The following is a 1,128,835-nucleotide window of genomic DNA, read 5'->3' on the forward strand; positions in this document are numbered from 1 at the left end:
AAGCATATTTCACTGAAAAAAGTATGTGTTTGTATACATATGTATGAGATATATCTATATGTCAAGCGCAAAATTTTAAAAATACATATATATTTATATATCAAGGACATTAAAAGTACATGAATTAATGGATCAAATATCATTTATGTTTATTCTCTTTAGTTTAAAAACATTTTGTATAAGAAATATTAAATAATATATTCTAATTATGTAGTTTAAATTAATATAATGTAAAATAATGTTAAATAGTGAGCACTCGTGTTTCATTCCTGCATTTAAAGGGACTTTCTTAAGAATTTTGCCATTGAGAATATTGCTTTTAATTTTAAAATAGACACTTTGCTCTTAGAAAATTGTCCTTCTAATCTTATTTTCAGCGGTTTTATTAGGGATAAGTGTTAAAAGTTATCAAATACTTTTTTGGCTTTAATTAATTATATGATATTTTGGTTGCTGTTTAATTAGCATGTTACATTAACACATTTGCTTTATGATAATCACATTTGCATTTCTACTGTTGTTTCTTCTTCACTACAGAAAGAATATCTACACATTTCTTGATAATGGTTTCTGTTAAAATAATCCATTGTTGTTTCTTTCACCCTGTTTGGGAATGTGGAAAATTTATTTTTCTATGAAGTTACAAAATCTTAAGAGAAGGTGTTTTGATAATTTTTTTTCTTGTTAATTTAAACTAAGTTTTAAAATATTTTCTTCAATTATGTCCTTAATAACCAATTCTAATTCATCTTTATATTGATTTAGAATCCTGATTATTCTTTCTGTCTGTCATCTTCTCTCACCTGTTTTTTTTTTTGTGTTTTTTTTTTTGCCGTATGCGGGCCTCTCACTGTTGTGGCCTCTCCCATTGCGGAGCACAGGCTCTGGAAGCGCAGGCTCACCAGCCATGGCTCATGGGCTCAGCCGCTCCGCGGCATGTGGGATCTTCCCAGAACGGGGCATGAACCCATGTCTCCTGCACCGGCAGGCAGACTTTCAACCACTGCGCCACCAGGGAAGCCCTCACCTTTTTCTTAATAACTTTCTATTTGTTTATCCACTTCTTACCCAAATGTTAATTGAAAATCAGCTGTGACAAGCCACTACGCAAGGTGGATGAAGGAAAGACAAAGAGGATAAAATGCTCACTTCCCAGTTTCTGTTAAGTACTTTTGGTGTATATAACCCCAATCTATGTTGTCTTCCATGTCAATTCTATTATTTAATACTTGAGGTGCTGATTTAAATATTCAGTATTACAATTCAACCTATTATATCATTGTAGTTTAGCTTCCATGATGTTTTAAACTTCCTTATAATTAATCTGATTCTAAACTTTGTATTTACTTTATATGTCCTATGTACTGTGTTTGATTTCCATACTTTTCTGCTTCCGTCTTTCCTTATTATACAGAAAGATTCTGACTGGTGCTGGACCATACACCTTCAGGCCTGGATGAGAGGGCCTGCAGCCCTGTGCCTCCCACTCTAGAGGGTCTCCATTCTAGTCCTCCTCCAGCTATGCCTCTCCTTACCCACCTCCTCTTCTAGATTATGCTGTGGGCACCCGGGACTCCAGAATTCCTTGCTTAAATGGCTCTAGCTTGATTTCAGGGATGGCCATGTAAGGCAAGGCCACTCATGGCAACAGGGGATGTGCAGGTGGAAAGAGAATAATCAGTTCTTCCCATGCCCCATGGAACTCACCATGGAAATCAGAGCACTTAAAGAATGATAATTTAGAATTTAGCCATATAGTAAATCCCTGGAAGATATATTTGTCAAGATCAGAGAAACCACATATTTTATTTATTAGTTTGTTAGCTTGATTTATAACTTTAAACTGTTTAGACATATGGTATGCAGGCTTCCATTTGTATTCTTGTCCTGAGTCCTGCAAATGTTGGTGGCAAGTGTGTGTTGAAATATTACTTTACTTTGTTTTCTTGGTTATTTTCCTAATTCGTTGACATCTGTACTGAGGGAGGTTGCTTTGACATCACTTTCCTCTTTTCTTAACATCAAACTGCACACTTCCCGAGTTTGCATTGTGATGCAGACCAGCTTACAATACAAGTGAAGGGCTGACTCAGACCCATTCTTCAGACTTATGGAGAGATGACAGTTGGGGGCCAAATAGAGAGCAGGTCTCATCTCTGGTGATTTGATTAGAGATTGTCATCAAAAGGACTCAGTTATATTTAGAATTGCTTCTCAAACCAAGATGAAACAATGTATTTACTCTTGCCTTTTATCTTGAAGCTTAGCATATTTCAGGGAACAAAGGGGAGTTAATGGATGTATTCCCTCATCTTCCCACATTAGTAGAAAGAGTCAGTGTCTTTCAGTCTCCATCTCATAGTCCAACAGCTAAGCCATTTATTTCCTATAAACTGGAGATCAGTTCACTTACTAATGGTCTTCTGTTGGTATCTACTATGTGCCAGCCTCTGTGCTGGTGCTGAGGAGACAGCAGTGAAACAAATACTTTTAGGACATTTGAGAGGAGGAACTAGATGAAAATCATATTAACAAATCAACATTTGTCATAATGTTGGGTGAAGAATAAGGCCATGAAGAAGAATGAAGTAGTAGATAAGGAGACAGAGAAGAGTGAGGGAAGGTTTCTGTGGGTAAGTGAGAAGGGGAAGGGGGTCCTCTATGAGTTGAGAGAGCAGAGTGGAAGGAGAAATGTCCCAACCGACAGAACCACAAACAACCCTGAGGCAGGAGATTGTTTGGCAATTGTCAGAGGAACACCAGAAAAGCCCAGTGGCTGGAACTGAGTTGAGGAGGGAGAGAGTAGTAGAAAAGATGGGAAGCTAGTAACAAGTTGTGTAGATATAGGGCGTTCAAAGGCCTGGTGAAATGAAGCCATCAGGGGTCTTAAGTGGCATGTGTTCATTTATGTTTTAAAGATATCACTTTGTTGTTGGGAGATAGTGGTGTTTAGGAGTTTGACGTCAAAGTAGGGAGAGCTGAAGGAGGCTCCTGTAGTAGTTACAAGACAAAAGATCATGGTGGCTTGTACTCTGCTGGTCGTAGAGGATGCTGCAAGAAATGAATTTGAGGATATCTGGTTTGCAGAAGTCAGCTCTTAATTCTAGCTGCAAGGAGTGTTGGTAGAATCCTGCAACCTTTCTTCATTTATTTTTTTCACTCTTCTCTCTCATGTGATAGTATAGCTTCCTGAGGGCCGAGAGTCTGGTATTATCTCTTACCCGCAACTGTACAGAAATCTAGACCATACTCTTTTGTTATATTTGCATTTTCTGAGTGTGATAGAAGGATTTTGGGGTACTTTACTTAGAAGCAGAGCAAGAGAGTCTCCTCTGTGTTCACAAACCAACAAATGCACATTAGTTCCAGCTTTAAGTCCTATGTTGTATATCTATTTTTGAATGTGGAATGAATACTGATTTTTAATAAAAATGCAGTATTGCCCAAAAGAGGCTGAAGAAATTGAAAATCAGGATGCTTTACCTCGTAAAATGTTTTTCACTATTTCTCAATTGTGTAGACTAAGAAAGTAAGAGGAAGGATTAAGAAATCTCTTTGGAATCAGTGGTGCCTGTTAGGGCAAATACTTCCTGTTTGAAAATCAGTTTTGTATATGCGGCTGAGGAGGGAGGACTAGATACAGAATCTGAAATATCGTGGAGACCATTTTGTCTGCACTTGTGCCTCTGAGTTCATCTAATTTGGGCCTCAAATAAAATACATGGATGCCAAACACTTAGAAAGCAGCTGTTCTTCTAAATATATTAAGCAATTTACCTTAGGTAATGTAGCCTATAAAATTTTAATTTGGGATTAAATAAACCATATCCTTCACCATGCCTATTGCACCTTGATATTCAAAAGATGAAATATGGGCATATTTAGTGAATTTCTTTTCAGGATGCTCCACTGAAGAAGGGTCAGTCATTTCCTAATGAAAGTCATCAACAGCAATTCCTCTTCGGAAGCTCAAGGAAATTAGCATTAAACAACAGGCATGGGTGTCTTGGGTGTTACACAATTATGTGATAGGATTGTTACATGTTTTAGGAAATGGCTTCAGGAGTCATTGCATTGAAGAGGTAACTGATAGGTAATTGTAATTTTCTGGGCTCTGGTGCTAGTTGCATTATAATCTAGAAACCCGGGAGACAGATAGCTTGAAAACCTTTACTAAGAAATGTAGAACACGGTTTTTATAAATAAATTGCCAAAGTTTAGTAAGGGTTATTGCATTTTAATGTTTTATTTGGATGGAACATATGTTATACTGGATAAAATTGGAAATAAATACCATTTTGATGTATTGCCTCTCATGTATGCCATATGCCATAAGGTTTTGAGCTTGCTTCCTTCTATGAAAAGCTGTTCGCTTAACAAACACTGACAGAGTTCTTGTGTTCCCAGTGCTTTTACACATTAACTCATTTAATCTATGTAACGATGCTTTGAAGTTGGTAATAAAATTATCCCTATTTCTCGAATGAAAAAATGTGGAACAGAGAGGTTAGTTAACTTGCCCAAATTCACACAGGAACTAAATGGTGAGCTCAGGCAATGTACATGCAGAGATATGGCTCTTAACAGACAGATTATGCTGCCATCTCCCTTATGCTTTAGAGGAACCAAAGGGTTTGATCTTTTCCAATTCTAATCTCAGTTCCATCTGCTTTCACCAAAAGCAACAACAACAAAACGCTTAAGTGTTTTTATTTTCTTTCTTGTTATAACTATAAGCTCAGCAAATGCTGAAGCACAATGGCAAATCTACCTTATGCAAAGTGTGTTTGCATCAGTTTAAAAAGCAGTCTGGATTTTCTTATCTTTTGCATTTCTTACTTATTTTATGACACTATTTCTGTAAAATAAAACCCATGAAAAAATAATCCACCAAGTGGCACTATGGTGAGGAGCCTGTTGTAGCTGGGAAAAAGCTGCTTAACCGAAGCATTCTTGAAAACAGACAGGCTTTCAATTGGCCTTTGAAGACACTTGCTTTTATGAAGACACAGTTAAAAGAGGAAGATAGGTCATAAATATATTTTTTAACATCTTTATTGGAGTATACTTGCTTAACAATGTTGTGTTAGTTTCTGCTGTATAACAAAGTGAATCAGCTATATGTATACATATATCCCCACATCCCCTCCCTCTTGCATCTCCCTCCCTCCCACCATCCCTATCCCACCCCTGTAGGTGGTCACAAAGCACCGGGCTGATCTCTCCGTGCTATGCGGCTGCTTCCCACTAGCTATCTATTTTATATTTGGTAGTGTATATATGTCAACGCCAAACTCACTTCGTCCCAGCTTACCCTTCCCCCTCCCCGTGTCCTCAAGTCTATTCTCTACGTCTGCATCTTTATTCCTATCCTGTCCCTAGGTTCTTCAGAACCTTTTTCTTAGATCCATATATATCTGTTAACAAACAGTATTTGTTTTACTCTTTCTGACTTACTTCACTCTGTAGGACAGACTCTAGGTCCATCCATCTCACGACAAATAACTCAATTTCATTTCCTTTTATGGCTGAGTAATATTCCATTGTGTATATGTGCCACGTCTTCTTTATCCATTCATCTGTCGATGGACGTTAAGGTTGCTTCCATGCCCTGGCTATTGTAAATAATGCGGCAGTGAACACTGTGGTACATGACTCTTTTTGAATTATGGTTTTGTCAGGGTATATGCCCAGTACACGGATTGCTGGGTCGTATGGTAGTTCTATTTTTAGTTTTTAAGGAACCTCCATACTGTTCTCCATAGTGGTTGTATCAATTTACATTCCCACCAACAGTGCAAGAGGGTTCCCTTTTCTCCACACCCTCTCCAGCATTTACTGTTTGTAGATTTTTTGATGATGGCCATTCTGACCGGTGTGAGGTGGTACCTCATTGTAGTTTTGATTTGCATTTCTCTAATCATTACTGATGTTGAGCATCCTTTCATGTGTTTGTTGGCAATCTGGATATCTTCTTTGGAGACATGTCTATTTAGGTGTTCTGCCCATTTTTGGATTGGGTTGTTTGTTTTTTTTGATACTGAGCTACATGAGCTGCTTGTATATTTTGGAGATTAATCCTTTGTCAGTTGCTTCATTTGCAAATGTTTTCTCCCATTCTGAGGGCTGTCTTTTTGCCTTGTTTCTGGTTTCCTTTGCTGTGCAAAAGCTTTTAAGTTTAATTAGGTCCCATTTGTTAATTTTTGGTTTTATTTCCATTTCTCTTGGAGGTGGGTCAAAAAGGATCTTGCTGTGATGTCATAGAGTGTTTTTCCTATGTTTTCCTCTAAGGGTTTTATAGTGTCTGGCCTTTCATTTAGGTCTTTTTAATCCATTTTGAGTTTATTGTTGTGTATGGTGTTAGGGAGTGTTCTAATTTCATTCTTTTACATGTAGCTGTCCAGTTTTCCCAGCACCACTTATTGAAGAGACTGTCTTTTCTCCATTGTATATTTTTGCATCCTTTATCAAAGATATGGTGACCATATGTGTGTGGGTTTATCTCTGGGCTTTCTACCTGTTCCATTGATCTATACTTCTGTTTTTGTGACAGTACCATACTGTCTTGATTACTGTAGCTTTGTAGTATAGTCTAAAGTCCAGGAGCCTGATTCCTCCAGCTCCATTTTCCTTTCTCAAGATTGCTTTGGCTATTTGGGGTCTTTTGTGTTTCCATACAAATTGTGAAAAGTTTTGTTCTACTTCTGTGAAAAATGCCATTGATAGTTTGACAGGGATTGCATTGAATCTGTAGATTGCTTTGGGTAGTAGAGTCATTTTCACAATGTTGATTCTTCCAATCCAAGAACATGGTATATCTCTCCATCTGTTTGTATCATCTTTAATTTCTTGCATCAGTGTCTTACAGTTTTCTGCACACAGGTCTTTTGTCTCCTTAGGTAGGTTTATTCCTAGGTATTTTGTTCTGTTTGTTGCAGTGGTAAATGGGAGTGATTCCTTAATCTCTTTCAGGCTTTTCATCATTAGTGTATAGGAATGCTAGAGATTTCTGTGCATTAATTTTGTATCCTGCTACTTTACCAAATTCATTGACTAGCTCTAGTACTTTTCTGGTAGCATCTTCAGGATTCTGTATGTATAGTCTTATGTAATCTGCAAACAGTGACAGTTTTATTTCTTCTTTTCCAATTTAGTCCTTTTATTTCTTTTTCTTCTTTGATTGCTGTGGCTAAAACTCCCAAAAGTATGTTGAATAATAGTGATGAGAGTGGGCAACCTTGTCTTGTTCTTGATCTTAGTGGAAATGGTTTCAGTTTTTCACCATAAGGATGTTGGCTGTGGGTTTGTCATATATGACCTTTATCATGTTGAGGTAGGTTCCCTCTATGCCTACTTCCTGGAGGGTTTTTATCATAAATGGGTGTTGAATTTTGTCAAAAGCTTTTTCTGCATCTACTGAGATGATCATATGTTTTTTCTCATTCAGTTTGTTAATATGGTATATGAAATTGATTGATTTGCATATATTGAAGAATCCTTGCATTCCTGGGATTAGGCCCACTTGATCATGGTGTATGATCCTTTTAATGTGCTGTTGGATTCTGTTTGCTAGTATTTAGTTGAGGATTTTTGCATCTGTGTTCATCAGTGATATTGGCCTGTAGTTTTCTTTTCTTGTGACATCTTTGTCTGGTTTTGGTATCTGTTTTTGTGCCAGTACCATACTGTCTTGGTTACTGTAGCTTTGTCGTATAGTCTAAAGTCCAGGAGCCTGATTCCTCCAGCTCCATTTTCCTTGGTGGAAAATGGGTGGAAAAAAGGGTGATGGTGGCCTCATAGAATGGGTTTGGGAGTGTTCCTCCCTCTGCTATATTTTAGAAGAGTTTGATAAAGATGGTTGTTAGCTCTTCTATAAATGTTTGTTAGAATTCACCTATGAAGCCATCTGGTCCTGGCTTTTGTTTGTTGGAAGATTTTTAATCACAGTTTCAAATTCAGTAGTTGTGATTGGTCCATTTATATTTTCTATTTCTTCTTGATTCAGCCTTGGAAGGTTGTGCTTTTCTAATAATTTGTCCATTTCTTCCAGGTTGTCCATTTTATTGGCATATAGTTGCTTGTAGTAATCTCTCGTGATCCTTTGTATTTGTGTAGTTTCAGTTGTTACTTCTCCTTTTTCATTTCTAATTCTGTGGATTTGAGTCTTCTCCCATTTTTTCTTGATGTTTCTGGCTAATGGTTTGTCAATTTTGTTTATCTTCTCAACGAACCAGCTTTTAGTTTTATTGATCTTTGCTATTGTTTTCTTCATTCCTTTTTCATTTATTTCTGATCTGATCTTTATGATTTCTTTCCTTCTGCTAACTTTGGGGTTTTTTGTTCTTCTTCCTCTAATTGCTTTAGGTGTAACGTTAGTTGTTTATTTGAGAACTTTCTTGTGGTAGGATTGTACTGCTGTAAACTTCCATCTTAGAACTGCTTTTGCTGCGTACCATAGGTTTTGGGTCATTGTGTTTTCATTGTCATTTGTTTCTAGGTATTTTTAGATTTCCTCTTTAATTTCTTCAGTGATCTCTTGGTTATTTAGTAGCATATTTAACCTCCATGTGTTTGTGTTGTTTACAGTTTTTTTCCTGTAATTGATATCTAGTCTTATAGCACTGTGGTCAGAAAGATACTTGATATGATTTCACTTTTCTTAAATTTACCAAGGCTTGATTTGTGACCCAGGATATGATCTATCCTGGAGAATGTTCCATGAGCACTTGAGAAGAAAGTGTATTCTGTTGTTTTTGGATGGAACGTCGTATAAATATCAATTAAGTCCATCTTCTTTAATGTGTCACTTAAAGCTTGTGTTTTTTTATTTATTTTCATTTTGGATGATCTGTCCATTGGTAGCAGTGGGGTGTCAACGTCCCCTACTATGATTGTGTTACTGTCGGTTTCCCCTTTTATGGCTGTTAACATTTGCCTTATGTATTGCCTTGTGTTGGGTGCATATATATTTATAATTGTTATATCTTCTTTTTGGATTTATCCCTTGATCATTATGTAGTGTCCTTCCTTGCCTCTTGTAACATTCTTTATTTTAAAGTCTATTTTATCTGATATGAGTATTGCTACCCCAGCTTTCTTTTGGTTTTCATTGGCATTGAATATCTTTTTCCGTCCTCTCACTTTCAGTCTGTATGCCTCCCTAGGTTTGAAGTGGGTCTCCTGTAAACCGCATATATATGGGTCTTGTTTTTATATCCATTTAGCGAGCCTGTGTCTTTTGGTTGGAGCATTTAATCCATTCACGTTTAAGGTAATTATCAATATGTATGTTCCTATGACCATTTTTTTAATTGCAATGGGTTTGTTTTTGTAGGTCGTTTTCTTCTCTTGTGTTTCCCACTTAGAGAAGTTCCTTTAGCATTTGTCGTAGAGCTGGTTTGGTGGTGCTGAATTCTCTTAGCTTTTGCCTGTTTGTAAAGGTTTTAATTTCTCCATCGAATCTGCATGAGATCCTTGTTGGGAAGAGTAATGTTGTTTGTAGGTTCTTCCCTTCCATCACTTTAAGTATATCCTGCCACTCCCTTCTGGCCTGCAGAGTTTCTGCTGAAAGATCAGCTGTTAACCTTACGGGGATTCCCTTGTATGTTATTTCTTGCTTTTCCCTTGCTGCTTTTAATATTTTTTCTTTGTATTTAAATTTTGGTAGTTTGATTAATATGTGTCTTGGCGTGTTTCTCCTTGATATAACCTGTATGGGACTCTCTGCACTTCCTGGACTTGATTGACTATTTCCTTTCCCATATTAGGGAAATTTTCAACTATAATCTCTTCAAATATTTTCTCAGTCCCTTTCATTTTATCTTCTTCTTCTGGGACCCCTATAATTCGAATGTTGGTGCATTTAAAGTTGTCCCAGAGGCCTCTGAGACTGTCCTCAATTCTCTTCATTCTTTTTTCTTTATTCTGCTCTGTGGTAGTTATTTCCACTATTTTATCTTCCAGGTCACTTATCTGTTCGTCTGCATCAGTTATTCTGCTATTGATTCCTTCTAGAGAACTTTTCATTCTAGTTATTGTCTTGTTCATATTGTTTGTCTGCTCTTTAGTTCTTCTAGGTCCTTTTTAAACATTTCTTGTATTTTCTCCATTCTATTTCCACCATTTTGGATCATCTTACTTTCATTACTTTGAGTTCTTTTTCAGGTAGACTGCCAATTTCCTCTTCATTTGTTTGGTCTGGTGGGTTTTTACTTTGCTCCTTCATCTGCTGTGTATTTTTCTGTCTTCTCATTTTGCTTAACTTACTGTGTTTGGGGTCTCCTTTTCACAGGCTGTGCGTTTGTAATTCCTGTTGTTTTTGGTGTCTGCCCCCAAGGGGCTAAGGTTGGTTCAGTGGGTTGTGTAAGCTTCCTGGTGAAGGGGACTTGTGCCTGTGTTCTGGTGGATGAGGCTGGATCTCGTCTTTTTGGTGGGCAGGACCTCATCTGGTGGTGTGTTTTCAGGTTTCTGTGAACTTATTATGATTTTAGGCAGCCTCTCTGCTAATGGGTGGTGTTGTGTTTCTGTCTTGCTAGTTGTTTGGCATGTTGTGTCCAGCACTGGAGCTTGCTGGTCATTGAGTGGAACTGGGTCTTAGAGCTGAGACAGAGATCTTTGGGAGAGCTCTCGCTGATTGATAGTACGTGGACCCGGGAGGTTTCTAGTGGTCCAGTGTCCTGAACTCAGCTCTCTTGACTCAGAGGCTCAGGCCTGACACCCCGCCAGAGCATCAAGACCCTGTCAGCCACACAGAGTTACTAGAGAGGAGGTGCAACAGGGTACGCCATGCAGGGCCACGTGGAAAATCACCCGGATGTTCACAGGCAGAAGACAGGAGTTCAAAGAGAGCTTAGGCCTCCACCTTTATTGGGGTTTCTTTCTTTTACGGTTTGTCTCTCAGGGCATTTTTCCCTTTTTCGGTCATAAAAACTGAGCCAATAAAGTTTATCTGTTTCCTCTTTAACATTTGAATGAAAAAGTGAAAAGAAAATCAATGCTTGTCTATTTTCTAATGCCAACTCTGGTTTATTTCATTGTCTACTTAACATTTGACTTACCATGTAGAGTCTTAGAGCACACTGAACTGACTAGTGGCCTCAAGCAAATTCCATTGCTGTGATATTGTTAGATCACGTAAGGTAACCTGTGTTAGATAAGGGTAGTTGCAAAAAACACTAAGGACTATTTTAATGCTCTAGAAATCTTGCTTTCATAGATGGCATTTGTCCTGTTAAGTATATCCAAAATTAATGTCAGCTGTTCTAAAAGTATTAAATGATAATGAGTCCCCAAATATCCTGTTATAGGCTGAATACAGGTCATTCGATCTCGTCCTTTCTCCCTGAAGAGTGAATACAGATTTAGGAAATGACAGCTTGTCTCCCTTTGTCCTTGCTGTTTCTCAACCAAAATAGTAGCCTTACCGTGATTCCATTTGATAAACTCGTGTCTTCTTTTCCTCAGTTTATTTCCCATCTAGACCTCTGTTTAAAGTCAATTTACTGAACATGTATTAAGCTCCTACTGTGTGTAAGGCTGGACAGATGGGAAGATACATTGCTCAGTTTGATAATGGAGCATAACCCAAGGTAGACTGGGTTAAGTGCTATGGAGGCATAGTATAAGTATTGATTAATTACACCAAAGGAATCAAGAAAAATCTCAAAAATAAGGCAATGTTAGATTTATGAGTTTAAGGAAAGGTGAGACTTTTGCCAGCTAAAGGATGGGTAACTAGGCAAGGGATGAGGGTGCCTTGGAAACAGAAGATGCAAGGAACAGTGTCATTCAGGGAATTAATTTATTCATTCAATAGATATGTATTGAATACTCACTATGTTTTAGATACTGTTCTAGTCCCTTGCAATGATAAGTATATAGGTAAGCAAAACAGACAAAAACCCCTGTTTTAGTGAGGCCTGAATTCTAGTGAGATAAAAATTAACAGTAAATAATAGAGAAATAAGTAAAACATTGATAGGTTAGAAGGTGATAGATGTTGTAGGAGAAAAGGATGGAGCAGAGTAAGAGGAATTGAGGGTGCTAGATAGGGGACAAGAGTTGTAATTATAATAAGTTAAATGAAGATAAAAATTAGAGGCCAAAAATTAAGGATTAAGGCCAGGATTTAGATTAAGGCCAAGAATACAAGTCCTATAAGACCAAAGTAGGGTGGGGTGGTGTCAGATGAGGCTTGAAAAGTGAACCAGAGCCATATTATAAAATACTTTGAATGTAAGTACAAGTTGTTTGACTTTAATGCCAGAGATAAAGGGGAACATAAAAGGATTTTGGAGAAAGTTAGTAATATGATTAGATTGCATTAGAAAAACAAACAAAAAACCACAGGCAGTGTGGTGTTTCCATTAAGGCAAGAAGAACAGATAGGCGGTTCTGGTAGTAATTCATTCAGGTGAAGCCCGGGAGGATCCAACTAAAAGTTGGTGGCAAAGGAAAATGGGGGTGAAATGTGGAAACATGTCAGGTGTACAATGGACAGGACTTGAAAATGGAGTGATTGTGAGGAGTAAGGGAGAGGGAAGAATTAAACTTGATTCCCATGTTTCTAACTTTGTTGACTTAAGAGAAAAGGTGTATTTAATTTAACTATATTTGAGCTAAGGAACACAGGAAGAGAGTCAGACTGGGGGACATCATATAAAACTTGTGTAAATATTAATTACCTCGTTCATGGTTTTTTTTACATCCTCCCTTCTCTCCACCTTGGACAGGTTGAATTTGGCGATGTGAGTTGCGTATTTATGTAAAGGTGTCCAATAAGATGGCAACTTGCACTTGACCCGTAGAGGTTTAGAGACATAGTTTATGAGTTATGAACTAAAGTCAAGGAAGGGAATAAGAGCATGCAGGGAAAGAAGAGGGAAAGAAGTCAACTTTAAGGAACAGAACAATCTTCAGCCAATCACAAGAATTGAAACGTTAACTCAAATTTCAAGTCTTTGATTTGATTAGAGAAATTTTCCTACCAACCTTTCCAACAGTTTTCCTTGGTACCTCTATAATATACAGTTTGTACTATGTTATCAAATGTATGTAAAATCATAAATTATCCACCTAGTATCCCTTCCACAGTTCTGAGCATTTAACATGCTTCCATTATAAAACTTTTTTATTTCTTTTTTTCCAGATCATCCAGGATTGGTTCAAATCAACAATTGAGTCAGGAAAAAAAAAACCACCTAAGTTTACTCTTTGCCTTACTTTAACTTAATAATCTTAAACAAAGCTGGCTTATTTTCCTTTAATGCCCTCATGGTACCTGAAGAGTGTAACAGAAAAATGCATATATACATAGAGACATGTACATATAGAATTATGAACTACTAGGAAAGTTATGACATTCCTTTAGAAGGCCATAAACTTGGACAGTTCAGCATTTGATAGGAGGTTATTCACTGAACAGTCTTTCAATTTGTTATCAGACCAAAGACTGAAGGGATCCCATGGTTAATGTCAGCCATGTGCTGTTTCTTGCCTGACTGATTTAAAGATTGTTCTGTTTCATAACTAGAATAACCTATATGTGAATTGTTTAAAATTAGTGTTAAGGGTTAGAGAGTGAGTTATGAGCAAAAAATTTTGTAGCTTTGTTACGTGTCACTAAAATATAGACGTATTGTGCTCTATATGACTAAAAGCATGTGGTAGTTTCTTTACAGGTTCATTTTTTATTTATCTCTACAGTATTTAGAACATTATGTAAGCAAAGGGTAATGCCAAGGACTTAGAGATTAGCAGCTTCTATCTGTTTATTGATAAAGTTACTGCGAACATTATTCAATCCAAAAATTTTAGCTCACTAAAATCAATCCTAAGCTTAATCAACATGCTATTCCAAGCAATTAAAAAAAAATCATATTGTCTCCAAGCTTGAAAAAGCAACCTCAGTACTCACTTTTGAATAATTGCTACAGTAATGCTAGTAGGTAATAGTCACCCAACTTTATCTCAGGTGCATTTTTTCAACATAAAGAGCCAGTCTGTTGGCTTAGTAGAAGTGGGTGATAGAAATTATAACTTTGAGTTGAGTGATAGAAGTAAGGACATTACAAGCTTCAAGCCTTGGAATCTTTTTTTTTTTTTTTTTTTTTTGCGTTACGCGGGCCTCTCACTGTTGCAGCCTCTCCCGCCGCGGAGCACAGGCTCCGGGCACGCAGGCCCAGCGACCATGGCTCACGGGCCCAGCCTCTCCGCGGCATGTGGGATCCTCCCGGACCAGGGCACGAGCCCGTGTCCCCTGCATCGGCAGGCAGACTCTCAACCACTGCGCCACCAGGGAAGCCCTGGAATCATATTTTTGATTCTTCATCTTGCCGATGCTGGAAAGGAAGACTGAGAAACATACTTCTGTCTATCACCAGAGAGATTTGACATTATTTTCTATTACCAGGGAACAACTGCTTGAGGGCTTCTGTAGCCTAGATTAATACTCTGTCTGATGATAACAACTAGTAACATATCTCTAAAATTTCATAGTTATCCTTGCATAACTCCTTTCGTGGTAGCAGTGTAGCTTAATGGAAAGCCCCAGGCTCTACAGTCAGGCACACCGGCATCCTGTCTGCATTCTGTACATACGAGTTATGTGGCCTTGGAGAAACTGCTCTCACTTACCCTCGGTTTCCTCATCTATACATGAAGCTCATACTTGAGCTGATTGTTGTAAGGATTAAGAAAACCAGGTACTTAAGTGCCAAGTACTGTGCCTGCATACAGGAGGCTCTCAACAAATGTAATATTATTTAATTCAAAATCTTGGAAATTCTCTCTGAGAAAGTAGGCCCAATTAAATGTGGCCATAACAACAAAGAAAGGATATCAAACTGTTTAATGATGTCAGCTATATATTATTCAAGCCATAAATTAATTGACAAATGTTAGGCATGGTCCCGAATGTATTCCTTCTTTTCTTGTCCATCTCTACCAATACTTATTACATTTTTATTAGGAAAACAAATGTATTAAAATCCCATGCCTTTCACATTCTGTTCCCAAGGGTATGCCTCTTCTATTTATAAGTGAGATTTTGGGTAAATAATTCTGAGAGAAAAAGGCAGATATTATGTAATTAATATCCCAGCTTGACTCTTCTAGAAATTCACTGGAATTAGTAATTAGAAAAATAATTATTTCTTAAAACTAGAGTGTGTTGTTATATGCATTTGAAATACACATAGGTACCCACATGGGGCGCTAAAGTCAGTGTTTATATAAACTGCCTTTCTCAACTTCTTGTCTTCCAGCAAGATTAACCTTTAAAAAGGTGAATTACATTAGCTATTTTCCGTTTCAGTCATACACACAACCTCACCAACCCTTTAAAAGGAAGTACTGAAGTTGATGGACCTCCAGTGGGCATTCTGTATAACTCTGTCCTTTTATGTTTCCTGTTGAAGGTCTGTGCTTGTAAATGGTGTTGTTAAATGGTATATTTTTAAGGAGGTATGACTGTTTCATATTCTAAGGGCCCCCCTCATGGGATTCTTAGAGGCACATCACCACAGTGTTACAGGGCAGGGAGAGATCTGCTCCTTATTACCTGGGCCACGCAAGAGTGTGTTGTATTAGAACCCCAGAGCTACAGTCAAAATTCCTTTCTAGGGCCAAATGCAGAGAGTCTGTGGTGTGGAAGCAAACCTTCTATGTTCATGATAGGTGCCAGGAAACATCACGAAGGGTGATGAGCATCAGATGTGGTGTTGGCAACTCAGCAAAATCAGCAAGCACCCTCTGTTTCACTTTGCACTGAGGAATCGGTGACAGTGCACTGTGCTAAGACAGAGTGCTGAGGCCACATGTGGTTGAATCACTTATCAAAGAAGGCCCAAAAGCCTGCTGTGAAAAGGCCACTTTTAGAGATTTTCCAAACTGAAGTTCCCAGATGCCACTTCTTCAGTCTGTGTATAAACAACGTAAGCAACACAGACTGAAACAATCACTGAGCACCTTGGTATCATACTGTTGAAGCTGTTTTCCCCTCCTTCCCAACCAACGAGAGTGTAGTAGAGGGGGCGACGGGAGAAGTCCTTTCAACTTTCCTGACAACCTCAGGACCATGCTGCAAGATTATCTGATAACCAGATAGGCAATGGAAAGACTGAGGCTTAAGGAAAACTATAGCTTACCTTCTAGGCTGCCTGCCTGTTAAGGAATGCATGACCACTTTAAACTGCATATTCTTTTTAATTACATGCTCTTCTGAAAAACCTGATGTTTCATGATTTCATTTCATTCATATAATCATTCACATAGTGCTTTTCTTATGATGCCTTTGTCCTACGGTGATGAAAATGTAGAACTGCACGCAGTAATTGCGTGGCGCCACCTACCATGGGTGGTGCAGTTTGTTACTTTTGCAACTCCTAAAGGATGAAAACCACACGTCAAGCTGCCAAACATAAGTGAGCAAAAGAAGGTTAACAGAACAAAACAGCAACTAGTTGAAAATGAGTACAGGTAAACCTTCCTTTTCATGTAGGCCCTGGAGTCCGCCCTAACTTTGCTTGGGAAAGCCAGCACAGGAAACCAGGTCATAAAGCCCCACTGTGGCTTAGAATATGCATCCTTTTCTTGGCAGCATACTGGTAAAGAAGAGTTCTGGGAATGTCAGAAATCACATGCCCGGGGTAAACCAAAAGCCAAGCAATGCAGCCTCAGGAGTCAACTCTGTGATGCAAGCAAGTGCAAGCTCGCTCTCTAGGCAGCGCTGTCCAATAAAAATATAATATGACCACATATGAAACTTTAAATTTCTAGTAGCTGTGCTAAAAAATAAAAAGAAACCAGTAAAATTAACTTTAATAATATCATTATATAGTCTAATATATCCAAACTATGACTATTTTAGCATGTATTCCATCTTAAAACACTATTAATGAGACATTTTACCTTTGTGTGTGTGTGTGTGATAAGTCTTTGAAATCCATTATGTATTTTATACTTACATCACTTCTCAGTTTGGACGAACCATGTTTCAGGTGCCCGGTAGCCACATGTGGTTAGTGGCCAATGTATTGGACAGTTCAACTGTAGACTAAATTTTTCTTATTGATAAAATGGTTTTGAAATGGATGCTCATTAGCTCCATTCTAACCTTAAAACTGTGTTCTGTATTTTCTTCTGGATAGCAGATAGACAGATGGCAAAATTATCCTGGAAACCACAAAATGCTAGAATAATCCTAGAAACAGTTGTTGTTTTTTTAATTTGGCTTACGAAAGGTAGCTTTATCCATATTTACCATTTCTACTGTTTTTTTTTCTTCCTCTAGAATGCCATCCTTCATATTTTGTCCTATTTTACATACTGATCCACTTGAAACTTGTTTAATTTGTTTAGTTTGTGCTGTCTAATTCATAACCCTAGCTACACTGAATGATTGAGGACTTAAAATATTGCTAGTATGACAGGAATTGAATTCATTTTATTTAATTTTCATTAATTTAAATTTAAAACTGTTACTGGAGTCAATTGTTAGTAAATATTTAAGTATGTTTGGAATATTTTGGGTATGTGAATCTACTATAGTTATGGAACTATAAATTTTACGAGAACCAAACTTCTAGTGAAAATTTAGCTCTCAAATTAAGATCGCTAGAATTACAAATATAATCCACACTGGACTGCATAGACTTAGTGCAAGGAAAAGAAGGTAAAACGTCAATAAATTTTTATGTTGAGTGTATGTTACAGTGACAATACTTTTGATATATTGGGTTAAATAAAATATTATTAAAACTAACTTCATTTGTTTCTTTTTAGTTTTCTGTAATATGACTGCTGCAAAATGTTAACTTGCCTATGTGGTTTGCATTATATTTGTGCTGGGTATTAGCTCTGGCTTAGGTTCTGATACTTAGCTGAGATTTGGGAAAGTCTCAAACACTTGGTTTGAAGCATAATGGCTGAGAGTAGAACACATTCCTGAAAGGTACAAATCATAACTGGTTTATAGGTGGCCCCTTGAAAAAGTCAAAGGGTTTAATGAAGTGCATTATAAATAAACATTAGCAGTCGACAGAGCTGGCCTAGCTTTCAACATACTGCTCTGTGAAATGTTCTTGCTTCTTTTGTTTCTGGGTTTTTTTATGTATTCATATTTTTAAAGTCAATTAATAATTCTGACCAATTCCATAAAGCAGCCTGAAATATAGGAATAAGTCTATATTTTGTTAAAGTGTTTTGAAATTAACAGTCAAAAAAAAAACTACTATAATAACAAGTTTTTGCTTAAATTCTATGGGTAGAGGGAGAAACATAGACTTATTATGCTATTGAATTTGCTTTGCCAAATACCTCAGTGTTCAATCGAACTGCTCAGTTATGATGTATTATAATTTCATACATCAGCGATAACTAGATTTAATGTTATTTTAGATGTCAAAATGTTTTTAAATCATGAAAGGGGTATTCATACACGAGGCTGAACAGGCTGTCAGCACACCAGAGGCTAATTTAGACTGTCTGGGTTATTTTCATGGGCTCCAGTGCTTCTGTGAAAGCATCTATTCAGTGCACCGTATCTGTCTTTCATCAGAATGAATTTGTCAGCCATTTCTAGGGAAGATAATACAAAAGAATTTTCTGAATGTTCTAGTCGTATTCCATTGCTAACACAATCTATAATCGTGTCCTTAGATAGAAGCTGGTCAATTAAAAAAGAATTTCTTAAACACCTACTATGAGCTAAGTATGGTAGGCCATCTAACCATTTCCTTGAAACAACTAAAATCTATGTGAATCATTCAAATTAACTATGTGAAAAGTTTAAACGTGAGAACAAAGAAAGATAATATTAGTATAATATATAGTAATGTTCAAAAATTTGAATATAATAAGGAAAACATCATCAATCTTAGAATATTCCAGTTTTTTTGGAGGAACCATGAGACTTATGAGGAGAGAAGATCAAAATTTTAGAGGGTAAGTGTAGATATTTAATATGTAGAATGTTTAGAATATCTAATATCTAAATTCAAGTAAAGTGGCCCAAGACATAATATTAAAAAGGACTGCAGAAGAAGTGAGAAGATCCAGATTTGAGTTCTGACCTACCATTGATCAGAAGTACGACCTAGGGATTTGTTAGTAATATTTCTGAGCCTCAGTATCATTACATTAAAATGGGAATTAATAAACACTTCCCTGCCTGATCTTACAGGGTCTCACTGAAGATAAAGTGAGGTAGGTTTTTGAAGGGTTCTTTCTGAACTTTAAATGACTAATCAAATGCAAGATATTATTACCAATCTAACTTCTTAAATTCCTTTAAAGGTTTATAATATTCCTCTGCTTTCTTCAGCTGCTTGTAGACCTGATATCATTGCAAATTATACTTGGGCACAAATAGAAATGTTTTGACATAAACTGCCTCACAAAGAAAAGTTATTATTTTAAAATAACAAACAGTGTTCAGCTCTGCTGTCAAGTGTGACCAAAATAAGTTTAACAATTAAAAAATACAAAGTTAGGTTTGACTGGACATAATCAGAAGATCACAGAGGGTTTTAATATGGAACTGTAGTTGGCCCTTGAACAACACGGGGGGTGAGGGGTGTCAGCCCTCCACACAGTCGAAAATCTGAGTAGAATTTATCAGTGGTCCTCTGTATCTGAGGTTCCTCTGATCCATGGATTCAACCTACTGCCGATCGTGCAGTACTGCAGTATTTATTTTTGAAAATCTGCATGTAAGTGGACTTGCACAGTTCAAACCGTTGTTGTTCAGGGGTCAACTGTACTTTACAAATTATTTTACAATCAGGTTTCCAGCTAGCATTTTACTTTAACAAAGGTCCTACCAGTAATAGCTTATTGTTACATTTTATAATGAACTCTTTGTCTAGTTTAGTATTTAATTTTTTATTTAAATGAGGAATTTTAGACTCTGAAGCAATTTCTCAAGACTTAGAAAAATCCAGGAAGACTGGGATTTTAACTGTGTTGTCTCTGTTATTGTTGAACACTCCAGGCAGTTTAGATTTCTCAGGAAGTTTAAGATAAAAGGATATAGTGGCTTATCCATTTCTTAATTTGTGGTGAAATATAATTTGTAAGTTGATTAGTGTTTTCAACATCACATGTATTTTTTTTTTTTTTTTTTTTGCGGTACGCGGGCCTCTCACTGTTGTGGCCTCTCCCGTTGCGGAGCACAGGCTCTGGACGCACAGGCTCAGCGGCCGTGGCTCACGGGCCCAGCCGCTCCGCGGCATGTGGGATCTTCCCAGACCGGGGCACGAACCCGTGTCCCCTGCATCTGCAGGCGGACTCTCAACCACTGTGACACCAGGGAAGCCCACATGTATTTTATTAATATAAAATTAATGCTTACCTTGACTTCATTTCTTAAAAAACATAAGCTTGTACCTTTCTCTTTTGAAAAGTAGGTAATTCCATGCCCTTTCATTGACAGGATCAGACAGTGGGTTTGCATTATCTTTGCTCCATGATACTCTACAGAACCAAAGTTAATTTTTCTTCAGATAGAAGAAAGACATAGATTATTGCTTATAATCTGGATATGAAAAAACTACTTCTCAGGAAATTCCTTAGAGTGAAGAAATCCTGGGGGGAAAAGCCACTTGGTACATAACAGTTAAATCCTGGATGAGAAGGAAGATACTACCCTGTAGATGAGTGCCACTGCCAGAGCTCAGATCTCTAGAACTGACAAGTCATCTCAGAAAACCCGGGTCTTGTTATTTCACTTACCTTTTTTTATGTTATTTACTTTCAATAATTTTTCATATGCATTGGCATTTAAAGCGTGTGTAGTTTTAACTTTATGAACGTTAGAAATTGATCTGTGTTTGAAAAGACCACTTGACATTTCAGCACATATTTGGGTGTTGAGAAGACCAGTTTTAAATATGGTATGAGCCATTAGAAGTAGCATTATGAAATAGAATCTTCAAATTTTATTATGAAATAAAATTTTCAATGAGAATGTGCTTGTAAAAGCAAAGTGGAGTACTATTTCTGTTAGAAAATTGAAAGAGTAAATTATGTTTTATTTTGTTTATACTGAACTGTGCTCAATAAAGAATTTGGCAATGCTTAGAAAAATACATAAACCACAATGAATAAGATAAATCATAGAGGAAGTTGGTAAGGCAGGAAAATCATCAAGGCTATGATGGTAATGAATTGATGATGATGATGACATGTTTATTCCGTGTGTACTCAAGGCCAGGCCCTGCTGCGAACACATTTCATGTAGAAACTCATTTAATCCTCACAGTAACCTTAGCTGGTCAAACATCTTACAGATGAAGAAAAGGCATTAAGAGGCATATTCTAAGTCACAGAGTTAAAGAGGCAGAACCCATGTTGGAAACTTGCCACCTGGCCTTTGAGCCTGGGCTCCGGGTCACTGAGCTCCGCTGCCTTCTCTGTAAACCCAGCATGCGGTTTACCCACAGGGTACCACAGATTTGGCTCTAAGACTTTTAGCAGCTAAACCAAAGCTGCAAATATAATCATATCGTGTCAATAGGAATAATACGTCCATCATCCTGGGGAATTAAAAGTCATGACACGTTATAGATGTATTTGAAACTACCTCACTGCGCCATGTATTGAATCACATCGAGTCAAATTACAGCCCCGTGTCAATAATGGGACATAGCCCTTGAAAGTATCCATACCTCTAAACAGCAGCATATTAGCACAGGCCAGCTGAGCACAGTTGTATTTTGCTAGCTCAGCTGAGTCAAATCTTTCAGCCTCCAGACCATGGTATTTTGTGGCATGCAGGCCAGAGGGTATTTTAGAAAATTTCACATCCTGGGTAAGGACGGCAGCAGGTTGGACTGGGAATGATGGAAATGGGTAATTTTGAACATGCAGCCAAACTAGTGGCAAAGCTTACTGTGTTCATAAATACAGATGTGAATGTATTATGGATTTGCCATCCCAATACTTTATCCAAAGAATTTGGCCAGCATGGTTGAAATGCTGGGTTACAATTGCTTCCTCCAAAAGAGTAAGATTCACCATCTAAGTAAAGCAATCCATTCAAGCCCAGGGGCTGGAGCTGTCTTGTCCTGTGAACTAGAGGTGGCCTAGTCTGAGTCTGAGTCCAGGAGCGAGGCATCAGGCAGGCTCACCCAGGTTACCAGGGGAGCTGTGGCTGTTAATCCACCAGAGAAAAGCAGCAGCGTCGCCCTGAAGGTCTCAGAGTATTTTTTTGTAAATAAACAATGAACTACCTTGGCGCTGCTTCAGAAGAGGCATTATATCAAAGAACTTCTTTTCTCTCTCTCTCTTTTGTGACTGAGAACAAGAGAGAAGCAAAGCCTCTTTTATACACTGCATATTAATCACTATCAAAACACAGCTGTTGGATTAATTTGGGTACTAATTTACTTAGAGTTTGATTTTGCCACTTAAAATGAAGTACTATCGCTGAGGCAACAGTGTGAAAGTATGTTGTTGTAAATGACCTTTGAGTCATAAAAGCTCCACTTGTTTTGCCAAATAATTAATCTGATGTTCAGTGAATCTCCAGCTGCCCAAAGACCCCTGTAATCCTGAGATGCAACATTGTATGTTTGCAGATGCTTGATTTAGTGGTGCTTCTGCTAGCTGATCACTAACAGATGATAGCGCAGCCAAGGAAGACCAGTGAGATTTGTGTCTTGTTTGTGTAATTGTAAACCTGTGGGTGCCAGCTGCCTGCCAGAGACTCTCCTTATAAACTCAAAATATAGTGGGCAATAATCAGTTCATTAAAAAATGCAACAGCCAGGAACTATTATGGAGATGAAGATACTTGCTTGTGCAAGTGTTTGGCTAGCCCAGTCTACCAGCTGAGGGAGGTAGAGTTGAGTTGGGTTTCTATGTATGACTCCAGGGGATGACCCTTACATAAGCTATGGTGTGAATGGTGCCCCCTAGAGTTGTGTAATATGGTAGTTCTACATTTTATATTGTCCATGGTTTTTACTGTTTTAACAGTATCCTGTAATTATTTAACACATGTTTGTGTCCCTACTTGCCTATAAACTCCTTCAGGATTAATTTTGTTTTCTTATTCGTAATATTGCCAAGCCGTGGTAGAGTCCCTATGGCATAAGGAACATTTTAAAAAGCTCATACATTTGATTGAACAAAAGTGCAAATATATTTTATAAAGCCAAGGATTTTAACTTTTGTGTTTAAACAAATAAGAACTTTCCCAAAACATTATTCGTATTGGTATATCAGTTCAGCCTTCACGCTGTAATGGTTAGGAATCTTTAGGATGCGAGTGAAAGAAGACCAAATCAAACAAGTCTAAGTCAAAAGAAGAAAATGAATATGGTGGTTCACATAACAGAAAATCCCAGAATAGGACCCATCTGACTTCAGCTGCAGCCAAGTCCATAGACCCGAGTGATGATCTGAACACATTCTCCCTACAGCTCTCAGCTCTGCCTTTCTCTGCATTGACTCTTTCAACCTGGCTCTTTCTGTCCCACATCAAGATGGCCACTAATAGCCAGTCCTTTCAGCGGTCATTTTCCTTCCATGACGGCAAAATCCCAGATTTCATTTTGATGACACTACCTTGGGTTACATGCTCACCTTGCACCGGTGATGGTGATCACAGGACTGGAATGCTCTGATGGGCTGGAGGAGAAGTGAATGGGAAACTGAATCACATGGCCTGAGAGTGTAGGGACATTTCTTGTGGCCAAAAAAAAGAGGAAATGGATGACGGGCAGAGAAAAACAATATGTTTCCACTACAGTATCTTCCGTTAACAGGTGATGAAACTAATGCTCAGAGAGGATAGATGTCTCGACAGTGTAGGTGTTCTGACACTGAGTCCAGTATGTTTTGTGCATTTTCTCTCATTCATTCAGTCATTCCTGTAAAGATTCAGGTTTGTAGGTAATTTACAGCAAGGACTTTTTTTTTTTTTTTTTTTTGAGGTACGCGGGCCTCTCACTGTTCTGGCCTCTCCCGTTGCGGAGCACAGGCTCCGGACGTTCAGGCTCAGCGGCCATGGCTCACAGGCCTAGCCGCTCCACAACATGTGGGACCTTCCCGGACCTGGACACGAACCCGCGTCCCCTGCATCACCAGGTGGACTTAACCACTACGCCACCAGGGAAGCCCTACAGCAAGGACTTTTTTAGACCTGCAACATGGTACTCCGAGATACTGAAGAATCAGAAGTAGTGACTGGGTAAATTGACAATAGGAAACATGAGAATATTTTTTGAATCTTTCGTTCAGTAGGATTCAACCTGATTTCCCAATTTATGGAAAAAGGCACCTTGATTTTCCTGACAGATCATACAAGTGAAAGCTGTCCCTGAAGTACTGGCAGTGATTGCAACAGAAACAAGCTCGGATAGCTCCTTTCTTTCTCTGCTCTCTTGACTATTGACAGGATTTTATTTGCTTTGCTTTGGATGTGGTTCTGGTTTTGGTGAGAGTGAAGTGGCACTTTGGCTGAGGAACTTGTGTGTGTTTTAAAGAGTCACAGACATTCGAGCTGTCTGCAGCTCCCACTGCATAGGAGACATCTTCATAAATTCTGCATGACTCTGCATCCACATTTGCACAGAGCTGCACATCCTTGATAAGCACATTTTATTTCAGTTTAGTTTTGTTGACTTCCTGATTCACTTCTTGCAGCAGTCAGTCTGGAAGGTAGGAAAAGGATAATGATTACACAAGAACTTGAGTTGAACCCATACAGAGGAAGAGGGAGTTGGGGGCGGGAGGTCTGCCCTGAAATCAACCTGCTTATTTAAGTAGATTTGAAGGAAAACAGAGCATGAAAACAACAAATCAGCCTGACTTATCTAGGAGGAGTGGATAAAATAGTCCCTGCAGGAGGAAACGTGTAACCCAATCTAGTAGTTTATCACATCTTCCTGAAACCTTGAAATAGCTCTATGAATTTATATTGTTTCCGAAAGCCATGTGAGCCGTGCTGTCTTGCCCTGCCCCACTGTGAACCCTGAAATCAATCCACTGCTCTCTCAAACTCTGGAAAATTGATATGCCGCTAATGTCAATGAACTAGCTGGATTCACAGAATGGTTTTTCACTCCCCGAGTTTACTGAAGTGGAAGACGGAGCCTTCCCGAAAATAACCACATGTGCTCAAAGACCTGGATTTTCTAGGCATGAATGCATTTCCGATAAAATACCTCTTTAGCATGAGGAAACCTTGTTATTCTTCCTCTCCACAAATCGTTTGCCTCCTTTATATTTGTAAAGATTGTCAACTCCTATTTCTCTTTCGGAGGTTTGATAAAACAGAGGTCTTGGTGAAAGGAAAATGGATGCCGTTCAAGGAAATCTACCTCCTGTAACAGAAGAGGTCAGAGGTGTTTCCTCAGTGCCCCGTCTTTCCACAAATCTCCCTCCTCTGCCTCATTTACATTAGTTCATAGTCATTATTTATATTATAGATATTCTGAAGAGGCAGTTCGTAGATGGATAAAATGCAAGTTAAGATTTCTGGCTCAAGAATAACAGCTAAAAGTTGTCAGATTTTTCATTTGAGTTGCACCACATGTCTTAGAATATTTACCTTATATTCTTTTTGCAAATTATCTTAGCTTGTGATTACTTGTTTGACAATAATTTTAACAGTGCTAATACCTTATTCTGAGGAATAGTTAACAATTTTCAAATTTCTTACACATACTATGTGCCACTATGTTTTATTGTTCCTCTCTGTATTGTGGACAATGATTTGTTAAGTCTTTTTCCTTTAAATTAGATTATATTGGTTTGGCCAAAATGTTCCTTCGGTTTTTAAGTAAAAATAAAAAACACATTTTTCATTTTCACCAAGAACTTCATTGAACACTGTATTCACCCTTTTGTTCCACTACCTTCTGCCATTTTTCAGGCAACTTCATAATTCCATCTTCCCAAAACCTTTTATCTTTTTGAGCAAAGAATTGTTCTAGGTGCTTTTTACAGTCTTCCAGGGAATTGAAATTCTTTCCATTAAGAGAATTTTGTAAAGAACAAAATAAATGGAAATCCGAAGGTACAATGTCTGGTGACTACTACGGATGAATCAGAACTTCCCAGCCAAGTTGGTCATCAAAGAAACATGCAGTCTTGCGTTATCCTGATGGAAGATTATGCGTTTTCTATTGACTAATTCTGGATGCTTTTCCTCAAGTGCTGCGTTCAGTTGGTCTAATTAGGAGCAGTAGTTGTTGGAATTAATCATTTGGTTTCTGGAAGGAGCTTATAATAGAGGACTCCCTTCCAGTCTCACTATACACACATCACCTTCTTTGGATGAAGACCGGCCTTTGGTGTGGTTGGTGGTGGTTCATTTCATTTGCCCCACGATCTCTTCCATTCCACATTATTGTACAGTATCTACTTTTCTTCACTCGTCAAAATTTGTTTTAAAACCGGAACGTTTTCATTACCTTTCAGTAGGGAATCGCGTGTGGAAATATGGTCAAGAAGGTTTTTCTCATTTAACTTATGTGGAACCCAAACATCAAAGCAATTAACATAACCAAGCTGGTGAAAATGATTTTCAACACTTGATCTGGATATTTCGAGTATGTTAGCCATCTCCCGCGTGGTATAACATTGATTGTTCTCAATTAATGTCTCAATTTGATTGCTATCAACTTCAACTGGTCTACCCAACCATGGTGCATCGTCCAGTGAGAAATCTCCAGCACGAAAATTCACAAACTACTTTTGACACATTCAGTCAGTCACAGCAACTTCTCCATACACTGCACAAATCTTTTTTTGCGTTTCAGTTGTGTTTTTGCCTTTCTTTAAATAATAAAGCATAATATGCCAAAAATGTTGCTTTTTTTCTTCCATCTTCAATATTAAAGTGGCTACACAAAAATTCACCAATTTTGATGTCTTTTTTTTAATGCATGTTGATATGACAGCTGTCACATACAATCTAACAAAATTGTTTCAAATGAAGTTAAAGACAACAAAGTGCTACTAGAGCCATCTTACGGAAGAAAACCAAATGAACCTTTTGGCCAACCCAATAGTTTTTACAGATAATTTAAAGCAATTATTATAAATATGTTTGAATAAATTAGAAAGTAAACGAAATAAGAGAGCAATAAGGACACATCATTGTGATCTCTGAAGACACTAGCAGATATTGAAACAGTAGCAGCTATATATCTCATTTTGACCTATAACTAATAGATAGATGTTGGTACCTCCGTGAGAAACTCCACAGAGCTGATTATTCATCATCACGTGATTCCCTAAGTCTGTGAGTTGAGTGTCAGTCAAAGGAAATTTCTGCTACTTATTAGCTATGTGGACCTAGGGCGAGTTCATTCTCTGTGCCTCTGTTTTTTTCATCTTTACAGTGAAGATAACTATACCTATGGTGCTGTCGTGTGAGTTAAGTGAGGGTATAAGTCTAAAGCACTTAGTGGGCCACCTGGCATTTTGTAAATGCTTTAAAAGTACTTGTTATTTTTTCATAGTTTCTATGTTGCTGTTAACAGCAGTACTGTAAGAGAATTGGGGACAGTGATTTGCTAAGTTACAAGTTTTCACATTGTGGGAGGCAGCATCACTCATAAAGCACACAGGCTTACCAAGCCAAGAGTACCTGGATTCTTTTCCTAGCTCTTCCATTAAACGGATGGATAATCTTAGGAAACATATTCAAAATTTCAAAATCCAAGTTTTCATCTGAGAAGAACATAGGGAGCTCATTATAAAAAGCCACATCCCATAGGGTAGCTAAAAATTAAACAGCAATATAATGTCATTACATAATATAGGAAACAATTGGTTTCATGAAGAAAGCTTCACCTCTTCTTAGAAAGTTTCTGGCTTTAAGCAAGTGATAGTGGAGCCATCATTAAATCTCATTCAATCTTTTGCCCTAGAGCTGAGTATCCTGGATCAACAACAAATGGTACATGCCTGATCTTTATGCTGTAAAACAAAATTAAAGTAATATTTTCTGTTTATTTATAAAACGTAGGAATACGTTTAAAGTAATTGGCAACTTGGCAAGTTTTAATTTTATCTCAGCAGAGAAAATACTTAAGCAGTGCCATATTCTCAATCTTAATCCCTTATTTTATTTGATCTTCACTTTTGTCTTCTAAATAGATAACAACAATAAAAGTGCTGCTTAATTCTTCAGTCCCATATGATTTCCAAAACAAACTTATCAGGAGTGAGTTCAGCTATCCTGGTCGGTTAATCTTTTTGTGTTTTTGTTGAAGAATTTAATTATAGACCCCAATTAAACTCCTTCTAAAAATAATAAAACATTTTTTAAAGTTTAACTGTTTTTACGTGAGACCATAGTCTTTGGAACTTTTTGTTTACTTGTAAACTTCTAAAAATGCTGAAGCGTTTGTCATTTATCAAAATATACTCTTTATCTGAAACATCAAGGTAGATTTAGATTTTGAAAGATTTTTTATTTTATAAAAATAGATCACCTCTTTCACCTTCATGTAAAGATGGCAGGCTAGGCTAAAGGGACAAAGAATGCCTTAAGGGGAACTTTGACTGAATAATGTTGAAAGAAAACTATTTTCACCAAAGACTTGTCCAGATTTAATTAGTTATGGGAGTTAAAGGCAGGGAGAAAAGGCCAGGAGCCTAAAGGGATTTCAGGAGTAAAGTGTCAAGGAGAAGTAAGGTCTCACATAGAGAAGGAAGTGTTGCTGCTTTAAGGTTTAATAATTTTGTGACCTAGTGTCAAGTGTTGTGATTTCCAGTGGCAGAACAGGTGAAAATGTGAAAAATTAACCAACCCTGTATCTTGCTGGTGGTGATTCGTACCCTTACCATCTTCTTTAGTATGCTGGGTATATTATCTTTCAAAACAGTAAATTTTGGAAGAATGTCATTTGCTCCATCAAAAAGGATAAAAATGTATGTATTGTTACATAATCAGTAGAATCCAGAATCCATAAATATGGATATATATATATATATATATATATATATATGGCACACAAATACCTGCCTAAGTAATTGCATAGAGAAAGTTCTGGAACAAAACTCACTAGTGTTAACAGTAGGTAGGTGTGGGGAGTGGGATGGAGCTCGAGGAGTGACTTTCCGTTTTTGTTATTTGTTGTAGAATTTTAGCAACTAAAATCTATACGTATTATAACTTTTTAGTAAAGAAAAATAACAGCCTAAATAAGCAATGCCCATGGGGTAAATCAGAAATAAGAAGACAGCAAATAAACTGTCAGGTGAATTAGAAGGGGGTGTTGAGACAGTGCCACAGAGTTTACATAATCAGAAAATACATACTAGAGCCATGAAATTTCAATATTGGCCTGGGAGGTCTGTTTCTGCTACTTAATAGCTGTGCAATCTCAGACAAACCACTCAAAGTGCTGGGCCTCAGTTTCCTTTTCTATAAAATGGGCCAACTCTGAAATTTTATGTAGATATTGAATTATGCAGCAAGTTACTTCTCTACAACTGCAAGCAGCACTCATCATGTTTTCCCCACCCCACAGTTCAGTGACAGCCACCTAGCCAGTGAGATAGGGCACAAGGAGATGAGAAAATTCCCTTAGCATCTTTCTCCCACCATAGTAACCCTGGCCTCCCTCGCATGGGCCTGACACACAGTTGTGATGGAAGCACAGGCTTCTAGACTAGAGGACTTCTAGAGTCTCTTTTTGGAAGCTCTGCTATTTGTACGTATGGTATTCTCACAAATTGGATTTTAGTTCTCATGGTACAAACCTTCCTATCAACCTACCTAACCACACTTACAGAAAGCAATAAATCACTGGGAAGTGACTGGGGCCAGCACCAGGTCCCCAACTTACAGTGCAGTGTTTCTTTTACCCCCTCCTGCTGGCTCCTCCAAAGCAGCAAAATAAACATATTTTGGGAAGTGATATGGTGACTGAAGTTTGTATGTATGGAGACTGTTATGAGAGAGCAAATCCAAAAATTTTATTTATAAATTATGTCAAATTTCTGAAAGAGAGAACTAAGGCAAGACAAAATTATTTTACATACCCACAATAAAGAAGGGCTCTTAAAAAGTGCTAACACAAAATCTAGTCTCATTTGTTACAAAGTAGAAAAATTAAGAGTATTGACTTTAACGTTTTAAAAAATGTATAACATAGTTTCAGTAATTTCTGTATCTCTTCATCAATTCATTCAATAAACATAATCTTTTATTTATATTTTGGTTCTGCTGTGTACCAAACATGGCTGGGTACTACAAATTCTTAAATGAAATACACATAATCTTGTTCAGAGAAGCTCTCTGTGCAGTGGGGGGACAGAAGAGGTCAGAATGACATATTACTGTGTGAGGAGTGCAACAATGTAATAGTGCATGTTGTGCCTTGATGGCAGAGAGAGAGGGCAACAAACGCGTGCTGGAAGGGTCTAGAATGACTTCCTGGAGGAGAGAAAGCTTAAGGTAAACTTGGAAAGAAGAGTTTATTAGGCACAGGAGGAAAAGGGCATTTCAGGAAAACAGATTAAAGAGATACTAGCACTAAAGTGTGTTTAGGAAAATGAGAGAAGCTTAGTATCCACAGTAGCAATTATAGCAAGAAAAGAACACAAATAGTTACCAAATATGAAGATTTTATCCATAGTCAGCTCTATGCTCAGTCCTTCCTATTACCTTATTTTATGGAACCTGCACCCATCACCACATTGCTATACCTACCCATTTTATAGCCATGTAAGCTGAGATTGGGTGAAACCCCAAAAGTCATACATATATAGTAAATAGAGGTGCAGAGATTCAAACCCAAGTCTTTGGGGTCCCAATAGGGGTTTCTATTTTTGTGGCAATTACACAGTTCATAGTCTATGAGAACCCAAAGTCTGTGGGTTCTTCCCTAGGTACAGACAGCCCTGCATCCATATATTCAGAAAATGTATATTCAGCTCCAAAGACTATAATAAGCACCAAGTATACAAAGATGAATAAGAGCCAGTTAGTTAGCTAAAAAGTTAATTATAAAATGCAGTTCTAAAAATATGTATATGTGGGGCTTCCCTGGTGGCGCAGTTGTTGAGAGTCCGCCTGCCGATGCAGGGGACACGGGTTCGTGCCCCGGTCCGGGAAGATCCCACATGCCGCGGAGCGGCTGGGCCTGTGAGCCATGGCCGCTGAGCCTGCGCATCCGGAGCCTGTGCTCTATAACGGGAGAGGCCACAGCAGTGAGAGGCCCGCATACCGAAAAAAAATAAATAAGAGAGGAATGTTACTGAAGACAGGATGGGTAGAAACAGCATATTGTGTCCAGAGCAGGGTAGACAGTCCATATTGTTGGAATGTAGAGGCCAAGGCAGGGAGTGGTGAGAGAAGAAGGTAGAGTGGTAGGCATGCTTCAGATTAGGAAGGGGTTTGTATACCATGCAGATGAGCTTGGATTTACCTCATAGGAAACGAGGAGCTTTCGGATTTTAAAGAGAGAAGTAAGTATAGACAGGAAACAAAGGATACCAATTACGAGGCTGTGAAAGTGTTCTGACAAGAAATGGTGATGGCAGTGGAATCAGAAATGGAGAAAGAGGCAGATTCAAGAAGCATGTAGGTGGAAAAATTAGTAGGACTTGATTGTTTTTATGTTGGAAGTGAGGGAGAGGAAAGACTCAATGGCAATTCTTAGATTTCTGGCTTGGGAAAGACAGATTTCATAATTGTGAAGTTTCCTATACTCATGAACTTCATCATTGACTTATGGACTACTGTGTTGTTCAGCTATATTATTAATTATTTCATTAAATTTGAGGGATAATTTCTTTACTTTAAAGTCACTAAACAGGGTCTCTAATTTGTGTGGGAAATGTCAGATAAGCGTTGTTTAACGGTTATGTCTTGTCAAATATACTTTAATCTATGTGGTCTATCATTGATCATTATTATTTTTAGGTCTTTAGTTTATGGATGAACACTGTACCCATAAACCAAGTACTCTTATTTTCCATGTATTACCATAGATTTTATTTTCATAGTTTCTGATATTATGAATTTAATTCTTATTCTTAATTTGGTGATATTTCTCCTTCATCATCTCAGCCTAGTACTCTGATATGTTGTTTCCCTTATTTGTGAATTCTAAATGCTTAAAAAATTTTTGTGTGTGTATATAAAACAAAATTAGCACACTGTTGAAATTCTTTGAAATTAGGCCATGGATAATTGAGGTTCTTTTCCATAATTTTGCATAGACTTGAAAATTTCCATCATAGTTAAAAATATATACAGATTTTTGATCAGTAGATAGATTAGATTATATTCTGATAGTTTGAATTATACTAATATATTATCTATGGAAATGACATTAATTTTCCTCATAATTCTTGAAACAAGTAATTAATTTTAGATATGTTCACCTCAATTGAGAAACAGTTTTAGAGTCTACTGGATGTATGTTTGAGCCAGGCTGCAGTAAGGAATACGAAATGATTGAGACTCTCAAATTGCATTAAAGGATTTTTACAATTGAACAGCAAAGAATGGTTTTCTCTGGAGCATTAAGAATAGATTTTTGGGTGGTACTGAGATAGGCATTGAAGAGTCAACAGGGAATAAGGCACTATGTGCAGAGCAAATGTATGGAAGTGAGAAGAAATTTTAAAGCTACGTTTATGGAAAACGGAATTACCAAATTTAGCTTTGGTGAAGTGGTGGTAAATAAGCTGAAAATTAAATTAATTTGGGGCCATGTTTTGTTGAATACTGAAAGTTTCCAGCAAAAGCTGTTATGATTCCATTTTCTGTTTAGAAATGCTAATATAATGACGTGATATAGATGGGATTGAGAAAGGAAAGTCAGGAGCAAGCCAAATCAGTTCCAAGCGTCTTGTAATAATCTCAGTGAAAATGGGAGGACCTCAGCTTGAGTTCTGGTGATGAAAAAGGAGAATAAGAGTTGATTGTGAGAGAGACAATTTAGAGCAGATTTTATGCACTGTACATGAAGGTGAGTCCAACTTGATGGAGAGGTGGGACTCCAGGCTTTTGACTTGAGGATATCATAGTCAGAAATAAGGAGTTGAGTCAAAAGAAGAAGCTAGTTTTAGAGGGAAGATAAGTTTATCTGATGTTGATGCTGAGGCTAGAGTGTTAAACAAAATGAGTAAAATTTCTGATCTCATAAAGCTTGGAGTTTTCTGGGAGGGGAAAAGAAAATAGGCAACTAACTTGGTAAACAAGCTAATTTGAGATAGTGATTGCTGATAGTGTAATAGGGAAGAACATTTGTATTCTATTACAAGTTAATCACTAAAGGGATGTTGCCTATAAGCTTAAATTATACATAATGGCCCATCTCCAGGAACCCTGCCTTCCAGGTAATAAGCATTAAAGTAAAATGCCTTTGTTTAGCTCACAGGAAACGTCCTGACCAGGCCCACCTGTGAATGACTGCTGGAAGGAAGAAATTAACACATACCCTCCAGGGGCTGACCAAAATCAGGAAATGTTTGACTTTACTCCCTCTACTTTTAGTATAAAAGAAGCCTGAATTCTAACTCAGGCAAGATGGTTCGTTGGGACATGAGTTCACCATCTTCTCAGTCTGCCTACTTTCCAAATAAAGTCACTATTCTTTGCCTCAACAACTCATCTCTCGATTTATTGTCCTGTTGTGCAGTGAGCAGTACGAGCTTGGACTCGGTAACAAGAAGAAGAAAACAAATACAATGATGTGTTCTTAGAGAGAGACATCAAGAGATTGAGATTGGGGGGTCAAGAATATCTCTCTGGGGCTTCCCTGGTGGCGCAGTGGTTGAGAGTCCGCCTGCCGATGCAGGGGACATGGGTTCGTGCCCGGGTCTGGGAAGATCCCACGTGCCCCGGAGCGGCTGGGCCCGTGAGCCGTGGCTGCTGAGCCTGTGCTCCGCAACGGGAGAGGCCACAGCAGTGAGAGGCCCGCGTACAGGCTCCGGAGCACAGGCTCAGCGGCCACGGCTCACGGGCCCTGCATCGGCAGGCGGATTCTCAACCACTGCACCACCAGCGAAGCCCCAGAAGGCATCTTGAGCTGAAATTTAAGTGGCAAGAAGAAGAGGGAAGACCTTTCCTAGAGAAATGAGGTGCAAGTGCAAGGGCAAATTACCTCGGGTGGGACTGAGTTTGGTGTGTTCAGAGATATAAATACCAGTCTGTCTGTCTCGAGCATGGTGAGGAAGGGACAGGAGGATTGGAGAGGAGACATAGAGGCTGGCAGCAGTCAGGTCATGTGGGTCCTTCTTGGCCTTGGTAAAGAATCTGATTTCATTCTCAGTCAATGCAAAGGCATTGAAGGATTTTAAGAAGCAGGGGCGGGGGATGGAATGGAAGGTTGTGTGTGTGACATTATCTGATAATTGTAGCCAGAGTTGTGGATGAGATGCCCAAGGGAGGAACTAAAGGAGAGAAACTTGGTAAGTATCCACTGTATTTGAGCAGCGGGGAAAGAAGAGAAAGGTCAAAGAGATAGGATGGGAAGCAATCTAGTGCTAATACACAGTCCCCAAGAGAGGAGGAAGTTTCAAAAAGGATGGAGTGGTGCAATGAAGTCAAGTGTCAAATGAGGCCAAGAGGTTGAAGAGGCACTGTAGTCAGAGGTATCATATTATTTCTCACTCACAAAATGTTTTAAATTCAACTTTGATTAGTGAGGGAATGTATTTAGTTGAAAGCTTGTGCACACCTCATGATATATGGCATTTATACTTGCTTAGAGAATAGATATAATTTTTTATACAGGAACTGGATCCGTGCTTATAAACACTAAAGGACCACCTTTCAAATATGTATATTCCTGGCGTATTTCATGCAAGGATTTCTTCTCATGCTTTCTATTGATAGAGTAATTCCTATATACTTCTATTCTATAGAACTTCTTTAGGAACAACAATTCAAATGGAAAAGAAAAAATAACCCTGAAGTTCATGCCAGGCACTGGACTAGATGTCAGTTATGCAGAAATGAATAAGATAAACACTGTTCCTAACTCTTGAACTTGCCTTCTAGTGGGGAAGAAATATAAACAAGAAGAGTAGAGAGCAACGGGAGACGATCTCTGGGGTTTATGTCCAGGCTTTGAAGTGGGGAAGCCTTCAGAAGAAGGGGTGTTTGATGTCTGAAGAATGCGTAGGAGTTACCAAACAAATGGTGATGCAGTTGTGGGAAGTGTGATGTCCAGCTTCATGTGTCAGCTTGGCTGGGCTACAGTCCCCATGATTCAACCAAACAGTAATCTAGGTGCTGCCCAGGGAAGCCTTAGCTCTGCTTACTAGGCCTTTCAACTGATGGAATCAGGCACACACATTATCTAGGATAATTCCTCTTACTCAAGGAAACTAATTTTGTACTTAATCACATCCAGAAAATACTTTCACAGCAACATCTAGATTAGTGCTTGATTGAATAAGAATGTATTCCTAGCAACTTGACATATAAAACTGACCATCACAAAGAGTTTTCCAGGGAAGAGATAAGCACGTGCTATGTGAATGTAATGTTGAATTTTCAGATCTTTATTGGATTCTTTTAAACTATAAATCATTGTTTTAGTTAACAAGTAAGGGTTATCTTTAAATTTATGCTGTCTCATTTATCTATGAATAATTGTTTAATTTCTTTAATATTCTTCTGAGTGATCTTGTTTTATTCTTTAGATTCCTGAAGTTCAAAATAATAGTACAGGATTTGTAACTCTAACCATTAATAGAGAGTAAGAAAATGGTAGACCTTTTCCTTAATTCACCGTGTAAGTCTCTATACGTGTTAGCAAACCTTTCTGACAACCTAAAATTAAGCACTTTAAAGTGGAAGTCAAGTACTAATGAATTATAAACATGTTATTTACAGAACCAGACTAATAGGCCAATTTTTATTATAAATTTGGATTTTCATAAATTTAGTATCTTTTATTTCATTATTTCATTTTATAAGAAAAAAGGATGAGAGATAAAGTTCAGCTTGGCTATGACAGCTAGGACAGTCCTAGCATATAGAAGATGATCCATCAATATTTATTTTTGAACAAATTTTGAGAAAGATAGTAAACTAGTCTAGTTCAAAGTCAGAGATCACAGAGATGAGGAAATTACCACAATGGAATATAAGAGAAAAATGATATGGAACTAGGCAGAATGAAGTAAATGCTGTACAGCTACCAGTAATATGGTCTTTGAACACAAGTTGTAGTGGAGACATCACATAAGGCTTTATGGAGTCAGGATCATTGATTTGGTAAGGTTTAGTTTAGTGCAGAAACCTGTAGTGGTTATTCTAGGCTGAAGCAATAAGTTTCACATGGGATTATTTAAATTCTCCATCTCTTAATTTAAATAAAAACTCAAAAGCCACATTAAAAAATAGAAATCATCCATAATCTAGCATTTGAAAAACCCACTCCAAATAGAGGATAAAAGTTCCCCCTAAAGCTCTTCAGTTCTTCTCGCCAGGAGTAATTACTGTTACTACTTTTGAGCTTTGGGTTCTAGGCTTTGCCTTGTGCTTCTTGTGATTTATTGATGCAGCCATCTACACAGACATAGACACACACACGCACACACACGTGCGTGCACACACACACACACTTCTTTCTCCCCTCTCTCCCTCCTTTTTTTTCCTTTTCTTTCTTCTTTAACAAAAAGCAGCATCACTCTATACAGATTGACCGAAACCTTGTTTTATTTGCCTACTGAATAATGGATGCCCTTCTAGTTTAATACATACAAATCTGTCTCCTTATTTTTTTTTTTTTAACAGATACTAGAATTTTTAAACTTGCTAATATTTAAGGCATGAAAATCGAAACAATGTGCTATTTTCACAGAGATTGGTAAAATTAAAAAATTAACAAGGTTGATTACTGATTACTGAAGGTTGATTAGGGTTTAGGGAAACTGGTACTCTCATATGCTGTTGAGTTTTTTTTTTTTTTTTTTTTTAACATCTTTATTGGGGTATAATTGCTTTACAATGGTGTGTTAGTTTCTGCTTTATAACAAAGTGAATCAGCTATACATATACATATGTTCCCATATGTCTTCCCTCTTGCGTCTCCCTCCCTCCCACTCTCCCCATCCCACCCTTCCAGGCTGTCACAAAGCACCGAGCTAATATCCCTGTGCCTTGCGGCTGCTTCCCCCCAGCTATCTACCTTACTACGTTTGTTAGTGTGTATATGTCCATGACTCTCTCTCGCCCTGTCAAAACTCACCCCTCCCCCTCCCCATACCCTCAAGTCCGTTCTCCAGTAGGTCTGCGTCTTTATTCCTATCTTACCCCTAGGTTCTTCATGACATTTTTTTTCCCTTAAATTCCATATATATGTGTTAGCATACGGTATTTGTCTTTTTCTTTCCGACTTACTTCACTCTGTATGACAGACTCTAGGTCTATCCATCTCATTACAAATAGCTCAATTTCATTTCTTTTTAAGGCTGAGTAATATTCCATTGTGTATATGTGCCACATCTTCTTTATCCATTCATCTGATGATGGGTGCTTAGGTTGTTTCCATGTCCTGGCTATTGTAAATAGAGCTGCAATGAACATTTTGGTACATGACTCTTTTTGAATTTTGGTTTTCTCAGGGTATATGCCAAGTAGTGGGATTGCTGGGTCATATGGTAATTCTATTTGTAGTTTTTTAAGGAACCTCCATACTGTTCTCCACAGTGGCTGAACCAATTCACATTCCCACCAGCAGTGCAAGAGTGTCCCCTTTTCTCCACACCCTCTCCAGCATTTATTGTTTCTAGATTTTTTGATGATGGCCATTCTGACTGGTGTGAGATGATATCTCATTGTAGTTTTGATTTGCATTTCTCTAATGATTAATGATGTTGAGCATTCTTTCATGTGTTTGTTGGCATTCTGTATATCTTCTTTGGAGAAATGTCTATTTAGGTCTTCTGCCCATTTTTGGATGGGGTTGTTTGTTTTTTTGTTATTGAGCTGCATGAGCTGCTTGTAAATTTTGGAGATTAATCCTTTGTCAGTTGCTTCATTTGCAAATGTTTTCTCCCATTCTGAGGGTTGTCTTTTGGTCTTGGTTATGGTTTCCTTTGCTGTGCAAAAGCTTTGAAGTTTCATTAGGTCCCATTTGTTTATTTTTGTTTTTATTTCCATTACTCTAGGAGGTGGGTCAGAAAGGATCTTGCTGTGATTTATGTCATAGAGTGTTCTTCCTATGTTTTCTTCTAAGAGTTTGATAGTTTCTGGCCTTACATTTAGGTCTTTAATCCATTTTGAGCTTATTTTTGTGTGTGGTGTTAGGGAGTGATCTAATCTCATACTTTTACATGTACCTGTCCAGTTTTCCCAGCACCATTTATTGAAGAGGCTGTCCTTTCTCCACTGTACATTCCTGCCTCCTTTATCAAAGATAAGGTGTCCATATGTGCGTGGGTTTATCTCTGGGCTTTCTATCCTGTTCCACTGATCTATCTTTCTGTTTTTGTGCCAGTACCATACTGTCTTGATTACTGTTGCTTTGTAATATAGTCTGAAGTCAGGGAGCCTTATTCCTCCAGCTCCTTTTTTCGTTCTCAAGATTGCTTTGGCTATTCAGGGTCTTTTGTGTTTCCATACAAATTGCGAAATTTTTTGTTCTAGTTCTGTGAAAAATGCCAGTGGTAGTTTGATAGGGATTGCATTGAATCTGTAGATTGCTTTGGGTAGTAGAGTCATTTTCACAATGTTGATTCTTCCCATCCAAGAACATGGTATATCTCTCCATCTATTTGTATCATCTTTAATTTCTTTCATCAGTGTCTTATAATTTTCTGCATACAGGTCTTTCGTATACTTAGGTAGGTTTATTCCTAGATATTTTATTCTTTTTGTTGCAATGGTAAATGGGAGTGTTTTCTTGATTTCACTTTCAGATTTTTCATCATTAGTATATAGGAATGCCAGAGATTTCTGTGCATTAATTTTGTATCCTGCTACTTTACCAAATTCATTGATTAGCTCTAGTAGTTTTCTGGTAGCATCTTTAGGATTCTCTATGTATAGTATCATGTCATCTGCAAACAGTGACAGCTTTACTTCTTCTTTTCCGATTTGGATTCCTTTTATTTCCTTTTCTTCTCTGATTGCTGTGGCTAAAACTTCCAAAACTATGTTGAATAAGAGTGGTGAGAGTGGGCAACCTTGTCTTGTTCCTGATCTTAGTGGAAATGCTTTCAGTTTTTCACCATTGAGGATGATGTTTGCTGTGGGCTTGTCATATATGGCTTTTATTATGTTTAGGAAAGTTCCCTCTATGCCTACTTTCTGGAGGGTTTTTATCATAAATGGGTGTTGAATTTTGTCGAAAGCTTTCTCTGCATCTATTGAGATGATCATATGGTTTTTCTCCTTCAATTTGTTAATATGGTTTATCACATTGATAGATTTGCGTATATTGAAGAATCCTTGCATTCCTGGAATAAACCCCACTTGATCATGGTGTATGATCCTTTTAATGTGCTGTTGGATTCTGTTTGCTAGTATTTTGTTGAGGATTTTTGCATCTATGTTCATCAGTGATATTGGCCTGTAGTTTTCTTTCTTTGTGACATCCTTGTCTGGTTTTGGTATCAAGGTGATGGTGGCTTCGTAGAAGGAATTTGGGAGTGTTCCTCCCTCTGCTATATTTTGGAAGAGTTTGAGAAGGATAGGTGTTAGCTCTTCTCTAAACGTTTGATAGAATTCACCTGTGAAGCCATCTGGTCCTGGGCTTTTGTTTGTTGGAAGGTTTTTAATCACAGTTTCAATTTCAGTGCTTGTGATTGGTCTGTTCATATTTTCTATTTCTTCCTGATTCAGTCTTGGCAGGTTGTGCATTTCTAAGAATTTGTCCATTTCTTCCAGATTGTCCATTTTATTGGCATACAGTTGCTTGTAGTAATCTCTCATGATTTTTTTATTTCTGCAGTGTCAGTTGTTACTTCTCCTTTTTCATTTCTAATTCTATTGATTTGAGTCTTCTCCCTTTTTTTCTTGATGAGTCTGGCTAGTGGTTTATCTATTTTGTTTATCTTCTCAAAGAACCAGCTTTTAGTTTTATTGATCTTTGCTATTGTTTCCTTCATTTCTTTTTCATTTATTTCTGATCTGATTTTTATGATTTCTTTCCTTCTGCTAGCTTTGGGGTTTTTTTGTTCTTCTTTCTCTAATTGCTTGAGGTGCAAGGTTAGGTTGTTTATTCGAGATGTTTCCTGCTTCTTAAGGTGGGCTTGTATTGCTATAAACTTCCCCCTTAGAACTGCTTTTGCTGCATCCCATAGGTTTTGGGTCGTTGTGTCTCCATTGTCATTTGTTTCTAGGTATTTTTTGATTTCCCCTTTGATTTCTTCAGTGATCACTTCATTATTAAGTAGTGTATTGTTTAGCCTCCATGTGTTTGTATTTTTTACAGATCTTTTCCTGTAATTGATATCTAGTCTCATGGCGTTGTGGTCGGAAAAGATACTTGATACAATTTCAGTTTTCTTAAATTTACCAAGGCTTGATTTGTGACCCAAGATATGATCTATCCTGGAGAATGTTCCATGAGCACTTGAGAAAAATGTGTATTCTGTTGTTTTTGGATGGAGTGTCCTATAAATATCAATTAAGTCCATCTTGTTTAATGTATCATTTAAAGCTTGTGTTTCCTTATTTATTTTCATTTTGGATGATCTGTCCATGGGTGAAAGTGGGGTGTTAAAGTCCCCTACTATGAATGTGTTACTGTTGATCTCCCCTTTTATGGTTGTTAGTATTTGCCTTATGTATTGAGGTGCTCCTATGTTGGGTGCATAAATATTTACAATTGTTATATCTTCTTCTTGGATCGATCCCTTGATCATTATGTAGTGTCCTTCTTTGTCCCTTTTAATAGTCCTTATTTTAAAGTCTATTTTGTCTGATATGAGAATTGCTACTCCAGCTTTCTTTTGGTTTCCATTTGCATGGAATATCTTTTTCCATCCCCTTACTTTCAGTCTGTATGTGTCTCTAGTTCTGAGGTGGGTCTCTTGTAGACAGCATATATAAGGGTCTTGTTTTTGTATCCATTCAGCCAATCTGTGTCTTTTGGTGGGAGCATTTAGTCCATTTACATTTAAGGTAATTATCGATATGTATGTTCCTATTTCCATTTTATATATTGTTTTGGGTTCGCTACTATAGGTCATTTCCTTCTCTTGTGTTTCGTGTCTAGAGAAGTTCCTTTAGCATTTGTTGTAAAGCTGGTTTGGTGGTGCTGAACTCTCTCAGCTTTTGCTTGTCTGTAAAGGTTTTAATTTCTCCATCAAATGTGAATGAGATCCTTGCTGGGTAGAGTAGTCTTGGTTGCAGGCTATTCTCCTTCATCACTTTCAGTATGTCCTGCCACTCCCTTCTGGCTTGTAGGGTTTCTGCTGAGAGATCAGCTGTTAACCTTATGGGGATTCCCTTGTGTGTTATTTGTTGTTTTTCCCTTGCTGCTTTTAATATGCTTTCTTTGTATTTAATTTTTGACAGTTTGATTAATATGTGTCTTGGCGTGTTTCTCCTTGTATTTATCCTGTATGGGACCCTCTGTGCTTCCTGGACTTGATTAACTATTTCCTTTCCCATATTAGGGAAGTTTTCAACTATAATCTCTTCAAATATTTTCTCAGTCCCTTTCTTTCTTTCTTCTTCTTCTGGAACCCCTATAATTCGAATGTTGGTGCGTTTCATGTTGTCCCAGAGGTCTCTGAGACTGTCCTCAGTTCTTTTCATTCTTTTTTCTTTATTCTGCTCTGCAGTAGTTATTTCCACTACTTTATCTTCCAGGTCACTTATCCGTTCTTCTGCCTCAGTTATTCTGCTATTGATCCTATCTAGAGTGATTTTAATTTCATTTATTGCATTGTTCATCGTTGCTTGTTTCATCTTTAGTTCTTGTAGGTCCTTGTTAACTGTTTCTTGCATTTTGTCCATTCTACTTCCAAGATTTCGGATCATCCTTACTATCATTATTCTGAATTCTTTTTCAGGTAGATTGCCTATTTCCTCTTCATTTGTTAGGTCTGGTGGGTTTTTATCTTGCTCCTTCATCTGCTGTGTGTTTTTCTGTCTTCTCATTTTGCTTATCTTACTGTGTTTGGGGTCTCCTTTTTGCAGGCTGCACTTTCGTAGTTCCCGTTGTTTTTGATGTCTGTCTCCAGTGGCTAAGGTTGTTTCAGTGGGTTGTGTAGGCTTCCTGGTGGAGGGGACTAGTGCCTGTGTTGTGCTGGATGAGGCTGGATCTTGTCTCTCTAGTGGGCAGGTTCACGTCTGGTGGTGTGTTTTGGGGTGTCTGTGGCCTTATTATGATTTTAGGCAGCCTCTCTGCTAACGGGTGGGGTTGTGTTCCTGTTTTGCTAGTTGTTTGGCATAGGTTGTCCAGCACTGTGGCTTGCTGGTCGTTGAGTGAAGCTGGGTGCTGGTGTTAAGATGGAGGTCTCTGGGATATTTCCACCGTTTAATATTATGTGGAGCTGGGAGGTCTCTTGTTGACCAGTGTCCTGAAGTTGGCTCTCCTACCTCAGAGGCAGAGCCCTGACTCCTGGCTGGAGCACCAAGAGCCTTTCACCCACACAGCTCAGAATAAAAGGGAGAAAAAGTAGGGAGAATTAGTAGAAGTATGAGTAAAGAAAGAAGGAAAGGAGGAAAGGAAGGAAGGAAGAAAGAAGGAAAGAAAGGAGGGAGGGAGGGAGGGAGGAAGGAAGGAAGGAGGGAAAGAAGGAAAAAAGACAGAAAGAAAGATGATACAGTAAAAATAAAATAAAGTATAATATAGTTATTGAATTAAAAAATATTTAGAAAAAAAAAAAGGGACGGATAGACCCCTAGGACAAATGTTGGAAGCAAAGCTATACAGAGAAAATCTTACACAGAAGCATACACATACACCTTCACAAAAAGAGGTAAAGGGGGAAAAATCATAATTCCTGCTCCCTGAGACCACCTCCTCAATTTGGGGTGATTCGTTGTCTAAAGGAGGGAAGGAAGGAAGGAAAGAAAGAAGGAACGAAGGTAAAGTATAATAAAGTTATCACAATTAAACTTAATTATTAAGAAAAAGAATTTTTAAAAAAAAGTCATGGACGGATAGAGCCCTAGGACAAATGGTGGAAGCAAGAGTATACAGACAGGATCTCACACAGAAGCATACACGTACACATTCACAAAAAGAGGAAAAGGGAAAAAAATCATAGATCTCGCTCCTAAATTCCACCTCTTCAATTTGGGATCATTCCTTGTCTATTCAGGTATTCCACAGATGCAGGGTATATCAAGTTGATTGTGGAGCTTTAATCCGCTGCTTCTGTGGCTGCTGGGAGAGATTTCCCTTTCTCTTCTTTGTTCTCACAGCTCACAGGAGCTCAGCTTTGGATTTGGCCCTGCCTCTGCGTGTAGGTTGCTGGAGGGCGTCTGTTTTTTCGCTCAGACAGGACGGGGTTAAAGGAGCCGCTGATTCGGGGCCTCCGGCTCACTCCGGCGGGGGTTGGGGGGTGGGGGTAGGAGGGGCACTGCGTGCGGGGCGGGCCTGCGGCTGCAGAGGCAGCGTGACGTTGCGGCAGAGGCCGGCGTGATGTTGCACCAGCCTGAGACCCGCCGTGCGTACACCCGGGGAAGTTGTCCCTGGATCCCGGGAACCTGGTAGTGGCGGGCTGCACAGGCTCCGCGGAAGAGGGGTGTGGAGAGTGACCTGTGCTCGCACACAGGCCCCTTGGTGGTGGCAGCAGCAGCCTTAGCGTCTCCCGCCCGTCTCTGGGGTCCGCGGTTGTAGCCGCGGCTCGCGCCCGTCTCTGGGGTTTGCGCTTTCAGCCGCGGCTCGCGCCCGTCTCGGGGGCTCGCGCCCTCAGCCGCGGCTCGCGCCCGTCTCTGGGGTTCGCGCTTTTAGCCGCGGCTCGCGCCCTTCTCTGGAGTTCCTTTAAGCAGCGCTCTTAAACCCCTCTCCTCGCGCACCAGGAAACAAAGAGGGAAGAAAAAGTCTCTTGCCTCTTCGGCAGGTGCAGGCTTTTCCCCGAACTCCCTCCCGGCTAGTCGTGGTGCACTAACCCCTTCAGGCTATGTTCAAGCCGCCAACCCCAGTCCTCTCCCTGAGCTCCGTCCAAAACCAAAACCCGAGCCTCAGCTCGCAGCCCCGCCCGCCCCGGCGGGTGAGCAGACAAGCCACTCGGGCTGGTGAGTGCCGGTCGGCACCGATCGTCTGTGCAGGAATCTCCCCGCTTTGCCCTCCGCACCCGTCGCTGTGCACTACTCCGCGGTCCCGAAACTCCCCCCTCCGCCTCCCGCAGTCTCCGCCCGCGGAGGGGCTTCCTAGTGTGTGGAAACTTTTCCTCCTTCACAGCTCCCTCCCACTGGTGCAGGTGCCGTCCTTATTCTTTTGTCTCTGTTTTTTCTTTTGCTCTACCCAGTTACGTGGGGAGTTTCTTGCCTTTTGGGAGGTCTGAGGTCTTCTGCCAGCCTTCAGTAGGAGTTCTGTAGGAGTTGTTCCATGTGTGGATGTATTTCTGGTGTATCCGTGGGGAGGAAGGCGATCTCCGCGTCTTACTCTTCCGCCATCTTCAAGGTCCCCTGTCTCCTTATTTTTATTGGTGAAATAGTGTGCTCTTGAACGGATGTATCATAAATAATTATCTAATCATTCCTCAGTTTGCTGTTAAGTTGTTCTCAGACTCATTTAAATAGTTAATTACAGCTGCCTTTTGTTGCAATACATCATTTCTTTTTTAAATAAACAATGCTGCAGTGAACACCTTTGTATACATTTACATTTTGAGGCCATATATCTGTAACATGGATTCCAAGAAGTGGGATAACCTATTTGGAGGTTTGCATAGATTTAATTTTTACTTCTATTGTCAAATATTCTCTACTGTGATACCAATTTACACTACAGTCAGTATATGCAAATACACATTTCCTCAACACCTCATCAGTCATTCAGTATTTTTTTAGCTAATCTGATAAACAAAAAGAAAGTTACTATCTTGCTTTACACTGCATTTATTAAATTGTTTGAAGAAGGGAGCAAATGTATTTTTGAAAAATTTTTCTAAGAGCATGGTGTATAGACCACATGGCAGAAGTAGACATTGCAGGCAGGAAAACACTTAGGAGGATTTTATGTTAGCAGAAGTCAGAAATAATAAAGGCTTAAACTGGGACAGAAGGAGGTGCCTCTCTTTCACAGCTAAGTGCATGTCAAATAGCATGCTGACTTCATGTCACTATTAATGCATGGGCATTATTTGGAGATTATTTCTTTAAAAGCAGAAAAAAAAAGTTTTTTCTTTTGGAGTTAGAAATCATGTAGTACCTTCAAATTGTGCAGTACATTTAAGGCATTATATCTTCAGCTACTTAAATGATGAATCCATTAATATGTTACTTGAAATATAAGCCATAGTCTTTGTCTTTCAAAGGATATTTTAATCAAAATATTAAAAATAAGCTAGAGTTTCATTCAAATAGTTAATTCCGGTTGCCTTTTGTTGTAATATATCATGAATTATCTATCTGATGGATGGGCAGCCAAATGCAGATAAAATTAGCTTTGCAGTCATTCATTTTAAATTGCTCTTGAATCATTTGGAAGTAAATTCCATTTCAGAAGAATATGCTTCAGGTCTCAGACAAAGAGATAATAGTCCTATATTTTATGATATAAGCAATAATAGTTTGTCTTATGATTTAGAAATATAGAAACATGTATTAAGTTGATGAAAATTAAGGCTTGATATATAGCAATAAAACCAGAAACCTAAAGCTTCATAGATGGATGTTCATGGCATAATATTTTCCTGTCAAGAATTAGGTGGAATGAAAGTCTATAAAAATAATACATGGTGCAAAGCTTTCTCTTCTTGTATGTAATAAAAAAACAAAAGGCTATATGAGATAACAGAAGAGGAAATGCTAAGATGTACCTGATATTAAGATAAAAATGGCAATAGCATTACTGAGCAATGCTAAGAAGTAGAAAATTAAGTCAAGTGTTAGGGGAGGGTAAAATGAATAGTAATGTTGCATCCAAATCAAAAAGGCAGTATAGCTTTAAGTTGATACTGAATTCAATGTACAGAATAAAACCAACTTTGGAAATTTTACTTTGTTAATTTGAATGAACTACACGTAGAAAACTTGTTTAGAAATTTAATCAAGTCAGTTTACCCAAGTAGCATAATGCAGGCAATACCAGCATCTGGAAGGTGCCTTTATACAACATGTAATAACTTAGGATAGCTGTGGCACATTGTCAGAAATAACTTCACAGTCTGAAGTGGCTATTCACAAATCGGGTTCCTATCATGTCCCTGAAGACTTCAGGAGGCTATTTGGATATTTATATTAAGAAATACAGTGGTAAGAGGATGCACTCACTGGTCTCACTTGCTGGAAAATCAAATTGTTCTTTTATAGCTTCAAGTTTTGCAGCTTGACCCTAATAGTATCAAAAAGCTAGTTTATTTGTGTAGTAAAATAAATTGCATGCTAGGAAATGATCTCAGTAAACAGTCCACCAGTTCAAGGTAGAATCTCAAACCTTCTTTATTATTCTTATGTACTAAACAGCCCTCTAGTGCCCTAAAAAAGTTAACTTCGATGTGACAGGAATTTTACTTGTTTTGAATCAGGTCCTTGGATGGGCACTGGAGTATATCCAAAGGGAAAGCCAGGAACAGATAAAATCACACCTTTCCCTTGTACACCATTGCAAACACACTTGCTTAGAGAATTGATTGGCAGCTGGGTCTCTCAGTCAGAAAAGCCATTTCGTCTTCTAGAAAACATCTGATCATTGTACGAAGCCAGGAAATACTAAATAAGTTTTAAAATGGATATCCACTAAGATGTAATTTCAATTCTCAGACTTCACATGAAGTGGGACAATCAACTAAATGACATTTGTATACAGGGCCAGCTTCGTGGTATGTGACCTGTGCTGTCACACAGGACCTGTGCTTGGTTAAATACTCTGCTGTCACATCTCAAATTTTCTTTTTAATAGATCTTTATTGGAGTATAATTGCTTAACAATACTGTGTTAGTTTCTGTTGTACAACAAAGTGAATCAGCCATATGCATACATAGGTCCCCACATCCCCTCTCTCTTGAGCCTCCCTCCCACCCGCCCTATCCCACCCCTCTAGGTCATTGCAGAGCACCCAACTGATCTCTCTGTGCTATGCGTCTGCTTCCCACTAGCTATCTATTTTACATTTGGCAGTGTATGTATGTCGATGCTACTCGCACTTTGCCTCAGCTTCCCCCTCCCTGCCCTTGTCCTCAGGTCCATGCTCTATGTCTACATCTTTATTCCTGCCCTGCAACTGGGTTCTTCTTAACTTTTTTTTTTTTTTTTTTTTTTAGATTTCATATATATGCATTAGCATATGGTATTTGTTTTGCTCTTTCTGACTTACTTCACTCTCTATGACAGACTCTAGGTCCACACCTCACTACAAATAACTCAATTTCGTTTCTTCTTATGGCTGAGTAATATTCCACTGTATATATGTGCCACATCTTCTTTGTCCATTCATCTGTCGATGGACACTTAGGTAGTTTCCATGTCCTGGCTATTGTAAATAATGCTGCAGTGAACATTGTGGTACATGACTCTTTTTGAATTCTGGTTTTCTCAGGGTATATGCCCAGTAGTGGGATTGCTGGGTCCTATGATAATTCTATTTTTAGTTTTTAAGGAACCTCCATACTGTTCTCCATAGTGGTTGTATCAATTTACATTCCCACCAACAGTGCAGGAGGGTTCCCTTTTTACCACACCCTTTCCAGCATTTATTGTTTCTAGAGTTTTTGATGATGGCCATTCTGACTGGTGTGAGGTGATATCTCATTGTAGTTTTGATTTGCATTTCTCTGATAATTAGTGATGTTGAGCATCTTTTCATATGCCTCTTGGCCATCTGTATCTCTTCCTTGGTGAAATGTCTGTTTAGGTCTTCTGCCCATTTTTTAAGTGGATTGTTTGCTTTTCGATTTTGAGCTCCATGAGCTGTTTGTATATTTTGGAGATTAATCCCTTGTTTCATTTGCAAATATTTTCTCCCATACTGAGGGTTGTCTCTTTGCCTTGGTTATGGTTTCCTTTGCTGTGCAAGAGCTTTTAAGTTTAATTAAGTACCATTTGTTTATTTTTGCTTTTATTTCCATTACTCTAGGAGGTGGGTCAAAAAAGATCTTGCTGTGGTTTATGTCAAAGAGTGTTCTTCCTACGTTCTCCTCTAAGAGTTTTATAGTGTCTGGCCTTACATTTAGGTCTTTAAACATTTTGAGTTTATTTTTCTGTATGGTGTTAGGGAGTGTTCTAATTTCATTCTTTTACATGTAGCTGTCCAGTTTTCCCAGCACCACTTATTGAAGAGGCTGTCTTTTCTCCATTGTATGTTCTTGCCTCATTGTCGGAAATTAGGTGCCCATATGTGCATGGGTTTATCTCTGGGCATTCTATTCTGTACCATTGATCTATATTTCTGTTTCTGTGCCAGTACCATACTGTCTTGATTACTGTAGCTTTGTGGTATACTTTGAGGTCAGGGAGCCTGATTCCTTCAGCTCTGTTTTTCTTTCTCAAGATTGCTTTGGCTATTCAGGGTCTTTTGTGTTTCCATACAAATTGTAAAATATTTTGTTCTAATTCTGTGAAGAATGACATTGGTAGTTTGATAAGGATTGCATTGGATCTGTAGATTGCTTTGGGGAGTATAGTCATTTTCACAATATTGATTCTTCCAATCCAAGAACATGTTATATGTCTCCATCTGTTTATGTCATCTTTGGTTTCTTTCATCAGTGTTTTATAGTTTTCTGAGTACAAGTCTTTCGCCTCCTTAGGCAGGTTTATTCGTAGGTATTTTATTCTTTTTGTTGCAATGATAAATGGAAGTGTTTCCTTAATTTCTCTTTCTGATTTTTCATTGTTGGTGTATAGGAATGCAAGAGATTTCTGTGCATTAATTTTGTATCCTGCAACCTTACCAAATTCATTGATTAGTTCTAGTAGTTTTCTGGTGGCATCTCTAGGATTCTCTATGTATAGTATCATGTCATCTGCAAACAGTGACAGTTTTACTTCTTCTTTTTCAATTTGTATTCCTTTAATTTCTTTTTCTTCTCTGATTGCCATGGCTAGGACTTGCAAAACTATGTTGAATAAGAGTGGCGAGAGTAGACATCCTTGTCTTGTTCCTCATCTTAGTGGAAATGCTTTCAGTTTTTCACCATTGAGTATGATGCTTGCTGTGGGTTTGCCATATGTAGCCTTTATTATGTTGAGGTAGGTTCCCTCTTTGCCCGTTTTCTGGAGAGTTTTTGTCATAAATGGGTGTTGAACTTTGTCAAAAGCTTTTTCTGCATCTATTGAGATGATCATATGGTTTTTATTCCTTAATTTGTTAATGTGGTGTTTCACATTGATTGATTTGCAAATATTGAAAGAATCCTTGCATCTCTGGGATGAATCCCACTTGATCATGGTGTATGATCCTTTTAATGTGCTGTGGGATTCTGTTTGCTAGTATTTTGTTTAGGATTATTGAATCTATGTTAATCAGTGATAGTGGTCTATAATTTTCTTTTTGTGTGATATCTTTTTCTTGTTTTGGTATCAGGGTGATGGTGGCTTCTCAGAATGAATTGGGAGTGTTTCTCCCTCTGCTGTTTTTGGAAGAGTTTGAGAAGTATTGGTGTTAGCTCTTCTCTAAATGTTTCATAGAATTTGCCTGTGAAGCCATCTGGTCCTGGACTTTTTGTTTGTTGCAAGATTTTTAATTATGGTTTCAATTTCATTACTTGTGATAAGTCTGTTTATATTTGCTAATTATTCCTGGTTCAGTCTTGGAAAATTGTACCTTTCCAAGAATTTGGCCATTTTCTTCGTGGTTGTCCATTTTTATTGCCATATAGTTGTTTGTAGTAGTCTCTTATAACCTTTTTGTATTTCTGTAGTGTCAGTTGTGATTTCTCCCTTTTTCATTTCTAATTTTATTGATTTGCATACTGTCCTGTTTTTTCTTAATGAGTCTGGCTGATGGTTATCAATTTTATCTTCTCAGAGAACCAGCTTTAGTTTTATTGATCTTTTGCTATTTGTTTTCTTATTTCCATTTCATTTATTTCTGCTCTGATCTTCATGATTTCTTTCCTTCTACTGACTTTGAGTTTTCTTTGCTCTTCTTTCTCTAGTTGTTTTAAGTGTAGCGTTAGATTGTTTATTTGAGGTTTTTCTTTTTTCTTGAGGTGAGTTGAATTGCTATAAACTTCCCTCTTAGAACTGCTTTTGCTGCGTACCATAGGTTTTGGGTCATCGTGTTTTCATTTGTTTCTATGTATTTTTAATTTCTTCTTTGATTTCTTCAGTGATCTCTTGGTTATTTTGTAGCGCACTGTTTGGCCTCCATGTGTTTGTGTTTTTTACATTTTTTTCCCTGTAATTGATTTCCAATCTCATAGCGTTGTGGTCAGAAAAGATGCTTGATACGATTTCAATTTTCTTAAATTTTCCGAGGCTTGATTTGTGACCCAAGATGTGGTCTATTCTGGAGAATGTTCCATGTGCACTTGAGAAGAAAGTGTATTCTGCCAGTTTCAGGTGGAATGTTCTATAAAAGTCAATTAAACCTATCTGGTCTGTTGTGTCATTTAAAGCTTGTGTTTCTTTATTTATTTTCTGTTTAGATGGTCTGTCCATTGGTGTAAGTGGCGTGTTAAAGTCTCTTACTATTATTTTGTTACTGTAAACGTCCCCTCTCATGGTTGTTAGCATTTGCCTTATGTATTAAGGTGTTCCTATGTTGGATGCATAACATTTATAATTGTTATATCTTCTTCTTGGAATGATCCTTTGGTCATTATATAGTGACTCTCCATATCTCTTGTAACAGTGCTTATTTTAAAGTCTTTTTTATCTGATATGAGAATTGCTACTCCAACTTTCTTTTGATTTCCATCTGAATGGAATATCTTTTTCCATCCCTTCACTTTCAGTCTGTATGTGTCCCAAGGTCTGAAGTGGGTCTCTTGTAGACAGCATATATATGGGTCTTGTTTTTGTATCCATTCAGCCAGTCTGTGTCTTTTGGTTGGGGCATTTAATCCATTTACATTCAAGGTTATTATTGATATGTATTTTCCTATTACCATTCTCTTAATTGTTTTGGTTTTGTTTCTGTGGGTCTTTTTCTTCCCTTGTGTTTCCAGCCTAGAGAAGTTTATTGAGCATTTGTTGTAAAGCTGGTTTGGTGTTGCTGAATTCTCTTAGCTTTTGCTTTCCTGAAAAGCTTTGATTTCTCCCTCAAATCTTAATGAGATCCTTGCCTGGTAGAGTAATCTTGGTTGTAGTTTTTTCTCTTTCATCACTTTATGTATATCCTGCCACTCCCTTCTGGCCTGCAGAGTTTCTGCTGAAAAATCAGCTGATAACATTATGGGGATTCCTTTGTATGTTATTCTTTGTTCCCTTGCTGCTCTTAATATTTGATTTTAATATTTTTTAGTTTGATTAACATGTGTCTTGGTGTGTTTCTCCTAGGATTTATCCTGCCTGGGACTCTCTCTGCTTCCTGGACTTAGGTGACTATTTCCTTTCCCATGTTAGTGAAGTTTTCCACTATAATCTCTTCAGATATTTTCTCAGACCCTTTATTTTTCTCTTCTTCTCTTGGGACCCCTATAACTCGAATATTGGTCCATTTAGTGTTGTCCTAGAGGTTTCTGAGATTGACTTGAATTCATTCTTTTTTCTTTATTCTGCTCCTTGGCAGTTATTTCCACCATTTTGTCTTCCAGCTCACTTATTCGTTCTTCTGCCTCAGTTATTCTGTTATTGATTCCTTTTAGTGTATTTTTCTTTTCAGTTATTGTGTTGTTCACCTCTGTTTGTTTGTTCTTTAGTTCTTGTAGATCTTTGTTTAACATTACTTGTATTTTCTCAATCTGTGCCTCCATTCTATTTCCGAGATTCTGGATCATCTTTACTATCATTACTCTGAATTCTTTTTCAGGCAGATTGCCTATTTCCTCTTCATTTATTTGGTCCTGGTCCTGTAGGTTTTTACCTTGCTCCTTCATCTGTGACGTATTTTTTGCCATCTCATTTTTTTTTTTTTTTTTTTAATGAGTGAGACTGTGTTCCTGTCTTACTGGTTGTTTGGCCTGAGAATTCCCACAGTGCAGTTTGTAGGCTGTTGGGTAGAGCTGGGTCTTGGTGCTGAGATGAGAACCTCCGTGACACCTCACTCCAATGAATATTCCCTGGGGTCTGAGGTTCTCTGTTAGTCCAGTGGTTTGGACTCAGAGCTCCCACTGCAGGAGCTTCAGCCCAAACCCCAGCTTGTGAAGCAAGATCCTGCAAGCCATGTGGCGTGGCAAAAAAAAAAAAAAAAAGAACAATAACGAAGTAAATAATAAAATTAGACTTGGAAACGAACAGATATGTTAGAAAGAATATAAAAATAAAAATATACACAAATCAACAACCAGACGGTACTGCAGTGCCACAATAGTAAAAAAAAAAAAAAAAGAGGAGGAAGAAAAAAAAAAAAAAATATAAAGGAAAAAAAAGGGGGGGAAGCCTTGGCTGTGGAGGGTGGGGCCTAAGCCAGGGCGAGGTTTGGGTGGTGGGTGGGGCCAATGTTCAGGACCCACAGGGCTGGAAAAGGCCCTGGGGGCCGTCGGGGGTGGGGCTTAGGCTCAAGGAACAGAAGGGGCCCAGGCGTGCCCCCCCAGCCCTGGTCTCAGAGGGCAGGGGACCTCACCTGGGAGCCCAGCAGACTTCCTGGGCTCAAATGGGCAGGGAAAATGCCCTCCTCTCCTCTCCTGCTCCTCCCATCCTGGAGGGCCCCTCCCGCCTGCCTCTCCTGATCTCTCCAGCCTCCCTCCTATGCCTCCCAGGACCCACACAGCTGGGATGGGGCTTTGGAGGGCAGGGGACTGACTGAGAGAGCTCCGCAGGCTGCCCAGTCCCAGTAGGCCAGGCAGTCACCCTCTGCTCTTCTCCCGCTCTTCCCGGAGCATCCCTCCCGCCTGCATCTCCTCATCTCCCCGCTCTCAGGGGCGCCAATCCTGTCTGCCCTCCAATTCTCCTCCCCCCTTGGTCCCCCCACATCCTACCGGTTTACTTGGGGGTTCCTCCCATCTCCTAGGGCAGCAGGGTATCCCACCAATGGCTGGCAGGCACCCTAGTTGTGGGGAGATGCTAACTCAGTGTCTTCCCACACCACCATCTTCACCATCTCAGAATTCTTAATACATTTTTATACAAGGATCCCCAAATTGTCATTCTGCACTGGGCCACACAAATTTCATAGCCAGTCCAGTTTGTAGATATTACTATTGTTATGACACCCTATATTTGTAAATGAGTTTGAAGCACTATAAACTCTAAAATATCTTGTGCATCTGTTAAGCATAATCAAAGTTACCTTTAGTGTAAGCATTTTATTGATCTCCTATAAGTGCCTGACACTATACTAGACTTATGGAAAATACAAATGAAAACTCAGCAGTCCCTGTCTTCAAAGAACTTTCATACTAGAGTTAAGCATTTGTTACATATTTCTGGCTTTTGAAAATCAGGAAGAGTTGCATTACGCTGGTTTCCAAAACTGAAAAGTAGATTTCTCCAAATGTGAGAGGCAAATTTATAGTGCAAAACAGTTAAATGTTCATTTGTAGGTGATCATTTGCAGATAATAATTTTTTCCTTATAAAATACACATACTTGGAGATGATCACTTTTTCCTTGTTAAATACATGTAGATGTAACCATACTGGAGACTTAAATACTCAGCCATTTTCCTTTATAGATTTTGGTTGAAGAGAATTGACTTGCTTGTTTGATTTTTAAAAATTACTCCAGAAAAAAATAGAAGATGAAATTTCAAAGAGAGGAAATTTATGAAATACCACTATATCTGGAAATTAATGCTGACACTTACCATTTTTTTGTCCAGAACAAAGAAAGTATTCTCTTAGCATGCTTAACCTGATGGTGGGGGAGTTGTTATCTGGGCCAGTTTCCATGGTTGAGCATAGTACCCAGGCCATCTGTTGCAAATGAAGAAGGGAAGAATTTCACAACAGCCTGTGAGCCCACTGGTAATCAGTTCATTTGCATTTTGTCATGTCAGTTTCACTATGTATATTTTACTGACTCAGGGTCTTGAAAATTATCTTTATAAAAGTCATTCTTACATCTGACTTGAGTACTGGAAGTGATGTACCATATTGCCTGATGTGAATTAATCTGGGGCATAGACTTAAATACACTGTATATGTATTACAAGAAATATTAATAAACTAATATCCTATGGCTGGTTAAGGCATCTCTGTAGATCAAATTTAAGAGATGGGGTTCATACAGAGACTAGGATGATATATTAACGAAACACTGGATTTATGACATGATGAAAACATTCCAAATGATAGAAATAATTTCTTAGTAAGTTACATATTAAGTGTCATTTAACAAATACCTTGAAAAATCAATACTTGATGAAGCCTCAAACCAAGACATAGAATTACTTCTCTTTCCTTGGAGTGATCCTCTTGTTTTAAAATTCCAAATTAAGGAAATGCAAAATTAGTTTGTCTATACATTTTCTAAATATATCGTATCATTACTGGTTTTTTTTCCCCCAGCACTTAACAGAACGCTGTTTGACTTGAAAACACACGTGTGACTTTTTCTCAGCGTCCATTAGTCTTCCCAATAGTTTACAATAAAATAATCAGAAGAATTTTTTTTGAAAGCAGTTCATATCATTTTATCCACATTTGAACTTCCCTGAAGTCAGGGATGAAGTGAAGGATGAAGAGAGACACACATTGGCCTGGCAGGGTAATCAATTTTTAGTGCTTCTCTATCTTTCTATAGGATGTGAATATATAAGTACTTTTGCTACATTACTGAATAAGGTAAGGTGGTATACAATCATCTTTCCTGCTAAAGGAACAAGGTGTCTTACAATCATCCTTCCTTCTAAAGGAACAAGTCTCACCTTCTAAAACAATGACTGAAAGAAAGGCTTTTTATATTTTACATACCTGAATAAACATATTGTTATGAAATACATACATGTTGTTGTATGTATAAATATACACCTATAGTAAAAAAAAATCAAGTTGACCCTCTGCTTTCATGAGTCATAAAAATTACAAACAACAGTAACATTTTACAGGATTTGAGTCTGATATTTTGTGGCACTTTTATTGGTTATCAGCACTGTCCGTCATTACATATAACAGTAAGCGCTTTGGAAGAGAAAAACAAGAAAAAATGGAATAAGGCCTTCAAGACATCACGCTGATGGATCTGTCAGTCCCTCGGTTCCCCATTCCTTTGCCTTTCTGAACTATGTTTATTTAAGCAGTCTTGAGTGTCTTTGCATATTGACTAAAGAAGCTGAAATTGATGGAAATGAGGTTATCCTTTAGTAAGCTGACAATTTGGGTCCTTGATGTTCAACAATTGAAAAACCAGAAATGATGCCTTGCCAGAAGAAAGTAAATTAAGGAAGTAAAGTGAGAAAGCAAGTTAGAGACAGGAAACGTCATTTACACTGTAGGGTCAGTAATTTATAATTGTGGAGCAGTTTTGAAAGTTAGTTCTGTCAGTGATGCAAGTGAAGCCAGTTTTGACTGCAAAACAGATTGGTAGAGACCAGATATCATTACTGTTTGACAGCTGTCATGTGACCGAGGTGAAAAAGGTCCCAGGCCAGGATTCTTCGTGAGCAAATGTCCCCTTTACCAATGGCCATCTCTCCAAGCAGGGCAACAACTGAATGAGCGATGCAATGAGTTCCAAGATAACATCTTAGCAACCAGTTTTCAACTACCAACACCATAAACTGCATTTGCTGCTGAATCTATGTGCTTTCAAAGAACTTGTAAAAACTTTTAATTTTGGTCTCAGAGTTTTCACTTTATATATTAGCCCAGGGTGCTTAATCAACTTAGGGAATTAATAGTAGTTTTGTTCTCCACTATCCCTCATAGGAAGAAAAATATCAGGCCTAACTTAAGTAGAGTGTATTAGACTCCTTTGACTTTTGTGAAATATAATAATAGGGTTTTTAAAGGCACTTTTATTATTTTCTGTCTTTTACTAGGAATCATGCAGAACCCAAGTTAAAGGAAAACATACTTCAAAGTGGGCAAATATCTCTGATGGTTTTGGGATTTTGTTTATTCTGTGGTGTTGGGACAGCAGGCAGGGAGAAATATGTTTAATAAATTTCAGTGCTATAAAAAATGAGACTTCTGTTCTTCATGTTATTACTCTAATATTATTAATATTGTAATGAAAATTGGTGTGACTAGTCATATAACACATATGGAATTTGAGATATAGTTTCCAAATAAGACTAAACAGCATTTCTAGACTCTAGGCTCTACTGTGTAACTAATACTGGTTGACTTGATGCTGCCATCTATATTTCCAGTGTTGAGAATAATTCTGAGCTTAATAAATATGTTTGGTTGAATGAATGAATATGCCGTGAAGTGGCATCTTTTGAAAATAATGACAGATTTGAATCTGAGCTTAAAGATTTTTAATTCATATTTCTGTATTTCTTCTCAGCTCCTTGCGTAGGATTCAAGGTTTACCTACGAGCCTTATACTTTTCTTTTCTTTTTTTTAAACATCTTTATTGGAGAGTAATTGCTTTACAATGGTGTGTTAGTTTCTGGTTTATAACAAATTGAATCAGCTATACATATACATATATCCCCATGTCTCCTCCCTCGTGCGTCTCCCTCCCACCCTCCTTATCCCACCCCTCTAGGTGGTCACAAAGCACCAAGCTGATCTCCCTGTGCTATGCAACTGCTTCCCACTAGCTAGCTATCTTCCATTTGGTAGTGTATGTATGTCCATGCCACTCTCTTACTTCGTCCCAGCTTACCCTTCCCCCACCCCCCATGTCCTCAAGTCCATTCTCTACACCAGTGTCTTTATTCCTGTCCTACCCCTAGGTTCTTCATAACCATTATTTTTATTTTTTGTTTTCTTTAGATTCCATATATATGTGATAGCATATGGTATTTGTTTTTCTCTTTCTGACTGTGAAAGAGTGATTTGTTTTTCACTCTGAATCACAGACTCTAGATCCATCCACCTCACTAGAAATAGCTCAATTTTGTTTTTATTATGGCTGAGTAATATTCCATTGTATATGTGTGCCACATCTTCTTATCCATTCATCTGTCAGTAGACACTTAGGTTGCTTCCATGTCCTGGCTATTGTAAATAGAGCTGCAATGAACATTGTGGTACATGACTCTTTTTGAATTATGGTTTTCTCAGGGTATATGCCTAGTGGGAATGTTGGGTCATATGGTAGTTCTATTTTTACTTTTTAAGGAAGTTCCATACTGTTCTCCATAGTGGCTGTATCAATTTACATTCTCACCAACAGTGCAAGAGTGTTCCCTTTTCTCCACATCCTCTCCAGCATTTATTGTTTGTAGCTGTTTTGATGATGGCCATTCTGACTGGTGTGAGGTGATACCTTATTGTAGTTTTGATTTGCATTTCTCTAATGATTAGTGATGTTGAGCATTCTTTCACGCGTTTGTTGGCAATCTGTATATCTTCTTTGGAGAAATGTCTATTTAGGTCTTCTGCCCATTTTTGGATTGGGTTGTTTGTTTTTTTGATACTGAGCTGCATGAGCTGTTTATAAATTTTGGAGATTAATCCTTTGTCAGTTGCTTCATTTAGAAATATTTTCTCCCATTCTGAGGGTTGTCTTTTCAACTTGTTTATGATTTCCTTTGCTGTGCAAAAGCTTTTAAGTTTAATTAGGTCCCATTTGTTTATTTTTCTTTTTATTTCCATTTCCCTAGGAGGTGGGTCAAAAAGGATTCTTGCTGTGATTTATGTCATAGAGTGTTCTGCCTATGTTTTCCTCTAAGAGTTTTATAGTGTCAGACCTTACATTTAGGTCTTTAATCCATTTTGAGCTTATTTTTGTGTATGTTGTTAGGGAGTGTTCTAATTTCATTCTTTTACTTATAGCTGTCCAGTTTTCCCACCACCACTTATTGAAGAGGCTGTCTTTTCTCCATATGTGTGTGGATTTATTTCTGAGCTTTCTATCCTGTTCCATTGATCAACATGTCTGTTTCTGTGCCAGTATATTACTATAGCTTTGTAGTATAGTCTGAAGTCTGGGATCCTGATTCCTCCAGCTCCGTTTTTCTTTCTCAAGATTGCTTTGGCTATTCAGGGTCTTTTGTGTTTCCATACAAATTGTGAAAAGTTTGTTCTAGTTATGTAAAAAATGCCATTGGTAGTTTGATAAGGATTTCTTTGAATCTGTAGACTGCTTTGGGTAGTATAGTCATTTTCACAATGTTGATTCTTCCAATCCAAGAATATGGTATATGTCTACATCTGTTTGTATCATCTTTAATTTCTTTCATCAGTGTCTTATAGTCTTCTGCATGCAGGTCTTTTGTCTCCTTAGGTAGGTTTATTCCTAGGTATTTTATTCTTTTTGTTGCAATGGTAAATGGGAGTGTTTCCTTAATTTCTCTTTCAGATTTTTCATCATTAGTGTATAGGAATGCAAGAGATTTCTGTGCATTAATTTTGTATCCTGATACTTTACCGAATTCTTGGATTAGCTCTAGTAGTTTTCTGGCAGCATCGTTAGGATTCTCTATGTATAGTATCATGTCATCTGCAAAAAGTGACAACTTTACTTCTTCTTTTCCAGTTTGTGTTCCTTTTATTTGTTTTTCTTCTCTGATTGCTGTGGCTAAAACTTCCAAAACTATGGTGAATAGTAGTGGTGAGATTGGGCAACCTTGTCTTGTTCCTGATCTTAGTGGAAATGGTTTGTTTTTCACCATTGAGAGCAATGTTGGCTGTGGGCTTGTCATATATGGCCTTTATTATGTTGAGGTAAGTTCCTTCTATACCTACTTTCTGGAGGGTTTTTTATCATAAATGGGCATTGAATTTTGTCGAAAGCTTTTTCTGCATCTATTGAGATAATCATATGGTTTTTCTCCTTCAATTTGTTAATATGGTTTATCACATTGATTGATGTGCGTATATTGAAGAATCCTCGCATTCCTGGGATAAACCCCACTTGATCATGGTGTATGATCCTTTTAATGTGCTGTCGGATTCTGAATGCTAGTACTTTGTTGAGGATATTTGCATATATGTTCATCAGTGATATTGGCCTGTTGTTTTCTTTCTTTGTGACGTCTGGTTTTGCTAACAGGGTGATGGTGGCCTCATAGAATGAGTTTGGGAGTGTTCCTCCCTCTACTATATTTTGGAAGAGTTTGAGAAGTATAGGTGTTAGCTCTTCTCTAAATGTTTGATAGAATTCGCCTGTGAAGCCATCAGTCTCAATTTCAGTGCTTGTGATTGGTCTGTTTATATTTTCTATTTCTTCCTGGTTCAGTCTTGGAAGGTTGTGCTTTTCTAAGAATTTGTCCATATCTTCCAGGTTGTCCATTTTATTGGCCTATAGTTGCTTGTAGTAATCTCTTATGATCCTTTGTATTTTTGCAGTATCAGTTGTTACTTCTCCTTTTCCATTTCTAATTGTATTGATTTGAGTCTTCTCCCCCTTTTTTTTTTTGTTTTTTTTTGCCGTACTTGGGCCTCTCACTATTGTGGCCTCTCCAGTTGCGAAGGATGGGCTCCAGATGTGCAGGCTCAGCGGCCATGGCTCACGAGCCTAGCCGCACTGTGGCATGTGGGATCTTCCCAGACTGGGGCACGAACCCGCGTCCCCTGCATCGGCAGGTGGACTCTCAACCACTGCGCCACCAGGGAAGCCCAAGTCTTCTCCCTTTTTTTCTTGATGAGTCTGGCTAATAGTTTATCAATTTTGTTTATCTTCTCAAAGAACAAGCTTTTAGTTTTATTGATCTTTGCTGCTCTTTCCTTCAGTTCTTTTTCATTTATTTCTGATCTGATCTTCATGATTTCCTTCCTTCTGCTAACTTTGGGGTTTTATTGTTCTTCTTTCTCTAATTGCTTTAGGTGTAAGGTTAGGTTTTTTATTTGAGGTGTTTCTTATTTCTTGAGGTAGGATTGTATTGCTATAAACGTCCCCCTTAGAACTGCTTTTGTTGCATCCCATAGGTTTTGGATCACCTTATTTTCATTGTCATTTGTTTCTAGGTATTTTTTGATTTCCTCAGTGATCTCTTGGTTATTAAGTAGTGTATTGTTTAACCTCCATGTGTTTGTATTTTCTACAGGTTTTTTCCTGTAATTGAGATCTAGTTTCATAGCATTGCAGTCAGAAAAGATGCTTGATATGATTTCAATTTTCTTAAATTTACCAAGGCTTGATTTGTGACCCAAGATATGGTCTATCCTGGAGAACATTCCATGAACACTTGAGAAGAAAGTGTATTCTGTTGTTTTTGGATGGAATGTTCTATAAATATCAGTTAAGTCCATCTTGTTTAATGTGTAATTTAAAGCTTGTATTTCCTTATTTTTTTTCATTTTGGGTGATCTGTCCAGTGGTGAAAGTGGGATGTTAAAGTCCTCTACTATGATTGTGTTACTGTCAATTTCCCCTTTTATGGCTGTTAGCATTTGCCTTATGGTTTGAGGTGCTCCTATGTTGGGTGCCTAAATATTTAAAATTGTTATTTCTTCTTGAATTGATCCCTTGATCATTATATAGTGCCCTTCTTTGTCTCTTGTAATAGTCTTTATTTTAAAGTCTGTTTTGTCTGATATGAGAATTGCTACTCCATTGTTCTTTTAATTTCCATTTGCATGGTATGTCTTTTTCCATCCCCTCACTTTCTGTCTGTATGTGTCCCTAGGTCTGAAGTGGGTCTCTTGTAACAGCATATATATGGGTCTTGTTTTTCTGTCCATTTAACCAGTTTATGTCTTTTGGTTGGAGCATTTAATCCATTTACATTTAAAATAATTATTGATATGTATATTCCTATGACCATTTTCTTAATTGTTTTGGGTTTGTTATTGTACATCTTTTCCTTCTCTTGTGTTTCCTGCCTAGAGAAGTTACTTTAGCATTTGTTGTAAAGCTGGTTTGGTGGTGCTTAATTCTCCTAGCTTTTGCTTGTCTCTAAAGGTTATTATTTCTCCATCGAATCTGAGTGAGATCCTTGTTGCATAGAGTAATCTTGGTTTTAGGTTTTTCCCTTTCATCACTTTAAATATGTCCTGCCACTCCCTTCTGGCTTGAATAGTTTCTGCTGAAAGATCAGCTGTTAACCTTATGGGGATTCCCTTGTATGTCATTTGTTGTTTTTCTCTTGCTGCTTTTAATATTTTTTCTGTGTATTTAATTTTTGATAGTTTGATTAATAAGTGTCTTGACATGTTTCACCTTGGATTTATCCTGTATGGGACTCTCTGTGCTTCCAGGAGTTGAGTGACTATTTCCTTTCCCATATTAGGGAAGTTTTCAACTATGATCTCTTCAAATGTTTTCTCAGCCCCTTTCTTTTTGTCTTCTTTTTCTGGGACCCCTATAATTCAACTGTTGGTGCATTTAATTGTTGTCCCAGACGTCTCTGAAACTGTCCTCAATTCTATATTTTCTTTATTCTGCTCTGCAGTAGTCATTTCCACTATTTTATCTAACAGGTCACTTATCCGTTCTTCTGCTATAACTTATCAGTTATTCTGCTATTGTTTCCTTCTAGAGAATTTTTAATTTCATTTATTGTGTTGTTCATCATTGTTTGCTCATTAATTCTTCTAGGTCCTTGTTAAATGTTTCTTGTATTTTCTCCATTCTATTTCCAGACTTTTGGATCATCTTTACTATCACTACTCTGCTTTACTATCACTACTCTGAATTCTTTTTCAGGTAGACTGCCTATTTCCTCTTCATTTGTTTAGTCTGGTGGGTTTTTACCTTGCTCCTTCATCTGCTGTGTGTTTCTCTGTCTTCTCATTTTGCTTAACTTACTGTGTTTGGGGTCTCCTTTTCACAGGCTGTAGGTTTGTAGTTCCCGTTGTTTTTGGTGTCTGCCCCCAGTGGCTATGGTTGGTTCAATGGGTTTTGTAGGCTTCATCGTGCAGGGTACTAGTGCCTGTTGTCTGGTGGATTAGGCTGGATCTTGTCTTTCTGGTGGACAGGACCACGTCCGGTGGTGTGTTTTGGGGTGTCTGTGACCTAATTATGCTTTTAGGCAGCCTCTCTGCTAATGGGTGGTGTTGTGTTACTGTCTTGCTAGTTGTTTGGCATGGGGTGTCCAGCACTGCAGCTTTCTGGTCGCTAGGTGGAGCTGGGTCTTAGAATTGAGACGGAGAACTCTCGGAGAGCTTTCGCCATTTGATATTATGTGGAGCCAGGAGATCTCTGGTGGACCGATGTCCTGAACTTGGCTCTGCCACCTCAGAGGCCCAGGTGTGACATCCGGCCAGAGCACCAAGACCCTGTCAGCCACACGGCTCAAAAGAAAAGGGAGAAGAAAAGAAATTAAGAAAGAAAGAAAAAAGCAAAATAAAACGAAGTTAGTAAAAGTAAAAAAAATTAAAATGTAATTTAAAAAAAGAAAAGAAAGAAAGAAGAGAGCAACTAAACCAAAACAGAAATCTACCATGGTAACAAGTGCTAAAAACTATACTAAAAGAAAAACAAAAATAAACCAAAAAAAAAAGAAAAAAGGACAGAGCTATACAGACCAAATCACACAAAGAAGCATACACATACACACTTACAAAAAGGAAAAAAAAATATATATCATTGCTCCCAAAGTCCACTGCCTCAATTTTGGGATGATTCGTTGTCTATTCAGGTGTTCCGCAGATGTAGGGTACATCAAGTTGATTGTGGACATTTAATCCGCTACTCCTGAGGCTGCAGGGAGAGATTTCCCTCTCTTCTTTGTTCACACAGTTCCTGGGATTCAGCTTTGGATCTGAACCCGCCTCTGTGTGTAGGTCGCCTGAGGGCATCTGTTCTTCGCTCAGACAGGACGGGGTTAAAGGATCCGCTGATTCGGGGGCTCTGGCTCAGTCAGGCTGGGGAGTGGGAGGGGCACGGAGTGCGGGGCGGGCCTGCGGCGGCAGAGGCCGGCGTGACGTTGCACCAGCCTGAGGCGCGCCGTGCGTTCCCCCGGGGAAGTTGTCCCTGGATCACGGGACCCTGGCGGTGGCGGGCTGCACAGGCTCCCCGGAAGGGAGGTGTGGAGAGTGACCTGTGCTCGCACACAGGCTCCTTGGTGATGGCAGCTGCAGCCTTAGCGTCTCATACCTGTCTTTGGGATCCATGCTGATAGCTGCAGCTCGCACACCAGGAAACAAAGAGGGAAGAAAAAGTCTCTTGCCTCTTGGGCAGCTCCAGACTTTTCCCGGACTCCCTCCTGTCTAGCTGTGGTGCACTAACCCCCTGCAGGCTGTGTTCACGCCGCCAACCCCAGTCCTCTCTGTGGGATCCGACCGAAGCCCGAGCCTCAGCTCCCAGCCCCGCCCGCCCCAGCGGGTGAGCAGACAAGCCTCTCGGGCTGGTGAGTGCCAGTCGGCCCCGATCCTCTGTGCGGGAATCTCCCCGCTTTGCCCTCCACACCCCTGTGGGTGCGCTCTGCTCCGCGGCACCGAAGCTCCCCCCTCCGCCTCCCGCAGTCTCCGCCCGCGAAGGGGCTTCCTAGTGTGTGGAAAGCTTTCCTCCTTCACAGCTCCCTCCCACTGGTGCAGGTCCCGTCCCTATTCTTTTGTCTCTGTTTATTCTTTTTTCTTTTGCTCTACCCAGGTACGTGGGGAGTTTCTTGCCTTTTGGGAAGTCTGAGGTCTTCTGCCAGCATTCAGTAGGTGTTCTGTAGGAATTGTTCCACATGTAGACGTATTTCTGATGTATTTGTAGGGGGGGAAGGTGATCTTCATGTCTTACTCTTCCGCCATCTTAAAGGTCGAGCCTTATACTTTTCAAATAATTTTTTCTAATGAAGTTCCTCTTGCTTTTGTCAGCTCTCAAGGCTAACACAGTGTAGTGGGAGGTGCAGTGCTATGTTGGGAAGATCACAGTTTTTGATGGTGACAAAATTGGGTTCTGATCCCAGTTCAGCTATTTACCGCCTGAGTTTTCAGGTAGTAAATAGCAGAACTGGGATCAGTTATCCTCCCAGATGTTGAGTTTTGCCATGTGTAAAAATGAGAATAATCATCTAAATCCTTAATTGAACAACCAGTCAACAGACCTAACATACTGCCTAGTTCATAGCAGGCCCTCAAATTACTTAACTAGATAATATATGAATCATTATTGTTATCCAGCCAGGTTTGGTTGCCCAATATGCAGCAAGTCAAAATGCAGAGATGCCTAGGTTTGCAGGAAAGACAGGGTTTATTCACAAGGCAGCCAAGTAAGGAAATTAGGAATAAGTCTCAGAAGCACTTCCACAAAGGCAAGGGCTTGGGGGTATTTATGAGGAAAAATAAAGAAACAGGGTGGTCTAAGGCATGGGGAGCATGGGGAAGGGTGATTGGAAAAAGATGCAGTAGTTGTTGTTCCACACAGGTGTAACTCATCTACAGGCTTCTGTTCACTCAAAAATGAAGGCCTGGGCTTCCCTGGTGGCGCAGTGGTTGAGAGTCTGCCTGCCGATGCAGGGGACACAGGTTCGTGCCCCAGTCCAGGAAGATCCCACATGCCGCGGAGCGGCTGGGCCAGTGAGCCATGGCCGCTGAGCCTGCGCGTCCGGAGCCTGTGCTCCACAACGGGAGAGGCCACCACAATGAGAGACCCACGTACCACAAAAAGAAAAAAACAAAAAAAGAAGGCCCTTTGCAAGATCTGAGGGTGGAGTTTTCAGCCCTCTGATGTCAAAAGATCACCCAGTGTACACTCACGTGTGCCCAGTTGAAGGGTCAGTGGTCCTATCCAGTTTTAACCAGCTTAGCTCAGAGTAGACACAGCTAACTCCAAGTTCCTGGAAAATGACTCAAGCAAACATCTTATTGTTTAGGCAAGGTGCTCTTGGAGGACATGCAAGTCTTTTGTAGACCTTGATTAATGAAGGCAGGTGAAATGGATTTGACTAATGAATACCCACAGTTTCATTATTTTTGAAAGAGTAGCAAGTGAAAAGAAAATGGCTACAATGTTTTGAACATTTTTCACTTTCTTCTTGTTTTACCAGAGGACGACTTTTTTCATGAACTCCCAGAAACCTTTCCATCTGATCCACCTGAGCCTCTGCCACATTTCCTTATTGAGCCTGAAGAAGCTTATATTGTGAAGAATAAGCCTGTGAACCTGTATTGTAAAGCCAGTCCTGCCACCCAGATCTACTTCAAGTGCAATAGTGAATGGGTTCATCAGAAGGACCACATAGTAGATGAAAGGGTAGACGAAACCTCTGGTGAGTTTTCCATTGCATTTGGACTGCTGTTTAGGATTCACTTACTACTTTGGCATGTTGTCATATTGTTCTTTCAATTATTGAAATTGAAAATAGAATTACTATCCTTTGGTAAAAAGTTTTAAATCAGTTTGGTTAAGATTTGGTGATCTCTTTCCATGCATTGCAAAGTAAAACGTGATGAGTAAATCTTGATTTGATTCCTGTTAGACTGCATAGAATTAAGGCATGGTTCATGCTTAAGAAGATAAATAATGAGAGTGAATAGACTGAATTATGGTAAATAAATACCCCAGTAAAAGATGACCTTGAATTTCACTTGTGTGTCAAGTCTGGTGTCAGGTCTAAATATCCTGGGATTGAGGAACATGTTCAATTAAGGATAAATTGTAGATGTTTACATGACTGTCAAATGTTAATTTCCATGCATTGTTTCCCCTTAGATATTCTTAAATAATTTGTAAACATGGTAGACTCAAAATATTCTGTACCTTTAACTTACATCTAAAAATGAATCCTAATTACCTAATTCTTGGCTAAAGTTAAATCAAGAGTGATTGAGAATAGTGATATTGTGGGATCCACAAAGAGAAGTTGTGGGTGTAGACTCCATCTGGGTGGGTCTTCATCAGAGTATCTTTGCTTCTGGCATTGTTAAAACTCCTGGCTTTATTGCTCTGTAAACATCATTCTTAATAGTAAAATACTAAAGGCAAAGAGGATGAAGTAGATCTTAATAAACGGTGGGATTTACACTGGCTATAAAGGAAACTTTCTTGATAGGAAGTCTTTATTCCACAATGGGTAAGTTAAGATAGTTCTGGAAACCCCTAGAGTTATTTTAAACTTAAAAGATATATATCTTTCTATAGAGATTCAACATTTTTTGGTCTCCAGTAGGAAGAATAACAATTTGAACTTTCACATCCCTTCTAGATCTGTGATTTTACATTGACATGTATTTTAAAAATTAAGACTTTATTGATCAATATGTCCAAGCTAAATAGTGACAAATATGATAAAAGTGAAAGCATTTAAATATCTTCATTTTCTTTCATAAATATCTCTACGTACCAAAATGGATACATGTTTTCAAAATTCAATTGTAATTAATTCATATTTGTATCCAAATGTTGGTTAATGAGGGGCAAGCAGTGACCAGCATTTGAAGGAAATCTGCTTTCAGTGTCTCTAATAATAAAGAGCTGTTAGGTGATGGAGCATAAATATAACAGACTGTGAGAGGCCTGAGAAGAGGCATCTTTAAAAAAAAAATGCATGCGAGACATATACTTATGTAACACAAATGGTCTTAGAAAATCAGGTGGCAGCTCTACATAATTGTCAATTTGTGAATCAATATGCTCACTGCATGCAAGCTGATGACTATAGAAATAACTGGGTATCCAACTGTATGGTCTCTTCCTTCAGGGAATTGGTCTGTTACACCTCTTGGTCTAATTACTCAGTAAATAACTCCACCAGATGTCTTCAAAATCTCCTGAATTGAGTTTTATTTGTTTCAGCTCATTTATTTGTAAAGATTTCAAACACACACATTTTAATAGTAAGAGGAAAAGAAAGAAATCACAAAACTAAAATGAGAGTCATAAACATACTTAGGCTTGTCTTTACTAGATTAATGAAAAAGCTTTTATAGGAAGATTGTAAATAAAGACAAAAGTGCTCTGATACGGAGCACCTCTAGCAGCTTTATGCTATCTTGGTAATGTGTGTGTGTGTATGTGTTTGTGTGTGTGTGTATTTTTATTTTCTTTTTAAAAGACATTTCCTCTCCATAAAGCATTATATATATATTTTTTACTATTTCCACATAAAATTAATTACTATTGCATATACCAATGATTAAAAATACTTCTTAAAGCAACTATAAATGAAAATATATGGCATGTTTCAAGTTCAGAAGGGAATAGAGTAGAGCTAAGGAAAGTCTTATCAGCCCTAATACTTGCATAGTATTCATATTTGGAGTGGAACACAACATACATTTTTGTTGTCTTTTGTTTTGATGCAAAACTGTACAAGATAGTGAGCATCCAGGGGAATGATTACCTTTAGATTTAGGAAAAAGACAGAGATACCCACAGATACTAGTATTATTTGGTATTGTTCTTAACACACTAGCCAATGCAATTAGACAAGACAAACAATTGAAAAACAGAAAAATTATAAAGCAGGTTGAAGACTATCATTTGGACAAATATGATTTTGTAGATCTGGAAAACGTATGCAGTTTCATAGGAAAAAATTGAAAAAACATTAAGAGAATATAGAAAAGTGGCTGCTAAAAGATATACATAACCCATCAACTTTTCTAAATACAGTCGATTCAAATTATAATGGAATAAAATACATAATTTACAATAACAATGTAAAAAATGTAGATACAAAGCTATCAAGAAATTTGTAGAATTTTAGAAGAATATAAAAATCTAGGGCTTCCCTGGTGGCGCAGTGGTTGAGAGTCCGCCTGCCGATGCAGGGGACACGGGTTCGTGCCCTGGTCTGGGAAGATCCCACGTGCCGCGGAGTGGCTAGGCCCGTGAGCCATGGCCGCTGAGCCTGCACATCCGGAGCCTGTGCTCCACAACGGGAGAGGCCACAACAGTGAGAGGCCCGCGTACCGCAAAAAAAAATCTACTCAGAGACCAAAAAAAATAGAATGACTTGAATAAATAGAAAGACATATCTTGTTCTTAGATAGAAAGACAATATTTTTAAATGTTTGCTATTTGTAAATGAATCCATAAAGTCGCCAACATTGTATGAAAAATAATTTGTGAAAATAGCTGGAAGAATTATAAAATAGTAGCATAATAAGGAAATACCAGCTTTTTATAAGTGTATTATAAGGCTAAAGAAGTTTGATCATAGCAAAGAATAAGATACACAGATTAAAGGACCAAAATAGAAACTAGGAAATAAAATCTAAGGCATTTTACAATATGTTGAAGATGATTTTTAAACCCACAACGTAGGCAGTTAGAAAAGTAATAAATAAATAAATAAAGCTTGAGTTCTAGATCATTCTCTAGAATAAACTGAATTCTAGATGTTAGGGCTTAACATCATCATCATTATCATCATCATCACTGTCATCATTGTTGTCATTGGTAGTCATCACCATCGTCACTAGGAGAAAATTTTGGCAATTTTTTGGTTGGTTGTTTGGTTTCAATGGTGATCAAAGCTTTTTTAATGAAGACAAAATCCAGAAGCTTTATAAGAAAACATTATTTTTTGAAAAATCATTATTAAATTTAAATAAAGCAAGAAAAGCACAAAAACCAAGGGACAGATATATACTAATCAAAGTGCTAATTTAATTAATATATTACTAGCTCTTAAAATATGTTAAGAAAAAGATCTGCAACCCAGTATAAAAAATTGAGCAGAGTTTCAAAATGGAGGTATAGGAAAAGAAATGTAAATGGTAAATACGCATCTAAGAAAATGTTGTCAAGATCAGAACAGTTCTTAGTATACAGTGTTGATGAAGGAGTGGGATAGGGGTATTTCATACTTTGTTGATGAGGTCGCAAATTGATGTAATCTTTTTGAAGATCAATTTGAAAATACCTATCAATATTTAAATGTATACACTCTTTCACTCAGTAACTACAAGTTTAGGAACTATCTAAAAATAGAATTCCTAATGAGCGCAAAGACTTGTGTGAAAGGTGGTCCATTGCACCCTTGTTGCAGTTAGGCTATCAAGGGCTGATCAACTCTAGGATGGAATACTGTGCTGCTTTGTAAAACAGTGAGGTTTCTCCATATGTGAAGCTGTAGAAAAATCTCTCAGATAAAATATGAAATGAAAACCAAAGTACAGAACATTGTGTGCAATATGTCCTTATTATGGAAAAAAGAGAATGCACATGTATTTGTCTATGCATTGGGATTTTTTTGAGAAACATACAAGCAGTTGACAGGTCAGAATCTGGGGCAGTAAGATACTTCTTTTATTGTTTGATTTTTGTTCAATCCTGTGAACATTTTATTTTCTTGATAGATAATGAAACCTGAGTTTTAAAAGCCCAAACTACTTTATTGCGTCTTTTTGCCTGTTATCATAAATCTCCAATCTGTACAACTACTGGAAGTGGGGGGATTTGTAGGCCTCATATTAGAGCTCTTTGCTTTCCTGTGAGATCAGAACAGTGTGAATGGAATTGAACTGCTCGGTTTGGGGGTTTTTTCCTCTGATCACCTGCAACTTTGGTGCTCAACTCTTTATTTAATACAGTCTGAGTATTGTTTTGTTATGGGCCTTAGTGATTCTTAATATCAAGAAATGTTAGGATACATTGTCTTGAAATATATTACAAATTAGAGAAATTTTCTTGGCATTTTAAAAATCAAATTGGTTCTTAGCTGATAGGACAGAGAGAAGTCATTGCAAAAAGTTTGTTTTTATAGGTCCCTCTACCTTAGAATAATGATATCTGGAAGCATGTGGCATCAGGTACATGGCCTTGCAACTAAGAAAAATCAACTGCGTTCAGGAAAATCTCCATCAGAAGTACGTTTTAATTAAAAAACTACAAAAGAACAAAACAAAAAAGAACAAAAGTTTCTCTCCAATTCACAAAATTCTTCCTTTTAATATGCTCTCTTGCTCTGAAGTATTAAGTAAATGATTATTTATATTCACTGAGCAGAGCTATATACCATTGATCATAAAATATACTGGTTAAAGATCATTCATTACTGTTACTGTTTGCTTTTCCATCATTTAAATCACGTTTGCATTTCTTGCAAACATGTAATATTAAGAAGCAGAAAAGTGGAAAGCAGCATATATTAGATGGTTTAGAAATTTTCAATGTTGAGAAGCTCTTGATTTGATAATATAGTAATAAGTACCCATGTTCCTTTCAGGATTCCGAAGAAATTTTGATCTACTCAAAATTTTATGGTTACATTTTTACGAAAAGCTCAGGCTTGGTTGCTTGCTTTCTATTTACTTGAAGCCTTTTCAACCCTTGTTTCCATGGTGCCTAAGATTCACCATTGAAAAGTAAATATTTCCCCTCTGTGAAGAACCAAGGGAGTTTAGAAAACCTCAGTTGGCTTGAAATTTTACTAAACCCTAGGTTTTCCCTTTTCATCTTTTTTTGCTCACAATAGCAGAATATTATCAATAGGACCAACACAGAGAGTTCCAAGCTTTATACTGAATGTCATGTATTATGACATTTAGTCATCACAGCAATCTTATGAGATAATTTTGGGATTCTCCTTTTGCAAATGAGAAAACTGAGGCTCAGAACCCAGGGTTCTCTGATTCCAAAGCCTCTGCTCTTGGCCCTGTAGTCAGTGTCTCCCTAAATTCTACCATAACTTTGAACACATAACTAAATTGAGCTAAAAAAAGAGCTGTGTAATACAATTATCCCTTTTCTCAGGAAAGAAAATCTGGTTCCAAATGTCAGCTAAACATTTATCTTTCATGGTATTCATCTCCCTTCTTGCCTTGTGTCAAGTTTTTCATATGTGACCCTTTGTGGTTCTTTAATAATTAAGATAGTGCTTATTAGGATTTGATTATTTTTATTTGTGAAGGTATTTAACATTTGGACAAATAGAAAAATTGGAAAGAATTTCAATTGGTGAGCAAAAGGTGAGCCTTAACAGAAAAAAAAGAAATTGATGAAGAGAAGCTATACTTGGATACAAATTAAATTGCCTTTACTCAAGACAGAGCTTTTAAAAACTATATTGTGCTCACTCAGGTCCCTATTTGTTACAAGAGTGGCACAGCTGAAATTCTTTGTCCTCTTGTCTTCCTATTTTAGATACCTCTTTATTCCATTCCATCAGCAAAAACAGAAATCTCAGCTTTATCCCTTCTTTCAATAGCCAAAGTGATCAGCAAATACTGCTAATTCCTTCTCAGAATTCTCCCATAAAACGTCCTTCTGTTTTTACTTCTTGATGCTACTCCCCTAGTATAGGCCTTAATTATATACCTCTTAGATTATTTAAATAGCCTCCTACACTTTCTTGGTGTCAGCCTTTCTCCTCAGCAATTAATTCTCCAGGTAGTTATAGGCCTAAAGAACAGGCCCGAGTGTTTATATCATTCCATTTCTTAAAATATACGTCTTTCCTTTGTCCATGGAATAAAGCATATCCTCCTTGGTCATATATTCCAAAGCTTCAGTACAGTCTGTTCTTTTTTTTTTTGCGGTAAGCGGGCCTCTCACTGACGTGACCTCTCCCGTTGCGGAGCACAGGCTCCGGACGCGCAGGCTCAGCAGCCATGGCTCACGGGCCCAGTCGCTCCATGGCATGTGGGATCTTCCCGGAACGGGGCACGAACCCATGTCCCCTGCATTGGCAGGCGGACCCTCAACCACTGCGCCACCAGGGAAGCCCCGTACAGTCTGTTCTTAATCAAACTTTCTAGCCTTATTTTAATAGTTTCTCCCCCACCGCATGCTCCGTATGCTAGGCCAGTTTGGTTTTTCCTCTTAAACTGTGTTCAGTGAACCACCAGTGTCTTATAAGTGCTATTTGGGGAAAAAACAAAAAGGAAACAAACAAAAATCTTTGCGGTCAAATAATTTCGGAAGCACTGCAATAATTATATTCCCCTTTTGGAGAAAGTATAAAGTATATTTGCATGTAGAAGTCCCAGGAAAGTCCCAGAAGTGGAAAAATATTTTTTAACCTCATATTGTTTTGGTAGCTGAACTCTTTTTCTCAGAACCTCTGTTAAAATATCATGAGAACTTAATGTCACACCAAGACATGATTTAGAATATGCTGCTCATACATTTTCAAAGGGAAATTATGTAAGATTTGTTTAAATTTTATTAAATGAATGCAAATACTCTACACTTTTGTGTCTTAGGATCCTAGAAGGTTTAAGCTGTGAGACTGTAACAGTCATTTAAACTCAATGAATTATTGGCATGCTTCTCATTAAATTATATTAAAGTGAGCATAATCAGTTTTCTGTTATCATGACTTAATGGTGCTACTTTTGTCATATGGAGCTTTAGGAAATAGGTCTGGTCAGCTCCTGGCCTATTCCTAATTTTAGTTATTTGAAAGGGACAGTTATCACTTCTCCTTTCCCAAGTTCTCTCTCCTCTTCAGTCTAAACATTATGAGCTGAAGAGTAAGCTCCATGAATTCAGGGATTATGTCTATCTTTTTTGCTATCTAGCTCCATGCTTAACTTGGTGTTGGGTTCTTAGTAGGTGCTCAATAAATGTGTGTTGTATGAAATAATGTTTCTTTATACCATACTTTCCTCCATCCTACCTCTGTTAAAATCCTACTCATTCTTTTTTTTTTTTTTTTTTTTTGCAATACGCGGGCCTCTCCCTCCCTGCCGTGGCCTCTCCCATTGCGGAGCACAGGCTCCGGACGCGCAGGCTCAGCGGCCATGGCTCACGGGCCCAGCCGCTCCGCGGCATGTGGGATCTTCCCGGACCGGGGCACGAACCCGTGTCCCCTGCATCGGCAGGCGGACTCTCAACCTGTGCCACCAGGGAAGCCCAAAAAATCCTACTCATTCTTAAAGAAGTATCTCAAAAGCAATATCATAGGTGAATCCTTCTATAAAACCCCAAGTCATAGCATAAACATGTCCGCATTTCACTTATGTGTGCTTCCATTTTCATTATACTCATAAATGTGAAATGTATATGTGTATTATACATAAGAAGTTATCAATATTCAGTGATTTTTGAGGTACAAAAATGGCAGTTTCTTATAATTCAATATCATATGTTATTTATGATATATATAAAATCTCTGTCTCTTCAACTAGATTGGAATGGTATGGTAGGGCCTGTGTTTTGTAAAGCTTTGTCTTTTGTAGTTTATAACATATGGCATTGAGCACAAGAGATGATGAATAAAAGTTTGTTTGTGAGATTGTAGCCATTCATCCTACTAAATTTGGGTAACTGAAATGTAGTGATACATACTAATGATGTTTTTATTTGGAATACTTCATGAATAGGTAATTTGAGAAATGCACAAAGCATAATCTTCTATAAGAGTAGTTACTTTACACATTAAATACACACAATTTTCAGACCAGTTGTTATTCTCCATGCAAAATAATTACTGTAAACTTAGTTCTCATTAATAGAATTAATATTTTCAAAAGGAAGTTAGGTGGGCTTTGTTTAAATTTTAGTAAATGATGCATAAAATTTGGAAGCCCTATTTGAACTTTATTCCATATTTTGTTATGTCATTCAGTGGGAGTATTGCCTTTGCGAGAACAGAGCCTTATATTTGTAATATGTGTCTGCCAATGAAGATAAATGATTCCGGAATATAAATCAATTATTTATTTGATTTCCTTCTCAAAGGTCCTTCTTTCAATACTGGAAACTAACAATTTTTTCTTTTTGGTATGAGGCTAGCCCCAAAATAAAAATAGAAAACTGGCAAGGATCCATGTAGTACATTAAGGCTTTTCCACTGAGTCAATCAGGTAACTTGGCAAGAAAGTAGTTACCAGTTAGTGATAACAGAATATTAATTATCCCGAAATATATACTTTTTCATATTCTTCATTTTTTAGTGCTCACAATTGATTTATCCTAATTTCACATCGACATTTTCTTTAAACACCGGGGTTCACATGGCCAACGTATCCCAGCTGCAATTACAAAAGTTGGTTGGATTGGAGTTCCAGAACTTGGATTTTAGTTGCTTTCATTCCATTCTAGCATGAAAATAGTCTTGGCTAGCTGAGTGATTTGGGCTCTCACTGTATGTAAAGATGGCTTTTGTTTCCATTCTCTTCCTAACGTACAAACAGAAGTGAGTACTTGAAAAATTGGGGGCTACACATTTGGATTCCTTTTGTTTCTAATATGTCATTGTCATGAAGTTTTTATTGTTGTATATTTTATAATTCCAATATTTGCAAACATCAATATTATAGATTCTGTACATACTGCATGCAACACACCCTGACTACACCATATTTACAGAACTATATAATTTTAATTCAGTTTTATCCCATGGGGAAGATTTTTAAGATTTGAATTACATACTGTGTAGAAAAATGTAACACCATGTATTTTTTAATACATGATTGTATTAAACATGATTGTAGAGTAAGAACATGATTAAAGTAAAGGCAAGAACACATCACATCTTTCAATGCAGTTTTAGCTAGCTGTGTTTCATTAGAGGAAAACAGAAATTTTCTAAAATTATATACAGCGAGAGTTTTTAATGTAATGAACACAAAGGAATTCTCCCTTGCCAGATAACACTTAGGGCAAGGTTACTTGTAATGCATTACTCCTTTCTCTTCCTACCGTTAAGATGAAAGCATTGATTAATACAGTGTAATCAAGAATATGCAGATAAGTTGATATGTAAGTACATACATATGTATATTTGTGTGAGTGTGTTTGTGTGTGTGCCTTTCTAAATTTTGAGAAGAGAAGATCAAATGCTACCCAACCCTAGGCTCATACAGAGACTACAGTAAGAAACAGGAGTCCAAGAACCATTCTTCACTAGATTACTTGCTACCCAAACAGGGCATTTCAGGAGCACAACTAGTGATTGTGTTGCTATAGCAATTTTGCCATGTGCTCAGCAACCATGCATATGCCGTGGCTTAGAGTTTTAATATGCCCACTTCAAAGTGAGAATAGCACAAGTGTTAAAAGCCATAATGTATTTTTAATCTAATGTTTGGCTAAAATATGTAAGGGTCTTGTTTTTGTTTTTGTTTTTCGGTATGCGGGCCTCTCACTGTTGTGGCCTCTCCCGTTGTGGGGCACAGGCTCCGGACGCACAGGCTCAGCGGCCATGGCTCACGGGCCCAGCGGCTCCGCGGCATGTGGCATCTTCCCGGACCGGGGCACGAACCTGTGTCCGCTGCATCGGCAGGCGGACTCTCAACCACTGCGCCACCAGGGAAGCCCTATGTAAGGGTTTTAAAGAGAGTTTCTTGTTCTTTATTTTCATGGGAAGGAACATACTTAACAGAGTTCCAGATTATAATATGAAATGGATTTATCATCTTATTTAAGGAAGTTTGAGAACAATTTCAGCTTAAAAAAGAGGGTTAGCTTCCTAAAGAGCATGCCTTTCTCTGCAAATTTAAATGCTCTCTTTTGGTTTCTGTACCTATTATGCTAAATATAAATAAACCTGGTTGATAATTATGCAATAACGACCCAGGTTATTGTCCTTCTTATTTTGTGATGTCAGGAATTGTTATCCATTCTGTTTGAGGCTCTGTATCTATCACTAAATCTTCCTATTCAATATTCTCCCAATACTTGGCTCAAAATTTTCTCTCTCCTCACCCCACGTTTTTGGGGCATCTTAAAAAACGGAACAGATAACTTTTTAGTTAAAAAACTATTGCAATCAATGAATAATCTAATGCTGAAATTTGAGGGGTGAAGCCTTTACTTGCTCTGGATTCTTTAGTCTTCTCCCCCTAATTTCGTCAATCCAGAATCATCCCTTAGCTGGGGATTTTCAGAGCCCTCTTGGGGATGCCTGTTGAAATAACCGGTCTTGCCAATTCCTCTGAAAAGCACTATTTGGAGACACAAAACCAGCATATAAAACATGAGAACTACAGTTAGCAGAATATCAGGGTCTGGCAAAAAAGCAAGCACAGCATGTAGGAAGTATAATATCTAGCAATGAAAAACAATTCAGATTAGGGAAGTCTTAGACTCATTCCTAATTTCATTGAGGGTTTAACCTGATTTTTGAAATCTGTTTCGGAAGAAATCTCCAAGAACATGAAAGCAAGAGCAGCAAGGAAATATTAAGGCATTTGCTGTCAACCCTGTGGCTGCATTTGACAATCATCAGTGGGAGATTTTTGAAAATACATATGTCCTGGCCTCACCCCCAGAGAGAATGGTTTAATTGGGAACAGGGCATAGCTTTTTCTTTGTCTGTCTGCTTGTTTTAAGCTCACTAGCAATGCTAATGTACAACCAGGCTTGAAAACTGTTGAGACACTGCTGTGAAAATGCAGCATAGAGGAAGTACATAGACTTTCTATTCAAAAACCATGACCCAGATACTTTACTTGGTGCTGTAAGTAGAGATAAAACTAAGACCTGATGCACTTAAGGAGGTCACAGTCTAGAGAGGTCAAAATAGAGGAGGGAAAAGAGAGAGTGGAAAAGAGTATGCTTTACTGTTTGCTTGGGTTCTCCTTTCATTATGAGAATAAATTTGTGAAACCCCTTGATATTTCCATGGTATAGAGTTACATGGTAGAGAGCCCCTGCTTTCTTCAATACCCTTTTGCCTGTCTCTGCCTATTAAACTTCTCAGGCTGAGAGATAGCAGCCTCCTGACGGAAGAGGGGGGAACTCCAGGGCTTGAGTGAATTAAAATTTAGCTGGAAAAACCCAGGGGAATGTTCTGTACAAGGCAGTTCCAGGAATGGCAGGGAATGAATGACATGCCTCTTTTTATAGCTACAGCCTTGATGATTCTAGACAATGATGCCCTCTGTTTGAAATGACGTTAGTGACTAAAAGGCTACATCCCCACACCCATCCCATGGGGCATTTGTGAAACCAGAAAAACACTGCATGGCAGACAGCTTTTCCTCACCTTTTTGCTCTGTCAGATTCTTGAGTCTACTCTTTGAATGTACAGACAGAGAATAAATGCCCTTAGTCACTGTATTAGTTTCTGAGGGCTGCCACAATAAATTACTATGAAATTCGTAGCTTAAAACAACAGAAATTTATTCTCTTACAGTTTTGGAGACTAGAAGTCTGAAATCCAGCAGAGTCACACTCCTTCTGGGGACTCTGGAGGAAAATCTGTTCCTTGTCTCTTCTAGCTTCTGGTGGGGGTCCCGGCATTCCTGGGCTTGTGGCCCCATCACTTCAATCTCTGCCTCTGTCTTCACATCACTTTCTCTTCTTTGTCTGTCTTATCTGTATGTCTCTTATAAAGACACTTATCACTGGATTTAGGGCCCACCTTGATAATTCAAGATCTCAAAATCCTTAATTTAACTCTATCTGCAAAACCCGTTTACCAAGTAAGGTAACATTCACCTGTTCTGGGGATTCATATGTGAACATAATCTTGTTAGGGGCCACCATTTAGCCCACTATAGTCACCAAACATCTGTCAAGAAGAAGTCACTTAATATGACAGTGGAAAAGGGCAACAAACCTTAACAGACACCACACCAAGAGGACAAATAGGTGGCAAGTAAACAAATGAAAAGATACTCCACATCCTATATCAGGAAAATGCAAATTGAAACAATGAAATACCACTACAAATCTATTCAAATGGCCCAAATTCAGAACACTGACAACACCAGTGCTGGCAAGAATGTGGAACAACGTGAACTCTCATTTATTTCCGGTTGGAAAGCAAAATGGTACAGCCACTTGGAAGGCAGTTTAGCGGTTTTTTACAAAACAAAACATACTCTTACCATATGACACAGCCATTGTACTCCTTGGTATTTACCCAAAGGAACTGAAAACTTATGTTCACACAAAATCATGGATGTTTATAGCAACTTTATTCATAATTGCCAAGACTTGGAAGCAACCAAGATGTCCTTCAGTGGGTGAATGGATAAATAAGCTTTAGTCCATCCAGACAAGGGAATATTATTCAGTGCTAAAAAAATAAAAAAAGTTGTCATGTCATGGAAGGATAGAGAGGAATCTTAAATGCATATTACTAAGTGAAAGAAATCAATCTGAAAAGGCTACATACTGTATGATTTCAACTATTTGACATTTGGGTAAAGGGAAAACTATGGAGACAGTAAAAAAATCAGCGGTTGCCAGGGACGGGAAGGACGAATAGGTGGAGCACAAGAGGATTTTTAGGGCAGTGAAACTACTCTGTATCATACTTTAATGGTGGATACGTGTCATTACATATGTCCAAATCCATAGAACGTACAATACCCAGAGTGAACCTTAATGTGAACTATGGACTTTGGGTGATGATGTGTCAATGTAGGCCCATCAATTGTAAAAAAAATGTACCACTCTGGTGGGAGATGTTGACAATAGGGGAGGCTATGCATGTGTGGGAGCAGTAGGTATATGGGAAATTTCTGTACCTGTCTCTCAATTTTGCTGGGAACCTAAAACTGCTCTAAAAAATAGTAGTAGTCTATTAAATACCAGGACCAGAAAAGGCCATGATAGTGGAGGCATGAGTAGGGCTGCTGGGGGCTGAAAGAGAAGGCACTTACCTGGCTATTTCCCCTTGTTTAGTCAGTATTTCTAAGTTAACTATACATGTAGCAGGCAACGAAAGCATTTCCTCGTGTTCTTTACCAGCTTTCTAAGGCCTCTCCCAATCTGTTGCCTTGTCCTGTGGGCCAGATGCAGGGAAAGAGCTGCACAGCCAGGCTCTTGTATCGCTCACTTTTCTCATGCCACGGCGTCCTTGCCAGCCTCTGTGCTCTAACAGTTGTCCTGTCTCATGGAAACCTAAAAATTCTCACAGCTACGTTTCTCATGAAAATTTTTGCCCCACAGAGTTGCCAAAACCAAATCGAAATAGCCAATACAACCTAAAGAGCTGCACTTGATAATTTCTTCTACACACACACACACACACACACACACACACACACACACACACTTTCGCTTGACCTAGCAACACAATAGGAATGTAAACACATTGTTAATGCAGTCGCTCTCAGTTGGCTTCCCAGATGGCTTAAGTTCAATAGATTTTTCCCCCTGATTTCCTCAGCTTCTCCTAGTAAGTGCTAAACAACCATTATGCCTTTTCCTGCACATTGAGATTCATCGGCAGCTACTAAACTGCCTCCAAAGTGCTTCAATTTTGCATGAGTGCTAAGCTGAGGACTGGGAGACATTACCCAGTGCTGAAGGCCCAGATCATTAGAAAGAGCATGTAAATCCTCTGAACCAGAAATAAAAAGTGCGGAGATTTCCTTTGTGAAGTCCCAACTGCAGCTTTACGTAAAACATGAACCTTTGGCAAGAGTTTAGGTGTTTCTTTTTACCTTCTCAACTGTAATTTTGCCTGACTTTGGCTTATGTGTTCTCATTTTTTTAAACATTTATTTCACAGTCAGAAGCGTATGAAATAACAGCCATGCGCTGTCATTATTTCTCTTCTTAGGACACCGGAGCCCCCTTCACTTTTTAACGGGGATGGAACTTCAAAGGATTGCTAAGGGATCACCCACATGATATGTTTTTAAAACAAACCTGAGACCAGCTTGGGGGGATGGGTGGAGATATATGAGATATGTGCAGGGGACATAAATCTGTATTATTTAAGTATAGACGTAGGAAGTGTACTGATACTGGGTTATGGAGAGAGGTTGGGGTAGAATCAGAAGAGGATAGGGAAAATTATTAATGAGAAAGAGGTGGTTGTGTTCTCATTTCTCAATAGATACATCCCTGTACATTAGTGCCTAAAAGTCTTATTTGTGTTTTTCAAGGTGAACATCATTTTATCTGTACTTGACCTGTGTTTCCATCTCTGCTATCCTCCCAGCCTGCTTGTCAGACTACCTCGCTGCAAATTAGAAGTGAGCGTGTGGTCAGCTAGAGCAGTACCTGTGGGAGAGCGGGTCCAGGAGGGCTGGAATTCTGAGTGTCCTGCAGCTCTGCCTGCTGTGGGGCTGGGCTGGGGCCCTAAGCCCGTGGAGTCGTGACAAAAGCTCTATGATGGGAAGGTTGGCTCTCCATCCTCATTCAGTGTTTCCTTTGCAGCAAAATTTTGTGAACAGTTATGAGAACATTTTACGTTTTTGTCTATAGTATATCCATTCAAGAGTAATAAACCAGGCTCCTTTTACATGATTGGTCTGTAATTACTTCTCTTTTTCCATATATGTATGTGCTAACTCAGGCTATCTTTCTTTTAAGATTCTGAGAGTAAAAATATACATTTAAGATGAGATACAGCAGTTCACTATTTATCTCTAAACGTATTTCCAAGGACATTTATTTATTTATTTTAATTAATTAATTAATTATATTTCTGGCTGCGTTGGGTCTTCGTTGCGGTGCGTGGGCTTCTCATTGCGGTGGCTTCTCTTGTTGCGGAGCACGGGCTCTAGGCCTGCGGGCTTCTGTAGTTGTGGCTCACGGGCTCTAGAGCGCAGGCTCAGTAGTTGTGGCACACGGGCTTAGTTGCTCCCCAGCATGTGAGATCTTCCTGGACCAGGGCGCGAACCCGTGTCCCCTGCAGTGTCCACTGCCCCACCAGGGGAGTCCTCCAAGGACATTTATTAACAACTGATTTATTCAACACCGCATATGCAAGTGGGATCTGACAGAAATGTGACTAAATGGGCTTGTAGGGTAAGAAATAAATGCATTCCAACTTGGAAGTGAAAAGAAAATACTAGATGAATGATATGCATGTAAATACACATAGTATTATTTGGTGCATATGTATACTGCCTATATAACATACCCACTTTATGCTGAAACCCAGTTTTGTTTGTCAGCGTGTTGTATCTATCCTTCAGACTGAACAGTCCTATCCATTAATTTCATTTTACTAACTTTTCTGAAAACCCAGCTAATCACGCAAATGTCATCTCTATTAGTGTATCATCACAAAATATTAATTATTGTGGTTCCACACCTTATGACACTGAACTGCACGTATTAAATAGCTAGCTTTCCCGTTCTCCCGTAGAGATTGTCTATCCGCTAGGGTGTGTATCCTTTGAAGGGAATACATTTATAAAAGAAAGGAAAAGAACAAAACTTTACCTGGAGATATGAACAGACACATGATTGAAGCTGTTTGTTCAGTTGGCAGTATTATACAGTTACATAAATATCTCAGGAAATCGGAGCTCGTGGTGGGAAACAATCATTTTTCCTTCTTAATTTTTCTTTGTGGTGCTGGTGCAGAATGGACGTGAAGACATTACAAGTTACACACGACATTCAGAATCAGGCATCACTCGTACATTATTTCAAGTTTTAGTTTTCCTATCTCTTGTGAAAACATCAAAATAAGATGTTGGACTGTAAAGAAAATTATAATAGTAACTAAACATCATAACCTAGATTTTCACATCAATTTCTTCAACATTTATTTTAGAAATAGTATTTTGAAAAACTGCAAGTACACTATTTGAAAATTTTTTCTTACATAATAAGCCAATTATACTGTTTTATAGCATTTGGGGCATAATATTAAAATCACACATTCAGATATTTGAAAACTTTATTATATTGTAGAAGGCCATCTAATATTTATGTCGTATTCTCTCCTTCCTGGGCACACAGGAATATTACAAGTCCCACTTCCTTGCTGTGCAGCTTGGCCAAGTGATTACTTCTAGCCCATGGGCTATGAGTGAGCTATGTTGAACTTCAGAGCCAACCAAGCCTTTTAAGAGCAGGTGTGAGCTCTCTGTGCTCTCTTCTCCTTGCTTCGAGACCCTGGTAGCCATGGTTGAGAAGATGTAGGTTGAAGAAGGATGTAGCCTGAATTACTAAGAAAGCTCATACAAAATAGCTGCCCTGAAGACTTCTGTGATGGAAACATAGACTTTAATTTTGTAAAGCTCTGAAATGAAGGGCATTGTGTAGTACACAGCATGGCATAAACTATTTTAGCTTCTGAAATCACATTAGTTAGGCTAGTTAGTATCGTATTAAGGGCTTACTCTGCTAAGAGTTTTACATGTATCACCTCATTTAATCCTTAAAATAACCCATTGAGTTAGGAATTTTAATTCCTATTTTCTTGTTGAGGAAAGTGCTATTTAGTGAGGTAGAGGAATTTTCCCAAGGTCATACATCTAGTCATTTGAGGAACTAGAATTTGAACCAAGTCCTTCTCCAAAGATCATACTCTCAATTAAGTTAATTGCCAAGGATGAATTAAATATAAGGTTTTACTGGCAAATAATGTAGCAGTATTGTCTTCTGGAATTCTACCTAAAGCCTTATGTTTATCAAAAACTAAGTACATGTAACTTAGAATCAGTAGAAGGTCAAAGAGACATTCTCTGCATTTAAAAAAAAAGGAAAAAAGGGGCTTCCCTGGTGGCGCAGTAGTTGAGAGTCCACCTGCGGATGCAGGGGACATGGGTTGGAGCCCCGGTCCAGGAAGATCCCACATGGCACGGAGTGGCTGGGCCCGTGAGCCATGGCCGCTGAGTCTGCGCGTCCGGAGCCTGTGCTCCGCAATGGGAGAGGCCACAACAGTGAGAGGCCCGCGTACCGAAAAAAAAAAAAAAAAAAAGGTAAAAAGTTTAAGTGCATTATACTCATTTGCATTATTTTATTAAATCATCTTTCCCTTTGGAATAATAAAAGAAAAATTTGAGGCAGGGATCTCAGAATATATAAAAATATTTTGGAAATATCAGAACAAATAGTTATTCCTCAGTCTCTATAAAGTTCAAATTGAAAATTGTTTCAGCAGGAGTTCAGTACATACTCCTGGCTTGAAAATATGAACTGCTAATATTTTTCATCTCTACTTAGAATTTCATAAGTTAAATTTTTTCCTTCTTGTAAATTGAGTCATTCTCGCATACTAGAATTCTTTTTTAAACGGATAAGAAAAAAGGATCTTCTCACTGATACTTGATCTGTTTTCACTCAGCTATTACTGGAGGCCCAACAATTTTGGAGGCTCTAAAAAGCATTACAATAACTCCACTTTTTGTTCCCTGTTCTTAGTGCAAATAACAAACATGTTCAAAATTTAAATAAGAGCTGTGTTTGATTATGTCTTTCTGGCTAGGATAGGAGGTACAACTGCCATCATGACTGAAAGTTCCTTTCCTCTAAAGTCTAAGGGAACACAATCCCATATCTTTTAAATAAGTATATCATAGTGTCCTGGGGGAAATATTCTTTCATTAATTCAACAAATATTTATTGTATGCCTACAATATGTACCAGGTATTATTCTAGGCCACAGCAACATCAGGTAGCACACAAAAATTTCTACCCTGATGGAGCTCACATCCTAGTTGGAAAGTGAAGAAAAACTCTAGAAAACGTGATTGTGTTTATCAATTTTAAATCTTCTCTAAACGATGGAAGTTTGCTTATTCTGCCCCAAATTAGTCAGAACTACCCTAGTTAGTTATTTCTATTCAGTTGCTTTGTGTCCCTGCCTCACCTGGGAACTGGGATAGGGATGTAAGAAACTCCTAATGGGTGAGCTGGGCAAGCTTCTTCATTACAGAAATCAGTAGACTCTTCACTCATCCCATCAGGGTAGCTTTACTCTATCTGTGCTTTAATATAGTAGGGACCTAGGGGGTGAGGAAAGTCCTGGGTGATTTGGCTGAAGGACAGGAAACTTAAAGGCAAATCACTAGAACTTACGCCTGCTGTTCAGATTTCATTTCTAAATATCGTAGCCACATCTGCATTGCCCTGGACAGTTCACATCCCCACCCAGACTGAACTCTCCCAACTCTATTGAAAATTTCCCAAACCAGCCACGTCTTTCTCATCTAGGTACGTGACTAATACAATTTCCAGTCAGGGTGTTCTTCCCCCCTCTTCCCCTCCCTTAAAACTATGTTAGTACCTCCAATGGTAATTTTGTTACCAGAATATAGTTTTATTCTCAATTACTATTTTATAGGATATTTAAAAGGAATTTTATAGGTTTCAAGATCTTTTGTAGGTGTTATTCCATTTCTTTCCTCACAAACCAATGGAACGAACAAATTCTTAACTTTATTTTACAAGTTGGGAAACCAGGGCTTGATGGATTTAAGACTTTCCAGAAGTCAGATAGTATATACAAAGCAAGAATTTATTCTCTTATCTAAATAAATCACTGGGTTGCTATGTATTAGACAAGTATTTGTCTGGTCCCTCAGTTGTCATAATAATTGTCTGGATGATTTGAAGTTTTGTTTTAAATGAGCATTTATAGTTTGACTTAAAAATTTTTTTAAACAATATGAAATGTATTGCTTTTAAGATAAACCAGTAGCTGTCCCCAATATCCTACATATGAACTGTTGTAAGTGGCAGTCACTCCAGAGGTGATGGCTCTTAATGCTTGTTTCTAAATCATTTGGGATAAGAAAAAACTAAAAGCCTGACAGTATGAGTAATTAGTATTCTGAATATATGTACCTGATTTTTATCATCAGACTCTTTTCAGAGGGTCACCAAGAATATTGCTCTTAACACTTATGATTAATGACTTGTTGTAAGATCATTGATCTGAAAAGAAATGTATAATGATAATTAAAATTAAAGTTAGTAAAATTCAATTTAAGTAAATCAGATTAGTTTTGCTTACTAGTAAAGTCATATTAATCTTCCTAAAGAATATGTCATTTTTAAAAATGTCATTTCACCACTGTACAATTTTCACAGGCTCCCTTCTCCACAATACAGTCTTCTGTAACTTGCATACAAGGCTCTCCAGGAACCTCTCTTCTAATTCCATGGTCTTATTTCTTTACTTAATTCATGTAAACTACTCTGCACGGTGGTCACCATGCTTTTTCATCTCTGCCCTTTGGCTTCTTGCTGTTCTCTTCTCCTCAAGTGTCTTTGATTCCTCTTTAAATTTTTAAACCCAAACCATGCTTCAGCTTAAAACTCAAATACTCCATTCCCCAGGTTTCCCGTTGATCTCTCCTTCTAAAGCAATTTCACTATAGCTTTCTTTATGGGGTTTTCAGAATTTTCCAAACAATGGATTACTTTTATTCAATAGATCAACATCTGGTGAATGCTAAACAAAACCTCATTGAAAGCCATGATGAAATGGGTTCTGTGTTTATGTTGACTGTAGGGTTCTATGGTTTAATAAATTTGGGGGGAATGGTGGCAGTCCAAATTAAACCTACTTCTTTATGTCAGAACTTCTGACCAATATCTTCAGTATACTAATGGGCACTCTGAGTTTCTAAGAGAAAGTTGTATTAAGCAGAAATCCCCAAACTTATTTGAGCAAAACCCACTTTTTTAAGACACAGTTTAAGGAATATTGGTGTAGTGAAAGGAATGGGAACACTGGATTCAGACAAATATGGATCTAAATCCTGATTTCAGTAGTTATTAGCTGTGTGAACAATTGTTTAAATTCTGACCTCCACGCCTTACCTGTATTAGAGGTGTAACAATATTAATCCCAAGGATTATTATGCAGATTAACTGAGACCCATGGTAGATGTTCAGTAAATACTGGTTACCTTTACTGTTCTGAGTTACAATTAAATTTACCTGTAGCTTGGATTTAACACTACTTTGTATTATAGCTATAACAAACAAATCATTCATTCATTTAACTTACATCAACTAGACAAATATTTGTGCCAATTACTGTACTGATGGATATACAATGCATATGACAGAGCCCCTTTACTCAGTAAGCTACTATTTTTATCTGTAGTATCAGAGAGTAAACTTCTGAAAAGGGGACCCATAAGCATTTCATCTCTATGCCCACCTTGGAAACTACTATGCCTGAAACAGTTGCTCAAGAGCAAGCTCCACAATAGAATGTAACCCATAGGAGGATAGAATCCTTATCTATCTTCTTTACCACTGTGTCCTCAGCACATAGAAGAGTGCGTGGCACATAGTAGAGTCTCAACAAATACCTATTGAATGAATGACTGGACAAAAGTAATAGTAAGGTCTATAATTCGTAAGTCCACAGTTCACTAATCTACAATAACGTGTTATTATTCCCCACCCTTATTGAAAGGAATCTTTTTTTAAAATTTTGTTAAAATTATTTCTATTGAAATTACTGACAAATTACATGAAATAGGGACAGAAAGGAATGCATGTAGTTAGATTTAAATAATGATTAAGAATTATACTTTTAAAGAAAAATGTTGGAATATACATTCAAATATATATAATGTTTGATGTTTTAGGAAAACTATTTAGATGAGTAATATGTTTGCTTTCTCAGTGGAATGTGCTTTGTGTCTTTCCAAACTGAACACATTACCATCATCATATTTTCACAGAATAGCTTCTTTATATTCTAAAGAACATTGACATATGAGAAGAGATTAATTACAGAAAGCATTTTAGTTCCCATTTTGGTCTCAGAAAGGCTTCTTGGAACAGAGATTCAATAGGTTTTTCATCACCAAAGTCAAGAATTGGAATTACATGATGGGCCAAAGCTGGTAAGATTAATTTCTGTCAACTCATTCATACAACTCTATAAGTAAGAGAAAATACTTCGTATACCCACCACTCCAATTATCCTTCATATTTACAACCTTAGGTTTGATGGGGTTAGAAAGTCAAATCAGAAGTAGGGGGCTTCCCTGATGGCACAGTGGTTGAGAGTCCGCCTGCCGATGCAGGGGACACAGGTTCGTGCCCCGGTCTGGGAAGATCCCACATGCCGTGGAGCGGCTGGCCCGTGAGCCATGGCCGCTGAGCCTGCGCGTCCGGAGCCTGTGCTCCGCAACGGGAGAGGCCACAGCAGTGAGAGGCCCGTGTACCACAAAAGGAAAAAAAAAAATAAATAAAAAGTAGGAGCACTGATTCTCCTGTAACATCTAAAACCTGACACTCCTAAAAAGAAAAGGGAAAAACAGTGTTAGCATGTCAGGGTAAGTATCATTTGTCATTCTATTTTAATATAATCTTGCAATTAAATTTTCAAGTTTCAGGGGGGAAGACTGCATTTATCTGTGGTTGTCATATAGCTTTCTAGAAGCACTAGATGTCTTCCCACTCCAGATACATAATCCAATGAATAATTTTTTTCTCAGCTCTAGACAAAACAAAAATAAAACAAAACACAGATCCCCATTGGACACAGAATGCCAAACCAGAACCAAGAGACTAGAAACTATCACATAAAAGGTAATCAAGTCAATGGCCTAGGTATGAAATGCTTCCAAGCAAATCTCTTGAACCACTCAGTCCCAGCCATGTTATTCCTTGACTTTTAGGTAAATTCATCTTGATCACAAAGATAGTAAACGTAACTTTAACAGAATTATACTCATAATAAATCAAATACACTGGTTAGTTGCAATTCCCAATTACACAAAATAATTTTAGTTAATTAGATGGACTGTTTACATATTAAATATTATATTAAAAATTCAAGGAAAACATTTCAGAGAGAAGTTCGTAAATTATGTGTTTATAGTGTCTTCTTTTCCTGATGTACTTTAAAGATTGTCAAATGACTTCATGTGGCATAAAACAATGTCTTAATTATAAAGTTCTACCTTTTGAGTTTTCATATTTTGATTATCTTAGTAAGAGTTATAAGTTGCTAAAATAACAATCAGTTTTTTAATGGTATGACATCCTTTTAAACAGTGATAGCATTTTGTGTGGTTAGATTTGTATTAAGATACCTTGAGCTGATATGTTTCATATTTTAGATATTAGTGAAAACTAATAGGGTTAAGCTCTGGAAAAAAGCATGAAAAAGAGACCACACTAATTCAATAAAATGTAATATATTCCAGAACATCCTTCCCTGCAGCTTTGTGCATTTCCCACCAATCTGTGTACTAACTTTGAATATACTGTAATGAGATTTGGTAGAGTCACCTCTGCAGCTCTTCTCCCAATAGGGAGAGTGCTGGAAGAAATAGAATTGCCAGGTCTGCACAACATGGTGTCTCAAAACTTCCCTTTGCGTATGAAAGATAAAGTCATTGGGAGGAATGAGAAATGCAACTCAGGTGCACATAATACTTAAGTCTAACATGAGGTGAGGATGCTTTTTAGTGAAACATACATGGGGTATTAGAAGATGCAGATTTGATGAGCATATTTAAAAAATATTTAAGATAATGCATGATTTTTGAGTATCACCTAATAAACGTGATAAATGAATAGCACAAGGCTGGATGTGATATTTTATACATCTTTACATTTCTGGAACAACATAATTTTTGACATTCGTGGACTTTTAATATTTGTTGACAGCACTGCAGATTACCTTTCTGGGGGAATTTGGATATTGTTTTAAATAATTAGGCAACAAGATTAATCATGGATTTTTGATCACATTATAAGAATCTCTAGAAAAACATTTGTGGTGCTTGACTATTACGAAGTTAAATTTATGCTAAAGATAAGGAATAAATGCCAATTACCAGATTTTATTGCTAAATTCTTGTATAGCCTCACAAAGATCCAATCAGAAGGTGGCATTTGCATCTGAATTTCTAAAATCATGTGAAACTCCCTATTAACAAGTACATGTTCATGTTTATTATGAAACTTCTTGGTAAAGTATGCTAATTACCTTGCTGCACTCTGTCTCCCAAACCACAACGATTCCTATTATAAAAGCAAATCACTGCAAACTTCAAACAGCATGCATCCTTGAGATGCCGCTATTAAAGGAAGAACAGTGATGGGAAATCTTTGACGTTGTCAGACAGGATGGAAAATACGCATTTGTATTTGAGTAAATCCTGTAGACCGAAGCATTTCCCCCCACCCTTAAATAACCTGAAACCAATTTCAAGTTCCCAAATGCTCTTCAAAGCAACCTGCTTGGAAGTAATGCTGATGGCATTTCAAATTTCAAGGCAGGTTGCTTTTTCCATCTCAAGACTTCAAGCAGATTGGAAATTGCACTTTCAAAGAAAAAGGACATTACCTACTTTTAGCCAAACCACTAGCCTCTGGTTTGATGAACAAAATGTCATAGGTAACGAACTTACCTATGGTAACGAAAAGATGATATATAACCGAGTAACTCAGAGTCTGAATAATGCAGCTAAGTCTAGAGAATTCTAAAATGTAAGTGTTTCGATAACTTCATGCTCCAGTTTTTTCTTGTTCTGGTGTTGTTGACCACACGTTGGAGTTTAAACTTTGGGCATGTGGCAGGTCCAGTGTACAGAGCTGTAATTAATCCATCTCCTCCTGGATGGGGCATCTGTGAAGCTGAAGACAAAAATCGGTGTGTGTGCTTGACTCTTGTGCCCATGGGGAGCCTGGGCCACACAATTCAGGACATTCATACGATGAATAATCCCTGTAGCAGGCGGGTCTGTGACTTCCTAAAAGGATTTAGATTTGTGCTCAGTAGAAACATCCATGAGCCTCTTAGGGCAAAAGGATACAGTGGCCCTCATGAAGTTCTCCTAGCATTTAATTAGGTTTCCTGTAATTGCTTTACGTAGAAGGTGGCGGGGGTTGGGGTGGGGAATGAAACCTGAAGTTATCATCTTGGGACACAAAATATTTGTATGCTGTTTTACTATTCTGAGCCCGTTTGTTGCTGCTCTACATTTTGGAAAGAACCATTAGAGTTCTAAGGAAATACTGCAGGTTTATCCGCCCTTTGGTGACTGCAGCAACCTTTAGAGGAAGAGTTTCGTTTCCAGTAACTGACTTTCTGCATGAACAGAGAAGGTATAAACAATTAAAACAGACAAAAGTATTAAACACCAGAGAGTGGAGTAAAAAGAAAGGAGGCAGGAGAGGAGGGAAGGCTCTGCCCCATCTTTGCACAGATTTCTAGATATCAGAAAAAATGAGACAGGAAAATGAAAGGCCCAAGCAAGGACCAGGAGAAAGGAAGGAAATTAGTGTTATTTGTTAATAAGTTGGCTTTTTACTGTGGAGACTTGCTTTATTGGTTGGACGTTGGCTAAAATAATATAGTAATCTTTTCATAGAAGGGTGAGGGATTGGGATATGCCAGTTACTTGAAAATTCTTTTTAAACTGATCACTCTATAAACATAAAAACGTTACTAATTTCCAAAATGTTAAAATAATACTTAATAAACTTTTGTAAATAGAGTCGCCCCATCAGGATTTTGCCGTGCCTTGGGTTTATCAAACCCACTTTCCTGGGCTTCATTCCAGTTCAGTGGACCTAAGGACTTAGTTGTTTCTGTGACTCAACTCCCATCAGCTTGTGATAGGAAGAATTGTTTATCCCCCGATGGGTCAGCACCTACTATTGTTGGGTGGTTGTTAATTTCCCTGAGTGCTTTTACCCGTATGAACATGTCCTAGATTTTAGGGTAAGTACTGGAATACCCCTTTTTAGGCTCTCCAGATGACACCTCTTTCATGTTACTTATACCAAGAAGTCATGATCAAACATTTTAAAATATCATAACTTTTAGGAACTAGTTAAACTTTATATCTTGTACATATCATTATACCATATATATCGTATATATATTTATATATGTATATTTTAAAATTCTCATCTGATGATGTCATCTTCTTGCTTAAAACACTTGGTTCTCGGAAAGAAATCCCAGATCCTAAACGTGGTGTACAACAGTGGTTCTCAAACTGTAGCATGCATCAGAAATTTTGGAGGGCTTGTTAAAATATTGCTGGGCCGAACTCTCAATTTTTCTTGTTCACTGAGTCTGGAGTGGGGCCCAGGAATTTGCATGTTCAACAAGTTCCTAAGTGATGTTGATAAAGCTGTTTTGTGGGCCATACTTTGAGAACTGCGGGTTTACAAGAACGTATATAAAGTGGTCCCTTTCTTGTCTCTAGTTTCATCTCATGCTAGTACACTCTGTGTCCAGTGCTCAGTTGTCTTCTCCTGGGTTCTCAGTCTCCTCCTTCCCTTTCCTACTTCTTCCCATGTGCCCTGTCCCTCTCCCCATAGGATTTAATCAACCTAACCCATGTTGGAGCCTTTTATGTATCCTCCTCCCAAAAATAAAAGTTCATTGAGGGCAATGACTATTTTACTCATCAGAGTGTCACAAGTACCTACATAATTGATACTCAGTAGATATTTGGTGAATGAATGAATGAATAAACAGTACAGAGTCATACATTTAACTTTCCTTACTGTGCTCATACTTGACCCAGAGCAAAGTCTCCTACTCCCTAAATGGTGCCCCTGCCAGTTCTCTCAGTAGACACTCCATGCTGGGAGTATGTGCAAGAGAACTGGCAGTTGCCCACATATATTGTTCAGATAATCCTTCTTGCTCGTGCAAAGAGGCATACTGCAGGATGAATACCCCTAAAATGATAACCCCAGATTCTTAGTTCAATTTTTGTTATTTTAGGATTACATAATACTGTGAAATAAATTCCAATTATTTGAGCATTTTAACTAGAAGCCACTTTATTTTTAACAGGATTTTGGTTACATTGTTATTATAGAGAAACACTTGGGCTTTCAAAATATTACTCATGAAAACCTTAAAGTCATACATTCTTTGGATAGAACAGCAGAGGTTTGTTAACTAAGGCTAGTATTTCTTTTAAGAAAAACAATGTGCCTTAATAATAAACAAAACTGGGCTTCCCTGGTGGCTCAGTGGTTGAGAGTCCGCCTGCCGATGCAGGGGACACGGGTTCGTGCCCCGGTCCGGGAAGATCCCATGTGCCGCGGAGCAGCTGGGCCCGTGAGCCATGGCCGCTGAGCCTGCGCGTCCGGAGCCTGTGCTCCGCAGCGGGAGAGGCCACGACAGTGAGAGGCCCACGTACCGCGTACCGCAAAAAAAAAAATAAATAAAATAAAATAAACAAAGCTGTTTAAAATGACTTAGTTTTAAAAAATCACCACATATTTATAAAGGACTAGGTCATGTAATAAAAACTGATACACATATTTGTGCATATAAATATATATATTGATGATTTATATACTTATTATTATAGTTTTTTGGTCATTCTCATTTCATGTAAAGAATTAGGTAGACTTAGTTATTGTAAAGCTATGTACAGCATATGGGTATCTTACCCACAACCTGTATAATTAAGATAGAATCCTTAGAAGATGTTAAATTCAAGTTACTGTTTCAATACACAGAGGAAGATACCTTGGTGGAGGGTGAATGTTATGCTATAACGGGAAAGGTGTAATTCTGTGGAGTGATAGACCAAGTCCACTTTCATTATCTGGTGAATCCAGAGATTTGAAATAGCAAATAAGAGAATGAAAAAGGTGTGGACAAGTAACTGGATCCAGAGGAAAATCAGAGGAGATAAGAGGCAATATCTAGGACCTTGGTCTATGGCATCAAGAAGGATCACTGGAGGAAAAATATGTGTATGGTGTTTTGTTAATACAAGTCTTCTCCTGACTTAAATCTTCCTTTGCCTTGGCAGGTCTCATTGTCCGGGAAGTAAGCATTGAGATTTCACGCCAGCAAGTGGAAGAACTCTTTGGGCCTGAAGATTACTGGTGCCAGTGTGTAGCCTGGAGCTCGGCGGGTACCACCAAGAGCCGGAAGGCCTACGTGCGCATTGCATGTGAGTCACAGTGCAGGGGCACCGTGGATTCCAGAAACTGATGGAAAATGGGAAAATTCAGACCATAAGTGCTCTAGTGTCAAAGAACCCTGGTTAAAAATTGCTCCCAGATTTCTGAATTTGAGCTACACTTTCCCTTTAAATCACCAGAATATCATTTTATTTTGTTTCAGGCACTGAGTAATTTTCCTTTATGGGTGTGAAAGAATTCGTGCTACTTTCAAAAGATTGAATTTTCTTTTTTAATCTGGTAGTAATTAGGCTATGGGAAAACCAACTATATTCCTTTAATGAGTTTATTCTGCCAATCTGTTAGGACAGTGTGGACTAGTTTTGCTCTTAGAAATAGGAATTACCCAGACAGCTTCTCTGTTTATTTTAGAACTGTTCTGGCACATCAGAATACACCACTGTTTTCCAAACTGTGCTAATTTCTAGAGTATTTGTGTGGAAGGAGAGGTTAAAAGGTGCCTCACACACAAAAAGAGTGTTCCATAATCAATAAACGTGGGGAATACCTTTTTTTTGGACAAAGTTAAAGAGGTTTCTTCATTGAAAAACCTTCCAGATTCCTTAATATGCTAATGTGCATATTATCCCCAAGGAGGAGATGTAGTCTGCAGCTCTTTCTGCAGACCCTTTTCTCAACAAGTACTGTTCACACCTTGAGCGGCATGAATGCTGCTTTAATCTGTCTTTAGGTTCCATACTGAGAAATCTTCTCAACTATGAGACCACTGAAACCCATGTACATTTTATCATCTGAATTCCTTTGCATGTCTGTATTTTACTAAATTTCAATTTGCATTGATGTCAATGTCACTTACCTGTAATATGTCACTAAGTCCCAACAGTTTTGGCTCTGATGCTTCCCCCAATTCTGTTCTCGCCTCTTCCTTCCCTTCTGCTTGATCTAGATCCCAACCGTTGCAAACACTTCCCGGTTAGTCTCCATGACTCGAGTCTTTTCCCTTTTCTAATCCTTCCTCCATATTACCACAAATGCAAGATTTCAGAAGATTCCTAAAACTCAGGTCTCATCTCAGCTCACCTCCATCTCTGCTAAATTTTTATAGTGGCTCATGAGATAAAGTCAAAATTTCTAACAATGGTATATATCACTGTATTAGTTTGCTAGGGCTGCCATAACAAAATTCCACCGACTGGTGGCTTAAACAACAGAAATTTATTTTCTCACAGTTCTGGAAGCTAGAAGTCCAAGATCAAGGTGCTGGAAGTATTGGCTTCTTCTGAGGCCTCTCTCCTTGGCTTGTACATGGTCATCTTCTCCATGTCTTCATACTGTCTTCCTTCTGTAACTGTCCACATCCAAATCTCTCTTCTCATAAGGATGCCAGTCATATTGTTTAAGGCTACCAGTATGGCCTTAATGGCCTCATTTTAACTTAATCACCTCTTTAAAGGCCATATCTCCAAATAAAGTCACATTCTGAGGTACTCAGGGCTAGGATTTCAACATGTGAATTTTGGCGGGGGGTACACATTTCAGCCCATAACAGCCATGTTTCATTGTTTACATAAGGTAACCTAAATTTCCAGCTCTGACCACAAAGAATGTCTCCAATCGAGTCACACTAGATTAGAAATACTTCCATTTCTATACTTTCCAGCTATCGTTCATACTGAAAGCTTTCACCTTTCTCTTACTTCCTTTCATTATTTGTAAAAACTTATTTATTCAATGAATATTTAGTAAGCATTTACTCTGTTCTTGGGACAATTGTAGGTATTGGGTATGGAGCCAGAATCAAAACATATAATGATCCCTGCCCTCAGGAGGTTTATGTCTGGTGAGCAAGGGCACACTGTATATGAAATAAATAATCAGAGACAGAGCAGATGTTAAGTGCTATGAAGAAAGATAAGTGGGAAAAGGGGGTATGTTGTGCTGGGGAGGGTGGTCAGGGAAGGCCTCCAGAAGAAGTTGACAGCTGAAGAAACCTGAAGGAAGGGAGAGAAGAAGTCAGGCAGAGGGGACAGCAAGTGGCATAAGTACAGATGGCCTGAGGCAGGAATGTGCTGGCGGGTACCAAGAAGATCGAATTAGCCGGAGTGGCCGGAAGAGAGTGAGCAAAAGTAGACCCCTGGGTGAGCTGAGAAAGGTATGGACAGGAGGGCAGTGTGGAGACGGCCTAGGCCCTGTGGGTGTAACGTCTGTGGTCCACAGTATGAAATGAGAACTTCGGAATGTTTTCAGCAGAGGAGTTCATGACACAACTTCCATTTTAGCAGAACACCTGACTGCTGTGTTGAGAATAGACCGTGAGAAGCAAGAGTAGAAGCAGGGAGACCACTTACGAGGCTGTGGATGTGCGAGATGTTAGGATACATAGATTAGAAGCTGTGGAGCAGTGAGACCTGGATTCTAGATATATTTAAAGGCAGAGGTAGTAGCTTTCTTTTGAGAGGCTAGATGTGGGATGTGAGAGAAAGAAAGGAGAGAATGATTCGAAAGGCCTGAGCTTGTTGAAGGATTTCTTTCAGTTGTCCTTAGTGAAGTCATTCCTGCCTCACCAGTCTCCAGAATGATAGGTGTTCCTTTCTCAAACCTTTCAGAGCAGTTCGTCCATCCTCTTAATACAGTCTTGTCTCCTTTGAATTAGATTCACTTGTCGTGAATATAAATATGTTCACTTAGTGGGTGCTGCAGCTTTCCACTGCAGGGAGAGGAGTTCCTTCTGAGGGGACTCAAGTGGACACTCTAATGACTGTCCAAAGTAGAACCCTTATGGTGACGCAGCCTCCAGTTTCATTGGGTTGTTTCTTCCAATGTCCCTCGTGATAGGCCAATGGGAGAATTCTGAGTGTTAAGGTAGGAAAACGTAATTCAGGCAAAATGTCAGCAAACACTGTCCTTCTTCAGGAAACGTCTTGGCTGCTGTTTCTGCTGTTGGTTGTGATTGTTGCTGATGTAGTTCACGGTTGCTTGTGTCAGGGGATGGTGGCTATAATGTGGAAAGAGTAGCAGAGTGGGGTAGTTAGAGCACACATTTGGGGCCAGGTTGACTTATGTATTCACACCCTGGTTCCGTCACTTACTAGTGTGACCTTCATCAAGAGACTTAACCCCTCTGACACTTAGTTCCGTCAACCATGAAATGAAAATGATAGGGTTATTTTAAGATTAAACTAGAATAAACTTGTAAAGCCTATGGCATAGTGCCACACACAAAGCAAATGCTCAGTGTATGATAATAACGTTCGTACCACAGAGGTAATGAGTCATACAACTTTATCTGTGCATTTTGAAACTTATCAATATTAAGTTAACTTTAAAAACTAAAACGTTTTTCCTTCTTTCACCACTTCCTGTACCAGGCCTGGGCTGTCAGTCCTAGAGGTTGAGGTTCTCTGCCGATTCACGTATAATTAGACTGTAATTTTGTCCCTAAGCCTGAGGCCAGAGGAGCCCTGTATACGGTCACCCTTCTCCTCAATTCAGTAGTTACAATGGATTTATGTGCACGGACAATCCATCTTCCTGGGAATGTCAGGATAGTTCCTGAGGAGTTTCTCGTTCTTAAGTGTGCAAAGGCCACTGACTACAGATTGGAATAGGATGGTTTCTGGGAGGAATTAAGGAGGATCAGAGTGACCCTCTCTGCCCTCCTCTCATAGCTCACTCATCCTTTTCCCTGAGATCGGAACCACCTTGTGAGCCACGTGTAGGTTTGGGCCAAGCCATGTTTACATCTTTGAGTCTGTAGTGTCTAGCATGCTGTCCGGAATAACAGTGTACAAGGAAATACAATGCCAGCCACACGTTATTTCAACTTTTCTGGTAGCCACTCTTCAAAAAGTAAGAAGAGGGCTTCCCTGGTGGCGCAGTGGTTGAGAGTCTGCCTGCCAATGCGGGGGGCACGGGTTCGTGCCCTGGTCCGGGAAGATCCCACATGCCGCGGAGCAGCTGGGCCCGTGAGCCGTGGCCGCTGAGCCTGCGCGTCCGGAGCCTGTGCTCCGCAATGGGAGAGGCCACAACGGTGAGAGGCCCGCCTACCGCAAAAAAAAAAAAAAAAAAAAAAAAAGTAAAAACAAGCAGAATTAAACTATCATGTCAATAAAATAACCAATGTAACATTCTTTTTTCATATTAATCTTTGAGATCTGGTGTGTTTACACTACAGTACTTCTCGGTTGAGACTAGCCACATGTCAACTGCTCCATAGCCACGTGTGGCTCGTATTGGACAGATGGGCTATAGAATAATAATAATAGATACACTGTTTCAGTCACTTTTTCACCTCACATAGTTACCGTGTGTGTGTGTGTGTGTGTGTGTGTGGTGAAAACACTTAGGCTCTACTCTCTTAGCAAATTTGAACTGCACACAAATATCCCCAGAACTTATTCATCTTGTACCTGAAAGTTGGTACCCTTTGACCAACACTTACATGAATTAGCTCATTCAGTACTTGCAACAATTCTGTGTGACAGGTGTCATTATCCTCATTTTACAAATGAGGAAATGTAGGACAAAGGGAGATTAAAAAGCTGCCTGAGGTCAAAGCGCATATATGGAGAAGTAGGTCAGACCAGCAAAGGAGTCCATGCTTTTAACCAACACACTGGATACAAATAAGAGAGGAGGTGACCATGATTTTGTGTCTGGTGGCAGTTCACAAAAATATCTTATTTTCCACATGCGTAATGATATAGGCTCACTATTATTTACAATGCAGAAGTGAAAGAAGGACTTGGGTTCCTGCCTCTCTCCTGTTGCTTGGTCTGCTCCAGCTATACCAGTTTGTTTTTAGAACGTTTAATACACTCATTCCAGATACAGGCTATCTGCAATAACTCTTCCCTCCCACCTGGAACATTCTTCCCCAACTCTACCAGTGGCTCACCTCCTTCTTTCATTCAGATTTCTGCTGAGATGTCAGCCCTTCAGAGGGATTAACCCTGACCAATTTACCTAACACCCACTATCGCCAACTCTGTCACTCTTCTAACCCCAAGCCTGCTTTATTTTTCTTGAGAGCATTTCTCTTCATCATTATTCACGATCTTTTAGGCTGACTGGCTCCACCACTAGCTTCACTAGAGTAGACACTTTATTTTCTTCATCATTATATCCCCAGTGCCTAAAAACAGTGCCTTGGATGTGGCTGGTGCTAAGTAAATGAAGACGTAAGTCAATGGAATGAAACTGAATTAAACTGTAAGCATATGATAAGGCAAAGTGACGCTGCTAATTCATGCCAATGATTTGTTGTTTCAGTAAAAATGTTTTATCACCCAAGGAATTTGAGGACATCAGATAGACTGAACTGATTGCCCCCGTGCGCCCCCCACTTCAAATTCCCATGACACTTTTGTCTTATTTATTTTCTCCATAGCACTTATCAACTTCGAACCTACTATATACTTATTTATTATGTTCATGACTAGTGTTCTATTTCCGCCAGCCCCTTAGGAAGTAAGATCCACATGGGCAAAAATTTTTGTTTGGTTTGTTCACTCATGAATTCAGAATGCCTACAGTGATGCCTGACACCGTGTAGGAACTCAATAAATATCTTAAAGGAATGGATGAACTAATATTTCTATAGTAGGGGTAGTAGTATCTCCAGTTAAATATATACGTGATCTTGTCGATTATTGTGTTAGTTTATATGTACAGAGGTCATTATTTGTGGCCTCGTATGTTACTTTTCCATTTCCTACCTGCCTACTCTCCTTGACATAATCAAAATTAAAAGTACAGTTTAACCAGATAATGCAGGTGTTCTGCGTTAACCAGGTGTTCTGCAAGACTTAGGTTATACCATGAGAGGATCTGGCAGCCTAACACCAATGTCTTGGTAGAGCTCAGCAAGCTTGCCACCACACCAGAATAAATGGCCCATTTACTAACGTGCACTTCTGAGCTGTGGTTTGATCCCCTGTATGACCATTTAAGTCCCCAGTAAATCCACTGTAAGTTACAGGGGCCAGTTTTTGAATTAGATGAGATTAATTACACAATTTAGACATTTTTAGATAATGAGACAAAATTTTTAACAATAAATGTCTCCTTGTTTCATATAAATCTCAACCGTTATGTTAATTAATCCATCATGTGGTTCCTATTTCAAAATTAAAAACCATAGCACATACCTGATTGCATCAGTCTGTATTTTTCCAAACTTATTTGCTTTTGTGTTTAGACAGAAGTTCTCAAGATTCACGGAGGCTCCACAAATCCATAGGCATTTATAGCTCATATTCGTTCTGAGAGGTAGACATCTAATTGATAAAATACTGTCTCATAAGTTATAGTTTGGGAAAAGTCATCCATCTATGTGCTATATGAAGGGCTGGTAACCCACTGGACTAAAATATGTCATTAAAGTAATGTTTTATGCTGTATGAAATGGGAAGTTTATGGCTAAACTGCTTTTTTGCAGAAAAGCTTGTCTGCAATCGTGTTCTTTTTTTGTACTCTGAGAAAAGAGCCTTAACTTTTTGATATATCGGGTTCCTCATCCATAAAGTTGGCATGTTTCTTATTATTTACCCCTAAGACATACCTTAAAAAATATTGTGATGACATATAATCATTTTCTTCTGAAAATAAAGATGCAGTGTGAATAGAAGGGTAGCTTATATGGGTTTTTTTTTTTTTCTTACTCTTCTCTGTAATGGATGTCTTTGGAGTTCTAGCTGTAAAATATTTATTTTTTAAAAAACCCTTTAGCAAAATTATCTGAATACAATATATTTGTCCTATAAATGCCCCAAAGCCAAGAAATAAAGAAGAATGGCTGAAATTGTACTTCCCTTTGCAGGGACTTTGCTTACTCAGGATTTCTGTTTAAATGACCCGGTGCAGTTAAGGGGATAGCCCATGCCTTGGCAAAACTAAAGACATTGCCAGATAATCTTTCTGCTGATTTGCTCAAATTATTCTAACCTCTGTCCCTGCCCATAACTATGATATTATGAAAGTGTTTGTGATAAATTCATAAGATTGGTCAAAAACATTAGTTTTTTAAAACGTAAAAAGAGGTTGCAAAACAATAATAGGAACAAAATAAAAATCTTTCATCTTCGTTCTTGTGTCTTTAAAAAACCCTGTGTCCTAGTAACCAACATTTATGGCATGATTACTGTGTGCCTAATTCTGTAAGCCCCTGTGCATGTTAACTTTTGTGATGCCTCCAGCAATCCTTTGGCTAGGATCTGTTATTATCCTTATTTTGCAAATAATGAAACAGAAGCATGGAAACGAAATATTAGATAACTTACCCTAGTCACTCGTTTAGGAAATGGTAAATCTGAGTTTTAAACTGTTCTTTTTACAGTCCAGTTCATTGTACAGGTTTGCAGAAATGTGATAGTTCACTTTGCAATCTAACCATAGAGGAAACTTCATGTTTTTGTTGGTTGGTTCGTGGGTTTTTGTTTTGTTTTGTTTTATCTTTTACAATATTTGAGAAGAAAAAGCAAGTTAAAAAGAAAACTCCTTCCAACATTTTTTATATACTGTGTCCCTTCCTTTTAAAAACCACATTAGGAGTTGCTGAATATAACAATTTTTTCATGATTTTTTTTTTTAATTCCAGCAAAGATACTCTATTCCTGGAAAAGAAAATCATGGCAAACTTTTTAGAGTTCTATAGCATTGTCAGGACTTTCACTTTTAATAAATGCTCAAAGCTCAGAAGTCTAATCTAGTTTTCCCAAAGTATGCTATACTGGTTGGTTCATGCCAGTTATTTCCTGTTAACAGCCAGATTTGGTGATTTAAGCATAAGTTATGCTCTACTGTGACAACATAATTATCCCCTTTTATCATTATTGGAAGAAAGGCACATTTTTTCCCTCTAAGAACACAAGTATTGTTACTATATGTGACCATAGAATTATTTTATTTGCTAGAGGAACACTTTGAAAGTACAGTAAAACAGAATTTTAAAAACTAAAAAATGTTTTTACTACCTCTGTTTATCGAGCATGAAAAGAGTTGATTACTGGTTTCTGTCACATATGGGGTCTGTGGCCACCAAACCTGAATTCCTATATGGCAGCATAGAGATGAGTAGCAAGTAAAAAGTTAAGTGAATTGGTTTTGTACCCATGTCTCTATTAAAATTTGGAAAACCTAAGACAGCCCAGGTTGGTGCTATGTTTTAAGAAAAAAATAATTCTTGTGCCTAACTTTCTTTCATTTAAGTTACCTGCCTGTCCCCTAGACACATATGAAATTTCAGTGTCTGTGTTAGACAATGTCAGCCGCCAACCTGCACAAAAGTAAGTACTGACACTGGGGAAACACCAACAGGGACTCACTGTCTTAAGAGCCACAGTGTAGAAGCATGTCTTCTTGGTTCTCACGGCCTCCCAGGCCTCTCTGTCCCTCTGCCTACAGAGTCTAGCACAGTGCCACGCATATCATGGGTGTTCGGTAAATAATCCATCAGTCAATCGGTAGTTCTCAGATTTTAGTGCTGTGTGTAAAACACACTTGGGGGCCAATAAAAACTGTGGATTCCTGGAGCCAAGTCTTATTATGAAATCTGCATTTTTTCAAGCACAGCATGGTAATCCCTAAGTTTTTCTTTGTGACACATCACTTTCAATCATTAGTCTCCCACGCTTGTAATTAATTTGTCTCACTTGTTTATGATTATTTTGACTAACAATGATAATGCCTAATGTTTGTATAGCATACTAAAATTCACTAATACTGGGGGGGAAATGGTGTGGGGATTACTATCTTTTGAGTACATATTATATTTAAGGCATAATGCTAGAGTATTATAGGTGCCTCTTCCTATAAAACCCTGTAAAATAGTTACTATTATCATACCCATTTCCTAGCTGAAGGAACTAAAGTAAGAAGAGGTTAAGCAGTGCTCAAGGTCACACAGCTAGTCAAGGGGTAAAGTCAGAACCGGAACCCAAGTTTGTCCATGCTGAAGATCTTGTTCTTGGCTGCAATGTTATCTTGCTTTACAGGAGCTTTCAGACCTCTTCCACAGTGACCTATAATAAAAAATATATTTATATCATGATCCACTAAATAAACGTATACCCATCTCTTCATACATACAAATACACAGAGGTGTGTGTGTGTATGTACATATAAACATACATAATACTACTATGTATGATCACTTGACATTTTCTATTTATTCCATTTCCTATTTTTAATGCTGGTTTTTAATCCCCTAAATTGAATTCATAATCCTCTAAGGGGTCATGACACACAGTTTGAAAAACTCAACAATAAACCTTAAATTCCATAAGAATAGTAAGGAATATTAGATCCTATAGTTTATAGACCAAATGGCCCAAGTGTGTAAGAGAATGACATGTTGAAATTTACTCAGATGAGTAATCATCTTTCATGCCAGAACTCTCTAATAGTAATAGAAACAGTCGTAATGATTTATTACATGTGTTTTGTGCTTCATAATCTTCCAAAACCTTTTCAGGTTCAATAACTCTTTTAATATTCACAAAACTCTATGAGATCTAATATTCACAAAACCCGATCAGATCTAAAACAAAAAGCACCCAACCTTAATAAGGTAATACTATGTCATTTATATCTTATTACTCAATGGAATTTAAGGACTTTAATTTCCATTAGAATAATCTATTGAAGTATACCCATCAGCGAACCCTTAACTTCATAATGTCAGTTTATCACATTGTCAAGATTTTGTCTTTCAAAAAATATTTTATTCTAACAAATCTTTCTGCATAATGAAGTAGCATTGCTAAGGGAATAAACATTTTTAACAAATGTAAGTTATTTTTCTTTTGAACTTGGAGTGAGAACCTGTTTATTTTCTTTTTCAAAGACAATAGTATCAGCAGCCTGCCTGCTTAGACACCATAGGGAGATCTTTTGCTGGTAGTTTCTCCTGATTTCCTTCCCGAATCAGGAGGGCTCACAGGACCTTGGTAGTATGACCTGTTACAGTCAAAGCTCCCACCTGTCCAGCCTCGACTGTCCCATTGTAGGCCACTTTCACCCTTTTCAGATGGTGTCAGGCAAAGATGCTCGAGGGAGGTCACTGTGGAGGAGACTTGATTTTGGGCCCCTTTCGTAGATATGCCCTTTGGTGTGACAGGCTTTCTTGCGTGCTATTTTGGGTAGGCATTTCCTTCCCATCTCTCCATGGAGAGAGAAAATTAGTTTTGTCAAAGTAATTCTCAATGCATTCATAATCATCAAAGCTTTAATATTCATCTGCTTTTGTGATGTATATTATATTGCTCCCTTGGATTTGTACAAAGAATTTTCTGATATTTTTAATATGGAATCTTCTGGAACCCATCCATCATCCCATTTTTCTGACTCTTACCCATACCTGTATATTGAAGTGTACGAAATTTGCATGAAGATTGTCATAAGAGGAAAATATATAAGCTGTTCTTTTCAAAGATGCATCATCTCCTAGATTATTGAAAAATAATTTCTTCTATTATTTCTCTTTGATAATTGGTATAAATCCTTAAAGATCTTATCTTATTTCACAAAGGATAGGCTGTTTTCCCCTAAAATGCATATTTAAAATGTTAGTCTACTCAGGCATAGGCCCTTATGACAAAAGAGACCTTCAGAAGCATCCCGTCATTTACTTTCATTTTACAAATGAGGAAGGTGAGGCCACAGAGTCTTCAAACTCCCAGGTAGCCTCCTTTTCAGCCTACCACGTTGTCAAAAAGCAGAGTCCATGTTTGTAGAATGCCATGAAATTCGTGGGTTTCACATCATAAATAATTTGTAACCACAGTATTATTATTGTGTAAAAAAATTCATTGACGGCATCAGAATTCTACCATAAAAAATGAAATGCCGGGCTTCCCTGGTGGCGCAGTGGTTGAGAGTCCGCCCGCCTGCCGGTGCAGGGGACGCGGGTTCATGCCCCGGTCCAGGAGGATCCCACGTGCCGCGGAGCGGCTGGGCCCGTGGGCCATGGTTGCTGAGCCTGCGCGTCCAGGGCCTGTGCTCCGCGGTGGGAGAGGCCACAACAGCGAGAGGCCCGCGTACTGCCAAAAAAAAAAAAAAAAAAAGAAATGAGATGCCGTGTACACCGACACATGTGTGTGTTCTAAAAGGCTTTCTTTGATTACTGTGTAAATGGTAAATAGAAGTCCATATAGTTTCAGGTCTGATTCTACATCTGCTAATTGGATTTCTCTGTATGGATTTAGTAAGCCAATATTCATGTTCTTAAGTAAACATGTCTCTGAATGCATGCATATGACAAAGCTGATTTTTCTTTTAATTGATGGAGTCAATGACTAAATCAGAGGTAAGCCAAGTTCACTTTGCAAAAGTAATCTAGGTTATAATGAAAGGACTTTATACTTATTTTAGTAGCAGCCTGAGAACTAATGGAAAGAAAACAGAAATGTAGAATCCTAAAGGTCTTCCAAGGGCAAAAAATTCATCTTTTTCCTGATAGGAATGCCCACATTATTCTAAAACATTCTGTTTTACATCTAATTCCTAGCTGACAAGTGTCCATTTTTCATGCTTATCCATTCGTCACCCTCGTGTTCTCTCTTCCTGCAAGTCATCCAGCCTGCCTTCTATCACATCTCTCCAAATGATAAAGGATATGCTTAAAATGCTACTCACCCCCTTACATAGTACCGTGGAGGCATATGAAAGGAGCAGCTGCCATGCTGGACAGCGCAATATATTCTGTGCTCTTTACACAACCTGAAAGCTAGAGAAGAGGTTTTGGGCAGGAATTAAAAGGATTTTTCAGGAAGAAGTACTACTTTGTTGAGGGTTAAATGTGAATCATTTTAGAAATTAGATAAAATTTACATAGAGTTTAAAATTAAATAACATCAAAACAACAGAATTATATGGTATTCAGTGATAGTTCAGTTAAAACCTGTCTTTTGAAGTACAGGACTCCGATGCGTGGTCACCATTCTCAATTAGGAAATGAGGATTCTCAAAAGGTGTGCCTTCATGTGGCAGGAATTTGAAAACTGTGCCCCAAACTATACCATATCCTAAGAAGAATTATAGCCTGCTCCATTCGAACCCATCATCCCTTAATGCTGACTTCCATCACCATAAAATCTTGCAAAAGAGTAGGAGTTCTCCTGATGGTCATTTTTCCAATTCCTGTGTACCCTCAACTCAGCTGGGCTTCTACTCCCCCTTCACTCCTAAATCCCCCAAACTTCTCCTTCTGAGTCCTTTGCTGCATTTGTCCTGTTGGCCTCCCAACTTCCTAAAACTTTATTCTTCTCTTGGCTTCTCTGACACTTGTCTCTTGGTTTTTCTCCGACGTCTTTGCTCACGCCGTATCATTTTTGCAGGCAGGTTTTCCTCTTGAACGTTGGTGTCCTCTTTTTTTTTTTTTTTCCCTGCCCTGGTAGTGTCATCTATTTCTAGTGCTTCAGCTATCTCCTAGACAATGAAGCACAGATCTTTCACCAGGCCTTCTTTTCCAAACTCTAGACCAGTGGTTCTCTACTTGAGGTGATTTTTCATGTCAGGAGACATTTGGCATTATCTGGAGGTATTTGCTTTGCCATGGCTTGGAAGGGTGCTACTGGTATCTGTTGGGTAGAGTCCAAGGATGCTGCTAAAGCAACTTGCTGTGCACAGGGCAACCTCACAACAGAATTATCCAGTCCCAAATGTCAGTCGTGCTGAGGTTGAGAAATCATGATATAGACCTACTGGACTTTTCCACTTGAATAGCCTACAGCTGCACCAAACTGAACATGTACCAAAATAAATTTGCTACCTTTCTCACCACTTTCCTGCCCAATTTGGTATTATTTCATTTAATGATGGTATCAACTTAACAATTGCAGTAGCTAAGAAGATAGTATTATCTTTTCCTCTTCTCACTCTCCAAATACCTAGGTCTTCCTCAACATATGATCTATTTATTACTAGAATCTGCTTTCTCCCCTTCCTGTCCACTGTCACTAGCTGAGTTCAGGACCCCGTCATCCCTCCTGATCTATTCAAATGGGTTCCTAACTACCTTCTGCTTCTTCACCACCACCTCAATCACACCGAGGGTAACATGACATCCTATCTCCCTCCTCTGCTTAAAAGCCTTTGAGGGTTTGCCATTCCTTAGCATGGCAGGAAGGCTTTTCATAAATAGATCTCAGCTTACCGTTCTAGTCTTGATTCTGAATCTTACATATCTTCATCCTAAGTACCTAATAAAGTGTCTGCCTTAAGGAGATAATTTACAAATGTTAAAGGAATTTGTTTTGACTATTTGGATATATATGTGCCTCACTCTTTCTAATTCTCAATCCTTATTTTGTGATATGCTGGTTAGTTTAACTGAGAGTCAATATGTTATTTGATTTGAGAACTAATTCCAGTCTTTAGGTCTTCACCCTACCCTGCATCAGATGGGAGGTTTGTGCTTTTTTTTTTTTTGCAGTACGCGGGCCTCTCACTGCTGTGGCCTCTCCCGTTGCGGAGCACAGGCTCCGGACGCGCAGGCTCAGCGGCCATGGCTCACGGGCCCAGACGCTCCGCGGCATATGGGATCTTCCCAGGTCGGGGCACGAACCCACGTCCCCTGCATCGGCAGGCGGACTCTCAACCACTGCGCCACCAGGGAAGCCCAGATAGGAGTTTTTTAGAATCATTTTTCACCAACAAGATATACCCTGTCAAGAACATTTTATCCCATTAAAGTTATTCACTCCTGCTACTGCTTTTATTAATATTTGGTGTTTTGCCAAAATTTCATCTTAATGCAGATGAAAAACAAAGAGAAGCTACTATATGAGAAAAGAAAGAGTAGAAGAAGTTTTAATGTTTCTGTTGAAAGGACACAAATCAACCAAAAGAGATGTGAAGGGATGTGTGGGATAGAAAAATATGTATCAAATCAGCAGGTTCTAACGCAGCATCAGTTATTTTGCTGTGAGGCTTTGAGTAACTTGAGAAATGTGTTTCTCATATGTAAAATGAGGACCTGGTTTAGATAACTTTCAAGTTCTAATAACTCTGTGGATTTTAAGTGTTCATTCCCGCAACATACTCAATTTCTTGATAATCAAATTAGAAATGCCCTTCTGACAGAAATTCTGTCACCATTTGTAGAGTCTCTTGTCTTACTTCAGACCCACCTAGATCCAGTTATCTTTTCACAGCCCCTAAGCTCTTGAAGGTTTTCTTCTGCCAAGAAATTCAACCAAATGGCAAATATATGACAATGAATTTTTTTTCTCAGTGCATTTTCCAAGTGGTGCTTTCTAATAGCTCCTTGACATTAGAGGCACACCTCCAGAGTCTTCAGATTTCCACTCATTAGTTCAGTAGGCTGAAATGGTGCTTTTAGATTCTGAAGTTGTTGCTGGGGACATGGGATGAAAGGAAAGAGGCATTAACTTTTTACTAAAATCAACTGGGTAAAATTCCAATAACTTTTAATGGGAAGGAGCTGACGAGTATATATATGAAATAATTTTTTTGCTTTGCTTTAAAATAAAATGCTGCTTCAAAGCTCTATGACTGACTCATGTACTTTTTAGCTTTGGTGTTTAAAATGACAAACTGGTTTCTAACATTTTCGTGTCCATCAATAGCAGTTTTTAAAATTGTACTGCATATTGCTGTAGCAACTATAACTATATAAATCAGGGGTCCCCAACCCCTGATCCGTGGCCTGTTAGGAACCAGGCCGCAGAGCCAGAGGTGGGCAGCGAGTGAGCAAAGCTTCATGCGCGGCTCCATGTCGCTCGCAGTACCGCCTGAACCGTCCCTCCCTCACCAACCCTCCCCCGACCCTGGTCCGTAGAAAAACTGTCTTCCACGAAACCGGTCCCTGGTGCCCAAAAGGTTGGGGACCGCTGATATAAATACATAATTAGATTCTTGATATATTTGAGCAGAAATGACTGTTTAATCTTCTAATTGCAGAATGGTCACATAATTTAGATATTGAGATATTTCTGGACTCATCCCAATAGTTACTCTTTTCCCTGTCTTGTGTTTGAGACACCTCAAGAAGCTATATTCATTCTTTCAGGACTCCAGCATTCTGTTTTTCACTCTGAACAGAAACTTGCTTTTGAGTTATTTATCAAAAGATCTCAGAGTTATTACAACTACAATAGTTATCTATTGGGAAGAAAGAAAAAATAAGAATATACCTAAGGGACTTTATGAATAAGCATCATGACAATGTGATTCTCTTGATTAAAAATGTGATCATTGGGCTTCCCTGGTGGCGCAGTGGTTGAGAGTCCACCTGCCGATGCAGGGGACACGAGTTCATGCCCTGGTCCGGGAAGATCCCACATGCCGCGGAGCGGCTGGGCCCGTGAGCCATGGCCGCTGAGCCTGTGCATCCGGAGCCTGTGCTCCGCAATGGGAGAGGCCACAACAGTGAGAGGCCCGTGTACCGCAAATAAATAAATAAATAAAGTGATCATTATAGTTGATTATTAAGAAATAGTAAGGAAATGCAACGAATGAGTTTCACTAATTGTTAGGATGAGGATCTCCAAAGCATTCCAGTGAAGATTAAAGTAGGAACAGTTAATTGCCTCCAAGTTTCATAATTTCCAGTACACAGAATATAATCACCCACATTATGGTACAGTACTAACATGATTAAAAAATACAAAGAAACATAAAATAAGAAGCTGCAGAATGTTTATTGTACTTCCAATAAATGAATAAATGTTAATTAGTTTTGTCTTATATTTTATTACTGGTGCTTTCCAGATTTGCGGAAGACATTTGAGCAGGAACCCCTGGGAAAGGAAGTATCCTTGGAACAGGAAGTCTTGCTCCAGTGTCGACCACCAGAAGGGATCCCAGTGGCTGAAGTGAGTAGCAAAAATTCTTCACATTTAGCAATTGGCACTTAAGTTATTCTAACGGAGGCCTAGTCCATGGCTAATGGTGCAGTGAATTAGGGTATGGCATGATGAATGGTTGGTAATGGAGTCCTAACTGCTTGCTACTGGCAAAATAGATTGATTGGGAACTGATTAATGACTTGGAGTCAATTAGAATGCCCCACTGGACAAAGCCACAGGCAGCTTGGTTTAATTTTGTCACTGTCTTTTAAGAAATCAGAAACACTGTTTTATTTTATCTGGCACTAATCATAGAGAAAGGTGGTATGACTTAATAATGTACCATCAATTTTATTATTTTTCTTGATACTATGCAAAAAAATGTAAGAAAGGTGTGTGTGTATGTGTGTGTGTGTGTGTGTGTGTGTGTGTGTGTGAGCCTGTGCACTCCACGTATATATTTCCTGCTCTGTGATATATTTATGGACATACCTAAAAGCCATAGCCACACACCATGAATAAAAACATGTATGAGGAATGTCCGTTAGTTTCATCCTGTAAGCTTTCCATTAGCTCTTTATTTTCATTTTCTGTTTTTGGTGAAACAAAGCCTATTGATAGTTAATGAAATATTACAAATCAGATTTATACCATGACTTTTTATTAGCACCAAACAATAAAATGCCCATTTTTCTGTCACAGTCATCCATATCTCCAATGTATCAATGCAAAGGCTCTAAGTGGCACTCTTAATGAAATTTCCTTTTTTCTTTGAAAGAAGAGAGCTGTTTTTTGCCTTGTTCCTGGCATCCCATGGCACTTTCTAGCACTGTATCAGAGACTTTGTATGATTATTGCTGTTTTATCCAGCCACTCCAAAATCTTATCTTCCAACACTGACACACAATATGATTTATTGTGATTATAAAGTAGGGAGCTCTTCTCTATTCAATATTTCCTTTCACTTAGGACAATAAGTGCATCTGTCTCCTTAACTGTATTTCTAAAATTCTAATGCAAACCTCCACCATTAAACTATCTTGAAGACCAAAACATATCCTGAGCAACATAGGTATCCATAGACTCTTCTTGACTTGATGTTTCTTAAAGAGAGCAAATCCCTGCAGAGATTTCCAGTGAGGAGATTCTATAACTTCTTCATTTTCTTGGTCTCCTCAGCAAAGTGGTTCACTTTGTCAAGGAGTAAAGATTCAAGAGTGCAAACTAATTGGCTGTGAATTTTATCTGTATCATCACTGGGGAAGAGACCAATTAACACTTGGCAAGTTCAAAAATCATATACCCATTTGACATTCACAGAACTATAATGTGAGTATTTTTCCTTTTTCTGGAAGTCAAGAGAGAGATCAAACACACATGCTTGAGAGCAGGCTAATAAACTCCTGTGTCGATTATTTTCAGCACCCTTAGAATCACCAAGATCAGAAATCTAATGAATACCTTAACGTGACATGTTACAACTGTCATTTGCTCAGGAGGGGCAGATAAATTAAAGAAGAAAGGGATGAAATGTAACGTGGTGAGTTAAGGGATTATAAGATTATTTTAATTTAATGATATATATATTTATCATTTAATATTTTATCTATTTATTTGAGGAATTTAAAAGCATGAAAATAGCATAAAATGGAATATTGATCTTAAAAGGAAACCAGCAGGTAAAACTCTCATGTTTTACTATAAACAAAATCAGTCCTTAAGACATCAGGCCATGCTGACAAGGATTTATGCTTCTTTTGTATGCAAGGCAAATGAATTTGAAAAACTCAGTAAACACTCAACAAATACATAGTTGACTGATTCACTTTATCTTTGTTTAATAAGTATATATCTAGCATCATTGAATAAGTAGTGAAGTTCATTCTTTGCAGAATATCAGGAGACAATAATTTCCTTCCCATAAAAGTCAGTAGGGGGCTTCCCTGGTGGCGCAGTGGTTGAGAGTCTGCCTGCCGATTCGGGGGACAGGGGTTCGTGCCCCAGTCTGGGAAGATGACACATGCCACGGAGTGGCTGGGCTCGTGAGCCATGGCCGATGAGCCTGCGCGTCTGGAGCCTGTGCTCCGCAAAGGGAGAGGCCACAGCAGTGAGAGGCTCGCGTACCAAAAAAAACAAAAAAAGTCAGTAGGTTTCCAAAGAGCTCTACTAATCTTAAGTTACAGAAGCATCACCTTTGGTGCAAATAATGGCACAGGCATATCTGAGGTAATAAATAACATTTAATTTTCTCCCCTATTTTGGCTTTAATTTCTGCTACAGAACGTTAAACTAATTTCCTTACAGAACTCTAGGTTTGAACTCAAGTGTCCCCATTTTTAAGTCTTGGACTTTAAGCAAGGTATTTCAGCCCTCGGTATCTAAGTTTCCTCAATTAAATTACAAAATGAATATAATAATGAATGGTGTCTCTCCAGAATGTAGCTGAAGGTTAAATGAGCTATATGCAAATCACTTAGACCATGTAGAAGCACTCACTAGCATTATTAGTGCTATTATTATATCACCCATTGATTCACAGAAGACTCAGTTCGACCTCTTGAATTCGGAGTGGTCACCGAGCACAGTGCAGCTCTATTGGGCGCTGTGGGGTATGCAGAGATGAAGCTTCTACCCTGTGAAGAATCACAAAGATGCCCTCCTGTGTTTTCTAGCCAGTTACTTTGGTTAGAGTCCATAAATGCTACAAATGAAGATAACGTTTGAGTTTTAAAACCAGGAAATTTCCTTATTGATGTAACATATTTACTTTACAAATGACTTGTTAACGTGAATATCTACAGCAAGTCCTGACGTGCTGCTGTCCTTACTCTGATTTTTCAAGTTGTCTGTTTAGTCATAATGGACCAAGACATTGGACCAGACTTCATATTTTCTCCCAAAGAGGAAATCTGGGCTGGGGCTACTGTTGGTAGCTCTCCTTTTCCAAGCCAAAGGAAACAGAGGGACAAAGAAAGTGTCAGAGGAGGAAGAGGCCAACCCAGGATTCCTTACATGCTATCTATCCAGGTCGTAGCACTGTTGACTAAGAACTCCTCTCAGTACTCATTGGTTAAGAAAAAAAATATGTCAGCTATTAAGTAGCGGATGCAGAACTATTCAGTATTTAACATCTGGTATGAATGAACCAGTATAACTGCCTGAACATCAGCCCCTAGGTACCCTGATTTTTTACAGCTCCAACTATTATCTGTGTTGAAATATATCTGCTTACTACTGTCCTACCTGATTAGACTGGGATGAAATAAGGAACAAAACGGGATTTTTGTTCATGTTTCTCTCTAACACCAGCAGACTGTAGGTTGCATAGTAGATTCTCTAAGTATATTTAGCTAAATGAAATAAAGAGTCCCTGTTAGATGTGACACAGAGGTGGCACCTCAGGAAATGGAACTTCTCAGAGAAAAGATGTTTGTCACCTCTGAAGACGCATACTGAGAGAACTCAGTGAGGGTGGAGTAAGGGAATCTATCGGTCTAGTGCTTCTGACCCACTAGATGGGAATAAAAGGCCATTGAGAGTTACTTTAGTTCAAGGACTGTAGGACAGGTTAATAATAATTATATTTAAATGAAAAGTAGACTAGGTGAAAGAAAGAATAACAAATCCCAGAAATACTGTAAAATGGTATTGCTCAGTATTTTTAATGCCTCTTTTGCTAGGATCAAGCCAAAAATATAATGCTTTTCTCCCATGTCTGGGGAGGCATTTGCCTGCCCTTTGGCAGAAACCCGCCATCTCCCCAAAGAAGCCAGAAGATGAATATGCCCGTGCACGGGTGCTGGGTTGCTCCAGTGGCATAACAGCAGCGCTGTATGAAATGAACCCTCTTTGCTCATTTTAGTTTACGCCTGGAAAATGTTGCTGTCATATGGTGAGCCAGAAATATACTCAGAGATGCTTTATTTCATCAGATTATCTCTTTTGGAGAGTACTGGTATCAGAACATCAGTGGATACAAGATTTGTTGGCATGGCAGAAGGAGCAAAGCTGAATTTTTCACTAAAACAAACCTGTGATTTGTTTCACCTTAAACAAGGGGATAATTGCTCCTCTAATTATAATCGAACTATTTCTCATAGGAGTCTAATTGGAGGAACAGGGCACAATGTTCAACATATTGACCCAGTTGTGCTTAAAAACCGTCATCTTACTTATCCACATTTGCATCTCTAATTAGCAAGTGGGAAAATATGGGGTGAAGTGCAAAAGAATAGATGATTTTGCTGAGTTTAGTCTTGCTAAACAGGAAAGAGAATTTTTTAAAGCAGCATCAGCTTTATCAGGGGAAAAAGCTGCTGGCAGCTGGAGGCGTCACCAGATGTATAGCGTCAGGTAGCTGTCCATCTAATTGATTATTAATGGGGCCAATGAACATTTTGTTTCATGAGAGGAGTGCATGTTTTGCTGCCCCTTCCCTCATAACTGGAACTTCGTGTCCACGCATTTCCATGCAGGTGCATTTTCTCCCAAGCTGTGCTTTATACTCCTTGCAGACAAAAAAGGTTTAGAGAGAAAAGGAGAGTTTGCATACTAATTTGGAGGGAGACATTGCTTTCAGTGCCCAGTGATATCTGCTGGAATTTTCTCCTAGCATGTGTGTAGCAACAAGAAGGGGTTTTGCTTATGAGATGAGTATTAGCCTTACAAACAGGTTTGCCACAAGTATCAGGTTCCCTGACTGGTAGTCAGCTTGCAAGCTTTGCATTGGTCCAGTCAATATTTGCCAACGTCATCTCTATATTTTGGTCACTTGATATGTTTTTCTGCCAATGTAAACAATATGCCTCTAATAGTTATGCACAGAAAGCACCACAAGCACAGATAACTTTGTGAACCAAGTTAAAATTATAATAAAATTAAACACAGGAATAAATAATAAACCTCTGATTTATCATAGATTTGTGGCTTGACTTCTGCATATACACAGTGGTTCCTTTGAGCCTACAGTACAAAATCCCATTTTTATTTTTAATATTTTTTTAATTTTTTTTTTTGCGGTACGCGGGCCTCTCACTGCTGTGGCCTCTCCCGTTGCGGAGCACAGGCTCCGGACGCGCAGGCCCAGTGGCCATGGCTCACGGGCGCAGCCGCTCCGCGGCATGTAGGATCTTCCTGGACCGGGGCACGAACCCGTGTCCCCTGCATCGGCAGGCGGACTCTCAACCACTGTGCCACCAGGGAAACCCCCCGTTTTTATTTTTAATCACTAATTCATTTATTCAAGGAATATTCATTGTCCACTCACCGTGTGCTCTATACTCTTCTAGTTTAAGGAGATACATGTCAGAGTCCCTAAAGGGTAACAAAACCATAAACAAGAATAGAAATAAAGGAGCAAGATAATTGTCAGATAATTGCAAGTTAAAGGAAATAAGACAAGGTCATATCTGAGAGGTTGACAGTTGTTGGTGATCAGGAGTCACTTTAAAGTTTAAGGAGAATCTATATCTGAAGAAATAACATTTGAGCTGAGATCTGAATGACAGGAAAGAGCCAGACTTGAAAAGATCTGGGTCAGGAAGCTCCAGGTAGGGGAGCAGAATACCTCAGAATGTGGTTATGCTTTAAAAAGGAGGCCAGTGTCTCTGAGACACAGTGAGCCATCAGGAGGGCAGGAAGCCCTTCAGTCAAAGGGTTAGGATGAGCTTGGGGACTAACACGTGGTAATGCTAAGGGATTTGGAATTGTTTCTGAATATATGCAGAGTCATTGGAGATTTAAAGTAAGGAATTGTCATGACCTGATATATATTTATTTTAAAGATCATTCTTGCTGCTCTAGGGAGTATAGATTTTAGAAGTGTAAAAATGGAAACAGAGACACCATTGAGGAGATGATTTTGCCTTACTTCAAGTAAGAGAAGATAGCTGATGGTCTTAGGGTAGAAGTAGAAGAGAGAGAGAAAGGTGGAGAAATAAAGGATATATTTTAATTCCTGTGGGAACAGAAAGTTCTGAACTTGGATTTTACATCTGATTTTATTAAATGAATAAAATCTAGAAAATATTTGGTCCTTCAGAAGAAAGTGAAATCTTCCATGCTAACGGTCAGCAAACCCAGTAGAGTGAGTTTTTCTTAGATGACCTAAAATCAGTGGTCAGTAGACTTCAACTGTTTTCAGATATTCTTTCTCTCTCAGTGATGCTTCAGCTACAGGCAGTGACCTCGCCTGAATACATAATCGCAGGGCAGGAGGGTCTTTTATTTCCACAGCCTTTATTTCATGAAAAAAAAGGTTTTATCTTGGGTAAGTTCTTTGCTTTTGAAATTTCTTTCAATGATTCTTCAAATGCCTAGAGGCACTATTTATTGTAAACTGATTGTGGATGAAAAATGACAGTCATAACAAAAAGAGCAAAATCCAGTGTTTTTTAAAGGCAGTCAGACTTAGCAAGAGTCCCAACACCCTTAATTGCTAAATATGAGGAAGTGCTGAGAGTTACTTAACCTGAAAGGCAAGTTTATAGTAAAGACTGGTTAGGAACTGTCTCAGGACTAATCAATTTATAGTCCTTTTGCCCTGGAAAATTTAGCACTTTAAGGACATTTCAGTGCCATTTTGCTCCCTTGTAAGATATTATCAGATTGAGTTATTCTACTTTGGGCTCTTTTGGTGGTTGTCACTATTAATTCACTTATCAACGTGCTTTCATCTCCTCATAGTTGAATTTATGGCTTCAGAAATGTTAAGTTTTCAGATTTCAATACAAGTTCATCTCTACAGCGTGGTCTGCACACATTCAACTCTCAAAAGCAATGAACCAGACATATATGCAATTCAGGAGGTGTTTCCCCAGCAGGAAAACAACATCCCTTTCTTAGAAAATTCCTCCCCTTTGCAGAAGTTGCAACAACTGAGCAAAATGTCACTCCAGTTTCTGTTAGGTTACTAACCACGTCCCTATGCCAGACTTGCAGTGAACCAATCCGAGACGCTGAGGTTTGCAGCTGAGAAGAGTTTCCTCACAAGGCAGCCAACTAAGAAGATGGAAAACAAGTCTTAGCTCCGCCTCCCCGAAGTCATAGGGGGTTGGGCTACTTATGGGATAACCAAGGCAGTCTTTGGCTGGGGAAAGCTGATTGGAGGTGGGAAAAGACGAGGAAGTGGGTGTACTGCGCAGGCGTATCGCCGTGCTCCGCTGCTGCCTGTTCGCCATGGAGGCGCCCAGCGTGAGCTGAGGGTACGTTTCCAGGCTTCTGAAGTCAACAGGCCACTCATCGCCTGAAAAACTGGCCTCAGGCCCAGCTTTAGGGTCAGAGGTCCCAAGCAGCCTTAGCCGCTCACACTGGTCGGGAGCTGACTTCAAGTTCCTGTGGAACAGCTGGACTGAGTGGAAGCTGGGGAGGTATGTGATTAAAGAGGTGAAAAAAGAACGAAATACTAAAACGGGCTTAATCAGTGAAGGAGTTTACAAGCAAAGGGGTTTGGACAAGCTGTTGCCGTATCTGCGGTTCTGTAAGATAAGCTCAAGAATTTCTGTTAGTTATCAGCTTCTGTTAAGTCTGTGGGACATAGTTTCATTTTTACTTGCTTTTTTTTTTTAATCCTTTGGCTGTTTTTTTTGGGGGGGTACAGTTGTCTAAAGATATAATTTCAACTTGCTTGAAGTCCAATTCTTTTTACAGTATAAAAATACAAATACTTTCACAAAGCTACTGAAAGGCACAAAGTATATTGGACAGTGGTCAATGCAGAAGTGAATGAGTGTCTTACTGCTGTTGCCGATCTGAGAAGCAGATAGCTGCATAAACAAAGTAGCCTTCTATTCTTGACAAGAGACAGCGTCTAGAACAATGTCTCCACACTGGACCTGGGGTCGGGGAGACTTTCTTTGTACACTTTTTTTTTTTAATGGCGTTTTGATTCCTGTCTTTTAAGATACTTTTTACCCACAACTTTAATGGGTAAACAACATTCATTTGCGTTCTATAATGAAGACTTTCTTGGTTGGTCATATGAAACACCTGTTGTCAGTGTGAGACACCAGCAGAAAATAATTTTGTGATTTCGAACTCTGAAGCAATGGAGCTAAATCCTACCTGGTGAAAGTCTACAGAAGGCTTATTAGCTAGAGGTATCTTTTAGCATTGTGAAGGCTTTACTATTCAAGGTGCGACACATAGATTATCTGTACTGGCTTGACCTGGGAGCTTCTTGGAAAGGTAGAATCTCAAGCCCCATCCAGGGCACTTAATCAGCACATCAGGGCACTTAGTTCAGCAAAATTATCAGAACCAGTCTGCAATACGGTGTTCAAACTAGGATGCACATTGGGATCACCTGGGAATCATTAGAAAATACTGATGCTTATAGCCCACGCTAAAGATACTGATTTAATAGGTATTTTATGCAGCCTGGGTTATCACTATTTTTAATAGGTTTTTAATAGCTCCGCAGGTGATTCTAAAATGCAACAAAGTTTGAGAAACACCGGTCTAAAGGGCAAGGTTAAAACAAACGAATACAGGAAAAGTTTCAAACTTCTGACTTCTAAGCCACCCAGTAGAACTTGGCCGACTCCTAGCTTCTAGCTAATGCTTCTTCTAGAATCTTGGCTGAGTGTGCATTTGATAATTGCCCCATAATTGTTTTTCCCATTTATTTGATTAATGTACCTGCATAAAACAATTCTAGGCTGAATCTCCATTCTCTTAGGTGTACACGTGCTTCTCAACTCTGTTGTGTCATTTTCAGCCTCAGTGTTGGGACTTGAGGGACTCCAGTTTGAGTTTAGCAGAGTAACCTTTCTGATTGACATGGAGTTTTCTAGCTAATGCTTGCTGCACTCACTTTTCATATTGGGTGGCATGTGGCAATTTCCCTTTGTTAATTAGAACAAATGCACCAATTATGTTAATGTTTCTCCAGATACCAATCAGTTAATAATTAGATGCAACACATCTGTCTTTCACAAGGGAGTAGAATAGAAAACTGCAAGGTGCTTTGCTCTTTATTATTGGCATATATGATTAGATTCCTTAGCCAATCACATGGTTAACAAGTTCATGTATCAAAAGGGCAAAGGGTGACAATAGCTACTTGGGGGTCTGGGCACCTCTCCTTGTTAGCAATTTCCTAACCGAAGTCTGACTATCTCTAAAGGATCTCTGCAAAGAATTTAAGTGGTCTGTCTTTCCTTTTTTTTTTTTTTTAATAAATTTACATTTCCTCTTCAGTAAAATGTAGGTTTGTTATTTACCCTGAACTACAGAAAGAAACAAGGTCTTAAGAAGTATTTACAGCTCTCAAAAAGAATTCAGCTTAATATGAAAGATCACACTGAAAGAAATCACAAAATTTAGCCTATAGGATTATATCAAAGGTATTGTAAACATGTGTAAATCACCATTGGATTTATAATTTGTTACAGTTTCTGCTTATACGTCTCCCTGTGTCTTAACTTTGGAGCTTTCTGATTAATGGAAAAAAATGGATTTTGCTTCTTTTGTTTTATTGGTATTTGTGGTTCATACTTGACAGGGGTTTAGAGAGAAGTAGTTGTAGCCAAATTATTTCATAATGTGAGTAAAGCCTCTACCCTTGTGTTGACTCTGGCAGTGTGGAAAAGAGACTTATAAAACCAACACATTAGCCTTCTTGAAGGTAGTTAAAACATATCCTAACCACTTTTCGGATAAAGCTTTTTGTTTAGTTTAGAATTTAAAGTATATGCACTCTAGCAAATTGGTTTACATTCCTAATGTTTGATAATATTAAACTATATACTTTTGTCACCTAAAAGTAAAACATTATCATTGTTTTTATAATGTCTCTATTATTGTGGTTCCAAATATATTGTCACTGTTGTTCTTTTATGAACAGTTGGCCAGAAAAGAATGAATTTCAGATTATAAATTCTTTTTTCTTACTGTGACACTTCAAACAAAGGAATAACTGAGCAGACATTTAATATATTTGGAAATAGTTGTGCTTGCTAATCCTAGTGCCGGACATTTCTAGAAAGCCCCTAATACATGAACCATCCTGCGATATGTTCCTTTTGCCCAGGGAGTTGGAAGGGATGAGGCAACAAGGAAGTGGATGTGGTTGTTGATTTATTTTTATTAAATCATGCTGCCCCAAATATTTGTCTTTTATTTTTTAATAGTAAAACATGAGCAGAGTTAGGTTTTAAACAATTTTAGTAGTAAGCCATGAAATAAGTTCTGGATATAAGTAATTTTTGGAAAATAATCGTCTTGTGTAACTGGGTCCCCCACTTTACATACTCTTAACATTGGAAGTTTTGGAATCTGTTTTAGGTAGCCTAGTTTTATGATGTTTAACCAGAAAGAGAGGAGGAAAGTGAATAAAGGTGAGAAAGTGAGTATAGGAAGTCAAGATTAAATGTGGGGATTATTTACCCCATCTGGAATGTTAATCCACTTTTCTATGTGTTTGCTGATGATATAAATCAAAAATTAAATTTAAAATGAACAATAAAGTATTCAGGGAAAAGATAATAGAAATTTGGAAACATGAATGTTGTTGAATGCTCAAGGAGCTGCTCGGAAGAGATAAGCCTGAGCCATTGAAAAACGATCTCCATGTTTTCCTGCAAAACTTCTCTTCCCCTGACAGCCCTTATGTAGCCAATAGTTCTGAATTTTATAAAATATCAGTAACAATAAAACTATAAAACCATGCATGTAAGAGCCATAAAAAAAGTGGATCCTTAAATCACACCACACACAGGGTGGGATGGCAGTTTTACACACCTTTTCTGGGCACACACAATATGGGGTCGGTATACTCTCGTCCTAAAACTTATCATGAAATTGGGACTCACTCATCTTCATTAATAAAGTCATATTGGGCACAACGTTGTAAATCAACTATACTCTAGTAAAAATTAAAAAAAAATCGTATTGGGGTTTTCAGAGCTCTGTGCCAGGCTGAAGGCATCAATAGGACTGAAAGACCTAACTGTGGGAGGGATTTCTAAACAGTTTATCCTCTTTCTGTCCTTACAATATAAGAGCTAGGAAGCAGTCCTCTTATAGGATGGCTAGAAATATGACATCTCTTCTGGTACATACACTAGGAGGGATTGAGCTTGTAAGTAGGGAGAAACTTTCCTCACCAGGAGAGGTTTTTTTTTTTTGCGGTACGCGGGCGTCTCACTGTTGTGGCCTCTCCCGTTGCGGAGCACAGGCTCCGGATGCTCAGGGTCAGCAGCCATGGCTCACGGGCCCAGCCGCCCCGCGGCATGTGGGATCTTCCCGGACCAGGGCACGAACCCGTGTCCCCTGCATCGGCAGGCGGACTCTTAACCACTGCGCCACCAGGGAAGCTCCACCAGGAGAGTGTTATGAATGGAGTCTCATAAACCCACACCAGTAGTCCTACGTAGTGGAAAATTGAAAGATTTCTCCCAGTTTTTTGGTTTTTTTTTCCTGATTGGTATTATGAATATAGAGGTATGTACTTCTTAATAAAGACTGAGGAGCACTGAATCATCAACATTTAACATACATTTCATGCAGATATAGTTCTGTTTGGGATAAACTTAGGGAAGAGGCAATTAAATTAAATTTATTGACTGTCTCCTAATTCTAAGTGCTTTACCTTCCATATTAAATCCTCCTACAACCTTGGGAGGGATGATCTCTCCCTTTGCACAGGTGAGGATTGTGATTCTAGGAACTTAGAGCCTACAAGGCTGCAGACTCAGCAAGTGGGGGAGCCAGAATACAGAGCCAAGTCTAGCCAACTCCAAAGCCCATGTTTTTCCCTGCAACAAAAAATGTTTTATTGACTGTATGTTTTTGAAATTTAGTTCATTAAAATGACACCAATTGTGTGTAGCCTTATTTGATCAGTTTTCATAAATTAAATCATATAATATCCAAAGATATCTTTGGGGAAAAGTTCTTTATTTTAAAAATGTTATATCATCTCATCGATTTTTCCCAAAGTGGAATACTCACATTTATTTGAATTGTTACTATTTACACACACTTCTTAAAATAATTAGAATTTTACAATGTAGAAGAGAAATTAAACTCAACTTCAGGTTCGTTAATAAAGAATATCTCAGTGATTTTTAAACATATTTGATGTTCAAGAATTTTTCCAAAATATTTTTCTAAAATGAAATTAATTGGTATGTACTGTAGGTTCACAGGTCACTTTTTTTTTTGTCTATCATAGTACTGCTCTTAGTTTTGTGATAAATAGTACTAAGAAAAAATAGTACTTCTTAGTACATAGAAGTCATCTGAATATTTCAGCTTCTAGAAATCAAAATATACATATATAGCTGAGAATTAATGGAATCCAGCATTGTAATTGTCTAAACCTTCAGAAGTCATAATTATCAAACATTTTGCCTAATTTCTGGCACCTGCAGTAGTGCTTGGTGCATAGATATTCATAGAGGAAACTAATTTTGAGTAGATCCTACTGACTTATTTTCCTGTGCAATCATGTCTTTGTTCTCTTTGAATGTGGCAACATATCTCAACTGTGGGAATGCTTATTAATTGCTTAGGGTAATAGTTTTTATTTTCCATATGGATAAAGTTCACTCATTCATGCCTCTGTTTATATATTCATCCATCCTTTCTTTCACCACACTTCATCACGAAGGCTTTATTTCTGCTTCTCAAACAACAGCTTTTGCAAGTGCTCTTACCTGTACCTGGAACATTCTGGCTGAGGATTGGCTCTTTCTAGGTATTCATGTCCTAGTGTGTAGTCACCTCTTCAGAGAAGCCATGCCTGTTATCTAAAGCAGGGGTCAGCAAACCACAGTCTACAGGCCAAATATGGCCCACCTCCTATTTTTGTAAGCAAATATTTATTGGAATACAACCATGCTCATTCATTTACATATTGTCTGTGGTTTTTGTTCAGAGACCATGTGGCCCCCAAAGCCTAAAATATTAAATATATAGTCCTTTACAGAAAAAGTTTTCTGATTCCTGATCTAAAGCACTCTATAATGCTGATTTATTTTTTTCTAGACCGTAGGACCACTGAAATTATCCAGTATGTTTATTTGTTTATACATTATTTGTTTATACATTGTTTTTTTTCTCTTGAGAATCACTTTGAGAACAGTCTTTGTTTGGTTTATTTATGCATCCCAGGTAGCAGAAATAGTGAGGCCACGTTGTAGATGTTCAACAAATATGCGTTAGATAAATAATACATTTTTGAACATCTCTGCTAGGGCATTATGCTTGATTCTGTGCATATAAAATATACTGTTCAAAATGTATCATTGTATATATCATATATACATATACAAGGTATATATTATGAATACATATTTTAAATATAATAGACATATATGTAAAATCATGCTCTCAAGAGCTTTTGTGGTAGGAGTCCACAAACTCTACGTAAATTATTACAGTACAATATGGTAAGTGGTTTGAAGAGAGTGCTAGAGCTGCTCGTAAAAGGAAAACACTGACTGCTGGGGAGCAGCTACAAATACAGATTGTCATTAGCAGAGGTTTGACTGCACGGAGACCATAATAAATCAGTTGCTTGCAGACTCATATCCAAACCCTGTCACTGGGTGGCAAGTGAAAACAAGCTCAGGGCTCCCACTGATTCTGCATTACGTTGAGTTGTATAATTATTTCATTATATATTACAATGTAATAGTAAGAAAGTGTACAATAAATATAATGTGCTTGAATCATCCTGAAACCTTCCCCACCCTGCCGTCCGTGGAAGAACTGTCTTGCGCGAAACCAGTCCCTGGTGCCGAAACGTTGGGGACCGCTGGTCTGTAGGGTTCTGCTAAGCTCCAGTAGAACCTATAACTTAATGGAATGATTTTGAAGAGAGCTGTGAGGATTACTAGAAGCTTTGAGTTTAGAAATGGGAGGATAATGACTGAATTAAGAAGACCAAGGTTACAGGAAGAAGACCAGTGTGAGGAGATACTGAGATCAATTCAGTTTACTGCCTGAGGCTTTTCATATTTGTTGAGCGTTCAGATGGAATTATCTAGAAGGTAATTGGAAATGTGAATGTAGTTTAACAAAACTTGGGACTGAAGTTAATGGTTTTGGGTTAGAAGCCATGAGAGGGAATCACTCAGCCAGTGCATAGAGGCTGGTTGTTTGAAAACCTGGCTGTACTTTATTATCACCTGCGGAGCTTTAAAAACACTGATGCCTGGGCTCTTTGTCAGCCCAATTAAATCAGACCCTCTGCAGGTGGGCCCAAGCATGGGCAGGTCTTCACAGCTCCCCATGTGATTCTGGGGATTCTCAACAAAGTTGAGAACCACTACTATAAAATTAAAAGGAGAGAAAATCAAAGAGAGATCCCTGGGGAGGACTGTGTGAAAATGGTGGATGAAATGAAGGGATCAGTGAAAGAGGTTTGAGAAAAAACAGATACGTGGCAAGAACACAGCAGAGGGAGAGAAAATGCTCTTGGACTGGGCAGTTGGGGAGGTCTCTGGTCACCTCTGAAAGTGAAGTTTTGAGTGGTGAGTGTGAATCCAGACAGCAGAGTGAATGGGCAGGGGAATAGCTGGAGGCTGAATGTTCTGCTCTTTCAAGCAGTTCAGCCACTAAGGGAAGGAGAATGCGGAAGCATAAATGAGAAGGGGTGGGCCTGTTGTGGGTAGTTTTGTTGGTGGTTTGTTTTGAGGCTGGAGATGTATGTGTTTGTGGGTGACTTGACAGAAGAAAAGAAGAGCTTTGAGAGGAGTTTGTGTCTTTTTTTTTTTTTTGCGGTACGCGGGCCTCTCACTGCTGTGGCCTCTCCCGCCGCGGAGCGCAGGCTCCGGACGCGCTGGCTCTGGCTCAGCGGCCATGGCTCACGGGCCCAGCCGCCCCGCGGCACGCAGGATCCTCCCATACCGGGGCAGGGACCCGTGTCTCCTGCATCGGCAGGCGGACTCCCAACCACTGCGCCACCAGGGAAACCCCGAGTTTGTTTCTTTTAAACACATACATTATCTGCTGTGATGAAGGAAGATCACAGCAATATTGAGTAATTCATTGATGACCTAGGGCCTGAAAAAGCCTAAGAGGTGGAGGAAGTGACTAGTAAGTGCAAATCTGAATGCAGGATTCAGCAAGGCGGAGCTGAATCTTTTTCCTCTTTGCTGACACTTTTCAGCTAGGTTAAGATGATCTTGTTTACATTTGTCTTTCCTTGACTGAATGTTAACAAGGTCTCACAATGTGAATATCTGTATCACATTGCTCAGCATCCTTGCCATGTACCATGTTGCCTAAGAAAATAACATACCAGAGAGTATTAAGTTAGATTTTAATGTAGGTGAATCTGGATATGTGCAAATAGAAGGTGTCTTTAGGACAATTCAGCGGAATGCTGTTAGGTAAAAAAATATGACCATTAAAAATATTTTAAAATATTTTGCATTAGGTATTATTGTTCCCTGTTTACTAAGCTTAAACCTTAATTTATGAAAGTCATTAAAACTAGTAAAGACACTAAAAGTTATAACTTAATTTTAACTGAAGTAGGTTATTTATTCTGTAGAAGAATATTAATACCAGCTTAAAGTTGTATAGCAGTAAGTTTCATATATATTATGTTTTTTATATCTCACAGGACCTTTATAAAGGAGTCAGGACAGATATTAATATGTTGAGATAGAAAAATAAGATTAATGATGTTAAGTGACTTGCCTAAAGTCAAACAATTAGTGGATGGGATAGCTGGGTCTTAACTCTAGCCCTTCGAACTTGAAACTAAAGTTCAAGTTCATCTTTTGGTAAGATCTCATTGGCCTTACGTAAATGAGAAGCAATATACTTAACTGTAGAAGTACCCAGGAGAAATATGCAGAGGGTTCTTTCTGTTCACTGGTCCCCAACTCCCACTCCTATTATCCTGTTCTTTGGTCTTCTTGCTTGTCAGCCTCTCTCATTCTCCCCCGGTACAGTTCCTTTCTTGATGACAGAATCACCATCCTCCCATGCCCTAATGTAGTGATGTTCAAATTTTTTTTAGCATATTTCTAAAAGACTTGAATAAAAGTAGATGGATAGATGATACATATCTATATATCTCCCCAGCATTTTTAAGTTGATATCTGAGATATCATAAAATTAAATAGTAGGAAAAGATTGTATCTGGGTATATTATAAATATTTGGCATCTTTAAATACAGTAGTTAGATGACTTAAGATGATCCAATGGAATGCACACACCAAACACCGTAATGATTTTTTACCCAAAATCATCCGTTGGAAAAATATGAGAACAAGTTCTTCTTTAATAGAAGGAGATATTTACAGTGTTCCTTTTTCTATCATAACTTGTATTTCTATGCCACTTCCTCCACGGATTATTTTTTACCCTAAAATAATAATTTGATGCATAAAAGTTTTTGTTAATCACAACTCCATACTTCTCTCTTTTTTTTAGTGTATCTAATTTATTTATCTTTTTATTGGAGTATAGTTGCTTTACAGTGTTGTTAGTTTCTGCTGTACAACGAAGTGAATCAGCTGTATGTGTATATATATCCCCACCCTCTTGGAGCTCCCTCCCACTTCTCCCCCACCATCCCACCCATCTAGGTCATCACAGAGCACTGAGCTGAACTCCCTGTGCTATACAGCAGGTTTGAACTAGCTATCTGTTTTACACGTGGAAGTGTATACATATCAGTCCTAATCTCCCAATTTGTCCCACACTCCCCTTCCCACCCTGTGTCCACATGTCCATTCACTACATCTGTGTGTCTGTTCCTGCCCTGCAAATAGGTTCATCTGTACCATTTTTCTACATTCTACTGTGTTAATATACAATATTTGTTTTTTTCTTTCTGACTTACTTCACTCTGTATGACAGACTCTAGGTCCATCCACATCTCTACAAATGACCCAATTTCATTCCTTTTTATGGCTGAGTAATATTCCATTGCATATATGTACCACATCTTCTTTATCCATTCATCTGTCGATGGACATTAAAGTAGTTTCCATGTCCTGTCTATTGTAAATAGTGCTGCAGTGAACATTGTGGTACATGACTCTTTTTGAATTATGGTTTTTTCAGGGTAAATGACCAGTAATGTGATTGCTGGGTCATATGGTAGTTCTGTTTTTAGTTTTTTGATGAACATCCATACTGTTCTCCATAGTGGTTGTATCAATTTACATTCCTACCAACAGTGCAAGAGGGTTTCCTTTTCTCCACACCCTCTCCAGCACTTATTGTTTGTAGATTTTTTGATGATGGCCATTCTGACTGGTGTGGTCATACCTCATTGTAGTTTTGATTTGCATTTCTCTAATAATTAGTGATGTTGAGCAGCTTTTCATGTGCTTCTTGGCAATCTGTATGTCTTCTTGGAGAAACGTCTGTATAGGACTTCTGTCCATTTTTTGAGTGGGTTGTTTATTTTTTTTGATATTGAGCTGCATGAACTATTTGTATATTTTAGAAATGAATCCTTTGTCAGTTGCTTCATTTACAAATATTTTCTCCCATTCTGAGGGTTGTCTTTTCATCTTGTTTATGGTTTTCTTTGCTGTGCAAAAGTTTTTAAATTTAATTAGGTCCCACTTGTTTATTTTTGGTTTTATTTCTATTACTCTAGGAGGTAGGTCAAAAAAGATCTTGCTGTGATTTATGTCAAAGAGTGTTTTTCCAGTGTTTTCCCTTAAGAGTTTGATAGTGTCCGCTCTTACATTTAGGTCTTTAATCCATTTGGAGTTTATTTTTGTGTGTGGTGTTAGGGAGTGTTCTAATTTCATTCTTTTACATGTAGCTGTCCAGTTTTCCCAGCACCACTTATTGAAGAGACTGTCTTTTCTCCATTGTATATTCTTGCCTCCTTTGTCATAGATTAGGTGCCCATATGTGCGTGGGTTTATCTCTGGGCTTTCTATCTTGTACCATTGATTTGTATTTCTGGTTTTTGTGCCAGTACCATACTGTGGTATCATCTGAAGTTGGGGAGCCTGATTCTTCCAGCTCTGTTTTTCTTTCTCAAGATTTCTTTGGCTATTCAGGGTCTTTTGTGTTTCCATACAAATTGTAAAATTTTTTGTTCTAATTCTGTGAAAAATGCCATTGGTAATTTCTTAGGGATTGCATTGAATCTGTAGATTGCTTTGGGTAGTAGAGTCATTTTCACAATATTGATTCTTCCAATCCAAGAACATGGTATATCTCTCCATCTGTTTGTATCTTCTCATTGTTTCATCAGTGTTTTATAGTTTTCTGAGTACAGCTCTTTTGCCTCCTTAGGTAGGTTTATTCCTGGGTATTTTATTCCTTTTGTTGCGATGGAAAATGGGATTGTTGCCTTAATTTCTCTTTCTGATCTTTGGTTGTTAGTATATATGATTGCAAGAGGTTTATGTACATTTAATTTTGTATCCAGCAACTTTACCAAATTCATTGATTAGCTCTAGTAGTTTTCTGGTGGCATCTTTAGGATTTTCTATGTATAGTATCATGTCATCTGCAAACAGTGACAGTTTTATTTCTTCTTTTCCAATTTGTATTCCTTTTTCTTTTCTGATTGCTGTGGCTAGAACTTTCAAAGCTATGTTGAATAATAGTGGTGAGATTCGATCTGCTTTCAGTTTTTCACTATTGAGAATGATGTTTGCTGTGGGTTTGTCATATATGGCCTTTATTAGGTTGATGTAGGTTCCCTGTATGCCCACTTTCTGGAGAGTTTTTATCATAAATGGGTGTTGAATTTTATCAAAAGCTTTTTCTGCATCTATTGAGATGATCATATGGTTTTTATCCTTTAATTTGTTAATATGGTGTATAACATTGCTTCATATATTGAAGAATCCTTGCATCCCTGGGGTAAATCCCACTTGATCGTGGTGTATTATCCTTTTAATATGCTGCTGGATTCTGTTTGCTAGAATTTTGTTGAGGATTTTTGCCTCTATGTTCATCAGTGATACTGGTCTGTAATTTTCTTTTTTTGTGATATCTTTGGTTTTGGTATCAGCTTGATGGTGGCCTCATAGAATGAGTTTGGGAGTGCTTCTCCCTCTGAAATTTTTGGAAGAGTTTGAGAAGGATAGGTGTTAGCTCTTCTCTAAATGTTGATAGAATTTGCCTGTGAAGCCATCTGGTCCTGGACTATTTTTCCTCGAAGATTTTTAATTACTGTTTCAATTTCACTACTTGTGATTGGTCTGTTTATATTTTCTAATTCTTCCTGGTTCAGTCTTAGAAACTTGTGCCTTTCCAAGAATTTGTCCATTTCTGCCAGGTTGTCCATTTTATTGGCACATAGTTGCCTATGGTAGTCTCTTATGATCCTTTGTATTTCTGCGGTATCAGTTATAATTTCTCCTTTTTCATTTCTAATTTCCTTGAATTGAATCATCTCCCTTTTTTCTTGATAAATCTGGCTAAAGGTTTATCAGTTTTATTTATCTTCTCAAAGAACCAACTTTTAGTTTTATTGACCTTTGCTATTGTTTTCTTCATTTCTGTTTCATTTATTCCTGCTCTGATCTTTTTGATTTCATTCCTTCTACTAACTTTGGGTGGTTTGTTGTTGTTGTTGTTGTTTTGGTTTTCTTTCTCTAGTTGCTTTTAAGTGTAAGGTTAGATTGTTTATCTGAGATTTTTCTTGTTTCCTGAAGTGAGATTGAATTGCTACAAACTTCCCTCTTAGAAGTGATTTTGCTGCATCCAGCAGGTTTTGGGTTGTCATGTTTTTGTTGTCATTTGTCTCTAGGTATTTTTTGATTTCCTCTTTTATTTTTTTCAGTCATCTCTTGGTTATTTAGTAGCATATTGTTTAGCCTCCATGTGTTTGTTTTTTTTACAGGTTTTTTTTTTTCTTGTAGGTGATTTCTAATCTCATAGTGTTGTGGTCAGAAAGGATGCTTGATATGATATCAATTTTGTTAAATTTTCCAAGGCTTGATTTGTGACCCAAGATGTGATCTATCTAGGAGAATGTTCCATGTGCACTTGAGAAGAAAAAGTATTCTGCTGCGTTTGGATGGAATGTCCTATAAATATCAATTGAATCCATCTTGTAAATGTGTCATTTAAAGCTTGTGTTTCCTTATTTATTTTCTGTGTGGATGATCTGTCCATTAGTGTAAGTGAGGTGTTAAAGTCCCCACTATTATTGTGTTACTTTTGATTTCCCTTTTTATGGCTATTAGCATTTGCCCCTTGTATTGAGGTGCTCATATGTTGGGTGCATTAGTATTTATAATTGTTATATCTTCTTCTTGGATTGATCCTTGATCAGTATGTAGTGCCCTTTCTTATCTCTTGTAACAGTCTATGTTTGAAAGTCTGTTTTATCTTATATGAGTTTTGCCACTCCAGCTTTCTTTAGATTTCCATTTGCATGGTATATCTTTTTCCATCCCCTCACTTTCAGTCTGTATGTGTTGCTAGGTATGAAGTGGGTGTCTGGTAGGCAGCATATATATGGGTCTTGTTTTTGCATCCATTCAGCCAGTCTGTGTCTTTGGTTGGAGCATTTTATCCATTTACATTTAAGGTAGTTATCGATATGTATGTTCCTATGACCATTTTCTTAGTTGTTTTGGGTTTGTTTTTGTGGGTCTTTTTCCTCTCTTGTGTTACCCTCCTAGAGAAGTTCCTTTAGCATTTGTTGTAAAGCTGGTTTGTTGGTGCTGAATTCTCTTAGCTTTTGCTTGTCTGTAAAGCTTTTGATTTCTCCGTAGAATCTGAATGAGAACCTTGCTGGGTAGAGAAATCTTGGTTGTAGGTTTTTTGCTCTCATCACTTGAAATATATCCTGCCACTCCTTTCTGGCCTTCAGAGTATCTGCTGAAAAATCAGATGGTAACCTTATGGGGATTCCCTTGTATATTGTTGCTCTTCCCTTGCTGCTTTTAATATTTTTTCTTTGAATTTAAGTTTTGTTAGTTTGATTAATATGTGTCTTGGTGTGTCTCTGCTAGAATTTATCCTGTACGGGATTCTTTGCACTTCCTGGACTTGGGTGGCTATTTCCTTTCCTGTGTTAGTGAAGTTTTCAACTATAATCCTTCAGATATTTTCTCAGGCCCTTTCTCTTTCTCTTTTCTTCTGGGATCACTACAATTCATATATTGGTTCGTTTAATGTTGCCCCAGAGGTCTGTGAGACTGTCGTCATTTCTTTTCATTCTTTCTTCTTCATTGTTCTCCTCAACAGTTATTTCCACAATTCTGTCTTTCAACTCACTCATTTGTTTTCCTGCTTCAGTTATTCTGCTGTTGATTCCTTCTAGTGTATTTTTCATTTCAGTTATTGTGTTGTTCATCAATGTTTGTTCCTTAGTTCTTTTAGGTCCTTGTTAAACATTTCTTGTATTTTCTTGATCCGTGCCTCTATTCTGTTTGAGATTTTGGGTCATCTTTACTATCATTACTCTGAATTCTTTTTCAGGTAGGTTGCATATTTCCTCTTCATTTTTTTGGTCTTGTAGGTTCTGCCTTGCTCCTTCATCTGTAACATATTTTTTTGCCATCTCTTTTTAAATTTTTTTCCCTGATGGTTGGGTCTGTGTTCCTGTCTTACTGGTTGTTTGTCCTGAGGCATCCAGTACTGGAGTTTGCAGGCAGTTGGGTAGAGCCGGGTCTTGGTGCTGAAATGAGGATATCCGGGAGACCTCATACTGATTAATATTCCCTGTGGTCTGAGGTTCTCTGTTAGTCCAGTGGTTTGGACTCGGTGCTCCTACCACAGGAGCTCAGGCCCGACCACTGGACCAGCCACTTGGGGATTTCTCTCGTCCCTTAGGTGTCTAAGGTCCCCCACCAGTGACTGGTAGGTGCCCTAGTTGTGAGGAGACATGAACTCCCCATCTTCCTACTCCGCCATCTTGAGTCCTCCTCCATACTTCTCTGTAATAAAAGTATGTGTATAAATTTTATTTCTTATGACCTTAGAGATGTAAGTGTTAAATTCTTTTGAATTAAGTTGTCAGTACATTTTTTATGATTGGTACATGATTTGTCTAAAGAACTCAAATATACTGCAATTTTTGATAAATAATTATTTAGTGTAGAGACTGAATTTTTATTGGAATTTCATCTTTAAGTAGGAGCAATGAGATTGTCATCCTCCCCATTTAGCTCATTTAGCCATGTTTAAATGTTACTTTCCACTGAAATGAGACTGGATAACATCAAGTTTATTTCTGTCATTATAATTGATTCAAATACGGAGATTCTTTTCATCCATAAATAAGTAAATAGGAATACATGGAGTTATATTTTAACAATGTCCCCCAACTTTTTGCACATTTTCTGAATTATACATCAAAAATCTTAGTGAACTATCATCAAAATTTATGTTCAGTGACCCACTGTCTGGCATATTAGGTCCTCCTTCAATTTTGATGAAAACAGAATTGTAGACCACTGATATATATATATATTTTTTGCGGTACGTGGGCCTCACTGCTGTGGCCTCTCCCGTTGCGGAGCACAGGCTCCGGACATGCAGGCTCAGCGGCCATGGCCCACGGGCCCAGCCGCTCCGCGGCATGTGGGATCTTCCCGGACTGGGGCACGAACCCGTGTCCCTTGCATCGGCAGGCGGACTCTCAACCACTGTGCCACCAGGGAAGCCCTAGACGACTGATTTTTAAGAGGGTTTGTTTTGCTGTCATTATAGTCCCTTACTCTCTCAACTACCATGCTAATATTTCTAATCATTTCCTTGTTTGGCCACCCTGGGGTTCTTTACACCCTCGCTGTGCACCATGGTAAGATTGCGATACACAAGAGGTGCCTTTATTTTGAAAAGTAGAGAGCAGCTTCTCAAGGCAGTTAGTTTTAGGATGCATATGGGTATTCAAGTTAGAAATATTAATTCCCTTAAATACATTTTTGCTCATGTAACCCTCAGAAAATCTTGAATGCTCCTGGGTCCTTGAATCCCAGTTTGAAATCCTCATACCTTCAAACTCTTCTTTATCTAAGTTGAAACCGGTTTTCCCTTAGTTGCTTATATTACTATGTTTTATAGTATTTCATATGGTTGAAGATGTTATTTCTTCAGGTCATTTGCATGTGAAGAGGACCTTCTAATGGTGGAATTAAAAACCAGCTCCACTTGAATACATTTCAAGTCACTGCCAAAAATTTGGGGGACAGTTTTGGAGAGCAAGGAGGTTTTCCTGATACCCCTGAAGTACACCTAGTCCTAGTGTTAGCTCTGAAAGTAAGTCTCAGTTGGTCCTTGAAGACAGGCCAGGGTAGTGGTGATAACAGAGGGTGTATCCTCTGTCTCTTTCCAGTGGCTCTCACTGCCTCCCAGAAGAACATCAGCCAGAGGCTAGCCCAGGCCCAAGTCCTGGAGTAGCTATGGTGTTTTTTGGTGTCCCAGCTTCCTCCAGCCACCATCAAATCACATGATCTGGAGCACACTCTGTCAGTGCTGAGGTCTGTGGCACTATAGTTGCCTCCTCTGAGTTCTTTGCTTAGTAGACAAAAAAGAGCCCGGAGCGCCAGTCAGTCCTTAATTCAGATCTATACTACTTTACAAGCTTTGTAAGCCTGTGCAGGTTCTTCTCTATGAGCATCATTTTTCTTAACTGAAAAATGGGTATGTAAATACCTGCCTCACAGAGCTGTTGTGAGGAACAGAGGTGGTTATGTACACAAAGTACACTGCTAGGTGCCTGAAGTGCCCCCAAAGTGCTCTTTTCCTCCTTTTCACTCAAGGCCAACATGCTCCATCCCTCTCACCCCTTTCTGTTCTCTAAATTACAGCACAGGGAAAATACTTTGCTTTTGAACTCTCCTTAAACCGGGTCACTGTTAGTTGGCAGCGTGCTCAGGAGCTTCCTGGGTGAAATTCGAAACTGGCCCCCATAGGGGGAGGTCAGGAAGAGACCCAAGAAAGAGGTCACTCTAGATCGGTATGTGGCAGGTTTAATAAGCAAGGAAACTTACATACAAGGCTTGTCTTGGATGGCCCTAGTATGAGATCTCCACAACTGCACACCAAAATCTTAAAAATTAATATAGAGGCCTAAACTGGGTTCTGTCATATATACCATCCAGATGGTCTCAACATCACATTACTGTCTCAAAGCTACATCCTCGGGCAGCTTCTAGTGTGAGAAAGGCAAGCGGAGCGTACATTCCAAGAACGGGAGGGGGTGAAGGACCTCCAGCAGCCCAGGTCCAGCTCGCAGGTCAAGCTGTGGGCCCGTCCTCTTGATTACCTCCCCCAACAGTCATGATTCGCATTAGAGACTAGAGGGTGCCCTTTCCACCTCCGGGTTGAATCCCTACTTGCCCCATTTGTTGACTTTTGCTATCCTTTTCCTTTGCCTTAGGAGACAAATCCAAAAAATATTGCTATGATTTATGTCTGAGAGTGTTCTGCCTATGTTTTTTTCTAGTATTTTATGGGTGCCAGTCTTACATTTCGGTTTTTAATCCATTTTGAGTGTATTTTTATATATAATGTAAGAAGGTGTTCCAATCTGATTGTTTGACGTCTAGCTGTACATTTCCCCCAGCACCACTTACTGAAGATATTGTCTTTACTCCATTGTATATTGTTGTCATAGATTAATTGACCATAGGTTTGTGGGTTTATTTGTAGGGTCTTTATTCTGTTCCATTTATCCATATGTCTGTTTTTGTGCCATTCCCATACCAGGTTTTTTTTTACATTTAAAAGAAAATTTTATATTGGAGTACAGTTGGTTAACAATGTTGTGTTAGCTTCAGGTGTACAGCAAAGTGATTCAGTTGTACATATACATGTATCTACTCTATTTCAATTTTTTTTCCCCCATTTAGGTTATGGCAGAGTATTGAGCAGAGTTCCCTGTGCTATACAGTAGATCCTTCTTGGTTATCTGTTTTATATATAGCAGCATGTACACATCAATCCCAAGCTCCCAGTCTATCCCTCCTCCCTACCCTTTCCCTCGGTAGCCATAAATTCATTCTCTAAGTCTGTGAGTCTGTTTCTGTTTTGTAAATAAGTTCATTTGTATCATTTTTTTTTAGATTCCACATATAAGTGATATCATATTTGTCTGTCTCTGTCTGACTTACTTCACTTAGTATGATAATCTCTAGGTCCATCCATGTTGCTGCAAATGGCATTATTTCATTCTTTTTAATGGCTGAGTAATATTCCATTATATATATGTACATCTTCTTTATCCACTCATCTGTTGATGGACATTTAGGTTGCTTCCATGTCTTGGCTATTGTAAACAGCACTGCAGTGAACATTGGAGTATCCTTTTGAACCATATTTTTCTCCAGATATATGCTCAGGAGTGGAATTGCTGGATCATATGATAGCTCTTCTTTTAGTTTCTTAAGGAACCTCCATACTGTTCTCCATAATGTCTGTACCAGTTTACATTCCCCCAACAGTGGGAGGAGGATTCCCTTCTCTCCACACCCTCTCCAGTATATGTTGTTTGCCCATTCTGTTTTGATTACTGTAGATTTTTTGTCTAGTCTGAAGTCAGGGAGCATGATACCTCCAGGCTTGTTCTTCTTTCTCAAGACTGCTTTGGCTCTTCAGAGCCTTTTGTGCCTCCATAAAACATTTAGGATTATTTGTTCTAATTCTGTGACAAAATGTCATGGGTGTTTTGATTGGAATTGCATTAAATCTGTAGTTTGTCTTGGGTAGTATGGACATTTTAGCAATATTAATTCTTCCTTCCATGAAAATGGGATATCGTTCCATTTATTTGTATCATCTTCAGTTTCCTTCATCAGTGTCTTATATTTTTCAGAGTATAGGTCTTTCACCTCCTTGGTTAAATTTATTCCTATGTATTTTACTCTTTTCGATGTGATTTTAAATGGCATTGTTTTCTTGCTTTCTATTTCTGATAGTTAATTATTAGCATATACAAAAGCAAAAAAATTTTATATATTATCTTGGATCCTGCAACTTTACTGATTGCATTTATCCTAATAGTTTTTTGGTGGAGACTTTAGGGTTTCTATATATAGTATCATGTTATCCACAAATACTTCTTCCCCTCCAATTGGGATGCATTTCCTTTTTTGTGTCTCATTCCTGTGGCTAGGACTTGTAATACTGTGTTAAGTAGAAGTGTCAAGAGTGGGCATCCTTGTCTTGTTCCTAATTTTAGAGGAAAAGCTTTCAAGTTTTCACTGTTGAGCATGATGTTAGTTGTGGGTTTGTCATAAATGGTCTTTATTATATTGGGATATATTTCTTCCATACCAATTTTGATGATAGTTTTTATCATGAATGGATGTTGAAATTTGTGAAATGCTTTTTGTGTGTCTGTTGAGATGATCATGTGATTTTTATCCTTCCTCTTGCTAATGTGGTGTGTCACATTGATTTGCAGGTACTGAATCATCCTTACATTACTGGAATAAGTCCCTCTTCATCATGGTGTATGATTCTTTGTATATATTGTTGAATTCAGTTTGCTAATATTTTGTTGAGAATTTTTGCATCTATAATCTCAGAGGTATTGTAATTTCTTGTAGTGTCTTTGTCTGGTTTTGGTATTAGGGTCATAGTGGCCTCATACAATGAATTTGGGAGTGTTTCCACCTCTTCAAATTTTTGGACTACTTTGAGAAGGGTAGGTATTAGCTCTTCTTTATATGTTTGGCAGAATTCCCCTATGAAGGCATCTGGTCCTGGACTTTTGTTTGCTGGGAGGTTTTTTTGTTTTGTTTTTACAAATTCAGTTTTACTGCTAGTGATTGATCTGTTCAGATTGTTTCTTCCTGGTTCAGTTTTGGAAGATTTTATATTTTTAGAAATTTATCTGTTACTTCTAGGTTGTCCAATGTGTTGACATATAACCATTTATAGTGTTCTTTTATGACTTTTTTTGTATCTCTGTTGTATTGGTTGTTTCTCCTTTTTCATTTCTTATTTTGTTTGGGTCCTCCCTCTCCTTCTTGATGAGCCTGGTTAAAGTTTTATCAGTTTTGTTTATCTTTTGGAAAAAACAGCTCTTGGTTTCATTGATCTTTTCTATCTTTTTTTAATCAATATTTAAAAAAATTTCCTCTTTAATCTTTATTATATCTTTCTGCTGACTTTGGGCTTTATTTGTTCTTTTTCTAATTCCTTAGATGGTAAATTAGGTTGTTTATTTGAGGTTTTTCTTGTTTTTTGAGGAAGGCCTTAATTATTATAAACTTCCTTTTTAGAACTGCGTTTGCTGCATCCTGTAGATTTTGGAAAGTTGTTTTGGTAAGTTTTGTTTTCATTTGTCTCAAGGTATTTTCTGTTTTCCTCTGTGATTTATTCATTGACCCACTGATTTCGTAGTAGCATTTTGTTTAGTCTCCACATTTTTGTGTTTTTCCCATTGTAATTACTGTAGTTGATTTCTAGTTTCATATTGTTGTAGTCAGAAAAATGCTTGATATAATTTCTATCCTCTTAAATTTGGTGGGACTTGTTTTGTGGCCTAGAATGTGATCTTTCCTGGAGAATGTTCTGCATGCACTTGAAAATGTGTTATCTGCTGTTTTTGTATGGAATATCCCATAGATACCTATTAAGTCCACCTGGTCTGTTGTGTCATTTAAGATGGCTGTTTCCTTATTGACTTTCTGTCTGGATGATCTGTCCATTGATATAAGTGGGGTGTTAAAGTTCCCTACAGTTACTGTTTTATTGTCAGTTTCTCCCTTTTTGTTTGTTAATATTTGCTTTGTATATTTTCATGCTCCTGTCTTACATGCATATGTGATGATGAGTATAATATCCTCTTCTTGCGTTGATCCCCTTTTCATTATACAGTGCCCTGTGACTTTTGTTATAGACTTTGGTTTAAAGTCTGTGTTGCCTGATATGAGTATTGTTGCCCCTGCTTTCTTGTTGTTTCCATTTGCATGAAATATCTTTTTCCATCCCCTCACTTTCAATCTGTGTGTGATTAGCTCTGAAGTGTCTTTTAAATAGCATATCAGTGGTTCTTGTTTTTTATATACAGTCAGCCACCCTACGTCTTTTGATTGGAGCCTTTGGTCCATTGACATTTAAAGTGATTATTGATAGGTATGTTCTTATTGCCATTTTGTTACTTCTTTTCTTTTTTTAATTTTTATTTTATATTGGAGTATAGTTGATTAACAATGTTCTGTTAGTTTCAGGTGTACATAAAAGTGACTCTGTTATACAAATACATATATCCACACTTATTTTAGATTCTTTCCCCATATAGGCCATTACAGAGTACTGAGTAGAGTTCCTTGTGCTATACACTAGGTATTTCTTAATTATTTGTTTTACATATAGTAATGTGTATGTGTCAATACCAGTCTTCTAATTTTTAGCCCCCCCCCGGTAGCCATAAGTTTATTTTCTACATCTGTAACTCTCTTTTGGTTTTGTAGATAAGTTCACTTGTAGTCTCTTTTTAGATTCCACATAAAAGCAGTATCATATGATATTTTTCTTTGTCTCACTTCACACAGTATAACAATCTCTAGTTCAAACCATGTTGCTGCAAATGGCATTATTTTGTTCTTTTTTATGGCTGAGTAATATTCCATTGCAGATATGTACCACATCTTCTTTATCCACTCATCTCCCGATGGACATTCAGATTGCTTCCATGCCTTGGCTATTGTAAACAGTGCTGCAGTGAACATTGGGGTGCATGTATCCTTTCAAACCATGCTTTTTTCCAGATATATGCCCAGGAGTAGGATGGTTGGATCATATGATAGCTCTGTTTTTAGTTTCTTAAGGAACTTCCATACTGTTCTCCATGATGGCTGTACCAATTTACATTCCCATCAGCAGTGTAGGAGGATTCCCTTCTCTCCACACCCTCTCCAGCATATATTGTTTGTCCATACTGTTTTGATTAGTGTAGTTTTGTTGTATAGTCTGAAGTCAGGGAGCATGACATCTTCAGGTTTGTTCTTTTTTCTCAAGATTGCTTTGGCTATTTGGAGCCTTTTATGGTTCCATAAAACATTTAGGATTATTTGTTCTAGTTCATTCTGTGTGTTGTCTTTTTGTTTTGTTTATGTTTTTCTTTGCTGTACAAAAGGTTTTCAGTTTAATTAGGTCCCATTTGTTTATTTTTGGTTTTATTTCCATTGCTCCAGGAGATGTACCTAAAAAGATCTTTCTGTGATTTATGTCAGAGAGTGTTGTGCCTATGTTTTCCTCTAAGGGTTTTTTTAGTATCCAGTCTTACATTTAGGTCTTTAATCCATTTTGAGTTTATTTTTATGTATGATGTTTAAGAGTTTTCTAATTTCCTTTTTTGTTACATGCAGGTGTCCAGTTTTCCCAGCATCATTTGTTGAAGAGTATGTCTTTCCTCCATTATATAGTTTTGCCTCCTTTGTCATAGATTAATTGAGCATACGTGCATGGGTTTATCTCTGGGCTTTCTATCCTGTTCCATTGATCTATATTTCTGTTTTTGTGTTAGTACCATACTATTTTGATGACTGTAACTTTGTAGTATATGGAGTCTGAAGTCAGGGAACCTGATTCCTCCAGCTCCATTTTTCTTTCTCAAGATTGCTTTGGCTATTTGGGGTCTTTTGTGTCTTCATCCGAGTTTTAAGATTTTTTTTTTTGTTCTAGTTCTGTGAAGAATGTCATTGGTAAGTTGATAGGGATTGCATTAAATCTCTAGATTGCCTTGGGCAGTATAATCATTTTGACAATATTGATTCTTCCAATCCAAGAACGTGGTATATCTTTCCATTTTTTGGTGTTGTCTTCGATTTCTTTCATCAGTCTCCTATAGTTTTCAGAGTACAGGTTGTCTCATGAGGTAAGTTGATCCCTAAGTATTTTATTCTTTCTGATGTGATGGTAAATGGGGTACTTTGTTGAATTTCTCTTTCTGATCTTTCATTGTTAGTGTATAGAAATGCAACAGATTTCTGTGTATTAATTTTGTAACCTGCAACTTTACCAAATTCATTGATGAGCTCTAGTAGTTTTCTGGTAGTGTCTTTAGGATTTTTATGTGTAGTATTATGTCATCTGCACACAGTGAGTTTCTTTTCTTTTCTAGTTTGGATTCCTTTTATTTCTTATTCTTTTCTGATTTCTGTGGCTAGAACGTCCAATACTATGTTGAATAAAAGTGGCAAGAGTGGACATCCTTGTTTTGTTCTTGATCTTAGAGGAAATGCTTTTACATTTTCACCATTGAGTATGATGTTAGCTGTAGGTTTGTCATATATAGCCTTTATTATGTTGAGGTATGTTCTCTCTGTGCCCACTTTCTAGACAGTTTTTATCATAAATGGGTGTTGGGTTTTGTCAAAAGCCTTTTCTTCTATGAGATGATCATATGGTTTTCATTCTTCAGTTTGTTGATGTGTTGTGTCACATTGATTGATTTGGAGATAATGAAAACTCCTTGCATCCCTGGAATAAATCCCACTTGATCATGGTGTATGATCCTTTTAAAGTATTGTTGGATTTGGATTGCTAGTATTTTGTTGAGGATTTTTGTGTCTATGTTGATCAGTGATATTGGCTTGTAATTTTCTTTTTTGTGTGTGATATCTTTGTCTGGTTTTGGTATCACGGTGATTGTAGGCTCATAGAATGAGTTTGGGAGTGTTCCTTTGTCTGCGATTTTTTGGAATAGTTTCAGAAGGATAGGTGTTAACTCTTCTCAAAATGTTTGATAGAATTCACCTGTGAAGCTATCTGGTCCTGGACTTTTGTTTGTTGGAAGTTTTTAAATCACAGTTTCAATTTCAGTTTTTGTCATAGATCTGTTTGTATTTTCTGTTTATTCCTGGTTCAGTCTTAGGAGATTGTACCTAAGAATTTGTCCATTTCTTCCAATTTGTCCATTTAATTGGCATATAGTTGCTTGTGGTAGTCTCTTATGATCCTTTGTATTTCTGTGGTGTCTGTTGTAGCTTCTCTGTTTTCATTTCTAATTTTATTGATCTGAGTCCTCTTTTTTTCTTGATGAGTCTGGGTAAAGGTTTTTCAATTTTGTTTATCTTTTCAAAGAACCAGTTTTTAGATTCATTGATCTTTTCTGTTGTTTTCTTCATTTCTATTTCTATTTATTTCTGCTCTGATTTTTATGCTTTCATTCCTTCTACTAACTTTGAGTTTTGTTTGTTCTTCTTTCTCTAGTTGCTTTAGGTGTAAGGATAGGTTCTTTATTTGTGATTTTTCTTGTTTCCTGAAGTAAGATTGTATTGCTATAAACTTCTCTCTTAGAACTGCTTTTGCCGTATCCCATAGATTTTGGATCATTGTGCTTTCATTTTCATTTGTCTCTAGGTATTTTTTGATTTCCTCTTTGATTTCTTCAGTGATCCATTGGTTGTTCAGTAGCATATTTTGTAGTCTCCATGTGTTTGTGTGCTTTACAGTTTTTTTTTTTCTTGTAGGTGATTTCTAATCTCATAGTGTTGTGCTTGGAAAAGATGCTTGGTATGATTTCAATTATCTTAAATTTACCGAGGCTCACTTCATGGCCCAGCATGTGATCATCCTGGAGGATGTTCCATGTACTTGAGAAGAATGTATATTCTGCTGCTTTTGGATGGGATGCTCTATAAATATCACTTAAGTCTATCTGGTCTAATGTGTCATTTAAGGCCTATGTTTTCTTATTGATTTTCTGTCTGGATGGTCTATCCATTGATTAAAGTGGGGTGTTAAAGTCTCAGCTATTACTGTGTTACTTTCAATTTCTTCTTTTATGGATGTTTGTATTTGCCTTATATATTGAGGTGCTCCTATGTTGGGTGCATATATGTTTACAATTGCTACATCTTCTTGGATTGATCCCTTGATTATTATGTAGTGTCTTTCTTTATCTCTTGTAGCAGTCTTTATTTTGTAGTCTATTTTGTGATATGAGTATTTCTGCTCCAGCTTTCTTCTGATTTCCATTTGCATGGTATATCTTTTCCCATCCCCTCATTTTCAGTCTGTATGTGTCCCTAGGTCTGAAGTGGGTCTCTTGTAGACATAATGTATACGGGTCTTATTTTTGTATCCATTCAGCCAATCTATGTCTTTTGGTTGGAGCATTTAATCCATTTATATTTGAGGTAGTTATTGATATGTATGTTCTTATTGCCATTTTGTTAATTGTTTTGGATTTGTTTTTGTAAGTTTTTTTTTCTTTCCTTCCTCTTTTGTTCTCCTCTTGTGATTTGATGACTGACTTTAGCGTTGTGTTTGGATTACTTTTTCTTTTGTGTGTGTGTATCTATTGTAGATTTTTGGTTACCATGAGGTTATGATTTAGCAGTGTGTATATAAATAAGATTGTTTTAAGTTGCTGTTCTTTTCATTTCAAATGCATTTCCAGTATCCTGCATTTGTGCCCTCTTCCTCACAGTTGCTGGTTTTGATATCATATTTGTGTGTGGTTGATTTCCTACCTTTACTGTTTGTCTTTACTGGTGAGCTTTTCCATTTGTAATGTTCTTGTTTCTAGATGGGGCCTTTTCTATCCCTCCTAGAGAAGTTCCTTTAGCATTTGTTGCAGAGCTGGTCTGGTGGTGCTGAATTCTCTTAGCTTTTGCTTGTCTGTAAAGTTTTTGATTTCTCTGTCATCTGAATGAGAGCCTTGATAGGTAGAGTATTCTTGGTTGTAGGTTCTTCCCTTTCATCACTTTAAATATATCATGCCATTCCTTTCTGGCCTGCAGATTTCTAGTGAGAAATCAGCTGATAACCTTATGGAAGTTCCTTTTTATGTTATTTGTTGCTTTTTCCTTGTTGCTTTTAATTTTTTTCTTTGTCTTTATTTTTTTATCAATTTAATTACTGTGTGTCTCGGTGTGTTCCTCCTTGGGAGGAACCCTGTCTTGGATTTATCCTACTGGGGACTCTATGCTTCCTGGGCTTTGGTGATTGTTTCCTTTCCCATGTTAGGGAAGTTTTCAGGTTATTATCTCTTCAAATATTTTCTTAGGTCCTTTCTCTCTCTCTTCTCCTTATGGGACCCCCATATTTGAATGTTGGTGCATTTATTTTTGTCCCAGAGGTCTCTTAGATTGTCATCATTTCTTTTCATTCTTTTTTCTTTATTCTGTTCTGTGGCAGTGATTTCTACTCTTCTGTCTTCCAGCTCACTTATCCTTCCTCAGTTATTTTGCTGTTGATTCCTTCCAGTGCATTTTTCATTTCAGTTATTGTATAGTTCATCTGTCTTGGTCCTTTAGTTCTTCTAGGTCTTTGTTAGACATTTCTTGTATCTTCCTGATCTCTGTCTCCATTCTTTTTCTGAGATCTTGGATCACCTTAACTATTGTTACTCTGAATTCTTTTCCAGGTAGATTGCCTATCTCCACTTCACTTAGTTGTTCTTCTGGGGTTTTATCTTGTTCCTTCACCTGGCACATAATCCTCTGCTATCTCATTTTGTCTAACTTTCTGTGATTGTGGTTTCTGTGCCACAAGCTGCATGGTTGTAGTTGTTCTTGCTTCTTCTGTCTGCCCTCTGGTGAATAAGGCTGTCCAAGAGGCTTGTGCAGGTTTCCTGGTGGGAAGGACTGTTTCCTCCCCAGTTGTGGGTGGAGCTGGGTCTTGTCCCTCTGGTGTGTTGGGCCATGTTGAGGGGTGAGGGGTGTGTTTAGGGGACATCTGTGTGCTCAAGAAGACTCTAAGCAGCCCACCTGCTGATAGGTGGGAATGTGGCATCCCAGCACTGGAGCCCACATGCTGTTGAGTGGGGTCAGATCCTGGCAAGAAAATGGCAGCCTCCAGGAGGGCTCACGCCAATGAGTACATCCCAGAACTACTTCCACCTGTGTCTTTGTCCCCTCAGTGAGCCATAGTCGCCCCCCATGTCCACAGGAGACCCTCCAATACTAGCAGGTAGGTCTGGCCCAGTCTCATACGAGGTCACTACTTTTTACCCTGAGTCTTGGTGCACACAAGACCTTATTTGCGGCCTCCAATAGTGGAGTTTCCGTTTCCCCCAGTCCTGTGGAATTTCTGTGATGAAACCCTGGTAACCTCAAAGCCAGATTCTCTGGGGACTCCTCTTCCTGTTACCAGACCCCAAGGCTGGGGAACCTGATGTGGAGCTCAGAACTTTTACTCCTGTGGGAGAATTTCTGTGGTATAATTATCTTCCAGTTTGTTGGTCACCCACAGATTTGATTTTATCACAATTGTGCCCCTCCTACTGTCTTGTGGCTTCTTCTTTGTCTTTGGATGTAGGGCACCATTTTTGGTAGGTTCCAGCATTTTTTGGTCAATGGTTTTTCAGCAGTTAGTTGTAATTTTGGTGTTTTTGTAAGAAGAGGGGAGCTCATGTCCTTCTACTCCACTGTTTTGTCTCTGTACCCTTGTTACTTCTTTTCTGGTCATTTTTGTAGTTCTTCTCTGTTCTTCTCTTTTAGTTTCTTCTCTCGTGGTTTGATGATTTTCTTTATTGGTATGCTCGTGTTCCTTTCTCTGGCTCTTGTGTATTTGTTGTAGGTTTTGATTTGTGGTAACCATGCAGTCCATATATGTTGACCGATAACTATATCTACTTGTTTCAAAATAGTAGTCATTTAAGTTCAAAACCATTCCAAAATATCTACATTTTTTTATTCCTCTCCCTCACATGTCATGTTTTTGATGTCATATTTTACACCTTTATGTTTGTCTGTTCAGTGTCTGTTGTAGTTATACTTGATTTAAATTTTTTTTTCTTTTAGTCTTTGTACTAGCTTATTTAAGTAGTTGATCCATAGCCTTTACTATATATTTGCCTTTACTCGTGGGATTTTTCTTTTCCTTTAGAGTCTTACTAATTGTTGTAGTCTTTTCACTGACCCTTTAACATTTCTTTTAGGGTAGGTTTAGCACTGATGAACTCCTTAGTTCTTGCTTTCTGAGAAGTTCTTTACCTCTCCTTCAATTCTGAATTATAATCTTGTTGGATAGTGTATCCTAAGTTGGAGGTTTTTCTCTTTCAGCGCTTTAACTATATTATGCCACACCCTTTTGGCCTGCAATGTTTCTGCAGGAAAATCAGCTAATAGCCTTGTGGAGGTTCCCTTGTATGTGATTCGTTTTTTTTTCTTGCTGCCTTTCGAACTCCCTTTAATTAACTCTTGCCGTTTTAATTATGACATGTCTTGGTGTGGGTCTGTTTGGGTTTGTCTGTATCTGAATATCTGTTTCCTTCTTCAGGTTCAGGAAGTGTTCAGCAATAATTTCCTCAAATGCATTTTCAGTCCTTTTCTCTCTCTCCTCACATTCTGGGCCCCCTATAATTCTGGGCCCCCTATAATTCTCTTGTTGTCTCAAAGGTCTGTTAAATTACTTTCATTAAAAAATTTTTTTTTCTGTTCTGATTGAGTGATTTCCATTCTATCCTCTGGATCACTTATGCATTCTTATGTATCCCTTAGTCTGCTGTTAATTCCTTGTAGTGTGTTTTTCATTTCAGTTATTGTATTCTTACAATTTCAGTTATTGTATTCTTACAACCAGTTCTGACTGGTTCTTTTTTATTTTCTAGTTCTTTGTTAAAATTCTCATTGTGTTAATCTGTTATTTTCCCTAATTCAGTTAGCATTCTCATTACCAGTCTTTGAACTCTTTATCTGATAAATTATTTGTTTCATTGCTTGCTTTTCCAGGGTTTTTCTCTTATTCTTTCATTTGAAACAAATTTCTGTCTTCTCATTTTGCTTAACTTTCTCTGTCTCTATGGTATTAGGTGAAACAATTACCTGTTCTGGTTTTGAAGTAGTGTTCTTGTATGGGAACATCCCTGTACAATATGTGTGTGCCCAGTGGCTTTGGTGGAAGAGCTGAATCTGACATGATTATGACTCACATCTTCCCTGAGGGTATGGCAGCTTTCACCTTTGTAGGAGGTGGAGCTGAGATGGAGGTGCTAGAGCCAGAGCCAAGTGTGAGCTGGGGTTTCTCCTCTGCTCAGTGGCCACCACCACCCTATTAGGGGCAGAGGCAGGCCCCAATTTGCTGGAGCAGAAACCTTGAGGGTCAGTTCTCAGCTGGTTCCATTTCCTCTAAGTGTCTGCTCTCTCCCCTCCCAGCACCTGCACCCTCACCCCATAGGGGAGCAGTGCTGGAGCAAGAGAAGTGGGTACTTGGTGTGGTTGGGGCACAGGCTGTGGTGGCTCCAGCCCCATGCGGGGTCCAGGACCACTCCCCATGCGCTGCCTCCACAAGCACCGGCAATGGCTGCCCTCGCCCCATTTGGATGCGTTCTGGGTCCCAGTCCGCTCTTTCACAGCTGTGCACTCCCCTCAGCCACTGCAGCACTCCTCCTAGCGTGGAGCTGTGCTGTGGAGCAGGAGTGTCCAGAGCAGGTGCTTGGCTCAGGCTCCGGCATGTGCTGGGGCAGTCACGGGACACTGGCCAAGGCCCCGGAAGTGTCAGCCCGCTTCTTCTGCCTTGTTTCTGGGAGTCAGGAAGCATCTGCACAGTCTTCACAAGCAGAGTTTAGGTTCCTTACAGCCCTCCTGTTTGTCCCACTTGTTTTCAAACCAGCTAAGGGGACCTGTCTTCCCACTGTTGGACCCTAGGGCTGGGGCACCCAATATGTGGCTTGAACTGCCCACTCCCTAGGGCAGATCTTTCTCCTTGTAATCTCCATTTTTCTCTATGTCCCCTTCCAGGGGCACAGGTCCTGACCCGATCGTGCGTCTCTTCCCTTCTTACTCGATTCTGTGAGGATCTTTCTTATAGCCTTGGCGGTACAAGAGTCTTTCTGCCAGTCTCCAGTTTGTTTTCAGTGAGAATTGCTCCACATGTAGATATGTTTTTGATGTGTTCATGGGGGGAGGTGAACGCTACATCCTCCTACTCCACCATTTTTTTTTTTTTTTTGCGGTACGCGGGCCTCTCACTGCTGTGGCCTCTCCCGTTGCAGAGCACAGGCTCCGGACGCGCAGGCTCAGCGGCCATGGCTCACAGGCCCAGCCGCTCCGCGGCATGTGGGATCTTCCCGGACCGGGGCACGAACCCGTGTCCCCTGCATCGGCAGGCGGACCCGCAACCACTGCGCCACCAGGGAAACCCCCTACTCCACCATTTTGATCTCTCCTTTCACTTTTGTTTTTAGATGAATGCCACTTCTCTGTTTTTTTGTAGAGTTGTTTGGATTTTGTCCCAGCTCCTTTAGAATATTCTTAATGTAATACTAATAATAATTTAAGAATATTGACTATATGCCAATCACTAAGTAATTTGTGTATTAACTCATTTAATCCTCAAAAACCTTATGGAATCAATTTTATAATTTCCTCATGTTATAAATGAGGACTCTGGGGCACATAGAAGAAAAGAAATTTTCCCGAGAGGCACAGAAATGGGTTTTGAACCCAGGCAGTCTGGCCTGAGAGCAGCCCTCTCATCTGGTACTGGAGGAACTGCTTCTTACAGTAAGATTCTCCGTGGCACACAATGGGATAATCAGTACCAAACAGCAACCAAATATGCACACAGGATATCCTAACATTTCCTCATAATTATTCTTATTACCTGTTAACAAAATCCTATGTCTTCATAAACACTTGAGTAAATTACTTCACATATGCTCCAAATTATTGAAAAGACCGCAGTTACTGAGCCACAAGGACAGAAGCAGTGCTCTGCCTCACTGCAACCCTGACAAGTTATGGTTTATGGGCGAAGCCTCTTATTGTTTTCTGAACTTCAACCTATTTTTCTCTCTTTTTGAATGTTTTATATATACATAGCTAAAAATAACTTCTAACTCAGAAAGACTTCTCCCTTGTATAAATCAAATGGTTTGCTAAATGGGAGGGGTGAGAAGAAGCCAAGTCTCAGGGTGAAGTCAACAAGAAGCACTGAAATGAAGAAAATACGAACAGAATTCAGAGGCCAGACCCGAGTACTGACTCCTGATTAACCAAGATTAGCTTACAAATAAGTAGCATTGCAAAAGTATAATTAAATACTTAAATACTCAATACAGTTAATTTCTAGCACTACAAAAGATACTGTATTGTTTCTTGGGATTTTACATACAGTTTATGTAAGGAGGCTCACTGTGAAATTGCTTCAAGTGGAAGAGTGCCACTTTATTTGATGGTGTTGAGTGCTGGAGATACTGCATGAAAAGGATATATATTTTTAATAAAAGAATACATCTGTAAGCCTTTTATATTGATATATCTTGCTGATTCAGACAGCCCTTTACACAATAAACAGAATTATTCTCACACTGTTTTCCCTCCCATACATCCTCTCCTGAGTTTTTAATTAACCAAAATGGGAATAAATGTTGTTTTATCCTTTTAATCAATATCTGTGTTCTGTTCTTAGTGCTGTGATCTAAGAGAAGCAGAAGTAATGAGGGTTTTATTGTTGTTATTTTTGTATTTCAGAACTTTAGAGGAAAAAAATCCCCTTTTCATGGAAATAGCTGGAGTATTTTGGGCAATTTAGCTATTGTAGAGGATCATGCCGTACTATCTGGATTCCTTGTAAGATCAGCCAAATCAGCTCATCATTATCCTCTCAGCCCTTAAATCTTGTCTGCCTCCTTTATCCCTGATCTACACACAGGTCCCCAAGCCAGAAACGAGATGGTTTTGTCTCGCACCCTCCTTTCCACATATAGGCAACTCTTCTGCGATATCCCTTGCCCCTTCAAATTACTTTCTGTATCCATTCTTTTCTCCCCAGTCCCGTTGGTCCTTCCTTAATTCAGTCTTCATGGTCTTTCACCAGGATTACGACAGTAGCCTTTTTAACTGCTTTCCAGCTTCCACTGTGCCTCCCTAGTAATCCACACTGCCCCCTAAAATAGTCATTCTTAAAGCAAAGCATCATAATGCCTCTTCTCTTTAAACCCCTCAGTGGATCACAGCATGGGAGTCCCTCAGTGATTTCCTGAAAGCAACTTCTCCATCCTTGTTCAGCTTGCCCTGGCTGTGCAGCTAAGACCACTGTCCAGTGCTCAGACTTCCCAAGAGGATTCAAGCCTGTGTGAAGCACCTGCTGCTTCCTCTTCCTGAAATATCCTCTTCATCCTTCATCCCACGCTTTCCTTTGCCTTCCCAACAAGCTTAACTCCATCCCCGAGAAACTGGTTCAAATGTCCTCTCCTCACATAATTTGAACCCCGATATGCTTCCATCCTTGCACATGTCTGTTGTTTCTCTGTCACATTGTAATTACTAGTTTATAGGTTTGTCTTCTTACGTAGCGAATGCTACATAAGCCTAAGGGAAGCACTTATCTGATTTTTCCCTTTATCCCGCAACACTTGACACATAGTACATAGTACTATGCATAGTACATAGTACGTACTCAGTGTTTGCGGAATGGAATTGAAATAACAAGGTGCATCTTTGTTTATTGAAATTGAAAGTTCTTGGGAAGCTGTGTTACAGTCTCAGGTTTACTGTGATCACCTAGATTCTGTGCTTACCAGATGAAATTCCACAATAATTACTCAAATACCTTAAAATTCTGAAGCAGACATACAGGTATAATGTGGGCTAGAGAGAGTTCCGTTTTCAAAGAATCCTTAGTTAAAACATGTTGGCCACTGGACACTTCAGACTCATACTTATAAATGGCAGTGAAACACTGGAGGTCCCCTAGCATCATTCCACAGGCCCTCTTCTATGTCATGATTTCTCCAGTGAGTCCACTTGGAGGCCAGGCCAGCTCTGTAGGATTTGACCTTAGGCAGTGGAGACTTGTGTTCTTAATCTCCAGCAGAACTTAGCTAGAAGGGATGTTTAAAATTGCTCTCACCATATATATTCATTTTTAAATTTGACAGTTAAAGCACCAACTTTATGGAGATCTAAAAATACGTATAACAGACTTGACCTACTACATGTGTTGTTTTGTCCTTACATTTAGCAAATACTAATTAAGCACCTACTATCTGCCAATTCCAGGCCACGGGACTATAACAGTGATCAAAAAATAGACCCAAATCCGTGGAGCTTACATTCTGGTAGAGGAGACAACTAACAAGTAACATACAGACTATATGAGATGAAGAAAATAAAAGAGAGTGAGGGATTGCAGGCATACTCAGAGGGAGATGTTGCAGTTTTAAAGGTTGATTAGGAAGTGACTCACTGAGAAGGTGACATCTGAGTAAAGACCTGAAGGAGAGAAGAGAGCAGACTTATTGGGGGAAAGATTATTCCAGGCAGGTGCCAGCAGACTCAACATCCCCAAGGCAAGAGCACCCGTGATGTGTGTAAGAACCAGCAAAGGAGTCAGCATCTAGAAAGATGAGAGAAAGGGCGAGAGTAAACTAGGTGATCTCAGAGAGGTCAGGGTTCCTGGTGATGCAGGACCTTGTGGGTCCTTGTAAGGATTTTGGGGTTGACACTGAGCAACATAGGGGGCTACTGGAGGGTTGGAGATGAGCTATAGCGTGATCTGACTTAGGGTTTAAGGATCACTCTACTGTGTTGAGAATAGATGTTAGGACCAAGGGGAAAAGTAAAGATACAGACAGAAAGTTGTTGCAGTAATCCAGGAGAGAAATGATGGTGATCTGCTCAGGGAAGGGAGTGGTGCTGAGGGGACAAGAAGTGGTTAGATTCTGATATGCCGCTCTGACATCAAATCAGCAAAGGGGAGAGGAGGAGAGTAGTCAAGGCCAAGCCTGAGGTTTCTGTCTAGGTTACTAGAAGGACGGAGTTGGCCTTAACTGAGACGGGTAAGGTGGTGGGAGGAACAGCTTTGGAGGGCAGTTCGGGGGATCGTTATCAGACAACCCAGTGGAGCTACAAGAAGGCAGTTGGATTAATGAGTCTGAAGTTCAAGGACGGGGTCTAGACTGGAGATAAATTTAGGAGTCATCCGCATGAGACTGGATGAGCTCACCAAGAAAGTGACTATGGATGGGAAATAGAAAAAAGAAGCGGTCCAAGGACAGAGCTACCCAGGAAGAACAGACCTAAACCCAAGGAAGCTGGGGGGGAATGGGAGGAGATGGGACAAAAATTAAGAAAGTGCCCCGTCTGAAGAAAGCAGGCAAGGAGGAGGGAGAAACCGATGGGGTCAAATGCTGCTGCTGAGTCAAGTACTAAAACCTCACCAGTCCATCTAACAGAGTCAAAGTAACTGGTACCTTGGAAAGAGAGCAGTTCTAACATTGGAGGTCAGTGTGAATTAGAGTGGATTCAGTAGAGATGAAGAGGACAGGAACTGGAGAGAATGTACAAACAAGTATTCCAAGGTGTCTTTTAAGGTGAGCAAAGGAACGTGGGGGTGACTAAAGGCAGAAATGAGTGGGGAGGGATTTTCTTTTAAGTTGTGTAAAGTAACCACGTGTCTGTATGCTGGTGAAAATGATTCTGTGTAGTGGGAAATTCATGATGTAAGAGAGAATTCCTGGGGCTTGCCCTTGAATAAGAGAACAGGATTGGGATGCAGACTACAAGTGAGAGGTGACACATAGGGGCAGAGAGCTGCCCTAGTAACAGGAGGGAGGGTGCAGAACGGTGGTAGGTGGGTAGTGGGAGCTTTGGGAGATGTCTGGTGATTGTCAGTTTTCTCTGTGACATGGAAACCTTGGTCATTGGCCGAAAGTGAGGATAGCAGGGGAGGTAGTGTTTAAGCAGAGAGGAGAAGGTGTGAAATAGCTGTCTAGGAGTGTGGGACAGTGAACAGACGTTGGAGATACCGTACCATCTTTTGGCAGAATTTAGGGCCCACTTGAGTTCTGTCATCATGAACGTAAGATTACACCATGCAACATGGCTTTGCACAGCCACGTTTCACTGCAAGGATGTGAAGGTAGAGCAGACAATGTGGATCGAGGAGAACACTTACTGAATCCCCAGTCCTCGTGGTACGTTGGGTGTGGGAAATCAAGACATCCCCACTTGAGAGGACTCTAGAAGAAACAGCAGCAGCATGAAAGAGCTAGGATTTAGTTAGAGAAAAGCGAAGAAAACAATCTGAACAGAGGTTGAAATTTTGGAAGATGTTGGTGCCGTGTTCCAAGGTAGTGAGGAAGGGTTTCAAACGTTTTGGAGGGTGGGTGATGGAGATGTGCTGAGCAAGATGGTGATTCTAGCGCAGGAGGTGAGTGATGACCTGTGGTCCAGACCTGAGCTCCTCCTGGAGATCAGGTCTCAAAACAGGACTTGGTGACAAGACTGGGAGTTCTGGGGCATAGGGAACTGGGAGGGGGGCATCTTGCTAAAAGCCCGAGTCCTTGGGTCCTTCATTCCTACAGCTCTTTTCTCTCTGTAGATTTCATTGTTTCTTCAAACAAAGACATACAGGCAAGCCCAGTGTAGAGAATAAATCGAAGCAGAGTTTCCCTGGGTGAAAGCCAGAATTAGGGGAGGAGGGCCATGTCCCTCACAGGGTTCAGGGTTACTGCCTCAGCATTTCTAGGGGTCCTCGTATCTCAGGTCATAATCGCTGCTCCGATGTTGATGAGAGACACCTGAGGAAAATAACAGAGTCACGTATGAGAAAGTAGAGATCATATATACCCAGTAATCACGCAAGTCTTTTTAAATGTTTTGCCAGCAGTGCAGAATCCTTTTTTTCTTCCACATAATAAACTTTTCAAATAAACAGGTGGTTTGCAGTATCCCTTGGGATCTCTTTGTGTCATTTATGATCAGTATAGCATTACTGTTGTTAACTATTATGTACATAGAAGAAACCATAGTTTCGAACAGTCCTGACTTAGATCAGGTTCTCCAGAAGTAAACCACGAGGCAGAGGTTTGAATGCAAATGGTTTGTTATAGAAATGCTCCCAGGAGAGTCCTGTAAGTGGGTGGAGCAAGCAGGAGAGAAAAGAAGGAGCCCAGAAAGTATACGTTTAGAAGATATCTCAAGGAGGTAGCTCTGGAGAGTAACAACTCAGGTTCCAACCTGATTGGACACAGGGCTTGTTTCCATACCTGTGAGGTCACAGCAAAGGAGAAAGTGGTGGTGGGGGGAGCTGTGAACCCCTAGGTACTTCGAAGCAAAACATCTAGAAGCCTGAGGGCCATCCTTCAAAGCAAAGTAGAAGGTATGGGTCCTTGAAAGAAAACTGCGCATGCCCACGCGTGTGCCCCCCCACCCCCCCACACACACACGGGATCTAAGAACAAATCAGGGGAGCCACAGGACCTTCTGTAAGTGGAAAGCTTTCTTTCAAACGGCAAAGATAATCTGTGTAAAGATTAGCTTCAGAAGATATTAACGTCAGCTTTCAATTATCATCAAGCAGTTTTCTAATAGTCTGAATCTTGCTCCCTTTCCTCTTGCACTTGTAGCAAGATCATATTACCGCACATGTAGGGCCGAAGTTTGAGAAAATCCAGGTCAAGTGAGTGTGCATCTCTCATCAGATATATCCAAGCACAGGACTGAATGTGCTGTCTTTATTGAAAACAAAATGCATGTTTTAAAACTCCACTATTTTAGATGGATTTCACGCTTTCTCACTTCCATTAGTGTAAATATCAACACTGTTTAGCTATTTCAAAATTTACGTCTTTACAAATAGTTACTCTTATCTACATTCTCATATGTTTATTTTAAGATAATTGTATTTTATTTTTCCCTTTAAATTTTGTCCTCTCTTTTAAGGATTAGGGAATCATTGTTTTAGAGTCCCTGTGTTAGATGTAATTTAGAGCTGTGTAACATCCGGCCCACTGACAGATTTAGAGATTAATTTCCAGACCTCTTGTGGTGCAAGGGAAGCTCCTTAAGATTTTGAAAATGGCAATACTATTGACTCCCTACCACTAAAGGTTACTTGTATGGGTATCCACACTAATGTAAAAGGAAAGTTTAAGTGTGGTAAATATCAATGTTGTTTTGCTTTATGGAAAAACCTGTGCATAGGGGAAAAAGGCAATTTATGGAACAAGAAATAGTTTATCCTTCATAAGGACATCTTATACAGATGTACTTCCCTCCTTTCATTCTGTAAGGCTAACATTGCTGTTGCTAAACTGATATTTGCACAGGAAAAATAGTTCAGTAGTTTTGAACAGTCATGTCTTAGGTCAGGTTCTCCAGAAGCAAACCGTAAGCCAAAGATTTGATGCTAGAGATAGACAAAAAGAGAAATTTGACTGTGACTTATATGCTATTTAGATTATATTGAGAGTTAGTAGAAAACCTTTTTTTTTTTTTCCTCCCAAGATTTTGCCTTAGATACATCTCTAAATATGTGTTTGCTATATTTTAAAGTAAGTGCACTTTTAGGGGAATTTAATCCATATGTTACACATAAATCATCCAAATGTTTTATTAGAGCTACACGATGTCTAAGATGCCTTTTGAGCTTTTTTAATAGTCCTTATATTCTCTGCTGAAAAGCAGCAGGTAAGTTGCCAAGAGTAAACAAATCAAATAGCAAAAGGTTTGAGTTCAGTTTGAAATGCTTAGCCTATTATTTTTGATTGGGTTCTGAACTTGGCAATGCACATCCCCAATTCCTGCCTGGAGGGCAAAGTGAAAACAATTTGAACACTGTATTTCCCAGTCGGGTCATTGACATTTGAGAATAATGTAGTACAGACAGAATCAGCATGTTTGGCAGGTGAGTGATACTTAATGTGACCTCAGAAAGTTACTTTCTCCACTTTGCAGAAGTCCCTGGCGTGGAACAATGTTATCCACACTGCAAAACAAAAGTTAGGACAGACAGCCATCAAGGGACCCATACTGGGAATTGATCTGTTTCTCTCGTGCATCTTTAGGTGGAATGGTTGAAAAATGAAGATATCATTGATCCTGTTGCAGATCGGAATTTTTATATTACTATCGATCACAACCTCATCATCAAGCAGGCCCGCCTCTCGGATACTGCGAACTACACTTGCGTGGCCAAAAACATTGTCGCCAAGAGGAAAAGCACGACCGCAACTGTCATAGTCTATGGTGAGTGAGCTTTTGGGGTCTCAATCTAGTTGAGGTCAAACTGCAGTTTCTCATTTTAATCTTAAAATACCAGGTGAAGAGGCCCCTTTTCAATCCCCATGGCGGCTCTCTTCCAGCTTCTCGTGTGGACATTGAGGTTTAACAGCCTTCCTGATACTCATAGAAAAACTAGACTTAGAAATCCCTAGTCCTTTGTCAGTCAGTTTATAGGAAAATGAAGGAAATCTACCTAAGTACCAGGACGGTTCCCTGCTTCCCTAGGCCCTCCCGCTCTCCATAGCCTGGACTACAGAGATCTAGAGGGAATTCCAAGATGAAGATGCTTCAGGCAGTCTGCTGCTTTTTCTGTGGGCCTCAGGAGCTGACGTGCTCTCCGAAGACATCAGAGCAACTTTAACTCCCTAGAACTTGCTTTACACTCCACCAGGGGCATCCAGAGTGAAGACAAGGGCTGCCATTGCCAAGCAGCCCTAATCCTAACCCTGTAGCAAGTTTCAACATGACGACTTCTTCAGAAAGCTTCTCTTCCACTCTTCTGGCCCTTTCTAATCCGTCTCATCTCGAAGCCTATCATTTCTCCAGAAATACTAAACGATTCTGCCCCCAGTTTTGCTGTAGCACGTGATGCTTTTATCTGCCTGGCTGCTTCGGCACTCAGTGGTTTTCTCATCATTTCACTAGTAGTTCCATCTCCCCAGCTAAGCTTTTAAGCTCCTTGGTAGACTAAGAGAACAGCCCTGTAAATTTATGTATTTCTCACAGTGTTAGATACATAGTAGGTCTTCATATTCTTGATGAGTTATTGTCTCAGAGGCAACTGAATGACCCTGAGAAATATTTTGAGGTTCTGCCACCTCCGGAATGACATGGCTACCACTTAGAATGTAAGGAAGCTCTTCATGGCCGCTTCAGTGTTAAATGACCCTCCAGGAGATGTGTCTAAATGACTACGAAGGAAGGACAGCCACGCGTATGTGGCTCACGACCCTTGCTTACTGCAAGTAGTGCCATTTGGCTGGATGTGTCCTCACGCTATAGGGTGTTAGGAGAACAGAAACCACTGTGATGTGTTCGAAAGGCTGAATGTAGAGATGCTTTAAAGCTGTCATTTTCATTACAGGACAGATGCATAATATTTTTAAAAAATCCTCTGAATACTCTGAAGTTAAATTTCCTTAAGTCACAATGAAACGTTTCCCACTTTGTCTTTTTCTAAACTCTCTGAGCGACTTAATTAACAGCATTGGAAATGGAAAAGAGAAGTGGGGCACATCACAGCTTGTATCAGTCATAAATAACTAATGAAGGCAGACTCTAAATAGATGTGTTACATAGATGTTTAATATACATGCAGATCTCTTTTCCTATGTGTGGCATGCTTTCAGGATCCATAAGCACAAGCTGAACATTGTCTTTAGGAAGAATCAAACACAAGCAACTAAAGCATTTTGAGTTTAGAAAACAGCATGGGACTAGGGGTCAGGAGTCTTATGTTCTAGGCCTAGTTCTATCACCAGCTGACCTTCAGTTGGTCACTTAAACAGAATGCTCGGAGCCCGTATCTCCTTCTCTGTAAAATGAGGGAATAAGCCTAGGATCTTCAAGACCTGTCTTTTCTCTAAAAGCTTATGATATTGGCTTGCCAGTGTGTTGGTAAGCAATTTATACTGACAATTCCATGACATTTGGAGTTTCGTGAAGTTAAGTGGATTAAATTGCTTTTTGGAATGCTAAATGCAACTCTACCTGTCAAACATCAGCTTGTCCTTTTCATGGCCTCGTAAAATAAGTTGTCCAAGGCTCATAGGTTGGACTCACTAATAGTCCACAGAAAAACATATATATGTAACCAGTATTTCATTTTAGAGTCTGTTGTATATATTTAATTTTGTCAGCATCATTTTTAGATTGCAAATATACATTATAGAAAATTTGGGAAACAGAAAAACGTTCAAAGAAAAAAATACCTATAATCCTGTCATTTTGTCATCCAGAGGTAGCTTTAAAAAAGATTGATATGTATACTACTGGAATTTTCTTAGCATAAATAGGATTTTAAAATAAGGATTCTAAATATATTTTTTTACTTAAAGCATAATGTTGCAATATCCATGTATTATTAAATAGACTTCTACAGCATCATTTTTTAAAATTTATTTTTTAATTGAAGTATAATTAAATTACAATGTTGTGTTAATTACTGCTGTACAGCAGTGACTCAGTTATACATACATATATATATATATATATATACACACACACATTCTTTTCCGTTATGGTTTATCACAGGATATTGAATATAGTTCCCTGTGCTATACAGTAGGACCTTGTTTTTATCCATTCTCTATATAATAGTTTGCATCTGCTGATCCCAAACTCCCAATCCCTCCTTCCCCCACCCCCCTCCCCCTTGACAACCGTAAGTCTCTTCTCTGTATCCCTTATTCTGTTTCTGTTTCATAGATAGGTTCATTTGTGTCATATTTTAGGTTCCACCTGTAAGTAATATTGTATTTATCTTTCTCTTTCTGACTCACTTCACTTAGTATGATAATCTCTAGGTACATCCATGTTGCTGCACATGGCATTATTTTGTCCTTTTTATGGCTAAGTAGTATTCCATGGTGTATATGTACCACATCTTCTTTTTAAATAAGACTGATGGCTAGCCCTTTTTTCCCCTTTATTTATTTATTTTTTGGCTGCATCGGGTCTTAGCTGCGGCATACGGGATCTTTTGTTGCAGCGCGCAGGCTTCTCTCTAGTTGTAGCATGTGGGTTTTTCTCTCTCTAGTTGTGTATGGGCTCCAGAGCATGTGCGCTCTGTGGTTTGCAGCACGCGGGCTCTCTCATTGAGGTGCACAAGCTCAGTAGTTGAAGCACACAGGCTTATCTGTCCCGCAGCGTGTGAGGTCTTAGTTCCCCCATGAGGGATCGAACCCGCGTCCCTTGCATTGGAAGGAGGATTCTTTACCACTGGACAACCAGGGAAGTCCCAGTACATCTTCTTTACCCATTCACCTGTCGATTGACATTTAGGTTGTTTACGTGTCTTGGCTATTGTGAATAGTGCTGCTATGAACATAGGGTGCATGTATACTGAGTCATTTTCAATAGCTGCCTAGGAGTCAATCTCACGAACATACATGTTTACCACGTTCCTATTATTGAACATCACAATTGATTTCAGTTTATATAAAAAAATAACTCTCCAGTGAAAAATAGTCTATGTCTGTATGTATAACACATTCATGATTATTGTCTATTGCATAAGTTTCTAGAGAAGGAGATGATGGGTATATGATGTTCACATGTAAGGTTTGTGTTATCTGAGTAACACTCTTCTTTACCATCAGGAAGCAGATACATATACTAGTTGTGCCATGTTTTAACCACCAGCAAATAATTTTTGTTAGAAATTGCTTAATTAAAATGATTTCACAGACTCATATATTGATATACAAAAGTATGTCAGAGTATTTTCTAGAGCAAGATCTACAGAGGTAGTGAACATAGTGTTAGGGAGTAGGTTTTTTTAAAAAATATATATTTATTTATTTATTGGCTGTGTTGGGTCTTCGTTGCTGTGCATGGGCTTCCTCTAGCTGTGGCGAGCAGGGCCTACTCTTCATTGCAGTGCACAGGCTACTCTTCATTGCGGTGCACGGGCTTCTCATTGCTGTGGCTTCTCTTGTTGCAGAGCACCGGCCCTAGGCACGCAAGCTTCAGTAGTTGTGGCTCGTGGACTCCAGAGCGCAGGCTCAGTAGTTGCGGCACACGGGCTTAGTTGCTCCGCAGCATGTGGGATCTTCCTGGACCAGGGCTCGAACCCATGTCCCCTGCATTCGCAGGTGGATTCTTAACCACTGCACCACCAGGGAAGTCCCAGGTAGTAGGTTTTATCATCGCACCTATACTGACAGCTCCACCAAACACCGTAAATACCCTTTATACACAAAATAGGTGTCCATTTCAGTTACATCAACTAATCGCTAATTCATTCAAATAGATACTCAATTAGTTAAAAATCCAGCTATCAAGACTTCTTTAAAAACTAGATTCACTTATTAATGAAACTAAAAGTCCTTAAAAGGTTATGAAGTTTACATATGCTAAAGAAAAATAGTCATCTGTTATTAAGAAAAGGCTAAATGATTTTATCAGTTCCCATGCTTCATAGTCACTCACAGCCTTGGTATAAGGATGTAAACATATATTATTTGAGATAAGTTGCCAAAAGTAATTTTTGGAGCTTTACTAGGTAAGAGGATGTTTTTTAAAACAACACTGGCTAAGGAGAGGAGAACACAGTCCTATTTTCTGAATAGGTAAATAGATGTTGAAAATTCATTTTATTTATCTCTGTGCTTAGATTCTTCAGCTCTGCAATGCAATTTTATTTTATTTTTTTAACATCTTTATTGGAATATAATTGCTTTACATTGATGTGTTAGTTCCTGCTTTATAACAAAGTGAACCAGCTATACATATACATATATATATATCCCCATATCTCCTCCATCTTGCGTCTCCCTCCCACCCTCCCTATCCCATCCCTCTAGGTGGTCACAAAGCACCCAGCTGATCTCCCTGTCCTATGTGGCTGCTTCCCACTAGCTATCTATTTTACATTTGGTAGTGTATATATGTCCATGCCACTCTCTCTCACTTCGTCCCAGCTTACGCTTCCCCCTCCCCATATCCTCAAGTCCATTCTCTATGTCTGCATCTTTATTCCTGTCCTGCCCCTAGGTTCTTCAGAACCTTTTTTTTTTTTTTTTTTTAACATCTTTATTGGGGTATAATTGCTTTACAATGGTGTGTTAGTTTCTGCTTTATAACAAAGTGAATCAGCTATACATATACATATGTTCCCATATGTCTTTTTTTTTTTTTTTTAAATTCCATATATGTGTTGGCATACGGTACTTGTTTTTCTCTTTCTGACTTACTTCACTCTGTATGACAGACTCTAGGTCCATCCACCTCACTACAAATAATTTCATTTCTTTTTATGCCTGAGTAATATTCCATTGTGTATACGTGTGAAATGATATCCAGGGTCTCTTATAGCTTTGAAGTTTTCGATTTTTTTATGGTCACTTGGGATACAACTTTTATGTGTTGTGTGTGGTTTGTGTGTACGCACATATGTTTAGTTCACATTTTATTTTTTATCTCTTTCCAGTAAACGGTGGCTGGTCTACCTGGACAGAGTGGTCTGTGTGTAATAGCCGCTGTGGACGAGGGTATCAGAAGCGCACAAGGACCTGCACCAACCCAGCCCCACTCAATGGTGGTGCCTTCTGTGAAGGGCAGAGTGTGCAGAAAATAGCCTGCACCACGTTATGCCCAGGTAAGCAACCCAGCGCTCTCCTTCCACATGTCCCTTCCCATTCTAGAAATGAGTTTTAAGGTATATATACAAATCTTTAGTCTTTTTTTTTTTTTTTGGGCTGTGTTGGGTCTTTGTTGCTGCTCACAGGCTTTTTCTAGTTGCAGGGAGTGGGGGCTACTCTTCCTTGCGGTGCTCAGGCTTCTCATTGCGGTGGCTTCTCTTGTCGCAGAGCACAGGCTCTAGGCATGCGGGCGGGCTTCAGTAGTTGCAGCACATGGGCTCAGTAGTTGTGGCTCACGGGCTCTAGAGCCCAGGCTCAGTAGTTGTGGTTCACGGGCTTAGTTGCTCCGCAGCATGTGGGATCTTCCTGGACCAGGGCTCGAACCCGTGTCCCCTGCCCTGGCAGGCGGATTCTTAACCACTGCGCCACCAGGGAAGTCCCACAAAGCCTTATTCTTCACAGGAGTGTGTGGTAAACATTATTTAAATCCATCATCCCATTCAGTGCTTACATTGCTGGGACCTCAGGTCTTTTCCTCCAAAAGAGTACTTAACTTTATTACCCTAACATACAAAATAGTATAAAACAAGAGATTAAACACACATAAACATAATCCCTCTCTATTACTCAACAAAACTGTTGGAACCAAGATTGCAGGATCTGTAATTCAAGGCATTTGAGCAGCATTGAAAGCCACACATTTAGGATAACAACCTTGATCTCCAGAAGGCCATGGAAATTAATTGGAACTGAAATTTAGAAAATGTTTTAGGTGAAGTACTTGATATTTGGTGTCAGTTTCTGGGCAAATGCAAATAAAACATCTGGAATGAATTAAAAGGAAGTCTAAGCTTTCTGACACATGAGCTAGTGGATTTTGAAAATACAGTGCAGTCCTCTATTATCTGTACATGTTGGTCACCTATTTTTGAGTTATTTGCAATGGTACCTATAGCAAGATTGCATCCCTTTGCCTCTGAACATCTTTCTGTGCTATCTCATGTTGTCCCAAGCTCTTATCCTTTGGTAAATTGAAGTTAATATTTGCCAAAACCCACTAAAATGTCCAATTATAAAATATATTAAAAATTAAGCTAAAATTATTTTGAAATAACCCATAAGTTTATTGTATCCCATTGGGGTAGCTATTATATTGTCACTTTCATTATTTAGATACAAAGACTACTTACTTCCCTTTATTGTGCCTAACTTACGTCAGGTTCATCCTTTTAGTAGAATTTTCTCAGAGATGGGTTGGAGAAGTGAACTGGAGAGAAAACCGTAATATAAATTTTATATTCCTGTTTTCATTTCCGAATATCAAAACAGTATCCCACACTGAACCCTTTGAGAGCTTTTATTTATGGAACAAACTTTGACACTTAGCTAGGCTAAGAATTTCAGTGTTTTCTCTTGTACGCTCCTATGTTTTGTCTGCATACTGACTCCCACAATTAGAAATGCACTGAGCATTTAGTTGAAATAGAAATGTGTGTGTGTGTACTTTGGGATGGTCTAGGTCAAAGCAAATGTCTTTTCTTCAGATAGCTGGGAGTTGCTTATATAGCTAACTGTACAATTGAAATATTAATACTTTCATCATTTTTTCATGTGGGCATATTTATATCTTTATACATATTATGCATAATACATATAGTTACACAATAATTTGAATATGAAATCACACAGATTTCCCAAACTAGATTATTAAAATTGATCTAATTTCTGTCAATATGTAGGTATAACACATGTACATTGCATGTTCAATAAATGATGTTTGCGATTGTCTTACATTGAATCCTAGATGATTATTTATGTATTTCAGGGAAATTTTAAAAAATTTAACTCTTATTTTAAAATTTTCCTCTTATTTATGTAAGAACCTTTAAAGAATGTACTAGAGTATTTAAGTTTTTAAAATAGAGATATCTTACCTCTTTATCACTGAAGTTTACTAACAAGTCAAGCACAAAAATTAAGAAGAAAGTGAATCTATTCTAAATGACTGAATCACAGGAATTCAGGAATGTAAATTAATTCACATTAAGGAATGTGCTTAAATATTATTTTTAAAATAAAAATAGCAACATATATCATCAAATAATGGAATGAAATCAAATAATAAATGGAAAATAATATAGACTTTTCAAGAAGTCATTGCAGAAGATGTTAGAATCAAGCAGCATGGATGAAAAAATAAAAAGAATGTATAGGATGTAGATGAGGGGTGCAGGTACATGGATGGATGGATGGATGGATTTCTTCCACACTCTACCAGCCTCTTCTCCTGAACCCCACAGAGGTTTACTTGCACTACCCACATTACATTATGCAGGAAGGAATCTTGGATCCAAAGAGAGGTTCCCTAATTTTCAATCCAAAATCCAGACATTTCCCCTTTAATAGAAAAACCACCAGGATTTACTTTTATGCAGCTCCTGGTGACAGCTTTGGTTTCTGTGTGTCCCATTAAGCTTCCATTTGCTTGGTCAGTGAATAAATAGTCACACACCTCGTAAGGGAAGTTCGAAGAGCCCACACAATGTATGTAGAGCATGCACTACTTCAGCAGTTAAAATGAATGCAGTGTTCCTTGGGGTGCGGGGGGGGCATTTTCTTCAGTGTTTGGTGTTGTGTTGTTTCTGCTTGTGCTCTGCTCCTCTCTGCCCTCAAAAAGTTCCTTCTCCCTTTGACCCGATGCTGGTTTTTGTGTGGCAGTGGATGGCAGGTGGACCTCATGGAGCAAGTGGTCAACTTGTGGGACCGAGTGCACGCACTGGCGCAGGAGGGAGTGCACGGCACCAGCCCCCAAGAACGGAGGCAAGGACTGCGACGGCCTCGTCCTGCAATCCAAGAACTGCACGGATGGTCTGTGCATGCAGAGTAAGTCTATTTGAGCAAACGACAGACACTGGGGAGGTCTGGGGTTTAACCATTTGGATTTCTTTAAAGGAAATATCAAAAAATAAAAATTTCTTAAACAAAAACGCAGTACTATACCAATAGCATGGGTCTCTGTCAAAATTGAAAAAAATGAATCTCCCAGAACCCAGTATGAAAAATAACTGTATCCAGTTAACAGATGACACACACAGTATTGCTTTTCCATGAGCAAAAAAGGATTTAGTTGTTTCCATGGAGGGGCTGTCATTCTTTTCAGGGCAGGGAAGTGCTACTCAGTTTTATTATAGTGCACAAAAGGGCACCCTAAACTCCTCATAGAGTCACATGACTTCCAAAAAGTAAGCTATTTATTTCTAATTCATGGCTGTTACTGAACCAGTGTCCATGAAATTTAAAATATATGTATAAGGACAGGAAATATTTGTGCAAGTAGATTTACCAGTTTACAAGTGTTTAGTGTGAACATCTTCACAACACCTTGAAGATGCTGGGTTTGTATTAGAAATTATAACATTTATCTAAAGGGACTAATGTTTATAAAACATAAAGTTTTAAAAATGGGTGTAGACGATTGGCTCAAGAATGTAATAGGTGCTATAAGCTAAATATTCCACATTTTTCATGGCCTTTTTCCTTAGATTTTCTTAATGAGATGGTGGTTTGATTTGCATATTTGCAGACTCTCACTCCTCTATTGAGGAGCCCTTAGATGTACAAAATTTACCATCCCTTTTATGACCATGAATTAAGGTACTAAGAATTGTTCTGAAATCACACCTATAACAGATGAATGGATCAAACAGTGTGCTGTCTTTGGATCTTCCCTAATGGCAGCCAAATGTTGACACTTCTTATAACACATTACAGATTGCTTGTGGAATATATTTGTATTTGTCATTTAAGAATAAGATATTTTCAGCACATTTATGAAATTCTGTTTACTTTCCAGAGTCTATACACACAGGGACCTTTAAAAAGAAACCTTACTTAAAATACAAATAGGTAATTACATTGCTGACACAGAATAAAAATCCAGTGGGCCTCTTGTTTTTCTGTCCACGGTACCTGGTATTCTTGAGAACAGACTGCAGCTGGGTGTAAAGCATAGCTTCTGGTTGTGATTTGGGAACGACTGCTGTGCATCTGAGTTTGTACCAGAAACACAGAATGAAAAGAATACAGCTCTTTTACTAACCATTTATCCAGAGATCCAGGGTTTGTTCCTCTTGGTATTAGTCTGAGTTGACGATTAAAATGAAAGCGTACCATACACAAGTTATTTTTTAACATTTTTACAATTTAGTATTCTTGTAGTGCTGAGCAAATTGATTCATGTGATTGAAAGTAGCAATATTTGAAGTTTCTCTCACTCCCTTTCTCAATATTATACTTTTCAACTTTGGGTGATTTAATGCCTACTCTTTCTATTGTGCATATTTAAAAATTCCTAAAGCAACATATTTAACAAGGAGTACATTGCTGCAAGATGGAGCATTGGGCCTTTTATTCCTTACACAAATGACACATTATAAATTACGACATTTGTCAAATACAAGCATGAAATATTCAAGTTAAGACTTTCATGACATAGCATCCCCTTAGCATCTAGCTGATTTCTTACAGCATTAATAGAATTTTTTCTAATGATTGGATGTTTACCAATAATGATGGCATGAGGTGTGTGTGTAAGTAAGGAAAGGAAATGAGGCTCCAAGAGGTGTTATTTGTTTATTTATCAAGTCTCCTATTAGCCTGGAACATTTGGGTGTTTGAATTAATTAGTTAAAAAGCTGTTTCCTTTCATAATTCTGATTTGCTGTAGTAACAGTCTCTACTAGGTCAATAAACTCTTTCATCTGCCCTGCTGTATCTACTCTAGTGCAAAGGAGAGCTGTAGTCTGTGCTATTACTGATTTCCTCAGTGATAAAAACCTCAGATACTGTTGCACTGAGTAATTATAGTATTTTACAGTGAAAGCTATAGTTTCTGTTTACCAGTAAGCTGGGTGTTTCTGGCATAGTATTGCCGACAAAGTTTTGTAAAGAAATGATAATGTTCTTGGTCCTTATTTTGGAAAACAAGAGGCTTTCTGATAGTGTAAGTACCAAGCTTGTAAGAGGGACATGGTCTGCATTAAGAAAAAGAATGGGAGTAGAAAAGAGCTAGAAACTTGCAGTTGACAATTAGGAGTTACCATTTAATGTTTATGTACTTTAGGAAAATTAGTGTCTTCAATGCACTGATAATATTGCAATACTGATAAAGAGCTATTTATCTCAAAGTAAAGCTAGCCTACGTACCATTGGACTAGGGAGGCAGTATAACCTCTGAATCTACTCAAAATTGTCTACAAATGATTTGGATATAAATGTAGATATACTGCTAGGAAGGAGAAATTTGGAGTTCATAATGGATGTCAGTAGAATTCAGAGTTACCTAGATAACACAGTGTAGTATATTTTAAAAGTCAGATTGGTACTTAAGAGCAATACAATGTGAAATATATAGAAAATATTGCTTCAGTGTTTATTCACTAATTTGTTCAAAATAATATTCAGACATATTTCTTCCTTAGCCATTTCTCTCATTATAAATACCTTTGACTCAAAATATGTAGAAATATTGGATAAAATGTTTAAACTTAAAAGACATACACACATTTGGAGTGTGTGTGTGTGTGAGAGAGAGAGAGAGAGAGAGAGAGAGAGAGAGAGGGCGAGGGCATATCAAGTTCAAAAGAAAGAGAAATCCTCAAGTAGCAGAAATGAAGTAGGAACTCAACTCACTCTGTGAGTGGACACCAGAATAACCAAGAGGAGCATTAGACATGGATGTAAGTCCTAGGGATTAGGCTTTAGGCTTTCAGTTCTGAGGCTGACAGTTGAAAGCCAGAAACTTGAATAAAACTGGGTCTCATAAATGGCTGCTCTCACCATGAAAAATAACTAGAAATTTTTTACCCATCAGCCCAGCGAAGCTACAGGAAAATTCATGGTAGAGAAGAGAAAAATGAAGTCTTCACTTAACCCTGTGATAAAACCACACTCCGACACCCAGTTCTGGGTATGGAGTCTAAGATACAGTACAGGGAACAAAAAGCAAAGTATGTGCAGTTTATAAAGTTAGTAAAACTGGGGTACCAGCGGAAGTGAACAGCAAGGCATTTTCTAGAGTTCTTTTCACAACCCAAGTGCATTGGTCTATGATAAAGATAGCCCGCTCCTGAAAATGAATTTACAACATAAAGTTTTATATCACCCAAGGGAATAGTCTGCTGTAAGAGAGAGTTGGCAACATAATAAATAGGTGAGTTAGTACCTTAATAACATGGACTCCTACAGCAATCTGAGTGAGGCTATAAAATAAATAAAAATTAAAAGACAAACTATTTTTAAAAGGAATATAAGCACAAATGAAAGAAAAGAATATTATAAAGAGGACAGACAGATTTGGGGGAAAAATCAAATGGAATGTGATCCATTGAAAGTTAGAACTCAATGGAAAATTAAACATCAGATCAGATCAGAGACAGCTTTAGATAAAGCTGAAGAGAAAATTGGTAAACTGGAATGTAGATCTCATGAAACTTTTCAGAATACAAGGAGGAAAGATAGAATGAGTGATTATATAAAAGGTAGGTTAAAACACATGGAAGATAGAATGAAAAAGTCCCACATTTATTATTCAAGAGAGCAAAATTTAAAGTTTTTGAGATAATCAAGATAGAACTTACTACTCACAAACTCTTAATAAATAACTAAAAATATGAAAATCGATTCTTTAAAAAATTGAGGGACCAGTTAAGGGGCAGTTAAAAATAAAATGGAACTAAACTATAGAGAGCATTAACACAGAATATGGGAAGGTGTAATCTAAGTTAAAATGTTCTAATTTTTGTGTGTTGTTCAGGAAAAGAACAGTAATACTACTTGTGTTAAGCTTTACTGATTCAAGTGTCCCAATTAAAATGTTAAGACTGACTACACACATAAAGGTTGAATATATAAATTCAAAATAAGATTTTTAAGGGCAGAAAAGGAGCAAAAAGGAAAGAAAAAGTATAGTTAAATGAAAACAAATAAGATGGTATATATTAGGGATTATCATATATCAAGGATAATAATGTAAATGAATTAAATTTACCTGTTAAAGGAAATTCAAAATTACAGGAAAAATCCAGTTCTACATTGTTTATGAGAGACATACTTAAATCACAATTATAGAGAAATATTGAAAGTTAAGAAATGGAACTTACAGTGTAGTTCTATCTTTATTTTAAAATGTCCAATTAATGGCTTTGACTATCTAATTGGGCCATTCTTAATTCCATTTCCCATTTTGCCTAAGTAACACATATTAGAGATTGGTTTTGCTCATAGTTTTAATTTAGATACTTTTTTTTCTTAGACTTTATAGTTTTTAGAATGTTTAATTTTTTTTTTTTTGCGGTATGTGGGCCTCTCACTGCTGTGGCCTCTCCCGCTGCAGAGCACAGGCTCTGGACGCGCAGGCTCAGCGGCCATGGCTCACGGGCCCAGTGGCTCCGCGGCATGTGGGATCTTCCCGGACCGGGGCACGAACCCGCGTCCCCTGCATCGGCAGGTGGACCCTCAACCACTGTGCCACCAGGGAAGCCCCTAGAATGTTTAATTTTTTGTTGGATAATTAAAAGTTTTCTAAATTGTTTACCAAATTTTTTGTGTAAGACATCTTAAAAATACAGATATTTCCTCAATGCCAACTGAAGTTTTTAACCAAAAGACTTCGAGGTTATTTATTTACAAAATTATTCAATATTTTAAAGATATAATAATGCTAAATGTTAGCAAATGTGCACTAAAGTAGAATCTCTTGTATTTTGCAAATGGGAACACAAATTTTTATGATTATTTGGGGAAGCAGTTTGACAATATGAGTTAAGAGCTTTAAAATTCTTCCTCTCCTTTGATCCAAGAATCCTGTATCAGTGAATACGTTTTAAGTAATTAACATGAATACCTAAAATATATGTGCCAAATACGTTCATATTCTTTGTAGTTTATTGTAAAAAATGCAGAGCACAAAAGTCCAATACTAGAGCAATGATAAGTAATAAATGCTATTTCCATAAGGTGGAATATCATATAGCCACTAAAATATTTATAGTGGTTTAACATGGAAAAGCAGAATATGGATTTATGTATGCATTCAGTCATAACTATATAAAAGTAAGCTTAGGAAAAAGATGAATGAAATTTATTTATGCTAGTGAGATTACAGGTAACTTTTTTCTTTTTCAATATGCTTTCTATTCTCAATATTCTTTATATTTAGTATTTCATTATGCTTATAATTGTAAATGACTTTTTAAAAAGGAGTGTTGAGGATTAGGCTAGAACAACTGCATGATCTTGGAAACAGGAGTCTCATTTCGTTATTTGAGATGTAGCAATATCACTGATCTGTCCTGGGAATTTGGTCACATTGATTCAAATTAGATTAGATTTAGATTAGGTTACATAAAAAGTAATTGCATAAAATACTTGTATAAAATCGTAGTTGTATAAAATCCTTGGTGGCAAGAGTTACTTATAGCCAGTAAACCAAGTACATATACAAAAGACTTGTGAAGACATGGGGATTTGGAACTGAATTACAGTTTTGCATTATTTCCTAGTTGCTTATCATATACATATCACTCTGTCCTTGCAACCATACTTATTCTTAAACTCTTTAGTAAATTGGATTCATTATGTGATGCTATATAATTTCATTTGTGAAAAAAGGTCATGGTCTTTAAGCAATTTCAGAAGCTCCACTAAATTTTTAAGCTGTCCAAACACATTAGTTATTGAAGTATAACATGTATCATGTATATATTACACTGGATATATCCTCAGTGGTCTGGAAAAGTACTTACACTGGAGACACCACTTTCAAATTAAGAACTTCCAGGAATTGGTGTTATTTCACTAGAATACATTGTTAAAGGATAATTAAAAACTGTTAAGAGTCACTTAGTATACCAGAAAGAAGTTGGGCATTATTGGTTTATAAGCACATTGCTAATTAGAAAACAAAATTTAATATTGGAGTTCTTAGGTATGCTAAGAGATATGGATTGCATTGAACAAGAAAGGGTAAATGACTTGGAGTGTTTTTCACTACTGAAAATAAGCACACATGTCTGGTATCTTGAATACAAGAAAGTTAACAATAATAGATAAGACCGTTTTTTACTTAACAATACTATAGAATAGTGTATCTTATTCAGAAGGCAATAATGGAAGGTCTCTTGTGCTGTGTACCCATTTAGGTTTCTTTATATCATCTCTAAGATTATATGAAAGTAGCTCCAGTTCTTGCCATATGGTTTTGAAATAGAATTTGCATAAAATGGTTTTGGAGAGAAAGAGAGCGGACACACTAGACACAGAAAGAGGTACAAGAGAATAAAAAAAGCACTTAAGACAATCCCCCAAACTGCTAAGCCAATAAGCATATTTACCATTTATGTTGAAATACGATTGTATTACCAAGACCTCATAACTTTTAACTTTTATAATCTTTATAATGAATTTGTAGTAAGATCTGCTCTGTTATGGTTGGCATATAATGGTTTAATCCATGCTTGCCTCTTACTTTTGAAAATAGCAACCTAAGGACTATATATGTGGCTTGGTCCAGAAATGGTACATTGTATATACTTATGAATACACTCAAGTAGATTATTACGTTACCGCAGCTATTCCTACAGACTTTGGTTTTTAATCCCATTTGAAGATTGGAGTCTCACATAGAGATATGTAAGAGTTCAAATCTGAATTTAGAATTACTCCTTCTTGCCGAAGAGGGTTGATGCCACAGTAGACAAATTAGAAATTGCAATTTACAAACAAGAACTGCCTAGAATTGTGCCTGCATCAGTGAACTTCCTGACTTTGGGAAATTAAAATGTTATGCAGTCTGCAAATTTAGCACTTTCTACTCATTAAAAAATGTACATGTCACCCTGCTCTTCCATTAATTCTCACTTACAGAGGAAGTGGCAGAACTCTGTGTGTGAATTGTAGTCTGGACACACTGCATACTAGGGCCCCCAGAATCCCAGGTGCATTTAATGTGAAGAAGTAATTTACTTTACAAATAGGCTGCTCTTCACTTTAGCCTGGTGTGTTTATCAGGGCTATGGTAGGCATTTGAGAAGGCGTTAGTCAGTTTCCAGTGAAATTCTTGTCAACACAGCAGTTTGATAGGAAAGCATAATTGTGAGTGTCAGACAGTGAGTGCTTTTATCTATAGTTTGGAAGAAGTTGATGTCATAGCTGTGTTTGTATAGTCCTTGATATGCGTAGTGTCCCAGCTGGGAAATAAATATTCTGTCCGTGGACTGGCTGCCCGACACAGTGCTCTGCTGTCTCCGGTATAATGAGTGTGGTTTACTTTTTCATTTTTTCCTTTCTGGTAAAACATTTTCCTGATTTTGAAAGCACGGATGTGGTTAGGAACTTTAGCCCACAGAAACCTGCTGAACACCTAGGGAGCCCCAAACAGATTGGTGTGAGAGGACAAATGCAAAGTCTTCAGCTTCCAGGATGCAAAGTAAACTCTGAGGGGATTAAGAAAGGTACCACCTTTCACAACTGCAGCAAAGCTAGGACTCCTTCAAGATCACATAGGGGCAGGCCAGCACTTTTGCTTGTTTTCTTTTTGCCTAAAAACCCAGCAGATAGGGTGATGTATGCTAGGAATTGGCCTCTTTACTTCAGGACTTTTCATCACTTTACTTTTTCTATCAGATGTCTTTAATACTATGGATTTATTTATCACTGCCTTTGGATTTAATAATTTATCCTTTTTCTGAAGGAGCGTTGATGGGAATAGAAAATACTGCACTGAAAACGCTTGGGCAGCTGATCTGTGGGTTTGATTTTACTCAACTGTTGGATTAAATTTCAGACATTTATTCGTCACCTTCTGTGGGTCACGAGATAAGGGTTTTATATTTGAGATGTCCATTCCCTGCTGTTCACTTTCAGAAGGGTGTGGTTGTCAGTGTTAGGAACAGGGCCGAGGATCAGTTAGTGAAGCATGGCCCACTGTCCTGTGAAAGCTGGAGCACAAATTACCGTGGCAATTTAGATAACTGACATCAGTGATAAGCAAATGTTCTTTTCAATTTTTGTTGTCATGTCCTAGGATTTATGTATTCATTTATTTGGAGTTCCTTAAGCCCTTGTCAATAAATAAACCCTCAGAAGAGTGGTAAATTATAATAAATGACTGTGAGGGTCTTTGACAGACCTGACCTTTGACATCATTAGTGCAGTCCTGATGGGCTGGTTAGATAAGAACCAACCTAAAAGAAAAAAAAAAAAGTCTGGTCATGTTTATTTTGAATAGCCCTTGAGGTTTTTAATGAGAACATTTGCATCAGAAGAAATGTAATTGGAATGAGAAAAGTCACATATGTTGGCTTGGTATAAGGTCACTGGCAAAATGAAAGACCAAGCAGCCAGGTCAAGGAGAGAGGAAAATCCATGGAGAAGAGAGATTCTTCTAATGCTAGGGTCATAAAAGTGAGGACAGATCTTCTGAAGTGGCCTATTGTACTTCAGATAGATAAATATTCTAAAACTAACCAAAAGCTTGATGATTTAAAAACAAGGACTTTTACAGAACACACTTAATGCTTTTATAAATTAGAATTGAGTTATGTCATATTCATAATTTATATGCTACTCCCCATATGAGATATGAATTCATCATCTATTTTATTTAATCTTCACAATATCATAAAATCTGTCTCCATGTATTAAGGCCATAGACACAGCTCCATATTGAAATATAATAAGTAACCTTGAAGGCAAGCAGGAACACCGTAAAAAAAACTCCACCCATCTTCCTTTTGGCTACAAACTTGATAGCTAATCTAAAGACAGAGTTAATTCCAAGACAGCTACGTAAAGACTTTCCTTTTATGTCTCTCTTAAATCTGGCTCAATGGTTCTCAAACTCTAGAGAGTGTAAAAATTACTGTATCATATATATATATATATTTTTTTTTTCTTAAAACTCTTTAATAGCTTGATATATATATATATATTTTTTAAACATCTTTATTGGGGTATAATTGCTTTACAATGGTGTGTTAGTTTCTGCTTTACAACAAAGTGAATCAGCTATACATATACATATGTTCCCATATGTCTTCCCTCTTGCGTCTCCCTCCCTCCCACTCTCCCCATCCCACCCTTCCAGGCTGTCCCAAAGCACCGAGCTAATATCCCTGTGCCTTGCGGCTGCTTCCCCCCAGCTATCTACCTTACTACGTTTGTTAGTGTGTATATGTCCATGACTCTCTCTCGCCCTGTCAAAACTCACCCTTCCCCCTCCCCATATCCTTAAGTCCGTTCTCCAGTAGGTCTGCGTCTTTATTCCTATCTTACCCCTAGGTTCTTCATGACATTTTTTTCCCTTAAATTCCATATATATGTGTTAGCATACGGTATTTGTCTTTTTCTTTCTGACTTACTTCACTCTGTATGACAGATTCTAGGTCTATCCATCTCATTACAAATAGCTCAATTTCATTTCTTTTTAAGGCTGAGTAATATTCCATTGTGTATATGTGCCACATCTTCTTATCCATTCATCCGATGATGGGCGCTTAGGTTGTTTCCATGTCCTGGCTATTGTAAATAGAGCTGCAATGAACATTTTGGTACATGACTCTCTTTGAATTTTGGTTTTCTCAGGGTATCATATATATATTTTAGTTTAAAGGAATTGCATATGTAATTTTAATTTTATTCACTTTCCACCTAATATAATGACTTAAGGCCCTGGCGTTAATTGCTTCTAACTCCGATTTACTATGTTAGACGTGGCGAAACTGAAGCAAAATTGACCTGAGTTCAACTTAATAAAACTCAAAAGGTACAAAAAATAATCTTACAAACAGAACTTTTGATATCCCGCTAATAATAGCTCTATCTTGGTAAGGAAGGAGCCGAGGCATAAAATTGAAAGAGTCCACCAGCATCCACAAGTTAGTATAAGAGCCAGTATATGAACTCACATCTGTCTCATTTTGAAATAAGCCTTTTTCCATGTGGACTCTTGGAGGCTGAAAGCAAGTGGTGATCAGCTTTCATTGCTTTAAAATGTGATTTTCTTCTTATGTGTAGTGTCCCTTCAATTTTTGATGTTTATTCCTTTTTTCCTGTTGGCATCATTTTTGAGGGAAACAATGTTTCTCTTTTAAATATTTACATTTATGGTAGGTTCTGTGCCAAATACAAAGTGATTATCATACATTAACAACGACATCATTCTAGCACAGCTCTCCAATTACATTAGAGTAGAGATGCCCAAGTATGGTACACCTCTTTGCTTACCCCACACTTGCAACAGAAGACACTATTTAGAAGTTGTTTTATTTAAGGGCGAAAATCTCTGTTTTAACTTTCTCATGGGTATCAATGATAACATTTCAAATGGAGAGGTTATTTTCTAGTCTAAATAATTAGCATTACCTCATTCAATAACTGAATTGCAAATTAAGCCATGAACATATCAAGCCCTTTTCTATTATTTCCTTGTCTCTCCTCATTCATTAGACAATACGTATAAAAATATACGTATAAAAATGACGGGGCTGTAGCCTAAGAGCTGGGATCTGCCCCTTGCTTTGCTGTTTCACCAGCTTTGTGATGTGAGGCAAGTCCCTTCATTGCTCTGTGCTCTGGCTCCTCTGTCTGCAGGTACAGAGGGGTTAGAAGAGGGAATTCTAAAAATGATCTATTTTAACTCTAACATCCTGGGGGTTTGCGAGTTAGTAAGGGCATAGACTTGGTTTTGAGGAATTTAAACCTGGCTAGTGATGCTTGGAAGTTCTAACGTTTCTCACATCGGCATATTTGCTTGATAACTTTTCTATTAAAACATTACTTATGGCAGAAAAACAGTTTGCATTATCTTTTTAAAAATTTAGTCATAAAATCATCATTTTTACTATTGTCTATTATTCATATTGCATGACAAGAAAATTTAAAAGACTAGAAATATCTAGTTGGTGTTTATTAGGGAAATGAAGATTTGCATATAGTTCCTGGTGTTGTTCCGGAGATTTCCCAAATATAAACCCACCAAACAGGCTGTATTCAGACATTGCACAATTAAGGGCCATGTACTTAAGGATAACTTGATATTACTTGCTGGTGTATAAAACCAAGGAAGGCTCACTTTCCTTTTTAAGACGCTTGGGATGGGCTCTCATCTTTTATAACAGTTGAACATCAGCTGAAAAATGTGGGCAAACCCCATCTCTAGTCTAAAGGATGACTTGGTGAAAATTAGGAAAGTCATTCCTTCCTCAAGTCATTTAACTACCGTCAGCCGCAACATTGTTACATTAACAATCCAGATCCACGGTAGACACAACCGTGAACAGGGCCTCCCAGGGCTGGACGGTGCAAAACCTGCACATTGTCAGCTTTACTCACAGGAGGATGGAAACCAACTTTGAGTCTCAGCACTTTCCTTAACTTGAAAATATCACTTCCCGTTTTGGGGACTGATTCTCCTCGTCTGAATAGAAGTTGAACTGGATAATCTCTTAAACAGATGTTTTGAGCAGTTATGACGTGGCTTAGCATAGAAGCATTTCACCAACTATTTAAGAGCAGCCCACTGTTGTTCTGTGCTCCTTCTGTCAGTCCATGGGAGGTGATTTTGAAAGTTGTTATCAATGGAGGTACATTTTGTTCCAGACGATTCTTCCATGGCAAGACTGTTCCTCCCATTGCAGGACATTTAGTACCCTTGGCCCTCACTCACCAAATGCCTCAGACAACCCCCTAATCATTATGAGAAGCAAAAACACCTCTTCTGCCCTATTTCCAAACACCCCATTTAGAAGTGGCACCACCTCTGGCTGAGAAATCATTTTAGTATCAAGTTGCTCTCTGGCCTTGGAAATTTGCTTCTGAAACATGCCCTTGTATCTTTGCCAGAAGCCACAAAGGCCAGGAATAAACCTCTTTAAAAGGAGAGGGTGAAAGAGTAGACAGTACTTAAAAGAAAGCCATTTTTTGTGGCTTTTCAGAAAAACTGGGCTCCTTGTCTCTGTCATAACTAGGAATCCTGAAATTCAAACAAATTTCCTACAGATTTTATTGAATAATAGGCTGTGTCAACTCTACTGCTCTTAAGAGCCATCGTCTCAGTGTACTTATAAGGTGCATCATAAGGATATTGATATGGTTGTCACTTACTGATTGCGTTCAATGTACCAGCACTTTATAAATCTCATTTATCCTTTCCACAACTATATGGAAGTGCATATTTATAATCCCTTACACAGATTAGAAAACTGATGCTTAGAGAAATGAAGTATCTACTTCGACCAAGCTCTCATAGTTAAGGAAACTGACAGGGCTAGGATTCAAACTGAAGTCCATGAGATTGAAAAACTCAGTTATCACTGCCTTGGCCAATAGCTGAGGGTGCTTTTTCAATTGACCTGCCTTTCAAGCAGTAGAAAAGTTAACTGAAAATCCCTAACTTATGAACCAGGCTGTTGATAGTGACACTAAAACAATGATTTTGCCCTGTGTTCTGCAGAGATGCGATTTTTCATTATTGCTAGGACTGCTCTCAACAGGATCACCTCATTAACTGAAGAAATTGTTCCCTGTTGTTCCGTGAAAGATGGATCGGATGGAGAAGTATAAAAACAAACTCTAGAAAGTGGTTCTATATTCCCCTCATTTGGGGGATAGAACAGTAATCCCCTTCTATTCTGATACCCAGCTTCCTAAGTGATGTTTTAGTTGTGTAGTTGCAGAAGGGTTTTGAAAAGGATGGAAAAAGTTTTACAGAGTTGCCTTCCAACTTCCAGTGTTTCTTTAACAGAGTAAATTGGGGTGTTGAACCACATTGGTGAGTGTACTTAATACTTGTCTGTTTTAAATTTCCCACGTAGGAAAAATAACAGTGTGGCTAGATTGGTCACTATTAGCTGTGAGAAATAACTAATAGACTTTTAAAAAAAAAATTTTAGAGGAACCTCAACTAGTGCAAACACTTCATTAAATATATTGATACACCTATTGACAGACATCTCCAGGCCAAGTTTTGTAGAAACCATCCGTAAAATCCTGTCACTTTGCTGCCCAAAGTGATCTTTTCAGCGTTACGTCTGATGACAGGATTTACATTTCAGTTAGAATAAAATTGAAACTCCTCCTGGTGGACCACCAGGCCTACAACATCTGGCTGCTACCCACTCTGAGCCTACCCCTTCCCTCTTTCCTTTCACTCACTACCATCCGACTGCTTCGATTTATTTTATTTATTTACTTACTTACTTACTTACTTTACTTACTTACAGTACGCGGGCCTCTCACTATTGTGGCCTCTCCCGTTGTGGAGCACAGGCTCTGGACGCGCAGGCTCAGCGGCCATGGCTCATGGGCCCAGCCGCTCCGCGGCATGTGGGATCCTCCTGGACCGGGGCACGAACCCGTGTCCCCTGCATCGGCAGGCGGACTCTCTACCACGGCGCCACCAGGGAAGCCCCTGCTTCGTTTTATGTCAGGAATTTTGCATCCACTGTCCCTCTTCATGGAACATTGATCCCTCCAGATCTTTACTTGGCTGATTCTTTCTCCTTGTGCAAGCTTCAGTTTAAATTTCATTTCAACAGAAAATTCTTCCCTGATTCCCTAAGTTGGTCATTTTTTAATCTCCAATCACATTACATTTTTTTTTATTTTCCAAGAGGACTTTTTTGGCATTTGAAATGACCTTGATAATTTTGTTTACTTGTTTATTTTCTGTTAAACAAGAATGAAAGCAGTGACTTTTCTCATCTTGTTTGTCATTGTGCCCCTATGCCGAAAATAGAACCCAGCATATAGTAATAGGGTTCGAGAGTTGTTTGTTAGGTGAATGAATGAATGAATGAATAGATTCCAGTTCTGTGCCTGGAAATAGAAGTCTCAGATAAATTACCACAAGGCACAAAAGTATTTATTGAGCAGTCCAGATCTACAGAAACGTGGGAAAGTAGAGATTATAAATTTCCTTTTTATTATTCCTTGATCTGCCTGTCAAGAGCCGGGATTCTGTTGGGAAGTAGAAATGAAAGCCAAGGAGAACCCAGAACTGCTTCACAGGGTGAAATTTCAGACCTATCTCTCTGGAGATCGGCTTCTGCCTTTACAAGATACAGCTCTTCTGCTTACTCCAGCAGGCCCACCCTGATTCTTATCAAAATTTTCATGGTGAACATCAGACCATCCCCAAATACCCTATTTGACACTTGTTTCTGGGCCCTCTCACGTGCAAAGGAAAACAAAAGAAGAAAAATCTTTTGACGTCCTTCCACTTAAAATTACCCCTACAACAATGACATCACTTATCTGGTCCCCTGGACTTAGCAGTGAAATTATATTGTCTTAAGTCTTTGGGTTTCAAAAATAACCTTTTTTCTTGTGCCTGTGTATGTCCCAGATGTCCTTTTATTGAGTTCACAGAATACAAATGGAAAAAGGTTATTCCCAGACAGAAGTGTTTAAAAATGAAAATCAAACCTAATGCATGGACTCAGACAACTGGAATAAGGAATATAATATTTATAAAACTGAGTAGGAGGTTGCAATCATTGCTCTAAAATAAATCATTAAAAATTAATTGAGAGCAAACCTGTCTGTGCTACAGCAAACCTCTCTTTCATTAAGGTAGCACTGCATGTTTCTCCCGAATTAGTTCCCCAAAATAGGTAAATAGCTTGTAAGAACTGTGTGTTCAGCAAATTACGGAAGATCTACATAAGGCACGATTTAGAGTTACCTTTGGTGTTAAAGCATTAGAGGCCTTTAATTTTGACCCAATTAATTGTGATTCTTGCAGTTTCTCTACATTTTTTGCCCTTGAGTATTACTCGGAAAGTTAATTCACATGGCTTTTATTCATCTTCATTCCATTAATCCAAATGGTGCTGTGTCTATTTGATTAATTCATATGTTACAGAATGTTTAAATATTAGGAAACCGTGGGTGCCAGCTATGTGATACTTCAAATTTTCCACAGATTTTCATTTCAAAAAGTTTATGTTCCACATTTTAAAAATGTTTTCTCCCAGTCTTCTACTTCACATTATTACTATTATTTACTGTTATTATCATCAGTCGTCATCATCACCACCAGCGTCATCAGTTTCCTCCTTGGAATACACTAAAAGAAAGAAGAGTAAAACTGCTAGTGTTATTTCTGCATTTACTGTTGGGATGAGGTTTTTATTTTGCCCAATTTACACTATTCCTCTGAAGCCCTAAAATAAACAGCCTTATAACCTCTAGGCCTTATTGATTTTTGAATGATTTCAAGTAAAAGCATCCAGTTTCCATTGCATTGACAAACTGCTCAGTCCCTGGGCAAAACCTATTGGATTCCTATTAAATGGAGGGACAAGAAACAAACTGAAAATCCAAAAGGGTAGATTTGAGATGGAAGGAGGAGAGGTGGTCTTACTCAGCTCTGTAAATGGATATTAACCTTTGACCAATGACGACAGGCCTTCTTTAGTTCTATTAGACCGAGAGCAAGCTGTTATGATTAAATAAAAGAGGAGAAAACTGTTTAGACCCTTACTGAATATGTCCTGGGAATTAAGGCATATGGCAGGGATAAGGAAAAAAGATTTCCTTATGCTAATGACCCTTGATGTCTGAATAAATTAGATTCATTAGAGTTTATGCTCAATAAAAGAAAGACTTTAAGCACTCCAAAGTTAGTGACTCGAGACCAGTTTGGGCTCGGAAATTCAATCTGCCTACTTATTAATTCTTAGTGAGGCTCCAGAGCAGACAGGAGATGCAAAATCATAATTCTGTACTGAACCAGAATTTTAAAGGACCAGGTTTCTTCTCCTTTATTTTAATTAAACCATTTTTCATGCTTCTCATTTTGTTTCCCTCATTAATTTGATTTTGTTCCCATTTTGTTTCATTTTTTTGTTTCTTTTCAAGGTTTCATTTATCCTATTTCAACTGAGCAGAGAACCCAGAATGAATATGGATTTTCTTGTAAGTTTGATGTTTGGTTTTTATGTTGCTGAATAATCGTTTAACGTCATTGCCCCCAGTTCAAGTTTACCTTTCTTTGGATCACAGATGTGCACACAGGAAATAGGCACCTAATATATTCTAACATGAAAAACAAATTAGATTTTCACTGCTGAAAAGAAGAAAGGGTCATTTTCAAGCCTCTGCCAGCTTTAAAATCTATCAGTCTCCCATTCAAAGCTTAAGTCCCAGTAGCTGACAAACCATATCATGAAATACGTGGATCTAAATAAAGGGCAGCGTTCAAATGCTCAAAAGAAAAGGGCTGAGAAAATGCAGATCTGTTGATTTAGAAATCATGAATATTGAATAAGTAATTACAGCCTGGTAAAGTAAAACATTAAGGATTTAGATACACTTTCTGACCAGAGTTCAGAATGCTGCTGTAGGGCCTCAAATAAAACCCAGCAGCAAAGTGAAGTCCGCGCTTTGAAAGTGGTGCTCACACAACCAGGAGGGCTTGGTATGTCACTGGTTTCCTGAAAAGATCCGTCAATATTGACTTGACTGATGCTTGAGCAGGTATTATAGAAACTTTGGGAAAGACAGTTGTTTAAAAAGAAGGGATTCTTTTACATACAGTACATTTAAACACAGAATCCTAAAAGAGATGGAGCCGATTTCCCATAGGGGAATTCTTTTTACTGTCAGTGTGTTGAAGATACATGACATGAGAGTGGTGGGTGATCACGTTGGGCCGGTGCAATCAAAATGAAGAGTCGTTTCACCACATAAACCACGTGGCTGTGAGTCTTAGGAGAGAGTAGTGGTTCCGTGACTTTTAGGAAGCCATGGGACCTACCAACCTGAAAATTCCCTTCCTGCAAAATGCACATGTATAAAATTGAGCATAAAAGGTTGTTCTTGACCATCTGAAGTACCAGTTTAATCACCTTTCACAGTGCCGGGAACAGCTTTGGTTAATTTTGCTGACGGTTTTTGTGGGTCACGGAAGACTAAAGATAGAGACTCAAAGATGTCTGAGGGATTCAGGAAAGGTTTAATTTTATCGGTTTGTTGTCTTTAAATTATCAGCCTTTATCACCATTTGCCGTTGGATCAGAGCATTTTCTGATGCCACTAAGGCAACATGCAACATTTACAGGATTTTCTTCTTGCCTTACCCAGAGATAGACCTCCCAGCTGACCTCACACCATGTTAATCAAATGCTTAATTGCCTTTTTGGGGAGTAGGCTGACCTTTCTGATTGCTGAACCAGGCCTTTATCTTACTGGGTACACCATAGAGCTGTATTTTATTCCAGTAATGAGTAGCTCAAATGTAAATCTCTGACAAGTAACCGTGAGAAGCTCAGGGTTCTCAGAGGTAATACCGAATTCTGTAGCAAAAAGCCTGGAGTTATCAGCTTTAACCTCTGCTCCCCAGATCTGGGTCTTCTGAAAGCCCACCTTTCAAACCCAACATGTTTGCTTCCAATGTTTGCTTTGCTTAGTTCCATTGTTCCCACCCACCCCTTCACTGATTTAGGGGAAAGTGCGAAGAGTGCTGTGGAAAGTAATTTGTGACTTGGAATGATACTCAGAAAAATATTCTGGTTCAATAAATATACAGATTCAGAACAATGCCAGACGTTTCTAATAGAGTGTTTATGTTTATAAAGAACTATAAGAGAATTCAAAGCTGCCTTCCAAACTTTTCCCACCTGAAATTAGTAATAAACTTTTATTTTTCCTGTGGGTTGAGAGGGTTTTAGCTCCAGTTTCTTTTTACGCCTTGTAATAAATGGTCTGTTACGTTGCCCAGTTTAAGATAATTTAGTGAGTGGATAGATGTAGAGTGTAGAAGAAAAAGAAAGGAAATCAGAGATAATTTTCCACTGAGAGACCACAGTTTTATATAGCTTTGAAGTTAACCTATAAAAAAGGCAATAATGTCTAAAAAAGTGATAGCATACCTATGTGTACTGTGGGCAATTTCTCTAACCATTTAATTCAATGTCTCCTTCTCCCCTTTAGCTGCTCCTGATTCCGATGATGTTGCTCTGTATGTTGGCATTGTGATAGCTGTGATAGTGTGCCTGGCCATTTCTGTAGTTGTGGCCCTCTTTGTGTATCGGAAGAATCATCGTGACTTTGAGTCTGATATTATTGACTCTTCTGCACTCAATGGAGGCTTTCAGCCTGTGAACATCAAGGCAGCAAGGCAAGGTCAGTTGACATTGCACTTCCCACTTGGACTTATGCATGTAAGCAGCCTCCCTGTGTGTCTTCAAAATCAGTGAAATCACCAGGTTGGAATGCAGTTACATCAGCTGGAATGTAAACTCCATGAAGACAGAGATTTTCGTCTGTTTTGTTGATTATAACAAATTAGAGTTGACAAGGTGCACAGATCTTTTTTTTTTCCTTCTCTAACAGGTTGCTCTGTCATACTTTTTTTTTTAAATATATTTATTTATTTTATTTTTGGCCGCGTTGGGTCTTCGTTGCTGCACGCAGGCTTTCTCTAGTTGCGAAGAGCAGGGGCTACTCTTCGTTGCGGTGTGCGGGCTTCTCGTTGCAGTGGCTTCTCTTGTTGCGGAGCACGGACTCTAGGCACGCGGGCTTCAGTAGTTGTGGCTCATGAGCTCTAAAGCGCAGGCTCAGTAGTTGTGGCGCACGGGCTTAGTTGCTTTGCGGCATGTGGGATCTTCCCGGCCCAGGGCTTGAACCTGTGTCCCCTGCATTGGCAGGCGGATTCTTAACCACTGCGCCACCAGGGAAGCTCTCTGTCATACTTTTAAACTTTTATTTGAAGAGTACACAGATTGGTTGATTGGTTTCTTGAGTTTCCTTTTTTTTCCTTTTGATAAGACATCTTGTATTGCTATGAATACAGTGGTCTACAGATGAACCCAAATCCAGTATAGACAGGAGAAACTGTTACCTAGTCAGCTAGTGAGGATCACGAATCCAATTTGTTGAAATAACTAAGTACCATAGACACAATAAGTAGACTTCAAGGCGAAATACAGAATGAACTTGTCTGTTTATTTGTAGCCAATAATAAAACAGATCCTAGTTATCTAATTGCTCTTTTCTCAGCAGAATTTTAGAGTCTATCCAGTGCTAATATTTGTTGACTTGCTTTGCTCTTGGCTCAGAAAGTGTTGGGGGGCGTCTGGCTAGTGTAGGTTGCCTGAATGAAGAATGCAAATGGACGTTCCTTCTCCTTCTGACTCAGATCTCCTGGCAGTACCCCCAGACCTCACGTCAGCTGCAGCCATGTACAGAGGACCCGTTTATGCCTTGCATGATGTTTCAGACAAAATCCCAATGACCAACTCTCCAATTCTGGATCCACTGCCTAACCTGAAAATCAAAGTGTACAATACCTCAGGGGCTGTCACACCCCAAGATGACCTCTCTGAGTTTGCATCAAAGCTGTCCCCTCAGATGACCCAATCCTTGTTGGAGAATGAGGCCCTCAACCTGAAGAATCAGAGTCTAGCAAGGCAGACGGACCCATCCTGCACTGCATTTGGCACCTTCAACTCCCTCGGCGGTCACCTTATCATTCCCAATTCAGGTAATTCTTAAAGGTCTTTACATTGCAGAGACAGAGCTTGAAAACTTATTCTTGTGCCAAAATCTTTATTATTTGTTTTCATGAGGCCTGAAAAGTTAAATGTATCCTGTCTAACCCAAATCTACTTTCGGTGTAAACCAAACATTACCTCAGTCAAAATCAGCAAAACCGTTTATCTTTCTCCAACCAGCTCTGAAAACACTTCCTCTAGAAATATTACACTCACAGCTTTCTGCTGAGGTGTGATTTAGAACTGTCATTGACCTTCTTTTTAATAGCGCTTCAGAAGGCAACATTAAGACAGAAGCCCTCACTGTTGTCATCACACTTTAAAAGGACAAATTAATTAGAAAACATATCAGTTGGTTCAGTTCCAATTTCCTACAGGAAGCAGTACTTCAGAATACGGATTCTTAGATGATCAGAGGACATGATAATAGACATCAGATCTTCATTTGTTAACTCTTTGTTACACGGTCTTCAGGCTCAAGGTATATATAAGGTACTCACTCCAACCTCTGATGTATCTACCGAGAATCACAGCTTCGTCACGTGTCTTTTTGTAGTATTACTCAGCTTTCAGTTTGTTTAGTTATCTGCTTCTAGAGCATAAAGCCCCATAACGCTCTTAAATAGTCAGCTGAAGTTGGTGATTCGTAACGTTTGATTAAAGTTTGGTATTCATTAATCAGTAGTTGCAATGGGCTGGGAACTATCAGTTATGAGAGGGTTTAATGGATTCCTCTGTAAATGTACAGTAGCTCTTTGGGATCAGACAGATTATTTTGTGAACACAGTAAGAAGAAACAGTTTGATTGAACTAAGGTTTATATGTAGCATAAGAAGAGAATATAATTTGTAAACAGCCATAGAGCCAATATACAGAACCAGTTGGTCTTCACGTCTGAATATGAACTTGTCTTTGACTCTTCCTGTAATTCAGTCCCCCATTTCAGCACCTTGGCAATTTTTTACCCCATATCTTTAAAAGTATATTTTAATAAATTGAAATATTTAATGGAATATCATTTTTCCTTTTTTTTTTTTTTTTTTTTTTCGGTACGCAGGCCTCTCACTGCTGTGGCCTCTCCCGTTGCGGAGCACAGGCTCCGGACGCGCAGGCCCAGCGGCCATGGCTCACGGGCCCAGCCACTCCGCGGCATGTGGGATCTTCCCGGACCGGGGCACGAACCCGCGTCCCCTGCATCGGCAGGTGGACTCTCAACCACTGCACCACCAGGGAAGCCCCCATTTTTCCTTTTTTAAAATATATTTTACATAGCTGAGATCACACATTACATAAAGTGCTTTTATTCAGATTTTTCTCACTCTCATGCTATTGCATGCATTTTAAAATCATGATTTTAAATATATTTTAATAGTCTACCAAATGAATAGATCAAAATAGACTCTATTGTTCTTTCACTGTTTAAACACCATATTATTCCCAAGACAGTTTTATTTTTTCATGATATCCACTGGATTCTACCTCTCCTTTGCATTTCTACATCTGTCACTTTTTCACATATGAATCATTATAAAGTCTTAAGTGGAAAGGAGGGAGCTAGCATGTTTTAAATATGTTCTGGGCATCGGTGATCTGCATGCATTATTTTATTTAATACAGTAACGGTAGTCACCTAATAATGTGTCAGGCCTTATTCTTGTTACTTTACATCCATAGTCTGTTTCATCCCCGTAACAAACATAAAGGTATATTTCATTGTTCCCATTGGAAAAAATAAAAAGACTGAGGCTTGGGTGCCTCGTGTGTGGTCTTCCTGCTTCCACTCTGTGCCTCACCAAACCATCCTGACACGAGCGTGACATCCCACTTCCCACAGCACCACAAGGCACATGTTACTTCCCTTCTCAAGAAGGTCATGCCTCAACACTTTCAACCAGATATACAAAGGCTTTGAATAACTATACCTCTTTAACTCTCTGTCCTTTACTCTTGAGACTTTCCAGCGTGGTTGGGCAGGTTCCTTATTGTCTTGTGCTCACATGGCGTATTCCATTGCCTTGCTAATTAAATAAGCAGAATGCTGTCTTTTACTTCTTGGCATTCACAGCATGCAAAACACTGTCCTCACAATCATGTCTGTAACGTTTTATTGAGTTGAAATTAACTGCATTTATTAGAATAAAATCATTGAGCTAAGTATCTTCAAGTTGCTGCCCACCGTGAATCACTCTCTGATGACACCGCAGCGGTGCAAGCCCATGGTTCCTACAGTGTGGTCTACAGACCACCATCATTGCCATCACCTGGCGATTTGTTAGAACTACGGTTTCCCCAGACCTGAATAGAAACTCTGGGCGTAGGATCCAGTAATCTGGGCTTTAGCAAAACCTGCAGGTCATTTCGCTGCAAGCTCAAGTTGCAAACCACTGCTATCAGCACAGTTAACTTAGAACAGAGCTCGATCTAATAGTCCTACAAAATGCACCAATTAGCAACTAAGTAAAAACTTGCTTGACCTGCTGTGACTAAAACTAGCAGTTGTGTTCACTCTCTAGAGTTATGTATGATGAAAGCAGTTCTTCACCAATTATTATTCTGTTGCAGGAAAACACTGATGCTAACCAGATACTTCAGAAATAAACATTTTTTGATACTGTTGAGGTTAGCATTTCCCTGACTTTGAATCTTGTGGGGATTTTTTTTTTTTAATTAGAAACGATACATCATTACAGCTGTTTGAGATTTTAAGAGCAGTTGTTGGTTTTCCCCTCCTTTTACAAGGAAAACAACAGTGAAACCATCTGTCTATTCCTTAAATAAAACAGAAGTTTAAAAATTGTATCATTCCTTGAAGTAATTCCATAACAGTTCAGAGGGAGCTGTGGTAACAAATAAGGCCAATAAGGAAGGAAAGCAGGGCAGGTATGAATATGTACACGTCTTTAGAGAAAAAGCAGCAGGATTATGGCTGTGTGGCCACAGAATCTCCTCATTCCTTTTCACTTGCTTCAGAGGCATTCTGGGAAGTTCCCTTTTGATTCCTAGGTCTTATGTGACTGCTTTTCTCTTTTGCTATTCAGGAGTAAGCATGCTGGTTCCCGCTGGGGCCATTCCCCAAGGGAGAGTCTACGAAATGTATGTGACTGTACACAGGAAGGAAAATATGAGGTAAATATGCTTTTTCTGGTGCACTTGACTTTATCAATGTCTGACTTGGAGGAGAATTGTACATGAGAAAGAATAAACCCAACATACTTTTGTCCTTATTGCCCTGCTTCTGGCATGTCCTTTTTCACCGAGACCTGTAAAAGGTCAGTTTTTACTTCTCTTTATCTTTGAAGCTCCGGACACTTCTGCGGATCTTAAAATATGGGCAGAAGGCCAGAGATCTTTTCCCAATTGGAAATGTGGCCATGTTAACTGAAAAAAAAAAATGGCCAGAAATGTGATCCATAGATTGTGCAAGAGATGCAAAGAGACATCAGCTTCACGTGGCCTGGTTCGGGAATCCATCCTGTTGCCATTATAGGGTTAAAGGCCACAGAGAATTAGACAACCCCTTAATCCCTGATTTGCCATCCCCACCTCAGCCTAGCACTTTATTCTCACCTGCAGATTCTTCTTTTCGGGACTGTCTTCTAGCTTTTAAGTGTTATCGACCTCTCCTTCTTATGTTTAGCACGTATAAAATCTATATTTCTAAATGGATCTAGGGTTGATTAAAACTAGATTGAGTCTAAGGGCTATTTTGAATGTGTCATAATCGTATAGACGAAGTTACTTTAAGTAAAAATAACAAGAGGAGTTTCAAAGTCCTAAATTCAGTTTTCAGTTTGGCTTCTAACACATTGTTTCTGGTCTTTCTTGATTAGTTCTCACATAAAGTGTGTGTGTTAAACAGTGCTTTATAGGCCTGACTGATGAATGCTTCTAAAGTGCACTGAGATCTTAAAATAAGAGATGACGCTGACATGAAGATCCTTACATGTAATTATCATTATTTTTCCTAAGGGGGAAAGGCATTGGTTCCTCTGCCCTGAGCTCTGAATGCAAAGCATGAGTGACAAATGTATAACTAGGTTTTCACTGTAAGGCATGATACCTTTTCTCTTCCCCTCTGTCATCCTCAGGAAAACATCTCTTTTGAGTCTCGTTCTTCAGTAGCTGAAAAGCTCCTCCATTATGCTCTCAGGTGGGGATGTTGGTATTTATAGTCTGTAGGAGCCAGAACATTGTTTTCTTCGGGTGGTGTACTTTCACCTACACAAACACTAGCCTGTCTAAGAAAATAATAAAAATTCCTTGAGCGTTATTCATGTGCCTTAAATTTGAGCAAGAGAAAATCACAAAGAGGCTTGTATTTGCTCACATCAAATATTAATTTTTCCATTCTCAATGCAAAGTAACATTCACAGGCCCTCAGTGCCCTTCTTTTGCAGCAGGAGAAATGAAGATTAGCAGACTCCAAGATCCCTTTATATTTTTGTTTACTTCTTTCTTTTGTCCAGAGTCAAGGTTAGCACTAAACTAAGTACATCCATCCCTCAAGGCCTTTTGCCAACATGGACGTTTTGTTTAAACAGAAATGAGTATTGGCTTGTGCTTTATACTGAGATGTAGTGAGGTGTTCGTGGTCTCTTATTTTTCATCTGATCACCATTATCTTTAGAAGATCAAGCCTTAAGGGGCTGCTACAGGGCATGCCGAAACTGAAAGACATGGGCACTCAGGTGCCTCGTATGATTTTTCTTCCCACAATTTAGTCGCACCCTGACCAGGATGATTTTACACTTTGGATGAAGGAGGGAGAAAACAGGAAATTGATAAAGCCAGACACTTCTGCTTTTAGTTTCCTCTGCCTTTGACTTTAAAGAAAAGGAAACTATAAATCACTCTTGCTATGCCTACCACCTGAAGTTAGGTGCAGAGGGAATTCTGTTGATAAAAATGAAGCTAGAGGAACCTCAAGATCTCAAAAGAAAATATACGCACAGAAGACCATGAAACAAGGAAAAAACAAAAGACAACTGTCGCAAATAAATGAGGAAGTCCTCTCCACTAATTTTCTGTTGTGAACTAGATACGTTTTTCTTATAAAAACACAATGACAAGAATGTTGTCTTAGGGTATAGTGATAATACAAAACATAGCTACCATATAGTCAGCATACTTTTTGTTTTGACAAATGATGATAAAATATACAATACTTTTTATTATAAATTTCATATAGTCAATTGATTCTCCCAGAAGGCTTTCACTGAGTTTTGCCAAGCTCTTTTATGGTTATAATTCAGTCAGGCTATGAATAAATGCTTTATCGCTATCTGATTTAGCAAAGAATTTATGTTATTGATGAACAGAGGCAGTTCTGACCTGCATGTTCATTGTTATTTTCTTTTACATTTAAGACCAAAGTGAAACAAAAAAGATATACCTTGGAACTTCACTTATTCGTCAATGACATGAGTGAATTCTTTGGGTAGTCTGATGATAGTTTTCGAATACTGGAAGAATATGCTTTGCCTCAATTTTTTGGTGCTATTTACGATGTACATCCACACACACGATATACTTTTAACTGCATTAACATTTTCTTAAGTCTAGGAAGTCAACAAAACAATAAACTTTAATTTCATTTATTCCTCACTACAACTCTGCAAGTTATGATGAGCTCCACCTTTGAACATGAAAAGACTAGGGCTCAGGGAAATTGTCACAGAGCCAAGGTTTCACAGTTAGCAACTGAGGGAAGGCAGAATTCACACCCAGCTTATCTCCACGAAAAGCTCCTCTGCTGACATGCCATCCCTCCTCCATAGCACCCAGTACACAAACAGAGCCCCTGCCTTCTTATTATAGAGCATTGCGGGACACAGTTCCTTTTTATTGCTCACCAAAGACCCTTTCTAGCCTAACCTGATCTTAGAACTTCTTTCAGAGAAGACACTGTGGGGACAACAGGAGATATGTTACTTCAAGGCGTTTATAGGAAAATTCTGATTGTTTTTCTCCATCTTCCCTCTCTCTGATTGCCTTTATTGCATCCCAAACTGGGTGTTTTTCCAGCTGGATGGTATCCAGCTAGTCATCTGGTGTTGTGAACTGTCTAAAGGGAGGTGTGAACTTAATTGCATGTGGCAAGTGAATGTGACAAGAGGGGGCCTTATCATTACGGAATATGCTCTGAAAGAAAGCACGGGATGGTAGATGAGCAGCCTGAATGAGCTGCAGGAACGGGACAGGCTGTCTCTGACCAAAAGGGATCTGAGCTGTGAGGCTGCGCTCGTGATTTCTACTTCTGCTTTACACATCCCTGGAAAGGCTGCAAAGCCTCCCCCCCCACCCCGCCACGCCCCCGTGGATAAAGTTCCCACAATTAACGGCACTAACATGGACCTTTTTGCCTTGTTTCCAGCAGCAGTTTAAAAAAATGAATCTGACTCAGACTGAAATTTTGCCTTTCATCATTTCTTATTGAAAAACGAATTGAAGTTATGAACGTTAATTTTTTTCTTTCTCTGTATTCTGTACTTGCCTAGCAGTTTTCTCAAAAGGCCAAAAAATCAATTTAGACATTCCAAATATAAACTGTGGGGAACCATGGAAGGTCTTTGAGCAGTCAAGTGCTGCAGGAATAACAGTGCTTGTAAAAGACTGATGTGGTGATGGTGTGCAGGCTGAATTGGTAGAGGAAACAGAAAGACCCCCCTCAAAGGCTGGGGGCCCTGGTTGGCCCATGGCAATAATCAAGGTGTGAGGGGTGGAGGGAAGGAGCCAGGCCTGAGTCTGGAGAATGGAAAGAAGAATATGTTTCAGAAGAAAAAGTGTTTCACAACTGATTAGAAGTGTGGCGAAACACAAAGAATGTATTTAGGAATCAAGCCCTGGGCACTGCGAAAATTGTGAGAGCAATACGAAGGGGTCAGAAGCAGCAACTGGTTCAAGGAGAGAAAGGACAAATTCTGATTTAGCTGTGCACGGTGTGCGCGAAAGGGGACATAGGATTCTTGCTGGAGACGCAAATGGGAAGTCACCAGTGAGTGGATCTTCCAGGGAAAAAGTGCAGAGGCAGAAAGAAGAGGACTGGAGAAAGAACTTTGGTAAATATTCTTATTTAAGGTTTGGGTGATGGGCAAAACTAAATAGAACGTGAAAGGATAAGGCAGATAAATAGAGTTGGCATCTAGCAAGGTGCTTAATACATAGTTGCTTCTCAGTGAATATTTTTGAATGAAAGACTGAATGATTGTAATCATAATAGGAACAAATCAAAGGTAAAAAGAGTTTCAAGATGGAGGAGTGATTGACAGAGGTATTACTAAAATTAAACTGTAAAGAAGGAGAATGATAATTTAAAAGTTATTGGATTCGTCAACTTTAGGACATTGGTTGCCTTAAGGATTTTTTTTTTAAGGATGAAATCCCAGTAGGAAGCATTTAAGGTGTTAGTGGTGAGGCAATGAAGACTATCGTCATATTTACTGAATATAAATAATAAAGTAAAATGTTAGGATAGTGGGCCAAAATGTCTTTTGTATGTAATCATATAGCAGAAAGTTTTCACTTATTTTAATGTGTTGTTTGGAACTTTGTATAATAGTAGGTGACATTTATTATTTCTCAGTGAAACTCAGCGATATTATCCTTTTAGGTAGAGTCCTGAATTTCTTGTTTGAAGTAACAGCTATAAAAAGACTGAAGGTAGAGGGCGGAAGGGTGTGGAATCCAGGTATATTTAAATCTTATTCTCTCACTGTTCTCCACAGTGTTTATTTATTGAAGTCCTACTTCTAAAGAAATGATTCAAGGTGATTCTTTTCAATGGGAGGAAAATTGTTTTTAAATAAGTGGATTAAAAAATGAGAAAATAGAAAAAATAAGATTAGAAAGATAAGATGAATTCAGGTGAGCAGTTAGAATATAAAATATTTGGTGGAATTCCCGGCATATTTCTCATTAGTAGGTCATGAATTTACTATTTCAAAGCTTTCAAGAGGGAAACATGGTAGGTTATAAGATCCATGTGTCCAAAAGGGAAAAAATATGCCTGGAGGAAGCTCAATTATTTCTCCTTCGGTTCCTCATAAAGAAAAAAAAATTTTTTTTTTAATACAGTGAACAACATTTAAAAGATCAAAATAGCAGTGAGCTACATAGGGCTACTTCTGTTAGTATCCCTCAGTGTGAGTAGATAATATAAAGCCCAGGGATAAATTCAGTAAAATAATTCCATAAGGATTCAGCAGTTCAATCCAGGGCACAATATTTAGCTGTTCAGGCTTAATCCAGGGACACATTTTGGTCTGTCTGGGGAAATGGGGGCACGCCCTTCAAAGTGGCTTCCATAAATATTCTTTTTTGCTCAATTGATCTTTTGATAGCGAGTGAGTTAGATATTCCTTGTCAGATACCTAGAGTGCAAGTATTTCAAGTTGCCCGTTATACATGAAACTGTGTGCTTTAAAAGGCAGCTGAGCCTAGGGTGGGATTGTCATCCTGAGGGACCTGACAAAAGACATGTGTGTTAATAGAAGGCATCTCGTCTCTACACAGAGGTAGATGGAGAAAGATTCTTTTCAGGAAGCAGTTTTGAGCTTGCTGTAGCAAACAGATCACAGAAATTTCTCAAGGCCGTAAATCTAGATAAGCAACCCAGAATATACCACTGTGTGAAAGAAACCAATTGATTTGCTTTTGGATCCTAGCTTTGCCTGTGACTAGCTTTGTGGCTTTGGGCAAGTGTGTTAATTTCTCTAGCTTTCGGTTTCCTCTTTTGGGAAAAAAAAAAAGGTAATATAAACACTTACCTTGACTACCTTAACAGGTGTGCCTTGGGCAGCAAATGCAATAGCTTTTATGAAAGTTTTGTGAATTGTGCACTTATGTGTAGGAGGAGTTGTCCTCCCTGATAACAGCAAGCAAAGGATAAGAAAATCTGACAGGAAACTAAAACTCCTCTCCGAGGGCTTTGTCCTAGAGTCCTCAGAACCCATCCGACATTTATCACGATATTATCCTTGTTGGACTTTGAAAAGCCTTTAAAACTTTAATCATTGTTCATTACTGGATTTCTACTTACTTGCTGTTTCTGCAGCTAATTTTTGCTTTCAGTTTATTTCCATATCATCTGCAATTAATATTTACAGAATGTTTGCTTAAATATCTTAGAAAACACATGCGACATAATGAAGTAAAGCCCTTCTCTGCAAAAACATAAAACAGATTTTTTTATATTTATTTTATACTATTTTTGTTTTATGCATTTTAATATCCTCCCTTTACGTAAATACAGGAAATGTGGATTTAAACGCTCTGACCTTTGGTTTCACGTAGTTAAATCTTAACCTTCCCTAGGTGGCTCCTTCCATATATGCTTGGAAATGTTTCCAATTTCAGTGCTACTTCTTTCATCCTGAAAGCCCAAAAAGACTCTTATCATTATTACTTCTTTGTTTTCCATTCCCTGTTACGAATGCCACGTCACCAATTCCCTACTCATTGCATTCTTGCGCCTCACTGGGTTAATAAATTCTTTTGACACCTACTGCCCGTTTCTTCCCTTGCTATCCCTCCTCCAAGAATGGTGCCCATCAGTACTGCATGCCAGGGGAGTGCAGGTCTGACGGCACCCCAGCGCAGCAGGGAGTCTTCTCCCTTCTGTTCCAACTCAGTGATGAGAAGAATCCCTCCTCCTCCTGCCTCAAGCACCCGCTGCTAACGGCAGACTGAGAGACAGATGTTTCCAATCCCCGACTCTATTGCAAGGACCACTTGAAATGGATTCCACTTTACTCTCTTTCTTTAAGAGTTTCATGCTCGTCCTCAAGGTACACTTGTAACTAAAAGGTAAGGGTAGCGCTCAGGAAAATGCAGCCATTGCTTTTTTTGCCCCGGTAGGAAAAGTAGAATTAAACAAGAGTATAGTTACTGTTTAAGGCAGATAGTGTAATATCAACTATGGCACAATGAAAGCAAGACTTCACGCATGTTCTAAGAGAATGAATTTCAGACTGGAACAAAGGAGGACAAATTGCATAAAGGGGAAATGAAAACCAAAAGGGGATAGTAATGAGTTCTCAAGTTGCCACTCACCTTATAATTCCAAATATAAGTACATTTCCAAGTACTTTGATAACTTTAGATTTAATAAAACTATGTTATTATTCAGTGAGAATGGAGATGATATTAAAAGACTAAAAAGAGATAATTTTTAAAAAATATTTTCCTAAATAGAAGGAAAAGAAAGACACAGGTTGGGAGATTCTAGTGAAATTTTAAAATAAAAGAAGAAGCACTGATAGCCAAGTTTTACTAAGGGGAAAATATGCCGAATTTTAACTGAGTTCTTAGAACTGATGATAATAATCACCAAGAACTTAGGCATTTCTAAGACTTGACCTTACTTGTGACCTACCAAGTTGGCTGCCACAGTTTTGTAGATGCTGATAAATGACACAAGACTCGTGAGTCAGAGACAAAGGATGCATTATTGCTCACAGCAATAGCAGTATCTAAAGTATTTCCATTTTTTGTGCCAGTTTCCCAAGTTCTGAAAGGGCGATGTAAAGACAGTCAGAGGATGTCTACACACTCAGTGGTTCCATTCCAGGAATATACCATTGAGTTTAGGGAACCTGAGGGTTTTATAATGGGAGGTAGACATGTCTGCCGTTTGCTCCCGAGGTAAGCACTATCTTTATCTTCCAAGGAGATTGCTATACAGTTGTCTTGAAAGACAGTCGGGACCATGCAGAAACATGAGAGATCCGTGGAGAATAGTTTTCCAACAATATTAAAAAAATAATAACAGCTTCTATCATTCCTTGAGTGTTAAGCGAGGGTAAGCCATAGATAGAAGCTAACTTCTAGATTATGTAGTATTTATATATTAACCATAGATAAAGACTAGAGGAAAATCCATTTCAAGTGACTGTGGCGATTGTGAAGGAATTTGATATGACCTTTGTAATATCCATGTGAATGAAATGGAAAGATACGAACTGGACAGTGTACATTTTAATGGGTTTATGTGTGACTGTACTAAAGTCAAAGTATTGACGTCAGACTAGAGAGGTTTCAAGTAGTGTCCTTGAAAAGGTCTCTGTCTTTGCCCTGTTCTTGTATTACAGTGTTATCAGTGATTGGAATGAGAACATAAATGGCAGGCATATCAAATTTATGGAAGATAAAGGACTAGAAGAGATAGCCAATATATGGAGGAAAGACATAGCATTAAGAAATAGATGACCTGAAAAATTTCCTAAAACAATTAAAGTAAAATTAGATGGCTAAATATAAGTTTCTCTATATAGGTTCAGAAGCCATCATTGCGACCACAGACCTATAAAGAGAGACTAAGGGCCTTTCACGTTAGGAATACATAGTGGTTAGCTTTAACAAATTACTTAACCTTCTTGGGGCTTCATTGCCTCCTTTTTTTTCTTTTTTTTTTCTTTTTTGCGGTACGCGGGCCTTTCACTGTTGCGGCCTTTCCCATTGCGGAGCACAGGCTCCGGACGTGCAGGCTCAGCGGCCATGGCTCACGGGCGCAGCCGCTCCTCGGCATGTGGGGTCCTCCCAGACCGGGGCACGAACCCGTGTCCCCTGCATCAGCAGGCGGACTCTCAACCACTGCGCCACCAGGGAAGCCCCCATTGCCTCCTTTTATAAAGGACATGTTTAACCATGTCATCTCTTATCTTCCCATCTAACTCAATTCTGCTAAATAATACTTATAAATAATTGAGAATAATCTAAGGCAACAATTGCGTGAGGCACTGATATAACTCCATATCCCAAAGCAGAGAAAACAGTAGTCCCCCTACACTGTATACCTGAGAACAGTCAGCCTTCTGTATCTGTGAGTTCTATATCTGCAGATTCAACCAACCTTGGATCAATAATATTTGGAAAAAACAATTTTTTCCAGGAAGTTCCAAAAACCAGAACTTGAATTTGCAGCACACTGGCAACTATTTACATAGCGTTTACGTTGTATCATAAGTAATCTAGAGATGATTTGAAGTATGTGGGAGGATGCGCGTAGATTATATTCCATTTTATATAATGGTTATATAATTTTGGGGTTATAATGGTTATATAATTTTTATATAATGGTTATATGCCCTTTTATGTAACACTGTGCCCTTTTATATAGGGAACTTGAACCTCCAGGGATTTTGGTGTCTGCCGGGGGGTCCTTGGAACCAGTCTTCCATGGATACTAAGGGGTGACTGTCTTACACTCATTTCAAGATGCCTCACTCTAGGGAAGATAGTGAAACACTGACAGACATCTCTATGAAAATAAAGATAGAATTATAGGGAGAGATCAAGAAACCATGCTTTTCTAGTTGAAATTGCAAAAATTGAGGAGCTTTCATCTGGAAGAAGATGACGTTTTAGAGATACCGTAATAATCTCTAAGTGCTTGAGAGGCTCTTTCATGCCAACGTGGAGAGAAAGCCGGTCAGGATATGTGGAGAGAAGTGTCAGGAAGACAGATTGTATTCATTCTAAGTATTGAGTTGATAATAGATGAGTTGACCCCTCAGTAGTAGTGGACTGCAATTTTGGATGAGTTTAAAGCACTAACCACATGTCAGCATCTTGTAGAGAAGCTCTGTGCTTGTTGGCCCTGAGGGCCCTTCCTCCTCTAAAATTTTGTGAGTCCAGGATTTCTTAACTCATACTATTCTGACAACATAGTTGTATTGTTTTTGCAAAGGCATTGGTTGTAGTCCCAGTACCAGTGCTTGTTAGTTGTGAGACTTGGGGCAATCCACTCAACACTTTGGGGCTACTTCCTCACATATCAACTGACAGCTTGGGTTAATTTATTCATTGGCTGTTGGTTACAATCTTGTTGGGGGAAAAAATAAGGCAATTAAAAAAAAAAACATGTAAAAATAAAGAATTTGGATCTTTGAAGTTCGTTCCACCCACATTCTGAGTATGAAGTGTACATGTAGAGAAACATCATTTTAAATTGCTATAGAAATACAGTTCTACATTCTTTCTTGGTCATGTTTGAAAAAAATGAATCTGCTATGCTAGCCTGAATTATTCCTGAAAGTCATGTGGAAGAAGTTTAGCTCTAGGGTGTCCTTATCCTAAAGTGATTTTTTTGAAGTGTTTTTCAAGTTAGGTCCTAAAAACACGGAAGTATGTAAAACTCTGTGAAACGACTGGCAAGTATTATCAGAAAAGATGCTTATGTAACTTCATAAGGACGCTTGTTCCTTCTCATTCCATCCTGAACGTATCAGTACATGAATTCAGAGGAAATTAGCAAAGGCAGACCTGTGTCTGAAGGGAGCGATCAAAGATACACAGGCAGATTCACTATTATTAGAGAGACCTCAAGTCTTGCAAGATCAAAGTCTTGGTATAAAGTGCATGTCTTCCCATTTAATTCTGCCCCAACCCCACCACTGCCCCCTGCCCCCGACAAAAAAAAAAAAAGAAAAAAAAATCCAAGAAGAAGCTATTTGTGCAACTTTAGATCTGAAATCTCAGTACGTAGTACATAAATACTATGGAACTTGCATGACGCAGATCTCTGCTCTCCTCCTAGGCCGCCCATGGAGGACTCTCAGACACTCTTGACCCCTGTGGTGAGCTGTGGGCCTCCAGGAGCTCTGCTGACCCGCCCTGTCATCCTCACTATGCATCACTGCGCAGATCCCAATACCGAGGACTGGAAGATACAGCTCAAGAACCAGGCAGCGCAGGGACAGTGGGAGGTGAGCTTCTGTTGGGATAAAGATAGAACCCAGGAGCAATCCATGCAGATAAGCAAGGGCAATTATGGGAAGGCTTTTATTTTTAAAGCAACACATGAGTGGAATTTTAGCTTATACTCAAAATGAAAGAGAGAGGAACAGAGAGAGGAAGACAAAGAGGGGAGAGGGGGAGACAGACAGACAGACACTGGTTCCTGAGTGTTTTATCTACTGACTGATAGACACAAAGAAAAAGATGGTCAAGCATTAGCTAACTCATAGGGAAGGGGTACTTCAGAGCCTTACATAAGTCCCATTTGCATATACATACTATCTTGGGAAGGGAAACTATATATATATATTTTATTATTTTAATTTTCAGGTAGAGAAACATTGCACCTGGGTCAGAAAATGTTACACACTTACTTGCTAACAGGTCCCAGGAATGCAGGCAAAACAGGAAGGGTGTATCCTGAGCTCCAGTACAATGAAGAACGTCTTTGGCAACTTGACTCTCTGTAACTGCTGCCATCAGAACTGCTTAAGGACAGTGCCTTAAACAGATCCTGTTCTTTACATCAGAACCCTGCAGTTAGCACCTGAAATTAAGTGCAAAAGGATGTGTTATATTTACCATGAATATTTTATACCTAATACCTAAAAAAGAACGATTTGTGTAGTCATTATAAAGAGAATTATCCAATATGCATGTTGGATATATTTTGTGATTACTTACAGTATTTTTCTATTTTTTTAAATTAATTAATTTATTTTGGCTGCATTGGGTCTTCATTGCTGTGTGTGGGCTTTCTCTAGTTGCGGAGAGCAGGGGCTACTCTTGGTTGCGGTGCGCAAGCTTCTCATTGCTGTGGCTTCTCTTGTTGCAGAACATGGGCTTTAGTAGTTGTGGCTCACGGGCTCTAGAGCTCAGGCTCAGTAGTTGTGGCCCATGGGCTTAGTTGCTCCGTGGCATGTGGGGTCTTCCCGGACCAGAGCTCGAAACCGTGTCCCCTGCATTGGCAGGCGGATTCTTAACCACTGCGCCACCAGGGAAGTCCCTCAGTATTTTTCTTTTAGGAAAAAAAAATATGCATGAAGACTCAAACCCCTAATATTTTAGGAAAAATTAGTAGTGGAGGTAGAAGCATAGCAGGGCATACCTGGGATTACCTGGAGTGTCCCCTCTATATGGATGTGCTCTCCTCTTGACCACATGAAGGTGAAGGGTCACTCATTGCCAGAGGTCGTGGATTGAAGTCTAGGGCTATACATTACGTTAAGAGTGGACTGTACCAGATCTAACTTCAATTCCATTTAAGTTTAAATGATTTATCCCAAAAACATCCCAAAGGGATCCTAAGTTATTTGCACAATTCTCTGCCTGTTACCCTAAACCCTGTTTCTGGATTTGAGTAATAACAACAATAGCAACAATAATAAGAGGAGAAGAAAAAAAAAGATGTGAAGAGTAGAAGAAGGAAGTCCTTATGAAAACACTCTTCTATTTGTGACAGGAACATGGAGCATCTTTATTCTCCACCATTTCTTCTAGGAGATTTTTTGTAACGTGCCATCAGGAAATGACACTTGAGCCTTGCCCTTGCCGTGCTGGAGAAAGCAGCTTCTCTGCAGGTGTCCTTTTGGGGCTGGAATAAACGTGGAAGTGCTGAGCTCCTTTTTCTCCTTTCCAGTTCAGTTTAAGCTTTATCTTTGGGTACAGGTTTAGCTGAAGAAATGATTTCACGGATGCTATTAAAACACAGTCGTTACTTTAGCTTGGGTGATGTTGCATGGCCTAACAGCTACCTGAGGTGGCTCCTCTCACAGCTTTGTCCAGCCCCAGGGACTCAATTTATGATGAAACATTTGTTCATGTTTTTGACAAATAACCATTTGTTCACCGTGATCCAGGCCCACTGAGATACGGTATGAAGCAAAGAAGCTACGGTTGCTGCCTTTGCAGAGATCAAGTAGCCTAATGCAGAGGCCGAATCATGCCCACACATGGGTTTTGTTTCTCCCAAATGAAATTTTCTTTTAAATTTGAATTAGTTAAAAGTTGGAAGATTTCACATAATAATCTGAACTTACAGCTTCTCTTGAAAAACTAAAGGCTGTGTCCTCACTGGTCCTGCATTCCTGCCATGCCTGGTACTTTTACTGTGAGCGTCTCTGCCATAGACATCTTTACCACGAGCATTTTTGCCACATAACTAATTGGCCTTAAGGCAATTTTGCTGTTAAAGATAAAATAACTGGTGGACAGTTTGGTTTCAACTGGTTGACAGCTTGGTTTCATCTCTCCACTGACACGGTACTACCATTTTCAATATTACATAAATCTGAAAGAGGCCAACGGCCAAAAAGGCACCGAGTCGAGCCCACATGTCCCATAGAACTTTGGAACATCTGTCAAGGGACATGTAACAATACGTACCAAGAACAAACAACAGTGTAGAGGCTTTCACACCATAATACAAAGCTCAGTTATAAATGCATCCCAGTATGTGGAAACCGATACCTCTCTTAATGAAGAAGAAATTTTAGCGAAAAAGAAAAGTGGAATGCCAAATGAGGAGCTGAATCAACAAGCAAAAATATGTATAATACTACAAATGAAAGACTTTGAAGACAAGTGCTTAGGTACAACCCACTAAATAAAATCATTTGTTTGCACAGTGCTGCCATGAATCTACACACATTTCAAATGTTTTTAAATATTTTGTAGTCCATAATAAAGTCTTTTTACTTTTGTTATTCATTTTCCATGTTTTTTTATTTTTGTTAATGTCCCTCTTTTATTTATTGCTGTTTCATCTTTTACAGCAGAATTGCTGTACAGCCAATCAGCTATGCGGCAAAAATGCCTCCGGCAAAGATGCTTACGGTTAAAGTACCGAGAGCCCATCCCTGCGTGGCCGCAATGGCTGAAGCCAGCGGAGACTGAGCTCTTTAGACAGGCTTGTGCTCTGCTTCACCACAGTCTCCACCACTCCTTACTACCTTCTGCCCTACCTGCTTCACACATTCCTGTTACCGTTCTGCCCTGGGAGGCATGTGGAATTGTGACCCTTGTTTTATGGATTCTATGCTTGGTCTTTCAGATGATTTCTTCTATGGCCTGAGTCATTTGGTTAAACCAAAACCTAGTCAAGTTAGTAACTACTTGTACAAAACTCATCAGTTTCACTTATTTCTTGCTGAATGTTAACAATCTAAAACGTGAGACTGCTTAAAGGCGTACATGAAAAATAGACAGAAAAATAATGTGTCAAATGCATAGAGTTTGCCACGCTGTGCTTTTAGCAAAGTCCAAGAGCCCAGATTATGAGGACAAGCAGTGTATTGCTCTGGAAAGTAAGTGATGGGTGAGTTTGGAAGAACTTAGTAGAATGGTATTGCATAATTCTTCAATTTCCCTGATTCTTTTTTAAAAATTCTTTTCAAACCCCTAGATTTTCAGGGGAAAATACTATGCTAAAATGACATTGAAATAAGATAGTACTTTTGGATGACATTAGCAATTTAGAGATTAAAGCAAATTATCAGAAACAGATACTCAACTCAAATATGCTGAAGTTAAAAGGATAACTTACACATTTCTTTTGGAATTTTAGGTAGATTCCAGCAATGTAGATTCCTAGAAGATCAAAAAAGACTAAAGGAAGATCTTCTAAATAAAGCATGTTATCAGCATAAAGGCAAGGGAAGTAAGGGAGAGAACGATTAAGAATGGAAATATTGATAGAAGTATAATAAAGTCAGAGAAAGAAAAAAAGAGTAGGAAAAGGAATAATCAGAACTTGGGAGAAGAAGTCCTGATCTGTGCACCCCTGTTGGCCACCGTCACGGCAGCCAGGAGGCTCAGTCGCTGCCCCTTCCTTCTCGGCCCGCAGGATGTGGTGGTGGTCGGAGAGGAAGACTTCACCACCCCCTGCTACATTCAGCTGGACGCAGAGGCCTGCCACCTCCTCTCCGAGAAACTGGGCGCCTACTCCCTGGTTGGGCAGTCCATCACCAAAGCAGCCGCCAAGCGCCTGAAGCTGGCCATCTTCGGGCCACTCTGCTGCTCCTCTCTGGAGTACAGCCTCCGAGTCTACTGTCTGGATGACACTCAGGATGCCCTGAAGGTAAGTGACTCGAGCCTGACCCGCCCACCTCACACCTAGAGACGGTATGCGTTACGTACGTGCACCTGTGTGCGTGAACACAAGTGTCGGGCCCCAGAACATGGCAGTTACAAAAACAAATTAGACATTTCTTGAAGCCATGCTGATGAATAAGCTGTTTCCATTACGCTGATTCCTCCCGAGGGCTACTTTTGTTTATTACCCTCCTTGATGTCTTTTAATGAAAAATTGAGAAGTGGAAGAATTTGGCAGTGAGACCTGTGGATGGTAAATAATCTGCTTCCTTGTTTGTCTCAGCTGTGTTCTTCCTATAAAAGGAACTGGCATAATTGCTCACACTCTATGTTCCTCTTGTGTGCAACTTCCTTATATGCTCTCCCATTCTTTTTATGAGGACCGTGAGGAAGAGGGTTAGCATTTGACAACAGGCTGCTGCTTTACAGAATAAATAGGCTTAATTCTTGGTGCTATTATTGCCATTCATTTTCTCCCATTTGAAGCTTTAAAGGATATAGTAAGTGCCTCTGAAGAAGTTATCTGAAAAGAGGGGTAAAAGAAGTATGCAGAGGATTACAAAGCAAGTCAGAGTGTGACACATGCCGTAGATGAATGCAGAGCTCTGTGGGAATTCAGGAGAAGGAGGCATCATATTATTTTGAGAAAATCTGAAAAGGAGCTAACATTTGAGATTGACCTTAAAGGAAGGCAGGGTTTGACCAACAGTAATGGGGAAAAAAATACAGGATTTCTGGGTGAAGGGAACAGCATGAAGAAGCACAAAGGGAACAGTAAATACAGATTCTACGCGGCATGTTATTTCCAGAAAGCCTAGAATGATTGATAGGAGTTTTTTTGGGATGGACCTTGACAACCAGAGAGAGGAGTGGAGATTCAGTTTCTTGAGTTAATGGAGAACCACTAGAGAGATGTAACTAGAAGATAGACATGACTGGAAATACATGTTAGAAATACTAGTCTGCTTTCAGGGAAAAGATAGAATCGAGTCAGGAAAAGCATGGTAGAGCTGGAGTGAAGACAGAGGAGTTAGAGGAAGGGAATAGGTACGAAAGGCCCTATTAAGTAACTCTTGCAGGCCCTGGTGACTAACCCTGAATGGGTAGAGCAGAAGATCAAGTCTGCCTCTAAGTAACAGTAGCAAACTCAGGGGCAGGTAGCTCTGGACTGTGGATATGGTGACTTTGCCTTTGGAATATTGAATTAGAGGTATGGATTAGACATCAGGACAAAGGTGCCCCATGGACAGTTAGAAATATAGGGGTGGCTCTTTGAACTGAGAGCAGTTCCTGAGACAGAGACTCAGGAACCAACTGTATAATATTGATATTTGTCCTCCGTGGTGATTGAGGAGAATATCAAGGGAGAGTAGAGGGAGAAAATAATAATAAAGCTAATAAACATCACCGAGAATTTCTTATGTGCCGGGCAAGATTCTAAGTATCTTTTCTTAACTCATTGAATCTTTACAACAACCTGTAGGACACCATTATCCCTATTTTACAGATGTGCAGGGCACAGAAAGGTTAAGTAAGTTGCTCTAGGCCACACAGCTGCTGAGTGGAGAAAGCAGGCTTCATTCCCCGGGCAGCTGGCTGCAGTCTGGACTCTGCTCCTAAAGTGGGCTGCTCAGAGAGCCACACCCTAGAGCACAGGGACCAGGGGAGCCCTGCCATTGCAAGGGAGGAAGGGGGCAGCCAGCAAAAGAACTACAGAAAGAGGAGTACCCAGAGGAGGAAGGGGAGAAGTAGGAGAAAGACGCATCTGGGAAGCCAAGAGAAGAATTATTGTTTTTCTGAAATTCAGGGTATTTCCTTCTGGAGTTTCCATCCAGAGAATAGTTCTGGGTCATGAAAACTGAGTGTTGCAGGTTGTGTCCATGGAGGAGATGAGACATATTCGGTCCCTGGGTATATTTTTGATGGTTGAGCCTGTAGGAGTTTCTGATGTTAAATAAATGATGCGAACACGCAGCTCTAGTGTAAAGCTTAAGGTTATTTCTTTTGTATTCCTTGCAAATGCGATACTGTTAAGGCACTGTCTGGATAGAAATCATCGTAGGCTTAAATCCTTAGGAAAAACTGTATTTGTAGGCGAGCCATGGGGTCTGATTAAGGCAAATCTTCTTAATAATTCAAAGAAAAGTCATTGCAAAAAGCATGTGTAGAAGATCTACATCATATTTGAAATTTCTGATACACATTTTATATTCACACAAATAGTTCTTATACTCAGTCACTCTCGACCTTTCTTCTCAACACACATACAATCCATGCAAAAAAAGTAATATTTCATAAAACAATTTTGATTATGTTAATTAGTGAAAAGAGATGAGAAAGACTGACAAACAGGTTTGAGAAGTAAAAACAACCCAAGAGCAGTTTATATCATGGTCAGTGCTTTCCAAATAGACATATATAAATTCTCAGCATCTGGGGATCCAGCACTTAGCCTGAAAGAAACATGAATAATGGATAAGGCTTTCTTGTACCTCATGATCGTTGAATAATGCAGAAATACCAAAATCCTAGTTACAGGTAAACCAACATACCGAAGAGACAGCTCAGTCCAGCCAAAACTGCCTCACGCCCGTGCTTGAACTGGAACTTCGGGGCCGATTAACTCAGAAAGGCCCTTCATCACCTCAATTCTGCCCTCTTGGCACCTCGCCTGCTGGTGTTCCCGCCAGCCTCTCTCCCATCGCCCTGCTCCTCTAATTTACCCATAAATACTGTCTTTTGCGTCTCTTCTCCAAATACCTCCTCCTTCGGGCCCACCGCACTCCTCACTTATGCTCGTCCTAAATCCTAAATAATAATTCTCTATCCAGCGCACACAGGAGTCAGTTGGGAAGTTTTAAAGAGACTTGTTGGAGGGTCCCAACCCAAAGGTTCTGATCTGATTGGTGTAGGTATTGGGTTTGGTTTTTTGTTTGTTTGAGCACTGCCTGGGTTATTCTACTGTGCAACCAAGGTTAAGATCTATTACACTAAACAATTTCAGGGGTCTTTTCGGAACTTTAATCCTACTTAGGACAAACTTTCCTGTATCCTCAAATCATTTTCTCACCCATTCCTTCACCTGCTCACATTAACTGCAGCTGGATCTCCCAACTAACATGTATCACTTACAGTCCCTGCAGTGAGGACCACACCCCTAACCAACCACAAGGCTAAGAGGAGAAGTTCCAGTACGTCTCATATCCCTGACCACTTCTGGGGCATCGCTCTACTTCTGGGCTGGCCTTTTGGTTTGTTTTTCTTTATTCTGTTACTCTGTGATCCATTACCCACTTCAGTTCCTCAGCACAGAGTCCCCTTAGTTCCAATCTCCACCCTAGCAGTACCTGCCTCGTGGTCTTTCTTTCCCCTCCTTTTATTCCCCTCATCCTCTCAAATTCAAAGTCACCTCTTATTCACAGTTCCTTTGCCCAATTGTATTCTAGTAATCTTTACATCATTCTTCATCGTCTACCCACTAGTGTAGATGTACTGCATCCTCAGTAGGAACTGCGCCAAGGTCTCTACCTGTGAAAGGATCTGACCTTCCATCTCTCTCCCACAAGGTGCATGAAAGCTGCTCTTTGTTTTTAAGGAAAACCTCCGTCAACTGTCCCTGGTCTCCTGGTCCACAAACCTTCATCTGCTCTTACCCGTATCTACAGGGAACTCACTTCCACTCAGAAATCTCTTGCCATCTAAAGCTGCTGCAGGCTTTCTAATTTCCATAGCTACATATGACCTCCACTGAACAAGCCCTCTATGTCTACTTGCGGCCTGTTGAGCTTCTCTAAAAAAATCACAAATCCCTGATTGAGTCCATTATACTGTCAAGACATCTGCCCTAAGCTGTGGCTCTCCTGCTTCTCCACAATCCTTTTATGTATTTCTCCTTGACTCGTGAGATCTCACACAGCACTTCTTCCGAGCCTCTCCCACTCTCCCCAAATCCCTGATGGTACCGCAGCCCCTTCATGTGCTGCAATGATCTAACACCTATGGTGCCACTCAAGGGACACTCCCTCAGCTGCTGTCCTTTACCTTTCAAACCTTTTATTTCAGCCTCTTCTCACCTAGTCTGGGCTCTGATGAAAAGGAGCTCGACTTCCTTGTTTGGGCTTTAATCTAACTCCTCCACCACCTGTGTCTCCAGCTAGCAAGTGATACCTGCAGGTGGGCCTTCCCAGACTTGATGTTTTCTTAGCGTTACTGCTGCGGACTGGGGATTCTTTCTGAATTGCAGAAACCCTCACAGAAGGTTGGACGAGGGCAGAGAGGGAAGCTCAGTGCAGCACTCATTCTCAGGGGTCAGAACTACACAGTCTGGAGAGCTATTAGAAAAAAGACTGGCCCCGTGTCTGGATCTGAACATATTGATAATATTAATTCCCACTTATGATCATACTGTCCATGTGGATGGGGAAAAAAAAGATACCACATCAGTCAGTCTCAGCAACCCTGATGCATTCTTTCATCTCCCCACCCACCTCTTTGAGTTTGGTAGCTTTTGTAACAATTTCGCTGGGTTTTGTTAAACCTGGAAGCAAAAGTGGTCGTCTGAAACTTAAAAGCTGTATTTAGCAACGTGGAAGCATTAGTGCTGAATTAGAATGCTGGCAGTGACTGCTGGAGTAAAAGTCAAGGCTGCCAGGAGACAGTGGAATTCTTTTACATACCTTTCAGGTGTTTTTTGTTTGTTTGTTTTGTTTGTTTTTTTCCATGCATGTGCTAGAAGGACCAGTGAGAGCAGTGAGTGAGTTGAGTTCGTGTAAAGGGATAAAGGTGCTATGAATCGTGAGAATACCTTAGAATCGGTTCCATTCTCAAATAAAGAGGTCACATCTATTGAAAAGATTGAGTTGGGTAGGTCACAGCTTTTCTCGTTACCTCCTCTTCAGGTGATTAAAGTAGTATTGTTTTTTTTCCTTTCGCTGTTTGCAGAGACTTAACTCCTAATATAAATAGACCAGAAATTAATAGAGAGCAAGGTTATATTTGGGGTAAGTTTAAAAACACTTCAGGGAGAAATACACATCAGCGTTGATGTAAGTAATTTCTGTCCCACTATGTTAGGGGTACAATTATAAGATTCTCCTTTCCTAATAAAGGGTTTTATACTAAACTCTGAACCTAAAAGAGGAGTTATTTGCATAAAATATGAGTAGTCTCACATACCATAACATTCAACGTTGTTAATTGAATTTCTGACAAATGTGTATGTGATACAAACCAAATGACATGTACTCGCTTTCTTTATGTAGTCATTTGGCATGGGAGAGAGTCGTCTTTAGATTACTTCATTTTTCACATACCCTAATCTAGGCTGTAACATAGTAACTCTGTGAAAAATCGTTATTATGAGAAAAGATGAGAGAAAAATGAAAGAGACACTGAAAATGAAAATAGGAATCCTAGTTGAGAATCGCATGGTACTCAGTTTCTTGGGCCACAGTCGTAGATAGTCATAGGTAGCCCATGACAAGTTCTAGTTCATCCTGAAACCTGGTGCATCTTCACCCGTGTCCTTCTGATGTCTCCTGCACGGCCAGCTGTGACCCTGCTGAACCAAGAACACCTCACGCCTGCCTCTTCTGGGTCAACAAAGGCTGGCCCTCCATTGGATTGGCCCCATGAACCCTATCTTTCCTTTCACTTCCCTCAAAGCACCTCAGAACTAGCATAACCTATGTTTCATATTCTCAGGATCCTGGTCTCTGGAATTATGTTAATATATTCATACATGTAACACACGCATTAGATAGCAGCAACAACAGATGTGTTAAAGGTGACAAGTGCGTTTTCCCTGCTCAGTGTATGGAAGGAAGTGTGGTGTCAAAGGAAAGCCTGAGTCGAGCTGGCTGACGGGATTGCTTCTCCCGCTCATCAGCTCTGCGGCCCTGGTCATTGAACTTGACCTCTTCGGGACTTCATTTGGTCTGAATCAGGGACCCTTAAAAGATTGAAAGAGAGTAAAGTTATTAAACTTCCTGGCATAAAACAGTCACTAGATAATGTTAATTGTGCCTAGGTGGGCATTTAGATTATAATGGCATTTTGAAGACAAGGGCTCAGTGAAGATATTAACTCTAATTGTGATCTGATTGTGGGGTGAGTGTCAGGTTCGGTAGCAGGCTGGTTGGTCAGCTATTTAGGGACAGGGTTATTTTTGGTGCCTCTGAATGTACTCCATCTTTATCATCTTCTCATGAGACTTGGCTCTGGCCCCATCAGATATTTTCGAAATGGTCTGCAGTGCTGAATTTATGTTTTGAGAGAGAGGGGGGAAAGAGAGAAGAGGAAATAGAAGTTTGGGTAGATGAAGTAATGAGTCCCCAGAGATACCTGCACACAAATGTCACCTCACATGGCAAAGGAGACTTTACAAACATGAGAGTATAGACCTTGAGATGGAGAGATTATCCTGGATGGTCAGAATGGGTCTGATCTCATTACTTTGTGCTTAAAAATGGGGAACCTTTCCCAGCTATGGTCAGAGGGAAATATGACCATGGAAGAAGGATCAGAGATGTGCCATTGCTGGCTCTGAAGAGGGAGGAAGGGGACCACAAGCCAAGGAATGTCGGCGACTCTGGAAGGTGGAAAAGACAAAAAAGCGGATTCTTCCCTAGAGCCTCCAGAAAGGAAGGCAGCCTTACTACCACTTGATTTTAGCCCAGTGGGACCTGCGTCAGACTTTTGGCCCACAGAACTGTCAGGAAACAAATGTGTGTTATTTAAGTCACTTAAGCTTATGGTAATTTCTTACTGCAGAAACAGGAAACTAATATAGAAGTTAAAAAATAAATGTTCAAGGGTGAAAAGGAATACAAGAGTGACTCCAGAAGTTCTAGAACAATCTAAAAAGTCTTATTCCTAATACTCAGATGTGTGAGACCATCTTTTCCTTAGAAGTAAGCCCAGAGGTGGACAAGCCACACGGCGACTTCCCTGGGTGCTGCCCTTCAGCATTTTGCTTTAAAGGTGTCACAAACCGACCTGACTGGGCAGCTGGGAGTGGCAGCTCAGACCAAGCATCCGTGGTGACAGCAGCTGTGGGAACAGCAGGCAGAGCCCTAGAAATAAGGTGGCTTGATGGGAAGTGTTTGCACATGGTCACCCGAGTCCAACTTTGTTATTATTAGGGACGAAGTACGGCAGACAAACTCAGGGGGAGAGCGGAGCACCCCAGCATGAGGCCGGAAAGAGAAAGTGCGGCGAGGCTGGGCGCCTGTGACGATGACCCAAGCAGGTGGGAGCGGCCGGCTGATGGTCAGATGTTGCCGCAGCTGGCCGTGCAGCCCCAGGGAGCTGAGCTTGGTGTCGCTGGGAGCTGGCAGGGGGCAGGAGCGACAGTGGCCCTGCCTCTTTGGCCTCTGCTTTGGAAGAGGACGGCCCACTGCTGTGATAGCGACAGCAGAGATAAGATAGCCTCTGGCAAAGAGAGACATTCCTCATCCCCAGATGACAGGGGCAGGTTCCAACACAGGTTTAAAGAGTGAACAGGAGCAAAGCAGGTTCCATAAAATCTGATGGGAGGAGATGTGATTTTTATTTTTAAAACAGCACAGTCCTTGAGGGTTGGTCTTTTGAGGTCTGACCTGTGTGGCATGTTGAGCGTCTGCCGGTGTGTTCTTTGTGCCTGGAGAGCCCTGAGTCCGTATGGCAGAAGCTTGGCGGAGGTGGGCGCGAGTCTCCAAGCGCACGACTTGGCCTTCTGTGCTTGGTCCAGGGCCCGCCCTGCGTGAGCGTGGAGTGAGGGTTCCTCCCCCTGGGGCCGCACGGCCAAACCAAAGCGAACACCCCTGGCATGCCAGGCTGGCTGCTGCTCCATTCGCTGCCCTTGGTGATCTTGCCCTGTGGAAATCTTAGCGCGTCCCCACGAGAGCTGCGTCTACCTGCCCAGGCTCTAGGCGCTGCCCCCAGGCTCCCTGGCAGCGGTGAGCAGCCGATCCAGGGCTCTGGGCTTCTGTCCAGAGGAAAGAATGCGAGGACAGGTCCCATCCAGACAGCACCGAGAAAGGAGAGAAAACGGAGCAAAGCCCTGGCTTCACCGCCCCCACCCTTCTCTTCCAGAAGCGATTTGAATGTGTCATACGGGATTTAAGTTTCATTATTTGTGTCTTCCTTTCTGTAGCCGGTAAGAGTCGTTGGAGGGAAAATGAGAGAGACAGAGAGGGAGAAGCTAAAGGCTGGAGAACCCACAAATTGGATTGTATTCCCGAGAAACCAGATGTTAAAAAAAGTGCATTCGGGCTTCCCTGGTGGTGCAGTGGTTGAGAGTCCGCCTGCCGACGCAGGGGACACGGGTTCGTGCCCCGGTCCGGGAAGATCCCACATTCCACGGAGCGGCTGGGCCCGTGAGCCATGGCCGCTGAGCCTGCGCGTCCGGAGCCTGTGCTCCGCAACGGGAGCGGCCACAACAGTGAGAGGCCCGCGTACCGCAAAAAAAAAAAAAAAAAAAAAGTATGCCTTCAAAGAAGAAGGCACAGTTGGGAGCAGCGGTGCGAGAGAGGAGGCGCGTCCTCGAGCAGGGCCAGGGGCGTCCGAGCGCAGGGCGGGGGAGACGGCGGACGAGGGTGAGCACGGAGTGCAGAGGCAAAGCCAGGGCCCGGCGCCTCACGCAGGTCCTGGGACACAGTCAGTGCTTTGCACCCAGGCGGAGACTCGTCACGTTCCCGAACATGAGCTTCAGGCATCTCAGCGTAGGCAGCCCCGCCACCGGGGGCACTCGTGTGCGCTAGCTGTGAGGCTGACACCTGCCCGGGCTGGAAAGGGCCCGGAGGAGGAGGAACACGGGCGGGCGGCAGAGCCGTGGGCTTAGGGGGCCGGAGGGTAGGAGTCGCAGGGCTCCTCCCGCGCGCCGTAATGAGGGTGCGGCGCCCGGGGTGGGTGGGGGGGGGGGGGGAGGGCTGCGTAGAGGCCAGAGGTGCTCCCTTTGTACGCGCAGTCCTTTAAAACAGCTTGCATTTATTGTGGCTCTTAAGCGGCCAGGGCTAATGGCTTGGTATGGATAATGTCTTGGCTTAGTTAGTTATTGTGAATGCTCCTTGTTTCTCCTGTGGAGTCCCTCGTCCCTGCCTTTCGAACAGTCCCTCACAGGCTCCTTGAATCCATACAGCCCGTGCTCAGGGCCACCGGGGAGCCTGCGTTCTCCAAGCAGCCACCACACTGGGAAGCGGCTGCCCCACGGGGTTGCCCAGGTCCCGGCGGGCTCCGGCTCTGATGCACAGGCCTGCTCCCTGCGGCATGGGGTTCACGTGTGTGTTCCCATGGAAGGATGGGCTGGAGACATTTCTGTTGATAACTGACCCCTGCAAGAGTCTTTCAAGGTTACGCTGGAGATAGAACTGACAAAGGCAGGCAGAAAGGGACACCTGTACAAGCAGAGCCCGAACAAGGCACCGAGGCAGGGGTGCTTCCGGCAGGGAGGACAGCCTTTGCAGAGGAAGGCGACATCTATATTTCTGAGAACAAAGAGCCTAGACGATCCCAATTCCTGTTACAGCATTTCTTTCCAAGGTCACGATATTTTTCTTAAGTCTTCCTAACTCTTTTGACCTTAAATATATTTTGTTCCTGTCTTCTCGTAAGGTGTGTGAAATATCCCAACCTTTGGGACCCAAAAGCAGCTTAGAGCTGAGCACGCTACGTTGGGGTTACGTGTTTATATGTCGGTCTCCCCACAGCTGAGGTTTGTGAGTGTGGTTTGAGGCTGGGACGGAGGCTGACTTGTGTGTGCGTCCCAGAACCCGACGTGGTTCCTGGCAGGTGTGTTGAATGAATGCTCCCAGGAAGATTGAGAGGAGAGCATGTGACTCTAAAGCTGTATTTTGTTGATTCACACATCTGTTATTTGTATGTTCTCTGTATCATGTATAATAACCAAAATGATTTCATGCAGAAGGAATTCAGAGAATCAAGCTTTTTAAAATGTTACATTAATTTTAAGTGGGATCAGCTATAAAATATCTGAAATTATGATACTTAAAACATAACAGTATGGAACAAAACCCTGAGTAGCCTATCAAGTGGGCTTGCCTCTTCTGTTTTCTGACGTAAAATTTATACATGAGATTTGCTGTATGTGGCAGGTCATCTCCCTCTCGTGTGGCTCTAGGTGATTTTAGTTTCCAAGGAGTTGTTTTAGTTTTTGATCGTAATATCTTTAATTCACACTTCAATGTTTTATATTTGTGCTTTGGTTACTGTCTTCTTTATTTTGTCGCGTTCCCTTGAAGTTGAACATCCTGGGTGCGATGATACCGGTTGCTACTTTTCAGAAAAAAAAATGTTAAATTTAAGTGTGGTAAGGATTCTTCTTACTGAATCATTTACTCCTGGCTGATTTCTCCCAAAGTACTAGTGGAGGGACAGCTGCCCCAGCCAGCAGTCTCCAAAATGGACTTCACAACCCCCAGGCCAATGAGATTTGGGGGGTAAAAATAGACACTATTAAAGACTTCTGTGTCTGTTCATCTTAGCACATACTTTTAACCTTAGGTATATTTTATAACATTAACATATTGATGTGTTAATGTAGGTATATAACTTATAAAGAAACAGAAACAAAATGCAGGCTTGATTTCTTTTCGATTGATGGCATGTGCAGTCAAATATGTTTAGAGACCCTGCTCCAAGCATGGATGCATCCTCGTGGGCAGTTCATCTCTCACCAGGGTTCCTGTCCAACTGAACAGGACGGAGAAGTCAGGTTCCTCCCAGCTGTGTGCAGCAGCTTTGTGTCACTCCGGGTTAGCGGAGAGATGGAGAAATTAAGAATATGGAGAGAGTGTGTTCTCCAGCACCATGTTCTTTAAAATGGCACTTTACTTGGTACCTTCTCTCAAAAAAAGGCTTGAGCCAGCCCAGTCTCTCTCCTCACTGGGAGAACTCTCTACCATGACTTTCGGGGTCAATGCCGAAGAAGCCAAGGACTGAGCCTTATTCTTGGGCTGCCTCCTACGCAGACTTTGCACTCACAATGTGGTACTGTATTAGATTTGTTGACCTCAAGGTCATGGCCAGTAGGCAGTTTCGGTTTTTTTCAGTGGTCATCCCTGCCAAGAAAACTGATCATGTCCTCCATCTCCCCTGGCGATCTGTGTTGATTGTAGGAATGGGGTGTGGATTATACATTGTTGGGTACAGTTACCTCCCGGAATACAATGCGTCTTCTTTTAGACATCCCAGGGAGATAATTTGGACATAATGAAGATCTATAGTAATCAGATAATTACTATCGATTGCTCTTTAGATGTCTTGATGAGGTAATTAGGGTGTACTGGAGAGAAGCTAGAACTGATTGATTGGCATGACTGTAATCTCAAAGATTTCTAATTATGTTTCTTTTCTTCTAATGGCTTATAAACAAACATCATCTTAGCTTTAGAATTTGTCAGGTGCCGGGTTCACCGGGAACAACAGCTTTCTCTATTATGCTAACTAGACCCTGAACATGATCAACATAAGCTCATTACGCCTTCCTGCTGAAGCGGAAGAAACTGCAATTAACCCTCGCTTTTCTTATCCGTCTTTATTCCCGCATGGCCAGATTCTCCTCGAGGACTGGAGTGTGAAGTGTTGTGGGAGGGTGTTTCGTGAGGAGCGTGTACGGTTCTGTGCTGGGTACGTCTAGAGGCCTATGGGGACCCTTGGAGCCTGCTGAGCTGCGGGCACAGCAGAGCCAGGGCACAGTGACACAGCGTCTGTGTCGGGGTGGCTGAGTGCTGTCTCTCGTCACAGGTAACAGCTGCTTATCAGCCAGCAAAGTTGAATATTCTCCACGTCAGTGCTCTCAAGTAGCTGGACCACTCCCATCTCTGTCAATGTGCTATTGCCTCATCTCTTCCATTACACACTAACTAGAGGAGTCCCTGCCTGAGACCACATTCCACATCACCCTCATATTCCCTACACCTTATAGGACCTTTCGGCAGCTTGCATTGTGCAGAATAGTGGCCCGACTCAAAGATGGAGGGTGCTAAGAACCAGTAACGGAGCAGTTTGAAATGAGCTGTTTCCATCTAATCAGTGATGTTGGTAAGCTCTGCACTTACTGGACCACAGTTCTGCACTGGGACCATCTATCTCTGCGGGAGTAGGTTCCCTATACACGCCTGTGGAATGGCCTGAGTGATCACCTGTGTTACTGAACCCCATGCTTCCGACTGAAATCTCACCAAAGAAGAAAATCGTATTTTGTTTATATATTGTTATAAGATCCGTTATTTTCCTGAAGCCCTTTGGGAAAAAAGGTCACAGATGCCTGCGTATTCTTATCACTAAAACTTTTACAGCACGAGAGGAACAAACTGCACCAGGACGGTTCAGACAGCAGAGGGGACTCGGGATGTTTGTTCATTGATAACTTTTGGTTTGCTGATGTTTGGATAATTGCAGCTGTAGCTGGAAATGCTTCATTAACTCCCATTAGCTAGCTTGAGGAGTGGAAGTGGATACAGAATTTATCTTCATGTTATATCTTTATAGCATAAGTAAAGTTACATAGCAAATTTAATCAGCCATGGTTCTTGAAAAATGAGGTGGTTTTTTAAAAAATTTAATCTGAGTGACTATTTAGATCAATAGTTGGTGCTGAAAATTCCTCCTAATCTGTATCAGTGTACTTTCCTCTGTTAGAATATTTAATGAGCATATTTTTATTTTTTGATAATTGGGAATTGTGCAGTGGATCATTTTAAGCACAAATTTTATTTCTGTAGGTAAAGAAACAAAAAAAAAAAAAATAGAAAAAGTGCCCAAAACACATTCCAGATTTTTATTTGTTAGCTGGTATTTCCAATCTAAGATCTGGTTTGTTTTCTAGTTGTTTTGCCACTTTCCCTAAAAGTTCATTGAAAATCTACTTACATATCTGTTTATCTACGTTTCTACCAATTTTTTCTTTTTGGGGGGATTCTCCCCATGTTGGGTTCTGATTGTCATTGCCCCGTATTTGATTAAATACCCCACTTGTTCATCAGGAAGTGTAGACTGTACTGAATGTACCGCACAACAGTGTCGTGTGGCTTGCTGACCCAGTCCATGGCCAGTAGGGCCCAGTCACGTGCAGACTGGCGGGGGCCTCAGTTGGAGGGTCTCGGGGCTCTAGGATGGAGGTCACGCGCTGCACAGTTAGGTTTTGGGGCTGGGGGCAGAGTGAGGAAGCATACTATGGAAGTGATGCCAGTCATTCATATTTGCTTTTGGTTTGGGACATGTCGTCGCAGGAAGTCTTGCAGCTCGAGAGACAGATGGGAGGACAGCTCCTAGAAGAACCTAAGGCTCTTCACTTTAAAGGCAGCACCCACAACCTGCGCCTGTCCATTCATGATGTCGCCCATTCCCTCTGGAAGAGCAAATTGCTGGCCAAATATCAGGTAAGGTTCCCAAGCTGAACTAAAGGCGTGGAGACATCTGCAAGAGGACTAGAATGATTTAGACAGAAGATACTCCCTTCCTTGAAAGTAATCCTATCTCAGCACTCGTTTGTCCAAAACAGTTGGGGGGTGTTTAGGATTTTTTGAAAAATACTCTAGACATACTGGAGGAGATGCTTTTTTCTGAATTCTCTTTCAGATAACTTTACTATCAGTGTTTTAGTAAATAAGATTTCCAAGTCCATCCTGTCTGTGCATTCTGAGTAATGTTAACATTGAATTGGTACAAACCAGCCTCAGATGCATTCATAGGAGAAAGGGAACACTGTTATCCCACATGACACAAAGGAGGCTTCAGCCTGGCTAGGAGAGTGCCTTTACGTCGAAAACGTAGACGGAACCTCAGCTTGGAAGCTGGGATAGCAAGTGAAAATAAAACCTGGTCAGGATTTTATTAAATAACAGCATAAACATACTGGTCCCAAGTCCCACTGTATGTAGCTGTGTGTGGGAAAAACAAGACTCTCCAGAGGTGTTCACCTCATCCTCCATCAGCCAGCCCACGCTCTCAGGAGACTGTGTGATGGGATCCCAAGCCTCAGACCCATCCTAGGAGTCATCGACACCCTTAGGATCAGCAGTGAATCCTTGTCTACACACGTGCAAATCCAATCCCACACCCTGCACTGTAGCTGCACTGGTTGTGATTTCCTGATGTAGTAAGTCATGAACATACTAGAAGGGATGAAGGGAAGAGTTTCAGCTGCATTCTTACTCTCAGATGTCTGGTACTTACACAGAAATTGTGGGAAACAAACCCACTGGTTTGCTTACAGTCTCGAGCTCTGATGGGGGTACATGCTCAGCACTTGCTTGACAGATCGGCTTTAACTTCCTCATGAAATCTCCTCCTTTGCTTTCTTCTTTCTCTGATTTTGCAACTGCCATAGAAGTCCACAGATCTTCCCCTTTTATGAACAGTTCTTTTTGTGCAACCATAATGGAAAGTTGTTTTTATAAAGATAACCTGATGTTAGTTTAAGCTAAGGCTGGCTGAGTTCTCACCATCTGCCAGACTCTCGTGTACTTTGATTAATCTCATTTAACCCCCTCCATTCAGGTACTCTGTTGCTTAGGTACAGTCTTTCACAGATGAAGAAACTGAGGAAAGGTTAAGTAACTTGCCCCAAACCACCAAGTGAGCAAGGGGAAGGCATCCTATTTGTACTGGATTTGGCTCCAGAGCCTGTGTTCTTAACCAACATGGTCTACTGTTTTGTATCAATCCTTCTTCTCCCTTTATTGATAAAAAGATTCTTGGGCTCTGTGAGGTGATCTAGACTCATAGACAATTGTGTCTGTTAGAGGCTTGGTGCCTTTTAGGCCAAGAACTTTTCTGTGGCAGCTAATCAAGCCTCCGGTTTCCAACCTGTAGTGAGTTTTGACTTGCCCATCCTGTGCAGAGGGAGGGCGTAGGCACAAAAGGGAACTGGGTCAGTGCGTCATCCTTTAGACTTTGCTTTTCTCCAGGGTACCGTGGCAGGGGTTCCTTTTAATGGGCAATGACTGGAGTGTGTAGGTTTTATTTGGGCAATTGTCTAAACCTTAAAAAAAAGATCATTTATGATGTTTTCTTTGTTTTGGGGGGGGTTTTTTGTAAGTGACAGAGAAGCGGCAGGCTGGTTAGGTATAAGGATTCTGGGGCTGATTCCCTGGGTTCAGACCTCAACTCTGCCACTTTCTAGCTGTGGGACTTTGGGTGAGTTCTTTAACATCTCTGGGCCTCAGTTTTTTTTCACCTGAAGAGGTTGGGATGTGCTTGTGCATGGACCCAGCGTGAGGATTAAATCAGGTAATTAACATGTGCAGTACTGAGACGAGTACTCCACGGCGCGCTGATAGCTTCCTTGAGCGTTAGTCCCTCATTTGTGGCTCACCCTTTTCTATGCTTCAGGAAATTCCTTTCTACCACATCTGGAGTGGGTCTCAGAGAAACCTCCACTGCACGTTCACTCTGGAAAGATTTAGCCTGAACACAGTGGAGCTGGTCTGCAAACTCTGTGTGCGGCAGGTGGAGGGAGAAGGGCAGATCTTCCAGCTAAACTGTACCGTGTCCGAGGTAAGAGGCGCTCGTTGGTCTCAGACCAGAGGAGAGACCGACCTCCGGGAGGGCCAGTGGGGTATAAAGTATCTCAGTGTGGGAAGTCCTGAAAAGCGCTCTGGAGGGCCTGCTGGTTCATAGAATAGTATTTTTAATGAACACAGGGAGCTAAAATTATATGAAAGTGTAATAGAGGATCCCTTTTAAAAAACAGGACTTTTAGGTTTTGTGACGTGAACTTTTTACACAGATCTGGACTTCAAGTATAAGGTTCAATTTAAGTATCGCACACATAGAGTAACTTTCCCCAAGCATCCCTGCTGTCCCATTCCTTGTATCCTCCGCCTCTCCTCCTGTTCTGGTTCTTTCCTCGGAACTCACCTGCTTTGCCTGACCGTGCACTCCCTGCCCCCTCCTTTGGCCTCCTTTCCTTTTATCTCCACGTCGAAAGGAGAAGTCTCTTGGTCTCGTTGCTCTCTTACACATCATCCTCCAAATAGAAGAGATGCCCTTCTCCCCGAGGTAGGAGAGACAGTCCAGAAATAGAAGTAAAATCTAGGCATTTCCCCCCTGGCGCCCATCACACTGCCTTTCCTCGCTGTGACCGTCACTTCCTTCAGGTGGGACTCTGTCATTTCTGAGATAGAGACGTATAAAACCATCACAGCTATTTCAGACTTCTCTGGGTGGAAAGAGGGGGTGCTCATGACCTTATTGGTTACCTGGGACCCCAGGGCTTGGAGTTAGAACCACGGAAACGCTTCAGGCTGGAGGGACAAAAGGAAAAGGACAGGGTGAGAGGAAGGGGGCAGCACCGTCCGGGGCCTGTGGAGCTGAGCTTGGCGTTGCTTTTTGAGCGACAGCACAGAATTGTCATATTTTAGAAGTACAGCCGGACGGTATGTGATTTAAAAGACTCCTTCTTCCTCGCTGTCTCATGCACAGTGACGAATGAAACGTCACCCTGTTCGGCGTGTCTCACTCCACATGTCGTATTTAAAGACAGTCTTCCTTAGCAAACCGAGGGGGGAAGCACGTCAGCCTTGATGCTGCCACCTCCTCCTTTCCCACAGCCTGGCGAGCTGCGGTCATCGTTTCCTCCCTCCGTTTCATGAGACTTTTGATTCATAAACAACTTTAGTCACAGGCCTCGGTGACATTCATAAGGCATGATCTTGGTGTCAGGGCGCCATGGCAACCGCCGGGCCTTTCTGTGCGCGGGCCCATCTCCCTGGCCCGCAGCACCACCCCTGCTGGCTCGGGAGGGTGTTTTCACTTTCCAGGCCCAGCAGGTCTGCAAAGCTCAATACCCACCCAGCTCCAGCCACAACAAAGGCTGTGGAATTTTGGTGGTGGGGGGGGTGGTGGCGAGGAGGTCTGCTCCTTTGATGCTTGCTTTCTGTTCAGCATGAGCGATGTGATGAAAAGGCAGATGAGCTGTGGCCGCGAATGAAAGCGCGCTGGTCAGGGCTGACCACCCCCCGACCCCCCCGCCAGGCCAGCCAGCCCCTCACCGAAGAGACAGTGTCACGTCATAGTGTGATCCGTTTAAGGACTTTCTTTCCTGTGCCAACACAGGGGAAAGATGATTTCTTTTGTAACCTGGTGGCAGTCAGCTCAGGCCGACCCTTTAGTCTCCTCAGAGGCCTGTGACAGACAAGCACACTTAGCGGGAGGCAGAAATGACCCGAGTCAGATGACTTTGGGGATTAGGGGCCACTCTGCTGCTTTTCCTTCTGGGTCACCGAGTCCCACCGTTGCTGTTAGCATTTGAATGCGGTGCATGTGGCCCGCAGAGCGGGGAGAGTTGGGCTGGTACTGATGTCGGGAGGCAGGCTGTGTGCTGGTGAACGATTGGCTCTGGAGAGCCCCGAGACCTGGATTCTCATCAAAAGCTCGAGGAGGGGTTCCCTGTGGCTGACAAGCCACAACCAACCAGAGAAAAGGCTCCACTGGTGGTGCCTGTCTTCTGGACAGGGCTCCTCCCTAGGGTCACACGGCAGGCGGCCCGGGGTTGCAGTTCCAACGTCCCATCTCCTGAAAATGAGCTGACTTGCCAGGAAAGTGCTGCTGCCCTCCCCCTGCCACCCACTGCACAAGGCGTCACCAGCGCTCCTTTCTAAAGCTCCTCGGCCCTTGGCCTCTGCAGTCAGGCACAGGGCCTGCTGCCCCCCAGGGAGACCAGGCTGTGCTTGACATAGGCCGGGGTGATGTCAAGAGCTGGACGATTGCTCCTCTCTAGGGGCCTTGGCCAGAGATTCCTTACCTAGAGATAAAGCCTTTAGTCTCACCGAAATGAAGTTTAAGAATGAAAATGCCTAGACGAGTTAAAAGTATGAGGATAAATGATGATAAAAGGTTTTTCCTTAGAGGGACAGGGGAGGTAATAAAGGAGAAGCTGCCCATCACCAGCAAGAGGGAAAAAAAAGTAGAGAAGAGAAAGAAGCTTCAGTCTCGTTAGGACTTTTAGTTTTAACTACAGTATAGACAAAGACGTTATAACCCTGTTAACTGTTGACACACAGCACTTCCGTGCACACAGAGCCTCACTCTGCTATAGCCATCCTATCTATTCACCTCCTCTGTTTTCTATAGCCTGTTCAAAAAGGACCCTTGGGAAAATCTAGTTTTTCTAAGTGACTTCAGGAAGAGTCAGAATACAGGAAAGGAAAGTCGTTTCTCCCGTGGAGTGCTGAAAATGTGTGCCATAGCAGCTGTTTGGTTAACGGTGAAAACCATGCTTAACCAAGGGAAGCGTAACATCAAAGACAGATGGTACCAGTATCATAAACAATTATTATAATAAGTGTTCTGTGAGAGCAAACCTGGAAGTAAAAGAGCTAACAGCAACAGAAATCACTAGATGAAATCTGAATGTAAAGGTATATATGTATTTTTCTTTTACCTCCAAGGCTGCTGTCAGCCATCTGATAAGAGAGACAAGGGCTTGTCTCATGCACAAGGAAATAAACAGCCACAGTAGCCAAGGCTGGAGACTCCGGGTTTGAAGGCCCACGTAAAGTGCTGACAGTTCTTTATTCACCAAGAGAAGGGGGACAACGTGTATGTGTGAGCAGAGCTTCCCGAGAGTCGTGCCTGCCTTACCTTCAGGACTGAACAGCGAGGAGAGCCTTACCTTTAGCCACATTTAGTTGGAATGTGGCAGCACTATTCTGCGAGATGGGCTTCTGTTAGGAACTGGCTTCATCCTCGCTCCACCAGAAAACATACCTTCCTCCCTTCAACAAATAGGAATGGAGTAGCTTCCACGTTCAGGGCACTGCCCTGAGGGTCATAGAAGTTCTGAGGATGACAAAAATACTCTCATCTCCAAGAACTTTGGGAAATCAGAGGAAGTCGTCTGTAAGTACAACCAGCGTGCATAGAGCAGACGTAGGAGGAGGACAGGGGCTGTGGGAAGTGCTGTTGGAGGGCTCCAGGCGGAGGGCTTTGGGCGGCTTTGCTCAGGGAACATGCTTTGCAGCCCACGTTTTGCCGTGTTTGCCTGACAGAGGTTAAGGGAAAGGGCAGAAGAGCTCTCGAAGGTACATCCTTAAGAAAGGCGCTAGGAACAGTGAATGGTCCGGTCATGCCGGTGCAACTGGAGAAAGGCAGGAGCCAGGCTGCCAGGTGGAGGGAACACAGGGGCCCCTCGTCCACGGCAGGCCTGGCTCTGCAGGTTACAGGCATTCCAGGCTTCAGGCCGGCCCTGCAGATAACCTCATGGCCTGATAAGGAGTTGGGAATCCATGTGGTAGGAGAGCCATTTAACACTTACCAAGAGAAGGCAGGAGAAACGTCAGTGCTGGGCTTTAGGAAGATGAGTCTGGCATAAGGGATAGACCGCAGGGAAGCAGCAGGGAGCTGGGGAGGCCACGAGGCAGCGCTACACCAAGCAGACCCCCCCCACCCCCACCCCGTGCAGACTCAGCCTTCACGGCAGGCCAGGGATGGGTTTCCTTCTAGGCCCCATTATTATGGTCCAGACAAGAAGCAAGCAGGACTTGCAAGTGGGCCGTAGCGCTAAGCTGTGGAATGAGGTGTGATTTCTCCACGCCTCTGCCCGCCCCCGCTCCCAATTTTATACCTGAGAGAAGTGCTGGCCACTTGGGTGCAGACGTTCCCAACGTAAATCTGTTGAAAAACAAGAGTCCTCTCTTCTGGTGCCCTTTGTTTAAGCCCTGTGCCCTTGAGGTCAGGAGCCCTCTGTCCTCGTGGTCCCTTGGAACAGTGCAGGGAAAGCTCTTTGGGATTCAGGGACTCCAACGTATCTCGTACCAGTCTTTTCAGTCCTGCTATGTGCTGGAGTTGTTAACATAAAGGAGCCACTGGAATCCTCCGAGGCTCAGTTTGCCAGGCTTTGGGCTCTGAGGCCAGATGTTGTGATCACAGCCAACACCACTTGATGGTCTATGGCAAAAAAATGTGTTTTGCTCTAACGTGCCCTCCAGAGGCCCCGGACGGACCCTGTGCCTTGTGATCGCACAAGCCTCGCAGTGGGCCTGGGCTGCTGATCCTGGAACACAGACAGTGGCCCCCAGGTGTAGGAACAGCAGGGTCTGGGAGGCTCTGGAGGGCGGGGGCACTGACGTCTGAGCAGAGCCCTCCACCAGACCCCGAGGCTTCCTGATGGCTGGTCCTGCGTGTGGCTGTTTAATCCTCCAGCAACTAATTATGTTCACCACGGAGTTACCTGCTCTGAGAGAGAGGTGACATTTAAAGTAGATTAAGTGGATCTTCTTTTATTGCTTTAATAGTCCCCAGGCAACATTTGCTTTTCCAACCAGCAGAAGTGATCAGAAAATGATTAGAGTTTCTCCTGCAGATGAATTTCAGGTTTTGCAATCGTGCTGTTTTATGAGCTGAAACTATCTCAAGAGCCAATCTGTGGTTTTCTCTACTAAAATTAGATTTAAAAACAAATAAGGGTGTACAGCAATTGGAGGATTCTGTTAGCAGCTTGCCCTAAAGCCAGGTACTGTGTTCGCCATTTCCTTTTAAATAATTAGTCTTAATTTGATGTCATCTGGAGGAGAGCTGTGTTCCATTTCATTCAACAAAAGCAGGCCCCGAGCCATCTTCTACAGAGGTGAGAGGGAGAATATACTCAAGCGTTTGCCCAGGGCTTCCCCTCAGGGTCAGACAGTCTCTAGAATCTCAGATCTAGATCAGTTCATTCTCAAAGAGCTGCCCTTTTGAACATTTCTCTCCCCCCCCACCCTGAAATCTAAACCTTTAGCAGTATTGATATTCCCTTGCTCATCCTGGAGAATCCCATTAGAAAAGCTGTAATTGAATTACACCCGAGCTTTCCAGCTAGCCCAGTCCTTACAGAAGACCCATAAATCCAAGGCTGTGCAAGAATCAGCTCAGAATGTACCTCTTCCTCTCAGGCAGGTCACAGAGAATCACAACCGTCAGCCAGAAAGAAGCCATTCTCACTAAGGAGAATATAATAACATTCATTCTCTTCTTACCATTCAAAGCAAGGCATTATGTTGACTGGCTCAATAAGGATTGCTTTTGTCTTCAGAAATAATGCTGTGTTGTCCCGTGCCTGAACTACAGGAACCTACTGGTATCAATTTGCCTCTGCTGGATCCAGCGAGCACCGTCACCACCATGACGGGACCCGGTGCTTTCAGCATCCCTCCCCCTATCCGGCAGAAGCTCTGTAGCAGCCTGGATGCCCCACAGACGAGAGGTCATGACTGGAGGATGCTGGCCCATAAGCTAAACCTGGACAGGTGGGTATGGCCAGGCTTCAGAACTAGTTCCTGTTAGACATCGGGCTCCAGGACTGATACAGCTGACTTAGGGCAACGTTCATTTTTTTCCTCCATCTCTACGTTTACTTACTTTTCATTATGACAACATGTATGAAGCTCCTACCTTGTATCTTGCACCATGGTCTTGCAAACACGTCGTTGAGAGACATCCTGGGCTTACCTGACATTTGTAAATATCAGGTTTTGTGATCCACTTCGCAAAGCTGACGGGCTAAATCCCCCTAAATGATATATCCATGCACTAATTTGTTCCTCGCCTCCTGTTGAGCAGGACCTAATGCTGGATGGGTAATGAACATGCTAAACACAGTGCTGCTAGGAAGTTACGAAGAGACCTCTGGAGCCTCTTCTTTGTAGAACGTTGCCGTCACTACCAAGCAAAAGGCATGGCATAACCTGTCAAAGATGATCAGAGCCTGGGCTGGAAAGAAAACATAAGTCTCTTGGTTTCCTGTTTAGGATGTGCCCCACAGACATCTTGTCTCTTAAATTATCTTACTCAGAGTTGAGGTTCAAGTTAAGGCGTCACGTCTCCTGTCTGGGGCTGACCTAATTACGTATGGGCTAGTTGTTGAGAACGGCTCACTGCAAGCCACACTGTCCCAAGTGGGTCCAGTTATACTTACAGAAACACAGTAACGAAAAGGGTTAGTAAAAACTGAAAGGAAAACAGATCCGTACATCACGCCATTCAGCACATTTTCCCATTACCAATTACAGGTACTTGAATTACTTTGCCACCAAATCAAGTCCAACTGGCGTCATCCTGGATCTCTGGGAAGCACAGAACTTCCCAGATGGAAACCTGAGCGTGCTGGCAGCTGTCTTGGAGGAGATGGGAAGACATGAAACAGTAGTGTCGTTAGCAGCAGAAGGGCAGTATTGACCCAGGCTGGGGCTGAGAGTGAAGGAGGAGAGTCACGGGGAGTCTGTGGACGTCCAGGGGCTCAGAGCTGAGGAGGAAACCCAGTCTAGACCAGTGAGCTCCACAGGCAAGATTGCAGCGGGGGAGAGAAGGAAAACAGACACAACTACCGATATACGTGCCCACTCTACTCGGACATCGTCACAGGAGTTAAGAACAATTGTACAAATGTGTATCTTGAATTTAGAAATCAACCTAATTCTCCTCTTAGTTGGGCTGTATGCTGTGTGGTACAGGATCTTACAGTTTCCTAGGAAACGCTTTTTATTGCTATCCAGATATATGGATAAACTTTCTTAACAAACGCAGTTTCTACAAACGTTGTTTACATCAAATTGGACAGGGATGCAGACACTGTCCATGGCTCGTTCTATTTTTGTTTAAATCATTTGAAGTTGAAGCTGTGGACGGTTTGCTGTGTCTCTTTCAGATTAGTAATTTGCAGAGAAATCACAGGCTTTTCCTACAAATCATATGCATCAAGTGTCTCAGAGGTAATCCTCCCATCAGTGTTGTTTCTAGAACTTGTAGAACCAGTGTTCCTGTTTGTATCAGGGAAGTGGAGAATCCAAGTATAAAGGAGAGAGAGCTAAGACTTCCTTATTCCTTGAGGGCACCCACCTCATGCCCTTGGGGAATAAAGCTATAGCGTGGCAGGGAAGACAGGGATTCATGTTCAGCCACACAAACGAGCATTTTTTTCCACAACATGTGTGTTTGTAATATGCAACTTGAAGTGGTTTTTTTTTTAAAAGAAAGGTATTATTATCATCATCATCATTATTATTGATGAGTATTTACAAGTATTCTAGCAAAAGGATTTTCTTTTAACTTGTTTTTGTTAGCAGTACTGTTAGTATTTAGGTATTGACCTGACCCGGGCACCTTCTCATAACAAGGTGGGCGTGGTCACCAGTTTAATTAAACAGGCATTGCTTCCTTGACCTTTTATCTTTCTCCCATCATTCTGCCTGGAAAGGAGGTAAATGCTTACTGGCTTTGTCAGTCTGGTCTCTGAGCTTGCTCAGGCAGGGGCTTTGTCCCCTGAGTCTCGTCACGAGAAGCGTTCAAGTGTTCTGATTCAGGCTTTACTCAGCATTGTGGTCACACAGCCCCACACGCCTCTCGTGGGTCCTCTGTCAGTGTGGTCGAAGGAACAGCCTCTGAGCTGGAAACCGGTTCTCCTTCTGGGTTTGTCATTGTCTAGCTGTGCTACCTTGGGAGAGTCATTTACCCTCACTGGACCTCAGCTTCCTCACCTGTAAACCGAAGGGATGGGATTAGGTCAGCTCAAGGTTCTAAAACCCTCGACTTCCACTGTGATGCTCCCCGTCTCTGTCATCCGTATGAAGACCACAATGGACGCTGACCTGGATCATTTAAAGATTCATCTAGCCTTTCGCCCAGGCTACATTATGCCTTTCAAATAGTTCCCACTTGGAAGATAATTATTATTCTAACCTGTAACATATTTGTCACGCTTTCAAGTCTTGTCTTTGTGTCATTTCATCACGCTGTTCACCCAGAGATGGCATCCCTTTTTATCACTTTCTTTCCTCTCTTGGGACCAGTTGCCTTCCTGACTAGTTGCAAATTATGTTCTATTATTGTCTTGGTCAAAATTTTTTTAATTAAAAAAATTTTTAACTGAAGAACAGTCAACAGACTACTTTGTGTAAACTGTGATGTTTCCTGAGGACCATCACAGGCTCTTTGTTTTAACACAGGGACTCCATTCAGCAGGTGGGGAATAAAGAGTCAACAAACAGCCCAGGAGCCAAACCAAGATTGAACAACAAGCTCCCGTGCGTATGAATCAGAACTTTCAAAACATAGCTGTGGTTAACTTTGGGGCTGGAGGTATCCAAGTTGCTGACTGGATTTGAATTAGAAATAATTTTATATACCCTTTTCCCCTTCTTTCCACACATATTTCCTCTCCTATTTTGGTAACTTTTTGATATTCCCAGGTTCCTCCATCCTCATCATCGAGAAACTGCTGATACCTTGTGGGGAGCCTTTTCTTTCCTGCCTTTTTATTTCTTATCTTTTGTTTTAGATGCATATTCCATAATCTCTCTCAGACCACCCCCTGTACCATATATAAGAATATGTTACACTTATTGTGAAAGGGAAAGACTGCACTAACAAGTTCAGTGGATAATGAATGCACCAATGCACCAATGCATCTTTGACCAAAAGATAGTAAAATTCTACATTAAAAAAAATTTAATACCTAATTTTTAAAAAGGAGGAGGAGGAAAGAGAGCTGTTGTCCATTGCTGCATCTTAAAATAACTCAAGGTTACTCACCATTACTGGTTTGGGGGGCTGTCATCTGTGGAAGTCGAGAATTAGAAATCTGATACCTAAGGAGAAATAGAAAGGAGTAAATATGTAGTATTCAGATAAATCAATTCCACAGCTGACTAAAAAAAAGTCATCAATGCAGAACTATAGAACACAGCAGGAACTGTATTTTTGAGGCTCCCCCATTGAGGGGGGGCCTTTGGGGTTCACTTCGGATGCTTCGTGGTTTTCGGTTCTAAATCTCAGCACCGGAAATGGGCAGAGCGGTTGATTCCCTATAAGTGAGGTATTCATCTGTCATCAGGTGAATGGCGACTTCCATATGTACAGCACAGCATTTAACATTTATATCAAATGATTTTCCCTGCGAATTCTGATTTCCTTCCTTGGGGGGAGTGAAGTAATCGCTGTTAGACTGCTCTCAAACTCGCAAGATCCAGACTCAGCAGTTCAGCACGTAGGGCGCCGCCTTCTCGGCCATCCTGTGACACGTCCTGCCTGTCATTCCTAGGGCTTCTGTGTAGGTGGTGAGCAAAGACCAGTTTACTTCATCCTGAAGGAAAACAAATCGATCACTTGTGCATGGTGCCATCTAGTGGTGGATAACACAATCTACCCTGCGTCTAATGGGAAAAGTTGTTTGACCAGGGGAATGGATACCTATAGCGTCTGCAGGACCTTTATGACAAACAGACGTGGGGAAATTTTCACTTCTAGTTTTCTTATTCTCACATTGTTTTTCACTGAAATTAGCCATACCAAAAATTACATGTCCTCATGAGCCTAGTACATTTGTTACTAACTCGTTCATACACAACACGTCTCAAGTTGGGTTTTGGTTATACGAATAACAGCAGTACATAAAAATGTGTACAAAACAGTTTTTGAAGAGTTGTCATTTTTAATATTTATATTTTTCATTGGGCTTTATATGTTTTAAATCTTTTAGTTCTCTAGTATTTATTTTTGAGGGTGTAAGAAGCATCCACTTAGAAATAAGTTTTATATATGCAAACGAAAATAGTGCGTCTAATGAAGTGGAAACTTGCTTGATAACCAAGGAGAAGAAATTAGCCTCCTGAATTTGGGGATCTAAAGACAGAGGTTTCCTCCTGTTTTCACTTTCCTCTCACCAAACTCATTGAAATTTCCTTTAAGTGATCTGGAAGGAACAGAAGTTAGATTCAGAGTTGATAACTGGGCACAAGGTGATGCCAAACATGTAACACCGAGGTGCTCACAGCCAGTAGCCTTTTCATAAACAGCATGAACACCAGTGTGGATACTCACCTCAGCTACCCAGAAAAATCCCCACATTATCACAGGAGCAATGTAAGCTCTTCCAAGGCAGGGCAATATTTGGGGTGAGATGTCCGTTAGGTTGCATAACCGTTAGTCATTTTTACATATACTATTATTTTGTAGATTTTAATCTCCCAACTTTCAAATAGTAGAACCATTGTTTAGGAAGAACTCATGGAGACTGAGTTCAGGACACTCGAGAAACTACACAGTAATAATTTTTTAGAGGTATTTCTCCTGTAAGAAGGATATCTTAAACATTCCAATAGTATACTCGTTTTTTTTTTGTTGTTGTTGTTTTTAACTTCTTCTGGAGAAGAGCAGACAAGGCTCTTGCTTATGTGTCCGTAAGTGTGTCTCTGTCGGGGACACAGCAGCTGTGTTCCTGGTCCACTTACTCCGCTGTCTCTATCATTAATGTTTGAGGAAGGAAGCAGTAGATGATCACTGGCTCCTCAGAATTCACAGCCTTTGCCACTACAAGGTCTGCCCCCATGAGGTCAAGCAAATAAAAGTACTGACCTGCAAGAGAGTGTAAAGTAGGTAGAAGAAGTTTAGTTGTCGAATTCTCAGTCTGCAGGTCGAATGGGAGCGTTGGCTCTTGCTGAGCAGTTGCTCTGGTCAAGGTGTCAGTCTCGCACAGAGGCCTCAGTCCTCAGTCCAGGTCCACGGCCGATGAAAGCGAGGATGACTGTGGAAACAGCCAAAGTGAAATTGGGTTTTATCCATCTTCTCTGAGAACAGGCGAGCTCTTGTGAGTCAGAACGCCATTGCTCAAAGCCAGTTATCTGTAAAGATGATAGTGGTCAATGAGCATTAGATTTTATGGATCCAATAAGGAAAGTATTTTTATTATTGATTATCTCAAGGTAATCATTGTTTTACCTTTCGAGTGCCTCATAGCACCAACTATTACACTTTGCTTTTTCGCTTTTTTTTTTTTTTAACCTTACTGAGCTAAGTTGACTGAAATCCTTAGAACTTTGCCTCTGTGCACTGAAGTGCTGTTTCATTACCCTAAGAAAGCTATTTGTATAATCTCTGGCTGTAATGATGACTTTGAAATAGTTCCTTTGCCTCTCAAATGATTTTTTTTCCCCCCATGGAATAGGCATGAGGGGAATACATACATTGTAAGCATTGTTCATTTAAGGCTGTGTTCATACAGGTCAAGTAAGCCAAATGGAGTCATAAATATCTCCAGAATTCATGCCTGAAACCTCCTGTTTTTGAAAAGTAGGGAGATGGCCTTTTATGTCACTGGGTGGGTTTCTGATACAGGCTAACAATTAACTTCCTGATCCTGTAGTCTTATAAACCTTGTGATTGCTCCCGTTTTGGGAAATCCTGCTCTAGAAATCTGTCTTCAGAAGAGTTCATGGCGCCCAGCGTTTTCAGTGGCCCTGTCACCTCCCTGTACTGATGATCTACAGGTAGGATATTTATGCGCTCATGAAACAAAACATAACCTACACTCCCAGCCCTATTTTAGCATGGTCGAGGGCAGCGTTGCCAGGACAGACAGGAACTCCACAAATGCGCTAGCACACAAAACCAAGCAGGTATAAGAGGCTACTTCCCAGCCCACTGTATACTTAGACTTTCGCGTATTGCAGAGAACGGTCCAGAGATCTTCCGGTATCCCTACAGAGTGTCAGGATGAGTCTTGGCCTACCAGCTGTGGAGTAGGAAACAAGGAAGGTGCCCTGAGGTAAGGTCAGCTGCCCACCAGGCAAAGCATTTGCTACCGTATGCCAGCCTCTAAACATGCCATTTCAGATTGTGTCTCAGCAAAATTCTAAGTTGCTGAGGCCGTAGCACTTCAGGGTCTTTAGTTTAACAAACATGCTCAAATCCTTCGTGCCAACCTTAAATTCCAGAAGTCTACTGGACTTGGCACTATCACAGCTGCTGCTGAACCTGATGGCACCTACCCAGGGTGGAAAAACCCTCAGTATTGAGTTCAGAATGTGAATCGTAGGCAATTTTTGCTGATCGGCAGCCTAAGAATTGATGAGCCCTTGACCTCTGAATATCAGCACTTCCGTGAGGCAACATCCAAGAATCATGACCTGAACTACGTCCTGCATGCTAAAGCTGTTCAGAGCAGCACAAAAGAGCAAGAAATCCACAGCCAGTGGAAAATGCTGGACAGCAATCGGAACAAGCCGAATGTGCGATCTGCATTCTCCCCTTTGCTCTTTCCCAGGCCTCCCGTTGGTAATGAGGCCCTCACCCTCCCGATGGGGTGCGTTTAGCCCAGTTGCAGGACTAGCATCCCTGTGTGTGTGTGTGTGTGTGTGTGTTGTGTGTCAAGGTGTTGTATGTGTTCACTGAGTTTAATGTTGACCTGTCGCAAGTTGGTGACCTTCCTCTTCGCTCTTTCTAAAGAAGACAGCCAATGTTGGTCAGAGAAAACTCCCCAGCAGTCTGCGCTGAAGTGCCGTGTCATCCACCTGCTACTCCCTGGGGAACAGTTCAACTGCAGAAATGTCACGTTAAGGTTTTGTGCTTTGTTGTCTTTCTTTTTTTAAACACGACACAACTTTGGCTTTTCGGATACGGAACACTTCTTTTGCTGTTGTGGAGTTCCCTCTTGCTGTATCTGCTATGCAATTCCTTTTCTAGAAAACCCCTGCGGAGGCTTGCTCTCTGGGGTCCTGTCCGTGTTCCCCGTGTGCTGGAAGTGAGGGATGCCGGCTCTGGCTGTGTCTCTCCTCTCTCCCTGGCTGTCTCTCCCCATTTTCCTGCAGTCCCTCGGTTTGTAAATTTGCCTGCATTTATCCTGTCAGCCAACATGTACAAAATGTAAAAGAATTTTTAAACAGGTAATAAATTATATTTATAAGCAACAGAGTCCCACCTCCCTTGTTTCTTCACAGGAAAGCCCTCTGTGTGAAGAGTCACGTGGTGTTCCCTTAATAGGACAGAAAAGCTCTTGGATTCTGCACAGACAGTGATCCCAACGTCCCTCGGGCCAGGATGAGGTTCTAGAACGGTGCTTCTCAAGCATCTCCACACACTTGAGTCACGGGAGGAGCTTTACCAAACACAGCTGCCTGGATCTCACCCTCAGAGAACCTGACTTCGTGGGTCTGGGGTGTGGTCTGGGTGTTGGGAGTGTTTTAAGCCCCCAGGTTAGCAGTTATGGGGGGACCGGGTCTGGGGACTGCTGTCAGAGGTGCTGGGGAGTTGGGAAGAAAGCAAGTGGGAGGCCAGACTCTCAGAGACTCGATTTTAAATGAAGTCTGCACAGAGAGAATGGACTTGTGGTTGCCAAGGGGGAGAGGGGGAGGCGGAGGGGTGGCCTGGGAGTTTGGGATTAGCAGATGCAGACTGGTATACTATACAGGACGGATACACAGCAAGGTCCTATTGTATAGCACAGGGAACTGCATTCAACATCCTGTGATAGGGGAGGACCTTAAGAATGGCAGAGGAAGAAGATGTGGAGATCACCTTCCTCCCAACAAATACATCAGAAATACATCTACACGTGGAAAACTCCTACAAAACACCTACTGAATGCTGGCAGAAGACCTCAGACCTCCCAAAAGGCAAGAAACTCCCCACATACCTGGGTAGGGCAAAAGAAAAAAGACAAAATAGGGATGGGACCTGCACCAGTGGGAGGGAGCTGTGAAGGAGGAAAGGTTTCCACACACTACGAAGCCCCTTCACGGGCGGAGACAGCAGGTGGCGGAGGGGAAGCTTCGGAGCCGAGGAGGAGAAAACAGCAACAGGGGTGCAGAGGGCAAAGCGGAGAGATTCCCGCCCAGAGGAACAGGGCCGACCAGCACTCACCAGCCCGAGAGGCTTGTCTGCTCACCTGCCAGGGCGGGCGGGGCTGGGAGCTGAGGCTCCGGCTTTTTTCGGAGGTCAGATCCCAAGGAGAGGACTGGGGTTGGCTGCGTGAACACAGCCTGAAGGGGCTAGTGCACCACAGCTAGCCGGGAGGGAGTCCGGGGAAAAGTCTTGAGCTGCCGAAGAGGCAAGAGACCATTGTTTCGGGGTGCGCGAGGAGAGGGGATTCAGAGCAGCACCTAAACGAGCTCCAGAGACGGGCATGAGCCGCGGCTATCATTACAGACACCACAGACAAGCATGAGACGCTAAGGCTGCTGCTGCCGCCACCAAGAAGCCTGTGTGCAAGCACAGGTCACTGTCCACACGCCCCTTCCGGGGAGCCTGTGCAGCCCGCCACTGCCAGGGTCCCGGGATCCAGGGTCAACTCCTCCAGGAGAACGCATGGCACGCCTCAGGCTGGTGCAACATCACGCTGGCCTCTGCCGCTGCAGGCTCGCCCAGCATCTGTACCCCTCCCTGCCCGCCCCCCCCCACGCCTGAGTGAGCCAGAGCCCCCGAATCAGCTGTTACTTTAACCCCGTCCTGTCTGAGCAAAGAACAGACACATGCAGAGGCGGGGCCAAATCCAAAGCTGAACCCCAGGAACTGTGCGAACAAAGAAGAGAAAGGGAAATCTCTCCCAGCAGCCTCAGAAGCAGCGGATTAAATCTCCACAATCAACTTGATGTAGCCTGCATCTGTGGAATACATGAATAGACAACGAATCATCCCAAATTGAGGTGGCAGACTGTGGGAGCACCTGTAGACTTGGGGTTTGCTGTCTGCACCTAATTTGTCTCTGGCTTTGTGTTTATCTTCGTTTAGTATTTAGAGTTTATCATCATTGGTAGATTTGTTTATTGATTTGGTTGCTCTTTTAAAATATATATATTTTTTTCCTTTTTCTCTTTTTGTGAGCGTGTATCTGTATGCTTCTTTGAGTGATTTTGTCTCTATAGGTTTGCTTTTACTATTTGTCCTAGGCTTCTATCTGTTTTTTATTAGCATAGTTTTTAGTGCTTGTTATCATTGGTGGATTTGTTTATTGGTTTGGTTGCTGTCTTTTTTTTTAATTACTTTTTTATTTTTTTAATAATTTATTTTTTATTTGAACAACTTTATTTTATTTTATTTCTTTCTCCCTTTTCTTCTGAGCCATGTGGCTGACAGGGTCTTGGTGTACTGGCCAGGTGTCAGGCACGAGCCTCTGGGGTGGGAGAGCTGAGTTCAGGATGTTGGTCCACTGGAGACCTCCCGAACCCTCATAATATCAATGGACAAGAGATCTCCTTCTCAACACTAAGAACCAGCTCCACTCAACAACCAGCACACTACAGTGCTAGACACCCCATGCCAAACAACTAGCAAGACAGGAACACAACCCCACCCATGATGCAGAGAAAGCTATCGACAAAATTCAACACCCATTTATGATAAAAACCCTCCAGAAAGTAGGCATAGAGGGAACTTACCTCAACCTCATGAAGGCCATATATGACAAACAGCCAACATCATTCTCAATGGTAAAAAACTGAAACCATTTCCACTAAGATCAGGAAAAAGACAAGGTTGCCCACTCTCACCACTATTATTCAACATAGTTTTGGAAGTTTTAGCCACAGCAATCAGAGAAGGCAAACAAATAAAAGGAATCCAAATTGGAAAAGAAGAAGTAAAACTGTCACTGTTTACAGGTGACATGATACTATACATAGAGAATCCTAAAGATGCTACCAGAAAGCTACTAGAGCTAATCAATGAATTTAGTAAAGTAGCAGGATACAAAATTAATGCACAGAAATCTCTAGCATTCCTATACACTAATGATGAAAAACCTGAAAGAGATTAAGGAATCACTCCCATTTACCACTGCAACAAAAAGAATAAAATACCTAGGAATAAACCTACCTAAGGAGACAAAAGACCTGTATGCAGAAAACTATAGGACACTCATGAAAGAAAGTAAAGATGATACAAACAGATGGCGAGATATACCATGTTCTTGGATTAGAAGAATCAACATTGTGAGAATGACTATACTACCCAAAGCAATCTACAGATTCAATGCAATCCCTGCCAAACTACCACTGGCATTTTTCACAGAAGTAGAACAAAAAATTTCACAATTTGTATGGAAACACAAAAGACCCCGAATAGCCAAAGCAGTCTTGAGGGAAAAAAACGGAGCTGGAGGAATCAGGCTCCCTGACTTCAGACTATACTACAAAGCTACAGTAATCATGACAGTATGGTACCGGCACAAAAACAGAAATATAGATCAACGGAACAGGATAGAAAGCCCAGAGATAAACCCACGCACATATGGTCACCGTATCTTTGATAAAGGAGGCAAGAATATACAATGGAGAAAAGACAGCCTCTTCAATAAGTGGTGCTGGGAAAAGTGGACAGCTACATGTAAAAGAATGAAATTAGAACACTGCCTAACACCATACACAAAAATAAACGCAAAATGGGTTAAAGACCTAAATGTAAGGCCAGACACTATAAAACTCTTAGAGGAAAACATAGGTAGAACACTGTATGACATAAATCACAGCAAGATCCTTTATGACCCACCTCCTAGAGAAATGGAAATTAAAACAAAAATAAACAAATGGGACCTAATGAAACTTAAAAACTTTTGCACAGCAAAGGAAACCATAAACGAGATGAAAAGACAACCCTCAGAATGGGAGAAAATATTTGCAGATGAAGCAACTGACAAAAGATTAATCTCCAAAATTTACAAGCAGCTCATGCAGCTCAATATCAAAAAAACAAACAACCCAATCCAAGTATGGGCAGAAGACCAAAACAGACATTTCTCCAAAGCAGATATACAGATTGCCAACAAACACAGGAAAGGATGCTCAAATCAGTAATCATTAGAGAAATGCAAATGAAAACTACAATGAGGTATCACCTCACACCAGTCAGAATGGCCATCAGCAAAAAGTCTACAAACCATAAATCCTGGAGAGGGTGTGGAGAAAAGGGAACCCTCTTGCACTGTTGGTGGGAATGTAAATTGATATAGCCACTATGGAGAACAGTATGGAGGTTCCTTAAAAAACTAAAAATAGAACTACCATATGACCCAGAAATCCCACTACTGGGCATATACCCTGAGAAAACCATAATTCAAAAAGAGTCATGTACCACAGTGTTCATCGCAGCTCTATTTACAATAGCCAGGACATGGAAGCAACCTAAGTGTCCATCGACAGATGAATGGATAAAGAAGATGTGGCACATATATACAATGGAATATTACTCAGTCATAAAAAGAAACGAAACTGAGTTATTTGTAGTGGGGTGGATGGACCTAGAGTCTGTCATACAGAGTGACGTAAATCAGAAAGAGAAAAACAAATACCGCATGCTAACACATATATATGGAATCAAAAAAAAAAAAGGTTCTGATGAACCTAGGGGCAGGACAGGAATAAATATGCAGACCTAGAGAATGAACTTGAGGACACAGGGAGGGGGAAGGGTAAGCTGGGACGAAGTAAGAGTGGCATGGACATATATACATTACCAAACGTGAAATAGATAGCTAGTGGAAAGCAGCCGTATAGCGCAGGGAGATCAGCTCAGTGCTTTGTGACCGCCTGGAGGGGTGGGATAGGGAGGGTGGGGGGGCAGACGCAAGAGGGAGGGGATATGGGGATATATGTGTACATATAGCTGATTCACTGTGTTATAAAGCAGGAACTAACAGAGCAATGTAAAGCAATTATATTCCAATAAAGATGTTAAAAAATGTATACCCTGTGATAAACCATAATGGAAAAGAATATGAAAAAATATATGTATAACTGAGTCACTTTGCTGTACAGCAGAAATTAACACACCATTGTAAATCAACTGTACTTCAACAAAATTTAAAAAGATAAGTAAATCAAGTCTGCCAACAGCTGCACTAGTAGGTAGGAAATGAAAGGGAAGGATGCCCAGAGCTACAGCGAATGCCCGGCAGAGCTGCTCAACCTGCCGGAGCACAGCCAGCCACTGCCTCAGGGTGATGAACACGGGAGCAACTCGGCTGTGCGAGGAGAGCTCTGAGGCAGCCCTCTCCTAATGAAGGAGCTGAGCTGAGAAGCGCCTTTGATGGGAGGCTCCCGTCCCATCCCATCCCTCAGGCTTGAGCCAAAGAGCTTGGGAGCAGCCCTGAGGCACAGCCCCCCTGACTTAAGACTGATCCAAGACTGGGGTCGCAAAACCAGCTGTGGGTCAGGGCTGAGCAAGAGGTGGCGATGTGTACACTGGAACCAGTTTAAAACAGAAGGGAGAAGTGGGTCCTATGGCTGAGAATTTAACTCCATTAAAAGAATGGAAACGCGGTAGAGAACAAAATGGTACCGCGCACAGAAAGCACATGGCAGCAGAGACTCAGCCACCACCATCCCTCGAACCTTGCTTTGGAGCACTGGTGGCCGGCATTCCCGTCGGGAAGACCGCACTCAAGAAAGCACGCGCACATTTTCCGAGTCACGTCGCGGGTGGGAGGCTGCCCGGGCTCCTCTCGGGGGTACAGTCACTGGAGGGTTCAGGAGGGTGGCCGGGGCAAAGAACCCCCATCAGCCCCAGAGCTCCCTGTAGCCGGTTACAACCACCACCGGCGGGGGGAATTACTCTGCAGGAAGAGAAGTCCTTCTGAGAGCAGGGTCACCTGTACTTTGCTGCTGTGACAAGAAGGAACAACCAAGCTTGCAACTTAAAAGTGAGCAGAGCAGGAGAAGATGCTGTTCGCCTCAGCTGGGATTTACTATCTCTCTGCCTTTGAGTCCCGGGAAAGCCCACAGCATAGAGAAGTGGGGTGCAGAGAGGGCAGGAGAGGTGTCACCCCACTCCCACCACTGCAAACTCTGGCTTGTTTTAAACGTTGCCATCTTTACATCCTGTAAAACTAACGTCAGCGAGGGAAAGCAGCATTTATGAGCACCTGCTGTGGAGCTGGTGCGGGGCCATCACATTCTTCACACGTTCACCTCGCTTGCTCCTCCTAAGAGCTCTGGGAGGTGGGAATTTTGTCCCAATTTACTCGGGAGAAGATTGGGGCTCAGACTATGTTCTTCCACAGAACTGAGATGGTGAAAACCATGAGATGGGAGTTAAATCGATCTGAATCCCAATGCTGGGATGAATTCTCTTGGCGTAAATGCAGCTGGCTAAACACAGCCAATCACACAAAAACTTCAGAGTCCCTGGTAACTGAGATGCAAGCCCGCCTGTAGTCTCTGCGCCCAAACAACTCTGGATTTCCTCTCTCCTAATCGTCTCCAGTGGATGCCCTCAAAACCAAACTTTGTTCTCTGCCCACCAGGATTCCCAGTCCATGGACAAACAACCTAGCAAGTTCCCTCTCCCTCTGCAGAGGGTTTTCTCTTCTCCAGGGGCCACTGACTCAGAAACAACAGCAACAACTGAGTTGTTCCGCACCCCACGTACCTCACAGCTGGGAAGAAGGATGGAGTCTTTCTCCTACGGCTGTGCTCCTTCCAGGCTGCTGCCCCTGCACGGAACCCCACTCCTTTGTACGTCAGGCCATCAGGCCCCACCAGCCTCTGTCTCCACTCTCTGCCCCTCACTGACTGCCCCTCATTCCCCTGCAGCCCGGAGAACCCTGCCTCACAATCTTCATGTCATTAGACTGCCACCATCCTGGGAGGCTTCAAAGTCCCCAGAGACAGATCCAGTGGCCTGGCTTTTGGGTTCCTCTTTCATCACCAATAATCTTATCCACTAATAAATCTGCCCACCCCTGTGATCACACCTTCAGCCTGTCCTTGATCTTGCTACTCCCTCTTTGAAATCTTGATTCTGAACACAGACCCTTTCTCAGTGACCGCTATCGCACCATCTCGACCCCAGCATGGTTCCCTGTCCTCTGACCTTGTTTCTTTGGGCCTATCAGCCGCCTCTTCTTTAATCCCCCTCCTTCCTCTGGACCACATCAGCCATCACCTTGATGATGATAATTCTGATTTTCCATGACTCATGGATGCATATGCCAGGTAACCTTGAATGAATCCAGTAGCCGCAGTCTCCATGCCTACATTGGGCTGCTGATAGAAAAACAAAATCATAAAATTACAGAGAAGAGTAGCACAAGGAATTTGTAATAATAGCTAATAGTAATTGAGCGTTAGTTGAATGCTTACCTCATGCTTGGTGCATGGATTATTTCATTTCATCTTCAGAACCACTCCATGAAGTAGAGATTAATATTATTCCCACCTTCAAGGGGAAGAAACTGAGTCTTCGAGAGGGCACAACATGCCTACCGTCACAGAGTGGAGAGAATGAGGGAGCCCGGGTTCCCGTGCGGGCTGTACGGTGGTCCAGGGGCCACACCTTGGCCACTAAGCCACAGTTAGCATCATCCATCTTAACAGGGCCCTCGGCGTTGCCTGTAGCCATCCGGCTGTGATATCCTACGATGCAATTTTAGACCTTGTCACCAGCTTTTCTACCTTTCCTCCCACTCTCAACAGATGACCGTGCCTCCTAATTACAGAGAAAACAGGAGACATCAGACCGTTCGTCTTGCTCTCCTGCCACCAGATATACACACTTACCTGCAACGCTCTCCATGGCTGCCTTTCCTGCCTGCTACAATGTGAAATTTTTAAAGAGGAAAAAACGCACAACTATAAGATAACAGACGTGTTCTTTCCAAGGGGAGAATGAAACCATTTTATTCCGGGGGAATGTTAAAAACAAAGCCATATACAATTTGTAACAAATACAATACAATTGTTTGTTCCCTAGTCCTGAATAATTACAGTATATACAAATTCAATAAGGCACTGGTTCCCCAAAAGAACACAAATGAGTCTTCTTTTGAAACAGACAGACAACAAAATCCCGTATATATTCTAACTTTTCTCCAAAAAATATGGCATTGTTTTTCTGGTTTGTTTTACAAAAGGAATGATAACTGCTAAACTGGGTCACTTGACGCCTTCTTTCATTTCCACGGCTATGTGGCTAAGTTTTCTAAGGAGATATAACTACAGAATTATTCAAGTTTTAAAAAACTGTACTTCTTTCAGTGCCTTTCACCTACAAAGAAGAACCAGAACAGACCAACAACATAAAACACTAAGTTCTAATGAACAGGCATGACTGCAGAAACGTGAAAGTCGGTCATGACTCAGGACTTGCTCTACCTGACTACACAGCAATTGAAATGTGTCAGAGAATTCCCTGTAAATAAAATCTTAGCGTGTTTTCTGAGAAGCTTTGTTTTGAGGATAAAAAGAATGGTCGCTAGTGACTCCTGAGCTGTGCTTTCCAGGGGGTCAAAGGCCGGGCTCCTCACACACAATGTTCATAGCACTGCCGCCTGTGATGTAACAGTCTACACCTTTTATAAATAAATATTACGTTTCATTTAGTACTTTATCCTCTATAATATTTTACGCTCTAATCCACATAATGGAGTTGTGTCAGACTCCAAACTGAACATAATATTTATATATACATATATATTTATATAATATATACAGACATACATAAACTATAAAACCAAACATCTTAGCATACAAAACTTATATTAGCCAACAAGTAGTATTTTAGGATTCCTTTGCAGGGAAAAGATTAGAAGAAAATTTTAGGCTTTGAAATAGTCCTAAAAGTAAGCATCAACTACATTATTTCCAGGTTCCCACTCTTCTGTTGAAAGACAAAACGAAAAATTAAATTCACTTCTGAGCTACCAAAAATTTAAAAATCAAAATGAGTTATTTGGAAGTGAGTAGGTAGTCTCTTTAAGAACAATTTAATATTCCCTAAGCAAGGTGGATTTTGGTAAGATACAAGGAAAACTCTATTCATAAGTAAATTCTTGTTTCATTGAAAGACTATAGTAACTAAATGGGTCTTTTTAAGTATCTCTGGAATAATTTTTAAATGTTCATAGTGAGTAAATCAGGTTGGGGATTAGAAAGTAAGCTAGTCATTCTTCTAAAGCAACCAAACACATAATAGAGAAGAAATTTGGATACTATTTTAATCTCTTCCCATTCTTCACAGGAACCAACACCTCCCTAGAAATCTAGTTTCCTTTGAAATCATCACCTCTCCACAATGTATTCTGATTTGAAGTTATCCATGTATAAGAACTTACCTAAACTTACATTTTTACCTAAGAGATAAGCCCAGCATCACTTAAATTTAGGGAAAATCAAGAAACACGAACATGTCCCCACTGAACGGACATAAATGTTTACTTATTTGTTTCGTAGACAATCTGATTAGAGGCACTGAGGTTTCTCTCCCAGGCTCAGATGACTATCACGCTTAGCTCTAGCTACATACTCCTTCTAAGCTATCAAAAAGAATACGATTTGACGCAAGAGAAAGGAACCTTTACACTGCTATTGAGGTTATCTTAATATCAATAAAAGCAGCATTCTGATTATGTTTGGAACCAACTGTTTTTAATCTTTGAAAAATGCAGAAACCTTTTTCGTATTCAAGGATTAAGGAAATATTCTTTCTTTGTTACAAAGGAGATGTGGTTATGAAGCACTGGGGAGTGAGTGCTGAATACAGAAACTGTTTCTCCTCATGCTTCTCCCAAACCGTAAGCACAGCTCACAGCTGGTCTCTGCTCTAGGATGCTTTTCTGGAGGAACAACTCACCAGTGCAAGCCCACTTCAGAAGTGAGGAAAATGTTTTCTCATTTTTAATGCAGCTGTCACATTTCCAAAACCCTCCATCCTTCAGCCACCAAGTGGTGAAATGAAAATGTGTTATAAAACACTGCCCCCTGGAGTATTCTGGAAGGAACATCTTTTTTCTTTTTAAAGGGCTGGGCAAGTGGGTACTTTCCAGTTCTTTACTAAACACTACAGAATTTCTAAGAAGCAAAAGAAAACCACAGTCAGGAAGTAAATGAATAAAGTCGAGAGGGATGTGTACAATTTTAGCCTTTCTTAGGTTCCTGTTGCTAAGGAATACTGGCCCTGCCAATGATCTGACTCACGTTGCTCAAAAGTTAAAACCCCACGTGAGTGAATAGGTGAAAAGATGTTTTGCACAAGTGCCACAGAGAAGAAAAGATAATAAATTAAAAAGTGAATTGAACGTTATGAGAATAAAATAAACTGAGTCAGCATTCCTAAGATGTGAAGCTATCACATAAGATATTAAGATATACATATTCGATCCGTATCTATTCTAGAATAATAAATCACAGCAGCCGTAACATTCTGTGGCCTCCACTAGCATTCCTCTGCTGTCCCATTTGGAGGTTTTATTTATCTATTTAAAAATTAAAATTAGTTAAATTAACCTAACATATGTTTCCTCTCCTTCCCTTAACTCAGACACATAAAAGGCAGATAATAACAAAAAGAAACCATATTTGTCTGTACATAATAAGTTGTACATTGCATACATTTCCCCTTGTGCTTCTGTGAATGGCTCTTCCATGTACAGAAGAAACAAGCCATGTGCACCTGTACCCTCATCCCCTACCTTTCTGACACTATCTTCTCACAGCACAAGAGCAAAATATCTCTATTTTAAAGCGCCTTGTCTTCAACACAACTGATGGCAATTTTATACTTAATATTGATCCCTTCATTTGAGAGATCAAAAGCATGTATGGGTCAATTCTCTGCCCATAAAAAAAAAGCTTTGTTTGTGTTTAATGAAAAGGAAGGGACTTTACCGTGAAAGAAAAAGCATACCAGAATCCGAAACACAAAGCGGTTCTGAGGAATAGTGTCAACATTTACTTCTAACAGAGTCACATAAAACCTTCATTTGTTCCATATCCTATAAAGCTGCAAAAGGTCACCTGTAGGAATCCCCAAACGTGGTCCCAGACAGGTGACGCTTGTACCCGGGTGCATTCACATTGCTGCGGCCGCCCCGGTGCAGGCCTGGCCCGAGTGGTCTGAAGAGGCGCAGGGCGCAGGGGCTCTGAAGGTGAGTTCCATTCTGTTCTCCAACTTCACCGACTGCTGGTTGGCAGAGTGCAACAGAATTTTACCAATGGAAACATGTATTTTAATTTACCTTCCAGGAGAGTTTCTGGGAAGAATTTTGCTGTTATTATTTAAACTATTAGTATAAACCTTAAAACATCTACATTATTTGTTTTATTTTGGCAAAATTAAAGCATCTTTTGAAAAAAAAAAAAAAGGCAATCCCAAAATACAGGGCTTTCTTAGAAAGCAACATGCGTCATATCTTGAACAAGTTACCCAAACAGTTTCTCCCTCCTACAAACAGACACGATGAATCCGTGTTCCTGGGAACTTCTCTTTGTCCAAGCTGCTCCCTGAGAGGTGAGGCTAACCTTACTGGAAAGCAGGACGATGCTCACGGCTTGTACTGTGGGTGCTTCTGGAACATCTGCTCTGCCCACAAACAGAAGAGTATCTACTGGCTTTCTCCAGAGATGCTTATTTTTGCCCTCAATTCAGAGTTTAATGTCCTGGGACTCTGACATTTTGGCAAGTGTTTTCTTAACCCGCAGTGCTGTCAGTCTTGAAGCAGGATTGTGAGCCCAGCATTCTGTCATGAGTTTCCCCATCTGCCTTAGACACTGCGGGAAGGAAAAGGAAAACTGGAGTTAGAGAAATGTATTATCTGTAAGGTTGGCACTTGGTATTGGCTTTCAGTTTTGGGTTTCTGAAGTTTGAATATATATTTTTAAAGATACTCTTAAAACCACGGAGGCATAAAATTCCATAAAAATTCTTCTCTCATCATGCAAAGCTTAAATGATGAAAACAGATTTTCATGGCTTCCTTGTGATAGGAGCAAGCAGGTGGTTTTGCTGATTGTACAAGAGCGCCTCTGAAGTCAGATTAAACACACACAAAAATACCCAGGGAGTCTGTATTCCACTGCACACTCCCAGATTGTTTCTAACACCCGGTGAGCTCAAATCTTTTATCTAATTCCATACCATTCAAACAAACATGGTTATTCCTAAATCACAGCTGTCTGCTCTAATAACAGCATCACACTGTACCATTTGACAAGATTAGTGACCTGTGCACAGCCTCACTACAACTTTCTCCTGTGTTCTCCTGTGGTACATCAATTATTGGCCTTCCTGTTGAAAAGCACAATTTCACTTCATTAGAAATCCTCAGTGAAGGGATTCTGAGTAATACCAATGCCCATAACCACCTTCAAAATAATATAAATTCCAGCATTTCATAAAGCTTTCTGCACAGCTCACTGGAAAACATATGTATTATTTAGCATTTCAGTAACTGGCCACAAAACCAATGAACCAAAGATTATTTTGAAATGCATTTAACAGTGAAGAACTCATTTATAAACAGTGTTCTGTCCACTTATCTGCACTGACTTTGGTACATTTTTTTCAGGGATGCTTCAAACTCCTCTCTGAATGTTCCTGGACAGGTTTAGAGGCTCAGAGGGCAGGTGGGGCAGGAAAGGCAAGGCTGGCCGGCTCACTCCTTCCTCTGGGCAGCTCCTTGTTAGATCTGGTTAGGTTTCACCAGGACGGGCTCAGAGCCAGGCCAAATGTGGATTTTTCCCACAGCATTGCGTCATCCTTATTGACGAAGATCCACAGCACAGTCGGGCATCTCAACTAGGTCAACTTGTACCACTTCTGTGTATAGAAAACCGAATTCTTCAGATGCCCTACTTTTCTCTCATCAAAACGGGAGAATGCTGTACGTGAGTTTGTCATGGAGAAAATTCATGATGCTTTACAAACACATGTGCAGTTATATTTAACGGCCTTTATGCAAGTGTCAGGACATCACCAACAAATGAAATAATGTTATCGATTATGCAGGCTAAATGCTGACCCATTCAATGTATTTTGGAAGTGGCAAAATCAAAGAGGAGAAAGGAACAGACAATTTAACATACTGCGCTTAGCTCCATATAAATTACTGCCATGAGGCACCCTTACCATCACAGCAAAGAAAAAGAATTCCTGTGATAAATATTTGGAATTTTGGCAAAAGGAGAAAAGTCTGTTTTGACACTGGTCACAATCACATGGTGACCTACAGCCTCACCTCATCACTGCTCCACCGGTTGGGGAAGGAGGGACGCAGCTTCTTGATACACACGATCTCTCTCATGTCCTCATAAGAGGGATCGCTGGGCACTAGATCATGATAGGGAAGCTGATATTCTTCCACTATACCTGAAAATATGGTTTCATTAACGTTATTATTTTCTGTGAAGAGGAAATAAAAGTCTAACAAATAAACTATTCTCTAAGGAAAGTTCTATCGGTACCAAAGACAAGTTCAGGTTGAAAAACAGCAAAAACAAAAGCAAAACCAGCACCAACCTTGAAAACAATGTGCCCAAACGATACGATCTAATTTTTAAAAATGAAAAGAAAAAGCATAATGAAACATATTATATGCCTTCAAGCCTTTTTTCTAACTTCCAAAAGCTAAGTAAACAAGCATCTCAAGTTTACTTCTGATTTTATAAAGGCTCTTGTACTGTGCGCCAACGTTTTAAAATCTATATTAAATCTCGTTGCGAATTTGCCAGACACACCCCAAATGCATACTGCACAATATGTAACTATTTCTACTACTGCAGCATGCGTTTATGAACCTCATAATAAATCTGGCAGTGTATCCTACTTGAACGAAATGTCAGATTTACATTTTTTCTGCTTAATCATAAGAATGCATTTTTGCACATTTACAATTTAGAAAACTATACACACCTAAAAATATTAACCATGATTTTTTAGGTGCAATGACTGTCTGATTTTTCTTCTTTCAATTTCCTGCATCTATCTGAACTGTCTACAAGAAATATATCACTATTAGAAAAAAAAAATATGTAGTGTTGAAAGAACGGTTAAGAAATACAAAAGAATGTCATCTTTAAGGAAAGGTACTTAGCATGCTAAATTCTATCCCATTTCATTTCCCTAGTATCTAATTCCTACCTTTTTCCCTCTTGTCCTTTAAAATAGCAGGCTGCCTGTGTCTTCTTTCTGACATTATTTGAGTAACTCCTCACGGTAATTATAAGCAGCCTCTGTCCTCAGAGGATGCTGCTCTGAACAGTCTTTCCAGAGAACCATTTCTCCCTATCCTAAACCATCTTTTATAGAAATTTCATTGCTTTTTATCTAAACAGGATGATACTGTGGTGCTCCAAAGACAATGTGCTTCAAGGACAAAGGACAACCCTGCCTGAAAAAGTTTCAGCGTTACACCCCCTACCAGACTCTTAATCGCCCTCCCCACTATGTTGCCATGGTTACGAAATTCCTGAGCCCACCTAGGCGACGCCCACCTGGGCAACAGGACCTGTCCCAAATAAGGAAAGGCATATGCCCTGTTCCACTCCCACCCTATGGAAGGAAGGTACATGTGTCTCTACCAGTCAGTAAATGAAATTTTCACCTCGGACCATTCCTTTGTTTTCTGGCTATAAAAACTGATCAATAGCACATGTTTGGCTTGACTCTCCCAGACTACTAGGAAGTCTGCCCGCTGTTCTGGCGGCGACCCTTCCCTCTAAGAAATTCTATCTTCTTTACATTCTGCCTTGTGTCTGGAAATTCTTTTGCAACCTGCATTTGGACCATGACAGCTACCACCAGGTTGGAAGATAATACACTACATCATAAAATTCACTGAGGGTTTACTCTAAAAAAAATCTGGAGCCTGTATTATGTCCTTTCTTGTAAACTCAAACCCATTTATAATCATAAAGGACTAGAAGGTTCGACAGTTTTTTCAGACCATTCCAACTCACCATTTATTCTGTCCCCTGCTGAGATCACAGAGCATAATTATATGTATTATCTATGTTACTATTTCCTTCCACTGTGTGTCATCTCTACAGAAGATCATGAAAGCACAAGGTCTAATGGATAGGAGATGCTCACTTCATTCCCGTTCTTCCTCCTTTTCTAATTCTCAAGACAATGGCTCAGGAAACATCTTGAGAGAAAGGATGATGTCAATCTAATTTATCTCAAATTTCCCTCAGTGCCTAATGTTGGTGCCATTATCTGGATGGACTAATGCATGGATGGTGGGGTAGGTGCATATATGAAAACAGATATAGAGCCAACCACATAAAATTATCAACTGATCTAAGTCCGTCTTTGAACTCTAGGCCTTACTCCTTTCTCCTTACCATGCAATTAAGTTATCAAAATTTCCCATGTCTGCTGCCTTTGTGTGTGAAACTTCAAAACTTTCTTTTGCTTCCAAAGTTTGAAAGGCCTACAGCTGGATGTGTCTACTTCACCCAAAAGTACCTGGACTAGAAAGATGAGCCCCCAAACTTGCAGTATCTTCATAAAGGAAAGTGTTAGAGAATAGAATGTGTGTGCTTTGCCTGCCTGGAAGAGAAAAGAAACTCATTTATTGCGAGTCTACTATCTACCAGGCATGGAGGTAGGTATGTTATATAATTTATCTTATTAAATTCTCACAAACACATTTATGAGATAGCATTATTATACACACTTTACAGATGAGGAAAGTTGGCTTCGAAGGATTAAGTAGCTTGCCCAAGGCCATACAGTTGGTATGAGATAGAGCTGGGAATCTCTGACATCAATCTCATACATTTTAGTACCAAAGGTAACATTTTAGTACCTCTTGAACCTCCACAGGCAAAGACAGCCCTAGCAAGGCAATTAATATCCTGCTGTTTACATAAGGCTGGCTTTTTTTTTAAGCAGAGAATCATTTCTCCTTTATTCCGGTCCTCCTCAGGTTTTCAAATATAGGCCTCCTGTAGCCCTATTTGCTTTAGATGTTTAGGAAAACATAATTAGAAAAGTAATCTTGTACTTTACTACTCCTTTAACTTCTATAAACCTGTCAATAAAATAAGTGTAGGCATATTATTCAAAAATAGGCTCATTTATTCTTAATAAAGCATGAGATCATAATTATGATGGGAGATTTATAGAATATCTGGTTAGGAAAATTTTCCTACATACATTAACTTCCCTTTTGGACTAAAGACTTCTCTTACTTTAGAGGGAATGTGTTCTATTTTAAGAGGCACAGAATTCCCAGAGTGATTAGAAGGCACGACATCATTGAAGATGATCTTTCTACAAAAGTGTGAATGCCTGTTGATTTACTGTTTCTCCTTCCTATTTAAATATTAATCTAAATATGCGTTAAGTCTCTACCAACCAAAATGAAAATTCAAAACAATAGCTAACATGTATTGAGTGCTAGTTATACGCCAGGCAGTTTTCATTCTTTCTACAATCATTGAAACCTCACAACCATCTGAGGTAGATCCAATAATTCACCTCTTTCTGACAATAAAAAAACTGAAACAGAAAAATCTAGTAACCTGTCAAAGGTTCACAGATAATAAATGGCAGGTCCAAGAAAAGAATCCCCCTACTAGTTAAGTGCACGTTGCACTTTCACACTCTTGGACAAGCTCAACTTTTTGAGAACGTGAGGAACTAGCCGTCACGAGGAAAGGCAGCAGTGTCAAGGTTTCTGAACGAGCACAACCATGAGCAGAGGCATAAACAGGGCGCTTGATACTGAAGAGCCTGCAACTCAGCCCCTCCCCTACTCAAAAACAGATCATGCGGCAGTAAGCAAAATACTACAAGCAACAATGTTACCTCTGAATATTTAAGAATGTCTTCTTAGTCTTACTAGGGAATCCTTACGTTTGTAGAAAAGTTATCATGAACAATAATGATATTCTTATGCTTGAACTTCCTTTGGATACAAACTGATGTTTTCGAACTGCTTCATGAGGAAGTATTACAGAAAGTCAAGAAGTAGAGGGGCTCCACGACGGGTGCCCCGCCCTACATTTCTGTGTCTCCCTTCATCTGTGCACAGGAAGCCACAGGGAAAGCGTCACCGATGTTGGGGGTGGAGCCAGGAGGTTGGTGGGAAGAAGCTGGAAGGGGCAGGAGAGGGGGGTCTGACTTGATGGAGCAACTGCTGGAGGAAGAGCTCAAGAGAGAAAGGAGAAAACACATATGGTGGAAGGGGGTGATCTCTGAAAAGGCAAGAGGAAGCTCTGGAAGAGACGCATCAGTAGCTGGCGAAGGGAAGGAGGCAGTCAAAGATAATTCTAAGAGGTTAAACATCGTTTCCTGGGAGGACTGAGACTGCGTGAACAGAAATAAAGGGGAGAATCAAATCAAACCTGATTCTGTAAACAAGACGACTCTGATTTCTGATCAGAAAGAAAGGATTTGTAGTAGCTCCAACAGTATCACTGTCACTTACCTCCTGATACACATCTCCTAGCAACCTCCCACAGGATGAGTCCAAAACTGTACATGTCCGCCATGATGTAAGACTGAAAGTGATTTCTATTCAAGCTCTCATCCAACACTTCCGGAGGCATATAGCGTTTGGTGCCAACTCGAGTGTTGGGTGGTATGTCAACTTCATTCGTATCACTAAGGAAAAAGTAAAGCAAAGCACTATAAGCACTGAAGAGGACCAACAAATGACAGTCAAGGTGATTCCTGACCCAGGGCTTTAATGAAAGGTGGGAAAGGATATCCTTCCAGGGTTCCTTAAAAAATATTTCCTGCCAGAAGTTAAATATTCACAGGTAAAAACCCAATGTAGGTGATGTTCAATCAGAATGAAGCTGCCACATATAGGACAGCATTGCCACTAGATCAAATGTAAGCTCTCAATTATTGCTAAATATCTAAAAAATACCATCCTTCCCTTCATATTTTAGTAGCTTTGCTCTTAAAACTGGCAGGTGCACATGCCAATTTGGTTTGAGACAGTATTTCTTAAGCCAAGTGTTGGGAGGCTTTTATAGCTACAAACAAGTAAAAAGGGATGGGAGGAGAGGACCAACAAAGATTTGCAAATGTTTTATTTTGATAAGCAGAGACCTATAAAAGAGCTTTCTACTACCACTATTATTTCATAAACCGAATAACATGTATTTTTAATAACAAAAGGAAGTAACTGAATATAATATCTTTAGCTTTAAGAAAATTTCACAACATGATCCATTCATTATTATTCCCCACAGATGGGGAAGAAATTCCTGATGGAAGGACATCGATCTAGAGGCTGGCACACGGGAACCACGGCCTCGGTGCCGCGAGCTGGAGCCGGAGCTACGAACCCATGTTGCAAAGCTGCTGAACTATGATGACTCGAGAGGCTGACCATTAAATGAGAGGATGCGTGTGACATCGCTGCCAGTGTAGCACAACTCTAACAAGTCCCACAGCTCAACAGAAACTACTGGGACTGAGGGGTGAGGAGCCCCCATTTAGATGGACGACGAAACTATGAGACAGAAAAGGTCTTGTACAAAAACTCACAATTAAACTGAAGTTTGTGGAAAATCTCGGATAAACCTTCCTCTCTCCTGATTCCCAAGAAAGAGTTTTTCTTTTTCTTTTCATCACACTCCACTGACTCTCAAGCATTTTACATGTTCTTTTTCCTCAACGTGGAAAACAGTTGCGTAAGTCAAATATCACATTTATCATGCTGTGTCACAGACAACTGCAAACTTAGCAAAACACTAGTGGCTTTTGGGAAGAAAACCTCTGGGCCTGATCTTACCGCCTCAATCTCTGTCTTCTAAAACTCTGATATCTCAACACTGTTTACATTTACTAACACTTATAGAGCTTCATTCTTACGACCGTTTAAAATTCACTTCCAGCTAAAATCCTTAAGCTAAAGCTATTTCATCAGACGTGTCACTAGGATACTCATTAGGCCCCTTGGGATCTTCTAAAAGCAACAACTCTGAAGGAGCCTCTTTTCCTAAAATAAAAGTTAAAGTGGAAATTTTTTGAAATGAAAAAAAAAACTAACGAGCTGGTACTCCTTACCATCTGTAAACGTAGGTCTTAGTGCTCTGGGCTCTTTTCTAAGACTAGAAAGAGTTTAAAACGTGAATCACAGTATTTACCAGCAGGATACAATAGAAAAATGTCACCTGTGTACCTAAATAGTACATAGTAAGGAAGGCACATTGAGCAGAGAAGAGGCTTAATGATAACCATTAGATTTAAAAGATGCCACAAAGGCTCCATCTTCAACTATAAAGCGATTTCTCCCCTCTTCTACCACTGACACCTCTTACGTGAACACACAGTGGATATTTCATTAATATGCTATATGTGTGTGCTATAATTTATAATTTTGAATCATTAGAGAAAGACAGTGCTGGGATTGGATAGAGGATTCTGGGTTCTATGCAGAGAAACGAACATGGGGGTTTGCAGATGGAAAGAGGATGGTAAGGGGCCTAAATTACATTCCAGAACATGTCCTGGGAAGAGAAACCAAAAACAGTCCTAGCATGAGCCCTACAGGAGCGCATTTAAGCCAAAGACATACTCTGACCACAGGTGATAAAGATTTTAGGCAATTCCTTTCCGTTCTTACACTTAGGTCCTTAATGTTTTATTTGGATTCGGGAGGCCAGGAAGGGCTGATGGAATTCGTGACATGGAGACATCTATTGGAAAACTAAGGTAATTGGTATTCGATGATAACGGAATTAAGATTTGTGATGGGCAGACTATACATAGTTCTCTAAACTCTCATGCCCTCAAACGCTGAAAAAACATATAGTCAAAGATGTGGCTTGCCCATCAAAGGCCCCAAAACCAGTCCCTTACACAGACCATGTGTGCTTGGCACTGCACTGCTGTACCTCTTCAACCTTCCTCTCCCCATCCTAGGGGTTTCCCCACTAGTATCTGAATAAACATCTCCCCTGGGAGTATCTGAGTAAATATCTTCCCCCAGAAGAATCTGAATAAATATTCTCCCTTGTAGTATCTCAATAAATATCCATCTTCCACCCTAAGACAGTAAACTCCTCTGAGCTCTGAATAACTGTCATAATCATTTGTTATGTCCCTAAAGAGCACAGCCCCCTTCGTCTCCACTCACAGTGTTCCTTGCACATGGCAGATAAAGAATATACTTTAAATGAAAGAAGGAAAAGGCCTTTTTACAGTAAACTTCACTGTGGGTGATTTAAAGAGATATGTAAAAATCTCTGTAGAGCATAAAAGGAGACATTACAGGAAGATAAACTGAATTTTGTTAAGCAAATTAATTTTGTAACAGGTGACTATTACAAATAGTCACATGCAATGGCACATGCCTTTAGCACTATATTTAAAGAACATACTAACTATAAGTAATTCCCATCTGACATTACAAAGTATCAGATCCTCCAAGATACACAGTTCTGTCCCTTCTTCCCTCGGGAGGGTTTCTCTACTTGAAAGTAATTATACTGTATTTCTCTCCCAGGTCTTCAGTCACATCATCTTACCCGTCCTCAAATAAGGGCAGAGAAAAATGGAACTTGTATTAATCTTCAAGACCAAAAAGAGAAATTAAAGTGATTTAACACTCAGGCAGCAAGAGTAAAAGAAGAAAAAGAGACGGGAAGTAGAGTCAGACAGCGCAGAGCCTTGAGGCTAGGTACGGAGTCACTGAAGGAAAGGGCCAAGCAGAAGGGAGGAAGAAGAAAAGGCCAGGTTGCCTTCAGCTTTCCCTGCCTTACTTTTCCATGGAGGCCGGGAGGGCTGAGAGCCGATGTTGGCAAGAAAAGATGGATACAGCACAAGGGGGCCAGAGTCGGAGAAGAACTCTGAACCCACAACATAATTCCATGTGCCGCAGTGGCTACACGCACACATATGTGTGTAAACTGTCAAATCACATACAGGAAATATAAATGCCAACCAGGATACTGGTTACTTCTGGGTGGAAAAGGGAGGATAAAACAGGGAGGAGAATACAGAAGGGTTCTTTAACACTGGATTTCTTTTTTTAAAAAAAAAGACCAGACAAAAATAAGGCAAATTGTTAATATCATTCTTAAATTATTACATGAGTGACTCATTATTTTTTATATTATCTGTATGTTTAAAATATATTATAAATAAAAAGAACAGCAGGATGAGGACCAAGGAAAGTATACATGTCAAGGATTAAGGCACAGGTTAGAGGCACAAGGCTCTGAAGGTCAAAAGCCCTCTAAATAAACGGGACAAAAGTACAGAAAAGATACATTTCTACCATCAAAATGTGGGTGCTGCATTCACTGTAGAGGAAACACGATCTCTCTTCTCCTTTCCCATAGAGAAGGGATGGAAATATTTGCACAAAAGGGTCATGATTAAAGAACTGGGTTTAGAGAATTACAGGGGCACTGTTACCCAATCATGTTTTTACAACTAATACTTCTACTAGATCCAACAAGGCTTTTGTCCCTGTTAATGTGAGTACCACTAAGATACAGATTTAAGTGGAACTGGAAGAAAATAAAAGTAAAATTTGAATAAAATAAGTTAAGGGATGTAGAGTAAATTCCTCTCCAGGAAAAAACCTTGTGCTAGAATCATACTTTAATGGGTACTTTTCTTATGAACTTTAGAGACAGCAGGGCTGGGACAGGATAAAATAAAAATACCTAAAAACAGTCAGAGACCTTCAAGATGGCAGAAGATTAAGACGTGAAGATCACCTTCCTCCCCACAGATACATCAGAAATACATTTACACGTGGAACAACTCCTACAGAACACCTACTGAACGCTGGCAGAGGACCTCAGACCTCCCAAAAGGCAAGAAACCCCCCACATACCTGGGTAGTGCAAAAGAAACAAAGAAAAAACAGAGACAAAAGGATAGGGATGGCACCTGCACCAGTGGGAGGGAGCTGTGAAGGAGGAAAGGTTTCCACACACTAGGAGCCCCTTCGCTGGCGGAGACTGCCGGTGGCGGGGCGGGGAAGCTTCGGAGCCGCGGAGGAGAGCACAGCAGCAGGGCTGCGGAGGGCAAAACGGAGAGATTCCCGCACAGAGGATCGGTGCCGACCTGCACTCACCAGCCCCAGAGGTTTGTCTGCTCACCCTCTGGGGCGGGCGGGGGCTGGGAGCTGAGGTTCAGGCTTCGGTCTGAGCGCAGGGAGAGGACAGGGGTTGGTGGCGTGAACACAGCCTGCAGGGGGTTAGTGCGCCACGGCTAGGAGGGAGGGAGTCCGGGGAAAAGTCTGGACCTGCTGAAGAGGCAAGAGACTTTTAGAGCGCTGCTTAAAGGAGCTCCAGAGACGGGTGTGAGCCACGGCTATCAGCGCGGACCCCAGAGACAGGCATGAGACACTAAGGCTGCTGCGGCCGCCACCAAGAAGCCTGTGTGCGAGCACAGGTCACTATCCACACCCCCCTTCTGGGGAGCCTGTGCAGCCTGCCACTGCCAGGGTCCCGGGATCCAGGGACAACTTCCCCAGGAAAACGCACGGCCTGAGTGAGCCAGAGCCCCCGAATCAGCGGCTCCTTTAACCTCGTCCTGTCTGAGCGAAGAACAGACACCCTCAGGCGACCTACACCCAGAAGCGTGTCCAAATCCAAAGCTGAGCCCTGGGAGCTGTGCGAACAAAGAAGAGAGAGGTAAATCTCTTCCAGCAGCCTCAGGAGCAGCAGATTAAATCTCCACAGTCAACTTGATGTACCTGCATCTGTGGAATACCTGAATAGACAACGAATCATCCCAAAATTGAGGCAGTGAACTTAGGGAGCAACGATATTTTTTTTCCTTTTTCTCTTTTTGTGAGTATGTGTATGCTTCTGTGTGTGATTTCGTCTGTATAGCTTTGCTTTTACCATTTGCCCTAAGGTTCTGTCTGTCTGCTTTCTTTTTTTAGTATAGTTTTTAGCGTTTGTTATCATAGATGGATTTGTTTTTTGGTTTGGTTGCTCTTTTCTTTATTTTATAATTACTTTTTAATTTTAAATTTTTTTATTTTTTAATAACTTTATTTTATTTTTCTTTCTTTCTTTCTTCCTTTCTTTCTTTCTTTTTCTCTCCCTTTTCTTCTGAGCCATATGTCTGACAGGGTCTTTGTGCTCTGACCGGGTGTCAGGCCTGTGCCTCTGAGGTGGGAGACCCAAGTTCAGGACATTGGTCCACCAGAGACCTCCCAGCTCCACATAATATCAAACAGCAAGAGCTCTCCCAGACATCTCCATCTCAGTGCTAAGACCCAGCTCCACTCAAAGACCAGCAAGCTCCAGTGCTGGACACCCTATGCCAAACAACTAGCAAGACTGGAACACAACCCACCCATTAGCAGAGAGGCTTCATAAAATCATAATAAGGTCACAGACACCCAAAAACACACAACCGGATGTGGTCCTGCCCATCAGAAAGACAAGATCCAGACTCACCCACCAGAACAGAGGCACTACTCACCTCCACCAGGAAGCCTGCATAACCCACTGAATCAACCTTAGCCACGGGGGGCACAAACCAAAAACAACAGGAACTACGAACCTGCAGGCTGTGAAAAGGAGACCCCAAACACAGTAAGTTAAGCAAAATGAGAAGACAGAAAAACACACAGCAGATGAAGGAGCAAGGTAAAAACCCATAAGGCCAAACAAATGAAGAGGAAATAGGCAGTCTACCTGAAAAAGAATTCAGAATATTAATAGTAAAGATGATCCAAAATCGTGGAAACACAGTGGAGAAAATACAAGAAGCATTTAACAAGGACCTAGAAGAACTGAAGAGCAAACAAACAATGATGAACAACACAATAAATGAAATTTAAAATTCTCTAAAAAGAATCAATAGCAGAATAACTGAGGCAGAAGAACCGATAAGAGACCTGGAAGATAAAATAGTGGAAATAACTACTGCAGAGCAGAATAAAGAAAAAAGAATGAAAAGAACTGAGGACAGTCTCAGAGACCTCTGGGACAACATTAAACGCACCAACATTCGAATTATAGGGATGCCAGAAGAAGAAGAGAAAAAGAAAGGGACAGAGAAAATATTTGAAGAGATTACAGTTCAAAACTTTCCTAATATGGGAAAGGAAATAGTTAATCAAGTCCAGGAAGCACAGAGACGCCCACACAGGATAAATCCAAGGAGAAACACGCCAAGACACATATTAATCAAACTATCAAAAATTAAATACAAAGAAAAAGTATTAAAATCAGCAAGTGAAAAACAACAAATAATATACAAGGAAATCCCCATAAGGTTAAAACCTGATCTTTCAGAAGAAACTCTGCAAGCCAGAAGAGAGTGGCAGGACATATTTAAAGTGATAAAAGGCAAAAACCTACAACCAAGATTACTCTACCCAGCAAGGATCTCATTCAGATTTGATGGAGAAATTAAACCTTTACAGACAAGCGAAAGCTAAAAGAATTCAGCACCACCAAACGAGCTTTACAACAAATGCTAAAGGAACTACTCTAGGCAGGAAACACAAGAGAAGGAAAAGACCTACAATAACAAACCAAAACAATTAAGAATATGGTAATAAGAAAATACATATAGATAATTACCTTAAATGTAAATGGATTAAATGCTCCAACCAAAAGAAACAGACTGGCTGAATGGATACAAAAATGAGACCCGTACATATGCTGCCTACAAGAGACCCACTTCAGACCTAGGGACACATACAGACTGAATGTGAGGGGATGGAAAAAGACATTCCATGCAAATGGAAATCAAAAGAAAGCTGGGGCTTCCCTGGTGGTGCAGTGGTTGGGGGTCCGCCTGCCGATGCAAGGGATGTGGGTTCGTGCCCTGGTTGGGAGGATCCCACATGCCACGGAGCGGCTGGGCCCGTGGGCCATGGCCGCTGAGCCTGCGCATCCGGAACCTGTGCTCCTCAGCGGGAGGGGACGCAGCGGTGGGAGGCCCGCGTATCGCAAAAAAAAAATAAAAGAAAGTTGAAGTAGCAATTCTCCTATCACACAAAATAGACTTTAAAACAAATAGTATTACAAGAGACAAAGAAGGACACTACATAAGGATCAAGGGATCAATCCAAGAAGAAGATGTAAAAATTGTAAATATTTGTGCACCCAACATAGGAGCACCTCAATACATAAGGCAAATGCTAACAGCCATAAAAGGGGAAATTGAGAGTAACACAATCATAGTAGGGGACTTTTAACAGCCCACTTTCACCAACGGACAGATCATCCAAACTGAAAATAAATAAGGAAATACAAGATTTAAATGACACATTAAGCAAGATGCACTTAATTTATATTTATAGGACATTCCATCCATAAACAGAATACACTTTCTTCTCAAGTGCTCATGGAACATTCACCAGGATAGATCATATCTTGGGTAACAAATCAAGCCTCGGTAAATTTAAGAAAGTTGAAATCGTATCAAGTATCTTTCCTGACCACAACGCTACGAGGCTAGATATATCAATTACAGGAAAAAAATCTGTAAAAAGTACAAGCACATGGAGACGAAACAATACACTACTTAATAACAAAGAGATCACTGAAAAAATCAAAGAGGATATCAAAAAATACTTAGAAACAAATGACAATGAAAACACAATGACCCCAAACCTATGGGATGCAGCAAAAGCAGTTCTAAGAGGGAAGTTTATAGTAATACAATCCTACCTCAAGAAATAAGAAACATCTCAAATAAAAAACCTAACCTTACACATAAAGCCATTAGAGAAAGAACAACAAAAAAACCCCAAAGTTAGCGAAGGAAAGAAATCATAAAGATCAGATCAGCAATAAATGAAAAAGAAATGAATGAAACGATAGCAAAGATCAATAAAACTAAGAGCTGCTTCTTTGAGAAGATAAACAAAATTGATAAACCATTAGCTGGACTCATCAAGAAAAAAGGGGAGAAGACTCAAATCAATAGAATTAGAAATGAAAAAGGAGAAGTCACAACTGACACTGCAGAAATACAAAGGATCATGAGAGATTACTACAAGCAACTATATACCAAAAAAATGGACAACCTGGAAGAAATGGACAAATTCTTACAAAAGCACAACCTTCCAAGACTGAACCAGGAAGAAATATAAATAGACCAGCCACAAGAAATGAAATTGAGACTGTGATTAAAAATCTTCCAACAAACAAAAACCCAGGACAAGATGGCTTCACAGTCAAATTCTATCAAACATTTAGAGAAGCATTAACACCTATCCTTCTCAAACTCTTCCAAAATATAGCAGAGGGAGGAACACTTCCAAACTCCTTCAACAAGGCCACCATCACCCTGATAGCAAAACCAAAGATGTCACAAAAGAAAGAAAACTACATGCCAGTATCACTGATGAACATAGATGCAAAAATCCTCAACTAAATACTAGCAAACAGAATCCAACAGCACACTTAAAGGATCATACACCATGATCAAGTGGGGTTTATCCCAGGAACGCAAGGATTCTTCAATATACGCAAATCAATCAATATGATACACCATATTAACAAATTGAAGGAGAAAAACTATATGATCATCTCAAGAGATGCAGAAAAAGCTTTTGACAAAATTCAACACCCATTTATGATAAAAACCCTGCAGAAAGTAGGCATAGAGGGAACTTACCTCAACATACTAAAGGCCATATATGACAAACACACAGCCAGCATCGTTCTCAATGGTGAAAAACTGAAAGCATTTCCACTAAGATCATGAACAAGACAAGGTTGCCCACTCTCACCACTATTATTCAACACAGTTTTGGAACTTTTAGCCACACAATCAGAGAAGAAAAAGAAATAAAAGGAATCTAAATCGGAAAAGATGAAGTAAAGCTGTCACTGTTTGCAGATGAAATGATACTATATATAGAGAATCCTAAAGAAGCTACCAGAAAACTACTAGAGCTAATCAAAGAATTTGGTTATGTAGCAGGATTCAAAATTAATGCACAGAAATCTCTTGCATTCCTATACACTAATGATGAAAAATGAAAGAGAAATTAAGGAGACAATCCCATTTACCATTACAACAAAAAGAATAAAATACCTAGGAATAAACCTACCTGAGGAGACAAAAGACCTGTAAGCAGAGAACTGTAAGACACTGAGGAAAGAAATTAAAGATGATACAAACAAATGGAGAGATATACCATGTTCTTGGATTGGAAGAATCAATATTGTGAAAAAGACTATACTACCCAAAGCAATCTACAAATTCAGTGCAATGTGTATCAAACTACCAATGGCAATATTCACAGAAGTAGAACAAAAAATTTCACAATTTGTATGGAAACACAAAAGACCCCGAATAGCAAAGCAGTCTTGAGGGAAAAAAATGGAGCTGGAGGAATCAGGCTCCCTGACTTCAGACTATACTACAAAGCTACAGTAATCATGACAGTATGGTACTGGCACAAAAACAGAAATATAGATCAACGGAACAGGATAGAAAGCCCAGAGATAAACCCATGCACATATGGTCACCTTATTTTTGATAAAGGAGGCAAGAATATATAATGGAGAAAAGACAGCCTCTTCAATAAATGGTGCTGGGAAAAGTGGACAGCTACATGTAAAAGAATGAAATTAGAACACTGCCTAACACCATACACAAAAATAAACTCAGAATGGATTAAAGACTTAAATGTAAGGCCAGACACTATAAAACTCTTAGAGGAAAACATAGGCAGAACACTTCCTGACATAAATCACAGCAAGATCTTTTTTGATCCACCTCCTAGAGAAGTGGAAATAAAAACAAAAATGAACAAATGGGCTCTAATGAAACTTAAAAGCTTTTGCACAGCAAAGGAAACCATAAACAAGACGAAAAGACAACCCTCAGAATGGGAGAAAATATTTGCAAATGAAGCAACTGACAAAGGATTAATCTGCAAAATTTTACAAGCAGCTCATGCAGCTCAATATCAAAAAAACAACCCAATCCAAGTATGGGCAGAAGACCTAAATAGACATTTATCCAAAGAAGATGTACAGATTGCCAACAAACACATGAAAGAATGCTCAACATCACACATCATTAGAGAAATGCAAATGAAAATTACAATGAGGTATCACCTCACACTGGTCAGGATGGCCATCATCAAAAAATCTACAAACAGTAAATGCTGGAGAGGGTGTGGAAAAAAGGGAACCCTCTTGCACTGTTGGTGGGAATGTAAATTGATACAGCCACTATGGAGAATATGGAGGTTCCTTTAAAAACTACAAGTAGAACTACCATATGACCCAGCAATCCTACTACTAGGCATATACCCTGAGAAAACCATAATCAAAAAGAGTCATGTACTAAAATGTTCATTGCAGCTCTATTTACAATAGCCAGGACATGGAAGCAACCTAAGTCTCCTCGACATATGAATGGATAAAGAAGATGTGGCAAATATATACAACGGACTATTACTCAGTGATAAAAAGAAACGAAATTGAGTTATTTGTAGTGAGGTGGATGGACCCAGAGTCTGTCATACAGAGTGAAGTAAGTCAGAAAGAGAAAAACAAATACCGCATGCTAACACATATATATGGAATCAAAAAAAATACGGTTCTGATGAACCTAGGGGCAGGACAGCAATAAATACACAGACGTAGAGAATGCACTTGAGGACACGGGGATGGGGAACGGTAAGCTGGGACGGAGTGAGAGAGTGGCATGGACTTATATACACTACCAAATGTAAAATAGATAGCTAGTGGAGGCAGCCGCATAGCACACGGAGATCAGCTCGGTACTCTGTGACCGCTTAGAGGGGTGGGATATGGAGGGTGGGAGGGAGATGCAAGAGGGAGAAGATATGGGGATATATGTATATGTGCAGCTGATTCACTGTGTGATACAGCAGAAACTAACACAGCATTGTAATGCAATTACACTCCAATAAAGATGTAAATAAATAAATAAATAAATAAATAGAGGGAAGTAAGGAAAGGAGGGAGGGAGGGAGGAAGGAAGGAAAGATGGGTAACTTGGGAGGTTGGGGGTAAGGGGCAAGCCACCTGGAGAGAAGAGGGGTTCTCTCCCAGGCCCAGGGTTATGACAAGACACTAAGGTCCTATAGGAAAAAAAAAAGGGAAAAATGTTCTGGTAGTGTGAATTTTCATAACTAAATTTCATGCAATACCCTACAACACACCCCAGTAAAGATGTGTTCAATCTTGAGCTGACAGTGTTTGGAGAAGAAAAGAATCAGCAGCTACATCATGTAGAAGAGGTACAACATGTATCAGAGGTGTAAGGCTGACGTGACAAAGAGGGAGACAAGCTCCTTAGGATCCACAGATGCGCTGTGAATGACACGGAGTTCCCTGCTGCACTAGGGAGGAATAGGGACAATAAAGCCTAATTTTATATGAATCTCAAAACCTAGGGTGCCCTCAGCTGGGGTTCCATAAAGAGGCATGACAACCAAGTTCCTATTTCTGACCAACGTCACTTGACTGACAGTGGCAAGATTAAAAAAAAAGCCAGCATGGTGAAGGAAGAGGTCCACACTGATGACAAAGGGCCCCCTACACGGACGCACACTTTGAGTGGCTCCTCTCACCTGGCGCCACCAAGTAAGTGAGAGATCCTAAGGCAACAACAGCTCCAAATGGGGAAGTAAAGCAAAGATGACTTTGATACTGTGTGTGTGTGTGTGTGTGTGTGTGTGTGTGTGTGTGTGTGAGAGACAGAGACAGAGACAGAGAGACAGACAGAGGGAGAGACAGACAGAAAGAGAGAGAGAAAGAGAGAAAAGAAAAAGATACAAAACTAAGATTTTCCTCTTCTCTTCTGAAGGTGCAAGGGAGGGGCATACTAAGGAGAAGATAGTAGAAGAAACGCACGCTACTGAAGATGTCACTTTATCACTGACACCGTTTAGAACTTTGCACATGATGATAATGTTACTTGGTTTTACTGTCTAAAACTTACTGCTCGTACACAGGCGGCTGCCTGTGGTGTCCCCCCCTCGGTCCAGCACTGGTGCCTACAGCGGCGTGTGCACTGCAGGCATTAGCGTAACTGAGGGAAAGAATCAAAGAGCTCCTGCGGGTGCAGAAGGCTGAAAGCGGGGTCTCCCACCAGGATCCTGAGGGGACCGGAGAATGAATCTGAGTGCCCATACAATCCGGTGGAGCAGGGTGTGCCCTACACTCTTGGCTGTCATGTGCTGGAAGAAGGGCAGGAAGAAGATTATTAGTTTGGTGGCAGGAAATAAAGGGGATATTTAAAAATATAGTATCTGTCTTAACCTTACTTTATATTGAATATTTTTATGCTAATTAAGCTTCTAATTATAAATCCATAGCAGGAATTCTTGCAAGAAGTGTTACACAGAGGAAAAAGCCACAGCATGTGTCAGCACGGTGCACACTCCCCACGTCCCATCAACTGAAGGGGGAGTTTCATGGAATCACAGGCAGAGCCCACTGTGGCCAGAGGCCAGCTGGGGAATCAAGCTGTTAGCTCCAGCAAGGTGGCTCTACCTCACTGAGCCTTTGGGCACGTGTGGGTGGTCTTCTGCTGGACGTTGTTGATGCCTTACACAGGGAGAGAGGGAGAGAGGGAGAAGGGAGATAAAAAGGTAATAGAGAAAGAGGAGAAGCAAACATCATACACCTTTAATAATATAAAAAGCTTTTTTAAAAATATGAACTGAACTTTAAAGAACAATGAAAACAGGGCAGGAGGGGGCTTCCCTGGTGGCGCAGTGGTTGAGAGTCCGCCTGCCGATGCAGGGGACACGGGTTCGTGCCCCGGTCCAGGAAGATCCCACATGCCGCGGAGCGGCTGGGCCCGTGAGCCATGGCCGCTGAGCCTGTGCATCCGGAGCCTGTGCTCTGCAACGGGAGAGGCCACGACAGTGAGAGGCCCGTGTACTGCAAAAAAAAAAAAAAAAAAAAAAAAAAAAGGGCAGGAGGCAGAAGACGTGAAGGAGGCCACTGGTTTGCTTATGGCTCACAACTGATATTTGAAATTAACTACACATGAAACATAACAGAGAATACTGAATTATCTCTCAGAGAGACAAAGATGACCTCCCAGAGCATGAAGTATTCTCATGAGCCTTCAGAAGAAGAGGCTGTTCACATCCTTTGTGTTTCCTGAAGTATCTTGCAAATAGCCATGGAACTGATTTGCTGAACTGAGCTCCGCCCGGTCAGATGTTAACTAAGGAGGACAGTTTTCTACAGCAATTTGCAACAGAACTCATTACTCCTATGATTAAATATTGAGAAATCTCAGGGTTTCTTAGAAACAGAACCCTGACATAAGAACCCTTCAACAGAAGATAGATAAGGCGGCAGAAACCCTGACTGGGAGTGCGGACTCTGCCACTACTGCTTGGTCTATGACTCTGGCCAGTGATTTAACCATGTTACTTTTTTAAAAAAACCACTAAGTATACAAACCAGAAGCAGTGGTAAAAGTAATGACATTGAAAGACTGAGGACATTCAGTATCCTCTTGTCCTCTGCACTTGGACAATTCGAGAATCATCAACTGGGAGATGTGTGTTACAGCCCAGTCTTCATTGTAGGTTTTCTATTTAAAATTTAATACCTGAGAGGCCCTAAGCCAGGATTTATTTCCCCCCTAAGAAAATATATCATTCTGTCACTGAAGTACCAGAAGGGTTGCTTGAGCCTCCAGAGGGAAAAGTGAAAAGCTCTGTAAGTTCCTTCAAGGGATTTCACACGTCTTTGTTTTCTCCTCCCAAGAGAGATTTGGGGTAACGGTAATGTCTGCCACGGCATCGCCCGGATTAAACTTCTGTGGGCAGGAAATGCATCAGCACTTACATCATTTACAAGAGCATGCATGAAGAAACCAATACGGCATAAAAACAAATTAAATGAGCAGGAAATTTCTAATGCACAGTCTGCTTTCTCTGTGGCTCTCAACTTCCCTGGGAACCTCCCAGAAACGATTTAAAAGCCTGAGAGAACACTTACCACATAGAGACCAGGGTAAAGATTAAGTTCTCACAGGAAGTTCACATATGAAGTCTGAGAAGTCAACACTGGGTTAGCTTTGACCCCACTTATTATAAAATGCTGTAAATATCTGTGTGAGCACATGCACCACACCCCAAAACAGGAAAGTCAGGAAAAGGGTGAAAACCAAAGAAACGTATATAGCAAGGTTTAAAAGTGAGGCTCAAAAGATGAGAAGACCAAAGTTCTGTTGAAACATATAAAATAAAAACAGGAAAAGGACCTCAAATTATCAAATGCAACCTCCATTTAATGTAGAGGAACCTGAGGCCCGGGATTGCAACTGGTCCCACAGCTGCTCTTCAGCCATATGAGGTCTGTGCACCCAACAGGTGCGGGTATACATCTGAGGCAGTATCCTCATAGCCTTCCTCTCTTGATGAATTAGTCAATGTACGCCAAACAAATCTCTGATTTATTTCTTAAAGCACTTCCTTCCACTTCCTAAATCAGGGTTTGCATGAAACTTGAGAGTTCATTTAGTTCATTCCTGTTACATTAAGCAGAACAAAGTTTCAGAAATATAACAGATACTCACCTTCCTTGTTTGTTTTTGGGTCTGTAAAGAAGATGAGCTCTTAATTACTTTGATATTGCCAACATTTATTGATTCAAAACAATGCTGGAATACCTATAATGGGTAACTCACCATGTCATGTCAAATGGGAAATACGTTAATTAATGTGGCATAGATCCTGCTCTCAAGATGCCCAAGGACTAGGAGGGCAAGACGAGGCATGTACTAAAATCATTATAATATCAGGCAGACAAGGGCCAGGAAATTACTACAGGAGTAGAATAGATGATGTCATTATTCCTACCTGGGGGATGAGTAAAGTGACATAAACGCAACTCTGAGACTGGATTACATTACATGGAGAAGCAAGGGCATTCCAAGCTAGATGCTGTTCAGTCAAAAGCAAGGCAGTAGCAAGCGTGAAGTATATATGGAGAAAACACAAATAGCTTCAGTTTTCAAAAGAAGGCATACAAATTGGAGAGTCTGTGCGCTATAAAACTAGAAAGGCAGATTTAATCCGGAGCACGCTAGATCTCTGGAGCTACGAAAAAAATGCTTTTTCCCTTCATTCTATAGTCCATATGGAATCATTCATTTATCCTTTATACAAAATTCTGAAGCAACCCCTAGGTAATGGGCACCAAGGAAAGGCACAAGGCACGTTAATTTGAGAAAAACACGGTATCTACCTCCAAGGAACTTAGTCTCCACTAGGAATGACACATAAGCAGCCGATGATGACTATAAAATAGTGTGAGAAACGTCATGACAGCATGCCAGGGTCACATAGAAGGGTATGAGAAAAGTCACTGAAAATCAGGCTTGTAAGGGAAGAATAACAGGGGTCCCAAAGGAAGAAACTGAAGATAAGCAGTAGTTATTGAAATAGAAGAGGGGATGTTGGGTATTCAGAATAAGATAAAAGTATGTTAAAAACACTTGAAGCGGGGCTTCCCTGGTGGCGCAGTGGTTGAGAGTCCGCCTGCCGATGCAGGGGACACGGGTTCGTGCCCCGGTCTGGGAGGATCCCACATGCCGCGGAGCGGCTGGGCCCGTGAGCCATGGCCGCTGAGCCTGCGCGTCCGGAGCCTGTCCTCCGCAACGGGAGAGGCCACAACAGTGAGAGGCCCGCGTAACGCATAAAAAAAAAAAAAAAAAAAAAAAAAAAAAACACTTGAAGGTGTGAGAAAGTATAAAGTGTTCAGAACAGAAACTACATTTTAACCCAGAGCCATAGGAAACTATGAAATCATGATGATGTCCAAAATTATGATTCAGGAAGATAAATCTGGCAGCAGCATGCAGAAAATAATTGGCAAGCGGAAATAACTACAAAATGTTTTACTCCAGAATCTAGAAAAATGGTAGGGAGGACCCAAACTGGCCCCGTTCCAGCGAGAATATCACGGACACAGAACTCATGCAACTGAGCAAATCACAAACTTGGGGAACAAAGGAAATGCCAGGCGCCTCACATTTTAGAATGGATTGATCAAAACTGGGAACTAGGGAGGAAAAGCATCTGCAGCAGGAAATCGAGAAGTGGGAAAATATTCAAGAAACAGACAGAGAGCAGAACCCATAGAGAGAAAGGAGGAGAAGCTGGAATAAAGGTCCATCAGGAACACAGGAGGGAGAAAGGTATGGGTACTGCGGGGAGTGCGATGACAGGAAGAAAGGCTTCTGGTGACAAAACCAATGCTGTCCCTCGGTAAAGGAGCTTCGGGAGAAAACAGAGCAGAAGCCAAATTGTAAAATATCAGGAAGTACTAGATTGTGAAAGTAGATTACTCTTTGGAACTCCTGAGAAATTGAACAAGGGAGGAAAGGAGAAAGGCTGGTAATTTGAGAAGCATCATGGGAAATTCTTTTGGTAGAGGAGACTTGATAAAGGTCAGAAAAAAATAATTCAGAAGAGAGAGAATTTAATGATCTTTATTGGCAAGCAATTCATATTTCTAACTTAAATCTACAGCCTGAAGCATTTCCTCCTGCTTTGCATTTAAAGACTGAGAACTTCCATTTGCCATCCTCTAAATGGTGAAGACCTTCATATAGCTGGGACCTATTATTTTTATCACTCCTCAGTCTTCAATTCTGGGTGAAAATACCAATCCATTAGCCCTTTCTCGTGAGTTTTATTCTTTGCCATGGCGTTTCCTTTGAACCCTTCTCTATATTCTAGAGTCTTTCGGGAAAGAAAGCCATAAGAGGGTCCAACAATTTAATAAAGGCTAAGTCTAAACTGACATTTTAAAAAGGTAGGTATATGATGATCCCTCTATTCTTGTGGTTTGCAAACTCGTTTTGTTTTCAAAGCAGAAGCAGCATTTCTTCTAATTACATCATCTACAAGATCAAAGGAGCTGCTATGAATAGAGCAAAGGTAAGCAAAATAGAGCCTCAACCATGGGGTTTTCCTCCCCATCCCACAGAAGCTGTTGTAAAATAGTGCTGAACCCTGGCAGTGTGTTGCTTATTAGTTTTTTTTTTTGCAGTACGCGGGCCTCTCACTGTTGTGGCCTCTCGCCCACGGCATGTGGGATCTTCCCAGACTGCGGCACGAACCCACGTCCCCTGCATTGGCAGGCAGACTCTCAACCACTGCGCCACCAGGGAAGCCCCGCTTATTAGTTTTTACCATTTCTCATAGAATATCTATGCAAGTTATCTTTCTTATATCATATAAAAATCACCTCTATCACTATACAATCTGGAGCTCTTTCCTGAAACCTTTCCCTACTTACAAATGTTATGCAGAATTCTGACCACACAATCCCGGACATGAGCTACCTCTTTTCTAAATAGCTTCATGACAGCTCAAACCTCTGTGAACACTGTCTTGAAGTCAGGTCACTGATGAGCTTAGAAACAGGAAGACTGACCCAAACACTGTTTATCTGCTGTAAAGAAAATGTTTCTTCTTCTTCCCTCCACAGAAAAGTCAAAATTAATAAAATTTCTCCTCCACTAAATATCCTAAAAGCCCTGAGCTACAAAATGTATCATCTGTAAAAAGTGATAGAAAAGAACCGTAAAACGTGTATTTGTCGTTCACATTTGATACTAACCTAATAAACTTAACAGCCAAGCCCAGATCGGCTATACAGCAAGTTCCATTTTTCTTCACCAGGATGTTCTTACTTTTCAGATCTCGATGGGCAATTGCTGGTTTGCCTTGAGTACTAAAGATTTCGGTGTGTAAGTGACATAGGCCACTGACAGAAGAATAGGCTAACTTCAGCATCGATTTAGTATCTAGGGTGGTGGACTTCAGGTAATCATAGAGGGAACCATTTTCGTGATAATCTGTGATTAGGTACAACTGGGTCCAGGACCCCGTTCCTTTGATATCTGCAGCAATGAACCCTACAAGGAAAAAAGACAAAAAGGGTTGGTGCTATGTGTTTCCTGAATAATATCAGAATAATTAATTTTTTCAACTATCACTCTTTGTCAAAGGTGTCTTTTGTTTGGCATTTCATTCAGTTTTCTGATTGTGCCTATGACAGTATTAAATCACTAATACCAATCAGAGGCCATCAGAACAGCAGGAGTGGAGAAACACTAAGAGTTTGTATCTGAAAACAGGATCCCTTTCTCATCAGCAGTTGATATTTAAATGATCTTGAAGTTAACAGTAAATAGTTCCTGGTATTAGAGTTACACATAAGACACTGTTTACAAAACAGGCACACACTCCATGATTAGCTTATACTCTTTCTACTTGAATGATCCAGCTAGATCATTTCTAACTTGAGAAAATAAAAAGGAAATCAATTATCAATATAAACTCTGGACATAAATAAACCCTGCAGATAAAATTCCCATAACTTTTCACAGCACTTAGGCAAAAATGTGTTCCTTCAAATCCCTAAGAAACCTTAAGAAATTCTGGTTTTGCATTTCCTGTCCCGGAAGAAAAAACTTTTTGAACATGTTCCATTTCCAACCCACCGTTCATTCATAGAAGTGCCTTAGTCATTCCTACTGCGAGGTCTCCCATTAGAAGCGTATGACGTTCTTGGGCTCATGCCAAGAAGAAAATGTCTATATACTTCATAACAGGTCTACACAGATGAGTTAATATGCAGACGTTAACAGAAAAAGAGAGGAAAGCTAGGAAACCCTGAACATTGCTATACAGACTTCTACTCACCCAAAATGTTTTCATGCCTCATCAACACTGTCTGATATATTTCTGTCTCTCGGAACCAGCTGGCTTCCTCTGTGGTGAAGAACACTTTCACAGCTACCTTTTCGCCACGCCACTTTCCCATCCAAACTTCCCCATAGCGCCCTTTTCCAATCTGTTTCACCATCTGAATCTGCTTAGCTATAGTCCTCTGGACCTGTTAAATCCCAAAACACATTGTTAGTGTATTCACAGCACAACAGATTTGTTTAATCTTTTTTTTTTTCCCCTCCGGAGAAGAAACACATGTAAAATATATTTAGCCAGTAGTTTTTCTTTACAGAGACAACTTATTTGCATTTATTTATTAATTTACGCTGTCCTCTTTTAAATGTATTTGAAATTGAATGTGGATTTTGAGTGTTTGAAGTATTGCTTCCAAATTATTAAGTATTTTATTCTACCTATTATTATTTTCACAGAGAAAAAACCTGAATGGGTTCACAGTAATTAGCAGAATAGAATACTTTTCACTTCTACCACTATAGTGGGATACTAGATACTCTGAAGGGAGTCATGTCACTATATGTTTGGATAAAATACAACCAAAGAAAAATGTAATGCACTGTTGGGCACACATAGAAATAAAGGGAATCTCTGAGCAGGGAGGAATGGAGGGAGGGAGGAAAAGAGGAAGGACAGAGCTAAGACCAGAGCAGGGATAGATAAGCATTCAGCAGCATATTCAAAAGCCAGGTTGTTGTCTGCACAAAGAATAATACCAGCACTGAGATCTAGAATATGAACTTTGACCCCTTTAAAATTAGAGAAACTGAACCCTGGGCTTTAGCATTAAGCCGGAACCACTGAATGGTACCAAATTTGCCCTAGGTTGGTAGCACACCATCACCATGGCTCCCGGCAAAAGCAAATACAAATCGTCTCTTGAGGAAATCATTTGCAGAATACGTTTCACTCCACCACTATGGTGAGATACTAGATGCTCTAAAGGAGCTCTTGCCACCATACAACTTTGATCGTGGATAAAATATAAGAAACAAAACACTGATAACGCATTGTTGGGCTCACAAGGAAATAAAGGAAATCCCCAAGGTGGGGTTGGGGGGAGAAGGAGAGAAGGAAGAGAAGAAAATGGAAGGAGAGAAAGAAAGGAAAGAGAAAGAGAAGATCCTACAGAGTAAAACGCCTTAAAACAAAAGGAAACAGCCACTGCAAATGAGAGGCAGGAGAAACAACCCAAGCAGATTTAACCCCTTCAGATTTACAGATACTGGAATTTTCAGATACAAAATGCCAAGAACAGTACATGAGATGTGTGAAGAAATAGGAGACAGAATGAAATATAAGGAAGCAGTAAGAAATTACTGAAAATTATACTTTGAGGTGGAAGAGTTGTCATAACAAGAAATGTAAAATGGAGACGTAAAACAGCCGATTAGAGCTGGGGAGAAAGTTAAACTGTGAGGGAGCTCTGAAGAATTATAGAGTGCAGCAGAGACAAAGGGAAGGAAAATAGGAGAGCTAAACGGCATAAAGGTTGTAAGTCTCTTTACACATGATCTTCATTCTACCTCTGCTTAAATGTTTTAAGAACTCCATGACTGAAGGGGCTAAGTATTGGTGACCATTTACATAATTTGGGAGATCTATATAAAGAATCTAACATAGAACTCTCATAAGACCTGGTCAGAAAATTGGGATGTACTCTTTGCAGAGACACGCTTTGCATCAAGTAAACCCAAAGTGTTTCTTTCTGTATTTGCACTTTTAAGGGCCATGTAATTATACTGAGTCCACCTAGATAATCCAGAATAATCTCACTTCAAGGACAGCTGATGAGCAACCTTCGTTCCCCTTTACCAAGTAAAATAACAGATTCTAGGGATTAGGACATGGACATTTTGTGGGGGGTGGGCAGTATTCTGCCTACCACAGATGTCTATCAGCTGGGATGTGCTCTGTTTTTGCATAATGGACGATTTTATCAATTCAAGAGGTAATGCTATCCATTGCCAGAACCATTACCAGCACTAATATCAGACTGAAAGCTTTTGGGGACAAGATAAAGTCCTTTTTTCTTTTCCTGTGAAAGAAGAATTAAAAAATAAAAGCATTACTGACATGCCATTTAGCCACTCAGCCTGAAGGAAATGAGGAAGTATGTATGAAGAGCAGCCTTCCTCCCTTTAGGAGTCAGAAAGGCTCTGTGAGGAAACCTTCAGCACATTTCCATTCCTAAATAAGGGAACAGAAGCGTCAAGGGCACTAAGCAGTTGAGAGCCAAATCCGTAAGTAGTTAAATTATTGACTTGAGGAGACTTCCTACAGTTATTAAAGAAATATTACTAATTTATAGATGTTACAAAGCAGTACTTACGTAAATCTACAGAACATTTCCTAACAAACAGCTTTATATCCACTTCTTTTCTAATGATAACACATATAATTAATTGAATGAAAGCAAAGTTGGAATTGGCAATGCTCGCAAGAATAGGAACAACTTATCTCAAAGATAAAAAGTCTCACTAAATTATATTCAGAAATTTAAAATATATTTTGAGATTTATTATAACATCTATGGACCTGAAAATATAATTTGAAAAATGTTTTAACTATGTTATTTGAGTTTTTATTTCATTTAGTTAATGTTTCAGGTCTTTCTGTACTTAAAATTTCCTTCTGTATTACATTCTTAGATATCAATTTTGAAAGTTAGATTGTATAAATAAAAAATAATCACTATAATTGTGATTCCAAAAAGAGAAGAATTATTTCATGCAAAATGGGTACAATTAGCTGTATAAGGATTATAAGGAGTTATCACTATTTCAGAAATGTCCTCTTATCTAGTGATCAGCTATCTGATAGTGTCTAACGGTTAAGCCCGTGTACACGATGGACACTAAAAACCATGTAGTTGTAAGTAATGCTCTGTGCTCTCTACATGTTCCTGAATTAACAAAACACACACCCCTACACACAAATATACTGTTTAAAATACTTTGCTTAGTAAGGCTGAGTTAATGATACATATTGGAAATATTTTTCACGAAAGATTCCTCAACTAAGAGGTTTGATGTTCAGTTAGACAATTTACTTCACCTTCTGTTCCTTTACAACGTCAGATAAATAGGGTATAAATAAATAATAATAGTGTTACTATTTACTGAGCGCATACTATGTATGTATTAAATGTGCCAGGCATGTTTATATATATATTTATTTATATATGTATGTGTATATTTATTTATATATATGTATATTTATTTATATATGTATGTGTATATTTATATATATGTATATTTATTTATATATATGTATATTTATTTATATATGTATATGTATGTATGTGTATGTTTATTTATATATATGTATATTTGTTTATATATCTGTATATGTATATTTATTTATCATATATATATATATATATATATATATAGCAGGCAAACTATCTTAATTCTTACAACCACCCTATGATATTCCTCCCTTAAAGGATTTATATACAAAGTCACTTGGCAAATATTAGGTCCAAGTATGTGTTTATACACATGGCATGAACTTTCCCTTTACGTTAATGAAATAAACCACAAATCGGAATTAATATGCAGAGAGACTATTGTGCATTTCTGCATTGTTTATCTTAAAACAGGGTCTTAAATCTGTAATACTGAGAATTTCCCCTCACTAAACTGAGTTTGACAGGATCCTTCTTCCCATCCTGTTGCTATCAAACACAATTCTTTGTTTTATTTAATATTTGGTTCACAAACATGAAGAGCACAGATTCTAGAGGCAGATCATCTGGGTTTGAATCCTGGCTTCTCCACATATTAACCAGTTGGCCCAAGTCAGGGGCCTATGCCCCTGCTGTGTGATACAGGGCTACATTTCTAGTACTACCTCACAGCTGCTATGAGGATTAAATGAGAGTCCGGCCAGGACTGGACCAGTTAATAGTCAAATGCTGGGTTTTTTTGGTGTCTAGATTAAAGAAGTAAGATATTATAGTTTTCACAGATATTAAAAGTTGGAGTGGAAAAAACAAATTATTGAGCAGCCTCTTTAATCACTCAGGTATGCTACTAAGGATACAAAGTGAAAAAATGTAGTCTCCACCCCAAAGAGATGAGAGTCTACCTAAAGACACGGGTACACTAACACCAATTACAATGTTATTTTAAACTGCTACACTGGTACAATAAGCAAACTGTTAAGACAGAAGTTAAACAGACTGGCTCAGTCTGGGCTAATCTGTCACAGAGATAACACATGGGGTAAGCCTTGAGCCATAGTCTGAGGAACTCTCCAGAAAGACATTACATTTGCAAAGACATGGATTTTAAAAACACGTTGTATTTTCGAAACAATTACTCAAGGCTGATGCTAGAGCTCAAGAAGCAGGTGGGGAAGAGGTGGGAGGAGAGGGATGTCGTGCTCACCAAGCTAAGAACGAAGACCCATAACCACTACTAGGTATTAGAATGTGTTATCCAGGGAAGTAAAAGAGTTAATAGGGGGCTTCCCTGGTGACGCAGTGGTTGAGAGTCCGCCTGCCGATGCAGGGGACGCGGGTTCATGCCCCGGTCCGGGAGGATCCCACATGCCGCGGAGCAGCTGGGCCCGTGAGCCATGGCCGTTGAGCCTCCGTGACCGAAGCCTGTGCTCCGCAGTGGGAGAGGCCGCAGCGGGAGAGGCCGCAGCGGTGAGAGGCCACAGCAGTGAGAGGCCCACGTACCACACACAAAAAAAAAAAAAAAAAAAAAAAAAAAAAAGGTCTAGGAGGAGGAAAACAGGTAGTCTTCAATTCTAACAGCATATCTGATTGATTAATATCAAAAGGGATTTTAATATCCATACTTGAAAAAGAAGTGTAATAAAACATTTTTAAATATAAGAATGATATTTGCTATATATGAGTTAAATTCTAAGAATGAAAAGGCAAGCAATTTGATAAGAACTTTTACATGTAAGTTTAAAAAAAAAAAACTTACATCCTAAGTAGCATTGGTTTGGTCATAGTGACTACTTCACAAGTGGTTTTCTGTCTGGTTTATCACCTCCAGGGGAGGTATTAGTCGAAGAGTACAGAGTTTCAGTTATGCAAGATGAATAAGTCCTAGAGATCTACTGTACAGCACAGTATCTACAGTTAACAATACTGTATTGTATACTCTTCTTCCTAGTTCAGAGCTAAAAGCTGACACTAACTTTATTTTTAGTTAGACACAATTGACATATAACATTTTGTAAGTTTAAGGTATACAATGTGTTGATTTGATATATTTATATATTGTGATATGATTATCACAGTAGTGTTAGCTAACACCTCTATTATGGGTGTATTGTATTTTTTAAATTTTGCTAAGAGCTAAGAGATTAGATCTTATGTTGTGTGGGGTTTTTAAAATAATTTTATTTTTTGGCTGCGTTGGGTCTTCGATGCTGCATGGGCTTTCTCTACCTGTGGCGAGCAGAGACTACTCTTTGTTGCGGTGCCTGGGCTTCTCACTGTGGTGGCATCTCTTGTTGCGGAGCATGGGCTCTAGGTACATGGGCTTCAGTAGTTGTGGCGCATGGGCTCTAGAACACAGCCTCAGTAGTTGTGACGCCACAGGCTTAGTTGCTCCGTGGCATGTGGGATCTTCCCGGACCAGGGCTCGAACCCGTGTCCCCTGCATTGGCAGGTGGATTCTTAACCACTGTACCACCAGGGAAGTCCCTTATGTTGTGTTCTTATCATAAAATAATAATAATAATAATAAATGAATGAATGGGGCAGGAGGCAAGTTTTGGAGGTGATGGATATGTTCATGGCCTAGATTGTGGTGATGGCTTCACAGATGTGTACTCACCTCCAAACTCTTCAAGTTATAAATGTATACAGCTTTTTGGAAGTTAAAAATGAAAAGAGTTATAAAATAAATTCTTGGCTTGAGATTTTTTTTTTTTAGTTACTTTTAATACTAAATAAAAGGTCACCAAAAGAATCAAGTAAACAAGATATCCAAAGTCAGAACCAGACAATAAAGATTAGGAAAATCAGTCTTAAGAGTTTATAAAGGAAAATGTTTCTCATTAATATTGTTATTTCCATTCCAAGTCCCAACAATCTTTTTGCATGGTCCATAAAGTAACCAAATGCTTTTCTCATTAAAGCAAGTGCCTTGGGTTCAGTATATATTTTCTTCCAAGTTGGCAGTGTTGACCATCAGAAAATTAAAACTCTCCTGAATGGAAAAGCCAGGGCTTCACCCTGAAACATAAACCCTCCAGCTGAGATGCAGCCTTCTTCTCTTGTAGAAGTACTCAGATCCCATTTGGTTGTAATACTTTTGCCTTCAAAAGCCAGGCCAAAGTGCAGTAATGTTATCCTTACTGAAAACAGAGGGAAGATGGTCCCATACTGAATGTTTTCTAATCTGCTCTTTATCAGAACATCTGAGGGTCTGGATTGCAACCATACACTTACATTAAAGAACAATGACCTCACCCCCAATATGTCAAAATGTTATCAGGAAACCCTGTATCTGAGATCTGATGTCTGACTGACTGCAGAGAGCTTTCTCTTTGTCCACTGCCCTATCTGTTTCAGTAAAATGAAACCCAGCAGTTATTGACATTTCCTCTCAGAATACGTTTCCTTTAAATTCAAGGTATGTTCTTCTCATACCAGCAGAGGGAGGCCTGATCCGCTTCCTGAGCTCTGAGACTGCTCAATTAAGTCTCTCAGGGATTCTCCAGGAGGAATGTAAGTTTCATCCTGTTCTAATCCAATGCTGTACCGAGGTCTGGTTTCTTGTCTTTTATACCTGAAGATGCACAAAGAAAGATTATGTTAGACACTGGATTGCAATGATAGTGGCAAACACGCAGATAAAACAGTAACCACAGCAGGTCTTATCTTTGCACATAATACGAGATTAGATGCTCAGTATTTATTACCCTTAGTTATGATTTCCAGCACAAAATCGTAATTACTCTTCTAACCTATATTTTAAAGTAAACTACATGTTTTTACTCACTCACAACCACATATGATTTTTCTTCTCTATTCCTATCAAATGCATATATCCAATCAGGCTACATTCCATTAATGTTTCTATACAGTTCCAATATTCATTCCCTAAAATCTTTTCTTATAAGGTCCCTGATCAACTACAGATGCAAACTTTTGGTTTACAAAACACATTACAATTTTCTCATCCAAGGCAATGTATAGATAAATGAGATAAACTGAAACTTTAAAAACTTTTATCAATAATTACGCCTTCAATTAGAAATGATGTTATTTGAATCAACTCCTACTTGTAGAAAAGTAACCTAAATTACTATTACAAAAAGCCAATGATAAGAATTTAAAGGTCCTTGATATTTCACAAAGTAGAAAATGAGTTCTTAGGTGACTGAAAATAATTTGTAATGACCATACTGTAATTTAATAACTGAACATATTTTATTTTAATAATTGATCTATAAATTATCTTTAAAATCTTTCAGTGCTAAGAGGATATTGTTAGCTCACAAAATAAGGAATTACTAAAGCAATTCTAAGTTCACCATGGTCATTTCTCTGCTTTGAGTCAAACCTCAGTAGCAACTAGTTGCTGAATTTCCTAGCTACCATAAATTTCCTAGGGATGAAAATTTTTCTGGGTGGTTTTGATATCTGAAGTAGAAATGAGATAGGTATCTATTAATAGCTTCATTAGGACAAATATGTATCAATAGTAACTGATATTATCAGTGAAATCTAAGATCTAATTAGGTCAAGGAAAGCTGTGGTAAAAAAATGTCAACAGGTAGAAGAGTATGAGAATGATATTATAAACTCAAAATTCTACATCATCTACATGTTAGAAACTTACCTGAAGTAACAGAATAAAATGATAAGGACCAGGAGCAAACTACAGACAGTCACAGATATAAGTAAGGCCTTGTGGTGTACAGGTCCATCAACAAAATCTGAAATTAAAAATAAAGTAAAAAGAGCCATGATACAGAGATTATTTTCATTTAAAATTTAGGAAGCAACTCTTTCCTAAAAGTGCTTGCTGCTCCATGTGTAAGATTCAAGAGGTCCTTTTAATCTGCTAATTGACAAGAAATATATATATATACACTCTCTAAATTAAATAAGTCTGAGTGACATGAATCATTGTTCATCTAGCCACTCACTTCAACAGCATGCATTTCTTCTTCTCTAGAAGGAACAGGTTTGACATAGGATAAAAGCACAGGATATAAATAAATGTAAATGGATCAATACCCCTAAAATATAAGCAGGTTGTTCATCTTTATTTCAGATCCAGCTGATGGGCTTACAGATTTTTCTCATGTGGTTTCTGGAGCACTCTATATCATGAATTTTGATAAAAAAAAACAAATCTATATTCATTGTACATAAAAACCAAAGTAATCCTATGATGGATACAAAGGATCAGAATTCCTCAAATATTGCCAAATAAATAGAATACGTGATTTGCATTACTTTAAACAAAGATGCCCTTCAAAAATACATAGCTTAATTTTTCATAAACGGCATCCTATTTTAAAAGAATGGGTATGTTCCACTCAAAGAATTACTGTGTGATCCTTTTAAAGAACAAATTATTAAACAGTATTCACGCTGTTTTAACTCCAGTTCCTGACAAATAAGATTTATAATATTACGGCATGAGTTTTCAAATGTTGTAAAAATAAGAATAACCTGGAGAGCTTTATACAGATGCATATTTACTGACTTCAACCCCAGAGATTTTTATTCAAAGTATATTTTTTCTTTTTTACAACCATCCCAAGTGATTTATATGCAGGGAGTCTCTGGAACGTATTTTGAGGAAACTGACTGAAAACCTGGTGCACTTACCTAGTAATAGAACTAGCACCGTTCTTATTAAGGGCACCGTACATCCTTGAAAGAGTAATTACTGCTATTTAATGTTAAAAGGTATTGTAATTTATGACTTTGGTTACCTACAAACAAGATGTTTTCCAACTGTGCTGTATACTTTTAATGGTCCGGCCACCTAAACATTTTGGCTGGGGACCTTACCCCACTAAATGTAAATTTCTTTTTTTCATTCAAAAGTATTATACGTTCCCTGAAGAAAAACTGAAAAGCACCAACTAACTAAAATAAAATTGCCACCATCTCACTATTTACAAAAATTACTGCCAACATTTTAGTGTATGCCTTTCCAGTACCATTTCAATGAACAAAAAAAGTTCATGAACAAAATGGTTCACAAAAAGGCATTGTATACACCCATGCCCATAGCTGTATTATTCACAACAGCTAAAACATGGAAGAAACCCAAGTGTCCACTGACATATGAATGGATAAGCAAAATGTGGTATATACATAAGACGTGGTTTAGCCTTAAAAGGAAAGAGATTCTGACATATATTACAACATGAATGAACCTTAAGGACATTGTGCTAAGTGAAACAAGCCAGTCACAAAAAGACAAACACTCCACTTATGTGAGATACTTAGAGAAGTCAAAATGAGAAAGACAAAAAGAAGAATGGTAGTTGCCAGGGGTTGTGGGGAGGAGAGATGGGGGAAGTTAATATTTAATGGGTAAGAATTTCAGTTCTACAAGATGAACAGAGCTATAGAGATGGATGGTGGTTATGGCTGTATAACATTATAAACATATTTATTATCACTGAACTGTACACTTGAAAGTGATTAAGATGGTAAACTTTATGTTATGTATATTTCACCACAAATAAAAAATTTGGGAAAAAAACCTATTAGAATTGCCTTGTAACTAGATTGTTTTCATTTATAATATTGTAAACATTTTCCAAAACAATAAAAATTTTTCTGCAAAATGAGTTTCAAAGATTACACAGTACATATACAGACACATCCTAATTAGAAAGTCAGTCTTCTGATGATGTATATTTAGGAGATTGCAAAGATTTTGCTACAATACATCTTTGCTGTGATACATAAAATTCTGTGACGAACATTCTTACACATACATCACTGCACATGTCAATGATTATTTTCTTAATCTAGATTTGAAGAAGTAGAATTATTAGTTTGAAGGATATATATTTTAAGGTTTTTCATACATGTTGTCCAAGTACCCTTTAAAAAAGATTACAGGTTTCTTTTTTACCATCAGTGTGAACATATGCCTTAATTATTCTGAAATAATCTCAGTCTTATAGAAAACCTGTAAGGATAAAGGACTCCAGTATGCCCTTTAGAGAGTTTTCATTTTTAAAATTGTATCATATTTACTTTATAATTCTCTTGCTCTCTCAGTATGTATGTGTGTGCCTACCTCCCTCTCTATATATAAAGATATGTATATGTACATGTTTGTATTCATATTTATTTATATGTATGTATACTCTGTGCATCATCTGAAGTTACAGACATAATGTCTCCACCCATAAGCACTTCAGAGTGAACTTCCTAAGAACAAGGACATTGTCTTACCAAATGGTAATGCAATTACCAAAATCAGGAAAGTAACACGAACACATGAAATGAAAATAAATCTTACTGTGAAATCTATCAGAGAAACTTTGGATTATTTATTATAAACTAAAATCCACAGATATTTATACTAATTTCTCATCCAAATCTTATGATGGTTAATGTTATGATTTACTCATCAGTCTAAAATATATGTTTAATAATTATTTATGATCTACACTACTTGTAAAATATTAATGGAAGTAGTCTGTCTGCATCTGAAAAGACTAAATGAGAGACCATTTTTTAAAAAGCAGTTTTATATTAAATTCAGAAACACTGCCAATTGAGCAGAGAAACAGTTCAAGACCGTGATCTACTGGAGTACACATTCAAAGAGCCATTCAGCCTTTAACAACAACAGGACTCATATATAATTACCACATGCGTTGTCCAAAAAGTGTTGCTTAGGAAATCTTGAAAATAATTTGTAAGCTGTTAAAATTACGTGGGCTAAGATTTTACACAATGAATTTTCTTAGTAAAATTTCCCTCCTTACCTCCCCCGCTCTTCTGGGTTATAGGCAAAGTCAACAATAACCCAAAATGAGCAAAATACCTCCGCCAGTGAGAGAGCAATTAACAACGTTTGTACACATGCGTATATACAAATACCATGGTGCAAATAATGTCGCTGCAAACAGCTTAAAATCTATTTCCAATTTTAAGGACAACAAAAGCAAAAAAGCCTGATTTTGCAGAAAATCAAAGAGAACGCTGGATACTCTATCAAAACTAGAGTAACTAACTACATATGCACAACATATTTTCAGTATACAAATACAGAATACTTTTTCATTCAAGTGATATAATTTTACTAAAAACTATCAGCCTCATCGACTTTCACTTTTCCACGTAAATGCAGAACACTCTGAACCGTAAGAACAGTGTACTTTTTTATTTTTTATTTTTCTCGGTACGCGGGCCTCTCACTGCTGTGGCCTCTCCTATTGCGGAGCACAGGCTCTGGACGCGCAGGCTCAGCGGCCATGGCTCATGGGCCCAGCCGCTCCGCGGCATGTGGGATCTTCCCCGACCGGGGCACGAACCCGTGTCCCCTGCATCGGGAGGCGGACTCTCAAGCACTGCGCCACCAGGGAAGGCCAAGAACAGTGTATTTATTACTCACCATATTAGATTTCTGATTTATGAGAGCAATGAGGCCAGAAAGAATCTAAGGGATTTTTTCCTTACCATCAAGCACTTTTTTTAAAGGCTAGCATTACCTTCCCACTTTCCTTTTCTTTGCCCCAATAAACCTATCCCCTACTGCCTGCTTGTCTTTTGTCATAAATAGTGAGCCTTATCAATATGCCTTTTGTTTCTGTTGGTCGTGCCTGTCATGTTTTAATCTGCCATTACCTGTGCTCAGAGCATTAACAATGTAAACATTCAAGTCACTGCCAGAGTCTTGGAAAGCGAACACTTCCAGATACATATCAGGAAAAGAACAGAGCCCACAGTTCTCTCTAGGCCAGCAGATTTCTACCTGGCTGTCACTCCAACTGCTCAGGGAAGCAGAATGGAGAACTCTCTAGGGAAGTCTGGTTCACTCTGAGAGGCAAGTAAGAATCACCAATGGTTTCCTAACAAAACGGCATTCTGTCATTACTTGTCTCCTCTCATAATTAACTGGTTTGCAACTGCTTAAAATGCCAGGACTGTTTCTGTAAGGCTAGAAGATCGCTCATAATTGCAATAGGAAATAAAAAACCATATTGCTAGAAAGAGTCTTGGAAATACGATGGCCCAAAGACATCTTTATATGTGCTCTCAGTGTTATAACCACAGATAAATTGGAGACATCTTTCTATTAATAGAGCACAAAGTGCCTGAAAAGCATATTCTTGTCAGAGGATTTTAGTCAACAAACAATACTGTAATTTACCTTCATCATATATTGGGATGTCATCTCACAGTAACATCTAGAATTAAGTTCACTATAAGAACAAAGACATAATATTCCAGTTACTTTCCTGCAGAAAAAGATTTAGCATTATATTTTCTGGTAACAAAGGAAGTTAAGACAGAACTGTTATATCCAGATTACTGTGTTCAGTGAGAAAGGAAAAGTCTAATTATTTATAAATTTCTTTCACCTATCCCAAATACAAAGTTAACCAGAATTTCCAAAATAGTCAGAAGCTGCACATTTCCAGAAATGTTAAGAGCTATTCCCTGGCCAGGAATTCGGCTCAGACTCATGTACCGGTTTATACTGCCACAAGCATAATATATGTGTCAGAAGGAAAATTCTGCAACTGACCTTTGCATTCTAGATGGTATCATATATTCAACCTATCTGTGTTATAGAGAATATGGGAGACGGTTTCACTGATTAAATACCTGTTACCTATTGAGTTTAATTTGTAATTGGCAATACCCGAAGCTAAGCAATAGCATTTTTAAACAAATCTGTAAACTGATCAGAATATATTTTTTAGTGGAGTAAGAAAAAAAATAATAAGATAAAGTTTAGCTTTGGAAATCCTGTATTATAATTTTACTTAAACTACATTGAAATTACCCTATTTCAAAACAGAAACAGTTGTTTCGGATACATTTTCCATGAAGTATACATGTAGCGTATATTAGTAATTCCCATATTTAAACACACAAACTATACGTATTCCAAAAAAATTATATGAACTTTATTTGCTCTTGTAAAAGTCAAATTTAAGGATCCCATTTAATAAAGCAAAGGGCTTCTGTTCATTTCAACACCAGTCTTTCACTTCTTTAAGTACTCATTTGAAAAAAAAAATTAAACAAAAATAAGTAATAATAAGTAATTTGGGAGGAGGAAAAAAACCTCATCAAATTCTCTTGCCTACACACCATTTCAAGAGAACATTAAACTCACAATATCTTGGTCAAACCATGTGACGCTGGAACCATACATCATCCCTTCCAGCATCTCAGTGCCCCTTCATCACTAATTCTGCAGGCAGGAAGCCAGACACCAGGGCACCACGACTTCTCCCTACAAGCCTCTCCATCAAAACAGACATGTCTCCCTCCTCTTTGCACCAGCTGCAGTGTGACTGGGCTTCCCGAATCATATTTTATTGTTTATAATGAAGGTGCTGCATTTGATCTAATTACTTTTCATATTTCTTCTTTCAGGAGAAAGAATATTGTCCCAGGATATTCTGCTTTGCTGGTGCTGAAATGGAATAAGCAAAGCAAAAGGAAAACTAATATTCATAAAAGAATTTCCGCTGCTTTCTGGTCACTCTTCATCATCTTTTTTTGAAACAGAAGATGACAAATAAAATTTCAAGGATCTAAATACACATTGATAAATATTTGTTGGATGTGATTTTGTATCTCTAATTTCCTGCTAAATGCATCTAAGTTGGAAAAAAAAGTGAAAAAACTCTGGATCGGTAGAAAAGGTTTTCTTGTTTATTTTTTAATAAGACAATTTATTTGTAGGTATCTACCCCTACGCTTAGTACTTCTCTGAGGTCTAATAACAGAACCTCACCTAAGCCTGTTATTATTTAGCACCTCGTAATACAGATGTTTTGAGATAAGGTTAATCATTTAACTTTTTCAGAAAAGCTACTATTAAGAAAAAAAGAACAACAACAACAAATTGGTGAGCTGGATTTTTTTTTTTTTTTTGCGGTACGCGGGCCTCTCACTGCTGTGGCCTCTCCCGTTGCGGAGCACAGGCTCCAGACGCACAGGCTCAGCGGCCATGGCTCACAGGCTGAGCCACTCTGCGGCATGTGGTATCTTCCCGGACCGGGGCACGAACCCGCGTCCCCTGCATCGGCAGGCGGACTCTCAACCACTGCGCCACCAGGGAAGCCCGTGAGCTGGATTTTTTAACCCTCTCATCTTTTAATAATACAGTGTCTGCTTTGTACTAGTTTGACACATAGGTTTATAGGAAGTCTACTATAATAATATGTAACAAACTATCAGGCAACGCCTAGCCCAGGGGTCTCAAAGTGTGGTCTCTGGACCAACATCATCAGTATCACCTGGAAACTCCTTAGAAAGGCAGATCATTGGGGTCCACTCAGATCTACTGAATCAGAAACTCTAGGTGGGGGCCAGTAATCCGTGTTTTAATAAGCCCCCCAGGTGATTCTGATGCACCTAAGTTTGAAAACCACTAGCCTAGTATTAATACGTAAGTGGGCCTTTTTTTTTTTTTTTTTTTTTTTTTGCGGTACGCGGGCCTCTCACCGCTGTGGCCTCTCCCATTGCGGAGCACAGGCTCCAGACGCGCAGGCTCAGCGGCCATGGCTCACGGGCCCAGCCGCTCCGCGGCATGTGGGATCTTCCCGGACCGGGGCACGAACCCGTGTTCCCTGCATCGGTAGGCGGACTCTCAGCCACTGCGCCACCAGGGAAGCCCGTAAGTGGGCCTTAATAAATGATAAATTAGAAGGAAGAGGACGGGAGAGGAGGAGCGGAGAGAGAGTGTGTGTGCAAGAGAGAGAGAGGGAGCAACCCTCTAACACCATATTCTAAGAATGGAGAAAATGCTAATTGTGCAAACATAATAAACAGGAGGCTTCAAAGTAATCATCTTGTTTATTGATTATTTTGTGACATGGCTAACCACTACTTTACTTAGAGTCTTCTAACTCTTAGATACATAAACGCTTTTTTCTTTTTTTGAGAATGTCATTTAAGGCTCTTTATAGACAATTCAGGGAGATGAGGTCATAGGCCGATTTCCCATCTCCAGTACTTACTTTAGCTGTGTAACCTTCACACAGTACTTGACCTCACTATTCCTTAGCTGCATGTCTGAGAAATTGGGGTGATGCTAATGGTGTTTTCTCTACTGAGCTGTTATGAGGATTAAATGAGTCAGTGTATGTAAAGTACTTAGAAAAGAGCCACAGTAAGTAAGCACTCCATTCACAGTTACCTAGGCTCTGAGCTTTAGAGGGTCCTGCTCCGGCTCCCTTTAACTGGACCCCTTCCCACTGAGCAGTGGTCTGCAGAACACAGGCAACGTGTCCACCCAGAATCTGTCCCATCCTGCTCTCCATTTAAAACACTGGCCGTTGCCCCAAAGTCTGGAATTCTACCTAAATGGCCCCAGGCCTGTGTCGGGAAACTATGAGGCCCCCTGTCTCCCTGAGGGTGGACCAAGGAGCTGGTGTACTTACCCAAAGGCCTGAGGGGTGACCTAGCAGTGGCCAAGGGGTGTCTGGGGCAAGACATGTGGGCAGAGCGTAAACCAGAGGGCTGGGGTGTTGTAATGTGGGTGCCTGACATTAAGCTTCTGCTTACTGAGGCATCTGTTGCAAAGACCTCTATCTCAAATAAGCACATTGCCAGCTGTATGACACACTACTGGTAAAACAACTAGATAAGAAAGCAGGTCACCCCACCCGTGAAGTTCCCTGGATAACTGACCGCTTGAATAATTCTGCTTTTCCCTTCCCGTGCCCTAATTCCCACTCTTATGTTTTAAACTTGCCAATATTTCTGTAACCGTGTATGGTGACAAATGTTAGCTAGACTTACTGTGGTGATGATTTTTGCAACATATACAAATATCAGGTCATTACGTTATACACCTGAAACTAATATCATGTTATATTTCAGTCATAACTCAACTTTCAAAATTAATTAATTTGCCAATAAAAAGAGAAACTGTGAAACCCTAGGCACCCCACCTTTGACCCCAGTAAAGGGAGAACCCCAGGTCCCCACCCCCCCATGCCTGTGACCTTGCTGTGTGGCCCTCAGGTGTGCTGTGTACCCTCTGGTTCTTGCAAATAATACATCTTATCTTTCAGATTTCTCTGACAGTGGCTGCTGAGGTGCATTTTAGATAATAAGAACCACAGGGGTCAGTCTAGCCACAACATTAGCTCCAGTCAGACAAACATCTATGGGGGCTGCCACAGTGGTATGGACCCCGGTAAGTGATTCAGACTTTCCCAGCCGACAGTATCACTGCCAACAGGCTGAGACAGACACAAAACAGGTGTCCAGCTGCATGCATGAGAGACCTCTCCCAGTGCCAGACAGAACCAAGAACGGGGCTCCCAATCACTCCCACTCCCACACTGGAATGAATAAGTCTAAGTAGTTCAAGCATTCTGAATGCCAAGCTGGTGTTCCCCATCACTATGAAAATATTCTTGTTAAGTTTGGTTAACAGAAAGTATTTTATTTACCAGTCTTCTACATTGGTTTATGAGTTTTAAATAATTAGGTAAATGGTATGTGGACTTCCATTTATACCATTGCCCCGGCTCCACAAAAGTTAGGGTTGGTCGTAAGTATAAAAACAACAGCTAAAGTTAAAAATATCAAAATAAGATGGTTCCATGTCTCTTTAACATCCCTGTTCTTTATTTGGGGTTTTATACCAAAACATAAATATACCTATCTCCAATATGACTATATAAAGACATATATCCAATATGGCTGCAATGCAAATATTTCTGACCAATGCATTACTGATACTCAGTAAACATGTATAGTCCACTTCCAAAAAAAAATGCTGCCCATGTGTATATATGGTAGAGGCAAAAACAAGAAAGGCAGCAGCTCTGTGGTATATTTGTGTAAGAAAGACCAGTGCTCTCAGACCACAGCCTGCAGTGACTTTTACTGGACCCCAAAACGACTGTGGCAAAATGGTGAGGTGGAATCTGCAGAGACCTCACCCAGGCACTACCTGGGATCCTCAGAGTTCAAAATGGTAAACCCTACAGCCACTAAACTCCCCCCAAGTCCGTCACCTTGTATAACCCTCAACATAATCCACCAGCCACAGTAACATCCTCTTTCCCTTACTGCCCTGACCAAGGACTTGTCTTCCCAATACTACTACTCTTCTTTTCAAAGCCTTTTCACGGAGTTCTCTAGGAGACTTCCTCTGCTTTTAAAAGTCCCTAGCACTCAACCTCTTCAGAGAATCCTCCCCTGCCTGCCGGGTCCTAACTAGAATCTGGCTCCACCTACAGGACAGTATGTGCACTGCAGCATTTAAGTCAGTTTTCCTAAACCCTACCGCTACTGCTAGAACGCATCTCTTCCACTTACAGGTAATAAAACCTTTTTCTCCTTGAGCGAAGCGATTCTGGCACAACTGCCTTCATTTCCAGCACTCCTCACCCACCTCCCGCCCCACTCCCAACACATTAGTGTTGTCTACAGATGCTATTCAAAATGTTGTCTACAGATCACCTACTTTTTGCAACTGATTCACAAGGCAGTAACTACAAAAAACTGAAAGTAAGCATTTAGAATTTTACAGCAACCTGACGTCAGCGGAATTGTGTTCGAACGAGGTGTTGTCGAACTCACGTGCTGAGACACAGGGGCGCTAGCTATATCCTCGTATAGGTGTTTTTCTACCAAAAGTGTTGCCCAAACTTTAATGTGCATGTAAATCACTTGGGGAATCTCATTAAAAATGCAGGCTTGGTAGTCTGGGGCGGGGCCTGAGAGTCTGCATTTCTAATGAGCTCCAAGCCATGCTGATGCTGCTGACCCACAGGCCCACTTTGAACTGTGAGGCTTCAGACAACTGCATTAGGGGACTTTCTCCAACCAGCCATGCTGTTTCGTATGCCTGTCTTTTGCAAATCTTTCTCATATATTACAAACTAAACCTCTGCACTTATTAGACTGCCTCTGTTTAGAGTCACAGGCTACTCACGGGCTGTGTGCAACCTTGGGAAAGTTAATTCACCTCTGTGTGCTGCAATCTCCTCACCTTTAAGTGGGGAATAATAAGCCTAATACCCCACAGCTCAAATGGGTTAATTAATGTAACAGTTAGTAGCGGAATTCTTGGCTTATGTCAGCCACTTTAATTTTTAAACTTTTTATTCCTGCCTTATCCATTTGGCAAACTTCTGTTCCGCCTTAAAGTCTGCTCAGGTATCACTTCTATGAAGCTATTCTGACATCCTCCCACCCCAAAGTGAGCCACTCACTCTTCTGTGTCCTTAATACACTTTATAATCTAACTCTACAGAGATTTTCCTGCCTGAGTATAATTTAATTATTTCCATGTTTCTCTCTCATAACCTAGTGTGCATGTGTTGAGAGAAAGAACTTTCTTCATCCATTTCTGTTACCCATAACACCTAGCATGTTGACTGGCAAAATTAAAATCTGTCTGTGAATTTTTGATGTGAATTATTATGAATCAATCTTGCAGAGTTTTCTAGGCTATAGGATGAACAAATGTTATAAAATATTATCATCGAAACCCAGAAATGCCATTGTATTTTGTTGGGAAGATTTTCTCTCTCAAGAAATAAAAATCAATCATGACAAATCATTTTAAGCTACTTATATAAGACTTAGGACTCTATGACAATTACAAATCATTTATTTTTATGGTGAGAACAAGAAGAAAGGAAACATGGGAGCCGTTTTTAACCAGGAGTCTTTGGGGATGCAGTATGTGTCTTTTTTAATGAGCAACACTAAATGTATAGTCTTAGAATTAAACTTTCTAGATATTTTCTCCATTTTACCAATACATATGAATTGACTAAAAAGTAGTTACTCTAGCATAAATAAAAGGAAATGCCATCCAGCATATCATCTGAATTAGTCCTTTAAAAGGTCCTTATTCTTAAAATGAATGTAGCCAAATAGCAGTTTTTGAGTGAAGTGTAACTTCTGAATAACATTTAGGGGTAAACGGAAAACACTATCTCCCTCCTCTATCCTCCTGAAACCCACTCCAAGCTCTAGACACCGTAGTTTTCTGAAGGAAATGAAGACAGGTTAAAGAAGTAAGAATCTTTTCTTTCTTTTTTTTTTTTTTTTTTGCGGTACGCGGGCCTCTCACTGCTGTGGCCTCTCCCATTGCGGAGCACAGGCTCCGGACACGCAGGCTCAGCGGCCATGGCTCATGGGCCCAGCCGCTCCGCGGCATGTGGGAATCTTCCCGGACCGGGGCATGAACCCGTGTCCCCTGCATCGGCAGGCAGACCCTCAACCACTGCGCCACCAGGGAAGCCCAGAAGTAAGAATCTTAAGAGTGAAGGCACATGCAACTATTTTCCTGAGAACTCCTTGCACATGTCTTTGAATGACCGTTTCATTATGTCATCTTGCCTCAGTCCTCTGCCCCAGTAGTGGAAAATGGTACAGGTAGATGCATTTAGAAAAGAGCATAATTCAAGTTTTTATTTTCTTTATGTCTAAAGCTTTTCCAGCCTGGAAGCCTTCCTCTTCTTACCTCTGTTTTTTAGTGGAGGCAGTGTAGGGTGTAGATCTTTATTACACTCATTCCGCTCTGTGCAGCATTCAATTGATCTTCTTTGATGAGGAATGGGCGTGTCCTAAAATCGAACCCAAACAGCTATTAATAGGTTTCCCCTAAATTTCAAAGTCATACCATCCAAAACTAGTAAATTAATTCTATTTAGAGAAGTCACTTAAAATTCTGATAGTTTTATTCAAACATGGTGAAACTGATGTATTGTATTAGGTAATTTCTTTCAAATCATCATGTATTACCTTACTGCAACTTTTGCATTTCAACAAAATTACTATTCTATTTGTAATAACCAACGTGTGTCGCGTAAACTGAGGAAGAAAGTTTGGCTTAATGAAATTAACCAAACTGGAATTTGAGCAAGATGATCTAATGAGTCACTAAACCAGAAGTTAACGGCAAAAATAAAATGAATATTTGATTTCTAAAGGAAGGAAGAATTGACCCAATGCGAATTTTCAAATTATTTTCCAAATTACTGAAAACAAGAGAGTAAAAAAAAGACCCCCAAACAGTTGTTATATCTTGTTTGAAATTTGGCTGTTTGAAATCTAGCCAGTGAAAGGTTACAAAGTAGAATCAAATTATCTTCCTTACCCGACACTGAAAATCTGAGCCTTCTAGTCCTAGACATCCAGAAGTGACCACAGGCATCCCAGAATCATCTTCTTCTATCATTGTGAAACAATATCCATCTGTGCTAAAGACCAAACAGGCAAAGTAAGTGTGTGCGTGTGCGTGCGTGTGTGTGTGTGTGTGTGTGTGTGTGTGTGTGTCTATGGTAAAAGGAAATGAAGATGTTTATCACTTGCTTCATTACAAACAAGAAGAAAGTCAATTATCATTACAGGTCACCATCTGTTTAAAGAATCCCCAAACTTCCTTTTATGAAAGTTGACTTAATTATCATAAAATATTTAGCAATATCTCCTCTGTCCAGAAACTTGCAAGAAAGAAGGATCCAAACTTTCCATATAACATATAAATTACTAACCATATACACTAAATGCTAAACACTTATTTTGGTCCTTCACAGGTATCACCTTCAGAAATCCACTGTAAGAAGAAGGCAGGACTATGCTTACTTTCTATATGAGGAAACTGAGGCTCAGAGACCTTGAGTAATTCTCAAAGGCTGTACAGCTAGTGAGAGGCACAGCAGGGGTTTGAACCCGTGCAGGTGAACATTTATTCTGCTTCTACTTGCTCTGAGGTAGTGAAATAAATTTATCTCTTACTAAGGCACACAGACTAAGGACAGGTAGGAGTTGGGATCAGCACAGCCTAAGTAAAGTGAGTAAGATTCTGCCATGTGGTACCCTCTGCTTCCGGGCAGGCATATGAAAACATCAGGTTTTGTGGTTGTCTTATTTGGGTGTGGGTTAAGGATGGACAGCAGAAAGAAGGGTTTTTAACAAGATCATGGTAAGGCAAAGAAAGAATACTTTTCATTTCTGTCTGGTTTTCTACATTGAAAAGAACTTTCACTTATTCTATCTCATTTAATCCTCTCAACAACAATGAGAAGTGATATTATTTCTATTTTACAAATGGGTAAATTAAATTTATGAGAGTCTAACAAACTTGTACAGGGTCACAAAACAAAACAGTTACAGAATCAAGCCTTGAATCAAGGACTTTTTGCTTCATTTCCACAGGGATTAAAAATGAAAAACAAGGACTATTATATATAGAACTATTTATAAACAGACACTACTGTCTTCACAAGCTCGGGTGATAAACACCCACAGACTCCCAATATAAGTCATAAACCACTACTGCATATCTAAGAAATAAAGAACTAAAGTACTATCTATCTTTCTCTCATATATATGCATGTTCAACACCCAATATAGATGTGACAACATAGTCCCAAAAGGTCATGGGAAGAAAGCTCTGAGCATGGTGATAGCCGTGATTTGTGTGTTGGTCTATTTTATGTTAGTGGTAGCGGCATTCTGCCATACATTAGCGCGTCAGTTATCATCAACACCCTTAGAATTGTTTACTTGGTTTATAAGCCTCAAGCGATCCAAAATGCCTCAGTTTATAAGAACTAGCACAGCAAAGTTCAAACATACTAATGAATGGCTAGGAACGGCCAATGATAATAAATCTCTTTGTTAGACTAAGGTCAAATGCATGAATATTGCTGTAGGAGAAAGACTGCCTTGGAACAGCCCATGCTCTAAATTCTTTGGGGCTTTTTAGCCAATGTACTGAAATCGCTATGAAAATCTAAAGCATGTAAACGCCAAAGGCAATAAATAAAAGACCTGTCCCTTAGAAATTTACTTTAAACAATATAAGCAAACAATACCCATGTGATTTTTTTTATCCCTTTCCTATACATTTAGACTATATGTATAACTTACACTTCTCTTCATCAAAAGTAAAGTTCAGGAGTTAGGAATAAAGTCAGTTTAAGTTTCTGACACTAGGAAATCATACAGCAGCTAGAAAAGTTTGATACAATAGGTTAAATCTAAAAAGACTAATTTCTGGGCTTCCCTGGTGGCGCAGTGGTTGAGAGTCTGCCTGCCGATGCAGGGGACACGGGTTCGTGTCCCGGTCTGGGAAGATCCCATATGCCGCGGAGTGGCTGGGCCCGTGAGCCACGGCCGCTGAGCCTGTGCGTCTGGAGCCTGTGCTCCTCAACGGGAGAGGCCACAGCAGTGAGAGGCCCGCGTACCGCAAAAAAAAAAAAAAAAAAAAAAAAAAAAAAAAAGACTAATTTCTCCTTAATCAGGAGGCCTCCTTAAATCAAAATTTGAGAATACAGAAATGTACTGTTAGGCAATTTGAAGAATCAAGAAAGAAGACAGAAAGCTGGTAAAGCTGTTGGCAGGTTACTGTCACGATGTCCTGGGAAATAAAAAGAAACATGAGGAAGAGTAAATTCAAGCTTTAAAAATGCACTCCCTCGTCTGTGAAGAGGGGGTGAGCTAAGAATAAAGAGAGATGATGGAAACTACATTTTTGGTGGAGAGTACGCTGTAATGTACACAGAAGTAGAAATAAAATGTTGCACACATGAAACTTATATAATGTTATAAACCAATGTTACTTCAATGAGAAATAAATTTTAAAAAGAGGGGATGGAGAGGGAAAGAGACCCTGGAAAGAAGAGTTGGTGTCCCATAAGTCATAAATTTGGATAGGAACTCAAATATGTAGTTGAGGGACAAGCAAGGAGGTGAGAGAACCATTTCAAGTGCATATTACTGACAAGAAAGCAAAAATAATTTATAAGCTTCTTACTGAAATTGCTAGCTACTAAGGGACATTAACTGGAAACCTGCAGTACAATTACAGAAGCTTAAGAATTACTTGAGAACTTTCAACTCTCAAACAAGCACAAAGGTAAACATAACTACGCTCTGGGGTCAAAGCTGATCAACGTCACCCATCACTAGGAGCCATTCAACTCTTAACCATGGGCTTATTTGAACATTCTGTTGCTGGTTGCCATGGTTAAGCTTAGTTTTTAAATGTTTTATATAGATTATTATCCCAACATCCCCAGAGTGTTGAAAGTGGTAACAAGAAGAGATGAAGAAACAAAAGTTGAAATAATTTTAAACAAAATTGAAAGTAGTGAGATGTATACGTGAACGCAGGATGAACCATTTGATTACAGTAATGATTATGAATTTTAAAAGAAGACAACTGACAAGGGGGGAGAGGCAAGATAGGGGTAGGCGAATAAGAGGTACAAACTACCATGTATAAAATAAATAATCCACAAGGATATATTGTACAGCACAGGGAAATTCAGCCATTATTTTTAATAACTTTACATGGAGTATAATCTATAAAAATATTGAATCATTATGTGGTACACATAAAACTAATATAATATTGTAAATCAACTCTACTTCAATAAAAAAGAAGACAACGTACATTTCAAAAATTCTGCCCCTGGGTTATAGGTAAAGAGAAGTAATTGACAGAACAGTTGCTAGGAACTTGCTCAGTCATCAGTACTGAATGCCTCTCAACTTAACGCTCATCCATGAAAAAGCAAAGCATTTGAAAATGAAAAGGTCATATGAGGTCAAAGTAGTTGTTAATAAAACTTCTGTTACAACCCTTGGATTGGTCTACAGTTTCATGACTCCTTGAATCTGCCCAGTATTCCAAAGGCAAAGGAGTACCTGGAACATCTTGAGAGATCAGCAGGGATAAACTGCCTCAAGAGATCTTCAGTGTGCCCAAGTGAACATTTACTAGCAAGTAAGAAAGGGATATACTTAGTTTAAAGCTTTGAGGAACCAAATAATACTCTTTAGGTGGACGTGCATCCGGAGCCCGAAAGTTCTGCCCGTTTTCATTTGGGGTCAAATGGGTTTATAAACAGCCTTCTGGGCCCCAACTCATTCACTGTAGAGTGAGTACAGGGTTTATCATGTTCACCCAAGTTTTGGTCCCTTTAACTCTATTTTTCCACTAAGATCTTATGCTTCTTTATTGTAAACCCCAGGACTGTCCAGAAACAATAACCACCACAGTTGAGAAGGGACTGTTGTAGAAGTTTTCTTCTAACTAGTTTTGATCTTTATAAAGATTATTTTAACTATAAAATAATTTTTTTAAGTATTAGTTAAAAAGAGTTTATCTGATCTACCCAATCAGGGTGATAGGAAATTTTAGAGCACTAATAAAATAATCTAAAAATTATTAAATAACTCAAAATTATTAGTTATTAAATAGTTTAAAATTTTGCTCTTGACAAAAACTCATTAAATAAATGGATACTTGCTTAAGTGCATCTGCACACAGGGATTAATTGTTCTCGATACCAATCAATTTATTTATTCGGATCAAACTGAGTCAAATTATTTATTCCACTTTTTTTTCCAGTATGTAAGAAATACTAGAATTCGTAAATTTCTTTTACGTTTCAGTCAGAATCTATTTGAAAGGCTGCTTGTTTTAGGTCAATTATAAATAGGTCCTTGAGAACACTGTCTTCTAAAATATCTATTTCACATTGAAGGGGATAAACAAAGTTTTCAAAGTTTCTGTCACAGGTAAATTGAAAGATACATACAACTTTTAGAGTCGCTATTTAAATCATGTAGATTTTAGTCAGTTAACTAAAACAGCTGAAAGCTGCTTAGAGCTTTGTTAACAATAGGTAATTTTACAAACATTTATTAAGCATACTATGCCTCAGACTGAGTTGGATGATGAGAAGCAACGGTGAGGAAGATGCAGCCTTTGCTTTCGAGGAGCTCAACATCTATGAACCAGTTCTAGGAAAAACAAAGTGGTTCAACTTCAAGCAGGAGGGACAGAAATCACCAGCTAATCAAGTGCTTTCTACTGACTGGGGGGAAAAGGCAAAGAAGAATGTTATGCAAAGGGAATGACCAGAGTAACAGAACCCTAAGGTTTATATTTTTTTTTTTTCCTTATCTTAGGTGAGTGGGTTCCCATAGTAGTAGAGGGAAAGAGGGTAAAATAGATATGACTACCACTGCTCCCTTTCTCTGGTTTGTCCTCTGAGAGGTCATAGCACTGTGGGGAAGGTGAAGTCGCAACATTGATGATGAGGTTCCAACGTGAGAGAGGCCTTTTTACTTCAACCTCAAGAAAGTGTAACTATCATACATCCTTCTCTGGCAGCCATACCAAGTGATTGAGCATTTTGTTCACTTCTGTTCATTTTTCGTAGGAGGTACAAGATTTTTTGAACTTGTCTCACTTTTTATGTTAAACAAGCATTTGCATATTCTCACCTCCACCACCCTGTGCGGACCCTCCCTTCCTCTCACCTAGACTGCTCTGAGAGCCTTCAGGCAGGAAGCCCCCTCTTCTCTCTCAAGATTCTAGCCCATTCCTCACAGCATTGCCTGATAAATCTTATTTTCCTTCCTGCTCAAATATCTTCAATGGATCTCTATGTATGACTGTACAGAGCCCTACAATGTTCACTTCCTATTAAGTCCAACAGCAAATGGACCCATTGAAGTATCACTTATAACTGAGAGCCACAAAGCAGAGTTATTCCTTATAAAAGACTTCATAAGTGAAGCTGAAACCATATCCTCATCCAACTGAATTGTAAGTTCTAAAGAAGGACCCACCATTCTCATAAATGAAATGATTTTAACTCAACATCTTCTACTGGAAAAAAAAAAAAAGATCATAAAGCTCAATGTTCGGGTGGCCTGGGCAACAGTGGAATAAACTAGATGAATAGAAGATGTACAAACAAATGAGAAGAATGCTCACTTTAAACACTCTGAGACCTGGGTCAGAAGCACCTCTCTAACAGCGCATCCCACTGCATTCAGGTTTAGAAGCTCTGGGTTAATATAAGCTTTGTATAAGGGCCCTGTACAGCATTGCCTGATAAATCTTACATTTTCCTTCCTGCTCAAAAACCTTCGATGGTTCTCTATGTATAGTTGTAAAGAGCCGTATATTGTTCACTTCCTATTAAGCCCCTAAGCCTTCCCTTCTGCCGCCTTTGACTCTTCAGGATACAGCTGGAGACTTATCAAATTTCTCATTTAGGCACCTGGTGTCATGTGCACATCCTTCATGCAATCATCCAATGGGATTTATTACACCTACAAACCCTGAAAACTGCCCAGGTAGGAGAATTTTGGGTCAGAACCCAATAAGATAAATGAGGAAGTTTTTAAAATTACCTTGAAAGAGAGTAAAAAAATTTTCAGAACTGGATAGACTTGTATGAGAGAGTAGAACTTGAGGGAGGTGGTGAGAAAGGGACAAAAATGACTGTCACAGACAACATCACGTAAAACAAGGAAGGATACATGAAGTAGGACCGAATTCTATACAGAAAAGAATCATCAAGGCTGAGATTACGCCTGTTAGGACAGGAAGACAAGACAAAACACTGGCATGTTGAAAGTCATACACAAAGAATTATTAAGGAGACAATGCAGCTTTCAAGGCATGCAGTGAGAGTCTGAGGTCCTAGGAATAGAATCTGGAAATGGAATAAGAAGGATACACCATGAAAAGTAACACCTAGAAAGGTAAATATTTAGAAGATAGATATTATAATGAGGGAGACTGAACAACGGCTTCGCCTCTTATTTTGAATTATGGATATTAAGAAATGGTTCTAACATTGTATTCAGCATGATATATTTGTACTACAGCCTCTAATATGCACGCCATTAGGCAATGTAAATGGCACGGATATTGGAAGCAGACACATCTGCACCTGATAGGAATCAAGGACAAGAATGACATGATCAACTTTCCAATAAGAATGCTGGCTGGTAAAGTGATTGATGGTACTCATGAAAAGTTTAAAAAAAAAAAAAAAGGGACTTCCCTGGTGGCACAGGGGATAAGACTCTGCGCTCCCAATGCAGGGGGCCTGGGTTCGATCCCTGGTCAGGGAACTAGATCCCACATGCATGCAGCAACTAAGTAGCCTGCCTGCTGCCACGAAGACCCGGCACAACCAAATAAATAAGTATTTTTTTAAAAAAACCAAAACCCTCTAAACTTTGTATATGTTCTCTGAATTATCATGTGGGATTTCAGAGTCTCTTTTAAGTATGATGCAATTTTGATTTGGGCCACTTTTTGGATTATTCTCTCCAGGAAAGTGGGAGTGGTAATGAGCATGAGATCTACCTAGGACACCCAGCTTGGCTACAATCTGCCTGGTACCAGCCCTTATCTAAGCCCCAAGCAAGCACACCATTGTCTTTAGAGCTGTTTTACCTAGAAGTGCAAGATTTAGTGCAGTATTACTCAAAGTGTGTTCCCTTGCAAACTACTTGTTACTGGTCTGTGAGTACATTAATACAGACATTGAAACTTGTATATACTGCAATAAATTTAGCTCTGTTGAATTTAATTAACAGACAATAGAAAAATGAAGCATGCAATTTGTAGGTATTTGAAAATTAATTTTCCTAGTAATTCATTTTTATTGTAGTTTAGAAAGTATCAGTGCACAATTTATTGGGGAAAAAAACTTTGACCAGAGATAGCTTGAGGAGCGCTGATTTGGAGTGCTTATAGGAATGGAGGTAGAAAGGCCTGGACCTATTTAGGTCCAGGGCCACAGGAACAAAAACCAGCCCTGTGATTCAGACATGACTGACCTCAGCTCACAGGAGACTCAACTGGAGTCAATACCTTGTTAGAAAAATGTATGTATAGTTTACTCAAGAATGAATATTTCTGCTCGAGAGTCAGGGGTTAGCTGTTGGTCAAAAATTCAGTACTTTGTAAACTGGGCCACAATTTCTTTTCACTCATTTGGGCATGAACACTGAGTGACGTACTAAAAATTACTTAACCTCTCAGAGCCTCATATTTCTCACCTGGGAAGTACAGATAATGTTACATTCTTTAGAGGAGTGCTGTGATGATTAAAGATAGGTGAAAGTGGGGCTTCCCTGGTGGCGCACTGGTTGAGAGTCCGCCTGCCAATGCAGGGGACACGGGCTCATGCCCCGGTCTGGGAGGATCCCACATGCCGCGGAGCGGATGGGCCCATGAGCCATGGCCACTGAGCCTGCGCGTCCAGAGACTGTGCTCCGCAACGGGAGAGGCCACAGCAGTGAGAGGCCCGCATACCGCAAAAAAAAAAAGATAGGTGAAAGTAAGCGTGCTAGTAGTAAAAAAGCTCAATAAATATCAGTTTTCTGTTGACTTCTACAAGTTAACTGATGCATGCTATCATGGTATACCAACGTTTTTTGAGGGGTTCCATTGTTACTGATTGCTGGCTTTGTTGTATTTTTGTTTTCTTCTTCTTTGCTCTTATAAATCAAAGGTTGGAAACCATACAATTCACAACCCATCCCAATCTGCCCTCCATATCTACTTCCACATTAAATATTTCTAAACTGCAGTTATCAAGGTCAATAAATCTGATGGCTGGATTTCAGTTCTTCTCCTAACAGCATCTAATATGGCTGACCTTACTTCTTCCTCCCTCAGTAAACTTGGCCTCAGTGACACTATACTCACTGCTTCACTGCTAATTCTGAGTTTCCTAGGGAGAGCCTCCTTTACCCAAGCATTCAAGTCTCAAGGCTCAGTTGTACTCTGGTAGATTAGGTTGTTCTATTATTGTTCTCAATTCTTCATGCCACACTCTAACCATGGCTTCCCTTTCACTTTGAGCTTGAGGATGTCACTTGATTTGGTAAATGGAATGTTAGAGGACATGACACAAGCAGAAGCTTTAAAAGGTTCCTCCCTCAAACTCATCTGAGAAAGAATTTTGGGGCTTCCCTAGCGGTGCAGTGATTAAGGATCTGCCTGCCAATGCGGGGGACATGGGTTTGATCCCTGGTCCGGGAAGATCCCACATGCTGCGGAGCAACTAAGCCCATGCGCCATAACTACTGAGCCTACACTCTAGAACCCACGAGCCACAGCTTCTGAAGCCCGCGTGCCTAGAGCCCAAGCTCTGCGACAAGAGAAGCCACTGCAATGAGAAGCCCGCGCACCACAACCAAGAATAGCTCCCACTCACTGCAACCAGAGAAAGCCCGAGTGCAGCAATGAAGAGCCAATGCAGTCATTAATTAACTAATTAGTTTGTTTGTTTATTAAAACAGACAAACAAACAATATGCCCTTGGTAGCTGCCAGTCCAAGAAGAATGAAGAAATGTTGGGGGCAGGCCGGAAGCCAAGCCCACCCAGGCCAGCACAGCCCAGCACAGCTGCAACCCACAGGAAGACACAGGAGTGAAATAATAAATGTCTTCAGTGGTAAGAATCACTGTGATTTTAAGGATGCTTATTTCACAGCGAAAAACTGACGAACGGAGGACATTGGTTCAAGATGGCGGAGTAGAAGGACATGCTCTCACTCCCTCTTGCGAGAACACCAGAATCACAACTAACTGCTGAAAACTCATCAACAGGAAGACACTGGAGCTCACCAAAAAAGATACCCGACATGCAAAGACAAAGGACAAGCTGCAATGAGATGGTAGGAGGGGCGCTATCACAATAAAATCAAATCCCATAACTGCTGGGTGGGTGACTCACAAACTGGAGAACACTTAGACCACAGAAGTCCACCCACTGGAGTGAAGGTACTGAGCCCCACGTCAGGCTTCCCAACCTGGGGGTCCGGCAATGGGAGGAGGAATTCCTAGAGAATCAGATGTTGAAGGCTAGCGGGATTTGATTGCAGGACTTCAGCAGGACTCGGGGAAACAGAGACTCCACTCTTGGAGGGCACACACAAGGTAGTGTGCACATCGGGACGCAGGGGAAGGAGCAGTGACCCCACAGGAGACTGAACCAGACCTATCTGCTAGTGTTGGAGGGTCATCAGCAGAGGTGGGGGGTGGCTGTGACTCACCAAGGGACAAGGACACTGGCAACAGATGTTCTGGGAAGTACTCCTTGGCTTGAGCCCCCCCAGAGTCTGCCATTAGCCCTACCAAAGAGCCCGGGTGGGCTCCAGTGTTGGGTCGCCTCAGGCCAAACAACCAACAGGGAGGGAACCCAGCCCCACCCATCAGCAGACAAGCGGATTAAAGTTTTACTGTGCTCTGTCCAAGAGAGCAACAGCCAGCTCTACACACCACCAGTCCCTCCCAGCAGGAAACTTCCACAAGCCTCTTAGACAGCCTCATCCACCAGAGAGCAGACAGCAGAAGCAAGAAGAACTACAATCCTGCAGCCTGTGGAACAAAAAACACATTCACAGAAAGACAGACAAGATGAAAAGCCAGAGGCTATGTACCAGATGAAGGAACAAGGTAAAACCCCAGAAAAACAACTAAATGAAGTGGAGATAGGCAACCTTCCAAAAAAGAATTCAGAATAATGATAGTAAAGATGATCCAGGACCTCGGAAAAAGAATGGAGGCAAAGATCAAGAAGATGCAAGGAATGTTTAACAAAGATCTAGAAGAATTAAAGAACAAACAAACAGAGATGAACAATACAATAACTGAAATGAAAACTACACGAGAAGGAATCAATAGCAGAATAACTGAGGCAGAAGAACGGATAAGTGACCTGGAAGACAGAATGGTGGAATTCACTGCTGCAGAACAGGATAAAGAAAAAAGAATGAAAAGAAATGAAGACAGCCTAAGAGACCTCTGGGACAACATTAAACACAACAATATTCGCATCATAGGGGTCCCAGAAGGAGAAGAGAGAGAGAAAGGACCTGTGAAAATATCTGAAGACATTATAGTTGAAAACTTTCCTAACATAGGAAAGGAAAGAGCCACCCAAGTCCAGTAAGTGCAGAGAGTCCCATACAGGATAAACCCAAGGAGAAACACGCCAAGACATATATTAATCAAATTGGCAAAAATTAAAGACAAAGAAAAATTACTGAAGGCAGCAAGGGAAAAACGACAAATAACATACAAGGTAACTCCCATAAGGTTAACAGCTAATTTCTCAGCAGAAACTCTACAAGCCAGAAGGGAGTGGCATGACATACTTAAAGTGATGAAAGGGAAGAACCTACAACCAAGATTACTCTACCCGGCAAGGATCTCATTCAGATTTGATGGAGAAATCAAAGCTTTACAGACAAGCAACAGCTAAGAGAATTCAGCACCACCAAACCAGCTCTACAACAAATGCTAAAGGAACTTCTCTAAGTGGGAAACACAGGAGAAGAAAAGGACCTACAAAAACAAACCCAAAACAATTAAGAAAACAGTCATAGGAACATACATATCAATAATTACCTTAATGTGAATGGATTAAATGCTCCAACCAAAAGACACAAACTTGCTGAATGGATGCAACAACAAGACCCATATATATGCTGTCTACAAGAGACCCACTTCAGACCTAGGGACACATACAGACTGAAAGTGAGGGGATGAAAAAAACATTCCATGCAAATGGAAATCAAAAGAAAGCTGGAGTAGCAATACTCATATCAGATGAAATACACTTTAAAATAAAGAATGCTACAAAAGAAAAGGAAGGATACTATGTAATGATCAACAGATCAATCCAAGAAGAATATATAACAATTATAAATATATATGCACCCAACATAGGAGCACCTCGATACAGAAGGCAACCGCTAACAGCTATAAAAGAGGAAATTGACATTAGCAATAATAGTGGGGGATTTTAACACCTCACTTACACCAACGGAAAGGTCATCCAAACAGAAAATCAATAAGGAAACACAAGCTTTAAATGACACAATAGACCAGACAGATTTAATTGATATTTATAAGACATTCCATCCAAAAACAGCAGATTACACTTTCTTCTCCAGGATAGATCACATCTTGGGTCACAAATCAAACCTCAATAAATTTAAGAAAATTGAAATCATATCAAGCATCTTTTCTGACCACAACGCTATGAGATTAGAAATCAATTATAGGGAAAAAAACACAAACACAGGGAGGCTAAACAATACATTACTAAATAACCAAGAGAGCACTGAAGAAATCAAAGAGGAAATCAAAAAATACCTAGAGACAAATGACAACGAAAACACGACGATCCAAAACCTATGGGATGCAGCAAAAGCAGTTCTAAGAGGGAAGTTTATAGCTATACAAGCCTACCTCAAGAAACAAGAAAAATCTCAAATAAACAATCTAACGTTACACCTAAAGTAACTAGAGAAAGAAGAACAAAAAATACCCAAAGTTAGCAGAAGGAAGGAAATCATAAAGATCAGAGCAGAAATAAATGAAATAAAAACAAAGAAAACAATAGCAAAGATCAATAAAACTAAAAGCTGGCTCTTTGAGAAGATAAACAAAATTGACAAACCATTAGCCAGACTCATCAAGAAAGAGGGGGAGAAGACTCAAATCAATAAAATCAGAAATGAAAAAGGAGAAGTTACAACAGACACAGCAGAAATACAAAGCATCCTAAGAGACTACTACAAGCAACTCTATGCCAATAAAATGGACAAGCTGGAAGAAATGGAAAAATTCTTGGAAAGGTATCTTTCCAAGACTGAACCAGGAAGAAACAGAAAATATGAACAGACCTATCACAAGTAATGAAATTGAAACTGTGATTTAAAATCTTCCAACAAACAAAAGTCCAGGATCAGATGGCTTCACAGGTGAATTCTATCAAACATTTAGGGAAGAGCTAACACCCGTCCTTCTCAAACTTTTCCAAAAATTGCAGAGGAAGGGACACTCCCAAACTCATTCTACAAGGCCACCATCACCCTGATACCAAAACCAGACAAAGATACTACAAAAAAAGAAAATTACAGACCAATATCACTGATGAAAATAGATGCAAAAATCCTCAACAAAATACTAGCACACACAATCCAACAACACATTAAAAGGATCATACACCATGATCAAGTGGGATTTATCCCAGAGATGCAAGGATTCTTCAATATATGCAAATCGTTCAATGTGATACACCATATTAACAAACTGAAGAATAAAAACCATATGATCATCTCAACAGATGCAGAAAAAGCTTCTGACAAAATTCAACACCCATTTATGATAAAAACTCTCCAGAAAGTGGTTATAGAGGGAAACTACTTCAATATAATAAAGGCCATATATGACAAACCCACAGCAAACATCATTCTCAATGATGAAAAACTGAAAGCATTTCCTCTAAAATCAGGAAAAAGACAAGGATGTCCACTCTCACCACTATTATTCAACATAGTTTTGGAAGCAATCAGAAAAGAAAAAGAAATAAAAGAGATACAAATTGGAAAAGAAGTAAAACTGTCACTGTTTTCAGATGACATGATACTATACATAATCTTAAAGATGCCACCAGAAAACTACTAGAGCTAATCAATGAATTTGGTAAAGTTGCAGGAAACAAAATTGCACAGAAATCTCTTGAATTCCTATACACTAATGATGAAACATCTGAAACAGAAATTAAGGAAACACTCCCATTTACCATTGCAACAAAAAGAATGAAATACCTAGGAATAAACCTACCTAGGGAAACAAAAGACCTGTATGCAGAAAACTATAAGATCCTGATGAAAGAAATTAAAGATGATACCAACAGATGGAGACATATACCATGTTCTTGGATTGGAAGAATCAGTACTGTGAAAATGACTATACTACCTGAAGCAATCTACAGATTCAATGCAATCCCTATCAAATTACCAATGGCATTTTTTACAGAACTAGAAGAAAAAATCTTAAAATTTGTATGGAGACACAAAAGACCCTGAATAGCCAAAGCAGTCTTTTTTTTTTTTTTTTTTTTTTTTTTTTTTTTTTTTTTTTGCCAAAGCAGTCTTGAGGGAAAAAAAAAAAGGAGCTGGAGGAATCAGACTCCCTGACTTCAGACTATACTACAAAGCTACAGTAATCAAGACAATACGGTGCTGTCACAAAAACAGAAATATAGATCAATGGAGCAGGACAGAAAGCCCAGAGATAAAACTATGCACCTATCTTCAACTAATCTATGACAAAGGAGGCAAGGATATACAATGGAGAAAACACAGTCTCTTCAATAAGTGGTGCTGGGAAAACTGGACAGCTACATGTAAAAGAATGAAATTAGAACACTCCCTAACACCATACACAAAATAAATCAAAATGGATTAGAGACCTAAATGTAAGACCAGGCACTATAAAACTCTTAGTGGAAAACATAGGAAGAACACTCTTTGACATAAATCACAGCAAGATCTTTTTAGATCCACCTCCTAGACTAATGGAACTAAAAACAAAAAATAAACAAATGGCACCTAATGAAACTTAAAAGCTTTTGCACAGCAAAGGAAACCATAAACAAAATGAAAAGACCACCCTCAGAATGGGAAAAAATATTTGCAAATGAATCATCGGACAAAGGATTAATCTCCAAAATATATAAACAGCACATGCAGCTCAATATTAAAAAAAAACCAACCCAATCCAGAAGTAGGCAGAAGACCTAAATAGACATCTCTCCAAAGAAGACATACAGATGGCCAAGAAGCACATGAAAAGCTGCTCAACATCACTAATCCTTAGAGAAATGCAAATCAAAACTACAATGAGGTATCACCTCACACCAGTTAGAATGGGCATCATCAGAAAATCTACAAACAACAAATGCTGGAGAGGGTGTGGAGAAAAGGGAAGCCTCTTGCACTGTTGGTGGGAATGTAAATTGATACAGCCACTATGGAGAACAGTATGGAGGTTCCTTAAAAAACTAAAAATAGAACTACCATATGACCCAGCAATCCCACTACTGGGCATATATCCAGAGAAAACCATAATTTAAAAAGACACATGCACCCCAATGTTCATTGCAGCACTATTTACAATAGCCAGGTCATGGAAGCAACCTAATTGTCCATCGACAGATGATTGGATAAAGAAGATGTGGTACATATATACAATGGAATATTACTCAGCGATAAAAAGGGGGAAAAATTGGGTCATTTGTAGAGATGTGGATGGATCTAGAGACTGTCATACAGTGTGAAGTAAGTCAGAAGGAGAAAAACAAATATCACATATTAATGCATATATGTGGAACCTAGAAAATGGTACAGATGAACCAGTCTGCAGAGCAGAAACTGAGACACAGATGTAGAGAACAAACGTATGGACACCAAGGGGGGAAAGCGGCAGGGGGGTGGTGGTGTGATGAATTGGGAGACTGAAAACAAAAACAAAAAAACTGACTAATGTTCTAGTTACTCTACTCTCTCCCCAACCTCTTACCTGAGCTCCAAATCCATATTCTATTGATAGGCCTACTCTCGGAGATCTCTACTTGGATGTGTCAGAAACCTTAAACTTAGTATATCCAGATTGAAACTTGATTCTTTTCCTCTGTCGTCTTTCATCAAAAGGCTACAATATGCACCTAAGTGTACCCCAGCCAACTTGTGAAGCTCCTCTTGGTCCCCTCTCATCTCCGTGGCGTCAACATAAAACTTTCCTTCTAAATATTTCTCCAATACATCCAACTGTCTCCTGCACCAGCATCACCCTCATCCGAGAACATTTTCTCTCACATAAACTGTCCTTCCTGAATCTACTTTTCAATTTCTCTTACTCGTCTGCTGTTGTTCTTTGAACTTACTTTTGTCTCCCTCTATACATTCAATACTCTGCAGCAGAGAAAATTTTTCTAAAAAGCAAATCAGATCACCTCAGTCTCCACTGCCACTCCTGCTTAAACATCCCCTTTAGAACACAGACAAATTTCCCCTGTCTCCAGGCTCAAATCCCACCACGTCTCCTCCTATATGCCAAGCTTCTCCTTCCCACCACAAAGAACTTGCACTGCAGTTAACCATGCCTCAACACCTTCCTTCCAAATCAACTTTAGAACGCTTCAATGGCCTATAAGGAAAATAGGACAAAATATTTGAAATTGGGATAATTTTGGAAAACCTGAACGTATGATCACCCCAACTACAGCTCAAAGGGCACACACAGATTCACACTTAATTACTACAGACTCACACAAAATAGTAAAATATCTCCCTAATATGCTTCATCCTGCTAATTGTCTCTTCTTCAGAAAACTTTGTAATTTTCCTGATACTTTTTCTGTTTACTGCAAAAAGGTAGTGTTCCCAGGAAACACTGCCTGAGCTTTGGAGTCATTTTATCTTGGCATAAGCGCTCAGAGATTGCAACCTTGTCTATCATACAAGGGCCAAGTTACTAGACCTCTCTGGGCCCTGAATTCCTTAGGTCTAAAGGTAAGAAAGAAGAATTCCCTATCATGCTGAGTTGTTGTGCTGATTAAATGAGACATATGTTTACGAATACACCCAAATTTCCTCCTTGTGTCATTCAGTTAATACATATTTCTTGAGCTACATATTTCAGGATACACTGGTGAGCTTGTATTAGACAGATCCCACTTCACAGGAAACTTTAAAAAAAAAAAAAAAAAAGGTCTCAGCATGAAAAAGAAAAGCATTCAACTCAGTTTTCACGCTCCTTCCTGGGGAGTGAGGTCCCAAATGGTTGCCCAGATATTCTGCCCGGAGTTCAAAGCCAGCAGCCCATCTTCCTATTTGGGTCCATTATCCTCCTTGAGGGAGGCTCTGCTTCTCTGACATTTTAACTCCTGAGACCCACACTTGTCTTGTTATCTCAGCCACTTTGCCCTGGACACACTCTGGCCTCTTTATTTACTGTTGTCCTCACCCTGGGGAGTCAGTGCAGGGACAGTGACCAAAAAAATGGATGTGGCTGCATAAAGATGTGTAAGGAAGAAAGAGGCAAACGGTCCAGTTTCAAATATTAGAAAGTATTTATACAAACATGATTAGCTACTGAGGAGTTTATTCTCTAGTATTTAGCGTCTTAATCTTAACTTCTGGTGGACTCACATAAACTCTATTACTACGCTGTTTCCCAGAGGCAGTTTATAAATATTTCCAACAGCTTAGGTGTTCTTTCCAAGATACTAACACCATGACCATAATAAATGTTAGAACAAACAAACAAACAAACAAAACACATTTGACACCACTGCTACTGCATTTATTTTGGGGGCTGAGGTCTTTTGAAAGAAAATAATTGGTTCTTGCTCCTTGACAGGGACCCTGGGATCTGTGCTCTCTGTTTATGTGCACATGTGATGTTTGCAGGAAGAATGACCTCAGAACAACATTTCAGGGCAAAATGCGATTCAGTACGTCTCTACATACAGGCACAGCTCTGAGAGTTAATGGGTTTAGGACCTATTCCCCAAAATGTGCTCTTGGAAACACTAGCCTACAATTCTATAGTCAAAAAAGGATGGCTTCCTATTAAAACTAGAGTTAAATAATTTATATGACCAACCTGCAAATATTGTTGACTGAGTCTTCTGGACAGTGGTGGTGGCATTTACATCGCAAGATCTTTGGGCGAGGGGTGAGGGCTGTACTCTCACCATCCTCTTTCCTGGTGCCCACGTTCAATTTTCCTGAACTTCGCAAAAGCATGTTATCAAGGAAGTTTGCTGAAAAGAAGAAACAGTAAGAGTTTAAGCATCTTTGGGATAGCCCAGCCACAGTCTTCTGTCCAAAGAATGATGATATTAAACAAAATATTAAGTACTCATAATAGTTAAACGTTTAAACAGAAAACATATTCTGATGTTTTGACACTAAAGATTATACCTTCTATATGATATATATGTCTCATTAGAAATTCTCATAATCCTTTGAGAATAGTAGTTTCTACATTAAGTTATAATAGTTGTATTTGATTGAGTGCAAGCAGTTCAATGACCCACTATTATATAGATTATCTCTACTCTGTGCGGTAATGCTGTGAGTAAATATAACCATTCCCATTTTCAGATGAGAAAATTAAGACTCGACGTTTAAGTGATCTGCACCCTGCTAATAAGTCATGAAGCCAGCATTTACACCCAGATCATCTGGGCCCTAAAACTTTCTACCCGTCTCTTTACTTTAGGGGTCTCTTCACTTTAGGTATATCATGTATTTTTTAAAGAAATCATTAAACATATTTAATCTGCAACATTCATTAGGAAGATAAAAATTTAATTATCAAGATATACAAGCGAAAGTGACGACCTATTACAGTAGCAATGATTCTACATCTTCAGTGGAAGATACGATAGTAGACATGATGTTTAGAGACAGATTTTTCTGGTTCTAAAGTAGGCTTTACTGTTTACCAGTTAGTTGACACTGAATAGCTTTACAAATAGTCCCACTGTGCTTCATTTTCTTATCATCAAAATGGAGATAATTATAAGCACCTACCTCATGTCAAGAGCTTAGAGTGGGTATGTTACATAGTATTACTTGATAAATGTTAGCTAATGTTATTGGAGAAATCTAATTTTTTACCTTTTAAATAGTAAGACAATGTTGCACAACCTAGGGTGACATATCACTGAGACAGTTTTCATGTTTTCTTCTTTACCACCACTTTTGGAAAGAAAGGATGCTTCAGAAGGAGGCATAGATTAATTGACACCAGGTTTCAGGCATTGTGGTAAGAGCTCTCCTACATGCTATGTCACTGTATAAATTGTCACCCTGAGCAATGTCTGATTTAAAATCTAACAACACATCCAATTTGCCTACAGTTAAATACAATTTCAACAAAAATATTATCTGAAAGATACTGGGTTAAAAAATTGAAATTCTAGATCAGAAGTACAGTATGCACACTAGATATGTACAGTGTACATTTGTTTTTTTTTGTTTTTTTTTTAACTACAAATTAGTGCCTCCAACCACTGGTTATATCAGAGAATGAAGAGTTTAGAAAAAGGTCTGTGATGATCTATCCTGACTTTCTCTATGTTATGCTAATTAGTTGAATTTGTAGAAAGTAGTAATTAAGGGAAAAAAGAATATGTTAGATCCATTTACCAGAATTTCCCCCAATCATTAATTCTAATATTTCATTAGATTTTTCAAATTTATGTAAGATGTGCACCTAACTTTCTCAAACAGTTCCTTATATTTTAGTCTGCAGAAGACACATCAATTGTAATATATGAAGAGTCTGTTATATTCAGAATCCTGGGCCACCCACAGTGATTCTGATTCTGCAGGTCTCAGATGAGCCAAGGGAAAGGCATTATTCCACAAGACCCCAGGTGACTTAGACAGATGATGTGCAGACTCCACTTTGAGAAAACTAGGACTAGATTAAGTAAATATTTATTTAATCCAACCATAAAATTAATCCCAATAGGTGTTTATTATTTCTATAAAATCGGTGCTCATCCTTAAGTTAAATTCCAAAATAAAGTGAAGTTAAACACAGTTCATGTTAGTATCTTGTATTTAAAGCCTGCATAAATGCCCTAGCACCACTTGCTATCCAGGTGCAGTGGGTATTGGTATGCCTATATATCACCCTGCCATGCTGGTTTCCTTCTTTTTAAATCTGTTTCTCAGTCTTACTAACTTTATGACCTAAATTACCTCGAAGTATCTCAAAGTGATGAAGGTAAGATATTTAAAACTTATTACATCCTGCTTTCTTCCATACCAGGCCCCTGCTCTTTGAAGTTTTTAAAACAAAATAATAAAAATTCATTTATTATGCATATGTCTACTTAGCAAACACATATTGGGTGCCTGCCTTGTTCCAGACACAGCCTAGGTAAGTAGGATGAACTAAACATACACAGAATTTACCACGTGGTGGGAAAAGTTGTTAAATGGAATATTCACACAGAATGGTCTACAGTATAAAAAGAAACATCTTTATACTATTGGAAAGAAGATGTCATTTTGTAAAAAACATTTTAATACAGGATTCATGATTTTCTCACATTTTAAATTTATTTAAACAAAATAATGATATAAAATTTAGTTAGAAGGAGATTCTTTGCGATATTGCTTAACAATCTGTGTTTACAACAAGAGGGAATAAGTCAGGTCTCTTAAAAGAGATTCCTATGTAGTCATTAAAATGTAGATGTGAAAGTATACTTCCTGACAAGGAAGACTGTTAAAATGTAATTTTTGTTGAAAAGGGCAGTTTACAGAGCATTTTAATTACAAAATCCCACTATATGAACAAGAAAAGGGGCTAAAACAAACAAAAAAACCCCCAACAATATAAAAGAGTTCCAGAGGAGACACTAGCAATAAAAACTTGGTAATCAGAAGGTAAAAATCATCCTTTCTATAGAGATTGTGAAGATGAAATATTGCTGCATAATCCTTCTAAAATGTTTAACACTGTAACATGCAGTCAGAATACATGATATTTTACCAAAAACACATTCATAAGAACAAAAACATAAGCATAGCTAGCTCACGACAGATACCATTTCTATAAACTGAGTTAACAGACAACATACTGAATGAACATATAAGGCTGCTTTCATACAATATGATCCAAACAAGTAAATGTAGTGAGATGATAAATGATTGCTTTTAATTAGCATTAAATACATGGATAATTAAATGCAAATCTGAGACAGGTGGAGAGTTCTTTATTTGCTTTTGCCAAAATAATCAAGGGAGTAATCCATAAAAGTATGTAATTGCTACTAAGGAGTCAATTAATCTATATGTGTTTAATTCCTTATGAAATGAAAATCGTTATCACATGATTCACATTTCCAATCACAAGATTAAACTAAAATAATTAAGTGATAATTTGGAGGCTAAAAAGAGAAGACAAGGGAGAAGAGAAGCAGTAGCAACAGAAGGAATAAATATGATTAGACTCAAAAGCTAAGAGCACAGTTAAAAAGAAAGATTATGGTATCTAAATTGAGGTATAGTTGCCATACAATATTAGTTTCAGATGTACAACAATGTACCACATCTTCTTTATCCATCCCTTGCTGGACACTTTGGTTGTTCCATACCTTGGCCATTGTAAATAATGCTGCAAATGAACATAGAGGTGCATATATCTTTTCAAGTTAGTGTTTTTGTTTCCTTGGATAAATACCCAGAATTGGAATTGCTGGATCTCATGGTAGTTCTATTTTTAATTTTTTGAGGGAGCTGCATACTGTTTTCCATAGTGGCTGCACCAATTTACATTCCCACCAACAATGTACAAGGGTTTCCTTTTCTCCACATCCTCACCAGCATTTGTTATCACCTGTCTTTTTGAGAACAGCCATTCTAACAGGTGTGAGGTGATATCTCACTGAGGTTTTGATACATATTTCCCTATTGATTAGGGATGTTAAGCATTTTTTCATGTACCTGTTGGCCATCTGTATGTCTTCTTTGGAAAAATGAGTATTATTCAGATCCTCTGCCCCATTTTTTTTTAAATGGAACTTTGTTTTTTTGCTACTGAGTTGTATGAGTTCTTTATATATTTTGGATATCAACCCCTTTACAGATATACGATTTGTAAGTATCCTCTCCCATTCAGTAGGTTGCCTTTTCATTTTGTTGAGGGTTTCCTTTGCTGTGCAGAAGCTTTTTAGTTTAAGGTAGTCCCACTCGTTTCTTTTTGCTTGGCTTTGCTTTTGGTGTCAAATCCAAAATACCAACACCAAGACCTATGTCAAAGAGCTTACAACCTATGTTTTCTTTGATGAGTTACATGCTTTCAGGTCTTACAATCAAGCCTTTAATACATTTTGAGTTACTTTTTGTGTATGGTGTAAGATAATGGTCCAGTTTCATTCTACTGCATGTAGCTATCCAGTTTTCCCAACACCATTTATTGAAGAGACTATCATTTTACCATTGCATATTCTTGGCTCCTTTGTCATAGATTAACTGACCATAAGAGTGTGAGTTTATTTCTGGGCTCTCTATTCTGTTCCATTGATCTATGTGTCTGTTTTTCTGCCAATACCATACTGTTTGGTGACTACAGCTTTGTAATATAGTTTGCAAGCTGGGAGCATGATGCCTTGAGCTTTGTTCTTCTTTTTCAAGATTACTTTGGCTATTCAGGGTCTTTTGTGGTTCTATACAAATTTTAGGATTGTTTGTTCTATTACTGTGAAAAATGCCATTGGAATTTTGATAGGGATTGTATTGAATCTGTAGACTATTTTGCGTAATATGGACATTTTAACAATATTAATTCTCCCAGTCTGTGAGCATGGATTAGCTTTCCATTTGTTTTTGTCTTCTTCAATTTGTTTCATCAATGTCTGATAGTTTTTAGTGCACAGGTCTTTCACCTCCTTGGTTAAATTTATTCCTAGGTATTCTATTCTTTTTGATGCAATTGTAAATGGAAATCGTTTTCTTAATTTCTCTTTCTGATAGTTCATTCATTATTAGTGTATAGAAATGCAACAGATTTCTCTATACTGCTTTTATATCCTTCAATTTCACTGAATTCATTTATTAGTTCCAACAGTTTTTGGTGGAGTTTTTAGGGTTTTCTATATATAACATCATGTCATCTGCCAATAGTGACAGTTTTACTTCTTCCTTTCCAATTTAGATGCCTTTTATTCTTTTTTTGCCTAATTGTTCTGGCTAGCATTTCCAATACTATGTTGAATAAAAATGGCCAGAGTTGGGCTTCCCTGGTGGGGCAGTGGTTGAGAGTCCACCTGCTGATGCAGTGGACATGGGTTCATGCCCCGGTCCGGAAAGATCCCACATGTCGCGGAGCGGCTAGGCCAGTGAGCCACGGCTGCTGAGCCTGCGCGTTCAGAGTCTGTGCTCCACGATGGGAGAGGCCACAACAGAGAGAGGACCGCGTACCGCAAAAAAAAAAAAAAAAAAAAAAAAAAAAGGCCAGAGTGGGCATCTTGGTCTTGGTCCTAATCTTAAAGGAAAAGCTTTCAGCTTTTCACTGTTGAGTATGATGTTAGCTGTGGGCTTGTCATATATATAGCCTTTCCTGTGTTTAAGCATATTCTTTCTACACCTGTTTTGAGAGTTGTTGTTGTTGTTTTTATCATAAATGGATGTTGAATTTTGTCAAATGCTTTTTCTGCATGTATTTAGATGATAAGATTTTCATCCTTCATTTTGTTCATGTGGTAAATCACATTGATTGATTTGTGGATGTTGCAACACCCTTACATCCCTGGAATAAATCCCATTTGATCACGGTGTATGATCCTTTCAATATATTGTTGAATTTGGTTTGTTAATATTTTGTTGAGGATTTTTAGATACATTCATCAGGGATATTGATCTGTAATTTTCTTTTCTTATGGTGCCCTTGTCTGGTTTTGATATCAAGGAAATGCTGGCCTCATAACATGATTTTGGAAGTGTTTCCTCTTCTATTTTTGGAAGAGTTTGAGAAGGACTGGTATTAATTCTTCTTTGAATGTTTGATAGAATTGACCAGTGAAGCCATCTGGAACTAGACTTTTGTTTGTTTGGAGGTTTTAAATTATTGGTTCAATTTCCTTAAGATCTTCCTAATAGCTAGTCCACATTTGAAATAAAGGGTCAATGAGAAACTGAACTGTTTTATCTACTGCTATAATTATGAAAAGGGATTTATAAAAGGATCACTTTCATATAAAGTCATTCTGAATTTATGCCAAATCTAGCCAGCCTCATATAGGCAAGCTTAGGCATTTTAGATCAAAAACAAGACTGAACACATCAGCTAAGGTATAAAAAAGGCAATTACATGTATATAAAATTAATAATCATCTCATAAAAACATGAATTTAGCCTGACTTTCTGATAAATTTATATAAAAGAAGATAATCATTAAAAACAATGGCAAGATTACTAATTATGAAAGAAACATTACATGTAACTTAGTACATTATATTTTCTAAATCAGCAAATTAAAAGGAATTTTTTTCCACCAAGGAAAGCTAAATAGTGAATGGTTTCTACTTAGGTTGAAAAGAATTTCAACAAAATTGATTATTTCTTCCCAGTAGCTTTCCAGACAGTTAAGGCTTTTTTAATATTTAGTAATAGAATTATAAATAAATCTGACAGAAAAATGTAAGAGGGAAAAAAACTGAGAAAGTCAGACTGTTCGGAAATGTCTTAGGAATAAATACTACACCCTCTTTAGTTCAGTCCATTTTCAGTTTCCTTCCTCCCTCCTACCTTCCTCCTCCCCTAACTCCCCACCCCTTTTTCTCCCTAATACCAATCTTTAGCTTAACAGTGTGAATCCAGACACTTCAGATGCTGCCTGGTTAGCTTAGCTAGTTACATTATAGTTAATCCAGGTTGTTAACTATCCAAACTACCGTGATAATACAAAGTAGGGCCTGTGGAAGCCAATCTAAACTTGTTCCTTATTTTTCAGAGGATCAGTAGATTTTTTTAGGGAGCAACTGAACCACAAGGTCACTTCCAAACATGTTTCTGTGTGTGTGTGTGTGTGTGTGTGTGTGTGTGTGTGTGTGTGCGTGCGCGCGTGTGTGTTCTTAATGAATTGCAACTAAATTATATTCCTTATGATTTTCATATAGGAGATAGATTGACAAATTTTCAGGCAAATTACTCAAACTTCACAAAATAATATAATGATCAGCATGCAATAGTGTGACTTCCATTCAATTACAAAAGCTAAACAGATGGTTATCTTCCTTGAACATCTTTTCATGGATATATGTTACAGTTACACACATGTTTTCAGCTATTTTGTATGTCTGTATATAGTTATACACAAGTTTTCTATGGCATCTCTTCTTGTGTAAGTTAGGAAGTAAGGCAGAGTTATAAAGAATGTCTTTAAAGTACTCATCTGGAATCAGTGGACAATTATTAGCTGGCAGCCTGGTATAAACACTATAAAATAACTCATTTTTGATGTATATACTTAAAAAATCAATTATTTTTACTATTTCTATATTATCTTATATTATAGTGTACCATTCCATATGATTTTTACAGAAAAATGAAACAAGATTTTTATAGAAATATCAGAAAACACAGAACAGTAAATTGCAAAAAAAATACAATACTACAACTCTGCAAGAAATAAATTTTAGCTTCCATATTCATCCATTATATCCTAAAGTACATTTTAGTTAATGTACTAGTTTTGATTATTTTTTCTTGGTTACATTCTTATTTCAAAAATAGAATAAAACGTTTTAAGTCTGTGATATAAAATATTGTTGTATGATATATGTCATAGTGAAGAGAATATCAGAATCTACTGTCACATTAAAACACATGGAGAACGATCTTTATGAACAGCAATAATTCAAGGAAATTAAATCTCAAATACACTATGCATTAATACTAAGAAATGGATGTGAGTCTTCAAAATTCATTTAAAGATGACATGTAATTATATTGTGCCACAGGATCTACTAGTAATCTATTTTCCTTTCTTCATTTTATTTTTTACTTTTTAGCTCTCTAAATATCTCAAAAATTAACAAAACTTTGAGTGTCTTCTCTGTTCTACATCATCTTCACAAGAGGGCAGGCCGGACCAAGAAGAGAAATTGAAATTCATATCACACAAGCTTGTACTTCAAGTATCTTGGGTAAAAAGATTAGTGGAAGAAAATGTGAAAGTACTACTGAACTGTCCAGCAATGCTTTGGGACTGATCCAGTCTAACACTATCCATGTTGCTATGATAATAAATAATGTGAATCAATGCTCATTTCCCTTCTCAACCAAAACTGGTTTAAAGAGTACACTGGTTAAAACCCAAAACCTATAACACACAGGAATAAAACTTGAATCAGAGCTTGAAAACAATATTAATTTTCAAGCTAACTTTTCGTGATCCTGAATGGTGGGTTTAAATAGATAACTAGCTTTTATTTTCATCACTTAAGCCTTGAATCATTTAACTCCATTTAATAATTTAATTTACTGTCTAATAAGCATACTCAATTCAAAAGTCCTGACCTCAATTTTCATTGCCTAACCCTCTTTCATTATACCAAGACATTTTCAAACAATTTTTCTATGTTGTTTGCAACAAGAACTTAGAAAAATATATATATATAAACAACATGAAACGCAATCGTTAATAAAAAGTTGAAATACGTGCCTAAACTCTTTTGAAAACAAAATATAAATACAACTTAGATTCAAAACTACCAAAGCAAAATCACATGCATTACAAAGAAAGAGTAGACTTTCAATTATTAATAGTGAAGTGAACTAACTGCACAGGAGTTTCTTTCTCCTTCGAGTCTCAGAAGTCAGAGGAGAGAGGGACAAGGGAGGCTGTAGGTGGTAAGTTCTGGGGCTACCATGCTATAGAGGGGGATGAAATGCCAGGTGAGAAACCAACACCAGGTGTGGTCACCAAGCAGTAGACTCAGACTTGACCAGGATATAACGTAAAACGGACAAAACAGTTCAAAGCCCAGCTTAGCTACTGCCATGCTCTGTTGCCTTAGCAAGTCACTGACCTCTCTAACAGAGGATGTGGAAAGTCGCAGCACACATTGGCTCGCTAGGAGAACTGGAAGAGAGACTCCAAGTAAAGCACCTATCACAGCTCCTTGCACATACTAAGAGTGAATAACAGTAAACTGCTGTTTTCTGTGCTGCTGAAGCTTACTATTCAGTTTTTTTGTTTTCATTCTTCAGATTTTTCTCTTTCTCCCCCTCCATTGTTTTTGTTCCTTTTCTCTACTGCTTCATCTCCTAAATGTTTCTACTTCTCTTCCATTTCTTCTTTCCCCGACCTCTTTCTCTCATCCTGATCCTCTCTTCCTCTTCAATTCCCCTTTCTTTTGCTTCATGTCACTTCCATTAACTTTGCCATTCTGGCTCACCACTGTGCACAGAAAGTCTATAAAAATATTGAGCTTTTTGGTTTACGAAACACTGACACTTTGTTCACAGCTGAATAATACATTGTTATTCATTATTCATTTATTTAGCAAATAATCATTAAATCCATTCCATCTACATAACACAATGGCGCAGAGCACCTGAAGTACCTTCAGTAATGTAACAATCTTGCTGGTGAGACAAATCAACTGCATGTGGAATACACTGAGACAAATCAGCTACATATGGCAAACCAAAAACAGTATATGAAAATAATAAAATAGAAGTCAAAATGCCACATATAATTGTCAAATGTAAGTAAGTCCTAGGTAGGAGGCACAGGAGGGAAGATTACTAGGGGTGACAGGAATCAACCAGTAAATTTTATGGAAAACATAAGCACCAGGGATACTGACAGTTTTTCATTTCAGTGGCTCACCGTTGACACTACCGAATAGGGTAAGAAAAACACACTGGTTTTACAATGTTAAAGATTTGCTGGATCTCTATAGAAACCAGAGCTTTTATAATAAAATATTTTACATGTTTCCATTTGCCAGCAATTGTTTCTCTTTTTACCATACTTACACATCCACATGACCATATCACTCAGTTTCTGTATGATAACCATGTTTTCAACATTTTATATCATAAAAGTTCTGCCCAGAGACCCCAAAACATCTGGATAAAAAGTGAAAGCTTCAATAATTCAAGTGTTTTATATTCTGGGATGCTAGATTACGAGTTGAACAAATCATAAAAAGGTGAAATATTACATAAATGTGAACATACAACATATATATTCATATTTGTTTGTTTTACAGGTAACTAATACAGAGTTATGAGCCTGAGTAAGCATCATAATTGATTATAACATGATTTATAGTTCTTAGGACATCACATTTATACTCTTTAAAGGTAGAACAGTAGCTAGCTTTCCCACGGGTTTTAATATGCTTTCGAATTTGGAGAAACTCAACCAAAATGTTCATATAAATTAAAAATCTTTGAAAATACTCTAAAACATGACATGATAACAAGTATCTTAAAGTATCAACATAAGAAATAATAAACTTTACAAGCAAGTAACCACCATGTTTAAAGATAGTTTAACATCACACTGAATCTATATCCATAAAATAGCATAATCACAGCTAATAGGATGATTTTAAAAGTTAAAAAAATCTCTGCATTTAAAAATACTTAATATGTCTGTTCTTTTCTTTGTCAGAAAAGAAACTGAACCACAGCCTCTTTGACAATAATGTCAAAGAATCAACCAGGACATGGCAGACTGCCAAGCCAGGAGCTATGGTTTATTCGGTGACTTTCTATCAGTGCTCTGCTTCACAGAGTTCTAAAGCTAATCAAAGCGGATGTTCAACTAGCCACCGCACCAAAACTTACTCCGCAGCTTTGCAAAGCACTCCCAAGACAGCTTGAAGTGTAAAACTACTTTGAACAGACATCTATGTAAAGAAGAGAAGTGACAATGAAGCCAGACATCAGAAACCCAATCACCAGGTTCATGCTATTCTTTTTCCCCAAAGAAAAAACCTGGAAAGCATTTCGGATCTCTCTGTTTCTAATCCTTTCTGGATCCTCTAATTGGATAATTGTTAAAGGATACTTTAGTAAGGAGCATACTGATCTTGAAAATGTAAATATATTGCTATTACAAATGTTCAAATATTTGAGGCATAAAATATATGGAATATATATATTTAAAAACTTAACTTACAATGCACTATTATCAACTACTATCATCACCAATGAGTTTAAAGGTCTATGATGAAACAACATAGAATAATGATAACCAGCAGCAAAATGAATTAAAACGATCTGAATATTAGAAAGCCATTACAGAGTTTTAAGAGAAAAACTAAAGAATCTGAAGAAACAACTGTACAAAACCTGCAGTGCTATCTACATAGCTTTGTTTTCAGTTATGTCACGCTTCATAGGAAAGTTTTCTAAGATAGATACCAAAAATGACATGAATTACTAAAATATACTTGCCTTAGCTTCTCTGACTGTATACTTTACCTTAAAACAATTTATAACCTTCCTGATCAAATTAAACGACTTAGAAACTGAATTTTCAGAACATTCATTTCTTCTAATGTTTAAATCATTAATTTGTACTTTAAAATATTTTTGCATTTTTTAAAAACCATATTTGCAAGAAAGCAACTTTGACTTATAATCTATGAATTGAGACATATATCATAGATAGCAGAAGAATTTACAACATCAAAAACTACAAACTCTACCACAGGACGTTACACAGCCAAAACACTTGGTTTTAACCGTGACAGTATTGGAAAATGTGTAGGGGCAAACACACATACCCACTCCACCACACAGACAACACAGAAGGTATAATAATATATGCAACATTTGTAGTAGTTTAGAAGTCACCTAAATTACACATTGCTGGGACATTTAAGCTAAACTGCATTTTCTTGCCGTGTAATTTTTGTGCGCGAAATTTTTGAACCCCTGAATTGTTCTATTCCCAAACCTCTATGCCAAGAAAGACTAAGTTCTATCATCGCTTTTGTGTGTACCAGAATTGGCTTAACTGATCTTGCTTACATTTCTGGAGGGAAAAAACAGCCTCTGTAAGATATAAAGCTTCTCCCACTACTCACTTTTGATTTCTGTACGCTTGATAGATCGTTGCCAGGTTCCTTGGGACGAGACATGAGGAGGACACACAGAATTGCTAGGGGTGTCCACTAAAAAGCACAGCACCGTAGGCAACACTAATCCTGCACCTGTGATGTGTTATTCACCAGTTAAGAAATGCAGTCCAGACGGTGGTTGCCTAATACAGCTCAGCTGTTTTTCTCAGCACTCCCTTTGATTATAAGCTGGCAAGAGAGATTATTCTGGTCAAGCATTGAGCTATGTTCAAGATACATGGCATATGACAGTGGAAAGGTGAAAGAGAAAGGAAACCTTAGAATCAAAAAAAAGTAAGTAAAAAGAAAAGAAAAAAAAGTCACTGACCACAGTGTATTATGTAACAATTCCAGATGGTTCAAAGCTGCCTCTGATTATACACAGGCAGAAAAATATACAACATTTAAGTATCTAGAAATCTATTTTTTGATATTACCCTTTTGACTTTTAGCATGGTAGTTCAACATGCAATTCTTTGGTTTGTTTTAAAATCAGCACAACTTCACAAATTGATCAGCTACATAAACGTTTAAAAATCTTTCTTTAAAGAGGTTTACCTATTCTAGACATCAAACTCCTTTTATAATGTTGGGAAAACTGAAACCAAATGATTACCATTAATTTTATCTTTTCATTAAGTCAACCATATTATTGGACTTGACTCATTAAAATATGTGATATAAAATTTATCTTTGAGACACAACTATCTTATTCATCATATATGGCTTAAGCCAGCATAAAATATTTATTTTAACCAGCATAAAACTGCTAGCAACTCCAAACTGATTTAAGAAATATTTATTATACACAAAGCTGTCTACGAAGCATGTTGGTTTCACAGAGATGAAGAAGAAACCGCCACTATGCTCACAAACCTTAAAATCTAATGGGGGAGAGTAAATAAAAGTTACTTCTTCTGTTATTGCTGTTTTTTTGTCATAAAAGGGCTGCTGACCATTCACTCATACCAAAACTTTCACTCTTTTTCCTTTGACACTCTATATAAACACAAAACCATCTGTCCCCCAGGCCAGTATCTGTGCCATTTTAAATAATCTAAAACCTTACCCCAAAACCAGACACCCTTTCCTAATAGCAGATGGTTAAAAAACAGAAACAAAAAATTCAATTACATATACCCAAAGAGCTGAAATGAAGAAAATATATCAATTTCAAAATGTACATATGTAAGGTATATATTTTTAAATGTTTAAAATTTCAAGTTATTTTTTTGTTTTCATTGATTAGATGCTAATTAGCAGCTAAGCAAAGCAGTATATTAAAAAAAATTAGAAAAATTCCATATGATATATATTAGGAGCAAAAGGGTCAAAAGAAATTCCTATGTCCATAAAAGCATTCTCTCTCATCAGAATCTGACAAGTCTTAGAGCCTTCCTTTATATTTAGACATTAGTGTTAAAGATAATACTGCATTTAAAGTTCCAAATAACACTCTGAGGCTAACTGGAGGAGGACCAAGATTTAGGCAGTATGCCACAAAATGTTATATTAATATTTTAACGATTCCCGTGCTCTGGTCTGTGCGTCCAAAGTAAAATAAGATGGCTGACTTGGGTCCTGGGTACGTATATGACTAGCAAAAAATATAGACTCCTGATATTTTTTTGGACAAAAAAAATTTTTTTTCTGAAATTATACTTAATTGGCCATTAAAATAGTGCTGAGATTCTGAACCACCCTCCACTTTGTTTGATTTATTGGAATAAGATTTGCCAAAGGCAAAAGTCTTGTTGACATTTGGGCAGAAACACCGAGGAAAGATCCAAATTGAGACTATGTTATTGTAATGATTGTGTTATCTTAAATCTGTGTATGGCACACATTGGAACATTCTGGCCTCATGTTGCTCAAGCTGTCCCTCTTTCAATAAACAAATGGCTTCAGTTTTCAAAACATTCTTCAAAAGCAATCTTATTTTTTAAATTTTTTAATTGCATAAAGCCTAGTAGACTCAGTGGCCCAGCCTTGCCTTTGAAAAGCCTGATCTTACCTTTAAATTTTCCTTCTTTATATTTCTTTATTCAATTCATATCTCCTCATTTATGCCAAAAATTATATTTTTGCCCATACATTACATTCTAAGGTAAAAATATTTCCTTCCTCCTTTTTAAAATAATTATCAACATGGTATCTCATGAGAAACAACTGAAAAAAAGAACAACGAAAACCCTGAATCTAAGAGGCTACATGAAAAATAACTACCTCTCATAAACCCTTTCTTCATATGGTTCTTTATCTTCAACCACACCAACATAAGGCAGACATATCCCTGTGCGTTATGTTTTTTCACCCTGAAATATTTTGATAAATTGGGGATATGATTTTAAATTTCAGTATCAGAGTAAGAAGGTATGAAATACATACTTACTCATGTTCTATTTAAATGACCGAAGTACTCACTCCCAAACAATAATATTAATATGGGAGGAAAGGACAGTGGCTACCTTAAATGGTCACTTCAGTTAGAAAGTTTTCCACTTTGACAAAGAATATATGAGATCAAACCAAATATTTTCCCAGAATGTAAGAGTTTGTACTTCAGCTATTAAGAAACCATTCTCTATGTTCACCTACAGAATGTCCTATTCTCTACCTAAAAAGCCCAAAATTCAGTATGGGAGGCAAGAACTCTTATTATTTAATGAATCAGAGATTGGCAAAGCTTGTCAGCTTTAACTCTTACAGTCGTCAGGCCTGCCGATTCTCACGAGGAATGAAGTCTCACAGACTTTTGTTTTATCCTTAAGGGAAGAGCATGCGGGTCTTTTAGAATGAATAGGCCCCACTTAGGATATATGATTAGTTAACTAGGAAAGTTATTGCTTTTCATCTTTCTTAGCAGACAGAAAAATATCTGCTTTCATCATTAAAACCACAGTAACTATTTGGTGGTAATATGAGAATTTCCTGGTGGCTCCCCTTCTCTACTATCAAGTCTAATAGGCTGACCAGAAAAGTATCAAACTTGTGCTAATTATTAATTAGAGAGATAATCTGGAATAAAACAAATCTCTCTAATAGCTATTTCCCCCCAAATTTTCACCCCAGTCCTTAGAATACAGCACTTTGTGACAGCTTTTGTGCATGCTGAAATCATGGTAAAGGACAAATTTCTCTTCCCATTTCATACCAATGAGGGGAAAACAAGCCTCGTCCAAAACGATGCCTCGTCCAGGCATCATCCCAAATAATCCCCCCACCCCCAAGTGTTCAGGGCTCTTCCCTTTGTAGAGTTCAGTGTCTCCTCACTAGCAAGAAAGTATAAGCAGAGAGATCATTAGTTATGACATGTAGACGTTAGCAGATAATGTTGACTCACTTCAGGAACTATTAAACTATAAACAGTGTGCTGAAAGCCATTTATCTGGACTTTAGGATAAACAGCAGAACCTACTCAATTAAACGGATTGCAAAGAATAAGCTGCTGATGCCAAACCAAGTGAAGCTTAATTTTGAAAAGAAAAATCTGTGAATAAAAATCCACCTAGGATTCCAGGGATTCTGGCACATAAAATCCTTAAACACTTTATTTTAAAATACAATATATAAAACACAGAACATATATTTTTAAAAGGCCAACTGATTCAGTTACCAAAGTTACTGCAGACTAGCTCGAGTTCAAAGTAAATTTATTGATACTTGATACATATTTTCTCTTAAGTGACAGCATTTACAGTAATACTGATGCTGAGCAAATGTATGTTATCAAGGAAAGCTTTGCCTATCACTCTGTAAAAAGTTAAGTCGAATTGGGTCAGTTTTCTTCATCAGCACTAGTCCTATTCACAAACAATTTGACTGTTTTGAGAGTTTCTACATGACTCCTTCCAAGAAAAAGAAAGACAAGCTGAGTGCAACTGTATCATAAATGAATGATATTTTATGTTTATTATGTAAATATATATACATATTTCCATCTTTAGCACGTTAAAATGCTACAAGAAAAATACTAACCTATAATGCAACCTCAGAGGTTTTATTCCACAGTTGATGAGAAGGATATGAGATAAACAAGGCCCTTCCTGCTGGTACCATATACAGGTAAAACATATTACGTTTAGAATTTATTTTTCCCACTTGTCAGAAAATAAATCAAAATCTGCTCTTTTTCACACTTCCAGATGTCAAAAGCTTTTCAAAACAATTTTGATGTCAGAGAAGAGAACACACAGGTGTGTTTTATGTCAACTACTGAAAGCAACTGAAGGTTTGCCTGGAATCTGATCACTCTACTGACACATTCTTGCAGGCATTACGAACACTCCCTGAAGGAACATTACACTAATGCTGACTAATTTTAAAAAACATCCCAAATCTCATTAGACCTATTCCCTAGCAGTATTGTTCAAAAGCATCTCTGCTAGTAACACCACACTCATTGCCACCTGTTAGCAAACCTTTAATGCTTTCTTCAATATCACCTTTACTGTTCTTCTTCATTGACAATACAACAGGTTGAACAACAATAAAATATTCGATATCAACATGCATAAGTTTTTGTCACATCATGAAAACTACGACAACCCACAAAAAAATCAAGTGTTAGGAGGTCAGTAACAAATGCTTAAGAGAAACTGGTTCACGTTAACGGACACTTGGTCTCGAGGAAACCAAGCCTAAGACAGAAAGATGGCAGTAGTATTTCAATTCTGAAATTATCAGTGCTTATGCTAAAAAACTGTACTTGGTTACAAAACCTATATTAAACACAAACAGCAACTTAAATGTGACATGTTCTTAATTTTTTAAAAATAGTGACTGGAAGGAAATTCTTGCCATTAAATGACTAGGGTTCCCAATCAAGATCAGAAAAATGCTGCCTACCAGCAAAATGACCTAATAGTCATAGATTTCTGATGTTTATTAAGACCTAGAAGTAAACACATCAATTCAGACTTTAAAAAATCATTTCAGTCATATAAACATTCATTCAAAAGATTTAGTATTTATATAATCCTTCCTTTGCTCACACACACACCCCACAAGTATGTCCACAATGAGGACCTGCAAGTAACAAATCATTACCGCAAACTTGTCTCTTCTTGTCAAGTGTTCTTAGTATTTTCCAAACCTCCAAAAATGTCTCACTTCTGAACAACACCACCCCCCCAGGTAATAATAAAAAACTGAAACTTTTAAAGCATTTTTTCTTTTTCTTTTTCTCAGCCCATCATCCAGTGCCTGAATGCTCGTGTCAGAACACAAGCTGATGCTCAGAGCAGGGTGCCCAGGGCACTCTCACTTGTGCAGCTATATTGGCAGCGGCTCATAAATGTGCTTTTGTATTTCATATCTACACAAGTCAAGTTTCTCAGCTTTACTTTCCTTCTCAGTAGCAGCAAACCCTGAGCTCTTCATTGCTAACATTCTACAATGCATGGGGAAAACAAGGGCAGGGGCCCTCTATTCGAGTACATGTGCAGAATAGGACTTTTTTTTTTTTTTTTTTTTAAATCTGAGACTCTTTTCTGCCTTCCTTCCTCATTTCTTATCTCCCAACCCCCAATGGCTTCTCAAAAACTTCAATATTCTTGAAGATCCAGATGTCTCCTTTCTTTCCTCCCAATCCCACTGAGAAGACAGGAAACACCAGGTGTGAAATGTCTCTGTTTGCCCCCCTCCACTCAGTACACACCTCCTAACTGGGAGCTTTCATCCTGGCTTGCCCTCTCAGGGGAACTACCCTGTCACTTGTCTGCTGGACCCTATCTCTTCTCACACACCCAGATGCACAGCCGAGACCACAGTTTCTCACAGTGGATGGTTTGCTTTCATACGTTCCTTCCTAGGTTATGAACAAAGAGCAGTTTTCCCAGGTTAGATCAGCCCAGCTGAAGGAGGATTTTAGGACAAAGAGAAAATGAGTGTATTGGGAAGAAAGGGCAAAGGAGCCCTGAAAGGAGAACTAGAGACGCTTATGCTTGTGCCATTATATCAAAATATAGTAACTTATATATAAAACACGCAACCAAGCACCATCTCTTACAATAGGCCAAGTCACATGTATAACAGGATAATTAGATTCCAAACAGGTGTAGGAATCATGATTTCTAGCCCTAGCCATGCTACCGACTTGGAAATCTCCAGAATGCTTTGATTGGAAAACCAGCACAGTGATGATTTACCAAATAAGGCATAGGCAGTAAACATAGGTTCTCAGGATATGTTTTGGAAGGAATACCAATGAATGAATTAGATCACCAGAAAGGACTCAGCCAAACATACCTGTCTAGATTAGAAACTCAGTGTGAAGGAAGTGACCCTGAGTCAACACTGTAACACAGGAGTGCCACACAGTGACTGCTTTTCGCATGACCACATTCCCAGTGACAGTGGGTGTTTCTAAAGAAGAGAATCTGTGCGGAAAGAAGTGGTGGTTTCCCTGGTAACCCAAATATTCCAAAACACTACAACGTGTTCTATCTAACTACTTCCAACTCTACCCTTACCCAATAAACAATTTGGAAAAAGGGCATCTAACATCCCACTGCCTAAGATCATAACTAGTGATGGACAGGAGGGCTAAAAATCAACCCAAGCTTGTCTGACTACAAGCGTAGGAAATCATTCATAACTAAGTACACATATCTTTATATCTTAGATATGGATGTATCTATGGATATCCCTGACTTCACCTGCCTAATTTCAGGCAGATTTTTAAGCCTGATGCTGTATTTACATATTTAGGGAATATTACATACATATTAAATTATGTATGCTCATGGGTCTGCATTAATGAGGTTTACTGGAAAAGGAATTTGAATAGACTGAAAGGAGAGACTGTATTATATTAGAGAAAGGGGGGAAAAAATGACAGGACAAACAGCCAAAAATGAACAGCAGTTGGGAATTTCCAAAATTAAACTGACATATAGAGTAACCTGGAAATAACTTTCATTTCCCTTGAGCTGATTATTTACACAATCTATGTTTAAATAAAGGTTGACTTTTACTCTGATACAACATATTAACTCAACTGATTAAGTTCATGTTTTTAATTCTATGCAGTAATAGTAAAATGGGAACAAATTATGAAGAAACCAAAAAAGAAGAAACATAATAGTGTGGTGGAACCAAGGCTTAATCCCATCATCCATAAGGTATCAATGGGCTGTGGGTGAAGAGAGGAAGCATCATCACGTGTACTGGAGAACTACGCCCTCCTCTCTAGAAATGACCCAAAGGGTGTTATCCAGGAATTTTATCAGCCTGCTCTGAGGGGACGGGTTGTCGGACCCTGACTGTCATACGCACTTTCCTGTTCCAAACACTGCCACTCCCTTTTGTCCTTTTATTACAGTATTACATCTCCCCAAACACCCCCTTCTTAAATCACTTCAGCTAAATTTCCAACAAGTACTGAATTCCTAAGGTTTGAAAAAAATCAAAATTATGATAAAAATAAAAAATAAAATGAAATCAGCCAGTAGTCACAGAAGGTTATGTCTATTTATCACAACAGTTTTGTCCTCTTTCTCATTTGTTTTTGTGTGCTTTTGCTTTCATCGGCATCTGTTGGGACGGGTACGTATAGTTCTTGCCAAAGATAATGGAGTTCTTTTAGTCTGGCCAAGCAAAGAAAAATGGGAGGCAAAGAAAGGATGAGAACAATTATGTTAAAAATGCTGCCAAATTCAAAGCAATTCAGGGGTCACAACAGTATGTTTGTGTGCCCTGAATTACCTTATCAGTAAAAGGAGATGGTAGGAAAATATGTTCTCTAACCGCCCTCCTACTTCAGATACATTACGGTTCTACATAACTTCCACTTTGCTGATACACATTCTTTTTTTGTATCTATAGCGTAGAAAAAGGGTGCTGAATACTGTATCAATAAAATGTAAGAATCCCAGTTCTGTTGTCTATTAGTTGTGTGACCTTAGGCCAGTTCTTAATTATTTTTTTTATCTGAAACACTTCATAGTAACAATACTTCCAATTTCAAGGAGTCTTCAAGGAACAAGAGGAAATCATTTATCTATCCGCAATTACGTGTTTATAAATCTCATATAATGTAATCCTGAAAATACTCATTTTATACATGAGGGGACTAGGGCTGGGAGAGGTTATTTTCCTGAGAGCAAACAAGTGAGTAGCAGGCAAGGGTGGGAGGCAAGCTCTGGTCTCTGTGACTTTTAAAAGCAATGATTCCTCCAGCTAGCAGTTCGCAAAGGTTTGGCTCTCAAGATCCTTTTTCATTATTAAAAATTATTAAGGGCACCAAATTTTTTAGTTATGTGGATTACAATATTTACTATATTAGGAATTAAAACTGAACAGTTTTTAAATATGTATAATTCATTTACAAATAATAATGAACCCATTTTAACATGTTTTCAAGAAAATAATGAAAAAAGTGGTACTGTTTTACATTTTTGCAAATCTCTTTAAGGCCTAACAACAGAAGAAATCGGGTATCTGCCTCTGAATTAAATCTACTGCAATATATTGCATTTGACATATATGAAAAATATAGGGTCGCACATTATGTAGTTGAAAAAAGGAGCTATATTTTAGTAGACGTTTTTCATAATAGTGGTTATTTGATACTACACAAACACTGGAGAAGTAGAAGTCTCTTCAAAGTTAGATGCAATGTCGAATGTGAAACCCTATCAATGAAATTTTCATATTCTGATAAATTAAAATCTACTGTCTATCATGTACTTTGAGTGGATTTTTACACGGGCATGAAATATGAAACGATGGGCACTGACTGATTATTTGGAGAAATAAATCTTGGTTCACTCAGTTATGCAGATCAATCCTGTGGATACAGGCTTTCCCAGATCCTAATTTTTGTTTGAAACTTTGAATTTGATCATTAGCAATAAATACTGTCAGTTGTTTTCCCTGAAGTGACAGGCTCACTTTGTTCATTTTTGAGAATATGTCTGCAAATACCCATGCCTGAATAACCACAGTTTGTCTGTCAGTCATTCTTTCTAGTAAAAATTGCCTTTCATGAAAAGTCTCACGGTAACCATTAATCTTCAGTATGCTGAAGAATTTCATTCTGTATACTTAACATGTTGTCACACAGAATATTAAAAAGAAATTTACTCAGAGGTTGGAATTTAATAAACTTAATCATTTTTACAGTTTCATTCTTGATATTCTTAAATGAAGGTAGCTTTTTGTTTGGTGTTGGGTAGGTGGGGTTTGGTTAGCTGGTTTGGTGTTTGGTCAGTTGGCTTGTTTGATAGTTTGTTTTTACTGTGATGGCAGTGAAGAATACAAGAACAGTTTGGTACCCTGTCTTGATCTGCACTCAGGTGCTACCAACAGTTCTAACCACTATTTCTCTTTTGTGCCGTAAGTGCAAATGTTAATAATACATCGTATGATTACGCTTGTGAATCATATTTCGAGGACTGCCACACTGGATGACCAACTACTGGTCACTAGAGATATAAAATTTATGTATATTTTAAGATAAGCTAAGAAATTTTAACAATAGTGGAAGAGAAGGGAATGAGTATAAGAGATAATTTTAAAAAGAGAAAATGATTAAAATGTATATGTTATTGAACCCTTTTGGGATATAAGGAGAGATTTTCAGTTAGAAACACTAGATTGCCCACAAAAGTATTATGTGGGCCAAATGCACGTGAAAACAATTATTAATGTAAATTTATGTTTTAATGCTTTTAGTTGGTCTTTAAATGACACAATTAAAGTATTAAACCTTAATTAAGTAAGCACCACTCACTTAGACGCTGCCAGTTATGAAATGTTGATAAACACTTGAGAAAAGAAGAAATGATTCATTAATATGAAGGTAAAACAGGTACACAAAGTTCTCAGAAAAGTAATTAAAAAGAGAAAGAATTTGCTAAATATGGTACTAATTAGTCCTGGTTGAGTTTTGTTTCCTTTGCTTTGAATTTTGGTTGTAAACTATCATAGGCAGTATTTTCTGTTTCTTCTGCATGGTTGTGTTTTTTTTTTTTTTCTTTTTCACATTGAGCACTGAAAGGTTGATCATGAGACAAGCTTTTCTCTAACTTTAACTATGTTTATGTCTTGATTTGAACATAGTTTAAGTCTCTTGATTTCCAAACACAGGGCAGTTTTTCCTTCATGCTACAGAAAACAGCCAATTCTGAATTAAGAAAAGTCAGATTTTATACCACCCAAGGTTTGTAAAGAAGGGATACACTGAGATCTTTTTTCCCACCAAAAATATTATATGGGGAAGCGCAGAGCATCTTTCTCACGTGAGGTCTTAAATGTGCTATTATTTCACACTCAGGTGAAATATGTAGAATATTTAGAGTATAAACTGCATGAGATTAAGAGTTATATCTCTTTAGTTAACCACGACAAACCTCAGCATCTAGGATAGCGTCTGGCACTTAGCAGACACACATAAATTGTTGATTTGGTATGTGGAACAACTTCCCTATTATGAAGGTTTCAAGGATCATCTAATGTGAGAGAAGGTACAAACAATGTTATCTTACATATATCCATGATCTATGATGTTATTTCAGAAACGAGAGTGTGTGTCTGTGCTCTACTATGATTGCTATTTCGTAAAATCTCCACTTTTTAAAATTGAAAACAAAATGCAAAAATGCAGCTAGATTTTTCTGACACTCCTTCTGTCCCCTATACATATAATTTTCAAACTCAAGAAAGACAGACTTTGACCCCACTTTGACAGAGCCAATTCAATTATGTTTTAGGTTACTACGGACTGAAACATTGGAACATGGGTGTAAAAGGAAGGTTCTGAACATTGTCTCTAATGCCAATGTAACCTGGACAGCATTTACAGAAGGGAGCACAGGGCTAGAGATCATGACCTGCTTGGCTAATTAGCTGTATGCCTTTGGAAAAACCCACGCATTTCTCTAGACTTCCATTTCTCCATTTTGAAAATAAGAATAATCATGTATACTTGTCTCATGGTTATTGCTAAGATTAAATGAAGCATTATATAAAGAACTTAACATAGACCATGTGACGGAGATAGAGTTAATGCCCAATAAATGTTAGTTCCCTTCATCTTTCAGAAATCTATGGATTAAAACTTGATTGTAAAGACTGTGAGGTTTGTAACAGACAAAAGCATACATCTTTCACTCCAACTATATAAATGACTACCAGAATCCAGAACCAATTTAAAGATATAGAGCAGTTATAAGTATTAAAGACCTAAATGTAAGACTGCATACTGTAAAACTCCTAGAGGAAAACATAGGCAAAACACTCTTTGACATAATTCACAGCAATAACTTTTTGAATCCTTTTCCTGAAGGAAATCAAGGCAAAAATAAACAAATGGGACCTAATTAAACTTAAAAGCTTCTGCACAGCAAAGGAAACCATTGACAATATGAAAAGACAACTTACTGAATGGGAGAAAATCTTTCCAAGTGATATAACTGATAAGGGATTAATATCTAACATATATAAACAACTCATACAACTCAACATCAAAAAAAAATTCAATTAAAAAATGGGCAGAAGAATTGAATAGACATTTTTCCAAAGACGAAATGCAGATGGCCAACAGGTGAAAAGATCCTCAGCAGGGAAATGCAAATCAAAACCACAATGAGGTATCACCTCACACCTGTCAGAATGGCTATCAAAAAGAACACAAATAACAAATGTTGGCTAAGACACGGAAAAAAGAGAACACTTGTACACCGTCGGTGGGAAAGTAAATGGGTGCAGTCACTGTGGAAAACAGTATGGAGGTTTCTCAAAAAACTGAAAATAGAACCATCACGTGACCCAGCAATTCCACTCCTGGGTATATAACCAAAAAACAAAAACAAAAACACTAATTTGAAAAGATACATTCACCCTAATGTTCACAGCAGCACTATTTACAATTGTCAAAAGATATGGAAGCAACCTAAGTGTCCATCAATAGATGAATGGATAAAGAAGATGTGATATACACACAATGGAATACTACTCAACCATAAAAAAGAACAAAATTTTGCCATTTGGAGCAACATGGATGGACTTGGAGGGCATTATGCTAAGGGAAATAAGTCACAAACAGAAAGACAAACACTATATGATATCACTTATATGTGGAATCTAAACAATAGAACTAGTGAATATAACAAAAAAGAAGCAGACTCACAGATACAGAGAACAAACCAATGGTTACCAGTGGGGAGGGGAGGGAGGGGCAATACAGGGGTGGGGGAGTGAGAGGTACAAATTACTGGATATAAGATAGGCTCAAGGAGGTACAACACAGTGAATATAGCCAATATTTTGTAATAACTGTAAATGGAAAGTAACCTTTAAAAATGTATAAAAAAAGGAAAAGAATGACAAGGAAAAAATGTACACACACATCTGTTTTCTATGATTTATCACTGGTATTCCCTACTTACTGGAACGAATTCATATTTCCAATTTTCAATCAATTTTAACCACTTTCTAATTTGTTTTTTAAACTGATGTCACTATTTGGAAGAGAACACGTGGAATTTCCATTATCATGGTTCCTGCTAGTGGTGATAAATAAATGTGGCATTGTTCAAAGAAACGAAACTACAGAATATTACGCATCACATGAAGTATACCAATATTACTCACTCATATTTAGAGTTGGTTATTATGTCCTATCAACTGTGCCTTCAGAGCACTCTACATAGGTGTATCTTAAAAATAGCATGCCTTGTACACCACATTCAATTCACTGTAAAGTTGTTACCAACTGCTATATAGCATTAGCTACTACTTTTTAACAATATTTTATGTCTTCAGGGCATCTTATACTTTGCAAGCTACATGAACATATATGTGTGAGTTAAACAGATTCAGAAATTATATATATATGCATTCTATAACATCCACATAAAGTGTTAATGAAATTTTTAAACTGGCCTACACTTATCATGTACCTCAGCTCTTCTACTGATATATATAATCATATACAGCCAGTTATATAACTTCACCTGATTCTAATGTCCTCTGTTTTTAACAAGAAGACAATTAAGAGAATATAGAGAATATAACATGGCCACTCATTTTAAAAGGTATGAAGACAATCTAAAAATTGCATATAGAAAGTGGCTTGTCAATTAATCCTTTACTGTATACAAAGTCTATCACAGTGTGGTTTGTACGCTTCAGGGAAGTAAATAACAATTGCTGAAATGATCCACAAATGAAATAAAGAAAACTACAGAGTACTTACTACAGGTGAAACACTGTTCTAAGAGCTCTCACACATTTTCATATAATTCTTACCACAGCCAGCAAGGAAGGTACAATTATTCCCATTTTTATAAATGACTGAGGCTCACGTATAAGGTCTTAAGACTGAGCTGAGATTTTCGCTACTCCATATAACTGCTTTAATGAAATCTCTGATCTTTCTACCACATCTGTGATCCTTTATTTTCACTGGTGCCTTCTAAAAATAACAACACACATGCATAAACTTGCAAAACCAAAAAGCTGAAGCAAAATAAACGAAAAGTTCTAATTCTAAAGTTCTTGGGAAGGCATTCAAGGTACTTCATCAATTGACCCAACTACCTTTCCAGCTTCATCTCCTACCACGGTCTCCTCCGGGTTCATATTTATCATACGCATCATGTCTTTTTCATATTCCCATGCCTTTGCTCATAATATTCGCTCAGCCTATAACAGCCTCCATTTCTACCATCTGTGTTACATTTCTCAATCAGAAATACATGCATCTTTTTTTTTTTTTTTTTTTTTTTTTGCGGTACGCGGGGCTCTCACCGCTGTGGCCTCTCCCGTTGCGGAGCACAGGCTCCGGACGCGCAGGCTCAGCGGCCATGGCTCACGGGCCCAGCCGCCCCGCGGCACGTGGGATCCTCCCGGACCGGGGCATGAACCCGCATCCCCTGCATCGGCAGGCAGACTCTCAACCACTGCGCCATCAGGAAAGCCCTATGCATCTTTTTTGATTTCTTATGAAACTGTGCCATGTTATACATTTTACTCTACCTTGAAGAACAGTTAGTTGCACACATATTCCGGTCTATCAACTATCACCTCCTGATTGCAAGGAGTACAGTTTTTTTTACCTGTGAGTCACCCAACTGATTATTAATTTGAATAATTAGCTGTGTGACCTCAGACAATTTACTTAGCCCCCCACGAACCTCAATTTCCTCCTCTGTAAAAGGAGGACGACAGTATTTATCCATTCATATGTATAAAATATTTAGAGCAGTAACTTAAGGAGTTTTCCCCGTATAAGTGTGAACAATTTGTATACTATTAATAGCTGAAATTTGTGACCAAAGAAATGCATTGTTTGATGTTAACTAGCGCACATCCTCATCCAACTCTGATTTTAGCATTTGTAAATTTTTGAAGGAAAGACATTTAAGTTTTTAAGTATAAAAACATTTTTTTAAAAAACAAGATTATATAACTTTTCTAAGTAGTTTTACGATGGCAAATATATACACATTATCATAACGGATTTCTGCAGAGCACAAGACAAGCTCATCCCTCCAAGCAAAGTACCAGTTCATCCTGAAATTTTACTACACATACAGTGAAATGAAGGTTATAAAGCAACGTAGGACTCTTGGGAAGAGACAAGATTATTCACGGGACTTTACCATTTCTCCATACAATTTGGGATCTCTTGTTTTGCATGCTTTCTGAACATTCTGCCAATCATACAAAAACATTAAGCCTGTTTTACAGTTATAGGACATTCACAGTTCAACATCTGGGTCTCCTCTCCTTTCTCTCTTTGCATTAGACAACTTTACAACTTTGATCCTTTAGCTCTTGGCATCTACCTCAGGGTTGTAATAGTGACTTTATGGGAGAAGGGAGCTATAGACCACACTGAGCTGGGAGACGGCAGCCTTACCATAGCAAGCACCAGGAAGCAGATTGAGCAGTAGTAACGTACAGAGCGCCTATCTGGAAAAAGCAAAAATCCTTAGTGTGTTCTTTAGACAGTTTCCACTCCAGAATGAGGACTGGATGGCTAAGAACTATAAAGGCAAACTTAACAACCACCAAATCTCGCAGTTTCACTTCTCAAACATCATAAATATAGCAATCACTTTTCCAATAGAAAATAATCCTTACACGTGAAAGTCTACTCAGTTACTGTAAAATAGATCCAACATCTTGCGTAGGTCTTCTCGTAGACCAAGAAGAGCAGATGGCGAAAGCAGTAAAAATTCCAATGAAACTATGACTAATTATTATTCAATTTATGAGGCTTGTCTTAAAGATAAGGTCTGAGTCAAATAACAGCAACTCAGCACTTTACAAAGACAAATTTAATCTTACGACCTATAGCGGTAAAGCGGGATGGTAGGTTACTTACAAGTAAATGAGATGTTCTTTAGAGGAACACATTTATCAATAGAATACAAATTTTTGGTTTCCAGGTCAGTGCTTACTTCCGCAAATGTTAAGTCTTGTACTGATAGAGAAATATGTGGATGGATGCTTTAGTACTTTTCTACTCATCCCAATACATGCTTCCATTTCAAATTTAAAACAATGATGAGTAGGCATGTAACTTTCTGGGCCATTATCTGATTTCATGTCCAAGTATTTCTTTATTTCCATGACCAAATAACAATGATTTACATGAAATAACAGCAAACGTGGTATAATCACTCTCATTTCAAAATACCTTGTTAACTCTGGTGATTGGTCATTCATAAAAGACTGAGCTTTTGAGAGTGACTGAGTATATATTTATGCATCCCTATATTCTGTGTGACATATTTGGACCAAGAGACAGCTGCAGTCAAAAGTAGCTGTTAAGTGGCAGGGCACAGCGGTCTGGGGCCCTGGGGAGAAAGACTGGAGGGAAACTGAAATGAAAAGGGAAGCTAAAATGCTACCCACAAGAACTGAGGATTCTCTGACTGTTCCTCTGCACCACCTCAGCCAGGGGAAAACAAAGATCTTTCCAAATTGAAAGTTAAGATTTCTCAGAACAGAAAGGCAGTGTGCCAGGCACCATTCTCCGTGTTTTTCACGCAATAACTCAGTTGCTTCTTCCCACAAACTTAGGAGTCCTAGAGTGTTATTTCCCCCATATTACAGTACAGAAACTGAGGCACTGAAAACTTGCTCAAGGTCATAGAACAAGACAGAGTTGAAACTGAGATTTCAACAATAAGTCTGACTCCAAACACCACCCGATCTCCTTCCCATTCAAGTATGCCATATAAAAGCAGGATTTCCTAGTATCTACAGAAGAAAGCACCCACAGAGACAGCAGTCAATGCAAAGTTAAAGTCACCATGTAATAATCAAATGCATCTATTATATTTAAGCTGCTACTGGAATCATTTTTAGAAGACTCTTAGTTCACTTGCAGAGTGTCCCTGACTTACAAGGAAGGAGAAAGCTGTGAGTTTCTACTTGCCTCCTCCAAGTGTTTTGAATCTCTTTTCTTTTGAAGTGAATTTTAATGAGCCCTTAATTGTCAAAGGACTTCATAAATATTCATTAAACATTAAGAGAAGCTGTGTTTCCTTTCCCTAAAAGCTGAAAGAGAAAACAGTTATTAAGACTCCAAAGGAGAGTAGGCATGATGAAAGTCTAAGTGGAATTGTAAAGGTTCAGTATTGTATTAGATATTTATCCAAATGGTTCATATCATTAGAACACTTAAGAAAATTCTTAATGCAAAAAGATACTTTTCTTTTTGCCTTTATGAGGAGTCCTCCACAGTACCACCTCTGTTGGAGATATTTTCATTCTTATCACTCATCCAATTCTAAATGATCCAAAACATTTCACTAACTCTTTATGATGCCTTCTGCACCACTGAACAGTAAAATGGTTATGATGTTGGGAGGAAGTGATTTTGATCTAAATCAACAGGGCAGGCCCAGCTATTATGAAAGTGCCACAAACCTTTTTCATAAAAAAAAAAAAAAAAATTTCACACTGGATTTGAGTCTTCAAAGAAAGCATTCCCAAAGTATTGCATTTTACATCTATCCTACACAGCAGTCAGGGAATATTATCATACAGATTGACTTCTCCTGACCAAGCCATAGCCTCAAATATTTCCTTGTTGCCTAAAGGTGGGAGATGTTCACAAGATATCATGGCCATGCCGGTGTTCCCAAGGTCAGCCTAGGAAATGCAAACCGCCTGGCAAGTCAAACATTAACTCCATGAGAACAAATCTCTCCAAACCCCACCACATCTGATTCACTGAATCAGTCTGAAAAAAGGTAACTGTAAGAAAGGGGGAAATGTTTGCTATTTTCAGATGTACAGCAATGATTTTCTTCCCTTTTCTCTTAAAACTTTTGTCCCTTCAACCAAGAGAGATAAACGTATAAGTATCTATAAAGACACCTCCCAAAAGTCTCTCAATTGTGAAAGTAACCAACTTGTCATTATCACATAACCAGAAATAAAAGATACATCAGTTAAATTTGGAGAAAATGAGACATAAATATTGAGAAAACGAACATGCTTATTTAATGGAGTCCCTAGTTCTACCATTTCCCAAATGAGACAAACACAGACTCCTAATTCATTTAAATGTTTTTTTTAATTTTTATTAAAAAATAATCAGATAATTTTTGTTTTGTATTCGATTATAAAATATGTAAATAATTCAAATAGTTCTTAAATTCTTAAAATCATTTCCACGGGTACTTTGTAATTTTCACGTCCTAAAGTTTGGATTGAACTGGGGGGCAGGTGAGGTGGGGAGAGGGGGCACATCTGTAATGACTATTTAATAAGCTATGCTTTGTGGCTAAATAATTATATATTATGTTTATAAATACTCTCATTCTTTTCAAATTAAAAAATAAAATCAAAACCTTGTTTACCTACAATGTCCAGTAAGCACAGAAACATTTTATACTACCTGAATTCAGAAACACGTGACACAAGACAGTGGGCCACAAATATGATGCAGGAATAGAATACAACAACCCGGGGGCAAAAAATGCTGAAGAAAATTATCCCCTGTGGTATCCACTAGATATGTAGTAATTTTTTTAACAGACTAAGTTGTTATTGGTTCATTATGATTATGCTACCACCTTCCAGATGAATATGTATTGTGATATAAACAAATTTAAAAAATAAAAATGAAAAAGTAAGTATATGGTTTTCTAAAGGTCTGTTTAGTAATTTAAAGTTCAGAATAAAAAACTCAGTTTTTAGTCCCATGTAGTTAGCATCAATATACATGAAAAACGTCTTGGTGAAGGATGTAAACACTTACTTTATTTTGGTCTTATTAAGCATTACCTGACATCTGTTCTCTACCTCTTTAGATACTCAAAATGCCTTACTCGCTGCTAAATCTACAGAGCTATGCCTAAAATGCTTATGAACTGAATGAATTTGAATTGATTTTAAAATTGTGATGATTAATTTTATGTGCCAACTTGACTGGTTCGTGGGTACCCAGATATTTGGTGAAACATCATTCTGGTATTTCTGTGAGGGTGTCTGGGATGAGTTTAGCATTTCCGCTGATGGACTGCATAAAGCAGATTGCCCTCCCTAATGCAAATGGACCCATCTAATCAGTTGAAGGTCTGAACAGGACTAAAAGGCTGACCCCCCCCCCCCAAATTAGAGGGGATTCCTCCTGCCTGATGCCTTCAAGCTGGGACATTACATTTTTCTTGCCTTCAGACTCCAACTGAAACATCAGCTCTTCCCGGGTCTTGAACCCGCCAACCTCTGGACTGGAAGGAACTACACCATTCGCTCTACTGAGTCTCCAGCTTGCTCACTGCAGGTCTAAGGACTTGTCAGCCTCCTTAATCAGGTGAGCCAGTTCCTTATGAAAAAAAGATATGTGTACATGTATTTCCTATTGCTTCTATTTCTATGGAGAACCCTAATTCAGTTATTCTTGGTGTTTCAAAGTTGCCTAAAACACCTAAGCTTCTTTTAAGTAAATATAAAAGGTTCTGTTAATTAAATCTGAATCATCTTGGGCTCTTGAATTGTGGCTTTTAGAATTTCTTCCATCTACTAAAAAGTTATAATTCACTGTCAGCAGTATAGTTTAGATCTCATGTATGTATTCAGAATCCATGCTCTATTGATGGCAATTCAGGCAGTGTAGCCCCTAATGTCTCTGTGCTCAATGCAAGCTACGACTATGAGATCATTCATAGTCTTAGTGAAGTGTAAAGTGCCAACACGAGATCAAACAGCAAGGACTGAATTCAAATAACAAGTCAAAGATTTCATCCAAAGCTAAGGTGCACTCACCAACTACATGATCACAGCTCAGAAAGAGTGATTTTCCTTTTGCTGCTATCAATTTCCTTGGCAGTATCTTTCCCATCTATATCCTCTATTGGCTCAGAGATTTGTACATAGTAATCTCTTCCAACAGTGTTGCCCCTTGAGAAATCAAATTGTTAAATAAACGTCTAGGTTGAAGACCAGTTCAAGATGCTCAATTCTCCTCTACTAAATAAGGTAATAAAAATCACCAGAGGTATGAAAGCTATTGGCAAAAATCTAAGCTTCAAAATACATGAAAAATCTGTTGGTGGAGAACACAATCACTTAAAATTTATATTACTAAACAGAAAGATATATATATATACCAGAACTATTACTTGAAACATTTAGACATTTTTCACTGTATGCATTCTGCATGTTTTACTAAAGAATGTACTCATTTCTGGTGACTAAAGAAAACAAAATGTACTTCAACATGTCTTCAATAAAAGAAGATGGCTGTGAAAGTAAAATGCAGAGTTTGAGGCTAGCCAGGGCGAGCTAAAGGTAAATTCTTTGTACTCTAGAGGTACTCAGACACTTCATCCTAAGATAAATGCCTTTTTCATTCTTTCAAAATGTACCAACAAAAATGAATCAGACTTTTTTTTCTTTTCTCTTTTGCAAGGTTTACTCTTTCAAACTTTGAAAAAAGAGTCTAGGAAAGAAAGAGTGGCAACAGTTAAGAATCGCTATGGTCCTATGGGAACATGGAGTAATACATGGTTTTTTTCCTTGTTTGATATTTGTAAGGCCTACTTCAGGGCACAATTCCCTTACTAGGCACTAGTCAACCCCCAAGTACCCTTTTCTGAGCTCTAGTCCTCTATATTCAACTAACTATGGGTGCCCTTTTCTGAGCTCTAATCCTCTATATTCAACTAACTATGGGGTCTCTATCATTTCATGCTAAGACGTCTTACTGATACACCAAACTCAACATATTTAAATATGAAGTCTTCCCTCCTACTTCCTGAAGACTCTCCAGCCTATCCTTGCTCTTTCTACACCTGCCCTGTCTTCAGTGTCTCTCTGATGAACATACCCACCATCTACCCAGCTGCCAAAGAGAAACCTGAGAATCTTCCTAGATGCCTCCCTCTCTCATATCCATTACACTCAATCCATCAACAACACAATCATTTTAATCTTCTAAATTTTTCTGTAATCATTCCTTAACTCTCTACTGACACTGTTAAAAGATACTAAATGTAGCCCCTCATCATTTCTTACCTGGTTGTCTGCAATAAGCTCCAGTCTGTGCTCTCTAGCCCTACCTTCCTCCAACCATCTTATACTGTACCCATAATTACATTTTCTAACATACACGTTCATTTACTTGCTTAACTCAAACATTATTTGGGAGCACCTACCAGGTACCAGGCTCTGTTGTAGGTCCAAGGATGTAGCAGTGGAAAGAAAAAGACACAATTCCCTGCCTGACAAAGCTTACAGTTACTGGAGAAAAGAGATAAGAAGCAAAATAAACATGGAAGCATATTCATTACGTTAAGTGCAATGGAGAGAAATAAAGCAGGGAAGGGAGACAGAAGAGGTTGGGAGTGGTTGTTATTTTAAAGAGGAGGTCAGAATTTCCTCACTGCAGAAGTCATTTCTGGGAAGGGAAAGGTGAAGAGAGTGAGCTACGGAATGGAAATGTTCCGACAGAAGAAAGAGTAGGCAAGAGTCTTGAGGTGAAAGTGTACCTGGAGGCCTTGCGGAGCAACAGGCACCGGTTTGTCCAGCAAGAGGACAGTAGTAGGAGGCGAGGTTGGAGAAGAAAGAGGGACAGATCCTAGAGGGCCTTGTGGGAACTTCTCCTCTGGTCGCTGTGCCAAGGATAGACTATAAAGGACAAAAGTAAAAGCAGAGAGCAGTTAGTAGATGGTTACGGTAATTCAGGCAGGCACTGACTGTGGTTGGAACATGGCTGGCAGTGTGGAGGTGACGAGAAGTGGTCAGATTCAAGATGGGTTTTGAAGGTACTGACTGTCAGAGCCTGAATTTCCAGGAAAGTAGGGCCTAAGACAACTGCTTGCAAACAGGTAGTTTACTGGGAACGTCACCCCAGGAATCAGGAGTGCATGACCAGGGCTGTGAAACGGAAGAAAAAAAGTGGCAATTTGAGGAATGAGTTATCTAGCTCACTCCACTAGAGGTATCATGACCTGAGCCTCAGTATAGCCATCCTGGCTCAGCTCCTAACCTGTACTGGTCATGTCTGGCCCTTCCTTGCAAGTTGTGTGTGAGCAGACTTCCTGCCAGAGCTCTATATGATGCACCAAAGAGGCCGCAAGGCAAGAGGCCAAGAGGTGAGAGAGCATTCAGTTCCACCTACCCAATGCGGGGCAATGCCTTCATGGAACTGTTTGCCGCACCTGTGACAGCAGTGAGGGGTGGTTCCATGAGGATTCTGAAGTGGAGTACACGGGGGCCCAATATAGACAGTGTTGGAATAATTCTCTAATGGACTATATGTACTATGTGAGAGGTAAAGAAGAGATAAGGATAATGCCAAGAGTTTTGTCCTAATCAACTACAAGGATGGAATTGCCATTAACCAAAAGGGAAAACCGTGGGAAGTATGATTATGCGACTTGTAGAAGCCAGTCGTGGATCTCCGCATCCTGGGTCCACACGTAACTTTATCTCCTGTCCCCTGCTTACAATCTCAAATTAGCCACCTCACCTCCAACTCTGCAGTTATACTAAACTCGGTCCTCTGGCTACACCACACTCTCTCAGGTCTCGCTGGGATTGGGCTCAGGTTGGTCCCTCTACCTATCTAGTTTATTTGCCCAGATAATTCCTTATCAGCCTTTAATTGCCAGCTCAGTTGACACCTCCTTTTTAAAAAACTTTTAGTGGCATATAGTTGCTTTACAATGTTGTGTTAATTTCTACTGTACAGCGAAGTGAATCAGCTATACGTATACATATATCCCCTCTTTTTTGGACTGCCTTCCCATTTGGGTCACCACAGAGCACTGAGTAGAGAGAGTTCCCTGTGCTATACAGTAGGTTCTCATTAGTTATCTATTTTATACATAGTATCAATAGCATATATATGTCAATTCCAATCTCCCAATTCATCCCACCACCCCCCCCTTTCCCCTTGGTATCCATACCTTTGATCTCTACATCTGTGTCTCTATTTCTGCTTTGTAATTAAGATGGTCTATACCAATTTCATATATTAACGCATATATGTGGAAAATGAAAAAGCTGGTATACACCATCTTATTTACAAAGCAGAAATAGATACCTCCTTTTAAGTCAGATGCACACCTACCTATTCCCAAAGTATTCTTTGTATTTGTCTGTCTCCTTCCCAGGATGTGACCAGGGAGTATTTTCCTTGAACCCTTAGGGCATATTATAACACTGGAAGATAGTAGGTGCATAATTTAAGTATGTTAAATTAAGGAATAAATGAATGATTTCTCCAAGTCATTCTATGTTTATTTCAAAAACACAGTATCTGTGCTCCAAACCAACTTCTCATACAAACTATTTCAATGTGTCACCTCATTCTCCGAGACACTGACGATTATGTCCAAAGGCACATAAGTATTTAGTGGCAGGGCAACAACTAAAATTAAATTATTTTGATACCCATCAGAAAAGGCTCCTGCCTTTTCCCAAACAGTTAACTCTTGGACAAGATCTGAGTATAATACGCTCTAGGATATTTATAGAATTAGGTCGTTAAAGAGTAAAAATGCTTACTGAATTTTCTTTTTTTTACTGAAGTATAGTTGATTTACAATGTTTCCGGTGTATAGCGAAGTGATTCATTTTATATGCATACATATATATATAATCTTTTTCAGATTCTTTTCCATTATAGGTTATTACAAGATACTGAACATAGTTCCCTGTGCTATACAGTAGGTCTGTATTGTTTATCTATTTTACATATTAGTAGTGTGTATATGTGAATCCTAAAATTTATCCCTCCCCCTTGCTTCCCCCTTCCCATCGTACTGCATTTTAATAACAACATTCCATTTAACATAAAACTAAGACCATCTGGAAGTAAAATCATTGTAGTGAATCCTAAGTCTTAAAAGACTCTTAAGGAGAGGGGTGATATAATCAGATCTGTGCAGTCAGCCCCATGTCACACTTACAAGTAAAAGATCTTTTCAACATGTTGTCTATTAGCCACAGGACTAAACGGTGGTTAATGCTGTTCACGCAGGGCAGAGACCAGCAAACTTCTCATAGGGCTTTGCTGGCTTCATTCCATTTTAATTCTGATGGAAAATGTGAGCACATTAGTTTTAGATTCAATATAGGTTTCCGTCGGGTAAACGTTTTGGCCGACTAGATTTTCTGAACCTAGTACGTTTCACTTGGAACAAATGTGCTATTCCAGAAGATGCCAACACATCATGTGTTACTGATGCATAACAAGATTAAGAGGAAAAATGAAAACATTTAAAATGCAAAACATACTTGGGGAAAAAAATTACACAGTAAAGTGACCTGGGAAATGCCCTCAGACATTTTCTAACATTATCTGGAGAATATTTTCAGGATTTAGGAGTACAACTAGGCCCTATTAAAACTGCAAAATGTTTTAAGTTTAGGGAACAAAACGGCATACAAAATAAAGCATCATTTTATAATTTATAGTGAATAAAAACCTCTTAAGTTTGAAACTTCCAAAGTTCTATTAAGTCTTTAAACAACTCATATTTAATTATAAGAAACTACAAACTAATATATACTTCTGAGACGTATGGATTAAATCATATAGCTAGAAGCGGTGGCATTTTTATATTTTCCTAAACTAAAATTCCTTAACCAGAAAAATATGGCAGAAGACTCCACTATCTAACTAAATCACTAATCACTCCATAACTCTGCTAACGAATCTTCCATGAATTTCCAATGCCTGTGGGATAAAGTTCAAACTTACTCACGAAGCAACATAATTTAGTCCAGAGTTCTCAAACTTTAGCCGCACACCAGTATCACCTGGAGGGCTTGTTAAAACAGTTTTCTGGACTCACTCCCTGGAGTTTCTGATTCAGTAGATCTGGGTTGGGACACAAGAATGTATATTTCCAACAGGTTCCCATGTCATGCTGATGCAGGGACCACAATTTGAAAACCACTATCTAGTAACAATCTAGCTTTGGGGGGCCATTCAGCTCCCTACACCAACTTCTGGCTCTACACATTTTCTCATCCTCTGATTTTGTGTGAACTATTCCAATCACTTTATGTTTATAGGTTCTAGAGTTAAATGAAAGAACTCTTACTTAACCTGTGCTCTGCGGGGCAACTGTATTTGTATGCTGTCACAACCACAGTCCAGCTGACCCTGAATCAGCTTTAGCATCACTTGTTACTCATACTCTGGTCTACAAATCTCAAGGCCCTGGGGTCATTTTCCCGTCCTGATGATGGCCATGGCCCTGAGTGGGAGAAGCACGAAACAATATTCTGGGGAAAAAATGTTTTTATTATGACTATGAGCTGCTTCTATCTGACAAGGGCTTGTCAGTGCGGGCAATTTCCCAACTACTCTACAGGAAAGGCATTTCTGCTATAGTAACAAGTAGAAAAGCAGCGGGTGCCTCTGATTCAGGAAGGAGCCTTCCTAGCCTATAGCCGTGCTCTCTGTCCCCGAGACAATCTTTTAATCGGTGTAGGGAGAGTTCATGACAAAGATCCATAGGCAAATTAACAGATTCTCACAAGGCCCAGACGCAGAATTATGAACAGCAGCTGTCCCAAGAAGATATCTTTTCCCCTTAATTGAACAAGCAAGGTTGCAGGTGGGCTACTCTGCTAAATTTTTAACAAAGGAAAAATGATCTGACTTTAACCAGAACCAGTGGTAACTCTTAATCACAAGGAATTTTTCTCATAAACCAACTAATAAAATAACAAAGCTGCCTCACTAAAATTCTGACTTCAGAAGTAATATACTATTATAGTTGATAGCAGAAATAGCAAGTAACAGTCAATACAGAAGCCCGAATTCAGTATTTCATTTGTAGAGAACATTTTCTGGAATCAAAGTCTTCAATTATTAGAGGAAAGGAAAACCCATAATGCTTTCTAGCTGAAAGGGGGATAGGGGTGTGGATATGTCCTCAATTTTGTTTTGGGTCATATCTTGTATTATATAAAATTCTACAAATATACCAAAAAAAGAGAATACTAGGTTCTCACAACTCTTTTTTATAAAATTTTAAGGGATTTTTTTTTTATCATTAAGGAACAAAATATTACAGAATGGAGCCAAATGAGGACCAATCCCTTCTCCTCGCAGATTCCCCACTATACTAAATGGGCTTCTTATCTACTCCTATTAATATTTTAGGAGCTTTACAGAAATATAATTCACATGCCATAAAATTGACCCATTTCACGTGTTCACTTCAATCCTTTTTAGTTTATGTACAGAGTTTTGCAATCATATCATAATGTAATGTCAGAACATTTTCATAACCCCTCAGACAAGCCCCATAACCCTAGGAGTCACTCCCCATTCCTGCGCACAGCCTCCCACCCCTGGCAACTTGGGGCTACTGACCTGCTTTCCGTCTGTATAGTTTTACCTTCCAGACTTTTCACATAAATGGAATAAGACATGTGGTCTTTGCATCTGGCTTCTTTCATGAAGCAATACTGCTTTCAAAGTTTATTCATGTTATAGCAAGTATCAGTCCTTCATTCCTTTTTATTGCCAAAGAATGTTCTATTATATAGATACACAACTTTTGTTTATCCATTCATCAGCTGGTGGACATTTGGGTTTTTTCCACTTATTGGCTATTATGAGTAACGCTTGAGTAACGCTGCTGTGAACATGTGTGTACAAGCGTTTTGGGGACATTAGGTTCTCATTTCTCTTGGGTAGACACCCAGGAGTGAAACTTCTGCGGCATATGGTAACTGAACGCTTAACAGTGTTAGGAACTGCCAGACTGCTTTCCAAAGTGGCTACACCATTATTTCCAGAAGTAGTGTATGAGGGTTTCAATTCCCCCACATCCTTACCAACACTGGTTATTATCTTTTTGATTGTAGCCGTCCTAGTGGGTGAACTAGTATCTCGTGGTTTAGATTTGAATTTTACCGATAGCTAATGATGTTGAGCACCTTTTCGTACGATCACTGGTCACCTGTATATATTCTTTGGAGAAATGTCTGTCCAAATCCTTGCCCATTTTTAAAAGGGGTTATCTTTTTATTATTGATTTTTAAGAGTTCTTTATATAACTGGATTCAAGTCCATTATCGGGTATATGATTTGCAAATGTTTTCTCCCATTCTGTGGGCTCTTTTTTCACTTTCTTGGTGATGTATTTTTATTTGATGATCCATTTTATTATTTATTATTTTGTTGCTTGTGCTTTTGGCATCGTATCTAAGAAACTATTGCTTAACCTTATGAATATTTCTATATAATTACTATTTAGATGTAAAAATCGTGTATGAATTTTCATATGGTAGAAACAACTTAGGTTCCAACTAACAGTGGTTAAGGGTTCCCATTTCTCCACATCCTTGCCTAGACTTGATAACCTCAGAGTTATTTTGCCTATTTCTTGACTATAACTTGGTAGCTCATATTACTTTAACTTGCATTTCTCTATTTATTTAGTTTCTTTTCCTATATTTCCATCTTCTCTGTTAACGGCCTGTTTGTGTAGTCTGACATTTTGTATTTTTCTCATTATTGAAGACATTCTTTATATATAATTGATATTAAATATTTCTCAGTTACATGTCTTGTAACATGCTTTACAAGCATGTGAGCTATCCTTTTGCTTGTTGGTTATTTGCTTTGTTGAACTATTATTAATTTTACTGTTAAGAAATTCTAAAATCATTTCTTTATGATCTGTGTCTTTTGCAACTTTTTTTTAACTTTAAGCTATACAAACATTCTACTCGAAGAGATGTGGTACTGTATAGCTACTAATGGAAGGGACACAAGAACCAAGCTGTCTTGATTTGAGTCTAGATTTTACCGTGTATTACTTTGTAATCTGAAACAAATTATTTAACTTCTCTGAACCTGCTTCCTCATTTATAGGATAGGGGGAACAAAAGCACCTATCTCATGCTGTGTGGCATTTAAATGAGTTAGTAAACTGTTTAGAACAATACATGGAACATTAGCTATTATTATTTTCTTCTAAACACTTTCACTTTTTGAATTTTACCTTTAGCTTTCTGATATACTTGGAGATGATTTTATACATGGTATGAAGTGAGGTTTCCAAACAGTCCACTTTTCCTCACTGATCTCCAATGGGACTCCCCTCTGACACATTACTTCCTTATATATATGATTCTCTACCATGTTCCATATAAGTCTATAGCTACCCTAGGCCATACCACACTATTTTAATTACTATAGCTATTAAACTGTAAAACCATAGTAAGTTTTTATATCTAGAAGAGCAAGTACACCTAACCTGCTCTGTGCTGAACACCTACAAATGCAGGCATTTACAAGTGAAAGGATAACAACGCTGACATTTGTATCCTTGGATTTGTGAATTATAAAATCACAAACAAAATACGTCAGTTATTGTCTATTAGATGACTAGTATTTCATGTAACTATAAGAATGCTGCTTTCTTTTTAACCCCTAGACCATTTTGATTATTTTGTAAATAATAAGGTAATGATTCACTGAAAGCCACAGGAGTAATAAACAAAAAGTCTAGACTAAGAAGTAAAACATTATAGAACTTTTTTTGGGGGGATGGGTAATTTTGCTCATTTATCTTGTAAGTACAAATAGGGGATATGAAATCCTCAGCAGAAATTTCAAACTCCTTAAAAAGCAAATACAAAACAAAGCCCCCAAACAAAGGACCAAGTATTCTCACACTCGGTTTGCAAAATCACAGCATGGATTCAGAGTTACTGAAAAAATAGTCAATGGAGAGGTAGAAAAATGAGGATAAACACCACAGAAATTTTACCTGGTGAAGACAGTTCATCAATTATTCTAAAATATTCTGCAGCAACTTTTCAAAACCGTAAAACACAACGTGTAAATCTAAAGGATCCCTGTGCAAGTGATATCCTACAATGGGAAGGAACGATGACCTTGTAATTTTAGCATTAAGAAATAAACCTGGAGAGGTGTGGGCACTCACTCTTAAGGGGTAAAGCTGCATATCACATTGCTCATTTGCAGTCATAGCTACTCAGGATATTTTACAAGCAATCTCTTTAGATTAACATTTGCAGGAAATCAGGAAGAGGCAAAAACGGGAAGGATGCCCCATTCTTCAAGGCAAGATGTAATTTCTTTTTCCTAGAAAATAACTCAATTGTGTTCCTGATTTTGCCTTCTCCTCACCTCAGATGGTGAGGTACTCTGGCTCAGAAGAAACTGCATATACGTGGCATTCCCGTGAGCACTAAATTATGACAGCCTAAATGTGCTTGAATATACAGTACTTTCTTACAAACTAGTACGTATTATAGTAAATGGGGAAATAGAAGCAAAGTTATCAGCTCTGAGCTTATTCATACACTGGAATATTTATTTCTGGTGGTGGTGGTAGTGTGTTTTTGTAATTTGTCTCTTAAATAAAATGTTCACGTGGCAAAGACTCCGGCTTTCCAAACATTCTGCCTAAATATTATAGCAATCCTCAAATAAAATTTAAATGTAATTCTTCAAAGAACAAGAACTCTGGAAACCCAAGTTCTGGTTCTGCCACTAGAAGTAATAGTGAGACTTTAGATAAGTCACCTAACAACTGTGTGCCCCTGTCTCCTCCCTTGTGAAAATAAGAAAACACAAGCAGATCATTAGAATTAACTGGGTCTTGCTCAAATAGGAGTGTAGGTGCCTGCAGTAATTTATTTTTACTGGGCGTACTTTAGGTTGTGTAGATGTTTGTTTATATAATGGCACTTTATTTTCTGTTGAAGAAAACCCTCCGCTGCATCATCCCACACACAAACTACTTCCGCTCTTACTTGAAAGGAAATTCCTTTTCAAGGTTCACAGTACATTAGAGACAGCTGCATTGCTGAGCTTCCTCCAGAAACTTCAAAAAACTTCAGATGTAGTCCATGCATGACATGGATCATGAAACAAGACAATCTCAAGCACTTAGACTGCCCCTTCTCTTACCCTCTTTTAACGCTATATTCTCTCTCTGTGTGTGTGTGTGTGTGTGTGTGTGTGTGTGTGTGTGTGTGTGGTGTGTGTATTTTAAATCAAGTTCCTGAGGGAATGCAGGAACTTTCTAAAGAAGTGACTATCTTGAGTGCTAATTTCCAAAGCAAGATAAGGTAAAAAGTACATTTCCATTTAATGACATTTCAACAACAGACAGTCACTACCCTATTAACTTCCAAAGAGGCAATCCTCACTTCAGACCACACATTCCCTGGGTATGTTTCCATATTGCCCTGGAACTCATTAAGTGTTTGTCTGGAAAACTCAATTCTGGACTCAGGACCAGTAAAACAAGAATACCAAACTAGGTAAGAATTCTGGCATAGAACTTTTCCAGCAGAAGCAAAGAAGCGAGTTATGACTTGGTTTATTTCAGAACAGTCACCAAAACTGCCTATATAGCTACAAAGACAAACTACTCGCATTGGGAATAACATGTTGAATATAATTGGAGGTGGGTGCAGGGTTCAGGAGTATGGTGCTTTCTGAGGGTAGCTGATAGAGCCAAACTCTGAAAAGATTTCCAAGAGCCTACCAGGTGTCCAATGACAAGTTGGATACAGAAATTACTTAATTAATGTACCTGAGAAAGAGATGGGAAATTTGGGATTCACTTTCTTGTTTCACTCTGCAAGAAATCCTTCGCTCCAGATTTGGATTGTTCCAAGTAAATTAAGACTTATGACCCCTTCTTTATCATTAGTGGCAATATTTTAATAATGCTAGGACAACTGTTTCATTAAACAACAGGTCATACTAATGTAATATTTTACGAAAGGACATCTAAACCAGATATGTGGGTAAGTTACTTTTGAAAAAAAATTCTGACAATTCCTTTTAAATACCATTAATAAAATAGGTTCTTCTTTTGGTCAGAAAAAGGGGGTTAGAGGTTCTGCCTGCAGGTAAAGAATGAACTGAAATTTATTAACTCTAATCCCATGTGTACCAAATCCCTTGGGGTAGCTTAATCAACTGCAGCTTTCTGGGCTCAGCTCCCAAAGACTTGGTTTAGTAGATTTGGGATGGGGTATAGGGAACTGCATCTTTAAAGTGACCTATGGTGACTGTGATGTAGGAAATACATTGAACCATGCTGTGAGGAAAACTGCAGACTTCTTGTTTCTCAGATGGATCAGTGCTGATTACACACGGCTTGTCAATTGATTCCCATTCAATAGCCATTGCAGCAAACCCTCACTCAGCCTCACAGGAACATCTGCATAAAATTCTCAAGTCCCTCCAGTGAAGCCAGAAAGAGGAGGAAAATCAACTGATCCTGAATTCTGGTCTCTCCTGCCACAGTGCACCAAGCTGCCACAAAGAAAACACATTGGCCAATGGCTATATTATTGTTGGCAAGCACCAAACTTTGCTCAAAACCTTTACAAATGAAACCCAGCTGCTTAAGCTCAATACCAGATGTCTTCTACAATGTGTGGCTTTGATAGATTAAATTGAGCATAAGAAAGAGATGAAATATATGAAAATCTAATTTGCAAGATGTTTGTCATTAAGTCTACTTAACAAAAAAAGACAGAAAATTTTTATATTTTTCACTATAAGAGGTTAAGTAGGGTAGATTAACAATATTCATAATAGCTATTAAAATGCATGTTATGAATAAATTGTTTAGTGTATATTTTAAAAATCCAGTCCAAAAACAATCTCCAAAAATGCCCAAGAATGTCTTATGCCTGTAAAATCATGTGATTTAGCATGAGGGTCCTTTTCATTTAAACCCATTCCCCAATTTGAACATGTTTTCACCCAGGGCATAGGAAATTAAGTAGGAAATATTTAGTGATATTCTCCAATTTCAATAAACTGTCATAATCCTATGAAAACATACATATAAAAAACATGTGTGTGGATATGTATCATATGTACAAGAAAGTATGGAAGTAAAAAGGCAATTTGTTTAGGAGCCTCAATTAAGTGGCACCTACCCTTCTGTTACCATGTCACAATGAAACACTTTTTCTGTTGATTTCCAGGTCACTGCACAGTTCTCAATAACTCAGCTGATTTCAGAGCCTAAATTAAACTCAGAGCCACTCAAATATTCCTCCAATGAACTGCTGCACATTCCCTGACTTAAATGAGCTAATAGTTAAAGGGCAAATATAGCATATTACTCTTACATTAACCTTTTTCTTTTTTCAAAACAGAAACATGAAAAGCATAATGGAATTCAAAAGCAATAAACAATTGAGCATATTAACTCTAACCGAGACAAACATTCAGTTGAGATTTACCTCCATAAAAGAGTGCATTATCATTTTAAGTACACACGATTACAATGGGCAGGTTATTATTTTTTCAGATTTGAAAAATATTGTCTAAAGTTTTCTTTTAGAGAAATCAAAATAAAGGTAAACATTTTAGCAAAGACATAGTTTGATCATGAATATTTCTACCAACATAGTAACAGAAAGATAATTTCATACAGAGTTTATAAAACAAACCTGGCCTCACATTTTCTGACGCTGTATACTACTGGCCTTGGCATAGTTTATAGTTAAAGGAAAACAGAAATAACCATAAAAAATGTTAAGATGCCTTATTATATTCAATTGTCTCACACTTGGCTGATATCAATGCCGTTCTCATACCACAAAATTTCCAAATTGATGCAAAACTGATTCCTTACCTGGAAAAATCCCATTAAAACTGTGAAGATACCAAGTCGAACATGGGGACATTATGTTCCCACATTATGACCACAGGATACTCTCAGGCAGTAAAAACCTATGCACCAAAGCCAGTTTTCTGCGTGTACTCAAGAGGTTTCTAAAAAGTGAATTCGATATGTACGTTCATTCTCCTCTGGACTCCAGAAGGGATCAAAAGCATAGTTTCAGACACTCAAGTTCCCAGAATTTGATCAAATGAAAGATGTATACTGCTAGCCACAAACTTGTGGCCTTTTAGGGGTCATAATGCAAAATTTATGAGATGTTCTTTGTGAGACATAAGGTTTGCAACTACTGTTTCAATAAAGGAGTAAAAGTTGTATGTAACAATACGACAAAACTGAAGCCTGCCAAGAGAGTACACTACTTGTTTCGTATGTTATTTTTTGCCACCACTTGATATCTTGAATTTCTTCAGCACCTTTTATTTAAAGAACAACAACAAAAATCATACCCCTCCATTTACTATTAAAATAATTCTATAGAAACTACAGAAATATATTACCATAATTCTGGTAGTAACATTTCCTGGATGCCAAAGTTCACGTAAAAATAAAGTGTTTTTTATAATTTTTCTACACATACAGCTAATAAGTCACTTAGTAGCCAACAGGAATTCATTATAAACAAAGGAACACTAGAAGTATTCATATTGCTATTATTAATGACAGTAGCAGCTATACTAGACGTTTCTGATTATCAACCTAACCCAAAACCTCTTCTAGAAAAAACTTCCACTGCCCACTGTTATTATTATCTGTTATTGTCTGGTGACCATCTTGGTATTGAGTGACTACACATCCCACCTGGGTTACATTCCATCATTGTTAGGGTCAGCAGTCAATCAAATTCTCTCTCCAGCAAGTTAAAAATAAGTAACAGTGAAACATCAGTTAACTCTGGAGAGCTAAGCAAAAAAGGTCTTGGAATATCAGGAAATGCAGACACTACTTTGGGTCGTGTGCAAAATAATGAGTATGTCTAAGGAGGCAGACTCCTCTATACGCCAAGTATTGTACTATGCACTGGGGATTCAGCATTAAATAAAATGGACGTGGTCTTTCCTCTAAGAAGCAGGAGAGTGACATGTATAATGATACATCATGATATGTACCATACAAGAGAAATAAAACTTACAACGAGGGATTATATGAAGGGGATCTCATTTAATCTGGATTGTTAAGGAAAAGTTAACAGTGACATTTAAGCAAATGGATAAGCAGAGTAGAAAAGCAAAGAACTTTCCAGGCTGTGGAAATAGCATGTGTGAAACACCTGAGGAGAGAGGAGTTTGGATCATTCTGGACAGGAAAGGCTTGATAACCGCTGAGCAGTGAGGTGAGCCAGGGTCTCGCTGATGCCAAGCCTGGAAGGCCATAGAAAGGTTTGCATTTTACAATGCAAGGAGTGTCTGCTAAAGACCTTTAAACAGAAAAAAGGGAAAAGACATCCAGAGGGGAGAAGGGAATGTCCTCTGGGTCCCACGGGGCCTGTGTTTCCTTTAGCTTTTCTTTATGTCTTCATTCGACTTCTTCCTCTACTTAAGTTTCTGTTCTTTTGCCCAAAAAAATATCAATACTAACAATGTGATTTTATACACATTATGAATTAATATGGAAGTTAACTAATTATGGAAGGAATGCAACAGAGATGACATCAAGCAAGAAATCAGTTAATCCAAAAGCCCCAGATTCTCCAATGTTACAGGAAAAGTGCTGGGGCCTAGAAATAAGAACGAGGTTATTCTGAGCTCAGAGTCACAAAATTGTAGGTAGATATTTTAATAAGAATAGTTACACACACACACACACACACACACACACACACACACACACATCGATTATGATGGGCAGAGTAACTGTTTTACAGATAGAAGAGAATATAATAATCAAGACCAAAAGGGTCCATCTAAACCTAAAATGTAGCATAAGAAAGCTTGATAGACAATTTAGCTGATTTTAATTGTCAGTACTTTGTCTTACTTAAAGATTTGCCCAATGTCCTGTATGAGTTCTAAAAATAAATCCACATTTGGAAAGTTAGGGGAAAAAACATATTCACAAATTTGTTCCTGGCAGTTCTAAGTCAATAGAAGAGTGGTAAAATGTTATTTCAGATTCAATTGACTCATAGACCAAAAAAAAAAAACAAAAATAAAAACAAATGTGAATTACTCTGATCTTTCTAATACTATGATTCTTCCGGAAGCCTTCAAGTATTTGTAATTTAAAGATTAAGTTATCTATGCACAGATATTGAGAGATATGTATGCTTTACATACATGGTTGCCACCACTACATATTTAAAGAGGGTAACTTCTCATAACAAAAGGTAAAACCAAATAATGTGAGTTTGCACTCAATAGTTATGTGAATGTCTCTTATCCAATCTACTCTGCAGAATTTAAGGTGAGAACTATAATTTAGCCACTTTCCTTCCAGGTAAATTACCACAGGTCAAATTTCTTACATCTGTGATGCTCACCACAGCGTGCAGTTACTGGCAATTAACAGCCAGAGATTAACTGTTGGAAGTGTCACATAAGAGCTGTAGTAGAACACATTTTAAACACAGAACCACATTTATGCATTTAACAGCTGTGTCCGTCTAACAGTGCAGATTTTCACTATATTTTGCCATATGGTAACGAGGATCATTTCCACTTAAAAATATTACCAGGGCTTCCCTGATGGCGCAGTGGTTGAGAGTCCGCCTGCCGATGCAGAGGACGCGGGTTCGTGCCCCAGTCCGGGAAGATCCCACATGCCGCGGAGCGGCTAGGCCCGTGAGCCATGGCCGCTGAGCCTGCGCGTCCGGAGCCTGTGCTCCGCAACGGGAGAGGCCACAACAGTGAGAGGCCCGCGTACCGCAAAAAAAAAAAAAAAAAAAATTACCAAAGGTCTTCCCTGGTGGCACAGTGGTTAAGAATCCGCCTGCCAACGCAGGGGACACAGGTTCGAGCCCTGGTCTGGGAAGATCCCACATGCCGCAGAGCAACTAAGCCCGTGTGCCACAACTACTGAGCCTACGCTCTAGAGCCCGTGAGCCACAACTACTGAGCCCGCGAGCCACAGCTACCGAAGCCCGCGCACCTAGAGCCTGTGCTCCGCAACAAGAGAAGCCACCGCAATGAGAAACCTGTGCACCGCAATGAAGAGTAACTCCTGCTCGCTGCAACTAGAGAAAGCCCGCACGCATCAACGAAGACCCAACGCAGCCAAAAATAAATATAATAAATAAATAAATAAATAAATTACCAAAAATTGACACCCTAGAGCAATATCACCATTTTAATTTTGAAACTACACATTCACAGCCATGTTTGTTATTCTCCTGTTACTGCATTTCCTATCTGCCTTAATTCTAGTGAAAAAACTTAACAGATTTAAAAAAAAATTTTAATTAGTGTCAACCAGATCAAACACAAATATTACGATAGGAAACCTATGGAATATGACCTGGCAATGAAGAAGCAGGATGTAAAATCTGGGTTACATAAAACTGCAGGGGCCACGGAGACTGGGACCTGCTTTTGTTCATGGGGTTTAGGGATTTTCCTGTATTCCAAAAGAGCTAATTCCTACTTCCTATCTCGCCTTTTTTTCCGGGAACTCTTTGTTGATATAGAATTACTCCTAAAGAACAAAAGTTGCCTGCCAATTTTTATGTTATTCTAATTGCTGTAATAATCTATTACCTTGATTTTACAGTAGGGCAGGGTGCTGTGGAAATTTTCACATATACATTTAACAAGAAGCTAAATAAAATCTCACCTTTTTAAGTGCCAGAGCATGAGGCCCATCCACGTCAGGAAGGGCACATTGTTGCCACCAATGTGTTAGAACAACAAACAGAAAGAGTCCTTTAGTTTTTAGGTCTGTCAATCTATCACCTTTATGACCTCACTAAATCCCTTTGGCAGAACTTAAGAATGGTAGTGACCAAAATGATGCCTCAGTACTGTTTGCACATTGCACTGTATTCACTAGTATTGCCTGTGATTCTCCACTGTGTTTTGAGAATAAAGGGGCAAGGTAGTATCAACAGCTCAATCTTTAAAATACTACATTTGAAGTAGAAATGAACACTACAGATTTTCACCATTACAGGTCATATTTTCAGTTTCAGAAGAAGGCATTTCCACATTTCACGATCCCGAGTTTTAGAAAATGCATTCCTGAAGAAGCCACAATGTGCCAATATAAAAGACACAAAGTTCAAAACCTACCAAGATGTACCCTTGCTTCCCTTTTTCTAAGCCTGTGTCTTTTCAAGTAAAACACTGAAGATAAGATATAAGCAATGATAAGATTTAGGTTGATGAATCACACCACACCACCCCCCACCCCCGCCCACAGGCCACCCTAGCTACTCTGTTCCGCGTGTGAAGCGTTCTCCTTTCCACTTATTGTGACTTTGCAGAGCCTTGTACCATTTAAAGTAGAATTGGAATACTGTACGTATTCCTTCCACATAGAACTTTGAGGTTTCCATATACTTAAATAACTAAATATTTGTATTAGCCTGAAGCACAGACTCTCCAAATGTCTCAAGTTGTCATTATGAAACACATTCACTTTAAATGAGTATTTAAGGTCTCAGTACATTAATCTTGGCTTTGCCATTCACTTAAGAAGTCATGACCACTTCCTTTGTCTGTGCTTCATATTTACCCATCCTTGTGATAATCATTCTCACTGAAGTACATGCAGAATTAATAATCAATGTTATCAATGAATATTTAACTTCTATAGTCAAAGTTGCTTAGTCTTGATTGAGCTTAGAGTCCCTGTCTACAGCACATTCTGTTTTCATCCAGGCAAAATAACAAACAAACAAACATGAAACTTATTTTTTATAAGGCTACAGGTAGAGAAATTCCTCAAAAAAAAAAAGTTAAAATTTCACTAGTGACAAAGCTGGGAATATAAATGGGGATTCAGTACGTTAATCACACTAAGAAGAGCTATGGAATTCTTTTAAAATCTTGTCTCAGTTTACATTTCCAGATTGATTGTCTCCTATTCCTGCATAGATTAACATTATTACTAATGATACTAATAGCAAAACTTCAGACAATACTATGCACCAGTTACTATTCTAAATGCTTTATGTGTATTTACTCATTTAATAATCAAATCATTCCTACGGTTAGTCATTACTACTATGCCTATTTCACAGTTGAGAAAATCAAGGCACCTATAAGACACCTCATTTGAGTTTACACATCTAGTAAGCGGTAGAGCTAAGATTCAAACTCAGGCATTCTGGGTCTGGAGTTCATACCCTTAACCACTATGCTACAGAATAAACGGAAAGACACACACAGACGCTCACAGGCACTCACGTGAAAGGGCTCTGGACCGGGAGCTAAAAAGGTTACGCTTGGTAGAAGAAAGCAGGGAATGTCTCTGGGCTTCAACCTTCTCACTGGAGAAGTAAACCAACTACACAATACTATTTTAAGGCGTAATCTAATCCTACCATTTATGATTCAAAGATTCAGTCTGTAACATACAGCCTTTTCACTTTTGACTGACATAACTCAATAATTAATTCAGGTATTCATATGTTTCAAGGAAAATGCTAACAGAGAATGAAAAATTACCCTTAGGAAATCAAGAAACAGCAGTAGCATGAGTAGAGGAATAAGAATTTCACCTCATATATATCATGTTTGAGTTTCCTGGAACATTCTTAAGAAAGTTTCCCTGAGGTCTTTCTATCTCTTCTAGAAGGTACCAGATGATAACAATTTTTGGAAAACAAACTAGCAAACCAAGTAAATGAACTACATGTTGTTCCTTCACATCAGTACACAAAACTCCTTTTGAGTTACACTTATCTATACCAGAAATTAAAAGCACTTTTCATGGAGCCAAGCCACAATACCTAAATAGTGTCATGGAATACTCTGAGATTATGAAAACATTCATCTTTAAGTGCCAATCAAAATACATGCCAGTTGGTAATACATGCTTCCAAATAAATAGTATTGCCAAATTCGTTCTATAAAATGCATTCACAGGTATATGAGGGTGAACTGTAAATGCATTTTGATCTCATACATATTCCCTTGTCACCTGGCTTAATTTTATAAAGCCGCTATTTCCTTATTTCCAACCTTGTGACTCCCTTGTTGCAAATCACTGTCACAGATAATTGTTTCCTATTCATGAAGTTACCTTTCTTCTAATTTGAAAATAGCTCACCTACTTTTATAATTACTCTTTTAGTTAAAATAATTTTTTAAAATTGCCGTCCTTTAGTCAACTGTATACAAGAATAATTCTGCTGGACAAAATGATCACTAAGCAAGCCCCTGTTCTTAAATATGGATAAACATCTGACATATTCACAAATTACAATTATTGCCATTATAAAACTACAGATTTACTCAATGCATCCATATAAAAATGACAATGAACTTCAAAGTTAATTAGCTAACATATAAAAAAATCTAACAGTATTCAAACTAAAATGATCAAAACAAGTTTATTAGAATTTTTGCTTTCTTAAATTCTTCACATATAAACTGTCACTGTATGCTGACAATCAACTTCACACTCAAAGTTCCAAACTAGACTGCACTTAATTCTTAATTGCTAGAGAAAACAGAAACTTTGCATCCCTTTTAAAACTATTCTAACACACTATCGAGAAAGCGTTGCCATGATACAGAAAGTAGTAAAATTACAGAGCCGTTGGAGGATGGGGGTTGGAAATGTTTAGCCACTGAACTTCTGCCCTGAACTTTCCCTTCGGTGATAAAAACCACGAAACCAGCCATTAACGGAGCCCCCTGTCAGCACTGTACTGTGGGGCACTGGTCTTCTTACCCCTCGTGTGCATAGACAGAAGAATAAGCAAGGCAATGTGAAGCTGCCAGTTTAGTTCGTCCAGCCAACCCATTGCAGCAGGAGAGTCGTCAATGTGACCCGCCTGTTTAAGCCTCCTGTCTCTTGCCTTTCCTTCTTTCAACTGAGTCTCCTCTGCTGCCACTCTTGTCAGAGCTTCCGGCAAGCCTGCAGCAAGCCCTAGACAGGACCGTGAAAGACAAGCCTGTTACAAACTGGTTCTGTCACCACGGAGACTTCAACTGATCACCTCGTGGGGAGGACAACAAAGGGCGGTGAGGACCCCGAGCCAGACTGTTTTCTTAAGAAAGGAGCCTGACCCAGCTGCCCACACAACGGCCAGCACAGGCGGGACTTTGCTCTGTACTGGCCACGCCAAAGTCCCCGCACCTCCCGGGCAGCTGTGGAGAGATTCCAGAGCGACACACACCTATGCTTCGCCGACATGCAATTACTTATTTCTTCTGCTAAGGTTTTTTTTTTCTCTGCTAAGGATTGTAAGTCCGTGGGAATTGTAGACAGACAAGGAGAAATAAATTTTTTTTCTTTGATAAAATGATAGAAATATTGCAACACATCCAAATGTTATGGCATTTTCTCACATGACCTCAACATTTAAATAATGAGGCAAATGCCTTTGAATCAAATGCACAGATACAAAAAAGGGTCACTTGTAAAAAGCCATCCTTAATGAATATTTCAGTTAGGCTACTCACTTAAATTAATTAATTTGAAATGACTACAGTTTGAAGTTTCCTACATAGAAAAAAAAGAAGTACTGTGAACTGAACCAATTTTATTATGTGAATAAAACCAAGGTAAGTTATTCAATTTTTTTAGATGTTAATTATAATTGTGCCTCAATGTAAGCTATGAACATTCTGTAATATTTTAATTTTCCATGAGATTCTGAGTGACCGTTTCCAGTACTAAAGAACATCTTAAAGGGCTATTGGTTTGACTCTGGGAACTATCGATAATAAAAGAACAGCAAGAAATATAAATGAATTGTCAGTGTGTGTAGAAACTACACTATCACCACAGACAGATACAAACAGAAGTACTTACTAAACCTAATCCATTTGCATGACAAAGGATTTATGAGTATGAGAGCAGAGACATAGCTCCGTGGTTATATCTAAGGTAGCATGAAAATGTGTTTACTTGAAATTTTGAGAATTATTTTCTTGGAAAAAAAATCTCTGCTCGCTTCTCCTTTTTAAGAGACACGCCTACCCCTCCACACACACACCAGCACCTCGCAGCACTACCCTAGTAGGTGGCATTCAAATCTATTCTCCAGTTTAAAGTAGTTCAACAACTGCTTTTTAGGATTTAACCAATACTACTATCAATCCAACACCCTCAACTCAGTTTCATGAGATGGAATTTAACAGAAATATAGTATTTTTAATCACATAAAAAGTTTTCGAATATCCTAAGTTTAGACTACACATTTTGCATTTCACAGAATCCATGAAACTTACTTGTCAGGAAAATAAAAGTTGGGGGTGCTAAATGAGGTAGTCTTTAGCTAAGAAGGGAAACTGAGGCATACTAAAATGAATAAGAGTGATCAGGAACAGACGGGCAACATAAGTGAACCCCAGACAAAAACCCAGCTCTACTGCTTGAATCTCTTGTTCAAACCTTCTATATTTGGCTCAGGGCCACATCACAACATGGCTCCACTGCCAATCTGGAACCTGGCCTTGAGCTCCAGGGCCAATAGCGAACAGCTAAAATGTGGACAGCTCTCGTTGCTCATACTTTCCCAATATGGGCATCCATAAACGGTTCACAGCATAAAGAGAGAATAGTTTCTCTCTCTCCAGAATCCTAATTCAGTTCAAAGCAATCCATATCAGCAACTATTTCTAATTTTGTACTACGTGCTAGCTGAAGTACATGCACTCAAGAAGTTTACAATACCACAGAAAAAGTAATATATATGTAATAGAGAACTAAGTAAAAAAAATAACATTTTAAGATGAAGTGTCTTCAAATGGAATAAAGATAGAAAATCGGAGTAAGGGATGGATTAGACTGGGCCAAAACTTGGAGGCAGAGCTGAATGCTAAAATATGAATTGAATTTATACAGAGATAGAGGAGATGAAAAGAGAGGAGATTATGTGAGCAAGGACTAGAGGTAGGATTAAATACGTCATTTGTGCAACAACATGAGAAGAAAAATCTTACTGGAGCAGACAGCACCTATCAGTAAATGGTTGGAGAGAAAGCTAGACAGAGTGGAACCAGATTGTGCCAGACTCCGAATGCAGGTTACAACGTTTAGGCTATATTATATAAATAACTAAAAGGCTTTTGAGCATGGACTGGCTTAATGAATTTTTTTTAAAAAAAAGGTTTAAGATTTCAGAATATAGGATGAGTCTCTGAACCTAAACTTCCAACTATGTGAGTAGAAGTCAAAATTATTGATAGAAGTGTGAGGAGAGGTTTCCACTTAGTCAAACTTTTTGGTAATACAGATTTCTTCTTCTCACTTATACTACTATGAAATTCAAGAGGTAACCCTATTAATTCCCTTTAACATATGCTGCGTGCCAACAATGAAGGAGATGTTCTATAAAATGCATTATTAGATTCCAGACAAATAGGCTCAAAAGACCTTTAAAAAAATCATATAATGTAGATCAGAAATCTGACTTAGCAAAAAAAAAAGAAAATCCAGATTTGCGTGTGATTTAGCGCACTCACCTTAAAATCCACACCAAATGAGGCTTCAAAGAAAGCTCTGAGAGAGTATTAAAAGAAAGGTCACAATTTGAATATATACACGTGCGAGGGGCAAGAAAGAGAAAAGGAAGACTACAGATAGTACTACCAATATGAATACGACATGCCATTGCTATATATCATTTGTAGAATTCTTACACAGACCCACTCATTCTAAGTTGACGGAGCCCCTGTTGTAAAGTAGAGAGAGACTCTGTGCTATCTGTATAATCTTGAGCAAATTACTTAAACTCTCTGGTCTATAATCTGCTCATTACCTAACTGTTAAAATTGTTATACGGATTAGACAAGTAAATGAACAAAAACTACTGAGTACAGTGCCCAGAACATAGGAGGGCATCAGGAAACGGTCAATTTCCTGACAACTCTCACTAATCACTCTTCTGCCCCTTGACCAAAAAACCCTTATTAACAATTATCTTCCTTAATGTAACATTTGCCAAATTGTTCCTGTCATAAATAATGTGATCACTAAAACAAGGACACATTTTTAAAGTTCATATTATACCCGGAAAGACAAATATTTATTTAATAACTTTATTTTTATTTCATTTATTAAATTATCATATAATTGAAGCAGAAATATATGAAACAGCTTTAAAGTATGAGACTACCTTTTTAACAATATCGATCTGTGACTTATTTCCACACAGGACCCTCCGTATATACATACATATATGATTTTATGTATATCTACAGCTTTTTAAACTGTATTTGGGGGACTGTGTCTAGTGAATGGGATACAAGAACATTAAACAGTACCTGCCTTTAGGACAAAACCTACCCTGTAATGGGTGAAGACAAACATATAATCAAATAATGACAAGGCAATACAGTGACGGCCTGCTATGCTGAGGGGATGTGGAAAGTACAGCACATAAACAAAGATTAATTCTGGCCGGGGATGGGGACTGGACTTGTGGGGAAGAGGCATTTGAACTAGCTCTTCAAAGATAAGTAGGAATTCACTGGGTGAAGAGCGGGCAAAGGAATCCCAAGCAAAGAGAACAGACAGTACAGACATTTATGAGCAAAAAAAGAGCAATGTTTGCAGAGAACATGAGATACCGGATATGCCTGGAGAGCAGAGAAACTGGGCTAGAAAAGCAGACTGGGAGATGTTGGGAAGGAAGGGCCTTACAGCTCTTAATTTGATTTTGGTTTTATCCTACATACATAGGAAGCAATGCCTTGGTTTCTGGAGGGGGCGTCTGAACAGTTTCCATTGTGTGAAATGACTGCAACTACTTCTTGAAGCTGATTACATGTCAAAAGAAACTAGTAACGTTTTTGAGATAAGGTGAAGAATATCTTCCTTTTATATAAGAAAATGCAACAGTATCCTTAATAGTCTTCATGAGAAAAATAAGGTGAGTGCTATTTTCTTTAATACTTGAAGATTTCTGCTAATATTGTTTGGAACAACATTTGCTTTTAAATTAAACTTCTGTTCAAACACAGGCACATAAAAACAACTGTTATTTCCTTGTTCCTATTAGAACATTTTACCATCCTCTAGAATTTTGCAGTAAAACAGTTTTCAAACTTTCATACTAGTTGTGCAAAGGATAGAAAAACGTGTTCAGAATTGTACTGGTTAATCCGTATTGTTGTTCTCATTTTCAGCTATACACTATTTACATAATGATATAAAAAGTTACTCCATTACCGGAGAAAAAATAAACAACAGAACTCAAGTGTACAAAAAGCTTTATTCCTGACTTGGAGTTTACAAATGCCACAACTTCAGGCTGCTTCGGGCTGCCTCCTGCCTCCCCACCCCGTTCCGATCTGCAATCTTCCACATCACTAGTCATTAACAGCCCAAGCTCCCTTCAGCTGCACAGTGAAAGACCATCACATCATTACAAATAAACAATCCCTTCCTCCCTCCAAGGAGTGACACATTATTCTGAGCACGTCTTCTCTCTGCTTTCGTTGCTCTGCCAAGGTCCCCCGTGAGTGGGAAGGGGTAAAAAGAGAGAAAAAATATCCCACAACTTGTCTAAAGCATGTAGAGGATGATTTGTGCTCTTACTTACGGGATATGATTGTCACTGTTGATCTGCTCTCAGGCCTAGATTACGTGTGATAAGGGCTGACCTTCTTTAAGTATTCACACATTATGCACTCATGGAGAGCAGGCAGGACACAAAAGTCCTTCAGATGTTCTGGACATCAATCAAGTGCACAGCATGGAGCCTGCCAAACTTTTCTTCCATTTACTCAGGGAGAGGAAGGGGGAGCCCAAGCCAGACTTAATAAAGTTTAAAGCTCTGCCACAGTATATTTGGGGAGACCATTGTTATTAAAAGGGTGCTATTTGAAAAAAAAATTCTCTATAGTTACCACTAGCAACAAAAAAATTCACACACAAATAAAAAGAGACAACCAGATTTCACTTCAGCTTTAAAATTTCAAAACCTTTACTTATAAACCAGGTTTCAATGACTTTAGCAGACTGATTTTTTTTGAAATAACTGTTCAATAAGGATATATATAAAAAATTAAAAATATGAATTTTTATAACAACCATCATCACAACCTTTTTGAGGCATCTGTAAAAGTAGTAGAGTATTTGTTATGAAATACTCTGAACATATCTTAATGTAAACTAAACAACAATCAACTGCATAAACCTTTTTTACCTAATACAAATATGATTATTATTAATAGGCTACAGCCCCAATATTAGGAAATAGACATGATAATATCTTCTGATATACGTTTTCAATGTTGGTCTTTTATCACTGCTACTCCCCACAACTCATTAAAGGTACTTGAGACAGCTTTTGAAAGAGAACAAATAAGCCCAAACTTCATTGTCCTGAAACGCCGCAACACTGTGTACTTAGAGCGCATAATTTGAACATCAGCACAATCAAACCCATTAGAGCAAGATGTTTCATGGAATTTTCTAACAGAATGATATCTCAAACCTAAGACAGTATTTACCTAGAGACCGAAGAGTTCTTTTTTAAAGCTCATGTCAGCCCGTGAACATAACAAGGATGTGTATAGACTGCATACAAGATAAGAAGACTAGACACAAAAAGCAATCAACGGTAGAAGAGAATTAAAGGCAACTTATACAATTAAACTACCAATGAAAATTAACAGTGAATTTACCAAAACAAAACAAACTTCCAGACTGCCCCAGGACTCCTAAACCCCATACAGGCATAATTCTGTTCAGGTAATACCTGGTTTTGGTGTGATTCAACTAAAGGCTAATAAAGTCACACTTGTACACTAGTAATAGGGAACCAGGTAATACATAAAATCTGAGATTATTCTCTATGTCATTCACTATAGAGAGATCCATCACCTGCTCAACAGGATTATCTCAGGCCAGAAGCTAAAATTGAATGGGAGGGTGATGTCTTGACAGGAGCTGGAAAGTAAGGAACGCAGAGATGATAAATAGGTTATTTCTAGATAGATTATAGGATGCTGTTGCTAATGATGACACACGCCACTTGGCAAGCTTTCACTGTGTAGGCACTATGCTATGTACTAACATACACCGCCTCACTGACCCGCACTGCCTCACGTGCAGCATGCAGTATCGTTCCCATTTACAGATGAGAAGACTGAGTGTGCCTGAGCCAAGGAGGCCTGGAACTAGTTACGGGCAGATAAGATCAGACACCAGTACTTCCTTAGCTAGGGACCCATATGCTTCTGCTCTGCAAGAAATAACTGGGGCAGAAACAAGCCATTCAGTAGACGGAGGACTCAGAGACACTGGGGCTGATGAGATTCATTCAGGGAACATGACTGCCAGAAATGCTACAGGCTAGAGCAAAAGAGGGGTGAGATACCCTCAATCCCAAACCTGTCAATTCAGAGGAGGGGGACAACTGACAGGGACAACAGACACTCTGGGAGCCACAGCAGTGAATTCAGAGGTCCAGTAAGAGAAGCAACTTTCCCCTAGCATGTATTAGTGGTTTATAAAAAGTATATTAATAATAATTTTAAAACATATATTGTCATTCATTTAAAGCAGTGTCTTGTATATCTTTTTAACTCTTCCAGCAGCCCTTCAATGCAGGTATTATCAACCAGTGAAGTGACTAAGGTGAGTGGAGCGCCTCAGAATTCCGGGAAGAGTTGTTTCCCTTGAGTCGACCTGTGCTTTAGCAGGTATAGTGAAGCAACTCCGCGGACTCAGTAGAAAGAAAAAGTAGATGAGCAAAGTCACCAGAACTATGTAACATACTCCTCTCTCCACCCGATGAGTCTGAGGTTGTTTTAACAAAAGAGGCTGTTTTCTTCACACCATGAGAAGGCTGCTGAGAAGATCTACTTTGCCCCACTTACAAGGAACTGTGTGAGAAAAGGGCTTTTGTTGTTTAACTCTTTGGCCCCGGACTCTTCGGTATTAAAGTTATGCACCAGGTAAAATAATGAACCACAGAAGCCACTAACTTGTCTTACCTGAAGCTCTATTCCAAAGGATATTATCTTCTTTAACAAATTAGTGCTAAAGCACCCCTAAACAGAAAATAAAAACCTCTAGTACTTCTCCGTATCTCTTCCTAGCCATTACAAAAACCTGAACACAGTTTCCATTAAAAATCAATTCTTGGACTTCCCTGGTGGCGCAGTGGTTAAGAGTCTGCCTGCCAGTGCAGGGGACACGGGTTCAAGCTCTAGGCCGGGAAGATCCCACGTGCGAAGGGCAAATAAGCCTGTGCGCCACAACTACTGAGCCCACGTGCCACAACTACTGAAGCCCACACACCTAGAGCCCGTGCTCCTCAACAAGAGAAGCCACCACAATGAGAAGCCCACGCACCACATCGAAGAGTAGCCCCCTGCTCACCACAAAGAGAGAAAGCCCACGCGCAGCAACGGAGACCCAACACAGCCAAAAATAAGTAATAAATAAATTTATTTTTAAAAAAATTAAAACTCAATTTGTAAAGAGGATCAATATCACTCTACTCTTATTTCGTCCTAGAGTCAATTGTGCATTAATTTCATGCAAATCCAACTTGAACTGATATTAAATAAATTGAAAATTGATTTAAGGCCCATTAAGATGACCAATCTGATTTAAACAGTCGCCAAAATTTCCACTCTGAGTCTTCAATGTATCTCATTAGCGCCTCCACCGAAGGACGTGTAAGAAAAGAAGGGAAGGAGAGGAAGTTCAAAAGCAATAGCTGCTCTTTTAGAAACGCTTGTTTAAAAAGGATGTTCGATTTTTCATTAAAATGATATGTATACAATCAGAAATTGACCATTGAACAAGAAAATGTTTACTTCACTCAAAGGCAAAAAAAAAAAACCATATAAATTATTCATCATAGTTTACCTTCTGCCTCTTCAGTAAAGAATCTTGCCTCGCTTTGCATCTGTTACTAACATTATCTCTTTGTATTGGTTTTTATATTATCTCTTTCTGGAAGTTGTTACAAATAAAAATAGCCTAAGAAAAGCAAGCTTGAAGTCTTGAATTGTACAAGAAGTTTTAGTTTAACCCCATAGTGGGCTACAAAAAAATATCAAAGAGCTGTCAGTCCTAGAGTAGATGCTTATGATGTCCTTACGAAGTCCTCATGGTGGTTTACAAGGTCACATAAGAGGTGGCTTCCAAATATCTCACTGGGCACCCTCTCCTCCTATTCTCCCTGTTCCTCATTCTGTTCCTCAAACACACCTTGCGTGCTCCAGCTCAGAGCTTTGTGTCTCCTCTTCCTCTGCCTAAAACACTCTTCCCTTAGATACGTACTTAGCTTCCTCCATCACTTCCTTCCAGTCTTGGCTCCATTCTCACTTCGATGAAGCCTATCCTACCACTCCTCGTATCACTACAACCATCCCCATCCCCAAATCTCTACTTGTCCCTACTGGACCTCTATTCCCAACATTCTAACGAAATTCTTCTTTCAAAGGTCAACAAATCCAACACATTTTTGTTATGCTGCCTTACTTGTTTTCCCCACTTATCACCTCTAACCACTCTAAATTAACTTACTATATTTACTGTTAATTGATTCCCTCACCCCTCTAGCATGTAAGGACCCCACGGGCACTGGTCTTTGCCCATTGTGTTCACTTGGATACTGCAAGCACTTAAAACAGTGACTATGCAGTAGGTGCTCGATAAATCTTCTCTTGCAAGTATTTCCTTTGACAAGTCTTATCTCTCTCTTCCTAAAGTACCTGACCCTTACTGCCACCTTACTCTCATCCCAATTACTTTTTCCTTATAAAGCTCTATCTGCCCTCTGAATTCTACCTGCACCATTCTAATGAAATTCTTTCAAAACTCAACAAATCCAATGAATTTTTCTTAGTCTTTATCCTTTCCATCCCTGGGCAACATGAGGCACTGCCTCTACTTCCCTTTTTAGAAGGCTCATTCATTTAAAAGTAAATTGAACAAATAAAATACTTGCTAGAAGCTCTTCCTTTGGTTTTCATAATGAGGGCTTTACCCATCCAACTTTCTTCCTCTCCTGTTCATATAAACATAGATAACCATGATTCTTTCCCAACGATCTCTTCTCTCAAATGTGTTCCTTTGTAACGCCCAGGCTTTAGCTAATGCCATTTCGACTACCAGGCTAAATCTTTTTGCTGAACCGCCACCCCGCTATTTCCAACTACCACAGCACAACTAAGTATTACTACTACGCCTACAGCACTCCAAATTCTACCTCTCCCAGCTCTGTGGATGTTACCATACTTTCCAGCCACCTGGCTTTAAGAGCCCTTCTCACTTCCTATGTTTTGGGCCTTTTCCATTTGTTTGAGACAGAACTCTGCCAAAACAGAAGGTTAAAAAAAAAAGTGACAGACTCACTTTCTCCACCTCTCCAGCAGGTAGGACATGACTACATGACTGAAATCTTCCAAATCAGATGTACCTCTCCCAGATTTTACACGAAGCTAACAAAGACCTCAGGGCATCCATTCTGACCAGTGCTGGTGGGAGCAGCAGCTATGTTCATTCTCCACAGGCTGCAACAGCACCAGGTCTAGGGGCAGCATCTGGATCGCGCACTGACGATGTGAGCAGTGGTAGGGTCTATGCCAAACTGTGGTGACAATGGTGTCCTTATTACAAGATAAACGCTGGGCTGGAATTTTAAGTACTGTTCTAGGCTATGTCTCTTCCAAACCTGGTTCTCATTTCCTCCTGGAGAATCTATGAACTAGCAAATATCCTCTTAACAACTTTGTTTTCTGTGTAAATTAATCATAGTTGGTTTCTGTGGCTTTCAACTGAGAAATTTTGATGAATATACCCAGGAAGACCCAGTTGATTCCCTCAGTAGAAGTAATTGTTTCCTCTTGCAAACTTCCAGAGCACTTTACTGGTACCACTTCTATGACATTTATCTTATTATTTTACCCTGTGTTATAACTATTTATGCCTACTCTCTTCCTCACAACACTTTATATTTCCTTAGGGTGAGGTGCCTGTCATTCATCTTTATCCTTTTACACTTCCTCCTTGTCTACTTCAGATATCTTTCAAAAACAAACAAAACATTGTTTGTACATTCTTTCTGCCTCAGGAAGTTGCCCTAAGTCCCTCCTTGCTGTGTTGTTGATCTGACAAGGTTCCACCATTCCATTCTTGGAATTACCTTCAAGATTAACTTATTCAGTAAGTGTCTGGTGCCTCCCCAAGATTCTGTCTCTTAGGTGCTTACCTCATTTCCATGTGCTAAAGGCCCTTTTTACCCTCTGCTCCAGCAGTATACACAGAGCATCAACAAGGTTGCCAAGACCATTCAACAGGGAAAGAACAGTCTTTTAAACAAATGGTGTTGGGAAAACTGAATACCCACATGCAAAAAGTAAAGCTGGACCCCTACCTTATACCATATACAAAAACTAACTCAAAATGGATCAAAGAACTAAACATAAGAACTAAAACTATAAAACTCTCAGAAGAAAACACATGGGAAAAGTTTCACATTACTGCATTGGGCAATGATTTCTTGGATATGATCCCAAAAGAGCAGACAATTTAAAAACTAGATAAATTGGACATCAAAATTTAAAACCTCTGTGCATCAAAGAATACAATCAATATCATGAAAAGGCAACCTAGGAAATGGAAGAAGACATGCAAATCATATATCTGATAAAGGGCTATTATCCAGAATATATAAGAATGACTAGAACTCAACAACAACAAACAACCCAATTAAAAAATGGGTGAAGAACTTACATAGACATTTCTTCAAAGAAGATATAAAAATGGCCAACAAGCACATGAAAAGATGCTCAACATCAGTAATCACAAAGGAAATGTAAATTAAAACCACAATGAGATACCATCTCATACCCAACAGGATAACTACTATCAAAAAAACAAAATAAGTATTGGGGAGGATGTGAAGAAATTGAAACCCTTGTGCACTGGTGATGGGAATGTAAAATGGTGCAGCTGGTATGGAAAACAATATGATAATTCCTCAAAAAATTATAAATAGAATTACTTTATGATCCAACAATTCTACTTCTGGATATATACCCAAATGAACTGAGAGCAGAATTTTGAGAAGATATTTAAACACCCATGTGCATAGCAACATTATTCACAACAGCCAAAAGGCAGAAGCAACTCTACAATAGATGAATGGATAAAATGTGGTATATTCATATGATGAAATATTATTCAGCCTTAAAAAGGAAGGAAAATCTGACACATGCTACAGTACTGATGAGCCTTAAACACACTATGCTAAGTGAAATAAACCAGTCACAGAAAGATAAATACCGTTATATTCATATGTTGAAGCCATAACCCTCAATGTGATGGTATTTGAAGGTGGGGCCTTTTGGAAATAATTAGGCTTAGAGGAGGTCATAATGGTAAGGCCCCCATAATGGGATTAGTGTCTTTATAAGAAGAGGAAGAGAGATCTGAGCTAGCTCCATTGTGTTCTCTCTCTCTCTCTCTCTCTCTGCCACGTAAGGAGACAGAAAGAAGACAGCTATCTACACACCAGGAAGGGGGTCCTCACCAGGAACTGAATGTTCTGGCATCATGATCTTAGACTTTCTGGCCTCCAAAACTGTGAAAAATAATTGTCCATGGTTGTTTAAGTCACTCAGTATAATGTATTATGTTACTGAGTTTCAACTTTGCAAAGATGAAAAGAGTTCTAGAGATTGGTTGCCCAACAATGTGAATATACTTAACACTACGGAATTGTAACATGTAAAAATGACTAAGATAGTAAATTTTATGGTATGTGTATTTTACCAGAATTAATTTTTTAAGTTTTTTTTTTTTTTAAGGGAAACAACTCTTGTTCAACCCAGGCTTCCAGGATACTGTATCCCAGCCAGGGTGATTCAGAGAGTTGATTTCCTACTCCTGCGTCATTCCCATCCTCTACAATGCTGTCAACAGTGATTATCGGGTTAAAATCCTGCAGTGGCTCCATAATATCCTCTCTGTAGGATCCAAGCACCTGCAGACAGAAGCATCTGCCCTGCCTCATTCTCCAATTCCATATACTCCCACCAATCTCCATGTACTCCGTGTTCCAGCTGTAACTGTATTTCCAACTGCAATCTTCTCTTAAACGCCCACTTCTCTCTCAGCTCTCTGCAATTAAGTTCAACAAGATTTCACTGAACATGCACTATGCATTGAGCATTGGGAGACAGGACACATAGATTAATTTATAGAATGTTTCTATTCTCAAGACCTTAAAAGTCTAGTGGAGGGACACTCATAAAGATATCCCTCCTACTATGAAAAGGTTATCTATACTCTCAAGGAAACTCATCATAATTCTGAGCTCTAAAATGTTTTAAAGATACACTGTTGGTAGCAAATGTGTGCCAAAAGTGTGTGTTTCAATGTAAAAAAAATTAGGAATCCATTATTTTTACTGTAGGAATTCCATGGATAAACCAAAATTAATAAAAAATTTGAAAATATTAATATGAAATTTAAAAAGTCAAACTCAAGAGGTGTGTGTATAAATATATATGAATATATATATTTATTAACATGTAATTATGTGTCAACACTGTAACATTTTTATAGTAAAAAGGAAAAACTGCAGGTACATTTCTTAATAGCCCATTTATCACTTTAAACTTAAGTAATTTTGCCTCTTTACTGGTTTCATAATTAAAGTTTCTCCTGCCATTTAGAGTAAACACAATTTCAGCCATGGGAGACAAGAATGACCAGTTCAAGTTCAAGGGTTCACTGCACGTGAATATCCGTAAATGCCCCTTGATGGTCTTGGTAGTATAATGAACCCTGCAATTACTCAGCAGGCCATCACCACGATACATGAACATAATGCTTCCAACTTCAAACAACAAAACATTATACAAATAATACCAACCAACTGTTACAGTTCACATAGGGCTTTTGGAAACTAATGAAATTGCAACAGTTCCTCTTAAACCTTTAAAATTTGCAAAGAGTTTTGCTTTACTGAGCTACACTTAGGGGAAATAATTAATACAGAAAGGTGTTGGCATTATATACAATTGGGAGATGCCAATTAGCAAAACCCTCCTTCAAAATGACACCAGTTAATTCCCACGTGAGCCCTCTGAGTGAAATAGCCTCTCTCTTCAACAAATGCCAGTGCCTCATTGTCTTTAGGAATGTCTCCAGTCATCCTACATATAACCTCCTGGGGTAAATGCTTCTGGCCCTGCCTTCCTGTTGCCTCTTCACTGAAGAAATCATCTTCATTAAGTTAATTCATCTGAATAATAGCGTGCTTTCGTTTACTCTGGTGGCTCCTCCACTGTGGTAAGTTTACTTCTGCAAGACAACCTGACAACAGCAAAGAGTATCACCAAGTAGAAAGTAACACACGGATAAAAGATCATTAATTATTAGCACCCTTAAGAAAAAGTATAGAACATATGAGACAATGTATGTGGACATGTGCATAAAAGTAGGCATCTCATCTACCAACTTAATTATCTGAGTGGTTTGGAGATTAAAGTACAAAACTTTAACTTATATTTTCCCAGTCAATAAGCTGAAGACTGCTGATGTGCAAAGCACATTGTAGTATAGATAATAGGTAGTAAGTTCACGATTTTTAACTTGGTAAATAGCTACCCTGTGCTATTTTCATCACAAAGGGTTTATTGTTACTGTGGACATCTTCAGAGTGGGCTTGACATGATGGCTCAGCATTTATCATCCAGTTCAAAAGGAAAGATGAATAATAAAGCAAGCTGGGTTTCCCTCTCAGAACCACATACTGAGGGAAAAGCATGGAGGATCTGGTCATGAGAAATGGAGAAATTTTGGTTTTCTCCCCCTCCATGTTTTTAATCAGATAACTTCAGATAACTGGTTGAACATTTCAGACCCCAAGAGATTAATCTACAAATCAACTAGTATTGCTACTTCTAATTTTATTTTTGGTTTTTTAATAAAGTGAAAAACATGAGAATAAATTAACTGAGAAATAGGTTCTCTAGGTTTGGAAACATTTCTTTTCATTTTGTTTTACAAACCAAGCTAAGGAGTCTTCTGACCCTAAAAGAGTACTACTCCTTTTTTAATTGGCAACAGAGAAAGAAGCAATAACCTGGACTATAGATAACTTTAAGCATTTAGTTAAGAAAAATCTGTACTTTTAGAAGTACAGACTTTACTTATATATATAAAACTACAGCACACTTCACCACATATTTTTTAAAATGAGATCCAGAATAATCTGATAATTATTATTTTTATCTAAAATAATATAGACATAATGGGGAAAACTTTTAATGTTATCTAGAAATTATATGAACATTAAATTTTTTTCCAAAAAATGAAAAAAACTAGTAACAAAACTGAGAACATAAAATATAAAGTACCTGACATAAGAAATGGTAAGAAATCATGCTTAAAGTGAATGGAGTAGTATGGACACAAAGTTATTTGATAACTTTACAAAGGTACAGCTTTACAAGAATGTTCTGAGGTCTATACCTTTGTGTAATACTAGAATTGTTCCTCACGTTATCATTTGAGGTTGAACTCCTCACCAAGATTACAGAATCCAATAGAAGATGTGTATGATGAAAATGCTATAAATTAAAAGACTCAAGTATCAACCTCCATATAATAAAATTATGTTCTATAAAATGAGCAAAGATGTACTATACACAGTGATTATACAAGGGGCCCTAATGTATAGTCAAGTGTACTTGTGACACATGAGAATGCAACCATAAATCTATTGCTAGTCATGATAAAACCTAAATAAATGTTTAACAATTATATTTGCTATCTTAAAATAGGTTATCAGTACCATATCAAGTCTTTCAAATTCACAGCATAAATCTGAGCAATGTTCTTTACTTTCTCTTGGTAAATAAAACTATGGTCATCAGAGATGTTAGAAAACCATTCCAGTAAACTGACACTTTGATCACAGTTCTACAACAGGTATTCAAAAATGATTCCTAATGAAGATGATGTTTCTGAAAATCACTTAGAAATTTAAAAGTGGACTCCAAAATTTATCCCATTCATTTTCTCTTCTTCTGGCTAATAAATGTATTTGAACCAACTGAAGTAACAACTTCCAAGAAACAATTCAGGTGAAAAATGCTGATCTATCAAGATACTTCACACTTCCACAACAATGAATGAATGCAAACAGGACAGCCAGCCAAGTTGTTACCATTTTAACTCTTCACAAGGGATATTTTCTGTTCACAATTCATTAGATCTCTCTTAACTTCTCTCTTTCTCTCAGGTCTCATATCCAATACATTATATCAAGACCTGGTAGCACTATATCGAAAATATATCCCAAATTGAACCACTTCTCAGCACTTCCACTGCAAAAACTCTAGACCAAGTTAAGATCTTGCAGAAACTTGTGAAACAGCTTCCTCTTTACTATACTGATTCCATATGTCCCGCAACAGACGGAGTTCTCCACTCAGCAACCAAAGAAACATCCACAAAGTGTAAAATCACATATCATTTTCCTGCTTAAAACTTCCAGTACAAACAAAACCACACTTGCTACTGTGGCCTACATGATTTGGCCTCTGCCTGCTTCTTTGACCTCATCTCCTATCGCTTTCCCCTTTGCCCAAAATGTTCCATGAACGCTGGTTTTCTCTTTATCCCTCAAACACACCACACTAATTTTCTCTCACAGTCCCTTCACTTGTTCCTCTATCTTATTCTCATTATTTAGATTTCAGCTCCATGAACATCATAAGAAAAGTAACCACCAACTTTTCTAACTCATTTTATTTTCTTCAGATCATTTCTGGTTGGATAATCTTTGTTTTTGAATTTATCGCCCGTTTCCTCCTAAGCTTCAGCACTTTGGAGGCAGGTACTTTGTCATGGTCGCCACAATATCCAAAGCATCTATAACTGCGCCTGGAGCACAACTGATGTTTACGGAATGAATGAAGTAAGCTCTATTATCTGTGCTCATACTGTATTTACAGATACAATAAACCCTTGTTGATTGTGTTCTAGAATGGCTTAGACCAAGGACTGAGTAAGCAGGAGGGCAACCCTCACCGCAGTAGATGCAGTGGGTTACAGAGGAAAGTAACAGCACTGGACACACCTCTCCTAATACCATGAGGTTTCTTAAGTTTGCCCTAGCAAGGACCTGGGAAGGAGGAGACAGTCAGTGGAATCCTAGAGAGTGGGGAAACCCTAAAAGGCTGAGACACTCGCCTGACAGATAAAATTTTAATCTGAAATGCAAGAAATATCTTCAATTGTCAAGCTCAATCATCTCTCATCATCAGAGAAAAAAGGGAATTTTCTAAAAGCAAGATCAGATAAATCAATTAATGCTACCTCTTCCTTTATTGGACAGACTATGCAGTATGCAAATATAGACTCTAATATATTAGCTACTAGAATCAGTATTCAACTAGCTAAGAGTGTTGGCCTCATAGGCTAAATTACAGGCAGATTCAGCAATTCTTAATTCAACAGTACTATTAATAAGCAGTGTCATCTTGCTGGGTTTCAAAATAGAATTTTTAGTGTGGTCTAATAAAAAGTGCCTTAGACTAAGGGTCACAGATCCCAGCTCCACTGCAATTAATCCCTCTAAGCATCAGTTCTTGCTAGAAAAGAGAAATCCCCTTACTCCTCACAATACTGTCATACTGAACAAATGACATATCATATATGAAAGCTTGTAACCTACAAGATATTGCACAACATTAAAGTCCTCACATTAAGACTTCTTGTAATATATACTTTTTCATTCATGTGTATAAGCATGCATATATTAAAATGTATTTTGTGTGAGAGGTCTGTTTCATTTGTGGCATAGGCTTCAAAGCCAGAGAACCAGAAAATGTATTACACAAACGTATATAAACACATTTTAAAAGAAGTGAGTGTTGAAGGCTTGCCATCAGTGCTTCTAGATGTGAAGTAAGTTCAAGGGTCTCTGACGTAAGAGTTGGAAAGAACACATAAATTGAAAAACATTTTACCATACTAGAAGTTTTACTGGCAGGCATGTGCTGTATAGGAGAAGGCAGAGGTCTCTGAGGAGAGGAAAGAAAGGTATGGAGAAAAGTTTGGGGGGTATGTGTGTTTAAAATGGAAACATGTTAGGTTTCATTTATTTTGAGCCCTATGGGCTTTTCATTTGAAATGGGAAATACTTTCACGTAAAGGAGAATAAAGTCGTGGCAATTTTACTGTAAAGAAGATATACTTGTATTTATGGAGATAAGAAAAAAGCATTCAAAGTTTTCCTCAGTTATAACTTTACAGTATGATCCTGCTAACAAAGTAGATTCCATTTACTCTATCTAACTTGAGCTCCAAGATATTATTGGTAATCCATCACACAGACCTTCCTGCAATAAATCGGGTTGCTCTCTTTACCTCCGTCATAAGGAAAAGAGACTTTAAATTAAATCTTTCTCATTTAAACTAGCAGTAGTTTTCTGGTAAATACTATTTTAATATCATTTTAATAAAGTCACATTTTGAACTCATTTCCGATAGTTTTACAAACTCAAATTTCAGAAATTGCATCGATGTGACAGAAACAGACTTGCAGATACATGTGCTTATAAACATCCCAGAAATAAAAATATTCTCCTGTCATAGAACATAACACTAAAACTCTGGACTGGGTGTATCATGTGACTTTTTAAAGAACAGATAGCAAAGATCACCTAGAACTTCAATACAATTTCCTTCAATTTCTTATTTTGTTTCAAATACTGAACATCTGCCAAACTTCACAGAAAAACTGTGCCAAATAACTATCTAGGATTTCTAACATCATTCTAAAAGAAGCACACCCTAACAGAATTTGAGAAATGCTGATTAAGGTAGTTACCTAATCAATGTGGTTAGAAAACACATCTGTTTTGGAATGCTTACTAGTAACAGTGCACAGAAAGATATTTTCTAAAAGCCACTACCCTAAGACTTGCTTCCAAATGGGGAGTGTTCCTATTTTCTTTCCAGTAAAACAAAGTGGTGCTTTAACAACCATATGGCCCTGTGCTCTAAAAGAAGTTTCATTCAGCATCTATTTTTACACACAGGTTTCCTTATAAAATATACTGCAGTTACCAAGCTGAATGAGCCTTCGTGTTTCTATAGACAAGGCCTCCTGCTACCAAATAAGTTCTCCACAGCACTACTGGCCACAGTGCCTGTCCTATTTCTTCTCTCCCAGGGAATAAGACATAAAAAAAAAATACCTACCGAATTGTTTTTCAAACAAGTTACTTCTCATTTACTTAGAGAGCTATTTTTTGTGAATACATATGTTAACAGAAATCTTTCCCACCTCTCACACACTCAGTATGCATTCATTTTCTGCTGAGCTCTCTAAACATAATGTGCTTTACCAATAATATCTGAAAATAGACCAGTTCATAAAGCACACAGACATCCCTATTTCAGCCAATATTCATACAGCATTAACAACGTTAGTTTTAAATTTCTTAGGTACAGTGGTGGGTTCAGAAATATTTTTGTGCTCCATCGCTTACATATGCCCTATATATATATTGTATGTATAAAACATTACATAACTTAAATTTTTTTTACATCGTATGTCTGCCCTATTATATACAGAAGTCAGTAAGAACTGATTTAGTGACTTTTAAAAGACCAATGATGAATACCAGAATGCTAAAAAAAAAGCATTTGAAATATACTACTGAGCATATACTTAGCTATATTAATATCATGAAAGAAAAATAATGAGCAGATGAAATTTAGACTGTTTCATTTGGAATCAAGTTACAGTTTTCAGGCTTCCCTGGTGGCTCAGTGGTTAAGAATCCGCCTGCCAATGCAGGGGACACGGGTTCGAGCCCTGGTCCGGGAAGATCCCACATGCCACGGAGCAGCTATGCCCGTGGGCCACAACTACTGAGCCTGCGCTATAGAGCCTGTGAGCCACAACTACTGAGCCCGTGTGCCACAACTACTGAAGCCCGTGCGCCTAGAGCCCATGCTCTCAACAAGAGAAGCCACCGCAATAAGAGAAGCCACCACAATGAGAAGCCCGTGCACCGCAACGAAGAGTAGCCCCTGCTCACTGCAACTAGAGAAAGCCCGCGTGCAGCAACGAAGACCCAACACAGTGAAAAATAAATTAAAAAATAAAATAAAATTTAAAAAGTTACAGTTTTCATAGTAAATAAACACCTGATTTAAATTTTATCTACTGATCACAGGGTTAACAAAAAAATCACATATGAATAAAAGATGAGGACAAATTTTTCAAATCAGATGAACTGAAGCCTGAATTTGGCTTCTGGGTTAAAATTCACTTAAAAATCTCTAACATGTAGCTACTCTACACCAAGGAAATCACAGAGGCTTTACAAACACAACAGCATGCAACATGGCACACACCGTCATATTCGTCACACTGTATTCTTCCTAGGCCAAGTTAATACCATACTTTCTTCAACTTTAATATATAGTAAAAACTGAAAGAAAAAACTAAAAAGAATTTGTAACTGCTATTTCCCATATTTCGAACTATTTCCCCCATGAGTCACTTTTTTCCCTCAGTTTTATTTAGATATACTTGACTTACACCATTGTGTTAGTTTAAGGTGTACAACGTAAGGATTTGATATGTGTATATTTTGCTAAATGATTACCACATTTTAGTTAACTATTTAGTTTGCATTACTGTAGTTAACACTTATCCTTTCACATAGTGAATCTTTTATTCTTTCAGTACAAAAATTATATTTTGAAAGGGAAAGAAAATAATAAAAATTAGGAACGTGTTATTTATTGGTCATTCCCATACAACCCAATACTTGGATACCCACATATGATTGTTTCCTTAAACATACAGCATTTCTTTGGGAAATTCTAGCACCTTTACAATCCATGGATTATAGATGTGTAGTGTTTCGTAAGTAGAAGGGCAGATTTCTCGATCTCTGCAATGTTAACATTTGGGGGCCACATATTTCTTTTTCACAGGGGACTATTCTGTGCATTTTAGGGTTTTTAGCAGCATCCATCGTTTCTCCTCACTAGACGCCAGTAGTACTCTTTCCCAGTGGTAAAAATCAAAAAATGTCTCCAGACATTGCCAAAACTGCCCCTGGCTTGAGAACCACGGATTTGGATTTCCATTTTAACTGCAAATTTAAATTAGGTCAAGATTCTCTGATGAGGCAGAGAAATAGCATGACGAAACTTCATTATTCAAAACTATAAGTAGATAACATCCAAATTCACATAAAACTACGCTTTTAGCTTAAATAACACTTAAATTTTATCATGGTACCAACAGCAGAAGTAGATTTTCCAAATATGTCACCCAATTAAAATGCTACCTTTCACCATTTGAGGAAGATTTTCTTTTGGTTTTGGTATGGACCAAGATGGCTAGAAGTACAAGAAGTTTCATCTGAAAAATGAACATAGACCAAGTCTTATAAATTGGCCCTAGTACTATTTCTTATCATAGTTCCTGTTTGTTTACATTGGAGTTCTCATAAATTGGTTATTTCCTTTCCACTAAGTTTCAAGGTATTAACAGCCAAAAAGGTGTTTTTTGACTTCTTCCTCCTTCATTTTATCCCACTTCCCCCAAATAAATACTACATTGTTTGTAACACAATTTTAAGACTGGTCCCCAAACTTCAAAATGATTATGAATTTATTTTACCTAAACCTACCCCTATACTTAAAAGCCTTTAAAAATGGAAATTAGCAAAATAGGCATCTGCTAGTAGGTACCTACTTTCCAACAGAATCATTTATCTAGTCGTTTCACAGCTAAAACATGCAAATTCTTGAGTAAATCAGTTCCATTTATTTTGACTTCCTGCCTAGGCTCTTCATTCCAGAGAAAACATTACTCTAATATTTTCATCCACTAAGTACTCTTAAAATTAATGTCCCTATTTAAGCAAAATTTCTTACCCTCACTCCAAAAAAAAAAAAAAAGGTACAATTAAAGGAAGCACAGATTTCTTTCATTTCCCTGGATAGTTATACTTGTCTGGTTTTAAAGAAGCACATGGTTTGTCCATCAGTGATTTCTATTTGTGTGAGTTAGTAACTAAAATGGTAAAACAATTGGCTTTGTATGCAATCTAGCAGTGTCTGACAATTGCAAAACTGTCCTTGCCCAGTGAACTTCCAGTGAAAAAAGCTGTTGAAAGTTCATGCACCCCGAATGCACATTCATTATAATTAAACAAGAAGATTACACAGACATTGCTGACAAGGATTATCAAAATAAAACAGTGCCACCTGCCCCCTCCTCTCCCATTAATTAGTACAGAGTCTGAGGTGGCAATTAACAAGAAGCAGAAAAGGATCAGTAAACACAGCTCAAGCTGAACTTGAAGATTAACTCTTCCAGTTCAGGTCCCATTTCTTAACCACACTATGTTGATTTGACTACGCAAGCCAAAATCAAATCCTGGGCTTTTTTTGTTTGTTTGTTTGTTTTAGAAAAACAGTACCATTAAGAAGACAGTTGGGGGCTTCCCTGGTGGCGCAGTGGTTGAGAGTCCGCCTGCCGATGCAGGGGACACGGGTTCGTGCCCCGGTCTGGGAGGATCCCACATGCCGCGGAGCGGCTGGGCCCGTGAGCCATGGCCGCTGAGCCTGCGCGTCCGGAGCCTGTCCTCCGCAACGGGAGAGGCCACAACAGTGAGAGGCCCGCGTAACGCATAAAAAAAAAAAAAAAAAAAAAAAAAAAAGAAGACAGTTGAGTTGTATAACATAATTCCCAAAATAGCTGCCCCAAAATTTCATATAATTCCACGAACAAGGGGCCATTCAATATTTCACAGAGATGCAGAATACTAAATAATCCAGGTAATCTCAGTGACTAAAATACTTTCACATTATAAATTACAAATCTGTGGTAGTTAATATTAACTCTGAGAAACAACTAAGGTACTGTACTGTTAGTAGTAACTAGCACTCCCTCCCACATGCCCCCTGCTACTAAATAACACTTTACGGGCCTAAGACCAGAATTTTTTTAAGTGAGCAAATGGCTTCATTATTGGGTTTATGGAACTATTATTAGTTACTTTTAAATGTAACCATTCACTCTTTTTAAAAATACTTTCCAAAAATAATACAGGTATTTCCATACAATTCCCAAATTGATCCATAACTTCCCTAGAGAGTATTATTATTCTGGAAACCTAAAATTATTTAATAAAAAAGCACTATAAATGCAAATTATCGACAAAATCAAAACGCAAATTTTATTACACTGTTACGTGTACATAAGTGACACATGCCTAGGACCCTGGAATTCTCTTCCCAAAGACTCAGGTTGTATAATCTTCGGATAGCCAAGAGCAATTAGTTACTGGCCATGTGAGACACAGTTCGGACAAGAAGGTTGAGATGTCCACATATATGCAAGATAAGTCACTTGTGGTGCAGTAAGAAGGCAGGGGGAAGAATAAGGGTAGTGGGCCATGGGCCAGGGTCAGATCATCTCTCCCAAGGCAGCAGTAGTCCAGCACAAAATTCAAGTAAATCTGGGGACTCTACGTTGAAACCTGGCCTTCCAACTGGTTTCATTTGAAAAACTCGAAAGAGCAATGTCATCAGAGAGGGGAACTGCCTGCATGACTTGCTGAAGATTGAAGATGAACTTTGCAGCCTCCTCATTTAGGCATTTTATTTGATGTCTTGTACAGTGCAGTTAAGGGAGCAGCACGAGGTGGATGAGCCGCTGAATCTGGAGTGGGGAGTAAAGAGCCTCCTCTCACACAAAGAAGAGAAAGTGGGTATCTTCCCTGGAATTGTCAAAAGTCTGGAAGAAGAGGCTAGAAGAGCAAAGAATGATGATAAATGTTCTTCCCTATCCTTCTCTTGTCTGGTCAATGCTGCTGGGTCTCCCTAGAACAAACCATAGTCCTTTGTGGAAAAGCAATTATTTTGAATCTGTGCTATGCACAGTTATTTGGCATAACCTGTTGCTTTACATATATTTTTCTAATTGTTGGTAAATGGTATATTTATTTGTCAGGGCATGAGGATAAACATTTTTTATTTAACGGTGTGTTAGCTTAATCTATAAATTTTAAATATTTGACATATGGCATGTAGTTATCCATTTGAACTCTTGCCCTGGGCCCTGCAACAGTTAGGGGTAGATCTGGAAAACATTTTGCAAATACCTTGATAAAGCCCTCCATCTCTCTCTCTTTCCCATGTTCTTCTTGTTTCTTATCCCTACAATCTGTATATAATTGCATATATACAAAATATTACAAAGATATATACCTCTTCCATACTTTCAAACATACCGGAAAGAAAGGGGAGTGAAAAAATGATATACTTATTCAAGTATTAGCCAATCTCTGTCATAATAACAAAAGAAAAAACATGAAAACAAATACCAAACTACATCTCTATAAAGTTGAAGAAGATAGGAAAGAAGAAATCAAATAATTAACAGCTTCACCATAATTAGGGCAATTAAAAGTATAACACATAGACCTGGCTTTAGAGGAGCTTAAAAATAAGCACAGGACAGATTCTTTACTTGAAATAACTCCCACCACCTAACAAGGTACCTGGAGGACAGAGGGTACACAATAATTCGTTGAAATGAAAAAAATGAAATGGTAACAATTATACTGAGACAATACTAATATGTTAAGCAGTATTACTCTAGACCTTGGCACAGAGGCCCCTGCTCTAATTGAGAGTCTGGAGAAGTGTCATCAAAGTTTTTGGTCTCAGGATTCTTTCACCCTCTTAAGAAATACCAAGGACCCCAAAGAATTTTTGTCTATGTTTATTTTTATTTTTTTGGCTTTATTTACCATATTAGAAATTAAAACTAAGGCATTTATAAAATATTAATTCATTTTAAAATAAAAGTAATAGACCTATTATATGCTACCATAAATATTTTCATGAAAAATAATCCCATTTCCTCAAACAAAAATAATTTGGTGAGAAGTATCTGGCTTAACAGAAGGTAGATTCTCAACTCTGCTTCTGCTTTCAATATGTTGTGATAAGTTGCTGTGGTTGAAGTATATGAAGACAATCCTGTCTCCCACAGATAAAAAGAACTGAAAAGGGAAATATTTTAAAAGGCTTTTCTGATATGTGGATATTCTTCCTTAATATTACACCAAAACTCAGCGTGGAGTAGTTTTTAGCTGCAATGTGGAATCTGAACCGTAACAATGAAATATCTGTATTCTTTTACATTAAAATCAATTCTACTACCTTGCACCTTGAATAGACCTTTTATTCATGCATAGTTTTATAACATCATACGTTGATCCATGCAGAACTTGCAAGTGTTAACACATTTCCTTATACAATAACAAAAAAAATCACATCTGTTAATATCAGCACCAATATCATCAAAAAAGATTTTAAATACTGATGTACTCTCAAGCTCATGGTGGCAAACAAGTTTTCCAAAAATCTGAGTTTTTATTTGGATTTTCACTTGAACACTGAGATTTTATCAGCAGCACAAATACTGTCCATTATTTTCCTTGATAAGCTCACTTCATTATTTTCAAGAAAATGTCCACCAAATATCCAAGTCTAAATTGTCATAGTGTGTCAGTCGTTCTTTCAATTTAAAATGATGACCCACTAAAAAGGAACTAGTTCTGCAACAATTCCTTGAGTAAAACCATTGTCTTTCAGTATGCGGAAGGCCAAGCATACTTCCATTTCGTTACAAAGAATATTAAAATAAGGCATGCAGTCAAGGGTTGAGATTTAATGAAGTGATCATTTCTACTGCTTTTATCAAGAGCATTTTAAGTTAAATGTTCATTTTTCTTTTTTTTCTTCAAGGGTTTGGCAGTGAAGAACGCAATGGTGAAATGTACAGCTGCCGCCACTACCTTGGTTGGCGCTGAGGTGCCAACGGTTTTCCCTACCATTGTTTTTTTTTTAATTTTATTATATTTATTTTTTTATACAGCAGGTTCTTATTAGTCATCCATTTTCTACACATCAGCGTATACACGTCAATTCCAATCTCCCAATTCATCAGACCCTACCATTGCTTTTGAACCATGGGAGCAAGCATTGGCACAGTGAATAAAGGCAATTACCATCTTAGTGTTATTACTGGAATAGTTTTGAACTCACAAGTGCCCTAAAAGGTTCTTGGAGAGCTCCAAGGAGTTCAAGGACCATACTTTGAGAGCCATGGTTCTGGTCGCCCCCTCTCTTCACGGATCAGGGAGCTCGCCGGCACAAATGAACATCTCCTCACTCCCACCACCCCCCTGCCACAGCCCTTCTGCATGATGCTCAATGTAGTACAGAACCGTTTTGTTCTTAGCAGAGTGTATCTTCTTTTTTTTTTTTTTTTGCGGTACGCGGGCCTCTCACTGTTGTGGCCTCTCCCGTTGCGGAGCACAGGCTCCGGATGCGCAGGCTCAGCAGCCATGGCTCACGGGCCCAGCCGCTCCACGGCATGTGGGATCTTCCCACACCGGGGCGCGAACCCTCATCCCCTGCATCGGCAGGCGGACTCTCAACCACTGCGCCACCAGGGAAGCCCAGAGTGCATCTTCTTTAACCGGTATTTAGGGGTAAAATCATTGGGAAACACTGACATTTCAAAAAGGCATCAGTATGTACTGAAATCAGTAGATCTGAGTACTAATTAAACCTGGTAATAAAAATCCACAATTCTAACCACTTAAGTTCCAGGAATCTATTTTATGTGTAAAATATTTACATTAAAGATGTATAAGGTCCCTTTTAGAATGCTGATGTTATAAAATCAGATAAATGAGCCAGTATGATTTTACCCTACATGAAATAGGAAATTCAATTATCCCCAGACCATATTCCACAGACAGGTTACTGAACTTTCACTCTTTGTAAAATGCGCTATAAATTGAAGAGGAATGTAATTCAATTAACTAATTGAGTGTTAGTTGGAGTGTAGAATAATATTAAAACTTAAATAGCTGCATCAAGTCCTCATTTTACTCACAACTCTCACCTTGTGCATTTTTTTTAAGTCAACGGGTAAGGTTTTTTCATTGTTTTTTAAATCACAGTAGGTGAACCCAAAAAAAGATTGTCTCTATCAACCTAATTATTCTTAATAGCTTTGAATCTACATTTCTTGGATGAATTCTGCCAACTATAAGATAGTCCAGCTTCTGAATTTGGATGCTGATATAACATTTGCTGAATTAACAAATATTTATGCTAATCACAGAACTTAGAAGGGAGTTGAGAGTTAATTGAGTAACAGAAAGCCAAATATGTTACCATTCTTCCTTGCTCTCTCAACTATTGCAGAAACATTTATTCATTCATCTAACAAATATTTATTTAGTACCTACAGCCTGTCAGGCACCATTCTAAGCTCCAGATACTGCAACATAATAAAACAGAGTCCCTGGTCTAATTTAACACTATATATATTTTTTCTACTGACACAGAAGTAGCCTCAGAATTCTCAAAACATTGCATGAAGGAACCACTACTCATCAAATCTGCCACCCATATTCAGTTAAATATCTTCATTTTAGGCTTATAAAGTGTCTGAATGATGCTAGATGCTACAGGAGATGCCAAAGAAATAAAAGATAATAGTTTCCACAGAAAAACTATAATCTAATAATTAGGGAAGATAATATATGATAAAAATAGTATGATAAAGTACCTATTTTATAATATAAAACAACAAGTACAACATACATCTAGATTTCAATGTAGGTTGGTGACATCAAACAGTATCTGTTTTCTAATTTATCACCTCTTTACCCTTACTATTTTCTTGTATACCCATGTATCAGTAGTACTGTTCTAGAAGTTTTACACGTTCTAGTTTTCTTTAATCGTCTTTAAAAACACTGTTCACTACCCTGTATATAGAAAAAAAAGAATACATAAATCCTGAGAAGCAGGGCAGTCTCAGTACCTGTTTTCTCATGCAAGTCAGCCTTTTCCAGAGCACAAATAGCTGGCCTGGGGCAGCATCTCTGCATGGGGTGGGCTGTCTCTTTTGTGAAGCCCATTCATGTGGGTCCTTTAGTACTCACCCGTACCTGTAAGTCAGCCAAGGAAGCAAATGTCCATGTTTTCTCAAAGGAAAATCAGATAACAATAATTTTATCCAAAATAAAATCAGTTGGAGGAAATATATGAGGAACTATCTTCGCAGGGTTCAAACTAGAAAATTAACTATAAAAACAAAATACTATGACTTCTACATAATCAAATTGAACAGATACAGAGTCACTGTTTGATGGGAAAAATAACTTTTGAAAGTCACATTTATTAAATTTCTTTCTCTATTTTGTATATCCTCCTAATTCACCTTAAAGACCACACAATGTTTTTTCAGTTGAAGAACTAGTTATTTAATGAAAAAGTTGCGTAATTTTTTTTTTTAACACAAGACAAATACATTGAGAAACAACAACATAAATCTCCCATTTAAAGAACTGATTTCACATTTTCAATATTACTATAAAGTTGAGTCTTCTGGGAGCTCTCTTAAAAATGCTTTTTTACTTATCTCTGATAGGCCCCTATTTGTTTTTATGAGAGACAGCATTACTAACCCAAACTGTGTCAATTATTAAGAAACTCTTTTCTCAGAAATTTTGTTCTTTCCTCCAAGTACTATTGTGTTATAGCACTTTTGTATAAATACTTTTAATTTGACCTGTGTTATAAAAGTCTATGTTTAAGATGTAGTTAATGAAGGACAGATGTTTAAAACATTGGGTTCACAAAGAAGTTGTAAATACTGCTGGCACAGTAAATTTTGTGATTAATTTTAGTCTGTTTATGCAATAAGACTATTTACACAGCTGGAAAAGCACCAAAAATAACTGTCCTATGTAATATTAATTCAAATCGATATTAATTAGAAGCAGCATAGGTACAATCATATCAAAGTACCTAAAGGCCAGGTTAGTGTTTATGGTTAAGACTAGAAATAAATCAAATATCTCAAGAATCAATTTCTCTTGGATTAATAACACTGTAAATAACTGAAATAGTTCACAACTTATTCACTTTTTATCTTGGACAAATTAATACCTCACTTTCTCCTTCTGCCTAAAAACACATACTCTTCCTTGAACAGACCTTAGGTTCTGGACATATTTGTATATCCACAGACTTCTTTAATTGATCCCTTAGTTCCTCAATTGTCTAACATATTCATGGCAATAGTTATTCAAATTTCTTCATGAAACCACGCATTTTAACTTAATGTGTTAAGAACAAGACAGGATTTTCTTTTTCCATTTTCAATGGCTAATGAACTTTAAAGGTATCCATCAGGGACATTTCAAAATGAGGCACCTACACATAAAATTTATAACTGTGGAGCAATGTCCATTTTTCTACTTTCACTGATACCTTAAGTTGAATACATGAGACAAAATAGGCTAGTCATAACCCATTATCCATTCTCTTCCCTTCTTCCTTGGCAACAGAATCCTGGGTTTTGAGGGTGGCAATATACCCAGCTAGAAGACCACGATGTGGTCATTTGATTAAAAGCTGGACATTGGACTTCCCTGGTGGCGCAGTGGTTAAGAATCTGCCTGCCAACGCAGGGGGCACGGGTTCGAGCCCTGGTCTGGGAAGATCCCACATGCCGCGGAGCAACTAAGCCAGCGTGCCACAACTACTGAAGCCCGTGCTCCTCAACAAGAGAAACCACCGCAATGAGAAGCCCACGCACCACAATAAATAGCAGCCTCTGCTCACCGCAACTAGAGAAAGCCCGCGCGCAGCAACGAAGACCCAACACAGCCAAAAATAAAATAAAATAAATAAAATTTTAAAAAAAGCTGGCCATGAAATGTAACCAGAGTTGGGAATCTTGAACTGCTGCTCACAACAAGGTACTTGACTAAATGATTTCTCCGTATGACCTGTCCCTCACTTCTACCTCTTTCCTACTGCCTAGAAATTAGACATGACACCTGGAATGATAATAGCCGCCAAGGACCAAAATATGTCTTTGGAGATGGAAGCCACATGCTAGGTTGGTGGAATAGGAAATTAGAAAGAGATAGATCCTTGATGTCTATGGAACTGCCACACCCTACCTGAACTGCCTGCCTCTGGACTTCTTTATGTGAAAGAGAAATAACCTTCTATTTTTCTACCATTATATCCAGTTCCCGTTAATTACATCCAGTACAATTCCTAAATGATAGGAAACACAGATCCAGAATATGAGAAATTCAACATAGGCCTGATGAGGATGACCCTAGCAATTCTACCATACGTTATAATCCTAACGTATCTTTGACCTATGTGGACACCAAAACTCATTCTAAAACAAATCTTCCTTAGCTATTACTGAACAATTTGAGCGGTTTTCTTATAAAACATAAGGTAAATATACATCATTGTTCTGGATTAAAGGGTTATGGAACTCTTGGTTGCAAAGATTATTCCAATTCTCTGGAGTTTAAACAACTATTCTAAGGGAGGAGCTAAACAAATCTTCATATGGATCAAGTATTGCATCAATAACTTGAGGAACAAAGACTCCCAACTCCATTCTCTTTGAAATTCAACAATTTTGGATTTTCTTTTTTACGAACTGGAATGATTCTGAGAGCAAAAAACACCAAGACACTAAAACTAAAGGGAAAGAGCATCAAAATCAGGTTCTAGATGATGGAGCTGTTAGAGAGAACTGGTTCCAATATTGTGGATACCTGAGAATGTAAGTTTCTCCAAAACAGAGAGGGTATCACCAGGGTAAGCAAGGAACCATTGTAGCAGGAGTAGAAAACATGCCAACGAAGAACCGTCCACCGGAATGTATGTAAACAGTTTTCAAGAGTGACACAGAGTGGCAGGTACAGAACAACAAGAGTAGGAAAGATGGTAAGTATAATTTTCTAAGTCTGAGATGACTATGCTTACATGTGGAAATGCAAAGTACTCATTCTTCCTCTAAAATGGGCCTCTCCTATATTTTCTATCTCAATAAACCATACTAACATCCACCCAATTGGCCAGGTCAGACAACATGAAAATATTTGTTACTATTCTCTCTCTGCCCTGCAAATCTGTTTGATTTATGCTTTTTTTAAGTCTTTAAAGTTTCCCCCATCTTCCAGCCCTCTGTCTCTGTCTTAAGCTAATGTCTTCCTTAGGTCTCCATCTGTCAGTATGCCCGCCCTTTGACTTCTCAACTCCAGTCCACCCATTCTCCACACTGAGACAGGCACTCTTCTCAAGTGAAAAATCTCACTTTACAAATGAGGAACTTGGGCCCCAGAAGGTTAACTAATTTGTTAAAGTTCATACAGTTATTTGGCGGTAGAGAGCTTAGGCTAACTTCAGAGCCTATCCTTTTAATCTCTTATCAAATTATTAAGCCTTCTTCAGACAAATTATCAAAGTAGAGATTGAGATTATCTTGAAAACTGATGCCTGAACCTGCCACATACTCTATAACTTTTTCTTAAATATAACATTTTTTTCAATTACACGAAGTCAACTTTAATCTACTTTGAGTTCTCTTTTGGGAAGAAGGAACTCTACCTCGTTAAACATGCATGTATGCTTTATAAGATAAATGGTAATATGTGAAAGAACATTCACTTTAGGATGAAAGAAAATGCAGTTGTAGATAACAATGTCTACAATGCTGCAGGTACAACAATATGTTCTTGTATAAAAGCTGGACTGTTTGGGGTATTCAGGTACATATGAGTCACACAGGGAAAACCTAACATATAACTTAACACATATTTCACTAAAACAGCAGCCTAGACAGCTTTCATTCAAATAGATTAGCTGATAAACAGAAATAATTTTTTTAAAACATCCATCCTAACTTAAGAAAGACTAGCAAAATGAGCCTGGTTCCACTGGGGCATGAAGGTTCATTACAAACTCAAGTTTAACTGGGTAGGTAGCAATTGTTCCAGCAACATCTGGGAAAATATGTTCACTTATTCTTTAATTCATATTCATACACATAAGTCATATTAATATTTTTCATTAATGAAATCTTAAAACGCATATATGTATATGTGTAATGCATATACATACATTTAGTACAGTAGAATTTCCCCTTCCAAAAAAGCTAATAATAAATTGAAGTTGGCTTTGTGGAACTGAGGAAATATGATATATATGAAACCATTTGTGAGGTACGCAGTAATATAATGGAGCAAAATGGAAAAGGAAAAAAAGGATGTGGTCCACATTTTTCTCTTCCTCCTCCTTTTGGCTTCTCTTTATTATATTTTTTGACAAAATAAGAAAATAAGGTTATTTTAAAAGTTAAGTACCCTATCAGTACGTTTGGGGAAGGATACTGATTTTGCCAAGTCATCCCAAAGTTGAAAATTTGTTTGCTCAGCGTTTTTATTATGAAACATTTTGGTAATGCCAAAAGCATAGAGAGCATGTAATGAATACACATGTTTATCATCAAGATTAAAAAAGCAAACATTACAGATACAACCCTGCACAGCCAATCCCAATCTCATACACCCTCCTCCTCCTTTTACAGGTAATCACTACCCTAATTTTGCTGTTTATCATTGTCAGACATCTTTGAATGTGTGTTTTGTGTGTGTGTATTATCTATATAGTATGTGTGTATATAGCATGTATATGCATACGAATATATGAGTATAAATCATATATACTCTTTATGGAATGTTTAAAATATTTTCTATAAATGACATAATCCATGTGTCTGTCCTTCAGTAGCTTATTTTATTTTATTCAATATTATATTTTAATGATTAATCCATGTTGATAAACGTAACTCAAGTTTATTCATTTACGTGCATACCTCTACAGTTATTCATGTACACAGTTATTTATCTATTCTACTGTGGATGAACATTTAGATCATTTCAATTTTTTCCATTAAAATGTTACAATAAATATGCATATTTCTTCTCACAGAGTTTTCATCACTCTCAATCTTCCCTGAAGCATTCTACAAGACAATCCAAGCTCAACAAAATGAAGCTCCGTATTGTCCAGAAGTATATACCACTTATAATGCAGGGGGAAAGCTTACTGAAAGATTACACTTACTGGCAATATTTCATGGACGCTTAACAGTTCTTAATGACAAAGTAACCAAATGTTGACTAAAGAGGTTTTACTGGTTGGGGAAATACTGTAGCTTTTGAGGATTACAGTTTAGTAGACAGGATACCTAACTGTTACAGAATGGATTCTCAAGTACAGAGTATCATCTAATACAACAGAGTGTCATCAAATTGAACATTTCCCAGAAAAATAAACTGCACCACTGCATTATTATTTTCAAATTATTATATTCTTATAGAAAAATACATATTTGGTGATATATTCAAAATAAGAAGCTAACAGTACCTGAAATCACATTTTAAAGAATGTGCTGAACTGAATTTGTGTTAAAAATTTTTTTAATCTAATTTCGTGGTTAAGAGCACAGGCTTTCAAATCAACTAGTCCTATTTTGTAGCTGAGCTCTACTTTTTACCATTTATCCAAATTTCGGTTACGTTACCTGAGTCTCAGTTACATCACCCATAAAACTGGGATGATAAAACCTACCTTGTAGACTTTAATACAATTTAAACGAAATAATGTATAAAATGTAATTACCCTTGCTGCTGCTCTCTGCTGCTATAATGGTTACTGTTATTTATTGGGATCCAGGCTGCGTTCAAGGTTTAGATGCTGATACATGCAGTGACACATATGTTAGGGCCTAATTCTCTCCAGCTAGGTAATGCACCACCAGATTTATCTGGGGCCTGAGGAACCACCTGAGAAATAATTTAAACCTGATCCACAGTAAGAGTTTGATATATACAGGCATGTCTGAAGGTCTGAGAATCTAGGGTTGTATATGTGTGTATAAGCAAGAGAAAGAAGGAAGTGGGGGGAAAGGAGATGAAGAGACTGAGATTCACTGACTGACTGATTGATAAATCCATCTCAGGGCTGAAGCTACAACAGAATAGCAAAATTTCTAAAAGCAAATTTTTAAGTTGGAAGCAGGACCCCTGAGAGAGAATTATCCACAGGGAAGAAATGAAGCAGCAAGTTAAAATTGGCAACAAGACCCGAGATTCAGAAGAGAGTAATGCTTCCGGTAATACCTTGATAAATGTGAATATAACCCTTACTGATCCAGTGACCTCGGGGACATGTGTGTTCCATAAGAACACAGGTGAAACCAGAACACACAATGCCACAAAATCTGTAACTCTTTAAGGCCTAAACAAACATGCTGTAGGTCCTCAAAACGAGAGCGATTAACAACAGCAGGAAGGCAGCTATTCCTCTTCTCGATTTGCAGCAAAGTGTACACTGTCAGGGTCCAAGCATTAGTGAGAACTGATGGGTACCGGACAAGACCTCACACCCCAGCATCTGGAACAAGCAGACAACCAGTCTGGAGATGCAGAAATAACCTGGTGGCCAGGGAAGATCACCATTATCAACGGTGGCAGCAAAAATACCTAGAGCATAGTGATAAACAGCAAAGATGGAAAGCAGCAACACCTCCCAACTGAAGGGGTCTGGCTCAGCTACGAGGAAGAGAGCCCTAAAGATGGTACTGAAGATGGCAGCCCGGAGTCAGGAAAGGCGGCTTTGTAGAAGGCCATAGTGTCGGCCCCCTAAGTAGCCCGGCATGTGTGTGAACAAATATGGAAATTCCTGAGGATCCCCAGAAACACTGTAGGAAAAAAGTAACCTGAAAAGAGAGGGCTCAAAGTCCTGCCGCTGAACTCATGTGAGTCGATGAGCTAAGGAAATACGAATGTACGAAGGACCAAAAGCCAGTGAGGCATAGGCACCACTGGAAAACAATACTACCAGTAGAAAATCATGACACAGTGAGAAATCAGTGCAAATGAGACAAGTCCTGGACAGTAGAGCCAACAGGCAAAAGAGCTGTACTAAGTATAAACTATGAAAAATTTCAAACTTGCATGCATCTAGATAAAGGCCAAGTAGCTCAAAATGGATTAAGGACCTAACTGTAAGACCGGGCACTCTAAAACTCGTAGAGGAAAACACAGGCAAACACTGACATAAATCACAACGAGATCTTTTTTGACCCACCCCCTAGAGTAACGGAAATAAAAACAAAAATAAACAAATGGGACCTAATGAAACTTCAAAGCTTTTGCACAGCAAAGGAAACAATAAACAAGACAAAAAGACAACCCTCAGAATGGGAGAAAATATTCGCAAATGAATCAACGGACAAAGGATTAATTTCCAAAATATATAAACAGCTCATGCAGCCCAATATTAAAAAAACAAACAGCCTAATCAAAAAATGGGCAGAAGACCTAAATAGACATTTCTCCAAAGAAGACATACAGATGGCCAAGAAGCACATGAAAAGCTGCTCAACATCACTAATTATTAGAGAAATGCAAATCAAAACTACAAGGAGGTATCATCTCACACCAGTCAGAATGGGCATCATCAGAAAATCTACAACCAAAAAATGCTAGAGAGGGTGTGGAGAAAAGGGAACCCTCTAGCATTGTTGGTGGGAATGTAAATTGATACAGCCACTATGGAGAACAGTATGGAGGTTCCTTAAAAAACTAAAAATAGAACTACCATATGACCCAGCAATCCCACTACTGGGCATATACCCAGAGAAAACCATAATTCAAAAAGACACATGCACCCCAATGTTCACTGCAGCACTATTTACAATAGCCAGGTCATGGAAGCAATCTAAATGCCCATCTACAGATAAATGGATAAAGAAGATGTGGTACGTATATATAATGGAATATTACTCAGCCATAAAAAGGAACGAAATTGGGTCACTTGTAGAGACATGGATGGACCTAGAGACTGCCATACGGAGTGAAGTAAGTCAGAAAGAGAAAAACAAATGTCGTATATTAACACATATATGTGGAATCTAGAAAAATGGTACAGATGAACTGGTTTGCAAGGCAGAAATACGAAGATGTAGAGAACAAACGTATGGACACCAAGGGGGGAAAGCAGGGGTGGGGGTGGGGGTGTGATGAATTGGGCGATTGGGATTGACATGTATACACTGATGTGTATAAAGTAGATAACTAATAAGAACCTGCTGTATAAAAAAATAAATAAAATAAAATTTAAAACAGTAATAAAAATAAATAAAGGCCAAGTAGCATACCAGGATAAAAATTAACTTGAAACTTAAAAGGTTTTTTGAAGACAAAAAGGAAGAAATCCTTTCCTCCAATTGTTTTTACTGTGCTATGAAATATTTCATATGTGTGCACTTTACATAATTAAATTTTAATAATATATTAATGATACTTACAATGTTACTTATAATATAAATCCATTGCTTATAATAATATATCAATTATAATACATAACTGTTAATAATGATACTTTTAAATAAAATTTTTAAAGATCACCCACTTACATATCACCCACGCTTTCTGGGCTCCTCCCTGAACCCAACTCCTTCACTCCTACTAGAACATTCAACAGCCTCAGTTTTGTTTTAATTTTTTCCTTGATTTTCTTTATATAGTTAGAGCACATATATAATGCTTCCACAAAAATATATTACTCAGTTTTGCCTCTGATCAAAGTTTGTACAACTGGAATCATGTTGTATGTATTCTTTGTGACTTGTTTTTTCACTCAACATTACGTTTTGGGGAGTCATCCAGATTCACTGGTTTCCACTATTATGTTAAATCCACTGTAAACAAATATTCCCCAACTTGTCCATTCTACTCTCTGTTGTTTCCAAATTTGTTTTATTTGTGCTTTGCTATATTATATTACATACGAGACTACAATAAAAAATAATCTTGTACCTGTTTCCTAAGGCACACAAGCAAGAAATTTCCACAGGAAATACTCCTAGGGGCGGAACTGCTGAGCCACAGTATGCCTATGCTCAATCTCAACCACCAATTCAACGGCACCGCTTTACATTCCCATTCCCAGTGAATGAGAGTTCCTGTTGCCTCACATCCACACCAGCATTTGGTATATTTCAGACTTTTATATTTTCAACAACAGGATGGATATGAAACAGCATATCACTCTAGTTTTAACTTACATTTCTCTAACTATTAATGAGGCTTTCACATGTTCACTGACTATCTGAATTTTCTCTTTTTGAAATTCCCGTTCGTTTTTATATTGGCTGATTTTACTTTATTAATTTATAGAATCTTCTACACACTGAACCAGCTTTCAACCTTTCTTACTCTTTGATGAACATACTTTTTAAATTTTAAGCCTGTTGAATTTATTAATCTTTTTATGGTTTGCTCTGTTTAGGTTTAAAGAAATTCTTATCTTACCCTAAAATCATAAATATATCCTTTTCTAAATACTTTAAAGCGGTATTGTTTTTCACAGTTAATTCTTTCTTCCATACAGAATTTGTTTCTGTTTATGAAATGAAGTGAGTAGGGATCCATTCTAGTTTTCCATATGAATAGCTAATCACTGATTACAGTGGCAACTTAGACTCAAGGCTCACTGGGATTCAAAAGAAGAGAGGATAGATGGGCTGGTGATTTCTGCATAGACGGATGCACTAAAGTTGAAGCCCCCGTATACCATTATAGAGGATGAAAGTGAGAACAAATAAGAGTTTTGAGAAAAGAAAACCAATTTGATAAATTCACTCCATTCAAATTCTTATGACTTTTTATATAGTTTATATAACTCTTCCTAGTCATACTGTCATCACTTTACCCCATACAGTGTAAGACAACATTCAGTAGTTTATTTAAATAGGGCTGTATTCCTTATAAACTCTTTATTGATGTACCAACACAGCTTATGAAAATCTTGAGGAAAATATTACTACTGCAGTATATACTGATTAAGAATTTTATGTGATAATTCAGTGGTTCTCAAACTAGACTCCCACATAATTCCACAAACTCAATACAGCTGTTCTGCCACTATAATAACATTAAATTCCTTTCTCCATTTCAGAAACAACTAAATTAAATTTATAAAACTTTCTCAGTATTAACACTCTCATAATTTTTTTAAATGACATAAACCTGCTACTCATTATTTCTACTACAGTCTGGTGTGGGTTAACATATACTTACATACTTATTTCTTTGTATATTACAATTAAGCTAATCAAGTTCAATAACTATTCTGGTAAGGTCAAAACACTTTGCTTTTTTCAGTCTAGGATCTTCACCCCACCCTCACTTCATGTTAATTTTTCCATCCATAAGATGCATATAATTTGCTTCAAAGCATTCGGGGGAGCAAAAGGTCCAAAGCAACACTGGGTATGAAAATGCTTTTAAAAGGTAAAACACTTTGCAAACAGAAGTTATAATTTATAACCTTAAATTATATCTTACAAATATGGGGTTAGAACAGTCATGGAAAAAATCAACAGGTAATTCCTAAAGGTCAGTTTTATCTACAGTTTTAATTTCTTTGATATCAAGTCTTTAAATTAAAAAAAAACAGGTTTCTTAACTAGACGAAAAATAAAATTTGTTTGAATGTTATTTCCTGCCCCACATAATTTCTAATAAAGTTCCTGAAAAGTAGAGCAAGGCAAAGGCAGAAAGTTAATCTATACAAGCAACATAACTCATCTCCAAATAATCTGAAAATATCTCTTTTTATAATGGTGTGATCTAAGAATCCATGCCATCGCAGCGTGATTTAAAACTAATGAGAACGTCCATTAGAGTCCAACTGAAATCAAGAGTGTACAGTTTACAGATGAAGGTTTAACCTGCCTCAAAAACAGCCTGCAGCACAGCATTGATTTATTTGGAAGAATATACTTTCCTAAGTATTTGCTTTGTTATCTCTTTGCATAAAGAGACCTTGGTAGAGCTACAAAAGTGAGAAAACCTTTGGATGAAACAAGAATAATATACTAAGAATGAGATTTGCTTTTCCTGTTGGTAAATATCAAGAGAGCCTTGTCTTCCTTGTAGCAAATGGACTTGCTGCCCTCTGGTTTGGAGCTCTGTTACACTGGGAAGCCATCTGCCCGGCTGTGCTACTTCTCAAACTTTAGACATGTATAGGAGTAGGAAAGTGAAATTACCTATTTTAAAAGAAAGTCATATGTTATACTCTAAAGCTTTTAGAGTCAGAAACAACTCGGTTCCAATCCTATGCCTCCTACTTTCCAAGCTGTGTGATCATAGGCATGATTATTTAACCCTGAATTTCTATTTCCTCATCTTAAATATAGGGACAATAATAACCACCTCCCAGAATTACAGTAAGGGTTAAATGAAAGTGTCATAAATACAAATATTCATAGCAAAATGTTGACCAAGTTATCATTAATTATAAAACTTCAGGGAAATCGTGAAATACACTAATCGCACTTTAACTTTTTTTTTTTTTTTTTTTTGCGGTACGCGGGCCTCTCACTGTTGTGGCCTCTCCCATTGTGGAGCACAGGCTCTGGACGCGCAGGCTCAGCGGCCATGGCTCACGGGCCCAGCCGCTCCGCGGCATGTGGGATCTTCACGGACCGGGGCACGAACCCGTGTCCCCTGCATCGGCAGGTGGACTCTCAACCACTGCGCCACCAGGGAAGCCTGCACTTTAACATTTTATGACACAAGTTTCTCTTACTTCCAGGCATTAATATTTCTGTTAAAACTGGAAAGGTTTTCTTCAAATTGCACAAAAAGATGTTTTCTGAAATAATTGGGAATAGATGAAAGATAGAAGAAAAATGCTGAAGCTAAAATCAATAACAATTTAGTATGATGGATAACTGGGAGCAGGGAAAGGAAGACAGTAACAAGTGGGGAAGCAGGATGGGAGGGAAGAGACAGTGGGAAAGAGAGAGGGGAGTGATAGCTTGCATGGCTCTGGGCTAGATGGGTGATCCTGTACTGTCCACCAGGTCATCCCAGGTCAACCTGTTTGTTGAACTGCTCAACATGTAGAAATGAGCCTTCCTACAGTACGTATGGGGTAGAAGTGCAGAGGACAACGGCTATCTGTGTGTTCTACATGCCTTACAGTATCTGCAAACCAGTGTTTGATCTGAAGTATGCTTATGTCTCTAAAAGCATCAATTAACGCCACTGACAATATATAGTTAATAAACAGAAACATATGTATATCACAGAAAATACTGTATTAAAATTTAACCAAAATTTAAAAAATTGATTCTCAACCTCTGGGCAAATCATATGCAGTTTAAATTATTAAGAAATTGAAATCATGTTAGCATAAATATCACATTTCTTTTCTATAAGAGGGAACATGCGGTATAAGAACAGGTTCAAATTGTTCATTGCAGCACTATTTACAAGAGCCAAGACATGGAAGCAACCAAAATGTCCATCAACAGATGAATGGATAGAGAAGATGTAGTAGATGTATACGATGGAATATTACTCAGCCATAAAAAAGAATGAAATAATGCCATTTGCAGCAACACGGATGGACCTAGAAATCATCGTACTAAGTGAAGTAAGGCAGACAGAGAAAGATAAATATCATGATACTAATTATATGTGGAATCTTAAAAAAAAAAGATACAAATGAACTTATATACAAAACAGACTTACAGATACGGAAAACAAACTATGGTTACCAAAGGGGAAAGTTTGTGGGGATGCACGGGGAGATAAATGAGGAGTTTGGGATGAACAGATAGAAACTACTATATATAAAATAGGTAAACAACAAGGGCCTACTGTAGAGCACAGGGAACTATATTCAATATCTTGTAACAAACCATAATGGAAAAGAATCTGAAAAAATAGAGAGATATATATTACTGAATCACTTTGCTGTACACCAGAAACTAATACAACATTGTAAATTCACTATACTTCAATTAAAAACAAACAGCTTCAAATTGACCAAAAAAGCCGGCTCCCCTAGTTAAGAACACATGGCTTCACAGTCATATTTTAAGCTCACACTTGTACTTTGAGAGCTGTACCAATCTGCTTTAGACTGCAACAGTACAAGAAAAAAAAAATCATTCTAAATAATCATCTACTTCTACCAATAATAATTTTAAAACATTACATATGGAGTATTAATGAGTAACTCAAGAGACTATACACATTGTATGCTGGCTAATTTAAGACAAATAAACAAAAATCTTTACACAAAGAAGCGTGAATTACTTCAGTAGAACAGTGTGTCCTAGGTCACCACGCTTTCCTTCTGTATTATTGTCAAGTTTGATTTGCCAACAAGCCTCTGATAACAAACACAGAAATAAATTTCAAGGTTATAAGCTAAGCTACTACTGTGAATAATGATATATTAACCTGCTGCTGAAGTTAAAAGTGGTATAGAGAGAAATGAAAAAGAGAGAGACTCTCAATCAAGTGAATTTTACATATAGAAAAAGCCAATATTTAAGTGCAGAATTAATGTGTGAAAGTATTTATGGAATTATGTTCTGACTATACACTGTGCAGTTCTTATCCTCTTTAAGTAAAACAGGAGACTAAAAAAGATGAATGAGGGCCTTCCCTGGTGGCGCAGTGGTTAAGACTCCATGCTCCCAATGCTGGGGGCTGGGGTTCGATCCCTAATCAGGGAACTAGATCCCACATGCATGCCGCACGTCACAACTAAGGAGCCCACAAGCCACAACTAAGGAACCTGCCTGCCGCAACAAAGGAGCACACGTGCTGCAATTAAGGAGCCACCTGCCACAACTAAGGAGCCCACGTACCACAACTAAGGAGCCTGCCTGCTGCAACTAAGACCCAGTGCAACCAAATAAGTAAATAAATAAAAATTTTTAAAAATAAAAAAGATGAATGAAAAAAGGAGGAATAATATGAATAACTACTTAGAATTTTTAAGACTGTTAATTATTACAGATATTGACTAATGCATACTTTTCCAAGTAATAATATAAGAATAACCTGCTTATTAACTAAAAGGTATAATTTATTTTCAAGTGTTCCAAGGCAGGGCTATAAACAAAACTCCAATAAACGGTACTGTAAATCTTGGCACAGATACACCAATGTATCAACAAAGGGCAGAGTGACCCAAGGAGAAAAAAAATCCTATATTATCTTTAAGCAAAATTGTTTGCCTTGAGTTAAAAAGGAAAACAAATTCCTTCACGATGGCTTAATGTATAACAAACAACTAAGATGGAAAATGTCTCTGTATAAACTTTTATATAGGAATTCCCGCCTCTCACATAAACAAACGCAAACTATATTTATGAGTTAAGTCCATTCGTAGCAGATAAAGTTATCCTTTTGCACCATTCCAGGTAACCAATTAGTGCATAAGTACAGAGTTCTAATGATACTAAAACATCTAGAATTTCCTTTCCTGCTGTAAATACCACAACAACCGTGAGTCCCTTAACTGAGCAGCTTAAAACAGAGATGACAGCAAAGCCTGCCAGTTAGGGAGACTCATGTCTTCCCTGAATGAAACCTGTAGTTGCAAAAACAGAGACCCAGATGGAACAGTCACTGCCTGCTGGCCTGGCAGCTCTGTGCCAGTTTCCTTGCTAAGGTCATAAGCAGGTATGTGAGGGAGGGAATGGTGCTGTGCGTTAAGCCTATGAGGGAGAACTGAATAAGTTGGCTTGGAGTGAAAGACAATTATAAAATCAATAGAGGTACGAAAATCTGAAGAAGTTAAAAAAAAATTAGCAGACTTTAAACTGATTTAAAGTATAGGGTTATTTCTGTCCATCTTGAGATTCTTTTATCTTCAGCACTAATCCAAAAAAATAGAAGGTTCCTCACATCAGTGATTTCACTGACTTGCCTCTATACTTTGAAAGCCATTGTTCCTGAGTTCATTTCTTCATAGATGGACCCAAGTTGGGAAGGTTGCTGCCATCTGACCCCTAGAGACCTGCATCTCTTAACAGTCATGGCAAAAGCATAAACTCTCTATTTGGCAATCATTCCTTAAAAGATGGACTTTGGTCAGATCTGAGTTTAAATCATAACCCTATCATTTATTAGCTATGTGAGGCTGATCAAACTACTTTACATCTTGGAGTCTCAGTTTATCCTGAAAACAAAATCAGAATAGGTCACTCAACGGTCTGTTACAAGGATTTTATGAAATCATATAGTTACAGTTCATGGTAGAAGGCCAGATATATTCTCAAGAAACCCTTGACAAATCGTGACAATTATTAACGCATAAATTCTCACTCACAGATTCATATTCTTATTATGTCTGCTTTAACATAAGTAATAAATGCAGCCTCCTGTCTACAGTAATTTCAAGGAACATGACAAGTCCCACAACACCCTAACATGTTCCAGTGCTTAAATCTTATTTAATAAGAAACATGAACTTTTATTCCTTAGAGATAAAGTTTAAATGGAATACAAATTGAGAGGTAACACAAAGATTTAAATTTGTACCACTGAAGTACAAGTTAAAGTTGACTTCAGAAAAAAGGGGACTAATGATTCAACAAAAGTACTGAAGTAATTAGTTAATAAATTCCTTGTGAATCATAGAATTAACAGTTAAATAAACCATAAAAATGTAGAAAACTTTTTTCATATTTCTGAATTGTAAAGAGCATTCTAAGTTTCGAAGGAGATAAAGAAAATATTGTTTAGCTTTACTAAGATATTTCAAACACACTTGTATTTCAAACCACATAAAACAAAATTTTAAAGTAATCAGAAGCTTATGAAAACAGTTACAACTAACAGGACTTTAAAGAATCAAGATTCTTTGATTAAAAAAAAATACTCTTTAAACCAATGAGACATAGACCCTCTGAAAAAAGAATAAGTGTATAAACAGATAAATCATAAAAATTAAAATAATAACCAATAATCTCCTCAGATTCATGTTAACTAGTAATTACAAACATAAATAAAATATCACTTTCCACTATCATGTTAGCAAAGATTTTACAATTATAAATCTCTTAGCAGGCAAGAGTTTGAGAAGACAGATAATACATATTTGAAATGAAAAGTATCAATCCAAAGGAAAATATTTACTAAGGAACATTCAGACATGTTTCATTGACTGGAGAGGTGGGTAGAGGCAATCACTTTGGTTTTGTTTTGAGTGAGGCGAGGAGGAGAGAGGAAGGTATAGAAATCGTAGGCTGAGGCTGAGAACAAAGATTTCATCTATCTGCTCAAAAACTCTTTCATCTTTAAATATACAAGCAATTATTTCCAGGGACCTTAATATTAATGAGAATGGAAGGAACCAAAGAGCTCCAGTTTCTTTGGGAGTGGTGGGGACAGCACTTAGAGAAGCAAAGTCTTACAAGAAGATGACATGTACAAAACAAGTTTGTTTTGCTCCTCTCTGCCCCTTTAATTATTTACATTTTAAAAGACTCTTAGATGAAAGTAAAAATAATCTAGAAAAGCGCATTTGGTTCTTTGAGTTTCGTTGTAATCAAAAATTTTCCAGCTGCGGAAAGAAGAGTCATCTTAAAACAAAGCTGTAGAACAATATATAACTATATATTCCCTATGAGAAGCTCTTAGAATCAAAGTATTAAATTTGTTTCTGTCTTTTGCTTTAGGACTATCTGCCATGTTCTATTGAAAAGGAGAATGTTTATGAGAGCATAAATTTAACTGTACTACCAAAGAGAGTGGGAGAAATCAGGAAAGCCAGAAAGGATATCTGTAATTAAAAATATATATATATTTTTAACTATGATTATGAGTGGAAAAGCCCTCCATCTCAGTTGGAAGCAATAATTACTGGCTGTAGTAATTATTATTATTTATTATTATTAATTATTCAGGGGTTATGAAATAATGCAAAGGAGTCTAATACAATACAAAACACAGAGATACAACAATTAAGCTTTACATGCAATACACAGAATAAAAAGAGCAATTACAAACAGACGGGAAAAGCCACAATGATAAAACACTGGCCTTACAAATATGTATTTTTTTTAATCAAAATCCTAAGTAGCTACTTTAAAAGCTGATGTTTGGCAAGTTACGTTAACACTTTGTACTATATTTGTCCATATCTATAAAATAAAACAGTTGAAGTAGAAGAGTCTGAAGGTTCCACTTCCATGAATAATTCATTCTTCTCCTTTCATGTTCTATGAATTCTATGCCATCCATAGCTACAGAAAAACACTGATTGGCCAGCTAAGTGGCTAATAATAAAATACTTGATTGTTCTGGCAAAATTATTTATGCCTCACTCCAACCAAAGTTCTCTAACCTCTTCTGGTTGGTGGTGGTACTGGTGTTATTTTTTGCCTTTGTTTGGTTTTGCTATAATCCTTTTTAAAAAATTTTATTAGAGTATAATTGATTTACAATGTTGTGTTAGTTTCAGGTGTACAGCAAAGTGAATCAGTTATACATATATCCACTCTCTTTTAGATTATTTTCCCATATAGGCCATTACAGAGCATTGAGTAGAGTTCCCTGTGCTATACAGTAAGTCCTTATTAGTTATCTATTTTATATATAGTAGTCTGTATATGTCAATCCCAACCTCCCAATTTATTCCTCCCCCTTACCCCCGGTAATCATAAGTTTGTTTTCTACATTTGTAATCTTTTAATATTGAGGCAAACTCAGGTTTCTCTCATCACTGGCTTATGGGAACAAGGTACATTTCTAAGTCCATGACCATAGAAACCCCTGCCCTTCCAGTTTTATAACGCTTATATTACTTGATAAGCCAGCAAGATACATAAAATTTATACCTATAACTCTTTGGTAAGGCACCTTATCCATACCTATTTAACTAGAAATACTTATGTGGTCAAAATAAATCTGAAGAAAAATTACAGATTGAATTATGGTCCATTCCAAGCAAATTAAAAAGCTACAAAATTTCCCTATGAAAATACCAATCTTGTTTTCATTCCTAAGACAGATACAATTCAAGGTTAAACAAACAGAAGAGTCATATTCAATAGCTGGGAGAGGTTTACAAGGCTTCAACAGCAGTGGAAACTACTGGCAGAGCACACTGAGAAGTAAAAATAGTCAAAATAAGAAAAGTTGTGAATTACTCTAAATCGTGCATAAAGCTTTACCTTTGATTCTGGTATACTTACTTTGTATATGAAATAATTTGTATTTTTACGTATGGTGGGGAAATAAAACACCATTAAAGACAAAATAATATTTTATTGAGTATAGGAACTAAAAGGAGCAGCTGCTATTTCTCAAGTACTTTTTAAAACACTGACATTCTTTTCTTTCAATATTTCTATTTTGAGGAGAAAATTCTTCTTCTGACTGAACTGAAGTATCACCTTTCAGGTCTGAGAATTTTTTAAGCCATGATTTTCTATTACTTCCTTAAATTCCTAACTTTCTCTACAATAGGAAATAAAATTAGGAGGTGTAACTTCATTCGTAATGTTGAGAGTCATTCCACTCTGTCATTCTTTAGGATACATGAGGATGGAGCCATTCTCTCCCGAAATTCACTCTGGGCCTTTTGGAAGGTGTAACACTGTCTTCAATTTGCTAGAGCATCATTTAATTTATCACAGCAGTCCATGTGGGTGCAGCGACTAGGTGATCTTGCTGACAGATTTCATGAAATTAACTAAACAACATCTGCAGGCTCTATATCCTGAATTTGTAGGTGCTAACCAATATAATTTTGAACTTCTGTCATTCAAATGGTTTATGAGTTCAATAAATATCTACTTGCATGGATGAACACACATAGCTATAATTGTTGATAGAAAGAGAAATGAATTTTTTAAGTATTGTTATTGTTTCAAAAGACTTTACCAACTACTTAAGGGACTTCTCCTTCAATCCAATTAATCAGTTTTAAATTATATTAAAATAAAGTCTATAAAGAAAAGTGGGTTTAAAATAAATAAGTTTTTTCTTTAGTTCAAGTTCTTGAATGTCTGACATTTTAACATAAAAATTAATTTTAACATAAAAATTAATTTTAAAACATGGCTACAATTAACTCACAAACTCATAAGGGAAAACAAAAACTCTGTATCATCGACTTTGCAGAAGTGCTGTGACAATGGTCTGTACAGGAGACCAAACCACAGAGGCTGACAGTGGACAGGCAGGGCATCTGGGAAGGGATACCTTCACTGAGGCTGAAAGCCAAAGGCCAGGAAGAGGGTGTTTCAAGATAGAGGAAGCAACATAAACAATTCCAGAAAGGCGTAAAACAGTATGGATTGTTTTGAGTATGCTTAGGTTGTAGATGGCAATTGTATGCTTGATGCAGAGGCTAAAACAAGCATTAAATGAATGTTAAAATACAGTTTAAATTTAGATATCAGATTAGCCTTAAAGCACATCTGAATTAATAAAACTGATTTTGAAGCATTCTGGATTATTTTTAAAATTTTATGTGATTCAACAACAATGATACTCTACAACTATGGGCCTCATTTTAAGATATCTACTTTACATTTAGACCTATTCCACCTGCTGTTTTGGACATGGTTTATCCCATTTTAGAATAAGCTGGTTCCTGAATATTAACCCTAATACAAAACCTATGTCAGAGTATTATCTTTCCCTTATATCTCTATTGTTCTACAGTTTAAGCTCTACAACGGCTTTCATGTTATTTTTGTTTTTAACTTAAGTATGTAATACAAAAAACCCTTTGGAACTACAATTGCCATCTACAACCTAAGCTAAACATTTTCAATACCATGCTAATGCTTCTCTTCCACAATAAAAAAACCAACAACAGGGAAACTTTCACTCTGTCAGTACATAAGTTTTATCTAGTTACACCTAGAGTAAAGCAACATATTACTTTCCGAGTTATGTGTAGTAGACATAAAACACATAAGTATATAAATTTCATGGGTGTTCTAAATCAGAAAACACATAGAAAACAATTCCTTTCTGTCCCCTTCAGCACCACTGCTTTTAACATCAATCTGGGATATGCAAAACAATGATGATAAATGAATATGCAATCGCACTACGGTCACACAGAGAAGCACGTGTCAAAGTTCTACCTGTGATGACAGGAAAAAAACTACTGATGTGGGGCAAGAGATGTTAATTTAATATCTTTACTAGAGAACCACTTTTGCAAGGAACCAACCTAGCAAGTCAGTTGGACAAGCAGAGAAATTCTAAATGCTGAGTCCTTTGCACCTTGGATGAAGAAGTCTGTTCTTACTTTTCATCACTCCTGCTTCTCTCCCTCCCAGAAGGAGTCATTATTTCACTTTAATGCGCTGTCAAATGGACAGTGGCTTTCTTTTCAAAAGACCCCATGTTACTCACATTCACAGCCTGCACATTTTGACAGTGACAACATCTTCACACATTCATCTGAATTCTTCCCCTATTCCACTTCTAGAACACCCTCCACTATAAACTCACTAATATTCATGTTTTAATAGCAATATAAAAAGTAAACATGAATTTACCAATCAGAAGACGTCAAGTCTGACAGAATGAAGAAAGAGAAATTTACTGACAGGACATAACATGAAATCAGTGTTCAAGAGCCATTCCCACCACCCACGCCACTTAAGTGTATTATGACCGTGCACAGCATTCTTAAGAGCAGAATATGAAACTACACTGCCACCAAGGACACTTAACCAGCAGGCAGCCCCTCCACATTAGCTTTAATATGCCACACAGCCCTTTGCTTACTGATGTAGAGCAGCCAACAGGGAGATGGAGTTTACCAGTAACAGCGAGACTGAACTGGCTAATTACTCACCTTCTTACGTACAGCAGGCTTGCTCGTTTAACTTTTTGTTTCCACTCTTGTCATAGCTCAGCGGCAAATGGTTGTGATTCAGCAGAAGTTCGAACCTGATAATTAAAAAGAATTTTTTAAGAAAAAAATTGGAAATTAAAGTTCCCTCCACTGAAGTCTTTCTTTCCTTGCCCTCTGGCTGTACGTTTCTCGCTCTCGTTTTCTCTCCCTGCAAGGCAGCTACGTAGTGGTCTATAAATATTGACCCTGACACGTGCTCAGTGCTTCACTTGCTCATGGCACAGGTCTGTGTTACTGAACACCGTGGTAATACTCCAGCAAAGTTCTCAGCTGCTCAGACAAAGCTGTGGATTGGCTCACTACCCAGCAACCCTGTGCCTGCCTGGAAATACCATTTTGCTGCCAGTTTTACAGATGCTATGGGCCTTTCCTGAGGCCCAAATCAGGCACAGAAGGGCAATTATGAGGTTTGTCTGAAGAAATAGTTTCCCTCAAGCAGGTGGAGAAAAGGGGGGCTGGGTGGAGTGAAAGACAAGAAAGGAAATACTGCCTTTGTTTTGGCCAAACAACATAATTTCAAATCCTTTATAAAAGTCATACCTAAATGCCATTCAATCAAGCTTTATAAAACTGAACTACTGCTTACTATGAATAACCAAAAGACGTAGGAAAGCATTTTTGCAATTGTTTTTAATATTGCTTCTCACTGAATAAGGCTGCAGTGACTGAGTAAGCGGCCACAAAGAAATGTGTCAACATAAATAAATTCATTTCCAGAATGATAGAAGTGCCCAGGAAAGTATAATATTAATCTGATCAAATTAAATATTTGGTGAAAGAAGCTAAAATATAATCTAGAAATTATATGAATCAACATGCTATATGAAATACTTCTAGATTTTCAATCATCACAATTGAATTATTTTATTTTTTAAAAAATTAAGGGGACGGGCTTCCCTGGTGGTGCAGTGGTTGAGAGTCCGCCTGCCGATGCAGGGGATGCGGGTTCGTGCCCGGGTCAGGGAGGATCCCACATGCCACGGAGCGGCTGGGCCCGTGAGCCACGGCCGCTGAGCCTGCGCATCCGGAGCCTGTGCTCTGCAACGGGAGAGGCCACAACAGTGAGAGGCCCGCGTACCGCAAAAAAAAAAAAAAAATAAGGGGGCTTCCCTGGTGGCGCAGTGGTTGAGAATCCAGCTGCCAATTCAGGGGACATGGGTTCGATCCCTGGTCTGGGAAGATCCCACATGCCGCAGAGCAACTAAGCCTGTGTACCACAACTACTGAGCCTGTGCTCTAGAGCCCATGAGCCATAACTACTGAGCCCATGTGCCACAACTACTGAAGCCCGTGTGCCTAGAACCTGTGCTCCACAACAAGAGAAGCCACCGCAATTAGAAGCCTGTGCACCACGACGAACAGTAGCCCCCGCTCACCACAGCTAGAGAAAGCCCGTGCACAGCAACAAAGACCCAACACAGCCAAAAATAAAATAAAAATTTTAAAAAGATATTATTTTTTAAAAAAATTAAGGATAAAATCTAAGCCATGACTATATAATTTGTAGGTGATATAAACAAGGTCAGCATTATCTACATATAGCACATATAATGTCCACGGTATTAATGATTAAAAAATAAATCAAGCCTATATTTTTTATTCTTCTTGGCAAGAAAAATCATATGTTTACTTAATTGAAATTTCCTCTCTTTGTTAAATCAAGAGTATAGGAAACTTAAGAAATAATCTGGTCACTTACTCATTTAATAGCTGATAAAACTGACCTCCAGGCCAGTTAATTTACCCATAATCGCATGGCAAGTTTGTGGCAGGGCCAAAACTAGACGTTCTTGCCTTATTGCTCACAATTCTGTTCCCCTTCTACTACAATAATGGTTCCTAAATTCATTTTTAGGTTCAAACTCTGATTTTCAGATGAAATCTTACCAAAAACCTTATCAGTAAGGGCAAATATTACACCTAGAGAAATAACCAGCATAAAATAAAAATAGCCTTTAACAGCTTAATTGACTCCCCCAAAAAGTTATGCATAAGAATTAACTTTCTAACAGTTGAAATCGACTTTTCCTTGTTTGGTTCAATTAACAACATTTTCCCAATAAATTAACTTAATACCAGGAGAGGTATATAGTGAGGTGCTGAGGAGCCCAAGAGGAAACACAGTTCTCATGCTCAAGAAAGGAAAACAAAAAAAGCCTAATGACAAAACAACGTGTTAGTACAGTGATGCAGACTAGGATGGCAGCAAGGGTGCTTGGAACACTAGCTCCTGAGCCAGTCTGAAGTGGGGGAAGTCTTGATTCCTCAGTCAAGACTTCTGCATCTTAAAGAAATCAAAGATGACACAAACAGATGGAAAGATACATGATGTTCTTGGATCGGAAGAATCAATATTGTGAAAATGACCATACTACCCAAAGCAATCTACAGATTCAATACAATCCCTACCAAATTACCAATGGCATTTTTCACAGAATTAGAACAAAAAATTTTACAATTTGCATGGAAACACAAAAGACCCCGAGTAGCCAAAGCAATATTAAGAAAGAAAAACAGAGCTGAAGGAATCAGGTTCCCTGACTTCAGACTATACTACAAAGCTACAGTCATCAAAACAGTATGGTACTGGCACAAAAAAGAGAAATATAGCTCAATGGAACAGGTAGAAAGTCTAGAGATAAACCCGTGCACCTATGGTCACCTAGTCTATGACAAAGGAGGCAAGAATATACAATGGAGAAAAGACAGCCTCTTCAATAAGTGGTGATGGGTAAACTGGACAGCTACATGTAAAAGAATGAAATTAGAACACTCCCTAACACCATACACAAAAATAAACTCAAAATGGATTCAAGACCTAAATGTAAGGCTGTATACTATAAAACTCTTAGAGGAAAACATAGGCAGAACACTCTTTGACATAAACCACAGCAAGATCTTTTTGGATCCACCTCCTAGAGTAATGAAAATAAAAACAAAAATAAACAAATGGGACCTGATGAAACTAAAAGCTTTTGCACAGCAAAGGAAACCATAAACAAAACGAAAAGACAACCCTCAGAATGGGAGAAAATATTTGCAAATGAAGCGACCAACAGGGGATTAATCTCCAAAATATACGAGCAGCTCATGCAACTCAATATCAAAAAAACAAACAACCCAATCAAAAAATGGGCAGAAGATCTAAATAGACATATCCCCAAAGAAGACATACCAATGGCCAAAAACCACATGAAAAGATGCTCAACATCACTAATTATTAGAGAAATGCAAATTAAAACTACAATGAGGTATCACTTCACACCGGTCAGAATGGCCATCATCAAAAAATCTACAAACAGATGCTACAGAGGGTGTGGAGAAAAGGAAACCCTCCTACACATCTGGTGGGAATGTAAATTTGTACAGCCACTATGGAGAACAGTAAGGAGGGTCCTTAAAAAACTAAAAATAGAGCTACCATATGATTCAGCAATCCTACTCCTGGGCATACACTCGAGAGAACCATAATTCAAAAAGATACATGCTCCCCAATGGTCACTGCAGCACTTTTTACAACAGCCAAGACATTGAAGCAACCTACGTGTCCATTGACAGATGAGTGGATAAAGAAGATGTGGTACATATATACAATGGAATATTACTCAGCCATAAAAAAAACAAAATAATGTAATTTGCAGCAACATGGATGGACCTAGAGCTTGTCATACTGAGTGAAGTAAGTCAGACAGAGAAAGACAAATATCATATGATATTACTTATATGTGGAATCTAAAAAAGGGGTAAAAATGAACTTATTTACAAAACAGAAATGGAGTCACAGATGTAGGAAACAAACTTACGGTTACCAGGGAGGAAAGAGGGGGAGGGATAAATTGGGAGATTGGGACACACTACTATATATAAAATAGATAACTAATAAGGACATACTATAGAGCACAGGGAGCTCTACTCAATACTCTGTAATGACCTATACGGGAAAAGAATCTGAAAAACAGTGGATATATGTATAACAAATTCACTTTGCTATACACCTGAAACTAACACAACACTGTAAATCAACTATACTCTAACAAAAATTTTTTTTTTAAATGATTAGGCAGAAGTGAGGCAAAGATGAGACAGAATAACACAATAAAGACAAACAGGCAGGAAAACGGATGCTATGGAACTTCCAAGTTCTTTCTTGATGGAGCACATAATTTGAAGCAGGAAATGTTTAAATTAAAAAAAAAAAAAAGAAAAAGATCTAGAAGGAGAAAGGTGATGAAGAGTTTTATATACCAGGTTTAAAAACTTGGGTTTTAGGGACTTCCCTGGTGGTCCAGCGGTAAAGAATCTGCCTTACAATGCAGGGGACACAGGTTCAGTCCCTGGTTCAGGGAACTAAGGTCCCACATGCCACGGGGCAGCTAAGCCCGTGTGCCACAAACTAAAGAGCCCACGCACCCTGGAGCCTGCGCGCCACAACTAGAAAGAAGCCGGCTCACCACAAAGAGTCTGCACGCCTCAATGAAAGATCCCGCATGCCCCAACGAAGATTCCATGTGCCGCAACTAAGACCCAAGGCAGCCAAAAATAAAATAATAAGTAATAAATAAATCTTAAAAAAATAACCAAAAATAAATAAAAACTTGGGTTTTATACAGTAGGCTAGTAGTCTTCAACTAGTTTTATTCACAGGCCCTTAAAAGAATTTTGAAAAAATACATAACCATTCACACATTACCAAGTTAACATCTATAATTTTTCACCTGTGGTAAAATATGTACTTGAAAATAATTTAATTTCCACCCAATTGGAAATATTGACATTTTAAAATAAAATTTATATCAACTATCTTAAGAATACTCAATAGAATCTAAATCCACAGTAATAAAACCATTATCCATTTAAAAAATACATAAATAGACTCTTCTTTCAGCAGCTGAAAATTTTACATTACTATTTTATTTTCTCAGAGAATTCTTACGTAATGTATTTTGTAATTAAAAGCCTTTCATTTTTCACTCTATCATACTTCTCCACAACAAAAATATAAGACATTAATTAAAATTGTTTAATTGCTAATTTTTCTATGATCCCAGGACAATGTACTATAGTATGATTTCAGATGGATAAGGGTGTGTCTTCTTTCGTAAAGTAAGAGAAAGAATGTTGTGAATAAAGCATTTCTCTTAGGCAGATCAATATTAATAAAGAGAAATTCATGCAGAAGTTGAGAATCTGGACACTGACTCCATTAAAACTATGTGACTGGACTACAGTACTACACACTACCTTTATATCAGTTACTTAAATAAACGGCAGAGGCAGTCCAGGCTAGGTCAGGAAATGAACTAAGCAGTGCCCTCACAAAGTCAGAAAGGAATCTCTTAGCCTACATTTCTCTCAAGGAACTGCTAGAATTTTTTTTTTTTTTTTGCGGTACGTGGGCCTCTCACTGCTGTGGCCTCTCCCGTTGCGGAGCACAGGCTCCAGACGCGCAGGCTCAGCGGCCATGGCTCACGGGCCCAGCCGCTCCGCGGCACGTGGGATCCTCCCAGGCCGGGGCACGAACCCATGTCCCCTGAATCGGCAGGCGGACTCTCAACCACTGCGCCACAAGGGAAGCCCTAGAATTTTAATATTGAGTTTTAAGGGGTAGCAAGAAGATGAGATGAAGAAATTAATCAGCGGAAATCAGTGGACAAAATTAAAAGGACTGATATGTCCTATAAAAAAAATAAAGGGTTTTGCCTTTGATTTGACTATAGGGTAAGGAATGCATAAAGAGTCAAAGGTGTGAAGACTCAATACTGCCAAAATGTCAGTTCTTCCCAACTTTACCTATAGATTCAATGCAATCTCAACCAAAATCCCAGCAAGTTATATTTTGGGATATTAACAAACACATACTAAAGTTCATATGGACAGGCAAAAGACCTAGAACAGCTAAAACAACACTGAAGAAGAACTAAGTTGGAAGACTGACACTACCTAACATCAAGACTTACTATGAAGCTATAGCAATCAAGACAGTGTGGAGAAAGAACAGACAAATCAATGGAACAGAAAAGACAGCACAGAAATAGACTCACTTAAGAAGAGTCAACTGATCTTTGACAAAGGAGCAAAGGCAAAACAATGAGGCAAAGACAGTCTTTTCAATAAATGGTGCTGGAACAACTGGACATCCATAAGCAAAAAAAATGAATGTGGACATATCTTACATCCTCCACAAAAATTAACTCAAAATAGATCACAGATATACATGTAAAATGCAAAACTGTAAAACTCCTAGAAGATAACATAGGAGAAAACCTTATGACCTTGGATATGATGACTTTTTAGATAAAACACCAAAGGCATGACCCATGAAAGAAATAATTTGTAAATTGAACTGCATTAAAATTAATAACTTTTGCTCTGAGAAGGACAATATCAAGGGAATGAGAAGACAAGCCACAGACAGGGAGAAAATATTTGCAAAAGACATCTAATGAAGGACTGTTATCCAAAATATACAAAGAACTGGGCTTCCCTGGTGGCGCAGTGGTTGAGAATCTGCCTGCCGACGCAGGGGACACACGGTTCATGCCCCGGTCCGGGAAGATCCCACATGCCGCAGAGCGGCTGGGCCCGTAAGCCATGGCCGCTGAGCCTGCACGTCTGGAGCCTGTGCTCCGCAACGGGAGAGGCCTGCATACCGCAAAAAAAAAAAAAAAAACTCTGGCCATAAAGAAAAGAGACTGACAGATGGGGGCAATGATTTAAAACAACTCATCCCTGTGTAGAGACTGAGTGTTGTGAAGTCACGCCGACTTGAGTTTTCATCTTTCTCAAGTTACTTTGTGAGTTATATAACCTTAGTTTCCTCAACAATAAAATGAGTTTAATATCTGCACCTCTGCACTGGGTATCAGTACCGCTTTTTACTGTGGAATAATATTTCATTGTCTAAGATAGGCTTTTTAATTATCCATTCATTTTAGCTGATGGACGTTTGGGTTGTTCCCACTTTTGAACTATTACGAATAAAGCTGCTATGAACTTTCATGTACAAGTTTTTGGGTGAACATCCGTTTTCATTCCTTGTGGGTAAAGAGCAGGAGTGAAATTGCTAAGTAAAATGGCAATTTTATGTTTAACATCATAAAGAACTAACAAACTGTTTTCCAAAGTGGCTACACCATTTAAATTCCCGCCAGCAATGTATGAGGGTTCCAATTTCTACACATCCTTACCAACACCTGTAATCATCTGTCTTTTTTATTATAGCAGTACTTGTAAGTATAAAGTAGAATCTCAGTGTGGTTTTAATTTCCACATTTCCCTAACGACTTATAATGTTGAGTATCTTTTAATGTGCTTATTGGTTGTTTGGCCATTTACTCTTTCCAGTAACTACAATTTCAAAAAAGCCTAGGACCAAGTAAAGCTTAAAGTACATTTTCAAGTTATATATGGCACAGACACAGCCACTCACTTGTTAGCTGAATAAATGAATAAACTAATCAACAAATGGAAGATTAAGGAACAGAAATACTTGACTTATTGGTATACTGTTTCCATTTTTAAACTAACTTAATTTGAATTCCCATGCAGTTTCGACAGAATGCTTAGTAAGCTAAAGAAACTTTTTTTAAAAATTGATTAAGAAATGAATGACCTTAAGATACACTGTTGACAAACTTATGAGATATGAATACTACAAATTTATCCAACAGCATAAAGAATGAGACAATCCTCGGGGGCAAATATTAGTAAAACAGGAAAATGTTAGTAACCCAAGCTTGTCATCATTTTTCAAAAAGACCTGAGGAAATATATGACTTCCGGTGTAAATGACTGAGGAGAAAGAAAACTGACTCTACAGTGTGCCTAGTTACAAGCAAACTATGGATGGTTTCCTCCTTGTTTTTCCTTTATAGGGCTACTATTGGTCATCATATACAGAGTCACTTACCATTAACTCTAAGGTTCTTTGTTCTCAAGCAATAAATACTTTGGGCTCCCGGGACCCCACAGGAAAATCATACATAAGGCTACTAACCTTTACTGCTGCCAGTTTATTGTAAGTACCTACCCATTATTAGTCTGAGAAGTACTGACTGCACAGTTAATAAATAGGCCATTTGTTCTTTTCAACCAGAACAATGTTGTATTCAATATGTAAACTAAAAGAAGAAAAATACTAAACAAGAAAATGATATAGCAAAGAATGCATGTCCTTTTAAACTTGTATTTGACACCATACCAACTAATGCCAAACTAAACTTAAACATTTTATCATTTATAAATAGAAATCGTTTTGAAATTCATAGTGCGTGGAACGCATACAACCACAATCAATGATAAAGCTCAATTATGTTTAACAAAATAAGATAATAGTGAAAAGCATCAAGAATATCACGTTATTCCTACAGTTGTTGCTAATTTGACTCATAATAAAACTATACTAATGTCTCTTCATGTTTAATGAAAATAGCTGAGTTCCCAGCTACAAACAAGCATTTCCATTTGGTTTCCTCTTAAAGGCACACGTATTTATATAACACTAGGGACAATCTCAAAAAGTGTTTGAAATATATTTATTTGCAATATAATTTCAATCATTTTCTACTTTTACAAAAGTGTACAGTTCTTAAAATCATCATGTATCTTTAATATTTATTTCTTAGATTTATGGAATTAATCATTAATTCAATTTTTTCTATCATTTCAAAATGGAAATTAGATTGTCTATGTGACAAGAATCTTTATGAGAATTTTTTATTCCATTAATCTCTGAGTAGTTCTAATATTCCAGACGACAGATGACTATGATTATCCTAAATCTGAAATAAAGGTTTTCTTTCACCAAAAAGACAGAGCTGAGCTGAACTCTCAATACTTGTTACTTTTTCAAGAACTCATTCAAGGATATTTTTATTTATACAGATACCCAAAATTAGCAATGTGATATTAATTTAATGGAACATTTCTAGAAAAAAATACTATATTTTGTTGAACAGTGGAAATGATATCCAGAAAAAGTACTAAACGTCCTCTCCAAGGCAGGAGGGACATAAAGGTGATCCTGAAATTGCCCCTACCAGAGGGATTTCCGTCAGCTGAAAGGAGAGCAGGAAAGATTGCAGGACTCAATAAAACAAGCTACGGCCAGGCATTCCTTAGGATGGAAAGGGGGAAATCCCAGACAGGAAGGATTCAGCAAAAACCAACTCAATGGGGGAGGGAAATACGCGTCTGCCACATTTAAGCTGACATTTTTTTTTTACTATTCATTAATCATATGACAGTAGCTCATAAAAATATCACTGAATAATTAAATTTAACAGGCAGTAAAAACACAAATGTACGTTAAATCTGATCATTCATAAAAACATCACTGGTTTATTTTACTGCTCTATGATGAATCTGCTTTCATATGGAAGAATTAAATTTGTAAAGCTGAGGAATACCATTATTCACCTTAATGCCACATTTTTCTAATCAAAACATATTTCAAAAAAAGGAGAAGAAATACGAAGAAAACAATAAAGCAAACCAATTTTAACAAGAAATGAATGAGATATCCATTACTCTTGATTGGTTCACATATAAAATGTGGTTGTTTCTATTGGCTGTCCTGCTTGACAGGGCCTGAAATTTTCTTGAAATGTGGTTGGTATCAAAGTTAACTAAAGAGTAACACAGAGAAACAAAAGCATTTTAAATCTTTTACATCTGCATTTTGGTGGATCTGAATATTGTCATATATTATACATTTCCAAGAGCAAGTTAAATCATACCTTTTTTTTTAACATCTTTATTGGAGTATAATTGCTTTACAATGGTGTGTTAGTTTCAGCTTTATAACAAAGTGAATCAGCTATACATATACATATATCCCCATATCTCCTCTGTCTCGCATCTCCCTCCACCCTCCCTATCCCACCCCTCTAGGTGGTCACAGAGCACTGAGCTGATCTCCCTGTGCTTTGCAGCTGCTTCCCACTAGCTATCTGTTTTACATTTGGTAGTGTATATAAGCCCATGCCTCTGTCTCACTTTGTCCCAGCTTACCCTTCCCCCACCCCGTGTCCTCAAGTCCATTCTCTACGTCCGCATCTTTATTCCTGTCCTGCCCCTAGGTTCTTCAGAACCATTTTTTTCCTTTTTTTTGTAGATTCCATATATATGTGTTAGCATATGGTATTTGTTTTTCTCTTTCTGACTTACTTCACTCTGTATGACAGACTCTAGGTCCATCCACCCCACTACAAATAACTCAATTTCGTTTCTTTTTATCGCTGAGTAATATTCCATTGTTTATACATGCCACATCTTCCTTACCCATTCATCTGTCGATGGACACTTAGGTTGCTTCCATGTCCTGGCTATTGTAAATAGGGCTGCAATGAACATTGTGGTACAAGACACTTTGAATTACGGTTTTCTCAGGGTATATGCCCAGTAGTGGGATTGCTGGGTCATATGGTAATTCTATTTTTAGTTTTATAAGGAACCTCCATACTGTTCTCCATAGTGGCTGCACCAATTTACATTCCCACCAACAGTGCAGGAAGGTTCCCTTTCCTCCACACCCTCTCCAGCATTTATTGTTTGTAGATTTTTTGATAATGGCCATTCTGACTGGTGTGAGGTGATATCTCACTGAAGTTTTATTATTAATTAATTTATTTTTGCTGTGTTGGGTCTTCGTTTCTGTGCGAGGGCTTTCTCTAGTTGTGGCAAGCGGGGGCCACTCTTCATCACGGCGCACGGGTCTCTCACTATCGCGGCCTCTCTTGTTGCGGAGCACAGGCTCCAGATGTACAGGCTCAGTAGTTATGGCTCACGGGCCTAGCTGCTCTGCGGCATGTGGGATCCTCCCAGACCAGGGCTCGAACCCGTGTCCCCTGCATTAGCAGGCAGATTCTCAACCACTGCACCACCAGGGAAGCCCGTCACTGTAGTTTTTTTTTTTTTTTTTTTTGCGGTACACGGGCCTCTCACTGTTGTGGCCTCTCCCATTGCGGAGCACAGGCTCCGGACATGCAGGCTCAGTGGCTACGGCTCACACTGTAGTTTTAATTTGCATTTCTCTAATGATTAGTGATGCTGAGCATCCTTTCATGTGTTTGTTGGCAATCTGTATATCTCCTTTGGAGAAATGTCTATTTAGGTCTTCTGCCCATTTTTGGATTGGGCTGCTTGTTTTTTTGATACTGAGCTGTGTGAGCTGCTTGTAAACTTTGGAGATTAATCCTTTGTCAGTTGCTTCCCTTGCAAATATTTTCTCCCATTCTGAGGGTTGTCTTTTCGTCTTGTTTATGGTTTCCTTTGCTGTGTAAAAGCTTTGAAGTTTCATTAGGTCCCATTTGTCTATGAACTGAAGCAATCTTTCCGGTTTTTGTAAGCTTTGATTTCATTTGACTACCGTGGAATAGGTGAAAACTGCACAGCAGTGCCCTTTGAGGGTTCTTTTTTTTTTTCTTCCTCAAATTTGTTTCATTATCGTATTTGGCCTACAGTGACCAAGATCAGAGCTGGAACTGGGCTGAGGATAGGTGGGTGGTAAAAGTAGAAAAGGTAAAGATAAAGAATATCCTTATACTCTTCTTTCACGATCCAATAAAGAGATGAAATAATGTTAACAAACAGCACATCAATTTAGGAATCAACCAGATAACATTTTTGTTTTATTACAAAGAGAATTTGTATTGAACAGTTAGATCAAAATAACTGCTTCGTATAAGTATTTGTGTTTGGAAAAACATATACAAACTGTCATTCTTTTTTTTTTTTTTTTTTTTTTTTTTTTGCGGTATGCAGGCCTCTCACCGTTGCGGCCTCTCCCGTTGCAGAGCACAGGCTCCGGACGCGCAGGGTCAGAGGCCATGGCTCACGGGCCCAGCCGCTCCACGGCACATGGGATCTTCCCGGACCGGGACACGAACCCGTGTGCCTTGCATAGGCAGGCGGACTCCCAACCACTGCGCCGCCAGGGAAGCCCTATACAGCATATTTTTAAGGAGTGTTTTTCCATATGTTTTCTCTTTTGATCATCAGGACAAGCCAACAAGAAAGGACCCCGACTTTACATATGAGGAAATGGAAGTTCAAAGTAGGTAAACAACAGCCTAATGTGTCAAAGTTTCAAAAAAGTAAAGACCGAAACTGAACTCGAGTCTTTTCACATTAAATCCTTGGCCCTTATTACTATACTTTTCAATAATACTCGAGGGGCCATATCTCTGTAGAGATTATTTTGTTATGGAAAAAAAATAATTCCTAGGAGCAAACTGAAGTATTCCAATTTGAGGCATATATATTTTTGTTGATAATGGCAACACACACCCATTACTTGGGTAATGACAGTACCACTGTTTAGTCATCCAAAGTAAAAATTTCAGTTTTCCACTTCTGTTCTCCCCTAATTCTCATTAGTTACTAAATACTCAAGAGTCTTTGAAATACCTCTCGAGTTTGTGCCCTCTACCCTTGCCTCTGTTCCTACCAAAATTCAGGTCTAGCTTTTATATAACCTTAAATACTGAAAGGCTCACAATCGAGTCTCCTGTCACCACTCTGCCTTCTCCTCCATCAATCTTCTGCACTGCTACTACACTTAACAAAATGTCAACACCTCCTCTTGCCAACAACAGAGGGTTCGAACTTTCAGCACAGAATATAGGCCACTCAGCCATCTCGACCCAGCTCTGTCCTTTAGGTTTCATTTCCCTTTTGCCCACAACACAAATCCGACATTACACTCTGCTAGCACACCAAACCATATGTTCACAAGAAATGCCGTGCAGAGCAGCACTTCCACACATCTGTATCTTTTCAAAGAACAAACCGAATTCTCTGAACCCTGATTTCTATGGAATAACATTTGAGCTGGTGTAGAACTAGATCTGACTATGTGGGAGTGCAGATTCAAAAATTAAAAGATGGAAAACTCCTTTGGATGCTGTGATGCTGGTATTAAAACTCCTTGCTCTCCTTGTTTGTCTCATTCTTAGAAACGTGACAAATTTAGTGTTTCCTCCTAAAAGCAGAAGGCGAAAGCGCGTACCAGTTCCCAGGCTGCCGGCAGTAAAGCGGTGATAATAACACTGTACACTTTGGGATGATGTGGGGGGACCTGACCAGCATTTCTGTCCTGAGCATTCACTCGTCTTTCTCTGTTTTATCATCTTTGTGACAAAATGACACAATAAACAATTCCACAATATTACTGCAAATGTTTATTTCAACTGCATGATTCTCCTCTTTAATCTAGCTTTCTGGAAAAATTATCCGTAGTGATAGAGATTTTGAAGCAGGATACCATCTGAAAGAGCGATCCTAAGCAGTATTTAAGTACTAAAATTATAACAATAGCACCATGGAACTAACAGGGCTCTACACAGAGAATTTTAAATATTTATATGCCCAAAGATTGCTCCATTTTCTTTTGGGCAGAACAACAAAGTTCAAAGTACACTGATGAAAGTTATCATTGGGTTTACTGACAATCAATACCAATTAAAAGGTACATTTTAAAATGCATATCAGGTGTTACTGGAAAATGCGTCCATCTGAATAGCAGCTATCGAAGTTTATCAGGAAGGGTAAATAATGGATAAAAAGTCCCAAGTGAGTGATGAAAACCTTGTGTAGATGACAAGCCACATATCAGTTGGAAGCCAGTGCTCAGACTTATTGGCACCAAGAATGTTTGCTTAATTTCCTAAGTGTGTATAACATCACATCCCCCGGTTGGCCTGGAATACCCTTATTTATTGCTTTATTCTATTAAAAACTTCTTCAACTTAGTTATGTTCCTGACAAATCCATTTTATAATTTTTAATCAGCAGTTCTAATGCTTCTTACGGAGTATTTCGTATTTGTTTACGCTTTCGTTCAGCCAAACACTTGCTGAGTACCAGTTATTGGCTTGGTACTACAGCACAATCCCTGTTCTCAGAGAGGCTGGTGAGGGAGACAGAGACTGGTGATACAGAGACTGGCAATGGCCATGACACAAAGGAGCAGAGCACAGGAAACCTAACTCTTCCTGGAGACTGAGCTCAGCAAAGGCTTTTTGGAGGAGGACGTGATAGTTCTTAAAATATAAGTTAACCAGAAAGTACATGAAGATTTCAAATGTGTGGCACACTTTGGTATGATGGTTAGGACCCGAAGTACAGCCATGAAGTGAGAGCTTCACGTGGTGGTGGGCGGCCCAGGCTTACGTCACCACCCCAGGGGTTTCTTCGGCACTGGGGCGGCCCCATTTCTAGGTTTACCTCTTCTTTGCCTGTTGGCATTTTCACTCATTTCATCTTAAGGCTTTATTCTAATTTTTAAAATATGATACCATATTTGGTCTTGTTTTTGGAGAGAAAAAAGATATAATTATGTATATTCCCACAATCATTTTTCTATCAACATTTTAATTTATTTACTCAAAAATTATATATTGAGGAAACTCCTGTATGACAGACTTGGCTTTAAATGCTGGGAATATGATGGTTAACCAGACATGCCTTCATGGACTTTACATTCTACTTGGGGGCGGGGGGGGGGGGGGAGAATAGCAAATGAATATAACGTCTCGTGGTCCCCCCAAAATGGCAATAATACAAGTAACACAGAATAATATGACAATGCTGGGGAAAAGCTTTAGAGAGGGGGATTAAGAAAAGCCTTGCCTGAAGCAGAGCCCTGGGAGCTGAGTCCTGAATGATGAGAGGAGACAACCATATAGATCTGTAGGAAGAGCATTCCAGGCAGAAGGAATTGCTAAGGGAAAGATCCTGGGATAACAACAATCCTTGGTATATCCAAGTGACCAGTAAAAAAGGGGGCGGGGGTAGGGTGGAGGGGAGAGGGGGCACACAATGAAGTCAAATAACTGGACAGTACTGAATGATGTAGGTGCTTTAGGCCAGTGGTTCTTAAACTGTGCTACACATGAGAATCACCTGTAATGCTTTTAAAAATTCAGATGCCTAGGCCATATCCCAGACCAATCACTGAGGCAGGAGCCAGTAATCAGTATTCTCTGAAGCCCTCCATGTGATTCTCATAAGCCAGCCAGGTTGAGAAGCACTAATGTAGGCCACGGAAAGATTTAAATTTTAGTCTAATTACAAAAACAGCCACTGGGAGATTCAATTCGATCTGAAATTTCTGTCATGTACCTAAACTGTTTAATTTCTATCTGGATACCTGGGGAAAAGGAGCAATGCACCTTAGGAATACATTAGTTTCCTAAGCAAATTCTTCTTAAGAACAACAAAAATAAAAGCAATTATTGAAACACTTCTCTCTAGAAATTCAAATAATTTAGGTGAAAATTAGTTCTTTTGGAAATGCCGCATGCAGTTATACCCATTCCTGATTCATTGCTTTAATGTATTCTCCCTGTAAACTCTGGGATATATTTGCTTATAATTTGTGAATAACTTTGTATCTCTGAAGAAAAATGATACACAAAACATTTGAGATAGTAGTTGAATTCTGCTTACATTATTCTTTCTGATTATTTGTCACATTAACTGTGGGATTCCTCTAGTGTGAGTCACATGACCCTGTCCACTGTAAATGGTACATCATTTTGTAGCACGTAGTTCTGACAAGAGTTCACCCACTAGCACTGCTCTGGGAAATAATCTTTGAGGAGAAATGGGGTTTATTTAGCAGAACTGCTGTAACCTGAGAATCTCGTCATTGGTTAAAATATTTAGATACATTTATCAGGTACAGATGGCATTTCTATTGTTCAAATAAACACCAGAGTACCTTTTCTTGGACTGCACCTAGTAGAGAATAAACTCTCCTAATGGTAGTCAAATGTCTCATTTTCCAACTCTTAAGTGTCAACTTAATTCTTGTTTTTTAAGAGCTAATAATCATGCATAAACTGAGGTACCTAAATTAAAGAAAAGCAAAAGCAATCAAGTCCCGGTCCCATTTCAGGCAAGAAAACCAATCAGCTAAAAACTGACTTACGTATCATGGGGCTTTATAGTCCTACAAGCTCTGCTGAGATAACCATCTCCTCCAGCTTTCACAAGTATATTAAAATACACCAACTACCTGAAGGAATTTTATTTAAAAAGTCAACCACTCCATAGAAAAGAAGCTTCGGAGATTCCTTAATTTGCCTACCCCAAACAATATTTTAACAAAATTGCACATGTAATAACTGTACTTCCACCAATTTTTCTTTAAAAGAATTTCAAGACATTAGACAAATTTTCTGCACAGTCCATTTGTCATGGAATTCACAGCATGCGAGTCAAAAGGAATGACAACTTCTACTGAACCCTTTCTTCTTAAAGTTCTATCTGATAAAGCCAGCTGAGCTATTCTATCTCAAAACAGCCTTTGCATTCTTTTTGTACCTTTATGAAGACGCACAGCATTCCCAACTTGTATTAGGTACCTGTCTTCTCTTTTCTAGTAGACAATACATTAATTGAAATCAGGAGGTATGTTTTACGCACTTTTGCATATTCACAGTACCATTCTTTGTGGCGTTATACAAACACCTAATTAATGAATAATGGAGACTTATCAGCCTCCCACTGCTGAAGGTAAGACACATTAAAGTAGCACAGTGCTGGAATGAGCTTCTGCAAATACACATGACCACTGCCAAGCCCTGCCTAGCACTCTCTCCTCCTTGGTAAAATTTTTTAAAATTGAGAAATACTTGAAATGTGAAATGAGAGGTACTGCTATGCTCCAAGCAAGAATAGAGGACCAGTGAAAAAGAGGATTTGATGATTCAAGACTGCAGACTCAAATGAAAAATAAAATGGGCCATAAGTTCATTCAATCACTCATGCCTTCAGTAAATGATTTTGAATAGCTAATATACACCCAGCACCTATAATATACAAAACTAAATAAGACAAAACTCCAGCCTCCAAGTAGCACACAGACCAAAGCTATAACACATATTAATAAAAGAAATGCAAGAGCTATGCGTAAGTGAAAAAATACAAGTGCCTAATTCATTAGGGAGGAAAGGTAGTCATGGAACTAAGCCTTAACGGGGTGAGTAGAATTAATCTAGGAGAAAAGGCAGAGGAGGATCCATTCCAGAAAGAGGCAGAGCAAAGGCAGAGCTCTGAGAGATAGTATAGTCCGTTCAAGGAACGACAAGCAAGTCTCTGTGGATGAAGCAGGGGCTGCAGTGCAGGGAGAGACAGGAGACAAGGCAAGAGAGGGAGGAAGGAGCTGGGCATGGAGGGCCCAGACTTCTATGAAAAGGTACTTTGGGCTTTCCTGGTGGCGCAGTGGTTGGGAGTCCACCTGCCGACGCAGGGGACGTGGGTTCGTGCCCCAGTCCGGGAGGATCCCACGTGCCGCGGAGTGGCTGGGCCTGTGAGCCATGGCTGCTGAGCCTGGGTGTCCGGAGCCTGTGCTCCGCAACGGGAGAGGCCACAACAGTGAGAGGCCTGCGTACCGCAAAAAAAAAAAAAAAGAAAAAGAAAAAGAAAAGGTACTTTAACTTTTATCCTCCTGGCAATGAAAAGCCAGTGAGCAGTTTTAAGAAGCAGTGTGGCATAAGAAGACCTGCAAAGCTGTGTGGAGGATGGGTGGAGGAGAGGTAAGCAAGAAGTATAAAGGCCCAAAAAGACTTAAAATTATTAATAAATTTTGGTTTATCTGCCCCTGCATAATGCCAAACACATAAACTTAACACAATTACTACTCTGATAATCAGTAAGTTACTGACTTCCTTAGAAAAAAATAAGTTTTAAAATTTGAGTAGAAAACTAATAAATAGGACATCTTACTTCCTACTGAAAATGAAGGACAAGTTCAATTTTCATGAATAAGTAATAACACGAAACTAAATTGTTAATACCCTTCATAATACAGTTAAGATGCTAAATTAATTAAATTGAAATGAGCTGAAAATATTTATCAAAATGTGACATTCCAATTATCTACTCACCTCATGTTACTTTTATGTTACTTTATGATCCAGTTTTCAATGTTGTCATATTATTTTGTCATTTGCTGCTTTTATAAGTTTACTATTTACCTAATGATCTAACTTCGTTTTAAAAGCAATTCAGTAGTCTTAAAAATCAGGTTGAAATTAAATTAACAAACCTACTGCCAATTTCACTAGGCTGCTTGCTGGAATTCATATTGTATCACAGAGAAGTTTACCTGAGGGAGAATTGTTGAGGCAAAATTATAACTATGACATGGAATAAGCAATCCTATGTTAGAGCTTATTATATTATAACCATACTTGGCATAGATTTTAAAAGATCATTCAAATTACAGTTAATAATGCACTAAGTAATGCTGCCTTCAATTTTACGATGACTGAATTTTCACTGTCAATAGACCAGGTTGATTGCTAAAAAGTGGTATACTTCCTTAGGTACTATAATTGCAATAAACTGTGATGATTTATTCTGGTATTTTCCATTCATTTTATATCACCTTTGATCCAGTTAAGAGCACTGACTGGAATCTGGTCCTTGACAGCCCTGGGAAGACATAGTCATGTTTCACACAGCTAGCGGTTTTCTGGTCCTCGGCTTTTATAAGCTGCTGCATGGCTGGCACTCCTAAAACAGCTAGCTGGATAGCACTGTCGCTGAAAGCCGAGGGAAAACTGAAGCAATAAGATGCAGTGACAGGGTCCAGCCTATGCAGACCAAACATCCAAAACAGTCACAAATTTTCCAAAGCACACGTGACTCAGTTACATAGTGACAGAAGACAAACTAAGCTGATGTGACCAAGAAGAAAAGAGGTGCCAGCAGCTGCACATCCATCGCCTTTAATGAAGGTCTCACTTCACTCATGAAGTTCAACCATATGTTCTTGGTATTTCAAGAGATTAATTTTAAGCATTACTGAGACAATCTGTCAGTTCTTATGCAGGGCTAGATTTTAGGAAGAAATGTAATTTTTCTTAATTTTTAGGAAATGTTTTTCTTCTTTTCTTACAAAAACACAAGGTTTCTATAGCTGGCCAGTTAAAACTATTACTATTCATAAGCACTGCATGTCTGAGAACTTGATACAACTTAAAACATGTACCACCCACAATCCTAGTTTTGGCTTAGCCAGGAGAAAAACATCAAATTTAGATCCCCATTAAATGCTGTAACTAGAAATTCACTGAATGTTTAAGTAGTAAAATCCGAGGATGAAGGCAAGGATGTTAAGTTTGTTTTGTTTTGTTTTGTTTTAACATAGAAGGCTCTAACTAGGGACTTCCCTGGTGACGCAGTGGTTAAGAATTCGCCTGCCAATGCAGGGGACACGGGTTCGAGCCCTGGTCTGGGAAGATCCCACATGTCGCAGAGCATCTAAGCCCATGCGCCACAACTGCTGAGCCTGCGCTCTAGAGCCCGCGTGCCACAACTGCTGAAGCCCAGGTGCCTAGAGCCCGTGCTCCGCAACAACAGAAGCCACTGCAATGAGAAGTGTGTGCACTGCAACGAAGAGTAGGCCCCGCTCTCTGCAACTAGAGAAAGCCCACGCGCAGCAACAGACCCAATGCAGCCAAAAATAAACATAAATAAATTTATTTTTAAAAGGCCCTATCTATGGGCTTCCCTGGTGGTGCAGTGGTTGAGAGTCCGCCTGCCAATGCAGGGGACATGGGTTCGTGCCCCGGTCCCGGAGGATCCCACATGCCGCAGAGCGGCTGGGCCCGTGAGCCATGGCCGCTGAGCCTTTGCGTCCGGAGCCTGTGCTCCGCAACGGGAGAGGCCACAACAGTGAGAGGCCCGCGTACCACAAAATAAATAAATAAAATAAAATAAAATAAAATGGCTCTATCTATATTTCTATCAACATCTATATCCATATTCCATAAACTTTGAAGCTAACCTGTAAAGACTGGATTGAAGCACAGTAGATTTCATTTTCCAACAATGGCCACAACAATATCTCGCATCCCAAAGGCTCTTCTTACACCCCGCTGAGAGATGGGGTGTAAATTCTTTCTCCTTGAACCTAGATGAGCTTATGACTACAGTGACAGCGACACTGTGCTTCAAGGCCAGGTGATAAAATATGATTCAGCTCCCACCTGACTCATCAGAACCCAAGTTTTTGAAGTCTTTGGCTGCCATTTTAGCAGTCTGACTATGCAGAGGACGGGATGCTGAAAGACCAAACTACCAACGGCGGGAACTCACGGAGTTCATGAGACCACATGAACACAGCTATGCCTGGACCGCTCCGAGGTGCTTCAGCCTCCTGCTGTTCGGGCTCCAGACACCACCGACCCTGAGTCAGAATCACCCAACTGAGCTCTGCCGAAAACCTGGCCCAAGAAACCACGAGAGGGGATAACATTGTTTTTGCTGTTTCAAGCCACTAAGTTTTATAGTTCTTTATTAAAAAGCAATAAATAACTAGAACATACTTTGATACCAGAAGTGAAGTGGGATAATAAACACAAGTAAACTCAAAACATAATACTGGCCTTTGGACCAGACAGCAGATGGAAGCCTGAATGAGACTGTTAGCGGGAGCCTGTTGGGCCTCAGAGGGTTTGACTGCGAGGGCTCCAGGGAAATGAGAGCTATGTTTTTGGAAGGTGGAGAAAAGGAGATTCTTGCTACATAGTTGAAGAACATTTAATACGACTGTCCACAGTGATGTGGAAAATAGAAAAGTGTACCTCATGAGCTCCAAGGATCTAAGCTAAGGCGATTTCTGAGTAGAATGCCGAGATGAGCACCTGCTTTCCCTTTGCTCCTTGTAAGGTGTGGGTAGAGAGAGGCGAGTTACAAAAGGAACTCTACGGTTTTCAGCAAAATTTGGAGGAAAACAATAAAAAACAGACAGAACTTGCTGGGTTTGAAAATAACACTTTTCATTCCCCATCACTTCAGAGAGCAAAAGAACCTCAAGAGAAAAAGAAGCCTCGGGGAAAAGATAAAATGCCAGGTGTAGCCAGAAAAACCTGGTCTACAAGTAAAGGTAAGCATGGGACTATAAACACCCTGTATTAACACCTCAGGAATATCAAGGTGGTAGCCTCATAGATCCTTTAAAACAGATAAAAGGCCTTCAAAGGATCTTAAGGGCATAGGAGCCAATTTTCTCTTCTCAACAATAGGACTACTAAGAATCTTATGTGTGAGAGCAGGGCAAGGGGCAAAACAGGGCCACTAGGTCTAAAATAAATAAGATACAAGGATATAGTTACAGTACAGGAAATATAACCAATCTTCAACAATAAATTTATATGGAGTATAATCTATAAAAATATCAAATCACTATGTTGTATACCTGAGACGAATACAATATTGTAAGTCAATTATACTTCAATTTAAAAAAAAAAAACAACAATCTTAAGGGTGTTATCCTACCACAGTGTCAGAGAGAACCCCTGAAAAAAGAACGATTATCTCAAAATTTTTCTGGGTGTGGCTTTTGCTAATAGAGTGGACTATAAATTAACATATAAGAAACCCTAAAGACTTTTTAAAGAATTATACCAGCTGGAGCTAAAAGGAAACAAGAACAATACAAAACAAAAAGTGGTTTTTGGACCTCTGAACTTCCATGCACAGGTAAAAGGTTGAGAAAACTTGTCAGGAATAAATACAGGCCATGTTTTTTTCGAAACAAGGACACGGTGGGAAGAAACAAGAGTCAAAGAGAACAATTCCCAGAAACAGACTGAGCCCCTACTTAAGCAAATGGCAGCAAGACCATCTGGGTTTGAGATTTGCTGTGGAATATAGCAGCCTCCCTTTTTGAACAGGTGGGACCATAGAATTTTCCCGTGCTTGTCATACCATAAAATGTTGGCTGTGTGAACAGCAGATAACTTATGTCTTGAGTTCAAAGCTTTTCTGAAAATCCTCCTGTTCAAGTATTTTCAATATTCAGGAAGCCTTACTCAAGGAGCCTCATTTGCACCTGGACTTGACTTAGAAGACAAGATCCTGGACTTGAAGGCAATGCAGTAATGGAAGGAAACTTCGGGGCTTTGATGGCAAGAATAAGCATTTTTTACATGTGGGAGGGTGTAAATGGTTGTGGTCAGGGGATGGACAGTGGCAGATAATCACAATAATATCTCCCATTCCACCATTTTCTTCTTATAACTCTGATCCACCTCAAATTTTTTAAGCTAACATTAAGTGAAGCTATGTGATTTACAGAGTAGATCATAAAAGGCAATGCATCTCTCACCTTGCTCACTATAATACTCAGTATCTAAGTGTTCAGCTATCATGTTAGCAGGGTGACTGCCTTGAAGCTGCCGTGCTGTGAAGAAGCCCAAATTACCCCTTGTAGACCGACCACATGGACAGGCCCTGAGATTACACGAAAAGAGAGCGATGCTGGCCGAGTCCCCAGCTGCTTCGGCTGCCTGCTGTCCCAAGTCCAGTCACTGACTGCAAATGCACGAGAGCCAGGGCAAACACCCAAACCCTACGCGCATTCCTGACCCACGAAGACAGTGAGAGGGAACAGCTGTCATGGCTTTAAACCACTATGGACTGGAATGATTTATTTTACAGCTAGATGGTAGAAATTAAAAGCACAAATGATTACATCTCATTTTGGTTATATACGGGAAATGTCATAAACATTTCTAAAAATAGGAATAGATATCCTGATCAAAATTTACAAAGAGAAAACAATATTTTTAAAAGAAGTTGTCTATAAATATTTAGGCAAAATCCTTATGACCTCAAGGTATTAAAAAAAGGCAAAGTAAAGGATGTGCAGATTCAGACACCAAATTACCGATGTCTCCAAATAAGGACCCGAATCTCTGAGAACCCTTGAGGACATTCCTTGGACAGAGTTAGTTGTTCTTCACTTGTTCACAACCAAGAAATATTCTGGGTCCTAGCTGCAATGCTGGCCAAGGACACATACCTCCTATTCACCTGGCCAACAGCCAAAGCCCACATCCTGAGGAGATCCGGGAGCTTGCAGAAGCCCCAGCACCTTTTACGACACCTTAAGTAAACTGGAAGCTTCCTCCCTGTGCACTCGCTGGCTCTTCAGTGTTGGTGAAGTGGTCTACCTATCTGTTGATGCTATATGGCTGCGGTCCCCGACCTTTTCGGCACCAGGGACTGGTTTCTTGGAGGACAACTTTTCCACGGACAGGGGTGGGGGGAGGGGGATGGGGATGGTTCGGGCAGTAACAGGAGCAATGGGGAGCGGCAGATGAAGCTTAGCTCGTTGGCCCAGCCCTCCCCTCCTGCTGTGTGGCCTGGTCCCTAACAGGCCATGGACCAGTACCCGTCTGCAGCCTGGGAGCTGGGGACCCCTACTACGTAGATCCATATGAATCAGGGCACAACTGAACTTCAACCACACTGAACTCCAAGTGAGAGATGAAGAGACCAGAGAAAAGACCAGAAAGTGGGGACCACTGAAAACTAATCCAAGAAAAGCTAGAGAGAGACGGTAAAGGATGTGGAAAAAAGATTCAATGTGGAAAAAGATATTTGAAACGATTCTTCTATAGAAATTGCAGTTAAAAATTTTTTTATAAATAAAATGAAGGGTAAATACTAGGCTATGAAAAATATCTTTTTAGAAATATGAAGTTCTATTAGACGTTTTAATACCCTTAATATAACTGAGTTTAGTACACCCTTAATATAATAGAAAAATACTAAATAAAAGGCAAAATCATGCAGAGAGGACTCACAGAAAAGAACCATACCCATGAAAATAATTTAGCTTTCACGTGTAATAAAACAAATGAAAATTAAAACAACTATGAGAGTTTCCATCTAAGCAAATCAGTTTATGTTTTGATAATATTCAATACTGGGAAGGGTATGGAGAAAACAGCACACTTGCACACTGATGATGGAAGTATAAATCAATATAAACATTCTGAAAAGTAATTTACACATATGACTGAGTCTTTGAAATCTCAATACCTTAAATAATTTTTTGTTAGTAATTTATTTTTTAGAAATTTATCAAGAGTCATCAATTCAAAGACTGACTTTTGAATTCAGTAAATGAATTCTGAATCATCAAAGAATAATGATTATCAATTATTACTCTGACACTGATATTTATTTGGCGATGACTATGAACTGGGTTCTATAAAACTATTTTTACTGTAGTGCTTCTGATATTTAAATATTTCAAGATCAGCATTATCTCCATCTTACAAGTGGTGAAACTGAATAATATAAAGTTATAAATAAAACTACAGTTTTACTTGGAATTGAAATTTGCATACCTCTGACTCCAGAATTTGGCTCTTTGCTCTACGTTTCTATGCTCAAAGGTAATCATATGTATTTATAATAACAGAGAAATGGAAGAAATCTAAGCAACCAATGATAGAATCTAATGCAAATATTAAAAGTATATTTTAAAATAAAATTTAGTAATATGAGACATGCTCAAAATGTAATATTAGAATAGTATCAAAAAATTAAGTTACAATGTACAGGCATACCACATTTTATTGAGGTTCCCAGATACTGTGCTTTTTATAAATTGAAAGTTGGTGGCAACCCTATGTCAAGCAATTCTATCAGCAATATTTTTCCAACAGCATTTGCTCACTTTATGTTTCTGTAACACATTTTAGTAATTCTCACAATATCTCAAACTATTTCATTTTTATTATATTTGTTACAGTGATCTGTGATCAGTTATCCTTGATGTTACTATTCTGACTCACTGAAGGCTGAGAAGATAGCATTTTTTAATAACATATTTTTAATTAAGATATGTATTTTTTTAGACATAATGCTACCGCACAATTAGCAGACTACAGTATAGTGTAAACATAACTTTTATATGCACTGGGAAACCAAAAAATGTGTGTGACTCATTTTATTGCAATATTTGCTTTATTGTGGTGGTCTGGAACCAAGCCCACAATATATCTGAGTTATGCCTGACGACAAGATACTTACTAGGAAAACGCATGCATATGTATACACACCTAGAATAAGCAATGGAAAGAAATGCACCAATATGTTATCTATGGTTATCTGAGGTGATGAAACGAATGAACAGATCTGTTTTCTTCATTTTATTGTCTGTATTTCCCAAATGTCTTACAATGAGCAGATTAGTTTCCTATTCAGAAAGATCATAATAATGTTATTTGTTTAGGGCATATATCTAGAAAAGATGAAAACTCTAACTTGAAAAGATACACGCATGTCAATGTTCACAGCAGCACTATTTACAATAGCAAAGACATGGAAGCAACTGAAATGTATATGAATGGATAAAGAAGTATGGATAAAGAAGAATGGATAAAGAAGACATACAGTGGAATATTAGTCAAACTAAAAAAAGAGTGAAATAATGCCATTTGCAGCAACAGGGATGGACCTAGAGATTATCATACTACGTGAAGTAAGTCAGGCAGAGAAAGACAAATATCATTTATATGTACAATAAAAAAAATGATTCAAAAGAACCTATTTACAAAACAGAAATAGACTCACATAGAAAATAAGCTTATGGTTACCAAAGGAGAAGGGGTGAGGGAGAAATAAATTAGGAGTTTGGGATTAACAGTTACACACCACTATATATAAAATAAACAGCAAGCACCTACTGTATGGCATAGGGAACTATACTCAATATCTTGTAATAACCTATAAGGGAAAAGAATCTGGAAAAAAAACAGATATATATGTATGTATAACTGAATAACTTTGCTGTACCCCTGAAACTAACACAATATTGTAAATCAACTGTACTTACAAGAGTTATTTTGAAAAAAAAGTATTGAATTAATTTAAATAACAATTGAAAATAAAAACAGATCTGAAAAATCAGTATTAGTAGAAAAAAATGAAGTTATTTGTTTAAATAAAGAGCAAATAAGCAACTTAGCTAAAGTTACAGATAGCAAGAGGAGAAAAGACATTGTTTAGGGAACCTAATTCTCCCCAAAATACTTTACAAAGATGACTCATAAAATTTCTACAAAGAAGATTTTATGTTATCCATAGCCTGAATGATGCTTTTTTTCACCTTACTGTTTATTGCAGGGGGGAAAAAAGAAGAACATTAATTAAATAAAATATTATACATACTACATCTAGCATTAATACTGTTTAAATACTTCCTCTAATTTCTAAAAGACTCTCAGGACAAATAATATATATATTACTTATAATAAATGATCACCCAAACCTTCAATACAAATGCAATACAATGTAATGTCAAAGAAAATCAAATAATCTTAAAATAATTTAGGGAAATTATTTTAAATTGTTATTCTTAAATAAGATTATATTCTACTTCTATAACTTTTATATTTAGCCCCTTTGTCTTAAGACATGAAATATCTGAAGTGCAATAACTACCTACATTAGTTTAAAATGATAGGGTTATATAAGAGATTAATTGTATCCTAGATTCCAACTTTATGGCAGCAAATGCATTTAATTAGTTTAAATTTATTGCTAACATTTACTTTAGTCTCATTACTGAAATGTACATATGAACTTTTAGATGTTTCAAAAACTTGAATTTTGTTGGATTAAACAATCCAAAATATTCTGTAAAATTAATACTGAAGGTAATAAGTCTATTAACAAATAAGCAATAAGAGAAAATGGTAATTAAATCTGATCTTTGTGGTGTCAGGCTCAATAAGATCTGGAAGGTAAATAGATAATAGAGCTGCTGCCTGCGGCAGAGGCATCTCTGAATTAAATTAGGGGAGTGCATGCTTATCCATCATGTTTAAATTCTCATGTGTAATTAAACACGAGTTAATTGACATAGGGGATAGAGGTGAGGACTAAATTGTTTTTCCTTAAAGTGACAAACAGAATAATAAACTACCTAAGTAAAATTTAGTTTTTAATAGTGACTAATTAACAAACATTGAGTTCAAACACCATTCGAATCACTCTACTCCAATCAATGAATGCACAAATTGTTTACTTAAATAAAACTGAACCTTTCTAAAACACATCCACTCATAGAGAGAAAAGTTATTTTTGACTTTAACACCTCGCTGACACCAATGGAAAGATCATCCAAACAAAATTAATAAGGAAACACAAGCTTTAAATGACTCAACAGACCAGACAGATTTAATTGATATTGGTAGGACATTCCATCCAAAAACAGCAGATTACACTTTCTTCTCATGTGCACATGGAACATTCTCCAGGATAGATCACATCTTGGGTCACAAATCAAGGCTTGGTAAATTTTAATAAATTGAAATCCTATCAAGTATCATTTTGGACCACAATGCCATAACAGTAGAAATCAATTACAGGGGAAAAAACGTAAAAAAACACAAACACATGGAGGCTAAACTACATGTTGCTAAATAACCAAACAGAAAATCAAAAAATACCTAGAAACAAATGACAACGAAAACACAATGATCCAAACCCTATGAGATGCAGCAAAAGCAGCTCTAAGAGAGAAGTTTATAGCAGTACAAGCCTACTTCAAGAAACAAGAAAAATCTCAAATAACCAATCTAACCTTACACCTAAAGGAAATAGAGAAGGAAGAAGAAAACAAAACCCAAAGGTAGTAGATGGAAAGGAATCATAAAGATCAGAGCAGAATTAAATGAAATAGAAACAAAGAAAACAATAGCAAAGATCAAGAAAACCAAAAGCTGGTTCTTTGAAAAGATAAAAATATTGATAAACCTTGAGCCAGACTCTCCCTCAAGAGAGGGAGAGTACTCAAATCAATAAAATTAGAAATGAAAAAGGAGAAGTTACAACAGACACCACAGAAATACAAAGCATCATAAAAGACTACTACAAGCAACTCTGTCTACAAAATGGACAACTTGGAAGAAATGGATAAATTCTTAGGAAGGTATAACATTCCAAGACTGAAGCAGGAAGCAACAGAAAGTATAAACAGATCAATCAGAAGTAATGAAATTGAAAGTGTGATTAAAAATCTTCCAACAAACAGAAGTCCAGGACCAGGTGGCTTCACAGGTGAATTCTATCAAACATTTAGAGAAGAGCTAACACCCACCCTTCTCAAACTCTTCCAAAAAACTGCAGATCAAGGAACACTCCCAAACTCATTCTACGAGGCCATCATCACCCTGATACCAAAACCAGACAACGATACTAGAAAAAAAGAAAACTCCAGATCAATATCACTGATGAATACAGATGCAAAAATCCTCAACAAAATACTAACAAACAGAATCCAACAACACATTAAAATGATCATACACCATGATCAAGTGGGATTTATCCCAGGGATGCAAGGATTCTTCAATATATGCAAATCAATCAATGTGATACACCATATTAACAAATTGCAGGAGAAAAACCATATGATCATCTCAACAGATGCAGAGAAAGCTTTTGACAAAACTCAACATCCATGTATGATAAAAACTCTTCAGAAAGTGGGAAAAGAGGGAATCTGCATCAACATAATAAAGGCCACACATGACAAACCCACAGCCAACATCTTCTCAACGGTGAAAGTCTGAAAGCGTTTCCTCTAAGATCAGGAACAAGACAAGGATGTCCACTCTTGCGACTATTCAACATAGCTCTGGAAGTCCTAGCCATGGCGATCAGAAAAGAAAAAGATATAAAAGGAATACAAATTGGAAAAGAAGTAAAACTGTCAGTGTTTGCAGACAATATGATACTATACACAGATAATCCTAAAGATGCTACCAGAAAACTACTAATCAATGAATTTGGTAAAGTTCCAGGATACAAAATTAATGAACAAAAATCTCTTGCACTCCTATACAATGACAACAAAAGATGAGAAAGAGAAATTAAGGAAACTTAATTTTGTCCCATTCACCACTGGAACAAAAGAATAAAATACCTAGGAAAAAACCTACCTAAGGAGGTAAAAGACCTGTACTCAGAAAACTATAAGACACTGATGAAAGAAGTCAAAGATAACACAAGCAGATGAAGAGATATACCATGTTCTTGGACTGGAAGAATCAGCACTGTAGAAATGACTATACTACCCAAAGCAATTTACAGATTCAATGCAATTGCTATCAAATTGCCAATGGCATGTTTTACATAACTAGAACAAAAAATCTTAAAATTTGTATGGAGACACAAAAGACCCCAGATAGCCAAAGCGGTCTTGAAGGAAAAAAATGGAGCTGGAGGAATCAGACTCCCTGACTTCAGACTGTACTACAAAGTTACAGTAATCAAGATAATATGGCACAAAAACAGAAATATAGATCAATGGAACAGGATAGAAAGCCCAAAGATAAACCCACACACCTATGGTCAACTAATCCATGACAAAGGAGGCAAGGATATACAATGCAGAAAACACAGTCTCTTCAATAAGTGGTGCTGGGAAAACTGGACAGCTACATGTAAAAGAATGAAATTAGAACACTCCCTAACACCATACACAAAAATAAACTTAAAATGGATTAAAGACTTAAATGTAAGACCAGACACTATAAAACTCCTGGAAGAAGACATAGAAAGAACACTCTGTGACATAAACCACAGCAAGATCTTTTTTGAGCCACCTCGTAATGGAAATAAAAACAAAAATAAACAAATGGGACCTAATGAAACTTAAAAGCTTTTGCAAAGCAAAGGAAACTATAAACAAGATGAAAAGACAACCCTTAGAATGGGAGAAAATATTTGCAAAAAATCAATGGACAAAGGCTTAATCTCCAAAATATACAAACAGTTCATTCAGCTCAATATTAAAAAAACAAACAACCCAGTCAAAAAATGGGCAGAAGACCTAAATAGACATTTCTCCAAAGAAGACATACAGATGGCCAAAAACCACATGAAAAGCTGCTCAACATCACTAATTATTAGAGAAATGCAAATCAAAACTACAATGAGGTATCACCTCACACCAGTTAGAATGGGCATCATCAGAAAATCTACAAACAACAAATGCTGGAGAGGGTGTGGAGAAAAGGGAACCCTCTTGCACTGTTGGTGGGAATGTAAATTGATACAGCCACTATGGAGAACCGTATGGAGGTTCCTTAAAAAACTAAAAATAAAATTACCATTTGACCCAGCAATCCCACTACTGGGCATATACCCAGAAAAACCATAATTCAAAAAGACACATGCGGAGACCTTCAAGATGGCAGAGAAATAAGACCTGGAGATCACCTTCCTCCCCACAAATATATCAGAAATACATCTAAATGTGGAACAACTCCTAATGAACACTGGCAGAAGACCTCAGACTTCCCCAAAGCCAAGAAACTCCCCAGGTCCCTGGGTAGGGCAAAAGAAAAAAAAACACAGAGACAAAAGAATAGGGACAGGACCTGCACCTCTGGGATGGAGCTGTGAAGGAGGACAAGTTTACACACACTAGGAAGCCCCTTCACTGGCGGAGATGGGGAGTAGGTGGGGGGGAAGCTTCAGAGCCACAGAGGAGAACGCAGCAACAGGAGTGTAGACGGCAAAGCAGAGAGATGCCCACACGGAGGATCGGTGCCGACCAGCACTCACCAGCCCGAGAGGCTTGTCTGCTCACTCGCCGGGGCGGCCGGGGCTGGGAGCTGAGGCTCCGTCTTCGGAGGTCAGATCCCAGAGAGAGGACTGGGGTTGGCGGCGTGAACACAGCCTGAAGGGGCTAGTGAGCCACAGCTAGCCGGGAGGGAGTCCGGGAAATAGTGTGGACCTGCCTAAGAGGCAAGGGACCATTGTCTCGGGGTGCGCGAGGAGAGGGGATTCAGAGCACCTCCTAAACGAGCTCCAGTGACGGTCATGAGCCGTGGCTATCAGCGCAGACACCAGAGACAGGCATGAAATGCTAAGGCTGCTGCTGCCGCCACCAAGAAGCCTGTGTGCGAGCACAGGTCACTCTCCATACCTCCCCTCCTGGAAGCCTGTGCAGCCCGCCCCTGCCAGGGTCCCGGGATCCAGGGACAACTTCCCCAGGAGAACGCACGGCGCGCCTCAGGCTGGTGCAACGTCACGCCGGCCTCTGATGCCGCAGGCTCGCCCCGCACGCCGTGCCCCTCCCTCCCCCCCCCCCCACCCCGGCCTGACTGAGCCAGAGCCCCCGAATCAGCGGTTCCTTTAACCCCGTCCTGTCTGAGCGAAGAACAGACGCCCTCTGGCGACCTACACGCAGAGGCGGGGCCAAATCCAAAGCTGAACCCCGGGAGCTGTGCGAACAAAGAAGAGAAAGGGAAATCTCTCCCAGCAGCCTCAGGGGCAGCAGATTAAATCTCCACAATCAACTTTATGTACCCTGCATCTGTGGAATACCTGAATACTCAACGAATCATCCCAAAATTGAGGTGGTGGACTTTGGGAGCAACAATATATATTTTTTCCTTTTTCTCTTTTTGTGAGTGTGTATGTGTATGCTGCTCTGTGTGATTTTGTCTGTGTAGCTTTGTTTTCACCATTTGTCCTGGGTTCTGTCTGTCTGGTATTTTTTGTTTTGTATAGTTTTTAGTGCTTGCTGTCATTGGTAGGTTTGTTTTTTGGCTTGGTTGCTCTCTTCTTTTGTTTTTTTTTCTAGTTTTAATTACTTTTTGATAAGTTTTATTAATAATTTTTCTTCATTTTAATAACTTTATTTTATTTTTTTCTTTCTTTCTTTCATTTTTTTCTCCCTTTCCTCTAAACCATGTGGCTGACAGGGTCTTGGTGCTCCAGCCACGTGTCAGGCCTGAGCTTCTGAGGAGGGACAGCCAAGTTCAGGACACTTGTCCACCAGAGACCTCCTGGCTCCACGTAACATCAAAACAGCAAAAGCTCTCCCAGAGATGACCATCTCAACGCTAAAACCCAGCTCCACTCAACGAACAGCAAGCTACAGTGCTGGACACCCTATGCCAAACAACTAGCAAGAGACATGAACACAACTCCACCCTTTAGCACAAAGGCTACCTAAAATCATAATGAGGTCACAGACACCCCAAAACACACCAAACACAGTCCTGCCACCAGAAAGACAAAATCCAGCCTCATCAAGCAGAATAAAGGCACCAGAACCCTCCACCAGGAAACATACACAACCCACTGAACCGACATTAGCTACTGGGGGCAGACACCAAAACCAACGGCAGCCACAAACCTGCAGCCTGCAAAAAGACGACCCCAAACACAGTAAAATAAGCAAAATGAGAAGACAGAGAAACACACAGATGAAGTACCACGGTAAAAACCCACCAAACCAAACAAATGAAGAGGAAATAGGCAGTCTACATGAAGAAGAATTCAGAGTAGTGATAGTAAAGATGATCCAAAATCTTGGAAATAGAATGGAGAAAATACAAGAAACGCTTAACAAGGACCTAGAAGAACTAAAGAGCAAACAAACAATGATGAACAACACAATAAATGAAATTAAAAATTCTCTAGAAGGAATCAATAGCAGAATAATGGAGACAGAAGAACGGATAAGTGACCTGGAAGATAAAATAGTGTAAATAACTACTGCAGAGGAGAATAAAGAAAAAAGAATGAAAAGAATTGAGGACAGTCTCAGAGACCTCTGGAAGAACATTAAACGCACCAACATTCAAATTATAGGGGTCCCACAAGAAGAAGAGAAAAAGAAAGGGATTGAGACAATATTTGAAGAGATTAGAGTTGAAAACTTCCCTAATATGGGAAAGGAAATAGTCAATCAAGTCCAGGCAGTTCAGAGTCCCATACAGGATAAACACAAGGAGAAACATGCCAAGACACATATTAATCAAACTATCAAAAATTAAATACAAAGAAAAAATATTAAAAGCAGCAAGGGAAAAACAACAAATAACATACAGGGAATCCCCATAAGGTTAACACCTGATCTTTCAGCAGAAATTCTGCAAGCCAGAAGGGAGTGGCAGGACATATTTAAAGTGATGAAAGGGAAAAACCTACAACCAAGATTACTCTACCTAGCAAGGATCTCATTCAGATTGGACAGAGAAATTAAAACCTTTACAGACAGGCAAAATCTAAGAGAATTCAGCACCACCAAACCAGCATTACAACAAATGCTAAAGGAGCTTCTCTAGGCAGGAAATACAAGAGAAGGAAAACACCTACAGTAACAAATCCAAAACAATTAAAAAATGATAATAGGAACACACATAATAGATAACTACCTTAAACATAAATGGATTAAATACTCTAACCAAAAGACACAGACCGGCAGAATGGATACATAAACAAGACCCATATATATGCTGTGTACAAGAGACCCACTTCAGACCTAGGGACACATACAGACTGAAAGTGAGGGGATGGAAAAAGATATTCCATGCAAATGGAAATCAAAAGAAAGCTGGAGTAGCAATTCTTCTGTCAGACAAAACAGACTTTAAAATGAAGACTATTACGAGAGACAAGCAAGGATACTACACAATGATCAAGGGACTAATCCAAGAAGAACATATAACAATTGTAAATATTTATGCACCCAACATAGGAGCACCTCAATACATAAGGCAAATGCTAACAGCCATAAAAGGGGAAATCGAGAGTAACACAATCATAGTAGGAGACTTTACCACCCCACTTTCTCCAATGGACAGATCATCCAAAATGAAAATAAATGAGGAAACACAAGCTTTAAATAATACATTAAACAAGATGAACTTAACTGAATATTTACAGGACATTCCATCCAAAAACAACAGAATACACTTTCTTTTCAAGTGCTCAGGGAACATTCTCCAGGATAGATCATATCTTGGGTCACAAATCAAGCCTTGGTAAATTTAAGAAAATTGAAATCACATCAAGTATCTTTTCCAACCACAACGCTAGGAGACTAGATATCAATTACAGGGAAAAAAATCTGTAAAAAATACAAATATATGGAGCTTAAACAATACTCTACTAAATAACGAAGAGATCACTGAAGAAATCAAAGAGGAAATCAAAAAATACCTAGAAACAAATGACAATGAAAACACGATGACCCAAAACCTATGGGATGCAGCAAAAGCAGTTCTAAGAGGGAAGTTTATAGCAATATAATCCTACCTCAAGAAACAAGACACATTTCAAATAAACAACCTAACCTTACACCTAAAGCCATTAAAGAAAGAACAAGGAAAAACCCCCAAAGTTAGCAGAAGGAAAGAAATCACAAAGATCAGATCAGCAGTAAATGAAAAAGAAATGAAGGAAACAATAGCAAAGATCTATAAAACTAAAATCTGGTTCTTTAAGAAGATAAACACAATTGATAAACCATTAGCCAGACTCATCAAGAAAAAAAGGGAGAAGACTCAAATCAATAGAATTAGAAATGAAAAAGCAGAAGTAACAACTGACACTGCAGAAATACAAAGGATCATGAGAGATTACTACAAGCAACTCTATGCCAATAAAATGGACAACCTGGAAGAAATGGAAAAATTCTTAGAAAAGCACAATCTTCCGAGATTGAACCAGGAAGAAATAGAAAATATAAACAGATCAATCACAGGCACTGAAATTGAGACTGTGATTAAAAATCTTCCAACAAACAAAATCCAGGACTAGATGGCTTCACAGGCAAATTCTATCAAACACTTAGAGAAGAGCTAACACCTATCCTTCTCAAACTCTTCCAAAATATAGCAGAGGGAGGAACACTCCCAAACTCAATCTATGAGACCACCATCACCCTGATACCAATACCAGACAAAGATACTCTAAGGAAAGAAAAGTACAAGCCAGTATCACTGATGAACATAGATGCAAAAATCCTCAACAAAATACTAGCAAACGGAATCCAACAGCACATTAAAAGGATCATACACCATAATCAAGTGGCGTTTATCCCAGGAATGCAAAGATTCTTCAATATACACAAATCAATCAATGTGATAAACCACATTAACAAATTGAAGGAGAAAAACCATATGATCATCTCAATAGATGCCAAAAATAGCTTTCTACAAAATTCAACACCCGTTTATGATAAAAACCCTCCAGAAAGTAGGCACAGAGGGAACTTACCTCAACATAACAAAGGCCATATATGACAAACCCCAGCCGACATCGTTCTCAAAAGTGAAAAACTGAAACCATTCTTCTAAGATCAGGAACAAGACAAGCTTGTCCACTCTCATCACTATTATTCAACATATTGGGAGTTTTAGCCCCAGCAATCAGAGAAGAAAAGAAAAGATAAGGAATACAAATCGGAAAAGGAGAAGTAAAGCTGTCACTGTTTGCAGATGACATGATACTACATAGAGAATCCTAAAGATGCTACCAGAAAACTTCTAGAGCTAATCAATGACTGTGGTAAAGTTGCAGGATACAAAATTATTGCACAGAAATATCTTGCATTCCTATACAGTAACAATTAAAGATCAGACAGAGAAATTAAGGAAACAATCCCATTCACCACTGCAACAAAAAGAATAAAATGCCTAGGTATAAACCTACGAAGGAGACAAAAGACCTGTATGCAGAAAATTATAAGACACTGATGAAAAATTTTAAAGACGATACAGACAGATGGAGAGATACACCATGTTCTTAGATTGGAAGAATCAACACTGTGAAAATGACTATACTACCCTAAGCAATCTACAGACTCAATGCTCCCTATCAAACTACCACTGGCATTTTTCACAGAACTAGAACAAAAAATTTCACAATTTGTATGGAACACAAGACCCCGAATAGCCAAAGCAATCCTGAGAAAGAATAACAGAGCTGGAGCAATCAGGCTCCCTGACTTCAGAGTACTACAAAGCTACAGTAATCAAGACAGTATGGTACTGGCACAAAAACAGAAATATAGATCAACGGAACAGGATAGAAAGCCCAGAGATAAACCACACACCTATGGTCACCTTATATTTGATAAAGGAGGCAAGTATATCCAATGGAGAAAAGAAAGCCTCTTCAATAAGTGGTGCTGGGTAAACTGGACAGCTACATGTAAAAGAATGAAATTAGAATACTCCCTAACACCATACACAAAAATAAACTCAAAATGGATTAACAACCTAAATGTAAGACCAGGCACTGTAAGAAGGCACGAGACTTAGCAGACTTCTAAACTTAAAGACATAATTATTTGACAAGGTAGAATTTCAGTCTACAAATATTTACTGAGCATATACTGTGCGCCAGGCACTGTTGTAAGAACTGAAGACACAGAGGGGAAGAAAGCAGACGAAGTTCCCTGCGCAAATGGCGTTCACATTGTAGTGGGGAAGATAATAATAATAAAAAACAATATTTAAATGTGAAATATCACATTGGTAAGGAGAAAACTAAAGCAGAGAAGGAGGATTTCTGCTCTATTGATTCTGTTATTGTAACAAGAACATAGGCTCCCAATCCTAAAATGCAAATTTTTAAAAAATAATCAAAATTTGTCAGGATAAAACATGGGGGCAGGGGAAGGCTTTCTGATGGGCTATGAGTTTTCTGAGAATATTACCCAATGTCAAAATAAAAGCCTTTAGGTTTGGAATGGTATGAACAGCCTAGTCTACTAGCCTGGAAACTGTAGGCTTCTACACAACTGTCTCAGGGTTAGAATGTAGTCACAGGGGTGGGTGGAATGCAGCCGACCAAGGAAACCTGGGATGTAGAGATGAGCTATGATTGCCCAGAAAAACTGCTAGGAAATCCATAAAACAAGTATGAGTGAAGCTGGGAAAAACATGTAGAACATCAGGGAAATTTGACAGCAGAAAATGGAGTACTGGGTGGAGATGTATCTCCAGAAATAAGACCTAATTACTTTGGAATATGGAACAAGGGTACAAGAACATAATGATGCCAGTGGTAAAACTCACTAATCAAGAAAGATCTTCAATTCTCACTGACTTAGCACAGGATGGATTCTCAAGTTATCTCAAACACCAGAGGCACATGGGTTGTGTGCCTGCCACCTGCCCAACTCCATGAGCTGCCCTCAAGTTTCAGTGTAGGGATCAAAGCAAAAACTAACTCAAGGAGTATAAAATTACCTTGAGTTTGCTGTTTCTCAAATGCTCCTCCTAACATTTCAGTGTCTAAAATGGCAGTGTAAATTTTCTGACATTTCTCAGTCCAATTAAGTAAAATATCTAATTCTTAAAAATAAATGTATTTTGCCCACTACTCAATATAGCATTTTCATTTCCTCATTTAATGTGCAGCTCATGAAAAACAGCTTTCTTAATCTTGCCCTCGTATTTTTTAATTAATTACTCACCAAGTCCCAGAGCTTAGCATTTTAATGTTCCTCCATGGAGGCTCAGGGAGATCTTGTCATGAGAAGTGAGGGAGACACAGGACAGATGGAACCACCACTACCTGCAAGGTGTAATCACTTTGGTCTCAAACTACCTCGTTCTAAATAAAAAATAAACCACACAAATATTATTAAGTAATGGCATCTGGAGAGATGCCAGGAAAGGCCAAAGATGACAGAAAGGAAAAGAAACAAAATCTCTTTTAATGTAAAGTTACAAGTATCGTTTATATTTAGACAGCTAATAGGAAAATTAATCAAATCACTAAAATATCATTATCACCACTTTTTGGAGATACCCTCCAAGTGAGATGAAGAATACGGTCATGTGTGATATCTCATATGTTCTCTAATAAATTTCTGGATCTTTTTAATTTATTTTTTATTTTATTTTATTTTTTTTTCGGTACGCGGGCCTCTCACTGTTGTGGCCTCTCCCGTTGCGGAGCACAGGCTCCGGACTGTTAATAAGAAAATGGAATGCAATTACAGAAAGCCACTTTACACTAAACTTGGTTGATGTACGTAATCTGTAATGAGAACGTTGCATTTATAATACTCCCTGCTTTCTGAATGGCTCTGATTCTACGCAGCCTTCTCAATTCAAATACATTAATTATTAAGCCCAAGAAAGATGCTAAAGGTGTTTGTATGTCTACTTAACGGGGTTGAAGATTGCACAAAAGGTCTAAAAGGGCTTAGTCTTGGTCAAAAGAGGAAACTATCCCTTCATTCAATGGTTTTATTTTTCTGTAAACTTACAGTTTGAATACAACCCAACTTTTGGATTTTTTGTCTTGGATTCTTAATTGCTCCCTACATATAAGTAGTATATAAAAACACCTTGCACGCTTGGTTTTTCTGCCTCCTTTTGTCACCTCCCAGGATAAAATAATTGCTTTACTACAGACTGACTAACATGTCTCCAAGGGCCCTCATTCCCTTCATGGAACTTCCAGAATCTCTCCTTAAACTTTCCCACACTATCTCTTAGGATACAGCTGGTGTGTTCATGAAAATTTTTCAGTATAAACCTACCAAGTGAAATATTTTTCAATGACTGTATATAATCTGAATTGAGTCATCAAACTTTAGGTTTTCAGTTCTTAATTGCACTTTAAATTAAAGCTAATAAAATGCAAAAATTTCTCACACATGACAATTAAGTCATAAACTCTCTTGAGAACATTTATGCCATATATACACAGACAAGTGAAGGTTCTGGAATTACCCAATTACTGGGAGATTTTCCATATAGCTCATTGTAAAGAGTTCATGACTTAAAGAATATCCACTATATGGCTGAGAGTCTGCCTGCCGATGCAGGGGGCACGGGTTCATGCCCCGGTCCGGGAAGATTCCACATGCCGCGGAGCGGCTGGGCCTGTGAGCCATGGCCACTGAGTCTACGCGTCCGGAGCCTGTGCTCCGCAACGGGAGAGGCCACAACAGTAAGAGGCCCGCGTACCGCAAAAAAAATAAATAAATAAATTTAAAAAAAAAAGAATATCCACTATATAATGGATGGCTCATTGGAAAAAACATCGTGACCAATTAAGAAGTTTGCATTTTTTCATTACAGTATATTCCTTACCCTGTGAGTAAGCAGACATATGCCTGTTTTTCTTACAGCAAAATTTTTACACTGTTTTTTTTCAAGGGTACTTAAGTGTTCTATTTTCTTCTAAAACTGATCTATCATTCTTTGTAATTACTCCTAATGCTATTTTTGTTTCTATGCTTATATGTTTTTACTCTTTTGATACGTTCTCTGAGAAAGGGAATTAAATCTATATACTGAAACCCCATTTTTAAATCTAAATATTTTTAAGTTGGTTATATAAGAATTCTCACTTTTACTTAGGTAGGTTTAAAGCTAATTTTAGCTTCAACATGTGTTCTCATGCAATGTATTCCCAGAACAAGAAAAATTACCAGGGCTGTCAATCAGAAACAACACAGTACTAGTTATCCAACAAGGTTATGTTATTGCCACTTAACATGTGGTGAGAAAGATATTGCAACATGTTATATATCAACTTTCATCCCATTTCAAAAGTCAATATTTAACCTAAGGAGTCCAAAGCCAAGACTTTGTGTTGAGAGACTCAAAATCTTTTTCCTACAACTGTGTGGCCACATGTCCACTCTAAGTGCTTTGCTGGTTAATGCTTTCCCTATGTGCCAATGAACCAGCTTTCCAATGTTTCTTTGTCTTTCTCAATTCCACAAATGCTCCATTGTTCTATCACAGGGCTGCTGCTCTAAATTCTGTTCAGAGCTGCCGAGTGCCTAAAGATGTGTTTATCATATCAATACTCCTGTGTATATATGTAAATAGGAGAACAAACACACAATTTACTCTTTCAGTCTAAATCAAACTACATTTCTTTGAAACACATCATCAGGAAGAAAACTTCAGTGTACCACTAAGTAAATTAAGAAAAAAATCAGTCCCACAAAATGTGAACAGTGAAAGTTACTAATTCTCCTAATTTCTTTCAGCATTTTTAAACCAGGAGAAAATTAGCCTGAAGGAAAAAAACAGCTCTAACTTCAATTTGAAATCTCTTACATAACCCAAGGCAGAAAATAAATGGATTAGCATGGACCCTATCAAATACCTAGATCTTTTTCTTCGGCCATAGGGAGCTCATCTCAGATTTCTCCAGTGATAAGAAATACCAATGAACAGTTAAGTTTGGTGGGATGCCTACTATGTAAAAGGCTTTAGACATATGTTAGCTCTAATCCTCACAACAACCTTGAGAAAGTAGGCATTACCTCACTTAAAAATAAGGAATCTAAAGTCAGAGAGGTTTTAATTTGTCTAAAGGCACGCGAAGTTCTGATTCAAATTCAGATCTGACTGCAAAAGCAGGTCTCTCTTCTGCTTTGCTCTTTTATCTAATGGAAAATGGATAGAGAAGACTTTAATGTATTATCCCTCATATATACATAAATACAGCCTCACTTAAATTTCAGTCTCACCAAATAATGTTCAAAGCACATTTCCCTCTATTTCTCCTAATCTGAGCAACTAAATAGGTGCTTAATTTTCAAATGATCAGTCAATCAACAATAATAAATGTTAAGAGATACACAGTCATCTTTTCTCAAGGTCTCTTCCACAAAGATTGATAAATTGGTGTTTTTTAAAAAATTATGTTGTAAAAAAATATCACCATAAATAAAATCAAAATAAAAATGGAAAACAGAAATGGATGATTTGTAAAACATGAAATATACAGTGGGATCAATACACAAAGACTTTCTATGAATCAACAAGAAACAAAATAAAACTCCTAGAAGAAAACATAGGCATTATTACAGTCTTTGACATCAATCTTAGCAATATATATGTATTTTTGATATTTCTCCTCAGGCAAGTGAAACAAAGGCAAAAAATAAACAAATGGGATCTAATCAAACTTAAAAGTTTTTGCACTGAGAAGGAAACCATCAACAAAAACGAAAAGGCAACCTACTAAATGGGAGAAGATATTTGCAAATGATATATTTGATATAAGGGATTAATATCCAAAATATATAAAGAATTCATACAACTCAATATAACGAAAACAACCTGATTGAAATGGGCAGAGGATCTGAATAGGCATTTTTCCAAAGACGTCCAAAAGAAGACATACAGATGGACAACAGGCACATGAAAAGATGCTCAACATCACTAATCATCAGGGAATTGCAAATTAAAACCACAATATCACATCACACCTGTCAGAATGGCACCTGTCAAAATGACAACAAATAAGTGTTGGCAAGGATGTGGAGAAAACGGAACCCAAGTATACTGTTGGTGGGAATGTAAATTGGTATAGCCACTATGGAAAACAGTATGGAGGTTTCTCAAAAAATTAAAAATAGAAATAACATATGATCCGGCAATTCCACTCCTGGGTATATATCCGAAGAAAACGAAAACACTAATTCAAAAATAAATATGCACCCCAATGTTCATAGCACGATTATTTACAATAGCCAAATATGGAGGCAGCCTCCTGTCCATGGACAGATGAATGGGTAAAGAAGATGTGCTACACGTACATACAACAGAATATTACTCATCCGTAAGTAAGAATGAAATTTTTCCATTTGCAACAACATGGATGGACCTGGAGGGTCCATCCTTACTGAGTGAAGTAAGACGAAGACAAAAAATACTGTATGCTTTCATTTATATGTGGAATCTAAGAAATAAAACAAATGAATAAAACATGAACAGACTCACAAAAAAAGAGATACACAGAAATACGAGGTCTGTTCAATTAAGCAGATAAAGCTAATTGAGATGACTGAAGACAGTCTACAGCGTTCCAATAAAATGTATATATTTATATATTTATTTATCAGCAGGTAAATTATGGAGAGAATATGCCTTAATATTTTGAAACAATATTAGGTTGTTTAAGGTAAGCAAAATGGGTGTCTGGCCAATCTACTAGCTAAAACACATTCCAGCATGGAAACTCTATACTGGGAAAACTCTGTATGTTAGGTTCTAGCCTATGTGCTGCGGACAATGAATGTGGTAGGTACAATAAGCAAAGGAGTAGATGGAGAAGACTTCTTAGATGAGTTGATGGCTGCCGTGGTCTTGAGAGAAATTTAGCATTAGGGTGAGGCAGAGGCAAGCATGCTCCAGCAAGAGAATATGTATATCTAAGTGAGGACCAAGGGCTGGAATAAACCTGAAACTTAAATACACTTACATAGCTGGAAAGGAACACCAAGAACATTAGCTCAAACCTCTCATTTCAAAGATAAGAAAACCAAGTCCCAGAATAGTTAAATGCTTTGCCCAGTCACACGGGGACAGCCAGGGCTTGACGAAAAACACTGCTCACCTGCTGTTACAGCCAATGTTATTTCCACTCTAACAGTGGTTTCCCAACCATCATCTAACCCTGAGGCAAGCCCAAGGGGTTCTGGTAAGTTCCCTCAGGAGCCCAGTGAGGGGCCAGGGGAGGAGTATTCAAACATGGCAGTTCTGATTTTATCTCTTTTATATATTGGACTTTCGATAAGATTTATTTGAAGAAAAGAGTCTCTCTGTTAAAAAAAAAAAAAAGGACTCTTCAAGGCTTCATAAATTAACATTGTTGAGTTCCGTGCTATGTGACACAAACACAAAAGAAAAAAAAGTTTTCCCTCAACAAATTAATCTACTCATTCAACCAGCAAGTACTGAGTGCAGGTTGTGTGCCAGGTACTTAGCTACACAATGACGAACACAAAGCTGCAGGTCTGGCCTAGGATCAGGTTCAGTGGTGAACTAGAAGGACATTAATCCAATAACAATACGAAGAAATACAACACACAACTATGATAACTGGCATGAGGGAAAGCTGCAAGATGCAAGGAGAACATATGACCAGGAAACTTCAGTCTAAAGAGTCACTGCATAGTAGAGGTGAAATAACTGTGTGAACCAGTAACTCTTACAGTTATAAGTACTCAATAATAAGCATGCACAAGGTTCTATGGTAACACAGAGGAGGGAGTTATGCATTCAGCAGGAGGGGGCAGGGACATCTCACAATGCAGAGAGATGGCATTCGTGCTCCATCTAAGAAGAGTTAATAAGGACACATTATTATTGCAGAGAAGGGCTGGCAGGAAAAAGGGGAAAAGAAGGATTCTTCAGACAGGGGTACTGTATGTGCAAAAGGAACAGAAAACTTGACAGAAATTTTAAAAGGAGCGAGCCCTCCAGGATAGGGTAAAAGATCTTCCCAAAGAAGAAACTGAATTACAAACAAAAAATGCAAGGGCCAAATCAGACAAAGCCTTGTATTCCATGCCAGAAACTGAGATGTAACCTGCACAACCTGCCATGCAGGTGACGTGGGATCGCTGAAGGCTGCAATCAGGAGTGTGACGTTACCAAAACTGCATTCCAGAAAACTCATCCAGAAAGCGTTAAGAAAGACAATAGAGCAGAACAGAGAAGCCCAGTGGCTAGGAGACCAATCAGAGGCTGCTACTGTTTTACAAACAAAGGATCGCTGGAACTGTGGATTCATTCCAGGTTTCCTAGCACATGTTGGTATTCTAAAAGCTTGTTAAATGAGTTAATACATGAACAAAAAATAACGTTGCTAGAGTAGGGCAAGAATATAAAGAATCGTAAAAGATAAGCACAAATGTTATGGCCTGATGCTGTAGGCAATAGGAAGTCACTGAAAGTTTTCGATCAGAGGAGGGACATAATGTGAACTATGTTTAAGAAAGCTTACCATGTTATCGCATATCTGACAGAATGAATAAATGATAGAATTACAAATGATTTAAGAATGCTTGCAACAAGACAGCTCAAGTAGTTCAAACATGAGCTAAAAATGTTCAGCCTGGTAAGGGACCAGTATAAGTACAGAAAAAAGAAAGATAAAAAAGACATTTTCAAAGAAAAACAAATGAGGTCAGTCAACAGACGAGATCAGCAAATTTTTTTCTATAAAGGAGCACATCGTAAATGTTTTAGGCTTTGAGGGCCACACGGTCTCTAACACAGCTACTCAACCCTGCCACGGTAGCAAGAGAGCAGGCACCGCCAGCCACAGACAATGTGTAAGCAAATGGGCATGGCTGTGTTTAAACAAAACTTTATTTACAAAACAGGCAGTGGGCTGGATTTGGCCAGCAGACCATAGTTTACTGACTCTAGGAGTAAATGAAGCTGGGGAGAGTATCTCACTCACGATTACATTCACTATGAATGATAGGAAAAACCTAACATAACAGTGGCTTAAACAAGACAGAATTTTATTTCTCTCTTGTAAACAAAATCCCCAGGTAACAGAGACGTTTGGTATGGCAACTCTACAATCCTAAAAAACCCAGTCTCTTTCCATATCATTTTCACACCATCCTCCATGCGTGACTGCTAGCTCTTGGGTCAAGATACCTGCTTGAGGTTCAACCATCAAATTAGCATTCTAAGGGAAAAAGAGTAGGAAAGGGCACACCCTTCACTCTGAGAACAATTCTATAAGTCACAAAGCCTTTCTACTTGGCTAGCTGTCTACTGTCACTTAAAGCCAAAAAAGACTGCACTTGTTTCAAAGTGAACAGCTAAGTGTCTTAAGCCTTTATCGTTCATTCTCCCTAAACCAGAAAATACTTTTTATTAACCTCTTGATTGTTGGCCTGTATAAAATTTCTTACTGGCTGAAGGTTACTCAATAAACTCTTTTCCTTCTGTCTGAAGTAATAAAACTATACAACACTATAAACATTTTCCACGTTTAACTCCAAGATATTTGGTTTTCTGGCCAGAAACAGTAGAGCTTTTGTTTTTAAAACTAAAGCAGTCCCTTAGACCTAATTTGCCTCAGAAGGCCCAACAGTTTTCTCTCCTTATATTCTAACATTACTATCACCTATTCCTAAAACACATGGATATATAAGAGACTGACCTCACTGACTTGGGTTGTCCCTGAAAATGGTTCACTGACATAAAGTGATAGGAAAAACAACAATGTCCAAAGATAGAGATCTCTTAAAGAGTCCAGTATCCTGGAGATTTATGCTATGAAATTATGTTTAGATAAGCAAGAGCCTTAATACTACAGCGCTAATGAAGAGATAATTCCCTCAGAACTGGTTAACACGGATATATTATTTCCTTTTATTGAGACATAATTTGACTTTCCTTAAAAGATGACATGACTAAAACTGCCCTCAGAAAACAAAAAGATTTGCAAAGTTTCGAGCCCTTCGTATTAGCAAAAAGTGATAAAAATTTAGCATCTCAGATAATTCCTACGAGTTAAGAGGGGTTGGGCCTTAGGACCATGCAATAATTCAAGATGTGCTGACACTCTCAATTTAAACAATAATTCAAGAGCTCTTAAACTTTTACTTTGACACTGAAAACATGCAGACAATTCAATTAACATAATCTAAAAATTAGTTTTCAGAGATTTAATCTCTGAAAACTAATTTTTAGATTATCTAAAACTAAGCTTTAGATTAACGCATTGACCTCTTTATTTTTCACTTTTAAGGGGATTTCAAAAATAATAATGCACAAAACTTTCCCAGTTGCAATAAAGTCATACTTTCTACCCTAGATTTAATTTCAGATATATCTCAACTCACATAATATTTTTATTACTTGACATTTTAATCAAAGATCAAAAACTTCACTAGCCAAAGCATTTCCAAAAGCTCTGTGAATTAACTTTATGAGATGGAATCCAACGACATATTTTGTAATGAAATTTTATATTACATTTCAAGAAAGAATGCTGTCCTTATAAATATAGCCCATGTGGCTCAAACAATAATATTGGTAAAAATATTTAAAAGAAATGTGAGAAGAAACATTCTAATAATCCAAAGGAATATTCAACTTTCAGAAGTCTCTGTAAAATGCTTACAGACTCTCTCAGGGTTTACCCACATGTCCGACCTGACTGGTCTGGGAAGGATCCTTAGACCTTACATGTTCTCACAGAGACGCAGGAGAGGAAAGCACCTGACCACGTTATTTCAGGGCACTCCACGTGTCTTACGAGACTGCTGACTACCTAAACATTACAATGAATTGCTAACAAGATCATTTCAAATGCTTTCGAAGGTACTTTAAATACATGAGCAATATGTGAAACAGATGCTCTTTTTTTCATATTAAGAATATACAGAGATTAGTGCAGTAAAGAAATGTTTTTGACCCTCTTAAAATTCTTTTCGTGTCACACTCCAGTTAATAATCTTTAACACAAGTTTACAAACCCAGCCTGGTTTTCAAGCAACTCTAAAATCTGGTCTCCCCTTATCTCACAGGCACTTAACCTCTCATGACTCCCAATGTGAAGCTCTTTGAACCTGCCAAATCGGCTTTCTCACATTTTCCCAACCATCCCATGCTCATTCCAAACTTAGTGTTTTTTTGTTGTTGTTGTTGTTTTTGCGGTACACGGGCCTCTCACCGTTGCGGCCTCTCCCGTTGCGGAGCACAGGCTCCGGACGCGCAGGCTCAACAACCATGGCTCACGGGCCCAGCCGCTCCGCGGCATGTGGGATCTTCCCGGACTGGGGCACGAACCCGCGTCCCCTGCATCGGCAGGCGGACTCTCAACCACTGCGCCACCAGGGAAGCCCCGAACTTAGTGTTTTAAACATCATTTATAACTCCTGACCTTTTGCTTACACTTGCACTACCATCCTCACCACCCAGGGAAAACCCCAATGTTCTTAGGTGACCCACCCAGACCATATGCTAACCTAAGCCAAGTCCTCTCATTTCACTCCACTACCGCTCTTATTCTGACACCAGACACCACCTGAGAACCCTTATATAAGCAGCAATCATTTCTGAATAACAACGAATACTGTGGGACTGCTGTTATGGTTGGAATTGCACTCCCCCCAGGTTCACATGCCGAAGCCCCAAGTACCTCAGAATGTGACTGTACTTGGAGACAGGACCATCAAAGAGGTAATTAAATTAAAACTAAACTGTTCGGGTGGGCCCTAATCCAATATGACTGCTGTCCTTATGAGAAGAGGAGATTAGGACACAGGGAAAGACACCACAGACTGTGCCCACAAAGGGAAGACCGTGCGAAAAGGTAGCAAGCAGGCAGCCATCTGCAAGCTCAGGCAAAGAAGCCTCCGATGCCTGCACGCTGACCTTGGACTTCTAGCCTCCAAAACTGTGACAAAAGCAATTTCTGTTGTTAAGCCACCCAGTCTGTGCTATGCTGTTTTGGCCACCCTAGCAGACTACCATCTCTGCCATGTGCTCAGACACTGTGTAAAGTGTCTTCCTTATATTAATCATTTAATCCTCAACACAGCTCTGTGTGTTAAGTATGGTTATTATCTGAGAAAAATGAAAGAAATGAAGCAATTTGCTCAAGGTCTCCAAGTAGACCCCAGCGCAAAGTAGAGCCTAGGTCTACTTTCCTCTGAAGCTCATGATATTAAACACCATATTTCGCTGACCATATGTGAATGATCCAGAGATAACATTATTACCACTAGTACTACTTTTTGAGTAGAATGCTGATGGGTGACGAACTGATAGGTTGAGAAGTAGAAAGCTTTTTTTCCTTTTCTTTTTTTTCTTTCATATGTATTTGAAGAACACATGTAGTAGTCAGGTTAATTAATTAATAAATGGCCCATTTAAAAGACCTGTTTTCAAAAATGATCAAAGAATGGAATTTAGCACGCATATGTTTATCTTGGTTCCATCCATATTATGCTTCTTAATTCACGTCAAACATGAGTGATAACCCACAGTAGTCAGGACCTAATAAAAATTACCATATTTCACGGATACAACGGCCTGCATGTTTTTCATTGTGACATCCTGGAAAAAGGTACATCTTAAATCAATAACACTTTACCACCACTACAGGCATGTTTTCACACTGTTACATCTCTGAAATCGGATTATATCTTAGAGTTGATTAAATACTTTAGTTCACTATTTGAAGTTACGCGTTACTTCCTAGACTTGAGTAAAAAATGATCATGAGATCATCTACGAAGCATCCCTGTGATGAGCTAAAGTAATATAGGAAAGGTAGGTCAAAGGAAGACGTTTTTCATCTACATTTATAGTGCAGACAATGGGGGAAAAAGACCAGAGAGAAATGAAAGAGCAAATGCTGATTTCAAACATCCTGAAGTCTCCTAAGGAAAAAAAAAACACAAAGGAAGAGCCACAAAGAGTTCCTACACACATTCTCCCACCCACACACCGCAAAAGGAAAAAACCACCCAACAGAGGCAGACTCCATGGGCACAGTCTGTCCATAAAGTGGAAACCAGTCTCACACTTTATAATCACACTACCGCCACAGAAGGCAGGCCTCCTGCATAACGTATCGAGTTTCACAGCCATGCTCAAACACACGACTGTTAAAACTAATCCACAGCAAGACCTGCGAATGAGAAGAAAGATAGGTAAATACCCACATGAAATATGGCCCCAATTAGAGAACTCAACACTTGCCCTACAGATTGTTTGTTTCTCTGGCAAATGCATAAACCAATAACAACTGAACCCTGTGTTCATCAACACAGCAATCCACACTTGAGAAGACTTTTTTAAAATCACAATCAAGTCTGCACATCTTTAGCTACCTCTTAAATGATTTCTATTTCTATTAGAAACTAAACAATTTTCTTTGATATCACAAAGAATACAGCCTACAGCTCATTAAAAAAAGACACAGTTGTAAACTGAAACCAGGACAGTCTCTCTGATGAGTAAAAAAAAAAAAAAAAGATAGATTAATTTCAATTTTTTTCCTTTAAACAATGTAATAAAAGTCAAAGTCTATTTCCACCAAAAGGCTGCCAAAAAAAACTACTGATGGGATTTGCCAATGATCCACAATTTATGTTATAAAGTTAGACAAGAGTACCACTAAGTCTAGCTAAGTTGTTAAAAAGCAAATTCTAGTCTGTTACTGGCACCCAAGTAGCTAGAAATTAAATCCAGAACTCTACCACCATAAATATTTTGCAAACTCAAAACTCCGTTTTTTCTTGCTGGAGATGAGCTTTACCAGTTGTTTTTAATCAGACAAATAAGAAACCATTAAAATCTGATGTGCTGACCTAAATTATAAAAGAAGTTATAAAATAAGCTATACCCCACATTCCAAACCAGGAAAGTCTTTTATCTTTTTGTGTTGTTGTTGATAATTATATTATGTCTTTATCAGGAGGGAGCTATCATAAAAACAACTTTCATTTAAAAAGAAATAAAAGAAAGATTATAAGGCATGATTAAAGAAAGTATGATGGAACATAATTTCAAAATGTTGGATCTCGAAAAATTGTAAGGGCTTTCATTTATTGTGAAATAAAGTTAAATTTGTAATCATGATCACAACTAAATAAAATCCATTGGCAACATCAAATTCCTTATTTTTTTTTTTTTTTTTTTTTTTTTTTTTTTTTTTTGCGTTACGCGGGCCTCTCACTGTTGTGGCCTCTCCCGTTGCGGAGGACAGGCTCCGGACGCGCAGGCTCAGCGGCCATGGCTCACGGGCCCAGCCGCTCCGCGGCACGTGGGATCCTCCCAGACCGGGGCACGAACCCGCGTCCCCTGCATCGGCAGGCGGACTCTCAACCACTGCGCCACCAGGGAAGCCCCAAATTCCTTATTTTTAACCTGGGGATAATAGTAGTTCCTGCCTCATAGATTTGTTGTAAGAATTGAATGTGTTAATATGTGTAAAGCACTAAGAACAACGTCTAGCATAGCAAGCTGCATGAGCGTTTGCTCTTAGGATTAATATTAGTAACTATTAGCTGTCAGCATTAACATAAGCATGAACATTATCAGCATTGTGTGAAGGTCTAGTTCAGCATCATCCGTCCACATACAACTCCATTTAAGGTGCACCCCACAGGAAGTCTCTTCTCATTAGCCCAGCTCTTACAGACACTGCTTTCTTCTAAACTCCTACTGCTTTCTGTTAGTCTGACCATATACCATAGAATTTAATTACATTTTCAATTGTTCACCGTTGAGCATGTTAGTCTTAAATAATCAAATGGATTTTAAAAGGCTTTAAAAAGAAGAGACCATGAGTTTACCACTTCTGCTGTCCTTTCTGGTTCTCAAGCCTCAGACTCTTAGGAGAGCAACTCCCTACAGAGCAGAGGGCAACACTGGATCATTTTCCACCAGTCATAGTTGAGGCAGAAGGTGATAAAAGCTGAGAAAACCTTAAAGGTACAGATGAGGGTCCTGGTCTTCTAGAAACAGAAATATGCATACTATAAAGCAGCATTAATAAGTTCCAAGCTAAATCTCATGCCTACTATATAATTCCTGCTGTGTAAAATTCTAAAGAAGAAAAGATAATCCAAGTATAAGGGTTAGAAAAGACCTAACACAGAAGGACCAAAAATGTGTAGAGTAAACCTTATGTAACGAACTACCAGTTACAGAGCAGCAACGCCACAGTAAATAATTTTCCTACTGTAAGAAAAATAGCTAACATATACCAGGTGTTCAGTACATGCCAGCAACTATTCTAAGTGCTTTATAAATACTAACACATTTGATTTTCAAAATATCCCTATGAGACAGGCACTGTTGTTTCCTTCTTAAAAATATGGGAAGCGAGGTACAGTAAAGGTTAAATGATTCTCACAAGATCATGCAGCTAATAAGTGGAATGGCTGAGTTATAATCCCAGGAATTTGGGCTCTCAAGTCCATACTCTTTATCATTATGAGCTCATGTAATTCTCATAACAATCCTGCAGAGGATGTCGGGCATTCCAAATATTGTAGTCTATGTGAACGGAGTCCCTAGAGTTGTGCGTACACAGTCTGAGCAGCCATGTGCGGCAGCCATAGTGATCTGCATCGTAGAGGTAGAAAGTTTAATGATTTAGCCAAAGTTGCACAGTTTATACAATCAAAATCTGAAATGTAGTCAGTCTCACTCTTCACTCAAACATGGAATCAGCGAAGCCGAGACGGGGTATTGAGCGAGATTCGTTCTGGGACCCAAGGAGTAAACCAGTTTGGTTTAATAAGAGAAAGAATAAAGAAAAAGGATAAAGGTACTTAGCTCATTTCCCATCTAATCTCTATGCTGTGGGTGGGAGAAAAAAGTCATTGAATGTTCCTGTAAAGCACAGTGTATACAGCACTGTCCCAAAGAGCTGAACCTACCCATGTTATAAGGATGAACTGTGTAACTATACCAGCAGCATATTACAAAGGAATCTCTTCTCCAGAGGAAAAAAAAAATTCAAGCAGCAGCAAAGAGAACTAAAGGCTCAGCATTGGAAAGATGACAGCAATGGATAGGGTCTAAACAACATGGAGAAGTGCTTAAAACTAGAGTTGTCACAGGATGGAATTCATGAACGGACATAAAAATATTCTGGAAATAGAAAAAGTCTTACAAATGCAAAATGTTACAGCCCATTATAATGGAGAAGCAAGGAATACTGAATAAAGGGTGGGATGAGAATGGGGTCTAGTTTTCAGGATCAGCTGGAGTTTGTGTTACACAGTGATTTCATTTTTGATTTTGCATTTGCAATACTGTAAACTCCCTGAATAGCGTTAAGAAAAATGTAAGAACCATGAATTACAAAGTTAAGATACAACTGATTATATTTATTACATGTAAATTTGTACTATTTAAATCCCTCTCAAATGACTAGGAAAAAAAGACTCAAATAAGAATACAAAACACTACATAAGCCATCAAGATGTCCTTCAGTAGTAGGTAGATGGATAAACTGTAGTATATCCAAACAGAATACTATTCAGTGCTAAAAAGAAATGAGTTCTCAAGTCATGAAAAGACATGGAGGGAACTTACATGCGTATTATTAAGTGAAAGAAGCCAATTCAAAATGGTTACATACTGTATGATTCCAAGTATACGATACCCTATAAAAAGCAAAACTGTGGCGTCAGTAAAAAGATTAGTGGTTACCAGGGGAAGGAGTGAATAGGCAGAGTACATAGGACTTTTAGGGTAGTGAAAATACCATAGTGATGGGTACATGCATGTCATACATTTGTCCATACCCATAGAATGTACACCACCACAGAGAGTAAACTGTTATATAAACTATAAACTTTGAGTGATTATACTATGTCCATGTAGATTCACCAGTTGTAACAAATGTACCATTCTGGAGGGGGATGTTGATAATGAGGAATGCTATGCATGTGTGGAGGCAGGGAGTATATGGGAAATCTCTATACCTTCCCCTCGGTTTGGCTGTGACCCTAAAACTGCTCTTAAAAAATAAAGTCTTAATATAAATAAACGAACAAAACAAAACATACAAGAACTTTTTGGCTTCATGATCTGCACATGTGATGTGCTTATTCATGCTTCTATTTAGAGGCTGGAAAACTTTATTTGAGAAAAATAACATTTATTAAGACTTAATATTAAGTCTGATACTTATTTTTCAGAAGTCATTTTATTCTCAGCAATTCCATCACATAGGAATTAACACATCCATTTGGCAGATGAGAAAATTGAGTCTTGGTTAAGAAATTTATGTAAGGAACTTGTGAGGGTGAAGACCTAGCGATCTGTAAGCCTCTAAGAGGCATGATTACAAATCCAAAACTCCTTTTTTTCCCCCCACTAAAACAACATGTCTCAAACCTCCAAGTATTGGTCAGTTCGATAAAAATGTCATAAATCTGAGTAGGTTCACCTTTGTGATCTCCAGCTCTTATAAAAGGAAATTAACTGAAAGCCCATGTCAGGTACTCTTTTCTATCAGCTGCTAGTAAAAGCTGAACTAGCTTAGGATGCCTCTACCTTACTGTAAAAATACATTCTATAAAGGGAATATGAACTAATATTTTAATGGCAATGAGCAAAGAAATATAATGGCAAATACTAAAACCAAAGTCTAAATGAGACTGTTTTTTCCCCCCACAATAAGATTTCTGGGGGAAAAAAAGCAACCATTTCCAAATACTCAGCAGAAACTGGAGACTGGACAAAAAAAAAAAAAAAAAAAAAAACCCTGTAAAAGTGACATTAAGCAGTCTGTGGCACATTCTTCTGTACTTGATAATGAAACCAAGTATTTTTCTTTTTCTTTTTTTTTTTTTTTTTTTTTTTTGCGGTACGTGGGCCTCTCCCTGTTGTGGCCTCTCCCGTTGCGGAGCACAGGCTCCGGACGCGCAGGCTCAGCAGCCATGGCTCACGGGCCCAGCCGCTCCGCGGCATGTGGGATCTTCCCGGACCGGGTCACGAACCCGCGTCCCCTGCATCGCCAGGCATACTCTCAACCACTGCGCCACCAGGGAAGTCCAAGTATTTTTCTTTTAAAAGGTTAATATAATTGTGATTTTTAAAAAATTATAGCTGCCTTTAAATGCTAATATATGAGGAAAATATAAATGAGAGGCAGAGATAACTAGCATAGTTCTTTTCTATCAATTAAAAGGTCTTTCTTCACCAGATTCAAAATCACCCATTTCCATTATTCCACCTTTTAGAGCTTTATTGTAGTGACGTGGAAAGATGCTCAAATATAAAGAGGAAGAAAAAGAAAGTTCAAAACATAGGATGTACACTGAAAAAAAATATGTGAGACCTTAGCTAACAATTAACATTGATTTTCTCTGAATGGGGGGGGATCAATTTTTTATGTTACCTATTGCTACAATTTATAATTAAAATATATTACCTTTGCAATTAGAAAAAAAGTAGTATTTTTAAAAGGCAACTTTACAATTTCTTGTTACAGGAGATTACATGCTTGATAGAAAGCCAAAAGAAATTTCAGAAATTCAACGTTTAAACTATGAGTAGATAACAGATACAATTTTTGTTATATTAAAACAGGTAATTCTTACTTATGGATATATTCATTGGTCTCTATCAGTGGTTTTTCTTTTGAATTTTTATTTATTTTTTATACAGCAGGTTCTTATTAGTTATCCATTTTATACATATTAGTGTATATATGTCAATCCCAATCTCCCAATTCATCCCACCACCACCACCACCCCATCACTTTCCCCCCTTGGTGTCCATACGTTTGTTCCCTACATCTGTGTCTCAATTTCTGCCCTGCAAACCAGTTCGTCTGTACCATTTTTCTAGGTTCCACATATATGCATTAATATACGATATTTTTCTCTTTTAGATCCATCCACATCTCTACAAATGACCCAATTTCATTCCTTTTTATGTTTGAGTAATATTCCATTGTATATATGTACCACATCTTCTTTATCCATTCATCTGTCGATGGGCATTTAGGTTGCTTCCATGACCTGGCTATTGTAAACAGAGCTGCAATGAACATTGGGATGTATGTGTCTTTTTGAATTATGGTTTTCTCTGGGTATATGTCCAGTAAGTACTCACTTCTTTTAGCAAGGATTGTACATGATTATTTGTGAGATCATTGTTATTCTCATAGTATAAATTTTAATGAAATAGGGAATTATAAAGGATATTCTTCTAAAAATTTTCTTATCTCAGGAATTTTGATCTTTCTTGTTTAAAACACTGCAGAATTTTGCATATCCCAGGAAAAGACATTATTTCCAAGTTATTAATTTTTTTACAACAAAAAACAGACACATGGAAGGTATATAGTTTGTCACTGCAAATCACAGTAATAAATTATTATTCATAAAGAAAAAGTCTGATAAGATACAATAAAGAATTTTAAAGGTAGGCCTGTAACAGTTATATAAATTTCTCTGCTAAAATTATTTATTTCTGCTTTACTATTACACAGATTAGAAACAGATATATTTATTTTCCTACACAAACATAATCCAGAGATGTTTTAATCAAGATACTTTTTTCACATCATCATGTTAGATTCTTACCTTTAAGGTAAAAGTAAGCTTTTTTTTTTTTTTTTTACCTTCGAGGAAAATAATACTTGCTCTTTTTCTATTTAAAGGCTGGAAATGGAACGCTCAAATGCTGGAAAACCTGATATTTTCAAATAAAATTCAACTGAAGATATGCTACATCTATTGACACAAACCGCAAGTCAATTTCTCATTGATTCTGTGAAGTTATACTGAACAAGAGGTAGAGAAAAACCTTTTAGCCAATGTGCTAAATGACGGTCACCCCTGGTTTCCCCAGTTGTATTATGAAATGTTCCATACATGGGGCCCGTGTCATTACTAGATCTGTTAACAGTTTCACAGCTCAGAGCCTGGCTTCATTTGTTAAGCATCAAGCTGCCCTATCACTTGTATAGAGCTGAAACGGTTGTTATGGTTCATAATGTAAAACTCACAAAAGTGCACAGCTGCTGTTCACATTCTCAAAGAAGTCTGTTATAATAATGATGTCACGGAAAAAGGCTGGAATCTATTACGTGTCCCAGACAGACAAGCCATTCAATCTCTCCAGCCAATGCAGGTACATAGGTGGCACTATAAACACTGCAGTAGCATCACAATAAGGCAAAAAGTTCAGTACAAAAAAAAAAAATCACTGAGGGCAGGTAGTTAGGACCTATATTTATAGTCCTGTCTTCAGGAAGCTTCACTTAACCACTGGAACTACCCGAAAAGCACGAACATCACCATCTAACTGTCTGACACCCTACTATGAACACAAAGCTTTGCAAAAATTACAATATAAATCATCAGGCTCTTGAAGGAAACTATACAAGGTCATCTAAACAAACAAAACAATTTCTCTTTAGCTATAATGTGTATCTACACAGGAAGTGTGATAAATTGAATCCTGGCCTCCAGAGAAATGCAAAGCAATAATACATTATTAATTTTAAGAGCTAACCTATGAATTTAAAAACTGCTATCACTTGTTATGACACAGAAAGTTAAGTAGCTCCAGACCCTGGCAGATAGAAGATGCACAAGAGAAGTCTGGTTTCCTTATTTTAGTATTCTTGTATAACAAGACATACAAACCATTTTCCAAGTGAGAATTTTTAAAGGGATTTTAGAGATATATGAATATTAAATAGTTTCTACTGTATACATTTGCAACATTTTAACTATTTTCATGAAATTACAAATTAAAGAAAAGAGAAATTTTGAGCATCAAAAGTACAAAAGACAACTATTAAAATTATTTCAATGCTCTTGAGATAAGAACAGAGCAGATGCCAAACACTGAAAAAGGCCTAAATTCCAGTTCCAAATCTGCCACTAATTACTTGTTTAATCTTAAACGATTCATTTAACAGCACTCAATTTCAATTTCCTTCACTTTAAAAATGAAAACCATAAGAAATGACAATATATGAAGTTCCACTTCCCCACAATAGTATTTCTCAACCTACAGTCATCAGGTATGGGAGGACCAAGCCTCTGAATGATGACAGCTCAGCCAGACTTGCTTAGGCAGGGCACTGTCCTATGCACTGAACACATGTTAATTCATTTAACGTTCAAACAAACCTATGTGTTAGGTACTATTATTATTATCCTTATGTACAGGTAAAGACAAGTAGTGAACGGAAGAGTGAGAATTCACCTTCAGGACAACTGACTCCGGGGCCAGCTCTTTTCACCGCCATACGAGACTACTGCATTATACTGAGATATTCTTTGGAATGAAGAGGGCTAGCTGTTTTATTTTCTAGTAATAGGGAAAAGTAAAAATTTAAGAGTGGAAGGTTTGCTGATTGAGGATACTGCAGTGCTTCGGATCACAGCTGTTCTACAATACAGTACAATATGCGGAGAAAGTATTAGATAATCCCCAGCTCCTAATCAGTTTTATTTTGTTCACAAAATGCAAACATATTCTCAGGGTTACACATATGACCATTTTATCTGCATGGACATACTCTATCGTATGCCTGCAACTCTAAGGTAAAAATTCTTAACACCTGCTTATGTTTGGAGTTATACTCTGAGGCTAGAATTCAGTACAATAATGGTATGCCATAAAGTGGCAGCAACAGGTAAATGTGATATTAGCTATAAGATGACATTTAAACATAGTATCTGTTACATATAACTACAGTTTGAAAATGAAATGTTTCAACCATGATTATTTATGGCTGAAGGCAAACCCTACTTATGAGCATGAAAATGGCTCTGTTTAATTTACTGCCTATTGAGACTTGTTTCTTTGGTTGATTAACTGTAAGTAAACCAAGAATAGTTTAATCTCAGCAGCATGAAACATAAATATTCAGAAGTTCTAAAATTTGTTTACTATCTTGACAGGAGTACAATATACTCACAAAATTTCCTACATGTTCCCAGTCAGTTATGATCACTAATCAGTTAACTTCACAGATAGAAAATACCTGACATATTTTTTACTTCTTCATCGAAGTGGTGAAATGTAGAGATTCTTTTCCTCCATTTTAATAGGCCACATAGCTCTAAAATCTCCGAGAATTCAAACTCCTTCACTGCATCTTCACGCAGCTGTGAAAATAAAGTTACTCTGACTGCATTTAAGTTCTTCCTTGCCACAATATAATATACATGCCAAAGTACAGAAGAAGAAAAGAAAAATCAACTGAGCAGCATCAGGGCTACAGAAAACCAATCCTCATCCTACCGCTTCCTCCTCTTTCTGAAGCAACAACGACAGGCAGGTAGAACTCAAATCCGACTCGCTTTTCTGTCTTCTAGTCCTTCACCTGTGCCAAAGAACTATGTAATCAGAGAACTCCTTTTACAGCAAATAGCCCCTGTACAAGGTAAGCGTGGAAACAGATTCTAAATCATGTGAAACGTTTTGGGCACAGCTGGCAGAACACCTGTTGGGCATGGATGAGTGATGTGTGAAACACAAAACAACAGAAGCAAAGGACTGTTCACACAGCTCTCACTGCACACTTTTCAGACAATTTTCAATTTACTCAAAGACTCTGATGAAAAAGCAACAAACTAGAATTAGATTAACATTTTATTTTTCTTCTTGAGCACAGAAAGCCACGCACTGAAAATAAGCTCCCCAAAACGAATCGTTATCAATTCAATTCAACAATCTCACGGATGTAAGAAAGTACTATAAAATGCTAATTTTTCTTTCTTTTACTTGTTTATGTGGCCCACACCACCTGCTAACTTTCACCATAATTTTTAATCTTTTTAAATGTCTACATTTGACAGACAAAAATGGAAAACCTCTGTAAAGAAAATATTACTTTCAACTTTACTATTTTGAACTACTAAATGTTTACTCAGTTAATAACCAGCACTTTTTTTTTCTTTCATCACCTACAGGAGAGCCAGAGTGCACATTTCACAACTAAAGTGTAGAAGGCGTGTAAAGAAAGAACCTAGTTGAATTTCATAAGATTTTTCACCAAACCAAAATAATAAATAAAATATGGCTTCAGTCATTAAAGTTCCAACATTCGAATAAAGCGTCTGACTTTCTACCTCTGAGAACTTGTTTTTAACCAATCAATAAGCATTTACTGCATCCTTATAATGTACCTACTACCATGTACCTTAAAATTCAGATCAACTTTTCCACAGGGAGTTGGAAAAAAACAGAAGCAGAGAAATCAGTTAACTATCTGTGCCAAAATCCAGTCATTCAAGGATGAAAGCCTTGAGAGGATTATGAAAACGAGAATGCACTTTAGGGGTGAACTCTGGAGATCAAAAGAGGATGAGTAACAGAACTTGGTAGTACATTCAATTCAGCATAAAGGAGAGGAACGAGTTTGGTGCAATTACAGTGGCCTTAGTGCATAGCTAACGATATGGTAAAGAAACGCTGAAATGAGTAATAATCTAAGTTGACTAGCAATCCAGCAGCCTCATAGAAATTCAGCCTATACGTATTGTACAACTCAGTGATGTTTACTTCTTCACATGTTCAACACTTGTGATAAAGGCAAAAGAAAAAAATCTTTAAAAACTTAAAGCTCTGGCAAAACTACAGAAATTTTTATCATCAGGAACTATGACATGTTGAAAATATCGTTAAGCAATGCTGCAGAAGCCTGAATTTATAAGAAGTCAGGTGGAAAAATTAACCAGACCCAGTGTCTGTGTCTTGAACAATTCTTGCTTTGTTATTTCATAAATGTTTGGTTTTTACATCATCATCATAATAACCCCCCCCCCATGCATTAGTATTGCTGGCTTTGTTTCTGGACAAAAAAAAAAAGGGGGGGGGAGGGTAGTATTAGATTAATTTGTAATAGTATCTGATTCAAAACAAACAATTCAAGTTGAAGCACTGACCACACTGACTAACCAGACTACTGTTGAAATTCACCAGGTACTTACAGGACAGCTGGATTCCTTCAGTTGTGGCAAAAGTATCCTAAAATGGCTTTGGCTTTCAAATGTGTCACACCAAAACAAGACATTTTCCTAGGTAATATCTAAAAACAGTCATACCAAACTATGAAACTCTGAAAATATAACCACTAACCCTAAAAACTGGAAAATAAAAATGAGATTTTTTGCTACATATTACCAGATTGTGTTAGTAATATGCCACCTCTACCGATTGTTTCCAGCAAGAAATTAAGAGAAAATAAGAAAGCTATGGCTAGATATCAAATGTTAGTTTTCAGTTTGCTTTGGACCTGACTTTAAGTGACAAAGCTTATGAATTTTACAAACTTGACAAAGTAAAGAAACTCATACTACATTAGTCTAGGAAAATTTACAAATGTGCAAGTACAACGGGCCCTCAGGCCCACTTTCAAATTGTAGTTTAAGTGTTCATGACAACCTAATAACATCACAGACCACCATATTGTCAAGAACTATTACTTCTATGTTGAAGAGTTTAGTTATTACCCTGGTTTTAACTCATAGTGTTGGTTACTCCCTAATTATAAAAGCTGTAAAAATTATTCTAGCGCAAAGGAGAAGCGTGGGAAAAACTTAAATTTGTAGTTGTAGCTCTTTTTGGCTCACATACAGAATTCTCAGTCTATCACTTTAAGCTTCTGGTTCCACCACCAATTTCCTTAATCCTTTGCTGAAAGTTGGTGATTCCCAATTTAGGATGCCAGAGTCCTAAAAAAATGTATTCGTCAAACAGTAAAGGGGACACAGTGACTAAAAGTTGAGTTTATGTTATCAGATGGCCTGGGGTCTTGGGCAAAGCTTAAAAACCTCTCTTTGCCCTAGTTTCCCTTCAACATAGGGTTGAGGTAGAAACAGGGTATTGTGGAAATTATGATGTGCTTTAAAAGAGGGTTTGGCATATGGTAAATGTAGCTATTATCATAGTTTGTCTTTTGGTGCCTAGAAATACGCAGCAACTTGAAGCCACTACTACCTCCCTATGTTTGAAAAGCTATCAATTCAGCACGCTCTAATCCTAAATTGCAAGGACCAAACAGGAACTTTTAAAAATATAAGTGATTCTGGACTGAGATGGATATAAGTATTTCTTCCTGTTTCTCCCACTAGACAACGACAACTAAAAACTCTGAACGTCATCTACAAAATGCACATAGGAAGACTATGGAATGTGCAGAGGAGATGACCAGCCAGGGACCTCGGGACCCAAGGGAAACAACATGGCTTAGAGTTCCCTAACTTTCTTTCTGCCTCACATATCCTAGGCCGAGGCAGCATTATCTTCAATGTACTCAGGGAACTAACAGACAAGTGAGAAATGCATAGTTAAACATTGTGGATATAGATTTCAGCCTTTAGAGCCCTACATAATTACTTGCTCAATTTGTGAACCTTCTACACCTTCCCACTGGTATTCTCTCTTTTTGACTCCCCAGGAAGATGGTTCCTCTCCCATCAAACAGTCGTGCCCCAACTCAGTTTAAACCCTTTCTCACTGTTCCCCTGAAAACTAATGAATTTGGCTTGTTTTTGTTATCTCTGGTTTTCTTTTCATTTTCCCCATGAGCGTAAAGAATGTTCTAGACATAACATCTTTGACCCCAGTAAATACTGTTCACAACTATTCTTTAGAACCAAGCTAAAGAGAGGTCTTACCTCACTGCCATTATAAGATGATTCTGTCAATCATTCCATTCCCTACTTGGGCATCTGCCTGTAGAACTTTATTCAGCCCAGATTCTGTTTCATATGGATTAATCTCTTTCCAATACATACCTAGTATCCACCTCAACTTTCATGCATTGTTCTAACTTCCCCTATTTGATTTTTGGCCCCTTACAAAATAAAAATATTCAACATCTGCCTTTACAGTAAACCTATATAAACTATCTAAGACTTACTAAAAATAAGCTAGACAAAACATGCACAGGAAAAGGACTCATCAATCCAATAACCAACACTTTGCTCATACCTCAGACCACGAACCAACCTCAACTCCCTCACTATCCCATGAAACTTTTATCTAGTCCAAGAAGCTTATCTCATAACTTAAACCTGATCTTTGCCCTTCCTCCAAACCACCATGTGTATTATGTGTGTATATGTTAAACTTTTAAAATACACATAATTCCTTTGTATACTATGCTTTATCTTGTGTTCCCAATTATTTCATGTGTTTACGTCTTGTCCACCAAATAAAATCACAACCTGATTGAAAACAGGAACTAAATCATATTCTTAGAATTTTTCCTACACTGTAAATCGCATGGTGCTAAAACACAAAGCAGTTATCAATTCATTCATTCAGTGCACGACAGCTGAATCACTGCTAGCTAGTGCGTTGAAGGCTGGGGATGAAGAGGAAAACAGAAGGCAGTGTCTGTCCCCAAAGGGTTTACTGAGTACTGTGAGGGAGCCGTGAAAACATTTACATTGAGAACCAAATCAGAGATGTAGTCAAGGCATTATGAGAAGACAGAGGGGAAGAACCAAACTCTGCCAAGGAAAGTATCACAGACGAAAAAATACTTCCTTCAAATAGAATCATGAAGGATAAATAAAACTTCGCCCGGCAAACAAGAGAAGAGGTAGGAATGACATTCCAGAAAGAGGAAGCAGCACTGTGCCGAAGGACAGAATCACGAATGAATGAGCCAGCAGATAAACTGAGGAACCATTAAAAATCAATAGGCTATAATGTAGGGAGGGCAAGGGCAGTGACAAGGACAGAATGGCAGGTAAGGATCTGATGAAGTTGAAGGGCCCTGTATGCTACAGGATGTAATCCTGGAAGCATTAAAGGTCATGGATGAGAGCGTGGTAGGATCAGATATCCCTGCTGCTCCTGAAATGGTAGACAGGTTGGAAAGGGGAAAAGTAGACAGATGTTAGGAAGCTATTTTAAAGTATAACTGAGAAATGATGAGGATATGAGAAAAGGGGTGCAAGAAATGGAATCATGATCACTGAAAGCACAGGTGTGGATGAAAACAAACTGAGTGAGAAGAGAGGCAAGCCAAGGAAAGGCTGTGCCACGTTGACACTTAACATGAATCTTTACTGAAAGTCAAACCCATTCTTAGTTTGTGAATAAATATTTCTTCTATCTTTAAAACTGTAGTTCTCGGTGTATAAACAAGAAGAAACAGGCCAAGATTAACATTTTAAAGCCTCAACTGGAAACCAAGTTTATCCACCTACTGATCTTGGAATGTCTTTTAAACACTAAGTGTGCAGAGATAACAGAATTCCATCTCCCCCACCCACCCCAATCTGTCAAAGTGAAGACACTGCCAACATACCTGTTCATCAGGTTTTCTTTTGAAATGGGTACAAATAAAATTCACTTCAAGGCAGTAAATAGAGTCTACATCACTCTTTCTGTTTGGCCTCTATACAACTTGACTTCTCGCCTTCACTAGTACCTCCCCTTTAGCCCCTACCCCAGATTTCAAATTACTGCTTTAACACCTTAACTAACCTTTATGTGACCTGGTTAGACATATGGTGAATTGCCTGTATGTAACGTGACACACAAACTCATTTTATGGTTCTTCCCTTAAAATCAATGATTTAATTACCATAAGGTGAAGTACCATGGCAAATCTGACTTGCTTCGGATACCAACCAGATAAACAGGCCGCTGATAACTGAAGCGAACAGCGTTCTTGAAGATTATGCGCAGTCCATCCACGTCAGATACATTCACTCTCTTGACCACGCCGAAACCTATAAATAAGGAAATAAACGGGAAAAAATGCAACGTGAGGTTCACATTACATTTCAACAACATGCACACAAAACCTAAAACTTTCACTCCACTACTGGAAGCAACATAGCTTTAGAAAGGTAAAGCATTTTCCTCTCAAATCATATGCCAGTATCTATTTATTCTATTCATCCTAATATCCTGTGAGCATCTACTCTATCTATGCACTATGCCTTCACTGAAAAGTATATGGAATCTTGCATCTTCCTTTTGGTAAAGTGGCTGCCAATAACCGAATGAAAACGGCATCTACCCAAAGGCTACCACCTCATCCTTTAGTTCTCAGCTCTAATACTGCCTCCCTGAAAGCTATTCACTGACTATTTTGGCTACAACAGCATCTCACACATCTTCCAGTCACTCTCTGTCCTTTCAGCTTGTTTCACTGTGTACATAATAAGCAGCTTACTCTCTGTGTGTACTTTGTGTATGACTATTGCTACTGGACTGTAAGCCTCCATAGGGCTGGGAAGCATCAGTCTTGTTCACCACTTTATCAGCAGTGTCTAGAAGAGTGCCTGCCCTGTGGTCAACAGACATTTGGTGGCCTAATGAGTGCTTCCAAATCCACAAACTACCAAAATATTAAAACTCTGCTGTAAATAAAATCCTAACAGAAAAGGGTTTATTTGGTACTTCTGTGAGTTCACAAGACCCAGAGAGATGCATAACCAGACATTGACAGGCTAACATAAACCGATTTTTTTCATTTTGGCTTCTATCCAGCACTGATAGTGAATTCAGTGGCAGTCAAATGTTAACCGCCCTTGAAGAATAGTTAAACTGTCTCTAAAATGAAGAAGGGAGAAAAGGAATATAAGGGGAAATAAAATTAATAAAGTTAATCTTCTTACTGATAGAAGCATAAATAGCACAGTCAGGAATTCATAACATAAACACTTTTTTTAAATGTCACTCAAGCGTCAAGTTCCTAGTTTCTTCTAGGAGTGACTGTGGTTTTTAATGAGCATAGTACACTGGAACAGATAATACAGAAATTGTGGGAGTCTATATAAGTTGGCTCCTCTGGAGGTCAGAAGGATATTTGGATCAAATAATGTGAGGGCTTTGTTCAGTACTACTATAAAATATAAAAGAAGAAAACTGAAACAAAGAGGCACACAGAACCTTGAAGTATCTTACTTCCAAAACATGCGATGGGATAAAGCTACATTTTCAGAATCTGTTTCCTAAAAGAACCCAATATTAATTGCACGTTGATGTGTAAAGCACACAAAAGTTGCATTTTCTCTATTTTGGATCCCAGACTCTCAGTTCTGAAAGTATAGCCCATTGTACATAATTCCCAGGTCAGAGGTGCAGTGGACAAATTAATTAGTCTATTAAGTTTCAGTCGTGTCTTGGCACTGATGTTTAGGTTAGCACCTTCAGCAACAAGTTTCTAACATTTAACTATGCTGCCATTTGTTCCTGAGAGAAATTAGGAATGGGGGTGGGGGGGGAACATAGCTGGGAAAAGTTCCCACTGACCTAAAGGCAGAAACATGCACGTGAGTCAGGAGTAGACTGATGTATTCATAAAAAGGAGAAAAACTTCAGTTGATTAGTTCTTGCTATTTTAAGTGATTAGGAGAAAAATAAATGGCTTCATATTGAAGTGAAATTTAAATAGCATTTAACACTCTACAAAATCAACCTAAAAAACGATGATAATTTGCTATGACTTAGCACTAAAGAGAAACCACTTATTTCATATGACGAATCTGTGAAGTATTTCACGAGATGATTAAATACTTGACTAAATATTTGTGGATGCTAAAAATGACTGAAATGAACCAAATCGCATATTTGAAAAAATAGACATGAGACACGAACACAAACGCACAGAGGGAAAGAGGAAAAGGGGGGGAGGGAGAGAGAGAACTACCAGTTATCTTTCACGTTATAGCCAATAGCTACTGCAAGGTATATCCAAAAGAACAACATACCAGACATAGTTTGAAATTCAACAGTAAAAGCAAAATTTGTTGATTATCCTAGCGCACAACAGAATACCTCTGCACTATGTAGGAATTTTCTTTTCTCTTAAATTTTTCCTTTTCTTTTATTCAGTGGGGTCATGGTAAAGTGGAATGTTTTCACAGCATCAGTGACCCAGATGTGTGTAAGATATTAGGCTCTAAAAGCTGTTCTGTGCATGAGAATTGGGTGTTCAGACTGTCTCAGGTATCTCTGAGAACAGTAACAAGAAATGAATGACTCAGTTTCTAATGACACCATCTGTCAAAACAAATATCTGTTACATACTGAGCAACCACACTATGTTAGAACCTGGATACACCTACATTAAAGTGATGTTAAAGACTAGGCCACTTAATATCCAATCAGAATGCTGGATTACTGAAAAGGCAATCAGAGTAACTATGGCTTACCATTTTCTCCTGAATATCCTATTATTTGGGCTCTATGAGAGTTTAGGTTCACCTAATTCTCCCCAAACACAGTGCCATTAAATTGAGGATTATTAAAATGTATAATTACATTTCTTAAGAGTTTTTCTTCAGGAAATAATCAGATATGTTCAAATGGAAAAGAGTTGTAGAGGTAAAAAATAATAATAATATTATTTGTAATAGCAAAAAGCTAAAACAATGTCTAACAATAAGAAGATATTTCAATAAATTATGATATAATAGAATATTAAGAAGTCATTGAGGGCTTCCCTGGTGGCGCAGTGGTTGAGAGTCCGCCTGCCGATGCAGGGGACACAGGTTCGTGCCCTGGTCCGGGAGGATCCCACGTGCCGCGGAGCGGCTGGGCCCGTGAGCCATGGCCGCTGGGCCTGCGCATCCAGAGCCTGTGCTCCGCAACGGGAGAGGCCACAACAGTGAAAGACCCGCGTACAGCAAAAAAAAAAAAAAAAAAAAAAAAGTCATTGAATGTCATGCTTTCAAGGAAAATTTAATGGGACAGAAAAATTCCTAGATTACGGCAGGCACATAAGGAAGAACTGAATAAAAATGCAGTGTACAAAACCTATACAAAAACTATATGCATAGTTTGATTCCAATTTTAATATATATGCACATTATATGAAAACACTACATATCCATCTTTTGTACATAATATGCACAGTCATACAAAAAAGAGGAAAAAAAGACACACCAACATGTTCCCAGAGGTTATCTTTGGGTAGTAGAACTGAACACAACTCTAATCACAAAAATATAATGCTTTTATAATTAGAAACGAGGCTATAGTAGCTACTGTAATAGTTTGAGCCAAGTGGAGTTGACCACAATTGAAGATAATGTTCCTTGTATAATTCATCAGTGGAACAAAGGATGAGTTAGATATTTCTGAGTGATGTCCCCCTCAACCACTGCCTAAGACCCCCAAGTCCAACCAAGTCCACAAATCGTGATAACCTCCAATACTATCTTTGTCCCAGGTATGATTAATCCCTGTTCTTAAACTGTCTCCTCTTAATATGTGTATTAATCAAATTTCTACTTATCTGTGACATGTATTGTAAAAATGCACAACATTTCTGTATCTATGGCCTTGGAATTTCTTCTGAGGCCAAAAAAGGGTGTGTGTGTACGTATATATTTGACAAACTCATTTATTTATGATAAACTACCTTAAACCTGCCTCACATACGGCAATGGATATTTGTACAAGCTCTGCTGAAAAGAATCCCATCCTTCAAACTGACAGTTACCGTTTCCCCAAAACATGTCATTTTAAAAGTGGGTTTTTAAATAGCACTTTGAATCAACACTGCCAACTTTTTAAAGTGTTTAAAAAGATGCAGTTACTCCCTAGATTCTGCTTCTTAAGATAATAAATTATTTTGTGGGCAAAGTCCATTCCAACCTCTCTCTTATAGACAGATTTTTACACCATCACCTGTGTCACCTCTAAGCATCTCCTTGTGTAGTTTTCCTTCCATCATTACGAAATTAAAGCAAACATCACTCTTTTTTGTTCTATTTGTGTGGTTACCATGGTAGTGACCTGAATTTTGCACCTAGGATTACCCTATTTGGGGCAGGGGAGAGAAGAAAGGGACCAAAAGAATGGAAGAATAAGTTCGGGTAATGGTCAGCACCTTTAAACATTTACTTTTCTCTTGGAACTGCCTTTGGCCAAAATCTATAAAACTATGACCTGACCCTCAGCTTCCTGGCATAAAGTACTTAGGCTTATGATGTGAACACCATGAAACTGGCAAGATCATCAACCCTTTCCCTTGCTCGTAAGAAGAATTAAAATTCTGTTTCTCCCAACCCCAAAATTTCTACCTCAAGTTCCCCCTAAACCTAGTCAGGCCCTGGTTCACAGGTTCTGAAGACCAGACCATGGAAATACCACGTGGTGACTGAAAGTCTTTGATGGAAACCAGATGAGACAGGACACACTGCTTGCCTAGCACTTTTAAATGTACAGCTCCCCTTCAGTGTCTTTCAGGATGTCACTGTAGGTGACACATGGAAAGAACAGTTAGTGCAAAAGTTTTGTACATTTTCTACTTTCATGGGTTATCTCAGTTGTCAACAAGGTGATTTCCTTGAATATTTGCATCAAGTGAACCAACAGTTTGAGGTACTTTCAAAGTTTTTCTCCCCTTAAATAATATCCTTTACAAAGGCCAACAGATAACAGATAAAGGCCAACAGGCAGCAGATACGATAGAAGAGTGGAAGATGCAAGAGGGCTACAGAAGTTCACCCACAGTCTGCCCACCTACTCTTCAGCTTCCCTACAGGGCTCCTTAGATACCCCTCAGAATTCCAGAGCCCTGAGGGACACGATTTGAAAACCAAGTAAACAGATTCTGCCCTTGCAATCTCAGAGTTAATATTCACAGTGCTGACTATTCTAAAAGTCCATGACACACATCATTTAAAACTTTAAAATTCAGAAGCTGTCACTAATTTTTTCAGCAATATTTTACTCCATTGTTACAAGGAAAATTATGTCATGATGGCATTTTTAAATCTGAGGGATCATAAAAGTAATAGGCCCAAGTTCTTAAAAATGCATTATGTCTTCTTAAATTGCTTCAGAGGAAAAAAACACTACATTTCTTGTAATTAGCTAATTAACTATAAAGCATAAAGTCACATGAAATCTTATTAGATAATAGAAATTGTTATAGTAGTTTCAGAAAGGAAAAGAAAAATAAGCTATGATCCTCATACGTCCCAGCTAGCTAAATAAGATATCTAGAAACTTAATACATCCTGCCTCACTTTTGCTGAGTCCTCATAAAACTGACAAAACACAAGACAGAGTAAAGATTTAAAGAGTCAATAAAAATGTTCTTTAAAGTACTCTGAATACCTTAAGTGTTATAATAAGACCTCATTTCAAAGAAACATGGTTGAATGCCATGAAAATTTGTTTAATTCTATTATATCCCCTCAAGAGACAGTCCCTTGAGATATTAGCATTTAATGACTTCTTACTTGAAAACACAACATTTGAATAGCTCCTACCACACTACATTGTAATTGTTTGTTGATGGCTTTTTAAAATTATTTGTACTTGTGAAACTTCTCACTAGGCAATAAGGTACTTGCGAGTTGAATGTAGGTTTTATTGATCTTAGTTTGGTTACTCATTAATTCATTCAACATTCTTATTGTATATCTATTAGCCATATGCTAAATACAATAAGTACATATGGAAAAAAGCCACAGTCCCTAATCTATCAATACTTAAAAAAAAAGTTTAAGAAAGAATAAGAAAAATGATTGCAGTTTACTGTCTTAAACACTGTGCCACAGGAGCACAGGGAAGTGACAGAGGGCTCACCTGGAATAGCAGGGAACAGGGCAGGTCTGAGCTACAGGGGAACAGGTTCTGACGACTACTGGCAGTTAACCACACAACACAGGATGAAATACAAAATCCAAAGACTGAAGCAGCACCATATATCGAGAGCCTCATGCGCCATACTGAGGATTTTGTACTTTATTCTGTGGAACCATTCAAGAACAAGTTTTAGAAAAGTCACTTTGACAATAAAACAGATACCAGAATGGAAGAAGTAAAACCGGTTGCAGGGAGACCAGTTAAGAGGGCAGTTACGGTGATTCAACTGAGAAATGATGGAGTCCTTAACTAAGGCTGTAGCAATCAAAATAGAGAATGGTAGGCACACTCAAGAAGTATTACGGAAATAGAACAGGCAGGATTTAAAAACTGAGTTGAGGAAACAGAGGGCAGTCAAGACTTCATGGACAATTCCCCAGTTTCTGGTTTTGGCAACAGGGAGAACAACAGTGGTTTCCTAAGATAGAGAACATAGAAAAAGAAGCAAATCTGGGGCGGGGGGGGGGGGGGGGGGGGGGGGGGGGCGGTGGGCAAAAAACTTCAAAAACACCTTAAAAACCATTGGTTCACTGGATGCAAATATTCAAGGAAATCACCTTGTTGACAACGGAGAAAACCCATTCCAAGGGGGATCTGTAGAAACTGTACAATACAAGAGGGTTTGGCGTGTGTGGAGGAGACCTGTTCTGGGAACAGTAATATAAGCGGCATCAGTATTTAATAATGGTAAATGAAGTCATGGAAGTATACGGAGTGAACCAGGAGAGGGCCAGCAAAGGAAACCTCAGAAAAAACTCCCGGGAGCAACAAAAATGGAGGCAGAGGAAGTGAAGAAACCTGTAAAGAAAACGGAAGCAGCAGCACAGGTGGTAAGAAGTGAGTTACGAGAGGGCAGACTACAGAGTTTTGAGAAGGGAACACCTAAGTGTCAAATGATCCTGCGATACCGCAAAAGGATTAGAAAGAGGCCAACAGACTTTGCAACAAGAGGTAATTCATGACCTTTGCAAAGACAGTTTCAGCAGTGAGATAACAGAGTGATACAAAAGTTACTGAAGGGGCTTCCCTGGTGGCGCAGTGGTTGAGAGTCCGCCTGCCGATGCTGGGACACGGGTTCTTGCCCCGGTCCGGGAAGATCCCACATGCCGCGGGGCGGCTGGGCCTGTGAGCCGTGGCCGCTGAGCCTGCGCGTCCGGAGCCTGTGCTCCGCAACGGGAGAGACCACAACAGTAAGAGGCCCGCGTACCGGAAAAAAAAAAAAAAAAAAAAGTTACTGAAGAACAAATACCATGTGGAAATAGAGAAAACTGCATAGCTCCTGGAACGTATTAAATGTTCCAACTGTTCCTAATTTACACTTCTCCACTGCATGTCACCCTGTCCAAGTTTTTAAACTATGCCACAATCCCCCAAGGCAATACCAAACGAATGTTTATAATGATGGCTTTGACTACAATTGAAACCTCAATGGGAAGTAAGGGAAGTGCTCTAAGACACTCCCTGTGTTATTTGGGAATCTCTTAAACCATTACCTAAGCCAAGTTTCATGTTCCTCAGTCTAAGGAAGCTGGAATTGTGAGAAGGCATTGGTTTTGGTAGATTTTAAGTACATGTGTTATGAAGACTATTCAATGAGTTGTGTCATAAATCATTTTGGTTCTTTTGAATGAATCTTAAGGGAATAAATAAAATCACTTTACCCCTATCTAAGACATTTGGAAAATACAGTCATATCTCATTTTATTGCACTTTTCTTTATTGTGCTTCACAGATATTTTATTTTTTACAGAATGAATGTGGCAACCCTGCATTGAGCAAGTCTATCAGCACCATTTTTCCAGCAGCTTTTGCTTACTTCATGTCTCTGGCACATTTTGGTAATTTCTGAAATATTTCAAATATTTTCATTATTATTATTTTTGTTATGGTGATCTGTGATTAGTGATCTCTGATGTTACTATCCTACTTGTTTTGGGGCACCATGAACCATGCCCATATAAGATGGCAAACAATCAATCAACGTTGTATGTGCTCTGAACACTCCACCAACTGGCCATTCTCCCACCACCAGTCTCCCTCTCTTTGGATCTCCCTATTCTCTGAGACACAACAGTATTGAAATTGGGCCAATTATTAACCCTACAATGGCCTCCAAGTTTTTAAGTGAAAGAAAAAGTTGCAAGCCTCTCACTTTAAACCAAAAGCTAAAATGAATGAGCTTATTGAACAAAGCATGTTGAAAGCCAAAATAAGTGGAAAGCTAGGCCTTTTGTGTCAAACAGCCAAAAGCTGTGACTGCAAAAAGTTCGTGTAGGAAATTGAAAGTGCTACTCCAGTGAACACACATAAATAATAAGGAAACAAAACACCTTATTGCTGATACGGAGAAAGTTTTAGTGGTCTAGATAGAAGATCAAACTAGCCACAACATTTCCTTAAACCAAAACCTAATCCAGAGCAAGGCCTTAAGTCTCTTCAAATCTATAAATCCTGAGAGAGGTGAGGAAGCTGTGGAAGAAAAGTCTGAGCTAGCAGAGGTTGGCTCACGAGGTTTAAGGAAAGAAATCATCTTCATAACATAGAAATTCAGAGTGAAGCAGCAGGTGCTGATGTAGAAGCTGCAGCAACTTGTCCAGAAGATCTAGCTAAGATAATTCATGAAGGTGGCTATACAAAACAACAGATTTTCAGTGTAAAGGAAACAGCCTTCTACTGGAAGAAGACGCCATCAATGACTTTTACAGCTAGAGAGAAGTCAATGCCTGCCTTCAAAGCTTCAGAGGAGAGGCCAATTGTCTTGGTAGGAGCTAATGCAGCTGGTGACTTTAAGTTGAAGCCGATGCTCACTTACCATTTCGAAGGTCACACGGTCTTAAGAATTACACTAAATCTATTCTGCCTGTACTCCATAAATGGGACAAAGCCCAGATGACAGCACATCTGTTTACAATATGGTTTACTGAATAAGTTAAGCCCACTGTTAAGACCTACTGCTCAGAAAAAAAAGATTGCTTTTAGAATATAACAGCTCATTGACAATGCACCTGGGCACTCAAGAGCTCTAATGGAGATGTACAAGGAGATTCATGGTGCTTTTATGCCTGCTAACACAACAACCATTCTGCAGCACATGTATCGCCGAGTCATTTTCACTTTCAAGTCTTATTTAAGAAATATATTTCATAAGGCTAAAGCTACTATAGATACTGATTCTCCTGGTGGATCTGCACAAAGTCAACTGAAAACCTTCTGGAAAAGATTCAACATTCTAGATGCCGTTAAGAACATCTGTGATTCGTGGGAAGAGGTCAAAATAACCACATTTACAAGAAGTTGGAAGAAGCTGATTCCAACCCTCATGGATAAAGACTTCAGTGGAAGAATGAACTGCAGATATGGTAGAACTATCAAGAAAACTAGAATTCGAAGTGGAGCCGGAAAAAGCGACTGAATTGCTGCAATCCCGTGACAAATCTTTAATGGATGAGGAGTTGCTTCTTATGGATGAGCAACGAAACTGGTTTCTTGAGATGGAATCTATTCCTGGTGAAGATGCTGTGAAGACTGTTGAAACAACAACAAAGGATTTAGAATACTACATGAACTTAGTTGATAAAGCCGTGGCACGGTTTGAGAGGACTGACTTCAATTTTGAAAGCAGTTCTACTGTAGGTAAATTGCATGCTACAGAGAAATCATGCATGAAAGGAAGAGTCAACCAACCTGGCAAACTTCATTGTTGGCCTGTTTTAAGAAACTGCCAGAGCCACCCCAAAATTTAGCAACTAACACCCGTGGGTCAGTCAACAGCCATCAACATCAAGGCAAGAAAGACCCTTTACCAGCAAAAGTATTATGACTCGCTGCAGGCTCAGATGATGGTTAGCACGTTTTAGTGATAACATATTTTTTAATTAAGGTATATACATTTTTTTTAGACAAAATGCTATTGCATGCTTAACAAACTGCATGTATAGTACAAACATAACTTTTATATGCACTGGGAAACCGAAAAATCACGTGACTCAATTTATTGCAATATTCACTTGATGGCAGTAGTCTGGAACTGAACCTGCAATATCTTCAAGATACGCCTGTATGTCAAGTGTAAAACATATAAAATACAAATATAATATCAAACTAAATCATGCCATGGGTTCTGTGTAACTTAGTAAAGTTACCCCAATTCATTGTTCAATTCATGATTATTAAATATCAATGGCAGGACAGGAAATACTTATTATGAGTTCACTTGTCTGCTGATATTACCCATTACACATTTCAGTGAGGTCTAGGAGCTTTTAAGAATTAAAGAATTGTGGACTTCCCTGGTGGTGCAGCGGTTCAATCCTGACAACGCGGGGGACATGGGTTCGATCCCTAATCCAGGAAGACCCCACATGCCGCAGAGCAACTAAGTCCATGTGCCACAACTATTGAGCCTGCACTCTAGAGCCCAAGAGCCACAACTACTGAGCCTGCGTGCCACAATTACTGAAGCCTGCATGCTCTAGAGCCCGCACACAGCAACTACTGAGCCCATGTGCTACAACTGTAGCCCATGCACCTACAGCCTTTGCCCCACAAGAGAAGCCACCCCAATGAGAAGCCTACGCACAGCAACGAAGACCCAACACAGCCAAAAACAAAATTTTTTAAAAAAATTATAGAAAAAAGAATTAAAGGATTCCATGTTATCATTTGTAAATAAAACTGATACATCAAAGGGCTTATAAAGATATAAACAGGTAAAGTAGTTGGTATGAACCAAAGATCAAAAGCAAGGACCCTATTTTACACATCTTCCAAATATGTTTTAATACCTATGGCCAAAAGGGAATAGTGCCTGGGGTAGGCGAAACAGGTGAAGGAGGTCAACTATATGGTTATGGAGGGTAATTAAACTTGTGGTGGTGATCACCTTGTAATGTATACAGATGTTGAACTATAATGCTGTACACCTGAAACATATAATAAAAAAAGAAAAAAGTACTCCTAGCCAGCTGTTTATTTCCAGAGCACCTGGCCAAACAATATTCTCCTCTTGCTTTACTGCAGAACTTCTCTAAAAAATATTTAAGCCTTTCATTTGCATGAGAACACAGCAAGCGGTGGACCCCACCTACTGCTGTCACAGAAGAATCATTCAGATATTAGACTGAGGTCTCAAATCTTTGAACTGTTCTTAGTTTACCAACGTTAAAATGTAACTGGTCTGTTCATAGCAGCACTTTTTATAATAGTCAAGACATGGAAGCAAGCTACATGTCCATTGACAGATGAGTGGATAGAGAAGATGCAGTATATACATACAATGGAATATTACTCAGCCATAAAAAGAATGAAGTAATGCCATTTGAGCAACATGGATGGACCTAGAGACTACCATATAAGTGAAGTAAATCAGCCAAAGAAAGGCAAATATCATATGATATCACTTATCTGAAGAATCTAAAAAAATGATACAAATAAACTTATTTACAAAGCAGAAATAGAATTACAGACAATAGAAACAAACTTATGGTTACCAAAGGGTAAGGGGGAAGGGATAAATTAGGAGCTGGGGATTCACAGATACACACAACTACATATCAAATAGATAACCAACAAGGACCTACTGCATAGCACAGGGAACTATATTCAATATCTTGTAAATAACCTATAATGGAAAAGAACCTGAAAAAGAAGACAGAGATAGAGATATACTATATATATCTATGTATATAGTACATAATATATAGTATAGTATATAGATATATATACTACATATATCTATATTTATATAATTGAATCACTTTGCTGTACACCAGAAACTACCACATTATAAATCACCTATACTTCAAGAAAAAATAATAAATTCTAAAAAGATATTAAAAAAATGTAATTGGACAAGCCTCTTAGATAGCCTCATCCACCAGACGGCAGAGAGCAGAAGCAAGAAGAACTACAATCCTTTAGCCTGTGGAACAAAAACCACATTCACAGAAAGACAAGATGAAAAGGCAGAGGGCTATATACCAGATAAATGAACAAGACAAAACTCCAGAAAAGCAACTAAATGCAGTGGAGATAGACAATCTTCCAGAAAAAGAATTCAGAATAATGATAGGGAAGATGACCCAGGACCTCAGAAAAAGAATGGAGGCAAAGATCGAGAAGATGCAAGAAATGCTTAACAAAGACCTAGAAAAATTAAAGAACAAACAAACAGAGACGAACAATACAATAAATGAAATGAAAAATACTCTAGAAGGAATCAACAGCAGAATAACTCAGGCAGAAAAATGGATAAGTGACCTGGAAGACAGAACGGTAGAATTCAATGCTGCGGAACAGAATAAAGAAAATATAATGAAAAGAAATGAAGACAGACTAAGAGACCTCTGGGACAACATTAAACACACCAATATTCACATTATAGGGGTCCCAGAAGGAGGAGAGAGAGAGAAAGGACCCGAGAAAATATTTGAAGAGATGAGAGTCAAAAACTTCCCTAACATGGGAAAGGAAATAGCCACCCAAGTCCAGGAAGTGCAGTGAATCCCATACAGGACAAACTCAAGTAGAAACATGCTGAGACACATAGTAATCAAATTGGCAAAAATTAAAGACAAAGAAAAGTTATTGAAAACAGAAAGGGAAAAATGACAAATAACATACAAGGGAACTCCCATAAGGTTAACAGCTGGTTTCTCAGCAGAAACTCTACAAGCCAGAAGGAAGTGGCATGACATACTTAAAGTGATGAAAGGGAAGAACCTACAACAAAGATTACTCTACCCAGCAAGGATTTCCTTCAGATTCCACAGAAAATCAAAAGCTTTACAGACAAGCAAAAGCTAAGAGAATTCACCACCACCAAACCAGCTCTACAACAAATGCTAAAGGAACTTCTCTAAGTGGGAAACACAAGAGAAGAAAAGGACCTACAAAATCAAACCCAAAACAATTAAGAAAAAGGTCATAGGAACATAAATACCAATAATTACCTTAAAAGTGAATGGATTAAATGCTCCAACCAAAAGACACAGGCTCGCTGAATAGATACAAAAATAAGACCCATATATATGCTGTCTACAATAGAGCCACTTCAGACCTAGGGACACATACAGACTGAAAAAGATATTCCATGCAAATGGAAATCAAAAGAAAGCTGGAATGGCAATGCTCATATCAGATAAAATAGACTTTAAAATAAAGAATGTTACAAGAGACAATGAAGGACACTATATAATGATCAAGGGATCAATCCAAGAAGAAGATATAACAATTATAAATATATATGCACCCAACATAGGAGCACCTCAATACATAAGGCAACTGATAATAGCTGTAAAAGAGGAAATCGACAGTAACACAGTAATAGTGGGGGACTTTAACACCTCACTTACACCAATGGACAGATCATCCAAACAGAAAATTAATAAGAAAACACAAGCTTTAAATGACACAATAGACCAAATAGATTTAATTGATATTTACAGGACATTCCATCCAAAAACAACAGATTACACTTTCTTCTCAAGTGCGCACAGAACATTCTCCAGGACAGATCACATCTTGGGTCACAAATCAAGCCTCAGTAAATTTAAGAATATTGAAATCATATCAAGCATCTCTTCTGAATACAATGCTATGAGATGAGAAATCATTACAGGGAAAAAAGCGTAAAAAACACAAACACATGGAGGCTAAACAATACGTTACTAAATAACCAAGAGATCACTGAAGAAATCAAAGAGGAAATCAAAAAATACCTAGAGACAAATGACAATGAAAATACGATGATCCAAAACCTATGGGATGCAGCGAAAGCAGTTCTAGGAGGGAAGTTTATGGCTATACAAGCCTACCTCAAGAAACAAGGAAAATCTCAAGTAAACAATCTAACGTTACACCTAAAGGAACTAGAGAACGAAGAACATACAAAACCCAAAGGTAGTAGATGGAAAGGAATCATAAAGATCAGAGCAGAATTAAATGAAATAGAAACAAAGAAAACAACAGCAAAGATCAATAAAACTAAAAGCTGGTTCTTTGAGAAGATAAACAAAACTGATAAACCATTAGCCACACTCATCAAGAAAAAGAGGGAGAGGACTCAAATCAATAAAATTAGAAATGAAAAAGGAGACGTTACAACAGACACTGCAGAAATACAAAGCATCCTAAGAGACTACTACAAGCAACTCTATGCCAATAAAATGGACAAGCTGGAATAAACGGACAAATTCTTAGAAAAGTATAACCTTCCAAGACTGAACCAGGAAGAAAATATGAACAGACCAATCACAAGTAATGAAATTAAAACGGTGATTAAAAATCTTCCAACAAACAGAAGTCCAGGACCAGATGGCTTCACAGGTGAATTCTATCAAACATTTAGAGAAGAGCTAACACCCATCCTTCTCAAACTCTTCCAAAAAACTGCAGGTCAAGGAACACTCCCAAACTCATTCAATGAGTCCACCATCACCCTGATAGCAAAACCAGACAAAAATACTACAAAAAAAGAAAATTACATACCAATATCACTCAAGAACACAGACGCAAAAATCCTCAACAATATACTAGCAAACAAAAGCCAACAACACATTAAAAGGATCATACACCATGATCAAGTGGGATTTATCCCAGGGATGCAAGGATTCTTCAATATACACAAATCAATCAATGTGATACACCATATTAACAAACTGAACAATAAAAACTATATGATCATCTCAATAGATGCAGAAAAAGCTTTTGAGAAAATTCAACACCCATTTATGATAAAAACTCTCCAGAAAGTGGGCATAGAGGGAACCTACTTAAACATCATAAAGGCCATATACAACAAACCCACAGCAAACATCACTCTCAATGGTGAAAAACTGAAAGCATTTCCTCTAAGAACAGGAACAAGACAAGGTTGTCCACTCTCACCACTATTATTCAACATAGTCTTGGAAGTCCTAGCCTTGGCAATCAGAGGAGAAAAAGAAATAAAAGGATTACAAATTGGAAAGGAAGAAGTAAAACTGTCACTGTTTGCAGATGACATGATACTATACATAAAGATTCCTAAAGATGCCACCAGAAAACTACTAAAGCTAATCAATGAATTTGGTAAAGTTGCAGGATACAAAATTAATGCACAGAAATCACTTGCATTCCTATGCACTAATGATGAAACATCTGAAAGAGAAATTAAGGAAACACTCCCATTTACCATTGCAACAAAAAAAGTAAAATACCTAGGAATAAACCTATCTAGGGAGACAAAAGACCTGTATGCAGAAACTATGAGACACTGATGAAAGAAATTAAAGATGATACAAACAGATGGAGAGATGTACCATGTTCTTGGATCGGAAGAATCAATATTGTGAAAATGATTATACTACCGAAAGCAATCTACAAATTCAATGCAATCTCTATCAAATTACCAATGGCATTTTTTACAGAACTAGAACAAAAAAATCTTAAAATTTGTATGGAGACACAAAAGACCCTGAAATAGCCAAAGCAGTCTTGAGGGGAAAAAACGGAGCTGGAGGAATCAGACTCCCTGACTTCAGACTATACTACAAAGCTAGAGTAATCAAGAGAATATGGTACTGGCACAAAAACAGAAATACAGATCAATGGAACAAGATAGAAAGCCCAGAAATAAACCCATGCACCTATGGTCAACTAATCTATGACAAAGGAGGCAAGGATATACAATGGAGAAAACACAGTCTCTTCAATAAGTGGTGCTGGGAAAACTGGACAGCTACATGTAAAAGAATCAAATTAGAACACTCCCTAACACCATACACAAAAATAAACTCAAAATGGATTCGAGACCTAAATGTAAGACCGGACACTTAAAACTCTTAGTGGAAAACATAGGAAGAACACTCTTTGACATAAATCACAGCAAGATCTTTTTAGATCCACCTCTTAGAGAAATGGAAATAAAAACAAAAATAAACAAATGGCATCGAATGAAACTTAAAAGCTTTTGCGCAGCAAAGGAAACAATAAACAAGACAAAAAGACAGCCCTCAGAATGGGAGAAAATATTTGCAAATGAATCATCAGACAAAGGATTAATCCCCAAAATATATAAACAGTTCATGCAGCTCAATATTAAAAAGAAAAAAAACAACCCAGTCCAAAAATGGGCAGAAGACCTAAATAGACATTTCTCCAAAGAAAACATACATATGGCCAAGAAGCACATGAAAAGCTGCTCAACATCACTAATTATTAGAGAAATGCAAATCAAAACAACAATGACATATCACCTCACACCAGCTAGAATGGGCATCATCATAAAATCTACAAACAACAAATGCTGGAGAGGGTGTGGAGAAAAGGGAACCCTCTTGCACTGTTGGTGGGAATGTAAATTGATACAGCCACTATGGAGAACAGTATGGAGGTTCCTTAAAACACTAAAAATAGAACTACCATATGACCCAGCAATCCCACTAATGAGCATATACCCAGAGAAAACCATAATTCAAAAAGACACGTGCTCCGCAATGTTCATTGCAGCACTACTTACAATAGCCAGGTCACGGAAGCAACCTAAATGCCCATCGATAGACAAATGGATAAAGAAGATGTGATACATATATACAATGGAATATTACTCAGCCATAAAAAGGAATGAAATTGGGTCATTTGTCGAGACATGGATGAATCTGGAGACTGTCATACAGGGTGAAGTAAGTCAGAAAGAGAAAAACAAATACTGTATATTAATGCATGTATGTGGAACCTAGAAAAATGGTACAGATGAACCGGTTTGCAGGGCAGAAATTGAGACACAGATGTAGAGAACAAACGTATGGACACCAAGGGGGGAAGGCTGTGGAGGGTTGGGGGGGCATGGGGGGATGAATTGGGAGATTGGGATTGACATGTATACACTGATGTGAATAAAATGGATGACTGATTAGAACCTGCTGTATAAAAAAATAAAATTAAAAAGTAAAATGTAATTGGTCTGCCATCACGCACTTCACACGTTTTTGCATGTAACTCCAAATCTAAGAAATTATATAAGAATTTCGCAAATTACAATGACTTGCAGATACTAATATAAAGAAACACACACATGCATTTAATCATCAGATAAGACTTTCTCCTGCTAGAGCTGTGGGAAAAAAGCCCGTGTGAGGTTCATTATATCTAATTCCTATGTTTTCTCTTCACAAACAGCTCCTTCTTTGACTTCTCAATTTCTGTTAACAAACTAACCAACATTCCAGAGACACTCAGCCTCAAAGCTTTGGAGTTATCCTTAACACCAGACTCCCTCATCCTCTTTACCCAAATATTTGCCAAATACAATGGATTCCACATACTCAATATGTCAGGAATTTGTCTCTTTCTTTCCATTACTTCTGCCACGATGCAGTTCAGCTTTTTACTATCTGTGCAACTTCTGAATGCGTTCCAGTCCTTCCTAAGCAGAGTCCCAATTTTTTCAGCCCTGAGTAGTTCCCCTCTACCAATACAATTAACTGAACACTCCTTGGCCTGGCATTTAAGATCCATTACATGGCAGTTTTCTTCACGCACAACCTATTTAAGGTTTACTGTTCTGAAACCTCATTTCTCCACCATTTCCTGGTCGTACTTCCCTATCTTTACTCATGCCACTTCTGCCCATTGAATGCCCCTTTTTCCCATCTCCTCTCACCAAAAAGGCTGCTTGATGTTTCGGTGATAATCTCAAACATTGGTTAGTTCGTAATTTTATTTTTCCCCATCTACCTCTGACCACGCCCTCACAGAACACTGTATAGTTTCTACATTTATCTTCAACATTGTTTATTTTTGCTTTTATATAATGCCATTAGTAATCCATCGGCTCCATGAGGGACCGGAAATGTGCCACTGCTATTTCTCATCTAGAGGCACCTAATGATTTGATCATAGTAACAATGTCAGTATTTGCAGAATTTAGTTGAAAATGTAAATGCATTAATGCAGGTTTGGAAGCAAATCAATTCATCAAGGAGTGAATGAACTGGTCTGTCCACTACCGCTTTTACTGCCCCTTTCTTGGGCACCAAGACTGGGGCTGGTACTGGTTGTGTGCAGATCATCCAAGTTTACCAGTAATTGTCAGTGCAACAGTAACTATGGATGAATGGATTATATACAAATAGCTTGCAAGCAAACAAAGTAAATATTAGGTTAATTTTAAGAGAGGAACTATCTTTTTCAAAGTAACTCCTATCATTCTACCACAGGAAAAATTATCCTTTCAGTAAGTTTCAAAATAAAATAAAATGCTTTAAATTAAACATGTTTTTTAGAAGCCAACACATTAAGTTAATTTCAGGTCATCTGTTTTCTAAACTTTACTAGATTTCCACCTTATAACACTACTCAAAGGTATTTTAACTATTTTTTTAAACTGCAAGAAGCATATGTAGCCATCACACACACACACACACAAACTATAAATCAATGTAACACTACAAGATTCAATGAAAACAGTGACAGCTCTAAAAAATGCAACCCAACGTATAGCCAAAGAACTCATGAAACTCAGCATGCATTGCTGACTTTGGACGTGATTACCAAATTTAACAAGGTGTTCTTGAGAGAAACAAAATAAGACAGTCCCCGGAGCATCCATTCAAAATGGCAGAGGCATCTGAACTCCAGAGCAAACTCCTCTAGGCTAATATTTTGGTTGGCCTTAAAGAAAAAGTATAAAATTTAAATATATTTAATTTAAGTAATACTTTAGAACATAGGAAAACTCGTTGCTAAAGTCTGGCTAGCAAGCATAATAGAAAAATTAGAGCAATTTAAGGCCTAATTGTTCTTTATGGATAAGACCAAGAAGAATTTGGTACAAATTTTGCAAAATCTGTAAAACATCTGTTCAGAAGAAGCAGCACTAGATGGCCTACAGTGCAATCTGGAGGAACATACCTGTTTTTCATTAACGGTATTTCACAAAGTCATTTATTGTTGAGTCACACATATCAAAGCTGTCATTTTCAAAAACAAACAGGAAACAAAAATTAAAAAGAAATGTATGTCTTGCAAGTAATCTTTGCTGCATGAAACTGGATTGCTACAGAGTACCATTCACTAAATTCATATAAAGCCCTGACCGCGGCCTGCCATTGTTCAGCACAATCCAATAAAAGTTAATTCTCACCAATACCACCCTTCCACGCCCCCCACCACCACCGTTCAGCTTTAAAAATCTACTCGGTTCTTTATCTTTTTGAACAGATGGTTAATGTCCTTACGAATACCCAAACTGTATTAAAATTCCCCTAGTACCATGTCCAAGTGTCAAAGCATTTCTGTGCTTTTTTTTTTTTTTGCAGTGCGTGGGCCTCTCACTGTTGTAGCCTCTCCCGTTGCGGAGCACAGGCTCCGGACGCGCAGGCTCGGCGACCATGGCTCACGGGTCCAGCTGCTCCGCGGCATGTGGGATCTTCCCGGACCGGGGCAGGAACCCGTGTCCCCTGCATCGGCAGGCGGACTGCCAACCACTGCACCACCAGGGAAGCCCACTTCTGTGCTTTTCTTTACATGTGAATTTGACCTGGACTTCGAATATCTTTAAGGCATCTGCTCTGATTTGTTTTTCTAATACTGGGTTAAATATTTGGGCTGATCTGTGACTATTCTCAAAGTAATTATTTTAACTATGGACAACATTTAGGATATAGCTGGCTAAGTTTAGGGAGCCAGTCTGTTATAGATAGATAGATAGATAGGTTAAGTAAATAAGTAAATCAGCAAAATTAACTGATTTATATTGGGACAGACTGCTTATCTTTAGCACTATTAATTCTTAGACTTCCCTATTATCACTTGTTGTTTCTTAATTATAGATTAATGGGAACATTAATGGGAAAATAATCATTCTTCATCATTCTTGTGTCCACCTCTTTCTCTAAACTTGCATCTCTAAAAAACTACTTATTTCTTGGGTAAAAAAGGAGAGAGGTAATCATACATTGTGAAATTGACTAAAAGTTTATGAGATTTATGCTGTTCTATGTGTGGTATTGAAGGAATCAACATTCCTAGACTCGGGATTGCAGCAGGATAGGTCTTTCTAAATAGGAAGAGAGAGGTTGGCAAATTTCTGATCTAACAGATACAAGTTCCACTACTTGGAAGAAGGGAGAAAAAGTGATCCAATGGATGTTTTGTACAGGCAGTTCAAACACTGCATTTAACAGGTTAAGGAACTAAGGTCTGAACAGACAGGAAATTTTACTTCTAGGAAAATAAATTAAATTAGGAAGGTCTATGCAAAAGTACAAAAGGCTTTCATGTATCAGTCAAAATTCATTCAGTGGCAATGCTTTATTCAAGCTAACTTACACATAAAGGAGATTTACTGGTTCCCATAACTGAAAAGTTAAGAAGTAGGATGAGCTTCAGGTAAGACTTGATCCAGTGGTTCATGAAATAACAAAGGACCCATTTCTCCACTATACCATTTTAGCTCATTATTCCAACACTGGGACCAGCAATTCCTGAGGCTAAACCCTCCCCTTCCCCAAGTTCACCAAGAAAGAAAGAACTGTTGTTCTAAAATGCTCTATGATTCAGTTTGACTGAATTGGCTTAGGTCACATACCCAACCTGTATACATCACTAGAGCCAGAAGAGTGAAATACACGCATTGTCTTGATCTAAAATGTACGCAGGAAGTAAAGTCTGCTTTTCTGGAAATTCACAGACACTCAGAAGGAAACCACAGGTTATCCGTAGGAGAAAAGTCGGCAAACGAATGCTAGGGAGGTAGGCAAACAGTCCACCCTACAAATCAAGTCTGGGACACATTCTGAGACTTTTGCCTCTGCCCCTTTTTAAAGTCTCTGTTTTGACAGATTATGGTGAGGTACAACAAGAATACATTTACATTGAAGTGAAGCAAAATGTCACTAAATGTCGCTATTCCAAATTAAGGTAGTTAGTGGACTAGGTCTCCCAATAGGCTCTTATTTATACCTTCCCGAATTTTGTAACCAAGAAACATAAAGAAAAAAATTAATATTGTTTTTCTCCGATTTATGAGTATAGTAAGTTTTACCTAGAGATATAAGAGTAAGAACTCACTAAACAGGAAATAGCTCAGCTGGTAGGATGATTTCAGTAATTCCACAGCTCCAACTTTACCTTGCTTGTCCCAGAAAAAGTGAAGACAAGTAACTACAGTTGCCAAAGAGAAGTGACAGAGATATATCAAGTAAATGTTTTAAACGCCTAAGGGCAGGGAGGAAAAGGAAAATTATTCTCAGAAGGAAGAGGAATTTCTTCCAAAAATGAAAGAGAATACCACAGTCCCCAGAACACCATATGCTAGTCAATACGTAACACCCTTAAACTGGGTCCCATAATAAATAATTGGAAATGACTGAGTGCTGAAGGCAACACCCCCCAACCTCCCAAGAGTAGTTTATTCACCATGTTATTTAGCTCCATACTGTAGATTCACCTAAGGCCCAGTCCAAGCCAGACCTTTCAAAAGATTGTGGCCAAAGAGATTTGGGACTCAAATTATCTTTGAGCTGAAAGATCACCTCATCTAGTATATTTCAAGCAGCCTAGGGGTAGGGATAAATAGAGCAAAGGAGGTTTCATAACGACTCCCTCCTTCCACTATTTCCTCTCCAAGAAGAGTATGTCTGCTCTTATCTATATACAAAAACAGCTCCTCTAAACTTATTTTAAAAATACTTTTTGCAAGTTAAAAAAAAATTTTAATGCTATTTTACTGTGGTAAAAACACATAATATGAGATCTACTCTATTAACAAATTTTCCGTGTAAAATACAGCATTGCTGACTCTGGGCATAATGTACAGCAGGCCGCTAGAGCTTATTCATGTTGCGTAACCGAAACTTTATGCCTGCTGTTTAGTAGCTCTCCATTTCCCCACTCCTCAGCCCCTGGTAACCACCATTCTACTCTTTGATTCTATGAATGTGACTATGATAGATACCCCATGTAAGTGGAATCATGCAGTATCTGTCCTTCTCTGAATTGACTTTTCAGTTAGCATAATGTCCTCAAGGTTCATTCACGTTGTCACATATGGCAAAATTCCCTTCTTTAAGGCTGAATAGTGTTCCAGTATGTATCTCCCATATTTTCTTTTTCATCCATCTGTCCATGGATGTTTAGGTTTTTTCCACATCTTGGCTATTACGAATAGTTCTATAATAAACGTGGGAGTGCTAATATCTTTTAGAGATCCTGGTTTCAATTCTTTGGATAAATACCCACAAGTGGGATGGCTGGATCCCATGGTAGTTCTATTTTTTTTTAATTTTTATTTTTATTTATTTATTTATTTTTTTGCGGAACGCGGGCCTCTCACTGTTGTGGCCTCTCCCGTTGCGGAGCACAGGCTCCGGACGCGCAGGCTCAGCGGCCACGGCTCACGGGCCCAGCCGCTCCGCGGCATGTGGGATCTTCCAGGACCCGGGCACGAACCCGTGTCCCCTGCATTGGCAGGCGGACTCTCAACAACTGCGCCACCAGGGAAGCCCTATTTTTCATTTTTGAGGAGCCTCCTTACTGTTTTCCATAGTGGCTGCACCATTTTACATTCCCACCAACAGTGCGCAAGCATTCCAGTTTCTCCACTTCCTTGCCAATACTTGTATTTTTTTAAATAACGGCCATCCTGACAGGTATGAGGTGATATCTCATTATGGTTTCGATTTCCTTTTCCCCAGTGACTGGTGATATTAAACATTTTTTACGTTCCTGTTGGCCATTTATATGTCTTCTTTGGATAAAGGCCTATTCAAGTTCATAACCCATTTTTTAATCAGGTTAATAGTTACTTTGCTATTGAGTTATAGGAGTTTCTTATATATTTTGGAGATTAATTCTTATCAGATAAATGGTTTGCAAATATTTTCTGCCGTTCTGCAGGTTGCCTTCTTACTCCGTTATTTGTTTCCCCTGCTGTGCACTAGCAGTAGTCCCACTTGTTTATTTTGTTTTTGCTGCCTGTGCTTTTTATATTACATCCATAAAATTATTGGCAAGATTAATGTCATGAAGCCTTTCCCCTATGCTTTCTTCTAGGAGCTACACATCTTCAGGTTATGTTTAAGTCTTTAATCCATTCTGAGCTGATTTTCGGGTATGATGTAAGAGAAGGGTCCAGTTTCATTCTTTTGCACATGGATGTCCAGTTTTTCCAACACTTAAATACATTCTTTTTTGATCTGAGAATAAGTTCTAGAAGGTTCAGTAATATATCAGTATCCAGTCTAAATGCCAGAACTTGAAGCCAGGGCTCTGGAATGCATTCAACAAGTATTGGGCATATACTATTAGTAGTTACCTGAGAGCAGTCTCTGTAAACCAGACACCAATCACCAAAAATAAAAAATAAATCAAAATATCTAAACAATCCCTTCAATTTCAATACTTCCTTTCACAAACATAAAATTTCAGAGTACAGTTGACCCTTGCACAACATGAATTTGAGCTGCACAGGTCCACTTATAGGTGGACTTTTTTCAGTAACTATACAGTCAGCCCACCCTATCCCCAGTTCCTCATTCACAGATACAGAGGGCGAACTATGAGACTTGAGCACCTGTGGATTTTGGTGTCTGTGGTGGGTCCTGGAACCAATCCCCTTCCCTCCCCAGATACTGAGAGATGACCGAACATAGCCTGTTGCATTTATATCCCAACTCTGCTTGCTAGCCACATGACTGTGGGATAGCTTCCTAACTCCCTTAAGACTCAATTTTCTCCTCTGCAAACAGGAATAACATAATGCTACCTCTACAGGATTAGAAGACATATATATATATATGAAATGAATTTGGAATTGAGAAAAGTATTAAATAAATGTTAACTTGTAATATTAACTGAAAACAACTCAGAACACTATTATGAATTCTATTACTGATGTGGCACAGGGTTTGTTTTTCATTTTCAAACTTAACCATCACGTACATAAAAAATGCACACAGGATATTCAACAGAACAATTATAATGACAGCGAAGTGTCTTATGAAGAAAATCAAGCTGGCTAAAGATGGGTTAATTATACACAAGAATATTTTGCATGACGAAGCATTTTAGTGGCCCACAGTGGAAAATGAGTCAACGAAACGGCACTTTTGATGTGAGTTCCACTGGGATGAAAGAATCTAATGGCAGCACAGAAGCAGTGGTAAGCACTCTACGTAATCTGGCCCCTCGGAATTGAAAATGAAGGGAAAAGTTTAGCACAACCTACAGAAGATGTGTTGGCAATGGTTAAAATATTTCATAATTTGGGGTCTGAACTTAAAATGACAAATTTAAGCTCACAGGAGAAGTTGTAAAAGATAACATTTATCTTTAATAGACAGGGTATGGTTGGTTTTATGGATCATACAACTAAGTTGGTTCTTATTCAAAATAAAGATACAGCAAGGGGGTCATCCAGAGAGAATATCTGGCTTTAAGGAATAATTTTTCATATAGTAAGTAATAGCATGTTGACTAAAGTTATTTTACATAGATAGATAATTATAATATATATTAAAATTGAGATTAAAATTTCTTGGAGTCACAGTGATGAGGAAATTACCATCAAGGGTTTCTCTCTGCTTTAGATTTTGCAATCTTATATCCAACTTTGAAAGAAAAAATGTAATTTTATGAATAAAAGACTACTAACAGACAACTGAAGGTAGCAAAACCTAACTCATTTCGTACTTAATATTGCATAATGTTTTATTTGTGGTCTGCTCTATACATTATACATTGATATTGTATTATTACTAGTATAACAGAATGGTATAAGTATTAAACACATGCATCACACCCAAGAAATATCCACATGTTATACACATAAGAAACATGCAAACTCAAGATTATTTAAAAAATAAGAGCATATTTCAATTACAAAGAAGAACTCTACTCACTCTTCTCCTTCACCAACTTCCAAAAAGGTATTTCAAAATTCGCAAAAATCTCAATATATCGTTTAGTTTTAATGCTATCCACCTGCACGGAGACCGGCTGTACTACCTTCCTACAGAATACAATATTTCTACTCTAGGCCTTACTGAAGTATGGCTCATACAATTCTGTTCACATGTCAACATTAACCAAGCTAAAAACACTAATTTCATGGTGTACCTCAAAAATATCCTGTTCAGTGTCTAGAAGGAAGGCAGGTTCAGAATGCCAAGCAAATGCTTGAGACTGAGACTGAGAAAAACACAACGTCAGGCCCTGACGAGGGAATAGGAGTTTCAATTCTGCCACTACAATTCTTCTTTAAAGTTTAGAAGGTACTTTTTTTAGTATAGATACATGTAATGGTTAATAGGGGGTAAATAAACACATACTTCCTTAGCCTTTTCAGAGGAAAAAAGATAATGAAGCACAGAACTTCGAACACGTTATTCCAAGACTAAATGTTCACGGATAACCATGATTAGTTATCTCCCCTTGAAAGAACACATTGAAATATTTAGTTACTTGTATTTTTTAACCACTTGAAGAAACACTAACTTACCAGTGCCAAACTTTCAAATGGACATTAAAATCCATTTCGGATCTATCTGTGATTTGATTTTCTTTCAAAAATGTAATGAAGTAAATATTCTCTGAAATAGGGGGTCGCTGTTTAAAATCAGTCCGCATTTGGCATGTTTTGTGTTCTGCGTATGCTTCTTGGCAACAACAGTACAGCTAACCAGGATTTTTTTGTACTGCTCTTTCTGGTTATGTTTTGACAACTCGTTACTCCCACAGTCTTTTGACATGGGGCTTCCTCAGTCAGGGATTCAGATCCCACACCAAGCCCATAAAACAATTAGTGGGAGGCCTTGGCATTGCATTCAAAGACCTTTATAAAAAGCGAATGTAGCTGGCTGTGTGAAATTTGACGTGTGGGAAGCTCCCATAAAACTCTTTAATGGAAACTGGGGGCCTCTTCTGGAAAAGGTTGAGAAGGTGGGCCATCGCTGTATAATTAATGCAGTTATTTAACAAGAGACAATAAGCATTTCAATAAAAACAATCAAAAAGCAATAAAAACTTTCAAACTCTGGGCAATATTTTATGTTTATAAAAGAAGTTGAAATGACTGCTCTTTAGAAAGAGGAGTTTCCTTGTGTATTGGCGAGGTGGTTTTGTTTGTCACATTTAGAAGAATTTCTCAGGATGCCTTTTTATTCACGGAGAAAACACAATTAACATCAATTTTCCTTTTTTCAATGTACCTACCACATCTGGTTCTGTTTTGTTTTATGATTCCCTTTTTCTTATTGAAATACAATTGACATGAAACATTTATTAGTTTCAGGTGCACAACATAATGATTTGATACGTGTATATATTATGAAATGACTACCACAGATTAGTTAATATCCATCACCACACATAATGTGTTAAAGACTTTTTTTTTTCTGGTCATGAGAACTTTTAAGGTCTACTGTCTTATCAACTTTCCAATATACAAGGCAATACTGTTAACTCTAGTCACCATGCTGCACATTATATCCCCAGGACTTACAAAAACCAAACTCGTAGATACAGAGAACAGACTGGTCGTTGCCAGAGGCAGGTGGTGAGGGAAATGGGTGAAAGTGGTCAAAGACACCAACCTCCAGTTATAAGAAAAATAAGTCTGCCACATCTGTTTTCTTTTTATTAAGTTTTTAAAACATCTTTATTGGAGTATAATTGCTTTACAATGGTGCGTTAGTTTCTGCTTTATAACAAAGTGAATCAGCTATACATATACATATATCTCCATATCCTTTCCCTCTTGTCTCCCTCCCACCCTCCCTATCCCACCCCTCTAGGTGGTCACAAAGCACCGAGCTGATCTCCCTGTGCCACATCTGTTTTTAAACCTCATACAAAATTCAGTTTGCAGAATCTCCTGGAAATTCTGAACCCTAAAACAGTGAAAACTTGCAAGAACACACTATTTCTACTAGTGGCACAACAATCCAATACAGAGTTCAAAGAATTATTAACATTCATATACAACTGAAAGGCAAGTGCTTTTGAAGAACAGAATAAAGAATATGACAGCGAAGCAACAGCATTATTCCTTTTATTCACCAACTTTTTCAAATAGAAAAAAAATGATTCAAAGTATATCCTAGGGCTTCCCTGGTGGCGCAGTGGTTGAGAGTCCGCCTGCCGATGCAGGGGACACGGGTTCGTGCCCCGGTGTGGGAGGATCCCACATGCCGCGGAGCGGCTGGGTCCGTGAGCCATGGCCACTGAGCCTGCGCGTCCGGAGCCTGTTGCTCCGCAACGGGAGAGGCCACAACAGTGAGAGGCCCGCGTACCGCAAAAAAAAAAAAAAAAAAAAAAAAGTATATCCTAACATAGTAGCATGATCCTAATCGTGGTCTTGGGGCTTACATTTTTGGGAAAATTAATTTCATTGGTAATCCCCATTCCCATACCAAAGGTTGCATGACTGGATCAAAGAATTTACCCTTTGTGAATAGTAATGAGTAATGAGCCTATGATGAAAGGGAAGCCCCAACGAACAGAAGATGATCTGCCCCTTTTGACCATGGGAGAGTATGGAAAGGAAAGACAGATGGAGAGCAAGGAGATCAAATTTAAATGACATCACATAACTAGACTGTATGGCCTGAACCTTTTACCGGGGGAGAATGGCAGGGGGAGGGGAATGGGAAGTAAAGAAGTGTCTCTGTTAAAACATCCAGTTAGATATAAGGCACCCAAAGAACATCTCCCCTAGAAACCCACATCTCAGGCATAACCCGGGGGAGGCTGCAAGCCTCTAAAACAAAGTTCATTAAACTTCGTGTGAAGACCTATTACTAGGTCATAAATAATTTACCAGGTCACAAGTAGCATTTTTTAAAAATTTATTAGAATAATATAGAAGATACCAAGTTTATCTTAAGTAGCAAGGATAAATGCTGATTTGCGAAATTTCTGTTTCCATGCTCTAGTTTTAAATGTGTTTACTATAGTTCATAGCCTAACCCTGTGAAAGCAATTGCCCTAGGAGTAGACCAACTCTCAGTTCAACTCCGTATATTACAAGGATGAAGGACTGCATTATTTGAGGCCTTCAAAACTAAAAGTAAATAGCTGGGATCATGGGCTTCAGCAGTACCTACCTACATGCTGATCAAAAAGGCCAGCGAGAACCAGGCACCCCTCAACAGACACAAGTCTAGACTCACATCAAACCAGGCTCCCAACAGCGAAGCACTCACCACTGCAATGATGAAGACAACACTAACTAGACTAATTGTCACAGAAGAAGTAAGTTTCCTGAGACAGGTACAGATGATATCTTACAGAGTAATATGGGAAGAGATAAAATAAAAGATTGAGCATTTACACCAAACAGAATCAACAAGAACTGGCTAAAAAATTATTAACTGGCAAGGTTATATTTTTAAGAGCCAGGTACTTGGCAGAGTGAGTTCATGAGGAAATTTAGATCTATTAAAGGGAGAAGTCGCATTTCTTTGTGAATAGTAATGAGTGAAACTACCCTCTTGCTATATCTACCACTTAAGATGAGGCCACACATAAGAATAAAGAACTAAACTTCTAATTAACTTGCTATAATATGCATATTTATACAGTTTTAGTAGAATTTCCTCAATACTTAAATCTCAGAAAATTAGAGAATAGTATCTTTCATTCCAGAATAATTTAGTTGGAAAAAATCCATTTTGGTTGTTATATGCAGAGTTGTTGGTAAGATGATCAAGTGTGTTTGCGCATACACACAAACAAGTGGCAACTACGAAGCAACATAAATAATCATGACATGATGTTATATATAGAAAACCGTAAAGACTCCACCAAAAGATTTTAGAATAAATTAATTTAGTAAAGCTGCAGGATACAAAATCAATATATAGAAATCTGTTATGTTTCTATACACTAATAATGAACTATCAGAAGGAAAAATTAAGAAAGCATTCCCATTTACAACTGCATTAAAAAGCATAAAATATCCTGGAAGAAATTTAACCAAGGAGGTGAAAGACCTGTACACTGAAAACTGTAAGATATTGATAAAAAGAAATTGAAGATGGCATGAATGGAAAAATGTGCTGTGCTTATGAACTGGAAAAATTAATACTGTTACAATATCCATAATACCCAAGACAATATACAGATTTAATGCAATCCCTACCACAACTCCAATGGCATTTTTCACAGAAACGAACAAACAAACCTAAATTTGTAAGGAACCACAAAAGACCCCGAATACCCAAAGCAATCTTGAGAAAGAAGAACAAGGCTGGAGGCATCATGCTCCCTGATTTCAAACTATATTACAAAGCTATAATTATCAAAACAGTATAGTACTAGCAGAAAAACAGACAAATAGATCAATGTAACAGAATAGAGAGCCCACTAATAAGTTGACACATACATGGCCAATTAATTTATGACAAAGAAACCAAGAATATACAATGGAGAAAAGTCTCTTCAATAAATGGTGTTGGGAAAACTGGACAGCCACATGCAAAAGAATGAAATGGGACCACTATCATACATCATACACAAAAAACTAATTCAAAATGGATTAAAGACTTGAATTTAAGCCCTGAAACTATAAAACTCCTAGAACAAAACATAGGTGGTAAGCTCCTTGACATCAGTCTTGGTGACAATTTTTTGGATTTGACACCAAAATCAAAGGCAATAAAAACAAAAATAAACAAGTGGGACTACATGAAACTAAAAAGCTTTTGCACAGCAAAGAAAACCATCAACAAAATGAAAAGGCAACCTACTAACTGGGAGAAAATATTTGCAAGTCATACATCTGATAAAGGGTTAATATGCAAAATATACAAAGAACTCATACAACTCAATAGCAAAAAAATCTGATTTAAAATTGGGCAGAGGATCTAAATAGATATTTTCTCCAAGAAGACATACAGATGGCCAAGCTACATGAAACGATGCTCAACACTAATCAATAAGGAAATATAAATCAAAACCACAATAAGGCCTGTTATAATGGATATATCAAAAAGACAAGAAAGAAGTGTTGGAGAGGATATGAAGGAAAGGGAACACTTGTGTGCACTACCGGTGGGATGTAAATTGGTGCAGTCACAATAGAAAACAGTATGAAGTTTCCTCGAAAAAATAAAAATAGAACTACCATATGATCTAGCAATTCCACTTTGGGAATTTATCCAAAGAAAATGAAAACACTAGCTTGAAAAAGATATGTGCACCTCTGTTCATTGCAGCTTTATTTGCAATAGTCAAGATATGGAAACAACCTAACTGCCCATCGGCAGATGAACATATAAAGAAAATGTGGCATACACACACACACACACACACACACACATGATTATTCTTCAGCCATAAAGAAGAATGAAATCTCGCCATTTGCAACAATATGGATGGACTCTGAGGGCATTAGGCTAAATGAAATAAGTCATACAAAGAGAAACAAATACTGTATGATCTCACCTATATGTGGAATTTTTAAAATACAGACAAAACAAGCTCACAGACACAGAGACCAGACTGGTGGTTGCCAGAGGGGAAGAGGGTGGGTGGGATGAGTGAAGGGTGTCAAAAGGTACAAATTTCCACTTATATGATAAATAAGTCATGGGGATGTAATGTACAATATGGCAACTAGAGTTAATAACACTGTATTGCATATTTGAAAGTTGTTAAGACTGTAAATCTTAAAAGTTCTCATCATAAGAAAAAAATACTGCATGTATGGTGATGGATAATAGCTAGAATTATTGTGGTAACTATTTTGCAATACATACAAATATCAAATCTTGTTTTACACCTGAAGTTAATATTGAATGTCAATTATATCTCAATTAAAAAAAACATAAAAAAGAACACTGAAATCAAATACTTTACCATCACCACCACCCCAAAAGTACAGACTGTTATGTTCTAACTACCAAAAAATTAATCATATAAATCATAACTGAAAATTGGTATTTACATTTATATGTCATTCGTTTATCCTAATATCTTCATTTGTTAATTAAATGTCTTGATTTCAAAAATATTTAAAGAGAAGAAAAGATGTAACATTTGTCAAACTGGGCAATTATATTCAAATTATTTTAAACTAATTTTAGAACTATATTTTACAACTTAGCCTGAAGTAAAAAGGTCAACTTATGTGTGCTTTTGCAAGCATGAGGGGAGGGGTGAGAATTGATTCAGAGATGGTAATTCAAAATCATTTTGATAACTACCTACTTCCCTGAAAGTATTAAAACTTCACTGGCTTTTTGAGAATAAGATTCAAACAACTCATGTTCTTTCCAGGTTGTGGTTTCGGTTAATTATAAAAGGAAGAAAAAAATGTAAGGGCAGCTAAAAAGTCAATGCCAATGAAAGATGAATGATCAAATACTCAGTTTTAAAGATTTCAAAGCATGGACAGGTGATTTAATTTACATAGTACCTTCAAAGCCACAAATGCAAAGTTTGAGGCATTTTATTATTGGTATCTGCCAAGGTTGAAGAGCCATATACATTTTTTAAATAACAGGGTAAATCATCTTTAATCATGTTCAAATGACTTACCACAACAAACCTTTACATTTTGAATGATCAAAAGCTCCCTAAGAGATATGTGATCATTAGCTCTACTGTGTACCACAGCAAGTATTATATAATGTACGTATTACTATTTAAACAGATGCATGTTATGAAACACATTTTAATACCTTGTAATTCTAACAAGAGAAACTTTTAGACTTTTTGAGTTTTTGTCAAAATGGGACTAAATATGTTTTCATTATAATTAACCTGTATGGTTCCCTTAATCCCATGACCACCTTTCTCTGCTTGATGTTGGTCATCCATGCCCACAGGCCGATCCTGAAGATTACCATGACTCCTAAATATTCCATCCCAAAATTCACTTTTTCATACATCTTAAACTATAATCTTTTCTCCTCCAAGCCTACTCACCCAACTATATCAACTAAGGCTATTCTTTGACTTCATTGGAATCTCAAGTTCCCTGAATCTTCAATTCTCTCAGAATCCATCGACCTTGTCTTTCCTCTACATGCTAACCCACGATCAAGCACGGGAGCTCCTCGGTTCAGTCCTCTGCACTCTCATCACCTCAACTTATGCTCTCTTTCTAGGTGAACACATTCTTGCTTATAGCTTCAATTACCAAATGTCTATGTCCAGCCTAAACCTCTATTCTGTGTCTTGGGTCTGTATATTACAAAACCAAGCTCATTTGCTTCACCCACAAACCCACTTCTTTTTCAACGTTCTCTTAGTGAATAAGTCTCCTCTCTTCCGTTGTACAAGCAAGAAATCTAGAAGGCATTTTGAAACCATCACCAGACCCTGTCCATTTTATACCCTATTTATCCTTCAAATTTATCCACTTCTCTCCATCTCTAGCACCCAAACCTAAGCCTTTATGACCTGCCTACATAAGTCAAATAAAACTCAATAGGTGCTCAAAGCATCATATGCATCTACTTCACACCAATTATCAGTCTTGCAATTTCACATTTTGTAGTGTGATTATTTGAACAATGTGTATTTTTTTCCCTAGGCTTGTGCTGTCCAATTAGATAGCCACTAGCCAGGGCTTCCCTGGTGGCACAGTGGTTGAGAGTCTGCCTGCCGATGCAGGGGACACGGGTTCGTGCCCCGGTCCGGGAAGATCCCACGTGTCGTGGAGCGGCTGGGCCCATGAGCCATGGCCGCTGAGCCTGCGTGTCTGGAGCCTGTGCTCCGCAACGGGCGAGGCCACAACAGTGAGAGGCCCACGTACCGCAAAAAAAAAAAAAAAAAAAAAAAAAAGATAGCCACTAGCCAGAACATGCAGCTATTTAAATTTAAATTAAGTAAAATCAAATAAAATTAAGAATTCAATCCAAAGAAGACATGCTGATGGCCAACACGCACATGAAAAGATGCTCAACATCACTAACTAATAGGGAAATGCAAATCAAAACCATATGAGATATCACCTCACACCAGTTAGAATGGCTATTATCAGAGAGACAACAAATAACAAGTAGAGACAAGGTTGTGGGGAAAAGGGAAGCCTCATCCTCTGTTGGTGGGAATGTAAACTGGTGAAACTATTATGGAAAACAATATGCAGATTACTCAAAAAATTAAAAACATAACTACTATATGATCCAGCCATTCCACTCCTGGGTATTTAACCAAAGAAAATGAAAATACGAATTCGAAAAGATATATGCACCCCTATGTTCAATGCAGCATTATTTATAATACCCAAGGTACGGAAGCAACCTAAGTGCCCATCTATTATTAGTGGATAAAGAAGTGGTATATACATATATATATATATATATATATATATATATATAAAATAGAATATTACTCAGCCACAAAAAAGAAAGAAACGTTTCCCTTTGCAGCACATGGATGGACACAGAAGGTATTATGCTAAGTGAAATAAGTCAGAGAAAGACAAATACTGTACAATTTCATTTATATGTGGAATCTAAAAAACAAATCAAATGAACAAACATAACCGAACAGAAACAGAGTCATAGGTGCAAAGAACAAACAGATGATTGCCAGAGAGTAGGGGGTTTGGGGAGGAGAGAAATGGGTGAGGGAGATTAAGAGGTACAAGCTTTCAGTTTTACAACAAATGCGTCACAGGTATGAAACGTACAGTGTGGGGAATATAGTCAATTATGTAATATCTTTGTATGGTGACGGATGACAATTAGACTTATCGTGGTCATCATTTTGTGCTATACGGAAGTATCAAATCACTATGTTGCATACCAGCAACTAATACAGTCTTGTAGGTCAACTGTACTTCAAAAGCAAATAAACAAACCCACAGAAAAAGAGATCAGATTTGTGGTTAATGGGGGGGGGGAGGGGGAGCAGGGACTGAATGAAGGCAGTCAAAAGGTACAAACTTCTAGTTGTAAGACAGTTAAGTGCTCGGATGTAATGTACAACATGATAAATGTAATTAACTCTGCTATAAGTTATACTGATATATAAAAGTTGTTAAGACTAAATCCTGAGTTCTCATCACAAAGAAAAAATACTTTTTCTGCATTTCTTTAATATTTTATCTGCAGGAGATGACGGATATTCACTAAACTTACTGAGATAATCATTTCATGATGTATGTAAGTCAAATCACTATATTGTCTATTTTAAACTTATACAGTGCTGTGTGCCAATTATAACTCAATAAAACTGAAGGGAAAAAAAGAATTCAATTCCTCGGTTTCACTAGCTACATTTCAAATGCCTAACAGGCCACATGTGGCTAGTAGCTACCATACTGAATAATACAGATAAACAACATTTCCATCATCTCTATTAACAATGCTACACTAAAATGTAAGCTGCATGAGAGCAGTTTGTACCCACCATTCACAATCTGGCACTTACCAGAAGGCCTGAAACATAGCACACCCACACACAACTATTGAGTAATAATGAACATAAGACAGTGGGACAACAACCAGAAATCATTTGTGGTTCAAGTCCATCACACTATGCATGACATTTACTGAAGTAGCTCCAATCCTTATAAGAACTGGTGAAAAGAAATGACTTTTTAAAAGCCAAATTATCAGCAGTGGCAGAAATTCTGAATCTCATTCCAACGGGGGTATGGTTGCTGTTATTAACCTTAGGACTCATTACTGCTTCTTAGATAAGTTTATAAGTTGATGACGTAAATCTTACAACATCTATTGTTGAAATGGAGAAGGAAAGCAGAATGTACAGTCGGTCTCTACTTAGGAACTAAATAATACACATATATTATCTACCTGGTAATTATTTCCTACTAAAATCTTCATTAACTGTAACTAAAATTATATTCAAATAAAAAATTAAATCAGATCTCCCCGAATCCAAAGATTGTCACCTCTCCCAAAAGCAGTATAACATGTATTTAAAACTAATGTCTCCTAGGAGTTGTAAGAATTTTAAACAACTTTAAGAAAAACGGACTTCGAAAATTGGCTGGAAAAACAAAACAAAAGAAACAAAACACACTAAGCACACTATGGTAGAAAAATCAAAGTCAAAATGATGTACATGAAATACTAAATCAAAATTTAACATTTAACTCTAAGACTTACCCTCCCTGAATTCTAATTTCAGAATCTACACCTGTACAGGAAGACATTTAGCTAGTATTAATACTCAGTAAGTTAAGAAGAGAAAAATGCCCTAAGAGGACATATCCGAGTCACCTGCAAGCCTTTCTCAAGCTACTTATAATTCTGAAATCCTCTTACTCCTTCCTAGGGATTCTAACATACCCTGGTTGTAGAGGCAGCTGATTGCCCAGCAAAGATTTACGGTCATCTTCCGTGGCACTGAGTCGTTGAGAAGCAGTGGTCCAGCAGGGGACCACATTCCCCATCCTCCTTTGCATTTAGGTAGAGCCCTGTGGCTGCTTTTCACCAATGGACCATGAACAGAGGTTATGTATGTCACTTCAGGGCTTAGCGTAGATAAAAAGCTGACAGGCCTTCTCCACATTCTCTCTTCTCCCTCATGAAACTTGGATGGGAATACCCAAGGCAACTTTGGAAGCTGTATGCTAAAGACAGTGGATCATCTATCAGCCTAGATCCCTGAGCAACTACATGCAGCCAAGCCCTCTCGCCTCCTACCTAACCCCCAGCCACCCCATACCCAGGTACCAGTCAAAAACTCTCATCTCGGGCTTCCCTGGTGGCGCAGTGGTGGAGAGTCCGCCTGCCGATGCAGGGGACACGGGTTCGTGCCCCGGTCCAGGAAGATCCCACATGCCGCGGAGCGGCTGGGCCCGTGAGCCGTGGCCACTGAGCCTGCGTGTCCAGAGCCTGTGCTCCGCAACGGGAGAGGCCACAACAGTGAGAGGCCCGCGTACAGAAAAAAAAATTAAAAAAACTCTCATCGTGTACTTAGATGAGAAAAAAATACCTAGTGTGTTAATCCATTTGTATTTAGAGATTTATATGTTACAAGGACTAGATTAACCTTAGCAAGTATATGCCTCTATGTGGGCATACCCCATACCACTGCCCAAGATTGAGACTTTGCCCAAGATTGAGACTTATCACCATGGTGAGCCACCACTACAAATGGGAGTACATTACATAGATGTACTGGAGCAGAAGGGAGATTGAAAATGCTATGATTGTAGTATTATGTAATACTTTTCAAACCCCTGATATTGTGATATCAATGATCAGGGCTTAATTTACATTCACTTATGCAAATATTAATTTGATATCATATTATCTCTTTAAATGATTTGGCAAATATCATGAGGTTAATAAAATTTCCTAAATTTCCACAAACTACAACGAAAACTACAGCTACGAGGAGTCCTAGAAATAGAGGGACCATTAACTATAAGCGTGTAGTTCTTAAACACATCATTATATTTTATGATGCATACTTTCTTCTCTGTTCACAACAGCAACAAGCTTTCTTTATGTTTCAAAACACAGCTCAGATGTCACCTTCTCTGAGAAAACTTCAACCCCCTCCCCCCCCAATCCTTGATAGAGTTAACCATTGCCACCACTTGCCTTTTTCACACCATATTGTAGTTTAGTGGTTTACACTTCAATTCTCTCTTCTAGATTTACTAACCGAAAGTTTGAATCTCAGAAGCTGGCACCAAGTCAGTAAAATGTGCACTCTAAGTAAATACTGATAAATGAATGAGTAAATGATTCTCTCAGCTCATCTCACTGTACAAAGACAAGAAGCTAGACCACTCTGTTTTGAATACATTAGTATGTATCAAATATCCAAAAACAAGTCAAGGAGGTGGAAAGCAGGATAGAGTCTATGTGGTTAATATAAGTACTGGATGAGTCAGTTTAATCTCATAAATGTTCTCTTTTATCAATAAAAATTTTTGTACTGATTATCTGAAATTTTTCATACTGCAGTTTAACTTGAAAATATAGTAGAAATAAGCAGTTATATGTATAAAAAAACCCCACACATTTCCACACATTTATAAATTATATCAAACAACCAAACTTAACATGTATCGTTTACTAGGCTTGACTGAGTCTAATTTTTTGCCCCTGGCCTGTAATGACAGCAAAGAATTCAATAGACTTGAATTTACTTCATAACTACCTCAGGGGTCCCAAAGTAAGCTCATAGCACTTCTATGACCAGAGATACTTGGTATATCTTTTTCTTTAATTTTGAGAGAAAAATAATACTGCAGAGAATAATATGAAATGAGGCATGCTTTGAAATAAAATCACTTCTTATGAGGCCAGAAGGTTCTCAAAGGAAATATGAGAGTAACTTTGCTTATCTCAAGGTCCCTTAGTTGTCATAAATGTACCTCAGCCTTGCAGAGCACACTCTCTAAAGTAATCCCAGAATCTTCAGTGGGAATATATGACCAAAAGCTCCACTGCTAGATCTGGGAACATATTTTACACCAACTTTGCAAACCTAGAATGTCTTTTACAGGCTCGTAAAAATGACCGGAAAGCTTCAAGTACAGTCTTCTCTGACGGTGTTAGTGAACGAGAATGCCACTTTGGAACCCAGCTCAGAAACTCTTTGTTCCAGCTACAGAAGTAACTTAAAGGGAAATATGAAAATTAATTAACATTCCAGGGATCCCATGCCACTCCAGGCATTTGGAAGAACAATAGGCTCCACAATCTCCAGCCATTCAGCCACGTAGAGGCTTCTGAGTGGGAGGTTCCGGAACTGACCTTGAACGTGTGCAAAGGCCGTCTACACTACCATAGTGTTCCTCTTGCAACACCTCACACATGATGACACGGAGAAGGGGAAAGGACTGAATAATATTTAAGATCAGGAAGAGGGAGGAGAAACTAAACTGGGAGAACGTTTTCAGGAAAGCATCTTCATGGGCCTATTAAGTAAGAAGACTGACTGCGACAGCACTTATCACTAAAATTTGCTTACTTTGTGCTAGGATTCTAGGCACCATACACATATTAAATATTTTAATCTTTACAACAATTTCGTAAGTTGGGCACTATTATTATCTCCACTTTATCCCTGAGAAAGCTACAGCACAGAATAATTAAGTACCTTGCCCAAGGCCACACACCTATAAGTGGCAGAATCTGACACTCATTTTCTAGACTTTGCACTCTAGTCCCACATGACAGCTGCCTCTCATTTTGGTTAGTTGGCATGGATAAACCTACAGTACAGTGGATTAGTGTCCTCCAAAAATTCATTCCACCCAGAAGAGTGGAGATAGGGTCTTAAGCAGAAATAATTCATTAAAATTAGGTCATGCTGGATTAAGGAAGGCGCTACCTGCAGTGATTTATATCCTTGAAAGAGGAGAGGACACGCAGAGACAGACACAGAGAAAGAGACCATGTGTAGATGGAGGCAGAGACTAGAGCGACACAGCTAGAAAGCAAAGAATGCCAATGACCGCCAGGAGCCCACAGATGCTGGGCAAGGGCAAGGAAGGCTTCCTTCCTAGAGCCTTCACAGAGGGAGCATGGTCCTGCCAACACCTTGATTTCAGACTGCTGGCCTCCACAACTATGAGCAAAGTAAGTTTTGTTGTTTAAGCCACCAAGCTTGTGGCAATTTCTCACGGCAACCCTAAGAAACCCAACCCGAGCAATAAGATTATGACAAGGACGTCAGCATCATGGTGGAATGAGACGTTCCCTCTGTCTCGCCCCTTTGATCTACATCTAGTAAAACATGCGTAATTCAAAAAAAGGTTCCTTTTCTGCCCAACACAGCAGGATGCCAGAGAGATCCACACATCTATACATCTGAATGTGAGTGGACTGGACACACAGAGAAGCCAGAACTGGGGGCTCAGCAGAGGCCCCATCCCAGACCCCAGCCATGACAGCTGAGCCCACGGCCCCAGAGAACTCGGTAGCAGCAGCAGAGGCAGCACACACCTGCAGCCTCTCGGCCAGAGCAGCACCTGCAGTGACAGGGGACCAGGCAGCACATGTGGTGGGGCCTGGGACCCTGTCTCTCCACCCACTGCAGTGCCTGCAAATCTGCCCCTCACCCACAGTGGCAGTGTTCATGAACCTGACGACTCCAGCTTCCCCATACACTCCCCCTTTCTACACTGTGGCAGCACTGCCCATGACCCAGGAGACCCTGGACACAGCGGACGAGCCTGCCAACTTGGTGCCCTCAGTAGCAACATCAGCTACAGCAGTGAAACAGGCAGTAGCAAAGCACCAGCTACCCCCGGAGGTACCAGCAGCAAGGACAAGGGCACTGGTAACACCTCTGGCATAAGTGGTGAGGGTGGATAGCACCGATTCTCAGAAACATCTCAGAGGCAAAGATAGCCAGAGGCAGCTCAGGTGAGAGAAATCAAAAACTGCTACAGCTCCATCTACTGAAAAACAAAAGAAGGGCCTCTAAATACCAACCTGTTGAACTGTTAGAATCAATGTAAACAAAGCTTTACTTAAATAAGAAAAGTGTTCACTACTCCAAATACACCAGCAAAAGAACAGGTCATCAAGCACCATGAAAAACCACAGTAATATTATCACAAAAAGAAAATTATAATTCTCCAGAAACCAAACTTAAAATCACAGAAGACTGTAATCTCATACGGAATTCAAAATAGCTGTTACGAAGAAACTCAATGAGCTACAAAATCTCAGAAAGACAGTTCAATGAGCTCAGGAATAAAATTCATGAACAGAAGGAATACTTTACCAAAGATGTTGAAACTCGAAAAAATAAGAACCAAACAGAACTTCTAGAGCTGAAGAACTCAATAAATGAGATGAAGAATGCATTAGGGGGCTTCCCTCGTGGCGCAGTGGTTGGGAGTCCGCCTGCCGATGCAGGGGACACGGGTTCGTGCCCCAGTCCGGGAGGATCCCTCATGCCGTGGAGCGGCTGGGCCCGCGAGCCATGGCCGCTGGGCCTGCACGTCCGGAGCCTGTGCTCCGCAGTGGTGGTGGGGGGGTGCTGCAGCAGTGAGAGGCCCGTGTGCCGCAAAAAAAAAAAAAAAAAAAAAGAATGCATTAGGAAGCACTGGAAATAAAGCAGATCATTTGTAAAAGAAAATTAGTGAGCTCAAAGACAGAAATCTAAAAATGATTCAGGTAGAAGATGAGAGAGAACTAAGTTTTTTTTTTTAAATGGAGCAACTCCATGAGAGCTATCCAGCTCCCCTAAGAAAAGGCAACACAGAGATACTGGTATCCCAGAAAGAGAAGAGAGAGAGAAGAAAGCAGAGAGCTTATTTAAAGAAACAATGGCTGAGAAGTTCCCAAACCTGGAGAAGGAACAAGGTATACAAGTCTATTGAACTAACAGAACAGCTAATTATCTCAATGCAAAAAGACATTCTGCAAGACACATTATATTAAAACAACCAAAGTCAATAACAAAGAAAGAATTTGTTCTGTTCAAAACAACCAGGGGGAAAAAAAGACAGTAATGTACAAAGGTACCATTAGGCTATCAGTAGATTTCTCAGCAGAAACTGTACTGACCAGAAGAAGGTACAGTGACATACTCAAAATATTGAATGATAAAAACTGTCAGTCAAGAATACTCTATCCAGTAAAGTTACCTTCAGATAGGAAAGAGAAACAAAGGCTTTCCCAGACAAACAAAAGCTGAGAAAGTTATTACCACTAGACCTACCTTGCAAGAAATGTTGAAAGGAGCTCTTTTGTCAGAAACAAAGAGGCAAAAGTACACAAAACTTTAACACATTTTTGACTGGAGACATATTACGGCCACAGGCACTGGTTTCTGCAAAAATCCCCTGGTCAATAATGTGTTAAATAAGGTGATAAACAGAAAGAATCAGAAAATTGCAACTCTATATCAGAACAAGTTGCTAAACAATTATAGTATAAAGGTTAAAGGAAAAAAGCATCAAAAATAACTATAGTTACTTTGATTTGGTAACAGATGCACAACAACAACAAAGAAATAATTTGCAGTTAAAAACTGGGAAGGAAAAGAACAAAACCTGTATACACAAATGAAGGCAAGATGCTATCAGCATAGAAAGGACCATGTTATCTATGAGATGTTTATACAAATATCATGATAAACACAATACAAAAACCCAGAGCAGAGACATGAAACAAAGAAAAAGAAGACCCTGAGAAAAACATCATAGAAAACCACCAAACGAAAACTGCAGACAGAAACACAAAGGAAAAGAAACAATAAAGATATACAGCTTCTAGAAAGAAAAGATAGAGAGATAATACCAAGTCCCCATTAACAATAATCACTCAATGTAAATGAACTGAATTCACCAATCTAAAGACACAGAGTGGCTGGATGGATTAAAAAACAAGACCCAACTATATGGTACCTCTAGGAGACTCACCTCAGCTCTGAAGACAAACACAGGCTCAAAGTGAAGGGATGGACGATGATACTCCACACACATGGCAGCCAAAAGAAAGTGGGTGGAGCTACACTCATAACAGACAAAATATACTTCAAGACAAAAAAAGGTAACAAGTGACAAAGATGGACATTATATAATGATAAAGGGGACAATCCAGAAAGAAAACATAATATTTCTTAATAAATATGTACCAACACAAAAGCATTAAAAAATATAAAGCAATTCTTAACAGATCTAAAGAGAGAAACTGACAGCAGCACAATAATAATAGGGGACTTTACATCCCACTTACATCAGTGGATAGGACATCCAGACAGAAAGTCAACATGGAAACACGGCTCTTAAATGAAACATTAGATCATACAGATTAATAGATATATACAGATCATTCCATCCAACCGCAGCAGAATACCCTTTCTTCTCAAGTGCAGATGGAATGTTCTCTAGACCATATGTTGGGACACAAAATCAGTCTGAATAAATTTAAGAAGACTAAAATCATATCAAGCATCTTTTCCAACCACAATGGTATGAAACTAGAAATCAACTACAAGAAGAAAGCTGGAAAAAATCACAAATGTGTGGAGACTAAACAAAATGTGACTGAACAACTATTGGGTCAATGGAGAAATCAAAAAATACTAGAAGACAAATGAAAATTAAAATATGACATACAAAAATCTATGGGATGCAGCAAAAGAGGTACTAAGAGGAAAGTTACAGCAATACAGGCCTAACTCAGGAAACAAAAAAATCTCAAATAATCTAACTTTACACCTAAAGGAACTAGAAAAAGAAGAACAAACAAAGATCAAAGTCAATAAAAGGAAGGAAATAATAAAAATCAGGAAAATAAATGAAATGGAGACTAAAAAGATGATAGAGAAGACCAATGAAACTAAGCACTGGTTTTTTGAAAGAACAAACAAAATTGAAAAGCCTTCAGCTAGATTCACTAAGAAGAAAAGAGAGAAGATTCAAACAAATAAAATCAGAAACAAAAAAGAAATACAAAACATTGTAACAGATTACAATGACTATAAGCTAACAAAATGGACAACCTAAAAGAAATGTATAAATACTTAGAAGCATACAACCTTCCAAGACTGAAACAGGAAGACATAAAAAATCTGAATAGAGCAATCACTAGTAAGGAGATTGAAACAATAATCAAAAATCTCTCCCAAAAAACAAAACTCCAGGACTAATGGCTTCACCTGTAGATTCTACCAAACGTTCAAAGATTTAATACCTATCCTTCTCAAACTCTTCCAAAAATACTGAAGAAAAGGGAATGTTCCCTAACACATTTTATCAAGGTCAGTGTTACCTTGATACCAAAATCAGACAAGGACAACACAAAAAAGAGAAAATTACAGGCCACTATCACTAATTAAACACAGATGCAAAAATCCACAACAATGTATTAGCAAACCGAATTCAACAATACTTTAAAAGGATCATACACCATGATCAAGTGGGATTTATTCCAGGGATGCAAAGATGGTTCAACATCTGCAAATCATTCAACATGATACATCACTTTAACAAAAGAAAAGATAAAAATCATACGATTATCTCAATAAATGCAGAAAACGCATCTGACAAGATTCAACATCCAATAAAATGGGTATAGAAGAACTGTACCTCAACATAATAAAGGCCGTAGATGACAAACCCACAGCTAACATCATACTCAATGATGAAAACTGAAAGTTATCCTTCTAAGTTCAGGAATAAGACAAGGATGCCCACTCTCACTACTCTTATTCAACACAGTATTGGAAGTACTAGAGTAATTAGGCAAGAAAAAGAAATAAAAGGCATCCAAATCGGAAAGGAAGGAAAACTGTCACTATTTATGACATTTTATATACAGAAAACCCTAAAGACACCACCAAAAAAATTAGAAATAATAAATTAATACATTAAGCTGCAGGGCACAAAGTTAATATACAAAAATCTGTTATACTGCCAATGTTGTACTGCCAATGTTGTACTGTCAATCTGTTGCACTAACAATAAACTTGCAGAGAAAAACAATTAAGAAAATAATTCCATTTAAAATCACAACAATACCTAGGAATAAATATAACCAAGGAGGTAAAAGACCTGTATGTTGAAAACTATAAGACACTGTTGAAAGAAATTGAAAGAGACACAAATAAATGGAGAGATATTCCATGTTCATGAACTGGAAGAATTAACATTGTTAAAATGTCCATATTACCTAAAGCAATCCACAGATTCAATGCAATTCCTATCAAAATACCAAAGACATGTTGTGGGGGTTTTTTTTTGTTTTTTTTTTTTTGTTTTTTACAGGAATAGGATCAAAAAAATCCTAAAAATGCATGAAAATACAAAAGATTCCAAATAGCCAAAGCAATCCTGAGGAAAAAACAACAAAGCTAGAATCATCAAAACTCTGATTTCAAGTTATACCACAAAGCTACAGTAATGAAAACAGCATGGTATTGGCAGAAAAACAGATACACAGATCTATGAAACCAAATTGAGAGCCCAGAAATAAACTCACACATATATGGACAACTAATTTACAACAAAGGAGATACAAACATACAATGGAGAAAGGAAATTCCCTTCAATATGGTGTTGGGAAAACTGGACAGCCACATGCAAAAAGAATTTAACTAGACCACTATCTTATACAAAAAAATTAACACAAAATGGATGGAGGATCTGAATGTAGGAGCTGAAATCATAATAATTCCAGAAGAAAACATAAGCAGTATGCTCTTTGACATCAGTCTTAGCAGTACCTTTCTGGATATGTCTGCTCAGGCAAAGGAAACAAAAGCAATAATAAACAAGTGGGACTACATCAAACTAAAAAGCTTCTGCACATCAAAGGAAACCATCAATAAATCAAAAAGACAACCTACCAAATGAGGAAAGATATCTGTAAATCATATATCCAATAAGGGGTTAGTATCCAAACTATATTAAAAATTCATACAATTCAGTAACAACAAAAACAAAAACAACCTGATTAGAAAATGGCCAGAGGATCTGAATATTATTCAAAAGAAGATATACAGATGGTCAACAGGTACATGAAAAGATGTTCAACATCACAAATTATTATGGAAATACAAATCAAAACCATAATGAAATATCACATCATGACTGTTAGAATGGCTATTATCAAAAGACAACAAGTGGTGGAGAGGATGTGGACAAATGCAAACCCTTATACAGTATTGACAGAAATGTAGGTGAAGCCACTATAGAAAACAGAATGCAGATTCCTCAAAATATTAAGAACAGAACTACCATATAATTCAGTTATTCCACTTCTAGATATTTATCTGAAGAATACAAAAACAGCAATTCAAAAAGAAATATGCACCCCTATATTCACTGCAGCATTATTACAATAGCCAAGATATAGAAACAACCTAAGTGCCCATGGGCAGATAAATGGATAAAGTATATAGATAGATAGATACACACACACACACACACACACACACACACACACACACACACACACACAAATGGAATACTACTCAGCCACAAAAAGATGAAACCTTGCCATTTGTGATAATATGGATGGGCCTTGAGGGTGTTATGCTAAGTTAAATAAAAGACAAATAATAATACCATATAAATGCACTCATGTGGAATTAAAAAATAATAATAAACAAACAAGATAAAAATAAATGCACAGAATCAGAGAACCAATTGGTGCTTACCAGAGGGGAATGGGGAAGGGAAGGAGGGCAGAGGAAGGGTGAAATGGATAAAGAGGGTCAACTGTACGGTGACAAACAGAAACTAGACTTTTGGTGATGAGCACACTGTAGTGTATACAGATGTCAAATTATACTCTTGTACACATAAAACATATAAAGTTATAAATCAATGTTACCTCAATAAAAAATAAGTTCATGAGGAGCACATAAGAAGTACAGAAGAAGAATTAATCAAGAAAGAATATGGGTTTTTCATGATTCATTTAAAGAGAAGATATCTGACACGAATGCACTGATGAAGCACTGCTGGATTTGATGAAAAGTCCTGTCTTCATCTGCAGATATCCATCAGTCTGCCCTTTACTCATGACTGAGCTTCTGAAATGAATTACTACCTATAATAAAAGGATTGAAGCTGAAGATAAAATCTGGGGATCATTGACATACAGATGGCATGGAGGGCCTCAGTGATATCATTACAGATAACGGTATAGAAAAAGAAAAGAAGTTGATGTGAACAAAACCTTGAGGAGCTCTACCATTTAGAAGTTTAGGATGAGAAGCAAGCAAGAAAGACAAAGGAGCTAAAAGCAGTTAAGATAACTATGAGAAGAGCATCAAAGAAAACATGATAATAATGTTTTAAGGAGATGAAATAATGCTTGTTGAATTAACAAGTGACCAAAAAGCCAAATTCAAACGCAGTGTATAAAAAATCAGACACACACTAGTGTGTTAAATTTACTCTTACAAAATTCTGAAATTCCAATATAGTGTCAAAACTTGTAATTCAGTCTAGAAAGAACAATTCCTATGAAAAACATCTTCTTGTCACCTATTCAAGGTTAGCAGGTGAAATCTCCCATATTTATTTAGAATGGACCCTCCCTGAAGACCTTTTAACTTGTAAAGATCTCAGACATGTGCATTCCCATTAATCCTACTACTGAATAGAAAAAGCAAAGTCATTCAGCAAACACTTAAGACCACCTGTTACGCTTGGCATTGGAGAAACAAAGATTTCCCAGGTTAGTATGTAAGATGCTGTCCCTTCCCTGAATAAATTCACAGCCTTGGGGGTGCACACACAGTAAGCCATAACAAACAACGTTTTTGTACAGTATGGTACACAGATGACAGTGACATGCTAAGAATTCTAGACAGCTATAGAGTTGGCCTCTAATTCTACCTAGAGGTTCTGGTAAGGGTGTCAGTGAAATAAGATGGCACTGCCTGAATTATGTCTTAACAGAGTTAGGTAAAGAGAGAATGGAGAAGAGAAGAGTTCAAGAGACTGAGCACATGGACAGGCAATTACTTTGTTTGTGGCTTGAGTGTTGAATACTGAATGCTCCTACCACATCATAGGCACTAAATAAATATTTCCTGCGTGGATGACTTAAAGCTGAATAATTCTGTTTCCTGTTAATAGAGCATGATTTTCTTTCACCTGTCATAGGTAATGTCATTCTGGGTCACAAACCGCATAAAATTCCTTCCTCTCATTTAAATGAAGAGTATTGCCAATGACACATTTTCAGGGTTTATGGTATAGTCAATGTCTCTTCACCATGAGAGTGTGTCACAATATACTGAGAGGCTTGCCCAGTTACCACCTCCAATATTCTAAAGCAGTAGGTCTGGAATAGGACACAGGCATGCACATTCTAAAAAAATGTCCCTGCATGACTGATTCTATTACACTTCCCAGAATTACTGACCTGAAGCTGAGGGCTGTGGCATAAACATTATGCTAGTTGGTACTCAAAGGTGACAGCTGGTGAAATGTTCTGAGATATCTACCTGGATGTGGGTGGAATAATCCTGGCAGAGATTATATAATCCAAAAGTTGCTCCACAAAACCCATAAATTAACCAAATTACAATACAAAAGATCTTGTTTTTATTCAAGAGACAAAATGTGAGCTATCCCCTAAAAATTAAAAATAAAAGACATATGATTGCCCTCAAGTGTTTAATTCGGCATTGAGAGATCAGGCCAGAGAGATGTTAAAGAAAAGGATGTGTCTTTCTTGGAAGAACAGTCAGGAAGACTAACAGTGAGTCATAAAACATTTCTGCTTTTGGCTATTGCCCCTCAAGTATGAATATTTTATGTGATTATTTTACCCACATAAAACTCAAATGTCTGGTCTGAAATGCACTGGTATTTGAACTGGGCTTTTTGACATAACAAATATAAAGGGAGAAAAAAAGGTTTCAATTTTATTTGGTCTCCAGAGGCATTTTCAAGGGATTTACTCATTTGGGTTCCCAAATCAACCAGACGACTCAAACTGATTGGTTTATCAAAACACCTAGAGGGCTTCTCTGGTGGCGCAGTGGTTGAGAGTCCGCCTGCCGATGCAGGGGACACGGGTTCGTGCCCCGGTCCGGGAGGATCCCACATGCCGCGGAGCGGCTGGGCCCGTGAACCATGGCCGCTGAGCCTGTGCGTCCAGAACCTGTGCTCCACAACGGGAGACGCCACAACGGTGAGAGGCCCGCGTACCGCAAAAAAAAAAAAAAAAAAACCCTACAGAAAGGAAATATCAATCTGAAGAGTTACTCAGCTTTAGCGGCCAGGAAAAAGTAGAGTCACTGGAGATAATGTGAATTACATCCAAATACTATTCAGAAAAGAAAAATCTTGGCTGAGCAGAAACTAAGAGTTTCCTCGAGAAGAACAAACGTTAGCTGTGAAATACTTCTTTAAAATTACTTTGTTAATTTTACTATCCACTCAATATTCCTTTGTAGCTTAATACTTTCCCGAAGGGAAATAAATTTCTATCAATGAAAAAACAGAATGAACAGTTTATTAAAAAGATGAATTCTATTTAAATTGTAAAGTATATCATCGTTTCCTTAGTAAATGTAAAAATTCCAAACTTTCCATTGGGACAAAAAAAAAAAAAATGCAAAGAAAATCAGAGAGAGACATACTGCCCTGCCCTCCACATGCCTAGCTGTGATAAATTTAGCCTTTAAGTAAGCTGGTAAAGCCAGAGCTAAGTAGGCATTCTACATAGGGAACCCCCAGCATCACAGCTCAAGGAATGCACAGGAATGCAGAACCCATAACATGATCACACCAACTACCTTTTGGGTACACAGGTAATGGGGTTAATTAAAGGAGGAAAATTGAAGGAAGGCTATGGATTAATTTTCACTGATTAATCTGTATAAACAATATTTATAGCTAGGGGTTGTTTTTGGACTATAAACTGATTATAAGAGCTATATATTTTAAACTGTTAACTGTTTGCATTAGAAATTAGTTGCTTTCACTATAGAAGCAATACTAAATGGCAGTAAAATCTACATATTCTAAATATGATTAAAACTAGGAAATTTCAAGCAGTCCAATGAAAAATGAAAAATAATTTGCTATTTAATTCAAATGAGAAAATTCATTTAAATTAACTCATGCCACTAGGTCAGTTGAGAAATTCACAACACTAACAATCATGACCATCTTAAACTAAAGGAAAAACTTCCCATCTTTGAAAGACTTTGTAAAAGGATTCACAAACAGCTCATGAGTTACATGAAGATATCCATTTTAAAATAATTTACAAGACAATTTTCATGGTACCTGCCGAAAACAGGGATTATTTAAGGATTCCAAGACCTTTAAAGCTCAAAGTTACAATAGAGGACTCAAAATTTAGGATAGACTACTTCAGATGTTTTTATTTTCCAGTAGCATTTGAAGTATACACATGGAATTGTGAGGAATGATGAAGAAAAACAAATAGCAGAATGCAAGATATTCCAAGCCTGCTTTTCTTGATGTTTGACATGTTGTAGAATAAAAGCAAACCAATGCTAAAAAGTGAGCGGGTTCGAATCCAACCTTTTTCATATTTTAGCTTTATGATCTCTGTATCTTCACATGGTCTACCTTCCATATTGTTTGTGTCCTAATCTCTTCTTCTAATAAGGGCATCAGTCACATTGGATTAAGACTCACCCCAATGACCTCATTTTAACTTAATTACCCCCCTTTTAAGACCTTGTCGTCACATACAGTCACATTCTGAGGTATGTAGATTAGGACTTGAATATATGAATTCGGGGGGATACAACTCAGCCCGTAATATTAAGTAAGCATTTGCTTTATAAAGTTCATAACTGAATTCTGTTAAAAATATTGGACCTCAGGTACATTTTAAATGATGCATTTTCCAAAAAATGTAGGTAATATACAACTTTAAAGGAATATAATTTTTTATGGAAATAATGACATAATTTTTTCAAAAAAACCCTTTTGAGACAGTTTACATTGTTAAGACTATATGAAATATAACAGAACAGCAATAAGAACAAAAGCAAACAAATTGGAAACCATTAGACACTGATGAGATACAGGTATGCATAAATTCATTCTACGGTATCCAACAGACAATAAGTTTAATTCTGAATTAATCAGAAAATGAGGTATAAAAAGAAAGGTAAGAGTAGAAGTAACTGGGTTCTTATCTTTTAAAGAAAGGTAGATTACAAGTTTGTCCAAAGAAAGAAACTTTGTCCCGACAGTAAGTTCTCAGAGGAAAGTCAGGAATGGATTAACATAGAAGCATCTCATAATGTCTTAACTTCACTTGGCATGTAATATGCACTGGCCATGCTACATGCATAAACTAACAGACTGTGAGATAGCGTTCAGAGCTGGAGAGTCATTATTTATCCTTTTATTCATTCATTCGACAAAAATTACTGAGCCCTACCAGTGCCAGGCATTAACTACTCTAGATGCTGGTGAGCCAGAGACCAAAATGCCAGCCCTCATGGCCCTCTGTTCTAGTGAAGGTACACTGAGAACAGAGACTGAATAAGCAAGAACAAAGAATCAAAGCATTTCACATTATTCCCTTCACATTCCTTCATTGAAATGAAGCCAAGTATAGCAGAGATCAGCAAATGAGACTGTTGAGATACAAAGTTTACAGATATTAAGTTATAAGTGAACGCATTCAAAGTTAATGGAAATTCAAAAACAAACCTTATTAATCTATAACTCAAAAATTTTTAATTCTACTTTTTAAAGATAGGATAGACTATATTTTAAGTTGTTTAACATTTAGGACAAAGAGAAAAGTTCAGAAAACAGTATCACACCCATGTACTTACAAGCCACATTTACCAAATATTAACATTTTGCACTTTTGTGCTTCAGAACCTTTATTTTTTTGGTCAGAAGTGGTACAGATAATAGCTAAAATATCATCACCAGGTACTATTAAGTATTATATTACCACCATCCTTTCTCACTCTCTCCCTCTACAAAGTTGACCAAACCTCAGAATATTATTTTCCACTCAAGCTGTTTATTTTCATACAAATACCTATTAATAACAGATATTGTTGTATTTTGTGTATCAAAGTTTTACAAAAATAGCATTAAACTATGTGAATTCTCTGCAGTTTGTTTTTTTTCTATCTTCCTTGTTATTTTTTATGTATTCCATTTGCACAGGTAGGTCTAACCCATTCACTCCAACGGCTATAGAGTATTTACTGCATAAATAAACCTCAGTTTGTTATCTGTCCCTTAGTAAAGGGATGGTCAGGTTGTTTCCTTCGCGCACACACACTATACACACACATACACACAGTTTGCAGAAACTGAATTGAGAATAAGAAAAAATAAATAAAAAATCAAAGGATTAAGAGCGTTACCTTCTTAATCATTCCACTGCTGAAATGCAGCAGAGTAGAGCAGAGGTCAGATCTCTGCATCTATATAGTCATAGATCTATCTATTTAGGTAGAAATATAGACATGTATAGATGTATATATGAATGGTGAAATAAATGCCCTCGTGCAAGTGTTCCTCTGTGCATGAGGAAGAGTTCCTTCCTCCACGGTGAACACGTAGCCATATAAGTGCTACAAGGGTCAGAGAACACACCTATCTTCAAATTCACCAAGGCTTGCCAAATTGCCTTCCAAAGTGATAGAAAATAATTCCTCTATTGCCACATTCAGGCAAAGTTGAGGCTATCAGTCTGTTGTTGTTGTTTTTGCCAATCTGATGGGTATAGAGTGGCATTTCATTGCTGTTTTAGTTTTGCTTTCCTAGATTATGAACAACCTCTTGAGTTGACTGAATCCACAATTTCAGGAGCGTGACTAGCGGGTCAAGAACTCAAGGGAAAAACTCTCTCAGCCAAGTTAAATACACTTTATCGCTTAAGATCATTCTGCATCTGCTTCTACCTCATCTACGTACCAGCAATAATAAACTGCCATACAGATGTCTCCACCCCTCCCAAGGTCTGAACACAAAGACCCAGTCATACATTAGAGCACTTCCCCATGAATGAGGGAGATCTAAGAGTAGCTTATTAGAAGATCTGTACATTACACTGCAGAATATAAACAAATTCACAAAACAATGCTCACCCTTACATGTGAAGCACTCTGATATTTTCTATTTTATTGTATTCTCAATGTATGCAGTTGCTAGTTGAGACCTATTAAATTGACGTCATTAACTCCATTTATGGGTCACGACACTCAATCTGAGAAACACTGGATTTTTCTAGGCCCAAAGTGCCTAGAAAGAAGAGAATACATTTACTTACAAGTTTCAACCTATAATGAATGACCTGAGGCCCCCTACCTACTCCACACATACACTGACAGCAAAGTATGCCTGAATAGGCATCAGCCCAAAGAGTTCCAGGCTCTCAGCCCATTAGTGTCACAAGACCTCTTTCTGCCTTTCATATAGCTGTGCACAGGACAGGCTCATAGGCGGTCTGACACTCCTGAGGCATATGTTTAAGAGCTATTTTAACTATTCTAGGGTTTTGTTGTTCGGTTTTGTTTTATGGTGAATTATGTTTCAGATTCCAGAGATATGGACCAGGGGCATATTCTATTTGCCCAGAACATGCCCAGAAGCATACTTTATTTTGTAAGTTATTTGAGTTCCAAGATTCACCATAACAAAAGGCAAAATTGTTTCCACACCCCTAGGAAGCAGGCAAACAACTTATTAATATTCTTGTTAATCAAGTAATTCAGACAGTTTCTTTGCTGTTCCAAATACAGCCTCAAATAATATGGACATCTGCATTGTTGCACAAAATAATCAGGCTTAGAATGCTCGGCTTATTTTATTTTATTTTTTTTGCGGTACGCGGGCCTCTCACCGCTGTGGCCTCTCCCGTTGCGGAGCACGGGCTCCAGACGCGCAGGCTCAGCGGCCATGGCTCACGGGCCCAGCCGCTCCACGGCATGTGGGATCCTCCCGGACCGGGGCACGAACCCGCGTCCCCTGCATCGGCAGGCGGACTCTCAACCACTGCGCCACCAGGGAAGCCCTCGGCTTATTTTTAATTGATTTTTTTGGCTAACTTCTCTTTTTCTCAGAACTCTGCCCTTGCTTTTAGTATACTTCCATTGTAGTCAATGGTCCTAAGCACTGAAAATTTCTGTGTGCATATACCCAGGAAAACTTATATTGTACCTTTATGATTTTGCATTAAAAATATAGAACCTAACATTCTGATTAATACGTAAAATGTTCTTAAACTTACTAGTGCTATGCTGACTATATTTTGCTGGCTATTTTATCTTTTCATTTCACTAGATGCAATATAAAAATACACCATCCAGCCAACTGACATCTGAAATTCAAGTTATACACAAAGGCAGTACTGAAGCAGATTTGGGGACCTAGTGCATTACAGCGTGGTGTCTTTCTAAAAGTGTACATGCACTCAGCATGGAATGTTATGATTGGATAAATTACAGGTTTCCAAATTTTAAAAAAACAGCAACACTGTTTTTATTCCAATCTTGTTTATGCAAAGGTTCTGAAGATTAGAACTGGCAGGTTACTTCTAACCCTTGCCTTTTCTCACACTTTCCCTGAGCTCCTCTCTCATACTGGGAGTCTGGAAGTAACAACCTGCTATTTTCTGGGACTGTACAGTAGCAATTTGAATAGCAAGCTCTGAACCTGGTATAGATTGTCACAAATATATACCTTGTCAATGACATCTCAATTTTTTTTTAGATTTTTAAAGAAATACATACCTGAAACTATAACTACACTATGTGTGGGTGAACAGGGAAACTTAGCTGATGTCACAGGTATCTAGAGGGAGAAAAATGCCCAAATTAATTCTAGTAGAAACATTGCCACACCAAAAAGTAAAGTTTTACTATCTTGCTTAAGTTTGACGTGACTATAATAAATTTTCTCAGGAATTTTACATGAATTTGAATTAGGAAATATCACATTTCTAATGAAACGTTGTTAAACACCAACTATAAATATCAACAATACTTTTGTTGTATCTCCATAAATACACATAAACCACGTTTCACAGTAGGTCACATAATACTAGTAAGAGAATACTACTTGGAGCTCTTCCAATCTTTATATTCATATTCATACATCATATTCAACTATATCATTTCCCAGCAGTATCAGTTATTTTGCTCTAAATACATGAATTTAAAAAAAAATCCAAGTCATCATTCAAATTACCTTACTCATCTTAGTAATAAATTACTGTAGGGACTGAAGGGTGGCTACCAAAGACATCAGGTCCCACTCCCTAGAACCTGTGAATGTTACCTTATATGGTAAGATCTTTGCAGATGTGATTAACGACACTGTAACAGGAAGAGTATCCAGGATTATCTAGGTGGACCCTAAGTGCCATCGTAAGTGTCCTTATACGAGAAAGAGTGAGGGCAATTTCACACACATAGAAAAAGAGGAGGTAATGTGGCCATGGAGACAGACTGAGTGATGTGGCCACAAGGCAAGGAATGCCAGCAGCCACCAGAAGCTGGAAGAGACAAGGAATGGATTCTCCCCTAGAGCCTCTAGAGTGAGTTTGGACCCACTGACACCTTGATTCAGCCTTAGTGAAACTGGTTTTGGACGTCTGCCCTCAAGAACTATAAGAGAACAAATTTATGTTGCTTTAAACCACTAAGATGTGGTATTTTATTGCAGCAGCCCTGGAAACTAATACAAATATAATTGCTACTATCTCAAGATAATAGACTGAATTTTCAAAATAAATTAATAAAATTGGGGATGGGGGCGGTCACCAAGCACTTGGGAAAATGTGAGAGCTTCATCAAGTGTGCTGGGAGGAGTCTGGAAAGGGTTTTAGAAAGAACTAGGCCTCTAAAAATAAAGAGTGTTTAACGCGAGAAAAGCAAAGAAAATGCCTAGTCCAGGGGAAAATTTTAAACTACATTTAAAATCTTCCAGAAAATAATTTCTCAGTAATTAACAGATCATTAAAGTACTTCTACCCCTTGATTCAGTAATCCACTGCTAAGAATCAATATTAAGAAAACATGCCAAAATCAGATCAAATTTTATGGATTAAGATCTTCCTGTAGCACATATCTTTAATATGAAAACTACAATCTGGCCAAAAGGCACATGGAAAGATGCTCAACATCGCTAATTTTTAGAGAAATGCAAATCAAAACTACAATGAGTTATCACCTCACATGGTCAGAACTGCCGTCATTAAAAAGTCTACAAATAACAGATGCTGGAGAGGGTGTGGAGAAAAGGAAACCCTCCTATATTGTTGGTGGGAATGTTAAGTTGGTGCAGCCACTATGGAAAATAGTATGGAAGTTCCTCAGAAAACTAAAAATAGGATTATCATATGATCCAGCAATTTTGCTCCTGGGCATATAACCAGACAACACTATATTTCAAAAAGATACATAACCCCCTATGTTCAGAGCAGCACTATTCACAATAGCCAAGACATGGAAACAACCTAAATGTCCATCAACAGGTGAATGGATAAAGAAGATGTGATACATATATACAATGGCATAGTACTCAGCCGTAAAAAAGAATGAAGTAATGACATTTGCAGCAATATGGATGCAACTAGAGATTATCATACTAAATTCAGTAAGTCAGAAAGAGAAAGACAAATACCATATGATATCACTTATACGTGGGATCTAAAGTATGACACAAATGAACCTACCTATGAAACAGAAACAGTCTCATGGACATAGAGAACAGACGAGGTTGCCAAGAGGGAGGGGGCTGGGGGAGGGATCGAGTGGGAGGCTGGGGTCAGCAGATGTAAGCTATTATATAGAGAATGGATAAACAACAAGGTCCTACTGTATAGCACAGAGAACTATATTCAATATCCTATGATACACCATAATGAAAAATATAAAAAATGTATTAAAAAAGATGTAATTAATGCATTAAACTGAATACAAAATTTTCTGTGCATTAAAAAAAAACTAGAAACAATCTAAACTTCTGAGTATAGAACAAGAGTTAAGTAAACCACAGCACGTCTTCTTGGATGAACATCTTATATATCCATCAAACATAATGCTTAAAAAGAATTCAGAAAAAAAAGTTATGATATTACATGTAAACAGGAACTTACAAAAGAATACATACATTATTGCTTTTAATTCTTATTTTATTTTATTTATTTATTTTTTTTGTGGTACGCGGGCCTCTCCCTGTTGTGGCCTCTCCCGTTGCGGAGCACAGGCTCCGGACGCGCAGGCTCAGCAGCCATGGCTCACGGGCCCAGCCGCTCCGCGGCATGTGGGATCTTCCCGGACCGGGGCACGAACCCATGTCCCCTGCATCGGCAGGTGGACTCTCAACCACTGCGCCACAAGGGAAGCCCTAATTCTTATTTTAAATGCATAGAAAAAATACCAGAAAGAAATATACAGGATTACAGCTGACTTTTTCCTTCTTTCAAATTTTTAAACTTTTACTAAAAATACAGTAGATACTTTAAGGGCAGGAGGTGCTGAAAAAGGGGTAGTTGGCAGATACAAATGTTCCAGTTTTTTGGGTGGTTAGAAGACGTAAGACTAATACCTCACCAGAAAAATCTCCCAAATGCCTTCAAATATATCACATCATCTACAATGACTTTAATCTCTGTGAATCACAGGTATTACTATCACTTATTTACATGGGGAGCACAAAACGTTTCAGAGTCCACTCAAGGTCATCCTACACAAGCAGAAAAGCTGGGACAAAAGCCGCATCATGTCATTTCAGTCAGGGGGCTGATTCCCCTTCTCTATAATGGTGGTGTAGCAGCAAAGCCAGGCTTAGCCGTGGGGAGGGGGCAACTCTTATCTGAAAGCTTTAGAAAAACAAGGTTGAGGCCTCAAACCTATTCTGACTGGCTGACATTTAAGTATGGAAATTCTATCCGGTAAATATCTCAGGTTTCCCCATAACCTTTCAGACTCATGAGTAACCGAAGGTATAAATAAATCAGAACTTTATAAATATTGCCTACTATATATAACCTACTATACACTGACTACTAAATATAAATACAAGAGATACCCAACCTTTCAAATCAATACCATCCTTTCATTTTCCTTATTTTTGAGTCAGGATATAGTTTATATTATTTTTTTTTTTGCCCAAGCCTCTCTATACAACAGGGTCTTAGTTTTGCTCTTAATCATTTTATGACGTATTCTAATATTCTGAAAGCCAACAATTTTTGGCAAACATCTGCTTTAATTTCACTTATTGGAACAAATGAAAAAACTCCTACAAAACTCTGGAGACTTAATGTAACCCAAAATATGTTAAAAAAAAAAAAAAAGAAAAAAGTTTTATAACTACATAGTTATGTTTTTTCAAAAGGTTTACATTCTCATTTAGATTGTAGAATCAATTCATAAACATTTTACAATTGTAAATATACTCTAGAGCACTTTACTGATTTTTGGTAGTTTTGAACTTTGATAAGTTCCTAACATTAAAATATAACCAAATAAATGATATTCATAATTATTGGTATAAAAATCATGCTCAAATTAGAGCTAATTTTCAACTTCCAGATTTATATACAGCAAACTCAGCATCAGATCAATCACGTAAGACCAAACACCAAACGTCAATTTAAAAAACTCCATTCTCAAACTTTTCTCTTTCTGTACTGGAAGAGATGTTTTGACCATCAACCTAAATTTAACTATCAAAAATACTCATGGGCTACGTAGACACACACATATATCCCACTAATTTGAGAGTTACATCAACTTCAACAAGGGGGTAAACATTTTTTCAAACCTCTAAAAGAAAGATACTATTTATTCACTTTTATCCTTTGAGTTAGTATTAGGGAAGTTTGTTTTTTTTTTAAAATAAATCCCCAAAGAGCTTTTAACCAGGACTACATCATTCAATGAAAAATAAATTTCTAGAAGTAGAAAGTCTTTACTGCTATCCTTGCTAAAAGAATGCTAGTAACATCCAAAATGTCATACTGGTGTGAGTGGTCACACAAAACACTCAAATATATATTTATGTCACCAATAGACTTCAACTCAAATGCCAATCAGAAGCTCTTTTAAGAAACGCTATATATAAACACAGATAGGTTGATTCCTTTTTTTTTTTGTAATGATTGGTATGTTTGCGTCACATTTTAGCATTAAATAAAGTATACAGTGCAATCACTTTTGCGTATTTTAGCGTGCTCATATGATGATTCCCAGTAGCTGGACACAAAAGAAACATACCAATTTAGGAAATGTTTAAATTAAACAATCAGAAAATTAAGTGACATATAGAACATATTTTTGATACCTTTAAAAAAGACAAACGTCACCCACCTCATAAACACCAGCGTATTTCTTAATGATTACTTCCAAGTGCCGTATGTTCAAATTTAACCAACGGATTATATGTATATACGGTAAGCTGCCTCTAAGATACCAAAACCAAGATAATTTTCCTTGATTCAACTGCCTGATGGAGCAACTCTTGAAAGAACCTGAATGTATAACAACATCAGAGCTGAATCACAGCAGGCTAAGCCTTCTTCATTAAGTGGATTTTAGAATTAACAGATTTTTGCCTAAAACGTCCTTATTTTTATTTTTTTAAAAATAGACAAAACATTTCAATTTTCTCATAGATTATAAATCAAGGAAAAATTGAGGGCAGCTACATAAACAGTCCACTGACTGCATCTGTTGTATATGACACTGATCTCTAATGCTGTGCATTTAGCCTATTCACCTCTTTGCTGCCATCTTTGAATAAACATGTCTTGAAGCACCATTAATCTAAGCAATGAGGGATATTTTTCTTTCAAGAACAAACACATTTTCAACTTTGGACGAGGTATACAGCTGTAAAACCAAGAGAAAAAAGAATGTTGTTCATACTTGTTTACATTAATAGTTGGACACGATACTACCAGGTCTCTCCAATGAGAAGTTACATTAAAGAACTTAAGACATAGATATTAACTATTTTCTACTACTATTCTTCTGTATCCTGGTACTTGCAGAATAACTGTTCTACCTAATCCTCAGAGAACCACGAAGAAGAAATTAGTAGAATCGTGATGGATTTAATATAATTTTTAAAAATCCAATAATGATCAAAAGACTCTTTATACAGTCACAGTAAGAAGTACACTAAAATGGGAAAAAAAAAAAAACAAACCAGCAGCCTCTCTCAGTATTCAGTGCCTAAAATTAGCAAGTTGAAAAAAATTGGAAGTTTCTTTTCTTCAAATAATTCCAAAATAACCAAAAGTCAAATCTACCACTCCTCCCTATTAGAAAAGCAATCAAATGATATGTCAAGGAAAATACATGTCTTATTTCATAAGTATCTTTTAAACTGTTCTACTGGGGGCAATAAGCATTATAAAGTATTCTCAAAAGGAAATCCTGAAAGAGCCAATCTTTTAAAATTAAAAAAGGGACAAATGTGAACTAAAATCAAGTGTGACAACATTGCCCTAACGCTGTGGAAACTTCAAAACAAATGGTAATTAGGACTCCTTTCTTCCTTTCTCTTTTTCTTCTCTCTTTTCTTCATTCTCTCCCTCTCTCTCCCCACCCCATTCTTCCCTCTCCCCCTCCTTCCTTGCTTCCTCTCTTCCTTTTTCTTCTTTCTCTCTCTCTCTCTCTCTTCTATAAAGACTATAATAGCTATGTTCCATAAGGAAAAATAGGTGGGAAAAAGGTGTAAATGCTTACTGTTTAAGAAAAGCTGATCTGTGCCAATACGTTGGAGAAACTGTTCAAGGAAAGTTGATCCATGCGAAAAGGTAACCCCTGAAATGTTGCCAAGGTCACAGAGACCCAGGGTGATCGGTGATCTCTGACATACAATGGGTACCATTTGTGCATTTGTGAAGAGAACTTGGTAGTGGGTTAGTTTTACATTACGCATCTCATTGCAAGCAAGTTGGGAAAAGAAAACACGAGTCGTTTGTGTTTTCACAGTATTTCATTTCACTATTAGCAGTGCCCTGCTTATGAGATACATGTGATCTCTCTCAAGGTGGGAGTTAGCAGCACTGTTTTTAAGTGAAATGTGAGAGTAACAGTACAATTTCCAAATTCAATTTCAATAACTACATTAACATGACAAGGTTCCTAAGAACTGCCAAACATAACCACAATGGACTGTTTACCTTGAGTAGCACATTTCACTGCGGGACTCAAATTCTATCCCTCAGCCCACTTTATGATGTTACCCATTTCTGCCTATGCCACACAGCAGTAGGTTCTCTGCACCATTCTCATGTTTCTTCAGATTAATACCTCCCATTGACATTTTGCCTTCTACTGGTGGTTCTCAGATGGCCATTTTAAATGAATGGGAAGGCACCAAGAAATTCTGCCTGAAGTCAAGTGAGACTCCAGCTATAGAACAGCAAGTAAACCCAGTTCCTGAGCACTGAATAAAGAACATCTCTTTCAGAGAAAGCCAATTTCAATTTCTGTTTATGTGAGAAAGACTCAGCTGCTCTATATCAGCCTGGAACTTAAATGTGTTTCCCAAATTCATGAAATAAAAAAAAAAGTCGTATTTTTTCTAAGAACACATGGATGTATTTCTTCTTAGGAAGCCCACACACAACATGGTGAAGAGTCCACTTCACACAAATTTACTATTCAAATATTTAAAAGGCATTAAGGTGAAGCCTCATTAAGAAGGACTGAAATGGCCCATTACTACAGACAGAGAGGGCCTGTCCTGGGACGGACTATAAAAACTTAAGTGTAGAGTCTAGAGCCAGAGGAGAATGTTGAGTTCATAAGTATCCTCTTTAAGAAGGTGGAAATATTTTTTTTCAGTGTTTGGACATGATGACTCATTATTTCTCATTTTTAATCTTTTCATGTCTTAGATTATAAAGGAGGATTTATTGATATTTTTTATTATTACTATTATAGGGGAGTATTTTTATTTTAAACATGTCACATTGTTGTATTTTCCTTTTGCTAAAATAAATTAGCGACATTATGTCAAAAAAATCATTCTTATAAACATTAATAAGTTACAATTTATTGGACTCCACAGTGTTAAATTCTTTGCACCAGTAATCTTGATTAAAACCTTGCAAAACTGACATTCCCACTTTACAGATGAAAAAAAAACAGGCTCAGAATGTAAAATTACTCACACTGAACGCCAATGCTCATTATGTCACATTTCCTTAAGAAATAATATACTCATCCCATTGACAAAATGCACCAAAATACACAAACCTTGATTTAGGTGCTACCTTAATAATTTTTAAAAGACTCTCAAAAGCCTATCTCTAGTAATTCACCTATTCAAAAGTTGAGAGAGAAATGGAATCTGAGTAAAGAATCTGGGATATTTCTCGCTCTCCTCCTAAAGAAATCCTTGCCAAACTCTTAAGGTCTGGTTCAGATATTATGTCTTCTCTAGAAAGTTTCCTTACTCTCCATACTGATATAATTACTTCTTTACTAGGTCATAGAATTTATTTAGCAATTAGTTGTGGCTAAAAGTTGTTTGTTTTTTGTCCTCAGCTCCCAGTAGAGTACCTGGTACATGTTCAATAAATTCTTGTGTTCAATAAACGCTTGTTAAAAGAACACATGTGCAAATAAAATAACTCAGCTATGAGATCAGATAAAATCTCTTCTCATATAAATATAAGTCAAACCTTGTATTAAAGCTTCCTAAACTTCAACAGGTATATGAATCAAGTGTGGAGATCTTATTAAAATGTAGACTCAGTAGGTCTGGAGGGAGACCTGAGATTCTTCAACACTTCTAGTAATCTCTATCAAGTGATGACATTGCTGCTGGTCCTGAGACCACCCATTGGGTAGCAAGGACATAAACTACTGCGATAACACATACCAGACTTGGTGAATGGTTTGGAAAGCTATATGTTCCTCTTGAACGTTAACTTCTGTTTAGACCTGGCACCAAATCTCAAGTTATTAAACTTAATAACTAAGAGCAATTATGTGTTTGTGTGTATTTCCCTAAATGAGACGCAAGGTTTTTTGAAAAGGACCATTTTTAATGATGTTTGTAGCTTCAGTCCCAAGAGACAGGACAGTACTGTATATGTAGGAGGGACTCAATTTAATACTGGTTAAGTAAATACAAAATTAAGTACCCAAGGGTAAAAGCTATCACTGATTTGTCTCTCTGTCACAGTGCTTGGCATGGTGCCTCAATACACAGGAGAACCTCAGTAAATCAATTTTGAATGAATGAATGAACAAGCAAAGAAACCATTCCTTCTCTGTAGATCATCAGGTTTTTATCACCCTGATCAGTGCCAACTTCTGGTACTTGATAAAAATTCAAACTGATCTGGTAAGCCCTAAATATTAATGAATACAAAAGATTTCTTTGCTCTTCTATTTTTTTTTTTTTTTTTTTCCTTTTGCGGTATGCGGGCCTTCACCGTTGCGGCCTCTCCCGTTGCGGAGCACAGGCTCCGGACGCGCAGGCTCAGCGGCCATGGCTCACGGGCCCAGCCGCTCCGCGGCATGTGGGATCTTCCAGGACCCCATCAGCAGGCGGACTCTCAACCACTGCGCCACCAGGGAAGCCCATACTCTTCTATTTTTGAATGGTACTTTTTTCTTCCAAAGGTTACAAACACTTTCAACATTTCCTTTTTGCTGTGCCAGAATTAAAATGTGTGGCCACTACTGCCTTGTTTTAGATTCAGGATTACTGCCACTTCAAAAACCACTAGTACCGGGCTTCCCTGGTGGCGCAGTGGTTGAGAGTCCGCCTGCCGATGCAGGGGACACGGGTTCATGCCCCGGTCCGGGAAGATCCCACATGACGCGGAGCGGCTGGGCCCGTGAGCCATGGCCGCTGAGCCTGCGCGTCCAGAGCCTGTGCTCCGCAACGGGAGAGGCCGCAACGGTGAGAGGCCCGCGTACGGAAAAAAGCAAAAACAAAAACAAAAACCACTAGTACCAAAAAGATCAGTGTTAACCGTATGATGGGGACCACTACAATCATCCCATTTATGTCTTCCCACTTACTTTTTAAGTATCAGTCTTAGCTTTACATGCACACAAAAATTATTAATCTAGGAAAATATGAAACTTTACATTACTTCCTAAACATACCTTGTTAATCAGCTTTTGCCATCAGAGGGGAAGAGAATTATCTGCAAAATACGTTTCTCCTAATAATTGAGAAGATGTGACTGTTTCACTGAACCAATTTTTATTGGTTTAATCTTTGTATATTTCAGTAAATTAAGATATATGTGGTATGTACTATAGGAAAGTGCTAAACGTGTTTAAGTTTTTAACCAAACAAGTACATACAATGCATACATTAGCATATTGTGAGGACTATAAATATAAATATCCCAATAAAGCTTTGAGAAAATTCATATAACAAAACTTCACAAAGACAACAGAAAAAGATAAAAATATTACTCAATTTTTACTTTTAGGTTATTCAATTATTACCTTTCAAGTAAATTTTAAAATCAAGTTTTAAGGACATACACTGGGCTTAAAAAAATGCAATATTTGTTTTTTCCTTTAGATTCTTCTCATGGACTGAATTGTGCCCCCCCTCCAAATTTGTATGTCGAAGCCCTACCCCTCAATGTGATGGTATTTGGAGGTGGGGCCTTCGGGAGGTAGTTAGGTTTAGATGAGGTCATTGGCGGGGGTGGGGGGGTGTAGCTGAGAATAGGATTAGTGCTCTTATAAGAAGAGACAGCAGAGAGCTCGAGCTTAGCTCTCTTTCAATCTCCCCTTCTGCCCCTCTCCCACCCCCAAGTGAAGATACAATGAAAAATCATCCATCTGCAAGCCAGGAAGAGGGCCCTCACCAGGCCCACCATGCTGGTATCCGCATCTCAAGACTTCCAGCCTCCAGAACTATGAGAAAATAAATTTCTGTTGTTTCAGCCACCAACTCTATGGTATTTTGTTAATGGCAGCTTGAGTTAATACAATAGCTCTCTGGCTGCCTTTTATATCTTTACATAAGGATTATTCTAACTTGTAATTATGTACTTTAAACTTCCATTAATGTATTTTTATGGTATAGTAAGAGTTTTAGAAGTAGAGTTGGAGTTAGTAAATAAATATTCATTCTTCAATTGCCAATTGTTGGTAAATTTCAGAGAAAGAGAGAGAGAGAGAACTCTGCATTTATTTTAACAAGTAACTCAGAAATATGCTTTGGGTGACGGGTTACCTCATTAGCAATAAGCGCAGACATGCAGACATTCCCCTACACAAAACCTCTTTCAGCAGCATAAGAGAATGCTTTTTGCATGTATCACTTCTCAGGTCCAAGCCTCTAACACGCTTCTTGTTATATGCAATTAGCTCCATGCCAAGATTTAGTACATTTCATAATAAATCCCTTGACCACATTAACTGCAGGCTTGGCAAAGATGGAAAGGCTCTATTCAAGAAGGCAGAAAACAAGCCACAGGACTTACCCCACAGCAAAACTCACTTGCTAGACGCCAACACACTACAAATTTCAACAGCCTGCCATGCCCTCCCTTCATCCCTCCTCCTCTATTTGGGGTAAGGAGGGGGCAGAAAAATACAACCTTCCACGTGACTGTGACTGAAGAGTATATAAGAGAGAAAAAAGCTACAAATTTGGTTTGTTTACTTCTTCTTCCTTTTTCTCCTCCTAAACCTTGTTACTAGCTTGGTTCCCTTGAGTAACCCTCCAAACCCACCCACCTGGCAAAAACCTAAAATCACTTCATCGATGAGATCCAGAGTTTAGCCTCATTTAAACAGTAACCGTCTGTTGCTTACAGGAAGGCTGTAGCTCCTTCTCAGGTTTCCCGCGGGCTGTGGTACTTTATGGTTACTCTGTATGGGAAAGCTCTCTGCAGGACAGCAGCATCAGTGAAAATAACTGGGGGAGGCTTAGAACTAATAACCACTTCCTCTGTTCACATCAGAAAAAAAGAGTAAAACCTTCTATTTTTTTTCCAATGACCACTTTTTGTTCGGAAAGAACCAGACCTTTAGCACCACAGAGTACAACACGCATGAGCTTTGGAGCCGCACAAACCTGAATTTTAATCTTGTACTAATTTGAGCCTCAGTTTCTTCATCTGGGAAACAGATGACAGAGTTGTCACAGGGCTTAGACATGTTTGGCTCAGAACATGCCTGCCACGTATAAGATATCTGATAAATTCTAAATATAACACTATTACTGAAAATATATTTTAATCACAGGCAAATTAGGATAAAAATATAGGAAGGCAAGGGATAAAATATCTTGATTAAAATTCCACTAAGTTCACTTCTGGATACCACATTTGGAACATCACCATTATACTAGTGACAATAAAAATTCGTTAGGAGAGAGGTCTCTCTTGGATTCCACACAAGAGACTTCTGGTACTGACATAGTAAAAGGACCTCATTATAAATTTCTTTCTCATTCCTTGAGGTTCAAGTATACACTTAAAATAAGAAAAATAAGGACCTTGAAGTCTATACTTTTTTTAACTACTCCTATTTCAGTTCAGTATTGTGTACTATAAAATGTAGAATGTTTTAATACTGGTGAAAAGTGAGGTTTACAGTATAAGAAACAACGGAGTGTGTGGTTTTCTTAGTAATCTATCATCAGCAGCTTTTCTGACAATAAAATGCAATAAAATAATCCAATCCCATGTAAGTAACCTTATAACAACACTTTGAAATTGGGACAAGCCCAGAAATTTTGGTTCCCTGGTCACTTTACTTATGGGTACGAGCACAAATCTACAGTCAGCCTTCCTCTGTCTGATCCCAGCTTTATCACTTCCCAATTTTGGACCAAGTTACTACTTAATCCCACTAGGCTTTTGTTTCCTTATCTGTAACATGATTAATAACAGAACCTACCTCATGTAAATATGACAAAATTAAACACTGTTTACAAGATTGGAATAGTGCGTGGCCCGTACAAAGTACTTAGTATTACCATTAACTACTGTTATTGTTCATGCTTTTATGATTGTGGACAAACATAGAGTCACGACTATTTGCATTTCCCCAACACAGTCTAAATTTTCCTGCCTCTGTGCCTTTAGTAAGAGAACTTTATCTACCATGATCTTCCCCACTTTTGCCTGTCAAAAATCTTCCCCAATTCTCTGAAACCCAGAAGCTACAACGGGGAAGAACAAATCTGACTCCGTATTAGATGTTTCTTTTACTTGAACATTTGTATTCTATCGCTGTTGTTTCGAGGCAAGAATGTTGCCTGTAACCTGAAATATACAGGATAGCCCATTCTCAAGGCTCCCACCTCTAAGAGTATAACACTTCCCCATTCATATAGAGATAAAATGTTGCAGAATAGAGCATAACGTTTGCCTTGAAGGAGGTTTACAAGAACACGGTGACCTGACCTACATGGGCGGCTGGAGAGCTGCAAGAACAAAGGATTCCAACGTGAAGAAGTTTGCAACAGCCAACACGCCCCTCCCTCACCCTGTCTTTAAAAATGCTTTGTTGAAACCCTTCAGGGCGTTCCGGGCTCGGTGGGCATGAGCCACCTATCTCCTCGCATAGGCCTGCAAGAAACCTCTCTCTACTCCAGACTCTGATGTTTGGTTTGTCTGCCCTCAACTGCACATCAGGCACACAAACTTGCATTCAGTAACAAAGGCACCATCTCCAATCTGCACACTTGTAATTTATCTTCCCTGGTACCACCATCACACTGTGTAAAAGAACAGTAGATACAGAAAATATTTTTAATTCTACACAAAGAGAAGGTGCAAATGAAAGAGAAGGAGGAAGAAAGAAAGAAGCTAAGGAGGAATGGGGAGATGGGAGAGAGAAAAGTGCAAGAATACTGACCAAAGTACGAAAAGTGCTCATCTGGGTAACAGTGTAAATATTTATTTTCTTCTTTTTGTACTTTGCGCTTTCTAAATGATGTAAAATAAACAGGTCTAACTCAGGTTATTAAAAAAGTAAAAGTTACTTTGTACAAATAAAAACAACACAACCAGCCATCTCACTGCTATTCCAAAGTGAGAAAAGAGATCCTAGAGGAGGAAGCATCTCAGAAAAGATCTGTTCAGGCGAAGATCCTCATGTATGAAGTGGAATTCTAATCTCTTATTTTAAAAATTATCATAACGTGTAAATAATAAGATGATATAAAGTACTTGTAAACTACCGAAGTGAGATCAATAAAAATCATTAGTTGAGCTTTAATTGTACTGAATACCTACTGTGTGTAGTCTCTGAACCATGATTTGCAGTATCCAGGCCACAAGGTAGAGAAGAAAAACAGCACAGGGTTAGGAGGGCTTCTACCTGATAAGACCCTGCTCCTCCACAAGCAGCAAAACTGCAGAATTATTAAATTAGATGCTGAGTGTTTTCCCATAGTACTTGATTAATTCTGCCACTGTAACAACGATCATAATTACCCACCTCTCCTGGGAGTTTCTCCAAGGCAAGGAAGAGTTTTTCATTTCTGAACACACAGTATTTTGCAGAGTAGGAAAAACAAAGTTTTGCTGAACTGAGCTTAAATCCAACACTATCACTTTGACATCAATGAAGATTCACGCCCCCGCCACTCTACAAACTAGGTGCGTATGTTTCTGGTCTTCCCCCTGTAAACTGATCATTTCTATTTCCTTCAAAGCTCCTGGTATGCTTTGTTTTTGTTAGGAAATTCTATTTTTAGTGCATAGTGATCAGAGAATGCTATTTGCCATATTCCTACTTCATAAAATTAACATTGTCTTTATGAATGATACGTGATCGATTTTTGTGCGTGTGCAATAAGCACTTAAGAAGAATCTATAATCTCTACTGTCATGGTGTAGAGTTTCCATTATCTCCATAAGACCCATCCTACTGATTATGTTGTTTATATCTTCCAACACTCCTTACTGATCTTTTGTCCACCTGATCTGCCCTGTGCTGAGTGTCATGTACTTGGAGTCACCTATTATTTAGGGGGTTGCTACCTGCCTTCTTACATCTCCTGTAGTTTTGTTTCAGAAGGGCTGCTGCTGGGTTATTTGGAACATCCACACTCATAAATATTGTAGATTCATTGTGGATCATGGCTTTTAGCATTGAAGGTGTCCTTCTTTGTGATGCTTAATGCTTTGAGGCTTGCATTCCACTTGGATACCAGGACCCCTGCTTTCCTCTGTGCCCTTTTGCTTATGTTCACCCCTTTATTTTTGGCCTTTTTGAATCACCTTGTTTTAGATGTGTCTCCAATAAAATAGTATACAGTTGGGTTTTGTTTTGGGTGCCAAAATGAATCTTTTTCTCTTTTAACTAGGTGAGTCAACCCCATCTGCTGTGGCTGGTGCATATGGTCTCAACTGTATCAATCTTGTGTAATTATGTATAATTTACTACATTTGCTGTTTGCTCTTTTAAAAGATTTGCAGCAGTATTTAGGAAGGACTATACTTTTGTTACATTCATTGAGACTAATAATGATAATAATAACAATAATAAAAGAGTTCGGGCTTCCCTGGTGGCGCAGTGGTTAAGAATCTGCCTGCCAGTGCAGGGGACAGAGGTTCAAGCCCTGGTCCAGGAAGATCCCACAAGTCGTGGAGCAACTAAGCCCATGCGCCACAACCACTGAGCCCGCATGCCACAACTACTGAAGCCCGTGCACTGGGAGCCCATGCTCCACAAGAGAAGCCACCGCAATGAGAAGCCCACACACAGCAACGAAGAGTAGCCCCTGCTCAAGGCAACTAGAGAACGCCCACACGCAGCAACAAAGACCCAACGCAGCCAAAAATAAAATAAATAAATAAATGCTTTAAAAATAAATAAAACAGTTCTATTGTTGCCCTACTTTCTTTGTATGTTGGTTTTGAAGTCTGATACCAGTCTAATTATTTTGCCTTTGTATATTACTTGTTCTTTTTGCCTATTATCCTTGAGAATACCCTGTATCTTTGAAACAGGCTAAATCTCAGGAGTTAATTTTTCAGGTTTAATTTTCCCTTGTAAGCACTTTCAATGTGTAGAGATTCAGGATTTTTTCTCTTTCTGAAAAGTTTTATTGGATTATAGTTTTAAATATTAATTATGAACACTGTTTTTCTTCTTCAGGGAGTCAAATAATACGAAGATTATTCCTTCACTGCCTATCTTACATTTCTACTAATTTCTCTGATCTACTTTACTGCTGTATGTCGTTTGTATTCTCTTGAAAGTTTTCCTATCTTTCCTTGATGCTTATTAACCTTCATTTGAGTCAATTCTCCCTTGGGTGCTTTGTAATTCACCTTTATTTTTGAGGTAATTTTGCCTTTTTCCTTCCATTTATTTCCTGAGCTCATTATGAATACTACTTTTCATTTTTCTTTGTTTTTCTTTTCCAATTTGTTTTTGGTTTTCAGATTTCTTATTAAAGGCAGGTTTTCATATACTTATATGCTTTATATTGAATTCTGTTTGGAGTGCAGACATAGTTTTTCTTCTACTTCTTGGTTGTTTTTCAGGGCAGGGGAGGTATTTTCCTCTACCTCATTGTGTTGATTTGTGTGAAAATTAATTTCCTGATTTTCTTCAATGTACCTGTATAGATTTTATTCTTTTGTTCACTGTGTGATATTGGACAATTTTTGGTGCTCTTTTCTGTCAGTCTGGCAAAGTCCAGGTACTTTAGCTGGTTTATTTGGTTCATTTTTCTGTTTATTTGGTTTGGAGGCAGGGAAAATGGTTCTGAGTCCTCTAAGACTGTAGTTTTGTTTCATACCCCCTTTCCTTCTTCTCTCCACCATCCAATTGCCAAAGAACCCTTCTTCATTCCTTTTCACCTTTTCTCCTCCTCTCTGAAAAGCTATGCATTTGTAAGACTGTCTCATCAAATTGCTGGCCTAGCCCTAAAAATAACACTTTAACATCCTTTTCTGATTTGCTCAGTTTCCCTTTTAGTGTTTTCAGATTTGGGTTGTATTTAATCTTTGTGGTGGTCTCTCCAACTCTTCCTCAAGGTCCCAGTCAGCATCCCTCTTTCTCCTAGCAGCAGTTTTCCTCAGTCTGCATTTGTACCCTGCAAAGCTCTGTCATGAGCATGACAGGGGAAGAACAGGAATGTGTAGGACTGCAGGGCTCATAGTTATTTTGCAGTCTTCACATCCCCTGTCTTCAAGCAATGTTGAAGGTGTACTTCTGCACAGAAATTTAGTAGTTGTGAATTTATTTCATATCATTTGGAGAGGAGATCTGGGGAGGTTACTTAGTATACCACTCTCCACTGTCTTCAGCTACCTAGAAGGTCTATGGTCATTTATTAAAACATTTTCCATTATGTTGAAAAGAATGTGTATTCAACAATTTTGTAGTGCAGTATACAACACAGAGGCATTATATCAAATGTAGTATTTGGTGAGTGGAGTAACTTGGTGACTCCACTCACCAATATTCTTATTGATTTGGGACCTCCTCGGTCAATCAATAACAAAGAGGATTACATTCAAATCTCCTACTGAAAGGGTTGATTTGTCAACTTCTACTCGTAATTCAGTTCATTTTACCTTAGTAAAAAAAAAAAAAAAATTTAAGCCATGCTTTTAGATACACACAAGAATTGTTTCATCTTTCAGGACATTATGCTTTTTCACCTTAAGTGTTATTTCTTCTCATGTTAAATCTCTCCAAGCTTTTTTTTATTGTTATTTGTCTGATATATTGATATATTTTTCACTTTTTATTTTCAAAGATTTCTTAACTTATATTTTAAGCATGGTACTTATAACCAACTTTTAGCTGGATTTTTTTCAACGTCATGAGACAACCTCTGTGAACTAAAAAGTTCAGTACATTTACGTTTATTGTGATTGCTGATATCTTTGGACTTACTTCTATCGTCTTATTTTCCTCACTTTTACTAAGCTTTCTTCTCTAGGTGAAGTTTTGGTCCAAGCACATCCTTTCATTGAGAATACCACATTTTCAGGGCTGGGTCACTAAGGCTGTCAGATTTAGAGCTCTCTTATTTTTCTGGATTCATGTTTTCTTATTTTTGGCTTCTGAAGATTTCTCTTAGTATCTTGCCAGCTTAGCAGTGCACTTAAAAATTATATTTAACATTTGATTGTGCTTTTTACATTATGTATTTTTTAGATCTTGAAAGCTTTTTAAAAATATTCTGCCATAATATCAAAAATGGAAGTCAAGTGTTCTTTTTTCTATATAAGTTTAACATTTCCTTCAAAAACCACAGGACAGACATTTTGGCAAAATGTCTTTTGTACTAGTTTCTTCTCTGGTAATAATCATGTTAGCTCTAATGGTTCCAGTTAAAAAACAAAGATACTGTGCATGTCCTTTCTATTTTTTTTTTTTTTTTTTTTTTTTTTTTTATGCGTTACGCGGGCCTCTCACTGTTGTGGCCTCTCCCGTTGCGGAGGACAGGCTCCGGACGCGCAGGCTCAGCGGCCACGGCCCACGGGCCCAGCCGCTCCGCGGCACGTGGGATCCTCCCAGACCGGGGCACGAACCCGCGCCCCCTGCATCGGCAGGCGGACTCTCAACCACTGCGCCACCAGGGAAGCCCTGTCCTTTCTATTTTTAAGAGAAATCTGAATAGAAAAATGCTCAAACTCCACCATTCTATGCAAATTCTTAGGAATAGGCAGACGCATTTGTCAGATCCTTCTAAACATCAATAATGATTATTTTCTAAATACAGATGTGACATTTTCTATTTTTTTACTGAGTCTTCTTTTCACTAACTGGATGGAAAAAGCACTAGTATCTGTACCTATTAGCAACAGCTACAAAAATACACTACCCTAAAACTCAGTGACTCCAAACATTAATTACTGCTCATGAGTCTATGGATCAGCTGGACAGTTCTTCAGACCTCAACTAGACTCACTCAAGATTGTGTGGTAAGGCACAGGTTGGGTAGGTGGCTCCGCTCTTCTCTGCGGGGCTGCCTTGTATGTTTCAGGATCAGCTGGCTGGTGGCTGGTCTACAATGGCTGGTCTCAAGTGTAACAACTTAGCTCTCCACTTAGCCGCTCTTCCTCACCAGGCTAGTCTGTCCTTGTCCTCCTGGCAGTGGCAGGGTTCCCAAAAGGGAAAAGAAGAAAGCAAGGGTTCTTGAGGCTAAGGCTGAGAATTGGCCCACCCTTACTTCTGCCACATTCTGTTGGCTAAACCAAATCACAGGGCTAGCAGATTCAAGACATGGGGAAATAGACTCTACTCTACTCCTTAACAGGAAGAACTGTAAAGTCACGTTGCAGAGAATACAGATACAAGAAGAGAAGCACTGGAGCCATTTTTGCAATTGATAAGCCACAACCTGTAAATATGAAATTTAAGTTTGCAGTCAGTATTTCATGAGATGTTATTAGTGTCTAGAAATTCCGTAACATGAAAATAAGATTAGGTAAAAATTTTTATACAACCCTGGAGTAGTCACAACTCTTATCTAAATTGGAGGGATCCTCTTCTTAGCAGACCTGAGGTTTTTATATGAGGCTTGAAGATCAAACAGCTAGTTAAGATTCTACCCTAAGGGCAAGTGGAAATCTATTAAAGACTTTTAATTGAGGGAATTATATTATTAGTTCTGAATCCTTCGAAGATCACTCTGGCTTCAGTGTGGAAAGATTGACATGGACCAGACTAGAGTCAGAAAAATTCTTTTGGTAAATTATAAATTACAGTAGTGTCCTAGATTAGTGCCCAGATTACTGATGGTGGAGATGCATAGGAATAGGCAGATTTGGTGGGGAATCAGGGGGCAGAACTAACTATACTATTAAATGTGTTTTCAATACGCTACTATGGGCCAAATAATCTGGTAGGTGCTGAGGGGTCAATAGTTCATCTACTCATGGAATTTTCAGCTTAATGAAGAACAGAGACCTGGATCAAAGAAAAAAATCACATGTTCCTCCAAGTATGACTGAAAAATCATTTGCTTTATGCTGTAACAGTTTAACTGCAAACGTATCCAACTTACTGACATATCTTTAGCCCTACAAAGGGAGCAGAACAGAGGCCACAGACATCTGCCCTTGCCCATGGTTGTTAGGCTATCAGCATTTTTCCTACACTGTGAATGTAAATGCTTTAGCAGTGCAATTATTTTCTATTTTGTCATAGTTCCCACTACTCCCTATTGTCCTGCCCTCAACCCACTCTACTCCCAATCAGCCCTCAAGGCATTCAAGTTTTCAACCTCTGGATTAGAAAAATAGTCAAATTAAAACCTGGCAAAATCATTATAATGAAGCAATAATAATTTACAAAGAAAAAGACAAGCTAAATAAATCCTATATTCTGCACCTTAAATTTTCTATATTTCATATATATTGACCACACCACAATAAAGAATTCTCCATCTAGAAACCATCTTTAAAGTAAGTATATTAGATGAAAAGCTTATGAAATGTATTACATTATGAAAAGTATTCCTGATGGATAAAAATCAAGTTATTAATAAGTTGTTTAATCCTTTACATGAACAATCTCAAATACTTTGTGAAAATACAGGAGAGGTGCAAACAACAAATAAATGAGCATGTGTATTAGCAATGAATAGGGAAGCCTTGGGGAATGAGCTATCACATTAATATTTGATTAGTAACAGAGATAAAAAATATAAGATAAGACCATCTAGAATACCAACGTGATGGAATGCAAAAGCTCTTTGTTCCGTCTTGTTTTTTGAACACAGACTCCTTGGAGACTCTGATGAAGTTATGGACCAGAAAATGTACACACAGACAAATCTGGCATGTAGTATCAGAGTTTGGAGACACTCTGTCCCAAAAAGCTACCTCATATTCATAATTACCATATAAAAGAGTGAGCTCTGGACTGGAATCCAGCTAACACAGTTGCGTCATCAGTGGAAGAAGGGAGGTAAACTAGAACCACGTTACTTTTCCAGGTCTAGTTTTCAGTGTTTCTAAGGGACACTGCCAGGAAGGGCAGATCAGTAGAAAGAACCTTGCACTGAGAACTGACTACTGCCTAAAAAGATAACTGAAGAAGGAAAAGGAGGAGAAGGGCAAGGAGAAGATGACCCCACTGAGTCTCATATTTTTGCCTGGTGCCAATTCTGATTCTACATATTAGCAACTCTGAAGGCAAGGAGCTATTCATTTAATTTGCATTGCCAACCAAATTTGAGCAGTGATTACATTTTAAACTTACTAATTTCTACATTTATAATAACGGTATGATAAATGCCTTTTACAAAAACCAATTTATTTTACCTATATCTCACGATCCTTGACGAGGTCTGAAGAAACGATTTGAAAACCAGACACTGTATCTTTTAAAAGTACTGACAGTCACACTGAGCTAATTACAAATTCAAATCTCCACTCTACCAATTCTAGCCAGGTTCTCTGGACCAGGTAAATAAAGTCTCTGCTTCTGATTTTTCTCATCTCTAAAAAGAATAGATTAGAGCAGCGATCCCCAAGCGTTTTGGCACCAGGGGCCGGCTTCCTGGAAGACAATTATTCCACAGATGGGGCGGGGCGGTGGGGTGTTGGTGGGGGATGGTTCATGCGGTAATGAGAGCAATGGGAAGCAGCGGCAGGTGAAGCTTCACTGGATCCCCACCACTCACCTCCTGCTGTGCGGCCAGGTGCCTAACAGGCTGCTGACCAGTACCGGTCTCTGGCCCTGGGTTAGCGGCCCCTGGATTATAATATCTTCTCTCCCTTAAAGAGTTGTTGACAAGATAAAATGAAATAATGTATGCTGAGTATTTAGCATAGTACCTGACAAGTAGAAGACAATTTTAACAGACAAGAACGGGCAAAGGAGAGCAAAGGCAGAAGGGCAAATCTTCAGCTCAGTCTTTACGTATCTCCACTCCCACTCCTCAACCCCAAGCTAAACTCTGATGAGTGGAACGATGTTTCTCGTTTCCAAGATAAGGCAGAGTTATACATGTTCCCGTATGAAAACATTTATCTGGTGATAGAACAGTTCTTGCTTCCTAGAATAGAAAAGACACAAAAGACTGTCCACTTCCCTCTGCAGGCTACTAAAAAAAACTTCCTCTGTGGAAAGGATGACAAAAATTAAAAAATGAAAGAATCCACAGAAAGATGTCCTCCTCCACAGCCTTTCAATGGAGAACGAATAGAAAGGGATAGCAACAGAGGAGGCTTTTTAAACGAGTAGTTCAAAACTTGGCTATCCATTACGTTCACATGACAGTGTTTTGTTCTTAAACACACAGTCCTGAGTCTGGAATCCGGAATTTGGAATCACAATCTTCCAGTGCAGGGAATCAGCATTTTTCAAAGCTTCACAAATTTGGTCAGGTGAACAGCCAGGGTTCACTGTCTTATCCTTAAGAGTTTTTCATTTCACTTATAAATTACTCCAGGATATCTCAGACTATTTTACAAAGGTTATATTTAGAGCTGGAAGGGACCACAGCCGCCCACTGAGGTGAAATCAATGAAGAAAAGGAAGCCTAGAGAGTTTAAAATATTTGCCTAAACCTAGAACTTGAACCCAGCTCCTTTCATTGCCAAATTCTTGTGTTGCATGTTCTCTGCCCTCAAGCCTTTGAAAGAAAGAAGAGTGGTTTTCTATCTTTGAAAGTTGATTAAAATACCATTTTAATTCCTTGTATTGAGGGCGAATTAGCCGGTCTGCCTTGAATTTATAGAGACAATTAGGATTCAGAAAGTACTCTGAAATTCTGCCATTTTGTGAAAGAGAACCAATCAAATATGCAGTCAAGTGTTCAGCTGCTACTTCTTTTTTTTTAGTAAATAACAAAAAAATATACATACAACAGCATCTTACACTTTTTAAAAAGTAAAAAAAAAAAAATACTAATAAAATTGAAAGGATTTTTGTTGCTGTTTCTGCCATTTTATGTAACAGGATGTTCCATAAACAATTATTTTCTTGATGTGATAATCACTTCTCTTAGACACGGGATGAAAAGCACAAATAAACAACTTGAATTACTTAAATTCAAATTTAATCTAGGAAATTTGAATAGTCCATATGGTTCATGTAACTACAACATTTACAACATATGAAGTTTTTTGAAACATATCAAACTTTGTATTAAAAACTAATTTTTCGGGCCTCCCTGGTGGCGCAGTGGTTGAGAGTCCACTGGTTTGTGTCCCGGTTCGGGAAGATCCCACATGCCACGGAGCGGCTGGGCCCGTGAGCCATGGCCGCTGAGCCTGCGCGTCTGGAGCCCGTGCTCCGGAACGGGAGAGGCCACAACAGTGAGAGGCCCGTGTACCGCAAAACAAACAAACAAAAAACTAATTTTTCATTTTGTCTATTTAAGTCTTGTCATAACATAGTGATCTGATGACACTAAAATACATATCAAACTACAGCTAGACAGAATATTTTCCTAAGATATTGCTCTAATTCTATAATAATTGTCTAAAGTAATTGTCTATAGTAATTGTCTAAAGATCTTTTGGAAAACAATCAAAAGAAATCACTGAATATTGGAAAAATGAGAATCAAATTCAAATATTAGATAAATTAAGTATCTTTCATGACACTTTCCATTAATACCTGCAAAGTACCCTTGTCTGTTCTGTTCTAGGGAAGTGCGGGGTGGTGGTGAAAAGCATGGGGTTTGGAGTCACACGACCAGTTTAAATGCCAGTTCTACCATTTACTTACTGGGTTATCTCAGACAGATAACTCACTCTCTCTCTGTTTTAGTTTTGTTATCTGTGAAACAAGCTACTAACAGAAATTACTTCCTAAGATGGTTATAAAGAATGAATGACAGAATAGGTCCAGAAATACAGTACATGCCCAATCTATTAACTATTTTTATCATCGAAATCGCCATTTGGGGGCTTTCTAAATCTAAAAACTAGAAGAAGTTGTAAAAACAAAAAAATTATTAGACATGAATATACAATGTGAAAACTTTATGCTTCAATAACTTCAATGTGAAACCTCTATACTTCAATAAATTTGTTTAAATTGAAGGTAAGCAACAAACTAAAAATATTTGACATCACAGCAAAAAAAAATCAATCATCTTAATTACATAAGGATCTCATACAAATTAGTAATAAGCTAAAAGTGCAATAGCTAATTGGCAAATACATGAACAGGAAAATCACAGAAGATAAAGTGCAAATGTCTATCAAAGTAAATACATAAGGAGTAAAAAAGGGGCTTCCCTGGTGAAGAATCCACTTGCCAATGCAGGGGACACAGGTTGGAGCCCTGGTCCAGGAAGATCCCACATGCCGTGGAGCAACTAAGTCCGTGTGCCACAACTACTGAGCCCACATGCCACAACTACTGAAGCCCACGCACCTAGAGCCTGTGCTCCGCAACAAGAGAAGCCACCACGATGAGAAACCCGCGCACTGCAATGAAGAGTAGCCCCCGCTCGCCGTAGCTAGAGAAAGCCTGCACGCAGCAACAAAGATCCAATGCAGCCAAAAATAAATAAATAAAATAAATAAGTTTATTTAAAAAAAAAAAAGTAGAACCTCAGAAGGGATCGAAGGATAGAACATTAGAACAACACAATACAAATCTTCCATGTAATTAGCAAAGATTTCCATAATACTACTAATCAGTAAAACCAGTCCCCTCAAACTCTTGAAATAAATATAAATCACACAGCATTCTGGAAAGAAATTTTGCAATATGTTTTAAGAGCCTTAAAAAAGTTCCCATTCCTTGATCTAGTTATTCTTCTGTCAGGAATATATTCTATAGATATAATCTGACACAATACAATAGAAGACTATACAGCCTTTAATTAAAATTGTTTTAGAAGACCATGCAACGGCAAAGGCAATACGATTCCAATTTAAAGGGGGGAACAGATGGAGGGAGAATATAAAAATGCTAACACTGAGGTGACAAAACTCCTCTTACCTCTGCTTTCTCTACAATAAGCATGGACTATTTTCACTAATAAAATGTTTCAATTGTCCTAATATTACATTTCTAGACAATGTATTAAATGAAATGCAACACGTTTGATAGTTGATGTCTCTGGAAAAATACATAGGCATATCAGTTTCTACCTTCCTCAAGCTCACTGTTTTATAGAATTAAAATTTTAACTTACAGGCTAATTGTAATGAGCAACTCCCATGTTCTGGCCTATGTTCACAAAGCCCTGTGTTAGAAGCCTTACATGCTGGGGGTGTAGGACTGAGATTAATCCTGCAGTCTAGACTCTAGACTAATGCTACATCTAATTCCTAGAGAAAGGAGCCTGTAGGCACCCTCTTTCCCAGCAGAATTATGAGGCCCCAGTCCACAGGCTGAGGTTCTCCCTCTTTTCTGATTTATTCCAGTTCACAGACTAGCAGGAAATCCGAACTCAGAAGCCACTGCATCTGACTAGTTCTCTGACGCCATCCCAAGTCCGAGTAAAAGAACCCTCCCCCTCTTCCTTAGGAGTTAAACTCTGATCCCATCAACAACTGGGAGCATGAATCAAAAACAGATGGAGGGCTTCCCTGGTGGCGCAGTGGTTGAGAATCTGCCTGCTAATGCAGGGGACACGGGTTCGAGCCCTGGTCTGGGAGGATCCCACATGCCACGGAGCAACTGGGCCCGTGAACCACAACTACTGAGCCTGCGCGTCTGGAGCCTGTGCTCTGCGACAAGAGGCCGCGATAGTGAGAGGCCCGCGCACCGCGATGAAGAGGGGCCCCCGCTCGCCACAGTTAGAGAAAGCCCTCGCACAGAAACGAAGACCCAACACAGCCAAAATAAATAAATTAATTAATAAACGCCTACCCCCAACATTTGGAAAAAAAAAAAAAAAAAGATGGAAACCTTTTCCAAACTCCTCACCCTGGCACTGCAGGAGTTTCCTGATGCCCTGCCCCATACCCCAGATGCCATCCTTTGCAAAGAGACAGCAGCCACATCAAGACCTATTGTTTCTTGCTTGCTCTCCCACCGTCTCTCCCCATGAGGGAAATTCCATGATTCTGGTACCCAAGTCACTGTGTATTTTTCAGTACAACAGCATAAGGTAGTGGCTCTGGATTTTATTATGTTGAAAATTTAACCTCAAAGTTTTTTCCCAGGTTAAGTGTTTTAAATTGTACTGAGAGCCCAAAAAGCAGTAATAATAATACTTCTAAATTGCATTATTTATTCATTCTTACTTTAAATTCTCCTGTCATCTTTTAAAATGGTCATTTTTAAGCAAGCAATGGAATCGTTTATAAATATGGATTAAGTAACTTTCTGAGTATATTTAGTAATGATTTAAAGTATAAAAATTTGATAGAGTGTACTGTAGTAAATTAAAGTCAAGCACATGAAAAATCTAATTTTCATTCTGGCTACTGCTCATTTGTTATCAGAAAAGATATAAGGAAATAAAGCACATCTCTCTATCATTATTATGAACCAGTTCGCCCTATATTCACACAGAACAAGTGTCAATCAACCCTTTCATGATCTCATCTTTTTTCTTTTTCTTATGGAAAATGAACTGGCTCAATCTCACTGAAGCACCTGGTGAAAAATTCTTATTCTCTTTTCAAGTTGCACTAAAATTTCAACTATTCTATAATTACCAAGAACAAATTAGCACTTCTCTAAATTGACTTATAAATTATCTGACATCAGATCCTTAAGAGTTATTAATTTACATTCATTGTTCTCTTTCTTCATCTAACACCCTGTCTCATGCTGAAGAGGTGTTTCTTCGCCTCAGGTGTAGTTGGTTGTCAATCAGGAGATTTAGGTTTGAAAGCTAATAGAGTCTTCTTATATCCTCCCTGTACTAGGTCTATAATTCAGGTTGCTGCCACTAGGTGGATGATGCTACCTTTCATTACAGAAAGAAGGGCACATGGTTTCTGAAGAGTTTACTTCCTTTTTCTTTTAAGAAAAATATAAAAATACAGCAGTTGTACAATTACTGGTATCCATGAGCCTTTAAATAGAAGTATCATATAGAACATCTTTGAACAAAAAACAGCTCTTATGTGTAGATCTCCTTGATCTCCTACACTATCTCCTCAGGTTTTCTAACCAACATGTCCTGCCTCCATAACCAGTCATGTTGTGAAAGTGAACTTCTTCACTCCAACAGTATTTAATTCATGTTCCTAAATATTTCATTTTCAAAGAAATATGCAATGATTTCCTCTCAGAGAATCTGGCATTAATCTTGTAATGCTTTGTGCAAATATTCCAGGAAATATGAAATAATGAAGCAAATATTTTCCTGAGGAATTTTTTAAAAGAAAAATTAGAAAACATGATAAATCACTAATCAAAGGGTGAAAATTATATTCTCCCTTACCGAGTATCATCTCCTTTCATTACAACAATTTAAATCTTTAAAAACACGGACAGAACTGTGGAGATTAAATTAGAGGAGAGTCATTATGTTGGTATTTCCAGAGAAATAATTTTTATAATTTCTTTTTGGCTGAAAACAAATTAAGCAGTCAAAAATTGAGATATGTGCGAAATACAGAATTTTACTTAAAGGTAGGATCTGACCAAAAATTTGGGTTGGCAGCTGAAACTGTCACTTGCTGTGTGATAACCAAGGGTCTGCCACAGGATAATTACTGAAATACTGTCATAGGTTTTCAGTATAACATTAGCAGTAAAGGACATGAGGCCATGATTTCATCCCAGCTCCACCACTTACTGGCCATGTAATCTTAGACAGCTTTCTTAACCTTCCAGTGGTCAGTTTTATCATCTTTAAAGTAGGAATATTAACAGAAGAGTCTCCACAGAGTTGTCACAAAGAATACTGAATATCTATCTATATTTATATATGTGTGTGTTTATATATGTAAACTGCATATATATGAAGTGTTTGTAGCACTGCCTGAACTATGAAGCACACTATAAAAAGTAACTACACACAAGGACAAACCGGTTAGAAAAGAGGCCCTAAATGAACAGTCGCTAAGGTCCTCGCCAATCTCTTCAGGGTGGGGGCCTCCAAAGTCCTCACACCTGTTTCACATTTGCCCTCTCAAGTGAGTGAAGCCAAGTGGAACTATCAGCCCGAAAATATAATGGATTGGATTTGCTTGAAAACAGCATAATTCTGTAATCTAGTTTGCATTAACCTGAAAAATGTTATCACGTTGATATCAGCAATATTTGGGAAAAGGTTATTACCCAGTGTGTAAATGTTTGATAAACAGACGACGTGTGTAAGCCAACATTTCAAATGAAAGGCACAAGTTACTTTCTCATTGTATAACAAGTCACATCTACTTTGTCATGTTGATTTATACCAGTTTCCTTATCTTATGTGCTCTTACTGATAACTAAAGGAACAAATGTACATTCCGTTCTCTGTATAAAACACATTATCTTTCTGTTAACTTCAGCATACCCCAAAGTCAAAATGTCAAAAGGCAACAATGATGCCCAACACACATACTAAACTCTTTAATAATTACTATGACCTTATTTTTATCAACAAAGCTTGCAATGACCTTCCCTTCCTTTCACATCTGAGAAAGAGGTTGAATTCCACGCTGTCAACAGAGGGGGAAAAAATTGAGATATTATTTGTTTTAATCTACTGCTTTGAGAAAAGGGTGGGTGATCTTTTACCAATTCAAATGCAGAGCCAATGGTAATACATAATTAAATTGGGGGAAAAATTTGTACTACAGCATCTCAAAGCTCTAACTTTTGAGCTCCTAGCTTGCAAACATAATACAGTACTCTACATAATAAAATTACAAATACCATATGAAGTTTGTGTGGCATCTTTCCAAAAAGAAGCCAATATTAAGTCTAAGTAAGTATAAGTAAGACTAAAGATTTTACTTATATAAAAGGACAGCAACAGATTGAGAGTAAACTATATAAATTAGGTTTTCATCTATAACATTTTTCTAACCAAGTTTATTTAGTAAAAAGTGGAAAGCAAGAGAAATAATTGTATTTTCATAGCCCTTTGTTAGTATTCACATCATCTGATTCTAGTAAAATTTCTGTAAACCACAATTAGATCTTAATTTGGTAGGAAATAGTTTTTCTAGTTAAAACACATAAACAAGAGAGACAAAGAATAGGGAAGAAGACTAAAAGCAAAATGTGTGGTAAATAAGGTAAAAAAAGACAAGACTGTACATTTTTCATTATAATGGTATCAGATTAAGTAGCCAAACAAATTAATATCTGAATTAAACTGACAAACTGACCTGCCAGATTAGTGTAATAAAGTTCCCACAATCTCAAAGCAAAATAAAATCCATTTCTTATATAGTTCAAAGTTGCAAAAGGAACACTGTTAGAATACAACTGTATTTAACCCCAAATCAGTAGAGACCTTGAGTTGGATTCACAAAATAGAACGTTTTAATAGTCTGAAAAACAAAACTGTATGAGATTATGATGCCAAGTATGAATTGATTTTCTTTTTAATTAACCCTGTGTTTTACAGTTACTGCAAGCTTATGAGCATTCAAATCACACACAGAAAGTATTAATAAATGGCAAAATCAGCATAAATCATATCACTCTACACAGAGCATCAAGTTGAAATGCTTAAATACACTAGGCAGTCTTGCCTGAAATGCCAACATGAGACCAATTCACTGAAAAACAGTCTTGGTACATAACAGACATCTGTTAAGTAACTAGGAATTAATGAATTGATAAACATTTCCATTTATCCTGGCCTTAGATGAGTTACTGAACTTCCTTTGTGCTTCAACCTCCTCGTCTGTAAAAAGCCACAGTGTTTCAAAAATGCCTAACACTCAGTGATAAATGTTAGCTTCAGTATGATTAATGAGTAAATTCGACAATTTTCAAGGTCTAGTTTACCTACAGTCTCTTCAGCAAATGGTGCTGGGGAAACTAGATATCCACATTTGAAAGAAGGTGGATGAAGCTGGACCCTTACCTTACACAAAAATTAACTCAAAATAGATTAAAGACTTAAACTGAAATACCTAGAAAAAAACATAAAGGGAAAACTTCATGACATTGGATTTGGCAATGAGTTCTTGGATAGCACTGAAAGCACAGGCAACAAAAGCAAACAGACAACTGGGACTACACCAGACTTAAAAAGCTTCTGCACACTAAAGGACACAATCAACAGAGTGGAAAGCCAAACTACGGAATGGGAGAAAATATTAGCAAGTTAAATATCTGGTAAGGGTTTAATATCCAGAATATATGAAGAACTCTTACATACCAACAATGGCAAAAAAAGGAACCCAATTAAAAGATGGGCAAAGGACTACAATAAGTTTTCGAAAGATGATATACAAATGGCCAACAAGCACAGGAAAAGATGTTGAACATCACCAATCAATAGGGAAATGAAAAATCAAAACCACAGTGAGATATCACCTCACACTTATTAGAATGAATTTGACTACCATTAAAAAAGAAAAAATAATGCAGCTCAATAACGAAAGAAAAACAAACAACCCAATCCAAAAATGGGCAGAAGACCTAGACAGACATTTCTCCAAAGAAGATATACAGATTGCCAACAAACACATGAAAGAATGCTCAACATCACTAATCATTAGAGAAATGTAAATCAAAACTACAATGAGATATCATCTCACACCGGTCAGAATGGCCATCATCAAAAAATCTAGAAACAATAAAAGCTGGAGAGGGTGTGGAGAAAAGGGAACACTCTTGCACTGCTGGTGGGAATGTGAATTGGTTCAGCCACTATGGAGAACAGTATGGAGGTTCCTTAAAAAACTAAAAATAGAACTACCACATGACCCAGCAATCCCACTACTGGGCATATATCCTGAGAAAACCATAATTCAAAAAGAGACATGCACCACAATGTTTATTGCAGCATTATTTACAATAGCCAGGACATGGAAGCAACTAAGTGTCCATCAACAGATGAATGGATAAAGAAGATGTGGCACATATATACAATGGAATATTACTCAGCCATAAAAAGAAACGAAATTGAGTTATTTGTAGTGAGGTGGATGGACCTAGAGTCTGTCATACAGAGTGAAGTAAGTCAGAAAGAGAAAAATAAATACCGTATGCTAACACATATATATGGAATCTAAGAAAAAAAAAAGGTCATGAAGAACCTAGGGGTAAGACGGGAATAAAGACACAGACCTACTAGAGCATGGACTTGAGGACTTGGGGAGAGGGAAGGGTAAGCTGTGACAAAGTCAGAGAGTGGCATGGACATATATACACTACCAAATGTAAAATAGCTAGTGGGAAGTAGCCGCATAGCACAGGGAGATCAGCTAGGTGCTTTGTGACCACCTGGATGGGTGGGATAGGGAGGGCGGGAGGCAGGGAGATGCAAGAGGGAAGTGATATGGGAACATATATATATGTATAACTGAGTCACTTTGTTATAAAGCAGAAACTAACACACCATTGTAAAGCAACTGTACTCCAATAAAGATGTTAAAAAAAAAAGAAAAGAAAAAAATAACAAGTGTTAGAAAGGATGTGGAGAAACTGGAACCATGGTACGCTGTTGGTGGGAATATAACATGGTGGAACCACTACAGAAAACATTATGGCAGTTCCTAAAAAATTAAAAATAAAAATACCATACGATCCAGCAATCCCACTTCTGAGTATATATCCAAAAGAACTGAAAGCAGGATCTCAAAGAGATATTTGTAGAACCATGTTCACAGCAACACTATCACAACAGCCAAGAGGTAAAAAGCATCCCAAATGCCCACAGACGGATGAATGGATAAACAAAATATGGTTTATACATACACTGGAATATTATTCAGCCTTAAAAAAGAAGAAAATTCTGTCACATACTACAACATGGATGGACCTGAGGACATTATGCAAAGTGATAGAGGCCAGTAATCAAAAAAACAAACCCTGTATAATTTCACTTATATATCTAAAGTGGTCAAACTCACAGAAACAGAAAGTAGAACAGTGGCTACCAGAGGCTGGGGGGAAAGAGAAATGGGAAGCTGTTCAACAGAAATGGGAGCAGAGAGCTTCAATTCTGCAGGATGACAAGGCTGGAACAATCTGTTGCACGACAACATAAATATACTTAACACTACTGAACTGTACACTTAAAAACTGCTACGATGATAAATTTTATGTTTTCTATCACAATTTTTAAAGGCAATAAAACACACATGAAGTTACAAAGTCATACTTCATAGTCTTGAAGTATGCGTAAGATTTAGAAAAGCAGAGAAAGAAGTGGAAAGACCAGCCAGAAGATCCAACCTACATAAAAGAGGAGAAATGCAAAAATCCAGGCAAACAGGCAAATAAGAGAAGAGAGGCCCAGATAAAACTAGAAAAGTGGATTGAGGATCATTTGGTAAGGTGGTCAGTACTCAAGGAAGAGTCTCCGAAGTGTCAGAACAAATAAAGCGCTGGCCAGACAGAAGAGAGAGGCAAAAGAATGCCATCAGGAATACCTGTTACAAGATTGCTCAATGGTGACCCAGGAAGTTTGACTGAAGGTAAATAAAATTCAGATCGAATATTTCTAAATATAGCCTAGGTACATGTGATGTGGGCCTGGGGGACCACAGGCAATCTAATCAGCTGGGTTTCCTATAAATGAAGACATCCTACAACATCTTTCAAAGCCAGTGTGGACTTACAGTACCTGTAAATTAGTTCAAATTAGAATTTCTTCACTCCAAGCTTCTTAGAGCAGAGATCATCTCTTATATCCTTTATCCAAAGTTCAGTTTCATGCTCACAGAAAGCATTTATAAGTAACTGGGCAACCAAAGATCATCTTCTACTGCCGAATGTTTACACAGGGCTATGCTAAATACTTGAAATTGTTAATAAGAACCTTAAACAATAAGCAGTAGATTCATCAATCATACTATTCATGAAAGATGAAGAAATTTTTTCCCATCTGAAAAGTAAGGTTAATAATTTCATATACTTCTACTTTAATCAAAAAATAGAATTTCCAAATTTATATTTCAAACAAATACTTGTAACCATCACTAAATATGTGATACTGATAGGGACTTTTCACACTATATTGTTCCTGGGTTTAAAAAATAATTTTTAAAAACATTTGTATGCTTTTAAAGGGTATTTAAACCACAGTTTAAAGTACAGTTTAGACGCGAGGGCTTTGTCTACAAATATGTATGTAAATTAGTTTTACTTAAATTATCAGTTTTTAATTCCAAAACCATATTCTAGAACTTTGCCTTCAAAGCTACTAGAGGTTAAAAGATTTTTTAAAACGTCATTGTGAGGTCACAGAGGCTGCCGAGGCCAGTAAGAGAAAGCAGACCTCACTGGCGGGATGTCAATTATCCAGCCCTTGGGCACTGGCTCACAAGAGTGCCACAGCTTAAAGTCATTATAAAGATAGCATTAAGACAATTAAACAAATTACCTGGAATCAAGAGTACTTAAAATCCATTCCTAACCTGAATAAAAGGTAGCAGAGGACAACCTCAGAAATTGAGGGAAATTACAGAAAAGTGTTACAACATGAATAAGCATTCATTTGTTTTCCTCTTGCAATTTAAAATTTTTCAAGCTTTCTAGAATCAAACCTTAGGGTATTTCAGCAATGCATACTAAGTAAAGAAGGCATTAAAGTATTTCAGTAATGCACAACACAACAGCTTGTATATACAGGTAGTAAACTAAATTGTTTACAAGTTCTTCACTGAAGCAATCAACCCATTTTTTAAATGTTTACCTTGGTTTTTTTGTTTGTTTTTTTAGAATAGTGGAGTGTTAAAAGATCCTATTCTCCAGCACTAAATAATGACTGAATAATATAAAGAATTATTAAATTCTGAAGTTCAGAAAATCCTAAAGAAGATTCTGAGGTAAAACTATTGATTTTTTTTTTTTTTTTTCAGAGCAAAATTCCATGGACTACAAGGGCAGGGAGAGGGAATCATAGATTTCCTTCTCTCTTAGTAAAGGTTTTAAAAAATAACATGAGCACTTCCTAAATCAAAAAACATGACATTGAAAAAATATTAGCAATCCTGAAGGTGTAAAATATTTATATATAAAATTACAAAGTAAATGTAAAGCCTTAAAATAGCATAAGGGATTAACAACAGTTCCAACTCCAAACATGTCCACATTTTACGATACTAAGACTAATAGCTTACTTTACAAAGGATATACATATTAGCTTATTTAATCTTCACAATAAGTACATGGTACTTTACAAGGAGAATACAGAGCAGAGAAGAGCCAGGTCTTAGAGCCAGACATTCCCTGGGTATGAATTCCAGCTCTATATTTACTGGCTGTAATCGCGGGCAAGCTGCTTAACTTCTCTAAACCTTGGTTTCTCAATCTGTAAAATGGAAATAATAATGCCTAGCTTACGCTGACTATAAGAATTAAGACAATGCACGTGCGGCATTTAACATAATATTGTACCTCTCACTGAAAAAAATTTACTTACAGTTGAGTGTCTGAAACTCGAAAACAACAGAGTCTTCTTGAGAACTCGGGTTACTCATCTAAAGCTATTTCCACTGCTCCGTAATGGCCCTTCAAGAGCATACCAGAGAACAGCTTCCAGAGCTGATATGGGAAATCCTGAATTCTGAGCCATGTTAACCTTTGTATCATCTCAGTTTCAGAGAAAAACTTGCAGAGTCAGGTCAGAATCCAATGCAAGACTATCAATAATGTTGGAGCACTATAAATTCACTGTGCTAACAGAGGATACTTTGTGCCGGAAGAAAATCAAATCCACAGATAATGCAAAAGCCTCACTTTAACAAAAACATTTACATTTACTCTCACATACTCAAAAAAGTTGAATTAAATGATGAAACATTAAGTCATTTCTTTTCCTTCCCAATTCTCCATTCTCTAACATATAATGAAACAAGAAAAAGGACTGAGAAGAAATAAAAGCGAAGGATGCTTTAATCCAAAATGTGCACTGATAACTAAGTTGACAGTTTCTATTATCGCAGTAATTCCACAATCATCACACAGCAAATAGCATAACCAGGTAAAGATGTTCTCCATCACAAGTGGTAAATTCGTAACTTTTTTTGTTTTTGGTTGAAACATTTCCAAAATCTTGGCTGGAAATAAGAAGTCAATACATTGCGAGCTACATTAGCAAGACGCTCCACAGACACAGTGATTAAGAATTAGTGTGTGACTATGATGGCCCTTGAGAGACAAAAACCTAAGACGGCATTCCAACTTCAGTGGAAGAAAATCACAAAAACAAGCCCAAATACAGCTCTATTGATTCTCTATTGAACTCTATTAAGTTCACATTGAAGGAACTCATGTAACATGAATTTTTATCCAAAGTTTTAAAAGCAAAAGTTAGTTAAGACTGGTCAGAATTTATAAAAATAGAATTGTAAAAGGCTGTTTACAACAACACGATACATTTCTTTAAAATCTAAATTTCTCCACAATCTCTTCCCTAAGTAATGTAACTTTATAACATATAGATTACATATATTTTCAACTCTATTACCCATAAGACTTGCTAAATATCACCTTGAAAGTACTACTAATAATTTATTCAATCTGCAAGACATTTGCTATTCCTTACACAGACTAGGGTCTCAAAGGGGAAAGTGGAGCTGCTGGTCTTTATAACCATTCAGCTTCATTTCTTTAGAAAAAAAAGTTTAAAAAGCCAAGCATATATAAAACATGAATCATTTTATATAAAAAAAAAAAAACTAGGGCTTCCCTGGTGGCACAGTGGTTGAGAATCTGCCTGCCGATGCAGGGGACACGGGTTCAAGCCCTGGTCTGGGAAGATCCCACAGGCCGCGGAGCAACTAGGCCCGTGAGCCACAACTACTGAGCCTGCGCGTCTGGAGCCTGTGCTCCGCACAAGAGAGGCCACGACAGTGAGAGGCCAGCGCACCGTGATGAAGAGTGGCCCCTGCTTGCCACAACTGGAGAAAGCCCTCGCACAGAAACGAAGACCCAACACAGCCAAAAATAAAAAACTAAAAATTTTAAAGAGATGCTTACGTGATCTCAAGGAAAATAATTTAAATACAGTATTACTAATTAGGAAAAGTATATATACTTAGAAACAGTCACAATCTATTTTATAATAAATAAGAGTAATTCAAAATCAAGCAGGTCTTTTGAACCCATACAATACAGATGGAACACATCCCTAATTTCAGTCTAATCTAAAAGAAGAAAACTAAATACTACCTGGTTAAAGTGCAGCCCATATGCAAAGCTGAATACTGCAGATACATGCTATCTGAAGAGTTTAATTTAGACAGAGTAGCTCCCGTTAAAGACCTGGCCATATATACTTAAAAGTCTACAACTGATCACTTCAGAAGGACCTCAAAGGAAAAACAGAAAGGGTACGCTTCAGCATGTGATCTGGAAGAAATTTTAGCATCACAAGAAAAATTTGGCTTTCTTCTGGTGCTTAGTAATATAAAGGGAAAAGGTTTGAGGAAAAAAAGTGTAAAACTGTTTTCATACAATATATGAATAATGATTCTAGACTTTAAAAGAACAGCTATGGAGGTTTTACCCTTTACATTATAGAAAGAATAAATGAAGTTCACAAGTTATCTAGCAAGCAGAAATACAAAGTAGTATGCCTCCTTTATGTGTGTGTATATGTGTGTGAAAGACAGTAAGAAATTATTTTAAACAAATTACAGCTTTATTGTTTAAAAAAAAAGGAGGTTTTAGACAAAGTTAAGAAACAGTCTTTTATTTTTGGCCCTATCCTCAGAGTGTGCTAACATTCGACTTTTAAATAATGACTCCATGGAGACTCATACTACTATGTAAACAAGCAGTGCTAACAAGAAACTAGGAGTTGCGGAAGAAATTAAAGGGCAGCATTCAATCCATCACATGTAGTCTGCCAAACTGGGAATCCCTGAGATGACGTATTTGTCTAAATAAATTAACGTTACTAGGCAAACATAAATATTCATCTTTTCTTACCAATACTTTTGATTAAAAATAAGTCAAATGAGGGACTTCCCTGGTGGCACAGTGGTGAAGAATCCACCTGCCAATGCAGGGGACACAGGTTCGAGCCCTGGTCCAGGAAGATCCCACATGCTGCAGAGCAACTAAGCCCATGTGCCACAACTACTGAGCCTGTGTACCACAACTACTGAAGCCCAAGTGCCTAGAGCCCATGCTCCGCAAAAAGAGAAGCCACTGCAAATGAGAAGCCCACACACTGCAATGAAGAGTAGGCCCAGCTCGCCACAACTAGAGAAAGCCCTCACACAGCAACGAAGACCAAACACTGCCAAATAAATAAAAATATATTTATTTATTTATTTAAGTCAAATGCATTTGCATAAATCCAAACATTATTTTCATGTTCCAAGAATATCTTCACTCTGCTTCTTTTCATTGCATTAAGCACTGGTTTTTGTCTTCGCTCTGCCTAGAATGGCCTTTCCCTCAAATACAACTGTTAAAAGTTATACTTATCCTTCAACACTGGAAACAAAGGACAGACACATTTTGGCCCCTTCCAAGGAAATGTGATCCCATTAGTTTCCCCATGCCCAAAGCCAACAACATTGAGAAGCTCTCTTTTTAACTGAATAAAGAAGTAAACTGTGATCTTAATATGTAGCTAAAATTAACTTCAAAAAATACAGTGAGTGTATCGAAATCATAAACATGTATTGAGCAATGTGTCAATCACTTTTGGAAGGTTCTGAAAAATTCTGTTTTTCTAAGGGTTCACAAACAAATATTTTCAATCTGCTCCAGAAAAAAAAATTTTATGCACCCCAGTGAAACTCTAAAAACTTTTCTTTAGGTTAAAAAATAAATTAAAAAGAGAAGAAAAGGAAAAGAAAACATAGATAGCCAAAGCTAAAGAGGCACATGGAGAGACTAAACTAAGTCCATTCCAGGTGAAAATTGAGATGGCACTGACCCAGGCCCTAAGATGGAGGAATAAAGAGAAGAGGAAGACTCAAAATTAAGTTATTAGAGGCAGCAAGAATTAGAGAGTTGTTTCTAGATCTGGTTTCAGAGTATCTGGTGATGTCACTTACAGGTAATAACATAAAAGGACTATACTTTATGGGACAGATCATGAGTTCAAAATTGGACATCCTGAGTTTGAGACTCCATGAACACACAAAAAGATTGAGGTCTTTTACTATGGGCCAAGACTTAGGGTGAGAGACCTGCTCCACATTTGGAGATATGTTTGTAAATGGAGTTTCTATCCAGAGAAGAGTAAAAATCATGCTAGAATGAGAACCTTAGAGAGAACACAGATATTTAAGAAGCCAGTAAAAGAGCCTAGAGAAGGTGACGTCAGATAAATGAAGAGAAGATAATGCAAGTGAAAGATGTCATCATGTAACAGATATTTACTGTGTGCTTAATATGCAGCACCACTGGATACAGGGGATATGCCAGCGCTTGAAACAAGTATCTATGAGATTTGGCAAATCAATAGTCATTAGTGACTTGATGAAAGCAAGTCTAGCTACAATGAAATGAACAATGAATGCGTAGTCAGGAACACAGACAACTTCTTTCCGAAGAGTTATGGCAACAGTTGGATGCTCAGATTGGGCCAGGGAAGGGTTCTGCTAAGGGAAAAGAGTTTGTAAAAAAGGAGTTAGCAAAGAAAAAGACAGGAAGAGTAAAAGGAGATAGAGAGAATACGACTGTATAAGAATACTGCTATTCTAGGGCTTCCCTGGTGGCACAGTGGTTGGAGGTCCGCCTGCCGATGCAGAGGACACGGGTTCGTGCCCCGGTGAATCCGGGAAGATCCCACATGCCGCGGAGCGGCTGGGCCCGTGAGCCATGGCCGCTGAGCCTGCGCTCCGCAATGGGAGAGGCCACAGGAGTGAGAGGCCCGCGTACCGCAAAAAAAAAAAAAAAAAAAAAAAAAAAGAATACTGCTATTCTAAATATCAGGGAGAGCATGGGTGGACACTGGTACAAGGCAGAAGGTTGACAGACGTCTCTCAAGACCTATATTTTATCTATTAAACATATGGTCACCCTCTAAAAAGCTACCGGGATGTGTTAAGGTAACACTCGAGAAGATAGATGGTGACAAAACCCCTATGAGGAATGGAAGGGGGAGCAGACTGGGGACAAAGAGAAGCTTTGCAAAGAAATAAATGAAAAAGATGAGGCCTCCTTGAAAGAGATGTTGGACTTCATCTTGAAGGCAATAGGAACTGCTGAAAATTTTAGAAAACAATATGAACAGCTTTGTGTTTTGAACTACATACTACACTCTTTTGAGTTTTAATAAATAAAAATAAGTCTACATTTATATTTCTGAATTAAACTAGACTATATCCATAAACTTAATTCTTATTCTATAAATTATTATATTGAAGTATATCATTTGTTAAAATTATAAACAAATTATAAAACAAACCTCCATATACCGAAGTTATTAAAAGCATTTGTGTCATATAAAGAACATACTTAAATAGAAAAAAATAAGTTCAAGATTTACAATTTTAAATATGATTTAAATAAACTTGATTAAAAGGCAATCAAGAGAGTTTGACTTTTTGTTGACTTTCAACCTCCAGTCCTAGTATTTTCCAAAACATAATTAACGTGCCTTGAGCTTGTACCCCTTTGTCCAGTGCCTAATATAAGTCAAGTTCCTAATCTACAGTCAAGAAATTCTAAGAAATGATCTACTTTCATACAATTTAAGTCTTTCAATAAGTCTCTGACTCTTAATAAATGAACCATTTGTAAAAGAAATACAAAACTATGTGGCTCAGAAATGGCACCTAATAAACATTTCCTTCCTACGGAATTCAGGTCACCCTAATATCCAAAATGACTTTCTAATCCTCCGTATACCTCTACTCCTCCCCACAAAATCTCCAACAGTAACTTGAAGTTGAATTTTTTAATAACTGAAGGTTTTTCTTAATCCAGGCTTTTATCCTGACATCCTCCCACCTGCCACCATTACTGCCCACCTGCCATAAAGGAGGTGCAAAATGGGAGAGGTTGAGATCCATGTTGGGGTGGTATGCCAAAGAGAGGGTCTTCTGGAGACTAGATTCCAGTAATTACAGTGACGGGCACTCTAGCCACAGACCACTGTTTCTTTACAGCACAGCTACTGCAACATATATTCCTTGAATTCTGCCCACTCCAAATGTTGATACCTGAGAACATAACATGACCTACCAACATTTTCACTGACTTTTTCTTAATTTATATATGCCAGTAGGAGATCAACTAAAATCCATAGTAATTAAGAGAACAATTTAAGTACAGAATTTGTCACGTACATTTGAATCTATCTTCCGTTACCTTTAACCTCATTACCATATACTACAGCCCCACCTTTATCCATGTAGGATATGGATGCTCCAAGACCCCCAGTGGACATCTGAAACTGAGTAGTACTAAACCCTATATATACCATGTCTTTTCCTAGACATACATACCTATGATGAAGCTTAATTTATAAATTCGGCACAATGTGAGAATATCTGAACTGCCAGCATCGCTACTCTTGCATTTTGGAGCCATTATGAGGTAAAATAAGGGTTACTTGAACACAAGCACTGCAATACCTCAACAGTTCATCTGATAACTGAGTCAGCTACTAAGTGACTAACTGGTGGGTAGGGTATACAGCATGGGTAACGCTAGACAAAGAGATGATTCACCTCCCAGGTGGGATGATGTAAGATTTCATCATACTACCCAGAATGGTGTGCAATTTTAAATTTATGAATTGTTTATTTCTGGAATTTTCCGTTTAATATTTTGAGACCTTGGTTGGCTGACAGTAACTTAGACCTCGGAAGCCAAAATCACAGATAAGGGGGGACTACTGTAGCTACCCATATGCTGAATCTCATCCTACCTGACAACCACACATCACTGTGTAGTCATTTAATTAAATATAACTTCCAATGGGCAAGTATAAAATACCTACCAACATTAGATGGTGTATGATTATTCAGATATGGTTTTAGGAAGGCACTATAGTGCAACTCTGAAATGTGTAGATGAATCAAAAAGATACTGCCTCTTCCATTTGTATAATTAACACTATTTCTGAAGTAAGTTTGAGTCTGGTTCTCATCACATGTGATTCAAGTAAATAAAACACAGCCACATTGTCGCCTAGAACTTAAAAAAATCGTACCATAAAATGTTTATCCACAAGAAAAGTCCATTTTAAAATATATTATGTCAAAATGAAACATTCAAGGAAAACACACAGCCTAAATTAGAAACCAAATAGATACTGCAAAATAAATACAGAGTGCTACTATTTTCTTCACCTTTCAGTTTGAATAGCCTGAAGTCCGTGGAGAGACTTTCAGTGGAAAAGAAAACCTCAGAACTGTTATTCACCACTCCATGTTGCAAGGACAGTGTCCTCCACGGTCCCACTTTACTTCTTGTGGTGACCTCCTCCATCTGATATCTCCCAGAGCCAGATACAGCCCGGTGAGCTATCTAGAAGCACCATCTCTATTAAGCACAAAACTCTCTAAACTAAAATCTTTCATTTAAAAAAAGAAGTTTCTAACATTTATAATTAAATTTGGAATCTCCCCAAGTCATCTTGTCCTCATTTTTTTTTAAAGCTTTTCAGTCCAGATTCAGTGTTGGTAGACAGGTACCATGTGGCACATAGTAAGCACTATATAAAGTTAACTACTACTACTATTTTTTCATTTTTATTATAGTTGATTTACAATGTTATGTTATAGTTCCCACTGTACAGCAAGGTTACTATTATTATTTTCACTAAAATGTATAGTTTCCTCATAGCTTAAGTGTATACCAAGCAGTAAACACAAACTATTCACCTACCTGTATGAAATTCAGCCTTAGGACAATCCTACTTCATTCAAACAATAGGTTCGGGGAATATACAATGTGAAAACAATGTCTGATTATTCCTAATCTATTAGGAAGCATACAACTGGAATTGTAAATAGGAAAAGTCTATTCAGACATATATTATTATATGTCATTTCTCTTTTATTAAACAGATTAGCAACAAGCACAATTTTATTATCAGCATGTATTTACTGGGTAACATTTTTGCTCAGTGCTGTAATATAGAATGTTTGGGGATACCAAAGAGCAATTTTCTGTGTCTGCACTAAAAAGGTTTGCAATCTCTGTGAGTTTTGTGAGTTCAGGGACCATGTCTTTACTTTGATGGTAAGAAAAGGGTAGAAGGCTTGACACGCACCCTCCCAGATAATTAGAATTCAAGTAGCTGAAGCAGTGTGGAGAGTATTCTAGGAACATGCAGGGCAGACCAAAGCAAGAGATCAAACTTGGTCAAAGTGAAATACGACCATCAAACTGGGTCAGAAAATACTCTGGGATGAAACAGGTAATATCAAGCTCTAATCAGTCTTCAAAGATAGACAAAGGAATTCAGATGTGCACTAAACACTGTTCCAAGCACTTTACATGCAGTATCACATTTAATCTTACAACAGGTCTGAGAGGTAAGTGATATTAGTATCCCAATGTTAACTATCAGGAAAGTGACACACAGAGGGCTTAAATAATTTACCATAAATCGTCCGGCTAGTAAGTAGCAGAACTGGAATTTGAATCCAGTTTAGCTGCAGTGTCCTTTCCCTTAATCACTGCACTACACTATCTATAACTCTCAAGACCAAAATGAAAAATATATACACATATAGGAAGGAATAAAAGAATGGGATAGAATAAAATAGGATGCAATAGGATCTGTAAAAGAGACACATAAGGTGAACGTTTAGGTGGACTTAGTCCAAGAACTTCTAGGAGATACTGGCAGCAGAAATGCCTAGAATCAAGAAGACGTGGGTCTGACAAACTTAAAAGCTAGTTCCAACTATTATAAAACAGCATTTCCTATAATATCTCAGTACTTATTAATAGGAGGATGAGAAAACCCATACAAAACTTGAAAAACATGCAGTATAAGTAGCAAACACCTCTTCTTTAAAAAAGAAAAAAGATGCCTAGCTGTAAAAGACCAATAGATAGAACAAGTTTAATAAGATAGATATAATTTAATTCATAAACTGAATCCTTATGCCTCAGTTTTTTAACTTTCTTGATGGATATTTAAGCAAACCTTTTAGGTAAAAACTGCTATTCAAGACCTGTGAATTAACAAATAAGAAATGGCCCTTATTCTCAAGAGCTGCCCCTTGGTACTATGTATCTCATTCTGTAACATCTGATGACTATTTGGGTTACCGTAGGTGTTCAGCATCTTAAGGACATTTCTGGATCTCTAAACACTTATGAATACACAATTTTTGCTCCTGAAGTTTGTAGCATATATAATTCTCAGACCTTACATTATTTCTTCCATACCCAAAGGAGACCAAATTTTCCCCTCTTGGTAAAAAAAAAAAAAAAAAAAAATCTGGTTACAGAATAAAGTGACAGGCCACAAGTTATCCCTTCATCAGCAGCCCTACACCCAGTTTAGGAATTGATAGGGAATCACTTGTGAAGAGAGAATGGGACAGAAAAATTTGCTTTTCTTATTCCAATTAGAGAGTTTCACCAAGGAGGTGGAATTTCAAATTAAGAAAAAAAAAACACGTTCTAATTAGTTACAGATGAAAATCCCCAAAACCACATTGATCACAATGCAAAACATTAACTGAGCTCCTGGAGACCCAGAAAGAAGAGGACTTTTTCATTGGATGAAATGGAAATAATTTACTTTTGAAATCCTAACCACACCACCCTTTAGTCATTAATATACAATTAAATAATTTTTGCTCACAGTCGCAGCCAAAAGAACTCAAAAGTATTTTTATTTTCACGGGTTTCTCTGTTATTTTTACTGCATATTAACCCCTTTTTTTAAGCCTTGTCACTGAAGCCCATTGTTTTAAGGTTCATTATCTTTACACCACCTGGTTTAGGATTTGGCTGCAAAACTGCTACACTACACTGATCAAAGTGTTCACCAAATCAAGATTGCAGGAGCTAACCACTTGAGGATTCCGGTACTTTCTTTGACTGTTCTAAAAATAAATGTGCAGAAGGTCTTCTGAAATTATGTCTTACCTAGTCAATTAATGTGAGGGAAGAAACGCTCTTTTACCCTATACACACTACAGAACACCAGGTAAGACTGGTCTATTGACTCTTCAGCACTGAAGCACCCCTCATGGTAAGGGTATGCATGTTGTGTGCTATATAGCCTTCATTTAAATCATAAAAAAATTCATTTGGATAACTGAAAAGATGGAAAGCTGTTTTTTTTTCAAAAAGAAGAATTATTAACTAAAACATGCATTTCTTTCAACTTCACTTTACAACTTTCTAACAAAGCGTAGCCTCCTGAAGCTTAATTCTCTCACCTTCCAATTTAACTTGCTCTAGACAGTCTGATGGGACCACAGTTCAAATTTTTCAAAAAGGCAAGGATCTAAATCACTTCCAGATTTTCCTGTTAGCCCAAAAAGTCTTGCATTAATAAAATATGATTAGGGCAATAGTAAACTAGATTGATGTGCTTATCAATTAATATAGCTGCAAAAAGAAAGGTAGTCACCTCTAAAAGAAAGAGAAGAAAAAACAGAATAACATGAACAAAAATTCTTTGGACTTAATCTCATCTGTGAATAATTAGAAGAATTTAAGTTGCTTTGGAAAGGGTGGAGAAAGACTCTGAAGAGGTAGGATTACAGTGTTTTTCACTTTGATGTATTAAAAATGAAGAAATGAAGAAGTTAGAAAGTTTAAACACACAGCGTGCACATACACACACACACCCCTCAACCATCAACAGCAACTAACCTCCCTGAACTATTTTTCATATGGCTAGGGTTAATAACAAATAATATAAGGGTTATATTCAGTTCTTTGATTAAAACAAACAATAACTATTTTCATTCTATTTTGACTCAGGAGAACTCAATTTGTTAGTCTATTGAAACTCATCATAGTTAAGGAAGAACTAAGTCAGTATCATTAAAGATTTGGTCAAAATATCTCCCTCCACATTTTAAAATACATGTCTAATCCAAAATTCTGTAATAGCAAGTAATCATGACATGAATTCCACCAGAATGATGCTTCCTCTAATGACTATTAAGTTTTATAGCTGGAGTTCCCCCCAAATTTTTTAATACATTTGCCGTACTTTCTTATATTAGAAAAAAGTATTGCATTCTTATTGAAGAAATTCTTGAAGAAAATTTGAGTTACATATAAGTATAAAACAATTCCACTATTCAGAGATAATTTTAAGTTATTTGATGTATTTACTTCTATTTCATAAACATAGTTTCCCAAACTGGTATTTAAAGAACATTCTTCTGGGAGATGTTCCACTAAAAACAGTGTTTTTGTGGTGTAAAATGGTTAGTAGATGTCTTTATTGCAGGATTTCTCAGAGCCTATAATATGCTAATGTTTATTATGACTTTTAATAAATGACTTAGGAAGCAAGTCATAACAAATGTGGGTAGCAAGCAGCTTCCCAAATTTATTCCCCACTTAATATATTTTCCTTTTTCCTCTATTATCATTCAGCTTGGGAAACACTGAAACTACATTATTAGGAAAGGACACTTCCATATCACAAGGTATTTTCAAAACCATGATTTTAAGGCTATAAATTATTACTACATTTAAGTCTCTCACAGTTTACTGGATTTTTTCCAATTTCTATTTTCCTTATATATAAATCTTATTACATATGCATTATTCCTTTAGATAAAGTGCTAACCTCTTTAAGAAAATGTTATCAAACTATCTAAACGACTGTACATTTTTTATTGAAGTACAGTTGATTTACAATGCTGTGTTAGTTTTTTATTGAAGTATTAAGTAACTGTACATTTTAAACAGCATCTTTTTTTAACTGAACTTGTGTCAGAAGTGCGTCATGATTAATATTTGTCAATTTGATTGGCCCAAAGGGAGAACTCATTATTTTCATTTACATTTCTTTGCATAAGGCTGAATTATTTTCATATTTTTATCAGCCATTTATATTTATCTTTCTTAGATTGAATTTCAGTTCTCTCTCCCATTGTTTGCACTCCTTGATCCTCTAAAATCTAAGAAACTTCCTGAGGTTTGTTCTTCACATCACTGATTTAGTTTTTCAAGACAGTAATTCTTCTTGCCTCCTCTGCAGACTTACATCTGGCTCTCAGTTTTAGTGTTCCTTGCAATCTTTCCTCAGCATGAGTTTGTTTTCTTATAGCTCCCTGCTGTAGTTTCATAGATACCATATCTTCTACGTTCTCTTATGGTAAACTGTTTTCTAAATGTTCTTCTAGTTGTAAATACTTCCCCCAAATGTGCTTCTCTCTTGCATCTTCAGGATAATCAACTTTTATCCTCAAGTACAGTATTTGTTAATAGATCACACATTGTGGAGTTTTTCTGTTGCCTCTTCTATGATGATGATGGTGTCCACCCATCAACAGAGGGTTGGCCTGGCTCACTGCACTCCTGGATGGTTATAGAAGCCCCTTTTCAATGCTGTAGCAGGAACGTGAAGAGTTACAAGCCCAGTTCTCAGTGACTCTCAGGCATTATTTTAAAGCTGCTCTTCTGGACTGCAGAGGAACCTTCTTAAATACTGCTGGTCTGAAAAAGGATCATCAAAGAGTCAACTGCCTACCATTTAGTTCTCCATTCCCACCTTGAACCCTCTACCTGAGGAGACCTCTTCCTTTCAGGATGCAAGCAGTCAGCAGTTCCAACTCTCCCAGTCCTTCACGTTCTTGCTGCTTTCTACTGTTCATACAGCTGCTAGACGGATGTGGAAAGACATAAGACAATGGAGGCATAAGGGATGGTAATACTATAGCCTCCTAAGAAAAACAGCACCCCTGCGGCAGATGGAGAGCAGCCTCATTTTCTCACTGTTTAAAGATCATGGGTGTTTGAACAAGCAGCAGATGTCACGAAAGCAGCAAACTACATTTCCTACTTGAGACTGGCTGGGCTATCCGTTTCATCAGACAATCTGGTTCTTCCCAGTTCGGTTCCTTCTAGGTGGAGGAAATGCATTAAAATTTCTAGCAGGGTCAGTCTTTTTTTCCCTCCAATACTGTATGTGTTTCTAGGTCTTCATTGGTCTTCTAGCAGAGAAGGGAAAGAGGCTGTGTCAGCAACTATGACAAATGCGATTTTTAACGGGAAGCCTCTCTACATTTTAAACATAAGTGAAAATCTGATTATTTCACTGTCAAGCACAAGAATAATTCATTTGATCCATTCATACGACTTTATTTTAAATAAATGTATTAATGCTGAAAAGAACACCACACAGGCGACTAAAAGGTACTGTTTATCTAGAAGTCACAAATATCACCAGTGGCAGCAACGTAAACTCATCTTCTTCACTGGTAACCGGCACCAGAAGAATTTTCAAGCCGCTTTCCCATTAGTTGACGTTGACAAAAATTAAGCATTATCTTCTGCCTTCTGGGTTTTATTATTTATGTAGTTTTTGTCAAGTACGTGGCAGTGCTTTCATATTTTCTATCATTGTAGAGCACACAGGGAGACTGAGCTCATATGCTTATCGCTGATAAGCACCATGATGCTGGCGAGTTTGGAGTACTGGTTGCCATCAATCTCGCATGGCCATTTTGAAAACACCCGCAAGTAGAATTTCTGCGTATACGTCACTTTTATATCCCATACCTATAGCTGCCCCCAAAAGAGGGAAACGAAGAGGAATTACAGATAAATAGGTTATATAAAAATTAAGAAAGCGTCTCTGAAGGTCTGTGCTAGACACCTTTTAACAGTGGTGATCCACTTTCAAAAAGATTTTATCTGAACACCACTGCAATTTTAGAACAACTGCTGTAGAGTCAGAAAGACCCAAGTTTAAATCCTGGCTCTACTATTTAATAGTTGTGTGACCTTGAGCAAAGTAACTGAGCTCTGATTTTGCTTCTGTAAGGTGAAGATATAAATAATGCCTGCTTTATCAATGGTTAGCAAACTTAAAAATAAGAGATAAGGCAAGTAACATAACTGTTTCTTAAGTGTCCTACAAATGTTTGGTGTTATTATTCTATCCCCATGTATTTTAAAATAAAATGCTCAATTTTTACATGAAATGGAATTCCACTTAAAGAAGATGAAAGGACCTCTTTGGTAATCACCCACAATGGTTTGTTAGCAACTGGTCATTTGACTGAAATTTTATTTGTACACCTAGATTATTATAGCTGCACCATTCAATGTCTATTAGGCATATTCTGAGATAAGCAAATGTGAATTCCTTACCCTTATTGATTATATTAGGATGAAAAAAAAGTGGACAGTCTATAGAGGAGGAGAAAAAACTACTGATGATTTAAAAAATAGGCCCTAAGGTTTAAAAGCTTATCCTAGAGCAAAGGTTCTCAAAAGAATCACCTAGGGCTGGTCTTTCTGAAAACAGGTGATCACATTTTGACTTGCACAGTGACTAGGGAATATTACTGGCTTTTCATGGGCTGAAAAGAGCCTTGCTTATGTTTGCTGCCAATACAGAAGACAGTCCCAAACAAAGAATGTTCTTGGGTCCCTGAAGTCTTCTGAATGAATGGCTAGAGACTCATGAGTGTGAAAAATATGTTTATAATTATCTGAGTCTAGAACTTTACTTCGTTTTACACAAACACACAGCATTTATGAAAGATTTTTAATACACACTGAATTTTTCAAAAACACAACTATGTAAGTCAAGAGATTTGTTTTGTTCAGAGCCTTGTCAAAAGTGATTCACCACATCAAAAATTCGTACCCACATTCTCAGCACCACTTGTTTTTGAGTCATTGATACAACCAATTTCTTTTTAACCTGCATTTGTATCAGTGGTCTTCCTAGTGACACTACACATATGTACAAGAACCTAACTACTTCATTATTCCTGTTATGGTCTTGCCCAAACATTTCCATATTGAAATTCATGTTATTTTTGAAAATGTACTTGTTAAAATTTTTTATAAAAATAATTTTAATGTAATTTTTCCTTTATACTGCTATAAAATTATAGTAGAGTATCATGTCATTTCAGGATACTAAAGGAGTGTTATAAAATAGACGAGGCAGCATGGGGCTTGAAGGAAGAGAGCTAACAAGAATAGAGAGCTTCCTAGTAATCCTCAAACATACAAAGGCAGCCCGGAGAAAATGCAAATAACTCGGTTACTTTCCCTCCAACTACAGACTGAACAGGAAAAAGTTTAACTTGCAATAAGAAGAATTGAGCTTAGGTATTTTAAACACCATCCTGAAAAACAAGACTGTAAATCACTAGAATGAGAAATTTTTATCAGCATATTTAAGCCATTGAAGAATATGATAAGCAAAGGTTTCTTAAAATTAAATTGGACTGTAAACAGGTAATTCTCCAAGTATTCATTTAATGTTTAATTTTTAAAGGTTTCAAAGTGAATTCATGGAAAATTAAGTCTTCAGTAACAGCTTTAGTGCTTTTACAATGATTGGAGAAATTGGTGGTGGAGTGTGATATTCTCATCACAGAAATCATAAAACCACTTGCATCTTCCAACAAAAATTTTAATGTGGGATAAAAAGTAGCTCATTAAACTTTGATAGTCACCATAAAGTAAAATTCAGAAATGACCAATGGTGGTCAAAAGGCACAATCGTCCAGTTATAAAATAAATAAGCCCTGGGGATACTAAGTACAGCATGGTGATTATAGTTAATGATACTGTATTGTATATTTCAAAGGTGGTGAGAGTAAATCTTACAAGTTCTCATCACTGGAAAACTAAAAAACAAAAAACCCGTCGTAACTATGTGGTGATGGATGCTAACTAACTTTTCGTGGTGATCATTTCACAGTATATACAAATATCATACCATTATGCTGTACACCCGAAACTAATATAATGCTGTATGTCAATTACACCTCAATTTTTTAAAAAAGTAAAATTCACCTAAATAGTCTTTCTTTTTAGCTTTACAAATGAATAAATTAATTCAATCAATCAAATCTCTAGAGGCAACAATCTCACATATATGACAGTTGCAGAGATCAGGCTTCAGTCTGACATGGGTCTTTCCCAAAGGAATTTTTTGTTATTTTTACTCCATGAATTCCATCTTATGAAAAATTCAGTGAACTAAACAAATTGCCATTTTTAAGTAAGAAACAATATTTGCTCATTTTTAATAAATCAAAGATAAACTACTTCAAATCAGTACTTTTGACCAGGATAATATGACCAGTGGTACCAATCTGTTTGCAGGTCCCTAGGAGTTTGAAAACTGCAGACTGGGGACCACGAACCCACAATATATTAGGTTCTAAAAACAAAATATGGCTATTAACAGCAAACCAATTTTTCACAAACGGACCTTCAATTTTAAACCAGCCAATATTTCTTTGTCTAAATCCCAGAATTTTTCCTGTAGCTGAAATTCCACACATGGTCTCCATATCCCCAAAGAAATGCCCTTTCCAGATGAGTTCCTAAGAACAGAACTATGTTTCTTCCAAGTCAGCAAGCTATTTATAAAAACTACAGTAGCCCCCAAGGGAAGATCAACTGGCAAGTATAAAATTACTTTATGCATGTATATAGTATAGTAGTTGCTCTGCCTTTTCTTAAGGGGGAGGAATAAGACAACGATGATCAAAGCATAAGGTACATGGAATGTGGTAATTTTAATGTGGGTGCTTATCATCACAAGAAGAAAATGCTACTAATTAATTTTTATGACCCTGTAAAATATTTGAGTTCCCTACTGAACTGGCAAGTACATAAATGTAATAAAACCAATAATAATGTACTTCCATTACCATGACTGCCATTTGGAACTAGAAAAAGCACCGTGCCACATGTTAAAGTATCTTATTTTTAATAATATTAAAATATAGCTTACTAGTTTATATAGGTTAATATATAAACGGTTTATATGCTAAAATATCAATCACTGCTTAACATCAGACGTATAGTATTTGTCAACAGTGCTTCACGACGCTCATTAACTCTAACAGGATCTTCCCTTCATATATGTGTGTATACATATTTTTTTCTATCTACACAGCTTAATTGAATAACTTTTCTTCCAAATATTCACTTAAGGCCACAGATAATATTCAAAATACTATCCAACTGATGTGGCCTTTATCCAATGAGAATAAAGGCTAGCCAGAAAAAAGCAAGACAGCCATGCCAGTGTGTCCCGGCTGAATGATGTACCTCCCAACACCTCATCCACCTTCCATAACCACAGTCTTTTTGTAGTTGTAAGAAATATTAATTGCACCAAGTGCAAATACGTAAGAGGTGGAAATGTGCTCATCTTTATCACGAGTTACCAAAAAAATCTCTACTTTCTCCATCTCTCTTCCCACCCTATATGACCACTCCTCCTTAGGAGCTTACATTCATGCAACAAATATTTATTAATAGTCTACTATGGGCCAGACACTGTGCCAGGTATGCCTGGGAGAAGGGAATGTTCAAGAAAAACAAGGTCCCATGTTCACAGAGTTTACACACAAGTTTATAATCTAGCCGGAGAGAATAAGTGTTTGTGTAGATATATGTTTGTGGTTCCTTACTTTATTGTACAGTGTTCATTATGTGCCAAGCAGTGATGTAACAGCTTTACAGTTACCTCAACTGACTCATTATGTTGGCATAAACATATATATGCATAGGGCTTCCCTGGTGGCGCAGTGGCTGAGAGTCCGCCTGCTGATGCAGGGGACGCGGGTTCGTGCCCTGGTCCGGGAGGATCCCGCATGCCGCGGAGCGGCTGGGCCCGTGAGCCATGGCCACTGAGCCTGCGCGTCCGGAGCCTGTGCTCCGCAATGGGAGAGGCCACAACGGTGAGAGGCCCCGCGTATCGCCAAACAAACAAACAAACAAAAAAACATAAACATAAGTAAACAAAACATAAATTTTTGTAAAGTAAAATTTGGATACAGAATTTTTTTTGTAAAGTAAAAAAAACATAAATTTAACTAACTCTTCAATAATTAAGGAATAGAAAACAGAACAAATATTATAAAATAAAGATATAATTCACAGCTACATAAATTAGAGGTATGTGTTCAAAGAATATTAGATATTGGATTATGAGAAAAGCAGATTAATCCAGGACAGGTTGCATTAATTGATAGAATAAAAGTAATTTCATATCAAGGACAAAAACATGTTCTAATATTAAGAGTGAATACCTCTCCAAAACTAAATTCTATTCTCACTGAATTCTATCCTTTTAATCTAAGATAACTCATGTCTCCATTAATCTACTACAAAATTTAAATCAGAACTATATTTTTAAACATATACATTTAAACATTCGCAACTTAATGAAATTGAGGTTAACTGTATTTTACACATACAGTTATAAATTGTAAATCGTTCCACATTTTCTTATCAAATTATCATGGAAACCAATGAACAGGTTTGACAGACAGTCACTCTCAACTTTTCTTAACAAAATTACTTAAATTTGGAAATCTAGCATATCCCTCCAGGAGAAGGTTAACTTTCATGGACTGGCTGATGAATTTACCTATTACTCTACTCCGTTTACCAGTGGGGCTTATTATGATGCCCATTAATCCTGTGAGGATCTTCCCTTCACCAGAAGGAAGACAGTTACAGCATTTGCTAATTGAAACACAAGTCTGTGAATTTCCATGGGAAAGAGAAGTACCTATTTATTTATTCTAAACATTTAGTGAGCACCTTCCACAAGCAGTAAACGTTTAAAGGGCACGTACCAGTCAATGCACTGACCACATCCAGGCAAGTTAGGCTACTTACTGCCCTCACGGGAAACAGTAGATGGAAGAAATGCAAGTGCATTCCGTGAAAGAAGGGGAAAACCCATGCTAAAAAGATTCAAGATATAAAAGCAATCTGGGATATTTATTTGGAGTGGCTCCCAGAGAAAATAGAGAACAGGGGCCCAGACCATGAGTGATGGGATCAGCCTTGGACAGGAGAGGTGCAGTATTTCCTCTGAGGCAAGAGTGATTAGCCTGAAGCTGAGACTTCCAAATGGTTCACACACAGAGTGCAGGATATAACTTGAGCGGGGTAGAATATTTCACCTCTGTTTTTATGAATCTTTAGCTGAAATTTAGCACTTCCTTTACCTATGAAAGTAGGCAACAAATCACAGTACCAGTACCTGTGACCTAGTCACCTGTGGAAATCACAAACATTTTCATATTATATCTCAGGTGCTACAGATAACTCGGAGTAGTGTTTACCCACTGACTACTTTGAAATTAAGGTAGTCATGTGACCTGCCACTAGATCTTGTTGTTTAATGCACAATACTCGCATATTATTATATCACAAGTGTGTTTTTTTATACTTTGAAAATTGTATCTTTTTAATTGGTTTTCCCTGAAACACTATGAATGTTTCACCTAAAATTTATTGGGGGAGGGGTGGTTTATAAGCTTCCCTAGTTTTCCAAAAGGATCCATAGAACAAAAAAGGAAGAACACCTGCTCTGAGCATGAGGGAAAGGACTTTTTTTAATTAAGGCAAGAAGGATTATGTTATAATCTCCCGCCACTGTCTCAACTCTTTAGTCAAAGTCCGCGGCACACAGGAGCCCTTGCACTCAAGGTGCAGAGGGGGACTGAAATTACGGCAACAACAGAAACTCAGAGGAAGGGAAAGAAGCAAGTCAGGGGACAATCCTCTCTGTGCTATTGGTTTTGACTGAAGAGTTAGAACAAATGGAGAGAATACAATATATCCGAGGACAGGCAGCCGCTGTCATAGAACTCCACTGACCACCAGCCTTTCACTTTGTTTCTAGGACTGCTTTTCTCTCTACAACGCTTCCTTACTTCTTATTCCCAACACCCTCCACTCCTCTCTCTAGGACAGCCCACAGAAAGTAAAAAAACAAAAATTAACTAAACAAAACTTTTAAACACACACCATTAAACCCCTCTTACACTCCATCATGCCTCACCACACCTTATTACCAACCTGCAACTGTGTCCATACACCCCACCCTTCCTAACTGAACAGTCTGTGTGCCTCTCCGAGACCTCCTCCCCTCACTCCCCACGCCAGGGTCCCTTTCTGGCCTAGGGCCCATCCCCCCTGGCTAACCTAAGGGCAGCACCGCAGCAGTCCACACACACACACACACACACACACACACAGATCTTGACGGGATCACTCCTGTGCTGACTTTACGTACATTTTTTAAAAAACAAACGGAAAAAAACACTTATCTTCGCCTCGTTTCCTTTCCAAGTATCACTCATCTCTCAGCTTCTTTCTTCCTCAAGAGAACTGTCTATACTTGCTGCTTGCAATTCCCTCCTCCACTCTTAGCCTCTCTTGAAACCAACCCAGGCTCGCTTTCCCTCAACACCACAGGCTGCTTTTGTCAAGGTCACCCGTTGACCCTCCCTGTGGCTGAACTTTAAACAGGATTTAACTAAGATTATCAATTCCTTCTCCTTGAAATACTTTCACCACATGGCTCCCTGGATACACACAATGTCCTGATTGCCCTTACCTCACTCATCTTCCTTCACTAGTTTATTCATCTCCCCAACTTCCAAACCTCAGAGTTCTCTAGGATCAGTTTTTGAACTTCTTTTCTATCTACACTCACTCGCTAAACAGTCTCACCTAGTCTCGTGGCTTTAGGCAAAACCGGCATGCAAATGAAACTCCAATTTACTATCTCCAGCCACAGTCCTCCCTGAACTCCAGCCTCACATATCCATTTTCACTGACATCTCAACATGCCCAAGAATAAACCCGATTTAACCCACACCTTCGCTTCTCAGCCCACCTTTGGCCCCATAAATGGAAACATCATCCTTTGATCTGGAAAAGTTCTCACACTTGTTCCTGACAGTTCCCTCTTATGTATCTTCCACATGCAATTTAAATGCTTTCGGTTCTTCCTGTGAAATACATTTTGTGTTTTACTTTTTCTTATCAGCTCCACTGCTGCCACCCTGGCTCACCTGGGATTGCTGCAGGAAATTTCAGCCAACGTCTCCACTGCCGTCCTTGGTCCTGACATTACTCCCATGCAGCAGCCAGAATGATCTTTTTAAAGCCAACGACAACTCATGTTACTCATTTGATTAAAACATTCCAATGACTTTCCATATCACTAAAAATACAAGCCAAGGTCCTTAACACGGCCTACAAGTCTGAACATGATCTCGTTGCCTCCTGCCTTTCTGATGCCTCTCAGTCCTCTCCTTGTGGACCATTCCACTGCAGGCGTGCTGGTCTCCTTGCTGGTCTCCAAGCAGGTCAGTCGCATTGCTGCCTAGTTACCTGCACGTGTTCTTCACTCTGCCAGGACCATCTCCCCGCAACACAGAATGAAATAACTGAAATGTACCTCACTCCTAATATGAAAATCCCTACAGTGATTAATTCTTTAAAATAACTTTTTTCCCTTTTTTTATACTTCTGTTACTGAAAAATGTCCCTGTTGGGTACTTTGGGGATTAATTATAGAGAACTGTTATATATAGCAGTTCAATGAATTTTAATTTCCCTCCTAAAATAGCTTTCATAGACTCAGTGAAAGAACGTAACTGAAACTTAGCTTCACCTTTCTTTGAATTCCTAACTGAATCCTAAGATTATGACGGATAGGCCAGAATGGCACTTAATTACCAGTGCTTCAACTAGATTAAACTGGATAATTTTTATGGTTACTTTTACTACAATTCATAAGACACATTTTACCTCAAGTCAAAATAATAACACTAACTTAGTATTTCTTCCTAAAGGTTTACATGTAAACGGACTAGATCTCAATGTCTTCACTTACTCCTAGTCAGAATTTTAATCAAAAATTGATTTTTGTAAAGTTTAAATATAGGATATAAATATGAGGTAGAAACGTTAGGTTGTGACTGAAACAAATGAGGGTCTAAGTTTTGAAAACAGTCTTAGAAAAATAATTTCCTGGTTATTGTCAGTCTCACCTTTTCTAACCTAACAATTTATTTTGAACTGCCTTAAAATTCAACAACCTTCTGATACTGAAATTATTAATACAAATATAACACCCCACCCAATTATTCACTCTTTAAATCCTCTACGAAATACGTCATCTGTGAAAATATTTTATAGAATTCTAATTATCAACATTCTGTGATGATTTTTTCTCCTCTTTTAGTGTTACATTCTACTTTGCTCTCTTCTTCGTTGGTGAAAGAAAGAAGTCTTGCAAAAAAGCTAAACCAGAAGAATCAGCAAAATTACTAATCTAATTCTTCTCCCTCCTTCCTCTCTGGGTTTTCCCTAAGGAAGGGGCGCAGGTAAAAATATACAGCTTCTAGGTTCTGGCCCACTATTATCCTCTCAGCCACATTCATTAATCTTATCAATTTGCACGCCTGATTAGTGAAAAACATGACTCACTGAGAATTACCCAGCGACCAATATGAAATTGATTTGGAATCCAGAGCCATTACTTCTTTTTTTTTCAGCGAGTCTTTCTTCCCTAGAGCAAAATCCTGCTCAAAATCAAATTATACTGCCTATGTCTAGGAGTGTGCATGGAATCCAGAGAGAGAGAGACAGAGAGGATATGGGGGTGGGAGGGGGGGAGGACCTGGCCAGTTCCAGAGTCCTCTGAGGCAAGGCCGTCCACATAGTACACCCCCCATCCCTCTGGCCCAGAGATAGGCTCAGGTGGGGCTCTGACTTGGGTCCTCCCACACTTTCCCCAGATTCTGTAATTCTGAGCAGAGAAGGTGACCAGAGATGAGTCATCCACTTGAAGGATGTCTAGACACAGGTCAACAAGCAACTGGCTCCAATCCTAAAGCCTGGTTAACTCTTCCTTTGAGCCACTCTGAATCCTGCCAATAAATCTAAAATTGGTTTCTGTCTCCTGTAACTATAACAGAGGGGCCTGGATTAGGACAGAGGGAAGAGGCGAGAAGAAGCAAGCCACAGTGTATAAGACGTCTGAAAGTAAAGAGGTATTTTTACATTTAATATTTATTCAAAGTTACAGCCCCAGCTTATCCTTCACTATTCCAACAAGACTGGAAATGCATTGTGGAACTGACAGAAGCATGAGGTGAGCATCCAAAATAAAGGAGGTGAAGGTGAACTGCATCTCAGTGAGGCTGGGAGAGAAAATTATTTAAGGCTTTTCAACCAGTCATTGCTTACCAAAACACAAATGGAATTCATTCACCACACTTCTTTTGAAGAGCAGTCGATGTTTCCGAAAACATTATGTAAAAGTTTCTAATTTAATCTGTCACTGAATGGATAAACACATAAAATAACAACCAGAAAATAAATCTTAAAACTCAACATTCTGATTAGTTAAAATAAACCTCCCTAAAAATCCAGCATACTATGACCAACATAACAACAAGCATAAAAGAACCCAAGTTCCATTATGTTATCGGTAAAGAATGGCACCATTACCATTCATCTGAAGTTAGACACCTGAAAGGAACCTGGACAGAAGAAACACATCAAAGACCCAGTGAAGCATGACTTCAAAAGGTACAGCACAGATGTGAGCTTCTGGGAAACAGCCTGCTCTGATGCCAGAGCTCAAACACAGGGCTGGCCGTTCACTTTCAAACTAGAAAAGTCTATGAACAGTATCACCACAAACTGTTTGCATAACGAACTTGCAGAGATTTACCTGGCACGGGTTCCCTTTTTATTAATAGAATAACTAGGAATCAGCACAGGGTGTAGTTAAGATCATGGACTCCAGAGTCAGGCTGCCTGGGTTCTCCAACTTGACTATTTACTAGCTATGTAAATAATGTTGGGCAAGTTATTTAATCATGCTGGAACTTGACTTCCTCAGGATTGATGTAAGTATTAGATGTGATTATGTTTTAAACATTAAAACAGTGGCTGGCACACAGTAAGTCCTACTTCTGCTTGAAAATAATTAGAAGTTTTTCTCTACTATCCAAGCCTCATACAAGATATGGGTATCACAGAAAATGGTAACTGTTTCCTAAAAACAGACAGACGTAAGTGTGTGTCTGTGTGTGTAAAATGAAAATATCATTAAATTTAAAAGGTATTGAACGGTAGTGTGAGGCATTTTTATTAACAAAGATAAATCGATTTCTTTTCTTTTAGTCATTTTTCATCCTGTAATTATCTCAGAGGAAACCTGGGGTTGAGAGTTCAGTTCTAGTTTTTAAAATGTCCTGCAGCACAATTACAGCTACTAAACACATTCTCAGACTAAGTTTAATGACCCAGGGTACAAAGAATGTTTTCTAAAAAGTATCCTCAGATATTTTTACCATGGTTATTAATACCCAAGAAGTGGTTAATCCCAGTGGTTACATGTAGCTGTAAATAAAAGTGAATTGCAGAAAACACCGTTAACATGGGCAATACTTTATAAAAATCATGGCTCAAAATTTACCTAGGATATAGTATTTAATAAGCCTTTCAGTGTTCTCTTTATTTTGTAAATCAAATATTTGTTTGTATTACAGAGTCCATTATGTTAAGATTATATAAGACTTGTTCACAAATACCTACTGATACACCAAGGGATGTCTGAAGTCACAGGTTAAATGACAGCTTTGGATCATTCGTTTTACTCAAAGATTTTGGAAAGAATTTTGATATATACAAAAGTGTATTATAGGAAATAATGTAAAATTATAATTAATATTTAATTTTAAAAAGGATACATTGAAATAAAAATCTGTGCTTCAGGCTACTTGTCCAAGAGCCCCAGGATGTGTGTTCACCCTCCCTTCCCATTGGTACTACGGGAACTTGGTTGTATCACCAATCTGTTTTCCCACTTCCCAATAAGGCCCAGCTTCCATCGAGGATACGTAATCCCAGGGAACCTAACTCCATTCCCAGCCCCAGGAACGGAGTTTGCAATCTAGCTAGAGTCTAATCAGAGTGAGTGTCAGTATTCTCAATAGAATTTCTGAAGTCAGTGTTCTTGGCTGTTACATCTGGACAGAATGGCATGAATATGTGAGATAATGAGAACATCCTGCCTAGGGACTGCACAAACTTGTGGAGCAGGACAGAGTCCAGAGTATCTCAAAACAGAGCTGGATCCCAATAACACCCTGAGCCTCTGGATCAAACCTTGCCTGAAGTCTGATGTCCCTGAACTTTTTGACTTTGTAAACCAGTACATTTCTTTCATTGTTTAAGAGAATTTGAGATGCATTTTCTGTAACATGTAATAGTTTTGTGAAAAAGCTGAAAAAACACTGACTTAAAGACAAAGACTGTAATATCCATTGATACCTTCTATCACTAAAGTCAGTGTCTCTTTCTCTCCCTACATTCTAGTTTTCCTCCTCTCCCTCACTACTCCCATGGGCTAGACATCAAGAATTCCTATTGATCTGTGTCCATTCCTTCCTTTATAAATTAGCTTAAAACTTCCAAGACCTTATCTGTGGCAGAGTCATTCCTGTATCACCCTACCAAAATTTGGGCAAAGCTGCATTGGTTTCTTTCCTGACATTTCTTGCGATCTATATTCTATGGCCCTCAGAATCCTAGGCCATTTTTCCAGTGTGAAGAATTAATGTTATTATAAGGGGGAAAATGAACACAGAAAATAGAGTTCTTCATTTATGAACAATCTGGATTTTCTTAAATTTTCATTTTTCTTCCTGAAAGGCTATACTTGAGAATGCATTTTTAATTTTTCCTAGACTTTCAAAACCTCCAAAGAGACACAAATCTTTATCTTCCCTTCTCTTCCTAGTGTCAGAGGAAAAGTTCTCCTTTCTACCAATCAAGATGAATCTCTCCAAACACACTTCCCCAATTGGTCTCATATTTTGAATTATTTCATTCTTTCTATCCTTCCTTATAGCTTAAAGTATGTTCAAGTCTCTTCTTTCACAAATTAAAAAAAAAAAAAATATTCCACACCACATACCCCGACTCTCATCCAATTTTTCTGCCTGGATAAATTAACTTTACCTGTTTATATTTCACTTTTGGTAATGTGTTACTAAAATTTTAAGTTATATACGTGGCTCACATTGTATTTCTGCTGCACAGCACTGTCCCAGATGCAACGAGTTTCAACACTTAACTGTGTCTTCTCTTCCCTTTGGCCACTCTACACCCCATTCAATCCTTCAGACAGGACTGTGAGTGTAACTCCCTATTTATGTAATGCTGCTTCCTCCTCTTTCAAGATGTGGTTCAGGTGCCATCTCATCCACAAAAGCCTTTTACCACCTGCCTTCTTTTCCTTCCCTGGTGGAATTGTCTTCCTCCTCTGTGACCCATGGTATAATGCACTGATTTCTATCACAGACCCATGAAATTTGACTGCAGATAAGCCCTTAAGTTACGCAGTTTTTAAGGCAGTAATTTTTTTAATTGCAAGCATGTTAAAAAGCAGTATCTTCTTTTAAACAAGTTTTTTATATTTAAGACAGAAAAAGAAAAAACAACTATTCACAAAAGGTCTTGCTCAATAATAGGCTTATCCAGAAAAGAGAAATTTCGATCTAAGGTATTTAGATATCCTCTGGCCTTCTGCCGATCTTTCTGAATTTGGGAGTCCCATAAAAACATGACTCCACATCTATGTGTTATCTGCCTTAGGGTTTTGAGATGCCAAGAATATTCATAATAATCTAACATTTACACCACACTTAAAATCCAATCATAGTAAATAAGTATTCTCATTTTTTTCAGACAGAAAAAGATAAGCAAAACGCAGTACTATTTATAAATATTACCTTTCAGATATCAGTTTCTGGCATGCCTAAAACTCTTTTCATCAAATATAAAAATCTGAGCATAAAAATGCTTCTCTAATGCTTCTCTAACTGAGAATAATTCTCAATTTTACTTTGAAGTGAGTAGTAAATCAGTCCCTATATTTCTATTTGGAAAAAAAATAATTAAAATATACACGTGCTAATTATCAGTCGCCCATATCAGGAAGAAAAAATTCTGTGAATTAGAATTTTTTTCAATTCAGGAAAATTACATTTTTGTTTTTTAAGAACAGACTCAAGTAGTATAGTATGGTAGTTAAGTTAAGAGGGTGGGTTTGGGGGTCAGACTACCTGAGTGCGATTTAACTTTGAGATTCTGAGCAAGTTACTTAACTTCTCGGGTTTTTTTTTTTTTTTTTTTTTTAAGGATCAAAATTTATGAGGACAAATTAAAGGTTTTTAAAAGAGTGTCACTGAGTAAATGGCAAAAAAAAAAAATGTCACCCATGTTCCTGAATCAAAATGAATCATAAATCAAGTGAAAATACAAACTGAGTAAATATTTCCATCACAAAGAACTATTTTTCTCTAATATAGAAAAAGCTCCTAAAAATAAACAAAAACAAAGACCGACAATGTATGAAAACTAATATGATATGAAAACATTTTACAAAAATTCAAATGTAAGTGGTTTTTAAGTATGTGAAAAGATGCTTAACATCTCTCATAAGAAAAATGCAAAGTAAAACCATCAAAAAGATAGTATTTTTTCTTTGCAAATTTTAAGAGTTTGATAAAATATTCACTGGTAACAGAAACTCTCGCGTTGTGGGTAGGCATGGAAATGGGTACAAATTGTGTGGTGTACAGCTCTCTCTGCTCTAGGAAATGCTCCTGCAGTTACACGCACACATGTACATAAATAACAAATGACCGGAAAAACCAAACACATGATATTATATCCACAAGCTACATTTAAAATAATTGTATGAGGCATTTAAAGGAATGACGCAGCTTTGTGTGTATTAATATGGAATGACTGACAGCATATATTAAGTAAAAGCAAGATACAGAGCAGTATGTGTAGCTACTCTAATTTGTATTTAAAAGCAAGAGACAGACATATTCTATATATTTTAAATATGCTATATACACTGTTCTGTATCATGTATACATGCATATGTATGTATACATGTATACAAACACGTACACACACACTCTCTGGAAGGATAACAAGAATCTCGTCACAGGAATTCTCTCTGGGGAGGACTTCTGAATGGATGGACCAGTAGGAGGAAGCTTACTTTTGTAGCTTTTGAGTTTTGTACCATGCACCTAAAAAAAACCTATTCACTGAGTAAATTAAATCATTTATTTTTTAAGAAACAGTTCCTAAGCACTTTTTACTCTGATGCACCAAGGCCTCAACAAATCATGGGTCCATGCTGAAGGAACACATGTAAGTGAGTTATTATTACAACAATGCCCTTCCATTTTTCCAGCAGCTATCTCCTTTAAGTGGCTCACTAGGGAAGATTTCTAAAGTCAGATTAGAACACACACCAATACACATTACTAAAATCCACTTCATCTGCAGTTATTTTCATCATTACCCAATTAACTACCATCAATAGGAAACACAACGGCTTTTTAAGTGGCTGGTAATCTCACATTTTAATAAAAATTAGCATGGTCTTAGGGGATAGAATCTTTAGATAGTAGAGTTTTACAAAACTTATACTTAATAAATATTCTCAATATAAACTGGCATCTAAAAATACATAATTGCATATTTCTGCCCATATGTGTTTATCACCAAAGAGATTATTGCTATGATAATATAAAATATTTTGCCAACTGATATAATTTATTGCAATTCTGAAAACTGGTTAATCTTCCTAGAAGAATATTCCATTTTTAAAAGGCATTTCTTTAAGAAAACAACTTCAGTGTTAGCATGCACAGGGAATGACTTTGTAGTTGAAGTTCCTGTGTGAACACTGCTGACAAAAAGTGAACAGATCATGTCTTCTATTCAAACACTGCTGTAAAGATAACACTTGCTGTTCTACAGAAAATTAAAACACCTACAGAAAACTCTTTATGATTGTCAACATAACCAAAGGTGACTCAGACAAACTATAAATCTATGTCTTCCCAAATGGGCCTAGAGACTGCACAAGAAAATGGTTGTCAAACGGATAAGGCCTCATTCGGGTGAAGAGGACCATTACCTACCTTTGAAGGATATTTTCAAAATAAAAACAGAAAAACTGAATAGATTCCTCTGAGATTTTAATGTCAGCCTCTTTCTTAAGAACTGTTGGATTCAACCAGGGGAAAAATTAGTCCCTTTTATTATCAAAATATCTGAAGTAGGCACTGCCACTTCCCTTTCAGAGTAAGGTATGGACAAGCAGCTAACATGTGTTTTGGTGATGCTGAACTTTCTGTACTAAATAATCAGTGATCCAGAAAGTGGAAAACACACCCATTCTGGTGAACCATTTTATTGGTTCTGGTTCATAAGGTTCTAAAGTATAGAATTTCATTTCCTACGCCAAACCTTAATCTCCCAGTCAAACAGGAGTTTAATGTCTTTGAATAGGTTTAGTTTTGATCATTTTTCATTGCCTGTGTCTAAGTTGTACAAGGCTTCAGAGACACACACAGAAATTTTAAAGAGTTTCAGAGGGGGAAGAAAAAGTCTCCATTAACTTTTCAAACCAAAGAGGAGGTAGAGATGGGGAAAAAAAAGATGTTTTTCAAGTGTGCAAAGTTAGAGGAAGGCGAGAAAAAGAAAAGGGGAACAGCTAAGAGTAGAAAAGATAGTAGGAAAAAAAGGATAGGAGAAAAGGAAGATATGCAGATAATGAATTCAACCTAATGGAACCACTCTGTCCCGCAAACAAATCTGTACTTATCAATAAAGCTCGTGCTGGAGCCTTCGGGTCCAACTTACTGATTCTCAATGACTTCTTGCAGGCAACTGCCTCAGGGTAATCACCTGCACGTGCACACCAGGGACACAACTGCACCTCCTGCAGGCCCCCAGCAGCCTAGGAAAACTGTCGAAGCTGCTTATGTTTAAAGCCCCAGGTATACTGGAAAGTGACGGCAATGTTCATACTATTATTAGCATACCTCAAGAACAAATACTTCTACCCTGTTTCACACAATTTGCAAAGGTCAAAAAGATTTTTTCCATTTAACCAACAAAATCAAACACATTTACTCTGTATTGGTAGTTCCCAAATACACCTGCATACAGTGAAGTAATTACCTTCTCAAGCGTCAAGAACAATGAAAAATGTCTCATCTCATGTTATCTGGTACCTGTGTTTTTAGTACCCAAATATGCATAATACCCAAGTGCGTTTGGGGCAACTCATTCATTCACAATTTACTCACTCCCTCTCACATATACACATTCAAATATTTTATTTTGTGTCCAGTATGTGCTAAGAACAGTTCTGGGTCCATAATATGCTATGGAATAAAGAGGCAACAAATAACCTAATTGTATCATTATCAACTGTTAAAATTCTATATGAACACAGCTAGAAACAGGGAGCAGAATCTCATTTGGGGGTATGGAAGGCTGGTGGGGGACTAACAGGAAAGGTTAGGCTAAGAATGTATTTTTTGAGCTCAAATCTTAAACAGGAGAAAAAAAAAATCAGTTGGCCAAGGAAAGATGAGGAAAAGAGAATTTCAGGAGAGACAATAACAAACAGTTACAAAATCCCCCAAAGATGGAAAGTAGCTTGGACGTTCAGGGGGAAAAAAAGGTATAGAGAAGGAATAATGGCCAGAAAATGGGGCTGTTTTTATGGGCTTTGCTAAGAACAAAATCTTCTTTACCCTAATAATGAAAGATTATTAAAGGTTAACGAAACATGATAATTACTAACATTTACTGATCATTGACTATGTGCCAGGATCTAGTCTAAGCACTTTATATTAACTTTTTAAGTTCTCATTACAACTCTGTGAAGCAGGTACTATTTGTACCTACATTTTAAGGATAAGGAAGCTCTAATGCACAGAAAAGTTAAATCATGTGCTCTATGTAAACGCAGACTGGGGATGTGACCTATGCAGTATGACTTTTATACTCCCTTCCTACATGAGACTGACCTGATCAAACAAGTCATCAGCTGCGTTAATGTACAAATAAACCTTCCTCTACCAACCCAAAGGGACTTTAGTTATCTGGAGTAGTAATAGTGTCCAGAGTAGATAATCACTTACCTCCAATAGTAAATCAAAAAAAAATTAATACATATAAAATCAGCAACATCATTAACAGCTCCCTCTACTATTTCAGACATTATGGCAGTATTTAGAGGTAAATTTTCCGAAAGGTAACCATAGTAATAACAGTACCTGGAAGAGTTTTTAAAAGGGGAGGGAGGAGGAATCTAAAATTATAAACTACACAGAATAAAATCCTACCTATAGTGCTGATATAATTAACAGCTAATAAAAACTAGTGACTCAAAAAATACATTAAACACTGGAATTTTAAAATTAACACTAGCTTTACTGACACAGTATGAATAGCCTACTCATTTAAAGAGATAAAATTATATTCATAAAAACAAAATACACCAAAGCACATAAAAGTAAACATATACATAGGTAGAATTCTATAATCACACATGGTGTTTACACATTAACATTCCTGAAGAAGGTTTTAAGTCATAAATACTTTTAATATTACTTTTCCTAAATTTTGGGATTTTTCCCTTTTGAAGGTATCCAAATACTTTATTATATTATTTATTACTTACATAGTTATTTAATGTAAATATTCTTTCTTATGACAGCCTAAATACATTACTCATCAGAACAAGCTTGGATAACTCCATCATTACATGTTTTTTATTAAGTTTCATTTCCAAATTTTTTTTAAATTCAGGACGATATGGTCTTTGTTTTATCCTACAACAATCTACAAAAGACGGATGCATTGAATTTTATCCTACATGACCAAACTGCTCACCAATCAGAGATGCTCCCACACTAAGTACTGTTTCTCCTTCCCAAATTAGAAATGAGTTAGAATATTCCTACACTATTTTTCAGGTTATCACTGTGCAATTTGATCAACTGCTTCTATCATATCACAATATTTTATTTACCATTTCCTCTGAGAAATGGTAAAAATAATCCCTAATGCTGAAGGCCTAGGTTATGTGCCCTTCCTTTTGGCCTGGCATCTTGGACTTGCTTCCCAGACAGAGCACTTCACTCCTTAGGCAAGGTCTGTTTCCTTGCCTCTACCTTCCCATCCCTACAAGCTCTGTGATGATCACACTGTATTTACCAGCGTATGTCCAAGACTTAGCACAGTGCCTACCAAGCTGCTACTAGGCAGCCAATAAGTAACTGTTGAAAGAACTTCCCACGAGCAGTAGCATAAGAAAACTGTGATTCCAAATTGTTGGAATAAATTAAGAGAGTCAGGAAGCTTAAAAAAAAAAAAAAAAAAAAGGATAAAAGCATACCCCTTTACGGAAGTTTAAATCCTGAGGAATTCTACTCTAATCCAAGATGTGCAAGCACGCATTTTTTCAATTTACAAAAGGATAAATCTGAAGTATCAGGGTGTGGTATTATAAAGTCAGATTTATAATCTAAAACTAATCCAACTCCATTTTCGCTAAATCCTGAATCATAAACTTTCAACACCGTTTTCATTCTACCACACCTATTCTACTTGGCAAGAATGCATTTTTTTTCTTTGATGATTTCATACACACACCTACATGAAAACTTGAAACCTAAATATTACTACTCAGAATAGAATGATGGCTTTCTTTCAGAAGCATACGTATTTTAAGTTCATTAGATCTTTATTTTCCAAACTACCTTCCTGGAACCCAGGGCAATGGCTCTCACATATATCAGAATCACCTGGAGGGCTTGTCAAAACAGACAGCTGGGCCCTACCTTCAGAGATTCTGATTCAGGAGGTCTGGGGTGGGGCCCAAGTGATGGTGATGCTGCTGGTCCTGGGACCACATTTCGAGGACTAATGCTGTGTTGTTAATAGATGGTAACAGCTGAGAGGAGAATATCCATTCTCAAATACCGTTGGAAGATGCTATGAATTTTGTCTGCCCTCATAAAATTTCACTACACACATTAGCATATTAAAAGCTCTGAAAAGTTCTGCAGTAAATTAACAGTTTTAATTGTTTATCTAACAAAATTATTTAATCCTAGAGTCAAAGAGCAATCAACATCTTATTACCTGTAGCATACACTTTGGAGATGCTCAACATTGCTAATTATTAGAGAAATGCAAATCAAAACTACAATGAGGTATCACTTCACACCGGTCAGAATAGCCGTAATTAAGGAGTCTACAAATAACAATGTTGGAAAGGGTGTGGAGAAAAGGGAGCCCTCCTGCACTGTTGGTGGGAATGTAAGTTGATACAGCCACTATGGAGAACACTATGGAGGTTCCTTAAAAAACTAAAATTAGACCTACCATATCACCCTGAGATCCCACTCCTGGTCATATATCCAGACAAAAATGTAATTCAAAAAGATACATGCACCCGTATGTTCAGAGCAGCACTATTTACAACAGCCAAGACATGGAAACAACCTAAATGTCCATCGACAGAGGAATGGATAAAGAAGATGTGGTCCATATATACAATGCAGTACTACTCAGCCATAAAAATGAATGAAATAAGCCATTTGCAGCAACATGGATGCAACTAGAGATTAACATACTAAGTAAGTCAGAAAGAGAAAGACAAATACCATATATCACTTATATGTGGAATCTAAAATATGACACAAATGAACTTTTATGAAACAGAAACAGACTGACAGACATAGAGAAGAGACTTGTGGTTGCCAAGGGGGAGAGGGGAAGGTGGAAGCGGAATAGAGTGGGAATTTGGGTTTAGCAGATGCAAACTATTACATGTACAATGGATAAACAACAACGTCCTACTGTATAGCACAGGGAGCTATCCTCAATATTCTATGATAAATCATAATGAAAAAAATATTAAAAACTATGTATGTATAACTGAATCACTTTGCTGTACAGCAGAAATTAACACAACATTGGAAGTCAACTGTATTTCAATAAAAGTTAAAAATGAAGAAAAATAAAAAAGAATACACTTTGGAAAAATCTATATTTGACACTGGAACTATTTCCTTAAATGCATTTTAGCAGAACATTAATTCTGTCTTTGGAAATAATCGAACTTCTTACCATGTACAATTCCTGTCCAAATAAAATAGCTGCTCATCCAATCGTGTATGACATTTCTTGCAGTGCTAACTTCGGTAGCTCTTGGTGTGAGGTAAATATCAAAATCCCACAATGCTTCAATCATTAAAGCAATTCATTAGAAGTTATGCATAATTTAACATCATTTTGAATTTGAATTACTGAAAGCCACAAATCCACTTGGTGTGTTCACATTTACTAATAAATCACTTGAGCAATGTTATAAAAGACCTTAAACATGTTCAGATCGAAATGTTTTCTCATATATGATCTTATCTGGTGTTTACAAACACCTTGCGCGAAGCTGATATGGCAGGCATTTCTCTCTCTGTGTTACCATGAGTTAGTTCGCTGAGAAAAGGAGCAGCAAAGTGAGTCACCAATTCATGGAACTAAGTGATGAAATGTCTTTTGACTCACGTTCCAGTCATCTTTCCATTACACTGTACTGTCTCAGTGGTAACTTGTATATTCATCCTGTTCATTTTATCTAGGAAGTTTTTTTCCTTTTAATCACAAAAATTGCCTGTGAAAATACATATTTAAAATCTTCCATATTATGGTACATACAGACACATTCAAATACTGCTAAGCAGCTAAGCACTGCTGGCTGCCATAAGAATAGCAAAAATGAATTACTAGGGGAATAAAAAGAAAAAAGCTAATTCTGAATGAAGGCATCAGTTAACAGTTAATAGGATTTAAAGAGTGTGAGCTTCACGAGGCAAAGATTTTTGTCTGTTCTGGTGCCTAACCCAGCGCCTGGCACACTGTTGGTATTCCACATATATTTGTTGAATTTGTGAATGAATGACTGAGAGGCAGTAATTTGAAAGCAGCACAGAAACATAAATAATGTTTAAGAGAGTTTTCTCCTTTATATAAACTTTGCTTTAAAAGGACTATTTATATTTCCAAACGGCAGTAAGGATCTCAGATAACACAATCATACTGTCTAATGTTAAGGACAGAGGATCTACCCCTGAAAGCTCTTACCCTACAAAAGGAGGTGCTTTTGCTGCTCAAGCCTCAAACAATTCAACCAGAGAAACACAACAGGGGATTCGGAATGGGGTACAGAGAACACCTATCAAATAGAATGCCATTTTAGAAAGAGTGTTCATTTAAGGAGCCACATTATATATCATATAAAGAAAAAGTGTTTCCTTAAAAAAAAAAACAAATTTTTTTTTTTTTAGAACTCAGTATTTTGGGCTTATTTTTATATCAATTTTGAAAGTAGTAACATGCTGCATTTTTAACCACATAAATTATATTCATTAAAGAATTTACATCTGTTTGGCAAGTCATACCAAAGTTATTGTATTTTAACTCCTACATTTTATGGGCAAAATTGTTTCTCTTGGAAATGTAAGATTTTTCACCGAAATCTCTAATACTAATATAAAACTATGCATTTCACTTTCAACAATTTAATATTTAAGTATATATTTACCTTTCCTTGTGGGTAGGCAGAATAAAATTTTCCCTAAATTACTAATAACAGAGACTTCTGACAGGAGGCAGGGTAGCAATTATGCATCTGTTTCCATTTTTATTATTGTACAGAATTTTCCAGATGTTCCTCCTTCATCGGTATTCCCCAAAGAATACATTTACTAGGTTCCCTTTATAAACACCTTACTAATGGTAACGTTAATTGAACAGAAAAAAAAAATTTTTAATAGGAATCTCAATGATTCCATATTTTTTATATTACAAGAAAATCCAAAATCCACAGGAACAACCTCCCCTATGAAAATGGGTTAAATAAATGAGAGTGAGGACACAGCAGAAGAGCACAGTGGAAAAGAGAACAAAGTGAGCAGGAAGTAAATCTGGAAGCAGTCTGGCCCCTAGTGAGCTTTTATCCACATTAAAAGAAGACCCCAGTGTTGCAGGTGTGCAAATGACCACACCTGACAGAAGAGTTAACATCTGCAATATCCCTTCAACCCTTATGTAACCTTAACATTCTTAACAAGCTATAAACTACCAGCAACAGACTGCAGCCAAAAGTCTCAAGTGAGATTTCCAGCAATGTTTCATTTTTGTTTCACAATGTACGTTCAAAAATCTAAGTTCTACACTCTGCACTACTCTGTCAATTCATTTATCTCTTCACTGGCTATTATCAAAGAAAATATGATTTCATATCCTTCTCATGAAGTTCAAAAGTTTAAACATTTTTCCACAAATACAAATAAACTTTTAGATCCTTTCCCAGTAACCAATGGCATGGTTGGAAAAAAGTAGCATCCTTGATTGCAAAAGCATAGAATTAAAAGGGAAATGTTATCATATGCCTGGCTTTAAGGTTTAGAAAACCAGGGGGGAAATGCCCTTTGTTAGTAGCATTTAATTCTTTATAAATGTAATGTATATTTATGAGATTTGATTTTATTTTCTCATAAAACTCTTATCATTGATGTTCAATGAAATCCATTTTATTTCCATATTCCACAAAGCACTTTGAGATTTGTACATAGGCAGTATACATTTATCTATCATAGTCGCCACTCTGATTTACTCACCAGCATCTATTAACACAAATGATAAGTCTAAGCCAGTCATTATCATCCAACAACTTAATCTTACACTGAAAGCAACTACAGAGAAAACAAACAAAACCCAAAGTTAGAAGAAAAGAAGTCATAAAGATCAGAGAAGAAATATATGAGAGACTAAAAAAACCAATAGAAAATAGCAATGAAACTAAAAGCTGGTTCTTTGAAAAGATGAACAAAATTGATAAACCTTTAGCCAGACTCATCAAGAAAAAAAAGGGAGAGGGCCCAAATCAATAAAACCAGAAATGAGAAAGGAGAAGTTACAACTGACACCACAGAAATACAAAGGATCACAAGAGACTACTAAGAGCAACTATATGCCCATAAAATGGACAACCTAGAAGAAATGGACAAATTCTTAGAAAGGTACAATCTCTCAAGACTGAACCAGGAGGAAATAAAAAATATGAACAGACCAATCAAAAGCACTGAAATTGAATCAGTAATTCTAAGACTCCCAACAAACAAAAGTCCAGGACCAGATGGCTTCACAGGTGAATTCTATCAAACATTTAGAGAAGAGTTAACACCTATCCTTCTCAAACTACTGCAAAAAATTGCAGAGAAAGGAACACTTCCAACTTCATTCTATGTGGCCACTATCACCCAGATACCAAAACCAGACAAAGATGTTACAAAAGAAGAAAATTACAGGCCAGTATTACTGATGAACATAGATGCAAAAATCCTCAACAAAATACTAGCAAACTGACTCCAACAATACATTAAAAGGATCACACACCATAATCAAGTGGGATTTATCCCAGGGATGCAAGGATTTTTCAATACCTGCAAATAAATCAATGTGATATACCACAGTAACAAACTGAATAATAAAACCATATGGGCATCTCAATAGATGCAAGAAAAGCTTTTGATAAAATTCAACATCCATTTATGACTAAAAAAAAAAAACTCTCCAGAAAGTGGGCATAGAGGGAACATACCTCAACATAATAAAGGTCATAGATGACAAACTCACAGCTAACATCATACTCAACAGCGAAAAGCTGAAAGCATTCCCCCTAAGATCAGGAACAAGACAAGGATGCCCACTCTTGTCATTTTATTCAACATAGTTTTGGAAGCCCCAGACACAGCAGTCAGAGAAGAAAAAGAAATAAAGGGAATCCAAGTTGGAAAAAAGGAGATAAAACTGACACTGTTTGCAGGTAACTATACATAAAAAATCCTAAAATGCTACCAGAAAACTACTAGAGCTCATCAATCATTCAGTAAAGTTGCAAGATACAAAATTAACATACAGAAATCTGCTGTATTTCTAAACACTAACAATGAAATATTAGAAAGAGAGATTAAGGAAACAACCCCACTTACCACTGCATCAAGAAAAATAAAATACTTAGGAATAAACCTATCTAAGGAAACAAAACACCTGTACTCCAGAAACTTTAAGACACTTATGAAGGAAATGAACGATGACACACAATGGAAAGGCATACCATGTTCTTGGACTGGATGAATCAATACTGTTAAAATGACCATAATACCCAAGGCAATCTACAGATGCAATGCAATCACTATCAAATTACCAATGGCATTTTTCACAGAACTAGAACAAAAAAATTTTTAATTTGTATGGAAAACAAAAGACCCCAAACAAAAGAGCCAAAACATCTTGAGAAAGAAGAACAGAGCTGGAAGAATCACACTCCCTGGCTTCAGACTATACTACAAAACTACAGTAATCGAAACAGTATGGTATTAGCACAAAAGTAAACACACAGACCAATGGAACAGGATAGAAAGCCCAGAAATAAACCTACACACCTATGGTCAACTAATCTATGACAAAGGAGGCAAGAGTATACAATGGAGAAAAGACAGTCTCTTCAGTAAGTGGTGCTGGGAAAACTGGATGGCTACATGTAGAAGAATGAAATTAGAACATTCTCTAACACCATATACAAAAATAAACTCAAAATGGATTAAAGGCCTAAATGTAAGGCCAGACACTATAAAACTCCTAGAGGAAAACAGAACACTCTTTGACATAAATTGCAGCAATATTTTCTTGGATCCATCTCCTAGAGTAATGGAAACAAGAACAAATATGACCTAATTAAACTTAAAAGTTTTTACACAGCAAAGGAAACCATAAGCAAAACAAAAAGACAACTTATGGAATGGGCGAAAATATATGTAAATGATGTGACCAATAACAGATTAATTTACAAAATATATAAAGAGCCCATACAGCTTAATGTCAAAAAAACAAGCCAATCAAAAATAGGGCAGAAGACCTAAATAGACATTTCTCCAAAGAAGACACACAGATGACTAACAGGCACATGAAAAGATGCTGAATACTGCTAATTATCAGAGAAATGCAACTCAAAACTACAATGAAGTATCACCTCACACCAGTCAGAATGGCCATCATTAAAAAGTCTACAAATAATAAATGTTAGAGAGGGTGTGCAGAAAAAGGAAACCTCCTACAGCGTTGGTGGGAATTTAAACTGGTGCAGTCACTATGGAGAACAGTGTGGAGGTTCCTTAAAAAACTAAGAATAGAGTTACCGTATAACCCAGCAATCCCACTCCTGGGCATATATCCGGAGAAAATGCTAATTTGAAAAGATACATACACATCAATGTTCATAGCAGCGCTATTTACAATAACCACAACATGGAAGCAACCCAAATGCCCATCCATTGACACTGACAGATGAATGGATAAAGAAGATATGGTGTGTGTGTGTGTGTGTGTGTGTACACACACACACACACACAAATATTACTCAGCCATTAAAAAAGAATGAAATAATGCCATTTGCAGCAACATGGATGGACCTAGAGATTATCATACTAAGTGAAGTAAGTCAGACAGAGAAAGACAAATATCATATGGTATCACTCATATGTGGGATCTTAAAAAAAGATACAAATGAATTTATGTACAAAACAAAAATAGACTCACAAACATAGAAAACAAACTTATGGCTACCAAAGGGAGAAGGGGGAGGGATAAATTAGGAGTTTGGGATTAACAGATACACACTACTATACATAAAACAGATAAACAGCAAGGGCCTACTGTATAGCACAGGGAATGAGACTTTGAACTCCAAAAATGAAAGGGACAATAAGATAAACTATTCAATCTGTAGACTGCTCAGATAAGCACATCTAACCTTTTCTCTACTCCCTATCTCAGGCAGAATGTAGCCCTGGGAAATAAATGTAGAGTCAGTACTCTGCCCTATAGAAAAGTTAGACTGAGTATGCAGCAAAGGGCTCCCAGTATGTCATCTCAGGTCTTTTTATTTTTATTTTTTTCATAAACTATGACCACAACTCCCTTCTCCTCTGCTAGTTGTCTCTAAAATCACTTTCCATCCCCTGGTTCCCCAAAGTGTGGGCAGAGCTCCCCAAAGCAAAGATCTAAGAAAATAGAGCTTTGCTCCCATCTTTTTCCTGTAGCTCACGCATATCCACCATGGAACCTGGCAGCCTGTCAGGAGAGAAGCGTAAGACAGAAGGGAGCCACGCTAATTTTCCGTAAGTCACTTCTCCCAACAACACGTCAACAGCAAAGGACCCAACCCCTTTGCCCACCTCACTCTAGTTTTAACCAAAATTTTGAAAAGTAACTTTATCTCAGGATTCTTTAACACCTTAAGGTGCTCTTCCATGAGGTAACTTTAAGATGTGAGCTGAGAAAGGGCACCACAACCTCACTAAAGAAATGATTTCAAAATATTTTGACTAAGCATTTCAAAGAGTCTCCAGTAAGAAAGCCTGCAGTATGGCACAGCGGTTGCCAGTGGAAATGTTTGCCAAATGTTGATACCAAAAATTAACTTGAAGACATCTGTCTTTTGACATGAATGCTTTTTAACTGGAAGGCAAAAATATAGTTTTATCTAAAGGACACATTTTAGGAATATCATTTCCCACTCAAATGCAATCACCATTCAAAGCTTACCTTTGGGAATCGCCACTGCACTGTGGAAAGATCACTGGACTGATGAATGTTACACTAAAAAAGCCTTGGTATCCTTCACACTTGATGAGCAGCTGATGAGGGGACGTGGCTGTTTAGGAGCCTAAGCGGAGACAACCAGGTGTGCCATCTGCCTAGTCCTCTGGGTACCAAGCCTACAGCACTGATATTTCAGTAAGCCTTAGAGGCTCACCTCAGCCCAAGCCTGGCTTTATTGCCGCTGCTATCATGCCCTCCCCAGAGCAATGGGACAGAAGGTCACAGCTGGTCTCATCTGAAGACGACAGGGAAGAGAGGTAGCCAGCCATCTCCTATTTTCTCTCAATATTTCCTTGTCTCTTTCTTTTCTACCCTGTCCATCTTCCTCCTTATTCTTTTTTGTCTCTTTTCCATTTTCTCCCTTTCCAACTTATTAATTTACTCACCTATCCAATCATAGTTAAATATGACCAATGCACTGGGAAGCTCTGGACTGTAAACGTAAGACTAGTCTCTGCTTTCTAAAAGCTCACAGTCCAGTAAAAAATTTATCAGATAAACACTCACCACACAACAGAATAAGCACTACCACTGAGCTTGATACCAGCACATAATGTGTTTCATTAACTGGAGAGGGAGGAAGGGGGAGCTGGAAGATTCACTTACCTACCACCTAAGTAGATGCGTGTGGTATCAATTTGCCAAAAGCAACCCAGTTTTTTGTTTTTTAACTAGCTGCCAACACACAGTTCCACCCAGGTCACTAGAAAGCATTTATGAATCTTGTTCTTATTATACTTAGGACTAAATCCATACAATCTCGCACTTAGATCTTGTTCACTCCTATATCCATATTGCCTAGCACAATGCCTAGCAAATAGTAGGTACTCAGAAGTTTTATGGAATTAACTTTAATAGTCTGTGTACTACTGTTTCACTGAACTCTTATTTTGATTTAAGGTCCTTCTAGGCAGGAACCACTTCCAACATTATCAAGCCAAATCTTAACTCTTCTGTATGAATTCTGTTTGGAAATAGAATTTACATTTGTTTTAAGTTTAAAACAATATTTATGTTGTTACATATAATATATATATTCTAGCTAAAACTACTTGAGAAAATTTTGCTAATATTTTTAAATCTGAAGTTTCTGTTAGTATTAAACTTCAAAAACATTAAATAAAACTCACCTTGAAAGTGCCTTCTAACGCTAACTAGTTACAGAATACATGTTTTCAGTTAGTGGGCTGCAACACCTTTTGGCTTTATTTTCGCCACAATTTTCTGTGGCAGTAAATTTAATTTTAAAAGAAAGTAGCTATTGATTATGGAACCCGGTACAGCTGTGTAACACATAACTAAGTCTCAGCCAGCTTTAAAGCATACTAAAGAGCGTTGTGAAATATACCTGTAAACACGAAATTCTGAAGTGTTAATCCAGTGACACCTAAGTATTGGTTCCACTTTATAAACAGATTCTTTTAAAGCTTCTACACAAAACCTGATGAATGGCAACGGTGTGCCCTGTCACAGCTGGTAAGAGTTAAAGCATATTGTGAGCTCTAATGATCGCTCTTAGAACCCATTATTCTAATTATTGTGAATACCATATTTCTGAAAAACTCCAATTTTAGCAACATATGTTATGTGGTTAAAGTTCGTGCTAAAAGTAGAATGAATCAGGCTCTCGTCTAACAGTTTAAATGTACCTCTTTTCATCCATGAAGTTTCTAAGTATAAATCAGGTTAGGTATCTATGTGATGTTAACACCTATAAGAATTGAAAATATATTTACATTCCTGACCTTGTTTAGATTTTGCAACTTGAATTAAGAATCCTAGGTACAAATGCCCTTTGAGAATCAGTTAGTATCCTTCTTAAAAGTTCTGAGATCTTTCAAGTACTCAGAGAAAAGGCTTCTGTCGTTGACGCAAATCACTACTGCATGTTAATGAGAAAAGTCTGTTTTAATCACAAGGCATCAAGTAATTTTAAACACTTTTTCATGGAACACTCTGTATAGTCCTGGGAATAAACAATGAACAAAGCACTCTCCCTGCCCTGGAGGAGTTTACAGTCCCACTGGAAAGGCAGAGCAGCAATCAGGTTACATGGATTGGCAAATTGCTAACAAACCATGAGCTTCGCAAAGCTCTCCAAGAAAACAAAGGTTTTTTGTAGATGGAATACATTCCAATGTTTTTTTTAATTCACTTAATAGTTGATTTTTTGGTGAAGTTAAACCATAAACTTTTGAATCAGACTACCCGACTTAAAATCCTGCTAGTCAAGGTCTAGCACCCTAAGAAAATTCCTTCTTGCTTTCCTTACCCCTTTTCTCACCATACAATGTGGGTCTCATTGGGCCTTAATATAAGTGGTAGTGAAATAATACTCCGAACAAGAAAGACATGCTTCCTAGGCTTCAAGGATCTCCGTTTTGTAGCAAAGATTGATAATAAATCCAAGCAATTTCAATTTGTTTAGCTACTCACTAATCTTGAGGCAAACTGAAGGCCCAGGAGTGAATAAAAGCTCAGAATGACAGACTGTTTCAGGAACTGTTCCTTTTGGCAGGAAAGCGCTCTTCACAATGCTTTCAAGCCAACCTTTCCAAAAACAAAATTTCATTAGGTAAATTCTGTTCCACTATTAAGGTACTACCAACTCTGTCCAAATGTACGGTACTGGGTGAGCTCCTTGTTAAAAGATCTGTTTCTCACCATGAAGCAGATACTTACATATTCCCATAAAATCTCGTCAGCTTGTACTTGAACATCTCAAGAGCATCCAGATTAGGGTAAAAGGTCACAAGCAGTGCTCTATTCCTGAAGGATTGAATAAGGGTCTCAAATCTAGGTCCTTGGGGAGGAGGGAGAAGAACTTGTTTACACACGTAGAGTAAGCACCTGTTTAAGTGGTGCGACTGGAGGGGGTGACGAAAGGGCCTCCGGGCTAAAAATACTTGCATTGGCTGTGCCACCCTGCCTCAAATTCCCACACAGTTCCTCTGCTGGAGCTCACAAGGAAACTCCTGCTAAGACACAACTGGTACCAGCACGAGTAGCTCCTTCAACTATTATCAGCCAGTATTTTAGCTCAAATCAGCTTAGTTCATTAGCCACCCGGAACACTTAACAGTGCCCAAAGAAAGAGATGCCGCCGAGAGAAGTTGTAAAGGTGAACGAGGATTAATAAAGATTTGGATACGTATTTCAGTTTTTCCAGTTAGGAAAAAAAGAAGGAAAATATATTAAGTCCCTTCATCCTGAGAGGACGGAGCACGTTCTAACTATAAAATTGTACCCTCCGGCCCAAGGCTAAATAACCCTTTCAGAGAAAACTAAACAGTCTTGAGACTAGAGAATGGGTGTGAGATTTTTTTCTAGAAATGCCCACTTCCTCATCTCCCCACCCCCACCAAATCAGTCTAGATTAATAAAACATTTCGTGAAGATACCATATATTTTCAATTATACAAAATTTTAAGTAATTATATAGGATGAGGGAATAGCTTAGGGGTACAGTATTTTGAGACACAAGACCTTGACTAAAAATGAAGAATTTCCATCACGAGTAGGATTTTCTTCTGTTCTATTCCCTGCGTCAATCTCAGCACCCCCAAAGAGTCCCTGGTATATAGCAGGTGCTCAACTACAGAGACAGTACTGCCTGGAAGCTAAAAGCTTAGACTCTACCAGTGAGGTCCAGCTCTGTCTCTTATTAGCTGTATAACCCTGAGCAAGGTATTTACCCTCTTTGTGTCTCAGTTTCCTCATATGTAAAACGGGGGTGATAATAGTACCTATCCTATGAAGCTGGCATGTTAAATAAATGAGTTCAATATATAAAGTTACTTATAGCAGTGTCTGGCACAAAATTAACAGTATATAAATACTGGATATTATTGTTTGCTAAATAAATGAGAAGACCTAGAAGGCTAAACTAAAATAGCAAGAGTATAAATAAAAGCAAAAGACAAAGATACTGTAATGAACGGACCACAGGGATATCTGTAGAGTCCTTAATAAAGCAGTAAAAAAAGAATACAAAGAGCAGTACCGCTTTCATTACAAGAAAATAATCCAGAGTACTTTTCCTTAAACCTAGGTTAACAAGAGAATCGTCAGCAGAGTTTTCCAAAACGCTAACGCCTGGGCCCCACTACAGAGTTTCTGGCTTAATTTTTAAAGTTCCCCCGGTGATCCTCCTGTGAAGCAACAGTTAAAAACCACCTACCTAGGGCTTCCCTGGTGGCGCAGTGGTTGAGGGTCCGCCTGCCGATGCAGGGTACACGGGTTCGTGCTCTGGTCCGGGAGGATCCCACATGCCGCGGAGCAGCTGGGCCCGTGAGCCATGGCCGCTGAGCCTGCGCGTCCAGAGCCTGTGCTCCGCAGCGGGAGAGGCCGCAGCAGTGAGACGCCCGCGTACCGCAAAAAAAAAAAAAAAAACCCACCTACGTAAAACTGTTGTTTCCAGGCTTTTCCACCTCAATGCATTTGAGGCACATAGCACATTTTATCCAGTATGAGAAGCTCCCCATGAAAGTGTTTGGAATTGAAAAAGGGTGGAGTCATCAGAAAAGGTTTCCTGTATGAACCTGATACCTTCGCTTGAGGTACATACATACATCTATCTCCCCCGACCCTGGAGCACAGAGCAGATACTATCGCTCATCCTCAAGAAGCAAAACAAAATTTTAAAGTACTTAGCAACCAATCAGACACAGGCACCAAGCAATCAGAATGACACCAGCTGAATGCAATAATAATCTATGGCTAATGCTTAGCCCCTCCTACAAGGGAGACCTTAGGATTTCCATTTTGCAGACCAGAAAGAGAACTTGAGGCCTTGAGGCTGATATGCCAAAGGCCACAAACCTAAGGAACAGTACAGCCAGAATCTGAACTAATCAAAGAATGAAAAGGGGAAATTTCTGAAACTGTGAGAACAAAATGACATTCAGTATTTGAAAAATTCAGTGCCTGAAAACAAATTTCCTAGGGATTTGGAGCATTCTCCTCAGAACTGACTGTTGTCTTCTATACTGACCATGAATTCTCAAAGGACTTTACAGGTGTGAAATTACTGTCTGCATAGACAAACACATGCAGAAGCAAAATTACTTGCACCTTTCTTTTCCAGCTAAAGACTTCAAGAAAAGGATGAACCTGGACCACTTTGTTTTCCTTGATAATAGTGCCTTCTAAGTTTTATGACTGTAACTTCTGTGAAATCCATTTTTTAGAAGATAAACTGTAGAAAACTAATGCAATAGCTAGATTTTTTTAAGAAGCATTTCATATCTTCTTTTTTATTTCTACAGAAAAATAACTTGAGCTATTGAAAAACAATGACAAAGTAAAGAATAATGGTCAGCAATTCAGGAATACTAATTTAGACCCGTATTTCACATTTTACAACAAATTCCAAATAGAATGAAGAGTTACGTCCAAACAGTTCAGTTTACATAAATACTAGCATAAACTAAAACTATCAGATAAATGAGAAGGGGTTGTAATGACACATACCTTTTTTAAATAAAACAGAAGTGAAAGAAATGAAAACCAACAGACCAAAGAAATTATACAATGTCAAAATACCCAATGAAATGTACATATATAATATATTCTATGAAAAATGTCATTGTTTAGCACAAAATAGGGCTAAGTCCTCCAAAAAAAATCCACAGAAAAGGAATAAAAATGTAAACAAATATCAAAACTGTTTGACTTAACTGTTCATACTGGGAGTCAAAAACATAGAAAGAAAAAAATTGAGTGTAACAGTAATGACCTTATTAAGTGTCAGACACTAGGCTCTTTTTCGGTACGCGGGCCGCTCACCGCTGCGGCCTCTCCAGCTGCGGAGCACAGGCTCCGGATGCACAGGCTCAGTGGCCATGGCTCACGGGCCCAGCTGCTCCGCGGCATGTGGGATCCTCCCAGACCAAGGCACGAACCCGCATCCCCCGCATCGGCAGGCAGACTCTCAACCACTGTGCCACCAGGGAAACCCCTAGGCTCTTTTTATACGTATCACCTAACTTATTCCTTACAACAGCCACATTAGGCAGGCTATGGCAGTATTCACACTTTACAGACCAGTAAAACCAGTGCTTAGAATAGGTAAGTAAACTTCCCAAGATCACACATCTAGTTAGGGGGGATTCTGGGACTTGCACCCAGACAGCCTAATTCCAGCACCCATGTTCTTTATCACAATGTCCCCTCAAATTAGCAAAAATAATATTATTACTAATATTTTGGATATGAATTTATCGATATTACCAATACCACTAAATTAGCAAAACAAAAAGTATTACCAATATTGACTATATATTGTTAATAGCAGGATATGTTGCACAGTTTTGAAAGATATTTAGCAAAATGTTTCCAAAGCATACATTCATTTTCCTAGTATTTCTACTTTTAGGAATATAACCCTGGGAAGTAAGTGAAATAAAGGAGAATTATTTGCTGGAAAATATGCATAATTCCTAATATTATATAACAGCACTATTTATAATTATAATTGTGCAAATATCCAGAGGTATAACCGAATAATTTTTGTTACATTAAAATGTATAATCATTATGACCACACTACAACATGGAAAATGACAGAAAGATACATTAAATATGCAAGAGAACATGTCTGAGAGGGACTAAGAAAGAAATTTTAAAACCCTCATTAATTCGAGGTAGTGGAGTTCACAGTAATTTTTTAAAATTTAGTTTCCATTAATGCTGTTATTTTCTGCAATAAATATATTCTGTGCAGAAAATAGTTTAAAATTATACAGTACAATAATATAAGCAATGTGCCCACTACAAGTTTTGACAGATACTAACCATTTAATCAATAGCAGATAATAGCTAACATTTATGCACTTACTATATGCCCTGCACTGTTCTACTGACTTTATATGCATTAATACCTTTAATGCTCACAACAATCTTATAGTTGCATTATCTCTAGTTTACCGATTAGGAAAACAAGGCAGAGGGATGGTAAGTCATTTGCCTAAGTTCAGCCCGCAAATAAACTGCAAAGCCAGAATGTGTTCCAGAGCCCACACGCTTAAGAGTTCTGCTCTTTGGCACTCACTGTGTGACCCTGTCTAAAACTCTTATTACTGGAAAGCAGAATAAGGACATAGGTAAACAATTAGTAAGCATAATGTTTACATATGGCAGTAACACGCTGTGTTTTTAGGAAAGCTTACTTTCTGAGCCCAAATTAAAGTTAAACCATCTCTTAAGTTCTCCTTTACCAAATTCTGGATTTATAAATGATTGAGAATATGTTCTTTTAAAAAAGAATTTTTATATGAATAAAACAGGAAAAAGTCACTGAGAAATACATTTTTGTAGAAACAATCTTTTTTTCTTGTTATTACAACATATCCTTATTCATTTTTAAGTGTTATAATCTGCTTAAATATTTATAAACAGGTGATATTTGAGTTATTTAAAACCAGTTTTAAATTAACTCTATTTTTTCTCCAAACACAATCACAACATACTCAAACTTCTACTCTGACCTTCAGACTTCCAAGGTAGTCTACTTGGCAACTGCCTGCTTGCTGTTTCCACCTGTGTACCTTATAAACAGAGCAACTTAATGATGCTCAAAACTACACTCCTGATTCTTGCTCTCCCCATCTTGACACTGCTAACTCCATTCCTCCAGATGTACAGGCAGAAAACCTCAGGGTCATCCTTGACTCGTCTCTCTCACACCACATAGGCCATCTGTCAGCATATACGGTCTGACTTGGACCATTTCTCACCACCTGCACCTCTATCACTCTGGTCCTGGCCACCATTTTCTCTCTCTTAAGGGAGCCTGCTCACCACCGCCTCGGGCCCACTACAGTCTACCCTCAACATAACAGCCAATGCTACCCTTTTAAAACTTCAGTCAGATGGTGTCACATCTCTACTCAAAACTTTCCAGCCCATTTAATTCAGGGAGAAGGCCAAAATCCCAACAGCAGCCTACAAGGCTGCAGCTATGTGGCCTCCATCTCCCACTCAGACCTCATCTCCTTCCCTCTGTCATACTCTTCCAGCCACACGGCCATCCCTGCTGTTCCTCACATACAGGCCTCACAGGTTCTACCTCAGTCTTGGTACTGGCTGCTCCCTCTACTTGGAAATCCTTTCCCTAGGATTCCGGATAGCTTGTTTCCTTATGACCTTCAGGTCTCTCCTCACATGCTGCCTTCTCTGAGCGACCTCCTTGATCACTCTCTGTAAATAACAGACCTTTCCATTGTTGCCATGCCTCTTCCCCTGCTCTATTTTTCTCCTTAGCTCTTATGACCACCTGCCATCGTATGTAGATTTTTCTTCTTTATTTGATATATTATCTGTCTCCCTTAAGAGAATATTCTACTCCATACTGGCAGGAGTTTTATAATTCATCTTCATGAACTAGATCATCTCTGAGCATATGTAGGTACTCTGTATGTAATTGTGTAATCACCAATATGTTACTAAAATTAGAACAATGGTTAAAATCCTTATGTGAGATGAAGCGAGGGAAGAAGCCTTAGAGTAAAACATCAATTATTTTCACAATACGGAGCAGTAAAGGTTGTCTTAATCTTCTTGGATATTTTTGACTTTTGTTTGTTTTCCTGTATTTGACATATAATGCAAAATCTATAAACTGTATTTAAAATAAATGTATTAAAGTTTGGGTCAAATATACTACTCAATTTTATTCACCATTATCTTTTCAGTTTCTCATGACAAACTAAAAACACCACTTTCAGAATCAGAATCCAACTGATGACAAACTTTTGGCAATTCTACTTGTGGACTCTCTCTCCTAGGCATTTTGGGCTCTCCGCTCCCAGAGACTGCCCTCATCCTCTCCCCACTGCCTCTGGTCTTTTCAGCAGTAGCACATCATTTGCAGAGCTAACAGGGTTATCTTTATAAAATACAGATGTAAAATACAGCTTACATCATTGTCCATATGAAAAATTCACATACCTATCTAGTGCCTACAGAAAAAAGCAAAAAGCCTCAGTATGATCTGCAAAACCAGTCCAGACTATTGGGAAAGGCACACATCCCACATTTCCTCCCAAAACTGCCAAACTTCCAACCTTTCAAAACTAATTCCAGCATCCCAATCATGTCATGAACTGTCAAAACCTTCATCACTTTGCCCATGTTTTTCTTTGCCTTGAATACTCTAACCCCTTCTATTCCAGGCAAATACCAATTGATTATTCAAGGTCAAGGTGATATATTATCTTCTGTAAGAAAACTTCAGAAACTCCTTAAAAACATCACTCTCTTCCTCCTTCACCGTTTCCTCTGTAACGGAATGGATTATGTGTTGAGTTCACAAACTAAGAGCTTCTCTCCCCAAACTGACTTTAAATTCTAGAGAACTAGGGAATAAATGTGTGCCAATCACACAACACACAGCTGGTGTCCAATAAATGTTCTGAGAAAATAAAGCAACATCCTTTGTCAAGCAGACCACTGTCCTCTAGATATTGTTTCTATCATTCCTACAACATAAATTTTTGAACTATAAAAGTTAAATATTTTCAAGTTTTCAAACTGCACGAAGACTTTATGAGGACCCTTTACATCTCAAAACCTATAAATTCTATGGAAAAAATAAATTTCCACATCTCCGAATACGATAAAATTATGTTTATATGAAAACACTGGCACCATACTTCAGTAGAAAACTTTTTCTGGCACTCATTCACAGGGAGAAATAAATCATTTCCTTCTGCAAATGAATGTTATTGTGGGTGGGCCTTTTATACAGAGAAAATATTTTGATTCAAAGGTTCCCTCCCTGGCACTGGAGAAATTTGTCATGACCAAGGTACTGAAGCTTAGCAGTTCTTAAACTTAGGAATTTTGTACTCAATCATTCAGTATGACCTTGATTTTTAGAAGAGCCATTAATTCTCTTAATAATCAGCCTAGACTGGAGAATAAAAGCCCTACTGGAGTCATTTTATTCATGAAAAGAAACAGCGATGAAAGAAGACTCAGTTGCAGTTGATTATCTACGGTTTAGCACATAGCTAGACTATATTTCTAGTTCCTTGCAGGCAGGTGAGGACCTATGTTTGAGTTCTAGTCAATGGGATGTGAGCGAAAGTATGTGCAGCACCTCCAGACCTGGCCCATAAGAACCTCCAACGTGCAACGTCCCTGGTCTCTCCCCTCAGTTCGCTTGAAGTACATAAGTACCATGGAAGCCATACATGGGAAATGATGGAGCCATAAAATCAGATCAGCCTGGGTCCTTGAATTATTAATCAAAGAACCATCTACTAGTCAGAAAACCTGTTCTGAACTTTATGTGAATAAGAAATATACTTCTATTTTTTCTAATGGTTGAGCACTCTACATTTTGAAATAACATCATTATGCAACAGTCAGCATTATTGTAACTAAATATACTCATTGAGTCTGAAAATAATTTGAGAACTTTAGTAAGTATCCAAATCCCCTTTATTATGCTACCTTTTTCTCATTTCACAAGGAATCATATAAACATCTGATTTTTCCTTATAACCCATAAATCTTCTACCCAATCTTCCTAACACTATGTTATGCACTATAAAAGAATTTTACATTCAGATATTTATATATTATACACAAATAATTAAGATGTTTGATCCCTGATTTATATATATAAAGCAAATATATAAAATTCACATGTAATATAGTTTATAAAATGAATATACTATATTATACATGACATACATAATAATGATATCTGATCCCTGTTTTAAAGAATCATGCCAAACTAACTCAATTAGCATCAATTATCTACCCTACTACGTGCCTGAAGCCACTCAACACACAGGGTGAAAACAACACAATGCACCCCAGGAGAACTGAATACCTGGCACATTTGTTCTCTCACTACATGTAATCAACAGCTTCAAGAAAAACAGTTTAGGTTCCAACTTTAGAGTAGAAGAGATTCAGATATGAAGTGTATTTTATCTATTTTAAAAACAGACTTTTTTAACACTTCTTAATTTAAATGACAAATCAAATTGCATTTGGTTTGTCTCTGTGATGGAACATTTGATGTAGGCTTTCATACCAATCTTGTTATATTCCTGACCTTGGGACAATAACACAGTTTGCTGCTAGTTTCCAGTCACGCACCAAATTTATACCTTCTCCCCCTGCACTTAATTTCTAATCCTGGAAAATGACTAGACACTACTCCAAGAGACAGGAACAAAATGACTTGTTCAACTACTGGGAGTGATTGGTTATATACCTACTCAGAGTGTTACCAAGTTTATATGGTACTCATTTAAGACAGAATATGCCCAACAAGTGCTGAACAAACTGTAACAGGTCTTCAACACAAAACAATAAAAATACTTTGGTTTGGAAGCAAATAAACACCAACATATGAAATGATATGGGAACTTGACTCAAAAAGCTTTATACCTTGTGTTGATAGATAGCAACAGCCTGCATAATTCTCTTATCCCCTGAGAGTTTTGTTTTAAAGCACGTAAGACAGGCAGAAAAAAAAAAAAAAGACTGTGCCATTTGGACCTCAGTCCATTGCCAACCTATTTTAGGGTCAAAAAAGCTATAAATTCACCTGTTCCTCTGTGCTATTATACAGTTGCAAAACAACTGAGAGGTGGTACTGACGCACATACTTCCTTCCTTTTAAGAACTCAGGTTCTAAAGTAAAACAACAGCCACCTGAATCCCTCCTTCTCCCCACGGGCAAAGGCTTGGCTGTACTTCTGCCGCAGATCTTGGATGCTAGCAGAAACCAGATGGCTATTTAGCTTGATGCAAAAGCACTTTTTCCTACAGTAGAAAGTTGACTGGTATTCTTGAGTCCTTCTGATTCTTGGACACTGTTTCTGAAGAGTAAAACAAATGTGTTTTAGAAAGAGAAGGAAAACAATTATTCATGCAGAGTACTGCTGCTCTTTTCTACAAGTTGGCAGGCAGGGGCTGTACAGTGTATACAAAAGGGAGGGAAAAAACATCAATGCAAAGAAGCATTTAATGAGAATATTTAGTAATTAGTAATTGAGAAGAAAACAGCTCTACTAGATATCTGTTGCTTATACTGACTCACCAGCATGATGTTCAGAGACTTGAAAGTGATATCATCTGAAGCTTATACATAATAAAAGAACTGATGTGTTGTACATTTCTCAGAGTAACCTCATTTCAAGTAAACTTGTGGAGGTTTGTTTTTTTTTAATTATAATGGTGTAAAGGAGGTGAAACTAGAAAGTGTTCAATGAGGACAATTTTATATGATGTCTTACCTACAAACAATACTCAAGCAACAAGCAATTAAGCTCCCCTCATGTGCCCAAGTACATTGTTACTCTCAAATTTGATTAAAATAGCACAAAAAGTAAACCAAAAAATATCAGTGGCCAAATGTATTTATAAACATTGAACCATAGTAATAATCAAAGAAATGTAGAATTGGGGTTTTTTTAAATATCAAATTAGCAAAAACTTATGAAAATATAAGAAATGTCAATGCTGAAATGGTAAAATAAAAGAAACTCTGACACACTGCCAGGGTTGACAAAAATAAGCACAATCCCTTCATATACTGATTCTGAAAGTCTATATCTAGAACCTTATAGTGTACATTTCTTTGAATCATTAAAATTCCACCTTTGGTAACTGGCCTAAGGCAAAATCATGACGATATAAAAAGCCATATGGCAGAAGTGTTCATCCCAACATTACTTCTAATTTAAAAAAATGCAACCAAACTAAATGCCTAAAAGTACTGGACTGGCTGAGTGAATTACTGTATACCAGCAGGATGTAGCATTCAGTAGTCATTAAAGTTATATAAAATAATACAATAATTATGACCAACCCAAAATATGTGTAGAGAAAAAGGTGAAGACTAAAATACAAAAAATAGAGATTGATCAAGATGGAGACATAGCAGGATGTGGAACTCACCTCCCTCCCACGAACACATCAAAAACACATCTACTTGGGGAACAACTGTCACTGAAAACTAACTGGAAACTGACAGAAAGACTCCTGTACAACGAAGGCTATCAGAAAGATTCACAGGTAATAGTATAGGAAGAAAAAAACCTATACCCCTGGGAGGTGACTCAGAGGAAAAGGCAGAATACACAGGCAGAGACCCGCCTTGGGGAGTGAGCAATGAGAGCCGCAGACTGGGCGCCCCTGTCCTGGGATCTATACAGGGGAGACAAGCCCCCACGTCTGGCTGGAGAACTGCTGAGACAAAAAGGAAAACTGTGGGAAGCCTGGACTCCGCGCAGGAGGAGGACACACGCTGACTTCCCCCAGGCAAGGCAGAGAGGGTGGAAAGAGGTTGCCTGTGACTGTCTCAGCACACGCACCAGCCCAGGTGAAGAGAATGCTCCAGCCACTATGCCATGTCACAGCGTGGCACTGGATCTAGGGCTGCCACAAGTGGGGAGAAACCCCAGCCATGGTACACAGAGGCAACATGGTCCCAGGGCAGAGCCTGGGTGGGGCAATGGCAGCCATTACTGGTGCTTACTCAAGCAGTGCATCAAAGCAGCCCAGAACTCTGATGGAGACCAGTCTGTCACAGCTCACAATCTGATATACATCAACAGTCTACGCGGGCCCCACCTGCCCTGTAGCACAGCTCCACAACAGGGCAGGGGCAGCAGTGGCTGGGGGCAGTGATCAGCTGTAAGGGACAAAGGGGACCTGGACCACAGGCTGCGTCTAAGCCGAACTATGGAAACAACGGCAGGTGGCTGCACAAACAGTGCATCGGAGACCACTAGGACCTCTGACTGCAGCCGACATGAGCTCAGAGCCCACACAGGCCCCACAGTTCAGCACTCCCCTGTGCTGGGGCAAGAGTCCCACTCTGGAACAGGGGAAAACACGCTCAAAAGGAACAGAGCCGGCTCCAGCCAACCTGCAGGGCTTTTTGCTCCGGGAAATTGGGATCAGACCCCACCCTCATAGGGCAGTGATAGCCACTGAACAGAGGAGAAGTCCCACCTCACCCCCAGCACCAGCTCCAGCCCCTCCATCTCCAGCCACAACCCCTAGCAAAGTGACAGCTGCCAGCACACCCTGAGGAAAGACGTGACTTGCAACCATGTCAAACCCAGCTCTCCCACCAAAGGGACTGGACACATGCAGTCTCTATAGATACGTTCCCACATAAGAACCCCCCCTTCAAGACCACAACAGGTAACTTTTCACCTAAATTCAAGCAAAATGAAAAGGTAGAGGAACTGCTCTCAACTAAAAGAGCAAGAGAAAGCCCCTGAAAAAATAATGAAACAGAAAAACAATTTACCAGATAAAGAACTCAGAGCACTGGTAATAAGAATGTTCGGGAAAAACCTGCAACCAAAATACTCTACCCAACAAGATTATCATTTAGAATCAAAGGAGAGATAAAGAACTTCACAGAAAGACAAAAATTAAAAGAGGTCATCAATGCTAAACCTGCCCTAAGAGAAATGCTGAATGGTCTTCTCTAAGTGGAAAAGAAAAGAAATTCTATAGGAATGGTAAAATCCTACTAAGAAAAGCAAATATATAGTAAGGACTGAGGATCAACCACTTAAGTAAGCCATTATGAAGATTAACAGACAAAAAACTGTAAAAGTAACTATAACTACAATGAACAGTGAAGGGATAGGGACTTCCTGGCAGCACAGTGGTTAAGAATCTGCCTGCCACTGCAGGGGATACGGGTTTGATCCCTGGTCCGGGAAGATCCCACATGCCGCGGAGCAACTAAGCCTGTGTGCCACAACTGCTGAGCCTGAGCTTTAGAGCCCAGGCTCCGCAACAAGAGAAGCTACCGCAGTGAGAAGCCCACACACCTCAATGAACAGTAGCCCTCGCTCGCGACAACCAGAGAAAGCCCACAAGTGGCAATGAAGACCCAGCACAGGCAATAAATAAAATTAATTTTTAAAAAAGGAAATAAAAAGTTTTTAGAAAATAAATAGTGAAGGGATAAACACGAAGATATAAAATATGACATCAAAAACACAAAATGTGGGGAAGAGGAGTAAAAATGTAGATCTTTTACACTGTGTGTGAACTTAAATGACTGCCAGTTTGAAACAAGCAGATATAGTTATAGGTCAACGTATATGAACCGCATAGGAACCACAAACCAAACACCTACAAAAGATACACAAAAACTAAAAAAGGAAGGAATAGAAACATACTGCTATAGGAAATCATCAAAACACAAGGGAATGTTCAAAAAGAAGAAATGAACAAAGAACTAAAAAAAAACGGAAAAGAAGTGATAAAATGGCAGTATGCACATACTTATCAATAATTACTTTAAATGTCAAAACACATAGGGTGGAGTGTCCCTGTTCCCGTGCTGAGCCACAGCTGCCCCCCACCTCTGCAGGAGACCTTCCAACATCAGCAGACCTTCAAGATGGCGGAGAAGTAAGATGTGGAGATCACCTTCCTCCCCACAAATACATGAGAAACACATCCACATGTGGAACACCTCCAACGGAACACCTACTGAATGCTGGCAGAAGACCTCAGACTTCCCAAAAGCCATGTGGCTGACAGGGTATTCGTGCTCTGGCCGGATGTCAGACCTGTGCCTCTGAGGTGGGAGAGCCAAGTTCAGGACAATGGTCCACCAGAGACCTCTCAGATCCATGTAATATCAAATGGCAAAAACTCTCCCAGAGATCGCCATCTAAACGCTAAGACCCAGCTCGACTCAACGACCAGCAAGCTACAGGGCTGGACACCCTATGCCAAACAACTAGCAAGACAGGAACACAACCCCACACATTAGCAGAGAGGCTGCCTAAAATCATAATAAGGTCACAGACAACCCCCCAAACACAAGACCAGATGTGGTCCCGCTCACCAGAAGGACAAGATCCAACCTCATCCACCAAAACATAGGCACCAGTCCACTCCACCAGGAATGCTACACAACCCACTAAACCAACCTTAGCCACTGGGGCAGACACCAAAAAGAATGAGAAGTACAAACGTGCAGATGGCGAAAAGGAGACGCCAAACACAGTAAGATAAGCAAAATGAGAAGACAGAGAAGCAAACAGCAGATGAAGAAGCAAAGTAAAAACCCACCAGACCAAACAAAAGAAGAGGAAATACTCTACCTGAAAAAGAATTCCGAGTAATGATACTAAAGATGATCCAAAATCTTGGAAATAGAATGGAGTAAAAACAAGAAACATGTAACAAGGACCTAGCAGAACTAAAGAGCAAACAAACAATGATGAACAGCACAATAAATGAAAGTTATAATTCTCTAGAAGGAATCAATAGCAAAATAACTGACGCAGAAGAACAGATAAGTGACTTGAAAGGTACGACAGTGGAAATAACTACTGCAGAGAAGAATAAAGAAAAAAGAATGAAAAGAATTGAGGACAGTCTCAGAGACCTCTGGGACAATATTAAATGCACCAACATTTAAATTATAGAGGTGCCAGAAGAAGGAGAGAAAAAGAAACAGACTGAGAAAATATATGAAGAAATTGTAGTTGAAAACTTCCCTAATATGGGAAAGGAAATAGTCAATCAATTCAAGGAAGGGCAGAGTCTCCCATACAGGATAAATCCAAGGAGAAACACACCAAGACACATATTAACCAAACTATCAAAAATGAAATACAAAGAAAAAATCTTAAAAAGCAACAAGGGAAAAATAACACACAAGGGAATCCCCATAAGGTTAACAGCTGATCTTTCAGCAGAAACTCTGCAGCCAGAAGGGAGTGGCGGGACATATTGAAAGTGATGAAAGGGAAAAACCTACACCCAAGATTACTCTACCCAGCAAGGATTTCATTCAGATTTGAGGGAGAAATGAAAACCTTTACAGACAAGCAAAAGCTAAGAGAATTCAGCACCACCAAACCAGCTTTACAACAAATGCTAAAGGAACTTCCCTAGGAGGGAAACACAAGAGAAGGATAAGACCTACAATAACAAACCCAAAACAATTAAGAAAATGGTAATAGGTACATACATATGCATAACTACCTTAAACGTAAATGGATTAAATGCTCCAACAAAAAGAAATAGACTGGCTGAATGGCTACAAAAACAAGACCCATATATATGCCGTCTACAAAGGACCCACTTCAGACCTAGAGATACATACAGACTGAAAGTGAGGGGATGGAAAAAGATATTCCATGCAAATGGAAATCAAAAGAAAGCTGGAGTAGGAATTCTCCTATCAGACAAAATTGACTTTAAAGACTATTACAAGAGACAAAGAAGGATACTACATAATGATCAAGGGATCAATCCAAGAAGAAGATATAACAATTGTAAATTGTTAGGCACCCAACATAGGAGCACCTCAATACATAAGGCAAATGTTAACAGCCATAAAAGGGGAAATTGACAGTAACGCAATCATAGTAGGGGACTTTAGCACCCCACTTTCACCGATGGACAGATCAACCAAAATGAAAATAAATAAGGAAACACAAACTTTAAACGATACATTAAACAAAATGGACTTAATTGATATTTATAGGACATTCCACCCATGAACACCAAAATACAGCTTCTTCTCAAGTGCTCATGGAACATTCTCCAGGATAGATCATAGACAGGTCACAAATCAAGCCTTGGTAAATTTAAGAAAATTAAAATCATATCAAGTATCTTTCCCGACCACAACACTATGAGACTAGGTATCAATTACAGGGAAAAAACCTGTAAAAAATACACACACATGGACGCTAAACAATACACCACTAAATATCTAAGAGATAACTGAAGAAATCAAAGAGGAAAACAAAAAATACCTAGAGACAAATGACAATGAAAACATGATGATCCAAAACCTACGGGATGCAACCAGAGGAGTTTTAAGAGGAAAGATTATAACAATACAATCCTACCTCAAGAAACATCTCAAATAAACAACCTAATATTACACGTAAAGCATTTAGAGAAAGAAAAAACATATCCCAAAGTTAGCAGAAGGAAAGAAATCATAAAGATCAGATCAGAAATAAATGAAAAAGAAATGAAGGAAACAGTTGCAAAGATCAATAAAAGTAAAAGCTGGTTCTTTGAGAAGATAAGCAAAATTGATAAACCGTTAGCCAGACTCATCAAGTAAAAAAGGGAGAAGACTCAAATCAATACAATTAGAAACGAAAAAGAAGAAGTAACAACTGACACTGCAAAAATACAAAGGATCTTGAGAGATTACTACAAGCAACTACAGGCCAATAAAATGGACAACCTGGAAGAAATGGACAAATTCTTAGAAAAGCACAACCTTCCAGGACTGAACCTGGAATAAACAGAAAATATAAACAGACCAATCACAAGCACTGAAATTGAAACTGTGATTAAAAATCTTCCAACAAACAAAAGCAGAGGACCAGATGGATTCACAGGCAAATTCTATCAAACATTTAGAGAAGAGCTAACACCTATCCTTTTCAAACTCTTCCAAAATATAGCAGAGGGAGAAACACTCCCAAACTCATTATACAAGGCCACCATCATCTTGATACCAAAACCAGACAAAGATGTCACCAACAGAGAAAACTACAGGCTAATATCACTGATGAACATAGATGCAAAAATATTCAACGAGATACTAGCAAACAGAATCCAACGGCACGTTAAAAGGATCATACACCATGATCAAGTGGGGTTATCCCAGGAATACAAGGATTCTTCAACATACACAATTCAATCAATGTGATACACCATATTAAGAAACTGAAGGAGAAAAGCCATATGATCAACTCAATAGATGCAGAAAGAGCTCTTGAAAAAATTCAACACCCATTTATGATAAAAATACCTTGCAGAAAGTAGGCATAGAGGGAACTTATCTCAACATAATAAAGGTCATATATGACAAACCCACAGCCAACATTGTTCTCAAAGGTGAAAAACCGAAACCATCTCCTCTAAGATCAGGAACAAGACAAGGCTGCCCACTCTCACCACTATTATTCAACATAGTTTTGGAAGTTTTAGCCACAGCATTAGAGATGAAAAAGAAATAAAAAGAATACAAATTGGAAAAGAAGAAATAAAGCTGTCACTGTTTGCAGATGACATGATACTATACATACAAAATCCTAAAGATGCTACCAGAAAACTACTAGAACTAATCAATGAATTAGGTAAAGTAGCAGGATACAAAATTAATGCACAGAAATCTCTTGCATTCCTATACAGTAATGATGAAATATCTGAAAGAGAAATTAAGAAAACACTCCCATTTATCACTGCAACTAAAAGAATAAAATACCTAGGAATAAACCTACCTCAGGAAGACAAAAGACCTGTATGTAAAAAATTATAAGACACTGATGAAAGAAATTAAAGGTGATATAAGCAGATGGAGAGATACACCATGTTCCTGGATTGGAAGAATCAACATTGTGGAAATGACTACACTACCCAAAGCAATCTACAGATTCAATGCATCCCTATTAAACTACCAATGGCATTTTTCACAGAACTACAACAAGAAATTTCACAATTTGTATGGAAACGTAGAAGACCCCGAATAGCCAAAGCAATCTTCAGAAAGAAAAACAGAGCCGGAGGAATCAGGCTCCCAGACATCAGACAATACCACAAAGCTACAGCAATCAAGACAGTATGGTACTGGCACAAAAACAGATATATAGATCAATGCAACAGGATAGAAAGCTCAGAGATAAACCCACGCACCTATGGTCACCTTACATTTGATAAAGGAGGCAAGAATCTACAATGGAGAAAAGACAGCCTCTTCAATAAGTGGTGCTGGGAAAAGTGGACAGTTACATGCAAAAGAATGAAATTAGAACACTGCCTAACACCATACACAAAAATAAATTCAAAATGGATTAAAGACCTAAATGTAAGGCCAGACACTATAAAACTCTCAGAGGAAAACAGGCATAACACTCTATGATATAAATCACAGCAAGATCCATTTTGACCCACCTCCTAAAGAAATGGAAATGAAAACAAAAATAAACAAATGGGACCCAGTGAAACTTAAAAGCTTTTGCACAGCAAAGGAAAACATAAACAAGACGAAAAGACAACCCTCATAATGGTAGAAAGTATTTGCAAATGAAGCAACTGACAAAGGATTAATCTCCAAAATTTACAAGCAGCTCATGCAGCTCAATATGAAAAAAACAAACAACCCAATCCAAAAATGGGCAGAACACATAAATAGACATTTCTCAAAAGAAGATATACAGATTGCCAACAAACACATGAAAGGATGCTCAACGTCACTAATCATTAAGAGAAATGCAAATCAAAACTATAATGAGGTATCACCTCACAACAGTTAGAATGGCCATCATCAAAAAATGTACAAACAATAAATGCTGGAGAGGGTGTGGAGAAAAGGGAACACTCTTGCACTGTTGGTAGGAATGAAAATTGATACAGCCACTATGGAGAACAGTATGGAGGTTCCTTAAAAAACTAAAAATAGAACTACCTTACGACCCAGCAATCCCACTACTGGGCATATACCCTGAGAAAACCGTAATTCAAAAAGAGTCATGTACCACAATGTTCATTGCAGCTCTATTTACAATAGCCAAGACATGGAAGCAACCTAAGTGTCCATCGACAGATGAATGGATAAAGAAGATGTGGCACATATATACAATACAATACTACTCAGCCATAAAAAGAAATGAAATTGAGTTACTTATAGTGAGGTGGATGGACCTAGAGTCTGTCATACAGAGTGAAGTAAGTCAGAAAGAGAAAAACAAATGCCATATGCTAACACATATATATGGATTCAAAGAAAAAAATTGGTTCTGAAGAACCTAGGGGCAGGACAGGAATAAAGATGCAGACGTAGAGAATGAACTTGAGGACACGGGGAGGGGGAAGTGTAAGCTGGGATGAAGTGAGAGAGTGGCATGGGCATATATACACTACCGAATGTAAAACAGACAGCTAGTGGGAAGCAGCCACATAACACAGGGAGATCAGCTCGGTGCTTTGTGACCACCTAGAGGGGTGGGACAGGGAGGGTGGGAGGGAGACGCAAGAGGGAGGAGATATGGGGATATATGTATGCAGAGCTGATTCACTTTGTTATAAAGCGGAAACTAACACACCATTGAAAAAGAAATTATACTCCAATAAAGATGTTAAAAAAATTTTTTTAATTAAAAAAATGAAAAAATAAAAAGGACATAGGGTGGCTAATTGAGTAAAAAAAAGCAAGACCCATATATACACTGCCTACATGAGACCCAGTTCAGAGCTAAAGACGTTCACAGACTTAAAGTGAGGAGATGAAAAAAGATATTTCATGTAAACAGAAACGATAAGAAAGTGGGAGTAGAAATACTCACATTAGACAAAATAGACTGTAAAACAAAGGCTATAACAAAAGACAAAGAAGGGGACTATAGAGAAAGGATCCATACAAAAAGAAGATATTCTACTCATTAACACATATTCACCCCATACAGCAACACCTAAATTTATAAAGCAAATACTAACAGGCAAAATGGGAGGAATTGACAACAATACAATAATAGTAGAGGACTTTAACACCTCTCTTACATCAATAGACAGGTCATCCAGAGAGAAAATCATTAAGGCAACAGTGGTCTTAAATGACACAACAGACCAGTTGGACTTAATAGATATCTAAAGAACATTACATCCCCAAATGGCAGAATATACATTCTTTTCAAGTGCACATAGAACATTCTACAGGACAGATCACATGCTAGGCCACAAGTCTCAACAAATTTAGGAGGATAAAAATTACATCAAGCATTTTTTCCTATCACAATGGCATGAAACTAAAAATCAATTACAGAAGAAAAATGGGAAAAGAAGAAACATGTGGACACTAAACAATATGCTATTTAAAAACCAACGCGTGAATGAAGAAATCAAAGAGGAAACAAGGAAATAGCTCAAGACCAATGAAAATTGAAACACACCACACCAAAATCTATGGGATGCAGCAAGAGTAGCTTTAAGAGGGATGTTTATAGAGATACAAGCCTTCCTCAAGAAACAAGAAACATCACAAACAACCTAACCTACCACCTAAAGGAATTAGAAAAAGAAGAACAAACAAAGCCCTAGAAGAAAGGAAATAATAAAAGTCAGGGAGGAAATAAAGACAATAAACACTAGAAAACATCAATGAAACTAAGAGCCGGTTTTTTGAAAAGACAAACAAAATTGATAAACCTTTAGCCAGGATCACCAGAAGAAAACAGAAAGGACCAAATAAACAAACACAAAATAATAATAAATGAAAGAGGAGAAACAACAACCAATACCACAGAGATACAGAAAATCATAAGAGAATACTATGAACAGTTATGTGCCAATAAATTGGACAATCTAGAAGAAATGGACAAATTTCTAGAAACATACAATCTGTCAAGACTGAATCAAGAAGAAAAAATTTGAACAGACTGACCACTAACAGTGAAACTGAATTTGTAATTTAAAAAATCACGGAAGTCCAGGACCTGATAGCCTCACTGAGGAATTCTATCAAACATATAAAGAACTTACACTTATCTTTCTCAAACTATTCCAAAAAAATTAAAGAGGAAGGAACACTCCCAAAATCATTTTATGAGGTCCCCATTACCTTGATATCAAAAAGAGACAAAGACACTATGAAAACAAAATTATAGGCCAATATCTTTGATGAATATCGATGCAAAAACCCTCAAAACAATATTAGCAAACCTAATCCAGCAATATATAAACAGGATGATATACCATGATCAAGTGGGATTTATTCCAGGGACACAAGGATGGACATAAAGGATGGACATAAAGCAATCCATGTGATACACCACATTAACAAAAGGGTAAAAATCACATGATCATCCCAACAGATGCAGAGAAAGCAGTTGACAATATGCAACATCCATTTATGATTAAAATATATATCAAAGCTGGTGCAGAGGGAACATATCTCAACATAATAAAGACCATTTATGACAAACCCATAGCTCACATCATACTCAATAGTGAAAAACTGAAAGCCTTTCCTGTAAATTCAGGAATAAGACAAGGATGCCCACGCTCACCACTTCTATTTAACATAGTATTAAAAGTCCTATACTATACATAGAAAATCCTAAAGATGCTACCACAAAACTACTAGAGCTAATCAATGAATTTGGTAAAGTCGCAGGCTACAAGTTAATATACAGAAATCTTTTGCATTTCTATACACTAACCTGAACTATCAGAAAAAGAAATTAAGGAAACAATCCTATTTACCAAAAGAAAAAAATACAACAAAAAGAATAAAATACCTAGGAATAAACCTACTTAAGGAGGCAAAAGACCTGAACTCCGAAAACTATAAGACGCTGATGAAAGAAATTGAAGACACGAACAGATGGAAAGATATACTGTGTTCTTGAATTGGAAGACTCAGTATTGTTAAAATGACCATACTACCTACAGCAATCTACAGATTCAATATATCCCTATCAAAATACCAATCTCACTTTTTACAAAACTAGAACAAAGAGTTTTAAAATTTATATGGAAACACAAAAGACCCCCCAATTCCCAAAACAATCCTGAGAAAGAGCTAGAAGGGTCACATCCACTGACTTCAGACTATACTATAAAGCTACAGTAATCAAAACAGTATGGTCCTGCACAAAAACAGACATACAGATCAATGGAACAGGATAGAAAGCCCAGAAATAAACCCATGCACCTATGGTCAATCAATGACAAAGGAGGCAAGAATATACAATGGAGAAAAGACAGCCTCTTCAATAAATGGTGCTGGGAAAACTGGACAGCTACATGTAAAAGAATGAAATTCGAACATTCCCTAATACCATATACAAAAATAAACTCAAAATGGAATAAAGACCTAAATGTAAGATCTGAAGCCATGAAACTCCTAGAAGGGAACATAGGAAGAACACTAACATAAATCACAGCAATTTTTTTTTTTTTTTGATCCATCTCCTGAAGTAAAGTAAATAAAAGCAAAAATAAACAAATGGGACCTAATCAAACTTAAAAGCTTTTGCACAGCAGAAGAAATCACCAACAAAACGAAAAGACAACCAACTGAATAGGAAAAAATATTTGCAAATGATATGACCAACAAAGGGTGAATATCCAAAATATACAAACAATTCATACAACTCAAATCAAAAAACAACCCAATCAAAAAATGGGCAGAAGACCTGAATGGACATTTTTCATAAAAAGACATACAGATGGCTAACAATCACATGTAAAGATGTTCAACATGGCTAGCAGAGAAATGCAAATCAAAACCATAATGAGATATCACCTCACAATTGTCAGAATGGCTATCATCAAAAAGTCTACAAATAACAGATGTTGGAGAAAGTGTGAAGCAAAGGAAGTTTTTCCAACCACAGTATAATTTTTCCAATTACACTGTTGGTGGGAATGTAAATTGATACAGCCACTATGGAGAACAGTATGGAGGTTCCTTTAAAAACCAAAAATAGGACTACCATATGACCCAGCAATTGCACTCTGGGGTATATATATCCAGAAAAAAATTAAAACGCTAATTCAAAAAGATACATGCACCCCAATGTTCATAGCAGCACTATTTATAATAGCTAAGATCTGAAAGGAACCCTAGTGTCCACCAACAAAAGAATGGATAAAGATGTGATACATGTATACACAATGGAATATTACTCAGCCATAGAAGAGAATGAAATTCTGCCATTTGCAGCAATGTGAATGGACCTAGAGAATATTATGCTTAGTGAAATAAGTCAGAGAAAGCCAAATGTTTGATATCACTGATATGTGGAATCTAAAAAATAAAACAGATGAATGTATATAAAAAACAGAGACAGACTCACAGATACAGGAAACAAACTAGCTGTTACCAGTGGGGAGACGGATGGAGTGAGGGGCAAAACAGGGGTATGGGACAAAGAGATAAAGACTACTATGTATAAAATAGATGCGCAACAGTGATATACTGTACAGCATAAGGAATTATAGCTGTTATTCTGTAATAAGTTAATGGAGTATAATATATGAAATACTGAATTACAACAGAAATTAATAATATGTTGTAAATCAAGTATACTTCAATAAAAATTTTTTAAAATAATATACCTATAAAATACTAGTTGTTTTCTTTGTGTAATAGGCCGTGAGTAATTTTTGTAATTTTCTGTAAATTCCAAATTTTTATATTGGGTATACAATGCCTGTATAACAAAGAAAATGCCAAACCTTTATAATAGCATTAACAACAAATATGTTCATTCAATTTTAGAAATGCTACAAAGTAACAATCACAAATAACTACAAAACATTATAAGTAGTAATACAATGTTGCAATGAAAATATTTGTTACCTTTATTATTTCAAATGCTGAAGCAGTGTAAAACAAAGTTCCATTAAATATAATGCTGGATCCATACTGAATTTACTTCCTATTCTCCACAGATTACAAAACATCATGTTATTGTCTCTAGCTACAATATCCCAGGTATGGCTGACACATTCATGGGATTTACTGTTACCAGATCTCACTCTCTGAAGTTAAATCATTCTTAACTACCTAAGTGTGATCCATTTCCTAAGTTAATTGATTTACAATCAAAAGTACATTCACAACCTCTGTCTTCTAGATTCTCACCTACCTACCTCCCTTCCCCCTCCCCCTCTCTGGCGGCTTACGAAATAAAACACAGGCAATTATAATAAAGAATCATACTAAAATTTTTATATCAAGTCTGATTCTTTTAATATATATGACTTTCATTATAATATATAATATTGTAATACACAAATAACTAGCATCTAGTATTTATTACTATTCCTTATGACTTAATAATGTCTTTAATAAGGAACATCAATCGCTAATAATGTAAAATTCCGCATGTAGTAATAAAGTTGTCAGATTTAGCCAATAAAAATATAAGATATGGGCTTCCCTGGTGGCGCAGTCATTGAGAGTCCGCCTGCCGATGCAGGGGACGCGGGTTCGTGCCCCGGTCCGGGAAGATCCCACATGCCATGGAGCGGCTGGGCCCATGAGCCACGGCTGCTAAGCCTGCGCGTCCGGAGCCTGTGCTCCGCAATGGGAGAGGCCACAACAGTGAGAGGCCCGCGTACCGCAAAAAAAAAACAAAAAAAAAAAGATACTTAGTTAAATTAGAATTTCAGGTAAACATGACTGATTTAGTATAAGTATGTCCCATGCAATATCTGAGACAAATTCATAGTAAAAATTTATTCGTTGTTCATCTGAGATTCAAGTTTAACTAGGTATCCTGTATTTTACCTGGCAGCCCTAGAAGTAATGAAGAGATCATTAAAGCGTTGGAAGCAAAATTAACTCAGTTATTTACATTTTGACCTGCAATACAGTAAAAGAATATAAAGGAGGGAAATGTGTAGAAGGAATTACCAGTTACTGGTGCAGTAACCTCCACATGAACTGTACTGGGCAGCTGGCATGTCAAATGATCCATTGCATTCTCACCCAAACCCTGTAAGATAGGTATTACCCTTACTGTACAATTGAGGAAACAGAGCCTCTGTGAGCTTAAGTAACTAGTTTAAAGTCCAGCAGCTAATAATCTACTACAAACAATGGGGTATACAGTCAAAGTGAATGACTGAGCCAACTAATGAATTCTGTTCCAACTCCCAGCTACGATGCAGAAGAATGTTAACTCTAGACCTGACGTACAGAAACTCACTATCAACACTGACTGAATTCACTGAATATTGTTAAAAGTGCCTTGACTCGGCCTGAATTTAAGTTGTATTACACGTACACTCCCTTGAGATCAGCTTGACACAGTAAGGAGACTATCTCATTTAGATAATAAGAGGTTGGTTTTCTCAAATAAAGCTAAAGTGGACTACACTTAGAAGTCACCTCAGAAAATGTATTGCTTGGAAAATATGTTGACTTGCACTGGATTCTAATATGTACAGTTATTGCTATATCCAGGCAGTGAAAGTATCAGATGAATGTACTGTAAAAGAATTGAGAGTGTCTTAATTATATGGAAAAACTTCCTCCCTTATACTATTACTGGCAACAATTCTCCAGATCTATATTTATTCATTCATTTATTTTCTACATAACTTTTCAGCTGCTACTATGTGTTAAAATCTGGAGATTTCAACATAAAGAATAAAAAATTAAGGACAAAATTTAACAGATGTATTTATTCCCAGGGCATTTTAGGTTAAAAGCCAAGGTTTTGCCACAATCTCCATCTACATCCACATTCCTTTCCCAGTTTCCACACTACTCCCCATAGTAATTTTCCTACCCCCATCAAAGCAATATAATTATTCTGTGACTTTTCTATTTAAAACCCTTTTTAATTTCTGGGAACAATAACGTAAGTATGATTTATAACTGCATTATAAATTCATTCCATTTTGGCTCGTAAACACAAATTACTCCAATTGGGGGACAAAAGCCTTCTGCAATAAAGTTGTAGTAAAGTTGTAGCTTTCATTTATCGTCAGTCACAAAATACTCCTATTTTCAAAATAAATTAAAAGTTGAGGCTGTTCCTCCACATATTTATAAGTTTTGTAAATATACTTCCTTTCAGTGAATAAAATATATACAGACAATGGGGAATTTAACATCCACAATGTGCATCTGGTTTAAGATCTTAAAAGGAGTCAGATTCCTTGAGTTACAGTGTAATGTTTCAAACAAAAACAAAGTTACCTAAAATGTTAAATTGTCATTCAGCTTACCAAAAGTAAAATTATATTTTACTGCTCACTACAGAATCTTAAAATTGTTATTTAACTTCTCTGAGCCTCATTTCTCCGGTGTGATATATGGTATACAGAGGTGCTGGCTTAGTCTCTTCCAGCTCCAAAATTTTTTGTGTCTGTAATTCTGTAAAGTCTTAATCTATCTTTTTATCAGGCACAGCATCTTTTTTCTTCATTTTGTAGATCACAGAAGAACTCTAAAATAAGCATATTAGTTGGTATATTACTTCAGACAAGTGTATATCCTGGCTATTTCTGTCTATAATGAATTCTAGAATTATATAAACATAAATATTACATAAATTATACTCCTCATCTACAGAAAGCTAATGCAGAAGTGGTCCCAAATGAATGTTTGCCTGTAGCCAAATGAAACAAAATTTCAGAGTCTCACAATTGGGAGAGAAAACTAACTGGCTCTAACAAAAGGCTCACTGCTTAGGCATCCGTATTATAAAGCAGTTTCCACATCACGTAAACTACTTTACAAAAAAATACTTCACAAAAAAGTACTTCCCAAAGAAAATGATTTCTACCTGGAGTTCAGTTCAAAGCGAATATTAGGTGAACAGGTTTAAAATACAGATTTACTTTGAAAAATACCTTCATCAGTAATGGTCCTTGGCAAAAAAGCATTACAAAGCAAGTTGTATGAACAGCCGTTCAAATCTCTGGTTTCTCTTTGGTTTTAGGCTTGAACTGGCATGGCCATGACCATGCCCTGAATTTAGGTCAACCATGGCTAAAAGCTGTTTTCCACTAAGAATCAGTAGGTATTTAAAGATTTTTTTAAGCTTCATGGTTAAAACTTAACGTACTTTTTATATGCAGGACTTTTCAGAACCTTTAATAAGCTAATATTTGTTGTGACTCTCTTAAGAGGCAGATATCCTCTTTGGCCATACATTCCTTTTGGAAGGAATCATTTTACACATGCTATTAACTAATCACAGGATAGAGCTTGGAAAATCTGGTTCAAAGAACCTGGGTCAGTGTTCTGAGTCACTTTTTTACCACTTGTGACACACACTCTGAAATGTTAATGTGCTTTTTTTTTTTTTTAACCTTTGGACTTTTTGAGCACATGACCTTTTCCCAAATCTGCCCCATGCTTACAGCTTGGGGTGATTAAGATTTATCATAAAAAAAAAAGATTTATCATAGAATAACTGCAAATGCAAAGACCAAGAGAGAAGAAATTTTCAACTTCTAACATTCAGAAAATAAGATTTTGCAGTAAAACAAGAGCCTTGTAAATCAAGTTGTTATCTTGACGGAAGATTATCCTTCCTTTGTCATCTTTGCTCAGCTGAACTATAGACTCCTACCTAAGGAAGACCTGAGAGGAAAATGAAGAATCCTGCCTGTTTTTGACACTGAAAGAATTGTAGGAAAACTGAGATGAGTAGACATGTCAATTCCTTTTTACTTCTCATGGTCCCACTCTGCTCACAAGCTTCTTTCTCCATAAGGACCTGGGTGGAGCCGTATCAAAGTAAACCACTGGCAGGCAGGGGATCACTGAGGTTTAGCTTTCCTGAACTGTGAGGGGTAGACCAGATGCAGATGTAGTTATGAATCTGACCAAGAAGCTTCTCAGAGGGAGATCACTGCCATAAATTGAGGTAGCTCTGGAACTAGGTCTGCAGGGTGGACTTCTCAGGACATGACCAAGTGGGTATCACAGCCAGGGTTCCATGGTCCAGCAAAAGCCAAGGAGAAGACTGGAGTCACCCAGTGTGCACCCCCTGAGAGAAATTGTTTTAAATGGACCTTGAGTTCATCAGTCACAAGCATGAGCACTGTAGGTCAATGAGGCATTCAGCAACCAGGGAATCAAGAAACGCTGCCCCACAGATAAGGGCAATGGTCGATGGGCACGAGGCAAGTACCTCTGCCCCACCCACTATCCTGTACACCTCGCCACCTTGGAGAAGTGCTAGGAAGAAGGGTGACATACCTGAGAGATAAGCGATGTTTCCTAGAGAGAAGTATTATTACCCAAGGATATTGTTTATATTATAAACTCAAACTACTTTTAATCTAGACTGGCTTTAATGGTTGTTTTGCCTTCTAAGCAACGAGTAAATGAGCCTTACTAGAAAGACCATATCAATTATATATAAAATAAAGTATACATTTCTCTGCATATCTGAGTTATAACGGGTGGATTTTATTCCCCCAGGAAAAATTTTCCTCTAATCCTATCAGAACTTCCACTACAAACCTCAATACGGCATCAGTTCTAGGTCTAAGCTATTGTCTTCTGTATAGCACATCTAAGTAAATCCTACCATCCCTCAAAGTTCAGCTCAAATCCCACATTTATCACAAAGTCTTCTACTTTTACCTCACTCATCTCTCTCCTCACTGACCTCCTTGGACAAAGATAATTTTAGGCAAGATGGTTGAACTCCTGAGATGACAATGATCCCTTTAAAAAAACACGGAGGAGTTTCCCCAAGTAGCAGAGTGTACCTAGCTCCTGAGCCTCCAGGCCTCTTACCAGCCCTGCTGCCAAGGGGAACAGTTCTGTCATAATCATAGGGCAGACCAATGTCGACACAAATGCTTGGGATTCAGCCAGAACCAATGACCTGGAAAAAGCAGGAAGTCAAACATCCAATAAACGGGATGTCTACAGCATCTGTCTCTCATCACAATTAGAGGAGGCAACCATGACATCTATAACCTAATACAAAACATTTCTTGCCTGCAGGGAAAGTGTTCCTCCCAGCTAAAAACAAACAAAATCACTTTTGAAAGATTAATCAATTTGCCTTGGTGTATATTCAATTCATTTGTAAAATATGAAATGAAATAATAGAATCCTATCACCAAAATAAAGAATTTTTTGGACTTACATAATATAAAGTATCTCACACAGTGAAAAGAAAAACCACATTCTTAAAAACCTGAGTCAGTTGTAATTAACTCTTAATTATCTCAACATATTATTGATCTTTATTGATTTAATCCTAAGGTTCATTTTATCTATTGCTCTGCAAAATTCAGGAAGAAAAAAAAAATGGGGAAAGTTTCCAAAGTCTATTTTTGTTTTATTTTTTTCTCTCATATATTTACATGCAAAAACTTCTTAAAATCAAATAGTTAAAATTATCTTTCAGTGGTCCATCATTGAGAAGAACAGATACACAGGCTTAGTTCAAGTCCCAGTATGTATTATTAGCTAAAAGATCTTGGACAAATTACTTAAACTTTCAGTGTCAGGGATTTTCATTATTATTTATAAAATAAGGACAATAATAGCACTACCTAACTCAGGAAGTTATTATAATGGCAAAATGAAATGATACATTTAAACTATGTCCCTAATGCTAAGTCATAAGTAAGGGAGCCCTCCAGTAGGTACTGCAGGAACGCAGAGGAGGGCAGGCTTAATTGAGCAGCAAAGGCTTAACTGAGCAGCAAAGCAGGGAGACGATACTTGATCGTCGTAAGATATACGACACTGGATTGGAAGAAGGAAAGGAGGAAAATCATTCCATGAAGAACTATGATATACAAAGGAATGAGCTGAGACCCAAATACTACAGGAATACACTATGGAGGGCTTTGGAAGGCATATGAAGGCAGACAATTTTCAGTTCCATGGCACCTGGGTGAAATCAGGTTGATCAGCTTACCTACCCTTCCTTCCTACCACCATGATCACTCTGTGTTCCAGGTCTGGGTATCTGCTAACTCTCGCCCGATCCACACTTAAACAGGCTCAAAACCCTCCTTCTCCTGCAAGCCTCCTCTCACTAACCTGCCTACCATCACTCCTTTTCCTGATCTCCTATAAAACATAGAAACTGCTAAAAAAAAAAAAAAAAAAAAAAGAGAGAGAGAGAGAGAGAGAATTGCATTTAGTTATATCCTATTTTAGGCTGCTCTCTAAATATTTCTTTTAGGTAAACCTTGTTCAAACAATTCTAAGTTCCTGAAGGACAGTGATGATATCCAAAAACTAGAGTAAAAATACCACCAAGTAATTTTTAGATAATTGTATTACAGTTTAAAAAAAAGACATAGCTTCTCTTGATCCTCAGAAAACAAACATTCGACCCAATTGGAAGGCAAATAGTGTCCATGATCTGAGAGTTTCCATTTCACAGCTGAGGACACTGAAGTCCAAAGATGGGACAGGACTGGCTTGAGGTCACACGGATAACGAACGGCAAGCTGACTTCACTCCTTCACGGTTGCCCACGTATATTCTAGAAGAGTGCGAGACTCATATTAAAGTACTTAATAGTCCTTGTCTTACTCACTAATAGGCCATTTGCTGACCAAAAAAAAAAAATAGGGTAAAACAACTAGAAGACCTTAAAATAGTTTTGCTTCCCACCACAGAGGAACATCTAAATAACCCTTACCGTTAACTTCTATACTCAGCCTATTCCCTAATCCCTGAAACGGCATAAATCATCTCCTATACACTCTTAAAATATAAGCTCTAAAATAAAATCTCACACCTAGATTCAAAAGCTGGTCCTGTACAAATGATATCTCTGATTAGAAGTGCGTAAACCTTGCAAAAGACTCCTGACTTAATATAGCCAGTGAGGCAGTGAACACAGTCTGGAACTTCTTTCTGTAGACACAGCAATGAAAGAACACCTTTTGCTAAAGAGGGTACGAAGGCAAAAGATGAACGCAAGAGAAACTGGAGTCATCCTCCAGTTCCTCCTAAGAAGAGAACACTTATTCCAATCACAAATACTATACTATTCTGACTGAATTCCACTTCAAAAAAGTGACACCCATTGAATCAAGTGCACTCAAAACAAGAGGAGAAAAAAAATCACAAATTTAAAAAGTCATTTTAGATCGCACAAAAGTGACATTTTTCTCTTTAAAACTTGGCTTTCATTTCTCCTTTGTCCGGAAGTCTGAAGTATCAATAATTTCCCAATGTCTTCTCTTCCTGGAGATGGAAGGTTGGGTCAGTGTTACTCTCCAACCTAATCCCTTGTAAATTCTATTCATCACAGCATCACAAAGATACGATCTTTTCCGCGATCAAGGGAACAGCAGAAAGAACAAGTTCTCATCCTGTACGAATGAGGGGCAGGCTGAAGCGAAAAATCACATTCTGGAAGTACAAGTGCTATCCGTTGTTTGTTTTCTGTTTGCTTGCTCGCTTCAAGCTGGACTGGAGAGAAAAGCTTTATAGGGATGGTCTGAGAAACATACGCTAACATACGCCTGGGGTGCTCAATGGGAAGGTTTAGATGAAAACCATAGTGACCCACTGAAGCCAAATCTCTTGCTGAACATACTTCTTGTCTTCAGTCTTCCTCTCTCGATACTGCTTTCTAGAAGAGCAACACAAGCGAAGAGATTCTCAACACTGAGGTTAATTAATGCTTTAAAAATGGAGAGTGGGGGGGGGGAAGAGAAACCTTCAGTACTTGTAATCCTGAGGACTGAGAGGGTAAACCACACTGCAGCTCTTGACCTTCCGCCACTGTCAACTCCTTAGATTATCAGCACCCTGATTAAACTCTCTGGTCTGCGGCTCTAACAGGCAGATGTCAACGTGAAGTTATCACTTAGGACTGAGGTAGTTAAACCTGCCAAAGGTCTGTCAGTGAGTGAAAACACATGTGAAGGACAGACTGCCTGGTTTCAAGGATATGTGTGTGTGGAAGGATTCATATGATGGGATGGGGGGCGCGGGGTAATGTGGTGGTTTCATGTGCAACTCTCAGCTGATGGTTGGAGACTCATAACTAAGAATGAGGGATCTTCTAGGACCGTGTCAGGTCCCTTGTGTCTCCCCTTATTCTAAAGCATTCTTTGAGAGCTGTGGGACACACTTCATTGGGAATGGCAACAGTCCCTTCCCATAACTCCCAACAGGCAACACTGAGTCTCGCCATAACTGCTTTCTTATTACAGGGATGCTGGGGTTAAGAACCTTGGAATTATAAACTCTCATCAAAGGAAGAGGGAACTGAAGCATACAATATACTTTGGTTAGGAATACTAACTCTGGGGACTTCCCTGGTGGCACAGTGGTTAACAGTCCACCTGCCAGTGCAGGGGACACGGGTTTGAGCCCTGGTCCAGGAAGATCCCACATGCCACGGAGCAACTAAGCCCATGTGCCACAACTACTGAGCCTGCGCTCTAGAACCTGTGAGCCACAACTACTGAGCCCACGTGCCACAACTACTGAGCCCAGACGCTTGGAGCCCCGTGCTCCACAACAAGAGAAGCCACCGCAGTGAGAAGTCCACGCACTGCAATGAAGAGCAGCCCCCACTTGCCGCAATTAGAGAAAGCCCGTGCACAGCAATGAAGACACAACACAGCCAAAAATTTAAAAAAAGAAAAGAAAAAAAAAAAGAATACTAACTCTGGCAACAGACTGCCTGGGGTTAAATCTTAACCTTCCCCACTCATTAAATTTGACCCTAGGTAAGTCACAACTCTCAGTCTTGGTTTCCTAAACTCTGAAATGAGATTAAAACTAGATGAGATATATAAAAATAATCACAAATGCTGCATGTGATCAATAAACACAATGTCTGGCACATCTTAAACACTAAATAAATACTAGGTATTATGATAAAGAAACAATGCAATTATATGACTAGAGCTCTTTCCCATCATCAGTATTATAAATTCATCCACTAACATGGCAAACAGCCCTCTAACAGCATAAATACTGTTCTTTCTTTGGTAGCTGCAGTCAATAGACACGATTTGCCAGTCTAACTCTTTAACACACGCGAGTTTTTGCCAAACATACTCAATAGGAAGAATCATCTATGGCACCTGTGAAAAATACAAACTTGTGGGCCCCATTCCAACCCTATTCAATCAGAACCTCTTCAGAGAGAACCCAGAAATGTGTTTCAAAACACACCAACACACACACACACACACACACACCCGCTACCACCCAGGAAAGCCTTATTATCAGTCAAATTTGAGAAATACTACATGGTCCAACTCAGGACAATATGAATTCACTTCACTACTAATCACCACATCCAAAGTTGGTCACAATTTTACCTCAATGATCCCCTACACCTTTTGAATTCATAGTTAATATTTGGTTGTATCATTTCTTCTGTACAACACATGCAAACACTTCAGCTGACAGAACAGATACTTCAGCAATATATACATATATTTCTGAAAATTTTCCCTTAGCACTTTTAAAACAATTTTTTTGAAACAGAGAAATAATGGTTCTAACTAAATTATGTTTAATTCTTACACATGTATCTCTTGAAGTCTTAGTACTCCAGAGGTCAAATTATTATACCCTTCCATGTTACACTCAATATTTAAATAAAAAACTAAACCTTATTAAACCTGACCACAATTACAGATTAAAGATAAATGAGAAATAAGCAAAAATTACTTTGGAGATTTTTTTGTTGCCTTCTTATAGCACACACAATTTCAAAAAGCATTGGAAAATAATTATTAGAACTATGTAATCAATAGAAATGTGAAGGAACCCAATAAAGACAAAGGGGAAGGGGCTTCCCTAGTGGGGCAGTGGTTAAGAATCCTCCTGCCAATGCAGAGTTCGTGCCCTGGTTTGGGAAGATCCCACCTGCCACGGGGCAACTAAGCCCGTGTGCCGCAACTACTGAGCCTGCACTCTAGAGCCCGTGAGCCACAACTACTGAAGCCCGGCACCCTAGAGCCCGTGCTCCGCAACAAGAGAACACACCGCAATGAGAAGCCCGCGCACTGCAATGAAGAGTAGCCCCCACTCGCCGCAACTAGAGAAAGCCCATGCGCAGCAAGGAAGACCCAATGCAGCCAAAAATAAAATAGATAAAATAAATTTATTTTAAAAAAAGACATATGGGCAACATAAGAATTGAAAGCAGAGAAAAAACGCCCTCTTCTGGGAAGATTTCTGTTACCTTAAAGTCTATCTTTAATGAGATGAAAGAGAAATCAAGAGATGTGTTTAAATAACATCCCTTATTTTCACTTATTCAGTCCTGATCCTTACCCAACTTAAAACCTCAAAAACATTTTTAAAAACCTCTTCTCAAAGTTTCAATTACTTCCTGTTTGCATATAATCTGAGAAAGGCTCAGAATATGGTTTTATTCAATATATATTGATACTGTTTATCCAGGCTACTCAGAAACACAGACATCTGTTTATGTCACAGACATCTGTCACAAGTCTGCAATTTTACCAAACACGACTCAATAGAATAGAGTCAAACTTACTGTTACAACACGACTTCACCTAACTACTACGAACAACAGGGCATGTCTGCAGAACAGGAGAGCATTGTTAAAAGCTCATGTAAAATTGGCCTGACAATTTATTGGCCATCTCCAACTATGCAAAGTAACATCATCAGTTTTACAAATGTAATATGAATCTACCAACAGAAAATCCAAAAAGCAAAATCTGAGGCTAAACATTTTATAGTTCTGCTTGTTGTCATCTAACTCCGCAACTGTTTTAGTGTACGTAAATGTGGTACAATATTTTACTTTCTTTTAAATGTTAAACCAGACCCAAATTATTATTATTATTTTTTTTTTTTTTTGCAGTACACAGGCCTCTCACTGCCGCGGCCTCTCCCGTTGCAGAGCACAGGCTCCGGACGTGCAGGCTCAGCGGCCATGGCTCATGGGCCCAGCCGCTCCGCGGCGTGTGGGATCTTCCCGGACCGGGGCACAAACCCATGTTCTCTGAGTTGGCAGGCGGACTCGCGACCACCGCGCCACCAGGGAAGCCCCCCAAATTATTTTTTAATGTTTCAATAAGAGGTTTTTGATATATCCTTCCACAGGAAATTAGTTACACCATATTTTCCCCTTTTTTGTGACTATTTGAATGCCATTGCTTTGAGACAGTAACTTTCTAAAAGGTAAAAGCAGAACCCATTTAAGTTGATCTGGGTATTTTTCAGTGAAGTTTTGTGTATATATGGTTGTTTAGTGAACACTATTTTAAAAAGACAGTTTTATTTTCTTGGATATGCTTCCATAATCAGTTCTGCTTCACAATTCATATGTAACTATCTAAAGGTTATATTTCTACAATAGCATCTCAATTAATCTAAAGTCATTTTTAATAAGAAAATTCAACTCTCTGGCTTAGCCAAGACTGAAAAGCAAATTAAACAAGGCCACTGACCAGTTAACAGAAATGCCAGTTATTTTACTAATGGTAGAGCCTCTTGCCTTAGATATTTTACTAATAATGTGACTTAGATATTTTACTAATAGTAGAACCTCTTGGCTTCAGACTAAAGCTCTTGTTTTTTTGTATATTGGACATAATTCTCATTTTTCAAGTAACCAAAGCAATACAAACAGCAAAAGGTGTGTGTGCATGTGTGTGCACATGTGCGTGTGTGTGTTATGTATGTTGTGTTATGGAAAAAGGGGTGATGAGAAGGGAAAGGAAGGAGAGAGAGGGTACTGGCATGGGCCCACTAGGGGCAAAAACACTGCAGCAAATAAATGACAAAAATCAGAGGCCAAAAGAAACAGAGAACACTGAGAGTAAGGACAAAGAGCCTATTTATATCATCAGTATTTATGAAAGCAGAGTTTTTAACAAGATGTCTATAGTAATAGTTGAGTAATCAAAAGAGATTACGTTCAATATAACCTATTTTATGAGGCAAGAAAGCATATATTTTTAAAGTTGACTATCAATAATTAAATATTTTAATGATCAAAGATGTAAAACTTAATGATGTGAAAATTTCTCTTAATTTGAATAATCCATTATTTAAATACGCCAGATACATAAGGAATTGCTCAATTTAGTAATTTTAAACATTTATACCTCTTTTCAAAACATACTATAAATCAAACAGTGCCAAGTAATGAAAAACTTAGGCCACTGATCAAAGGAAAAAAGAATAGTTTTAAAACAACCAGTAAAGATGGGATTAGGAAATAAAGAACTATTCATTTCAGAAAATAGCCTGGGGTTGGGGAAGCCGCTTCTGGCTGGTTTGGGTTAGCTTTTCTGAAAGCATTAACATACTTTGGAATACACTGCATTTAGGATATAAAACTGGTGGCCAATAGGAAAAGAAAGTGTAGAACTAAGTTCATTCTCTTTCCATTTATTTGACTGTATATCATATTTTAAGTAAATAAAAAAAATTCAGAAAACTTAAGTACTTTTGCAACTGATTAGAAGATTCAATTTCATGAAATTATTTTAAAATTTAATAAGCGCATAATTGAGACAAAACTCTTCCTTAAGCATTTAACTAGTTTATAAATATTTTTCAGCTCTCTCCAAAAAATTAAAACACTAGTGAAAGAACATGAAGGAGTGACCATTTCTAAACTTCTTGGAGATAAAAATCTTAACTCTACCCTAAATAAAATCACCATAGGAATACTGAATAATAAAAAGATATACTTGGAAAAGTAGATAACTTCACAATAAAACTATCAAAATGTTATTAAAGGGCTTCCCTGGTAGCGCAGTGGTTGAGAGTCTGCCTGCCGATGCAGGGGACACGGGTTCATGCCCCGGTCCAGGAAGATCCCACATGCCGCGGAGCGGCTGCGCTCGTGAGCCATGGCCGCTGGGCCTGCGCGTCCGGAGCCTGTGCTCCGCAACGGGAGAGGCCACAGCAGTGAGAGGCCCGCGTACCGCAAAAAAAAAAAAAAAAAAAAATGTTATTAAAGGCAATGAAAGAATGTAAATCAAGGAAGATTACACAGAATTTCTACAGAAATTTCTACAGAATTTCTACAGATGCCACAACCTACCAAGGAGCCATTCATCAGGATGAAGCTTGAAGATACTTAAGATAACAAAAGGTAAAAAACTAACAGGTATCCTTTTCTTATTGTTCAAAAATTACCTTGATTAAACCTAAAACTGCTCTAAAAAACAGAGTCTATTATTTTAAGTTAAGATAAAGGAGAAATTTCTTCTACCTCAACCAAGTGTAGGAAGATACAGTGAGAATTTTTTCAGTGTGGACAGTGGGAAAGCATAGGATGAAACCTAGGTGCCAGGCTCCTACCTGATGGACAGCTCCACAGAAAGTTAGATCCAGGCCAGGGCTGAGAGCACACAGGAAGAGGGATAAGGTAGTGAGACTGAGACCTCAGCATATGGAAGTCTTAAACCTCTTAGCTGGTCTTCCTGCCTCCCCAAAATCCCGATACCCTACCCAGCAACCTATCCCAGACAAAGTTGTCTTTCTAAAACCAGTATCTGAAGCTAGTCCACTATATTCTAACAGTAACAATTCACATTGGTTCTCCTTAGCATCTATCAATTATTTTCTGTTATATATATGATCTTCTGCACTAAGATATTTATATACATAAAATAGAAATGTATAAATGATGACACTAAAAATATGTATTCACATAAGTTTTAGTATGTTCTTCCTACACCCCCATGAACAAGCACACCATTTTGGAGATCACTAGTAAACTTTAGGATAGAGTTTAAACCGTTAAGATCAGGCCTTTATCTGCCACTCAAATCTCATCTTTTCCAATTATCCTATGATCTCAACTTACCAAAATATTTCAGTTCCTCACAGCCTACCTTTTCCTATCTTAACAATATCACAGAGGCTGCTGTCCTTATTGGGATCAACAAGTATTTCTCCTTCTGCCTCAGGTTACCTGTTAGATTTATATTCATCATTTACAACACAGAAAGGCTGATAGGATCACTGCATCTTAGAAGGATCTGTTGAAGGCAAGAAAGATGAGCAATTGACTCCTTCCCATCTCCCATCTCTTATTAGACAAAGTTTGCCACCCAGGGTGTTGCCTCCTTTACACTTCAGGCTGTGCTTCCTAGCCCTTCTGGGCAGCTTCCTAGAAAGTCACAGCCTCTCCATTCAGGTGGTACCCGAGCACTGGAGCTACTGACACTTATATCCCAGTGTGAGTGATGGAGGTAGGCAGAAGCCAGGTCCTTGTCTCCTCAGAGGAATGAAGTGATAAAGATGAAGTGATGGGGCTTCCATGGTGGCGCAGTGGTTGAGAGTCCGCCTACAGATGCAGCGGACACGGGTTCGTGCCCTGGTCTGGGAGGATCCCACATGCCGCGGAGCGGCTGGGCCCGTGAGCCATGGCCGCTGGGCCTGCGCATCCGGAGCCTGTGCTCCGCAACGGGAGAGGCCACAACAGTGAGAGGCCCGCGTACCGCCAAAAAAAAAAAAAGGTGAAGTGATGATGGCAGAGGCAGAGCACCACAGTTGAGACCGGAGCTACCCTGGGGCTGCTCTGAAAAAGCAGCAGAGCGAGCTGCTGAGACATGGGCAGTGGGATCCAGAAGACCTGAAAGGCACATAAACTGATTTGAGGGCAACCCTCCCCTTGTGCCACCTGGGTGACTTGCACACTCTCTAGATACGCAGATCTCATACGAGAAGAAGGCTGTCCATACACCTTCTCTAAGAGAGGAAGCACAAGTGCAATTCTGCACGATAGTAACTCCCAAGTACCAAAAAGAGGGTTAGTAAACCAAGCTATAGTTTGTGCCATTTGCAGCTGGTTCTGTAAATGTACATTTATCATCTCCTCTTCCACCTCTCATTTTAGATTCCCTTCGCCCTTGACCTCTGAGCAATCTGGGTTTTTGCCTTACGAGGTGACTCAGACATGTATTCTCAAGTGGCTTGGGCCTATAACTGTCTTGACTGTCAGGTTATACTTGTTAAATTGCCCAACTACAGTTACCACAAGGCAGGGAAACACCAGAAGACGGCCCAGCGAATCCCCTAAGCCGGAGACAACGCTCCTTGTACGCGCCGTGTAGTAGTAACCTTAACTTCTCCTGGTGTTCAAGGCTGACTCGTCTAGCTGATATTCCTTTTATGCCCACTGGTGCACTGTCGTAAGCCCAAAGTGAACAGGTGGGATCATAGCTCCTAGTCGACGGAATTCTTACTGTGTCCTCTGGCTGAAGTGTTCTTCCTCCTGCCCTCCAGGACCTCTCAACCAGCAAACGCTAAAACTGCAGGGACAGAAAGCACAGTCTGCAAGTGGGTCATTGAGACTGATGGTAAAACGCAAGTCCAGCTTCCACCCCTATATTTTCGGATTCCTTTAATCTGTAACCAGTTCAGCACTATCTATCAGCTATCGAATCAGTACCCTGTGTAGTACATCCAACCCCACGGAGTTATCCACAAGCTGCTTCCTTCACTGAACCTTTCCTCCATTCCACAGGCCATTCCACCCTTTTTATCCAGATGCTTCTGGGTGCCGAAGAATACAGGAAGACCCCGAAGCCTGTGATCATGGGCTCAAGTATAGAACAGGCCCCTTAGTCCAAGGAAATCTTATATGGGGTACCATACTGATATATTAGTCATCCAGGCAATGGACTAAACACTCCGATGGTGATACCCACAGGTGTCTGCAGGAAGGGGAATAAAAAATCCTCTATACGGTGTACATATCGATTCTGATAAGGACAGTCTGCTACCTCTTCCCAGGTCAAAGGTGTCCAAGATAACCCATCTGCCACCAGAGGACTGGCTAGATTGTGCCATATCAAGGGCTCCGTGTCTATCTCTGCTTATTAATTAGCAGGTTGGACACCCAGCAGAAGGTTGGGCAGTGCATTCCTCGTTGCCTTGCTGAAGAGAATGCCCAAAGGAATACAAGAGGTGGGTTCTCAAGTCTTACCGAGCAAATCCTTTCTAACATGCCTGCCCACTAAGACTTTTGACTCCTTTCTCAACAACATACCAGAGAAATTCCACCATTTCCACATGTCCTAGACAGATCATTTCCTCCCAAGTCCCACTTAGGTACCCACATGATAACTAATTTTCACCCAATAGTACCTTACATTCCGTGTCCCACCATCTTTTAACATCCTCAAGATGTACTCCCACAAATATTCACACAATGCCTCAACGTACATACTATCTTGCAATTATTTGGACACACGGTCCATTTCTTCTTGAACAGGGAGACCCTACACAGGCTACTCAACCTGCAAGCAATGAAGGGTGACGTGGACAGTGCTTACAAAGCACTACTTTCGGGTAAGGTCACTGCACAGACTTCAGATGAAGGGAGGGCTGTTTTCCCCTAGCCAAGAAACAGAGGGCAATGTGAGGGTTTAACCCAGTCAAGCACATCCACCTCAATGTCTCCACTCCTAGTCTCAGAGTCCTACTGTCTCTACCAAAGTCCTGAATTTGCCAGACGTGACCTGTCAACACTGTACATTTAGTCTACTTTGCGGCCCTGCCACGCTTACAGTCATAGCCTGGGCCTGCTTTTCAGCATAGCATTTGCTGTGGAGGCAGAAATGATTCTCTCCTGAAGCAATCACAGAGGTCCTCTGGCTTTCACACTGCGCTGGAAGTTGACTTTCAGCTGCTCCGGGCCTAGCCCTTTTCTTTTTCAAAGGCTCTGGTGATGCCAAGACATTGAAGTCCTTATAGTTATCCTCATCCTGTATCAGTCAAGCTCAGAAGCCACACGTTGCCTTTCACACACACCTCACACCAAATAAACAGAGCTGGAAGCTGTATCACTGTGACACCACTGCACACTGGGGGTCGTTTTCAGCTCCCTTACAACCAGCAGTCCTTATGGCTTTCAAAGAGGTAAGCAAACCAACTGTAAAACCCCATCCAAGATTTAGAAGCAAATAACTGCTTCTATTTCTGTTCCCTAGAAATCAAGAGTTTGAGACAAAGCTTCCGTGCCAGTGGTTTTCTGGTGAGTACAGTGAAGACCGAGAGTAAAGGGAAAATGAGGCAAGGCAGGAGGAAAAAAAAAAAATATAAGGTGATACATTAACAAAATGACAAAAGCTTTCTAAGAAATCACAGCTGGCTGAAAGTCTATTAGAGGCCAACTGGAAGCCTATCTTCTTCCTATCTCCCATCACTCACTGGTCACTGCTTGTTACACAGCATGGTGAGTCCCCTGCATGTCCAGGCTCTGTTATCTAGCCCCTCTAGGTAGCTTCTGGGGATGGCTGAGGCTCTGTATATCTAGATGGTTAGACCTTGCTTTGGATTTGCTGTAGCTCCCAACCCAAAGATCATATGAAGTCTGCAGTGAAGCATGGACGAGGTGGCTAAGATAACCTATAGTGTCAAAGATGAGGTTATGATGAAAATGGCCAGCCTTACGACCATTAGAAGGGCATGACCTGCTACTGTGAGCAGTATGTCAAGAAAGTGGGGCGAGCAGCTGAGTTCCAAGGGGTTGGTGGAGACAAATGAATCTGAGGAGAGAAAAAATGGAGCCAATACAAACTTTATGCCCGTATACTAAAATTCAGACTAAAGAGCCAATTCCAAAAAATATATATATATCTACCTTTGGGAAACCTGACTCAAGGAGTTAGAGAAGGCCTGAAAACTCCTACAACAAATAAACCTAATCAGCAGTTTAAAACTAATCCCACAGGTTCAGATGATTTTATAAAGTTCTATAAACATTTCAAGGAACAAAAGATTCTAACCTTACACAAGTATCTTAGTTCAGACTAGTATAACAAAGTACCATAGACTGGGTAGCTGAAAAACAAGAGGAATTTATTTCTCACAGTTCTGGAGGCTAGAAGTCCAACATCAAGGTGCCAGTATGGTCGAGTTCTGGTAAGAGCCCTGTTTCAGGTTACATACTGTTGACCTCATTATATTCTTACACGGCAAAGAGAGAGACAGAGGAAGCAAGCTCTTCTTTGACTCTTATAAGGGCACTAATCCCATTCATGAGGGCTTCACCCTCATGACCCCTTCTAATCCTATTTACCTCCCAGAAGCCCCACCTCCTAATACCATCACATCAGGGGTGTAGGGACTAAAGAAGACCATGCTTTAAAAAGTAAAAGATATCATGACGACAGTGCCTTATCAAACAGGGATGAAAAATTTTATTGACAAAGAGATAGAAAGTACTTTTTAATGTAAATTCTGGAGATACAGTAACTGTCATAAAAAAAGAGCAGAAGGGCTTAACAGCAGATTTCAACTGGCAGAACAAAGGGTAAGCAAACCAGGGACAAATCAACAGAGATTATACAAAATAAGCAGAGCCTCAGAGAAATGTGGAACACTATTAAGCACAAATATGTGTAATGGGATGATCAAAAGGAGATGCGAGAGAAAGGAGAAAAAATTTTTGAAGAAATAATGACTGAAAATTTTCCAAATTTGATGAAAAACATTATTCTAATTAAAAGTAGCAGCAGCAGTGTTATTAATAGCAGTGTTATTAGTGTAAGCCTAAAAGTGTAAATAACCCCAATTTCTATCAACTACTAAATGGATAAATATGTGGTATGTCCATACAGTAGAATGCGATCTGGCAATGAAAAGGAACTAAGTACTGATACATGCTAAAATATGGATGAACCTTGAAACTACCATGCTAAGTGAAAAAAGTCGGTCACAGAAGATCACATATTGAATAAATCTATAAAGGACAATGTGTAGAAACAGAAATTAGATTAATGGCTGCCTAGGGCTGAGAGTGTTACAGGGAACAATAAAACTGATGATGAGAAAAAAGCTAATGTCGTTAATGAACACATATGCAAAAATCCTAAATGGGACATTAGCCAACCAAACAGTAGTCTATTAGGAAGGTAATTAAGGAGGTGGCCAAGATGGTAGAGTAGGAAGATTCTGAACTCATCTCCTCACACAGACACACCAAAATGATGACTATTTATAAAGCAACTATCTATGAGAACACCCTAAAGTCTAGCAGAAAAGCTTTTCCACAACGAAAGGCATAAAGAAGGAACCACAATGAGACAGGTAGGAGGGGCAGAGATGTGGTGAAGTCAGGACCCACACCCCTGGGACACTGACCCACAAGCAGAAGAAATATCACAATTATAGAGGTCCTCCCCAAGAAGTGAGGGGGTCCAAGACCCACACTGGGCACCCCAGCCCAGGAGTCCTGCACCCAGAATATCTAGCTTTGAAAACTAGCAAGGCTTATGTTCAGGAGAACCAGAGGGCTAGAAGAAACAGACACTCCACTCTTAAAGGGCATGCACAAAACCTCACATGTTCCAAGGGCCAGTGCACAAAGCAACCTGGGTCAGACCTACCTGCTGATCTTGGAGAGCCACCCAGAGAGGCAGGCAGCAACTGGGACTCACCCTGGGGACGGAGATGCTGTAGCAGACATTTTTGAGAGTTCATCCTCCAGCACTGGTAAGCAGCATTCTGAAATCATTCCCCAGCCTATAGTGCTGAGGACCCAGCCCCACCCTCCGGCAGGCCAGCACCAGCCCCAAGCTCCACCCCCAGCATGTGTAAACGGCTATATGGGAAGCCTACCTCATCCTCCAGCAGGCCCACAACCGCTGCACAGGGCATGACCTCACAGCCAACCAGGCCAGGAACCAGCCCTGCCTATCAACTAACCCACAGTAGTCATCCCGCCACAAAAGAAAGGCACACGCAGCCCACACGAGGGCACCCCTAGAGCGTACAGCTCTACTGACCACAGGGGAGCATGCTTCTGGGTCCTACAGGCTACCTCCTACATAAGGGCACTTCTCCAAATCACGAAATGTAACCAACCTACCTAACACATAGAAGTATATACAAAAAATTGGGGAAAATGAAAAGACAGGAATATGTTCCAAATAAAAGAACAAGACATAACCTCAAAAAAAAAATTGAAGTGAAGATAAGCAATCAATCCATTAAAGAGTTCAAGGTAATGATCATACAGATGCTCAAGGAGCTCAGGAGAAGGAGACGAACACAGCGAGAATTTCAACAGGGCTAAAAAATATAAAGAAGAACCCAACAGAGCTAAATACAATAACTGAAGTTAAAAATACACTAGAAGGGGGCTTTCCTGGTGGCGCAGTGGTTGAGGGTCCACCTGCCGATGCAGGGGACACGGGTTCGTGCCCCGGTCCGGGAAGATCCCACATGCCGCAGAGCGGCTGGGCCCGTGAGCCATGGCCGCTGGGCCTGCGCGTCCGGAGCCTGTGCTCCACAAGGGAAGGGGCCACAGCAGTGAGAGGCCCGCGTACCGCAAAAAAACAAACAAACAAAAAAAAACACTAGAAGGAGTTATGAGCAGATTAGATCATACGGAGGAATGGATTAGCAATCTGAAAGACAAACTAGTGGAAATCACTCAAGCTGAACAGAAAAAAAAAAAAAGGAATTTTTAAAAAACGAGGATAGTTTAAGAGATCCCTGGAACAACACCAAATGTACTAACATTTACACTATACAAGTCCCAGAAGGAGAAAGAGATGGGTGGGGAGGGGGGAGTGAGCTAAGAATCTATTTGAAGAAGTAACAGCTGAAAAATCCCCTAACCAGGGGAAGAAAACAGACGTTCAGGTCCAGGAAGTACAGACCGTCTAAAAGAAGATGAACCCGAAGAAGAACACACCAAAACATTACAATTAAAGTAGCAAAAATTGAAGATAAAGAGAGGATCTTAGAAGCAGCAAAAGAAAAGCAACTAGTTACATACAAGGGAATGAACATAAGACTATCAGCTGACTTTTCAGCAGAAACTTTTCAAGTCAGAAGGGAGTGGCACAATATATTCAAAGTTAGGAAAGGAAAAAACCTACAACCAAGAATACTCTACCTGACAAGGTTATCGTTCAGATTTGCAGGAGAGATCAAGAGTTTTACAGATAAGAAAAAGCTAAGAGTTTGGCACCACTAAACTGGCTTTATAAGAAATGTTAAAGGGACTCCTCTAGTCAAAAAAGAGAAGTCCACATAGAAATATGAAAATTATGGAAGGAAAAATCTCACTGGTAAAGGCAAGTATACAGTAAAGGTAGTAGATTAACCAGTTAGAAAGCTAGCAGAAAGGTTAAAAGACAAAAGTAGTAAAAATATACTATATCCACAGTAAGTAGTTAAGGGATACATAAAAAGATGTCAAATATGATGTCAAACATATTCAATGTGAGGGGGGAATAAAGTAGGGTGATTAAAATGTGTTTGAATTTGAGAGATCATCAACTTGAATAATCATGTAGACCTTTTTCCAGAGAAGATGTACAGATGGCCAAAAGGCACGTGAAAAGATGCTCAACATCACTATTCATCAGGGAAATGCAAATCAAAACCACAATGAGATACCACCTCACACCTGTCAGAATGTCTACCATCAAAAAGTCAACAAATTAGAAGGGTTGGCAAGGATTTGGAGAAAAGGGAATCCTGGTGCACTGTTGGTAGCAATGTAATTTGGTGTAGCCACTATGGTAAACAGTATGGAGGGTCCTCAAAAAATTAAAAAATAGAACTGCCATATGACACAGCAATTTCACATCTGGGTATTCACCCAAAGGGAAAAAAAAAACACTAACTCAAAAAGATATATGGCACACCAGTGTTTACTGTAGCATGGATATGGAAGCGTCTACCAATACATGAATGGATAAAGGTGATACACACACATACACACACACAGAGGAATACTACTCAGCTATAAGAATGAAATCTTGCCATTTGTGACAACTGGATGGATCTAGAGGGTATTATGCTAAGTGAGAAAAAGATAAATCTCATATGATCTCACTTACATGTGGAATCTAAAAAACAAAAGGAAAACAGAGTCATAGATAAGAGAACAAATGGGTGGTTGCCAAAAAGGAAGGTGTTGGGAGGCAGGCAATTAAGTGAAGGGAATTAAGAGATACAAACCCTCAGTAATAAATGAGCCACGGGGATATAATATAAAGCATAAGGAATATGAGCAATAATATCGTAGAAACTTCGTATGGGGACAGATGACTTATAAAGGGGTAATCATTTCATAATGTATTCAAATGTCAATAGACTTATAAAGGGGTAATCATTTCATAATGTATTCAAATATCAATAGACTTATAAAGGGGTAATCATTTCATAATGTATTCAAATATCAATATTCAAATAATATATTCAAGTAATAACTTTGTATGGGACAGATGGTTACTAGACTTAAAGTAGTATTCATTTCATAATGTACTATGTAGTATACCTGAAACTAATATCGTACATCAACTATATTTCAATTAAAAAAAGACTCACAATAAACTTCTGTAATTAAGACAGTGTAGCATTACTACAACAGACAAACAGAACCAATGGAACAAAATTTTAAAGCTCATAAACAGATATACACATATATACATACAGATACATATATAGTATACAGACATGTATAACAGACATATTACATCTATAACACAGACATTTATAACATACAAACATTTATAACATACATATAGACATACACATATATAAAAGAGCTGAAATAAATGGACAGTCACTCTGAAATGAATGGATAACAAGGTTATACGTGTGGAAACAGAATTAAATTGGACCTCACATCTCACAATATTCAGTTGCAGATGGATTAAGGATATAAAAGAATATCATTATGACTTTAGGGTAAGCAACAGTGACTTAAACAAGGGAATGAAAATGTAAGCAATAAGGACTGGAAAATTTGGGTACATTAAAATTGAAAACTTCTGTGGTTAAAAGCTGCCATACAAACATAAAATAGACAGCACAAGTCAGAAGATATGTGCGAAGCATTTAATTCATTTTTTAAAAATTAGTATTCACAATTTAAAAATATGATCTTAATAAGATAACACGTTAATCTTGGATATCAGAAAATATTTAAGAAATCTGACAATATGAAGTATAGGTTAGGAGGTGGCACAACAGGAACTATTATATACTGCTGACGGGAGTTTGAGCTACTTTGGAAAATAATAGGGCATGATCTTAAAAATTTTTAACGCATTTTTTCTTTGACCAAGCAATCCCATGTTCCTTGTACCTGTGCACTGAGACAACAGAAGAAGCCCATAACATCATTTTTTATAATAGCAAAAATCTAAGAAAAAAACCATCAACAATAAAATGGCAAACTAACCTGTGGTCTATTCACCAAAAGAATATCACAGAATAATGAAAATAAGTAAAATACAGCTTTGGGCACCATGGATACATTTTAAACACGTAAGTTTGAGAGAGGGAAAGTAAAAATATACAACTACTGACAAACTGATATTTTTATAAAGCTCAAAAATACACTGTTTAGGGATACACAGGTATACAGTAAAAAAAAAAATTAAATAAGTGAATAATGAAGACAAAACTCAGGTTAGTGTCTATTCAGATGGAAAGGACAGAAGCAAAATGTAATTGAGGAGTACACAGGAGGCTTAAAAGGCACTGGTATTACTTTGTTTCATAAACTAACTAGTAGATGTAAAAACATTCACTCTATAATTCCTTAAAATGTACATGTGTTATGTACCCTTTAATGTGGAAGAAATGTTTCATTTTAAAACTTACATTTTAAAAAAAGAACAGGAATCAGACAACTTAGTTTCTGCAGCTCTGCTACAATACAAGGGCATTTTCACAAAGCACAAAAGCGTCTTAAATTTTATTTTACATATCAAATCACTTGAATGAGATCTTTTTCTTAAGGTCATTTCTGCCTTTGACTTCAAGGGTTGTGTAAATTAATTGCTTTTTCCTTAAATCATTCCTGTTGTTACAAAGAACCAAAATAACAAAACAAAACAAAAAAATGATTGGAGTTAATTTGTATTTATTTTACACATTTTATGAAATTATATATCAAGAATAATGGTCAGTACTTCTAAGTAGTAAAAACTCCTGTTTTGTTTTTGATTCTTTTTTAACAAAAATAACATGAAGCACGTTCCCATTTATTCAAAACTACTTTATTGTTTGGGTCTTTCACATTTTGTTTTGTCTTTTTCTGAACCTTATGGAAATTTAATGGATATAATTGAAATATTTACTAACATACCTAAAAATATGAGTAAAATTAAAATGATACCCTGCTGGTAGGATTATAAATTAGAATGATTTCACTGGAAAGCAATTTGGTGTTATATATAAAAGCCTTCATAAAAATATTCAAATATCTATTCATAAAGATGTTCACTGCAGTATTATTTATAATGAAAAACAGGATAAAATATTAAAAATGAATATTTTCCAGTCATTAAAATATTTTGAAGCATATTTAATGATGAGAAAATATTCATAATGTAATTTCAAGGAAAAATTAAGATGACAACTTCACAGTTTTTTTAAATCTAAGAATACATAAGAAAAAGGGAAGGAAATATATCAAAATAACAAATAACAGACTCCAAGTAGTGCAGTTTTCCTTTTGACCTCTTCCTATGTTTTAAAAAGTCTCCATCAAAAATATGTTCATTTAATAATTAGTTTGAATCAGAATGAATTCTGAACTTTGGGATATCACAAGCTTTTTTTTCTACCAGTTTAGTGAGCATGGTTTAATAGAAAATTTAAATTCTGATGTTTTTTTCTCTAGAGAGCATTAAGTATTCTGAATGCAGTATGACAAAGACTCCTTTTCAGAATTAAGAATAAAACATATATACAACCAACTAAAGAAGAACATTTGCTGAAGAATTTTCTAATGTCATTGAGGCAAAGAAAAAAATTAGGGCACTTTTGCTTATTGCTAAGGGAATAAAATGACACCAAATTTATCTAGAATTAGCCTTCACTTCATAAAGAAAAAAGAGAAAGATGGAGGGAGAAGGGCACAAAGGTCCCCAATCAAAAAAGCTGGCTTAAACGCCTCTTATGCATCACTATACAAATTTGCTTTCAACATAAAACAAAGAGGAGTCTTGTTTTTTTGTTCTTCGATAAAGTACTTCCAAACACTTCCTTGCTTTTCTTTTGTACAGATATTATATAGGTTATGAATGTGATTTTTAAAATAGCCTTAACATCTCAAAAAACTATTTTAATACATAGAATAGGAGAATAGGAGACAGAAATAAAAGTTTCAAAAGGGCAACTTGGAGACTTTCAGAAAAAAAAGCTATTAATTTCTAACTGTAGTAATAATATTTGAAACAGATGTCTATCTACTTTCAAATCCAAACTGGATCATGGTTTACACAGTTTAATAAAACTTTAATTAAGGTTCTACAATAGTGTAAACTGATCATGTCATGCAACTAAATGCTTGCTTAATACTAACATCTCTTCAAGCTCCACTAATGCTAAACTTAACCAGACTTTTCATAAATCATCAAGCAAAAATGTCAAATTAATAAAAACACACAATTTATCCTCTTATTTCATTATCTGTACCTTTTTTTAGAAGCAAGCATTTGAAATAAAGATGGAAGTATCCCAAAATGAATAAAAAGGGAAGGAAATACTTTGTTTCTAAGAGCTTCTTGTTTCTAACTAGGCACTTATATTTTCATAAGAATATGTGTGACCTAAAACATTTTGCATTTGGAAGCATTTTGTAAGAAAATTATTTCTCATGAAAATTGATCGATCAGCTTTGTAAATTTTCTTCATTCTGTTTTAGTAGAACAATATCATACAGGTACCTCAAAGTAGGCTGAGTGCCAAAAAAAAAAAAGTAGGCTGAATGCCAATGCCACTTAAAAACATCTAAAATAAAGGACAAGAGTGAACATTCACTGAACAATGACTGTATGCCAGGCAGAGTTCTAGGTACTTAACTCCCACAGCATCCTTACTGAATAGTACTCCTACTCTCCGCATTTCACAGATGAGGGCAATGAATGGAAGAGCCAGGATACAAACGCAGGTATCGGACTCCACAGTCCAGTGCAGAACATCTATGTTGGCTTTAGTCAAAATACAGAAGAGAATTTTTCCCCATTTCATGCCCTAGAATGTATTTATATAGCAAACACAATAAATGGTACATTTTTTGAAAACACTAAGGCTCCTCACATATTCTCGAAGGGAAAATTTCCATAATTACAAGGATATAAAGATTATATCCATACAAAGTAGGGAAGGCAATCAGTTCGATCAACACTGACCAAACATCTTTTATGGTATATTCCAAATTGTGAAATATGAGGAAAATAGAGAAACAGAAGACAGTTTTTGGTGAGGATACTAAGTACACCCACAATTCAGGAAACCAGTAATTATAAATGGATACAGTGCCGAGCATTTAGAATGGAAGAAGGTACAGAGTAAAGGAAGAAAATGAATCCAGTGGAATGGGATTAACAGAACCTCTTCTGAAAATGAATCAATTTTCCAAAGAAGGAAAAAGCGCAATACTATCAGTGTGAGAAATTCATACGTAAAGTGATAAATGTTGGGCATAAAGGCAATCAGATTGTTTTCATTTTCCAACTTCTAAGACGACGAGTCCATATGAAGGGGATTTGCCTTACTTGTTTCACACTTTCTCATTTTTGATTCAAGAGTTTTAGTATCATGAACTCTAATCCATTCACTACGGACACAACATTTTCGGCATTACTTAAGAACGTCAACTTTTTCCTTATCTTGCTTCCCTTATCTCCTAAGAGCAAACAGTTCATGTAAGACAAACAACTCTATAGTTTTCAGTGGAGGCTTCCTGCTTTATATCAACAGTAAATGCTCTAGGATGAATTTTTAGGGGCTGTTTTCTCAATTTTATTTTACTTAGGTTGGTAAGCATGATTTTCCTCTTAGTATAGACTCGTGCAACACATACTGACATACTATAAGGACAGCTGCACAGAAGCACACTAGGATTAAAAATTTGTTCTGGATAACCTAAAATTACCACTTAAATCTTCACACATATAAAAATAATGGAGTTGACTGTCCTACGAAAATATAGTTCTTGGGACTTCCCTGGTGGCGCAGTGGTTAAGAATCCGCCTGCCAAGGCAGGTGACACAGGTTCGAGCCCTGGTCCAGGAAGATCCCACATGCCGCAGAGCAACTAAGCCCGTTCACCACAACTACTGAGCCCGCGTGCCTAGAACCCGTGCTCTGCAACAAGAGGAGCCACCACAATGAGAAGTCCGCGCACCGCAACAAAGAGAAGCCTCCGCTCGCCGCAACTAGAGAAAGCCCGCATGCAGCAAAAGACCCAATGCAGCCAAAAATAAATAAAGAAAAAAAAAAAATCCTACCTGCCTTTAAAAAGAAAAGAAAAGAAAATACAGTTCTTAAAAGTAACTAATCAACTTGAAAATAAGAATATATCAAGTTGCCTAGACATTTAAAGGAATCTGAACATTAAACCAATCCTGGAACAATATGAAAAAAGAATATTTTAGAAAGAGAATAGAATGGGCATTAACTTCTCATAGAAAGAATCAGGTTATCTGCACATCTAAACCTGGTTCAGTCCTTGCTTTTATGTTAGAAATAGCTTTAAAAGAGAATACTTAGTATGGGGCATCACAGAAACAAAGGTAACCAATAAGGCACACAGAAATAATCTCTGATTAATTAGTGAAAAGTTATAACCACCAAATCACATTTATCATATTGATGGCATGCTCTGCATATTTTACCTTTAGTAAAATTAGCCACTATAATCCAATACAGTCAAACTGTAAACTGAACCTGGTTTCTGAACAAAACCATTTTCAACAACTGCCTTAAAGTTCTTAGAAAATAATTCAAAGAAAGTAGTACAACAGTATTGATCGCAGAGTGACTTCCTACTAACCAAAATTATTTACAACCCCCAAGTAAAAGGTTTATTTATAAAAGCATATAGAATGGTACACAGTAATAATTATATGATTTGTAAGTATAAGTCTCTCATGGGAAGCATTATAAAACATCCAAGGTGATTAGGTTTGGAAAGGACTTAATTTGTGAACACTGTTTTGTCTCAGAAATTCCAAAAACCACCTGAAGGAAAAAAACAAAGACAAATCAGTTACAGTGCCTTGCTCTAAAGAAACTAATGCCATACTGTAATTATTAACCATGATAAGATTTGCCCATTTGGGTTGCAGAATGATAGCATTTCAAGCCAGAAAGACCTTAGAGAACTGGTCAGTCTTTTATTTAGGTGATCAGCGTCAGGTCCCGAAACGAATTATGGCCTTACCTATCTCCCAATCGTGTGCTGTTTTCAACATGCTACTTGCCTCTCCCCCCTTGAAAGAGAGAACAGATGTAAAATGCTAAAATAATAATAAATGTACTGAAACATTATTACTCTGTCTCATCCATTACTGTGATGAGAAATTGCAAAACAAGAATTATTTGACCTGAGGAATGAGAACACAAAGAAGATCTGAACTATATGAGATTATGAAAGTTAAAGTAAAAAATAATCAACTAGCCCTTCCTTATTATATGGTTTCATAATAAAATTATGAAGGATCATTCAATGATTTAAGTGGCAGGTAAAATTAAAACAAATAAAAGGAAATACCCTTGACATGCATAACAAGCCTCCAGAATACACAAGGTCACAGAACAGAGGTCGCATCGTTAAATCCAGTAACATGATTTTACAATAATCTGGATCATTAGTGAAGCAAATATCTGATTATTTATGTTCAACATAAATATAATTTTCCATAATGGAAAAATTGTATTTTGGAATATAAAGAGTCACTAAGGAAGCTTTCTGTTTGTTACAAATTGTACCATAACTTAATGTTTTTGTGATATATGTATGCCTTTAGAAAATCAAATGGTGATTACTGGACTAGCAAAAATGTGCTGATTTAACATACATATAATATTTGTAACATCAATTTTTTAAATCTTCCATTTCACTTTTAATGCCTAGGTCCATTTTAAACTTTGATTTCCCCATAGCATTTTTTCTCCATGTCAAATACACGTTTCATGTGGTTATTTTGGAAACTAAAGATTTCTTTAATTCAACAACTCTGCCTCAGCTAAGCTCCATGGCCACAGCCAACAGACCCCATTTCATTTAAACCTGCAAAAAATAAAGGTGTTATGCTTAAAATAAAGAAGAGGTTTTATGATTCCTTGAAAACCACTGTAGTAATTTCATTTTCACGCCAACACATTCTGACTAATAAGAATAGAGAAAAAATATAGGTGATATCTCTATTACAGATGATGACCCAGAGTCCACTTAAATGTTAGAAAAAGTTATTTCAAGATCAAACTCTCCTCGAAGGTTTTTACTGTATTTTTAGTAGATACCTCTGGTCCCTCCCAATAACTGAACTTTTGCCAAGCCCCCAAATCCAATGTTTACCATTAGGTATATGTTATGGTGTTTCCTTCAAAATAATTTTTTAAGTTTATTAATGTCATTTCAGATAAACTGATCAATTTTAAATGATTTTTCATCATTTGCATCTCTATATTCTTAGCAAACTGCCTGAGCTATTTGATTTCCGAAACCCGCTAAAACGTGTCACTACATTTAACCCATGTTAACGCCCTTCATGTCCCTCTCCCCTGCCATCTCCCCTGCCCTCACAAAAAAATGCACACATAAAAAAATGTGGATCAAATGGAAGTCAGTTTAAGTAAAAATGTGGTAACTTTTTTTTCTTTTTTGTGGTACGCAGGCACCTCACTGTTGGGGCCTCTCCCATTGCGGAGCACAGGCTCCGGACGCGCAGGCTCAATGGCCATGGCTCACGGGCCCAGCCGCTCCGCGGCATGTGGGATCTTCCCGGACCGGGGCACGAACCCGTGTCCCCTGCATCTGCAGGCGGACTCTCAACCACTGCGCCACCAGGGAAGCCCAAAATGTCGTAACTTTTTACTTAAGTTTTACTCACAACACCTTCCACATTGCAATTACCTCTCTTACAGTTGTGCATAGGTCTCTTCCTTCCTTCAAGGGACTTTCGAAGCTCTTGGACCACACGGGCTTAGTTCTGCTCATCTTTGTATCATCAATAACTAACACAATGTCTGGCTCTAACAGCCCTCCATCACTTAAGCACATATTTAGAATCAGACACCTATCTTAGAATCCTGGACTACCAACTGCTGAACCTCACTATGTCTTAAGTTCCTTCATCTGTAAAATGGGGATGACAATCACCATCTTAACCATGATGGGCTTATTTAGCTCATTGGCTGGAACACAGGAAAGTTTCAAACATGGTAAACTCCTTTTTGCTTGCTTATATGTAATTGCATTTCAACCATCAACATTAATGCTAAATTTCATCTTTCATCCACAGCCTTTCAAATTTCCCCAATTCAATGTTATAATTATTTCTTGGCAATTTGGCAAATTTGTGAGGTCTATATATGCTAAAGCATAAGCTCATAGAAGAGTTTAGCAAACAATGGTAAGGGGGTGGGGGGCTAGCTTTGACTTTGTTCAGGGGTAATCATGTCTTGGCATAGTAAAAGCTGTGTGGAGCCTCAAGGGAGAAAGTAAATATAGTCCACCCTATTTTTTTAAAAAAAAGCCCCTGACAACGTACTACCACTAAAGTTACTAAAAATAACTGAGTCATTATAGGATTAGATGAACTTTTAACTGGAGAAACAATGACTAGTTAAAAAAAAAAAAGCATTATTTTGGCAAGAAAACTATAAATAGGGAAGGTGCTAGAAGTGGTCTTATTTAACATCATTATAAATGATGTAGAAGAGGAAATGCAGATTAAATTTTCCAGGTCTGCAAAAGATACTGCTTTTCCAGTATGTGAGATGCCAAGTCAGTGGGATAACCTACAAGATTTCCAAAACTTTATGAGTTACTAGGAGGAAAACATTAAATAAGATTGAAAGTGGAAAACTATAGGGTTATACATGTAGGGGAGGAAGTATACAGAGACTGAACTTCTTAGGGTAAATGGGCCTTAGTTACCATAAAAAGGAGCATAGAAGTCACTGTGTTAATTGTTCCCATAGCCAACAAAGGTAACAAAGGCACTGATACCACTCAAGAACAAAAAACACGTTTCTCCCTCCTATTTAAAGCCACAGTTCACTTTTACTTAAAACACTACATACAGTTCTAGTCTAACACAGCCTAGCACGCGAATACCTTCTGAAATGAAAGAATGAAAACTTATAACTCTAATTTCACCAAGAAAGAAGAGGAAATAAAGACTTAGAAACTGAGGAAAATCCAAACAAATAAAAATAAATGATCAAGTGGACCACAGGACAGCCCTGTGAAGAAAAACAAGATAGGTGAGCATTCTTTCAGTCTAGAAAGGTGCCAGTTACAAGGAAACATACAGCCTCTATACAACAATGGAAAGTATGGACAAAACATAGAGAACTAAGCAAATGCTGTTGTTAACTTCAAATAGAATACACAAATATAAAGCCAAGAAGTTAAACAAACTGAAAAACTCTCATCAGTTCCAAAAAAGAGAGCACTGGTTTTTATTGAGGAAAACTAAGATATCTGAAGGATATAATACTAAATCTTAAAAGTGAAATCATGGAACACCAGTCATACCCTTCCCTAACATATTCCCTGATGGCATCACCTAAAGACAGAGTAACAGACTGACTCAACTTGGCACTTCATAAATGTGCTCATCGACTTTTCATTTTGTCGTTCCCGTATTCCATCTGTTTATGCTCTGCATTTATTTTTTGATAGTGTATCATCTATGATTTTAAACATCTTTCCCCTTAGAGCAAGACTCAAACTATCTCTTTGACACATATGGCATCAAGTTTATTCATAGCGCATAAATATTTAGTAATTCCATTTGTAAGAAAGACATTATTCACAAACTAAAGATAAAAAATATTATCGTTAAACTGCATTATAGGGGCTTCCCTGGTGGCTCAGTGGTTGAGAGTCCGCCTGCCGATGCAGGGGACACGGGTTTGTGCCCCAGTCCGGGAAGATCCCACATGCCGCGGAGCGGCTGGGCCCGTAAGCCATGGCCGCTGAGCCTGCGCGTCCAGAGCCTGTGTTCCGCAATGGGAGAGTCCCGCGTACCACAAAAAAAAAAAAAAAAAAAAAAAAAAAAACTGCATTATACCTTCCAGGTTTAGGAGAGATGAGCCAAAAAAGGAATTTATAGTCTCATGGTAAGCCAGGCTGCATGCTAGTAAGTTATAAGAAAAATGTTTAATAATGTATAATAACAGCTTTCAAACCACAATTATAAATACATAACATTTCAAATAAAATAGGAGCTAGAGACTACTTGGTAAAAACCTAAACAAACATCTATAATTGCATTACATATCAAAGAAATGCATAAAGGAATGAAAACTGTCTAGATCCAAGTTGTACCTAACAATACGCTATGTGCCATTTTTAACTTGTTTAGCCACGAGAACCCATTTCTTTCCATGTTTAAAACATGGACATTTCATAAAAATAGTATTTGTGAAATTATGTAATTAAGTAATTTCATAAAATAGAATTGCATTTTGCTATTATCATTCTATAATATTATTAAAGTATGTTAAGATTATGTCTACAGAATACCAAGTCATAATTCCAGTTATGCCAATTTAGTCAAAACTCTCATCAGTCAGAGGATGGTAAAGCTAGGGGAAGATCTTGAAAACATCCTAGAGGTTCAGGATCATAGAAATGAGCATATTTGAATCCCCTCTAGCTCAGAAAAAGTAGTCAGAGGAAACAGTGTTTTCAAATCAAGTACAGAAGTGAGAAAAAGTAAGGGGTGGATGGAGAGTGGGAAGGTGGAGAGTAGAAGAGAATACAAATGAGCATTCATGTATTCACAGGCCTGAGGAGAAAAAGAGCTGCAACTCCAACAATTCAGATTGTGGCAGATACAGGAAAAGGTTTGTTTTTTTTTTTTTCCTTAAGCTAAATATGTTTTCAGTATCTTTAAACTGCTAAGCAGGAAGTATTCAAGAAATAAAGGCATCAAGCCATAGTCCTGGCCCAAGCATATAATATATATGCCCATGCTGTGGATCACAAAGGACAAATTTCACAGTTAAAAAACTTGAAAATTGAGTTTTTCTGAGCAATTTTCAAATTCTTCGTGGCTCTGTGAAATAACAATGTAAGAGAGAATGTAGAAAAAAGTAGTACAGAAAATGTATGCACAAACTCTTTGATGTGCCTGAAGTACAGATCGTTTCAAGGCAATATATTTACAAGAAGTTTTGGATTCTCTGCTATTTTTAGAAACAACAGTACCTGCTTTTATTAGTAAAAGGTGTCAAAACAAACTTCTTTGGGGAAGAAGTTAACTTATGCATGACTTTTATCTCAGTCTTAACATACTCTACAGAATGCTAAAAATGATAAAATTTAGATAATTTTAAGTTATAGAATTAAGAATTTCTTACACCCCCTTTAGTTAATGAGGAAGCATACATTATTCCATAAATATGCATAATTATGGAGTAGGAAATGCCTAGTTTGCCTACATAAATTGCAAGGGTTTGATGACTGAAGCAAGGAGTGAATCAGGTCCATTGAGAATTACTAAGAAAAACATAATCAAACATAAATGCCACAGAATACAAAGATCATTTTCCAAATTGGTTCCAGAAACAGCTCCTAGGTAAATTTCCATGAAAAGCTAATTTAATTCAATTAAACAGTATAGCATGGTTTTCTTCTTCAGAAAGAATTTAAATATTTTCATTTGCTACAGATGTTAAAGATAAGTGTTTTAAAGAATAATTGATTTAATCCTGAGAGAAAGATTCAAAAGTGTTGAAGTATATTGAATGGAAAAGGACTTACTGAGCAGATGTATTTTAATTACAACAGCATCCATCATTTATAAAGTACACAGAGTAAAACCTACAACAGTTAGTATTTTTAAAGTCTTTACATTATGTACTGACATAAATGCAACATTGTTTCTCACGCAAAATGATAAAATTACAGGACATGATAAAATACTCAGAGAATGTTCGTCCTCCATATTAGTATATTATTCGAATCCTACACCTCCATCATGCAATGGAGGGAACAAATTTATCATTTAAAAATTAAATAATAGTTAAATATCTTCTGGAATAATTCAGGTTTCCCTGGATAACTTTTCCTAGTTAATCTCAACATTACATAAGTTCACTCACAGTCACTCAGGATGAGTAAGTAATGGCTTCAAAGCAGCCTGGTCATGGATTCTTGTGGGTCCATCTGGCTGCTGGCTAGAACACTGGAATGACTCATAAATGAAGCAACCTGAGGTCACCTACTTCAGGTCTCTTAAACAGAATAGCCAACTGCTTACCAGGTGGTTCCAATTTCCAAGAATACTTAAAATGAGAAACTGGTTCTAGATACACCATTTTATTTTCATATTGTCTCTGGCCACAGAATTGGGTAAGTAAGGAAGGAAGCTCTTTTGAAATATAGATTCAATCATCTGAAGGCCAGAACTCACTACATGGTTGGGATTGAGAATATTATATAAATAGAGTCAAATGAAAAAGAAAGGCAGGACACAAAACCATACTATATTATGCTCCCAATTTTGTAAAGAAAAAAAAAAAACAACCCAAAATGTTAATAAGAAGTTATTTCTGTGTGGTAGAAGAGAGTGATTTTAATTGCTACAATTCTCTGAATTTCCCAAGTTCACTTCAAGGAATATGTATTCTTTATTAGAAAAATGTAACAGTAAGTAGTTTTTCAAAAGACCTGGCTCAGTGAGCCCCAGAGATCCTGAGTATACTTACATCTATACAAGCAGGAAGTCTTTCCCTGGGTAATGAAGAAAAACATTCATTTTACCTTTAAAAAGAAAAAAGGGGAAGGACAGGGGAACAGGAACTGGGTCCCCACTCTGTAATAGGTGTGACAGGTAGAGGAACAAGTCCTCTCTCTCAGGAGACAATAAACTGGTGAAATGTTTAGCCAATTATTTGTATCAGTTTCTCCAAAACTGTGTTCTGAGGAATATTAGTCCAATGGTATATGGAGGGGAAAACATCAGTATAAGCCCCAAGGTCAAATACCCCTTTGGGGGATGGTCACAATGCACACAAGCATAATTAAGGCTCAGAAAAGGCTTCAGTTTAAAAATATCAGCAATTCCCAGATTTCTTTGATCATTTATTTACTTATCGAATGCCTCTGTGGTGTTTACTATGTGCCTGACATTGCTCTAAACACTATACAAATATTCACCATTATAATCCTCAAACAGACCTATGAAGTAACCACTATTATTGTCATTCCCAGCTTACAGATGATGAAGCTGAAACACAGAAGGTTCAGTAACTTGCCCAAGGTCACACACCTATTAAGTGATAAAAAAGCAAACTCCAGAGTCTCCACAGTTCAGCAGGAGGCTACGGTGCCATCCATGGGATCCTTGTTAGGCTACACAACCTGACATTCCCCAAAACCACTGTTCCGTGGAACAGATCATGAAAACAATGCAATCAAGTAAAACATAGTGTTATATGTAAACTGTGTATGTGAATCAGTCGGACAGCTCATACTGCTTCAAAACTCTAACTTCTCACTTAACGTGTGATGAGATAGAATCAAGTTGCAATGGTGTGAGGCCTAAAATTTTCTAGAATTACGAAACGAGAGAAATTTGCTTAGATTGTTTTACTGCTCTGTGGCCACTGAATAAATCGCAAACTTGATTTGTAAATATTATGTTTCGTTTTTTATTTCTTGTCCCCTTCCCAATCCTCAACCCAAGTAAGGACAGACATCTGCCTTTTTGCATCCACGCCTAGCACGGTGCGTGGACCTAAACAGTGACTCTACACATATGCGCTGTGTTAATCAATGAATAAAAAAGTGAGTGAAACCACCAAATTACATATGTAGAAGGCTTACAGACTATCAAGTAAAAAATTTAAGCCAATAAACTGGTTGACAGAAAAATATTTACATAACACAATGTAAGTTTTCTGTGCCATTGCTGCATGGATAGAAGCATATAATTTGGGGTGGAAAGCAGATGTCCAGAGTTAAGAGGAGCCAACGGCTCTTATCAGTCGAAGAAGGCTCCAAAAAGGAGGTGGCTTTCAGAAGCTGAATCCACAGAAAATGGGACCTTAGCTGTTACCACTTCTGATAAACTGAAGAGGAGTTGTTTACAAACAAACAATTTAATAAGGTATAGGTAGGAGTGCAAAAGAACCTGAAGGGTAGTGCAGTAAATCAAGGTAGTAAGAGCAGAGGAACTAACTCCAGAGATTACTGGACTCCTGAGGGAGAGACTGACATAGAGGTTACCTGAAAAGAAGCAGTGACTTTCTGTGCAGAGACACAGGCAGTCCAAGCTGATCACGGAAGCAGCAAACTGAAGAATCAATACCCTCCCCCTAATCTCCCACTGGAGGTCTCCAGTGACCTAAGCCATCTGGAAATCAGCGTGGTTCAGCCAGGTATCGTCCTGGGCAGAGAGCATAGAGTAGAAGGGTTCAGGGCAGATCTGGAAAGACTAACAGAAGATATCTGACATAGAAGCCAATGGGTATAATGCATGAGGTTTTAGCAAAATAAAGTTAGACAGGAAGAGACAACAGAAGAGACTCTTAACTAACTGAAAAGGATCTAAAGAAACAATGAAAGAGAACTGCTAGATACATAAAAGCAAGGTAATGCCAGCTGTTTGTAAGCCCATTTGAGGAGAGCACTACACTTGTTAATAAGAGGAAGGATCTGGGGATAATCCCCCATTACGAGTACTATTAGGGCTAAATGTTTATTGGACAACAGCAGAACAGTAGCCTGTTTCCAGAAAAGAAACTGATGATAATTTAGTACCTTTTATAGATGGCTGTAAATTCTATTAGTTAGATGAAACTCACTGATTTCTATCAACGGATTAATTTAGACAAAGGCACCATCATTACAGACTTCCTTGGAATCCCTTCAGATTTGTAAATCAACAAATTAACTAGTGACAGATGTGTCTGTACTTGTTTAAGTCGGTATCTATGTAACTGCTATAAAAATGACGAAAATGTTTATCTCAAGACAGCCAAGCAAGAAATGTTATAAAGAGATATACTGGATTGTATCTCTTTTCCTTTAGCCAATAAGTAAATGCAACCCGCAGAAAAATCACTTCCAAACTTGCTACTTATTATCTTCTAAAGTTGAAGGCACATGCAGCCATATATGTGTTGAAAGACAGGAAAAATAAAGTCAGCGGAATCAAAACTATGGGTCTCTAACAGACTGTATCCAACAGCGTTCCACAAATATTTACTAAATGCTTACTATATAGCAACTCTTTGGAAAGGGCTGGGATGCGAAGGGTGAGATCCAGATCTAAACCGTGGACTTTACAGTTAAGTCTTTCAAGAAGCATGCGAAGTTTTCAAAGCTGAGGGGTACAAAAATATGACACTCAAACATGATGAGAGGAATTGTGACTTGCTTCCTTTCCTCTGTAACCAGAACACAAATTTTATGCACAATGAAGTGCAGAGATGTTAGCTGGAAGACCCAAGCACCCCCAGGTAGTTCAAATGTCACTCTGAGCCCTAAAGAACCTTATCACAGCACTTCCCAAAACACCCTGCTGCCTCCAAGTCAAGACTCTTGCTTGCAGCCCAGGAGATATTTGAAGGAAGGTAAAGAGGTGACATCTGGGAACTATAAGGAGTCGAGGTCTGCAATTTAAGAGTAAAAGCTCAGAAAGAGTCATGTACCACAATGTTCACTGCAGCTACAAGAGCCAGGACATGGAAGCAACCTAAGTGTCCATCAACAGAAGAATGGATAAAGAAGATGTGGCACATATATACAAGGGAATATTACTCAGCCATAAAGAGAAACGAAATTGAGTTATTTGTAGAGAGATGGATGGACCTAGAGTCTGTCCTACAGAGTGAAGTAAGTCAGAAAGAGAAAGACAAATGCCATATGCTAACACATATATGTGGAACCTTAAAAAAAAATGGTTCTGAAGAATCTAGGGGCAGGACAGGAATAAAGACACAGACATAGAGAATGGACTTGAGGACACAGGGGGAAGGGTAAGCTGGGACGCAGTAAGAGAGTGGCATGGACATATATACACTATCAAATATAAAATAGCTAGCTAGTGGGAAGCAGCTGCATATAGCACAGGGAGATCAGCTCGGTGCTTTGTGACCACCTAGAGGGGTGGGATAGGGAGGATGGGAGGGAGGCTCAAGAGGGAGGAGATATGGGGATATATGTATACATATAGCTGATTCACTTTGTTGTACAGCAGAAACTAACAGAACATTGTAAAGCAATTATACTCCAATAAAGATGTTAAAAAATAAAAAATAAGAAAAAAGTAAAAGCAACCACTGAACCAGTGGACTGCTGCAATGTAGATCAACTGCAGGGGGACGCAGCGGGGACCACACACCATGACTCGTGATTCAGCCCAGTGACTCTTACTCACAGATAAGAACAATGTCTGATCAGTCTCTGAGGGTTTCACCCTTGGCCAAACCACCAAACTCTGCTAGATCCTTCTCACAGCTTCCCACATCATCTTCAGACATTCTTGCTCACACTACAGACAGACATGCTAAGTCACATTTGCTCACTTCTGTTTAAAATCCTCCAGGGGGACTTCCCCGGTGGCGCAGTGGTTAAGAATCCGCCTGCCAACGCAGGGGACACGTGTTCGAGCCCTTGTCTGGGAAGATCCCACATGCCGTGGAGCAACTAAGCCCGTGCGCCACAACTACTGAGCCTGCGCTCTAGAGCCCGTGAGCCACAGCTACTGAGCCTGAGTGCCACAACTACTGAGCCCACATGCCACAACTACTGAAGCCCGCGTGCCTAGAGCCTGTGCTCCGCAACAAGAGAAGCCACTGCAATGAGAAGCCCGCACATCACAACGAAGAGTAGCCCCCGCTCGTCACCACTAGAGAAAGTCCATGCATAGCAACAAAGACCCAACGCAGCCAGAAATAAAAATTAAATTTAAAAATTAATAATATAAAAAATTTTTTAAAAATCCTCCAGGATGGTTCAATAAAATGTACTTTGAATAAAAAGCATACCTTTTAACATGGGCCTGGCAATCTCTGTGACCTCATTTCTACCAATTCCCCTAACTGCCAGTGTGCCCAGCTTACTGCTGCTTTAGAGACACTCTTAATGATCCCTGTGCCCGAAGTTCTCCCAGATCTTCACTGGGCTGGCTCTTTCCTGTGCAGGAACATCCTTAGAGAGGCCTTCCTTGGCTACCTCATATAAAGTAACCCCAGTCATTTGCTGTCATATCACCCTGTCTTAGTTTCCTAATGGCAATCTCCATTATTGAAAATTATCTTACTCATGTGCTTGTTTATAGTTCATTGTATTTCCACTCTCTAGAATGAGAGTTCAGTGACAACAAAGATCTTGGGCCTCTCATGGCTGCAATGTCCCAAAGTATATAAGAATGCCAGGCAGAGAGCAGGCTCGCAAACATTTAAGAAAAGATGAATGTAATTAAGATAACTGGCATGTAAGTAGATGCTCTAAAACTCATTAAAACAGGTTACTGCCTGACGTAAATCATGCATTACCTTTTTTATCTTAATACTACAGATGAGCTTTAAAAGTACTCAGAAGTAACATAAAATGTCCCTGTCCCCAAATCTTCACTTCTCTCTCCAGATTCTACCCCTAAAAAGTTTTAGTTTTCCTTAATTTTAATTATTAAAGTGTGAGGAACTCTGAAATCTATTTTTCTAGCCCTGGCCCCTCCCTCTCCCTGAATCCTAGCCTGCCTCTATATATTATAACACCTCTACTTCCATTTCTGTCATCACGTCAAATCTGTCCCATGGAAACCTGAAATTAGTATCTCTCAGGCAAAAGCAATTTCTCCTTCTATCCTTAACACTTTTATCAACTATCCTCCAGATACCCAGATTTAAAAGCTAGAAATTATCTTGATTATGAAATTCAAGACCTGGCAGGGAGATTGGAGAACAAGTGAAGTGGTCTTCAAGCTTTTTTTAAACTACGTTAGCCCTTTTTCAAACAAAAGCTCACAGGGAAGTGTGACATGTAAAAGGGATGAATCTACAGTTGTTCTGGGAGTTAAACTGGTAGCCTCTGAAGAAAAACTTCAGAAAGAGCTCTTAACCTGGTGCAAACGTCGTTTTTCTCTCCCCACCCCTCTTCAACATACACACTGAAAGTTACAGAGGAGACCACTGAAGTCCAGAGAGCTTAAATCTTCGCAGGTGGAACTATCAGTCTGCCCAATATGACAGTTAGCAAGCAGAACGGCGCTTAACACATAAAAGCACTTAGAAGGCAATGTTCTCAAGGACAAATATTACCTCCATGCATACGTGTAACAAGAGTTACTGCAGATTGATACATTTCATGCATGACTTTTATTGGTCGGCCTGAGAAGGGATTTTCAGGGTTGCAACAATTGTTTCCTTCTAATAATACATTTATCCACTTCTAGTGGAAGCAACCAAACAGGAGTCCAGTAAAGAGAACTGTGGCCCAGTGAATATAACACGAGGTCTCAGCTGTAGAGCCTATGTGGCTTCACTGTCTAGTTCTGAGCGTGGTTTTCCAATTCTCTGGTCCTCATCTGCTTCATCGTTCATACTGTGTGATGAGATGCTTTCTACGACTCTCTCAACCCTCAGTCTATGTGCCACTATGATACCATACTAAAGTATTGCCCTTGAGCTACTGCATCTACAAAGGGTTAGAATCCCAAGTTAGAAACAAATTGGAAGAGAGCAAATCATCCTTCGAGGATTTTTTGAGTGTCACATGGCCTGTAATGTGCCAGGCATCTGAAATGCAGAGGAGATAAGAAAAGGACACCATCCCACCTCAATGAGAAAACAGCCAGAGAGAGACCCAAGCAAGTAATTACACGGCAGAGAGGTGAACACTGAGGGAGGTGTGCATAGAAGCCGGAGAGGTAGAGATGAGGTGGCTTACAGAAATTAGGAAAGGCTTTGCTGGGTTGGAGTAGATGACAGTCGACTTTAGATTTAAACGATAAATAGGAGTTGAGCGCTGAGGAAAAGTAAAGGGTGCTACATGTACCCCCCAAAAATCACATTTCAAGTTGCCTTATACTTTTAAATAAATACTACAATCAGCATTTACTGTAACAAAAATAATTTATCAGGCCATCTCACACAGTTTTCAACGTTGATGAAGAAAAAAATTAAGTCAATATCCTTTTAATAAAGATTATTTAACGACGGGAACATTGTGAAGGGCATATATGAACATATCATGAGTAGAGGCAGCACGTCACTCAGGGACAAAAATCTAACAGGGAATTTCAGACACCCCTGCCCAGGCTAAATGCTACACAGCACCTGGCAGACAAGGTGGCAAAGCCCCTATAAAGAGTGATGATTCACTAACATGACATAAATCAAGACCTTAACTCACCAAAAGCTAACATTTTGATTTAAAATCACAAATCAGTGCCATTAAAATGCATCAGCGGACCCCAGCACATGAGTAATGAGATCAAATCAACTCATATCTTGTGACCAAAAGGAAAAGGTGGTTTTCTAAATGGTAATTCAGATTGGACAAATAACACACTGTATCAAGTTTTAGAGCCCGAGGCCATGTTTTGCTAAAAACAAAGGTACACTATGCATGACTAAAGAAAACAGAGCAAGTGAAAATCAGAGCAATTAATTTCCCATAAAAAAACCATCGCTGCTATGATTTGCTCACAGCACACAACCTTTTTTTGCATCGTACAATGAACTAAGTGTGTAATAACTTGCATATTTCACTAAGATGTAATATCCTTCAAAACATCCTTAGAGTGAAAGTTTTCCAAAGAAATTATTGATCTCTGGAATGTCTCGTTTTAAAATTACTGACAAATCCTTTCCTATTTCCTTTGCAGTTAGAAATGATTCTTCTTGATCACCAGAGTGTAAAGAGGTATAAGAGTACAAAGACTGAATATTTTCTTAAAGACAAGTGTCCCAGTTGACACAACATTTCCCACGATTTTCCCAAAACAATAATTAGGAGAGCTGTCACTAGGATCCTAAAAATGTATGTAAGAAAACAGTTATTAGTTGGCATCAGTTTAGGATAGCAAGAAATTTCCTTAAGTGCTCTTTCAAATTATTTTCAAATACTTTTCCGTTAATTCGTCTCACTACTGGTGGGGCCTTTTCTGTTTCTTTCCAAAATCCAGGAATCTTTTCTCAGGTGGATCTGTTTCACTGCAGATATGTTTGGTACACTCACTTTATATGTCAGGGGCAGTAAGTAGCTCTCTTCTGTTTTCTTTCACTGGCACTTTTGTGGCTGCTCAGTCACTGACCTCACCTTGGTGGAAAGGTGACTAAGAAAAGAGCAATTCCTAAAAACTCAAGGAAACCAGTGTTCCCATGTCTGTGGAGAACCAACACGAAGGACCTAGGATCCAGCTAGAGTGGTGCAGCTCAAAACGAATAAGGCACCGCACTGAACAACTTCCAGAGGATCTTGTCTCATGTCGAAAATCCTAACACCGCCAGGAACCGACAGAAATACGGAGCCCTGCCAGAAACGCGGACGAGTAGACTGATGGGTGCAGAGAGCGAGAGATAGGGGAGAGGAGAGACAGTGAGACAAGGAGCAGAAAGTCAGCCTCTAAACGAGAGAGACACCGAAAGTGTGCGCTCTCAGGGTGGAACAGACGGAGACCGAGAGGGAGGGACACATTGAGAGACAAGAGACAGAAAAGGAGGTGGGAAGAAAGAGAGAAACGGGGGGCGGGGGGGAGGGAGAAAGACAGAAATAAAGGGAGGATGGGAGGAAGAAGGCAGAGAAACACTGAGAACGTGAGAGAACAACAGACTGAGGCACAGAAGCACCAGCGGCAGGGTCAAGCCGGGTCCGAGGCACCGGGACCAGCCCGCTGCGGACTTTCTCCGCCGCGAGGCTGGGTCTCGGGAGGCGTCCAGGGCAGGTGGCTCCGCACGGAGCTGGGGGCCCGCGGGTCCTGCCTCGGCCCTCGAAGTTCCCCCCCGACTCCGAGGCTGCCCTCCGCCTGCTCCCAGGTCCCGACTCCCCGCCTCGGCGCGTCCCTCCTTCCCCCAACTCCGGAGCACGTGTCCCGCCAGCGGCCGCCTCTGCCCCCCGCTTCTCTGCCGGCGCGGGCACGAGGTCCGGGGTTCCCGGCAGAGCCGCCAGCGCACAAAGCGCAGGCAGCCGCCGCCCCACGGCCGCTCTCCTCCCGCCAGCACGCCCGCCCGGCCCCGCGCCCGGCTGCCGCTCGGCCCGCGCCGCCCTCCACCCTCCCGCCGGCTCGGCCGCCCCCCGCACGCCAGGACGGCGCCCGCGCGCCCTCCCGCGCGCCTTACCGGCCTCTGCGCCCCGGCGCTGGTGTCCTCGGCGCCGCGGTCCCGGGTCCCCCGCCCGCTCCCGGCGCCCCGCAGGCCCGCGCCCGCTCCGCGCCCCGCGTCCGGACCAGCCGTCAACTTCTGGCCGCCGTGGCTGTTCGGCCGCCGCCGCCTCGGGACTTTTTTTTTTCTTCTCGCTCCTCGGCTGCCTCTGGAATTTTTTTTTTTTTTTTTTTTCACTTGCCCTCTCCAGCTCCCACTAGTGATTGGAGCCTGAGAGTCAAGTACTTAGCGGAGGGATTACACTTCTCGACGCGCTTGGAGCTGCCCCAGAGCCGCCGCCCGTGTTTGGAAGGGTGAGCGGACCTGGGGAGCCCGGTGCCGCCCACCCTTCCGCTGCCCTGCGTCCCCTGCATCGAGGGGGACCCTCCCAGCTCAGTCTGCCTCTCACAGCCTCACCTCGATTTCAATCACAGATGCTTTCTCGGTCATGCGTAAGAAGGGGTTACCAAAAAACCTAGGTTTGAGGAACAAAAATTCGTGGGATTACTGTACCTCGAGAGCCGGAAGGGGCTCCCAAAGATGGTTGTCTAGCGCAGTAGACTGAAACTCTTCAGGGGCCCTGACACTTTTGAGAAGTTGATAAGACGTTAACGCACCTCGTAAAAAATAGTTACATGCCAAATTATGCCTGCAGTTCTGGACGAGGAGTGTAGGAACCCTGAAACACAGGTGGGCCTCCTAGGGAAAAGAAATATTTCCTTTCTTCAAATATTTTGAAATTGTCAAAAAAAAAGAAAAAACACCACCCATTTGTATTTGATGAAATTTTACAATTAGCATGTTTATTTTGAAAAAGTATGTACTGTCTTTGTGGTTTCCTTGCCAAATCGTTAAGTGTTGAGATATTTTCTGCAGAGGTAAATATAAATCAAGCTAGTCCACAGTCTTTCAGGAAACTTGGGGAATACAGTTAACTTTTTAAAATCAGCTATTTTGCCAACTGTATCTCCCAGGGAGACATGTAATAACTTCCAATTTTTTTTTCCTCCCAATGTCTTTCAGCAGCCTATCCTCCAGAATTAACTTCCTCCTTTTGTAAAATTTTTCCATCTTCCAAATATATTGATAAACCCTCTCTAGTCACCATCAAGTGTGTGATTCAAATAACTTAATACAATTTCACTCTGATGCAGTTTTCCAATTTTTTCACATCTATTTCTATTGTCTAATTCTTAGCCTACCATTTTCTTTCAACTCCTCCCTTTTCTTAAATCATTCCTATTAAATGATTTTATGTTAAACATTAAATACAATCCTTTGAACGTATAAGAAATTCAACTGTGTAGAAACGTACTTTATGCACCTCCCACTCAGGGGCATGTGGTGCTCCAGGCATTTATTGATGAGTCTGTGAAACGTGGGCACATTTTCCTCAAAGACATGTCAGGGTCCCCACAAAACTCTACTTGCCCCGTAACAAATCATGATATTATCTGAACCACGATAGTACCAGGACTAACCTGCATTGTGGTTTCTGGTGCCAGGCTGGAAGAGGAAAGTTCTGTTTGACAGAACACTAGAAATTTTCCAAAACGGGTAGCGTTTGTCATTGGCATCCTCTCACCTCTCTTATTCAACCTTCTTTCTAATCCTTAGTACCGGTAATCAATTATCTCACTGTCCCCAGAATCCCAAGGTAGAATCCACACATTTCACCCTTACCACCAAATTCTCCCTGCTCCTAAATTACCTTCCTCATTGTTCTCAAATTTCCTATCATCTCCATCTTCTGACATTAACTAGGTTTAAAGAGGAGATCAAGCTGATTGAATTGATCCCCTCTACTGTGTGAATTTCTGGTGACTTTTATTTGACAAATGTATCTTTTCCTCTTAGAGTTTCAATCCTCACAAATTACAGTGAAATAACTGAGACGTTAAAAGAAGTTTTGGAGCAGAGAGTGTGTGGGTTGCCCATGTCTTTTCAGAAGCTGTACTAAGAATTGGCTTACCTCTACTCAGCAAATAGCCCTCTAAGCATCTACTGGACATAAGACTAATCCAGAGAGTAGCATTTCAATAGGCAGGGATGAGGAATCTGGGGTATAAGCCATTCAACAATCTACTGTTACTGAGTACCTATGGCATGCCATGCACTGGTGTTTCAGATTTAAATTCTGTCCATCCCTTCTTGAAACCCTTAAGAGACATATATTTTTTAAAGATTCGAATATTATAGGAGAAATACAGTAATCAGTACACGAAAGCACAACTATTGGAGCACAGAAAAAGGAACTATCCTGCCTGGGAATGGCAGGAAAAACTGCATGGAATAGTCCCATTTTATCAGGGTCCTGAAAGATCTTTAGAGACCAAAGAGCCATTAGAAAGAGAATAAGCATTCTAAGTAGAGGGAACAAAATAAAAAAGCATAGTGCATTTAGGGAGCAACTGGTAGCTCAGTGCTTCTACCCAAGTTATGAGGAGAAGGTGCAGCAGATAAATCTCAGGCTAAGCAGTGTTCAGGAATGACCTTGTCAGATGGGCCAATGAAATAGGTGTTTCCTTGCTAGGTGATAAGGAAACATTGGAGATTTTTAAACCAAGGAATTATATGGTGGATTAAGACTTTCAGAAGATCATTTAGAAGTACCTGGAGAGGGAGAAATGGAAGCACAGAACCAACTAGGAGTCTGTCGTGTAAAGAGTAAAGATCTGAACCAAGATAGTGACGTGGCTACCGAGATCACTAGCAGACTTGGAAAGCACTTGAGATAGAGTTGTAGAAGCACATTCCTTGGCCTCACAGCCTGGGATGGTGGTGCTTTTAAAGGCAATAGGGATCACTGAGGCAGAAGCTATTGAGGAGAAGAGGAGGCAAAGGCTCAGTTGGGTGGGATGACAAATCTGAGCAAAAGCACAATTTCTCTTTTCGTCCAGTTGTTAAAGGTAAATCATCTAAAAGTTCCAAGTATCTCAGGAGAGGACACCAAGGCAGTAAAAGCCAGAGCCCTCACGGCAGGCTTATTTCCCACTGAGGAAGACATTTACCCAGCTCCGCTGGACTCAAACTATTTGGGGAATTTACATGCAGCTAAATAGGACAGACCTGAGAAAGTGATTAGGTGAGCTTGCTTCTCTGCTTTCAGCTTCCCCTTTCTGCAACTGTTTTCTCCTCATCGCTATCCTTACTCTCAATATCTTTCTTTCCCTTTTCCACCTCCCATTCTTCCAAAACTATAAAGGATCTGACCACCATTATTATTTTATCCTAAGTCAAGGCATCCTATGGTAAGTAACATTCTAGAGTGTGTGCTTTTAAGTTATTTCTCTCTAGATGTGGCATAGAATTCTCTCTTTTGAGATATCTTAGGAATCAGGTGAAAGAAAAATTTCAGCAGAAGAAAAATCTTTTTCTTTCCCCGTGATTCATACTGCCGTGGTTGTCTTAGAACCCACTGCTAATGCATTGACCCTACATACACAAAATAAGAGATTAAGCCTCTCAACGGGTATTAAAATCCTTGCTTGTTAATATAAGAATATAAATATTGGCAAAATGTGTACTTCTATAACACAAGCCAAATTTATTAATTACCCTGTGCTAGGCACAGTACTAAGTAGTTCATACATATGAACATGTTGAGGTCTCATAACAAGGTAGGTACTATTTTCTTCCCAATTTTACAGATGAGGAAATTGAGGCACAGAGAAGTTAGATAACATGCTCAAGGCCATGCTACCAAGTGCAAGAGGCAGGATATGAACCCAGGCAGTGTGGCCACAGCACCTCAGGCTTATTCAGTGTACTAAGCCACTCTGCAGCAGTGAGAACATTTTTAAGTATCCAATGAACAGATACTAGGCAAAAACACCTAAAGATTTTGAACGTAAGACAATATGTGAGCCAGATCCTAGAAAGTATGGAAAAACAAAGTACTTGAATCCTTTATATTTTATTAAACAGTTTCCTAAGTGTCTTAGAAAGCTAGCACCTGGGTTAAAAGCTGGTGATGCCAGAAACATGGGAAGCAACAGGGTCTGTGGCTTTTGAAATGTCCCTCTCTGGGTCAGTATATAATGCCTTTGACTAGGCCCTCTGACAAGTTGTAAACTTCCTGAAGATCCCTTTCCTGTCTTTTATCACTCTCCACAACCATATATTTTTTTTTTTTTTTGTCAGTACGCGGGCCTCTCACTGTTGCAGCCTCTCCCATTGCGGAGCACAGGCTCCGGATGCGCAGGCTCAACGGCCATGGCTCACGGGCCCAGCCGCTCCGCGGCATGTGGGATCTTCCCGGACCGGGGCACGAACCCGTGTCCCCTGCATCGGCAGGCGGTCTCTCAACCACTGCGCCACCAGGGAAGCCCCACAACCATATTTTTTTAAAACACAACTACTTTTGCTAGCTAGATATGAGTGAGTTGAGCGCAGTCAGAATTTTTCACATCGTACAGCAGATTGCATAAGGTGGTGAGATTCCCATCTCAGGGATTCAAGCAGAGGTAGAGATGGAATATTATGCAAGAGGTTCCCACAGTGGGCGGGAAGGCAGACCAAAAATCTCTAAGACCCCTTTCTATTGATACTTTCTGAGTCTGTATTTAACATATTAACACGAATACAACATAAATATGATATAATTCATATGAATATTAATGTTCATATTAAAATAGCTATTAAATAACTTTAATATTAATATGAATGAATATGTTGATAACTCACTCTGATGCATGTCAGTGATAATCTCACAATTAAAATATAAAAATTGATTCCATAGTTGTATCCTGAAACCTATTTTCTGCTGTTCTTTATTTGATTTTATTTAAAACAGCTGTGATTGCATAAGGAAAAAATAACAAATTCTAGTTCTGTAACTAGAACTAAATTAATTTTGTCCAATATGTAAGTTCAAGAAAAATAGAATTCCTCAATTGAAAGAGAAATAAGCCTGAAAAAAAATCTGAAGTAGAAATGCTAAAATGATTTTACTTTCTTTTGCTGTCAACATTGTTCCAATTTTTCTTAATAAAAGCAGTTATAACATCTACCTATTTTTATGCTGCCAAATTATCCAGGGCCTGATGTAAATTAATCCCTTTGAAATCGGATTTGAATACAATGTCATTTCATTTCAATTTTTTAGACTTTCCAGAGCCCAAGCATTTTTTTTTTTCTGAACTACCCTGACCCATACACCTACATAATTCCTAAAACTGGAAAATTAGGAAAAAATTCTGCAATGAAACTTATAAAAATTCTTACATCTGTTTCTTTGGAGTCTCATGTTCCTGATGACTTTTTCCTTCTAAAGTGATTTGCCAACCTTGGAACTTCTCAGTGTTTTCCTGACTCACAGTATATTTACAGTGTGTATCTCAGGAAGAAATATACAGCAATTATTTCCTTCTGTACTAGAAAAAATGAAAGTTAGGAAACAAAAACATGAAGAGCAAATCTTCAATTAAACTATCTGAAAAGAAAGGGATTTGACTCGTTAAATAAAAGCCTATTTTTTTCCATCATGTATTCTTCAGTGAATAGAATTGTTTTAAGCTAATGGAGAAAAGAAGTTGAACCTCCATTCCATAAATTCACAGCTTTGTGCCTTATATAAATTCATAAAAACTTAACACTGCGTTAATGTCAGAACAATATTGAATATAACTGCATGAACTATAAGGTGACATTTTCGGAAGTTCTTATTGCCATTCCTAATTATAAGAATATCCTGTGCTTTGAAATGACATACTGTGAAGACATTCATACTGGAGCACTGAAAGCTATACAGATTTCTATACCACAAAATAAAATACCTAGATTGATTACCTCCAGGGCATACTGTAGCATAAAGCCACACAGCCTTCCTTCGGAATCTTCAACAAATCCTGGAGGTTTCACACTGCTATTAATGGAAAGAAAAATGACAGAATTGAAGTCTAAGGAGGAAAGGACCAAAGAGAAAACAAGTCCTCCAAGTAACAAAAACTAGCAGGAATGAGGAAGCAGAAGATCAAGGAGGAAATGTGAAGAAATTACATTATAGGGCTTCCCTTCTGGAGCAGTGGTTGAGAGTCCGCCTGCCGATGCAGGGGACACGGGTTCGTGCCCCGGTACGGGAGGATCCCACATGCGGCAGAGCAGCTGGGCCTGTGAGCCATGGCCGCTGAGCCTGCGCTCCGCAACGGGAGAGGCCACAACAGCGAGAAGCCCGCGTACCGCAAAAAAAAAAAAAAAAAAAAAAAAAAAAATATATATATACATTCTAAAATATCTCTTTTCTTTCTGGCAGAATTCTGTTTTAACACACAGATAGGATTTGTGATTTTGTCAAGTAGCACTTTTCATTAAGTTGAGCTAAATATTTACATAGTAAATCAGAACACATGAAATGTTGAAGATCTAATTATAACTCACCTGCTTACAAAAATGGTGGGGTTCTCCTTTGCCTACCAAATAAGTCCATGCATCCCAATAAGACCTTTAGGGCTCATCGCAATCTGACCTCAGCATCCCGTTCCAGCCACATCTCCTGCCAAACATGCCAGCCTCATGGACTGCTTGCCAAATATCTTCACACCTCCCACCATTTCTCCTGGCTACTATACCATCTGGTCCCTGACCACTATCCCTTCCTCATCTGAGGCTCACCTTCTAGACCTTAGTCAAATACCTTTCCTTTCATCAAACATGTCTTCATTTCCCGAGGCATATTAGTCACATCTTCTCATACTTCTGCATTACCACTCTCATACATTTTATACCTCTTATATTCTTAGCACAGAGCACAGTGCCTAGTACCTAATAGGTGTTCCATATATCTTTGCTCTTAAAGGAAGATGAAACTATAAAACTTCACAATTATGTTAGACTCATGAGGCCAGATTTTAGAACCATCTGTAGATTTCCAACTGTATCAGCCACTCAAAGATCTTTGAAACAACAATCAACATCCCACACGTGGGTTGTATGGGCAGCAGTATATATGGAGTTTTGTTAGGGATTTATAAAAACAAAAAAATTAAGAGGAAAAATTTAAGAGAAGGAAAAAAACACCCAAGTTTATGTACTGTAAGGTCAGGGCAAGCAATGACCTAGCACAAGAAATGGGCAGACCAACCTGCAATTTGGGTTGGGTGTGGGATGAAGAAAGCCCAGACATGGAAGTTCAGTCTGGCACGGGAGTGACCATCTCAGGGTCAAAGTTTCTTCATTCCTTGCTCAGGGATCCAAAGACTATTATCTTAGTCCAATCAGGGTGCTAAAACAAAAATACTACAGACTGAGTGGCTTAAACAACACATTTATTTCTCACAGTTCTGGAGGCTGGGAGTCTGAGACCATGGTGTTAGCAAGGTTGCGATCTGGTAAGGCCTCTCTTCCAGTTCACAGATAACTGACTTCTCATTGTACTCTTACATGGCAGAATTGTCCTTTCATCCACCTCATAAAGGCACTAATCCCATTCATGAAGGCTTCACTCTCCTGACCTAATTACCTCCCAAAGGCCCAATCTCTTAATAGCATTAAAGGTTAGGATTCAACATCTGAATTTTGGGAGGACACAGACATTCAGTCCACAACAACTATTATCTCTAAATGTTAGAAAACAGCCAGCAAACTCATCATACCATTGAGAATGTTATCAGACTTTCAAAGCATTCATATCTGAACACAGAGTGTTTCAAGATGTTTTCTGATGCATGTGAAAGCTCCTTCAGGACACAAACACGCAGTTAGTAACCTGGCACATATTCAGGGTTTGTTGAATATGTGAGGAGTGAATGAACGTAACATGACAATGTACAATTTCCTAGTGTTTACTGTTTCACGCACCAAGCACTCTTATGGAAGAAGAACAGACTGATTCCTCTCTCACACACACACTATTATAGGTCAAATAAACTGAAATTTAGGGGTTAGCTGGAATAAAAAGAGCAGTAATAAAATGGTATAAATAACAGTACATAAATTATGTACCAGGTACTATAGCATTTACTTTACCTTATTTGATCATGGATACTATTAATACCATCATTTATACAGATGAAGAAAGTGAGGTTTTGAGCAATTAACTTGCTAGTACGCCTTGGAGTGGATATTGAAGCCAGGTTTTTTAGGATGAAGAGTTCACATTCTTAACCAGAACGCCCCCTACCCCAGATCTTCTGAATCCTGCCACACACTAAAAGTGCAAGCTGATGCGTGGATTGACTACTTTCTTTTTCCATGAGGATTAGGAGCTTTATTTTTATTTTTAATAGCTTTTTATTGGAGTATAAGTGCTTCACAATACTGTGTTAGTTTCTGTTGTACAACAAAGTGAATCAGCCACATGTATACATAGGTCCCCATATCCCCTCCCTCTTGCATCTCCCTCCCACCCTCCCTATCCCACCCCTCTAGGTGGTCACAAAGCACCGCGGTGATCTCCCTGTGCTATGCGGCTGCTTCCCACTAGCTAGCTATTTTACATTCAGTAGTGTATATATGTCAATGCTATTCTCACTTCTCCCCAGCTTCGTCCTCCCACCCCATGTCATCAAGTCCATTCTCTATGGCTACCTCTTTATTCCTTCCCTGCAACCAGGTTCATCAGTACCATTTTTTTTTATAGATTCTATATATATGCGTTAGCATAAGGTATTGTTTTTCTCTTTCTGACTTGCTTCACTCTGTATGACAGACTCTAGGTCCATCCACCTCATCACAAATAACTCAGTTTCGTTTCTTTTTATGGCTGAGTTATATTCCACTGTATATATGTGCCACATCTTCTTTATCCATTCATCTGTTCATAGACACTTAGGCTGCTTCCATGTCCTGGCTATTGTAAATAGAGCTGCAATGAACATTTTGGTACATGTCTCTTTTTGAATTATGGTTTTCTCAGGGTATATGCCCAGTAGTGGGATTGCTGGGCCATATGGTAGTTTTAGTTTTAGTTTTTTAAGGAACCTCCATACTGTTTTCCATAGTTGTATCAATTTACATTCCCACCAACAGTGTAGGAGGGTTCCCTTTTCACTACACCCTTTCCAGCATTTATCGTTTCTAGCTTTTTTGATAACGGCCATTCTGACAGGCGTGAGGTGATACCTCATTGTAGTTTTGATTTGCATTTCTCCAATAATTAGTGATGTTGAGCACCTTTTCATGTGCCTCTTGGCCATCTGTATGTCTTCCTTAGTGAAATGTCTCTTTAGGTCTTCTGCCCATTTTTTAACTGGATTGTTTGGTTTTTTGATATTGAGCTCCATGAGTTGTTTGTATATTTTGGAGATTAATCCTTTGTCTGTTGTTTCATTTGCAAATATTTTCTCCCATTCTAAGGGTTGTCTTTTTCTCTTGTTTATGGTTTCCTTTGCTGTGCAAAAGATTTTAAGTTTAATTAAGTCCCATTTGTTTATTTTTGGTTTTATTTCTATTACTCTACGAGGTGGGTCAAAAAAGATCTTGCTGTGGTTTATGTCAAAGAGTGTTTTTCCTATGTTTTCCCCTAAAAGTTTTATAGTGTCTGGCCTTACATTTAGGTCTTTAAACCATTTTGAGTCTAATTTCATTCTTTTACATGTAGCTGTCCAGTTTTCCCAGCACGATTTATTGAATAGGCTGTCTTTTATCCATTGTATGTTCTTGCCTCCTTTGTCATAAATTAGGTGCCCATATGTGCGTGGGTTTATCTCAGGGTATTCTATCCTGTACCATTGATCTATATTCCTGTTTTTGTGGCAGTACCATAACGTAAAATATAATACTTCTAACCAAATCTACTATTTAGTTCTTTTTGCTGTTAGTGATAGATCTTTCTAGAAACATGGACTTACTTTAGAATGTTGTTCTATAAGGAAGCAGAAAGAGGTAAACAGTTAATGACTGCAGATATTTTATCATGTTTCACTGTCTTAAAGTTACTTCACTGCTGTTACCTATGGATGTGGTATCGCAGACCATGAAATGTTTATGACAAAACTATCATGCAGACAACACAGGACTTATATCGTTTGATGTTAAAGATATTTTTATGCTTGATTAAAATTCCAACATTAATAGAGAAATGAGGAAATATTTTAACTTAAGACCCCCTTTCATTTTGTTAAAAGTTTTAAAGAACTGAAATTATATTTAAGTTTTTATTTCATCTTTCTCCTCTACTAGTTGCTAAATTTCTTAAGGTCAGGACTGTCTCTTTGCATTTTGTGTCCCCAGCATTTAGCATACTCTGTAGCATATTAATCAACATTAATACATGTTAATGAATAGGTAGATAAATTACATAATTCTAGTCCCAATTTGGCATCATACTAATTTTTCTGACCTATATGTGTTGGAGATATACGTCAGAATGAAAAAATTAATAAAGTTAAGCCATAACGATAGTATAACATGAGTTCTGAAATAAGGACAGATCTTCCTTCGGACTTCAAGTATTAGCTCTGTAAGAGAGAGAGAGTTCTCAAAGCTGACAAGAAGCCTGGCACAACGGGTGACAACATTTTACTGTTCACATTATACGGAAAATCAGAGACAGTAGTTTGAATGGTGTTAACAAGTCACAAGACACTGAACAAGCATGAAGAATGTTCCATGAGCAGTGAGAAATGCACTTGGAGAAAGGCTACTCACTAATAAAGCTGCCACATTATGCTACGCAAGTCACTGTACTTGGGAAGGGAACAGCAATTGAGAAAGCTTGAAAAAAAAATTGAAGAGAAAGCAATCGAGGCGATTAACCAAAAAGTTAATGATTGCAAGGGCTCTTAATGACTTCCAAATCATTCAACAGAACGTTTCACGTGAATTATTACTGTATCTGCAACTCACCGTAATCTCAAAATTACTGATATGCATATTTTTACACTTAGCAACTTCACAATTTTGTGTTTAGTACACATTGTCCTGAGGGCAGATAAGTGTATAAAATTCATATAGAGGTAGCCAAGGTATTAACCAAGATATTGCTTCTGTGGAAGCTATTACTTATTGTTCGTTTAATGACCGTCACATGCGAGGATGACATTGCCATGGGAGTATGAGAGAACAGTGTGCACGTGTGACGCTCGCAGGAAGCTGCAAGGTTAGAAATCCAATTACCTACAAGCTTTACTATCTATTCTGCCAAAAAGACATTAACCTCAGAATTCCTTACCATTCTATTTTGTCACTTCCCAATTAATAAAAAACAGTTTGAAGGCGTTATTTCAGTATACTCGTGAGATAACAGACAACTGAACTGAAGATTCCTGGACTTTACTATGTTATTAAGAAGCAGCATTCATTTCTATATAACCATGACCAGGCTGGACTGTATTCCACACATTCCTAACATATAACATAGGTCTTGATACAGTAACAGATGGGAAGCCCTGCTACCAAGATTTCCATCTCTTTAAAACTGACTCCCAGGAAATCATTTAGGTCTGGGGTCTAACTTACATAATGCACACCTAGAATGTGTCAATAAAAATGTAACACATTTGGGGCGTCCCTGGTGGCGCAGTGGTTGGGAGTTCGCCTGCCGATGTGGGGGACGCAGGTTCGTGCCCTGGTCCCGGAGGATCCCGCATGCCGCGGAGCGGCTGGGCCCGTGAGCCATGGCCGCTGAGCCTGCGCGTCCGGAGCCTGTGCTCCGCAACGGGAGAGGCCACAGCGGTGAGACGCCCGCGTATCGCAAAAAAAAAAAAAATGTAACAGATTTGGAAACAAAAGAAGATTCAGACAGTTGAATTTCCCATAGCCTAGCTTTGTAGTTAGTCCTGTAAGTACAGGGAATTCATTAAACAGCAATTCACAAGACTTTTTCTTAATGCCTTTTCTGTTTTTGTTTTTATTTTCTTGTAAAGCAGGTCTTACCAAATCCTTTAGTCATGGTCTATTTTGTTACAGTCATATGGGTGTTACTGGGAAGGTGAAAAACTTGTGACTGCAGCAGGAAGAAGTATTGACTTGTCATGAATTATGGCCCTGTTTGCACTTCTACTTTAACCATAATCATTTGTTTAAACAAAAAGTTCTACATTGAATTTCCACAATTGTGTGCATATTATAAACATCTCATCTTTCACCCAGACTCAGCTGACACTTGAGTTTGTTGACATTCATCAAGGAATAAATCATACGCTAACAAATAATTGTCCTTCATAAGAGAGTATCAACAGAACCCAGATTCTTAAACTTGCTAATTAACACTTTTAGTGGCATTATCATTTTTGTTAAAAGAAGTAGAACTTTATGATATGCTAATTACTTATTTAAAACTTTCTCCCTTTATCTCTCAAAGTCTTCTCTGCTCCTGATGTTTGGCTTAGGGGGCTGATGTTACTGATTTTACCTCTAAAAAAAATGTTCATATCCTTCACTGGGGCATACCACTGTAGCCACTAAGTATACATTACATACCTTCTCCTAGGTCATATTATAGTTCACGTAATTTCCTCCTCCGTGTGTTTTTTTCTTATAGAGGGATTTATAAGATTTAGGATTCACTTCAATGTGCAACATATTCTTTCACTTTGGTTTTCCTATTGAAGCCAGTGTATTTTCATAGAAAACACATTAGTAACTCTGCCTTTCCAGGTCCTACATCTGGATGGCAGCCTCCTTCTAAAGGAGCACCATAATTACTTCATGTCCTGGACTTTATCAGAATTCATGAGCGAGCACAACTGTTAGATGCACTCTCCTGGTAATCAAGTCTGACAGGAAAATCAGCAAAATGTTCAAAGAAGAGTGTTTTTCTCATTCTCCATTAACAACAATGTATTCACAACCTTACTGTTGGCTACCTCTGGATCTTTTTAAGAAGTCAGTTTTACTGTGGTGTCACTAAAACCCAAAAGAGAATAATCTAGAATTTCATAGTATAAATTTACCTTAGTAACTGTACCTGAAAAGATGAACAGTGATTAAAGAGTCTAATCATCTACGCTAAAGCATATTCAATTCCAAGTTAATTCTCACCAAGTCTTTGTCTACTTAATTTACCGTGTAGAGAACATATTCAATTGATTATCTAAATGGTATGCTTTCACAGTTATTTTTGGCCTCATTAATTCAACATATATTATACAAATAGACATTATGCTGTATGCTGAGGATACATTAGGCAAGACAAAAACCCATCTCCATTGAGTTTATAGTCCAGGGAGGGAATTTAGTAAATAAGAAGCTACTAAACAGTGGGGCTATTTAATCATGGTTTATAAGCCACTGTGCTAGGTGTTAGGCATACAGCTGTGAGCGAGAAGCACAGGCCTCTGCCCTGGTAGAGGGTAAGTGTTAAGAGTCCTAAGATAACATCAAGCATTAGATCCTATCACATAGGGAGTACTTAGGCCAGTCTTTAGGGGATAAGGAAGTCATTCTAGAGGCAGTGACGGCTTAGCTGAGGCCCCAAAGGAAAATAACACTTGGCCAGACAAAGGCCGAGGAAAAGCAGAGTGTCCTGGTGCCTGGGCCAAAAGTCAGAAATCATCCCACAGTCAGGGGACCTAGAGGTTATTCAGTATGGCTGAAGCCGAGAATGTAAAACAGGCATCTGTGAAAGCACAGGTAAGCCAAGTAATCAGGGGCAAGTCCATAATAAGGTGGACCATTATAGAAGCTGAGGCAGGCTGCTTGGGTTCAGACCCTGGTTCAAACACTCACAAACTATGTCTTGTTGATTTTAGGTGTGCCGAATCATTCCATCAACAACATGGTTAACTTGAGAATCATATTTTATTCCCTTTCCCTGGATACTTCTGTTATTATTGAGCAGGTAAGGAACTTGTGCAAGATTTAGCAGATGGACGTGAAGCAGCAGCCGTCACCCTATGAAGGCCCTCCTGGTTGCAGATACAGACAGACCCAGAGGAGCCTACAGGGTTCCAGCTTGTCCTCACTTGCCTCTGTTCCCGTCCTTCCAGCTCTTCTTCTCAACTTGCTCCTCTGACCAGAAGCAGCCTTGGGATCATCACCGGATGCTTGACTGCAGACACACAGAGGCTACAGCTCCATAGACTCACCCACTAGCACCCTCACAGTTCCACTTCAGTGGCTGGATGTGCTAGGCTTTTCTTACTGGCTAGCTGGTAACCCCTCTGATCTTCCAGCTTCTCCTGTAAGACCTTCCTTTCCAACATCTCATCATACTACATACATTCATACTATAAATAAATCTCTTATCTCATAACTCATAGTGGATCTGTTTCACTGACTGATACATTGGACATATTATATAACCTCTCTATGCCTCAGTTTCTTTATCGTAAAAGGGGATGATAATGGTTATAATAGTATCCAGTTTATGGGGTTGTCTGCAAGAAATAATGAATGCTCACTAAATGATAGTTATCTGAAGGAGTTTATATTTTACCTTGAGGTGAGTGGGAAGTCAATAAAAGATTTCTGATGAGGAAGTGACATGACCAGAATTATTTCAGAGCAAGAACCTGAGTGAGATGTGAAACACAGATTTGAGAGAGGACAAAGAGACACTTTGAAGTCTGTCAAAGCAGTCAGAATTTGAGATGTTGGTGATCTTACCTAAGGTAATGACACTGGGACTGGAGATCAGTGGACAGATTCAAGAGCCATTAAGAAACTAGAGGGCTTCCCTGGTGGTGCAGTGGTTCAGAGTCCGCCTGCCAATGCAGGGGACATGGGTTCGTGCCCCGGTCCGGGAAGATCCCACAGGCAGTGGAGCGGCTGGGCCCGTGAGCCATGGCCATTGAGCCTGTGCGTTCGGAGCCTGTGATCCGCAACGGGAGAGGCCACAGCAGTGAGAGGCCCGCGTACCACAAAAAAAAAAAAGAAAGAAACTAGAAATGTCTCGCTCTGTCTGACTTATTGGCATAATGTCCCAAGGTCCATCCATGTTGTCACAAATGGCAAGATATCCACCGTATGATATCACTTATGTATAAAATCTAAAAAAGCTACACTCATGAAAAGAGTAAAATGGTGGTCACCAGGAGCTGGCGGGGGTGGGTGCGTGAGGAAATAGGAGAGAGACTGTGTAAGGATACAAATGTGCAATCAGTAGATAAATAAGTCCTGGAAATCTAATGCACAGCATGGTGACTATAGACAACAATACTGTATTATAAACATCAAACTTGCTAAAAGACTAGATTTTAATTATTCCCACCATGAAAATAAATGATAATTATGTACGTGATAGAGGTGTTAGCTAATGCCACAAGGGTAACCATATGGCAATATATATCAAATCAACATGCTATACACCTTAAACTTATACCATGTTATATGTCAAATATATTTCAGTTAAAAATTTACAAATAAAGATGAACACACACAGAAAGACAGTTGAAATGACATAACTTGGTAAATTATTAAATGTGAGAGTGGAGGAAAGCGACATGAAAGATTACTTTCAGGCATTGGGTGGATTATGATGCCATTTTTCTGAAACAGTAATAGTGGAAGAAGAACTTGTTTGGTGAGGAATCGATGAAATTTAGCTTTGACGTGATGAGCCTGAGGCGCCCATGAGACAGCTAATTGGAGACAGTAAGAAGCAAGTTTTTTGTGCTGGACAGATGAACGCAGAGATCAGACATGAATTGTTGCCCCTTGTTCTTCCATTATACTTACGAGATAAATGTGCTTTAAAAAAGGGCAAGGAAACTCAGAGGCTAAGATACTGAATTTTTTTTTTTTCTTGGTCTACGTCAGCACTTTTTGGTCTCATGAAACCTTTACACTCTTAAACTTTGAGGACCCTAAAAAGATTTTGTTCATGTATATTTACAGTGTGAGAAATCTAAACACAACTTTTACATTAAAAATTATATTTTAATTATTTTCAAAATAATAAACCATTACATGTTAACATAAAACAACATATTTATGAAAAATAATTTTTAAAGCAAAAAATTAGAGATAAAAGTAACACTTTTGCTTTTTATGATTTTCTAATGACTGCCTTAATAGGAGACAGCTGGAGTCTCATATCTGCTTCTATATTCAGCTTCTATATTCAATCTGTTGCAATATCACACCTCATGTAGCCTCTGGAAAGCTCTACTCTGTCCTTGAGAGAGAATGATAGTGAAAAGAGGAATGACATCTTAGAATTATTATAAAAATAATTTTGCCTTCACAGACCCCCTGGAAAGGTCGCAAAGAAACCCAGGATCCCTTTCAAAACTACTGTTCATTGTGAACATTAAGTCAAAAGGGATGATGGCTCAGGATGGGAGTAGAGAGAAGACCCAGAAACTCAACTCTTGAGTGAATTAAGGGCAATGATTGAGAAACTGATGATTGACAGTGACAGAAAGGAAATATGATGTAGCTGAACAGCCCATGGCTCAAGTGATAAAAGGATTAATGAGCGGTCTTGAAATAGTTTAGGGAAATGAGAGCAATTCAGGTCACACCTCCACTCCCTTGGTGGGTGGTATTTGGGAGGGAAAGTAGCATTTATACCAGAGGACTGTTGGGGAAGCAGTGTCTTCTAGAAGAGTCAGCTTTCAACTAGCAAGTAACAGAAATGTAAATGTTATGTTAATGAGGCGAGGGAATTTCTGTCCTACATATAGCAAGTACTATTACTTGCCTACAAATATCTATTCTCCCTTTCTTCCTTGGAAATAAAACCCCAGTTGCTAACTGGGCATACTGCCACCCAGAATAAATCCTATATTTTCCAGCCTCCCACACAGCTATGTACGTACATGACTAATTACTGCTCCTTCCGATATACATGCAAGTGTTGTGTAAGGTGCCTAGAAAGACTTCTTAAAAGTAGCTAAGTTCGGAGAAGCCCATTTTTTTGCCTTTCTCCTCATTACTGCCTGGAATGTATGTGCGACAGCTTGAAAGCATGATCTAATAAACAGAGATAGAACTCTGCACTCAACAAATGTAACAGACACATTATTTCCAATCACACAGAAAAGACTGCCAACATTCTACCCCTTACTGCAAACATTAATGCATTTCCAAGTGTTGGTATCACACAGACCACGATGGGTTTGAACACACTATCTCCCAAATATTCCCAGTATTTTCTTGGTGAATAAAGAAAGGGGAAGTTTTCAGGCCTATCTGGAAAGATCATCTCTGTCCTGGATTGACTGTGCTCCCAAAGGAAATCCTTGTCCTTTGAGCAGGAAAACAACAGCTTTAACTTAATTCCAAGGACATCCAGCACGCATGAGAGAAAGCAGAGTAACTGGATACAGGAGGATTTTCAGACCTTCTTAAGAAAGAGTCAGGCACAGCCTAAAACTAAAAGGATTAAACTTCTGAAAGGATCCTAGATCAGTTAATCCAGCAGGCATCATGTAGATCAAGTCTTCCCACACTAACAGCCCACAAATTGCCCGGGGATCTTGTTAAAATGCACATTCAGTAGATTTGGGATAGGGTTTGAGGTTCTGTACTTCTAACAAACTCCAAGATGATGGCGGTCCTGCTGGCCCAGGAACATCATTTTGAGCAGCACGAATAAAGACAGTGTGGAATAAATCTACGGCCTTCATGTGGGCCATGAAGCCAAAAGCCTCATTATCAGCCTCCAAATGACTGCTTGTGGGCTTCCCTGGTGGCGCCGTGGTTGAGAGTCCGCCTGCCGATGCAGGGGACGTGGGTTCGTGCCCCGGTCCGGGAAGATCCCACATGCCGCGGAGCGGCTGGGCCCGTGAGCCATGGCCGCTGAGCCTGCGCGTCCGGAGCGTACCGCAAAAAAAAAAAAAAAAAAAAGACTGCTTGCATATGTTATCTCTATTTAATGAATATTTATTGGAGGCTCATTATGTGCCAGAAATATGCTTGATTCTGGAGAAAACAATGATGAACAGAAGAGAATCCCTGTTCCTTCTGCTTCTTAAGGTTTGTTAGGGAAGTCAACCATTAATGAATTATACAGCTTCCTGGATTTAAAAAGGGTAAGGACTTATGTGGTTTTGTGAGCTATGTCTGAATTTATTTACCATGTCCTCTATAGATAGGGACATCCAAATTAATATGACAGGTAATTCTAAATCAATCAGATTGGTAGTCAGTTCAGTGATTTCATGTAAGCATACCCTAAATTTTAGATATTGATATGAAAGGTAAAATTTTTAAATTTTTAAATTTCTTTACATACTCAGAAGAGTCCAAGCCAGCAGAATAAGGCAACAGAAAAAAGTAAAAGGATAAGCATTAGAAAGAAGGAAATGTGCAGTTATTCACAGATGCTGTCATTGCCTACATAAAAAAATACAAAAGAATCTTCAGATTAATTATTAGAAGTCATAGATTAGTAAGACTGGTAGATAAAAAAATATATAAAAGTCAATTATATTCCTATATGCTGGCAAACAAATAGAAATGTACTTTTTTAAAGATGCCACTTACAATACCATCAAAAAATATAAAGTACCTAGAAATAAATCCTTAAGAGGTCTTTAAAAAGAACACTACAGAGCTTAAGGAAGACAGAAAAATACCATGATCATAGATTGCTTCACAATCATAAAGATATTCATTTCTCCCAAACCAACCTCTACATTAAACACAAACCTAGCCAGCACTCAAAATATCATGAGGATTCATGAACTTGACATGCCATTTCTAAATTTACATGGAGGTGAAAAGAGCCAAGTCACTATAAAGAAGAAAGAACAAGTTGAGGAGTGGAGGTTGTTCTACTAGGTAATTAATACTAATACAGAGATACAGGAACTAACACAGTCTGGTATTCGTGCAAATGTAGACACAGTAACCTATGGAACAGAAATGAAAGTATCAAGAAACAAACCTATACATGTGTGGAAACTTGATTTTAAATAGAACGTGCATTGTGAACAGTGGGGAAAAGACAGACTTCATAATAAATGCTGTCAAGACCATAGGTTAGACATATGAAAAGAAAAAAAGGAGAAAAGGGACAGGGAGAGAGAGAGAGAAAGGTAGGAAGAAAGAGACAGGTGTGGAAGAGGAGTGAGATAAAGAAAGAAATAAGAAATTGACTAAATCACAAAAATCTAGCTAGATTAAAACTTAAATGTAAAGAAAAGACAAAAGGGAGATTATTTTCAGGATAGGTAATAATATTTTTAAGAAAATATAAGACTTCCCAGGCAGCACAGTGGTTAAGAATCCGCCTGCCGGGCTTCTCTGGCGGCGCAGTGGTTGACAGTCCGCCTGCCAATGCAGGGGGATACGGGTTCGTGCCCCGGTCCGGGAAGATCCCACATGCCGCAGAGCGGCTGGGCCCATGAGCCATGGCCGCTAAGCCTGCACGTTCGGAGCCTGTGCTCCACAACGGGAGAGGCCACAACAGTGAGACGCCCGCATACCGTGAAAAAAAAAAAAGAATCCGCCTGCCAATGCAGGGGACACGGGTTCAATCCCTGGATCCGGGAAGATCCCACATGCCGTGGAGCAGCTAAGCCTGTGCGCCACAACTACTGAGCCTGAGCTCTAGAGCCTGCGAGACCCAACTACTGAGCCCACGCGCCACAACTACTGAAGCCTGCCTGCCTGTCTAGAGCCCATGCTCCTCAACAAGAGAAGCCACCGCAATGAGAAGCCCATGCACTGCAAGGAAGAGTAGCCCCCCCACTCGCCGCAACTAGAGAAAATCCGCGCAGAGCAACGAAGACCCAAAGCAGCCAAAAATAAATAAATAAAATAAATAAATAAAATTTATTAAAAAAATACAAAAGTGCAAACCATACCAATACTCTTGAAAATTGTCATGCCCTTTTAGCACAGTAATTCTATTTCTGCTAATATCACAAATGTTGTATTATTAATTTTTAATAATTAATCAAAAAACAATTAGACATACCCAAATCCTTAAATGTAATGATCACAATTTATCATATGTGTATTATTATCTGGGGCAGCAGGGGTGAAGGGAGGAAGGCCTCAGTAAGGGAGATTGGTTCAAATTCAGTTTAAGAAGCAACCTGGGACCTCCCTGGTGGTCCAGTGGTTAAGAATTCGCCTTCCTATGCAGGGGGTGCAGACTCGATCCCTGGTGGGGGGGCTAAGATCCCACATGACTTGTAGCCAAAAAACCAAAACATAAAACAGAAACTAATTCAATAAAGACTTTAAACATGGTCCACGTGAAAAATATCTTAAAAAAAAAAAAGTGGCCTGACTCCCAGTTTCCATCCCTTATACTGTACCACTTAACTAGGTGACTGTTCTTTCCTCACCCTTGCAAAACAAACAAAAAAGCACGAAACCAAAAACAAAAACAAAAACACTGAAGTTTTCTCTGTGGAAAGGGCAAAAGCACAGGGTCTCTGGATTGAAGACAGAGGACAGTTGGTGGCTTAAGTGAATATACGCTCTCTGGAGGCGCAGACAGCTGCCCTCTTCTCCACTCAGGTTCCCAGTGCTAGCCCAGGGGCCTGCCTGTACCCCCTGGGCAGGACCCTGAGAGAGCTAGGTGCCCCTGGCAATTTACCATCCTCAGGGAGCTTCCCTCTCTCACCCTTAACAGAGGGATAAGTAGTACCTACTTAGAGAGTTCTAGTGAGGACTAAATGAGGTTCTATGAACGTTAGCATAGTGTCTGGAATGTGTAGTAATTAACTGAATAAGTAATAAAAAAAGTTTGCTACAGTAATTATTTTTATGATAAAGTGATATTTAGTAACTGATTGTTTACATATTCATATTTGCTTCTCCTACTCAACTTTAAGTTTTATGAGAGGAGGGTATATGTACCTTTCACCATTTTATCTGAAATGTTTAAGATAGTACCTGACACACAGTGGAAGTGTAAAAAGTATTCGTTTACTATTGAATGAGTGAATGCTTATGTGATGTCAAGAATCCACAGCGCCACTATCAGGTATTTGAAAGATAAATGAGCGAGAATGCAGAAGTCCTAAATTCTAGATCTTCTGGTTCTGCTAGGTAACCTTGAACAAATCACCACCGTTTCTCTCGACCTCAGTTTTGTTTTCAATTAACTATATTCATCTTACTGAGATCTCTAAAGCCTCTTTCAGCAACAACCTTGCTTCTCCACTGGGAAGAGGTGACTATGTGGTCTTCAGTGTGCCTAATGGCTATTCTTTTTTTTTATATAATTTTATAATTATTTTTTATAATTTTTTTTTTGACTGCGTTGGGTCTTTGTGGCTGCGTGCAGACTTTCTCTAGTTGCAGCGAGCGAGGGCTACTCTTTGTTGTGGTGTGCGGGCTTCTCACTGCAGTGGCTTCTCTTGTTGCGGAGCACAGGCTCTAGGCGCACGGGCTTCAGTAGCTGTGGCACGTGGGGTCAGTAGTTGTGGCTCACAGGCTTTAGTGCTCAGGCTCAGTAGTTGTGGCGCACGGGCTTAGTTGCTCCACGGCATGTGGGATCTTCCTGGATCCAGGGATCGAACCCGTGTCCCCTGCATTGGCAGGCGGATTCTTAACCACTGCACCACCAGGGAAGTCCCCTAATGGCTATTCTTAAAATAATACCTGACAGCCTATTTTGCTCACCTTCAGTTAGTGAACAGGCATTAATTGATGGTTAGCACTATAATAAGGCTAGGAAAACGAAGATGAAAACTATATAGTTCCGCTGCTTTAAAACAAAACAAATATATGGGAGCACCAACAAACCAGGAATTCAGTACACCGTGATAAATTTTTTGCCCTCAATTTTAAGAAAGTTATAACTCTACAGTTTTTTGAAAGACCCAATACAGCATTTTATCTTCTTATTAGCATAAGAAATATCAGAAGGAATTAATACTCTAGAAAAGTAGCTCTTGCAAATAAAAACTGTCAAGATTTATTCTTGTATCTGATTATTTTAACAACATATCTTTTTGTATTTACAATGACATGATTATAAGCGATATTTTTTGTAGTCATACATTTTTAAGGTTTGACAACTTAAGAAAATGACATATAAACATGCTTACTGAAATCATTTCACCCCCAACCCTCAGAAAATTAAAAATAGCATCTGAAGGCATCTTCTTACTCCAGACTTCATATCATTAATGTAGAATTTCTGTCCACGTTAACATGGCTCATTGAGGTTACTATATGTGACTACTTGGGACTGTAAAACAATATGCTCTTTCCTGTCCATTGTGCTTTATGGATATGGCCAATATGACAGCGCCATCGAGTTCCAATTTCCTAGAAAACTTAGTAAGTCATGTTTAAAATTAAAACTTGAAGTATTCTCAGAAGAAAAGGAGCAGCAGAGAGGAGAGAGTAAATCAATTAAAGAAATGTTGAGCCAGGTTGTTACATTATCTTGGTTGAACTAGAAACTTAATCTTTCAGCAATGGATGACCTAATTGTACTAGATTCCCTTTCTAGTGATAGAAAAGTCTTCTCATTATCCCATAGCGATTAAATATATTACTGGGAGCTTCTTTTTCATTTTTACTAAGAATCGAAACTATTTTTCAATCTGCTTTATTGAAGCATAATTCACATATAATACAATTTACCCATTTAAGCGTATAATGCGATGTTTTGACAAATGTATATAGTAGTGGAACAACCACCAGTTAGGTTACAGTACTTCTAGAGACTATCTTTTAAAATACCCAGCATCTTTTATTCTTTCATTTATTTAGCAAAGGTTTTTGAGCATCTATTTTGCAATAACACATGCGATACATGAACACACTGCATGAATAAAACACACAGTGTTATCATGAGCACCTGAGACCAGAGCCTATCCATGAGGCCAGAACAGGGCCAGAAGAGCAATCTAGACAAGAGAATCCCAGACACCCATCCAAGAGGAAACGGGAAGGAAATCAACATTTATTGAGTGCTTATGTTGCGACAGGCACTCTACACCCATGGATTCTTTTAATCAACTATTTTACTCAAAGAAAGCAAGGCGGTACAGGATGACAGTTAAATGTCACATCTGCGAAGTCGACGATGGGCGTTCAAATCTCCCACCCTGTCACTTACTGGTTTTGGAATCTTGGGCAAGGTCCCGAACATCTTTGTGCTTCCGTTTATTCATCTGTGAAATGACTAGTAATCAACCCTCCCTGGCTGGGTTAGGACATGCAAATGAATATACTAAGAACTCAATAAATGTTAACTTTTTTTCTTTTTTTTTTTTTTGCGGTACGCGGGCCTCTCCCTGTTGTGGCCTCTCCCATTGTGGAGCACAGGCTCCAGACGCCCAGGCTCAGCGGCCATGGCTCACGGGCCCAGCCACTCTGTGGCCATGTGGGATCTTCCCAGACCCGGGCACGAACCCGTGTCCACTGCATCAGCAGGCGGACTCTCCACCACTGCGCCACCAGGGAAGCCCAATGTTAACTATTAATCAATCTTTATGATAGCCCCATGTGAAAGTATTCTTAGCCTCGTTTTACAGATGAAAAAACGGAAGTATAAGTTTAAATACCTTGTCTAGGGTCACACAGCTAGCAAGGGTCGGACTGTAATCTGAAAACTGGTCTGACTCCAAAGCTAATGCTCTTTCCACTACATCTTGGTTGAATTAGAAAACGGCAATGAAAAGGGGGGCAGGGAAGGACATGCATCTGTTTGTCTTTCCCTCCTTGAAATCCTTTTGTCCCCTCCCCTCCTAGTACCTCTGAAATCGTGATTCTGAACTGCAGTGATACTGTGGTGCACCACTCAGATCACCCCTTAGGACCAGGGCACCTATCCCTTCCCTCCTCCAATTCAGCAGTTAATAATTTAATCATAATTTGGTTTATGAGTCACCACTGTATCCCTCTCTGGGAATTACTTTTGGCCAGAGGTGGCTGCCTCTACCCAAGGTCATGTCCCATCCTCAGGGATTGCTTGCACGTAATCACTGGTTAATGTGGTATTTCAAAGTCCCCCGGGGCCCCTGGCTTCAATTTGGGACCATTCTGAAGGACCATTCCACTTGCAGAGCTTCCTGTGGGATCAGCTAGGGCCTCTGTTGCAAAACTGATTTCTCACTCTAATCATGCTTTCTTCATGATTAGACAGGGGCTACTCCAGAAACACTCCCCATCAAACCTGCTACTTGCAAACCTCTATCTCAGAATCTGTTTCCAGGAAATCCAACCTAGGGCTTAAAACTGGGAGTGTTCTAGGAACAATTCTATAATGGAACTGTGGAGGGGAATCAGAGGTGAAATACAAAAGCCCCTAGCCTACTGGAGCAATGCAATCGTTCACCAGCAGGGAAGCAATCTAGGAGGCCAGTGGAAAGGAATGCACTGAAGGATGCTGTGATCTCAGGCATTTGAGAAGTATGGGGGAAATAGTGGTTTAATGACCACGGAATTAGATGGCCGTTGCTGGGTGTGATTGATGCATTACGAAAAGCCAAGGAAGACAATGGTGATTAATCACCAACTTTAAAAGTGTGAGTAGGAGACCTTCCTTGGCAGCATATAAAGCAGTTCATCTCCTGCAGCTGAAGGACAGTAGAAGCTGAGGTCCAGGCTTTAAACTTAATGAGAAAGAGTGAAATCCAGAAGTTTGCATTCTCAGATCTGACAAGTGGGCTTGATTACAGTGCCCTGATTGAGAAGCATGAGACTTGGGATAGGAACGTCTCAGCCAGTGCACTCAAGACCTTTGAAAATTCAGATTCTGCTGAACCCTTTGGGCCTGTAAAGGTGGCCCACTCCTCTCCTTTGAAGGCTAATGCCCCTCTCCTTTCTTAAAGAGGATGCAGAAGTCTCCGTCTTGCAAGATACATATACTTCAGAGGATGGGAGAGAGTTCCTGTGAAGGTTCAGGAGTCTGCCTCATCGGTGACATTTTTTAAGGGCATGCAAGGAAACCCCCTCAAAAATAAATGGAAAGTTATTTCATCGTGCGTCTGCCACCACTGAGAAAGAAGCACAGTGCTTTGCAGGCTTTTTCAGGTTTTGGAAAGAGCTCACCAACTCCCTCAGCACCACTGCCCCTTCTTTATATAATACACATCATGTAATGCCCCATTTAGGACCCTGAAATTAAATAGATAGTATATCTTCACAACACACATGTTTAAAAACATTCAGTAAAATCTTCTAATGTAAATGAGAAGAGAATTTATAATAAATTAGTACATATTCCAATATGTAAATACTTTGATTCAACAGCATTATAAGCCATAATTAAGTAATCAGATCCCTAAACCTGTATCTTTCATCACCAATTGTGACAATTACAATGTAGATTGGTACAGCTGTGTAACTCAAATACTGTGACTGATGTCCTCAACTGTGATTTTCTAAAATGGTAAGCAACCCGTGGTAAAATTCCAAACATAAAGTATAATTATTTACCGGGTGTTTACATTTCTGGGGATTAAAAAAAACAACGTAGGGCTTCCCTGGTGGCGCAGTGGTTGAGAGTCTGCCTGCCGATGCAGGGGGACACGGGTTCGTGCCCCGATCCAGGAAGATCCCACATGCCGCGGAGCGGCTGGGCCCGTGAGCCATGGCCGCTGAGCCTGCATGTCCGGAGCCTGTGCTCACAACGGGAGAGGCCACAACAGTGAGAGGCCTGCGTACCGCAAAAACAAAACAACAACAAAAAACACAATGTATATTGAAACCGTGAAAAAAAAAACCCTCTGTTTACATATAAAATGGGGTCAGGTTCTAGACTCAGAACAAGTTTTTACCTGCATCAGTGTCCTGCAGGACATTCAAAAGTACAATAATTCTTTATTGTGTAGAACTGTCCTTTCATTGTAGGACAGTAAATGCCAATAGTACTACCAGTCATTGTGATAACCAAAATCGTCCACCTTTTAGGCATCAGCTCCCTTCTCCCTTGATGAGAACCATGGCTCTACTATACACCTCAATTCTCTGGATTCCTTTGGCCCTCCTTACATGCTGACTCCTCAGGGGACCTGTTGAATGCTGGCAACTCCAAATCCACATCTCCAGCCTAGACCTCCCTCAAGCTCAGACTTGTATCATTAACTTTCTGCAGGATATAGGGCCTGGATATCACACCCATACCTCAAACTCAGTATGTCCAAATGAATTTGCTAACTTTTATCTAAATGTGCTTCTACTCCTGTGGTCTTAATCTGGGGTACTATCATATCCCCAATCACACAAGCTAGCCCTTGCCTGTCTCCTCCAACTTCTCCCTTCCCTTACTCCTGCCTCAACCCAAACACTAAGACTATCCAGTTTTACCTCTTCATTCTACCGGCACTGCAGAAGGTCAGGTCCTCGTACAACAACGACAGCACCATCTTTCAACCAGAGTGCAACAGCAGGACTGTGAAGGTGATCCCCTCACTCTCCTGCTTCAGACTCATCAGGCTGTACTAATGCTTCTGTTGATCTAATGCTTGTGTAGATCAATAATGCCCTGTGTGTGTCTGTTATGGTCCATACTACATTGTATTATAGTTATGTTTTCTATCTCTGTCCCACTAAGCTATCAGCTCCCTGGGGTTAGGGACTGTGTTCTATTCAATCACTATATCCCTAGTGCCCAGCACAGTGTGGGACACAGCACAGTCAATAAATATTTACTGAATGAAATATAAGCAAGCATGACAGTGATGATTAACTTAATGTGAGTAAAGTAAGAAATGCCTTGATTATATGAGACACAGATTTTTATGCTGATTGTAAACACTGCCAATAAGATGATCGACTGTCCTCCTTTGGAATTATTTTAGGACAATATAGGTATTTAAATAAACAATATATTTTTGGCTTTAAATGAACAAAAAAAGTTTGGCCCAATAACTTGATGAGCTTATTTTTCCTGTTTGAACAAAGGAGCTGTTAAAAAACGCTCTTCGAATCATAAGAGGAAAGCAGGTATTCTGCTGTCATTTTTCTCATATATTGAAAAATGGTCATTAAACATCAACCATGTGCCAAGCAGTGTGCCGGAAAATGAGAACGATTAGAAGGCGGGGGGATAACAACGGTGACTAAAATATGGTCTTTTCCTCGGGGTTTTCAAAGCGGGACAAGGGAAAGCGTCACGTAAACAAGACTCACCATGTACTCTGACGAGAGCAATGACGACATTATGTACAAAGCATTATGAAAGCACTGAGAGTCATGACCACTGTGCTTTCGCAGGAGAGGTGGGCAGCAGGCTTCTTAGATAAACTAAGATTTGAACTGGACTTAGTTATGATTATCTGACAGGGTAGGCAAGGTTAAGCCATGGTAACAGACACCACCAAAATTTCTGTTGATTTAACACAGACACAGACGTTTATATCTCACTCACATTACACATCAAGTTCTAGGTAGCAGGGAGCTGCCGCTCAACACGGTCACTAGGTGACCAGGTGACAGAGACTTCATTCTCAACACGTGCCGTCTTGAGAGCTGCAGTAGGCGGGCAGGGTGGGAAGGGATTCAGGACCTCTCATTCTCTTAATTTCTACCAGGAAATGTCTGCCTGACACACAGCACATCTGCTCACAACATATTGGAAAGAGCAAATCACATGACCACGTCTGAATTAAAATGGGAGAGGGAAAGAGTAATCCTACCAAATGCCTAAAAGCAGGAGAAGCTGATCATCTGTGAACAGCCCTAGACATTGCCACTTATTAAGGATGAATGAGATTATAAAAAGGCAGAACACTCTAGACAGAAGGAATGGCAGGCACACTATCACAGAAGTGCGCTGGGTGCTGTATATGGGCAATGGTATTACGTTTGCTGTTGGCTGGGGTATAGTCTACACAGCTAGAAATATTAGAAAAGAGTGCAAAAAGTAGGTTGAGGTCGTGCTGTTAAGGGGTCATGTTAGCAGGTTAAGGCGTTTAGACTTTTATCCAACAGTAATGGAGAGTACTTTTCTAAAGGTTTCAATCAAACCAGTGTATCCCATGGTAACTGGGAAACATTAAAGAAGTAGTAGAAACTGTTTAGAACTGCTATGCTTAAAAAAACAGACCACACAGGAGAGCAAAAAACCTTTGCATCCTCCATAACCTGCATCCATACACTCTGGACGCAGGACCTTGGGCTGAAGAGGCCCATGATGTAGATCACTGCATTCTGGATAGAGGCTCTGACACTTCCCATCAGGGAGTTATAGGCCCTGAAAACAACAGGATGCTCTGAATGGTTAATTCACCCTGGAACAGAAAAACCACAATTTGCCCTGTGGCTTAAGGGTAACTAAGGTTTTCTTTTAAAATTAAAAGTACTTTACTTTTAAAATTAAAAAGTACTTTTACTTTTAAAAGTAAAAGTAAAGTACTTTTACTTTTAAAAGTAAAAGTACTTTACTTTTACTTTTAAAATTAAAAGTAAAGTACTTTTACTTTTAAAAGTAAAAGTAAAGTACTTTTACTTTTAAAAGTAAAAGTAAAGTACTTTTACTTTTAAAATTAAAAGTACTTTTACTTTTAAAATTAAAAGTAAAAAGTACTTTTACTTTTAAACTTAAAAGTAAAGTACTTTTACTTTCAAAATTAAAAAGTACTTTTTACTTTTAAAATTAAAAGTAAAGTACTTTTAAAATTAAAAGTACTTTTACTTTTAAAATTAAAAGCACTTTTACTTTTTAAATTAAAAGCACTTTTACTTTTTAAATTAAAAGCACTTTTACTTTTTAAATTAAAAGCACGTTTACTTTTTAAATTAAAAGCACGTTTACTTTTTAAATTAAAAGTACTTTTACTTTTTAAATTAAAAGTAAAGCAAATTACTTCTACTTTTAAAATTAAGAGTAAACTACTTATGTTAAAGATGCCCTAGGGACTGACTAGTAGGTACCCATCATTTAAAATCCTGAGATTATTAGAGTTCCTCTAGAGGATGTGTTGGGCTGTCCCCTACTGTCCACTTAATGGCCTGTTTATTAGGAACTTTTGTGAGGATTCTATATCAAATTCAAAGCTTTTTCCACTCAATCATACAGAGAGGGTCTAAATAAGTAAAAAAACACAGGAATAACTAACTTATCTTTCCAACAGACATTGATGAGAGATCTCAGGTTCAAACTCCACTATGGCAATACCACATACAGGCTTTTACTTTTTCCCCCATCTCAAACCAAGTTTAATAAATCAATTGAGACATATATGTGGATATTAAAATCCGGTCACTCATGCATTTATTCACTTACTCAAACTCTAGCAAGGGTCCATGCCCGATTCCAAGCACAAAATCAAACATGACAAGCATCCTTAATAAATAGATGCTGTAGGGTCCCTAAATGGTGAGTGAAAGTTTCTTATGGGCACAGAGAGTCAGGATTAGGAGTGGAGTCAGCAATTCTTTCTTCTCAAATCTCAGTCCCACCACACTTGACTGGGCCTTGTGTAGAATGAGGCTATATCCAGAAGCTGAAGCTGCTGTTTACGGAAGGGACAGGACACAAGCAGTGCTACTTCGGTACTCAGGTGTCCAAGTGTGTCAGAGCAGAGAAGGAAAGAGCACATTCTCCATTTCTGCACTAACACATGCCATTGGCACATTGTGAACTCCAGGAAATACAGCGCCATGTTTTTAAACTTTTTTTTTTTTTTTTTTTGCTGTACAGGGGGCCTCTCACAGGCTCCGGACACGCAGGTTCAGCTGCCATGGCTCACGGGCCCAGCCGCTCTGCGGCACATGGGATCTTCCCGGACCGGGGCACGAACCAGTGTCCCCTGCATCGGCAGGCGGACTCTCAACCACTGCGCAACCAGGGAAGCCGTAAACTTTTTATTTTATATTGGAGTACAGTTGATTAACAATGTTGTGTTAGTTTCAGGTGTACAACAAAGTGATTCAGTTACATATATACATGTATGTATTCTTACAGACTGCTATATTAAAAATAGATAACCAGAGCTTCCCTGGTGGTGCAGTGGTTAAGAATCTGCCTGCCAATGAAGGGGACACGGGTTTGAGCCCTGGTCCGGGAAGATCCCACTTGCCGCAGTGCAACTAAGCCCGTGTGTCGCAACTAAGCCCGTGCACCGCAACTGCTGAGCCTGCACTCTAGAGCTCGCGAGCCACAACTGCTGAAGCCCGCACACCTAGAGCCCGTGCTCCGCAACAAGAGAAGCCACTGCAATGAGAAGCCCGTGCACCGCAACAAAGAGTAGCCCCTGCTCACCGCAACTAGAGAAAGCCCGTGCGCAGCAACGAAGACCCAATGCAGCCAAAAATAAATAAATTTGTAAAATGGGTAACCAACAAGGACTTACTGTATAGCACAGGGAACTCTGTTCAAATATTCTTTAACAACCTAATTGGGAAAAGAATTTTTTTTTTGATACCTAGAGGTAATGCAAGCAAAGCCTTGTAGCACAATTCCAGGCAGTGCCATTCACAGAGTATATGGAAACGGTGCTTCCTGAGGTTGTGCAGGGTATAACCTTTATGGTCCTACACAGACCTTCCAGTGGCCTTGTGCAGAAGATCAGAAGGCTGCCACTTAGCAAAGATATTAGCACGGCCATGTTGAGCCTCTCAAGCAGTTTCCAATCAGCATAAATCAAGAAGGGAGCTGGAGTAGAGGTCATGACAAACCTTTTCAACTCAGAAATACGTTCCTGGGCTTCCCTGGTGGCGCAGTTGGTTGAGAGTCCGCCTGCCGATGCTGGGTACACGGGTTCGTGCCCCAGTCCGGGAAGATCCCACATGCCGTGGAGCGGCTGGGCCCGTGAGCCATGGCTGCTGAGCCTGTGCGTCCGGAGCCTGTGCTCCACAACGGGAGAGGCCACAACAGTGAGAGGCCCGCGTACCACAAAAAAAAAAAAAAAAAAAAAAAAAATACGTTCCTTTCAAACTCCCAGAAATCACTGCATGAGACATTCAGGGAGCTTGAAGGTCCTGTAACTAGCATACAGAACAAGTTATTGCTGTTAGTTTAACAATTTGGGGCCTAGAGGATCTTGGGTTATAATTTATTAAAAACAAATTTCTTGAGCACCTAATGTGCTAGAGTACTGTGCTATAAATTCCTCAGAGAACCTTCTCAAGAAACATAATAAAAAATCCATGCATTCACCCTGGAAGTTTTGTCTATAATCACAGATTTCCCTCTACGTGGCATCCTATTTTATGCTTCCCTCATTCGGAACAGCAGCCATGTCTGAGGGGGTCGGGCGGCGGAGGGGGGGAGCGCAAACGCACACATTCAGGTTTTTCTTACTCTATTCATATTTTCATTTAAACAGAAATAAACCCTAACGTCCCCATGGACGCTCTTTTTTTCCTGACTACACCCAGCATAAGTGATAAAACAGAAAAGATTTTCTCTCTTTCCTTCCAAATTCCAAGTGGTATTAAAAAGAACAGGTTCCAATAAACATTGGTGGTGTGGCCAGGTTTGGTGGAGGCGTAATCATTGCTTTTGTATTGCAATTTATTGCCTACCTTTAATTTGATGTATCCACAGAATGTTACCGCCAGAAATGTGATGCTGAGAAGGGAGGGACTAATTCAGATACATTTTACCCTCAAAACAACTTTACTGTAGGTATTAAGATTATTTAACACAGGTGTCATCTTCCCTTAAATATTCTTGTTTTGTCCTTGGACTTTGATTACTTACATGAATATAACTCAACCTATGAAAATGCCTCATAGAATTGATTTATTCTCCACATATGTAAAATCTCTATTTTACTTTGAAGTCTAGTTTCAGTGCTACAAACCAATACAACATAAAAACAAGAAGAAAAAAAAATCAGGACACTCTGCCAGCAAAGTCAACTTTCCCCTGCAAAATCCAAATATTCCAGGTTCACAGCACACATAAAACCTTTTATACTGTTGCACTGAAAAGGATATTTCCAGTGATTCACCCATCTATTTTTTTTTAACTTTAAATATCATAATCCCCTGGATCATGCTTCACATTGGAGCTCCCACCCTGGACATGAAACTGTTAAGCTCCAAGTGACAGATTTTTGTTTTAGAACAAGCAGCTCACTACTCAACAAAATAAATTCCTTTCCTCAGATAGATTGAAGTTTGAAGACTGCCCCTCCCTCCCCAAGACTCAGTCTCTAGATCAAGCTAATGCTGAAGCAGCAGTTTACCTGGTACTCTGACAAAAGTTACATCAGAGGGCCTTTGTTTAAGGTCCTTTCAGAGGTGATAAATGAGAAAGCACTTTAACAGAAATTGATTTAAGCAAACCCTTGGCTCACTGAAAGCTTTTTCTCACAGTATTCTCTCTACTGATGTAAAGTCCAGGTCGACAACTAAGAAAGGACAGCGACACCTTAGAGGCAAAAATGTTTCTGACAATATGATAAAGAGAATATTGAGAATTGAGATTTCCATAAAATTAAAATAGTTTTGCTTGATCTAATGACCAAATGGGACTATTTCAGAATGAATTCTAAGCCATCTGTAGGCTTTCTGTTTTAGTCATATTAGAATTTGTTCACCTTCACGAACATTACTTAAGTCACATATCTATGTAGAGGTAAACCATTCATATATTTATGTGTGAGGTTGTTCGCATTTTTCTTTGTTTGATATAAAGAATATATTTTACTAAGTGTTAGTGCCTGTCACTTAAAAAAAAAGAAATCAGTGCTTATTTCACACCTGGAAAAGTGATCTCTTAGTTTTAAATTGCTTCATGGAAAAACAATTACATTTTGAGTAATATTTCAATTATACTTCCCATGAGGCTGTGGAAGTAAATTCAAGCTCTCGTTACTTCCTAACACCTACTGCCAAGCACAGGTGTAATGAGGAACCGAATATGATAATATCGTACCCAGATATTTAAGGTGAAAAACAGCAGCTGTGTTTCTGGCTTCAACTGTGCTAACAACATAAACTGCTTTACTGTTTGTGATAAAGCAGAATAGTCAATTTTTTTTTCATACACACACACTGTATTTTATTTTTACAAGAGATAAATAAACTGACACCAAGCATTGTAAATGGATGGCCCCGACAAAAGCAACAGTGATTGCAATTACCAAACATGAAAGAATAGTCCATTTAATATAAAAAATAACCACTGTGGTCAGATCAGTTAAAACAGTCAAATTGTTTAACAGTATCATCCACATTTATATTAGCCAAGGTTCCCAAACCTTTAATTATCAAATGTTTCTTTTACCAGTTAATGAAGAAAATTTTCAATATTAAGAGGACCTGGGATGAGTGATAATTGAACAGTAGAAAAAAAACTACTGAGAAATTGACGACTGATGTATAAGAACGGAAAGAGTTACATTACAGTGGATGGTAATTATAGCCTGGTTTAGGCAGCATAAAAATCATAATTTAAATGTTTTCTTCTAATAGAAAACATGTGAATAGGCTGCCGTATTCTTTTTTTTTTTTTTTTTTTTTTTTTTTTTTTGCGGTACACGGGCCTCTCACTGTTGTGGCCTCTCCCGTTGCGGAGCACAGGCTCCGGATGTGCAGGCCCAGCGGCCATGGCTCACGGGCCCAGCCGCTCCGCGGCATGTGGGATCCTCCCGGACCGGGGCACGAACCCGTGTCCCCTGCATCGGCAGGCAGACTCTCAACCACTGCGCCACCAGGGAAGCCCAGGCTGCCGTATTCTTAAGTAAACTAACATAAATATGTTTGTATATTCTTACGAAAAATAAGTGCTAGCTGTAGCAGGTGAAGGATTCATGGCCAATTTTGCGTTTATCACATCTCCCCTTACAGGAAATGAAAGTGAGTGAGTAAATAAATAAATAAAGCAGAAGGCTGCAAATACGGTCAAAGGCAACTGATGCTTATGAGTACATACTTAACCTTCCTGGCTAGCATTTTACAAGCTTGCCTGTATCATTACAAACTGAAATCACATTTACAGACAATTTTGTCCTAGTATAGTGACAGTCTGATCCTTATTTTGGAGGGTGGCTAGAGACAGGGCAAGCAGGGATAAGAAACCCAGCCCAATTTAATAAAATGTGTATATCTGAGTTCGTTAAGTAAATTTTTATTATTCTCAGATATATAATAGTAAATTTAAACTGGAAGTTAGCGCAATTCTTTGATTAGAATGAGAAGAAAAATGAAGTCGGCTTTCATGAGTAGAAAAAGACAAATTTGTAGTTTAGGGGAGGAAAAAAAAAAAACTTTCAACAGGGCCACCGATATGATTGCGCACATCGTGGCCTACACAAGGGTGCCCAGCCCAGGAGGCCAGGGGAGTCGAAATCCAGCAGGCACTCCTCTTGCCAAGCCATATACCCCAGTGGGGCCCTGTGTCTGCCCAGAAAAGGGGTACCTTTTTCTGATGCTTACAAAGGCACCCTTCGGACAAGCATAGGCCCTACTTTAAAGAGAACGCTCAGTTTTTGCTAGGGTTCAGGAAAATAGAAACTCGCATATACTGCTATAGGAATAAAATTAGTAGAAATTGTCTGGAAGGCAATTCAGAAATATGTATAAGCCTTAACATGTTCCACATCCTTTGATCCTTCAAGTCCCATCTTTAGGAATTTAAGGTTCGTAAGGTTAAGGACATATTTTAAGTTTTTGAAAGTATGTCCATAAAATTTTTTAAACACTCCTCCCTTCAAAAGATGGAACCTAATTCCTCTCCTCTTGAAGGCGGACCAGATTTAGTCAAGACTCACTTCTAAGAGAGACAATGTGATAGAAGGGCTGCTATACGAATCTCAAGGCTACATCACAAGAAAAACAGCTTCTGTCTGGCTTTCTATCAGATAAATTGCTTTGGACCAGGAAGTCAGCTGCCATGTTGTAAGAATTCTCAAGCAGCCTGCGGAAGGGCCCACATGGGGAGGAACTGAGGCCTACTGCCCAAACCCAACGCTAACTTGCTGGCCATGAGAGTGAGCCATGAAAGTCAAGCCTTCAGCCTCTGGCAAGGCTTCAGATGATTCTTCAATCAGTGGTGTTGGGAAAGCTGGACACCACATGCAAAGAATGAAACTGGACCACAATCTGACAACACACAACAAAAGTCAACTCGGGAATTCCCTGGCAGTCCAGTGGTTAGAACTCAGCGCTTTCACTGACATGGCCCTGGTACAATCCCTGGTCGGGAAACTAACATCCCACAAGCCACATGGTGCAGCCAAAATAAATAAATAAGTAAATTTAAAAAACAAAATCAACTCAAAATGGGTTAAAGATTTGAACATAAGTCCTGAAACCATAAAAATCCTAGAAGAAAAGGTAGGGGGTAAGCTCCTTGACATCAGTCTTAGAAGTGATTTTTTGGATTTGACACCAAAAGCAAAGGCAACAAAAGCAAAAACAAACAAACAGGATTACATCAAACTAAAAAAAGCTTCTGCACAGCAAAGGAAACTATCAATGAAAAGGAAACCTATGAAATGGGAATAAATATTGCAAATCATATCTAATAAAGGGTTAATATCCAAAACATATAAAGAACTCATATAACCCAATAGTAAAGAAACCATTCAATTTAAAAATGGGCAGATAAAGTGACTGGACATTTTTCTAAAAAAGAATACAAATGGCCAACAGGTACATAAAAAGGTATTCAACATCACTAGTCACCAGGGAAAGGCAAATCAAGACCACAATGAGATTACCTCACACCTGTTAGAATGGCTGTCAACAAAAAGACAGGAGATAACAAGTGTTAGTAAAGATGTGCAGAAGAGGAAACCCTTGGGCACTGTTGGTAGGAATGTAAATTGGTGCAGCCACTATGGAAAATAGTATGGAGGATCCTCAAAATTTGAGACTAGAACTACCATATATATGATCTAACAATCCCACTTCTGGGTATATATCTAAAGGACATGAAAACAAGATAGCAGAGAGATATCTGCCCTCCCATGTTCACTGCAGTATTATTCATAATAGCCAAGATATGAAACAACCTAAGCACCTTTCAGTGGATGGATGAATGGATAAAGATGTAGTACATATATACAATGGAGTATTACTCAGCCATAAAAAGGAATGAAATTGGGTCATTTGTAGAGATGTGGATGGACCTAGAGACTGTCATATAGAGTGAAGTAAATTAGAAAGAGAAAAACAAATATCATATATTAACACATATATGGAATCTGAAAGAAAATTGGTATAGACGATCTTATTTACAAAGCAGAAATAGAGACACAGATGTAGAGAACAAACGTATGGATACCAAGGGGGAAAGAGAGGGTGGGATGAATTGGGAGATTGGGATTGACATATACACACTATTGATACTATGTATAAAACAGATAACTAATGAGAACCTACTGTAGAGCACAGGGAACTCTACTCAATGTTCCGTGGTGACCTAAATGGGAAGGAAATCCTAAAAAGAGGGGATATAGGTATACGTATAGCTGATTCACTTTGCTGTACGGTAGAAACTAACACAACATTGTAAACCAACTATACTCAAAAAAAAAAAAGATGTGGTATATTTTCAATGGAATATTACTCAACCATGAAAAAGAAGGACATCCTGCCATTTGTGACAACATGGATGGATCTTGAGGACATTATGCTGAGTAAAATAAGTCAGACAGAGAAAGACAAATACCATTCTATCTCACATATGGAATCTAAAAAAGCCAAGCTCACAGAAACAGAGATCAGAAAGGTAGTTACTAGGGGCTTGGGGTGGGGGCATTGGGGGCAGGAGAGGAAAGAGTGACGTTGGTCAAAGAGTACAAACTTCCAGTTATAAGATGCATAAGTTCTAGGAATCTAATGTACAGCACAGTGATTGCAGTTAATAATACCATATTGTGTACTTAAAAAAAAGAAAGCCTTCAGATAACTACAACCTCGGCTGACATCTTGACAACAGCCTATGAGAGACCCTGAACTAGACCACCCGGTATGCCTCTAATTCCCGACTCACAGAAAATATGAGGATAATAAACGTTTGTTGTTTTAAGCTATTAACTGTGGGATAATTTATTAATGCAGAAGTAGACGATACAGATATATACAAAGCTTTGACTACACGGATATATATTGTAATGTTATCTTACAAAAAGTAAGAAAAAACTTAAGTGCTCAATATCAAAAAGTGAATAGAGTATTATATGACTACCCATAAAATGAAGTAGGTACATAGCAAAAATTATATTCTAAATAAGATTTACTAAGGGAATATTTTAATATTAAATGAAAAAGTAATTTATAAATCATTAGGCCCAATAGAATTCTATTTTGTAAAAAAATATTTCCATATATTTATGTCTCTAAAAAAGACTAAAATAAAATGTTAGCAGCAATTATTTATGAATGGCATCGAATTAAAGTTTTTTTTTCTTTTTTCCCTGCTGGACTCTATTTTTCAAATTTTCTGCAATAAGCATGTTACTTTTGTCAAAAACATTTTTAAAACTCGCGGTGGCAGGGCAAGTTAAATGATTAGAACAGGGGCATCCGGATGCCCCTGATGTTTAAATCCCCTCTACAGTACTCCTTACGCTCAGTCCCTCTACGGTGAGGTGGAAACTTACTGTTCCACCAGATAGCCCATTCCATCATTAAGCAGCTTTGACTAAGTTATTTTTATATGATCTGAAATTAGTTTTCCTATAACTTTCATTCAAAGTTTCTGAGAGATTGTACAATAAATACTGTATGATCTCACTTATATGTGGAATCTAAAAAAACTGAATTCATATTTACAGAGAACAGACTGATGATTGCCAGAGGAGGGCGTGGGGATGTGGGGTGGGCAAAATGGGTGAAGGTGGTCGAAAGGTACAAACTTCCAGTTATAAGACAGATAAGACAGAGGATGGAATGTAGAGCCTGGTGACCACAGCTAACGACACTGTACTGTATATTTGAAAGCTGCTAAGAAAATAGGCCTTAAAAGTTCTCATCACACACCAAAAAATCTGTAACTATGTGTGGGGTGACGATGTTAACTAAACTTATTCTGATAATCATTTTGCAATATATACATATATCAAATCATTATGTTGTACCCCTGAAACAAATACCACATTATGTCAAGTATATATCAATTTTTAAAAGATAGTTACTTAAAATTACAAAGCTAAAAACTAGAAAAATGTTTAATTTCCAAATTATTAGAAAAAACACACTTAAAGCAAACAACTGAGGAAATCTGAATAAGATCGGCGGTTGCATCAATGACAATATCCTGGTTGTGATATTGTACTAGTGTTTTGCAAAACATCACCATTGAGGGAAACTGAGTAAGGGGTACATGAGATTTCTCTGTATTATTTCCTATAAATACATGTGAATCTACAGTTATCTCAATTAAATTTGCAATAAAAAACGTTTCTGAGAGAGAACACACCCTCTGTGTGATAATAATTTGTGAAGAATTAAAGGACATTTTTGTCTCTTCTACACATAAACCCTTAGTGAAGCAGAAGATCTTATTAACTTTTGGTCATCTCTTTATATTATCAGTAAATCCGGAGCTTTCTGTCAAATACAAATCATAAAATTTTTCCCAGTTTTGCCACAAGCACTATACCCAGCCTCAACTTAATAAAAATAATTGACATTTGTGCAGAAAAGATTTTTCAAATATTTTGAACAAGTAAAGGATTTTACTGTAGTCATTTAAAAGGATTTAATATTCAGGAAGATGGGTCCTGGGAATCCATACCTTTAATAACACGTTTTTCAGATGATTCTGAACCTCAAATTACACTTTGAAAAACACTGAGATTTTTTTAAGAGTTATATAGCCTTGCCTCAGAAAAACACTCAAAAACTTTGCACTCAATTTTAGGGGTTTTGTGGACTTTCTCAAACCCACCATTTGTCCTCTAAATTGATGGTACACTGGTCCATTTTAGGGGTCTTACTTTTCAGCGTAATGTACCTCAACTGCAGATTTTCATCCCTTCCAACATACTCCAACATACTCCATATTGTGGCACACACAGAAAATGATCATTGTTGTAGTGCTAAGCAGATAAGGCTGAGGGCAGGTTGTTCCAGTTTTTCAGACTCCACCCGGCTGCCAACAGGAGCCAATGTTACCACCTACGTGTAACCTGTTTGTGGCACACTTGTAGAACCCGCTATTTGGTAATCATTGGCAGAAATCAGGTATTTTGAAGTATAAAACCAAAAAAACTATTTAAAAATATACCATGTTAACTTATGCAAGAATAAAAGATAATGTCTAGATAAGAAGCTAAATTGTTTTTTCGTTTTTTGGTGGAGGGGGATGCCCAATATATGAAAGAGTGGCATGGACTCCTAAATGACCCTTAGATGGGGCATAAAAACCCAAGTGTGAAGCAGTTCGTAGGTATCTTTATTTAGTAAACATTGATCAGTGCCTAATATGCACTAGATATTAAGTGCTTAATAAGCTCCTAAAAGTCAAAGTTTTGAGAAAAGGACAAGATGAAGGAGAAAAATTGGCATGTTTATATGATTTGCGTTTGTAAATGGAGAGTTCGGACTAAAGGAAACAACTGGAGTAATCTCATTAGACAGTTTAGACAGGCGACAGGTATATCATAGATTCAAAATTTTAGGAAATGTTGACCTAAAGAATAGAATAAGAGACTTCTGGTTTAAGGTGGTAGATTGGAAAGAACTCTCCCCTACTGAATATTTAACAAAGTTAGCCATAATAAGTATAAAAAGATTACCTGACATTAAGTGCTCTCTATATGCCAGAGACTGTTTTAAAAGGTTTACTTGTATTAATTGATTTCATCTTAATCTTTTGAGGAAGATATCTGGCAGACTGGGAAGCTAACACCACGGAAGCCACTTTTCTGATCCCAAGTCTCAGGATGAGCAAGTACCTGAGACTTCAAGCCAGGCAGGATGGCCCCAGAGTCCACGCCTGTATGCGCTCCACTAAGGTTGCCTTTCATCGTTTAAAAAAAAAAGGGAAATGCAACAAAAAGAAAAATTCACCAAGCCGCCAAATAAGGAAAGAGGTATAATCTACTGCAATAAGAAACAACTGATTTTGGAATGAAACAAGGATGAAAGACATAGCTTGGCTCGGAATCCAGCCCTCAGCTTTCCAGAAACTATGATGGTGGGTTCACAAAAATCTGAGAATTCCCATAAAAACTTCCAAATATGGAGAAAAGGAAACTGAGTTGGTTTTGTTATCCAATTCCTCTTCTGACTGAGGAACAGTGGAAAGGGACTAAAGGGGAGAAATGGGTGAAACAGAAAGCAATCCAAAGCCCAAGAGAACTCCCCAGTGTGAATGGTATTAAGCCCTAATTGACTGAAGTGAATTCGTGTACAGGATATGTAATAAAATCTCAGAAAAAAAAGCACAAGACCCCACATCATCTGACAGCCTGCATGCTACCCTTCCGTTCCTCACCACTCCTTTAGGGTACAGGAAAAAAAAAAGTGTAAGAGCATGTAGAATCTCAAGCTGTAGGTAGGAACTGGAAAACAACAACAAACCCTCAGATACTGTAGAAACAGTTAAGAAATCATTCCCACCTTAGCAGAGCAAATAGAGTGGAGAGTCACTCAGGCATGAACAATGCAAAAAGAAACAGCACAGCAACTCTGCAACTTGCAAACATTAAAATGGCAAGAAACAAGAAAAACCCACCAGTAAAATGAAGCAAAAGGATAGGAACAAACCATTCAAAACACGGGGGGAAAAAAATCAAGCCAGAAAAAAATAAAAATTCCAAACACAGGAGATAACTCTTAAGTGCCTTGCATCATTCACCCTAATAAGAATATCAAAACAATAATAATAAAGAGCTTAAAGATGTGATTATACAACGAAGTGAGATGAAAAGAAGCATGGCAGTTGAAATGATACAAAGTTAATAGCTTGGAAACATAAAGTCAATTCCAAAGTAAGAATAATTGAGAGCTCAGAAACAAAGAGCCCAGGAAAAGAATAGAGCATATATTCACAGATAATATAAGAAAATTTCTCTAAAATGAAGGGAAAAACAATATTTGCAGGATACAGACTCAGGAAAGTTTGATTCAGAAATCTTAAGCTTCACACACAACAGTTAAGTTATGGAGCTTCAGGTCACAGATCAAAAAATATTTACAAATCTAGTCAGAGAGAAAATTAGTCTAGACTCAATTTATAGCAAATTTATAGCAAAGTTTAATGCTAGAAGGTCAACGAAGCAATGTTTGCCAAGTTCTAAGGAAAAGAAAAGCATGACCCATAATTATTATAGCCAGCACAAATGTTTAAATATAAATGCAACAGGCAGAATTCTCAGAGGTAAAGGAACTTAAGAATACAGCCCTATGAGCCCTTCTGAAAAAAATTACTTGACAATGAAATCCAGCTTCTAAGAATTGAATCAAAATACAGAATATAGAAATAAGAAAGTTGTGATAAGAGCTGATGACAGTAAATTTAAACATAGTATTATTAAGAATGCGTTCTACAGAACAGAATGGTAACATTATAAACCTGGGCAATATAAAACAATAACATAAATGACAAAAGTCAGGATGTGAACGAGGGAAAAGGGGAAAAGGTATTATGAGGGTGCTCACGTTCAAACTTTCATAACCAAGGATCAATTTCTACTATTTAAAAGAATTTTAAAAATATCATGACCCTGTCAACTTTTAAAAGTTATTTGTAAGTTATTTTTTAGACTTAGCACAGTTTTTTAGGAAATACTGTCTCCTGAGGTGTGTATGTACACCGTATGTGTGCATATGTGTATGTATGTACTTAACAATTCATTCTCTTCCATTCTCTTCGCATTCAAGTAAATTTAAATGCTTTTATATTAAAAGTAGCTTCTATAGTATGATCCCAATTTTATAAAAGGATTTCTACATATCTATAAGCATAGAAATATTTTGCAACTGATGTCCACCTAATGTTAATGATGAGTATTTCTGGTGTGGGATTTGGGGTATTTTTTCTTTCATTTTGTACTTTTCTGCATTGTTGAAATTCTTTATAATCAACATTTATTATTTGAAAAAACAGAAGAGAGATGAAGGAAGGGAAATAGGAATTAAAGAAGGAAGAAATATGTAAAGATTGGTTAATCCTGGATGGTAAAAATGTGAAACAACATATTCTTTGTGAATTTTCCTTTCTTAAATTTCCAATAAAAAGTAAAAAAGGGAAGTAGAACTACAGGTAAGATGGAGGTTCTTTGACGCACACACAAAAATCAAAGGATTACATGTACATTTTATTCGGTTGGAATTAACTGATTTTAGAATGTCGGGGACTGAAGACCTAATTCAATCCCCATGTTTTATGTTTTGTTGCTAACCACCTCCCACCTCTCCATGGTTCCCAGAAATACCCCTAGAAAGTTCCAAAACTTTGACCCTAGGCAATTCTTACTTTTAAGGTAGTCAGAATGAAACAAGACAATGTTTTAATTCCTTTGCTGTTGGCTCCGAGTCACCAGACCAATGCAAACTAGCAAAAACATGTTTCTTCTATTATATTAAAATCAAACATAAACAAAAACAAACACAAGGTTCATCAGCGTTTCTCCTCCCCCAGCCTTGCCTGGGTTGAAAGTCACAAGTGGTGTCTGAGAAGCCAGTTTTTTCCTCCATTCTCCCTTCCTGGTGATTTGTAAGAAGAACCTCACTGCCCCCTCATGTCAGGGGCAGCCATGAAAATGGTTATTTTAATATCCTTTGGAAAACTCTTGAAAAAACTCAGCTGACAGAACAATTACGCTGAAGCTAATGGTTAAAGTGGAGAGTCACAGAGTCAGGATATAGATAGAGTGAACCACTTCCGGCTTTCTAACATTGCTTTTGACTCTTCACGTGTCCTCTGATATCCTACAGCACCTGCTGAGGTGCTAACTTGCTGCTATGCTAACACGCAGAGGGACTACAAAGACAAACTAAGAAGCCACAACAGCCCTGACTAGATTTTTTGTCTGTAAACAAACTGTCAGTAATAAAGTCATGCTTTGATTTAGTTGAACAACTATTTTCAGGTGAAAATACTTAATTTTAGAAAGTACTAAAAATTGATAACCAGGTACAATGCTATTCTCTGATACTACACATTAGACAATTAAAGATATACAATTGGCACTGTCATGACCAGAGGGGTGAACTTGGGCAAAAATACTCAATTTTATTTCCTACTAAATGTGTGTATTTTCTACATACACCTCTCATTTTCCTTTTAGTGGAAGTTAGTTCACAGCCTGAGACTATAAATAATCCTAAATACATGAAGAGAAATTAAACTGTATTTCAAAGATCCATAGCTTGAGAATCAATGGAGTTCCTCTGAAGAATGGAACTCAGATTAAATGAGAGTGAAGCATGCTAATTATCCCCTTTGAGGATCATTCTTCCACTCATTCATTCAATAAATACAGAATATTGAACACTAGTGAACCTCTGGTTCCTTCTCTCTCCTCTTTTTTCAGTTACAGCTCCTATATGTTCCTTTGGGGAATAACTTCTTCCCCTTTCCCACTCAATCTACTTGGTTCTGTTGGTGTGATTTCCATTCTGTCACATGACCCACAATTGGTCCATAGCATTTCCTATCCCTTTGGCCATAAGGATTGGTTCAAGGATGGCACAGACCCAAAGACAGGCCCATGGGACTCAACTCTGGACTTTTATTGGAAATACTGGCAAAGAAAGAGAACTTTTTCCACTGGGTTGGCTGGATTGAAAAAATGTGAACTTGAGGCCACCAGCAGCCATTTTCCTACCTCAATTTCATTCAGTTAGCTGCTGAGGGCCCTTGAACTTGTAAAGTTAGGCCCCTCCTCCAGTCCTAAGGGATCATGATCGGTGTTTTAAGTAGTCGTCAACCTTGGCTGCACTTTAGAATCACTTGGGAAACTGAAACAAATAAACCTGATGCCTGGGTCACACCCAGAACAGTTGCATCAGAATCCCTGGAGGTAAGACTCAGACACCAGTATTTTTTAAGTCTCCCAAGGTGATTTCAATGTGCCTTGAAATCTGAGACACGCTGGCCTATGTCAATCATGGTAATCCCTTTCCTTTCACTAGGGATTGATCTGCATAGGCATGTGACCCAGTTTTGCCTCATGTGTATAGACTGCAGTTCTAGCCAAAGGGATGTTAGCCACAGCTCACTGCTTCTGAAAAATAAATTTTCTACCCAGGTGAATAGAAGCAAAAGCCTTCTAGTAGGACCTTCTCTTCCTGCCTTGCACCAGTTGAGTGAGGAACAGTGACAGCCAAATTATCGTCATGAGAGAAGATGGTAGACTAGAAAAGAAAAAGAACCAGGGTCCTTGGTGATATAGCCAATTCCTTCTGAAACCTGCAACTGCCCACCTTCACTTTTCCTACTGTGTGAAGAAATCAAATGTCTTTATTGCTTCAGCCACAGCTAGTTGGGTACTCTTATTACTGCTGTTGAAAGTATTCCTAACAAAATTAACTGGTAACTTATTTAAGAAACAGGTTTTAGAAGGGAAGTATGTCAGCAATCGTCAAATATGGCCCAGGTCATAGTCTTTTTATATATCAAGTGTTTACAACATGCGTAAGGTGGAAACCAGAAGCAAATTTGGCAGATTTGTAGAATGCAATGCGAAGAAATATGAAGGCATTTATGCAAGAGGATGGAATCAAAGAGGACTTTTCTGACTCTTGCTTGGCCCTCCAATACGTCTGGCTTTCTGAGTCCCCAACTAAGGATCTGCCTATTTCACCCTTACTTTTAAGATCAATCCAGATTTGAAGCAGACAGTAAGTACTTAAACAACCTTAGCCATAATCTGCCTCCCCCTCTGGTGAAGCAAAATATCAACACTTTCCTTTTTCATCTGCAGCGGGGTCGATGCCCCTGGGTCAAAGCTCTATCCCCACATTTTTCCTACGTGTACCAATTGTATGCTTCTGACTCTCCACTTGCATCACTCTTTGCCAAATAAAATTACAAAAAATGTTAACCTCTTTGTCTGATATTTTACCTCATTGTCCAACCTCTTATACGTCCACGTTTATTTCTACATTTACGTTGAGTTTCCTTGTCTGAGTTTTCCTGCCTGTGCACGCCTTAGGCACGTAACTGGGCTTTTCTCATGCCCCTCTTTTTGAGGAATCTGATACCTAATGTAGTATCCCAGCACACTTCTAGTAAAGAAGTCCTATCTTGATCTTATTAATCATCTTCCCTAGGATAAAATTCTGTCCTTATATCCCTGACCAGGGTCTGATTTCTCCTTCTTATGGTTGGTCCTCTCTTACATAAACTTCCAAGGATTCCCTATCCTGGGTTTTCTGTTACTGGGAATTCATCTCTTCCAGTCTCTCATTTCTTATTGGATCTCTATGCATTATACAGTGCATGAGTAAGTGTAAACCTCTTGCCAAGAACTGTGAAGGGTCTGACATTTTGCTCTACTTGAAAGCTATCAAGTTAGGCTGCCTCCATTTTATGGATACTTGCAGAAGATGTCAGTTTTGAGTTAGAGGCAAAGGAATTTATTAATCAATAGCCATAGCCAGAATATTAGCATTTTCTTACATCAGTTCCTCAAGCTCCAGTTCCCACAGGGCAATGCAAAGAGGGCCAGGTAACACTTGCACCAGTGGTTTGCTTTCCAAGAAAGGAGACTTGAACTTGGAGAACTCAAATCTTTTGTGATGGCCAATAAGCATGCCTGCCCTTTGTTCCATAGAAAGACACTATCTGTTCTCCAAGATTGTTCCTTACACAGATATAGTCAAGAAAAGATAGTCCAGAGAAAAAACCATCAGTGATTCTTCTTGTAAGACAAGTAGAAATATGAGAGACACAGAGAGAATTGTTTCCCAGTCCCCCACCATACATCACATATTCAAGTATTTCTCTTTTCTTCTCCCTTAATCAGTATAACCATCATCTGAGACTACTGCAGTAGGACTCTAAATAGTCCTCCTATTTCCACTATCATTCTCTTACAATCCATTCTACACACAATACAGTCAGAATGCTATCCTTAAAATGTAATTCAGACTTTGCCTTAAAATCTCTTTTCCAGTGGCAAAGCTTTTTATAATATCCAACTCCATATGGTTGGCACATGTGTTTGGGCCTCCACCTCTTTCTTTGCCCTCAACTTCTACCACTTTCTCTCTCCTCCACTATGCTCCAGATCCCTGGCCTTCTTGGTTTTCTGACACGTAAGCTTATTCTCTCTGCCTGAATACTCTTGCCCTAGAGTTTTGCAAACTCTGGTTCTTAATAAGGCCTTCCCTGACCCCTAACTTCACTGATTCTGTTTTCAACTGTGGCTGCAGTTAAAGTTATCTACTGAGTGCTTAACTCAGTTATCATTTGTCTAGTTTTATTTGGTTAATTTTAAAATCTGCTAAGACTTTTTAAAAAAAGTTTTCTGTTCAGGTATTTTTAGGTTTGTCTTTTCTTTCCTTAAACATGATTTGTTTTAAAACATAAATTTATACTTAAATTTTGGTGTAAATATGTCTCATATTAACCCTGAACATTTCTATAGGTCTGCTTTTGTTGCCTGTTGTTTCTGCTGGTTCTGCTGATGGTATCTTACTTCTTTGGGTGCTTGATTATCTTTGGCTCTGAACTTTTTTTTACCTTGAAAAATTCTATGTGGGAAATCTTCGAGGCCTGGGATGTAGGTGGGTTTCTCTAGAGGAGATTTGCATTTACTTCTGCCAAGTATACAGGGTACTACCAGTTCTGGAGCACTTTCAGTTATATTCAAGGCTTGCACTTTTGGGGGTTTCCCAGAAGATGTGAATTTTGTCTATAAAATTCTTTTAGGACAGTCTTGTGATTTCAGCTTCTCAGGGATTGCTTTATTATTTTTTTCCCCCAAGACGCTTTGTCTAGTAACATTCATAGCAATTCTTACAGTCCCCTGATGTTGAGGGAATGCAAGAAACAAGAGTTTACCATTAGTTCAGTCTTACATCCTTACACATGTAGCATAACACTTTGATATCCCAGGGCTATTAGGAATTTACTTTTTAGACTGCCTGGCATTACATTAGAAGGGCTCTGTCTTCTACCCTTCACACTCCACAAGGCCTTGATAAACTAAGCTAGCTTAATTTAGCCTAACAGTTCTGCTTAACTTTCTGGTTACTGCCTTTTACGTGGATTTGGGCTTGATGTTTTTTGTTTGTTTGTTTTTACTATTTTTTCCAGCATTTCTCACATATTTTCAGCAAGAAGGTTAGTATAAATACTTTGATGGCCATATTATAGATGTGGAGCTCAGAGGCTACCATTAGTTCCAAAACATTTATGGAATCCCTTCCCCTTCTCTCTATTCCTATGATTCTGCCCTTGTTTAAGTCATTGCTTCTTACCTGAATTGTTGAAAGTCTTTTAAACTGTTTTCTCAGCCTCCAGTCATTCCCATTAATCTCATTTTCTACCCTGCTGACAAATACACTGTAAAACAATGAACTGTCATGTGACTCTTTAAAATATCAATGGCTCCCTGTTTCCTATACAAATCAAACTCTACTCTTGTCCCAACTTGACTTGCTTCATGTTCAAACGCTTTCTTCTCCACACACCAAAGTATGACACTCATCCCTAAATGACCGTATACTTCCATACTTCCATGCCTTTGTTCAAACAACCTATTCTACCTTATGTACTGTTCTCTGCTTGGTAGATTTCTTCTCCCTCTACATAAACCAGGTCTCATATCTTCACTTCTAAGGGCAGCCTCTACTCCTACAGGAAGAACTAACCCTTTTCTTCTACTACTCTACCATATTACATATTAATGGTTTGCATGGTCATTTGTTAGAATAGATTGTGAGGCTGAAATAAGTCAGGGAAATGAATGCTATTTATTTAAAGATTTCTAGCCTTTAATATAGTGCCTGCTACAAAGCCAGTGTTTAACAAATAAATAAATGAAGACAGCTGGTTTGGACTTTCTAAAAGTACAATGTGTACTTTTTTGTTTTAAATTCCCCACCTTCGGCAGTGTATCATAGCACTGCAGAGTTAAAAAGCACTTTAAACGCCATTAGTATGATCACTTTTATGACCATAAAAAACTGAGGTCCAAAATAGTTAAGTGCAAAACTACATGGAAATTCAATGGATGTTTGTTGTAAAAATGAGTACTATTTATTCACTGTTTACTGTATATCATACACAGCCATCATTAAGTGTTTTTATCTCATTTTCCCCATGACCCTATAAATTAGGAATACTTACTTCATTTTGTGCACAGTGTTTATCAGTTGTACCAACTGAACTTTGATCCAAAATAATGCCACAGGTTCAAATTATTGTACCTTTTCATGGCCCCTGGCACCTTCTCCTTCAGCCAGTTCCTGGCTGCCATGTAGAGGAAAAGGTTTTATTGCTTCCTTAACACCTTCTAGTTACTCTAGGCTCTTGATTTTTCTCCCGCAGGGCTGATTTAGAGGCTAGGGCTCGGAGTCTCTGTGCATTTTCTGCTGTTATCAAAATGCTGGCAAATAATGTCCAGAAGCTCTCCCCACACTGAGAGCTGCTTCTTCTTGGAACAATTCCTTTTATATCTATTTTACATGTATTTTAAATATATTTCCTCCCATATCATGTCAACCAAATCTGAACAATTAACTCATTTAAACAAGCATCATCTGATTCAATCCGGATTCCTTCAGTCATAAGTTTTCTAATTCTGTGGGTTTTATCTCATTATACCAAATTCCCCTAGCTATAAGTCTTTTGTCACAGAACAGTTTTCTAGTTGTCTCAGATTCTATATGATTTTCAAAATGGAATCTCATGAGGCTACATTAGTTGGAGGCATTCAGTAAACTAGTTGATTAGGCACTGGGAGCCATTAACTGCAGGAAGCCTTGGTAATTCAACCTGGATTTTGATAACCACATCCTGGTGTTAGTAAAAATACTGTTTTCCTAATTATGGGTATCATGATCATGCCCCAATCAAGAACTAAGAAATCATGGAATTCTTAATAAATGGAGAAGGAATGAGAACAGAAAAACACCACTAGGCAAACATCGTTTTAAGGCAAGAATGAATCATCAATAGATGTCACATTTAGTGAGCAAAAGTACAATGAGCAACAGCATATTTGCATCCTATGAAAGTATCTCCTCATAAGGTATTTCTTAAAAACAAAGAAAAAATAATTACTTCATAGTAGAGAAGCCTGGCAGACACCAGATTAACCAAAGGTGCAAAGATCACCAGTAAGAAGATAAACTGATGTTAAATAAACACTGATGTGATGCACCTAGAAGGGCACAACAAAGATACATAACCTGAAGCTAATCATAGGAAATGCCAGACAAACCCAACTTGGGAGACATTCTACTAAATAACTGACCAGAACTCTTCAATAATGTCAAGGTCATGAAATACAAGGACAGACTGAGGAACCGTCACAGACTGGAAGAGAACAAGGAGACATGATAATTACCATAATGTAGAATCCTGGATTGGATTCTGTACAGGTAAAACACGTCCCTGAGAAAATTGGTGAAACCAGTCTGGTTTTGATCACTGCACTACAGTTATACAAGATGCTAACATTAGGGGAAGCTGGGTGAAGGGTATACAGGAACTCTCCGTACTATTAGTGCAACTTTTCTCTAAGTCTCAACTATTCCTAAATGAGAAGTAAAAAGAAATGCAATTTCAACAAATAAGATCTCTGGGCTGTTTCTCCTTTTCAGTTTATCCCAGGACAGAGAAAAAGAAGCCTGGACTGGGCCAGTTTCCTGCACTTCAACTGCCACTAATGGTGCCCTGAGGAGACTCTCCAATCATTTTCCTACAACCAGATCTGAGCCTTCAGTTTTTCCTAAGATCTCTGTGAGCTGTTCAGTATCTTTCTAACAAATGATTTCTTTTTTCTTAAGACTGTCAGAGGTGTTTTTAACTTTGTAAAATCTAAAACTTTACTTAAATAGTTACAAAGCATTATTACACCTAATGAAGTACCTGTCTGTACAAGGTGAATAGATAAAATTGACTCTTGTTTTAGTTTACAATATGCTTATCACTGATAAATACTTGCCTCTTAAGAGCTATGCTCATACTCCCAGCCTTCACTGCTGTCTACTTTCTTCACTCCTGTAGAGCCATCCAGAGTTTGGTTGTGTTGTTTGTAAATAGACAACCCGTACATAGACAAGGTTAGAGCTCACCTCACACTGATGACTTCTTATCCAACCTCCACATAATTTTCTCTTATTTTATTTTCGTTTTAATTTGTACAGTACTTTTATCTTAACTAATACCTTTTTTGTGCTCACGAGCTCTCTAACTCTCCCTCAAATTTCTAAGCACATCTTACTGTATCAACTGGCAGTTCACAGTGCAAATTAATACCCACTTTCAGATCTTAGATTTCTGATTTTTTAAATATCTTTATTGGAGTGTAATTGCTTTACAATGTCGTGTTAGTTTCTGCTGTATAACAAACTGAATCAATATACATATACATATATCCCCATATCCCCTCCCTCTGCGTCTCCCTCCCACCCTCCCTATCCCACCCCTCTAGGTGGTCACAAAGCACCGAGCTGATCTCCCTGTGCTATGCAGCTGCTTCCCACTACCTATTTTACATTTGGTAGTATATATAAGTCCATGTCACTCTCTCACTTCATCCCAGCTTACCCTTCCCCCTCCCCATGTCCTCAAGTCCATTCTCTACATCTGCATCTTTACTCCTGTACTGCCCCTAGGTTCATCAGAACCTGTTTTTTTTTTTTTTTAGGTTCCATATATATGTGTTAGCATACGGTATTTGTTTTTCTCTTTCTGACTTACTTCACTCTGTATGACAGTCTCTAGGTCCATCCACCTCACTACAAATAACTCAATTTCATTTCTTTTTATGTCTGAGTAATATTCCATTGTATGTATGTGCCACATCTTCTTTATCCATTCATCTGTCAATGGACACTTAGGTTGCTTCCATGTCCCGGCTACTGTAAATAATGCTGCAATGAACACTGTTGTACATGACTTTTTGTATTATGGTTTTCTCAGGCTATATGCCCAGTAGTGGGATTGCTGGGTCAAATGGTAGTTCTATTTTTAGTTTTTAAGGAACTTCCATACTGTTCTCCATAGTGGCTTTATCAACATACATTCCCACCAACAGTGCAGGAGAGTTCCCTTTTCTCCACATCCTCTCCAGCATTATTGTTTATAGAATTTTTGATGATGGCCATTCTGACCAATGTGAGGTTATAGATACATCATTGCAGTTTTGGTTTACATTTCTCTAATGATTAGTCATTTGAGCATCCTTTCATGTGTTTGTTGGCAATCCGTATATCTTCTTTGGAGAAATGTCTATTTAGGTCTTCTGTTCATTTTGGGATTGGGTTGTTTGTTCTTTTGATATTGACCTACATGAGCTGCTTGTATATTTTGTAGATTAATCCTTTGTCAGGTGCTTCATTTGCAAATATTTTCTCCCATTCAGAGGGTTGTGTTTTCATCTTTGTTTTTGGCTTCCTTTACTGTGCAAAAGCTGTTAAGTTTCATTATATCCCATTTGTTTATTTTTGCTTTTATTTCCATTTCTCTAGGAGGTGGGTCAAAAAGGATCTTGCTGTGATTTATGTTATAGAGTGCTCTGCCTATGTTTCCTCTAAGAGTTTTACAGTGTCTGGTCTTATATTTAGGTCTTTAATCCATTTTGACTTTATTTTTGTGTATGGTATTAGGAAATGTTCTAATTTCATTCCTTTACATGTAGCTGTCCAGTTTTCCTAGCACCACTTATTGCAGAGGCTGTCTTTTTTCTATTATATATTCTTGCCTCCTTTATCAAAGATAAACCCATGCACATATAGTCATCTTACCTCTGGACTTTCTATCCTGTTCCATTGATCTATATTTCTGTTTTTGTGCCAGTACCATACTGTCTTGATTACTGTAGCTTTGTAGTATAGTCTGAAGTCAGGAGCCTGATTCCTCCAGCTCTGTTTTTCTTTCTCAAGATTGCTTTGGCTATTCGAGGTCTTTTGTGTTTCCATACAAACTGTGAAATTTTTTGTTCTAGTTTTGTGAAAAATGCCACTGGTAGTTTGATAGGGATTGCAATGAATCTGTAGATTGCTTTGGGTAGTATAGTTATTTTCACAATGTTCATTCTTCCAGTCCAAGGGAACAGTATATCTCTCCATCTGTTTGTATCATCTTAAATTGCTTTCATAAGTGTCGTATAATTTTCTGCATACAGGTCATTTGTCTCCCTAGGTACATTTATTTCTAGGTATTTTACTTTTTGTTGCAGTGGTAAATGGGAGTGTTTTCTTAATCTCTTTCAGATTTATCATTGTTAGTGTATAGAAATGCAAGAGATTTCTCTATTAATTTTGTACCCTGCTACTCTACCGAATTCATTGATTAGGTCTAGTAGTTTTCTGGTAGCATCTTTAGGATTCTCTATAGTATCATCTCATCTACAAACAGTGAGAGTTTTACTTCTTCTTTTCTGATTTGGATTCCTGTTATTCCTTTTTCATCTCTGATTGCTGTGGCTAAAACTTCCAAAACTATGTTGAATAATAGTGGTGAGAGTGGGCAACCTTGTCTTGTTCCTGATTTTAGAGGAAATGATTTCCATTTTTTACCATTGAGAACAACGTTGGCTATGGTTTGTCACATATGGCCTTTATTATGTTCAGCTAGGTTCCCTCTAATGCCTACTTTCTGGAGAGCTTTTATCATAAATGGGTGTTGAATTTTGTCAAAAGCTTTTCCTCCATCTATTGAGATTATCATATGGTTTTTACCCTTAAATTTAATATGGTGTATCACATTGATTGATTTATGTATATTAAAGAATCCTTGCATTCCTGAGATAAACTCCACTTGATCATGGTGTATAATCCTTTTAATGCTTTGTTGGATTCTGTTTCCTAATATTTTGTTGAGGATTTTTGCAACTATCTTCATCAGTGATAATGGCCTACAGTTTTCTTTTTTTGTGACATCTTTGTCTTGTTTTGGTATCAGGATGGTTGTGGCCTCGTAGAATGAGTTTGGGAGTGTTCCTCCCTCTGCTATATTTTGGAAGAGTTTGAGAAGGATAGGTGTTAGCTCTTCTCTAAAAGTTTGATAGAATTCACCTGTGAAGACATCTGGTCCTGGGCTTTTGTTTCTCGGAAGATTTTTAAGCACAGTCTCAATTTCAGTACTTGTGATTGGTCTGTTTATATTTTCTATTTCTTCCTGGTTCAGTCTCAGAAGCTTGCGCTTTTCTAAGAATTTGTCCATTTCTTCCAGGTTGCCCATTTTATTGGCATAGAGTTGCTTGTAGTAATCTCTCATGATCTTTTGTGTTTCTGCAGTGCCAGTTTTTACTTATTTTTTCATTTCTAATTCTATTGATTTGAGTCTTCTCCCTTTTTTTTCCTGGTGAGTCTGCCTAATGGTTTATTGATTTTGTTTATCTTCTCAAAGAACCAGCTTTTAGTTGTACTGATCTTTGCTATTGTTCCCTTCATTTCTTTTTCATTTATTTCTGATCTGAACTTTATGATTTCTTTCCTTCTGCTAACTTTGGGGTTTTTTTGTTCTTCTTTCTCTTATTACTTTAGGTGTAAGGTTAGGTTGTTTGAGATTTTTCTTGTTTCTTGAGGTAGGATTTCATTGCTATAAACTTCTGTCTTAGAACTGCTTTTGCTGCATCCCATTAGGTTTTGAGTCATTGTGTTTTCACTGTCATTTGTCTCCACATATTTTTTGATTTCCTCTTTGATTTTTGCAGTGATCTCTTGGTTATTTAGTAACGTATTGATTAGCCTCATGTGTATTTTTTACAGTTTTTTCCTGTAATTGATATCTATTCTCATAGCACTGTTTACAGAAAAGATACCTGATATGATTTCAATTTTCTTAAATTTACCAAGGCTTGATTTGTGACCCAAGATATGGTCTATCCTCAAGAATGTTTCATGAGCACTTAAGAACGTGTATTCTGTTGTTTTTGGATGGAATGTCCTATAAATATCAATTAAGTCCATCTTGTTTAATGTTCATTTCAAGCTTGTGTTTCCTTATTCTCTTTTCGGATGATCTGTCCTTTGGTGAAAGTGGGGTGTTAAAATCCCCTATTATTGTGTTTCTGTCAATTTCCCTTTTACGGCTGCTAGCATTTGCCTTATGTATTGAGGTGCTCCTATGTTGGGAGCATAAATATTTACAATTGTTATATCTTCATCTTGGATTGATCCCTTGATCATTAAGTAGTGTCCTTCTTTCTCTCTTCTAATAGTCTTTGTTTTAAAGTCCATTTTTTCTGATATGAGAATTGCTACTCCAGCCTTCTTCTGATTTCCATTTGCATGGAATATCTTTTTCCATCCCCTCACTTTCAGTCTGTATGTGTCCCTAGGTCTGAAGTGGGTCTCTTGTAGACAGCATATATACAGGTCTTGTTTTTGTTTCCATTCATCCAGTCTATGTCTTTTGGTGGGAGCATTGAATCCATTTACATTTAAGGTAATTACCAATATGTATGTTCCTATTACCATTTTCTTAATTGTTCAGGTTTGTTATTATAGGTCTTTTCCTTCTCTTGTGTTTCCTGCCTAGAGAAGTTCCTTTAGCATTTGTTGTAAAGCTGGTTTGGTGGTGCTGAATTCTCTTAGCTTTTGCTTCTCTGTAAAGGTTTTCATTCCTCCGTCGAATCTGAATGAGATCCTTGCTGGGTAGAGTAATCTTGGTTGTAGGTTTTTCCCTTTCATCACTTTAAATATGTCCTGCCACTTCCTTCTGGCTTGCAGAATTTCTGCTGAAAGATCAGCTGTTAACCTTATGGGGATTCCCTTGTATGTTATTTGTTGTTTTTCCCTTGCTGTTTTTAATATGTTTTCTTTGTATTTAATTTTTTTATAGTTTGATTAATATGTGTCTTGGCTTGTTTCTCCTTGGATTTATCCTGTATGGGACTCTGTGTTTCCTGGACTTTACTATTTCCTTTCCCATGGTAGGGAAGTTTTCAACATAATCTCTTCAAATATTTTCTCAGACCCTTTTTTTTCCTCTTCTTCTGGGACACCTATAATTCAAATGTTGTTGCATTTAATGTTGTCCCAGAGGGCTCTGAGACTGTCCTCAATTCTTTTCATTCTTTTTTCTTTATTCTGCTCTGCAGTAGTTATTTACACTATTTTATTTTTCAGGTCATGTATCCGTTCTTCTGCATAAGTTATTCTGCTATTGATTCCTTCTAGAGAATTTTAAATTTCATTTACTGTGTTGTTCATTGTTGTTTGTTTGCTCTTTAGTTCTTCTAGGTCCTTGTTAAACATTTCTTGTATTTTCTCCATTCTATTCCAAGATTTTGGATCATCTTCACTATCATTACTCTGAATTCTTTTTCAGGTAGCCTGCCTACTTCCTCTTCATTTGTTTGGTCTGGTGGGTTTTTACTTTGCTCCTTCATCTGCTGCATATTACTCTATTCTCATTTTGTTTAACTTACTGTGTTTGGGGTCTCCTTTTTGCAGGCTTCAGGTTCGTAGTTCCCTTTGTTTTTGGTGTGTGGTTGGTTCAGCGGCTTGTGTAGGTATCCTGGTGCAGGGGATTGGTGCCTGTGTTCTGGTAGATGAGGCTGGATCTTGTCTTTCTCGTGGGCAGGGCTGTGTCCAGTGGTGTGTTTGGGGATGTCTGTGAACTTAGTATGATTTTAGGCCGCCTCTCTGCTAATGGGTGGGGCTGTGTTCCTGTCTTGCTAATTGTTTGGCATGCGGTGTCCAGCACTGGAGTTTGCTGGCCGTTGAGTGGAGCTGGGTCTTAGCGTTGAGATGGAGATCTCTGGGAGAGCTCTCGCCAATTGATATTACATGGGGCCAGAATGTCTCTGGTGGTTGAATATCCTATACTTGCCTCTCCCACCTTAGAGACTCAGTCCTGACACCAGGCCAGAGCACTAAGACCCTGTCAGCCACACAGCTCAGAAGAAAAGGGAGAAATTTAAAAAATGAAAAAAAAATTAAAATACAAAAAGAGAGCAACCAAACCGATAAAGAAATCCAATGATAACAAGCGCTAAACACTCAACTAAGATAAACATAAAAATAGCACATCAGTCGCAGACAGCAAACCACATGTCTACAGTAGATCCCAAAGTCCACCACCACAGTTTCGAGATGATTCATTGTCTATTCATGTATTCCACAGATGCAGGGTACATCAAGTTGACTGTGGGGATTTAAACTGCTGCTCCTGAAGCTGCTGGGAGAGATTTCCCTTTCTCTTCTTTGCACAGCTCCCGGGGTTCAGCTTTAGTTTTGGCCCTACCTCTGTGTGTAGGTCACCGTGAGGCATCTGTTCCTGCCCAGACAGGAGAAGGTTAAATCAGCGACCGATTCAGGCTGCTGAATCTCCTTGCTCATTCAGGCTGGGGGAAGGGAGGGGCACGGTAGTTATAACTGGAATAAAGGGCAAGCCTGCGGTGCCAGAGGCCGACGTGAGATTACAACAGCCTGAGGCCCGCTGTGTGTTCTCCCAGGCAAGTTGTCCCTGGATCACGGGACCCTGGCAGTGGCGGGCTGCATAGCCTCCCAGGAGGGGTGGTGTGGATTGTGACCCTGTGCTTGCACACAGGCTTCTTGGTGGCTGCAGTAGCAGCCTTAGCATTTCATGCCCGTCTCTGGTGTCCACACTGGTAGCCGCGGCTCGCGCCCGTCTCTGGAGCTCATTTAGGCGGTGGTCTGAATCCCCTCTCCTCGCGCACTCCAAAACAATGGTCTCTTGCCTCTATAGACAGGTGCAGACTTTCTCCTGGACTCCCTCCTGGCTAGCCGTGGCGCACTAGCCCCCTTCAGGCTGTGTTCACCCAGCCAAACCCAGTCCTCTCCCTGGGATCTGACCTCTGAGCCCGAGCTTCAGCTCCCAGCCCTGCCCGCCCCAGCAGGTGAGCAGACAAGCCTCTCGGGCTGTTGAGTGCTGGTCAGCACCGATCCTCTGTGCGGGAACCTCTCAGCTTTGCCCTCCGCACCCCTGTGGCTGCGCTCTCCTCCGCGGCTCCGAAGCTTCCCTTCAGCCACTCCCCGTCTCTGCCCGTGAAGGGTCTTCCTAGTGTGTGGAAACATTTCCTCCTTCACGGCTCCCTCCAAGAGGTGTATGTCCTGTCCCTATTCTTTGGTCTGTTTTTTCTTTTTCCCTACCCAGGTACGTGGGAAGTTTCTTGCCTTTTGGGAGGTCTGAGATCTTCTGCCAGCATTCAGTAGGTGTTCTGTAGGGGTTGTTCCACGTGTAGATGTATTTTTGGTGTAGTTGGGGAGGAAGCTGATCTCCATGCCTTACTCCTCCGCCATCTTGAAAGTCCTCCTCGATTTCTGCTTCTTAAAGTGCATTTGTATGCACTCCTATATTGGACCTTGTGAAGTAGATCTGCCTGTTATTTATCCTGGGTTCAGACAAGGAAATTGAGTCCCAGAGATGCTACTTCACCCATTAAAGGAGCAAAAAAAGACTGATAGATCCTGAGCAATCAGCCCTGCAGCTTTGAGACCCAGAGGGCTCCAGTAGCATGGGGTGGCGGGGGGCAGTACCGAGAGGGCTGTAGCACCAGAGGGGGCAGCAGCCCCCAGTGTGTGATGGCAGACGTGGGGAGCACATCAAGATGCCCCTTCCCGAGTCCTCCCAGATGTACACTTTGCTGGGAAGGACTCCCAGGAAGCAGAGTACTGGGAGACTCAGTACTTCCAGCAGTGGGGACCTGTGCCTTTCACTTGCTTTCTCAGTGGAAAAACTCGCAGCTTCAGAGTCCTACCCGTAATTTCTCTTTCCAACACAGAAAATTCTCGCAACTGTCCTAGTTCGTATTTTCCAAAATATAAAAATAAAGGAAAAAAGTTTCGTTATTCCAGTACATTTGCTCTCAAAATATACAGTGATTAGAGAGAGCTATGTCATTTGGCAGTGACTACTGGACCACCCTTTGGTTTTGTCAGTTCCATTCCTGAAGGCCATGGGAATTCTTGGAGCTCAGCTTTCTGTTTTCACAGCTTTGCCCCAGCACCTGTTCCAAAATCAATTGGAAGGGCTCGACTGGATCCTGATTCTTAATTTTCAGCTCACAAGCAAGAATGTTTAGGATTTAAGGTATAATACTATATTTTACAGTGTAAGAACTGAAGCTTTTATGTGGAATTATACCATAAAACACTTCACAATTTAGTGAAAACAGTATATTTAAACAGGTTTTTGTCCTTACTGAAAGAGGAAAAATAAACACATATGATAACCATGTAGGGAGGGGAAAATACATATTTGTATGAGCTTTTATTATTTTGATTTGTCATTAGATTGTAAACATTTCCCTATGGAATCGTGCAGTGTAAATGCCTTATAAACGTTGTTTTTTATCAATGAAAGAATAGTACTCCAGTATTTTTAGATGTTTGCCCACCTACATGAATCCATGATACTTTCAATATTATAACTGTGTAGAAATTCTTCATTAATTCATCAAGAATAAAAATATTAAAGTTCTAGTTCAGTATATACATAAAATAATGCTCAAAATTGTTACCTGAGTATCAGTCAAGTTCATCTAAAGAGGACTTGTATCAGATGGTCTTGGAAAAGCAAGCTTTTAAAGTACTTTAGGTGATTTGGAGACCAGAAGGGGAAAAAAGAAAAGAATTGTGGGGGGGGTGTCTTCTGTCCTTTGGACTAAAAGAACTAAACCACTACAAATGACTTTAAAATAGAAGCTCACTTGTCATCTAGAATTCACTCAACTTAAAAGTGATGTCATGATTATAAGGGATGCCGATTTAGTGGGACACTGGATTTCAGTGGGGACTCTCTTACTGGGTAGGGAGTGACCAGGAAAGTCATGGGGCTGTTCTGGCCAGGGTTAAGTCAAGGACAATTATGTGGTGAGGAGTCCCGGGTGAGAGGAAGGCTCAACCAAAGCTTGGAGCATCAACTCAAAACAAGGCAGAGAACAAGGATAGGCCTGAAGCAACCAGTATAAAAGAGTGGGCACCAAAAACCTACAAGGTGTGCTATGAAATTAAGGACAGGAGCGGGGAGTAAAGAGGTGTGTGAGCGAGAACCTGGGTAAAGTCCCCTGGTGACCTGCAGGGGGAGCTGGGAGCAGCAGTCCCAGGGCCTCCTGCTGGGAATGACCATGGAGGCAAGTGGAGGCTGGGGCTAGGTGGCCAAGAGTGGGGTGCCAATGATATGCGGGGTGCTGGTCACAACTAGACTTCAGAGAGTGTGAGCAAGAGACAAAGTGGACGTTCACATTCAGCTTTTCTGTAAAAGAACAGACTGTCATTCTGTCTCAGCGCTGGGCTCTGAATTGTGCATGGAATGGCCTGTCTGAAATCAACCGTGAGATACAGTCACCTTCGCAGCATTTCCCAAAAGACAGAAGAAATGATAAATTCCATACATGAGAAAGCTCATTAAGAATAAACATATTTATGTTTGTTCACTTTACACAAAGTCTAAGTAACAGATTAAGAACCCTTTTACAGTATTATCATTCTGTATTTTTCCCATTTAAAGTGTGGACTTCTGCGAACTGCCTCTTTAAACTTTATTTTTACTAAATTGTTAATATAAATATCAGTAGAAATGACAGTGGAACACAAACTGTTAGAAAGTTTTTATAAATCGATCTGTGAAAGCTGAAGTTACATCCTAAACTTCTAACTTCTGTGCTTGTAAATTAAATAGCCATGAAGAGCAAACTAGTCATTTCAAACAACTGAAAATCTCTCTTTAGTCGCTTGCAGGGTTTGCTTCATCAAGTAAACTGTGCATTCTAGAATTGTAACAACAAAAAGAATATGTTATGCTCTTTTTCAGATGCTGTGTTCTGATTTTAATATTATAAGATTTTGTTTAAACATAGAGTGGTAGCCTTAAAGAAATTTGGAAGTCTCTGACATTGTCCAAACTGAGGCCGAGGATCACAGAGCATCTAAACGAATGGTGGTGTTATGACTAGAACCTGAATTTCCTGACTTCCACCCTGGTGCCATTTCCATTAGAACATACTTAGGCAAGTAAAATGAAGCTGATTCAACTTATGCTGAACTTTAAAAAATTATAATAAAATGTAGTTCCAGAGTTTGCTAGTAAAATCAATGTAGTTTCCTTTTCTTTTAATTCTCAATCTTACTAGTTGAAAAAAGAAAGTTTTCAATTTGTAATAGTGATTTAAATATAAACTTTATGGATCAAAGCCATATTGTACTGTTAAGTTCATATTTTAGACCCTAGAAATAAGAGTATAGTGGAATTAAGTATATACTAGAACTATGAAGGAGGAATTCTGCCAATGTCATAAAATTCAATACGGTAAGTTTTCAATTTTAACCAGAAATGTTAAAAAGTAAACAAATAAGAACACATTGAGAAATTATGCTGAAAACATACTAAATGTTTAAGGGGCAATAAAACTGCCACCATCCAATAAATATTCTTAGAAGCATTAGATCAAGAGCCAATAGTCCCAAGTTCCCACAATTAAAGAAAAACAAATTCTACAGGACAGACTTATGGAATAAAAATGGCTTAGTCATGGGTGAGTAAATAAATGTATTTGATATTCTAAACATTATATCTATCTGCACTATTGTGTACCATAGCAATATAATTGTTGCAAGAAGACAAGTGTTGAAGACAGGATGTTTTAATTCAGGATAAAATTAAGAACTAGGAAAAATCTTCAAATTCCCTAACAAAAACCTAAGAATATGATGCACAGTCTGTTTGCTTTAAACAAAGTTGGAAAGGGAACACATGTTGTGTTCTTAATGAGGTAAAGAAAATGAGAACAGGGAGCCCTCCTGCACTGTTGGTGGGAATGTAAATTGATAACAGACGCTATGGAGAACAGTACAGAGGTTCCTTAAAAAACTACAAATAGAACTACCATATGACCCAGAAATCCCACTACTGAGCATATACCCTGAGAAGACCATAATTCAAAAAGATACATGTACCACAATGATCATTGCAGCTCTGTTTACAATAGCCAGGTCATGGAAGCAACCTAATTGTCCATTGACAGATGATTGGATAAAGAAGATGTGGTACATATATACAATGGAATATTACTCAGCCATAAAAAGAAATGAAATTGAGTTACTTGTAGTGAGGTGGGTGGACCTAGAGTCTGTCATACAGAGTGAAGTAAGTCAGAAAGAGAAAAACAAATACCGTATGCTAACACATATACATGGAATCTAGAAAAATGGTACTGATGAACCTAGTGGTAGAGCAGGAATAAAGATGCAGATGTTGAGAACAGACTTGAGGACACAGCGGGGAAGGGGAGGCTGGGACGTAGTGAGAGTAGCACTGACATACATACACTACCAAATACATAATGGATGGCTGGTGGGAAGCAGTCGTATAGCATGGGGAGATCAGCTTGGCGCTTTGTGACCACCTAGAGGCGTGGGATAGGAAGGGTGGGAGGGAGGCTCAAGAGGGAGGGGCTATATGAATATATGTGTGCATATAGCTGATTCACTTTGTTGTACAGCAGAAACAATATTGTGAAGCAGTTATACTCCAATAAAGATGTATGAAAAAAATGAAGTCATGTTGTGAAGAATGTAAGTGTAATTTGTGAATCAAAAATGATATTAATTTATGTGATACATTTGTGTAATATTAAAGAGAACATTCATTTTATTCAGATATTTCCTGACAATATGAAAGATTACTCTAACAAATTTAGTGAGTTGTTTCTATCAGAGTTGTTGAATTTCAAAGAAAAGAACTCAGTTAAGGAAGCCTTTATTGTTGGAATACATGTGGAATCTCAGTTTTCTGATAGGTGTTCTCAGAAGGGCATAGGGTATATAGAAATAGAGCCAGCTTCCCATAGAGAATAGACTGGTCATTGCCAAGGGAGAGGGGGTGTGGGAGAGGGATGGAGTAGGAGGTCAGGATTAACAGATGCAAACCGGTATATCTAGAATGGATAAACAAAGTCCTACTGTATAGCACAGGGAAATATATTCAGTATCCTTTGATAAACCATAATGGAAGAGAACATGAAAAAGAATGTATATATATGTATAACTTAGTCACTTTGCTATATAGCAGTAATTAACATTGTAAATCAGCTATGCTTCAATTGAAAACAAACAAACAAAAAAAGAAATAGAGCCAGGTTCTACCGTCAGTAGGGGGAAGTCTTACTTTGATAGACTTGTGTTTGTACCCACACAACTTATGTAAGCTATGGAATCAGGCTCTCTGGACTTGAATCCTGAGCTCACCACATGCTAGTGCTGTAACATTTTTTTATTAAAATATTGTTTTCTAGCTACAATTAGAAAATATAACACTTAAATATATTTATTGCTTTTGTCTGCAATTCTTCTAATTACTTCAAAATACAATTCACAATTTATTTAAATAGAAGAATAAAAGCACTTCAACATCTAGATAGTTGCAGTAATATGGTTGATGCCTCTTCCTTTAAGGGTTTCATTATCTATAAATGTTTTCTTAATGGCCTTGCCAGATGAAGTGAACAGAAATCAGACTTGAGTCTATACAGGATAAGGAATCATTTATAGGAGATCTTCCTCACAAAAAGCTGAGGTGCAAATGAGTCACACCTTCAGGATAAAGTTGAACCACAGGTAAACCAGTGATTGCCTGGATTTGCAGTCCAAGTTCACATAACCTGGGTTGTATAGGAAAATAATTGTGTCTATATTAGCAATGTCCCAAGGATAGTGCGACTATATTACACCTTAAGGCAGAAAAATAAAGAATTAGTAGAAGTAGAGACAATAATTTAAAAGAGACAGAATGTATAATTCACTAGGAAAATATAAATTTGTATGCAGCTCATAATATAGCTTCAAAATGTATAAAGTAAAATGACAGAATTAAAAGGAGAAATAAAGTCAAAAGGAGAGTTCCATGAGTAATTTGATAGAACAAATGGACCAGAAATGAAGATTAAGGGATTATACAAGCCAGTTAACTAATTTGATCTCATGGCCATACATATACATATATACAACTAAGAACAACTGCTGAATATATATTTTAAGAATATATGGCACATTTAAAAGTGTTAAGCATATCTTGGCCATAAAGCAAGTCTCAAGAAATTTCAGTTAATTGAAATCATGTAGAGTGGTTCTCAAACCACAAGTTCTAGCAATTATGCTAGAAATAGAGAGCAAAAAAGAAAACTAGAATTCTACAGTTTGGAAGAAATTTACCTCTACATAATTTAAGGGTCAAAGAATAAATCAAATTAGAAAGTAACTTTCAAGCCAAGAGCTAACATCATACTAAACAGTGAAACACTGAAAGCTTTTCCTCTACAATTAAGACAATGATGCTTACTCTCACCACTTTTATTCAACATAGTATTGGAAGACCTAGCCAGAGAAATTAGGCAAGATAAAGAAATAAAAGGCATCTAACTCAGAAAGGAAGAAATAAATTGTCTCTATTGCAGATGACAAAATATATAGAGAAAACCCTAAAGACTCCACTAAAAAACGCATGAGAACTAATAGATGAATTCAGTAAAGCTGCAGGATGCAAAATCAATATACAAAAAAGTTGCATTTCTGTATACTAATAACTAGCAGAACGAGAACAGTCCCATTCACAATTGCATCCAAAAGAGTAAAATACCTAGGAATAAATTTAACCAAGGAGGTAAAAGACTTGTACACTGAGAACCATAAGATACTGATGAAAGAAACTGAAGATGGCACAAATAAATGGAAATATGCTCATGAACTGGAAGAATATTGTTAAAATGTCCATACTACCCAAAACAGTCTACAGATTCAGTGCAATCTCTACCAAAATTCCAATGGAATTTTTCAAAGAAACAGAACAAAAAATTCCATAATTTGTATGGGAGCACAGAAGACTCCAAGGAGCCAAAACAAACTTGAAAAAGAACAACGGTGGAAGCCTCATGCTTCCCGATTTCAAACTATATTAAAGCAAAAATAATCAAAGCAATATGGTGTTGACATAAAAAGAGTCATGAAGATCAGTGTAACAGAATAGACTGCCCAGAAGCAAACCTCCATATGCATGGTCAATTAATTTACCACAAAGGAGCCAAGACTATGCACTGGGAAAAAACTGTCTCTTCAATAAATGATGTTGGGAAATGGACAAACATAAGCAAAAGAAAGACTGGATCCTAGCACACACCATACACAAAAATGAACTCAAGATGGATTAAAGACTCAAATGTAATACATAAAACTCCTAGAAGGAAACATAGGAAATTCCTTGACATCAGTCTTGATGATGTATTTCAGACTGACATCAAAAGCAAAGGAAACAAAATAAAAAACAAACAAGTGGGACTATATCAAATTTAAAAAGATTCTGCACAGCAAAGAAAACAGGTAACAAAATGAAAAGGCAACCTACCAAATGGGAGAAAATACTTGCAAATCATTTATCTGATATGGGGGTTAATATCCAAAATATATGAAGAATTTATAAAACTAAATAGCAGAAAAACCCAAATGATCCAATTAAAAAATGAGAAGAACAGAATAGACATTTTTCTAAGGAAGACATACAGATGGTCAACTGGTGCATAAAATGGTGTTCACACCACTAATCATCAGGGAAATGCAAATCAAAACCACAATGAACTATCATCTCACACCTGTTAGAATGGTTATCATCAAAAAGAAAGACACAGCAAGTGTTGACGAGGACATGGAGAAAAGGAGACCCTTGTCCACTGTTGGTGTGAATGTAAAATGGTACAGCCACTATGCAAAACAGTATAAAGTTTCCTCAAAAAACTATAACTAGAACTACCATATGATCCAGGAATCCCACTTCTGGATACTCCTCTGAAAGAAAAAAAAAACACAACTAACTTGGAAAGACATCTGCACCTCCACATTCATTGCAGCAGTACTTACCATAATGAAGACACTGAAACAATCTAAGTGTCCACTGATGAAGAAAATGTGGTATATATGTACACAATGGAATATTATTCAGCCATAAAAAAAGAAATCCTGCCATTTGTGACAACATGGATGGACCTTGAAGGCATTATGCTAAGTGAAATAAGTCAGAGAGCAAAAGACAAAAACTGTATGACATCACTTATATATGGAATCTTTTATTTTTTTAATTGAAGAATAGTTGATTTACAATGTGTTAGTTTTAGGTGGATGGCAAAGTGATTCAGTTACATATATATTCTTTCATATTCTTTGCCATTGTAAGTTATTACAAGATATTGCATATAGTTCCCTGTGTTATATTATTACAAGATATTGCATATACTTCCCTGTGTTACACAATACGACCTGTTGTTTACTTTATATATAGTAGTGTGTATCTGTTAATCCCAAACTCCTGATTTATCCCTCTCCACCTCCTTTTTCCTTTGGTAAGTATAAGTTTGTTTTCTACGTCTGTGAGTCTGTTTTATAAATAAGTTCACTCGTGCCATATTTTAGATTCCACATATAACTGATATCATATGATATTTCTGTTTGACTTCACCTAGTCTGAAAATCTTTAAGTCCATCCATGTTCTTGCAAATGGCATTATTTCATTCTTTCCTATGGCTGAGTAGTATTGCACTGTGCATATATACCACATCTTTATCCATCCATCAATGGACGCTTAGGTTGCTTCCGTATCTTGCTTATTGTAAGTAGTGCTATGAACACTGGGATGCATGTATGTTTTTCGAATTCAAGTTATCTCTGGATATATCCCCACGAGTGGGATTGCAGGATCATATGGTAGCTCTATTTTTAGTTTTTTAAGGAACCTCCATACTGTTCTCCATAGTGGCTGTATCAACTTACATTCCCACCAACAGTGCAAGAGGGTTCCCTTTTCTCCACACCCTCCCCAGCATTCATTATTTGTAGACTTTTTCATGATGGCCATTCTGACCAGTGTCAGGTGATATCTCATTGTACTTTTGATTTGCATTGCTCTGATAATTAGTGATGCTGAACATCTTTTCATGTGCCTATTGGCCATCTATATGCCTCCTTTGTCAAAGATTAATTGACTGTAGGCATGTGGGTTGGAATCTTAAAATTTTTTTAAGAATGCACTTACAGGGATAAAAAGAAAGTATCTTCAATGGAACAATCATTAAAACATTAACTTTCAAATCTTGAAAGTTAAAAGATTAAATAGATAAAACAAGGAAATATGGGGCTTCAAATACGTACCTTAGAAAAAAATTACATGAGGTAAAAATTAATGAGGTACCTATGCATCTCAAGAAGTTAGAAAAAAACAGCTAAATAAATCCAAAAAAGCCAGAGAAAGAGAATAAAAACAAGAGCAGAAATCAATTAAATAGCAACAAGTATATAATTGAGATTTTGATCAATAAAACAGAGAGTCCCTCCCATCAGGACACTTGCACAAGCCTCTTAGATAGCCTCATCCACCAGAGGGCAGACAGCAGAAGCAAGAAGAACTACAATCCTGCAGCCTGTGGAACAAAAACCACATTCACAGAAAGACAAGACGAAAAGGCAAAGGGCTATGTATCAGATGAAAGAACAAGATAAAACCCCAGAAAGACAACTAAATGAAGTGAAGATAGGCAACCTTCCAGAAAAAGAATTCAGAATAATGAGAGTGAAGATGATCCAGGACCTCGTTAAAAGAATGGAGGCAAAGATCGAGAAGATGCAAGAAATGTTTAACAAAGACCTAGAAGGAAAAAAAAAAAAAAAAAAAAGACCTAGAAGGATTAAAGAACAAACAAACAGAGATGAATATAATAACTGAAACAAAAAATAGACTAGAAGGAATCAATAGCAGAATAAGTGAGGCAGAAGAATGGATAAGTTACCTGGAAGACAGAATGGTGGAACTCACTGCTGTGGAACAGAAGGAAAAAGAATGAGAAGAAACGAAAACAGCCTAAGAGACCTCTGGGACAACATTAAATCCAACAACATTCGCATTATACAGGTCCCAGAAGAAGAGAGAGAGAAAGGACCTGAGAAAATATGTGAAGAGTTATAGTTGAAAACGTCCTTAACATGGGAAAGGAAATAGCCACTGAAGTCCAGGAAGCACAGAGAGAGTCCCATACAGGATAAACCTAACACAAAGAAAAATTATTGAAAGCAGCAAGGGAAAAATGACAAATAACATACAAGGGAACTCCCATAAGTTTAACAGCTGATTTCTCAGCAGAAACTCTTCAAGCCAGAAGGGAGTGGCAGGACATATTTAAAGTGATAAAAGGGAAGAACGTACAACCAAGATTACTCTACTCATCAAGGATCTCATTCAGACTCCATGCAGAAATCAAAAGTTTTACAGACAAGCAAAAGCTAAGAAAATACAGCACCACCAAACCAGCTCTACAACAAATGCTAAAGGAACTTCTCTAAGTGGGAAACACAAGAGAAGAAAAGAACCTATAAAAACCCCAAACAATTAAGAAAATGGTAATAAGAACATACATATCAATAATTACCTTAAACGTGAATGGATTAAATGCTACAACCAAAAGACACAGGCTCACTGAATGGATACAAAAACAACACCCATATATATGCTGTCTACAAGAGACCCACTTCAGACCTAGGGACACATACAGACTGAAAGTAAGGGGATGGAAAAAGATATTCCATGCAAAAGGAAATCAAAAGAAAGCTGGAGTAGCAATACTCATATCAGATAAAATAGACTTTAAAATAAAGAATGTTACAAGAGACAACAAAGGACACTACATAATGATCAAGGGATCAATCCAAGAAGAAGATATAACAATTATAAATATACATGCACCCAACATAGGAGCACCTCAATACATAAGGCAACTGCTAACAGCTACAAAAGAGGAAATCGGCAGTAACACAATAATAGTGGGGGACTTTAACACCTCACTTACACCAAAGGACAGAACATCCAAACAGAAAATTAATAAGGAAACACAAGCTTTAAATAACACAATAGACCAGCTAGATTTAATTGTTATTTATAGGACATTCCATCCAAAAACAGCAGATTACACTTTCTTCTCAAGTGCACACGGAACAATCTCCAGGATAGATTGCATCTTGGGTCACAAATCAAGCCTAGGTAAATTTAAGAAAATTGAAATCATATATCTTTTCTGACCACAATGCTATGAGATTAGAAATCAATTACAGGGAAAAATACGTATAAAACACAAACACATGGAGGCTAAACAATACGTTACTAAATAACCAAAAGATCACTGAAGAAATCAAAGAGTAAATCAAAAAATACCTAGAGACAAATGACAACGAAAACACGATGATCGGGCTTCTCTGGTGACGCAGTGGTTGACAGTCTGCCTGCCGATGCAGAGGACATGGGTTCGTGCCCCGGTCCGGGAAGATCCCACATGCCACAGAATGGCTACGCCCATGAGCCACGGCCACTGAGCCTGTGCATCTGGAGCCTGTGCTCCACAACAGGAGAGGCCACAACAGTGAGAGGCCCGCGTACCGCAGAACAAAACAAAACACGATGATCCAAAACCTATGATCCAAAACCTATGTGATGCAGCAAAAGCAGTTCTAAAAGGGAAGATTATAGCTATACAAGCCTACCTCAAGAAACAACAAACATCTCAAATAAACAATCCAACCTTACACCTAAAGGAACTAGAGAAAGAATATCAAACAAAACTCAGTTAGTAGAAGGAAAGAAATCATAAAGATCAGAGCAGAAATAAATGAAATAGAAACAAAGAAAACAATAGCAAAGATCAATAAAACTAAAAGCTGGTTCTTTGAAAAGATAAACAAAATCGATAAAGCATTAGCCAGACTCATCAAGAGGGAGAGGACTCAAATCAATAAAATTAGAAATGGAAAAGGAGAAGTTAGAACAGACACCTCAGAAATACAAAGCATCCTAGGAGACTACTACTATGCCAATAAAATGGACAACCTGGAAGAAATGGACAAATTCTTAGAAAGTGATAACCTTCCAAGACTGAGTCAGGAAGAAACAAAATATTAACAGACCAATCACAAGTAATGAAATTGAAACTGTGATTAAAAATCTTCCAACAAACAAAAGTCCAGGACCACATGTCTTCACAGGTGAATTCTATCAAACATTTAGAGAAGAGCTAACACCCATCCTTCTCAAACTCTTCCAAAAAATTGCAGAGGAAGGAACACTCCCAAACTCATTCTATGAAGCCACCATCACCCTGATACCAAAACCAAACAACTATACTACAAAAAAAGAAAATTACAGACCAATATCACTGATGAATACAGATGCAAAAACCCTCAACAAAATACTAGCAAACAGAATCCAACAACATATTAAAAGGATCATACACCATGATCAAGTGGGATTTATCCCAGGGATGCAAGGATTCTTCAATATAAGCAAATCAATCAATGTGATACACCATGTTAACAAACTGAAGAATAAAAACCATATGATCATCTCAATAGATGCAGAAAAAGCATTTGACAAAATTCAGCACCGATTTATGATAAAAACTCTCCAGAAAGTGGGCACAGACGGAACCTACCTCAACATAATAAAGGTCACATATGACGAACCCACAGCAAACATCATTCTCAATGGGGAAAAACTGAAAGCATTTCCTCTAAAGTCAGGAACAAGACAAGGATGTCCACTCTCTCCACTATTATTCAACATGTTTTGCAAGTCCTAGTCATGGCAAACAGAGAAGAAATAAAAGGAATACAAATTGGAAAAGAAGTAAAACTGTCACTGTTTGCAGATGACATGATACTATACATAGAGAATCCTAAAGATGCTACCAGAAAACTACTAGAGCTAATCAATGAATCCGGTCAAGTTGCAGGATACAAAATTAATGCACAGAAATCTCTTGCATTCCTATAACTAATGATAAAATCTGAAAGAGAAATTAAGGAAACACTCATTTATTATTGCAACTAAAAGAATAAAATACCTAGGAATAAACCTACTTAGGGAGACAAAAGACTTGTATGCAGAAAACTGTAAGACAGTGATGAAAGAAATAAAAGATGATACAAACAGATGGAGAGATATACCATGTTCTTGGATTGGAAAAATCAATATAGTGAAAATGGCTATACTCCCCAAAGCAATCTACAGATTCAATGCAATCCCTATCAAGTTACCAATGGCTTTTTTTTTTTTTTTTTTTTTTTTTACAGAACTAGAACAAAAAATCTTAAAGTTTGTATGGAGACACAAAAGTCCCTGAATAGCCAAAGTCGTCTTGAGGAAAAAAAATGGAGCTGGAGGAATCAGACTCCCTGACTTCAGACTATACTACAAAGCTACAGTAATCAAGACAATATGGTACTGGCACAAAAACAGAAATATAGATCAATGGAACAGGATAGAAAGCCAGAGATAAACCCATGTACCTATGGTCAACGAATCTATGGCAAAGGAGGCAAGGATATACAATGGAAAAAAGACAGTCTCTTCAATAAGTTGCGCTGGGAAAACTGGACAGCTACATGTAAAAGAATGAAACTAGAACACTCCCTAACACCATACACAAAAATAAACTCAAAATGGATTAGAGACCTAAATGTAAGACTGGACACTATAAAACTCTTAGAGGAAAACATAGGAAGAACACTCTGACATAAATCACAGCAATATCTTTTTTGATCCACTTCCTACAGTAATGGAAATAAAAACAAAAAGAAACAAATGGAACCTAATGAAACTTAAAAGCTTTTGCATAGCAAAGGAAACCACAAACAAGACGAAGAGACAACCTTCCGAATGGGAGAAAATATTTGCAAACGAATCAATGGACAAAGGATTCATCTACAAAATATATAAACAGCTCATGCAGCTCAATATTAAAAAAAAAAAATCTGATCCAAAAATGGGCAGAAGACCTAGCACTATTTACAATAGCCAGGTTATGGAAGCAACCTAAATGCCCATCGACAGACGAATGGATAAAGATGTGGTACATATATACAATGGAATATTACTCAGCCATAAAAAGGAAGAAAATTGGGTCATTTGTTGAGATGTGGAGGGATCTAGAGACTGTCATACAGAGTGAAGTAAGTCAGAAAGAGAAAAACAAATATTGTATATTAACACATATATGTGGAACATAGAAAAATGGTACAGATGAACTGGTCTGCAAGGCAGAAATAGAGACAAAGATGTAGAGAACAAACATATGGACACCAAGTGGGGAAAGCCGCAGGGGGGTGGGGGCGGGATGAACTGGGAGATTGGGATTGACATGTATACACTGATGGGGATAAAATGGATAACTAATAAGAACCTGCTGTATAAAAAAATAAAATAAAATTCAAAAAAAAGTGAGACAAAACACAACTTACATACTATTGGAAATTAAAATGGAATATTACCACATATGCCTCAAACATAAGGAAACTAAAGGGTATTAAAAACTTTATGCCAATAATCTAAAAATATAGATGAAATGAGTGTATTTATGGAATAATGTAACCTACCAACATCTCAAGAATTACTTGAAACATCCTATAATGTGAAGAAATCAAAATCAAATATTGACTTTCAAAAAAAAGAAGAGAACACCTAGGCCCAGATGGCTTCACCAGAAACATCTACCAAACATTTAATAAAGAAATCATCCTATCTTACAGAAAGCAGTCCAAAAAAAAAAGAAGAAACACTCTAAGTCATCTTAACATTTTTTCACTAGCAAAAAATCGTAAGAAAATGTAATTTTAAAGACATCATATAAAATAATGATAAAATTATTAGGTCCTAGGTGTATATATATTTATATATATATATATATATATAAAACACAAGCTATACAGAAAGTATACAGAAATCTATAGAATTTTACTGAAAAACTTTCAAAGGTTCCTAAATAAATGGAGAGGTATACAATGTTCATAGACTGGGTTGTATTGACTTGGGTATTGACCCAACAGTAAAACGAGCATGGGAAGGTAAGTGATGAGTAATCCACTGCAGTGTAGTAGTGGTTGGCCCCCATATACCAGCCCTAGATCCATCAGTGAAAGAAAGAAGCTTAACCCTTGGAGCTCAAGCAGAATGCCTTACCAGTGCCCCTAGGACTCTTTTTTGGGACTGAAAACAGGGAGTCTGGAGAGACTCCCGTATCCTTAGGTGATTGGTATCTGGGAGCCGGTGTAGGAGAGGATGAGTCCACAACGGTGGCTACCAGGAACATATATGGCAAGTTTTCTTGATGATTGCAGAGTTCTTGGAGCCGAGTGGTGGTAGGCTGTCCCGAAGCTTATGCTTTTTTGTGCTGCTTAATAGGCTTAGCAGGTTTGGCCCTGCCCCTTCATAACAAGGAAAAGTCATTTCATAAACTAAAATCTACTTATTGATATTCTCAAAATTATGTTCTTCACACTTCATACTTAAAAAATAATCAAAGTTTTCTAAAAGTAATCATCTTCTTCTAATAAACAATTTCTCTGTGGATAAATATTAGTCAAGGTTCTCCAGAGAAATATTTAGAACCAATAGGACATATTGGAGAGAGAAAAGGTTTATTTTAAGGAATTGGCCCACACGATTATGGGGGCTGTCAAGTCTCAAATCTGTAGGGCAAGCCAGTAGGCTGGAAATTACATAGTCATTCAGTTTCAGTTTTCATCTGTAAAATCGCATTGTTAAAAATAGTACCTATCTCATAGATTTGTAGGAAATAAAAGGGATAATCCATGCAAAGTTCTTTGCACAATGCTAAGCACATAGGAAGTGATTAAAAATCGTTGTTATAATTATTCATGATAAAATTGTGGTTTTGCAATTCTTGAATCAGTTTTGTTCAACCTTTTATTTAGAAGGAATCAGTGGGAAGGAAAGGATAAGGAAGCCCTGTGTCCATAGAAATAATTTGAACTTACACGGATCAAATGAGTAGGAGGTTGGTAGCAACTATTAAAATTAATTTGTGATTTTTCTATGTAGTAAATTTGAAAAACAACCTTATTATAAAACCCATCTCATAACCACAGTTCAACAATATTCATGTTTCATGTGCAATGCAACATATCACAGACTTTAATTTTCACTTAGTTCATATATAAATGAATTTATAGAGAACTTTAACATTTATAACCTCCTTTAAAAATATTTAGCCCCTAAATTTATATTTTTATAGTATTATATGTATTTCTTTTCTATTACATACCTACTGTCTATAAAATACACTGTTTCTATTTGTTGATTTATGCTTTGCAAATATTTTCTCCAAGACTGTGGCTTATCTTCTCATTTTTAAAAAATGGTCTTCGACAAATCTAGGTTTTGTATTTTAATGAAAAAGAATTTATCAATATTTTCCTTTGTGTGTATTTATGTGTGGTATTTTAAAACTCTTATGCTACCTACAGGTGAACCATTTTTGTCTATATTTTATTCTAGCGCTTTTGAAAGTCCACTTTTCACATTTAGATCTTTACACACTTGAAATAAATTTCTGTGTTACATATAAAGTACAAATCCAATTTTCCCTGTACATGGCCAACTAATAGCAGCAGCATTTACTGAAAAGATGATTTTCTCTGGCTGATCTGCAAAGCCGCCTCTGATATGGATCCAATTTTCATGTTCATGGATTTGAATCCGGACCTTCTGTTTGTTTCTATTGATCTGTTTGTCTATCCTTGTGTCAATACTATTCCAATTACTGTTTTAAAACATATTGGTTATACAAAAAGATTTACTGCAAGGAGGCTTAAAATAATTAGATCCTTCAGGGCATTAACAACAACTGAATTGTAAAAAAATCTAACTCACATAATATTTCAGGAATGATCTATTCTGTAAAAGCAATAATCTACATTCACTGTGTGATCACAGGGTTTAACATTCACTTCTCACCGGTGAAAACTCTGGTCATTTAACAATATCTGTTGCACTCCATACCTTTAAGTGCAAGGAATGAATGGATGACTGACAACCTCTGGATGTAGAATTTCTGGCATGTTTTTTAGAAACAACTTTATTACTCCATAATTGTCCTTTTGATTGCTAACTCTAAGGTAAAGGTGTGAGAGCCAAGAACTGTCCTTGTCCAAAGCTCAGAGCTTCAAGGAATGGCCTCAGAGGCGTCATTTCTTTTATTCTGGCAATTCACTTCTGCACCGGGGTTCAAGGGATTCTTCTTCATAAATTCCTGAGCATATGTGTATGTGTGTGTTGTGTATGGTTATGTATGTGTGAACGTGTGCGCTGGGGGGAGTGCATTTATCGTTCTCAAATTGTTTTTCTATTCAAGTTTTCAAAACATGCTCATAGACCTCAGCTTTCTGCGCAGAGACAGTGCCAGCTGTCAGCAGAGAACAGAGCTCTCACTGCAGCAGGCAGACCTGTTCTTCAATGAGGAGGAGAAAGGAAATGAAAGGATGTAATAGAACTTTGCCTCAAGGCAAGTGCAGGTGGCTGTTCAGGATCTTTTTAAAACTTTTATGGCAAATTGGCATCTCGTTTTGAATTTATAGGAAACTGATGATCCAAAAGTCAGTTGGGAAAGAAGCAGCAGGAAATGAGTCTTATTCTATGGGAATTTAGAAATAGAAGTGAGTAGGGTGTGCACAGTCTAATTTACAAGGCTAGCCCTAAATATGTCATGATGATTTCTAGTAAGAGTCCAGAAGCAATTTCTGTTGAGGCTCAAAGAGAGGAAAGCAGATTCCGATAAAGACCACAAGGCTGATGGGATACTTGAACCCACTGAAATTGGAATGATGTACATTAAAAATACTTCTGAGGGCATACCCAGCCCTTAAATTCTTGTTGGAATTGAAAGCTGTTTTTCAGAATTTGTATTGCTCTCAGTGACTATTTCTGAACTTACTATTGAGTATAACTTCCGTTTATGAGAATTGTAACATTTCAAGTTAACAAAATCTTTAAGAAAATAGTGACATACGACGGTAAACCTCTGAAAATCTCCCCAAGTCAGAGACTCGTGCTATCAAGGATGCCTGCTCAAGGAAAACAAGTTAACAAGGACTATATCTAACAGTTTAAAGTGTTTACTAGGTACGAGCAGTGACCTGTACTATTGTCCATAAACTTCATGATCCTGAGGTGAGATAATATCTTTCCCACTTGACAGATGAGGAAACTGAGGCTTAGACAAATTAAGTAACTTTCCTAAGACTGTATTTCTAGTAAGTGGTAGAAGTGAATGGGAATTAGGTCTAGTTTGACTCACACCATTTTTTTCTATACCAATTGGGTTGTATGCACCATACAGCAGCTGAGGTAGGCAGATAATAGTCATCCAAAGACGGCCACACCCTCATCCTCAGAACATAGGAACATGGGGTCTACATGGCAAAAGGGAAGCTGAAAATGTAATTAAGTTAAGGATTTTGAAAGGGAGAGATTAGCCTGGATTATGAAGGTGGGCTTGATGTAATCACAAGGGTTCTTATGCATGAGAGAGGGAGGCTGAAGTGTGAGAGTCAGAAGATGTGTCCTGGAAGCAGAGATCACAGTGATGCGATTGTTGGAAGGGGCCGAGAGCCAAGGAATACAGGCAGACTCCAGAAGCTGCACAACACAAGAAATGAATTCCTCCCTAGACTCTCCAGAAGCGTAACGTAGCCCTGCCAAACCCCTGCTTTTAGCCTTCTAAGATCCATTTTGGACTTCAACTGTCATACCAGTATCAATTCTGATGCCTGTGTATTTTTTTCCCCCATAGCCATCAAGCAATTCTCCAACACCAGCTGGGGTATCCTACAATTCAACTCGACTCCAACACTACCTAAAGATAGCATTGGATTCTAGAGGTTAAGTGCTCAGTTCTAAATCACTGCACCCCTGCCCCCACTTTAGATGTTGAACAAGTCTAGGTTGTCATCTGTGCTTCTGACTGACCAGCTACAGATCAGAGGTTCCAACCATCCCCTCCTTGCGTTCAATTAACTTGCTAGAGTGGCTCACAGAAAACAGTTTACTTACTAGATTACGGGTTTATTAAAGGAGCATATACCTCAGGAATAGCCAGACAGAAGAGATGTGTAGTAAAAGTATGGAGGGAAGGGCGTGGAGCTTCCATGCCTTCTCTGGGCACAACACTCTCCCCAAATCTTTACGTGTTCACCAAACCAGAAGTTACCAGAACCCTATCCTTTGGGGGTTTTATGGAGGTTCCATGACAGAGCCATGATTGATTAAATCATTGGCCATTGGTGATTGAATTCAACCCCCAGCTCGTCTCCCCTCCTCAGAGATTAGGGTGAAGTGGGGTGGAACTGAAAGTTTCTACCCTCCAATCACGAGGTTGGTTCCCCTGTCAACCAGCCCCTCCCCCTTAAGTGCTTTCTAAAAGTCACCTCATTAACATAACAAAAGCCATCGCTACTGCTCTCCTCACTTAGGAAATTAAACGTTTTAGGAGGTATGTGCCAGGAATGGGGACAAAGGACAAATATATATTTCTTATTATATATCATAATATAACAACTTATGACCTTCAGAAATGTAAGGTAATAAAGTTGTACTGTTTTAAACCACTAATTTTGTGATAATTTATTATAGCAGAAAAGGAAAATAATACATTGGCTAAACAGAATGACAATCCGCTCTTGATTAATTCAGAGCCTGAGTCAACGTCTAGAAACACACATACTTAGCCAACGCTTGTTGAATTGATAATGTTTAATCTGTAATCTGGTTTGAAACCCAAAATGTGAGATGTAAAAAGACATTAAGATGCTATGGGTCGTGAAGACCTCGGTTCTAGCGTCCTCCCAAATTTAGGATGATGTTGGGCATCTCTCTGCCAAAGCAGCCAAAGCCTTAGTTTTCAGTGGCTGGTGAGTAGCTCCAGTAACTTCTACTTTATTCTTAATGAGGCCGTGAATGGACACAGACTTCCTAAAAGGAACTACAATGACAATGTAACGTCAACCGTTAAAACTGTTTAGTACAGTTTTAACTGCTCAGCCTGAAAGCCTGTTCTAAACTCTCAATGATGGAGTTCACAATTCATGTCTCAGGCACCTGCTCCCAAGGGCTGAAGATGCTGGGGAGCCACTAGATATCAGGAAGCAGCATGACCACTTGCCACGGGATATTAATTAAGTATTTGTTGAGTATATTATGTGAGTGAACAAGACAGACAAGGTGCCTGTCCACAGAGACCTTATATTCAGATTGGGGAGGCAAAGCTTTGCAGAAGTATGTCAATGGAATCATGCTAAATGCTGTGATGGAGAACGACAGTGATGGGCCAAATCTAGTCTGGAGACCCAGAGTAAGTCAGTTAACCTGTGGGGGAAGATTAGAGAGTGGTTTTGAAGATGGTTTGAAATTATTAACAATTAGATGAGATCTTATTATATGATGTGATTATAAAGTAAAAGCAAAGTTGTAAAGTCATTTGAACACATGACTACATGAACACACAGGATTATTATTTTAGAAGACATGTTTCTGCTTGAAAGAATTCAAAGGTTTCCCTTAGCCCTGGAATACGGTGCACGCTCCTTGACATGGCCCACGAAGTCCTCCGAGAGCTGTGCCTTGCTTCCTTTCACGGCCCATCTCGTGTGCCTCTATCACACACCACTGCCCGTACCCTTCCTCTTCGTTGATTCCTGTTCTTCCCCCCAAGTTACCAGCTTAGCCACGGCTGCCCCCAGAAGTCTTCTCTGATGCTGAGTCAGGGTCAGATGCCCTGCCCTGTGTGCTTATGGCTCCTTTTATGTTCCCTCTACCTGCACCTACCACCAGGTGCATTAACTTATTTAATGACTTGTGATGCCTCTTGAACATGAATTCTTTGAGGGCAGTGTTCGTGTCTCATTCACTGGGGATGTACACGTATGCATGGCTTAGGTAAATGGAATGGTGATGGGAAGAAAGGAGAACAATGCTCGGAGCCTCTGCCTGGATGGTAAAGGTATCTGCCCATGGGGCTGAACTTGGTATTAAAGATAAGAAAGGGAAAATTGCGTCTAAACATGTACCTCCAGAGTCATGCTGCCTAGGTCTGAGTCCCAGGCCCTCTACTTGCCACGTGGTCTGCCTAGGACAACCGATGTAAGGCGTCAAAGCTGCAGGGGAAGCTAGGCCACAACTTGAGTTAAAACTCTGCATACTGCTCCCCAAGGCTTATGCCCTGGTGCAGGGCTGTGTCTGCTTTGAGGAAGTAGTATCTGTTACAAAAATGATGCCCACACTCTAAGATGTCAGCTGAATCCCTGTTGGGGGGCTATACAGACATAGGACAGGCACCTTTTCATAACTTCACTGCTCACTGGAGTGCCTTTCTATAATTCACCTACCCTTAGATGCTGCCTTTTGATTTGATACAGTGGCCAGATACAGGCTAGGTTACCAGGTTGAGAACTCATGCAAATTACCAATCTCAGTAAACCTCAGCTTCTTCAGTATCTACAGTTCATGGGGCTCTTCCAAAGCTTATGTTAGATGATCCACATGAGATACTTAGCACACAGAAGTGTTCAAAACTGGTAGCAATTTTAAGTGTTTAAATCAGTCAGGAACCCACGTCACCATTTTGTTTTTAAAAAAAGCCTTACGGGGCTTCCCTGGAGGCGCAATGGTTGAGAGTCCACCTGCCGATGCAGGGGACACGGGTTCGTGCCCTGGTCCGGGAAGATCCCACATGCCGCGGAGCGGCTGGGCCCGTGAGCCATGGCCGCTGAGCCTGCACGTCTGGAGCCTGTGCTCCGCAGCGGGAGAGGCCACAGCAGTGAGAGGCCCACGTACCGCAAAAAAAATAAATAAAAATTTAAAAAGCCTTAGGAAAAGTGCCCTTTCCCAAAAGCCTTGTAGGAGGTGTCAGAAGTTTCAGAGACGCCTTCTTATTTGCCTGTCCTGCTTACACTTCTTGTGCATTATGCCCTTCTAGGCCTACTTGTAAAACTGCAGGATGCCGATTTCCTTACACATAATTCTCACAATGGATATTTAAAATTTATGGCCAAATCTCCCACATGAAGGTGGTCTGGCAGCCATAATTTTTTCCTTCTGTACATAAATGACTATTAACTTGGCGTTTTGCAGACAGGTTTTGATGAACTATGATATTTTGCTTAAAATCATTCCAAGAACAATGTCAGACTTCATAATTGCCTTACCCATGACCACCGGCAAGCAAAATTCACCTCAACAGCACAGCTTATATTAAAAGGAATCAAACTACAACCAGACAGAACTGTGAATTCGGGAACACAGGGCAGACGGCTCCTTTTCCGCAAGGTTTTGGAGTATACTCAGAAGTGGCAGAGCTCAGACTATAAATATGTGTCAATTTCTACAAGCAGAGAAATATGCTATGAGCATGGCTTTTGTAGGCTCTTTCAGATTTAAAAAAAACTTGGCAGATGGCTTAACATGAAAACAAAGCAATAATCAAAATTCAGTCACAGTGGCAATAAAAATATTTCAGTTTGTATTGGAGTGCTGTTTAGAACAAATGTTCCCAAATACCAGACTATGTTAAAATGTTCACTCATTCAGAGATCAAGATCGGACAAATTTATATACGTAACACTTCCATATATGCATTTGTTTTTACATATATGTGTCAGGACTAGGGACTTACCTGGTGGCACAGTGGTTAGGAATCCGCCTGCCAATGCAGGGGACATGCGTTCGATCCCTGGTCTGGAAAAATCCCACATGCCGCGGAGCAACTAAGCCCGTGAGCCAAAACTGCTGAGCCTGTGCTCTAGAGCCTGCGTGCCGCAACTACTGAGCCCATGAGCCACAACTACTGAGCACATGAGCCACAACTACTGAGCACATGCGCTACAACTACTACTGAAGCCCGTACACCTAGAGCTCGCGCTCCGCAGCGAGTGAAGAGTATCCCCTGCTTGCTGCAGCTGAAGAAAGCCTGCGTGCAGCAACGAAGACCCAATGCAGCCAAAAGTAAATAAATAAATTTATATATGTCAGGGCTAGATTGTCAACAAGCTTTACTTAGGAAAAGTTGTCGGTTATTCTGAGATTGTGTCCTTTCAACTTCTTTGATGTTAAAATGTTCTTTTATGTAATGATTTCCATAAGCAAATGATAGCTGTCAATCTGTGACAAGTATAAAAATTGGCAGCCTCTTGGAAACGTGAATACTACAGAAAATCCAAAGGCGTCAGAATCAAAGACTGACTGTATTTTCTATTTTCCCAGCCACTGGTTTGCTCTGACATAGACAAGGCCGACTTATTCTCTGTCAAAGAACTGGGGTTGGGGGAAGGGTGCCTAGACCTCCTCCATGTTGTCACAGGCTCAGGGCAAACAGGTTTGCATGGAGAGCCCCAGCCCACCATGAAATCCACTGAGAAGAGTTCTAGAGAAACATATGCATTCATATATGGGTTATAAAGAAACATATATGCAAAGATAAAGAAAAAATATCTGGCTCCTTATGAAATGTATAGTTCCAATAAGACCTTTGCTCAAAACCTGGTACTCTGCATCATTTTCTATCATTTCGAATAAATGGACTTTCTCACACATATTCAACAGAGAACAGCTCTCATGCCACGCAACCTTGGGTAAAATCGCTTTTCCTAGACAGACCTTTCTGTCCTCAACTGTAAAACAAGGGTTGGATTCAGTTGCTAACGTACCTCCCATCACTAACAAATAATTCTCTGCTCCCCAGAATAGCTTGTTTAGTGGGGAGATTTGAATGGAGGTAGGTGAGTATTAAGGATTAATAGCAGTTGCATAAGTGCCATACGCACCAAATTTAAAGATCTATTTTCATGTATCCCTTTGTCCTTTTTCTTGCTTCTTAAAACTCTTTCATCATGTTCCTCTCCCACTGAGAGGAGAGCCTTCCATAGCTCTTCATTAGTAAATCAGAGGCCTGGCACTCGAGTGTTCGCAGGACCAGGCAGATGACGCAGATGAGTGGATAGCCAGCCTGCAGGACCACAGGAGCAAACTGAGAAAAAAGTGACAGCAGCCACTTGGCTCCAGCACCTTCCCACCAGGAAGGCTGAAAGCCGCCACATCTTCATAGCGCCAAGACACAATTCTGACTTTTGGGTATATAATCTTTAGAGCTTCAACAGTTGCCAACTATGTTAAAAAAAATTTTTTTTTAACCTAATGGCCATATAGAGATTGCAACTGGCAGGCAGGCTGCTTGTTTCCAATTTCTGACATAAAGGATAAAAATTCTCATTGTCAATACTCTGTCATGTAGCCCTGACTTCTACTGGTGCCCCAAACATTCTCTTCATTATGTCTTGAAATCAGTAAGTGAGTCCAACACTTCTGACTTATAGACGAGGGCTTAGAACAATACAAGGTCTGATTCTGTCCTTTGCTACCTTGTGAAAAATACTTAAGTATTTTGAACCTCAGTTTCCCTAGCTTTAAAATAAAGTCACTAATTCTTCCCTTCTGGGTTGTTAAATGCCCCACCCCCCGCCCCGCACCCCTTTCCCTATTCCTTCCAGACTGGAAGTATCTTTGGACACATCTTGGGCCTATTCTCCGCATGCCATTCTCCGGGATTCTGTACAAACGTCAAGGTCTGACCATCTATACCACTCCCCTATGCCGCCCTTGCAGACCAGCTAAATCTGGAGTGACTTATCGGCCTCATCCTCTCCATAAACATTTGTTTTTTGCAATCAAATATTTTCTTTTGGTCTGTTGTTCCTCTGTCTCACTCTGGATTTAAGAGAAGGTGTTGAAAATAATTCCCACTTTCAAATTATAACCTCAGAAAGATTTAAATTATTTGAAAAGAGAACATGCTCAGAAATTGTAGTTTTCAAATTTTTTTTTTTTGCGGTACGCGGGCCTCTCACCGTTGTGGAACAACAGGCTCCGGACGCGCAGGCTCAGTGGCCATGGCTCACGGGCCCAGCTGCTTCGCGGCATGTGGGATCTTCCCAGACCGGGGCACGAACCCGTGTCCCCTGCATCGGCAGGTGGACTCTCAACCACTGCGCCACCAGGGAAGCCCGAGAGGTATCTTTTTAACAGGTGCTTTTTTGATACCGACAAGGACCAAATTTCAATAGCCACAACTGGGAACCTGTTCTACTCTGCTGGTTAAACACCAATAATTAGAATGTATTGTCACAGCTGCTTCCTCTTGTCCCCCAAAACATGGTCCTAGTTCTGAACTGCTAATAAGATTCTGCTCTAATTCTGCTCTGGGCTATGTCCAGACTTGATGGTGAAATGCTCTGGCTACACCAATGTACGGTGGAAGCCCCAGGAGTGTTTTTTGTCAAAGCCTTGCTTTAGTGATAAACCCTGCTCTCTAAGGAGATAAGTAATGCTCTCCCGCGGCAATCCATTTCAATATCTGTCCAGCACAGGTTTCTCTGGAGATTTATTTGCACTAAGTCCCCATGATGTCTCATAGAGGTGGTGATCTGGAAACACAATTAGAGAAAAGTGTTTGCGGGAATCATTCTGAGGACTGATTGGTCAAGGAGGCTGGTAATGGAGAATGCAACACCAATGAGCCTTTCCTACTTGGGCTAAGCGATCAACTGTCAACGGTTCATAACCTTCTGAAGCTCATAAAATGAGCCATACAAATTGGCACACACACGACGTACCTGGATTCCAGAAGGAACAAATACTTTCCTGAGTATAAAACATTATTCTACGTGTTTAGAGGGAACCATCTGTAAAGATGTGAAAACTTTATTGCCTGGCCAGAAAGCAGTTTGAAGAACAAAGTAAATGCTATCCAGCTGGACAGTCACTCGAGGTGACGGAGCCAGGGGCAGGGAAGAGTAGGGCAGCCAAGGAAGCATTTTTCTTGACACTGCTAAACAAGCCACACCACCAGTTCACAGCTTCCACGGCCGACCAAGTCCCACACCGAGACCGAGTTTAAATCCTCATACTCAACACGCACACATTCATGATTTGTTTGGGGGACTCCCTTTTACCTTTAAGCTGCTGAAAGTTATGTCTGGGGTGGAGATTACGGTGTGATTTCCCCAAAGCTTTGCAGGTTTCTAGAACGGTGATTATCAACACTTTAAGAGAGATAATCAATGAAAAACAAAATACAGGAGTCTCCTACTTTTAATTGCAAGTGAAGTTCCCCAACACCTCTTGTGAGGGGTTATGGGAAGAAGGTAGGTTATATTTCCTTCACCTGTGGATGCAAGTACATCCACTTAACCTCTTGGGCCGTCAGCAACGTAACAGCTGGTCATTTCATCTACTTCCCACTCATCCTGGCCCTGAGGAATTCTGGGGGAAGCCCCTTCTCTGTGCCTAAGAGCCTATTTGAGCAGGGAGTTATGGAAGGCTCATGTCATAGTGTGGCAGCCCTGCGAGAATGAGTTTCCTCCAGGCCCAGAAACAGCAAGAAAGAAGAAAAGGAAAATTGGAGACTACTAAATTTTGTGTTACGGAAATTAGAGGAAGTCCGGACTTGTGAAATTTCATCAAGATGAGAACTACATAATTTCTCTTACAAGCCAAAAATAGAGCGTTCAGGAAGCCCTGCCCTGTGAGCAAATCACAGTAAAAGTCAAAGGTGGTTAGTAACACTACAAACACACTCAGGCCTTCATTCACTTAGACATTGGAATGTGGTCCTCCAGTTGCCAAAGATCCACCTCACAAGTGGAGATGTGCAGAGAGAGAGAGGGAGAGGAGAGAAACATGCCATCCTAAAGGACTCGTTAACTATTTTCCATTAAAGTAAAAGCCCAAGTGCCCCCTGCTAGAGCCTTCCCAACCCCTTCCTCTCCCTCCCCAGACCCCTTTCTCTCCTACTCGCTCCAGCCACTTTGGCTCCTTGCTGTTCTCTGAATGTGCCAAGATTTTTCCTTTGCCTGTAACAACCTTCTTCCAAACATCCATGTGGCCCCCTCCCTCCCTCCCTCCCTGTCTGGTTCACCAACACCGACCCTGCATTTCCCTCAACCCTTCTTTATTTTGCTTCATTCACTAGCTGATATTCTATAGATTCAATTGTTACCTTGTTCATTGTGCCTCTCCTGATTGAATGTAAGCTTTTGGAGGGAAAACACCTGTGCTAAATCTCAAGCGACTAAGGTGGTGCATGCTAAGTGCTAGGTGCTCCAACACGTTTGTTCCATAAACGAATGTGCGAAAGGATGAATATGGCACCAACGTATGTGGACCATACTCTTTCCAACTCCCTTGCAGAAGTATTTTCTGGGATGAGATTTAATATTTTGCTCTTAGAGCTGACATAAACATGACTTTATACACATGATGGTTTTTCCTACCCATTCCGAGATTGAAAACATGTGCAAGAGACCTTGGGTAACAAAATGGCCCAAGGATCAAACACAAATTCCTTTAAGAATCCAGGGCCAGGAGGCTTCCTCATGACACTTATTTGCATCTTTTAAATCTGAATATACAGACCACATAGCACCTTTCTCTTAATTGCCAGGAAAATAATGTAATACGACCGTTGTTACCAATACAGGGAAATTGTGCACACGTGTAAGGGGGCTATTCTAATTTAAATTATCTGTGCTTTTTGTAAGTTTTATGATTTTCCCTTGCTATTACGCTCTATATTGATAGGTGTATCTTCTTGTTCCCTACTATGTCGCATAGCATTAGATGTTATTTTGCTGTTTCCTAGGAGACCATGTTCTTAAAATTGCTTCCAAGTCCCTCTGAAATGGATGGAAATCAAAAAATCAGTCCAAATATCATTGTACCGGAATAAACCAAGAGGCGAGTCATTTCCCAGAGGGTGGGCAGAAAGAGAAAGCCACAGAGACAGAGAGAGAAACGGGAAATTAAAAGAGGATGACCCTGACTCAACAGTGAAGAAATATCGTGCTGTCTTGCCTCCAGACAAACCTAAATGTAACCTGGAATCTCCATTGCTCCGTTGAGAACTGCATTTACCTTGGCCTCTGGCTAAGAGGGTTTAGTGGGAAAAGAATTAACGCCTGCAAGGTGGTCTCACAGCAAGGTCCCTGAGGACAGAGGTTCCAGTATAGCTGGGGAAAAGCTGGAGGAACAGGCCGATTCCAACATGGTGGCGTCTGCTGCTAAGTGACGAGGCACTCATCGTATAACAAACCGCAGCTTTAAAATGGGAGAGGGTGGAGGAATAATTGAAATCCCTATGTCCCACAGGTGGATGCGAAGTGAGTGAGCAGCGCTGTCCTCGAAGAACATAATCTACACCTGAACAGGCAGGGGTTTGCTTAGGTTTAAGCCACGGCAACAAATTGTAGCTTTGCAGCTCCCAGAGCAGCTGACCTTGGGCAAGGCCAGCAATGGCGGGCCCGGACTCCCTGCTCTGGGCTCTGTTGTATTATATCTTCAAACAGCACTTAAGTGTTAAACCTTCAGTTCATTTGCACAGCGCAGCTAAGAAAACAGAGCAACTCCCAGACCTCCCTGAGTGGCTGCAGACAACCTTTCCTCTTCCCTCCCCCTCCCAGACCAAGTAGTTTTCAATAGTTTGAAAAGAAAAAAAAAACAACAACAAATAACAGCTGCTTGTTAGTTTCCGGGGTGGGGTGGGTGGGGAAGCATTGAAGACAAGGATTATGTTTAAAAACAAAACCAAAGAACTATTCTTTAGAAGTCAAAGTCATTGCCGAGAATGTGAATGCATGTGTATCCAGCAGAACAAATCCACCATCCCCAAAGGTGGTTGCATGCCCGCTCTGGAAGCAATTGAGGCGGCCTTTCCGTTAGGCGAATTCCAAACCTTGTTCAGAAGAACCTGAGAAGCCCAGAGTTTCTTTGGTGGTTTTGCAAATCAGAAGTATCTTTCGCTTAAACAAAAAAAAAATCTAGGAAATTAACACGCCAAATGCTTACCTCCGGGATATTCTATGTGTTAGCTTCTGGAGATGTGTTGAGAGAGTTACTAAAACAATCAAAATGTAGACTCCACTGATCTAGTTAATTTTTATAGAGAAGGACGGTCTGGTCAGGATTGGACCCAGGCCATTTCCGAGATCAAAGAAGTAATTCGCAATCAACCGGACCAAACACCCAAATCCATTACTCCCAGCTCCGTGCATGCCCTTTTATAACTTACTGCCGCACCCACTCGCTCCCCACTTCCCGTGAACTTTATCTGTAAAGGTTGGGGAAATTAACACTCTTAATATGGAATGAGGACGAAAACCCCTACCACTTGAGATTTAATTTAACTCCTCACTTACTGGCAGGGCTGCACGTTGACTGGGGCATTCAGTGCTTCAGCTCAGCCAACGGGCAGGTCTGTACGGGATCTGTTGTTATCTGCTCTGCTTTCCACGAGTGCCATAGAAATCCTGGAAAGAAAAAAGGGTGAAAGAAACTTGCAGAATTCCCAGAGTACATCGTGTTTTCCTACGTATCTAAATTTTCAGAAGTCGAAGCATGAGTCTGATTTTAGCCACAAGAGGAAAAGCGAAAACGTTGGGTTCTCTGAAAGCCCCTCACCATTTTGTTTCCGGACGTCTAAGCGAGAGAATCCAGCCTCCGCGTGTGAACAGTGAACCAGCAGTGTCAGGAAAGGCTCCTCAGAACTGCAAATATATTGACCCCCCATCCCAGTCCTACCCAATCAGCGTCTCTGAGGGTGGGCCCAGGAACGCCTTTTAACAAGATCCAAGGTTATTTGCATATTAAAGTGAGAAACAAGGGTCTAGATCTATAACAGGTGCTTCCCAAAGAGTGGTCTTCAGACCGTCAGTATCAGCCTCACCTGGGAACTTGGTAGAAATGCAGATTTTCACCTGCTCCAGACCTACTAAATCAGAAACTGGGGGTAAGGCTCAAAAAATCTAGTTTTGTCAAGCCCTCCAGAAGATTCTGACACACACCAAAGTTTGAAAACCATTGGTTTAAAATGTGAAGGCAGACACGACTAAGGGTATTCACGGTAAAAGAGAAAAGATGAGCTAGTATTTCCCAAATTGTATTATGTAGAATATATAGATGTTTTAAAAATATATTTAAGAAATGCATAGTTAAAACTGTTATTTTTCTTTTTCAAGGTAAGGTTACTCAGTTTAAATGTGCACTGTGAATCTCTGAGATAGTTGATGGCAATTCCCAAATTTATTTGGGAACATTTAAGATTTAAGCTATAGCAGTCCATTCAGATATTACATGATATGTCTCATTTTCTGAACATAGGACTAACAATTTGAACCTGTTTTTTGAGTAGTATCTCTTATTGTCTCCTAGAAAAAAGGCTGAATAGGTTATAGCTCTGGTATGTTCACATGTACTGTCTTATTTGTGTCTCAACAACTCGCTAAGATATTGGAGAATTATCCTCCAAGATGGTGAAGGGACACACTAGTAAAAAAAAAGCACAGACTCAACCAAATTCTGTAGCTTTTCCAAGGTCAGAAGGTTCCTCAGGGAGGGAACACCAGAGAAGTTGGTCTGCTGGTTAATTGCCCAGGGTGCCCATACATGAGAAGCTCTAAACATCACTGGAAACACTAAACATCTCATGGAGAAAACTGTAATTCCTTAGGGTGATTCTTGGGGAGAGAACTTCATGGGGTTGAATGGGATACTTTAATAAGCAGCACGGAGTCAGGGGTTGAGAGTCCTAAGGGAGACTTTGGAACAACACCAGCTAATCCTGGCCGAGGGCTTCTTTGCTGAGGGGGATGGACGAGTACGGGGCAGAGCCAAGTGGATCAGAGCATGTTAGGAAGTTGATCTCTGTTTCCAGGGATCCTCCGCCTACCCCTTTCTCCGCAACAAAGCGCTCAGCCTTCCCTTTACATAAATGTTGAATAAAAATATTAAAAAAGCAACACCGTTGATTGGGGGGTGATCCAAATTATTAGCCTGCCTGTGGCAACCCTGTAAATAAGTTCGACCTGGGTGTAATCAAGATTCAACTCAGAGAGGCTTGTCAAATGCCAGTGCCTGTATTCCTCCCAAAGTTCCCTCTCTTTACACGCTTGACTCAAATATTTACATACAATTACTGCATTCAGTATAACTGCTCTACTCTGACAACAGCTAAAGCTGGTCTTGAGATAAACTGAACTGTGTTCTTGAACCTGTTCCATTGGTTCCCCATCAGATTAGTGTGAGAGTGAAATTTATTAGCGTAGGCGTGAACTTCATTACAATCATTTCAAGAGATTCTACAGTCATTTTTTCCCTCTTTTTTATTTTCAGAACATTTTGCTACAACCTGGAACTCAAGCAAGCACTGTAACCAAGTCAGGGCTCTCAAAGAAGCTGAGAGTAAAGTGGAATCACACAGAATTCTGCATATAATAACTAATCATTAGAAGTCTAAAAGACACTATTTCATCAACGTTCTTTTAGTTTGAACCAGTTTAGGAGCCTAAACACTTAAGACTTAAGCCAGAGGAGTCCGTTCACATATTTCATAATATGTCTCATTCCGTGAACAAAGGATTAACAACTTGAATGTAAGAAGCAGGTGTGAGCACTCTTGATAGGTCAAAACCTTAACACCACCAAGACAAGCCTCTAATTTCTGGGCACAGTACGTGGCATGCGTGAATTTTGTTTCAATATGTTTTCCATAGTGATAGCTTAGCAAGTCACATAGCCATATTCTACCCAGACTTCCATTCCTAGTGGCAGAATTATTTGCTGATGATTGAAAGGTCATGTAAAACAGATGTGAGGGCAGCTAGATTTTCCAGCTACGCTTCAGTGGGCTTAGCAGTGGTGCCTGCCATTACCAAACAGCAGAGAGATTTTATTTCAATTGAGCAAAAAAAGAATCTTAGGCAACCTTGTCAGCATAATTGGATGTATATGCAGTTTCTCACCTTTTCCACCTTCCACACTGTTCACTCAGGGCCTGGAACTAACTTCATCACACCGCAAAGGTAACAATGAACTGGGTGTCAACTACCCAGACATGTTTTCCAACATGTTATAAATAGGTTATTATTGACCTCTGAGTGTGGAAGTAATGGAAATTCCATTTCCTACAGCTTTCTCATTTGTTTGGTATCACATTGGGTATTATCTCCACTTCAAACTAACATAACTTACTCTCATTATTCCTATGCTTCTTTGAAAGGAAGCAACACAAAGAACAGCAACTGGTGCATTGCAGAGGGGGCTACTGCATCGCAAATACCCTTGAAGAACAGATGGTCCATTTGCAAACCTCCCAAATATTGACATCTGTGTGGCAGGCAACTGTACAAGTCAGAGATACAGCTTTAAGTTTTACACATTCTATCAAAATTAAGTAATTCCTAAAACTGTCCTTTACTAACTGAATATATGGGAATTCTCCCTTATTAATAAGAGGAACTCTAAGGGACTGTGAATGAAATACTAAATTTTCTCTCTAATCTTTTAAAAAGTCTAAGTCTCAGATTTGCCAGTTAATAACTATGTTGTTAGAGAATAATTTCTCTGAGCCTTCATTTTCTCATCTCTAATACTTGGGTTAAAAATACTTGACTCTCCATTTATTAGAACCTGACAGTGTATTAGTGTACCCTAGTGTGAGAGATGAGATAATATGCCACACAAGTTACAATTAGTATACAACAAATATAAGTTATTATTATAGATCCACTGGACTTGATCTTTCATGGTTTATTGTGAAGGGGAAATTATTAATCTCTTTGCTTTCTATTACTAATATGAAAATAATCCATTTTTTTCTATTTGATAGGGGTTTAGGTTTATACAGAAAAACTTCTATTAACTGAAATTCCAATTAACTAACACGAACTTCCATTTAAGAATATTTTAACCATAGGAAAGCATTAGTACAATAAAATAAACTCATTAAAGAACCTTTTGGCTATATCTTAGGATATATCCAACTAAATCTCTGAAATATTCAGAACTGTTCAATTATACGGTATGTTTAGGTGGTAGCTCTTGAAAAAAAACCAATCAGTGCTACGTTATGTTTACTTCACATATTGAAGGTATACTAATTATCAGAGAATTTTGACAATGAAGAGAGAAGTTAGGAGAATTTCTTGTTCTGCTTTCCACTTCATCAAGAATAGGCATTGATGTTCTGGATAATGGAGGTTTCCATTTAGTTGAGAATCTAAAGCTTTATTTTGTACCCAGACATGCCAGTTAACAACTTACTGATTTTCAGTTCCCAATTCACCCTTCAGTACCTGCTCCATGATACCGCACCGGACTCTTCAACCACTTCTCCTCTACAGTGAGCACAGCGTTAGGCTTTGTCAGCTGTCAGCCAGGAAGCTGAAGGAACAGGGCAGAAGTCAGGGGCTTCGCTTCCCGGCTCCAGGTGCTGCACTAGGCTTTGTCTTGCTCCAGCTGCATGGTTCAATCACGGTGCAGATGTGTGGGAACGTCTGGTGGAGCTCTGCCTCAGCTGTGTATCCAGCATGCACGGTCCCTCAATGACCTCACGCCCCTGGCCTGGGCCTGGTGACCGCCTTGCCAAAGCCCCCTCGACGTGGATACTGCCTGTTCCATGCCTCGTGTCCCCAGCAGTACCCCATTGCCCTTTGCACACCTACCTACCGGTCTTAGCTTACCTGTATTCAGAGGGTTGTTTCCTAGTTCTGGGCAACTGAGGACCAGCTCTGGTCCAGAGAACTTCTGTGTCATTGTGAGCTGCAACCACACTTGCTTCAACAAGGTCTGACCTCCAGCCATGGGAAGGGGGCCTCCTTCTAAAGCTGGCCTTCCTTGGTCCTCTCTCTCAGCCCAAGGTTACCCCTTAGAGTTCTCTTTGTATTTTCATACTTATGTTCCTATCATAGCTTAGTAATTCTTTGCACTAAACTTCTCCTGTTAAGTTATTGTGTAATATCTGACTCCTGATGGGACTCAGGCTGACCCACCAGGACTAATCAAACACATTTCCCTTGCAAGCTCTAATTTATACTCTGAACATCTATATTATGTTGATATATTGTTAAAGATCATCTACAACTCCCTGATTCAGGCATAAGAAAACTATAATAGATTCACATCGTTGATTTGTATCTTTTCAGGCATTAGTACTGGGTTCACTTCAGTGCCTCTCATCTTGCTTATTAAGTTCATTTTTATTTGAAGTATTTATAATAGTACCAGAAAAATTAGTAAGCAGTACCATAATAAACAGAGCAGAATAAATGGTTTCAGTTGATAAAGCCATAATTACTTTAACTTATATTTCAAATTTCATACTTGAAAAGCACCATGGATTCTTCTGCTCTTCATTTCATTCAACTAAGGAGGCTTGGGATTGCCAATGTTCTCAAGCAAACAGGGTAGAGAAAATTTCCAGGTTCAGATGATACCGATAGGAGGTTACCTAAGCAAAAACTATTATTTATGCAAAAATTAATATTGGTAGAAGTCACTGGAGTTCAGTTTACTTTCCTACTTACCAAGGGAACAGTTTGGCATATCAGTGATACACTAGGGGAAAAAAAAAATCAAAAGACATCTCTAAAGAATACTACAGACTACTAATAAAATACCTTAAACAAACAAACATTGAGTAAGTGCATAGAATAGTACCAGCTGTGTGTGCTTTACAAGCAAAAGAAAAAAAGGGAAAAGGAAAGGAAAAAAATTTTAAAAAGTATATTTGAACTTAGCAAATGTGACAATTTAGAACATGAAGGTGAAAAAGTAATTTGGAACCCAATTATTAAACAGAAACGTTGCCCTTTGGAACATGGATGCATTAGAGACCACGTCAATCAATTCATGGAGCTAGCACAGAAGTCATTTTCCTTGGGAGCTCAAGAGAAATTGACAAATTATACTCTCTGTGAATTCTCAATTGTTTTATTTTTTTCCCCTGAGGTCAGTGATCAGTGCTTTTCTCACATGGAAATGTTTTCTTCTTTTACACTAAGCAATGGTTCCAAGCATTCTTGTATATGATTAACACGGTTACAGACACAGGAAAAAAAATTCCTTCTTGGCAAACTTTCACTTAACAGGGCTCCTCCAGTGTTTGGCCATGAGTGCCAATCACTAAACACACCTTGCTTTTCCCCAGCTCTGTGTTTAAGGTGTGGAAGCCACACCCTTCCTATTAATCACTGATGCAATCTTGCTACCTACTCAGTCAGCTTCTAAATCATGGACTAAAGAGTAAAAGTTCAGTAATATAATACCACAGACAATCTATTCTTCATAACATGGACAGTTGAGGGGATCAGACACTTGCCACCAAATACTATCCATATCTGCTTAGTATGATAAACAGACAGGCTACTTTGACTTTTGGAGGGAAAGGGATTCTTTCACAAACTTCTGGACTTGGTGTTTCCCGAGTTAAATGCTCTCATTCATAAATACAACACAAAACCGTATCAGTCTGAGATTTCTGTTGGGTAGCCATGTGTCCTAGCCCCTTTCCTCTTTAAAATTTTAAATACTGCAAAGGAAGCACTTTCCCTGGGTGGCTCCCACACTGGGGATGAAACCTCCTCTGTGGAATTCTGGCACCTTATTAATTAGTGGTTACGAGTAGGAGCTGCTCTCAGCAACTCCTATTCTGCCATCAGTCAAGTGTGATTCTGTAATAAATTCCCACGCAGCACACTATTTCTGGTAATTCTCCCTAATTAACACCAGGCCTGCTAATAATACCTCAGGTCCTATGTGTTTCTGATATAACCAAGATCTTGTCTGAGAGGACTCAGAAACGGAAACCGCCAACCTAAATTAAGCTTTTGCTGGCAAAAAAGATTTTATAGGTATTTCTGTAAGAAAACCTTTGATAATCTTACATGGGGGACATTTTGGCCAGAAAACATTGAATGACAGGGAGGCTTGTTCTGGTTTGGGCACTGAATGGGGACTTATTGTGAACACACACTGTTGAGTCTTAAGCCTATAAATCTGGTACTGGATTACTGTTTCTTAAAGAAGGAATGACAGATCTCTTATTTTGTCGGTGCATTTTAATGTGCAATGACGTGATTGATAGAAACCAAACAGCAGCTATTAAAATGTCAGATGCAGACGTGATGTTCTTATAAGTTCGGCTTCTGGAGTTTCATAAACTGTGAGCAAATACACTTGAATTTGTCTTTTATTCCAATATACAGCCTGCAACAGAAACATTCCTCTCAAATTTACACAGTTGGAAAAAAATCTGAAAGCAATGAACAGACAAGGAATAGGTGAGCCTACCTAGTTACAGAAGGGTTAGCTAATGAGATCAGAATGAGTTAAAAATGAAGTAGCGTACCCTGGTCAATGAAAGACATGAAAATGTAGATGAAAACTGATGTTGTTTGAATGTGATATATGATACAATATAATGCTTGATAGGACAGGTTACTCCAATCAATGATTGCAGCAATAAGTATTTTTAAAAGAAAGACAACTGGAGCTTATCTATTCACAACCATTTACTGTGCACATACCACATGCAGAGCATAAATATGGATTAAAATACAATAAAAGTGACAGTATTTCCAAACATATTGTTTCTGGGACATTTTGATAGGCAAATACCATGAAAGAGGAATTCTCCTGAGAATTATCACATCTCAGCCTATCCTGTGAACATGATTTTTTTTTCCCATGACTTAATGGAAACCACTTGCCACCCAAAAAGAAAAACCAGGAAAGCCTGTCTACATCACTTCATACCTGCACATGAAGGTATTACTATACTGATTATATTTCTCATGTGGTTTTTAATTAGAAAACGTATCCAAAAGCAAAATAGCACAGACATATACAAATTGAAAAATGTAAAGAAACAGAAGATGGAGATGAACACATAAGGCAAATGACACATTGAAAATCCAAAACCTTAAAACATTTGAGGGGTGATGGGGGACAAAATGAAGCCACATTAAATTTGTGTAAAATTATTCAGTGTGTTTTCCCTTCCCTTATGTCTGAAAAGCTTCTTTCAGTAGGAATGACTAAACTCCAAATATCACAAAAATGTTAATATAACTCTAGATTCACACTTGAACAGGGAAGAGGAATTGTTTTCTATAAAAGCGGTCCTTGAAAACGGTACCACGAATGCCTCTTTGTTATAGATCATTTTTAAACATAACGCTGAACTAATATTTTGAAGATTAAACTCTTATTTCTACTTGTCTTCATACAGTGACCAAATGATCAGGTTTTAGTTTTAGGCTCTAACTGTAATCTGAATCAACAGGAAATATGAATGTTACAAGCATATACAGAGGGCATTATTTTTAGGCTGCTGCTTCAGTGAGCAACATTCCATCCCTGTAAAATGCTGTACATCTGAACCGATCGCTAACATCTCTGGAAACTGGGGAATTCAAGCAGGGGATGCTTTAGAGTCATGTACTGTGATCTTAATCTGTATTACCCTAAGCACAACATTCCAAAATATACATCTAGAGAGACTAAAAGTAATGCTCTACAATAAAGAGGTAATAATTAAAGAATTGCTACTGACATGGAATATTTATAATCAGAAAAATAAATATTCAGGGAGCTCACCAGAAGATAAAGTGCCAGTTATGAAAGGATTAATGCTGGTGTATTAAATATGGCATTCCCCACTGTAAAATACAGAGGTTCTTCTGGGTTATAAGCAATACTTATTTCACAGGATTAACTGTTTTAGGAACAGACAGAAGAAGGCTTTGCCACAGAAGAGAAGGACAAAGCACAAAGACAAAATGTTAAGTTAGGAAGCGACGTTATCCTTTTAGGGATAAAATTTAGAGAAATGCAACATTATGCTCCATGAATAATATGCAGAAAGAAAAGTGTAATAAAAACGAAGTGCTTAATGTAAGATAACTTTATAAGAAATCCAGGTCAAATAAAATTCTTTGAAGGAAATACCCAAATGCCATTCCAATGCCACTGACTTATCAAATACTATCTTGGCATATAGTCTGTAAAGGCAAAACTAAATAACAACAACAACAACAAATCTCTACCACACCAAAACAAAACCACCAACTTACTTTATGTTGTGTAAAGCAAAGGACTGACACTAAGATAACGTGACAATGCACACAGCCGGCATGTCTTCTACAGGTGGTTTCAGCAGCAATGGGAAATAATGCACAATTCAGTTCCAGCTTTTAGAAAACAAACAACAAAAAACTTCCTGCCTCCCTACAGATGCAGGGTGAGGAGGTAGTTTGGGGTTGCTATTGGTGAACCATTTAGTTTGCCGCTTTGTGTCACCCTTCTCATTCTTTTATCCCCAGTTAATTATTATCTGCACGTTAAGTCTGCTAGACGATAATTAGCAGCTTTCAGGACAGATACCTTGAAAAGTTCTTAGGGAGGTTAAACAAATATTATAGCCTAAAACCCCCTTCTCTAACAAACATGCACACAATGGAAGTGAAGTCGCAAGTGACTGATGGGACAGGCAGGGCTTGGGGTTCAGTCTCAACTACAAAAGCACCCTTCCCCGAAGAAACTTAAATGATAACTCAATGTGATCATGGGCTTTTGTCCATTTTGGTAACAAAGAAAAAAAAAACAACTATCAAATGCCATAATCTCTTCTCTCAAATATCAGTAGGATCCACAATTTTACCACAATTGCTTCTCTGTCTTCCTGTGGTATCTACATAATTTTTTCCCTAAAATGAAAAAACCAAAGAAAGGCTGGTCTGAATAATTAATCACGTTCCTCTCTATACTATCAAACCTCTGTGAATTCCAAACTTCATGATTACATTTGGAAGTGGTTCATTTATTACTGAGAAAGAACTACCAAAAGAAAAAAAAATTAAATTTTTATCACATCCCCAAGCCAATCTTTTATTTTTCCAATGTAGAACTAAAGAAAAAAAATTATTCCGCAAAGAGAAATTTCAAACCTTCATCAGTCAGTAGTATAACTCTGAAACTGATCTAATTGATTCATTGTCCAAAAAGGGGGAATTTAAAAAATTTTTCTGATCTAAGCCTCTGATTTACCATAATTCCCAACAGCATTCTTTTCTCTTTATTCTCTTTAAAGACAGAGAAAACTTTCAGAGTCCAAAGTTATTCAACAAGCTCTTTACCTCAGCATGGGGAAGGGAAAAAAAATAGTTTGACTAATACAGGTGGTGAAACATACACAATGAGTAGAAATGGTCATATTTTAATAAAAGGCAAAAATTTAAAGTTTATAAGCTATATGGTAGCTTTTCTGGGGTGGAGGGGATCAGAGAAAAATATAACATCTCTTTTGGGCATGACACATTTTGATCAAAATCTCATTGGCTTTTCCTACTGGAATGATCAACTGTAAAGACAAAAAAAAAAGTATACGGTTTAAAAAACCCTGACACCTACTATTGATAAAATTCTGTTTTAAAGATAAACACTATTTTTTTTTTAAAAAACACCATGTTTCACTTATTAATTAAGTGTAAGGTATTTTTATTGCCTTTTATAGATTTACTCACAACTACCTAGTAAGGAAAGAAGGTATAATTATTTCAGCATAGAGGTTGAAGGTTTTTATTCTAAAATTTAATTCTTCACTGATTTATTCTAAGATGAATTTAATAGTCAACCAGGAAACTGGCTTTTATAAAAGTAATTTTATGGGCAGAAAATGCAGGAAAAAAAGTAATAATAAACGCCAAACTGTCTCTTTACTTTATGAAGCCAGATATTTCCTCATAGACTTGGTTTTCAAAGCTTGGAATTTATCCCTTCAGGGCCACTATTATTTTTCAAAACTCCATATAAATATTAAATCTAAAAATTAATCGGTGATTTAAATTCTCCTCTTTCTCTTCAAATTTCTTCTCTTCCCCTGCGCTGTTGACTTTCAAATATTCACGGAGTGAGCATGTTTCTTGCAAAGTGGCTTGTCCTTCTTGGAGAAAAAGGTCTGACCTTCCAAACTTTCACAACATACCTGAAAAAGAAGCATTATTTGAGAATATCATTATTTTATCAAGTACGCCTAACAAGGGGAAAATGATTTTTTTACCCAATGGATAACATGACAAAGCACTTTAGTTGGTTGTGTTAGACCCCCTAGCATTTCACGATTACTATTATATTCCATGGAATCTTTCAAAAGCAATGAAGAATGACTTTTTCCTGGAATGCATTCTAATTTATTTAAACTCACTGATCATTATTTTTCTCTGTTGGGAATGACTACTTGGCCCTAGTGAAAAAATTAACACATAAATACGTCACATTAAATATAATTTCTCTTCTCAGATTCTGGTCAATGTTTTAAATCTGTCTCTTGTTGTGGAGAAACAAAGCATTCAGAGAAACAAACCAAAAAACCCAGCACAGTTGCTTTGCCACCCATTCCCAAGCCCCTAAATATACAGTCACAGAATACCTGAGTTATTTTTAATTCATTTCTTTGTTTCTTAAAATGAAAACCCTAGTCAACATCTGGCTGCTGGAAGTTATGTCGTCAGTTAACTATTCGCACTTATGTCTTATTTTTCCTACTGTCTTTGTTAATTTTAATGCTCCTGAGCAGATCTACCAGAGAATAGGAGGCAGCAAATCTGCTAACAGTTGTGGCTTTTTATAGATTTTGTGAAGTCTAAGAGATGGATGAGGTAAACAAGACAGGGTTCAATGGTAATGTTTGAGGAAATTATTTGACTTCAATTAACAAGCCTTTTCCCCCTCCTACAATGGGTATTAAAAACTATTAGAAATATTAAATATAATTAAAAAAAAAACAAACATCTGAACAGAATACTTTATTAGATATTTACTTCTAAATTTAAAAAATATATATCTTAGGTTCACGTTAATCTCTGAATCAATACTCATCATTAAAAATAAAGCCCAAAATAATAAAATATCAAATGAAAGAGGTAAATATACTACTACAAGTTTATTATAGTCTCAAAAAGAAAAGAACATTCATAGACTATTACTAAGGAAGGAAATGGATCAACGTACAGTTTACTTCCAGTGTTAAGTCAGTAATAGATTTTTATAACAGTTTACTTCTATTTTAAGAAGTACCTATGTTTTCATAAATTACTAAAAGCACTCCAATAAAACATAGTTTAAAAAAAGTAAAAGGCTCTTATTTTAAGAAATATATAGCTTCTTCTTATAAACAAAAATGTATCAAAAAATAGGATTTTCTCTAAAGGGGTAAACATCATAGTCTATTTGAAATTGCCAAACAATTTCAAAAAGTACCGAAAATTTTAATAAACAATTTTCAAAATCACTGTAAAAATATTTCTAGGTTTGAAGCACTGAAAGATATAAAAACTGTTATTTCAATTTAGTGCTTAGGCTAGAACCAGCCATACTGTGCTCCTTCAATTCGGAAACAAGAGTTTACTTACTGAGCATACAAAGCAAGTGTCGTGCCAGGTGTAGGCCAGAGCTTCCAGGAACATGTCACCAGCTTCTATGGGAAACTCACATCCATGGCATATAGTGCCAAAGAGGGCATAATAATCTGTATTGGGGCAGGGGTAGGGGTAGACACAATTTAAACATGACAAAGCTTTAGAATGATAGGTTTTAGAAAAAAGCAACAAAATGGGAATTAAATGAGATAATGAAGATAAAGCTACTAGTAACTGGAAAATTTTCAGATGGCATAAAATTTGGCTTGAGATACACGCGTAGTATATTTCAGGTTACCCCTGGTAAACGTTATATATGCAACTTAACATCCTCTATTATATTTTTCCATATAATACTCCTCAGTTCTGTCCAACTTCTTAAATGCCCAAATATGCATGAAGAAGAACATTGTTCTCTGATAAGTTATCAATAGCCATAATTGTTTCAATAAAATATAAGAGAACTTCCAGCAACTAGTAACAATAAGACTAGTGAACATAAATGAAGAAGAAATACCTGATATTAGCAAATTTCATAGCACATCTGACTTGGTAAGGAAGAAAAACAAGTCACAGGAAACCTCCATGAAGAAATGCTGTGACTGAGTTTCTGGCTGGACTGTATCACAACAATATTAGCCACTGTTTCTTTTGCTGTATTTTCTTTTCCATTTTATGACTTCATGCTGAAAATCCTTAGCCAGAGAACACCTCTTACTTGACACAGATTAGAGTCATAAAATATCAATATCTTCCTTCTGAAGAAAGTAGTTTTGACAAGATGCCTCTGTATTATCACTAAATTAGAACTTCCTGGCAATTTTCTTTTCTTTTCTGCAGCTGCTCTTACTATGTGTGTTCACTCATGGTTCACTCTGTGACTTAGGACACTTCCAATCCCACCTGGGCTGGAGGAGAAAGTAGGCTACCACCCGCGGCGTGAGTCACCTTTCCAGCCATCCTCAATACTCCTCAGTGCCAGCTGTTCAACACACACCCACAGAGCCCCACTGTGCGCCAGGCGCTGTTCTAGGCACCGGTTGGGGGCACAGGGGAGAAGACAGACGGGGTTGTTCACCTCATGGGGCTTACAGTCTCATTGGGAGCAGGACGTCATCATTTATTATATTTTAAAAATAAATGATAATAAACAACTTCAGATTGTGACAAAGACCATAAGGGAAAGGAAAGAGTGATGTGAGAATAGTTGGGGGAGGTGTATAACACTACACTCTAGAGGAGGGTTAGGAAAGGCTTCCCTGAGGAGAAAACAGTTGTGCTGTGACTTGAAAAAAAGGGGGGCAGAAATCACCTCAGAAGAGCTGGGGAAGGACATTCCAGTCAGAAGAAATAGCGAGTACAAAAGCCCTGAGGCCGGAAGTATCCAGCAGGTTCAGAAACAACCAAGGGGCCAGGTATGGCTAGAATCCAGTGACAGAAAATCAGGTGGAGGAGATGAGGTTGGCAAAGCTGGACCTAGGGAGGAGTATAGTTTTTACTCTAGTGGAAGCCATAGGGGTGTCAAGCACAAGCTGATTCACCTTCACACAAGTATTACCGTGGCTATCTGAGGGTGGGGGGAAGAAGATAAACCACTTTGGCTGGCAATTATAATGCCCAGGCAAAGAGTGAGGGTGAACTGGAGTTCGTGGGGACAGTGGAGGTGAGAGAAATGAATGAATTCCATATCCACTGGGGGTAGAACTGTTAGAATTTACTAATTAGATTGGGCAAAGAAGGGTCAAGTCATGTTGACCAGCCTCAAATTAGAAGCTGACTGCTTCTTTAACTTGACTACTATGGACTATTCCCTTTGTCCAGCACCACCCTTTGAATTGCAAGGTAGCACAACAATAAAATCCCAGAGTGGCAATGCAGGGGTACTGAGTGGAGGCATAAAAAAGGAAATATTTTATTTTTTGAAACGTGTGTGGAGTAGTAATATCTAAGTAAGCATAATATCAATAAATAAGTGCTAAGAAAGCCCACTTATAGTCTTTGGGAAGGAAAAGGAAGTGTTCACAGTTTAGGTAATAGGACAAATGTCATAGACTGGTCTTTAGAGCCTGTTTTAAAAAAAATAATCTTAACCAAGGGAGCAGTCCAAACCACAATTACCCTCCCATTCAGTGAAAGTAACAAAGGATTTCCAATTTGTTGTCAAAGCAGTGGTCTTCAAGAGCATGTCACTACTATATTCAAAAGTTGAATATTTCTCATTTTTATAACCACTAAAATTTCACTAGTGGAGTGTAAGGGGTGGCTTTAAGCTACACGATTTGGTAGGATTTATGTCCAGAAGTTATTCGGGATTCAAGAATAATAGTTTTCTAAATTGCTTACATGGTCATTTCTCTCAATGAATCTGGGAATATGTTTTGACCAAGTCACATACAAATCTTACATATTTTTTTTGCTATGTATTTAAAGTAACATTAAGCGCTCCTAGAACATCCAGCAAAACTATTTTGCCCAATATTTCCTTTCGGCTTTATAGCACTATAAGGGACAATGTTTTGTCTTCATTCAAAACTTAAGAAACTCCTGGCTTTAGGATCTTACCGGTCTCACAGTAGGGCTCGCCGTCCTCCAAGTGAAAGACATTATTACGAATGGGTTTCCCACAGGCCACACACACAAAACAGGAAACATGCCAAGTTTGTTTCAAAGCATTGATGACTTCCTGTTATAGAAAGGAAATGGACGTAAAGAAAGGTGATGATTATTCTACTAGCTGTACCAATACAGTCCTTTTAAACTGACCCAAAGGAGACATACATGCTTTGTCTTTGCCTAAGCTTTTCATCTAATGAACTAGAGATATTTAAGGACAGACTCACAAATCATCTAAGCTGATGCATAATATAAAATATGCATTTTCACAAATACACATCTATAAACTTACTTAAAGAATGAGTAGTGTTATTTAAACATTATAAATGTGGTGAATCCAAGTAAGCATTTCATAAATGTTTGCTACCCTACATTCTGCTTTCCCTGAAAGGGTGTCAGGAAACATTAACTTGTAAAGATTTCACAGTATTATCTTGAAAATGTCATGGAGGAATGGCAAAACACTTAAAAACTAAAACAAGCCTATACTGTGTCACACGATGGAAGCAACAACTTAATCAGTGTAACCCAATCATGTTTAACACATGGTTAGGATCTTGGAAATCAGCTATGGCTGTACTAAGCACACATTCATATGAGTGTCTAAAATTTGAATCATAAAGCATGGATTCTAGTCAACAATAGTCCTATGGTTACATATACCAAGAATCAAAGACCTGGGCCAGATTTTAATTAGTAAAAGAAGTTCTGGGGAGTTGGATTTGCAAGGAATTGTTTCTTTGAATTGACAGAACTAGATGGAGTCATTAAAAATCATTTTTGGGGCTTCCCTGGTGGCACAGTGGTTGAGAGTCCGCCTGCCGATGCAGGGGACATGGGCTCGTGTCCCGGTCCGGGAAGATCCCACATGGGCCCATGAGCCATGGCCACTGAGCCTGCATGTCCAGAGCCTGTGCTCCGCAACGGGAGAGGCCACAGCAGTGAGAGGCCTGTGTACCGCAAAAAAAAAAAATTATTTTTGAAGAATAGTTAACATTATAGGAATTTACTCTTTCCACAACATTTATCACAAAAAGGAGGATGCTATACATAAAGTATGGTTACAATTTTGTAAACGAATTACTCATAAGGAGCAAACTGGAAGAAAACACATCCTAAGCTTAAGAGGAACTCTCTGGGACTGGTAAATATATAGATCATTTTAATTTTATTCTTTACATGTTTTGTATTTTCTAATTGTTGTAGAGTGAAATATTTTCTTTTCTAATAATAAATATTGTCAAAATAAGAGACAACAAAAAAAGAAGATGATATAGATAAGTTATCGGCCATAGAAAATGCCACATTTCACTACTGAAGGGCTATGGGAAGAAATGGAAGTTATTTATATCCAAAGAGATCACCATGAACGTGTACAAGTGGACATTCAACCAAATCATTTCCCAAGGCCTCTAGTATCTACTCAACTCTCTATCCTTGAGACAGATTACTATCCCTTCTTTAACAGGTTATCAAACAACTAAAACACAGTCCAGAAAATCTGTCCCTTTAGTGAAGTTCTGGCCCACGTCTGAAGCAATGAGTTTAAGATTTCCATTTCCTAGAAACTCATTTGGTGCTAAGACTCTTACTTAACTTTATTAATCATTCTAGAACTCATGGAATACATTTATACACTAAAAGAGTATTAATGTATTCTACTTATTAATTATTTGTCATTCGAAAAGGTACAGCCTGAATCACTCTCCTCTTGTCCTCTTCAAACATTGTACAAATTAAGAATATAGGAATATTCCAGTAGTATATTTATAATTTTAAAGTGTCTTCAAAGTTTTAGACCCATTTAAAGATGTATTCTAAAATTAAGGCTACTCGGTAATTCATACTAGCTTTTCTCTCAATTGGTATGAATTACAGTTTCATTATTGTATTTTCATATTGAGAATATTAGAACTCAGCAATGTAATTTCCAAATTTTGCATGAGTTTCATATGAGTCCAGGTACCTTGGCTGCTTCTAAAGTAAAATTTCAACTCCTGGTCACCCATAGGAAATGCCTTACCCTTACTTCACAACTGCAAAATGGGTATTCCAGAGTAGGAAATTCATTAATTCATCATTATTTATTATGTATCTGAATCCTAAATTACTCCCTTTTTGTTTAAAAAAAAAAAGGTGTGGCTTGATTATTTTTCTATCACATGTATACCTCATAAAACTGAGGTTATATTTTTAAACATTATATGCATTCAAGAAAAATATATCATTTATAAGCCTCATGTTTTATATATTTCATGAGATCTGTGCCCTAAGCTTGAACCCTGACAGATGGGGAAGTGCTGCTCTTATAAAAGCGATGGAATTTAATTTAAAACAGTAAAGGTGTCAATTCTGAGAACTCAGATGTGTGTGGTCCTGTGCGACCTCTTCATTCCTGAGCAAACAGGGTCCTGTTGAGGTAGCACACCCACAGTAAATTATTTTTTCCCCACAGTGGCTAGACTTTCACCAGACAAGCCAGCACTTAGTAAGACAAAACCAAAGACAACTTAACCCCATGAGTCTGATAGACTTCTACAGAGGTCTATTTAGTTTTGTTTTGCAAAAATAAATAGTGATGAAAGCAGAGAGGGGATCAAGCAAGAAGAAAATAGAGAGCAAAAATGACAGAAGGGTTTCATATCAAAAAATTGTTCTGCTTGAAAACTCACTCGGAGTGAAAAGGTTTCCAATACTTACTCCAAGGATCTTCCTCTGGCATCGACCACATACAGGTGCAAAGAATCTCTCATAGCAGAGCTCACAATACAGGGCTCCCTGCTCCTCTACGAATCCAATGTAGGCCATCGTATTTTTGCAGTGAGCACAGTTAAATTCTTCTGGGTGCCAAGATTTCCCCAGTGCCACTAGGAATGGTCCCCTGCCAAAACAAAAGAGATCAAGTTGGCTTAGGAATAAAGGTTTCTAGTTAGCCTGAAGAGGACCTCTTGTACGCAATGTCCAAACAATTAAATACTTGCTCAACTGTCCTTCGCAGGGGTGCTGGAAATTTACATAGGAACTCTGCTCCTTGAAGTGAAAAGGACAGGAGAGAGGAATAAGCACTGAAGGGATTCCTTCAAGAAAGGCCATCTCTGCCCCCTGGTTTTCTGCATTCAAGGGATTTGGTAGTTAGGGTTTTTGAGCTGCAATGCATGAGTGCATCATGATTACGACTGAGAATGAGAATATTAACTGTGACAGAAAATGAAGTAACCAGGAAAAATATATATGGGCTAGGCAGAAAGGAGAGCTTGAAATTTCCATAAAATAAAAAAAAGGAAAAAAATCTCAATTTGGTAATGTCAGCATCTTAAAAACAGTAACAATTATTACTGGAAAAAACATTCTAGTCAATTTCTCTTCCCCATACATTGTTTCTTATACTTATTTCTCAACTTTGTTAGACACACCAAATCCTCCCCCTCCAAAATGACTACAGAAATTATAAACTGGGTATTAGAGATGGTTTGAAGCTACTTAGAAAGGTTTTATTTAATTCAAACATGACTGATTTTTAATGTACATTTGTATCAAGGTAAGAAATGTTTGTAAAGTGATTTTTTTCCATTAAATACTATACAGCCATGAACTGATAAGATGGGTTTGGTTTGCTTGACAGGAATCCATTATGAAGATTTATCTAGTCATGAAGCCTGTGGAGATTAACCTTTCTAGCCTCTGCAACATACTTTTCAGTAGCTACATCACACTAATTTTTATTCATAGAGTGGCTTTACCTCCAAGGCACTTTTACAGTTATCTAATTTGTCCATGCAACATTCCTGTGAGACAGACCAGGGCAGTTATTATGAACCCAGTTTAACAGATGGAGAAGCTGAGATACAGAATGTTCACAAGGTATGACATATATCATAAAATCACTGATTGAATGAAGGCCAGAAGCTGAATTTCCTGATTTCTATTACACTGCTCTAGTCTAATGATATTCTGTCTCTGATCACACTACCATCAATTATCATCACTGAGTAACCACAGGGTATCTAACTCTTAGTAAGCATAGGATATCTGACTTTTAGATAGATTATTAGTGGGAAAAGTCACAGTAACGAGCATCACAAAGTCGAAACATTTTTTAGCCTTTGACAACAACAGAAACCTTGATATTCAGTAACTATCTTCCATTGGGAAATTCTTTGCAAATACACTGTCATTTTTCTCAGAACCAGCACTTACCTGACTCTGCAAGAGTCAGGTAAGTAGAAAGGCCCTTGATGAATAATTAAAATGTGTTCTGTGGGAGTAAGAGGGTATTTTTTACCTACTTTTTGTTAACTTGTTTCTTATTACTAATATGATACCATTTTGTATAAGCTAGTGCATGCAACTCTCTTAACATTTGAGAAAAGTAGTTTATTATTATTATTATTTTTAAACTTTAGGGTACCATTCTTGTTACCACTAACAAGGAATGCCTTTGTTAACTAATTCCTGCCAGGAAAAAAAAAGGGCTACAGATCACTTATTCTGTAACCAAATATTTTGGTAGGCTGTCCCTCAACTTGTAACTGGTTTATAAACTACAGTCCTACTCAAGAAAGAGTTCATTTCATTTTCTCAGTATATACCTGGCAAGTAGTTTACTTTCAAAGATAAGCCAAAGAGTCACAATGCTCAAAGCCAGACAAAGTTTTAGGAGAGCACTTAGCTTTTCCACCAGGTAGGTATCTCGTTATGTAGGCCTGAAAAATCTGCCAGGCTAAATTTACTGTGTAAATTTAGAGTATGGTAGAACTTTAGGGTTTTATGCTATGATTTGCCTGGACATTAAAGCAGGTTCTAAACTATTTACGAGGGTGAATTTATCAGGGCACATCTTCAGCTCATCCAGAAGGGTGGATAGCCCCTGAGGCCAGTATCCTTATTGACTCTTCAGTTTGCAAAAGAAGTCAATTCAATCTCAATTTCCACTTTCTGTTAAAGCAGAAGTGTCAGTATGCACTTGGAAGAAAGAGTTTTCCTCCTGAAACATGCCCATCAGTGCTACCAAATATTTAACAAACTTCATCTGAGAAAAAAAAAAGACATTTAAGAACAGCTGATTGCATTTTCTAGACTTTCTAAAATATGTGTTGAGATCAACTCAGAGAACCCTGTTCTGTGAATCGGAGCAGACTGGGCCTGCCCCGTCCCACAGGATAATTCCTTTAATGATGGGTGCTAAGTGTGACACCATCAGTCTGCACTGACACTTGTGAAAGGAAACAGCTCCATGAAACCCACCCCTGCTCTTTCTGGAAGTTCCGGTTGAGAGTGCTGTTCGTTAGATCACACATGGCTGTTTTTACATGGATTCCTTGGAGAAGTTCCTTTCAGGTTTTTGTAACAAGACGGTTTTGCTTTTTCTGGGCAAGAGATTTTATTTTTTTATCTCACTGAACAGTAATTTGCAAAATTAATTTTATTTGTTTTGTCAGCTGCTAGAAGGCTTACAGCCAAATTCAGTCTAACCATAGGCAAGTATATATGTCATTACTGTCCAGACAAAATGACAAATTTTTCTCCAGGCTTCATTTTTAATAGTCCCATCCATGATTTTCATTCTTCTTTTGCTCCCTTTTGTTATTTAGAAGGTTTTCTTATATTTCATATATTCTTAAAAAGTCTTTTTGAAAGCTTTCTGGGATAGAGTCCACTATATATAAATAAATAAATAACCCACTGAAAGGGTATTTTGAGGTATTTACTTAAGTTTCTTTGTCACATTTGAATAGTGAACAATCTTAACGACAGTAAAGAAATTCTCTCTGCACCTTTAAAAAGTGATTTGAGGGCTTCCCTGGTGGCGCGGTGGTTGAGAGTCCGCCTGCCGATGCAGGGGACACGGGTTCGTGCCCCGGTCTGGGAGGATCCCACAAGCCACGCAGCGGCTGGGCCCATGAGCCATGGCCGCTGAGTCTGCGCGTCCAGGGCCTGTGCTCCGCAGCAGGAGAGGCCACAACAGTGAGAGGCCCGTGTACCGCAAATAAAGCAAAAAAAAAAAAAGTAAAAAAGTGAGTTGACAGTGACCTGTGCTCCTGCCAGCCTTCCTTTCTTACATAAACAGGCTCTGTGCAGATACTCCTCGGCTGAACTGAAAGAGCATCTTCCCCATCAATGCCACTGAAGTTATGTATAAACAATAAAATCTATATATAACAGAGTCCTGTCTTGTCTGTGTCAGCAGAGACTAATTTAACAAATTCATTAACACAGGATGAACAGAATACGTTCTTCTTATCCCAGGTAGGATTGGGTTTCCGTCTGGGAACTGCAAGGCAGGCTTGCTTAACTGCACAGTGGAATGAAGCATTCAGCTCCCTCTCAGAGCCCTCTGCATCCATGAACCTCCCTGAATCCCTGCTGACGGACAAGTGAAGGAAGGGGAGACAGCTGAAGCACTGATTGGCTGAGAGAGCAGAGCTATGGCGTGGAACTTTTCACCCTGTTCATTTTCTGTGAGACTGATGCCAAAAAAAAAAATTATTAATAATGGAAGGAAAGGTAGGGAAGGATGCTAAGGGAATAATTCAGAGAAAAAGAACAGCTTAGTCAGAAAGGTGAAAAGAACTGCAAATTTCAACAGGCACAGCTAATAGGGATTTAGGTTGAAAACCAAACGCTTATTTCTTTTTTTTTTTTTTTTTTTGACTACCACAATAGGTTTATTGAACATCCACCATTCTCATACAGATACAAAATTAAAGAAATAGAAAAAAAAACTTTTCCTGCTGATGAGAACTCTTAGGATTTACTCCCTTAACTTTCAAAGGTAACATACAGCATACAGCCTTGTTGATTCAAACATAACAAGCATACAGCCTTGTTGATTCAAAGGCTTACTTCTTGCTTCCCTTTGTTATTTAATTCTTAACAGTAACCCTCACTGATAGAACTTAACTCTATAAATAGATGGAGAAAACATCAGAGAAGTTAGGCAACTTCTCTGAGATGATGTGGATCATGAACTGGAAAGCTAGAATCCTCCAGGGCCCAGCCACTGCAGGTTAAAATTTTTTATTTAACCAGAAGTTAAGTGCATCAAAAGAAGTTAAAAAGAAAGTTAAAAAAAATCAAAATAAGTTAATTAACGAAAGTTAAAAATAAAGCCACATAAAAAATAACTCACATGCTCAAAAATAAATATGGAATCTGATAGTTGGCTACAGGGGTCACTGAAGCAGAAGATGTGACATATCATACCAGATCCATATGCATATAAGTATTGAAATCACCAAAATGAATTCCCATTATTAAAGATTTTCCTGAGGCAGGATTAATTTTTGAACTTTACAACTATGACAATTTAGAGCCCTATAGCTATTTCATGACTTTTCCTCAGTGCCATGATTCAGGACTCCTTACTATGGCTATAAGGGCAGTACATATATATTTCTTATATTAGCAGGGTACTATGTACTGCTCATGACACTTACATTACTGCATTATGGTTATCTATTTCAGGTCTCCAGATGATAAAATACATGAAATCAGGGACTGCCTCTTAACATTTATATACTATGGTGCCAGTATGGCAACTTGCACTTGTTTTCTTTTTTTAATATATTTTTAAAAATTACTAAACAAAGTATTGCCTAAATAATACAATTTAGGCAAAACATCCATAATCTTTTCAAGATTCAAATAAACCAAAGAATTATAAACATTAGATGAAAATAAAATGGTCTATGGAGTTTTAAGCTAAAAATATGTTCAATAAGAGACAATCAGTTCAGTACTAACATTCAGTGATCCAGGTTTCTGAGATTTTCCAAAAACAATGAACTTTTCTAAAATAAAAATAAAATAAAACATAAAATTTGCCTTAGTTTGCCTTTACTTAAAAATATTTTTGAAAATTTGAAACATTTAGAAAATAAATATAAAACAATATAAATTATAAACAAATAATGTAAATTACACTGGAAAACCAAACAACAATATAAATTATAAAATAATCTTAAACTTCTCAGGTTCTGCCAGGTTACAATATTCTATACTGAAAGTATCAAGCCTACAACTGCAGCTTGTTTTTAAAACAGGTGTCCAAGAGAATGTCACCTGACCTAACGCCTCCTTGCTTTGGTAAGTGATGCTGACACTGAGGCCAAGAACTAGAATTATGCTTTGACTAGCTCTCTGAACTGACCACAATCTATTCAAGCTGCTTTAGCATTTGAGCACCAAGCAAATGTGCTATGTTAATTACTGTTATAGGATCTTGACATGAGCTAATACCTGTTCCTGTTAACTTCTCCAGTAAATGAAGCTCTAATGCTTAACTGATAACAAGTGCAGAGATAATCCAGAGTAGTATAAAATTTAACAGATGAGGGGGCAGTAAGTGGTGGCCATTCATGTTTTTAACGTAATATTTATTTTACTTGGCAGAAGACTGTGCATTAAAAACTGAAACCATGGCAGTTAGGGGTGGGGAATGTAATTTCTATTTTGATCTTCATATATTCTCCATACTAAGTTTTTCAGATGTGCTGGCAGTGGTGATAGCAGGATATCACAGAATTTTATAATCAGACAACAAGAATCAGAAACTGATATGGCTTGACATTTTGTTAATCCATCCAGTAATCACTTGCTTATTACAACAGGACACAAACAGCAGTGACTCCTGTCTCCATAAAGGGTGTTCTTCTCCAGACTAAAGAATCCCCACAAACCAGTCTACATAACCAAAGTACCATAACTTACAGAAACAATGTTACAAGTCAAAACTTATTTTTATTAATATTAACCTTAAAAACATAACCCTATATAGAGTTAGTAATTAAAAACATTGCTTTCTTTATTGAGACAAAGCAGTACCACACTAGATTCTATAATAGTTTAAATATTTCTGTTAAGACCCTATAGTAGTACTTTAAAAAAAATGTCTCTAACCAAATTGATACTATGATCTGAAGGGTGAGTGGGTCTACAGTCATGTATGATCTGTTCAGGTCAAACACTCTTTGAATGGCTTTTGTGTGTCGGATACTGTGCTAGACTCTGGAAACTTCTACTGATTTTCTGCTTCTCCCGATAAACCATTATTACCCCTCCCACTGCTGCTGGCTAATTCTTATACAGCAGGTGCTCACTGTGGAAAATACAAACTAAGGGAAAAATAACAGCTTACAAAATATCATGATTTCATTTCTGTAAAACAACATCTGTCCTTATGTGTGCGTGTTTTAAAAGTGTGAACTAAAATACTAATAGTGGTTACCTTGGGATGTGGAATTATGTATGAACTTCTTTTTTCGCTTTCTGTTTTTCTATATTTCGGAAATGTCACAATGAACGCAGACTACCTTTAAAAGGCAAAAGCTATTTTTCAAAAAATCATGTACTCTGTGCTGTGCTCTTGACATATTTATTATTTAATAGTGAATTAAGGAGAAGAATATTTATATTTGGTTCTTAAATAAGATATTGAGACTCCCTGTGCTCCATTTTAAGTAGTAACTAGAAACATTATCCTAAGCAATAATCATGTAAGAGAGGAGGGGAAAATGCAAGTAAGTCTTAACCTTTTTCAGCTTTAGAGGCGCTGTTGTTTCAACTATTACAAAACAAGGTAAATTAAAAATGAGGAGAGAGCTTGAGCAGTCATTTCAAGTAATCATCTGTTACTGCCAACAAGACAACTCACAGAGGCAACAGGGTCCTCTGGTGGGATCCCTGCATTAACATTCACACCTAAACCTCAGAACATTCTTCTTCTTTTTTTTTTTTTAGATGTCGGGGGTAGGAGTTTATTAATTTATTTTTGCTGTGTTGGGTCTTCGTTTCTGTGCGAGGGCTTTCTCCAGTTGTGGCAAGCGGGGGCCACTCTTCATCGCGGTGCGCGGGCCTCTCACTATCGCGGCCTCTCTTGTTGCGGAGCACAGGTTCCAGACGTGCAGGCTCAGTAGTTGTGGCTCGCGGGCCTAGTTGCTCCGTGGCATGTGGGATCCCCCCAGACCAGGGCTCAAACCCGTGTCCCCTGCATTAGCAGGCAGATTCTCAACCACTGCGCCACCAGGGAAGCCCCCCCCCCATAACGTTTTAAAAGTCACTTGTTCAGAAACGCTGAGGTTTATAAGTGCCAGTGTAATACACTCACTTAAGAGCTTACTTTTAGCCTTTTCTGCTTATCAGAATTAAAGAAACAATAAAACACACTGGGATAAAAAATATTTTAAAGAAGCAGATTATGACCTAATCTAAAATGTAAAGCATTTATGAATAGACCTGAAGGTAATTATATCCTTTAGAGCTTAGGTATTCAAAAATCCAATCTTCTTTTCTCAAGGACTCAAAGTTCTTTATTTTACATCATTAGTTATTTTTCATCTAAATGAAAGTCCTCACTTTTATAATTTGTGAAATAATGGAGTTCTTTGGGGTCCCTTTGAGTCTTAATATTTTATTATTCTCTGAAAAGCCACATTAATCATTATTTTCCCTTAGATCTGATAGGAATTAATAACTGACTAGATTGGTATTTTTAGTTTTATTATCACAGAGCCCAGAATTACTTTTTATTAAAATAGATTCTAACAAATGTATATATATTCATTTGTGTCTACTTCAATACTATTATATAGAAATACAGCAAGAATATTTTCACTAATAAAATTTCTAATCTTCCAAAATATTAAAAAAAAATCCATATTGGTATTAAGTCCTTTCAAGAAAAAATTAAAATCAAATAACCAACCTGATGACCTGGTTGCAGTGGGCACACATCGGAGTTCGTTTCCCTGCGGGAATGTGCTCGGCCCTTTGCACCAAAGTGTCCTCATCACTGGGCTGGGGCTGCCTTTCGGCTGAGTTGGCTGATGCCACTGCTCCTGTGGATGTCCCACTGCTTGCGACTCTTCCGGTAGAAGGTGCTAGGAGTTAAAACAGAAGAATCAGAATGACAACAAGCCAAATATAAACTTTTCCTAATAATCAAATAATAACATTACTTTAAAAAATAATCTATCCACTCACTTCTTCACTCATTCACTCACACTTATGGAGAGGTTACGGACCACACACTGGTCTGCGACTACAGAGTTAAAAAAGAAAAACTCAAGGATTACAACCCAGTGAAAGAGTTATGACAGATGACCGCAGAGGGTTTTGTAGGAAAAGCAGAGTCACCTCTGCTTCCAAGAGGAGATATGGTTAATGTTGAATATTGATGTTGAAATATTTCTAGTCATCCAGACATCTCTGCGAACCATTAATTAGATTTAACTCAAAATATGTCATAGCACATTAAAGATTTCAATGTGTTGAAGATAAAAGCAAAAATGAACTCCCTATATTCTGTCTCTTCCTGTACTGCCTAAGTAGACTGTGAAATCGGTCACCCGGTGATATAAGGCAGATACATAAGAAGCATCCTAGGGCCTTCCTCTCCCTCCTCTGTGGTTATAATGGGTGCTGCTGACTTTACATCACAAATGGTTCTTGATTTTGCCCCCTCGTCTCCATTCCTACAATACTGTCCTGGTTCATGTCCTCAAAGTCTCCCACCTGGACTAACCACCAAATGCCTTGTCCTCCTTAAATTCGTACTCCCACTGCCACCGAGGACGGAAATCTTATCTGATCACAGCTCTGCATAAACCATTTCAAGGATCTCATTCTTCTCTGACCACTGAGCGTAGTCCAATCTTCTAAGCACCACATACAGGTCCCTCCAGTGGTCTCTGCCTGCCGCACAGCCTCATCTGTCACCACCCTCTGCCTTTCTCTTCATGCTACAGTGAATACAAAACTGGCTCACTTCCCCTGTGAATGGGGCTATCTGTTCACAGCCTGTCCTCACCTCACTTCTCTACCATTCTTCCTATTCACCTACTAACCATCACTCATTAAGATGCAGCCCAGTCTGACTGGCGTGAGGTGATACCTCATTGTAGTTTTGATTTGCATTTCTCTACAATAAATGCTGGAGAGGGTGTGGAGAAAAGGGAACCCTCATACACTGTTGGTGGGAATGTAAATTGATACAGCCACTATGGAGAACAGTATGGAGGTTCCTTAGAAAACTAAAAATAGACCTACCATACGACCCAGCAATCCCACTACTGGGCATATACCCTGAGAAAACCATAATTCAAAAAGAGTCATGTACCACAGTGTTCACTGCAGATCTATTTACAATAGCCAGGACATGGAAGCAACCTAAGTGTCCATCAACAGATGAATGGATAAAGAAGATGTGGCACATATATACAATGGAATACTACTCAGCCATAAAAAGAAATGAAATTGAGTTATTTGTAGTGAGGTGGATGGACCTAGAGTCTGTCATACAGAGTGAAGTAAGTCAGAAAGAGAAAAACAAGTACCATATGCTAACACATATATATGGAATCTTAAAAAAAAAAAAAAAGTGGTTCTGAAGAACCTAGGAGCAGGAGCGGAATAAAGACACAGACGTAGAGAATGGACTTGAGGACACGGGGAGGGGGAAGGGTAAGCTGGGAGGAAGTGAGAGAGTGGCACGGACATATATACACTACCAAACGTAGAATAGATAGCTAGTGGGAAGCAGCCGCATAGCACAGGGAGATCAACTGGGTGCTTTGTGACCTCCTAGAGGGGTGGGATAGGGAGGGTGGGAGGGAGACGCAAGAGGGAAGAGATATGGGAACATGTGTATAACTGATTCACTTCGTTATACAGCAGAAACTAACACACCATTGTAAAGCAATTATACTCCAATAAAGATGTTAAAAAAAAAAAAAAAAGATGCAGCCCAGGAGTCAGCTGCTCCACAACTCCCCCCTGAACTATCTCTCCCTGCTTCCCCTTCCACATAATCCAGATTAAAGTCTTTTTCCCATGTTCCCGTAATTTTCCGAATGACTAGATTATTGCCTCTACTGCATATATTTGTGTCTTTTCTTCCCCAACTAGAGAGTAAGCTCCCTGAGGGCAGGAACTATGTCTTATTCTTCACCATAGCAACTAATACAGTGTCTGGAATGAATAAATGAATGAATGAATGAGTAAAGTGGAATCAATACATAAATGAACAACAGCAAAAACTGCGAAGGACTAAAACCAATAGGCCTGCTACTTACCCACAGGTGATTAAAGTGTAGTGGAAGAGAAAAGGCATATATTCTAATGGTTGACAAGGAACAACTTTTGAGAAAAGCATATGAATAATATAAATTGTGTGTGTATGTATGTGTGTGTGGTATGTATGTGGTACGTATGTAGGTGTGCATGTGTGCTGACGGGATTCACATTAAAGGCATGGTTAGAACTGGATAAGGTTAATTAGCATACTTGAAAGGCTATTTCTCCCTCACGAGAATAAAGCCTGTTTGCAATGATGTGCAACTGTAGATCCAGAAACCCTGCATTTATAAACTCCTAGCACATCTCCTCCAGCACTCTGCTTGGCACGTGAGCTGTGAAATGGCACTTTACAGGCCAGGGAGCTCGACTAGTGCCCATGTTTCAAGTGAGTCAACTGGATTAGGAACACGTTTTCACTCTCTTAGACTCACACTTTCTCTTACAGAAATGCAAAAGAAAGTTACTGTAATGTTTGCTTTGTCTACTCTCTTCCTAATTCCCTCACTGGCTTGCATAGCACAGTGCTCCTTCAATTTCTAGATCCAGGCCTGACTGCTCTTGGAGAAATGCAGATATGCATTTTCACTGCCGCAAATCTTGTTCTTATCTTTAAATTCCAGACAGGCAACATGGATTTCATCTGCTTGTGCACATTACCAGCTCATCCTCACTATTCCTGTATGTCTGCATCCTCCCACTTACTCAGGCATGGCCCTCTGGCTCTGCTGTCCCTGTCAGCCCCCAGACCCTAAGAACTGTTCCCTTGGAAATGTTTCCAAGGTCTGTCCCTTAATCCAAACCCATGCTCCAGCATTTGAGTCCTGGCCTTGAACCCCTCAAGTCTGGACGATTACAAGTCTCCTAACCAGTCTGTCTTCAGTCTCTTTTTCAGCCTACTCTGCTGGATTATTTTTCCAAATACACTACTCTGATCCTATTTTCTTGCTTATAAAGCTTCCCTAACTCTTCCCTGCAAACTCTATGCATTCCTGACAGTCCCGTCCCTGCATGAGCTCACTCCAATCTTCTTTACAACCTTGTTTTTTATGTTCACCCACATCCCCGCCATTATCATCTAACTCGGTGATCTTTATTTACCATTTAACTTGTGCCGTCCCTATCTGAAGGCACTATTCTCAAATCCTTACAACAGCCTTATGATTTAGGCATGATTAGTACCACACTTTTACTCTAGCTGAGGCAAAGAGAGGTTAAGAAAGCGGCCCAAGGTCACACAGCAAATTAAGGGCAACCCTAAAGCCAGGCGGTCTGGCTCCAGAGTCTATGCTCTTAAACACTACGCTATCGTCTACTCACTGTCCCCTGGACATGCCGTGACAGGCCCTGCTTCTATGAGGCACAGTCGATGAAATGTCCCTTTCTCCATGACTACTCATGGATTTCCCATTCTGTAAGGCTCATGGAAATTGCATCTTCTTCCCCAGTATTCCCTGATTATCCCAGTCAGAAGTGTTCTCTTGTCCCTCTTAACTTCTTTAACACCTCCACCTATGTAATATATTTGCTATTTATCAATATCCTGTAAAATTTTTCCTTCCTAAATCAATGATAAACTCTGTAAAATGACAGCTTCCTTCTATTAACTTCTTTCTACCCATTACCAGAAAACTGCCTTAAAAATAGAAGGCAGGGCTTCCCTGGTGGCGCAGTGGTTGAGAGTCCGCCTGCCGATGCAGGGGACGCGGGTTCGTGCCCCGGTCCGGGAAGATCCCACATGCCGCGGAACGGCTGGGCCCGTGAGCCATGGCCGCTGAGCCCGCACGTCCGGAGCCTGTGCTCCGCAATGGGAGGGGCCACAACAGTGAAAGGCCCGCGTACCGCAAAAAAAAAAAAAAAAAAGAAGGCGGCAAAAAATTAATATTTAATCAAGTAAATGAAAAAGGAAAGGTTCCGAATCACTTTCATTTTGTCTTTTTAAAGAACACAATTGAGATAGCTATTTTTAAAATATGGATTAGGTTCAGGATTTCAAACAGTGGGAAAGTTACCAACTGAAAAATCTGAAAATCAGACCTCAAAGAGAGTCAAACCCTTTCATCTGCCATATGCCTTTATTTCATCACATCTATGCATAAGCCCTAAAGTACTGAGTCACTGAGACATTTTTAGCAATAAAAGAGTGTAGTAATTCCCCATCAGTCATTGTAAAATGGGACAGAATCCATCTGGCCCATGCTTCAAGGAGAAGGTACATGGGAACTAACTTATTTAACACGAGAAGCCATTCTTAAACATGAAACATGTGACTGTGTCTTAAACACATATAAAGAGGCTCTGAGCTCACTGCTGTTCCTTCCTTGGGAGGAAGAAAAGCCTTGCTTTTTGTTACTGCCCCATTTTAACCACTTTGGATAAGATAGAAATTCTCACATCTCCGTTTTGTTGCTGTGTTGCTGGTACATTGGTCCTCACACAAAGCTACACAAGCCTTGTTAATTTTTACCAAGCCCTGAACGTTTCCAAGGAACAGTTATTTCCCTTATGAATAAAGTGCTGTTTCATTTCTTCAGACTGAATTTCTCACTACTCTAGCACAGGAGTGGGCAACTTTTGAGCTGTCAAGTGCCCACTCCCTGGCTTCTGCTCCCTTGGCTTATTGGGGAGAGGGAGGTGTAAGAAGGTGAAGTTTTGGAAAAGGGGAAGCACCACAAAATGAGCCCAGCTTCCTTTATAATTCTGTATAAAACTGCACTACCGGCTTCCCTGGTGGCGCAGTGGTTGAGACTCCGCCTGCCGATGCAGGGGACGCGGGTTCATGGCCCGGTCTGGGAGGATCCCACATGCCACGGAGCAGCTGGGCCCATGAGCCATGGCCGCTGAGCCTGCGCATCCGGGGCCTGTGCTCCGCAGCGGGAGAGGCCACAGCAGTGAGAGGCCCGCGTACCGCAAAAAAACAAAAACAAAAAACAAAAAAAACCCCTGCACTACCACACAGACAAAAACAGTCTTCCACAGGGAGTACAGACACCAAAATATTTCAAATTTATTGAACCTGCCATAAAAATAAATTTTATGTAGAAAAAAATATACATCTCTTTAGAGATAGCAGTTTAAAGACCTCAATCTACTTATCTGTAATAAAACCAGATTTTTCTTTTAAGTTCTAATAGAGGTATTAAATGGGAGCATTGAATTAGCCCTATTTCATAATCTAGGAACCTAAGTCACAAAAATTTAAGTGACTTATTCAAACTGAATAATGAGTAAGTCAGTGAAGTGTCACAATGAGAACATGAAGCGGAGGTTAGTTCTTGACTCAAGTTTTCCTTTTTAATCTTAATCTTGGACATCTTCCATTAAATTAGGCTTCTTTCATGGCTGATCTCTATCCCAATGGAACCACGTTTAAAAGTTAATGTTTTTTCTTTTGTATTAAATATATTTCAGCATCATAAAACTCATCGAGAAATTTAAAGCCAGTAGCTACTCTCCAAACTAAGTGTTAGTGAGATATCTTTTATTAACTTTAGAATGATAATTTATGAGTCTTAAAGGTTTGGAATGACATACATTCATACTTATTCTAAGCTTTTGTTTTTAGCACTATGATAGTCAAACCTAAGATTACAAAGATTATCATTAAATAAGTTAATATAAATTAGTGGGAAAACTAGCAGCACACTAGAATACTTTCTCAGTATATAATATGTAAAGTTGTCAAATTAATCAAGTAAAATTTAACCAACGCACAATATGTCGAGTTGCTAGTTTTTAAAATATTTGTCATAGCGATATATCTGAGAATTCTAAGGGGCAATACTTTTTAAAAAAGCGAACAGACCACTGACTTATTAACCATGAAATTTAATTTACTACAAAGAAATAAGGTCATTTCTTTTGGACTATAGACTATAAATTGGTGATAAAGAATTTTAAAGAATTGAACCACGTGATATTCATTAATTTAGTAGAACACGTACCTCCTGTTATTGGGGACATTTTTGTGGTATATCACTTGGAAAGATAAAGTGAAAACTCTTTACTCTAGAAAGACCTTAATTGCATTTTTCCCCAAGCAGATGATTCAAGTTTGCATCATTTAGCAAATTAGTTAACACAAGTTTTACGCAATCTTATCCTGAGGTTTAATTTTCTTTTCTAACCATTCTAAGGCCCTAACTATGTGATTTTCAAGTTTATCCAAGTAACTTCTCAGTAATGTGCCACATAAATGTATTACTGGGGATTTGTAGAGTATTATGTTATAAAGACTATGTAACATATAAGGAATTAGAAATTATCTAATTATTTACTATGTGCTTCAAATATAGCTGAGCTCACTAAAAGGCCCTTGTTTATATACATAAAGTTTCCAGAGAGAAAACAAAGATTAAGACCATTAGAATTCCAGGTAGTACAATGTGTGAATTCTCTGAAAACAGATGTTTTCCAACTATATTAAGAATAAGGTGGGTTAGGGACTGCCCTGGCAGTCCAGTGGTTAAGACTCCACACTTCCACTGCAGGGAGCATGGGTTCACTCCCTGGTCAGGGAACTAAGATTCCCGTATGCTGCAAAATAAATAAATAAATACAGAGGTGTTAAGATAAGAATAAGGTGGGTCATATGATATTTTTTAAAAAACAGCTGTTAACTCTAAACCAATATTGTTAAAAAAAAAAAAGAGTAGTGAAGATTATAATGTATATTTAAATATCTGGCCAGGCTGTACCTGAACAGGCATGAAATTCATCAGTTAACTCTCTGGTTCAAGTCAAATTATTCAACTACCAGCAAAATATTCTTATTACTGGCATATACTAGGTTAAAAAGCACTACGTTACGTCAAGCCTTACTTGGAAACTTAACATAAGTCAAATGGGGCTGGGGGATGATATCCCCCTAAACAAACAGATGTCGCTAAGCGTCTTCCAAGGAAGGTTACTCTTACTAGATGTAGTGCTTTTGAATTGCTGAACATATCATTCAGTAGGAGAGCAAGTTGGTGTTGAAAGATGAAGTGCCCACGACAATATGAGAAATATATAACCTGATGACTTCTTACAACGTCCAGAGCACGTCCCAGTTCAAGCCATCATTGTCTCTTGCTTGGATAACTTATTGCAGTGACTGCCTGAAGATCCTGCTCTACCCTTCCAAGGACATAGAGGCCAGGAAAAACTAAATCAGGTCACGCTGCTCCTCCGCTAAAAACCCTCCAACAACTCCCTTCGAAGTCAGAACTAAAACCAGAGGTCCTGTAGAATCGGACTCCCGCAACCTCTCTGGCCTGATCTGCCACTTTTCCTTTGCTCACGAGCTACAGGGCACACTGTCTTCCTTACTATTTCTCTAAATGGCCAGTATGCTTCTAATTCAGGGCCTTTGTAGTTTCTAGTCCCTCTGCCTGGAAATCTTTTCCCCAGCTGCTTGCATGGCTTGCTCCCTCATTTCCTTCCTGTTCTCTGCTCAGAGGCCATTTTACCAATGTGGCTTTCTCTCATCACCCTACATAAAACAGCAACCCTCTCCCTCCAAACCAGCATTCTCTATACTCCTTAACTGGTTTATCATCCCCATCTAACATATTTTATATTCTTCTTATTGCTTTTTATCTCTCTCTCCACACCTTGAGGCCAGGGACACTGTCTGTTTCGTTCATTGCTGTATCTCTGGCACCTAGAACAGTCCCCAGCATGTTGCTTAACAAATCTTTGTTTAGAGAATGAATGACTCTGGCACCAAAATTATTGTCTTCCCACTGAAAGGAACCAGACTCCTTAGAGAAACTGCTGATTCTAGGATTGGGACAAACAATGAACATGGAAAGTCCAGAATATCTTGTCGAAGTAGAAAGCAAGAACGCTATCAAAGAACTAGAGTTGTATCAAATGGACTTAAAGAAGCAGATGAGACAGCCTGAGCATTAATAATAATAATAACTACAAAGGATTGAAATACTTCAAATAAGTTAACATGAACTCACAATGATCCTGGAATGTAAAAAAACCACATTGATCATCTTTAGAGGATGCTACGGAAACAATTCATTATTTTAAAAACCCATAAAATTTAATAAAGAGGAAAACAATCAAGCTTTACAACGTATCACCTGATAACCAATCATGTTTCGACTATATTCGCTCACTCCCCTGCCGTCTCTGAACTGTCCTGCAGCAAATTCAAGATTTATCATTTAATCCATAATATTTCAACATCATTTCTAAGAGTACTCTTTTTAAAAATCTACCCATAATACCATTATCACACCTAAAATAAAACAAAAATCTCCTTATCATTATCAAATAACCAATTTTCCAATTTACTTCTGATTAACCTCTGTATTAGTTTTCTCTCGCTGCTGTAACAAATTACTAAAACCGCATCGACTTAAAAACAGCACAAGTGTATTATTTTACAGTTTTCCTACACTGATATTACCGGGCCAAAGTCAAGGCGTTGGCAGGGCTGAGTTTCCTCCTGAAAGCTCTAGGGAAAATCCATTTCCTTGCTTTTTTCCAGCTTCTAGAGCTGCTCAAATACCATGGTTCATCCACCATCTCAAAGCCAGCAGGTTGAGTCCTTCTCATGCTACAGCACTCTAACTCTCTCTTTGCTTCCCTCTTCCAGTTTTAAAGGCCCTCGTGATTACAATGGGCCCACCAGGATAATATTCCTATTTTAAAGTCAGGTGATAAACAATCGTAATTCCATCTGCATCCCTAATTCCCCTTCGACATGCAATATAACATATTCACAGGCTCTGGATATTAGGATATGGACATCTTTGGGGGGGCATTATTCGGCTTACCACACACACCCCAACACAATATTAATCAGGATCCAAATAAGGAAGGTCCATATACTACATTTGGTGTATGTCTCCTAAATCTTTTAGTCTGTAATCCTTTCCATCTCCCCACTCCTTGCAATATACATGTAGAAGAAACTAAGTCTCTAGTTACACGTTTATGTGTGTATTTGAACTTTTTTTATAGTAAAAAGTTAAAGAAAAATTTTATACATATTAAACTGAATTGTTTCATCTTTACAACAACAATATAAGGTAATATTATTACTGTTTGATGGGTCAGGAATACAAAGCTCAGAAAGGATAAGTGATTTGCCCAAAGACATGTACAGCAATAAAACGAAGCAAATATTTTTTGAATAACTACTATATACCAAATAATGCACTAGGCTTAACTGCTGCAAATAAGACAGATAGGATTTCTGCCCTCATGGAGTTTAAAGAAGGTTACAGACCAGTAATTAGTCAATTATGTTATAGTGGGGTTAGTGCTAGGATGATGGAAAGATAATCAGTTTAATTACAGATATCTATTCAGTCAAGTGTATACCTGCAGCCTACGGTGTGGCAGGTACTATGTTATACGCAGGTACCCAGTAGAGTAGGTGTACATGTTTCGTCCTTTCCCTCATAGAGCTCAAGCCTTTTTTTTTTTTTTTGAGTTGGAGGTGCTCGTGGTTCATCTAAGTGTAGACAGTCTACTGAATATATGAACTCAGGAAAAAGATCTGAGCTAGAAGAATGATTCAAGAGTTAGCATACTGATGACAACTGAGGCTGTGGGAATAAATGAAATTGTTCAGGGAAAGAGTGGCATGAAATAGAAAAGCTCCGAAGGTACAAGACAAATGACGGAAATACTTTGGGAACAGAGAGAGAGGTAGGAGAAAAACCAGGAGAGTGCATCATGGAAGCCAAAGAAGCAGAGTAGAGAACATGGGATCCAAAACCAATTCTATCTGACTCCAAAGCCTATGTCCCTAAGCACTCGTTCACCAAATAATTATTATGTGCTTACTGTGTGCCAAGCTCTTTGCCAGGCACTACCTTGACCCAAGAAAATATGAAGGCAGATCTTCTTGACTGTGATCTAAATGTGGAAGTACTAACTTCTAGACCAGTTTAGAAGGAGGGGATAATGATAATGATGATTATCTTCTGCTATTTTAATTTTCCTAATAAGGCTGCTATGGTAAACTTAGGAATAATGTATGAAAGCATTATTTTTTTATTTGCCCTGGTATGCCTAACATCTTAGATTATCACTTTTAAGTCCTTCATGTACCTGTAAAAGATAAGTTTATGGGCTTCCCTGGTGGCGCAGTGGTTGAGAGTCTGCCTACCGATGCCGGGGACTGATTCTGATCCCACATGCTACGGAGCAGCTGGGCCCGTGAGCCATGGCCACTGAGCCTGCGCGTCCGGAGCCTGTGCTCCGCAATGGGAGAGGCCACAACAGTGAGAGGCCTGCGTACTGCAAAAAAAAATATATATATATAAGTTTATTACAGAGATCTAACTTTATTTTCCTCGACCTGGCTGTCCATCCTTTTCAGCCATTATAATTAATGGCTTCAAAGTTCTTAAAATATAACATATGGCTATAAAGCTAATTCTTTATGTTTTGAGAAACATTTCAGAGAATTTATATAAACTGCTTCAGAAAGGGAAATATAATTATAGATCTAATGCTTTTGCTAAAGACAAAGAGGTCTGTAGCATTAAATGTTGAATCCATTTTTGTTGTACAAACTATATGGATGTAAATATTTCAACTACTATATTTGAATTAAGAGGAAGCAACAGAGAAAGTTATAGCAGTAAATCTATGGATAACCATAAAATATGTTTTAAGAATCCTGTAATATTTCATTCTCATTAAGTCAGAAATAAGGCTGAAATTAAGAATCTTAACATTCTCCCTCAAAAGAAAAAGGACAGATGTTTACAGCCTGGACCGAGAAGTCATATGTGAGGTTTTATGGTGTGAAAAACAACTGGCTCTACCACAAGGGATATTCCTGTTATAAACACTGAGGCTAATGGTGTCCTCATATAAATAACTGGGCTACATCACAGTGACACTCTGGCACTCTTGGGGAGATACAGCATTATAATTCAACATCTCAGAGAATATGTTCACGAAGGTATGGTAGAAATCTTACACATAATAAATTGGGTAGCAGTGATGGCAACACACTTGCATATTATCACGGGCAGCAAGCGCGTTCTTCTCTGTCCTGTCCCCAGCCGCCTCAAATAGATGGTGGCCATGAGAAGCATAGAATCTGTGCGTTTTGTCTGTCAAGCCCCTTACGTTGAAAGCATAAACAACAGTCTACTCTTCATAATCCAGGCATGAAATCATATCCAGTAGAAATAGAAAAGGTTTAATGTTAAGCCAAGATCTAGGACCAGAGGAAAATACATTCTAGAGAGGTTTGTACAACTTTTGTTAAGTGAAATCAAAAAAATCTTTAATTCAATGATTAAAAGCAAAATTGGACAGATTAAACTATTATCATTTCCCTAAGCAGTGGAGAATGCTGGTATGTACACCATAAAGAATTGGAACAGGTGCACCCAAGCCTCAAAGTATCGAATATTTCCGCAACTTCAGGAGGTTTGTTTCTTCCATTAGCAACCAGCCTTTCAACTCTTAAGAACGCAGATTAAACCAGATCTCGCGTGTCTTAATTAAAGTGAGTGTGGGGACTTGGATTAGGTTTTCTCTTCTTTTTCAATTTTTTGCTTCACACATCATTAAAATTCGGGATACAAAGACTTGCCTTTATCACCCTACTAACTAACCTTACATAGAAAACTTTCATTTGGTCAGAGTTACACCTAAAAGAAACACAGTCTGTACCTTGTAAATAAAGATAACAGATCTTTAAAAAATATCTGTTTTTGCCAACATTCTATTAAAAACCAACAAATTATTTATCACTTACAGAGTTTTCTAAATCATCTCAATACCACTGTTCCAATATCGAATTTTATAATGGGAAGACAAGACCATGCTCTAATCAGGGGCACTCAATGTGCTTCATGCTAAGAGAGAGGCATGGGGGAGGGAGAGAGAGGGAGGGGAGGGGGGGAAATAAAGAAACAAAACAAAATCAGATAAAATAGTTAAAAAACCCCACAAATCTGAGACATGATTCATGACCTCAGGCGTACTAAAGAGGATCACTGGTAAACTCATACAGACTGTGTAAGCTAAGAATTTATTTAAAATATTAAATTTGTAGAATTTTACTCATATTTGAATGAGAAAACCATAAGGACATATATTAAAATTATTTATACTCACATTATATCTAGAGTTCTCACATATTTTATTGCCAAAGTAACATGAAATCCAAATGGGCTTGGCTTTTTACCATTTTCCCACCAATGTTCACCTATTCATTTAAGTGAGAAAGCAACCTAGTCTTAGAAATAAAGGAGAAAGTGACCTCAGACTTGAGTGCTCATATAAATAGGATTCTTTTAAGGTAGGCAAAACAACTGAAGCAGAAAGGGAAAGAAAATTTAAGAAGAGCTCCCCATGTCAAACAATACCAAACATGTCTCTAATGATGAATACAAGTTACTGGAAAATGTAAAACCTGGGATACTCCTTACGTTTCCATTACTACTATTAATTCTCTAAGGTATCTTTCTCAATTAAAGTCATTAGATCTCTAAAATAAACAAAATTATATTATCATTATCCAAAGTTATGCTTGAATTTCATATCTTTTAAAAGCAGAGAACATTGCTCAGCTATTTTATGCTGGAGGGAGCAGTATCTCTAGCATAATGACTGACATTAAGAGACACTTGGGCTCCTCGTTCTTCTAATTTCTAGTGTGAACTTCGAAGTTCCATCATTTGGGGACTTAGTTTCCTCATCTGTAAAACAGCAAAAATAATAACTACCTCAAAGTGTGAGAGGGTTAAATAAGGTACTATAATTGTTTACTTATAGTTCCTTGAATGTGTAAGAAATGCTTCATAAATGTCAATTATTTTATACTCTGACATAAGATCTTAACATGGTTAAAAGAAATAAAGTATCCACTCATTCAAGAGCTACCTAGTGAGCACATTCAACGTTTTAGATCTAGGAACTCTTCTGGTATGAAAGATACACCCAAGAATAAGATACCTGCCCCCAAAGAATTTATCTTCTTATGGGTGATGTTCTCAATCAAAGTGAACAGAGTGCTTTAGGATTAGTGCCTGTCAAGACTGCTCATGACCCCCAATAAAGTGTGCATCTACTATGCAGAATTAGCAAGCATAGTTTTACTTATTCCTGTGGTTTAAACCTAGGGTTGGTAATTTTTTTTCTGTAAATGGCTAGAGAGTAAATATATTAGGCTTTGTGGGCCATACGGTTTATGTTGCAACTACTCAACTCTGCCACTGGAGCACCAAAGGAGCCACAGACAACACGTAATTGAGCATGTCTGTGCTCTAATAAAACTTTATTTACAAAGACAGGTGTGTAATAATAAGAAGTAATAATTCTTTCTTTAAAAATTTTATCAAAGTAGAGCTGATTTACAATGTTGTGTTAATTTCTGCTGTATAGCAAAATGACTCAGTTATGCATATATATTCTTTTTCATATTCTTTTCCATTATGGTTTATCACAGGGTATTGAACATAGTTCCCTGTGCTATACAGTAGGACCTTGCTGTTTATCCAACTTATATGTAATAGTTTGCATCTGCTAATCCCAAACTCCCAATCCTTTCCTCCCCCTATGCCCCCTCCCCCTTGGCAACCACAAGTCTGTTCTCTATGTCTGTGAGACTATTTCTGTTCCATAGATATGTTCATTTGTGTCATATTTTAGATTCCACATATAAGTGATATCATATGGCATTTGTCTTTCTCTCTTCTGACTTAAGGAAGTAATAATTCTTTATGAAAAGCATATGTGAACAAATCCAGGTATCTTCCCTTACAAAAGATTTAATATTTTAATCCCAGGATGAGACGAAAATGGGGAGAAAGAAGAGCTTTCAACACAGAGCACTTGCATCAGAGCTGGGAAGGTTCCAACATGGGAAAGAATTCCAATAAGAGGACATTTAAAAGAGAAAAAAAAAAGAGGGCAGTTCATGGCTGCTACTTTTATTTTTTCCTATATCAGAGCCATAATTCTAAACAAAAATATATTTGTTACATAAAGAGATAGAGCATATTTATATGCTTCACACCATGGTTTTGACAATGGACAGCTCCAGTCAGGCCTTTATGGCAAGTGGACTGTTTAGTTTAATGATGTCAAAATGCAGGGGAGCAGATGGCAATAAAACATTATTAGAAGAGATGAAACATACGCAACTGGTAGCAGTTTACTTATTCATATCAAAATTTAAAAATGGAACCAATAAATGTATCCATCTTAGCTAAGCAAATCTAGTTATCTTGATTTATTACTGCAGCCTAAAGCCTACAATGAAATTTGGGATGGTTGTAGAAACAGTAATTTCCTTTCTCACCCCTATCTTCTTTAGGCTTCAAATAAAATATAGAATTTATATCCACTTATAACTGAGATGCACATCACTCAGTCTTTGATCTAATCAGATCTCACAAATACATTCGAGTCTTCCTTGAAAAAAACAAAGAATACATCAGATCTCCCCAAAGCTCTGTCCATAGTGAACAAAGAAGCTTTTGCTTATTGCTAAAATGTAGCATACACCAGAGGGAGGGTATGATAAAGGGTCATATTAACTAGAATCTTAGCTAAATTTTTAAAATGTAATTGAGATGCAATGAAAATGTTACTTGAAACATATCTTAGTAATTGCTAGTTACCTAGTTTATCCGCCCTATGCAATCTTTTCTAGACTATCCCAAAGAGAGTTAGTTCTCCCTAAATATATTCACTGATTTTATCCTGTCATACAGAAAACTGCACTATTTAGTCAAAATAACTGGGTTCAAATCACGATAGGACTCTGAACAATTCTTTTGACATTTCTCAGACTCTGCCACCTCATTGGGAAAATGATGCCCATTTAAAATTTTAATGACATTCTCTTACTGTACACTCTGAATAAAAAGATACTTTTAAAAGCTGAAAGTATTACAAAAACATAATTTTTTTTTTTACTACTAATCAATGATACCCACCATTTTACTGTTAAAAGAGGATATCTGTTCCCTTCGAGTCTACCAACTACAGTCTTGAGTTCCAAATGGCCAAACGATGAGTACTCCACAGACAGGATGCAACAGAAACTAAAGTTAACTAAATATTCATTTTGAAAGCAAGTTTGTGCCTTTTTCCCTTTTTCATTTGACCAAAATAAATTTACTGTGTTACTAAAAGATCTTCCAATGATCCCAACTTTTCTATTTATAGCTTACTTGCACTGTGCTTCTTCAAAACACAATTCATATTTTAAAAAAGAATCACCAATTTTTACAAGTCTCACTGTCAATTATGAGCCGTTGTCTTCACTACGTATATTAAAATTGCTCCATAAAGAAAAAAGCAATTCACTAATAAAAAGCCTATATACATAATACAGGTATCCCTGGCACTGTCCTAAAATGCTATAAGAACTGCTGATGAAAACAGAAAAAGGAAAAATTTCAGCACAGCTAGACAACACTAACTGCTGTGAAAGAAAACATAACAAAGCTTTTCATTTTCAATGGCCCTATGAAATAAGGTCACACTGCTTTCTATAGAAAATGGTGATTAAAGTATTAGCCAAGACTCTATAGCGCCATGATTTTCTGAGTAAGAAATTACAAGTTTTTATTAAAAATTTATCATAATGTTAACACATTGAAGTATTATTACAAATGCTCTCAAAATCAACATATTTTGAAAGTGGGAAAGAAGGAAAAAGCCTGTAATTAATGAAAAAAAACCCTGAAAGCCTATTTACGGACTTAAAGCTTTCAGAACTACATACAAATAACAACATGAGTATTTAATTTTTGATCAGTGAGATTCTACAGAATTTTTCTTCTTTTGTCTTGGAAGAAACCTCTTTTCCATCTCATAATGTTTATTTCCATGACAACATGTAGTATAATACATGTGCTTCCTGAAAAGGTAAGCAATTCGGTGAGGATCATGCCAAAGCTACCAGTCTCATATCTGCCACTATAAAGAACTGAAAGAGTCAACATTTACAAAATGCTGACTTAGGGGAAATCAATGCACTCACCTGAGGAAATGCTGCAAAAACAGGCTATGTTATAAAAGTAAACTTTAAGTTATTTCTCAAGTACAATACAAAATGCAATCTACTCAGATTTATATGTTGTAACTACACACATTACATAAACAAAGCTGTATTCAACCAAATTTTTGTGCCATAGTCTGACTTAGAACGAAGTATAGTTTCTTCAAGCCAAGTACAATCCTCTACCAGGCTTTAACAGAGGATACGTGAATACTCCATAAGGGATAAAGTTCCCTAGGGAGGCAATGGTTAGAACTTGCCTCCCCCGCAGATTTAAGTGTAAGTACTTTGTATTCTCTTGGAATTCTCTCGGTTCGCACCGGGTAACGTTCATTATTACCCCTACACTGGATAACCTCAACAACCTCTCAATATTCTGCAGGACTCCAGTCTTAATCTCTACACTGAAGTCATCATAATCTTTCAAACACATTAACACTATCATGATCTTTTAATCATGCAAATCTGACTGTGTCACTTTCCAACTTAGGAATCTTTCGGCATCAATCCACCACTCTCTTACTTTCAAAGCCCCTTCTGACCAGCCCCATTAACCCATCCAGCTTTCTTTCCAGCCACTGGAATATATCCATCCTGGATATATTGCCCTTCCACCAAGAAGGCAAGTTCTCTGACAGCTTTTGCATATGTTGTTCTCTCTCCATCTTGGCCTCTTCCTAAAAATATTCAAGGAACACTGATTTCATACAATTTTACTTTAGGCACAAACATGAACACTGTGTTCTTGCATAAAATATGACTCCACTATAAACAAATACTTACTACACCTCGAGACTGTATCACTGGAACATCACTGGCCTCTTTCTCCCCTTTCCATTGATCCAGACCTCCACGCCTTCTGGACCTTGTTATCAGATTTAACTCTTTGTATTTACCTTGAGGTTTGTTTTTTTTTTAATTGATTTCTGTTACTGGCATTTTGCATCCAAGTTAATTTGTCCATACTGACAAGGCGGGTGAATATCCCTAATATTTCCTCTGCATTCCACTGCTTGGTTCCTTACATGCCATTAAGTTTCCAAATTTTTTGAGAAAAAAATTCCTGTGATACAGCTTCGGACCTATTACTATTTTTTTTTTAATTACTGGAAAATAAGAGTACTAGTTACAGTATTGCTAATGTTCACAACTTTTAAGGTTTCTGGGATTTTAATGCTTCAAGGACAGTGGAGTCCCCTTCTCCTTTACCAATGTGTATAGTTCTTGATGGCAACCATTGGCAGATAGCACGTCCACCTTTGTTCAAAGACTGTTGCGGGAATTTCAGGTCTGATAGGAGGAAAGAACAAAGCCTGGGGAATTCCTCAAATCATGTGAAGATGTCCAAAATAAGACAAACTAACCTATCCACCCACTCACTCACTGACATTTACTGAGGGCCTATAAATGGTGCCAGCTACTGGGTAAGTGCCATAAGACAAAGATTAGTAAGACTTGGTCCCTGTCCTTAAGGGGATCTAAAAACAGTGGTAAATACACATATGTAAACGACCAAAATGAACATGATGAATGTTATAACAAAACAATCATCAAATTTTTGTAGGAACACAGAGGAAGAATAGGCAACTATTTAGAAGGCTCAAGAAAGGTTCACAAAGGACGTGACATCTGGACTTAAAGAGTGAAGAGAAAATTTCAGGGGTGAAAGGGTGGAAAAGCATTTCAAATAAAAGGAGCCTCTTGTACAAAGCTCAGAGGTGTGTGCCTGAGGAATGGTATGAACTCATGAGCCTGAGTGTGGCTGGGCTGGAGGGACCATGAGGAACGACATGACACCATGTGGCTGGAGGAGAGGCTGGCACGAGGATGTGAGGGGACGGTAAGCCCTGTTAAGAAGCCACATTTAATATGTGGGCGGCAGAGCGCCCAAAACATTTTCAAGCAGGGAAGTCACATGAGGAGAACTGTTTTATTGGATGGTAACAGTGTAAGTTATTAATACTATCATTAAAAGGAATAAAGGGCTAGAAACTTAACCTTTCTTGAGTACCCTCTATGGACAAAGCACTTCAATATATTTATATCATTTGAGCTTCCCAACAATGCTCTAGTGGACTTTCTGGACACTTATTTTACAAGAAATCGAAGGCTCAGAATCCTCCATCTGGGGAACATTTCTGGCTTTCTGAAATTCCTGCCCCAGAGGGCAGGGGTACCTATTCTTTACGCCCCTCCAATCAACAAACTGTGATGAACAATAGGCCTGGAGGAGCTTCAAGATGGCAGAAGGGTAAGACGCAGAGATCACCTTCCTCCCCACAGATACATCAGAAATACATCTACACGTGGAACAGCTCCTACAGAACACCTACTGAACGCTGGCAGAAGACCTCAGACCTCCCAAAAGGCAAGAAACTCCCCGCGTACCTGGGTAGGGCAAAAGAAAAAAGAAAAAACAGAGACAAAAGGATAGGGACGGGACCTGCACCAGTGGGAGGGAGCTGTGAAGGAGAAGTTTCCACACACTACGAAGCCCCTTCGCGGGCGGAGACTGCGGGCGGCAGAGAGGGGAGCTTCGGAGCCGCGGAGGAGAGCGCAGCAACAGGGGTGCGGAGGGCAAAGCGGGGAGATTCCCGCACAGAGGATCGGTGCCGACCGGCACTCACCAGCCCGAGAGGCTTGTCTGCTCACCCGCCGGCACGGGCGGGGCTGGGAGCTGAGGCTCGGGCTTCGGTCAGAGCGCAGGGAGAGGACTGGGGTTGGCGGTGTGAACACAGCCCGAAGGGCTTAGTGCGCCACGGCTAGGAGGGAGGGAGTCTGGGGAAAAGTCTGGACCTGCCAAAGAGGCAAGAGACTTTTTCTTACCTCTTTGTTTCCCGGTGCGCGAGGAGAGGGGATTAACAGCGCTGCTTAAAGGAGCTCCAGAGACGGGCGTGAGCCGCGGCTAAAAGCGCGGACCCCAGAGACGGGCATGAAACGCTAAGGCTGCTGCTGCCACCACCAAGAAGCCTGTGGGCGAGCACAGGTCACTATCCCCAACTCCCCTCCCGGGAGCCTGTGCAGCCCGCCATTGCCAGGGTCCCGGGATCCACGGACAACTTCCCCGGGAGAACGCACGGCGCGCCTCCAGCTGGTGCAACATCACACCAGCCTCTGCTGCCGCAAGCTCGCCCAGCATCCGTAACCCTCCCTCCCCCCAACCTGAGTGAGCCAGAGCCCCCGAATCAGCTGCTCCTCTAACCCCATCCTGTCTGAGCGAAGAACAAGACGCCCTCAGGTGACCTACACGCAGCGGGTCCAAATCCAAAGACGAACCCCGGGAGCTGTGCGAACAAAGAAGAGAACGGGAAATCTCTCCCAGCAGCCTCAGGAGCAGCGGATTAAATCTCCACAATCAACATGATGTACCTGCACCTGTGGAATACCTGAATAGACAACAAATCATCCCAAATTGAGGATATGGACTTCGGGAGCAATGATATATATATATTTTTTTCCCCCCTTTTTCCTCTTTTTGTGAGTGTGTATGTGTATGCTTCTGTGTGTGATTTTGTCTGTATAGCTTTGCTTTTACCATTTGTCCTAGAGTTCTGTCTGTTTTTCTTTGTTTGTTTCTTGTTTTTGTTTTTTTTTTAAAGTAGATGTTGGGGTAGGAGTTTATTAATTAATTAATTTTTGGCTGTGTTGGGTCTTCATTTCTGTGCAAGGGCTTTCTCTAGTTGTGGCAAGCGGGGGCCACTCTTCATCGCGGCGCGCGGGCCTCTCACTATCGCGGCCTCTCCTGTTGCAGAGCACAGGCTCCAGACGTGCAGGCTCAGTAGTTGTGGCTCACGGGCCTAGTTGCTCCGCGGCACATGGGATTCTCCCAGACCAGGGCTCGAACCCATGTCCCCTGCATTAGCAGGCAGACTCTCAACCACTGTGCCACCAGGGAAGCCCTGTTTTTTTTTTAGTATAGTTTTTAGCATTTGTTATCATTGGTGGATTTGATTTTTGGTCTGGTTGCTCTGTTCTTTCTTTTTTTTTAATTACTTCAATCCTTCCTTCCTTCCTCCCTTCCTTTTTCTTTCTCCCTTTAATTCTGAGCCGTCTTGGAGCTCTGGCTGGGCATCAGGGCTGTGCCTCTGAGGTGGAAGAGCCAAGTTCAGGATATTGGTCCACCAGAGACCTCCCAGCTCCACGTAATTTCAAACAGCGAAAATTACCCAGAGATCTCCATGTCAATGCCAAGACCCAGCTCCACTCAACGACCAGCAAGCTACAGTGCTGCATACCCCATGCCAAACAACTAGCAAGACAGGAACAAAACCCCACCCATTAGCAGAGACGATGCTTAAAATCATAAGGTCACAGACACCCCAAAACACACCACCAGACGTGGACCTGCCTACCAGAAAGACAAGATCCACCACATCCAGCAGAACACAGGCACTAGTCCCCTCCACCAGGAAGCCTACACAACCCACTGAACCAACCTTAGCCACCGGGGGCAGACACCAAAAACAATGGGAACTACGAACCTGAAGCCTGCAAAAAGGAGACCCCAAACACAGTAAGATAAGCAAAATGAGAAGACAGAAAAACACACAAGAGATGAAGGAGCAAGGGAAAAACCCACCAGACCAAACAAATGAAGAGGAAATAGGCAGTCTACTTGAAAAAGAATTCAGAGTAATGACAGTAAAGATGATCCAAAATCTTCAAAACAGAATGGAGAAAATACAAGAAACATTTAACAAGGACCTAGAGGAACTAAAGAGAAAACAAACAATGACAAACAACACAATAAATGAAATTTAAAAACTCTAGAAGGAATCAATAGCAGAATAACTGAGGCAGAAGAACGGATAAGTGACCTAGAAGATAAAAGAGTGGAAATAACGACTGCAGAGTAGAATAAAGAAAAAAGAATGAAAAGAATTGAGAACAGTCTCAGAGACCTCTGGGACAACATTAAACACACCAACATTCGAATTATTGGGGTCCCAGAAGAAGAAGAGAAAAAGAAAGGGACTGAGAAAATATTTGAAGAGATTATAGTTGAAAACTTCCCTAATATGGAAAAGGAAATAGTCAAGTCCAGGAAGTGCAGAGAGTACCATACAGGATAAATCCAAGGAGAAACACACCAAGACACATATTAATCAAACAATCAGAAATTAAAGAAAAAAATATTAAAAGCAGCAAGGGAAAAACAACAAATAACATACAAGGGAATCCCCATAAGGTTAACAACTGATCTTTCAGCAGAAACTCTTCAAGCCAGAAGGGAGTGGCAGGACATATTTAACGTGATGAAAGGGAAAAACCTACAACAAAGATTACTCTACCAAGCAAGGATTTCATTCAGATTTGAGGGAGAAATTAAAACCTTTACAGATAAGCAAGAGCTAGGAGAATTCAGAACCACCAAACCAGCTTTACAACAAATGCTAAAGGAACTTCTCTAGGTAGAAAACACAAGAGAAGGAAAAGACCTACAATAACAAACCCAAAACAATTAAGAAAATGGTAATAGGAACATACATATCCATAATTACCTTAAATGTAAATGCTCCAACCAAAAGACACAGACTGGCTGAATGGATACAAAAACAAAACCCATATATATGCTGTCTACAAGAGACCCACTTCAGACCTAGGAAGACATACAGACTGAAAGTGAGGGGAGGAAAAAGATATTCCATTCAAATGGAAATCAAAAGAAAGCTGGAGTAGCAATTCTCTATCAGACAAAATAGACTTTAAAACAAAGACTATTATAAGAGACAAAGAAGGACACCACATAATTATCAAGGGATCAATCCAAGAAGAAGATATAACAATTGTAAATATTTATACACCCAACATATGAGCACCTCAATACATAAGGCAAATGCTAGCAGCCATAAAAGGGGAAATCGACAGTAATGCAATCATAGTAGGGGACTTTAACACCGCACTTTCAGCAATGGACAAATCATCCAAAATGAAAATAAATGGAAACACAAGCTTTAAATGATACATTAAACAAGATGGACTTAATTGATATTTATAGGACATTCCATCCAAAAACAACAGAATACACTTTCTTCTCAAGTGATCATGGAACATTCTCCAGGATAGATCATATCTTGGGTCACAAATCAAGCCTTGGTAAATTTAAGAAAATTGTAATTGTATCAAGTATCTTTTCCGACCACAACGCTATGAGACTAGATATCAAATACAGGAAAAAAATCTGTAAAAAATACAAACACATGGAGGCTAAATAATACACTACTTAATAACCAAGAGATCACTGAGGAAATCAAAAAATACTTAGAAACAAATGACAATGAAAATACAATGACCCAAAACCTATGGGATGCAGCAAAAGCAGTTCTAAGAGGGAAGTTTATAGCAATACAATCCTACGTTAAGAAACAAGAAACATCTCAAATAAACAACCTAACCTTACACCTAAAGCAATTAGAGAAAGAACAAAATAACCCCAAAGTTAGCAGAAAGAAAGAAATCATAAAGATCAGATCAGAAATAAATAAAAAAGAAATGAAGGAAACAATAGCAAAGATCTATAAAACTAAAAGCTGGTTCTTTGAGAAGATAAACAAAATTGATAAACCATTTGCCAGACTCATCAAGAAAAGAGAGAAGACTCAAATCAATAGAATTAGAAATGAAAAAGGAGAAGTAATAAGTGACACTGCAGAAATACAAAGGATCATGAGAGATTATTACAAGCAACTATATGCCAATAAAATGGACAAGCTGGAAGAAATGGACAAATTTTTAGAAAAGCACAACCTCCGAGACTGATCCAGGAAGAAATACAAAATATAAACAGACCAATCACAAGCAGTGAAATTGAAACTGATTAAAAATCATCCAACAGGGCTTCCCAGGTGGCGCAGTGGTTGAGAATCCGCCTGCCGATGCAGGGGACACGGGTTCGTGCCCCGGTGTGGGAAGATCCCACATGCCGCGGAGTGGCTAGGCCTGTGAGTCACAATTACTGAACCTGCGTGTCTGGAGCCTCTGCTCCACAACGAGAGGCTGCGATAGCGAGAGGTCCGTGCACCGTGATGAAGAGTGGCCCCCACTTGCTGCAACTAGAGAAAGCCCTCTCACAGAAACAAAGACCCAACACAGCCATAAATAAACTAAAATTTTTTTTAAAATTAAAAAAAAATTATCCAGCAAACAAAACCCCAGGACCAGATGGCTTCACAGGCGAATTCTATCAAACATTTAGAGAAGAGCTAACACCTATCCTTCTCAAACTCTTCCAAAATATAGCAGAGGAAGGAACACTCCCAAACTCATTCTACACGGCCACCATCACCCTGATACCAAACCAGACAAAGATGTCACAAAGAAAGAAAACTACAGGCCAATATCACTGATGAACACAGATGCAAAAATCCTCAACAAAATACTAGCAAACAGAATCCAAGAGCACATTAAAGTATCATACACCATGATCAACTGCGGTTTATCCCAGGAATGCAAGGATTCTTCAATATACGCAAATCAATCAATGTGATAAACCACATTAACAAACTGAAGGAGAAAAGCCGTATGATCAACTCAAGAGATGCAGCAAGAACTCCTGACAAAATTCAACACCCATTTATGACAAAAACCCTCCAGAAAGTAGGCACAGAGGGAACTTACCTCAACATAATAAAGACCATATATGACAAATCCACAGCCAACATCGTCCTCAATGGTGAAAAACTGAAAGCAATTCCACTAAGATCAGGAACAAGACAAGTTTGCCCACTCTCATCACTATTATTCAGCATTGTTTTGGAAGTTTTAGCCACATCAAAGAGAAGAAAAAGAAATAAAAGGAATCCAAATCAGGAAAGAAGAAGTAAAGCTGTCACTGTTTGTAGATGACATGATACTATACATAGAGAATCCTAAAGATGCTACTAGAAAACTACTAGAACTAAACAATAAATTTGGTAAAGTAGGATATAAAATTAATGCACAGAAATCTCTTGCATTCCTATACACTAATGATGAAAAATCTGAAAGTGAAATTAAGGAAACACTCCCATTTACCATTGCAACAAAAAGAAGAAAATACCTAGGAATAAACCTACCTAAGGAGACAAAAGACCTGTATGCAGAAAATTATAAGACACTGATGAAAGAAATTAAAGATGGTACAAACAGGGCTTCCCTGATGGCGCAGTGGTTGAGAGTCCGCCTGCCGATGCAGGGGACACGGGTTTGTGCCCCGGTCCAGGAAGATCTCAAACGCCGTGGAGCGGCTAGGCCCGTGAGCCATGGCCGCTGAGCCTGCGCATCCGGAGCCTGTGCTCTGCAACAGGAGAGGCCACAACAGTGAGAGGCCCACGTACCACAAAAAAAAAAAAAAAAAAAAAAAAAAAGATGATACAAACAGATGGTGAGATATACCATGTTCTTGGATTGGAAGAATCAACATTGTGAAAATGACTATACTACCCAAAGCAATCTACAGATTCAATACAATCCGTGTCAAACTACCACTGGCTTTTTTGACAGAAGTAGAACAAAAAATTTCACAGTTTTTATGGAAACAAAAAAGACCCTGCATGGCCAAAGCAGTCTTGAGGGAAAAAAACAGAGCTGGTGGAATCAGGCTCCCTGACTTCAGACTATACTACAAAGCTACAGTAATCATGACAGTATGATACTGGCACAAAAACAGAAATACAGATCAATGGAACAGGATAGAAATCCCAGAGATAAACCCATGCACATATGGTCACCTTATCTTTGATAAAGGAGGCAAGAATATACAATGGAGAAAAGACAGCCTTTTCAATAAGTGGTGCTGGGAAAACTGGACAGCTACATGTAAAATAATGACATTAGAACACTCTCTATCACCATACACAAAAATAAACTGAAAATGGATTAAAGACCTAAATGTAAGGCCAGACACTCTATGACAAAAATCACAGCAAGATCCTTCTTGACCCACCTCATAGAGAAAAGGAAATAAAAAGAAAAATAAACAAATGGGACCTAATGAAACTTAAAAGCTTTTGCACAGCAAAGGAAACCATAAACAAGACCAAAAGACAACTCTCAGAATGGGAGAAAATATTTGCAAATGAAGCAACTGACAAAGGATTAATCTCCAAAACATACAAGCAACTCATGCAGCTCAACATCAAAAAAACAAACAACCCAATCCAAAAATGGGCAGAAGACCTAAACAGACATTTCTCCAAAGAAGATATACAGATTGCTGACAAACACATGAAAGAATGCTCAACATCATTAATCATTAGAGAAATGCAAATCAAAACTACAATGAGGTATCATCTCACACCACTCAGAATGGCCATCATCAAAAAATGTACAAACAATAAATGCTGGAGAGGGTGTGGAGAAAAGGGAACCCTCATACACTCTTGGTGGGAATGTAAATTGATATAGGCACTATGGAGAACAGTATAGAGGTTCCTTTAAAAACTACAAATAGAACTACCATACGACCCAGCACTCCCATTACTGGGCATATACCCTGAGAAAACCATACTTCAAAAAGAGTCATGTACCACAATGTTCATTGCAGCTCTATTTACAATAGCCAGGACATGGAAGCAACCTAAGTGTCCATGGACAGATGAATGGATAAAGAAGATGTGGCACATATATACAATGGAATATTACTCAGCCATAAAAAGAAATGAAATTGAGTTATTTGTAGTGAGGTGGATGGACCTAGAGTCTGTCATACAGAGTGAAGTCAGTCAGAAAGAGAAAAACAAATACTGCATGCTAACACATGTATAAGGAATGTAAAAAAAAAAAAAGGTCATGAAGAACCTAGGGGCAGGATGGGAATAGAGATGCAGACCTACTACAGAATGGACTTGAGGACTCGGGGAGGGGGAAGGGTACGCTGGGAGAAAGTGAGAGAGTGGCATGGACATATATACAGTACCAAATGTAAAACAGATAGCTAGTGGGAAGCAGCCGCATAGCACAGGGAGATCAGCTCGGTGCTTTGTGACCACCTACAGGGGTGGGATAGAGAGGGTGGGAGGGAAGGAAACGCAAGAGGGAAGAGATGTGGGGATATATGTATATGTATAGCTGATTCACTTTGTTATAAAGCAGAAACTAACACACCATTGTAAAGCAATTATACTCCAATAAAGATGTTAAAGAAAATAAAAAGTAAAAATAAATAAATAAAAGGTTAAAAAAAATGACAAAAAAAAACAACAGTAGGCCTGATCTAGCAAAGCACTGCTTATATTCTAATGAATTGGTCATTCTCATTTAGTTTATATAATTAAAGTTAGAAAACTGATGTGCATCGAACATATAGTCCTTCATAACTTTAAGACTGGATTTGTGAAAAAACATCTGACTATATTTGCTAAGATAGTAATATTTTATATATATACTTGTGTCAAATGAATTAAATTTACCTAAGCTGGTATCTATAACCTAAACAGAATCTAGAAAAAATATTATATAGCAAATTAGGGCACCTACATAAACACAGGAACATATTTTTAAACTTATATGATTAAATTTATGAACTTTTTAAGAATATCTATCTAACTACTTATTGTATATAATATGAAGATTTTGAGCATTAAAAAACCTATTAGACATACAAATATAGTGAATTAAAATATTAGTATAAAAGTATAAATCCTCAATTCTGAAAAATATCAAGAAGAATCTCACCTTTTATGTATTTTTCTAGATCAAGTAAACAAGTAGACATTTCTCAAGGGACTACTGCATCTGAATTATGGAAGTATTAGCAAAACACAGGGCAAGTAGGCAGGGGTATTGCTAGCTTACTTAAAAACTCAAGCATGGATTCTCACTTCTTTTGTATCTTGATACTTTCATGCAGACTATGAACTTCTTAACACGTTGCATCTGAAAATATTTCTCTCTTTGTCAGTCACCGGCAAGCTTGTGCATGTGTGGTGGTGTACGTTAAAACCACATGCCCGAGAAAAAGAAGAGGATCCAGTCTAAACCATAACGCTGTTACATATTCACCTAGTTCCTATTTACCAACTGGTATTACGTTACTGTCCTCTTGAAAGACTTCTGGATACACAGGTTATACTACACCACAAGTGAAATGATCTAAGATTTAAAGTCAGAATTTCAATGGAGGTAATAGAAACCCCGACAGGTTCAGAATACTCTAGTAGGTCTTCAAATTTCAATTAGCCCCTTCAATGCAGTCTTTTTTTTTTTTTCGGTTATCATTTCAAAACTAAATTAGTCATCCCAAATACACAAAAGTATGACTAAAATACTTATTTAAGTAAGTGACTTTCAAGCTTTTTCTTAACTATAAAAAACAATAAGAAATACACTTTACCTGCTGTTCATTTTACCTGCTGATCCAAAATATATGCTAGTACGTGTGTATAGATATACACTTACATACATATATATAATCTAAAACCTCATTTTCATAACATGATACCTACCCTTAATATGTTAAGATACTTCATATAGTAGAATATTCTGATATTTTCTATTCAATTTCATTTTCTAATGAAAATGCTGGCTATGATTCATTAAACTTTCATAATCAACTAAGCAGGCCACAGACTGCATTTTAGTGATTCTAATCCCATCCTTCCCACTCAACTGTAGGAATTACTTTAAAATGACATTATTAGTGGGGCTTCCCTGGTGGCGCAGTGGTTGAGAATCTGCCTGCCAATGCAGGGGACACGGGTTCGATCCCTGGATCTGGGAAGATCCCACATGCCGCGGAGCAACTAAGCCTTGCACCACAACTACTGAGCCCACGTGCTGCAACTACTGAAGCCCGCGCGCCTAGAGCCCACACTCCGCAACAAGAGAAGCCCCCGCTCGCCACAACTAGAGAAAGCCCGCACACAGCAACGAAGACGCAACACAGCCAAAAATAAATAAATTAAATAAATAAATTTTAAAAAAGAAAGAAATGTCTTAAAAATAAATAAAATAAAAATGACATCATTAGTGATAGGCACTCTTGGATGATGGTAGAAGGGTGGGAGGAATAAAAAATCTTTTTTTTCCTCCTACTTTACCCACACTAGAGCACAGGTGTGAATTATCAAGAGAAAGACTCCTGAAGTTCTCAATGTGAGAGAAGCACTGCCGCCTGCTTAGCACTTCATCTGAGTCCACACTAGTGCAATGACTTGCCTTTGTAGCTTTTGCACCCTTTGGTCGGAACTGTCCTTTTCACGGGTGAGTTGTGAAGAACATAAGAACCCATCATGTGACAGTTACCACCTTCTGAATCAAAATAACTTTTCCCATTTGCATTAGGAAGCCCTTGAAACTATTTATCAAAGGCTAAGAGTAGATTCTGGGGGTGTTGTTTTGTTTTGGGTTTTTTTGAAATATGGTATACTGTTAGGTAGAGTAGAATAAAAGAACTTGAGTGACTGGGAATTCTGTATTTATTTTTACAATTTTTACAAAATAGCATAAAATAAGTAACTTTTACATAACATAAGTGCCAGTTTGTGGCACCCAGAGCAAGATAAACAGCAGGAGTTCTGCAAATATTTTCTGATTTGAGCTAAGTATCGTGATGTAATTCAACTAAGACTTCACAATGGCAAAACATTTTCTTTCAATAATAATTAATGCTTTACGTTATATAATGTACAATTTTCTATCCTGTTCTAGTCTTGCTCAAATTAGATTCAGCTATACCTTCTGTAAAAAGATTAATATTTTAAATGCTAACCATGTGAATCATGATTATAGTTATTTACCTGCTTTATTAAATTAGACTGAGAGAAAGAAGGATTCGATCGCCCTCTTGTGGTAATTTTGCTGTAGTGTATCCTCCAGGAGTTCCACGTCAACTGGAATTTTTTCTTTTTACTCTAGTCAGAGTGGTCTTCTGTCCATAGTTTCTGAATTTCCAAAGGCACTACATATACTTTCTGTCCTTCACAGTACATATACTTTGTAGCCTCTCTTCAGTTTCTACCTCTGAAATTTAGCCTTTTCCTTGCTCTTTCAGGAAACATTCTCCTGTTCCCTTCCAATTACCATACCAAAAATTTTTTTTATGAAAGTTGCTTCCAGTATTCTAATCACATACGAAATAATTACAGCAACTCTCCATCGACATAGATAAGCTTTAAGTAAATGGAAATAATTAAAAATGTGTGGGGCTAAGGTGTCAGCATTTTTTCCAAGAGGACAGGTGCTGAGTCAATTAATAGTCCAGAAAGTTCAGAGGCTAATGATATTAGTCTAAATAGTTTAAGTTTTCAAAAGTAATAAAATAGCCTTTTCTTTAAAATAGTCTAGATCGTATGCAGTAGCCTTTCCTCTTTCTCCCACAGCACAAAGCTTTGAGCTTCTTTGCAAAATTAGTAATGGTAATTCAAGAATATACAAAATGACACTACGAAGTATTTTTAACTATATAAAAAATTCATGATTTCTTAAAGATAATTTACAATAAGTGAAGTTAGTATTAATGTATTTAAATGTTATAGAAAATACAAAGATGGATTCCTAATTAATTACAAGTTCACTTTTTCCACTCTTGCGAACTGTAAAAAAAAAAAAGTTCTTAAATAATAAATGACCGGACTTCCCTGGTAGCACAGTGGTTAAGAATCCACCTGCCAATGTAGGTGACACGGGTTCAATCCCTGGTCCCGGAAGATCCCACATGCCGCGGAGCAACTAAGCCCGTGAGCCACAACTACTGAGCCCGCGTGCTGCAACTACTGAAGCCTGCGTGCCTAGAGCCCGTGCTCTGCAACAAGAGAAGCCCGCACACTGCAACGAAGAGTTAGCCCCGCTCGCTTGCCTGTGCACAGCAACAAAGACCCAATGCAGCCAAAAACAAGCAAAATAAAAAATTAAGAAAAAAATAATAAATGACCTATTTTTAAAGCTATCATATTTTTCAAAGCAGCCCCTTGTGTATTCAATCAATACTCATCCCAAAACTGATGAGGGAAGACTAGAAATACATAGGGGATTAGGTTAAAAATGTTCCTTCTTTGCAGAGGAACCAGAACTTTCAAAAGCAGGGTAGCATGGCATGTCTCAGTAACTGAAGATACTCTACTAAAACCACAGCACAGATTATAAATTGGGAGCAGCAGGAAATGAACTTGAAAAGTTAGCAGGGGTCAGAGTGGCAAAGGTCTTAATGATTAGTGAAGGAGGGGAAAACAGTCCAGCACCTGAAGCAGGAGAGTGACACGGGCAAGTGAGAGCTTTAGAAGATCACTTGCAGTAAGGAGGACAGACTGACAGGGTGAGAAGGAGATGGGGAAATTAGTTAGGAGCTGTTTGTAAAAACCAGGGCCCAAACCAAACCAATGGCTGTGACCACAAAGAGGAGAAAAGAGATTTGAGAAATGCTAAGATGTGGAATCATTAGGTATTAGTTACTGTGGGAACATGGGGGTGGAGGCGGGACTCTCAAGCTTCCATTCTAGCTTTGGCGCCTGGGTGACTGTGACATCTCCAGAGACAGGTACGATATTTTCAGACACACTGCATTTGAGGTGCCACCTGGAAACAGTAAGGAGGTCAACAAGTTTGAGGGTACGGAGATCAGGAGAGAGAGGACTGTAAATTATCAGTGGCTGGGTAGTAAAAGGAACCTGGACAAGAGATCATTCAGGGAGAGTGTAAAGAGTGTAAAGAGGTAAGACTGAGGGTGGCATCAGCAACATTTAAGTATAGTCCCATCTTCCTCTTACGAGAGGTACTTTTGTCCTATGACCATAACCTTCATTCATGTTGCAAGAAGCATTTAGTCTCCTTCCATTTTGCAGATCAGAAAACTGAGGGTCAAGGTTAAGTGACTTTATTTAAAGCTCTTTATCTGTAGAAGTGAATGAAAACTCAGGTTTCCAGATGGAGCCCAAGGACAGGAAGTAAAAGACCTTTCTTCAATAATTGTTTGACGGCAGCAAGTATTTCTGTTGTTATTTTGTATACATGATCAAAACTAAAACGTTGTATTTCCAAGGCTAACCTTCCAGCAACACAGTTTGTTAATAAGACCCCAAATTTACAATTGAACCCATGCCTCCTGGGTAATCTATGAAACCAGGCAACGCTCTCAATTCTATAATTATAAATAGCAAGTGGCAACACACACAGAGAATGTTTATGAGACATTTCAGAGAGGAAAATAGCTGTACCTACTTTTCCCAGTCCTTTGTAAATCTTAGATCGTTGAGAATGGGTTTCACCAGTGAATTCTATCACATATCCCAGAACACATTTTCATAATTATACTTAAATGCAAAAAGCAAGAGATTTCTTGGGCGTAGTACCTGCTTGGTTGGGCCGTTGCCAGCTTGGTGACTTGATGCCGCCGGTGGAACCTAGAGGCTTGAAGGCGGCAGCAGTGGTGAGCCCGGCCACCCCTGGTCTGGCCGAGCCTGGGCTTCCCGGCCCCTCAGGCGTGCTCCCAGCTGCAGCTGCTGCGGCGGCCAGCGGCTGAGAGGGCTCCTGGGCGCTGCTGGAGAGAAAAGAAGGAAACATTTCTGGTGATGCGCTAGCGATCTAACTTAGCAATGATTCGTTCTTTCCTCAATTTATTAAATCTCTAAGGAAAACAAAAATACATATATACACTACCAAACGTAAAATAGATAGCCAGTGGGAAGCAGCCACATAGCACAGGGAGATGAGCTCGGTGCTTTGTGACCACCTAGAGGGGTGGGATAGGGAGGGTGGGAGGGAGGGAGACGCAAGAGGGAGGGGATATGGGGATATATGTTTATGTATAGCTCATTCACTTCGTTATACAGCAGAAACTAACACACCATTGTAAAGCAATTATACTCCAATAAAGATGTTTTAAAAAACTAATTAATTAACTGATATTTTAAAAAGAAAAACTCTAATACCATGACTGAGGGGCTGCCTTTTTTTAAAACAGAAAAAAAGAAAAAGGGAAGGAAAGGAGTCAGACTGCAGTTCTTTCAATGCTTTGGAAATTCTCTTTAAAAAGTTCTACCATGAGAAATGAGGCACTGAAAAACTTATACAGCCAATCCTTTTAAATAAGAAGCTAATTTCCTCTATCTCAACGTTTCAGAAGGGTCATCTAGATTAAAACAATTAATTATTGGAGACTCCCTGATAATTTCTATGAAATGGCACAGATGCTGTTTTCCGCTTCTCCACATTCTTCTAGTATTTTATGAACCAAGCTTCCCTGACACCTTACCAGTCACTCTTTTCACTCACACACTCAGTCACTCATTCATGCAATAAATACTTAAGCACCTACTATATTCCAGACATTGTGTTACACAGTGGTAAACAAAAGACAACATCCACCGCCTAACGCAACATCCAGTGTTCTGTGTTCAGGATTACAGGAAAACAAGAAACAAGTCTACCGTTGTCTTCTTTCAGTCAGAGCTATTTGCTTAACAGGTGGAACAGGTGGTTCCAGTTTGATTTAGAAGATCATACGGCTTTTATTATCCCAGTCATTTGTTATTTATACTTATATATCATCATTTCAAAAAAAAATTTTAGGTAGTTCAAATTATAAAATATGCTCTTTGGAATGATGCAATACTATAAGTTTCTCTCAAGTGAAGTATAATAATAACAACAGTGACAACAACAACAATACATACATCCTACTAACTTTTCAATAGAAATTTAGCTAGCGCTTGCTAGAAGTTCCACGCACAGAAACTCAATTCCTTCAATACCTGAAATCAAAAGCTAGAGGAATAGATCAATAAAGATAGGATATTATAGAAATGACTTTAGTAAAATAAATAGCCTTAATTATACTGTTAGGTTGAAATTTCAATGCAATTTCAAATGCAATCGTGCCCACTATACTACCAAATGACCAAGATTACCTAATTTTCGCAATGCCTCTTGAACCCTGGGAAACACCTAACAGAGCAGGCCTGAGGCTGCCTGTCCTTAGGAAGGCCCGCTGCAAGGCTGCCCTTTGACTGGCTTTTGGCAACTTGGCTGGTAAACAGTTCCCTATGGTCATATAAAAGTTTCTCTGAAAGATAAACAGTGGCGGGCTTCCCTGGTGGCACAGTGGTTGAGAGTCCGCCTGCCGATGCAGGGGACGCGGGTTCGTGCCCCGGTCCAGGAAGATCCCACATGACGCGGAGCGGCTGGGCCCGTGAGCCATGGCCGCTGAGCCTGCGCGTCCAGAGCCTGCGCTCCGCAACGGGAGAGGCCACAACAGTGAGAGGCCCGCGTACCGCAAAAAAAAAAAAAAAAAAAAAATATATATATATATATAAACAGTGGCTCATTGTGCCTAAACTATACCAACAATGTGGTTTATGATAAACCCCTGCTTTCCTTTTGAGAGTCTGGAGTTTGGGTATGAACAAGGCACAGCCCCAATTAAATATGTCTTAGGTACTTAGTTTCTAAAGAGCTTCTCTGGTAGAGAACACTTTGCACGTCTTCTCATAACTCACTGCTCTAGGAATCCACACATCCTGTATGACCTCACTGGGACAGGACTTTTGGAAACTTGAGCCTGCTTTCTTCTGGACTTGGCCCTATGCACCTTTCTCCTTGCTGATTCTGCTTTGTACTCTTTCAGTGTAATAACTCTCCGTCAGGAGCACTACGATGGACTGAGTTCTGTCAAGTCCTCTAGTGAGTCATCACACCTTGGGGTGGGTTCTGGGCACCTCTGACACTAAATAGTTTTGAAAAATTATATTAGAGCTATTTTAACTTTCTTGAAATACTGTTCCCTATTACTGTCCCCTCAAATTCAAGTGTAGTAGAGCCATCACCTTCTCCCAACATTTCTAATCAGTTTAATGAAAAACTCACATCTGCTTGATGTTAAAACATACTATACTATGAAAAAGAATAAGCACTTTAATAATTTTTATCATAAATAAAAAGTGAAGGACGGCTTACTTAATGGTAGTGCTGAACACAATTCTCAGTAAAGATGACACACTAAATAATATTAATAGAAACAGGGCTTAAATGTTATAGGTCAGTCCTTATAAAAGATTTGTGAGGGACAGGTTATTTTACTTCTCTAAGCCTCAGTTACCTAAACTTTAAATGGGGATAATGCTTTGCTCATAAGAATTCCAGGGACTTAATTAAGATATTTATGTACAAAGTACTTAACCATACTCTAGGACACAGAATCTGAGCTTAACATATGAAAAAGATAATTAATGTATTCAAATAATAAAGACTTATTTTCAATATTTTTACACATTACAAATTATTTTTGAAAGTAATAGAGAAGTATAGACCATTTTAATTCTAGGGTTAATTACTCATGAGGATTTGAAAAATAAAAACAACGAATAATCCATATAGCCACAATTCTGAAAAGAGAATTTATGACCAAGCAATACTAGAATTTACAGATGAAACACAGAATCTGAAAATAATAATAAAACCCAAATCATCATTTAATGTGTAATAACCTGAAATAGTTAAAATTTAATTACAGGAGAGTTGCCAACTTACTTAGAAGAAAGTGACCAGGATGACAGGAAATCAATGCCAAGCCTAGTGAAGTTAGGTTGAGGGAACTGGTTAACTGGCCCATGGTATGAAAGAAACTCAGAAGAAGCATAAGACTAATGCTCAAATATCTGACGTATGGTTCACTCTATACGGCTATGCTCTCTCTGTTTGCTGAATGTTGAGTCGAATCTATGGTGAGATAGACTAGGTTCAATAAAAGGAAGCATTTCCTAATATGAAAAATCATCCAAAGGAAACACTTTCCATGAGAGGTTTGTTTCCAGAAGGCACTTCACAAAAGATGGAGATGCTGTAGACCAGATCCAACCATTTAGAGAGTAGAGGACTAAGTTACACGCCAGCCTGACATTTGAAGCCTTCTAAGATAGAGCTACAATCTATCTGTTCAGTCATATCTCCTACCACTCTGCTACACAAACTATATTCTTGCCATAGCTCCTTTCTGTCCACAGCTCTACATCTTTGCCAGGCTCTACATGGAAGGTGCTCCCCCACTCTCCCTCTGCACCTGTCCAAACCTTATCCATAATTAGCAATAGGAGTAGTAGCACAATAATACCCATCATGCATTGTGCACTACGCTAAGCAATTAACATATTTTATTTAATCACTCAATCTTCTAGAAGTAAAGACATCCCTTGTTTCAATGCATGGCAGATATTAGCTGCATGGCATAAAGTTACATTTCAATTTGTAATAGCTACGGTTTTTCTTAATTAATAGTAACTTCTTTATGTATCGTCTCCTCTACTACATTAAAAACTATTTGAGGTTGGTGCATTTATTGTGACCTTGATATGTTACTTAAACTTGGTAAATTTCCTCATTTGTAAAATGAGATTAAAATACTTTTAGGAACACTCCTACACTGCTGGTAGGAATGTAAATTGGAGCAGCCACTACGGAGAACAGTATGGAGGCTCCTACAAACAGTTACCATATGATCTAGCAATCCCACTCCTGGGCATATATCTGGAAAAGACGAAAACTCTAAAGATACGTGCACCCCAATGTTCATAGCAGCACTATTTACAATAGCCAAGGCATAGAAGAAACCTACGTGTCCATCGACAGATGAATAGATAAAATAGGTGGCGTATACATACATACATACACACACACACATTGGAATATTACTCAGCCATAAAAAGAATGAAATACTGCCATTTGCAGCAACATGGATGTACCTGGAGATTATCATGCTAAGTGAAGTAAGTCAGACAAAGAAATACAAATATATGATAACACTTATATGTGGAATCTAAAAAAAAGATGCAAATGAACTTATTTACAAAACAGAAACAGACTCACTGACTTAGAGAACGAACTTATAGTTACGAGGGGGGATGTGTGTGGGGGGAGGGATAGACTGGGAGTTTGGGATTGACATGTACACACTGCTATATTTAAAAACAGATAACCAACAAGGACCTACTGCATAGCACAGGGAATGGTGCTCAATACTCTGTAATAACCTAAATGGGAAAAGAATTTGAAAAAGAATAGATACATGTATTTGTATAAGTGAATCACTTTGCTGTACACCTGAAACTACCACATTGTTAATCAACTGTACTCCAATATAAAATAAAAATTTTAAAAGAATGAAAAAATGCCATTTGAAGCAACAAAAATGGACCTAGAGATTATCATACTAAGTGAAGTCAGACAGAGAGGGGCAAATATCATATGCTATCACTCGTGTGGAATCTAAAAAAAAGATGCAAATGAATTTATTTACAAAACAGAAATAGACTACACAGACATAGAAAACAAACTTATGGTTAACAAAGGGGAAAAGGGCAGGGGGGATAAATTAGGAGTTTGGGATTAACAGATACACACTACTACATATAAAATAAACAACTAGGACCTACTGTATGGCAGTAGAGATAATACCTGTAACACAGGTAAGGTATTGAGCGCAGGGCCGAGCAGAGTACATACTCAAGAAACGCTCTCATCTTGTAATATCTAGCTAGGATATCCAGGAGTAAATACATGCATCAAATAAACATCCTCCATCTGTACTAATCATTCTGCTTCTAAATGTAGTTTGTAGATAGTTCTGGTCCAGGATTTTGAGACCAGGTACAATCCTGCTTCCTCAATTTTAAATAACACAATATTTCTTAAAATTCCCATGGACTATAATTCATAAGCAATAAAAAGTTTCCATTTTTTTATTGTATCCTTTGTACATAGTCTTGTATATATTCTCTCCCAAAAGGCCTAAGATGTTTACATCTTAAACAGTACTCTTTAGATACAAAGAGTGTGCAGATTATAAAGAATTTATAAAAATCTGAGTTATAAGCAAGAAAGTTCTTCCATTTACATTTATAGTCAGGATTGGTCAGTAAAGTTAATCTCTGGGGAAACAGAGCTCTATCAACTTAAAATATTTAATGTAGTAATGGGAAGATATTAGGTTTTATCTAGACAATCACATATTGGAATATATGCTGTATAGGTCTCTAAAAATCCCATGTCTTTTTTTCTAATTTTTAACTGTTAGCTACTATTTAAAGAAAATACATAAACATTAGGTATCGTATACTAAAGATTAAAAAATTAGTAAAGCCACTGGCTATGTAATTTTATATTTGGGAAAAAAATGTTATCAGTAATCACTAACAGCAAAATATTTCAAATTGATGACTAATTTATTAATATAATATGTCATGAATACTTAGATTGGTATCTTATTTCTGAAGTAATGACTCACATATATTTTTTCTAACTTTAAATTGTTTAAGGTATACCTAAATTCTAAACAAAATTAAAATGCTTTCTGAAAGATTCTAGTGAGGAAATCAAAGCAAATCCGTAAATACTGTTGGCTAATACCACAGAAGCTAACAATCAAATATGGTTATTTTCACTAGTCTGCCAAATAAACAAGCACTGAAATAAAATGTTAAATTAATATGACTTCCATCTCAAGAATACTAAAGATTCTGTTTCATATTTAAAAAACTGAAAATGGAGAAAAACATACTGACAGAGCAAAGGTTTCTTTTCAAAACTGAGCTAATGAGGACAAAAGAAAAACAAAGAGAAGTTAACTTTCAGTGTCAGCAACCTGATTTATCTTGAGTTTACATTCTTTTCCCACATTTGTTTAACTATTACAACAAATCAATTTCAGCGGCAGATTGGGAACAGTTGGAAATTTCAAGTCTATTTTCAAAGGAAAATCTCTGTTCAAAGAATAATCTGGAGGTAACTTTTACTCTAATTACACATTTAAATGTTTTTTAAAAAGCCAGCTGTACATTGCAGGTTTAATTATCAGTGTTTAAACTACACAGTTTTTAGCTAAAGTTTTACAAAAATTGATATACATAGATTCTGAAGTAGTAGAAAAGGAGTATTTCTGGAAGGTCATAATTATAAACAACTTTTTTTTTTTTTTTTTTTTTTTCCCAGTATGCGGGCCTCTCACTGTTGTGGCCTCTCCCGTTGCGGAGCACAGGCTCCAGACGCGCAGGCTCAGCGGCCATGGCTCACGGGCCCAGCCGCTCTGCAGCATGTGGGATCTTCCCAGACCGGGGCACGAACCCGTGTCCCCTGCATCAGCAGGCGGACTCTCAACCACTGCGCCACCAGGGAAGCCCCTATAAACAACTTTTAATTTCAATAGAATTCTCCTGTCAGAACTCTATGAAAGGACCTAGATGTATAGAGCAGTCATGAGTCTCCTTTGTTCCAGAATCCTATTTACAAGAAAATTTTTTGTATTTTCCTAAGCAAAATTCTTTAAGTTAGATGTTTTGTATCAAAATTCAACATGTTAAATATACTATAATAGAAAGGCACAATTCTGGTATTATACTACACTTTATTATAATTTTAAAGATTACTGTTATAGAAAAGCAAACATCAGAGATAAAATACCTCTGACATTAACCCAACTGCTCTTTTGGTACTCCTCTCACTGAAGTGGCAAGGGTCTCCTCAGGAAACCCTGCACTCCAGCTTTGCAGAATGCCAACTAGCTTACCTTGTTGAGAACCATTTTCCTTTCCCAAATATCGAAACATATTTAGTTTGTGCCTATTGCTGTTAATAAAAAGTAATGTAAATGACTACTAACACTTCCTCTAGAAGTGGGTGCATGGATAAATATTCAGTTAGTCCATAAGTACAGGCATACCTTTTTTTCAAAAACAAAAAGTTTATTTAAACAATAAGACACCTGACTTGAAGGAAAAGCTATCTAGGATTCATTTCTTTTAGAGTAAATTTTCCTGCTTACAGATTGCCTTACATGTAACAACTACATACAAAAAAGTTATAAAACTGTCCTCAGTTTTACAAGCATTAAAATTCTCCAATCAAACAAGGTATGCCAGGATTTTTATGTTGTTCTTTTTCTGTTAAAACAGGTAGAACAAAATAACTTACTGGAATATAAAGCTAAAAGCTGAATGAGCATGGTACTAATGGAAAAAGGGAGTATTTTCTCATAATCAGCATCTTTCCCTATCCCATCTCCATTTGATGTCAATCAATGCTTAGAGCATTCCATTAGGTTCTCAAAGGAACCTTTTATTCCAAGAGTAGTTAGTAACCTGTCTTTGTACAGACTTACCCCTGACAATGTAATATTTCTGCTCATTTAACAATCACAATTCCACAAATATAAAATAATTTCGGGTATATTTTTTCTTAGAGCAAAATGTACAATGACCTCTTGTACATTTTGCTGTTTGTCCCCCTGTTTAAACATCTCCCTTAAAAGTAATCCAGAATTATACAGGGACACCTCATTTTATTGCACTTTACTGTGCTTTGCACACATTGCATTTTTTTTTTTTTTTTTACAACTTGAAGGTTTGTGGCAACCCTGCAACAAGCAAGTCTATTGGCATCATTTTTCCAAAAGCATTTGCTGCTAACTTAGTGTCTCTGTGCCATATTTTGGTAATCCTTACAATATTTCAAACTTTTTCATTATTATTACATTTGTTAATGGTGATTGGTGATCAGTGATCTTTCATGTTACTACTGCAAAAAGATTATGACCCACTGAAGGCTCAGATGATGGTTAGCATTTTTAAGCAATAAAATATTTTTAAATTAAGGTATATACATTAACTTTAGACATAATGCTATTGCACACTTAACAGAATACAATATAGTGTGAACATAACTTTTATATAAATGTACTGGGAAACCAAAAAATTTGTGACTCACCTTATTGCATTATTTACCTTATTGCAATGTTTTGGAACCAAACCCATAATATCTCCGAGGTATGCTTGTAATTAAGTATAATGAGAATATCCATAACAGTGGATGATAGGACACAAACACATGATCAACAGGCAGCCTGTGTCATATCATGCTTTTACGAATTATAGTCATAGTTGTACCCTCTGTCATTAATTTTATGTTCTGTCAGAAATAATATAGTCATTTCATTAAGATTATACCTTTAGTAAATACTTAAGATATTTTTATTTTTATGTTATACCTAATAATTTTTGCATAATTGTTAAGTTTAGGAGAAAAATTCATTTTTGTGTTTCAGTATTTCCCAGATATGGAGAAAATTAAGTTGTTTGCCCACATAAAATCTTCATATCTACGAGCTATAAGATAGTAGGCAATCAAAACCAATTATTTTATTATTCTTTTTCATTTTTTCAAAAGGTATAAAGGTATGTTTTATTAAACATTTAACTCTTCTCATATAGCAACATCCATGCAATAAAAAACAGGGTTCTACTCTAAGTTAAATACTTGTACTATTACTTGTAATTTCATACCAAATATCAAATGTGCTAATAAAAGATGTCACAAAGGATTAAAAGGCAAGTTAATAATCATACAAAATAACATGCTTGTGCATTATCACTGCATTGAAATTACAGTTAATTTAAAACTGGACGCAAATCAGCTCTAGGATTTTCTCATCTGGGCTGTTAATATGACACTTCAGTGTTAGAGAAAGCAGTACCTTCCACAGCAAACCACCCCTTGTGACATCCGCCCTCCCAGTACCTGGTTTTCTTAACATGGACAGAGCCAGTTGATTTCCTCGAGGGCTGGAGATACGAAAAAGCTAAAGGCTTGGGAACAGGGCTGATGCAAAGTGCATCCAGGAGTGAGTGATATTTTTCAGGACTGGAGAGCCTGGTGAGCATTCAGAAAGAGTTTTAAGTTGAAAAATCACACTACCAAGTGCAGAAAGTACGTAGTTTTTACAGTTTATGATTTGAAACATTTCCAGAGAAAGAGAGAGATAGGGACAGAGACAGAACAAAGAAGTGGAAAGAGGACGAAGAGAAAAGTCTATTATATTATTCTACTCATTAATACAGAACTGATTAAATTTTCACCAAAACTGATCAAGGCAATCTTTTGGAAAGCATTTATAGCTATGAAGACTACTGTAACTTACGTGAAAACAAAACCCCACAACAATAAAAAGGTTTTTACTATTTTTATAGGAGAATGGGATATTAGAATAGTTAGGCTTTAGATCAACCTCAAACATAACCAGTTAGTGGGAGAAGGTAAAACCAAGAGAAACTTAAAATACCTATTTATACTTGATTCTGTTTCAGATATAAAGATTAAAAATGATAAAAAGTCATAAGGCACACAAAATGCAACAATCCACACAACTGACAAATATCATAGATAAATGGTGGTAATGAAAAGAGATAAAAGGATAATTTAAAGAAAAATCAGTAATAAACGCTGTGGGATATATCCGCAACCTAGAAAAAATGTCCCCAATACAATTAAGATCTCATAATAGGGCTGTGACTATTTCAAATGGGTAAGTAAGACAGTAAAAAGCGTTGGGTTCACATGAGACGCACACTGTACATGTAGTTCTACCTGGTTTTTGCAGCAAGAACAGCAGACACAGTAGCGGCTGCACTGCTCAGAACGGCAGCACTATATCTAGCAGGAGAAGACAAGGTAGACAAGTTTCGAGACCCTTCCAAAGAACTTGTCGCCACATTTCTTGTGGAGCTGCTTAAATTGATCAGTAGAGAAAGAAAAACAGAGGAGAAGAACAAAAAGGAAAGTGAGAAGAGGTAGCATAATAAAGATAAGATAGCAGCCATGCTATATTAATATTTAGATTTTATAAAGGTGTGACATGTCACAAGTGTAAAAGGAGCTTGGGTCCTTTATTTACTGTTGCTAGGATTTCTCTCAGAAATTCAAATCTGATACATAATCCTCCATAAAACTGATGTTCTGAACATACAAACTTTCTTTGAATGTTTTTAAGTTCACTGTCTCTAATCCTATTTATAATGAAATCAGTATAACAACACACATTTGAAGATTGATTTGTCAACAACTAAGTAGAAGCTAAATCCAAACATGAAGTGTGAATTTCCGTAAGCAGAGAAAGAAGGAAGGTTATGTTAATTTTTTCAAAAAAGTCTCTACATAAACAGTTTTACCTTAGAGATGATATACACTCAGAGCCTCACATTTTAATGAGACCTGTGTTTTCAAGAGAAGCAGGTACAACCAGCTGCCTATTCAAAAGCAGCAATATGTATTAATATGGACAAGAAATAACTTTAAAATACTGAGAGTAAAACTATTTGGGGATGGCAAGCACCTTTGTAAAATAAACAGTAGTTACAGTGAATATGACTAAAAGATCACCTTCTCTGCTGACACTGCATTTCTATTTTCAGTTAGCCCTGTAAAGATTCAAAAATGCTGGTATGAAATTTTATCTTCAGAATTCTTATTACTTAAAATAATAATTAGTTTCCATTTCTTTTTTATTAAGTGAAAAGAAAGTCTAAAATGCATGGGGTGAAATCTGTGTCTCCTTCATTATGAGTGCAACTTCTTAATGAACATCCTCACTACACTACGATCACCTTTTCCAAAATTTGGTGACAATGGCCACCTCCAAAACAAAGTAATTATGTACCAAACTCAACCCAGGCTAATAAGAGCTCAGATGTCTAAAACTGTGAGGGTTGACATAAGTCTCTTCTCCCTGTCAGAAGAATCTGATAATCCATTATTCCTAGTTCCACTGGCTACAATTTTACAAACCATTAGAAGACAAATTTAAAAAACAGTGGCAAGCCATTATATATATATATAATATATATATATTATATATATACACACACACACACAGAATTAAGTATAATTTTTTGGTAAGTCTATAATTTAACTGAACTCTATGGCTATGTTTTAACTGTTGTGAATGGCTAGAAGATAAAGAATGGGGGCTGACAAAGAGAAAAGAAAGATGTTATCAGTGGCAGAATGAGTGTCATGCCAAGTGGAAGAATAAAGTTATCAATGACACAACTTTGAGTTTCTCAATTACTCTGCATCTTTGAGGCAATGGCTACTATTTGAGGGAAGTAATGGTGAATAATAACGAGAAACTGAAGTCTATAAAAAAGTCAGCTAAAAAAATTAATCAGCTAAATTATCCTTCTTCTGTAAAAAGAAAAGGAAACTAATGAATTTCTTTTATCATATTGTATCACAAATAATAATATAAAAAGACTCAGTTATCAGCAGAGTCCAGCAAAATCTCACAAGAAGAATTAACCAGGATACCTTTAGAATATCTGGGCAACTGGAACACATGATCTCTATCACTCTTTTTTTAGAGGGGAATGCTCTAATTCAGTAAAGCAGACTTATGTCAAACTTAAGGAAGCTGACTTTCCAAATCACAGTGAATAAACAAAAGGCACAGATTTCCTGACACTAAAACTTAGAATCTAAACAAAAAATTAAAAATGTAAAAGCGGTGTAAAGCAGTGCTCCAAAGCTGAGGCCACGCTTTGTCTATATATTAGTGATGTCAGTTCTGTAATCTATGATCACTTTTTCCATTTTAGTCAAACAGTTTTAGTATTTCAATTTCACCACCAGCATTAAAATTTAGACATACCAAGAGGAAAAAACTCTACCTAGGATACGTTGTTACTTTAGAAAGTGTGGCTACTTGGCTACCAATATGTAAAACCTGAGGAGTTGCAGGTGGGTGAGGTCCACTCTCAGGTAGATCTTCCAGAGAACTGTCAAACCTGAGTTTTCAGAAGTAAAATAAAGGCAGAGGAAATATTAATGAAAAGTATAGACATTTATCATGTATACTACCTTAAAAGTACATTGGTTCATTGTACAATGTACAAAAATCTAGTACATTGCTAGATTTTTTAACTTCGTATCTGCATAAGATTAAAACTAATACCAAACACCCTCACCATCACCAAATATGGGCTGTTTTTTCCCCTAATTTTTTAACATGGCGACTTTCATGTGATGAAAGATCATGCTTACAGGGGAAGAAAGGTGGATGGGAATTTCCATCACTGACTATGTATTTTGCATGCTTCAGGGAAACTTAGGCTCCAAGAAATTAATTGCCCAATATCATATACCTAGTAAGACTCAGATGGAATTTAAAGCAAGTCTATCTGTACTATTTCCACTACGTTATGCTTTCCAGCATCTTGTGGGGCTGAATAGTGCAATACACAGAAGCAACTAGGAATTCCCCTCAAGTCAGAATGATGTATTTGCAGATCCGATATTATATGGATATTGTTTATCTTGATGTAAAGAAAATATTTTATCTAGTCACACAACAAATGTTTACATGCAATTGTGTTGTTTGAATATTATTCACTTTGTTCTTCTGATGTCTCTACCAGTTTTCGTTTTGAATGCCAGAATTAAATTTTAAAACTATTACCAGGTAAAGAAAAGATGAAAAATTCAGTGTTAGGTCTGAAAGAAGAAAGCACCAAGTATAACACTTTTGGAAGCAAAAGATAAACAGGAAAAACATAAAATTACCCATTATTTTTTAAAAAGCCTGTGGATAAAAAAATAGAATGGGTCAGTCATGTCACTTTCAAATGGAAAATGTAGCACTAAGATAAAGAAATAGAAAAGAAGGGGTTATATTCCCATTTTTTATTTAGCATTGGTCATACCTTTACCAGAGTGTTGAAAAAAATGTAGACAACTTAAGAAAAATGTCAAGGTAGAAGTAAAACATCATTTAAGAGGCAGAGTAAAAAAAGTTAAGCAAATAAGAAATATAAGTACTATAACAGGGGTCAGCAAACTGTGGCTCTCAGGTCAGCCTGCTTCCTATCTGTATATGGCCTGGGAACTAAGAATGGCTTTCATATTTTTAAGTGTTTTTTTTTTTAATTAATTTATTTAATTTATTTTTTATTTTTGGCTGCGTTGGGTCTTTGTTGCTGCGCGTGGGCTTTCTCTAGTTGTGGAGAGCGGGAGCTACTCTTTGTTGCGGTGCGCCGGCTTCTCACTGTGGTGGCTTCTCTTGTTGCGGAGCACAGGCTCTAGGCATGTGGGCTTCAGCAGTTGTGGCTCGTGGGCTTCAGCAGTTGTGGCACGTGGGCTCTAGAGCACAGGCTTAGTAGTTGTGGCGCACGGGCTTAGTTGCTCCGCGGCATGTGGGATCTCCCCAGACCAGGGATCTAACCCGTGTCCCCTGCATTGGCAGGCAGATTTTTAACCACTGCGCCACCAGGGAAGTCCCTTAAGTGGTTTTAAAGAAATAAAAAGGAGAATATTTCACGACACATAAAAATCTGTATTAAATTGAAATTTCAGCATCCATAAATAAATTTTATAGAACAGAGCCAGGTTTGTTCACTTACATATGTCTCGGCTACTTTCATAAAACATGGAGAGTTGGGTAGATGCAACAGACCATGTGACCCACAAAATTTATTATATTTACTATCTGGCTTTTTTACAGGAAAAGTTTGCTGCCTCCTGTCACAGAGAATAATGTTTCCATACAGCTACCAGAGTGAACTTTTAACACACAAATCTGATCCTGTCTGGTTCTTAGATACTTCCAGCACTGCTCTAAGGACAGCTGTGATCCTGGGCTCCCTACTCGCCAGCCTTTCTTATGGAGCTTTCTCTTTGGCTTGCTCCAGTCCAACTGGTCTTCCATCTCTTCTTAAACAGGCCAAACTTCTTCTCACCTCAAGGCCTCTGCGGAGTCTATTCTCACTTTCTATACCCACCTCTCTGCCACACCTTTACTATGCTAATTCTTAAGTATCCTTCTGGCCTCAGTTTAAATATCACCTCCTCAGGGAGGCTTCCCTGATTGCCCACCATAAGGTTGCCCACATCATATACTTTCATACTACCCTGTACTTTTTCTTCACAGAATTTGTTATTATTACAATTATACAATTTGTGTGTTTATTTGTTTGAATCTGGACTCCCTCGCTAGAGTAGAAGCTCCCTGAGGTCAGGGACAGTTATGTTTACTGGTATAACAAAGTGCTTACCACACAGTAAACAACAAGTATTTGCTGAATAAATGCATGAAAGAAATCTATTGTTTTCAAATACAGACTCACTCACAATACACATGTATTTCTCAGAACATATTTGTACCTTCTAGACACTGCTTCCCAATTCAGGTGAAACAGGTATTACTGCTTAAGAATTGATATGAGATCAACCTCAAAGAAGTGACTAGAACTCCAAAAATACCTTTTAAAATGTCCTTGAAAATATAAAGAACTATCAGTATCTTGGAAAAAAGAAAATACAGTTATAAAGAATTATCAATACCTATATATTAATATATAATGAGGACAGGTAAGAAAAAAGAGTCAATTGGAGAAGTTGAGTTTTCCAACACCTCCACAAACTAGGTTGATTGGAAAAGTGAATGCCACTTGAGAATAAAGTTCATATAATTCATGAGATACCTTTGAAAGCCAGATCTCCAAGTTTCCAAACAAATGCACTTGGGAGGTTTCCCATGTGTTACACACACACTGATTATCTATTCCTTTGCTTAGCCAATACTAGACTTAAGAAAATCTAAAATTACCTCATTTAATATGGAACAGACATCAATATCTATTCTCATTGTCATTCCCTAATATTTATTCTTTTTAGGGTTGGAAGAAGCTCTGACTAATAGCACCTCTGCAGCAGCCAGACTTTCTGCTTTGTCTGTTACTTGAGTTTCCATTTCTCACCAGAGAGAGGTATGAAGACTTCCCAGATATATCTGGAGAGTTGGGCTTGCAGCCTTTTGGCCTGCTTTTCTTAGGAAAAATGAACAAAAAGCTATTTGTGCATTATCTCTCTCTGCAGTTGTGCCTTTCTTGGCATAATCTCCACACTCTTTGTACGCTTTTCCGTGGGGAAATCGGGGACCCACGTTAGCTATCTGCCCAGGCAAAGCAGGCGTGAGGCTGCCCACCTTATTAACTTACCAACCTGACCATCCTGCAGGAACAGCGTGAGGAACTCTCTATCCACCAGTCCTGACAACTGTCAAAGAGCAACATCCTTACGCTGTGGACTCTAGCTCCTGCCTTTTTCTCAGGGGCCTCAATTAATCAATCTCTGTTTCTCTCACTTTTTCCAGTTCCCCACTGCAGGCTTTATGGAAAGCATCCCCATTCAAAAATGCTCTTAAAACAACAACAACAAAAGTACCTTCACCTTCTATTTTCCCACTCACCTTAGCATTCAAACTCTGTGAAATAACCATTTACTCACGTAGTCTCCATTTCCTCACCTGTCTGCCCCTCTTCCACTGCCTCACTGGGGCTCACTCCCCAACCCCTAGAAAGCCATATCCTTGCTGAGGTCACAAGTGACCTCTCTGGGGCTAAATTCAATTGACAATTTGCATTCCTCATTTTCTTTTTATTGTGGTAAAAAACACAACATAAAATTTATCATCTTAGCTATAACGAAAAACAATCTGAAAAAGAATATGTACAACTGAATCACTTTGTTGTACACCTGAAACTTGAACACAACACTGTAAATCAACTATAATTCAATTTAAAAAAACTTACCATCTTCACCATTTTTAAAGGTACAGTTCAGTAGTGTTAAGTATAGTCACTGTTGTGAAACAGATCTCCAGAACTTTTTCATCTTGCAAATCTGAAACTCTATACCCATTAAATAACAACTCCCCTTCTCTCCTTCCCCCAGCTCCTGGTAACCACCATTCTGCTTTCTGTTTCTATGAATCTGACCACTGTAGATACCCCACATAGGTGGAAACATACTGTTTCGTCTTTTGGGGTTCATTCCTCATTTCACTTAGTCTCAGCAGAGGACCCAATTGACAACGCCTTCTCTTCCTCTGTCTTCTGTGCTCTGACCCTATCTCTACACTTGCCTATTTCTAGTACTATTTCATTGGCTATTCCTGGTGGCAGGATGGTAAAACCCAGCATCAGTAATAGAATTCCAAAATGTTACTTTGGCTCATCCATATTTTGATGGAATGACATCCAAACTATGTAAAGATAAATTCTTCCCAAGGGCTAAGCTTGAGAAAGAATGCAGAAACTTTCCTTTGCACTATGAAAACTTCAAGTCTCCAGCTACAAATTTCAGGGCTTTCTTGCTTTCCACATCAATGTCACAAAATAATCAAAGAAAGGGACTTATTGCATCCCTACATGGCAGGTTTTCAATAAGAGAAATTCAGATATCTTAAAATATGCATTTTATAGCAGGTAAAGGAGGAAAATGACAACAGGTTGTTGTTGGTATTTTCACTCTTCCACAAAGCAAACATTCACGGAATAATACTGCTAAGCAGAAAGTGGAATATACCAGGATCGTGGCTGTATTTTGTGCTTTTGGGGTTCACTGGTATAGCAAAGCTATTTATTTTAGCCAAGGAAACTGCTTGCCGTCAGGGAAAATGGGTATCTTCCACTGGCTTCCTGACAATAAATACGTTGAGTGCGTTCACTTGTAACTACAATCTCCCCTTTGGAAAATTAAAAAAAACTAAACCTCAGTGGGAAATTTCTGATGCTTTTAATCACAAGCTAAATTTACTAATTAACTCCAACAGCCTTTGTTTCTTTAGCAGCCTAAAAACATTATTTGAGCCTGCTAATTCTACAGGTATTATAAATGGCACCTTGAAGAGAATATAAAAATCAGCAAGTAGGCGCCTCCTTGATTTGCACATGGAGGGGACGAGGGGACTAAGTGTAGAGGTTAAAAGAAGATTATGAAGTAAATAATATCACCTCACTAAATAAAATGAGGTTTATTTTTTGTGAGAGCAAAAGAAAAGGACTGGCTCAGAGAAACTTCTCTTGGAGCTTTCTAATTTACCGATGCAAAGAAAAGAGGGAAACCTAAAGGGAGATCCTGAAGGAACTGGAACTTACTTGTTATGGGGAAAGAATTTGCTCTTTGTCGTTATATCCCATTTTCTTCAGCGCCTTTCAAACTCTGCCTTTCAAACTCACGCATTTCTCTGCTCTTGCCTTCCCGTAATGGATCTTACGTTATTAAATGTTATTAAATGTCCAGTCTTAATATGATGTGAACTCTTTAGTTATCTATACTATATCTATATCTATACTATCTATAGTTATCTATACTATCTATACTATACTATCTATACTATACTATTCCTTGATCTCTTCAGAGAAAATGTAGTATGGGGTCTAAAGATAAGATAGGTAAAGAATGAGCATATATTTATACTATATCTATAAAAAATACCAATATACTATAAAGATTTTAAGGTGTAACACCAACTTAAAAATCACTTGTAACAATCCCCTGATAAAAGTATGAGTCCCTCAGTAACAGCAGCGTCCTTACCACTAACCTTAGCCCCTCTCACTGTGCATCATCAGTGTCATCACTGGATCATTCCTATTAGTGATCTCAGTGATTTCTACTAGTTAGGAATAGCTTCTTCTATGGGGCAAAAATCTGCCATTTTCTAGTAGTAATGTAATCTTAACATTACAAAAAGAATTGATATATGATAAAAGTATTTTTCCAAATTCAGATTAAAAGGATGTATTATTCAACAGTGTTGAGTCAATCTGTTACCTATTTGAAAATATAAATAAATCTGTCTGAATGCCTAGTGTTCAACAGCCACCATTGTGAGTCCTTGGGGAAGCCACGTGTCTTGAGAAAGCTGCCACAGCACCCCATGCCCAGCAAGAATGTCCTTCCAACATTAGACAACAAAAGCCAAGGGCCACATGTTTTCTGGCTAAATATTCTGGATCACACGTGCTGAGCTCTCCCATTCAATCACTCATTGCGTCCACTCATTCGTTCAACAACAAAATATCTGAAGTCCCACTTTACCCAGACATATTGCCCACCTGAAGCTCCTCTCATGAAGCTTACAGTCTAGTGTCCACTTCCCTCTAACAGACCACGAGGATCAGTCCCATCATACTTTCCATCCCTGTCTACCTGCCACAACCAGAAGTACAGACCCCTTGAGTCGTCCATCACCTCCTGAACTCTTATTTCCTTACTGTTTTGTGTATCTCCTAATCTGGTCTATTTTCCATCCCTCTCAGCCCTCACAAACCCTCTACACCACTCTGTACCTTCCTTGTAGTCCCTTCAAACAGAAGTCCCTTTTCTCTCACACTGCATGTGTTTATAAACCTGGAGATAGATGTCCTTCTCATTACTGTTTCTGACACCCTCAATCATCTTTGATCCTACACAATGCCAAGTCCTTGGAGGCCTGTGTCACCAGACGACACCACTGACTCTGCACCCAGTCACTGTCTTGTCTCGACCTCGCCCACCGTTTGCTTGAGCCCCCGGCTCACTGTCTTCCTCTTTACCCCAGTCCAACAATCTTTCTTGATGACTTCAATGTTCTCATGCTGAATCACTGAATGACCAGACTGCTAAATTCTATGACTTCTTCACTTCAAGGATAATCCCTCTACAGTTAAGTTTTAGGCCTGGAATACCCTGGCCACGCACTCCAACATTCAAAACCTTTGCTTTTTCATCAACAAGTATAACATGTCTAAAATCTGGATTTTAAGCCCCTTTTTTCCTAACTCACTCACTCCTCTACCTCTTGATGCCCTTAGCTTTTTTACTGTACTGACGTGACTCATCAATTTCACTGACTCTTACCAACTGAATTAATTCTTACCAAACTCACTGACTCAGCAATTTTCCATTATCCATCACCAATCTCCCCCACCCACGATTCCTACACTCCTGTTAGTTCTTCCTCTAAAATATAAACCCATCCAATTCTCTGCATCTCTATTAGGAACTTCATGGCCTAAGCCACTACCAACTCTTGCCTGAAATAAGAAAATACACAGAACTAGCCTCCTGCTTTCATTATTTCTCCCTTAAAATCAAGTTTCCATAGTATTCAGAGTGATCTTTTAAAACCATACCTCAGATGTTACTTCCATGATTAAAATCCTATATCTGGCTTCCTATTTAACTGAGGTAAGAATCTAAACCCCTTAACATGACCTACAAGGCAATACGTGATCTGCCCCCTGACTACTTCTTCACTCAATTGCCTGTCACTCTCCACTGCCATCTATGAGGCCTGAGACTGAGGGAGAATGTTTGTGGAAGAAGACACAGCTGTGGATTCAGGTCAAGGAACTAGCTCATATTATCAGCGAAAAACAGGCCCTCATGTAACTGCCTCTGACCCAAAGACAGCTTAAATGTCCCATGATGTTCCAGTTGATTTTCTTGGGATTATCTATATAATTGTCAGAGATGAATGCCACAGATTAAACACATATGCCACATGAGTGTTTACTAGCACAGAACAGAAGTATGACTTGCCTTATAATTTTAGAGGCCATATGACATGACAAACTCATATTGGGTTCATTTTCTTCTAAAACCCCTAGTTTTTCAAGTATTAGTTTTTGTTAACCTTATCCCAACCCCACCCCTGCATATGTCCCAGAAGAGCAAATGATGTGATCCAAACTGCACATAACCATATGAAATTTCTTTCGTGTTTTTTAAAACTAGATTTGGTCCATTTTCCTACATGCCCAATATATTTTTGAAGGAGGATCTGGTTATGAAACATGAATGATATACCTCCCTGCTTCATGTCACCCACAAATTTAGGCAGCAAGCCGTAGAGGTCCTCATCCAAGGCGCTGATTCATCTTTAAACAACAGCCTTTGGTTAAACTCCTTCAATCTGTTATGAATCTAAAAACTTGATAATCATTAGCCTCATTTTATTATTAAATTAAATGGGATCTGAAAAGTTTTTCTTTGATAATCTGTTAAAATTAACATTTCCTCCAATCTATCCAAAATGTGTTAGTTGGGTGATTTGTTTCTTGAGAACTTAATTCTCGGTCTTGGCAATCCTGCCCTCCTTTTCTCAGTGCTCACTAGCTGGCTTTTAAGAATGCCTTCTAGACTTTTTTTCAGGTGACCTCAAGCTCAAACTAGTTTATAGTTTAGAAGCTGACCTTTTTTCTTTTTGAAAATCAGCACTATATTTCCTGTTCCCAGTCTTCTACTTACCCATTCTCCAGACTTAAAAAAAGAAAAATTGTGTTACTTCGCAAATCTCATCTGTAAGTTCTCTAAATACTTACGCTATAAATCATTAAGAAAAAGAGACTCCAGGGAGCTCATTAAGAACAACTTTCTACCTGGGGCTTCAATTTCCTCCAGAAGGTGAATAAACCTAAACTTCTTCAGTATTTATCTCTGGGTTTGAGTGACTTTTGTTTGCTTGTTAAGATCTTTCAACAACCAGCATTTATTATTTTAATAATCCGTGACATACCTTTTTTTTTTTAAACTTTTTTTTATCTCTTTAATTAACGTTGCCTGGTTGTTTTTATCTTTTACACTTAAATGACTGTTATGTGTATGTATATTTTCTTAACATGCATGTGGTACTGCTTCAATATCCCTGCTAGTATCACTGCTAACAGATTTGCTGATTTTAACAAGAGATATTTGATTCCATTGCTGTAAGCAAAGGATAAGTTTGAGTACACCAAGTTTGTTTAAAAGTTTCACTTCTTTGTATTAAAACCTCATGTTCACCCATTATCTAAACAGTGACATACAACTGCCTGAAGGCATTAGAATCTTTCAGAAATTTATCCTCAAATATTTTTCCTATCCACGAATTACGAGGATATTTATGAGCATATTGGGATACATAAAGTATGTGAAAAGATAAAATACATAGGTACCACTAACTCAAAAATTGATGAGGAGTTATCCTAGCTTTAACATATTCTTCTGTTCAAAGAAATGAATACAGACTCTTCAGAAGTAATTGATTAGGTGAACCTGGGAGATGAATGCCTATATCTAAGGTGGACAAAGAAGCAGCACTCAATGTACAACTGTTAATAGACAGAGAAATACAAAAGAGAAAACATGGACAATTGAGACCGCTTTTAAGATTAATGTAATTTGAAAATAGAGTTCTTTAATTTGACTAAGAAGAAAATTAGGACGTCTAGATGTCCATACCTGTCATATGCTTTATGCTACACTATGTAATATACTATTTCAATTTTCTTTTATAAAATCATACCATCATAATAAACACACCTTCACATAAAGGTAGAAAAACTTGGGCTTCTGAAATTTTCAACATGACTGAAATACGTAAAACTGAATAGTGGGAAAAGATAGAAAATTAAGCCTTCCACCATGGGGAAGACTGTCTATTATCATTACCCCTAATTAATCCTTTTAAGCTGTAATTTCTTTTGAATTAAAAAAGTAAGCTGCAGGAGGTATCTTCAATATTGAGTATTAGTTAAGAAAATAAGTTCCTTTTTTTCTGGTTTAATTCAATAAAGTAATTTTGTTGTTAAATGTACCTCTCTAAAGGTGAAGAGAAAAGAATTTATTCAAACAGCATCATAAGAGAAGCACTGCTGGCCTGATGAAACTTCTAAAGAACTTAGTGCATATTCTGGACTATGAAAGTCAATTTTTGCTTATTATGAATATGGATTTTTATGAAAAAAACTTCATAAATGCTAGTCTTCCCAGTTTAATTTGGGAAAAGTACCCAAGTAATTCCATAATTAAACAGAGAATTAAACAATTTGTGTGTGAAAATACAGAGTAGATAGGAACTATGTTTCTCGCTTCCATCATTTTATAAGTACTTTTCCCACAAGAAACGCAAGTGTAGTAATTACTTATGTTCAATAGATGGCGACCTTTACATTATAGTTACCAAACCAGTATTAGCCTAGGACAGTGTAATCCAACAGTAGAAAATGAAAGGAGATAAATTACAAATACCATATTTTGCAACAGACAATAATTATTGTTTGGTTATATACCCATTTTTTTGAACCTGTGGTCTTTTTTCCAGGTTGGTGAAATACTTTGCAGGAATGCATATGATAATATAGGCTAAGTGATTCTATCTAGCTGTAAATGTTTTATTTTTACTTTTTAAGATTAGACTATGCTGTGAAAGCCTTGGTATTCTGTGTTGGGGGGCAAATCTGATTGTTAATTCCTACCTCATGAAGATATGTGAGAATATAAGCCTAGGGAATGATTCCTGATTTCTCTGCATAGCTTACAGAGGAGAGCTTTAGGTAATTTACTCAAATGACATGTGTCCTAATAAGGATAGGCAACACGAGTCCAGTATATTTGTGAAACAGCAATAAGGAAGACATGGCAGGTCAGCAAACTGTGTTTCTTCATTCATCTATTTTATGTGGATCCTGTGAATATCTGCGAACAAGCTAAAATGTTTAAAACCTTGCTGTAAAAAGAGTGTTTGGAAGCACTTACGTAGGTTCTGCTTTCTAAACTTTCAATGAATGTACAAAGGTGATAAGATTCTGTTCAAGAAGCAACTTAACATCTGTACCGATGGCCTTCAGCTGCAAATCGCCTTAGTGCGATTTGTGCCAGTGGACAGCCTAGAAGAGGATAGTTTTTTCCTATAACTGCTTCAGTTTTGGGTAATGTAACTTGTGACTGGAGTTTGTACTGTTTTCCAACTAAAGGGAGAGGCAGTCACTCCTCCCTTGAGGATTATATTTTAAGTCTTTGAAAACTGGGAAAGCACATCATACATTATAATTCTTAATCATAATATGTGAAAAATCAGAACCCACCATTCCTTGAATGAGAGAAAAGAAAGACTATTAAAAGTATGTTTTGATCATGATAATTTTAGGCATCTTTTTGCTAAACTAAAATGCTGCTTTATATATTTATATAAACCTATACAAGCATAAAAAATTTGAAACTGCCTATTAGCTAAATATTGTACTATAGAAAATAGAAACTGAGAAAATAGTGAGCTCAAGAAAATCACACTTTAACTTAAAATAAATTGTATGGTGCTTGGCACAATGATATATTTTAGGTATATATGCTTTTAAAAGACTTATTTTTAAATGAAATTTTCTATGGCATCCCATAATTCTCTATACTGGTAGGCCACATATCACTATTAGCTTTCAGTATTAATATCTAACTAATAATATGGCAGCTGTTTCTTTTTTATTTCTTAAGATTTTTAGAAATTTCGTGTAATATCTGAAACATTTATATTAACATATTTCCATATAAATAACCCAAAGAAAGTTTAGTATTAGTTGTTTTGCTTGTTTGTTTGTTTTTCTATACTGCAGGTTCTTATTAGTCGTCAGGTTTTGTTTTGTTTTGTTTTGTTTTTTTGTGGTACGCAGGCCTCTCACTGTTGTGGCCTCTCCCATTGAGGAGCATAGGCTCCAGACGCGCAGGCTCAGCCACCATGGCTCACGGGCCCAGCCGCTCCACCAGCATGTGGGATCTCCCTGGAACGGGACATGAACCCGTATTCCCTGCAGCGGCAGGCGGACTCTCAACCACTGCGCCACCAGGGAAGCCCTAGTCATCAGTTTTATACACATCAGTGAATACATGTCAATCCCAATCACCCAATACAGCACACCACCATCCCCACCCCACTGCAGTTTTCCCCCCTTGGTGTCCATACGTTTGTTCTCTACATCTGTGTCTCAACTTCTGCCCTGCAAACCAGTTCATCTGCACCATTTTTCTAGGTTCCACACACATGCGTTAATATATGATATTTGTTTTTCTCTTTCTGACTTACTTCACTCTGTATGACAGTCTCTATATCCATCCACATCTCAACAAATGATTCAATTTTGTTCCTTTTTATGGCTGAGTAATATTCCATTGCATATATGTACCACACCTTCTTTATCCACTCACCTGGCAATGGGCATTTAGCTTGCTTCCATGACCTGGCTATTATAAATAGTGCTGCAATGAACACTGGGGTGCATGTGTCTTTTTGAATTATGGTTTTCTCTGGGTATATGCCCAGTAGTGGGATTGCTGGATCATATGGTAATTCTATTTTTAGTTTTTTAAGGAACATCCATACTGTTCTCCATAGTGGCTGTATCAATTTACATTCCCACCAACAGTGCAAGAGGGTTCCCTTTTCTCCACACCCTCTCCAGCATTTGTTGTTTGTAGATTTTCTGATGATGCCCATTCTAACTGGTGTGAGGTGATACCTCATTGTAGTTTTGATTTGCATTTCTCTAAGAATTAGTGATGTTGAACACTTTTCATGTACTTCTTGGCCATCTGTATGTCTTCTTTGGAGAAATATCTATTTAGGTCTTCTGCCCATTTTGCATTGGGTTGTTTGTTTTTTTAATATTGAGCTGCATGAGCTGTTTATATATTTTGGAGATTAATCCTCTGTCCATTGATTCATTTGCAAATATTTTCTCCCATTCTGAGGGCTGTCTTTTTGTCTTGCTTATGGTTTCCTTTGCTGTGCAAAAGCTTTTAAGTTTCGTTAGGTCCCATTTGTTTATTTTTGGTTTTATCTCCATTACGCTAGGAGGTGGATCAAAAAAGATCTTGCTGTGATTTATGTCAAAGAGTGTTCTTCCTATGTTCTCCTTGAAGAGTTTTATAGTGTCCGGTCTTACATTTAGGTCTTGAATCCATTTTGAGTTTACTTTTGTGTATGGTGTTAGGGAGTGTTCTAATTTCATTCTTTTACATGTAGCTGTCCAGTTTTCCCAGCACCACTTATTGAAGACACTTGTCTTTCCTCCATTGTATATCCCTGCCTCCTTTGTCATAGATTAGTTGACCATAGGTGAATGGGATTATCTCTGGGCTTTCTATCTTGTTCCATTGATCTGTGTTTCTGTTTTTGTGACAGTACCATATTGTCTTGATTACTAGAGCTTTGTAGTATAGTCTGAAGTCAGGGAGTCTGATTCCTCCAGCTCCGTTTTTTTCCCTCAAGACTGCTTTGGGTATTCAGGGTCTTTTGTGTCTCCATACAAGTTTTAAGATGATTTGTTCTAAAATGTAAAAAATGCCATTGGTAATTTCATAGGGATTGCACTGAATCTGTAGATTGCTTTGGATAGTAGAGTCATTTTCACAATATTGATTATTCCAATCCAAGAACATGGTATATCTCTCCACCTGTTTGTATCATCTTTAATTTCTTTCATCAGTGTCTTATAGTTTTCTGCATACAGGTCTTTTGTCTCCCTCGGTAGGTTTATTCCTAGATATTTTATTCTTTTTGTTGCAATAGTAAATGGGAGTGTTTCCATAATTTCTCTTTCAGATTTTTCATCATTAGTGTATAGGAATGAAAGAGATTACTGTGCATTAATTTTGTATCCTGTAACTTTACCAAATTCATTGATTAGCTCTAGTAGTTTACTGGTGGCATTTTTAGGATTCTCTATGTATAGTATCATGTCATCGTCAAACTGACAGTTTTACTTCTTCTTTTCCAATCTATATTCCTTTTATTTCTTTTACTTCTCTGATTGCTGTGGCTAGGACTTCCAAAACTATGTTGAATAATAGTGGTGAGAGTGGACATCCTAGTCTCATTCTTGATCTTAGAGGAAATGCTTTCAGTTTTTCCCCATTGAGAATGATGTTTGCTGTGGGTTTGTCATATATGGCCTTTATTATGTTGAGGTAGGTTCCCTCTATGCCCACTTTCTGGAGAGTTTTTATCATAAATGGGTGTTGAATTTTGTGAAAATCTTGTTCTGCATCTATTGAGATGATCATATGGTTTTCATTCTTCAATTTGTTAATATGGTGTATCACATTGAACGATTTGCATATATTGAAGAATCCTTGCATCCCTGGGATAAATCCCACTGGATCATGGTGTATGATCCTATTATTGTGTTGTTGGATTCTGTTTGCTAGTATTTTGTTGAGGATTTTTACATCTATGTTCATCAGTGATATTGGTCTGTAATTTTCTTTTTTTGTAGTATCTTTGTCTGGTTTTGGTATCAGGGTGTTGGTGGCCTCATAAAATGAGTTTGGGAGTGTTCCTTTCTCTGCAATTTCCTGGAAGAGTTTTTTTTTTTGGCGGTACACAGGCCTCTCACTGTTGTGGCCTCTCCCGTTGCGGAGCACAGGCTCTGGAAGCACAGGCTCAGCGGCCATGGCTCATGGGCCCAGCTGCTCTGCAGCATGTGGGATCTTCCCAGACCGGGGCACAAACCCGTGTCCCCTACGTCGGCAGGCAGACTCCCAACCACTGCGCCACCAGGGAAGCCCTGGAAGAGTTTGAGAAGGATGGGTGTTAGCTCTTCTCTAAATATTTGATAGAATTCACTTGTGAAGCCATCTGGTCCTGGACTTTTGTTTGTTGGAAGATGTTTAATCACAGTTTCAATTTCATTACTTGTGATTGGTCTGTTCATATTTTCTGTTTCTTCCTGATTCAGTCTTGGAAGCTTATACCTTTCTAAGAATTTGTCCATTTCTTCCAGGTTGTCCATTTTATTAGCATAGAGTTGCTTGTAGTAGTCTCTTAGGGTGCTTTGTATTTCTGAGGTGTCTGTTCTAATTTCTCCTTTTTCATTTCTAATTTTATTGATTTGAGTCCTCTCCTCCTTTTTCTTGAGGAGTCTGGCTAAAGGTTTATCAATTCTGTTTATCTTCTCAAAGAACCAGCTTTGAGTTTTATTGATCTTTGCTACTGTTTTCTTTGTTTCTATTTCATTTATTTCTGCTCTGATCTTTATGATTTCTTTCCTTCTGCTAACTTTGGGTTTTGTTTGTTCTTCTTTCTCTAGTTCCTTTAGGTGTAAGGTTAGATTGTTTGAGATTTCTCTTGTTTATTGAGGTAGGCTTGTATAGCAAAAAATTTCTCTCCTAGAACTGCTTTTGCTGCATCCCACAGGTTTTGGATTGTCGTGTTTTCATTGTCATTTGTCTCTAGGTATTTTTTGATTTCCTCTTTGATTTCTTCAGTGATCTCTTGGTTATTTAGGAACGTATTGTTTAGCCTCCATGTGTTTGTGTTTTTTACGCTTTTTCCCCTGTAATTCATTTCTAATCTCATAGCGTTGTGGTCAGAAAAGATGCTTGATATGATTTCAATTTTCCTAAATTTACTGAGGCTTGATTTGTGACCCAAGATGTGATCTATCCTGGAGAATGTTCTGTGCGCACTTGAGAAGAAAGTGTAATCTGCTGTTCTTGGATGGAATGTCCTATAAATATCAATTAAATCTATCTGGTCTATTGTGTCATTTAAAGTTTCTGTTTCCTTATTTATTTTCATTTTGGATGATCTGTCCATTGTTGTAAGTGAGGTGTTAAAGTCCCCCACTATTACTGTGTTACTGTCGATTTCCTCTTTTATAGCTGTTAGCAGTTATCTTAGGTATTGAGGTGCTCCTATGTTGGGTGCATATATATTTATAATTGTTATATCTTCTTCGATTGATCTCTTGATCATTATGTAGTGTCCTTCCTTGTGTCTTGTAACATTCTTTATTTTAATGTCTATTTTATCTGATATGAGTATATCTGCTCCAGCTTTCTTTTGATTTCCATTTGCATGGAATATCCTTTTCCATCCCCTCACTTTCAGTCTGTATGTGTCCCTAGGTCTGAAGTCGGTCTCTTGTAGACAGCATATATCTGGATCTTGTTTTTGTATCCATTCAGCAAGCCTGTGTCTTTTGGTTGGAGCATTTAATCCATTCACGTTTAAGCTAATTATCGATATGTATGTTCCTATGACCATTTTCTTAATTCTTTTGGGTTTGTTTTTGTAGGTCCTTTTCTTCTCTTGTGTTTCCCACTTAGAGAAGTTCCTTTAGCATTTGTTGTACAGCTGGTTTGGTGGTGCTGAATTCTCTTAGCTTTTGTTTGTCTGTAAAGCTTTTGATTTCTCCATCGAATCTGAATGAGATCCTTGCCGGGTAGAGTAATCTTGGTTGTAGGTTCTTCCCTTTCATCACTTTAAGTATATCATGCCATTCCCTTCTGGCTTGTAGAGTTTCTGCTGAGAAATCAGCGGTTAACCTTATGGGAGTTCCCTTGTACGTTATTTTTCGGTTTTCCCTTCCTGCTTTCAGTAATTTGTCTTTAATTTTTGCCAATTTGATTGCTATGTGTCTTGCCGTGTTTCTCCTTGGGTTTATCCTGTATGGGACTTGCTGCGCTTCCTGGACTTGGGTGGCTATTTCCTTTCCCATGTTAGGGAAGTTTTCAACTCTCATCTCTTCAAATATTTTCTCTGGTCCTTTCTCTCTCTCTTCTCCTTCTGGGACCCCTATAATGCGAATGTTGTTGCGTTTAATGTTGTCCCAGAGGTGTCTTAGGCTGTCTTCAATTCTTTTCTTTTTTTTTTTTTTATTCTGTTTCGCAGTAGTGAATTTCACCATTCTGTCTTCCAGGTCACTTATCCATTCTTCTGCCTCAGTTATTCTGCTATGGATTCCTTCTAGTGTAGTTTTCATTTCAGTTGTTGTGTTGTTCATCTCTGTTTGTTTGTTCTTTAATTCTTCTAGGTGTTTGTTAAACATTTCTTGCATCTTCTCGATCTTTGCCTCCATTCTTTTTCCGAGGTCCTGGATCATCTTCACTCTCATTATTCTGAATTCTTTTTCTGGAAGGTTGCCTATCTCCACGTCATTTAGTTGTTTTTCTGGGGTTTTATCCTGTTCCTTCATCTGGTACATAGCCCTCTGCCTTTTCATCTTGTCTATCTTTCTGTGAATGTGGCTTTTGTTCCACAGGCTGCAGGATTGTAGTTCTTCTTGCTTCTGCTCTCTGCCCTCTGGTGGATGACTCACCAGTTAAGAAGATTGCAGAATGGGTCTCATCAATGCTGGTAGGAAAATCCATCCAGTCAGGTCAGGGGTTCTATGTTCTCTTGGATGGGTCAGCAGCTGTAACTCTCAGAGTTTTCCATAGTCCAGCCAACTCCAAATGACTCTAAGCCTGAGGGTCTACAAGCTGCAGGAACAGCTGTTTCTTTTTAATCAATGTTTTATATTAGACTCTTAACTTTAAATGTTTCCTTAGTAATGATAAAAATTTCTGTTGGTTGTTCCAATCACAGCACTAAGCATTTCATTTGCCTGTTTCTAAAATTAGTCAGGTATTGTCACCTCACAGGAGTCACTGAGCTATTCATGTCAAAACAGACCAAAAACACAAAGGAAGATGAATTAAGGAACAAATGGCAAACGGTCATTTAATTAAAAAAAAATATATCTTGCACGACTACTCAACAGATAATACCAAGGGAAAAGCATCAACTTTTGTCAGTTAGATTGTCCAGAGCACAGTTCTCCTTTCAAGTAGCTTAGGTATGATTCCACTTTACCTTCAGTATAGATATTAATACCTTGATATTTTTATGAAATTTTGACCTTATGTTGAATTTTTATTAGATTAAAAGTTACATAGGCCATATTGTAAACAATCTCCCTAAAATTTAACAATTAGGGAATTGGAGAAATATGCAATTATATACAGTTGGTACCATTAGTAAGTGCTAATTAGAACCAAATATGGGGGTGGGGGGTGGTGAAGACTACAACAACTTGTGTTAAAAGAGCTTATACTCTAGTTAAGTATACAGGACATAGAGACAAATACCTGTCACCAAATTAGAAAAGGACACACCACAACAGAGGTAACAATGCTACTTTCAACTGGGTCTAAGTCAGTGACTCTACTGCAGAATAACTTTTTCTTAAATGCTCATCTGCCAAAATGAATATTAATACAGAAAGGTAGCTGGTGTGTATTGTGGACTGAATTGTGTCCCTCCCCCATATGCATGTTGAAGCCCTAACCCTTAACGCAATAGTATTTTTGAGACAGGGCTTATAAAGAGGTAATTAAGGTTAAAAGAGGTCATAACGGTTGAGGCCCTAATCCAAAATGACTGGTGTCCTTGAAGGAGGGGAACAGACAGACACCAGAGCTCTTGGAGGAAAGGCCATGTGAGAACACAGCAAGAATGTGGCCATCTGCAAGCTAGACAGGCCTCACCAGAAACCTACCCCTGCGAGCACCTCAGTCTTAGACGTCTAGCTTCTAGGGCTGGGAGAAAATAAATTTCTGTTGTTTAAGCCATCAAGTTTGGGTATCTTGTTACGGCAGCCTCAGCTGACTAATATAGAATATTTGTAATTTAAGAAGCAGTTCACTAGACATGAAGCTTACACTCCTAACACCCACCTTCAAACTGATTTTGTATATTTATATACAGCTGACCCTTGAAGAACACGGGTTTGAACTGCACTGGTCCACTTACACGTGGATTTTTTTCACTAAATGCGTACTATAGTATTACACGACCCATGCTTGGTTGAATCCACGCGTGTGGAACCACAGAGAGGGAGGGCCGACTATAAAGTTACATGTGGATTTTTGACTGTACGGGGGTTGGTGCCCCTAACCCCCACTGTGTTCAGGGGGCAACTGTATTTACATACATAAATATTTATATTTTTATGGTATATTTACATATCTCTGTGTATAAACGTCTAGAAAGAAGTAGCATGCCTGTTAGAATGCCTTTTCCTCCCAATTTATATTACACGGAGACTCTGGTATTCAAGGAGCTCGTACTCCAGTTGGGAGATTTAGGACATGCAGACAAGTATCCACAGTACAAATTAGAAACGGAGGTGCCAGGGAGTGGTAAAAATGGCACAACTGCTACTTCAGAAGTGAGGCTCTTTCCGCCATGGGGCTGGGGCTGGGGCTGGGGGCGGGGTTGGGGTAGGTGTTGGGGTGGGGCTGGGGGTGGGGTGGGGTTGGGGCTGGGGAGGGGGTGGGGGGTGGGGCTGGGGTAGGTGTTGGGGTGGGGTTGGAGGTGGAGTGCTGCGGGAAAGGATGTGCAGGCGACGGGCTCAGGAGACAGCAGAGGAGCTGGGATGAGGGAGCATCTGTGCTCGGCCCGCATTCTCTGGGGCCCAGCACTGGCCGTTCAGGCAGATGACGCTCGATCCCATGGGATTACTCAGAGCGCTGCAAGACGGCTGGTCCCCCTGGTCCCCCAGTAGCGCCCTCCTGACCCTGTAAGATCTGTAATATCCCCTTACACATTTCCAAAGGCCACTCAGCAGCAGCGTCTCCCGCAGGAGAGAAGAACTAGAGGTAAACTTTTAAAGACGTGAAGGAAATGGCAGAGGTGCTCAAATAAAACGTATTACATGACCCATTAAATGACTAACACATGTGATTCTAAAAATGGCATATGGAAAATTACTGCTACAGAACTTATCCTGCCACTCACCAGTTACAAGACCTTATCACATTTGTTCAGAGTTAATCTTAATTTTCTGTCTTGAAGCTTCTTCTTTCATTCATTCATTCATTCATAGAGCCCTGATTATATTTGATTTCTTTCTTTTTTCTTTCTTTTTTTTTGCCAGTACACTTGCTTTATTGCAAGGATAAAGAACAAAACCCTACAAACACCAAGGTAGGAAACAAAAGTTATTTATAATAGAAATACCTTTACCTACTCATTACTCCCAGGGTGCTTCTGATGGAATCGACAAACATCCTTTACTCGAGGGAAAGAAAAGTGTCTTTCTTTTGACTTCCATACACGTTTCAGGCTACCCTAAACTGATCTTTCACTTTAATGATCTCCCTAAATGGTGTCTGTGATCTGGTTTCAAAATGTAGAAGGGATGAGAAGTGTCCCAGACAGAGAGAATGATGAGAAGGTGAAGACAAGGCCCACGCTGAAGAGAATGGATACAACTGAGGTCCAAACCAGGACCTAACTGAGCCAGCAAGGTCCTCCCCAGTCAGCCGGCCTGACAGCGACCAGGCTTCCTCTCCACCCTCCCCCCGACCCTCAGTTCACTGCATGTGGGCAGCTACTCACGGAGACTGCGGCCTTGGAGGAGGGGGTGGGTGGCTGGAGCTGAGGTGACATGTGAAAACCAAGACAGGTTTTTATAGAGAAGACTAAATTGTCAAATTTATCACTAAATTATGAAGAGAGCATTGTATGTTACATTTCTACACGTGAAAGTTTTGTTTTTGAGTGACTTCATGTGTGTTTAAGGGGCATTCTGTTCCCTACAAATATGTTACCAACATCTACTACATTTCTAGGACTTCAGTGGGTCTCAATGGGAAAAGCATTAAGTTGATCATTATGCCCAGGGCTGGCACTAACTAGGTGGGTATACTTTATTTAGCAAGTTGATAACCTCCCCGATTCTTCATTTTCTATTGAGCAGTTTTTTTTTGTTTTAGCGGTACGTGGGCCTCTCACTGTTGTGGCCTCTCCCGTTGCGGAGCACAGGCTCCGGACACACAGGCTCAGCGGCCATGGCTCACGGGCCCAGCTGCTCTGTGGCATGTGGGATCTTCCCGGGCTGGGGCACGAACCAATGTCCCCTGCATCGGCAGGCGGACTCTCATCCACTGTGCCACCAGGGAAGCCCAATTCTTCATTTTCTAATTTTACTTGAAGGTGGTTAGATATGATAACTAGACAACTTCCCATTTAAAATGCTGCGGACAGTACTGGGAACGTGTATTATTTGCCTCTACGCATTAAGCGTTGTGTTTTTGGATCATGCTTCCCTTCACATGCCACATTTGGGCCACGCTGTCCTTTTGGTTCTGTGAACCCGCCATGCTCCTTTCCACTTCGGGATTCCCACATTTGTTTCCTCTGCCTTGAGCACTCACCCCAAGCCATCACACGGTTGACCCCTTTTCCTCCCTCAGGTGATGGCATTAAGGTCATCTCCTCAGAAATCCGTACAATCTAAGTAATCCCACCCTACCTAAGCCAAACTTCCTCTATATTAACTTATTTTATTATCTTGATAACACAATTATCTTAGATTATCTTGTTTATATATTGATATGCTATTCTTCTGAATTCCTAGCACACATCAGTCCCTGGAATTTAAGCATTCAGTAATTATTCATGTGAAAGAATGAATGCAGGCAACAAATGAATATTTATAAGATTTTAAATACACGTCAGCAACACAACTACTGCAAAATTATTTGTCTTGGGAAATCGATTCATCCTATATTTCAGAAAAAAAAAATGAATAAAAGAAGGGACTGCTACTCTCTTTCTTAACACCACAGTTTTTATTAAACAAGCTCTCTAGGACGTTTTTTACCTGAGTCTTCCTAAAGGGCATAATGATGTATAAAAGGAGTAGGTTTCTGTTTCCACAGATAATTGTTTTTCAAGTAGCAAAAAGACTGACTGTGTGGGAGACATTCTATCTTCTGGCTGGTAAAATATTATACGAAAAAAACTGTTGAAAATTCTGAAGAGTAACTTTCTAATTTTACATGAAAAACAAGCCTGTGATAAAGAAAGTCTGTATAAGAGAGAAACAAAAACAAGCTATAAATTAGGTCACTAGACTTACAACAATATTTTTGCAAGAAGTTTTTATCATTTTTGGCTAGCTTTTAAGCTTGGACTATAAGATGTCCCAGGAGGCGAAATGAGCACAGGAATTTATCCTCTGACAGGGTCAAATGGAATGTCCTTTGCGATCCTGGCTGAACATTTACCCTCATGTTCAAATGTGGACCATTCCATTTATCTAAATCTATGCTTTCAGTAAGACATCAAGTATTTTATCTTTAATTAGGCAAGGCATTAAACTCCTATTTTCAACTGCACCTATTTCAAGTTATAAAGCTCTACATACATGCATACATACATTCTCTTGTCTTTATTAAGGAAAAATTCTTTTATTTACCTAAAACGCTCTTTCTTTCTCTCAACTCTGAAGTTATTCTAGAAATTTGGTTCTTGGTGTAAAATACCATGTTTACTCTACCCAGACCATTTATTTTCATGAGAATTTGATTCTTCTTTCAAGCATCATCTTTTGAGATCAATGAAGAATTAAAGGGTATAGGAAAAGCTGGTGTAAGTAAATAGATTTTCTCACAGAGGCCAGAGACACAGTGGTAACTGGGATTGATATCAGAAACATAAAATCATAAGGAGCATCTGAAAAAGTACTGATAAAATTAAAAGAAAGACATCGTAATATATTATATAGTAAAAATGAACATAGATAAATCCTAGAATTATTTTAAAAAATATATTTGGCATGCCAAATTTTAAATAGTAATCACTAACTGAAATTAATGTTAGTTTCTCAAAATTATCAGGCAGTTTTCCTACTCTACAGTGACATTAAAATCAAGAAAACCTGGAAAAATAAAAACGGAACCTTGAATGCAAGCAAAGATGCTTCAGTAATAATTTTCACACAAAGCCTCATTCTATGTTGTGCGCCAGTCTAACTGATCTTACCTGTTACTCATATAAGACATTATGTAAAATAATGAAACAATGCAGGAAAAAAAATATGGATCTTTGTCATATTCCACACTCACATTTTAGCAACCTCACAAAATTAAAAACGTTGTCCAAATTAAATGTCAGAAGAATTATTTATTTTACCAAAGTGATAATGTACGTCTTGAAAGGCTTGTTACTAGCTTCAAGGAAACAGAAAACAACTACAAAGCTAAGTTAAAGGCAACTTTATTACAATACTTTTCCAAACTTCAAAATGCATTTATTATTGAATTTAATCTAATATATAATACATTATATTACAAGACAGAAAGCATTTCTGGTCAGATATTTAGCTTGCATGTAAAGCCCAAAACAGAGCTTCCTCGGAACAGCAATAATGCATAATAGTTTATATCACTAAGTAAAATATTTCTCTGATGTTGCATAAAGAATCATTCATATTGCAATTTATTTTATGTTCATTTCCCCTGATTTAGAAATAAAGCAAAGCTATCTTTTCTTCAACTTACTAGCTTATACCTAGAAGTTGTCTATATCCTAAACACATCCACCAGCTTAGAAATAATTGCTTTGGTAGAAAACAGGATTTTTAAAACTAACGAAACCAAACGAACACTATTATTTCCCCATTGCAAACAGGGGCAGAATTCTCTTCTTTCCTTTTTTGGGAGCCAAATCTGGGCCCTCCTGCTCTTCAGACAGTCATCCTCAATAGTTTCTGCTTTACAAAAATACCCAAATCTGTAATGAACTCTATTCTAACAAAGTCATCTCTTTTATCTTGCCTCCTCATATTTGCTTACTTAGAAGCGTTTACAGCCCACTTTGAACATTACGTAATAATGAACTTTACAATAAAGTAACCTTGGGAAATGCAGTAACATAAAGGAAGTATTTTCCAAATTAGACAAGGACATTATTTGCTCATCCACCTCTACTTCAACCAATCAACCAGATTCCACTTACGAAAAGAATTCCTTTTCCAAGGTTACTCCTATAATAACAATAAAAACAGATGTAAATCCACTGAATCAATCTGGCTCCTTACTTCACTCTCTCGGTTTAACATTTGTGAGCTACCAACTAGCACAAAACGTGTTCATCCTGCTTGTTTTCACAATGGCCGGAAGTGGTTAGAGAAGTATAGAAAAGATTCTATTTTGTCTTTCATAAGGCAAATTTAAAACGGATTTTGCTATGAAGTTGGAGGAAAAGAAAAAGGGAACGAAAAGGCATGTGCTGGCTGCTCTTGGGGCAAGGTTCATAAATCACTGTACGTTAAGAGCGCGTGCTGAAACTTCATGGTGCCAGTCACGTAATTTTGTGTATTTGGGACTAAAGACGTGAAGGGGTGTCTTTTCCCTGCGGAAATAAAAAGAAAAGAAAGAAGAAAAGAGAGTGATAGAAGAGTCACAAGAAAGAGAAAGAAAAGGTTTCTACACTTAGATCACCATGCAGAAAACGTGCCTTCCAAAAGCTTAATTTCACAGAGCTGTTTTGTTTAACAGCGACGATTTCAAGGGTAGAGCATGTTTAGAAGTACAGAAATTAATCTCTAGAGCCCTCTTGGAAACGTCCATTTTTTTTCCCCAAACAAAGCGACTGCAGGACAACACATGAACTCATTCACAAACATCTGTAGTGTTAGCAAAGCACCCCCAGATATACCCTTCTGCCCACTCACTTCAATATTGAAGAAAACAAGCCGCAGACAAAAAATCCAGACAGCATCAACTAATTTAAAAATCTGTAAGTTGTACATTTCAGTCCCACAAAAGGCACCAAAGTTAAGCTTAGCTCCTAGGTGCAAAGACAAAATGCCATACCACTCACTTGAAAAGGTGAAAAAACACAAATTGAGACCATTCATAAAAGGAAAGCATTCAATTTACCAAAAGAAAGGACAACTTACTTTGCCTTCTTTGTATTATCAGTTTCAGATTCTTTCACTGAAATAAAATAAGCAATATCCAATGTCAGTTTGCTTTTTTTTTAACTTTAAAATCACTTAAGCAATTACCTGTATCGATTAGTACCAAATGGTCAAGTTACACAGAGCCGCAAAAAAAGTTCCTTATCACGTTGGCATTGGCTATACGCTATAGTCAGTACTATGACTACTACTACTGCTACACTTTTCAATATAACTCTCCTGGGCTGGCTGCTTATTTACAGTACCACTATGCATGGCATAATTTAAAAGAAAACTGTCTCAGGAAAATTACTATTTTCCAATAACTGTCCATCAGTCTAAATGCCACTCTCTGTGGCAGAGAAATAGTCATCCATTAGAACCCCTAGGCATTCACTTACTACGTTCAGTCCCAGTGATCTGGGCTAGGATTCGGAAAGAGCGAGACTGAGTCGTTCCAGTCCTTGGACGCCAGTCTTCAGTATCTTCAATCAGTCTCTTCTTACTGGCATCACTGTGAGTAGGTATGTGATAAAACTCTGTATAACGATCCATAATGTGTTTTCTTGGTGGGCTAGGGTTCAAAAGGGAAAAAAAAGGATTAAAATATTTATAATTATGTTAAGGATAAAATAACTTCTCCCATATTATTTATAACTTATACATTTAATCCTCAATGTTCCTTTTGTGTATTTTGCTTTTTCAAGTATACTCAGTAACAATTTTTCTTAAAAAAAGAGAGTAGACTAGGTTATTTTTTTAAATTAGTTTAAAAAAAGGTACTTATATGCTAATATAAAATAATAGTATAGATGGCTATTCAACAGAAAGGTTACCGTTTGGGTAGGATTTTCCTTTTAATTGACAGAAGAAGGCAGCAGAAGAGAGATTTCAACATGAAGAAAAGGAAAAGAAAAGAATAAGAAAAGAAGGAAAATAACAAGAAATTGCAAAGTCCACAGTAATTAAAATCAAACAATTCAAAATTACTGGTATAGTTCATCTTATGGCTAACGAAGCAGATATGGACTACATCCACAACCACTGTTAAATACCCGTATGCTGCTAAAATATGCTGGCTTTCACAAAATTAAATGATCATTTCTTCACCGGGCCCAGGAGCCATGAATGGTTTAGTACAGGCTAAACCAACAATTCCAAACACAATTTTGAAAAGGGTCAGAACTTATTTTCTACAGTGTTCTCATTTATGTGTACAGATAACCCTAACCCTAAATAAAGCTGGGTGCAGGATCACTGCTGCAAAGAGCTGTGGTCTATCAGAAACCAACAAAATATTTATCAAAAGACCAAGATATGAATTGTGGCTCTATGACTTTTGACTAGTCAATCTCACTGAGCCTCAGTTTTTTCATTTATAAGAATATCACATATAAAGTAGCACTGTTCTCAGGATTAAATGAAATAATATATGTGAAAGGGATGTGTAAATTACGGAGTTCGAGAACTTTGAGTTTGCTACGACTATTCATTTTTCTATTAAGAAAGCATAAATACCAATGTTACGGAATTTACAATGTACATTATTTAAACACTTTAACCTAAGATCTAGGTAACTTTATAAATACTCCTCCCTTCTCAATCCCGCCCCCCAAATAGGATAAATGCAAACTAAATTATGAGTTTCGTTTCAGAAGAGAAGAAGGACTAGCAGACAAGTGGCACAAGATCCAAGCAGAGAAAGTACCCTAAGAGTGCCAGATGTGTGTGGCAACACCTGCTAGGTTAACTCACTGCTAAAAAATCACATTGCTATCAGAATGCCACGTGACTGCTGTCATTGTAATAGGGATACCATCAAAAACTGTCTCAGTACACTAGAACAGTTTGTGCCCAGTGACATGGTAGAATTAACGTTAACACTAGCTTTGCAGTCAGACAGGTAGTAGTTCTAAGCATACATCCTCCATTCAGTGTGTATTTTATGCAAGTCATTTAACTTCTCCAAGTCTCGATTTTTACCACCTGAGAAATGGGGATTGCATCTACTTTAAAGGGTTGTTTTGAGGAATAAATAAGGTAGGTAAAGTATGTAAAAGTGCTTTCCACACTAACACAAAGTAACATAATGTGTTCTTTTATGATTATTAGCAAAACTATTTGCAATGCATGTTCTAAGACTACAAGTCATCATATATGTAAAGAACAGAATCAATAGTATTTACACATAATACTAATAATAGTATTTTAATACTATTTAATGGTATATTTAGTAGCATATTTTAATAGTAATTCAAATTATTATTTATGATAAAATTTTAATATTCCAGGAGTGAAATACCTAAAATAGCTTTTACTGATATTGAACAAAACCTCCTAACCCTTTTTAAAATAGACATAATTTTCTTTAATTACAAAATAATAGACATACGCTATTTCATAAATACACTGTCTCTGGCAGATTCCCAAACAGACAACACTTTATCTTATGCAATTACTTGAAAAACTTTATATTTAAGCTACTAAACTTATAGTTTTAAATTTCTCTATAGTCAGTAAGTGTTTACTCTTAAATGGTGCCAATTTCAGCTATAAGACTATTTTATCCTCTATAAAAGGTTTGGACTATAAAAATACAAAAAAATAGTGTTAAGCTAAGACACCAAGATTAATAAAATGTCACCACTTAAGAATATTTTTTAGCCACAACACACTTGTGAAAAGTACAGTGCGTCTTAGACTCTTTTGTGACATTCACCACAGCTTAAGGTCTGTGTCAAGTGATAGAAAGTTTCTAAACGTTTACTGCCTTTGAAACTCTCATGACTACGATTAAAGAAGGGAATAATCTCAATAATTTGATTTTTTGAAATGTATTTGGGATAGAATATAAATTCAACTATCAAGAGCAAACAATTTATTTCAAAATACAGACATTCAAAATTAGCAAATTTATTCAAAATTTTAAAAAATATTAAACACGGGAGGCCCCAACCATATCTCTAACTCCAGTATATACTGTCTATAATAATAATCTATCTTTCTGAAGGTTTAGCTTTCTAGCATGGAAAACAAGTTTCCTAGGCTCCTAATATATTTGAAAATTCTAAGCAATGAGAAGAGACTAACAAAATTTGGTGATGGTGTTAAGTTGAAAGCCAGATGAAAAGTTGCAGAGAGACAATGATAAAAATTAGAAAAGAAACCACTGATGAGGTACTTACACAGTGCCAGGGTTACTGAAGGAGGAATAACACACACACAGAAAGATGTGATAGAGTAGAGAAGACAGTGATGTTCCCAGGATGATGGGCAACAAAGATGAGGCCAAAAAAAAAAAGGAAGAAGAAAAAATGAAATAACAAAATTCAAAAAAATGAAGACATTACACCAAACATCATGCTTCAAAATAATCATGTAAATGCAGACAAACAAAAATGAACAAGTGTTAGTCAAAATTCTGTTACACTGTTATTATTTGGAGAACAGTTTTATCTGTATTTGTTTGTTTCCAAAAAACACTGAAAAATATTTTATATATTAATGCTAGTTGAAGTCTCAAGTTACTAATACCAAGAAAGATTCACTATTTAAAATTTTTTTCTAGGTTTTTATAAAATTTATTTTAGAGTGAATCCAAATTCCTACCATGGTTCCTAATAAAAGGCAGAGATTAAAATATAAATAAGATGTAAGATATAGAAACAGATCATTTTAGAATCACTTTTAAAATCAGAGCAGACGAAGAGAAAATCTTTCAGTCTCACATAAGATAAGAAGTATACATTACTAATAGCAAGTGTAATCTCACATAAATTATCCTGAGCCATACACTATAAAGGAATAATATGCTATATGAAAATTTTCTCTTATTTTTTAAAATGAAGTGATTATGATGAAAAATATATGAAGCAGTGGGTCATAAATAATAGTCTATTACTCAATTTTCATACTCTCCCCTGTCCATCATTACCACCGCCCTTATTCAGAAGCAAATTCCAGGAAGTTTAGAGCTCACTTGTAGGAACTCCAGAGTTCTGTGTTATCAGCAACCTAATTATTGCCCAGAAAGGCATGTTTGATATGATAAAAGAACTAGGTTAATAACACCTAAAGAGGAAAGACATAATTCATTCATATAGCCTATTAAGCATAAAATCATTAAAAACAAATATATTCACATTCTATTATGTATAGAGACGATGAAAGTATAAAATGCTATACAGCTTCTCTATGCGTTGCTGAATCAATCCTACCACAATGATGTTTAGTCAGAGTAACTAATTACTCATTATAAACGCAGTGAGAAAAGCTGCCTACCAGTTTGAATACTAAGACTGTGCATTGTAGCTAAGCGGTATTTCCACACATCAAAGTCAGTTTCATTAACTCAATAAAGGGCTGAGTTTTGCTGAGTGGGGGTGAGATGCAGGATTAAGTTAATCTCAGTAATTTATGGGCATTTAGTCTTCTCTAAACCATAATGCAAAGCATTCTCTCCTCTGCCTTGCTATTTTAAATAGTAGGGAAACAGTTTTTCAAAATAACCTCCTCTGAATAACCTCAGAATAAAATCTTAGATATATATTTAAACATTTTAAAATTTAGGGAAGAAGTTTTATGTCAAAATGAAGTTGGGGGGAAATATTCTATGATGTGGTAAGGGGTAGCCAGCAGAGGGTTGATTAGTTAAAACCTAAAGATGCCAATTTTAATACTTTGAACAGATATTTTCATGAATTTTAGAAAATGTGCCCAAGTGGAATAGCCCAACATACACCACAGTGGCATTTGTGCCAACGTGACAAGTCAGATGACGTGGCTTTTCACCCTAGCTACGCCACCCACTTCCTCTGTGCCTGGACAAGCTGCAATCCCCAAGAAGCCTCCTTTTCCTCAATGGTGAAATGGATTACAATTTCTTCATCTTTCAGAATTCTTGTAAGGGTGTATGTTTTTGTATTTGAAAGCACTCTGAAAACTATACAAATACAGATTCGTTGTTAGAATAGATCCTCCAGCGACTCAACATAGAAAAAGTATTATCAAACCCAACTGTAGTTTATGCACATTATTCACTCATGTAGCCTCAATTCACTCAACTTATCCTCAAGTCTATAACCATGAAAAACAAATACTAATTCAAAGTAACAGAAATAAGCCCAGGGCACAAACAGGTGACAGAACCAAATATTTGGCAAGACACACCAAAATTTGGCTTCAAAAAACCCTAGGCTTGAATCTTAGCTCTATCACTTGAGAATTCAATCACATACTGCGTTTCAAAACATCTAGCACAATGCTTAGTAATAATGAAAAAATTAATGAATCTTAATCTGCATTTTAAAAAATGTATATTTAACCTAAATGCTTACATTTATTTTTCCAAGTCCCATTTTTTTCCCCTTTATAAGTCAAATTGTTACACTGGAATCTAGTAACTAGTGGAAATCTTTGTGTACAGAATTTAACTTTAAATAGACCAACAATAAATCAGGGCTTGGGGGTGTTTCTCTAGTGCATTGTGCAATATTCTTATGTGTCTATAACATGAAACTCTTCAATTAGTGAGATCGTAGCCACACTGGAATAAAGTTGCTCTAATAATTCAATAGTTAATCCCTCCAGTGTGTCTAAGATAGATATTCCATATTTCCAATTCTACTCTAGAGTATGATGATAAGGAAATTTCAGCACATGCTCAGAATAATCATAACATAAAATTAATTTAAGTTCTTACCTAATGTGATTTTTATCTATTTTTAAAGCTAGTAATCACCAGTTTATCATCAATACCAACAGACACAAAAGCAAGGTTTTGAAGTTATACCACAGTAATTTTCAATGCCTATGCCAACTACCTGTGACACTTAACAAGCTGGTACTTAACTCTCTTAACAAATTCCAAGGTGCACAGAATTTTTATCATCCAGTGACACACAACTGCATATATAGAGTTCTCAAACTTTTAGTAACACTGGCTGAAAAATCGAAATGGTTCTTAAAGATTTTACCTGGGAAATATTGGGTTTTGATATGAATTTGGAAAACAACTCAGTTTTATATGTACTATTCACTAGTGGTACATATGTTTATGCTTTACATTCTATCTTTATCTTTGTATTCTGATAGTCTTGACTGATACAAATTACCCCGAACATTACCTCTTTTAAACCATTACACAGCAAACCCCACATATATTTTCTGATAAAAGTTAAACACTACTATTTACTACCATAAAGGAATTCACCACAACACAGCAATGCAAAACCAAACTTATTGAAAAGGCTAAATGTGGTTATTCTAAATTACAGCTATTTTGCAAAATTTAGCCTAATTTTGCAAAAATCGGGCATTCATGCTGTTTACTCATATATAAGTCACCATATTTTCTCTCCAGTAATGTGGATACTAACTCTGTCACTTTTGTTTTCTGTAAAGAGAAAAGCATTTAAAAAGATTACTATCATATCATGTTTTGTATCTTCCAAGGCCAGGTTCTTCAAAATCCCACATAAGAACTGTTAGAAGAAACTGCAGTCCAATGAAATTAAAATTAATTAAGGATGCATGAGAGACTTACCTCTTGAAAGCAGTGGCACATTATAATGCAAGGGCATATGGAAAGGGAAAAGGTAAATCAGTTAAACTACTTGATGTAAAATAGACTCCTTTCCAGTTTGGAATATAAAGTTCCATTTTGCTCTAAGTAGAGTAATTAAGAAGACAGTAAGCCAAAACTAAAAATTCATATATGTACAAGATGGACTAAAAATTTCTTAGAAGTACCTTGTTCATTATTATTTATAAGAAGGAATAGGAATGTTAACGTAGTATTATTAAGAAATATTATAAAGATAGCAACACAATCGTTAGATTTCATACCATTAGGATGAATAACTATTTCTCAGTAATGATGCATAATTCATAAGCACTTATTTGTGTCTTACGTTTATTAATCCTAGATAAATTTGGGTGGGTTGCCTATAAATCACTTAAAAACTAATAGTCCTCCTGCTTTGAAGAAAAAGATAACTTATGCATTTAACTTCACATCCTCCTAAACTCCTAAATTTTTGGTTACTGGCATGTATTAGTTTTAAAATAAAAAGTAATTCATAAAAAGTAACAACTCTCTCTTAAAAAAAAAGGAACAACCCTCAACTGTGAAAGAGTTTTGCTTAAGATCTTTTGTCACACTATAAAAATGTGGAAAATTCAATAATCACATAATTAGTAAAAACGCTGACAGTGATTTCAGGAAAATAGTTTGACACCGGATGCAGGAAATTCATCAATATCACAAAACACCTGCTCTTCAAAATGACACATCACCAACTAGTAAATAGTAAAATGTGTGATTTATTTTCGATTTTTCTGCTCTAAATGTAGTAAGAGAAAGAGCACTGCAAATATGTCTCAGAACTTCATAGATACTTTGTTTTCAAGTTTTCATCGTGCTAACGTATCTGGACAACATCTGAAATTAAGCTATTTTTAAATGCAATCAATTTACGAATGCAAAGCAGTAATCTGCTTGTTAATGATGCAAAATATGTAATAATCCCTTCTGTCCTGAACCTTGTGCAGCGCTGAACGCCAGGCATGTGCTCGATAACCACGTGTCGACTGATTAAGAAGCCACTGTAGAGACCCTGTAACCATACCTCTGCCTACAGCTTCAGTTGGAAAATAATAAGCTTTAAATCATTTCAAGTTTGATCACCAAAGCTGTACTCATAAAACACAATTTCAGCTTGGTATTTTCACATGTTTTCAATGTAGTACCTTTCCGTAACCTCAATTTGCTTTTATCTCTACAAATTTCCATTAAGAAGGCTTTCTTATAAAATTTCAAGAAATGTTACCAAGGAGAAAAGATTTTAACTCAAATACTTCCTTCAAAGGACTTTTTTCTACTGAGCCTGGAATTTAACAAACACAATAAACTTCTGCTTTTAGTTTTCTGTGGGGCTAGCATTTGACAGGCAGCATCTGTTTTTTCAAGGTACTATTTTGATTACTCTAAAATCTATTGTCTTAAAAAAGACATACCAAAAAATATATAACCAAACGCATCTCAACACTACATACTACTTCTCTTCCTCACATGAAAGAAGAGATAACTTAGGACACTAGTTTTTCTCAATTTATACATCGAAACTTTCAAAAGCCATCCACCACCACAAAACCGCATGTAGGGCCCCGTAGCTGTCCTTCCAGACCTGCCCCTTCCTCTCAGCAACAGCCTGGAACCCTGCCACCTTCTTTTTCAAAGCCCCCAAGTTGCCATGGCAGCAGTGCTATGAAAGCACAGCCCCTTCATTACATGAATTAACATTCAGAAGGGATTATCTCAGAAAGGACCTATCTACACAATTATTTTAATTATATTTTCCTGGGAACCGGCATTGGTAAAAACAATCACGCATGCAAATTATTTCCTTTTGTTTTCCTTTTAAAAGACACTTTTGTCACAATAAATCTGATCAAAATGATTTTACAAAAATGACTTTGGCTTAAAGTACGGTCACTGGATTCCAAAAAGAATAAAATAACCGTCTATAAATGGAGGCTGCTGAGAACAGACTTCAACCAGTTTTTTAAAAATCTGTACCATAAAGGGGGGAAAATTATTATAAGGAATGGATTTTCAAAAAATTCTGCTAACATTATATATTTAGTGTCCACTGCTTTAAATTTTAGAAATATTTTTACAGTGAAATATCCTCTAATTTGCTTCTGATATTTTTTAAGCATCCTTTAATGTTACTGTCCTCTCATTACTGTTTGATTTTAAAGACTAAATTCCAGCATAAGTTTATCTGAAAAGAATGTTGCTTAGCTAGCTGACCTAAGCTAATGCATCATACATAGACATGAGTCAAAACTAAATTTGTTTTCCGTCTTAAAACTACTTCCTAGAAAAAAAGCTTCTTACAGACTTCTCATTTCCTCTCTTTAGCATGAGATACATAAGCTGACACAACTGCAACCACTCTGTTTCAACTTTTGGTGGCTCATAAAAGGATGGAAAAATTGAGGAAGAAAGATTCAAGGTTTGCCTTGCATTATAAGGGCCAGCTGCTCCACGTTGTGCCAGGACTTGGAGAAAAAGAGTTACAGAGTCTGTTACATGGTTCATAACAGGTCAAAATGCATAATTAGGTCTGGATTAACCTATGATCGCCTTGCAGAAAGTGTTGTATTGTATGTAACATAACGCTACATGTTAATGAAGCAAATGAAACTTCATCTCCCTCCCTTCAAAGAACAGCTGATTTTGGGGGGGATGGAAATTAAGTTTTGCTTGGAAATTGCCTGAAAGAAGAGTTTTGATAAGAGCAGAAAGCACCCTTGGCCACCTACCCATTTTGCTGTTTACTGTCACCCTGGGATCCTCTTCTCTGTCCCTCCGCTAGCTCCTGGGCAGTCTCGGCACACACGCTGGTGACTGTGGGCTGCCGTGGGACATTAACTGCAGGTTTACCAGCGCTCAGTGCAGATGACCGCTGGTCAGCACTAACACTGGCATTAGCATGCGGTCCAGATGCAGCGAATGGGGGAGGAGTGACAGCGGCCCCGGGTGCAGGGGAAGCATGTGATGAAGTGGTCGCATGGGCTGGGGTGAAGGCGGACGATGGTGATGGGATGGATGTGACTTTTGGTGAAGACACAGAACCAAAGGGTCGTGGTGCCTTATTGTAGGCCATGTTGGTTGTGGAAGTGGCTTTGGACACAGCAGGAGATGGAATGGGCACAGGTTTAACTACTTCTTTAGGTTCTCCCTATGTAAAATAAAAATAAACATACACAAAAACAGGCCAAAGACATGCAAAATAGATCCACTGAAAAGAACACACAGCTAGTTTGTAAAAAGACAAACACAATCATGTTAGCAGGCCAAACTTCACACGTTTTCAGATAAAAACAATGAGTTGATATAACACAGTATGCATGCCAACTGGTCCCAGCATGCATAACGCGGACGCACATACTGAGTAGATTTTTTTTTTTAATAAAAATGAAAGGAGTTCAAAATATTTAGGAAATAGATTAGAAAAGTTATCAAAAAGCCTAAAGGCCAAAATAAGTACCAATTCAGACATATTCCAAAGGAAAATTTTCTAAATACCCCACAATAAATAAAACATCACTAACCAAAATATTTATTTTAAAATATCCAGTCTCAATTATAATTCCATCTTTCAAACCTGTTTAATTACTCTCCAGAGTACAATTATTTGATTCATGCAGAAGCAGCAGCACATTTCTAACTCAATTAAAAACAAAACAAAACAAAACAACTGAAGGAATGTTCATTTTCATCTGACTCAGAAATGTGCACATTCTAATTATTTTGAATCAAGAAATCACTCCTTAAAAAAAAACTCAACAAAAAAAGCAAACAAAACAAAATCAATCCTTTCCCTTTCCTGTAATCCACCTGTTGTTTCTCTCTCTGGAATGTTGTGAGATATCACTAAAGATGGAATAAATTTCTTCCCTTTTCTAAAATAAATATTTAATATTTAGTAGTTACATGAGGGGAAAAAAAAGATCTTAGATGTTTCTTCACTGCCATCAGTCAAAGAAAAAAAACAACAACTAAGAAAGCTCAATTCCTCCTAAAATTAACAGAATTTGTGTTTACAAACCCCTATCCCAGAGTAAGTATGAAGTTAAAAACAAAAAACAAAAAACAACAGCTTAAGCTTCTATGACATTCAAGAATAAGTCCCTACCATCCCCAAAGAAAAACAATCAAAATTCCTTAAAAAGCATACAATGGTGGCTCTATTATGTTTAATTTGAAGGAAAAAAAAGTAATCTAAATTAATGTTACAGAAATAATAAAGCTAACTGCGGGGCATAAAGTACCTTCATGCCTCTGGGAATCAATATAAACAAATTCAATGGAAAGGCACAAGTAAAATTAAGGAGGAAACCCCTAAAAGCGCAAAACCAGATTACATGAATAATGGCTTGGGACAATTTCAGGATATATATGAGAAAAAAAGGGCACTTGCCAATAACCTAATCCAAGAATACTCTGAAAATGTAATTTAAAAACTCATTAATATTACTAATAAAATGTTATTAAAGACTTACTGTGATATTCATCTTTTTAGATTATGTGAATAGAGATAGGCAAATTAAAAGTGAAGGCAAGAAATCTGGATATGAGTTATTGATAACATACGATATTGGAAATAATGTTTAAATGATGAGGAATAATTTCAGATGATAATTCTGTATGTGTTGATTTCCACTTTCCCTCATCATCTTTAAAGAAGAACTGTGCGGAGAACTGCATCGAAACTATAAATTGTCAGTATGACTGGAGACAGGAACGCAAGTTACAGTGGTTCAAGAGGGACAGTCAAATAATATCCTAGTGATGCTAGATTAGAAACACACCTTTTGAACAGGAACCGGCTCAGGCTTGGGTGTAGCAGATGCTCTGAGGAAAAAAAAGAAAAAGGAAAAAAACATGAATTTTTGCAAACTTCTTACTAATGGAATTTTTATTATTATATACCTCAATATAGTAAATCATCAGAATTTACAGTTTCATAATTCATGGTTTTACTATTCACAATCTAATTAGTTCATGCAGCTCAAATGCTGTAAGATCCAATACCTCATATACTAGGTATTCATTAGTGTATGAATACCCACTCTACCCACTCAAATGAGGAAAGACAAACACCGGTCCTGTTTGCTAACGCATCCATGTTTAACCTTTAAATTAAGGCTATTCCCTACCAAAAAGGGTAAGGTAAAATAAACATGACTTTCTGATCCCTGCATGGCTCCTGAAACAAATAATCTGCATCTCTATCTCCAATAGTATCTGCCTTTTCTCCTATCATCCATGAATATGCCCAGAGGACATTGGATGTTTTTGTGAAGATACTGAATAAATTCTGGTTGAACTGGGTCACTGAAGGCATATTAATTTTGTATTTATATTCTTCAGTGCACGTTACTGTATCTGTTCTACTAAAACCAAACTAAGTTCTTCCACTAGGCTATAATTTCAGTGAATGCAATGACCACGCCCCGCTTGTGTCTATATCAGCACTGCACCTGGCATGTAATAGGTCATCAGTAATGAGTGTAGAAAGGAGAGAACAGGGAAGAAGGACAAAAATCCATGCACAGAACTATTCTCATATTCAAATATATTATTCTTAATCTATGCTTTTTTGCATTATTACTGTCCCTTTGGTTATCATGGACTAATAATAACGATAATTGATTTGGAGTGAGTATGTCATATAATCATGACAAATAACCAAAGTAGCAACTATCATTATCCCCATTCTTCACATGAGAAACTCCAAAATTAAAGTAAATTACTTCTAGGATGGCACTAAGGCCAACGGTCCTTATATATTACAATACACTGGCTGTAGTCAAGGACAGTAACTAAATGATTGGAGAGCTTCTAATGATTTAAAGGCTATTTTCCCAGAATTAAGGTACATGTTATGTTTAGTAATGTCAGAAGCAGTTTGACTCCTCTTACAACACATAAGCCTGAGGATAAGACAGCAAGTGTAGAATTCAAGAAATATAACCATAGTAGGTAAATAATAAGTGATAATTTTAAGATGCAAACCATGAGATCATTTTACTTACAGAGAAGCTAACACAGGATATTTGGTCTCCATGATCATAACCTAGTAATGAACTCTCATCAACATTTTTAGCAGCAACTGAATTTCCCAATAACAACTAATTTGGTTAGCCAGGGCAGGCACAGACTGAATAATTGGCTAACCTAATGAGAGACCACAATGGATGCTAACATTTGGTTAGTGCCATGTAGAATTACCCTCTGCAGTTGTACAACTTTCCACGTGTGGTCTCAATCAGACAATTTCTCTTTTAGCTTATAGGGTTATTATGACAAGCAAAGGAAACAAGTTCAAATACAGAACAGTGGAATCTTCCTTTCATTGAAATTTCACAGTAAGATGTAATCACAAAGGATCTACTCATTAAAACTACCCAAGACATGATTGAAAGTTTGCCATGGGACTTCCCTGGTGGCACAGTAGTTAAGAATCTGCCTGCCAATGCAGGGGACACGGGTTCGAGCCCTGGTCTGAGAAGATCCCACATGTTGCAGAGCAGCTAAGCCCGTGCACCACAACTACTGAGCCTGTGCTCTAGAGCCTGGGAGCCACAACTACGGAGCCCACGTGCCACAACAACTGAAGCACGTGCGCCTAGAGCCCGTGCTCTACAACAAGAGAAGCCACCGCAATGAGAAGCCTGCACACCGCAACAAAGAGTAGCCCCTGCTCGCCACAACTAGAGAAAAGCCCGCACGGCAACAAAGACCCAACGCAGCCAAAAAAAAAAAAAAAGAAAGCTTGCCATAATAGAGAAGACAATATTCTTTTTCCATCTGGACACTTAAAGGTACATGGAGCTCTTCTAGCAACACAAAAACAATTTATACAAAAGACGGATGTTTAACAGTCACTAGGTTTCCAAACAGAAGAAAACGCACATATCCTACGTCTATGAAAACAAACCCCTTAGTTTTTTCTGTTAGTTCTTATTTAAACAGGTTAGCAACAACAACAACAAAAGCCCCAGAATGGTTAGTTTTCATTAACTTTACAGCCCAACCTCTTAGTTTGTTGAGAACGCATAATGAGTCTTAACATATTTTATGGAATGAAAGTTCTACAAAAATACTTCTTAAAATATGAATTCACAAAAAAATTTTAAATTGGATCTTGAATATCTGCCCTGCTTGCCTTCTGATAAAGTCCCGTAAGTGCAATGACATGAAATAAGAAAAGCAGTCAAAGAGGGACAACCTGTCCTCAAAATTCCAGGATTGAATCCACTACATGTTAGAAACACAAGCATCATTTTGTAGGTGGAAAAAAGAAAAAAAAGATGGCTTATAAGTAAATGTCAAATGGAAGAGTGAACACTAGACGCAAGAAAAATTAGTTCTGGTTTAACTATTTAAATAACTACCAAATGAGTCCTAGAATCATTAAAACTTAGAAGGTTCCTTAGAGTTACTCTATCACATGCCAATCAGATACATGTCTGACCCCTGTTTGAATATATATAGGAGTTCACAGTTTAAGACATGTAATTTTTGAATCCTGTTTAAAATGGCCTTCATTGTAATGTGTTATTTTGCTTTTTTGGAATAAACAGAAGTAGTCAACTGGTCCACATTAAAAATATTTGGAAAAGCATTTTTAACACACAAAATATGTATACAAATCTATAACATACATTATTTACATTTTAAAAGATCAGTAGGGTACATAAATCTCATATTTAAGTGTGATTACATATTCTTACAACACAAACTATTGTTGCTTGGGAAATTTAGAATACATGACAATTGAAATCTGAATAATGAACAGCAATCACACCAGCTTTTTAAATATCAAACTTTACTAATTATCACAAAACAACAAAATAAAAAGATACAACACCTTTTATTTTCAAAGTGTCAAGATTTTTTAAAAATATTAATGCATAATGTTTGTGAGAATACTCTGTTGCTGGAAGAATTATATATTATTACAGCTCTTTTGGAAAATAATTTGGCATTTATTTATAAAAGGCTTGAAGAAAGCTCACACCCTTTGACTTATTAAATCAATTTCTGGGAGTCTATCATAAGGAACTAACCTAAAAGAGGAAAAAGACTTTATGTAAAAATATACTCATTCCCTACAGTATAACTTATAATAGTGAAAAATAGGAAACAAGCAATTAAATATACAATGAGGAAATGGTTAACTGTAATATAACCAAATGATGAAACATTATGCAATGATTAAAAATCATTTTGAGAAAGAATTCTGAATTGCATGATAACATACTTACTTTACAATATTAAGTAAAAAAAGAGAAATATAAAATAGCATATAGAGCATGATCAATGCATGGAAAAACGTGGTTGGAAACACATCAACATTTAGTAGAAGCTCTCTATGAATGATATTTGTTTTCTTCTCTTTCGTGTGTTTTCCATATTTTATGCACTGTACACGTGCTATTTTTATAATAAGTAAGACTATTTCTCAAAGCATGCTTCACAGAAAACTACTTTCTAAAACACAACCCCGCCCCACCCCCCAGAACAAAGGTTCTGTTATCAAAGATATCTAGAAAACTTGAAGTTAAAGTTACGTAAGCATTAAAGTTACGTAAGCATTGTTAAAGTTACGTAAAGGGACTACTCAAAGTCTTTAAATGCCCAGGAAGAAAATACTGTGGATCATGGTCCATGCCCATTTGGAGTTTAGAATACTCATTTATGGAACTCGTTTTCAGAATATTCATTTGCTCAGGAAACCTTTCTCAAGGTTGGAGTTAGGAAAGGGAAAAACCCTCTGAGAAATGCTATTTTAAAGAAACAGTAAAGAGAGTAAATCTCTGTCAGCCTGAAAAGTTTTAAGTCTCCTCCAGGTGGCTACAATTAAGAGAGAGAAACACTACAGTCCGCAAAATCCTGGAAACCTTTTGTCATACAGAATATCGCTCTTACTGAGATGGTGCTTTCATGGACTTGGTTAAACAAGATACCCAAAGCCTCTGAGCATAATTTAATCGATGTTTAACGAGGAAAATCTCATTTCCTTCACCAAACTGAAATATGTATTTCCTACATTTCCTGAGGAGAAAATCCTAATATATGAATAAGGAAAGCTAGTTCTCAAAATTAAAATTCTTATAGTTGTCTTTCTTTTTTTTAGAACAATACTGGATTGAGCATCTGCTCCTTTAGTTTAGAAATGTGATAGATTACTTAAAAGCAAGTAATTTTATAAAGACTTTAAAATAAAGTTTTAAAACCTGATGTATAATTATTAAAAATTATTGCTACATTTTTCTGTTCAAATCCTGGGAAATACACAATGGGATAATAGATTTCCCTTTCAACCGCAGCGAGCGACACAAGTCACTTTTGTGCAGTGTGGTGTGTTTCAAACCAGAAGAGATCCTGGCAATGGCTTGGTGCCACGGGTCCAACAGTCTTCTTATTGTTCTCTCTTCCCTTAGTGCGAAGCCCCTGTATGGGAGTAAGCCACGATGGCGGGAGGCTAGTGCCCTGGCCCGGTACTATCCTCAGCTCATGGAATTCAAAGAACAAAGCCGTCAGTGTGGCTAGAGCAATCTATTTTGAAAGCTGATTGACTTTTGTGAGAGCAGTATCCAAAATAAAAATCCCTGATGCATTACAACCAGTTTCAGAACTTCTGGCTGAACAGTTGAAAGGAGTTCTAAATTACAATGTTGTATTCAAAACTGGAATTGTGGTGCCCTGGTTAGAATAATGCATAGGAAAAATAATACCATAAATAAGCGACAGATCTATTAAAGATTAGATTCAAAGGAATCATGAAAAACTGCATTGTTCAAACGCTCAATGAATTTTCTAATACTGCTGTATAAAGTAATACGTTTTTAGCTAATAAAAGTTGCCAGTGAATGTTCACATTAGTGTTTAAGAATGAGGAATTATGCAACAACTGGAGTGATAATGATTACTCACATTACTCATTATGTCTTGGTGAAGCCTTCAACCATATCTAATACACTTAACTCATAAACAATCATACAGAAAAGAGGAGGATTTTTAGTTCATCTTCCGTGAGATGAGCTCTATCTAAGTTTCCCACAGCATGGCCATCTTTGGGCTCACTGACCCCGGGACCCATAAACACTAGGGCACATCATTAATCACTTTAATTGCAAAGTTGTCAATTTACAATAACAAAGCAACTCCAGAGGGGAAAAAAGTGAGCACTCAAGTGTGTAGAGGGATGTCTCTTTAAACCATTTCCCTATATTTAATTGTACTTCTAGTCAGCCGGCTTTCCTAAAAACTCAAACCTTAAACATTTAAATCATTTATGGCAATGCATCAGTGGTTTTTTCCAAATGATCTGAGAACACGTAAAGATTATTTTTTCTACAAACATAAGTACAAAATAGTACTTAATATCAGCATGTTATAACACCTTTTAGCTTATAGAAGATTATATTCACCACATACACATGCATTCATACACAGTCTCATTTTCTTTCTCTCTCTTTGCATTTTCTCTATTTTACTATGGGTACTAAGTAAAGTATATTTTTTCCTCTAGAGAGTAAGAAATAACCCAAAGTTGGACAGACTTTGAAGAGTGGGAGAAAGAAGGTAAAAAGAGAGAAGCAAAGGAACTGCTGGAGCCCATCTGAGTACCCAGGACCCCCTCTGCTGGGGCTTGGCTTGAAATTGGGTGTGGCTCAGAGAAATCCAGAACAGGCAGTTAGCACTTGATAATTACCTCCCTAGGTAAGGGAAAGGGCTTTTGTTGTATAAATCCTTTTCAGGTGGTCACAGGAGTTGATGGGGCTTGAGAAGAAATTTTCAGCAACCAGTTCTAAATGAAGCCACAAAGGGAGAGAGGGTGAGGAAGGAAGGAAAGGACTTCTACTGAGCTTCCCTAACCCACACGGTTACAGTATTATCAAGGAGGAAAAAACGGGGATGGCGGGGAGGGGAGAGAAGGGAGCATTAGGCTAAACTTAAAATGATAACATATTTCCCATTATTTGAACAATGAGAGGATCGGTGTCAGCATTCAGCTACCATTTATTGGGGTCAGTCATACTAGGAGCTCAATACTGAATTAAAGGCCTTATATACAATTCTTAAGTTTCAGAAATAAAGTCTAGAAATGTTAAATAACTTGGACCACTAAAAAGTTTAATGCCAATTTCTACATTATCCTCCCTCTAATATATCCATCTCACTTAGCAGAAGCCAACAAATTAACAAATATTTCTTCATCTCATGATATGCTACTTTATTTTCTATGGTTGAAGTACTGTTCCAAGTTTGGGAACACGGTGGTAAAAACAAGCCAAAGAAGGTCCTTGCCCAGAGTCTACATTTTAATGGAGGCGGCAGATAGTAAGTCAATAAGTAAGGTAGTTTTATAAAGTGATAAATCCAAAATTTCCCATTATTCTACTTGATTCTAGATACAAGAAATGTTTTTTTCCCCTACGTTTATTTCCAAAAGAACATTTTTATTGGGGAAGAAAGTTTCATTTGTCTGTCGTGCCTCATGTCCACACTCCCAATAACCTCAGCCTCATTTAAGGAAAAAAAATGCATTTTTCTAACTAGTATTTATAAAATAATTTCTATAAAAAAGAATGTTGAAGAAATTATATAATATTTTAGATGTGTTCAAGGTTACATAAAAGGAATTTCAAAGTTCAGGATAATTCATACTTATTATAAGTAAAATTCTTTTAGAGTGAAAATACCATTTCAATAAAGGGTTTTATACAAGGAGGCTATTTTTGTATGCCCCATTGTTAAGAAATGGCAAACTTTACCGCAAAGGGCCAGACAGTCAATCTTTTAGACTTTGTGGGTCACAGGATGTAGATTCAACTACTCAGCTCTGCCATTATAGCTAGGAAGACAATCCAGACAAAATATGAGTGAGCATGACTGTGTTCCAATAAAGCTTTATTTATAAACACAGGAAGGGGGATAGATTTGTCCTGTAGGTCATAGTTCGCCAACCCCTCGTTTAGATTATTTTATGGTTTTGACTGTAACAAACATTCTAGGAAATATCTTACATGACCATGGCTCTTTTGGAGTCTAAACCTCATAACCATTCTGCATAATGGAAAACCTCAGATTACAATTTGTTCAGCCACTGATTGCCATAAGAAACAAGAGTTGAGCTTCCATTATTCCTTCTGTGGTTGCAGGACACTACCTTTCAATCCCTCTTAACTCCTCTACCTCCAACTTGCATACTACTTGCCGTTAAATGATCCATCTAAACTTCCAAACCACCCATTCAAATAACATTCACACCACAGGGCACTGATACTGAAGCTTGGTAAAGGGACAGGTGTAATATTATTGGATTAAGGATGACATTTTAAGCACTATTTTTAACTCTGCACCTCAGTTCCTTTACTAATACATGATAAAGGCTACTAAAAACCTCTCTCACCTTCTGCTTCTACATATTATAAAAGCAACTATTAGTAATTTTTTTAATTCTAAAAGAACTAAAAAGGATGCGCCATACATTCTGTAAGAGAAACTGAGAAGTATAATTTCCTTCTTTCCCACTAAAACCCTATTCTTTATTTCATATCAGACATAGATTATAATACTTTTAGGATTAATATAAACAAGCAATCTATAACAGAGTTGCATTCTCTCAAAACCTACTACGTTTATACCTTCCTTAGGGCACGATGATAATTCTATTTAATATATCTTCTCTTCCAACTCATCTGGTAGAGAAAAAAACATTATCAACATAGTACTATCAACATAATACTTCATTATTAATAAGAAACTAATAGATTTGCAAAGCAAATAATCTGCCTGTGAAAAATTAGCAGTTCCATTTATACATCTACATTTTTCTGGTTCTTTCATGACATTATTAAAATGCCCTTGAACAACAAATGTGGTTAAAATTCACATTAAGAGAGTAGGCATCAATAACAAACCATATGCATAATTGGCTTTTCCCAGATATCTAGCAATGCATGGTAAGAGTCAGATACTGAAGAGTAGGATAAAAGGTAAGTAGGTACGACTCACACCCTGATGTTTGTCTACTTATTTTTTCCTTCCTTTTAGGAAAAGCTCAGAGCCTTAAAGAGACAGACAGATCCTCCTACCTTTCATATTCAGGGTTTCTCTTATCAAGGTCTTCCTTGATAGAGGAATACTTTGACAAACAGCTGTTTGACAAACAGCTAATGAAGGTTGCAAGTCTAGGTTACCAACAAAATAAAATAGCTACTCTACAGTTTCTTTGCTGGTATGAGGACAGTAATTCTTCCCCTGTAGAATTATTTTGAGGATGGAATGAGGTCATGTATGTAACACACCTCACGGTGATTGGCACAAAGTAAGCAGTAACAGACTACTTTTCTACCCCTTATGTAGAAGATACGACCCTGGAGTTCTGGAAATTATTCTGTTTCTGATTATATACTGTTATAACCAAACCAAATTATCTACCAGGATAGGTTTCAAGAGAAAACAACAGAAACAACAACAAACTAGAAATTATTGAGAAAATATCACTTATTGAGTACGTACCAAATGGCAATCATTTCATTTGGCCCATTCTGTAAATTATCTCATTTATTCTTCCTGAGCAAGTAGTATTGTGCTCATTTTAATTACAGGAAGCAGAAGCTCAAATAGGTTAAATAATTTGACAACTTAGAATTTGAAAATGGCAGAGGCAAGATTTGAACCCAAGTCCTCCAGATACTTTAAATGCAACTCTAACACTCTGCCTTCTAAAAATAATATCAAAGTGAAAGTCATAAAAGTAACTTTGGTAAAGAACTTCAGAGATCTAGAAATGCTTTCAAACAATGAATGACTATTAATTTTCTATTAACTAATAACTATTCATTTTTCAATCGTGTTACTTATAGAATGTCATTTTTGGATTAATTCATGTAAAAACTGAAGTTACTCATGGTAATACATACATATATGTGTACATATGTAGTTAACATATAGATATACATAGAGAGAGGATATATATGTGGACATCTATCTACCTATCTGATTCTCGGATCTATAGAAAGTACACATTTTACAGCATGAACAATATACACATAAGTAAGAGTTTAAGTACTTCAGGAATTCCCAGTTAAAGGTTTATAAACATGCAAAAACAAAGAAACAAGCGCCTTAAGTCCATTCTTCCTTATTGTTCCAGAGAAGAGGAATATTTTTCCCCATAGTAATAGGAATTCTTTAATAACTTCATTTTCCAGCAGGATGGGGCTGGAGGTTCCTTAATGAACATCACCTATGGCGCTAAACTAGGTGTTCTGGTCAAAATAGCAGCCAGCTTCTGAAGTTAGCGGCCATGCAGATCCCAAGATACCACATCATGAGATCTTCTTGTGGGTATGTGTCGAGAACCTCATGTTTATATCTCGTCTTCCTAACGATCTTGAGAAAAAAAAGGACCGTTGTAGTCCCCATTACAGCTATTGATGGTGATATGTTACCAATAACCCAGAATGAGTAAGACTGCTGGTCTGATGTGTGCCCTGTGATACAGGGGTGTATACCGCACATGTAAGATTACAGAAATAACCATGATGCTTCCTTTTCAATTTGGTTTAGCTACATACATTCATATATACCTAGTCACTGAATAATACATTTTAATAGGGTTCAATTCTTTTTGAATCAGCCTATACTTTTATAAATAAACACACACCCTTACGTTATGGTCAGACTCTAACTCCTGTTAACCCTCCAGATCTATTATAATTAGTATGGGCTTCTCTATTACCATAAATTATTTTAACCAAGCACTTCTCATTCCTGACCAATATGTGTTACACCTAATGCCACTTCAAGTTCAAGGACAATACTTGTACTATATATTTTCCTTAAATTAATTTATTTTGTTTATTTATTAATTAATTCCACAAATATTCATTGAACCCCTAACGGAACAGGCTCTGATGTAGGAGGTTCATCAACAGTAATGAATAACAGACAAAACCCCTACTTTGAAGGTGCTTACATTCTACTTGGAAGAGGCAGATTAAAAACAAACAAGCAAAGAATGTCACATGGTAATGAGTGTAATGGAGTATAATAAAGCAAGACAGGGGCAGAGATACATTATTTTATATGAAGAAGTCAGAGAAGGCCTCTATAATATGAAATCTGAGCAGAGACCTGAAGAAGAGAATTCCAGGCAGACCAAATAGCAAGTATGAAGTCTCAGAGGCAGGAATGTGCCAACGAGCTAGAATGGGAGTAAAAGCAAAAACAACAGTGACAGATGAAGCCAGAAAGCTAACTGGGAGCCAGGACACATAAGCTACTCCATGCCACTATACGGTCTTTGTCTTTCCCTCCTCTAAGTGAGAGGGAAACATATTTCTCTCTTTTCTTTTTTTTTTTGCGATACGCGGGCCTCTCACTGCTGCGGCCTCTCCCGCTGCGAAGCACAGGCTCCGGACGCGCAGGCTCAGCGGCCATGGCTCACGGGCCCAGCCGCTCCGCGGCATAAGGGATCCTCCCAGACCGGGGCACGAACCCGTGTCCCCTGCATCGGCAGGCGGACTCTCAACCACTGCGCCACCAGGGAAGCCCCGGAAACATATTTCTAAATACAGTACTTCATCTTGTAAGAAAGTTTAACCCAAACCTCAAATTACAGAGCAGTAAATCTAAATACAGTGTTGACCAATAAATTAGCCTATAAATATGTTTGAACTGTATAAGCCTACTTACTAACAAAAGGAAGGGAAGAGAGAGGGACTAAAACTTGCCCCAAATCTTAAATATATCAAGACAAATAGAATACAAATGGAAAATAGCAAAATATCTAATTTGTCCTTCAAACATCCAAAGGGTAAGAAAATGCTCTTTGAGGCTCATTTTTATATGCTCTGTCCTATGCTAATATTGAAGGCACAATTTTGGCACTAACTTTTTCCAGATACATCTTTTTCTATTCTTGTCTAGGCTAAGCACATTCAATTGCAAAATTTTTTGGTAAAGTGGGTATTTTTAGGTAATTCAATAAAATTCAAGGGGACAAGCATTCCAACATTTAGCACAGCCTTATTAGGAAAACAAAGTCAGTCTGCTGTCTTGTGGAAAGCACAGAAATGAAAACTTTTCATTCTTTGTAGTCTAAACTTAGGTTTTTCCATTTATTTATTTAACTCTTAAAAAATAACTTGGGGGTGGGTTTAGGTCTTTTAAAAATCTGGAGTACTCAGAGTCTAGGAATTTAAAAATTAGTGATCAAATGTGGCTATTTTAGCCATAGATAAGCCAAGTCTGTCCTTGTTTAATAACTTTAAGATGAGCTGTAAATTTCACATTTATCAGTTCAGAAGTAGAATCATCTTCATCACTGAGTCTTATTAAATTAATTCAAAGTATTCTATATAATAATATCTAAATCTGAAAAAAGAAAATTTGAAGCAAGTGTTCATATATTTGTCATTTAAGAAAATTCTTATATTATTTGTGATTAACTTCACATTTATGCTATCACACATAAAGGGCTGAAACACATTCAATTGTTTCTTTAAGAAACTATTTCTGTTTATAGAGACAAAAATTTGTTTATAAAATGACAGTATTACTTATATTTCTGATTGATAATTCAATGGATTTTGTTGTAAAATTTAAGCTATATTAGAATTCCAAAGTTTTCCAATGTTAACAAAATATTTTTTTAAACAAAGAGACAATATAAAACGTTATATTCTCTAATACCTCTGTCATTACAGGAAGAAAATCTGAAACTAGCAAATTAGAAACACATTCTGCCTATTTTACCAAAAAGCATGCTTGTTATCTTGAGAGAATTAATTCCCTCCACCACAGTGTGAATCTAATATATTAGAAAATGACCCTAGAATAGTGTTTCTCAACAATACACAACTCAAAACATGTGTGGCTCATCATGCACGTTCAACAACACCCAAACTGTTCTACATCTTTCAATGGGACAAATCCACTGATCCAAAGCATGACAATTGTGGCTATGTCAAATTGCTACAAAATTTCTAAATGCTTATTCTCAATTTCAGTACTTATCTCATCGTAGACCAGGGACAAACAGTTCAAACTGGCACCAGACTTCAGGGACTGCAAACTTAGTAGCACCGAAGTAGACTACTATTTTCAAAGTTTTCATCACAATACACAGTCAGAGATATATTTTATATCATGACCTACATGGTACAAATCTGAACCAATAAAAACATATTTTCACGTGCAATCCATTATTATGTTTTGTTCTAGTCCATTTTATTTACAAAACAAAAAAAGGAGGTTAGGGCAGATGCTGGCCCTGACTCCATAAACTGAATGCATAATAAGCCTCAGTTTGATAAAGAGTAATCTTGATGGGGGGCAGGGGGTGGGCAGAGAACTCAGAAGGGTTTGGAAGCTTGATAGGTCATATAATAAACATGATGGCTGCCTAACAGTGGTCACACAAAAATTCTCACTGAACTGAAACAGCCCATTCACAAAACAATATTAAGCTGGTTTTAATTTGTGAGAAGTATTGCATTCAATAATACCCTTAAAGGCACAAAATAAACAAATGTAGCAACAACAATAATTAACACAAAGTTCTGGCTAGTACATGTCTTAAAGCTCCATCTCACCAAATTTGCTTCTGACAGAATTATAATTACTGAGAAGAACAGAAGTGCTGACCATAGGTTACTACACGTATTGTTCCAACAATGACATCCTCCAGCAAGTACTTAAAAACTGCAGTGGATAATGAACATTTTCCCTATTTGAAAATGTGTGAAAATTTAGAGAAGCCAAACACTAATACTTAACTCTTAAGACAAATAATCTGAAATGTATTTGATTCTTTAGTGAAAGAAAAACAGAACCTCTAATGTGATGTTTCCCTTAAGCTCGTGCTAAGCATCCCCTAAAACATCTCTAGAGAACAGAAATAGGAGATTCTTGTCCTATTTACTTCCTCTTTTCAAAAATTCACAGAAGGACCTGAGACCTCACAAAAGATTAGAACCAGTTCAGAGACAAACACACAGTGTGCTCTATACTGTGATCCGTAAAAAACTCTTTACAATAAATGAATATGCATTTATGTAACTCTGACACCAAAGTTCCTGATTCCTTTCAAGATAACAATGCTTCTTTTCTTCCATAACTATTCTGATATTTAACTCTTTTGGCTGCTTTTTCTAAAATGTTCTTGCTGAACACCGACCATGAGAGGTGTCTAACTGGAATGGGCTGTCCAGTGGTGATGTTCACACAGGACCTATAATACTGTTGCAGGGATTCTTTCATAGAAGACAAGACCAATTGGCCACAAGGTCCCTTCAAGCTCAGGGGAATACAAACACCTCTATAACACAGCTTGTATCATACAGTGTTCTTGTTCTTTCTGAAAATCTGTCAATATTAGCTAATTCTTTTATTTCCCTTAGGTATATATGACAGGGGTGAGACTCAGGACAGACTGGCAAATAACCTCGACACTAATACTGGCCTCAAAGACAAGCCAACCATAGGTAAATTAAAAAAATTCTTTGCCTGGGGACCTCTCTGGTGGTCCAGTGGTTAAGAATCCGCCTTCCAATGCAGGGGACACAGGTTCGATCCCTGGTCGGGGAACTAAGATCCCACAGGCCACAGGGCAACTAAGCCCGCATGCCACAACTACTGAGCACATGAGCCACAACTAGAGAGCCCACGTGCCACAACTTGAGAGCCCACATGCCACAACAAGGAGCCCACATGCCGCAACAAAGAGCCCGCACACCGCAACGAAGATCCCATGTGCCGCAACAAAGATCCCACGTGCCACAACTAAGACCTGATGCAGCCAAAAATAAAATAAATAAATATTTTTTTAAAAAATAGAAATTCTTAGCCTGGTCACTTTGATGAGCAATGTAGTCCCTAGAATGTCCAGTATCTCACAGAGTTGAGAAGCAGATTTCTCTGAGTCAAATCCTAGTGTAAGCAGGTAGTGTAGGGAGTCCCCAGAGAAAGAGAACCAGGCATGGTTTTTGACGTAAGAGAAGCCATCTTGGCCTAAGCCATTTTGTGATCTAAGTCTGGCCACAATGTTTGCCTTTGAAGGGTCTCAGTAATTAATGATCTTAAGGAAATTGAGGGAATGCAGGAACAAAGGGAAAGCAGTCAAGAAACACTAGTTCAGTGATAAAATGGAGTCCTAGCTCCTCCTCAAGGGATATACATAACCATGTGATCCATATCTTTGAACTTTGCAGGCACTAAGGCCCCCACCCAGGTGGAGGATGCCAAAACCGCAGACTGGTCAGAACCTAAGGAATGATGATGTTGACCTTTTCCGACCCTTGTGACTTCAATCCACTAAAGCTTGCACTCTGTGAACCGCTTCCCCAATTCTACGTTGAATTCTTCTCCGTTCAAACCCCTTCATGAATATGTCTGTATCCTTAGCTTAAAAGGTCCCCGATTTTGCTGTTTGAGAGACACTGTTGTGGGAAAGATCCCCAGTGTTCTCCTTACTGGCTGCAAGTAATAAATCCTCCTTCTGATCTTTGGCTTGGTTGTGTCTTTTGGCTCCACACCCACCACTAGGCAAACTCAGTTTTCAAGAAACACTAGTTCCTCCGTTCACTAGTTGTTCGACCTAGAACAAGAGTTACTTAGGCGTTCTCTCTTAGTTTCTTCACATGTAAGATAAGAATAATAACAATATTAATCCATCACAAATCCATCTTACAGGGCCATTGTGAAAACAAAAGGAAAAATGTAAGGTTCTCAGAATAGTGCTTGCCACATAAATATACACTACTAGAGTGTCAGCCATGATATTTATCATTCTCCATGACATGAAAGCTGAACATAAATGGCAACTATAATCTTTCAGGCTCTAGGCTTTTGTAAGAGAAGAGAAGAGTCTGACATTAAACACAATATAGTTTTGTGAAAGCCACTTTACAGGTTCCATTTCAGAAAACGTCAGTTCTTGGCCACCATAATCATGGGAAAGTAATTGGGGGAGTTTTGGCGGCAATGGGAAATGGCAGAGATAACTCAGTTACAAATCATCCATAAGATACAGAATCACCCCTAAACACCCAGAACTGGTTTTCTAAACAGTTCTTTCACCTAACAATGCAGGACTCGGCGCTGGCTACAGTCGTTTCTGAAACGTTAGATGGAGGAGAAAGGTGAGGTCAATGACTCTCCTTTTCTGAATTGCCCTCAGGCACTTCCCTGAATCCAAGGTACAAGGACAACACCTAGGCTCACCAAAGCAGGCAGTTATGTGCAACTGCCCGCAGAAGTCATGTATGGGGGACAGTGTGGGCCTTGGATGCCTCTGAAACCATCACAGTGATTAGCAATGGAGTTTGCATAGATAAAAAACTATCACAGACTGGCCAGAGAACAAGCTGTTTCCAATCCCCACAAAGAAATCCAGCATATTCAACTTTCTCCAAAAGTGCTGCCAAGTACTGAAGTTCTATGAAAAAAAAAAAATTCTGATGACACAAACACCAAAGCCAAAAATATGTATGTTATGTTTCCTTCATTTTCATTTGCATCAATGGTTACAACCCAAAGGCCCAGTCATACATGGCAAAAAAATACATAAAAATTACAGATCAGAGTTAGCAGCGGTGTTCACAGGCCACACCCAAGGCTGTGGATAAGCTGCAGACCTCAATTAATGTTGGGATCCATATTTAAGGAAATTAAACGCGCATTATAACCTTTGTTCCCATTTTGATATGCACAACATCTAAGGGTTTGGCTGCTTTCACACATGGCCTTGCTTTTAGCTGTCTGTCACATAAAATTGCAATTTAGCACCTCACTGATTCCTGTTTTCTAGGGAAACCTACCCCAAAGCAAACACTGGCATATGCTTATGGCTTTGGTGCTCCTATGAAAACAAAACGTGGCACGACTCACTGTGCTCTGGTTGAATTATGTGTCTTACGTTAGTTCTGAAAAAGGAGACTAGCAGTTTTATGTGCTGGAATATTGATGTGTATGGCTGTAAGAAACCAGTTATTTAGTAGGAACGTTTGTTGAGGTACAGCAGACTTGTAAAAATAGCACTAGACAGAAGGTCCAGTTGAGATCATTACAGTTTTTCGTTTCAGAATAACCAATAATATTTGCTGTATCTTAGATATTTGTATAGCCTATATTTGATAAAGCTGGATATTCAGAAAACTAGGCCAGTTTCTGAAACTTGACAAAATTCTCAGAAAAGGCTTGAGAAATCAAAGACTCACACAGATCTTAACTGGTCATCTAGACTGACTTTCCTTAATATCAACATCAAAATCATAATGAAATCTTCATTTTTTCAGGCTGCCTGAGAGACAAACAATAACAACTTAGTCAATGTCAAATTATCACAATTTCCTACTAGTCTAATCAAAAGTTCTCATTCTATAATATAAATTTATTTTCTTTAGTTCACCAAAAATACGGAGCATGGATATCTATATATAGACTCAATATCATTGTTATATATGAAATGCTTTAGACAAAAAAAAAAAAAATTCATCATAACTACTTGGATAGGAAATCCAACACATGTTGTTATTAAAAACACTCATAAAGGTCAATATCCACTTATATAAATTAATTCTCATTAAATTTTTTACTATCCAAAAAAAGGTCATTTAATAGAAAAATAGAGAACTGATTTACTTATGATCTCACCTAGAATAAAAGTAAAGTAGCAAATCAAACCTGAAAGTCCAAATTTTTATTTCCAAGCTAGGTTAGGAACATAATCCTTCGTTATGCTTAAATGTGTTTCAAGGTCCAATATATAAAACAAATTAAAAAAGTACAGCTTCTCTAGTTGAACTGAAAGTATAAGCAGAAAATTCAGAAAGCACCCCACTGGCCTCCTGGTACCACCACTGTAGCACAGTTTGGTACAGACGAATCCCCTTATACAGAGACAGGAAAAGTCAAGTTCAGGAAGAATAGGCTGACTACTATTTCATTGCCTTTTACATTATACTTGAAATCTTAGTCTTTTCTTTGCTTCAGTTTTCTCATTTGAGAAGTGGGTATAATATTTCCTACTCATCTACCTCACCATTACAAGATGAGAGCATAGTATCAAGAAAATTAAAAGCATGAATTTTATTTGGAGCCAAGCAAGACTTACTGTTGAGATCTTCACAACAGTAAGTTAGTCCAAGTTAATTAACTTCTCTAAATTTGTTTCCTCATCTGTAAAAAAGGTTACTACTTATCTCACTGGGTTATTCTGAGGATTAAATGATGTAATATATGTAAATTGTCTAGCACTATACCTTAACTTGTAGTAAACAAAAAAATAGCCTAGAATATGTATGGCGTTTCCATGTATTTATAAAATAAATCTACTTAACATTAAAATCATCATACGGTACTTTTATGGGCAAGTTCAGTATAAGCAATATGTCCCACTACTCTGGCACTTGACCAGTGGCTGAAATGAAAGATTCAAATGAAAACGTTTATACACGAAAGATAAAAGTTAAAAGCAGAAGGATTCTTCACATTAGTTAGTATTCAATTCTACTAGGTCACGATTCTATAATATCTCCTAAGGAGAAATAACTTTTGACAAATTTACATACGTTGGAGAATATATATATATATATATATATATATAACAGAGGCATTTTAGTATGTATTATGACAATGTTTTTTTTTTAAATGACGAAATCTGCTTGCAGATTTGATAATGCTAGTCCCTTCCTTAAAACTGTTTGTGTTCTCTGAATCACTATGCTGTACACCCAAAACTAATATAATACTGTAAATCAACTATTCAATTTTTATTTTATTTTATTTATTTATTTTTTGGCTGCTCCATGCAGCTTGCAGGATCTTAGCTCCCTGACCAGGGATCAAACCTGGGGTCGCAGCAGTGAAAGTGCCGAATCCTAACCACTAGACTGCCAGGGAATCCCCTATACTTTAATTTTTTAAAAAGCTATTTGTGTTCTTATACCACATGCATTTGTCCAAATTATAATTAATTATGTTACTATATGTTGATTATCTCCTTTATTAGCTAGTGTAGCAGGTCCATGATAGCAGGGCCATATCTCTCTCGTTCACCTCTATATTCCTGAAAAAAAATGCACTATCTGTGTATGTGTATGTATATAGTCGGACTAGAAGAGCACATCCCAAAATATGTTTGTCTTCTCTGGATGGCATATGAATTTCTTATTTTCTGTATCTTCCAAATATTCTTCAAGAAAGGTGTAACTATTTTACAAATAGGAAGAAGCCACAAAATATTTTTTTAAAGTTAAAAGTGCTTGAAATAAAAAATAATAGAGAACAAGGAACACAACAGCATTAATCTGAAAGCCATTTCAACTGAAATGATTTTGTAATCTCTTGATTGAAGATGGCCTCCTAAAGGGATTAAGGCATGTCCCTTTACTCACATAAAGGGACAGAGAAAAGCAATTAAGTAGCTTTAAGTAATAAAACAATGAACACTGTATAAAGACAGAAAGATAAGAGAGAAGTCCAATAACAAAAGGGAAGATGCACGTCTCATTCCTAGCAAAGACATTATCTGTACAGACAACACAGTAGAACAATATAAATATATGAAGAATGTGAAAGAAGAGTTTTTTCATAAAATGTATTTTTGGAAAATATTCTCCCATTTCCCACAAGCTTACTTAATCCAGTCATCCTCCAATACCAATTTATATATACTCTCTGAAATGCTATATATATATGGAAATGAAGGCCTGCAATCACCGGCCCAGCACACTAAGCTAATCCACAGAGTGAGGGGGCCATGGCTCATACATTCCTTTAGGGCCCACAATACCTGGAATTGGTCTCTGTGGGACACTGTCAACCCTCTTGTTGAATTCTGATACACTGAAATTTCCCAAACTTTGGCTCAGCACTGAATACTTATATTGTCCTAAGAATGAAAAGATTGAATATAGATTTTTTTTAAATTTACTGTTAAATAATCCTCCTAAAGTGATGATCTTGACAAAACTGGAAGAGAAACAGAACTAGAAGGTAAAATTCTCACCTACCTAAAGAGGAAGTCAGTGAATAATAACTAAAACTGATGATTCAAGAGTTAGCAGATGATTATTATTTAGAAATACAAAGGTAAATACCAGGAGAAATAATTGGTTGCCTCTGATAGAAGAGACCAGGTAAGTGGAGGTGCAAAAAAGGGACTGCTGAGGAGCTTTTTTTGTATATAAAGCTTTTAATTTCATATACTATTTGCATAAAACATTTTGATTTAAAAAAAGCTCTTTTTTTTTTTTTTTTTTTTTTTTTTGCGGTACACGGGCCTCTCACTGTTGTGGCCTCTCCCGTTGCGGAGCACAGGCTCTGGACGCGCAGGCTCAGCGGCCATGGCTCACGGACCCAGCCGCTCCGCGGCATGTGGGATCCTCCCGGACCGGGGCACTAACCCGTGTCCCCTGCATCGGCAGGCGGACTCCCAACCACTGCGCCACCAGGGAAGCCCAAAGCTAACTTTTAAGAAGTGCATTTGGTGATTCAAAATATAAAATAAGGTAGAAACATGAGGGATATATATAAAGAGAGAATTTACGCCTAATAATTTCAAATATCATATAAGAAAATTAGATTTACTAAAAAACAAAGCAAAACAAAGGAGACCCATATCTACCAACACACAACTTCACTACATCTCTAGCCACTCCCCTCCTGCTCTGGAAGCACTTCAAACCAGACCACCTAAAGTTACCCAACCCTGCCTTGCCGTTTCCAGGCTCTATAACCATGTCACAGATGGGCCTGATGTTTCTCTGATGGGCCTTTTTTCCCAACTGCCTCTATATGAAACTAGATCAGTCCCTTTTTAGCCAATTTCAAATACCACTATTTTATGAAGCAAAATCTGAGGGACAAAAATCTTTTCCTTCTCTGTGTTCTTATATCTTTTTGCTTAGGGAAAGTTTCTTATTCTGACTTACATAATACTAGTATACATTAAAATGAGATTTTTACCTATAGTAAACTTTGCTATATATTAAGAGATTTTTATACCTTATTTTAATTCACTTAGTCAACAAATGCTCTACTGAAGTCATAGAATGCATAATCAGAAGTTAATTTTAATACTGTCTCTTTATGTAACTCCTATTTAGAAGACACTGGGCTGGCCAAAAGTTCGTTCCGGTTTTCCATAAGATGCTACAGAAAACCTGAACAAAATTTTTGGCCAACCTAATATTTACAGTTAGCATTTAGTCTGTTCTCATTTTTATTTTAAAAACAGACCCTAAATCTCAGATATAATCCACTTCATAATATTAGTTTAAAAACATCTTTTGAACAATAATTTCATTTTCTCCCTATTTTTTCCAACCACAAGAATGTTGCCCACATTTCTTTAAACAAATCTCTCAGCCACTCAACCTGACAACTTGAGGATATTTTTAAATTATACCAGAGTATATGTTACACTGTCAAGAAACAGTTGCCACTAAATGGAATATATGACTTATAAAGGAGACTGAGCTCCTCATATCTGAAAATAGTCAACTGCGATGATAAAAGAAGTTTTATCATCAACTTCTTTGATGATAAAAAAGAATCATCAAAGTATCCATTTTCCAACAGCAGTAAAACACACATCTATGTCCACATCATCTCAGCTAGAGAAGCACGCTCTTGTTGGCCAACAGGTAGCTTCTGAGAATTGATTAGGCAGAGCCAAAAATCCTACCATATTTAAGTGAACTTTACTATACAATATCTTTGCCTATTTATCATATAAGAAATAATCAGTTCATCAATAGTCAAAAAGTCAATCAGTCCTTCTTCAGCGAATGAATATCATTTCCTAAAGCAAAAAGAAAGGAAGCTTCTTCCACTCCTCCATTTCTTCTTAGAGAACAATTTATATTCAGCTGCACCAGAAGACTTTTCCTTCTGAGCTGACCTCAGTCGTTTTCAGTTTTTCCCTTATGGGTCATATACTGGCCATAGAGGCTGGTTAGGTAAACCACTGTGTTACCTGGATTTAATTCCTCATGTGTACGCATATTTTAGCATCTCTTGTGTGTTAAGACTCTGTTATAGGTTTGTAGGAGATATCACAGAGCAGAATAAGAAATGAATCCTTCCTTCAAGGATCTTACCATTTACTGGGGGAGATGAAATAAACAAGCAGTAAGGGCCAGTAAATACATGGGCTGTGGAGTGAGAGAGACTTCACTCTCGAATCAGTCTCTGGGATGGAACCCAGTAATCTGCCTCGAGCTTTTTAAGTTCAATAAAGTTTCAGGGCCTTGATTTTGGAGGATCTAAGGGATGCCCCTTGATTTACTGCACACTCATAAATTCACTAGGATCCTGTTTTAGTACAAGCAGTTTACGGGGCCCTGTATAAACAGTAAATCCAGTAGTCTTCACTCAGATTTACCAATTTTTCTCTCCTAAGCATTTGGCAGAATGGTTGGCATGAAAGAGGTACACAATAAGTTTACCAAATAAATGCTAATTAGTAAATGAAATAGCTTCACTAGGAAAGAAACCTGTGGATTTAACTAGGGACAGATCAGCCAGAAAACTCTGAGATGAGAATGATCTTTTCCAGCAGAAGCATTAAAATGATTCTGCAGCCTCATAGCGATGGCTCCACACTGCCCTTGGCTTTACATTGTGATATATTGTAGGACAATCCTCTCACTTTATTCTTCAAAATTTTCTAAACTCTTCTTGAGTGTTTGCTCTTCCATTTGAATTTTTAAATAGGCAATGTTTAAAGTTCAAGCTTCTATTCTTTGGGGGCGTTTTTTGGCATTTCTCCTTCTCTTGGTTCTTTCTATACCTATTTAATTTTATTCTGATAAGGACCCTGACTTCATAGTTCAGGTAGAGTGTAATTTCATAAAAGGTTACACACTATTTTCATGGACTTCTTTCTAGTAATGCTTGTGCAAATAAAATGCTGAAATATTATAATGGGTAATTTTTAATATGAGAATAATAATAAAATCATTAATTACAAATATCAGAACTATTATTCCCTTTTGCCCCTCAAGTAGGGAGAGCTGCTGTTGGACATGGCAGAATTTCAAAATTAGAGTTTTAGAATTCCAAACTTTGAGGGTTCCAAAATTAGATGTGTATGGAGCTGCAAGTCATCAATGCTTAAGTCAATCTCTAGTGTCTCTGATGGATATTTTGAAGTGGGCCAACTAAGCTAAAATGCCACTGAAGATAATACACCAAAGTTATTCTGAGAAGTGATAAGCTCCAGCCAAAGCCACATTGTTTCCTTCATCCTTCAGTGTGTGACAACAGATAGAGCTTAAAATAATTTTACAAGGACGGCAGTACATGTTAAATGCTTGCTAACAAGTCTTTTATTGTAAATTCCTCCTCTTCTGTGATTCATTTAGTCTTTACATATTAGAAAGTGATTGAAAGATTTCTACTAAATAGATAATGCATAAATCTTTCTGAAATGTCTTAGTTTTGAATCCAAAAAGTGAGAATAAAATGTATTTCATATAGAAATATAATTCATATGCAATCATAGATTAGGACAAAAATGGTACTTAAGACTACAGAGATGTCTTAAATCAAGGCTTATAAATAAGTAAACTAAGAAAATGTGTTCAGATGATAATTCTATTGAATCATTAGATAACTCTATAATATTATATTATTATAAAATCAATATGTGTATGTTTGTGTGTATGCCAGATATTGTACCACTGACTTCAGCAAGGAAGCATATAAATAGAAGCTTTATATTCTGCAAACCATTTGAAAGATATGAGGTACTGGTATCACTGTCATTTTCCTGAAGATTTATGCTCCTGAAGATTTCCTGAAGAATTTTAGAATCATGGTATTCTAGACTTCAAGCCTTCTGATCATGCTACAATTTACCAATCTCCATTTTCCTAACAGTTGTGAAGAACTTGGCCCAGGGATGTTTAATAAATGGTTAAGAATAAATGAGTAAAGTAGCTGGCAAAACACCCCTTCTTCAATAATAAAGAGGCCACCTCTGACGACCAGGGCAAGTAAACATGGCTTAGAAAAGTGACTGCTTCGTTCAGTGTGCCGAAAGAGAGGGTGCTCCAATAGGTTATAACTTTTCTACAATGCTAACTTCAGAGAAGAGAACCAGAAAATAGATAGTGAGTCAAAGTCAATCTAAATTTAGTAGCACAGAAGCACTTTGGCCACCACAGGGCATTTGTGCAGGGTGTGGTGTGTGTGGGGGGGGTGTGAAGGAATGGGTGGGTAGAGATAGGCGACAGGAGGGGGCTAAGCTGACAGTCATTTAGATTTCAGCGGTCCCTAAGAGCACCAGAATGTCACACTAAAGATGCATCTGTTAACCTAAGGGTAGGATATCACAGAGGGAGAGCCAGGTTGGGTTCAAAGCACGGTGCTGCCGTTTACTAAAGGGATGGTCTCAGGCAAGTTACCTAATCTTTTTGTGCTTTACTTGGCTTGTATATAAATTACTGAATAAGAATATCATTTACTTCACAGAAAAGATGCTGTGAGTGTTATATGAGTTCATATATATAAATCAGTTAGAACAACGGTTTAGCTATTATTAATTACGTGACAGGTGTTCCAGTACCTGGCTCTTGTCCTGATCTTCACCACCTCCCTATGCACCCAGGAGCAAGGTGTACCTCAGACAATGAATGTTATTAGAAAAGTTCATTCAAGAACTGATCTATCATACAGATAAAATACCAAACTCTCAGACTATTACGAAAGGTTAATGTGCTGAATACCCAGAATTCAGTTCAAACTAGAAAAATTTTTTAAAAAAACAAAAACCCTCAAGATGCCTGTGACATGGTCATATGCCAAAAGCAGAAGAGGATGCATCTTCTGAAGCCTGAGGAAAATTTGCAAGCACTGGAATAAAGGTCAGCTTAAATTCTTATGCGCATCAAGGATGGCCTCTCACACTCCATGACACTGCAAATGACACAGAAGAGTAGGGGGACAGGAAGGTGCCTACTTTCTACTCTGCTAGCAATTTTTTTAATCAAAAACTTTTTCATTACAGCATGCCGCTACCTACAACTGCATCTTCGGCACCTTATAATAAATGCTGCTTATAAAAAGATTCTGAACTCCTAGAAATGTTTAATCATGCACTTTCTAATACAGAAATCAAGTAAATGTTACCCAGATAAACTTCAGCTCTGTCTGACAACGATGTTCATATTCCTTCCATTGTACCATGTAGTCTCCTTCAGCTAGAGAGAATAACTCATTTATCCAGGAGATTCAGATAGTAATAATTTGCTATAGCCAAGACATTTTCTCAGGTTTTAACTAAATTTTCCCAGCTCCAAATTATCATATATATAGTTTGAAAACATTTTTGCTAGAGGCAGTAGTTACTTTCAAGAATAACGACTTCAATATTTTGGACTATTCAGATGCCAAATCTCTAAGTAACTTCAGTCATTCTTATGGTTTAATCAATGAGGCATAGAAGATTTCTAGATCTTCCTGAAAAAGCTGACAATAGAAGCAAAGAGCGTGAATCCTTGTTTCTAGTACAGTCTCCAGTCAGGACTCCTGATTTCGAGTACAGTTTCCAATATAGAGAATATTTTTTATGCATTCTCTTCTTCTAAAAGAAAAATTTTAAACTAAAGAAATATAAATATGTTAAGGTATCAGTTCCAACTGTCAGAGCTCATGTCCATCAAGGGCCTTTTCTGAGAACACATACAAACAGGTAACCTAACAAGAGAATGAGAATGCATGTGGAGGGAGGGGAGGGGAGGAAATAAGGAGTATAGAAATCATTTAGCAACTAACTATATGCTCCGTATAAAATCTCCTCACTGTACATAAGAATATGAGGCTTCAGGCATTATACTGGCCCAAACAGAATACAAAAGCATGCAAATGAAGGAAAACTAACTCTGCATACAGTGTCCTAAACTTTAGGACAGAGAGCAAATATGCAGAAAATGGATGTTTTCTGCAAATAATCATTTGTGGAAACCAAGAATGCAGGAAACGAAGAAGAGTAGCCAAATAAAGCAAAACATGAATTAGAAGATAAAGTGACCATCACTGTGTTCTCAGCACCTTAGATGACTTTCAGCTCCCAGAAATACTGCCAAGGCAATGGAACATTCAGGATTGCGTAAAATATTTGTTAGTCATCAGGTACTCATTTATATAAGGAAGAAACTGAGACAGAATAGGAAGTTTGGCCCGCCGGAGGACATCCAATCACCGCTGGCAAGGTAACTGCATAGCAAAAGTGGTGAGCTGAGAAAGACCAATTTTTCTGTGAACTGTACTAGGCTTAGAGGGAAGTGGGTGTGCCTCGAAGAAGATTAGATGAATTCCTAACATGTTTTTAAAGCAGAATACTGTGAGTGACTCACAGGGAGTAAACAGGCACTTTATATCTGATGTCTTTCAGTTCACCCCTTTATTTCCTCTCTTATCTTCCCTTAGAAGACTGTCACAAAAACAGCCCAATTCCTTATCTCTTCCCAAGTTGAGAATTCGGTTTATATGAACTGTTTCTACTTAATCTGCTAAAACAAAGTTATCATCCCTCAGATTTCCTATTTCAGCCCTCTAAAGGGGCAAGGCAGAGTGAAAGCATCAGTCCATCTTACTCCTATCTTCTTGCTAGTAAATGAAATTATGTTCAATGTTAAGTTTCCCCCTCCTAGTTGTAAAGCCGTCTTCATTAAAATGTCATGACAAACGGATTTCAAAAGAAGCGGTAAGCCCGGGCTCTCCCGGATTAAGTAACCTTGGGTTCAAATCCTGAATCAGCCATTGATGAGTAACTGTGCAAATTACTCAGAATTCCATTTCTTCATCTTAAAACACACACACACACAAAGTACTCTGGTACACAAAGGAAAAAAAAATATGAAGAACAAAGGGTGCAGCAGACAGCAAAAAGACCAGGGCAAGACTAGAATCTGACAAAGATCAGACGCCTTAAAAAACTGGCACCCTAAGTGACCAGAAGGCAGATACATCAACCGTGGTGATGATGAGAGATGTGATGATAAGGACAGGAACGGGCTTTTCGGTAATAAAGAGAGTGGACAAATGAAAGATTGCTGAATAGCACTGCACTTCGCAGGAGTGAGAAGCGGTGTCAAAACACTGATCTGTATCCCAACAAAAATAGCCCTTAGTGACTCTGGTAGAGAAAATCTCTACTGTGTTTGCAGAAGTATAGACACCTACAAAAAGTACTAGTGAACCACAAAGAAGGCCCAGCAACCAAGCTGAGGAAGCTTGCAAGGGACTTTTAATTTCACTTTGGGGCAGTAGATGGTGATAAAATAAATCAGTCAGACCTCCTATCTCGTGCAATCTACATAATTACAGTCAGTTCAGTACACATGGTTTGACACTTTAAGAAGGCAAAGTGTGGTAGGAAGAATAATGGCCCAAATGGACATCCCAAAGATGTGCCTATCCGAATCTCCAGACCTGTAAACAATGTTAAATTACGTGGCAATAGGGAATTAAGGTACCCTTAAAGTGGAATTAAAGCTGCTAATCAGATGACCTCAAAATAAGGAGATTATCCTGGATTATTCAGGGGGCCCAATGTAATGACAAGCGTCCTTAAATATGGAAGAGGAAGGCCGAAGAGTCAGTGTTAGAATGATGTGAGGTGAGATACTCTGTGGTCTTTGTCGCCTTGGAAGATGGAAATGGGAGCCAAAGAAAGCAGGCAGCCCCTAGAAGGTGGAAAAAGCAAGAGAACATCCTTGCCCCTAGAGCCTCTAGAACGCTGGCAACCCTGCCAACACCATAATTTTAGCTCAGTGATACCCATTTTGGACTTCTGACCTCCAGAATTGTAAGATAATGAATTTGTGGGCTTTTTTTTTTTTTTTGCGGTACGCGGGCCTCTCACTGCCGTGGCCTCCCCTCGTCGCGGAGCGCAGGCTCCGGACGCGCAGGCTCCGGACGCGCAGGCTCAGCGGCCATGGCTCACGGGCCCAGCCGCTCCGCGGCATGTGGGATCCTCCCGGACCGGGACACGAACCCGCGTCCCCTGCATCGGCAGGCGGACTCTCAAGCACTGCGCCACCAGGGAAGCCCCTGTGGGCTTTTTTCAGCCACTAAGTCTGTGGTAATTTGTTACAGCTTCAATAGGAAACTAATAAACAAATCATTTTTGGAAGACTTCTATGAAAATGTTACAGTAAACGTTTTAAAGAATTGAGGTATTTAATGTCAATTTATCTAGAAAATTCAGTTATTCAGAATTAGCTATGCCTTGAGGTTTGGGGGGGTAACTGAAGTTTTACCACTAACTTTTGATAAATGCTGTTTCCTTAAGCCTAAAATCACTAACAGTAACTGTAAAACTAGATGTTACGATGCTAATTGAGATAACCACATCATAACCCAGATGCAATTTCTAATACTTTAAATCCATTACATATTTAGATTTGAAAAAGGAATGGCCTGTTGCCAAAAGGAATGTTAGGGTTGAATATATATTAAGTAAAAAGTATATGTGTGTGTGTGTGTGTGTGTGTGTGTGTGTGTGTGTATAAAATATCCTAAAATATTCAAGTTTAAAAATTTGACATCCCTGATGCTTGCATATCTCTTACCATAGATTAAATTTAGCTTTATGTTTTAAAAGTTACTTCAAATTATATATGGGATGTTAAATAATCAAGAACACCTACACATGTTTCAAAACATCTTCTATTAATAACAGAAATTTTTATTTATATTTAATATCAGATTAAATATTAAACCCATTAATGTATTTCCTAAAGAGTAAGGGTACAGAAAACAACACATCTGGAACCTTTTCAGAGCAAATTCCAAAAGATTTCCAAATACAGGCAGACCTCGTCTTGCTTTATTGCACTTTGTTTTTTACAAATGGAAGGTTTGTCGCAACCCTGCATCCAGTGAGTCTATTCGTGCCTTTTTCCAACAGCATTTGCTCCCTTCGAGTCTCTGCATCACATTTTGGTAATTTCTCACAGTATTTCAAACTTTTTCACTATTATTATATTTGTCATGGTAATCTGTGACCAATGATCTTTTACTACTATGGCTTGCTGAAAGCTCAGAGGATGGTTAGCATATTTTAGCAATAAAGTATTTTTTAATTAAGGTATGTACATTGTTGGACGTGATGCTATTACACACGTAACGGACTACGGCATAGTGTAAACTAAGTTTTATATGCACTGAAAAACCAAAAATTTCATATGCCTCACTTTATTGCAATATTCACTTTATTGCAGTGGTCTGGAACCAAACCCACAGTATTGCCAAGGTATGCCTGTAGCTTTTGTTTGATATCAATTTAAAGAAAAAGTAAATGCAGAGAGGAAAACTATTACTTACATATACTTCTCTAAGTGGAGTTTATCTTCTTTTTCTACATTGTTACATCCACTTAGAAATGTGGGTGTGTACACATGGGTGTCTATGTATGTGTGAAGGAGGGGGTGAGGATGTTTAAATGGGGTGTGGTAGGAACAAACCATTTTCTACTCCAGGAAAAGATTAATAGCAGGAGCAGTATGAGTAATGCAATATCACTTGGGTCAGAATATTTTTAAAAATCTATCACTCCGGCTCCCCTGGTGGCGCAGTGGTTAAGAATCCACCTGCCAACGCAGGGGACACAGGTTCGAGCCCTGGTCTGGAAAGATCCCGCATGCCGCAGAGCAACTAAACCCGTGCGCCACAACTACTGAGCCTTCAAGCCACAACTACTGAGCCCGCGTCCCACAACTACTGACGCCCACGTGCCTAGAGCCCGTGCTCCACAGCAAGAGAAGCCACCGCAGTGAGAAGCCTGCACACAGCAACGAAGAGTAGCCCCCACTCGCTGCAGCTAGAGAAAGCCCGCGTGCAGCAATGAAGATCCAACGCAGCCAAGAATAAATTAATTAGTTAATAAATTAATTTTTAAAGAATCCATCACTCCATTCAACTCTGTGATAATATACTCTGCCTGAAGCAAGCATCATAAATGCTAATGGTCAAAAACTTTGCAGCTATTATTGTACTATCTATACAAAAGTAGAAAACAAATATTTACAAATACTACTCAGTTGGGCCTACCACTTCACAGCGTTTCGCATTATCTAAACAACAGTTCTATTCAAGACAGATTATGTTAAGACTACAGTCTAAAAGTTTTTATAAAATACCAAAAATTAAGACATATTTCAAAAAATACTGTTTTCTAAAGTATCTATTTTTGAAAATTTCTCAGTTGTCAGGAATTTAATAGGATAAGAGAAGACAATACTGAAAAAAAAAATCAGTCCTTTAACCAGAAAAATAGATGAAAAATATAGCCAAGCACCATGACCTTATTATCAAATAGGCTTACACAACAAGAATAACAAGAATAAGTAAGTGAAAAACAAACAAGAATAAGTAAGAACGACTAGACTGGGGCAGTTTGTTTTATACGGCATCCAGTATTCTCAGTAAACATCTACTTTAAAAGTGCAGGGCTTCCTTGGTGGCGCAGTGGTTGAGAGTCCGCCTGCCGATGCAGGGCACACGGGTTCGTGCCCCGGTCCAGGAAGATCCCACATGCCGCAGAGCGGCTGGGCCCGTGAGCCATGGCCGCTGAGCCTGCGCATCCGCTGAGCCTGCGCATTCATTTCAGTAAAATGAAAGATGGTCATGTTTTCCATCTAGGAAATATTACTTAGAATTGGAACATAGGGCTCTTAAAAAGAAACAGTGACCTCCAACCTTAACAAGAATGTCTCCTTAGGAAGAAGCTAGCGCTCACAACATGCTAAGAGTACAATAATCCAATATTGTGACCTGAGCAACATTCTTTCTTGTAATTTTTACCTTTTTGATATGTGTGTCAGGCACTGGGTAAGAGAAATGATCTTTAAAAAAAACAAACCATAAAACCAAAGTGTGCTGAGGGAGATACCACAAACAGGCAAAGCAAATATTATCTAGGCTTTAAAAAATACCATATATGTACATGGATAATGAACGATGCTCATGTATTAAAATTTTAATTTAAAGAAGCAAGCTCTGGGAATTCTCTGGCAGTCCAGTGGTTAGGAATCCACACTTTCACTGCCGGGGGCCCGGGTTCAATCCCTGGTCAGAGAACTAAGATCCCACAAGCCGTGTGGGGCAGCCAAAAAAAAAAGAAGCAAGCTCCATCATTTGTGATACAGAGAACTGTTTAAAAAGTATAGCTTTTATTAGTAAAGAGGGCGAAATAAGCCTTAAAAATTCACAGACATTGGAATTATAGTTTTTAAAAATTAATACGCTTAATTTAGGCAAGCTAATTTTTTAAACTGAAGTACAGTTGATTTAGCAAACTACTTATTAAATGCTCAGGTTTAATTTTTTGACTAATCTATCTACTCTACAAAATAGGGATTCCTAATCTATGGGTAAATAAACTGAGGTTTTAAGAGCGGAAGTAACTTGCTCATAGCCCTGGAGCTAGTAAGTGATGAAGTCAGGGTTAGAGCTCTGAGGTTGCTGATTGGTCCCGCTGAACCAGAAAAACCAGTCTATGTTGCCTCTTCTCTGCTGTAGTTACCCATGGCACAGTAACTCCAGTTTTTATCAAGAGAATTCATCGATGAATCTTACACTTATACGTCCCAAAACAGACACTAGGCAACAAGCAGAAAAAACTTACCAAGCGTGAATTCATTCCTAATTAAATAAAAGACTAGCTATCATACAGGTAATACTTCAAAACAGATCATCTAAGAACAGAGCAGAGGGCTTCCCTGGTGGCTCAGTGGTTGAGAGTCCGTCTGCCAATGCAGGGTACGCGGGTTCGTGCCCCGGTCCGGGAAGATCCCACATGCCGTGGAGCGGCTGGGCCCGTGAGCCATGGCCGCTGGGCCTGCACGTCCGGAGGTTATGGAGAGGTACAGCTTCTGCTCATAACGGATTTACCCCTCACTCACTCAGAGCCGCCCTGGAAAACTGGGGTAATAAGAGTATGTACCTGTAGTGGATTGAATGGTGGTCCTCAAAAAGATATGTCCATGTCCTTATACCCAGACCCTGTGAATGCTACCTATTTAGAAAAGGGGTCTTTGAAGATATAACTAAGTTAAAGATCTGGCGATGAGATCATCCTGAGGAGACCCTATAGCCAATGACAAATCTCCATGTAAGAGACAGAAGAGGAGAAGACACAGACAGTAAGTCTTCTACGCCCCTAAAAATAGCTACATAATGGCTCAATGAGAGGCCCAGCTCTGACCTTGGAGAAGCTAGGGAACTGTAGACCTCGTCAGCCCAGATGAATCCCTCAAATCACTTAAGAAATACAAACAGAAGATGAACCATACAAATAACCATGGCTTTCCCAGAAGTTTGTATCATTCTGATGGCCCCTCTCACAGTGACTTGAATTACAGGTTCTGCACTTATCTGACCTGTCATACACCTCGTTAAGGCAGGGACTGTGTGTGTCTCTCTCTTTTTTTTTCTTTTCTGTAACTGCACAGTAATTAATGTAGCCTCACACCAATTAAAAACCTGACAAATATTTGTTAAAACAATGAGGAAATAAGCATTACTAACGGGAGAGAAGAGAGAAGAGAGAAAAACTAAACAGAAGGAACAGAATCAAGTTCTAAATGGGAGAAAGAAGCAATAAGCAAGGAGGCAGAAAGACCGGAATCAGTATAGCTGCTCACCAGAAAGTTACCCAAGCAGTTTTGGAACTTTCTTCCTCACCAGCAGCAGAACTCTCACCACCTCTGTCCAGCCCGGGCCTTCACTAGCTCCCACCTGCACCTGTGAACGGTCTCCTGACTGGCACCCTCCTCTCCAGGCCCTACACATCCTGCACGCAGTCCAAACGCCTGGGATCCTGACCCCGCAGCTGAGTGCAGGCACAGTTTGCCTTATCTTCGATAGAAGAATAACCGCATGCAAGCCTCGCAGGGTTCTCGAAAGGATTAAATGAGTTATGCGTAAAGCATTTAAAAGGATGCCTGACATACAGTACCTACTCAATAAATATTAGCTATTATTTTTAAACCTGTTATTGCCAATAACTCTCCCACAGTTTCCCACTGACGAAGAACCAAAATTCAAAATGTGACTTATGGCAGCTGAGCACCTTTTAGAATAACCCGAACCCTCTGAGCCCTCTAACCATGTCCTACTCCTCCTGTTCTCTCAAAAACTACGTTTCAGGGCTTCCCTGGTGGCACAGGGGTTGAGAGTCCGCCTGCCGATGCAGGAGAACACGGGTTCGTGCCCCGGTCCGGGAAGATCCCACATACCAGGAGCGGCTGGGCCCGTGAGCCATGGCCGCTGAGCCTGCGCATCCGGAGCATGTGCTCCACAACGGGAGAGGCCACAACAGTGAGAGGCCCGCGTACCGCAAAAACAAACAAACAAACAAACAAAAAACTACGTTTCAGCCATAGTGGACTACTGGCAAGTTCTCAGAGCAGGGTGTGCCGCCCTCTCTACCTAGAATGCCCCTCTCTCTTCCTACTGCTGACCCCCTGGCAAGCCCCGATTCTAAATTCAAGCTTCGACTCATGCCTTAGCTCATGGAATATCTTCTCTGCCTCCTTCTGACTCCTTCCTCTACATCCCAGATGCTACTTGTACACACCTGCATTCTGACCATCACTTACCTGTACTATAGAAATGTCTGCTTCTTCCCATTAGGGGCTTCTTGAACTAAGAGATGCATTTACTCTACTTAGTCCCTGATCCTAGCATAGTCACTGCCCATATATTTAACTATAGTTAAACATATGCTTTCAGAAGAAAGGAGGAAAGGGAGGGAGGAAAAGAGGGTGCTCTCTCTCCCATACATCATGGCCTCAGTGGCCCCAAGATTCCCCGACATTTCTCCATTCTCATAAATGTCCTCTTTAGTCAACACATTCAGTCAGCAGCCTAAAGTTTTCTACACTACAAAGTTCCTTTCACTACACTACAAAGGAACTGGGGGTATGAATTTGGTATTATATATAGATACACACGCATAAGCACAAGTTACAGAAAACTCAGTTCATCTTGTCCCTCATGCACACCTTGCTGAAGTTTGTACAGTCCTTTTAACCTCCAGGACAGCTCATCTCATTTGATTCCTGGGAAAACGGAGTTCTTTTTGTACTAACTTATAACTTGCCCTGTATTTTAATCATGGAATCACCCTGAACTAGGATCTCTCTTCTCTGGGGTCCCGGCAAACTTTCTCACTGCCCTTAGTCTAAACAATTCTTCCTTTTCAGAATTTGAAACTTCAGGTGCTTGAACAATGCTACTCTGTTCCTTCCTGCCATCACCATTCATTTTACTTATTTCTGTAGCTCAATTACATAAGGTTTATTCAAGCACCAGACATGTATAATTTGGGGAGGACATTTTGACACCTTAGAGTCAAGAGGAGGGATTTTAAGGCTCCAAAGAAAGAAAGAAATGCAGGAAGATAAGCAACTTAAAGAAAGTAGGAGAAAAGATTAGAGAAAAGAGGAAACATGTTGGTTTGTTTAACAGTTACGATATTTCCTATAAACCAATTTACCACTAAATCCAGCATTATTTCCCACTTTCGGCTTAAGATACCGATGAGAGACCTAAGAGAACATTGTAATTAGACCACAAAACACATGAGAAAAGAGCAGAGCCAGGTGAAAGGTGCTGGGGTGCAGAGGTTCAGCTCATAGGCTGACCTCAGCTCCTCTGCTGTACAACTCCAACGCAGTGTCACGACTGTCACAGAGTGGTCACCGTATTTTTTACACAGATCAAAAAGAAATTTTGAAATACAAAAAGAGACAAATTGTGTAGGTGAACTAACGGCTCCACAGGTTGACAGCTGGAGTTGCTTCAAACTCTAAAATACTGTGAACCTACAAAGTCTGTTCGCTATACTTGAACTTAGCCATGCATTTTAATTCAACTGAAAAACTGTTCCACAGATGAAGGTATTATTAAAGCTGCTTTAATTTACCCAGAAAATGTATACATTGGAGCTGCTAAAGGAATGAATGAGGTAATATTACCGCTAGAATATTTTGTGAGCTTCTAAAAAAGCAAATTTTTCAAAGAGCGTTGACTCCTTGCTAGTATTTTCCATGGAATTTGAAATTTACTGGAATATCAAACAAAGTTAATGGCAAAAATGCTTATTTTGTGCTGTATTTGGAAAAGCAAAATGAACTTTTAGACAACATGTATTACGATGACTGTACAATAAAAATATTTTTTAAATTCCTTTGTTTAAAGAGACAGTGTAACATTGTAGAAAAATCATTATATTAGGAGGGAAACAGATCTGAGCTTGACTTCTGGCTTACTTACAAGTTGTGTGACTTTGAAGTATTTACTTAACTTTCCTGTAAAGTACAGTGATAATATCAATATCTGCCACAGCTGTGAAGATTAAATGACTAAAGTATACAAAGTTCCTAGCTTAGTAACTTGTTGGAGTAAAACTTTAAAAGTCCAGTTTCTTTTTCTTTAATATGTTTTACTTGCTAAATTCCTACTGTGTACTAAGAAACATGACTGAAATAGCATTCCTAGGAACTTTTTTTAAGTGTTTGGTATTTTATTTTTAAATTCTAGAGTGCTTTATAATTTTCAAGTTTCACACACGTGACTTCATATAATCCCATAATAACCCTTTTTTAAATCCCCTACCCTATATTGCCCCTCCCCTCTTCCCTCGCCCCACTGGCAAACTTGTGGTTACAAGTTTGTTCTCTGTATCTGTGAGTCTATTTCTTTTTTGTTTTTTTTACTACTTCATTGTATTTTTTTGGATTCCACATATAAGTGATATCATACAGTATTTGTTTTTCTCTGTCTGACTTATTCCACTTAGCATAATGCCCTCCAAGTCCATCCGTGTTGCTGCAAATGGCAAGATTTCATTCCTTTTTGTGACTGAGTAGTATTCCATTATGTATATATACCACATCTTCTTTATCCAGTTATCAGTCGATGAACACTTAGGTTGCTACCATACCTTGGCAATTGTAAATAATGCTGCTATGAACACTGACATCCCTAGCAACTTTAACACTTTTTCCATCAGATATCTGAGAAGAAAAACTATTATCTAAAGTCCTTGGGAACATGAATATTGCTATAACCCATATAAGCTTCTTTAAAGGGAAAATAAAAATGAACACTTTTCTGCATAATACTAAAATAATTCAACTGTAAATATTATATAGCAATAAAAATTACACATAAAAATCAAAAACATCACAGCAAACTTTCAATAAAGGAACAATTCACTTTGATCCCTTGGACATAACTCTTTGCCTTACTAAAGTGAAGAGGTTCTCATTAGAAAATGAAATCTACGTGAACGTTACAGAATCTATGAAATCTATAAAAGAGATGTTCTATATTTCAGTGTGTCAAAGAGATTAAAATCCTAGTTTGAAAGAGGCAGTTAACTAGTTTAGCTTTCAAATACAAAAATACTTTTCTTAATTTTAAGAATAACTTAGTGACCAGACATATCCTCAGGATAACAAAAACATTCTGGACTAATAAATAATCCACTATTTCAAAACACAGTCTATATAACAAAATTCCAATAAAACAAAAGAATCTGGAAAGCCCCTCGTATTCATTGTAACAGGATGAATTACACAGGAAAACAGTGCCATAAAATAAACTTCAGCCACAACAGTCAAGATAAAGGCAGACTCAATTGTAAGGGAGGTCACTGAACTCAAGATTATCATCTATGGATTTTTCTAGTAATGTAGAAATGAACTCCTGCTGTATTATACGAGAAATTAAAATTCATACATACAAAAAACAGATGAATGAAAGACTTTTTCATATGCTTTAAATTTCAGAGCAAATGTTAATAGGGATCATAGCTGATAAAGAAATTATTAGGACTAGTAACATTTAGAAATCTATTTATAAAGCTGGTTTACTAGGAAAATACAGCCTTTGAAATACATGAAAGAAAAAGTAAGCTGCAAAGTTCAACAGTATAAATACTCTGCTGCTTGTGCTCTGCACAGCCCTTCACTCTTGTTTACTTTCCAACTCATATAAAGCCTAAGCTATTTCAGCCTTTGAGACCTAATAGCAACAACAGCCGCTGGAAACAGTTGGGAGTGACCTGAATTTCAATCCTTTCAAAGCTCTCAATGCAATGGACAACATGTTTATTTTGAATTCCAAGGAGACTGCTGCCATTCAAAACAGAAGAATGACCAGTCTGTCACTCTACCTCACTAATAACTCCTCGTAAATTATTTCTAAATTTGTTACGCAAAAGTAAAAAAATTACTGTATTTTTAAAAGTTGCAGTCTGTACTACTCAAGGCAATAACTATTTACTGAGTATCTTCTATGTCCAAGCCACGGTGATAGGCACTGGAGCGTGTAAAAATAGAATATTATTTCTTCCCTTCAAAGTTGGGCATGATATTCTTTCCACTTAGGGTGCATGTTACATCTTTCTCAGCTATTCCTTTTTATACAAGGAAATAACTGTATGCTTCTCCTCTTAAACTCTGAAATTAGCTTTTTTTCTTAAAATGATACTGAAGGTAAATTTGGTAGAATCCTATGTTGTGGAACCATGGGTCTTTTTAATCTGCTATAAGCCAATGTGACCAGGAGAATCTTCTCCTGTTACTCTACTCCTTCAAAGGTCCTGCAGTTTGTGTCTTTCTGTCTTTGTTTCCCTCCCCATCCTGATGCGGTCTCTCCTCAGTCTCGCCTTCCCTGTGGATGTCTCTGCTCCCCTGTCTCTCTACTTCCAGATGGCTTAAATGTTTTTTGCCAGTGGTTCCCAATCTGTGAACCACACTTGAAGCAGCTGGAGGTAATGGGCACACAGTTCTAAGTTTTCACAAATGATTCATGAATTCATCTATGTACTAAACACTAAAGTCTGCTTAAATCATGTATTATATATTTGGATTTTTAAATAAATGTAGATTCTTATATATAAACGTAAAAAAACTTCCTCTTCATTTAAAACTGCAATACAATATTTACAAAATCTGCAGTTACTTTAAAAATAATTGTTATCCTAACATGGTGGGGGAAGGGTTGCCCATGAAATATTTGACATTGAAAATAAAAGGTCCTTATTTAAGGTCAGAAACCACTGCTCCACCCTGTGAGCTCCTACAGGGCAGGTGTGAGGACTTCCTTTCCTTCCCCAGTGACCAGCACAGCAACTGTTCAATTAGATGGACCTTAAACCTTTCTGTTTAAGATATAGGCATTAGGGCTAGGAGCTGTGTCTCTCCCCACCAACCCACCCTGAGGCCATGCTAATTTATTCTATTCTATTCATAGTGTGCTTGGAGATCTATGCAAATTGTACTGAACAGGTGGTTAGAGATGGGCGTGGGAGGTTCAGCAAGGAAAGAGTCTTTCTGATCTGGTAACAGGGTGGATGGCAGGCACTTCACCAAGACTAGCGCAGCAAGAGATGCAAATTGGTGACACGCAGTGTGGAGCTCAGTTTTGACCATGTTGAGCTTGAGGAATCTGTGAGACGTCCAAGTGTCAGTTTCAGTGACATGACAGCGGCAGAAGCCAGGCTCCAGTGAGAAGAGGAACGAGGGGAAGATGAAAGGAGAACGGAGCCTGGGTCCAGCAGGCTGAGCACCTGAGCTGTCTTCGGTTCTTCCCTCTTCCCTCATATCCACACCATTATTGTGGCTTTCAGAACTCCTGTTCACAAGTTCTCATTTCTCCCATTTCTCCTCTGTTTTCCACTCCAAGCCCGCAAATAGCCACGTTACTGTAATACTTGCCTGACCAGTCTCCCTGCCTCGCCTCTCCACCTTCTTCCAAGCTATCTCACTAAATATTATCCAGATAATGTCACTTTTCTGATCAAAACTTTTAATATCTCAGTGTCTAAGACTCTGCAAAGCACTATTTGAATCTAACTTTTATTCTTATCTCCATTTCCAACTGGTCCACATACTCCTCCCTACAGGTGCCTGGGGACTGTCTACCTCCATCTTAGATGGCCTTCTCATCAAAGCCTAGCCCAAGAAGCAGCACCTCCAAGAAGCCTTTCCGTTTCAATGAGATCTTGCCCTCTTGAACCTCTGTTGCACTTTCTGTGTCTTCTTATTTCAATGAATGTCCTAATAAATAGATATAAGTTCCTTAAAGGCAGAAATCATAAATCACTCTCTTTATATCTACCCCTTATGGCTTCTGGTCATAAGGTAAATCTAGAGAAGTCCGATGTTCAAAAATTTGGAACATTATGAGATTTTCCAACTAATTAAGTAATGATAGTGTTGATGAGAAGTTACAAGAGAAAATTATTTCTAAAAGTATCATAACACAGTTCAAAAGTTAGCAATTTAACTAATTTAAATTACTTTAAAGGGAATACACATGATTTTGGATGGGAGAGTGACAGAAAAAACACTTGTTTTGTTTGTTTGTCTTTCTGGCTTAACCCACAGTAAAGGAGAATTACACCTGCATTTTTTCCTCTAAGGAGAACTAGAGGAATCAGCAGAAGAAGACTAGGTATGTACTGGTTTCTCTTCGCTGCCATAAATTACTGGTTGAGAGTTTTTAACCAAAGCAGTAGTTAGCTGGCACTCAGCATAATGTTTGCATCCCCTCATGCTTTTAAAAAGCTTTAATTACAACTGTATGATCAAAACCACTCACTTGACTAAACAATCCTTTCTTCTAACATTTGCATAATCATCTTTCTGACTTTCCAAGATAACTACCTACCCGACTGCCCTCTCATTTTCTCCCTATTTCCCTCCAGTCACACCCATTTTGTTGCTAAGAAACAAAATAAATATAACCTCCTGGAAGTAACTTTACAATGGATACTATATTAATACTTACTTATACTGGAGAAGTAGGAAGAAAGAAGAGAAAACTTATCTCTGTTATACCCTAGGTTCTTTACATTTGTTATTTAATCTTTACAAGAGCCTTAGAAGGCAGTTATTACTATGCCCCTTTACAAATGGTTAACGGAAACTCACTTATGTAACTTGCCTAAGCTAGACAAGTGGTAGAATCAAGGTTTGCACCAAGTTTGCCTAATTTCAAAGTCAGTTTTATTACCATTCCCCTTCTTTATATCTCTATTTCATGGCTTCGTTTAAAAATTCTGCACAGGTGAGGGCTTCCCTGGTGGCGCAGTGGTTGAGAGTCCGCCTGCCGATGCAGGGGACACGGGTTCATGCCCCGGTCCAGGAAGATCCCACATGCCGCGAGCAGCTAGGCCCGTGAGCCATGGCTGCTGAGCCTGCGCGTCCGGAGCCTGTGCTCCTCAATGGGAGTGGTCACAACAGTGAGAGGCCCGAGTACCGCAAAAAAAAAAAAAAAAAAAAAAAAAAAATTCTGCACAGATGAAATGTTCTACAAATTAAAATTTTACAATAAAGCTTTAAACATGTCTTTAAATATATTATTTCCTAGGATTTTTTCCCAAAGGATTATAACTGAAGTAATTTTTCCTTCAGAAAAATAAATAAGACTTTTATGTTAAATAATAAAAGTTAAAAATAAAAGGGACTTCCCTGGTGGCACAGTGGTTAAGAATCCACCTGCCAATGCAGGGGACACGGGTTCATGCCCTGGTCAGGGAAGATCTCACATGCTGCGGAGCAACTAAGCCATGTACCACAACTACTGAGCCTGCGCTCTAGAGTCCGTGAGCCGCAACTACTGAGCCCGCGTGCCACAACTACTGAAGCTGCGTGCCTAGAGCCTGTGGTCTGCAACAAGAGAAGCCACCGCAATGAGAAGCCTGTGCACTGCAACGAAGAGTAGCCCTGGCTCGCAGCAACTACAGAGAAAGCCTGCGCGCAGCAATGAAGACCCAACTCAGCCAAAATTTAAATACATAAATTTATATAGAATAACTGCGCACTTTCAAGAGGGAAAGTTCAGGGAAGAATTTAAAAATGCAAAATACACCCTGATGAAGCCATATTCAAATTGCTACAGACTATCAAACAAGATGTACTAATTTGAGCCTTCAAGTTCATTTTCAGCAATCTTTATCCCTACCGAATTGAAGAAAAAGACACAGAAGAGAAATACTTCTCTTCCATGTCTGTTGATGGATTTGTTGGTTGACTGTTTTGGTATCTTTTCCTGTCAGTGTCATATTGAGCAAAAAGTCTTAAAAACGTATTTTTTTTAATTGCTGAATCCTTAGTTACTCATGGGATGCATACACAGAAGCCTGCCGAAGAACAAAGTCTTCAAACTTTAATACAGTAATAATTTAGCAAATATAGTCAACAGGCTTATAAACTTGGGAGGGAGAAATAAAAGATGATATTCTAACTTAGGACAGGCAACCATATATACAAGTCAGTATCCAAATGAATGCTCCTATCTAGTGACCCGTGAACCTATTTAGCCTCCTTTTTCTCTTTTACTTTTATTCTAACCTATAGGGTCTACGAAGCACATAGAAAATAATTTAGGCATAATATTTATTACAGAATACCAACAGGTGAGTGTGAAAACAGAGACACTGTTGCTTACAAGTGAAAGAGTCAAAGAGTTACCCCTACTGAATTACTATCCTGTCTTATCAAACTTTATTAGGAGACTATAGTCACTAAGTCCTAGCTATAAGAAAGTGGGGAAGGAAATAGTCTTTGAACTGACCTGGGTTTGTTATGCAAGTCACATAAACCCTCAAAACCATAAATTAATCATCTGAAAAATGGGTATATTAACTCCTTTCTCAATGGACTGATAGAAGGAATAAATGTATATGTGAAAAGACTTGCACAGGGCTTCCCTGGTGGCACAGTGGTTGAGAGTCTGCCTGCCGATACAGGGGACACGGGTTCGTGCCCCAGTCCGGGAGGATCCCACATGCCGCGGAGCGGCTGGGCCCATGAGCCATGGCTGCTGAGCCTGCGCGTCCGGAGCCTGTGCTCCAAAATGGGAGAGGCCACGACAGTGAGAGGCCCGCGTACCGCAAAAAAAAATAAAAAAAAAAAAAAGACTTGCACAAAAGAGATGTCAATGCCTGCTTGTCCTCATCCCCTTTCCTAAGCAGCACTTCTAATTTTAATGATGAGGGAGAGGGAGGATTAATCAGACAGTCCTTCTGGAAGAGAATTAAAAAATGAAACTAAAACCAACACAAACGATCAAACAAACGAACAGTAAAACCTATATTGCAGAAAACACATTCAAAAAGTATGTGAAATACCGGGGGAAAAAGGAACCTGAGGTGGGATAATGTGCAACTCCAATTAAATGAAAAGGTAATCGAACTAAATGTCTTTTAATTCACACGAATTGAAACATCCCAGATAGAGAACTGAAAACTTGGATTTAAAAAAAGTACTTTTTAGTATCTTGCCTCTGTGCTAATAGTGAAAGAAAGAGCAGAGGTGAGCTCATTAAAGTTAACAGCAACAGGATTTTAAGCAATCCATTAAAATGAAACAAAAGATGGCTAATAGCTTCAGTCTGGTACCACAGCTACTTCTTTTCTTTTTGTAACTCAATGTGCCTATTAAGCTATTCCAGTCTGTCATTCATTAGTAGTAGTTACCGGACCTCTGACAATTTTTCTGCTGTTTGAAGGATGAGGAAGAAGGGGGAGGCGGAGAGTACATCAATATTTTTCAAAACTCAATCCTTCTAGATCTTTCACTTCCAATCATAACAAGTTATACACTAAATGAAATTTAAGGAACCAAAGTAAATAAGTAAATAAACCCACAGATATGCCACTACTGATCATGTAAAAAACAAGGAAGATTAGAAAAGTTATATATATTCTGTGATTCTGAAAGGATTAATTTTAAAATATAAAATAAGGACAAGTATATAAAGTATTTTTTCATGATTAAGTTCTGTTTGAATATCCAGCTGACCTACCTTTCACCTTGAAGTCGGCAGGGTAGTACAAGTCACTTTGCTAACCTGGCATAGTTTAAGATAACTCCAGGGCTTCCCTGGTGGCGCAGTGGTTGGGAGTCCGCCTGCCGATGCAGGGGACGCGGGTTCGTGCCCCGGTCCGTGAGGATCCCGCGTGCCGCGGAGCGGCTGGGCCCGTGAGCCATGGCCGCTGGGCCTGCGCGTCCGGAGCCTGTCCTCCGCAAACGGGAGAGGCCACAGCAGTGAGAGGCCCGCGTAACGCATAAAAAAAAAAAAAAAAGATAACTCCAGTGAGAAAGTCCAATTTCCTGATTCTCTCAGCCAAAACCAGCAAACTGAAGTTAGTCTGATCTAATAGCAAACTTTAGGGAACTTATCCATTTACAGCTAAAAAACCAGAACAAGAACCAGAATTTAAGGGAACTTAGAAATCACTCATGACCTCATTTTATAGTCAAGAAAATTAAGGCCCAGAAGTTTAGCACCTTACCCCAATTCATACAGTAAGTCAGTAGCAAGTTTATCTACGTTATGCAAAGAATTAATGAAATAAAATGAAATAGTTAAAAATCTTATTCATAGACTCCAACTCTAATATAGTTCATAGAGTTATTTGACATCAAAGCTTCAGAAAGTAGTCTTCTTCTATTATTAGTTGAAATAATGTAATTGTTAAAATGATCCACTTTGACGTGGATCAAAAGCATAGGCAAAAAGCACTTGATATTTAAAAACAAGCACACTACTATTTGCCTGTTCTCCCAAGAGGAAAAATAATTTCAAATAGAATTTTTCATTGTCCAGTTGTAGCACTCTTAGAATCAGTGCCAGTTTCAGGGGGAAAAAAATATTTTCCAATCTTTTCCAATGATAAAAGAAATCAAAATGAAATCTTCCACACCTCTATATTCATTAGATACTAGAATATAGTGAGTCAAGTCTTATTTTTTTAGGATATCAATGAGAGAGCATATGTTTGCTTTATTACATACCCCCAAATAAGACAAGATTGAAAAAAAAAGTTCCAAAATAACCTTACGTAAGCAAGTATCTTTATCTTACCTTTTCTTATCTAAACCTTATTTTAGGATTTTGAGGTTGGGCTTAAACAAGAGGTCAATTAAATATATATATATAATGAACAAATATATAACAATAATACTTAATACAAAAAAAATTCACAAAACAAAATTTCAAAAACAAAGATGGGGGACTTCCCTGGTGGCACAGCGGTTAAGAATCTGCCTGCCAATGCAGGCGACACGAGTTCGAGCCCTGATCCGGGAAGATCTCACATGCCACAGAGCAACTAAGCCCGTGCGCAACAACTACTGAGCCTGCGCTCTAGAGCCCATAAGCCACAACTACTGAGCCCACGTGCCACAACTACTGAAGCCTGCACACCTAGAGGCCATACTCTGCAATAAGAGAAGCTACTGCAATGAGAAGCCCGTGCACTGCAACAAAGAGTAGCCCCTGCTCGCCGCAACTAGAAAAAGCCCACGCACAGCAACGAAGACCCAACGCAGCCAAAAATAAATAATTAATTAATTAACTAGTTAATTTTTAAAAGATGGGTTTCCTCTGTCATAGTCTCCTGCTGGGGGTTCTTGGGTGGAGATCAGCAGAAGTGGTAATCGTCCAGTATTTCTACCGCACTAGAAGAAAAAGGCAGTGCCGTGGCTATCAAGACTGGGGTGAGGCTTGGTCTGCTCTTCCTTCTAGCCCCTTTCCAATAATGAAACCACCTCTCTCCCAAATCCTGCTGTAGAGCTGGCCAAGCAGCTATAACTCTTCAAGGCTTTCTCACAACTTTCTACAGGCCCAGGAAAATTTAAAGTTGATTACAAATATTGCAGTGACGCATGGGTCCTACAAGTACTGTCTCATCTCCACTCACTTCCTGCTATCTCTCTGACCTCACTTCTGACCTTGCTGCATTCACCCCCTCTGCTCCGGGCCCACTGGCCTCCTGACAGGACCACTGCACCAGCTCTTCCCTCTGCCTGGGACTCGTGACCCAGATATCCAATAACCTTCTCACTGAGGCTCTCCCGACCACTCTATTTTATTTTATTTATTTTTTTTGCAGTACGCGGGCCTCTCACTGTTGCGGCCTCTCCCGTTGCGGAGCACAGTCTCCAGACGCGCAGGCTCAGCGACCATGGCTCACGGGCCCAGCTTCTCCGCGGCATGTGGGATCTTCCCGGCCCAGGGCACGAACCCGTGTCCCCTGCATCAGCAGGCGGACTCTCAACCACTGCGCCACCAGGGAAGCCCCTGACCACTCTATTTTAAATTGCAATTTCCTACCCCTGCATTCCCTATGTCCCTTACATGCTTTATTTTTCCCCAAGGCACTTACCACCTCCATGTGATACACTATACATTTTTACTTACTTGTTTGTTTATTTATTTATTTATGGCTGTGCCGCGGCTTGTGGGATCTTAGTTCCCTGACGGCATCCAACCTGGGCCTCAGTAGTGAAAGCACCTAACCACTGGACAGACAGGGAATTCCCATTACTTAACTTGTTTATTGTCTGCCTCTGCTCACTAAAAGGTCAGCACCAAGGAGGCAGGGATTTTGTTTTGCTCACTGCTGAATATCTCCAGCATCTACAACAGTGCCTGGCACATAGCAGTAGCTCAAAAAGCATTTGTGGAATAAATAAATGATGCCAAGTTTGAGAAATAATGCTGGTGCCCATCAAATATTTATTAGACACTAAAAGCACAAAACTATACAAGATGCCAAATACAAATAGTGCAAAAAACAAGGTCTTTGCTTTCAAGGAGTCTAGTTGGTGAAACACAGAGTAATTAGTTAATTACATAGGCAGTATTAGGTATGACTATTAACAGTTAGGTTTATTTGTATATGATTCATGGAATCTGCCTTGTCATGCCTGGTTATACCTAGTGTACAATTAAACGCTGAGTCGAATGGTATAAACTTGTCATAAGAGTTTAGAGGGGAAAAAAATGAATAAGTTGCAATAGTAAGAAAGACCATGGGTAGATGATGAGGTTTGATATGGGATTTGTGGAGGTGGAGGTATGTATTGGCAGTGAAAAGGGTGGGTGGGCATTCCAGATGAAGCAAATTTCATGAGAGGACAAAAAAGGCATGTGAGGGACAGTAAGAACCTACCTTAAATGAAAAATGGTATTCGCTGACGAGTAGTGATGATCTGGGGAGGACAATTTTTCTTTTTTTTAAACTTTTGGCTGCACAGGCGGCATATATCCCTGACTAGGGATCGAACTATCGCTCCCTGAACGGGGAGCACAGAGTCTTAACCATTGGACTGCCAGGGAAGTCTAGCGGGAGGACAATCTGATGGTGCCTGGGTCACAAAGAGCCTAATCCTCTGAGCAAAGGACTCCAGTCTGGAAGGAATCTCACAGCACGTGCTATTGGTGCCCAGCTTCGGTCCTGTGGAACCCTTCGACTGGTTTGGTACATCCAGTCCCAAAGGTGCTCCCTGCATTGCTAATGGTTCATACCAGCAACTTTCTGTGGAAGTAACAGAAGCTACCTCCTAGACCTCTTCTGCACTCCTGCACACACACATATTTCCAGGACAGCTGGTGGTCAATAAGTAACGAATGAAGGGGAGAGGGGACAAAAGCCCAGTTCCCTTGCCTCAAGGCAAGACAGACTCTATGGTACAATTTTGTTCCAAAGTTCCCTCCTGGGTCAAGCTGAGGCTAGACAGCCAATGAAACCAAACCCTTCCTCATCTCAGTTTCTTCTTCTTCCCAATCCCACTTGACTTATTCCCTTTTAAGTAACATGTGAAAGAACTCTCTTGATACATCATTTGCACATGAATGCCATCTCAGATTCTGTTTCTAGGGAAACTGGACTAAGACAAGTCTGTAAAGGAAAATACCTAGATATTCATGAAGAAAACAGTTACACAGAGAAAATACTGTTGTGGGTCACTCAGTTTGGAAGAAGAATGCTCAGCAGTTTGGCTGGTGACAGATGGAATAAAGAGGGTAAGGTGACTGGAGGCCAATTAAGGGTGCTGTTGTTCAAACTCAGAAATAAGTGGAAGAAAAAATATTTGCTCTGATATAAGAAAGAGAGAACTTAAGAAGGAAATGGCTTTGGTATAGGGAAGAATTGATGATAACTCTTCAAAGTTTTATTTCTTCCATAAAAAACAAAAAGTCTTTCTTCAGTAGTACTGTCAGTGTTATACCATGAATTCTCTTAAATGCAAATCTCTTTTAGGCTGACATTACCTAACACAAGAAATGTTCAAAACCTTAAGGAGAATAACAATGAATAACAACAGGACTCTAAAATTCTCTCTCATAGTTTGAGTCTCTGAATATCCATATTCAGAAATACGAAGATAAGATTAAGTAGTATCTCCAAATGTTTATAACAAGTTGGTTTGTTAGATTTTGTATTCAAGTAGCTTAAAAGAATCTGTATTAGAGTCAGTAGCAGATTACTTAAATTGCAAATTCATCCAAACAGGGTAACATCTGGTTTTCATCTACTCTTATGGAACCAGAAGTGCTGTCAATAGAAAATAAGATACTGAGTCCTAGGTTGTAAAATAGGGAGCACAATGTGAAAACAAGTAGGCTACTATGAAAGAAATGATACACAGCCCAGAAGGAAAGATTATACCCTACATAAACTTTCACTTTAGAATTTGAGAAACAGCCCAACATCATCTGTATTTGTTTTGCTTTGTTGATATCTCAGACAAGTTAAGCTTCTTGACTTCTTGGTTCCCTTTCAAAATTCATACTTAGCAAAAAATGTCTATCAGTAAAAATGACTATTTTCACTTAATTAGTAACAATTTTTGTGTTACATGTCTAAATATACAGAACAGAAAGGATACTATCGAAACAGGACTTTTTAGCAAGGTTATTTTTCTCATTGATTACTTTTCTATGCATTAAAATGTATAGCTAATAGCTTTCAAATTTTAAATACACATGACCTTTGATTCAACAGTTCCACTGAAAGCAATTTCACACACAGACACACACACACTCCCCCAAAAGAGAACTGGTCAGAAAGTCATGCTACAACAAAGTAAATCTATAAGTCTAAGTTTTTCTAAATTTTTCCTATTCAGTTTTATGACCAAATTGATACTCTTCCAGACAAGTAGATATAATTTGCCCTGTATATATCCTTTAAATACTCCCAGGAGAGACTCCAAGAAAAAAAAGGTTTCTTAGCTAAAAGTGTTAGGAAGGTATGGCATGTTGTTCCCCTCTTAAAGATTTATAATAAAGACAACAATTTATGGAAGCCTATGAGATGTTTTTGGGGAAAATGGCGTTTTCCAAATTTTATAGACCAGAGAACACTTATGTAATTATCAAAAGCAAGCCTTGCTTAAAACCCTCCATGACCACCTGGTAAATGATAGCTACTTCCTTATAAACCTAAAGGTTCAGAGCCATCATTCAATCACCCTCCCTCTATCCCCTCTTTCTCCTCCCTTCCCCTCAACCCAAGACACTGCAGTGGTTCTAACTTCATATTTCATAATAATCATAGAAAACTTATTTATATATAATTCTTGGTCCTTACTTCTAGATATTCTGATTCCTATCACAACTTTTTTTTTTTTTTTTTTTACCGGTATGCGGGCCTCTCACTGTTGTGGCCTCTCCTGTTGCGGAGCACAGGCTCCGGACGCGCAGGCTCAATGGCCATGGCTCATGGGCCCAGCCGCTCCGCGGCACGTGGGATCCTCCCGGACCGGGGCACGAACCCGTGTCCCCTGCATCGGCAGGCGGGACTCTCAACCACTGCGCCACCAGGGAAGCTCTATCACTATTTTTTTTTTTTTTTTTTTTTTTTTTTTGCGGTACGCAGGGCCTCTCACTGTTGTGTTGTGGCCTCTCCCGTTGCGGAGCACAGGCTCCGGACGTGCAGGCTCAGCGGCCATGGCTCACGGGCCTAGCCGCTCGGCGGCATGTGGGATCTTCCCGGACCGGGGGCACGAACCCGTGTCCCTGCATCGGCAGGCGGGACTCTCAACCACTGCGCCACCAGGGAAGCCCCTCTATCACTATTTTTAACAAGCAATCCAGGTGATCTCAATACAGTTCAAATGTTGGGATGCTGAAAAGATCTGATATAGTACAATCAATGAGATGATTATTTTAAAATTGAAGCCAAACTGATTTCAGAAAATTTGGACTTCAAATGAGTATATTTAAAATTCTGTTTTTCTACCCAGGGAAAGAAAGGGAAAAGGACATACTAAGAAAAGCCAAATCATATCTTAAAAGAATACTCCTAATATACTGCCCAGAATATTAAGGCTAAGAGTCTTTACCCGTAACAAGAATTCTTAGGCTGCACTCCATTGAGAAATTTCAGGAATTCTTAAACTCTTCTGAAACTGCACACACAATCTTTATGCGTATGTGAATACATTGCCTTATAATCCAAAGCTTTCACCAATTCTCATACTGCTCAATTACCCAATTTAAAAGCCATTCTATTTTTATTTATCCACCTGAAACAATGGCAACAGAAACTGCTTCTTAGTTAACACCATGAATCAGACACACGAAAACACATTCCTCAGTGTTGTCTTCTCTCATCAGAGCCAAACAAAAAGCAATTCTACCTTTGCAGAGTCATATTCAAAGAGCCTGTACAACCCTTAATCTTGTTCTGGGCTTCAAGATGAGTCATGCCATGTGCACTTATTCCATCAATGCTGAGAACCACATCACCTATTCTTACGTTTGCCTGGGATGCTTTGCCGCCATCTTTTAGCTGTAAAAAATATATTTCATTAGAATTGTCACTCTTTAAAAATAAACACAGATGAAAATTATACTTTTGTTATATCAAAAGAGAAGAACATTAATATACTATTAGACAAAGTAATAACAAATTATCTTGCTTAACAGGTAAAGTTAAAATTCAAATGACTTTCATACTTATTTCCTTAAATTCTTATTTGTTTTCTAAAAACTGAACTAATTGTCTGAGAAAAGGTCCCTGATAAGTTCCTCCATTTCTTTACTGTATAACAGTAGTGTGTGATTGTTACAAATAAGGAAGAGAAGTAGGCAAGGCAACTACATTTTAGCAGAAAAAAAAAAAGAAGTAATATGAATAGGGTATTTCATACTCTTTTAGAAATAACTTTTAAAACTCTTTAAACAGCTGTATTTTTGTTTGAGCACAAAGAGTAATACAGATGGAGGATCTACTGAACTATTCTTCCTGTTGAGTCCAATTCATATCCAGCATTTGAGGGACTGAATTCTTTAAGATCACAGGCCCAAATATCTTTTACGCTGGCTGTGCTTCCTGCTCCAGGCATTTAGAATGAGGGGACGAAAACCAGTTGTGTCTGAGACTGTCAGACTCCTTTGTGTACCACGATCTTTAATCCCCAATCTTTTTTCCCTTTTTACAAATTTTCTACATGTTTACATTTAGTTTGATCTCCTTCAAACTTCATGTGTATCTATTTCATTGCTCCAAAGGAGCAAACAAATATAAAATGACAGTAAAATGAAAGATGATACAATTTTAATAGATACTCAGAAACATGGAACAAGTACGAATCAAAAGGAACCATTCTAATTAAAATGACAAGCTTTTCAGTAAGTACAAGCAAATCACAATGAATACTGGCTGTTGGAAGACAGGTGAGACTAGGCCCAAAAAAGAAAGAAAGAAAACAACCACTATTTCTCTAATACTTAAAAGTGTAGATTTTATGCAGGGATGATGAAAAACATCTGGAAAAGGATAGTGGTAATGACTGCACAACACTGAAAATGTACTTGATGCAATTAATGAATTGTGCAATTAAAAATGGTTTAAAATGTCCAATTTTTTTTTTTTTTTTTGCTGTACGCCGGCCTCTCACTGCCACGGCCTCTCCGGTTGCAGAGCACAGGCTCCGGACGCGCAGGCCCAGCGGCCATGGCTCACGGGCCCAGCCTTTCCGCAGCATGTGGGATACTCCCAGACAGGGGCATGAACCCGTGTCCCCTGCATCGGCAGACGGACCCTCAACCACTGCGCCACCAGGGAAGCCCAAAATGTCAAATTTTTATATTTTACCACAATTTTTTAAAAACTAACAAAAACTAAATATTTTAGAGAACATTTTACTAAAATTACTTTTTGATTAAAAGAAAAACATCCCTCAGCAAACTGAACAAAGGCTGAGTGCTAGAATTCATAATCTGGAAGCAAAGCAATAAATACAACTGGATATTGTATGCTCAGATAGGTTTTGATTACCATCAGTTGTCAAATCCTTTCCTTAAAAATAATAAGCAAGGCAGATCAATCCTAGTGTACAAGAACAACTCTTTGGATCTAAAATCAAGAAAACAGTATTGACTGCTAGATCCATCCAGGCAGCACCCATGTCCGCGCTTCTCCCCAACTACCCTTAAGCTAGAAGTGTGCCTGACACTATAGACCTTCATAATATATACTGAATGAACGGATGCCACGTATTTATTATTTAACACTGGCAAAATCTATGGTTTGTTTTAAAGTGCAAAACTAGGAAGAACTAAAATTTTAAATAATTTGAAATTTATCTCATTTAACACATAACTATCAATGATGGACACAGTTCTTGAAATTAGTAAGAAAAAATATCTATTTGAGCAAGAATATGTAAAATCTAACAGACACAAAGTGTAAAATAAAAGATTTTCAAACCTTTCAAATGAAATATTCTCTATTATATACATAGTACATAGAGTTGACCCTTGAGCAACGTGAGTTTGAACTGCATGGGTCCACTTACATGCAGATTTTTTTCAACAGTGAATGCTATAGTACTACATGATATGCATGTTTATATACGGAGGAACCAAACTATATGTATGGAGGACAGACTATAAATTACAGGCAGATTTTCAACTTCGCAGAGGGCCAGTGCCTCTAATCTCCAAGTGTTCAAGGGTCAAGTGTAGTGATTCCGTTTTCATCTTTGTACTAATGTGAACAAACAAAACAACTCCTCTCAGCTGCCCAGATATTTAAAGGTAAGAAAAATTAATGCAATGGTTGACAATAAAGAAATAAATTTCCAGAGTAATAAAATAGATTAAAATTTAATGCATATCAAACTTATCAACATAGCTATATTACACACATGTGTATGTATACACATACATATAGACACACTTTTCATTATATATTATATGACTGATGAAGTAATACCAAAATTCAATGAAAATTAAATAAAGTTAATCTGAATTCCAGGATGACTGGATCAAGAAGAAAAAATTAAGATAGAACTTTATTAAGTATATTTTAAAATACTGTATAGACAGATATATTTATTAAAATATTAAAGTAATGTATGCATGTGGTGGAAGAAAAAAGTCTTTAAAAATAATAATATCTACATTAAATATTATGGTTTTACTGTATTAAATAACAGGTTTACTGTATTAAACAGTCCTGTATTAAATAACAGGACTTCCCTGGTGGTGCAGTGGTTAAGAATCCACCTGCCAGTGCAGGGGACACGGGTTTGAGCCTGGTCCGGGAAGATCCCACACGCCACGGAGCAACCAAGCCTGTGCACAACAACTACTGAGCCTGCCCTCTGGAGCCCATGAACCACAACTACTGAGCCCGCGTGCCACAACTACTGAAGCCCGTGCGCCACAACTACTGAGCCTGTGCTCTAGAGCCCACGAGCCACAACCACTGAGCCCATGTGCCACAACTACTGAAGCCTACGCACCTAGAGCCTGTGCTCTGCAACAAGAGAAGCCACCACAATGAGAAGTCCACGCACTGCAACGAAGAGTTGCCCCCGCTCATCACAACTAGAGAAAGCCCGCGTGCAGCAACGAAGACCCAACGCAGCCAAAAATAAAAATTAATTAATTAATAATAGGTGTGGACTGTCTTAATAATTAGTATTTCTTTTTTTTATTAATATAAATATTAAAGAATAATTTAATTTAATAACAAATACTAACTGTTCGTCCTCTCCTGCACAGAACTAAATTGTTCAAACTGTGAAGGACATTTACAAAGAAAACAACTCCTAAAGCTAGCAATGCCACCCCTTTTCCATGGGACTTACTTGTAGGGTTTTATAAAGATTATGTGAGATAACAGCTTAATAAATGTTAGCTATTATTATTATTATTCTCCTGACCTCAGATTACTAATCCAAGAAATGTGGAGGTTGTACTGGATGAGGTCAAAGGCTTTCTAAGGTCCCTTCCAGTCTTAAAAGTTTTATCTATCTGTGAACTGTCTATACAAAGGTATAACTCTAATCCTAAAATAAGAGTCGTATCTGAATGGTAGGGCAAAGGGACATCTATTCCCTACTAAAACAAATGAATGGAAATTTGAATCCTGATAATAAGACAAAAAATAAACATAATTTATCCTACATTTTGTTTTAGCCAAGAAGGGCATCCAAAAAAAAAAAAATTTTTTTTTAACCAGAAATAGAACACAGCTAAATTACCTACCTCTCAATTCTTCATATAAGGTAGCCTTAAAATAGAAACACTGAAACCTAAGGGCATTTGCTCAAAATGTACCCAACTAAAGCAATTTAAATACTCCCAGTCCAGTAATATAAAGGTAATGAGCAATTAAGAAAATAATCTAATATTACTCAGCCATAAAAAGAAAAACAAAATTGAGTTATTTGTAGTGAGGTGGTTGGACCTAGAGTCTGTCATACAGAGTGAAGTAAGTCAGAAGAGAAAAACAAATACCGTATGCTAACACATTATATATGGAATCTTAAAAAAAAAAAAAGTTTCTGAAGAACCTAGGGGCAGGACAGGAATAAAGATGCAGATGTAGAGAATGGACTTGAGGACACAGGGAGGGAGAAAGGTAAGATGGGATGAAGTGAGAGAGTGGCATGGGCATATATACACTACCAAATGTAAAATAGATAGCTAGTGGGAAGTAGCTGCATAGCACAGGGAGATCAGCTCAGTGCTTTGTGGACCACCTAGAGGGGTGTGATAGGGAGGGTGGGAGGGAGATGCAAGAGGGAGGGGATACGGGGATATATGTATACTATAGGCTGATTCACTTTGTTATACAGCAGAAACTAATACACCATTATAAAGCAATTATACTCCAATAAAGATGTTTAAAAAAAAGGAGAAAATAATCAAATCAAATGTCATACACTAGATAAAACTTACTCCTTTGTTGCAGCTGCCTACTCGATTCTGAGAGCCTATGATCTCAAGATGTTCAAATCCAACTTCTCAAAATTACCTATCTTTTTAGGCTTGCTTTTACTCTGCCACCCTTATTTTCAAAACATGGAGCATAGAAATCATATAGCCCCTGTGTTCTGCCGTTTCCTTGAGCACCACATCTAGGGAAATTACTAATTTTGTTGATTCTTCCTTTTGTCTCCCATGCTAGTCCATACCCTGATCATCTGTCACCTTGATCTTGCCTGCTTCCTACAGTAAGAGTTTTCTAAAGACCTCCTTACTGCCAAACTCTGCATGTTCCTTGCTCTTTCCTCCATCTTACTGTATTTCCATAATGGTGACCCTACTACCACTTCACACTGAGGAGTTCCATCATGTCCACTATTTATAAAATGAGGGTGAAAAACTTCAAATATTTTCTGCTTCCTACAGTGTAGAATAAAGCTGAAGCCTGAAATAGAAGCAATCTATAACTAGTCATCAAGCTGTTTCCAACTTCAAAGTAAGCGCCATAAGGTCAGGGATCATATTTTATACTATGTTCTCAAGAGCCTCGAAGATTGTAGGTACTAGAAAACAGATGATTAAACCACAGTAAATAAGAAATCAATAAATCTATCCATCAGTTTAATATGTGAAATTCTGGTATAAATATACTTAATTCACCAAAGAGAAAAATAGATAATCTGAAAATGAGAATCTTCAGTTAAACATTAGGCTGAGCTAACCTAAGAAAGGTCAAAAATCAAACTGTATTTTCAATAGAACAAAGTAATCCATTGTGGATAGTTAGTTAATATATTTTTCCTAGGATTTCCAAAGAGGTGTCACAACTCCCCTTGGTACTTTATCTAACAAGTATTAGGAAGAGTTTAATTGTAATTTAATCTCAACCCTTCCTCAATCAGTTATCAGAAATGTAAACAAATGCTCATCGCCATCTGTACAATCTTTCATGTTATTTAAACTGTCAAACAAACTCCTTTTTGTCTACAGTTTTTTTGAGCTTACTAATATTAATCATCTTGGATTTTTGACATTAACATCTTTTCTAAATCTCTAACCATCTTTATTATTCAATACTCAGGCTTTCTACTCACTATTTAAAGTGCAGAAAGAGCCTAAACGAACGCCAGTGGGAAAGGCCCAATGCACAGAAACAAATGTAAAGCTTGTTAAAGGTGGCATCTCATTGAAAACTCCTATGAGCTTTCATTTATTCCCAGAACTACTTCCTCAAGGCATCCACTCAATAGAACGATAAATTGTTTGCCTTAATTGGGTAGGATGTATCACTCTTAGGAATTGTGAGCAGCTAAGAAAAGACTACAAGGTCACTCATTATTTGCATAGTTCATTTTTTCCTTTGTTTTTTCAAGCCTAAATAGTCTGCATTTGTTTGAAGCAGTAATAACCTTCTGTCATCAGTAAATCTTGTACATACTATATGACAGCCATAAATGTGTGTGTATCTCATAAATGCACAATGTGTAGGAAGGAAGCAGTCATGGGAGGCTCCTGAGTCAGCTTCATTATAAATCAAACTAATCACAAGCAAATGCTTCTCCTTTGATCTTTAAATACATTTTTCAGTACTGTTGTCCAGTTTTCCATAAACTTAACTGTAGTTGTATGCTTCTTTAAAAACACTGCTTTGTGGTCTCACTTAAGTTGCAAGCAGACATGGCTGCAGATGTGAGAACTACCTCTGAACTTCTGTTTACTGATGCAGAAACCAGGACAACTGTATGCCCTTCAAGAGAATGGTCTCTTTACTGAGCCTCCCCATTGACTTAGATAAGAAAGGATCTAATATCAACCACCTGTTATCAGACTACGCCATCAATTCACATAGCTGGACATCTACCTCAAGCACCTAAGGGCAGAGAAGACAACTTTCAAACTGACCAGTCAGACCTGATTTTTCCCTTCCCTCCTTAAAGGAAGACCAAACATCCCTCTTCTCTTCCCTCTGCTTCTCTAAGCCTCAACTTTCTCTTCACTTACCAAAAGACCTTGATATGCCACCAAATCAGAACCCCGGCTCCCCGTATCCTCCTTCCCTGCTTACCACTATTCAAGTCTGAATTTTTCCAAACTCCATTCCCACAGAATGGTGGCCTCAAGATCACCACTTTCCCAGGACAGTCTGGCCACCGTACCAAAGGCCAAAGGATAAGAATCAATAAGGTGGGCTTCCCTGGTGGCGCAGTGGTTGAGAGTCCGCCTGCCAATGCAGGGGACACGGGTTTGTGCCTCGGTCCGGGAGGATCCCACATGCCGCAGAGCGGCTGGGCCCGTGAACCATGGCCACTGAGCCTGCGCGTCCGGAGTCTGTGCTCCGCAACGGGAGAGGCCACAGTACTGAGAGGCCCGCGTACAGCAAAAAAAAAAAAAAAAGAAAGAATCAATAAGGTGATATTGGTGAAGAAATCTTGAGCTGGGGGTCAGGGAAGGGCAGGAAGGAAAGAAAACAAAAGAACACATGACAAGGGAGGGCACTGGGAAGAAGGCAGAATAGGGAACCAAGGCCATGAGCAAAGAAAGGGTCATGAGATGTCCCTGGTTTGGGGTCCAGGCCTTCTCTCTGGGTGTGTTGTACATCACCGTGCACGTGCACAAATAATGGAAATATTTAACAGAACATCAAGATAGTAACTAATTATAGAAGCAAGAAGATCTTACACTTTAATTGAATAACTAAAATAACCTAAATGACTATAACTAATAACTATGATGTAGAGCCAATTAACTCACAGTAATATTTATGTATGTCATCAAACATGTCATTATCTTTATTGGACTCAAGTAAAATTTATAACGAAACTCCCAAATGCTTATTAGCCTCTATACAAATGTGCGGATCCAACAGTATTTCTTCTTAAAACTTTTTAACAAAAGAGGAAAGTAGTACTATGTCTTTATAAAACTGCATTGAAAGTAAAATACCATCTCAAGATAGCATACCACTTAGACGAGGATCTCAAAGACACACTGAAGAGAAAATCTGTCTTATCCATAAAGAAGTAAACTACTTGGGATTCATAAGGGGTTATAGCTATCCCTGTTAAACTAACCCTGCCCCATAGCTATTACCTCTTAAGAGGCATATCATAGAAGCAAACCAATCATTGAACTCATAGCAAAAACCAAACAAAATCAAAGGAAGCAGTATAGAGCTTTCATTTTTAAAGTTAGAACCCAGTATGGCAGATATCATTTTAAGTAAGTCTAACTGCTTAAGCTTTCTGTCTAAAATGAACATTTAACACAGCTGCTATACTGTCTGCAGCCTTTTCATAAAAAGGCAAAATGTATAGTCATAGCAGTGACTCCAACACTATCTTAGAATTCCCTAATGAAATGTATCCTTCCAAATCATAGGGAACTCTCAGTATGCACATAGAAACCTCTATCTGTCTTCCCTTGGAAATAAGCCAGCAGTTCCAAACCTCAGAAAACAGGTGCCAGCAAAAGAAATATTTTTTGAAAATATATGTGCCCAAGAACATTAGAGATCATTTTATAATATAGATAACATTGTATTAGTCAGATGTTTACTGAGAACAATTTATGCTGGTTCAAAAGAACTGGTATTAATCTGATTAATAAGATCAAGATTGGTATTAATCCTATTATATGCTACAGGTAACAAATAGAAGACAGGTACCTATATAATAAGCCACTACCAATGTCCAGTTTTTCAACCTTCTGCATATTTTCAACAAATATGGAATGCTTGGGAATGTGTGACCCTAACGCCATGGGTATGACAGGAATGCCATCAGGCTTAGTAAATGTAAAAAAGGAACACATAAATATGACAGCTACAGAAAGAAACACTAACAGAAATTTCCCATGTCCAAAAACCATGGGAACTAAACCATGGGAAAAGAAAAGCTATTGTTTTTCTAACAGTGCCGTTACCAAAATTCAGAGAAATACATATACTAAAAAAATTATAACCATCTGACCAACAGAATCTTCGTGAGGCAGAGGAAAGCACAGAGAAAAATCTCATTTTAAAAAATACCTAATTAATGGGCAAACTTTAATTTTGCTTTAAAATATATTTTCTAGTAGTACCTTACTGTAGAATAAAAATCTGAATCCAGTTATGAGGCTATGGTCAAAAGTATCGAGGTGTTTATCTCCCACATACTTCCCAGAATACTGTGAATATGATTTTTTTGCACTACCACCCCCCCAAAATACCTAAGACTAAATAAGCATTATTCCAAAAGAGAGAACTCACAGAACTTGTTTTCCTGCCAAATGATGAATGCTACTCAATTACCAAGAAATATCACAAATGAAGAAAATGGTCAGAGTTTTCAGCCACCAAAATGAGCCGAAGAACACTGAGAAGTACTGAAATTTTTTCCAAACATATCCTTCAAGGCTCTTTTCAAATCCCAATTTATTTACTACCACTCCAGTGCTTATTAATCTGCCCTATGTTGCTACACTCAACACTTAAAGGTGTTCTGTCTTGCACTGTTTATCATTATATAATGTTGGCACCTCCACTGGCCTACAAATGCAACTCAACTAATACAAAATGTCAATCTCTGGCCTGGATGTCTAATGTGAATGTGCCCCTTAAAACTGGAGGCTACTTTGAATTCATTTGAACACCTTTTTTGTGAAATAAACTGACTTGGCTTTCTATAGGTTCAGAATAGGGAGATAAAACAAGCAATCACTGATGTCTCTCAGTGAGTACGTTTGTAAAATCCTGACTCGTGGGCACTGGTTACTTTAACTATGGGCCTTATTTTTAGCTTATGAGTCAAACAGTAATCAATTTTACCCAAAAGTCTGAGAATACCACCTTATATGGTAGCAACGAAGAGAATACCTCAAAGTATGTGTCATTATGCCTTACAAAACCAAACGGAAGTGAGGGTGATTACTCCTCTTTCCTTATGTAGCCACTGAGCTACCTAGTTCAAAACATATGTTGCTCTGCTAATATGTTTGTTCTAGTAGTCTAAACGTATTTCCTTGATGAGTCCTACTTAATTGAAACATCTTTATTCTTCTCTACCAGTGACCTAATAAAATAGAAACACGCCTTCTTAAACTGCAATTCACTATTAAGATGCCACATAACATTTTCTTTCAGTTAATCCATATGTGTTTAAGCCCAGAGATTTAATGTGCTCTGTAGTCCATGTGTGAATATAATTCTACCAGAAATGTGAAAGTATGGTGGTTTGCTAAAAAAAAAAAGAACACATCCACAAACATCTCAAAATCAAACAAATTTGTTACTTACAGAGAAACTAGTGTTTCTATATAGTCCATTCTATAATAAGGAAAATGGTAAGAAATGTCAGAGAGCTATACAGGTTCAAAATGTAATTAGTCAACTCTAGTTACCTGAGAACAGATTACACCTGAAATTCACACATTTCAACCCTCCCTCCTCTTAAGGTTCTTTTCAATGATGAGATGAATCCCCCTCAAAATTGTATGCAAATTGTGTGCAAGTATACATGTATTTTCCACTGAGTTGGTCCACAGCTTTCCCCCAAATTCTCAAAGGCATCTCTAACCAAAAGAAATGTTACGAACTAATGATTTAGTGAATCTTAGAACACTGTTTCTCAAAGTGTGGTTCCTAAACCACCAGTGCCAGCATACTTCAATGACAGGGGAAACAAATCACAAGCCCTTCAAAACCCACATGCTAAAGATGTTTCAAAACAAAAACAAAAATCTGTTAGCATCAAGAAAATTTAAGAACTCAGAACAGAATTAATATTTATTCAAAGTGGTGCAAAATCATGACTTACATGCTAACGGCAGATAAGTATAACTTAAAAAAGCGGGGACTCGCTTTTAAAACTTTTTAAATCTTCATAGCATAAATCACTAACATCTAATAAGGGTCTCTATTCCAATGAGGCACTACATTCAATACGGAATTCTGAAAACAGGCATGGCCCTTCCCCTCATCTACCGTTTTCTACTATTTAACTTTTCCCACCTGTATTACAACTCTTCAGAAAGCAGTGCTCCTCAAACTATCTGTGGTGGAGGATACCATCTGTGGGGAAAGATTTCCCCCCATTTGCCTTTACCAATTCTTCTGTAATCTACAATAAATTACTGAAAAAACAAAATTTAAAGAAGCCACTCAAATTATAAGACCAAATTCTTTATCATCAGATTCAATAGACATAAAATTACTCTGTCAAAGACAAAAAATTTCTAGATACTTACTCTTCACTTCTATCCTTATTTCATCTCAAACTGCAACTGACAGTTTGCTGATCTGAAGACCAGCAAGGATGCTCCTTCTAGGCAAGGACTACATCTTTTATTCTCTTTAGGTTCATTGTACAAAGACTTAAACATAATAAACAATAAACATGTGATGAATCACCACACTGGAAATTAAAGGTATTTAGTAAATAGGCTATTATTTAATAATTTAACCCATTTCCTTTTTTTTTTTTTTTGCTCTTATGTTAAACAAAGTGATGAATAATACTGTACATTTATTTTGGCACACTTATCTGACTTTTTCTTTAGGAATTATTCTAAAAAGGTATGCACATTTAAATTTTTGATCCACGACACTAGATTGCCGGCAAGAATATTTGCAGCCATTTACAATCCTGCAAACTGTGTATGAGAATGTCCGTTATCCACACCCTTGCGACCCTTAGTTTTATAAAGAAACCTGAGGGTAATTCTAGCTCCACCACTAACAAATCCTGTGACCTTGGGCAAGTCATTTACCCCTCTCTGGCCTCAATTCTGCTCAGCTGTACAGGAGAGTTGGATCAAATGTTCTAGGGTCCCTTTCAACTCTAAACCATAATAAATATTTACACAGACTTTACAACCTCTCATTATAGTCATTACAATCAGTATCCGTTACTCAGGCACTAAAATGAATTTTGTATTATTCTCCAATTACTTCATACATATTACTCTTATTTCTTCATTACAAAACACTAAAATGGCAAACATGGGTGCTTTTCAAAAACCTGAAACTGTATCAACATTAGAAACTCAAAAGGTTGGATTTTGGAGCTAATTAGGAGAGAAGAGAATCTAGCTTATCTACTTTTTCAGATCCCAAATGAGTTTTTTCTTTTAGAATGAATTAGCCTAAATGACAAGACTCTTCTTTCCACTGGTAGCAGCTGAGCCCTCTGGCATTTAATGCTGAGTTATGCCTTCATTCATACCAAGTGAGTACGTATGGACCAGATGCTAATGACTATAAGAATAAATTATTAGGCTAGTGGGGAAACCAAATACTCATTTATTCCATCATTTAACAAATACTTGCCAGGTGTCTATTATGTGCCAGGCTATTCTAGACACCGTGATACAACAAACAAAATGAATCCATGCCCTCATGGAACTTTACTTCAATCAACTGGAAAGAGAAAATCAACATATAAACATGCAGATAACTAACTAAATGTCAGGCATATAATAAAGGGCATAGTAAGCGACAATAAGTAACTTCAGAAGAATCTAAGTCCACAAGTTGCTTCCACATCAACTCATGTGGGTGTTCTTCACGTTATCATTGCTTAGAACAGACTGCTTACATTTACAACTATTACTCCTGGATACCAAGAAATCCATGCTTGTCAATTCCTGGTTCCTTTCAGTGCTGTTTCTACCATGCCCTTTCTCTCATCCCTTAAAGAAGAAGGGTAAGTCTTCACTCCATTCCCATCTCTGGAAGTGTGATCTCAGTTTCCTTTGTACATCTGTAGCCTTTAAGAACTAAGACTCATCAAAACTTGGACCCAAGGATTTAACACTTGCTGTACATGGAATTATTTTATTTATCCCGCTTGGGATTTGTTGAGGGGGAATAAGAAAACAAACAAAAAAAAAAAACCCCTGGAATCCTTTCCTTCCAGCTCTCTTTCTTTAGGTCAGAACTACTACCAATACCCTTTTATGGGTCTCCTATGCCTTTTCCTGCCATCCCAGGTTTATTTTTTCCAGCCCAGGAATCCAGCCTGCAAAGCTGGCTTTTATTGAGATGGCACCAATTGTTGGTAGATCACGTCTAGCACTCGGGTCTCTAGTCACAAAACACTGATTTAGCCTAGATGTTTACTCCCTCCACAGAAAGCAAACACGTCATCACAAACAGCAGCTAGACATGAAAAGGAAATGTTCTTACGTCAGTGCCACTATTTTTTTTTTTTTTTTTTCCTTTTTTAAACTAAAAGAGACTGGAGCAACACTGAAGAATTCTTGTTTCAGTGTGACTGGTGTACCATATGTGTCTGAGCTCTGGGCAACATGGGACTTGGCAGGGGGCAGGGTGCTGACAGCCGTCAGGGAAAGTCTATTAAGCAATGTCACTGCTTCCAGTTGTGCAATGCCTGCACAGAGGTGGGAGTCAGGGAGTGGAAGGGGCCAAGATTTTGGTTCCCTGGTAGAATACGCCTGAAGCATATCGTCTGCTGTTTCATCTTCACCCTGTTTCCCACTTACTACACCAGCACTTCGATGAATCAAACCACCTCTTCCCTTCAGAGTAAGAGCCCAGGGTCACTTAACTATAAGGATAGGACTAAAGCCATTATTGTTAAAGAAAGCAAGAATTTACTGGCAGAGGTTACAGGTAAGTCTAGTCTCAGAGCTTTTCTTGTATAAATCAAAAATATCAGTACTACCAACTGTTGATCACTCTTGAATGATGAAAGACCAATGTCTTACTTAAGTCTTTGAGTTAAGGTGTTGAGTTGGCCAAAAAGTTCCTTCGGTTTTTAAAGTAAAAATAAAAGACACATTTTTCATTTTCACCAAGAACTTTATTGAACAATGTATTCACCCTTTTGTTCCATTACCTTCTGCCATTTTTCAGGCAACCTCATAATTCCATCTTCACAAAACTGTTCAGCTTTTTGAGCAAAGAACTGTTCCAGGTGCCTTTTACATTCTTCCAGGGAGTTGAAATTTTTTCCATTGAGAGAATTTTGTAAAGACCAAAATAAATAGAAATATGAAGGTGCAATGTCTGGTGAATACGGCAGATGAATCAGAACTTCCCAGCAAAGCTGTAACAGTTTTTGCCTGGTCATCAAAGGAACATGTGGTCTTGCGTTATCCTGATGGAAGATTATGCGTTTTCTGTTTGACTAATTCCAGACGTTTTCTGTCTAGTGCTCTGCTTCAGTTGGTCTAATTGGGAGAAGTACTTGTTGGAATTAATCATTTGGTTTTCCAGAAAAAGCTCAGAATAGAGGACTCCCTTCCAATCCCACCACAATCACAACATCCCATTCTTTGGATGAAGACCGGCCTTTGGTGTGGTTGGTGGTGGTTCATTTCGCTTGCCGCACAATCTCTTTCATTCCACGTTACTGTTCAGTTTCCACATTTCATCGCCCATCACAATTTGTTTAAAAAAAAAAGTTTTCATTACGTTTAAGTAGAGAATCGCATGGGGAAATATGGTCAAGAAGGCCTTTTCCTCTTAACTTACGTGGAACACAAACATCAAAGTGATTCATATAACCAAGCTGGTGCAAATGATTTTGAACACTTGATTTGGATATTTTGAGTATGTCGGCTATCTCTCGCATGGTGTAACATTGTTTTCAGTTAATGTCTCGATTTGATCGCTATCAACTTCAAGTGGTCTACCCGACCGTGGAGATCGTCCAGCGAGAAATCTCCAGCATTAAACTTCACAAACCACTTTTCACACGTTCAATCAGTCACAGCACCTTCTCCATAAGCTGCATAAATCTTTTTTTGCGTTTCACTTGAATTTTAACCTTCCTTGAAATAATAAAGCATAATATGCCACAAATGTTGCTTTTTTTTCTTCCATCTTCACTATGGAAATGGCTACACAAAAATTCACCAGTTTTGATAAGTTTTTTTTAAAAAATGCATGCTGAGCACTTGATCCTATAAATGTCAATTAACTCCATCTTGTTTAATGTATCATTTAAAGCTTGTGTTTCCTTATTTATTTTCATTTTGGATGTTCTGTCCATTGGTGAAAGCGGGGTGTTAAAAGTCCCCTACTATGATTGTGTTACTGTTGATTTCCCCTTTTATGGCTGTTAGTATTTGCCTTATGCACTGAGGTGCTCCTATGTTGGGTGCATAAATATTTACAATTGTTATATCGTCTTCGATCGATCCCTTGATTCCTTATGCAGTGTCCCTCTTTGTCTCTTGTAATAGTCTTTATTTTAAAGTCTATTTTGTCTGATATGAGAATTGCTACTTCTCCAGGATAGATCATATCTTAGGTCACAAATCAAGCCTTGGTAAATTTAAGAAAATTGAAATCGTATCAAGTATCTTTTCCGACCACAATGCTATGAGACTAGATATCAATTACAGGAAAAGATCTGTAAAAATACAAACACATGGAGGATACACAATATACTACTTAATAATGAAGTGACCACTGAAGAAACCAAAGAGGAAATCAAAAATACCTAGAAACAAATGACAATGAAGACACGACGACCCAAAACCTATGGGATGAAGCAAAAGCAGTTTTAAGAGGAAGTTTATAGCAATACAATCCTACCTTAAGAAACAGGAAACATCTCAAATAAACAACCTAACCTTGCACCTAAAGCAATTAGAGAAAGAAGAACAAAAAACCCCAAAGTTAGCAGAAGGAAAGAAATCATAAAGATCAGATCAGAAATAAATGAAAAAGAAATGAAGGAAACGCTAGCAAAGAACAATAAACCTAAAAGCTGGTTCTTTGAGAAGATAAACAAAATTGATAAACCATTAGCCAGACTCACAAGAAAAAAAGGGAGAGGACTCAAATCAATAGAATTAGAAATGAAAACGGAGAAGTAACAACTGACACTGCAGAAATATAAAGGATCATGAGAGAATTACTACAAGCAACTCTATGCCAATTAAATGGACAACCTGGAAGAAATGGACAAATTCTTAGAAATGCACAACCTGCCAAGACTGAATCAGGAAGAAATAGAAAATATGAACAGACCAATCACAAGCACTGAAATTGAAACTGTGATTAAAAACCTTCCAACAAACAAAAGCCCAGGACCAGATGGCTTCACAGACGAATTCTACCAAACATTTAGAGAAGAGCTAACACCTATCCTTCCCAAACTCTTCCAAAATATAGCAGAGGGAGGAATAATCCCAAACTCATTCTACGAGGCCACCATCACCCTGATACCAAAACCAGACAAGGATGTCACAAAGAAAGAAAACTACAGGCCAATATCACTGATGAACATAGATGCAAAAATCCTCAACAAAATACTAGCAAACAGAATCCAACAGCACATTAAAAGGATCATATACCATGATCAAGTGGAGTTTATTCCAGGAATGCAAGGATTCTTCAACATATGCAAATCAATCAACGTAATACACGATATTAACAAATAGAAGGAGAAAAAACCATATGATCATCTCAATAGATGCAGAGAAAGCTTTTGACAAAATTCGACACCCATTTATGATAAAAACCCTGCAGAAAGTAGGCATAGAGGGAACTTTCCTCAACATAGTAAAGGCCATATATGACAAACCCACAGCCAACATCATCCTCAATGGTGAAAAACTGAAAGCATTTCCACTAAGATCAGGAACAAGACAAGTTTGCCCACTCTCACCACTCTTACTCAACATAGTTTTGGAAGTTTTAGCCACAGCAATCAGAGAAGAAAAAGAAATAAAAGGAATCCAAATTGGAAAAGAAGAAGTAAAGCTGTCACTGTTTGCAGATGACATGATACTGTACATAAAGAATCCTAAAGATGCTACCAGAAAACTACTAGAGCTAATCAATGAATTTGGTAAAGTTGCAGGATACAAAATTAATGCACAAAAATCTCTGGCATTCTTATACACTAATGATGAAAAGTCTGAAAGTGAAATTAAGAAAACACTCCCATTTACCATTGCAACAAAAAGAATAAAATATCTAGGAATAAACCTACCTAAGGAGACTAAAGACCTGTATGTAGAAAATTATAAGACGCTGATGAAAGAAATTAAAGATGATACAAATAGATGGAGAGATATACAATGTTCTTGGATTGGAAGAATCAACATTGTGAAAATGACTCTACTACCCAAAGCAATCTACAGATTCAATGCAATCCCTAACAAACTACCACTGGCATTTTTCACAGAACTAGAACAAAATATTTCACAATTTGTATGGAAACACAAAAGACCCCGAATAGCCAAAGCAATCTTGAGAACGAAAAGTGGAGCTGGAGGAATCAGGCTCCTTGACTTCAGACTATACTACAAAGCTACAGTAATCAAGACAGTATGGTACTGGCACAAAAACAGAAATATAGATCAATGGAACAGGATAGAAAGCCCAGAGATAAACCCACGCACACATGGTCACCTTATCTTTGATAAAGGAGGCAAGAATATACAGTGGAGAAAAGACAGCCTCTTGAATAAGTGGTTTTGGGATAACTGGACAGGGTACATGTAAAAGTATGAAATTAGAACACTCCCTAACACCATACACAAAAATAAGCTTAAAATGGATTAAAGACCTAAATGTAAGGCCAGACACTATCAAACTCTTAGAGGAAAACATAGGCAGAACACTCTATGACATAAATCACAGCAAGATCCTTTTTGATCCACCTCCTAGAGAAATGGAAATAAAAACAAAAATAAACAAAAATAAACAAATGGGACCTAATGAAACTTTAAAGCTTTTGCTCAGCAAAGGAAACCATAAACAAGACCAAAAGACACCCCTCAGAATGGGAGAAAATATTTGCAAATGAAGCAACTGACAAAGGATTAATCTCCAACATTTACAAGCAGCTCATGCACCTCAATAACAAAAAAACAAACAACCCAATCCAAAAATGGGCAGAAGACCTAAATAGACATTTCTCCAAAGAAGATATACAGATTGCCAACAAACACATGAAAGAATGCTCAACATCATTATCATTAGAGAAATGCAAATCAAAACTACAATGAGATATCATCGCACACCAGTCAGAATGGCCATCATCAAAAAATCTAGGAACAATAAATGCTGGAGAGGGTGTGGAGAAAAGGGAACACTCTTGCATGTTGGTGGGAATGTAAATTGATACAGCCACTATGGAGAACAGTATGGAGGTTCCTTAAAAAACTCCAAATAAAACTTCCATATGACCCAGCAATCCCACTACTGGGCATATACCCTGAGAAAACCATAATTCAGAAAGAGTCATGTACCAAAATGTTCACTGAAGCTCTATTTACAATAGCCAGGATATGCAAGTGACCTAAGTGCCCATCGACAGACGAATGGATAGAGAAGATGTGATACATATATACAATGGAATATTACTCATCCATAAAAAGAAACGAAATTGAGTTATTTATAGTGAGGTGGATGGACCTAGAGTCTGTCATACAGAGTGAAGTAAGTCAGAAAGAGAAAAACAAATACCGTATGCTAACACATATATATGGAATCTAAGAAAAAAAAAAAAAGGTCATGAAATTCCTAGGGGTAAGACAGGAATAAAGACACAGACCTACTAGAGAATTGACTTGAGGATATGGGGAGGTCGAAGGGTAAGCTGTGACAAAGTGAGAGAGTGGCATGGACATATATATACTACCAAACGTAAAATAGCTAGTGGGAAGCAGCCGCATAGCACAGGGAGATCAGCTCGGTGCTTTGTGACCACCTAGAGGGGTGGGATAGGGAGGGTAGGAGGGAGGGAGACACCAGAGGGAAGAGATATGGGAACATATGTATATGTATGACTGATTCACTTTGTTATACAGCAGAAACTAACAGAAACTAACACACTATTGTAAAGCAATTATACTCCAATAAAGATGTTAAAAAAATGCATGCTGATATGACAGCTGTCACAATACAATCTAACAAAATTGTTCTGAATAAAATTAAAGGCAACTAAGCACTACAGGAGCCATCTTTCAGAAAAAACAAACGAACTTTTTTGGCCAACCCAGTAGTTGATATAAATTCCATTCTTTCAGTGAATGGTTATTGAGTACCTGATTATACCAGTGAATAAGGTACCTTGCATGCATGTATGTGTGTGTGTGTGTGTGTGAGAGATTGGGGGGGGAATGTGGCGGAGAGGGGCAGGAAAGGGGAGGTAACAGAGTTATATTTTTAATTGTTAGAAGTATGTGAAATTAACATAATATTTATAAGACTATCATTTATTGAGTACTCATCACATGCCAGGCACTATACTAGACACTTGTTGACTTTCTCTTTTTACAAAACCTTCCATTTCCATATGCAAAACGACAAAGATCAGATAACAAATGAAAAATACCACATTTGCTCTTCCATCTCATGGGTTAACATATTGCCTTAAAATTTCTTCGATATATGCAAACATCTATTCAAAAAGTTAAACATTAAGAATACATTTCCAAGAAAATATATCTGGCAAACCCCTGGTTAGGTTAGGTATTATTCTCTGCTAACAATTATTGTAAGCCATTTCCCCAACTTCCAAGTAAGATGGAAAATAGCACACCATATTACAATATTATTTGAGTTAGAAAACTCTTACTCCGACGTAAAAGCCTGTAACTAGTCTGTAAGTTCTCCAGCAACACTGTTCAACATTATAGACATAAACTAGAAACCAGTGTGCTCACATGTAACGTCTAATAGCTCAGAAACACTCAGGTAAGAAACATATTCCTTGCAACAGGCACACTTCATGGACTAAAAATTGTTCTGGCACAAAACCAATGGAATAGAAACATACATTTTTACTGAGAATTCTCCGAAGAGTTACAGCAAGTTTCAAGGGTAAATATTTTTTCAGTAAGTATTGTGGGGTTTTGTTTTTGTTGTTGTTATATTTCATTTTGTTTGGAAGCAACAAGGGAGGAAGGAGAGACAGTAGGCATTTTGCCCTACCAAGGTGATTTGCAAACCAAAAACTTTTCTCCTTAAAGCAATGTAAAACACACAAAAACCTCAAAAACTGGCAGACATGACCCAGCCCCAGTTGAAATGGATGTTTTAGTATATTTATTTTCTTCACTCAAAATCTAAAACTATATTTATGTATTTAAGTAAATGAATGAAATCTTTCTTGATTTTCACTTGATAATTACTCCACAATCATAAAAAAAATCAGCAACAATTTTTTGGAATCATTTGAGAAGGACAGGTATTATTAGCAAGGATGTAGAGAAAAGGTAACCCTCCTGCACTGCTGGTTGGAATGTAAAGTGGTGCAGCCACTATGGAGGTTTCTAGAAAAATTAAAAATATAACTATAATACAATCCAGTAATTCCACTTCTGAGAATTTATCCAAAGAAAATGGGAACACTAATTTGAAAAGATATATGCACCCCCACGTTCACTGCTGAAAAGTGAAAAGACTGAGCGTATATGATAGTGGACTAGAATTACTGTGTTTTACAAAGCAGTGATTCCCATACTCAGCTGATCAAAATCTCTCAGGGCACTTTTTTAAAGTATAGGTGATGGGGACTCATTACAAGAGATTCTCATCTAGAAAGTCTGAGTGAGAACCCAGGAATCTAATAATCCTCTAGGCAGGAACGAGGGTCCATGGGTACAGGTTCCAGAAAGAAAGATTTCAATTCTCAGCACAGATAAGGGCTTGAAAACATTCAGAACATTCCAGAAATGAAATGGTTTCCTTGCAAAGTTATCAGATTCCTATTCCTGGGTATGTCTAAGCAGAAGGCAGACAGCCACATGCCATGGGTACTGCACAGGAGATACATGAATCTGAAAATGAAAACTAGAGTAAGTACACAATAAATTATTGGTGAGTAAACAGCCAGATGCAAGAAACCATTACATAGTTTTAGTCACACATTGTAAATGGTCTTTCTCCATGAGAGTAATAAAATCATGAAGTTCTGATTCTCATTACACATCAGTCATCTCAATCAGATTGCAAAAATTTTTTGTTTTACCATAGCAAGTGCTAGAAAATGAAAACTGAGTTTCAATCTAGCTAGCGTTCAGAGAAGCTTAATTTATATTATCAAAATAACTAATAAGCATAGCTTCAAAATAATTTAAAAAGAAGTAGAGTAACTTTCTTTTAAACTGTGATGACACTGGTAAATGGAAGAAACAAGAGAGGAGGACGTTTCCTAGGTCAGAAAGAATTGATTATTCAGGGTACTATAAATTATCTCTACACTGAATATTTAAATTGTCCCATAAAGATGTAACAGTAATCACTCCAAACAGGAATAAAAAGATGCTGTGTGAGCTAAACGCAGTCGATTTCCCTATCATTCGGTATAGAATACATATAAACTCTCATATTAAGTAACTAGATGTCAGAGAGTCAAAATCACAACCTGCAGTTTAGGAGCTCACAGAAACAAGTAAAAGAGTAAAACCATAAGAGGGGCAGAACTCTGAGTGGTCTGGAGTTACATGTTCTAATGACATTTCTTGAGTGTTTGATAGATAAGAAGCAAGTCTCAGAGAGCAAAGCTGGTACAGGTAGGAAGATGTTTGGGCCTTTTAAAACAGGACTATTATCAGATTTTGAATGGTTTAATTGGTAAGAAAAGAATTTCTTCTGGTGGCCAAGTGACAGATACAAACACCTAGCAGGAGAAACTTGGCAGATCTCTAAAATAAATTCACATCTGACCTGGACAATATTACTGCTATTTTTGTCCCAACGTGAACTTGCACCATCAAAAACATCTTCCTTCTACATGATGAAAGGCTACTATGAAACAATACTATTTTGGGAGAGATCAGTGAAAAATACCCATCTTAATTAAAAATTCTACCAGCTAAAGAAAGGTTAAGGAATCCTCTTGTAGCAATAATTTAAATACTGAATTAATATTCAAGAAAGTTATTTTTAAAAGGAAGTACACCCACACTGAATGCATCTGTCCTGAGCTTGTTCAGCTATTTAAGAAAAGAAGTGGCGGGGGAAGGGAGATAGTTTGGACTATATAATCTAAGGTGTCTTGCCACTAACAATATAATTTTCTATGTCTGTTTGTGACCATTGGCTCCATAGGGAGATGGGAAATAATTGAATAATTTCAGAAATACCCAACATCTGATACATCTAATACCTCTGATCTTGAAAACAAAAAGATAGCCACTATCACTAACTTCTGTTTGTTGATTTAAAAATCAACAACAAAACTTTCAAAATGGTAAAGTAGGAAGGAAGAAATTGGACTACGTGCCCATCCTGCAAAATACTTGGCTGGTACTTACACCAGTGACAACACCCACACAGCTATCTATTTCTACATGCTGCCTGGTACAGGCTTGATGCTGATAATACAGAAGAGGAGGAGAGTTCATTCATTTAACCTCAGAAAGACACGATAAAGCACTAGCATTCCTAATCTATAAGTGAGGAAACTAAGACAGAGAGTTACTAGTCTAAGGTCACAGAGCTAGGAAGTCACACTGCTGAGGCTGGAACCCAGGCAGTGTGATTTCAAGGTCCATCCTGTGACCCCAGCTGGGCTGCTCTCCCAGCCAGCACATCATCTGTCACTCTCCCTCCTGAGATAACACACTGCACCCTCCAGCCAAATGTACATGTTTTACTCTTCACAGTTTATTCCCTTAAATCCCATCTATCTGTCCCTCCAATTTAGATAAACTAGGCTGGATAAAGCAGGAAGGAAATCTCTCTCCCTTAAAGTTTAGCTCTAAACCATTACCCTGATTAACTCTCAGGTATCCAAAAATAGGTATCCATACATCACACAAGTTAAAAAAAATTCCTCAGTCAAAATTTCTAACCATGCAGACCAAAAAAGAAGGGAAACTGAGGAAGCTGAAGATGAGAAGGCAGGAGGGGAAAGAGGGAAGAGAAAGTAAAGGAAGAGACGGAAAGTGGCAGAAAAGACAGGACCCCCTCCACCCAATCTCCTTTCCTCATTTTAAAATCAGTTCTTTTACTGAGCTAATCTTACTCCAAAATCCAACTCATAGGCTCACCTAGCGGGGAGACAAGGTAGCCTGCCCAGTTTCTACCTTCCAAGATGGGGCAGTACCATAGTTCCTCCCAACATTTTAATTTTGGTAGGAGGATCTTCCCTAAGATGCCGCTGATGAATGATGACAGAAGCCTCTCTCAGAGGAGGCTGGTGAGGTACGAGTATCATTGATCAATGAAATATAATTGATCAATGAAATAATACCGAGCACACCTCCTCAAAGCATCTGTGAAGAGCCAGTTATTTTTCTAAATCTCCAATCTGTTTCAGACCAATACCTTAATAAAAATAAAACAAAAAAATTATCTGAAAAATTAATTTTAAAAGTTTATAAAATAAAAGTCTCATATTTCTACTATTAGATTCAACAGACATAAAATCACTGGGTCACCAGGGGGAAAGGGGTGGAGGGATAAATTGGGAGACTGGGATTGACATATACACACTACTATATGCAAAATAGATAACTAATAAGGACCTACTGTGTAGCACAGGGAATGCTACTCAATACTCTGTAATGGCCCATATGGAAAACAATCTAAAAAAGAGTGGATATATGTATATGTATAATTGATTCACTTTGCTGTACACCTGAAACTAACACAACATTTTAAATCAACTATACTCCAATAAAAAATTTTTAAAAATAAGATAAAATAAAATTACTGGGTCAAAATGCTATAAAAATGTCTAAATACTCTCAATTTCTGAACTTACGTTATCACAAACTGACAACTCTCTGGACAACACTTCGAATCACACTGTATTAGAACATCAAAGACCAATTTCTGTGCCTTAAATATCATGATATTTTAAGAGTTAAAATAATTTTTTTAGAAATTTAGAAAAATATTTTTTTCTAAGTGTCAACAGGAATTACCAGAAGGGATTAGACAACGTGATTATGGGCAACTTTACAATATTTCTTCTTTATACTCTATATTTTTAAAATTAGTAGAAGTAAATAAAATTTTAAAAAACAAATATCATTTCAGTTGCTATAACTTGTTTTATGATACATAAAAGCCTGAATACCCAAAACATCATTTCTGCCTTTTTATCTTTTTAGACTTTTTGTGTGTTCCTCCTCTCTTTACTCAGCCTTCAATTCCCCCAGTGTAAAAAGAAAAAGGTATGCGTAACTTATGTAAAATTTCCTGAGGCTGCATATTATGGGTATAGATCCCCTAGCTTGGAAGATCTATTAAAATGTTAACTGTGTTTACACATGTCCCTTTGGCTAAAAATTAATGAAAGAATTCACAGATGTTAATAAAATTCACAACTTTTCAAATACTCTTACAAGGTTTTAGATGCTCTGAAAGGAGCTGCTTTTGCTGACAGGCACAGTAACTTGTTCAGAAAAAAAATTATACTCTGAAAAAAATTATACTGTCAGTTGTGAAGAGTCACCATTGGCAAAGTGATACCACGTTTGGATTCTCTACTATGTACAAGGTTTTAATATTAAAAGAATCTGCCCCCAAAGAAAATATATACAGCTCTTAAAACATATGAAAAGTAGATAAATGCTAAAATTATTTTTCACCTATCAGAGACCTATAAATGTGATAACTGTGTGTTGCCAGGATGTGGGGAAATACACACTTTCATACAATATTGGTGGGCAGTTTGGCAATACACGTGTTAAAATTACAAGTGTGTATGTGTATACAGGCAAAACCTTGGAGATACTGTGGTTTCGGTTCCAGACCACCACAATAAAACAAATATCGCAATACAGCAAGTCACATGAATTTTCTGGTTTCCCAGTGCATATAGAAGTTACGGTTACACTACACTGTAGTCTATGAAGTGTGCAATAGCTTTATGGCTAAAAAGTGTAGTTACCGTTATGTAAAACACTTTACTGCTAAAGAATGCTAACCGTCATCTGAACCTTCAGTGAGCTGTAATCTTTTTGCTGGGGGAAGGTCTTGCCTCTGTTGATGCTGCCAACCGACTGGGTGGTGGTTGCTGGGAACCTGCAGTGGCGTGGCAACTTCTTGAAATAGGACCACAGTGACGTTTGGCCCACTGACTGACTCTTCCTTGTACTTGAACACTTAGAGGTCATTGTAGGGTTCCTGATAGGCCTCATTTCAATATTGTTGTGTCTCAGGGAATAGGGAGGCCCAAGGAGAGGGAGAGAGATGGGGGAACAGCAGGTTGGTGGAGCTGACAGAACACACACAGCATTTGTGGATTAAGTTTGCTGTTCTGCATGGACGCAGGCTATGACACCCCAAAACCACTAGAATAGTAACACCAAAGATGATCACAGATCACCATAACAAATATAGCAATAACGAAAAAGTTTGAAATATTGTGAGAATTACCGAAATGTGACACAGAGACACAAAGCAAGCAAATGCAGCTGGAAAAACAGCACCAATAGACTTGCTGGACTCAGGGTTGCCACAAACTTCAATTTATAAAAAATGAAGTACCTGCAAACCACAGTAAAGTGAAGTGCAATAAAATGAAGTACTCCTATATATACTTTTCTTTTTTACATCTTTATTGGGGTATAATTGCTTTACAATGGTGTGTTAGTTTCTGCTTTATAACAAAGTGAGTCAGTTATACATATACATATGTTCCCATATCTCTTCCCTCTTGCGTATTCCTCCCTCCCACCCTCCCTATCCAACCAGTCTAGGTGGTCACAAAGCACTGAGCTGATCTCCCTGTGCTATGCGGCTGCTTCCCACTAGCTATCTATTTTACATTTGGTAGCGTATGTATATCCATGCCACTCTCACTTTGTCACAGCTTACCCTTCGCCCTACCCATATCCTCAAGTCCATTCCCTAGTAGGTCTGTCCTTTCCGGTCTTACCCCTAGGTTCTTCATGACATTTTTTTCCCCTTAAATTCCATATATATGTGTTAGCATACAGTATTTGTGTTTCTCCTCTGACTTACTTCACTCTGTATGACAGACTCTAGGTCCATCCACTTCACTACAAATAACTCAATTTTGCTTCTTCTTATGGCTGAGTAATATTCCATTGTATATATGTGCCACAACTTCTTTATCCATTCATCCAATGATGGACACTTAGGTTGTTTCCATCTCCTGGCTATTGTAAATAGAGCTGGAATGAATATTTTGGTACATGACTCTATTTGAATTATGGTTTTCTCAGGGTATATGCCCAGTAGTGGGATTGCTGGGTCATATGGTAGTTCTATTTGCAGTTTTTTAAGGAACCTCCATACTGTTCTCCATAGTGGCTGTACCAATTCACATTCCCATCAGCGGTGCAAGAGTGTTCCCTTTTCTGCACACCCTTTCCAGCATTTATTGTTCCTAGATTTTTTGATGATGGCCATTCTGACCGGTGTGAGATGATATCTCATTGTAGTTTTGATTTGCATTTCTCTAATGATTAATGATGTTGAGCATTCTTTCATGTGTTTGTTGGCAATTTGTATATCTTCTTTGGAGAAATGTCTATTTAGGTCTTCTGCCCATGTTTGGATTGGGTTGTTTTTTTGATATTGAGCTGCATGAGCTTCCTGTAAATTTTGGAGATGAATCCTTTGTCAGTTGCTTTATTTGCAAATATTTTTTCCCTTTCTGAGGGGTGTCTTTCGGTCTTCTTTATGGTTTCCTCAGCTGTGCAAAAGTTTTTAAGTTTCATTAGGTCCCATTTGTTTATTTTTGTTTTTATTTCCATTTCACTAGGAGGTGGGTCAAAAAGGATCTTGCTGTGATTTATGTCATAGTGTTCTGCCTATGTTTTCCTCTAAGAGTTTGATAGTGTCTGGCCTTACATTTAGGTCTTTAATCCATTTTAAGCTTATTTTTGGGTAGGGAGTGATCTAATCTCATACTTCTATATGTAGCTGTCCAGTTTTCCCAGCACCATTTGTTGAAGAGGCTGTCCTTTCTCCACTGTACATTCCTGCCTCCTTTATCAAAGATAAGGTGACCATGTGTGCGTGGGTTTATCTCTGGGCTTTCTATCCTGTTCCATTGATCTATATTTCTGTTTTTGTGCCAGTATCATATTGTCTTGATTACTGTAGCTTTGTAGTATAGTCTGAAGTCAAGGAGCCTGATTCCTCCAGCTCCTTTTTTCGTTCTCAAGATTGCTTTGGCTATTCGGGGTCTTTTGTGTTTCCATACAAATTGTGAAAGTTTTTGTTCTAGTTCTATGAAAAATGCCAATGGTAGTTTGAGAGGGATTGCATTGAATCTGTAGATTGCTTTGGGTAGTACAATCATTTTCACAATGTTTCTTCTTCCAATCCAAGAACATGGTGTATCTCTCCGTCTATTTGTATCATCTTTAATTTCTTTCATCAGTGTCTTATAATTTTCTGCATACAGGTCTTTTGTCTCCTTAGGTAGGTTTATTCCTAGATATTTTATTCTTTTTGTTGCAATGGTAAATGGGAGTGTTTTCTTGATTTCACTTTCAGATTTTTCATCATTAGTGTATAAGAATGCCAGAAATTTCTGTGCATTAATTTTGTATCCTGCTACTTTACCAAATTCATTGATTAGCTCTAGTAGTTTTCTAGTAGCATCTTTAGGATTCTTTATGTATAGTATCATGTCATCGGCAAACAGTGACAGCTTTACTTCTTCTTTTCCGATTTGGATTCCTTTTATTTCCTTTTCTTCTCCGATTGCTGTGGCTAAAACTTCCAAAACTATGTTGAATAAGAGTGGTGAGTGTGGGCAACCTTGTCTTCCTCCTGATCTTGGTGGAAATGCTTTCAGTTTTTCACCATTGAGGACGATGTTGGCTGTGGGTTTGTCATATATGGCCTTTACTATGTTGAGGAAAGTTCCCTCTATGCCTACTTTCTGCAGGGTTTTTATCATTAATGGGTGTTGAATTTTGTCAAAAGCTTTCTCTGCATCTATTGAGATGACCATCTCAATGGTCATTTGGTAGTATATATATGTCAATTCTCCTTCAGTTTTTTAATATGATGTATCACATTCATTGATTTGCGTATATTGAAGAATCCTTGCATTCCTGGAATAAACCTCACTTGATCATGGTGAACGATCCTTTTAATGTGCTGTTGGATTCTGTTTGCTGGTATTTTGTTGAGGATTTTTGCATCTATGTTCATCAGTGATATTGGCCTGTAGTTTTCTTTCTTTGTGACATCCTTGTCTGGTTTTGGTATCAGGGTGATGGTGGCCTCGAAGATTGAGTTTGGGAGTGTTCCTTCCTCTGCTATATTTTGGAAGAGTTTGAGAAGGACAGGTGTTAGCTCTTCTCCAAATGTTTGATAGAATTCGTCTGTGAAGCCATCTGGTCCTGAGCTTTTGTTTGTTGGAAGATTTTAAATCACAGTTTCAATTCCAGTGCTTGTGATTGGTCTGTTCATATTTTCTATTTCTTCCTGATTCAGTCTTGGCAGGTTGTGCATTTCTAAGAATTTGTCCATTTCTTCCAGGTTGTCCATTTTTTTTTTTTTTTTTTTTTTGCGGTACGTGGGCCTCTCACTGTTGTGGCCTCTCCCGTCGTGGAGCACAGGCTCTAGACGTGCAGGCTCAGCGGCCAGGGCTCACGGGCCCAGCCGCTCCACAGCATGTGAGATCTTCCCAGACCGGGGCACGAACCCGCGTCCCCTGCATCGGCAGGCGGACTCTCAACCGCTGCACCACCAGGGAAGCCCCCAGGTTGTCCATTTTATTGGCATAGAGTTGCTTGTAGTAATCTCTCATGATCTTTTGTATTTCTGCAGTGTCAGTTGTTACTTCTCCTTTTTCATTTCTAATTTTATTAATTTGAGTCTTCTCCCTTTTTTCTTGATGAGTCTGGTTAATGGTTTATCAATTTTGTTTATCTTCTCAACGAACCAGCTTTTAGTTTTCTTGACCTTTGCTATTGTTTCCTTCATTTCTTTTTCATTTATTTCTGATCTGATCTTTATGATTTCTTTCCTTCTGCTAACTTTGGGGGTTTTTTGTTCTTCTTTCTCTAATTGCTTTAGGTAAAAGGTTAGGTTGTTTATTCGAGAAGCTTCCTGTATTTTGTGTATTCCTAAGAGGCTTTGTTCAGCTGGGTACAGTTTTCTGTGTTCATATAGTGTTTCTCCCAGGCTAAATCACACACAAGCAAATACAAAATTCGGTTCACATTACTGTTCAAAATTGTTTCCTGATATATCGATTGTGTTGGAAAAAATTCATGTTTTCAAAACATGATAGCAGAACTGATGGTATAGTTGATAAGTTATGGAACATCTACATAGTGAAATTCTTTGCAATTGCAAAAAAAAAGAGAAATTATTTGTCAATTACCTCAATAAAGCTGAAAAAATGAGGAAGCTTTTAAGCAATGATAAAGCACGATCTATACATAGAACAAATGATGTTAAAAAAAAAAGACAGGGCACAGAACAGTGTGAGCAAAATGTTACCATTTGTATAAGAAAGGGGGAAATAAACACAAATTCACGTATGTCTCTATGTACATAAAAAGAATTCTGCGGCTTCCCTGGTGGTGCAGTGGTTGGGAGTCTGCCTGCCAATGCAGGGGACACGGGTTCGTGCCCCAGTCTGGGAAGGTCCCACATGCTGCGCAGCAGCTGGGCCCGTGAGCCATGGCCGCTGAGCCTGCGCGTCCGGAGCCTGTGCTCTCCAGTGGGAGAGGCCACAACAGTGAGAGGCCCACGTACCGTAAAAAAAAAAAAAAAAATCTGAAAGGATACTCAAAAAATTACTAATCGCAGTTACTGATCTGGAGGATAGGCACACAGGAGACAGAGATAAGGGGTTACAGAGGTAAGAGGTTACTCATTTGGACCTGGGCGGAGCAGACATTTAAGAGATTATTTACTATATATGTTTGTTACATGGTTTCTTATCTGAACCTTACAAATGTATTACATATTCAACAAGTATATAAATAAATGAATGAAAGTTTAAGTGTATTCTCAAGAAAGGAGAAGAGAAGACATAAATAATTACTTCTTCTCTCCATTTTATGTTTCATCTCCCGTAACAGAATACAGACCTGTGATCACAGCAGTAAATAATAATAAAATATAATCTAGTCGAATATATTATATTAGATAAAAATAATAATTTATTACATGCCTCTTGACCATAAGAAATGTCTTCTATAGAGAGAAGCTTCACTTTTTCTAGAAATGTCTATTAACACAAAATATACTTGATGAACAGGTGGTGTAATCAATCTTCTCTTGAATAAGAATAGAATGTCTTCATGAAAGAATAGAACAGAATTTCTTTTACCTACTAAGTAGACCAGAGTCCCCAACGCAAAGAATCCCATGAAATCATTTGTAGTAAAAACCTATGGGCAAGGGGACTTCCCTGGTGGCGCAGTGGTTGAGAGTCCGCCTGCTGATGCAGGGGACACGGGTTCGTGCCCCGGTCCGGGAAGATCCCACATGCCGCAGAGCGGCTGGGCCCATGAGCCATGGCCGCTGAGCCTGCGTGTCCGGAGCCTGTGCTCCTCAATGGGAGAGGCCACAGCAGTGAGAGACTTGCGTACCACAAAAAAAAAAAAAAAAAAAAAAAAACCTATGGGCAGGGACTTCCCTGGAGGTCCAGTGGTTAAGACTTCACCTTCCAATGCAGGAGGTGTGGGTTCAGGGAACTAAGATCCCACATGCCTCCTGGCCAAAAAACCAAACAAAACCAAAGCAATATTGTAACAAATTCAATAAAGACTTTAAAAATGGTCCACATCAAAAAAAAGAAAAAAAAAACTTAAAAAAAAAAAACCCAAAACCTATGGGCAAAGTATCTTCTCCTGAAATTTATATCATTAACAGCTTTTTTTTTTTTTTTTTTTTTTTTTTTTTTGCTGTACGCAGGCCTCTCACTGTTGTGGCCTCTCCCGTTGCGGAGCACAGGCTCCGGACGCGCAGGCTCAGCGGCCATGGCTCGTGGGCCTAGCCGCTCTGCGGCATGTGGAATCTTCCTGGACTGGGGCACAAACCCATGTCCCCTGCATCGGCAGGCAGACTCTCAACCACTGTGCCATCAGGGAAGCCCCTATTAACAGCTTTTAAAGCTATTGTTTTTGCTGACAGGCTAAATGAGGGTAAAATATTAGTTATAATCATAAGGTCACATAATTAAGTGCAAAGAGCTTTGATCAAAAATATAATTACTCTGTGAAAAGTCACACAATAAGGAGTGAAGAACCTATTTCCAAAGCAGCTATAAGAGGGGGGAAAGACCCTCAAAACTTTATGTATTATTCAGAGGTCTTCCCTCCTCCTTCAGTTTCCCCTTCCTCATCTTACAATGGCTACATGAACGTACTCATTCATTCTGTACACATCCATTATACACCAAGGAGGCAATGGGAAATAGGCAATATAGTGGTGAACAAGAAAAATGCAGGTTCCGCTTTGGTGAGTTAGTACAGAAAGTAGACATTAATTAAATAATTAGCATTATTACAGCACTTAAATATAATTCTCGTAAGTGTACTACCTTTTTTTTAATGCAAGGTATTAAGAGAGCAAATAATACAGCTATCTCAACCAGTCTAGGGGTCAACCAGGTTACTCAGGAAGTCCAGGGGTTAGCCAGGCAGAAAGAATTTCAAAAAGAAGATCAGTATGTGTGAAGATCCTGAGTTGGAAATGCACCACTACAATAGTAAAATATATAAAAAGTCAATGAAATATTAAAAACACAAAAGTGTCTCTGTTAAATATATTTAATATTTAGCCATGAGCAAAAGACCTCTGAAATCACTCATGGGAATACTCAATTTTAAATTTACAACTGAATTTAAGTGAGGAATAAATGTAACTCTAATATCTCTCTGCAGGTACAATATAAATGAACCTGCTTTTTTTTTAAAAAACATCTTTATTGGAGTATAATTGCTTTACAATGTTGTGTTAGTTTCTGCTATATAAGAAAGTGAATCAGCTATATGTATACATATATCCCCATATCCCCTCCCTCTTGTGTCTCCCTCCCACCTTCCCTATCCCACCCCTCTAGGCAGTCACAAAGCACAGAGCTGATCTCCCTGGGCTATGTGGCTGCTTCCCACTAGCTATCTATTTTACATTTGGTGGTATATATATGTCAATGCCACTGACATGTATGTCTGAATCTTTGTTCTTGTACTGCCCCTAGGTTCTTCAAAACCATTTTTTTTTTAGATTCCATATGTATGTGTTAGCATACAGGATTTGTTTTTCACTTTCCGACTTATATCACTCTGTATGACAGACTCTAGGTCCATCCACCTCACTACAAATAACTCAATTTCGTTTCTTTTTATGGCTGAGTAATATTACATTGTATATATGTGTCACATCTTCTTTATCCATTCATCTGTTGGTGCACACTTAGGTCGCTTCCATGTCCTGGCTATTGTAAATAGTGCTGCAATGAACATTGTGGTACATGACTCCTTGTGAATTATGGTTTTCTCAGGGTATATGCCCACTAGTGGGATTGCTGGGTTGTATGGTAGTTCTATTTTTAGTTTTTAAAGGAACCTCCATACTGTTCTCCATAGTGGCTGTGTCAACTTACATCCCTACCAACAGTGCAAGAGGGTTCCCTTTTCTCTACACCCTGTCCAGCATTTATTGTTTCTAGATTTTTTGATGATGGCCATTCTGACTGGTGTGAGGTGATACTTCATTGTAATTTTGATTTGCATTTCTCTAATGATTACTGATGTTGAGCATCCTTTCATGTGTTTGCTGCCAATCTGTATATCTTCTTTGGAGAAATGTCTATTTAGGTCTTCTGCCCATTTTTGGATTGGGTTGTTTGTTTCTCTGATATTGAGCTGCATGAGTTGCTTGTAAATTTTGGAGATTAATCCTTCATCAGTTGCTTCGTTTGCAAATATTTTCTCCCATTCTGAGGGTTGTCTTTTCATCTTGTTTATGTTTTCCTTTGCTGTGCAAAAGCTTTTAAGTTTCATTAGGTCCTTTATTTCCATTTCTCTAGAGATGGGTCAAAAAGGATCTTGCTGTAATTTATGTCATAGCGTGTTCTGCTTATGTTCTCCTCTAAGAGTTTTACAGTGTCTGGCCTTACATTCAGGTCTTTAATCCAATTTGAGTTTATTTTTGTGTATGGTGTTAGGGAGTGTCCTAATTTCATTCTTTTACATATAGCTGTCCAGTTTTCCCAGCACCACTTATTGAAGAGGCTGTCTTTTCTCCATGATATATTCTTGCCTCCTTTATCAAAGATAAGGTGACCATGTGTGCGTGGGTTTATCTCTGGGCTTTCTATCCTGTTCCATTGATCTATATTTCTGTTTTTGTGCCAGTACCATACTGTCTTGATTACTGTAGCTTTGTAGTATAGTCTGAAGTCAGGGAGCCTGATTCCTCCAGCTCCGTTTTTCTTTCTCAAGACTTCTTTGGCTATTCGGGGTCTTTTGTGTTTCCTGCTTTTTATTTTTATTTATTTTTTCATTGTTTCCTCACACACAATTAATCATTCAGCAATTTTTGATTTTTTAATGTAATACTTATTGAAGTAAAGCACACACAGAGAAAAGTGCACTAAACATTAGTATGTAACTATATAGATGATATTTTACAAAGTAATGACACCAGAGTAATTAAAACCTAGGTGGGAAAACAGCACATGAAGCAACCTCAGAACCTGTTTTTTAAAGCACACACATTTGATTTCCCAGTGCTTAGCAATGACCTCAAAGGCCAGGTCACTCCTCATTTGGATTACTGGCTGAACATCTAGGTTTAGCTAAGCAGTTCTCCAAGGATTCTCCAATAACAGATATAACAATGAACGTAGTTTTTCCTCTCAGACTATCTAGCAAGTTAAAACTCTGTTACAGCTTGTAGCTCTACACTCAGTCTGGCAGCTCTGAAAAGTATTGGTGGCAAACAGTGATCTGAAATCTATGGTTTGAAACTGGACAATGGCACACTAGATACATATTCTCCTATGTTACAATAACATATATAGTTAACATGAAAGAGATGCCCACTTTATTAAATGAAGCTGTTTCACGATCTCTACATAACTCTTTGTGACGCTACATAGACAAGTTACACTACAAGTAAGATTGAAGCCTGAACTCCAGAATAATTCACCAAGATGCATTTCCCACTTTATCTCTCTAATAGGAATGCCAAAATCCTCATTAACAAATGAGCACAGTCAATTTACTTTTCCAAAATGAATTTTGATCATATAATTGGAAATCATATTTCTATCATGATCATACCGTGTTTTATATAGTTCATCGGGTATAAACTCTTCCTTTACTTTTTTACCTCTATTAGGATACTGGTATTAAGTGTCCGAATTATTATTTTCACTTCTTTAAATAAGAGGTAGTCATTACTAGCAGGATAAAAAATTATCTTCTCAACTTTAAAATACTAAGCAGAAAGATTTTATTGACAGTAAATATTTTATTGTTAAGACATGCCCTCACAATGCTCAGCAGTATCACTAGGAACACAAAAACATAACAGAAAAGTGTTAATTAAATTAAATCCACTGACAATACCTTCCTTAGAGGGAAATAATACATATGACAAAGAATCATACATAAAGCAGTCTTCCAAAAAAAGAAACCTACACAAGAGGATAGTCTTAAGCAATTCTTAAATCACAGCTCACTAATTTAGTATGAGTTTGAAAGTGTCCCACCTGCTAGGCATAAATCTTCTGAAATCAGAAAGACTCAAATGTTAATGCCTTTTTATTTACTACCATCAATGAAAATTTACAGAGGAACTATATACTACAGTGAGAGAGATAATTTTAGATAAATCTGGTTTTTCTGGAACTACCTGAATTTGTAGGCTGTTATCTATTTATGCTCTAGTTTTCAGGATTAAGTCAACTGGAAACTGAAATTGGCAGTGAGTGGTCAGTTAGTTTCGTTTCTCCTTTATTAGGTCAAATGCGCATCCAGCAAGCCATCAGCCCAGCCATGTTCTTGGGCACCAGTGTGCTTGCTGGCCAAAGCAACCCCCACTAACTCAACTTGCTGCATGAGTGCTGTTCAAGTTGCAGAAATACCTCCCCAGACTTTCCTTGGGAAACAGCTTGTACTGATCTTCACAAAAATGTCCTCTTACATATTCATCAATTCAGTAAGACTTCTACAAGAATTCTAATAGAATAGTCCTTTCTGTTTTTACATACAAAGCAACTAACATATTTACTTACTAATTTCAATTTAACATTCAAAAGATTCTAATTTTAAAAAATTTCCTAGACAGTTGGTTATATGAAATTTATGTCTTCACTGCTTGATGGACAAATCTGTAAGCCTAGAGGCGATAGACAAATAACTACAATACTAAACCTTTTTTTTTAAATAACTAAGCTCCATTTTAATTTTGGCATGCTACTTAACAGAAGACGTTGTAAAGGTCAACTTAGAACACAAACTTAATTGAACCATATTTACAGTTTACTGCAACTTAATGGAAAATCTTTTTAAAAATCTGAAGCTAAAGTTTAACAAAACATTTTATTCTGTAATTCTAAACAGTAAAACCAGACCAGGCTCATACAGTTGTATCATTTGAGATTACAAAACCCTGAAACAAACAAAAAATTATTTTTACATATATGTTGATGATATCTAGATTCCCAAACCTAACTATGATCTCTCACTTAACGCTAGAAGTTAGGTGTACAATCACACCAATAAACTTTTCAAGTTGAAATTAGCATTAATATGAAAGATACACTGTAGAATATAAATAATATAGACCAGAAATCTGATTTGACCTATGCGTAGTTTAACTAGTCAGTATTGATGCCAGGCACAGTGGTAGGTTCTGAAATTCAAAGATGAATATATAAAATGTACTGCATGCTTAGAATAAATTTACACTCTGGAGTTGAAACTGAGAAAGACTTCATTGAGGAGGGCCACACTGGCTTCAACTTTAAAAGATGTGTGGGAATTTCCAGATATACAGAGCTCAAAAGCACCAAGAAATGTAGCTATAAAAATCTCATCAATATGTAAGAAACATGTATCAGAAGGAGAAAAAAAGCTGCAATGCCCCCAGAGACATGAAAGTTAGTCAAGAAATAGCATGGTCAGGGCTTCCCTGGTGGCGCAGTGGTTGGGAGTCCACCTGCCGAGGCAGGGGACACGGGTTCGTGCCCTGGTCTGGGAGGATCCCACATGCCACGGAGCGGCTGGGCCCGTGAGCCATGGCCGCTGAGCCTGCACATCCGGAGCCTGTGCTCCGCAACGGGAGAGGCCACAACAGTGAGAGGCCCGCGTATCCCAAAAAAATAATAATAATAAAAATACACTACAGTAAGTTCAAGAAGTCAAACACCAAAGAGCACATATTGTATGATTCCATTCATATGAAATATTCAGAATAGGTAAATGTAAGAGACAGAAAGCAGATTGGTAGTTGCCAGAGGCTCAGGGGAAGAGAAAACGGAGAGTAACTGCTTAATGGGGATGGGATTTCCTCTTGGGGTGATGAAATGTTTTGAAACTAGATAAATTAAAGATGGTAGTTACACAACACTGTGAATGTACTAAACTGCAACTGAATTGCTCAGCTTAACATGGTTACTTTTGTTAAGTGAATTTCACTTCAATTAAAAAAAGAAAACTTGAACAGTGCATCACATGTTGAAGACTCTAGTAATTTATCTTGATTTTTAAAAAAAGATACTATACACCTATTAGAATGGCTAAAATTAATACTGATCAGACCAAGTGTTGATGAGGATGCACAGAAACTGAACTCTCATACACTGCTAATGGGAATGTAAAATGGTACAACCACTTAGGAAAACTGTTCGGCAATTTCTAAAACAGTTAGGCAAATACCTTCCATATAATTTAGCCATTTCACTCCTAGGTACTTAACCAAGAAAAATGACAGCACACGTCTTTACAAAGACTTGTACGTGAATGTTCACTGCAGCCTTCTTCATAAATTAATAGTCAAAAATGAGAAATAACCTGAATACCCATCAACAGGTAAATAAACAAACAATGCTATATCTACACAAAGGAATACTACTCAGTAATATAAGGTAATGATCTACTGTTAGCTACAGCATGCATGAATCCCAAAATAATTGTTGAGTGAAAAAAACTCACACCAAAAAAAAAAAAGTACATACGATATAGTTCTATTTATATAAAATTCTAGAAAATACAAACTAATCCACAGTAACATAGTGACAGAAAGCATATCAGTGGTTGCTTGGGATGAGGGGACAGCGGGGAGGTGGGAGAGTGGAAGGAAGGGACTACAAGAGCTCCCAGGAAACTTCTGGGAGTGATTAATATGTTCATTCCCTTGATTGTGGTGAGTAGTTTTAGGGGTGTATAGATTATGTCCAAAGTTATCAAATTGTACACTTTAAATATGAGCACTATATTGCATGTCAACTAAATATCAATAAAGCTAAAAATTTAGGCTACAAAACATATATAGTGATTCCATTTCTGCATTTAAAAAATAAATATTTATACGAACAGTTTTCTTGGTAGTATATATTTCCTACTAGGATTATAAGGTATTTTTTATTTCCATCATGGAAACTCAAAGACATATTTGGGGACTTCCCTGGTGGTACAGTGGTTAAGACTGTGTGCTCCCAATGCACGGGCCCCAGGTTCAATCCCTGGTCAGGGAACTAGATCCCACATGCATGCCATAACTAAGAGTTCGCATGCCACAACTAAGGAGCCCGCCTGCTGCAACTAAGGAGCCGGCCTGCTGCAACTAGGAGCCCACATGCCGAAACTAAGGAGCCGGTGAGCTGCAACTAAGGAGCCAGCAAGCTGCAACTAAGGAGCCCATGAGCCGCAACTAAGGAGATGGCCGGCTGCAACTAAGACCCAGTGTGACCAAATATAAATAAATAAATAAATAAATAAAAATTTTTAAAAAGATGTACTTGAATATTGTCTGTAATTCAACCAAAAAAACCCTAAACTTCTACTAGGTAAGAAAGCTTAGTTCAACATAAAAATCAGTTAATTCCAACACACTGTGCTATAAAAATCTGGAGTGCCTTTTAATCTACAAAATACATATAGGAAACTCTGCTTCATACATTTAATTTGGTCCTATTATCTCTCAACCATTGGGAAATGGGCGGGGGAAGCAGCTCTTAAAACTAAATAACTCCTCTGAAATTAGTTCAGGATCTTAAAGCTGAAAAAAGTATACCTATATTGATAATTATGTAATTATTTTTATAGCAGCATACTTTAAAAGTAGGTGAAAGATCTCCATGTTACTATAAAAATGATATTCCTTCCCTTATCTGATTCTGGCATAAGAAATCTCTAACTTAAATGAGATAGAGATGATGAAATGGATATTCAACCTACCAATGCTATGAAAAAATAAAGCTCAGTTTATACATGTCATTTGTAAAGATTATGAGCCTTGGTTGTCACTGAAAACTTGTGAAGGCATAAAGGAATAGCGATATAATATGCAAGTAATGTATTCCGCAAGTTAGCCAAACACTGAAGATACATTCTGAAGAGATTATTCAATATCCAATTTGTTCTCAGTTCAAAAAGAAAAGGAAATTGTCCCAGGATTTACGTATGAACTAGCAACAGTAAAAGGTGCATTATTTAATATAATCATATTAACTCGAAAATATCAAACTCAGTGTCAGAGCTAAGAAGTTATGAAAGAAAATGATTTAATCAAACACCTGAATAGCTCAAGAGCTTGAAAGTGGGTTAAGTTTCTCGTCTCAAATGCAAATGCTAGAGGCCAATAAATCAACGCCAGAATCCATTTCTGGCTTTTATTCTGAATAAGGTGATGATCACTGCATTTTCTACAATGAGCAAATGACCACACCCCTAAATCAAAATATCAAGGATCTCTGTTAGTGAACACAAACAAGGGTCACACTAGCATGTAAAAATTTCCACTGGGAATAAATAGTGCTGCTTTGTGACTGAGATAGAGAATAAAGAGCTTCTGACAGATAAAGCTGTATAAAAAACAACAGTACACGGTCATTTAATATTTCAGTACAAAATTTATATTCACATATAATACAAAAAGAACCAAACATAGAACTGAAAGGTATATTAAGAATCCACTCTTACCTTCTTCTGGGTAGAACCCAAATTAATTTACTGAATTACTTAACACTGCAACACTGGGTATTCAGTAAAATGCTAGTCTAAAAGAATCATTTACCATCTTGCATCATCACTTCTTGAATCATCTCTCAGTTTTTCATATCTGGATCATATGATAAGCAGACCAGACACATTTTTTTTCAATCCTAAATTGGCTTCTGCTGCCATTTACCATTTGCACAATTATCAGAAACACTGACTTATTTTAATAGCAGCTTACATAAAATAGGATTATAAATAGCAAACTAAAGAGAAATTCTAGAACGACAATACATGCAATATACAAAAGAAATTAATTTTGACCATTTACTCCTTTGGGTCATCTCACTAATTTTTGATCCACTGTTATATGGAAGGACATGTTCAGAAATTTTAAGTACTATAGATAAATAACATATAGCATATGGGATTGTAATTCTGGCTACTTTATTTATAAATCTTTAAATAAACATTTTTAGAGGTATAATGTATTAGTTACATATTTTTAATTTCGAGAAAAACTGAATGGAAAGCATATTTGCAGATGTCAAAGTTTCAAAAATTTAAAAAAAATCTAGAATCATTCAAGTCTTATTTTACATAGAATCGAATATACAAAAAAAATTCATAAACAGAGTTTATAATATTTTACAGTCCTTGTTGACAAAAATGTTTAGGTTGTTTTCAGATTATTTTTAATTGGAAATTTGCATATAACTCACCAAAACACTCATTAATAAGATTACTTACTCTTTATATTTAACTTTTTCTGTTATTAACAGCCACATAAAGATATGTGTAGGGCAAAAATAAATAAATAAGCAAACATTCATTTAAAAAATCTGGATATAAAGATAATTACTTCAGGGCTTCCCTGGTGGCGCAGTGGTCGAGAATCTGCCTGCCAATGCAGGGGACACGGGTTCGAGCTCTGGTCTGGGAAGATCCCACATGCCGTGGAGCAACTGGGCCCGTGAGCCACAATTACTGAGCCTGCGCGTCTGGAGCCTGTGCTCCGCAACAAGAGAGGCCACGATAGTGAGAGGCCCGTGCACCGCGATGAAGAGTGGCCCCCACTTGCCACAACTAGAGAAAGCCCTTGCACAGAAACGAAGACCCAACACAGCCATAAATAAATAAATAAAATTATTTCAAAAACATTGATGCATAAATTATGTACATCAATAATAGATACCTATATGTAGTGGCCTGGAAACATATCCATGATACATATTAAAGAACAAAAGGAAGGGCTTCCCTGGTGGCACAGTGGTTAAGAATCCGCCTGCCAATGCAGGGTACACAGGCTCATGCCCTGGTCCGGGAAGATCCCACGTGCCGCGGAGCAACTAAGCCAGTGCGCCACAACTACTGAGCCTGCGCTCTAGAGCCCGTGACCCACAACTACTGAATCCTGGGCACCTAGAGCCCGTGTTCCGCAACAAGAGAAGCCACCGCAATGAGAAGCCCGTGCACTGCAACGAAGAGTAACCCCTGCTCACCGCAACTAGAGAAAGCCCGTGCACAGCAACAAAGACCCAACGCAGCCAAAAATAAATACATAAAATAAATAAATTTATATATAAAAAAAGAACAAAAGGAAAGTTGCAGAACAACATGTATTAGTGGGGGAGAGTGGTGCACATTGGAATAGACAAATAAAGAGTAAAAAGTCAGAAAGAATACATCTGGTTAAGAAAGGAGGCTGGAAAAGTCTGTGGAAATTTTACTTTATACTTTGTATACTTTATATTATTTGAATATTTTACAACTTCATTAAACTTTAATTTTTAGATAAAGATACTTGTTTTAAAAGATATTACCAGATAATAGGCAATACTCTTGACATTCTACACCTAATTAGTAAGGTTCATATTATGACCAAAACCATAAAAGCAACAAATTTTAACTGCCTGATAATCAAACTGTAGAATGACTTCACCATTTACATGATATTTATCATTCACATACAAGTGCGTGTCTAAAGTATATATAATTTACATGCATATGCATTCATAGGAATGCATCTCATGTAACCTAATACCATCAAACATTCCCAATCAGCCTGTCAAATTCTAGAACCAGGGACACAGTGTCCCAGACTGAAGTGTGCTTGGTTCACAGCTGCTAGGATAATTACTTGTCTCGATCATCCATTCTATTCCCCCCATGACTAAGAGGAGCCCACATACTATCTGAGACGGAAGAACTACTTGCATTTCATCAACAGAAGAAAATACATGTTTATGACCATCCCAAAAGGGGCATCTTCTGAACTGCCTCACTCTCAGTGGGTGGTGTGCAAAGTAATTCTTCGGGCAAAACTACTTTCCATAAAAGGAGATGAGCTGTACTCTGTGTTGACCTCACTTCCTTAGTACTCTTACTCCACCTTAACTCACGGAGAAATAACTGCCCCTGAGGCAAATCCTTTATGGCATTCACTTTAGTAAAGGGCAAAGCATTTTACGATGATGGAAACAGCTCAATAAAGAAGGAGGTGGTAAGGGGGAATGCAAAACACGTGCTCACCAGAAGGCCTCAAAAACACCTACTAGCTAAACTGAACTTGCCATGGCTGAAGAACTGACTCAAAAAGTACAAACACTGTAAAATGTGTTAAGTGTTTCATTTTACAGATGTACAGATTCAGGTTCAGAGAAAGGTTTTGCTTGCTTATATATTTTACCTGGAAATGAAATTTTTGTACTAAAAAAATAACAAGAGTTTTTTTTATGGCTACTTATAATACACATTTAATGGCAAAGATATGATTTAAAAGTGACACTGCAGTTTTTCAAAGGTATAAGTAAGTTTTTTTTAAGGATGGCACTGATTTTTAAAAATTATATCTCCCTTTCTAAAGGACTTTGGGCAAGAGTGACTAAAAAGTTAACACCTATGAAAGTAAACAAAGATCGCCTCAATAAAATGAAGGTAATAGGAATTTCTGGAAAACCTGAACGAATATGAATCTTGCAAGTCAAATAAGCACCATTAAAGAAAAAACAGTTCCCGGGCTATTTGTAGACAAAAATTGTTTCAATTCAAGAATAGTATCAATTACTCCAAGATAAAATACTTTCCTCAAACATTAAACACTCATGTAAAATCGACGGATAAGTTGACTTCACACACAAAGCCACCATTCCGGAAGCTGGAAGCCATCGACAACAAATGCCCGCAGTGAAGGATGCACTCACCGGTGGAACAGGTTAATTCAGCATCTTAATACAAACACGCAACTTGAAGGTTTTGTGAAAGAGGCTGGGGGAACCTAGAAATTCAGTGTACTGTTATTAAGAGCCGCAGGTAATTCTGATACAGGTGGGCCAATTAACACGGTTCCAGAGACTCCCCTACACCCTCTGTAGTTTCTTAAGAAACACACACAGCCATCTGCAAGTATTCAAAGGAAAGTGAATACTCCCACCACACCTCGGAATAACTCCCGTGGAGTACCAGCAGGCTAAATTCAGCAAGGAGAAACCCAGCAACTTTTTGGACACGTGCATGTGCCATCGTCTAAGGGGTGTATCTTTTAAGGAACGGCCAGGCTGCAAGAGATCAGAAAGCTGCAAACAACTTACAGAATCCAAACTGTAAGAACTTATCTGGATTCGATGTTTTCTTCACTTTCCTGTTCAGGAGGAGAATGGTCTTGAATCACATGATTCCTGATGAAATGTTAATTTCAAATTACATTGAAATATATGCTTTTTTCTCATAATCCCTCCATCCCAGCTAGTCAAGTTCAACAACAGTTGAAGTTCACTGACAAAATCTGTATCTGGAGTGTACTAATAGCCTTTAGTAACAAAGGCTCTGGCGTGAAGATAAAACAAAATGTTTCTTACGAAGCAAAGTTAGGATTATATTCGGCTGCACATACCAGAAAATCCTTCTATGGTGGTTTTAATAAAAAAGAAATTGTTATTTTCTTCACGTAAAGAGAGGTGTAAAGGTAGGAGTCCAAGGCAGTTCCACACATCCTTGTCGCAGGCTCCTCAGTCTTTCTCCTCAGCCACCCACATACATAGATTTCATCTACTTTTTAATTGTCACAAATGGTAATAAGAAAGTCCAAGCACCATGACCACTTTCCTGACAAGGAGAAGAAGACAATCAATAGGGAATGGGGGGCACCTCACTCAGGCAAACAGAAACATACCCTAGCAAACATCCACTTAGACTGCACTGCAGTGAGTCTACAAAGGCAAATCTCTTACCTGGGCACACTGCCACCCCAAAAAGAATTTATAGTAAGGAAAAGTGTTGATCAAAAGTACTAAATAAGCAAATTGCAGTGTCTGTCACCCAAAAGTATCTTATGACAAAAGTCATGTCAGCATTTCCCTCTAGAGAGCTTACCATGAGGTCTAACATACCAAGCTATCCTACTCACAACAGATCTTTCTTTTATCTCCTACAGCCTTAATGCTGTGAGTATAGCGTTTTTATCTGGAAGCTACATGTAAACCTTACCCTAATTTATCAAAAGCAAAAGGATCCTTACTGAATAGTATCCTTTATTATTTGGTAGTATTTCCAAGTACAAAAAAATGTAAAGACTATTCTAAGGAAAGAAATTCTAGTGCTAAGGTAGATACTTACAGGTAGTAACCTACAGATCTACTCTGAGTGGTTGGAGCATAAGAAATACAACTAATATCATGGTGGCACAACTTAGATGTGTAGGATTCATCTGAGAGGTGAATCTAAGGGATCTTGAGAAGCACAATGACTCCCCAGTTCTGGCTTCCTGACCTTGAGGAAAACCTTTGAGAGCGCCTATAATCCTTTGCAGAGATTTTTAATCCATTCACCTTTTACCACACAGATGTCACATGATTTATGTTTTTTAAGATAGAATAGCCACTGGTGGTGATAATATTCCTTAAGCATAAGAGGTATGCACTAGTTCACCTCACTTTAACCACATAATTTCCCAACTGCATATATATTACATTGGTCATGCAATGTGTGAAACAAATGCTTTTATTTGTAGAATATTTTATTATATCACTTGATGACATAGTTCTAGCACAATAATAATATATAACCAAAAGAAGACATACTGCAGTTGTAATCCTAGAGTGCTATTATAACTAAACAAATAAGCCTAAGAGAAATAAACTTGGAAACTAGCAAAGATGGACGAACAAGAGACAAATAGAGTTTGGCCAGATTCAAAGAGATAAAGGTAGAGATTTGTACTTTCTTCTGTCCTTCTGTCAAGTAACAGATGCCCATTAAGGCATGTATTCACCTTGTGATTCTGTTCTCAAAACATTAGCTTCTCTTTCCCTTTCACTCCTTTCCTTCAGAGCACCCCACCTTTTAACAGCAGAGGCACTTCTGGTAGAGGGAAGACCCCATCTGACTAATGACATGTGGTTTCCACAAAGCTACTCATGACAACTTACCATCCAACAGCCGCATATGGGTACAACCTTCTCATGTCTAGATAAATAACAGATATACGAGTCTTGTCCTGTACATAATATCACACAATTATAACTAATCTCTCCCCAAAACTTAAACGGCACTCTTTCATCTTCTAACAAAGCTCTTTCATGCTCTGCTGAAATTCACTTTTTTTTTTTAAGTCTGTATCCCCCGTGTGACTGTCATGTCTCCAAGGAAATGAAATACATCTTATGCATTTTTGTATCCCCAGAGCCTATCAAAATTCACCAAATGAATGAAATGTAAATACACTGAATTTCCCTATTACAGAAAAAGGAACTCCACTGAGAACAAATTGTGTTAGAAAACATATACAGATGCTTTCCAGTTATTGTTTTGTTAGTTAGAATTCTATGAAAACTTTTAAAAAAGGCAATGAATCCTTACTTCCAAGTACTTATTAAAGATTATATTACTAAGATGGAAAAAATGACAATATGAACTCAGAACTTATTCTTCAAATTAAAAATAAATTACATTCCTTTCATTTACATATTTTTCAACTCCATTCCCAGAAAGTTCTGTAGCAAATTATCCAAATTTATAATGAGAATGTTGCTTAGTGATTTGAAATAAATTATCTGAGTTTAAACTACATAACTAATGAAGAGCATGAGAAGCCAGAACATCTGATTTCAGATCCAGTACCTTTTCCTTATGGCATAAGACACATGTTCTGACTGCCAGAGCAACACCAAGCTCTACCCACCACCAGTCCCTCCCATAAGGAAGCTTGCAAAAGCCTCTTAGACAGCCTCATCCACCAGAGGGCAGACAGCAGAAGAAAGAACTACAGTCCTGCAGCCTGTGGAACGAAAACCACATTCACAGAAGGGAGACAAAATGAAAAGGCAGATAACTATGTACAAGATGAAGGAACAAGATAAAACCCCAGAAAAACAACTGAATGAAGTGGAGATAGGCAACCTTCCAGAAAAAGAATTCAGAATGATAGTGAAGATGATCCAAGATCTCAGAAAAAGAATGCAGGCAAAGATTGAGAAGAGGCAAGAAATGTGTAACAAAGACCTAGAAGAATTAAAGAACAAACACCTAGAAGCACTAAAGAACAAACAAACAGAAATCAACAATATAATAACTGAAATGAAAAAAACATTAGAAGGAATCAATAGCAGAAGAACTGAGGCAGAAGAATGGATAAGTAACCTGGAAGACAGAATGGTAGAATTTACTGACACAGAGCAGAATAAAGCAAAAAGAATGAAAAGAAATGAAGATATCCTAAGAGACCTCTGGGACAACATTAAACACACCACCATTTGCATTATAGGGGTCCGAAAAGGAGAAGAGAGAGAGAAAGGACCCAAGAGAATATTTGACGAGATTATAGTCGAAAACTTCTCTAACATGGGAAAGGAAATAGCCACCCAAGTCTGGGAAGCGCAAAGAGTCCCAGGCAGGATAAACCCAAAGAGAAACACACAGAGACACATAGTAATCAAATTGACAAAAATTAAAAACAAAGAAAAATTATTAAAAGCAACAAGGGAAAAATGACAAATAACATACAAGGGAACACCCGTAAGGTTAACAGTTGATTTCTTAGCAGAAACTCTACAAGCCAGAAGGGAGTGGCATGATATATTTAAAGTGATGAAAGGGAAGAACCAACAACCAAGATTACTCTACCCAGAAAGGATCTCATTCAGATTTGACAGAGAAATCAAAAGCTTTACAGACAAGCAAAAGCTAAGAGAATTCAGCATCACAAAACCAGCTCTACAACAACAAATGCTAAAGGAACTTCTCTAAGTGGGAAACACAAAAGAAGAAAAGGACCTACAAAAACAAACCCCAAACAATTAAGAAAATGACCATAGGAACATACATATCAATAATTACCTTAAAAATCAATGGAATAAATGCTCCAAGCAAAAGACACAGGCTTGCTGAATGGATACAAAAACAACACCCATATATATATGCTGTTTACAAGAGACCCACTTCAGACCTAGGGACACATACAGACTGAAAGTGAGGGGAAAGAAAACGATATTCCATGCAAATGGAAATCAAAAGAAAGCTGGAGTAGCAATTCTCTATCAGACAAAATAAACTTTAAAGACTATTATAAGAGACAAAGAAGGACCCTACATAATGATCAAGGCATCAATCCAAGAAGAAGATATAACAATTATAAATATTTATGCACTCAACATAGGAGCACCTCAGTACATAAGGCAAATGCTAACAGCCATAAAAGGGAAAATCAACAGTAACACAAGAATAATAGGGGACTTTAACACCCCACTTTCACCAATGGACAGATCATCCAAAATGAAAATAAATAAGGAAACACAAGCTTTAAATGACACATTAAACAAGATGGACTTAACTGATATTTATAGGACATTTCATCTGAAAAGAGCAGATTACACTTTCTTCTCAAGTGCACAAGGAACATTCTCCAGGATAGATCACATCTTGGATCACAATTCAAGCCTCAGTAAATTTAAGAAAATCAAAATCATATCAAGCATCTTTTCCGACCACAATGCTATGAGATTTGAAATCAATTACAGGGGAAAAAAAGGTAAAAAACACAAACTCATGGAGGCTAACAATACGTTACTAAATAACCAAGAGATCACTGAAGAAATCAAAGAGGAAATCAAAAAATACCTAGAGACAAATGATAATGAAAACACGACGATCCAAAACCTATGGGATGCAGCAAAAGCTGTTCTAAGAGGGAAGTTTATAGCAATAAAATCCTACCTCAACAAACAAGAAAAATCTCAAATAAACAATCTAACCTTACACCTAAAGGAACTAGAGAAAGAAGAAGAAACAAAACCCAAAGTTAGATGAAGGAAAGAAATCATAAAGGTCAGAGCAGAAATAAATGAAATAGAAACAAAGAAAACAATAGCAAAGATCAAGAAAACTAAAAGCTGGTTCTTTGAGAAGATAAACAAAATTGATAAACCTTTAGCCAGACTCATCAAGAAAAAGAGAGAGAGGACCAACTCAATAAAATCAGAAATGAAAAAGGAGAAGTTACAGTGGACACCGCAGAAATACAAAGCATCATAAGAGACTATTACAAGCAACTGTATGCCAATAAAATGGACAACCTGGAAGAAACGGACAAATTCTTAGAAATGCATAACCTGCCGAGACTGAACCAGGAAGAAATAGAAAACATGAACAGACCAATCGCAAGCACTGAAATTGAAACTGTGATTAAAAATCTTCCAACAGGGCTTCCCTGGTGGCGCAGTGGTTGAGAGTCTGCCTGCCGTTGCAGGGGACACGGGTTCGTGCCCCGGTCCAGGAAGATCCCACATGCCGCGGAGTGGCTGGGCCCGTGAGCCACGGCCGCTGAGCCTGCGCATCTGGAGCCTGTGCTCCGCAACGAGAGAGGCCACAGCAGTGAGAGGCCCGCGTACTGAAAAAAAAAAAAAAAAAAAAATCTTCCAACAAACAAAAGCCCAGGACCAGATGGCTTCACAGGTGAATTCTATCAAAGGTTTAGAGAAGAGCTAACACCTATCCTTCTCAAACTCTTCCAAAAAATTGCAGAGGAAGGAACTCCCAAACTCATTCTATGAGACCACCATCACCCTTATATGAAAACCAGACAACAATACTACAAAAAAAGAGAATTACAGACCAATATCACTGATGAATACAGATGTAAAGATCCTCAACAAAATACTAGCAAACAGAATCCAACAACACTTTAAAAGGACCATACATCATGATCAAGTGGGGTTTATCCCATGGATGCAAGGATTCTTCAGTATACACAAATCATTCAATGTGATACACCATATTAACAAATTGAAGAATAAAAACCATATGATCATCTCAATAGATGTACGAAAATCTGTTGACAAAATTCAACACCCATTTATGATAAAAACTCTCCAGAAAGTGGGCATAGAGGGAACTTGCCTAAACATAACAAAGGTCATATATGACAAACCCACAGCAAACATCATTCTCAATGGTGAAAAACTGAAAGCATTATCTCTAAGAGCAGGAACAAGACTAGGATGTCCACTCTCACCACTATTATTCAACACAGTTTTGGAAGTCCTAGCCACAGCAATCAGAGAAGGAAAAGAAATAAAAGGAATACAAATTGGAAAAGAAGAAGTAAAACTGTCACTGTTTGCAGATGAGATGATACTATACATAGAGAATTCTAAAGATGCCACCAGAAAACTAGTAGAGCTAATCAATGAATTTGGTAAAGTTGCAGGATACAAAAGTAATGCACAGAAATCTCTTGCACTCCTATACACTAACAATGAAAGATCAGAAAGAGAAATTAAGGAAACAATCCCATTCACCACGGCAACAAAAAGAATAAAATACCTAGGACTAAACCTACCTAAGGAGGTAAAAGACCTGTACTCAGGAAACTATTAAGACACTGATGAAAGAAATCCAAGATGGTATAAACAGATGGAGAGATATACCATGTTCTTTGATTAGAAGAATGAATATTGTGAAAACGACTCTACTACACAAAGCAATCTACAGATTCAATACAATCCCTCTCAAATTACCAGTGGCATGTTTTTACAGAACTAGAAGTAAAAAAAAAACTACTTCTAGCCAGACAGCCAGACTGAACTTCACTGTCACCTGGTACAGTCATCAACCCTCAGTAAGGAGGATTGGCTCCAGGACCCCCTGCGGATACCAAAATTCAGGGATGCTTGAGTCCCTTATATAAAATGGCATAGTATTTGCATATAACGTATGTACATCCTCCATATACTTTAAATCATCTCTAGAATACTTATAATAGTCATCTCTATAATAATCATCTACTTATAATATCTAATGTAAATGCTATGTAAATAGTTGTAAATACAATGTAAATGCCATGTAAATAGCTGCCAGCATAGAAAATTCAAATTTAGCTTTTTGGAACTTCCTGGAATTTTCTGAAAATTTTCGATTCGGTTGAATCCACAGATGCAGAATCTGCAGATATGGAACGCCCAGATATATGGGCTGACTGTACACTAAATACTACACTAAACCATATTCTACTGGTCACAGTAAGCTTCTTTAACTTCTTATGTGCCTGACTTGCTATCAAAAGTGAAATATACATAAAAATTAGTAGGCAGAAATCAAATATTTTAAATGTATACTTACCATAAAAAATGATCATTTGGTTAATAACTTTTCATTGATTTTAAGGAGGTTCATAGAAGACTACACTAAAATAAAATTTTACAAATCCATGAAACCACAGGCTAAATTTTCTTAAATTTTTTGTTTCGTTACATTTCATCTATTCCAGGCCATTTTTTAAAACCACTTTAATATGAAAAACTAGAAGTCACGGTTCTTTTCCTCCAAATTTAAACTAAAAAAAAATCAACTATATACATGAAGACGTCAAAAAGGCAAATTCCAAAAAAAGAAGTGTCTCTCAAATAACGCATGCTACTTTTAATGCTTTAAGAATAGTTAAACACAAAAAAGAAAGTAAATAGTCAGTAAGGTTACAGAGTGCATCTCCAGGCTAGACTACATGCCAAAATTCACTAACTCATATTAACTTAAATTGCCTTTTACTGGATCAAGAATCTTTAAAACTATTCCCTAGATTCCAAGATACAGCAAGTAGGGCTGGCTCTACTTAGAGCAGCTCTAGTCAAAGGCCACCCAAGATATGCCAAAGGCAATATGGCCAGAAAAGCTTGGATAACTGCCAACAGTTATTCTATCCAGGTCTCTGAAACGCGAAACCTCCTTTCTACCACCCACCCCTCATCCTACCTCCATCCAACAAATACCTAATAATATCATGCACAAACTTTTGAAGAGATAGGGAACTGGCAAAAGGATATGTGTTGATGCCTGAACTAAATACCTAAAATCATTTGATATCTACCTCTCGCTAAATTTTAGCAACCATTATACCCATAATAACAGCAAAAATAGTTTATTGATATTTATATTGCATGCACTCTTTGCCAGGTATGCTAAGTACTTAAAAAATATGAACTCAATCTTCACAGTAATCTTACAATATAAGTACACTACTAATTAATCTCATTTTACAAATGAGAAAGGAGAGACCCAGAGAAGCTTTGTAATTTGGTCAAGGTCACACAGCAAGAAAGTGTAAGTACTGGGGTTTGAACACACAATGACTGGCTCCAGAGTCCATACTCTTACACACTATGATATCCTGCCTCTCTATCCCTATACTTGTTATATCTCTTCTAAACTATCAATATAAAACCTCAAAATATTTAAGTATGGAGAAACACAGTAAAACAAGATACAACCAAAAAAAAGAGATGATAAAAGTCTTTATATATTGATGATGGAAGAAGATCCAAGATGAACTGTTACATGAAGAATGTTGGTAAAGTGTCTGTTTTTAAGGATACTCAGGAAAATGTCCACAGTTTTCTGAGTAGCTGGATTTCAGGTTTGGTGAGGTGTTTTGTTTTGGTTTCAGCTTTTTTTGTGATTGTTTCCTATGCATTTTGAACTAGAATGTGTATGTGTGTGTGTGTATATATATATATATAATTTTTTTTTTTTTTTTTTTTTTGTGATACGTGGGCCTCTCACTGTTGTGGCCTCTCCCGTTGTGGAGCACAGGCTCCGGACGCGCAGGCCCAGCGGCCATGGCCCACGGGCACAGCCGCTCCGCGGCATGTGGGATCCTCCCGGACCGGGGCACGAACCCGTGTCCCCTGCATCGGCAGGCGGACTCTCAACCACTGCGCCACCAGGGAAGCCCTATATATATATAATTTTTATAATCGAAAGTAAAAATTTTTTTCCTCTTGAAAATTAGATTGTAATAAATTACTACTTACAAAAAAGATGACAATGACAAAGAACAACCTTTAATTAAAATATAACAATTCTTCAAAACAATTCTACAGACTATATTTTTAGGCAGAAAGAAGTGGGAAGAGGTTTGAGTTACCTAAAAAACAAAGTGACACTCTTATCCACCTACACTAAAATGTTCAAAATATCAGAATTACAAATAACATCCAATCAGAAATAACATGTGCTACAAAACTATAGAGGAAACAAGGGGGAATGATTCTAGACCATCAGAACTGAAATACGACACTGGCTTCCTCACGCACGTGTAAGCTTTGTATGCACGTTGCACCAATATATGAAGAATCAAGCTTCAGAGTGTTAATCAGTTAACACTAAATTGTCAAGTGCATTCATACGTCATACTCATGAGATATGTAGGCATATTTACAACATTTTTCAGTTTAGATATGATGCAAATTTAAGAGTTACTATTTAATAGTTTAAAAGACCTGGGAGTATATATATATATATATTTATATATTATATATAAATACAATATTTGTGATATATACACGTGTTTGAAGAGAAAACAGAACTGAATTGCCTTAGAGTTACTGAACTGGGAGGTGGTTTGCCAATTCTGACAAACTTTCCACTGTCTTTAAATATAGAGGCTATTCCCTGGTAAATCTGTTCAATTTCATTAAGAAATCATGTTACCATAACTATACCAATCCTTGAAGTTAAATTTTAGTTCCCACAATTTCAAGTAAAAGTTAGTAATTTGCTGTCTACTCATTCCTGTCTAAATGCTATTACTATATCTCTGGCACTTCAAGAAAAAATAAATCTTTCTTTTAGAATGTATATTTGTAGCACATAAGAAATAGCAAAGGCTTATAAGCTGGTCATTTTCTATTGATCAAATAAAAGTCATATCAATTCGTGTAGTCCTGTAGTGGTAAATATATTTAAACTGTTGTGCAACAGATCTCCAGAACTTTTTCATGTTGTAAAACTGAAACTCTATACCCATTAAACAACTCCCCATCTCCCTCTCCCCCTAGGCCCTTTAACCACCATTCTACTTTTCTGCTATTGTTTTTAATTTTTATTTTCCTCTTTAAAGAAAAACTATGACTTTGTTGAGGTTAAAATAAAATTAACATCAATGCAAATAATAATCACCATTTCTGGCGAAGGCCAAATCTGACCATGAAACTCAAGTCTATTGCATTTGCCAAAATGTGAATTATCAAAACCAGACAAGCACAAGACCTAATTATTTAAACAGCCTGCTAAATCAACTTCCAAATGTTGCTGAGGAAAACACTTGCTTCACAAAGTCACTGAAAAATCAGTCTTAAATTGTTACCAACTCTAGATTGATTACGTTTGGAGCTTTACCGTTAGATTAGAAAGTAGCTCTCCATTAGAATAAAACTGTCCTTTACACAGCAATCTCCTTTGATGAGAAAATTTCTGTTTATAACACTTCTTGTCCCTGCTTCAGGCAAATTCAAAGGCAGGGCTTCACTGACGGAAAAGGTAATACAACTGATTACAGAATTTTTCACTGGGATAACAGATAATTGTCCAGCAATAATAAAACTTAAAGCTTAAAAAAAGATGAAGGCTAACGGTGATAATAAAATAAACACTTTGGGAAAACTGCCCTTCCCCAAGAAAATATTTAGCTATTTTTATTTTAAATTTCAACAGAACACAGTCTTGTGACTGTACAGAAGTGAAGACAACTGGACAATAATTACCAGTCCACCTGAGAAGCTAGCTGACTTCAAAAGGTCATTCCTGCCAGGTGTAATGAAATGTTTTAATGATCATCCATTGTAATGAGACCAAAGCTTCCCAGGAAATGTTTCTGGAAGTAAAACTTAAAAGGCAATTTCAAATATTATTTGATCAATCCCTAAATAGACTGAATCATTTTACATACTAATACGCCTTTAATAATCTGCCTGTTACTTTAGTAATTACCCAACAGATATCAAAATTTCTCGATCTCTATTATAAAACTGAAAAATAAGGGTAAAACCAAAATCTTGGAGAAAAGACAAAAATAATTTTTTGTTTCACCTTATCTTTCCAACTAAATATTCTTGGAAGGGTGACAGCAATGAAATTAGTGAGCAGTCACCACTCCACAAAAGTTACCATCACTGAACTATGTATTAAATCTGACACCACTTCTCATTACTAGTTACTCTTCCTACATATAAACAACAGTACTAAGGATACAAATACCAATATTTACAACCTTTTAAGCCTCAAATACATTAACAATTAGTATCAATCCTGAATAAAATAACACTGCAGTCAGCAGACTTCTCAGACTTCAGAGAAATATTTTCTGTGTACCACAGTACTGTTTTCCAAAAACAAACCAAAAAAACCCCCCAAAAAACCCAAACCTATCACTTTGTTGACAAGGTCTTATTTTAAACTAGCGGCAAAATGCTTCTGTCCTATCAACTAAACTGCTGTAGATTTTAATACAATTAATCTTAGGAAATAACTACCTTCAACGTTCTAAAATCATCTTCTACCACTCTCCCCCTTAGTCTACTCCAGCCACTCAAGTCTTGCTGTTCCTGAAACATGCAAAGCAAATGTTCATCTCATGGTCTTTACCCTTTGCCCAAAATACTCTCCCCGCCGCCCCACTTCATCCAAGTCTCTGTTCAATGTCACCTTATCTATGAGGCCTTATTTGCACACCTTCTATAAATCAGTAACTCACATTCAACTACCACTACCTTTCCCCATACTCCTTTGCTTTGCCCCAAACTATTTATCACCAACTATTTTTATTTATTTATTGTCACTTCTTCACTTCCCTAAAGTTTAAGTCTGGGAAGGCAGACTTTGTTTTATTCACACCACTGTATCCCCAGGGCCTAGGACAGTGCCTGGCATATAACAACATTCAGTAAATATCTGTGGAGTAAGTATAAATAAGTCAATGAAGAAACAGCAATGATTTATTTATACTGATTTGTATGGCTAAAATTCAGAGTAGTTAAATTTTATATTTCATAAAATTCATAAGGCTTGCAAATAGTATGACCACATACAGAGATCTGCTAACTTTGTCTATAGGTGGCTACACTGCCTATAGATGGTCAAGCACCCATCCCAGGTCCAGTTGGCTATGGCCAGAAAAGCAAGAGGGCAAGGTAAGGATCACAGAGACCAATACACAAAGGCTGATGCTCCAAAACTGGAAAGAGATGGTACAAATGGCAGACACATTGCTAAGTTTGCCTAGTCTACATTCCACTTATATATTCTCTCTTATAATCAAATCTATCCTTCACTGGAGGAGAAAATTGTTCCCTAGAGCGACTGTCTCTCACCAGCAATACAGCTTACCATGCCTCTTTAGAAGAACTAAAAAAACAAAAAACTATAGTGAATGGCAATCACTAAGGGAAGAATGTCGAATTGGAGGTTATTACCGGTGTAAACCCTCCTTTCAGATCTTTTTGAGAGTTTATGCCAGATCATGACAGATGGAAGAAGGAAATGGGCTATTCATTCAACAAATATTTATTATATACCTTCTAAAAAGATGTTACATGAAATAATTCAAACTGCAGTGTGTGTATGTTGTGTATGTGTGTGCGTGTGCATGTGTATGTCTGTGTGTGTACTGAGAAGGATGCTTCTAAAGAATCTTCTATAAAAACCTATGAAAAAGAAAACCAGAATTAATTTGGAAGATGACACTATCTAAGAAGTGAGGGATCTAGAAATATATAGTGTCAAAACTGCTTCAACTAGATATTACTAGTAAATAGTTATTACTGTAAGATGACCTCTATTATTAGGTAAACTTCACTGAGTTCTTACTATGTGCCAGGCACTTTACAGGTGTTTATTTATTCAATGCAACAAACCTATGATGTAAATATTATTTTTCCCCCATTTGACAGTTAAGGACCTGGGGCATAGTCGAGTAATTTGTCCAGATATATATAGCTGGTAAATTACAGAGCCAGGATTCACACGCAGACATTGTGCTCCAGAGCTTGCACTGGTAACAACTGCACTAAACAGCATGCAGAATACTGTCCACTAAAAATATAATCTTAAAATGGTATATTGGGAGAAAAACTAAACCTCCAAGGACTGTGGTAAAAAAAATTAATAAAAAATACAATACTACTATATTAGCTTTGGTAATAAAACACAGTCATGGACGTTTGACCATTCATCATGATATAATCATAACTGCCTGCAGTGTTTTTCTTTAGGCTGGAAATTAATTACTATTAGATTACTTTAAATCTTAAGATAAAGTTGTTCAGAAAACTTTATCTAGACTGACAGTTCTTTTACACTAGTAGTATTATTTTGTCATACTTAATGTAACACAGATATTCCTAAGTTGGCTGTAAAGTGTTGTTTTGCAAATATACCCCAAAACTCATAGGAAACTCATTCATTCCCTGAATTTATAAAAAGTTGACCTTAAATATGAAGTATGAAGTTACATCATTTGCTAAAGCATTATGATTTATTATTACAGACCTAGAGCTACATGATATTGACAACACTTTTATCCATTAACAATGTATTTAAGGCATGAAAATCTGAATTTACTGAAGTGTCAACTGTCAGCCTTTTCTTATGAGATGTTAATCCTGTTCAAGTGACCTCTCTGAAAGGTTCAGAAATGAAAAACATTAAATCTCATAAACTCCCTCCACTTGAAATAATAAAGGGGCCACAAAACATAACTTTTGGCATGGGGCACATTAACCAACCAGCAGGCTAGAACATTCTTTTTAAAAATAGACACTATTAAAATCTTTTCCAGCTCAACATATCTGACCTAGAATAAACACCCTAACTCACTTTATCTCTGAGGCAGACTCTTGAAAAAGTGTTACCAGCATAATTTGTATACAACTCCTGAAGATGTATGCAACATTTCCTTATTAAAGTAGAAACGGTCATAACATCACAAGGAACTGAAAACAGAAGCCATCTGGGAAACAAGCCGCTTCTTACAGTGATAATAAAACTTAAAAGAACACAAAAGAGAAAAACTGTAATCAGTGTGCAAATAACAATGAGAAAATAATAATGTATGTGTTACAACTTATAATTAACTTTTCCAAACAAACATATTAAAATGAGTATCTTACTTCCAAGTAGCCACCTTGGAAGGTTATATGGTTAGTCCTTTGCTCAAAATATTTTTGGAATTCTTCCCCTGAAATTTCTATCAAAACCAATTTAAAAACACACCAGCTTGCAGATACGCTAAAATCACAGTAATAGTAACCCACTCTTCCTAGCTCAGCTCTCATCCAGAGGCATCAGAATCCTTCTCAAACCCCCAGTTGTCCCACCATCACCCCCAATGTCATCTCCTCACTCCCTTAAGCCTCCTTATCTCTTATTCTGACACTTGGCTTCCCTCCCGTCCCCCATCTCATTCCACTTGCCTCCTCGCTCCCTGCACTCCTGCCACTCCTTTTCTCCTCCTTGAACACGCCAAGCTCTTTCTTGCCTCCAGGCCTCTTGATGCCTGCAGTGCTGTTCTCCTTCCTCTTCCCATGACTGGCTTCTTATCCTTAAGTCAATGTTGCTTCCTCAGTCAGAAGGGCCTGTCCTGACGGCCCAACTTAAGGTAAAACCCTTCCCCCATATACTGTTCCCCCAATTATTCCCTAGCACATCACCTTATTAAATTACATTGCTTATTTATCTATACACTTGTGAGTTAACAGCCCCTCTTACTAGAATATAAGGTTCATAACAATAATGACTTAGTTTTGTGTACTTTCAGTGCCTAGACCAGGACTGAGCACACAGTAGGTGCTCGATAGTGATACTGAATAAATGGCTCCATGCCCAGATGTAGGAACAGTAAATTCTGTCTACCGCTGCTACTTCTATCTCCTCTATGGATTCTATAGACACTAGTCGAGAAGTTCCCCACCATCCTAACTAGGCTGTATGATCAAAGCGCTTATTACTATCATCTTTGACCAAGTCTCATTACATATATGTCCTCTCCTACTTCCAAGCTCCTTCTTATATTCCATACCATGTTCCATGTACCTGTTTGTCAGAAAACAGAGAACCACCCTCTCTATCCAAGCCTAATACACAGTAAGAGACTAACAAATATGTGTTAACTAACATCTTCCCTTAGGGCTCTGGCATGAGTCATTCAGGAGAAGGGCAGCGTCAGAAGACAATACCAAGAGGACGTACTCTGCTGTACCAAGAATTTACCCATCTCTCCTAAAAGATAATAAATAATAATAATAAAATCTCCAAGGACTAAGCTTGAACACACCTCACGTGTTTCTTGAATTCCTTCCCATGAAGTCCCTTTATCTTTCATGCAAACAGCACACACATACACAAACACCTGCCCCTCTCAGGCTCTCCTAACTTCCATATATGTCCAGACAAGCCTGAGTTTGCATGTCTACAAAGCACAGGCCAGTTTTAATTTCCTTTCACTTTTTAAACAAAAGACACACATATTGTAAAAACTGCAAACAGTATAATAGTATACAGAGAAAACAGTAAAAATTCTATCAAGCCCAGTGCCCAGGGCAGTTCTAAACCCTGCACTGTCTGGTCACAAAAATCAGTTTCCTTATTTAGTAACTATACTTCTGCATTGGTCTTAATGTATGAAGTGTTAGGTTCAGTTCTGGGAGTCACACATAAAGAGACATTTAAAAACTGAACTACTTTTAAAGGCAAATGCTCAGGGGTGTGAAGAGAGGCAACCATCAAGAAAGAAACACTTGAAGAAATGGCTTCCAACAGAAGACCCACAAGACTTAAAAGGAAATACAAGTCAGTCACCTACTGGAAAGGCTGTAACGTGTGCGAGGGCTATCCTTTGTTATGCGTGACACTAAAGGATAGAAGGAGAACTACTGGGTCAACTACAGAGAAAACAAACTCGCTGACACACAGGAAGACTCGGTACCTAGGGAGGCAGAGGGCTATTACATTAAGTAACACAGGGGGCGTTTCCTAGAAACCAACCCTGACTAGGATTAAAAACAAAGAAAACCAAAATGTCTCATCAGTTAATTATAACTATTAATCATTTTCATTAACGAAACAATTCTAGAAGAAACGACTATAACTGCAACCCAGCTTCCCATTCATCCCCATCATCATTACAATCATCAGTCAACAGTTATTGAACATGTACGGGGAATTTTAATATGATCTTGAGTAAATAAGACCCAGAGTTGTAGCGGTTTTTTTCCTGGTGAGAGAGGTTCATGATTTAACAAAGTATATGACCTATTTGTATGTTCTTAAACTGTACCACCGTGAAACATAATATGAAGACCAAAAATTTGGCCTTAAAAAGACTATATGCAGTTCCTTTTAACATAAATTGTACCACTTTATCTTAACAATGAGGTATGAAACAAAACCAACTATACTTGTTATATACTTGGTTATATACTGGTTAAAGTTACTAAAGATTCCTCCAGAAGTCTTTGGTAAATTTAACATTCATTATTAAATTTTATAGTATTAAAATATTATAAGTAATGTGCCAACTTCAAAGTGTTCTAAAGATACTTTCAGCATCATAAATAGAACTGAAGCTTGATATCATATATTATTAACACTGACATTTATTTCCAAAAAGGATTTGACCTATGTTGACTGAACCCTGAAAAAAGTGAAAAGACCAGTAGTTGGAGAAAAGCAGATCTGTCACATTATTTAGTCAGTGGCAGTTCCACTGCAATTTAGCCTTAATCTTTTTGATGAAGTGATCTAAATAACAAAAGATCCATACGAAAAATATTTTTAAGAAATAAAAGCTACATAATGTTCCCAAACATTAGTGTACAAAACGGGATTCGATGGTACACGAGAAACATCCATAAGGCATGTGAGAATCCCTAAACATCCTGAATTCAAAGTCTGGGCCTAGAAGGCACATTTTTAAAATCTCACTTATGATGTTAATGATTAGTTTAGAAACTAGTCATAGTTTTAAAAGTAATCTCAGTCACTCCCATTTACACAAGTCTTTGATTCTCTCTTTAAGAAACACATACAAACTCGGTTGTCAGTAGTAAAAACTGTCACCTGTTCCCAGAAAACAGAGTATACTGGTTTAAAAGCATTACAGTATTACTACTCAGTCTGTCTGGTATCACATCCTAAGCCTAACCAATTACTAGCTGTGTAACTTTGAGCATCTTATTTAACTGCTCTGTCTCTCTGTTTCTTCACCTGCAAATCAGAGGTTTTAAATCATACTTCCTCAGAGGGTCACTATGAGGATTAAATAATCGAACATGTGCAAAATATCTACATCAGGGCCTAGACAATAACAGGGGCTCAATAAATGTCAGTGTATTGTCATTATTATTATTTAATATAGGAAAGAAAGGAGACCCAAGTGAGTTGGAGCCGTCAAACATTTCAAAGAGCACCTAGTATATAAATGTGCCCTGATGGATGGGTAGGGCTAAATGGTACTGTGCATGAAGCATAGAGACCAAGGACTTAAGGGTTCCAAACAGGCATTCTGGACTGTAAACTCAGTTCTGTCAAGTGGGCCTGACGGGATTAATATATTAAATGCAGGATTTTAGAATTCCTGCCTCGGCAACGTGCCACCCTGAAGATGAGGAAACAGCCTAGGAGGGAACAAGCCATTGATGAAGTTTGGAAACACCTCTGTCTGCTAAGCTATCAAAGTGTCACTCTGAGAATTAGATACGAACTAGAATCTTCCAGAATGAATAAAGGTACATATAAACAGAAATGCCTAGTATAAAAAGATCAAAGGAACCATTCATAGAATATTTGGAAGTCAGTAGCATGGAGATTCTTCAAGAGAATGTCCAAAGTCATGAAAATTACATGTATAACAATGCTTGTATTTATTTACAAACTTCTTTCTCCAGAACATCCCTAAGGGTTGCTAGTTAAGGAACAAAGCATTTGCTTTCTAAAGGATATTTGTCCTCCAGTATGTTTTCTCAAGAAGAAAACACTTTCAGAACATATCTACAATCTCCTCTGGCTAGCATTACACAACCTTAGTAAATGTTTAAGTTTTATCATCTCTAAAAGTTAATATCTCAGAAATCATTTGAGAAATACTGGTCTAATACTGTAACTGGATTCTCAATGGAACCAAATCACAACACTCAAGCCCCTATGGAATCAACCGTAAATGGGATTCGGTTGTTAATGTCATTAAAAAAAAAAAAAAAAAAAACTTCCTCTTTTGGTAAATCAAAATTTACCCAAGATAATTATAATGAAGAACAGTGGTCATTGTTAAATCACTTTTTGAATCCTAGGAAAAAGTGTTTAACAAGTCACAGAATTCAAATAACAAACGGTGCAACTTACTACCTAGTTCCAAACACTTCACATCATATTAAAAATTTTACAGCATAGTAAAGGGCAATTCCGCCTTCCCTCAACTTTAAGCACATAAAATACAAACATCCCTGGCATTCTGACTCTTCCTGTCACCGAGGTTACCAACACTTACGCTCTCTGCTGCTTCCACCCAGGTAAAATGAAGAAATATATCGTGCCACACGTTAGGATGCCTTCACAGTGCCTGACTCACTATGCTGTGAAACACTGGAAACCGTTGTGACTTGTTATGCTCCACTGGCTAATAACAGTTGATATGAAAACAGTGAGGTTCCTAAGGGTGAATTTTACTATGTCCAGGGACCAGGCCAAATACCTCATGTCTCTTTGTCACATCCCTAAGGGGAGCTAGAGAAGAGTAGGATTTAAAATTCCACAATATATCAGGCTGCTGGAGAAACTCCAAAGAAAACAACCTGAAATCTATTAAATGTGATTTGCTTAATTTTTCAGAAAGTTTATGACAGGGCACTATGCCAAAAACTATTCCACAAAAAACAAAAAAACCTTTCGCCATGTAATTGGAAGTCATATGTTAACAGAGAGAGGAAATCCGTTTGGAAATAGGCAACAAATGATAGAGGATAATTATTAACCAAAGCTCTAAATGAAAAAATTCAAATAAATAGCATCCCCCCAGAAGTTAAAAAATCATTTAAAGAAGGTCAGCACATCTTTATTTTGTACATTCTCATGCAAAATGGAAAAAAAAAAGAGCCACTTAAAAACATACAGAATCCTCTGTAGAATACCTGTGATTAAGCCCTGTAAAAAAGGAGAAAGATGGAAATAGGCCCATCTGACTGGAAAAGATGAAAGTTTGTCCAAACGTGTGCTAGCACAGGTATGAGGAAACTGGCTTTCTCGTTGTGGGTAGGAGTGTCTCTATAGAGATATTTGGCAATATCAATCAAAATTACAATTGCATACAACTCTTTGACTCAGCAATTCCATTTCTAGGAATCTATCTCACAGGTATGCTCATATATATGCCATATACAGATAGATATAGTTATTGATGCAAAAATTACACTACAGTGTTACTAAAAGAAAAAGATTAGAAACAACCTAACAACCTAATTGTCCATCAATAGGAACTGGTTAAATAAATTATGATAAATCCAAATACAATGCAGCTGTACAAAAAGAATGAGGATATATTTACTGACTTGGGGTTAAGTGAAAAAAGCAAAATGCCAAAAAAAAAAAGCAGATTTTTAAGGATACTATTTGTGTTGGAAAGGGGGATGATGAGGATATACGTGTATTTTCACACATCTGTATAGATTATCCCGGAGTGTATACACAGGAAACTGCTAACACTGGTTGCTTCCAGGCAGAGGAAATGAATGACGGGACAACAGGAGGCTCTTTCCTCTAAACGCTATTGAGTCATTTGGCTTTCAATGCATATGAATATCTTACCTAAAGAAAAGCATAAATTAACCAAACTTTAGAAGGGGGAAAAGGGTGAAGGGTGAAGATTTCTTGAGTACCAAATCTGACCCAGTAAACAACTGTTCCCATTGTGACCTTTTTAAAACTGCCTCTTTCTTTTTCTCTTTCAATCTAACTTGTTCTTTCCCTCCCATCAAGTCCCCAGTTCATTTTACTCTCCTCCATTTAGGCTGGACAAGGACATTTGCTGCAACTGCTCAGCCCTGCCGGGTGGACTAAATGCCAGTGAGGTTGATGAACTTTGTTCCAGTAATTATCACACAAAATGGGTAACAAACTCAGCTGTAAAAGAAATCTGAGTATTTACAGAAGGATAGATAACTCCACTTATGCAACAAGAAAGAAATGATAATAAGGTGACAGAAGATGGGGAAGTGAAGATTTGAGAGATTCCATTTTAATACTATAAAAAATTCTTCCAAGCCTGACTTTAAACGTTCATTCAATACTGTCTGCTCTGTCCATACCTAAATATTTTATTACCTTTAAAAAAAAGAGTATCTATGCTATAAAAGTGATTTTCCCACTCTGTAATTTAAAAAACAAACCTGAATTCCCAGCAGGGCTATACAGTGGCTCTGCACCCAGAATACCTAAATTAGGGGTCACCACACCATGGTCACTGCTCATTACTTTCTTAAACTAATGTTTTCTTTTCATTCCCAACATTATGTCACTTATTTGCAAATCTATACATATATTAACATTTCACATGTGAGGATCTTGTTTTGTCAAGTTTTATATCGTATACTCAATATTTCTACATTTCAAAAATTCAAACAAAGGCCTAGAGTCTCACCTCCTAAAGCTGAAACATAATTATCTCTTATAAGATGCCAAACAGGGGCTTCCCTGTTGGTGCAGTGGTTAAGAATCCACCCGCCAATGCAGGAGACATGGGTTCAAGCCCTGGTCCAGGAAGTTCCCACATCCAGCAGAGCAACTAAGCCCGTACGCCAAAACTACTGAGCCTGCGCTCTAGAGCCTGCGAGCCACAACTGCTGAGCCTGAGTGCCACAACTACTGAGCCTGCACACCTACAGCCCATACTCTGCAATAAGAGAAGACACTGCAATGAGAAGCCCGTGCACCGCAAGGAAGAGTAGCCCCCGTTCGCCGCAACTAGAGAAAAGCCCCGCGCAGCAACAAAAACCCAACGCAGCCAAAAATAAAATAAATAAATTTTTTAAAATAATAATAAGATGCCAAAGAAACAACCTCTTTTTATCTGGAGCAATGTTTGCTCCTAGATTAACTAGCTCATATCGTATTTCTCCTCCATGCAGTTGTAACTGGGGGAAAAGGCCATGACCAGTCTTGCAGTGCATGGGAACCTGGGTAAGAGCTACTGCAAACAGGATATTTCAGACAAAGACTAACTGTATATTCAGATTAACTATATATTCACACTGCAGCCTAACCAACAATCATCACAAGCTCTTTGCATTGAAAGTTCTCAGAAATGACTGAAAACAAGTCTATAGACTTTGGTTATTCTGAGTTTAAGTAGGCAAATATTAGACCTAACTCATGAGTAGGTGAATAGCTTGTATGAAAATCTCCCTTACTTAGGTCTAAAGTGCTATTCTTACTTCACCCAATCTCTACAATATTGTTTCTTCCATCAGATACAAAAATCCTGCATACCAGTAAAATTCCTGTTAACCAATAACTTTCCAAAATGCCCAATATTCATTAAAAACTAAAAAAAAAAAAAAAAAAAAAAGCCTTTTTTTCCTCAAACTATTAACTTACAATAAAACATACTGATAAAGATTTTCATTTCTTTACAAATAACAAACCAGAAAAAAACCTTCAGAATTATCTTGAGATTCTTGACCCTCCGGACCACAAATGACAGGAAACTGCCACATGGGGAAAGACAGGTCTCTGAGCCCCCCACAAAAGGTGATTAATATTTTAAAAGCAGAGGGTGAACATACATGTGAAATGTACATTATGCAGTTAAACAAGCTAAATTATCAACTTTCTCACTTGGCATAATAACAGGGTAGTTGGAAGGGAATGTAAAAGAAAATACTCAACAGCTTAAAATTAACAATGGGCCCATTTATTCAAGGGAGGATGGTTCTCCCATTTCAGCTTGAGGACTGAAAGTCTCTTTCTGCCTGCCTCTAGGAGGGAAACTCTGCAGCTGGCCTGTCTGGAGAATCACTCAGCTATATTCACAGCTTCACTCAGACTCAAGCAATGGCAGGAAAAGTCTTCGTCTTCACTTTGAACTGAAAACCAACACAGAGAAATACTGACTTTGAGGTGTTCAGATTTCATTCTTCAAGGACCAGTTCAATTAATTTCTCCTGTAGGAAGCCAAACCTCTACCCCTAAACAGATATGAAAGGTCTGTGCCCACTGAAACTGAGAAACACTTATCTGTATCTCTGTCATTCCATCAAATATTGTCTTGTGACAGTTCTTATGACATTGTCTAGTACTGTATTTATTTTTCTCCCCAACCTTTGTACTCCCCAATGCTTTGTCTCTTCTTCAATGGCTTCTAGGAAGTATCCTTTTAATTACTGAATGAATAAATTCACAGCAAAGTGTTTTCACGGCTCTTTCTCTGTTCTATGTAATACTCCTAAACAGGACTCCATACTCCAGGAAATGGTACATTTCTTCTGCTTTTCAAATCCAACTAAAATCTTGTCTGACCTGGTAACAAATGATCCTCCCCTAACTGTTGAGAATCTAAATCTCTATTATTTGGGTATTAAAATGCCTGACCTGATTTTATCTGCTAAAGAAACACCATAGATGTGTTTGAGAATTGGGAGATCAACTTCAGGAAATCCAAATACTGACAGCTAAGGGAAAAATTCTAATGTCATACATCAGAAAATAACACAAGGAGAGTATTTCAATTTTAGGATGCTGTACTTAAAATGTTATTCACAAATACACTATCTTTCTTGTAATTCCATCATGAGGGTCAGCAACTTGCCAAAATATGGCCTTGAATTGTGCAACAAGTCTCCTATTTCTTCTTATAAAATATATTGGCAAAGACCAACAAACCCACACTGCTACAATAAAACCCATCCTCACATACCATGGCTTCAAGGCAATTCCATAAATACAGGGTCATAAAAAGACAGCCTGCAAACTCCAGTAGCCAACACACCACTTTAAGGATAGGAAATTGAAGACAATGACATGGGATCAGGCAATTACAGCAATTTGAGGATCTTTTCAAAAAGTTTGCAACAATCACCTACTAGAAATCACCTAGAATCACCTAGAAACCCACCTACTAAAAAAGTATGCAAAACTCATACAGAAGAGATGGGGAACAAAATCTGAGAGTAATGTTAAAATTTTACAGTTTGTATGCTTTACGAATCAAGTCATAATCCATATATTCCTATGCTGGTAACGAAATCTCAAGAAAACAGAATGTTCAAGTCCCAGCCAATGGCTTATTTATCTCAAATACATTTGATATCACAGAGTTCCAATATTATAAGGAAACGCAAAGAGCCCTTTGGAGTTCATCATAATAATACATGACCAGGGGAAATACTGTACACGTTTGAACTATATATAGATGCAGGTTCCTAGCGAAGCACAAACCTGTAAGTTTATTTTTCTTTATCAATTCCAACAGACTGTAAGTAAAAAAATATATAACTGCTATGTTCCCTAAAATTATGGGGGATTTGATGTTTCAAGTCTCTAAATTTTTTCTTTTTAATTTCATATTATTGTAAAAGATAACAACTGAGAGAATACCATGCCAGACCTTGTTAAGAATTCCACATACATTATTAAAATAAGAGAATCACTAAATTACATATTTTAAGGCATGCTTTCAGGTTTTAATTGCTTCTTGATACTACTAATTAAATAATCTGGTGACCACTGAAATATATCCCAATAATTTTACATAATTAAGGCAGAATAAATATAACCAGAGAACTAATTAAGATGAGGTATAACATTAATAATCTTACTGCCACAATATGGATTAGTTATTAGGCACCCATCTTTATTAGGCAATGTTTCTGGGCCCGTTTAAACTGAACCACACAAGGGGTTAAAAATAACCACAATGAAAGGCCAACAGCCTAGCTGCACAGTTGCACCAACATTCCCTCTCCTCGCCAATCCAGAATGAATTGCATGCCCCACTGCACAAGGCCCAAAAAGGTCACAGGAGATGGCAGAGACTTTTGTAAGAGAACAGAAATAACTCAGCAGCTTTGTTACCGTAGTCTCTTTTAATCAGTGTGTTCAAAATCCTTTAATTAACACTCTGTCTACACAAGGAAAGCATTTCTTCTGTGCCAGGAGAGGGCACATATGTATGTACACAGTGTTCTGTTGTGTCAGCATCACAACATGGAACTCAGATTGTCTGCCAGGAAACTGAAGCACAGAGAACTTTTTTAAAGGTATGGTACAACATTTACATACTCCATTTGCACTTCTACAATCAAACAACAAAGTGTGTTGCATGAGGTGTTAATTTGTTTCTACACTTTTTTTGCAGGAAAAAATGGAAACATTTAAACCATAATTTTCTTTAGTCCATTATCATAAACTAGGATATTCAAAATTAATCTAAAATAATGTAAACAGAATGCGAAAACAGACAATATTCAAATATTCTTCCTTTCTTCATGATTGCTCTTCAGTAGGAGGCAAAAAGATACTGCCCCCCTCAAACAGGAATAAATCACAAGACACATTTTCACACAGATGCTTTACATTTAAAATTTCATCCAACCAGGCAAAGTCTTAAAACTTTCAGGCTGGATTACATACATGTGTTTCCTTGTAAAATCTGAGTAACTGGAATCAAGATGGAATTTGATAAAGATAACTATTTTAAAAATCCATAGCCAAGGGCTTCCCTGGTGGCGCAGTGGTTGAGAATCTGCCTGCCAATGCAGGGGACACGGGTTCGAGCCCTGGTCTGGGAAGATCCCACACGCCGTGGAGCGACTAAGCCCATGAGCCACAACCACTGAGCCTGCGCGTCTGGAGCCTGTGCTCCACGATGGGAGAGGCCGAGATAGTGAGAGGACCGCGCACCGCGATGAAGAGTGGCCCCCGCTCACCGCAGCTAGAGAAAGCCCTCGCACGGAAACGAAGGCCCAACACAGCCAAAAACAAATAAATAAAATTAATTTAAAAAAAAAAAAAAAAAAAAAAAAAAATCCATAGCCAAGAAACAAGGAAAACTTCATTAGTAAACTGGGATTGAAGTATTTTAATAGAGATACATAATTGTTACAAACTTATTTTTAATCTTTCAAAATCGAGTTGGATATACATACTGTAAGAAGCAGTGTGTGTGTGTGTGTGTGTGTGTGTGTGTGTATATATATATACACACATATATAATTAAATAATAAGTACATATATAATTAAACCAAAAGATAACTCTCTAAATATCTAACTAGAGAAGCAATCTACCTAAATTTATGATAAAGCTTACTGGGGAGGAAGCAGAGCATTAACTGCTTGAAAGCCAGTTCTTCCACACCAGCCATGGGAGCTCACAGCACAGTTCTTTACAATGAGAATAAAACCACTACTTCACAGGTTGGTGTGAGAATTAACTGAGATGAAGTAAAGAACTTGGCAAAACCCAAAAGTTTGCTGGTAATGCTGTTGGGGGAATAGATTTTTTTATGTATTACACAAAAGTGCAAACTGGCATAACCTATCAAAATTATACATATATAATTATGTATATATGATATCCACTGAAGCATTACTTGTAATAGCAATACTGGCAACAGTATAAATGCCTTTCAATAGGGGATTACTTAAATACATTTTACTTCCCTACAAAAGAATTCTATACATCTGTTATTAAAAAAAAAAAAAGAAAAAGAAAAAAACTCTAGTAACAGGGAAAGCTCTCTAAGGTAAATTGTTGAGAAAAATGTAATGTGTGGAACAGTGTGTATTAAGATGCTACCATGTAAGTAAAAGGGGAATAGATATTCATATTTATTTGAATACACAAAAAACCCTCTGAAATGTTATACAAGTAATTAATAGCAATAATTACCTACTGGAGAGGAAAGTGAAACAATGCCTGACACCCAGTCAAACCTCAATAAATGAAAGCTATAATTACTCCCTTCATCAGTGTCATTATCATCATGAAAACATATCATTAAAATATATACACAGAATACATTCAAACTAAATCCATGAGGTAAATAGCCAAATCTTAAGCATTCAAAGGCTGACTATCTAGTTGGCCATCCAAGCCCTTCGTTTTCTCTTCATAGGTAAGTAGCTTTTGGCCATTTTACTGTAGACTAACCCCTCACCAGAGAGCGAGCTGAGGAAATAACACCAAAAACAGTCATTTTATTCAATATTGATCAACAGTTTCTAATAAACAGCTTTTGGAGCTGAAAGGGACCGTGAAAATCCCAGTGTAAACTTCTATTACATATGAAGAAACTAAGGTCCAGAGAACTCCCCAAATTAGCCACAGTTCAAAGATTTGGAGTCTGTCCCCCCAGTTAAATGCTTTCAATTTTATTATTAAGACGGGGGAAAATAAGCTTAATTGAAATCAATTATCCTTGCTAAATTCCCTCCCCAGCCCATCCTTTACTATACATAACTAAGTTTGCTGAGATCATATTCCATAAGCAATTCTATTAAGTAGAGCGCAGGTCAACCAGAGAATTCAACAACTCGGCCGTGATGTTTCTAGGACTATGCATTGAATGAACATCCACAATAAAATCTGTAAAGTTTGCTTACGCTAGAGATTGTCAGAGGCATGTTGAAATCCTTGCCACCTTGTAGCCGGAAACCCCAAGGAGCTGGGCCAACCAAGGACACACTGTAGTTGCTCATGGTTCTAATGGCTCAAAGTCCAATGCCCCAAAATGAAAGAAACTGTGAAAGAAAATTAGATGGTTAACAAAAATGTTTATTTTAAAACCCATTTCATATTTCAACTAAATGATTTTCAGTATTTTGTTTTGGGGGGAAGAGGGGATATGCAAAATAAGTCATATTAAGTTCTCATTTCAGTCAAAGAAAAGGAATCTATGAGCTAATACATATTCTCTAAGCTCATGCCAATTTCCATAGTCTAAAAATTCCATATCAGAGTATATTTCTAGACATTTGATCAGTTTTACAACTTGCTACACTACAATTTGTGGCTTCTTGCATACAAACTTTAATTCAAAGTACTTTACAACACTTCATTTTATACAAAAAAAGAACAAAACTTTATTTCAGGTTTAATTCAAAATGATTTTCCCTGTCCTTCTGCCTGCAGTTAGCAAGAGTCCTTCAATTTCACTTACTTAAATTCTAAGTTATCCTAACATATGAAAAGAACTACAAATCGGTAGACTCTCATTCATGCTTTCCAAACTCTAAATTCTTTAAAACGAGAAGTTGTTTTTTAATGCATAAAACTATTCTCTCCAATTATCAAGTACAACTTGTATTTCCTCTTCTGGGGACATGTTATTTTCCACGCAAAGAAATTATTTACATTTTCTTCAGACAGGCAATGATGGGCAATACTCTAGCACAATGATATTTCAATCAGAACGTGCTTTTTGTTTTATATACACACCTCGTCAGGCAAAGTGGAGTGAGCATTTACCACACAGTGTATAAGTCTGACTAAACATGGTAGGAATAAAAGGTGAATCTTAATGCATGAAAGAATTAGAGCTTTAGAAAAGAACCAGCGCTTCAGTGCTTTCTTTCTTCTGTGTTTTGCTGGAAGGGCGCTCATGACTCTCATGGTAGTACTTCTATATAACAAAAAAAAAACTAAAGAAAAAATAGTGTGACTCGGAGTTTGGTGTTGGTTGTTATGGTGGTTATGTGTGAGTGGGAGAAACTGGGAGGAATGGAGGTCTTCTAAAATGTAATACTAAGACACCTATTATTTCCCTCTTTAAACATAATGTAACAGATGTGTAATAATTTTAAAACCACATTTTTTTTAAAAAAGCTGTTTCAGACACACTTCCTTGGAAAATCTGTGCTATTCAGCCAAATCATCACCTATTATCTGTCTTAAAATATTATTCCATTTTTTTAACCCATTGAAAATTTCTGTTTCATCACACCAAATTAACAGTGGCAGATGTAGATATGAGAATCACTGGGTATATTAAAAGCAAACAGATTCCATCTTCTCATATGGAGAAAATGAGGCAAAACTTTCATATAAGTCCAGTTCTTAAAGAAAAATCAGTAAAAATCTGCCCTGCATCTGCCCAGAAACAAAATGGGCTTTTCCACTGGCATAGTAGTTCACTGAACTACTAGCCAATAATACATTACGTCAATACTGATGCAACAAACACTAAAAAGATGAAAAGGCCAAACCAGAGATCAAGCTATTTGATATATGTGAAAAACAAATAGTAAGGAGCCACATAGTCTAATTGCTTTCTCACTGTAATAAAAGTTTTAGAGAACTTGTAGAGAAAGACTGGATAATGGCACACAATATAAATCAAAAGTGTGTAAAGCCAACAGATATTTCACAGGCAGCCTACCCCTCCTTCTTTTTTAATCTTTAACTTTTTGTCAAGAGAAGAATTTGAAAGTTAGGTTCCACTTCCTCTAATCCCAATGTTCCCTACAAGAAAATGTGTTTAATTCATATATCAACCTATGTACCTGCAGCTTCCTTTACTTGTGAGTTCCCTTCCTGATTTCTCCCATTTGTTATTAAAATCTCTAGCACTGGCAAGGTCACCGCCACACTACAGAACCAGCATCAGTTCATTTCTAGTGTCGTTTCCCTTCCAGTACTCTCCCTTTGCTAGCTTCACGTGCCTTAAAATATTCTGAAACCAAAGCAACTGTTAATACTATTGGCCTTTTCCAGGTCTGGTAATATTAGTGCCCGAACCCTTCCTTAAATACCAAGCAGGCAGGAAATATTGAGCAGCCTTTCTGCTTTCAAGCACGTAGAAAATGTTGGCACTTCTGTACCGTGCTGGATTGTCTTTTAGGGGAAAGTCCAAACAATGTCTTCGCTCTAGTACTTAGGCAGGAAGCCTGGCATTTCCCACACTCCTAGCCCAGCTTCTTCGGTGGGTGGGAGAAGGGAAAGAACTCATGATGAATTTCTCCGAGAAGGGTCTGAAATTAAAGCTGTATCTTGAGATCCTCTTCTTCCCCAGATTGAGCGACTGTGATGGTAGAGTGGAAGAACTAAAGCCACAGGCACCGGGTGAAAGTAGCCGACGAGACAGTTTTCCAGCAGAGAGGTTCACGCCTAGCCCTGTTTGCCAAATAAGGTTCCCAAGCCGGCTGCTCCCTAGGCAGGCGGCTTCCAACGTCCCCGTGGTCAGGAAGGCAGACTTGGGAGAGGCTCTGGCGATCACACCCGAGACCTACCCTGCCCAGCGCAGCCACAAATTTTCTTTCCAAGGACTGCCCTGTCCATACGCCCTTCCTTTTCCCACTTACTGTCAAACGAACGGGACCACAGTCTTTTAAAAAAAGCCCCACCAAGTACGCGAGCACTAATAAATCTGGCGTTCATGACAGATTTGTTTCTTAAACAAGCTTTATTTCTGGACGCACGGAAGTTGTCCCCTAACAGGTTACACAATCCTAAATATTCGGGGGAAAATAAATGCTTCTCAGTAGCGTGAGAGCAAATAAAAAATCAGCACGCCGTTCCCGTTTAGACCCGCTTCCTCCCCACACCCCCGGGAGACTCGCGCAGGACGCGAGTGTCTCGGGACGCCTAGGTGCGTGCCCGGCGACGCCGCCGCTCTCGTCCCAATCCGCCCGAGCTCCAGTGCCCGTCCTCTGGTCTGGGGCCCGCTCCCACGCCGCTCTCCCACCTCCGCTGATCGGCGTCCGGCAAACACCTGAGCAGCCACCTGGCGCGAGGCGCGCCCCCTCCTCTCCACTAGCTGGGCTTCCCTCCACGCGCTCTGCGTACGGCGACCCCTTCTTTCCCTCCTCCCTATCGGGGATCCGAGACGCGCATCGCCGGCGGGCGGCCACTCACCTCGGATCCGGCGCGGCGATGCCTCCGCCTCAGACGAGCGCTGACAAGTGACTCGTGGTGTGTACGCCGTCCCCACGGCCTCCGGGAACTTCCGCCTCCTGGCTCCCCAACCCCACAGGCCCCGCCCCCGAGCCAAGGCACGCCCCCTCCTCCCCGGCCACGCCCCCGGGCCGAGCAGGGGTGAGAGGCGCTGGGAGAAGGGTGCTGCGGAGCCTAGCGAGCGGGCTTGCTTCGGCGCCTAGCGAGCGGGCTTGCTTCGGCGAGCTGAAGTAAAACAGTTGCGCTACAGACTTTCGGTGGCAGTAGTCTTAGGGGGTTTTGAGCAGTACCTGGCAAAAGTCCGCTCCCCCTGCCTGTTTTATAGTGGATGCGTTTCTCTCTAAAGAAACTTTGAATTGGCGAGCAGTTGCTTTGGCTAAAATAGGAGAGGGCTTTGGATAAATTCCTATCTATGCAAGTTCAGCAGCCACTGCCTGGTTTTTTGGGTGAGCTTTATGTGCCCTGAAAAGTGAAGACGCTTAAAGTTTACTTGTCAGAAAGGGAAAATCAGTAACTTTAATATCTAGAAGTTAAATCTTCTTATCAAACCAGAAGACCGTGATAAACAGCAGCGACCAAAAGTGGTTCAACCATTATAGCCTCAGCTTATTTTTCTAAATCCAGATCAATAGTTCACTTCGCAGTTTCTGTAAAGTTGCTTGGTTTAGCCCAAGGAATTTATTCATGAGCAAATTTGAATAATGTTCAGTGAACATACAGAAAGTAACTTGTAGGCTTCTTTTAAAGAGTGAATTGGCTTATAAAATGTGAAAAGGACAATTCTTAACCAAGGGACACGTAAAGCAAGGCTCATGGGGTCCGTGAGTCTCCTAGAAGTGCAAACAAAATTCTAGAGAAGACCCAAAACTATGCTCTGTCCAAACCCGTAGCCACTAGTCACGTGTGGCTATTGAGCATTTGAAATGTGTCTACTGCAGCTGAAGCACTGAATTTTTTGTTTTATGTAAGTTTAATTTAAATTTAAAACCTGAAGTAGGATAACATGCTTCCATTAAACACAAACTTTATTGTTTGGGAAGGACTAGATTTCACTTTACCACTGAAAATGTAGTGCCCAAATTGAGCTATAGTTGAAGTAGATTTTGAAGACTTATAATGAAAAATATAATGTAAAATGTCGTTAATAATTTTACATTGATTACATGTTGAAATGACAAAAAATTTTTTTATTTGGTTAAACATATAATTAAAATTAATTTTGCCTGTTTTTTAATGTGGGTAAGGAGACATTATTTTATTTTATGTGCAGTAACCATTGCTGTCTTTTTTTTGAAATTTTGAATTTTATTTTATTGATTTTTTTAAACAGCGGGCTCTTATTAGTTATCCATTTTATACATATTAGTGTATATATCTCAATCCCAATCTCCCAATTCATCACACGACCACCCCTCGACACCCACCACTTTCCCCCCTGTGTCCATACGTTTGTTCTCTGCATCTGTGTCTCAATTTCTGCCATCCAAACCGGTTCATCTATACCATTTTTCTAGGTTCCACATACATGCGTTAATATATGATATTTGCTTTTCTCTTTCTGACTTACTTCACTCTGTATCACAGTCACTAGGTCCATCCACGTCTTTACAAATGACCCAATTTCGTTCCTTTTTATGGCTGAGTAATACTCCATTGTATATATGTACCACACCTTCTTTATCCATTGGTCTGTCGATGGGCATTTAGGTTGCTTCCATGTCCTGGCTATTGTAAATAGTGCTGCAATGAACATTGGGGTGCATGTGTCTGTTTGAATTATGGTTTTCTCTGGGTATATGCCCAGTAGTGGGACTGCTGGGTCATATGGTAATTCTATTTTTAGTTTTTTAAGGAACCTCCATACTGTTCTCCATAGTGGCTGTATCAATTTACATTCCCACCAACAATGCAAGAGGGTTCCCTTTTCTCCACACACTCTCCAACATTTGTTGGTTGTAGCTTTTCTGATGATGCCCATTCTAACTGGTGTGAAGTGATACCTCATTGTAGTTTTGATTTGCATTTCTCCAATGATTAATGATGTTGAGCAGCTTTTCATGTGCTTCTTGGCCATCTGTATGTCTTCTCTGGAGAAATGTCTATTTAGGTCTTCTGCGCATTTTTGGATTGAGTTGTTTGTTTCTTTAATATTGAGCTGCATGTTTATATATTTTGGAGATTAATCCTTTGTCCATTGATTCGTTTGCAAATATTTTCTCCCATTCTGAGGGTTGTCTTTTCGACTTGTTTATTGTTTCCTTTGCTGTGCAAAAGCTTTGAAGTTTCATTAGGTCCCATTTGTTTATTTTTATTTCCATTACTCTAGGAGGTGAATCAAAAAAGATCTTGTTGTGATTTATGTCAAAGAGTGTTCTTCCTATGTTTTCCTCGAACAGTTTTATAGTGTCCGGTCTTATATTTAGGTCTCGAATCCATTTTCAGTTTATTTTTGTATATGGTGTTAGGGAGTGTTCTAATTTCATTCTTTTATATGTAGCTGTCCAATTTTCCCAGCACCACTTATTGAAGAGACTGACGTTTCTCCATTGTATATCCCTGCCTCCTTTGTCATAGATTAGTTGACCATAGGGGCGTGGGATTATCTCTGGGCTTTCTATCTTGTTCCATTGATCTGTGTTTCTGTTTTTGTGCCAGTACCATATTGTCTTCATTAATGTAGCTTTGTAGTATAGTCTGAAGTCAGGGAGTCTGATTCCTCCAGCTCCATTTTTTTCCCCTCAAGACCACTGTGGCTCTTCAGGGTCTTTTGTGTCTCCACACAAATTTTAAGATTTTTTGTTCTAATTCTGTAAAAAAAAAAAAAAAATGCCATTGGTAATTTAATAGGGATTGCATTGAATCTGAAGATTGCTTTGGGTAGTATAGTCATTTTCACAATATTGATTCTTCCAATCCAAGAACATGGTACATCTCTCCATCTGTTGGTATCATCTTTAATTTCTTTCATCAGTGTCTTATAGTTTTCTGCATACAGGTCTTTTGTCTCCCCAGGTAGGTTTATTCCTAGGTATTTTATTCTTTTTTATTGCAATGGTACATGGGAGTGTTTCCTTAATTTCTCTTTCAGATTTTTCATCATTAGTGTATAGGAATGCAAGAGATTTCTGTGGCATTAATTTTTTTTCCTGCAACATTACCAAGTTCATTGATTTGCTCTAGTAGTTTTCTGGTGGCAATTTAGGATTCTCTATGTATAGTATCTTGTCACCTGCAAACAGTGACAGTTTTACTTCTTCTTTTCCAATTTGTATTCCTTTTATTTCTTTTTCTTCTCTGATTGCCATGACTAGAACTTCAAAGACTATGTTGAATAATAGTGGTGAGAGTGGACATCCTTGTCTCATTCCTGATCTTAGAGGAAATGCTTTCAGTTTTTCACCATTAAGAATGATGTTTGCTGTGGGTCTGTCGTATATGGCCTTTATTATGTTGAGGTACGTTCCCTCTATGCCCACTTTCTGGAGAGTTTTTACATAAATGGGTGTTGAATTTTCTCAACAGCTTTTTCTGCATCTACTGAGATGATCATATGGTTTTTTTTCTTCAATTTGTTAATATGGTGTATCACATTGATTGATTTGCGTATATTGAAGAATCCTTGCATCCCTGGGATAAATCCCACTTGATCATGGTATATGATCCTTTTAATGTGTTGTTGGATTCTGTTTGCTAGTATTTTGTTGAGGATTTTTGCATCTATTCTCATCAGTGATATTGGTCTGTAATTTTCTTTTTTTTGTAGTATTTTTGTCTGGTTTTGGTATCAGGGTGATGGTGGCCTCCTAGAATGAGTTTGGGAGTGTTCCTTCCTCTGCAATTTTTTGGAAGAGTTTGAGAAGGATGGGTGTTAGCTCTTCTCTAAATGTTTGACAGAATTCACCTGTGAAGCCACCTGGTCCTGGACTTTTGTTGGAAGATTTTAAATCATAGTTTCAATTTCATTACTTCTGATTGGTCTGTTCATATTTTCTATTTCTTCCTTGTTCAGTCTTGGAAGGTTGTACCTTTCTAAGAATTTATCCATTTCTTCCAGGTTGTCCGTTTTATTGGCATAGAGTTTCTTGTAGCAGTCTCTTAGGATGCTTTGTATTCTTAGGTGTCTGTTGTAACTTCTCCTTTTTCATATCTAATTTTATTGATTTGAGTCCTCTCCTTCTTTTTCTTGAGGAGTCTGGTTAATGGTTTATCAATTTTGTTTATGTTCTCAAAGAACCAGCTTTTAGTTTAATTCATCTTTGCTATTGTTTTCTTTGTTTCTATTTCATTTATTTCTGACCTGATCTTTATGATTTCTTTCCTTCTGCTAACTTTGGGTTTTGTTTGTTCTTCTTTCTCTAGTTCTTTTAGGTGTAAGGTTAGGTTGTTTATTTGAGATGTTTCTTGTTTCTTGAGGTAGGCTTGTATGGCTATAAACTTCCCTCTTAGAACTGCTTTTGCTGCAGGTTTTGGATCGTCGTGCCTTCATTGTCATTTGTCTCTAGGTATTTTTTGATTTCCTCTTAGATTTCTTCAGTGATCTCCTGGTTATTTAGTAATGTATTGTTTAGCCCCCACGTGTTTGTGTTTTTTACGTTTTTTTCCCTGTAATTGATTTCTAATCTCATAGCATTGTGGTCACAAAAGATGCTTGATATGATTTCAATTTTCTTAGATTTACTGAAGCTTGGTTTGTGACCCAAGATGTGATCTATCCCGGAGAATGTTTGGTACGCACTTGAGAAGGAAGTGTAATCTTCTGTTTTTGGATGGAATGTCCTAAAAATATGAATTACAACTATCTGGTTTATTGTGTCATTTAAAGCTTGTATTTCCTTATTAATTTTCTGTTTGGACGATCTGTCCATTGTGTCAGTGAGGTGTTAAAGTCCCCCAGTGTTACTGTGCTGCTGTCGATATCCTCTTTTATAGCTGTTAGCAGTTGCCTTATGTGTTGAGGTGCTCCTATATTGGGTGCATATATATTTATAGTTGTTATTTCTTCTTCTTGGATTGATCCCTTGATCATTATGTAGTGTCCTTCCTTGTCTCTTGTAACATTCCTTGTTTTAAATTCTATTTTATCTGATATAAGTATTGCTACTCCAGCTTACTTTTGATTTCCATTTGCATGGAATACTTTTTTCCATCCCCTCACTCTCAGTCTGTATGTGTCCCTAGGTCTGAAGTAAGTCTCTTGTAGACAGCATATATATGGGTCTTGTTTTTGTATCCATTCAGTGAGCTCGTGTCTTTTGGTTGGAGCATTTAATCCATTCACCTTTAAGGTAATTATTGATATGTATGTTCCTATTACCATTTTCTTAATTGTTTTGTGTTTGTTTTTGTAGGTCCTTTTCTTCTCTTGTGTTTCCCACTTAGAGAAGTTCCTTTAGCATTTGTTGTACAGCTGGTTTGGTGGTGCTGAATTCTCTTAGCTTTTGCTTGTCTGTAAAGCTTCTGATTTCTCCATCGAATCTGAATGAGATCCTTGCCAGATCCTTTTGGTTGTAGGTTCTTCCCTTTCATCACTTTAAATACATCATGCCACTCCCTTCTGGCTTGTAGAGTTTCTGCTGAGAAATCAGCTGTTAACCTTATGGGAGTTCTCTTGTATGTTATTTGTCATTTTTCTCTTGCTGCTTTCAGTAATTTGTCTTTAATTTTTGCCAATTTGATTACTCTGTGTCTTGGAGTGTTTCTCCTTGGGTTTATCCTGTGTGGGACTCTCTGTGCTTCATGGACTTGGGTGGCTATTTCCTTTCCCATGATTGGGAAGTTTTCAACTATAATCTCTTCAAATATTTTGTCTGGTCCTTTCTCTCCCTCTTCTCCTTCTGGGAACCCTATAATGCGAATATTGTTGTGTTTAATGTTGTCCCAGAGGTCTCTTAGGCTGTTTTCATTTATTTTCATTCTTTTTTCTTTACTCTATTCTGCAGCAGTGAATTTCACCATTCTGTCTTCCAGGTCACTTATCCATTCTTCTGCCTCGGTTATTCTGCTATTGATTCCTTCTAGTGTAGTTTTCATTTCAGTTATTGTATTGTTCATCTCTGTTTGTGTGTTCTTTAATTCTTCTAGGTCTTGTTAAACATTTCTTGCATCTTCTTGATCTTTGCCTCCATTCTTTTTCCGAGGCCCTGGATCATCTTCATTATCATTATTCTGAATTCTTTTTCTGGAAGGTTGCCTATCTCCACTTCATTTAGTTGTTTTTCTGGGGTTTTATCGTGTTCCTTCATCTAGTACATAACCCTCTCCCTTTTCATCTTGTCTATCTTGAATGTGTTTTTTGTTCCACAGGCCGCAGGATTGTAGTTTTGTTGCTTCTGCTGTCTGCCCTCTGGTGGATGAGGCTATCTAAGAGGCTTGTGCAAGTTTCCTGAGGAGAGGGACTGGTGGTGGGTAGAGCTGGGTGTTGCTCTGGTGGGCAGAGCTCAGTAAAACTTTAATCCACTTGTCTGCTGATGGGTGGGGCTGGGTTCCCTCCCTGTTGGTTGTTTGGCCTGAGGCGACCCAACACTGGCGCCTACCCAGGCTCTTAGGTGTGGCTAATGGTGGACTCTGGGAGGGCTTACGCCAAGGAGTACTTCCCAGAACTTATGCTGCCAGTGTCCTTGTCCCCATGGTGAGCCACAGCCACCCCCCACATCTTCAGGAGACCCTCCAACACTAGCGGGTAGATCTGGTTCAGTCTCCTATGGGGTCACTGCTCCTTCCTCCGGGTCCCGATGTGCACACTACTTTGTGTGTGCCCTCCAAGAGTGGAGTCTCTGTTTCCCCCAGTCCTGTTGAAGTCCTGCAATCAAATCCCACTAGCCTTCAAAGTCTGATTCTCTAGGGATTCCTCCTCCCATTGCTGGACTCCCAGGCTGGGAAGCCTGACGTGGGACTCAGAACCTTCACTCCAGTGGGTGGACTTCTGTGGTCTAAGTGTTCTCCAGTTTGTGAGTCACCCACCCAGCAGTTATGGGGTTTGATTTTATTGTGATTGTGCCCCTCCTACCGACTCACTGTGGCTTCTCCTTTGTCTTTTCATGTGGGGTATCTTTTTTGGTGAGCTCCAGTGTCTTCCAGTTGATGACTATTCAGCAGTTAGTTGTGATTCCGGTGCTTTTGCAAGAGGGAGTGAGAGCATGTCCTTCTACTCTGCCATCTTGAACCGAACCTGAGACATTTAAAATGATCTATGTTGACTGGCATTATTATATTTTCACAGGATGGCTATAGTTAGTCCACAGTTTTCTTCACATTCTCTAAAAGATTATGTTGGAGGGAAGGGTTTCCGAGTGTGAGCTGGTATAGAGTGCTTTAATATATGTCATCATGTTTGATATCTCACAAAAATAAATAAATAATTAAATAAATAATAATACCTGCCATTTATAATACCTGCCATGTGACAGACAGTGTAGTAATCCTTACAATAACTTTATAAGACAAGTGTCATCCCATTTACAGTCAAGAAAATTGAAGTTGCAAAAGATTGCATCTTGTAACAGTTCCACAGGGCAATGACTGGAATTACCCTGTACCCATCTCTGCTTCTCCTCATCTATTTGATGCTAATACAGTTAGAGCCTGAATGAATCCAGGTTGACAAGACATCAAGAACTGCAGGCAGTTTATAGAGGTATCACTAGAGGGTAAGCATCTTTAGGTAATGAAGAGTTGAGAGTGTTATTTACCTATGCAAATTAGTGTTAGCTTAAAGACCATAGCCTGCCTCTGAATTCTCCTCTTCCTCCGACCACAGTTTAAAGCGGGGGGTGTAAGGGAAATGAACCAAATTCAAGAATGATGCATAGGTTTAAGTGCCCTCCAAAGAACCAACTGTATCAAAATGGCACAGACAGCTTGTTAAAACTGCAATTTCCTGGGCTCCAGACCCAGGATCCTTGCAGATGGGCCCCAAGAGTCTGCCTTTTTAACAAACAACCCCTCCAGGTCATCATTCAACTATAATGCTTAAAAACCACTTCCCTAGAAATATCCCTATATCCCCAATTTACTGTGTCCTGTGCGTCAGTGAAAACCATGCATCCCAGATAGCAGCAACTTATCTCAGTTTCCTCATCTTAAAAGAAATAACTGTAAATTACCTTTTGAGGTTATCATGAGGAGTAGAGATAATATATATATAAAGCACGCTTGGCACTAAGTAGGCGTTAAATAAATTGTAGCCTCAAATGTAAAATGGATAGCTAGTGGGAAGCAGCCGCATAGCACAGGGAGATCAGCTCAGTGCTTTGTGTCCACCTAGAGGGGTGGGATAGGGAGGGTGGGAGGGAGACACAAGAGGGAGGAGGTATGGGGTTATATGTATATGTATAGCTGGTTCACTTTGTTATACAGCAGAAACTAATGCACCATTGTAAAGCAATTATACTCCAATAAAGATGTTAAAAGAAAAAAAGGTAGCCGTATGAAACTTTCCTAACCAATTAGATTTATTTATATATCACAAAAGACAAATAGAGAACTTTAGCATTTATTATGCAGGTACTATTTCTTGACTTACGTATATTATTTTATTCTTACAACCATATAAAGTAGGTATTTTTTTCCAAGGAAGAATCAGAAAGTTGGAGATTAAGAAATTTAACCAAGGGCACACAACTAAATAGCGATAGAAGTAGAGCCGAGGGTCTGACTCCAAAAACCATGCCCTTTTCATCTCAACGCACTGCATCACAGTAAACTCAGTAAGTCATCCAGCTTAAAGACGAGAGAAAGAAGGTGGAAAGCTATAGCAACTAACATTGTTGAGGGCCATAGAGGTGCAATCTGTAGCAAATTATAGAAATTAAATAAATGCTGAGTTACTTCTAAACAAGAGAAGACAAAACTCCTAAACCACTTTTGGTAGGGCATCTGCCTTAACTTGCTTTAGAATGAATTGACACTGAGCCATTCTGACTCCCCTACTCTGTCTCCCTCGTGACTAATATTTATGAAATGGTTGACCATGGTTTGAAGGTCAGTCTGTGACTACAGACTTGCAGGAAGATAACTGAACCATTGGGAAATCAGACCAATGTCCTTAACCTCATTAACACTATGGCCTAAGCAATGAGGCACTCACCACAAATAAAACCATATTAGCATCACTTTATCAAAACCAGTGCACAAAAAGCTAAATTAGAAAAGAAAAGTAGATCAAAAGATTAACTAATTTAGCAGGAAGAGTTTTTAAGAATATTCCACCTAAACAGTATTTGCCTCCATGTATAACTGTTTGCTCCAACATTTTATTATCCAATGTATGACTCAGAATCCTCTTGCAGTACTTCAAAAATAACAGAAACTTTAAATTATAAGATGGCATGGCTGTGAGGAGCTTTTACAGTTGCACCCAATAAACTATAAAGTGCCAATCTTTAAGAAGTTCCTTCGTTACTCTAAGTCAATTTATCTTTTAAGTCCTAATCCTGAAAGATAAATAAACCACTCATAGTTGTGAGTATTTAACGTTTAATATCTGGAATGGAGAGGAAGTATTAACTATTTTAATACCTAAAGAAACATTTGGTAATCTAGGGAGAAAGGCATACCGTCATTCTAAAGCTTACTACCGACTCGTGGGAGAAGGGCCAGAGCTAAAACAGGCCCAGAGAGTGGAAAGAAATAAATGGAGGAGAAAGAGTCTAAGAACAGATCCATGAAGCTTCGGTAACTGAGTAAACGCGTGCTTGAGGAAGAAGTTAAAAAGAAGTTTAAACTTGTTAAAACTAGCTTTCAAGTTTCAAGTCTGGGTTTTGGGGATGGTATTAATAACTGACTGATACTGAAGAAAGAGTGGCAAGTATTAAAATGAATATGCATTTCACTGGCAATTTCCAGTAAGCAAAAAAATCCAATTGGTAAGTGAGGGGTATCAATAAGAAGGGTAGATAGTAAAGACCCTGAAAAAAGTCCTTAGGAGCTCCAAGTTTGAGATTGCAGAAGGGGAGGAATGTTCCTCATGGTAAGATCCAGGTTTAGCCAGTCTGATGTTTTGCTCAGATAAAATCATTTCTTTCAGGAGTCTGGGGGAGTTTGAAAGGACAGACCAATATATGATTTTGGAGATGAGATAGAAACCAAACATGTAGGTCAGTCATTGAAAAAGCTGAAGAAAAATGTTATTTGAAGAAAGTCAAGAAAGTAAGAAATGGGCCTGGAGCATAACTTCCCTATTAGGTGGTACTACCAAGAAATCAATCTCCCTGGCCTGGGAGGCAAGACAGGCTGGGAAGAAACCTTATTCATTTTCCTATTTCCAATTTACCTTCACGTAAAAAGTTAAGAAGAAGTGTGTTAAGAAACCAAAAAGAGATAAATCTGAAAATTGTCAGCTTTCCATATATAACATCTTGCACATATGTACTAAATGAGTTAAGGGAAGTGTGAAGAAAGAAGGTTTAGAATGCACATTGTGAGAGTGCTCACTTAGAAAGATTTTGCTTATAAAAGGTATTAGGTCATTTTTGGAGAATATACTGTGCCTACACCTCTATACAGTGTCCCTTTGTTAAGTCATTTTCAACTAAATACCTTTGAGGGTACCCTCTGTTCCCTCTCAGGATCCTGACTGATAACGTTGCTGGTGATTCTTTTTATCATCACCACCCTGGATAAATCATTAAAATGCTATGCATGCTTACTTATTGAGCATTTACCGTGTCCCATATTCTGTTCATATAAGTGATTTTAAAAGCAAACTCATTTGGGGGAAAATATTAGATTTTGCTTTTGGGGTTTTTTTAATGGATGACTTTATTTATAGTAAGCATTTTCAGTTTTTTAGAAGTATTCCCATTATTAAAATGTTGTGTGATGACTCACTGTCACTTAAAATCTGGAAATAAATATTTTCTTTCTATATTGTCAATTTCTAACTAAAAGAGCTAGTAAAAATTGCAATTATTTAATACAAATAAAATACTTCTTAAATCAAGATCTTGTCTATGTATATATAATAAAGTATATACAGTGGTCATCTTTGGGAGATGGGATTATGAGGCTGTTACTTTTTTCCTTTATAATTTTCTAAATTTCAGATTTTTATAGAATATTTAATATATCTATAATGAGAATAAAGCAACACGTACTTGTTTTTTTAAAACTACATGAATTGACTAAATTCATCATAATAATATAAACTTATATTAGCCCCAAATTAATTTTAATTTAATTGGTGTTTAAATTTCTTTAAGTATGGTTTTGTCCCAAACCACTGTTGTAATCTTTACTGATCCATTAGGTAGTTTTTCACATTGTCTGGGTTTAGAATTTCTCATGCTTTTCCATGGTGGAGCCCATCAATGGTGGAGCTATGAGGACATAATTATTAACAAGACTAGTGTACAAATAAGGTCATTTAAGCAAGTGGTATTTTGGATTGGAAAGATCCTTGAGGAAATCTAATCATAGCAATCTTTATTTACAGTAAAATCTCTCCACCCAAAAAATAGTACCTCTACTAAGTATTTTTTAAATCCATTTACATACTCTGGGAAAAGCAAAGAAACTAATATTTTCATTGGAAGGTGTCCACATGTGTAGTCATAGTGGAATGCATTAAAGCATGTCATTCCTAGCCAAAATGTAAGGGCTGCTGTACAAAGAATGATGAATCAATTCATCAAAAATCTGATTAAAGCATAGAATTTTTTTTTTTTTTTTTTTTTTTTGCGGTACTCGGGCCTCTCACTGCTGTGGTCTCTCCCGTTGCGGAGCACAGGCTCCGGACGCGCAGGCCCAGCAGCCATGGCTCACGGGCGCAGCCGCTCCGCGGCATGTGGGATCTTCCCGGACCGGGGCACGAACCCACGGCCCCTGCATCAGCAGGCGGACCCTCAACCACTGCGCCACCAGGGAAACCCACATAGAATTATTTTTTAAATAAGGAATGATATGAAGGAATAAATATGGATCAATAACATAAACCAAAACTATACTTAATTCCACTGAAAATGGATTATACATCACATCAAATTCTGCCAGTATGTAATATGCACATATTTATTGGCATTTAACTTCATAAAACTAATTCTAGGAAATTACTCAAAGCCATTTTCTGCCAGCTGTGAGAAGATTAACTAATGAAGAAAGTAAGCAAGACATTTTTTTAAATCTATGAGATATGAAACTGGAATCTTTAACTATCTTCATAATCTGATTATTTCATACAACAATATATCTTTAAACTATTCTTTAGCCAAAGTTCGATGTCTGCTTCGTCTCAGAATTAAAAGCTTTAACAAAATAACTGCAGTTTTTGATATATAAATAGCAAAATTCATCCATTTTTGACTTAAATATTATTACTTTAGACATTAAGTCTTATGTTTTAAAAATTATAGGAAAGGTCTAGATATAAATGCTATCAGTGGTGCCTCTGGGTAGTGAAACTTGGTGTAATTATATTTTACTTCTATTTGCTTTTTGTGCTTTTCAAATTTCCTCTGAAAACATTTTACTTTTCTAATAAACTGAAAATTAAGAGTAACATTTTTTGTATATATTAATACACATAACATTGTTATATACATTGGCATATACACATAACAAATATATTTGGAACAAATTAAAATTATGAACAATAACTCTTACTTATTAAATTCTAGTAGCTAGATACTCTTTTGAATCCTTTATATGTATTTCATCCTGATAGCAACCACAGGAGTTAGGTACTATTATTTTCAGATAAGGAAATGAAAGTACAGAGTTAATATAACTTACAGTCATACAGCCGGCTCGTATAGGCACAGCTAGATTTTGAGACCAAAATATTTGACTATAGAGCACATGTAAAATAAGTGGGTGCTTTTACAGAGTATATTATGAAAGTTTGTATCTCTGAAAATTTCTTTTCAAGCAAGTCTGATTCAGCCCAGTGTGGGTCTAATTCAGTTTGTAAACGATGATTTTTATGTCTTCGCATAACTATTAGGTGAATAAGTTACAATAAGATAAAAAGATTGATCATAATAAAAGTCATTTCAGCATTAAGAGAGAAAACTCTAAACTTGATCATAAGGGAATTTTTCTTCAAATATTTTAATCTGAAACCATTATTTCTATGAAGATTTATAGCTTTCCCTACAGAAAAAGGCCTCGAAATAATAACATATCTTTCAATATGTGAAAAAGAGTTTTAAAAAAGCCAAATTAAAATCTCCACAGGACCTAAATGAATTTCTTCTAGGTGAGACAGGCTGGGACCCAGGACCCTTTGCTGCAGTGCTGCAGTGCTTGTACCTGGACACACCTCTTCTCGAGCTACAAACACAAGGAAACTGTAAGGGACTAAAAATAACTGCATGCATGCACAGTTAGGATAAATTCTGGACAAAAGACACAAAGAGGCCAAAAAACCCAACTGCCACTTTGGAAGAGCCTGGAGCAAAGCAGGGTACTGCGCATGCCCCCCGCACACAACACGACCTAAGGGGTGGGCAAAACACCTAAGCCACTCCTCCCCGGGGAGAGCAAGCAAGGGAACCTGTTGTTTGTTCTCACTCCCAGCTGCTGCAGCAGGGGCCCCAGTAAAGCCTTGCCTGAATTTCTTATCTGGCCTCTGATCAATTTCTATTGATTGAGGAGGCCAAGAACCCTGGTCAGTAACATGCTTTGTGGCGCCCAACATGGGGCACTTGTCCCATTCTGAGGAGAGGATCCGGGCACCTCCGGGACCACCGAACGCAGCTTCCCTGTGGGTGACAAGCAGTGGCCTGAACCTCTTGTTTCAGCATCACCCCTTTTCGTTAAGTCCACCTTCCTGGCCCCTGCGGGGCCTCAGTACCCTCACTCAGGCAACACTTCCCCTCTCCCCTTTGTCCTTTTCCCCCTCACCATTTTCCCTTTCCCCTTTGTCCCTTTCCCTCTCCTGAAATCTCTCTACTTCTCTGTCCTTTCCTCTCTCTGTCCTCTCTTACTTCTGTCCTGTCCTTCCGAGAGAGTGGACATCGGGCAGCTACAGCATCACTCCTCTCAGCTTGTGAGATCTGCTTCCTCTGGCCGGCAGCGGCTCACCTTGACAGGTGACAAGCAGAGGCGGGAGAGGCTTGCCTCACATGGTGCAGACCTTGGTCCAGTGGGCTCTTCCTGAGAGATTCATGAGAGCGATAGAGGTTCAAACCTCATGTCACGTAGTAGCTGGAAGGCCGATCATCCCAGTATTCTCACCTTTATTTTCCTGCCACCAAGAGAAGTCCCGTTGGGAACGGGCTGAAACAGCAGATTTCTGTATACTGGTGTACCCGTGGGTGAGGGTCCCACCTGTTGCTTGGGGACCCACAGACAACGTACAACTGGCTGGTTTCTGGGCTTGATCACCCCGGTGGGCAGTGGACAGGGTGCTTTATCCTTCACTGGCCCTTTCTGGAAGCACGCAGGTTGGTGCCTGAATAGACACCCGTAGGGGAGGGGTTGAAAAGGCAATCTCTCTCTTTCTGTCTCTTTCACTTTTTCAGTCTTTTCTGTCCCGCCTCCCTTTACCTCTCCCTTGGTCCTCGCACCTGCACTCCCATTCCCTTTATCCTGAAAACTTCTTGCGTGTGTCTTTAAGTTTTGTGATTGGCGTCTTTGTTTGTGTTGTAGTTCTGTCTGTCCCACTGCTCGTGCAAGCCTCTGCTGACATTGTGGTCATGGTGGAGCACTTCAGCCTTGAAATACAAACACAGCCCGCATTGCCTGAGACTCCAGCCTTGGGTTACTTAGTGGGATTTTAAAGAACAAAAAGAAAAGACAGGAGCTTGCATTCTTCCTGCCTCTGCTCTTGCAATATAACTATTCTGCCTGAGCTGGAGGGGCTTGCATCTCTCTCCTCCACCTTTGCAATGTAACTATTCTGCCTGGGCTCTCGGGAACTACCTGATTCATCTGCAGTCCCCAGACTGAGGAAAAAACAAAACAAGAGGACCATTTTAAATTCAAGTGAGGGTGGGTGGGGGAGGGCTCCCCTGGTGGCTCAGTGGTTAAGAATCCGCCTGCCAATGCAAGGGACATGGGTTTGAGCCCTGGTCTGGGAAGATCCCACATGCCACGGAGCAACTAAGCCCATGCACCACAACTACTGAGCCTGCACTCTAGAGCCCGTGTGCCACAACTACTGAGCCCACGTGCCACAACTACTGAGCCTGAGCTCTAGAGCCTGCAAGCCGTAACTACTGAGCCCGTGTGCCACAGCTACTGAAGCCCGTGCACCTAGAGCCTGTGCTCCACAACAAGAGAAGCCACCGCAATGAGAAGCCCGTGCACCGCAACAAAGAGTAGACCCTGCTCACCACAACTAGAGAAAGCCCGCGCACAGTAACGAAGACCCGATGCAGCCCAAAATAAATTAATTAATTAAAAAAAGATTTTTAAATAAATAAATAAATTCAAGCAGGAAAACTATGAGATCTCTGGTTGTATAGAAATTAACTTGTCTAGCTTAAACTTGTGGATTTAATTAATACAGACCTGTCTTTAGGGTCATCAACATAAAGTACAATACTTTCATTGTACCTAGGGTTCCTGGAAGTCAATAAGTGCATGTTGTTTCTGTTATAAGATCTGTCAACAGGGAAAAAAATCTGATATGATTACATTTTTAAGTAAATGTAACTGGGATAAGAACATTTTGGTAAACTCTATAGGAATAATTATGTTTTGGAAACATTCATCTAAACCAGTCTCTCCAAATTTTGGTAATTTGAAGCTAAATTAAGTCAAATGATAGGAATTAATTGAATATCCAGGCCATGTCAAATAAGGTAAAATGTTGGAACATTAATTGCTAAACAGGTCAAAATTTACCTACTTTTGTCTTCTTGTGAGAGAGAAACTAAAACCGTTTGATGCTGCCTTGAGATGTTCTCTACCAGTTTACGGAACGCTAATGTAAAAGACAGTTCATGGCTGCTTAAGGAAAGTAGGACGTGTGTTTTCAAAAAGGAACGTACGAGGAACGGAAATACATTTTGTTAAGAGAAAAAGGGTGGTTTTGTCCTAGAGCTGGCTGTTTCTGAGTGGGAAAAGAATAAGGGACAAAGTATGGCTACAGAAAGTTGCAGAAGGTGTGTGGAGGAGGAACATTGAGAAAAGAATTTTGTATGTGGTCAGGATTTTCTAGGGTTGGATTAAATTTAATTAGGTAAATGGATTTTATTACAAGTAGGCTGATGCAACACTGGATTCGGTTTCTCTCTCGCATAAGAGAACAAAGTTGTCCTGGAATGCTGCTTTTGATAACAGATTGTGTGAGTTTCCGTGCCTTTTAGTGATCTCTTAACCTGGCAGGACATCACGGTTATTCTGGCCCACTGTTGCACCCCGGATGACAAGGAGCGCATACTGAGAAAGGCCAGGGAACACCCAGATGACCTACTGGCTGCCAATCCACACCAGCAAATTTATCAGGTGGGTGGGGATGCTATCCCAGAACATGACCCACGCTGGGACTGTGAAAATATGTAGGCCAGGCTAGGACGAGACATTATATTACTTGTCTATCAGAAGGAATGAAAAGGTGTATAGTGAAGCCTGTAAATGATGATAAGGTCTGAGAGGTTACGCAGGGAAAAGATGAAAACCCAGCAGTCTTCCTGAGCCGGGTGACAGAGGCATTCAGGAACTACACCAATACAGACCCTGAGCCCACAGAAGGGAGGGCACAATTGGCCATGCATTTTATCACCCAGGCCACTCCTGTTATCAGGAGAAAATCACAAAAGCTTGAGGTTGGGCCCCAGACTCCGTTGTCAACGTTGGTAGAGGAGGCCTTCAAGGTCGATAACGACCTGGACTTAACAGAGGCCAATAAGGATAAGAGGCTAATAAAGAAAACAGTTTTTGGCTGCTCGGATTCACCCACCATCTTGAGGGCACCCTGGAGGGCCAAGAAGCCCGGACAGACCACCAAGAAGCCGCCTGAGCCCGAACCAGCCCGAACCTTTTGTCGGAAGGAGGGCCGCTGGAAGGGGGGATGTCCTGAGCGCCCTCCTGTGGGATGCTCAAGGCGCAGCCCCAACTGGCCCCTGTTCCTTGACAATCTCGCGGATGAGAGATTCCCCTACACTGACTGGATGGGGCCCGATCGCCTGTTGGGCTCCAGATTCCACTCGATCCATCCTCATTACTCCAGTGGAGCCTTGGGGCACCCTCAATGTGGCAGGTAAGAGAACTGAATTTCTGATAGACACTGGAGCTGCCTGCTCTGTTCTGACTTGGCCAGCTGGCCCCCTCTCCAACGGGGACCGTGCTGTGACAGGAGTTGATGGACAGCCAAAGGTAAGGAGATTTACGTCTCCCCTTGCCTGCAGAATCAGGCCCATTATTATTACTCCTTTTTGTATATGCCAGAACGCCCTGTCCCTCTCCTTAGGAGAGATTTGCTAAAGAAGTTATGAGCTAGTATCTTCTTAGGACCGGGTGAAGTCCAAGGAGGTAAAGAATTGAAACAGAGAATGCAACTCTTAGTAGCCCCAGATGACCCACCTGTTGGGCATCAGAATATTCCCCAAGACATCCCTCAAGAAATTAGAGAACAAGTAGATCCTGCAGTTTGGGATACCTCAGTGCTAGGAAGGGCAAAACGTGTTCCCCCAATAAAAACAAGGTTAAGGCCTGGGGAAAATACCCCTGGAAGAGACAATATCCTTTAAAGCCTGAGGCCCTAAGGGGAATCCAACCACTGCTCAGCAAATTCCTAAAACACTGACTCATTAGGCCCTGCCAATCCCCTTGTACCACCCCGATCCTCTACATTCAGAAGCCTGATGGGGAGTATCGGTTTGTGCAAGCCTTATGAGCAGTGAATGAGACAGTCATCCCTATTCACCCACTGGTGCGAAACACACACACGTCCTCGCCCAAGTGCCAGGGAGCGCCCAGTAGTTCTCTATTTTGACCCTCAAAGATGCATTTTTCTGTATTCCCCTATATCCAGGCTCTTAATACCTTTTTTGCCTTTGAATGGAGGGACCCTGACACCCTGGAGGCTACACAATATGCATGGACAGTGACTTCTGCAGGGTTTTCAGGACAGCCCCCATCTTTTTGGAAGTGCATTAGCAGGGGAACTGAGGGAACTGAGCCTTGAGAAGGGAACTCTGCTACAGTATGTTGATGATTTATTGATAATTAGTGAGACCACACAAGATTCAGATCAAAATACTTTAGGGTCCTAAATTTTCTGGCTAAAAGGGGATATAAAGCCTCTACTTCCAAGGCTCAGATCTCACAACAATGGGTTCAATATTTAGGATTTGTTTTGACCCCAGGGGCACAGGCCCTGGCCATAGATAGGAAAACAGCAATTAGTGCATTACTATCTCCAACCACAAAGAGGCAACTCCGAGGCTTTCTTGGGATGGCTGGGTTCTGTGGTATCTGAATTCCAAATTATGGCCTTAGGGCAAACCCCTATATGAGGCTTTAAAGGGAGGAGAAAGGGAACCCCTTCAATGGAATAAGGACCGCCAGCAGGGCTTTGAGACTCTAAAGCTTGAGTTGAGTAGAGCACCAGTGCTGGGGCTTCCAAACTGGGACAAGCCCTTTACACTCTACGTTCACGAGAGGTGAGGGATAGAACAAGGGGTCCTGACCCAAAAGCTGGGACCGAATCAGAGATCAGTGGCTTACTTTTCAAAACAACTGGACTCAGTGGCCCTGGGATGGCCAAGCTGCCTGTGGGGAGTAGCAGCCACAGTCCTGTTTGTTAATGAGTCTTCTAAGCTCATTCTGGGACACTTAGATGTGTTAACCCCTCATCAGGTACTATCTGTGCTGGAGGTCAAAGGACATCATTGGTTGACTGGAGGAAGGTTAACGAGATATCAGGCCCTCCTAATGGACAGTCCCGACATTACGTTAAAGGTATGCCAAACCCTGAACCCAGCGACTCTGCTTCTGGCGTTCAAGAGTGGAGACTTACTGCACCGGTGTATAGAGACCATAGAACAAACTTACTCCAACAGGACTGATCTAGATGAGCCTCTGGACAGCCCTGAGGTCAAATGATTTACTCATGGGAGCAGTTTTGTAGAAATGGGAACCCAAAAGGCAGGGTATGCCAACAGTTAGTCTAGATGAAGTCATAGAAGCCAAGGACCTGCCACCCCAGACATCAGCCCAGGAGGCTGAACTAGTTGCATTAATGAGAGCTTTGTAATTAGCAAAGGAAGAGAAATTCAATATTTTCACTGACTCTCAATATGGGTTCCACGTGCTACACACTCATGCTGCCATGTGGAAAGAAAGAGGAATGTTAACCGCTAGAAATTCCCCCATAAAACATGAAGATTTGATTCTGGCTCTTTTAGAAGCAGTGCAGCTTCTGACCCAGGTGGCAGCAATCCACTGTAGAGGCCATCAGAGGGATGGATCCTTTGTGAGCCAAGGGAACAGCAAAGCTGATCAAATTGCAAAATAGGCAGTTCGACTGCAGGAACCTGAACAAGTTATGGCTCTAGTGAGTGGCCCCCCTGAACTCCCTAGCCTTTCCCAGTATTCCCCACAGGAACAAGAAAATGCTGAGAAATGGGGCTATGAGAAGGGAAGCACAGGCTGGTATAAAAAGGAGGATAAGGTTCTAATCCCTGAAGCCCAACAATGGAAACTCACTGAGAGTTACATGATGCCACCCACTATGGGAGGGATGCACTGTGGGACTTGATGCAAAAGGCTTTTTCAGGGAAGGGGATTAAAAGAACAGTAAAACAAGAAACGCTTGCCAGTGATTTATGTGCCCTTAATAACCCGCAGACCCATCCAATCCCTCCTTCATTTCTCAGGCCAGTTCAACACCGAGGGACATATCTGGGGGAAGACTGGCAGTTAGATTTCACCCAAATTCCCCCACAATCAGGTTATAAATATCTTCTGGTGTTTGTTGATTCTTTCACAGGATGGGTTGAAGCCTACCCGACCCAATCTGAAAAGGCTATGGAAGTCTGTAAGTCCCTCTTAAATGAAATAATTCCTTGGTTTGCACTTGCAAAGTCCCTGCAGAACAATAATGGGCCCTCTTTTGTAGCCAAAATCACACAGGGGTTCACAGTGGCCCTAGGGATAGACTACAAGCTACACACCTCTTGGCACACTGAGTTTTCAGGGAAGGTAGAGAAAATGAACCATACTTTAAAGAAAACCTTAGCAAAGCTCTGCCAAGAAACTCATGCACCCTGGACCAACTTGCTTCCTATCACACCCTTCAGGGTCCGCGTAGCCCCCAGAAGTGGTCTGAGGCTTAGCCCATCTGAAATGACCTAAGGGAGGCCTTTTCTTACTACAGACATTCTACTGGATGAGGAAGTGAACCAGGCCCTGAGATATATTCTTAATCTAGGACAAGTTCAGAAGGCCATCCAGGACTGTGCCCACAAGGCACTGCCAGCTCCCACTAAAAATACAGAGGAAGGAGTAGTTCCTTCACAAAGAAACCCCAGGGACCAAGTTCTTCTTAAAACCTGGAAAGAGACCCCCTCCCGCCCAAGACCAACTATTGCCAAAATGGAAGGGCCCCTATAAAGTTATTTTAACCACCCCTACTGCCGTCAAAGTGCAAGGGGTATCTAGTTGGGTACATTTGTCCAGACTAAAGCTTTTACCTCCAGAGACCCCGCAGGTCACAACAGAAGAACAATACACCTCTGAGCCAGTGGAAGACCCGAGACACGTATTCAAAAGACAGGCACCATCAACAGATAAGTAAAATGATGTAGTGGGTTGGTCCCTATTTGAAGCCCTAACGGGACTTGGGACTTCTCTTATTTTCTTGGCTGATGTGGTTCTTGACAATTGTCTGGCCCTTGAGTACCTTCCGGCAGAACAAGGTAGAGTTTGTGCGATAATCGATACTTCCTGCTGCACTTGGATCAATGGGACAGGACAGGTAAAAGTTAATATGAAGGAAATATATGCCTAGGCAGAGTGGCTTCTCAATTTTGGTGGGGCGATATCGCCTCCCCTGTCTGGTCAACAGTTAAGGAAGCCCAAAGTTAACCTGGTTCCTTCCCTTTCTGGCCCTTTAATGGCTATTGTTGTTCTCCTTCTTAGCCCTTGTTTGTTTAACCTTTTGGTTAAGTTTGTGTCTTTTAAGCTCCAACAGTTTGAAGGCTCACGATAGCCCAAGGAGTTCAGCCCATTCCAGTGGAAAGTGGCCCAGGTCCCTACAGGTCCTTGGAACAGTCAGCGAGGGACTTCTACAGCTCTAGGGTAGGCTAGGGTCTGCAGCCCCTGTCCAGTAGGAAGAAGTTTCAGAAGAGACCTTCGGCCCCTTACCCCTTAAGAATAAGTGTGTAGGGTCTCTTATAGGGTGATGAGACAGGCTGGGACCCGGGACCCTTTGCTGCAGTGCTGCAGTGCTTGTACCTGGACACACCTCTCCTCGAGCTACAAATACAAGGAAACTATATGGGACTAAAAATAACTGCATGCATGTGCGGTTAGGGCAAATTCTGGACAAAAGATACAAAGAGGCCAAAAAACCTAACGGCCACTTTGGAAGAGCCTGGAGAAAAGCAGGGTACTGTGCATGCCCCCTGCACACAACATGACCTCAGGGGTGGGCAAAACACCTAAGCCACTCCTCCAGCCGACTCCTGGACACACTATGTGGCTTCTATTTTTTTCTTTTTTTTAATCTTTCAACTTTTGTTCTTTTATATTTATTTATTTATTTTGGCTGTGCTGGGTCTTAGTTGCAGCACGTGGCATCGACATTGTGGCATGCAGGCTTCTTTTGTTGCGGCACGTGGGCTTCTTAGTTGCAGCATGCATGCGGGATCTAGTTCACTGACCAGGGATCAAACCCAGGCCCCCTGTGCTGGGAGCGTGGAGTCTTACCCACTGGAGCACCAGGGAAGTCCCTTGTCTGGCTTCTGATTAATTTCTATTGATTAAGGAGGCCAAGAACCCTGGTCGGTAACATAGGAAGAAAAATTTGAGAATGTGTATATGGTTGTTCCATCAATACAAAGTCAAACATCCAAATTAAATCTGAAAAATAAAATATTCACAAATTTGGTTTAGATAAAACCAAACTTTTAGATATTTTTAATATCTAATTTTATTTTATTTTTTAATTTAACCAAGGCACTTGGTATAGGTACACCTTAATCAATTTTAATAGAGCCATCTTAATCAAAGCTACATACAACATTAAAAGAAAATGTTGATAATTTTTTAAACAAACACATTCAACATACCATAGAATTAAAGTAATATGACAAAAAATACTGTGAAAAACATAGGCAAAATGAATACCACAGTGAGATAAATGAGGCACATTTTCCAAATTAACATCTGTTGAACATCTCCTTTAATGAAATTTATTAGGCTGATAAGTCGTTCTACGTAGGATTTAATCTTTAGGGGGAGAAACAGGGCACCTCTAGTTTTCTGTCTGGTCAGATTTCTTGAAAACTGCTTGGAGCCTCATCGTTATATTTAATATAATTTTATATTACTCATAAAGTATATTATTTATACTATTTATTCAATTTATACTATTTTGAATTTTATACTGAAATTATACAATATTGTATAGTATAATATGTGAATTGTATGTATAATAATTAAATTAGTGTCGTCATTTCCGAACTTAGCCTCTGAAACACTTAAGCGTTTCTGACCTAAAGACAAGAGCATATTTCAGTTTTGAATAAGAGATCCTGTTGGTGTACAAAGGGACAGAGACCTTAGAGTACAAGGAGAACATCTAGTTATTTTGAGAGAAAACAGAAACACCCCTAGGAAAATCAAAATCCTATCTATTTCACAGATAGTTTATCTGTTTCACAGATAGCTCAATGTGATCCACAGGAGCAAACAAGTATGAACCCCTCCTGGAAGAGAAATGAGTTGGTTCATTCCACCTTGAGCCAAAGTATCACCTGTTACACACAAATCCAAATATAGTACCTCCTGGCAAAGAAAGAGCAGAGGCAAAGCTGGTGGACACCTGAGAGCACTGCCCCAGCAACTTGAGCTCAAGTTTTGCTTGTTATGGAGACAGATACACTGAAAATCCAGGCAGTGAACAAATCATGTTACCTCAATTTTAGAGAGTTCTTTGAAGATGAATTTTAAATCTCCTGATATGTTTTTTTGTTTGTTTTTGTTTTACTTTCTATTGTAGAATATTCAAACATGCACAAAATAGAAAGAATAATATAAAAAACTCCTAGTGTATCCATTACCCGGCCTCAGTGATTACCAACAATAATATAATTTTAAAGTTTTACATATAGTTTTAAACAAAAATAAGTTTCATACATGACAAGATTCCCCAAACTATTTTTCAGGTTCAGTGAAAGAATGTGAATTTTAGTTCATCCATGTTACTCTTAAAGAGTTAGTAAAAAAAAAAAAAAAAAAGAAAACAATTGGCAGGTTTTTTCAGATTGAAACTCTCAGGGTAAATAAATCTTCGTGAGGTGGCCAACAATGAAACTGAGCATGTTCAGAACTCACATTTATTAGTCCACCTGTGGAACGGACAGACTTTCCAGGACACATTAGTGCTAAAAGTAATCTCACTAGAAGCTGATGAAAAACCCAGAAGTTCAGTTTATTAATTTATAATAAAGGATACTTTTGAAGCAATCTGGAAGGTTCTGGTCATTTCACTTCTAGGAAAGTCTAATTGAAAAATAAAATTTAGGTTCGAAGTTTGCTCAACAAGAATAGAATCAGAGTAAAATGAGGTGAATGAAGTTCAGGAGAGCCTCACCCTATTGGGGTGATCAGATGGACTTTTCCCTTGCTGGGGACTACTTCAGTAGGTCACTTACGATGCTCAGAACACACCTTCCCCAGTCCAGGGCGGGAGAACACTAACAAGGGCTTTCTTTCAAACTTTTCCTAAAGCGGAAAGTTACTAATTTCCGCTTTTTTCCCATTACTAAAACACTTCACTATGAAGATATCCAATTTCTAAGCTTGTAGCTTACCTACCTGAGTAGCATTTTAAATGAATGTCTTCCAATGGAAGGAAACTCCTAGCCCCGTTGCTGACGTTTAGGAAGCAATCTACTTAGAAACTATTGATTCCTGGGTGCGCCATCTACCATCCCTCAGGTCATTTAGTCTGGACTACAGGCAAAACACATACAAATTTTTCCTGTTTTTCCAGCTTTCAGAGAAAGGACTCTGGCGGCTTTTTTCTGGGATTGTTAAAGAAAGACTAGCCTACAACTCAATCTCTATGGGATGGCTTCCCAAAGAATCAAAGTTCTCGCTTAGATTTTCAACTTGAACACCAAAAAAAATTTTTTTCTCATCTTTTTACAAGCTTATTGATTCTATTAATATTTGTTTCTCTATAACATTAATAAAACATACTCTGTTTCTCCTTTGTGCATGTACTTGCTACCAATTTGTTATTCCTATCTTAGCTTTTCCTTATCAAAGGCTTGAGAATTTAAACAATTTCAAAGAGCTCTCAGATAATAGGTTTAGAATTTCTGTTTCATTAGCTCTCTGTCTCTCACAGTAAGTAACAAATGAGACACTTTAGTTAACAGTTCCAGAGGTTTTGGACTTCTTTCATTTATTCTAAGTGACTTCCTTTTTAACCCAACTCTAGCCAATCAATAAGAATTTGACTAGATCAAACAGCCTGTCCACTGACTTTTATTTATTTATTTTTTTGGCTGCGCCCCGTGGCATGTGGGATTGTAGTTCCCCGACCAGAGAGTGAACCCGTGCCCCCTGCGTTGGAAGCACTGAACCGCCAGGGAAGTTCCTGACATGAATTCTTAAAAATCAATTCCAACCCAAAGAATAATATTGGAGAGCACTCCATTGTACCCTTAAGGGTTGCCAACACATTCAGACTCTGGCATTTATAAAGAGCAGTTTCCTTCTCTGCTAGTCTGTTCCAAGATGGTTGGCTAGTAGACCATGTAGTAACAAATGGTAGAGATGCTGAGGAATTTCTTGGGCTATAGCATTATCAGTAAGAGCTCCAAAATAATGACATTTGGTTATCTTTATGCAAATATAATGTTGGATGTAAATAATTTCACCAAAAATAATTCACTTCTTAGTTTTGAAGATTAAAAAAATACCCTGGTGAGTTCCACAAAATCTAAAGCAATCTATTCTTTTTTTTCCTTCAGGTTTATTTACCTGTGTTTATTTTCTTATCTATATAACTATAACCACTATTTGGATTGGATTGACAAATAATTTCTTTGAAGAGCCCACCTGCAAAATAACAATAACATTATCTGACAACACCAGAGCATAATATGTTTAGCTCAGACTGGCCTACACATTGAACGTAAATGTAGTGCTTACTCTTCACATTTTTTTCCCCTTAAAAAACATTAAGTGCCACCTTGTGAGTGGGAGGATACTATCTTGCAAATGAAACCTTGCAAGTAGTACTGGGCAACATGAGGAATGACCTTTCTATGTTATTTGTTTGACAAGTTTGCTATTGTTCTATGTAGTTATAACAACTGATTATAACTGTTTTGTTTTGGGGTTTTTTTTTTTTTTTTTTTTTTTGCGGTACGCGGGCCTCTCACTGCTGTGGCCTCTCCCGCCGCGGAGCACAGGCTCCAGACGCGCAGGCTCCGCGGCCATGGCTCACGGGCCCAGACGCTCCGTGCCATGTGGGATCTTCCCGGACCGGGGCACGAACCCGTGTCCCCGGCATCGGCAGGCGGACTCTCAACCACTGCGCCACCAGGGAAGCCCTGATTATAACTGTTAAGGTTTTAATTGAAATGCATTTTTGCTTCAGGGAATTTTAATTAGCGATTGTGTTTTTGTGGGATGAAGCAATAGAAAGCGGACAGTAGAAGGAACAGAGAAAAGAGTACGAGAGGGAAAGCAAAGAAAACAAAGGAGAAGAGACAAGGAAACTGGAAAAGAAAGTGTGGAATGGGGGAAAGCAGAAATTTGCTTAGGAAAAAGAGCAAGATGGAGAAAAAAACATTCTGAGAGAATAGGAGTAGTTTGGTTGGTTCTCATGGTAGTAAGATTATTTCTGGCAACAGGACCCCAAGCACGCTCAGAAGATAAAAGGCCACCATGTAGCTGCAGTGATACATTTTCAATTCCCATCATATCCTCTTTACACTTGTCAACTTTTGCTCGTATTAATTTTTTCCATTGCTGCTACCCAAAGCTGCTGGTCTTTTCTTTTCTCTCACTTTCCTTTCAGTCTTAAGATAATGAGACACCTGATCCTGTACTGTCATTAAGCCAGAAAAGAGGAGAAAACAGATGTTTAGGTGAAAGAACGAGGTTTCAGGAACCTGACCCTAATCTGGACCATCAGGTCATCTCCTAAGCTAACAGGACTGCTCTGCTAGGCTTCTGTCATGCAAGGCCTTTGTAAGTAATATCTCCAAGGAAGCAGTAGTTTAAATGCCTTGCCTATGGCTCCCCAGTGAGCAAATAAGTCAGAAATAGAACCCAGACCTCCTGACGTCAGATTCAATGTTCTTTCCACTTCACGATGCCTAAAAATACAAACAAATAAAAAACTTCCCAAAGCAAATAAAACCTTATCCACTTGCAAGTTGCACCTTAGAAGCCCGAAGTTTAGTAAGATTGATTTTTAAAATTCTAGCTTTTTAAATATAAGACACCTGACTTTGTAACAAATCAATCCATTTAAATGTATTTTTCTAAATAAAATGTTCTTAATATTCATGTTTAGTCTAATAATCTAGTAATACCCTATAATAATAGTTTCCAACTGTAAGGACCCTGAGGAAATTTTCTTCTATTACTTTTAAATAAAAATCTCTTCAGCTGAAATGAGATCTTTCTTGTGGCTTTATTTATACATTTGAATGACTTCACTATATTCTGTCAGTGCCACCCCTCCAAATCTGTCTTGTTGACTCTAGATCTCATTTTAAATCTCACTTTCCTGGGGCAGCATTCTCTGACTCTTCCGAGCAAGTTATCCACCTCCACACACTGCATTTATTACTTCTAAAGCACCTGCACTTTCCATTCACAGCCCTTGTTAGGATAGTAGTTACACAATAATATGAGTAATTATTGTTTAATGTCACCCTTGCCTTCCAGACCATAAGCACCATGAGGGCAGAATTTGTCTTGTTCACCAATATATCCCTAGCACCTATCAGAGTGATTGACACATAGTAGGTGTTCAATAAATATTTATGTAATAAGTGACTTTCTCTTGTGGGATGGAGCAATAGAAAAAGGATAAGTGTGTTTCTCGGTATAACTGCATGAAGTTTTTGCTTATCTAGTTTAAGAAGAATAATAAATAATAATAGTCCTCTTTCTTCTGTGCCTACTGTTTACAATGCCCTAGGTTAGATGTTTTGTGTGCATATTCTCACAACAACCCTAAGAGGCAGCAACAATTTTAAATCATACTTCTGATGAGGCCACAGATGTTCAGAAAGATTAAGTAACTTGTCCAAGGTTACCTAGCTAATGGTTGAAGTTTGGCTGATATACGAACTTAGGAAATAAAAATGCAAAGAAAACATTATGCCTTTTTTTTTTAAAGAGTAATCTCTTCTTCTGTTTTTGTTTTGTTTTGTTTTTTTATTGAAGTATAGTTGATTTCTCTCCTGTATTTTCATTAACGTTATACCAACACTGGGGAGGTGGTGGGAAAAGGAAATGCCTACCTCCATTAATAATCATTCAATGTCAGATTTTTGCCCTTTGCTTCCTGTTTAACAGATTCCAAATTTGTCATTCCTACCTGCACGTATTACCTATATAACTATTCAAAATGGTATCTGAGGGAATTCCCTGGAAGTCCAGTGGTTAGGACTCAGCACTTTCACTGTCATGGCCCGGGTTCAATCCCTGGTCGGGGAACTAAGATCCCGCAGGCCATTCAGGGCGGCCAAAAAAAAAAAAAAGAAATGGTATGTGAAAGAAGATGTGGTACATATATACAATGGAATACTACTCAGCCATAAAGAAGAATGAAATAATGCCATTTGCAGCAACATGGACGGACCTAGAGATTATTATACTAAGTGAAGTAAGTCAGAAAGAGAAAGACAAATACCGTATGATATCACTTATATGTGGAATCTAAAATATGATACAAATAAACTTGTTTATGAAACAGAAAGAGACTCACAGACATAGAGGACAGATTTGTGGTTGCCCCAGGGGGTGGGGGAGGGAGGGATTGGAAGTTTGGGATGAGCAGATGCAAACTATTATATATAGGATGGATAAAGAACAAGGTCCTACTGCAGAGCATAGGGATCTACATTCAATATCCTGTAATAAACCATAATGGAAAAGAATATGAAAAAGAATATATCTATGTATCTATATTTATATCTATATCTAAATCTATCAACCCCCAGACATGGGAGTGAAGGGGCTTCCAGATGATTCCAGTGTGCAGCCAACAAGCTTTCCCAGCTGAGGCAACAGACATGGTAGAGAAATGACAAGCCAACCCCACTGTGCCCTGTCTGAATTCCTAACTCACAGAATCTATGAGCATTACAAAATAGCTCTATGGTAAGTCACTAAGTTTTGAAGAGCTTGTTACACAACTAAAACAGATGGATTGCTAGATGGATAGAGGACTGGAGAAATGACCAGATATGTGATAAAGCAAGTATAGTAAAATATTAATTGTAGCATCTAGGTGGAACATGCATGGGTGTTCACTGTACAATTTTTTTCAATTTTTCTGTATATTTGAAATTTTTTACAATAGAATATTGGTGAGGGAGAAAAGAATAGGAACCACTGTGAATAATAGCAAAACCACTAGCTAGCATTTATCATGTATTATGTGTGTGAGGACCTGTGCCACGCACTTTTATATTCATTATCTCACTTAATTTTCTCAGCCCCATATTACTGCTTTCTGATGCTATTATTTCCTCCATCTTATAGACAATAAATCCGAGGCTCAGAGAGGTTAAGTCACTTTTCTGTTGTAACAATGCTTGTAAATAGTAGAGGTGGAATTCCAGTTTGGGTACCTGTGATTCCATAAATGATGCTCTTAACTCCCTCAGATTTAGAGCACTGCCATTCCAGTCTACCCTCCATCCATTTCTTTGATACAAAGATAAAGTTAAAACTACTCAAGACAAACAAACAAATAAATGGTATCTGAATTTCTACAAAGAGATAAATACTTTTGTTGCTGTTTGTTTTTTCCTAAGAGCATGAAGAAAAATAGGGAAGGAATTAATAATAGTGAATGAGGTTATAGGGAGAACCAAGAAGGCGGTTAGGAACCAAGGAAAGTGTTGTGTATCTTTTAACAGTAATATACCAAATTATAACAATGGTGATTGGTTTATAAAATTAGTTTATAGTGTAATTACTTTTACTCACACGGAAGAAGAAGCATTTTCATATTTGCCCATAGGTGCCTAAATAAACAACAATAAATACAGTCATGAATAGACTAAACCAAACTTTTCTTTACCTTTCAGACTGATTCCTTTTTTTGAGGCCTGCCCAAGAATTCCAAGTCATCCCCACTACTTGATCTCTATAAACTGTGAGATCCCTTGAGATACGAAGAACAGTAAAACCTTGTTGAAAGAGAGCTAACGTGCTATATTGTGGAAAGTAGCTATTTATTTGGCCAAACGTGAGTGCTTTTCTGCATGGAATTACTTTTTATTTTTGGTTTGGGATGATTTTTATTCTTCAAAATAACATTGCCGAGCATCTCTTAAACTCTACCACTCCACTACTCACTGAGTAATTTTTCCTTTTATTTCCTTTGAAAGTTATAAACAAGTTCTTAATGAAAGCTATATATGCAGTAACAGATACTCAAGGATAAAAAGCTTTTCTACATGTTCTCTTTATTTCATGGCCCTGTCTAGCAAATATAAGACAATACAATATAGAATCCAAACCTGAATACAAGCATCATTTCAGAAATTAGACAACACGGCATAAAAATGAAAGAAAATCGAATTTATTGAATGCCTATTGCATGCTTAGCTCAGGGAGAAGCCCTTAATTTTGTTACAGTTTCATCAAAACCCTAGAACATTTTCCTGTTTAAAGAACAGTCTACATAGGTCACTACCAGGAGAAAGATGATTAAAGAAGACATCCAAGCTGACCTCACTACAAATGAGAGGACTAAAGAAGTACAATAGAACTTAGCTTTAATAAGGCCTATTATTACATGGATCAATTGACAATTCCACAAATATAACAACTATATCTGGAAAGCAGTCTGGTATTTTTTTTATTGACTTTTAAGGCGATTATGGGTAATCCCCATGGATTTTCAACCACGTCACCTTGTTTCCCATCAGTACCATCACAATCGCCACTTTAGACAGATTTCATTATATTTTAAACTCAAGATAAGTTTATAATCCAGTTTTTGGTAAGTCCATTCTTTCTGTTCTAGTCCCTTCCTATCTAAGGGTTTCAAATATTATGGATTTATGTCAATACCTGATTACTAGATTAAATTACTAGCCTATTTGAGACTTTATTATTTTCCTGATTAAATGAGGACCACTTAAGTGTGTGAAACCTACAAGCAACCTTCAAATCAAGACATCTTTTCATTAAGGCAGCCTTAGCAATATTTTAGACTAACATCCTAAATTTATTTTAACATCATCTGTATTTCACTGGAAACCATGAACAGAGTAAAATTTTCCCCTTTACTTGGCTGTTTTACTTAATTACTAGATGCTCTCTTGCCAGATGTATGATGGGACCAGAGAAATGGATTAAATTGTTACATATGCTGGGGGAGCAAACTGAGTGTGCTTTGGATCTCATTTGTTTAAGTTGGGGGATGTAAAGAGTGATTCAAATTTTCCTTTTAGTTATGTTGTGTATTCTTGTAGATGTAAATAGATAGAAACCATCTATTAACAATGTTGTCCAAAGTTAAGAAAGATCATCATCTCAGTCATGAAGCACACAAACTCTCAGAGAATACAGTTCTACCCTGCAATTTTAAAAAAGCCTTTGAAGATGTCCCTAGCTTTGGCAGTATTCCAGAACCAGCTGGATCAGAGTGATCCAGCTTAATATAGAACACTGCAGCCCTGAAGACTTGTGAAAGCCAGTACAGTGTCTGGAGCAAATGAATGTGTGATTAATACTGATGAACCCAACCTTCTCTGGGAGACATCTGTCAAGATTTCTTGAGGAATGAGATTGTGTGTCTAAAAAGAATAGATCAAATAACTAGCCTCTGAAATACATAAACATTAACACTATTTTTAAATTTTTTTTCTTTACCTTGAGGCAAAGATCCTAAGACATAATTAATCACCAGTCTAGTGTGTTTGATTATTGATAATATATTAAAAACCAGCAATGGACTTAGTTCAGTTATTTTTGGTTAGCTCTTTTTTTGCATCTCAGATAGAGAAAAACAACAGATACTTCTAATTGATCTGTGCTTGGTGATCACAGTAATGATTATATTTTAATGAAGTAGGAAGCATTTCATTAAACAATCTAGATAGCTAAAATGCTGAAGGTTCATTAATTCATTCAAAAAACATTTATTGAGTGTCTGTTCTATGACAGACACTGTTCCAGGAAGAGATGTAACTACTGTTAAAAGTAAACTGTTTCCTCATGGAGTTAACGTTTCCTCATGGAGTTAAGTTAAAGATGGGCAATAAAACAGGTACATACAGTATTTCAAGTGGTGATAAATGCCATAGAGATTGATAAAGCAGGTAAGGATAAGTGAGTAATGACATGATGGGATGGGGTAAGAGCTTTTGGAGGAGGTGACATTTAAGTAGACTGCTGAGTGATACAAAAGAATGAGCCACACAAATATCTGAGGAAGAGAATTTCAGGTAGAATAAAAAGTGAAAAACAAACAAAAAAGATCTTGAGACGGAAATGCATTGAATTTGTTTTCAGAGCAGCAAGGAGGCAGGTTTTACTGGAGTGAGATGAGCTAGAAGGAGAGAAGTCTGATGTCAGATCAGGGAAGTAGCCAAAGAAAAGATGACAGGCTCTGTAGCCCACAAAGAAGTCTGGCTTTCATTCCAGTATCCAGAAAGTCATTGGAAGGTTTCTAATATGGGTAGGACATAATTCCATAAGTTACCCAAACTTTAAAAGGTAAAAGTAGAATCAGGGAAACCAGTTAGGAGAAGATGGTGGCTTGAATCTAGGTGTGGTAATGGTAGATACAGTAGGAAGTTGTAAAATACTGCAATAATTTAGGAGTGGATCTGAAGTTATTTGCTTGTGGCTTAAATATGGAGTGTCATTTTTAAGATAAAGAGGAATCAAGAAGGATCCCAATATTTTTGCCTTAAGCACATGACTGAGAATGCTGTTAACTGAGATGCAGAGGGGGTCAAGGTAAATAGAAGAGCAAAGGTTCTTAAGGAAAATCAGAGTGACGCTTGATGATATAAATATGTATAGCATGAGAAATAAGAAATCTCTAAATCTTAAGTGCCACAACATAAAGATCACATTTATACAAAAATCGGGACACTTTAACATTACTTATGTTTCTAGAAGGGAATAGACATGGGTAATGGGAAGAGATGCTTTCATTTTCTAAAATACATTTCTGGGCATGTTCAAGGTTTTTTAAAAAATCTTGTTCATGCATTATTTTTATTTAAAAATTTTTAATATGTCAAAAATTAATAAGAATTAAGTAGTTAATGAGAGATTATATGGTAAACAGAATGAAAATTCAATTGCATTTACCTGCTTAGAGAGATTTGAAAGCTATCCAACCTCTAAACCCTTTAATGAGCCTTAGAAGCAGACAGGTGCATCTTTGGCTCTCCCTTCTAACTTGACATTTGGCATTAACGTCACATTGCCCCTTAGATTAAAGTTTGCTTTCTTTCCCCAGTTATGCCTTCTGCTGTTCCGCTTGTAGTATGATATGCCCTGCCTCAGGCTCTAAAATGGTTTATACACATCTATCTCAAAAGCATTTGTCATCTGTCCTAATCCAGTGCCTGCTTAAGACCAAAACCAGCTGGCCTTGATTAGTCAAATGAGGCTTGTTTGTCTGCTCTTTGGAGCTAGGTAGAAAATACAAGGGTATTCCAACTTGCCATATTACCTGATGCTTCTGACATGAAATCAGTTAGCATAGTAGCTATTATGAAGTCACTCTTTCTGTTAAGATAAGAGAGTTGCCAAAGCTCTCAGGGACATTTTAGCAGATTTCTATAGAGAAGGGATTAGGGCCTCTATTAATATACTCAGTCCCGGGATTCCTGGAACATGGGTTATTCTGCTAATCTTTTCCACTCACATTCTTCCAATGAATTACCCTTCTCTCCACAGTGGGGTCTTATTTCAAGGGCGTTCACTAGCTCACTTATAATGTCAACTTACTATTTTTAAAATGTGATTGTCAAATCATTAATTCACTTTAATGCCAGCTTTATGGAGGGGTAGCTTTAAAAGTACAATTCGAGAAGTCTTGACAAATATATGCAGTTGTGAAACCACCATCACGTTCAAGATACAGAACAATTCCATCACCCCCTAAAGGCTCCTCCACTGCCCCTTTGTAGTGAATCTTCTTCCTGACACTCCAGCTTCTGGCAACCACTGATCTGCTCTCTGTTGCTGTATTTTTGCCTTTTCTAGAACTTCATATAAATGGAATCACATAGTGTGTAGTTTTTTCGTGGATGGCTTCTTTCCTTTAGCATAATATGTTGAGATTCATCCCTGTCTTTGCATGTTTAAGCAGTTTTTTCCTTTTTAGTGCTGTATTTCATCATATGCATATACCATATACCATTCATTCATTCACCAGTTAATGAGTATTTGAGTTGTTTAGCTTTTATAAACTTATAAAAAGGTGCTTACAAATTTTTGTGTGGACATATGTTTCTGTTCATTTGGGTGGATATCAAGAGGTAGGATTGCTGAGTTGGATTTAAATCTACTACTTTACTATTTGTTTTCTATTTGTCCCATTTGTTTCCAGCTCTTTCACCCCACCCTGTCCCCTGCCCCTTTCCTGAAGTCTCTTGGATTAATTATTTCTAGTATTCCATTTTGTCTCCACTATCGGTTTATTAGCCTAAGCTTTTTGTTTTATTTTCTCACGGTTTCTCAAAGGATCCACAATACATTTTGTTTTCGTTTTTTTTTTGCGGTACGCGGGCCTCTCACTGTTGTGGCCTCTCCCGTTGTGGAGCACAGGCTCCGGACGCGCAGGCTCAGCGGCCATGGCTCACGGGCCCAGCCGCTCCGCGGCATGTGGGATCTTCCCGGACCGGGGCACTAACCCGCGTCCCCTGCATCGGCAGGCGGACTCTCAACCACTGTGCCACCAGGGAAGCCCTACAATATGTTTTTAAACTTATCATGGTGTTCATTCAAATACTATTATACCACTTCACACGTAAGAAACTTAAAAACAGTATTCTTCCATTTCCCATCTTTCTTTGTGCTTTTTTGGTCGTATACCTGACTTCTACATATATTATACACTCTGCAATGCACTATTGTTATTTTTGCTTTAAACAGTCAATAGTCTTTTAAAGGGATTTAAAATAAAAGAAAAATACCTTTTATATTCCATCTTTTACCCATATCCGGGCATCTTTACTTTTTGTGTGAATCCAAATTTCCATCTGGTCTCATTTTATTTTTGTTTTTCCTGTTACTTTTTTTTTGCAGTGTAGGTCTGCTGCTGATGAATTTTCAGTTTTTATTTGCCTGTATTTCACCTTCAATTTTAAAGAGATTTTCACTGAATTTCAATTCCAGGTTGGCAGGTTTTTTGTTTTTTGTTTTTTTCCATTTCAGGACTGTAAAGATATTGTTCCATGTCTTCTGGTTTGCATAGTTTCTGACAACAAGTTCCTGTTGTCTTTATTTTTGTTCCCCTATATTTTCTTGTTTTCTCTCTCTCAGGCTGCCTTTAAGATTTTTGTCTTCATCAGGACTTGTCAGCAATGCATTTATGATGTGCTTTGGTTTTCTTCATGTTTATTTTGCTTGGGTTTTGTTGATGTTCTTTGATCCATGGGTTTATATTTTTAATTAACTTTGGAAATTTCTCAGCCATTGCTTTTACAGTTTTATGTGCTTCTCTTCCCATTCTGAGACACAAATACATGTATGTCAGAACACTTGATACTGTCCTTTCTGTCATGATGCTCTCTCTGTTCATTATTTTTTGATCTTTTCCTCCATGTTTGTCATTTTGGATACTTTCTATTGCTGTGTCTTCAAGTTCACAAGTCTTTTCTGTGGTGTCGAATCTGCTTTTAATCACACCTAGTATAATTTCTATTCAGATATTATAATTTAATCTCTAGAAAGTTCATGTGGATCTTTAAAAATATTTTCCATTTCTCTCTGCATCATGTTCATGTTTTCTTTTACCTCCTTGAACATATAGAAAATATGTTTTGATGTTCTTATCTCCTAATTCCATCATCTCTGTCATTTCTGGGCCTGTTTCTGTTGATTGAATTTTCTCCTGGTTATGGGTCATATTTTCCTGCTTCTTTGCATGCCTGGAAATTTTTGATCGAATGCTGAACTTTGAGAATTTTACCCTGATGGGCGCTATATTTTGTTGTATTCTTTTATGTAGTATAGGAATTTGTTCTGAGACACAGTTAAATTACTGGGAATTAGTTTAATCCCTTCAAGCTTGCTTTTAAAGCTTTGTTAGGATGTGTCCAGAGCAGCCTTTAGTCTGAGTTCCAAGTTTTCTCACTCCTAAGGTAATATCTTTCCAAGCACTCTATCCTATCTGTATATTAATAGATTTTTCTGCTCTGGCTGGTGGGAACACAAACTATTCTGCGCTCTGTCTGAATCCCAGGAATTATTTGGTTTGCTGATTTCTGATGGTTCTTTCCCAAGCTGTGAGTACGTAGTTTCTTCTCACACGTGTGCAGATCAGTAGCCAGTCAAAAGTTCAGGAGAGCCTTCTGCATATCTCTGGAGCTCTCTCTTTCTCTGTGCAGCTGACTCCTGTCTTGTAAATTTAACTGCCTTGACCTCCCAGAACTCTGATCTCTGTTTCTTCAGTGCATTGAGAACTCTGGGCTCTCCTTTGGTTTCACTCCCTGTGCTATGGTGTGGAAAATGCCTCCAGACCTTAGGCTGGGGCAGTTATAGGGTTCTTCTTGTTTGTTTTCTTCTATTGGGATGACAGTGTTACACTGCCAGTTGTCCATATTTGAAAGGCATTGTTTCATATAGACTGTCCATTTGTTAGTTAAGATGGAAAGTAAATTTGGTCCCTGTTATTCCATCATATCCAGAAGCCTAAATCCCATTCAAACTTTTATTGCTACAAAACAGGTCTTTATACTCTTTCTGAAACTCTGACAAACTCCAATATACAAGCCTGTGCACATATACATGGCCCTTGTGCATTTCATTATTTTGAAATTAGTTTGTGGCTCCCTCACAGTATCTAAAAAGCAAAAATTAAATGCTGCAAAAGAGGGGAACATTAACAAGAATAAGTAAAGAAAAGAGAATTAAAGATAATGGTGGCTTCACTTTGTTATACAGCAGAAACTAACACACCATTGTAAAGCAATTATACTCCAATAAAGATGTTAAAAACAAACAAAAAAAAGAGATAATGGTGGCTTAACTGTGCAAGTGGTTAATAGTTTTTCTTTACCAAATAGCTGATGTACTTCCAGAACACCAAGCCATAGCACCAAACTTGGTCTCTTTTCCTTTTTTCTGATCACACGTCTAGACTATTTCTCAGCCTCCCTTGGAGTTGTTACATGTAACGATGTGACTGAACATTTGCCAGTGAAAAATGAGGAGAAGAGATAAGTGCCACTACCAGGCCCAGGCCATGCAAACCTCCCATACACAACCCACTGTGTCTTTCCATTTGTTGGGGTGTCCCTGAAAGTCACATATGGAAGATGGCAAAGGCACAAGAAGGACGGAACCAAATTACCACTTGCAGTAAAGCTGTAAAGTTGTCCACTTATCAGAAATCCCTATTTTGACTTTATGTGAGCAAGAAAATTAAAACAAAACACATCATATTAAAGACACTGATTTGGGGGAATTTACCTGCCTTAAAAAGTGTTCTGTTATACCTCAGATATGCCATCACTAAAGAGCACCTGTAGTTTAAAATTTTTTATTAATCATTTCTTCCTGAAGATATACCAGAATATTTTCTACACAGATTGTAACAGGGTTAAATTTTAGATGAATCATTAGTAACGTAAAGAAATAAAATCTCCTTTCCATAGAAACCCCTAGGTATTATCAGTTTTAAGATAAAGAGGAAAGTTCAGAAGTATTCATAATCCTGTGGTTTGCAATCTGACTTGTGGTTCAAGGCAGAGGATAACTTAAGCCCCCCAAAGCCCACCTAATCTTGTCAGAGAAGATATAACCAGAGTGAAGAAGTGTTTTTCTTCTGTGCCTTCCCCTTTAAGTTATACTGCTACTAATGTGTCTTATCTTACAGATGGTCTGCTAAAGTGCCTGGTATTTAAGATTAAAGTCCTACGGGATGTTTGAAAACTCCAGATTAGAGTTAAATGGTCCTAATATTTTTCTAAACTGTCTCTCCAATTGAGCTTTGTGTCTAGGCCTCCAGTCCCACATTTAAAAAAATGTTTTTTATTATCAAGCATAACACTCTGTTCCTATTAATCACACAGTAAAAGGCTCATTTCATTTCAATCCTGGACCCATTCCTCAGTGACTGGAGGAGGCATCAAATTCTAAGCTAATGAACTAGAGTAATTATTTAAGCCACTTTCTTACTTATGCTGAACACCACACAAAACAGCTTAGAAGGAAAATTACAGCCTCGTCCTTGGCACGCACATACATGTACATAAGTGCTTTTAAATGCTGCTATAAAGTTTTTTTTTTGTTGCTGTTGTTGTTGTTTTTGCGGTACGTGGTCCTCTCACTGTTGTGGCCTCTCCTGCTGCGGAGCGCAGGCTCCGGACGCGCAGGCCCAGCGGCCATGGCTCACGGGCCCAGCCGCGCCGCGGCATGTGGGATCCTCCCAGACTGGGGCACGAACCCGTTTGGGACTCTCAACCACTGCGCCACCAGGGAAGCCCTGCTATAAAGTTTTTATTTAACTATTCCTTGGGACTTACAAGTGAGAAACAACTTAGTTACATAGGTTATAAAGTAAACAAATCGCACCAGAAGGAAAATGCAGTTTTGAAAGGATACGCTCTGAAGATAAGGTTAAATTGAGGATGTGTCTTTTTCTTTTTGGGACCGTTGAAGGAAAGAGGTTGGAGGGAGAAAATAAGAGAGACTGTGAATGAATTATAAAGGAATCACATCATGAAAATATGTTACTGAAAGAAAATAAGAGCACACTGAAGATTGTATCCTTAATACTGAACACAAATTTCCTATAACTCCTGTATGGAGTGAATGAAATACTAAATTAATCAACTAGTAACAATGGAAAATTATGTAATTTGGATTCCTCTGTAGTACACAATAATTAGCAAGGCTGAATAAGATATCTTTACCCCCAAATAATTGGGGAATCATTCAGATAAATCAGCAGTTAAGTAGATTTTAAAATTACATTTTTATTGGACTGATCTCATTTATTTTCAACTATCAATTAAACAGTTATATATGTTTAAAATTTTATAAAGTAGTTCAGACACGTGAGTATAAGATTAAGAAAACTCACCAATCCAGGGTGGGCCCAACCAACTGTGTAGAATGTTACTGTTTAGCAGCATAGAAATAGGATTTTATTTCTACCTTCTCAGACATTAAAGTAATTAAAACAATTCTGATGACTGATTCTAGTCGTTTTAACCTCTACTTTATAATGTCAAGCAATCCCTTTGCTTTGAACTCCTGTTAGGAGGGGAGGAGAGAATCTAAATATTTCAAAATCTAAGAAAAAACTTTAATTTGATTTCATATAAAAAACACAAAGATGAGAGTAAACAGAGCTAATGAGATTCCCAATTTATGAGTATTATTGTGTTAGAGGAATAAAAACTTTAGGAAACCATAAGTATATTATCTTATATTCTTGAAGAGTTTCATTTTTAGTGTTTTGATTGGGATTTGTCTAGTCTTCATGTTCTAAACAATTTTTAATACGCCATAAAGTAAAGGAAATAACTGGTCTTTTATCTAATTTGGACTTCAGAACACTCACCGTGAAAGAACAAGTTCCATGTCAAAACTTGCTTATCAGTAGGAGGAACTGAGTAACTTGAAATAACTACAAAAGGAACTAAATCATAGGTTGTTGAAATTGGAGATGCTGTTTCAACCTGAGATTGTAATTCGATCAATTACCTGCATGAATGCACAACTCCCAAGTAAAAGATATCTAATTTGAAAAATTAACTACAAAAGCTCATGTGGTAATCAAACCTGGAAATAAAAACTGCAAAGTGAGTGGGAATAGTTGAGACTTGCTCAAGAACAAAAAAACTGAGTGCAATATTTCCATTTGGGACAAAGAGCAAAGTCAAAATACAGACAAATAGATTAACTATTTTAGAGGAAGGACATAGTGAGTGAAAAAAGCACTTTTCCTTTTAAAATGGAGTGCTATACATTGACAGCTAAAAATCCTAAATGATTTCTACATTTTAGTAGACTTAAGTCACAACAGATCAGTACTAAAATTGGGTTTCTAGAGTGTTCATTATGTGACTCAGTTGAAATATGAATATCCATTCTCAGCTGCTCAGTGTTACATTTAAGTTGACCGCTTGCAAACTAAAGTTCAAAGTTATTGTTCCTGTGAACATGTAAGACCTTTCATCTCAAACAGTAAGTTATATCATAAGGTAACATAAATAATGTCTTTACATTTTAAAGGAATGATAATGAAACAGTTTCCTCTTGAGAAAACCTAAGGATCTCAGAAAAGAACCTCATTTCTTCATGGAAGCACATAGATACAGCTTGTGTTAATCAGGGTTCTTCAGAGAAACAAAACTACTAGGATGTGGGTGTGTGTGTATTTATTATAAGGAAGTGGTTCACATGATTATGGAGGCTGGTAAGTCCCAAGATCTGCAGGGTGCGTGAGCAAGCTGGTGACTCAGGAGAACTCATGGTGTAGTTCCAGTCCAGAAGCCAGCAGGCTGGAGGCTCAGGAAGAGCCAACGGCCCAGGTGAGACAGGAGGAACTCTCTCTTTCTCAGGGGCAGGGGCAGCCTTTTTGTTCTATTAGGCCCATCCATATCAGGTGGGGCAGTCTGCTTTACTCAGTCTATTTAAATGCTAATCTCATCCTAAAATACCCTCACAGAAACACCCAGAAAAATATTTGACCAAATATTTGGGCACCCTGTGACCCAGTCAAGTAGAAACATAAATCATCACAAGTATGACGATTGGAGTCATTGGTCACACTTTCTCCACTCAAGGGTCCTCTGCATTGAAGAGGTAGTGCGTGGGGGAGTTATAACATGGGCTAAGTGTCAAAGTGCCTGTGTTAGAATCCTGTTTCCATAACTTATTCCCTTTGTGAGCTTGAACAAGCTAATGCTATGTGCTTCTGATTTTTGATTAGCAAATTAGGGATAATAAGAGTCCTTACTTCATACTGTTATTATTGTTGTAAAGATTAAATTAAGTGAGATATCACATGTAAAGCACCTAGAAGAATAACTAGAACACAGTAGGAATTTGCCAATAATATAATACATTACACAAAATTCCTTGAAATAAGATTCTTCTTAAAAATCATTCCTTCATGTATTTTTCCTTTTCTACTTGACTTTTTTAGTCTCATACATAAACTCATGATTTTCACTTACTCCAACTGTTTTTCCTGTTCAGTAGCACATATCATAAAACTTTGCTAAACATTTTGACACAATCATAACACAAGTATGTCTTATATGTATATTGATAAACCAGCATTGAATGGTTATTAACTGCCATCAAGAAAATACAAAGAAAAGTAGAGAGTAAGATATGTCCTTTTTCTCAAAGAATCTTTAGCCCAGTTGAAATAAATTAATAAATGGGACTTGAAAAAAGATAAAAAACAATTCTAGATGTTATTATAGTACAATGGGGACAAGAATTCCCGTTGTGTTAGAGGGGAACAAGGATTCCCAGCCTTCTCTCTTCCTCTCCATCTCAGAAGAGCAAAACTGTTTGCAAAACTGAATTTTGGGTTTTGTTTATGTACAGTAAGGAGAATGAGTAAAGCAAACAGAAAACTTTAAAAAAAAAAAAGGCAGACAAGTTGGTAGATCAACATAATAAAGAGGAGGGAAAGGGACAAAGAAAGAAGTGAGGAGAAAACAAAATTCTTTGGGCTGAGTGTTCTGGGTGAGTGGGTAGTAGTGAGACAAGGTTTAGAGTTGCTATAAAGTGCAGGGTATTTATATGGATAGGCTGGCTATTCTTTTAAATTTCTTCCCATCTTTTCCTGCTTTTGGTTCACCCCTTGTTTCATCCTACTCTTTGATTTTGCCAAAGCCTGAGCTCAAGTTTTGAGACCTCGCTCTACTTGCATTTGTCCCCTCATTTCTTTGAGCAGGCTCCTGGCGGACTCCCTCCTGGCCCAGAACTGTCACTGATCTGTGTCATTGAGTGAACCATCTCTGCTGTGACCCCAGAAACAATCTTCTTCTTATGGCTCCTTCTCTAGGGCCAACAGCCTGGGCTGGGAGAGGAGTGCTCAGCCCTCACCTGCCAAGCCATGGCCTCGGGTCTGTGGAGTGTCAGAAAATAAGAACAAAAGTTAGTTGGTGCTAATTACTTAACACAATTGTACGAAATTTTCTTACGTATTACTATGAGGCAAGTAGCATTTAGGGTGATTAAAGGGGAGAGAAACCGAGGGGCAAGAGATTATGAGAGTCAGCTGGCGAATTACAAAGCCTTGTAAAAATAACTGCTCTGAGTCAAAGAGATGCCTAAAAACAGAACCAGCAAGCTCTGGTAACCACAAAGGTAAGGGAGGCAAAATATAATTGGGGCACTCACAGTGACTTTGAGATCTTATAATAGGATAATGGCAGGACAGTCATGAAACTGTCAAATGTGATGGTAGAGAGTGGTAGATTTGAGTGGTAGACACTGATACAACAGCATTTGTGTTTGCCAAGGTCAGCTTGACTCAGAGATGGTAATATCTTGCTGAATTGGAGTTATGTTGGAGATGGGAAACAAGACAATTTTTCTGAGTATCTTCCTAAATGTTTGCTGAAACTATAGGATGAAAAGTGCTCCCTTGGTAGAGAGAAAGTGAAAACAATTTAATCACATCAATGCAATGCCTCTAAAGAGACATCCAAACAACTCCTGAGTTATGAAGACTTTCTTAAAAAGATATGATGGTTTCTACAACTCCCACAAAGGGAAGAAAGTAAAATTAACTCTAAGTTGACCTTTTTGCAGGTACTGTCACATAAATGTATTTCTGGACTTCTTAGTTGAAGGCCGTTTTCTTGTTTGTTTTTTGTTTTTTTTTATAAAGGAAATGATTGGCACTTACTGTGTGACTTAATATTTATTTTTTATCATATTTCAAGAATAAACTGCTCATGCCTAATAATGTCTCCTACAAAGTTCAATAATCTACGTTGGGGAAGGATCAATTTCACAAACTAAGTCAAAGTTTCTGCCAAGTCAGGACCAACTTTTCTGAAGTGCTGAAAATGATTCAGGGCATCACAGGACTGAGTAAACTGTGTGCTAATTAAGGTAAAAACTTCAAGAGTTTAAATCTTGTACTCGGGTTCCAGAGCAATATGACAGTAGCAATTTTATTTTTTTTTTCTGTTTTTTTAACATATTTATTGGAGTATAATTGCTTTACAATGGTGTGCTAGTTTCTGCTGTATAACAAAGTGAATCAGCTATATGTATATATATATATCCCCATATCTCCTCCCTCTTGCATCTCCCTCCCACCCTCCCTATCCCACCCCTCTAGGTGGCACAAAGCCCAAGCTGATCTCCCTGTGCTATGCAGCTGCTTCCCACTAGCTATCTATTTTACATTTGGTAGTGTATATATGCCCATGTCACCCTCTCACTTCGTCCCAGCTTACCCTTCCCCCTCCCCGTGTCCTCAAGTCCATTCTCTACATCTACGTCTTTATTCCTCTCCTGCCCCTAGGTTCATCAGAACCATTTTCTCTCCTTTTTTTTTGGATTCCATATATATGTGTTAGCATATGGTATTTGTTTTTCTCTTTTTGACTTACTTCCCTCTGTATGAAAGACTCTAGGTCCCTCTACCTCACTACAAATAACTCAATTTCATTTCTTTTTATGGCTGAGTAATATTCCATTGTATATATTTGCCACATTTTCTTTATCCATTCATCTGTCGATGGACACTTAAGTTGCTTCCATGTCCTGCCTATCGTAAACAGAGCTGCAATGAACGTTGTGGTACATGACTCTTTTTGAATTATGGTTTTCTCAGGGTATATGCCCCATAGTGGGAGTGCTGGGTCATATGGTAGTTCTATTTTTAGTTTTTTAAGGAACCTCCATACTGTTCTCCATAGTGGCTGTAACAATTTACATTCCCACCAACAGTGCAAGAGGGCTCCCTTTTCTCCACACCCTCTGCAGCATTTATTGTTTCTAGATTTTTTGATGATGGCCATTCTGACTGGTGTGATGTGATACCTCATTGTAGTTTTAATTTGCATTTCTCTAATGATTAGTGATGTTGACCATCCTTTCATGTGTTTGCTGGCAATCTGTATATCTTCTCCAGAAAAATGTCTATTTAGGTCTTCTGCTCATATTTAGATTGGGTTGTTTGGTTTTTTTTGCTACTGGGCTGCATTAGCTGCTTGTAAATTTTGGAGATGAATCCTTTGTCAGTTTCTTCATTTGCAAATATTTTCTCCCATTCTGAGGGTTGTCTTTTCATCTTGTTTATGGTTTCCTTTGCTGTGCAAAAGCTTTGAAGTTTCATTAGGTCCTATTTGTTTATTTTTGTTCTTATTTCCATTTCTCTAGGGGGTGGGTCAAAAAGGATCTTGCTGTGATTTATGTCCTAGTGTGTTCTGCCTATGTTTTCCTCTAAGAGTTTGACAGTGTCTGGCCTTATATTTAGGTCTTTAATCCATTTTGAGTTTATTTTTGTGTATGGTGTTAGGGAGTGTTCTATTTTCATTCTTTTACATGTAGCTGTCCAGTTTTCCCAGCACCACTTATTGAAAAGGCTGTCTTTTCTCCATTGTATATTCTTGCCTCCTTTATCAAAGATAAGGTGACCATATATGCATGGGTTTCTCTCTGGGCTTTCTATCCTGTTCCATTGATCTATATTTCTGTTTTTGTTCCAGTACCATAGTGTCTTGATTACTGTAGCCTTGTAGTATAGTCTGAAGTCAGGGAGCCTGATTCCTTCAGCTCCGTTTTTCTTTCGCAAGATTGCTTTGGCTCCTCAGGGTCTTTTGTGTTTCCATACAAATTGTGAAATTTTTTGTTCTAGTTCTGTGATAAATGGCATTGGTAGTTTGATAGAGAGTGCATTGAATCTGTAGATTGCTTTGGGTAGTATAGTCATTTTCAAATGTTGATTCTTCCAATCCAAGAACATGGTATATCTTTCCATATGTCTGTATTATTAATTTCTGTCATCAATGTCTTATAGCTTTCTGCATACAGGTCTTTTGTCTCCTTAGGTAGGTTTATTCCTAGGTATTTTATTATTTTTGTTGCAGTGGTAAATGGGTGTGTTTCCTTAATTTCTCTTTTAGACTTTTCATCATTAGTGTATAGGAATGCAAGATATTTCTGTGCATTAATTTTGTATCCTGCTACTTTACCAAATTCATTGATTAGCTCTAGTAGTTTTCTGGTAGCATCTTTAGGATTCTCTATGTATAGTATCATGTCACCTGCAAACAGTGACAATTTTACTTCTTTTCCAACTTGGATTCCTTTTATTTCTTTTTTGTCTCTGATTGCTGTGGCTAGAACTTCCAAAACTATGTTGAATAATAGTGGTGAGAGTGGAAAACCTTGTCTCATTCCCGGTCTTAGAGGAAATGTTTTCAGTTTTTCACCATTGAGAATGATGTTGGCTGTGCTTTGTCATATATGGCCTTTATTATGTCGAGGTAAGTTCCCTCTATGCCTACGTTCTGAAGGGTTTTTATCATAAATTGGTGTTGAATTTTGTCAAAAGCTTTTTCTGAATCTATTGAGATGATCATATGGTTTTTCTCCTTCAATTTGCTAATGTGGTTTATCACATCGATTGATTTGCGTATATTGAAGAATCCTTGCATTCCTGGGGTAAACCCTACTTGATCATGGTGCACAATCCTTTTAATGTGCTGTTGGATTCTGTTTGCTAGTATTTTGTTGAGGATATTTGCATCTATGTTCATCAGTGATATTGGCCTGTAGTTTTCTTTCTTTGTGACATCTTTGTCTGGTTTTGGTATCAGGGTGATGGTGGCCTCGTAGAATGAGTTTGGGAGTGTTCATCCCTCTGCTATATTTTGGAAGAGTTTGGGAAGGATAGGTGTTAGCTCTTCTCTAAATGTTTGATAGAATTCACCTGTGAAACCGTCTGCTCCTGGGCTTTTGTTTGTTGGAAGATTTTTAATCACAGTCTCAATTTCAGTGCTTGTGGTTAGTCTGTTCATATTTTCTCTTTCTTCCAGGTTCAGTCTCAGAAGATTGTGCTTTTCTAAGAATTTGTCAATTTCTTCCAGGTTTTCCATTTTATTGGCATATTGTTGCTTGTAGTAACCTCTCATGATCTTTTGTATTTCTGCAGTGTCAGTTGTTACTTCTCCTTTTTTATTTCTAATTCTATCGATTTGAGTCTTCTCCCTTTTTTTCTTGATGATTCTGGCAAATGGTTTATCAATTTTGTTTATCTTCTCAAAGAACCAGCTTTTAGTTTTCCTGACATTTTCTATTGTTTTCTTCATTTCTTTTTCATTTATGTCTGATCTGATCTTTATGATATTTTCCTTCTTCTAACTTTGGGGTTTTTTTGTTCTTCTTTCTCTAATTGCTTTAGTTGTAAGGTTAAGTTGTTTAATTTGATTTGTTTCTTGTTTTTTGAGGTGAGATTGTATTGCTATAAACTTCCCTCTTAGAACTGTTTTTGCTGCATCCCATAGGTTTTGGGTCATTGTGTTTTCATTGTCTTTGTTTCTAGTATTTTTTGATGTCATCTTTGATTTCTTCTGTGATCTCTTGGTTATTTAGTACTGTATTTTTTAGCCTCCACATGTTTGTATTTTTTTACGGATTTTCTTCCTGTAATTGATAATCTAGTCTCATAGCGTTGTAGGTCAGAAAAGATACCTGATACAATTTCAATTTTCTTAAATTTACTGAGGCTTGATTTGTGACCCAAGGTATTATCTATCCTGGAGAAGGTTCCATGAGCACTTGAGAAGAAAGTGTATTTTGTTGTTTTTGGATGGAATGTCCTATAGATGTCAATTAAGTTCGTCTTTTTTTTTTTTTTTTTTTTTTTTTGCGGTACGCGGGCCTCTCACTGTGGTGGCCTCTCCCGCTGCGGAGCACAGGCTCCGGACGTGCAGGCCCAGCGGCCATGGCTCACGGGCCCAGCCGCTCCGCGGCACGTGGGATCCTCCCGGACCGGAGCACGAACCCGCGTCCCCTGCATCGGCAGGCGGACTCTCAACCACTGCGCCACCAGGGAAGCCCCAAAGTTCGTCTTTTTTAATGTTTCATTTAAAGCTTGTGTTTCCTTATTTATTTTCATTTTGGGTGATCTGTCCATTGGTGAAAGTGGGGTGTTAAAGTCCCCTACTATTATTGTGTTACTGTAGATTTCCTCTTTTATGGCTGTTAGCATGTGCCTTATGCATTGAGGTTCTCCTGTGTTGGGTGCATAAATATTTACAATTGTTATATCTTCTTCTTGGATTGATCCCTTGATCACTATGTAGTATCCTTCTTTGTGTCTTGTAGTAGTCTTTATTTTAAAGTATTTTGTCTGAAATGAGAATTGCTACTCCAGCTTTCTTTTGATTTCCATTTGCATGGAATATCTTTCTCCATCCCCTCACTTTCAGTCTGTACGTGTCCCTAGGTCTGAAGTGGGTCTCTTGTAGACTGCATATATACGGGCCTTGTTTTTGCATCCATTCAGCCAGTCTATGTCTTTTGGTTGGAGTATTTAGTCCACTTATATTTAAGGTAATTATTGACATGTATGTTCCTATTACCATTTTCTTAATTGTTTTGGGTTTGTTTCTGTAAGTCTTTTCCTTCTCTTGTGTTTCCTGCCTAGAGAAGTTCCTTTAGAATTTGTTGTAAAGCTGGTTCTGTGGTGCTGAATTCTGTTAACTTTTGCTTGTCTGTAAAGGTTTTAATTTCTCCGTCAAATGTGAATGAGATCCTTGCTGGCTAGAGTAATCCTGGCTGTAGGTTTTTCCCTTTGATCACTTTTAATATGTTCTGCCACTCCCTTCTGGCTTGCAGAGTTTCTGCTAAAAGATCAGCTGTTAACCTTATGGAAATTCCCTTGTATGTTATTTGTTGTTTTTCTCTTGCTGCTTTTTTTTTTTTTTTTTTTTTGTGGTAACGCGGGCCTCTCACTGTTGTGGCCTCTCCCGTTGCAAGAGCACAGGCTCCGGACGCACAGGCTCAGCAGCTATGGCTCATGGGCCCAGCCGCTTTGCGACATGTGGGATCCTCCTGGACTGGGGCATGAACCCATGTTCCCTGCATCAGCAGGTGGACTCCCAACCACTGCGCCACCAGGGAAGCCCTCCCTTGCTGCTTTTAATATTTTTTCTTTGTATTTAATTTTTGATAGTTTGATTAATATGTGTCTTGGCGTATTTCTCCTTGGATTTATCCTGTATGGGACTCTCTGTTCTTCCTGAGCTTGATTGACTATTTCCTTTCCCATATTAGGGAAGTTTTCAATTATAATCTCTTCAAATATTTTCTCAGTCCCTTTCTTTTTCTCTTCTTTGTCTGGGACCCCTATAATTCGAATGTTGGTGTGTTTAATGTTGTCCCAGAGGTCTCTGCAACTGTCCTCAAGTCTTTTCATTCTTTTTTCTTTATTCTGCTCTGCAGTAGTTATTTCCACTATTTTATCTTCCAGGTCACTTACGTGTTCTTTTATCTCAGTTATTCTGCTATTGATTCCTTTCAGAGAATTTTTAATTTCATGTATTGTGTTGTTTATCATTGTTTGCTCTTTAGTTCTTCTAGGTCCTTGTTAAATGTTTCTTGTATTTTCTCCATTCTATTTCCAAGATTTTTGATCATCTTCACTATCATTACTCTGAATTCTTTTTCGGGTAGACTGCCTATTTCCTCTTCATTTGTTTGGTTTGGTGGGTTTTACCTTGCTCCTTCATCTGTTGTGTGTTTCCCTGTCTTCTCATTTTCCTTATATTCCTTTGTTTGGGGTCTCCATTTCGCAGGCTGCAGGTTCGTAGTTCCCGTTGTTTTTGGTGTCTGCCCCCAGTGGCTAAGGTTGCTTCAGTGGCTTGTGTAGGCTTTCCATTGGAGGGGACTGGTGCCTGTGTTCTGGAGGATGAGGTTGAGTCTTGTCTTTCTGGTGGGCAGGACCGCATCCAGTGGTGTGTTTTGTGTGTCTGTGAACTTATTATGATTTTCGGCAGCCTCTCTCCTAATGGGTGGGGTTGTGTTCCTGTCTTACTAGTTGTTTGGCATAGGGTGTCCAGCACTGGAACTTGCTGGTCGTTTAGTAGAGCTGGGTTTTAGTGTTGAGACGGAGATCTCTGGGAGAGCTTTCGCCATTTGATATTACGTGGAGCTGGGAGGTCTCTGGTGGACCAATGTCCTGAACTTGGCTCTCCCACCTTAGAGGCACAGGCCTGACACCCAGCCAGAGCACCAAGACCCTGTCAGCCACACAGCTAGTTGGGCCCCAAAGTCTCCGGTCAGGACTCGGTGGCATGGCAGTAACTTCCACTCACTCCCCCGCCCCACCTCCCTGCAGCAGCAGCGGGGGTGGCTCCTTGGTTCCTTTCAATTATGAGCAATTTTATAATGGAGAGTCTGTTGCTGGGTTTAGCTTTGAGTTATTTCTTTTCATGATCTATGACATTCATAAAAGAATATCCATTTTAAAATATTTTCAAAATGACCTTTATTACATGTCCCTATGTGCAAAGCTTTGTTGGGTACTTTTGCTAAGGGATGTTTTTTTAAATACCATTCTTTCACAGTGTAAACAGGAAATATTTGGAGTGGGTAGATTAGTCAGAGGATGGAACTGGGGAAAGTGTTTGGGGGTGGAGGCTTACCATGGAAGTATAAAGTGAGAGAAATGACATTTCTTGGCTCAGTTCCCAGTATTGTTTGCCAGACACGTTTTGCCTGTGAAACAAGCAGCATTCACACCCGATAGTACCCCTTTCTAATCAACTGGTAGTGAATTTAAGTTTATAAGTGACAATGTTTTGGAAATTAAAATTCCAAAGGATTAAGTAAAGTTAACCTTTGATACACTTGCCAAAGGCAAACATAAAGAACAGAAGCAACACTGAGGAGCCTCACTAGTTTCGCTCCTGTCATTGTATAAAATGAATAAGCTTTGCCAAAAGCAATGTTGTCCTTACTCTGCTTTGAAGACTAGCACAGCTCAGTCTAAGACAGTGAATGTGTCCCCAAATAACTGGCAGTGAGTTGTGAAATGGTCTTCTTCAACGGGGTAAGGGTCATTTGGGCAGTGTTGCCAAATCGTAAGGCTCGTTTTCCGTGTCCCTAAACCTCAATCTTTTAAAGTTAGGCTACAGAAGAAAAGAAAAATGTGGGAAATAAATTAAATCCAGCTGTGATCATTCTGCATACCTCTACATAACCCTAGTGGTGTTTTAGAGGCTCCCGGATTTCAAGGAACATGTTATGAAAATCACTGCAAACTCTTTCTTGTTTACGTTGAAATTCCCAGGAAGAATTTGAAACTTCAGTAACTCTGAGGAAAACAGGAAAAGGGGCCTTTGGTCAACACTTAACCTCAGTTGTAGCTTTCGGTGGTAGAGTATCAGAAGAAATGACACGGGTCATCTGTTGGAAGAATTTGGGGACGGATGTTTTTATATTAAAATTTAACATATTCTCTAAAATTGCTAGCTAAGAGGACCTCTATTGTAGTAACTAGTAAAGAGCTGTGAGAGTGGGGGGCGTAGACATTGGAATGTAAGAGAGAATCAGCAAGTTTAATAAGTTAAAAATTACGTTAGTGAGGACAAGAAGGTACACTTTTAGACATGGGAAAATACTGTCTGTGTCTAAAGAAAATCTACATGAGGTAGCTTTTAAAAATCAAAAGACTAGGAAGCTTGTTCACATTAAGCCCTGATCCTGATTCTGAGCTCCAGCCCTGTTTCTGTTCCTTGTTTCATTCCCAAGCCAAGGCATAAATGAAGGGTTAAAGTGATTCTTCTAAATTCTTCACAGGAGGGAGTTGAAACAGCTAAGACTTTGATTTAAGAAACTTTCTAATTTTTAAACTTATAACCAGTTAGGTAACTGTCCAATTAATTGGTTTTTCATATATATTTATCATTTTTAATAAGTTAGAAGTCACCATGAATCAGACTGTTTTTCTGAAATGTTGTCGGAAATGTTTAACATGTTTCCTTTTCCCTTTTTCTCAAACTGACATGGGAGAAGGCTATCAGAGGGAGGTTCCAAAGTCTTCCCCTCACTCTCAGGGCTGCTACTGAATGAGGAGGAGCTGCCTTGACCAAGGACCGTATTCCTTACATGGACTTGAACAGCGTGCTCTTCAAAGATCTGTGATTGCTTGTGTCGTGCCAGCTCAGCACTGGCTGTTCTCAAGGGAAAAAGTTGTGAAACTTCACAAACCTGAGTTAGGATTAGAGATCATGGCAGCCAAGTCATAGTTCATGGTCGAGTGCCGACAGCTGACACTCAAGGAAGTCAGGATGGAGGGCATCTTATTGCTATGGATTGCCAGTGTAAGAAAGGAGAAGTTCTCCCTCCCAACTCACCACACCCATTTAAAAAGAAATTGATTGGCACTGAAGATTTGAAATGCAGAAGAGAAAGTTGCTGGGATAAGGTTTAAAAAAAAATCCACACTTTGGAACAGAAAAGAAATAAAACAGTTAAATCATTGATGAATAAAAATAAAGTTGGGGGGCTTCCCTGGTGGTGATGTGGTTAAGAATCCACCTGCCAATGCAGGGGACACAGGTTCGATCCCTGGTCCGGGAAGATACCACATGCCACGGAGCAACTAAGTCCGTGTGCCACAACTACTGAGACTGTGCTCTAGAGCCCGTGAGCCACAGCTACTGAGCCCGCGTGCTGCAACTACTGAAGTCTGCGTGCTTAGAGCCCGTGCTCCACAACAAGAGAAGCCACCGCAATGGGAAGCCCATGCACCGCAAGGAAGAGTAGCCCCCACTCACCGCAACTAGAGAAAGCCTGCACACAGCAACGAAGACCCAATGCAGCCAAAAATAAATAAATAAAAATTTATAAATAAATAAGTAAATAAAATTGGGGATGAAGAAAATCATATGATGTGAAAATGGAGGAAAAAATTAGAAAAATACAATATAAGAGACAAGGTAATACTACAAACTTAAAAACTGCAATAATTCAGTTTCTTACTATGTTTGCCTTTTAAGTATTAACTAAATTTGAAATATTTCTAATTATGGTCAATTTAATATTTTTACTGGCAACTTAAGTTCTTGGCTAAACTTCCTAGAGCTATTTATAGACAAATTTCCCTCGCCTGCCTATAAAAATACATCACTGTAGTATTTTTAACAGCAAAGCCTGTATGAGACAATTTACTTTCATGACCTGTCAGATTCTTGTGGCTGCTTCTAAGTAGCCTCATTTGGAAACCCTTGTCTGTGGATTTTTTTTGGTCCCAAATTGATGTCATTTTTTACTAAAAAAAAAATGTAGTAGTGTATTCATTAAGCATTCACTACATACAGCTACAACTTCATTTTATATAATTTCACACCACTGCAGGTATTTTGGTTACTTCCAGAAATAATTTTTAGATCTAGGTGACCCTGAAGAAGGATCTGCTTTCTCTTTAAGACAAACCAAAGCTGCTGCTATGTTATTTTTCTTTAAGCTTCCACATGGTTTATAAGTAACCAGAAGTAGGGGGCAAAAAAAGAAATACATTTTTTATAAAATGAGCTATAGGGAGGGGGTGTTTTTGAGAGGTTGTAAAATACCATTCTTTACCTCCAGCCAGGAATATACTCACATCATATAGATCAGAAATGGCAACTAAGTTTCCTTGCATGTGCCAATCAGTTGTCACTGATCACTTGCTAGTTGCTGCTTGGAGAATCATATGGAGAAGGGTTTAGAAGTTTAGTTCAGGCTCAGCAAGAGAAAGTGATGTGATTTTGAAATCTTCAAGAATTTTTTCAAAAATGTTAATGAGTTTAGAGGAATTATGGTTATTTTTGGCAAAGAAGAAACTTTCTTGTCAGTAAGCAGCACAGAGATGCTTACCTCCACCCACTACTACTACTAGAATACTACTAGTATTCTTCTGGATGAAGAAACTAATTTTAAAAAAATTAAAGATCTCCAAGGCATTTGGAAGAGCTGTTATATTAGTTACTCATAGCTTAGCGGTAATTAATTAAATAATCTAACCCCTAGATGAGGTCAGTTGAGCTGTGGGAATGAAATGGAACTTGATTATGGGAGAAGAGGAGTGATAATTTGTGGGCAGGAGACATCAGAAGGCTTCCTAAAATGTAAAATATTTTTGAGAGATTTTGGCTCTCTCGGTTGCCAATGTCTTACCTAGGTCACTGATGAAAATGTCAAATAGAGCCTGGCCTTGGTTTGACACCTGCTAAACATTATTTATGTCTTAAGACCACATCAAACCATTTGTAACCATTCTATTTATAAGTTTCCTGAGCACCCTTCTGAGTTTCCAGATATAAACTATAGCAGTGTCCTTGGCACTTAGCTGATAGATTTGCCTGAAAATACAGTTCTCTGATTTAGCGTTAAGGATCTTCTTTTCATGGTTTTACTTTCCTCTGTAATTCTGGGATGGTGGAAATTGTATGTGACAAAGTTTGAAAAGACTTGTATTTTAGCTCTAGAGTTCTAGCTCTAGTTAATTGTGTAATTTTGTACAAACTGGTTAATCTCTTTGGACCTCATAAATGAACGTTAGCCCAGATCAGCATTTCCCAACTGATGGGCCTCAAATTCCAGAATGTCCTATCTATTGACAAGGGCCTGCAAATAATTATGCAGCCCAGAATTGTCTGACTGAGTACCGCTACCACATGTGAAAGGTTGTGGAGTTACTGTCTCCAAAGAAGACTTTTGAAAAGGGTGGAAAACACTGCCATAAGTTATGAACAAGCTTCTCTCTCTCTCTCTTAGCTTTTTTTTTTTTTCTTTTTTTTTTTTCTCTTAGCTTTTAACTCATGGACCCCTCCTCTATATTCGACAAGGATAAGAATAATCACTTCTATTTTATAGTAAAATAACCTTGAGGTATAGAAAAGTATAATCAATTAAGTTCTCCCATATTATATGATGGCTTTTTCATTGATGTAGGAATTGAATGCTGTATTTTGAGTATGTTTGTTTTCCTCAGCTAAGTGCCACATATGATCTTTATTATATTTGGCTCCTTTCTCTGATAATAATTAAACAAGCATGGATTTGTGATTACGTACTTGATTTAATTAAAATGTCCTCTGGGTGATAGATTCCAATGAGAAGCAGAAGCAGAGTATGCAATGAGTTATTTTCGTAAAAGATGCAATTTGACTTTTGCCAGAATTGACTGGTGGAGTCTCACTGTCAGCTAACATGAGCTATGGAAACTTGGCTCTCTGCAGAGCTAGCCGCATGGTGCCAGATACTCTTTTCACAGTGCCAGGAGATATCTATGATGTCAAAACCCACAGGATAGTTGAGTTCAGAATGCAGGCTATGTACTCAGCAGGACACCAAAGAAAGTTGCTTGCGTCATACAGACAAACTGTATTTGGAATTGACGTCTTTGAGAGATCAAACTTCCACTGATATTTTAAAAACTTTAAGCTTAACAAGTCCTCACAGGGAGAACACATGTCTGGAGCTACAGACACACTTATGTCGGGTGTCTTAATTGATGACTGCCGGGAATTGTGGCATTTCTTGATTGTATGTAGAAAGATACACATTTTCCATTTCCAAGAGTTGGTGAGGTTAAAAAAAAAAATCTAACCAAAAAATATGATGTTTCCATCTTAAAAGTGGAGGTTTAGTGGGATAACACATAAATTCAATGATTCTCTTCTTTCAGACCCCAGACCTTATGCTACAGGTAGGGAGTACACTGTGTGTTTACTTCAAGGGATTCATGAACTTGCTTAGGCAAAGAGCCTTAACTGTTGGTTGATTAAATAATATATTTTGTCTATTTGTACTGCTATGTACACTACTGTGGCTAATACAATATTAATTCATTAAAAGGTATTACTGACATTATGTCTTTTTATAGTATTGTTTTTATGTTTATATGCGTGTGTGCATATATATATTTATTCAATCTACTGATCTTAAGAGTTCAAGAGTTATCACATGGGGGTCTGTGATATTTTGCTTGTCAAGGGCCCTCACTTTGAAAAGGTTCGGATCCACTGTCTTAATGGATTTCAGGTAGAGTGACAGCTGGTGGAGAGGTATTTTTGGCAAAGGGGCTCCCTGGCTGTAGCTGCCTGTATGCTAGGATAAAGGGCAAAACGTGTCTTGAGAAGAAGCAACCTTAACTAGTATTCTACAGGCCACAGACTAAATTTTACTTGTAAGAATAACGCTTAGTGTGAGAAATGATTTCTCTCCCAAATCCAAGGTGTCACCTTATTTCTAAGTTATGGGACCAAAATAACAATAAAAACAACAGATTCTAAATGTTTTATTCGATCTCATGATCCCAGGTATTATCCATCTAAATCACTGGTATTTTAAAGTTAGTTCAACTACATAACAGATATTTGCTCTAAGAGGAAGAAAAGGATAAAGTATTAGTTAGAAGAAATATTAAACTGCTATAGGTATAGCGGTTATGCTTGAGTGAAGCTAGTTATGTCAAGTGAGATGGCTGCCGCCCTCTAGTGGTTAGTGGTTCTCTCTCTCCCTCTCTTTCCCGATGTCTCTCTCTCACCTCAAGTGCCCGAGACATTTCCCTGAGAAGTTTCCTGTTTCCTCTTATTCAATCAAAGCACCATAAAAAAAAAAAGAAAGAAAAGAAACAAAAAAGAGTTTGCAGTCTATTGCCACTCTCATCTTCAAATCCCAAGAGATTTTATCCCCCTGGCTTAAAGGCACACTCATATATATTCATATATATATATATATATATATATATATATGTATATATATGTGGGTTTTGCTTGTTGCTATCATGGATTTTTACATTTAACCAAAAATATTCGTTGAATATCTACTATGAAACTACCTGTATGCGACTATTCACAGAAAAAGTATGAGATAATTCTTACCCTGAAGAAACTTTTAATACAGGAGAGGATATGAACAAACATGAAATTTTTTTTACCATGAAGGCCAAAGAGTTTTATTTACTAGAAAAACAATTCTTTGGTTTTACATGCTTGACTCACTGGTCATTGAGATAAGATGATTTTCGGATATAGCAAAATTTTAAAAAAGAAAATTATAGTGCTAGAGGATGCCCATGTTACAAAAATTGGCATAGGTGTGTGTGATGGGGGAGGATGAGGACACAGTCCTAGCTGTGTCCCTTATTTACACCTCTTCTTAAACTGTCATATTTACTCGTTGCCTTGCTTGTAAGAAGACGAAAGACTGGTAAGACATCACCGATAATTTTCATTCCTTTTCCAGGTCAATAAAGGACATTATAGGACTAATTGTCACCCTAATGCCGTACTTAGATGTGAGCACATTGTCTTGTGCATGAGTATCCAGAAAATGTCTAGCCTCCCAGCGCATTTATACCTCATGATTTCAGATTCCTTGCTCTCTAGGGATAGTTGTATGTTAAGAACAGAAATGGAGGTCTTATAAATGTTTCTATAAGTATGTTCAGTAAATTCCTATCATGCAAGTAAAAATATAATTTGTACTAAACATTGCATTTGATTGTGGACCCACACATTATAGGACTATGTAATGGCAGTCAGATAATACTGATAAAAGGTATTCTTAGAGATTTAAAATTATTCCTAAAGAGTTTTAAAAGTTTGCCCATGTGTAGAATGAATCTCTTTTAAATTTTAATAGGCTTAAAAAGTTTTCTTTTTAAAACTAAGACTATTTGGGGGGCATACATTTTAAAATATTTGAAAAAAATTGATTTAGAAGATAACCTGACTTGGAATGCCCTCATGTAAGATTTCTGAGGAACTTAGTTGATTTTATAGTATAAATATGAACAGATCGTATGATATCACAGGAAAAATATCTAATGAAGACATCAATTGCATTAATATAAGTATGCTGTTCAGATCAGTACTGTTCTCTGTCCTGGGCAGGTACATGTGAGATACTGTGTTCTATTCTGGGTATCAGAGTATAATGATGTCAACTAATCACAGAGTTTTCAGAAGCAGGAAATTTTGGAAGTTGTATGGAGAACAGCTAAACAAACTGGGGCAAAACACTAAAGATGATATTTTAGCTCGTTTTAAATATATGTAAGACTGGGCTTCCCTGGTGGCGCAGTGGTTGAGAGTCCGCCTGCCGATGCAGGGGACACGGGCTCGTGCCCGGGTCCGGGAAGATCCCACATGCCGCGGAGCGGCTGGGCCCGTGAGCCATGGCCGCTGAGCCTGCGCGTCTGGAGCCTGTGCTCCGCAATGGGAGAGGCCACAACAGTGAGAAGCTCGCTTACCGCAAAAAAAAAAAAAAAAAAAAAATATATATATATATATATGTAAGACTATGATGTAGAAGGAAAGAAAATGAAAGAGGAAACAGATATTGAGTCTAAACCTATAGTTTAAAAATTCCACTTTTTTCTATATAAAATATGTATCAAATTCATACCTTTCTTTCTTCTCACTTAATATGTCTCCTAGATTTGGCCCAGTCTTTTTATTCTCAATGTCATTACTTTAATTTGGATTATTGTAATAAATGTGTATCTGGTTTTTACAGCTCACCCCTGACCTCATCCATCTTAATGCTGTTACTAAATGATTTCTCTTAAAATATTGTTGGTGTCATGGAACTACAATTCTAAACTATGGCTGACCTTTAAACGGCCCCATTCATAGTTTATGCTGATTTCACCCTGATCTTATTTTCTATTATTTCTGATGGGCCATCTACTCAATTTAAGTTTGTTCCTCCACTATCCCACATATATGTCATGTTCTTTGTCGGTTCCATAACTGACAGTTATATCTTTCATTTACCCACTCCAAACCCTCTGTCCATAAATTTCTGCCTATGCATCCAATTCTTATCTATTCTTTGAGAGCCATTACATGTCGTTCTTTTCTTGAGGTCTTCTTAAACTATTCTAATCATAATAATTTTGCATCATAATTCCCATAGTGTATTTTGACTGACATTTAATACTTTTAAAATAAGGCATAGTTACAAAATAATACTTATTCCGTGATATTGCTCATCATTTCACTCTAGTCAAATTTTATACCATCGAGATAGATTTTTTTCAGTGATGACCCTGATTCATCCATGCCTCCTTGTACCTGTGGCCTTGGAGAGACTCCAAATGGATTTGGCCATTTGACATTTGGCCAAAGAGGCAATAAGCAAGTGCAATGTAAAAAGAGACTTGAAAAATGTTGTGCCCTGGAGCTTGCCTTCTCTTGCTGCTCTTTGGCACCCTGAGACCAACCATGTGAAGGAACTGAGGCTACCTTGATGGAGACATGTGGCCCAGTCAACCTTGCTCCCCAATCCAGGGTCAGTACCAACTAAACGCCAGTATCAACTGCCAGACATATGAGTGTGGCTGCCCTAGAGCCACTAGCCCCCAACCAACCCAGCCAACATACTGCAGCTGCGTGACTGAGCCCAAGCAAGACCAACAGAAGAACTGGCCAGTAGGCATTGCCAACTCATAGCATTGCTAGGTAAAGAAAAAAGAAGATTGTTGTCCTAAGTCACTACTTTTAAGGGTGGCTTGCTTTGCAGCAAAAGCTGCTGGATATATAATAATAGTTCTTTATCAGTCAATTTTTACTTGGGTTCTAGACCTGCCTCAGCACCTAAACTGTGAGTTATCTGAGAGCAAGAACCATGAAATCTTTTCTGAAATCTTCAGGATTTTAGCTAATTGACAATGTATAGACAATTTGATTAAAATTTTCCTCTAATAATTTTAATTTTTTTTGCATCGTAAGGATGAAATTACCAATCTTTACACACAATGACATCACCTGCATTTTCTAATTTTAGGTAGGATAAAATTGTTTTAAAATATAAAATTCATGATAAGTATAACCTTGGATTAGACCTTAGATTTTTTAAAATTTTCTATAAAGAATGATACTGAGACAATTAGCAAAATCTGAATACGAACTGTATATTAGATAATAGTAATTCATCAGTGTAAAATTTCCTCGATTTTATAATTACATTATGGTTATATAAGGGAATGATTCAGTAAAAATAGTAGTACAAAATTTACTATTATTAAATAAGTATATATGGAGAGAGGAACAAGAAGGGGGTGAGACAGAGAGATGGAGAAAACCATTTGGCAAAATGCCAAGAATCTGGTGAGTCTTAGGTGAAGGGTACAATGGGATTCATTATACTATTCTTGTATCTTTTTGATATATTTGGAATTTTTATTCAAAAAAAAGAGGTAAGAGCCACTGCTCACCAAGTAATTTAAACATTTTAACTTATAAAAGGTATAGGTCACTGCTGTTTAAAATGGAAAGTCTGTTGGACACTAAGAATAAGCTGACAGCTACTCCATCAACTCCACTGTCATCACTCATTATCCTAAGGAATTTGTTCTTTAGTCCGTGATGAAGGATTGGAGAAGGAACAGCAGACCGTGTGCAATGAATGCTGTAGACTGAGTGGCTAGAAATAAGCTTGGGGATCTTCAGGCTTACCAGATCTTGTAATATATGCAAAAGTTACCAGTAGATTCTAAAAACAAATGCTTTCCAACATTATTCCTAGAAATAGTGTAGCACTGACCTACTATTCTACTCTAAGAGCATGTCCCGCTGCAGTGAAGAGCTGCTTACTTTGCAATTAATAAATGATAAAAGAGGAGAGAGATTACACTACAATTTTTTTTCCTTTGGGTAGGAGATACAGAATTGAAACTTACACCATTTAATGATTTCCTAAATGTTCAGAGTCCTTTTCTCTGTAGACTGAGCTATGGGATCATCAGGAATTTAACACAATGACCCCAGTTAAAATTTATCTGAAATTCCTTGACTTCTTTACTATCGTATATATGTATAAATAATAAAAACCTTCATTTGCTGGAAAAACTCTGGAATGCTACCGACTAATTTGATATGTTTACTATTTCAGGAAAATTTTGTTGTTGTTGTTTTTATTTATTTAATTTTTTTGCGGTACGAGGGCCTCTCACTGTTGTGGCCTCTCCGCTTGCGGAGCAACAGGCTCCGGACGCGCAGGCTCAGCGGCCATGGCTCACGGGCCCAGCCGCTCCGCGGCATGTGGGATCTTCCCGGACCGGGGCACGAGCCCGTGTCCCCTGCATTGGCAGGCGAACTCTAAACCACTGAGCCACCATGGAAGCCCAATTTCAGGAAAATTTTTTACGATAGGAACTTTAATCTTTAATTACAAGATGTTATAGATACTGTTTTATTGAAATACACAATGAAAACAAGCAAAACAGTCTGAAATTAAACTCCAAATGTTTAATTCCAAATGCTGTTAAGAGGGTGAATATTTCCTTTAGGCATTTTAGGCATTGATTTAAACATCTTTTGCAAAGTATTGATTTTAGTAAGAAGTATATTTTAAAAATCTGAACTAATTTTATGTTTATGTTAGATTGGACTCAATTAAAAATAATGGCCTTTTCCCTAGATATTCTTAGATGAAAGCATTGAATTAAAACAAAGGGATGTTGGGACTTCCCTGGTGGTCCAGTGGTAAAGAATCTGCCTCCCAATGCAGGGGATGCGGGTTCGATCCCTGGTCAGGGAACTAATATCCCACATGCCGTGGTGCAACACAGCCCACACACCACAACTACTGAGATCACGCACCTCAACTAGAGAGCCCGCTGCCACAAACTGCAGAGCCCATGCCCTCTGGAGCCCGCGCCACAACTAGAGAGAGAAAACCCGCACGCCATAACTAGAAAGAAGCTGCAATGAAGAGCCCGTGCACTGCAACAAGCACCGCAACAAGCACCGCAACAAGCACCACAACAAAAGATCCTGCATGCGGCAATGAAGACCTGATGCAGTCAAATAAATAAATAAATATTAAAAAACAAAGGAATGTTAAGCTTTGCTGCAATTGACACTATTTGGGAATAAGAGATAAATACATAGGCCAGTAGCCAAAGTATGGGTTAAGTAAGGATCAAAGAGAGAAGATTGTGGTTAAAATAGAACTTTCTTTAAAAGCATGCTATGCTTTTCATTATCGATGGAAAATAAGTTCACAGCCAAGATAAAATCTCCCTGTTCGTTATCATCTACACAGTGTGCTAAGTTCAAAGGCAAATGGCCCTAAAAGTGCTGGAATCATCACTTGGCATCCATTAACAAAATCATGATCAAGACATACTGGCATGAGAACCCCTTTAACATAGACAAGTCCAAAATACGTAGCTCTAGTAAGAATAACAAAGAATTAGTGTACAAAGAGTAAAGCTCCCTTAAGAAAAAAATAAAATTTCCCACTTAGATTGTAAAAATATTTACCCTATAACTTGAACTGGGGTAGAGGCAAAAAAAATTTTTCTCTTGAAATGCTCAAAAATCCAATTTCTTGTATGGTTTTGTGATATTTTTCCCCTTACGTAAATGAGATAACTGGGCCATAATGCTTATTTTAAAATACATTTTACCTTTTCTAACTGAGCCCAGATTCCACATACTTAACTATCCCTGGTTCAACTCCATTCTTTAGCACTCCATCTTGTCACTGGTTGGAAGTGATGAGGTATGCCCTGGTTTCTTCCTATTTATAGAGCAGAGGCAATGAACTGAAATGACAGATGTGGCTCATGTTAGTTAGGGCTTAAGTGAAAGTCTTATGCTCCAGGCTTGTGTGTGAACCTAAAGAATGAGGAGTGGGCTCTTCACTAACTTCTCTTCTCCTTTGCTTATCAATTTTGATTAATCAACCATATATATACTTAGGAACTGGCAAAGGTAAATTATCTTCTCTTACTTACTAAATAAGAACTTCTAAATAATTGTAAACCTCTAAATAAATGAAGCTTAGCACATCCTTGTATCTCTTATTCAGGAGCTTTTTTCCTCCATGCAGCCTGAATCATTAATTGTTCAGTTTTTTTTTTAATTAATTAATTTATTTATTTATTTATGGCTGCATTGGGTCTTTGTTGCTGCACAAGGGCTTTTTCTAGTTGCGGTGAGTGGGGGCTACTCTTCGTTGTGGTGTGCGGGTTTCTCATTGCGGTGGCTTCTCTTGTTGGGGAACACGGTCTCTAGGTGCACGGGTTTCAGTAGTTGTGCCACGTGGGCTTCAGTAGTTGTGGCTCGCGGGCTGTAGAGCGCAGGCTCAGTAGTTGTGGTGCATGGGCTTAGGTGTTCAGCGGCATGTGGGATCTTCCCGGACCAGGGCTCGAACCCACATCCCCTGCATTGGCAGGCAGATTCTTAACCACTGCGCCACCAGGGAAATCCCAATTGTTCAGTTTTAATATTTTATATTTACTTAAGAAGAAATGGTGACCTATTATCCTCTTTAAATTTGTTCATATCCTACTGGTTTAGAATACCATCCTTTAAATGAAAGAATATGGGTTCTATTCATCTCAATTGATTATAAATCTTAAAAAGGTCAAGTTGGTCTCTGGATTATGCTATTCATTCATTCATACAACAGATATTTCTTGAGTATGTGCCACATGCCAGGTATTTACTAGCACAGCATCGAATACATAGTAAAGAATACACATTCCTCACTCCTATGGGTTTGATATCTTATGCAGGATAAAACCAAGTGTGTAGACAATTATGATACAGCACTATAAAGAAATATAAGTTCTAGGATGAGGTTAAGTTACAAGGTGCTATGAAAGCATACAGAAAAGCAATACAACTCAACATTTGACACTGGGAAATTTCCCAGAGAAAGTAATACCTGAAATAAAAACTGAAAGACAAGTAGGAGTAAGGACCTGAAGACCAAATATGAAGGAGGGGAGGGGCAATAGAAAGATGGAAAAGCATTTCAATGAGAGGTACCAGCATGAGCAAGGCCCCAAAGGTTAGAGATAGCATGATGTGAGCCTAGACACTGGGATGGAATGAGAAGAGATGAGGTTGGCGATGTCAAATATTGAAGACAATTTCCATCCTTGTTAGGATTTCAAGCTTTGCCATGAAAGCAGTGAGCAGCCATTGTCGACTTTTAAAGTAGGAAACAGACAATATAAAAATCACACTGTCTGCAATTAGAAATGGATCAGAGCTGGGAAATACTGTTAAGAATATGATTAGGAAGATGTTGCAATGATCTCAGCAAGAATGATGGAGATTTAAATCAAGGGATGGAGAGAAGTTGATAGATTTGGGGGAGATTTAGAAAGTGGACTTTAAAAGACTTGGTAATTAACTGGTGAGAGACAGGGAGAGAGAAAGACAGAGAGAATTAAAAAATAATATGCACAATTCTTGTCAGGGCAACTGAGGGATGGTAGAGATATTAATAGTTATAAATGTGATATGGAGCACAGGAGAGAAATTCACCTTCCAGATTAAGATTTGGAAGTCATCAGCATATAGACTATAATTAAAACCATGAGCTATGCATATAACCATGTGGGGTATGTGTAGGTGAAAAGAAGAGGAGGCCTGAAACATAACCATGAAGGAGACCAACATTAAAGGAATCAGTTGAGTGAGATGAACCTGCAAAACAAACTGAGACATGAGGAAAATCTAGGTCTTTGGGATAACCCAAAGAGACATGAGGAAAATCTAGGTCTATGGTGTCAAGGAAATCAAAAGAAGCCAGTGTCACCAATGCCAATATCATATGGAATTAAGTCATATGAATGCCAAAGCTTATCTTTATGCTTATTAATGGCCCATACCTTGAAGATACTGCTTTCCCAGCCTTTCCCTTTGACTACCTGCTTGGCCACATCTTAAAAGAAATATTGGAAGCTAAAAACTACATATTCTATTAGTGAGTATATTAATGATGTCACTGTAATATGTGTATTGTAAGTTTTAAAAAATTGTAGTACTAAAAATAGAGCTACCATATGACCCAGCAATCCCACTCCTAGGCATATATCCAGAGAAAAGCATAATTCGAAAGGATGCATGCACCCTGATGTTCATTGCAGCACTATTTACAATAGCCAGGACATGGAAGCAACCTAAATGTCTATCAACAGAGGAATGGATAAAGAAGATGTGGTACATATATACAATGGAATATTAGTCAGCCATAAAAAGGAACAAAATTGTGCCATTTGCAGAAACGTGGATGGACCTAGAGACTGTCATACAGAGTGAAGTAAGTCAGAAAGAGAAAAACAAATATCATATAATATCATTTATATGTAGAATCTATAAAAATGATACAGATGAACTTATTTGAGAACAGAAATACAGACACAGATGTTGAGAACAAATGTATGGATACCAAGGGGGGAGAGGTAGTGGGATGAATTGAGAGATTGGGATTGACATAAATACACTACTATGTATAAAACAGATAGCTAATGAGAAGCTACTATTTAGTATAGGGAAAGCTACTCAATGATCTGTGCTGACCTAAATGGGAAGGAAATCTAAAAAAGAGTAGATATATGTATACATATAACTAATTCACTTTGCTGTACAGCAGAAACTAACACAACATTGTAAAGCAACTCTACTCGAATAAAAATTAATTTTAAAAGTAGTAGTAATCATTTAAATTTCAGCAACATATTTTCCTTCCCTTTCCAGATGTAAAGTTGTAATCAAGGGTGCATAATATATTAAATTTTTAGTTTGGAATTAATTTGGTTATGAAACAGAGGGGGAAATCCTTGTGTGGAGTGATAGACTTATTAGGCTAATTATTTAGAACTCAAATTTTGGACTCAAAAAGAGGTGGGTTTGAATATATTGCTACACATTTAGTAGTTATGTGACACTGGATAAACATCTTAAGTTCGCCAGCCTCAGTTTCCTCACCTGAAAATTGGAGATAATAACAGTATGTATCCTTAAGTGTTTTTGTGAATACTAAACGTGATAATTTATGTAACATGATTAATACATTAATTAAATAGTTATTTCTTAGTAACATCATTGGCCTTATTAACAGATTATAACTGATTGAGCTAAATATCAAATACTCTGGTGATTTTTGCTCTGGTGCTTGTGTTTCATAAAAATTACAAAAACATTTGTATGAAAATCAGTGAGGAAACAGCAGACTTGTACCAAATATAGATCAGATATGATCGGGCGTGTTCAGGGTGGTATGGCCATAGACAACAATATAAATCAAAGGACCTAACAGACACATTCAGAACAGTCCAACAGCAGCAGACTACACATTCTTTTCAAGCGCACATGGAACATTCACCAGGATAGAACATGTCAGGCGGCAAAACAAGTCTTAACAAACTTAGGAAGACCGAAGTCATATCAAGTATCTTTTCTGACCACAATGGTATGAAACTAGACATCAGTAATAGGAAGAAAATTGGAAAATTCATAGATATATGGAAATTAAAAACCCACTCTAAACAACCAATAGGTCAAAAAAGAAATCAGAAGGGAAATCAAAAATATCTTGAGACAAATGAAAATGGAAACACAATATACCAAAATTCATGGGGTGCACCAAAAGCATGTCTAAGAGGGAAGTTCATAGCAATAAATGCCTACATTAAGAAAAAAGACGATCTTAAATAAACAAACTAACTTTACACCTCATCGAACTAGAAGAAGAAGAATAAACTAAACCCAAAGTTAACAAAAGGAAGGAAATAATAAAGATCAGAGTAGAAAGAAATGAAATGAGCCTAGAAAAACAATAGAAAAGATTAATGAAACTAAGAGTTGGTTTTTTGAAAAGATAAACAAAGTTGACAAACTTCAGTTGGACTAACAGAGAAAGAAAAAGGGAAGACTCAAATAAATAAAATTATAAATGAAAGAGGAGACATTACAGCCACCACCACAGAAATACAGAGGATCATAAGAGACTATTATAAACAATTATATGCCAACAAATAGAAGAAATGGATAAATTCCTAGAAACATAAGACCTACAAAGACTGAATCACAAAGAAATAAAAGATCTAAATAGACCAATGATGAATAAGGAGTTTGAATCAGTATTCAAAAATCTCACCAAAAATAAAATCCCAGGACCTGATGGCATCACTGGTGAATTATACCAAACATTTAAAGAAAAATTAATACCAACCCTTCTCAAACTCATCCAAAAAACTGAAGAGAACACTTCCAATATCATTTTACAAGACCAGACTTAGTCTGATACCAAAACCAGATGAGGACACTACAAGAAAACAAAATTACAAGCCAATATCCCTCATGAACATAGATGCAAAAGTCTTCAATAATGTACTAACAAACTGAATTCAACAGCACAGTAAAAGGATTATACACCATAATCAAATGGGATTTGCTCCAGGGATGCAAGGATGGATCAACATACATAAATCAATAAATGTACTGTACCACATTAAAAGAATGAAGGATTTAAAATCATACCATCATCTCAATAGATACAAGAAAATCATTTGACAAAATTCAACAGCCTTTCATGATAAAAAACTCTTAGCAAGACAGAGGACCTTCAAGATGGCTGAGAAGTAAGAAGTAGAGATCACCTTCCTCCCCACAAATAAATGAAAAATACATCTACATGTGGAACAACTCCTACAGAACACCTACTGAATGCTGGCAGAAGACCCCAGACTTTCCAAACAGAAAGAAACTCCCCACATACCTGGCCATGTGGCTGACAGGGTCTTGGTGCTCTGGCCGGGTGTCAGGCCTGAGCCTCTGTGGTGGGAGAGCCATGTTCAGGACACTGGACCACCAGAGACCTCCCAGCCCCATGTAATATCAATCGGAAAGAGCTCTCCCAGAGATCTCCATCTCAACACGAAGACCCAGCTCCAATGAATGACCAGCAAGCTCCACTGCTGGACACCGCATGCCAAACAACTAAAAGAGAGGAACACAACCCCACCCATTAGCAGAGAGTCTGCCTAAAATCATACTAAGTTCACAGACACCCCAAAACACACCACCAGACATGGTCCTGCCCACCAGAAAGATCCAGCCTCATCCACCAGAACAAAGGCACCAGTCTCCTCCACCAGGAAGCCTACACAACCTTTTGAAGCAACTTTACCTACTGGGGGAAGACATCAAAAACAACGGGAACTATGAACTGGCAGCTTATGAAAAGGAGACCCCAAACACAGTAAGTTAAGCAAAATGAGAAGACAGAGAAATACACAGAAGATGAAGGAGCAAGGTAAAAACCCACCAGACCAAACAAATGAAGAGGAAATAGGCAGTCTACCTGAAAAAGAATTCAGAGTAATGATAGTAAAGATGATCTAAAATCTTGGAAATAGAATGGAGAAAATACAAGAAATGATTAACAGAGACCTAGAAGACCTAAAGAGCAAACAAACAATGATGAGCAACACAATAAATGAAATTTAAAATTCTCTAGAAGGAATCAACAGCAGAATAACTGAGGCAGAAGAATGGATAAGTGACCTGTAAGACAGAATGGTAGAATTCACTGCCACAGAACAGAATAAAGAAAAAAGAATGAAAAGAATTCAGGACAGTCTCAGAGACCTCTGGGACAACATCAAACGCACCAACATTCGAATTACAGGGGTCCCAGAAGAAGAAGAGAAAAAGAAAGGGACTGAGAAAATACTTGAAGAGATTATAGTTGAAAACTTCCCTAATATCAGTAAGGAAATAGTCAATCAAGTCCAGAAAGCACAAAGAGTCCAATACAGGATAAATTCAAGGAGAAACACCCCAAGAAACATATTAATCAAACTATCAAAAATTAAATACAAAGAAAAAATATTAAAAGCAACAAGGGAAAAGCAACACATAATATACTAGGGAATCCCCATAAGATTAACAGCTGATCTTTCAGCAGAAACTCTGCAAGCCAGAAGGGAGTGGCAGGACATATTTAAAGTGATGAAAGGGAAAACCTACAACAAAGACTACTCTACCCAGCAAGGATCTCATTCAGATTTCACAGAGAAATTAAAACCTTTACAGACAGGCCAAAACTAAGAGAATTCAGCACCACCAAACCAGCTTTACAACAAATTCTAAAGGAACTTCTCTATGCAGGAAACACAAGAGAAGGAAAAGAACCTACAACAACAAACCCAAAACAATTAATAAAATGGTAATAGGAACATACATATCAATAATTACCTTAAATGTAAATGGTTTAAATGCTCCAACAAAAAGACATAGATTGGCTGAATGGATACAAAAACAAGACCCATATATATGCTGTCTACAAGAGACCCACTTCAGATGTAGGGACACATATAGACTGTAAGTGAGGGGATAGAAAAAGATATTCAATGCAAATGGAAATCAAAAGAAAGCTGGAGTAGCAATTCTCATATCAGACAAAATAGACTTTAAAATAAAGAATATTACAAGAGACAAAGAAGGACACTACATAAGGATCAAGGGATCAATCCAAGAAGAAGATATAACAATTGAAAATATTTATACACCCAATATAGGAGCACCTCAATACATAAGGCAAATGCTAACAGCCATAAAAGGGGAAATCGACAGTAACATAATCATAGTAGGGGACTTTAACAACCCACTTTCACCAATGGACAGATCATCCAAAATGAAAATAAATAAGGAAACACAAGCTTTAAATGATACATTATACAAGATGGACTTAATTGATATTTATAGGACATTCCATCCAAAAACAACAGAATACATTTTCTTCTCAAGTGCTCATGGAACATTCTCCAGGATAGATCATATCTTGGGTTACAAATCAAGCATTGGTAAATTTAAGAAAATTGAAATCGTATCAAGTATCTTTTCCGACCACAATGCTATGAGACTAGATATATCAATTAGAGGAAGAAAAATTGTAAAAAATACAAAAACATGGAGGCTAAAAAAATTCTATTAAATAACCAGAGATCCCTGAAGAAATCAAAGAGGAAATCAAAAAACACCTAGAAACAAATGACAATGAAAACATGATGGCCCAAAACCTATGGGATGCAACAAAAGCTGTACTAAGAGGGAAGTTTATAACAATAAAATCCTACGTCAAGAAACAAGAAAAATCACAAATAAACAACCTAACCTTACACCTAAATCAATTAGAGAAAGAAGAACAAAACCCCCCCCAAAGTTAGCAGAAGGAAAGAAATCATAAAGATCAGAACAGAAATAAATGCAAAAGAATTGAAGGAAACAATAGCAAAGATCAAGAAAACTAAAAGTTGGTTCTTTGAGAAGATAAACAAAATTGATAAACCATTTGCCAGACTCATCAAGGAAAAAACGGAGAAGACTCAAGTTAATAGAATTAGAAATGAAAAAGGAGAAGTATCAGCTGACCCTGCAGAAATAAAAAGGATCTTGAGAGATAACTACAAGCAACTATATGCCAATAAAATGGACAAACAGGAAGAAATGGACAAATTCTTAGAAAAACACAACCTTCCTAGACTGAACCAGGAAGAAATAGAAAATATAACCAGACCAATCACAAGCACTGAAATAGAAACCATGTTTTAAAATCTTCCAACAAACAAAAGACCAGGACCAATGGCTTCACAGGCAAATTCTCTCAAACACTTAGAGAAGAGCTAACACCTATACTTCTCAAACTCTTTCAAGATATAGCAGAAGGAGGAACACTCCCAAACTCATTCTATGAGGCACCATCACCCTGATATCAAAACCAGACAAAGATGCCATAAAAAAAGAAAACTATATACCAATATCACTGATGAATATAGATGCAAAAATCCTCAACAAAATACTGGGAAACAGGGCTTCCCTGGTGGCGCAGCAGTTGAGAGTCTGCCTGTCAATACAGGGAACACAGGTTCGAGCCCTGGTCTGGGAAAATCCCACATGCCGCAGAGCAACTAAGCCCGTGAGCCACAACTACTGAGCCTGTGCATCTGGAGCTTGTGCTCCACAACAAGAGAGGCTGCAACAGTGAGAGGCCCATGCAACGCGATGAAGAGTGGCCCCTGCTCGCCACAACTAGAGAAAGCCCACTCACAGAAACGAAGACCCACACAGCCGAAAAAAAAAAAAAATACTAGGAAACAAAATCCAACAGCACATTAAAAGGATCATACACCATGATCAAGTGGGGTTTATCCCAGAATGCAAGGATTCTTCAATTTACGCAAATCAATCAATGTGATAAACCATATTAACAAATTGAAGGAGAAAAACCATATGATCATTGCAATAGATGCAATGATCAAATAGCTTTTGTCAAATAGCTTTTGACAAAATTCAACAACAAAATTTTTATTTATGATAAAAACTCTCCGGAAAGTAGACATAGAGGGAACCTACCTCAACATAATAAAGGCCATATATGACAAACCCACAGCCAACATCGTTCTCAATGGTGAAAAACTGAAACCATTTCCTCTAAGATCAGGAACAAGACAAGGTTGCCCACTATTATTTAACATAGTTTTGGAAGTTTTAGCCACAGCAATCAGAGAAGAAAAACAAATAAAAGGAATCCAAATTGGAAAAGAAGAAGTAAAACTGTCACTGTTTGCAGATGACATGATACTATACATAGAGAATCCTAAAGATGCTACTAGAAAACTACTAGAGCTAATCAATGAATTTGGTAAAGTTGCAGGATACAAAATTAATGCACAGAAATCTCTTGCATTCTTATACACTAATGATGAAAAATCTGAAAGAGAAATTAAGGAAACACTCCCATTTACCATTGCAACAAAAAGAATAAAATATCTAGGAATAAACCTACCTAAGGAGACAAAAGACCTGTATGCAGAAAACTATAAGGCACTGATGAGAGAAATTAAAGATGATACAAACAGATGGAGAGATACACCATGTTCTTGGATTGGAAGGATCAACATTGTAAAAATGACTATACTACCCAAAGCAATCTACAGATTCAATGCAATGCCTATCAAACTACCAATGGCATTTACCACAGAACTAGAATTAAAAATTTCACAATTTGTATGGAAACACAAAAGACCCCAAATAGCCAAAGCAATCTTCAAAAAGAAAAATGGAGATGGAGGAATCAAGTGCCTGAACTTCAGACTATACTACAAAGCTACAGTAATCAAGACAGTATGGTACTGGCACAAAAGCAGAAATATAGATCAATGGAACAAGATAGAAAGCCCAGAGATAAACCCACACACATATGGTCAACTTATTTTTGATAAAGAAGGCAAGAATATACAATGGAGAAAAGACAGGCTCTTCAATAAGTGGTGCTGGGAAAACTGGACAGCTACATGTAAAAGAATGACATTAGAACACTTCCTAACACTGTACACAAAAATAAAGTCAAAATGGATTAAAGACCTAAATGTAAGGTCAGACACTATCAAACTCTTACAGGAAGACATAGGCAGAATACTATATGACATAAATCATAGCAAGATCCTTTTTGACCTATCTCCTAGAGAAATGGAAATAAAAACAAAAGTAAACAAATGGGACTTAATGACACTTAAAAGCTTTTGCATAGCAAAGGAAACCATAAACAAGACAAAAAGACAACACTCAAAATGGGAGAAAATATTTGCAAATGAATCAACTAACAAATGATTAATCTCCAAAATATACAAGCAGCTCATGTAGCTCAATATCAAAAAAACAAACAACCCAATCCAAATAATGGCAGGAATCTAAATAGACATCTCTGCAAAGAATATATACAGATGGCCAACAAACATGTGAAAGGATCCTCAACATCACTAATCATTAGAGAAATGTAAGTCAAAACTACAGTGAGGTATCACCTCACACCAGTCAGGATGGCCATCATCAAAAAGTCTACAAAGAATAAATGCCAGAGAGCGTGTGGAGAAAAGGGAACCCTTGCACTCTTGGTGGGAATATAAACTGATACAGCCACTATGGAGAACAGTATGGAAGTTCCTTAAAAAACTAAAAATAGAACTACCATATGACCCAGCAATCCCACTACTGGGCATAATATACCCTGAGAAAACCATACTTCAAAAAGAGTCATGTACCACAATGTTCATTGCAGCACTATTTACAATAGCCAGGACATGGAAGCAACCTAAGTGCCCACCAACAGATGAATGGATAAAGAAGATGTGACACATACATACAATGGAATATTACTCAGCCATAAAAAGAAATGAAACTGAGTTATTAGTAGTGAGGTGGATGGACCTAGAGTCTGTCATACAGAGTGAAGTAAGTCAGAAGGAGAAAAACAAATACCGCATGCTAACACATATATATGGAATCAAAAAAAAAAAAAAAAAGAAAGGTTCTGATGAACCTAGGGGCAGGACAGGAATAAATATTCAGATGTAGAGAATGAACTTGAGGATACAGGGAGGGGGAAGGGTAAGCTGGGACAAAGTGAGAGAGTGGCATGGACATATATACTACCAAATGTAGAATAGATAGCTAATGGGAAGCAGCTGCATAGCACAGGGAGATCAGCTCGGTGCTTTGTGACCACCTAGAGGGGTGGGATAGGGAGTGTGGGAAGGAGACACAAGACAGAGGGGATATGGGGATATATGTATACATGTAGCTGATTCACTTTGTTATACAGCAGAAGCTAACACAAAAATGTAAAGCAATTATACTCCAATAAAGATGGTTTAAAAAAAAAACTCTTAACAAATTAGGTATAAAAGGAATGTACATCAACTTAATAAAGGCCATGTATGACAAGCCCAATGCTAACATCATACTCAATGGTGAAAAGCTGAAAGCTTTTCCTGTAAGATCAGGAACAAAACAAGGATGCCCAGTCTTGCCACTTTTTTAATTCAATATAGTGGTGGAAGTCTTAGAGCAATTAGGCAAGAACAAGAATAAAAGGCATTCAAATTAGAAAGGAAAAAGTAAAAATGTCACTATTTGCAGATGACATAATATTATATATAGAAAACTCTAAAGCATCTATAAAAACTGTTAGAACTAGTAAAAAATTCAGTAAAGTTGCAGGATACAAAATCAGCATATATAAGTCAGTTGCATTTCTATACACTAAGCATGATATATCAGAAAGAGAAATTAAGAAAATAATCGGTTACAATAGCATAAAAAAAATACCTAGGAATAAATTTAATCAAGGATAGGAAATATCTGTACACTGAAAACTATAAAATACTGATGAAAGAAATTGAAGATACAAATAAATGGAAAGATATCTCATGTTCATGGATTGAAAAAATTAATATTGTGAAAATACCCATACTACCCAAAGCAATCTAGATTCAATCAAATCCTATTAAAATTCCAATGATGTTTTCCACAGAAATAGAAAAAAATTCTAAAATTCTTATGAACCACAAAGACCACAACTAGCCAAAGTAATCTTGAGCAAGAAGAACAAAGTTGAAGGCATCACTCTTCCTGGTTTCAAAATATTCTACAAAAAAAGCTATAGTAATAAAAACAGCATGATACTGGCATAAAATCAGACATATAGACAAATGAAACAGAATAGAGAGCCCAGAAAGAAATCTACTCACTTATGGTCAACAGATTTTCAACAAAGGTGTCAAGAACTTACAATGGGGAAAGGACAGACTTTGCAATAAGTGCTGTGAGAAAACTAGTTTTCCACATGCAGAAGATTGAAATTGGACCCTTGTCTCACTCCATATGTAGTTAGAAACTTAAATGTAAGACCTGAAACTATAAAACTATTAGAAGAAAACACAGGGGAAAAGCTTCTTGACATTTGTCTGGGCAATGTGTTTTTTTTTTTTTTGTATATGACCTCAAAACTACAGGCAACAATAATAGACAAACGGGATTGCATCAAATTTAAAAGCTTCTTCACAACCAAGGAAACAACAGAGTGAAGAAACAACGTATGGATTGTGAGAAAATATTTGCAAACCATACATTTGTTAAGGGGTTAATATCCAAAATATGTAAAGAACTCAAACAACTCAATAGCAAGAAGACAAACAACTTGATTAAAAAATGGGCAACAGACCTAGATAGACACTTCTCAAAGGAAGACACACAAATGGCCAAGAGATATATGAAAAGGTGCTCAACATCTCTAATCATCAGAAAACACAATTCAAAACTACAATGAGATATCACCTCACTTCTGTTAGGATGTCTAGTATCAAAAAGACAAGAGATAGCAAATGCTGGCAAGGATGTAAAGAAAAGGGAATCCTTGTATACTGTCGATGGAAATGTAAATTGGTACAGTCATTATGGAAAACAGTATAGAGACTGCTGAAAAAATTAAAACAAGAACTGCCATATGACCCAGCGATCTCGCTTCTGGGTATATAACCAAAGGAAATGAAATCATGCTCTTGAAGAGATATCTGTATTCCTATGTTCATTGCAGCATTATTCACACTAGCCAAGATATAGAAAAAACCCAAGTGCCCGTTGATGGGTGAATGGATAAAAATGGATAAAGAAGATGTGGTATATAAATACAATGGCATATTATTCAGCTATTAGAAAGAAGGAAATCCTGCCTTCTGTGAAAATATGTATAAACCTGGAGGACATTATGCTAAGTGAAATAAGCCAGACAGAGAAAAGCAAATACTGTATAATCTCACTTATATATGGAATGTAAAAAAAAAAAAATGTTGAACTCATAGAAGCAGAGAGTCAAATGGTGGTTGCCAGGGTCTGGCAGGGAGGGGAAGAGGTGGAGGAAGTGGGAAGATGTTGGTCAAAGGGTACAAAGTTGCAGTTACGTTGGATGAATAAGTCTAGACATTAATGTACAGGCATGATGACTAAACTTAATAATACTGTATTGAACACTGGAAATACGCTAAGAGAGTAGATTTTAGGCGAACTTATCGCACACAAAAATGGTAACTATGTAAGGAGATGACATGTTAATTAACTTGACTGTAGTAATCATTTCACCATGTATTTGTACATCAAATCATCCTGTTGTACAGCTTAACTATATATGGTTTTTATTTTGTATTTTTTTTCTTTTTCTAATTTAATTTCTGTTGGAGTATTGTTGATTTACAATGTTGTATTAATTTCAGCTGTACAGCAAAGTGAATCAGTTATACATATACATATATCCACTGTTTTTTAGATTCTTTTCCCATATAGGCCATAACAGAGTATTGAGTAGAGTTCCCTGTGCTATACAGTAGGTCTTTATTATTCATCTATCTTATATATAGTAGTGTGTATATGTCAATCCCAATCTCCCAATTTATCCCTCCCTCCCTTGCCCTCTGGTAACCATAAGTTTGTTTTCTACATCTGTAACTCTATTTCTGTTTTGTAGATAAGTTCATTTGCACCCTTTTTTAGCTTCCATATATATGGAAGCTGTTTAATATATTTTCCAGACTAAATCTTAGTTAACATACAGATAGCATTTTGATATTTAGATATCATAAAGGAAATTTTTAAAACCTAAGTTTAAGAATGGAAGGTTTTAATGTCTAAACCTTCATAATGAAGTATAACTGGGAACTCATAACACTGAAGAAATGTTATATGATGCTAACTCTAAGCATCACAACGGGATCCAAAGGCTGTAAGTGCAGGAGTCTAAGAATGATTTATATTTATCTTGTTACTAACCACAAACTACAGGACCGAATAACTAATGTAATGCATTGAACAAAGGCATTTTATGGTTTTACGAAGATTAAGATTTGGACCCCATGCAGCCACATGGTTGTAATATGTTTCTTTAACAATGTCTATATAAAACTTTAGTTTGTAGGTATGACAGGCAAACTACAAATCACTGGAGTTTCAAATAGTAGCTGCATAAATATTTGTTGCATGAATGTAAGTCCTAAGTAGTAGGTAGATAGATAGATATAATTGAAATAATTTCTAGTATTTTAGGTCTGTTTATATTTTCTTGATTTCTTCATTCCAATTTATGTTGTTCATTACAGTGAATTTATGTTTCATCTTTTTCTGCTAGTGAAGTAACTTTTAACATCCTAAAGACAAGTGCTTTTGAAAATGCATTATTAGCACTGCTTTTCCTCCTAATGCCTTTTATTTGTTTCATATCAGAGCTTGCAAATTATTTTTTGTGCTTTGATTTTAACAACTCTATTGTTAAAAGTAAGCAATATATTGTAAGTTCCATTTTATAGATAAGGAGACAGATTCAGAAATATTAAGTGAGATAAATTTTCATTAGAACCAAAATCTTCTGGTTCTCAGACAAGTTTTTTCCTAATAACAATCTAGGTCAGCATTTCTATAAACTCAACTGTGGTGATGCTTCTATTGGGTCAGCCAAATGTTTGTTCGGGTTTTTGTAACATCTTACGGAAAAACCTGAATGAACTTTTTTGGCCAACCCAATATATATGCCTGTAAGATTTTCTACGTAGCCATAAGAGAGCATAATTTGGATGAAAACCAGTAGATTTTTATATACAATAGTTTTATGTGTAATTAGAAAGCAGCAAATATATTTATGCAGGCCTTTTCTTAAACCAGGAATAAAATGTCTTTAACCACTTCTATTTCCTTCTTTAAAAAATTAATTTATTTATTTATGTATTTATTTTTGGCTGCGCTGGGTCTTCATTGCTGTGCGCGGGCTTCCTCTAGGTGCGGTGAGCAGGGGCTACTCTTCGTTGTGGTGCATGGGCTTCTCATTGCGGTGGCTTCTCTTTGTTGCAGAGCACGGGCTCTAGGCACGCGGGCTGCAGTAGTTGTGGCTCATGGACTCTAGAGCACAGGCTCAGTAGTTGTGGCGCACGGGCTTAGTTGCTCCGCGGCATGTGGGATTTTCCTAGACCAGGGCTTGAACCCGTGTACCCTGCATTGGCAGGTGGATTCTTAACCACATACGTCGTCTTCTCCACCAGCCGCCCGTCCTCACAGAAGTCGTCTGTGGCTTTGCCCAGGAGGCCGTGTACTGTGTAATCCTTGGTGAGGTGAGCGTTGTACATGTCGGTGAGGAGCCTTCGTCGACGCCCCATGCCGAGCACAAGCACCGCAGGCGCCTGGGCAGCCAGTCGGTGCCCCATGCCAATCTTCAGGCTGGTGAATGCTGGTCCAGGTACCAGCGGATGGTCGATGAGGGTGGGCACACTGGTGGCTGTGAGGGTCAGCTCCTTCTCTTCACTGCCTTCCATGGGGCCCAGCAGGAAGCGAACACGATGTTCAGAGGCAGGACGCTTCCCAGCACTGAGACCTTTCAAAAACTGCAGCTCCACAGTATCGCGCAGATGCTTCCACTTTAGCACCGGGGGCTTGTAGGCGGCGAAGAGCCTATGCAGCCGCGACAGGCCGGCTAACCCCATGCCTGAAGCCTGCGACCCGGGCTCGCGGAAGAGCTGAACCCGCAACCACTTCTATTTCTTTAAAAATTAAAATTCACTTATTTACTATATTGAGCTCCTCCTTCATCTGTGCTAGACAGCATGCTACAATGTACACACATACACACACAACAAAGAGCACGCACACACACACAGACACACCAATGTATCCTACAGTTTCTCTGCTCTCTTACTTCAGAAGCTGGTCTGTTACCACATCAGGAAGAGGCAGATGGGTGGGTGCTGAACTGAGCATCAAAGGAACCTGATTAAGAAAATGGTACTGGCGGGCTTCCCTGGTGGCGCAGTGGTTGAGCGTCCGCCTGCTGATGCAGGGAACGCGGGTTCGTGCCCCGGTCTGGGAAGAGTCCACATGCGGAGCGGCTGGGCCCGTGAGCCATGGCCGCTGAGCCTGCGCGTCCGGAACCTGTGCTCCGCAACAGGAGAGGCCACAATAGTGAGAGGCCCGCCTACCGGAAAAAAAAAAAAAAAAAGGTAGTGGAAGAGGAGATCTAATATCATAAGCCAGTCTGCTCTCCTGGCGTGGTATAATTTCTGCTCAGACGAACAGTCAACAACAGCAGACAATTCAGGTTGAAGTGACAGGTGTGCAGGAGAGCGGAGAGACAGAGAATCAGCTGTAGGCAATATTCATGTGATTCCCTGCAGACATTCACTAGAGGACTAAACGAGATTATATATGTAATGGGATTTGGGAAGGATACAACCTAGTTTTAAATAACAACGAGTTTTTAAAAAATTTAAATCCCATATGAGGAATTGTTTAACTTCTGTGTTGTGGGCTTCTTTCTCCCTGAATCCACACCCCCTAATTCTTTTACATATATTTTTCTTCTCAAAGTTAAAGAGTTATTTTTATAAAAAAGCTAAAAATCATTTGCTCACAATTGAAGAAAGCTACTCCAAAGGCTTGAGTTCCATAAACAAGGTATTTCTCTCTTTTTTTTTTTTCCCCCTTTTGCGGTACGCGGGCCTCTCACCGCTGCGGCCTCTCCCGTTGCGGAGCACAGGCTCCGGACGCGCAGACCCAGCGGCCATGGCTCACGGGCCCAGCCGCTCCGCGCCACTTGGGATCCTCCCGGACCGGGGCAGAAAGCCGCGTCCCCTGCATCGGCAGGCAGACTCTCAACTATTGCGCCACCAGGGAAGCCGCAAGGTACGTCTCTTTATCTGGTGGCAGCAACTTGATTTCTAGGCATAAATTCTCATATAATGGTAACACAATATACAAAAGTTTTACTGTTATGGCATTGATTGTTGGGATATTGTTTAAAATTCTAACTACATGAGAATTCTGCTTAATGAGATCCTGTGAGAGATATTTTAATCCCCAGTGCTAGGAAAAGATGTGCCTGAACTAATCAACCAGAATATTTAAATCTCATGGACACGGAATTTTTTTTTTAATGGCCATCAACACACCTTTAATATACAACTCTCACAAAACAAATAGCACTAAAGTACAGTATAGACTGATCTGGGCTAGGTGGTGGACCCGGCTTCTCTGGTAGTAATAATGTAAGTGGAATGGAGCCTTCCAGGCACTATTTAACACTTTTGTAGCTCATCTGCACCATTCATGGACACTGAATTTTGAATTCATCATATCTAGTTCTAGGAAATCAAGGAATTTCGTGGCTAAACTCCAGCATTTGAGTAAGAACCTAAGATTTCCAGTAATTAACTTCATCCTTGCCCTCATCTTACTATCCTACTTTTTCTTGCCCTGATTTTTTCTATTCATTTTCTATTCCATTGTATGCATTATTTCTGCAAACAGTGTCAATTATTTTTAATGATATTGTGTGTGTGTGTGCATATATACAAAATTAAATTCCATTGCAAATCTGTGGGATAATAATTATGTTCATTTTATAATAAGGAAACTGAAGTCCGGACTTGCTGTATGTTTCATATGAACTAACTAGTTTCTAGAGAGCAATACATTCTTATTTCAGCAACAGTAAATGTTTAATAGAAATAGCCTCAACTTAGTTCTTCAGCGTGAGAAACTCCTTCAGGAAAGATGAGAACACTAAACAGACTATTGGTGGTAAATTATTTGCCCTCCATTCCATCCCCACCTCCCACCTCTCCAATCATGCAGCCCTGAAACTGCTGCTGTATCATCGACACAAACTACTCTTCTCCAAGCATTGCCTCCACCTGACTTATTGCAGCTCTGATGCTCCCTAGCAGTCCAGCAGAGCTGTGGGTTTGATTCTTCCAAACCTTATAAACTTTACTCTCTAGAGGCCAGATTTGAAGTCTTTCTGCTCCTCATTATATCTCCCAGATCATTACTGTATCCACCCACTGTCTCACAGAAACCCTACTCCTTTGAGGCTTTATGCCATTTGCCCTCTATGACCAGCTCACTTTCTTTGTCAGTGTCATCTATCACTTGACCACTCTCCGTTGTTCATCAAACACCGTGGCACCAGACTCAGAGTCCTCTCTCTGTTCCAATTCCTGCCATCACTGTAGATGGCTTCAATATCCACAGTGTTCTTTCAGTACTCTGGTTCTTTCATTTCCTTACCCCCTCATCTCGATGGCCTTTTCTACTCCACCTCAGCCACCTCTTCCCATGGTCACACTCTGGATTTTTTAATCAACAAAATCACTGATATTCCAAATCAATGACTTAGACGTTGAGCAATCACAGCCCTATCTCTCACCTTTCTGGCTTGCTTTTGCAACTATTCCCACCTTGGTAATCCGTTGACCTCTTTGGACTCTCCAATAAAGGACCAATCCCCATAACTATATCTTTCCCTCTAGGTTTAATTTTCTTCCTATTCAGTTTATTTTCCATGGTCGATAATTTTAAGAACAATTTTGTCAATGCCACAAACTCTTGCTGCTCTGTCTTATCTCTTCCATCTGGCCAAAACCCTGCCAGTGTAATCCAACTCTTTACTTTTTCTGTATATTTATATGTACAACAGAACAACTATGGGAAAAATTCACAAGACAGCACATATCAGTACCACCAGAAATTTATGATCACCAGCTTCAACTGGGCTCTCAGCATGGCCCTGAAATCCTAGTGTGTTTTCCTAGGCAACTTGCTCTCTTGTTTGCTTAACTATTTCACATTTCTCAGTCTCCTAAATGCCTGTTATCCCATCTACCCTTTCAGCTCAGGTAATATCAAAACTATCACCTCCCTGTTACCTCCCAACCCTCACCTCTCCCTCAGCATTCTTACCTGATGCATCGGAAGAGAGTCCTCTTTTCTCATCTTGGCCAGTTTTCCGTGCCCAAGAATCCTTCTCTTGCCTTTCAACAATCTTACAGAATGGATTCTCCCTCTTCACCTGTGTCTCCAACCGCTACTCTTAATGAGGATTTCTCATCAACATTTCAATTGGATCTACTCAGCTTAAAAGAAAATACCCTTTCCTCAACTACATGGCACATTTTAATATTAACATTTTCAGTATCATTAACAGTATTACTATCAGTACAATCTATAAAACTTTTTGAGGTACAGCCTCATCAACTTTCCTTTTCCTGTGCGCTAGAATCGAATTGCATTGTAAAATATTCAAGGTTACCTAGAACCCTACTGCCAGCAGGCGGCTCTGTGTCAAACAGGGAAAAAGGAAACAAAACTACGAATTGTGAGAGTATAATCTAAGATTTGGACCCAGGTTCCTGTCATTACTACTTATTCTAGTTGTATCTTAATAGTTACCACCTGAAAGCGTTCTGTCATTTCTACTTATTTTCTTTATACCTCAGTAGTTACCACCTGAAAGCTGTTTACTATCCAGTGAAGAAGAGGATATCCATGAAGGAACAAACAACTAAAACACTAAAATAAGTCAACAGTTCTTTCAAGGAGATTTCAAATGCGCCCCAGATCTATAAGGAGATGTTGGCTTGGGCTTGAAAAAAATTTTTTGTATTTTTTTAAAATTTAATTTTATTTATTTATTAATATAGTCAAAAAGGTAAGAGGGGAAGAAAATGGCAAGTACATTAAAAGAAACTATTGTTTTACCTTGATTTTCTGGAACTAGGGCAGAAAGAAAGGCTTTGAATATTACTCACATGTCCAGCAAAAATTGACATACATTATAAAATTAATATCTGTGCACACCAACCATCCCAACAAATAGAACATTATCCAGCTCTTGAAGGATATGTGAACAAATTTCCTTTTTCCCAGAGGTAATGTTGCTCTGATTTTCATGTTTATAATTTTTGTCATTTCCTTTCTTTTATTTTTGCTTGTTTTTTAAAGTTTTGAATTTTATTTTATTTATTTTTTTATACAGCAGATTCTTATTAGTCATCAGTTTTATACACATCAGTGTATACATATCAATCCCAATGACCCAATTCAGCACACCACCATACCCACCCCCCATGGCTTTTCCCCCTTGGTGTCCATACATTTGTTCTCTACATCTGTGTCTCTATTTCTGCTCTGCAAACCGGTTCATCTGTACCATTTTTCTAGGTTCCACATACATGTGTTAATATATGATATTTGTTTTTCTCTTTCTGACTTACTTCACTCTGTATGACAGTCTCTAGATCCATCCACATCTCAACAAATGACCCAATTTCTTTCCTTTTTATGACTGAGTAATATTCCATTGTATATATGTACCACACTTTTATCCATTCGTCTGTCGATAGGCATTTAGGTTGCTTCCGTGACCTGGCTACTGTAAATAGTGCTGCAGTGCATACTGAGGTGCATGCGTCTGTTTGAATTATGGTTTTCTCTGGGTATATGCCCAGTAGTGGGATTGCTGGATCATATGGTAATTCTATTTTTAGTTTTTTAAGGAACCTCCATACTGTTGTCCATAGTGGCTGTATCAATTTACATTCCCACCAACAGTGCAAGAAGGTTTCCTTTTCTCCACACCCTCTCCAGCATTTATTGTTTGTAGACTTTCTGATGATGCTTATTTTAACTGGTACTGAGGTGATACCTCATTGTAGCTTTGATTTGCATTTCTCTAATAATTAGTGATGTTGAGCAGCTTTTCATGTGCTTCTTGGCCATCTGTATGTCTTCTTTGGAGAAATGCCTATTTAGGTCTTCTGCCCATTTTTACATTGGGCTCTTTGTTTCTTTAATATTGAGCTGCTTGAGCTGTTTATATATTTTGGAGATTAATTCTTTGTCCGTTGACTCATTTGCAAATGTTTTCTCCCATTCTGAGGGTTGTCTTTTCGACTTGTTTATTGTTTCTTTTGCTGTACAAAAGCTTTGAAGTTTCAGTAGGTCCCATTTGTTTATTTTTGTTTTTATTTCCATTACTCTAGGAGGTGGATCAAAAAAGATCTTGCTGTGATTTATGTCAAAGAATGTTATTCCTATGGTTTCCTCTCAGAGTTTTATAGTGTCTGGTCTTATATTTAGGTCTTGAATCCATTTTGAGTTTATTTTTGTGTATGGTGTTAGGGAGTGTTCTAATTTCATTCTTTTATATGTAGCTGCCCAATTTTCCCAGCACCACTTATTGAAGAGACTGACTTTTCTCCATTGTATATCCCTGCCTCCTTTGTCATAGATTAGTTGACCATAGGTGCATGGGTTTATCTCTGGGCTTTCTATCCTGTTCCATTGATCTATGTTTCTGTTTTTGTGCCAGTACCATATTGTCTTGGTTACTGTAGCTTTGTAGTATAGTGTGAAGTCAGGGAGTCTGATTCCTCTAGCTCCGTTTTTTCCCCCTCAAGACTGCTTTGGCTATTTGGGGTCTTTTGTGTCTCCATACAAATTATAAGAAATTTTGTTCTAGTTCTATAAAAAATGTCATTGGTAATTTGATAGGGATTGAATTGAATCTGTAGATTACTTTGGGTAGTATAGTCATTTTCACAATATTGATTCTTCCAATCCAAGAACATGGTATATCTCTCCATCTGTTTGTATCATCTTTAATTTCTTTCATCAGTGTCTTATAGTTTTCTGCATACAGGTCTTTTGTCTCCCTAGGTAGGTTTATTCCTAGGTATTTTATTCTTTTTGTTGCAATGGTAAATGAGAGTGTTTCCTTAACTTCTCTTTCAGATTTTTCATCATTAGTGTATGGGAATGCAAGAGATGTCTGTGCATTAATTTTGTATCCTGCAACTTTACCAAATTCATTGATTAGTTCTAGTAGTTTTCTGGTGGCATTTTTAGGATTCTTTTTTTTTTTTTTTTTTTGCGGTACGTGGGCCTCTCACTGTCGTGGCCTCTCCCGTTGCGGAGCACAGGCTCCGGACGCGCAGGCCCAGCGGCCGTGGCTCACGGGCCCAGCCGCTCCACGGCATGTGGGATCCTCCCGGACCGGGGCACGAACCCACGTCCCCTGCGTCGGCAGGCGGACTCTCAAACACTGCCCCACCAGGGAAGCCCCTAGGATTCTTTATGTATAGAATCATGTCATCTGCAAACAGTGTCAGGTTTACTTCTTCTTTTCCAATTTGTATTCCTTTTATTTCTTTTTCTTCTGTGATTGCCATGGCTAGGACTTCCAAAACTATGTTGAATAATAGTGGTGAGAGTGGACCTCCTTGTCTTGTTCCTGATCTTAGAGGAAATGCTTTCAGTTTTTCACCATTGAGAATGATGTTTGCTGTGGGTTTATCTACATGGCCTTTATTATGTTGAGGTAGGTTCCCTCTATGCCCACTTTCTGGAGAGTTTTTATCATAAATGGGTGTTGAATTTTGTCAAAAACTTTTTCTGCATCTACTCAGATGATCATATTGTGTTTATTCTTCAAGTTGTTAATATGGTTTATCACATTGATTGATTTGTGTATATTGAAGAATCCTTGCATCCCTGGGATAAATCCCACTTGATCATGGAGTATGATCCTTTTAATGTGTTGTTGGATTCTGTTTGCTAGTATTTTGTTGAGGATTTTTGCATCTATTCTCATTAGTGATATTGGTCTGTAATTTTCTTTTTTTGTAGTATCTTTGTCTGGTTTTGGTATAAGGGTGATGGTGGCCTCATACAATGAGTTTGAGAGTGTTCCTTCCTCTGCAATTTTTTGGAAGAGTTTGAGAAGAATAGGTGTTAGCTCTTCTCTAAATGTTTGGTAGAATTCACCTGTGAAGCCATCTGGTCCTGGACTTTTGTTTGTTGCAAGATATTTAATCATAGTTTCAATTTCATTACTTGTGATTGGTCTGTTCATATTTTCTCTTTCTTCCTGGTTCAGTCTTGGAAGTTTATACCTTTCTAAGAATTTGTCCATTTCTTCCAGGTTGTCCATTTTATTGGCATAGAGTTGCTTGTAGTAGTCTCTTAGGATGCTTTGTATTTCTGCAATGTCTGTTGTAACTTCTCCTTTTTCATTTCTAATTTTATTGATTTGAGTCCTCTCCCTCTTTTTCGTGATAAGTCTGGGTAATGGTTTATCAATTTTGTTTATCTTCTCAAAGAACCAGCTTTTAGTTTTATTGATCTTTGCTATTGTTTTCTTTGTTTCTATTTCATTTATTGCTGCTCTGATCTTTATGATTTCTTTCCTTCTGCTAACTTTGGGTTTTGTTTGTTCTTCTTTCTTTAGTTCTTTTAGGTGTAAGGTTAGATTGTTTATTTGAGACTTTTCTTGTTTCTTGAGGTAGGCATGTATAGCTATAAACTTCTCTCTTAGAACTGCTTTTGCTGCATCCCATAGGTTTTGGATTGTCGTGTTTTCATTGTCATTTGTCTCTAGGTATTTTTTGATTTCCTCTTTGATTTCTTCAGTGATCTCTTGGTTATTTAGTAATGTATTGTTTAGCCTCCCTGTGTTTGTGTTTTTTACGTTTCTTTCCCTGTAATTCATTTCTAATCTCATGGCATTGTGGTCAGAAAAGATGCTTGATATGATGGTAATTTTCCTAAATTTACTGAGGCTTGATTTGTAACCCAAGATGTGATCTATCCTGGAGAATATTCCATGTGCACTTGAGAAGAAAGTATAATCTGCTGTTTTGGATGGAATGTCCCATAAATATCAACTGTCCTATAAATATCAATTAAATCTATCTGGTTTATTGTGTCATTTAAAGCTTGTGCTTCCTTATTCATTTTCTGTCTGGATGATCTGCCTATTGGTGTAAGTGAGGTGTTAAAGTCCCCCACTATTACTGTGTTACTGTCAATTTCCTCTTTTATAGCTGTTAGCAGTTGTCTTATGTATTGGGGTGCTCCTATGTTGGGTGCATATATATTTATAATTGTTATATCTTCTTCTTGGATCGATCCCTTGATCATTATGTACTGTCCTTCCTTGTTTCTTGTAACATTTTAAATTTTAAAGCCTCTTTTATCTGCTATGAGTATAGCTACTCCAGCTCTCTTTTGTTTTCCAGCTGCATGGAATATCTTTTTCCATCCCCTCACTTTCAGTCTGTATGTGTCCATAGGTCTGAAGTCGGTCTCTCGTAGACAGCATATATATGGGTCGTGTTTTTGTATCCATTCAGCAAGCCTGTGTCTTTTGGCTGGAGCATTTAATCCATTCACGTTTAAGGTGATTATGGATATGTATGTTCCTATGACCATTTTCTTAATTGTTTTGGGTTTGTTTTTGTAGGTCCTTTTCTTCTCTTGTGTTTCCCACTTAGAGAAGTTCCTTTAGCATTTGTTGTACAGCTGGTTTGGTGGTGCTGAATTCTCTTAGTTTTTGCTTGTCTGTAGGGCTTTTGATTTCTCCATCGAATCTGTATGAGATCCTTTCTGGGTAGAGTAATCTTGGTTGTAGGTTCTTCCCTTTCATCACTTTAAGTATATCATGCCACTCCCTTCTGGCTTGTAGAGTTTCTGCTGAAAAATTAGCTGTTAACATTATGGGAGTTCCCTTGTATGTTATTTGTCATTTTTCCCTTTGCTGCTTTCAGTAATTTTTCTTTGTCTTTAATTTTTGCCAATTTGATTACTCTGTGTCTCAGCATGTTTCTCCTTGGGTTTATCCTGTATGGGATTCACTGCACTTCATGGACTTGGGTGGCTATTTCCTTTCCCATGTTAGGGAAGTTTTCGTGTGTAATCTCTTCAAATATTTTCTTGGGTGCTTTCTCTTTCTCTTCTCCTTCTGGGACCCTTATAATGCGAATATTGTTGCATTTAATGTTGTCCCAGAGGTCTCTTAGGCTGTCTTCATTTCTTTTAATTCTTTTTTCTTTATTCTGTTCCACAGCAGTGAATTCCACCATTCTGTCTTCCAGGTCTCTTATCCGTTCTTCTGCCTCAGTTATTCTGCTATTGATTCCTTCTAGTGTAGTTTTCGTTTCAGTTATTGTATTGTTCATCTCTGTTTGTTTGTTCTTTAATTCTTCTAGGTCTTTGTTAAACATTTCTTGCATCTTCTCGATCTTTGCCTCCATTCTTCTTCCGAGGTCCTGGATCATCTTCACTATCATTATTCTGAATTCTTTTTTCTGGAAGGTTGCCTGTCTCCACTTCATTTAGTTGTTTTTCTGGGGTTTTATCTTGTTTCTTCATCTGGTATATAGCCCTCTGTCTTTTCATCTTGTCTATCTTTCTGTGAATGTGGTTTTTGTTCCATAGGCTGCAGGATTGTAGTTCTTGTTGCTTCTGCAGTCTGCCCTCTGGTGGATGAGGCTGTCTAAGAGGCTTGTGTAAGTTTTCTGAAGGGAGGGAGGGACTGGTGGTGGGTAGAGCTGACTGTTGCTCTGGTGGGCAGAGCTCAGTAAAACTTTAGTTCACTTGACTGCTGATGGGTGGGGCTGGGTTCCCTCCCTGTTGGTTGTTTGGCCTGAGGCAACCCAACACTGGAGCCTACCTGGGCTCTTTGATGTGGCTAGTGACAGACTCTTGGAGGGCTCACACCAAGGAGTACTTCCCAGAACTTCTGCTGCCAGTGTCCTTGTCCCCACAGTGAGCCACAGCTACCCCCCACCTCTGCAGAAGACCCTCCAACACTAGCAGGTAGGTCTGGTTCAGTCTCCCCTGCGGTCACTGCTCCTTCCCCTGGGTCCTGATGTGCATACTACTTTGTGTGTGCCCTCCAAGAGTGGAGTCTCTCTTTCTCCGAGTCTTGTCGAAGTCCTGTAGTCAAATGCCACTAGGCTTCAAAGTCTGATTCTCTAGGAATTCTTCCTCCCATTTCCAGACCTGCAGGTCGGGAAGCCTGACGTGGGGCTCAGAACCTTCACTCCAGTGGGTGGACTTCTTTGGTATAAGTGTTCTCCAGTCTCTGAGTCACCCACCCAGCAGTTATGGGATTTGATTTTACTGTTACTGCACCCCTTCTACCATCTCATTGTGGCTTCTCCTTTGTCTTTGGATGTGGGGTATCTTTTTTGGTGATTTCCAGTGTCTTCCTGTCGATGATTGTCCAGCAGCTAGTTGTGATTCTGGTGTTCTCACAAGAGGGAGTGAGAGCACGTCCTTCTGCTCTGCCATCTTGGTTCCTCTTCGTCATTTCCTTTCTTGTCACTATAGTTTTGCTCTCTATATATTACCCCTAAAAATATATTGTTTAGTTTTGTTGTAAATGCACCACACTATGTGCATTTTTCTGTGACTTAATCATTAACATTTATATTTGTGAGGTTCACTCATTTTGAGATATGTGTTCCATTGTATAAATATACCACAATGTATTATTGAACCATCACATCTGAATCATAAAGAACCTAGACTGAGTGCAACACAGGGAAGGAACAATGTAAAATAGATATTGGAAAAAGAAGTCACAAATTTTGACCATTGATCAATTGCAGAAATGGGGAGTTGTCCATATTTCATCTTGTCTTATATAAACACTGTATGTATATATAACCAATTACATTTTTTCTTCCTTTCTTCCTTCCCTTGGTTGTTTTGTGTGGCATGGTTGGTAGTGGTTAACTTTACAAATTGGTCTATATGGGTACAGGGTATGTCAAAAAGTGCAAAGGGTATGCGATTTACCCTACTTGCAAGTTAACCTGACAGTTTCATGGTAGAAGACACAAGGCACTGAGTGAGAGATGAAGGACAGTTTATTACTCACATCAATAGCCATAGCCAGAAAATCAGCATTTTTGTTACTGGTCCCTGAGCCTCAGTTTCTACAGAGCACCTCAAAGACGGCCAGATGATGCCTGTACATGCAATGGGTTGTGTTCCAGGAAAGGAGCCTGAATCTTTTATAATGAGCAGAAAGCATGCCTATTTTTTCCTCCAGAAGAGACTCTACCTCTATCTCCCAAGGTTGTTCACTACGTAAACATTCATGAAAAGAATAGACATTAGAGATTATACACATTGTACTAAATTCTGACCCTTACTTGTGACATAGAGGCATTTAGGTACCCCTGATGAAGTATTACTAATGTATAATTGGGTGCTAGTGGTATATTCATATCCACTAAGAACCTCTTTCTCTCTTCAGACATCAAAACACTGTAACTTAATAATGTCATTTATAGCAAAAAATGCAGCCCAGAGTCATACCTTGTATTGGTTATTAAGTCTCTTTAGGCTCTTTTAATCTGGGGCTACTCCCAATTTTTCCTTGACTTTCATGGCATTGACACTTTTGAATATTAAGGCCAGTTATGTTGTAAAATATCCTGCATTAAAAAAGTCTTTCCTCATAATTAAATTCAGGTATTTTTGGCAGGATTATGACAGAATTGATACTATGGTCTTCTGATTGGAAGGGGAGGGAAGGACAAGGTAAGAGAAAGAGGCAGCATTAGTTTTGTAAAGTTTATGGGTAGAGAATATATTCTCTGAGATAAGGAGTTCCAGGTAAATTCAGAATTTCTGAGATGTACTTCTGACTTCTCCAATTACTCCAATTATGTTCTCCAATTATGTGAGCTTAGGTGAATTATTTAACTTATTTGGAATATACTTAATAAAATAGGAACTTACTAGGTTTTCAAAGGCATTAATATGGTAATAGGTATGGAAAGTTCTAGTAGCCAATATTAAACATGACATTTTTACATCAGCAAAAAAATTCACCATTAATGTCATAGATTATATATAAAAACTCATTTGTAAAAACAGTGACAACTATAGCCAATGTATATTGCCTCCTTAGGAAATTTAGAATTGGGCATTAAATGTTTAATTTTCCCTGTTTACACATATATGAACAATAAGGCTTATACTTACCTTGTCTGATTTACCCATATAAGAACAGATGCACAAATTCTAAGAATTCTAAATTCTTATGCCAGGGACATAACATAGTTTTAATTTTTATTTTCAAATGAAAAATAAAGGCTTAAATACATGCAAAATGAAGATAAAACACTATTGTTCTTATAATACTATGTCATTCTCAAGCCTCTATTTTGTTGGCAATCAAAATATTTTCACCATGTGAAAATAGACTGATCTAGGTTCTCCTAGAAACAGTGCTCTGGCTATAGGGTGATAAAAATAATAGGGCAAAAACTGTCAGATCTCATAACATCTCCTCTTGAGTGATGAATAAGGCAGTATTTAATTGTCTAGAAGTCCTACAAGGCTGAATTGCTTTTAGACACCAGTGAAAATGAGCCATATATATATATATATATATATATATATATAAAATATCTTTATTGGAGTAAAATTGCTTTACAGTGTTGTGTTAGTATCTGCTGTACAACAAAGTGAATCAGCTATATGTATACATACATCCCCATAAACCCTCCCTCTTGCGTCTCCCTCCCACCCTGCTATCCCACCCCTCTATGTCATCACAAAGCATGAAGCTGATCTCCTTATGCTATGCAGCTGCTTCCCACTAGCTAACTATTTTACATTTGGTAGTGTATATATGTCAGTGCTACTCTCGCACTTCATCCCAGCTTCCCCTTCCCTGCCTGTGTCCTCAAGTCCGTTCTCTACATCTGCGTCTTTATTCCTGCCCTGCCACTATGTTCATCAGTACCGGTTTTTTAGTTTCCATATATGGGCATTAGCATACAGTATTTGTTTTTTTCTTTCTGACTTACCTCACTTTGTATGACAGATTCTAGGTCCATCCACCTCATTACAAATAACTCAATTTCGTTCCTTTTTATGGCTGAGTAGTATTCCATTGTATGCCACATATATTTTTAAATGAAGTAGAGGGAAATGTTTTTACCTTCTGTAGAAAAATATACTGGGGTCAGTAAAATTCTCAACTACTAAGACATCACTTCTCAAAAAGCAAAACAAAAATTTCCCCCCCCAGCAAAAACACATGGAAATCTGCCTGGGGGGAAACATCACATCTGAGTGTTTTGACTCACAAGAGATTTTGAGTTCTCCAGTGTTCTCTGCAGCTCTACCCTGCAGTTGTTGCTGGCAAATGGTAAAGCACTTTACGTTCTTAAGAGATATCGAAGGAAGGAGACTCTATAATGCCTCTCAGGAATTTGTTCAGTACTTTACAAACTTTGCTGTCAGGAAACTATTCTTCATATTTAACCGAAATCCCACAAGCCAAAGATTAGACCCACTTCCCCTGATTTAGTCCTCAGTGGAGATGGATAACAGCTGGTCACCATCTTCATCATATTCCTTTATAAATTGGAAGGCTGAGGTCATTCCACAATCTTCCCTTCTTCTGGGTAATGATCCCATTCATTTAACCTGTTCTCATATCACCTATTTGCAAACCCTTAATTATCTTAGTTTATGCCTGAGAATTCAAAGTTTTTCTTATCTCTAATACGTTGTATATAAGACACTTTAATGTACGTACCAGAGTTGAGAGTAATTTAATTCCTCTGTCACAACTAAGTTCTTAAGATCCTGTATCATATACACTTTTAAATAATATTCTGCATTTCTACTACATCATTATCTGTGTTCTCTGTGATTACTCTCTTCTTTTCAGCTACGCCACACATTCTTAAATTTAGTGTATTTTTTCTTCTGTATTTGGATCACTTTATGAACATGAATCTTTAAACTGAATTCCATTTTTTCTGGCTAGGACAAAATATCTTATTGTCATGGCAAATATCTTATTCTAATTTGAAATTACCTATGATTTTAATTTATATGCTCTATATTCCATCAATGTGATCATCAAATAAAATATGAAAAAAACCCAACTAGATTAAACTCTACAAAATATCTGGCTTCTAGGTCAGTGTTACCTTCGAGAACTGTTCATTTTTTCCCTAGGAAAATATTTCCATTGGACAGTAATATTAGCTAGGCAATCTTTGGGGGCAACACACATATATATTCTGTTTGGGGGGTTAATCTGCTTTGCTGCTGCACCGCGTTTGTTCCTCAAGCATCATTTTCTTTGCCTTCTGTGGACAGATGAGAAATGGCTCACTGTGAGCTTTTGCCATTGGCTTTGGTGTATGCTGGCCTGCTGTGCAGCAGGGTTTTGTCAGAGTATCTTACTCCTCTTGTGTGCCACCAAACCGTGGCTACAAGCTGTCGCCAACGAAATTCTTACCATAACCACAAAAAGCAGTATGTGCAGAAAGCTTGCCTATAGTCTGACAGAAAAATCACTGAAAGGAGGAGTTGACGTTCATGCCAGACTGTATTTTTCTGGGGTCATAATTTCCATTCCCACAGTGATCCTATTCAAGTCAAGATGAATTACACCTATTCTAACTAGTTCTGTCATTCTGGTCTCCAGAAAAGCTAGATTGGTCCCACAGGCTATTTTTCCACAAAGCCATGCTTCTTATTATTCTTTTGTTCCTAAGGTGTTTGCCAGTTGATTTTCTAATGATTAAATTTAGCTCTTTGGAGGCAAGAGTTGTTGAACTTTTAAACCTACAGTTTCTAAGGGGTGTTTGGAAGGAAGAGGCATTAAACTCTTTATAATTTCTGAAGAGCCCCTTTCTTTTGTAGCAAGACAGGCACTGCATTGACTCTTACTGACAGGATTTACAGTTAACCAAAAATACTAAAGATTAGCATTTTAAAACCAAGGCAATAAATCAATTCTTGATTTTTGTCTTTAAAAAACATATAACCACGGAATATGAAACTTTCCAGGGAAGTTCTCTTCCCTATTCCAAAGGCAGACTTACAGAGAATGCTCTGTTTTAAAGTGATCATGAATTAGAGCAATCACCTCATTGTTCTGAGTTGAAAAATAGTCTGTATCTCGGGCTTTCCTGGTGGTGCAGTGGTTGAGAGTCCGCCTGTCAGTGAGGGGACACGGGTTCGTGCCCTGGTCTGGGAAGATCCCACATGCCGCGGAGCAGCTAGGCCCGTGAGCCATGGCCGCTGAGCCTGCACGTCCGGAGCCTGTGCTCCGCAACGGGAGAGGCCACAACAGTGAGAGGCCTGCGTACCGCATAAAAAAAAAAAAAAAAAGTCTGTGTCTCTTTGTGTTCAGTCAGACCTACATTTCACAAAATGACATAAAGCAGTTTCCAAATTTAACACTGTTGAATTTTTAAAAATGAAACCATAATTTGAGGTTACAAGGTTTTTCTTTAGACATGTCTCATTTGAACTTACAGCTCCCTTATGAAATTGAAAATCATTCGTATCAATGGTTTTCAAAGTTGTTTGCTTGCATAGCCCCTAGAGGATTTCTATTCATTTATTTAACAAATATTTTTTTGAGCAGCTTCTATGGACAGGTACTATTTTATGTTTTTGGGGTACATCAGTAAACAAAAACCAAGATCCTGCCTTCAAGGAGCTTACAGTTTAGAAACAGATAATAAGGAAATTAAATAGTATGTTTGAAGGTGATGTGCGCTATGGAAAAAAAATAGAAGAGGAAAAATAGAGGTCAGGAATGCAAAAGCAAGGGAATGCATTGGGAAGTTTGTAATATTAATAAGATTTGAGCAATGCGTTAAAAGAGGGGAGAAGTCAGGAATTCCCTGTTGGTCCAGTGGTTAGGACTCCGTGCTTCCACTGCAAGGGGCACAGGTTTGATTCCTGGTCGTGGAACTAATATCCTGTGAGCCACGTGGCATGGCCAAAAAAAAAAAAAGGAAGGGGGAAATTGGAAGATCACTCCAGACAAAGGAGAAATCCTGGGCACAGACCCTAATATGGGAGCTTGCTGGGCATGTTCAAGGGTGCTGGTGTTTCTGGAATATGGTAAGGAGTAGGGACAGGTAAAAGAGGAATTCAGAGAGGCAATGGGAGGCCAGATCCTGAGGGAACTTGGCAGCCATTATATGGACTTTGGTTTTAACTCTGAGTAAGATGGAGGAAGAGGGCACTGGAGGGTTTTAAGACAGGAATAACATGACCTGAACTGCATTTTTTCTTCCAGTTTTACTGAGATATAATTGACATACAGCACTGTATACGTTTAAGGTGTACCACAAAATAATTTTATTTATTTATTTTTTGTGCGGTACGCGGGCCTCTCCCTCACTGTTGTGGCCTCTCCCGCTGCAGAGCACAGGCTCCAGACGCGCAGGCTCAGCGGCCACGGCTCACGGGCCCAGCCGCTCTGCGGCATGTGGGATCCTCCCGGACAGGGGCACGAACCCCTGTCCCCTACATCGGCAGGCGGACTCTCAACCACTGCGCCACCAGGGAAGCCCCCGCAAAATAATTTGACTTACATACCTCACGAAACGGTTATCACAGTTAAGTTCAGATAACATCCATCATCTCATAAAGATACAAACATTTTTAAAGGATCATTGTGGTTACTTTGTTGAAAATAGACTGTATAAGCAGCAAAGGTAGAAGTAGGGAGACCTCTAAGGAGGGTATTGAACAATTCAAGTAAGGCATGATGGTGTCTCAGAAAAGGCTAGTGAGAAGTCTGATTATGGACTTTTTGGAAGGTGAGTCACAAGATTTCCAGATGCATTGAATGTGCAACATGAGAGAAAGGAAGGAGTAAAGGATGGCTCAGGGCTTTTGATGTAAATAAATCTATATACACAACATAAAGTTTGTAGATAAGCCGGAAGTTCAAGAGAGTGGACTGGGATAGCAATGTACAATTGAGAGTCATTGGTAATATGATAGACTGTTATTTAAGGCCATGAGGTTGAATGAGATCACAAAGGGTGTGTGTGTTGAGAACAATCAAGGATCAAGGACTGCTCACATGGCGGACCAACATTTTGAGGTTAGAGTGAAGAGGAAGAAAGAGCAAAGGAGGCTGGGAGAGAGAGACCAGTGAGGGAGAAAGAACACCAAGGCGATATGTAGCTAAGAGAAAAATTTATCTCAAAGAAGAAAGGTTAATCAATTACTATATTAAATCTTACTGATAGATCAAGGAAGATGAAGCCGAAGTGATCAGTGTATTTAATAACTGTGAAAGTCATTAGTGAACTTTATAATGAACTTTTGGTGTAATGTTGGGTGAAAGCCTAACTTTGTAGCACTTCATAGGTTAAGGAGAGAATTGGAGAAAAGGAATCGGGGGAAGCGAGTATACACAATTTTTGAGGAATCTTATTGGAAATGAGAGCAAAAAATGGATAGTAGTTTTCAGAGTGAGGTTTAAAATAGGGTACTTTAAAGATAGAAAAAGAAAACCTCAGCATGTTTGGATACTGATGGGAAGTTTGGTAGATAGTAAAAATTGATTATGTGAGAAGAGGTGGAATTGCTAATCTCAGTTCTTGACTAGGGAGAGAGAGGGTGGGAGCTATGCCCAAGTGGCGGAATTGGTTTTCCACCATAGTATGGTAGTTATCTATACTATCAGGTGGGAAAGCAGAGGATATGGTTACATTTATTGGTGGGTGAATTTGTATGGTAGTGGGAGACTGTGGAGATGTTGAAGTTACTGGTAATGACAAGGTCTAATCTATGATCCTGGAAGTTAATGGCTAAAGTAGGATGAAGGGCGAGATCATTGGAGGAGAAGAGTTTAAGAAACTGAATTCACTGACTGGATGAAATAATGTACTGTCACCTTTGGTAGGCATTACTGATGCTGTCTTTGCTTGTTCTCATTGCACTGTCCCTCAGATGAAATATACTTTTGTTGCCTATCATTAGGGGAGAGAAAAATTGTCATTAAACAAAAAAAGTCATCACTCTAGCTACTCCTACTCTACAATATATCTAAATTCAGAACATTCCAGCATGGGCCAAAACCTCTATTTCTAACACCACTCACAGAGATATGCATAAATCAGGGATATATAAAGTCCTACTGTGGATTTATGGTGCTTTGCTCAAATAAGGCTTCACTGACAAAAATATTTTCAGCCTTTCGTATATTTGGCACTCTCAGAAATGTTTACACCCTGGCACAATGTACATAGTAAAATTCAGTATGGCTGAACTGCTCACCTCACTTTTATACTATGAAAGGGAAAGTGGGAGAGGAAAATTGGCATGACTCCTTGAGGCAGATAAGTTTTAAGGGAAAGTACATATGAAAGTTGAGAATAAGGAAATTGATTCCCTTAAAACTTTCCATGTTCACACCCTGCATGAGAAGTCTTTGTGTGCCCTAGTTTTCAGGTCACCAATATAGATAGTTGAAAATTTAAAACAATTTGGTTCATTAACACTCTGTCTGGAAAAAAAAAAACCTGTCATAGCTTAACATATTCAAGATGAATGGTTAGTTCAATTAAAGCAGAGGGCAAATGAAACAAAAAACAAGTTGGAGTTCTCCAGAAAGAAGGGACTTTATTTTCTTAAATGAATAACTATATTATCTTTTAGATAACATTTCCACTGGGTGTCCATTCTTGAAATTTTATGACTCTGTATGGCGCTTGAATGGCTGGAACAGTAAATCCAAGGATGGCAATAAACCCATACTCCAGAGCAGGAGAGACTCAAGGAAACTCGCCCCAACAGTAGTGGTTGACAACACAGATTTACTCTTGCAGAAAAGCCTGTATCCAGGGGTTTCAATGGTCTTCAAATACAGTTTAAGCAAACACCAACATAGGCATTAGAACAAACTGAAGTACCTGAGTATCCCAACAGGTTTATAGAGGCTGCAACACAGATTGAAGCAAGGCTATTTAGAATCTGAGTCGTACAGATAATCACCATGAGGGAAGCTTATCCATGGTTAGCTGAGCTTCCAGTCAACAAAGCCAACAATCTGTAACTTGACTGAGAACTTATCTCTGTAGCTATTATGAAGATATGTCTTTCTGTAGAAGGAAAGGATAACAATTCTCACTGATAAATGGAGAATATCAAGTGGAGACTATTTGCTTCAATTAAGAGATTTCTGGACATCCCAGGGCATATCTGCCTTCAGCAAGACCAACTCCTTCTCTTGCTGGACTCTGGTAATGGGTCTAATGCACATTCCACTTGAAAGTAACTGATGAACAGACAGTGGCAAGAACCACCATGAGTTTAGCAACACTTGGACATTTTACTACTTTTAAGAGCACCTACATGAATCTGAGAATTACTAATCCATATATTTGTATGATATTTTATTTATTCTGAAAAAAGTGTTTGATAGACTCCTTACTTAATTTCAAAACCTTCTATTGTCAACTGGGTTAGAAATGGAAAGTCACTGTTCTAATCTAATTCCTTCCAACCTTCTTGTATTACCTTGATTCAAGGAAGCCTCATTCCCCAATGGTCAATATTGAAGTATGTCATCTATATTCATGACTCTAAAACTGAGCCTTCTGAGAGATTTATAAGGAAACCTCTCTACATATTTGAAATGTGGTGGTCAGCACATGGGCTCCTTGTAAACTTGATCTGAAGTTTTCATTTCAGAAAGAGACAATATGAAATTTGTGAAAACACAATTCTATGAAATGTTTAAAATCTTTGTATTAAAAAGTGTTTTGTCATCAATCCCTGGCACCTTCACCAAATTTTAAAAAAAAATGTTTTGTCAAGAGTTTCCAAGATAGGATTAAGACCTGAATGTAAGGTCAGACACTATAAAACTCTCAGATGAAAACATAGGCAGACACTCTTTGACAAAAATCACAGCAGGATCTTTTTTGACCCACCTCCTAGAGTAATGAAAATAAAAACAAAAATTAACAAATGAGACCCAACATAGGAGCGCCTCAATACACAAGGCAAATGCTAACAGCTATAAAAGAGGAAATCGACAGTAACACAATAACAGTGGGGGACTTTAACACCTCACTTACACCAATGGACAGATCATCCAAACAAATTAATAAGGAAACACAACCTTTAAATGACACAATAGACCAGATAGATTTCAATGATATTTATAGGACATTCCATCCAAAAACAGCAGATTACACTTTCTTCTCAAGTGCACATGGAATATTCTTGAGGATAGATAACATCTTGGGTCACAAATCAAGCCTCAGTAAATCTAGGAAAATTGAAATCGTATCAAGCATCTTTTCCAACCACAATGCTATGAGACTAGAAATCAATTATAGGGAAAAGTAAAAAACACAAACACATGGAGGCTAAACAATATGTTACTAAATAACCAAGAGATCACTGAAGAAATCAAAGAGGAAATCAAAAAATACCTAGAGACAAATGACAACGAAAACACGATGACCCAAAATCTATGGGATTCAGCAAAGCAGTTCTAAGAGGGAAGTTTATAGCAATACAATCCTACCTCAAGAAACAAGAAAAATCTCAGATAAACAGCCTAAACTTATTTAGGTTTAACCTAAACTTAGAGAAAGAAGAACAAAAAACCCCCAAAATTAGCAGAAGGAAAGAAATCATAAAGATCAGATCAGCAATAAATGAAAAAGAAATGAAGGAAACAACAGCAAAGATCTATAAAACTAAAAGCTGGTTCTTTGAGAAGATAAACAAAATTGATAAACCATCAGCCAGACTCATCAAGAAAAAAAGGGAGAAGACTCAAATCAACAGAATTAGAAATGAAAAAGGAGAAGTAACAACTGACACTGCAGAAATACAAAGGATCATGAGAGATTACTACAAGCAACTCTATGCCAATAAAATGGACAACCTGGAAGAAATGGACAAATTCTTAGAAAAGCACAACCTTGGGAGACTGAACCAGGAAGGAATAGCAAATATAAACAGACCAATCACAAGCACTGAAATTGAAACTGTGATTAAATATCTTCCAACAAGCAAAAGTCCAGGACCAGATGGCTTCACAGGTGAATTCTCTCAAACATTTAGAGAAGAGCTAATAACTATCCTTCTCAAATTCTTCCAATTAAATACACCCAAACATGTAGATCCATGTCCTAAAAGCTAAGGGTGTGTTATACAAAAGAGTGAAGCTATAAGTAATACTTTCTGGACTACCCAGAAAATCAATGATAAAAATTTTTAGAAAGCTTTCAAGGTCTAATAATGGCCTTTATTTTGGAAACCAAACTAAGTGATTATGGTATGTATTAGCTAAGAAATGTGTGCGATTTTTCTTTCCCCAGTTTCAACCACTAAGGGTTATGCCCTCTGTGTGTTCTGTGGGTAGGTTATCTTTACTGGGAACCAGAAGTGAATGATTTAATCATTATTTCCTGCTAACATGTAGGCAGAAACCATGTTTTATGTGAGTTTTTATCTCTAGAGCCTAGGACAGTACTTGACACCCAGGAGTAAGTGTTGAATGATTTTTCTTTAATGAATGATAACTTTTCATTACAATATTTCTCTCAGCCAAAATAATTACCCAATAGGTATGTCTTACTAACCAATTCTTTATAAAAAGTTGAGTATCTTTGTAAAGGGTCTTACTTTTTAGAGAGATCCTGTAAGGTCTCCATGCAGACATGAGGAGTAGAAAGACTTTTCCAAATTCTGGTAGTTCACATGAATGAAAGGAAGAGGTATGGTGTGTTTATTCAGGCAAAACAATAAAAATTGTCTGAAAAATTAACCTCATAATAACTTTTTAAAAGAGGAAAATAACAAAAGTCAACATTAATACACAGTTAATGATAGAAGAGCATTCTGTTATCTTTCCTAAAGAAACTTATTCTTATTTTTTCCTGTGAGGAGATACGGGATTGTCATGCTTGAATCCTAGATCAGCCATTTTCTAATTGGTGACCTTGGGTAAGTTACTTACTTTTTCTGTGCTTTGATTCTCTCATGTGTACCATAGAGATTATAATAGTTCCAACTTTCTGGGGTCCTTGGAAGGATTAAATGAGAAAATATATTTGAAATATTCAGAAGACTGGACAGCCTTACATGTAGTAGATACTCAATAAAGTTAGCTAGTGTTATTATTCCTGAAACATCAATTTAGATAAACTTGCCAATGAACATTATTCATTAGAATCAAATGCCAAAGGAAACTTCTGAGCAAGTTAGTGCTTTACCATTTATGCAGATTCTTTTTTCAAGAACTGAGAATATAACTTCACAGCACTGCATCAGGTTAACTTTGCCCAGAGAGAACTGACTACCCCACCATGCTCTGGACACAGTGGCATAGCAGAAGCTATGATTCTTTCCTTTCCTGCCTCCTCTGCAAACTATAAATACCTGGGAGACAAACATGGGCTTGATTTAATTCACCTCTGAATTCCAGAGCCTATCACAGTATCTGGCACTTTGTAAATGCTCACTAGATGTTTACTGAATGGATGATTAGCCATCACCCCATTTTAGCTCTCTTTTTTTAAAAATTAATTAACTAATTTATTTTTTTAACATCTTTATTGGGGTATAATTGCTTTACAATGTTGTGTTAGTTTCTGCTTTATAACAAAGTGAATCAGTTATACATATACATATGTTCCCATATCTCTTCCCTCTTGCGTCTCCCTCCCTCCCACCCTCCCTATCCCACCCCCCCCATCCCACCCCTCCAGGCGGTCAAAAAGCGCTGAGCTGATATCCCTGTGCTATGCGGCTGCTTCCCACTAGCTATCTACCTTACGTTTGGTAGTGTATATATGTCCATGCCTCTCTCTCGCTTTGTCACAGCTCCCCCTTCCCCCTCCCCATATCCTGAGCTCCAGAGGCACAGAACCATATACCAACTACATGTCTCCACTTGGATATCCCAGTTACCTTGGCGATGCCTAGAGTGTTCCTCGTTCTGCATTTCTGTCTTGGTGTCATGTAGCAGACACCTACAGCACGTGTTTTCCAAAGTATCACTGTTTCTTCACTGTCTCTGGAACTTGCATTTTCTCTCCATTGCATTGCAAGTTTCCTCGTCTCTTTGTGCCCTTGCATTCTCCTGCCAGAGTATTCTTTCTAAAATGCAAATCTAACCGCAATGCTTCTTTGTATAAAATCTTCCAATGTCATCCCAAGAAGTTTGGCTAAAATTTTAATTCTTTAGTATGGCATTGTAGGCACTTACTTTTTCTCCTCTAGATATCTAGTGTCCTCCTTCCCACACTCCAGCTCACTCAGACATTTGGGTGACTTGCAGTCTCTGAACAGGTCCTCTACTCTCACAGATTCAAGATTTTTATATATGCTGTTGTCACTGCTGGGGGCATTCTCCCCTTCCCTTTACCTGGTCAACTCTAAAGTTCTGTATCATCTCCTGTGGGAAACATTTTCTACTCTCTCCATTTGGATTCCATTTCCCGTGTGCTCACCTCTAACACATTCCCAGTTGTATAACTGTCTTTTTACTTCCCTGCACCCAGTGTTAGACTGGATTCTTGAGGTCAGAATGAAAAGAGCACTAAATGGGGAGTCAAAAGAAGTAGTCTCTACTCTCAGCCTTGCTGTCGACTCTCATCTTACTCTAGACAAATTATGAACGATGCTGGACCTCAGCTTTTATTGTATTTATTACAGTGCTCACCTAGATTATCTTTACATGGAATTGCAATAATTCCATAGGAATACTTTAAAAATACATTTGTGATAGCTTTTATTCTATTCATTTCTGCAAAAGCTGATTTCTGTAAGGCAAAGCCACCTGGGCAATCCTCATTGACTGTTAGTCACAATTGACAAGGAGACCAAGACCCAGCAACTCAGAGCAAAGCAATGTAGTCAGGAACATTCTTCTGCTCTCTGCCATATAATTTTTTTTTTGGCTCCGGACGCGCAGGCTCAGTGGCCATGGCTCACGGGCCCAGCTGCTCCGCAGCATGTGGGATCTTCCCAGACAGGGGCACGAACCCGTGTCCCCTGCATCGGCAGGCGGACTCTCAACAACTGCGCCACCAGGGAAGCCCCCTGCCATATAATTTTCACCACCTAAAATTAAGTATTGTAAAGGCCAAAACCAAACAAAACAAAAACAACCAAGAGCCTTATAATATATGAGCATAAGGTACAAAGAGGCAAAGCCAAGAAAGGAAGCTAGATACAGGCAGAAATTTATCAGGATGTGCCTGTATGATAATTTAGGGATTAAGAGAAATACTTTTAAAGACAGACTTCCTGGGTTCAAATCCTAACTCTTTTATTTATTAGCTGTAACATATGGACAAGTTCTGAGCCTCATTTTCCTTGCCTATCAAATAGGGATAATAATAATAAAACATACTCCACAATGATGTTGTGAGGATTAAATAAATTAATTCATATGAAGTGTTTATAAAACACTTCATATGAATTAATTACTGGTACCAGTAATTTATGAAGCTATAGGTATTAAGCTATAGGTATTAATTACTGGTACCAGTAATTTATGAAGCTATAGGTATTAAGAGGAAATAAAGGACAATAACTGAATCAAACCATAAAATGCAGCCACTGCATTTCAAAACAGGAAGCCAAACATGGTTTTCTGAAGAGTTAATCTATTTAATCAGAGATTATTAGAGAATACTGATTGAAATATTGACCAGAATCATCATTAATGTTGGCATTCTGCATAGCCTGCCAGTAGTTATAGGTTTGCCATAAGCTACATTACAGAAGAATGTAATATTTGGAAAACAAAAAAAGCAGAACCCTTAAGATAAGTATCACTGACCAAGGATTGAAACCTTACTTCTGCACCAAGCCTTTTGAATTTAGTTGGATAGTAATCACTTTATGTATGATCAGAATTAAAAATACATTTACATTAATGAAAATACCTATAACCTGCTGGAATTATATTAAATTGTTCATAATAGAAAATTGTTCAAATAAAAACAAAATCAAACTAAACTTTTCAGCAATGTATTAACTTAGACTTACTGCAAAATACCTTATGGCTTATCATGAAAAAATCTTGGAAAACAACATTCTGAGTTGGTGACAGATAAAAGTTGGGGTCAGTTTTACATTAAAAAAATACACCTGGTTGGTTTAAGAATCTACTTGAGGTATTTGACAATAATCTCCTGGATCATAGGACCATCAACTCTGTATTGAACATTGATCCCAATGGACTAGAACTGAACATCATTTCAGCTGTGTACATACCTTGGCCTGCACATGGACATTGAACCATTAACCAGTTTTCCATACAAATATTTTTTTGTAAGATTTGGACATCAAATAAAGTCCAACGTGTTTCAATTGAAACAGTCATATGGTATCTCTAGAGGAATAGTTTGGCAAATACAAACGTAAGTATTGAACACATATGCTAGAAAGGCAATAGGCATTTTCTTGGAGCTAAGGATATGAGTTTTAATTCAAAACTGAGCTCAATTTAGGCAGTTTATTTATTCATTTATTTTAATGAGTCAGTAAGGACAAGAGTTATATTTTATGTAGCCAATAAATGTTATCCTTCAAAACCAAGCCAAAGACACTCAGAAAGATTTTGGCAGGAACCTAAGAACCACTGGTATGGTAGTCTTTCAAAACTCAAACCAAATAACATATGATGAAAGTTCAAACTCAGTCTGGAGAATATTTTCAAGTTCGGTTTTATTCAGGATGAACTTTTAAAGTATTTCTTTTTGTGGTAAAATATATATAACATATATATATATAAATTTACCATTTTAAAGTGTACAGTTCTGTGGCATAAGTACATTCCACATTGTTGTGCAACAATCACCACCCTCCACCTCCAGAAATTCTTCATCATCTCAATGAATGAGTAGTTTTAGAATATATACAGGTTTGGCTTTTTCCAAATGGATTCCCTAAAAATGTCTTTTTTTTTTTTTTTTTTTTTTTTGCGGTACACGGGCCTCTCACTGTTGTGGCCTCTCCCGTTGCAGAGCACAGGCTCCAGACGCGCAGGCTCAGCGGCCGTGGCTCACGGGCCCAGCCGCTCTGCGGCATGTGGGATCTTCCCAGGCCAGGGCATGAACCCGTGTCCCCTGCATCGCCAGGCGTACTCTCAACCACTGCACCACCAGGCAAGCCCTAAAAATGTCTTTTTAAAGAAACTTTTGATTACTTCACAGTTCCTTAAAAGAATGTGTATCTGAGTTCGCAATATAAGTTCAATTTGTTCGAATGCATGCTTTGCTCATTCTGTTTTTTAATTGTCTACTTGGGAGCACTGGAAAACAGCCCTACTGGGAATAGATGTAAAGCAGTGTTGATGAGCAGAAAGTTACCTTGGATTATAGTTACATCCAATGTAAAGCAGTATAAGAATTCCACAGTGTAAAAATAGTGATATCAATTATGCACATGAGTGATCACTATTCCACTTTATCAAATAATTTTTAGACCTACTATCATAGTGGCCCTATTTTTTAAAAGCTACATCTGAAGAAATTGAGAAAAAGAGAACACGAATGGTTTGATGTGTCCAACTCTCCTACCAAGCTTAGATAATCATATCTTTCAAGATGACAGCAGGTCTCTAAATATTATGTATAGAATGGAGTTAATAGAGTTAATATATGACTTCTTGAGTTGGAGGAAAGCTTTGTGTTTTGAGTTTAGCTTAGAACAGGCATTATAATATTACAGAATTGGCTGTAGACTTGGTGAGATTACCTTGATTCTGAATCTAATTTAGGGGCCAGTTCATAGAGATTGAGGATTCTTAGACGACATGAACCGTAACACCTACAGAGCTCAAGCATGTCAGGAAATTGAAGTTCCAGGCCATTCCTACTTCAGAGGGACTCCTTAGGTGTGTAATTCTTTTTTTTTTTTTAATTAATTAATTTTTGGCTGCATTGGGTCTTCATTGCTGCGCGCGGGCTATCTCTAGTTGCGGTGAGCGGGGGCTACTCTTCGATGTGGTGCGCGGGCTTCTTATTGCGGAGGCTTATTTTGTTGCAGAGCACAGGCTCTAGGCGCGAGGGCTTCAGTAGTTGTGGCACGTGGGCTCAGTAGTTGTGGCTCACGGGCTTAGTTGCTCTGTGGCACGTGGGATCTTCTTGGACCAGGGCTGGAACCCCTGTCCTCTGTATCGGCAGGCGGATTCTCAACGACTGCGCCACCCCGGAAGTCCCGGTGTGTAATTCTTGAAGGAAGGGATCTTGTCAGCCTTGTTCATCTCTGTACCACTGATTTCTGGAACAGTGCCAGTCACACAGAAGGAACTCAAGAAATGTTTCTAGAATGAAAGAGTAAACCCTTACCCACCCCCGCACATACACACACATCTCTTGATACCACCACATGAGGGTACAAATGAGATCACATTAACATTAATTATGCAAGTTTAACAGGTTCAGTGCTTCCTCTGTCTGACTGATTTATTAGCCTCCCTCTCCCCAAATCTGCAGTTTTTGTAGGTGTCTCTAATATGTGTCTCCCTTGTGTATAAGAAGTCTACTCCAGCTCTTCTGACCTGGCTTCCTTGTTGATGCTGCCTGTGGCACAAACAACTTGAGGGAGTGTCTCTTTATTCTCTGCTGTGGCTGAACAGTGAGAGAATGTGAGCACGGTGCTGCCCTTGACAAGAGTGCTTGTCCTGATGCTTCCGTGGCTGAAAAATCTTGAGTGTGCCGAATGGCAGAGTGTATATTTCAGTTTTCTGAGCACTGGAGCCATGATGCATCCCGCAAAGAAATAGGGAGAATCCTTCTTTCACGCCAACTTAATGTTACACTTGGACACTAGGTATCCACAAAGCCTATGTGATTTTCTTTAGTGTCCACTAGTACAAATATGACTTACTTGTACAAAAAGGTTCTCAGTTACTGCATTAGTTCTTCCTTGCCGCTGCACATGTAAGTGTAAGTGCATTGCATTTTAGCCAGACCAGTTTCCCTCCTGCTGTCTTGTTTAGATTTTTTTTTTCTCTTGGCGACATTCTCTGTTTTCATTTTTCTCCATTTAATGTTCCCAAAGAGAGCTTTCGCTATCAATATGCACTTTAAAATTAATAAAGCTTTCTTTCTTTCTTATTTTTTTAGATAAAAAATGCAAATAGATTTCTTCCCATTTCCTAATGGATTTTCTTATGCATCTTCCCAGGTGCATCTACTCCACTCTGGAGGTCACAGCCATTATTAAGCTAATGTCTCCCAGCTACAAACCCACCCTTCTTTACTCAGCTGGAAGTGGACTGGGGTTGGTTGAACCACCTTTTTCCTTGGCAGCTAGTGGCCTATTAGGCTCTGACAAGAGAGGGCACTAGAGGGAGACCTCATACTGGAGGAGGAAGGAGGAACGTACAGTTTCTGTTTCTTCTTGTTGGCTGTATCTCTGAGTGTCATCTAGCAACACTTCTTCACTCTGAAAGTGGCAGTCCATTCCAGTAGTAGCCCTTGATTCCAGGTCCTGGTTTTTCGAACACTCACAGGCCAGCCTCACCTTGCCCACTCAGGGACACTAACTCCCGCTGACTCCCCCCCACCCCCCGCACTCCTTAGAGGTCTGTGTTCCCAGCTCCATGGACTTAAGGGTCTGAGTTTCAGCAACATGGACATTTGCTTCAAGCTTAAAAGTTTAAATAACCCCTTTCCCTTTGTTCCTCCAGGCCAGAAGTGGTAACTGCTTCCTGCATATGCTAACTCCACGTTATTCTAAGGTAATTTTTTGCCTTTTTGGTCCCTCAGTAACTAGTGAGTATTTCTATTTCTTAAATTCTCTCTGTTAAGATAACTGGTGTGTGGTCTCCTAATTGGACTCCTGTCTCCCTCTTGTTGATGATTTCAATGCCTTTGTAACTGGCTTGTCTTGCTATTTACCCTGAGTACGCTGGATTCATATTTGCTCTCAAAATACCAAATTTAGCCTGATGGTCAATATTAATCTCAAAATGACTGTGATGGTTAATTTTATGTGTCAGCTTGACTGCACCACAGGGTACCTAGTATTTGGACAAACATTATTCTAGGTGTTTCTGTGAGGGAAGATTTGGATGAGATTAACATTTAAATTGGTAAATTTTGAAGAAAGCAGATTACCTTACCTCATGTGGCTGGGTTCATTCAATCAGTGGAAGGTCTGAATAGAACAAAAACACCAGCTTTCTTGAGCAAGAAAGAATTCTCCAGCAGATGGCCTTTGGACTTCATCTGTAGCACTGGCTCTTCTGATTCTATAGCAGATGACCTTTGAACTGGAATTGCAGCATCACCTCTCCTGGGTCTCCAGCCTGCCAGCCCACCCTGAAGATTTTGGACTTTGCAGCCTCCATAATTGCATGAGCCAATTCCTTCTAATAGATCTCTTTAAATAAATAAATCCTATTGATTCTGTTTCTCTGGAGAACCTTAACTAATACAATAACTATTAGATATTTCTTGAAGAAATATTAATTGTTCTGCTTGGCCTCTTATACACTCTGCTACATTGGCTGGTTTGCTGGAAGCTATTACTTCTCTTGCCAACCTTGGTGACTATTCATGGACAAAGTGTTCCTGGAGTACCTTTTTTCTTGAAAAAGAACAGTATATTTTCTATATGTTATTTTATTTTGAAATTCCTCCCTTTCTTGTAATTAGCAGACAGGATCACATTGATATTTAGAGAAAGAGCTTACAGCACTGTATTAGGCAGCTAGTGCTGCCATAATGCTGCATAACAAATTCTCAGTGGCTTAAAACAACAAACATTTTAGTATCCTCATTCACAAGTCTACAGGTCAGCTGGGGTAGCTCTGCTTCAGGCTTTCTATGTTTTCATTCTGAGACCACTGGCTACCCAGGGCATGATGTTATGGCAGAGAGCAGGGGAACAAAATGGAAATCCGAACTGTGCAAGCACTTCTAAAGCCTCTGGTTGTATCATGTGTGCTGGTATTACATTAGGCACAGGAAATCACATGGTGAAGTCCTAAGTCAAATGGAGGGAAATTACACTCTGTCTACTGTGAATCCACAAGGATGGGAAAGAATAATTCTATAGCACATATGTAACACATATAAAGAGATTCTTGCAAATCAATAAGAATTTTTTCCATCTTTTTAGTTGGAAACCCTAATAGAAAAAATGTAGAAAATTCACAAAAGAAAAAATATAAATGATAAAGAAACATAGGATGTTCAACCTTCTGATGTTCAACCTTTTCTGTAATCAAAGACATGCTAATTTAAAACACTATAAAATGAGAGACCTGTACACTAGAAACTGTAAGGCATTGTTGAAAGAAATTGAAGAAGACACAAATAAGTGGAAATGTATTCCATGCTTTGGAAGAATTAACATTATTAAAATGTTACCTAAAGCAATCTATAGATTCAATACAGTCCCCATCAAACTCCCAGTGACATTTTTAACAGAAATAGAACAAAAAATTCTAAAATTTGTCTGGAACCACCAAAGACCCCAAACAACCAAGGCAATTCTGAGGGAAAAAAAAAAAAAAAAAAAAAGCTGGAGGTATCACACGCCCTGATTTCAAGCTATATTACAAAGCTATAGTAATCAAAACAGCATGGTATTTGCAGAATAACAGAGAGATAACAACATAGGTCAATGGAACTGAATTAAGAGTCCAGAAATAAATCTACACATATGTGGGCAATTAATTTACAATAAAGGAGTAAAGAATAAACAATGAAGAAAGGATAGTTTCTTCAATAAATGGTGTGGGAAACAAAAAATGAAACGATCACTATCTCACACTATAACACAAAACTCAACTCAAAATGAAATTAAAGATTTGAATGTAAGACCTGAAACCATAGAACCTTTAGAAGAAAACATAAGCGTACGTTCTTTGACATCAGTCTTAGCAACATCTTTCTGCATGTGTCTCCTTAGGCAAGGGAAACAAAAGCAAAAGTAAACAAATGGGACTACATCAAACCAAAAATCTTCTGCACAGCAAAGGAAACCCTCAACAATACCAAAAGACAAATCACTTAAAGAGAGGAGACATTTGCAAATTGCATATCCAATAAAGGATTAATATCCAAAATATATAAAGAACTCATACAACTCAACAACAACAACAAAAAGCTAATTAAAAATGGGCAGAGGACCTGAATAGACATTTTGCCAAAGAAGACATACAGGTGGCCAACGGGCACATGAAAATATGTTCAACATTGTTAATCATTAGGGAAATGCAAATCAAAACCACAATGAGATATCACCTCATGGCCATTAGAATGGCTGTTATAAAAAGGCAAGGAATAACAATGTTGGAGAGGATGTAGAGAAAAGGAAACCCTCACACACTGTTGATGGGAGTGTAAATAGGTATAGCCACAATGGAAAACAGTATGGAGATTCTCAAAAAATTGAGAATAGAACTACCATAAGATCCATCTATCCCACTTCTGGGTGTTTATCTAAAGAAAATGAAAACACCAATTCAAAAAGATACATGCACCATTATATTCATTACAATTATTAATAATAGCCAAGATATGGAAACAACCTAAGTGTTGATCAATGGATGGATGAATAAAGAAGATGTGGTACATAAATACAATGGAATTCTACGCAGTCATAAAAAAGATGAAATCTTGCTATTTGTAACAACATGGATGGAACTTGAGTGTATTATGTTAAGTGAAATAAGTCAGACAGAGAAAGACAAATACCATATGATTTCACTCATATGTGTATTATAAAAAACAAACAAACAAAGAAACAGAAAACCAAAATAAATGAATTAGCCAAACCAAACAAAAACATGTGGGTACAGAGAATACAGTATTGGTTACCGAAGAAGGGGTAGGGGACGAGGGTAAAATGGGTAAATGGGATCAACTGTATGGTAATGGGTAGAAACTAAATTTTTGGTGGTGAGCATGCTGTAGTGTATACAGAAGTAGAAATATAATGTTGTCCACATGAAACCTATACGATGTTATGGACTAATGTTACCTCAATAAAACATAAATAAAATGGAAACAAATAGAAACATATCAATTTTTAAAAAGGGTAAGACTAAGCTACAGTTTTTAGACATGCCTAGTTGGATAATAAAACCACAAATATATGCAAGGAAGGATTACTATAAAAAGTAAGGATAGTGGTTACTTTTAAAGGGAAGGAGTATGTTAAGGGGAAATAATGGGTTGGCTGACAAAGTTGTGTTTCTTGATCTGTTTAGTAGTTAGGATTGTGTTTACCTTATTATAATGCACTAAGATACACATTTGTTCTGTGTGGTTTTCTGTGTATGTATTTTACTTTACACTAAAAAGATTTTAAAAGTAAAAAACAAAACAAAAAACAACTATGAGATGTTTTTACTCATAAGATTGAAAAAGAATAAAATAATTAACATTAACTCATATTAGCTGGAGAATGAGTTTGTGCAACCTTTGTGAATGTCAGTCTGGCAATGGGTATTATCATTTAGAATGCATATAACCAGTTACTCAGCAATTCCCCTTCTAAAAATTAAAAATAAATTGTGAAAAAATTTATGTACCAAATATTTACTATGGGAGAAAAGAAAAAATTGGCCAAACGAATTGAATAAAAATTTTTGGTGTCTTGCTTTTGCCTGAATATTATCATTATATACATGGCAGAGCTAAACTGACCATTTCATCTGTGGTACATAATCACAAAATTTGCACAGTGACGTAGTAGATTAAATTTACCAATAAAGTAACAAATTTACCACCACCAATGTAATGAATTTCTTTTCCACACTGAAAAATGTGCTTTTACTGTGAAATGTTAAAAAATATCTCTACAGGAAGGAAAAAATGAGATTAAAAATAAAGATAAAACAGAAAAAATGAAAAAAGGAAGGTTATCAGGCAAGTCACTTTAACAAACTTTTTGGGTTTCATTGTGGGCCTTTGAAAAGGTTGACATTTGCAGCTTTTTACCCAGAGCTTGCAAACCTTAGCACTTAACACACTTTGTCAGAAGCCCGTTTAGCAGATATTATGAAACTAGCATGGAAGGAAAAGATGTGCAGCATAATTGATGTTGAGCATTTTCCAGAAGTTTCTAGTAAAAAGTAACCTGAGGTGGTCGACCCAGGCTCATAATTTTGAGGGTCTTCCCAGTCAGGCAGGCATGCAGTGGGGTGGCAGAGGAGAAGCTTCCCAGTTGCCGCTAACAGACTGTGGAGGCTGGGGCATGTTCAAGGACCTCAGCTCCATCCTTAACGTCATCTGACTTATGCTAGGTGACACTGTCCCTCCCCCATTTGCATATGCTCTTCACAAAGCATTTTCCCCCATGTTTACGGTTGTTCTCGATAGACTTTTCATTATATTCAACCTGCCTGAAAATGCTGGATGAGACAGATGGACAAAAGACATGATGTAAAGTTTTTCCTTCCAGATCTTCCCGCAAATCCAGGCCCGCACCCACCCTACTCAATTCTCCACACCCCACCTCAGTCCAACTCTCCTGAGGGATGGCTCTGCAAAATCACCTACTCCTATACAGAATCAATATGTGATTATGCAAATTGTTATTTGAACAACTTGACAAAGGTCAGTAAAGAATACAAAAAATATTAAGCTAATATTTAAATGGGTAGAAATCATATTAGGTACTTTGGTTTCAATTATTCACCACAGGAAAACTTCCATCAGGAGACGAGTTTAGAACATAATAGGCACAGAGAAAAACAAGTGTCAGAGGAAATGACTAACAGAAAAAAAGACAAGAAACACTGGGAAGGATTGACCCACATTGTTCAGTTTAATTTGCAGTTCTAAATTTAATTTTGTGTATTTGCAGCTTTAGGGAAAAAATAATATTCAACAGTATTTATACTAGCCTTTACATTTCAAATTCATCAATCTAATTAAACAATGAAGTAATTAGAAGTTCTAAAATTGCAGGGAATATTCCATTACACATCTTTCTTTATCCTGAAGAATCTTCTCTTTGTTCAGAGTCGTTGTAAACCAAAACTTTTCGAAGCATTTTGGAGTAGTTGTAAGAGCATTAGGCTTGTAATCAACAGCACTGAGTCTGAGTACTAGGACCACTGCCTAATAGCTGTTTGATTTTGGGTAAATGGCTTAATCTCTGTAAGGCTTAATTTTCTCATCTGTGCAATGGGTCTGATAAGATCTGTATTACAAACTTGCTGTGTGTCTTAAACAGCCTTACAACTCTCACGATTATGAAATAAGCATACCAGATGCTTGAACTGATTGCAATATTCTCACTTTCAATTTTTATGGAAATTATTTTCCAAAACTATATATCATAAAAATATTATTCAATAGTTAGAATACTTGATTTTCTGTCTCATACCTTGCATAGCCTCTGTTTCCTCAAGATTCTCTCCACTCCTTTTCTTTTAAAGACAGAGGAGTTGGTGGTGGGCAGAGGTGGTTGAGAAAGAATAATGCAACCAGGGCTCTAATGCTTTCTCTGCTGGCTTTTGACCAATCCCCTTTTTTCTGCCCTGAATCTCAAGTTCACTTTTGTGGGTCCTGGGATCCTAGGGTCTCGTGGGTTCTTCAGGGTTATTGGGATGCCATCTCCTCAGTATATGTCTTCCTCCCCACCTTTAGGGAAACTTGGGTCATTACCTGACTACATGGATTTAATCAAGTGCCTCTCCTCCAACTTGCTTCCTGTCTGCCACAATATTTTTTGAAATGTTTCCTATATGCTTGACTCCTCCCCTTTTTCTTGTCCTTTCTGACTATACCTTCTGTATACTCGCACTGTCTTTTTAGTCGGGCTTGGGGATATTAACAAGTGTTGTTAATATGTCATGCCTAACCAGCTGTTTGAAAGAACAAGCCTGGAAATTTAAACGATAAGATTCAAACTAGACATGAATAATGAAAAAGAGAAAATTTTTAAAACTTCAAGTAAAGGATGTATAAGAATTTTATTTTTCAGTTTCTGAAAAGGCGATCAATCCATACATTTAATTTGAGCACATCCACTATACAACTTTTAAGACAACGCACGAAAAATCTTCAACACTTGTTTTTTAAATGTTTCTTTCTTTGGTGGTGGTGGTGTGGCAGTGGGTATAGTGGTGGTGGGACACATTTCTTTTAAAAGCACATTTTTCAGGAGTTTTGTTATCCTGCTTCTTTGAATTTATAAATAGGGCTTAATGAATAGGATCCAAAGAATGAGAACTAAAACTAAACACTCAACTAGCTTAAGTTCAGACTTCACTTTTTGAAGTTCATAGGGTGTTAAAAGATGCCTTTGACTTCGGTAAAAGATAAAAGATGGCTTTGATTTTTTTTTTTAAAGAATGTAATACTTTGCATCTGCTAAAACCTGATAAAATGAACCATGAACAGCGATTTAATCTTGGTAGCTGATACTCATCTGAGCAGTTTTGCTCGAGCTGTGTAACTGAAGAGACTTTGCTGTTGCCCAGAGCATATGTCTCTTAACTGCTGTTTTAAAACGGAAAACAAGTAGAAAGTTAAAATTGAGGTAGGATTACCACTACATTCAAAGAAATAAAATAAAAGACAAAGATTTGATTCTGAACACTTACAAAAACATAGTAGCATATTAACATGAAGTTTAAGTCAATATAACATAGTTTCATATGAATTTCTATTTATTTGTAGAAAAGAAACTTGGCTTTTCAAATTGAGCCTCGCCAAATGTCTGCAGTTAGCAAGTCTCCATTAATTTAAGATCTGCTCCTTACTCTGGGCTTTTGGGAAATGGAATTAGGTCACTCAATATTTCATGAACCACTAAAAAACCAAAATATAATTTATTAGAATATACTAAAAATACATTTGCCAAATAAATCACAAAATTACTGTCAGTTGTTTATCAAATCTTTCCAAGTGTTACATCAAATTATAGAGAACTGGGTCCTTTTAACAAATAGCATAACCAGTAGAGGGATAAATTTGCATGGGAAAGGGAATACTTGCACCTGTCTATCAAAGCATCTTTTATCTAAGATAGAGATGGAAACCTGAAAATTGTCTTACAAAGTTTTTTCTTTTAAAGTGTTCTTACCAGACACCCAAAAGCACATGTTATATAACAAAAAATCTTTACAGGAGACATCTACTAGTGCTGGTACCAGTGTTCAATACATGTTGGTTGTGTGAATGTCAATTGAGCGATAATCTCATGTTAATTACTCATTTCTTTGTGCTTTTCATTCCTTGGTTAAACACAAGTATTTGATTGAGGCAGTTGCTCTCTTTGAAAGAAATAGAACTTTGAGAGGAAATCAAATGGATTTTGAAAAGGAAGTGAATAGCCAAATGGTCAAAACCACCCTTGCAAACAATTAAACAAAAATGCTGTGATCACAGCACCGTGGTGTCTGACATTGTTACACGGGCCATAGGGACCGTTTTAACATTTAGGAAGCATTCAATTCTTTTCAGAATCACATTTATCTATCTTCTGTCAGTTGTGACATCAGTCTACAGATGTCAAATTTTTACCATTTATATAAATTCTTCAAAACCCCAGGCCTTAGAGACAATTCTGGGTCTTTTCCTCCAGACTACAGTATTTCATCCTAATTGAGGCCTGTAGCTTCCCATGAGCTATTGAAACTGTTTATATTAACAAGATGTACATACTGCCAGGAAACATACCATTTCCAGCCTTTGTGGACTAGGTTCCAGCATTTAACAACTGATGTTTTCTCTCCATATGGCTCAGGCTCATGAAGGACCAAAGTAGTCACGTAGCAAAACTGTAACTTGGAGGCCAGAAAAAATTTTTTAGCATAACTTTGTTTATTGTTTTCTGGATCTTTCTGTTCCTTCGCGATAGATGAAAGCTGCTTCTCCTTTGCTTATAAAAACTGTATTTATGTTTATATTCTTGTATAAGTCTGTGCTCCAAGGATTGAAGCTTCATCTAATTTCTGTATTCATCACTTAGAATTCTCCTTTCACTGGAGCTCTGTTTCCCTTGTAGACACAGGACAGCAGATGTTAGTTGTGTCAGCAAAACCAAGATTTCCTGATTTCCTTTGTTCTAAGCAATTTCCTCACCTTGCATTACAGGTCAGTCTGAAAGATTCTGTTAGAAATCCTACATATTTCATACAAAGGCATGCAAAATCAATTTCTAGAATGAAATGGGAAAAAAAAACCAAAACAAAAACATGCTTAAGAGAAAGAATTTAGATCAGAAGTTTGCTTGATATGTACGGCCAGGCTAAAGATAGTTAAATAATACTAAGAAATAGTATCAGCAAATTATAGAAGCCTGAAAGAGTAAGAAATATAAATAACAAATAAACAAAGACATAAGTAACATACACAGAAATATTTAAAAATTTATTTAATTAATAAAAATTTAAAACTATTTCTAATATATTTATAAATACATTTATATTAAATATAATAGAAATATATTTATTATAAATATATATTTATTATATATTTCATTCTAGTGATGTGTTTATGAGACCAGATAATGCAGTGATTAATAGCAAAGACTCTGAAGGCACTCTAGCTAGCTAAAATATTGGCTCTGCTGCTTTGAGAATTGGACAAATTAAAACATTAGTGCTAGGTACATGATTAGCACAAATAATCAGTGTTTGCTGTTATTAGTCCTTTGTAGAGTCCTGGAAATTCTTGGATACATTCTTCTCCAAAATCTTGTTTTGCTAGATTTCATGAGAAAAACACACCTCTTTGCATTAATATGTTTTCAAAATATGTAAAAAATCCAAATATGCAAATCATTTTAGTAGATACAGCTTGGCTGCTTGCTTCTCGATAAGTTCTAGGAAAGGGTTTACTGTCACCAAAAAATTCTCCCTAAATTACACTCCTGTCTGCATTACTTTAGTGTCTATAAATAGGAAATCCATCCTGGGATTATCAGAGAGGGTGACCTACTTTTGATCTGAGTATCTTGTCTTTGCTGCTAGATTAGAGGACAAAATAGCTTATGTCCTTGTAACCCTCAATCCAGAACTTTGTGTCCTTTTGGACTTAGTTTTCATGTAAGACAGAGAAATGTCTTCAGGGGAAAATTATGTTATTGAACAATAGAGCAGAAAGTGACTTTGGAGGTCACGGGGCCTACTCATACTTTCCTAGAACTGACATTCTGAGAGGAGGTGAACTGCTTTGTGTTTACATGACAGGGTGGAGGCAGAGGTGCGATTTAATGCATGGTCCTTCCTCTTAGTGTGTGTTGTGATGATACAGAGGGGACAGGAATTAAATCTGGAAAAATCTTGAAAAACAAGTTAACTTACTCTGTTTTAATGCTTATTGCCCCCATTCTTGACAGAAGGGTAAAGATGCAATCTCATGAATAAGATTCAAATGTTTGAGAAATTTTACTTCTAGAAATACTTTCATGACAAGCCCTAGTCGGTTATGTAATCACAGTCAAGTTATGTAACTATTTGTGATGTTATTTTGTGGGCATTAAATGAGATAATACATGGCAAGCCCTTTGTTCAATGCAGGCCCACAGGAAGGAATGAACAAATATTAGCTATTTTTATTAATATTATTCGCTTGTATCTGGGAATCCTCTTTCCGCCAAAAGGCTAGGCAGTAAAACATTTACTCACATTCTTGGCGATAATTACTTTATTATTCTTCACAGTACCTGAGGAGCCAGGTAAGAAAAATAGTGCTATCAGTGTGGAAATCTGGGAAAACACAGACACTAAAAATTTGCAAGCACATTTCAATTACCCAAATAGGTTAAGGAGGAGAAAAAGAAACATTCTTCATTTCCTGCCTTCTCAATCCCAGGTTTAAATACTTTAGTTTTAGATGTTTTTAGTTTCTCAAATAACTGACTGTGAAAAGGAAATTGTTTGATTAAGTAAAATATACCCAAAAGCTTTAGAAGCTGAGAAGGAAGCTCTGTGGTCTTCTTCTGGAGACTTCTTTCTTTTTCCATCAACAGTGCAGCTAGAAAAGTAGAAATGGGTTTGGTTGAACACTTCCCCTTTACCAAAATAAATAAAGAGGAACTAATAATGTGAGCTATTTTTAAAATATTATATTTATTTTTCCATTAAAGAAATATGTAATAACCAGTAATATTTATCAAGCAGAAACCACTTGCCAAGCAATGCAGAGTGACTTGAATATATTAACCCGTTTAATCCTTTCAACTCTGAGAAATAAGAAATTTTTTTTTTTTTTTTTTTTGAGGTACGCTTGCCTCTCACTGCTGTGGCCTCTTCCGTTGCTGAGCACAGGCTCCGGACGCGCAGGCTCAGCGGCCATGGCTCACGGGCCCAGCCGCTCCGCGGCGTGTGGGATCCTCCCAGACCGGGGCACGAACCCATGTCCCCTGCAACGGCAGGTGGACTCTCAACCACTGTGCCACCAGAGAAGCCCAAGAATGAGTTTTATATCACTGTTTTATAGAGGAGAAAACTGACGCTGAGGGATCTGCCTAAGGTTCCAGAAGGGGAATAGAAGTAGGGCTGGGATTCCAATTCCAGGGCTCCAGCCGGCAGTACTCCAGACCTGAAGTCTCATTAGTACTTTGTATGACCACACTACTACCCAGGTTGGAGAATAAGGAAAACAAGAATAAAATTGGACTCTGAGTTAATGTTGGGTTTCGAACAGCAGTTGGGAACTTGCTAATTATATCAGAGTTGTAAGAGTTTTCCAACATAGGAACCGCTAGAGAAAAGGAAGATATATTCAATCAAATTGTAATAGTCCTTCCAGTGATTGTGTGGACATTGTGTAACAAATTGTCACATTTATTCACAGTTATTTCTCATAGGGTCCAATCTGGACGCACCAGGTGTCCGTGAAGGGCACGTGGCTTGAAGAAATAACCACCTCATGGGGAGAGTGTGAGATGGTGATCCACACGGGGTTTTCACCCTGCATTTCTCACCTTTCTCTTCCCTCCATTCAAACAGAGAGTTGGCTCTGTGCATATTTCCTTGGGAAAGGATGAAGCAGCATGAAAAATAAAAGTGGCCCAGCAACTGCTTTTCTTCCTGGCTCTTAATTCCAAAACCTAACCACCGAGAGGGCAAGAATCCGTCAGCATAGGCTTGGAGGAAATCAATCCTCCCTTCAGACAATTGCTAATGATATTAACAATCGCTAACACTCACAGGTGTCTACGCATTAGACGCCTCTTGAAGCACATAGGTATGTACTCATTAAATGCTCTCAAAACCCTATGAGGGAGTTACTACTAATATCGTAAGAATGCTCCATGCCAGTGAGGACTTTTGTCTTCTTTTGTTTACTGCTTTACTTCTGTTATCCAGAACAGTATTTGGCAATGATTAGGTACTCAATAAATATTTGTTGTAGAGGAAATCTGCATCTAAAGATGAAGGAATCGAGGCACAGACAGGTTAATAACATGCCCAAAGTACCACAGCTGGTAGTAGGCTAGGAGATTCTTCAGTATCCCCACCTGGGCTGGGGATAGAACGAGAGGGAGGGAAATCTGTGGTTCCTGAGTAGAGGGATGCTAGGACCCTACTGTGTTGCCCAGGAGGTGGCAAGACCACACTGAAGGGATAGTTGTGTTGGGTGGTGGGCAGCTGGAACCTTAGGCAGCATTGTAAGTGACTAAACTGCCACATTTGAGCAGAATGAGGATAGGGAAGTAGCAGAAGCAGCAGGGTGCTGCTGGTACAAAAGCCACACACACACAAAGCCAGTGGGCAGACTCCAGGACAGCCCGTGTTGATCAATGACCAAGGATCAAATGGCCAACCCTCCCCTGACCGATGATTTGTTTTCCACCAGCCAAGCAGAATGGGTTGTAAAGCAGAAAATTGTTACAGGAAAGTGCTATTTTTTGTGCATATCTGATATTTTTTCCACCGAAGCATTATGTAGGGAAAGAGTATTAAATGTGTCATCAGAAGGCCTAGGCTTTAATCCTAGCCTATCCCATCCCAAATTCCTGGCCAATTTATCTAATTTCCTTGTATCTTGTATCTCTGTTTCCTTATCTTTAAAAAGGGGATTAAAAATAATCGAGGTGAGGACAAAAAGACTTTTTTAAAGTGTAAGTTAAAACTTAGTGAAAGGTAACAAATACAGTGTGTTAATTTTGTATAGCTTCCATTCCGTTTGCACTTGATTTTGAGTTACATATATCTTTTTGGCAGGTAAGGGGCTGTACTTATGTCTTCTAAATTAGACTTTTTACAGACTAATATATTTCATTTCATTTCTTATATTTACAATAAATGGATGAAAAGACACTTTTCAAAGTTTAAAGCACTGAGAAGAGGAAATATTACGTGATTTATAGGTTGCTATTCTTGCCTATGAGTGTCATTTTCTGAAGGTTAAAGCCAGACTGTCATTAAAATGTTTCATGGATAATCTGCAGGTTCAATAATGCCCAGACAGGTATTTCACTGGATCTTTTCACTGTGCTGTTCTAATATTGTAGCTGGAATTAATTCCTGCACTAAGGACTGAAAAAATAAATTTCTAAAACATTTAGGCATTTGTTACTAATCTGTATCGGATTAACAGCAAGATGTAGGGGAATCTTCCCCTCCAGGTTTACTTTAAACCACATGATCCTGAAACCGAGCGAAGGGCTCATGTGCCCACAGCACAGAAAGCCAAACTCTGACAGTGAGAATTTGCATCAGAGGAAGGATTTATTGCAGGGCACCAGCAAGGGAGTGGGAGACAAGCCTCAGATCTCTCCAACTTGGTCTTTGAGTTAGGGTTTTTATTTTTTAAGGGGAAGAACAAAGAGGCTGGGATTAATTATTAATTAATAATTTTGATTAATTATTTTATAATAATTATAATCATTAATTATAATTAATGCCATTTCTGTGGCACTTCTTAATCATAGTTTTGGGAGTCATAGGACGTGTCTGGCCAGGTGGTCCATGCTCGGGGGTCTGTTAGCTCACCTTGCCCTTGAAAATCCACCTTAGTTTGTACGTCAACGATGATATCTATAATAGCCATTTTAGTACATTCATGATGTTATCGACAACAGCGATCTTAGTCATCTGACTCCGGTTGATGAGTGTTCTGTTAGGACAGCACTGAGGTCAGGGGGTCAAGAAGGGGTATACAATTTTGGATTGAGAAATTAATTACAAACTCAGTTAAGGAACTTGGTTTTAGGCAGACTTAGTTTCAGCCCTTCTAAGAAAACATAGTAAGTGAAATACACTACCAGCAATGAGAATTTAGAGAGTCTTTGTAAAAATATGAATTGTGGGGAAATATACATTGGGGTCATTCATTCGTCAAATATATGTTAGTGCTTATAATGTGCCTGGCACTCCTGTGGACACTAAGGACACAACAGCAAACAATGAAGTGCTCGCCCTTGTGGAGCTTACATTCCACTGGGGGAGGGTGAGAACGAACCAATGAAATACATTATGTTGTCAGATGCTGTGGTAAATGAACAGCGAGCAGGGAAAGGATGAGTCTGTTTGAGGAGCGCTCCAGTGACGAGGTGGCCAGCCAAGGACTCGCCAAGCAGATCTAGTGAAGTGAGGAAGCAATCCCTGTTGTATCTGTAAAGAGATACACTCACGTTTTCTTTCTCCCCTAGGGCCTGTGGTTCTAAGACTTGAAAAATAAATGAACATGTAGCTATAGGCACACTTCAGCACCTATAACTTTGACTTTACCAACTGTATGCGAACACCTTAGGTTATTTCTACACAGAGGTCCTATAAAATGCCAAGGATAACTAGAAGTCTGCAGACTTGCGCTTTTTGGCAGGCATATTTCATCTAAGAAATGAAGGAAGAGACTTAGGTGGCAGTAAGTCACCTCTTCTCACATTGGCTTGTGACTGTAACTTACTCATCATATAAACCCAAGATACAGTCACGTACAAGAGCATAGAAGATACTAGAGACTCCACAGAGACACAGCCTAAGTAAGTGATCTGATTGAACTGTACAAAGATTAGAAATGAGATAGTCTTCACCCTGCATTTTAGGTTTATTTTTATTACTGTCATATGCTATACTTGTCTGAGTGACTGTCTTATACTCTGTTATTGGATTGAATTGTAAAATGGTTACTACTTAATTCCTTATTTGTAAGCTTTCTGTCCATCAAAATGACTCGCACAATTCTATCCCTTTTCTCAATTACCTGCTGAAATCTTTAAGGTGCATAACAAAGTATTTGAACGTTAGCCTCCTTTGCCAGAGAGTTGAGTTTGGATTGTTGTCACTTCTCTGGCAGAGACCCTAGAATTTTTGAGACTGTGTTTTACTGTGCTCTTATAGCAATATACAGATTAGAATAAAGGCTTAGCTAAAATTAAATGGTTTTATTAAGATAGTTTGTATGTTCATTGACTGCATGAAAATTGCTTCTGGGATTAAACATTCCTGTGTTTTGTTTTTGTTAATCAGCTGAAATGTATCCATGTTATATAAAGTAAAAAGAGCCACAAACCTAGGAGAAAGACAGGAAATACCCAAGGTAGAATTTTTTGAAAACACTATTATTTTCTATGTAAAATAATTTCTAAACTAGTTTAGCATATATCAAAAGCTATATTTTCTTTTGTACTTAATGGCTACATTCATATGAGTTCATATGTGGAAGTTTTTATCCAGGGTATTTGCTAGTCATCCATCCATATGCTCCTTAAGAAACTGTATACATTTTTTTCTTTTTTTTTAATGATTTATTTTATTTATTTATTTTTTGGCCGTGCCACGCAGCTTGTGGGATCTTAGTTCCCCAACCAGGGATCGAACCCATGCCCCCTACAGTGGAAGTGCAGAGCCCTAACCACTGGACCACCGGGGAATTCCCTATATCTTATTTTTCAAAAAGAAGTCTAAGTCAGCTTTTTATTTATCTGCTGAATCAGGAACTTCACATGGTTTGCTTTGGAATGGGAGTAAAACAGTGGTTAATTTTTAGATGTAAAGGAGATCCTTAAGCACGATCAAACTTTTTCCTTCTTGTTTCTATATCATTTCAGGAAATAGACACAGCTTCCCCTACATGGGATTCCTAACACAGAATGACAGTGGCAGGGCTCAGAAATGAAGCTAACAGGAAGTAAGAGACCAGCGTGACACTGGAATTTGCATAGGCCAATTAAATCATATTCAGGTCTATAATCCACCTGGGTATTATTTCTATGTATTATGGGAATTCAAGGTCTCATTATGTATATTTTTCCTCTTTTGTCTCCAAACCATTTAAGTCTAGGCCCTCTATGCCCCCACTGTAATATCTTGTCTGTCGTATATCTGAGGTTCTGTTTCGAGATTTCATGCACCTCCCTATATCTAGTCCTGAACAAACATCACATGACCGTAATTATGTGGCTTTATATACGTACGCCTTGCTATCTGGTAGGTCAGGTCTTCTCTTTCTGTTCTCTTAATTTTTCTTGGCTACTTTAGTCCTTAGCATTTCCATTTGAAATTTAGGATCAGATTTATCTGTAGAGTCTCTTGGATTTTGAATATAGACAATCATTTTTATTGCAAATAAGGACAGTTTTGTCTCTTCCTTTCCACTCCTTGCGTGCGTTATTTGTTGTTGTCTAATCTTGAATTAGCCAGGCCATCCAGGACCATGTTAAGTAGGGGTAAGAGGGGTTTCTGGTTATCCCTCACATTAAAGAAAACGCTTCCATTTTGTTCCCCATTATGTATGACGTTTGCTCTGTTTTTTGTAGAGACTCTGTTAGATGAAGGAAGTTTTCTTTTACTCCCAGTTTACTAAGAGCTTTGGGTTTTTTGTTTGTCTTTGTTTTTTTGAGAATTTTGATCACAAATGAGTGATTAAGTTTATGCTTATTAATTAAGCATTTATTTAGCATCTGTTGAGAAGACAGTATGGCTTAGAGTTTTTCCCTTTGAATCTATTGAGGTAGTGTATTATACAGATGAATGTCTTGGTGTTGAAACATCTTGCATTCCTGGGATAAGCCTCATCTTGTCATGACATGTATGGTCAAGCCGCTCAAGATCTTTGTACATCCCCATCTCGACCAGGCCCCGCTTCCCTCACATGACTACCCAGTTCTCTTAATTATACGGCTTAATCAGAAACTCTCCAGGTGCTTGCCCACCGCCCCGCCGCTGGTTTCCGTGGTAACTGATGAGCTCACCTGTTGTCAATTCCCCCCTATAAATGGTAGCCTCCTTCTCTGCAGCAAAGATGGTTGCTATGTCCTGTTGCCGTCTGCATTACACGGAGGGATGTTTCTCCAGGACCTTTCGCTTGAGACCTGTAAGATCCTCTATTCAATAACCATTGATGTTTCTGTCACTGACCCCGGGCTCTTTCTTTGGTCTTGTAGAGGCTGGGTAACTACAAGGCTTGCAGGCCTACAGGGTGCAGCCCCACATTATATTTAATATCTTTTTATACACTACTAAATTTGAATAGCTAATAAGTTATTTAGGATGTTTATAAGTGAGCTTAGTCTATAATTTTCCTCTTTTTTTTTTTTGCGGTACGTGGGCCTCTCACTGTTGTGGCCTCTCCCGCTGCGGAGCACAGGCTCCGGACACGCAGGCCCAGCGGCCATGGCTCACGGGCCCAGCCGCTCCGCGGCATGTGGGATACTCCCAGACTAGGGCACGAACCCGTGTCCCCTGCATCAGCAGGCGGACTCTCAACCACTGCGTCACCAGGGAAGCCCTATAATTTTCCTCTTTTAACATCTTTGCACTTTTCCCGTTTTTCTATTCTTTGAAACTACTTGTAAAAGATAAGGATTATCTTTCCCCTGAGGATTAAGTAAAATTCACCTGTAAAATCATCTGGGCCTGGTGTCATTCATGGATGTGACTAATTACCAATTCTGTTTCTTTACTCCTTGTTAAATGCAGGGTTTCAGTTTCTTTTTGATTTGATTGTGTTAGTTTATGTGTTTCTCAGTGTTTCCATTTAAGTGTTCAGAGTCAGTGATAGTTATTTGTAGTGTTAGCTTATGATTTTTAATGTATTTTATCTGCTATTATGACCCCTTTTTATTTGGAATTTTAACTGTCTGTGACTTTTCATATATTTTCCTCCTTATCAGTTTTGCTAGAGTTTTGCAATTTGACCTTTCACACATTTTATATAAAAGCCTGCCAGGCTCTAGTTTCAAGCAGTATGACCCTCCAACCCGTCATCTTGTGTGGAGGGGTTTTATTCCCCTTTATTCTGAAGAAGCTAAGCTCCTGGCTGCCCAATGCCTCTCTCAGAATGCCGTGTCCTGCTCACTGTATTTTGTTTCTGTTCATCTGGTCCAGGCAACGTTTATCTTGCTCTTAAGTCTAACTTTATATCTTCTTTGTATGTAATTTTCACTCTTTATGTCCCTACAGCAGAATAGGTTTATCAAAGAACAAGATCTTGAGTCCAATCAAATCACAGAGTACGGAGCACTGTATTGGTACTTTACACACAATATTTTCGTTACCATCTTACAGGTGAGGAAAGTAAAGCCAGGAACAAGTGACCTGCCCAAGGCCACTCAGGTAATAAGTGGCAGGGGTACCTCCAGAACTGGTCATTCCTTTTCATCACCTGCTCTACCCTAAGCTTGATCCTCACTGCATCCCTTGGCGGGGGTAGGGTTATGTTTTAACTTCATCCTTGTAGTTCATGATCCTTATGAAAAAAAGGCTTTAGCAAAGTGAGATTTACTGTTAACAGATATACTGCTAAATGCTATGAGGGACAAAATATGTTCTTGTACTTGTCTTTAGACTTTGCTGTAAATTTCCTTATGCTTTGATTGGCCATTGAAACATTTACTTGGAATATTCCTCCTGGTAGTTTTCATGCGAAAGCTTATAAAATATAGGATCTTTAGAGTCAGTAAATGTTTCCAACAGTGTTTACCTTTAGTACTTATTTTTTTGTGTTATACCATGTGCACTTATATCCTAAAAAGACAAAAGTCTTCAAGTTTGGGGTTTTCTACCTTTAAAAGTCAAGAAGCCAGACTTTTGCTCAGTAGAAAATATGATTATGCAAGTAACTATAGAACTGTGTGTAAGTACAGCTTCATTAATCAGTTATGACAGTTGAAGGATGTTCTTGAAGGAAAGATAAGCATTTGCCAGATGTAAGCATCTGGCCTGTGGTAGATAAGATAAGATAAGGACAGATAAGCATCGGCCTGTGGTAAATCTTAGATTTAAAGATCTATTTGCAGAGAAATATAGACAGCTACCAGCCTGGGCTAGGAATTTTTAAATGTCTCCTTTACCTGAATGAAATACAATATAAAATAGCATGCTTTTGCAAATTAACAACAAGCAACAACCCCTTCATTTTCATGCAGAATTATGTGGTATTTGACCAAATGGGAAAGGTTATGTTTAATTTTTAATGTTGATCCTATGGACATATATGAATCTATGTACACACGTAATATTGATAAGAAATACATAATTTCTTTGGAAGCACTGACAACTTAAAAAACAATTAAAAAATTGCGTAAAATGCTTTTCAAATAAAAACTCCAACTCAGAAGGACACTTCCACTCTGAAAGCTATTTTTGTTCTTTCAATCTTTAAAATAGACCAAGGAACAGTAACAATTACGTTTTTTATTTCCTACGTAAGAGTGTTCCTTTTATTCTGATTCTGTAAAATGTTTTTTTCTGAAGGAAACTTATTACTTTACACTTTTTATTGACTATTTTTGTGTTCTCACATCTTTCCCACTATCTCTAAGCTCAGCATTTCCAAGAAACTTGGAAAACAGTCTCATTGTTCTGATGGGCACTTCATTTAGTGCCCCAGATGTGAATTTCCTATATACATATTTCTCCTTCAAAGGAATTTGGGGCCATAAATCTTGGAATTTTCGTTAGTTTACTCTAGTGAATTCTCGACAGAGAACATCCCCTCACGTACTGATGTGTGGCATGTGTCACAGTTCACTTGGGTGGTGACAAGACTAGCTAATGGAAGTGGACAGGACGTGGAATGTTAGGGTGACTCTGTCTCTAACAAGGAGCACCCGGTCCACAATATCTACACATGGAAAACCCGGGTCCAGAGAAACGGATTCACTAGGAATCACCATCACCATCATTTCCTGGATCCTGAGGGGGTCTAGATAGGCAATCGGTTATTTCTGGTCGTCCTTTCCACAGACACTTGAGATACACATGTACTTGAGATATGAGCTTAGCAATCTAGATTTTTATGATTTGTGTTTGATCTTTTATGTCATGTGACTTCAGATGGATTTTGTTTTGCGACTTGAGCTCAACTTTTTTTTTTTTAAAGAAATTTATTTTATTTACGTATTGCTGCGCGGGCTTTAGTTGCGGCGAGTAGGGGCTACTCTTTGTTGCTGTGCGTGGCCTTCTAATCGCGGTGGCTTCTCTTGTTGCAGAGCACGGGCTTCAGTGGTTGCGGCATGCAGGCTCAGTAGGTGTGGCTCACGGGCTCTAGAGCGCAGGCTCAGTAGTTGTGGCGCACGCGCTTAGTTGCTCTGCGACACGTGGGATCTTCCCGGACCAGGGCTCGAACCCGTGTCCCCTGCATTGGCGGGCGGATTCTTATCCACTGTGCCACCAGGGAAGCCCTGAGCTCAACTTTTAATCTAATATTCTGTTAATATCTCTGAAAGACTTCCTTAGTAGAGAATAAAGTATTTAATCTCACCTCTTTAAATAAGTGTTATTTATGATTTTTATTGAATTACTATAATTATTAATTTTTAGTGTGATGTAATCGTGGTGTTGATTCTTGACTATAGAATGAATTCAAAGTTATTAACAGCTAATAATTAAGTGTTTAGCATTCTGCTAAATGCTTCGCATATGTTACCTCATTAAAACCCCAAATCCATATTAGTATCTCTATTTATAAAAAGTGGACTTTGAAATTCAGAGAGATTTTGTTGACTAGCCCAAAGTTATACAGAAACTAAGTGGAAGAACTGAACTTCAAATGAAAATATTTCTTTCTCAGTTGCCTAATCATTATAAGATTATAATACATTCTACTATTAGTGCTTAAAATCATTAACTGTAAAGCTTATAAACAATGGAAATGAAATAGTACAAATCACGAACTCACAAAATTATAATGACCTCCATCTAACCAATATAGCCGGCTTTAGCAAACTTCGTAAAATGTAAGAAATGTTTGCTTTCTTTCTTCCTCGCTCCTCTATAAAGAGAATAAAGAAGTATGCCTACCATTGTCCCATCCCAGCAGAGGTCCCCAAGATGGGGTATATTTGTATGTGTAAGCAACACAATAAAACCCAGAAGCATGGATGCAGCAAAAGAAGAGAGAAATATTTCCTCAAGTCTTTTGGATTCCCTGAGGGAAAAGCAACAGGGGAGGGAAGAGAGGAGACGACAGGTTGACATGGCTGGTTTTACATGCCTTGTGTGTGTACCCTGCTCTTGCAATCCTTACCCAGCTGTCCTCACAAACTCAGCTGTGTCACCAAAGCAAACAACGAACCAAATGTCGACACCATTCATTATGTGTCTAAAGGCAGGACAAAAAATTCTTAAAATGCAAAGTCTTTGACTCCATTCTCTGAAGTTTGGTATATAGATACCCTATTACTCCGATGTCTTTTTACAAATAAAACTGGAATTTGAAAAAAAAAAAAACTGGAATTTGATTATTTCACTGGAATATTCCATCTAGTTCTTAAAGAGAGTCAAGATTTTATTTCTATCAAGTTTTCTCCATATGTTATTGGGGTAGTGATTTATAATTCTGGTTTTGAAATATCTTCTAATATCTCTGGTTATCTCAGAAGATGCCAAAAAGTTTTCAAAAAGTCCTCCAAAAAAAATGTTGAAACATCTCTAGAGGGCTGTTAAAATAATTCCTCTATTTTTCTCCTTCCAGAATCGCACCATGCCAAACTACAAACTCACTTATTTTAATATGAGGGGGAGAGCAGAAATTATTCGTTATATATTTGCATATTTGGACATAAAGTATGAAGACCACAGAATAGAACAATCTGATTGGCCTGAAATCAAGTCAAGTAAGTAGCACAAATGTAGTTCATGGAAATGTATGTAGAGAAAATGTTTCTAGAACCTTTTGTCTTTCCTCAGGGAAAGGAAAATAGAAAGGTTTTAAAATCTCATGTAGCTTTACACTGAGAAGCAGCAGTTCAGGCAAGTTAAATAAATGTTCTGTGACCCAGAAAATTTCCTACTGAGGTGAAAACACAAACCTGACAGAGGGGGCATATAAAAATAACACAACATGAAGCTTTATCAAAAGAGCTGAAATGGAGGAAATACTGAAGTCAAACTTTTGACCATTGGACTAGCCTGGCCTTACTCAGATATCAATAATATTTGGATGGTAGATAAGATGAGCTGCTGTAACAGAAAACAAAACTCAGATAGCTTAAATAACAAGGAAATGAATTGTACCACATAACTGAAAATCCAGAAGTAGGCCAGGTTTCAAAGGATGGCTTTATCCATTTTTCCTCCTCAGTGTGTTGGCTAAATCATGAAGCTGGTAGCAATATGTTTGCTGCAATTCCAGCCTCGCAGTGTTGAAAAGCAATTTTGAGAGGCTAGAGGAGAAAGCACTGCTTCCTTAAGTGTTCCCAGAAGAATGAGGAAAAACTTTCCAGGAGACCTCAGCAAACCTCTCATGTTTCACTGGCTCAGATTGGGTCACGTGTCCATTTCTGAACCAATCATTGGCAAAGGGAGTGGGAAGAACCTTAGAATCATCTAGTCTACCTCTGAAGTAGGGGATGGAAGCAGTTTTCATGAGACTTTGTGACCATATAAGAGAGGGGTGGGTACGTGAACAAAACTGGGGTCTGTCTGATCAGAGGAAAGAGCAAATTTACAAATTGGGCGGGTAACACAATGAAAACATGCTACTTAGCACTCAGGACAGTGAGGAAGAATTAGAAATATTATTAAACAAACAAAAGTGTGTGGTTTTCAGTTAAGTTGTAAGTCATCCTCTAGATGCTTGCCATGTTCCCTGGAAATACTAAATATTAAGTGTCTAAAATTTATATTTTTATGCTAGATTATTAAAATTTCAGATAAAAATGAAGCTGAAGAAAACAACTATATAGCATTTGTAGGCTATCAGAATTGGATAGTCTGCAGACCCTATTTCATTTAATTTCTCTAGCACGTCAACACAGGATGTATTATTGTTTCTATTTTATAGTTGGATTAACTATTAATTTTATAGTTGGAAGCACACAGAGTTTAGGTATTTTTTCCAAGTTCACAGCCCTAGCAAGGTACAGCTGATTTTCAAACACAGGTCCATCTAATACTGTAGCCCAAGTTATTTGCACTAGATAATGCCAACAAAAATAATACCATGATAATTGATGTATTCACAATAAGTATTGCCACTTGACTTTTGGAAGCATGAGTTTCTCTGAAGTCATTGCCCCTGTAATTACTCCTTTTCTTATCAGAGAACTCTTCTCCGATGGGATAGAATATCTTATTTCCTGTTCTTCTGAAACTTTACCTTTAATATCCGAGCATTTCTTCTGATATCAGAATTTGTACATGAGCTTCTGTGGACATAAAATAGGTGAATATTAAATTTATCCATTAAATAAGTCAAGATGAATAGCAAGTTGTGGAGGTATTACATATAACAAATTCTGCCTTTTAGTTTTTAGATATAAGTTCTTTGTATTCTTTATACCCTATTCTACCTTAACTTTTCATTATGTTATTAAAAATGGAATTACTGCATTTTCTTAATGTTTTCACATATTCTTAGAATTGAAAGGGATCTTCAAGTTAGTGATGGTTAAGCTACAGTTTCAAATGCTTTAACATACACCCAACACAAAAATGGCTTAAAGAGGATAAAAATGTATTTCTTTTGCATAAAAGCCCAAGTTAGTATAGCAGTTCTACCCCGTGATGTTGTCAATGATGAGGCTCTTTCATTTCTGTTCATCTGCACCCATAGTGGGTTCTTATTGCCACAGTGTGAACAGTTCACCCTCCTTCCATATCCCAACTCACAGAAAGCGCAGAAGAGGGAAGAGAACACACCTCTTCCTTTTAACAGCCTGACCAGAAAGTTGCACACATCACATCAGTTATATCTGTTTGGCAAGAAATTAGTCACATGGTCATGCATTACTGCAAAGGAAGCTGGGAAACGTTGACTTTATTGTGGACAACCATTTTCCCAGCTAAAAATCCAGGATTTTATTACTTTGAGAAAAAAAGCAAAGAATAGATATTGAAAAGCAGTTTCTATTACAAATTGTATCTGGTATCATCTCCTGTCCAATTTAGGGATGCTCTCTAGTGTTTGAAACTCGCTATGACCATCCCCTCTGCTATAATCTAGAATATCATTGGATATTTCTATTAAAATTTTCTTCCTGGTCAAACCTGGTAGATTGTACACATGTGTTTAATCTCTCCTTTAATAACATTAAAGTACTTAAAAAAAAGTCACCACCCCCCCAAGGACAAAGAAATCAACCTTGAATATGATAGCACAAAATTCTGGAAGCTAGAAAACCGGTCAAAGAATGGTAAGGTGACTTACCATTAAGGCCAGTGATGCTCAAATATAAGCCTGGAGGAGGAGAAGGCAAGCTAAATCACCCCAGAGATCCTCCAAAGGGTCAGGAATTGGTTGCAAAAGATAACTTTAAGAGCTGAGCTGATACAGGGTTGCCTGGAAAAATATGAAGAAGCAGTATGACCACAAGTTCCCTCTCTCTCCCTGGAAGAAGCATAGAGATTACTTTCAAGAGGATGGACCAGAGGATTCTAGGACACCAGGCATGTCTCGGACACAATGCTACAGTAAACATGGCATTCAGTGGAAGTCTAGAAACTAGATGGTGGGACCAACAGCCCTTTCCTCTGCTCTACAATCAATGGCAACCAGACTAATATCCCTCACACAGGAAATGGGAGGAATTCTCTCTGGGGAAGCTGATCAGTCTAAGAAAAATGTCTAACAGATACTGAACAGATGGGGATCCCTCAATGAATTTGCCTAGCCCAATCTGTGGGCAAGCCCCTCCTATGCACACTGAGATTCCAGTGAGCTTTTACTTCTTTGCCCTTTTAAATAGTAATGGCAAGTCAAAAGTTAACCCATATTTGCGAAAACTCTCTAATATAAAACAGACCTAAAACCAAACACCTCTGGAGATGTCAAGATGGTATAGCAAGAAAACAAGTTCAAAAATATAAAATCCTCAGAGAAAAGAGAAGATATTCTATACAATCTTAAAGGAATGTACGGAGACAAAAAGTTCTTGGAAATGAATGTCGGATACAAAGAAATCAATAAAATGATGAAAACTAAGTAAATCCCCCAGAAAGCACAATAGGATAAAAATGAAAAATAAGAGAAAAAAGATAAGGAAAATTGAGAATGAAACAGTTTAGGAGGTCCAACATCTCCATGAAATTCTGGGAAGGGAGAACAGAAAGAAGAGGGAGGAAAACTTAAAAGAATCTTCCTTATACAAAATTGAAATTATGTCCATGTGGCTTTCATACATTGGTCTTGGACTTACCATTTTAATCCATGGAGAACAAATTATTTTTTCTCTCACATCCAGTTATTATAAGACATTTAGTAAATTCAAGACATCATAGAGAAAAAGCCATTGCAGTACAGTCAGTTTAATGAAAACGCTCTGAAGATAAGGAAGGTCTTTGGCTGAATTCAGAATTGAGTCCCTAGGTAACTCATTACCTGTATCTCTATTTAGATGTCAACTTTTGGAGCTTCCTTGATCGTTTCTCTGATCATTATTGTGAAATTCAGTCCACCCTTCCCACCCCTGACTCTACTTCTTGATTTAGGTACTGTTTCCTATGGACTGTCTGAGATCTGCAATCACATCTAGGTTCAAAGGACAACTCTCTTCTCTTCCTGGAGTGTTCCATTTATTTCCCCTGGTTTGGGTTTGCTCACCACCCAAGTAGAACAAGCTTCTGTTAGACTCTGTCTGCTAATTTACGTGTAGTGCCTGTGCCTGCAAGCATAGGAACAGCACAGAGCAGAATGGGACCATCACTCCTGGCACAAGTGTACACATTTTACTAAGACGTTTTACCAAGATCACAGTAGCTATGTTGGCAGCCATATCATACTGAGGCCTTGCATTCAGCACCACTAAATCTCTTAAAGCTTTTTGACAGGTGCTCCTGTTAAGTTACAACTCCAACACCATGAAATTCTTTTTTTCTGGAACCAAATAAAGGACTTAGCATTTGTCTTCTTAAGTTGCTTCTTGTTAGATGCAGCCCATATTCCAATTGTTGGCAATTATTCCAAGCTTGGCTAAAATGCTTCCAGTAGCTGAAAGCTTACCACCTCATAAGAAAACACATTCCATTGTAATAGCTCCAAAGGTAACAGAATTATTCTTCATCTTGAGTTAAAATATGCCCTTTAGGACTTCCCTGGTGGTGCAGTGGTTAAGAATCTGCCCGCCAATGCAGGGGACACGGGTTCAAGCCCTGATCCGGCAAGATCCCACATGCCGTGGGGCAACTAAATCCTTGCGCCACAGCTACTGAGCCTGCTTTCTAGAGCCCGCGAGCCACAACTACGGAGTCCATGCTCTGCAACAAGAGAAGCCACCGCAATGAGAAGCCCGCGCACCACAACGAAGAGTAGCCCCCACTCGCTGCAACCGGGGAAAATCCCGTGCGCAGCAACAAAGTCCTAACGCAGCCCACCACCAAAAAATTAATTAATTAATTAAAATATGCCCTTTAAAAATTTCTTCTTGGTTCCCATTCTGCATTTTAGAGATAGTCCAAATAAGTAAGATTATTTTTCCATTTGATAGCTATGCCATATTGGAGATGGTTTTTATGTTCCACTTCATTTGTTCTGTCCTCTTCAGTGAAGAGTGGTAGAAGTTCTTCAGCCAATCCTCATATCATGTGATTTTTAGACCCTCTCTAACTTGGATACTATCCTCTGGGCTTGCTTTGATTTTTAATGTCTTTCAAAAACATGGCTCTTAGAACTAGAAAACAGCTGAGTAAGAGTTCCAACTGGATTTCACCTCTCACTTGGCTCTCCCCTCTATCAGGTGTGTGATCTGGACTACTTCTATAACCTCTCTTCATCTCATTTCCTCATTTATAAAATGAGATGGTAGTTAATACCTACTTCATAGGGTTGTTGTAAGTACCAGAAGACTGAATGGGCACGTTAAATATTTAGTACAATGCCTAGCACAAAAGGAAGCTCCCCTCAAAATGTCAGGCATGTTAATTCCCTCTTGATTACATACTTTGCTTCAAATAAGGCATCACAGTTTGTATCAGTTTTATTTGGGACTTTGTTTTGCTCACTGCAGTATCTCAAACACCTGGAATAGTACTTGGCACACTTATTAGGTAAGTGTTCAAAGATGTTTTTATTCCTGATGTGAACTGTAGTTCATCTTGTACTTATTCAGTGCAAACGAAAGACGCTTGAAGGTTGATTTTAGGAGCTGTGTTACAGTCATGGGATTATGAGTGGCACTTTATTCTTTTCCCTCTTTCCAAAATAATTATATGTCCCAACCTAAGGCACTGGTTGGGAAAATTGTGATTAATTCATATGGCAAAATGTATGCTTTAAAAAGTGATGTTTTATTGATTTAGAAAGATTTAAAAAGGTATCATCAAATTTTAAAAAGTGGTTTACAAACATATATACATTATGATTTTGTTTTGATATGTATATGGGAAAGCAATTAAAATATTTATCATTGTGTGGTAGAATTATTTTTATTTATCTTCAACTTAGAATTTTTCTATAATGAAGAATAATAAATTATTCTCTGACAAAAATATAATAGGTTTAGATAAGAAAACAAAGTAGGATTTACAGATAAGTATTAATACACCTGCTATGAGTCTGTCCTATATTTGTACAAATATGCTTGTCGCTTACTATATACTTCAAATGATCAATAAGAATTTGGTTAAGTTCCTCATCATAACTCAATATCAAACTCTTCATATTCCTCAGACTATGGTTTTAAAGAATAATTAATGTAATCTCTGAGGACTGAAAATTTAATAAGGCTTTAAAAGTTTAAAAAAATTATATAGTAAGTATGTGAGATAATATATAATATATATCGATAGTATCACTGTAAACTTGGGGTTTAGACCCAGTTCTGTCACTAAGTCTATAGCAGCTCTTCTAACAACTCTTCTTTTCCCCTTTTCTAAAAAAATTGAGGTATAGTCGCTGTTCAATATTATATAAGTTGCAGATGTACAATATAGTGATTCACAATTTTTAAAGGTTATACTCCATCCATAGTTATTATAAAATATTGGCTGTATTCCCCATGTTGTACAATGTATCCTTGTAGCTTATTTTATACCTAATAGTTTGTACCTCTTACTCCCCCACCTCTATCTTGTCCCTCCCCTCTTCCCTCTCTCCACTTGTAGCCACTCATTTGTTCTCTATGTCTGTGAGTCTGTTTCTTTTTCTAACAACTCTCTTTTTTTAAACTTGTAAAATGTAAAGATTCCACTAGAGGATGCCTAATGTCCCTTCTAGAATAAATATTCAAGAATTCTGTAACGTTACTATCATGTTTTATTTCCACAATTATCAGTAAAATGGAAGTATTATAACTTGATTTTGTTCTGGAAGTTGATTCTTTGCTCATTTTATGTTAAGCTCTTCCATTTGGCAAAATTCCCATTTTGGAAGTCGATGGATTGAACCTTCACCAGAGCCTAGCAATAGCAAGATATCTGACCAAAAATACAGGTAATATATTGTGTGTAGTTTTTGATAACTGAAATAAAAACACATGGCATATAGTCAATATTCATTAAGTAATGTTATTACTGAATGGGATTAAAATATAGTGCAAAGGAGAATGGGACTCAGTGCCAGAGAAGTATAAATATACCATCTCTACCAGTTTAATTTCCCCTGAGTTCCCTAGACAATTAATTTTATACTGCCTACAGTCTCTCCTGCCCCACACTTCCTTGTCCTCAATCCCTTATTGGAATTTAGCTGAAAAATTAGACAGATGTGTCTGAACCCAAACTTTTGCTAGCATGCATATCACAGGTTATCAGAGAAGATTAATTAATGGGAAATACGTGTGGCATAGGGAGGCTGAAATGACTCATACTATTAAAATCATGTACCCAATGTCTTTCATCCTAATCATGCTAAAAAAAATAGAAGGGGAGTCTTCTTTGCCTCCATAAAGTGCCATCTGAGGCCTCCTGAGTGGGTAGTTGGCTACTGGACTGTTTAGCGTATGCGCTAACGTGATGAGATGAGGAGTAATAAGGGAAACTTAGTTCTCATCTTTACCTGGTGCCTTTCCCCATCTTATGCTCTGCTGTCTTCTCTCTCCCCTCACACTCTCATAACACTCTTTTTGAGTGAAAGGCTACATTTGGCTTCTTTTAAAGACCCTTTCTTTATAAATAATCTGCAGAATCACCATGTCCCACTCCTGACACTGACACCCTCTTTGCTACCCCCAAAACCACTATGATCCAAGCTGTAGAGACATGGTTATCTTTTTTTTTTAATTCGTTTAATTAATTTATTTATTTGGCTGCGTTGGGTCTTCGTTTCTGTGCGAGGGCTTTCTCTGGTTGCGGCAAGCAGGGGCTACTCTTCCTCGCGGTGCGTGGGCCTCTCACTGTCTCGGCCTCTCCTGTTGCGGAGCACAGGCTCCAGATGCACAGGCTCAGTAGTTGTGGCTCATGGGCCCAGTTGCTCCGCGGCATGTGGGATCTTCCCAGACCAGGGCTCGAACCCGTGTCCCCTGCCTTGGCAGGCAGATTCTCAACCACTGCGCCACCCAGGAAGCCCGAGACATTTTTTTTACCAATAAAATGGGCCATAATTACTAGACCTTCATTTTTGGACCAAAGTAATGTATGTATGTTAAAAATACAAAAATTTGTGTTACACTAACACATTTCAGCCAACAAAAGTTTTTGGAAGTTTAAAAGAGATGGAGGGACTTCCTTTGTGGTACAGTGGCTAAGCCTCTGCACTCCCAGTACAGGGGGCCTGGGTTCGATCCCTGGTCAGGGAACTAGATCCCACATGCCACAACTAAGAATCCACTTGGAGAAACTAAAAAAAAAAAAAAAAAAAATCCCACATGCTGCAACTAAAAATATCCTGCGTGCCGCAACTAAGACCCAGCAGAGCCAAATAAATTAATAACTAGATAGATAGATAGCTAAATATAAGAGATGGAGATGACTTCTGACTATGGAAATTTGACTTTGAAGTGGAAATGACATTTGAGTTGAGCCTGAAAAGATACCTAGAATTTCAAGAGAAAGATTTGGACTTGAGCAGTGTTTCTCAAATTTTATGTGCATCAGGATCACTTGGAGGCTCGTTAAAACAGATTGTTCAGCCTTGTCTCCGGAGATTGTGGTTCAATAGGCCTAGGGTGGGAAATCTGCATTCTTACCAATTTCCCAGGTGATGCTTATGCAGCTGGTCCATGGAACTCACTTAGAGAATCTCTGGACTAGAACATTCCAGACAGAAAAAATGGCAGGAGAAAAAGAAAAGAACTTCAAAATTTGCTGGGTGGAGCGGAAGCAGAAAGAGAAAGGGATGGAAAAATAGATTCTGGTAAGAAAGAGCCAGAGTATTAATGTCATCCCTTAAACAACTGTAGAGTTTTTTGGGGTTTTTTTTGCAGTACGCGGGCCTCTCACCGTTGCGGCCTCTCCCGTTGCGGAGCATGGGCTCCGGACGCGCAGGCTCAGCGGCCATGGCTCACGGGCCCAGCCGCTCCGCGGCATGTGGGATACTCCCGGACTAGGGCACGAACCCGTGTCCCCTGCATCGGCAGGCGGACTCTCAACCACTGCGCCACCAGGGAAGCCCCTGTAGAGTTGTTTTTAAATTGAGATAAAATTCACATATAACATTACATTAGTTTCAGGTGTATGACATAATGATTCAGTACATGTATATATTGCTAAATGATCACACAGTAAATCTAGTTAACATCCATCACCTCACATAGTTACAGATTTTTTTCCTTGTGATGAGAACTTTTAAGAACTACTCTCTTAGCCACTTTCAAATAGATGGTATTCTTAGCTATACTCACCATGCTGTACATTACATCGCCAGAGCGTATTTATCTTCTAACTGGAAGTTTGTATCTTTTGACCACTTTCACCCATTTTACTGCCCCTACCCCTGCTCCTGCCTCTGGTAACCATCTGTTCTCTGTATCTATGAGTTAGTTATTAGCAGTAATTTTTAAAGATTCCAGTATGAGTGAGATCACACAGTGTTTGTCTTTCTCTGTCTGACTTCAACTTTAAATTTTTATCTGGAAAAGCAACATAACCATGGCTATGAACTTAGGAAGATTATTCTGGCCATACTTTGTTTGGCATGACTGCAGGGGTGCCTATTTGGGAAATATGAGAAAGTTTGTGAAGATAGAATCATCCTAGGGTTAGAAGACATACTGGCATGTGGAGAGAAGTCTATTTGAGCAGGAGAGTAAGGGCCAGGCAGACGACACCTGGACATAGTTCCTTATTCCCATAGCTCCTTGGCCTTATCCTCTTCCTCGTCCTCTTCTTAAAAGAAAAAGTTCCTTAACTTGCAGTATCCTTTCCATTGTCTGTCTTTCCCAGTTAGTCGTAAGTGCCATGCAGGCAAGGAATTGATCTCCTTTGTTCACTGCTGTAGCCCCAGTTGCGGCCGACCCCAAAGGATACATAGAGAACTATCCCAAAGGAACTGAGAGGGCTTCCCTGGTGGCGCAGTGGTTGAGAGTCTGCCTGCCGATGCAGGGGATGTGGGTTCGAACCCCGGTCCGGGAAGACCCACATGGTGTGGAGCAGCTGGGCCCATGAGCCATGGCCGCTGAGCCTGCGCGTCCGGAGCTATGCTCCGCAACGGGAGAGGCCACAACAGTGAGAGGCCCGCGTACTGCAAAAAAAAAAAAAAAAAGGAAGCTGAGAATACGGCTCTGGAATTTAGGACTAAACTGTTGAATGAGTCATCTGTATAAAATTGACAGCTGAAGCCTTGAGTGTGGAAGTCAAAGTAGGGATGAAAATGAGTGAAGAGACCTTATACAATTCGGAGGGATTTCTCAAGGTCAGAAAGAAGAATCAGTCTTTGAATATCACATACGTGAAAATATAGATAGCTTACAGAAGAACGCTAATTACTAAGGCATTTTCTTTCACTTTTAACAGCTTTATTGAGGCGTGATTTACATACAGTTCACCCATTGTCAGTATATACAGTTCCTTGAATTTTAGTAAATTTATACATTTGTACAAAAGCAACCTATTTTATATTTTTATTTTTTATTAAAGTTACAAGTTATAGGTGTACAATATAGTGATTCATAACTTTTAAAGTTACACTCCATTCAGTTATAATAAAATATTGGCTATATTCCCTGTGTTGTGCAATATATCCTTGTAGCTTACGTTATACATAATAGTTTGTACCTCTTAATCCCCTACTCCTATATTGCCTCTCCCCGCCCCCACTGGTAACCACTAGTTTGTTCTCTATATCTGTGAGTCTGCTTCTTTTTTGTTATATTCACTAGTTTATTGTACGTTTTAGATTCCACATATAAGTGATATCATACAGTATTTGTCTTTCTCTGTCTGACTTATTTCATTTAGCATAATACCCTCTAAATCTATCCATGTTGCTGCAAATGGCAAATATTCTTTCGTTCTTTTTTATGGCTGAGTAATATTCCATTGTGTGTGTGTGTGTGTGTGTGTGTGTGTGTGTGTGTGTGTGTATATATATATATATATATATATATATACACACCATATCTTCTTTATCCATTCATCTGTTGATAGACACTTAGGTTGCTTCCTTATCTTGGCAATTGCAAATAATGCTGGTATGAACATTGGGGTGAATGTATCTTTTTGAATTAGAGATTTTGTCTTTTCCATATGTATGCCCAGGAGTGGAATTGCTGGGTCATATGGTAGTTCTATTTTTAGTTTTTTGACAAACTTCCCTACTGTTTTCCACAGTGCCTGCTCCAATTTACATTCCCACCAACAGTGTAGGAGGGCTCTCTTTTTCTTTTTCTCCACATCCTTGCCAACATTTGTTACTTGTGTCCTTTTTGATGATAGCCATTTTGACAGGTGTGAGGTGATATCTCATTGTGTTTTTGATTTGCATTTCCCTGATGACTAGTGATGTTGAGCATCTTTTCATGTGCCTGTTGGCCATCTGCATGTCCTCTTTGGAAAAATATCTATTCAGTTCTTCAACCCAGTTTTTAGTTAGATTATTTGTCCTTTTGATGTTGAGTTGTATGAGCTGTTTGTATACATTGGATAGATATTAATCCCTTATCGGTCATATCATTTGCAAATATTTTCTCCCATTCAGTAGATTGTCTTTTCATTTTGTTGACAGTTCCCTTGGCTGAAATGCAACCTATTTTAGAATGCTTCTACACTGAATCATTTTAGAATGATTCCTTAGCAAAATGATGGTCAGCGAATGGCAGTAAAGAAAAAAAACACTTCTATTATTTTAAACTTATAATTCCCAGGAAGCAAACAAATGCTCCTGACAAAAAATTATCTGCACATGTAACAGTAATTCTTTCTACAAGATAAATGATAATGTATGTACAGGTTATTTATTGTAGTATCACTTGCACTAGCAAAAGACTGGAAACAAACCTAATCAGTTGAGGCTAGTTAAATAAATTGTGGCACTTCCACTTAAAGGAATCCCATGTACCTGAAAAAAGAGCAAGGATGCCCTTAAGGGACTTGTAAGAAAAGACCTCTAGGATATATGGGGGAGGTGTGTTTTGAGTGGGATACCTATTCTTATTTTCATTAAGAAACAATGGAAGAACACAAAATAAATGAATGAAAATGGTTACCAATATGGTAGGTAGGTAAGGAAGCAAAATGAAGTGAATGGGTCAGAGGTGGAAGTTAGCCTTCACTGGATACTGTTTTATATTGTTTTGAATTTTCGAACCATATTAATATATTGCCTATTTTAAAAAAAAGTTTTAGTATAGTAAAATAAATTGAGCATATTCTTGGGCATAAAATGGCCTGTCTCTATTCCATAGATTTGGCTGGAAAAACAGAATTGCAACAATGTCAAGTTGATGCAGTCGTGGACACATTGGACGATTTCATGTCTCGTTTTCCTTGGGCAGAGAGAAAACAAGATATAAAAGTAATGTGATCAGTTTGCTGTTACTGCTATTAATCATATCCACTTGCCAAACATTATGTTAGGTGCTTTTCAAAGTTCCTTTTTATCAAAGTAAGACATACATCTAGTTTTAAAATATCAAATTATATTAAAAGGTTTAAAACAAATTACTACAGTGATTCCCAGCCTTACCTCTTCATATTAACCCTTCCTCAGATGCAACGCTCATTTTAACACTTTTAGCTGTTTCTTTAGGATTTATGTATCTCCATCTTTTCTATAGGATATGTAAATATGGCTTTCTTTGATTCACAAATTTTAGATAGTTTGGGCCTCTCACTGTTGTGACCTCTCCCGTTGCGGAGCACAGGCTCCGGATGCGCAGGCTCAGTGGCCATGGCGCACGGGCCCAGCCGCTCTGCGGCATGTGGGATCTTCCCGGACCGGGGCGCGAACCCGTGTCCCCTGCATCGGCAGGCGGACTCTCAACCACTGCGCCACCAGGGAAGCCCTAGATAGTTCTGATAGACTTATTATGGTAATTAGAATTTATCTCTTACATAGTCATTCTCTTTGCTTCCCTTCCCCCAAACTCATAATATTAAAATTTTGTGGTGAGGGGGCTTCCTTAGTGGCGCAGTGGTTGAGAGTCCACCTGCCGATGCAAGGGACACGGGTTCGCGCCCCGGTCCGAGAAGATCCCACATGCCGCGGAGCGGCTGGGCCCGTGCGCCATGGCCGCTGAGCCTGCACGTCCGGAGCCTGTGCTCCGCAACAGGAGAGGCCGCAACAGTGAGAAGCCTGCGTACCACAAAAAAAAAAAAAAAAAAATTGTGGTGAAATCTATATTCAGTCATTACATTAGTATGCCTATGCAGATATTGTACAAAACTGTGCATTGTGGTATACTTTGATTATATTTCCTTTCTCACTTTCCTCCTCAAATTAGTAATTGTCTTTTTTTCATTTGCTTAATTCTTTTTTACTTTTATTGCTGAACCTTCCCACACTATCCAATGGCCTGCCAATGCAATTTTTCACAAAGTCAATGATATCAGATCATCTACTGTTTCCATTATTTTCTTGGAGTTATCGAGCCAGAGATTTCCATTCTCCTTTGTAGAGCTGTCTAGGTTTTTGCACAGCTGTCATCATTGGACTTCCCTTCACTGCCATCCCAGGAACGTCTTTCTCTTGAGCTGGAGTCCTGTTTCCTGGATGATGTCCTCTGTTTTTATTTACTCCCTTGTTTACATCTCCAGTATTCATATCTCTTATCCTCAAGACTTCTTCATGTAAAATTTTGGAAACTGTTGTTATCCTCATTTTCCAGATGAAGAAAGTGAGGTTCATGTAGTGTAAATAACTTACCTAAGGTTACTTAGCTGGTAAGTGGTACACAAGGAATTCAAATCCCGACACTCTGGCTCAGACTCCATGTTCTTAACCCTGGATGTAATGCCACAGTGGTAGCAGCCATTCAAAACAGCTGTGCAGGAGTATTTATGTACATGTTATGGCTTAAGGCCTGTATCCAAAAGCTACAGCACAGAACAAATGGCAGTCTTATCAACTTACTTAAGCATATTTATTCTAAATACTGTTTAATTAGGACCCTCTGATTTAAATAGAGATATTTGGAACATAAAAGTATTCACATTTACCGATTCCTTGACATAAATGTAAGGTGTGTGGGGACACACACACACACATACGTATATATACAGATACCTGACTGACCAGAACAAAGTCTTAAATAAAAACTCATCTTTGAGGATAAAAACACATTTGGGCTCTGGAGTCAGACTGCCAGGCTTGAATCCTGATTCTTTTTACCAGTTGTCACTTAACTCCCTATCAACTTTTCACATTCTATGTCTGTAAAGTAGGGATATCATAGAATCTGCTTCAAAGTATGTTGGGAGGATTAAATGGTAGCATAAGTACCTACGGCTAGGTGGAAAGTGTTCACTAAATATTAGTTATTATAGTGTTTTTATATAATTCAGTGCTCATTGTTTTTCCTTTTCTTTGTCAGACATGACATCTACATTTCACATATCCTTATAAATGCAGAGACAAGTAGATGCATAATCCTCTCAATTTAGAAAAAAAAGTATCTAAAGGTTTTTGTTCCATGTGGGCTTGCCCTTCTCTACTTCTCTATTTTTCCATTCTCCTTTTCTCCCAAAGGAAAATGTTCTTTGAACATTTATGATAAGGGGAACTCTACCTTTATATTAGAATAACAATGCTCTTACATGCCACCTACCTCAGAAAAACAAATTCACAGGACATATTCCAAGTTCATGAATAAATCATATGAAGGGACAACATGTTGCAGAAATAATTGCGAATAGCTAGACTATCTGATTAATAAGCAGGACCTGGCCAGAATACAATGAAAAATACACAGTTCTTTTGCATCTCATTACTTAGTCTCTCCGTAGTGGGTTGCATTGCTGCCACCTTGTGGTCAGATAAAATTTTCAAAAGCAGAATATTGATACAGTAAAGATGGATGAACAGTGAAAATAGTCCTCTTCTTATATGTTCTTTAAAAATCTATCGAGTACACATAATTATAAATGTTTCATGCTAAAAATTCCATTTCCAATTTAAAATTAAAAAAAATTAAAGGCAAAATATGTCTCTGAGCATTGGTCACACTGATAATCCTTGAATTTATCACTAGTGTTTCTGTGGTTATTCAATGTGTCTGTTTCAGTTTCCTCATCTGAAGAACAGGGTAGGGGGTTGCGGGGTGGGGGGAGGGTGATGGATCAGCAGGACTGAAGGGACAGCAGTGGCCCATTTCCAATCCTAAACGATTTGGGCAGTGTGGATTTTAAAATGGTGCTTTGGAGAAATATGCAAACCTCCCTAAATCCTCTAAATGTCATTTGATAGAATACAATAGCAATGACTTTTCAATGTGCAAAAATCTCCTTCCTTATAACTCTCTGGGGGAGGTGGGAGGAAATTTCTGAGTCCACCAAGTAGAGGAATGGCTATCTAGGGTTTATCAGAAAATGCATTTTAAAAAGGATATGTAAGAAAATTTTATCTTCTTTAGGTTATTTTTGTGAGTATTCTTTAAAATGACTCTTAAATACTAATGGTTATGCTGTTTAGCAATTTACATTTCATTAGAGTGATATGATTCTCACCAAACACATAAAGAGAACCTGGGCTAAGGAACTCAAGAGAGCAGAGATAAGATTTTTATCTGGCACTGCATATACAAAGCATTGGTGTACCTTAAGCTGTGGAAATGCACAGTAGAAAAAGTAGCAGAATCACCCAGGTGAACGCACAGGAGTTTTTGGAAAGCTGTACAGCATCTACATCCTGTTCCATTTAACTCCCTCCTGTTTCTAGCTATTCTAGGACAGCCAAGCTGGCTATTACCTCCCCAACTGATGCTGATCTAAGCTAAGCTATGGGAAATGTCACGTGTTTCTGGGCCCATTGCCTCTTAGCTCACAGATTCTGTGGAAGGGACTGAAGGATTCACACTATTTTATTTAGAACTATGAATATCTTAACCATAGAGAGAGAACCTTATGTACAAAGGTGGTATAGAACCGTGGAAAGCATGTAAAGTCAAAATAATGACAAACTTCCCAACCTTCAGTACCTGAAATGTGGCAAACCTATGTAAATCTGTAATGATGCTTTTGCAAACTGTGCCCTACAAATATAAGGCATTATGTTATAATAATCTATATTACCCAGCTAAGTCATAATAGTAACAGGAAGTAAATTGGTGAGAGATTTATCCACTATTTGACTTATCTTAATAGAGGCTGATTTTATTACAGATTTTATAATATTCATTTGTGAATATTAATGATATATGTATATTTTATAATATTTTGAGTTTGGTTTACATTCCATATCCACAATACAAACCAGCCTGATTTTCGTATATAAACAAACAAATACTTCTTACCAAGAAAGAGGCCATGAGTAAATTATTTGGTCTTCAAAGATTCAAGTAAAAACACAAAGATAATTTTTTTAAATGGATATATCTGTTATTTTTTCCCAAGGATATTATTTGGTTTGTAATAATATCTTACATATTATATCAAAAGGGGGCACCTTGGATTCATTTTACAGATGATAGTCAAGGCAGAGAAATCTCACCCTAAGGTACAATGTCAAGCCAAACAGAGGAAATCTGCCCAAGAACATTACTATTCATTATGGATTACTTCTGTTAAGTGTAACTGTGAGATGAAAGACTGCTAAACTGGAGGAATCTTACAAAATAATAATATTTTATTAATAACAGTCTTACAAAATAAATTTTATTTACAAAATAAATTAATTTCTTTACCTTTAGTTAAATTATTTCACTTTAAAGGGAGTGAGCCTAAAAATGGTAGGGAATTTTAGAAATGTAAAAACATAATGGAATAATTTTCATTAACAAAAATTAAGATAAAAAACCATGAAAAGATTTTATTGATGAAATATTTAGTCATTATATACAAAGAAACAATAAGAACTGATGACAATATTTATTTTTTAATCCATGAGTAATAAAGGGAAGAATAAGATCTATAGAAAATCAGACCTGAATCTCCATGCCATTCATTTTAAAAAACAAACAAACAAGCAACAACCACCAATAACAGGTAGCTACTTCCTTTTTGAACTCATGTGGGAGAAAGAAGATGGAAAAATCTACTTCCTCTTCAACTCATTTGTTTTTCTTCTTATTATGCTTAAATGAATCTTTTTTCTCCCTCTCTTAGGATCAGATGTTTAAGGAGCTACTCACATGTGATGCATCTCATCTTCTGCAAGATTTAGACACATACTTAGGGGAAAAAGAGTGGCTTATTGGTAACTCTGTGAGTACGTTTTACATCTTAAAAAAATACAAGCATATACATATATGGATAAACCAAAAACTTTATAAAAATGTATTGAAAAAAGTGTTACTCATAGGGACGGAGTAGGTTAGAGAGCAGGGACAAAAGCTAAACTTCTCTGAATAAAACTTTTTCAGTGGAGTTAACTTTGGAAACATGAACTAAAATATTTTATATAATTATATAACAACAACAAAAACATTTTAAAAAGCTATCACTGACAAACTAAAGCAAAGTGAAACAAATGAACTTGTGTCAAATTGGTGCACAGGGTATGTGGAGAAGTACCTGTGGCCTCTATTAGTGAAACACTATCTTAAGAAATATCGTCATTTTTAAAAACACAGTGATTTGACTATACATCTCATTATAGATATTTTCTCGGGACAAAAAAATAATAATTGTACACCAGTTTCAGTTCACGATGTACTTTTTCTTAAGGTAAAGACAACAAGCATCTTGTGTCTCTTTTTCTCGAAAAAATGACCAGTCTAGTTGTTCTGGCCACCCTTTGGACCCAGATTCTGGTCTCTAAATACTAAAAGTAACCAGAACTTCTTGGAGAAACAGCTCATTCTCAGTTTGGGACAGGAAATGTAAAACATGAGCCGGGAATACTTTGACATAATAGAACCAAATAAATTATCACAAACCCCCCCACACACACCACCAGAGTTGTGTCAGAACGACTTAGCAGTCAATTTGTAGAAGCTCTCACTGGCCAAAGATGAGAAAATTCAAGCCACAATAAGAATATTAACTGCAATGGATTGAAACAAATCAAAATGAATGAATCCATGAGTTTATGACAACCACCATCACCAAATACACACACACACACACACACACACACCCCTCAAAACCAAACAAAGCTTCATTGGTGACTTTTAGAAGATGTTATGGAGCCAAATTATTACAAATTTTCATTGACTTATGATGGGATTATGTCCCAATAAATCCATCGTAAATTGAAAATATCGTTAAGTCAAAAAATACACCCAACCTACTAAGTATCATAGCTTAGCCTAGCCCACCTTAAATTTGCTCAGAACACTTACATTAGCCAACAGTTTTGGGCAAAATAATCTAACACAAAGCCTTTATAATAAAGTGTTGAATATCTCACGTAATTTATTGAATATTGTAGTGAAAGTAAAAGACAGAATGGTTGTATGGGTACAGAATGATTGTAGGTGTATTAGTTGTTTACCCTCCTGATTATGTGGTTCACTGCCACTGCCCAGCATCATGAGAGAGTACCATACAGCATATCACTAACCTGGGAAAAGATCAAACTTCAAAATTCAAAGTGCAGTTTCTACTGAACATGTGTCACTTTTGCACCGTGGTAAAGTCAAAAAATTGTAAGCTGAACCGTCATAAGCTAGAGACTGTCTGTATTCCGAAAACTTAAAAACAAAAAAGTTGAGGGGTTTGAATAAAGCATTTATCGTGCCATTCCTATGCCAATTATACCTCAAGATAAAAAAAAATTGATGGACAACGTTTGCCTACATAAAGGTATTCTAGTTAATAAGGAAAGAGGACTTCCCTGGTGGTCCAGTGGTTAAGAATCTGCCTGCCAATGCAGGGGATACAGGTCTGATCCCTGATCTGGGAAAATCCCACATGTCACAGAGCAAATAAGCCCATGCAGTGCGCCACAACTACTGGAGTCTGTGCACCGCAACTACTGAGCCCACATGCTCTGGGGCCCTCGTGCTGCAACTACTGAGCCCGCGTGCCGCAACTACTAAAGCCTGTGTACCACAACCTAGAGTAGCCCCTGCTTGCCGCAACTGGAGAAAGCCCAAGTGCTGCACGGAGACCCAGCGCAGCCAATAAATAAATAAACAAATAAACAAGGAGAGTTTAAAATAAATCATCACCATTTTCCAACCCATGATGAATCAATGGATCTAAGCATTGACTATCAACAATTGTTAATATCACAAAAAAGGAGAGAACCAGACATTACGGGCCTACTGACAGAGGAGTGCACTGCCCCCTATGAAGTAGTCTTGCCAAGAGAAAAATCAAATCTAAATCTAATTTAGAAGCTGTGGTAAGCTGGGGTCCCTGCTTTCAAGGAGACTCCATTCTAGGAGACGAGATACTGCTTTTTGACATGCTCTTGTGACTTATTTTAATCACTGTCTGCTGAGTCCTGAGGAGACAGAGAAGCAAACTTGCCATATCTTTTATGTTCCTTTCTCTGCCCTTATTGATTGAACAGTTTCTAAGAATGTAAAATATTTTTTTCCTTCTGCTTTTTATTAAAATTCCTTTGTAACCTATCTCCTAACCCCATCTCTTAGTGCTCTCTCCCTTCCTCAAAGTGTCCCAAACACTCTGGTGTTTTGTTTTTTCCTCGGACACAAGTCATACTCCCACCTAAGAGCCTTTACACTTGCTCCTCCTTCTGCCTGAAATGTTTAATCCCCAAATCACTGCATGTCTGGATCTTTTTATCATCATTCAAGCCTTAGCTTAAATGTCACCTCTTAAAGAACTTCTCTCCCTGATCACTTGAGACTCCTTCTCATCACTCTACTTTGTCTATATCACCTTTATCACTTTACGATTCTTTTGTTTTTAATTGAAGTATAGTTGATGTACAATATTATATGTCACTGGTGTACAATATAGTGATTCAAAATTTTAAAGATTATACTCCATTTATAGTTATTATAAAGTATTTGTTATTTTCCCCATGGTGTACAATATATCATTATAGCTTATTTTATACATAATAATTTTTATCTCTTAATCACCTACTCTTATATTGCCCCTCCCCCTTCCCTCTTCCCACTGATAACCACTAGTTTGTTCTCTATATCTGTGAGTGTGCTTCTTTTTTGTTATATTCACTAGTCTGTGCTATTTTTTAGATTCTGCATATAAGTGATATCATACAGTATTTGTCTTTCTCAGTCAGACTTATTTCACTTGGCATAATATACTCCAAGTCCATCCATGTTGCTGCAAATGGCAAAATTTCATTCTTTTTATGGCCAAGTAGTATTCCATTTATATGTATACCACATCTTCTTTATCCATTCATCAGTTGATGGATAGGTTGCTTAGGTTGCTTCCTTATCTTGGCAATTGCAAATAATGTTGGTATGAACATTGGGGTGAATGTATCTTTTCAGATGAGAGCTTTCATCTTTTCCAGATATGTACCCAGGAGGAGAACTGCTGGGTCATATGGTAGTTCTATTTTTAGTTTTTTGACAAACCTCCCTACTGTTTTCCACAGTGACTGCTCCAATTTACATTCCCACCAACAGTGTAGGAGGGTTCCCTTTTCCTTTTTCTCCACATCCTCAAAAACATTTGTTATTTGTGTTCTTTTTGATGATAGCCATTTTGACAGGTGTGAGGTGACAATCTCATTGTGGTTTTGATTTGCATTTCCCTGATACTTAGTGATGTTGGGCATGTTTTCATGTGCCTGTTCGCCATCTCCATGTCCTCTTTGGAAAAATGTCTATTCAGTTCTTCTGCCCATTTTTTGTTTGTCTTTTTGTTATTAAATTGTATGAACTGTTTATATACATTGGATATTAACCCCTTATCAGTCATTTGCAAATATTTTCTCCCATTCAGTAGGTTCTTTTCATTTTGTCAATAGTTTCCTTTGCTGTGCAAAAGCTTTTACATTTAATTAGGTCCCATATTTTAATTTTGCTTTTATTTCATCTGCTTTAGGAGACAGATCCAAAAGATATTGCTACGATTTATGTCAAAGTGTATTATTCTATGTTTTCCTCTAGGAGTCTTGTGGTTTCTGGTCTTACATTTATGTCTTTAATACACTTTGAGTTTATTTTTGTACATGGTGTTAGAGAATATTTTAATTTCATTCTTTTACATGTAGCTGTCCGGTTTTCCCAGACCCACTTATTGAAGTGACTGTCTTTTCTCTATTGTATATTCTTGCCTCCTTTGTTATAGATTAATTGGCCATAAGTGTGTGGGTTTATTTATGGGCTCTCTATTCTGTTCCATTGATCAATGTGTCTGTTTTTGTGCCAGTACCATACTGTTTTGATTATTGCAGCTTTGCACTATAGTCTAAAGCCAGAGCGTGTGATTCCTCCAGCTCAGTTCTTCTTTCTCAAGATAGTTTTAGCCATTCAGGGTCTTTTGTGTTTCCATACAAATTTTTAAATTATTTGTTCTTATTCTGTGAAAAATGCCTTGGTATTTTGGTAGAGGTTTTATTGAATCTGTAGATTGCCTTGGGTAATATGGTCATTGTAACAATATTAATTCTTCCGTCCAAGAATATAGTATATCTTTCCATCTGTTTTTGTCATCTTCAATTTCTTTCATCAGTGTCTTACAGTTTTCCAAGTACAGGTCTTTTACCTCCTTAGGTATGTTTATTCCTAGGCATTTTATTCTTTTTGATGTGATGGTAAAGGGGATTGTTTCCCTAATTTCTCTTTCTGATAACTCAGTGTATATAAATGCAACAGATTTCTGTATAATAATTTTGTATCCTGCAACTTTACCAAATTTATTGATGAGCTTTAGTAGTTTTCTGGTGGAGACTTTAGGAATTTCTATGTAGAGTGTCATGTCATCTGCAAACAGTGACAGCTTTACTTCTTCCTTTCCAATTTCTATTCCTTTTAATTTCTTTTGCTTATCTCACTGCTGTGACTAGGACTTCCTAAACTATGTTGAATAAAAGTGGCAAGAGTGGGCATCCTTGTCTTGTTCCTGATCTTAGAAGAAATGCTTTCAGTTTTTCCCCATTGAGTATGATGTTAGCTGTGGGTTTGCCATATGTGGCCTTTATTATGTTGAGGTAGGTTCCCTCTGTGCCCACTTTCTGGAGAGTTTTTATCATAAATGGATGTCGAGTTTTGTCAAAAACTTTTTCTACATCTATTGAAATGATTATATGGTTTTTATTCTTCAGTTTGTTAATGTGGTGTATCACACTGATGACTGACTTGTGGATACTGAAAAATCCTTGCATCCCTGGTATTTTGCTAGTATTTTGTTGAGGATTTTTGCATCTATGTTCATCAGTGATATTAGCCTGTAATTTTCTCTTTTTGTAGTATATTTGTCTGGTTTTGGTATTGGGGTGATGCTGGCGTCACAGAATGAGTTCAGAAGTGTTCCTTCCTCAAGAAATTTTTGGAATAGTTTGAGAAGGATAGATGTTAACTCTTCTCTAAATTTTTGGTAGAATTCATCTGTGAAGCCATCTGGTCCTGGACTTTTGTTTCTTAGTTTTTAAATTACTGATTCAGTTTCAGTATTGGTAAAATTTTAAATTAATTTTTATTGGAGTATAGTTGCTTTACAATGTTGTGTTAGCTTCTGCACAGCAAAATGAATCAGCCATACATATACATATATCCCCTCCATTTAGGACACTTCAGTTTATTAAGTAGAGTTCCCTGTGCTATACATTATGTTCCCATCAGTAGTCTATTTTATACATAGTATCAATAGTGTATATGTGTCAATCCTAATCTCCCAATTCCTCCCACCCCACTCCTTTCCCCCTTGGTATCCATAGATTTGTTCTTTGTGTCTCTATTTCTGCTTGGCAATTAAGGTCATCTATACCATTTTTCTAGATTCCACATATATGTGTTAATCTGTCATACAGAGTGAAGTAAGTCAGAAAGAGAAAAACAAATATCGTATATCAGTACTGGTAATTGGTCTGTTCATATTTTCTACTTCTTCCTGGTTTAGTCTTGGGAGATTGTACCTTTGTAAGAATTTGTCCATTTCTTCTAGGTTGTCCATTTTATTTGCATATAGTTGTTTGTAATGGTCTTTTATGATCCTTTGTATATCTGTGATGTTGGCTGTAGCTTCTTTTTCATTTCTGATTTTATTGATTTGGGCCCTCTTCCTTTTTTTGTTGATAAATCTGGCTAAAGTTTTATCATTTCAAAGAACCAGCTTAGTTTCATTGATCTTTTCTAATTTTTTTTGTCTCTATTTATTTCTGCTCTGATCTTTATCTGATTTTTTTCCTTCTACTAACTTTGGCTTTTGTTTGTTCTTTTCTCTAGCTCTTTTAGGTTCAAAGTTAGGTTGTTTTGAGATTTTTCTTGTTTTCTGAGGTAAGCTTGTATCACTATAATCTTCTTAGAACTGTTTTTTCTGCATCCCATAGGTTTTGGATTGTCGTGTTTTTGTTTTCATATATCTCTAGGTATTTTCTGATTTCCTCAGTGATCCATTAGTTGTTTAGTAGCATATTGTTTAGCCTCCACGCTTTGCGTTTTTTTTTGCAGCTTTTTTCTTCTAGTTGATTTCTAGCCTCATAACATTGTGGTCAGAAAGATGCTTGATATGATTTCAATTTTCTTAAATTTACCAAGGCTTGTTTTGTGGTCTAGCATGTGTTCTATCCTGGAGAATGTTTCATATGCACTTGGAAAAAATGTGTATTCTGCTGCTTTTGAATGGAATGCTCTATAAATATCAATTTCTCCTTTTATGTCTTAATATTTGCCTTATGTATTTAGGTGCTCCTATGTTGGGTGCACGGTGTATATATAGTTACAATTCTTATTGGATTGATCCCTTGATCAATATGTACTGTCCTTTTTTGTCTCTTGTAACAGTCTTTATTTTTTTTATTTTTTGCTGTACGCAGGCCTCTCATTGCTGTGGCCTCTCCTGTTGCAGAGCACAGGCTCTGGGCGCGCAGGCTCAGCGGCCATGGCTCATGGGCCCAGGCGCTCTGCAGCATGTGGGATCTTCCCGGACCAGGGCACGAACCCATGTCCCCTGCATTGGCAGGCAGACTCTCAACCACTGCGCCACCAGGGAAGCCCATAACAGCCTTTAAAGTCTGATATAACTATTGCTACTCTGGCTTTCTTTTGATTTCCATTTGCATGGAATATCTTTTGCCATCCCCACACTTTCAGTCTGTGTGTCTTTAGATCTGAAGTGAGTCTCTTGCAGGCAGCATATATATGAGTCTTGTTTTTGGATCCATTCAGCAACTCTATATCTTTTGGTTGGAGTATTTAGTCTATTTACATTTAAGGTAATTACTGATATGTATGTTCCCATTGCCATTTTATCAATTGTTTTGGTAGGTCTTTCTTCCCTTTTTCTTTTCTCTTGTGATTTGATTACCATCTTTAGTGTTATGTTTGGATTCCATTTTTCTTTTCTATAATAGATTTTTTGTTTGTGATTACCATGAGGTTTTTATATAGCAGTCTCTCTCTCTGTATATATTTATGATTGTTTTAAGCTGTGATCTCTTAATTTCAAATGCATTTTAACAACACTGCAATTGTACTCTCCTTCCCTCATGATTACTGTTTTTGATATCATATTTTGCATCTAGGTGTTTTGTGTATCCCTCAACTGCTTATTGTGGACATTGATGATTTTACTACTTTTGTCTCTTTTTTTTTTTGGCCACACCCCACAGCATGTGGGATCTCAGTTCCCCTACCAGGGATCAAACCCGTGCCTCCTGCATTGGAAGGCAGAGTCTTAACCACTGGAATCCCAGGGAAGTCCCCACTACTTTTGTCTTTTAACATTCCTACTAGCTTTGTGTGTGGATGATTTCCTACATTTATTGTATGTTTGAAACCAGTGAGCTTTTTCATTTTGTAATTTTCCTGTTTCTAGTTGTGTCCTTATCTTTTTTGCCTAGAGAATTTACTAACATTTGTTGTAAAGCTCGTTTGAGGGGCTAAACTCTTTTAGCTTTTGCTTGTCTGTAAAGCTTTTGATCTCTCCATCAAATCGGAATGAGAGCTTGCTGGGGAGAATATTCTTGGTTATAGGTTTTCCCCTTTCATCACTATATATATATAAGAGATATATATATAATGTGCCCCTCCCTTCTGGCCTGCAGAGTTTCTGCTGAAAAATCATCTGACAGCCTTATGGGCGTTTCCTTGTATGTTACTCTTCACTTTCTCTTTGCTGTTTTTAATATTTTCTTTATCCTTACTTTTTGTAATTTTAAATACAACGTCTCTTCGTGTGTTCCTCTTTGGGAACACACATCCTGTATGGTACTCTCTGTGCTTTCTGGACTTGGTAACTGTTTCCTTTCCCAGATTACGGAATTTTTCAGCTACTATGTTTTCAAATATGTTCTCAGTCCCCTTTTCTCTTTCTTCTTCTGGGACCCCTATAATGCGAATATTAGTGTACTTCATGTTTTCCCAGAGGTCTCTTAAACTGTCCTCATTTTTCTTCATTTTTCTGTTCAGCATCAGTGATTTCTACTACTCAGTCTTCCACCTCATTGATCCATTCCTCTGTATCATTTAGTCTACTGTTTATTCCTTCTAGTGTATTCATTTTAGTTACTGTATTCTTCATCTCTGTTTGGCTGTTCTTTATATTCAAACTCTTTGTTAAAAACTTCTAACTTCCCTGTGCATCAATTCTCCTTCTGAGTTCATTGATCTTCTTTATGATCATTACTCTGAACTCTTTCTTGGGTAGGTTGCTTATCTCCATTCATTTAGTTCTTCTAGGGTTTTATCTTGTTCCTTTGTCTGGAGCATGTTCCTCTGCTGCCTTATTTTGTCTAAGTTGCTATTTGTATTTTTATGTATCTGGTAGGTTACATTTCCCAAACTTGGAAAAGTGGCCTTCTGTAGGAGACGTCCTATGTGTCCCAGCAGGGCACTCCACTTTTGTCACCCAAGCTATATGCTCTAGGGTTTCCCCAGGAGGGCTGTGAGGGTCTTTCTATTGTGGTCAGCAGGCTATGTGGGTGGTCTGGTAGGCTTGGTTTGTCCCTAGTCTTATTGGTTGCCAGGCCTTGCCTTGTATGGAGGCTGCTGGTTAGTGGGGCCTGGTCACAAGAGGGCTGATTTCAGAACCCCAGGGGGTCCTGGGGCTAGTGCTGGCTCACTGGTGGATGGAGCCGGGATCCAGAAGACTCCGTGGCTGTTCCTGTCCACTGGTGGGTGAAGCTAGGTCCAGGGGTTAGTGCTGGACTATTGGCAGTCACGACTGGTCCTGGAATGTGGGAATCTTGCTGCAGGGCCCAGGGATCCTAGAGCTGGTGTCAGATTGCTGTGGAGGGGGGGGAGGCAGTTCTTGATACAGTTGGGTCTGGGGTCTGGGGTGTCCCACAGCTTGTGTTGGCCTGCCAGTGGGCAGAGCCAGGGCCCAGCTGGTCCCAGGGCAGGGTCTGGCCTGCTGTGGGCAGGCTGGGTCCAGAAGCTGTGGAATTGTGGTTTTCTTGCATCTGGTGTCTGCCCGCTGGTTGGATGAGTCTGGTCTAGAGGCTAATGCAGGCTTCCTGAGCGCAAGGCCAGCACCTGCCTATTGGTGGCTGGAGCTGGGTCTTGACCCTCTAGTGGGAAGGGCCAGGTCTAGAGGCATGTCTCGAGTGGCTCTGGGCTCCAGAAGTCTTTAGGTAGCCTGTCTGTTGATGTGTGGGGCTGTGTCCTCCCCCACCCCACCCCCAGTTAGTTCTTTGGTTTGAAGCTCCCCAGCACTGTTGCCTACAGGCTGTTGGATAGGGCCAGGTCTTGGCACTCATGAGCTGGAGGGAGGATCCTACAATGGTGCCTACATGGTAGAAAGCTGCCAAATATGGCTGCTGCCAGTTTCTATGTCTCTAGTTTGAGCTGCAGCTGCCTCCTTGACTCTCCAAGACCAGCAAGTAGGTCAGGCCCCTATTAAATTGCTGCTTTTGCCCTGGGTCCCGGTGTGAGATTTTATGGGCATCCTTTAAGTGTGAAGTTTCTATTTCCCCTAGTTCTTTGGAACTCCCCAAATTAAGTCCTTCTGGTCTTCAAAGCCAAATGCTCTGGGGGTTTGTCTTCCTGGTGCAGGACCCCTGGGCTGGGGGGCCTGACATGGGGCTTAGAACTCTTACTCCTATGGGAGAACCTCTGCAGTATAAGTATTCTTGTTTGTGGATTGCCCACCTGGGGGTAAGGGACTGGATTATATTGTGAGTCAGCTCCACCTACCCATCTCGTGTGGTTCCTTCTTTATGTCTTTAGCTGTAGAAGATCTTTTCTGGTAGATTCTGGTCTACTTCATCGATGGCTGTTCTGCAGACACTTGTGACTTTGGTGTGCCTGTAAGAGGAGGTGAGCTCAGGGCCTTTCTACTCCGCCATCTTGGCCGATCCCCTGTACCACACTTGATGTTTGTCTTCCTGCTTCTGAAGTAAAAGCTGCACCAGAGAAGGGGCTTGCATCACATCTTGCTCTCTAGTCACAGGAGCTAGACCTGTACAGGGCACATAGTAGGTACTCCATAAATATTTGCTGACTGAACTCTGAATCCTCTAACCAGTAGACTCTCCTAGTTGACAGGTGTTTAGTAAGCAAGTTCATAAAACACTAGAAATCAGCATTATTAAATTCCAAACAAAAGGAAAACTAAGAATAATCCATATTTAAACTTCATTCTTTGATTTATATGGAGGCAAAGTAATGTCATCCAGATTAGTATCTAGTCATAAAAGAACAAAACAAGTGTACAAATTAAAAAAAAAACAGGTATACAAGAGTAGGCCTATGCTGCCATCATCCTAATACTGTCCAGTGGCCAATCTTAGGGTTACACTAATGGTCAGACATGTCTTCTGATGTGATTCAATATAATGTATGCTAGCCAAAAATATGTAACTTGAAACTATGAACTCTCTAAAGATAACTTGCACTCTCTTCCTTTTTACTCTGCCATATAAAGGAACCGATGAAATAATCATAAAGATCCTGAAGACAGGACATTCTGCAGGACTAGTGTGGAATCTTCAATAATTCAGTGACATGGGAAAAAAAAGGGTACTGTTGTGAATTGAGAGTTAAAGGACATAACCAGATGAAATGCATGGTCCTGGAATGGATCCTGCTTTATCCTATAAAGGACATTTTTGGAACAGATGGAAAAGTAATGATGGTGTGTTAAATGAGATGAAAATGTATTGTCACAGGGAGATGGAGATTGAATCAAGTTACAAAAGAGCATGTACTGTAAGATCTCATTTTAGTAAAAATACACACACATGCATAAAAAAATACCATATACAGAGGTGTTAATGTGAGTAACCTCTGTGTTGGGAGTATGGTGTTATCTATAATTTTCTATAATACACGCATTCTGCTTTTGTAATAACATTATTTTGAATTAAAAATAAACTATTTTTAGATTAAGAAGTTAGGCCTTTTATGTTCTAATGAAAATTTGTTTCCTTTAAACTAGGTAACTTGGGCAGATTTCTACTGGGAAATTTGCAGTACCACACTTTTGGTCTTTAAACCTGATTTGTTGGACAACCATCCCAGGCTGGTGACATTACGTAAGAAAGTCCAAAGCATTCCTGCCATAGCCAACTGGATAATGAGGAGGCCCCAAACCAAACTCTAGGTGATGCCTGCTGCCTCCCAACTTCGTTATTCTTCACAGCATCACTCTCATCAGATACGAAGCTACCTCAGCATGCTGCATAACCTGCACACTCCCCTCCCCAGCTCCATCAAGACTTTCACTTCTGCCATATTCTGCTTATCAAAAAAAAAAAAGGGAAAAAAGGGTGGGGGAGAAAAGGGTTTTGTTTCCAGTATCCTTTTTATTCAGAATAGCTTCACATTATTTATAACTGAAGAAAAATAGTTTCCAGTACAGGCAGGCTTCGCTTTGCACTAGTTCTGACATGCATGAATTTCAGTCACAATGGTTTAGTTACATATCACATTTTCCAAAAAAAAAAAACCAAACAAACCCTGAAAAGGTTTGGACTTTAGTTTCCACGCTATATTAACTGAGTAACTGCATAAAGTATAAACTTTGCTGCTAGCTCTTCAGTCCACAAATCACTATGTAAATAACAGATAGATATATGAGCAATCATGCCACTTCTTTCAAAATCTGTTAGTGATTGGTCACTGCACATCTGTCATGCGTGCACAGACAGCAAAGTGTTGTTTCTCAGTGATAAACCCACTTGAGATTTTACAAAAATGGATATTTGAAAAAGGGAACTCACCAACAAAGATTAAATTGCAATAAAGAAATGAAAAGTGAAAATGGTGGAAATTCAAATTGAACATAAATGGAAAGAGCTGGCTGTGAGAATGTTGATGCTGTTGCAGTTCAAGAGACTCTAGATATGCAGCCAGAAGAACCTGGTGAAGGCCAACTTATTGACATAAATGAGAAGATGAAGATATCCCAGAGGAGGTGAGACTGGCAAAAAACCCTTCACGTTAGAAGAATTGAGATCAAAAGAATGAGAAGACAATGTAAAGCGACTATACTCCAGTAAAAATGAATAAAAAAACTAAAAATTGTGAATCACTATACTGTACACCTGTAACATATATGATATTGTCCATCAACTATACTTCAATACAAAAAAAAAAAAATGAGAAGACAAGCCACAGACAGGAAGAAAACATTTGCAAAAGGACTTTATCCAAAATACACAAAGAACTCTTAAAAGTCAACAATAAAATAAACTTGATTACAAAATGGATAAAAGACCTGGACAGACACCTCATCAAAGATATACAGATGGCAAATAAGCATATGAAAAGATGTTCAACATCATATGTCACTAGGGAATTGCAAATAGGAACAAGGAGATACCATTACCTATGAGAAGGGCAAAAATTCAAAATACTGACACCACCCAAATGTCCCATTCTGATGGGGCCCCAGGAACTTTTCTTCATTGCTGATAGGCATGCGAAACAGCACATACACCTTGGAAGAGAGTTTGGCAGTTTCTTACAAAACTGAAATGCTCTTACCATATGATCCAGTAATCACACTCTTTGGTATTTGCCCAAAGGAGTTGAAAACAGGTCCACATGAAAACCAGCACATGAATGTTTGTGGCAGCTGTATCAACAACTAGAAGCAACCAAAATATCCTTTAGTAGGTTAGTGGATACGTAAGTTGGGGTACATGCAAACAAGAGACCATTATTCAGTGTTAAAAAGAAATGATCTATCAAGCCATGAAAGGATATGGAGGAAACTTAAATGGATTTTTAGGGCAGTAAAACTATTCTGTATGATACAATAATGGATTCATTTGTCAAACCCATAGAATGTACACCACCAAGAGTGGAGCCTACTGTAATCTATGGACTTTGGGTGATTATGACGTGTCAACGCATTTTCACTGATTGTAACGAATGTCCCATTCTGGTGCAGGATGCCGATAGTTGGGAAGGTGTGTCTGTGTGGGAGCAGGGGTACACGGGACCTCTCTGTACTTCCTGCTGAATTCGCTATGAACCTAAAACGCCTCGAAAAAATAAAGTCTATTTAAAAAGAAAAAAGAACAGGGATATTTCATGACATTGAAAGAGCAATAAAATGTTGGAAGCTGATCCAAATTTAGGATTATGACTATTTACCAAGAGACAAAAAAAAAAAAAAAAAAGTGTGCTTGCAAGTTTTATAAGAAGGTACTGTTGAAACTACTCTGATAAATTTTTTTACAAAAATAATACTTCCTCAGTGTTTCTAATATTTTACAGTGTACTGAATATTAGTTTTACTATTTTGTTCACTTACACATTTATAATGTGCTGACAAAATTCTTAAAGGTCATGGAAGAATCATTTTCCCCAGTGATTACACACTTTCAACTTGAATAATTTCTACAGTCCCACACTACTGTGCAAGAACTGCCCATATAAACAAACCATTTATATAGAAATCTTCCAAATAACTATATATTTAGATTATCCCAACCTATTTTAAACCATAACTATATTGGAACATCACATTTTAGTTCAATTTACTATATTGAATAGTCTAATCTTAGTATGTCATGTTGTATCAGGAAACACATTAACAAAATAGATGGCCTTATCCGTGAACTGCAGGGCAGAGGAAGGAGAATGTAGTTGAGAAGCAAAAAGTGGGGAGAGGTTGTGGGGAGGAAGAAAGAAAAGTCAAGTCCATCTAAGTGTGACCTTGTTGAAGGTGCTTCTTTCCTCCCAACAATGCTCTATGAAATTCAGGAAAAGGAAGTTAAATACTGTACACATTATTAAGGATTACACAGAAAAACAAAGTGTATTTCCCAAGTACCTTGCTTCTTTGGATTACATCTTCTTACCGTTGTCAGTGGCTGTTAAGAAATGACAGTAGGTTATAAACGACTCTCATTTGCAAAGCACTGAATCATGTCATCAAGGCAGTCTAGAGAAAAAACTTACCTTTCACAGAAGAAATTCAAATAATACTCTAATGAAGGTAGAAACTTTTCTTCCCTCTTATGCACGTTCATTTTCCTCCACATAATTACATTCTGACAAACTTTACTGAAAACAGAATTTAGTAAAACTGATACAATGTCTATCTAAATTATGAAAACTCTAAGATAATCAGCCCCACTTGTTTACATATAATTATCATAATTCCAATAGAAAATGCAACCACAGCAGGTTTTATAAGGAAATATTTCAATCATAGCATCATCATAACCTTTAGGTCATCTTTTGTTCACTGAAAGGACAACACATTCCATTACCCCATCCTATATCTAAATTAAACATCTCCTCACTGAGCAAGTAAGCAAGTGTGAGAGAACATGAATTAATCAGAGCAGAAATGGAACTGCATATTATAATCAGAAAAATAACCGTACCTTTTGGGAAGTTAAAACAATCAATTCCTTAATTTTATGGACCATTTAAGTCTCTTGCTTAAGGTCACACAAATGGAAACCAAGTCTCCTGATGCTCCTATCTAACCACTATACAATAACAGCAATAACTAGGAGCAATATTAATGTTTCAACATAGATTATCTATTGGTATAAAGTTACAAGTCTATGGGGTGAGAAATGCAGTTATGAAAACACATACGTCTTCTATCTGTGTGTGACCTGTATCAACAAAAACATAAGTTGCTTCAGTCGGCCAAGATACTACTCCAACAACTGCGGCTTCACAGGCTCTTTACTGACAATGGATTATGATATTTACTGACATCAGTCCAATAAAGGGACTAATGAGAATACACCCAAAGTAATAAGTACCAGTTTACTGAGAAAGAGACGATATTAAGCACACAATAGCATCTCTTTTGTGCTCAATATTATGGTTTTTTCTTTTTGGGTCTTTGTTGCTGTGCGTGGGCTTTCTCTAGTTGTGCTGAGCTGGGGCTACTCTTCATTGTGGTGCGTGGGCTTCTCATTGCCATGGCTTCTCCTGTTGTGGAGCACGGGCTCTAGGCACCTGGGCTTCAGTAGTTGCAGCACGTGGGCCCTAGAGTGCATGGGCTTCAGTAGTTGTGGCACGCAGGCTCAGTAGTTGTGGTGCACGGGCTTAGTTGCTCCGCGGCATGTATGATCTTCCTGGACCAGGGCTCGAACCCGTGTCCCCTGCATTGGCAGGTGGATTCTTAACCACTGCACCACCGGGGAAGTCCTTCCGTATTATGCATTTTTAAGGGTAAAGGGATGAAAGTTTAGAAACTACTAAGGGTGCGAAAATACAACTTATGATCACAAATATTTTTATTATGCCAAAAACATAATATGGTATTACAGGGAGAACCCAACTACATTCATTAAAATAAAAATATGGATTTAACAACAACAACAAAAGACATTGAAGACACATTAGTACAGGAAAGTTATGAGAAATCCATTATGCGATTTTTAGAATATTCTCAACATTTCACTAAGCGATTTGGGTACTGTGATGCAGAAGGAGGTATTAATACTATTTGCAGGTCCCTTCAGCCCATTACACT

The 1,128,835-nt window shown here is 38.3% G+C and overlaps 5 protein-coding genes and 1 long non-coding RNA gene across 16 annotated transcripts; 3 read left to right on the top strand and 3 right to left on the bottom strand.

The window, feature by feature from the left end:
* The first annotated feature begins 34,143 nt into the window (after positions 1–34,143).
* On the top strand, positions 34,144–222,622 carry UNC5C (unc-5 netrin receptor C). The gene is made up of 17 exons (XM_032632018.1): positions 34,144–34,225; positions 65,090–65,311; positions 92,361–92,504; positions 108,208–108,311; positions 152,885–153,065; positions 158,254–158,421; positions 161,123–161,287; positions 177,326–177,382; positions 179,399–179,590; positions 180,606–180,950; positions 183,999–184,086; positions 194,495–194,663; positions 198,539–198,772; positions 212,016–212,165; positions 214,120–214,284; positions 219,835–220,013; positions 220,776–222,622. The coding sequence occupies exons 1-17, from the start codon at positions 34,144–34,146 to the stop codon at positions 220,939–220,941; spliced, it is 2,811 nt and encodes a 936-aa protein (XP_032487909.1). The 3' UTR covers positions 220,942–222,622.
* Positions 222,623–235,129: 12,507 nt separating this feature from the next.
* BMPR1B (bone morphogenetic protein receptor type 1B) lies at positions 235,130–658,459 on the bottom strand. 7 transcript variants are annotated; one of them, XM_032632927.1, is made up of 13 exons: positions 658,241–658,459; positions 462,725–462,825; positions 400,200–400,294; positions 301,347–301,506; positions 284,202–284,304; positions 283,566–283,668; positions 271,737–271,833; positions 270,542–270,680; positions 263,875–264,067; positions 262,787–263,084; positions 244,678–244,853; positions 240,478–240,608; positions 235,130–239,012 (listed from the first exon to the last, which is right to left on the bottom strand). In XM_032632927.1, the coding sequence occupies exons 4-13, from the start codon at positions 301,487–301,489 to the stop codon at positions 238,887–238,889; spliced, it is 1,509 nt and encodes a 502-aa protein (XP_032488818.1). In that variant the 5' UTR covers positions 301,490–301,506; positions 400,200–400,294; positions 462,725–462,825; positions 658,241–658,459; the 3' UTR covers positions 235,130–238,886. The 7 variants fall into 7 exon arrangements, with proteins under 7 accessions (XP_032488818.1, XP_032488819.1, XP_032488821.1 ...); XM_032632928.1 differs by having other exon boundaries at positions 462,678–462,825; XM_032632930.1 differs by lacking the exons at positions 462,725–462,825; positions 658,241–658,459 and adding an exon at positions 457,373–457,441.
* On the top strand, positions 352,848–359,753 carry LOC116754358. The gene is made up of 3 exons (XR_004350046.1): positions 352,848–353,161; positions 356,286–356,475; positions 359,147–359,753. It is a non-coding gene; the product is annotated as an uncharacterized LOC116754358 (long non-coding RNA).
* A 90,957-nt stretch (positions 658,460–749,416) lies between the features above and the next one.
* PDLIM5 (PDZ and LIM domain 5) lies at positions 749,417–969,572 on the bottom strand. 5 transcript variants are annotated; one of them, XM_032631935.1, is made up of 13 exons: positions 969,473–969,572; positions 966,223–966,360; positions 897,684–897,835; positions 848,997–849,039; positions 846,945–847,036; positions 838,016–838,188; positions 837,615–837,651; positions 801,060–801,247; positions 769,438–769,612; positions 761,436–761,616; positions 758,685–758,805; positions 756,117–756,232; positions 749,417–754,690 (listed from the first exon to the last, which is right to left on the bottom strand). In XM_032631935.1, the coding sequence occupies exons 2-13, from the start codon at positions 966,316–966,318 to the stop codon at positions 754,601–754,603; spliced, it is 1,464 nt and encodes a 487-aa protein (XP_032487826.1). In that variant the 5' UTR covers positions 966,319–966,360; positions 969,473–969,572; the 3' UTR covers positions 749,417–754,600. The 5 variants fall into 5 exon arrangements, with proteins under 5 accessions (XP_032487826.1, XP_032487825.1, XP_032487827.1 ...); XM_032631934.1 differs by having other exon boundaries at positions 846,945–847,363; XM_032631936.1 differs by lacking the exon at positions 846,945–847,036 and having other exon boundaries at positions 969,473–969,545.
* Positions 969,573–1,045,572: 76,000 nt separating this feature from the next.
* LOC116754681 (mitochondrial mRNA pseudouridine synthase TRUB2-like) lies at positions 1,045,573–1,046,132 on the bottom strand. Its single transcript, XM_032633546.1, has one exon. The coding sequence runs from the start codon at positions 1,046,130–1,046,132 to the stop codon at positions 1,045,590–1,045,592; it is 543 nt and encodes a 180-aa protein (XP_032489437.1). The 3' UTR covers positions 1,045,573–1,045,589.
* Positions 1,046,133–1,095,902: 49,770 nt separating this feature from the next.
* Positions 1,095,903–1,124,739, top strand: HPGDS (hematopoietic prostaglandin D synthase). The gene is made up of 5 exons (XM_032633037.1): positions 1,095,903–1,096,035; positions 1,102,695–1,102,787; positions 1,108,135–1,108,244; positions 1,112,990–1,113,088; positions 1,124,318–1,124,739. Exons 1-5 carry the CDS (start codon positions 1,095,903–1,095,905, stop codon positions 1,124,480–1,124,482), a joined length of 600 nt encoding a protein of 199 aa, XP_032488928.1. The 3' UTR covers positions 1,124,483–1,124,739.
* The last annotated feature ends 4,096 nt before the right edge of the window (positions 1,124,740–1,128,835 follow it).

Source organism: Phocoena sinus, chromosome 5 (genome assembly GCF_008692025.1).
Source record: "Phocoena sinus isolate mPhoSin1 chromosome 5, mPhoSin1.pri, whole genome shotgun sequence".
Taxonomy (NCBI): domain Eukaryota; kingdom Metazoa; phylum Chordata; class Mammalia; order Artiodactyla; family Phocoenidae; genus Phocoena; species Phocoena sinus.

Coding starts and splice junctions, on each gene's coding strand:
- UNC5C (XM_032632018.1), top strand. CDS start 34,144: ATGGTGAGGAAGGGACAGGAGGATTGGAGAGGAGACATAGAGGCTGGC. Junction 65,312..92,360: donor AAGGGTAGACGAAACCTCTG/GTGAGTTTTCCA, acceptor TTGCCTTGGCAG/GTCTCATTGTCCGGGAAGTA. Junction 161,288..177,325: donor GGATGGTCTGTGCATGCAGA/GTAAGTCTATTT, acceptor TTTCTTTTCAAG/GTTTCATTTATCCTATTTCA.
- BMPR1B (XM_032632926.1), bottom strand. CDS start 352,398: ATGGGTTGGCTGGACGAACTAAACTGGCAGCTTCACATTGCCTTGCTT. Junction 271,834..283,565: donor GCCTCCACTAAAAAACAGAG/GTAAGAAGAGGA, acceptor TTTTAATTTCAG/ATTTTGTTGATGGACCTGTA. Junction 239,013..240,477: donor ACCGGTGGAGCAGTGATGAG/GTGAGGCTGTAG, acceptor TCCTTCCCGCAG/TGTCTAAGGCAGATGGGGAA.
- PDLIM5 (XM_032631934.1), bottom strand. CDS start 966,318: ATGAGCAACTACAGTGTGTCCTTGGTTGGCCCAGCTCCTTGGGGTTTC. Junction 761,617..769,437: donor CACTGCAACCAGGTCATCAG/GTTGGTTATTTG, acceptor TTGTTTTGGCAG/GGGACCATTCCTAGTGGCAC. Junction 756,233..758,684: donor CGAGCCCTACTGTGAGACCG/GTAAGATCCTAA, acceptor GCCCCAATACAG/ATTATTATGCCCTCTTTGGC.
- LOC116754681 (XM_032633546.1), bottom strand. CDS start 1,046,132: ATGGGGTTAGCCGGCCTGTCGCGGCTGCATAGGCTCTTCGCCGCCTAC.
- HPGDS (XM_032633037.1), top strand. CDS start 1,095,903: ATGCCAAACTACAAACTCACTTATTTTAATATGAGGGGGAGAGCAGAA. Junction 1,102,788..1,108,134: donor ATATCTGACCAAAAATACAG/GTAATATATTGT, acceptor TCTATTCCATAG/ATTTGGCTGGAAAAACAGAA. Junction 1,108,245..1,112,989: donor AGAGAAAACAAGATATAAAA/GTAATGTGATCA, acceptor TCCCTCTCTTAG/GATCAGATGTTTAAGGAGCT.